Raw genomic sequence first — 1048276 nt, forward strand, 5'->3', positions numbered from 1 at the left:
AGGTAATGGAAAACAAATCTAAAATGAACAATTGTTATAAAAGATGACGCAGAATCTAAAATTTAGCCATTATTCTGTCAATTGTTTGCTTTAAAGCCATGATTCATAATAAAAGAAAGATTATGTATTCACTTAATTATTAGGGAATAAGTAGTTGGTGAATTAACGTTTTCCTAATTCTCCCAATTTAGTACAATAATTTTAATATAAAATTAATAATTATTTAAAATTGCGATGTAAAATTATAATAAAATGGTCCAGAACTTACAATTTTAATAGTTTCTCAATAATAATTAAAATAATTATTCTACTGAAAAAGGATTCAAGTTAAATTCAGTTTAACAATGATTATTTAAAAATTTCTAAAAAATGCGAAAGCTATTTATATAAAAAATAAATTTAATGATATTTAAAGAATATAAAGTGATGGAAACATAAGTTAAACTCGAAATCATATTTTTATTTTCCCGCCTATTGCTATAGCAGAGCTAAAGATGTAGAAGGTAAAGTAAGATAATCGGTCTAATTTGGATATGTGCGTTTTTCACCGGATCTTTACGTTTTGATACTTAAGGAACACAAAAACCAAAAAGCCGGATGGAAATTTTCCGGATCTTCGTGTGTACGTGTGTTCGGGGTATTGGGCTCTAAATGACCTTATATCTCCAGAACTTCTCAACCAATTTTTACCAAACTTGATCAGATTACTTTTATACATAAGGCATTGATGCTATTAAATTTTCTACTTAAAGGTCAAGAGGGTGAGGCTGTACAACAAGATCACCCTCAGTATCTAGAGATTTCGCCTAATTAAGGTTTTATTTTTCTTAGGCATATTTGTTAGCAATTAAAAAATAATATTACTAAAAAGGATTTTTGCAAACTCGCACCCCCACCCCAAAACATGCTCTAAATAAACTAGTGGGTGGCTAAGTGGTACATGTGTCATTAGTACCCTCTGTCACTACAAGGAGCGCTAGTGTAGCACTGATATGATCTGTGTTCTGTCACAGGTGAGCGGTAGAATATTCTTTTTTGTATCACGGTTTGTAGAATTAATTAAATGAATAATATTTAAAGTGTAAAAAAGTATTTAATGTGGCCGCTAGTAAAGTAGACCACCACACCCGCGCGAATGAAATACGGTATGCGCGCGCGCATTAGTTAGAATCATTGAATTAAATAAACAAAAAATATTATATTTAAATAAAATGATAAATATTTTAAAATAAGTAGTATGAATAAGTCGTGCATCAGAAAAAACAGTGTGGCGGGAAAGTCCTACAACTATGTTGTCAGCTTTTTTTTATTTTAAATGTATAAATTTATTATAAATAAAATAAATATTTATTTTGAGGACGATATCGCAAGAGGTCTGAGTAAAAACGATAAGGTAGAATATATAAAAGAAGAATGGAAGAATGTTAAAAAGGAAATTCTTAAACCAGCAGAAGCGAACTTGGTGGAACAAAGAGAACTGGTAGCAAACCTTGGATATCAGAGGATATATTGTACCTGATGGATGAACGTAGAAAGTATAAGAATGTTAGTGATGAAGAAGTTAAAAGTTATCAGCAATTAAGAAATAATGTAAACAGGAAGTTGCAAATTAGCGAAAGAAGACTGGCTTAAAAGAAAGTGTTCAGAAGAGGAAAGAGAAAGGATCATTGGTAAAATAGACGGAGCATACAGGAAAGTTAAGGAGAATTTTGTGGTACATAAATTAAATCTAATAATGTATTAAACAAAGATGGTACGCCGATTTATAATTCGAAAGAAAATGTCGATAGGTGGGTGGAATACATTGAAGAGTTATACAAAGGAACTAAATTAGAAACTGGTGTTATAGAGAAAGAAGAGGAAGTCGAAGAGGTAAAAGAGAGGTAAAATACTGATATTTGAATTTAAGAGAGCATTAAAAGATTTGAATAGCAGAAAGGCTCTTGGGATACCTGCAGAATGACTGCGCAGTGCAGGTGAGGAAGCGATAGATAGATTGTACAAACTGGTGTGCAATATTTACGAAAAAGGGGAAGTTCTGCCAGGCTTCAAAAAGAGTGTTATAGTCAAGATACCAAAGAAAGGAGGAGCAGATAAATGTGAAGAATACAGAACAATTAGCTTAACTAGTCATGCATCAAAAATTTTAACTATAGAGAGAGAACTTCAACTAGACTTTATGAGTGCCCCAGATGGGACGATATCAAGGCACGAGCAGGCCTAGGACGGATCACGGAGAAGGACACAGTAGCCTACATCATGCTACAAGGTGCCGAGCAATGGAGGACAGTTATGGGAATGGTTGCTGTGATCCTGCGGAAGAAGGAGGCAGAGTACAACGTGTGGGGTGCAAGCTGACTGTTATGTAGGCTTGTAGTGAGGGGATCTACTAAAATGATGAAGCATGGGACCAAGCGAGGCGACGGCTAGGGAGGTAGCCCCAAAACCTAGGGTGTTCTGGTCCACCCACATGCAAGAGTGGGGGGTCGAAGCTACCCTACGGTATGGAAGACCCTCAAGGTGTGAGAGGATGGGAAACATTTTTGAAAGTAAATGTTTGGAGCGTAGCTTACATGGAAGTGAAACTTGGACGATCGGAGTATCTGAGAAGAAAAGATTAGAAGATTTTGGAATGTGGTGCTATAGGAAAATATTAAAAATTAGATAGGTGGATAAAATAACAAATGAACAGGTGTTGCAACAAATTAATGAAGAAAGAAGCATTTGGAAGAATATAGTTAAAAGAAGAGATAGACTTGTAGGTCACATATTAGCTCCTGGAATAGTCGCTTTGATATTGGAGGGACAGGTAGATGGAAAAAATTGTGCAGGCAGGCAACGATTGGAATATCTAAAAAAAGTTGCTAGGGATGTAGTAGGGAGTATACCGAAATGAAACGACTAGTACTAGATAGGGAATCTTGGAGAGCTGCATCAAACTAGTTTAATGACTGAAGACAAAAAACAATTGAATTTTATTAGGATATTAGTTTTAAATCCCATCTAAAACTTCAGACATACTTTTTTGCTGTCATAAATTTGTTTTATAAAGTTTAAATCTCAAATTCGAACTTTTTATAACAAAGTTAAAACAAACCACCTTTAATTTGTATAAACAGTTTTGTTGATATAGAAAGTTTTCGTCTTGTATTTGCAATATATGCTGACATCAAACAGATATAAATGATAAAAAAAATACCGTAATGAAGCTGTATATTCAATTTAAAATTAAGTAAATTCGATGAAACAAATTTTCTACTTTTATTAAATAAATTTATTATTACTAAAAGAAAATCTATACGTAAAAAAACATGTTTAGCTACCGACAATAGAAACTAAGTTATACAAAAGAAATTAGTTATAAACTTTTTCAATATTCTTACTTTGTTTATTTAATTACGAGGAGGACAAGAAAACAAATATTACAATTCTTATAAGTAAACTTTTAAAGATGAAACCTTATACAACATCAAACTCTAACAATACAAAAGTATAAAGGTTATATTGTTAGCACCTCGTAAAAAAAGAAAGAAATCAAAGAAGTGTTATTATCAAATAATAACCTCTAGCAGTTATTATTCTGTATATATTTCATTGCAAACAACTTAATATTTCGTATATAAACTCGCATTATAGTCTATTTATAACCGTGTTGTAGTTATTTCATTTGAAAAATCTGGAACGTGTTTATTTTTATATTATATATTTATCTTTATTATTTATACAATACTACACAAGGAGGGAGATTACGTATCTGGAAAAATACAAATCAACACACGTATGTAATACATCTTCTAAAATTTGTATTACTTTTGTTTGAGTTTTTTGAACTAAGGGAGGTCTTGAAACGTCAATATTTGAAAAAGCTCCGATACTCTCAACTTTTGCCGACCGCTAAACGTTTCCTTTGTAGCTTTGCTTCTGCAGCAACAATAGAGTTTAAAATATTAATAAAATTAAGGTCAATCTTTCTGTTTGTACTTAACTTCTGAACAGTTTATCCATTTTCATTGAAACTCACGGATCAAACTGTTATTAGTTACTCTTGATTTAAACATTGTTCAAATAACATTTAAAATCTTTTCCTGAGGGACCATCTTATTTACTTATGCAATAATTTACATTTTTTTCAGTTGAAGATTATTTTATTTAAATAATTTAAAAATATAATACATTTGAAACTAACATTATTAAGAAATTCTCTATAAAATTCAATTTTCAGTAAATTTTCCATTTTTATGTTTATTGGATTTCTGTTTAAATCAGAGGTTACTACATTATTTACCACCATAATTTTATCAACTTATCTGATAAATAAGAAAAAAGATTATTCTGAAATAGAGAAAGTTGTAAACCATGGCTAGGAGTAAGGAAATTATTCTTTAGTCTGATAATGCCTGCAATGGAATAATGAGCACTAAATAATAGCGTTAATAATAAAGATACTAAAGTATTAAAATTGTTTAAGTTATATTAAAATCTGATGTAGCCAATATCACATAATTAAGACAGATTTCAAAGCACCAAGAAATATTAAAAAATTTAATAACATTTTCTAAAATCTAATTTTTCAAACTATTCTTAATACCAGTATAAAATTACTTGTAAAAAATTCTCGAAATGCGACTAAAATTTTATCAACCTTCACCGTAATCATTTAATAATATTAATACAAAAGTATTAATAATTATAATAATTAATAATCTTTTAAAACAAAAAGTACTTTTTTTTAGAAGGGCTTCCTTTATATTATTATTATTGAATGGCTTAACACCAATTTTCAGCGCTTCCGTCGACCATCGCGGCAAGGCTTTAAAACGATATTATTGTATCTATATTGGATCGGAATTATGAAGACATCCTGATCCCCTAGGGGAAGACCCTGCAACCATACCCTCCGTATTTCTCAGTCGCCTCGGCCCAGGAGAATGTCATCGATGCGAATGCTACAAGCGACATTCCTATCGGTACAACTGTTACGAAAAATAACATAACACATCTATAAACATCTCTACTCTCAAGCAAGACTGAAAACTATAGTTGTCGAAGAAACTGAATCACCTATCTATCCGAAACGTAAAGTAAGTTCACATGCGACAAAAACGCCGAAAAACACTAAAACAAAAACATTATAATAAAACTAATAACAAAACAACCAAAACGGCATAACACTAACAAATAAAAAACAACACCAACAAGAAATCGTAACAAAACAAAGTACCCAGGAACAAGACCAAGCAGCACTCTGGATACTTTCCGCAATCCATACCCTAGCCAAATAGTGCAGAAATTCTGCAACCACTGACCATTCAGCTTGGTATTTTCAGTTTTGACTGATGCCAAGACTTCCTCCGACGGTATCTAGTCGACAAATTACTGCAGTGCGCTCCAGATCGTATTTGGCACACTCATACAACACATGGAAGACATCGTCCTACACCCTACAGTACGTGCACAGACCCGAATCCACCATGCCGATCCCAGCCAGTTTACCGCTTAAGGCCCCGTGACCGGTAAGAAATTGAGTTACGTGCTTGTTAGAAAAAACCCATGAGGCGCCTCGCAAGCTTCTGATGTCTGGGAAGAGATCGTGCGGATATCGCCCATCAATAGTCTCATCCCATCCAGCCTGCCTTATATCATAATCACTTTGCTAGATATCCCGAAATTTTTCGGAAGTCAACTCACCCAACTTCCTAGCAACATACCGCTCCTGTCTCTCAGGAGCTACAATATCAACTGGTTTCACTCTCGCAATCACCAAGACTGCCTCCCATGAAACCGTCCGGTAACTATCCGTTACTGTTAACAGTATTAGTCGTTGGGCCCTCAATACTATACCTCTATAACTACGGAATATCCGCCCAAAATGGCGCAGCTTACAAAATAATTGCTTCGCAGACGCCCTTGTACAGAATTCTTAGAATCCTAAAATTGAGACCCCCCCAATCCGGATTGACCACCCGTCGGATCCCAAAAAAGTACCTACAGGTCTTTTCTGCGACGTATTGAAGTGCCATTTGAATTGAAATTTGTCATCAAGATACACCCCGAAGTACTTCTGAACCTAAGTATACTTTATTCGCTGGCCTGACATCGATACTAGAACTTTCCGACTCTCCGCCAAAGGGCCTTTGAAGAGCATCATCGTGGTCTTCTCCGGGATGATGATAATTTTGTGTTAATGAGCCAACAGCTCAAACACCCTGCATACACGAGTGCCCTGAGCTCGACCTCCGTCCGCGAGCATAACAGGAGCCCATCAGCATAGGTCATAACAAGATACTCAGTAGGCAATCTCAGCCGCAGAAGAGAGTCAAATTCCAACACCCACAAGAGAGGATTCAACACACTACCTCGGGGACAACCCTTAGACAGTATTTTCCCTACCTCATGGTTGCCCTCGCGATGCAACACATCCTGATGACTGAAATAACTTTTCAACACCTGCAGTTCATTTTCAGTGCATCCTGGCCTCTGTAAATCGAAATGGAAGAGGACCACAGCATATTGTTAAACGCGCCGGAAATGTCTAGGAAGATCCCCAAGACAAATTCTGCTTCACTGGCTGATACCACACGAATGGCAAGACGCTAACTATTCGTGTGTAAAAAAAACTGTTACATTTCATTTTGATTTCATAATTTCTCATTCCATATCCCCTATTGGTGATCCACCAGGATCATAACCATTCACTTATATAATAGTTAACATAAGTATATAGTTAACTTATTATTAATATAAGTACTTTTATAACTTATTAATTTACAGGTGTCCAAAAGAACAGCTTTTTGCATTAACAGGAGTAAACCAGCTGGAGATCAAGAAAATGTAATACTTTAATGTATTTAGCCGGGGCCAAATCTCACCCATCGCACCCAGCCAGAGTAGGAATAATGCACACCTCTTTCTGGTCCCAGATCTCCTTAACTTAATCTGCTAAATCACTGTTGTAGTTTGCCACCTTTTCAAAATATTTCTTTTTCAAGTTGTTTGCCAGTGGAGTAGCGACATCTGTAAGCTACATAATCTTTTTCTGCCTGTCTGTAACTACAATGTGAAGTATGTTATGTTCTACTGATTTACGTGTGAAAACCAAATGGTCCTTAATATACATGGTACCTTGCGTTTTCAATCAAAGACAGAAGTGTATATTGAAATTACGTGACAAAATCTTCATAGAGCTATATGCTGATACATTATTTTGGGAATCTTATTGTAACAATTTGTGTAATTTCTTGAGGTCAAAACCTAACAACTGCAAATTACGTTATTCATTTGATACACTGGTTTTGCTACATAAACGACATAAGTCTGAGACGTCTATAGGATCTTTCATCATATACTTGCTGTAACTAACTGGGCTAAATACGACCCTATCCTGTGTAGACCCTATCTCTTAGTATCAGCAAACAACCCTGCAACCTCCCGCCTTCAAAAAGTGCCCTCATAGTTCAACTCCGCATCCATAACGCATGTACTTAATCTACTGTGGAACCACTTTTCATTTCCATCCATCCACCTTTTCATCAACCATGGGGGTCTGATCTAAGGGTTGGAAATCATCTTCATTTAGCTGCATTGGAGTTCAGAGACTATTATCTCCTACTACCTCCCTTTGGAGTAAGCTAAGGCTGAGGATACTCCTTTCTCTAAAAAAAAAATCCTTGAGATTCTGCAGTTGTTTTGCATGTAGCTCAAAGAAATCAATAACCTCTCTCACATTTTTCTTCCTGGGTGATTAGAACCGCTCAACTGAGCTTCTTGAATGAGATTCATGGAACATCACGTATCACACATATGATGCATCATACATCATGCATCATGATGTGATTTACTTGATTGACACTGAGATTCGTTTTTCTCCATTTTATGAAATCAAACCATACTTAATAAGCCAAACTCCAAATGTGTTTATTATCTTTGCTTTATTAACTAAACTGAGAACTAACAGCTGTAACTCCACTTTTAACTCTCATGGTATAGTGGTTCTATCCAACATCCTACTTGAAAAAAAGATATCTGAGGGTTTCTTCACACCGTAGCTATCATGAAACCAGAAGTCATCCACAATCAGCACTTCACATCCATCAGTCTGCAGCCACTGATCTGCAACTAAAATCCGTGTATATGTCCATACTGAACTGTTCAATCAGCTTAAAAAGCCACATTATGTCTCCTTAGTGCCAGAAAAAGCTTAACATCATCCATACACATAAGGATGTTGCAACTATATTGGCCATCTGAAAATCCTTATTAACATAACAGTTTTCTAGTGTAGATAAAAAGTTCAATGTCAAACAAAATCAAACGAAACTCAAGGAATCATCTTGAAATATCCATTGCCAAATGTTTACATCACTGATGTAAACTGATGAAGCTTACTGAGTACATTACTATAGAAATGTAACCTTCCCATAATCCTCCTAAAAACCTAATAATGACAGGATCGATCTTGTACAGGTCTAGCACTTCCAAAAGACAGGATTTGACACCAAGTTAAAAGCCTTCCTATCATCAATATGTCTTATATGCAGGCTGAATTTCTTCACCTTCAACATACCTGAATGAAAGATTGCTTCTTGTAACCTCAATATGAGATTTTAAAGTGCTCTTGTCGTATTAGTTTATGGTCAATGTGATTTTTTTTCACACAAGCAATTATTGTGCTCTAGTTTATAACTGTACAACATTTTTGTTAACCTCCAATAATTGTACACCTGTTCTCATCATATGTTATGGTATTTTTTTTAAATGTTGCCTTATTCAAAACTTCAAAACAAGTAGCATTCTGTTTTTATTTTCTTTCTTGTTTAGCTGCGTTGACAAAATTTTGCCATAATGTGATATAAGTTCAGTTTTAGGTCGATCGTAAGTGATACAAAAGTTTCATAATTTTGTTTCTTCTGTCATTATACAATCAGTTGGTTGACACTTTTTGCTGAAAAAGTATGTACATTTTCTATTACTGTTGGCAATATTTACCCACATTCATTATACAGCACATTCATGTGTATGCATTTGTTTATTTGTGTTAATAAAGCCTCCCTCCTGGTCCAATAATCCATCCCGAACTACACATCAATTGAGCTTTTTAAACTCTGTTGAGTAATACCTAACAAATTAATATTTTAGTTACTTGATGTTATCACTGTTGTCCAATATATTTACTTCCAGTTAATTTACACGTTCGCGAATTTATTTTTTGGATCTCTCCGTCAGCAGAAGAGAATGCTAGATGGTCATGAATTTCTCTACCCCTAAAAAATATGGCATCTCTTTTGTGGTCCTCACCAATCTATTTCCTATCATATGAAAGAGCAAGAGAATTTTGCCCACAGTAATTATTTCTAGATTAATTATCAGTTTTATTTAAGTTTCAAATATTGTGTTAAAACGTAACGCAAAAATAATTTAATACATCAAAATCTATATTTTAAAATTCATTCAATCCTTTCAATATGTTACATTTAACATCTTATTCATGTTCATTATGCTTCGTTTTTAATTGTAACCATTAATTTATACAACACAATACAATATCTAATAGCATATCTTTACATTTCAATCCCTTTATCACGTAGCTGATGGTTTTCTTTTTAGCTATAACCCAGAAAGGGTTAAGTAATCATTTTTTTCTTTATAACCTTAATCGAAAATTGCATTTAATTTCTAGTTTTTTACCAATCCTTAAGGGAATGCGATGCATTTTGGAATATATTAATTGTTAGAATACTTTAATAAGGTTTTAAACCAACGCCTTTAACGCATCAAATGCTGCTTGCAATGCACAACTTTATTGTTGACGTTATATAACTCCTTCAAGGCGTCAGATACAACCTGCACTATATTCTACTTTATTGGTGGTTTTTATTTGATATATTATTGTTTTATTGCAATAATTAAAAATATTAAATCTTTTTATGTTGTCCCTTAACTTCATCTCTAAGATAACCTCAGAAAAGAGACGCTAATTCCTTTTTAATACTGTATAGTAATAATTGTATAATATAATTCCTATTGTATAGTCGAACTCAATAAAGTAATACCTTTATCCAAGAATTAACACAAATGAAGAAACAGGTATCGTTATATTTTACACTTTTTGTATAAAAAACTCACCAAAATGCTAGTAACACTCATGTCTTCAAACGTTACTTTCAGGGTTTACCACAAAGACTTTTCTAAAATCATTCACTGAACTGTGATAACCAAAATGATATGTAAAGGATGGAGGCCAATCTCTTGCAACAGATTTACGTACAAGTTAGTTTTTTCATCTAAAGCGCTGTACACATAATAAGTTTTCTGAGCAAGTATACACCGAAATAAATAAAATTATTCAACAAAATCCATCCTTTAAATTTTGTCAGAGGATTTTTAACAAAACATTTTAAGTGTATTATAATTATTATTATTTTTAATATGATGTATTTGAAATAAATAGATTTAGTAATCATAAACAATAAAATTCCAGAAATTCGGTAATAATTTAAAGTTATAATGTTATTCAAAGAAAAATACGGTAATTAGTTGTTACAGGGTTAATTTAATTAACGGATTAATTTCATAATTGTATTTTCTGAGACGAAAAAAGTGAGAAGATATACTTAGTTACTGAAATGTTGAATTAGAAAGGTGAAAAACTGAAAAAAATGGCGCATGATGTCGAGTTATCCTTTTTACATTGTGTCACAAATACCTCTGATGAATTTTCCATTCATTATTTATATTAATCAACCTTTCATTTCATCTATTGACTCTTCTATTTCGCTCTACTTTATGGGATAATGTAACGGAATTACACATTTTCTTCTACTCGTTTACTGTTATTGAAGAAACATTTTCTACATGCAACCTTTTATCTATTTCTCCCTTAAACGTTACATTATGAGCGTGAACCCGGTTTTTCATATTGATCCGTATTAATAACATAGCTTTAAAAAAATTTGGGCGGGCTAGGATGGATTGTCTCTAATTTAAGATAACATTATGTTTATTTGGTGCTCTCTGAATGTCTTTTACACAAAGTTTGTCTTATTTGAAAAATTCAATCTTTTACATGACGTTTTTAAAAAGAATACTTGTCGCAGCCAGTTTTGTATAGAATATTTATGACTTCAAAAAGAAGGTATTTTCAGGTTCTGTAAATTTTAGTAGACTTCATTAGATATCAATAAAACAGATCGCACTTTGATACTTGTTTCACTTTTTTGTCCATCCTGAAATGTAAGTAAAATTAATTTCTTTATGATAATCTCATGTCTTAACAATTTAGTATACTCTCAACTGTTAAAGCATTTTTAATGAACTCTATTTCAGCTCCCGTATTTAATATTAACAACTGATGTCCTTTAAAAATAGGTACAAAAATTTCAAGATTAGGTTCTGGCGAGCCCCAACTTTTTTTTCTAATGAATGCTATGAATAGAATTCATCCGAATAATACATTTTATCATAAATTATTTATATCCCTGAGATATGTGGGTTTAATATTCGTATATTCAAAAAATACGTAATTAAATTAGCAATTTAGTTCTATAAAGATAATTTAATATATTTGTGATTGAAAACTTACCTGAGGTTTCATATGTAACCGTCCACACATTTATAAACGCCACTGATGGAATCTATAAACCTTGTTGAAGCAATCTCTAAGATATTGATAACAGATTATTTACTTCATTTCTAATCCTGTAATATTAAAGAATAATAGGAATTTCAAGTTACTAAAAAACTTATGACAAGAAATTTTTTATACAAAAAACATTTCAAATTTTGATTAGCTATGAGAAAATATTTCTTTTTTTTTCATATATTATAAGAGACTTTTAACTGAAACTTTAATTAAACATTCAACTTAATTTATAATATAGCTTAAATCAGAACAAAACCAATCGAAATAGTATTTTATTTGAAAAGGTAATAATATTTATTAAAAATATATTGATGATAGATTTTATATTCATATGAATTGCACATGAGAATAGGTGTTCTGAAGATATATACCTATTAAACATCCGACTTAAGATATCGAAAATGAGAGAAAAGAATGCCTGGATGGATTTCTTTTGAATTATTTGTTTTTTCTGTGTATCTGATTAATTCACTTCATATACTCAAAATCCGTACGAACAGGTGTGTGATTGAACATTTTTTAACATACGATAAATGTTAAACCTAATCGGAATTACAAATTGGTAAAATAGATCTACTATTTTAAAACTTCGAAAGCTTTGCGTGATTAAAGCTTTACAACAAAATATTAGCATAGAAGATAGTATAAAAATTTCGAAAAGTAGACTTTACAAAAATATAAAGTTTTATGTATAACTTAAACTCGACGATGAACCACTCATTATATTAAATGAATACTGCAACTTCAGTACCTCCTGGACAGTAGTTGCATATTAAAGCAATCATTCATTACAGAGGTGATATTTTGACAAAATTATTTCATGAAACCAAATAGATAAAAAATAACATTTTCAACATCTTTTTCTATACTCACCTAGAGTTTCCTCGCTCAAATTAAAAAATAATATTGTATGTTGTAAATTGAGATATTTGGTAAAAAAAAATATGGACGTGTAAATTAAAAAAAAAAAACTTGTATCAATAAAAACGATACTTTGAGCTTCAATTAAAAATGTTTAAATGATTTCTTCCGCTGTTAATGTAAATTTAATTTGCTTTCTTTGGCAGTTATATGTATTTTGATTAAATAAGTCTGCAGAATGAAAAATATTTTTTTTTTTAAATTGGAATGCCTATCTGCAAACATTGTGTAAAATAAGATTAAACGAAAAATATTTAATCGGGTACAAAATAAATCATAACTGAACATAAAATAACCAGTTATAGAATATATTTAAATAAGAATGAAAACTAATTTCTTATAAAAATTTAATTAAAATATTTTCGTTTTTTATAATTATTTTTTACGCTAATATATGAGAAATACTGAGTGGGGTGCAGAAACTTCCTTCCTTTGAAGCACATTTTTAAGAGAGAGGAAGTCGTAGAAAAATGGAGATAGCCTCGCCGGACGCAGAATTCGCAGAAGTTTTTTCTAGTGCTTCTCAATAGAAAACAAGAGGTGGAAGCAGTGTGCGTTTGCGGTCGAAGCTTATTATTGGAACAACCATTTCTACGTGGCGGTGTAGCGTGTGTTCCGTACTGACTTCTGAATTCAGCCCAGAGGATCGGTTTCTGTCCGGAAATTGATTGTCTTGAGAGCTCCATGAGAGAATACTTCATAGTAATACGGTGACAGTATGGTGTGCGTTATTGACCATTTGTTTTTAAGGAAGACAGTCAAGTAGTTACTGTTAATTCATGGCAGTATGTGGACATGATACAAAACTTTTTCGAATTAGATCTTGAAGAAATGTCTTGTTGGAGGAGAATGGTGCCACGGTCCACACAGCTCCAGCCAGCTTCGATGACAGTTTTGAGGTCAATGTTCCCTGAACGGCTCATTTCAATTCAAGGTGACATCACGTGAGCGGCGCACTCGCCCAATATAACGCCCCGTGACTTTTTTATGGTGATACATCAAGGTAGAGAATTTTAAACATCACCCCACAAACCTGCTTTAGCTGAAAAATGTTATCCAGCAGGAAATAGCCTAAATTCTGGTGGACATATTGGAACGTGTACAGGGGAACTTCAGAAATCTGCTGCATCAGTGCATAGAGAATCCACCTTTAAGATATTTATATAAAGCTTCAAATTATGTTTTTTTATTAACCAAAATTAAATTTTGTCTAACAGCAATATTTTTTTTCTTTTATTCGCTTTCAAAAAAAAGGAAGTTTTTGCGCCCCACCTTCTATGTATAAATAGAGATTAAATGTTATGTAGTATATATTTTAATTTATACAGTATATATATATATATATATATATATATATATATATATACTGTATATAAAAAAAATATATACAGTTTAAAAAATCTTTAACTGTGATATATAATATCTATATGGTATTATATATCACAGTTAAACATTTTTTTCAAATATTATTCCTATCTTCAGGTCGAAGTTTATTGGAATTTCGTTGAAAAATAGAAGCATGGTGGATAAGCGGTGTCCTTTCCCTTTCACTCTTATTTTTAAATTTTATTGTTTAAAGAAGAACCCTATGTCACTAAGGAGTGACATAATTTAATGTGTTTTGTCTTTGACAAAATTTAATTTGTTACTTTTCCTTAAAGGTGTATTTAACTTAAAAAAAAATGTTTGAATGTCACAGTATTAAAATTTTAGTTATTGATGAGGGCTTGGAGTCCTAGGGAATTTGGCAGTCAAAAAAATTCCATCTTTATTAATACCACAAACTTTTCTAATGGCCCCTAGAAACAAGACAAATTTTAAACCCTGGAAGTATAACGTGTTTTGAAAAAAAATACTTCAAATACATTAATATTTATTTGAAAAGGACCAGAAAGATACGGTGAGTAGTGGGATTGGTAAGAGCCTTACATTCAAGAAATTTTATATTATACTTTAAACTATTAAACCTTATACTTATAAGGTTTATAAGGTTTAATAAACCTATACTTATTCTCAGAATAAGACAGCTTTAAAAAAAATAAAAACGAATTAGGCTACGAATATAGAACCTGAAAAGGTGTCTGGATGCTTTGTCGCCATTAGATTTCTTGCATATCCCTCGAGGTAGAACATATTGTAAGGATGGAAGGCTAAGATGTACTGATAAAACAGAAAAGGAATAACCCATCAAGAAAATAAAGCTTCAATCGGCAGAAAATTAAACTTTTCTTAGTTCTGTTAATGTAGATTCAAACATAACTTAGTAGAATGAAAATAAATTAAAAAGAATGACAGCAAAAGTGCAATTAATAATGTCTATTATTGCTTTTAACAGGATTAGAATGGCGTTTATATTGATTTCTACTGACTGCAAACGACAGGTTGTAATTAATTCATGAATTTCAAGGAAATTCTATCTTGTATTCAGAACTTATTCTTGCACTGAAGTGCAATAACAACGTATTTAATACAATGTATTTTAAATGACTTCAACAGAAAAAGAAGGATATCGGTTCAACAAGTTCTTTTTTTACTTTTTTATGAATTTTCCGCTTTGCTATTCATCAAATGGATAGACTTCGACAATCTTTTTTTAACTAAATAGAAAAAATTCTCTGGTAGTCTCGTAATATTTTTTCCAGATAATTCTAGTGAGAAATTTTTGAAACGAAATATTATATCGCGTTCGTAGACAATTTTAACATATTTTTATTATCATTGCTTAGTGGTCGTTTCTTATAGTATAATGGTAGAATCTTATTATTTTAATAAATTATATCATATTAATAATTTAATTATACTAATACTTTTTATCATAATTTTACAAAATTCCAAGCAAAAATTTGAAAAAAATGAATTTGAAAACTTCGGTTAATTAATAATTCAAATAGTAATACTTAACAAAGTATTCTAGAGATTCTTGGTTGATCGCGAGCAGTCTTTCTGTGCATTATTTTCTTACATTTATCGCGTTGAAGGTTTTTACTTTTTCTACAAACAGATAGACATTTGTTTTTACATTTATTCATATTTCAAATAAAAATAAAATTAATCAATGATTTTTTTTTAAGGTTAAGTAGTGTTTCTTGTTGTAATCTTTTTTTGTGTGTTAGAATGTTGTTTACTCCAACCAGTTTTCCATCTACAGCCAAATTTGGGTATGTGTGTGTGTGTGTGTGTGAGGCAAATGCTCTTACCGCTACCGGCTTGCCAGACCTGACGTAGCTGCAGATGTAGTCCATTGTAAATGTAAATGAATCGAAAAAAATGTAGTCTGGAAATTAAATATATATATTTTTTGGGGGAAAGTTTGTCTTATAACTTGTAAAATTTATTTTACTATTTAATTGTCTACTTATATTTCATTAGTTAATACATATTGATGAGATATACAATATATATATAATAATTTGAAATTTCATAAACTTTGTGGTAACTATTTGGTTAAAAGATGCAGGTACCAGCACCTGCAGGTCATGACTGTGCTGTACTTATTGAATTATGTTAAGTATTAATCTCGAGATGTAATATTCTTGTTATTACATAAGAGTATATTGTTGCGGTTAATTATATTAAGTAATGTGGCCTTAATTTTGCAGTAAATAATGTCTAGGGTAATATTTATACTCAAAATAAAATCACTGTCTGCGAAATAGACTATTTTTAATGATGCATGTAGGACGGTAGTAGGCCTGAGGCTCAGATATCGGATTACGCAAATATAGACGAATTGAAAATTTGCACTAAAAAAAATATTCTGCATGCCCCGCAATATGGAAAATTATACAATTTACTACCGGTGTCAACTAAATGTAGGAGTTTTTCTTATTACATGTTAATTGTACTTTAAAAGTATTAGAACTCCCGGTAAAAAGGTGCCAACAGAATTAGCAGAAATTGCAGTAGTTCATGTAGTGCGGAAGTTAAAAGTTTTGGTACGATTTAGGGAATTAGTTTTGCCACTAGTTGACTGTTTTTAACAAAGCAAAATAGATAGAAACGTTAAATTATATTCCGGGAAAAATTAGAGAGTACTCGAGGGCGAAACGGCTTAAAAGAGCTTCAAGAACAGAACATAATAGATTATACAAAAACTGACTGTGAATCAGATGATAAGGAATAAATACTATGTAAAAGCATAGGGCACAAATATGCTTTTAAGGGTTAGAAAGGAACAGCTGAAATGGAATAACGGACAGCATAGGGAAGTAGATAAACCGTTACGTGTCTTGTGCAACTTTAAGGGAGAAGGAAACTGTTGTACATTTTTTAGGTGTTTGTTTTGTCTTGAATGAAATAAGAAAAAAAATGTTCGGACGTAATAGTTTGGATAATGAAATTGTGTCTTATTTGATAAGAAATAATTGGAATATTTTAGTGGTTTATGTTAGTAAGGCTAAACCGTATTGATGTTGACGATTTATGAAATTAATTATAGTACTAGAGCGAAAGTGTGCAACAATGTATGTGTTTGTGTGTGTGTGCGCACGCGCGTGTGCATGCATTATGTAATTATTGGAGACTATTTCATGCATTATGTTTACTGAAAATCATTCATTTTTCTGATCAATCAATCTGCCATTTTTCATTAGGAAATTTATAATTATTTAAATATTTTAGTGTATTTCTGTCTAAATTATTTTCCATCTGCATTATTCATCTTTATTTTGCACTCAAATTGTTATAATTAAAACCGTTTGATGATATCAATATACAATCTTATCTTCATAAGTCAATCTGGCAGATGACTTTTTTCATCTTAAAATGTGTTACAACTAGAAGTCTGATTAGACGATTACATTTATTTACTATCTTGTTTCATTATTTTACGAGATTAGTTTATATTTTATTATCTTGAATTATATTTCTTTTGTAATTTTTCACTTTTTATTTAATAAAGCACACTATTATTAATTTTATTAGACTAATAAATACATTTAGTGTAAGCATAATGTATTTTCGTTTAATACTTTAATAACTGTTTAAGAAATGGTTAGAATTATAAAATTTCAGTACGCCAAAGTATACGATTGTTAGTTTAGACCCAAGTCAAATGGTGGGCAAAAATCCAAGTCAAATACCGCAGTATTATAATAATATTAGTGGTGCTAAGTAACAATCATCCGCACAGAAAAAAATTTAACATCTGTATTAATCCTATATCCTGATGCCCATAGAAGAAGACACCCGCCTCGTGACGATCCGGTCGCCATACCACTCCCTCCGTTCCAGATGGGCTTTACCGGAGGTCGTCTTTTAGATCCTCTAAACATAACACATCGCAGTCATCAGTTTGCTCTCTGTCAGAATGCCACAGTTGCAAATGTCGATGGAAAGTGATCTCCATCAGTGTATTTACACACCTTACTATTGCCTTCGTATGGCCTCTTCCAACCACTACCATCTACCATTACTTACAATCCTCAACTATCAAATTAACCGACTCGCGGAAGCGCGATCCCCGGGCTCCAACTCTGACGGTTTCACACAAAAACTCTTCTCACATCTAACTTCAGTTAGATTATGCTCTCAGATCATTACTTGATTAAGTCTTTAAACACCAAAAATATTATCCTAGTACCAACAAAAAAACTGTTGAACGCAACAATGACAATTCAATTTGCATTGTCCTACTATTCAATTTAATCAAAGTCCTTTTGATTTACTTAAAAATCAAGAAACAGATTCAAAATTCAATAAACCTCTAATGAAAATATCTCTTTACTCCGGTCCGCTTTTGGGAGGGAGATTAATACCTACGCCCTCCCACACAGCAGCTCTATTTCAGAGTTCTCCGCACATCCATTTTCATCGTAACACGGCGAACTTACCTCGGCGAAATCCATACTGATTCGCGGAGAGCCCACCCTCCTCTTCCAGTATACCAATTATCCTTTGCTGAAGCATACGTTCCACCACCACCTTCGCCAGCGCATCAATCATCGCCAGCGGCCGGTTCGAGGAGGAAAGTGCCAAATCCCTCCCCGGTTTAGGAACTAGCACCAGCCGCTGACGCTTCCATCTACCAGGAAAAATTGTCTTGTTAAGACGGGCGTTGTATGTCTTTAAAAACGCCTCTGGCTCAGTCCGTGTCGCTACCTTGATAACCATATTAGGCAGGAGATCCGGGCCAGGCGCCCTGGCCGACGATATTCCTGTGATCGCGGCTTCCATTTCTGCATCGGTAAACAGCGGTGCAGTCCCAGCCGCGCCTCTTTTCTCTGGGAGTAATTCGCCCCCCGAGGGGAAGAGCCCATCAACTATATTAGCACCGAATAGGGCCTCCCCCACGGGTCCGTCTTCACCTCCTCAATTAATTCAGCCCAACATATTCTCTTTGACTGTACTATGAGTTTAGCAAGCTCTCTCTCCTTTTTCTTATACAGCTCAACGTATACGACTTTCACCGAATGCAAGTACGCCATTGTCATACGCCTTCTAGCCCGGTGGCATTCTTCTCGCTTTCTTGCTATATCGACAGTCCACCATTATGCAGGCGGACAACCCCTGCAGACGTACTTACGTGGGAGAACTTCGCGAAACGAAAGAACGAAAACCTTGGGCGTTTATTACTTTTATGTGCCCAGAGGTAAGTTGGTCTACTTTCTTGGCATGATAACGTAATTGACGTTCAGTCGCAAGGATATCAATTGGCTTAATACCAGAAATAACAAGAAATGTCTCTCGACAGAGTCCAATAGGCATCAATCACAGGTAACAACATGAGACGCTGGGCTCTCAAAAAAAATTCCTATAACATTTCTACCGCATTTGATGACCCCAGACAGGTGCAGCATACAAAATTATAGTTTCACATAGAACAAGCTCGGTTCTGAAATTAAGCCCCCAATCAAAGTGAACAAGCCTTTTTGGCAGCTAGTTGAAAGTGCTCCTTGATTCAAAAAGAGGATAACTACTTGATACTTCTGCAGCGGGACATACCTAATTCAATGGCCCGTTATTGATAAACAAGGTCAGATGGAAATTCCAATTTACATATCTTCCTTCAAACCCATTTGGGTGTATGATAACTGAATATAATGTAATACAAAACCATCTTTCATAACTAAAATACCGAATTTTCAATCAAGATTAATAAGACAAGTAACTAACAAACCTTTTCTTATAACAATTACATCATTACACCCAGTTCTACGATCAAATAAAATCATAGATCAACAATGAATTTTATCGTTTAAAATTGATTGATAAATTCTTTTTTTTTTTTTTTTTTTAACTGAATTTTTACGGGCATCGACTGCTAAGCCCTCGTCACATTCTTTAAAAGAAATTATTATCTCCATCAGGATCGTCATATGTAAGGGTGTAAAGGGCCCTTACATTTTATTTAAAAACACAAACTTCACAATAAACATTAAAACATGAAAGACAAGGACAATCACAGACACTTACGGGGTGTAAAGGGCCCCAATATTAAAATTTGAGATAGGTTCTCAAAAGACCATGAAATTAAAATTAAAATTAATCTTATCAATACCATTTTTTTCTTTCTTTCTTCTACGTAGTCTCATTTATAGTTTGTTTAAGCACCCTCGGGGCGACCAGAACCGCCGTTGAGCAGTATATCAGTCGTGCCAGGGTGCCGTGGCAGTTGAATCCTTCTTATATCAGGCCATAGGCATGCACGGCGTACACCCATAGCCTCGCGCCCTCAATCCACCCTTGAGGGTCCCCCATGCCATCATCGGACACACCCCGACTCACTGCTCTTGAATGCAGGTGAGCCAAAATGGCCTAGGCAAGAGGGCTACCTCCCGTCACTATACGTGCCACGCTTCGAGACTCCCTTATATGTATTTATAAAACTACCGCTTAGAGTATCTTTTACCACAGCTTTAAACTTCCATTTTATAGACTTTTAAGAAGTCCACTGGCGTGTAAAAATGCAACTATATTTTCTTCATTTCCATTATCCAGATCAGCACTAATATTATTTGTAAGACGGAACCTCTTTCTGAGGTCCTCATATATGGTACACTCTTCTATTAGATGCTTGATTGTCAGTGTTTTATTACAAACACCACACATTGGTCTCACTTCGCCGGTTAACAAATATAAATTTGTTAATCGCGTGTGACCGATTCTAAGTCTGGTCACCGATACTTGTTCACGGCGAGTCAACTTAATGTCGCTTTTCCATTTATAAGGAGAAGTTTTAACTGAGTTTAATTTTGTATTTAAACTCCTCCATTCAGCGTTCCACTTGTTTCTTACTATGTTTGTTAGACGGTTTTTAACATCTGCCACTCTTACAGGAAATGCATCCAAATCATCGCAGACTGTTGCTTTTCTGGCAGCTTCGTCTGCGATTTCATTACCTGTAATACCAGCATGCCCCGGAGTCCATACAAATACGCATCGCTGTTCTCGTTGTTTTAGTACGTATAAAATGGACAGGATGTTTGCAATTAGGACATCCTTAATGTTCTTGTTCCGAATTGCAACGAGTGCACTTAATGAATCGGAACATATTAGCACTCTCTCTTCGCAATAGTGTTTAGTGTAGCGAAGAGCTTGTTGAATTGCAGTGAGTTCTGCCGTGTAGACACTGGCCACATCTGGCAGTCTCCAAAAGTGGGCTTCTTCATTTACATATATCGAGCACCCAACACCATGTTCGGTTTTAGAACCGTCAGTATAAATTCTAATATGTTCTTCGTAATTACTGACGGTTGCCAAAAATTCCTGCTGGATGATCACTGCTGGTTTCTTTTTTATTTCTCCTTGAGAGAGATCCAAACTTGTATTTACCGCTGGCAAGAGCCATGGCGGTATTTCTCTAGTAGAAATTTCTAGAGTCTCTGGTATAGCAATTTCATATTTTCTTCTTAATTCGTGGTACCTAATTCCGGCTGGTCTGGAATAGGTAGCACGACGTTCGTATAATGCAGCCATGGGATGAATCGTAAACAATTTATTATTTATATGAGCAGGGAAAGCCCATATATTTGCTGCATATCTTAACAAGAGGATCTCTCTTCTATAATGTAGTGGCATTATTCCGGCTTCAGACATCAGACTAGCCGCCGGACTTGTGCGGAAAGCACCTGTTGCATATCTTATTCCGCTATTATGAACTACGTCTAACTTTCTTAAGTGCGAGTTTCTAGCGGATGAATATACGATACATCCGTAGTCTAGTTTAGATTGAACCAATGCTTTATACAATCTCAATAATGTCTCTTTTTCTGAGCCCCAATTTAAGTTCGATAAACATTTTATAATGTTTAGGGCTCTTTTGCATCTATCACTCAAGTCCTGTATATGTAATCCCCATGTAAGGGATTTATCCAATACTAGTCCTAAATACCTTACGCTGTCTTTATATTGTATTGGATTATCATCAATTGTCAACGCAGAACTTTGATGAGGAATTCTCTTCCTACAAAAGTGTACACAGCACATTTTTTCTGGTGAGAATTGGAATCCATTATTCCTTCCAACTTCATTTAGAGCATTGATCGCTCGTTGCAATTTGTACCTCACCATAGCAGTCTTGTTGCTGGCATATACGATTGCCAGATCATCAACATAGACGCTTTTGCTGATTTCTACTGGAATGGCTAATATCAATTTATTAACGGCAATGGTAAACAAGGTACCGCTCAACGGCGAACCTTGCGGTATGCCATTTTCCAATATTCTTTCACATGAATATTCATTTTTGACGCGCACTTGGAAGGTACGGTCATTCATGTAGTTGCTGAGCAGTATAGGCAGATTGCCACGAATGCCCCATTCATGTAACTGGAGCATTATACCATGACGCCAGGTCATATCGAAAGCCTTCTGAAGATCAAAGAAGACTCCGACACAATGTTTCCTTGTAATAAAGCTGTTATATATAATGTCCTCTAAGCTGATCATTTGATCAGTGGTAGAATGGTATTGTCGAAAACCTGCTTGATACGGTGATATCAGGTTTTCTTTTTCCAAAACCCAGACGAGTCGATTATTAATCATTTTTTCCAATATTTTCCCCATAGCACACGTCAAAGAAATAGGACGGTAGCTATTGGGGTCTGTTAAATTGTTATTTTTCTTTGGTACATAAAAAAAATAAATTTGGTATATAAAAAATAAATGAACATAACAAAATCTGCAAGTACAAAATTCATTTATAGTAGTTAATTTATTTCATTTTATAATGCATTTAGATACATATTACAAAAATTCTTAAATTAAAAAAACAACAATAAAAGGAGGACAAGTTGTTTTTTAGAGTAAATAGAAATTACTTTTTCACATTATCAAAACCATATGAACAAAAGTAACATGATGGAGAGATATGTATAAAAACAATTAAATAACATGTAACATGAACACAAAAGATATAATTTTTCATTGTAATGTATACACACGTGTTTCTTTGTTTATTTTTGTCATTGCAGCTGATTATTTTTCCTCGTAGTTTCATTAAGTCATATATTCTTTTACACAACAACTCTTTAAAAAGTGTTTATTTTTCTGATATATAACTTATATATCATTCGCCGCTGACTTTATTGATCGAATACAACAAATACGAAACAATTTAAAAAATTATGTCTCTACCAAGGAAACTGTAATAAATATTCCAGTGTTTGGTTTGTAAGCGATAGGCAAATCTCATCTTAATTTTTTTATCAAGTAAACACCTGGGTTTCTTTTTAATAATTAAAGAAAATGTCAAAACGCTATAAATAATCTTTTCATTCCTTAACTTTTAAACAGTTCATTGAATCATAATACAGTGGTTATTTATCGATCAAATTACTATAAACTGTAAATCAACCGAATACAAATATTTGTGCTATAGAAATAAACTTTAGTCCACATCTATGTAGCAATATATGTTAACACAATAAACAGTTAAATTAAGTGATTTACACATATACTTTAAGGATAACTTTTGAACCGGTTCAGTACTGAAATACCTTTTTCTCACTGCGTAATTTATAGTACCTACCACCAACCTATTTAAAGACCAACATTCATTATCCCCTTCTCTTTAATCAATCAATAATACGATTAACTTTATAATTACCTGCTTCAGTAAAATATAACCTAAAATTATTTAGTCTTCAAAAATATACATCAACATAATAATTTACGTAATTACCAATAACACATTTGAAAGAATGTGATATCAAAATTGTAATACTTTCCTGCCATTGGTTATTTATTCTTATATAGTGAAAAAAATAATTTTACAATAGTTTAATCATAAAATTATCATTATATATTTAAATAAACCAAAAAAGGTTAAAAAATTCAAAAATATGGGTATTGTTTTGTGTTTCCTCGCCACAAAAAAGAAAATCTTTTTTCCTTTACTATGTTAAATGTAAAAAACCAGAAAAACTTTCACTGAAAAATATACAAGAATAAAAATAAAATTTATATATATATAGGCCTTTGTATAAAAGTTTACGGCTTGAAAATCTTTAAAACCACTGCATCAATTTCACTGAAATTTATATATTGCTACCGTAATGTTCTAAAGTTTTGCATGTGAAAATTTGATGATGATTGGTTGAGTTGTTCTTGAGTTACGTTCAACGTAAATCCGAATAAAGGATCTTCTCCGTTACCTGTCACCACTGAATTAAATCATTCACTTAAATTAATGCTTTCAGGAAAACTACATCTCCTTTTAAGTATAAATCAGACATGCTAGATCGCAGCACACACAGTTTTATTGAAAATACATTTTACCAAAGCTTTTAGTAAAATATTTTTTTACTACTTTTTTCCTTCCTTGTACGAAATAAAGAAGAATTGTGATCGCGAAAAATTTCAGTTTTCAAATTTCAACCAAAATATCCATTTTGAACATCTCTGAATCGATTTTGACTAGTTTCGGCGTGACGTCTGTGCGTACGCCATAACTCAAAAACGATTAGCTGTAGAATGGTGAAATTTTCGATTTAAGACTGTTATAACATCTAGTTGTGCACCTCCCCTTTTGATTGCAATCGACTGGACCAAAATAGCCCAAAAAAGCTCAAAATTCAAAACAATTTGGATTTTGGAATTTTTCTTAACTGCAGTAATCAGCCCTCATTGAGAGCTTTTAAACTATATATGGTAAGTGGTACTTATTTTCATTAGATCCAGAGTTATAGCCAAATAAAATTTTAATAAATGAAATATTTGGATCTTACAAGAGGAAGGCATCGGTTCAAATGCGATTTCATTTCCTTTTTTTTACCATTTTTAAATTTAAATATATTGACTTATTAATAATTATTAACCTCTGATTGTAAAAAAAGTTTTACAATAAATAAAAATTCAATAATAACAATAAAAATAAATATGAAAAAAAATCTGAAATTAGTGAAATAAAATTTTATATACTTTTAAAAATGTGTATATGTAATTTAATAGATGCGTAAGGAAGTCATGTGATGTACACATCAGATTTGGTGAAATATCTGATTATTTAATATTAATTGAAAATTATAATTTAGAATCGTATTATTTTTGGATTTTCTTAGGAAAAGTCTTCTAAAAATTGTATATCTTTTTTTTTAGATCATTTTATTTAATTATTTGACAGAAAAATAAAATACATTTTTGAACTGTATTCAATTTAAAGTGATTGTTGGAATATTTTTTCACTTAGTTCTACTGAAGTACTGGTTCGCTGCACTTCATCGAATCTATTTAATTGATGATGAAAATTTACGCAAAATGATGTTAACAATTAATTATTTACAGTTAATGTATACTAACTGTAATAATATTAATTGTATAAAGTTCATGTTTTTTTTAAAAACAGACGTCTTTGAGTTTGAAAGTTAACTTATACGTGAATAGGTAACACTTGAATTGCATATACATTAAAATGTGTATATGTAATTTAATAGGCATACAAGGGAGTCATGTGGTGTCCACATCAGATGTTTTATTTAAAATATTAAGCTATTTTAATAATTTTGCGTTTCTTGTCTATATTATTTTAATTTTAAAAATGATATTTATTATGCGATACGTTTTAAAATAATTAACCTAATATTTGATTATTTAAATGGGGTTATAGTTTTCATGAATGCATCGGTTAAATTTCATGATTAATAGTGCATAATAGTAGAACGAATAAAAGCTGAAAAACTCGGTTTTTTGGCTCAAATTCCGACTTCTGTAAACCGATTTCCTTGGAAATCAATAGGACTCTATTCTGAATAAGTTTATAATAGCCCTACCAAATTTCGTCAAAACCGGATAAGATTTGCGTACGGTAGAGCGGACGCTCTACCGTACGCAAAATATCTTATACATACATACTAGATTGTAAAATATCTTATACATACATACGATAATGTATATAAACATGGCCGAGCGCAGTAGCGATTTCCAATTTTTTTAGAAATCCGCTAAAAAATTTTATTCTTGAAGTTAAGTAATTTTTTTGGGGTAGAAGATTTTTTTTTTTGTCTTCAGTCACTTGACTGGTTTGATCCAGTTCTCCAAGATTCCCCATCTACTGCTGCTTGTTTCACTTCGGTATACCCCCTACATCCTACATCCCTAACAATTTGTTTTACATATTCCAAACGTGGCCTGCCTACACAATTTTTTCCTTCTACCTGTCCTTCCAATATTAAAGCGACTATTCCAGGATGCCTTAATATGTGGCCTATAAGTCTGTCTCTTCGTTTAGCTATATTTTTCCAAATGCTTCTTTCTTTATCTATTTGCCGCAACACCTTTTCATTTGTCACTTAATCCACCCATCTGATTTTACCAATGTTCAATTCTCTTTCCACTTCTGAACACTTTTCTTTAATCCACTCTTCTTTCGCTAGTTTGCACTTCCTGTTTTTAGTATTTCTTAATCGTCGATTGTTCCTTTTACTTTCTTCATCACTTACATTCTTATATTTTCTACGTTCATCCATCAGCTGCAATATATCGTCTAAAACCCAAGGTTTTCTACCAGTTCTCTTTGTTCCGCCTAAGTTCCCCTCTGTTGATTTAAGAATTTCCTTTTTAACATTCTCCCATTCTTCTTCTACATTTTCTACCTTATCTTTTTTGCTCAGATCTCTTGCGATGTTCTCAAAAATCTTCTTTACCTCCTCTTCCTGAAGCTTCTCTAAATTCCACCGATTCATCTGACACCTTTTCTTCAGGTTTTTAAACCCCAATCTACATTTCATTATCACCAAATTATGGTCGCTATCAATGTCTGCTCCAGGGTAAGTTTTGCAGTCAACGAGTTGATTTCTAAATCTTTGCTTAACCATGATATAATCTATCTGATACCTTGCAGTGTCACCTGGCTTTTTCCAAGTGTACATTCTTCTATTATGATTTTTAAACTGGGTGTTGGCAATTACTAAATTATACTTCGTGCAAAACGCTATAAGTCGGTCCCCTCTTTCATTCCTTTTGCCCAGCCCGTATCCACCCACTATACTTCCTTCCTTGCCTTTTCCAATGCCTGCAATTCCAATCTCAACTATTATTAAATTTTCATCTCCTTTTATGTGTTTAATTGCTTCATCAATTTCTTCTATACACAGTCTACCTCGTCATCATCATGGGCTCTTGTATGCATTTTGACGTTAACAATCGTTGTCGGTTTAGGTTTCAATTTTATCCTTATTACAATGATTCTATCACTATGCATTTTGAAATACTCTACTCTCTTCTCTATCTTCTTGTTCATTACGAAACCTACTCGTGCCTGCCCATTATTTGAAGCCGAGTTAATTATTCTAAAATCACCTGACCAAAAGTCGTTTTCCGTTTCCCACCAAACCTACTACTACATCTACATTTATCCTATCCATTTCCCTCATTAAATTTTCTAACCTACCACACATAACATAAGGAATTTTCTAACATAAGGAATTTTCTAACATAAGGAATGTTAGAAGTTTTTTAAACTTCTAACATTTCACACTCCGGTTCGTAGAATGTTATTTTTTAATTTTCTGGTGACCCCTTCCTTAGTAGTCTCCACCCGGAGATCCGAACGGGGGACTAGTTTACCTTCGGAATATTTTACCAAGGAAGGCGCCTCCATCATGGCTATATGAAAATGTAGAGCTATATTTTCTTGGAAAAAAAGCAGCTGTAGTTTTCCATTGCTTTCAGCTGGGCAGTACTCAGAGGACTGAGTGATGTTGATAAGGCCGTTTAAGTCGTTCTGACTTACGCCCTTAACAACTACTGAAATAGCTGCTGCCCTCTTTCAGGAATCATTCCTTAGTCTGGCTCTCAACAGATACCTATCCGATATGGTTGCACCTTCGGTCCAGCTACTCTGTATCAATGAACACTCAAGCCCCCTCACCAACGGCATGGTCTCATGATTCATAGAGGGAGGGTAGAAGATATAAGAGATCATATAGTTTTGTTTTTTCTTTTCCTTATTAAAAATAAAAAAATAATTTATTCAACTTTTTTTTTATTTTTGATATCAAGTTTCACTTATATTTTTTTTATTAAATATAAATAAAAATGTTAAACTTTTATTAATTTGTTTATCAATCTAGCAGAAATATATTTAAGCTTTACATAAATGTGTCGACATAATTTCATAAAGATCGACTGTAAAGTTGCATATTTTTCGGAATCGGCTTTTTAATTTTTAAAATCTTGCTTCTTCATAATCTTATCAATTAACAATATTCATAAAATGGAAAAGATTAAGTCTAATCCTTGGTTCTTTAAGAAACGATAAGGATAGATGAAATGAATCCCCCTTAACACAAAGAAACAAGAAAATGTTTGATTAAAATCTACTTTCGGATGAATCAACGCTACACTAATTCTGAAAAACAGTTTTATGGTTTGACAATCAATGTTAGCTTATATTATTTATACGATTAACAACTTGTTAGCCCACAAGACTTAAACCAGTATTTAAAGTAATTTTAACGATTTTCTGAGCAGCACTATACTCAGGGCAATATAATAAAATGTTAAGAAAATTTAAAAAAAAACATTTTTTTTCGATTACCTTCGTCAATAAAAATAATGTAACTTAACGGTCTAGAAATGAATTTAAAAAATCTCTTTCGGTAGATTTCACCGGTGCTAAGTAGGGGGTAAAAAATACCTCCACTTTAAAGTTAAGAAAAAATTCAAATCTTTTCGATACGACAATGGTTGCATGTGAAAAAAGTTTCATATGTTAGCATACGACAAGATCCCACAATTTACACCAACAGTTACAATTTCACCAACATTTTGGTCATCCCTTGCCGTGAGAGTTGGTCATATCAAAATGTTTCAGACAAAAGTTTTAGGTAATGTGTAGAGGACTAACAACCACTTTAAACCGATTCGATAATGGTCCTATTAATGGAGGTATGATTTTTTTTTTCTTCGAAACCCCATTTTTTCCAAGTTGGTGTTATTAAAAAACTTTACTTAGATAAGATTTTGACCCTTATCCAAAAAATCTTAGGAACTTTAAACGTATTCGATATTTTACTTAATAAGAAAGTTTAGCGGTATTTATTTTTTTCGAAAAAGCCCCCCCCATTTCCACCCCTATGGTCCGATTTCAGCCGCTAATGAACTCGACCAAAATTTTGGGATCAGTTATTTTTAAGGAGCAATTTGAAAGTGATTGGCGCCAAATTACGGCAGTTATGGTGTCCACAAGAAAGTGAAATACTCACACACACATATATATATATATAAATAAAATTTTGAGCTGACAGTGGTTTTCGGGTATGAGGGATGTGAAACGCGAAAATATGTCGAAATTTTCCGGAAGTCTAATCACGGTACCCATTACAATAAGTAGCTTTCTTATGAAATCTACCTAAAATGTAACATTGTATGTTTACGTTTACTTGTGTTAATGTTATACAATAAAAATCCATTAGAATGCAGATAAATGTATTTCTTAGAAATAAATGCGGGTTCATGCTTGAATTTTTATTTTTTAGTGAATTTTCTTGTATTTTTTTATTACAGCATTTTACTTTTTTTTTAAGCAAATACCAGTATCTAAGTTATATTAAGTTATTATTGCGGTTTACAGTTAAAACCGGGTTTTTATTACGCAACAACTGGACTTGAAAAAAAATTCTGTATCACAATGTTAAAAAAAATTGCTTTTAGTGAATAGTATACGCATAGAAGTAATACAGCCCAAAGGTTGTTTTTTTTAATTACAAACACAATTTAAATTTAAGTAGTTTATTTCTAAAACAAATAAATCTCAGCCAAATGTATTGCAACAAGTACTAAGAAAAACAAAAGAATTTTTATTTCTTCAATCCATCATATGTCCGTGACTACAAGAGAGATCACTTAAACGTGATCTACTCATTAATTTTATTACATTTATTCCAGAAAACGTATTAAATAGTTTACCAGTGGAATCGTAAAACTTGATGTGTTCAAGCTTCCTTTTACTAGTCTGCTTAATAATAAATATCCTTCGGAAAGTTTTAAGCTAAAACTTTGACCGTTTTCATAAATGGTAGACAATGAGATAAAAGACAAATAATCTTACTCCCACTGTTGTATTCCTATCTAACGCAATCACAGTAGTAACTTCAATTTTAATCTTAGTTAATGTGTTTAGGTACTATGATTTATGTTTATAGATTAGAAATATGAACCAAAAATGTAATAAGAAATACAACATTACTAAAAAATTTCCATTTCTGTGATAAAATAAAATATGTTTTTTCTAGAAATTTTAGAAAATTCCTATATATTGTATAGAATTTTATAATTACTGTTTTATTTTAACATAAGAAAGCAAGCAGCCTATTAACAATTTACAGTACACTTGCTTCTCCCTCTTCACTTAGATAAAATAAATTGCCCAATAATGTTAAAACTAATTTAATTATATATAAACAAAATGAACAAAAATACTTTTAGTTGAGTAAAAGGGACACTGATTAAGGAAATAGTTTAGACTATATACGTTTTCTTTGGTCTATCTTTACCGTACTATTTATTAATATAAAAACTTATTATATAAAGAACGAGTAGATATGTTATTCGTTACTTTTATACGGATTGGAATACTAGATCGTGGATACAGTGTTCTTTAATGGTTGGGTTTCAATTAACCACACATCTCAGGAACGGTTGACCTGAGACTGTACAAGACTAAAGTTCATTTACATTCATACAGATCATTCTCAGTCATCCTCTGAAGTAATACCTTACGGTGGTTCCGGAGGCTAAACAGAAAAACACAGAAAGGTATGTTATTCCAGGTTTAATAATGAAAACTGCGTCAAATTTGCAGAAAGGTAAATCATGACAAAACATTTTAACTCCAAATAAAATTAATAAAAATAAATAAAAAGATAAATGGTTTTAAATCAATTTAATAAATAAAAATAATACTTGTGTAGAAAAATAATGCTCACCAGTACAAAGATAATAAATGTATAAAGTTAGTTTTTTGGCAACAAATAGGCTATCATTTATAATACGAAGTTATAAACTCGAATATACAGACAACCTAGCAAAGTACCAGTCAGATTTCTACAGAATTGGTGTTAAATAAGACTTCAAGTTTTATCTTTAATTCCATAGTTATGACATGAGTCTCTTAAGAAGTTATGTTAGTTATGTTATGAGTCTCTTAAAAATTGAAGAAAATTATATTATCTCTATTTGTAATTTCATTTTTTTTTTGTTTTTTGATCAATCAGATAAAGATAACTACGTGATAATAATGATTTTTTTAGGATGAAATCTTTTTTAGATCCTGATTGAAATTTGCAATTTATGCAACATTTAAAAAGAAATTACAGCAGCACTAACAAAGAATATTTTCTCAGAGCTTTTTCGTTCAGGTGAATTATAAAAATAGTTATTTAATTAAATAAAGCCAATTAAATTTGAAAAAAAATTAGGTTAGACAATTATTATTTAATTTTGCAACTAAATATTCCAATGAACATCTTTCGTTTGGTCTAAATAAATAATAACAATATATATATATATATATATATATATATATGTGTGTGTGTGTGTGTGTGTGTGTGTGTGTGTGTGTGTGTGTGTGTGTGTGTGTGTGTGTGTGTGTGTGTGTGTGTGTGTGTGTGTGTGTGTGTGTGTGTGTGTAAAAAAAACTTTCGTTGATATTTCATTCTTAAAGAAGTTTTAAGACATTCTAGAGAAATTACATTTTTGTGATTAAATCTCTTGCTAAAGGTAGATCATAGGAAAATTATGAAGTAATTTTAGAACAAAACTTGTAAATAATAATTTTTAAAAAGATTTTGGACGAAATAATTTTTGAAATTTTTATAGAGGGGTTCGTCTTAGTCGCACCACTTTTTTATGATTTAGTCTTACAGGAAATGTTTTTATAAAAACTTTGAGAAGAATTTAAGGCTAACTGAACTAAAACTCACAGAAAATACAGAAAGCATATTTTGAACTTCTAATTTGAGATTTTTATTTAAAAATATTACCTGCAGTAATTCCTCAATAATTCTGAAAATTCTGTAATAAAATTGCATAATTAACATAATTTATAAATAAATATATACGTATAACCTTAAGATTTATATAATATATAATTTCTTTCTTTATAAATTTTATATAAGTAATCTTTTTTTTTTCATTTTTGACAGTTGGTGTTGAATATATGCACGAATCATGTAAACGACACACCTGCAAGGAGGTCACGGCACCATAACATGGCGTGGTGGCTTCAACTAGCTTGGTATATCTTATTTGGCCTGATGCTTGTTATTGCTATTGGTGGTAACTCCATTGTTATGTGGATTGTGTTGGGTAAGTATTTTTTTTTTTACGATTATACAAACATTGCCTTATTTACTTCCTGCTGACCTTCACCTTTACATTCTGTTCAATACTACATATAATGACATCCATTTATTATAAATTAACTCATAATGTTATATGCTAAATATAATGATGAAATATTGTTGCACAGTTATACTTATTTTATATAACTGAAATATCGTCGCAATATTCTTATTCACACATTTAGATATTTTTAAATAAAACAATTAATTAACATAAATTCAATAAAAACTAACTGGGAATTAATTGATTCGTATAACCACTTGTCAGCCGGTTTTGATGTCGAGTGAACTAAAAAAACATTCCAAAAATTTTTTTTCGTTTTTCTACTCCCTAACCACCAAAATCACCTCCCAAAAAATTTTTTTGGTTTGTCTACGTTTATTATGTTAAATATACATTTTTTTTTTAAATTCCACTGAAAAATATCCAACCAATAAAAAGTTACCTAAGACTTTTTTGGGGGGGCTGGGGATGAATTATGATGAAATTTTATTGTAATATTATTATTAAAAGCTTAAAAAAAGAAAAAACTGTTTTAAAAAATTCAAAAATCGATATTTTTAAACTTTAATCTGATCCCCTATTCATAATTTTTCCCTAATTTTTTTTGGGGGTTGTTTACGTACTATTACACCTAGGAAGACATTAAAAAAATTCGGTTAAAAATATGTAGTAAATAAAAAGTAGCATTTTTTAATTTTTGGTGGAAGAGGAAGAATTTGGAGGTAAAAGTATTTAGAAAATGGTAAGATAAGCATGTACACATGTACTGAACCTAATATTAAACTGAATTATGTTTGCAAAATTTTGAAAGCATTAATAAAGAAACTATCTACCTCATCCCTTGGAGATATAAACCTAAAAATTTTCTAAAAAATTGCTCCATGAATACGAGTTGCTAACCAATTTCATAATTATCTGTTTATCCAGTGAAAATTTATTAAGCTTCAAATAGCCAATACATGTACATACGTCATTTACAAATATTATTTTCAATGGTTTTTGTTTTTTGGGATTCCTGGGTCATCAAACATCAAGAAATGCAAAGAACCCACATCCCATTTTTTGGCCGATTACCATACTTTTCGTCTTTTAGCACAGCTCTATAGCAAGAAAATATATTAGTAACTTAATTTCTACCCGCAACCGCTTTAAAATTATAAGCAAATGATCTTTAAATACTTCACTGTAATGTAAAATTTAAGGAATGTAATTGCAATCTAGTACCGTGTCCCAAAAATATTTTCAAAATAAAACAATGCTTAGTGAACAACTTATTGATACCTCCAATCATTCTCTCCTATTAATTTAGAAAAAAATAATTATTATTTTTATTTTAACAATCTTTATTTCCTAAAAATTATTTACATCAAATCACAGTCGTAATATAATTTTAATTAAAAACTTTAAAAAATTGCATAAAACTAACCGGGCTTCACTATTTTAACAAGTTTGGCTTCCTTGTGGGCATTCCACTATTGAGCAAACACACAGGCTCGTAAATGTGTGTGAAGCCTTGAAGGGAAAAAATACTGTTCGGCAGCCTTTTAGGCATCCAACAGGTCTTTGACAAGGTCTGGAACCCTGGTCTTTTGTACACATTACTTTATTACCGTATTGTATACGGCTACTTAGGATAATTTCCCAGTTGAAATGTAACTTGGAGTTGTCCACGTTCTTCGAAATGAAGTCTGGGGGTTCCTAAGAGCTCTGTCTTGGGACCCGTACTATACTCCATCTTTATTGTAGACCATCGAATAGCCTACAATTTGAGTTTGATTTTATCAACAGATGGTTGAGTACGTGGAGAATAAACTTTAACCAAGTAAAATCGAGAAATGTAACATTCACGAAAAGGAGAGGTGAACATTAACATGGCCCACAGGTCCATCTTAATGACGATGTAATTCCGCAAATTGAGTGTAATGTATCTAGATCTACACCTCAATCGTCGACTGACATTGAAAGGTGATGTAAGAAAGAAGACAACTTGAGATAAAGTTCAAGAAAATGTTCTGGTTGTTGGGCAGAGGTTCTCAATTATCTTTACGTAATAAGCTGGTGGTACAAACTCAACAATTCTAAAACCGATCTGGATCTACGGGATCCAACTTTGGGATAAATCTAATGTCGAAATCTTACAGGGATTTCAATATGAACTAGTGAGGTGTATTACTGGGGCACCTTGGTTTGAAAAAAACAGCGAAATACAGGCATATTTAGGTTTACGATACGTCTGAGGGAAATATAACGTTTCAGTTCAAAGTACGAACAGTGACTTAACAACCACGTGAATCACTTACCCTTGAATAGGAATAGGAACTTACCCTCCTAGACAATAGGAATGACGTTACAAGATTAAAACAGCTACACGTTCTGAACCTTAGCAATTCTATAATGTCTTTAGTGTAATTTCAGCTGAATGTTGTGAATCTTTTCTTTTTCTTCTCATTGTTTCATCGTTTTTTTGATTTATTTTGATTTATTTTTTTCTACTGTTAGGTGTTAATTGTTGTTCATAATTATTAAGTGTGTGTGATGCATGTCACAAAAGTTCTTTGTAATATTAGTGTGTAATTTTTTTGGAGTTTAGCTGGGAACTCCTTATCATACGATTACGAGTGTGATCCAATTTACTCAAAGTTAATACAAATGTAACCGATTGTAAATAAACTTTGAAACTATAAAAAATAAGTCCCGATGTTATTAGGTTTACCTCATAATTGGATTTAATTATCTACTTATATACTGGAGAATAAACATTTTTTATTTCGATAAAAATACATTCAACGTAGAATCGATTAAATAAATTTAAAAAAAAAGAATAGGTTAACTTTAAATAAGTAACAAAAAATCTACTATATATGTATTATTTTACATGATGAAGTACTTCATTAATTCATCACAGAAGCTTTGAATTTTATATGTGGGAAAATGAAAATTTGAAGCGTATGAAATATGGCATACCTGACCGGGATTCGAACCAATGACCCTTGGATGAAAGGCCGAAACACTACCACTCCGCTACTGATATCGTCATATTATTTTTTTGGCATCATTAACATACATCACTAAAATGTGTTGCACCCCATGTTACAATCAATGTTAAGCAAATTATTTAAAAAAAAAAAATGGTACTTATTTTTTAAAAACAATCTAAAATGTTATCAATTTACACAAAATTGATGTCATAATTTTCAAAAATGTCAAAATCAAAAATACTTTTTGTATTCTACTAAGTGTTTAACTTAGAAAAACTGTTGTATTTTTCTAAGTTAGACACACAGAAGAATTCAAAAACTCGCACTATTTTATACAATAACTCGGCTATTTATAAACCAATTTTCAAAAATAAGAATTTATTTTGTTTTCGACGAAAGGATTAACATTTTACATAATAAAACTTATTTTGGTAAAACCAACAGTTAATGATATATTATTATTTATTTTCCTGATGTGTACGTTGGAATCTGTTCAACTAAGGATCAATAAACAACCCCTTCCCATGACACAATGAGATGAGATTGATATGTTTGTCATGTAAATGAGGTGTAGTTTCGTAAAAACCCAGGCTTACCATTCCTGAGACGGATGGGTAATTGAACCCTCAACCACCAAAATATACCGTTACCCACTGTCTAGTATTCAAATACTATAAAAGCAATTAACTTCTACTAGGATTTCAACCTCAGAACTTTCGACTTTGAAAAAATTAAAAATTTAACGTGACCGTCATTTTGGAATTTGTTAACAGTTTACATCTAATTTTTTATTTATAAGAGAAGTTGGTATAAAGATTTGTAACAAATATATTAATTATACCTCAATCCATTAAGACATTAATTCAAAAAAAATTCAAAAATGGCTGAGAAAAACGAAACAAAATTGCCATTTTCTTTATAGAACATTTGTTAATCTTGATAACTTAGAATCCAAAAATGGATAATCAGGTACGCGTTTTTGTTACACTCTGTACATATGCTTTAGCTTTACCTACGCAAGTTATCATATTTTTGCAACTAGTAAGATCTTATTTTTCACGGTAAATCTTCTTTCAAACTTTTCGCAAAAGTTTATTTTTTTATTACCTTTAATTTTTTTTTATTGAATATAATTTTATGATGACCGAATCTGATGTTTATTATTGAATACACGGATTATGATGATATATTTAATTTATAAATCAGGATATGATTTTTTTTACTTTCTGTATGTAATCTCAAAAAAAAAAAAATGTTGTGCCCTATTTACCGTTAAAAAATGTTTTATTTACAATAATAAATAATATATATTTTTATATTATAATATATATTTATAATAATAAATAATAGATATTTGGAAAAATTTGTATTTGTTAAATAATAATAACAACAATAATAATAATAATTTAATCAAAGAATTAAAGTAGATTATGTATTCAGAAATAAAATTTTCGAAAGTATCAAACTAGATTAATTGCATCAATTTTATACTAAAATAAACTTGGAAAACTCTCTCACATACTCACTCTCTCTCTCTCACACACACACCATTCCCCTCGCGATGGTTTTAATTTCAACAGTTGTCCGACTTCACAGAGTGATTAGGAATGAGGTATGCACAACAGTCTTAAATTGTTATTTTAATTTCTTATTATATTATATAATAAAGAAAATGAAGGAGCTATATAAATTTTACAAGTAGTTAGAGCAAAAAGTTTAAATACTTAAAAATATAAACTAAAATATTTATTACTTCTAGTGAAAAAAATTTTTGTTTAATTTAATCTGCAGATGTCTAGAAGAAGTTCAGGTCATTATACTACTAATCGTTTTACTACTCCATTAACTCATGAGTAATTATTAAGTACAGCATAATCACACATGCATAATCTTTTAATGGAAAAAATAATAACCATGTATCACTAATGGCATACATAAAGTAAACAGTAATGTTTGTATTACAACAGAAGGTTGCATACCAACATGTTAAATCATCACTTCCTTACAGGGTCATTGCCACTGCTTACATAACATTTTAAAGTAACTGCTTTTTAATTAATGTTGAAAAGAAAAATTAATTACCATGTAAAATTAATTACAACAGAAATTAAAATCAAATTTATACTTGAGGATATTTTAATGTATTATTAAATGTTTTTTGATTTTCCATTATTTTTTAAATCATCTGTTAGCAGCACATCATCATAGTAATTAGTTGGTTAAGTAATCAAGTTAATTTTATTTTTAAATTTACTTTTATTACCACATTACCTCTAAAAATTCTTTCATTTTTAATTTAGATATTTAGTAATTAACACTTTTGAAACATTATTTGACTTGGATTTTTTGTTTAAAATGAAAAATCTTGCTTCTACGCGTATATGGAGCTTAACCACTTAACTTTATAGATTATTCTATTCTTATTTAAGGTATTTTCACTTAAAATACATCATTATTGAGCCAATTAGTATTTGTTTTGAGGGCAATAACAAAAAACTTCCGGTTGCTACAATTTTGGTACTGCAATACTTTAGTAGTATTTCAAGAAAAGTCACTATTTCTTTCCATCTGTTGAATATTAAATAAAATCGGTAAAATTTCATCTGAAACAAATCAATTATTTCAATCCTTATTAATTTCTGTAGCTATACAAAGCATAATATAGTGGGGTACGTTTTGAAAAAATAGTCTTATTATGATTCAGTTTTCATTTTTTTCTTAGGTATCTTAACCTTTTATTTAAAGTTAAATTGAAATTTTGTTTTATTGAAGCAGTAATTATATGGATGATTTTTTTAATAAAATTTGTTAAAAAATACCCTTCATTTTCTTCATCAACATTTACCAAACAGAAATGCGCTTAAAGAATAACATTAATATTTAAATCAAACAATTTACATTAATACCATCTAAGTTTTAATTCTTTTTTCTTTAATGTCTTCACATACTTGTTTTACTATTATTTCTATGTAATATTTCTATCTACTTTATCTAATAATTTATATTTTATCTAATAATAATAATTTATTTTTATCTAATATTATTTCAATCTATTTTTTCGTAAATAATTTGGAATTTTGTACATTAATCTGAGTTTACCATGGTCTCTGACCAGATAAATATTCAGGTAGGCTAACATTTTATCCATGGAAAAACAAAAAATCAGGTGCATAATCTATATATATAAAAATGAATGTTTGTCTGTGTGAATGTATGTCTCTTATGCCTTCCTAAACCGTTCATCCGATTGCGGTGAAACTTTGGTAAGTTGTGCGCACGCCCGCGAAGGTTTCTGAATTAGTTTGGACAAGCTAGGTGGCGCTGTGGTCGAGATATTTTGAAAAATTTCATTTATGGTCCGATTTGGCTCATATTCAGAATACGTATTAGTTATGCGAAAAGAGAAATTTTTGCAAAAACTATACTCGCTAGGTAGCGCCGGTGTCGGTAGATATTTACGAAACAAAGAAAGAAATATACAGACTTTCTTCTTCTATAGATATAAAAGGCAATGTTCATATGTGTGTCCGCTACAGACTAAAAAACTACTAGACCGATTTACGCTACTGGTCCGATTTAAAAGGGAAGAGGGGAAATGGGGAAAAGAAACCAGAACATGGAAATAGGGAAAAAGAGAAGGGAAAAGGGAAATAAGGGAAAAGGTAAAAAGGGAAATAGTGGAAAGGGAAGAAGAGATAAAGTGAAAGGTTAAATTTTATGAAGTTCCGTAATGTTTTTCTTTTTAATGTTTTACCAAACTTTCAGTTGAATATATTTGAGTATATATATATATATATATATATATATATATACTCAAATCTAGCAACAGCGAAGCATTGCCGGGTCTGCTAGTATAACATAAAATCAGAAATTGCATAAATGCCCACTCCTGATTTGATCTGTAATAACTAACTATAGCAGATTGTTACAACAACGGTGTTCCCTTCTCTGTGCCTAGGTTCAATATCCATCCATCTTTCACAATCTTCTATTTCTAGGTTTCTTTCTTTCATTGCCTCTCTATTTTATTCTTTCAACATCATCCTAGGATATCCTCTTTCTTGCTTAAAGTTGGTACTCATTGGAATATCTTCTTAGGAAGCCTTGAACCTCTGATTCTACTCACATAAACAAACTAATTTAATTAAGCGCTTCTACAGCACATCATTCATGTTGCCTCTATCCATATATTACCATTCATAAATACATTGAGATCTAATCTTTCTTATGCAAAAATTAATTTCTATTGTAAAATATAATGAACAGAACGTATACTTCATATATCTGATCCTTATACTTCATAAAGAAACACACTCTTGACCATCCTGTTTTTATCAATTACTTTTTTTTTTTATACTACCAAATGAAGTCCAAAACTCTAACAATTCTACTCTTAGTTATTCTCCTCATTATCATGTTATAATTGTAAGCTTCCTTATTAAATAGGACCCTCAAATCATTCACCTTATCATTAATGGTATTACTTCCATTATAATATATATTATTTTGAATGAAATAAGAGATTATTTAGGACCATCGATTTGAAATGTTATTTCTACAGAACATTTAAAGTTGTTGAAGATACATCCATTTTTTTAAACTTTATTATTGGCATTGCTTTGAAATAGTTTTGTTCTTTTCTTGTAGAAAGATTGAAAGAATGGATGTACCCCTTCCATAAAAAAATATTTTATTATTTCCTTAACGGTTGAAAACCAGTTTAAAAAATCTAGTCTTGTTTGATAATGAAGTAAAATGATGATACTTTCTTTTATTAAATAGTATACATAAAAAATTTGATGAATCATTCCATGTAAGATTACTAAGCTAAATAAAGGACTTGTTTATAAATTGCCTTTTTTCATACATTGTATCATTCCTAAAAAAAAAGAAAAATCTGAACTTAAGTGGTTAATTAAATATCTAGAAGGTAGATTTAATAAAAAGTGATCCAATACAACAAATTAGCTATAAGCATTTATTAAATGTGTTAAAAACCTGAATGTATAGAGAAAGATATTAAGGTTGAAGATTAAATTAATTTCTTGGAGTGTGGTAAATATTATCTTTTCATGCCGTAGTTTATAAATAGACTTTTAAAGAGGTTGCCTTCAATCACCTTTAAGATAATAGAGTACAAAAACTTAGTCGCATAGTACGGTAATGAAAAAAGACATATTTATATCGAAGCCATTTGTATCCTTCAATGAGATGTCCGATTTCAATCCCTAAACAATAAGAAGTTTTCTCTTTTCTGTGTAACAAAAATAAATAGTTTGTGAAGGGCATAAGGGTTAGTTTCATTGGCATAAAATTAATTTAATTTGGAATAACGTAATTTATACAGCAAGGGTCTGCCTTGCTAAACTTCCACTTCCAATTTTTATATCAATTAATGCATTTTTAAATTGATAAATGAAAAAAAATGTTACCACCAACTAAAAATTATAAATTTAAATATAATCTACCAATAATTGATGTTTAAATGAAAGCTTATTTGCCGAAGATTGAAATGTAGTAAGTCATAACTGAAAAAGATGTTCATCATATCACTGTGATGATAAAAAAATGTAAATAAATATTCGTAAATTGTACACTTAAACATTATAACATAAAGAAACACTTTGAGAGTTTTATATTTAATATAAACATTCCTTCTTCTTCAGATAAGTGTAAATATTGTTACATTTATTTCAATAAACTGAAATAAATATTTCTATCATTCCCGTTCAATGCCTTTTCACTTCAGAATTGATATAAACAATTTATAATTAAGGAAAAGTATATACAGAGCTTGTAATTTTCTTTGTTTGGAACGTCAGTCTTTAATTTTAAAGGAATTTCGTTAAGTTTAAAAACATGCGCTCACACACCCGTATGCACTCTCTCTCACTCTCTCTATCTCTCACACACACACACACACACACACACACACACAGAGAGAGAGAGAGAGAGAGAGAGAGAGCGTGAGAGAGCGAGAAAGATAGAGTGAGGGGGGAGGAGATTTACTTTAATTACTTTATAGAAATATTTGCTAATATTCCTTGCTAAATTACTGGAGCATATAAAATATGTTTTGTTATAATCATTTGCTCAACCAATGCTATTCATAATTAATTAGAAGATATATTATGTTAATAATTATTATTAAATTTAATATGAAGCTAAATAAGAGAAGATTGAACTCAGCAAGTGTGTTCAACAATTAGTTTTCTTCCTAATGAAACTTATATTTCACATACATATTTAAATGCAATATTAAGTAACACACAGTTTTTTTATGTAATAACTTTTACAGTACCAATCAATGTGTATATTTATCAAATAGCAGATTTATTAAAAAAATTAAACAGATATAGTTTTATTAACAGAAGTTCTATTTTAATTTGAAACTAAAAATATTCTTATTTCTTAATTACTTTTCCTAACCAAAAATGTTTAATGGAAAAGTTTATTTCTCATCAATTTTTTTATAAAATTATTTCTTATATATATATATGTTGACCTGAATAATATCTGAAAATTTTATTTCAATAAAAATTTATCAGCTTAACTGAGAGGTGAAAGAAATTATCTTAAATTTGAAAAATTTCAATTTTGTGAAATTAATAACTTATTATTAAGAAATAAGAGTAAAAACAAAAAATTCTTACTTCTAAATCTTGAACTGATCACCATTTAACCATACTCATTCTTTATAAAAAATATTGTTTGATTATCAGATATTTTTTCAATATGACTACTGTTATCTTTAAAAAATCATTTGGTGTTTAACTTAACCAGAGCACAAAACAAGTTTTTTTTTTGTGATTAGAAGCCTATCTTTTCCATTATCACAATTTTTGCCTAGTATTCATAAATGTTAATTGTCCTATAAATCATATATTTTAATGTTTTAAGATCAAAAATGGCTCTTTTTAAAATATGTAACAAAATAACGTTGATACTTTCATGTGGGTATTGTGTTTTATTTTTGGATTTCTCCTGTTCTGTATCCAATGGAAATTTCCTAAATACATGATATAAAAATTATTTTAATAATTGAAAGATGGAAATGTTTTTCGTGGTTAGATAAAACGAACTTTGGTTTTAGCTTTGCTATATTTAAGCCATGATTCCTCCATATTTAGGCAAAGCTTAATCTTAGGATATCCATTACTTGATGCTACATGGAAACATCTAACCCATCTTTTATCCTGTGTTGTTTCAACATTAACTATATTTCTTGGAATGATTAATCCATGAAAAAAGTAGCAGCTAATTCATGACTTTTTAATGGTACAATATGTTTAATCAAAATACGAGTTATTTATCAGATATGTGTAAGTAATATTTAATATAAAGTCAAAAAAAGAAGACAATGCAAATAGAATATATTCCCATCATAAGAAGTAAATTAATTTGATTACAATACACCATCTATCTAAGTCTTTTTATGACTGTAATGCAGGTAAAACATTCGAGATACAAGTGGCATCAGTTAGAATGGCTTTTCTTAGAATAACACTGATAACAAGACTCTATTATAAACAAAGTGTAGGTGTCGTTCCTCTCCGTGGCTGACTGTTACCTCCATTTTTTTTCAGTTTATAACACTTTTCTGAGACAGTAACTAAGTAAAGAAAACAACAATAACACTTCACTTTTTGCTTTCTTAAGAAAGCATATCATATGAATCCATGAGGATTCTTCTATTCATTAAAATGGCCTGACCATTTTCAAAATTATTTGTGCCTCATATCAGATCATCTACAGTAGTCCTAGTGGCAATCAACATACATATGACAAATGAATTTTTCATATTTACACTTTAGCGTCTATACTATAAAGTTATTCACAATAAATAAAAGATATTATTATTAACATTTTCTTACAATTTACTTTTATAAGAGTGTAGATCTAATACTGTTAGAACAGAAGGATTGTTTTGCATTATCTGCTGTGCTACTTAAGTTTAATTGACAATTTTTGTAGTTATCAATTAAAATATCTTAAAGCAGATAAAAATTCCACAGTAAGTCAATGTTAAAAATACCATTTTTCTTGCCAATCCTTTCTGAATATAATTAAAACTATTAAGTACTTTCACCAAATAATTTCTCTGTTTATCCTTCACCATGATAAAGTGGCTTTAATATGTTAAGAAAATGATATATAGAAGGAGTAAATGTTTTTAAAAACACTTTTAAAGTTTTTGTCATATTAAGGAAAATATCAACTTGAGTTCGTATTTTAAAAAAAGTTGTAAAACATATTTCAACAGAGACCTCTGTAAAAGTTTACTGTTCTAGCATAAAACACTCAACATAAATTTCATGTAAGCATCTGCAAATTCATGCCTGTCTGCAGAATGATGAAATATAGTTTCGACTTATCCTTGAAAAAATACCTTTTCAAGGTAGGAGATTCATGATTGAATCTCCTACCTGTAAATTTTAAATCTGATAACAGGGTTTTGTCTAAAATATGTTCTTCATGAAGGTATTAAATGTTAAATGAAGGTATTAAATGTAAACTTAAGGCATTTTCTTGTTCTCAGATTTGAGTTCTTGCACAGATGGTTTACAAATAAATAACCATTATAACAGAGCTTAACTTAAAGAGTTTTATACTTGAATCTAGTTTACTTTAATTGAGAACACGAATAACGTGGTATTGTGCTTGGGTTATTCTTTTTAACCATATCTCCCTCTTTGGCACTCATAAAAGAAGTGATAAGTTTTCATTCTTTTTTTAAATAATGTAGACTAGGTTAACTTACATTAAGTTATGACAGATTGACTTATATTAAATTTTTTGACAACCGTTATGAGTTTTTCTTTCTCGACATTCTCTGCGAATATACAACAAAATGATCCTCTTGCCACAACTTGCAGAGTTTCGTGGTTAACGTTTGTAATATTATGGTTCAATTATTGTCTTTGATAAAGAAATCAGATCACATCATGTGTGTGTATGTGTGTGTATATATATATATACTAGTAAATACTGGCAACCCCGTTGCGGCTTCTTCCGCGCTGTATGGTTCCTTGAGTTTTCTGTCACGGTCAATAATTTTAAATTATAGTTTTTTTAATCAAGTAACTGGAGGGAGGTGCAGCCAATCGCGTCACCCATTACAGTAACAATGGCAGTGACTGTGTTATTTGAGCCCTCGCGATGTTCATCGTCGCACCACTTAAAAAATCGAAATTAAAAAAACCGAAAATTGTTTTTAGATATTTATGTAAAGAGTATTTGCAAGCCCTATTCTAGTGAACATATTTTTTCGTATAGCCGAAAACGGAGAAAATTTGCAATCATCGTTCAAATCCTTTTTACCTTTCTTCACTCCTTTTAAGATCGAATTTCAAAAATTCTAGTTTACATGAAAATTATACACACGAAAGATCAAAATGATATCTTCATTTTTTACCGAGAAATTGATAACAGTAAATTTCTTTGTTACTCCATTTTAACCATTCAAACTCTTTTTTTTTTTTTTTTTTTGTCTTCAGTCACTTGACTGGTTTGATGCAGCTCTCCAAGATTCCCTATCTAGTGCTAGTCGTTTCATTTCAGTATACCCTCTACATCCTACATCCCCAACAATTTGTTTTACATATTCCAAACGTGGCCTGCCTACACAATTTTTCCCTTCTACCTGTCCTTCCAAAATTAAAGCGACTATTCCAGGATGCCTTAGTATGTGGCCTATAAGTCTGTCTCTTCTTTTAACTATATTTTTCCAAATGCTTCTTTCTTCATCTATTTGCCGCAATACCTCCTCATTTGTCACTTTATCCACCCATCTGATTTTTAACATTCTCCTATAGCACCACATTTCAAAAGCTTCTAACCTTTTCTTCTCAGATACTCCGATTGTCCAAGTTTCACTTCCATATAAAGCGACACTCCAAACATACACTTTCAAAAATCTTTTCCTGACATTTAAATTAATTTTTGATGTAAACAACTTATATTTCTTACTGAAGGCTCGTTTAGCTTGTGCTATTCGGCATTTTATATCGCTCCTGCTTCGTCCATCTTTAGTAATTCTACTTCCCAAATAACAAAATTCTTCTACCTCCATAATCTTTTCTCCTCCTATTTTCACATTCAGTGGTCCATCTTTGTTATTTCTACTACATTTCATTACTTTTGTTTTGTTCTTGTTTATTTTCATGCGATAGTTCTTGCGTAGGACTTCATCTATGCCGTTCATTGTTTCTTCTAAATCCTTTTTATTCTCGGCTAGAATTACTATATCATCAGCAAATCGTAGCATCTTTATCTTTTCACCTTGTACTGTTACTCCGAATCTAAATTGTTCTTTAACATCATTAACTGCTAGTTCCATGTAAAGATTAAAAAGTAACGGAGATAGAGAACATCCTTGTCGGACTCCCTTTCTTATTATGGCTTCTTTCTTATGTTCTTCAATTGCTACTGTTGCTGTTTGGTTCCTGTACATGTTAGCAATTGTTCTTCTATCTCTGTATTTGAACCCTAATTTTTTTAAAATGCTGAACATTTTATTCCAGTCTACGTTATCGAATGCCTTTTCTAGGTCTATAAACGCCAAGTATGTTGGTTTGTTTTTCTTTAATCTTCCTTCTGCTATTAATCTGAGGCCTAAAATTGCTTCCCGTGTCCCTATACTTTTCCTGAAACCAAATTGGTTTTCTCCTAACACTTCCTCCACTCTCCTCTCAATTCTTCTGTATAGAATTCTAGTTAAGATTTTTGATGCATGACTAGTTAAACTAATTGTTCTGTATTCTTCACATTTATCTGCCCCTGATTTCTTTGGTATCATTACTATAACACTTTTTTTGAAGTCTGACGGAAATTCCCCTTTTTCATAAATATTACACACCAGTTTGTATAATCTATCAATCGCCTCCTCCCCTGCACTGCGCAGTAATTCTACAGGTATTCCGTCTATTCCAGGAGCCTTTCTGCCATTTAAATCTTTTAATGCTCTCTTAAATTCAGATCTCAGTATTGTTTCTCCCATTTCATCCTCCTCAACTTCCTCTTCTTCCTCTATAAAACCATTTTCTAATTCATTTCCTCCGTATAACTCTTCAATATATTCCACCCATCTATCGACTTTACCTTTCGTATTATATATAGGTGTACCATCTTTGTTTAACACATTATTAGATTTTAATTTATGTACCCCAAAATTTTCTTTAACTTTCCTGTATGCTCCGTCTATTTTACCAATGTTCATTTCTCTTTCTACTTCTGAACACTTTTCTTTAATCCACTCTTCTTTCGCCAGTTTGCACTTCCTGTTTATAGCATTTCTTAATTGCCGATAGTTCCTTTTACTTTCTTCATCACTAGCATTCTTATATTTTCTACGTTCATCCATCAGCTGCAATATATCGTCTGAAACCCAAGGTTTTCTACCAGTTCTCTTTATTCCGCCTAAGTTCGCTTCTGCTGATTTAAGAATTTCCTTTTTAACATTCTCCCATTCTTCTTCTACATTTTCTATCTTATCTTTTTTACTCAGACCTCTAGCGATGTCCTCCTCAAAAATCTTCTTTACCTCCTCTTCCTCAAGCTTCTCTAAATTCCACCGATTCATCTGACACCTTTTCTTCAGGTTTTTAAACCCCAATCTACATTTCATTATCACCAAATTATGGTCGCTATCAATGTCTGCTCCAGGGTAAGTTTTGCAGTCAACGAGTTGATTTCTAAATCTTTGCTTAACCATGATATAATCTATCTGATACCTTGCAGTATCGCCTGGCTTTTTCCAAGTGTATATTCTTCTATTATGATTTTTAAATTGGGTGTTGGCAATTACTAAATTATACTTCGTGCAAAACTCTATAAGTCGGTCCCCTCTTTCATTCCTTTTGCCCAGCCCGTATTCACCCACTATATTTCCTTCCTTGCCTTTTCCAATGCTTGCATTCCAATCTCCAACTATTATTAAATTTTCATCTCCTTTTACGTGTTTAATTGCTTCATCAATCTCTTCGTATACACATTCTACCTCATCATCATCATGGGCGCTTGTAGGCATATAGACGTTAACAATCGTTGTCGGTTTAGGTTTTGAATTTATCCTTATTACAATGACTCTATCGCTACGCGTCTTGAAATACTCCACTCTCCTCCCTATTTTCTTGTTCATCACGAAACCTACTCCTGCCTGCCCATTATTTGACGCTGAGTTAATTACTCTAAAGTCACCCGACCAAAAGTCGCCTTCCTCTTCCCACCGAACCTCACTAATTCCTACTATATCAACGTTTACCCTATCCATTTCCCTTTTTAAATTCTCTAGCCTACCAACCTTTTTTAAGCTTCTAACATTCCACGCTCCGACTCGTAGAATGTTATTTTTTAATTTTCTGGTGACCCCTTCCTTAGTAGTCCCCACCCGGAGATCCGAACGGGGGACTATTTTACCTCCGGAATATTTTACCAAGGAAGGCGCCTCCATTATTGTATATGTGAAAATGCAGAGCCACATTTTCTTGGAAAAAAAGCAGCTGTAGTTTTCCATTGCTTTCAGCTGCGCAGTACTCAGAGGACTGAGTGATGTTGATACGGCCGTTTAAGTCGTCCTGACTCACGCCCCTAACAACTACTGAAAGAGCTGCTGCCCTCTTTCAGGAATCATTCCTTAGTCTGGCTCTCAACAGATACCTCTCCGATATGGTTGCACCTTCGGTCCAGCTACTCTGTATCCCTGAGCACTCAAGCCCCCTCACCAACGGCAAGGTCTCATGATTCATAGAGGAGGATTCAAACTCAAGAGTTTCAAAAATTCTTTCTCAATGTTACACCGTAAGAAGAACATATATACGAATTTTCATCAATTTATCTTCAGTAGTTTTTGCTGGGCGTTGATGAATCAGTCATTTAGTCAGTGAGTTATTGATACAGATAACAATATAAATAATAATAATAATAATAATAATAATAAATTAAATACATGCATACACATATGAGTCAAACTGAAAACTTCACCTATTTTTGAAATCAGTAAATGTGAATGGAATAATTACAATGGATTCTGATCCAATGGTACAAAAAATTCTACCTCAATACACTGAAAAAATACATTATTTTATGATATTTTGTTAGACATTTGTGTTCAGTTTGGAATACCGTTTACAGTTGTATAATTTTTAGAATTTTTTTTATTAATTTCTTCTAATATCGTAAAAAACGGTTAAAATAATTTCATTAAAAAAAATGTTTAAGAAAACAGTATTTTACTGTACTTAAGTTTTATGTTATGTTGTATATTTTAACTTAAAGGTTTTTCTAAGAGTTCCACATATTTCTTGGTAAAACAAGAAATTCAATTTTTGTTTTATTTATCAATCAAGACCAGAATCGGAAAAGATTTAGTAATAAAAGCCCATAAATCTTCAACAATTATTGTTTAAAAGTTATTTATTTTAATTTTAAAGTTAGGGATTTCGTCTTCTTTTAATAAAAATTATTTCCATAAACTTTAAAAAAAATGTAACTCAGAATAAATGGCCGGTTGAGTTACAATACAATAAAAAGGTTATACGTTGAAAATGTCAATTTAATACTAAGTAAATAAATATTTTTTATCTCTTGTTTTCATTTTTTGACATTTTTTTTTAATACATGAGATTATCGTTTATTTTCTAGAAATAGTACAAGTTATAATTAAATTAATGTGTATTTGAAAAAAAAAACTTTATTATTTATACATATGTATTTCATATAAATATTTATATTTGTTAACGTTTCTATGATAATATTTTAATTGCAAGTTACGAAAATTTTAATTATTTAGTGCCGTCAACACCATTAATTTCATAAATAAAATATGACATACGGTTTCTGTAAAAGGATGTGAAGTAATATGATATAATAATTAGAATAATAAATCTGAATTTGATGAATAGTCTTTTCAGCGAATATAAGTAGTGTACTAGGGGATTATTTTTTTCTCACAGTTAAAATGAACAACCTGTTGCTTGAAAGCTTTTATATGCCATAGAAATATAGTAAAGCAATAATTAAATTATTTTTAACATGTGGACTGTAAAAGTATTTTTTTTTTAAATTAGAGCTCTACTGTCGGATTAATAGATACAACGTAATAATTTTCTTTTGAAAAGGAACACATTCATCAACATTTTCCATTTAATTTTTCGACATTAATTTCGTTTAAATATTCAGTATTCACAAGTAAATTAATATTTTTATTTAAAATAAATAATTTAATCTTTTTGTGTAACTGCATATAGTCTGAAATTAATCATTTTAATTTCACTTCCTACGCCATATACACTACTATCCTTATAAAAAGAAATATAATTATTAAGAAAAATTAAATCTCTTATTCGATAAAAAATGCAAAATACGAATTTTATAGTTTTATGATTAGTTTATTAGTACTGTACAAGAAGTGAAATTTTAGTGTAGTATCAAATTGCGGTTCATTATATTTATATAAAGTGTATTTAAAATTTAATCAGTAACTAAACCAAACATGCACTAAGTGACGGTAACAATATTATTACAGAATCGGTGATCCATTGTAGATACAATAACGTGAACGATTCTTTTTTTCATTATTAGGAAAAATATTAACATAATATTCTTACGTACTCAGACTTATGCTTCTAGAAATGATAATTAGAGAATAATTATTTAAACCTGCCATAAATTCAAAAAACAAACCATTATTACTATAAAAAACCAGCTTAAATCACTCACTATTTTATTGAAATTACCTTTTCTGTTAATATTTAAATGTAAAACTACCGACAGAAAGGAAATTTTTATCAATATTTTAACTTCATTAGAATGCTTACCAATATGGCAGATAGATATATGCGTATTTTACATAAGATCGGTCCAGAAAACTAGTTCTCTTGTATTTTCTAGCTCGAAGAAGTTACTTATCTTTATTTTTATTGCTCGGCGGTTTTTTTTTTTTAATATCCAACAGGCTTTCGATAAAGTATCGTGGCCTGAGGTGCTGTGCATGCTTAAGATGAGCCTGACTCGACCATATTATATGGTATTATGAAACTACCTTGATGGCACAGTTCTCACAAATTAAATATGGTCAAGAGATATAAATCTCTTTCGATACGAAATCGGGATTTCCACAGGGTTCTGTCTTGGGCTCGGTTTTGTATTCAATCCAGTGCTGATTTTCCTAGTACAGACTATATCCAGTTTTGTATCTTTTGCTGATGATACGGCGACTACGGCAATTGACCTCAATCTAATAGTTACATTGGAAAAACTGCAAGAGTTGCAACCTACTCAGTGAATGGCTTGCTAAATGGAAGGTACGTGTTAATATTAAAAAATCGAAACATGTGAAGTTTGCAATGAGGAGGGGAGTCAGCCCACGAATCTGCCTAGATGGAGTTCACATCCCTCATTTGGACGACGTACTATACCTGCGACTTCATGTGGAGTAAGATGGAAAAATCACGTGAGAGAAAAGAGAAAGCAAATATTAAGCTTAGGCGTTTGAACTGTTTACTAGAAAGAAGGCTCAAGTTGTCGTAAAGCAAAAAAATTGTATAAGGCGTTTTCAAAGGAGTATAGGCCTACGGGATACAATAGTATTGTACGGGAAGCAATAGTATTGTCTACATCATTCAAAGTTTACAGAACAAAGTGCTGGCGAACATATCAGAAGTCCCATGGTTTGTGATAAACAAGAAGATCCCCGATTACCTAGGGATGACGTCTATTCGTGAAGAAATTCACCGGTTAAGCTTAAAGTATATACTCAAACTTAATACCCATGAAATACCCATTTGGCTATTAACTTATCGGATAACCGTGAGGATCTAAGACGACTGAAAAGGTTACATGTACTGGATCTCATGCGGTCAATATTGTACATTCTTTGTTTTATTAATAATTTAACTGTTGCGTTGACGATATTTCCTTTGTTGATTTATTTGCGCTTTGTTAAGGAGTTTGTATGTATTTTAGTTATATTTTATTCGTCGTACTTTTAATTGTATTATGTTTTGTTCAGACTTTTATTTTATTGTTTTGGAAAGTATCACTGGATTATAATCCATTGATACTGTCATGACGTGACAGATTATCTCTTTCAAGTCATTATTGCTTTTTACGATTTACGATTTAGTTTCGTTATTTGAAAAAATGATTGTAACAATTATAAAAAAATTTATTATTATCTGACATTACAATTTAATTAATAGTTAACAATTATCAATTAATAGATTAATAGATTAACAATTATCTATAATTGTTAATCTAATTATTAATTATATCCTTCAAAAAATATAAAAATTGTGCAGTAGCCACAAATGTTAATGTTCTATTTGTAAAGTATGGTAAAAAGTGTAAAAGAGAATTTTACGAGACATTACTGATAAAACAGTTGTATAATAACAGTTAAAACAGTTTTATAATAAAGCATACTATTGTATCTTAAAGTTATTATTTGTAACTTATGTGATCACGGTAAGATAAATAAAAACTAAAAAAAAAAACCAGTAAAAAATCAATAAATACACCCAAAAAAAAATCTGATCTACCTAATTGTTATTCTTAATTGACTTTCAAATAAAAGCTCTCAGAAATTCAAAAATCGTTATATTCTTTAAAATTTTACATAAATTAAAATTTATTAAAATTTTTCTTAAATTTAACGAAAAATTCAAAATTTATTGACATCTGATTTAATGTAAATTAATAAAATGTTCCTTCCAATCTCTTCCCAATGAATTACAGTTGATTAGGTAACGTCCTGTTTATTAAAAACTACGAATAATTTATAATGCACGCAAATTTATACATTATTGAAAACGTGTTGTACCATGTATCTATCAATATTCTGCAATAAATATTTCGTGAAGAATGAATAAATGTGCTTCGTCACAATTAAAAAAAGGAATTGCATTAACATTTTCCTAGAAAAATCAAGGAATGTAAGGGGAAACTATTTACAACAAAATACATAAAAACGGATATTCGAAAGGAAAAACAAGATGTTGATTAAGCTTTTCTTTTAAAGAAGGTAAAAGTTACATATTCAATGTTATGTAAAGGAACCGACGAATCCGACCCTGCTCGGATTCCTGAAATTGAAAGTAAAGAAAAAAGTGATAAAAATGGGAATTATTTAAATTTTTAAACCAAACAATAAACTACTTTTAAAATTTAAAAAATTACAGATAATTTAATTTTTTCTACAATAAAAACCGACAAAGATAAATTTTTTAAATATTTAAAAAATTTTTTTTATCAAAGTGGTCTATTTTGAAGAGCATTTTTCATGTATAACTATAAATGACAAATAATAGTAAATTATAATTCAATTTTCTAATCGCATCAACTGCTATAAATTATTCTTTATTATAATCACTTTTTTTTTGTTTTTGTACCACTCTTCTCTGTTGAAATCTAATGGAGTAGTGGCCTATAATTGTTCAAACTTCGAAAATTTTGAAATAAATCAAGATTTTTAAAATCCATAATATCGAGAAAATGGAAAGCTTTAAATTTTAAGAAAAACAGAAGAAGTTTGTCCAAAAACGTCTTTTATTAGAAAATGTTTTTTTTCTATCTGAATTTTTTTTTTGTCTTCAGTCATTTGACTGGTTTTATGCAGCTCTCCAAGATTCCCAATCTAGTGCTAGTCGTTTCATTTCAGTATACCCTCTACATCCTACATCCCCAACAATTTGTTTTACATATTCTAAACGTGGCCAACCTACACAATTTTTCCCTTCTACCTGTCCTTCCAATATTAAAGCGACTATTCCAGGATGTCTTAGTATGTGGCCTATAAGTCTGTCTCTTCTTTTAACTATATTTTTCCAAATGCTTCTTTCTTCATCTATTTGCCGCAATACCTCTTCATTTGTCACTTTATCCACCCATCTGATTTTTAACATTCTCCTATAGCACTACATTTCAAAAGCTTCTAATCTTTTCTTCTCAGATACTCCGATTGTCCAAGTTTCACTTCCATATAAAGCGACACTCCAAACATACACTTTCAAAAATCTTTTCCTGACATTTAAATTAATTTTTGATGTAAACAAATTTTATTTCTTACTGAAGGCTCGTTTAGCATGTGCTATTCGGCATTTTATATCGCTCCTGCTTCGTCCATCTTTAGTAATTCTACTTCCCAAATAAAATATTGTTATAGAAACCAAAAATTTGTTTGTAAATTGATAAACTGTAATTTAAGAACGTTTTTATTAGGAAGAACTGTTGTATCTTGAAAATATGATGTTCTTTTTTAATAATAATAAAAGTTAATCTAAACAGTGTAGATAAATTTTAATTTTTCATCTGATACCTTATTAAATTCTTTCTCCAGTTGAATAAAAATTTTGTTTTGATTATATTTCATTATATAATAAATAATATATACACAAACTCTAAAAACTGTGTTGTTAATAAAGTTATTGACAGTTTATTAAAACAATTGACAACGAATTAGCCGTCAATGTAAGGTTTCTGATAAAAATTACATACATTTTACTAGATAAATCTACAACCAAACACTGAAGTTAATTTTCATATATGTATTTAAAATTACTTCATGATAAACAAAATATTAAAGTAGTGGATTAATATATATATATATATATATAACATAACATAACATTATTGAATAACACAAATCATTTAAAAAAAGAAATTAAAATAATATCAATCAATTAAATAACTAAATTTACCAATTATTAAATTATAACTACGTTTATAAATAAACAAATGTTTATTTTTCTAAAATTCTATATATTACATATTATTTAACAGCTCATATTTTTTACATGTAAAAAAATCGACAATATTATTATGCAGCGAGTTAATAAAAATATAAAAAAATCGTAATACTTAACAGTGTAGCATATTCAAAAAATATTTTCTTAAAATATATGTTTTTTAAATCAAACCTAATTATTGACAGAACTGAAAAAACTCAACTAATTTGAGCGTTTACAATATTTTTAATTTACAGATTTTATTTTTGTAAAATAAAAAATAACTATTTATTTTTGCCGTTCGAACATGATTTATCTAAATTTATAAACAAGTTCTTTTTTATACTTTGAAAAATATACATGTTTAGATAATTTCCAAAATATTTATTTAAATTTACTGCTCTAACAATATAGTTAAAATTAACAGATGTTTTGTTTGATATACGATCATATAACCGTTTTCCTTTGAGAACTACTCCACCTGTTAACGTTTCGTTCTGTTTGAAATCTGTTGTTACCTGTTATTTTAGAAATCAAAGAGTAAGGATGAAAAAGATGAGGCTGTTACTAGAGGAAAGCATCTTAGAGAAGATGAACAAAAAACAAAGTGAATATCAATAACGTCTTTGTATAATTCAATTTGATCTGAAATCTCATGACGAGAGTAGGGTGTATACTGGCAAACAAACCGGGCTGAGAAGTACTATTGATGTAGTTATCAGAAGCCAAAAACAAATAACGGTCATAGATGCAATAACGGTCATAAGCAATCATTCAACTTAGAGTAAGCCGTTATTAAATATCGTAATAAACAGTAAATAGCATTATGAAGATGGCATTACATATCAGCCGCAAGGCACAGCTTTCGATAATATTAAGTCGAGATAAATACACTTATTTATTAACAGTGAATATAATCTGTTTTCATTAATCTGCATCCTTAAAAAAATATATTCTTTAATCATTTTTAAGTATAATTAAACTCCATCTAAATGGATTACTTTAATATCAGTAATTATATTTTTAAAATCGATCTGTTTTTTGTTGACTTCTTTAAGATTTATATACAAATCATTTTTTAACATTTTGTACTAAATTATAAATATTTATCAATGTTGTTATTTTTTGGGGTATTTGGGTATCAACTTTTTAAGGTCATTAGCTCTTGCCACATTGTTTAAAAAAAAAAAAAAAAAAAAACATCACCAGTAGGATCGTCAGATGTAAAGGTGTGTAAAGGACTTTTACATTTTAATAAAACACAAAATGAACGCAAACGTGAAATATTAAATAAAACACTCAAATATATCATGGACAGCGTGTAAAGAGCCCTGACATAAAACAAAAATGTTAAAACGTAAACATAAAATCACTTTAAAAGAAGGTACACAAACAGTATTGACAATACCATGTAACTTTGAGACTTTTGAGGTGAGTGTAAACGCCTTCACACAGAGCACATCATAACATATACTGTCAAACAGTCACTGTTTGACTGTCAGTCAAACATAACATAATACTGGCTATCACTAAAGGCTTACTACAAACGCGTTAGTAATCCGCTGCCTTCTACTTAAGCAACTATTTCTCTTTACATACTTGTAACATATTGTTATTCAATACAATACATATTGTTTCTTAATCCGTACCTCTTTCTGTGGTTTTTATGTATTGTACATCAGTAGATGCTTAACAGTAAGTTGTTTATCACATATGCTACAAATTGCTTTTTCGCCGGTTAACAAATATGAATTTATTATTGGTGAGTGACCGATTCTCATTCTGGTCAACGCCACTTATTCCCGATGAGTCAGTTTCACATCGCTCTTCCATTTAAATGGAGTAATTTTAATTGCATTAAGTACTCGTATATAGTGTTAAGTCTTCTTCATTCATTACACCACGTGGTTCTTATAGTCACTTTTTAGACGATTTTTAACGTCTGCCATGCGAATAAGGATTATAGCAATATCCTTCACCAATGGCTTCGTCTCCCCTTTCACTCCTGAGGTACCAGCATGCCCTGGAATCCATACAAATACACATCGCTGCCCCATTCGCTTTAATACAATCAGAATAGACAGGATTTTTGCGATAAGAACATCTTCAATGTTCTTGTTCCGAATAGTAGTTAGTACGCTAAAAGAGTCGGAACATATAAGCACTCACTCTTCGCAGAAATATTCTGAGTAGAGAAGACTTTCTGTATAGCAATGAACTCGACAGTGTAAACACTGGCCATATCTGGTAGTTTCCACGAATGAGCTTTATCATTTAAGCATATAAAGCATCGAACACGCTTGTTAACTACATGAACGAGGACGGTCGTTCATGTAGTTAACAAGAAATACAGTTAGATTGCTTCAAATTCATGTTATGGCATTACTCCAAAGTCTTCTGCAGATAAAAGAAGACTTGCAAACACTAGTGGTGGGATAGTGTACGTAGTATTTTCTAAACTGATAATTTGGTCAGTAGTTGAGTTGTACAGATGAAATCCTTCTTGACGCGGGGTTGTTGTTATGATTAATTTTATTTATTGATTTATATTTTTTACATTTATTAATTATGCATTAGCATTACATTTAAAACATACTTTTATTTTGATCATCTCATCATCTGGTGTTCTGCCAGGCGTCAGGTCCATTACTCAAGGCTGTATTCATTCTTTTCTGTTCCAAACTTTCTCCTTCGTTCATTGTAGTATCTCATCTTCACATCATCTATTACCTTCATCCTGTTTCTTCTTCAGTACCTTTCTTTTTCTACTGACCCTTCCAATCCAGTTGTCAAAATTCCATTTCCTCTTTCTTCTTTAAACCTATTCATTATTTGTTCATTGCTCACTTTTTCCCTTACATTTTTAATCCTTCTCCATATCCACATCTCAAAAGCCTCATTCCTACCCCTTTTTTTCCTCATTGTCCATAATTCACTTCCATACAACAAAAAAAGAAAAAATAGCATTTGGCTAGCCTCTTCCTTAACTCTAAGTGCAGATTTTTACTACATAGTAATTTTGTCTTCTCAGTGAAGATTTCCTTTACCACTGTTATCCTTCCTTTTATGATCCGTCAGTCAGTCTTCTGTCAATGTAGTTCCGAAATATCTGAAATTTTTTAAGATTTTCTATTCTTCTTTTCTTGTCCTTATCACTAAATCCTCTTTGTTGTTTACTACTATTACTTTAGATTTTTCCTACACTTATTTCCATTCCATATTCTTTCATTCCTTTCTCCAGGACTGCTAATAATCATTGAAGCGCTTGTATATCCATAACATCACTAAATCTTATGCACCTTATTTTTCATCCTCCTATACTTATTTACTTTTCTCTTGCTTATAATGTATTCTTTATCGTACATTTAATGTAAAATGTTGAACAGTGTCGGTAAAAGGAAGCATCCTTGCGTAAATCCGCCCAGTCACTCATATTCTTATTAATTTAATTGCTGCTATTATTCTATATATAATTTTTTAAATAACCTTCTATCTTTCCATTTTGATTTTTTCTCTTTAAAAGTCTCCATCATTTTCTTCCTTAGTCTTTTCCAACTCTGTGAGAGTCACTCATTCCTCTTCCTCTTTCTAAGTCTCCAATCATCCTTAACAGCTCAATGAATCTCTAGTTCCATTTCTTTTACTGAAGCCAAACTGTTCTTCCCCTATATTGTCTTCCATTATTCTTACCAACCACCGGTTTGGAATTCTTTTTTTCTTTAATGAAAAATTTAGTGATCGATAAGCACATAGGAATGTGATTTACAGTGAAACTGGTTTAATAAAAATTATACAAAGTTTACGAATATTAAATAATGTTATTTTTAATTTATTATTTTTGTAGTTAAAACCAGCCCTCTAATCTTTAAGTAACTTGGATGATAAAACATTGATATTTTATAAATAAATTTTTAACGAGTAGTAAATTATAATATTATATCTAGGAAATTAGGTGGACATTACTGCAACTAAAATTGAAATTAATATTTACAATAGATGTGAATTGTAGATTATATTTTTTTTCTAAAATATAAACCGTATTGTATCTAAGCATCTCATTTGTAATTTTATTCATCTGTTCATTTATGATGTGATATACATTAAATCGTTTAAATGGATAACAAAATTTATTCAATTGACAGTTTTGCGCCTATTTTCACTTCTTTTTTTAGTTCAATTAAAAACAGTAATTTATAATTTCTATTTTAATTTAACTTTAACCTTTCTTTCAATGGTTAAACTTACTAATAAGTTAAATTAAAAAGAAAATGATAGGTTAAAAAATGGACCTTTGAAAATTATTTTATATTAAAACATACCATTATGTTTTACAAATATACGTAGAATAAGTAACAACATTCCAAAATTTGTATGACTGATGAAAAAGTGAGGATAAAAAATATTCTGTCCTTTTTAAATTATTCAGTAGAACGGTTATAAATATTTTAAATTATTATGTTATAAAATAATGATAATATTTACAGGACTCATTCTGATAAATAAAATTTATATTATAATGACAAAACAGAATGTTTCCAAAGTAAAAAAGTGAACAAAATTTAATAATAAAAATATGGACTACAGCAATAAGACACTGCAAAATATATAAGCATACAAGGAAAAATGTATCAAAGCAAAACAAAACGATAAACAAAGATAATAAAAGAAATTTAGACAGTTTTGATATTATATGGTTAACGGAAATTAATTTACTGATAACAATAAGTTTTTCCCCATAAAATAGCGCAAAACAGATAAAAGATATATTAGCATAAGGAAAAATACATTTTTAGAAAGATTATATTTTATAGCAAAGTAAAATACATTTAGGTGTGCCTGGAATAATTATGAGACTCAAATTATTACCTTCAAAAAGAAAACAAGCATTTATAAAAAACATTCACTATTCTTATACAGTGATTTTTTTATCTTAAGTTGTTATAAAATAATATGGTCTTAAAAATAAAAAGCTATTTTTTTGCCGCAGTGTTTAATTTACAATCGGTTCCAATTTACCGGAATTATATACATTTGAATACAAAAATCATTCATTCTTTATACGTCGCGTTACAATAACGTGTGTATTTTATTTTTTAAGAATGTTATAAAAAATTCAAGAAATCTGATCACGGAAAATCAATATAGATATTTGAACATGGATCCAAGTGTGCCTATAATGAGATAAAAACACGCAAAGAAAATCAACAGATTAATCCAATAACAAACTCTAAGACAGCTCCATCATACACATAGCTACAAATTTGGAAAATATTTTAAAAGAAATGAGGCTTTTGGAGAAAAATATGTGGTTAAAAAGGCAAATAAATTAAAGGGAATAAAGATTACAGTAGACTGTCGAATTATATTGTTCGGTATCGAAAATTTATACCCGTCAATATCAGTTAAGGAAAAAAAAACTGGAAGACAAATTAAAAGAAACAAATTGTCTGGAAAAAAGAAATTGTGGACACTTTAAGAGTCATCTTATACCAAAACCAGTTTAAACAGAAGAGACCAAGTCATCTCAACTCGGTTAAGTATTGGACACAACAGGCTTACTCACACCCATGTATTTGGCTCTCCTCAGCAGATCTGTAAGGGTGCAGGTCAAACGGCCCGTGCACCATCTGCTCATTGATTGCCCAATCTTTTTTGAGCCATCCGATAACATTTAGACCTGGGTTCAGATATGAAGTCTCTACTAAACCGGAAAAAAGGTATAAAACGTCTGTTTCGGTTCCTCTCCTACAGTGGAATGAAGAATACAATTTTGTGATTTTTGTCTTTGTTTATTCTTTATTGTTTATTTTTGTTATTTATGATCGGTCATGTAGTGTTATTATAGTCGCTAATGACTGTAATTGTTGACGCGACTGTAAATAAAAGCATTAAAAAAAAAAAAAGTTTAAATTCAATAACAAAATATATACACCACAAGACGGATTGGGAATGGGAAAATCTTTATCAGGAATTATAGTGAATTTTTTTATTCGATGTATAGAAGAAAAATATATATCGAAAATAGAAAATTACGACTTTTTAGAAAATGTAAGATATGTTGATGACTCGCTGATGATATATAAATATGGTAATAAAGGATAAAAACGAAAACAATGGAGATTAAATTAAATTAACAAAATACATAAAATTTTGAAGTTTCCAATGGAAAAAGAAGAAAACAATACAATAAACTTTTTTAGATCTGTAAATAAGAAGAAAGCCAGAAGAACTAGAATTTGGCATATATAGAACATCCACATACATAGATAACATTATAAATGAAAAATCTAACCATCCATGGGAACATAGATTAGCTGCGTTTAGACAGAGTAATCAATCAGTTTACCGTTAAACAAAATGGAATAAAAAAAAGAACATAATATTATCTTTTCAATAGTAGGGAATAATGATTAAGAAAAGGGAATAATAAGGAAACTACTTTAAAAGATAAAAATGGGATTACAATAAGTCAAAAGAAGAAAAATAATGAAAACGAAAACGGACAAAATTTACGTTCACGTGAAAGGAAATATATAAACTAAAATGATTTTTTTAATAATTGAAAAACATAAATATAGCATTTACCACAAATAATACCACCAGAAATAAATTTAGAAATAATAAAGAAGAAAAATACAACTACAACAAAAATGAAATATACAAACAAATCTGATTGTAACGGGACTTATATAGAACAAAGAGGGTGAAAATTTTAAACAAATTAATAAGACCATACGAAGAAAAGAATTCAAATTACGCAACATATCTGATAGAAAAAGGACATACTCCCAATAAAATGATAAAATTTATGAAAATATTACACTGTGCAGAAAAAAGTTTAAGCATTCTAGAAAATATGGAAATATTCAAGGTAAAATGAAAAGAGCAGGTAATGAAAAAATAAATATTCAATCCTATGTAATTTTTAAAAATTTAGAATTCTTGAAATAAAGAATCAGAATATTAATTTCAAGCAATTATATAACCATTAGAGCGAAAGGGACACACAGAAGAGGCCATGACAGTATGGAGGTGAGTAGGAGGATCTTAACATCGCTATTTATGCAACCATCTCAATTCAGGAAGACTCATATCTAAAAATAGTTTTAGAATAGGAGTACTCCGAAACGCGTCAACTAAAAATATTAGTGATAATGCTAGGAAGGGCAAAAAATAACATTCAAATCAATTATGAAAATCGTAAAGGAGATATGAATATAGCGAAAATGGATTTTTTTTATATTTAACTATTCTCTTCATCCTAGTAAAGGCAGTTGTTATTTTTATATAGATTTGAATACCAGATCGTGGATACCGGTGTTCGTTAGTGGTTGGGTTTCAATTAACCACACGTCTCAGGAACGGTTAACCTGAGACTGTACAAGACTATACTTCATTATAGTCTTCCTCATACATATCATATTCATACATATCATCCATACCATATACCATATTCATACATATCCTCTGAAGTAATACCTAACGATGGTTCCGGAGGCTAAACAGAAAAAGAAAAAAGAAAGAAAACTATTCTCTTCATAACTGCTTTATTGTCAATGGTCTAGAATAAAAGATAAGACAAAACTGAATAGACAATTACTGAAAAAAAAATTATAATACGACGAAAAAACTTTAACTTTTTGCGGACTTAACGGTTTCCCCGTACATGTTTTTAGCTACGAAATACAAAACGTATAAATCGTATAAATGCGAATTGGCAGGTAGATAAAGAAAGTATTCAAGGTCTTCGTACTACATCAGAGATCAATTTCCCCATAAAACAATAGTTAATAATTCATAAAACCTTTTGTAGTGCGATCACTGTACAATCCATTTAATGTCTGCACTTCTCATTGGATAGTCCATTCCTCGATAAATTTGGTAGACAAATAGTTCGTTTTAGAACTAATGAAGTTTAGTATACTACAATAACGATCTCGTAATTTGTTATACGTTTAATCAGTAAAATACTTAAAACACTTTCTTTTTGTCTTACTAAAAGAAAAAAAATTCTATTTAAAAAATGTTTCGTCTATTGTAAAACTGGAAATATCATACGAAATGTAAGAATTGACGCTGATGATAATTACAGAGAAATTCGTTTTAAACAGCAAATTTAATGAAGTCAGCTAACAGTTGAGCGGGTTGAACAATTAACATTTTAATCATAGTAAACATCCCCTACGGGTGTTTCTAATAATTACATTAAAACTCGAAACTCGTGCACATTGTACAAACTGTTTTATCCTTTTTAATTTATCAATTAAATCAATTTATTCACACTATAAAAGAATTGTAAAAAGATCATTATGTATTTAATTAAATAAAAAAATTAAAAAATTTTTTTTTCTGATTCCACCTAAAAAATCACCTTCCAAGAAATTTGTTTTATTTTTCTGAATTTACTGTGTTAAATGGAAGAAACTAAAAAAAATTCCATTGAAAAATGTTCAACTAATAAAAGGTCACCTAAGATTTCTTTTTTGGGGTGGGGATGAATTATGATGAAATTTTATTTTAATATTATCACTAAAAATTTCAATAAACCAAAAATATTTTTTTTTTAATTAAAAAAAAATCGATTTTTAAACTTTGATCGTCTCTCCCAACCTCAGTATTTCTTCCAAAGGGTCACTGGCACTACTACTATGCATAGGTAGACATAAAAAAACACTTATTTAAATAATATACAGTAAAAAAATAAAAAAATACAAAATATAAAATTATACCTTAAAAGATATACAATAGATAAAAAGACGGCTTTTTTTCGATTTGGATGGGAGGGGCAATTTTTTTTTTTTTTTTTTTTTTTTTTTTGAAAAATGCCAAGATAAGCGTGCACACATGTACAGAGCTTCTTGTAAGATGGAGTTATGTTTGCCAAATTTTGAAAAAATTGAGCCCAAAAATCTATCTACCCCATTCCTTGAAGATACTGATTCCAAAAGTTTACCAAAAAATTGCCCCATATACTCGAGTGTCTGTACAAAATTTCATCAAAATCGATTAATCCAGTTAAAAGTTATTAAGCTACAAACCCAAAAAACACACACAAATACATGCAGTATGTACATACGAATATTGAGCCCGGAAGGAATATGTCAAATAGCAAGCAATACATTTACCAATACTACACAAAAATTAAATATTAAAAGAACACGAACCTATGATGGTGATGGTTTTCCTAATAAACACGATTACCCCTTCTAGATGTAGTTACTTTCTTTTCAAGTACACTTTGGATAAAGCTGGTCACTACAGACTTATCGTTAATATATACCAAAATAATATCTTTTATCGCTCTGAGGTAGATAATCCCCACGTCCGGAACACAACATCTATGTTCCACGTCCAGGGCGGCAACAGCTGTACTTTCGTACATTACATATAGCTGGCTAACGGGGTTCCGAGTAAATTCCTCGGTTATGCTTTGTTAAGTTTGACCTGGTTCCAACTTCAGGTCACTAAACGGACTGGATTTTTGGCTACCTGCAGGAAATGGAATAACAACCGATTTTGGAAATGGATTCATACCACTCTTAGAGCTGGCGGTGTGGCGGCCAGGGTCAATGTTATTGCAGGTGTAACGGAGACCCTTCCGTTGTCCACATGCCCCCTGCGATGGCAAGCATGTGGCAATGGTGCCCATGTATGTCGGTGCATGGGAGCTCTGAAAGCTTCGGTGAGTAGGAGCCTGGAGTCAGTGCAGAGACTGCGCATCCGCTCTCTGCCAGGACATATGCCGGTTCCACCGGAGTATCGGATCGGACCTCCAAGGTTAGTAGCCCTGGAGTGGGGGTGTACCCCGGCGGCTAGCCTTGCTACAGAAGGGATCCACTGTTCATGAATAACAATCAAACGTGGCAGAGGGTGCACGTAAACACCCTCGTTTAGAAACCTCCGATTCGCCGCAAGCGAAGAGGAAAAAAAGTAAAGAATCTGATAGGATAAAGAAAGATGCTGATAGAATCAGTAAAGAATTAAAGAAAAGTCTATTTGGCTATAGCGCACCAAAGCCAAGATTTTTAATTATTACAAGGGAGAATGGAAACTTTCAAAAAGTTAGTCCATTCCTTATCGCAAGAGAAGTTACAAATTGTGCTGGTGGTCCTGTCAAGGAAATTCGTAGAACTTTTAATGGATTGCATGTCGAAACCATCAACGACATGCAAAGCCAGAAAGTTTTGGCGTTGAAGAAGATCGGTGAATTTGCGGTTTCTGTCCAACCGCATAGCACACTGAACTCATCCAGAGGAGTTGTTTGTCGCGATCTTCTTAATTGTACAGAAGAAGAAATTGTACAAGAAATGTCGAGTCAGGGAGTAACTCAATGTCGCAGACTTACTATGAGAAGAAATGGTGAGATTCTTCCTTCGGCCTCGCATGTTTTGACATTTAATAGGCCGAATCTCCCTGAAAAGGTACGAGCTGGCATCCATCGGCTTGATGTACGAGCTTTCATCCAGCAGGCGATGAGATGTTTTAAGTGTCAACGATTCGGACACACAGCAGCAAGATGTGAAGCGCAGAAAATATGTATATGTGGAGAGAAAACACATGAGGGTTACCCATGTAAAGACCCTCCAACCTGCGTTAACTGTAAAGGGCATCACAATTGTCGTTCAAGAAACTGCCCTACATATAAATTAGAAACAGCAATTCAGGAAGTTAAAACGCTTCAGAAGGTAAGCTATCCTGAAGCAAAGAAGATTGTTAACAAGCGTACACCACGACCATCGACTTCTTATGCAGAAGCAGCGGCTGCCCCTTCCACATCTAAAATTAATGTGGAGCAGTTGCTTAACACGATGGCACCAAGTCTTGCGACGATGATTGAAAGAATCATTGATCCAAAGATTGAGTCGACTCATCAGAGAAAACAAAGTAAAGATGAGAAGGCTCATCCCCGGACTGACGCCGTTGACATGAGAGACACACCAGCGCCGTTTAAAAAACCAGCTAAATCTGCGATTGTAAAGTCACCAACTTGTGTAAGAATTAAAAATCTTGATTTATCTGACAAAGAGAAACAGATCGCTCCGTCGTGTAGTCACAAATCTAAAGAAATTGTGACAAGAAAACCTGAATCTGCGGAAATGGAGGTGCAAGTTATTATAGAAAAAGCACCAGGCGCAGATGAAATAAAACCTGTACCAATAGAGCCTCCCAAAGCGCAAAGACCAGCTTCGGTGAGAGCATCTATTTCAGCCGGACCCAGTACTGCAGTAGAGATAGAGTCCGGCTCATCCGCCGCGGAGACATCATCGCACATTAATTTAGATTCTTTAGCAAAGATACTAACAGCTCCGGCGAAAGTTTCATCAACTGACGTCAGCCGAAGAACGTCACTGGCATCCGAAATAGAGGAAGACGATGCCATGTCTGAGGCCTCAGATACGCTGTCATCAGAGGTTGAGGCCGTCAGAAGAATGGAGAAACGTAAAAAAGGATGGCCGAAAGGAAAGCCTAGAAAGTAATTTTATTGGATCAGAAGTTATAAGAAAAGTAAAATTTTGATCATTTTTTGACACATGAAATTGTGAAATTTTGAACCCTTTTTTTATTTTTTTTTGAAGTGGGATGGGGCTAATGACCAAAGTAGTCGATGCCCCTAAAAACCTCAAAAAAAAAAAAAAAAAAAAAATATCTTTTATCCAATATATAGCTTTAAGCACTCTCACTAAACATAAGACCGATCGGTTTATTAAACCATAAGGTTCAATATGTATCGATAACATGTCCGAATAAAAATAACTGTTAACTTTTATTTATTATTTGTGTATTTTTTCACAATTATGCTAGAGAATTATATGGAAATATTTATATTTTGTGTAACAACAGCTTAAGAAAGACTGAACCAATTTTTATGGAATATATATAAAGAATTCATCTTATCTGTTGAACAAGTTATTATGACGATTTGAATAAATTATAACGGTGAACAATATACTCTATATTGTTATTTAAAAAATATCAATGTTTTGAAAATGAAACATTAATTATAGCACTGAAAAATTATCTAATTTATTAGAATTAGTCATAATATAAAAATAATACTTAAAATAAATTTTAAGATCGTCTATGAGCTGTTTTATGCTATCCTCTATTTCTTTCTGTTCTGTACTAATAATTTAACATCAAGGTAATATATTCTGAGTTATCAGTTGTACAAGAAAAAATAAACATAATCTTTATACAGCAAATATGTAAATAAAAATTATGAAAAATGTATTATAATAAATAGTTTATTAGATGTCCAGTATTCAAGATTTTCGAAGTCAGCACAATTTTTTACCCTATAAATTACCCATAATTCTCTTAATTTAAATTATCCCTACATTTCCAGAGATAAACAATTACTTATGGTTTAAACACAATTTAACGTTTGGAAAAAATCTTCTGATTTTACTTTAATCATTGGATCTGCTAACAGATAAATACCGAGAAGTAATACAAGAAAACCATTCGTCGTCAAGAGAATCCTTACCGCCATCATATTTATGTTTTTGAAAAACCTCTTAAAACAAATTTTTATAGTAAGTTTTTTGTTAAACAGCAAGACATAAGCGATTGTATTTTAAAGTATTCTAGTTAGAAGATATCAAACTGATGTTTACTATTGAAGTAGTGGATAAGTTTTAATTTTATCAAGCCGCTTATCTCGTTAGTTTGCTTGCCATGATTTTGTTAGTCCAAATAATATCCTTCGTCATTCAGTGACCTATTAGTAGTTCAGAAAATAGAAATAAATACAAAAGATTGATTACACTATAATTATAGTGTAGTCAAAAAATTAAATAATTTTTATTTGTTTGTCCTTTTAATTAAAAGGACAAACAATTATTTAATTTTTTTGAAAAATAAGAGTAAAATAACGTAACAAGATACACATAACCTAACAGGTAGCGATCGCTGAAGACAATAAAAAATTAATTATCTGTGTAGATATAATGGACACTGGTTTGGAAACAAGCAATTATTGAGAGGTTAGTTGAAAAGAAAGGAGACTGTGTCAACGTTTGAAGTGACACGCATTGTATGTGTCAATGACCTAACTACAGATTCCTTAGAAAGAGATGAATAGCAATAAGAATAATAATATGTTGCGTGTTCGCGGTTCGACCAGGATATTGAAAGACTAACAAACTAAAAATTTCTTATAAATACAATTTTTTACTCTAAAGACATAAAAGTAAAATAAATAATAATAGTAATAATAATGAACATATGACATACAAAATAGTAATTCAAATAAGGACAATATCTGTTTAAAGTAGTTAAACAATAAAAACCAAAATTCAGTAAAGTTTACTAAAAACGTTACAATGACTACTACAACCTAATATTGCATTAATAAGATAACACTATTAAAGTTTATAAAGTTCATACAATTCAATTTTCGCATATATTATTCACTTTACTGTTTACAATAGAACTACCCTCTACACTTTATGAATGAATATAATACTGTCATTTTCACTATTGGTTACCAATAACTCACCGAACAACTTCCTGTATTCATCCACTGCCGACAATGGAACGTTCGTGACAAACTTCACTCTTACGCTTACTGATATCGCCGTCATCACAACCACATCAAACTCGGGCTTGCAAAACTACTTTATCATCGCTTGTTATCACTACTACGTCGAATACGGCCTCGCACTACTTACTCTCTCCGCTGGTTCATTGCGGTATTTATGTCCTCTGGCCTGCAGAACTAATACCCGCCTCATCTCTTAACTGTTGAAGCGTAATAATTTTCATCGTCCGCGCCCTTACATTTTTCCATAAATTCTCATTCCAGTCCGGTGATCCTTTTGGTTGAATGTAAATACCTAACAAAAGTTTTATTTTTGTTTAAATTGTATCTGGGATAGCAAAAATACTTTAAAAAGATTATTTGCAAAGTGTACAAGGTGAGAAGAAGTCAGCAATGTGAGAATATAAAGTAATGCAGTGAAATTACAAGAAAGGATTATTACTCAGAGCAGGAGTTATTCCTCCTTCTAGAATACGCAAATACGTAATATGATGTTTTGTTTAACATGTACTAAAATATTTAAAATCACTCCGCGTTTTTTATTACAATTAATATTTTGGACAATACAAAAGTTAAACACTTGGCTTTTTATACGTAAGTTCATGAGTTGTCCTGGATTTGAACTTAGGAATGTTCAGATGAAAGGAAGATCCTTTACCACTCTGCAAAAATGGTCGAGGAATTTGCTACTTGTATCCAAACCCTTCCTATCCGCTAATATTAACTATATTATCCTCCTTCAAGATATTCTAGTAAACAAATAATTTTTAATTACATTATTTTTGTCCGTAAAATTAATTTTAAACTACATTCTTTCCCGCTAAAGAAAAAATCAAAATTATAGTTTAACAATAGAAATTACATTTAAATATATTATAATGAACATAATCTTTATTTATGCTGAACAGGTAACATCAGCTAGAATTGCAAATGTGAAATGAATATTACTGAAATTGCTTTTGATTAACAAAGTACGTCAAAATGTTGTTCTAGTAATGCACTTCAGCTATCATAGAACTCTATTACATTTCCTGTTTACGCTAAGATAAATTATTTATTTAATCATAAGGATTTGCAGAATATCAGTCAAAGGGATTGCTGTAGGCCATTATACATAGCCACAGTAGGTCGATGAAAAGGCCAATAGAATTAATATTAGCAAAGCTGGCTTTTTGTTAAGCCTGTATATTTAAATATTAATGTGGAGCTTCTTATAAAGTATTTATTCTCTTTTAATACGGTCAAAGGTATTAATCATATACATTAATCAAACAAAATGTTAAAAGTGTAGCAGAATAACTGCTTTTTTTTAATAAATTTAATGAAATTACCGAATAGAAACAAAACAAACCAATTATCAATGAAAAGTCTAGAAAGATTTTCCTGAACGAACATTCTTATTATTATTACTGTTCTTTCAATTATTATTAATTCATTTCTATATGTTTAACTTCTATTTATGGGACATATGGTAAATTAATATTATTTATTTATTTGAACCAACTTTACAGCTTACACCGATTTAAATAATGATTTGCCTATTACAAAATTTTAAGTTTGGCGTCCCTTTTGAGGTGAACCCGACGACCATTCGTGTATTTTTTTAATCTTCTAACGATGCTTAACCCCAATCTGAAATCAAAATCAAAATTCGAGATAAAAAGAATTCACACATACATACATATTGAATACAATAACGAAGTATTCGTTGAAAAATACCAACTTATAATTAAATCTACCTATTTCAAATAAATAAAACTTAGTTTTATAAAACAATTAATGCATGTTGGTTACCTTTAAAACACATTTTCTACTCTACACACTCGAGGTATAATAAAAAAATATTGACGATATAAAATTAAAAATTTTAATTTTGACTGTCAAGAAAAAAAAAACAAAAAAAAAACAATTATTAATATTAAACCTACCCAACATAATTTAGATCTGTATTTTTTTTTAATTTTAATTTTCATTTATTTAACTTTACAGCGGTTGAAAGCAGTCAGATGTTAAGTTAAAACTTGATTTTAGAAAAATAATAAATTTATAGTACAATTTATTAATTAAAAAGGAGAAAAGGAAAAAACAAACATTAAGTAATAAATTCATTGATTTTTAAATTTAAAAAAATGAAGAAAAATAATAAAAACAGTAATAATAATAATAATAAATAATGTAAATTTGCTGAAACAACTTTTCAATAAAAAATAATTAATTATAAATAAAATTTTTATACTCTCAGTTCGTGAGAGTTAAAAAAAAGATTGTGAGCGGACCAATTATTTAATCTCAAAAACTAATGGCTTCTACAAACTGAATATAAAAAATACGTATAAATGGGATTAATAGACATTCAAAAAGCATAAGATTGCGTTGATATGATTTATTTTAATATCTACGCTAAAAGCACTTGGATAAGAAAACAAGAAAACGAGTTATATCAAAGCCGGACTATCGAAACCTATTACAAAGTAAAATTCATGGGTGAAATTTCCAAATTGTTTATAATCAAAACTGGAGCTATGAAAGAACATACACTAGACCAAAGTGCCAGTTTATAATAAATGTTAAAGCCCATTATTTTCAATACATATCTCGGCACGGTTCTGTACGACTTTTGTTGCTCTTTTTAGTTCTTCAAGGCTGTCCTTAAGTTGCTCAGCTGCATCCATAATGCGGACAAATTATTACTCACGACAATATATTTTTGTTTACATCCATACAACATTTTTCATCCATCCCCAGACGCAAAAATCTAAAGGTGTTAGATCAGGCGATTTTGATGGCCAGGATGTGGACCTCCACGACTGAGCCACTTCTCAGGAAAATAATGATTTAAGTGAGTGTAAACAGTACAAGAGAAGTGGGAAGGTGAGCCATCATAGTTGAAGTATACTTTGCGTTACAGCGTTAGAGGATTTCATCAATAACAGCGACGTGTTGGATAGATTGTTCCGTAGCTGGTACAAATACCAGGTAGTGAACCTGTTTCCCGAAGATTGCAAAAAGTCGCGCTAATTGTTTTGAGATCTGGAATCCTGCGATTCGAAAAACGTATTTCATATTCTATTGCAGCAACTGTAACATTACCATTACACACACCCAAAATGAAAATCATATCAACGTATTCCTCTGTTGTAAATAAGTACGGCATTACTTTAATGACAAACCAATCACGTTCAAACTACAATTCATCAAAAACCATCGCTTGAAAGCACAGTTCACGGTACCCGATATACTTAATGTTTCTTACAAAATGATTTAAATGCTAATACAGAATTTCGCATTGTTGATCAGTCGTTGGTATCTTATTGGGAACTTTGAAAAAACAATATTTCAAATAATTAATTGTATTTTTCTCATTAAAATAATTATCCAAGTAATTTTTATTTATTTTACATTTGTTTTCTGATTTTCATTTTTTAAGTTTTTTAACAATTTTTAACAGTAAATTTTCTGTTTACAAATTTCTCACATCACCAAAAATATTTGGTTTTAGTTTGCATTAAATAAATACTTTTCTAAGAAATGTAGGTAGTAATGTACTGTTTCTAAATAGATTTTGAATTTTTCTAACTTTTCTTTGTTTTTTCAACTTGTCTTACGTTTTTGTTCGAAAATAAATTCTCTAAAAGTTTTATTCTTAGGTTTTATGTATTTATTACTTACTTAACAAAGACAACCTTCGGATACTGGAGAAGGAGATACATGTACCGCATTTAATATTGCTTCTTCAGCGATAGTATTTCTCACAAAACTTTCACGACCAGCATCGAATCGTTGTGGGTTAAGCATACCTGTTACTTGAACTCGCCTCTCCGAAGCCTCCAAAGCCGAATATTTTACGATCCAGTACTCTTCCATCTGTATAATTTTCAAATTGCTAGACAGTAAACTTCGTTGCTGATCAGCTATTACTGCCAACCTATGAAAAAATAAAAATTTTAATATATTTTAGAATGATGTCTTAAAATGATCTTTTTAAAATGTTTGGCGTTTGTATGTAAATTGCTCTGTTTAAAATCGTATCACTTTTCCGATCCAGTTTGTACGTATGTTTTGTTTCTAATAAAATTTACACTTCTCAAATTTATGTTTAATCTTAATAGACGTTATTTACATCAACTTTCTCAGAAATAAATTCTATGCAAAGTTCTTTAGAAATTTTTATTTGTTTATTGGTAAATTAACCTACTACTACCTAACTACCAACCCATAAAGCTTCTTAAACTTGGTGTTAAGTTGCTTCCTTTTCTCTTTCATGTGGTACATCCACGATAAACGACGAACAAGGTGGAGCCCAACGTATCAAGTGCGGGATGACGACGCTGTCCAGACGGTCTTCGGGACAGTCACCCTTCCTCAGTGCAAACGTAATATGACGAGTTTATTCGGAATTACTTTTATCACCCATTTTGCTAGCCACTGGCCTATCAGGTCTAACACCGATTGTAGCTTCGTTGAGGCGAAGTGCGTGTGTCTCTCAGAAGAGTGTCAGAAGTACGTCGCAGAAGAATCGGTATTCTTCTAGGATATGCTTTGGAGTGCTCCTGACAGAGTGTCTTTAAAAACTGTTACAAAGTTAGTATAGTGGTTTAAAAATATGAGAAAGTGCCAGAGCTAATTTTTCTGAGTGCTACGAGATAAAAAACATTAAATAAGTTGCGAACTCATAAAGCTATTAATGTTTTAAGATTTAAGTGTAAGAACACTTAAATCGTGGTGTTTATATGCAAGGTGACTTTTGATATCTGATATTAAATTAAATAGGTCATTTAAAATGGCCTGTTAGTTTAAAAACAATAACATCAAAGGTGTAGATTAAGTTTTTAATATCGGTAATAGACTGTTAGATTAGATTAAGTAGTTTAAATAGCTTAAATAAGTGTTAGGTTGACATAACTTAAAAACGTCCGCAACTCCACCATATGCGCACAGCCAGTTTTTCAAAATCTAGTGTTGAAATTAAGTTGGCAATAGATTTTGTTGAACTAGAATCCAGTCTCACTGGAATCTAGCGCGACTTTTGAACAGTCAGTAAAAACTTAGAATTTTTAATTTTATTTATTATTTTTCCCCCTCTCTAAATATACAGGGAAACAGCCGTTTCCCTGTATCACTGTTCCAGGGCCCCATGCCACAAACCCCCAGGGTTCCAGGCCGGACCCCCGAACCCCCATTTTTTTTCTCACCTTCCTTCCCCCAAAATTCTACTTTTTTCGGGGACATAAAAAACTGGGTTAAACCCAAGGCAGGAGGGAAAAACGACCAGTATACGTTCACATACATAATCACTAAGATTATAAACAAAACATCGCCACCTGAGGAACTCAGCCTCAAAGTACCAGACAGGTGGGATGAGGACATCATTGACATCATTGTACGACCCACACTAAGACAAACCTTAAGAGGCAAAAATGGGCGTCTCCAGTGGAGCTATTCTCCGCTGGCAAGAGAAGGCCAACAGCAGACAAAGACACAAGCAGCGCTGATATGACGTGCGACGCAGGAAAATCTATGCAAACAGAAAAGAACCAGTCCTGCAAGGATCTCACTCCTGATACACCAAAAGTTGACCTCAAGACCATAATACATGACTTGTGTACGAAAGCCAAGTGCCTGGATGCTCTCATACAACCGCACAACATCATCAATGAAGAAGTCAGGAAGGCATCTTCAGCCCTAATGTCCACGGCTCAATACATTAAAGAGCTAATGACAACAGTAGAACCAAATATGATGACCTGGAAAGCGAATGAAGAAAATGGCAAAGAAGTAGCCACCCAAACACAGACGGGAGAGCGCATGAACTTCTCTGACATTATGAAGCGCACAATGTCAGAAGAACTACTCGAGGCAGTGGACAAAAACTGGCTCACAAATGTAATGACGCAAGTGGAACTAGTTGAGAATCTACTGAAGGACAACACGGACACATGTCGCTTCGTGGACCTGGTAGACAGAGGAGCTCTGGGCAACAAACATATACAATCCCCGAAAGACGTAATGGGCGATGTTGTGGATAACAGCGCGAAACTACTAGGCAACACAAAAAATAAAAATACCATTCATCTAACCCTGTTTTATGGCTCGGCACAAGGTGAAACAAAGACAAAACGAACAATTCTACTAGCATTTCTAAAAATAAAGGGGGAAGCACTGCTACCAGTGTTCGTACTGCCGGGTAGTAAGTTGGGTCACCAAGCAGAGAGGATGGCTCTGTATACCTTTGGGCAACAAGGTGGACGAATCAAAGTAGTTAGGTAACAGCCATACAAACTGCAAGACAGGAAAGCTCCACCAGCAGGACATGCTACTCCTGCAGTTAAAGAGAGTGGAACCGTAGTGGTCAGAGCGGCAGGAAAATCATATGCCGACTTACTACGGGTTGTCAAGACTACGGTGGCCAAGGAGGAAGTAGGCAACGTGCTCTCCCTTAGAAAGGGAAGGAAGAATTGCACATCCGGGTGACCAACTACTGACAGGACATGGTGTGTTCAGAGCGTACCTATACGGAAGATGAAGGGCAGAAAATGACCTCTGCCGTTACTGTGGAGAAACAGACACCCCTGAACATGTCATGTTCGACTGTCAACAGTGGGAAGACAAGCGTTGTCGGTGCACTCAAATAACCGGACCTTTCACAGTTGATACTTTAAATGAAACCATGCTGAACAACGAGGAGAATTTTAAAGCCATTGCAGGGCTTATTACACAAGTCCTGCAGCAGAAGGCCAGGGAGGATGAAATGTCAAGGGGTGAGGCATAGCCCTACAGACAATAACACACAGTAGAAAAAGGGCGATTCCCAAAACCCCTTGCAGGAAAGAAAAAGACCCAGATCCGCCACAGCGCTCTCTAGGGAGCGTACGTGATAGAGGCATCAGGCATTAAGACCGAGACCCGGCCTTTGGTGTGAGGCCCAGGAACGACATAGTCGGGCTTTGCCATCTCATTTCAAAGGTTACAGGCAAGCAAAAATTAAAAGATCCAAACCGGCAAGCTGACCTGTCGTACCGGACGTACTGCCGGCGGACGGGAAGGCCCGTTTGAGTTAAAAGGACAACTTCCTGAACTATGCTAAGCTTCATCCTGTAGCATCCAGCTCGGGAGGTAGGAAAAAAATGAAGACGTCCGTGTGTCTTCGTCAACGGCCAGGATTGCTTTAAGAATTTAACAAATGTTTTAAATTTTGTGTAATTTTGTATATGTTATCTGTTTTTCTAGTTACAGGTGTTATTTTAAATGTTATATGAGGTAGCTGTCGAATAAGAGATTTAAATTAGACCCAATTTTTTTTTACTGAACATTTTGATCATATCGCAAACGTGGGATCTGCTTCCTGGATCTATTCAGCCAAACCCTATTTAAAACAACTTTTTTAACGATTAATAAGAAATAAATATAATAATTGTTATTGTAATTATTAATAACTTATGTTTAATAATAATATTCATTGAAGGTGGTCCATAAATCACTTATTCCTATATTCCCGTATTTGCTACTATTCAGAGACGATTAAATCTGGGTTCAAATGTGAAGGTTAGTTCAACAGGAAGAAATGCATCAAAATACCGTTGCGGTTTCTCTGTGATAGTGGGATGAAGAACTTAATTTAATGGTTTTGCTTACGTGAGATCCCTTACGGAGTACTATGTGCGCAGTGAAAATACTCTAGTGGTCACGTTCCTGTATCGATATTTGTTATCCAATATTTGGTGTTTATTGCTAAATTACTCATGAACACTTAGTTTTATTTAAGTCGCTAATGTCTCTTGGTGAGACTATAAACAATCAATAAAAAAAATATATATTCATAATGTATTTTATTTTATTTCATAATAAAAGAATATTAATTTCAAGGCACTAAATTTTGTTTGATTTTTACATCCGTAAAATCCGAATTAATTATAATAACATTTAAAATTAAATAACATTTCCTTAAAAACTTAATTCTCCTCTCCTGTTTCTATTTTAAAATATTGTTGAACAAAGGAACAGCGCCAGGAAAATTTTTCAGTCCTTTGCCTGCATTTTTTAATGTAATGTTACTGTATTATTTGCTGACGAAAGTTTTGTACAACGAAAGTCTTCGTACCTATTGATCCTTTTAAGGAAATACGTGAATTTTTATTTTCTTAAACTAGCAACATTCTAAAAAGGCTCTTCAGGATGTACGGGACTTAACTGCAAACTAGTAGAAAGCAGATTTCATACAGAATTCAGTGAAAAAACCTTTCCATTTTTTAAAAGTAAAAAGGTTGTGCTTAAACATTCACCAAAAAACAAAAAGCCGTATCATTACCAGCATTATATATACCAAATACATTTTGAATGTGTCTTTGACACTGGTCAAAAGAACATCATCCATTTCTTCTCGGTCCCGAGCATCATCTTCCATTTTTTTAATATGTCGTTAGTTTACTCTTTTCATCTCTGCTTATTCTCTTTCTTGACCTCTTTTCCATGATCCTCCCTTGTATTTGAATTTCACTGAAGAACATAGTAAATTCTATTATAACGAAATGTAATGTCTTCTAAATGTAATGTCTTATGTTATCCCAGTTTCTGTTTTACAAATAATATTTCCACAAATTACTGCCATTTTTAATTTATTAATAACTGTAATTATTAAAAAAATTTGATAATTTTTAAATTACATTAATTTAATTATTATATAACAGTAGATATTTACATCGGATTGTGGTCCGTTGTGGATATCAAGTGACTTGATATTTGACGCAAGTAATTTTAATAAACAACAAGAGAAATGTTTCTTTCTATTCTCAAAATAAGCGTGACAGGTTTACAAAGAAAAGTAGAGTGGTCATCCGTTGACATGTTCGCTAGACCAAATATCAGCTTGCCCCGATCATTGATATATAAATTATCCTCAAACCTAACAGCCATTACGTTCTCCATATGAGGGTGGAAATAAATATAGAATTGTGTTAGTTAAGAGAAAAGAATGTTTAACTTATGCTTCAAATGAATACTTTAGGTTAGGTAGTAATTCAAAACATCTAATTTTTTTTTGATGATATCGCCACATAAGCATGAAAAATGGCAATGCCCAATTGGGTTTCGAACCTAGGACGTTCAATGAAAGGCCGAGACGCTACCACTCGCGACACGAAGGCCGGCAATTAATTTGTCATTTTCTGCCACAAAACACTGCAATGTTTACACAGCTTCTTAACAGAACAGAGGAAAGATATTAATATGTTAGGATCATAATACGCTATTAACAGTTAGCTGTTGCATTTACTTATTTTTTAATTAATTCAGTCTAATATCAATAAGAAACGATCAACCTCGATCTCATTGGTACAACGAGCACGATACTTAATGTTCAGAAATGGTGATGTTTTATTAATTTTAAACTCTCGAAAAATCTACAATTTCTTCTAAAATATTTTTGTAATTGTAAAATTTTCAAATTAATTTTGCGTAATTGAAAGAAGAGTCCGTTTAATTTTAATTATTAAATAAATACAGACAAATTAAAGAAATAACAGATAAATTATTCCAAGTCACATTTACTTAGAAGTGCTTGAAATAAACACTTCAAAATTTTCATTTCAATAGATTCATATCAACAGTCACTTAGTATTTCGATATCTAAATTAATCTCCATTTTAAAAATATTATGTGTAAGTAAACGGATGATTACTACGTAAGCTAAAGCAATATAGGAGAAGAATTCTGTCATTTTTTTGTAAATATATTAGCAATGTTTTTATATATTTCAATTAGCACGTTAAAAACTGTTCAAAAAATTCCTTTGATATGTACTTAATTTATACAATTAACTGAACGTTTATAAAATGTTCATTATCCCTACAAAATTCTGTAATAAATTAGAGTAAATATTTTTCAATTATACAAAATTATTTACATACAAAATTGTATTTTCCAAATATTAGTTGAATGTTTTTAATGTTACTAAAAAAAAAAAAAAAAACAAATTGATTTTTTAAATTAATTGAAAAGTTTTATCAAACGAAGGAAATATTTCTGTACTTAACAATATATTAATAGTAATAATACCGAAGGCAGTACTAAGTAGTAAGGTAATAAGGGGAGCGAAGGCACCCCCTGGAACTGTGTTAATGCTTATTTGTGTATCCGGCTCCGAGAGAAGGGATAAGAAATGATTCATTCAAAAAATAGTAATAATAATAATACTCTGTAAATAGTATTTAATGTAATATTCTTTAAAATAAAAACAAATTTACTATCAGAAATAATCAAAAGAAAATAATTAATTTAACTGAAATAAATTTAATATTGCAATTAAATTCAGTTTTTATTGAGCTAAATACATGAACAAAATAGAGATGTCTTTGCACGAGTATTAATATATTTTAATTATTAAAGGTTTTATTTTGTGATGTTATTACACATAAATGGTTCTACCACTTTTATAAATCTTGTGTGTTTTTTTTACGCAGTGTACGAACAACCGATCAGGTTTTAATAACACAGTTGAAAAACTTTATTATCAAGAGTATGGAGGTTAGAATAAGTTCGAAAAGATTTCTGTAGACGGTTTTACAATTTATACATTTACATTCTATAGAAATGAGCCATAACACCAGACCCAGACCTAGATTACTAAAGCTTACACCAATTATTAAAATATATTTCATATGCATTTTCTGGATCTCTGGAACAACCTGCATTCATTTGTAAATCAGTTTGTGCATCACCTTGGTAATTTAAACTTCATAGAGATTACAAAACAAAACATCATTTAATTCAATTAACCGTTTTTTTTTAATTTATTTTTTACATTCCGTTTATTATGAGATACGGTTTTAAGTTCGTTTCCAGGAAAATCGAAATAATTCATAGGATTAACTTAGAACTATTAATTTAAACTTGAAATAGTAATTCACTTCACTTGCATTAATTTTCTGAAGTTTAGATTTTTTTACTTAATCTTGCTTTCAGAAGTAACCCTTTTATTTAAGTTTATAATAACTTAAAACAACTTTTGTTTGAAAGATTCTTTAATTCTCAATCCAGAGCGACGCTAAATAATGGTATTTGGAGAGTTTATGGATTACTTTAAACTGAATCGAAAAATTTATAATTACAAAAGTGAGTTTCATAGACTTCGTAACAATTTTATTTTTAAATTTATTTTTTGCAAAAGTGACCCAGGGGATTTGCCAGTTATTACCCGGAAAACGGTTTTTCTGTCAATTCTTGCTGTATCGAATCCACAAAAAAAATTTTACAAGAAAAATAATAACATATTTTTCAATATCGTTGGTTTAAATGTATCTGAAAATTTTAAGGGAATCTTATCTTATCATGCGGACGTTCAATTCTATCAAAGTTTTATAAGACAAATTTATTCCTAAGAAATTTTAATTTTAAATTATTATTTGTTTCTAAAGAGTATCCCAAGGAGCGTTCTGCTAAACCTTATAGGCGTAATTCTTTCACTAGAATAATAAAAAAGGTTATTATAAACACGGGTTCGAAAATGCTCCGTTAGCGAGTTACGGCTGATGAAATATTTTGCCCCGATTTCTGCACTTCCGTTGATATGAAGCCCTACTGAAATTCAGGAACGAAGTTAGTGGTATCTGATGGTTTTTAACCTGAAAAAGCTTTTAAAATATGTTCCAGAACTGTATCACCATTATTTTCTACAAAATAGGGTGAAAATTGAGTTGAAAAACAGAGTTTTTTAGCTTTAGCATAAAATAACTTTGTTAAACTCACAATAAACAAATAAAACTTATCGGTTAAATTGATAGAGAATTTAATTCTGAGAAAATTAATGTAAATCAACTTCCAACAACATCCAACAGCAAATTAATTTTACTTTCATATGAAACAATAACAAAGATTACAATACACATATTTGTCTGCATGCAGTATTATGATGTTATTTCTTAGTTATCAGAAAATTAATTACCCACTAGGGGCGCTGTAATTCTGTACAATATTGATCGTTTGTCTTAAATCTCTCACAGAGCAAAGTTTACAAATAAACTTTCAGACATTTTTGTGCTTACGATTCAGAATATTGCTTCAGTTAGCTGTTTTTGTTATCGAGAAGTTAATTTTCAGTATTTGTTAAGTGTGTATTTGTGAATTATGTCATGTAAGTAGTTAATTTGCATTGATTTTAAAGGCTATTGATAATTAGTAATGATTTGTTCTGTAGTAACTGGTTTGTTTGACATATCTCCCGCCACCATCCATTCGGTCGCTCTAAAGCATAAGACCGAATGTCTGTGCCACAAACGGCTGCTAAGCCTCGAAACAGTTTAGCAACCAGTGTCCTAACTAGCTCCTAGAGTTAACATAAAAGCGTGGTACCAAACACCACTCGCTTGCGTGACCCACCGCCAACTTGTCACATATCATTAAAATAGGAAGGAGCACCCCGTCAACTACTAAAAATATATATGACAGCCATAAATTAAAATTTACTTTGTCAAGATAGCAATTCCCTGCCACGCCTAGGTCGCTGAATGTCAGGAAGTACCTGTCCACCATATTAAAGCGCATGGAGCCCTAATTAGCTGGTGGTGGTCAGCCATATATTTCAAGTTTAGCTTCCCATAGCAGCGCGGTAGGAGTCTTTCCCTTAGGTGAACTACTGATGTCGGTTGAACAAAGCAACCGCATCAAGGAAATTCCACACGGTCTGACAATTTGGCTCTCGCCACATTCGTCGCTCGTGAATGGCCAATTTTCCCCCTGACCTCTAATTACAGGGTGACCTGAGTTCTTGCCCACCCAACAGCTGGGCAGTCAAACATCATGTGTTCGTTCTACTGGACCTCCTCGCAGATGCACAGCTCATCAGCTGCCACGTGAAACCGAAACAAATATCGCTTTAAATATTGTTCTGTAGTAAAAGAAAAATACCGTATGAATTTACTAATCAGGAATATACCGACAGTCATTTCATCTATGGTTTTGTAATTGTAATGCCAACGAGCCGTTGAAGAATATCGTCGGAGAATTCCTAACCGGCAAGTACTTGCAGATACTCACCGGCACCTAAGGGAAAGCAAGATATTTAATGTAACATCTCAACGAGAAACAAATGTGAATGAGCAAAGTCGTCGTCAGCGTCAAACCTTTGTGATTCAATACACTGTTTTAGGTGTAGAAAAAGAAAATAATCGCTGGAAACTAAGTCACGGCTATAGGATGGATGATTCCAATGCAATTTTGATTTATCCTGTGGCTGGGCATTGTTTGTAAAATCAAAAAATTCCGCGGGGAAAGTATTCCACGTTGGTTGCTTTTTCAAAAAGATCACAATAGATCCGCGAACACTAATTCGACAAGCAAGACACCCATTTGGCCCAATAAATTAATACCATACGCTGTTTTATCGAACGTTCTCGTAGATGATGAATGCCGCCGCTATTACATCGGCTTTGTCTTAACATCTGAGTAAAAAATTTAGATATCATCTCCGGTAACAATGCGATCAAAACAAATCATCACCTTTATTTTTGTAACCCCCCAAAATCATATTTCCAGCATGAAGACGTTTTTCTATGTATGTGTTGATTATTTTCGGCATCCATCCACACAACTATTAAAACCTATTTTTTCAATGAAACATCATAAATCAAAGAAGCATCAGGAAACATAAAAGATAACTATGACACGGTAAAGCGCCGGTTTTCTTTAATTTTTCGCTTTTCCAACTTTTTCAAACAAATTTTTTTTTTATTGAATAAAAATGAAATCTTTTTTGGGTTTTCCAACTTTTTCAATGAAATTATTCGTTATCATTGACGGCCGGTCATTACGTTCTTCAACATGAAAATTCGTTTCCTTCTCTAAATGAACGCAATACTGTCTTACATTAACGTCACTCATAATATTATTCGGCCCCTAAAAGTTACTAATTTGCCTGTAAATTTAAGCCGCTCATTATTTTTTTGCCATCAAAAATCGGATTACTCTTCGTACTTCATAGTTGGCGGGATCATAAATTGTAGCACTCATTATAAACGGATGAATATAAAACTAACTACAAAATGATTGAACTATTTTTGCTAATAGCTGATTATCTGTGATTTCTCTTAAAGCCCAACAGGACTATGAATGGTTGTGGGGGGGGGCGACCGGAACGTCACTAGGCGGGTGTCTTCCCCTACGGGGTTGGGATGATTATCTGTGATCGAAATAATTGATCTACGCAAGCACCAAGTTTACCTCATGTAAATAGGCGGCCAATTATTACTTTAAAAACACTAGTCGTACTAAATAATAATGATGATGACGAACTATGAAAAATATTTTATTTAGATAGATAATTTTGTTTAAAAAGATTTTCGTAAGCTATCTGAAAGAAACTTAAGAAGGTATAATTAACTTTCACTATAAAATAACAGATAAATATTAAAAATTAAAAACACAAATGCCAAGAAAAAAGTGCAGATAGACGTTGTTAATCTCATTTGATTCTATGCAACTTATGAAGTATTGAACGGCTCTTTGAAAATAAAAATGTCAGTTTGTAAAATAAATTATAATATTTACAAAATTAAAATATAATTTACGTATAATAATTATAGTTTAAAGTATATTTAAAAAATTGAAGTTATAATTTTTGTAGCTGATTAATTTTATAAAATATTTTCTAAAATTGTTTTTAATTTACAATTATCTAAAGTTTGGTAAAATAGATGTTAAAATAAAGAATGAGAAAAATGAGAAAAATTTCTACTAAAATTTTAACAACGTTGCTTTTTTACAGTGCTTTAATTTTTTATTAATTGATTAATTAAGCTATCACATGGTTATGAAACTTCAAAATTATTAACTTAAAAAAAAATGCAAGAGATACTTTTAAAAATGTTCTAAGTGATAATTAAAAGTAACGTGGATGAAAATTTAGGCACTTACGTATTAACGCCACCGCAGCTACAGCTCTATTTAAAAAGTAGTCAATCGGATTTCGGTGGAAAATGAACAGTCTCTTTATTAATTTTAATAAATGGTTATTTATATTTATTTATTTTATAAATACAATTTAACCAAACTTAACCTATGCTGGCTAACCTTGACTAATTAATACCGTAATTTTTTGAGTATTTATTTAATAAATTCAGTAATTACTGCAATTATTTATTATTTAAATAATCAAAACACTCCTGTTAATTATTCAAGGTTAGCGAGCGTAGGTTAAGTTTGGTTAAATTATATTTATAAAATAAATAAATATAAATAACCATTATTAAAATTAATAAAGAGACTGTTTTGAATCTATGTTAAACTCTATATCGGCCCATTTTCCTAAAAAACTTTGTTTTTAAATATAAAGCTGTAGCTGCGGTGGCGTTAATACGTAAGTACCAAAATTTATTACACTAATCCTTAATTTTACGACGTTTCGATTTTCGTCAAATATCTCAATGTTTAGTGAAAATAAATATTAACCATACTACACATAATTAATCAATAAACCCATTACAATAATACAACAATCACAAACTGATAATAGTCATACTAATAGTCATAATGAAATTTCGTCCACATTCCTGCTAATTTTAACTTAAATAAGTTACTTATATTTAAGTGTTGTGCATTTATTACAGAACAATGCCACATCAGGACAACGTCTGTCGGGTCCGCTAGTATATATATATATATATATGCTTCAAACGGCAAATCTCCACTACTACATATATATATATATATATATATATATATATATATTATACATACACACACCTAAGGTACATTACACTCCTTTTTGGGCAGTCGTATAAAAATGAATCACCATGATGAAGTGTAAGGCTTTAACACGAAAATAATTATGTGCAGATTAAACTGAGAATTTTAATCTTTAAAATTGGACTTTAGTTGTCAGAAAAGAAATTTCGGTAAAATTTCATGCCGGAGCTAAATATATTATTCAACATAAAAATTAGAATATAAGTTTTAATAAAAAAAGTAAAATACATTTTTTTAAATTTTTTTTTTATGAAAAGACCTTTGCCAATTCTACTCGTGCTTGGAATGCAGGAATATATTTTTTTATTAAATTAAGCTTAAGCTAGTTTAATTATTTATTTTTTAATTATTAGCATTTGTAAATTATTTTATTAACGTATTTTCCTTACTAATTCACATAGTAAATATTTATGCCACTAATAGAATTATTACACAAATCTTTGTTCATTTTAATAGAATACGTACATTAATTTACTATACGATACAATGTTTAAAATGATGAAGGTCAAACAATCTATCAATATTTCAGTCCAGCCTTTTCCTCACTTCTTGATAACATTGAAAGTAAAAATTTAGCTTATTGATTCTTTTTTCTTGTTTCAACAGAATAAAACAAAATTGTGTATTCGTTAAAAAATTCACTCAAAGAGAGTTTATTGACAGTTTTAGATTTATCTTTTGCCCCCAAACGACTTCATTCTTAAATAAATAAAAGAATTCGAAAATTAAAGCAACGATCTTAATAAAAAATTATCAAATCTCAAATTCACTGGCTCAATCATGTATAAAGTTTCGGTAATGGATGCTATTTTATATAAACTCTTATTATTTTGTACATTATATATATATATATATATATATAATAAACTTTATGATCAGTATTCATTATCGTATGGTGTATATATATTTTATTTTTACTAAAAACAAATATATAATTTTTATTATTGTCTTGCGATATATTTTAATGTGTGGTAAATATATGGTATTTTTATATAATTTTCAAAGTAATATTTTCTTCCTACGTGTTTTGCCGCATCAATGTATCAGTGTCATCAGGGAATGAAAATTACCCTCATCACACTTCGTTATTTTTAGAGCTGATCAAATAACACGGAAATTTTGCGTGGTTTTTGAAAATACATAATTTAACATGTAATATTGTGATGTAATTTTTTTTTATTTTTTTTTGTCTGTGTAAGTCTAACGAAACATGATGTCGATAATCTTCATTCCCTGATGATGCTGATACATTGACGCAGCGAAACTTGTAAGGAAAGAAAATATTCATATGACTAATGTATGGTAAGACGACAATAAAAATTATAAATGTGTTTTTATTAAATTACATATATACTTTTATTAAGATAATGTAATTATCTTTCTTGTTATTGAATATTTTGTACATAATATTGAACATTTTGTTTCGTTTAATAACTAGTTACAATCTCCAAATTTTTTTTTTTTTTTTTAACTGAATTTTTACGGGCATCGACTGCTAAGGTCATTAGCCCTCGTCACATTCTTTAAAAGAAATTATTATCTCCATCAGGATCGTCATATGTAAGGGTGTAAAGGGCCCTTACATTTTATTTAAAAACACAAACTTCACAATAAACATTAAAACATGAAAGACAAGGACAATCACAAACACTTACGGGGTGTAAAGGGCCCCAATATTAAAATTTGAGATAGGTTCTCAAAAGACCATGAACCTAAAATTATAATTAATCTTATCAATACCATATCTTTCTTCTTTCTTGTATATGTATATATAAAACTACCGCTTAGAGTATCTTTTACCACAGCTTTAAACTTCCATTTTATAGACTTTTAAGAAGTCCACTGGCGTGTAAAAATGCAACTATATTTTCTTCATTTCCATTATCCAGATCAGCACTAATATTATTTGTAAAACAGAACCTCTTTCTGAGGTCCTCATATATGGTACACTCTTCTATTAGATGCTTGATTGTCAGTGTTTTATTGCAAATACCGCACATTGGTCTCACTTCGCCGGTTAACAAATATAAATTTGTTAATCGCGTGTGACCGATTCTAAGTCTGGTCACTGCTACTTGTTCACGGCGAGTCAACTTAAAGTCGCTTTTCCATTTATAAGGAGAAGTTTTAACTGAGTTTAATTTTGTATTTAAACTCCTCCATTCAGCGTTCCACTTGTTTCTTACTATGTTTGTTAGACGGTTTTTAACATCTGCCACTCTTACAGGAAATGCATCCAAATCATCGCAGACTGTTGCCTTTCTGGCAGCTTCGTCTGCGATTTCATTACCTGTAATACCAGCATGCCCTGGAGTCCATACAAATACGCATCGCTGTCCTCGTTGTTTTAGAACGTATAAAATGGACAGGATGTTTGCAATTAGGACATCCTTAATGTTCTTGTTCCGAATTGCGACGAGTGCACTTAATGAATCAGAACATATTAGCACTCTCTCTTCGCAATAGTGTTCAGTGTAGCGAAGAGCTTGCTGAATTGCAGTGAGTTCTGCCGTGTAGACACTGGCCACATCTGGCAGTCTCCAAGAGTGGGCTTCTTCATTTACATATATCGAGCATCCAACACCATGTTCGGTTTTAGAACCGTCAGTATAAATTCTAATATGTTCTTCGTAACTACTGACGGTTGCTAAAAATTCTTGCTGGATGATCACTGCTGGTTTCTTTTTTATTTCTCCTTGAGAGAGATCCAAACTTGTATATACCGCTGGCAAGAGCCATGGCGGTATTTCTCTAGTAGAAATTGCTAGTGTCTCTGGTATAGCAATTTCATATTTTCTTCTTAATTCGTGGTACCTAATTCCGGCTGGTCTGGAATAGGTAGCACGACGTTCGTATAATGCAGCCATGGGATGATTCATAAACAATTTATTATTTATATGAGCAGGGAAAGCCCATATATTTGCTGCATATCTTAACAAGAGGATCTCTCTTCTATAATGTAGTGGCATTATTCCGGCTTCAGACATCAGACTAGCCGCCGGACTTGTGCGGAAAGCACCTGTTGCGTATCTTATTCCGCTATTATGAACTATGTCTAACTTTCTTAAGTGCGACTTTCTAGCGGATGAATATACGATACATCCGTAGTCTAGTTTAGATTGAACCAATGCTTTATACAGTCTCAATAATGTCTCTTTTTCTGAGCCCCAATTTAGGTTCGATAAACATTTTATAATGTTTAGGGCTCTTTTGCATCTATCACTCAAGTACTGTATATGTAATCCCCATGTGAGGGATTTATCCAATACTAGTCCTAAATACCTTACGCTGTCTTTATATTGTATTGGATTATCATCAATTGTCAGAGCAGGACTTTGATGAGGAATTCTCTTCCTACAAAAGTGTACACAGCACGTTTTTTCTGGTGAGAATTGGAATCCTGTATTCCTTGCAACTTCATTTAGAGCATTGATCGCTCGTTGCAATTTGTACCTCACTATAGCAGTCTTGTTGCTGGCATATATGATTGCCAGATCATCAACATAGACGCTTTTGCTGATTTCTACTGGAATGGCTAATATCAATTTATTAATGGCAATGGTAAACAAGGTACCGCTCAACGGCGAACCTTGCGGTATGCCATTTTCCAAGATTCTTTCACATGAATATTCGTTGTTGACGCGTACTTGGAAGGTACGGTCATTCATGTAGTTGCTGAGCAGTATAGGCAAATTGCCACGAATGCCCCATTCATGTAACTGGAGCATTATACCATGACGCCAGGTCATATCGAAAGCCTTCTGAAGATCAAAGAAGACTCCGACACAATGTTTCCTTGTAATAAAGCTGTTATATATAATGTCCTCTAAGCTGATCATTTGATCAGTGGTAGAATGGTATTGTCGAAAACCTGCTTGATACGGTGATATCAGGTTTTCTTTTTCCAAAACCCAGACGAGTCGATTATTAATCATTTTTTCCAATATTTTCCCCATAGCACACGTCAAAGAAATAGGACGGTAGCTATTGGGGTCTGTTAAATTTTTATTTTTCTTTGGTACTGGAACAACATGAGCTTTTTTCCACTGCTGCGGGTACGTTCCATCCCGCCATATTTTATTATAAAGTTCTAATAATCTACACTTTGCAGTGGTATTCAGCTGCCTGATCATATTATAGTGGATTTCATCCGGACCAGCAGCTGTGTTACCTGATTTTTCCAACGCATTCGTGAATTCTTCCATTTTAAATGGTACATTATATGAGTAATTATACTCAGTTCCAAAATTTAGTAGACCTTCGTGTTCTTCTTTTTTGGTTCGAAAACCTTCCTCGTAGTTGGCCGTTTTGCTGGCCTTTTCGAAATGATTGGATAACAGCTCTGCAATTTCATATGGAGTATCTTTTATTTCATCTTCATCTTGAAGGCTAGTTATGGGAGCAAAATCATTACGCCCACAAATCGCCTTCACTTTCCTCCAAACATCTGATGCAGTAGTAGTTTTGTCGATGGATGACACGTATTGCTGCCAGGATCGTTTTTTCGAATCTATCATAAGACGTTTTGCATACGCCCTGTATTTCTTAAAGGCAACAAGATTTTCTATACTAGGACGCTTCTTAAAGGCATTATACGCCCTTTTCTTTCTTTTTATAGCTTCACTTATTTCTTTCTAAGTTTCCCAGATGTTTTGGGAATATATCTCGATGCCGACTCAATTATTGCATTTGTTATGGCGTCGACATCGTCTCCGATAACTCCAGTTGTTTCCGGGAGCATCGTTCTAGCTGTGAAGCTCGTCCAGTCTGCCTTTTCAAATAACCATCTTTTAGGGATGGGATATATTGTTCTTGTAACATCAGTTACAATTTGCACCGGGAAATGATCGCTTCCATGCAGATTGTCTATAACATGGAAGCTGTACCTCGGTGCTATCGATCCGCTTATAAGTGCAAGATCTATACAGGACGTCGATCCATCTCTGGCATTGAAAAAGGTTCCTGATCCGTCGTTTAAAATAATAAGTTCTGAATTCATCAGGAACCCTTCCAGTTCTCTTCCACGGGGATCTACTCGATCCGATCCCCAGAGAGAATTATGAGCGTTAAAGTCTCCCACCAGTAAAACAGGTGGGGGAAGCTCGGAAATTAGTCTTTCTATGTCATCCTTATTCCAATCGTAATTCGGTAAGTATATGCTGCACACAGTGATCTTAAGCGGTCGCTTCATTCTAACGGCGACCGCTTGTAGGTTGGTGTTTAGAACAACCGCTTCGGTGGTAGCTCTAGTCGATGTTAATATAGCTACTCCACCTCTAACTCTTACATTTGGCGGTTGATCTCGCCGAAATATATCGAATCCTTATAATTTAAAATTTTCATTTCGGCGGAAATGCGTTTCTTGCAGACATATACAAATCGGGTCTACGTCATGTACCAAGCGTTGGAGCTCATGGATGTTTGAAAAACATCCATTGATGTTCCATTGTACAATCGACTCGCTAATTTTTAATTAAATTATTGCCTGGGTTTTCCTTTCGGCCATCCCTTTTTCCTTTTCTTCTCCATCCTACGAACAGCATCGTGTTCGCGGAGAAGGTCGTCGCCTGTAAGGCTTCCGGTCTTCGTATCGGAGACCACCGAAGCCGCCGACGACGACGGGCATGGGTCGGCGCCGGTTTCAGGCGCCGATTGAGAGGCGGCAACCTGGCCGCTCCCCAACACGGGGGTCGCACCGGTCACCGCCTGTGGGAGGGGGGACACTCGCCCCCCCTGTGTGATTTTTTTGTGGCCTCTGAGGCTTAGAGGCCACTTCAGTTGCAGGAGGCTTGGAAGCCTCCATAACAGTCTCTGTCGGTATTATTGTTTTCTTGACATCAAGAATCTCGCTGAGACGGACTTGACAAACTTGAATTTTTGGTGTCCGTTTTCTTTTCTGGAGGAGCAACTTTTACTTTTATTGACTTATCTTCAGCAGGCTGTACCACTATCTTTGGCTTAACAAATTCTTTATTGCCAAAAGGTTTCATCTTGTTTTCGATGATCCTCTCAATCATGTTAGCCAAAGTAGGCGCAAGTTTATTTATAATTTGAGCCTCATCTACAGCAATCGGAGCAGGAGCGGGAACAGTAGCCGCAGCCTGAGCATAAGATGTTGTTGCTCTAGGCTTACGGGCGTTAACTATCTTCTTTGCCTCGAAGTAGCTGACTTTTTGCAGGGTTTTTACTTCCTGCACAGCTACTTCATCTTTGTAGACAGGACAATTCCTTGATCTACAAGAATGCGCTCCTTTGCAGTTAATACATGTAGGAGGCTCTTTACACGGCTCTCCCTCATGCACCTCTTCACCGCACACGCATATTTTCGGTCTTTCGCATCTAAGAGCGGTGTGGCCAAAGCGTTGGCACTTGAAGCACCTCATTGGCTGTGGGATAAATGCCCGCACATCCAAACGGTGAATCCCCGCTCTTATCTTTTCTGGCAAAGTAGGCCGGTTGAAAGTGAGGACATGAGAAGCTGAGGGTAAGACCTCACCGTTCCTTCTCATGTTCAATCGACGGCACTCTATTACTCCTTGTGCTGCCAGTTCCTCTACAATCTCTTGCTCCGAACAATTTAAAAGATCCCGACAGACCACAACACCCCTTGAGGTGTTGAGCGTGCCGTGGGGATCAACACGTACCGCTAGCTCTCCAATTTTCTTCAGCCCTAAAATCTTCTGAGACTGTATATCATTAACAGTCTCTACATGTAGTCCCGTAAAAGTTTTCCTTATTTCTTTAACAGGGCCTCCAGCACATTTGTTTATTTCTCGAGCGATGAGAAAAGGACTCACCCTCGAGAAATTTCCATCCTCCTTTGTAATGACCAAATATTTGGGTTTCGGTACATTACTACTTTTAAAAAAAGCCTTTTGTAAGCTTTTTCTAGCCTCAATCTCTATCTTTTTATTTTCCGTACTTTTCCTCCGTTTTGCCTCAGGCGAAACGGCTGGTTCTAAACGAGGGTGTTTACGTGCACCCTCTGCCACGTTGGTTTGTTCAGGAAAATTCATGAACAATTAATCCCTTCTGTAGTAAGGCTAGCCGCCGGGGAACACCCCCCTCCAGGGCTACCAACCCTGGAGGTCCGTTCCGGTACTCCGGTGGAACCGGCATATGTCCTGGCAGAGAGCGGATGCGCAGTCTCTGCACTGACTCCAGGCCCCTACACACCGAAGCTTTCAGGGCTCCCATGCTCCGAACATGGGCACCTTAACTACATGCTTGCCATCGCGGGGGGCATGTGGACGACGAAAGGTCTCCGTTACACCTGCAAATAACTTTGACCGTGGCCGCCACATCGCCAGCTCTAACGGCGGTATTAATCCATTTCCGTAATCGTTAATAATGTCGTATCTGCAGGTGGCCGTAAAGTCCAGTCCTGTAATTCGGCCTAAAGATGTAAATCGACCGAAAAAAGTATATCCGAGAAACAACACTCGGAACCCCGTTAGCCAGCTATATGTAATGTACTTGAGTACAGCTGTTGCCGCCCTGGACGTGGAACGTAGATGTTGTGTTCCGGACGTGGGGAATATCTACCTCAGGGCCTCCAAATTTTTATGTTTCATTTTTAATAAATTTTGAAATTCTTATTTTTATTTCTGTGAACTTTATTTATGCCTTTTTATTCAAAATAAAATTTTGTATAAGCTGTTTAAAACGTTTACTGTTTGTTACCCACTTATCAAAGTTGTTTTATACCAAAAAGTAAAACAGTATTTTGTTCGATCTCAATCTTTTGTATTTTATCCAAAATTTCTCAAATAACTACTAAAAATACAGTTGTAGGATCTTTTTGAAATGAAATGGAATTTTTCAGCTCAAATTTTATATGAAATCACTAAATTTACCCCTTAATTTGAATCCCAAGAATTACAGCCTTCCTTAATTTTACGACAGGCGTAGAAATTAGGGCGAAATCTTTCGCCAACCGTCACTCGCTGTGTGCGATGGTATTAACATTCGCCGATTACATTTTTCTTTTGGCAGAAGTAAAAATTGGATTGGAAAAAATAGCTGAATACCATGGATTTATTACCAGCCGAAAAATTTTGTTTTAAAATTAATAAAAGTCAAAATCATTTAAATGGGACAGAAAGAAAGATGATGAAGAATTCAGTATTAAGAATGATGAACATAACGTAGCAGAAACAGACAGTGTTCATGGGTGTGTGTGTGTGTGTGTAGGCACACACACTTTTATACATATATATATTATATACACTAAGGATAAAGTAACAAAGAAGTTAAAAGCAAACGGACAAAAGTAGGGAGAGTGTTTATGCAACAAAGAAGTCGGTTGGTATTTGTTATAGATCTAAGAATTAGAACGATCTTAATATATATATATATATATATATATATATATATATATATATATATATATTTGTATTTACGTCGAATACGTAATGCTGTACAAACATAAGTTATTCAGTTTCAATTACTGATAATTATGAACAGTGGATTAAAATTCTATTTACCAATATAGTATTATCACGTATGCAATTACGTTAATAGTTATGTGATAATATGAAGTATTAAAAAATACATGTTACACTACTAAATTATATTTTTTTATAAAACGATTTTGAGTGAAAATAATTCCTGTCGAAATTTTGTTTTTTAGTTGATTCATAATTAATTTCTTCGAGATAATTCTTCAAAATTTTAAATCGTTTTTAAATTAATTTTTTAAATAAAAGGTATTTCATTACTAGAATGTACCGGTAAAATAATGTGATTGTATAACATTAATCAATAGAATGCATTAATATACGTAGCATAATTATTATTCTACAGCTGTTTTGAAAAAAATCATGTCGTTCCAAAGTGTATTTCAATTCAAAATTCAAATAAGTACAATTTTTTTTTATGACAATTACGTGACCGGGATTGACTAGTGGGTATACTTTGTCTCGACTGACCGTGGAATCACGGATGATGACTTAAATTCTCGACCTTGTAGTAAGTCAACAACCGATTCAACTCCCCCCTTACAACTTGACTGCAAGCCTAAGGTAGTGCAGACCGTTAGAACAGAATTTAATACTACGGTCGTTATATACAAACCAAGTAGTTGTATCAGTAGTGGTGTTGCATTGGTTTTGTATTACAACTTGCAGTCGCTCATCTCGTATTAACTGCATGCTAATAACAATACATTATCTAACTATTACTCAGGAGTATGCAGATAATGTTAAATTGGTACGTACGCGTAACTTATTATCTAAATGTATAATTATAATAACAAATGAAGCGGAGAATAACTTGTTAATTAATTAACAATTATTCTTCTAATTATAGAATTAGAAGTAATTCTAGTTATTATTTCAAGCATCATTACATTATAGTATTATAAGAAAAAGAAAAAAAATTATATATTATGGATGGGTGCTTCGAGGATAAAATAATTAATTAGAATCCATTTGGTAAACTTAATAATATATATAATTTTGAGTAATCATAATACCAATAATGATTTTTTTCTTTCATCAAAATAAATAAAAATAATTTTAATTCATCATTTATATAAACATGTGTTTATCATATTACAGTGTAAACAAAGGATTTATATTAAAGTAAAAATAATAAATATTTCTACTAAAAATAAATAAAACAGGGAATACAAGTGACAACATTAACCTTTCTTGTTATATAATAAAATAATAAATAAAATAAATATTAATATTAACAGAACAAATAATGTTTTTTCCCCCTTTTTTCACTACAAATGAAAAATAATAATAATAATAATAAATACTACATACATTACATTATTTTTTTTATAAAAAGATTTTCAGTGTATTATTCCTGTCAAAATTTTAATTCTAGTTGATTCATAATTAATGTCTTAGAGTATTAATTTTTGGTTAATTATTCAAAATTTAAAATCGTTTTTAATTTTTAAAATAAAAAATTATTTTAATAGATATTAGAGAATAGATGTAATGTTATATGGAAGTAATAATATTAATAAACGCTATCACTCCGTCACGGAGATCGGCGAAAAATTAATGTGTTAAAATAATAACAACAATACAATGAAAGTAGACATATATCAGACATTATTATCTTTATTTTATTACGTTATTATTTTTACAACAATAAAAATAATAATTTATATATCTATTTACATAGTATCAACAAGCTTATGCCTTCTTACAGTTACTAGCTAATAAATTAATTTTGTACCGTGTGAAAAGTGCCGTGCTTGCCTGGATTCAAACCCGGGACTTCCAGATGAAAGGGCGGTATGCTACCACCTCGTTACGGAGATCGGGAGAGTGAATATATTACATATAATCATACACCGAAAATAGACATATACTGGACATTATTATTTTTATTACCATTTTCAACTTTTAAGATAATAATAGTAAAATTATATAAATTTTGTAAATTACATTATATTTCGTTGTTAAAACCTTATCAAACAACAATAATAATTTTCGTGATTGATCGTATTTTAGAATTAAAAAGAAATTCTTCTAATATATAAATATTTTTTTTAATAAAAAAAATGAAATAATGAGAACTAAATTTTTAAGTACAATCACGTGAAAATAAAAAAAAAATGATTAAACTGTTTTTAATAAATTTAATTTTAAAATTTTAAAGAAATTAATTTTTCATCAAAACAACATTATGAAAATTAATTATATTATATTTTTCAAAATTTAAGCGTAGTAAACTTTTATTAGAATATTTTTTGAGAAATTGAAATGTTTAACGAGCGAACAGTTCATTATTGAATCAATATAATGTGTATATCTGTGTGTGCGAACACTTTTTTTTCGGATTCGGATTAAACATCGTTAGAGGATTATAAAAACATGAATAGACACGATCGACCGTCGGGTTTACCTCAAAATGCCCGCCAAAATTAGAATTTTATAATAATCATTACGCAATAACGGTGCAACCTATGAAGTTGGTTTCAACCAATAATGTAAGGTTCACTAAAACGCGTAAAATATAGAAATATAAAATTTGTAAATCAAGCCTAAGATCCTGAAATGGCAGAAAATCTAACTTTTAATAATTGAAAAAAAAAATATATCATATAAGCTATAAACAAAAAATCAGCTGGAGCTGCAGATTTTTAAAATTAAAATTAGAAAAATGCGTAACTTTTTAACACTGAAAAGTGTTAAATATAATACTTTTTAAATAACCAACGTCATTTAAAACAATGAATTATTATAATTAACATAATATGTGAATAGTGATTTGATCGGTACCAAATAATGGTCATGTGACACTTACTATTTAATTTACTACAAAAAAGTAGTCCCTTATATGACCTTTTAGATCTTAATATGCAATAATGACATTATTCAACTTATTTTATTATAATGACATATGTTAAATATTATAATTATACGAGCATATATATATTATATATATATATATATATACGTGTGTGTGTGTACTCAGATTATTTTATGCTCATATAAAATCTATAAATAGAAATTGCATTAAATCAAACAATATTACTCAAATATGTTACGCAAACATGTTAAGATGTAATAATCTAAGTTTAGAGATAATAACTTTGTTAGAAATGAATTAATAATTGATAGAACACTAAGAATAATAAGACTGCTCGTTCGGGAAAGTCTAATTAGGTTTTTCATTGACAACTGATTAATTTTGTAGTTTAGTTGTGCCTATTATCAAAAATATTCAAAAAATGAAACCGTTGTAAAATAACTATGTTAAAAAATAAAACAAAATCTTTTCTTAATATCTGTTTCAGAGCATGAAATAAGGTTTACTAATTTGTAAGAATGTATTTTTTTTATTATGCTACTATTTTTAATTTTCGTTTGTACATTTAATGAATAATAGAATATAATGAGGCTATAAAAATTCACTTCTAAACAATGATTACCACATAAAAAATACACCTTAAAATCTTCTACGTAGACAACTTAATTTTCGCTGAAAACACCATGAACTTTTTTTATTTTGTAAAATCTTACAATTGATCACCAGAAGATGGCCATTGATCACCATGTCCACCTACATTCTTTTCTGTTCCCATTGATCTTTTAAGAACCTGAGAGCTTCCATTTTCTTTTAGATAGTTTTTAAATTTTATTTATTTACGGCCTTTCTCTTTTCCACGCTTTACTACTATTTAATCCTTTACTTACTATTTCAATAGATCTTCTCTCTCCACGTTATATCTCAATAGCTTTTCTATTCTGAATTGTTCCAATTTTTACCGCAGAAGCAAAATTCAGAGTGAAATTTTTCGTTAGTTGTAAGTCGGAAACAAAACTTTTCCGAACCGTTTTTTTTTTATGAACTTTTCAGGATTAGTTTTAAGAGTAGTTTCTATATATCCCAGCAAAAACCCATTTTTATGTTAATACAAATAGGATTTAATAGAACCAGTAATAGATTAATATAAAAAACTAAACAAAAAAAACATTTCTTGCAAGTAATAATAAAACAAAAGATAAATATATAAAAAAAAAAAAACCATGCTGACAAACATAGCTCTTTAATATAAGTTAATATAATTTTTTAATAATGTATATTTTTTCCATTTTTTTTAAAATTTATTTAAACTATATACATATTTATATAGCCTATGGATACTCCCGATAACGTAAGAATTCCAACGCGGTGTCATACATCTAAATCGGTTCAGCCGTTGTGCTGCTACGGTAGAACAAACATAGTAATACCATAAATACATTACACTCGTTTTTGGGTAGTCGTGTAATCTAACATTGATAAAGTTTATCCTAACTCACTGTTTTTAATTAAAATTAATAATAATTATAAAATAAAATTTAAAAAAAACTGAAGTAATTTCTAATTATTTGGTATTCTTTACAGAATGTTGTTTAAGAAAAATTTGCCTACATGTCAAATACTATGGTAGTTAATTTTTTATCACGTCAGTGATGTCGCCGATGGAGGCACGTATCTGTAATGTATGAATTTATTTAACTTAAGCGGGTATCTAAACACTCAATATGGTTGTACAATATATATTTGCCCAATATTATTGAAGCTCGGTCTACAGTATTTAATAATTCATACTAAAAGAACTTCATAATAATTTAAATTAGGGAAATTGAACAATAATATAATTTATTTCAAATTGTTTTGTTATACGGGTGCTGCTTGTATTCCTCTTGCTCTACCTTTTTCTAAAAGAAGTTGTTTGAAGACGTACCACATGACGATAACACAAGGGTGGTGTACAATTTACCAGTAACTGGTGTATTTGACGCGTGATTACTCATCCTATACTGTGAGTGCGACTTGGAATAAGCCATATCGAGACAACCTTCTAATCTGTACGTAATTTAACCTTGAAGTGTTAGCACACTTCTAAGTAATTCTGTTCAGTACAGTATATAAATTTGTTAAATAAATATTACACGAATAAGTTACTTATAAATGCAAATAATAATAAATCATTATCTCTAATGTAAAAATAAATACAAATACAACACAACCCCGACTACGTGTTACAACATTTCCGTTTTATAGTTACATAAGTTAATTAAATTCACTTTACTCATTACATAAATATTTAATTTAAAATCGCTTTTTTATTTTCAAAATATAAAAACGCAACCCTGTTTGAAAGGAAATAGATTATTACGTTAATATAGTTGATTAATTCATATTACTAACTCATTTGATGTAGTATTAATCCATTAACATTGAATCTGAAATTCTGTAAACGGAGAAACTCGTTTATTTTGCACGGAATTTAACAAAGTGTGCTCTACAACGAAACTGCATAAATAAATTGAAATTAAAACTACGTAAAAAACTGAATTTTCAAGGTACTTGAATATAGTGACCGGTCAGTCACTACCAAAATTGACCAAAGTGTAGGACTTCACATACTGATTATTGTTCTTTAACCTTATGACGTGTTTCTTTTTAATTAACTAAAATATATTAGAATAAATATTCTAATAAAAATTTACAAAGTCTTTTCTACAAAGAATACCCATCACGATTTTAATAAGCGAACGGGTAAAATAGCCAGCATTCTTCATAAAAGCTGTACTGGATGCCATTTTGAAACGGAAAATTTTATGAAAAATCATTAAACATACTTCGTTTTACCTAACATTGAAAAATTTCATAAAATTAAAAAATACAATTCGCAAACATGCAAATAAAAAAATAACAGACAAAATTCCAAAACGTTGACTTCAACGACTTTGCTTAATGAAATATAAGCTGTTTGTATAATAGAATATTTTCTATTAATCGTATTAGGGGGAAAATCCAAATTTAAACTTGATGATAATTTTAAATTTTTTCCTGTGTAGTATAACATATTCTAAAGAATAACATTTTCTCGTATGAAAAAATCAAATCGTTTATTTTTATTTTTTCATAATATATAAATGCTGGATGTGAATATAATTTTCTAAATATCGATTTATTGTCAAATTTATCTAAAGTGGGTCTTCTCTCATTACCCGATACCCCAGGAAGAAATAAAAAAGTTTGGGTGGTATAGTTTTTAGTGTTTTTTCTCCCTTATTTCTAGAAAATCTGAATTCAATGAATTCAACGATTTTCATGCAATATAAATGATTTTAGTGAAAATAAAACGGTAGAACTTAGAATTCAGAATTTATTACTTTATTTAGAACTTAGAATTTATTGATGTTCATTAAGATGAACAAATTGAAATTAATTTATTAGTAGTTTATCCGGTGGGCCAAAGTTCACTATTCCTGGAATGAATATTTCAGTTCTGCAACAAATGGAAATTTTGATCGGGAGATTGGTAATAATCAACTAATTTACTTACTTTAAAATTGTTAGATTTATTTTTGTACAATTATTGAGAATATGGCGTTTAGTAGTACATAAAACAAAGAGTTTTATGATTCAATATTAACGGAATAATAATGATACTGCTGCCACCCATAAAGAGCAAGTGTAAAGACCAAGTACATGTTGGGATTAAAAGTGTAGAAGTGCGCATTTTATCGAGTGTGAAACGATTTGCAGTTGTTCGTCGTACGATTTGTTGATACGTCGAAATCCGCCCATATTCTTGGAGGTAACGCAACACAGGAGAAATGTAACTGTCGAATACGTAATGTGTAAATATTCACAGAAGCTATTCACAGCTTATGTTTCACTTTCCGTCTGATTGTAACGCCATTAGGTAATCTGTAAAACAGTCATCTACGTCGTCGGGATTAAGGAAGATAAGCCAAAAAATAATTTAAAAAAAAACAGTTGGTTTCCTTGTTTGATTTATATTCAGAAGTTAATCCGAGAGCTTAAATTTTTTCCATCTATTTTGTACTAGATGAAAACGACAATCCTAATATTCAAGGCCAAACAACTTTTACAGTACTACAGATTTAAATTGCATAAACATTTCCTCGGGATCAAGAGATAAATTATGCCAATTCCACTTTGCACCGATTGACTTGAACACTTGACTTCAACTGGGGAAATTATTCAATTTAGTTTCCCCAGTTTTGGGAATAAAAGGAAGTAATTATGGATTTACAGGTGCTGCTTATAATGATTGATTTGAAAAAATGACACTTGAAATATTGAATTGTCTTCGCAAATGAAAGTGGTTGTGTCAAGTGTAAATGTCTTTGTCCGATAATAAGAAAAAAGATTAGAGCCACATACATATTTTTGAAAAATTTTGGGCTGCTTTTAAATGTATCAATAAAAAGTTTTGGCGTTTAATATGGAATTTTTAAATTTGTCATTGTCGAGAAACAAACAAGTTCTTTTTCTGGATCACGTAACATGAGGAAATCTTCCTCAGTATTGGTTACAATTTCCATTTCTTGCAGTTGCACAACGACGTTTTGAGAAACGCCTAATTAATTCTGGACCCCCTAATTATTCGCTTGATTAACTCAACCTCTCCTGTTGATAATGCTTCTGTCTTCATTATTTGTCAATTTTTCTGTAAGAGTTTTAACGGCCTACAAGAAATATCTTCATCTGATTTTATTTTCACAGAATTTGCTGTTTTATTTTCTTCCAAACGCGTATGAGTGTTCTTGAAAACTTTTTGTAAGTTTGTTTTCCAAATCAATTTTTTAATAACATTTACAAGTCTTTATGGTGCAGACCCATCGCTGAATTCTGTCCGCTAGATTTTGTGGAATCTGAATTTATAACCACCAACTACGAAGATTGATTTATCCTTCTCACTTTTCATAACTTTCATGATCGATGCACTGCATTTACTACACACTACATTCAATTTGACAACTCTTACTACCACAATTAAATGAAGAATAAATTCTGAAAAAGGAATAGATACAACAAAAAGCAGGTGTCAGGGGGAGGGGTGTTGAACCGACCTTATTGTTAGCAGCAGCAGGGACGCAATTGACAGATTTGAAAAAGGGAATCAGACAGCGGCGGACGGAATTGACCAAGCCCGATTTTTATGATGTTCTTTTAATTTTTTTCCTAAAACTAGGCAAATATTTTTTCACTAGAGAAGTTTTTTCTATAACCATTATTCAATACCTTATGCTTCTTTTTTTTTGAGTTAAATATTTTAATAGTCGATTTATGGACATATTCTGTCGTCAATATATTACGTTTCTGATAAAATTATCGAGTTGCTCCCAATTGACAGTTAATAAATATCTTTAAAATTTAACCAAATTATTACAGAATCATACTATACATGATTTTATATTGGAAGATATAATGCGCTCGATATCACTGTTCATTGCTTCGCATTATTAATTACACAATACTCTTAAAATGACAGAATTTTCAAGAATATAACTCACATGCTAGGCTTACTACGGAAAGCGACTGGTTTTTCTCGTTGCCTTCATCAGCAAATAAACCGAATATCATGATTCAAATCTGATTGCTATGTCAGCCAAAATGCAGATACAGCTAGCCTAGCTATCTGTATGAAGATACTTACAGGTAAGGAGACTCTGGTGTTTTTCTTAACTGAAATGCTTTTCAGGTATCACAATCATAAGAAAGACTACAACAGTAATGTAAAAAAAATTATGAAATCCTTTCTGTTGTGAAAAAAATAAAATATAAAATAAAAATATAATAAAATAAAAACAAAAACCGACTTCAAAAACTAACAGTACTAAAAAGTTACAAATAATTATATTCTTATTTATTAACTTAAATAAAAGTATTTACAACAAATAACTACTTTGAAATCGTTATCAGCCAACACAAATTAAACAAAAAAAAAACCTATAAAAAAAAATCTATACAATATAAATCCTACTTCAAACAATGCAAAATTGGTAATAGAGGTTTTACTACAATAAAATAAGATCCAAAAAAATCTAATACAATAATAAAATGCGACATACAAAAATAATATGATGTAAGAATACTTTATAGATGCTTTTTTATTTAACCTCTGGGACTACCGTTAGGTATTGCTTCAGAGAATGAGATGAATGATTTACAGATGCTTAGGTACATATAATATCAGTATACGTATATGTATGCCTTAGCGAATTCAAGATGAGGTATGATCGTGAGACGCTCTCTTATATATATATGCTCTTGAGATCCCATTTTACATGTGGGAACCTAATTAAGCGCCTAGCGTTCGGTTGAGAGAATAACTTTACATAACCGTATGTTTAATTTGTGTTGGCTGGCACAGACTTCAAAAATAATTATTTGTTGCAAATACTTTTACTTTAGTTTATAAATAAAAATATAATTATTTGTAACTTTTTAGTACTATTATTTTTTGAAATCGGTTTTATCTTTATTTTTTATAATTATAAAATAGACGAAAGATATTACTGAACTGACTTCTTTTCGTAGTTTGTTTAAAGAAATTGACATTTTCATTGTACTTAAATATGTACATGTATTCATGTAATAAACAAAATTAAGTTACTACATTTATATTATTATCTATTCTACTATTTTAAATAAATACAACTGTTTTACGAAAATTTATTCTTACCAGAATAATTTTTCCTTGTTCCACATTTTTTTAATTTAATTATATTAAAATTATTTTTAATTCTTTACTTAGCGTATAATCGGCAGCAGGTAGTTTTACAAAATTTTTATTTTTAATTAGTTTGTTTAAAATACAATTATATTACCGCAGATTAGTTACTGTAAATAAAATATATTTTACTTATTTCTAATAATTATAATTAAGGAAAAAAATTACTTCAAATAGTAAAAATAGTAAAAATAGGTTACAGTAAATATAATACACACTTTTTATAATAATTATAAAAAGTTATTTTAGTCTATATAAAATTAAGGTCACTAAAGCGATAAACGGTGTTTTTGACAAGAAATTCTGCTAAATTCATGTCAGCACAATATAAAATACTAGTCACTTTTCACATCAGTATTAAATTAATTTTTATCAAGTCAGTGTGCATTAATTTCTGTTCTCTCAGCATCCTTCAAATAAATTACAAAGTAGGAGATTTCGAAAACAATTTATAATTTCTACCACCACTCTCTCATTTATTTTACAATATTACACTAATAGGCATATATAAATTTAATAATTAAATTATAATAATAAAGATTATTTCCAATTATATTGGTTCAATTTAATGTAATGTTGAGCTATTGCTGGCAAAACGGTTTGTGGTACTTATAATTTAAAACCAAATGTTTAATCTATAGTAAAATTATGTTCTAAGTGTTACTTTTAAAAACATGCAATATAATAAATTACCTTACCATAACTAAATTATAATATTTACAATAACGTCTCAGGTCCTTTCCGGTATGATGTGATTGCATAGAGAGGAAAATTTAATATTATGACATCTAATGTTGTTGAAACTTAAAGAGTGTCCTGGATGAAGAAAGTTATATTTGTAGACAGATTTTAAAAGTGATATCTTTTTTGCGATGATGTTCTTGTTTAGGCAAAAGACTAAGAGTAGAAAAGATTTTATTATAGAGAGCTACTTGAATACTCATTAAACAGATTTGCATAAATAACAACAAATACTAACACGCAAATAATGGTACAATTAAATCTTATTTCTTCACTTCATTCGTAATTCTTCAAAATTAAAATAACATATAATTGTTAGCACTATTAACACAAACTAGTCTGATAACCAATACGCGCACTATATCAGAATTACATTCTGAATACTACGTACAAAAAGGACAAAATATTACTAGTGCTAAATCCATATAATTCCCTTCCCAGCACTTGAGACCTCCCTGTATCTCTTCTGAGAGCTGAGCTGTTGAGATGTATTACAATTCATTACCGTTAGATGGTTAAAATTGGGCAATTAAATGCACAGGGTGCTTATAATGTTCAGATTGAGCTTTGCTGTTGGATGTTGTGTTGCGGCATCCATATGTTGAGTCCGGTGAACTGCCACATTTTTCTTGTTGGAAGAGATTCTATTGTGGCTCTGATAGTATGACTACTGCTGTGTACAGAAGGGAACTTGATTTTGTCTTCATTTGGGAGCTGTCAGATAACCATCATGTTGATGTCCGTTTGGATATTCAGAACTTGCATCTATATGCTGCAAGTTCATATTTTTAGTATAGAGATCCTGCTGATTGTCATCTTGAGGTCTGGGATAAAATCCTACGATTCTGTAGTAATAATTCAATCCTTATTGGTGCGAAAGTAAACGCTAAGTCACTACTGTGACGTAGTGGTTTAATCGATGATGGCGGTGTGTTAATGGAGGGCTTTTTAGCTCAATATAGTCTACAGGTATATATATAATGTACCTAGTGAGTTGCCCACCTACATAGGTATGGTACGAAACAGGTATTGTACCTGTTTGGTGGAACGAAAATCGACGTTACAGTCGGGAGGTTTATTCCTGCCATTTTTTGTAACTGGAAGGTGGTTGATGATTGCTCAAGAGATCATCGATTGATTGTTTATGAACTTGGTGGCTTGAGTGACCCTAACCAGTGTAAATATCCGATTTTACTACTGCGGGGAGTAGTATGTAGGGGCTTGGGGCATAAAACATGAAAGTACGTTCTTCTGTCTGCTCTCTCGAACAGGTTTGATATAATTTCAGACACGTCTGAAATTTTTCAAAGATTACTTGACGATTTACTCCCCGATGACAGTGAAGCTGGAGAAACCGCATACCATCTTCGGGTGAGGTGTGAGGTCGCACAGTTTCGTGGGGGTGTAGTGTCCTTGGAGATTACTGAGGCCGGGATGCGTCAAGCTATTTGTAATTTAGGTAGGGGTAAGGCACCGGGCTTTGACGGAACAACGGCGGAGATTCTTGTTCGCTCGGTTGGGGTGAGTATGAGAATGGTCACACGAGTTTTCAATAAATAGTTGTTTGGACGATACTTCCCTGTGTATTGAAAAAAAGGATTGTAAAATTGTAGTTTAAAGGTACCGACAGAAATCCCTCTGTTAGTTCGTCGTTTAGGCCCTTGAGGTTACCGCCGGTTATTGGTAAGGTCTTTGAAAAGGTTCTGTACCTGCGTATAAACGACAGGCTGACCTCGCCAGACTTACTGATGGTGAATCAGTACGGGTTTCGTCCCGGAGATGACACTGAGGCCGCCATACTTCCTGTGATGAGTGTGGTAACAGCCCGTGGGGTGGAGTATGTAGTGGGAATTTTCATACTCCAAAAGAGAGAATGTACTGAGTGAATTGCTGGTTATGCAAAGATACTTCAGTCATCTGGATGTGCTGCTCCGCGAGGGCAGCCATGAGGTTGGCAAGAAACTGTCCAAGGGATGTCCCCAGGGCAGTGTGTTAGGTTCTTTGTTGTGAATGGTGGAGTTTGATTCTCCCCTACGGTTGAGATTGCCCATAGGGTGACGTATTGTGGCTTATGCTGACGACGGGCACCTGATGGTCGAAGGATGCTCGCAGAGGAAGGTTGAACTCCGAGCCATTCAAGCTTGCAGGATACTTGAGCTGTGGAGTCATCAACATAAGATGACGTTCAGCCCGGAGAAGACCACGATGATGTAACTCAAAGGCCGTTTGCCAGTGAGCCGAAAAGTACGTGTTTCGATGTCAGTATGTTCGGTTTAAAAGTATCTCGGGGTATTTTTTGATGAGAAATTGCAATTTAAGAAGCACCTTCAATTCGTCGCGGAAAAGGCCTGAAATGCCTTCTTTAGAATGCGATATGTAGTCAATCATAATTGAGGTTTTAATTTCACGTGTATTCTTTATAAGGGTGTATGCCAGCCTATTATGTTATATGCGGCGCATATTTGGGCGGATAGATTAAAATTCAAAAGCTATCGGGATATATTATTGAGGGCTCAACGTCTTATATTGTTAACGGTAACAGGTGTTACCGTACAATTTCATGGGAGGCAGTCTTGGTGATTGCAGGCATGTAACTGATATATTTGATTGCATCTGAGAAGCAACAGCTTAATGTTGCTCAGACGTCCGGTAAGTTGACTTCAGAGAAATTGCGGGAAATCGAACATGGCAGTGCTTTGTGGCAAGCCAAATGGGATGAGACAGAGAGTTGGCGTTATACGCATGATCTCTTTCCAGAAGTTATTGGTTTGCGGAGCGCCTCTTGGTTACACCCTAACAAGTATGTGACGCAATTTCTTTCTGGACATGACGCTTTTCTTCTCTTCTTACAAAACTCATTCTCTCGAATAGCAGAGCGAAATTGAAATATGTGTTGTTGCAGTTCCTGAACAAACGTCGCGATATGTGTTAATGAACATGCAAGGTCGTATTCAATTATGAATACGACGATAAATCGCATACTAATAATATATATTATCGCGATAAATATCAATTACTAACTTACTCTTAAGGTTGAGTTTTTTTTAAAACAGTCTGTATATAATTTCTTTTGACTTTTGAAACATAAAACTTATTTTAACAAGATTTTTAATAAGCATGTTTATAAATTGTTTTGACATAAAAGAGACTGCCTAATACATACAAATTTCTTACAAAAAAAGAGAAAGATTTAAATGCTCCTTAAATAAAATTATTAAAATTATTTTCTTTACTTCATTCAGAAGAATTTTTAACATTTTTTTTTTTTAAATGAATTAAATTTCATCATGATATATTTCAAGGAATAATATTCATATAAAAAGATAAGTAAGGTATTGCAGTTGGTGTATAATTTCAATTCTGTTATCTTTTACAAACAGTTGAAGTACTGAATAAAAAAAGTAACTGTAGAATGGACTCACCGGGTTGATCTAGTGGTGAACGCGTCTTCCCAAATCAGCTGACTTGGAAGAGTTCCAGCGTTCAAGTCCTAGTAAAACCAGTTATTTTTACACGGATTTGAATACTAGATCGTGGATACCGGTGTTCTTTGGTGGTTGGGTTTTCAATTAACCACACATCTCAGGAATGGTCAAACTGAGAATGTACAAGACTACACTTCATTTACACTCATACATATATATCATCCTCATTCATCCAAGAATTATCTAAACGGTAGTTACCGGAGGCTAAACAGAAAAAGAAAAAAAAACTATACAGTGGAGTAAAAATGAATTTACAATAGAGCTGAGAGTAGAACTGCGTTGATGAATTGCATTGTTTACATTTTTACATAATTTTTTAAATACTGTGCTAACTGAATTGATTCATACTATTTACTGCGTGACCATAAAAAAAATGAATAGTATTTTTACTATTATAACAGAATATGAGATTTAAATTATTTTTATGAAGCTAACGACTTCTTCTAACCTAATGGCTTATTAACGTTAATTTAGTAGAACTCTATTAATACTCATTAAGTATATTTAAAAATGATTTGATTTTATAACTGTAACCATGACTAATGAATATTTATTGTTAATTTATTAAGAAGCAGTCACCCCTATGTTAATCAAAATATAAATATAAAATATAATATTTATTTTAAATTAAAATAATATTATGTAAATATAGTAATCTATATTCGCATATAATCTGTTATATAAATGTATATTAGTATTCGTTTAAGACTTTATCTCGCCTTCCTCGGTACAGCTCTGTGATTACAACAGCAATCTACAATGTAATAAACTTAACTTCGCATCGGGAAAAATGTGAACTAACAGCTACCGCTTGAAGTCTGTGTATTTAATTATCCGCCTACATTTTTTCTTCTTTAAGTGGTTAATAATTTTGATAATAATATTTTTACTCTTCCTATGAATGTATGGTTTTCTCATTTTTTTCCCCGCTTGTTCTTGGATACGGTCTTAAACTATTGCAAAATAAATACTATACTAGTAGACAAAATTTAACGATAACTTAAAACTCTGTAAATAAAAATTGCAAAATTAAATCTTAATACCCCTACTCAATACAAATAGTAACAATAATTAAATTTTGTTATGTTTATTAGTAATAGTAAAAGAAAATAACAATGCTCAATTTAAAATATATGAACAGCTGTATAAAGTTCCAAATATTTAAATGGTTACAAGCATTTAATCTACTTGTATCCATATAAGTGCTGAGTCAACTGGGAATAAAGAAGTCTTTAGTTCACAATTTTTGCATACAATATTAACTTCGTTGCCCTGTAAACTATTCCAAAAATAACATTCTTATTTTACATTACAATGAAAATAACATCTGCAAAAAATTAAATTTTTATATTTTCAGTTGTTTTAAAGTCGTAATTATAAATATAGTGTAATTTTGTTATCTCCATTTCCTTTAAAACAAAATGGTTAAAATATTACGTAATATAACATAATTTGATAAGTCAACATTTATATCCGCGTTAAAAATTGGTGTTACACTCATTTGATTCGTAAACGAAAGTCCACATTACACAAATACATACACGCACACGCGCCCCCATATATTCATACATATTGTATATCGCTAAAATTGACATTTTTTACGTTAGTACAAAATATCTTTAATCTGCATCTCAAACATTTTTTAAGAAAGAAATAAGAAACTCACAGATAAGCATACAGAGAACTAAGCGTTTACATATGTAAATTTTTACTTTTATCGAATTTTGTTATTTTTTCTTTGTGTCAAATGTTTTAATGATAGTTTTTGTTATTATCGTCTAATTAATCAAGAATAATGTTTAAGACCGAAATAACTGAAAAATATGATTTTAAAACACTTGCACGGTTGGTACAAATCGTTACTAGATTTAGTTGTATATATAGGAATTATTGTATCAACAAATAAAGAAAATCACTTTCCAGAATTTGGATATTCGAGTCTACAGTCAAATAACTCTACCAATAAAGTTTTGTTAACCACACTAATTTGATTTTTAGCAACTACACTCTTGGCTTAAACTGCAGTCTTATTAAATCGACTATTTAAATTAAACTTCAAAACTTAAATAAGTACGATCACTAAAAGTACACGTCTTTGCTACCCCTCTTTTGAACCATCTGAACGAAAACGGGTGTATATAGTTTATATTAATTAAATAACGTCAACGAAATTAATATTTATAAGTAATTTTATCTATTAGAATAAATTTCCTAAAATCTAATCTTTAATAAATTTGATAAAATAATACAGTAGTGTAATTGTATTTCTATACTAATCATGAATATTTTATAGCTGATCATTTTTTTCTTAGTATTTATATAACTAAAATGTTATTTTAATCAATTTTGTTTAATAAATACGTGTAAACGAAAATACCAGATATTAACGTGACGTTAGGTTGATAAAAGCAAGGTCATAATCATTCCGGTCAAGACTAATTACTACTACAGGTACCCTTATGACTTTGATGAAAATTAAAGGGAGAAACTTATTCAACAGATTTAAACGTTTTCTCTCTAATAATTACTCCTTCCTTACTACTCATTCGTAAACATAGCTTATTTTGTGGTGTTTTAATTTATATGTCTCTCAAAATATCTGGAAAATGAAAACTTTACTGAAAACGTTTATTCAAAGATTTTCACATTTACGTGTATTCAATGGCTATTATTATTATTATTATTATTATTTTACTACTATTTTGTAAATTTAGGTTTCTCATCATTTAATTTAAAAAAAAATTATTGCATTGTGCTTAAATTATAATCCCTTCCCTTCTATATACAACCTATACCTGTATGTATGTGTTCAAAAATATTTTATTTTTTAGGAAAAAACCTCAATTTATTTACAACTAGCAGATCCGGCAATGCTTCGGTTTGCAAAATTTGAGTGTGTGAATTAAATAAATTTTGTATTATATCTGAAAAATTATATTACGAAAATAATAAAATGTACAGTATTAATTGTATCGTCATCCAAAACGAAAAAATATCGGTCGACACGTAATTTTTTTTTGTGTAACCTCCGAGGTATTACTTCAGAGAATGATATGTATGAATGAAAATGAAGTGTAGGCTTGTACAGTCTCAGGTCGACCATTCCTGAGGTGTGTGGTTAATTGAAATCCAACCACCAAAGAATACCGGTATCTACGATCTAGTATTCAAATCGATTGAAACTAAGTACTTGTTAGTACTTGTCGTACTTGTTAGTACGAAACTTACTGCCTTTACAAGGATTTGAACCTTAGAACTCAGGACTTCGAAATCAGCTGATTTGCGATGACGAGTTCACTACTAGACCAACCCGAATGAATATATATGGAACTAATAACACAAATTAAAAAAAACTCTGGTAAACACTCCCAGAACAAATAATAATAAATTGTGAATTTTTTAGCGAAATCGGTTTAGGTAGTTCTTGGTTTACCTCTGAGATAAGTGTTGAAAAGCATTTCAATCAGGATGATAATCAATTAGGTAAAATACAATAAAAAATTCAAGTCATATAAATCGATTGAAAATCGATATGTTATTTTTTTTCAGTATAAATTTTTATTATATATAGTTTGTAATTAATTATTTAAACAGTTTAATTATAACAAAATTTAGCTTAATTAAATAATGAAATATCGGAAAGAGATTCAGAATATTAAAGTAAGGAAAGAATGCTTATAAGCGGATATCCGTTGGAGCTTGGTTCTCGTCTTTCTTGTTTTTAAATATATAAAATTTTCTTAAAAGAAATATGTAAATATCTTAAGAATGGTAATAATATACACTTTTATGTACGTTTATTATAGGAAGTATTTTTGTATATAAATAGATTCTATTAACAATGATTATGAAATATTTTATTCTCATTCAATAAAACATACTAAAATAAATAAATAAATAAATATATATATATATATATAAACGTAAAACTGAAGTACCTAACTTTTTATTACAATAGCAACAAGTATTTAAAACTCATTCAAAAAAATATTATTTTTCCTTGGTAATAGATGTTTTCAAAAATTAATTTAAATGTCAGGAAAAGATTTTTGAAAGTATATGTTTGGAGTGTCGCTTTATATGGAAGTGAAACTTGGACAATCGGAGTATCTGAGAAGAAAAGGTTAGAAGCTTTTGAAATGTGGTGCTATAGGAGAATGTTAAAAATCAGATGGGTGGATAAAGTGACAAATGAAGAGGTATTGCGGCAAATAGATGAAGAAAGAAGCATTTGGAAAAATATAGTTAAAAGAAGAGACTGACTTATAGGCCACATACTAAGGCATCCTGGAATAGTCGCTTTAATATTGGAAGGACAGGTAGAAGGGAAAAATTGTGTAGGCAGGCCACGTTTGGAATATGTAAAACAAATTGTTAGGGATGTAGGATGTAGAGGGTATACTGAAATGAAACGACTAGCACTAGATAGGGAATCTTGGAGAGCTGCATCAAACCAGTCAAATGACTGAAGACAAAAAAAAAAAAAATAGATGTTTAGGTCATTAGCGATGTCATGACTGTTTACGTGCCGATCTTTCTCGACTTTTGACAGAATAAGCTAAAGCTACCTCGTGAGCAAAAGGCTCACTACTTTTTAGATTACCTATTATTAAACCATACCTAACTAATATTTTATTTGTAGTTTTATGTAGAATATTATACTCAGCCAGATAGCGTATAAATAATACAGATTATATTATGTAATTTCCAGTGATGAGTGGAGATAGTGATATTGTATCTTTCCTACAAGAGATAATTGCAAAATCGGGTAGGCAATTTTGTCTTAAACAAATCACTACTGTTATATGGCAATTGTCATACATATTTATACACTTAACAAAAATTTTATTACAATTACTAATTTAGAAAAGATTTTAGCATTTTGCATCAAAAACGCATACATTTAAAATACTGATTTAAAATTGAACGGTAAATTTTAGTTGGATTTAATTATAAGGCTTATTGACCGCAATAAGAGTGCAAAAATAATTCAGAAATAGGTCGATAAGACAACATCTTTGAATGGAAGTAGAAGGCTCATATAACTTAAGATGAAATAGATACTCAGTTATTGAGGGAAATGAAAATGTAAAAAAGAGAGTAAGAGAGTAAGAAAAGGGAGTGAGAGAAAGACCTGTTGTTACTCAACTAGAAGTTATTGATATAGACAGAATAAAATTATCAAAGAAATTCTTTTCTTAACCGGTGGCTGATTAAAAAGCACAGTTTGATGCTGAGGTTCTTATCAGTGAAAACCAGACTTCCTAATTTTCATACTAACATGGTCTTTAAATAGAATAAATAGTGTACTTAGATTTATTGTTTGCTCGTTCATCTGTTACTCTCTAGAGCCGAAATGCATTACGAGATTTTCCGGCTAAAGGCATAAAAAATTATCCGCGCTCCACACAATTATGCTTCATATATTATACATTTTTAAGGTGTTATCTTAAAAATGTATAATAAAATAACTGAAGGTAAAATTGTAACTTACCATCGCTTACAGTTCTAACTCCTTGGAGTCAAAGTGACTTTCGTTCATACTAAAATATCGATATGGCTTATAAATTATTACGAATTTAGACTCTTACAGTTAGTATTTCAGCAGTGAGAAAATGATAATCTATTATCAGAAATAAATTAGTAAAGAGAAAATTGATAATACAGATTCTAAAACTCCAACTTTAGTCGTTTTTAAGATATCTGACGTAAAACACAAAATTCGGTCAAAAACAAGTTTTTTTTAGGTTTGTAGTACAATAGCCTTATTTAGCTTTTTACGTAATTATTTTGTTTTACCTGTGTAAATTATTGAATATACACAGATAGAATATTGTTTTATAAATATTGTATTTCATTTAAAATTACTTTCAGTAATTAGCGTTTTTGTTTTTAAAAAGAATGTTTCTTAGGTGCAGAAAGAATAACACAATTCTCTGTCAATTTTTCGTCTGGTTTTTCTTCAATAAAAAACAGATTTAAAAAAAAATTGTATTTACTTTTTATTCGCTATATTTACATTAATTAAAAAAAAAATTAATTCTCTACAATTTTGCTACTAAATCTTTCACATTTAATAATCATTCAACTAAGTTATTGTACTACAAACCTCAGACACTTGTTTTCGTCGATACCGAATTTTGTGTTTTACGTCGAATATTTTAAAATCTAGTAGAGTTACATCTGTGGGATCTATTTTATCCTATTACCCAGCTCAAATTATATATGAAGCTACCAACTTTACTCCTTAATTTGGGTCCCAAAAATTAGTGTCGGCTTATTTTTATTAGAAGAACTGAAATCCGGGCGAAACTTTTCGATAGCTGTAACTCGAAAAAAAGCATTTGCAGACATACGTTTAGATGAAATTTTTTTCATTATTTTCGCCAGCCGACCTGAAAATTTCTCCATTTGTTCGAGGGAGATTCTTTATGTTGAAAATATTAAATTACAATCTCTGTTACTTTTTTTAAAAGTAAACATGAATATGCTGTTTTTCTATTTCGTAGTTAGACTATTTTACTTCTTAAATACAAAAGCAATTGAGAATCAGAGACAGAATTGTATAAGAGATAAAATGAGATATTCAGATTGATATTAAAATGTATTTATTTTCCGGATAATTTAACGTTATTTAATTGAATGTAGAAATAAAATGACAAGAAAAATTTTAATGATGAGATTTATGTTGTAACGATGCATCCGTGTCTTAAATGATGAATGAAATATAAAATATTACTAGAAAAAAGATATCCCTTATTTTTTCTCTTTCAAAAGTTTTCAATATAATTCTACATTCGTGCCCACATAAATTTTAAAAGTCATACTTTTATCTTTAATTAACGTAATTGTGAAACATAAAATGTAATCCAGTTCAGAAGATTATTTTTAGTACGTTATTAAAAAACAAATTATTTTCTAACGTTAATTGTATAAAAAGTTAAAATCTAAAGAGTCCTATCTTTACAGTCAATTAATAAATAAGTCTTTACACTCAAAAATAAGCAATGTTGTAATTTAAATGAATAAATTATTGAAGTAACTGGTTTTAATTAAATTAATTTTTGTTACTGGTACTAAACTAATTCTTATTTAATTGTCCTTTTTTCAAACTTGGTTTTATAAAACATTAAACCGTGAATATCCACTAAATAAAGTAATTCAACATGATTCGTTTTTTTTCTTTTTTTTGGAATTAACTACTAACGTTCCTAAATTTATACTCAAAGATCTTGCTAAAATTTCCAAGTATTTTAAACAGCCTACAATTTATCCTCGTCCCAAATATGATAAAGTTGAAATTTATTTTTACTCTAAAGCTTATATTTATTTACATTCTAAAAAAAAGTTCTAATATAGCTAATTAAATGTAATTAATATATTTTTACGTAATATATCTACTAAAATTGATGACCGGTTAATGTCATTGTTATATTTCTTGCCAAAAAAAACTGCTGTTTTATTCTCAGGAAAGTCTTGAGACGATATTTTACACACGGAAGAGAATATACTTTTAAAATCTGGAAATCGACTTGGAACACTATGCACTAATTTTAAACCGGGATAAACCAAATAATACGTGGTCTAAAAGGTAGTAATCTGTGGCGCACGAGATAGCGTTAATGTCCCATATCTCAGTGTGTATGAGTCGCAGTGGGTCAGGCCTAACGTCATTTGACAGCTGGCAGTTGAAGCTACTAAATAAGCCAAAAGTATTGGAATTCTTACAGTTAGACGTAAGGTATTACGTCTTGAAGATGAGTGAAACTTCCGCAAAACTGCGCAAATTCTGCGCAGGTTTGTGAAGAAATTTGTGCTGTTTATGGGCAGGATATATTATCAAAAGCAACAGCCAAAAGACCGTTCAATCGCTTTCGGTCTGGAAATATAGATGTCCTCGAGATGCTTCTCGTAGTGGGCGACCAATCACAAGAAACGTGAATGATTCTAGCCAAAGTCGAGGAAAACTGACATGTAAGTATTAATGACATCGCCAGTGAACAATCATCACTATACAGTGTTAAACCATTTGGAAAAAGCTGGCTAAAAAAAAAAAAAGATCGACGTTTGGGTGCAACACAATCTGACTCAGAAAAATCTAATCACGAACTGCTGCTGCCAGGCAGAACGATAGATCAGACCTGTGCTGTCAACAATTACTGCGATTGCACCTAGAAATTAAAACAGTCTGAACTAGTCAACAGTGAGGATGTCGTATACCACCCTGACAACACCAAACCGCATACACCTTTAACGACCAGCCAGAAATTGAAACAACTAGACTGGGAGGTTTTAATGCATCCGCCATATTGCCCGAATCTGGCACCGTCAGACTATCATTTGCCTCGATTTCTGCAAAACTCCCTGAATCGTGTTAAGTGAATTTCAAAAGAGGCCTGTGAAAACCACGTCACAATTTTTTTATCAGAAACACAGATGTTCTATAGCGACGGAATTATGGAGTTGCCGGAAAAATAGCAGAAGTTCATCGAAATAGATGGTGCATATGTGGTTTCATAATGTTATTTTCCAATAACAATAAATGTATACTCAATTTTGGCCTATAAAAGCTCAATACTTTTAGACAACCTATATGTAACGTTTTCTCCAAATGTTGCTGGCCAGCCTATGGAAAACCATTAGATCAGAATTTACACAGCATCTTGTGAAATGTCAAATTTTTAAGTAATAGATTAAGATACTTAATTTATCGACTTCAAAAAATAGAAAAATAAAATCTTCTCATATAATTAAGTCGACATAATATGTATATGCTAATTCTTTGCTAAATTATTGCATAGAGATTTGGGATAAGACATTTGATGCTCACTTTATAAGAACGTTTTTTACTATGAAATCAAAAATATATTCTTACATCAGCCTCGAGTAACTGTCGCCTATATTTTAGCAAAGCCTTTTAAAGAAATGGTGTTCTAACAATAAGACAAAGGTACGTAAGTAATTTAATTTGGCATTTGAATATAAACAGAAACTTTTTTTTACAAAAAAAAAAATTATCATATAATTTACAACGTTTCAATGTTCCCAGGGTTTTCATGACTTCGTGTTGGAGAAAGTTTCATTAAGGAAGTCACAAACGATTAACCTAATTTATATGTTCGAGGTTAAGTAATTCCACACTTAGGAAAATAGTGGAATGGATATAGGATAAATTCTATTTCAAAATAAATCTTATAAATTATTCTCAATAATGTTGCAGTTGTTCAGTCTATATCTATTTTGAATCCATAATTTTGGCTGACTTTATCGTTGTATGAAAGCGAAGCCTAAATTGTAGATTAATATCATGTTTAATCTATAATTGTTTTATTGTGAATGTTAACAACAAAATATTTATAATTTATATTAACTAGATAGCGCCATCACTAAGACTCAAGTTCTCTGCTGCTAGTAAACCCTAATTGAAATTTATTATAATTATGTAATCCTGTTTGTAAAGAAATTGATATGTATATTTTAATTGTTATATTTATGTATTACCATTAGTAATTGCATAATGTTGAGGGAATAAATATTGACTGATTCATTCATTCATTCAGATGGGTTTGTTAAACCACTGAAACTTTGTAGAAATTCCCGTAAATTTATTTGTATTGTAAAGTCCTTAAGATATAACGATGATACGTGAGATTAATGTTTATGAGTGTAGCAGTGTATGTAAATGATACTATTTACCTATCTATTAATTATCATACTGATTGTCATCTGATGTATAACTTTTTGAATCTTTTACTGTTATTATTTTAAATCTTCTGTGTATGCATAAATACAGAAGTATATTTTTGTAACATACGAGCAAATTTTGTTAATGAAATATCTTTAATTTGAATATTAATTATTGCATTATATTAATTATTGCATAGAGATTTGGGATAAGACATTTGATGCTCACTTTATAAGAACGTTTTTTACTATGAAATCAAAAATATATTCTTACATCAGCCTCGGGTAACTGAGGTTACCCGATAAATTATTGCATAGATAAATTATTATTTATTTTTTATTTATTTTTATTTTTATTTTTATATATTTTGTGAAATATTATTTTTATATTATTTTTATATTTTTTTATTTATTTTTATTTTTTATTTAATTATTTTTTATTTATTTATTTTTTGAATGTAATATAACGATGATACGTGAGATTAATGTTTATGAGTGTAGCAGTGTATGTAAATGATACTATTTACCTATCTATTAATTATCATACTGATTGTCATCTGATGTATAACTTTTTGAATCTTTTACTGTTATTATTTTAAATCTTCTGTGTATGCATAAATACAGAAGTATATTTTTGTAACATACGAGCAAATTTTGTTAATGAAATATCTTTAATTTGAATTACACAAATATTTACAAGATAAATATAGGTAATTATCTTGTTCGAATGCTTCAATTCCAGGTAATTCAGGTATTGTTATATTTAGTACTTACGTGATATTAGCATGTTTTACTGACTAATAAACTCTTAGACGTCGCAACTGGGTAGTGATAAATGCGACCTTCCCGGTAACATCGTAATTACGACGTCAGTTGCAAAGCTTGAAACAATCGATACGCATACTAATTAATATTTAAACACTCCTAAGATAGTTAAACAAACCCGTTTGCATGTTTTCTAAAATGCCTTCCAAATTGGCATTTTATGAAATGTTAACATTCTTTTCTGGTTCGCCTTATTTATGTATTTTATTTTTTGTCGATAATTCACCTAGTAAGATCGAAATTTGTGCACGAGTGTATGGAATTGAAATTTTGTAACGTATAAATAAATACCATGCCAGATCAGAGTTTGAATCCGAAATCTTCCAGATGAAGAGGCTAAATTAATAGCGATCAATCCGCCACGGAGATCTTTATTACATACTTTCAGAGTTCTTTAAGTATCTATGAGATGAAATATTTCGTATTTTGTGTAAGTTAATGTTATTTTTAATAAAACTGTGAATACAAGCAGAAAGTGATTCGACTAATAACAGAAAAAATAAAGTTATGTTGTATATTTGCACATACTTACAACATCCATATCTCTCATATCATCCAAAATAATGCACTATTTATCATCAATCTAAATAAAATAACGAAAAATTAATAATTATTATATAAAGTGATTCACGTAGTGTTTGTTACTGGCACTTTCTGATTTCATTCTACTTGCGAAAATAATGAAAATAGTTCATACAAACATGGATACGGAAATGCTACGTTAGCGAGTCAGGATAGCAAAAAATTTCACCTTGATTCCTGGACAAAGAGTGAAATAAAACCTTACTGGGATTCCAGGAATCCAAATTAAGAGGTAAACTTGATGATTTCTTATGGTTTTTGGCTTGAAAACTTTTAAAACTATATCTCGAGTAGTTTTTATAATATCTGATATAAAAAAAGAAAACCATTTTTTCTAAAAACACTTCACTTTACGTTTGTCATAAAAAAAAACTTTGTTTAATGGCTAATAGATGTGTAAAATTTATTATCAAAACTTGTAGAAAATCTAATTCTGAGAGAATTAATGTAGAATTGCACAATAAAAAATAAATAAAAGTTCAAGAAATTTGATTTTATTATTAACACGTACCGTAGGGATTGCACGTATAAAGCATGTTTGCTTTCCTAAAAAGTGAATGATACAAAAGGTGTTGTTATATTAATGAAAAAAATAATTTTAAAAATAAAATAAAAAACCAGCACTAATGATATTCAAACAATAAAGTTTACATATCTTCCTCGATTAACTGTCAAATTGAAAATTTGAGAAACATGATTTCATATGTTGGTAATTCAGAAATCAGCTGGCCAAAGGTGCATTTTATGGCATATTATAAATATATTGCATGTTGCGTTACTGCTGTGAATTTTTGTCAGTAGAATGTAGTTTAATGAAGTGAATAGTATGTTTTTGTTTTAACTGGTGTCATACTGCAGCAGTGTCTTTGTTATTTATGAATGAGAAGACCTTTTCAAATCGTTTTACACTTATTTATGTTATTTAATAAGAAGTATTAAATAACATAAAATAATAATATGATTATTTTTTCAGTAGAAGATTAATACTTTTAATTTGTTTATTTTTGAAATATCTATAATTTGATTCAAATAAATATATACATGACAAATTCTTTTTTAAATGCTTCAATTCCAAGCAATCCAAGTACTGTTACTTTTAGTACTTACATGAAATTATGATGTTTTACTGATTAAAACTGTTAAAGGTCGCAGCTGGGTCGTGAATAAATGCGACCTTCTCGGTAACATCACAGTTACAATGTCATCTGTAAAGCTTGAAGCAATCGATACTACTACATATTCTAATTAATTTTTTAAAACTTCCTACGAACTCTTTTTTCTTTTTGATTTTTTTTTGTTAAAAAAAAAAAATTATTTCAGTTATAAAAATATCTTTCCTGTATGTAAAATGATAATATATTATTTTTTAAGCCTAAACAAATATTTATTCTATTTTACTTGTATCGTAAAAGAAAATTATATTTTATTAACCTTTGCAAAGAAAAATACAGCTCGTAGTTTCCCTTTAAACATATGAGCAGTATTTAAGTTTGAATAGCGGTAGAAGCAAATAAAAAGCAGTATTATATTTCATAATTCTAGCAAGTTAAATTTTCAGGAAAATAGATATGGATGACTTCGTGTTATATCTACGCAACAACTTTCTTGTTAATATTTATCAATACCCAGTGCCGGCTCTTAACTAAAATTAGTGGGTGTGCTGCTCCAGAAAATTTTTATCTCTTTTTTTAAATTGTGCGAAAGGAAACAAACATGTATAAAAAAAAATTTATTCAGAAACTTAATAAAATCCTAAAAGAACAAAATCAAATATCTTTTACTTACTTTAACCTAAATTGTTACAGTTCAAGCTTGATCTATTCATTTAAAAATTAAATCCATTCTTGTTTTGAAAAAAGAAATGAATCAAATAGAATAGCTGAAAGCAGGCTAATAATCTAATTCTACACTTTATCACATCCAAGAATGTGGTACACGGTTTTTAAGCACAACACACGCGGAGTAAAAAAACGTACTTTCCACCAGCACTCCAGGGTGATCGGCACTGCGGGAGCGACAGTGTTCTCTCTCCCTGGCAGCCTCGTGTGCAGCCTCCTATGTACGCATGCGCACAACACCCAAACACCACGCCACTGGAACTGTGAAGCGCACAGTTCCACACAAAACCTTTTCTATCTATTTCATAAACTGGAGGATGGCTACTGACATTAAGCATAAGGATTATATTTTGTACAAGTATAAAGAAAGAATTAAAGAAAAAGGACTCATTATATTAAATGTTATCGATAACATCAAGTGGAAATATGAGGTGCTGCAGTTCCATAGTGCCTATACGTGAGCCGCCACTGTTAATACCCCACGTTAATAAATTTAAAATCTAGATTAAAATAACCGGTTTAAACAACTATACTAAAACTAGATAGAAATTTTATTTGAATAACATAGAAAATTTACTGAATATTAACAAAAGTTTTCTATTCTCATAAGCAAACTTCTATTTTTAGTGACTTTTTTATTCGTAAAATAACGATTTACAAAATCTAAATACTTCTAACAAATTTTAACTATATATTATATAATTCAGTCAGTTACGGGTAGAAGGAATTTACGACTTATAAGTAGGTATGTAAAAAAATTCAACGCGTAATTATTTTTTAATGTAAAAAAAAACCGAAGACAATAAAGCATAATGAAAATAAAAACTGAATAATGGTGGTGTTTGCATCTGTGGAATAGTATTCGTTACCGAGACAATAAAGATTTAACCACTGTCTAGAAAAAAAGAGAATAAAATTTAGCATTGGAATGAAAGACATTTTTTTATTCCCTCTCTTTCTACCAGTCTTAAAATAAATAAGCATAAAACAATGAACATTTTAAAACAACGGTAACAAAATAATAAATCAAAAATGATATAAAAGAAAGAGTAAATACTGTAATCAAAAAGAAAGTAAAGTATTAATTTATACCTAATAAAAATTGCATACGACTAATATTATTAACGCCAAAGGTAAATTAAAAATTTGGTTAACCTGCTGCAGAAAAAGAAAGACTATTTTAACGTTAAATTACGATGTACTTGAAGATATATGTGTAAATTTAATCCTGCACATAAACTCAACTGTTGAACGTATCGCTTGCAATACAATAGGTTCAAAGCATTGTTATTAATATTTATATATTTTTATAAGGAATCGACTGTTAAGGTCAAAAACATTAACCAGAACTGTGTATTAACTTAATATTCTGAAAAAAAACCTGCTGGCAATAATGTTGGAACTTTCCAGGCATTTACAAATAGTTTAAAATTTAAAACTTCCTCCACTGATCGAATTTAAAATTATTACTGCCTTTACCAGTTACCTTATTCATTTATTAAAAAAAAAAAAACTGTTTTCGATTATTTATTAAACACCACTTATAAAAAATTGCATAACCTCAATCCTATCATATATGAGTTTTAATTTTTAAGACGCTAATATTTAAACATATCTTAAGTATTTTAAAAAAATTAATATTTTTATAGGTGTAAGCCCAAATCTGTTCAAAAAGGTGAAAAACTCTTCTTATACGGATAACAGAAAACTCTTTTTAAAACTTTCCAGATCAGTTGGTTGGTACAATTAAAAAAAAACTAATTATCCAATTTGTAAAGAAATTAGAAATATTTTATTTTCTAAAATTTAACACTATTTTAGCTGTAGAATTAATTTATGAAAAGAAGTTAACCTTACGGTTGGTTTAGAAGAATATTTTACCTTGAACATCCCCACTCATGATTTTTTAAAAATTCTTTCCAATAGAAATTGTGAACGCTTTATATAGGCTTTAATTTTTATCAACTTTAAACTTGTTTTCACAAACTGATCTTTATCGAATAAGGTGTAAAATATTTTTTTTTCCTCAAGAATGGATGGGAATCCGCCATTAATGTTTCAAGTTAAGATATAAAAATAATATTTTGGATCTTAATCAAGGTTGATATATGTTAATCTTTTAAGTTTTTTTTTTAATCTGTTTAATCGCTGATAAAAATTCGGTTCTAATTTTCATAAAAATTGAATATGAGTGACTATATACACAATTCACAATACGAAAGAGTTTCGTAATTATACTTTTACTCTTTCAGAGAAATTAAGCAAAACCACAAAAAAACGCTAATTAACACCTGAATACCTAATGTTTATGTTACCGTGAAAGACCGATATCTGGCAAATATTAATATTCTCCGGTGAATATCAACACACATCAAATATGTCGGTTAAAGACCAATATTTTTACTTATTTGGACCTTCGTCGGTATATGTCGACAAACACAGATAAGCTCTGGTGGGGGGAAACAATATTTAGAGATTAAAACAAAAACTCACCCGATACCAATCTTTAAAATAAATAAATTCAATCTATTTTTTTATTATTAGATTAAATCTATTCACCGAAGAATATTTTAACATTCTCTAATTTCGGTCTTTCACGCTAACACATATACTACATCTGTAGTATGCTATACTATATGTATGACTTACAATCTACATCTTATGTATAATACACACATAATTCCATCCTAAGTTTTTTTTATTTTTTGTACTTAAGGGATATCAAAACATCGATAAATTCATAGAATCGGGTATCCAATATTTTCATTCACTTAATATTGTATAGTGCAACGGGTAGGAAAGTAAAATTTCATAAAATCAATTTCTCTATTACTATACCAGATTTTTTTTTTTTAGTTGAACTGTTATGATGATAAGATAAGTAGAAACCAACTATAAAAGCACACATGAATACATAACTAATTTTGAAACATAGATTGTAGTATTTTGAAAGTCAGGAGGCCTCAAAATTTTGTGATAACAATCGAGAAGGTAAAGAAATTTTATTTTATTCGATAAAGTTATTTCTAATTGGTGGAAATAAAGAATTTACTATTTATCTATTGTATAACTAATTAATGTGCGTATTAATTCAGTTAATCTAAAAATAACCTACAGCTGTAAGTTGTCTAACAGAACTGCATTTAAAGGTTAATACCTTAGCGTTGTTGTCAACTTTAATAATTCGTACAACAAAACAAGTAAAACCTTCTATTTCTGCGTATAATTCTATTCATTTGTCCAAGTAACTAAAAAAAAAAAAAAAAAAAAAAAGTAAATGATTTTTTTTATTTTTTTTTTATTTTGGTTGCGAGCTTGAAAAAATAATACAGGAGAAATTTATTTTTTTTATTTACAGAATAAACTTCATTGTAAAACAACTTTTCATAAAAAGCGAATTTCAATGAAAGGTTTCATTACTTTATTATTTTATCATTATTTTAACATCGCTTTATTACTTTATCATCGAAATGAACGAGAAGTGAAACGAGATTTTACCGTAATATGTATTTTTTTCACAATTTATGTGCAATTTACGTTTTAATTTTAACTAATTTCATAATTCACTACTTAAAATTAATTTTAAATTTTCTAATTTTATAAATGAAGGTGATGTTAGAGTACGGAAACGACATCATATTTCAAAACAGAGATATAAGGAGGTAGAAACATTTATGGATGTACATAGTTAGAAAATAACTATTTTATGGTGTATTTGAAATTTTTATCAGATATCTTAGATCCACCACACTGAAGCAATCTTTTTTTTTTAAATAAGAAGAGGACATGCGATACACGATTTCAATGTAAAATTTAACGATAAAAACGATGTCGAAAGCTGTTTCTCGATAACTCCGTTTTTAAGTTGTAAGCAATAAAAATCACAAAAACGGAAAAATCGCGTTAGTAATAAAGCCTCTAATTGACTTTTCTATTTCGTATTATATTCAGAATTACATCCAATAAAAAATTTTAAATAATTAAGGTTGAAATTAACGCTCAAAATATAATAACATTCCTCACAACAACAATAATAATAATAATTAGCAACATTATTACAAATTAAATGATTAGGATAACTTATAATATTTACTTTAATTTAATCAAAATATTTAATTTTAAGATTTAATTAAATTTTTTTATTCCTAAATTAGTTAACACAATAAATTTTGAAAAAAATTTAAAAATTTTTTAAATTTAAAAACTGTACTACAAATTTAGAGGAATAAATCAGCTGTTACTTTACAACAATGCAAGTTATTACCTATCTAACTGACTTCCTACTTGTATTCTTGTATTCTTTGTTCTCTAGTTCAAATATTATTATCATATGAATTACTATTATTATTATCTTTGTTTGTTTGATGATTTAGTTTTTTCAAATAATAATAATTCATCCTTTAAATGGTTTGATTTTAAAATGTTTCTTATTTAAATTCAAATTGTTTATTTCTCTAAAATGTTTAATTTTTTTGTTAGAAAATTTTTTTTTTTTTTTTTTTAATTTTGTTTCGTTTATAATACCTAGTTAAAATCTATAATATTTTAATGTGTTTTATTTTTAATAAACTTCAAAATTCTTAAATTTTTGCTTACTTTCTGTGAACTTTATCCATACCATTTACTCGGAATCAAATTCTCTACAAGTCCTGTTTAGAACTTTTATGTGTTTATTACCGATCTAAAAAAGCTATTTTATTCCAAATATAAAATAGTTGTTTTTTGACCCCAATCTTTTGTTTTTTACCCCAAATCTCTCGAAAAAAACTAAAAATACAATTCTGTGATCAATTTTTTTTTCAATTTTTCAAATCATATAAAATCGCTAAAAACAACTCACCTTAGGTTCAAAGAATTACACTCTCGCTTAGTTTGACTGAAGGCGCAGAAATCAGAACGAAATCTTTCGCCAGCCAACACTTGCCAGTAAAGCGTTTCTGAAATTATGTTTGCATGAATTTTCTTTTTTATTTTCACCAGTAGAATATATCCTGAAAGTCTGTTACATACTTCGTGAATCACTCTGTATATGCCTTTTTATCGAAAATTAAGATAGAAAACATTATTTCACAAAAATATTTTACAGAAATTAAAAATTATATAATGATATTAGATTTTGAGTTAATAATAGTATTTAACAATGTATTTTCTGCAGCGTTTTGTATAAAAAGCCTAAAGTTTGTCTGTCTGATATTTTGTTCTCGCATCACGCGAGAACCAACCGATCGAGTACTTTCAAATTTACAGGATAACTTTTTGTTATACCAAGGAAGGTTTTAAACGATAGACTGAGGTCCTAGCTCCCATGGCGACGAATTGTGAATTAAATATATTCGTTAAAGAAAAAAAGATTAATCATTTTATTTCTTTATTATTATATTCAACTAGCGGTTGAACTCGTCATCGTAAAATCAGCTGATTTACGAAGGCAAGAGTTCTAAGGTTCGGGAACTTGTAAAGGTAGTTGTTCTTTTGTATGGATTGGAATGCTAGACTATAAGATACCAGTTTTCTTTGGTGGTTGGCTTTCAATTAACCACATGCCTCAGGAGTGGTCGACCTGAGCTTGTTACTTATATTGCACTACATCTGCAGCTATGTTAGGTCTGGCAGGCCATGATTGCAGCTGACCACATTCACACCCAGATGCGGCAGTAGCTGGAAAACTGGTTGGAGAAAACAAACGTTATTGTTATATTTATACGACCATAGCTACAGAAATCAATTATAAATTTTTCGTCGTCAAAGGTATGTGAATTTAGTTACCGTAATTACTATTATTCTGTCTTTTGTAATTCAATTTCTTTCTCAGGTTTCTATAAAGCCTGCATTTTTTAACTGTTATTTATCAGTATTATTCCTACAACCATGAGGGTAATGAACACTATGGGGGTCAAGAGTGCGGAGCCCTCTGGCTAGACGGAAACGGAGAGCGAAGAGATCTTTACGGCTCTTTGGCCCGGGGGAGCCCTTCGGTTGGCTCCGGGGTTCTCCTGTGCCTACCTAGACCCGGGGGGTCCCTGCCTGGACGGTCGGGCGAGCGAAGTAAGCCCCGGGGCGGCTAGTTATAATATAAGTTTTTCAATTATCTAATTCACGTTAATTATGGATACTTTCTTTTAAACTCTGGTGTGTAATAAACCAATCTTGTGACCAGTTTCAAACAAATTTGGATTACAGCAAATTTCTCTGTTTTGTACATTTATAACAAGCATATAGATAGAATAATTATCCGTAGTTTTAGGTTTAAAAAAAAATTGTTGTAAATTATGAAAATTTTTCTTGTTTTCCTATTTAGATCAAAAGGAAACATATACAAGAAAACTGAATTGTTTTTTAATCATTCATAAAAAAATTTTAATTAATATTGAAAAATGAATAAGAAAAACCAAATTTGAAAATTAAGCTGATAAATGTTATTGGATGTTTTTTACAAAGTTTAAAGGAGAAGTTATTATGTTATAAAATGTTCTATCTTTTAGAATTTAAATGCTAATTAAAAAAAGAAAATAAAGACTTATGCAACTATAAAATACTTAGAATACTATTAAGCAACCGTGTATTACTTAGAACCATTCCAGACTGGGGAAATTCATCATCATATTGGATACTACTTGTATTAATGAAAAGCAATGAAGTTTATTTATGAAAAATAGAAGTTTATTTTGTAGTTTTTATATTTAAAACTTTATTTTGTTTATTTTATGGTTAAAAATTAATCATAAAAAAATGAGGTAAGAGTTTCTTCCTCATTAATAACTCTTTTCTTTTACTTTTACCAATTTTATTTTTTATTTTATATTGTTTAAAGATTACATACGTAATAAATACGCTACACCGAATTTTAATTCAATATAGATGAAAAATTATTAATTTTTTTTTTTCAGAATTACCTTGAAATTTTTTAAATCTACCTTCGCTCACGATTTTTACTATATTTTATGTATTAATTTCCTGAAAATTAGAATCTGTAAAAATTGTTTAAAATTTCGCGCAATAGTTATTCAGTACTAAGTAATGACTTTAATAAGCAAATAAAAATATCTTCTATATGATAGTTGAGTTTTTATTTTTCTTCCAACAATAAGTTTCTGAAAGAAACTTATACCGGGAAAAAAGCATTCCTTAAAAAACAAATTATTATAATAATCAGAGTAGTTGGTGCATTTTGTAATTTTTCAAATTGAGAACCTTCTGATTTCTATAAATCGTTCAAATACGTAATTTAATATTTTAGAAGCCTACAAAACAATTTCAGAGCTTCAAATATGTCAAATATCTTTTTAAGTTTTTCAAAATTCTTTTTTTGTGTATTGCTTTATTTACAATCAGTTTGCTGAATAATGAAACTATAAGTAAATCGTACAGTGAATTATGACTTGAAAGGGAAGCATCCAGTGATATCTTCCTAAACAATATAAAGGTTCAAACACAGTATAGTACAATAAATATTTTATCAAAAATATAACAATAAAATTAAATAGTTAACAAAACAGAACAAGCAATTGAATGTAAAAAAATTGTAAAACACATGAGAATAAAAAGAAGACAACAGATTAACACTGGTCATATATAAGAAACAAAGTAAAAACCATAAAATTTAAAAATTCATAACTACAAAACAAAATAATTAGTCCAAAAAGCAGATAAACGGATAGATTTAAATCTATGTTACTGTTACAGAAATTATATATAATTAGATGCAACAAATTGTTGTGCAGTAAAAGAGATTAGTGGTGCAAAAAAATTATATTGTAATAATGGCGCAGAATATAATTACTTGGGGAAAAAGAATATTGTGTCCTTCCTCACCACCCCGCAGAAAAAAAAAAACAATTCAAGAAGATAATAAAGGTTGTGTTTGTATAAAAAGACAAGACAGTATTCATATTTCGTTCTATGCATATTCTCAAGTAATACAAAAATGTACTTTCCCTCTGTTATATCATGTTTTCCTGAGAATTCAATTCCTATTCTATACTCATTCCACCTCCATATAAAAACTATAATCCTATCAAATAGAACATTAAATTATTTTGCTGTTGATCCTCAGAACATCCAGACAATTAAGAAACGTTGTTTTATCAGTGCAAATAATACAAGCAGCTGTCTACATTTTTATGAACCTTTTGTTTTTTTAATGGTATGGAGATTCGAGATAAAATCCTAACATCTTTGAAATTTTATCCTATTTCATTTCTCAAAAGAGTATATCATAAACCTAGTTTCCATTAACACAACTGAACGTTTGTATGTGATATGACATGACATGAAATACACGTATTGTAAAAATTGTCAAACTAACTTCAAGAGCAATAAATATCTATGTTAAATATACTCGTATCAAAACAGATAAGGAATTAAATAATATTATGTTATTTTTTTTATAAACATCCACACCATACAAGCAATAGCCGATTAATCAAATTCACTGCATTTATAAAAAAATTTGATCAAATTTTCAACATTTTATAAATTGAAAGGTTAACTGTACAGCTGAACGATAACGATACAAATAAGTGATCACATGGTTTGCCCTTTGTTCAATTTGTTATAAAAATATGTTTATTTAACTTTCACCATCAGTGCATGCTGATGGTGAAAGTTTGACTTTGATTAATCGCTCCAACTTTGGAGAATAACATATATAATTTGTATATTTAACGTCAATTAGACGAGGTTAGTGAGCAAAGCGAGCGTAAGTTATGTTTGGCTTAAATATAAACTTTCCGGTCTTTCATCGACGTGTTTGGTATGTGTCGACATTCACCGGAGAATATTGACAATCTCTAATTTCGGTCTTTCACAGTAACATACACGTACGTATTTTCAAACGTACAGATAAAACACCAGCAAGTATCAATTAAATCTCTTCAAAGATTTATTCACGACATCTGATTCGAACTAAAATTAAGTACATTAGCACAGTAGAGAAAACAGAACCAATACATTACAATTATAGGTACTCAGTTACAAGTGAAAAATAATATGATGACTGCATAACGAGGCTGAAAGAGAAATTCCAATTTATCATAATTTTATTACCCAAAATAAATGAAATTCCTGGATTTTTTACAGCTATTTTATTATTATAAAGATGAGGTGCAATTTATAATAGCTAAATATAAGAAACAAGGCCAGGGAAGCGCCTTCTTGCGGATGATATCTTGGTCTTATCGCACGCAAGAGCGAAAAGGTTGGGACACTCTGATGAGGCATGGAGGACCCTCAAGGTGTCAGAGGTTGGTCGCGCGAGGGTCGGATGCGCACTCGAACTCCAACTAGTGGTAGGAAGGGAAGAGTAGCCCACTTAAGGAGGGTATTACGGCAACGTCTTTCAGACGGTTACCGGTTGACCTAGTGTGGTTAAAAAAGGATTTAAAAAATATATGTATAAAAGAAACAAGAATTTTATAAACAGATAACTCATTTCCAAACCTTACACCGTAGACTGAAGATTAAACAAGCGTATTAAAAAACAATTAGACGTTTTTTAAAATGATAATATTTTAGGAAATCGGAAAAGTCTGTCAAGCTTTAAAAACTACATTGTACAATTATACAGAGTGGTCCAAAAGTCGCAGTACTGTCAATTACTTCAGAAGTTGTAAAGAAAATGAAACATTTGGATACACCAACGTAAATTAGGAATGAGGGCCCACCTTTGGGGTATAACACAACAATGGCTGCCATTTTGAATCGTCGTCCATTTATTTAAACGGGAAGGGGGTCATGAGACGTATCAAAATAGATTGAAACTTTACCAGGAATTCATTTCTTCAATCAGATTTCACATAACTGTTATGTGTAGGAGTTATTGGCATCCAAAATTGACACTGGAGGGCTACATGATGTGTTCAGTATGTCGACAATTTTGTTGTACGCGTAACTTCAGTCGCTTAATTAAATCAGCAGACACTTACAGAAACACTTCTGGTGCGATTTCCGTTCAGCACAGCGTAATTCTTTGTTGCAGATGGTGAACATCACGAATCTTCTCTGCGTAAACAAGTTGCTTCAAATTTGAAGGAACTCAATGAGCTAAAAGGCTTTTTTTTAGGAAATTTCCTAAAAAATAAAAGTCCATGGGTGTGAGGTAATCTTGGTGGCCATTCCACTGGGCCACGCTGACCAATCCATTGCCCAGGCATCTGGACATCGAGCCACTGACGAACATTTACCCCAAAGTGTGGCGAGGCATCATTTTGTTGAAAAAATAAAGGGAATTCCATCTTCATTTAAAAGGAAAGGAAAGACAGTGTCTCTCAGCACGTCTAAATACCTCTCGGAATTAAGTGTTCCATCGATGAAGACTGATTCAACCACACGAGTACTCCATATCCCACACCACACCATAATTTTAACATTTCCAACAACATTGGATGGGTCAATCCAGTGGGCATTTTCATCACACCAATATCGGTGATTCTGTCGGTTCACTTCGCCACTAACATAAAACACTGCCTTGTCACTGAATAGGATACTCTGTGAGAATGTAGGATTGTTCTGATATTGAAGTAATGCCCACGAACAGAACTCGATACGTCTGTCTGGGTCATCTTTAGAAAGTTTTTGCAGCATTTACATTTTAAATGGGTGCCATTTGTTGCTATGAAGAATACTCAGAATGGAGGAACGACTAACACCAATTTCACTTGCAAGACATTGAGTGCTGCGTTGTGGGCTCCTCGCAAAGGCAGCTAAAACTATCATCGAGGTTGTCTCATCAGTGGAAGATTTGGGACGACCATTACGTCACCTGTCTGACACATTTCCAATTTCCTTGAATTAGGATATGAGACTGTAACGGTTGTACAGCCATTCCAGCCGCGTTGTAATAAGTTGATTGTGATTAGCATACACTAAATAATTGCCGGATAAATAAACTATAGATAGTTTACACTTCCTTAATTTACTTTTTAAATTTACATTGAATTAATTAATCGCAACGTTAAATCGCAATAGTTTCATACTTTAGTTAAATACACATTTTTAAATATGTGTTAAACATTTTGTCTAGCTAGAACAGATACAAAATTAGTAATGTTGTTTAGTTCACATTTTAAAAAAAAGTGAAGTCACAAGTTATTAATTGCTTAATAATATTTAAGCACAGCTGGTTCATTTTTAAAGAATAAGAAATAAGAAAATGACAGATATGTTTACACTTATCAAGAGTATGAAGAAAACACATGAATCTTGACAATAGTGTTATGCGAAATCAATGGTCTCTCTGGGTTGCGCCTGTTGAAATCTGCTGCAACGACTCGACTCCTTCGTTCATCAGACATCAGATCACCTCAATTCGCTCTTCCTTCATCAAAGCCATCATTCGTCACCTGCAAAAGGATAATAATCAAACTTTTGAATGCCAATAACTCCTATACCGTAACAGTTACGTGAAATCTGTTTGCAGAAATGAATTCCTAGTAAAATTTCAATATTTTTTGATGTGTTAAATAAACCTCCTTCACATTTAAATAAATGGACAGCGATTCAAAATGGCGGCCATTGTTGTGTTATGTCCCAAAGGTGGGCCCTTATACCTAACTTACGTTGGTGTATCCAAATGTTTCATTTTCTTTACAACTTCTGAAATAATAGGCTGTACTGCATCTTTTGGACCACCCTACACTCATACAATAGTATGTTATGGTTTTATATTACTGTTTAAATATATATTTAGATTTATTATAATTTCTTTTTTGTTTTATTTATTCATCACGTTATTATATTTCATCAACAAAATAAACTGCCTACCCCAACTCTTAAGAAAGTTTCTGTTATCTAACTTTTGTTTAAACTTGTCACATAAGACGTTTATTTACTTGAACTTATCTGAAATTCTATTTTATAATAATTTTATTAACAGAACTGCTATTAGGAGGATGATATTATGTTATGAATCAAAATTTAATTAATGCGTTGAAAAATTTATTTTATTCTAACCATCAACTAATATAATATGTTTTATCATTATTGAAATCTATTAGACATATTTTAGTTCATGCCTCATGGTAATAAAAAATTTCTTCAAATTTTAAATCTATAAACTATTTTTATCTGCCTCTTACGATAAACGATAAAACATTTACACAAGTTAATTAAACGATAACTATAAAAATTAGAATTTTAACCGCTTTAAATAAAAAATATTTACTAAAGATTAAAACGCTCAAATCAGTACATTTTTCATTATAAATTTATTTTATGCTAATTAACTTATTTAATTTAGTTACTGTTCGCTGTATTTTATGCTATTTTTTTTTTTTTTTTTTTTTTTTTTTTTTGACAACCGATAGAGATTCAGCAGGAGTTATTACGTTTGCTTTAATAGTATAACTTCCTTTTTCTGCTTAGCCTCCTGAACCACTGTAAGGTATTCAGAGGATGAATGAAGATATATAAATGAAATGTAAACGTTTACGGTCTCAGGTCGACCATTCCTGAGATGTGAGATTAATTGAAACCCAACCACCAAAGAACATCGGTATTCGCGATTTTGTATTCAAATCCAGATAAAAGTAACTGCCTTTCTAGGGTATGAAATTAAGAACTCTCGAATTCGAAATCACCTAATTTGCGATTACGAGTTCACTACTAGACCAACCCGGTGGGTTTTAATAGTATCACTATTAAAATGACTGGAAATTCAATCAAAATTATTAATCATGGCTGATTTTCTTCTTCCTTCAGTTTTTATATAATGACTGAAATATAAAGCCATTGAGTTTTTAATTGCATATTTACAAATATTCCTATAGAATATGAAGTAATCCTTTTCATAGTAAATTAAATGCCGATATGCTTTATTTATATATATATAATTTTATTAAATTTTTACAATATTATTATATATATATATTTTTTTTAAAAATAATTTGTATACATTATCTGAAAACATTAGGTCTAAATTAAAAAAACCCAAACGATATTATTTGTGTCTCATGCATATTCTGGAATAAAAATATGGTTTTTTAAACATAGTTTAATAAAAATAATTCATTAATTTAAATTTCTTTGAACATACGCGACGCATAAACTTATAAACTAGCTAGTCAATTTATTGCACATATATTTCCTAAAATTGTTATATTTATATTAGACGATTTATATTTTTTAAAGCTTTACAAATTATCATCAATCATTAGTAATTACAATGTGAAATGATACTCGTATAATATTATAATAATAATTAATCTTCCTGAAATAATGTTCATAAATACTCTTCACTGTTGATATAATACTTAATGATCTATAATGTTTTAGTGTTATGTTTATCACCTTTCTTAAAAACAGTATTATATTTGTCACTGTACAGGAAATATAACCTGGTTAAGTCCTGTACTTCCTCTATGTGTTATACAATTTTTCTTTTTTTTATCACAATTCGATTATTTACAATCGACTCCAAGAAGGAACCATAAGTAAATAGAATTACAGTAAGCGCTTAATGAGGGGTTTCCAGTGAATCCCATCAATAAAATATTAATTTGTAAGACAACAGTTCAAATTTGATGTAAATATAAGACAACATGATATAAATATAAGGCAATATATAAATACATACGACGATATCTCGGCTCATTTGAATAAATGCACATGCACAGATTCAATTCATAAAAAGTACAAAAATCCGTAAAACCGTAACAAAAACAAAAAAAAGTAAAATAATATTACAAGTAAAAGAAAAACAAAACCGTATATAATCTGCTTATGAAAGAGATTTAGGCCCTTTGTTAGGAGAAGATGCTTATCGCTTAAGGAATGTCATCCTAGCCCCAGAGTCACGCAGACGTCCCCAGGGTCCACCACGTGAGGCGTTTGAGTCGCCGGACATCCTCAATGTTGTACAGAATACGTTAGATAGTTCATAAGATTACTTTACCCTAGATAGTTGATATGATTACTAATATGAACCGAACTGCGTGATTTCCCCGCGGATATAAGGCCAAATAGTTATGAATTTCTTCGTTCCGTCCAAACCACATCTTTTGCCGAAAATCTGAAATGATTCTCGCCAACTTGTTCTGAAAGCGCTTTATAACCTCAATGGTTATCTTGCTCGTCTACTCCCTAGCTATATACCATAGTTCCAATTTTGTTTCAGAATGACCTTTTATATTAAACCTTTGTAGGACAACGACAAATGTGAATTACGGCTTAATAACAGCAAGTCTCCTTATACCTGATGTTTAGCTGTTTTCTCTTTCATACGGTTCTTCCATGGAAAGTGACGATAAAGGTAGAACCCGAGGTACTGTACTCGGTCAGAATGCGAAATGAAAACGCCGACTAGGTTGACCCGGGGACAGTCACCCTTCCTTAACGCAAACGTGGGATGACTATAATGGATTATCTTTTCACTGGTTTATTCCACAGTTACGTCTCTCATTTTGGTTAATTATTAGCAGTTATTAAGAAAACTAAAGAGTACAGTATAATAGAGAATAAAAAATTATCAATAAGCCATTAATAATTTAAAAGTTTCCTCAGAAAAAATTACTTTCAAATTAATACTCAATAATGAATGCAGATGGACAGGAAGGTGCATGATGTTCTTGCATGTACGAGGTTGACACATTAGTCAGGCCTGCTCACACTACGTGTTGCTCTATATACGTAACTTTAGATTTATATTTACTGTTTACTTAGTAATTACAATATTCTTTTATTAAAACCAGCGCTATAATATAATATATATTTATAACTATTGTATTTATGTTTTATGAATGAACTGTAATATTATCATTAAATACAATATAATGGCGTTCATTTTTTAATGTAAATATTTAAATAAATTTATTTTCCTGAAGATAATAAACAATAGGATAGTCACAAGTTAAAAAGAGAAAAAGAGTGACGTTACGATCTTTTAATAGAACGATTAAACAATACACGCGTCAACAATAAGCGCATGGGTAAGCGACAGGTATCTCTAAAGGACTCGTACCTTATCATCCACTTTAACCGTAGATAAATTTATTTACTTATCCGATAACAAGGAACACCTGTTGTTATGAATTGTTTAAAGGTATGTGACCTTTTATATAAAGTTTGTCCTTAACCGTGAAGTAGTAGTCATCAAGGTCTAGTCAAAAAACTGTCTGTCTACCATTTGTTGTGTTATCAATCATTATTTATAATTTTGTGAACAATGTAATGAATTTGTTAAAAGTTAACGGAAAATACAACTTCAGTATAAATTAAATCTGTACATAAACAAAGACCATCTATAATAATTACAATCTGTATAAGCATAGTGTTAAAGAATCGTATTTTTCGTCTGAAATTAGTTGTGAACGTTTACTACTAATAAATGAGCCGCATAATTAAATATGTATGGGTGCGGTTGATGAATAATCATTATTTCCTTTTTTAGTAGTGCCATCATTTTTGCATGACTTGTTTTCAATCAATCCAAACCTTATTTAACTGAATCCTTTCGTGTCCCGAAGACATATTATCCTCGACATATTTAATTGAGAAACCCTATTTTAGGCAAAAGCACGTAAACAAAATATATATATATATATATATATATATATATATACTGAATAAATAAATAGCTGATTTATCGTAACAAACATATGATCCTGTCAGACCAAATTTCATTGTAGTAACAACTGGTTAGTAGGAAGCAGTGAAAAATTAATTGCAGGATTTTATCTGGGAAGAACTAGGGCAGAAGTTAAATGAAGGCGTTTAAAAAAAAAAGTAGATTTATATTTATATTTATATTTATATATATATTATATATATAATATTATTATATATTATATATAATATTATATATTATTTATATTTATATTTATATTTATAATTTATATTTTAAAGTAAACTTTAAAATATAATAATTTATATGTCATAAATTATTTAACCGATTTGACACAACTTTATTTCTCTTAATAGCCTTTACATAATTCTTACATCCTACTTTCTCAGTTATTTGTTTATATTAAAACCTTTTTCCCCTTTACAGTTTTATGCTAAACATTACACTTTAAAATTTAGTCGATTTTAATATCGATGGTTGTTATACGCCAAGAAGGCTACCAACGTTAAGTAATAATTTCCCGTTTCCCTGAATCATCTGTATATTGGCTACAACCTTATCTTCTTTTTACAAAATTCTGCTCTACAAAATTCTTTCTTCTCAATGAATCCATTGTAAAATTTATACGGTCAACTTATTTCATTAGAGTATTCTTTTCTGTAGTCAAATTTTAAAACTATTTATGTGATTTTTCTGACTCCGTATGATCCACCTTTCAGTGGCTTAATCTATACAAATAATTTTAAGAAGCTTTTTCTTAATTCTAAATCTACGTTTGGTATTATAAGATTTTTTCTGTATATAAATTTTCATGGCTTATGCCACACTGAATTTAACGTCTTTTTTTCATTATTCCTTTACAATTTTGCAACCTAAATAACAAAATTCTACAACTAATAGTTCATAATCCGTTCACTTATCTTAACTTTACCATTCCTTCTGTCCCATTTTATAACGTTTATTTACTGTTATTTGGTTTTAATGTAACTTTCTCTCGTAGCAGTGATCAATACCAGTCTTACCTCTTTTAATTCACTCCAAGTTGTAGTTAAACTATTATCATTATAAGCCGTTATTCCGTTCTCAGTTTTTAAGTTTAGTTTTTATCTCTTGTTTAATATTAAAATTAAAAAGCAAGGGAGTATAAGGTACGTCCTTATTACAGGTGTTTTTTTTGTTTATCAGCTTGTTTTTACTCATTCTATACTCTTATTTTAAGTATTTGAACGAAAGTTAAAACAGATCAAATCGCTTTTTTTTATACAAACACAAAAGAACAGCTTTAATTTTAAATAATTCTAATTAATAACGTATAATTATCAAAACGTATCTTTAATTGAATATTACAAAATTTTCTTTTTACGCGGTTGAATATCTATTATCTGTTCCGTCAGAACAATGAATAGATATGTTGAACGTCTATAACAGACTTAAAAGAAAAAACCCCAAAAGCGGTTACCTTCCCTACATTCCGTTTTTTTGGCTGGCACCCTACAACAGCAGCCGATAGATGATAATGAAATGAATTTTTATCGTTTGAGAAAACCACGCCTTGACAGGACTCGAACCCAGAACCTCCGGATGATCATAAAAATTAACGTCATAATTGTGAGTAGAATAGTCTATAGTGAGAAAAAACATATATTTTAATGAAGGATAAATAAATCCTTCAAGTACTTGTTACGTTATAAATTTGATATTTACAAGATAATTTTTAAAACAAAGCAATAAAGAATGGGAAGGAATTTGAAAGGACTCGATTAATCAAGTTCATCTCCCAAAGTTACGTAAAATAATAAATATAACATCATTTTTATTAAACTGTTTTACTTGTTTATCTCTCCTTTATTTTTAAGAAACCTATTTAATGTAGAAAAAGTGATAGCACGTGTAACAGAAACATCTTCAGTCATCCTCATTAATCAAGTCTATTTTTTTTTTTCTAAAATCTATTAGGTAATTAGTTGTACAATGTTGAAATACATTCTTAAACAAAGGAACATTGTAATTAATCGTAACACTAATTATTGTTTCAATAACCTGAAATTGCCTTTTATTGTCTTTATTCAACTGTTACAGGCTATCGACTTATTTAACGGTCATTCACATTTACAAACAAAGAATAAAAAAAAGAAAAAACCCATTAGATTAAGTCTATTATCTGGCTCATTCAGAAACGTAATTATCAGTTTTGGTTCACTCTACTGGGGCATCATCACATTCTATTCTACCTGAAAGTATATAAACCATTTCTGCATCTTTATTTCACTAATTTATTTTACTAATGTAAATAAAATAATAACTGTTACAGAACGATCTCTAGTAATATTTGTTATTATACTAGTCTACAATACCATTATTGTTTTTATTTCTCTGATTATTTAATCGGTTCTAAAAAATCAGGTAAGTTCTTAATTTTTAATAAATGTTTTCTTTTATATTAAGTTCTGAAATTATTAGATACGAAAATTATGTAATGGGAATATTTTGTTTAAATCCAGACTTCCATTTTTAGCAGTTAACCATTTCATTAGAATTGTTACAAATCATACTAGGCAGTATCTAGTATGATTTAAATAAATTTAAGTGGTTAGCTGTTACTTATTTATTAATTACAGTAAATTAGAATAATAATAATATTGATTCTTATCAGATGTATATATGACTTAATAATATTACAACAATTGCGTTATATTTTCCCTACTAAATTTTAAGCTAAATAACACGCTTAATAATAACTGTAAAAACTGTACATTAATATTATTTAATTTCAATTTTTCTATAAATCTAATCAATTTCATTAATTTAAAGTAATTTTACGTTAAAGTAACTACAAAAATACTAAAGAAAAGTGCCCGCTTTTCAAAATCACTTATGAATCTTATTCGATTTTGCGCCCTTGTGAAAAATATTTTTTTTATATTTTAAAATATGCCTTATTAACTAGGTAAAAACTGCCCTCATCAAATCTGCATGTTTTCGGACTAACGTTTTTACATTCACTAGCCATTCTTTAAATCAGCTATTTTAATATAAAAATATTTATTAGAAAATTAAGAAAAATTGGTTCATTTTATTGAATTCAGTAAAAAAAAATGTGTAGATAGTAATAGTTAAAAAATAATTAATATCTAGTAAATGAATTGATTTTATAAAAGAGAGGTGATTAAATATTTCTCAGAATGCAGTTAATGAATTTTTTCTTCTAAATAAATATTCGGAAAAAAATTTACATTTTTTTTACAGTTAAAATACATTTTTTTTAGAGTTAAAATTAATTAAAAATGATTTTTTTTTAATGTATGATTTCATTACTATGATAACAACAACAATAATAATAAACAATAAAATTATTGACGAATACTTATCCAGTAAACTAATAATTTGTGTAAATATTCCTGAATAAAAAACCGCTAATAGTTAATATTTTCAAAAGTCCCGGATTTCACCTACGCAGACTAATTAGGAAACGGGGAAAAGTTTTTTATATTGATTGTGAATACGTACTTCTAAGTAATACAGTTATTATTTTTGGATAATATCTTACTATAAATTTATATATAATAATTACGTTCAACTATAATAAATCTTTACGTGGTCACGAAACACGGCAGTGTACAGAAATTTAATTTGCTTAAAAATATTTTTCAAAATAAAAATAAAAAATGAGATAACTTTTAAGTTTTTGTTCACAACAGGAATACTTCCTTCCAATCGCAGCTTTACAGTACATTAAAAGAGGAAAAGTTAAGACTGTTTCTTAAAAAGACCTTAAAAATTTAATATTTTTATAATTTAAATTCAATAAAAAGTAACAGTAAATTTTATTTGTACAATAAAAATTAAAACAAGAAAAAACGAATAAAATATCACCTACGAAGGAGCATTTCAAATAAATGAATATATTAAATAATTTTGGAGGCCAAAAAGTGTTCTGCAACCTCCCTTTCTGATCGAAGTACACAATCAAATCAATACCTTCTTTATCTGTAATTGTTTCATTCTTAATATTACGTTTTTTTGTAACTATTTCCAAGATTTTGGGCAAATACTCTTGAATGATTTATTTTATTTAATCACCACTCCACCGATCTATATAGCGGAATGGTAGCGTCTCGGCCCAGAAGAATCTCTGGGTTCAAATCTCGGTTAGGCATGGTGTTTTTCAAATGCTACAAAATTCCACTTCCATACCCCACGCACAAGTTTCAAGCTTATGTGGCGATATAATAAGCAAGAAAAAATTAATATGCTGTATCCTTCTTTACTCGGATATTCTGCTGTAATATTTTTTGCTGTAAATCTACGAAAAGTATTAGTTTTATTCATGAAGATGTATTGTAAAACGGTTCTTATGAAAAGGGGCCGATTACTTAGAATTTTCAATATGAGAATATATTGGATAGATACAGAAACCGAATACGTGTAGCGGCGCTGAACAAAAGTTCAACGCCGCTTTCATAAAATTTTTGTAACGCAAAAAAGCTTTAGTAACACTCTAACTCTCCTCCTCATGTAAAAATACTATACATTAGAATTGATTCTAAGTAAATAGAGTAAAACATGTGCACATACTTAAAGTTTAAGGCAAACTAAAAACGATTAATATATATCTTATTAAAAATATAAAGTCTAGTTCAGCGTATTCCAATGTAGTCCGATAATGTCCAACTATTTGTACTTATCAAAACGTTTGACAATTTCACAATTACAGTTATTGTCTGTAAAGTTTCTACCAGTGTAGAATGTTAACCGTTGAATACCTTGTTGATAGATATCGACATCAATATTGTTTTCGAGAAGTTGATAAAATATTTCGATCGTATAATATTACTTACCGAGATATACCCAAAATAATAATTTATTTTAAATAAATACCCTTAAAAAAAGATTGATTATATTATTGTTTTTTGCCGCAGTGTTTAATTTACAATCGGTTTTGATTAACCAGAACCATAAGTAAATTTGAATTCAAAAAAATATCATATAGAGAGGGTTTCATTGAAATATATATTTATCAGATAAAATAAACATAAACATGCATATGTATAAACATACATTTATAAAATAAACATAAATAAATACGTACAAAGATGAGTCCAAATAACATGAATCAAGTTCAGAACATAAAAAGCAAAGAAACCCACAAAAAATAGTCTTATCAATCAAAGAAACAGTGAAACAAATTTAAGAACAAAAAAAGTAAGTGGCAAAACGAAATGAAGAATTTTGACGATGCACAACACTCTAAGGTAGCTGAATCACCACAAATCTCGGAGAACTACATCTAATGTATGCAGTCGCTTTAGACGCCTAACGTCCTCGCTGTTATCCAGGAGGTTAACCGCTACTCGGATCATATGTTTGTTCCGAATCTCCGTATCTTGTACCGAATCGCCGTATCTCCTCTCGAACGGTTGATAACCCCAGATAATCGTGAATTTCAGTGTTTTACGTAAACCAACGGCGCTTCTGTTATATTTCTTAAAATTTTTTTCAGAAATCGCTGTACGACTTACACGTTAATCTCACTTGTCATGCCCGATAGTTGGATTCAACAAGTTCAGATCGGTTTCAGGACCACCGAGTACAACAATTGCTCGTTAGATAATGATAGTTGCGACCCCCGCTTAATAACCAGTATATAAAAAAAAATAATGATAATAATATTAATAATAACTATTCTCATTAATCATTACTTACGTATTAAATATAATATTTCAAAGTGTTTTTTCAGCAATATCTTTATTTTCTATAATACTTGAAAAAGAATAATGTAACTTTAGGTAAATTTAGTATATCATAAGTGATGACGCTTGTTTTTAAACAATTCCAAAAATAAATCGTATTAAAAATACGAAAACATAGTGACAATCCGAAACTATTTCAGAGTAATTACATTAACGCGATAAATTTATTCCTGTTTACCTTTTATATTGTAAAAATTAAAATTTTTCTCTTCTCTTATTACTTCCTGTTTTATTCTCAATAATTTTTTTGTTTCTGGCATTTATATAAAAATAACGGGTTTAGAAGCTTATAGTGAGGATTTTTTTTAAGTACATCGTGAGAATTATGCTTGAATTCTTGAGGTACGTGATAAAAATTTTTACTACATGTACAAGAATTTATATTTTTAAGTAAAAATATTGATATATTAACGTTTTTTTAAAGAGTTAAGTGCGATAAATTAAAGTTCAAAAAACAACATAATAGTTAATTTAAAATAAATTTATTACAAAATTTAATTATTATGTAAATTGTTTAATTTGTTAAATTTAAAATATAAAAATATTTGTTTTTAAATATTTTTTATTATACATAACATGTCATTAATTATAAATTTATTATTAAAAATTTACTAATAATTGTTTTTAAATTATTAAAAAAATTTTATATTTGATAATTAAATAGATTAACTTAATTATGCTTGCTTATTACATTTTTTTAAACGACTATCAATATAAATTAATGTTTGACGATATAAAATTTATATGAAATATAAATAAAATGAAAATTTGAAATATAAATTTATACTGTATTAAAACCGTTATACTCACTCATTAGTAGGAGTAGAAGTTATCAATCCCGTTTGAATAACAAAATAGATTTAATTTTCAATTACTCGAAATTCTTTTAATGAAATATGTTTGGTGTCTGAATTCGTGTTCACCCAAATTCTGAAAGCCTAAGTATAAATATTTTATAATTACTCGTAGAAGGTAGTTTTCAACTCGTAGAAAGCTGTAATAATTTACAGCTTTTATTTAATAAAAAAAATTTTTACGTAATTAGTAAAATCAATTAATTAATCCAAAATAATTTGATACTTAATTGCATATGCTATATAAATGCCGGTTTTAGGGTAAATTAATGATGATTGAAATCTGATGATAGATATTTGATGGTAATCCCATCAAAGTACAAAACATTTACAATTATAAACAGTATTCCTAATTAAAATGAGATAATTAATGTTACAGTATTAATTTAATGAATCATTAAAATAACAGAACGAATTATTTTATACAATAATAAACAAACAGGAAAAAATACAATAATAAACAGGAACGCTAGCACAAATTAACAAAAGATTCGCTAATAATCGATATCCGATCTCCGCGACGATATGGTACTGGAAAGTATATTGTAGGTAGATGAACATTCATCAATAGGCATTTTTCATAAACTACAAAATTCCAATTCCACATTCCCAGGAGCAAGCTTCAAAACTTTTGTAGTGAATTAATTCATCAAGAAAAATAAAACATTCAAAAATCATTTATTCCAAACAAAAATAAATTGGGAAATCGTAATTTCTACGGTTAAACAATTGCAATTAGTAATTAACGTATATTGAGGTTAAAAAATTAGCACAAAATAAAAATAAATGTTAAATCTGTCAACTGACAGGTAACTCCCAAACTGAACTCTCTTCTCAAAAACATACTGAACTAAGAAAATTTATTTATGAACTACTTAAAATATAGATCTATGCGTGGAATTCGAAATATTAGGAGGAAAATCACATTCCTTCATATTACGTTCATATTAAAACAAAAAATATAATTTACTTTCATTAATTACCACGAGTTAATTAATTAAAGAGTTCATCACACGAGTTGAAAATATTAAAACACAAGCTTAATACGGCTACAATACAACTATATCACTTAGACTGAGCAGATAGGAAACGTTAGAGCAGCAACATCGCCTTATCCGCCCTACAGAACTTATTGAATACATTAATTCAAGTTTATTAACAATAAATTGCTTTGCAACGCATAAAGCAACTAACATCTCGAGTTAGAAGATAGATAGTTGCGCTGTACATTTATACGATAAAAGACCATTCTGGAAACATCTAGGCAAAGAACAATATAACATTCTAATATACACATAACCAGGAAACTCTTTACCATCCAATCGACCTGCATAACACGTTTACAGGTACTAATGTGAAATTAAATTTGCAAAGGGAACTTTTAAATTATTAGAACTTTTTTCTCTGTTACTGTAAACATTTTTACTTTCCTGCCATCGTAGCTCTAGAGCTGCAAGAAGGAAAGTACGGCAATCAGTAAAAAAAAAATGGGGTGGGGGTTTTTCTTGATGTTTCATGAACCAGTGACCCCAAAAAACAAAATTGGGGAATATTCGTATGCACGTGGCTGGTGTGTTTGAAGATTAATAAGTTCTGACTGGATAAAACTATCTTAATGAAATTTTGTACGAGGCTTTTGTACGTATGGAGCAATTTGTTGGTAAAGTTTTGGGGTCAATTTACTCAAAATGTTTCAAACATACTTTATAGTATTGTCAGTATATGCGTACTGATTTTTTATTCTTATTAATCTCAGTGCCATTTTTTATTTATTGCATATTTTTGGAAGTGACCTCCAAAAAAGATTTTGGGGACAATTTTGTGGGAGAAGAATCAATCAAAATTTAAAAATTCGATTTTTTTTCGAATCGGATAAAACTATTTTAGTTTATTGAAATTTTTAATATTATAACTTACAATAATATTACAATACAAATTCATCATATAAACCCCCACCCCAAAAAATATTTTTGGTAACTTTTTTCGGTTATAGATTTTTCGGTGGAATTTTTTTTAGTTTTTTCCATTTAATATAATAAACGTAGAAAAATCGAAAAAATTTCTTTGAAGATGATTTTGGAGATGGAAGAGTAGAAAAAGAATTAAAAAATATCGATTTTTTTAAATTTTTACACTTTTTTTTTTATTAATATATGATAATTTTACAATAAAACTTTTCATAAATTACCTCAACCAAAAAAACGAAATCCTCGGTAACTTTTTCATGTATCATTATTTTCCCACTATATAAGAATAAATAACTAATGCCAATAAGTATTACAACTTTGTTGCCCGCTTTTTAAACTTATTATTAAAAATTTAACTAAACTAAAGTCGCGCGAGTGAAATAGATTTATATCGATTTTCTTTGTTAGTATAAAACATAAATTAATCATTTTTACTGCTCAATTAGCTCGCGCACTGCGGAGATTTTCTAGAAGTTAATTAAAATAATACAAGAATAAAAATTAAAAATATCTTATGTTTCAACAGAAAAATAGGAATTTACCGTTTTCTTGTACGGTCGTAGAAAAATATTTAAAAAAAGAAAGAGGAACTTTTAATTTCTTCAATATTGTAACTTGGGGATAAAAAATAGTAGATAATAAAGGTTATGTCACATAATAGTTTGCGTTATTCTTATTGCTCATAATAATCTTTTTGTAATGTTTAGTGAAATCATATCATTAACAGAGAATTAATTGTTTACAAGACTTCGTAAAAACTACTGATAAAATCTGTATTAATGCATGCTTTGTTGTATAGCGACTTTTTCCTGGATAAGATTTATTCATTAAATTTTATGATAATAATTTCTCAATCAAGGCTAGGAGAAATAATTTACAATAATTTCCGTATAACATAAATGTGTAATTTTCGATTATTGTTATTTAAGATACAGGACAAAAATAAACGAAAACATACTTTGAAAGTAACGACGCTACTGAATTTATCATTGTTAACTAATAGTGTTCTATTGAAATAATAACTAGAATTTCGGTAGTAATTAATAAAAACTAATTATCTTTTATAATTGTTTTATATCTATTTAAAAAATGCAACTTTACATTAATAAATCAAGAAGATAAATAAACTAACGTATAAATTAATTTTAAAATGAGGAAAAAGGATGTATAACTTGCATATTATTTAATCTTTTTGTATACCTAAGTGATCTATTTGTTTTTTTTTTTTACTTATAAAATTATGTTATATATTATTTTATTTCTATTATGTTATTTATCATTATAAAAATGTATCTCGTTTGGATTTAGTCTTATTAATAATAATATAATTACTTATGAGTATAAAATACTTATAATTTTTGTAATACTAGTAATTAGCACACTACTATGGTCTAGTGGTGATTAACTCATCGTCGCAAATCAGTTGTTTAACAGCTAATTTTCGAAGTCAAAAATTCTGAGGTTCAAATTCTAGTAAAAACTTGTTCTTTTTATACCGATTTACTAAATAGTAGATATTAGACAGTGGATACTAGTGCTTGATGGTTTTTTTAACCTCCCGAATCACCGTTAGGTATTGCTTCAGAGAATGAGATGAATGATATGTAGCGTGAAAATGCCATGCCTGACCGGGTTTCGAACCCGAGACCTCCGGTTGAAAGGCCAGGACGCTAACACTCGCGCCATGGAGGCCGGTTTGGTGGTTAGGTTTTAATTAACCACACTTCCCAGAAAAGGTCGACCTGTGTCTATACAAGACTACATCTCATTTACATGTCATACATGTAAATGAGATGATTTTTTTACCTCATTGTACATTAGGGGAGGGGGAGTGATTATTGTTCACTAATTGATCAGATTGCAACGTAAGCATTAGGGATAACAAAAAAAAAAAAATACTAGTAATTAAAAATAACAAAATTGAATCGAATCTAAAAAGAAATAATGAAAAAATATTGCATTAAAAATAAAATTATAATTTCTCCACTATGCGCAAAATACAATCTTAGAAACGAAAAAAATTGCCTTTTTTTATTTTCGAAATAGGTTTAATTTTTTTTTCAAAATGTTATTTTATTATTTTTGTTTTGTAACTTCGTCGAAGAGGAAATATGGGCAGGCCTACATAGATAGACTGCTCCTATGAGAAAAGAAAGTTCTCTTGTAACACATGAAAAAGAGGCTTTTCTTTAAATGGATTAAAAATTCGAGGGGAAGAATTCGAAATCAAATGTCTGATTTTATACATGAGCAGAGACTCCGTAAAATGGTTGAATACATGAAATGCTGTCAAAAGGAATGTAATCTGAAAGGAAACGTCAATATGATTTGATCCGTAAGCGCCTTTCAAATTAGACAAGAATAAATATCACGTACTTTTCATCGATCCATAAATCTATTTGTCACAAAACGTCGGAAGAATGTTTACATATATTGACTGTTGTAAGAGATTATCTACGTAATAAAATGCAAATAAAAAAACCGATTACTAATGACATTTTCGTTTACAGCGAATGTGTTATCTACCGACTAATATAAAGCACATACTCAATGCAGAAGCTTTTAGAAAAGTAATAAAACGTTCGCCAACTTATCTTGTTCCACATAAAAAACCATTATATACACAACGATGTAATAATATAAGTTCTTCTAATATAAAATAAATACTTCATCGAGATTTGCCAGATTTAGGAAATGTCTTGATGTTCAATCGATGTAAATGTAAATCATATAGAGCTAAATAAATCTACATAATATAATATTAGATTTAGAGCCAAATTAATTATTAAAAAAATCGCATGATTTGAGATCTTATATAGAAATGCAACAAATGAGATCCCTTCTACGATAAAAATAGAAATATAAACAAAATAAACATGAAAAACTCATTATAAACCGCACCACATGTACTCTGTTGACCGATAATAATAAAGGAGAATAAATAATAATATTATTATATAATATATTAATAATAATAATACGTATTATTATTATTACCATGTTTTTTTATTTCATTATTATTAATTGACGAGAAAACCATTGAAAATCTTTTCTCTTAATGTGAAATTTATTATGAAAAACTATTGTTTTTATTAGTCATACATGATTAAGTCGTCTTTTTTATTGATTATACGTGACAAAGTCGGCCAATTAATAACTGCCTAAATCTAAATTTTTTGTTCAATAATCTTTTATTAGCGATGCAGTAACGGCCCATTACTGGAAAACAACTACCCAGTTGTTTTCAACAACTACCCAAAATCCAAAAAGATTTGATTTTGATTTTTGGACACTTTTGGTCCAGTAGATTGGAATAAAAATAGGAGGTGCACAACTACATGTTACAACAGTCCTAAATTCAAAATTTCAACATCCTACGACTAATTGTTTTTGAGTTATGAGAGACACATATACATACGTACAGCCGTTACGCCGAAACTAGTCAAAATGGATTCAGGGATGGTCAAAATGGATATTTCCGTTGAATCCTGAAAACCGAAATGTTTCGCGATCAATACTTGTTGTACTTCGTACAAGGAAGTAAAAAATCAAAATGTGAAAAACATTGTATAACATATAGTCAATGAAAAGTTACAAAAAAAAAATTCAATAAAAACCAATGTCAAAAATTATATCCATTGAGAAAACCAGATGCATTTACAAATAAAACATCTCAAGTGATATAATTTTATACTGTACTGGCAATAACGATTTTCGAGAAGGCTGATAAATCTTTTGATTTTATTACTACTTTAGGATAATAAAATGTTTTATTTGATGCTATATAAATATCATGATTTCATAATTTAAAAAAAAATATAACAAAATCAACTAATCCTCTTCCGGATGATTTCAAAAATATATTGTCGTGTGTTCGCGGATCAATCAGGATATTGAGAAATTGACAATTGGAAATGCTTATATAATTACAATTTATTATTTAAAGAATATAAGTAAAACAAAACAATACAATTAAAATAATAATGATAATAATAATCGACCATAATAAACAACTCACAATAATAATTAGAATAATAAAAATAGTAATCACAACCGCAATAATAATAATAAACAATGATTACATACAAAATAAAATTTAAAGTAATCGTCAGGATTTATTCACAGGTAGATAAATAATGAAAAGCAGAATTCAGTCCCATTGACAAAAGACATGGCATGACCGCTAGTCTTAACACTTTTAACCATTAATCTTGTATTAACAATAATAATACAATAGTTAAGAGACAAGTATAAAGTTCTTTCAGAAAATGACTCTGCTGTTCACTAATAAAACTATGCTAACAGTTCATGAATGAAATTGATCGCTGGGCATTACCCACTTATAGTCTAACAGTAACTCACCGAACCATTTCTTGTTTTCATGTACTGGATTTACTTGCAATGTTACCGTAATTACGTGAAACCTTAAGTAGAAATTCGCTACTTCACTTACCTCCTTGCAGAATACACTCGCAGACTGAAATCAGAACTGAAGTCTCGTTTAGACTGTTTCGCAGAACTAAAACACACAGACGTCATCTCGCAGACTATCCTCGCGGAATTGACTTTTAACTGATCTTTCCCGGAGTATTTATACTTCTATCTTCTTTACCTGCCGGACCAGACACCAGCTGAGCGGGAGAACGATCGACCGATCTCTTTAGTTTCTATGCAATCCTAACTAGGGTCCGGTAACTCTTCTCACGGAACAATCATTTGTTTAGGTGTGTCAGTGGGCAGTATTACTAGAGACGATTGTGAAACGTACCCGTTACTTTTACTGAACGGGTTTTTCTTTTAGCCCCTTTCTAGATTCCTACCATTATTATATTTCTATTACTTTCTTCTTAGTTGGTAGGAATCCGTTGTTCAAGTCCGTTATACCGGTCTTGTTACAATATCAACTTTTTTATTGTTTGTAATGTTAATTACTTTTTGCATATATATTTAATAATAATAATTGATTGAATAATAATAATTAATTGAATAATAATAATTATCTTGTAACTTATAACTACATTTATCGATAACCTATTTTTCAACACAAAATAATTAACTATACGTATAAATAAATAAACATGAGTATATAAACATATAATTTTATTCATTATTAACAAATATAATATACTGCATCATATCAGAGGAAAACAATAATTCTATATTTATTCTAATATTTGCTGCATAATTATATCTGAAACCGTGAGCTCTTTCATAGTCAATACTTTATCAGAGGATAATAGTCTAGACAACATTATATGAAAAACTAAATTCAACAAAATATGCGTCTGAAGTAGCAAAATGTTATTTCAATATAAAATACATAAAAGAGATAATAAATAATGTCAAAGTAAACATGAGAACGAAATAATCAAATTATAAACATTAAAAGAAAAAATTCATACATCAATATATAAAACACATTACAAGTATGTAAAATATATTTTTTAAATTATAAAAGTGATAAACAAATTAAATTACGAGTATAACTAAATTTAAGTCATGCATCTAGAACAAAGCAGATAAAATATAACATTGAGACAATAGTAGTAAAAAATCTTAAATCGGCACGACAAACAAATATTTCATTTTAAGAAATATTTCCGAATTTATAAATTATGAAAACAAAAACATAATTATTTAATCGCGTTAAGATAAATAAAACGTAAATCTTAAAATATAAATAACTCGTGAAGACTGAAAAATTATTAATCAAAAGATCCGTTTAAGAAATTTGCTTTTAATAATAAAGTGCAACAAAAATAAAATAAATGAACTAAGATTTGATAATTATGATTTCCTCAGACAAATTATTCAATTAATGTAGATTTAAATTTAAAATATATTTAAAAATAACACATATAAAAATAAATGCTAATAAATATCGATACTTTTTTTAAGAGTTAAATATCTACATTTTATAGAACAATAAAAATAGTTGTAATAAATGTTTGTAGTTCTGTTGAAGGAGAAAACCTTAAAGTAATTAACTCCTATGCACTCACTCTGTTCGTGCTGGGTGACATGATACCAAGATGTTTAGAAAATTTTCAGGTTAACATAGAAACGGAGCAAAAAAGACCAAATGACTGCAATATTTTTCAACTGTTTCTTTTAGATGAAGTGCTGGAAAGTTTCAGGGTGTTTAGTTTCTTGTCTATGGCAATCAAGGAAAGCAAACAAGTTTTGACATTTTCTAAAAAAAAAAAAAATGGGCAAAATTAAAATCTATTACAAAGCACTTTTTTTAATAGGTTTAACCTCGACAGAGTTAATTCCACTTCAGAGAACTTTTTCCCCCTTGTTTTTTTTACAATGAAAATGTAAGCTGCTGAATTTAAAAGTTATCGTACATCCATTCAAGAAAATGGACGCTCGGGATGCCCAAAAACCGCTACGACAAACGAAATACACAATGCCGTATTAAATGATTAAAGATACGCAACCTTGCTGATATTTTAGACATTTTGATAGATCGTGTTCATTACAATTTAAACAATGTTTTGGGTATTAAAAAGCTTTTTACCACTAGTTTGTTAAAAATCGACCAAAAACTCATTCGACTAACTTTTTTCAAAGGTGTTTAGGCTTATTTAAACGCGATTCCGCTTAATTTCTTCGAAGTTTATAATAGTAGAAGACCATGTTTTCACCATTATACGCCAGAAACCAAACGCATGTCAAAAACTGGTTGAGAGAAGATAAAAATATGTCAAAGAAAACGAAAACGATTCCATCTGCAAGAAAAGTCACGGCTTAGGTTTTTATATGAATGCTAAGGTTTGTAGTGCCGGATAGATTACCTGAAAAATGGCAGGATATCCCCGGGTGGTATTATGCTTTACTACTGTCCAATTTAATGGCCTATTAAGAATAAAAGTCCAGATCGGCCACAAAGAAGGTGCTCTTTCACCACGATAATGCATCTGCATATACGTCTCGGCTTATTGCGGCAAAACTCCATGACCTACGCTTCGACGTCATCCCAAATGCGCTGTATTCCCCGGAGTTAGCTTCCAACGATTATTTTCTCTTTTCAAATCTAGAAAACTTGCTCGCTCGACGAACATTCACTTCAAATGATGCGGTCTAAGCTGAGACAACTGTTTATTTTGCAGAGTTTGACAAATCGCATTATTTTGAGGATTGGTAAATTGGAAAGTCGTATCGAATTGCAATTTATCAATCTGTCGTATCGAATCTAAATCGTATCAAATTGCAAGAGAAATATAAATAATAAAATCTTATGTTTTCAATGTCAGATCGAGAAATTTCCGAATGGCTTTTGTATAACAGCTATTATCCGCAGCGATGCAGAGGATGATATTAAATACTTTGCAATGTGAAAAAATCTGCTGCTTTATCGGAACTCCAACCCAGAACCTCCGGTTGAAATGGAGAGACGCTACCACTCCACCTAGAGATCAGCAATTCTCTTCTAAAATATGGAATTTAATGTCAGTAATAGCAGTGTAATCAGCACACATTTTAATTAAAGTTAGACTGAACTTATATGCACTATTTACAGAATTGAAACAAAAACAAGTTAATGTTACGTAACTGAATATAAAGTCTTAGTGGTAAATACTAGTGATTATCTCCATTAAGTGCTCATGATAAGAAAAATAATTAATTAAAAAGACCAAGTATTGCATAATATTAATATATATATAAATAAATAAATGAGCATGTCTTGAGTGAATCATAATCAATGTCCAGCAAAAAAAACTGAAGATAAATTGAGGATTTGTATTGATATTCTTCTTACGGCGTAAATGCTCACTAAGAAAAGATTTTTTGAAATTCTGGGTTTAAAGGAATAAAATGGAGTAACAATGAAATTTACTATTTTTTTTAATTTCTCGATCACAAACGATGATATCAACTTGATTTTTTTGAAATTTTCATATGGACATCTAAAAACCACTTTCTAAGTGTCTCTAAATTCAACTTTGACAGGGACGAAGAAAGGTAAAAAAATATTTAACGATTGTAAATTTTCCCCCATATCCAATAATAATTAAAGAAATATTCATTAGATTTAGGCTTGTAAATACTCTTCAGATAATATCTAAATACCATTTTCGGGTTTGTTTGAATTTCGATTTTTTAAGGGGTACGACAGTGTACGGCGCGGCGGCTAACAAACACGGACACCGACACTATTACTGTATGTGCAATGCGATTGGCTGCATCTGCCTCCGGTTCTTGACTAAAAAACGTAAAATAAAAAAATTAATAAAATTTAAAAAAATTAGAAACGAAGTACGGTCGCTTCCTTGTGGTGTTACTGGAGCAAAATACCTATAATACCTATAATTCCTTATGGAGCAAAATACATTTTTACCCGCACGAAGTACGAGTAATCAAAATTATTAGTTATAACTAATCATTTTGAGATAGAGACCGACTATTCTGAAACCCGCATTCTTCAGATCACTAAAATTTTCGGGTCCTTACTGACCAAAGTGTTACTCTGAAGAGATCACAAAATACTGATATATTTTATAAACTGAACAAGCTTTAATTTTTATTAATCATTATCATTCGTTCTCACATTCATAAGTTTAATGAACACAGGGGAGGATCAAGGGCAGAGCTCTGACCGTCTAAACATTCTCTGACCGCAACGGGAAACGCAAATAGCCTTATAGCGCAGGCGAAGCTGCGACAGGGATATATATTTCACTTAAGTTTAAAATGGCCCTAAAAAAACTAATTCCCAACATTATTACGTCTCTGTTGCTTTTTACTGAAATTTTAAAGTAATGTGGGCCATAGCAAATTTATACTATTTTTTTTTTTTTTCATTAATATTTCTGAAGGCAATGAACGTTTATATTGTTTGTAGTTGCAGCTACCTTTCAATTATTCATTACAATCATAGGTATTGTACTATTAACAGATTTACTTTTATTTAATACGATATTTTATCCTTTATTTATTTATTTATTTTATTTTATTATTATTATTATTATTTTTATTATTTATTTTATTTATTTATTTTTTTATACGATAAAAAAATAATAAATCGTATGATGCCATCAGTATGTATGAATTAAAAAATTCTATTAACAGATTCACTTTGTTTTAAATTTTACATCGTATGATGCCATTAGTATGAAAATAACGTTCTACGAGGAAAAGTAACTAAATTACATTTTTTCCTTTTGCAATAAAAATTGAACTTTTTCACTATAATCAAAATGGTTTCTTTGTGAAACAAGATATAACTATATGAAATCATAGGATATAGTTAATTTATTAAAAGACACACGATAATAACAAAATGTAATTAACATCTACTGATGCACTACAATAAACATCTGTTGTAAATTAAAAAAAGAAAAAAATATTACTGTTTCTATGTATATTACAAAAAAAGCAATATTTTACAGATATAGAATATAGTAATTTGCATAATCAGTAATACTGTTACTGATTACGGATTTAGTCCATTTGGGATTAAAATAATCCCAGAAATAAAAAAAAAACAAAAAGTAACATGTATTTACCAACTATTATTATTTATTTTTTTTTTGTATTATTTATTTAATACAAACACCTATTCTGATTTTTTGGACATCCAGAAGTATATATTCTAATTTTACCAAGATTTGGCCTAATATTCCATATTATTACAAATGAAAGTGAAAAAATTATAACATTTGGACAATTAGGAATAATTTATATAATGCCAGCAATCGGGATTTTAGAATTTTTTGTGTGAACACATCATATATTTACTGCAGGAATAGATATCGATACTGGAAAATTTTATTTATTAGGTTTAAAGCATAATTATTCTTGATTTAATTTATACCTTAATAAAAAGTATTATAATATTAATATTTTAGATGGCTAAATAAATTACACAGAACTGAAATTAAATTTAATCTTATTGTTCAAAACGCTATTTTATTATTTAAACTCTGCTTTTCAACATAACTTATCCTAGTATTTTCCTTTGTTCTCAACCCTTCTTTTGTTTCTAATTTTTAACTAAGGAATATGTTCTCCAAAATTATAGTTAACTTACATAGAAATAATGTTTCAGTCATTATGAATTTCTTTTATATTTAAGCTTTGTAAAAATCTATAAAAAATAAACTAAGTTAATGAATAAATTTCTTACTATTAGGATTCTTTTTCAAAGACAATATATTGATAGTCTAATTATAAAGAAAAGTAAATTTTATAATTTATTCGGTAAGAAAAATATTATTAGAAATTGTGTTGGAAGTATAATAGACGTATTCAGATTGTTTAATTATTTTCGAAATAGTTCTGCCAAGTATATTTTCAACATGTTATACAGCTTTTATACAACAAAGTTTACAACCGCCAAAAACTTTCATTATAGAAAATTCTTCTCATCAAGAAAAAATTAGTTATAAAAGTAACAAAAACATAAATCATTAAAAAACAATAACAATAATCAGGGGGAAAATAATTTAAAGAATCCTGCTTTAAGAATGAAGGTTTGATAACAAGTGTTAATCAGGAAAGAGAAATAATTTTAGAACTGAATCTAGAGCTTTAAATAGCGAAAAAACTCATACAAACATATGTCCAAAAACGCTTTGTTATCGAGCTAACGGCTATCGAAAAATTTTGCAGGAATTTCACTTCACCCGGTGAAATGAGGTAATACTGAAATTTTTAAATTTGATGGTTTCTTTTACGTTTTTTAACCTGAAAAATGGAATAAACAAGTCCTAGAAATGTATCTTCCCGTGATTTTTATGTTGTCCAACGTAAAACTGATAAATTCGATGAAGTAAAACAGTTTTTTTTAAGTTTAAAGTACAAATAAATTTGTTAAATGACTAATAAATGCGTAAATTTTATTATCAAAACTTGTAACGGACGTAACTCTGAAAAAATAGATGTAATTAAGTTTATGAAAAAAACCAATTTTATTATTAAAAAAAAAAAAAAAAGTAACAGAAAATTATGTTGTAAAAACTAAAAACAGCGGTTTTTAGACAATGAATTTATAATTTTTGAAAATTGATATACACTTAATTTATTTTTAAAAATTACTCAGTATGGTTTACTCTGTATTAATTTACAATAAATGTTCGATAATTGCACCATTGATATCGATGCACTTTTCAACTCGTTTCCTTACAATTTCTGTCGCCAACCTGATGATATCTTCGCGTTCCTTGATGAGGGCAGCAGCATTGAGAATGCAAGCGATCAGTTTAACATGTAAGTTCCCCTGATCAAATTACCGGCTCTCTACGTCCAGTCTATTTACCAGAAACCTTTTCATCTAAAAATTTTCATACTTCAATCGTGAAATATGTTGTTGGTGCTCCAGCAAGTTGATAGTACATATAATCTTTTTCGCCAATGACAAATTACCAAGCACTGTATGAAATTCATTGTGAAAAAATTCCAGATAATTTCTCCTTGGGACACTTTGTTCTAGTATAAAAGTGTCTGCCTATTAATTGGTTATTGATCATACCATACCAAACGTTCACCGAAAATTGTTGCTAGAAATTTCATTCGACTACAGTTTGTGGGTTTTCTTCAGACCACCGGTGTAGATTCCGTGTGTTGTTTATGCCGCTACGGTAAAAGTAGCTACGTCCGAAAATAGTTGAACAAAATTAAGTGGTAATTATTGTTAATCAATTGATAAAACTGCAGTCGTCTGGCAAGGTCACCAATCTTGAAGAGTTGAACTTTCTGAAGATGATAGGGATGATAAGGATTGAGCATATAATTTCCTCCATACTGTACTTTATGGAATGTTGAGCGCGTAGAAATTCTTCACGTGCTCATTGTAGGACTAAGCTGTACCACTGGAAGAATATTTACCTTTTCATCACCATGTAACGGTTGAGTTCAGTTGAAACATAAGCGCTGGGAAGTGAATCATTCTCACGAAGATTATTAAAAAGTTATACAAAATACTTTACGGTTTGGAATTACTCGTCCAGGATGCCTACTTCGGCATTCTTCCACCGCAGCTGGAGCACTTTCATCGCAAAGCCGTACACAATCATATTAGCGTATTGTGTATGAGTGAAGAGAGGAGGCATTTTTCAAAACAGAACATTCAAAATAAAATTTCACTTTTTTAAATTTAGATTCAATTGGAAAAATGTAGGTCCAGTTTAAAGCATAAAAAACGTAAAAACCTACTTTACTTGATTCTGAAAAATAATTAAACACAATCATATTTTTGTCAAAAACAACTAAACCGCTTAAAGTTTATTATTAACACGCAACCACAATTTTATGACAACAGTAAATAGTATTCAAATTAAAGCGTACTGTTAATGTTGCCAACCCAAATTTTCAAAGGTCTAAATTTATTGCACTAAAAACAGCTGTTTATAATTTTTACAAATTCATAACAATTTTCTATTACGTTTTGTTTTTAATAAAAAAAAAGTTGATTATTTCATAGACTTTATTACATCAGTATTCTCAAAACTACACTTTCTACAAGTTTTTATAATAAAATTTACTCATTTTTTTCATTTAACAAAGCTATTGCACTTCAACCCTAAAAAACCTGATGATTTTCATCACCGAATTTTTCTGTTTTATGTTGAATATTAATAAACCTACTCAAAATACTATTCTGGGACTTTTATTCGATTTTTCAGATCAAAAAACATAACAAGCCATCAAGTTTATCGTTTAAATAATGCCTTAAACATTTTAATATGACCTCATTTCATCGGATGAACTGAAATCCGGGTGAAATTTTTCACTAGCCGTAACTCGATAACAAAACATTTTCAAATGTTTGTATGAATTTTTCCCCTTATTTCAAGCTTTATAATCAGTTCTCAAATGATTTATCATTCCTCATTAATCACTCTGTATATCTAATACGTAGACTTATTCTTTAAAGTTACAAAGTTTAATAAGCTCTCCGATAAGTTTAAAAGTTCGTTGGTTAGATTATGCCGATCTAGTTATTGAGTTTAGGAATCCAAAGAAACCCTCTCTCACTTTCTCTCTATCTCTCTCTCTCTCTCTCACTCTCTCTCTCTCTCTCTCTCTAGTGGTGTGGAAAAGGTAATTCCAGAAAAGAAACATCCAGATTTACCTCAATAAGACACACATAATTTTAACAACAAACGAAATAGAAATATTACTTTTTCTTTGACGATCCATAAATCGAAAAAGCAGATTTTTCTTAGGGATTTAGATTTTACTACATCTTTTTGATGGTTAAATGAAATAACTAATTGAAACTGTTATTGGACTAACCTAACCACAAGGATCTAACACCTGATTCTTAGGCGAGGCAAATCAATGGGATAGTGTCAGGATGCAGTACAGAAGATAATGAAGGAGTAGAAATTACTCTGTCGGAGGGCTCAAGATAAAAATTCTTGATAACATCTTCAAGAAGAGTAACTTTAGTTAAGTAAGTTAAAGGTTTATTGTCGTGTGAAATAAATTTCTATAAAAGCTGAAAGGGATAATTTTATTTTAATTTTGTCTTAGGGAGAGACTTAAAACTACTTTTAAATTAAATCTTGGATTCAGAATTATGCATATTTAGATCATATGTTTTTTCCATTTATCACAGGATAGTTATTAATAAGTTTATATGAAGAAAAAAATCTTAATTAAGTATAAATTTATTGTCGTAATGATGCTGTGATGTTAAAAAATGCAGAACTCCGACTATTCATACAAGTTTTCAGAATTAAAAGTTTTGTTTTAGTCTGTGCTTTGATTATTGAATGCAGGAATTAGATCTGGCTTTATCTGAAAAGCACCATAACCAATATATTGTCAACACCATACAGGAAATACAGTAGACGAACATAAAAAAATTAGCGTCGTCTACCTTCTCCGGTTCTTCTTTACTAAATAAAACATTTAAAATGAGACATTAATCTAATAGGGTAATCATTTAATATTTTTAATTGACTTCCTCAAAATATATTCAAGAATATGAAGTGAAATCAGATCAATTGTCAAATGTTTTATCTCAGTAAATATCTATTCAGTCTTAACTGTTTATCTTTATTGATTTAAAATTTCTTTAATCGTCCAGAAATTTTAGGATAATCATGTAAAGATAAATATATAAAAAAAATCGTTATCGATAAATGAATTATTCAAAAGAAATTTTAAGAACAGTAAGACATAAATACAGTTCTTTGTAAAATTATTTTTTTAATTGACCTATAGATTTTAAAATCTGAAAAATCATTATTTAATAGAAAAAAAATTAAGTAAATGCGATAGATACGAAATTTAAATCACACTACATTTACATGACATAATTTATTTTCTAACCGATTTATTTTCAATTTTTTCTTACTAAGCATATGATTGATTATTAATTATAAATATTATACAGTAGGATGAACGTGTTAGGCATTGTTGTAATTCAATTCATAGTTAATGAAATTGTTTTCAGTACATGGGTTTAATGTTTTAACTCATTGTTATCAGAACAAGGGAAAATGAGGAGAACATTATATGGAAATATCTGCCTCATAACGATATTACATTGTAAAAAGAATATTCTAAATAAATTTCATTCTTTCAAAATAAAATTTAATTTTTTTAAATAATTATTTCTTATTGATGGGAGAGAAAAAGAATAATTAAAAACTTTAAGCAGATTATATATACGTACAATTTAAAAGAAAATTTTCCATACAGATGATTAAAAGCGGTATGTAAAATACAGCAACTAATGAAACTTTGATTAATCTAATTTTAGATACGTGCAGCCTGATATTATGACAAATAAAATTAAGACATAAACAGGAAAATAAACGAAAAGTAACAAGAATAAACAAGTTAATTTTTATAATTAACTGGGGCATTAAAATAATCAAAATACTGAAAAAGACGAGAAAACGTTTCAATTTTCATCAGTTTATTTTATATGTTTTTTAAACAGAAATTCAAATTTCCGAAACATATTTAAATATTGCACGTAAATTACGGTAAATATATTAAATCCAATATCTTCTACGAAAAAAGTAATCCTATTTTTATATTTTTAAATTGAAAATCATTTTAACATTTTTGAATTACAATTAAATAGTGAAATTTATTCAATGTATTTATATTTTTATTAGATCAAAACTTAAAAAATGTTATTTTTAATTAAATAACTAAGTTGAAACGGAAAATGTTTATAATACCTCCGCGCTCAAATTCCAAAATAGGGAACAATTTATGTGTATTTTGAGCCTATTCTTGTTTCCTCCACTATCAAAAACACTGTTTATTAATAAATTACTATAAGATATTAAAGGAAAATCGTTTGCTAGATCAAAATATTAAAGTAAAACCCATCGGATTGATCTAGTGATTAACTCTTCATCGCAAATCAGCTGATTTCGAAGTCGAGAGTTGTAAGGTAGATCCTAGTAAAGACAGTTAGTTACAGATTTGAATACGCTCCTTTTTCTGTTTAGCCTCCAGAACCAACGTAAGATGTTACTTCAGAGGATGAATGAGAGTGATATATATGAATATAAATGAAGTGCAGTCTTGAACAGTCGTCTTGGCTCGTCTAGCCTCGCGTGGGGTTTCACACATGCCGCACTTCACCCAGCAGCGTCGGATGATCTTTAACTTGTCCCAACTTCGGTATACATATTGTACACTACTGCCAACCATTACTGAGATGTGTGATTAATTGAAACCAAACCACCAAAGAACACAGGTATCCACGATTTAGTATTCAAATCCGCATAAAAGTAATTGCTTTTACTAGGATTTGAACCTTAAAATTGTCGACTTTGAGATCAGCTGATTTGCGATGACAAGTTCACCGCTAGACCAACCCGATAAGTTAGATTTGTTTGATTTGCGTTCAAGTCCTAATAAAGGCAGTTACTTTTATACGGATCTGAATACTAGATCGTGGATAGCGGTGTTCTTTGATGGTTGGGTTTGAATTAACCACATATCGCAGGAATGATCGACCTAAGACTGAACAAGGCTACACTTCATTTACATTCTTACATACCATCCTCATTTATTCTCTGAAGTAATACCTTACAGTGGTTTCGGAAACTAAACAGAAAAAGAGTGAGAAATGTTAAAATACGATGTAATAACAGTGGCAAAAGTACTTACCGCAACAAATACTAAACATCCATTAAAATCAATGCCACTAATCTAATTTATGATATTTTGTAAAAATCCAAAGGAGAAAATTAAAAAAAAACTATTGTGTTTAAGTCTTTCCTATTTCTTAATGTAACTCGTTTATAAAATATTTCTGTCACACTACGTAAAAAAAAAATAAAAATTTAAATTAAATATTACAGGCTATAATAGATTTTCTTCAAACGAAATTTTCTTAAATTACTAATAATGTTTCAGTTGATTTCCTTTGGGGGTGGTTTTGCAAGTTCCGTTACTGTTAATTCTTTTTTATTAAGGAAGATACATAGGATTTGATTAGGATAGAATTTGACTGAAAATACTTTTAAAATTTGCGTCTATTAATTTAAAATACCGGTGATATCTGTTTCTATATTTCATAATGTGCAAGTTTAATTTTTCTTAAAATATGCAGGGAACAGTATGAAATTTACAAATACCTAAAATAAATACATCTTAATGTGTTTGTATAAACCAGAATAATTTTATGTGAAGTTTAGTGTAAAGAACAGTACTGGTGTCATTGAGGAAGATCTGTCCAAAACGTTACGAAGAAGGCAATATCGGTTAGATTTATCATTAAAAATTAATAGTTTGGTTTAAACCCAAACGTCAAGGTTAGCAATATGGCAAATAATGATATCTGCATATTTTTAAATATATCTAAATTTGGAAACTGAATTTTTCAAAAAGGCTCGTATAATTTTGATAAAATTTAAGTACATTTGAAAGTCTGACCACAAGTTCCGATCGTCATTTCAATACTAGTACATGCATGCATATTATTATTTATATATTTATTTTTGATGCTACTAATAATTTAAATTTAAAAGAATAAGCAAGTGTTTAATATTTTTCTATAGCTTGTCAATTTCAAACGTGTATGCAAATTGGAATTTTTACGTACATTATCCAAATATTTTGGAAAACTCGAAACATAGAACAGACGGTTTTTTTTTTGTTTTAAACCACCAAGGCCGGTTAGCTACAATACCTGGGGATAGGTTTCGTTGTTTAGGCAAGATGATTCCAGAAGTTGAAAGCATTTGCGCCATGCACAAGATGTAGGTAACAAATGGCAGATACAAAGAGCCTTCTGTAACCATTTTATTAAAATTAACTTTATAATATTGTTAATTAGGAAGAGAAAATTTAAGCAATCGTAACACTACTAGAGTAAATACTGATCTCACTTCACACAATTTAGACATGTGAAGAAAAAAAAGATAGATGTGTCAATACAAATAAAACAGCAGTTTAGTGGTGGTTTTGTCTTTAAATTTGAGTATTCCAAATTCAAATTCCGATCAGACTTATGTTTTCATGATAAAAAAATTCCAACACAAAATTCAAGCTTATACTTATGGTGAAAAATGTGTTTAAAATAGATACCAAAATGGTGAACGACAGCCAATGTGTTACTTTCTTCTTTTATAACAAAATTTAGAGTTTAAGTAAAGAGCCAAGAAAAAATACTTAGTTAAACCTGAAAATAAAGTACATATCGTTGCATCAATATGTGACAGTGAAAATTCAGTGAAGTAGCGTTTAATGTTGACTGAAATAACTCTATTAGTAGAAACAAAAGAAAACTTACAAAATGTAAGCAGAAATCCAAGTTATAAACTTGTTTTATAAGCTACTGAAAATAAATTGAAGTTAACAATTTTTCGGTACTACATATTTTGGTTCTCCACTAATATATTCGGGCGAATATATTAAGGTTTAAGATAAATTTCAATAATTTGAATACACATTTTATACATTACATGTATAAAAATGTAAAAAAAAAAAATAAACTTAAAATATATAAATTAAATTAATATTATTGTATATATATTTGTCATGCTAACAGCATGACAAAGTGTAGGAAAATGATAAAAATTGATCCATACTTACTGCAGTATATATTTTTCTTCAATAAACGAAATAAACATTTTGAAATGTTGAGTAAAATTAACATATAAATGAGATTAAAGACTGGAATGAACTTTCTATCGTACATTTTCTTTGTACGCTACTATAGATGATGACGTGATCATTACTAGTGAATAAGAGGAAATAGTTGGTGACAAATAGCACAAGGTAATTAAGAAATGAAAACCGATGAATATAAATGGTGACGTTTAAAAAAGCGACAACTTCCTTTTACGACAGAGAAAAGCATTGAAGTAATACATTGCTTATTTAAATATATAAAAATGTTATATGTAAAAGAAGATTCAAGGAAAAAGTTCATCTCGATAAAACATAAAGATTATTTCCGTTAGTATTGTACATAGCATACGAATTCACAGGTCAGAATATTAAAAGAAATTAAAAATTCGATAATGAAAACAAAATATGTTTTTTTTTTTTTTTTTTTCACAAAATTAATTTAAAAATGACAGCTGTTTCGACACAATACCTTCCTCAGAAGTTATGTACAGAATACAATTACAATGTACAGAGTATTCTGTACGTAAAATCTGAGGTACTGCTTATCTAAATAGCTGTCATTTTTTAATTAATCTTGTAAAAATCAAAAAACATATTTCGTTTTCATTTTCCAATTTGTTATTACGGATTTCCATCAAGTAAAGACATCATCCATTGATAAAAGAAATTGCTTACTTGTCTATTTTTGAAGTGTTTTAATGATACAACACATCAAAACTTTCTTGATATCATCAAAATGTATATTAATACATTTTCATATACTGATTATAAATTTAACGACTTTTGAAAATATTAAGGCATTTTGATTGCGCCGTCCAAGCATAGTTGGGTACAAAAATATAATAAATAGTTTATAAATGTGAAAAATAAAAGCCTATATATTTTTATCAACTTTTATGTAATTAATCACAAAGGGTGAGTTTCAACTAAAATTTTCAAAGAAAAAAGTTTAAAAATAAAATAAAACAATCTAGAGTATTTAAGGATTCTTCATTAAGAATAATACACGTAGAAATAAACGAAAGAATGTCAGTATAATTCAGTTCGTTTATATATTAACCAGCTCTTAAATTTTTAAACTATTTACAAAGGTCAAAGTTGACTGTACTTCATATTTTCAATATGAGTAAGAGTATCAATAAAATTGAAATGGGATGGAGAGGTCTTGGCTATAGAGGTCTTGTCGTGATTGGCTAAAAATCAAACGGCTTCTCCCTCCAATCAAGTTGATTGGGATATCAGCTATGTATCTCCTGATGACTGCTTTCAATTTTTTTGGCGAGGAAAGGATTGGTGATGATGGCTGGAGGAGGGGTTTATGTCAGCTTAAAATATTGTTACCTGATAAAAATGACGAATTCCTACTTTTTTACAATTTGTATTATTAAAGAAATTAATGAATAGATAAAATAAATTTATTAATTTTTTTTTTTAACGAAATTCGATGAAAAATAAATAAAACTGTAACGTGAAAATATTGTTCGTAATGCAGTCTCGATTGAGAGTAGTGGTATAACTTCCAAAAGATTATAAGTAAATTGATTAAAACGTTGTAAATTTTGGTTGTATATGACTTATATTACTCAGTTATTAATGGGAATAAGCCAACTTAAAATTTTCGATCCGATAATCCCTTCAAAAACACCGTCTAAAGTTTCTAAAAGAGGATGGATTGGGGATAGACATAACATAAATTCCACAATGTAATTATGAGTACATAAACAACTCAACAAATTTTATTTTATTTTTCCACACTCAATATTTTTTTATAATGCACGTATTAAGAGGAGACCATATATATATATTTGTGTCAGACATATTAAACCAAAATACCAACAGTAATTTTAAGGTTTGATGAGATTAAAATTATAATAAGAAACATTTCTTATTAAGTAATTTTCTTAACGTCTTAATTAGTTTATTCCTTTACCATTATAATCGTTTTACCATTTTTTAATTAATTTTTTTCACATCACGAGGAACTACTTTTTTGAATGAAGTAACAATGAACAGCTAAGTTTTATAAATAATAATAGTTCAACACAATATAAATAACAAAGTGGTGAAGGTAATAAAAATTCTCATAATAATTTATTACGCGCGTATATATAAGAAATAAACTTTACGTATTTCTTTCTATATCATAAATACCTATACTTTTTTCAGCATATTCATACATGGTTTTCTATTATATTAATTATTAAAAGGATATATTATGAAAAATAAAATGAGAGCAGTTCCTTTATTCTGAAATTGCAAAAACTCAGTAAAGCTAATGTCTATTTTCTTAAATATCTCTTTTTAGTTTTTATCTAATTAAGTACGCTTTAAAATATAAAATTCATTTACGTACTATTATAATAGATTTTGTTATAATTATCTTTTTTGAAACCTGTTAATATACTTTTCTTAAGGTAATTTTACTTTATTTGTCGATACCAAACACTCTAATTGTATCTAAGAGCATCCTAATATAATTGGTTAACTTAATTTTTTCCTCAGACATTATGCCAAAGTGGAGAGATCAGTACTACACAGAAGTGAAACATTACACCTTACCGACCTGGAACCTTAAAGAAACTAGAGAGATCACTGCAACCATAGGCACCAAGAAAACAGAAGGATACAGGCTGAAATTCAACCAACAACTATAGAAAGAAATAGAGGATATCGAAAAAGCGACAAGAAGAAGAACAATAACAGAAACTAAATTAACAAGTATTAAAGTCTGGAAACAAAAGAGCAACCATAAATATAAGTACAACACATGAAGACAGAATTACAGAATCCCACTAATGGAGAACCCGAATCAGGTCTCAAAGATCGGAGGGCGAATATTCTGAATTTACCGGAATTGAAATGATAAATAACTCTCTATCAATTAAAAACTACGTTTATAAATTTTGGCTGGTGCTGATTAAATGTATGGTAGGGAAATAGGTACAAAATTGGAAAATTAAAGACAAGAATACAGGTCTTTGAAATGTATTATACCAAGAGCATGTTGAAAATTTGGTAGGTTGATTTAATATAAAATTTGTTCGTTGTACAAACAGAAAGGAAGAAATTCAAAGTAGAACATTGAACAGAGATGAAGCTAGGTCGGTTGAGTATACATCAACACATCAAGGTTTAGTGAAAAAACACTGTACGAAAATAAAAAAATTTGGCGATAGATAAAAGACTGGAATATAAAAAAAAAACATACGAAGTTTTGAAGATTCAGAATTACAACTTCTGAAGATCCAGAAATAATTATGATGAGATTAAAATATTAACTCGGAAATAAAAAAGAAAATAATTTATACAGAGCGTTCGGAAAGTTGTTGTGCACTGAAATTATGGGAGTGTAATGAAGAAACTTTATTATTACTTTGTATTTGTATTTAAAAGGCTTTGAAAATGACCTCCTCCAACGTCAATACAACACTGCGCACGTTTCAATTTTTTTTCAAACACTTTAACTGGCTGGTGTACTGGAATGTCTCGTACGTATGCAGTTATTGCGGTTTTTAGTTCGTCAAACGTACGTGGTCTGTTGCAATAGACTGCTTGTTTCGCTATCCCCCGTAGAAAGCAATCTGGGAGAGTGCTAACTTAGCAATGAGTTTGAAGGACTTTCGGCTATAGCATCCGAAATATCAAGCAGCAGTTGTTTAGTTTAGGTGATCTTTCACTTCGATCAGCATCTTCAACAGAGCCTGCTACCCGAAATGTTTGATAAGAGTTTGAACTGCATTGCGGGAAGCAACAGGAATTCTTGGGAAACTTTACAGAAAAGTTGTGCTTCACTAGTGCTTGTCTTTATAGTACTTGTCACCTTCACGAAAAACGTGTTCAATGAGAAAAAAACTTCCTCACCGAAAGAACCATTACGTTTCTCGCAACTATTAGTTCCGATAAACGAAACGAAACACGTTCAATCACAATTAAACAACTGACGTCTTGATTTATTACTGAGAACCCAACGAATTCACGGGCAACCAACCTAACGCCGAATGAATAGAATGCACCATATAATTCTAAAGCATATCGAAACTTTATATAAGCGACTTTCCGAACGTACTGTAATAATAAAAATAAATATAATTTAACTGATACTCAAAAAAAATATTGAAAATATTAATAAGTATTGTATAGCTTTAATAACATTAGATGTTGAAATAGAAATATTTATTTATTTTCCTTCTTTATACAGTAGATCATTCTGTTATTTGATAAAATACCTATTTAGTACGTTTAATGGTATTCAAATTTACAAGTTTTATATAATCAATCATCAAACATAAATAAATATATTTTATTACATATTATTGAAGAATATCTTCACAATACATGAACTCCGTGCAATTTAAAACAATATATAATTTAATAGTTATATTTAAAGCAATAAAGAGCAAATGAATAGAGCAAAACAATATATAGTTATATTTAAAGCAATATATGGAGTCGATAAGGATTAAAAAAACAAAATTAAATAAATATCTTTTTAAATAATCATTTTTCTTTAAAAATCGTAAGCATTATCAATTAATAAAAAAACTAGACAATATGTAAAAGCAGATTTTTGTTAGACAAATAATTTAGATAACCTAATAAAGTATGAATATACAGATTACCTTGTAATAATTATCGGCTAGAAATTTAATAGTAAACATTGTTTCACTTCCGAAGAACTTGTGTGCCAGTTTCTCATTGTTCAGTTCGGTTAATGATGAACTTCTATTTATATATTAATATTAGCAGACCCGGCAATGCTACGCTGTTGCTAGATTTGAGTATATATATATATATATATATATATATATATATATAGAGAGAGAGAGAGAGAGAGAGAGAGAGTGAGAGAGAGAGAGAGATTAAATGATTACAATTAGTTTGATTAACAAAATGAACATACGGAACTTCACAAAATTTAACCTTTCCCTTTTTCCCTTTTCCCCTCCCCACTGTCATGCTCCCCGTTTCCCATTTTCATTTTTACCATATTCCCTTTCTCTTTTCTCTTTTTTTCATTTTCCCCTTTCACCCTTGAATATTAAATTCTTTATAGAAATTTAAATTCTATTCAAAATATAAAAAAAAAGATTATAGTTAGTTATTTAATGAAATTCTGAATTACTCAATTCGAGACAAATAAAACATATAATTTTTTTATTAAACTTTATGAATAAAAATATTTATTTCTATTGCCAGAAAATAAACAGTTACTTAATTCATTTCGTTTCCGTAATTAAAAAAAAAAAATAAATACAATAAATAAAACCAATAAAACACAATTTTGGTGATCGGGGATAATTTTTGTTAAGGAAGCCGGTTCTCAGACTGCTTGTTTAATAACCGAAGAAAATTAATTGATGCAGCATACATAAATTTAATATTATTAAATATTTGACCCTGAATCTATCTCTCCAATCTTGATAAAAATAATTTGATCTGCCGTGGGATTCTGAATGAAATGAATACCCATTGCATGATGAAGGCCTTAAGGCATTTATCTGATTGGAGATGTTTATCTTACTTTTGAGTCCTACTAGTATATAGTTTTATTTGCTCACTGTCACTTTACTTACTTATATTTTAACCCTTTCTGCGGGTTGTGGCTATTCAATAATTGGGTTCGTGTAGGAACATAAAGACCTTTAAACTTACTGCGGTCTTGGTATTTTGTGGCTTAGATGAGGGCAATTTGTCCATATATATTTTCCGATTATTTACATAAAAAAGCCTGTCTGTGGTTGTTTTCTCTCCTACTAAGTATAAAATTAATTATCTACTATTTAGGGAACTTTTCTTCACAAATTATACAAAATTGGAACGAATTTATGAAAAACCATAATACGACCTCATAAATAAATTACTTTGCAGAAAGTCCCAGAATTCCTTCATGTACCAATCAATACCTATATAAATTTTTCGTAAGACAATTTCAGTCAAAATTACGGGAATTTTTTTCCCATACGAGTTGCTTCAATTTTTGTTTAATTTTCGATTTCTGAATTTTTAAAATTACGTTTCCTGTAATAATTAAACAATCAGTTAATAATAACAATGACTTGGTCAAGATGAGTCGACAAAAAAATTTAGAAGTAATTAGAGAACAAATATATTTTTCAAATAATTTTTCTTAGAAAATTTATTTGAACAACTTTTTATTTTTGTTTTTGTCCCTTGAATTTTTCTTATAATGTTTGTCTTATAAAGCAGAACACTGCATTAAAATGAAACATTAATTAGTTCCTATTTCTTTAATACAATTTTAATATTATGCTAAATTTTATTTTTTATATTATTAAAATATCTTTTCTCGTATAATTATTTGTTTTTACTTTCCTGGCATCACAACTCTAGAGCTATACTGCAAGAAGAAAAGTATGGTAATCATTCAAAAAATTTGGTACGGGTGCTTTTTCATTTCTTCAAGTTTTACGACCCAGGAACCCCGAAAAAACAGAAAAAAGGGGTAATTTTCGTAAGTACATTGCGTACGGATGTAGGTGCGTTGGCTTGTTTGAATACTAATAACTTTCGACTGGATATACCGATTTTGATGAAATTTGCAAACACTGGTGCAATTAGACAATTTCGTCGGTAAACGTTTGGGATCAATATCTCACGGGGATGAAGGTGATTTGGAGAACAATTTTCTTAAAATTTTTCCATCGTAACACCATTTTATATTAAGTCCAGAACATACATGCATGTTACCATCTTTCTTAACATCTTTTATTTTTTTTTAAATTTTGCCCCAAAATTGAAATTTTGCCGTAATTTAGCAAGCAACCCCAAAAAGAGACTTGGGAAACAAAATTGGTAGTAAGAGAGCCGATCAAAGCTTAAAAATACAGGTTTTTTTTATTTTTCAAAATATTTTTTGGTTTATTTAAATTTTTTATATTGTTAAAAGTTTAAAAATAAACTTTTAGTTATAATATTACAATAAAATTTCATCATAATGTACCACCCACCGTGAAAAAAGAAATCTTAGGTAATTTTTTATCAGTTGTGCACTTTTTCGTTTATTTTTTTACTTTTTTCTTCCATTTAACGTAGTAAACATAGAAAAATCAAGAAACTTTCTTGGAAGTTGATTTGGACATAGGAATGTAGAAAAAATGTAAAAAATACCGATTTTTTGAACTATTATAACTTTTTTTGGTTTATTTAAAGGTATAATGATAATTTTACAATAAAACTTAATAAATTACCCGTCCCAAAAAAAGAGATCTTAAGTAAATCTTTTCATATATCATTATTTTTCCAATATATAAGAATAAATAACCACTGGTAGGGAAGTATTACAACTTTGTCGTTAACTTCTTTTTTCTGAAAAAGCTACGTTATATTTAAAACAATAATGCTACATTAATTTTTTTTATTTGTTATTTAAATGCGATCTGAAACTTAATACAGTTGTAATATATTTCTGATCTTACATTAAAATGTCATAAATATACATTGGTAATTTGCCATTTATGATATCATTAAACTACAAGACGTCTGCTAAACATAATATTCAGCATTCATTGTTCTTTACTTTGCTGAGAAACGACGCTCGTTTATTATAGTTTCCTTTATTCCACTTTGAACTGTAATTGTTTCAGAATATAAGTGTGTGTATATAAAATTTATTATTAAAGAAATGAACTTCAGTCTCAAGAATAGATTTATTAGAAATATTAGTAACAATTTTAATTTGAAAAAGCAACGTAAGAATAAAGGTTAACTAAAATCGAACAGAATGCAACAGCTAGAAATTGTTTGTGTACAAAGATTTTAACAAAATATTTATACAAACATAGTTCAGAAAAAGATAAAAAAAATTCAATATCGTGAGAAACATTAATAAAAAAATGTTGTTCTATTCGTGAAAAGTGTAAAAATAATGATGAGTAACTTACGATTTTTTTTTTTTTCATTTTGTTCGAAAATTATTTTTTGTATAAAATTACAAACATAGAAATTAAGGTAACGTTACCGATCAATTTGAAGCTTAGCAACTCAACTCATAATTAACAATAAAAAATGATATTAGTTGGCTAATAAAAAACTTCTTAAGGGTGCTGTTATTTTATTTACCAATCACTAATTGCCAAGTTGTTAAAATTTCTATCATTTCATTGATAAGATTTACCTTCAAAAAGCTGAAGAAAAACTACAGAAAAGTTACTTTGTTATAAAAAAGTTTTAACCGATCTCCATTCTTCCTTAGTGTAAAGCACGAAAAATATTTTTAAATATTTCCTAGTAACAGACAAACTATTCTTTCTTGCTGTTATTTTTCTATTCTATTCATGCTATTAACTATACGCATATGCGGATTTATCTTACTTTCTTTTGGATGAAAATGATTATTCTCGTGAGATTTGTTGTAAGCCAAAAACAACAAATTTAATCTATAATTTTTCAATTACACTTCAGCAATAGCTATTTTACAAATGTTAAATAAAAAACACTGATGTGCCAAAAAAACTTTGCAATAGTAATCACGGAGTTCGTTAGAACTTTGTCAGTAAGAAGCGACGAAGTCAACGAAATACGTTTACAATTCTAAACATGACGTAACCTAACAGTGAAATGAAAATGTGGAAAAAAGCGTGAAAACATCATATTTCAGCTCAATTAGATTAGTACTAAAATACTTCGAATTTTGTTAGACAACGTTTTTCCATTTGATGAACCGCGGGACTCGAATATGTCATTTTATTCATTTTTTTTAATGTATCTTTACGAATCGCGCCGTTTGATAGCAGTAATTGGTAGACTAGGTAGTGTACAAAAACTTGATAATGTAATTGAAATATAAAATTTAAAAGAAAATATACTACAGCTTGTTTTAATAGTAAATGGTGTTATGTAAATAAAAATATTAGTTTACAAGAGATTATACTAGTTTTATTAAAAAAGGAAAAATATGATATGAAGTGAATGATATGACTATCAAAAAAAAAAAAAATTGGCCGTGAATTTCAATTTGTTTGTTCTAAGGTAATTAATTTTAATAATAAATCCATGAGATAACAATCAGTAATTCATAAAAAAAAAATAAAAGAATAATCTAACAAAACGCAGTGATATCCAAAAAAATTACAATGAAATTGTAAACCATGCGGAAGAGTCTCGCAGATAACATTTCTTCCGAAAAAAAACAAAACTTTCTGTAATATAAATAAAACATTTTTAACAAAACGATACTGGTATCAAAAAAGATAAGACACTAGATTTATATTATCAAAATCTGTTATTAATTTAAAATTTTCTTCAAAAAAAAATACATGTTAAATATATATAATAGACAATAGATACACAAAAGTAGATAATAAACAATTTTAAGCGTTCCATATAATAAGCAAAAAAAAAAAAAAATTTGTTACAAAACTCTTACCGGCCCGATTTCATTTATATTTCATATCACATAACAGAAATAATACAATTCTTATGATTTTTCGTTGTTTAATAAAAGAAATCGGGTTGGTAAGAGTTTTGTAACAAATTTTTATTTTTTTTTACTTATTACAATGGAACGCTTAAACATTGTTTATTATCTATTATTCTATATTTTGTCTATTAAATAAATATATTTAAACATGTAGTTTTTTTTTAAAGAAAATTCTAAATTAATAACAAATTTTGATAACAGAAATGTAGTGTCTTACCTTTTTTGATATCAGTATAATTTTGTTAAAAACAGTTTTATTTATATTATACAAATTTTTGTTTCTTGAGCGGAAGAAATGATGCGAGACTCTTTTGCGTACGGTTTACAATTTCATTGTATTTTTTTTTGTATTATATTATGAAAAAGGAGTTAATTTCTTTGTAATGCAAGATTAAGGACCCCATAGGTATACAAAAAAAATCTAATTCGGCAAAAAGTTTCTATTTAATGCAAGGGTGGTTTTTATGGTTTTCTTTTTTCAATGCGACTGCTCATGCGGCAGTAAACATTTCTATTGCACAAATCCGGCTACACAACGTTTTTTCCTGAAATAACCAAAAGATTAATTTTTTAATTATTTATCGATATACCAAAATAAAAAACATCTTCATATCCATTTTTTATATGAACGCTTATCTTCATTTACATTTTTAGAACAATCCTGCAATTCTTTCAGTTTCTACGTGGGACATCTGCTTGTATACAATAAATATTTAAATTAATATATAAAACTAAAATTTAACTTTTAATTTTTTTGCTAATATAGAGATAATCCTGTATGGACCACTGCATTGAAAATAAATATGTGTTTAAAATTAAAAAAATTGAAAATGTTGAGGTGGTTAATTAATTAGAATAAATATTGGAATACATAAATGGCTGAAGTATGATGCACATTAATATTAGTAAAATATTGGATAATTTGTAATAACATGCATGAATTATAATTTTGTACTAAATCAGCATAGTTTGGTTGGGGTTGCCTGACCATGCGAACAAAACTGTGTGTGCATAATTCAGAAATGGTTGCTTGGATAAATTGTTTTAACAACAGCGCACAATTTTCGTGCGTTTATTTTTTTGTTATCTACTAAAATTAATATTTTGCATTAAAGTTAAAAATCATACTTATACTTACTTAAATATATATATATTTTTTAATTAAATTGCATGTGTTAGTAACGTATTTCTTTAAAAAAACAACAGGAAAATTAGAGGATCAGGCACTATTTTTTTTTTTCATTTACTCTCAAATAAGGTATTGTTTCAAATTTATCTTACCGATTATCTACGATTTTGGAATTAAATTTAATAATACTTCTGCAATTAACGCAGTAATATTTAAAGGTTTTAATTACTCGTCAATGAAATATAAAAGTATGTTATTTCGTTGTTCTAATCCAAAAGTTTAATAGTACGTATACATATATATAGTTTAAACCGGCTAGTATATATACTAGCCGGCCGGGGCTCGCTTTGCTCGCCCATCCGTCTAGCCAGGTCTAGACCCACAGAGCCCAGGTCAACCCTGGTGAGTCCCGGGATTAATTCAGAGGGTCCCCGGGGTCTCCAGGGGGTCACGGGATGCCGAATCCAAGGCCGCAGGGCTCTCTTCGCTCGCAATTCCCGTCAAACCTGGAAGCTCCGCCGCCTGCATACTCGCATTGTTCGTTATCCTCATGGTTGTGAGAATAATACTTATAAGTAACAATTAAGGTATTCAGACTTTAAACAAAACCTGAAAATTAAACTAGATTACAAAAGACAGAATAGTAGTTAAGTACGGTAACTAAAGCACACAACAAACCTTTAATGAGAATAACTTCACAACCTATTTCAGTTGCCATGCTGTCGGAAATAAAATAATGAATTAAATGGATTAATTCTTCCTCCCTAAGGAGGCTAGGGCCGCAATCTACGGCTTAAGATCTTCGTTGGGATAACAGGAATGTATCCAGCAAACATGAAATCAATTGGTTTATTTAACAAAGTTATTTATACGATAAACATAAAAAACAGGGTTTTTACCCCAATTTATTGGTTTTCGTTATAGATTTCTCAAAAACTACTGCAGATTTGGTTCTGGGACCTATTTTATTCGATTTTCAGATCAAAAACCATACAAAATCACAAACTCTGCCGCTTAATTAACGTCATAATAATTTTAATACAACCTCATTTCACCGGTGTATTTCATATCCGAGCGAAAATTTTAACTAGCTGTAACTCGCAAACGAAGCATTTTAGGAGTTATGTTTATAACTTTAACTTTTTCCATTATTTTCACGAGTAGAATAGGTTATGAAAGTCCCGGAGAACTTCGTGATACACTCTGTATAACATTACACTTCGACGTTAGTACTAGACTTCCACATTTAATAATGATAAATTTACCACAGAAAGCCTGAAGACATGTGCGTATGAATATAGATATGGAAATATAACAAAGATAAACTGATACTTATTTACTTACATAGCAAATATGGATATACTACTTTTCTTAGAATTAATTAATAATTCTACAATTTCTCATTTATGAATAATCATAATTATCGTTATTTAATTCTCTGTCTGTATTAAAGTTTATCCCCTATATGTTTTTGTTAAATAAATAAGTTAAACGTTAAGTATTATGAAATGGTTATTTCATTGTTTATTTTACTTTAAACCAGAGTAGAATTTATTGGTCAATATGAAAGTATCTTCGTGTATTTTATAATAAAATTCATTAAATTAAAGAAATATACTCGTATATACATATAAATATATATATTTCACTTTCTTGTGGATACGATAACTGCCGTAATTTTGCGCCAGTCACTTTCAAATTGATACATAAAATATAATAACTCAAAATCTCGGTCGAGTTTGTTAATGGGGAAAATCTGGCCATGAGGATTGAAATGGGAGAGCTTTATCAAAAAACATAAATACTGCTGTAACTTTCCTATTAAGTAAAATATCGAATTCGTTTAAACTTACTACTATTCTTTGGATAAGTAAAACTTTATTAAGTAAAGTTTTTTGATATCACCAATCATTGGCCCAGAGGGTGGATAAAATGGGGTTTAGAAGACTTTTTTATCCCCTGCTTAGCACCGGTGAATTTTTTTATTTTATTTCTAAAGTATGAAATTTCTAATAGACTGCACTTAAGTCACTTTAGTAATTAGATTTTTAAAAATTAAATAATTTTTAGGGAATTAAAAAAGGAAAAAATTCTAAATTTATGCTTTTATACATTTTAAAGAATAAATTTCTAATTAAAAATTCTTTTTAGACATGTTCAATGGTAGTTGAAAATATTAAGTATAGTATTACAAATATAAAACTTATTAAAACTTTTCGTTCTGTATGATATGGTAACCTTGTACTTTTACCAAATTTTCTAAGAAAATTACGGTATTATGTTGCGATGTACCAGGAGTACGAAAAAAAACTATTCACTTAAAGTGTGATATCCTGATTTATATATACAGTCCTATGTAAAAGATTTTGTGGCTCAAAAATTTCGAAAACTACTTCATCAATTTCATTGAAATTTAGATATGCTGTTAGTAGCGTAACTGATGTTGTGCATGTGAAATTTTGACGAAGATTGATTAAATCGTTTTTGACTTAGGCTCAATTTGTCTAAAAATTTGAAAATTTTCTGGCTAGAAAATTTCCAAAATAACTATAATAATTTCATTAAAATTTAGATTAATGGATCTGAAATTGTACATATGAAAATTGCTTTAATTACTCTCAATTTATGACCGATAGCAGATAACTAAACCTCATTTTAGGTTATATTGAATGTGTAGTGGTGTGTTTTTCATACGCGCTTATGCAGTGGGTCACAGTGATGAGTTGAAACTTGCTTACGTGTAGGGTCTACTCGTTTAACCTACGTATGTAGTGTATTTACTTAAAATCAGAGCACTTCTGACTCCGAAATAATGAGGGCGGTCGGAAACGGTCGTCTGTCTTCTTGCACAGTTAAAAAATGTTATCTGTGTAATTATTATACCTAATTAATTAATTTAATTTGAGTTATTACACCTAATTCTATGTTTTAATTATTCTTATTTACCATATAATTAATCTATGAATCTTTCTAAATTAATTGCATTGCCTGCGTGTTTATTTGTACGTTTATTTATAATTTTTTTTTAACTTAAGAACAGCTGAACTGATCTTTTACAACTATATTTATTAAATTTTTATAAATATCTTAGACCAATATTTATTCACATTAATCTATTATTGGGACAGAAACAAACCGTCAACATATCACATGTTGACGTCATCAGTAGTTTCCCATGAAGTAATAATAAGTTTATTTTTGTAAGTTATAAAAACCTTATGGGATCTTTAAATACGATTTAGAAAACAAATTGAATTTTATTTTTGTATTTAATTTTAAAAACTGGATAAATTTTATCAAGTTTTTAACTATTCAAGTTTTATAATTTTACAATATTTAATTAGGGAATGCTAAGAAGTATCTTGTTTCTTTTTTGGTTATTATTATTATTTTTTTTTTTTTTGTACTAAGCGCTATTTATATGAGATGCATAAAAATTATCTGTAATTCGTCAAATATGAATTTCATTTTTTGTTCCACTCAAAACTGAAACAAGAAGGCTTTTACTTCAAAGGCTTTGATTAATATATCTTTATAATCAATATGTCCTTATTATTCAGAGTGTTAAATTGAACTTTTTTTAAAGTGTATCAAATAAGCTCTTTCTTTACATACAACTTAGAAGAAAACTTTGAAAAAAATTTAATTAAAGTTTAGAAAAATAAACTTCTCTAAAGTCAGTGATATTAACACATAAATTGATTGTCGCATGTTGTGCCCATTATAATTTTTTTTTAAGAATCAAATATTTTATGTATGTGCTTGATAAAATTACAACTATTATTTTTAATATGACAATATTTTATTGCGTTATTATTATTTTATTTATTTATTTTTTTGTTTAATTTTTTCTTTCTTATTTTAAATGAAAAATCTAAGTTTTTTACATTTTTTTTTTACATTTTTTATTTTTTTTTACAGATAAACAGACAACGAACACTTTTTTAATACCAGAGAATACTTAAGAAAATGAAAAATCTAATTATTGGAATTTATTTTATTACTGAAATTGCAACAACGTTTGGTATTATACCATTACTTCAAGAAATATACCGGGAATATAAAAAAACACGAATTCCATTTCGTGAAGATCCGTATGTAGGTAATCAACCTATATTAACAGAGTATGATTTTATCGTAATAGGTACTGGAGCCGGTGGCTCATCTGTAGCTAATAGATTAACAGAAATACCAGAATGGACGACATTAGTATTAGAAGCCGGAAAAGATAGTTCTATTTACACTGATATACCGGCATTAGTTAGTTATTTACAATTTACCGATTATAATTGGGGTTATCGAGCAGAACATACTCCTGGTTCGTGCCTCGGTATGATAGATCAAAGATGTCCATGGCCCAAAGGTAAAGGTGTAGGTGGTACAAGTCTACTAAATTACATGATATATTCACGTGGAAATCGAAAAGACTACGATTCATTCGCCGCCGATGGAAATGAAGGTTGGAGTTACGATGATGTTTTGAAATATTTTATAAAATCCGAACGAAATAATATACCAGAATATCAAAATTCATCGTATCACGGTAAAGATGGTTATTTAACAGTCGAAAGGATACCGCATAAAACCATTCTTGTCGATGCATTTCTTAAAGCGGGTGAAGAAATCGGGCTTAAAACGATCGATTATACCGCACCAGATATAAATACTGGTTTTTCAAGAATTCAATCTACAATGGAAAGAGGAAGAAGAATGTCAGCATCCAGAGCGTATTTAGAAAGCGTCAAAGAAAGAAATAACCTACACGTGGCAGAAATTGCTAGAGTAACCAAAATATTAATAGATGAAAAATCTAAAAAAGCAATCGGCGTTGAATTTACAAAAAATCGTGTAAGACGTTTAGCGCTTGCTAAAAAAGAAGTAATTTTATCGGCCGGAGCTCTGCAAAGTCCACAACTTTTGATGCTTTCAGGAATAGGACCGAGAGCTCATCTAGAAGAGAAAAATATAACGGTCATCAAAGATCTTCCGGTAGGAGAAAATTTACACGAGCACTGGACAACACCGGTAATGATGTTTTTAGTCAACGCAACCAAATCGGCTCTAACCGAAGAACGTACGCAAAACCTTTTAACCGTTAAACAATGGATAATTAACGGTACAGGCATCCTTTCTTTAGCAGGAGGAGTAGAAGGAATCGGTTACGTAAATTCAAAGTATAATTCACCGGGTGAATATCCTGACATCGAATATATATTTGCAGCCGGCGGCCTGGTTTCTGATGGAGGTAATACTGTTAGAAAGGGTATGGGTTTGACGGATGAAATTTATAATTCGGTATATCGATCTATCAACAATCGCGATGTGTGGTCCATTTGGCCGATGTTATTAAGGCCAAAAGGTTCAGGAAAAGTTCTTTTACGCGATAAAAATCCTTGGCATTGGCCTTTATTTTATTACGATTATTTCAAAGAATCAGACGATATAAACAGAATGGTAGATGCTATCAAAAAAATTATTGAATTAAGTAAAACGAAAGCTTTTCAATCGATAGGTTCAAGGTTACATTCCGTGCCTATTCCGCAATGCTCTTATTTAGGTTTTGGTACCGACCAGTATTGGGAATGTACGCTCAGATACATAACGGTTACTCTGCATCATCAAAGCGGAACTTGTAAAATGGGACCCGAATCTGATAGTACAGCTGTAGTCGACCCGCAGTTAAGAGTACATGGTATTTCAAACTTAAGAGTTGTAGATGCATCAATATTTCCGAGACTTCCTTCAGCTCATTTATACGCCCCGACCCTTATGGTCGGTGAAAAAGCCGCTGATATGATAAAATCTGTGTGGTTATCGCCAAAACCAAATGAAGTTTAATTATATATATATTTTAAGTTTAATCAATATATATATATATAAATATATATATATATACACTTATTTATTAATTGTGATATTTGTCAGAACTGGAATTATTAATGTAAATATTATTTAATCAAAGAAATTATAATAAATTATATTTTTTTTATTTAAAAATTAAACTATGCAAACTAACTAAATTATTTTATACATAAACTTTCTACAACAGAAAACATACACATAGACATCGATAAATGATGTATAATTTATTGAATAAACAAAAAATTAATGATATATATTAATGATTTTGATAAAAAAATAGAAATTTTAATCTAGTTTGATAATTAGATTCTGAAAAAGAATTCTGTTGCAAAACATTGTAAAAAACAACATTATTTTAATAAAATAATTTTATACTTTTATATTAAGTTAATATTTATAAGTCTAATTTGTATATGTAAATAAATGTTTTTTTAAGATTTATTTTTGGGTTTATTTTTATTTTCTTTACGTAGTTGTTTGGTAAAAAATCAGAAAGTTCAGAAAATTAAAAAATATGCTAGAACTTATTTTTTACGCAGACAGATGATTTAGAAAACAAAAGAAAGTGTGACAGAATCTTGAAAAAAGGAGAAAAAAAAAGATTTATGTGTATTATAACTTTTTGGTGAGATTTTATTTTTGGATGATTAATTCACCGTATAAGCTCAAGGCTTGTGCGTAGGATTATGAAAACGAAATTTTGTAGCGTATGAAAAGTAGAGTGGCATATGAAAACGTATGAGTTAGAGTGGTTACACTTTTTAAAAAATCTGGCAGCGTATTACATGACTTGCTTGGTTATTAATAATAAAAATTAAAAGAGTTAGAGTCAAAAAAAAGAAATATTATTTAAAAATGGGTGAGTAAATTTTAAGAAAAGGTTTGTCTAAATGTTTTCACGTGTAGCTTAAGCTTAACAAATTATCTTAAGTAAAGTTTTCTCTAAATATAACACCTCCTTCAACAAAGGCTAAAATAAGAAAAAGAAATTCTCAAAAATAATTTTCTACGTTTTAGCTCTATCGTCTATGATTTATAAAATTTTAGACATCTCTTGATTACACTACATATGAAGATCATACTAATACTAATATCTTGACAAATACTTAAATCAAAGAGAGATAGAGTAAAAGAAATTAAAAACATATTTCAATTTTAACAGTCGAGGTTTTGAAATTTTTTACTTTAATTATGATCTATTTATATGTGCATCACGAGGAAGAAAGTTTTTAATAAAGTTTCCTCTAAAATGCCTCTGAAGAAATTGAAATTAGTTTTTCGATTTATTTCCAAACCTCCTAAAAAATTTTGAAAAAAGATAATATGATCAATATCCTATATAGTGAAATATTTGAGCCAAATTTAAAGAAGATGGATTGGATCAACCGTAAGGTATAAGGCTAAAAATAGTACGACATAAACTCGTACATACGTATGCACAAACAGACATAAATATTTTTTTTTTTGTCTAGATGAACTAGTTAGACCTTAAAACGTAAAGATTTGCAAAAACCCAGGTATTCTGTTTTTGATATGTTCACCGTACTTTCTCCTTTAATAAAGCAATTCAAGTTATATTCACCGGGAAAGAAAATATATAATTTTACATTTCCTACGTAAAGTAATATAAATAACTTCGTACCGCCTTCACCAAAGTAAAATTTATACCAAATTTTTAGCTAATTCTTTAAGTAGTCAAGGTTAAGTGATTAAAAATTGATATCTAATTTTTTATAAAGATTTATAATAAGTAAATTAATTTACACATCTACTGTTTACTTAAGAATTACTCATTATTCCTCCAAGTACAAAATCGATTATAGATTGAACAACCAGGATAAATAGAAACGTACGATCTGGTAAAACAGTAGTATTATTTGCTATTGGTCTACTGATTCCAAGAACCCCAAAGGCAAGATAAAAGAGTTTTTCTAAAAATACAGAATTTCATTTTTAAAAAGAAAAAAACATGTTTTCATATTTGCATTATGTTTAAGATTTTAAATAAGTAAATAAAATAACCTACAATTATAATTTTTATATTGTTCCTTTTACTTTCCTGCAAGAAGAAATGAATGCTAATTAGTCAAAAAATCGGGTACAGAGTTTTTATTTTTCGATATTTACCCATGGGCACCAAAAAACAAAAAGAAGTCGGGATAATGTTCTTACGTAAGTATTTATTGGGGTGTTTGACGTTTAATAACGTTCGACTGGATAGACCGATTTTGATGAAATTTTGTACAGACACTCGGGTATATGGGAAAATTTGTTGGTAAAATTTTGGGATCAAGATCTCCAAGGAAGATAATCAGTTTTTTGGGCTAAATTTTCTCTAAATTTTACAAATATAACCTCACTTTAAATTAAGCGTGCATTTTTTTTACCGTTTTTCTTTTAAATGTTGCCACAAAATTCCTCCGTCCTTAAAAATCGAAAAAAGCTATTTTTTTATTTATTGCATATTTTTTAACAGAATTCTTTTACGTCTTTTTAGGCATAGTAGTAGTGCAAGTGGCAAAAAATACTTACGGGGCAGTATTGGAAGTAGGGGAACTGATAAAAGTTTAAAATATCGACTTTTCTATCTTTTAAAAATTTTTGAAATTTCAATTTCTCCGTCTTGTTCTGTGTGGTTGCCTAAGATATCATCCTAGGATACCCGCATCAAAAGATGCTACTCATAAAGTCGGATAGCTTTTTTTTTGTTCTTTGGCGTGATTTAAATAATAATAAAAACGTGGTAAATGGTAATTTAAAAGAAATTAAAAAAATAGTGTACATATTACTGTAAAGTTGTTATTAAACATACCAAAAAAAATTCAGTTATTACAGGAATATAGAGGTATAAAATTCCCACAATTCATGAATAGAGTAAGTAATTCACCTTTGCATATAAAAGAAAGCTAAAGAACTATGAAAATCCAGTTGTTATAAACCGTCTTTAAATCAACTGAATATTTAAAAGACTAAGATGAGTACACCGTACGATTTATTTTAGTAGTAACTAATTACCCGACTTATAAGTGTATAAAAATTAGAGGGTTCACCCTTGATAATACCTGAGTATATTCTCAATCAAAATATAATAGTTCAATATATCTATTTTTTATTTATTTTGAAGTATTTAGTGTTAAAAAAATAATAATAATTCTAAATTAGAGATAAACAGTTTTATTTGATACTGTTTGACTCCAATTTTTGAGAAAATATTCAATAAAGCTGGTAGTACAATAAATAGAAAAAATAAATAAATAAATTGAATATTTCGCTTTTAATTTGTTAGGCTGAAGTGGAAAATTGTTTTGAATAGAGAATGTGTACGGACGCTGTAAGTGACAACTTAATTGTTCAGTTATTTAAATATCTATAAAAATATATTAATTAACAAAAACAGATCATTTTACTCCAACTGGTATCGATCACAGCTGACTTAGAATTACAAATAATGTTTTCACATTACCTTTAAAAATGTTTAATTCAATAATTTAGTTCTGTGAATTTAAAAAAAAATATTGTATTATTACGTAAATCGATTTTCAAATAATTTATTCGCTATGCATCGTTAATTTGTAAAATACGATCCATACGTAATTACTAATTACCTAACACAGTTGAAAAGGTGAAAATAATAATTTATTATTATTTTCACTGATGTAAAATAATTTCCTTAAGCTATTGGAAGTTTTTATTATTTACAACTCGCGTGCGTGTGTGTGTACTATATATATATATATATATATATATATACACAGCTTATTCACAACAGCATTTACCGGCGAAGGTCCGAATAAGCAAATATTTCGCCTTCACTGACGTATTTGTTGTGTCGACATTCACCGGATACCGCTCTTTCACGGTAACACATACATTCCTCCGGCATTTTCAAAGGCTACCAGAAAAAAATTTGACTCAATTTTTTTAACACTATGAGCCCTTGTGCTATTGACAACAGAAAGTACTTTTCGTCACTTTTCAATTGCTAAGGTTTTTTAAATCTATTTCCTCAAAATTACTTACAAATTATAATAATTTGGTAACAATTATTTCAGGATAAGTTGTTGTTTACAATATCATAGTGCCAAAACTACCATCGATAGGCAATATCGCTTTGATCTGTTCAGTACTAGTCATTTAAAATACTCTCATCGAATCATCCTGATCCCTATAGGAGAAGACAGCCGGCCTTGTGACATCCTTGTCGCCACATCCTCCACCCACTACTCCTACCCATGATGAGCTTTACCGGAGGTCGTCTTTTAGATCCTCTAAACTTGGTAACACAAACAGTTTGATTTTTATCAGGATGCCATTGATGTAAATGCCTCTGGTAAAGGTCAAGTTAGCTATAAGTTAATCATGAAATAGCTACCTCCATAATAAAATGGCAACATATCCGTTTTACTTTGAAATAAAAAAAGATTTAAGTTGGAATTCCAGTCAGGCTTGATATGTTTTCACAATCTTCAAAATTTAATTATTATATAGGAGGATTAGAAGAGATATAGTTGGGCACGTACCAATAAGTAAATAAATAATTATGTTAAACCGTTAATATGCATCGAAGTACCAAGGGTAATTCTGCTAAATACGGAATTTTAGGTAATAGAACGTAAAAATAAGGTATCTTGTTGAGAATTTCCCCCTGAAGATTTTTTTTTGATCGTTCATGTTTATTTTACTTCCTTCTCTTATACTAATTGGTTTCTCTGGTATTTCTCCCATCACCACCACATTCGGTCGCTCTAAAGCATAAGGCCGAATGTCTGTACCGCAAACAGTTACTGATCCTAAAAACGGTTTAACGATCAATATCGTAATTAGCTCCTAGAGTTTATCTAACTGCGTGAGCAGAATAAGCGTGGTGCCCTATACCACTCGTTTGCGTCTCCCACCGCTCACTTGTCATACATTAATAAAATGGGTAGAAGCACACCGTCTACGTACTAAAATAAATTAAAATTTACTCCGTCAAGGACAGCAATTTGCTGAAACGTCTAGGTCGCTGAATGCCAGCAAGTACCTGTCCACCATATTATAGCGCTTTAAGGTATATTTGAACGATGGCCAGCCACTTCTCGAGGGTACCTTTCTACAAGCGGTAGGAGTCTTTTATACCTTAAACTACTGATGCCGGTTGAACAAAGCAACGGGATTAAATCCCACACGGTCCGACAGTGCGGCTCACGCCACATTGAATCGCCGCTTAAGAGTGGCCAATTTTCCGCTTGACCTCCAGGGTGGCCTGAGTTTTGGCCCTCTCTAAGAGCTGGGCAGTCGAACGTCATACGTTCGTTCGACTGGACCTCCCCGCGCACACACAACTTATCAGCTGCCAAGCGGAACCGAAACAAATATTGGTTCAAATTTGCGTGGTTAGAGAGCACCTGAGCTTCCGTTGCCCTTAAAAACGAATTAAAGGCGTACCATCCCCCCGCGTCCTGTATAAATACAAGGACCTACCCTTAGTCGTGGCGTGCCACTCTTGCTGCCAAACTTCCATCGCAAGGCTGTAAAGCCTCTTCCGCAGACGAGAGATGGGCAACTGTTCTCAATTTATGTCCAAACTATGCGCCGAAACGGACGCATAGGTCATACTTCCGAAGACAACTCTGCGCACCATGTACAAATGATGACCCGGAAGTCCGTAATCCTTCCGAGAAATCCTCCTATGCTTGTGCATCACACATAATGGATGGGTGGCGAGTCACCACCCATCCATTAATTCCGGTTCATCATATTACTACTTCCTCCTTATATTGTTATTTACTATTTGCCTCCACTTCTCCAGACAAGTGATTTACGAAAAGAAGAAAGAGCAAAACACAAGTTTGTGAAAAAAAATTTCTCAGGCATAGTGCGAGAATTATAAGAATGGAGACGTGAACAAGATAAGGACTGAAAGGGATTTAGAGATATGATAAAATTAGAATCCTTCCGCAGAAAAATAGTGAGATGAAAGTTAACATGTAAAACAACGTAAAGATAAACAACGGAGAATTCATTAAAATTTGGAAGTACCTGAACGGAGGCCAATGAACAGGTGATAAAAGAGAGTGAAAGACTGTGAACAGAAGATGAGAGAAGAATAGAAGGAAGTCCTAGAACAAGGTGTTGATTGGCGAGGAAGAAGACGGAGAGACGTTTCTGTACGGAGAGTAGCTATGCTGTTAGCGAGTGTTGCTTGGCGAAATATTTCCCATGATTTTTGCGCCTTAGATGAAATTAAGCTAAACTCCAATTCTTGCAACAGAAATTAAGGAGTAAATTTAGTAGTTTTATATGTAACGTGATCCGAAAAAATAAAAAAAGTAAGTACCAGAATATATTTTTAGTAATCTTCGAGAAATCTGGAGTAAAAGAACAAATATTGGAATCGAAAACATAATATTTTATGTCTGGCGTAAAATAACTTTGTTAAATGTATATATTTAACAAAAAACAAAACTTGTAGATAATTTGATTCTAACTAAAACAGTATGAATAAAGTCCACAGAGATTACATACAAATATATGAATTTCGAAGTTAGTAAAAAAAAATCTGATACCGACATCACATGACTTCCTTATACGCCTATTAAATTACATATACACATTTTTTTCTGCACTTCATTTAAACTTATTTCATTTAAAAGTGAGATACGATCCTTCAATCCTTTAATAAAATGGACAGTTACACAATTTCTGAAATATTAATTTTTAATATTGTATAAATAAAAGTTAATAATAATTAAACTAAACCGTTTAGTGAACTTCCTGTATACTGATTACAAATGTTAAATTCGACTTAACGGTATAAAATATTCAGATTTTATTATTGGATTATTTGGTGAACAATCAAAAATGAAAAATAAACAATCATACACGAAAAGAAAAGATAATATGAAAAAATATATCTCAAAAATCGACAAGAAGATGAATAAGAAGGAAAAGAAAATTTTAAGAACAAGGGAAGATTAAAAAAAGTAAGAGATGATAATAAACATAAAGAGGAAGAAAATGTTAAAACCAAAGAAAGAATAAAAAGATTAAGAAAAGATGATGATAAAAGTAAAGAGGAAGAAAACGTTAAGATCACCGAAAGAATAAAAACATTAAGAGAGGATGATGAACATAAAGAGAGAGAAATTTTGAAAACTAGAAAACATGTACACAAATTAAGATCAGAAGAATTACATCAAACCAAAGAGCGATTAAATGATTAGCAACAAAAAACAAATAAACGAAATGATGATCAACTCCGTCTTTGGAAAAATATTGTCCGACAGTATCAGAGAAGTAATGACCTTAAAAGATAAGAGTTTTTTTGCAATCTATTAAAGATCGGGCATGTGTGCTTCAGTGTATATGTTGTTCTTGTGAGGGTCTATTTTTCAGTCACTCTGTAGATAAATTTAATGTAGATAAAATTAAACAGAAATCCACAACAATTAAATAAAATTAAACTAGAAAGTCAATAAATAATACGATTCTAAGTTATAACTTTTAATTAATATTAAGTAAATCAGATGTTTCACCAAATCTATTACATATACACATATATAATAATGCCTATTAAATTACATTTACACATTTTTAAAAGTACATAAAATTTTATTTCACTAAGAACTTCTCAATTTTTATTTTTTTTTTATTTATTATTATTATTGAATTATTGTTTATTGTAAAAACCTTTTTACAATCATGGATTAATAATTAATTATTAAATCAATATATTTAAATTAAAAAAGGGGGGATGTAGTTTGATTCGAACCGAAGTGCCTTCCCTTGTAAGATCCAAATATTTCATTAATTAAAATTTCATTTGGCTATAACTCTGGAACCAATGAAAATAAATACCACTTACATCTTGAAAATCTCTCAATGCGGGCTTATTACTGCATTTAAATTATTAGTCAAAAATTTTGGATTTTGGACACCTTTGGTCCAGTCGATTGCAATCAAAAGGAGAGGTGCACAACTAGATGTTACAAATGCAAAATTTCAACATCCTACAGCTAATCATTTTTGAGTTATGCAAGATACATAAATATGTACGTACGTTCAGACGTCACGCCGAAACTAATCAAAATGGATTCAGGTATGGTCAAAATGGATATTTCCGTTGAAATCTGTAAACGGAAATTTTTTGCGATCAAAATACTTCCTTTTCATATCAAAATGTGGTAGATTTTAATTACGCATTAAAGTGTTCAATATTACAAAAAAAAAAATTAAAAATTTTAGAAAAATATCAAATACAATCATAAACAATAAAATCAACAAACAAATAAACTTTTGAAAAATATATTTCGATATCCCTTAAATTTACTTTAGAATTTCTGTATACATATAGTTTGCGACCGCTCAGCATGTATATACAGCGCTTAAGTGTTCCAAAATTTATACAACTAGGCATCAAAAAGTCTAATTGAAATAATTTGTGCAGACAGGGACTGTGTACGAATGCAGGATGCTGGAAACAATGATAGAAAGTGTAATTATTCATTCACCCACACAGCATTCTGCCCGATGAACAATATTTTTGGTGGCTTTCCGAATTTCAACAGAGTTGTTTTCTATTAGTTGTATCGCGCTGAGAATCTAATTAACTCTTTTTTTGATTACACTTGTTCATATATAGAACATATATCATGAGGTTCTCCCGCGGCTTTCATAACCTATCCTTCTTGTGAAAATAATGGAAAAACTTCATTTAAATAAACATATCTAAAATGAGGATATTATTCTCATTCATCTAACGATAGTTCCGTAAGCTAAACAGAAAAAGAAAGAAAAGAAAGGTAAGTGAATAAGTAATTACATTTTATATAATTATTTCTAACATCGCTGTATTCGTACACAAAATTTCCCATGTACATAAATTATTTCAATCTGACTTTTTTTAAAGTTTTGATGTCATTTGCATAAATTTTGAATCACTTAAGTATGATATAATGCAGGATGATCGAAATCTATGTCTAAGCAAATTCTTTGTAAATTTTTCGGATATAAGGATATATTTTTCTTAACTGAGATTTGAGAAATCGCTGTTTTCATTTCATTTCAACTCATTTTTTTATTATGAAAATGCAGGCTACTTGATGATAACAGAATAAAAATGAAACATAACGGAAAAATGTAGTACATTGTTAAAATTTTAATTCAATTTTTTAAATACTGCTTAAAACTTTTTTTAAAAGAAACGATTTGTGCAATAAAAGCAGTGGAGTTAGAATCCCAGAATTCTCTCCGAAGATTAAATTAATGTTTTCTATTTATGAAGGCAGCCTAATAATAATTGTAGGCATACAGTTAATGGGTATTTTATAGCGCACTACTTTTCTGACAACTTAAAGCTAAAGTGAATTTATGTAGGCACGCTTAATAATAATCTGCTATCAATTTTTTTTTATTTTTTTTTAAATTAAACAATAATCTTAAACTATATTTTCTTAAATTATAAATTGTTTTAAAAATAATAATTTTTAAGAAAGTTTTTTCAGTTCTAAAAAATAATTATCAACTGTAAGCAACATATATGTTATGCATATCAGTTACACTAGTTATCGTTAAGAAGCACTTGTAACGAATTCTCAGCTGCATAGAGTCAAAACAAAATTCGATTATTTACAAAGAGTACCTTATTACTTTTATCAGAAAAGTACTTGTTTAGTGTAAGCAAGTGGCGGTAATTGTTTTGGGATCTGGAATCCTGCGATTCTGAAAACTATTTCATATTCTACTGCAGCAGCCGCAGCATTTCAATAATTCACATTCATTCAGCGTAGTCCTCTGTTGTAAATAAATACGGCATTACTTCAGTGGTAAACCGATCACGTTCAAACTAAAATTCAAAGAAAATAACTAACTTCAGCACGGTTCACAGTACCAGATGTTCTTAGTGTGCCTTACAGAATGATTTAAACACTAATTCAAATTAGTGTTTAAATCATTAGTGTTTAAACCGTACTGCAAATTTTTGATTAGGTGTTGTTATCTTACTGCCAACTTTGAAATAATAATTTTTCAAACAATTTATTGTATTTCTGACAAAAAAAATTATTATCTAAGTAATTTTTATTTATTTATTTTTGTTTAAAATTTCTGCGTAATTCCCAATGTTTTATTTTATTTTTTAAGAGTAAATTTTGTTTTGACAAATTTTCACGTCACTAAAAAAACATTTAATTGTTGATTACATTAAAGAAGTACTTGTCTAACAAATGCATTAATGTATTGTTTCTAAATAAAATTCGAATTTTTCTAACTTTTTTTTTGGTTTATTCTACTTATCTTACACAATTTTGATCAGAATTAAATTATTTACGAGGTTTTTTTAAGTTATATGTGTTTACTACCCATTTAACAATGTTTTTGTACGTCAAACATAAAAAACAGTTTTTTTAACTTTAGATTTATTAGTTTTCAACCATGACTTCTCAAAAACTACTGCAAGTATGGTTCTGGGACCTATTTCATTCGATTTTTCAGGTAAAAAACCGATAACGTAATTCAGGAAATCACTAATTCTGTCTCTTAATTAATATCCTAAAAATTTCAGTTTTTACGACCTCATTTCACCGGGGTAGCAGCAATTCAAACGAAATCTTTTACTATCCGTAACTCGGAAACGAAGCATTTTAGGACATGTTTATTTTAACCTTAACCTTTTCCATTACTTTCACGAGTAGAATAGGTTATGAAAATTCCGGGAGAAATTTGTGATACACTCTGTATAATATTTGCATGTGGCTCCTTTTATCTAGGCGTCCTTAGGATTCAGCATGTTTATTCGATTTATAACCATTAAACTCAAAATGGGGAAGTAGGTAGCAAAATAATTTCATAATTTCAATCTTAACAACTCGTTTTTAGGAAATAGGAAAAAATATTGTCAACCGATTTCGTTGCGAGCGTGTTTTAACGTTATTCGGGATTTTTGGTGCCTTTTCAATAAGGATTAACATTATAAGAATCCGATAAGCATTTTCTGGTTAGAGTATAATGGAGCAAACACTCATACAGTAGATTCATAGCAGGGTCAACTGTCATGTTTTTTCTGACCAATTAATTTCTTGAGATTTAGGGATTCCTCTACCTCTAGATCTACCTCTTCGTGACTTTTGCTCGTAAAGATTTGCAAAGAAAGATTTCCTAAACATATTGAAAAACTTTTGTAAAGATTTTGGAAAGAAAGTTCCTTATAGCCCCCATGCATTTGGTGAATCAAAGATAAACGTTAAAGAAAAAACCGCAATCTCACCATTCAGAAAGTAACACTAAAGAAAAATTAAAAAAACGCGTTCAACCATGTTTTGACGTACACTGCTAACACTGAAGAACATTTTAATGCTAAATTAGTCGCTAATACTAAATAAAAGGATTTACTTTTAAAGAAAATACACTACTCTAAATAATTAGATTATTTTTGGTTTTGAGATTCTACCAATGATGGTGCCATTGTCAATGTGAGAAAAATCTGAGTAGTTAATTACTGGGTAATATTAGACGATTATTTAATTGTTAAATCACCTTTCTGATTAATTGCACTGGGGAGCAAAAAATATTTTTTTTTTTGTGTCAGGAAGAAATATATGGGATTCCAATAGTATTTTTTCTCCTGAATTTAAATACGATATCAGTTTTTTTCCCTATCATGCAAGGTTTCTGAGAGACAGGCATTTATAATTTCAAACATTTTAATAATTTCCGAATTTTTAATTTCACAATATTCAAACATCTGACTCGCCTAGAAAGTAAGAACGATTTTCTGCTGTATTTCACCTATGGAGCATCCCTCTTGATGGTCCAACAATAATCGGTCAGCATATTAGAATTCCATTTGCCTTGATACCTCTTTTCCACAGCTGAAATCTACGGATGAAAGTGTTCCCCGTGCTCATCGCTCACTGGGCCAAGATTTTCCGGAAAGAAGGCTAGGTGTGAGTGCAGGAAGTGTACTTTAAGGACGTATTATAACCCAAATTTTTATAAGATCGTTAACAATATCACGGTAATTTTTCCCCTTTCGATTTCCCAAAAAACTCCGAGTAACATTTTTGAATGCTTGCCAAGCTGCTTTCTCCAGTGGATTCTATAGTCCCTCAAACTTTTCATCATGCATTAGTGATCGTATTTCTGGACCCAAAAATATTCCTTATTTAATTTTTGCATTACTAATTTTAAGAAACTTCTGTTTTTAAATACATGAAACCAGGAGAATTGTCTATGGCCTTGACGAAATTCTTCTTCAATCTTAGATTGATATATAACTGAGATAGATACACATTTATAGGATTACTCAAGGGTCATATTTCACATTTTTCTCTTCAGGAATGAGTGATTCGCATTTAAGTCATTCTTTTCTAATGATGATTTTTTTCTGTCCCTACTACCTCATTCATACAAAAAAACAACAGAATTTTGTGTAACCAAGCTGCAGACCAAGCATAACTGCAATTAACTTCAAATCACCACAAATAATCCATTCATACACTGCATGTTGAAGCTTTTCCAATATGAATTTAAAGTTTTCAAACATTTCTTTCATACTAGGCAGAACGAGCCACATGTACTGATGTGTATTTATTGCCATTATGCAGAAACACGGCGTTTAAACTAACTATAGAGGAAACTGAACTTGATCAGAACTTGAATAAACTGAACTGAACTTGTTCAGAACCTAACCCAACAGAATGGCGCAAGCGCCATTATTAGGTTCGTTACAAAGTGTCTCCATAAGAGAAGAAATGATATTACAAAACACTGTCAGTTTCTTCAGAAAAATAGTTTTTAAAATCGGACGATTACGATAAGTACATATCTTTGTATTCTTTTGAAGAAGATTCCATCATCCTTTCACTCCGAAGCAAGCATTTCAGACTATTTTTTGGATAACTTTAAATCTCGTATGAGATCGTTTTCTTGAGTCAGTAAATGAGACTTAGATGAACTGCTTTGTTCAAAAATTGTTGTTCAGATTGCAAGTTAGGGAACACCACTGTATATCTTGATTTTGGCGTAATCTTTTTAATGTTTTCTAAGCAGAAATAACAGCCAGAAAATGATCTTTGGGTTTCCTCCAAATCATAGCGATAGCAAATGGCATGTGGCGTGTGCCAGTTTTCCATGCAGTGAGAAGCCTAGAACACGATAAACAACAGATATGTAGCGCCCAGGCTCTTGTTTGGTTCTCGACTTTATAACCAAAATAAAATTTATAACACTTTTTACTAATGGGAGTAAGGTTTTTCCTTTGGGACTTCATCACTTCATCACATACATAAAAAAAATTGTTAGGATGATTTAAACAAACTCTAGGCATTTTGTAACTAACAACTAATTAAAAGAAATAAAGTTATAAATATGTAATACCCAATAATTTAGACCCAAAAAGCACTCACAATGATGTATTTAATGGTTCACTACTATTTCACAACTGGCATCGTTCTGATGAATGTGTGGTACACTAAATCACGTTTGTATAGGGCATTTTCTTTTCCTTTTTCCTGATTAGCCTCCGGTAATTACCTTTCAGATAATACTTCAGAGGATGAATGAGGGTGATATGTATAAGTGTAAAAGAAGTGTACTCTTGTACAGTCTCAGTTCAACCATTTCTGAGATGTGTGGTTAATTGAAAACCCAACCACCAAAGAACACAGATATTCACGATCTAGTATTCAAATCCGTGTAAAAACAACCGACTTTACTAACACTTGAACGCTGGAACTCACGACTTCCAAATCAGGTGATTTGGGAAGACGCGTTCACCACTAGGCCATCCCGGTGGGTTGTTTGTGCAGGTCTACACGCGTCTGAACCTACACAACAATAGCAACGCTACCCTTTGAGTTAGCTCATTTGGTTTCATGAAATTTACAGTGCTCTAGGATCTTTTACTTGACAATGAACGAATAAAACGTTTAAAATATTTAAAAAAGTTAAAAGTAACAAAAAAACTGTGGGTGATGGCGAAATTCCGAATACAAATTTGAAAACAGGAAAAAAACTGCATTAAGTACACCTATTGGTACTCATGAGACAAAAATCATGTTGATCATTGTTATAGCAAAGGTGAAGAGGATAAGCGAGTGGTCAAATTCGTCATAGTTGACGATTACCGTATTAAACGAGATGGGCTGTATGCCAAATATGTTGCCTATGTAAATATTTTATTAAGAGAAATATGGTGGATTGTCTATCTACAATGACGTATCGATCGATCATGTATTTAACAAAATAAATTGAATGGGTTTTTGAAAATATCTTTGACTACTTCTTTGGCCATTTCTTCTTATCCGTTTTTAATGAGACTCAAACTTATTAATTTTTGGCCGTGATTTATACGGTTACTTATGCTAAAGATGGCGTTCCAGTTTCTATCAGAAAGGGATATTTCCCACATTTTCTAACTTTAATATAATTTCAGTAAAAATGTATAAAACAAAAGCTGATCTTTGAGGCGGAATAATAGCGTCTTTACTTTTCATCCGTGGGTCTCGGCTTCGAATCCCGGTCAGGCGTGGAATGAATCCATTCTCATATTCCCACATACAAGATTTTCTGTAAACTTCTTTGGTGAATTAATTCTTCAAAAAACCTAATCTTTATCAAGCTTTGAATATCTTATCTAGAAGAATTTTAGGTAAATTAATTTTTTTCTAGTTGCTTATAATCTTCTTAATGTAGAAAATGCTTACGAGCCTCATCACAGATTACTATCATAATTTTTAATGTCTTATGAAAAAGTAAAAAAAATATTTATTAGTAACGTTTAGGACACCATGATAGCGAGATTCTCCTGAGCGGAAAATGCTATACGTTTAATACTAAACTACATTTTAGTCAATTGAATTTTTTCGAACCCAGATGTAGCGCTACCCAATTATTAGAAAAATTTTAAAAGTTTGAAATATAAATTAAATAAATATGTTGTAAAATCATAAATATTTATTTAGTTTTTAACATGTTATCCTCTGATTCTTTATCATTACCAATTTTAAAATATTTTAAAATTAGGATTAGATTTAAATTATTATTCTGAAAATTAAATATATTAATAGTCATTTTTATTGATTAAAAAATTATTTTCAAAATTTTGTTAATCGTTTATATTAATATTTTCATTGTTATTTCTATTAAATACAATATTTATTAAATAAGAAAAACAAAATATAATTTTCAACTAAACAACAAGCATAATGCTGTTAAAATACCCGTAAAAAAATTCTACGAAGATTTCAAAAATGTACATTCAGTACAATTCTACTGAATGTTTGTGAAAAAACATAAAAAAATATATAAGTAGGAATAATCTAGGTTGCTCGGTAATTATACTATAATTTTTGAAGGTTTTTACATTCAGAAAGTACTTCTAACACCATACTGACAACGTCGGCCTACAAATGGTATTACAAATTCCATTGATAGAATGAAAGACTGAAATATGACATGATGGCATTTAACTTAATTAATGTTTATGGTCTTGCTTTACATGTAACATTAAACTTGTAGTGGGAGTTTGTCGGCAGTTTGCCATGTCCATGACCGGTCAACCTTTACTATTTCATTTGTAAATATTGTACATCATTTATTTTTTATATTTTTATTAAAAAAATAATAATAATAATATTCTACTTTTGCAATAAAATAAAAATATGTACTTCCTAATGAATCGAGACAAGGTTGGGAAAGTCAACCGATACAGCACCTTAAGCGCTGCATCGGTTGACTTTCACAACCCTTTATGTAATAATGTAAATTTATCTGTTTGTCAATGATACGGTAGTCAGTCTGTTTTTTTGTTAATTTCCTTCTCGCGGCCATTTCCTGGATTAAAAACCAATTTGAGTTCTAGGATATTTGGTTTAAAAGTCGAACATACCCAGTTTAAACATAAAATTAAGGAAATTAACAGCTTCCGGGAGATACCAGGGACGACTAAGTGATGATACTTTACTGCAAATATAACTTTGTAATTTATGTGTTGTAAATTAAAATCTTGTAGAAATCTATAAAAAAAAAAATAAGTCAGTTAAATTCGGTGTTGTAAATAATAATATATTATAATTCAGAATAACTAGAAACCTTGCCAATTAACTGAAGCTTTTTTTGTGTAGTTGTTAATGTAAAGTGTATGGCAAAAGTATAATATTAGTATAATTACCGATTTGTTTTACACCTTCAGATGTTTATAAAATATAGGTTAAAGGGTAGTGATTTAACATTACTTAGCTAAAAGTTTAACATTCTGCTGAAAAAAAAAACCTTTTAACTATAAATAAATTTATTATTCAGGAATAATATTATCTATCGGCAGATAATATTATTATACCTATAGTACGTTACAAAAAGATGGTATACAAGACTCTTCGTCTTTTATCAACTGTACTTTTATTTTTGATTTTAATCTTTCGCTTCTATTGTCAATACAATTTTTTTCCTCAATAATAAAATAGAATATAAAACTTTTATTTTACATGCATTACCTATTCGATAATAAAAATATTTCTTTTTTATCAAAAACTATTGCTACACAAGGCAAAAATTTTGAAAAAAAAACGAGTAAAAAGTAAAAGGATAAAGAGCTCACAAATAGGTAAACCAAATACACGTTTATGAAATTAAACAAAGATATTGAATTTAATAAAAATACGCCTTTAATTTTTAGATAAAATTAAAATCTTACCCAAGTTTTAGTAGGCTAAAATTAATAATAATTAGATTAAGTAAATAATAAACATAAGAGAATAATAAAATAATTAGTATTTATTATTAAACTTTTTTTTTACCTACAGATTTTTGATAATGTTCTTATATACCGAAATTTTAGGTCATTCATTTTGTAAATTACTTTTCTCATTTTTTCTCCTTTACTTAAACTGTTGACATTAAATTAAAAATAAAATAAAATTTCAAGAGAAAAACATTACCCATATTAAAATTTAGGAATGATTTTAATTTACTTTAATCATATTAAAATAGAATTTTAATTTCAGTTAATTCGTTTTGTATTTTCGTTTTTTTCTACTTCTACTACGGTGTATAGAACAGCAAAATTATTGCTATAAGTGAACAAATGAACCCCGCCATCTTTTTATATTTTCACACGTGATTTTTATATTTTTCACACGTATCAAAAAGAATGAAAACTTACTTACAAATTCTTCATATGAATATTTATTTATGAATAAACTCATGAAACTTAGCATAGTACCTTTGTGTATGTTATGAAGAATTATCCTATTATTATTTTTTAATTATCAGATGTGGTCATGGATGGTTATTGAAGAGATGCTTTTATTTTGAAGAGAATTACACTGTACGAAAATTTGATTCGTTCGTAGTTATTAGGTGATAAAAAATTATCACCTGAAACTATTCTTCCATATATTTCAATATCGTAGAAAATAATAATACTGAAATTTTTTTAATCTTTCACAACCTCAACTCAGCTAAAAATTCATTTTTTAGATTTTTTTTAACTACTAATTATTTCAACCTATCAACATGATTTCTTTTTCACAAAATTAGACTTTTTAGATTGAAAATAATTTTCATCCTTCAGGGTGTTGTGTGACACGTACATAAACGATTGCATGTATCAAAGAAAGAACGGTGGAAGGAAAGTTTTGGGTTTAAAGGTTTTCGGTACCGTTTTACTAGACGTGAAAGCGTATGGCAAATTTTTAAATATATACAGTTTTGTACACAAAATTTTATTTATAGCAGAATAAGAAACAAGACATTACATTTGAATTTATTGCAATACAATTGAAATGTTGAAAAAACGTAAACTTCGAGCAAGATCATATAAATACGAGAAAAAGATTCACATTACACAACACATTTGATAGGAAAAGGACATATTCCCAATATAATGATAAAACCCATGAAAATATTACATTACGCAGAAAAAGGAGAAGCTTTGAATTTTCTAGAAAACATGGAAATATTCGAGCTAAAATTAAAACGAAAAGAGATAAAAATGAACAAATACACACTCAATCCGATGTAATATCTAAAGATTTTAAATTGTTAAAATGAAGAATCAGAAAGATTAGTTTCAAAAAATTGTATAACCGTTAAAGCGGGAAGGACAAAGCAGAAGAAGCCATGACAGTAGTGATGGGGACGGGCAGGAGCTTAACATCGCTATACGACGATCCCGTTTCAAAAAGACTCAAGCCCAGCAGTCGCGAAAGAGAGAAGAGACCTGCACTTTCCCCAGTGTCGCCCTTTTCAAGGCCACGGGATAATTTAAGGTCTACAGTTTATAAGTATTTACTGCTGGTTTTACAAAAAGGCAGGCTAAAGGAGAATGAAAATCGACCCACTACCACGGACTGGAATCCGACCCGACCTGAATTCAGCCGAGATCAGCGAGGCAGACAGCTTGAGTGAAGAGTTTCGTAATTTTTTTTCACCAACCATCAGCCATTCTCCTTTCCTAAGTCTTAAAATTAAGTCACTGTCAGCATATGCAACTCCCTCCGACGAGGGGAGTGCATTTCATCCTCCAAACACTAGGGTCCTCAAAAGACGGATTCTTGCTAGGCCGGAAGGCGTTAGCACCGAAAGGACCAGGGTGCGGACTGAACGGGAGTCACACCGAAAGAACGAAGCGCACACGCGGCTTGTCTCCCAAGGTCATCCTGACTCCATAGGGGAAGACACCCTCCATGCGACGGTTGTCTCCATGGTCGCCATGTCAACTCCTCCGGACATAGCCTTGATGGGCTTTACCGGAGGTCATCTTCGAAAGATCAGCAAAAGGCATCTCTCAGTCTTGTTCTTGCCACAGCCAGGATGCCACCGATGCAAATGCCACATGTGACATTCCTATCGGTGTACTACTACTACCTACTAGATAACTCTAAAAACAAAACACAAATCCAAGTCTTTAACAAGACTCAATAGACAACTAGAAGGAACTGAAATTACAACTACCTACCCGAAATAGGCAAAAGTTAAGTTCAACACACAACGTTGGTGCAAAACATAACACGAAAACAAGAAACAATAACAAATTATTAAAACAAAAAACGAAAACGAAAAACAAAAACCATAAAACAAGACAAAAAAAACAATGCTAAACGTAGGATAAGGCAAATCCAAGCGGAACCCTAAACTCCTTTGGCATTCCTTTCCCTTGCCAAGTAAATGATGAAATACTCAACGATGCCCACCCGTCCCGGTTCCTCCAATTTACACGGAGATCTAATGCCGACCCGATAATATCGATCCCGCAAATAGTCTCCGTGAGCATTAGCTTGTACTTAGTGTATACATAAAGAACATGATAGACATCGTCCAACTGTCCACATTGTGGATACATACCGGAGTCCACCAGGTCGAGTCTTTCCAATCTATCTCTGAAAGCGCCATGCCCAGAAAGAAACTGCGTAACGTACTTTTCAGGGTGTACCCAAGAGTCGCCTTGCAAATCAACATCTGGAAAGAGACAGATCACCGGACTTCTTAGCAACACAACGCTGTTGCTTCTCAGACGCAATCAATGAAGAAAGTTGAACAAGAAAACTTGAGTCAGGAGCCAATGTGGATGATTATTTTGGTTCCATTGTCATTATTTTAAACGATTCGGTGAGCGAATTTGAAGAACTTTTGTTAATTTTTATGCACTCCTGCTATAGGATTTTTATACTTGATTAGATCTCAAAACTTTAATTTTTCGTGTAAGGTTTGTTACCGTAAAAAATTTATTTTGAAAGAAATCATTAATTTTAGGGAGATATAAATTAATTATCTCACATTATGTTACCATTTACCTTTTTTTTTTATTCTTAAAAGTTAATTGTACTGCTGTAAGTTAATTGTTATGCTTACTTATATTATTATTCGTTATACTTTTTATTGTACTATAATTTGTTTAAAATTTTATATTATCTTGGAAGGTATCAATGTATAGGTATACATTGATACCTTCAGCCCTTTCACGTCATTATTACTTTGTACAATTCACTTGTAGCTTCATTATTCAGAAAACTGATTGTAAATTCACGCCAGTGTTTCGGAAAAATTTAATATGAGAATTGTAGCCAGTAATGATAATTACTGGCCACAATTTCAGTTTCATAATTAGGGCTTATAATTAAACGCTAGAAAAAAGCGGGCTCCTACATAATGTTACACAGTTTATGTTTCATTACACATGATTTTATTAAATTTTTTTGTCAACTGTAAGTAAATGACTTTCATTAATTTAGGGTAATAACAACAAAAACTTTTGCAACGAAAAGCTTCAAAATCCTGGACATTTTTAGCTGATTCTTGAGTTCTGATTTTTTAAAACAGCTGTAACCCCAATGTTTTCCTTTTTTATCCCCAAAACACAAATATAATTTTAAATAAATCGTTCATGTCTAAAAGTCAAATCGTTTGAACGAATCAATCGTTCGTGCGCTGCGCACAGCCGCCCGGTGCACCACATTGGTCTGCTCTGAGCCAATAGCAGCTAAAATAAAAATATGAGCGAACACGTACAACAAACAAACCCACGCGACATTCTTTTTTTACGGGAAACAGCAGATGATAAAATATAAATTTTACTAAATAACAGATTAAATTATTATTAACATAGTAATAAACAAAATAAATTTATACCGTAATTAAAATAATATACAACTGAAATAAGATTTATATATAATTTAAATTAATGCAAGAGATAAGCAATAACAAGTTTTGTAATCTTTCTTCTCAGACAAATGGGTATGTTTTAAAGATTAATAGTACAGTATTATTATTAATAGTAATTCTATTAATAATAATCCAGGACCACCATTAAGTACTACTTCAGAGAATGAGATGAATTGAGATAGATTATTTTGTAGCGTGTGAAAATGCCATCCCTGAATGGGATTCAAATCCGGGAGCTCCGGATGAAAGGCCGAGACGCTACCACTCGCGCCACAGAGGCCGGCTAATAGTACAACATTAGCAGCGTAAATGTCACCTAATCCGCCGAGCACAGTATGAATCCACATATACGTCCTTAATGTGTAAAACTATCCCGGTTGCATCCAATTAAATTACTGTTTTTCCATTTATTGTGTTTATTATTACGCAAACAGTAATATATTGATTCAAGTATATGATAAAAAATAACTTTCTAGCACTATGGATATGCAATTGTAATTAAACAAAATTAAACATTTTCTATCTCATTCAACCTCAATCTTTCTCTTCCATAATAATATATTTCCCTTTCTACTAAACAATTATATTAATAATGGATGGATTTCAGAACAAAGTTTCATTTTTATTTACATATGACTTTTACAAAAAGAAAAGCATGCATTTATGTTTTAATTATTTTAGAAATAGTAATAACAAACAAATAGTAAGAAAAAAGGTAACAAGCAACATTTCACCGATCAATATATAAAGTAATAAATAAGTAACGCTGCTGTTTTTATCTTATTTTTTTCAAATATTTCTATCTCATTCAACCTCAATCTTTCTCTTCCATAATAATATATTTCCCTTTCTACTAAACAATTATATTAATAATGGATGGATTTCAGAACAAAGTTTCATTTTTATTTACATATGACTTTTACAAAAAAAAAAGAATGCATTTATGTTTTAATTATTTTAGAAATAGTAATAACAAACAAATAGTAAGAAAAAAAGGTAACAAGCAACATTTCACCGATCAATATATAAAGTAATAAATAAGTAACGCTGCTGTTTTTATCTTATTTTTTTCAAATATTTCTTTATGTTAACATTTTTACGAAATCATTCAAAGAGTACCTTATTTACTCGAGTAATTGACGTACATGAATTTTTAAACAATATCTTAAAAATATTCAAAAATAAAATAATGTTTAATCAAGCTAAGTCCAGCCATATGATTTGCAATGAGGAGAGGAGAATTAAAGTTTAAATGTAAGTTATTAAAACAAAAATTATTTTTCTTCCTGTCATCATGAGTATCTTTAATGTTCTCATGTGTGTCTTATTACTTACGTTTTAAGATTGTTTTTTCATTAAACAACTTTTTTTTTAAACTGCTCAAGATCGAATCGATGGAATCTTCGGACATTAAAACTTTATCAGGAATATTTTTTTCATTCTTAATATATCAGAGGAAAAAACACTGATAGGTCAAAAAATAACCAATTTTTTTTAATGTCTGCCATTAGAGGTCATCTGATTACAAAAGTAAGAAAGGTTGCTATAAGATTTTGTGTGCGTGTATATATAATTAAAATGGCTTTTAAACGTTACCAGAGAGGCTGAGAAATTACGAACATTTGAACTAAGTAGAAAAGAATACATACGCTGGGAAAAAAAACGCGGATGATTGGAACCGGTGGGATAAAGAAAGAGAAGTAATTTCGACTTAAGAGGAAAATTTAAGATTACAGAGGTTCTGAGAAAGAGGGATTGAGAAGTGTAAAATTCCAGATTAGAGTGGTGTGGCAAAGAAAAAATGAAACGCAGATGCATGATATGTGACACGGTGAAAAAGAAAAGCGAAGTAAACGTTAGGTATTTTTAAACATTGTTATTTTTTCAACCACACTAAAGCAACATTTTTAACGTGTTTTTATTACATCTTATAGTAATCGAAAGTAAGTTATCTTAGTACACCGGATTAAGATAGGACTAATGTACAAACTGGTCTCACAAATCGATGCAGAAACTTGTTTTACTTTTTCTTTTTTTATCATTTTAATTTGAATAAGGAAATAAATAAGTTTGTAATAGTAACAAATTAATTTTATAACTTGGGAAGATTTAATAATCTTCAGCTAATAAAAGCTGTATGAAAATTGCAGAAACGTTGAATAACATCAGTCAGTTTTTTTCTAATAACTTCTGTTCTAATTTTTATATATGTTAAAAAATAATGCATTATGCAACTCTGTATAATAACCATTAATGCACGAGTGCGAAGTAAAAGTTACAACACGAACCTTGGCGGGTGTCGTAAACTTCGCAAGAGTGCATTAATGGCTATTATAGAGAGTTGCATATCGTACTTTTTCAACAGCTGAGAAAGTATTGGGATTATTGATTTAAATTAATGATAGAAGATACTGTTTACGGAATGTTTTTCTTTAATTTTTCAAAAAATATATTATACAATACATTTCTGGGGCCAATAGTTTATTAGTCATAAATTCTGCCTTTCCTTTAATATCGATCGGTATTTGTTCCTTAAAATTCGACATAAAAAAAGGATAAGCAATGCAGTATATAAACCTAGGTCCTACTGGTGTACTTTCAAATTAAGTTCTGTTTAGCAACTCGGATTAAAATCAAAGTAAAAAAACGGCTGATACATTAAACAATACACGCTCCTGATCGGTAACTGCTGGTTGAAAAGAGTAGGCTTTTAATCGGTTGAACCTCTGTGTCATAATAAAAATTTGTTTCATATGACCGTCATTATGATAAAGGTTCCAATCGCATAATTCGTACATTATAATACAGTCAAAGAAAAAATTATTTTTACGAAAACTCGGGACATGGATTGATACGTGCTGAACGACACATAACCTCTTCTTAATTTAGAAGTATTACATTACATACAAATAAAAATATATTCAGTTTTACATTAAATGCAAGGAATTTTATTTTATGTAGTTTTATTTTACGAATAAATACAAAAATGTTTGCAAATACTTTCCTTTTATATCAAGAAAAAGATCTACGTTTACCCTTTTATTATTAGGAGTACAAGTACAGATCTATATTGAGAAAATTTTTCCTTACAAGCTTTCTCATATAAAAAGGATGATAATAGAAGATGAAAACGAAATAAAGAATTTAATCTGCTGGCTTACGTTGTAAATTATGTTCAGGAACAGAAACCTTTCTTATTTCATTGGCATCAAATCCTTTACGTTTACGATGCATGAAACTTTCGTAGCTAATTTTTTTTCTTAATTATCCATAATCAGTATAATGGAATAATATTTTTTACATATAGAATTAAAAAAATCATTGTTATAATTCTTTATTGTAAAAAAACAATTAATTATTTTGATATTTAACAATAAAAAAAAATCGAAGAATAAATTAAAGAAACCCAAAATATAAATTAAAAAAAGGTAATTATTTAGTTGAGGTGCCTCACCCCGAAATCACAAGAAACCATATCAAATTCATTCAAAATTAATATTTATTCATTTAATGATGTATTTTGGGTGTTGGAAAATAGAAAATTAGTAAAAATTTACATAGTGATACAAATAACACAATGAAAATCGAAAAAAAATACTTATATCATAGTGAAAAATTATATTTAGACATAAACATGAAAATAAATTAGAAATTGTTAATCTGAATCAAACTGCTATGATACTTCTGCAGAATTATCACACACACGAATCTGAGATACGGAAGAGGACATGATCCGTGTCAAAGATTACAGTAATCATTTAACGCACTCTAAGTTTACTACGGTAACAATATAATATGAAAAGGAAAGCCGATAAAAATTTAAACAATGATCAAGGTTTGTCCTCATCCGTACCTCAGATTACAGTGATCATTTATGGCCCTCGCCGGTTACTACGGTAACAATATATCGTAAATAGAAAACTTAATAAAAATAAGACTATGTAACAAGACTTGTCCTATCCGTATCTCAGATTACAGTTATTATTTAACGATTTCGTAGGTGACTACATTAACAATATACCGTATTTATTCGAATACCCCCCGCCGCCGAATAAGCCCCGCACCACGATTTTCGGGCCCGATAATCTAAAAAAAAAATCGAGAATATACCGGTATTTCAATGTACAACAGATATAATAAAAAATACGTAAATATTGAAAAAGTGAAGCATTTAATTTGTTCATATGAATTACAATATTAATATTACATTAATAATTAATTGCAGTAAGTACTAGTTTAGTTCAGAATCAGTAGGCCAGTACAACGAAAAGAAAGCATCATGTTGAAGAGGATCATTTCAATACACTTTTTAATACGGGATTTTATTTTTAACTAATCACTGTTACTCTCAATGTCTGTAGAAGAGTTACCGGTAGTCTCCACGTCACTCTTCCAAAGGTGATCGTCTTCACCACCACCAAGTTCATTACATATTCCGCATTTTTTTAAACTTTTCCTCACTAATTCCGTGGAAACACTTTCCCAAGCTTATTTTATCCAAACACAAATCTGGGAGTTTGATTCTTCCTAAAGGCGTGAGAAAGAAAGTTTCATCTGCCATCCATTCACTGTACCGTGTTTTTAATGCAGATTTGAACGGTTTATTAATGCAGACATCTACTTGTTTCAATAGAAATGTCAATCCGCCTGGAATTATTACTTGGTCTTTCATACCCTTTTTTAAAATGTCTTTCACTTTATCAGTCGTATGCTTCCGATAAATATCCATTACCATACCGGTATTTTTTTTATTAAGTAAATTTTCTGATCGCTTTTGCCATACAAGCCTGATCCAATCCAAAATTAAGGTTTCATCCATCCAACCTGATTCTTGTGCTCTGATAATAACTTCATTTACCTGAAGAGGTAGGAAGAGTTTTTCTTTAAAAAAAAAGTACGGAGGTAATTTTGATCCATCAGAAGTAATGCAAAGCATAACAATACACCTTTGTTTTTCATTACCACCTATGCGAATAGTAACAGTTTTTCACCTTTATTGTTTACGGGTTTGTCAAATGGCATTTCAAAATATACGTGTATTTAATCAGCGTTTTGCTATTTGGAAAAGGCTAATAGCCTTTATCTTTTCTATGATTTATTACGTATTTGTGAAAATGTAATATTTGTTGTTCATAAGCGTCTGGAAGGCGTTGAGAAATGGTCGTTTTTCATCTTATTGACAAATCATATCGTGAAAAAAATCGTGTTATCCATCCACGGCTTGCTTAAATTCAATTTTATTCAATTACACAGTGATTTCACGAGCATATGATTGACATATTTCTGTCGTGACAGCATAACCTCATTTCCATTTCTCCATAACAAAGCCATACAATTTTTTTCTATGTCTGTGTAATTTGGTTTTAAGCCACGAAATGCCCTTTTATTCCCAGTGCCTTTCACCAGAAGTTGTTTCTTCTTACGACAGTCTCGAATGCAGCTTTTATCTACGTCAAATTTTCTTTCTCCCGCCCGATATCCAATTTTTTAAGCCTATTCTATAACGCGAATTTTTTCATTTACTGGAAAAGATCGTGGACGCTGTCCTTTTGTACTCATTTTAATGCCGTAATTAAAATAAAGCACCTTATTAAATTTTACAAGATAAACTTAAACAGATAAAATGCACATAACCGTCCACATATACAAACACTACAATGACTATAGTGAATAGATAAGACGACGATAGGTACTGGATACTGTAAATGTAGTGTCATCGGATGCTGTATATACTGAGTGAATCAGTTTTATAAAAAAACCGTAACTTCGTTCCTATCGATAATATGAACAGGATGTTAATAATTAAGGATGTATTCTGTATAAGCGGCATCCGGTATTGATAAACGAAAGCATAATGTAACTATGTATTTATGTGATTGATTTTAGGTACTTCTAAGAAAACATTTACTTTATATAAATTATCCTGGCTAAAGGCTATGTTTCAAGTAAGCCCCGCTCCCTTATTTTTTCTCTCCAATTCCAAGCAAAATAGTGTGGGGTGGTACTCGAATAAATACAGTAATTCTACAGACCAAAAATAAGAAAAAAAATGTTCATATAAATTTAGGTCAGAAATCGGTTCATCACCAAATTTCTGCTCGTGAAACATTTAGCCCTACTTTCTGCTCCCTCTGTGAAATTAAATTGTACTAAAATTCTTAGGGTACAAATAGAGAAATAGATTTGGTGTTTTTTTTTATGGGTTTTGATCTACGAAATTGAGTAAAAGTGATGGCAAATGTCTCTCTCTCGTTTAAGTTTTATGATAACGCGGGTAAAACGCGAAAAAGTATTGTCACCAAATGCACGGTTTTAGGTTTGGACTAAAATAACATTGTTAGTTTACAATAAACAAATAAAATTTTTTAATTAACTTTGTAGAGAATTATTTAGTACATTTTAATTTCACATAGGGAACAGAAAGCATGGCTAAATGTTTCGCAAGCCGAAACTCGCTAATGAACCGTTTTCTGGCTGACCTATATTTATAATTTTTTTTTCTTACTTTTGCTATATAATCATTTCCCGAGAGACTGCCGTGCAATTCACTCTGTAAATAACTAAACTTAATTTCAAAAGGTTCAGAGTTCTGTAGTTGTAAATGGCCTTAGGCTTATAGTTACAGAGAATAAATAAATACTCTAGAAATAGCTTCGTATATATTTTATCGACGTATTTTTATAAGTAATAATAATTCAATAGAAAAAAGTAGTTAATATTTTTGCCAGGCTTGTTAATTGTTCGGTTTTTAAAATTAATTTTACTTAAAACAATTACAAAAAAAAAAAATTTTAAATTTGCAAAAATTTAGTTAAGTACATCAAAATATAACACTAAACATTATACTTTTAATACAATCCTATCAGCGATACAAAATTTGTTAATACTGAGAATTAATATTTTAATAAGAAAGAGGAAATACTTCTTCTTCCAAGAAATAACTTTTACAATAATAAAAAGTATTAAATATTAATATTCAACAACTTTGATTTCCAGAAGAAAAAAATTATTGAGGTGAGAGTCTACTACACTACCACACTGTTACCACCCTATCACCATCGTTACGGATCAACCATGTTTATTATTATTATTTTACATTATTAAATTAATCTACATTTTATAAAAAAATATTTTATTATTTAATATGTTATTTTCTTTCCTTGTTCTTTTTCTTTATAACCCTTGTTTTTCTTGAGTTTTAGTTAGGCTAACTTGAATTAAGGTTTTTTGCTGTTCACCTTTCCTTTAAATTTCTGCTGTTATTTAATCCTTTGTTTTACTGGCTTTTTCCTCTTACAACTCTTCCTTTTTTTCTTATTTGTACTTCTTTTAATCTACTTTTTATATCTACCTCAGAGACTATTGGTTTAGTAACAAAAATCTAATAATGTAATTCTATCAGCAACTCCAACAGAAGTGAATTAAAAGTTAAATAATCTTTGCTTAGTTACTAACTAGGTAACTAATGCTAAACATAACAAATTATTAATAAAAGGTCTGATGTGGACACCACATGATTTCCTTGTACACCTACTAAACTACATATTCACATTTTTTTTTTAAATAAGAAGTACATAAAATTTTATTTCATTAATAACTTCTAATATTTTTTCATTTTATTTTTATTATTAATATTATTGAATTATTATTTATCGTATTATTTTTATAATCAGAAGTTAATACTAACTCACGGAGCGAAAATGTCATCCGTTCACGTCAAGAGCTTGGTAGGTTTTTTTATCTTTGTTTAACCTCCGGGACTACCGATAGGAGCTTTGTATTTGGGTGAAATCAACCACACATTCCAGAATTGGTCGACCTGAGACTGTAATAGACGACACTTTATTCACAATCATACATATCATCCTCATTCATCCAGTGAAGTAATATCTTACGGTGGTTCCAGAGGCTAAACAGAAAAAGAAAAGATTGGGTCTGGCTTACTTTCACTTGATGACAGAATTGTCATGAATTGGGATTTTTATTTGGATATTTTCAGAACTAAGCACAGTTAACTACGTAGAAATTCAAGCAATTAAATTAACAAAAACTAAAGAAATACAAAATTAATTTTTATAAAATTTAGTTATTTATTTGTATTTTTAGGGTCTATTTATTTGTTAGTAAAGTAGTGAAAATTACTGTACATACTATTAACAGTGATTTTTTTTTCAATAATTTTGTTTAAAAAATATTACTGAAAAATAAAGTATTGTAATTTACACTATCAAAATCTTTCATTTGATTCCCTAAACATTTTGGGTTTTATAAAAATTCGTTCGGTTAACCTTTTAGCCGTTTTTTCGTTCATTAACCTTTTATCTTTGAAAACACTAAAACTATTATTATTGGCTTACCATTTGGTAAATCAGGCTTGAAATCTGTATTTTTCAGTTATATATTCTGTTCAATTGGCATATAGAAAGATGGATATCAAGTGTGGTTGCTATGTATGAAAAATAAAAAAATAATAAATAATCGGCCTAGATAAAAATAAAATCATTTTGTAACTTCATTTATATCAAGTAATAGCCAGAAATTATGGCTATTATATTAAATTGTGATAAATATTATAGTTACCTCTGAAATAGTTTCAATTGCCTACAATGGGTAACAAAATATTTACAAGGCTTATTATTCACTTTTTTACGGTGGCTTTTTTATTTTTATTTAGTTTATAATAATTCTCTTTTATATAGAATTTTATTCTACGTACTTTAATGATATCGCAAGATGAAACATCTCTAATTTTGTGTTTGTTCAAACCTAATAATTTACAAAACCGCCTCAAATACCATCATGTATGGATTTATCATGTAATTATAAAAAAGGTTTGAAACGTGAATATTTCTCCAGAAAGAATATAGATCCTAATTTCCATGTATTCTGATATTTTAAGCTTTTACGCAGTTTTTCTTAGTACTGAAAAATATTGTATGACTAAAATGTTGCAATTAAAAAAAATTTAAAAAAATCAATATTTTCTAGTAAAATGTAGTTCATTTGAATTTCTTGATTAAACAGTGAACGATTAGAATAAATTAAAAAAAAGTTTATTCATTCAAACGGTATGTTTGTTAGGTTTCTGAACCAAAATTAAATACAAACTGTTCAATAAATCCCATGGAAATGTTTTAAAATAAGCATCTCTTGATATTTACTCTAATTAAAACTAAACGGATAGCAAATTTTATTAAAATCAGTTCTAGTGTTTAAAAATTAAATGAAAAAATAAACAAATAGGAAAAAACAGATAAAATTGTAATTAAACCTTGAAACACCAATTTCACACGTGACTGAATGAATGTGTATATTAAAGTGTGGGTTTTAATGAAGTAAAATAAAAAAGCGTTTACTCACATCTGGACACAACAGCTGACATTCGTTTCCAAAAACCTGAAAATATTAAAACCTACTTCTTTTACTTCGAAGATTACACAATAACATAAAATCGTCACCAAAAAAGACTCGTTGCATTATTGCTGATGTATTTGAAGATGTCTTTAGAATTATACTAAAAAATGTATTCTTTTTTTTAGCATAATTCTATAGACTGATCTTCAAATACATCAGCAATGATGCAACGAGTCCTTTTAGCGGTCAAGTCCTACTAAAGACAGTTACTTTTATACGGATTTGAATACTAGAACGTGGATACCGGAGTTCTTTGGTAGTTGGGTTTCAATTAACCACACATCTCAGAAATGGTCGACATGAGACTCTGTACAAGACTACACTTCACTTACACTCATACATATCATCCTCATTTATCCTCTGAAGTAATACTTTAACGGTAATTCCCGGAGGCTAAACAGGAAAAGAAAGAAAGTTTATTACTTTCTTTATTACTCAGGCTTTTTTCTGTAAAATTGTATATTGTATTTTTTATTGAAATTCATTAAACAAATTAAGAAAAACTAAAAGAAACTAACTTTTTTTTGAGCACCCTAATTCAACGCACGTCAATCGCACAAAAATTTTCCAAATAAAAACCTATCAAATAATAATTAATGATTTCTTACTAACCAAATTTGAATTTTTCAGTTAAGTTTAACAGATATCGGCGACTTTTCAGATAATACCTATTTTGATCAACTATCCTAGTCGTTTTTTTTTTGTCTTCAGTCATTTGATTGGTTTGGTGCAGATCTCCAAGATTCCCTATTTAGTGCTAGTCGTTTCATTTCAGTATACCCTCTACATCCTACATCTCTAAGAATTTTTTTTACATATTCAAAACGTTGCCTGCCTGTACAATTTTTTCCATCTATCTGTTCCTCCAATATCAAAGCGACTATTCCAGGAGCCTTAATATGTGACCTACAAGTGCTTCTTACTTCATCTATTTGCCGCAATACCTCTTCATTTGTCACTTTATCCACCCATCTGATTTCTAACATTCTTCTGTAGCACCACATTTCAAAAGCTTCTAATCTTTTCTTCTCAGGTACAACGATCGTCCAAGTTTCACTTCCATATAAAGCTATGCTCCAAATATATACTTTCAAAAATCTTTTCCTGACGTTTAAATTAATTTTTGATGTAAACAAATTATATTTCTGACTGATGGCTCGTTTTGCCTGTGCTATTCGTCATTTTATATCGCTCCTGCTTCGTACATCTTTATAATTCTACTTCCCAAATGACAAAATTCTTCTACCATAATCTTTTCTCTTCCTATTTTTACATTCAGTGGTCCATCTTCGTTATTTCTACTACATTTCATTACTTTCGTTTTGTTCTTGTTTATTTCCATGCGGCAGTTCTTGCGTAGGACTTCATCTATATCGTTCATTGTTTCTTCTAAATCTTTTTAATATTTTTTTTTTTTTTAATTTTTCATACTAATAAAATTATTATCATTCATTAGACATATGTAAAGTTTATTTTAAAAGAAATTATAACTATTAACATCGGGTAACTTGCGTTCCATATTTCAATCACGTGTAACTCACATCCCCTAACCGTCGTGGTTAGAGGATGTTTAGCCGGTCATGGCTCGCTTCCCTTTCCCTTCCCGTTTAACCAGACGCCCGGCTGAGCCCCCTTGTGTTCATTAAACTCATGCTTGTGAAAATAATAATGATAAAAATTAAAGCCTGCTCAATTTTTAAAAACTATCTGTTTATTGTAATTTCTTCAGAGCAACAGTTTGGTCAGTACACAACCCACTAACTGTTTTTAGATTTGTCGTCGCGGCTTCGCTCACATAATGCATAACCAGAATTTCAACAAAAAAAACCATCAAAATGTTATCAAATATCATAAACATTGATTCAATAGCGGTCTCATATAACGCCAAAAAATGTAAAAAAAAAATCTTTTTTACCCCTTAAAATATTAAAATTAAAAAACGGAAATGGCTTTTAGATATTTATCAGAACAGAATTTTCAAGCCGAAATCTAATGAATATCTCGTTAAATATAATCAGAAATGGAGAAAATTTGCAATCATGTTTGAAATTTTTCATTTCATCCATTTTTTCTTCATCCCTTTCAAGGACGAATTTAAAAATCTAGAAATTCATTTTTAGATATTTCCATGAAGATTAGACGCCAAAAATAGTGTTGATATTATTTGTTACAGAGAAATAAAAAAGAAAAGATAGTGAAATTTAATGTTATCCCATATTAATTCTCTAAACTAGGAATAAACTTCTCTAAACTAGAGTAATTAACTCAGCGTCAAATAATGGGCAGGCAGGAGTAGGTTTCGTGATGAACAAGAAAATAGGGAGGAGAGTGGAGTATTTCAAGACGCATAGCGATAGAGTCATTGTAATAAGGATAAATTCAAAACCTAAACCGACAACGATTGTTAACGTCTATATGCCTACAAGCGCCCATGATGATGATGAGGTAGAATGTGTATACGAAGAGATTGATGAAGCAATTAAACACGTAAAAGGAGATGAAAATTTAATAATAGTTGGAGATTGGAATGCAAGCATTGGAAAAGGCAAGGAAGGAAATATAGTGGGTGAATACGGGCTGGGCAAAAGGAATGAAAGAGGGGACCGACTTATAGAGTTTTGCACGAAGTATAATTTAGTAATTGCCAACACCCAATTTAAAAATCATAATAGAAGAATATACACTTGGAAAAAGCCAGGCGATACTGCAAGGTATCAGATAGATTATATCATGGTTAAGCAAAGATTTAGAAATCAACTCGTGGACTGCAAAACTTACCCTGGAGCAGACATTGATAGCGACCATAATTTGGTGATAATGAAATGTAGATTGGGGTTTAAAAACCTGAAGAAAAGGTGTCAGATGAATCGGTGGAATTTAGAGAAGCTTGAGGAAGAGGAGGTAAAGAAGATTTTTGAGGAGGACATCGCTAGAGGTCTGAGTAAAAAAGATAAGATAGAAAATGTAGAAGAAGAATGGGAGAATGTTAAAAAGGAAATTCTTAAATCAGCAGAAGCGAACTTAGGCAGAATAAAGAGAACTGGTAGAAAACCTTGGGTTTCAGACGATATATTGCAGCTGATGGATGAACGTAGAAAATATAAGAATGCTAGTGATGAAGAAAGTAAAAGGAACTATCGGCAATTAAGAAATGCTATAAACAGGAAGTGCAAACTGGCGAAAGAAGAGTGGATTAAAGAAAAGTGTTCAGAAGTGGAAAGAGAAATGAACATTGGTAAAATAGACGGAGCATACAGGAAAGTTAAGGAAAATCTTGGGGTACATAAATTAAAATCTAATAATGTGTTAAACAAAGATGGTACACCTATATATAATACGAAAGGTAAAGTCGATAGATGGGTGGAATATATTGAAGAATTATACGGAGGAAATGAATTAGAAAATCGTTTTATAGAGGAAGAAGAGGAAGTTGAGGAGGATGAAATGGGAGAAACAATACTGAGATCTGAATTTAAGAGAGCATTAAGAGATTTAAATGGCAGAAAAGCTCCTGGAATAGACGGAATACCTGTAGAATTACTGCGCAGTGCAGGGGAGGAGGCGATTGATAGATTATACAAACTGGTGTGTAATATTTATGAAAAAGGGGAATTTCCGTCAGACTTCAAAAAAAGTGTTATAGTAATGATACCAAAGAAATCAGGGGCAGATAAATGTGAAGAATACAGAACAATTAGTTTAACTAGTCATGCATCAAAAATCTTAACTAGAATTCTATACAGAAGAATTGAGAGGAGAGTGGAGGAAGTGTTAGGAGAAGACCAATTTGGTTTCAGGAAAAGTATAGGGACAAGGGAAGCAATTTTAGGCCTCAGATTAATAGTAGAAGGAAGATTAAAGAAAAACAAACCAACATACTTGGCGTTTATAGACCTAGAAAAGGCATTCGATAACGTATACTGGAATAAAATGTTCAGCATTTTAAAAAAATTAGGGTTCAAATACAGAGATAGAAGAACAATTGCTAACATGTACAGGAACCAAACAGCAACAGTAGCAATTGAAGAACATAAGAAAGAAGCCATAATAAGAAAGGGAGTCCGACAAGGATGTTCTCTATCTCCGTTACTTTTTAATCTTTACATGGAACTAGCAGTTAATGATGTTAAACAACAATTTAGATTCGGAGTAACAGTACAAGGTGAAAAGATAAAGATGCTACGATTTGCTGATGATATAGTAATTCTAGCCGAGAATAAAAAGGATTTAGAAGAAACAATGAACGGCATAGATGAAGTCCTACGCAAGAACTATCGCATGAAAATAAACAAGAACAAAACAAAAGTAATGAAATGTAGTAGAAATAACAAAGATGGACCACTGAATGTGAAAATAGTTGGAGAAAAGATTATGGAGGTAGAAGAATTTTGTTATTTGGGAAGTAGAATTACTAAAGATGGACGAAGCAGGAGCGATATAAAATGCCGAATAGCACAAGCTAAACGAGCCTTCAGTAAGAAATATAAGTTGTTTACATCAAAAATTAATTTAAATGTCAGGAAAAGATTTTTGAAAGTGTATGTTTGGAGTGTCGCTTTATATGGAAGTGAAACTTGGACAATCGGAGTATCTGAGAAGAAAAGGTTAGAAGCTTTTGAAATGTGGTGCTATAGGAGAATGTTAAAAATCAGATGGGTGGATAAAGTGACAAATGAGGAGGTATTGCGGCAAATAGATGAAGAAAGAAGCATTTGGAAAAATATAGTTAAAAGAAGAGACAGACTTATAGGCCACATACTAAGGCATCCTGGAATAGTCGCTTTAATTTTGGAAGGACAGGTAGAAGGGAAAAATTGTGTAGGCAGGCCACGTTTGGAATATGTAAAACAAATTGTTAGGGATGTAGGATGTAGAGGGTATACTGAAATGAAACGACTAGCACTAGATAGGGAATCTTGGAGAGCTGCATCAAACCAGTCAAATGACTGAAGACAAAAAAAAAAAAAACTAGGAATTTCAAAAAAATTAGAAATTATTTTTTTAATCATTCACCATTAAATTACATATAGTAAAAATAAAGTTTATATCTTCATTTGTTACCAAGAAATTAACAAAAATATTAAAGTAATTAAAAAAATATAAAATTTAATGTTACCCCATTTTAACCCTTTAAACTAGGAATTTCTAAAAATTAAAATTTCGTTTTTAGATATTTTCATGAAGACTAAACACACCAAAAGTCAAGTTGATATCTTCAAAATAATAAACTTCATTGTTACTCTACTTTAACCATTTAAGCTCGGAATCCTTTCTTAGCATGCACTGTAAGAACGTGTATACAAATTTTTAAAAATTTATCTTTAGTTGTTTTTACTGGGAGTTGATTATCAGTCAGTCAGGAAATGTTCTTTAATATTTATATGCAAGATTATAATTATTCGAGGCCAACCCAGCGTAAAACAGTCACTTTTTTATCATAGAAAATGTTATTTAAATTACATCCAGTTTTTTTTAAACGTAACTTTAATATTCAATGTAAATTTAGTTTTACAAATAGCATTAGTAGTAAAATAAAAAAAGAACATCCGTATCACAGATTATTTTGTATTAATATCTGTCTTCAATAATAAAACTTCTTACTATAAAAAATTATCACTTAGCAAATGTCTTACTGAAAAACAAAAAGATAATTTTAAAAAAACATTACTGAAAAAGTAATAAAAAAAATTAAGTAATTAAAAAATTTTTATTTTCATTTTTTTTTTAAAGTAGTAGAAAAAATTTATTTTCTACGAAAACAGTTCAATGAAACTATATTTTTTTATAAATCATACAAAATCACTTCTAAAAATAGATGCCTAGTATTTAAAATAACTTTTTTAATTACAGTATTAACACCGTCATTATATTAAATTACGACAAACAATTAAAAAGTTCTTTCAATTTAAAACAACTTATTTTGAAATTTAATATGATCCCAATTCGATGAATCCGAAATATTTTACACCGCCTCCACTTAAGCAACTTTATACAAATAAAAATACAGTTTCCATCTTAATACAAAATTATTAATGTTAATTATTTTATTAATGAAAAAAGAGAAGGCTCCCAATTGAATCCGTATGTACATTTTAATTCCAACTTTCAATCCTTACTCTTAAAAATTAGACCAAGTTTTACTACTCTATTTATTTTGTGTAGTTAGCTCCTGTGAAGATCCCTTTCTAAGGATTGCCAGATAATGTACTAGTACGTGAAAGAGTTTTAAAATGAAGATTTCTTTTACACAGGCAATTTTTAATTTTTTGTAATTGTCATTGCTTAGTATTAAACTGTTATACCGTAATGATGAATAGCCAGATATCAGTCTGATATTCAAAATGTTTTCACGTGAAAATTCAAGAAAGTTGAAAATTTAATGTAAAAAAATAAATAATGCTTATCTCACATTCTGTAGCAAACCTTTCGCATCATTCTTCAGTATAACCTATCCCTGTTATTTGTTTCAAAACGTAGTTTTACGCCTCAATTATTTTTAACAATGTTTATTTTTTTATACAGACAGAAATTTTTGGTAGGCTTAACCGTATTTTAACTAAAAATAAAATTTAAAAATCCAACTTTTTGTCAACAGATTTATGGAAAATATGTAATATATTTATATTTTTTGTTGTACAGTAGCTTGTATCACAAAAACACCTCACAAATTAATTTTTTCCAGAAAATTAAACCGTTTACAATTATAATTATATATACTCATTTTAATCTTTATGATCACAATGTAACAACAATTATCTCTCTCACTCTCTGCTTTTTAAGTCTCTTATACTACCTCGAAAATTATTTGTGTAAATAATTTCTATTTATTTATGACGTTAGAATTATTTATTGTAATATAATAAATTTCGTAAAGTGAAAAGCACACCTCTCTAAAAGTTCTTGTATTTTAGTCCTTCAGAAAACCTCTTTCATCTCCGCAAATTAATTTAATAATTTCATCCTCCGCTTCCTTTGAATACTCGCTCTAACACCGAATTATCTAACGGAAAACAGGAATAATTCCCTAACTCGCTGAAATACCAAATTGAAAAGGTAATACTTAAATCATAAATGTTCTAAAATCTATGAAAAGAAAAATCTCTTCTTTTCCACCCAGAAGTCAGATGGTTATCGCAAGGGAAAGTGTTAACCCAGTTATTGAAATTGCGAGATGAATTAATATTTTCCGGGATAAACAAACGTCATTCTCAAAACTATACTGTTTATAATTATTTTTCATTTTAATCTTTATGAACACAGTGCAACAACAATTATCTATCTCTGTCTAGTTAGTAAGTATATTTCGAATCCTATATACAAAGTGCTGTACTTTAAGTACAAACTCAGCACAAATATGTTCTACATATTGACTTGAAATCCGTAGAAGTATTATAGGCCTACTTAAAAAATTATATTTTACAAATCTGGATCTACGTTTTCTTTAAAGAAAACGTAGATCTCCATTTAAAGAAAATATATTTTTAAAGAATGAACCGTTTTTAGTTATAAACTGTCTGTGAAGTATTTTTTTTGCCATTATTTATTTGACGGGAAAAATTTGTTTTTGTATTCGTTCTGTTTTGTTCTAATCTTTTAATATCAAAATAATTATTACATATTATATCCTAATTTATCTGCTTTATATACTCCATCCTTATCTTCCTCTATAGTATTTACCTTCTACACATACTCTACGTCCAAATTAACTACATCTAGATGTCATTTATCACCTACTAAACTAGTTCCTCTCCTTTCCAATTGGTTATAAATTTCATAATTTCTTACTTTCTCACTCAACCTGATTTTAATATTATCCTACAACACAACATTTCAAAGACCTTTATTTTCCCTTTCTACGTTTCCTGTTACCCATGTATTATTACTACAAAGCTATACCCTTAACACCAATATTTTTAAGAATTTCCTTGTAATTCTTGATTCCATTAGTACCTGGCGCGATTTTCTTAATAAGTACTACAATACTTATTAGTACATGAATTAGCCCACATACTTCATATCATACAGCTGTGTATTAGTATATTTACTAAAAGTAGAAATTATTACATTTAATACTAGCAGACTTTATTTTCAATAAAGAAATAAAAACAAAGGAAATTTGCATTTTCTTACGTCAAACAAATTAACTTACATCAAACAAATTAATTTGTTTGTCCTTTGTAATTTTATTCCCTAAATAACAAACTCCTATAACCTTCGATATAATATATGCATTTATCGTAGTTTTTCAAACATCTATTTTCAAATCGAATTTCTTTCCTAGTAATAAATCCTTGCCATTAAGAATTTCTGTTAATTTATTTTTGGTTTCTGCCTAAATAACCTTGTCATCAATTAATCCGACCTTTTTTATTCTGTCGTCTAAGATAATTACTCTGGTTTCAAATTATTTTTTCTTCATCTTAAAAGTTAGAAAGCAATCGTAACAGACGGCATCTTCATCTCGCTTCTTTCCGAATCAGAGCCTCTTTCTTCATCGTTTTCTGATTCTGGTACAAATTGCATACAAGCCTTCTTTCTTTATATTTAAGTTTTCTTCAGAATTACATTATATTTCATTCTAAAAAATCAGATACTTTCTCTACTCTATTAAATATCACGTAAGTGTGCGGTATTATTATTTTGACAAATCGGCATTAAATATTTTTGATAAATTTATTCAATCAAATTTTCATGAAGGGAAAACAGCCAAAGGACTTGAGGAAATCATAATGGTACAGATTGGTAAGAAAAAAAGTTCAAAAAAAAAAAGAAAAATGAAGAACAATAAGTATAAATAAGTATGTTAACAATAATAATTAAGATAAAATAATGGGAGAAGACAACTAAGTAATTGGAGAAAGAAGTATGGAAGAAAGTTTGTGTAATTTTTATTGACCTGCAAAAGAAATTTCAGTTAGATGAGATGTATTGAAAACGCATGAAATATATTGGAGAGAGAGAGAGAGAGAGAGCGAGAAGGCTGATAAAAGATGTGTATCTGAATCACAGCAAGAGTAAGAATATAAGAAGAGAAAAATTAAAGAGGTAGTACTCGAGTGAGGAGTGAGATAAAGGATATTGTTGCTTGTCAAGAAATTCTATTTTACCTACCCCTAGATGTAATGATTGGACCCCGGGGTTGGTCGAGTGGTGAACGCGTCTTCCCAAATCAGCTGATTTGGAAGCTGAGAGTTTCTGCATTCAAGTCCTAGTAGAGGCAGTTACTTTTATACGGATTTGAATACTAGATCGTGAATACCGATGTTCTTTGGTGGTTGGGTTTCAATTAACCACATATCTCAGGAATCGTCAAGCTGAGGCCGTACAAGACTACACTTCATTTACACTCATACATATCATCCTCTGAAGTAATACCTGAACGGTAATTCTCGGAGGCTAAACAGGATAAAGAAAGAAGATCTAATGATTGGTGAATGGTCTGATGGGGAGAGATGAGTGAGTATAAGTGGAAAACGAGTGGAATGTCTTAGACTTGGTAATGGTATAGATTTTCTAGCAGATAGTAAGGAAAAAGTGACTGAGATGCTTGAAGATATTGAAAATAATCAAGAATATGGAATGCGAATACATAAGAACAAGACCAAGTATGAAAATGGGAGGAAACGGTAAAAGGTAAATATTACAAATGAATGATGAGAAGTAGAAGTAAGATTTAAGTATCTAGAAAACACAGCAACTAATCCACGTTGTACAAAAGAGGTAAAAAGCAGATTAGCAATGGCGAAGGAAGAAGATTTTATCTGAAGAAGAAAGTTACTTTGTGGAACATTAAACAAGGAAGAGACTAGCAAGTGTTATAAATGGAGCGTAGCATTGCACGGCGCTAAAGCTTGGACACTAAGGAAAGAGGATGAAAGAATATTATTGTGTATAAAAACAAATGCTATGTTAACCAAAATTTGAACCCAGAATCTTCCGGATGAAAGGCAGAGAAGCTACCGATTTGGATGTTTAGAGATGACAATATTTTGGTCCATAGGAACAAAAAATGATTTATTCACAAATTTCCCTCTTATAAAAAGTCTGCGAAATCGATTCAAAATATTCTCGTACTGAAACAACCTAATTTAAAAAAAATAATTTATAAATAATATATAAGAAAAAAAGAATCATATAAAAAAACAGATTAGAGTAGCTGAAGCAGATAAATAAAAAATACAAGAACGTCTATTTTATTAATTATCTAGTAAACCGGGAGATGAGTATTCAAAAAAAAAAAAAATATCATTACCGTACAAAATAACTGCTTGAAAATGATCTCGAATCATAGCATATGGTATGGTGGAATTGCACTGTAACCGGTAAAGTGTGATCTTAGAAGTTAATGTAACACATAAATGTCTAGTAATAAACCAAAATTGTTAAAATAGCAAGAATGGATTTTATAGTAAACTTATTTACTAATTTTTCGTCTTCCTTTGCAACGCAGTTTTTAACTGCCTATCAATATTAACGGTTTTCTATTAAAAATAAATATTTTTAAGATTACAACGTTAATTTTGATCATTACCTGATTCTTACTTTCTTCTATCTCACGAAAACCACTAAATTACAGTCAATAAATAAAAACATTAAAAAATTATCATTTTTAAGAATTTCGATGTTTTTAAAAGCGTATTTTATGTAATGGTATCATATTTTTAATGAGATAAAAAATGTTATGAACGCGATTTTCTGAAACAGCATTATCAGATAGATCCTCATTCAAATTAGTAATAGCCTCTCACCAATCTGTTTTTTTTTCTAAAAATCTAATAATACCCTCTAATAACTCAATTTTAATAATAAATTACTTGTGCATCGCCAGAAACCAAATTTAATTGACTTAAGTCAATAAGTTCTTAAAATGTAAAATAAAATAGAACAAAAGTTCAAACATATTATTTTAATTTTCACTCAACGTCTTCAAAATAATAAAAACTGAAAAACTGGAAAGGTTAGTTTTTGATCGATTACAATGTTCCCCCTATTTTCGAGAATATAAATTATATTAGAATAAAAAAGACGAACGTACGTGTTTACAGTACCCACACACATTAGGGAATAAGATGGAAGATACCAGGCTAGTTACAATACCAAAAGATTATGAAGGAATAACTCCAGGAGATATTAACTGGCATTGCAAATACCATGAAACACAAATATACAAGTAAATATATATAATTAGGCAATCATTGACACCTTTTGTGTGTCCTCATCCTTGTGAGAATAATAATTAAATCCTGTTCAATTTATAAAAACTATCAGCGTACTAAAATAGTTACAGCTTTTCTCTCGAAAATGAATGTATAACAATTTTTACCACTAGATAATCTGAAGCAAGACACATACAGTTGTCCAAGTGAAAAACATTGACTACGTAATGTGAGATCAGACACAAGAAGCGTCTACACTTGTGACATTTCTTGTCATCGAAAAAACAACTAGAAACTGGAGAAACTTAAAGGAATGTACGCCGTACACCGCCGCACCTTTAAAGATAATTTTATCAATAACCGAAAGAGATATCGAAAAAGACATACATATTTTTTTTAGGAAATATAATTTCAAATACTGCATGTGATTTCCGAATTTGATTTGAACAATGGTTTGGCCACAGTATAAATGAATATCGGCAATAAGCATAATCCGGTTGTTACCGGAAGAAGCTGTTAAAACGGTCACCATCTTCAAACAGAGAAACATTTCGTAACTGCAATAGTCCTTGTTCTTTCCAAGTATAAAAACTATGTTCATGTAAAATTTTAGCTCAATCGGTTGAGTAGATTTTTTGTGAAAGTGTAATAGAGTCAAGACACCACTAGATTTTTATAAATACAGTGGTAGATAATTGATGACAAAAAAAACAATAATTCTACAGTCTTCAAATGTAATGAAATGTATTTCCATGACAAAAACATTTTAGAAAAATATTTTTTAAAGATGCCCTCAGTAAAGAATACTTAAAAATAATGATATCGTAGAGAGTGATTGGTGTTCCTCATTATTGAATGGAAAATTCGTATCAACGATTATAGAATTTTTTTCTCTCAATTCCTAACAGGCTCATGTTTAATTATAATAATTTTATTATTTTTTTGTTTTTTTTATGTTCTGGATGAGATTAATTTTGTAGCACGTGAAAAGTATCATATGCTTGGTAGAGTAAACTAAAACGTTACCATTATGTTATGGAGGTCAGCAATTCATTGAAAAACAGAATTTTTAACTTTTATTACATCAGATTCAATAAATAAGTAGATTTAGTTACTATTTTTGCAACTACCACCCATAATTTGAATAAACATGCAAAAAAAAATCCCGTCAGAATTATAATATAAGATAGAATTTTCGCATTCGTATGTACACTCTTTTCAAAAAAAAACTCTAACACTGTTTTTAAAAAACTCTGTACACTCTTTTAAATTAAAAAAATAATAAAATAAGAGACTTTCTAGTATAAATTTTCTTTAATTCTTTTGTAAAACTGTTTTTTGGATTAAAATGCTTTTAATCCATGTTCAGAAATAAATGAATTTACCCTAGAGGAAGGGAGTAACGAATTTTGCAATGGAACAAGTTTTTAACTAACGAACTCAATTGTTTGAAAAATTTTGTTCACATATCTAAACAAAAAGAACTGATTCAACAATATACAATTAAAACACTTTCATAGACGTCATAACTGATAGTAAAACTTTACACTACAATGCGATCCAAAATTACATTATATTTAAGTTTGTTCGTAACGATTACTTTTAAAAAGATTTAAAAATTGTTTTAATTATTTTGAAGAATATCGCTTAGTCATGATCAATATAGTTTAGTAATAAGTACTTGGAGAATTATAAAGTTATTATTTAACTTACTTCATATTTGCTGACTTAGTCAAAGTTCAGTAGAAAATATTTTCACGAAAAGAATCATAAAATAAAAAATAAAAATTGAAAGAAAATTTTAAAGACTAAAGCACAACCTAAAACTTTAAAGTGTGATAATTAATTAATAAAAATCATAACTTACTGAACGTTACTTTTGTTTCAACTGCTCTGGATATTAATTCCAATTGTAGATCATCTGAAAAAAAGATTCAAACTGTGGATGCGTCTTGGTTTGGAAGCTTATCGTATATAAATGTATTTTATTAAAAATACAGCTAAACATAGATGTTTAAATAGGAAAATAATCAAAAAAATCTTCAAGAAATTTAGAAATTACAGCAAGAAAACCTTACTTCAGAATAATAGAGAAGAAGGATTATTAGCATAGGCAAAAGTTTCATATTGCTCTCCATATTCCAACAACGTAAAAATAACTAATAAAAATTACTACCAAAATTACTAATAGAAAAATCACAAATTCTACGTTACTATGGTCACGTCTAGAACAATCGCTATGTTCAATAAAACACTATAACGTAGAATTTGGCTCATTATAGGTGTAGAAGATCAAGAAATTGTCCATAACCCAACATCGTCTGGAAACTGGACACATTATTAGTTTTTTGCTTATGATTACTTAAGCTCGAAGCTTGTGCAGTGGAAATATGAAATGGAAATTCTGTAGCATATGAAAAATGTTATGACTGTTCGAAATTCAAATCCGGGACCTCCAGATGAAAGACCAACATGCTATCACTCCCCATGAAGATAGTTTCATTACATTATTCAAAATGAGTATTAAAAATGAACTTAATAAACAGGAATTATATATTCTGAAAACTTAGTTAATCAGTAACACAGCAGAAACTTACTTAACTGTTGAGGATTCATAAGAGAACGGTATTCTATTAGAATTTTATGTTTCATAAAAAGTCATTTTTTGAGAGTTTCATAATAATATCATACCCTTCTCCTTTAATTACAATTAAAAATTAAATTAACATTACGATATAATAGCGAACATAAATAGGGTGTTTTGCGTAATAACATAATTACAATAATTTTTTACTTTAATTGTTTTCATGATGGGGTTGCCTGTTTGAATGGTTTAAGATTTATAATATTTCTACCTTCTTGTGATAAATTTTTGTTTTCCAGTCTTACATAAGACCCATGCACTAAACTGTTGTGGGCAATCAGATTCTGTGGAATCAATTGTGTGGAAGTTGGCAGATGGTTTTGATGTTTTAGACTGTTTTTAAACTAAAGTCACTTCGACTGCGATTACCTAAAACGATAATTGTTAAATATTTTTGTCAAAAGTTGTTTGTAAAGGGTTTCCCATTTAAAAACCAACCCACTACAATATTTGAATTAACTGCCCAAATCCTCTACATTTAACTGAAATGGACTCGTCCAACAAGAGAACATCGCTAATGCAGTAGACTGTTACTGATAGCCATAACAAATTGATCATAACGCTCAGTGCATTGTTAGAGAAAAGATGGTGTTTTCACAAGACGAAAGAGTTTTTATTCTTGAGTCGTACTTAAGCACGCGATCAGTGGTTGCCGTAAGTACCGTGATAAACCAGCGCCTAGCAAGACATCAGTTTTGAGGTTAGTGGCTAAATTTTGAGAGACAATTTTTGTTAATAACAAGGAACACAAAAGATTTATGACTGTGTTGAATGCAGACACTGTCACTGAAATCAAAGACCAATTTACTGCCTCGCCAAAAAAATTAGTTGGGCGCTTTTCAGGTGAAATTAATTTAACCAAAATTCATCGGGCGAAAAAAAAATTAAACTTACGACCTTATTGAATTCAATCAGTTCATCAACGTTTTGATCCAGACAAAGAAAAACGGCTACAATATTGTCATCGGTTTCGTCGATTTGTGCGTGAGAGTATTCATGTTATGGACTCGATATTTATCACAGGGGAGACGTAGATTCATCCGGACGGCTGCGTAAACAGCGATAAGAATAGAATTTGGAGGGCTGAAAATCCCAACACGTATCATGAAAAACTGTTGCACTCACAGAAGATGGGCGTATGATGTGCGATATTACGGAAAAAAATTATTGGTCCTTTTTTCTTCGAGTACACCATTACTGCAGAACGATATCGGAATATTTTATTGAAATTTATTGCACTCCTGGAAGAGGAAGATCGATATTGCCGGTTCCAACATGACGGCGCAGCATCACACTTAGCACATTCAACTTCTGATTTCGTTACCGAATTCTTTGGTAATCGGGTTATTGGTAGTGGCTTATGGCCATGAAGATCTCCAGATTTGCTGCTCCAGATCTTTTTCTTTGGGGTTATCACAAACAAAAAGCCTACAGCAAGAAACCACAAACACTAGAAAAACTGAAGGTTCGAACAAGTTGTTTTAAATATCAACTTACAAACTCTGAAAACAGCTGCAAAAAACAAGTGAAAAGTGGAAGCGTGTATTCATGAACATTAGGTACTTCCTATGAAGTGGCCTTCTTTTCATGAAGAAAGTAGGCCACTTACAGAATTTACTCTAGAATTTAAGGTACTGGAAAGTTTGCAAAAGAATATATTATTTAAAATGTCTTTTTTATTTAAATATTCCTACTGACATAGTTAGGTTGTTGCGTTTTATATGGGACATCATAATCTTTAGACATTGTTAGAAATACTCGATTTGTACTGTCTCTTAAGTATACCAGGTAGTTCATTTTTAAGTAACATTGATTTATTCTTTTATTGTGTTTTTTTTAATAGTACTAACTCTACTAATTATTATTGTTTACCAATCGAAATGTTTATCTAGTTTTAAAATTTAAATAAATTTTTTGTATACAGTTTTTGAGATTTTTCTCTTTTCTAATTTTTCTAATAACCGTTTAGGTTTAATCTTTATTTATATTACAATAAAAATCCAGTTACATTAAAATCGTATGACTGTAGTTGAAAATTCGTTATTTAACCGTAATATTCTGTTTGAAACCGGGTTGGTCTAGTGGTTACTCATCATCGTAAAATCAGTTGATTTTCGAAGTCCTAAGGTTCGAGTCCGTGTAAAGGCAGTTGCTTTTATAAAAATTTAAATACTAAGCTGAGGTTACCGATGTTCTTTGGTGGTTAAATTTTAATTAACCAAAAGTCTGAGGAGTGGTCAACCTGAGTTTGTTCCAAACTACAAATTTACCGGTACATTTACACTTACATTGCTTTACGTCTGCGGTTACGTCAGGCCTGACAAGCCGGTAGCAGTGATTGTAATTGTTAATCTGAACACACACACACACACACACACACATACACAAACACAGATCCGGCATTAGTTGGAAAACTGGTTGGAGAAAAAAATGTTCTGTATGAAATGAATTACTTTTTATTATTTCATAAAAATTGCTCAAAAAACATAAACATTTTCATAATAATTAAGGTTTTTTACTAGAAACTGTAACAGTTTGAAATTATAATAATATTTTCTTAAAAATTGTCTGAATTATTGTTGGGAAATTGAAACATGAATTTCGAAATTTAACCAAAAAGCGGCTGTTATTCTTAAAAAGATATAATGGCAGTACGACTACAAAATGTATTTTATAATGTTGAATAAAAAAAAATTAATTACTTAATTAAACTTTCTTAAAAATGGTGAACTTAAAAAAAAATGAAAGTAATTTAAGGAGATCTGGGACCTTCTTTGATTATTTTAACAAAACCCCATACTATACTTGAATATGTAGATGATCAGCTCGTTAAGTAAGTTCTTTTAGGCTGATCTGAACAAAATTCTTGAATTGGATGTTGTAACAAGAGCATGATTTTGCAACAAACTGAAATCCCTAACACATTACTAGTCTTTCTAAAACAGCAGCCAATAATACAAACTGCCCTAAATTGAAAAAAAAACTTAATTTCTTGAAAATGTCTGCAGGTTTTTAAAATATATTCAAAAATGTAAAATTGTATTCGGTAATAAATATTTTACATTTTATGCAATCATGTAAATCGTTTTTCACTAACTCAATCTCAAATGTAAGATTTTTAAGAAATAATTCTTATTTTTCAGTAACTTCTGAGAATAGCGTCTAGTTGGCAAAAATTATAATATTATATAAAGTATTATAAAATGTTTTATTAGAGATTTTGTAAAAACGTGGTCTTCCTTACCATTAAACAGTAGCTCTTTAAAATTCAATTAATACTAATTATTAATATTTTAAACAGAATTATGCTATACTAATTGATCATAAAATTCATTTATTTTCTACTCCACCTCATTTAATTAATTCTCTTATATTTTTTATTTTCGGTAAAAAAAAAAATATGTATGTAATGGAAGATTAGAAGTACTTCTAATCTTCCATTATTTTTTTACAAAAATAAAATAATTTAATAAGTAACTGTCGAACTCGTTTTATTTTGCTACAGATTTCTTTTCATGTTTCCTTTAGATCCTTTTCCTTAAAAAAAGCTAATGGATCAAAGTAGTCGTTACGGTTAACTTCCTTTTTGTATCTTTGTACGTAAAATTTAAATCAAGTTCAAATACATTTACGAAATCCTAATTCTTGAATCAGTATACTTCATCATCACAAAAAAATCATACAATCAAATAATACTCTATAAATGATAACAGTATTTGTAGAATTTAGTGAATGTTAACTTATTAGGAAAATATAATTTTTTTTTTTTTTTTTTTTAATGTATTTCATCGCTAAATAAATTCTGTATTGTTTTCTGATTGATTTTAGCTCACAGACGAATGAGGACAGTGACAAATTACTTTCTCGTTAATCTCAGTCTTGCTGATCTATTGATGTCCGTCTTCAATTGCATATTCAATTTTATTTATATGATAAACAAGTAAGTAAATTTGTAATATAAATATTGCTGTTGCTTGAATAATGTATAACTTTACAAAAACCAGTTTAGTTATTCACTTGAAAAAGTGATAAGACAGATACTCGTATAAAGAGTTTTATATTGATCACGAAAGAAAAACTTTACTTTCGACGTATGGTTTTTTACAGACCGTTGTATGGAAAATTTAATATCCTATTTGTTTTTGTTTTTTTTTTGCGAAAAGGTTGTAAAATTCAATAAAACCAAATTGTCCAATTTTTCATATTTTCCCGGTAGTGATATACGTTCCACTATCTTATTAAGAGATAATGTTAAAAAAATAATATTAAAGAATATTTAAGAAAAGAGATTGAACTACGATTTAAATATTCTTAAAACAATTTCTTACGCCCGGTATCAACAGAATAGTGATTAAACAAAACAAAAAAAAATTATACTAGCTTCCAGTGGAAAAGAATGTTTCTTGCACCTATGAAAATCTTCATGCGCCAATTTTTGCAGTAAAACATTTGACTATTTGTTTTAATGGCAATGTCCCAATATGTACGAGAATATATATTTCATACAGTAAGTGTAATTTCAGTCACTTAAATCAAAAAATGTTTTACGGATAAAGAATTTCCATTAAAACTGTTGGTAAATCTCGGCTGTCTAGTATAGTATAGTAGCCTACCAGGTTGGTCTAGTGGAGAACTCGACATCGCAAATCAGCTGATTCGAAGTCGAGAGTTCTAAGGTTCAAATCCTATCCGTACTTTTGTACGGGTTTGAATATTAAATGATACCGGTGTTCTTTGGTGGTTGGGTTTCAATTAACCACACATCTCAGGAATGGTCAATATGAGACTGTAAAAGACTACACTACATTTACATTCATACATATCATCCACCTTACGGTGTTTCCGGAGGCTAAATAGAAAAATTCTAAGATAAAAGCTGTCAAGTATAAAGAGTCTTGCCCGTAGTAGGTAAGGTTTTCGAGAAGGACCTGTACCTCCGCATCAATTGTAGGTTAACTTCTAACCACATGCTGATGGACGATCAGTATGGGTTCTGTACTGGTAAGGGCACGGAGGACGCGATACTTAGGGTTATGAATTTGGCGTCAGGCAGCGAATGCAAGTATGTACTCGGTTTCTTTTTGGACAAATCCGGGGCGTTTAATAACTTGTGGTGGCCCTCAGCCTTGTTGCAGTTGCAGAAGCGTGGTTGCACGCGAGACGAGATTTGAACTCTTTCAAGCTACTTCAGCGATAGAACTGTCGTTCTTCGTGACGGCAGTTCTGAGGTAGGAAAGACATCTAAAGGATGTCCACAGGGTAGTGTTTTAGGTCCACTCGTTTGGGTCGTTGAGTTCGACTCTCTCATGCGATTGCGGATGCCTAGCGGCTGTCGCATCGTGGCTTATGCCGACGATGGGCTGCTGCTGGTCGAGGGCAATTCGCGTGCCGTGATCGAGCTCAGAGCGACACAAGCATGTAGGGTATTGCGGTTGTGGAGTCTTCAGCATAAGATGGTTTTCAGCGCGGAGAAAACCACTATGATGTTTTTGAAGGGCCGGCTAGCCGCAACCCGCCATCCGCGGGTTGTGATGGAAGGCCTTCCAATTAGGTATTTCCCCGTTCAGAAGTATCTGGGTGTTATCCTTGATGAGAGGCTTCTCTTCAAGGAGCACCTCCAGTTTGTGGCGAAGAAGGCTATAGATGACTTCTTCGGCGTCCGTAGAGTGATCCATCCTGATTGGAGGTTGAATTACCGTACCATGCGTATTCTTTACAAAGGTGTCTGTGAAGTCACGTTTACGCTACGCCCGTCTGGGCTCATCGTTTGCAATTTCACAGTTATAGGGACATTCTGTTACGAGCCCAGCGTTTTCTGTTGTTAGCTGTTGTTACAGGGCTGTTTCGCGAGAAGCAGTTACTGTGATCGCTGGCATGAGGCCAGTAGATATTTTGGCTACAGATCGTAGCCAGCGGTATATTTCTAAGAAGGAAGGCCTTCTTACTTCAGGGGGTATGCGGGAAATTGAAGACCAAGGTTTTGACTCTTGGCAAGCTACGTGGGTTGCATCTTCTACTGGTCGATATACGCATGGTATTTTTCCAAATGTTAGGGAATTGCGTGCTATTAGTTGGGTTTCCCCCAATCGGTATACTACTCAATTTCTGTCGGGACATGGTACCTTTAGGGACATTCTAGCGAGGTTTAGGTTGGTTGATTCCGGCTTGTGTCCGGAATGTAGGGTCGATGATACAGTGTACCATGTTCTATACATCTGTCCGCGGTAGCGGACAGATGTATAGAACATACATTTGAGATGTATAGACAGATGTATATTAAGCTGAGCGTTCCAAAGTTGGTAGGGAACTTGAGAGAGTACACTCCTTTTTGGATCTGCGAGTCAACTGGAGGACTCGCAGTGAGTGGACGATAGTGGCTGGCTTCCTAAAATTTCTCGCCCAGTGCAGGGCGGCTGAAGGGATTTAGTAGAGTAGGAACCCGGGTGGCTAGGTTCCGCCTGGGCAGTTGATTGACCGAAGTAGCCGCTTCGGCAACGAGCCACGGTTAGTTTAAGAGGTGTCAATTTGATTTGATAAGCCGTCGGCGGAGTTGCGGCCGCTGCCAAGGGGCATGGAATTCCTTTTCCCGGGGGGTGCGGTCGCGCTTCGACGGAGGCATTTTTATGAGCATACGACACTGTTGGCGGGACGTGGCTGCGTGCCGCTTAGGTGGCATGCAGTGGCGTTTCGACGGCGGTTAATGGACGAAGGTGAATGTCACGCGGGACTCCGCGATGGAGCTGAGTGGAAGTAGGCGTTTATTCTCCTCTCCCCGGTAGTCCGGACCGGAGTCCGTTAAACTTTGCATTCATGATGAGTTTAATGTTAGCGGGGTTCTGTAAGGGAACTAGGTCTAAGTTTTGTTGCGATTAACACTTTTAGTGGAAAAGTTGTTTTGTGGTTAGTTATTGCCTCGAATCCGAGACATTCAATGATATTGGCTCATTAAATGGTTAGAACTAGGCGTGGGGTCTTCTATCCGCAGTTAGCTTTCTAGCTTAGTTCCTGAGGGCGACGTGGTAGCTGCAGATGTCCGTTGTCTTCTTCTGAAGGCATAAACCTGAAAACTATCTCGGGGTGAATTTACCGATGCAGATGTCCCTCGGGGCATCTCAGCGGGGCCTGAACTGAACGCTGTGGTATGTGATCACTTTGAGGGAGAGAAGATGTCCTCCGGTAAAGCCACTACTGGCTATGAACGGAGGGGATGGTGTAGCGACCGGACAGGCTACGAGGCGGGATCTTCTCCCCTCGGAAATCGAGATGTCTAGTATAAAGAGGAAAGTCGCGTCACATAAGTAGAAGGAAAGTAAGTGCAGGAATTCGTGCGTATCTGTATAACTATTTTATTGTACAAGTAAATACAAAGGTGAAGCGTAATTTTCTTCAATTCCGACAATTTTTTTAAAAATAAATTGTAACATATAACAATAGCCCATCCCCAAAAAAAAAGAAACAAACAATACGGTAAAAATTTCAATTATTTCCATTTTTCTCCCTTCTTTCATTAAAATTCATTATCTATTATAAAGAAAAAAACAGCGTTTGGCAATATTTAATTGGGTGTAAGCCTATAGTTGCCGAAAAAAAAAAAATAATGAATAACATAAAAAATACGTAAGTCTTCAGATATTTTTTTCTTTTGTGGCTCTATTTGTCGCGAGTGAATTTTTATATTGGTTATTTCAAATTCATATAATCAAGTTCAGTTTTTAAAAACTCAGTTTAACTGTTGGTTTGGCAAAACGGTACGTACTAATAGTTCATAAAAACGAGAAAGATGAGTCGTCTTGTGTTTGTGATGTATGTTTGCATGTGCAAATATTTTACAGCAATGTATGTAAATTAAAAATGAACGCATGTCTACAGTAGATAACGTTCAATGCATTGAAGATTTAATAGTAATATATACACTACCAAGTTGTTTTGAATTGTATCAAGATTTATACATAATTTTATCTTCAATATATATATATATATATCTGTACTTTTCTGAAAACACATATGGTTACAGGTTATTTCATAAATTCATACTATTTTTTTTGTAAACGAAAGCACGCCTCCAAAACAAAAAATAACAATTCTCTGTCTAATACGAAGGACTTTCTGGAGTTTAAATAAATTCAAGTATGAAAAATATAAGGAAATATTCCTTTCCAACGATTCAGCAGATTTTACATGTTTTTCACAGTCATAGCAGACCACCAATAAAGAAGCCATTTCTGAGCTCGGTAATATCAAGCTTGCTGAAGTTTTTTTTATAGAACATTCCATAAAACTGGGAACCAACTTTTTTAAAAAGTTGAAATTGCCGTATATTCACGGAAGAAATTAATTTCAAATGCTGTTACAAGTCAATACCGTAATATATAGAATTATCTTTATATTATTTATCATCTAATTATTATTGTTATTAATACTACTATAATTATTATTTATATTAATTATCTTTATATATCTCCTGGTTATTTTGGAAATTATTTACATAAACTACCGCAAAACTCTTTTTAAAACTGCTAATAGATTTAATGACAAAATGTGTATTGATAATTGTATTAACAATTTTCTAGATAGTTCCAATAGTTCTTGTGGCGAACGAACTATCACCACCTCACTTCGATTCAATTATCAGGTCAAAATATTTTGATTTGCCAGCCAACCAGAATCTCAAGGACTTCTAGCTGTAATGAAAAAATGAAAAAGTAAAATGAGTTATTAATAAATAATAACTTGAGATAAAGAATTTCTTTTATTTTTTTTAAGGCGTTAGAGGAAAATATAGAACAACATTTACTAGGAATCTGTTAAACAGAAAAAAGAGATACGTTCTTTGACATAAATGATGTAGAACATCCTCCTCTTTTACAGGTCAAAGGTTGAAGTACTACCCAGAATTGGCACTACAGAATCTTTATCTTTCATAAATGTTAAATTCAGAAACCCAACCTATGGCCTTTTTTCAGTAAATGTTTAAATTCATCAAACGTTATACTGTATTATAAATTATTTCAAATGACAAGTAAAATTGCTTCGAAAATGAATAGAAAGTTGATTCGTGTAATCAAGTGAATAATTTTAGTAAAGGTTTTAATCAGTGGTAACAAAGAAAATATTCCATTGTATTTTCTCGGCTATTATTTTGCATTTATTAGGCAGTTTTTGCATTTATTAGGCAGTTTGAGTTTCCATAATTTTTGTATTTATTAAATAATACTTGCATATAACACGATTTTTTGCACGAAATGATTTGTCAGTAAGACGAAAGACGACCATTTCTCAACGACTTCCAGACGCTTATGAACAATAAATATTACATTTTCACAAATACATAATAAATCTTAGAAAAGATAAAGGCTATTTGCCTTTTTCAAATAGGAAACGCTGATCAAACCCACGTTTATTTTGAAATCCCATTTGACAAAACCGTAAACAAAAAAGGTGAAAAAGTGTTACGATTCGCACTGGTGGTAATGAAAAACAAAGGAGTAGTGTTATGCTTTGCATTACTTCTGATGGATCGAAATTACCTCCGTACATTATTTTTAAAAGAAAAACTCTTTCCTACCGTACAGGTAGATGGAGTTATTATCAGAACCAGAAATCAGGTTGGATGGACGAAACATTAATTTTAGACTGGGTCAGGTGTGTATGGCAAAATCGATCAGGAAATTTACTTAATAAAAAAAAAACCGGTATGCTAGTAATGGATAGTTATCGGAGGCATACGACTGATTAAGTGAAAGTCATTTTAAAAAGGGTATGACAGACCAAGTAATAACTCCAGGTGGAAATTTCTTTCTCACGCCTACAGGAAGAATCAAACGCCCAGATTTTAACCAGATTTGTGTTTGGATAAAAGGTGCTTTCGGAAGGTATTTCCACGGAATGAGTAAGGAAAATTAAAAAAAATGCGTAATATCTAATGAACTTGATGGTAGTGAAGTGATCACCTTTGGCAGAGCGACGTGGAGACCACCGGTAACTCTTCTACAGACGTTGACAGTGACTGTGATTAATTAAAAATAAAATCCCATATTAAAAAGTGTATTGAAATGATGCTTTTCAACATGATACTTCCTTTTCATTTTACTAACCTACTGATTCTGAACTAAACTAGTACTTACGGTAATTAATTATTAATGTAATATTAATATTGTAATTTAAATGAACGAATTAAATGCTTTACTTTCTGAATATTTTCGTGTTTACGTATTTTTTTATCATATCTGTTGTACTTTTTAAAATACCGGTATATACTAGATTTTTTTTAGATTTTCGGAAATCGAGGTGTGAGGCTTATTCGTGGGCGGGGGATACTCGAATAAATATGGTACTACTTTTATTCTTTCAAGAGGGGGATCAATAAGGATTTAATTAGAAAAATAAAACCATGTTGACAAAAACAAATTGGAAAAGTAATAAAATTAACTAAAAATTTAGCCTTCTTAAGAAATTCAAAAGGCTTTCTTTCTAGTTTACCCTTCAGTAAAAAAAAAAAATGATTTAAACATAAAAAGAAAAATCCATGGATTGCTAAAGGATATATAAAATTTAGCTCTACATTATGAAATCTCCGTGAAATGTCTTTATCAGTGAAAAGGAATCTATATAATGATAATTTAATATTTAATTCAAACAATAAATCTAAAATCGTATTTTTAGTTATGAAAATTGAAAGCGGATTTAAAAATAAAAAAGATAATTCAACTTCGTCAAAACAAACAACAAAAGACTTCATATCCATTATCTCAGTTCCCAATTTAGGTAGCTGAAGAATTTAATAATTCCTTTACCAATATTTCCAACAAGAATAATATTGGTTATTTCAAACAACGCCTTCTTAATTTTAACCTTGAATAACTTTACTGATGAATCGGTATCTTTATTTCCGTTGATACCCAGGAAGTAAAAATTTGTACTTTAAATATAAAGTAAATATTCTGTGCGTATTGATAATATTCCTGCTAGTATTTTAAAAGAATTCATCGTCGCAATTGTTATTTCCTTCTTTTTTTTATTGTTCATTAATGAATTATCTAATGGAAAATTTTACAATAGCAGCTCAAAAGACTATTCCGTTGATGAATTTTTATGTGATTCACACATTTTCATGTAAAAACACACATTTATTTAAAGAGTGCTAAAAGGACTTTTACTCTATCCTAATATCTCAGGTAAGGTTTTTGAATTAATAATTGTATAAATATTTGAAGCTAATAACTAATATTTTAGCAATTGTGTAACTGTCCACTTTATTAAAGAAGGATCGTATATCACTTTTAAATGAAATAAGTTTAAATGAAGTGCAGCTAAGAATGTATCTGTGTAACTTAATAGGGGTACAAGGAAGTCATATGGTGTCTACATCAGATTTTTATTTATGTGATTAATTTTCTTCATAAAATAATGAACTATAACCAAAAAGTAGGCACCGGAGTGTACCGATCACTAGCGGAAAATCCTGATTCGTTAGTAACAATTTCTAGAGTTACATTTCTAATTTAACTTTCATTATATAAATTTTCAAAAAAAAATATTTTTATACAAGAAGTAATCAATTTTGGACACCTAATAATCCCATTCCGAGACGCCGCCCGCCAGGGCAACTCGCCGGGAAGACCTAGCTGCAGAGGCGTGCCTATGGCACGCCCTCCGCAGCTAGTATTCGTGTATTATGAGTATAATAATATTACATTATAATAACTTTTATAATTTTTATTTTTTTTAAATTTATATTGCAATTTAATTTATCTTATTTTGTTTTATGTTGTAATACATTGTTTCGATACATTATATGATAATGTTACTTTTTAGTAGGAACTTAACTCATCTATTTTTTTATCTTACAATTTGTTCAATATTTATAATTTATCTTATATTAACGTGATCTATATAATGTATTTTTACGTAACGATCACAATAAAGATTTATTAGTTAATTTATTGTGGTGACATCTAGATCAGTCGTACAGCTCTGCAGACCTTAACCCCTCTTTAAAACTACCCTACTCACCATTTTATAATTTTAAAGTTTCAATGTACATTTAATTTATACATTTTAAACAGATCCACATCAGTTACTATGATAAAGAATAAAATTCAGAAACATAATTCAATATATATTTAATTAATTAAATATTAAAGTTTCAGATTTCTGTTGTTTCGAATAAAAAAAATTATAATAAACTATTCCTTTAGTGAACGCTGTATACTGATTACAAATGTTAATTTCGATCTTACAGGGTAAAATATTCAGTTTTTATTATTGGATTATTTGGTGAATAATCAAAAATGAAATAGATAACATGAAGAAATATATCTCAAAAAAACGTCAAGAAGATGATTATGAAGGGGAAGAAAATTTTAAGAACAAGGGAAGAATAAACAATTTAAGAGAAGATGATAAATATAAAGAAGAAAAAATGTTAAAACTAAAGAAAGAATAAAAACATTAAAAGAAGACGATAAATGTGAAAGATGTTAACAAAAGAAAGAATAAAAAGATTAAGAGATGATAAATATAAAGAGGAAGAAAACGTTAAGACCAACGAAAGAATAAAAAGATTAGGAGAGGATGATAAATATAAAGAGAGACAAAATTTGGAAACTAGAGAACGTGTACACAAATTAAGATCAGAAGAATTATATCAAACCAAACAGCGATTAAATGATTGACAACAAAAAACAAATAAACAAAATGATTATCAACTCCGACTTACGGAAACTATTATCCGACAATCTCAGAGGAGTAATGCACTAAAGGATAAGAATTTTTTGCAATTTATTAAAGATCGGGCATGTATGGTATGCCCCAATGTCATACATTCTTCTTGTGAGGGTCTAATTTTCAGTCACTCTGTAGATAACTTTAATGTAGATAAAATTAAACAGAAATTTCAGGATAATTAAATAAAATTAAACTAGAAAATCCAAAAATAATACGATTCTAAATTACAATTTTCAATTAATATTAAATAATCAGATGTTTCACCAAATCTATTACATACACACGTATGTAATAATCCCTATTAAATTACATATACACACTTTTAAAAGTACACAAAACTTAATTTCACTAATAACGTCTGAATTTTTTTCATATTTTTTTTTTTTTATTCTTATTATTGAATAATTATTTATTGCATTTTTTTTATAATCACGGGTTAATAATTATTAATAAATCAATATATTTAAATTTTTTAAAAATTAAAAAAAAGAAAAAAAAAGAAGGAGATTATGTCCGATTCGAACGGATGTGTCTTCCCCAGTATGATCCAAATATTTCATTAATTAAAGTTTTATTTGGCTATAATTCTGGAACAAATACAGTTGTGATATATTACTGAAAATCTGTCAATGAGGGCTTATTACTGCAGTTTAGAAAAAAGTCCAAAATCCAATTTTTTTTGGATTTTGGGCTTTTTTGGACACTTTTGGTTCAGTCGATTGCAATCAAAAAGGGAGGTGCACAACTAGAGTTTACAACAGTAATAAATCCTTTTTCTTTTTCCTGTTTAGCCTCCGTTAACTACCGTTTAGATAATTCTTCAGAGGATGAATGAGGATGATATGTATGAGTGTAAATGAAGTGTAGTCTTGTACATTCTCAGTTCGACCATACCTGAGATGTGTGGTTAATTGAAAACCCAACCACCAAAGAACCCTGGTATCCACGATCTAGTATTCAAATCCGTGTAAAAATAACTGGCTTTACTAGGACTTGAACGCTGGAACTCTCGACTTCCAAATCAGCTGATTTAGGAAGACGCGTTCACCACTAGACCAACCCGGTGGGTTAACAGTACTAAATCCAAAATTTCAATATCCTACGGCTAATCATTTTTGAGTTATGCGAGATTCGTAAATACGTCATGCCGAAACTAGTCAAAATGGATATTTCCGTTGAAATCTGGAAACCGAAATTTTTCGCGATCACAATACTTACTTTTTTCGAACAAGAAAGTAATAAATGAATAACAATATTTATACGTTTGGCCCCAAACTTAAAGTTGATGATACGGCCCGTATATTTATCATGCATCCTGAAGAAAGATCAGGTATAAATTTTTCAGCACCTTTACCTTTATGACATACAATTAATAAATAATATTTTTTTACTATCGTGTTTTAAATATTTATTTTTTATTCCACAATTCTTATTCGTAAAGTTGGAAAAATGATAGAAATCGCCTGATATAAAAAGAACCTTGTATTAGGCATTTTAGGTTTTCATGTATGATAATGGCTGATAAAAGTTGATAAAGGGAGGAATGGAATGAAGCCTAGAAATTAAGTAATACTATCTTCACGTAAAGAGTGTTCAAAAATGAGCTGACATTTTAATTTTTTTAATGAAATACTTGTTATTTGATAAGTGATAATATTTTTGCTTTTTTAGTAAGGAGTGAAATGGAGTTTATGTAATATAAAAAACATGTTTATTTTTTTTTGTTTTTTTTTCATTTGCTCTGACAAATGAGCAAATCAAAAATTTGGTCTTGGGAGCATATGTTCATCCTTTTGACAAAATTCAAAACATTTTGATAGATATGATTCAAATTTCTTCTTTGAGGTTCTGAACTGTTCGTGTTTCATTGATGTATACTTTATCATTAAGATAATCTCAAAGAAAAAAAAGTTTAACCGGGTCAAGTCACATGATCTTGAATGTCAATTCATATCACCTCCGTGCGAGATAACACAACTATTAAATTTTCCTTGCAAAAACTGCATCGTTTTCTTGGCAGTGCGGCATGTTGCAGCGTCTTGTTGAAACCGCATTTTATCTCTTGTCTTCCATATTCGTATAATTAACTTTAAGCCATAAAAATTTTGAAATCATCACATGATATCGAACTTCATTGACAATAACGGCGTCTCCATTTTCATTTTCGAAGAAGTAAGATCCAATTAGTACCCCAGCCCAAAAACCTCATAAAACTTTGACCCGTTAAGAATGCATTCTTCCAAAAAGTTCTTCAGTATTTTTTGGATTTTCTGATCTCCAAAATCGACAATTTTATTTACTGACAAAGCCGGTAAGAAGAAAATGTGTCTCTTGGCTAAAGATGATTTTTTTTTCGACAGCTCGTTATCAATTCGTTTTATAGTTATTACAATTTCTAAGCGTTGTTCAAGAGTGTACTTTTCTATAATTTAACCTCAATGTTTACTGATAACAGCATATAAAAATCTCTACTACAGTTTTAAAACGAAAAAATGGCGGTAAATTTAAATTATCAGCTCATTTGGGACACTCTTTATTACCCATTATTTAGAATCTACTATTATATTCAAAAATAGAATTCTTCAAATGCTGTATAGTTAGAAATTATACAGATTTGCTAAAAAAGTCAATTTGAAATTTTCTCTTACATTAAAATAAATTAATTAATTTTTGAACAATTATTAAAAATAATATAATTTTAGTTATGAAAATAAATATTTAATTTGAATTATAAAATGCTTTTAAATTATAACAATGTTTATTTACTTATTATTATTATTATTATTATTTCCTTTTAATAAATAAATACACATTTATAAAATATTTACTTTTAATCTCAGTAAAACAATGCTTAAATTGTCATTATTCCCCAAAAGTAAACAAAATCTTTCAGGATGTGCGAGTGAAAAATCACGGCTCAATTTTCCACTTCCTTGCATATAACTCCGAGATAACAATAGAATAAATTAGTTCAGACTATTATTATTTACTCAAAACTTTTTCTAATACCGAATTGTACTTGTTTGTATTTCATTTGTATTTATCAAATCGTAAAACGTGGATGTTTTTCAACAGGATTTTGTGAAAAAATATTATCTAAACAATGGCTGTGGTGGATTCGTTTGATTTGTTTACTGAATAATTCAACGTCGTTCAAAGCCCGACAAATTTGAACATTAAAAAAAATTTACATTTTAATACTCAATTTGGGCAGTTATAAAATATATTCTTAATTTATTTATATTTATTATGATTTTAATTTTAACTAAATCCTTGTAGTTTAATAAACTTTGAAAAGATAATCTAAAATCAAATTCTTGAGGTTTTATTTTTTAATAACACTTTTTTTCTATTCACTTTAAATAAAAATTATAAAAAAATTACCTGATAATACAGGTTTTTTGTGTTTTCCTTAAAAAGATATCGGTCTTTTATTGAAACATAAATTAATAAATTAAAAGACCTGTCGGTTTGTTTCTAAGAAATTATAATATTGAGCTTCTGATCTCAATAAATCTTTAACGTTGTTTCTATTTTATGAAATAAACATTTTAAATTAATTATATTTTATCAATAAAATTGTTAACATATATTTGCGATAACTTAATAAAAGAAATATAAGTATCAAAAAGAAAGTATATTTCCTTAATTAATTCTCTTTCTATTTCCTTAAATTATTTGCTTAAAAAAAATCCTCTAAACAATCAAAATATAGACGAACGTTATTAATGGAGTGAGATCAAGTAAACTTTCGCTTATTAATTTGTTCCATTTATCAAACCTAAACCGGAAAAGACATCCTATGTAAAATTTTTTTTGTTTGTTTATCAAATATACACACAATACACATTTTTTTAAATGTAATTTTAAATCTCTATTTACTACAGATACTCATAGTGAACCCTTTCATCCATTATTTTGAATTAAAAGCAATATTAAAGTTCTACGGTAAGTCTAAATTAATCATGCATCATGTATCTACGTAACTATTTCTATTGTTATTCAGTATGTTAATATTATTGCAGAACCCATCATAAAAACGAATAAATTAAAAAAAAATAACTGGAGTTACGTTAAAGATACTGATTTTTCGTTTTATCACATAATTTTAATTAATACGCCGGGAAATTCAAAAAGGACTTCACAATTTGAAAAGTATATAAAAATTTATTGAGATAAATTACAGATTTGGTTGAGATCTAATTTCATAGCAAGCAAAACACATCAGTTTTTGACTGGCGTAGTTCATTAGTACCGAATTCGTTCACTACAGCTATCACCAGCGTTGTTGAAAATGGATACATTTATTGGTGCGGAACGTGCTCGCTGTGCGGTTTGGATTCACGATTTGCAGTCAGCAACTGCAGTTCAACGTAATTTTCGTAGAGTACGGTAGGAAGCCTCCTAGTAGGCACGCAATGCTCTTTTCACTAAACCGTTGTTGAGACAGGTTGTTCTGTTAAACATAAAAGATTGCCAATTTACTATTGGTAACAAACCTTCGTTGAGATAGGTTGTCCTGTTAAACATACAAGATCACCAGGACGCCCACAAGTCCCTGAAGCTGCTGTGGAACAACTCGGAGAAAGCTTTGCACGTATTCCGAAGAAATCAACTCGACGTGCATCACGTGAGACTAGTATTCCACAAACGACTGTCTGGAGCGTATTAAGTAAACGATTGCACATAAAGCCTTACAAACTGACCATGGTTTAACACAATACAGATGACGAAAAATGTTCGGCTGCAGTTTTGTGTGGAAATGATAGATAAATTGCAAACAACAATACATTTTAGATAATTAATTTTTAGTCAGTAATTTTATCAGTCAACGTTTCACATCAGTGGCAAGGTGAACACCCAAAACTGCCGAAGATGGGGTAGAAAAACCCTCATGAAACTTTGCAGCACATTCGTGACAGCCCTACTAAGGCTGTTTTCTGTTCCCTAAGCGAACAAAAAGTATACTTAGACAAAAGTTATACTAACAAAAAGTTTTACTTCCAGAAGACAACCGTAAATGGTATCGTTTATCTGGACATGCTTCAAAATTTTCTAATTCCTCAGTTAGTCGATGATGACTAAGATGGACGCCACTGATATCAGCAAGACGGGGCATTACCTGATTACTGCCAAGAAGTTCGAGATTTTCTTGATAGTTGATTCGGTGGATTGGTCGTGAAGATCAAAAAATTGCATGGCCACCTCGCTCCCTGGATTTGATGACTCCACTAAATGTTAGGGTTTTATTAAAGATTGGGTTTATGTATACTACCTTTACCAGCTGATCTTGTCAAGCTAAGACTTCAAATTAACGCCACGGCTGCAGAGGTAACGCCCGGCTACAATCTAATGAAATTGACTTCAGGTGGGATGAAAGTCGCGTTACAAATGGAAGCCATAATATCGCAGCAAAGAGAATGTTAGTTCAAAATTTGATGTGTTTTTATATGAAGTGAGACCTTAACCGAATCTGTAAGTTATCTCAATAAATTTTTATGTGTCTTTTAAGTTGTAAAGTTCTTTTCAAATCACGGTATAAAACCAACAAATTTTTTTGTAAATTATTTAACGCAATTTAATATACATACAAAAGATTTACAGATTTCTTTGTATTAAAAAAATATATGGTATATCTAAAAAAGAACAAAATAAATCATTTTGATGCGCATTATTAGATTTATATTTTATATAATGTATAGAATTTTTTAATCCTAGGCATTTTGTTTCCAGGCCCTAGCGATATATGCTGCTATAACAACAATAGTTACAACGGGAAAGTATATGTATCGATCAACAAAAAAAATAAAAAATTAGTCTTTTTTCAGTTTTGTGCCTTAAGGAAACTTTTAAAACATAAGCTTAACAAAAAAAAAAAAATAGACTTAAATAAACTCAATAATATGGGAAAAAAATTTTTCCAATGTTCCCAAGTTCCAAAAATCTAGATTTGTCAGACTGACGTTTGTGCGCATGTATATTGGTCTGTATTTTATGCCTTGAAACTCTGGATTCTGTTAACCGATTTTCTTCAAGCCTGGCAGACAGGTACTACCTTCCGGCGAGGGAAAAGAATTTTAATTTTTTTTCAAAAACTGGAAAGGGATGGAGTGTGGGGATTTTTTGGCTAAAATAAAATTTCAGATCTGTACTGGGGCACTTTAGAAGTTTTATTTGAAGACCACAAATTTAAAAAAAAAACCTTTATTTAATATTCACCACCGCCTCAAAAAATGACTATAAAGTGTTCTTTTTTTAGCTATATCTTCCTTCAGAAAAGAAGTTAATGGGAGTTTCTGCATCTATATTTTGTACAACAATAGGCCTTCAAACTGCTATAAAAATGTTTTTCCCATTTCTTTACCAATAATCTGTAGTAACAAAGATTATTTTTTTTTAGATTGTTTTAAATTTAAATCCATCTCGCAGGTTACCCATTGCATTTAAAATGTAAAACTTTTAATTTTTTTGTTAGACCTTACTATAACTTACGATAACTGGTGTAATTTTGCGTCCATTACTTTAAAATTGTTCCTTAAAAAAAACTCGCCCAGAAATCTCGGTCGAGTTCGTTAACGGCTTAACTCAGACCATACAGATGGAAATGGGGGGTTGTTAGTAGATATAGATGTTTCCTTCTAGCATATATAAAAAATCAAAGATTGTGTAACGTGTCTGATCCTATCGATGATGCGGAGGCGTTGAATCTGCGACAAGCCAAAATTATGTTTGATGAATACACAAACAATCTTTTCGATGGAAAAGTTTGCTAAACGTACTTTACAATTTATAAATGATGAAAATATGCAGCTTAAAAGAAAAGTTGATAGATATATAGATGACGCGATAGAGACAGCCATGAAAGCGATTTTCAATTAAAAAAAATTTTCCACCATGACGCAAAACTAAATTTGGTTCGTCATGATGAATAATGTATTTGAATCAAAAAATTATATTTTTATATATAGAGGTATGAAGGTGAAGAAGAAAAATACTTCCAAGAAAAAAGGAGGACGCGGTATAATCGGGTCAGTAATCAATAAGGGCGTAGATTTATTGCCGTTTGAAGCTCATATTCCAGGTTACAATTATTGCGGTCCGGGCACGAACTTGGGTAAGAGGTTGAAGCGCGCTGACAGGGACAAAAATAAATTAGATGAGGCGTGTAAACTGCACGGTATAGCTTATTCAAAATATTCAGATAATAAAACAAGATCTCAAGCCGACAAAGCGCTTGCCGAACGGGCTTGGCAACGTGTACTCGCACCAGATAGCAGTTTGACTGAAAGAGCGGCCGCCTACGCAGTAACTAACGCGATGAAACTTAAATCTAAATTTGGCGGGCGTTTGAGATTGAAGAAAGGCGGTAGCGTCTTCAAAGAAAAAAATAATAATCGATTCAATACCAAATCGCGCTTTATATGATCACGAGTTGATTGAGTACGCGAAACAATTGAAAATTCCACACTTCCGCGGTGTTTTTACGTTGGACGCTATACCGAAACAGATAAGTAAAAAAGAATGCTTGATAGTGAATTTAGACACTTCAAATAGTCGCGGTACGCATTGGGTTTGTTTCCGGAAAATCGACAAAAATGTAGATTATTTTGATAGCATAGGCAATGCGCATCCAACTCCAGAACTGATGAATTATTTAAGAAAATCCAACGTAACGTACAATGATGACAGACACCAGACGGATGATGATGTGATTTGCGACCGATTATGTTTAGAATTTTTATCCGAATAAATTATACGTTTTTGTTTTTTTATTTTCCCTAAATAGATATGTCGTTTCTAGTATCGATTGACGGTAACAGTTCGATAATTAAAAAATCATTTTCTCCACCGATCGACCTTTCAAAAGGTCAACACGAATTGGGTCTCAAATGGTTGATGACCGCCAACACTATTCCAAACGTTGAAGAGAATAAAAATAATAAATTGTGTTATCGAAATGGATGTAAATAATAATTATGAATTTACAAAGAAAAATGACATAACAATACCGACGGGTAGTTATGAAATAGAAGATATCGGTCAATATATACAGAGTGAAATGAACAAAATTAATCAAACCATCACATTGCGAGCAAACACCAGTAGTTACAGTGTGAAATTAAAAGCACTGTATGGATAGATTTTTCGGATACAGGTTCTAGTATCGGCAGTCTGTTGGGTTACGGAGCGAGAATTCTCAGACCGAATGTGACGCATCTTTCTGATCAAATAATAAATGTCGCTCCCGTGAATGTAGTATGCGTGAAATGTAACATTATTTCGGACAGTTTTAGAAATCAAGATCGTATTTTATACGAGTTTCTGTTGAGTGTAGATCCTGGCAATATGATTGAAGAATATCTTCCTTATATTGAATTTCTACCGGTAGACGTGAGAGCAATTTACGATTTAGTTATATCGTTGACCGATGAAAATGATCGGTTATTAAATAAATCTACGCGGCGAACGAGTAAGCATGTCGTCAGTATTGAGACAATGTAAATAAACTATTGTAATTGAATTTTTATTTTTTTTATTATAGATAGACATCCCGCTGGTATTTGAAAGTGATGATGATGATGATGATGAAATTGATGATAAACGTTTCAAATTGACGCAAGAAAACGTTGAGGTATTGAAATCTCTCGGATTCGAAATCATTGAGGGGAAACTTAAAAGCGCCAATAAATTATTGAAAAGAAAAAATTAACTTTTATAATATAGAATCCGCGATGAATTATTTTAGTGTCAATAGAGTGGCGCGTTCAGATAAATAACTCATATATAATCAGCTACACTATCATTATTCATTAGCGGATAAAATTGAAAAGGATATCAAAATCCCTATAAATCAAACGAATACTTACACCGTTCCGGGCGAAAGTTATCTGATTATTAATGGAAAACTCGTCGGAACAGACGGAAAAAAATCAACATCAGAACTAGTTAACTTAGATGTTGCCATTTTATTCAGCGAGATAGAATATAGCATTAACGAGCATGAAGTAGCATCGATAAGAAATATAGGCGTAACGACGGTTATAAAAAATGCTCTGTCAATGACAGATTCTCAACTTACATCGGCTGAAATAGCAGGTTGGGGAAAAAATAAAGTCGCTCTAGATGAAGACGGTAATTTTAGCTTATGCATACCGCTATCGATGTTGTTAGGTTTCGCCGAAGACTATAAGAAAGTCTTTTTATTATCATAAATGTTAAACAGGAATTATTGTTGAAACGTATTGATAGCGACGTAAACGCAATATTCGTTACAGTTGCGGATCATAAATCTAAACTGGAATTAACAGATATAGTGTGGGTTATTCCGTATCTCAAGGCAGCGCCCGAATACGAATTGGAATTGGCCAAGTTGAAAGATGCAAATAAAGAGATGCTTATGCCGTTTAAAAAATGGCAACTTCACGAAAAAACAGCGGTTCCTCAAACGAATTCCTTTACGTGGAATGTGTCGACAATGTCGCAAATAGATAAGCCACGCTATGTTATTGTAGGTTTTCAAACCAATAGGAAAGATAACGTCATGAAGGACATGTCAGAATTTGATTCTTGTAACGTGAAAAACATCACTGTGCATATAAATGAAAATAAGTATCCAAACGAAAATTTACGAAGTAACCAAACAATCATGTATAGGATGTTCCTGAATTTTCAAAAATCATATTATAAAAATATAGATTCGCCGTGTACATTTTCCGATTACAAAAGCAAATATCCTTTGTACATAATCGATTGCTCGTATCAAGATGAATCCATAAAAGTACGCACAACAGATTTAAAAATCGAGATGAAGAGAAAGAGAATTTTAAACCAAACACAGTCGCGTACTGTTTGTTAATATACAATACTGTTGTCGCCTATTCGCCGCTAACCGGCAATGTAATAAAACAAGGTCAAACGTAGTATGAAGATCGTATTTTTGTTTTTATATGTTTAGGTTATTTGTTTTCAAAATATAGCTATTTAGAAACTGAATAATTTCGTCGATTTTCGTAAATATGCTACCGAACAAAGTGCCGGTTTCAACAATCGATATGATTTTAAAACGTTGGGCGAAATAAAAATAATCGTGACCGGCTTTGCAATATCGCAAAAAAAGTATGAAGCGCTCGGCATGTGAACTCTCCGGGTACGGTCGATGCTGATTATCGCGTCAAAATATTTGGGCGATAAAGAATTTACGGTGTAGAGGGTGATGAAAATCGCGCAATCGAAATTATTGATGGCGTTATACGTTTGGTAACATTTCAAAATTTTTTCAGCCTCATGAAAGTCGTTATTTACTGTTTTCAATAAATGCATTAAAGTCATTTTATCTATTTAATTTATCCAAATAAAGATATTTTATCAACTAAATAAGAAATTTTTATAGAAATGCTTTAATTATTTTTTCAAAGTTGGTCAGAAATAGAAAAAAGTAATTTTCTTTTAAAGATAATTAAAAAAACTGTCAATCTGAGGTGGTTTAACTGAGATATACAGTTGAAACTGTTAATTTCAAAATGATAATATAATAATTTAGTAAAAATGGTAATAATGATTAGCTTCATCATTGCAGGAAACGTTAAATTTCAAGGTATATTCAAATACTGGGAAATTTCATCAATATAGTTTAATGAAAATCTGGTCATAGTGTATCCTGAACGAACGTAAAACCTAGAACTAACAAAACTGATGACCTGCTAATTTCATTAACCCAGACCCTGCTATAAATGTCGTCCCTCAGTCTAAACAAACTTTCTAAAACGTTTAATCATGTTTGCTTAAATTCTCTTCAACAACTGAAGATCCAGAATAGTTGTTGCACTGGATATTGTTAATCCACCAGGTTGGACTAGAGTTGAACTCATCATCGCAAATCAGCTGATTTTCGAAATCGAGAGTTCTAAGGTTTAAATCCTAGTAAAGGCAATTAATTTTATACGGATTTGAATACTAGATTGTGGATACCGGTGTTCTTCGGTGGTCGGGTTTCAATTAACCACATATCTCAGAGATCGTCGACGTTGAGACTGTACAAGACTACACTTGATTTAAATTCATACATATCATCCTCATTCATTCTCTTAAGTGATTACCTTACGGTAGTCCCAGAGGCTAACAGAAAAAAGAGAAAGTGGGTATTACTGCGGGGAATTGATCCATACCATGCAATTTTACTCAATACGCCTCTACAAAATTCCCCATACGGGGTTGAGATCAAGGAATCATGTTGACCAATCAACAAGGTCACCACTTTTCTCAATACAGTGTTCAGGAGACATATGTACAAAACCAATAATACCATACGCTTTTCATGCAATACCAATAAAAATATAATTCTTGAAATTTTACTCAGAATTTTAAAAAAAATTAATATTTCAATTATCTGTATACTTTATCATAGTTTTCTTTTCACCCAGAAAACCCCCAAAAAAAATCCTTTAAGGAAATACCATAGAAAAAAATTTAACTGGTAATAAGATATAACGCCTAATTTTTCTCATTATATTTGTTACAGTGATTGGCAATTCGGAAGATCATACTGCACCATCAATAACTTCGTTGCAAATGTTACTGTTGCAGCTAGTGTATTTACTCTGACAGGAATATCATGCGACAGGTAAATAAGTATAAATAAATTTTATATTATTTTTCATTGGTTAAAGAAATAGTATATGTTACCTTTCCTTTCTTTTTTAGATAAACAGTTAAATAAAAGCACAAAGATTAATAGTATATGTGTTTTTCTTTTTTTGTTCGTGTCAACTGTGACATTATATCTTTTTAAAGACTAAATGTCAGAATCTAAAAAAGAGGATGAGTGTATTACATTATTTAACAAATGTAAAAAATTTTCTTTATGAAATAATGACACGTTTCAGTTTTTTTTTTTTTTCATTGTTATATGAACTGTTACATGAAAAAACAAGTTTCAGTGTACAAAATATGAAAAAAATAAAACTAAATTTTAAACCAAGAGAAATTAACTTTGATGTTTTTAAAATATTTATCCGCCAAAAAATAATTATTTTTTAAATAAGATACATTACATAAATTATAATTTAACCTAAACAATTTTTTTATCTGTTTAATAGAATGTAAATATTGAAAATAAAAATAGAGAGTGTAAAAAACATTGAAATTTACATTAAAGTGCCAGGGCAAAGATCATAGCCTTGAATCAAAAAATTTAGTTCAAGATAACAACTGACTCGTTCGTAGATCTGTGAGGAATGTTGGACGTCACATAATTCGAACTACGGGATATCCAAATTTCTGATAATACGATACATTTAAGAAATGTTTAAAAATTGTCAAAAGATGTCATGAAATTATTTCTGCCCAATTATAGTTGTGTCTTGTACTTTTTACAGTTTTTTAAAAATTACTCGGTAGTACAAGTACAACATAAAACATTCTTAAGTTTAAATTAAATTTGGAAAATTGTTTATTACACCTGAAAAATCTAAACTTTAATCCCTTTCCCTGGAGTATTTAAACGTTCGTCAAGGCAAATTTCCAAACTTTTTTTTTATTTTTTCTAAAAATCTTTTTAACTATACTCGTAGATACGTAAAAGCTTGAGGAACCGCAATTCTGTAGCTTTGTTCCTTTAAACGGTATACAGATATGGTCCTTCTATGGATTCTTCATTACACATTTAATATCTGACGCAATAATTTAACATCCTTCAAAATGAATAATTTTGTTACTTTTTCAAGAAGAAATTTTTAATTAAAATAAGAATCAAAATCAATTAAAGTATAAAAATGGATAATAAACACTGTATAGAATAAATTACGAACTTAATTCACTAGCAACCAGCTTAATTTTAAATAGATATTCGTCCAAAATTAATAATGTACAGATCAATAACAGATTTCAGTCAATAAATCAAAATACATTTTAGATAGCAAATAATAGATACTGCTGTATCGCTGATGAATAATGTTTTCAGAAAGTGAGGTACGATAAACCGTTACTTTGTTTATGTATCAAAAGAAACAAATGGCAACAGCGGAATAACTATTTAATAGAATTAAACTAAAATTGTCTGACATTCAAAGTAACATTTATAATATGGAAAATAACAGATGTTCGAGGAGTATTTACATTATTAAAACAAATTTTGAAAAAATATCGGCTCCGATATTTTATATAGGGTTTAATAATAAACTGTGGAAGAACACGAGCTGTGACAAGATTTTTATATTCTGAAGGTGCAAAACCGGCAGAAATTAACTTCTGGATGTTAAAACAGAAGCAAAAAGTCTATAACCATACAGATTGCTATAAGGGGATTGAACAGTTTAAACAAGATTGAACAAGTGTCGCCATGGTATCAGTTGTCATGATATCAGGGTAATTGGAACTACATATTAATCTCGGAAATCCAGAAATGGCTGGACGAAAAATAATGACAACTGGGGTACGAGTTGCCTTAGTTCCTGACCCCATCACGGCTGTTTTAAACATACCACTGCACGCGGGCGTTTAGACTTTCTACGTGTTACTATTGCTGAAAGGACACCGCAGAACACACGGTGTTCGAATATATTTGGTTCTTCAAGCAAAGAAAATCGTACTCGAAAGAATTTGGTGTGCTTACTTTAACATGGGGACTATGCTGCACAAAACGGGACGTTCGACCAAACGACCAAGCGTGGCACGTGGTGTCCACGATGTTGATCAAAATCATCCGTACAAAGATGGCAGAGGAAGTGCTGGGGTGAATAATTTCCTCTCATTTTCCCTTGGAGCTGGGTTCATTTTAAAGCAAGTCATGCACTAAGATGAAGTAACCGATAAAAAAAAATAAAAAAATAGGTGTATTATCACCAATTTTTATTGAAGACCGATTGGTAGCTTCGCTTGAAAACCGCATTAATGATCTTTTTGGCAAGAACAAATGCATAAAAATGTATTACATTGCTGAAATTTATAGGGTAAGTATTGTCACTGCCCATTCCATAATCTGAACTGTATTCTTTGACTGAATTACCGCAAAACAAGTTGAAGATGGGTTTCAAAACAGATTCCTCAAAATCACAGACATCCGAATTCAGATTTGTTCCGAATTTATACAAAAGATTTTAGTGGAAAGTACTGTTATTTTAAATTTTATAAGTTATCCTGAAACTTAGATTCAATATATTGAGGCGGAATTTAAGTATATGTGTGTGGAATGAAACATGCCTGAAGCCTTGAAAGAAGGCCTTGAAATCGGAAGACTTCAGAGGCACAAAAACAGTTACAGATAATTACAGAGACGTTAGTTTGCTATATATCTCAAGTGAATTTCATAGTAAAATATTAATAATAGATTGAGGAACAAAGCGGATTCATTAATGCTGAAACAACAGATGGGCTTTCGGAAGGGCAGATTACGTTCGGATGCAATTTTTACTTTAAAGTAAATAATATCCAAGAGAAGAGATTACAATCTTGAGAAACCAACGTAACATTCATTGATTTCATTAAAGCATTTGATTATGTTAAGCGCTCCATCCTATGTGATGTCCTTTAACCAAGAGGATTCTCAGCACACTTATTTCAAGTCCTGAAAGGTCTGTAGAGAAGATATTGATTGTGGTTGACGTGGATGGTGTCCTAACGGAGGCATCCCAATAAATAAGGAAGGGTGTTCGACCGGGTTGTTATATATCGCCAAGGTTATTTAATATATATGTTGACAACATGTTATGTACATGAAAATTGTGGGTTGTCTCTGGTATACAGCACTCAGCCAACACTTGGATAAACCCTTTAAAGTATTCTGGTGATAGAGTTATGATACAGGAAAGTGAAGACAAATTGAAGAAAGCGGTATTTATTTGGAAAAGATTGGAAAGCAATATAATTTAAGGATATCACCGATGAAAATTAAAACTATGTCCTTTAAAAGGAAGTGTCGAATGAGTACAAAGATGGTGATTGAGCAGGTGAGCATTTTAAATATCTGAGCAGTGATGTGACACAGGAGTTCGATGATGATGGATTTGAAAACCTTAGTGAATTTCAGCAAATATGTTGGAACATAAACAGGTAACTGAAAAATAAAACGCAAAGATACACGTATTAAATGTATTTCACCACAGCCGTCCCCACTCTATTATACGGTAATAAAATGTGAATACACACCATAAGCTGGATAGCAAAATTCAAGCGGTAGAGATTAGGTTTTTGCATAGTGTATATTGTTGCATAGGGAGGGATAGGATCAGGAATGAGGCTATACGAAGAGAGCTTTCAATAAAATCTTTATACGATAGAATAAAAAATAAAATAGATATATGTGGTGTTACGACTCGAGTAGACGACGCGAGAGAGGATACCAACATAGCTTATCAACCTGTGGAGAAAAAGAGACTTGGGAGACCCAGGAAACAATGGGTAGCGAAAAGGTCTACACAACCTAATCCCTGTAATGGAGAAGAAAGAAGAGAAGAGGAATAGAAACTACCTAAAGAAAAAATTCAAGACCTACGCGTTAACCGGTAAAGTAACGCTAACAATGTTTCGGGACTAATTTTTTATGATCACTTGGAAGAAAAACGTATAAACAGTGGGTAGTAGACATACTAGATAATAAAGTGAAACTCTTAATAACTATATTAGCGTCCGTCCTCATACCGCTGAAAAATTGGTTACGGAGAATTTGGTTACCATTAAATTTTTTTTTGTTTAGTCTTCTGAAAGTGTTTTTCGTGGCACCAAATTCGGCAACGATGAATGTGGTACAAGAATGGTTCACACACCAAAGACAATTCTTTACTACAGGAATAAGAAAGCTTACAAAAAGTTGGAAAAATTGCCTAAATATAACGGGAGATTATGTTGAAAAGTAGGGGTATTTACATTATTATTGAATAAATAATAATTTTTCTACAATCATAAGTCTCTTTAATTAATGAACGATCCTTGTACTTGCATCACAACTGCCACTTCGTCAGGCATGAGCTCAAGAACAAGTTTTTGTAACTTCGAGAAGATCTCTTTCATAGAAATTATGAACATTTAATGTTGTGTAATAAAGATTAAAATATAATACCTAAATTGTAGATTGAATTAAGTTAAACAACGTAAACGCATTTCTTCTGCGTTTTCTTACACTAATGTACGCCTTAGAATCTGGCACTTAACGGTCAAGTTATACATTTTTTTAACGTTCAATTTAATTTTTTTAAATTTACTTTTCATGCTGTCACCTTTTAGACCGACATATAATTTGTTACGCCATTCATGAATAATATGGGTACAGTCGTTTTGAAATTATAGCGCCACAAAAATATTTACATACACAAGATTTTCAGAGAATTCTACTTCTCTCTGTCGACAATCTGATGTAAAACGCTATATCATAGAAAAGGATATTGATTTTCATGCCCATTTTCAAAACTTTTTTTCTACTTAAGAGGTTAAAAGGAGTAATTGATTTATGTTGATACTTATGTGTGTTTAACAATTATTATTGTAAGTAATTAAACAACTAACATTTTAACTCTACAATTACAACCTTACCCTAAAAACGGAACTCGATATTAAATGTCAATCATTTAGTACTTTTCTCAACAAAAAAATATAAAAAAAGATTATTATTTCCTTCCCTGATAAAATAACTAGCGACCTAGTCAGAAGACTGGTCTTGTCAGACAGACCATCCAGAAATAGACTGAATGATAAACTAAGGTATTTTAGGATATTAAAACCCCAAAAAAGAAACACAAGATGACAAGGGTGTATAGAGGAAGCCCTTGCCAGCTAAAAACATGATCCATTTCTAAAAACATTTTGTCATATCGCCAAAGTCGGTGTAATAATCTCACAATTTTTAAAAATTCATCCTTAGTGTAGATTGGTAAAAAACTTAAACTACAATTATACCATCTATCGCCAAAGTTTACCCCTAGGTCATCATTTTCTCTTTCTTTTCCCCATCCTCCTGACGGCTTCCACCTCTGTTTCCAGGGTGTCTGAAGCTTCAGAGATAGAATCTTCCGATCCTCCTCAGTAAATCATGGAGGATAACTTACTGGGGGCATCAGATGGCTGCTGCTAGTCGAGAGCAATTCGCGTGCCGAGATCGAGCTCAGAGCGACACAAGCATGGAGGGTGCTAAGGTTGTGGAGTCTTCAGCATAAGATGGTTTTCAGTGTGGAGAAAACCACTATGATGTTTATGAAGGGCTGGCTAGCCGCAACCCGCCATCAGCGGGTTGTGATGGACGGCCTTTCAATTAGGTACGTCACCGTTCAGTAATATCTGGGTGTTATCCTTGATGAGAGGCTTCTCCGAGCACCTCCAGTTTGTGGCAAAGAAGGCTATTGATGCTTTCTTCGGCGTTTGAAGAGTTATCCATCCCGATTGGGGGTTGAATTACCGCACCATGCGTATTCTTTATAAAGGTGTCTGTGAGGCCATAATGTTGTACGCTGCGCCCATCTGAGCTCATCTTTTGCAATTTCAGAGTTATAGGGACATTCTTTTACGAGCTCAGCGTAATCGGTACACTACTCAATTTCTTTCGGGACATGGTGTCTTTAGGGACAGTTTGGCTAGGTTTAAGTTGGTTGACTCCGGCTTGTTTCCGGAATGTAGGATCGATGATAAGGTGGACCATGTCCGCGGTACGAAGCTGAGCGTACCAGAGTTGGTAGGGAACTTCAGAGAGTAAACTCCTTCTTGGATCTGCGAGTCAACTAGAGGACTCGCAGTGAGTGTATGATTATGGCTGGCTTCCTAAAATTCCTCGCCCAACGCAGGACGGCCGAGGGAATTTAGTAGAGTAGGAACCCGGGTGGCTAGGGTCCGTCTGGGCAGTTTGATTGACTGAAGGTAGGCGCTTCGGCAACGAGCCACGGTTATCTAATAAGAGGTGTCAATTGATTTGATAAGCTGTCGGCAGAGTTGCGGCCGCTGCCAACGGTCACGGAATTCCATGCTCCGGGGGGTGCGGTTGCGCTTTGACGAGGGCATTTTGAATTAGCATACGACACTGTCGGCGGGACGTGGCTGCACGCCATTTAGCCGTGGTGTGTAGCGGCGGTTTATGGAGGTGAATGTCACGCGGGACTCCGTGATGGAGCTGAGCGGGAGTAGGCGTTCATTCTCCTCTCCCCGGTAGACCAGACCGGAGTCCGTAATTAGCTTTGCACTCAAGTTGAGTTATTAGCGGTAGCTGGGTTCATTAAGGGAACTAGGTCTAAATTTCGCTGTTGCGATCAACACTTTTTTGGTGGGAAGTTGTTGTTGTACTGCCTCGAAATACGAGTCATTCACAAAATTGGCTCATTAATTAGTAGAACTAGGCGCGGGGTTCGCGTTTCCGCGTGTAGGCTCTTAGCTTAGTTCTTGAGGGCTACGTAGTAGCATTAGGTGTCCAAGTCTTCTTCGAAAGGCGATTTTACTGGGGCGGAATTACTGATGTAGATGTCCCTCGGGGCATCTGCATCAGTGGCATCTCACCTGGACGGACTGAACACTGTGGAATGTGATCAGTACGAGGGCAAGATGACCTCCATTAAAGCCACTACTGGCAAGGAACGGAGGGGGTGGTATACCGACCGAACAAGCTACGTTGGCGGGATCTTCTCTCCTCGGGAGGTAATCGAGATAGGGACATCAGATGATACCGACATAGATGGTGCGGTGAGCATTGCATCAGAGCGTAAAGTTCATGCACTTCCCGCTAAAATGTTTGGGCCGAATAAAGAGCTCGGTCTCTCTTTTAGAGGCCTCCAAATGTTCGAGAGCTCCATTCAATTTTTTTTAGGTTGGTAAGCAAGAAAGCTGATTCTCCAGGTATTCTCTTTAGTTTGGTAGTTTATAATAGATGATGCTAAATCACATACGCGCTGCGTCCCACTACCAAATTAGAAACCTCTGTAATCGTTTTAAATCTGCTAAATCAAATTTTAAATCTCATTCCTGAACCTTGAAAGAATATAATCTTGATTTGGACTCAATTCTGGTTTTATATTTCATTTTTCAGAAACATTTACAGAAATTACGTATATAAACCCTTTTGCAATACATCCCCACTTTTCTCCTGTTATGGTCAAGTCATCTGCAGTTTCCATAAACTAAGTGAATGTTTTATGCATTCTTATACATAAAATATTACACTAATTCAATTTGTCTTTAACTTACAGTTATATTTAATTGTTCGTTGCATACTTCAGTTGGTCCGACAAAAAAAACTACTGTATCTCTCGCCTATTATCCAGTGATAAAATAAAACACTTCAAGGTTGCACATATACAAATTACTAGTAATTTTTTTTTTTTTTTAACTATAAGAAAATTTTATTTTATGTCGATATTATGACGAATTAATTTCCTGATACGTAAATTCAAAAACGATATACAATCGGTAAACATAAAAATAATCAGTAAATATAATAATAATAATAATATATTTTAACAAATAAAGAATTTCGGGTGATTGTATCATAAATGTCCGGAGGTTAATCGTTTTACTAAAGTAAATACTTTCTACTGACCACCCACATTTTACAACTACTAAAGTGAACGTAAAATTGGAATCACAAATTTCCTTAATGCCCAGTCCTGTTTACACGTATATTAAAACGAAAGAGAAAATGCATTACGCTTTGAGAAATATCAGACAGATGGTTTTTTATGTACACAAATAAATATATGTTTCACAAAACCGTGTAACACACGGATTTAAAAACGTAAATACAGTAATCTGTTTTTGTTAGTAATATGTATTTTTTATGTAAAAGTAACGAAAATTTTATCTGATCCTCTCAGATTATTGGGGAAGAATGATATACTCTAATGTTAGTGACAAATGGGTTTATATTCAATCTGAAATTTTCAGCACATCAGAAAGTATATAATATCAAAAGTAAATGAGATTTATGAAGCTATCCGTCTCAATTTATAAATATTATTTTATTTTACTACAGCAATATTATGCATTCAGTAAACTTTAACATCAAAGGATATTAAATGAATACTCTATTTTCCTTATTAATGATTTGAAAATAATTTTTCAAAAAACATTTAAACAGGAATAATTTTTATCATGACCACGGATTAAAAAACTTAAACAAAGCTTGAAAATATTTCAATGAATGAAATTTGTTTATAAATACATTATAATAATATTAATTTGTCAATCAAAATAACTTTTTATTAAACTTTTTCCCCCTGCCTCCCGGAACCAGACCCCCCAATTAAGCATGAACACGGTTCCGGGAGGTGCCTTTCCCTGTAGTCTCCAGATGAGGGATATGCCAGGCCCGGCAATGCCGTTCCCGGCCACCATCACCCAGTAACCGGGACTCGGTCCTTTGTGCTTCGCCTCTAACCGGGACACCCCCGTAGGGACGGCCCGCTGGGAGTCAGTCTTTTAGCTCAGGGGCTCAAGAGATCCCGCACAAGCGAACACCAGCTCCGTCCGGAGTTGTCCCTCACCCCCTCGCTTCCCGATATTTTAGTTGCAGTTTTTATTAAACTTTAGAACAAATAAAATTTACTTAAAAAAGAAAAAAAATTACTGATTATTTAATTCTTTTTTAATCGAGTCAATTACAACTTATTAACTTAATGGCATTTCTTTTTAATTTAGGAGTAAACCCAAAGTTTGTAAATTAAAAAGTATAATTGTTTACTGTTTTGAATTTATGTATTTTGGCTGGTTTTATCTATCTTTTATTTAAACATTTTCAGGTCTAAAAAAAACAGTCGGCTGTATATAAAAAAGCAAGAACTAGATTCTTGATCTTTATAAGTTTGTTACTTTAATGCCCATCCTACTGGTACTGAATAATGTTAATGAAAAATGTTAATTCTCTACTTTTTATATAGTTGTTGACACAAGTGTCATAAGTGACATAAGTGTCTACGGCAAAATTAAATTTTTCTGAAGTAAAAGTGACATTAAGTCAGATTTGTTTTCTCGGATAGTAACAGTATTCCCAGCCAGCAGCTGTAAAGAACAGTCAAGGAAACGAATATCATCTACATTCTAGAAACTTCGGCATTTTGAACAGTATAACAGTATATTTGGGTTATTGAAGACAACTAGAAGCCACTTCAATACTTTTGTAAATAAAGGTGGCATATTATGTTTGTTTTTCAAGAGAATGTAGTTTTCATTAAAAACTCCTTTTTCGTATCAGATCGCTCACAATCTGAATCTATAATTCATATTAAATTATTACACTTCACAGCTTAAAAAAAATTAAGTTCTACAATTTTGTATTTAAATTTTTTTTTTTTCTTTAACGAAGAAGCAACTGTACTTCTTGTACCATACATATAACTAAAATTTTAAAACAATTACAGATTTGGTATAAATATTAGATGATTCAACTTATCAACATGAATAAACTCAGATATTTTGAACGTAATATATTCTCGTTAACAAATATGTTATTAGTGTTAAAGTAGAAAATGATGACTTATGATAAACCTATTAATGGACTAATTATTATAGATTTAATTTTTATTTTAATGCCTTTTCCAACTTCTCTTTAACATCCTTGGAAGATTTATCGATATATTTTGTTAATGTAAATCTTACAAGATTTTATTATGTCCTACTTTATGGTTAATTGATTCTGTCAATTACGAGTTACACTCAATGTAAATCGATGCGTATAGTAATATTATCATTGTTGTAAGCATTTTCAACTGACTTCCGCTTTTCTACGCGAGTGTTTACAGCTATAAAGGCCGTCTCTCACACCCTGCCGCCAAACTCTTCTATCCAGCCAACTTTCCTCTTCCAAATCCATTACCTCCATCACTCCAGTCATCCACGTTTCCTTTTCTTTCCTGAAATCCATTTCAACATCCTCCTAGCCCATTTATTCTCCTCCATTCTTCAAACGTGCTCGTATCATCGCAGTCTTATTTCCTCCAAAACATCTATCACTGTACCGGTTGCCCCATGCACCGCATTCTAGAAACTCCACAACTCCTGCGCAGCACATCCATCACCACTGCCAACAACCTTCCCTCACCTTTATTTCTAATTTCCCAGGCTTCTGACCCGTACAATAAAATGCTCTCAGTAACGGTCTTGTACAACCTACGTTTATTTGCTTTCCGTATCCCTTCAGACCACCAAAAGAACTGCACCTTTGGATAGTCATCCGCCTCAAACCTATACGACCACTTAACCTATTACACTATTTCCTTCCTGTGATAAAATACAGCTGAGGTAGGAAAGGTACTTAAAAGTTCGCGCATGTCTCGATGATATTCCCATCTATAGTCAAGTCATCCCCTTTTGCATCAACCATTATGTACTTCATCTTACTAAAATCTATCTTCAAATCCTACCTAATAAATGTTTCCGTGAATTTTCTTATCACATAGCTAATGTCAAACTGATCTGTTGCTATGATGACCTGATCATCCGTAAACAACATCATATATATACTCACCATCCACCTCCACTCCCAACCTTCTACATTTTTTCCGCCATTCTTCCAATACCTTATCCAAGTAAAGCTTAAACAGAGTGAGAGAAAGGCAGCAACCTTGACGTAAACTCAAACAGAAAAAACTGTTTTAACTGATTATCCTTAGAGTAAAAAAGAGTTTTGTTTTGTTTTTGTAACAAATACACAATATAAGTTATATTGTTAATGTGTCATCCTAAAGCAAAATAAATCCAAGACTAAATAATACATAGAGACATTGACTGTATTGTAATCGATGATTTTGTACTTTTGGATTCGGGGATCTCAAAATTAATAAAAATACAAAATCTTGATAAGAAGAGCTTTTATGACGGATAGCTCAAATGTACGAGAAAGTAAAAAAAGTAATAAAAAATAAAAACAGAAATCTAGGTAACAGGTAAAACTATGTAGACACCAGATAAAAGATGTATACTATTCTGAAGAAAAAGTGGATTATTAACATAATAGTTCAGATAGTAAAAAGAGAAAAATCATAGAAAAAATCGTAATATTATTTTTGTTAAAGAATTTCGGTTCTCAAAATTTACCTCGGGCCTAAATAATGGGGTTGTGTTATTAAACGCTTCTACTGATTCAATAAATTTTAAAGCACTCAACCCTTTCAAAATGTTATTTAACTAGAGAAGATAATACAAAGAATCTTATTATAGTGTGTGATTTTTTTTTTTTAAATAATAAATATTTAATGAACTACTACAATAAACAACCACAGCAAACAACTTTTATTATGAAAACCAACTATGGTTATATATTCTCATATTAAACGTGTAACATTAAAGTTACGTGTTTACATTAAAATTATTCTACTCGCGTTACATCTTAGCAATTAATTTGAAACTTCACTCACTTCATAACGACAATAATTAATGGAGTACAGTCTTTCGTATTCCCCAATGACTGTTCTGTTAAGCTATTAAATTTCGTTTAATCACTGAAATATCTCTACATAAAATAACCGAATAAAATCTAAACAAAAAGCATTACTTAAACTTTTATTATATTAAAGTTAAAGCAGCAGATTCATTCTGTTAAAAAAGGCATAATTTTAGAACTTTTGCGTGTTTTTCACGTGCTTAAATTCAAGTAAATATAAGTTTAAATAAAATAAAGAGAATGGAAGTTTAGTTTTCTTTTAGTTCTCTTTAATTTTGTTAAAGACAGGCTACAGTGATCAAATTAAATTAATTAATAGAAAATTGACTAAGCAAACAAAAAGATCAACCCTAATTTTGTTCCCCCTTATTATTAAGCGAATGTTAAGCGTCAAGCTAATCGGTAAAGATATTTATGTTTATTACACGATAGGACCAAAATTTATCATTTTATTTTTAGAGTATTTCTAATGGAATTAGTTATTTTGAATGAAGTGTCTATAATATAATGTGTTTTTACTGACTTTTCGAATAAAACTACAGTATTACTTTCGATCGCATTGTTGGAGGGGGAAATGAATTTTCTTTACGTTTTGATGCATGAGAAGCACGAAAATACGATTTACTTAAATCGGATTTCCTATATATATAAACACATGTAAAAATTTGATGAAGATTGGTTGTATTTTTCTTGAGCTCTGCTCAATATAGCGTCGAAAAAAGAATTGAGGTTATGTTGACTGTGTAGTAGCATATGTTTCTTATGCGTTTATGCAGTGAGTCACAGTGGTGAGCGAGTTGAAACTTGTTCCTTTTTTATTTTATTTTTTATTGTAGTGTTTATTGACATGTAATTATTTTTTTACGGATCAAATTTTACTTTTTGGTAAAACTTTAGATTAGATTGAGTTGATAATTTGGATACGAATTACAATATGGAAAAATCGGTCTTCTTGCGCAGAAATGCGCAAAAATGTTTTTTTATTTAAAAATTTTATTGATGATGGCAGTAGTTTTGAAATAAATAACTAAGAGAGTCGTTCAAAAAGATATCAGGTTGACAAAGAAAATATATGATTTTTAAAAATTATTTTTTCAATCTAGTAACAGTGCAATTCGATACATTTAAACACCCACTCCAATTTTTAAATACCCTCAGTTTAATGTGATCTGTTCAACGCTGCAAAAGAGGCGGATGTCTCAGCTTTGACATAATCATCTGAAGTGAATCTTCGCTCAGTGAGCCATTTCTTTAAGTTTGAGAAGAGGAAGTAATTCGGCGAATGCGGGACATGTGGATGTACTCCGAAGCATAGGTCATGGAGTTTTGCAGCAACATCCGGGATTTGTGTGCAGGCGCATTATCATGGTGAAGGAGCACATTCTGTTTGGTCAGATGAACACATTTAGCCTAAATAGCATCCTTCAATCGGTCCAGTAGTGAAGCTTAATTCTCCCCGGTGTTTATTCTCCCTTTTTCCCGGTAGTCTATGAACATCACACCACAAGATCCCAAAAAATCCAAGCCGTGACTTTTCTGCACATAAAACCGTTTTCGCTTTATTTGGCGCAATTTCATCTGCTTCCATCCACTGTTTAGACTGCTGTTTGGTCTGTGATGTGTAATGGATTCTGTCTCATTTACTGATATAAAATGTTCGTTAAACTCAAGAGAATCGCTTTTAAATCACCCTAAATACCCTTAAGTAGTATTCAGTCGACTGCGTTTTTGGTTAACAGAACAAATGCGGCACCCATTATGCGAAAAGTTTTTTCGTACTCACAACATTCGTGTAAAATGTATTAGACACGATTTGTTAAAATGGCTCCAATGTCAGTAATCTCGCGTACCTTCATTAGGCGATTATTTAATTCAACATTGTCCATTTTTATGACAACTTTGCTAATCAAAACGATTTTTGGGCGTTCTGAGCATTCATTATCTTGAATACGACCACGGTTAAATTCTTTGGCCAACATATTTACCTTCGAAAAGAAGGGCAAGAATCCTTTAATGTGGAATCTAATTCTTTTTGAATGTTTGTCGTGGTTAAACCTTTTACAACCTAGTATTTTATAACACCTCGAACTTCAATTTTATCTATTCTCCAGAAAAGTTATGACTTTTTTTGTTTTACTCAATCGTTAGTATGAAAACTACTAACGTTTTAAATTAGTATTGGATGAAGATATTAATTTTCAGTATTTTATGTAGTTTATTACATTAAATGTTGGGTTTTGAAAATTATACAAAAAGATATAAAAAATGTTATTGCCAAAAACAAGTCATTTGGTGGTTGTACTTGCGCCATCTCTAAGTGAAGTCGAAAACTTTCCAGATATTTCTATATTTCTGGCCTCCGTGGCGCGAGTGGTAGCGTCTCGGCCTTTCATCGGAGGTCCCGGGTTCGAACCCCGGTCCTGCATAGCATTTTCATACGCTACAAATCTCATTCATCTCCTCATACTCTGAAGCAATACCTAACGGTGGTCCCGGAGGTTAAAAAAAGAAGGTATTTCTATGTTTTAGTAGTTTAATAATTCTATTAAATAAATAAGAAGTATTTTTTTGTAAATGATTGTGTTTAAGAATCCTGAATAAAAATGTAATCTTATCCGCAGAAGATTTTGATTAGAATTCTTTTTTATTATTAGAGCGCATTAAAGTCCCACAGTAACTACTATAAAAATATTCAGATATCAGAAGTGGTCCGACCGAGATCAGCTGATACTGATCGGTCAAGAACAATCGGATTAGATGGGTTCTCCCATCTTCCCAAATCAGCTGATTTGGAAGTCGAGAGTTCCAGCGTTCAAGTCCTAGTAGTCAGTTACTTTTACACGGATCTGAATACTAGATCGTGGATACCGGTGTTCTTTGGTAGTTGGGTTTCAATTAATCACACATCTCAGGAATGGTCGAACTGAGACTGTACAATACTACACTTCATTTACACTCATACATATCATCCTCATTTATCCTCTAAAGTATTATATGAAAGGTAATTACCGGAGGCTAAACAGAGAAAAGAAAGAAAAAGATGGGTTTCCCACTAATCTAATCCGATTGTATATGAAATTCAAACTATTCAAATGAAAAGATAAAGTGAAAATTAGTAATTCATTAAAAAACTCTTAGCATAGTTGGAAAAACTTATATTTTTTTAGATGTTTCAATCTCTTTCGGCAGACCAGTCATGTATGGTCAAAGTACGTGGTTTCAATTGAAAATAAATCGTGTAACGCTGTGGGTTATTTGGTCGAATCCATTTTTTCTATAATGATCCCATTTTAATACGAAACATACTGTTTTTATCCTACAATGAATTCTACAGGATGAATTCAATAAGATACGAAACGAAATACTATTAAGATTTCTATTTAAAAATAAATTGCGATACATTTTGTTCATCAAACTCTTTCGTTGAGATCTAGTATATAAATGGTTTTAAAAAACATTAGCTCAACCTAAATATGTTGATGCATGGAGTTAATATATAGACAAAAAGTCTTATATTGAAATATAAAAGAAACTTCATGTAGTAGGAAAATGTTCTAATAAAAGTTTAAGCTTGGCAGAATGTATTTTGATTTGATTTTTTTCATAGAGCTCAAGATGCAATTGTCCATAGAGTTTCATCTAGAATTAATAAAAATGTCTTATATTGAAATGAAAAAGAATTCTTTATGTAGTAGAGAAATAATCGAATGACGTTTAATATACAAATTAATGCAAACCATAAAGTCCTACTTGCACATAGATAATTTTTTTTTGTAAAACGTTTTAATTATTCAAAGAGATTTATTGGTTTATGTTTACTTTTTAAATAATAGAATAAAGTTTATACGTTGTTTTCGTTTACAAACTTCTCTTTTGTTTGATTCAAGAGAGATTACTTCCACTTGTAGAATAAAGGCACATTTTTTCCTGGAAGAAAAAAGGAAGACTTAATCATGTAATCGTGTAGATAATAAGGTGGTGTGGTTCACACATCATTATTATATTGTAATGGAAGGTAGTCTAAATTTATTAATCTGAATTTTTATTAAAATGGCATTGCCATTTCATTACGAGAATGCGATAATTTTTCAGCAGAATAATGTAATCCTACGAGTATGGAGTACGTATGAGTGTATTGCAGTTATATGGAAAGTTCAGTTAGAAATTTCGTACGAAATGTGTACTTCAAAAACGTCGTCTCGCTTCACCACCAAAAGGTTGTGCATACCCATTCTACGCAGCGTAAAAAAATTAAGAAAAGAAAGTAAAATTAATAGGATTTTTATAAGGGTGATGAAATAAGGAAAGAAATCAATTTTTGTAGTTGCTGTACATTGCGATCTTTATATGTATTATTGAATGTGAGATCAGTCTGTACTGTACATAATTTTAATTTAGACCCTCTGTCTTAAGTGTAAATTTGGTTTGGTTTTAAAACTCCAGTATGATTTTTGTGTTTTGTAACTTTATCAAATGGAAGCGACAAGATAAACATTTGTCTTAAAAACTTTGTCAATTTCGTAAGACCGTCTGTTTGATGTATGTAATCGTAAGGTATTTAGTTTAATTTCTATTTAAAATAAACAAACATTTAAATTAAAAATAAGAAAAAAATTATAAATAAAATAAAATATTTCTGTGGTTTAAATAGCATGTTGTGTATAAATATATCTGCGTTAAACACATCTGACCATTTTATTACATTAATTACTTACGTGTAGTTGCATTATTAGCTGCAAAAAGAACGCCTGGAAGTAATATTTTTTTAGTTAATTTTAAAAGCGAGTCGCTAATAATTTTTAATTAATTTAAAACTAGTTATTTTTTTATGATGACGGGTATCGACTGTTTTGGCACTTTGCCTTATGAAAATGGAAATTTTTAGGCTATGAAAAATGCCACGCCTGAAGATTCGAACCCGGGAACTCCGGCTGAAAGACTAAGATGCTACCACTCCGCCACAGAGATTGACCGTTATTATATTTTCATCTTTATTAAAGAATTTATATTGTTATTTGTTTTTTATTTAATTTTTTTTCTAACGGAATTAATTAAAAGTAGTCTAGCTTTAGCTGTCAGCAAAATACGGCAAAAATTCGTAATCAATTCTGGCATAAGGTACGAGTATTCAAACCATGCTGTGTTTATTTAATTAAAACATTGTTTTTGTAGAAGTTAGTGTGTTTGTCGAAAATTTAATATTGTTCAAGCTTGCTGACAATTGGATTCTTTACGTTCATACAAAATGAGCATGTTATGTTTAATCTCTTTTTATGAGTGTATGTTTCTGCGAGTGAGAGGATAGACAATCAAACACAGATAGTAATAACAGTAATAAATAATTAAAATATATAATTCACAACATATAATTAGGAAATATTGTACTGCTTAATTTAAAAATCGTCAGCTGGAAAGTAGGAATATTAAGGTAAGATAAAATAATAGAATCAGTAAAACTAGAATACTACTTAGTAATCTTGTAGAATAATAAGCAGAGGTGAAATATTACTAAATATAAAAATAATGACATTATTACTCTGCTAATATATCCTGCTATAATTATCTTTGTAGGAAGATATTTAATGTAGACACCACATGACTTCCTTGTACGCCTATTAAATTACATTTACACGTTTTTTTTTTTTTTAAATGAAAAGTACATAAAATGTACTTCATTAAAAACTTCTGATATTATTTTTTTTTTTTTTTTTTGTTATTGAATTATTATTCATCATAATTTTTTTTTTACAATGAAAGGTTAATAGTTATTAATAAATCAATATATTTAAATTTAAAAAAAAGGGAAATGAAGTCTGATCCAAACCAATGTGCCTTCCCCTAAGATCCAATTATTTTATTAATTAAAATTTTATTTGGCTGTAAGTCTGGAACCAATAAAAATAAATACCACTTATAATACATGCGTTGAAAGGCTCTCAATGAGGTCTTACTACTGCAGTTAACAGAAATTCCAAAGTCCAAATATTTTGGATTTTGGACACTTTCAGTTCAGTCTACTGCAATCAAAACGGGAGATGCACAACTAGATGTTACAGCAGTCCTAAATCAAAAATTTCAACATCCTTCTGCTAATCGTTTTTTAATTATACGAGATACATACGTACGTACAGACGTCACGCCGAAACTAGTCAAAATGGATTCAGCGATGGTCAAAATGGATATTTCCGTTGAATCCTGAAAACTGAAATTTTTCGCGATCACAATACTTCCTTTACTTCGTAAAAGGAAGTAAAAAGGTAAAAAATTGCTATACCATCGTACATAACATTATAATAATTTTCAGTTGAAATCCTAAGCAGTTAATGATCGTACTCCCGAACTAGTTCCCATCTATAATGCCATGAACCTTTGCAACAGGCTGCCAGCTGACCCCAGTCCTTTCCGTTCAAAACGCCTGAAAATAAATCACACGACAGCACGACTGACGCTAGCCAGGGACTCCTCCACTAGGCGAAGTCAGGATATCGAAAAAGAGAATGAAAAATATCCTCTTGCTCTTCTGTTTTACATAAGAAACAGCATACAGTCCCTCAACCACAGCTTACAATTAAGATCTATTAGCTTAGACCTTGTTTTCATAAGCCATTCAATTGACGAGAAGTAATTTACCTACATAAGATAACTATTTCCTCCCGGATTCAAATTCAGCAATTTATAATGAGTATGACACAATGAAGACCCCGCTTTCAAAATCAGATCGTTTCTATACTTATCTCTCATCCTTCCCAACAATCTCTTCCTCTCGCCTCTCCAATTTGTTACATTATCTAATGCTAAAACTACATGGACAATAAATTTAATGCTAACGTCGACTATTCTTTAAACCCGAAGACATTTCTATAAGGAAAATAAACAAATAATATGTATTATAAGAAAATCAATTTTTGTAAATTGAGATGAGGAAATTTGAAAACTTTCATCTTCCAGTTTGATTTATAACAGTTCAGAAATGAATATTTTTTCCCTTTAATAAATATAAACACAAGATATTAAAAAAAGAATGAAAGGTTTAGAAGCATATAATTATTCTAAACAGTTATGTTTTTTATTTAAAAAGAATTAATAACGAAACTGATTAAAAGAGCTCTTTTTGGCTTAGGTTTTTGGCACGTTTGTTAATTAAATTTCCATCTTCCACGCTTGTGCGTGGAAGATGGAAATTTAATTATTGTAGCGTATGAAAAATGCTATATCTAACCGGGATTCGAACCCGGGACCTCCGGATGAAAAATCGATACGCTACCACTCCACTACAGAGATCGGCTATTAGTTTAAGAATGGCTGATAACCGGACAAACATTAATACAAAAACGCGCCTAAACTGCAAGCGAGAATAATAATAGAAAGATGTTTATTAGGTTTTTAATAAGTAATATTTTTAATACTCGTATTTTACAGAAATTTTTTTCGTGCTTTTGACTCGTTCATAAATTAGTATTAGGTTAAAAATTAGTAAAAAAGAATGAGTATTATCTTATTTCTGTCAAAAATCTTTTCTTTAGATACTAATTCTAAATAATGAAATAAAGTTATATAATTTAAAATAAAAATTGATTATTTTAATTGATATTTTTATTTTTAATTGATTATTTGACTGTAGGAAACTTTACAAAGAAATATATTGGATATCGACAAATATCTTGTTTATAGTTATCTAAAAGCGAAATATTTCAGTTTAAAATATCTGTTGCTAATGGCAATGGTACTTAATTAACAACCCCAAAATCCGGTATTTTAGTTATTTTAAGTCGGGGGAATGTTTATTTTCAAAATAAAACGTTTTCCAGTAACAGACTTTCTGTAGTTTGTAATGAAACTTTACAATGAAATTGAAAATTGTTTTTATTACAGTACATTTCAAATATATTGAGAGAAAATTTCGTAATTGTATATTCATTTAGTGCATCTATTTACACGTCAGTAACTGTACTTATACAGCTGTATTTTATCACAGTAGGATACATAGCAGAGCCAAATTTTTTTCTTAAAAAAGTGAAATACTAGAAAAACACAATGCATCTGATAACAAAAACACAAATCAACTGAAATTTCTGTTAATGTCGTACTAAATTAAATGAATGTAATAAATTCACTCAAAACAGCAAATTGAATCAAGATACAGAACTTAAATTATTCTCTTCTAAATGGAAAAAGTAAAAAAAAAAGAATATCAAGTTAGAGTATCATTAAAATATCTTGAACTATGTTTATTTTTCTCTTTAATTTCATTTTTATTCTATCATCGCGTACTTCTCTCTTTGTGTTCAAATTAATAAATGCTTTACTATTGCTGTTATTACATCTGTGAGCTTAAAATATTTAAGCTCACAATGATGTTAAACGGAAAAAGATTTTTAAAAAATAATGATGAAAATAAAAATATTTCTTTCGGCACGTCGGAAGGCGGAGGTAGGTTTCACCTGTGCTAAGTAGGAGATAATAAAGATTTCTACCTTAAAGTTAAGAAAACCTTTAAATTTACTCAATACGACAACGGTTGCATGTGAAAAAAGTTTCACATGTTTAGCATACAACAAGCTTCATCTTCTTACAATTCCAGATAATTTTGGTCATCCCTTGCGGTAAGGGTTGGTCATATCAAAAATTGTTTCAGGCAAAAGTTTTGGGTAATGTTTAGAGGACTAACGACCACTTTAAACAGATTCGATACTATCCCTATTAAGGAAGGTATGACTTTTTTTCTACTCCCTGAGCCAATGGTGTGATATAAATAAATTTACTTTCATAAGTTTTAGGCCCTTTTCCAGAGAGTAGTAGGAACTTTAAAAACATTCGATATTTTACTTAATATTCGAAAAAGCCCCCCATTTCCATATCCATGGTCCGATTTTGGCTGTTAATGAACTCTACCGAAAGTTTGGAAGAAGTTTTTTTAAGGAACAATTTGAAAGTGATTAGCGCAAAATTATGGCGTTATCGTGTCCGCAAGAAAGTTAAATACATATATATATATATAACAACTAATGATTGAACTTATGTACGTAATAATTTTTAAATTTTTATATAAAACAAAGAAAATCTGGGAGGTGGGTGAGAGGTAAGATTTTATTTGTCTGTCTGTTTTATGTATATAAAACAGATAAAACAGACAAATAAATGTCACACACATATATATATATATATATATATATATATATATATATATATACATATATGTGTGTGTGTGTGTATTTATAAACTTTTAAAACCACTGACGGTGGTTTTGGGGTCTGGAGGATGCGAAATGCGGTTATGTCGTAATTTTCCGGAAGTCGAATCATGGTGCCGATTACAATAGGTAGCTTTCTTATGAAATCTATCTAAAAGATAAAAAGATCTATGTTAATTGGCAAAAAGAAGGTTGAATCCCATGCTAATTAAACTAAAATCAACAACGAATTTAATTAAATAAAAAAGACTACCCACAGATCGTTTAAGTAAGACAATGCTGGTTGTAGTTTTCTTATAAAGCATAATAACATTGAGTGCCTAGAAAACTAAACTTTTTTAAAGAATTAACTAAGTTAAAAAAATCTTAGTCTAAATTTTATGATGTAAAATTTTTAACATAAGACTAAGAGAAAACAAAATTTAAAAAAATTATTCATCTTAAGTCCAATTTAAAAAACTGACCTGCATGGTAGCTAAGTATCGTAGTACCTAAGTATGTACCACCTCGGCATTTCGTACGGAGGTCCCTGGTTCGAATCCTCCGGTCAGGCATGGCATTTTTTCTTACGCTACCAATTTCCAACGGGTTATGACCACAGCTGTTGATGCCCGCTCTTTCATAACAAAAAACGATTAAAAACATAAGTTTTCTATATTTAATGTATATTTCTTTATTATACAAGGAAAATTAAATTGTTTTGAATTTACACTTTTCAACTTTAAATTTTGTTAGAAAATTTTTTTTTTTTTTACTGATATTTCATACTGTTATTAAATTATTTTATGTAGAGTAACATTTTATAATAAAAGATAAATCATCATGGGTGCGATTTTTTTTTTTTAATTTACATTTACCATATAAAATAAAAATAATCTGGGAGGTGGGTTAGAAATAAGATTTTATTTGTACCGTCTGTTTCTTTATGCTGTTGTTGAATGATTATATTTAAAGTAATAATATTGTAATAATAAAAGACATATCTTCATATATGTTATGAGTTCTTTTATTTAAAAAAATTTAATTGAAGTCCAGTAGCGCTAGTTTTATGAGTTAAAAATATACAAAAACATAATAGAACAGAAAGTTGAACATCAAATAAATATTTTTTTTTAAATTTAAATTTATTTTAAAGCAATTTAAAATTTTTAAAATCAAGTTTTTGTTCTTAAATAGAAAACCTAGGTATATTTATTATTGTTGCATTATATTTACGTCAAGAGATCTAATAAATTTTAACTCTAAGAACATAAAGAACTTTTCAGAAGCGTCAAAGAAGCGTTCAAAGGAACTACTATTTCCACATACTTTTAGCACTATGTTAGTAAACATTTTTTTTTAATTTTTAATAAAACTAACAAAACACACTTTGTTACAAATAAACTACCTTTGATTATGCTGTGTGTAATTAATATTATTAATTTCTCAACATATCATTTGTTTTGTGTAGATGATTTTGACAATTTTCATAAAAACGCAACTTTGTACAAATAAGCCATATCTCGATTGTTAATACATACTTCCACCAAACAATTCAACAAATGATTTGGTTACGGAAACATAATAATTCTTATACGGTTACACAAAAATAAACAAAAAAATTATAACACAACATAGGAAACATGACTTAGTCAGCGATTCAAAAACTTATTGTACGAAAATGGTTAGAAAATATGGCAAGCTATATTTATTGTTCATCTAATAGTACAATTATCTCGATCAATTTTTTATACCGAAGATCATCCTAAAATTAAAAAAAAACAAAAAAACACATACATAAAGCAATAATTCAGTTGATCCAGCAGTTATTGTTTTTTTTTTTAAAATTAACAGTTCAAACAAACGTACATACTTCCTTAGTTATATTCACAATACAATGGTGTAGTATTCATGTTCTTTCACGTAGTTTGCGAGATAAATGGCGGAATATAAATATTCTAGGAATATTGTATGACCTTCAAAAATTGTAACTCGTGTAACACAATCTCCGTATTTTAACACTATCTGTTAGCCGTATGATCTTCAAAAAAGGTCCAAGGATATATGTGTGACCACATATTTCAACGTAAATTTTTTTGCTCTTTTCATTGGTGGGGTCAAAAATAAGTCATTCCATGTGAAAAACCATATTAACTTTAAAACAAGATCAAGGTCATGTTCAAGGTCATCATAAGATATCCTCACAAATCTGAGAAACTTTTGTTTGGGTAATTTTTGTATTGCACACAGTTTACGAGAAAATCGCCTGCCGCGATTAAAATTAAACACTCTGTGTTTATATTGTATATATATATAGAAACATTCTCTAAAAAGGGAGAAGGGAGAAATACAGAGAAACAAGTAAGTGTTTTTAATAATAGAAAAAAGGGTAATGAAAATTATTGTAACCAAATGTAATAAAGATTGGCCAATAACAACAATTTAATGTTTTACTCGTAAAAATTTCATTCATATGTTTGATTACTGTATTCAAAGTAATACTAACAGTATTACTTTATATAATACTATTATTACTAAAATTTCAAAACACACATAACGCAATCACAGAAACTTAAATTTTTGCACTTATTTTACTCGACTCTTGGGAAGTCAAATGCAGGCAACAGAAGAAATTCAAGAGAAGCATGCTAGGGAAGACAAGGAATAGGGTAAGGAGCAGTATGATTAGAGAGAAATTGAAATACCTTGCCTTGCCTTGCCGAGCCAACTGGAAGATGAAAACTCTGGTGATTTGGGCGTATTGAAAGGATGGATGAGGAAAGATTACCAAAAAGGATGATGCATGCAGAAAAAACGGGTAGTAAACCAAGGGATAAACCGAGAATGAAATGGATGAATACAGCTATTGAGGAAGTGCGTAAGAGAGGGGATGTTGCGAGAGTAATGGAAGAGGCATGAAGAGTTCATGGATCGAGGCAGGTGGAGAAATTTTGTAGAAGGCCTAACCCGAGGAAATTTGTATTAAAGGGAGCTGAAAATGATGAATACTATTTAAAAACTTGTAACTTACATATGAGAACTCATTACTTTCTGAGAAAATTTTGTGTTAAAATTCCATTTTCATGGAAAAATGAGAAATGACACTTTTCTTTTAATAGAAAAGTGTCAATTATTCTTAAACAGTTATTGGCTACCATTATAAAAAAAAAAAAAGCTGAAAGTATTATATTAATATAATACAGAGGTTTCTTCTACAACAATTCATTCATAATAAAAATTATTAAAACCAGTCTAAAATAAACTTATTATCCGAGTAGTACACTGAAAATAGAAAATAAATAAATAAATAATTGATAGTCGTGAACTTTTTTGTCTGATATGCTTAGAATTGCTCATTTGTTAGGATTCTGAAGGATCCTAATAAATGGGTTGTTCAATAATATGTGGAAAGCAAAGGAAGGATGGGTTGTTTTTTCCTTTTTTTTTTAAATAAAGCTTATGAAGTTTCACACGATTTGTTTTTTTTTTAAATAATAAACAAGGTTCAGAAGTTTTTATATTTATCTATTTGTTTTTTCACAAAATTTTGTGATCACTTTACGACAAGAAATTTAAAAAACCACGCAAAAAATCTATCACTTTCTTACATTGTTTTTTCTGACATTAACTCTGTTATGGTGAGATCAGTCAACAAATTTATTTTATTCTTTATAAATTTATTTATACTTCTTGAAGAGAGAATATGTTATCGTACTTGTGTTACTTTAGTTATATATTACACTACTACATATATATACAAATATAATTGGACAACACATGACTTCCTTGTATACCTATTAAATTACGTTTACAATTTTTTTTTTAAATTAAAAGTACATAAAATGTACTTCACTACAAACTTCTGGTATTTTTTCATATATATATATATATATATTTTTTTTATTGAATTATTATAAGTCATAAAATCTTTTTTACAATGAAAAGTTAATAATTATTAATAAATCAATAAACTTAAATTAAAAAAAAAAGAGTGAAGTCTGATCAGAACCGATGGGACTTCCCCTAAGATTCAAATATTTCATAAACTAAAATTTTATTTGGCTATAACTCTAGAACCAATAAAAATAAGTACCACTTATGATATAACGTTGAAAGGCTCTCAATGAAGTCTTATTACTGCAGTTAACAAAAATTCCAAAATCCAAATATTTTGGATTTTGGACAAATTCAATTCAGTCGATTGCAATCAAAAGGGCAGGTGCACAACTAGATGATACAACAGAACTAAATAAAAAATTTCAACATCCTACTGCTAATCGTTTTTTAGTTATACGAGATACATACGTACATATATACATACATACGTAAGTACAGACGTCACGCCGAAACTAGTCAAAATGAATTCTGCGATGGTCAAAATGGATATTTCCGTTGAAATCTGGAAACCGAAATTTTTCGCGATCACAATACTTCCTTTACTTCGTACAAGAAAGTAAAAATGAATGTTTGTTTGTCCCGATGTCTTTCTATACCATTCATCCGATTGCGATGAAACTTTGGTGAGTTGTGCGCACGCCCACGAATGTTTCTAAATTAGTTTTGACCCGCTAGGTGGCGTCCGTGTCGAGATATTGACGAAGCAAACAATTAAATATACTAAGACTTTCTTATTCTACATATATATATATATATAAAAGGCAATGTTCGTATGTGTCTCCGCTATAGACTAACAACTGGTCCGATTTACACGTGGGTTTTAGCAAAATGGTCCGCGTTGTCCAGAGAAAGTTAAAAAAATTGAAATCCTCAATCTGACAAGTAAAAAGAAAGTTAGGGATATTTTGAACCGACTACTTTGTTTAGAGAGAAGTGTGAATTAAATCCGGTAGGTAGTGCTGCTCTGACACTTGGATTTATTTACATTCTGACTTTTATAAAGTGAAAGGTTAAATTTTGTGAAGTTCCGTAATGTTTTGTAAGTTTCTTAATAATGTTCAATATTAATTGTGATGATTTTGCAGCCATATCTCTTTTCGTTAAAAAGTTATTTTCCACCGACTACTGTGTTTGAAGAGTAGTTTGAATTAAATCCGACAGGTAGTGCTATTGTTTTACCAATTGGATTTATTTACATTCTGAATTTTATAAAGCGAGAGGTTAAATTTTACGAAGTTCCGTAATGTTCAGTTTTTTAATATTTTATCAAACCTTTAACTGTGTTCATTTAATCTATACATATACTTTAAATCTAGTAATAGCAAAGCTCAGCAAATAAAAAATAATTTTGTAAAAAATAAATCATTATTTTATATAAAAATTATAATACTTATAAAAGTTTGTAATTAAAAAGTGTTAAAAGTAAATAAAACTAAATTTGTCATAAAAAAAGTCAATAACATTCTTTTTGACCATTTTTGGAAAATTTTACTAAAATAAAGTGAATTAGCATTTCATACACATGTACACACGTATGAACACTCCGTAGAAAACTGCTGCGAGATTCAATAACCATTTAAAAATTGTTTCGGGTGAAATTCATCACTTTCAAGAAAGTACTCCATTTTTATGAAGATAAGATTGATTGATTGGATGACAAAAAAATTAAATGCTAGCTGAAATTCTGTATTAAAACATATAATTGCAATGAAAAATTATAATTAAATCAACTAAAATTTAAAGTAATTCTTACGATTCTAACTTCAAATTCATATTAGCGTGATATAGCTTAAGAAAAAAAATTATTAAAATATTTTATAAAAATATAACCTCTGATATTAATTTCTGGTTATTGAAATATAAGGCAACTTATAAATTGTTCCATTATTGTACACTCTAAACCACGTAAAGACAATAACAGAACCATAACTTCAAAGAAAACTGTATTTAATTAGTAACAGTATTTTCTTTTTTTAAATTTTATTAATATATGCTAAAATAAAGTTCCTCTTCAAAGAATATCTTTTATAAGAGCTAATTACAATAGTAAATTAAATTTTGATTAAAAAACGAAGTAATAAACCAAAATTACGTTCTTAATTAATCCATTATATATGTTTCAGTTTAAATAATACATTTAATTAAGCATGTCCTGTCACGGCTGCTGCTTTTCATCTTGTTCTATCCTTTGCTAACCTCTTTTTTTCAGCAAATTTTTCCTTTTCCATAAACCGCATCCATCATTTAAAACCTCTTCCTTTCCTTCCATTCAACAAACTTTCTATCGCATCCACTATTCTCATACAATGTCCTAGCAAGTTTCTTTTCACATTTAGAATTTTCCTATTCTCTCCGATTCTACTTAATTTTCCTTCATTTGTTACATGGTCTTGCTATCATCTGACATTTATCACTCTCTGCCCCACCCGCATTTGAAAAACCTCAATTCGTTTTCTGCTTGCCTTTCTCATCGTCCACGTTTCAGCTCCATAGAACATCACACTTTGTTTTAGTTAGGTTTTATTAATCCAATACATTTATATGTCTTCTGTGATTTTAAAATGCTTTGGTTAGTAACAATGAAACTGTTTTCGTTCAAAAAGTTCAAAAATGCAAAATATTTGGGATATTTACAGAATATCCCAAGAATTAATTCTAACTATAGACCATCCATTTACCTGTTTTATAGAGTAGTTGCTTCTATTGAAATAGATGAAAAAGAATTGAGGTACAATTATTCAGCTGCCAGATTATAAAAATTCTAAATATGGCATTGTTGTTGATATTACTTTGAAAAGATATCATGTATATGATTGAAAATCAGAAGCCAATAAAACTGTTAAGATCCTAGGTAGATGACAGTTAAAATTCAACCTTCCAAAAGGATAATCATAATTAAAACAGATAAATAAGACAAAGTTGTATTAAATGTTTATTCGTTGTAAAACCTAATACTAACAGTACGAAAGATTTTCTTTTTAAGAAATGCATGTAACCAAACAATATTCCACCTGTACATCATTAACAGGTGTGGCAATCAAGAAAGAAAAATTATAAATCTTAATAAAATTATTACAGAAATGTTATAATTATAAGAAGGAAAATGAAACAAAACTTTCATTTATTGAAAAGTTGTAAGACATTTATAATGACGAGGAACTAGGAAAGGAACATTTTTCAATCATACAAGTTGAGTTGAGATCAGAGGTAGTTTTTTTTTTACCTTGTAATTTTATATAAAAGTATTAAATTAAATTGATACAGGACTTAGGACAAAAAAGTCCTAAGAAAATTTATTTAAAAAATAATAATAAACGATATTTTTAATGTTTTAAAGTACAAAATTAAGTTACAAAATTTAAACTCTTAAGTATGAAGCACAAATTTTACCTGAACACTAAGCACGAGTTCATTAGAAATAAAGAAAGAAATGACAATTTTTTTCATCTGTCACCTTTGATCCTTTAAACCTTTCATTAAAAAGAATTTTTAAATCTTCTAAGATTGTTTATCAACTTATTTACAAAGAATAAGAAAAATACTGATTTATCTGTAACCAGGTTTTAACAAAATACTGTTTTTTTCGTAATGAAATTTTTTTCATTTTTATCGGATTAACTGCTACAATGTGGTTAAACTTCTTATAAATAATTGTTATATATATATATATATATATATATATATATAACATTTTAGTTAATAATCTGTTTGATAGTATGATACTCGATTAACCAACATGATGACTTAAATCAAAACAAGCTATTAAAAATTTGTGGTTAAAAATGTGATTTTTTTTAATATATTTAGATCTTCTAAAAAATAAATAGTTAATAACAAAGTTACTGATTTTTCCCTTAATTTGCGTAGAACGTAATTCCATCTGTTATAAATTGAAAATAATTTTTAACCCTACAACCTTTCTTATTTCACACGTGAAGCTTTTTTTTTTGTACTGTTAACTTTAAATTAAGAGGTTTTTTAATTTGTGTAGAGGTTAACACAATTTTTACAACTTTATTTAAAGTCTTTACTGCAGAGGTATTATTAAAACACAGGAGTCGGAAATGCAGGTCTGTGAGTGTGAAACTAGGATGTACACACATTATTATCGCTGATGATCGTGTTGTTTAAGGGTAAGGAAGACATGAGTCATTGGTCAGAAAATTGGTGGATGCTTATGAGGAGTGGGGATTGGAGATAAGTGAGGAGAAGGCCCAGTATTTCGTGGTTGGTACGAACGGATAGGGTTTAAACACTGGTCGACATGTTATTAAGAATGTTTGTGACAGTAAAAATACTTAGGGGTTATTTTGTCAGCTGATGATGTTTCCACTAAAATAAATAGAGGAAGGATTTTAAACAAGAAAACTACACTCCTTTCTTTTGAATAAGGAGATTTTGAATAAAGTTAAGCGACAGATTTATGAATCTGTTGCGGAGAGTTTTGTAAACTACGAGAGTGAAGTATGGACATTAAGTGATGGAATCAAAAGGAAGCTTATATCGAAGGAAATTAATTTTTGGAGACGTTATCCGTCAACATTAGACTAAAGGATATAATAAGAAATGAAGATATACGGAAAAAATGAAGACTGAACGAACGGTGCTGGATGCCATCGAGAGAAAGCAGTTCCAGTGGTAAAGGCATCTAAGAATGGATTCTGATCGGTTACTTCTCCGAATAAATGACAGAAGAAAAAGTAGACGATCGAGAAAGCGATGATACCAGGGTGTATTTAAGGCTACGCATGGAAGAGGACCTTTGGGTAGACCGAGAAAGATAAGCGTGGATAGCGTAAGATGGCCGTTGGTGGCTGTATAACCGCGTAACAGTAAGGTAAGACACAGGTCACTGTTGTTTTACGGAAACATTACCTCTTTGATAATACATTTATATTTCAAGTTTTAATTTAATTATGTTAAAAATTTCAATGAACAGATAATCGAATTTTAATAGGCTATAAAATATTTTTTAATGGTTTTACTGATTTATGTTTCAGGTAGTCAATAATTTTATAATTTCATCTATTTAAAAAATTATTTAAACTACTATATAAAAATGACTGCATGTTATTAATAATCTTCTTTAAATTTAGTAATTTTTAATTGTCCCTACAGATTCACGCATTATATTTTATTTTTACAGGTGTGAATGCAACAAAATTAATGATTAGTTAAACACGTATATATTAAAAATATATTTACTGGAAAAAATAAATTTTTTACTTTAATAAACACAGAGGTCCCGGGTTCGAAAACCGGTCAGGCGTAGCATTTTTTCATAAGCTAGATAATTCCATTTCCATATCCCACGCTCAAGTTTCAAGCTTATATGGCGATATCACCAAGCAAAAAAAAAAGAAAAGATTTCTCTAGGTGAACTGGTGAAAGAGGTCAAAATTTACATCAGGTTTTATAATGTTAAAATTCTACAGCAAATTTAGATTTTCCTCAAATGATTAGAAGAGTAGAATTAACAATCAAAACGATTAATTAAATCAACAAATCTAAACTAATTATATTTTGATCTGTTAAAAAACATGGGTTAATAATCCCTGGTAGTTGCCGGCTTCTTTAGGATATACTGACTTCTACGAATAGATCACTCTGTCGGAGACCCACGATTGATCCCGGCAAAATTCTAGAATTTTTTACATGTCATTTCATCTACATCGTTCTCTTCATTAAAATAAATGTATATAATCTCCTACGACGTAGTATTAAAAAAAATAATTCCCATTTAATTTTTTTTAATGTAGATATGCAGAATGCTGCACGAAACGATCCAACATTTGGTTTTGTTAGAAAATATTTATTTGGATAGCAATACAGGAAAGTAAATCATAACGTGTTACCTATATACCTGGAGATTATGTTCTGCTTGTCACATGTTCAATATGACCACCATTCACGACTAGCAACTTCATCAACACAAACTTCTATTTTGTTAATAACTCGATGGCACATATCCTCGGTTATCTCGTTGCACGTCTCAAAGATCAGCACTCTCAGTTCAATCACTGTACGATGATGTTAGGGAAATCCCCAAGAAAATAATCACACGAATTCAAATCAGGACTGTTCGGGGGCCAGATCTGTCCACACGCAAAACGATTAGGAAATCAGTTTGAAATAACATTTGCGTTAAAAGTTTCATGCAGAAAGTCTAAAACAACATTAGCTGTGTGTAGTCAGGTTCCATCCTGCATGAACCACTCGTTTTCTAATTGAAACCCTTTTCCATGAAGCTGAGGAAGAACATCATTACGCAGCATGTTCAGATAACGTTCACTGTTCACAGTCTGTTTAAAAAAGAATGGCCCGTTACCCAATGACGAGATAGCGGCCCACACCATAATTCGTCAAGCGTGATGCCCTTTTCATGAAGCACGTGTGGACTTTCGGAAGCCCAAAAACGCACATTTTGTTTATTAACAACCCCGTGTAAGTGAAAATGCCTCATCTAAAAAGCAAACACTGTTCAACAATTCGTTTTGGTTCACAGCCCGCCCAGCGAATGCCAGTCTTTGATGTTTTTTGTCAACCGTTAATTTAGGCAATATTATTTTTTGTACGGATACAAATGCAAATCAGTTTTGAAAATTCGGTGCACAAACCGCCTAGAAATCCCAAGTTGTGCTGCTGCTTTTCTTGTTGATTTGCTCAGGCTCCTCAGCAACGCTGTTCTGACAGCTTCTACATTCTGTGGAGAACGAACATTGACAGGCCGTTCGCGCTTACTCTCAAATACTGAACCATCACTATTTTTTATTCACTAGTTTTTCGTAAAATCTACGTATTGTTTTAAATGAGAGCGACCACCGAGTTTGAAAATGTGCACGAAAACGTCTTTGTGTAAGCACCACACTTTTCGTTTCATTAAAAATACAGTCTTTACGCGCTGTTCAACAGTCAATCTTCCTTTGTCAGCCATCTTGGAACTATACACAAACAGCGCACTCGGAAAGAAAAGAAACTAATACTCATGAACTGCTGTCACTTCTTCCAAATAAAACATATTAATAATTATTAACCTACAATTATTGCCAAAACAAATGCTGGATCATTTCGTGCACCACTGTAGATTTTATTAATCAACCAAACAATCAAAAGTTACAATTTTTTTTATTAAAAAGAAATTAATCTTAGAGAGTTATATTATTTTTACCCCATTTCTGCAAAAACATTTTTAAATATTTCTTACGTTATTATTTTAACTCTTATTATTTGTTTAGTTAAAATATTCTCAGCAGTTAAATTTTCATTGTGTTCAATCTCAATCAAAATATAGAATCTCTTTATTCTTCACTGCTATAACGTCTGCTTAATCAGTTAACAGATACATATCTAAAGAATCTTAAAAATAATTGAAATTAATGGAAAACTGATAAGTAACATCAAACTCTTTCTAGAGCCTGTAAATTATTTTAAGAAACAAAATAAAATAATTCAAAAATAAATACAAAAAACAGCACACTTTGTATTATATCCAACTTGAAAAAACGAATAAATTACATGTTTATACCGTCTCCAGCGGGGAGTATAAGTTAAACGATTTATGTTTCAATTCAGTTACCTCCAATTAAAACTTAAAATTTTCAAACGTTCGCGGTTATTCTACTTGTCATTCTATACTTTCTATTCGATAGCTATTTAATTTTTAAAGAAAAAAAGTAAAACTTTTTTACATCGATCAGTAATAATCTGCTTCCAACGTAGACAACATTGGCTCGTTTTCAAAGGAATTGTGGGTGGGATAAAAATCATGTGCCTGGAAGAGGCTTTGAAAATATTCTTTGAATAGAATTCATCGTTTGCCTTGTCCTGTACGACCTCGTCCATTGTTGTATAGAGTACGTATAGAGGACCTCTCTCTATACATAGGTTTTCCATTGAAGCAGTTTTCAAACTCTCGATCGAGATTAGGAAAATTGCCATTTGTTAATTATATTTACACGTGATAAAGCTGACTTAAATATCTATAGCTCAGATTTCAATAAAAATAAAAATAATTTTTATTGAAAAAAAATATCTTTGAAGTTAGTTTCAAAGATAGGGTAAAGAAGAATACATTAATAATTAGGGATTTATAAAATATCTTGAAATTAAATATAAACACGTCTGCCGTCTCCTTTTTTTGATATTTATTATGTTAATAATACTAATCTAAATGAAAGCAATATCGTTAATTGTGTATTTTGTAGAAATTTTATTAAAATTGAAACATTTCAAAATAAATTAAACTTTTTTTTTCCCTTTTCCAGCCATAAATCGATGTAAAGAGACAAAAAATATTTGTTTGCAAATGTTTAACTCAATAAATTTAATTAAAATGACAAAGAATCCAAGTTTGTGATAATAAAATTGTATAAATTCTTAACTAAAGCATTCAGAAATAACATTTAAATAAAAATAATTTAAATAGTTACGAACGAGAAAATTAAATTTAGAATTACCAATATTATACTATTAAAATTGGTATTTAACATTTATTTAATTCATTTAATTTAAAAGATTAAATTAGAAATATTTCTCATTTTTATTAAATTCGTGGTTAAGATATGTCAAAGTTCTATAATTTTGTAAAATCTTAAATTCCAGTGAAGAAGATACTTTAGAAGATTAAGGGAACAAACCAATTATAACTCTCATAAAAATATTTACAAAAAATTTGTAGATCTTGAACACAAACATTATTCTGTTCAGCCCCCGGAACCGTTATAACGTATTACTACAGAGGATGAATGAGGATGATATATATGAATGTAAATGAAGTGTATAGTCTTGTACAGTCTCAGGTCGATCGTTCCTGAGATGTACGGTTAATTGAAACCCAAATACCAAAGAACACCGGTATCCACGAACATAAACATTAAATAATAAATATATTACGTTACTAAAAAGAAGTAAAATAATTGCATTTTAGTTTAAGAGACGAAAAGTATTTTTAATTATTAATTATTATATTTTATTTATCTTATTACAGAATTATGATAGTTTTTTTTCTAATTTAATGTAAGAAAATACGTTTCATTTTATTGTACCTGAAAGGAACGCTTTTAGAATTTCAAATGTGTTTTTTCATAATTATTGTAAATGAACAGTGAATTACTTTAACTAATTTGCCTTGACAAGATCGGTGGAAAAACACTAGTTTTTAATAAATACGTGTATATATACGACGGAGTTTCCAAAGAAAGCACAATTTATTATTTTCTTATAATTACTATCTTTATATATTTTTTTATTACTATTTATTTATTTTTATAGAAAATAGTTTATACTTTTTTATATTTTTATTTTTATATTATTTTTTACCCCATTTTTATTTATTTACTTTTTATGATAATTCACCATAAATGCTCGATGATTGTGCTGTAGGAATGCGAAAATGAAAGTTTTATAGCATACGGAAAATGTCATGCCTTACTGGGATTCAAACACAGAACCTCCAGATGAAAATCCCAGATGCTACCACTCCGCCATTTGTTGGGTCCGGTATTTGTTATAATTATTTACTTCTTTAATTGGCATTCTATACGAGAGGTTACGTCCACCCGTCCCAGTCACAGTGCTTTTTCATACTGAGACAGGTCAACTGCTTCCCACAATTTAAAAATGAATTACACAGTTACAACATGGAAATTTGCATGAATTCTTCTAATTAGTGGATTAAAGATGAAAATCTGCCCTAAAACAGTTTAATGTATTTAGAATGTATGTATGTATGTTCCACTTTGGCAGCTCAATGGCTGATCGATTTAGATGTATGATCCCGCGTTGGAATTCTTACGTTACCGAAATATAATAGGCTATATAATAAGTATATATATATAAATTTCAAAAATTAGAAAAAAAATAATACACTATACAAAAATACTATATACAAAATTGTCACCCGCAAGCTCTTTTATTATCCTATATAAAAGAGCAATATTTTGTTGGCATCAAGTTTTTTAATATTTATCTCTTGTTATAAAGTTTTGTTTTCACTTCCTTTGTTTTCGCAAAGTTTTGTTTTATAAAGTCTTCCTTTGAACACCGTAATAAAATCATCATGGTGCTACGAAGAAAGGAAAACTGAAAAAGAAACAAAATAAAATGAGTGCTGTGACTAAAATAACTAACTGGATCACTAGAGTAATAATGGAGGAAGGAACAAATTTAAAAGTAGTTTCTTACAAGTTTTCACATACAATATGATTTGACTTTTGTTTACAGAAAAAATTTGATTACTTAAACAGTATATAAACTTTCAACTTTCAAAAACTTCGCAGTAGTAAAGATTTGTTCAAGTATTTTTCCTGGAAAAATAAAAAGTATGTCAATTTTTTTTTATTTTGTTCAGCATCTTGGCTTAAAAAATTTAAATGCAATCAAAATTGATTTGTATATTCAATGAATTGGAAAGGTTTTTTTTTTAAAATGAATGCATCACTTGATAGGCGTAGTAGGGGAAAGCTATTTGCATCCTGTTCCACGTGTTAATAAATATGTGCTCAAAACGATTTTCAATAGCAGCTTCCGAATTGTGAATTATTATTACACAATAATTTTTTTTATTTTTTTTTTACGTATTTATCTTAACATTATTTCATGGGATTGTATTTGAATTATTAATATGGACAAAACGTGTATAGGATTTATCCTATATTGAAGTGATATAATAATTCATTTTAATGTACCGATTAAACTTTTATTTATTTTTATTGATTTATTTATTTAATTATTGTATATACTCTGGTAAAATTCTTGACGTTGACATTTTTTATTACACGTTTCCTGATTTGCCATATACCGAACGCTAATGCATTATAAAAATTTAATTAATAAACAAATATAAATTAATATTTATTTAAATAATAATAAAACAAAATATTTACGTCTATTCCACGTATTAGTAGTACTTTAGGTTATTGGTCACAGCCATTATAGTACTAAACCCTTTTTCTTTTTCTTTTTCTTAGATTTAATAGCAAGTTAGGCGTTAATACTTAACATCAGCGATTTACTTAGATAGATATATATGTATATATATATATATATATTATTATTATTATATTATTATTATTATTATTATTGCGGTCTCATTTATGAGACCGCAGCAGGCTGGCGTAGAACTACGATCACGTCAGGGGCGGCGCAGGGGTCGATTCACGGCTCCGACCTTTGGAACGCCGTCTACGATGGCTTGCTGAGGCTGGAGATGCCTGAATAATCTGCCTTGGTTGGGTACGCTGACGACGTTGCGCTACTTGTCGCAGATCGCGACATGGAGCGCGCCCAACTGAGGCTCAGTCGAGCCATACACAGAGTCGGTGCCTGGCTGGACGATCATGGATTGTCTCTAGCCCTCAGCAAAACGGAGATCGTAGTTCTCACGAAGAAGCGTATCGACACCCTTCTTTCCCTGCGGGTCGGGGTAGAGGTTGTCGCGACCAAGCCGGCCGCAAAGTACCTCAGTATGATGATTGACCGGAAACTCAGCTTTGCTGAGCAGCTTCGAACAGCCGCCGACAAAGATCTGCTCTCAGCCGGCTTATGGCGAATATCGGCGGACCGAAGGCCAGCAGACGGCGATTGCTGATGTCCACGGTGCATTCCATCCTGTTATACGGGTCGGAAGTATGGGCCCACGCATTTAGAGTTGCGAGAAACCGGAAGCGGCTCGCGCAGGTGCAATGCACCGCAGCCTTGCGAGTCGCTTCCGCGTATCGGACGGTCTCCGAGCTTGCAGTACTTGTGGTCGCCGGCGTCATACCCATTGCTCCTTTAGCAAGGGAGCGCCAGTTGATCTACAGCAGGCGACGGACAGGCGAAGACCGGGTGACCATTGCCAACGAGGAACGCACTCGCACGTTTCTCGCATGGCAAGAGACCACGAGACCAGAGGAAGATGGACCGCAAGGCTTATCCCTCTGGTCAGACCGTGGACGGAGCGACGGCATGGAGAGGTGGAGTACTAAATGACCCAATTTTTAACGGGTCACGGGTACTTCCGCGCTTACCTTCATGTCATAGGGAAAGCGCCGTCCCCGACTGCCTGTATTGCTCCGGTGTACGGGACGACGCACAGCACACCTTTTTCAAATGTGCTCGGTGGGCGGCAGATCGAGGGACACTAGAGGCGGATCTCGGAGCACTGAGTCCCCACAACATGGTTGCGATGATGCTCCGTGACCTGAGCAGCTGGGAAAGTGTAGCCTGATTCGTCGGCAACATTCTCAGGGCCAAAAAGGGTGACCTGGATAGTCCTGAAAATTAGGTAGCACCTAATCAGGCTAGTATAGGAGGACTCGACCGGAAGTAATGTGTTAAACGGTTCCGGGTCGAGTCGAGCCCTGGTAGAAAGGGGGGTGGTTTTAGTCGGTAGTCTGCTGATAGTGATTGGATAATACCATCAACGGGAGCCCAACATTCCGTGCGTAAATGCATTTCCACCTCCCGCCGCAAAAAAAAAAAAAAAAAAAAAAAAATATTATTATTATTATACAGCTGTTTCAATCTTTTACAAGATGTAGCCAAGTCTAGTTCGACAGGTAAACCTTCAACAGTTCTCGCCATGCCTGTCTGTCCTGCGCCGTCCTCTGCCAGTTGGTTCCAGCCACCCTTCTAATGCCTCTGCCCCATCGGTCTGGTGGCCTGCCTCTTGGCCTTTGTCGCTCTCCTGGACTCCACTCAAGGACTGCCTTTGTCTACCTTCCATCACGAAATATATATAAATACATTACCAAATATATTAAATTTCTTACAAATATATTAATTTTGGCAGTTGCAGTATATGACTACGTATTAAGAAACCCAGCCTTCTTACAAGAATTTTCCTGTTTGTCTCAAGATTTCTTAAATTCGAACTTCATTCCACTTAATTTTCATTGTGTAATACTTTCTGCTGTTATCATTTTTACGTTTACTACCATAAAGTGATCATCTCAAAATCACTGAAAATATATTTTTTTATAATTTAATTCTAATTATTTTATCTACATCTTTTATTGGTTTCATGTAGATTTCTTTACTTTATTATTAAACTTCCATTATGTGTACAATTTTGTTTTTTTTTTATCATGTTTGATTAGTCCTTACTTTATAATTTACAACTTAAATAATAAAATTTGTAATTTCAAGTATACAGTGTCTCAATCTCATAATATCTATTTTCTGAGTATTCTTACTTTTCTCATATTTCAATTATTTTTCCTTATTATCTATATTTAAATTGAATTTTTCTCTGTGTAATACATCCGTGCTACTCAATATTTCTACTAAATTATTTGTGTTTCAGGCCAAAGCACCTCATTAATGAATTTTAAAACCTTTATTTTCACTTACTGGATAATTATTTCACTCTTAGAAATTAATTTTATTTCCTTATCTTAAATGGTTCGATGAAATGTATGCAACATTTTTCAATATTATGGCCTCCCATTTTGAGATAAGAAGCATCAAAGATCAGAAAAAACTAGAGAGATGTTTGTTCGGAAATTAGTCAATTAGTTAAAATTAGTTACGCTTAGAAAATTAATTAATTATAAATATAATTACAACATTCATAGATCTTTAACATTCCAGAAAAGAATGTATTCTTCAGGGGACACTAATTTTACAAAAAAAGAAAATTCACAACCGTTTTAGAAAGATGTAAAGGAAAAATAATTCTCCTTAGGTTAGACAAAGATCAATGTAAGAAACAAGTTTGGTTAAATTATTGAAAAAAAGGATTACAGAAAATAACATTAAAAAAAATCCTGCATAATTAATAATAGTAACAGGTATAATCTGAATTTAAGGCGAATAAGTTCAGCTTTTACTGCAAAAGAAACCAATCACGAGCTGCATCAGATTTTAAGGATACTTGGCCTATTATAAATTTCAAAATGCCATTATTTCATTTTATTTTATTTAATCAAACGAAAAAAATTAATATTATTTTATATAATATTAATATATAATAATAATAAATAATAAATATATAGAAGAAACAATATATATATATATATATATATACAGAAGAAGAATAATAAATATTCGTTTTATACATAGTGTTTTGTTTTTTTTTCATATATTGGTATTGTTGGCATTGTTTTTATTTTTACTTTTATATTCTTTTTGCCTGTTATTTATTTCTAGTGTTATGTTAAGTAATGAACTTTACTTGGACCACCTGTAAAAGTTCTTTCCTGTACATGAGTTTTCAATCTTTGTATGCTTTTAATGAGGGGTTTCGTGGGGACCTTCTTCACGTGATTATCAGAATGAAATTTACTTATGATCCCTTCTTGTTCCCAGTTTTTAATGAGGCACCGATTGTAAATGCTAAGAGGTCAGAACAAAAAGAAAAATCTTGTTTTCACCAAAAATAATAAAAATTGTAATTAAAAATTTTGGATGATTTAACTTTTTGCATAAAGTAAATAGTAATAGAGATAAGTAAATAGAATTAAAATAGCAACCCTTGATATGCCTAGCAATGCTTATCACAATTTATCTTCTGTTTGACACACATACTTAAACCTGTCTTCTCACACTCCATTTTAGGTTACTCTTGATCTCAAAATCATTATTAATTAGAAATGTGATCTCAAACTAAATAAGTTTCCCAAACATTTGCGGAAAAAAATAATTTTCAAAAAACTGTTTTGATCTGTTTCTTATGTAAGATACACACACACACACACACACACACACACACACACACACACACACACACACACACACACACACACACACATATATATATATATATATATATATACACAATAATATTATTTTTTAATTAAATTAGTTGATAAATACACATAATCTGTTCAATAAATATAATTTTACTTTATGCATTTATCATAAAAATAATTTTAAAATGGTTTAAATAGTTAAATAGTAATACAAACGAAAATGAAATTTGTGATTTTTAATATGTATAACTTTGAGCGTTACATAACAAAAGATATTGTTCTTTACTTCTCTTTATAAATTCAGTACATTTATCAATTAATTGGGTTTATTATACAGTGATGATAAATTTTTAATTTATTCAATAATTTTATTTTTCAAATTGAAATATAAAACTCAGAGTTAACAGTTTTAAAAATACGGTACAGATACTAACACTTCTTTTAAAATAAAAATTTTCATTTAGTTAATTGGATAGTTATTAATTAAATAATTTGGATCATTTAAAAATTTTTTTAAATCTATGCTTTATAATCTTAAATTTCACTTATAAAATTATGTACTTATTTTATTTAATAGATTTTTTTTTTTAAATCCTAAACAAAAATATTCTTCTTTCGGAAATATTCATAAAATTACAAATATTTTTAGAATATAACAAAAAACGTCCTTGTTAATTTAAATCAGGAAGCCATATTAAAATCAATGTTTTATACACTCTACGGTGGTATAGAGCAGCGGTTAAGCATTGTGATTGAAAGATAAGACAAATTAATAGTTATTTTAATTTTACTATTGTAAATAGTAATTCTGGCCTTGAGAAACAAGCACGGATCGTAACAACTTGAACACTAAATGCAATCGTTCCTTAAGAATACCAACTAATTGAAATTTAACCCGTTATGAAGAATATATAAGAAATATGTGAGTTTATAATTCAAAATGTTTCGAATGAATGCTGTGTTTAACTCAATAATAAAAATTTATTTGTAATAAATCGGGAATTGGAACAAGTTATTATTAAAAGAGAAAATATAAAAGTAGGTTTGAAACGTTATTTCTGAATAACCCAAAAGTTTCGTCTGATTTAAAATGAAGTTTTATATGGGATTCTATTCTATACAGGATTCTGTGTTGATTTTACTTTATATCCTTACGTGGAATTTTTCTATGTAGGTCAGAGTTTTTCTTCCCTAATGTGATACTTTATCTTGATGAATTTATTGTCCATCTAATCTAATTAGCTACCAAATGATCAAACTGTTGAGTTAGGAAAACAGATTAATATGGTTAACTTAAATATTTAAGTTAAATTATTTTTTTATCAATTAAATTTGGCTCCCGACAATTAATTGGTAATGAATTTAGATTGGAGATTTTTAATTATAATTTTAAAAAAATAAAATTATTAAAACTATTTTGATTATTGGATAAGTCCCGGTCGTAAGTATTTATTTTATTCATTTATTATTTTTTTTTTTTTTTATTTTTGAGGACCTAGTAAAATAATATATTTGTTTGTACAGGGATATTTAAAAAAAATTATTAAATTTCAGAAGATGAATAAAATGAAAAACAAAAAGGAAATAAGTCTCGTTTTTTATAACAAAAAAATTTACAAAATTTAGTAACTAATATTAATTTTTAACTAGCATCCTCGTTGCCCCTTCGCCAGCACTATATGGTTACTTTCTTTTCACCTCGTAGTCAGGGGTTACTTAACCGGTCATGGCTAGCTTCGCTTGACTTTCCCATCCAGTCAGCTCTACCCAAATTGGACCCCGTTGTATTCATTAAAATCATAGTTGTGAGAATAATAATGATAAATAAAAATTAACGCCCGTTATTTTTAAATTATAAAAGTTTTATCTTCCATGTAAATTTTAATATTACTATTTACGTTTTTTTTTTACATTTTGTAACTTACGAAAACAATGAACCGGACAATATTACAAAAATAATAAATTGTACAATATTAATTTACTATTAATTTTCTTCCTTTCTTTTTATGACCCAACAACCTCAGTAATATAAAAAAGCCCTGTAAATAAGGGGTTTTTATACAAACATTAAATAAATTTAATGTTTGTATATCGAGAAATATCATCTATATATATTGTCATTGTCTATGTCAATATAGACTTCCTCAGACAGTTATTATGTAATTAAACTTTAAATTATTTTAATATTATGTAACTAATAACATGTAAATACTACCGGGACAAATAATAAATTGTGAAATTTTCAGCGAAATCGGTTCGGTAGTTTTTGAGTTATTAGGGCATACAAAAACAAAGTTTTATTTATATAAATTAACATAGGAAGAAAAGGTTATTGCGTTCTTCAACTGGGACTATACAAACAATTCGTTTTACAATGCGAATTATAAAATCATTTATTAAACTAATAAATGTTTATAGACTGTCCTTTTATTTAAATATAAAATAACATAAATTTAAAGTTTATTCTGTTACACTAAGAAAGAAAATTAAAATTTACTTCCTTCATGAAACAGAGTAATTAAAACTCATTGTTACCAAACCAAATTAAGTAAATAGATAATGTAAATGAAACGCTTATCATTTAAATAAAGTTTTAATTAATTATATATCTTTATCTAAATCATAAATTAACCTAAATATTCTATCCCTTTTAGCAGTTGGTTTGGTTGTGAATATATTTATTCATAAATGTAATTAATTAAAATGTAATGGAGCATTCTTCTAAATTAAAAATCGTATGAATACCGTACGAACACAAATTCTATTAAAAGTCAAGAGATTTTGATAAGACTTCTACAGTTATATATTTAATATTGATAAATATATTTTAATTAAATAATATCTAAGATGAATATTTTATAAGTAAATGTTTTTAAACCGATGAGGTAGATAAAATAAAAAAATAAAAATATTTTTAGATGTGATTTAATATTCTAAAAGGCAAATACTACTTACAAAAGGAAATACTATTTCAATGAACTAATTTTAATAATTTCTGAAATAAATTTTGATATAAAATATTCCAAACGTATAATAAAAAAATTAAAAATAGAAAAATTGGTATTCATAACACAAAATTTCAAAAGTAATAAAAGTAGTACAATTGCCATAAGGGTAGATGTAAAAAAAATACCAGAGTTGTAGCATACATAATAAGAGTAAAATATTTACCTGTAGCTTTTTATAGCAACAAATAATGAGATTCATTGCATTCATACTGCAATATAAAAACATATTCTTAAATAAAAATAGCTTATTTCTGTTTAATAGTCAAACAACGGTAAAATAAAACTTTTAGCTATAGTTTTAATTCCCGAATCATACAAGAATCCTACTTAGAAGCAACTAGCGACTTTTTTTATACAATGTCATGCAACGTCAAGATGGTTAAAATTTTTCAAAAATAGTTTGAAATCTTTTTGATCTTAATCTTGACATCAACAATCCAACTATAGTGGAAAATTTTTTTTCACGTCGAATAACAAATCATAAAACTTGCTTACAGTCTATTTTTTGAAACAGCAGTCCAAAGAAAGTTTCTAACTTTTGTAATAGACCGTATAATTAAGTAAATTATTAATATTGTTCAAAAGATAATCAAATTTTGGTATTTTGACGATTTAAGGTTCAAAATACTAAAATATCTTTAAATCTATGCTATATTTTTTTTTTGTCTTCAGTCATTTGACTGGTTTGATGCAGCTCTCCAAGATTCCCTATCTAGTGCTAGTCGTTTCATTTCAGTATACCCTCTACATCCTACATCCCCAACAATTTGTTTTACATACTCCAAACGTGGCCTGCCTACACAATTTTTCCCTTCTACCTGTCCTTCCAATATTAAAGCGACTATTCCAGGATGCCTTAGTATGTGGCCTATAAGTCTGTCTCTTCTTTTAACTATATTTTTCCAAATGCTTCTTTCTACATGTATTTGCCGCAACACCTCTTCATTTGTCACTTTATCCACCCATCTGATTTTTAACATTCTCCTATAGCACCACATTTCAAAAGCTTCTAATCTTTTCTTCTCAGATAATCCGATTGTCCAAGTTTCACTTCCATATAAAGCGACACTCCAAACATACACTTTCAAAAATCTTTTCCTGACATTTAAATTAATTTTTGATGTAAACAAATTATATTTCCTACTGAAGGCTCGTTTCGCTTATGCTATTCGGCATTTTATATCGCTCCAGCTTCGTCCATCTTTAGTAATTTTACTTCCCAAATAACAAAATTCTTCTACCTCCATAATCTTTTCTCCTCCTATTTTCACATTCAACTTTGTTATTTCTACTACATTTCATTACTTTTGTTTTGTTCTTGTTTATTTTCATGCGATAGTTCTTGCGTAGGACTTCATCTATGCCGTTCATTGTTTCTTCTAAATCCTTTTTACTCTCGGCTGGAATTACTATATCATCAGCAAATCGTAGCATCTTTATCTTTTCACCTTGTACTGTTACTCCGAATCTAAATTGTTAGAAAATTAAACGTTGACTAATCTGATCGCTCCGTTTAATATTAACGAAAAAAATGGTTTTCACAGTTGACAGACTAAATCAAAGGGATGTTTATCGGATGGTGCAACATTTTTAACCGCTCTGAATACGTTTCGGTGTACCTGTACAAATCCGCCTACCCTTGCATGTCTGTGCAGGATATCAAATATGAATACAGTACCCTCACTTTCATATTTTACGGATTCAGATTTAGTAATCCACAAGCAAAATTCACTTTCATACATTTCCTAATTATATAAAATGTCCTAATTGCGTATCGATCGCCATGACGGAGTGGTAGCGCCTTGGTCTTTCATCCGGAGGTCCCGGGTTCGAATCCCGGTCAGGCATAGTATCTTTCATAAGCTAAAAATATCCATTTTCACATTACCATGTTGAAGCATCTAAGTAAACTTCTGTGGTAAATCAATCAATAAATATATTTATTTATTTTTTAATAAATCTGTTCGACACTGCATCATTGACTAGAATAAAATTCTGCACTCACTTTTCATATTTTAATAGACACTGAAAACATAACATTGTTTTATTTAACTGCTGCTGCAACGTGGTACAAAATAATGATGACTTTCGATTCACAAATTTCGGTATGTTTGAAAGAATCTGCAGGGTTCAGATATTCTAATGAAAACATTTATTCTATCCGGTTGCTTGTATGGACTAAAATAACTGTTAAGTCATTCACACGTTTCAGTATACATGCAAACAGGTATACGGCAACGAATATAATGGGCTTTAATTTTATAGTAACAGTAAATTTTACATGGCTATTGGCAGCAACAAGGTTATATTAATTTATTTCAATTTTAAGCTTAAATAAATAACTCTTTTTACTCAACGATAAACTATATTCTTGAAACGATATTAACAATTAAAAATATTGGTTTGGTTTATATAAGTAATAAAAAAACATGTATTCATGTTAATTGTAATAAGTATTTAAGGTATTGAAAAAATCTGACAGCACTCAAAAAAACAAAAATGAATAATTATTTTAATTATCTTTTGTTACAAGACCGATTCGGAATAAGGCGTTGATTTTAATAATGCCATATTCGATTAAAAATGGAATTTTAAACAATCATCCTACACCACTAAATGCTTCTAAAAAGTTTAATTTTTGGGTTCTTCACCGTTACGTGTCATGATTTTAACAGCCATAGCAATTAACATTTGTATATCAGATATGACAACATTTCTCATTAGTGTTTCACGATATAATAACAAAACTGCAGTTGTGTTTTGAATCCAGACTCGGCGTATCGCAGGCTTACTTCTAATTTTTAGTGTTTTGTACTATTGTATTTAATAATTTCATTCGTTTAATTGAACGTGTTCAACACGATGCCGCGATATATTTTTTTCAGGATCATGACATTTTATATAATCCAAGAAGGTGTGATCATGATATCACCGCGATCACCGACCGTGTATGACTGTTGGTAGACTTGTTCAAAAAAAATACAGCAGATAAATATATACAATTAAGAAGCGATTAATTATAACGGGTTCTACACTCCCTTTCCGTTAAATTGTCTTATTTATTTATAAATACAGACAATTTATTTATAAAGCTAGAAGACAGACAAATGAAACATTTTTCGTGGAAAAGTTAGAAATAAATCACAATACTAAGGTCGACTGAGTGAATTACTTAAGCAAAGTTTGTATACATAGCGTTGCAAGCAATCATAATTTAACTGGAAGTCAAAGGTTAACAGTCAAAATATACGAAAGTTTAGTCTCCCGCAGGAAACACCAAGTTGATATATCATTCCACAATAATGAGTTTTTGGGGGTATTGTAGAGACACTAAGGAGTGTTTTATGATTACAGTGGAAAACAGGACCGGCAAAAGTTGTTCCAGTAATACGGCAAAGAATACGACCGTACAACCGTAATTTCGGATGAACGTCGCGCTTACAGAGGCATTAAAAATTTAGCGAAAAATTTTAAACATAAAACTGTAAACCATACATATAATTTCGTACACCAACAAACCCAGATGATTGAAAGCACGTAGACTTGCAAAGCATAGAAATAAGGTAGAATGAGAAACAAACAGCACTGTTGCACAGTTATTTAGAGAACTTTACGTGGTGACAGCGCAATAGTAATGTTTTCAATCGAACACTTTTCGAAATATCTGCCTACTGGCCTCCATTATAAAGCTAATCTTTACAACTAAATAAAGTACAGAAAGAATAATACGATTTTCTGTCTATTTTTCGTGTTTAGCTTCAATAAAAAAAGATTTTTAGAAGTTTTTATTCACGTTTTATTGATTAAATTTACATTAATTTACTCAGAATTAAATTCTCTATAAGTTTTGTTACAAAATCTTTCACATTTATTAGTCATGTAACAAAGCTATTGTACTACAAACCTAAAAAAAAAAACTTGTTTTTCGACACCGAATTTTGTGTTTTACTTCGAATATCTTAAAAACTACTGGAGTTACAGTTCTGCACCATTTATCCTATTTCCCAGCTCATATTATATAAGAAACGATCAACTTTACTCCTTAATTTGGATCCCAAAAATTACAGTAGGGCTTCGTTTTATTAGAAGAGCTGAAATCCGGGCGAAATCTTTCGCTAGCCGTTAACTCGAAAACAAAGCGTTTCTAGACCTATGTTTATTTTGTTTATATGAACTTTTTCATTAATTTTACCATCGAACGTATCCTGAAAGTTTCTCCGTTTCTTCGTGGGACACTCTGTTTATATATATATATATATATAATTATTTATTTATTTAAAAATTTATTTTTTAAACCATTAAGGCCTAAAGACTAAGCATTAAAAATATTTACTTAATTTAATTGTTTCACCATACTTCCGCACAAAACAATCTTTCACCTAACTGGTACACAATTAAATTCTCTTTAAAATAAATATTTCTCTTATAGATTTTTAATTATTGTAAATTAAAAAATATAAGAATACAGTGTCGGTTTTACAGAGAGATATCTAAGAAAAATCGTGTGACTCTTGTAAGGAAAGTGAAATCCTTCATACTTTAAGAATTTTGAGAAACGAAGTTCGAGAATAACAGTATGAAATAAAAAATATTGTACGTGAAAATCTAACAGATAATTACGTAGTAAATTAAAATTATTTAATCGTGGAAATGTTTTTAATAAATACAAAATGTAAAAATGACGCATGACCATAAATCAGTCACTAATTTTACCTACTTACACTGAACGATTTTTTACATCTACTACGACATAAATCTTGATATTCTTTTACTTGGAACACATATTCTAAATGTGACAGCAATTTTTGATTTCTATTGCTCTTTACAAAAGTGTCAGAGTTGAGATCATAGATGTTATTTCAGATAAAGAGACAAAGATGTAAAATTAACATTTTAATATAAAATATTTTATTAAAATTGCTTTTTTCTTTTTCTTTATTGAAAAAACTCTCAGAAAAGTGTCTGAAAAAACTGACACTTTCCGTCTCTGTGGCTGATATTTTGTCACTCCCAAAACTGTGTTTGTTACGTGAACTTTCTTCTTTATTTTGACTAATCAAAAATATCCTGAAATAATTTCGCTTTCTTCCTAACACACTATGTATATGCATGCACACGCGCTCCCTTTTTTTACATAAATTTATATTCAAATATATAAAGACTCGGTATCATATGCAATATCAAATGTAAGAAAACAATACGTATAGATGTAATATAAAAATGGTATTTAGATATTTATTAAATGTTTAATAAATCTTTTTATTTACCTTAACAGTACTTGTTTATATAGCTATCAAACACGCTATCACTAACCTATACGCGTTCGCATCCTTAGTTTAACTAGATAACCATTTAGATGGTAGCCTTACCATTTAAATATATGGATTTGCATTACGAAATACGGACCAAGGAAAAGTTAATACGTACAGATAACGGGTCTCGACTTCCTTTATCCCGTTGATAAATCAGTATTTTTAATTCCTGAAAATTTCCAGGTAGTTACAACTTGTATTTTAAATATAGAGAGTTAGTATTCATTCCATGGGTATTAATGATGTTCCTGTTAGTATTTTAAAAGAACAAGTAAATATTATTGTTATACCACTTAAAAATTTATTTTTAATGAATCTTTCAGCAATGTAGTTTTCCCTAGATTCATTAAGACTTTGTTTTTCCCCACCTTAAGAAAGTATCGGCACCTAGTTTACTAAATTATTGGCCTCTTTCGTTATTTCAGTGTTCTATCATAGAAGCACATGTTATTCCATTTAGGCATTGCTTCAGAGGATGATACGAAATGGCAATTTTTTAGCGTGTAAAGATGCATGTCTATCCTGGATTCGAACCCGGGACCTCCGGATGAAAGGCTGAGATGCATATGTTATAAATTCTTCTGAACTGTTGCTTTTAAACTAAAATACGTTGGTAAGTTAGTTCAGATTTGTAATCCATTAAGTTTAAAAAAGTTCATGAACTTAAGTTGTATGTGCAAATGTTTAAAATTAAATACAAATCCTAAATAAAAATTCAAATGGTAAAATAAGTCATTAATTAATTATAAGACTATCTGTATATTTCTTTGATAATCCAGCACCTCTATTTGGTGCGATGAATTATTCTTTCGATACACTGAGAGGCAAAATTAACACATGAACATTGGTCTTCCGGATCGGATCATAAAGGTAGATGAAATATTCAACATAATCTATCATAAATTGGTATCAATCTGACTGCTTTATATTGAACATCATACCTTCACATCTTTATTACATATTCAAGTATCTACAAAATTAATCATTTATTTTCACGCTCAATGATCACCGTAAATGAACACCTTTAAGACTGGCTTAATAAGCCAGTCTTAAAGGTGATCATTTACTATTATTACAAGTATGATTACCGATTCAGAAGGTATAAATTTATGTTTATTGACATTTAAAGGGAAACGTACTGTAGTAAGGTCTATAAATTCGTTTTGTAGTCATATATTCGTTTTGAAAACAATAATTTTAATACACAACGTGTTGTATTACAAAACCTAACTATCATCTGACCGCTTTGACATAAGCCATTTTAATCTACCCAAGAATTTATTTCTAGGCGACCCAAGTTTCAATATTCTGTCCGAAATTATTTTAATTAACGCCCAGTTCTGAACGTTGATTTTATAAAACCAAATAAATTCATACGCACTTATCAATACCAATAATATAAAAAACTAGATTAGGTTACATACCGACTAGAAACCTACCACATATACTCGTAACCAACTTAACAAGCCGACTTCAACTTTCTTCTCCAAAGGCACGACTCTGATTGCTCATCTCTCATCGAAAGGTTTGGGAAGCTGAAGTGAGTAATATGAATAATAAGTTACCATACGAAAATCACATTTTTTTAAATACTTGAAATGAACGTGAAAGGTTCATTGTTACATTTCTAGGTAAACCTGAAACAAACCTTGGTGATTCTCGAAATATTGCGGCACAAAGATTTTAAAATTAAGAAACAAGCTAAGTCGAAACCCGTTTCTCAAAAGGAAGTACACTGATTTTATACATGACTATTTAAAATTAGGTCCCATGTGTAAACTCAACATATTTGGTTAATTACAGAATTAAACATACTTATTCTACTTACATCATCCGGCATCTCTATGGTGCGATGAATTAGCTTCTCAATACACGCGAGAGGCAAGATACTCACGTGAACAGTCCATATTTTCTTATGTATTTGAAACAAATTATGAAAATCAACTTTTATTTCTTCTTAAAAAACAATACCGTATTTACAAACTTTCATCACTGTTTTAGAGAAAGATTTTCTATTGACCCCTCCATTTCCCAGTTTTTGGGAAATATTTTTAATTCCGTAGATAACAAAAATATTCCATTTTCAATTCTATGTAACCTCAGTAAAACATTCGATTTAGTTTCATATTTTTTAGTGATGGAAAAATTTAGAAGCTGCTTACATATAGTTAAAGATATACCTTACCAGTCTTAAACAAGTAGTTGAAATTTCATTTTTCTCTAAGAATGTACAATTAAAATTTCGGATTGCCCTTCAGGATGTAGAATGCGGAGTGCCACAATAAATGTTCTAGATCCTTAGCGTTTTTATTGTTTAAAACTGATCTACCTGAAAATCTTGAGTCATTCATTATAACCCTTTTGCAAACGATACAATTGTATCTATATCTGAGGATAATTATTTTAAAAGAATTGAAGATTGTACGATATCACCTCAAAAAATTATTCACTAGATGGACTGCAGCCACTTAATATTAAATACGGATAAAACTGTTGCATTGAGCTTCTCAAATAGAGGTAACATTACTGATCACGTGGGATAGAATTCCCAACAATGATACACTATTGTCTCTGACGCCCACAAAATTAAATTTCTGGGGTTTTTATTGCATGTCAAGTTCTCGTAGAATGATCAAACTGATTTCTTTATAACAAAATCAAACCGTACTGTTTTACTCGCTGTTTAAAACGCTAAGCTTTTCATCATTGTTGTTCAGACTCGTGTATCGTCTCCTTATTACTTTGGGAAAGTAAATAAATATATTAACTGTATAGTTCTTCTTACTCACTGTAAAATAAGTGAATTCATCTACATTTAGCTAGCCTTGTTAATAGCTGATATTTTACATTAATAATGTAACAATAAAACTATTTCTGTATTGTTCAGTCTAAATTAAACACTCATACAGTAAACATGCACACTATTCATTTAATCATAAATTAATTAACAATGTAATACTATTTAGGAAACATTAAGTATCATATTTAAACATAAAGTGAACAATGTCTTTATTTATTATTAGTTGAATCAGCGATTTATACACAGGATAATTGCTCCTAACAAAGATATTATACCACAGCGGAGATTATTCGAATAATTGTTAAATATTTATTGTTGTAGACTACACTACATGTATTCTAGTATAAAGTATACTGTATCTCTTCTGGCTCTCTCAAAAAATCAGAACCAGTTTTTAAAATACGAAAATGGGCTGGGCTGTCAGATATGGCTCATATTTAACGGTGTAGATCTTATATATTCAGAAAATTAAATATTCAACTTATCCTTGTGTTTTTGTTTACGAATGTGCAATCTTTTCTATAAAGAATTCACGGTTATTCTTAAAAAAATAATAACAAACCAGACATCGGAACCGATTTTGTATTACTCAATATAATACTTCGGCTTAGAAGAAAGAACCTTGTCATACTTCCGTTGCCATTTTTACTAAGTTGCCTAACCATTTGAGAAATATTCCCATTAATTTAATTAAGATACAATTACACGATTTTCTTTTACGTGAACAATATTATTCTGTTGATGAATCTTTAAATAATAACTAAAAATAAAAAAACACGATTTACCAGCATCCCGTCCAATGTGTACAAAATGTGCTAAAAATAATTTTTAATAGTAGCTTCTGAACTGTAAATTATTTTGTAGTATTTTTTTATATTTAATGTATTTAAAATTATTTCGTGTATTTGTATTTAAATATTAATATGACATATCTATTTTCTATTATATAATTAATTTTTTTTATTTATAATTAATCTTATATTGACGTGATCTACATAATGTATTTTTATGTACCCACCAGAGTAAAGATCTATTTGTTAATTTATTTACGTGTAATCTAGATCACAGTCGTCAATTCTACAGAGCTTAACCCCTCTTTAAAACAACCCTACGTTCCATTATAAAATTTTAAAGTTTAAATGTACAATCAGTCTATATATCTAACAGATCCATAACAGTCTTCAAGTATAGAACATAATTCTGGGAATGCGCTACGGCAAAATGAAAACTTTTTTCCAAAATCATTCTTCAAAGCAAATTTTCTGTTTCTTCACAATCTTAAAATAGATCTGTGCTCCGTACATCGGAATAGACATAAAGAGTTTTCTACAAATTACTTTTCTGACAGCATTCGTTTCATTACCTATAATTTACTCCATGAATTATTAACTGAAACTTTTTGTAACCGATGATTTTTAATAGAGAACGTTAAAGGAATAAACACTCGACCTAAATGTTAAAACGATTTTACCACTTCAATTAAAACACCAGAATATCTCCTCTCTCTTTTATTTAATTTTTCACCCTCGTCTAAATATCTTACTTTGGTTTTTAGAATCTAATAGTTAAATTACATCTTAGTTTAACAAGGTTGCTCAATTACCATTGATTTTTAAGTTTCATTTTTATTTTTAAATATTAAATAGCTTGAAATTATGGTGATCATCCGTCAAAATACTATGTATTACTAGAGGAGAAGCCTATTTTTGTAAATATTTTATATAATTTATGTCAAACTAAATTCTACTATTATACATTTTTAATATATGTGAAGTAATTATTTATTTACAAATTTTATGAATATTAATAAATCTTAACTGATCACTAATATTAAGGAAACTCGGGTTGGAGTATTTAGAAAAAGGTTTATTTATACTAACTACACCTATGACAAAAAATACAATGAAATAATTATTATATGTGTAATATAACGTTGTATACTTTAAATCTACCTATTTAGGAAAAATATTTCCTAATTGTTTTCCTAAAACATTTTCCAAAAATTTATTTGTAGAGGCTTATCTTATCTATTTTAGAAACTTGAAAAAAGCACTAAATGATGAGCTGTTTTAGTAATAATTATAGACATTTTAGCAACCTGTTTATTAACTTCTTTAATTTTAAAAAACCAAAATTATTTAATTTTAATATCTGACATTAATAATTTTTATTAATAGATATATCAACCCAAAAATATTGAACAATTCCATAAATAAGAAACATAACTTCTTTAAACAAAAGAGATGTAATTTATTATTAAGGGAAATATTTGAGAATAACGACCAAACATTACAGAAGAAAAAGAATAGAGTGATTTTTGTTTTACTTTATTCAATTTTTTTTATAACATATGAAATATAAATCTGTTATTTAAATTTGAGTTTTTATGGATTCTATTATTAAATCAATTAAATTGAAACAGCATTTTTATTAAAGATTTCAACGAAAAAGATAATTACCAATAAAAAAAAAACCGACCGAGCTGGTCTAGTAGTTAATTCGTTGTCGCAAATCAGTGGTTTAACAGCTGATTTTCGAAATCGGAAGTTTTGAGGTTCAAATTTTGGTAAAAGTTAGTTGCTTTTATACGGATTTGAATACTATAGAATGGACATGGGTGAACTTTGATGGTTTTTCCCCCCCCCCCTACTCTCCCCGACCGGATATCCAATTAAGTATACTCAGTCGGGGAGAGTGTCCTTTTACTCTCAAAGGAGGCGTCCCCCACCCGCCGGCTATACGTCCGGCACGGCAGGTTGGCCTCCCCGGTCTCGGATCTTTTGTTTTACATTGCCTGCCTCTAATCCCCCGCTTTAGAGCCAAGGTCCGGCTATGTCGTCCCCCAGCGCCTCAGCAGGGAACCGGGACTCGGTCTTTACGCCTTTGGCCTCTAATCGACAGCGCCGACCCCACAAAGAGCCTAGGCTCCCGCAGGGACGACCCCGCCGACCGGAACTTGGTCTTTTATTTTAACCCAAACTCAAACTCCCCTGGAGTTCACCCCCTTCTCAGGTACCCGCACACCAAGGCGTACGGGCCCTCCATGGAGTGACTGTCCGCCCTACATTACTGTTGATACTCCCATTCTTCTGTCTTCATCCTCTTTGGCCCGCAGGACCTCCCCGGCGAACCTGCGGAACCATTCCCAGTTCTCATTCTTGTACCCCAAACCAGTTTATGAGATTTTCTGGTGTAAGACCATTAATTACTATTTGACCTCTGTTAACGGCCCATCTGGCTTTCCGGTTCTGGCTATTATCTGAAGGTCTATGGGTAGGACCCCGGTCAGTACGCACAGCGCGTAATACGATACCGTACAGTAACTAGCAACTACACGCAGCAATGCCAGTCTATGGACACTTCTCAACTTCTTTTTATTACGCTGTATCATTGCCGCCCCCCATATGGGAGCCGCATACAGTACCGCCGAAGTGATAGCCGCGGAGTAACTCTCCCACAAATCAAATCAATAAGCTTGCTGAACCTTAAACTTTTGTCCAGAAGTATCCCCAAGTATTTTGTTTCTTTTACTTCATCAATTCTCTGTCCTCTGATATTTAGATTCACACTTCTTAATGGTGTTCTACCCGAGAGGACCAGGCAACAGGATTTATTAGGAGCTATTTCTAATTTGTTATCCTCCATCCATTCATCTATTGTTCTAAGCGCTTGGTTTGCCTTGTTCTCCAGTACATTAATATCTCTGTCTTCTACTAATATTGCGATATCATTCGCGTATCCTACTATCGATACCCCTTCGGGGTAGTTCAGCCTGAAGATTTTATCATAGAAAACATTCCATAAGGTTGGGCCAAGGACAGATCCCTGCGGCACCCCCCCCCCCCGGAATACCTGAAAAATCGCTTTCCTTTCTAGGGTTTTGACCTCTATGAACCTATTTTGCAGATATTGATCTATCTGATTTACTAAGTATTTACTTATTTTCAATTAAAAATTGTATTTTGAATTACCTTAATGCTGGAAGAAATTAATTTACTGGTACTTTTACATAATATATATACATATACAATTAATTACGAAAATTGTGTTTTTATTAGTTTATTTCGATTTTCAGACAAAAATTATCTTCCTACGTTAGTCTAATAAAATTTCATTTCAAGTCGTATTAAACTGAAATATAAAGGATATTGTAAACGTCTAATCAAAATTACATCTCCTAGTAATTTACTCATAATTATTTAGTAGCAATAAATAAATGGATGTAATAAGTTCTTAATAACATTACATTATTCACGTATTCGCTTCGACTCTTTCTTAGATAAATAACTCATATTTACCTTTAATATTACGCGTTAATTTCCTAAATATACATCTGCTAAATCCTAAAATATCAATGATTGCTATTTTATTGTAAATGCATATAGACATATCCATAATATAAACAAATTCAGTAAATTTCAATTAAGAAAATCACTAAACAAACTAAAAGTACATTCTAAATGTTTTTGACATGATATTTCTTTTTATCGCAGTGTTAAATTTATGAAACAGTTATACAAACAATTCGTGTTGAAAAATACAAAACTTAATACCTTCTTGCGCCTTAAGGAAATAATAACAGTTAAATTTTGTTATTTAACGGTCAATAATTTATCCAATTTTCATTTTAAAAGTTGGCAACATCGTTGCCAACTTTCGCATAGTTTGTATACAGCTAAAAATTTAATTTCTTTACTAATGATATTCAAAATTTAATATATTCTTAAAAATACATTCTTAAAAATATCTCAAATAAGAAATATTTTTCCTATTTTTTTAAATTTGTTTCTTTTTCTAAGATATATTTTTAATTATTCTTTTCTAAAAAAGAAAAAAGGCTACAAAAAGTAAAAAAAATCCTATATATATTAAATAAAGATCAACCAGTTGTTAACTCGTCGTCGTAAACCAGTTGTTTAATAGCTGATTTCCGTAGTCGATTTTCTGAGGTTCAAATCCTAGTAAAAGTTATTTTTTTTTATACGGATTTGAATACTAGACAATGGATAACGGTGTACTTTGGTGGTTGGGGTTCAATTAACTACCGTCTCAGGCATGGTCAGCCTGAGTCTGTAGAAGACTACACCTCATTTACATCTCATTGGTACGTGTGGGGGTGTAGTTAAACAGATTGCAATTAGATTTTTAAAAAATGTATATTGGTAGGTAATATCTAGAATTTAAAAACATAATTCTTTAATACAAATTTACCGCTTATAAATTTATAAGTATTAATTTATTATTTATTTTATAAATATTCAAAAAAATAATTTTTTAGAATTAACTAAGGCGATGATCTCGGTGAAGGGTGTAATCATAAGGCTGACAATAACCAGTATTTCTGTGAGTGATGTATTAATATGCATCACGATACTCCAGTTCAGTGTAAATGCAACAGGATACAACTTCACTCTTCACTTTGTTAAACAAACCCGTTGAGGTGTGCAGGTAATTTGCGGGACTGATTGGACAATTTTCGTTAGTCACCGACCATTCATACATTATTTAAATTAAATTACATTATGGGTTTTATTTACAAATGGTTAAGTTTCTAAGAATTAAATTCGGAATAATGTATTAGGTAATTTTAAGCCTAAAACAAAAAAAGAGAAATATTAAAAAAAACAAATTCACCTCTATATGTCATTTTTTAACTCTACGTTTTGGCATTTCATCTGTTAGTATCTGCGATCCACCTACGGCCAAATGCACAAAACATTTTCATAAATTTTGTTATTAAAAACTGAAAAGTGTTTTTGTTTGTTTTTTTTTTAGTGAGGAGTGGTGAAATTTCCATTGCCTAACATATACACGAATTCTCTCCTCCACTGCTAATGACACCCACGCAGAGAATCTCATCGTGGGTGCACAGATATTTTACTCTTCACTTCATTAAATTTAACCCATTCTTATGCCTAAACTTCATCTCTTGAGACTATTATCATTCTGTTCTGCGTTGTTCCTCCATCAGTACTATTTAACACTTAATTCTACGTTAGTCTTCGATAAACTTAATTTTTTGTCGTTTTCCCTTTGGATACCTCATTTTCTTAAAGTAAAAAAATTAGCTTTTTTAGTATCGGGAATTCTGTTTTATACTTTATTTTAATTTTCACTTCATTGAATCGATATCATTGTAAGGTTCAATTTGTTAAATTCAGTGCAAAATAAAGTGGTGTGGTGTATTCTTCATAAAACTATTAATAAATACATTAAACAACGATTAAAATTAAGTATTTTGTATTTTATGTGGTATAAATTAGTTATTTTTTATAAAGAAAGGGCAAATTTTTTTCAAACAGAGTAAAATAGTCCTACATTTTTGTCTAAAACCCAGAAAAATCAGGTTCAGGCCAATGATAGAAACTCTCAGTTGTTTACTCGTCTTTCATTTAACGTGATCCCTATTGAAGCCTTTTTGGAAAAAAAAGCCTTTTTAGAAAATCTAATGGTATTTAACTCATATTATACGTCTCGGAAGTACGTCAGAATATTTTATATTTAAAAAGCTTTAATAAGTAGAAATTGTTTCGACCAAATTAAGAATATTTTGTAATCTTTTACTAATTTAAAACATTATGTTTGTATCTGTGATTATTATCATTTATATTATCTTTTTACTTATCGAAGTAGAATAACTTAAAGCTGTTTTGTGTCATTTTTTTTTTCAAATGGAAAATCTAAAAGAATTTCTTATCCAGAATCAATTCAAAAACATAACAATTCACGGCTGTATAACTACGAATATATAAATATAAAATTTATATACGAACAGTATACAAATTTATTCGTGTAAAATATAATAAATACCTAAGTAGAAAAACTGGCTCTGTATAATAAAAAAAAATCGATATATATATATAGGATTTTTTTTCCTTTTATATATATATATATATATATATATATATATATATAAAAGGTAATGTTCGAATATGAATCCGCTACAGACTAAAATACTACTGGACCAATTTACGTGCGGTTTTTTGCAAAACGGTCCGCGTTGCCCGGAGAAAGTTTAAAGCTGTTTAAATCCTCGATCTGACCAGTAGAAAGAAAGTTAGGGGTATTTTGAACCAACTATGGTGTTTAGAGAATAGTTTGAATTAAATCCGATTGGAAGTGCTGTTGTTTTGACAGTTGGATTTATTTACATTCTGACTTCTAAAGTGAAAGGTTAAATTTTGTGAAGTTCCGTAATGTTCATTTTTTAATACTTTGTAAGTTTCTTAATGTTCAATATTAATTGTGATAATTTTGCTATCGAACTTTCAATTGTGTTCGTTTAATCTATATATATACTCAAATCTAGCAATAGTGAAGCATTGCCGGGGCAGTTAGTTAGAAATAAAACGATCGAAATATGCATTTAAAAATAACCTCCTGGTTTTTGATTTATCACTTTGTTAAAATTATTTTTATACAAGAAACTCATTAAATACAATCGACTTTTTAAATATGAGAAAAAATCATAGCTATTTACCTCTTAGTAAAAAATTACTAGTTCTATTAAAATAAACAGCTTAGATAACTTGTAAATAGTGAAAAAACACAAAAGCATTTGTAAAATATATTGCACAAAAAAAAAGATTTTTAATACAAAATAACTTAAATATAACCTGTAGTTTGCAGCAAGAGAGATGTTAGGAAAAAGTAAGATCAAAGAATAAAGGAATTTACAAAAATACTCGTAAGAGTTGTTATTCGTTTCCTTTGTGATGGAAAATTACTTATTCATTCCATTTTGAGGAGGAATCCACAAATTTATGAAGAACTTGTTTGACTATGTTACTAGGTCTTTTGTAAAAATAATCTTCACATGCAAAATTTATTTTCTTTCTACTATACTGAAATAGAAACTAAATATAATATACGATCATTATAAAGATATTAACTCCTTCATTCCAATGATGACTTACTGGCCTCCTTAGAAAGGTTTGTTAATGTTTCATCTGGAAGGTTCTGGATTAAATTTGGTATTTTTTCATATACTACATAGACTTCATTGTATATTCTAAAGCACAATATTAGAGTTTAAATAGTGAATTAATAATCATTTAAAAAATATTTATAAATAAATAAAAATGAAAAAATAAAATTCTTAGTAAAACTCGAAATCAAAACCTAGGTGCGCCTTTCGATTTTTAATAAACAATCATCACTAGGTTATATAAAGGGGTTATGGTGATTAGGCTAATAAGAAATGTCGATGAAATGTGTATAAAAAGAGGTAAAGAATTAAGTATGCATCAGTCGACCGTGACAAACTGAATAGACTAAAGAAAATATTAAAAATTCAAAGAGTAGATAAGAAAAACTATCTTTTTTTTATTAAACAGGTGTATTTTTTTTGCTATCTCCACCTTACCAAGGACCTGCTTTTTTTACCAAGGGACCTGCTTTGAATACAGCCCCAAGGGAAATTCAGGAAGAATTCATCACTCCCTGTATTTCTTACGCTATCTTTGTCCGGAAAATTTTAACCAATATAACGGATACCGCGTGCCACTATCGCTCTGTTTGCAGCATATCCCAATGCTATTCTATGGAGTAAGCACACCGAATTCTTTCCGGCATAATCCCTCTATCCTGTAGGAACCGATCGTACAAGAACACTCTTTGGTATTCTCCTCTCAGCAATAATCAAAATCCGCAGAGGCTCCCAGCGTTCGCGCGCACAAGTTTGCCTTAATACACCAGTGGTCGTAAGAAACTGGATCACCTCGTTCCCTAGTTCTCCCTATTTGCGGTCCAGCCATTTCTGGAGGTCAATCTGGATCAGTCAAAAAATGGGATATTATTTTTGCATTTCTCGACGTTTCATCACCCAGGGTCACAAAAAAAGGGGGATAATCTTCGTACGTATGTACGTGTGTCGGCGTGTTTGAAGCTTAATAACTTTTGACGGGATAAACCAATTTTGATGAAATTTTGTACAGAGGCTTGTGTATATGGGGCAATGTGTTGGTAAAAGTTTGAGGTCTATAACTCCAAGGACAATTAGTTGAGGATAGATAATTTCATTTGGGTAAATTTTCTCAAGGTTTTGCAAACATAATCCCATTTTATATTAAGTTCAGTTCATGCGTATATGCTTATCTTATCATTTTAAAAAGAAGTTTGCCCCAAATTCTCCCTTTACCCAAAAATCGAAAAGCAATCTTTTTATTTATTACATATTTTTAACCGAATTGTTTTATGTCTTCCTAAGCACAGTAATAGTTCAAGTGGCCAAAGATTTCCTTTGAGAAAATATTGTGATTGGGGAAGCCGATCAAAGTTTGAAAATATCGATTTTTTTTAATTTTTAAAGTTTTTTCATGTTTCTTTATTTTTCCAGTATATAAGAATAAATAACCAATGTCAGGAAATATAACAACTTTGTTGTCAGCTTTTTATTATTTGTCTCATAATGCATAATAATCTGTCCAATCCTTTAAAACATAATAATAGGCTTAAAGTACACAAAAAAGAAAAAAAATTAACGTAATAATGACTGAAATTATTCTTTTTACACTAATTTCGATACATCTTTGCCAGGAATTTAATTATTAATAACCAGCTTCATAATAATGTTAAGAAATCTTGAGTGATCTTGTTACGCCCTATTCTTATTTCCATAAAAAATAATGTAATTTCATTCCACTTGTAAAACAAGATTTTCAAAAACCAAACAAAAATAAATATATCCCGTTTCTAAAATCTGTAAATAACGTTTGCATGTTAAATCGGTTTATTTATTAATTGTATTTTAACATTATTATTTTTAACTGATTCTAGTAATTAAAATATATACATATATAAGCATATCCCCTTTACGTCTACTTAAAGGGACAATGCTGCAAAAAAATTATACTGTTAATAATAGCATATTATCAATAAATCAGTTAGTAATAATTTTTAAACTAATCTTCGTCTACAGTAGTCATAATTAATAATGATATTGATTAATTAATTATTTTTAAATTTACTACTTACCAATTTGATTTCTCAATGACAGTTAGTCACTGAGAAATCAAATGACTATCCACTACTGTTACTAATACTACACCATTACCTTCAGTTGTAACTCCCTTCATCCACAGTACAAGGAAAATGACTGACTATTCACAACAATAAAACAAATTTTCTATTAATTAAAGTATTCATTAATTTTTTTTTTTTTTTTTTTTAATTATTTAAAACTCAAAAAAATGTATAGCGTATAATATATAAGCTATCTATTATTATAAAAAAAAAATCCCTTTCGGCCCACCGGAAGGCGGAGATAGATTTCACCGGTGCTAAGTAGGGGATAAAAAATATTTCCACCTTAAAATTAAGAAAAACTTCAAATTTACTCAATATGGTTACATGTGACAAAAGTTTCACATATTTAGCATAGGACAAGCCCCATATTCTTACAATTCCAGCAAAAGTTTCGTCATCCCTTGCCGTAAGGTTTGGTCATATCAAATCTTGTTTCACACATAAGTTTTAAGTAACGTTTAGAGAACTAAAGATCACTATAAACCGATTCGATATTGTTTTTATTAAGGGAAGTATGATTTTTTTTTGTCTGGGAAAAAACCCATTTTTTCCACTCCCTGAGGCAATGATTGGTGATATCAAAAGAACTTTACTTACATAACTTTTAGGCCCTCATCCAAAGAATAGTAGCAACTTTAAACAATACGATATTTCACTTAATAAGAAACTTATATTATTTGTTTTTTTCGAAAAAGCCCCTATTTCCACCCCCATGGTCCGATTTTGATAGCCAACGAACTCGACCGAGAATTTGGGACGAGTTATTTTTAAGGAACAATTTGAAAGTGATTGGCGCAAAATTACGGCAGTTATCTTGTCCACAAGAAAATTAGATATATATATAAATGTATATGTAAACTTTTGTTCTGACGGTGGTTTTGGGGTCTGGGAGATGTGAAACGCGAAGATATGTCGAAATTTTCCGGAAGTCGAATCATAGTACATTTTTCAATAGATAGCTTTCTTATAAAATCGACCTAAAAATAGACAACCTTTGTTACAGTTTTACATAAGCAACATGAAACAAGCATCAAACCAGCCAGTTAGCTGCGTAATTTAACGTTTCACAAAATAAATACATCCATAAAATAAAACGATTCATAAACGTTACACAAAAATTCGTTTATAAATCAAATTAGTTTTATAAATCATTTACAAAACTAAAAAAAAAACAAGCACCGGCCTCTGTGGCGCGAGTGGTAGTGTCTCGACCTTTCATCCGAAGGTCCTGGGTTCGAATCCCGGTCAGGCATGGCATTTTTCATACGCTACATTTGCATATTCCATGCACAAGCTTCATTCTTATTGGCAATATCATCAAGAAAAAAATATATTTGTATGTTGCAAAAATCCAATAAAATAATCAAATAAATATTAAATTTGAATTTTTAACAATGAACGATGATGGTTTTAAATTTTTATTAATTTATGTCTATCCGAGCCCCGTCCCCTGGTCTCCCGTGGTCCAGATCGGCAAAGGCGAATTTAGAGGCCAACCCAGAGCTCACCTGGGGTCGACCCCAGGGCCACAGAGCTCCCTTCATCTAGGCCAGGATCCCCAATGTTCATTACTATCGTAGTATTGAAAATAATACTGATAAATAATTGTTAAGTTATTGAGGCTCTATAGAAAACTGTAAAAAAACTAAATTACAAAATACAGAAACTGGTAATTAAAGTACACAGACCTTTGACAAAAAACACTTTACAACTTACATCTGTTGCTATGGTGACAGAAATTAATTTAATTACAAATTATTAATTTTTTTTTATAATGAACACTTTAATTGACAACTTTAGCCCCAAGGGGGGCTAGGACCTCAGTCTATGGCTTAAAACCTTCCCTGGTATAATACAAATTATCCTGCATATTTAAAAGCAATCGGTCGGTTGGTTTTCGCGTGGAGAACATACAAACAACAGACAGACACATAAACAAACAAACATTCGGACACACACACATATAAAACAAATTTTAGAAAAAGCAATAGCAAATATCCGATAAAATAATCAAAGAAATATTTGAACTGAATATGTTAACAATGGTGGTTTTAATATTTTTATTTATTTGCTAGCCGGTCTGGACTCGCTTATATATATATACATAAGATTAATATCGCAGCTTAAAAAATTAATATACAATTTCCATTTCTTTATATTTGATTTTTTTCAGCATATTAATACAAAAATAAAATAAAAATATTACATAACATAGAAACTACATTTCGCATTTTCCGTTTTTTTTTTTTTTGTTTTTTTCTAATACTATATAAAGAAATCAGAATAAAAATACTCTGATTAATAAATGACTAAAATAAATACGAAGCATACTAATACACAAAAACCAGAAAACATCAGAAGCCAAATTAGGGTTTACTATAAAACAGAAAGATTTTCACTATAAGCGAAAAGATAAAGAACGCATATTACACCATTATATGTTACTATATATAAATTACAACTAGCTAAATTAAGAAGACATAACAGAACAACCATTTAATCTTTTATATTCTTGGCAATTGACAATTATGCACAATTAATACAAAAAAATTTCTTCTTCTTTCCTGTGTACGTTGCAATCTGTTCAACTAGTGAATAATAAGCAACCTCTGACGCCCAATGAGATGAGAATTATATGTATAACATGTAAATGAGGTATAGTCTTGTACAGAATCAGGCCGACCTTCCCTGAGACATGTGGTTAATTGAACCTCAACCACCAACATCCACCGTCTAGTATTCAAATGCATATAAAAGCAACTAACTTTTAGAAGGATTTGAAACTTAGAGCCTTCGACTACGGAAATCAGCTGTTAAACATCTGATCTGCAACGACGAGTTAACCACTAGACCAGGCCAGATGAATTACATAAAAATTTAACAAAAAATAATAATTATTATGAAATAATATTTAATTTAATATAATTTTAGCTAGTCATATTAGAAGAGATAATGAAACATGGTTCTTTAACTGAAAAAGTACATAATGATGACAGAAGGTACATCGAAGATTATAAGCAAAATCTTTGAAATAATGGTACTGTGGCATGTTTGACTACTAATTTTAACTACGCATGACCGACATATAAATATTTACTAAAAATCGGTATAATTTGACAAAATTCTTTTTAATCGATTTATAATTCTTTTTTTTTAAAGAACACCAACTGTACTCGAAAAAGAAGGAATTAAAAGTAAGATTCGTAAAACGTATACAGCTTATAGAATGACAGCGGATGTTTACAATAAGAAATTCTTAAGCTATAAAGCTAAACTATGACCCTACAAAATAGTAATTTGTCCAGAAGCCTTATATGCAAACGAATGTTTAGGAAAGTTTAATGTAAGAAGGCCTCCTCTATAAATCATGAGACCTCGCCGTTGGTGAGGGCTCAGGGATACAGAGAAGCTGGACCGAAGGTGCAACCATATCGGAGAGGTATCTGCTGAGAGCCAGACTAAGGAATGATTCCAGAAAGAGGGCAGCAGCTCTTTCAGTAGTTGTTAAGGGCGTGAGTCTAAATGACTTAAACGGCCATATCAACATCACTCAGTCCTCTGAGTACTGCGCAGCTGAAAGCAATGGAAAACTACAGCTGCTTTTTTTCCAAGAAAATGTGGCTCTCTGCATTTTCATATACCAATGATGGAGGCGCCTTCCTTGGTAAAATATTCCGGAGGTAAACTAGTCCCCCGTTCGGATCTCCGGGTGGGGACTACTAAGGAAAGGGTCACCACAAAATTAAAAAATAACATTCTACGAGTCGGAGCGTGGAATGTTAGAAGTTTAAAAAAGGTTGGCAGGCTAGAAAATTTAAAAAGGGAAATGGATAGAATAAATGTGGATGTAGTAGGAATTAGTGAGGTGAGGTGGGAAGAGGAAGGCGACTTTTGGTCAGGTGATTTTACAATAATTAACTCAGCTTCAAATAATGGGCAGGCAGGAGTAGGTTTCATAATGAACAAGAAGGAAAATTTTGGGGTACATAAATTAAAATCTAATAATGTGTTAAACAAATATGGCACACCAATATATAATACGAAAGGTAAAGTCGATAGATGGGTGGAATATATTGAAGAGTTATACGGAGGAAATGAATTAGAAAATGGTGTTACAGAGGAAGAAGAGGAAGTTGAGGAGGATGAAATAGGAGAAACAATACTGAGATCTGAATTTAAGAGAGCATTAAAAGATTTAAATGGCAGAAAGGCTCCTGGAATAGACGGAATACCTGTAGAATTACTGCGCAGTGCAAGTGAGGAAGCGATTGATAGATTATACAAACTGGTGTATAATATTTATGAAAAAGGGGAATTTCCGTCAGACTTCAAAAAAAGTGTTATAGTCATGATACCAAAGAAAGCAGGGGCAGATAAATGTGAAGAATACAGAACAATTAGTTTAACTAGTCATGCATCAAAAATCTTAACTAGAATTCTATACAGAAGAATTGAGAGGAGAGAGGAAGAAGTGTTAGGAGAAGACTAATTTGGTTTCAGGAAAAGTATAGGGACAAGGGAATCAATTTTAGGCCTCAGATTAATAGTAGAAGGAAGATTAAAGAAAAACATATTTACCAAGTAATAGAAATTTAGAAACAGATAATCGGAAAAGAATGATTTTTGACCGTATTTATAGAATGAGTGACAATAGAGTTACAAAACAAATATTTAATTTTTACGAAGATAGAAATAAAACAATTTGGGAGGCACCGGGAAGAAAACCAAAACCTAAATAAAGAATGGAAAAGATAAATACATAGAGAAAAAAAAGAGTACATAGTGTTTCGAAAAACAATTGATGATTTCAAACTAGATGAAAAGGAAAGAGCAAAGAACAGCTCCAGAAAATTTACAGAAGAGCAGAAATAAGCACCCTCGAAATTAATGAAAAAGTACTGGAAACAACGGAAAGAAGAAAAGAAATGCAACGAGATCTAAGAAGGTCTAATCGAAAGGAGAAAAAGTATAGTTTAAATGAAAACAGTCGTAAGGGAAAATCTTGAGATCATTCAAAAAACTAGTTTTCAAAATACAGTTTCAGTTTCTCAGTGCCGGTAAAGTATAGTGTAAAAAGACCGATATAACGGACCTGAGTAACAGATTCCTACCAATTAAGAAGAAAGTAGTAGAAAATATAATAATGGAAGAAGTCCAGAAAGGGACGAAAAGGAAACCTTTTAGAAAAAAGTAACAGGTCCGTTTAACAATCGTCTTTTGTAATACTGCCCACTGATACACACCTAAACATACGTTCTTCGATGAGAAAAGTTACCGGCCCCAGGTTAGAAATGCATGAGAACAAAAGGGCTAGGTCGATCGTTCTCACGCCAAACTGGGGTTTGGTCCGGCAAGTGAAGAAGATAGAAGTATAAATACTCCGCGAAAGACCAGTTGTTTTTAGTTGTGCAAAATCAGTCGAAGCGAGACCGTTATGATGTTAGTCTGCAAGATCAGAGTCTGAGAGATGTGAGTTCTGCGAGATGTGAGTTCTGCGAGATGTCAGTCTGCGAGGAGATTTTGCGAGAGAGTATTCCGCGAGGAGGTCAGTGAAGAAGCGAATTTCTAGTATGTTAGTTCGACGCGATTGAAGGACGTCGCGAGTAATTCCGGTACACGAAAACAAGAACTGATTCGGTGAGTTACTGTTAGACTATAAGTGGAAGAGATAATGTACTATATTTCATTCATAAATTGTTAGAATAGTTTTATTTGTGAACAGCAATGGTATTTGCAGTAAAAGAACTTTATACTTCTCTTATCTATTTTACTACTGTTATTAATACAAGACTGGTGGTTAAAAGTGTTAAGGCTAGCGGTCATGCTAATGTCTTTAGTCAATAGGACTGGATTATATTTAAATACCTGTAAGAAAATCCTGACGATTACTTTAAATTCTGTTTTGTATGTAATCACGATTTATTATTATTATTAACATTATTATTACTGCTATTATTATTGTTGTGGCTGTGATTACTACGATTATCATTTGTTTATTATCGACATTTATTATTATTATTATTGTTTGCTGTTGTCATTATTATTATTCTGATTATTATTGTGGTTGTGATTACTATGTTTTTAAACCAATAAATTGAAATATATAAACACCTTAAATTGTTCATCTCTCAATATCCTGATCGAGCCGCGAACACGCGGCAATAGCAACTCTTCTGCCAGCTTTTTTAAATGATAAATTTAACGAATCCAGAAAATAATTAATACAATATTGTGCATAAATGATATCTATCATAAAGTATAACATACGTAGAATAATATAATGTTTATAACTTTGATTTTATAAATATTTGGCTTAAAAATAAAATTTTTTCAGATGAACAGACAAATAAATCAAACGGACATGATTAATTTTCACATTCATTATTCTAATTCTAAAAATTCCTGAATACCTTTTTTATTAAACACGTAGGATATCAATTTTAAAAGTACATATAAATCTTTAAAATGTTTAGGTATATATAACGTTTAATATGAATTTATATCTTCTTTTCTTTTATAGGTATTTGGCAATAATAAGACCGCTCAAACCACGAATGTCGAAGTTCAACGCACACGTTACTATACTTATCATCTGGTTAGCCAGCTTATTATTGGGATTTCCATGTCTTTTATTTTCTACTACAATTACATACAAGTAAGTAAAAAAAATAAATTAAAAACAATATTAAATTAGTAATTGGATATTCAACTAGCTGAATGTCGTGCCTCATGGCACATTAATATCATTGAAATGTTACTGGCAACTTCATGTATGGTACTTACTATTCAATAATTTTACATCTAGACTAGCGTAGAATGATATCTCAATTATTTATCTTTTCCTTTTCACTCTGATTTATTGATTTTGGTCTTACCTTTTCCTGAATAATCTATTGATTTTTTGTTTTAAACTATTAAATTAAGTTGTTTCTAAACAATTGCATAGGCTTAGCATTCAAATCATTTTTGTAATTCAGACTTTATATTACATCAGATAAATCTTTCATACGTTAAACAGGATGTAAACTTAAAAAAATAAAAACAAACGACTGAAAGTTCAGTAGTAATTTTAATAAATAAAATAAATATAGATATACAAAATGTATAACGACGTTCCCCCGGGACTGTCATAACCTATCCTATTCGTTAAAATAATGGAAAAAGGTCATACGTATAAACATATATCCTAAAATGATTAGTTTGCGAGTTAAGGCTACTAAAAGACATCGCTCGGATTCCAGCAACCCGTGAAATGAGGTCGTACTGAAATTTTTAGAACGTTAATTAAGGGTAAATTTAACGATTTCTTATGGTTTTTGATCTGAAAAATCGAATAATATAGGTTTTAAAGCCATGTTCGCAGTAAGTTTTGAAAAACTGGTGTGAAAACCAATAAATTCGGTTAAAAAACGCTAATGTACAATAAAATAGTTAAACGGGAAATAAATACACAAAACCTTTAAAGAAAATTTGTAGTGAATTTACTTTTAAACGAATTTGCGTAAGATAAGTTGAATAAAACAAAAAAAGGTTAGAAAAATTAGAATTTATTTAGAAACAGTAAAATAGATCATAGTGCATACGTACCAGTTTATATTAACCGTTCAAAAATGAGCCTGCCATTTTCATCACATTTCTTGGCACGCTTCTGTACTGCTTTTGTTTCTTTTTAAACCTCCAGGGCTCTCCTTGAGTTGCTTAGCCCTACACGGAAAAATCTTAAGATGTTACAGATCAGGCGTTCTTGATGGGCAGGAATGCGGACCTCCACGACCGGTCCATTTTTCCGGAAAATGATGATTTACGTGAGTGAAAGCAGTATAAGAGAAGTCAGGAGACGCGCCATTGCGCTGGAAAAAGAAAATTGCTGCTAAAGAATTTTTAAAAACTGGAAGTTAAAAAAAAATTCTAAAATAATTTTAAATAGATAAAAATTACTTACATAATTTTTTAATAACGACAGAAATAAAATAAATTAATTGGAAAAATTATTGCAAAGTTGACAACTAATATAACAACAGCTGATCAACAATTCGCAATACTGTATTAAGTGTTTAAATCATTCTGTAAGGTACATTAAGTACATCGAGTTCTGTAAACTGTACTGTAGTTAGCGAAGGTTTTCTGTGAATTTTACTTTGAATGTGATCGGTTTTACGTTGAAGTAATGCCGTATTTATTTACAACAGAGGAATACGCTGGTATGATATTCATTTTGGGTGTGTGTAACGTTAATGCTGTAGCTACTGCAGTAGAATATGAAATACGTTTTCCGAATCGCAGGAATCGTGATCCCAAAACAATCAACGCGACTTCGGAATCTTCGAGAAGCAGGTTCCCAGTATTCGTACCAGTTACGAACAGTCTGTCCAACACGATGCTGTTATTAATGAAATTATTATCGATGCAATCAGCTATTTGGACAGTTCATATAGCCTATCCGGTTAAATGCTGAGATCTACTTGCACTTTATTCAAGAAAATTTGCAGCAGCTGTTTGAAGATGTTACTCTAGAGCTAAGACGCAAAGAATACTTTCACACGATAACACGTCTTTCCACTTTTCTTGTGCCGTTTCCACTCACTTCTTGTTTCTAGGCAAAATTTGTAAAAAAAAAAAAAAAAAAAAAAAAAAAAAAAAAAAAAAAAAAAAAAAAAAAAAAAAAAACAGAAAATGCGGACAATAAAAATCATTACCATTGAACAAACAAAGGATGGGTCGTCTACTGCAGATCAAGCCCGTGGCCCAGAGGTACAAGTGGGACGAGTGGTGTCGAGAACCAGCGAACTTCTTCAGCTAAAGTTTTAAATATTTAAACCCAACTCGGAGAGTCAGGCAAAAAGATGAAAGAAGCAAGAAGGACATCCCATGCCATTTGGCCCAGCCCCGATTCAATTAGTGTAAGGAGAAGACTTTACAAAACCTAGATTCACCATCATTCCTTCCTTCATCTTTCAAATATTAGCCTACAGTTAGTTAACACATGCGATTTCCTCCGCGAAGGCATTCTCCCAAAACCAGAACTTATCAGATGCATTCCTACAAGACCGAAAAGCACTAACACCGAAAAGCCTTCAGTGGACGAAATTAAGGGGAATCGCGTCGGGAGAAAAACAAAAACATCTTGTAAATATCACAAGAAATAACCTAAATAAACTCCTGACCCCAAAGGGGAAGACACCGTTCCTAGACCTGATGAACTTTACTTTTATAAGTTCGTTTTTTGGACCCTCTATACTTGATAACGCACCATAGACATCAGTTTGGCCTTGTCAGGATGCCACTTATGCAAATGCCTCGGTAGACATTTCCATCAGTGTATTTACACAACCTATTATCGCCTTCGTGTGGCCTCTCCAACCACGACCACCTACCTTAACTTACAACCTTCAACTATGAAATTAACCGATTCGCAGAGGCGAGATTCCCACGCCTTTCTCTAACAACGAAGGTTTCAGACAAAAAAGAACATTTCAAAACCCGATCTATAAAGGACTGGAATGCAACCCCCAACTCGTTCATCCTAAAATATAACCGCCATTAAAAACTAAATACCCGCCCCATAATTAGAAAGACCCAATAGCGAGTCGCGATGTCCAAGCTTTCCGAGTAGTAGGGATATAAAATATTCCCCAGTACCTTTGCGTTCCGTTCCGAACTTCATTTCAGTACAATATGGGTGCGATTTGTGATAAATTCGAGGACACTGAGTGAGAGCATTTGAAGTGAATGTGCGGTAACAAAGAAGCAAAGAGGGCGTCACCAGTATTCCGTTTTTGGGAATGTCGTCTGAGGTTAATTATGTGCAGCTGTTCGTTGAGTTCATTGTGAACAAATAACTCTTAAATTAACTGAATTGTTGATTTTGTGATTGTTATTTTACTTGTTTATTATAAACTAATCATTTTTAAGTTTGTATTAATTTTTATTAACTATTGTAAAGTTAACAGTAAAACCAAAATTGTATTTTGTGATTTAAAATTGACTTATTTTGTATTTTATAAATTATTTAGTAGAAAATAAATTGTATTTGTAAGAATTTTTACTTCTGCTATCTGTCAGTACCCTTGTCGAATCGCAAACATGCGACAATATAAATTTTACATTTTTTTATATATTTTAAAATACATATTTAATTAGGTGATTTTTTACACCATTAAATATATTAAAATTAAAAAAATAATAATAAAAAGTTAAAAAAAAAATAGATCTAGCAACGATGTTTCTAACTATTCGATAATAATAAATACAGACCTTAAAATTTACCCCTCCTACGCCCAATTTTTTCAGAATTGAGTGCTTCGTTTAACTGGAAGGGAACCTTCTTTCCTGATAGGCAATGATTACTCACAAGCCACTTCTGTATTTAACCGGACGCAACACTACTAATCGTTCCTCACTCACAATCTTTATTTTAGACAGAATAAGAGCTTGTGTCAGATACATGCTGTTTTAATTACATGAAAAAGTGAACAAATGAAAGACATATTTTGTATACACAGCCTGGCATCACAAGTCTCAATAAAAATTATAAAAAATTAAGACAAATTCAGTTTTCTGTTAAGGTATTTGTAGGTAACGTCAAAAATATTTATCACACCTCAAACAACGCTACCTTCTCTTAAACAGAACCGTTTATTAAACATTTACTCTATTTCCTGCGGCAAAAGTTACAAACTATTCCCAGCGTGATACGTCTCATTTAGAAAGAAAAATAAATAATTAAATTCTAGAGTAAACAGGTTGAATCTGTGAAAATTTTATTTAATTACTATCTTTAAGAGAAAACTTTACTACTCCCTAGCTCTCTCATAAAATCTGAAACAGTTCTTTCCACTTATAAACTCTCACATTTATGAAACAAAAAAACCTTAAAAATCGATATTTTCCAACTGCATCCATTAAAAACTCCTATTTTTAAATGTGGAGTGTATTATTTCTCAGCTTTTTAATAGGATAGAAATTTTTCCTACCCTTATAACTCAATGAGAAAAATAATCTACCTATTGACACAATTATATAAAAAATATTTGTTTTTTTGATTATTATGTTATGGGAATTTGAATAACCACTGTTATAGCGATTAATATACAACCAGTCAATTTAAATTTAGCTATAAGCGTAATTCGTCCAGATAATGCAATTTTTAAAGCTTATTCCGTTTAACAAAGGATTAAACATTATTCTAAACGTCCATAACAAGTCATCATCCGTAAGATTTGTTTACAGACTTAGGTAATAAGCTTTCAGTATCTATGATTCCATAATCCGATTTAAAATACAAGGTAACGTATCAAAATCAGGATATGTCTTTTGAAATGGGTTTTACGAGCTTTAGAATTCTGTAGGGTTTGAGGAACATTCGTATTTTTGTCAGTTAAGGCAGTTCAAAGGCATCCCATTCCTAATTAAATGTTACACACTTCTATAACCCTAAATTCTTCATTTAATTTACTTGTCTGGTTGACAGTGAAATGCATTTAGATAATTAAAACATTTTCTTATTTTGAATATTTTTAACCGAAAAGATAATAAAAATACAAGCTCTATTATGTTTGGTATTCATCACAAATCATATTTAACACTTTTGAAATACAACAAATAACCACAACGTACCTTTTATACAGCAACTGAAATACTAATCCAGCAAATAAAAGATTTTTACGCCAGTAAATTTAATTAGAATAATAATCTCATCATTTTACTCAGTAAATCAGCTTTTAGTATAACCTGTATGACGGTTACGGTACCTATCAGACCAGCAGATTATCATTTATTTTCGTATTTAATGAAATTTTAAATAAAACAAAAGAAAATTCAATTAACGAAGCTTTAATTGAAAAACTATTCTGATATATTATCTTCAAAAAATTGAATATAAAAAATAAACAGAAATCCTAAAGTAAAATGGTGAATGTTAGTCCAGCAGATCATCCATTGGAGATAATCTTATCGCTAGTTAAATGTGTAATTCTTACTTGATTTCTTCTTTGCAAAACGTTTATCAACATCAATTTCATCACAGTTGTGACTAATTTTAAGCACACTTTTCTGCTATTTAATATTACAAAAATAACTGTTTGAAGTGAGCTGAAATTAGATCCAGCATTGTTTTCGAGTACATCTTGTTTCCGTTAAATTCAATTACAGTTTATTTGCAGCTCAAAAAGACCAACAAGAACTACGTAAAGAATACTGTCGCGTGTTCGCGGCTCGATAAAGATATTGAGAGACTGACAATTGAAAATGTATATATAATTGCAATTTATTAGTTTAAGAACATAAATAAAATAAGACAAATCAATAAAAACAATGGCAAAATAATAAAGACAATAAAAAAACAACTCACAATAATAATCAGGATAAAAATAATAATGACAATAGCAAACACTAATAATGATAATAAATGTCAACAATAATCATAGTAATCACAACCACAACAACAACAATATTAGTAATGATAATTATAATAATAAACAGTGATTATATATAAAATAGAATTTAAAGTGACCGTCAGGATTTATTTTCAGGTAGTTAAATGGGACTGAGTTCTATTTAACTACCTGAAACTTTTGCTGTTCACAAATAAAACTACCCTAACAATTTATGAATGAAATTTAGTACATTATCTCTTTCACTTGTAATTTAACATTAACTCACCGAACCATTTCTTGTTTTCATGTACTGAAATTACTCCTGACGTTACCTTAATTGCGTCGAATCTGCACTAGAAATTCGTTCCTTTACTGACCTCCTCGCAGAATACTCTCGCTTCAAACTAGCATAATAACTCCTCCTCTATCGTCGCACTCTCTCGCAGACACATCATAACGTCTCGCTTTGACCGATTGTCAACTGGTCTTCGCCGGAGTATATTCCTATCCTCTTTACCTGCAGGACCGGACCCAACTCGAAGCGTGAGAACGATCGACCGAGCCCTTTCGTTCCCATCCATTCCTAGCCTGGGTCTGGTAACTCTTCTCACGGAGCAACATCTGTTTAGTTGTGTCAGTGGGCAGTACTACAAAGACGATTGTTAAACGGACCTGCTACCTTTACTAAACGGGTTTCTTTTAGCCCCTTTCTGGATTCATTCCATTATTATATTTTCTACTACTTTCTTCTTAATTAGTACGAATCCATTAATCAGGCCCATTATACCGGCCTTGTTGCATGCAATACAATACCTAAATTGGATTAATCTTTATTTTTATCCGAAAAAGAAAGAAGAGATTAGATCTAAATTCCCCTCAAAAATCTTCTATTGGTTACTTTTCATACAAATTAAACTCCCAAATTCGTTTCGTAAAATAATCAGTCATAGAAATAAATGGTAAAACTGGTAATAATTAAAAATTATTTTATTATTGTTTTTTGAAACATTAATTATTTAACTAATCATTTTTAATTCTTTTTCTAAAGTAAAATTAATTATGAAATTATTATAATTACTTCTGTAATTCATAGTATTATCTATAACTTAAATTATTATTTAAACATAAGATAACATTTTTTACTACTAAAAAAAAAAATAGATTTAAATATTAAAAAATTTTCCCTTGATACCTTTGCCAATTTCATAAAGTAAAACGTTGGTTTCAAAACTAAGCTTGAATAATGCAATTAGCTTTCAAAAAACAATGAAAAATATTTTTTTAAATTAAATTATTAATAAAAAAAATTGTTAAATCAAATTAAAATTATTTTTAATTAAAAAATTATTTTATTATTATTGCTTTAAACATTATTTATTTAACTAATCTTTTTTAATTGTTTTTTTAATTAAAATTAATTATTAAATTAATAAATTTATTAATACATTCATAAAATAAATTTTATATGTACTATAAAATATAATTGTAAATTTAATAAATGTATAGATTTATATGATTCTTTTTAATTATAAGAGAAATGAAGAAGAAGAAAAGTTTACAGGTGATTTTAAGGTAAAATTGAAAAGATTTGTACGTAATATTGAAAATCTGATACTTTTTTTAATTTATTCTCTTTTATTCTTCAATTTGATCTACCTAAGTTTTCCTTCTTCCATCCTGAAATGGTGTAATTTTTCTCTCTTTTTTATACAGTAAAATCATAATTATCCCCGCAGAATATTTTTTTTTACTTCGTTGACTATCTCTCTATAACTCACCGAATATTTCTCATTTAAGTTAATTTTTTACCTCAAAATATATTAAAAATTGTATATTTTGGACTAAGCTATTTTAACTTGTACATCCTGCATAATAATTTTACTTATAATATATTATATGTCCTTTAAAGGTTCTATCTTCAAAAAGTTTCATTAACAATTGAATTAACTAACCCTTGATATTACTTGACACTGATCTTTTTATTGTTTTTCCAATTTGTCCTTATAATTCTTCATGTGTTTCCAGCAGACATTCACGAGTATTTGACGTTAGGAAATCAATACTAAAATGTTTATAATATGTTCGCTTAAGAAACAGTTCAGTAAAACATCCACGTAAAGTAAATCCTGTAAGAAACGATACAGATAAGAAAGCATACACATTCCTTAAGCTTCTATTAATAAATTTATCAGATAACTAAATCAACCTGAATAACCTTCAATAAAATCATTAGAAACAAAGCATTCCAATCAACCACCAACATATGTTAAAGAGAAAATTAAACTATTTATTTTTTTTAACGGCAAGGAAATAACCCACGAAAATATATATATTTTTTTTATATCATAATAATTTACAAAAATAAAAGATTACGAACTGCCAAACTGAAAAAAAGGTATCTACAACATCATAATCTCAAAATACAAACTTAGAAGCTCGAGATAAGTTACTTATAAAAATGTAAAGGTACTTACAGTAAGTATTCATGGAAAATCTAATAAATATATTCTCCGATAAAAATAATTTTAAAAATCATAATCACTAATTTAACAAAACTGTTTTAAAAACCAATTCTTTTAGATCTACTTATACTGTTCTATTTGTTTTCCATATGAAAGTGAAGGAAAACAGTTACGAGAAAAAAGTAAATAATCAAAATTTATCTCAAAAAAAAATAAACTCAAGTCGAGACTAAAATATAAAAAATCAGTGATGAGTAAACGTGTACCTAAATTTTTAAATTAAAAATAGAACAATTGGTCGTATTTTTTAATAATTTTAGACTCCATTAATTGAAAATTTAATTTATTCTAACTTTGAGTTAAAGATCTAAAAGTTAGTATCGACGCTTATTCATAAATACAAATCCTTGTAAACTAGAACATACATTTACAACCAACATTATACGGAGTGTTCAAAAAGTAACCGTACATCTGTTAAGCATTAGTACAACACATCAACTTACCTTACAGAGTTTTGAAATGGTCCCCATGAACATTCAGAAATATCTCACGCGTTTCTTCTTGTTCTCAAAGACTCTTACAAGTTCTTGTGTAGAATGTTATTGGTGAAATCACGAATTTAAAATTTCTGGAAGCTGTGGGGTTTCCTCGATAAACAATATGTTTTTCATCCCAGACGTAAAACTCCGGTGGGCTTACCCGGAAAACATCACAACGTCTCGCTTAGACTGATTGTCAACTGGCTTTTCAAAAAAAGAACTGGACTTATGGTCCTGTTCTTTTTTAAAACTAATTTCACTGCCGACTATCATGAACAAGAACATAACAAACTTGTTCCGGGTAAATTCGCCTCATTCCAGTATGCTCATCCTTGGGCTACATAAAGAGCGCGATTGCAGTTTTGATCACAGTTGAATTAAAAGCATAAATAGGTTCTTAGGCTTATAAATGAAAAACTTTTTTGAAATTAAAAACCTCCAGTTACATCAGTAGAAGGTATATATCTATCTCTCCAATCTGTTTCATAATTCTTTGAATGCAGTAAATAAAATAATTTTTTAATACAGATAAAATTTACTTAAAAATATCAAACTCAAGTTGTAAAAGTAAAAATAAATACTTCTTTCAATTTTTCTTTAAATTTTTACTTCTATAAGTCGATGACAAATCAAAAATTATTGACAGTTTAATTTTCGTTTAATTTTTTTTTTTCATAAATCGTCGTGTATTTACAATCAGATGTATTGTATTTACGTTCGGATTAAAGAACCACAAGTAAATTTCATTATAATTAAAACCACGTAAAGAGATGTCTCCAGCGAATACCCTCAATAAAGCGTAATTAAACATATATAAAAATAAACTACATAAACAAAAAACGGCTATATAAACAAACCACTTCTATTAATTGGGATCACAAAGATTGAAGAGATCTTAACAGTCTAGTAATAAAACAAACCAAAAAAAATCCACAACATTATTAAACAATAGATAGATATAAACAAAATAGTAACATAACAATTTTACGAGAAAAATAGAAGGACGCTAGGCTCCTCACTAAGGCTTAGTAAAGACGTTTATCACATATCTGGTGCCGTACCAGTTCAAGAGTAACCTAAATATCCCAATTCCAGCACGTGTTGGCGTTTCAGTCGCCGGACATCTTCACTATTGTCTAAAAGATTAACTGCTAGACATATTGATTTGATCTCGTCACGAACATAAGACGATCTAAAATAGTAGTAAATTTCCACATTCCGAGTGAACCACAGTGCCTGTTCAGTGTGACGCCAGCTTGTTATGAAAATGTTGTATAATCGCAACGTTACTTTTGAACGTCGTGCCTCACAGCTGTATGTCATATGTTCTAACCGGTTTTAGAATCGCCTTATATAAGAAAATTTTAATGGAGAATGACAAGTGCGAGTTCTTACCTAACAACCAGCAAAGCCTCTTATACTTAGTGACGCTCCCATTTCTCTTTCACGTGGTTCTTCCACGTTAAACGATAATGAAGGTGGTGTCCAAGGTATCGAAACAAGTTACAGTGCGGGATATCGATCCTCTCCAGGTAGACTTCGGGACAGTCACCGAACTGGAAAGTCCGCAGTTAAAATCGTGTACAGGGCTGGTCTTAAACAGAGCCTTGTGGAACCCCTGATTTGATATTAAAGAATCCACAATTCTGCTCGTCGGCCTTCGTGGATGTGCAGCAGGCCTTTAAGGAGGTCTGGCTGCTTTGTCTGTTCCATAAGTTGATTTCAAAAATTTAAAAAGTGTTTTACGTGTGTCTCTTTTTTGAAGTTATTTTATTAATTTTTAAAACTTTATTTAAGATGTTATATAATTCTTATGTTATATAAGGTTAAAATATTCTTTTATTTAAAAAATATATGTATAAAAAAATCTTTAAACCCGTCTTTATTTAAAGTGGATGCCCTAAAAAGAGAAAAAGAATATCATCTAATTTTAATAAAATCAAAGTATTAGATTATTTTGTTTATAAAATTCATTTATACTAAATTTTCTCTGTACAAAAATCATCTATGTTCATAGAGGCACGGGATTAAATAAATTTCTTTACAAAATTAATATATATTAATAGAAAAAAGGTTTTCAATAATTTTCTTTAGAATTTCATTTCATTCATCACATGCTATAGCCATCCATAATGAAAGAGTATGTCCCAGTTTTGAGCTTGTTAGCTTATCGGGAAGTAGATTAAAAATCGATGGCAAAATTTTGCCAATCTCGTCGCTGACAGAACAACAAACAGAAAATTGAGTTAAATAAAACCATATAAATATGGATAATCCGATGAAAAAAATATAAAACTATTTACAAGAAAGCTGTTTGCATGAAACGGATAATCAAGAAATCTGTAACCTGTATCTTGAAAAAGTAACGGAATGCAGACAAAAGACGTAAAAAGAGTACTATCAAGTGTAAGCTAAGGCCTTTGGATTGTGGTGTTATGGATTATACTGTTTTTATCCTAAGTTTACAATTAATTTTCTTTAAGATTTTGCAAAACTTCTTTAAATATCAACTTAAATAAAGTTACGCTATTAAAATCCAACACTAAGCGATGAAACAATAATTTAATTTTAAATAGGTACAATATAACTCCTGGAGAATTTGAATAACAATGGAAACATTCATAATGTTTCTTTCTCATAAAATTAATATATAACATGTATGGCACGAACGTAAACTCTTACGAAATGTATTTACGAGTTATAAAAGCATTAAATACATTTATGAATTTTTATTTTAATAAAATAAAATTAAAATGAAATAACTTTCGTGTTCAGAGTAAATGGATTACGGTATTATAAACGTGCATAAAATAGTTAAAATAAATAACAATACTGAATATTGGTTGCTATAGATTGGGTATAAATTACTGAATTTGAGTACAAAATATAGTGTACCGGATGTTTCCATTTTACGTGAATTTGCAATATGAATGTCAATAAAGTTTCTTTGAATGGCTGTAATATTGTATTTCACGAAACCTGAAACTTCTCTTACATCAATTTCTCATTATTCTCCGTTCTCATTCGTATTTTGTCACAGAATACTCTTTACAGTAAAAAAATACACAATAATAGTATTCGACGTTGAATGCAATAATGTATGTGACGTGCGTTTTAAGTAAAATTCAAAATTATTAACACATAATCGCAAATATTTATTAAATAAGGTATTGCTATAAAATGCAATGTAACTCTTTAATTTCCTATAAAGATATCTTTTGTATCGATTTTGCATTGATAACTAATGTAACTACTAAAATATATTAAGATATTCTAAACTTTAATTTTTAAATAATAGTAGATATCAAATACAAAGGTAAAATTATGAGCGTTTTTAGATGTACTAATAAATAATCTATTACACATTTCTCAAATTTATCTCGTACATTACTGGTTTTTAAAATTTTCTAGACTGTATACATTACGCTACATTGCGGTTTAAATTTAAGTTGGCACATAGTGACGGTATTACAGGTGATGAAGTAGTGGAAACAGACAAACAATTTAAATTTTTGAAGTGTTAAACAATAAATTTTAACATTCACTTGCAATACAATACATTATTGTATTTTTATTAATTTATATGAGAGCTGTCTAATACACATTTGTCAACATCTTTTTCAGAGTATATATTTATATTCAATATTTTGAATAATATTTATTTAATATTTATTTTTTCAGTATCATACTTTCCTTCTTCTTAGCGACTTTTCAAATGATTTTTTTATGTCTAATTTGTATTCCATCTTGTAGAGACCTTAAAAATCCTTTATATTTTTTTTTTTTTTTTTTTTTTTTTTTTTTTTTTTTTTTTATAATTCATGACAACTTTCTTATTTGCTTATTATCATCATTTTCAGTGATTTAATTTTTTCTTTATAGAGGAACTTCCTCTACTGGTTCCATAATTAGTTCCTTTCAAATAATTTACAAAAGATTACATATTTATAAAGACGATATGAAGATGTTTTTTTCTTGCCATCGTTTCTTAATATTCAATAATAAAAGAAGAATGATAGTTCATACCACACTTATGACTTAAAATAATATTCTCCTCGAAAACTCAAAAAAGTGTAAATAAATATTACAGATAAGCTCAATCGACCTCGATAATAGTATTTTTTAAATTCAATTTTAAAGTAAGTTTAATTTTTATTTGATGCATTGCTTAATCAGATTTAAAGTTATTTTTTATTTAGAAAAATTGGATTCTACTATTATCTCTTTTTCAAAGATTCATGCATAGAATGACACTTTTACGGATAAAATTATACGTTCTATTCATTATCAAACAAAACAGGTGAAGTTGTTTGGGAGTAGGATGGCTACAAATGAGCCGATTGTCATCTCCCTGACGTAGTCAATTGAAAATATTTTTTTTTTATAATATATAACATGAAAGACGTAATTATTTTATTGATATCTAGAAGCCACACTATTTGTATCTAGATGTAAGTCTAACCTTATTTAATCTTTTCTTGAGGTCTGTTTTACCATAAATTATATAAATATGTTTAACGTTCTTAAATAAAGGAGGATGTTATCCATTAGACGCGTATATACTTTATTTTCTTCTTTTTAATTATGTTTAAGACTTACTCACAACCAAACACAAGAACTTCGATAATTCTATTTTTAAATTCCAGAAAAATCTACTCTGATAGCATCATAGTGAGTTTCTTCATAGTTGTGAAGAAAATTTCAAGATGTTTTTATTTTATTTTTGTTATCACTTATATTGGATTTTAATAAGATAAAGACAATTATACATAAATTTTTTAAGATATATTCAAAGAATTTTCAAGGGAAATTTTAAAAGAATTAAATTTTGATGTAGAAAAAAATAGTTATTTTCTTATATTCCCATTCTCCAGAAAATCTTTTCTGAATTCCCTTTCTTATTTTTTTTTTTTACATATTTTAAATTAAGTACATTTCTCTCCTTTACATTTCCTGAGTTTACCACACAATCGGCGTATTTTTAAAAAGCATACTCATACTTATAAAGAAAAATTAAATTAAAAAATGTTAATTTTAACCTACCTAAAAAACACATTAGAAATTAACAACACTACTCAATTTCTATTAAATGTTTATTTTTTTAAATGGATGGCACGGCAAATTAAGGATTAGTAACATGTTTTTAATTAATTTGTAACAATATATATATATATATATATATATATATATATATATATATATATATATATATATATATATATATATATATAAATAAATTTAATGAATTCAGTTATTTTTAAATATCAAGCTTAGACGGTTGAACTGGTTATTAGGAAAAAGGTCCATGTTATCGTTAAATAATAAACTTGTACAGGCGTTTTTAAAGCAAATATGGGGCTACGGGATACAACTTTGGGGTACGGCGAGCAATAGTAATATTGAAATTATTCAAAGGCTCCAGAATAAAGCGCTAAGGAACACTTCGAAGGCGCCATGGTTTGCGAAGAACTAGGAGATCCACGTTTACCTATCGATGTCATCTATTCGTGAAGAAACCCACCGGCTAAGTTCAAAGTATATACTTAAGCTTAACATGTACGAAAACCATTTGGTCGTTAACCTTTTGGATAATAGTGAAGATGTGAGATGACTAAGGAGATTGCCGTACTGGATCTAGAGGCTGCTGTGCGTTGAATATCATCCTTTCGCTACTGAAATTTTGCTGATACTATTTATGAATTATTTTAATTTAGTAATATGAATTCTTGTTATTTATGAATTGTTTTGATTTTGTTTCTTATACTTGACCCTAGTTAATTAGTTATATGTCTTCTTTTTTTTCATGTCTGACTTGCGACAATTTTTTTTTTATACTAGATTGTTCTGTTTTGTTAAACATTTAACTTTATTGTTCTCAGAATCTATAATTATATAGTTATCATTTAACTTTTTTTGTTCTTAATAGATAGTTGTCGAATTGTTTGTACTTTGTTACGCTTAATTAAATTTTTATTCGTTATACTTTTTATTACATTGTACTGTGTATAATGTCTTTGAAGTTATCACTGGATTCGTCCCTTTTCTGTCATTATTGCACTGTACGATTTACTTAAGAGTTTCACTGTTCAGGAAAAATTGTAAATAAAACAATACACAAAAAAAAATTATTTTATTTCATTTTTAATGTTTTTAAGACGTTCTTACATTTTTTCTTTTTGTTTTAGAAGAAATTATGTTAATACGAGAATAAGCTCTCTTATAAGACCACGCTTGTGCAATGAAGTTATAAAAATTATGAAAACATTGCAAACTTGTCGGAGAGATGTGTTTTAAAATATAGCTGACGAGCATATTATCTACCAAATGATTTTAACTTTTAAAGATAATTATCTTAGATAAACCATATGAATAATTAAAACTAAACAAATGTATTGTAAACAGTTACTATGTTGTGCGAATTTAACCGTAATAAACAGTTAACCTTATGCAGTTTGTAAATAAAAGTTGGCTGGAAACGCTTAACTTTAATTATTCCAAACTGACTTTATTATTTTTACAGAGGTTAATTCTTAACCTCCTTAATACGTAATATTAACTTTTGAATTATATTAAAACAATTAATTTTTCTTTTACCTTTAATAATTATAATAATATTACAAAGGTTTTTCAAAATGTTTTAAAACATGCTTTATACTTTTTTAGTCATACTTTAATCAAATTATTATCATACATTACATGAGTTTATTAGGAGGTTAATTTGGATTTCAAAAGATAACATCATGTATTGAAATTTCTAATATATTTATAAAATATCAAACAAATTTTCAATCAAACGTTTACTAAACAAAGTAACGAAATAGTGAAGTTTTTATTTCATTTACTTAAATTAACTATCACAATTTTGTAATATTTAATTGTATTATAAATATCAGTATTTTGTGATTTTTAACAATTTTGTATATGTTAAATTATTACACCTGAATCCTTAGTTTCCACCATTAATTAACCCCCGTACGGGAAGATCTTTGCAAAAGTAATGGTTGAATATTGTATTGTCATCCGACCTTAGTAACTGTGCAAAATTTCATCATTCGTCAGTGTCAGGAAGTATGTTAAATTAAGGATGCAAGATTTGAGGACAAACATGAAAAAAAATTGAAAAAACATTGTGAGTTGAAGAAAAGCAAGTAAAAATAATAATCTCCGAACGACCTTTGATCCAGTTTCTTATTAATTATAAATTAGATACTCGAATTTATTGGACTGCTGCACTTAAAATTAAAGATTATGTTTTGATTTTTCAATATATACGTTTTAAAGCATAATCACTGAACAAATTATTATGATTAATAAAATCAAACAATCTAATAATAAAAAAGAACCAATAATATTCTTTCGATGATGATAGAACGAGTGACGGCTTTACTTTCAAACATGTAATTAATTGAAGAATGATTATAATATATAATAAACATAAATAAATACATACAAATATAAGTCCAAAAAACATCTTCTGAAGTTCAGAACATAAAAAGCAAAGAAAAACAGCCTTATCAATCATGCAAAGAATAGATAATCAAATAAAAAAGAGTGAAACAACTCAAATAACCAACAAAATTTAGTGGCGGAACGAAATGAATAATTTTGACGATGTACAACCCTAGATAGCTTCACCTCAAATCTTGGAGAACTTGCTGTTGTAATATTCGCAGTCGCTTTGGGCGCCTAAATTCCTCGCTGTTATCCAGGAGGTTAACCGCAAGTCAGTTCACATATTGGTTCAATCTCATTTTGTATCTTGTACCGAATCGCCGTACTCCTCTCGAACGGTTTACAGTCCCAGATAATCGTGTATTTCAGTGTTTTTCGTAAACCAATATAACGATTCTGTTATATATTTCAATAGTTTTCTGGAATCACTGTACGAATTCGATGTTACTCTCGCTTGTCGTACCCTACAGATGGATTCCGTAGGTCCACATCGCTGTCTATCGGTACAGACAGATATTGCTTGTTATATAATGAAAGTTGCGACTTCCTACCTAGAAACCAGTACATCTCCCTGAACTAAATGTTAAGCTCCGTCCTTATCCTCCCTGATATGACTGCTCTACATCAGACTGCGATCCAGATGCAGTCGTAGATATCGCACGCTGTTAGCACGCAGAATGAAAGCCCCATAATTGAACTCCCGGGAAGTTACCCCTCCTTATTGCAAATGTAACATTCGTAGACTTAGCCGGATTAACCTTCATCTTCCATCTAGCTAGCCATTCAGTAATTAGATCCGATAGAGTTTGTAGTTTAGCAGAAACTACATAGGGTCATCCACAGTAAGGATTGCCGTGGCACCTACAAACGAAGCAACTGTGATGTCCTCTGGAGTTGGGAGGTCCGCAGTGAAGACGGAGTATAGAATCACCTCCGGAACTGAGCCGATTGTACTTCTCGTGGAAAATACGTCCGTCTAGGTAGCTGTGTACGGTAGATGTGTTTAATAGGACCAAATAATACGGTTGAGGAAGGAAAAGGTTTCAGTGGAAATCTCTCACTGCATGTAATTTTTTTTTATATTCAAATTTTTTTTAAATTCCGATAAACTGGAACCGATTGTAAATTAAACACTGCAGCAAAAAAAAATATTGAAGAATGATAATTAGTTATCTTACATAGACTAACAAACTAAGAAATTAACTAATTATTCGGGTTAGTTGATTTTTACGATCTAATAATGTAAAAACAATAAAATCATATCGTTTAAAAATAATTATCGTCACAATAAAAACTATTTATTTATACTAAATAACGCTAAAATGAAAATTCATATTCAACCGCCGGAATTTAGACAAAAATCTTTTTAAAAACGTCCAATTCTACAGGTTGGGACTATTAAAATTTAAAAAAATTAAAAACATTAATTTTTTTAGAAACAAAAATTTCAGTATTATTAGTAATCTTTATTTAAGGTTTTACTTTTTTTATTTTTTTGACAAGTGAAAAACATGAAAAATACAATTTTTATTAATACCTTTGAGATAATCCATTTCTTCAATATCTACCCATCTTTTAAATTAATTTTATGATTAATCATGGCCCGTTGTTATCGACATAAATTAATTATATAATAATTTCCACTTACTAACAATTTTTATTATTTTGTCTGAGCGCTTTCGGATATTAATCCATCATCAAAAGTATTTATGTGTTATGCATTATAATTATTTCTTTCACAAATTAATATATTAAACGAATTTTGAATTTTAAAAACAATTTTCAAATTTTCATAAAAATTGAAAATTTCACTGACATGACGGTCAATGTCGACATTATTTTTACCTTTCGACGATAAATTTTTGTACTTATAATTTTTGTTTCAAAATTTTCACGAATTCAAAATTCGTTTAATATATTAATTTGTAAAGGAAATAATTGTAATGCATAACACATAAATATTGTTGATGATGGATTAATATCCGGAAAGCGTTCGGACATAATAATAAAAATTGTTGGTAAGACGAAATTATTATATAATTAACCTACCAATCTGTAAATCTGATTATTTTTAAATCTCATAGAATTTATCTAATTAATATTTAAATTACTTTGACAAATTTCATAATTAATTGATGATTAAACAGTTCATGAATTAAAAAAATGTAAGTCAAAATTTACACGAGAACATAATATAACTCAGAATTTTGTAATCAAGATTTTATTATTAAAAAATAAGAGACCTAAAAACATTGTAAGATAAAAAATTTTAAACTCTGTTAATGTACTAACAAACATACTTTTCCAAAAGTTGTGCACTGAAATGTAAAAAGTTGTGAGAGAGTGAAAAAAAAAACAAATCGGCATAATCAAATTTTCATTGATATACAACTGCTGGGACTTAATTTTGGCAATATTTTTAAAAATTCAGATATATAGAAATTCTGTTTAATTATTTATTATTATCTAAGACAAAAGATTACATTGCTTAAAAATATTTCCCAAAAATATGTTCTATTTAAAATACAACAAAGGTCAAAATAAATAAAAAAAATTCTATTTTTGGAGAAAAAATTCAGTTGCCTGAGTAAATGTAAAGATTTAATATAACTTGAGACTGCATGAATAAGCAATTAGTAAAAAAAAAGCCCTACCAAATAAAAAGCGGTTTCCGTAGATATTAAAAACACACTCATCATGCTTCTCTTTTTTACAATATTAGTAAAGGTTACTGCCCTATCTCTTTACATATTTACTTCTAAACTTTATTACAACGTTATATTTTCCTACATCTATTTTTTTGCCAAAAATACATCTAAATTTTCAGAAGTCTACAATAACAAAAGTATTAAACAGGAAAACCTATTACTTTAATTTATTTTTCTTTAATTAAATTTTACTATAATTTATCTCATAATCTTAATTATTATCAAATTATTTTTTTAAGACAGATTATAAACAATTTACAATTTTTATAAACATTAAAAATAATTACCGACTTACTATCAAAAATTATGTGGAAATTCTATTTCCAAATTATTTTTCTGGAACTAATCATACAGTTTCTTCTTCGTACGAGATTGACTATAATTAATGATTTTATTAATGGATCGTGCTTATTTAAGTGGTAATAAAATCCCTTTAATAAGTAATGAAATATTGTTAATTTAATTTTTTTTAATCTAATATGTTGATGTCAAATTTAATATGTTTGTCAATTTCATACATTTCAAATGTTACGACACTGTTAAATTTGCAAGTTGTGGTTTTTATTTTTTTACATGCGTTTCGTTAGTATGATATGCAAAGATTGGCTTTGCTTTTACGATCAATGTCTATATGAGTTTATAACTAGTCTCTAATGCAATTACTCAGATTTAATTTATATTCTGTTGGATTAGTGTGTTTGTCAGGGTGTTTTTTAAATTTCTGTATGTTTTGTGTGCTTTTTAGTTTCAAGTCCTGTAAACATCGTTCTTAAAAATGTTGCAAGATTTTGTATAATTAATTATTGATTAATGTACATAATATCGTATGTTTTCGGTGTAGATTTTGTACTTTTGTTATTTAATGCATTTCATGTATATGAAGGTGGATCCTTTAAATCTACGCTAATTTACTTATTGTATTAAGTTCTTCAATATCTTTTTCGTCTTATAAGAATGAATACATTAGACGTGTAACATTCGAAAGAGAATTGTATATTAGTAATATTTGAGATGGGTTGTAAATAAGTAAGTCAGTTACAGTGGATTTTCTGTATATTTGAAAGTGTGTTGTTATCTATTTTCGATATGGCAGTATGTGATTTACTCTCTTCATATTCTAGTGCAATTGTAGATGACTGTGTAATACATATATGTTGTGTTATGCCTGGACGATAAGTATGATGTCGTTTCCATAAATATAAATACACTACTATAGCTTTTTTCTGCTTATACCTCGTTATAGGAACCGTATAATGTTTTTGATAAACGGATGTCAGAAACACACTTTACGCTTTTAAAAAATCGAACGTTCATATTAGATTCTTTAACTTTAAATCTCTTTTAAGGTATTATTAAATTAATCAATAAATGAATAACAATTCCAAAAATAAATAAATCTACTTACTTTTAGCATGCACATGGATGTATATGCACAGGGTTTCCCATGAAAAAACTGAATAACTTTCAGGACATGTTCTACTGGTGAAAATAATAAAAAAAGTTCATACAGAAAAAAGTCTGGAAACGCTTTCTTTTCGAATTACGGCTAGCGAAAGATTGAGCCCGGATTTCAGCTCTTCTAAAAAATAAGCCCCCTCACTGTAATTTTTGGACCCAAATTAAGAGTAAAGTTTGTAGTTGCTTATGTAATTTGAGCTGGGAAATAGGAGAAAACAGGTTCCGGAACTGTAACTCCAGTAGTTTTTAAGATATTTGATGTAAAACACAAAATTCGGTGTTGAAATTGTAAATAAAATAAAATGTAAATAAGAACTTTGAGAATAAGTTAATCGTAAAAATGAGAAAACTTTTTATTGAAGCAAAACAGACGAAAAATTGACAGAAAATCGTAATATTCTGTACTTAATAAACATTCTTTTTAAAAACAAAGACGCTAATTACTGAAAATAACTTCATAAGAAATAAATTTATAAAACAATATTTTAGCTGTGTATATATTCAATAATTTACACGAGTAAAACGAAATAATTACGTAAAAAACTATATCGAATTTTTGTCACTTTATAAATATTTAAAAAAATTTATTGTATAGGTTGGCAATACTAACAGCTAGATAACAATGAAAATTGTGTACTTCGTTTGAATCTGTCATAAATTATCATACAGGTAAAGGAATTGTAGCATCATATCTTAGTGTAAAAATGCGGTTTTAATTTTCTAAAAAGGAATATGCCAATAATTTTTGTTCATGAATTTTGTACAGGTAATTTTGAAGTTGATGATCGACTTGAACGTCAGGAGAGATAAATTATCTCCTGAGAATACACGAGGGAATCTATCTCCTAGATTACCTCCTGTACTCCCCATACTTCGCTCCTTCTTTCCTGTACCTTCCATGCAGTGGGAAGGCAGATTCCAAATAAGAAAACGTTTTCTTCGGTGTCAGCATTTACGAACGAAAGGGTCATTTCCAACGTGTTCGTTTTCTGTTGTACGCCAAGTAAATCATCGTGTTAACGATGAAAATCGTGTGATTTAGCATATTTAGCGTAACCAAGGCACTAGTACAAGGCGAATTTCATGTCGTATTGGTTTGTCAAAAAACAAAGTGCGGCACATCCACTGAAAGAAAATCTTTATCCTTTCCGCCTGCAGAAGGTTCAAAATTTGAGGCCAACAGATTACCCTCAGAGGATAAACTTTGGTCATTGGCTTCTAGACAATGCCGATACGCTAAATTCTATTTTATTGATTGATGAAACTACTTTTACGAGAAACGGAGTCTTCAATTTTAAAAACAGTCATTTATGGAGCGGAGACAATCCACATGTTATTGTGGAAGCTATTTCCAACAGAGATTTCATATTAATGTTTGGTGAGGCATTATTTATGACAAAATTCTGGGACCGTTTGTTTTCAATGAAAACCTTACGGGAGATGCATACGTTCATTTCTTGAAAAATAATTTGCCTTCTCTTTTTGAGGTTGTACCTTTACAAATTAGATTGCAAATGATTTCCCAGCACGATGATGCAACGCCACATTTTTCTTTAGTAGCTAGAAATCACTTGAAGTTAACTTCTAAAACTGGATTGGATGTGGTGAACCAATCAATTGGCCACCACGATCAACTGACTTAATGCCACTAGATACTTCATTTGGGGCCATATAAAAACGATAGTATACAACAAAAAGTTAATACAAAAGAGAGTTACTCATTAAAATACGAAATACTATTGAATTTATATGAAACGATCCTGAGATTCGGAAAGCCACTGGAAATATTTTACGTTGGGCAGTGTACATTGTGAAGGGAAGAATTTCTAACAACTACTATAACAGAGGTTTGTTATTCTGTTACCATCTATCATTTCATGTAATTTTTTGCTATATTAAGTATAGAAAGATTAATACGATTTTCTCTCTATTTTTTGCTACACGGCAACGGATTTAATTAATCCTTAAAACCTATCAATGCAAACAAAAAGTAATTTTAAATCAATTAAATGGTAATAAAATCCAAACAAAATGATTTTAAATAAAAGTAAAAATTTTGAGGATTTTTCCAAAAACAATATTCACCATGGTTTATTTTTAATTTTTTTATATAAAAAAAAATATATTTATATATGCGTGCGCGCGTATGTGTATATATGTGTAAATATAAAAAATATTAATATCAATATTTCAATTACTATCAAAATTTCTTTAAACTCAATGAATTTAAAATTAAAAACAAATTCATATCAACTCTACAAATATAAAATGTTAGTAAATTATTCAATGCAACTTTAATATACAGATCAGTCGTCATAAACACTATTCCATGTTGTTCCTTTGTACATACTGCAAATAATTCTATTGAAAGTTGAATGTGAAAGGGTAGACTTTACATCGTATACACACACACACACACACACACACACACACACCACATATATATATACATTACTATGTATTCTGTGAAAGTATAACAACCAGTAAGAAAACAGTTTTTCTTTTCCTTTGTAACTTTCCGTGTTAAGTATACGATTACAAAGAAGATAGATAATTAAATTAGTAGATAACGAAGCAGTACACTTAAAAAAAATTAAACAGACTAAAACATAAATGCTTAAAAGTAAAAGAGAAATTATTCTCTTTTATAGTGCTAATAAATTTCATTTTACTTTGTATTACTTCCTAATACAGTTTGTGTTTTTTAAGGAGATTTAATTATTTTAAAGTTTATTTCATTTAAAATACTTTAATTGTACGTAAAATATGGGAAGTATGCAAAATAAAAATGCTCGTACGAAGAAGGTCGTTTAGAAAAAATTCAAAACTAGAGAAAGCAGCGTTTTTATAAAGAAAAGATAAACAATTAGAGATTGTATGCCAAGGTTACTGGAATTTCAATTATATTTTATCAAGTTTTCCAACTATACGTAGCTGTCATAAGAGAGCTAGCTACCTATTGCCATGGGTGCCATGATTCGACTTCCGGAAAATTTCGACATATCTTTGCATTTCACATCGCCCACACCCCAAAACCACCATCAGTTCAAAAGTTTATGTGTATATATATTTTTTTCTCACTATCGTGGACAACTACAACTGTCGAAATTTTCTGCCAATCACTCTCAAATTTATATATAAAATATAACGACCCGAAATCTCGATCGAGTTCGTTAATGGCAAAATCGAACCATTGGGGTAGAAATGAGAGGGCTTTTTTGAAAAAACAAAATATCACTATAACTTTCCTGTTAAGTAAAATATAAAATTCGTTTAAACTTCCTACTATTCTTTGGATAAGAGCATAAAACTTATCTAACAAAAATTTTTTGATACCACAAACCATTGGTCCAGGGGATGGAAAAAAATGGGGTTTCAAAGACAAAAAAAAACATTCCTCCGTTAATAAACACAGTATCGAATCGGTTTAAAGTGGTCGTTAGTCCTCTAAACATTACCTAAAACATTTGTCTGAAACAATTTTTGATATGACCAGTCCTTACGACAAGGGATGACCAAAATTTTGTTGAAATTGTAAAACGTCTGGGCTTATCATATGCTAAACATGCGAAACTTTTTTTACATGCAATCATTGTCGTATTGAGTAAATTTGAAGTTTTTCTTAACTTTAAGGTGAAAATCTTTTTTATCCCCTACTTAGCACTGGTGAAATCTACCTCCGCTTTCCGGCGTGCCAAAAGGGATTTTTTTTATCAGGTTTCACTTAAAACACTAAATATTATAATGAAAAAAAAGTTGTATATCATTACAGTATAGCAACCTACTATTAATTAACTGACTTAATTTTTTTTTTTCAATCTTATAATCGTTTACTTGACATTATAATTTCGACTTTAAAATTCTGATATTATCTGGACGATAACTTACAGATATTAATCTTTATGGTATTGGTCCACTACATAAACTTCTTCTAAAAAATAAATCAAAGATATTTAAATCCATATCTAATTCACTGCAGACCTTCCAACTTCAGAGGACATCACAGTTGCTTCGTTTGCAGATGACACGACAAACCTTACTGTGGATGCCGACCCTATGTAGCTTCTGTTAAACTACAACTTGTGTAGGATCTAATTAACGAATGGCTAGCTAGATAGAAGTTAATCCGGCTAAGTCTACGCATGTTTGCGATGAGGAGGGTTGGCTGCCCGCTAGCTCAATTTAATGGCGTTTTCGTCCCGCATGCTAACTGCAATAACTAGAACTGCATCTGGATCGCCGTCTGACATGGAGGAGTTATGTCAGAGACGAAAGAACGCAGCTTAATGTTAACTTCAAGGAGATGTAACAGTTGCTAGGGAGGGGTTCGACACCATCATTATTTAACAAGCGATTGTACTCAGAGATCCTGAAACCGATTTGGACCTTCGGAATCCACCTGTGGGGTATGACAAGCGAGAGTAACATCGAAGTCGTACACCGATTCCAGAACAAACTACTGAGAAACATAACAGAACGTCGAACCCCGTGGTTTGCAAAAAAACACTGAAATACACGATTACCTGGGTTTGCCAACCATTCGAGAGGAAATACAGCAATTCGATACAAGATACAAAATAAGACTGAACAAATATGTGAACTGGCTCGCGGTTAACCTCCTACATAATAGCGAGGACGTTAGGAGCCTAAAGCGACTGCATGTATTAGTTTTGTAAGTTCTCCGTGATTTAAGGTGAATCAGTTACCCTAGGGTGTTGGACATCATCAAAATTCTTTATTTCGTTTTTGTCACTTACTTTTATTGGTTCATTGATTTGTTTTACTGTTTGTTTGATTACTTATTCTTTGTGAGATTGATGAGACTGTTTTTTTTCTTTTTACGTTCTAAAGTTCATCATGTTCTTTGGACTCATCTTTGTATGGACTTATTTATATTTATTATATATTTATAATTATTCTTGAATTATTACCTACCATTTATCATTCATAAAGAACATTTTTGTGATTGAAAATCTATTTTTTTATGTTTTAAGAACTGCAAGTAGATAAAATTAAACATGTCATGTAACTATAGATAAAAATTGATCGAATTAAGAATCTCCTTTGATTTGTATATAAAAAAATATATATATTCGAAATTTTTAAATTATAAACACTTCTGTAATTTCTGTTTGTGTGGTTTTAAAAGTATTTATTTGTAAACGTTTGAAAAAATTTGAACCTGCAATCAGTTCATATTCTATTCTTAACCTATCCCAAGCTAAAAAAGTAAAAAGTAAAAGTAAAACTAAAATAAATGTCCAAAATTTACCGAGAAAACTTAAATAATGATCATGAAACGTCAATAAAATGTTATTAAAAATTATATACCTTTAAAAATTTACATAAAGTATTATCTTTTACTCTTACCTGTATAGTTATTAATTTTTCTAACGCGATTAGCTTAAAAAACATTTTCAGTTAAAAAGGCTAAAAATGTAATATTAAAAATAAAAATAGCCGAAGGGTGTGACAAAATAACAGAAATACCATCAATCACTCTCGATCCGTTGAGCTCGAAGGCACCTGCCGGGGCTGAGTTATGCTTAATTGCGGGTCCGGCCCCGGGAAGGGAGTTGGTGGGATAGGAGGTTTAGTCGGTAGGTCGCAGGCACACATACGCAATTTAACAAACATCTAATGGAACCTGTTAGCGAGGAGCCCGACACTTCGTCCGTAATTGGGGTTCCTCCAACTAACAAAAAAATAAGTAATAAAGTAATAAAATACTACTTTATGAATCACCCTCCTCTATGAATCATGAGACCTTGCCGTTGGTGAGGGGGCTTGAGTGCTCAGGGATACAGAGTAGCTGGACCGAAGGTGCAACCATATCGGAGAGGTATCTGTTGAGAGACAGACTAAGGAATGATTCCTGAAAGAGAGCAGCAGCTCTTTCAGTAGTTGTTAGTAGTTGTTCAGTAGTTGTGCAGGGGGCGTGAGTCAGAATGACTTAAACGGCCATATCAACATCACTCAGTACTATGAGTACTGCGCAGCTGAAAGCAATGGAAAACTACAGCTGCTTTTTTTCCAAGAAAATGTAGCTCTCTGCATTTTCAAATAGCAGTGATGCCTTCCTTAGTAAAATATTCCGGAGGTAAACTAGTCCCCCGTTCGGATCTCCGGGTAGGGACTACTAAGGAAGGGGTCACCAGAAAATTAAAAAATAACATTCTTCGAGTCGGAGCGTGGAATGTTAGAATTTTAAAAAAGGCTAGAAAATTTAAAAAGGGAAATAGATTGGATAAATGTGGATGTAGTAGGAATTAGTGAGGTTCGGTGGGAAGAGGAAGGCGACTTTTGGTCAGATGATTATAGAATAATTAACTCAACTTCAAATAATGGGCAGGCAGGAGTAGGTTTCATAATGAACAAGAAGATAGGGAAGAGAGTAGAGTATTTCAAAATGCACAGCGATAGAATCATTGTAATAAGGATAAAATCAAAACCTAAACCGACAGCGATTGTTAACGTCTATATGCCTACAAGCGCCCATGATGATGATGATGTAGAGTGTGTATACGAAGAGATTGATGAAGCAATTAAACACGTAAAAGGAGATGAAAATTTAATAATAGTTGGAGATTGGAATGCAAGCATTGGAAAAGGCATGGAAGGAAATATAGTGGGTGAATACGGGCTGGGCAAAAGGAATGAAAGAGGGGACCGACTTATAGAGTTTTGCACGAAGTATAATTTAGTAATTGCCAACACCCAATTTAAAAATCATAATAGAAGAATATACACTTGGAAAAAGCCAGGCGATACTGCAAGGTATCAGATAGATTATATCATGGTAAAGCAAAGATTTAGAAATGAACTCGTTGACCGCAAAACTTACCCTGGAGTAGACATTGATAGCGACCATAATTTGGTGATAATGACATGTAGATTGGGGTTTAAAAACCTGAAGAAAAGGTGTCAGATGAATCGGTGGAATTTAGAGAAGCTTGAGGAAGAGGAAGTAAAGAAGATTTTTGAGGAGGACATCGCAAGAGGTCTGAGTAAAAAAGATAAGGTAGAAAATGTAGAAGAAGAATGGGAGAATGTTAAAAAGGAAATTCTTAAATCAGCAGAAGCAAACTTAGGCGGAATAAAGAGAACTGGTAGAAAACCTTGGGTTTCAGACGATATATTGCAGCTGATGGATGAACGTAGAAAATATAAGAATGCTAGTGATGAAGAAAGTAAAAGGAACTATCGGCAATTAAGAAATGCTATAAACAGGAAGTGCAAACTGGCGAAAGAAGAGTGGATTAAAGAAAAGTGTTCAGAAGTGGAAAGAGAAATGAACATTGGTAAAATAGACGGAGCATACAGGAAAGTTAAGGAAAATTTTGTGGTACATAAATTAAAATCTAATAATGTGTTAAACAAAGATGGTACACCAATATGTAATACGAAAGGTAAAGTCGATAGATGGGTGGAATATATTGAAGAGTTATACGGAGGAAATGAATTAGAAAATGGTGTTATAGAGAAAGAAGAGGAAGTTGAGGAGGATGAAATGGGAGAAACAATACTGAGATCTGAATTTAAGAGCGCATTAAAACATTTAAATGGCAGAAAGGCTCCTGGAATTGACGGAATACCTGTAGACTTACCTGTAGATTATACAAACTGGTGTGTAATATTTATGAAAAAGGGGAATTTCCGTCAGACTTCAAAAAAAGTGTTATAGTCATGATACCAAAGAAAGCAGGGGCAAATAAATGTGAAGAATACAGAACAATTAGTTAAACTAATCATGCATCAAAAATCTTAACTAGATTCTATACAGAAGAATTGAGAGGAGAGTGGAAGAAGTGTTAGGAGAAGACCAATTTGGTTTCAGGAAAAGTATAGGGACAAGAGAAGCAATTTTAGGCCTCAGATTAATAGTAGAAGGAAGATTTAAAAAAAACAAACCAACATATTTGGCGTTTATAGACGTAGAAAAGGCATTCGATAACGTAGACTGAAATAAAATGTTCAGCATTTTAAAAAAATTAGGGTTCAAATACAGAGATAGAAGAACAATTGCTAACATGTACAAGAACCAATCAGCAACAGTAATAATTGAAGAACATAAGAATGAAGCCGTAATAAGAAAGGGAGTCCGACAAGGATGTTCCCTATCTCCGTTACTTTTTAATCTTTACATGGAACTAGCAGTTAATGATGTTAAAGAACAATTTAGATTCGGAGTAACAGTACAAGGTGAAAAGATAAAGATGCTACGATTTGCTGATGATATAGTAATTCTAGCCGACAGTAAAAAGGATTTAGAAGAAACAATGAACGGCATAGATGAAGTCCTACGCAAGAACTATCGCATGAAAACAAACAAGAACAAAACAAAAGTAATGAAATGTAGTAGAAATAACAAAGATGGACCGCTGAATGTGAAAATAGGAGGAGAAAAGATTATAGAGGTAGAAGAATTTTGTTATTTGGGAAGTAGAATTACTAAAGATGGACGAAGCAGGAGCGATATAAAATGCCGAGCACAAGCTAAACGAGCCTTCAGTAAGAAATATAATTTGTTTACATCAAAAATTAATTTAAATGTCAGGAAAAGATTTTTGAAAGTGCATGTTTGGAGTGTCGCTTTATATGGAAGTGAAACTTGGACAATCGGAGTATCTGAGAAGAAAAGATTAGAAGCTTTTGAAATGTGGTGCTATAGGAGAATGTTAAAAATCAGATGGGTGGATAAAGTGACAAATGAAGAGATATTGCGGCAAATAGATGAAGAAAGAAGCATTTGGAAAAATATAGTTAAAAGAAGAGACAGACTTATAGGCCACATACTAAGGCATCCTGGAATAGTCGCTTTAATATTGGAAGGACAGGTAGAAGGAAAAAATTGTGCAGGGAGGCCACGTTTGGAATATGTAAAACAAATTGTTAGGGATGTAGGATGTAGAGGGTATACTGAAATGAAACGACTAGCACTAGAAAGGGAATCTTGGAGAGCTGCATCAAACCAGTCAAATGACTGAAGACAAAAAAAAACTACTTTATATGAATTATGAAATTAATTATATATTTTAATAAATCTTTTTTTCACTCAGAACCACATAGAAATCATCTGTTAAGAAACAATAATTTTACGTGTTTCATGATAACCCTCAAAATCCTTCATTCTAAGATGATTAATCTCGCACAAAGACGTAAATCTGTAACTATAGTTTTTAGAATAAAATCTCGGTCAGGCATACAGCATTTATCATACGCTACAACCATTCTCATGTGCCAAAATGACCAAAAGCAGTGGATGCCGTCATCTCAAAATAAAAAATATATATATAATTAAACATTGAAAAGTTTGAAATTTAATAAAAATAAACTGAACTAGAAAGGAAATAGAAGAGAGAAGAAACAAATTGGATAGATTCCGTTTCCTGACCAATGATATGTACAATGAAACGAACCAACAGAAAGAAGTTGGACAAACTCTGTCGCCACTACAGTGAGATCAGTGGTATTTTACAGTAGTGAAATATTATGCCTTATCTACCTGGAACCATTACAGAAAATAAAAAAATGAGAATAATCCCAAGCCCCAAAGAAACAACATAAGGATGGAGACTGAAATCAAAGGAAGAAATAGAGGATATAGAAAAAGCGATAAGAAGATGGAGAATGGGATTGTACAGAATGGATAAAGAAACACTAAATAAGCAAACATTCATTAAACTGTTGAAACAAAAGAGCAACCATTGGTTCCTACAATAAAGAGAGAAACAATTACAGAACCAAGGGATCCAACAAAAGTAAATCAAAGGTAGAAAGCTATTTAATCGAGTGATGAATATTAAAATTTAAAAACATAGCTGCCAAAAAAAGAGACACTCCTCTTTAATATAGGATATTCACTGTTAAAGGTTAATTAGTAATTAGTAGGAATGCGTGCGAGTGACCATCTGTTCAACCGTTGTGATGATACGTGGAACAAACATACATACACAATAAATACTTTTTGGACAGTCGTGTAAAAACACTAAAGTAAAACAACAACGTCACACGTATGAAATACGAGGTTTCCGAATCGTTCAAAATGAAGCGTTGAGATGTGAGTTATTCAAAAACAACTCATTTATCTGATAGATTTTTAAAATTTATTTTTAAAAAAATATATAAACACTCATATTTATATAGCCTATGACACTCCCGGTAACGCAAGGATTCCAACACAGGGTCATACATCTAAATCGGTTCAGCCATTTAGCTGCTACAGTGGAACAAACATAGATACAGCCTAAATGCATTACACTCCTTTTTGGGCAGTCGTGTAAAAAATAAAAGAAACGGATTATTAGTTAATATTTAATTTTAAGATTTTGGAACAAAGCGGACCAATGGTAGTGCACTGGGCGGCTGCACACGGCTCCCTACACGACTCTCTCCCGCTAGAAGCAGTCCGTTGTCAATTAATTTAACAGATTTAATTTAATTTCTAAACGTAGATTATTTTTATATATATTTTATATTTTTATTTTTATTTATTTAATAATTTTATTAATAAAATTAAGGGATTATTAGTTAATATTTAGCAGTAAAAAGGAACATGATTTTTTTTTTCTTAACGTTTATAAACAATAAGTAAGAAGAAGCAACACAAACAAAGAAAAACAAAAAGAAAGAACATGCTTACATGATCATACTGCCGTCAAAAATCATAAGACTTTTTTTCTTAAATGTTTATAAACAATAACAAAAGTTATATAAACAACAGTAATAATAATTATAACATAAATTAATAAATTTTACTCCTAATTCATTCATTCAATATCGTAACATAATATCTTAAAACACAACTATTTTCGATACTAATAAATCGATACTGAAAATACTAACGACTATCCATTTATAATCATATATATTGGTTTTTTTTTGTTTTTCCCTTGTAGTTGCAATTAAACATAATACATATTTATATAGCCCATGACACTCCTCGTAACGTAAGGATTCCAACGTGGGGTCGGTCATACATCTAAATTGGTTCGGTCGTTGAGCTGCTGCGGTGGAACAAACAAACATACATACACACATACATCCTAAATACATTACACTCCTTTTTGGGCAATCGTGTAAAAATACACAAGTTCAGTTTGAAACGGTGAGGAAGGAAAAGAATCACACCAAAGTGAAGTGGTCGGAATATCAGACACGCAAAAAGAATATTGGGAGAAAAGAAAAAACAGAAGAAATGATATTTACACGGTCCATGGTTAGTCAAACTCCCCCCTCCGCCCGAAAAAAAAACAACTAAACTTAGAAAGCAGAGCATATAAAAGAGAATCAATTTTTAATGTAAATTTGTAATTTTTAATGAAGGTTAAACACATAATAAACATTTTATTTAGATACTATTTACGCAAGAAGTTAGCCAAAATGAAAGAGAATGGAAAAAGGCGCATCAGACAGAGAAGTAGACGTGTAAAAGTTGAAAAATAAAATAATAGGTTGCATACAAAAAGAAAAGAAAATTACGTAAACATAAATTTGAATTTCATGTGCTTAACATGAAAATTCTAACAAAGTTTATTTGAGCTAGATAACGTAAATACTGAAATTAAATATGGCACTATGTTTAACAATAAAATATATCTCCTGAAAGACTTTTACGTAAACAAAAAACCAAATTGCAATAAATAAAAAATATACTAAAAAATTTATCTTTCTTGTATATTACATTGTGTAAGTCGCATATAAATGAAAATTTAAAGTTTTTAATTTAGTTCTTTGGCGTAAATAATTTCTTAAAAATTTATTTCATTAAAATTTATATTTCTTTAATAACTTAATTCTTTATGTTTTTTATTACTTAATCCGTGTGCAAATCTTCATTTACTTATATAAATGTGACTAATATTTTTTTAATTTAAATAAATGGTAAAATAATTTTTTATTAAATGATTGGTAAATAGAGTATAGTGAATAATTAAATTAGATTCTTCGTAATGTAACGGAGATCAAACTTAAACTGTATACTTAATCCTTTGTTATTTAACTTGTTATCTAAGTGAAACATCATATTAAATAATGATTGTAGTAATTAAGAATATGAAACTTAGTTTGACATTCAAAGATATTAAAAATTGTTACACAAAGTAGTATGAACAATTGTAGATATTTGCATTCAAGCGTCTTTTAGTTAACTAAATAATATCCGCTCCTTGTAACGGACACTATTCACCTCTTTTTTTAAAAGAGATTATTAAAATGTAAATTTATTTAAAATAATATCCATCATCAAAGCAAGTTGGGAAGAAAAGAAGAAATTAAAAATAGGATAATAGAAAAAATTATGGAAGAATTTAAAAAAGTAAAAATTAGTATACTACATTTGAAGCGATGCTATATATTTAGCAACGAATTTGAAGCATAATAAATCACTTAATAACGATGGTAAAAAAAATCATGGAGTGATTCAAGCAGTTTTCTGCCAAAATGTGATGAAGGATTGAGGGAAAAAGTTCTACGTATTTTAACTAAAAAGTAAATATATGGTTTTTTATATTTCAAATTAAATTTATTAAACCAAACAGTATATTTTTTTTTATCGACTGCCTTTAGCTATTTTGAGATAAAATCATAATCCTGTCACTGTAGAACTTCTGTACTTTTGGGACAAAAAACTGTGACAAGTGATTTTCATAGACCTCTTTTGAAGCCAACTTTATACCATTAAGACAGTTCTGCAGAGACCAAACCAGATAGTATTCTGTTGGTGGAAGTTCAGTACTATACGGTGAGTGTATCAAAACTTCTCAGTCAAGCACTTTAAATTTTCTATGGGTCACCAAAAATATGTGGGGTCTGGCGCTGTCGTTATAGAAGACGATACCTTTCCAATTTTAGTCCCTTTATCTCGATTGTTTTGCGTAATTTTTCCAATATTTACAGTAGATAATCACCCACACACACACACACACACACACACACACACACAGCATCACTTTTTTTTGCTTCAATCTTGGCTTTTCCACCTTTTGTCGAACTTCACTATACTTCGAACTCAATCCTTTCCGCACATAATTGTCGTACGTGATTCATTTTTTATCGCCCGTAATGAAATGAACCATTCCAAAATGGTTTTATTTAAACATTTTTAAATCACTGGCATCCAAGTATACAGTTTTTTTATATCCAGCCTTCTTCAAGTGGTTTAAAACTGTTTTGTAGTTTATGTTTTGTTCGTTAGTGATATCAAGTCTGCTAGTGTGTAGGTCTTACTCAGTTTTTTGCATGATTTTGTCAAATTTTTCATTAACACCGACCAGAGCGAGATGAATCATTGACATAAAAATTTTCGGACTGAAAACGTTTGAACCACCTATATGCCATATGTGCTGATCATCGCTAAAAACAACACAATTTTCTTTAACAGCATGAGTCGCAGTCTTCCCATTTTTTATAAAATTTCAAAATGTACCGAATTTCTTATTTATTTTCACTCATATTCAAGACGCAATAAGTTTTTAATAGATGAATGAACTAATATAATCATTAATATACCTTTCGAAAAATAATCTTTTTCTTCTTCCAAAAGCCCGCAAATTTTACCAGGTTTGATTAATACTACCAGAGTTAAGCGATTCTATAGCAATCAACCGAAATAATACAAAAAAACTTTTTCTCCCACCCCGTTTCATTGCGTTATTAACTGGGATTCTTTTTATTTGGAATAACTTATTATTTTCTTCAAAACTTTGAACCTAAAAAACTAAATAAAGGAACTTTTTGGATTACTTTTTAATCTAATAAGATTTGATTATGTGAAAAAAATACAAAAAAATTCTACTAATATGTCCTATTAGTGTGTAATAAGAAACCTTTTCTCAATGTCCACAACTAATTTCAGCGTTATTGAACAAGCGGTTTTCCAGTTATCAGCCATTTTTCGAATATTAGCTGTTTAATCGTGAATAGTTACTTTAAAATTTAAAAAACGTAATGGTAAATAAGAAAATGTAAACAATAAATACAAATAACTGTTACTATGACGGGAGTGAATGATATTTGAAAAAAAAAATTGTTTTTGAAATAATTTCGGAAAAGAAAATGTTTTAACATCACGTTATAACACATTATAACACACGTTATAACATCAATTACACTATAGATACTGAATATAAGAAAATATTCATGCGGGTCATTTTCTGCGAGACTTACTAAATACGTTCACTCTAGCGCTAAATATTTCATTAAATTTTTTATTTATAAATTATAACATAAAAATGGTAATTTGACACTTCTTTTTATATTTTTACTAGCTCCAACCCACGGCTTCGCACTTACAACAATGTATCCTATAAAAAAAGAAAGAAAATAAAAAAACATTCATCGAAATCGGTTCAGTAGTTTTTGCGTGATTGACTAACAAACAAACCTTCAGATTTATATAATAAATGATATATGATAATACATTTCATAATATCTTATTTATATGGTTTTATAAACTGATAAATGATTTAAAAAATTTATTGGAAATTTTTTCGCTTGTGTATCGTAAACTGTCATCCGTCGTAACGAAAAGCATGTTGGAGGATGCAGTATCATCCTAGCTATTGCAGTATGCGAACAAAAATCCTTTGCTGCTGGGTTTTTCCAGTAATCTGACGGGTAATAGATATTAAACTGGTCTGTAATCAAGGTGACTGTTAATTTCGTGACTGCGTTCCAATCCAAAGGAGTTTTCAGTGACATGAACCCGACGGACCGATGTGCTTACTTATCATCCGTGGTGCGCTCGCTTTCCGTTTAGAGTGAGCAGAATGCCTTATAATTAGGGGGGCCCCTCCCGTATGGGTTAGAAGACAGAAACGATTTTAGGGCCTGATCCTATGCCGCACTCTACTCTGTAACTAGGTTACAATCGAGTGCGGGTTGCTTGAGGTGAACTAGAATAGCACTTTCTAGACTTATTTTACTTACTGACGCTAACTAAGGAAAGCATAAGATAGCGGAAGTGGTTTTTGAATGATCTTGTAGTACCTATTCCTTTTCTCTTCTTTTAACCTTTGAATAACCGCTAGTTCTGTAAAGATCTAAGCGGACGAGAGAATAGACTTCGTCATCCTTCCTCTTCTGCTTTGTTTTTAGCAGGAAGAAGAACTAATTATGAGAAATTCTGGCACAAGCAGTTTTTGCGCAGTTGGCAATGCGGTCTAGTGCCAGTATGAATGTAATAATTATAAATTTTAAATATTTAAGACCAACAAAAGAACCTGCCTGCCAGAAGGGCAGGCTGACGAGATGTGTTTATTACGAAGAGTCTGTCATCCGAGACCAGCGGCGTCCTTATATACCCAACCACGATGTTGGAGAGGGAAGGGAGAAGATAGGAAAGCGCTTGTGCGGACGGAAAGGAATGAGGATTTGGCAAGCGAAATGGTGACTTCACAGTCACGAGATACAAAACAAAATAGTTGTGCACCAATCTTCAGCTTTTAATAACTGTAGAACTATCAGATCTAAGCAAACTGTATTTTGTAGAAAATTTTATGGGCTTTTAGAAAGCCATATTTTTCCTTTTTGGTAGATTTCCTCACGCGGTTTGAGAGATATTTGCGATAAACCGCAAAGCTGCCCGTTAAACTTTGCTTAAGGGGTTGGAAAAAGGGATGGGGTAGCTTTTTCAAAATTATATGTAAATAACAATTTTCCTCTTGTTTGGAACTGTTGGTGTGCAAAATTTCATCACGATCGGAATAAAACTAAACATCTGTATAAAAGACAAACGAACACACACACATTCTTCTTTATATATTTATACATTCTGAGCTTATCAAAACGAACGTACAAGTTTTTTTTCTAATTCCAGATGAAAATAATTACTTGAAAATTCACTTGTTAAATGACCGGTTATAAAAACTAGTTGTAATATCAAGTGTCGGATAGATTTAGAATTGTGAATATGTCAATCATTATTAATTTTCTGTATGTACTGAGTATCTGGATTGATTTCTACGATAGATAAAGAGAATTTATTCGAGGTGTAATTCAGCTGTAAAATTTAATCTATTCTGTTAATAACTGTTCAATTTTTTTTTTTTTGTTTTCCCTTGGTACAATAAGATAATGTAATCTACATACTAGTGCTTTAAATTAATTTGTGGAATATATGTGGTATGTGGATGTATCTGTATGTTGAAAGAGTATTTCTGCGTGATGATGGAAACAGGGAGCCCGTAGGAATGCTATCGGATGAATGTTACACAATGAAAATTATTAACACAAAAAATTCCATAACAAAAGTATTAACAGTCACATTTCAAATTTACTTCAGTTTTCATTTAATGTTTAAATAATTTTATATTTTACCTTTAGGCAAAATTATGAACACAATAGATATTAAAATAATAATGACGCTATATTACTGAGTTCAATATAGATTTATTAAAACCATAAACATTCCGAATTAAAATGGCCATCTAGGTTTAAATTTAAAAAAAAAAATACTTTGTAAAAAATATTTTGAATAACCTTGTTCCTCAAATAATATAACTTTTTTTTTTAAAGATGAAAAAGATGTTTTCTTATTGAAAAATTTCCAGGTTAAAAAGAATATTTTTTTTTTAATTAACCGACTTCAAAAACGCATAATAAAATAGCATTTAATTCTTTTTAATTCCTTGTACGAAGTAAAGGAAGTATTGTGAAAGCGATAAATTTCGATTTTCAGATTTCAACGGAAATATACATTTTTACCATCCCTGAATACATTTTGACTAGTTTCGGCGTGACATATGTACGTATGTATGTACGTACGAACGTACGCATGTATCTCGCACAATTCAAAAACGATTAGCCGTAGAATGTTGAACTTTTGGATTTAGAACTGTTGTAACATCTAGTCGTGCACCTCCCCTTTTGATTACTATCGAACGGACTAAGAGTATCCAAAAGAAATCCCAAAATCAAAAAAAAATGTATTTTGGACTTTTTCTTAACTGCACTAATCAGCCCTCATTGAGAAATTTTCAATGACATATCATAAGTGGAAATTATTTTCATTGGTTCCAAAGTTATAACCAAATGAAATATTTGTATCGTACAAGGGAAAGTCATCTCAGTTCGAATCCGACTTCATTTCCCTTTTTTTTAACTTTTTTTTTTTTTTTAAATATATTGATTTATTAATAATTATTAACCTCTGATAGTAAACAATTTTTTTTTAATTTAAATATATTGATTTATTAATAATAATTATTAACCTCTGATTGTAAAAACATATGTATATGTAATTTGATAGGCGTACAAGGAAGTAATGTGGTGTTCACTACAGATTTTTAAAATTATAACATTTTAAACTTGGTTGCGAACTAAAATTAAGCACCTTTATCAAGGCGAGTGTTTACAGCTATGAAGGCCGTCTCTCACATCCCAACCACCAAACTCTTCTATTCCGCCAACTTTGCCCATCACAAGAGTGCCGCTTGGCAGGCTGTTCTCGGGGTGCCTTAGCTGGAGTTGCTTTCCGACTTGTTGGAAGGTGGCTATGGTGGTGCCCTTAAAACCAGGAAAGGATTCTAGTGAGGTCGGCTGTGATCGACCCATCAGCCTCTTGCCGGTTATCAGTAAGTTGCTGGAAAGGCTAGTCGTGGAACGGCTCTGGGAAAACATCTATACGAACTGTTTTCTAAATTTTGTTTGATGAGAAGTTGCTGTTTATCAATCACATTAGGCAAGTAGCGTCGGACGCCGTCTTTGTCATGCACAAACTTAGGAGAATTGCTCGGTAAAGACTATGAGCTGTCAGGCCGTCAAATGTACATGGAGAACCAAGGTATTTTCGAAGGCATGACCTCTTACCCGGCGCCTGTTTGGGTGCATAGGTTAGATATGAATAGAGAGCACTTGTTCATAAGTTAAGAAGTGCCCAGCGCAGAGCCTTAATTTTATGCACTGATATCTTTAAAACAACCTCCTTCTAAGCTACTAATGTATTAAAACACTCTCTAAATCGCTTTAGTGGTGAAAGTTCGGGCAGTCATGTGGGGATTGCAAAGAGGCAGGGAGGCCGAGGTATTTGGATTGCGGTTTCGAGCCGGGCCAGTACCGGAGCGAAACGTTGATCTTAATGTACCGGATCCAAATTTCGAACAGTCGTCCTTGTAAAGGCAGTTAGTTTCGTTCGGTTTTGAAGAGTAGATCGTGGATACCGGTGTTTGGTGGTTGGGTTTCAATTAACCACACATCTCAGGAACAGTCGACCTGAGGCTGTACAAGACTACATTTCATTTACATTCATACATAATATCCTCATTCATCCTCTGAAGTAATAATACCTTACACTGGTTCCGGAGGCTAAACAAAAAAAGAGAGGTCTAGGTAAACCGTGTAGGTCTCTAAAATTCTAACTTCCATTTTACTTAAAAGTTATCTCAGAATGAAAATATTATCCACGATGACCTTCCTGCTGTAAAGCCAGCCTGCTCCTCTCCAATTACTATTTCCCTCTATATCCTCATTTTTATAACGCGTCCATACAACCTCCTAATAGACGACGTGACTTTTATCCCTAAAATAAACCTAATAACTTATAAACCATTCATTTTTCCCCAAATTCAAATTATAAACATTTATTTAGCCAATGTTAAAAACTAACAAAATTATAAATTTTTGTTTAAAAAAATACATATTGTTATGAAACACAACAGAAAAATAATATATTTTGAAAAATTATTTACTTAAATATCTGTTTTTTTAATTTATGTTGCAGAAAAAGTGGACAGACTGCATGCATATTGCTATGGCCCGACGGACACTCGATGGTATCTACACTAGACTATGTGTAAGGTTGAAATTTCTTCTTTTTATCGTTATATAAATTGTATCTATTAATAACAAATTAGGCTAACATATTTTATTTTAAAAATCTACACTAAAGACGTTTCAAATCGAAAAAAAGTAATAATGTTGTCACACATGCGCGCGCGCGAATATTCAGATTGAGGATGAATAACGATTGTAAATCTTTTCTGGGAGGATAAACATTGTTGGTAATTGGCGAGTTACGGACACTGGATCAGCTTCAAGAAAAAGAGCAGGATGGTAGAACAAGCATGGTCTCAGCCACTGCATCAAATATGGAAAATTAGAATATGGAGGGGCAATTACCTGAAAGGAAGGCCAATCATCTGCGAAAAAATCTACATCTGCACGTAGTGGAGGTCCTGCACTAAATTAGATTAGAGGAATGGCAAAAATGAAAGTGGTAATGGACTGAAAAAACGGAAAGCGATAAAATTAACAGCTCAAAATAAGAATACATTTCAGATACTGGTAATCATAAAAATAAAAATGTTGATGGATTACATATTAGAGATCTTTGAAATGCATTTAAAATACCTTTTTTAAAAGAAATTAATAATGATATGTTTGTCACTGACGATGCGTAACTGTCGGAATAGCTTCCTTTCACTAATTGATTTTTATATTTCTGGAATTGAAATCGTTTCTGAACACAAAAAAATAGTGATAATTTTGTGAAGCTAGATTACAGATTTTATGGAGGCCCACTCCTTGGTGGTGATTAACAGCAGAATGTATCGTGATAAACTTGCGCGGTCTATTTGTATCTCTTATTCAGGACGAAGTATCAGTAGTCTGGTGTAGAATTAGTTATTAAATATTGTTAAACACTTAGAAGTGCTGGACATTGTCACTGAATCAAATCGTTTGCCTGTTAACCTTATTTTGAAATTGTAAACCTTAAGGGCTAAGTATTATAAGCCGCTGAAACTGTCTACAATAGTAATGAAGTGGATTAGACCGTGGAAGGGCAGTTTGTTAAGAAATTGACTATAAATGATAGAATTTCTATGAATTGTAACTATTTAGATCTTTAGAATGAGAATTTATTTTAGCTACTTATGAAACTAATGAGGTTTGTATGATTGATTAATAACCCGATTTTGAGTCTAAACCTGAAAATAACCTTCGGTTTAATTCTTAGAACAAAAATTGGAGTTTGTACTTTGTTAAGGTATTGCAGACGTTAAAGGTTGACGGCCCAGAAAACGTACATAATTAGAAAAGATTACCTGTGCAAAACATCCCTGAGAACTAAAAAACTGAAATTTCAATATAAATTGACAAGATTGCAAATGCGAGAGAACCTACATAGACAGCGTGATTCAGGAGAAAAGAGAAATAATTTGGGAACTGATTCTAGAGCTTGAAATAAGCGAAAACGTTTTTATACAAACATAAGTCTAAAAACGCTTTTTTATCGAGTTACGGCAAGCGTTTTCAATTCCCCCCGGTGAATGAGGTCATACTTAAATTTTTAAGGTGTTACATAAGGGATAAACTTGATGGTTTCTTATGTTTATTGACCTGAAAATTTGAATAAATCAGGTGCCAAAACTGTACCTTCTGTAGTTTTCATGAAATCCAACTAAAACATAAAAAATTGGTGACGAAACACACGTTTTTTTCGTCTGAAGTATAATAACTTTGTTAAATGACTAAGAAAGACGTAAATTTTACTATCAAAACTTATAAAGAAATTAATTTTGGCAAAATTTAAGTAATAAAATCTATGAAACGAAAAAATTTAACTTTTATTTTTAAAAACAAAACGGAACAAAAATTATCCGAAAAATGTTATGAATTTGTAAAATTTAAAAACAGCTGTTTTTAATTACTTTAAAAAATTAAAATACTTTGGTTTTTACTGTATTAATTCACAATGAATCTTTGAAAATTCCACCACTGACATCGATACACTTTTCAACTCGTTTCCTTACATTTTCTGTAACCAACCTAATGATATCTTCGGATTCCTTGATGAGGCATTGAGAATGCGAGCGATCAGTTCACGTGTATCTACGTTTTGCTTTTATACTTCGTATTTCATCTATCCCACCAACAGTATTCTAACGGAGTAAGGTCCAGTGATCTAGGTGGCCAATTTACCGGCCCTCTACGTCCGTTCCATTAACCAGTAAATATTTCATCTCAGAACTGTCTTACTTCATTCATGAAATGTATTGGTCCTTCATCAAGTCGAAGTACATTACAATTCGTTTCACCAAATGAAAAATTTTCAAGCACTGTAAGAAATTCATTGCCTAAAAAGTCCAGATAATTTCTCTCCGTAACACCTGATATAAAAGGACCTATTAATTGATTGTCGATCATGTCGGACCAAACATTCACCTAAAATCGTTGGTGGAAATTTGATTTGACTACAGCATGTGGGTTTTGTTCAGATCATCGATGCGAATTCGGTATTTTGTTTACGCCATTACGGATAAAAGTAACGTCCGAAAATAGTACAGAATTATGTGGCAATTTTTGTCAACCCATTGACAAAAGTACAGTTGTCTGGCGTGGTCACCAAGCTGGAAGTATTGAACTTTCTGAAAATGATAAGGACGTAATCCGTGAGCATGTATTGCCCTCCATACTGTACTTTGTGGAATGTTGAATCGTGTAGCGATTCTTTCTGTGCTCGTTGTGTGGGAATAAGCTGTACCATTTGAGGAATCTTACTACGTACCGGTCGACGTTCAGATGAAATATGAGCACTGGGAAGTGTACAATTCTCGCAGAGATTATTAATAATGCTACAAAATACCTTTCAATTTGGAACTACTCGTCCAGGATCCCTACGTAGGTATTCTTCCATCGCATAAGTAGTGTACAAATATCATATCAACAGTGTGATTCTTTTTGTTTTACATAGCCTTTATTAGATAGATTTTCTCAGAATAAAATGTTCTACACATTTTGATAATAAATGGGTAAATTTTTTATTGTACTTCTAATGGCTATAGTTATTGTACTTCAAACCTAAAAGAAAAGTGTTTTTCGTCACCGAATTTTTCCGTTTTACGTTGCAAATCAAGAAAACTACAGAAGATACAGTTCTGGGACTTATTTTATTAGATTTTTTAAGCCAAAAAAAAACTATCAAGTTTACCCCTTATATAACGCCTTAAAAATGTAAGTATGACCTTATTTCACTAGGAGAACTGAATCCCGGAGAAAATTTTCTCTAGCCATAAGTAGATTAACAAAGCTTTTTCGGATATATGTTTATCTGACATTTTTTCCTTATTTCAAGCTCTAGAATCCATTCCAGAATGAATTTAATCTCCTCCTGAATTATATTTTCTAGCTCCAAATGAACAAAATTTGTATTGTGTTTTAGATCAATGGGTCTTTGTTTTGATTCACGGCAAACAATCTGGTACTTTTCACTTAATAACTCTTACCGTCGCGTTAAGTTCGTATTATACATAAAAGCAAAATATTTCAAGATAAAATAATATAAATAAAATTACACAATAAGAAAAGCTACGTATAAATGTCGCTTAATTATACACAGATATAAATATAAATTAAATCCGATTCCTTCGTAATATGAAAGAAAACATAAAGATTTAATACACAAAATAAAGATATATAAAAAACAATAAAGAAATCTAAATTATTAATTCTGTTTATTTTTTATTACGTATTTCTTTATTGTCTTGTTAAATTAACATCAGTTTGACATTCTTGACATGGTGTTGAGCTAATACATACTGGGATGTATGACAGAGGAATGATAGATATGATTGACATATGTTAACGAGAAATTTCACATTCTCATGATGAGCTATCAGATGATCATTTACTGGATTTGTTGGCTTCAATTTCAAATATTATTTATTAAATACAATTTTTTCGATTGGCTCGTTATTTCTTTGCCAATGAATTACAAACTTAATAACCAGATTCATTTTTTTTTAATATTCATATACAGGTTAACCTTTTAACAAATTTTCTTAAGTAATTTTTTTCGAAATCTTCAGTAAAGGCTAAAAATAAGAAAAATAAAATTTTCAAAAACGTTTCCTGCATTTAGGTCCGGTGTCTATAATTTAAAAAACTTTTAGACATTTTTTTGATAGTGTTGTATATGAAGTATATACTTACAAAAAAGTTTTGAAATATTTTTAAACTAAATAGAAATAGGGCTAAAGAACAAATATATATACATTTCAATTTTAAGAAGTGGTAGTGGATTTTTGAAAAAAAAATTGGATTATTTATAAAGGTATATTCAAACGAATTTATAAAGGTTTATAAAGGATTATTTATATTTTAGATTAACAAATTTGTTTTAGTAAAGATTTCCCTAAAATGCCCCTGAGGAAAAATTTAATTGTTTTTTCGCGATATCCCTCTCACACCCTTAACGAATTTTGAAAAAACTAATATGTTCAATTCTCCATACATAGAAATATTTGAGCCAAATCTGGAAAAAAATCAATTAGGTCAATCCTGAAATGTAAGGCAAAAATTAGTGCTACACACATAACGTATACGTGAATAAGTAGCACATACTTTTTTTGTTTGGATGAACTAGATAGATCCTAACACGTAATGATTTGAAAAGTATCCGACACCCAATTTTTGATATATCACCATACTTTTTCCGTTAATACAGGGCCATTCTAGCCATATTCACCAGGAAAGTGAAAGGAATAGTTTTTTTTCTTTTTTTTTGCCGCAATGTAAATTTACAATCAGTTCCAGTTTAATTTACAATCGGTTCCAATTTACCGGAACCATAAGTAAATTCAAATAAAAGAAAAATAACAAGCAGAAAGTGGTATATGTACACATATTTTAAACAGATACATAAATAAATTAAAAACAAAAGTAAATAAAACAGATTTTAAAAAACAAAATTTTATAAAACAAAAATAAATAAAGAAAAGTAAATTAGTAATTCCAACTAGTATCTACTAATTGAAAATTATAAAGTATAAAAAATAATGCCCTATTTTGTGTTTCTTAATATGTATGCGTTATTTTTATGACCTCATTTAAATAGTAACATTTCATTTAACAAAATTGCACAGATTTTATTTATTCTCTATGGATAAAAATTATGCAGTTTTATTGATCATGTTGCTATGACCATATGTTTAACATATAATATGTTGATTTGACTTTATTCAATTTTTTATCATGCGTTTAAAATTCCTTTTCTTTGAACCGATAGAATCCTAGTTGGATTGAGATAATTACAGTAATATTTACCGTTAAGAAGACTGGAAATATAAAAATCAGATATATAGTTAAATTGAATTTTGAATATTCCTTTTATATCAGTCTTAAGAGTCAAGGGGGTTTTTCTAAGTCATATCTGCTATGAGATATGACTTACAAAAATTTAAATAAATAAAAATAAGTATAGTTTGAGAAAAAGATGTAAATAAACGGTTCTGGAATTTTTATTTAAATGTATAATTATTATACTAAATTCCTTAAAGATTTAAATTCAGAAGAACAATTAACGGTAATTAGAAGTTGTACGGTCAGAGCGGCTTATTTTCAGATACCGAAGTTATAGCTAGCAGAAAAATATAATTGTGTCCCTGAATTCCGCCTTAATATTAAAACTCCCAACGGGAGCCCTTTAAAATCATATAACTCTTCGATTTTATGACAACACAACTTTCTGGACTCGAAGTATAAAAAATATTCATTTTTCATCCATCTACGGTCGAAATTGAACTCTTCTTTTAAACTTTATTTCTTGCACCCAATAACGATGCTTTTACAGATGAAAGATTAGTTAATTTTATAAATAAATTGGAAATTTTTTGTTTTATTTTTATGAACGTCATTGATAGTTTTCCTCCTTCTGATAGTCGTCAATATTGTTTTATCTTCATCTATTCTTCTTAATACTTCTATGTTACTTACTCTATATACCCATTTTACTTTCTCCGTCTACACACCCATAATATGTTAAATTTAATAGAAAAAGATCGAGGTCTAGTCTTAAAAAAATTTCAAAACTGTATATTTAATTTAAAAAAATATCTTTAAGGTATCAATAAAATCTCATTATAAGTTCTCTTAATTAGTAAATAGGTTAGCAAATTATATTCCGTGAAACTGATTATGTACGCCAAATAGTCTAATATATGTTGTTCTAATATCAATCTTAACAGCATGAAAATTCATCTGTTTTATTGTTTATATAACATGAAGATCTTTTCAAGGGAAAACATAGGGTGAATTATCTCTTCTGAAGAACATGATCATTAAAATCCCATGATATAGATAAACTATCAAAAAATTTACGTATTTAATTTTAAAAAAAACTTAAGTATATCATAAGCAAGAAGTAAACAATATTTTTTTGTGATATTTCACCATATAAGCTGGAAGCACAGGATTATGAAATGGAAACTTTGTAGCGTATGAAAAATGTTATGCCTGACTGGGATTCGAACCCAAGACCTCCGGATGAAAGGCTTAAATATAGAAATATCATGCAGTAAATATTTACAAAAATTTTCAAAAAAGTTCGTTTAATTTATTAAATTATCGTTTACTGATAGTAAATGTACACTATTATAGAATTTATTTTAAATATTGTCGCGTGTTCCCGGCTAGATCAGGATACTGAGAGATTGACAATTGAAAATGTTTATGTAATTACAGTTTATTAGTTTAAAATAAATAAAATAACATAAATAAATAATAGCAATAGCAATAAGAATAATAAATGAAAATAGAAAACAACTCACAATAATAATCAGGATAATGACAATAATAATAATAATAAACAACGATAATAAACAAATAATAATAACAACAGACAGTGATTACAACAAAACAGAATTTAAATTAATCGTCAGGATTTATTCACAAGTAGTTAAACATTGAAAAGCAGAATTCAATCCCACTGACAAAAGACATCAGCATAAACGCTAGACTTAGCACTTTTAACTACTAGTCTTGTATTAACCCATCATGTCAAAAAAGATGAAGCCGCATAAATTTATCTTGTCGGTAATAAGTAATTTTTCAACTGTACCCCCTTACATTACACTTCAGAACTGTATCTAAGAGTGGGAGTAAAAAAAAATTATAGCAAAGTAGAAACGTGGAAGGCACTTTTCTTTCATTTGTCATTGTGCTCTTCAACAATCGTGTTAACTCTATTTTCATAATTTACAATGAACGATGTTAACGATGATACAATTATTCTCATAAGGTTTTTAACCAATTTTCAAAACTGCCAGAACGTATTACATCTTAGATTGTCTTAATTTTCTCAATCCTCAAAATGGTGAAAAGATTTTTATTTTACTGCCATACTTTGAAACTTTAGGAAAAATTATAAAACAAGCTACGTATGAAAGGCGAAAAAACGGTTAATATTTGATCTTACTTTTAAGGATTCGTTTTGTTGTCAAAATAAAAACGCTGAACGGATGATTTACATACGTACACAATAGAACGTCAGACTTCCTCCACTTTTACTGCTTTATCATACCTTTCAACGGCTTTCAAAAAAAGGTTAATTAGCCTTTGTCAAACATAAAATAAGCTTTCGTTGTGTTATATCATGTATCAACACAAAATTGTTTTTGGTGACTATTTGTAGTATTAATGATGTTCAGAAATAAATACTACAAAAGCTGTTTGTGACCATTTCATCAATATCCATTACTATTCCTACTCTATTATAATATATATTATAATTTCTATTCCTAATCTATTGTAACACAATTGTTCATTATTTATTTTATTAAACATTTGTTTTGTTATTATATAACATTAATAAAAATTTAAAAAAACTATTAATCTATAAAAAATGTCTTTATACTATTCAGAAATGGAAATTATGCTTTAAAAGTAATTAAATTCATATTCATTCTTTTGAAAAAAACGAAAAGATAAATTTCAATTTAAAGAATATCTACCATACATTCAATTTACGCAAAAGAAAAGATTCCTCTTTGTTGTCAAGAAAACACTTTTATATATCCCTTTTGTTTGATATTTCATTAAACAGATGTAATATTTTTTATTAATCTATTTGTAAATAAAGAACATACACCATCAATTAAATTGAAAAATAATCTTTTATCTAATTTTAAAATTACAAGAAAACTTGTATCAATTTAGCTAAAGTTTCCCAGTATTTACAAAAAAGTTAAAATTGAATCGTTCCCTTTGTAAATAAATCTAGAAAATTACTTTTCTCTCATCCCATCTCTTAACTCCTTACTTTATTGTTTAAATAAAAATAACTATTCAAAAAAGAACGATCTAGAATTATTTTTAAAAATAGTAAAATATTATAAACATAAATTCAATTTTGTGCAACGGCTAGTCGGTGATAAAATATTATAAAATGTTTTTAACGGTTAGAAACACCCCAAATAGAACAAAATATTTTGAATATAAAATGTATACTTTTTTAAATTAATTCCTAACCCCTAATTTGGGAAATATTTTACTACGTGATTAACTCATTTAGGAAAAAAAGGAGGTATACAGTGATTCACGAAGAATGAAATAAATTTTCAGGACATGTTTTATTGGTGAAAATAATAAATAACGTTCATATAAACACAAGTTCGGAAAGCTTCGTTAATGAATTTCGGCTGGCAAAAGATTTCGCCCTGAATACTGCGTTTCAGTAAAATTAAGCCATACTTAATTCTTCAGACTCAAATTATGAAGTAAATTTAATGGTTTTATATGAAATCTGACCTGAAAATTGAAAAAAAAATCCCAAAACTTTATTTTCAAATTTTTTTGGAAAATTTTGGATAAAATTTCAAGCGAAATGATTTTTCAGTATTTGGGTCAAAAAACATACGTAAAATAGCTTTGTTAAAACTTGTAGAGAATTTAATTCTGAGTAAATGAGTATGAATAAATCTACAGATATTAAATACAATCGTAACAACTTCGAAGTTCATTAAAAACAAAACATATCGAAATGTGGTGGATTTTGATTAGATACTAAATGAATAAAAATTTTCAATATTACAAAAAATAATTAAATATTTTAGAAAAATAATAAATAGAAACTCAAATAAATAAACTATTGAAAATGTCCTCCGCCATAGTGGATACAGCACTCTTTCCGGGTTTTTGGCAGCTTTCCGTATTTCAATGGGTTCTTTTGTATTCTCTATTTTGTATTCTGTATTTTCTCAGTTAGCGCACTGAGAATTTTAATAGCTAACTCATAGTGTACTACACTTTTTCCCATATATTAATGATTGCAATTGGTCCCACAGGTAGTAGTTTAAAATGTTGTCAGCTGACCTTAGCACGGTTTTACAGGTCTTTTTTTTATAAGTTTATTCAGTATCTTTTCAATGTTATCTATAAGCAATGTTTTTTTTTAAACAAATTACTGAAAAAAATTTATATATATACAGTATCCCACGGAGAAAAAGGACATCGCCTTTCAAGATTTCGTCTGGATTTCAGCTCTTTTCATGAAAACAAGTAATTTTTGAAACTGTAATTTTTGAAACCCAAATTAAGAAGTAAAGTTGGTGATTTCTTATGTAATTTGAGCTGGGAAATAGTACAAAACAAAACCCAGCACTGTAACTCCAGTAGATTTTAAAATATCCGACGTAAAACACAGAATTCGGTGTCGGAAAAATTTTTTTTTAGGTTTGCAGTACAATAGCTTTGTTAAATGATTAATAAATGCGGAAGATTTATTAGCAAAACTTACAGAGAATTTAATTCTGAGAAAGGTAATGTAAATACAGCGAATAAAAAGTAAATAAAAACTTTTAAAAATCGGTTATTTATTAAAGCAAAACAGAGGTAAAATAGGCAGAAAATCGTATTATTCTTTCTGTACCTAATTCTTTTTAAAGCATTCTTTTTAAACATTCTTCGGTAGATCAGCATTTACGAACGAAAGCGTTATTTCCAACCCGTTCGTACGACAGAATAAATCCTTCCTCACCACCTTTCTTATATGCATATCCACAGTTACACCAACACTGACTCGAACAAAAGTATTTTGATGCCGATAGAAGAGGGTATATTTTGATTTTGAGAATCTTCATATCATCGAGAAATCTGAAAAGCTTATCTTTTATCCCATTAAATTTATTCTTCTGTCTCCATTTAGTATATTGATTATATTTTCGATAAGAAATATTAAATTACGTTTTAATAGACAGCAGCCTTATAGAACTCTTCTACATAGTTTTACCCAGTCCTGGCTTAATATTATTTCATTTTGCCACTGCTTTTTGCTGTAGTATGTAGTACATTTCTTGGATCAGCTTGTTACTCACCAATCTACAAATCGTGTTAAATGTTTCTTCCTATACCTATGAAACAAATGTTTATTCTCAGAGATAGGTGCTTAAGTGAATATTCATAAATTTATTTTTATAGAACAAATAAAACGATAATAAAGGCAAATAGAAACGAATATTTTGGAAATTGTATCTACACATCCAAATTTTCAAATTCCTATAATTTTTAGAAAAGTAAATTTGGCCGATAAGGAACGCAGATTTAACCAGATACCAAGAAATTTCGGATTTTGGAAAAAGTTTTCTTAATTGCAATAAAAAATAACTACGCAAGAATCTTTTTTTTCGTTCTCTTGATTTAGAGTGGTCTTATTTTACTACTACAATTAGTATTTGTAACATCCCGTTTACAACTTTTTTTAACCTACGGGACCACCGGTATTGCTTCGGAGGATGAGATGAATGACATTTATTTGTAGCCTGTGAAAATTCCATGCCTGTCCGGGATTCGAACCCGGTACCTCCGGATGAAAGGCTGACACGCTACCATTCCCGGCACAATTTTTAGATTATTTTCATTAAAATCCACTCATTTTGAAAGAATTCTATCATAATAACAAAATTTAATTATTAAATCTTACAAATCCTTTTTTTCTGTCGAATAAAAAAAATTCACGCGCTTTCTGAATGTACAATAAACTGAGAAAAACTAAACAGAAATATAAAGCAAATAAAATTTACTAATTAATGGCAAGTTCCTTCTCTATCTCTAGCGTACAGTACCAGTGCTTAACAAACTGGCCTCTGCTATAATTTATACAAATAAATATTTTATAAAATATCCCTTAAAAAGACAGCTCCAATGCAATAACCACATACTAGCTACATTTGGTTGTTGTAGAAGGCCAGGGACACTGGGCCCGGCTATGCCGTTTCTCTGAGCCCTGCCCCAGCAGAGCTGGTTCTCGGTTATTTTTTTTTATTTTTTATTTTTTTTTAAAGTAACTCCTTCCAGTTTTATAAGCCACTTCCTTTGCACGTATACCCTCAGCCACGAATCTCTCTATTGTCAGCCATTCTTCTTACCTCTCAACATATACTTTGTTGTAGTTTCCGGGATAATCTCTTTTATGTTATATCTGGCTTTTAGATCCTCCCATCTTGCACATTAAAAAAATTTTGGCAGGGAGTGTTCTCTTGACCGCAGTACACACAATTTGGGGGCTAGCTTCTTTTAAATTGAGTATACACCAAATCCTCCGTGACCGGAGGGGAATTGTGATTAGATAACACGTCGTGTTTCCTCCTCAGCCACGCCCCTATCTCAGGAATAAGCTTATTTGTCCAACCCCCAGTAGTAGCGGCGTTCCACTTCTCTTGTCATTCTTGAAGCAAGAGATTAGTGGCATCTTCCCTGTTCATGCCCTCATAGATCTGTTTCATTTGGGTAGCACGTAACTGAATCGGCGGTACCGTGGTACCGCCGATAAAACATCATTATTGAATTTTTACTAGATTATAAGAACATGATTAACAAAAGAATCGATCAGTAGATTAATTTAATAGAAGAATTCTTTATCGGATAAATAAAATATGCTCATTTTAATTTGAAGAAATTTGTAGGACTAAATCAAATTGTTTCTTTAGTTTTTAGTTTCTTAACCATAATAACACGTAACTTTAAACGCTTTGAAAATAACAGTAGATATGCAGGAATTTACAATAGGTTCAGTAGTTTTTGAAGAAACATAGTAACCTTAAAACAATTCTAAACAAATTTAAATTTATATACAGTTAGAATAATAATACATACTTATTTATATAGTGCTTATGATAAAGAAGAATATTTATTATAAATAAAAAAAACGATACTCGAAGTACAAGGTCAATAAAACACAAATATTAGGACACTTTTTTATACGGTCTGACCCGTTCTTAGCCAATTACACAAAATGAGACAACATGAAAATCTGTGTAATATAGTTCGATTAAAAATTTAGATTTTTAAAGGTTCAATTAATATTATACGTAGTACTTGTATTGCAGAAAAAGTGTTAGTAATTCCTATAAAATTAAGTATTTTAAATAAAAAGTGAATCGCATTACTAATCTAAAGTTACTGTCTTGATTTAACTATTTTACACTGATAATAACTTCCATTAAGTATAAGTAGATTAATCACAAAAATTTAATTCCAACAAAAAGGAATCTTAGAATATGCTAAGCAAGTTAATATTACACAAATGACTGCGAAAGGTACTTTTGAAATAAATTTAATACTGACTTTAAAAAGTGTACTCTTAAAAGCTTTTAAAATAATACTTGACTTTCCGATTTTTCAGTCGAGTTAATTTTTAAATTCTACACATTTAATCGTTTTTCAAAATAAGGATTTCCGAATATTAAATAAAGCATATCACAAATATCGTAAGAAAAAAGTAAAAGAACTAAAACATTTTTAAGATAATATCTTTAAAGCATTATTATAATAATGTTCACGAAAGTCAAAGATATAAAATCATCAGTGAATAGAAGTAAATAAACGGTGAACTTATAATTGATAAAAAAGAAATACATTAATTTATTACTTTCCAAAACATATTCCAATCTTTTCTTTAGGTTTTGAAAATTGTAAAAGTATCAGACACAAGCTAAGATAAATCAGAGTTGCTTTCACTACGGAAATGCGATTGATTATACAGAAACTCTTGAAATGAAGAAAATAAAAATGTTGCTTGCTGTTTGTGGATTTGAAATATTCTGATGTAATTCCAGTATTCACACAAAATTTCATCACTTCTAAACCTCCCTAATAAGCCTAATAGGATGCTGTGAATTTTATATAGTTCAACTAAATATTTTAAACACATCACATAATAAGAATAGATCACGAGGGTTGTCTTTAAATAAAACCTCATTTCAAATGGTGGCTCCGGCTAAACTGCTAGAAAAAAGAAAATTGTTATGGAATAATTGCCTAGACATCGTTAATTAGCTATATGCTTCTCACTCCTAAATAGAAATAACCCGATTCCCGAGGGATTACGAGCGGGATAGACGCCCACTAACTGAAAGTGGTCTTTTGTCCTCCCTTTCGCAATAGTCACGCTCCGCGCGCGTAGATGTACTTTAAAGCAACCGTGACCGGGTAGAAACTGGGTCAACTCGTACCCAGTTGCCAGTGATTTTGCCCCAACCTTCTCTGGATGTTCGGGATCAATCTGCAGGTCCATGTCCATCTACCCTTCGTGAACAGACCCCCAATTCTGCCCGTAGATCTCCCCGGGATTTTCCATCTAGTGGCTCTATAAAAATTAAAAAACCAATCCATACCTGAGATGCTCATCGGGTAAATTCGGGCCTTCGTAATACAAAATCATATTCCTATAATACGCTTTGCGGTTCTGGGGAGTGATTTATTTTCAAGCCAAGTATATTTTACGATTACGACTCTTAAGAGACAAATAAATATATCGATTAAAAATTAAAAATTCAATTACACAGCATATTCTTTATTATAAACATATTCTTATTTTAAACGCACGAGGAAAAAACAGGACAAAAATGAAAACAGGATTAGTAAAATAAATTTTACATTTACGTACGTTTTCAGTAACCACAACATTACTCCAAAGAGAAATTAGATTAAACCACAATGATAGAATTAAATTACTATGAAATACCAGCTCTCTATGTAAAATTTCAATGATAATTAATTTAAAGAAAAATAAGTTCCTATTCCATTATCTTCAGTCATTTATCTTTACCTTACATCTTCATTATTCCAAACTAATGTTCATTCTAATATACAAAATCACTTTCTTTAATGTATTCATTATCTGATGAACGGAATTATTCACTTTAATTCTTTTAAAGAAAACTATCCACAATGTTATTAACTGGTTTAACATTTTCATAGAATTTAAATATAACTCATAAAATAATAAGAATTAAAAACTGTTCATACGCTTATCCTGTGAAGGAAGTTGAAAACCTCTTACAACAGCTCAGTAAGAATATTAATAATAATAATTCAAATCGATAGAAAAACAATAAAGCAATTTACATGTATTTACAAAACTCCTTTTACAAAACTCTAAAACTTCATTTAGCTTACATTAAAGTCGTATTAATTCCCTTTCCATATTAACAAGAGCGGAGAAAACACTCAGCCTAATAACGCTTCATTTATTTGGGACCGTTATTAAAATTTCAACTTCGTAGAACAATGGAAAGAGTTACTTTTCCAAAGATAGAAATCAAAATAACTAGCTATAAATCAGTTTATGAACTAACTGAGCATCCTTCAGAACTTATTACATTATTACACAGAAGAAAAAAAATTATCAAAATAAATATGAATTATCTCCTCAATCAAAATTCAAAACAAAAAAATATTCCGCGTAAATTTGTCTCGTATTTTATTTGTTTAAATTTTCATTCCTATGAAATTTTTCACTGAAATTTTTTCAGGACATATAAATCCCCGCAAGATGAAGAAAGAAACATGCATTTTAAAAATTTCAAAAAATGTCTTTAAAATAACATAAAATATTACTTTCATTAATTTTCATCGTTTAAATTTTCTGTTAAAACGCATGCTAAGCGTGTAAATTACAAAATAAAATTACCAAAATAAGAGCGAGTTTAATATTTTTTTCTATTACTTTTTTCCTTATTTTCGTAAAGTTTGAGTAAATCGTAAGCGAAGCGAGTAGATAATATAAATTTATTTTTCATTACTGATCAAGATGCCCTGATTAATATGTTGACTTAAGAAATAGAAAGCATTGTTAAGATTTCAATTTCTTTAAATTTAGGCCCACTCTTTAACTCAGTTCCTAACTTTTACAGATAATTTACGTCCACGAATGAAAACAAAATATTATTAAATTAAATATCGAATAATTAACTATGTTTGAAAATGGAAACGTACTGTTCTGTGAACACTGATAATATATTCTTTAGTTCGTTATGAAGCAAACGGATAGAGATAGCTAGTTGATAATAACAAAACCATGTATTCCAATATTTTAACGTGATATTATAATTCACCCGGGGTGAATTGAAATATTTTATTCAAAACAGTAAATCGTAACAATGAGCAATAATTGTAATGAACAAAAATGTACATCAATTGATTCCATTAAATTATACAAGGGTGGTACAAAAAGTGAAAACCGTTTTTGTTTTATAACAAATTTGTTGTATTTATTTTAACTTTATATATTCATCATGATCTACATTTTTAAGCTATTTTTCACATAATTACCACCTAAGTTGAAGCATTTGTCAGATTGTGGCACTAATTTTTATATGCTCTTGTCTGAAGTCTGTCGTCAGTCCAGTGAGCCACTGACGAACAAATGTTTTGAAGTCGTCGTCATTCTAATAGCGGTTTCCTCCAACAAATTCCTTGAATTTTGTAAACAGATGGAAATCGATCGGAGCAAGACCTGTAATGTACGGCGGATGATCAAAAACATTCCATCTGAAACCTTTGAGAAGTTCAAATTTTTTTTGCTGCATGTGGACGTGTGTTTTCATGAAGCAAACACACTCCACGACCACGCCGGCGATTTTGAATTGCACGAGGAAGTTTTTATCAAAATTTCCAAATAACAATCAGTATTAACTGCCTCCCCACGAGGCAGAGCTCATATACTAAAAGACCGCATAGCGATCCCAAAAAATTGTGGCCATCGCTTTGCGTTTTGAAAGTGTTTCTTTGAACTTTTTTGGTCTTGAAGACGATTGAAAATGGTGCCGCTGAAGTGATCGACGTTTACTCTCTGGTATGTACTATGAAACCCACGTTTCATTATAGATCATTATGTGATCTAGCATTTTATCGCCGTCTCTATTGTATCGGTGCAGGAATGGCACAGCAGCAGATATGTGTGTTTTTTTTTTGGGGGGGGGGATTGTCTTATCAACATTCTTGGGACCAATTGGGCATAAATTTTACACATTTAGATGAGCAGTCATAATTTTATGAAACAAAGGCCATGAACAAACAAGAAAATCATCACTAAGTTCATTTAACGTGAAACTCCGGTTCTCTCTAACATGTCTGTCAATCTGCTCTTTCAGCTGTTCAGTAATTAGAGTAGAGGATTCTGAGGGCTGCTCGTCGTGAACAAATGTTCTCCCTGCCGAAAATAAACGACACCATTTCCTTACGTTTCCTTCATGCATTACTCTATCACATATAAGTCAACAATCTGACGATGAATTTCCACCGGACGAACACCACGCGCATTTAAAAACGCATGACCGATCGTACCTTACAGTCGGCGAGATTTTCAATTTTTTTTATCCATTATAAAAAAACGCACTCCGTGTCACAGTACAACTACAAAATTTCGTGCAGCGCTAGCAAAAACTTTCAGACCAGCTGGTCTTGACCTATTGTTGTGAGTGAAGCTGTGCGAATGTGACTAGCAAACGATTCTTAGTTTCTGGACGACCTTAATACATCCTTGTCTTTATTATGGCTGTGAATAAAATAAAGTATCTGAAATATAAGAGGCACCAGTTACATTTGTTTTCTGTCAGAATAACAATGTTCTGACAGAAAACAATATTCAGTCAGTCCCTCGTAATAAAAAAATGGACTTCCAGAGCAAAATACCACCTGCATATAGGTAGACCTGATACCTTCATATTCAATCATAATTATTGCTGACTTCATTAAAAGAAGGGAACAAGAAACCACTTTTCTTCTCACTTTTTCTATTAAGTTTGACCGGGTTGCTTGTTATGCTTGAAAATACTTATTTTAATAAGAATTGTATTTGCTCCATAGCCTACAAAAATTACGGTTATGACGCTTAACATTCATAATAATTTAATAATTAAGCCGTTGAGGCAGTCAATCAGCAAAATCATCACTACTATTAACAGACATATAAACCACTTCCTTTATCTCATTAGTTGAGTTTGTTTCTTTTAATCTTCATTACCAGAAAAAATCTTAATTATTTCATTTTTGTAGTAAAGTAACTGCAATCGGCTGCACCCATTTTCCTGAAGTATAGTTTCAGGAAAATATACAAATTATTCGAAAATGAAATTTGTATATAATACGCATGAAATGGTAAAAAATGATGTCAAACAAGAATTATCTCTGCTTACCATTTGTACTATCTATTACCTGGAAATGAACTCTCAATCAGAATTCGACAAAATTATAACGTACGTTTTTTGAAATTTAATTTTCTTTAATTCATGTACCCATGCGTCAATTTCTAAAATACATTGTTAACGAGTGAATCATAAAAACACTGTTCCTGAAAGATAAGTGAACAAATACGTGTTTGAAATTTCAAAAATGTCGTTGAAAAACCTTTTAAAAACGTTTACCTATTTAAATTGTTTATTTACTGTAATTTTTATCACTAAAAACCTTTTTCTGAAACGCATTATCAGTATAACATAAAAAATGTATGCCTATTGGTAGATGGTGCTTTCAAAAAATCCCAATCGAAATGCAAAGAAAACTACTAAAGATATTTGTTTCAAAATGTATTTTCCTCCATATATATATATATATATATATATATATATATATATATATAAAGTACATCCTGACCTAGTAAATATTAAAGTCTAATTTTCGTCAAGGGAGAATCAACATCAGCTCACGCTTAATTTAACAGTAGACGATGAATTTCATATGAGTAAATTGCCCTCTGGTAAATAAGCTCACTGAGAGGTTGGTAAAAAATAGGTTACCATCAAAGTACCGTTCAAACAAAAAAAAAAAAAACAAGTAACAAACCAAAGTAATGTGCATAAACTAAAATAAAATAAGCCACTAAAAGCAGTTTCTGCTTTCCTATGCAAAGCAAAGATAACAAGAAAATAGAATGCATCTGTTATTTACAGACTAGTCATTTATGTTCGCGCGCGCACGCACACATTCATCAACATAAACATTTGATATTCAGATGCTTTGTTATACTTAAAAAATTTGTTATTTTGATGCTAAATATTATTGCAACATTCACGCAAATATATTCAGGATACATTTTTTTCAGTAGGAAACAACAATATTAGGCCAGCAAAAACGATGAATTTTTCTGCAAAATGGAATACACAAAATTCTAACCAATCATACTGCTTAATTTTTTTAATCAATCGCAGGAATAAAACCATCAGATCAACACTAATCATAATTAAGAAGGCGAATTGAAATACAGAGCGGTGTTTACATCTTATCTCAACAATTCAACTTTCACACACGTATATTCTGAATTGTTTATTATATTTTAAAATTTCTTTTTAAAGATATAATATCGAATAACGATATCTAAAGTTTTTCTTAAGAAAAAGGTAACTCTTTTTATGTTAATCAGTTTTAAAAATTAAACATTTTAATTAATTTCAAGATGATATAAATGCTTGTTTTACACCAAAAATATGTAAATTTGTATGTAAAGTATATAATTTTTTTTTATGTAAACTTTAAAGTAGAATCAATCGCAAAAAATTAATGTGTTGATGGCATGGCATCTTTTCATTCGCTACCAATTTCCACTGGGCTAATGACCATAGCTGTTGATGCCTACTCTTTCATAACAAAAAAAAAAAAATAGTGTAAATAAATCATGTGAACATGTACTTCTAAATTTATCTCTAGCTCATAGGAATGACTTTAAAATACTCGTAGTATTAATAAGAAAGCCTTTTTAAATTTTACACTCTAATTGAGCGATAAAAATTAGTTATTTATCGTTTTTAGGTACAAAAAATTCAACAGCAAACGAACCTTTTAATTTATTTCATTTATGTAAACGTAATGTTTTCATAAGTGCCACCACACTTAACTCACCTCGTCAGATCATTATATACCGACCAGGAGGCCACGGTGTATGGGGACACTGAATGGTTCAAAGTTGGCCAAGGAATCAGACAAGACTGTATCTTATCGCCCTTTCTCTTCAACAATTACGCAGAGATGATTATGCGGAAGTTAAACTTGGAAGAATCTAAGATCGGAGTCAAAAATTGGAGGTCACAACATCAATAATTTCCGTTACGCAGATGACATAACGCTTCTAGCTGAATCAGAACATGGTCTGGATAAAAAGATCGAAGGAGAAAGGTGAGAAAATGGACCTACAACTCAATGCCAACAAGACCAAAATTATAACAACTATTAGTAAAAACGTCAAAGTCACGACTGATGAGGACATCGAGTGCATTCATCTTTCTTGAATCGATGATCACTCGAAACGATGGGTGCAGCTCAAAGGTCAGACGGCGAATAACACTAGGCCGGAAGGTAATGTTAAGCATGAACCGAATCTGGAAGAATAAAAATATTAGTCTTGGCACTAAGTGCCCGCTAGTCCCTGCTATCATCTTCCCTATAACAATCTATGGATATGAAATTTGGACCTTGAAGAGAAAAGATAGAAGTAGGATAGATGCTTTCGAACTAAGGTGCTTGAGAATGCTGCGAATATCGTGGACAACCAAAGTTACCAACAGGGCAGTTTTGGAGCGGTTCAAACCAGCCATGTCCCTTGAAGGCAAAGTACTTCGGCTCAAGCCCTCGTATTTCGGACATGTAATGCGGTCAAATCTATTAGAAACATCAATGATGCTTGGCATGGTCAGCGGCAAAAGGAGAACTGGCCGCCCAAGGACCCGTTGGCTTGATACCATCAAAGCTGACACAGGTGTGGCCATGAAACAAGCGGTCAATGACAGAAACTGATGGAAAAAACTTGTCTGTAGAATCGCCGAGGATCGGACACGACAGAACGGATGACAACAACAATGTTTTCATACATTCCTTTAAGGTAATAAGAAAAAAATTGCGATTTATAATGCCTGAAAACAATTATCATCACACTTTAGTTTTGTTACAATTTGAACACTTTACCTGTCGGAATGTCTGTCTGGATATATCTAATATTAGTTTAAAATTACTTCTCTTTAATTACATTTTAAATAAAAATTTACCACACGCAATATTTTCTTACATGTTCGTTTACATTTTTGTTACACGCCAGGTACAAGTGTAAAATATTGTATTTTATAAATACAAGGCTTTAATTAAAAGTAAAATGTATTTATAGCTCTCACCATAAAAATATTACATCGGTCGCTTACTTACAAATTATTCTAACAGAATTTTCAATTAAAATTCTGATATTATGAGAATAAGTTACCCGATTTTAAAAATGAAATACTGAGAAAAAAAAATTCAATATATTTTCTAGAAGGGTTCACATTCTGCAGCTATCTATTGTGAATATTCTTCAATCAGACTCAAAATATTACTGCACGATTAATGATGCAGCAAAATACAAAGTGTCCTCTGTTATTTAATTAGCCTTACTGTTTACCCAATAATGAAATCATCAGAATAAAATAAACCCCTTAAACTATTCTTAATACTAACGTTTAAAAATATCAATCAAATTGGCATCACGCTTATTGAGTTTTAAAAAGACATCAACAAATTCAAATCAATTACTAACTGGCAATCTGATTTATAAATTAGCCACTACTAAAATTCTTGAATAAATTTATCCTGAACAAATAAAGTACAATATAAGAAATATTCCTTCTCTGAAAGTTTTTAAAATGAAAATTTAAGAAAAAAAAAGAATAAATGCATAAATATCTCGTCAGTATATCTGCAAGATATGAAACTCAATAAAAAAGTTTTATATGTACATTTAAATGTTTATCTAACACTAGATTATGTATAGGAAGAATATTATACCCAATTAAATAAATCCTTAAAAATCTGCCATTGTTTTCGTTCATTTAATTAAAAACGACTCAAATGTAAGTGGGTACTGTTGTAAGATTTATGAAGCTTAAATTTGACAGCAATTTCTACTATTTCTCTTTTCAGAAAACTAATTTGACATCTACATAAATAAATATTCTTGTCAAGATAGAAAAGAGTGTTTGATAAATTTTAAGCACGAATATAAATGTTAAGAAACTCAGAAAGTGACAAATGCGTAATATACTAACTGTAAAGTGAAGAATTTTTCAATCATGTATTTTTACATATGTGCTTACGCGTACGTGTGTTAGTTGGTTTAAATAGTTTAATAAGTGCTAATTATTATTTGTATACTAATTATTTTAAATTTTCATTGTTTCAGATATACTCTAGTATTATTTTTTGTAACATACGTTCTACCAATGGCAGCCATGGTTGGATGTTATTCTGCTATGGGACGGGAGTTATGGGGCAGCCGCGCTATCGGCGTACTCACACAAAGACAGGTTGATTCTATTAAATCAAAAAGGAAGGTATTATATATTTTTCTTGTAATATTCCATACTTTTGCATTTTGTGTGTGTGTATCTGTCTGTCTGTCTCTCTCTCTCTCTTTCTCTCTCTCTGCGCGCGCGCACATGAGCGGCTGGATTGATTTGATCGCACACTTTGAGCGATATTATTTTTGAAAATATATTTCCATATGGAACAGTACTACAAACGTGGGAGTGTGCCTATCAACCACTATTGCTGATGGCATTATTTTGTCAGTGTAACATTGTCTTAAGTGTACGACTAAATAAATTTAAGCAGACGACTTTTGTTTCTGAGCACAAACCCGGTAATATGCACGCAAAAGACAAGGCGTGAGAACAAATACAGTTAGTTACTCATCTAAGCATAAATATGACTCGATAAACTTTTGTTAAATACTTTCCAGCCGACAGCAGTACGTGACACAGCGCGATTTTTCAGTCGGTCAGTCGGCAACCGGATGAGATACAGTGCAGGGATTCCATTGTTCTAAATACGTTTTTCGCAAACTACTCGTTTGCCGACTTCAGTATCAACCAATTCAGGTCATTTTGTTTCCATCGGTGTCACTCGTTGCTGGTTGTGTTTAATTCTAACGATTTTTTTCAATTTTCAGTAATCGATGTATTGAGCTGTTCTCGATATGGGAAGCTATCGATCTCCACGGCTAAACACTAGTTTTCAAGACCATTTACTTCAGTTTGTAGCACATACCAGCACTATAAAACCCTTTTTTGTGTATATGAATTTCGGTTTTTAATTTTATTTTTATTATATAACTATACATTATGCTAGGTTTATATGAAAAATTTTACGATATAATTTTTTCTACTAGTTCATGTAAACATTTTTCAAAATAGGGAAAACATGGCATTATTCAATAAATAATTTTGAAAAACGTAAAACCTAAGGTGCTGTAAATATTATTTCAGTAGAAGTACCAAGTTATTTTCTTCAATTTAATGTAAAAAAGTCATATAAAGGTTAGAAAGTAAATTTGGGATGATTATTTGAAAAAAGGTAAAAGCTGAGAGTCTGGGGGATTAACACAACTTAGTCTTGAACGAGCTGAGTCTTGAAAGAGTTTAAATTGCGGAACATTGTTTGTAGCACAAATGCATATGAGCATATGACTGGTTCTTTGGTATACATACATTTATTAGCTTACTGGCCAGCTGCAGAAGAAAATTAATTTAGCATATTTACTTGCCTAATCAGTGTTATAAATTTTCGCTTATTTATTTAGTAATAAGCTTTCTGCCACACGAGGACTCTTACTGTGACAATTAAAGTATCGCTTGATTAAAAAGGACATGTTTGCACTGTACCCGCCTTTGGAAAGGATTAAATACTGCATTTTATGATTATATAAAAACAATGCTAATCGGAGTCATCGAACTAAATTCGTTGTTGATGTGTGTAAAATATTTTAAAATGGTGTGAAATGAAAAATGTTGTAGACCAGATTCTGTGTGTTCTCATAATAAAAATTCACAGCTTGTATATGACTAAGGACAATGAAAATCGAATTAAACTTAGAAAAGACGAATCATATTTAGTCAAGAACATTAACAATTAAAAATAAATTCCTTAATGAGTAGAGACATTGAACATAATGAATTTTTTTTAACGGTAAGAACATTTAAAAGAAAAAATATTTAACGTTTATTAAATAGTTTTAAATTTTGTATTAAAGTCAAACTTAAGTCTGTGATACTTAAAAAGTACTTGAGATACAAATGCTTCAAGTTTAACACAAATGGTCCTAGTTAAAGTTTCTTTCTCTGAGAATTTTCTGAGTTATTCACTGTACAGCTAGTGGCTGTGGAGAACAGAATAAAAGTTACCACAATCAGAGCTGACCGTTACCTAAATTTCTGTGAGCTTTGGATACTGATGTGTATTTTGAGAATGATTATGCCATTTTGTATGAGCGACTTGCGTCTACGATAGATTGACCTACAAGCATAAGATTTAGCACGTAGGGTAATTTGAAAAAAGAAATTCAAATGTATTAAAAAATCCAATTAGAGAATTGTAAGAAATTTATTCGCAAAGTTTGTAAAAATCATACTACTACCACTTACCTTACGTAGTTCCACTTTCCTTTTCACCCTTACGGTTTTGGGCAAAGTTGGTACAGGTTAACAAAACCGAAGCCATGTCAAAAAATGAGAGCCATGAGAGAAGAAAAAAGAAGCTAGAAAGAAGTGATAATTACTTAATTAATTTTACTTTTTGTTCTGTAACAAATACCTTACATAAAGTTCTTAAATTAACGAAACAACGAAACCCGGAAATCTATGAGCATTCGGGTATTTAAATGACTTACGTTTTCTCAAGAAATTAATATCGGGATACTAATTTGACATGAGTTTTAAATATTGTAAAATACGATATTATTAATTTGTGAATGTACGAGTAATAAGTTAAAATAAATTGTATTAAATAAAACCACAATTAATTTCCTAAATAATTTGAAATACTGTTATAAAAATTCAAAACTGACTGTTCAATCTAGCTTAAAAGTAATTGTAGTCATAATTTCAGTAGTGATAATCCGACGAAATACTAAGCGAGATTTTACTTTTTCATTGATACCCTCAATATTAGACATAGATTTTTATCATGGTCAACTGAAAAAAATAGTTTAATAAAATTCAATGAATAACAAACAGAATGTTAAAAATTAACACCAAACATTAAACCGTGCTGTAAAGTAAGAATTACAAAAATTTATTTATCTTGGGAGTAAGTAAATGGTTTTTATTTTGATAAAGATGAACGAGAGAACCTCATAATTTCTAATATAATTATTTCTAGTCTATAAATAAACTTCACCTATAACAAATCATTTAATTTTTTTTTTTTTCATATTCGTACACAGCTTAACGAGGGCATTTTTAAAAATTAAAAATCTGTTAGATGCTTTAAGTTATTTTCTTTCATTTATTTTTCAGTATTAATGTGTAGGGGCATAAATTAGCTATTTATGATTGTTGTTGTTTTTTTAATTACAGCTGATCGCCGCATCGTTGTCGAACGCTAATATTATTATAATGATTTTCGGAGAGTACACTGTTTGGAATTATTCATCATGGAACGTTGCTCTGTACCAGAAGGCTTGTTTTCCATAAATTCGCAAGTTAAAACGAACTCCGTTACAGCTACTTAGCAAAAATATCAGAGATAATTTAACACGCGTGATACTCCTTTTAAAAACTCTTTGATATTGTCGGTTAAAAAACTAGCATACGGCCACCGCTGTTTACAAGTTAACGAGAGAGATAAAGCACCAAGAATTTTACAAAGAATTTTAAACATTGGTGAATAGAAGTCCAAACGTGCTTTATTACATTGTAATGTCTGATGAAGTCCATTTTCATCTGAACGCTTTATTAAACACAGAACTTTCGCTTCCAGACGAGCAATAAGCAAACCACTACACAGCGACAAAATTATAGTGATGTACTGTGACTTTATCTCGGATTATTTGGCCTTTCATTTTCGAAACAGACTTAGTGTTCCTGTAACTGCCATTAGGAAACGTTATTGTGTAATACTGGAAAATATTTTACTGAACCAATTTCTTGATTGCATTGCGTTGGATGAAAATCGTAAATTTTGGTTTCAACAAGATCAGCAGGTATGCTCACACGATGACTAAAAGCATGTGACCCGCGTAAGTGAAGACACCCGGTCTGACGATCCCGGTCGCCACGTAATCCCCTCCGTTCCTAACCCTTGCTTTACCGGAGGTCGTCTTTTAGACCCTCTAAAACGATACACATCACAGTCATCGATTTGTGCTCTGTCAGGATGCCACGATGTAAATGCCTCGGCAGTTATTTCCATTAGTGTACTTATATAACTGTCGCCTTCGTATGGCTTCTTCCAACCATAACCATCTACCATAACTATCAACCCTCAACTATCAAATTAACCGATCCACAGAAACGCAATCCCCGCGCCCTCCTCTAACATCGATGATTTCACACAAAAACTCTTCCCACATCTAACTTCAGTTACACTATGCACTCAGATCGTTACTTGATTGAGTCTTTTAAACACCAGCAGTACTATTCTTATAACAACAAAACAAGTTCTCATCGCAGAAATGACAATTTTATCCTAATTCAATTTTAATCAGTCCTCTTGATTTACACAAAAATCAAGGAACAGATTCACAAATTTAATTAGCTTCTAATGAAAACATACCCTATCTCTCTTTCTGCTGTGGTCCGTTTTCGGGAGCGAGGTTAATGTTCATATTAGGAATAATGTTCTCTAGACGCCTTACTTTGCTGTATGATGATATTAACTGGCTCCTCCGGTCATAAAATATTTCAATAGTGGATTTTTCACCGTTCACGAAGCCATAGGCGATCTCTCGCAAAATCTCCTACAAAGAGTTCTGCAGTGTCTTCAAGATAGATTATAGCACTTAAGAAAGTGATGAGAAACAATGAGTTAATATTGTTTTTAAAAATTAATTGATATTAATTATTACTTAATTCAATTCTGTAATTTTTTTTTATAATTCAATTCTGTTTAATTTCACAGTGTTATTTGTAAGAAGTCGGCTATTTATTTTCACGTCTGATACAGTTAGGATTAAAATTACCTATTCAAACAAATTTTCATATTTTTGAATTTATTACATGAACTTCAGTTACATTTTTTTTTCATAATTTTTATTATATTTTCTTGATTATTTTTAATAAATTATTTATTTTGAGTTACTTTTTTTAATTTCGGTAAAAAGGAAGCTCTCGATTCAACCAGTAATATTTTTTATTTATAAGTCTTATGGTCATCAAGTGGTTTTTTTAATAGGTAATTTCTCTACTGATTCCACTGTAGTTATTTTTACAGATTAAATGGAAGATCTTATGTAAGAAAAACCCAATTGTCTACAGAAAAAATTTGAAGATATTTTAATATTTTGTGTATTATCATTCTTACGAAGTAGTTTCTATTTCCTTATCATCATTTCTTAGATTTTTATAGCATAAGAATGTACAGCCAGGTGTAATTCTGATGATTATTTTTACGTGAAAATTAAAAATTATAATTGAAAAACATAGGGTTAAAAATTAATTTAACGCAAAAAATTTAACTGAACAAACACAAATAAATACCCAATTCCAAAGAGCATTTCCTCACGCTTAATAACACTCTCTTTACATCGCTTTTTACTTTCAAGATGAAATTGTCTCACCTTTGCTTTGCGAACAGTTTTTGTTCCTATAGCAATTTTTTTTGTACGAAAAATAAAGCTTTTTCGATTTTCCTTAAATTAATCCGTTTTTAAGTTGGCATCAAATTACAAACGAGTGCCAACAACTTATTAACGCTTCATTTGGCGCAAATTCAAAAATTTTAATTCACAGAAATAAAAAATTAATTTTATATTAGTAGTGCAAATTGTTTGAAATGTTTTTTTTTGTTTATTTTATGTATTTTAGTGAAAATTTTTCAATCTAAATAAACTCAGTTTGGTAGGTTTTGAATGAACATTTATGATTACGATAATCTATAAAAAAAAAGCTACTTATATGAAAAAATACTCTTGCATGAAAAGTTACGGCAAAAATTCTATGTATCATAAGAATGCAGAAAAAATTGACTGCTACTACGTATTAAAGCTCTCTGAAATACGGCAACAAGGATTATCTTTTTACCTAAAATTTTCCTACTAATTTTACTGAATTTTAGCTTGAAAATAATTTACAGAGATGATGGCACCAAAAACTTAAAATGTATATTTAAAACATAGGCAATGAATTAAAAATAAATTTCGTTTAAAATAAAGTTAAATTATGGGCAGGAGTGTAGTGGGATCAGAACGGTTTTCCGGCATTTTTTCAAAGCTGACATTTTTTTGAAGCTGGTAGAATAATTGTTTACGTTTTGCGTACGTGTTAGTTGAAAATATAATAGATACATAAAATTATACGGCAAGTCGGCAAAATTTCAAAAGTATCAACAATAGAAGAGTATTTTTGCACTGCTTTTATTTTTCGCAAAGCTTCAGTTTCGATCAGCGGCTTTCTTTGTATGTACATACTTTTTATTTAACTATTTAATATTAATACTAACTTTTAATCGCACTTCGAAATATTTTATTTTCGTGACGTGTTTAATTATTGGCATTAAAAAATTTATCAATTAATAAGAAAAAGTATTAATAAAAAAAGTAGTAATAAAAATTATTTGAAAATATTATTTTCAATTTAAATAAATAAAAACGAGTGAATGACGGAAGCAATGAACATTATAAAATTTCACACAGATGCGAGAACGCAGATTACAACATAAAACCGGCTATATGTGAAGAGGCTCTTATCTGGAAACTTTTATAAGAAATTTAGATACAAGTAAGATTTTTTTTTTAAATTAACATTACGATTATCTTGTTTAAATTGTAAATTTGCAAATATTATTGCAAAACGATAGTATTTATTATTTATACAAAAATCCTTTCTTATAGGAAGAAAAAATCAACCGAGGATCATAAAAGACCGTCTATAGAAATGAAGTAACTTGATAGTTGTTTGGTTATTCAGTTTTATTGACTAAGACATTTAGAAAAATAATTTTGTTCGTGTCGCCTTTTTAGTTAATTTTATATAATGCAAATATGAATTTGAATATTAAAATATTTTTGAAAGTAAAGCCAATTTATATAATAATAATATTCCTGTTTCTTTTTTAACCGACTACTTCATTTGTCATACTAATAAATAAAATGTTAAAATAAATACCCTTATTTTAATGCCTAAATAATATTCTAAGAAAAGAGTAAAAATAAATAAATATTCACGAAAAAAATTGTAGGGGGTTACAAATTCAGCGTTCTGGCACTTTTTTGTTAGCACTATTTTCGTGGTTATTGGGGAAATATTTATAGTCGGACCCTAGATTATGAATACAAGAAGGCACAATGCTTAATCATTTTCCGCTTGACATCATAATATGCACACAATATAATCCTAAATTTCAATAGGGAATTTGCTTAGTTAGGTACATTACATCACATCGAGTTTGAGTGGAGCGTTATCACTATCTAACACTGAAAGGGCAAGCTATATATTATATACTGTACGCGTAAGGCTCACACTTGTATGTTCACGTACGCTCACATAAATTGTATAAATAGACCTGCCTACAGTGAAAGGGTTGGAGAAGAGTAATCTCTGAAAATTTGTTTAATAATACGAATGTCATCAATTAGAGACTAATTAAAAAATTTAAATAAACAATCCACCATTTACTGTAGTCAACTTATATATATATATATATATATTTACATGGATTGAATTTAAAAGAGGCTCCATCACTTAGTTTGGTCTAAAAATACTAGTTTATTAGCAAACACTTATATAATAATTTACCAAAGATATTGAAAATGATGTCCATCCACTTCTATGCACTTGTCAACACGTTTAATCACGTGCCTAGCTACTCTTGTTAGCTGTACTCTGTCTGTTTCCTGAATGGCATTGGGAATGTTTGTCCACAATTCCTGCAGAGTGTGTGGATTGCTCCTGCAAACAATCTTTTTTAAGTAACCCCACAGAAAGGAATTTGAATTAGCCAAATCAAGAGATCTTGGTAGCCGCAATCTTTTAGAAATGATTCTTCCACCACAAAAAATCCTGTAGCAACTCCATAATAGAGCAAGCTACATGGCAAGTGGCGCTGACCTCTTGTAATCAGCAATCATGCTCATCCTCTTGCGGTAAGGCTATGAACTATTGTATAATTTCTTGGGAGACGGAAGCATCCACAGTTTTGTCAAAAAATAAGGGTTCTATTATTTGCCGCCTTGAAACCGCACACCATACATCAATGTTTTGTGGGTGTAGGAAGATTCAAATAAAATGTGCGGGTTTTCAGCACGCCACGTCCGGTAGTTCTGACTCCATATCGCGTTTCATTTGTGAAAAACACCTAATCTAAGATGCCAATGCTGCCTCTAATGAAGTTTTTGAACACTTAATGAACCCTTTTAGCATAATCAGATTAGTTATCTCTGAAAAAACTGCATTCGATAAAGATAATATTTCAGCATTGTCCTCACTGTAGTATGGACTGAACCTAGTGAACCCTTCTTTTCTCGGCTTAGTCTCCGCAAAGATTTATGAGGAGATCTTGTAACTGCCGCTTTAATGTCCTGTACGACCTGCTCGTTAAAACTGACCTGAGTCGGTACGTTTCTAATCTAACACCGAACATGTTACACCAGGTTTTTTTAACTAACTTTTTAATTCAATTAACCACACATTTCAGGAACGATCGACCTGATACTGTACAAGACTACGCTTCATTTACATTCATACATATCATCCTCTGAAGTAATACCTTATGGTGGTTCCGGAGGCTAAACAGAAAAAGAAAGAACTAACTTCTGAATCCTCCTCTATGAATCATGAGACCTTGCCGGTGGGGAGGGGGCTTGAGTGCTCAGGGATACAGAGTAGCTGGACCGAAGGTGCAACCATATTGGAGAGGTATCTGTTGAGAGCCAGACTAAGGAATGATTCCTGAAAGAGGGCAGCAGCTCTTTCAGTAGTTGTTAGGGGCGTGAGTCACAATGACTTAAACGGCCATATCAACATCACTCAGTCCTCTGAGTACTGCGCAGCTGAAAGCAATGGAAAACTACAGCTGCTTTTTTTCCAAGAAAATGTAGCTCTCTGCATTTTCAAATAGCAATGATGGAGGCGCCTTCCTTGGTAAAATATTCCGGAGGTAAACTAGTCCCCCGTTCGTATCTCCGGGTGGGGACTACTAAAGAAGGGGTCACCAGAAAATTAAAAAATAGCATTCTACGAGTCGGAGCGTGGAATGTTAGAAGTTTAAAAAAGGTTGGTAGGCTAGAAAATTTAAAAAGGGAAATGGATAGGATAAATGTGGATGTAGTAGGAATTAGTGAGGTTCGGTGGGAAGAGGAAGGCGACTTTTGGTCAGGTGATTTTAGAATAATTAACTCAGCTTCAAATAATGGGCAGGCAGGAGTAGGATTCATAATGATCAAGAAGATAGAGTATTTCAAAACGCACAGCGATAGAATCATTGTAATAAGGATAAAATCAAAACCTAAACCGACAACGATTGTTAATGTCTATATTCCTACAAGCGCCCATGATGATGATGATGATGAGGTAGAGTGTGTATACAAAGAGATTGATGAAGCAATTAAACACGTAAAAGGAGATGAAAATTTAATAATAGTTGGAGATTGGAATGCAAGCATTGGAAAAGGCAAGGAAGGAAATATAGTTGGTAAATACGGGCTGGGCAAAAGGAATGCAAGAGGGGACCGACTTATAGAGTTTTGCACGAAGTATAATTTAGTAATTGCCAACACCCAATTTAAAAATCATAATAGAAGAATATACACTTGGAAAAAGCCAGGCGATACTGCAAGGTATCAGATAGATTATATCATGGTTAAGCTAAGATTTAGAAATCAACTAATTGACTGCAAAACTTACCCTGGAGCAGACATTGATAGCGACCATAATTTGGTGTTAATGAAATGTAGATTGGGGTTTAAAAACCTGAAGAAAAGGTGGCAGAAGAATCAGTGGAATTTAGAGAAGCTTGAGGAAGAGGAGGTAAAGAAGATTTTTGAGGAGGACATCGCAAGAGGTCTGAGTAAAAAAGATAAGGTAGAAAATGTAGAAGAAGAATGGGAGAATGTTAAAAAGGAAATTCTTAAATCAGCAGAAGCAAACTTAGGCGGAATAAAGAGAACTGGTAGAAAACCTTGGGTTTCAGACGATATATTGCAGCTGATGGATGAACGTAGAAAATATAAGAATGCTAGTGATGAAGAAAGTAAAAGGAACTATCGGCAATTAAGAAATGCTATAAACAGGAAGTGCAAACTGGCGAAAGAAGAGTGGATTAAAGAAAAGTGTTCAGAAGTGGAAAGAGAAATGAACATTGGTAAAATAGATGGAGCATACAGGAAAGTTAAAGAAGATTTTGGGGTACATAAATTAAAATCTAATAATGTGTTAAACAAAGATGGTACACCAATATATAATACGAAAGGTAAAGTCGATAGATGGGTGGAATATATTGAAGAATTATACGGAAGAAATGAATTAGAAAATGGTGTTATAGAGGAAGAAGAGGAAGTTGAGGAGGATGAAATGGGAGAAACAATAATGAGATCTAGATTTAAGAGAGCATTAAAAGATTTAAATGGCAGAAAGGCTCCTGGAATTGACGGAATACCTGTAGAATTACTGCGCAGTGCAGGTGAGGAAGCGATTGATAGATTATACAAACTGGTGTGTAATATTTATGAAAAAGGGGATTTCCATCAGACTTCAAAAAAAGTGTTATAGTCATGATACCAAAGAAAGCAGGGGCAGATAAATGTGAAGAATACAGAACAATTAGTTTAACTAGTCATGAATCAAAAATCTTTACTAGAATTTTATACAGAAGAATTGAGAGGAGAGTGGAGGAAGTGTTAGGAAGACCAATTTGGTTTCAGGAAAAGTATAGGGACAAGGGAAGCAATTTTAGGCCTCAGATTAATAGTAGAAGGAAGACTAAAGAAAAACAAACCAACATACTTGGCGTTTATAGACCTAGAAAAGGCATTCGATAACGTAGACTGGAATAAAATGTTCAGCATTTTAAAAAAATTAGGGTTCAAATACAGAGATAGAAGAACAATAGCTAACATGTACAGGAACCAAACAGCAACAGTAATAATTGAAGAACATAAGAAAGAAACCGTAATAAGAAAGGGAGTCCGACAAGGATGTTCCCTATCTCCGTTACTTTTTAATCTTTACATGGAACTAGCAGTTAAAATGATGTTAAAGAACAATTTAGATTCGAAGTAACAGTACAAGGTGAAAAGATAAAGATGCTACGATTTGCTGATGATATAGTAATTCTAGCCGAGAGTCAAAAGGATTTAGAAGAATCAATGAACGGCATAGATGAAGTCCTACGCAAGAACTATCGCATGAAAATAAACAAGAACAAAACAAAAGTAATGAAATGTAGTAGAAATAACAAAGATGGACCGCTGAATGTGAAAATAGGAGGAGAAAAGATTATGGAGGTGGAAGAATTTTGTTATTTGGGAAGTAGAATTACTAAAGATGGACGAAGCAGGAGCGATATAAAATGCCGAATAGCACAAGCTAAACGAGCCTTCAGTAAGAAATATAATTTGTTTACATCAAAAATTAATTTAAATGTCAGGAAAAGATTTTTGAAAGTGTATGTTTGGAGTTTCGCTTTATATGGAAGTGAAACTTGGACAATCGGAGTATCTGAGAAGAAAAGATTAGAAGCTTTTGAAATGTGGTGCTATAGGAGAATGTTAAAAATCAGATGGGTGGATAAAGTGACAAATGAAGAGGTATTGCGGCAAATAGATGAAGAAAGAAGCATTTGGAAAAATATAGTTAAAAGAAGGGACAGACTTATAGGCCACATACTACGGCATCCTGGAATAGTCGCTTTAATATTGGAAGGACAGGTAGAAGGAAAAAATTGTGTAGGCAGGCCACGTTTGGAATATGTAAAACAAATTGTTAGGGATGTAGGATGTAGGATGTAGGATGTAGGATGTAGGATGTAGGATGTAGGGTATACTGAAATGAAACGACTAGCACTAGAAAGGGAATCTTGGAGAGCTGCATCAAACCAGTCAAATGACAAGACAAAAAAAAAACTTCTGAATAACTTTTTTTTACTGGTTCTTCCTTTTCAAATTTCTTCCTAAACATTTACCGACACATAACATGAGATTTCGTCTCTAAATACGTTTCCAATGCAAATACATGTTCTTCAACAGTTAACCACACTTTAATAAAAAACGACACACGATTACGTAATCTTGTTTAAAAGACAATGCTTGACACAGACTGGCAGTACTGAAATGGCAGGCATTAAACAGTCCCTCACTCCAGCTCCAGTCGTTCCACATTGTTAACCCATCTCACACCAATATACGCATATTAATAAAATTATGCAATTAGTATAAACTACTGAGTGACGGGGCCTTTTTTAGAACATCCTAGAAATAGAAAAATGTGGTGGAGAGGAGTGAGAGAGGGGAAGCGAGATTAAATTTAAAGTGAGAGGGGAATCTAAAGATAAAATTTTAGTTTAGTTATTAAAATTATTTTTAATTAATTCTCGTTAAAATGTGATATTATTTATTTTACAGAATAAGGAAAAAGCTCTCTCTCCAAAGCAAATACCGTACTTTTTTTCTAATTCTTTAAACATTTTATTAAATCTTATTCTGGTATCCAGCATTAAAAACAGTTGATATTTTGATGTAAAAAAAAATGTTTGTTCTTTAATAAGAATAAATACATATAGATTTTTATTAAAAAGTTAATGTTGTTAATGTTAAATTAAATAACGTCATTAAATAATCCATCATAATAAAAAAAACAACTGCTGAATTTAACCGGAAATCTGCAGTAATCGATAATTTATCCGGAATTTGCAATAATTCTAAATGTTTACCCTTTCCTAATAATCAATTCGACAATACTTTTCTTTATTCAATTATTTTATTTTGTTGTTATGAAAAATAAAATTAATAAAAGAAAGATCTACAATTTGTTTGTCAAATAAACTTACTAACGATTAATCCCTGAATTAGGTAATCTGTGTTATGATGTTATAAAATGGATTTAAAAACGTTTCAAACAAAAACAGATGGGTCGTTTGAAGCAATAATTATTTTTAAAAATAATAACTTTACTCTTCCTTAGTACACGAGAGCGGGTAAATTGCACTCATAAAAGTTAACAATTCTATCTGTATGATAAAGCTATCTCCAACGTAATAATGTAGAATACTACATATAATGTCGTTTTATTTTCAAAGGAGGAACATTTCAATTAATAAAAAATGAAATTTTTAAAGTTAATACTAGTTCAAATGAAAATTAATACCAGTTCAAAGAAAAAAAAATGATAATTCTGTTCGTCATGTAAAAATGTAGGTAATTCTGTGTAATGATGAAAATTCTGTTCATCATTAAATAAAACTTCTTTATTCAAATAATAATATAAATATTAATTTTTCATTCTAATCATTAGTTAATAAAATTTATTTAATTTATAGATCATTAATTTTATCTTCTATACATATAAAAATGAATGTTTATTTGTTTGTCCCGTATGCATTCCTGTACCATTCATCCGACTCCGATAAAACTTTGGTGAATTGTTGAGCGCACGCCCGCGAAGGTATCTGAATTAGTTTGGACCTGCTACATGGCGCTGTGGTCGAGATATTACAAAAGTTGTATTTATGGTCCGATTTGGCTCATATTCAGAATATATCTGAATATATCAGAATACATCAAAAAGAAATAATTTTGCGAAAAATGGACCCGCCAAGTGGCGCTGGGGCTGAGATATTTAGAAAAATTGAATCACATAATAACCGTCTGAGAAAGTCGATACTGACAACGACATAGACAACGATCGATATAGACAATGACATTCGATATAGACAGTATATGTCGATACTACATTAAATTTAGTAAAAGAAGTTTTAGGTATTTTATTTAAACTTTTTTTATGATTTTAATCTTTTATGAGTTTAATGAATACAGAGGGGCCCAGGGTGTAGAGCCCCCTGGTTAGACGGGAAGGGCAAGTGAAGCGAGCTTTGACTGGCTAAACATCTCTGATCGCGATGGGAAACGCAAGTAACCATATAGCGCGAACGAAGCCGCGATGGGTCTGCTAGTAATTAATATATTGTAATAGTCGTAGAATGATCTAATAGGATGATCTAATAACCACAGAAAATATACAATTTTTAATCAAATATTTGATAAATTTCTCTCCCCACGTTTTTCCATTATAACTTTTAATCGTTTTATTAAAAACAAATATTAGTTGCTGATGAGATAGTGTTCACAACAATAACCGTTCAACAGTATAATGAGGAAAAAGAATAAAACAGCGATTAATGTAATTTGAATTCATTTTATTAAACACTACTTATTTTTCATTGGGGTGACATACAAGCATAAGCATAAAAGCAGATAATAAATAGGACGAAAACAAAAATGAACAAAAATAATGTGAGACAAAAACACAAATCAAGAGTTATAGATCAAAAGCACAAATTACTAACTAAGGGTAGAAGATGGCAACGTCGCATTTAAAAAAAAGGTTACATATCTCTTGGAGTGATTTTACAGCAGACGATTGTACCTAATATATCGTAGGCGAGAAATCTTCTGTTAGCGTAATCGAACCAATTTTGTTTCAGTTTCGCCGCCAATTTTCGTTTTTCTTTTGGACCCAGTGATTTCATTCCTCTATTAATTTTTATATTTGTTTGTTTCACTTTGGAACTCTTTCAGATATTGGAGAAGTATACAAATAGATGGGTTTTTTGAGTGGAATAATGATCTGAAATGCCAATGAAAAGTTTCAACCCCAATTGTTATTCCCGGCAACGCCTAATCAGTAGGCTCAGTGGCCCACACTTGAGGAGACGAATTGGAGGTGTCAATATACTGTATGTGCCTATAATGTAATCCGAGAAATCGGTAAGCATTTTTCATTTGATGAAGCTATAATAATTAGTTTCGTAAAAGCATCAGGAACTTCTGCAGGTGGTAGGAAATATATAAAAAAATATGATTTTAACCAATCACTCGTTTTGTTATTGTGGTAGTAATAGAAATCGTACTAACCTAGATTTACAATTTTTCTGTACCAAAATTGTCCTAAATGAAATCTACACCGCGAACTTGGGATATTGGGAAAACAGATTTAACTGGAAGATGCGCACTGTACCCAAAATCTAAAATCACTGGGTTAGATTTTAATTGATTACAACATAATTTATTTATAAGTGAGTGGACATTTTCGTAACTCTCACGGGCTTTAGACGATGAAAGAAGAAATATTACTTGAAAGTATCTTCCGCTTTTATAAACCTGAACTGTATAATAATTGATGAAATAGTATTGGACAAACAAAAACGGTACCATCGATTAAAATCACCTGTTGATTGTTAGACAGAAATTTTATGTTAAATGATTTTAATCGTGTTGTACTGTAAGATAACATGAAATATTTTATTTACAGCGTTGCCAAATTTATATGATTCTTTATCTTCCTTGTTCATCCCGTTCTGAATATGCCTAAAAAAACAAATCATTTGTGCATTTACCATTTTACATTCCTGACATAATTCATTATTATGTGCGTCACCGTTCCATTGAAACAAAAAGATGTTTGTTTTACACAGAAAAAGACAAAGCATTAATATGTTTTAACCTCTCTTAGCAGACAGTAGTGTATGTACTGTACCCTCAAATTTTAACTCTACTTTTGATAAAGCTATCCCCAAATAAGTAGAACAAATAAGTGAACGTATATTACTCGGTAAAATATATTGTTTTATTGTCGTGTTTTTTTTTTGTAAATTCATTTTTTTTTTTTAATTTTTTACCGATTTAAGATTATTTTAACAAATTTTAATTTCAGAAAACTCTAAAATCTAAAACAAACCCACGGACAGAATCTGTCACCCTACTATGCTTCATTAAGGAATACCAGCAGTATCGGGTATTACCTTTCAAACTTGTAGAATGAAGCAATACAGCGGCTGAACGAAGTCTCATCTCGCGTATTTTTTAAAAATTAAAGATTATGGAGAACGGAAAAGTCAATAGATAGATGTACATCTGGTGAAATAATTAAATTAATGATGATATATATCTGCAGTCTCTCGGGGAATTTGATCTTATGCCAATCTGCCATCTATAATTACATCTTAAAACAAAAAAAACTTACTCTCTTATAAAAAGTAATGAGAAATTGGTTTACACTTTATCTCTTTCCCCTAAAGGTTCTTTTCTAAATCAAATATCTATAATTTTTCAATGTTCTTTTTTCTTACTTTCATTCAAAAATTGTATTTAATATTATTGAATAGCCCACCGGGCAGGTCTACTAATAAGCTGCACGTCGGAAATCAGTTTTTTAACAGCTGATTTTCGAAGTCGAAGGTTCTGAGGTTCAAATCCTAGTAAACGTTAGTTACTTTTGTACGGATTTGAATACTAGACAGTGAATACCGGTATAGTTTTGTGGATGGAGTTCAATTAACCACCCACCTCAGGAATGGTCGGCCTGAGCCTGTAGAAGACTACACCACATTTATAAGTCATACATAACCCTCATCTCAACCCTACATAAGCAACCGTCCCACGCCCCCCTATAGGCCATGGGAGGTTGCTTATTGTTCATTAGTTGAACAGATTGCAACGAACACATTAGGAATACTAAAAAATAGTATTAATGAGAATTAATGAAATGAAAAAAATACAAATTTGGTTAGAACTGGAGGCAGTCAATCATTTAGTCGCTAATATTTTCTCTAATATTTCAACTTTTTCTACAAAAAGTCAAATCCTTAGGTATATTGCATTACTAGATTATATCACAATTATATCTGACAGATATAATTTTGAAGTGAGCAGTATGACAGTTGGTCGAAAGTAATCTAATTTATTTTACTTATGTTGGATCTTAAATGATAAAAAAAAATTAAGAAATGTATCCTGAAGATTCAATTAAGTTTTTACAAAACCTTTTTAAAAAAACAATTCAGTTATACGTAAGGGAATTATACTGAGAATCACATTTTATCAGAATAATATATTTTCTTTATGTTTTGTTTTTCTTTACTACTCGTTTTAAATTAATTTATGCAATCATACCATAGCACTTCTACGAAAACTGAAATATAATAAGCGATAAGAAAAATTAATAAAAAATTGTATAAGAGAATTGAAATTGTTCAACTAGAATACAAAGAAATAAAACATTACGTTAAAACAATCACAGCTTTAACAAAAAAAAAATTCCATGTAATATGTGACAAAGCTCATATAAATAAATCATACGTAATTAAGCCAACAGATTGAATAACTAATTATTAATGTACTTTTTTAATCAAAGAACCTCTGAATAGATTATATGCAACACAAATTAATATTTGAGAATAATTAAAAATGAACTGCTTACTTTAATTAACAAATTAATACATTAAAAAAAAAATAATTATTTATACCTTGAAACTGGTTAGACACCATCTTTGTTTTTAGTGAACATTTAAAATAAAATATGCAAGTTCATATTCACAATAATAATAAAACAGAAAACAGGATTTTCAATTCATAAACTAGACATCCCTGCTACGATAATAATTTATAAACAACAAATATGTTAAAATATTAAACTTTAAAATTATACCATCACTTTCAGTACTGATGAATTCAGAAAGTTAAATTTATATAAATTACATTAAAATATTTCCCGGAGTATTCAGTCTTATCTCAGCGGTGTTCAAACATCATTCATGGATGTGGTAAATATTACTTTCCCGTGTGATAGTGCTGTAGCAGAGCTACAGCTCAGTTTGGTAATATGCGGTTTTCATCGGTTCTTGACGTTTTCACACCTAAGAAACCCAAAAAATCGGATGGAAATTTTCCGGATGTTAATGTTCGTATGTACGTGTGTGTTCGGTGTTGGTATCACTTATATCTCCACAACCACTGGACCGATCTTCACCAAATTCGGTCAGATTACTTCTACGTACGGGGCATTGGTGCCATTAAATTTTCAACTTAAAAAGTCAAGGGGGTGAAGCTGTAGAGCAAGGTCATCCTCAGTATCTCGAGATTTCCCCTAATTAAAATAAAAGCCGCCCATCACACGACTAAAGGCGCGTGATGGGAAAATCCTACAACTGTGTTGTCAACTTTTTTTTAATAAAAATGTAATATTTAGGTATAAATGTGTAATAAAAATTTATGTCTAGATAAAACGTCTTATCTTACATTTTAATGTATTTTAGTCACTTAATTCATTTTTTAATTTGCATTTTAGTCAAACACAAAAACAAGTTTTGTAAATTTTATAATGTGGTAGAGAACTCATCTGAAAATTGTTCTCTCATAAATATTTCATTTTAAAATGTTATAAATTATAATTTATAATTAACTGTCCAAGTAAATATTTTAAAACTGAAATATAATTTTGAATACTGTATATCCTGAAGTTCCATTTACAGATGTTCAATTTGGCTACCTTTTGTAACGTAGCAAATGTCCCATCTGTAATCAATTTCAACATATGTAGATTTCAACAATTTTTAATTTTATCAAATATATATTTTATGTTTAAGGAAGGTCAATCCGATATTCATAACTGAAGGATACCAAGAGGAGAGATACGATGGCCCATTTGCATATACACGATTGAGTTTTCTACAGACTCCAAAAACGTTTTGAAAAAAATTGTTTTTACCAAAATACCAAGCAAGAACTGCTATGGTTCTGCAACTACTACTTACTTTGGTTCTGTTTTATTATATTTTAATTTCAAGGCGTGAAATATCATTCCAGTTTTAATCCTCAGGGCTCAGTTTTGGGACCAGTCCTGCGCTCAATTTTCACTACGGACCTTCCGAATCCGGACTATGTAATCATCGCCTCATTTGCTGATGACACAGCGATCCTGGCCGATGATGAATCTTGCCTGGCCTCGGGGAATCTTCAATCGGCGTTAGACCTGATCGGCGAGTGGTAGAAAAGTAGGAAATAAAAATAAATTACAATAAATCGTGTCATGTTACGTTTGCGTTAAGGAGGGGTGACTTCAGCACGCGTCAACCTAGACGGCGTTTTCATCTAGCATTCTGAATAAATACGGAACCTCGGATTTTTCCTTGTTCGTCGCTTGTCGTGAAAGACAGTAATCAGGTTTAAGGAACTTTACTGATTATTAAGCAGGAATTCACATTTGTCGCTGTCCAACTAACTGTTAATATACAAGGTCATTGTGAAACCTATTTTGACGTATGGTAACCAGCTATGGGGAAAGACGAGCAACAACAGTGAGGTTATACAACGCCTCCAGAATAAGTTGGCGAGAATCATTACAGAGGCGCCGTGGTTTGCAAGGGACTAAGAAATTCATATCTGGAATTACCTTATGTCCGCAAGGAAATCAAGCGATTCGGTTTACTTTACAAACAATGGCTAGAAAATCATCTGAACATCTAGCGCTGAATCTCCTAGACAAGAGTGAAGATATGCGATGACTCAAACGCCTTCACGTGCTGGACCTAGGGGAGTTTCTTCGGCTCTTTGGGGGTGACTCTTCGGCTGGGACGACATTCGTTAAATGATAAGCATCTTCTCTACGCCTGATGGAGGGCCAAAACTCCTTTCATAAGCAAATTATGTTACTGTTTTGTTTTTTCCTTGTCTTTTAATATTATTTGATTTTTTACTTTTTTGGGGTTTTATGGACGACTTTGTACTTTTTATGAAGTGAAATTGTGCAAATGCATTTATACAATGAACTGTTGTCTTACGTATTTATATATTGCCTTATATTTATATCATATTGTCTTATATTTATATTATATTTGAACTATTGTACTAGGTATGAATTTTTTATTGATGGGGATTCATTATAAACCCCTCATCAAGCGATTATTGTAATTCTAATTACTTATGAATTCCTTTTTGAACCGATTGTAAATAAACGAACTGTGACACAAAAATAAATTTAATCACATGACATGGTCTCTTTAATGTTAAAAGGTTTTTATGTGTTCTTGATAAATTATGTAGGTTTAAAAGTAAACTTTGAATATCAAAAAATATATTTTTTTGTAATAAAGTACGTAAGGGGAAACACATCTGAAACTTGCAATATCATGAAGTTTTTTACTGTCCCGCAACAAATATGACAGAAAAAGGAATTGAATATTCTAATTTCTCGACTTTGAATTGAAGGGCTCAAGAAGGTTTAGAAAGGCACAAGGATGACCTAACGTTACCCAACAGCATTTTTTAAACTTAAATCCTGCTAAAGATAGACTATATTTTCACAAATAAACTTTTGCAGCATTTAAATTTTTGTTATATTATGGAAGCAAGGAGGCTAGTCTTTTGAGAAACAAAGGAATCAGAATCTCTTTTATACCACAGCTCTTGTAATATTTAAAAAAAATTAAAATCCATTTTGAAAAACCTGTTTTGATAATATGTTAATACACAGGAGATAAGGAGCTGAGATCTTTGAGGGGGGGGGGGTCAATTAGATCAGAATGTCCTATTTGTTTTTTTTTTTAATTTTACAACGTTAGAACATATTTTTCAAATAACACTACTTTCAATTTTTTAGGGTAAACGGCTGAGTCAGTGCAATCGGAAACTTTAAGATCATTAAAAATTTTAATCTTTTTTTTTTTTTTTTAAAAAAAACATGTTGTAGGTAATAACTTTTTTATTCTTATAAGTGATAATAAGGGTAATGTTCTTATAATTTCACTCTGTTCATCAAAGGAACTGACTACGTAATAAAAATTATCAATCAAAAAGAAATAATGCTTTTTCTAAGTTATGACAAAACCATACTAAATATTGGAATAAGCAGCATAGAATAAAAAATTAATGTAGTGAAAGAATCCATTAGAAAATGGCTTCAGTTAATTGAAGGAAACCCTTAACGTTCTAGATTTCTCTTGGTACGGAATTAGAATATAAGCGAAAGATTTATGTTAAACAGGTTCCAAAAATGTGCTAGCGAAGTACAATCCCGATCGCAAGCTGGTGCAATTACTCTGTTATGTATATCTGACTAATTAATATATACGTATTACGTTGCAACGTACATAACCTCTTGGTTTAATGAATAGTTCATTTAAAAATTATTTTACGAAACTACACTACTTATTTTTTTACAAATTCTTGTACTTTTCCATTAAATGTTTACCACCTTCATTTTTAAGAGAATTTTTGTTGTTTAAAAAAGTTGTAATATCTATTTTATTATTTAGCAGACAATAAATCAGTATATAACTAACTCCCATCTATTGTTCAGTTTGCAGAATAATTAAAAGCTGCTCGTAGCTTTGTATTTATAGTTATTATACACAGTGGTACATTCTTTGAATTGAATACCAGATAAGAAATTTTTAATTTTATTAACTGAAATATTTTAGACCGAACAAAATAAGTTTGAAATTCAAAGCATTAATCGTATGAATCAATTGTAAATTAACCGAAAATAATAATTGCAATAAGATATAAAAAAGTAATAACCATCTGTTAACTGATTAATGGTTGGTGAACGTGTAATAAAAAAATGTAGATGGTGTATATTTAACAGAAAAGTACCTATTTTTGATTTCTTTAATTTACATTAACAAGAAGAAGTTGTTTACCCTTATTAACAGTTCCATAAATTGTAGAAAAGTAATTAATTCACTTTAGTTATTATTAAACTAACATTATTAAACTAAACTATTAACATGATAAAAACAAACAACACACACACACACACACACGAACAAACTGACATGATGCCACTACTCCACAATAATTCGACATGCTCTGAAACTACAACGTTTACCACAGTCAAGACAGACTGCGTGCGCGTCAGTTACTGCGCTGAGATGACGTAATAGCTGAATACACACCAACAGTAATAATGTTTGCGTTGCTGTCAACACACGCAGTTATGTCATTTTATAAGTATATATAAATATATTAACCATTTCTTATAAACAATAAATATTGTTAATACTACATATGTGATAATTATCGGTTATATCTTTACCGATTGTTTAATAACTTACTTCATAATAACAGTAAAAAGTCGATGGTATCTTCCTTATTTCTAATTGTTAAATACGACTATATATAGCACGCGCGCGCGCATACACACACACACACATACAAGAAAAGTGTAATTTTCTTTTTTTTAAATAATATATAAATTTATAAATAAAAATTTATATTTATATATATATATAGTATAAAAAAAACATATTGTGAGTGATTCATAATCAACACCCAGCAAAAACTACTGAAGATAAATTAATGAAATTTTCTATACACGTTCTTCTTACGGTATAAGTAAAGCTTTTTTTATTTTAATTTCGAGTTTAAAGGGGTAAAATGAAATAACAATGAAATTTACTATTTTTTTTATAGTTTTTCGGCAACAAATAAAGAGACCAACTTGATTTTTAGTGTGCGTAATCTTCATGCGAATATCTAAAAACCAATTTCTAAATTTCTCGTAATTTCATCTTGAAGGGTGAAGAAAAATAAAAAAAATGTTGAACTATGATTTCAACAAAATTTTTACCTTTTCCGACCATACTAAATGAGATTCAGTACGATCTGGGCTTGCTAGTACTTTTCAGATAAATATTTAAAAAACATTTTCGGTTTTTTTTAATTTCAATTTTTTAAGGGGGCGACGGTGAACTAAACTAACACAGCCACCCTTACTGTACGTGCAACGCGACTGGCTGCAACTCTGCCTCCAGTTACTTGACTAAAAAATGTAAAATTAAAAAAATTAAAAAAAAAAAAAACAAAGTACGGTTACCTCCTATTTTATATTTTTTATTAATTGTACAGGCTTTAATTTTTATTTATCATTATCATTCTCACAAGCATGAGTTTAATGAACTCAATGGAGTCCAAGAGGCAGAGTCCCTTATATTATAAATTAAAGTTAGACTATTGTTAAAAGATAAAAAAATTTTTTTTCTATGAATCATGAGACCTTGCCGTTGGTGAGGGGGCTTGAGTGCTCAGGGATACAGAGTAGCTGGACCGAAGGTGCAACCATATCGGAGAGGTATCTGTTGAGAGCCAGACTAAGGAATGATTCCTGAAAGAGGGCAGCAGCTCTTTCAGTAGTTGTTAGGGGCGTGAGTCACAATGACTTAAACGGCCGTATCAACATCACTCAGTCCTCTGAGTACTACGCAGCTGAAAGCAATGGAAAACTGCAGCTGCTTTTTTTCCAAGAAAATGTGGCTCTCTGCATTTTCACATAGCAATAATGGAGGCGCCCTCCTTGGTAAAATATTTCGGAGGTAAAATAGTCCCCGGTTCGGATCTCCGGGTAGTAGAAGCTTAAAAAAGGTTGGTAGGCTAGAAAATTTAAAAAGGGAAATGGGTAGGACAAATGTGGATATAATAGGAATTAGTGGGAAGAGGAAGGCGACTTTTGGTCAGGATATTTGAGAGTAATTAACTCAGCGTCAAATAATGGGCAGGCAGGAGTAGGTTTCGTGATGAACAAGAAGATAGGGAGGAGAGTATTTCAAAACTTATAGTGATAGAATCATTGTAATAAAGATAAAATCAAAACCTAAACCGACAACGATTGTTAACGTGTATATGCCTACAAGCGCCCATGATGTTGATGAGGTAGAGTGTGTATACGAAGAGATTGATGAAGCAATTAAACACGTAAAAGGAGATGATAATTTAATAATAGTTGGAGATTGGAATGCAAGCATTGGAAAAGGCAAGGAAGGAAATATAGTGGGTGAATACAGGCTGGGCAAAAGGAATGAAAGAGGGGACTGACTTATAGAGTTTTGCACGAAGTATAATTTAGTAATTGCCAATACCCAATTTAAAAATCATAATAGAAGAATATACACTTGGAAAAAGCCAGGCGATACTGCAAGGTATCAGATAGATTATATCATGGTTAAGCAAAGATTTAGAAATTTAGAGATTTAGATTTTGACTGCAAAACTTACCCTGGAGCAGACATTGATAGGGACCATAATTTGGTGATAATGAAATGTAGATTGGGGTTTAAAAACCAGAAGAAAAGGTGGCAGAAGAATCAGTGTACAAGATTTAGAAATCAACTAATTGACTGCAAAACTTACCCTGGAGCAGACATTGATAGCGACCATAATTTGGTGTTAATGAAATGTAGATTGGGGTTTAAAAACCTGAAGAAAAGGTGGCAGAAGAATCAGTGGAATTTAGAGAAGCTTGAGGAAGAGGAGGTAAAGAAGATTTTTGAGGAGGACATCGCAAGAGGTCTGAGTAAAAAAGATAAGGTAGAAAATGTAGAAGAAGAATGGGAGAATGTTAAAAAGGAAATTCTTAAATCAGCAGAAGCAAACTTAGGTGGAATAAAGAGAACTGGTAGAAAACCTTGGGTTTCAGACGATATATTGCAGCTGATGGATGAACGTAGAAAATATAAGAATGCTAGTGATGAAGAAAGTAAAAGGAACTATCGGCAATTAAGAAATGCTATAAACAGGAAGTGCAAACTGGCAAAAGAAGAGTGGATTAAAGAAAAGTGTTCAGAAGTGGAAAGAGAAATGAACATTGGTAAAATAGATGGAGCACACAGGAAAGTTAAAGAAGATTTTGGGGTACATAAATTAAAATCTAATAATGTGTTAAACAAAGATGGTACACCAATATATAATACGAAAGGTAAAGTCGATAGATGGGTGGAATATATTGAAGAATTATACGGAAGAAATGAATTAGAAAATGGTGTTATAGAGGAAGAAGAGGAAGTTGAGGAGGATGAAATGGGAGAAACAATACTGAGATCTAGATTTAAGAGAGCATTAAAAGATTTAAATGGCAGAAAGGCTCCTGGAATTGACGGAATACCTGTAGAATTACTGCGCAGTGCAGGTGAGGAAGCGATTGATAGATTATACAAACTGGTGTGTAATATTTATGAAAAAGGGGAATTTCCATCAGACTTCAAAAAAAGTGTTATAGTCATGATACCAAAGAAAGCAGGGGCAGATAAATGTGAAGAATACAGAACAATTAGTTTAACTAGTCATGCATCAAAAATCTTTACTAGAATCCTATACAGAAGAATTGAGAGGAGAGTGGAGGAAGTGTTAGGAGAAGACCAATTTGGTTTCAGGAAAAGTATAGGGACAAGGGAAGCAATTTTAGGCCTCAGATTAATAGTAGAAGGAAGATTAAAGAAAAACAAACCAACATACTTGGCGTTTATAGACCTAGAAAAGGCATTCGATAACGTAGACTGGAATAAAATGTTCAGCATTTTAAAAAAATTAGGGTTCAAATACAGAGATAGAAGAACAATTGCTAACATGTACAGGAACCAAACAGCAACAATAACAACTGAAGAACATAAGAAAGAAGCCCTAATAAGAAAGGGAGTCCGACAAGGATGTTCCCTATCTCCATTACTTTTTAATCTTTACATGGAACTAGCAGTTAATGATGTTAAAGAACAATTTAGATTCGGAGTAACAGTACAAGGTGAAAAGATAAAGATGCTACGATTTGCTGATGATATAGTTATTCTAGCCGAGTGTAAAAAGGATTTAGAAGAAACAATGAACGGCATAGATGAAGTCCTACGCAAGAACTATCCAATGAAAATAAACAAGAACAAAACAAAAGTAATGAAATGTAGTAGAAATAACAAAGATGGACCACTGAATGTGATAATAGGAGGAGAAAAGATTATGGAGGTAGAAGAATTTTGTTATTTGGGAAGTAAAATTACTAAAGATGGACGAAACAGGAGCGATATAAAATGCCGAATAGCACAAGCTAAACGAGCCTTCAGTAAGAAATATAATTTGTTTACATCAAAAATTAATTTAAATATCAGGAAAAGATTTTTGAAAGTGTATGTTTGGAGTGTCGCTTTATATGGAAGTGAAACTTGGACAATCGGAGTATCTGAGAAGAAAAGATTAGAAGCTTTTGAAATGTGGTGCTATAGGAGAATGTTAAAAATCAGTTGGGTGTATAAAGTGACAAATGAAGAGGTATTGCGGCAAATAGATGAAGAAAGAAGCATTTGGAAAAATATAGTTAAAAGAAGAGACAGACTTATAGGCCACATACTAAGGCATCCTGGAATAGTCGCTTTAATATTGGAAGGACAGGTAGAAGGGAAAAATTGTGTAGGCAGGCCACGTTTGGAGTATGTAAAACAAATTGTTGGGGATGTAGGATGTAGAGGGTATACTGAAATGAAACTACTAGCACTAGATAGGGAATCTTGGAGAGCTGCATCAAACCAGTCAAATGACTGAAGACAAAAAAAAAAAAAAAATTTTATTCCATGAAGTAAATTTAATTTTACTTTACATAACACTGTAATATTCATAAATGCAGAGGTAATATATTACCGAGGTCGACAATATTTAATTTGTTTTGATAAACGTTGAAAAGTAGCCGTAGCCCTCGTCAATTTTCAATGAATATGTAATTACGACAATGCATAGGCTCTATTTACAATGTGTAAAATTTGAACTTGCAATTAAAATTTCATGAAAACATTGCTATTTGCACATAACACTGCTATTAATGTCTATTTTAAACGTTTTAATTGAAAAGGGTTGCTGAACAAAACAAAATTATTTCATTACTCTTTCGCTCAGTTCAGATACCAGACATTAAATAATAACTAACAAATCAAAATTTGTAGATTATGATTATCCACAATAACGTAATAACAGAAAAATATGATATAGACGCACTTATCTGCACGATTGCTATGAAAACTATTTTATATTTTTAGCATAAAATAAAAATTAAAAAATTATTCATTACGTATTAATAGGCGGGTATTTTCATATGCACACTAACTTATAATGATTTTCCTTCCGTAGAATCTGATAGTTATCCCAATGTAGGCTTAAGGAAAAGAAATAAAATATTGTTTTGACTTACACATTTAAAACTCTCTGTTTTTTGCATAATTTTTTTTCAGTCAAAAGAACTGGGAAGTTTAAATTATATTGGAAATTCTCATTAGATAATAATCTACCGCGAAGATGTATTTTCTTCAATAACTTGAGGAAATAAAAAGAGAGATATAAATTGACGTATGGGAAAAGGTTAAATTTATCGTATATGATAAAATCCAATACCAAAAAACACATCTCTCCTTTTCTCATTCAACCACCCGAAATGTGTAAAGTTAAATAAAGGATGTAAAGGTTTAAAGTTAAATAAAGTTTAATAAAGGATGGATTAGACAGTTCTCATATATTTTGTGATCCAATTGTCTTAATAAAAACTAGACTTTGGCTCTGAAAGTTACTCAAGAATCTGTATTACATTTTGGACTTACTTTTAAACCTGTCTGCAAACTTATGTCAATCCATGTATGTAATAATAAAATTATGTAATGGTAAACTTCACCAGATCAGTAGTATTTAACCATCGGGTTGGTCTAGTGGTGAATTCATCATCACAAATCAACTGATTTCGAAGTCAAGAGTTTTAAGGTTCAAATCCTAGTAAAGGCAATTACTTTTATACGGATTTGAATACTAGATCGTGGACACCGTTGTTCTTTGGTGGTTGGGTTTCGATTAACCACACATCTCAGGAATGGTCGACCTGAGACTGTACAAAGACTACACTTCATTTACATACATACTTATCATTATCCTCTGAAGTAATACCTTACTTCCGGAGGCTAAACAGAAAAAGGAAGAAAACGAATCGTTGCATTTGGAAATATCTTCCTCCATTTTCTACAGTCAGATGTGATAAGGGTCTTATTTCATGGAGTTAGTGTCGCGATTGGAAATAGCTTGAAACAGATTTTCCAACTCGTCCGCAGTTTTGCGGTCCTTTCCACATCAGTTTGATTCCATTTTTACCTACACATGATCTCAATGTCTTACAGTAACCTCTAATGTTTTTTTCACACACAATTGTATACGTGAATGTTATTACCGAATACATCAGACGGACGACATTCTGGAACGTGAGAGGTGAATTCCTCAGCCAGCAGTGTGATAAAAAAAATCGTATCCGAGATGCGAAGCCGCACTTTTCACGGTGAACGTGTTAGTGAACGGAGTCATCTCCATGATTATTAAGTTGCAGTGTTTTATAAACTTTCTTGTTAAAAACGTCAATTCTCGATAATGAAGTAAAGTTTATTTCTTTCTTTTATTCTGATCTCTTGCTTTTTTTAATTTTCTACTCAAAAACTTTAATTTTTTTTTCTTTTCAGATTGTGATCGCAATTTACCCAGTCCTTATACGTTCCAAGCATTTGCTCAATGTCTTGCACGTACGCACGTAAGAGTAATGCTAAAATAAATGTTCCCGGTATTGCATCGAACTGCTCGACTATACCGCTTAAGAAAGTAGCAGTTAAAAGGAATGAAAATACTTCGGTTGAAGAGAATGGACCACCCGGTCAATGCCTAGTAGACACATCCATTCTTTAGAACCACAAATTCACGACTGGCTCACCCGCTCAAAGTCTGTCAGTGATATTGATTTCCCCTACCACTCTCTTCTTACGGATATCGCATCCGCCTAATATACTGTCGAAAAGAGCCTCACCATCCCGCTTGATTAAATCTCTGATAATACTCAAATGCTATCTAACGGTTTTGCAGAGACACTCATCCGCATTATCATTAAAAGCGAACGTCATGCATTCTGTTATATATGATTCGCCTTCTCGTCTTCCGACCAAAGTTTATCGGTCGATTCAGGTGAAATGTGTTCAAACACCACAGCAGGCCTTGAAAGAGAGTTTCAAATTTTGCCGCCACCTTCATCGAAGAACAAAATAAGACTCTCCGTCGCCAGAACAATCTGCACCGATTTAAAATAAAACTTTCGGGAGAAATACCCTCTTTCCATCATCGGTACCTATTGTCGCAGGCGTCAGTGGTGCGGCTGTCCGATGGTGGTCGGTAACAGAATTGAACCAACAAACGCAGACGGGAACAGAACCGAAACAAAACAAATTTATTTTCACGATAGAGAGGATGATAATTAAACAGTTCGATTTTAACTGTTAACAACTACCCAAAATTAATTTTATTTTCAGTGCACAATCGATAACTTATTTTTTAAATATATTAAGCGAGTGCATTATTATTTAAAATGCTTAATTATCGACTTAATTTATTTAACGATTGATTTTAATCGATATCTTATAAGCGAGTACGTTAGTGCTTGATTATAAAATGCGTAAGTACTTTCACTCACCTGAATGAAGATGTAGGTAGTGCGTAGAAAAGAGTAGCAGTACGGATTCCTGTTGCGGTCCGAAGACTCGGAACAATGTATGAACGCTGTGACAACAGGCGGGTATTTATATAAAACCGTTACCAAAAATATCCTGAGCAATACTGATTACAGAGACGATTTTTTAAAATAAATTTAACTAAAAAAAAAAAACGGAAATGAAGAGTATATTTAGAAAAAACGTTACCGAATGATTATTACAAAATATATTTTATAATATTAATGATTTGATAGTAAATTTTAAGACAGTATAATAATAAATTTATTAAAATATAATAATTTTCTTTATGATAAAGGTCAATAATTTTTTTAATTAAATTGCTCTTAATACAGTATTTTATTATTTATAAGCATTCTTTTTTCCATTCACTACCGCTTTATTATTTTTTAAATTTTGTCTAAGATTACCATTTTTGAAAAGATTAATCAGAATGTATATGAGAAAATTTTGTATTAAAAACATCATAATTAAAAAGACGTTTACGTGAATGACTGAGATGGTAAACATCCCTCTCTCTAGTTTAAGTCTTACTAACTGCTTGCATGTTGTTTTTAATCTAAAATTTCCGCGAATACGATCTGATGAAGCAGATATTTTATGAAAATTACTAATAAAAATTATTAAAAAATGAAAATCCACCTTACCAGCAAATTAAATTTGACTAAATCTTTCAGTCGTTAGACATCGTCAGGAGAATAAAATAATAATATTACAAAATAAAGTAAAAAAATAAATAATGTTTAAGCAGTCATGACTGTATGCTAGTTATCAGTATACTGAATTGAAATGTATTTATCATGTAACAATCTTCACAACTCAAACTATATATACATCCGTATGACCAATCGTAAATTCTCTATTCGTGCAAAAGAACACATGAATAGTATTAAAAACAATAAACCACAAAATTCTAACTTTGCTAAACATATATTAGATAATAGTCATACATACAATCCAAATACATTTATAAAGTTTTTAAACATTTCTTATAATTATTATAACACATCTAATTTAGAAAAATGTCACGTTTACAGTAATCATAAAAATTTAATTAATGAGCAAAAAGTTTTTAAAGATGATAAATTGTTTAAACATGCCCTGAATGTAGATATAAAGAAATAATAATTTAAATAAATAAAATATCATTCTTACACCATGGTTCCCGTTAATTTCATTTTATTTCACCAGATTACACCTTACATTTCAATACAGTATACTTTTTTCTCTGTTTAGCCTCTGGGAATCACCGTCAGTTATTACTTCAGAGGATGAATGAAGATGACATGTATGAGTGTAAATGAAGTCTACACTTGTAGTCTCAGTTCGACCGTTCCTGAGATGTGTGATTAATTGAAACCCAACCACCAAAGAACACCGGTATCCACGATCTCGTATTCAATTCTGTATAAAAGAGTTTACTAGGATTTGAACGTTGGAACTCTCGACTTCAAAATCAGCTGATTTGCGAAGACGCGTTCACCAAGACCAACCCGGTGGGTTAATTCAGTATACTGCTAACTAGTAAACAGTCATGACTGCTTCATCATTTTAATTTTTTGACTTTATTTTATAATATTTTATCTCCTGACCAGTCTAAAGACTGAAAGATCTACTCACATTTAATTTGCTGGTAAGGTGGATTTTCATTTTTTTAATGGCATTAAATATATCAGCGATAATGTTTAAGAATTTACTACCAAAAAAATTAAATTTTTTTTGTAAATAAATATTTTTTTAATAAAATTTTCCAACTATACAGTGACGTAAAATAAATAAAGCAAATAAGATATAAAAGTAACCAACCACGTTAAGAAATCATTTCTGAATATTAATCCTAGAATATACAAACCGAGATAACGCGTAAAAAACCGTACTTTTACCTATATAAAACTGGGTTTAACTAATGACAGCTTTGCTTTCATAAGAAAGCTACCTATTGTAATGGGTACCATGATTCGACATCCGGAAAATTTCGACATACTCGTATCTTAGCGTTTCACATCCCCCAGATCCCTAAAACTACCGTCAGTTCAAATTGAAAATTTATATTCTTGTTTTTTATATATATATGTGAGTATATGGATAACTGAAGAACGGATTGAAATATTTTAATAATATTTGGTCGACATTTACATAAACGTTCTCGAATAAATAAATAAAAATAAAACGTCATGATGTTACATTTTCAAATGTCAAAATAGCAGCAACTTAATTTTTGAACTATTAATTCTCAGTTTTATTAAATTTATTAGCTAAAATATTAAACATTTTATTGATAACAAATTAACTACACCCGTTGGTCTGAATATGATTTCAATCAACCAAGTAAGAATAAAAACCGTTATTCTTTCGAAGAAATGTTTTTGAGTCTGTTTTCAATTCGTTGGGTAAGAAAAAATAATAAAATATTACCTGATCTTTATTTGTGAAATTTATTTTTGTTTATATTACTACGCAAAATATTACCTTCTCAAAATATCTTCCGTTACCTCAATACATAGTAGAAGATGATTTTACAGAGATTCCTGTTAGTCAATCTGATTCAAATTAATCTTAAACTGTTAAACGTCACATTTACGAGTATTCTTTCCCACAACTCTTTCTTTGTTTTCTGGCTTTTCATTCTGATAAACCCTATTCTTCAAGCATCCCCAGAGGAAGAAGTCCAAATGTGTAAGGTCTGGACCAGACCGGTTTACCTTTACCGATCCTGCTATCTTTAAAAACTTAAAATCAGGGCAGTCATGCGCCAAATTTGTTGTATGCGATCCGGTGTCATCATCCTGAAATCACAGGTTGAACCCGGTTTATATTGGAACATCTTCAACAAAAGTAGGAAATTCGTCTTCCAAAAACACAGTGTGAGCCTTCAATCAATGTTCTATCTAATATTCCTGTTCCTTATGAACAAAAAATATATTTATTCTGAAAAGTACTTTCAATTAGGAAATAAGGAATTTTGACCGTTTATGGTCAAAATTTTCGTATTGTTTATCTTATTAAATAATGCTCGTCGAATAGTAACTCATTTACATCTTGTTATATCCATTAGGTTAAGGAAGATCTCGGGACTTTAAATTCTGTATTATTTTTTTTCTGATGGTAAGGAAATCATTCCTTAATATCCTCCAAAACTGTGTTTTATGTAGACCGATTAACCGTATTATATTAAACGTAAAACTCAAAATTCAAGAAAGTAATACAACAGATAGAAATATCATTCACTTTTAAATAAATATACGCATAAAACTACAACAGTATATTTATCAAAATACGAACATTAATTTATTGTAATAAGACCAATTAATTACCTTATATATTATTTCCAGTTACGTAACCCAAAGTAATTCAAGTTTACCCGTTTCAACTGAGTATATGTTTAAAGTTTACAAAGTAATTGATGATACAAGACTTTAAAGATTGATTATTAAAGTTTATGTCACAGCTATAGATTTTATTTATTAGTTTTCAATTTTACACAGTGCCACAAATCAATAGACGAATTCCTGTCACTCTTTCACCAGCCAACATGATAGATATCACAAACTGTATTAAAGATAAATTATTTTAGCTCCTCCACAATTAACGGGTAACAATGACACATTAGCGACATCCTTAATGCAATCCTAGAAGAAGTGATGAAGTATTATCTATCCACCTAAGAAACCAGCTATAGAGCAAGTCATGACTGGGATCAGTCTGACAGCAAAGAAGCGTATAATTTAGATAATGGCATATTTCCTGTATTACGTAGAATCTTTTGGAAAGTTTAGTCAATAAAATCTCCATATGACTGAGGAATAGCAAGGTGTAGTGTGTATATAGTAAGATTAGTTTTTATGTTATGCGTGAAAAAGAAAAGTTTTAAATTTTACCCGGGGAACGCCAAAAATATATTTATAGGAAATATACCGTTTCTTTTAACTGCTTACAACCTACAACACGGATAGATGCCCTGAGCTCCCGATGGATAAACTCCATAGCATCGAAAACATTTATACTGTTTGATCACGGTCAATTTACTCTTAGAAAACCGCAGAATGCAAAAAATTGTGTAAAATTCATCGTCCATTTTTTGCAGTAAGCAAATGGGTATAATGGGGGAAGTTGTATATCATAATGTTAGTGTAGACATCTTGGGGTTTCCAAAACTCTACGACCTTGAGTTACGTTTGGTGTATGCTGTCAGTACATAATCGGTAAATATAAACAACCTTTTTTTGTAATTAGTAATAATTACGGTTTAATAAACAAATAAAATACGGTTAATTCGTATGTATACATCTAATTTATATATTTTTATTCATAATATCGATTTATTTTCAGGTTGTACGTATGTTCATCATAATAGTATCGATATTTGGCATATGTTGGTTACCGTATCATAGTTATTTTCTATATACCCATCACAATACGTCTTTACCGTACACCAGTTATGTTCAACACTTGTATTTATCGTTCTACTGGTTGGCGATGTCTAATGCGATGGTCAATCCGCTAATATATTACTGGATGAATGCCAGGTAATTAATTAATTTATAATTAATTAACATTAATTTTACATTTATGAAAATATTTTTTATTGAGATATAGCTATTTCTAACACACTCCAAAAAAAGGTGAATGTTTTTAGTTTGACATATATATATTTTTTTCTTTTAATGTAAGTCTTAATTGACCGATCTAGATGATTTTTTTCTCCTACAGGAAAAGTTATTTGGTGATCCTTTTATAAGCTGTTGTCACCTAAAATGCTAGGGAGAAATTTATTTTTAAATAACTTTTTGATGTAGCACATTTTCACTACACACCAAAACAGTACACTGTACATACTAGAATCAGAATGAATATTAAAAGTATATTTTAGCACGAAAATATTTATACAATTTTTGTCTCCTAGAAATCTTTGTTACCGAATTTAATATTTATAGGTTTTTAACTATATATTTTAACTACTCATAGGTTTTTATTTACAGGATTTTAACTGCTATAGGTGTCGTAAACAGATTAGCCCATTTTTATTATCTTTAACATTTTATTTATCTATTTATTATTTTTATTTATTTTATTTTATTATCTTTTAACATTTTTATTTATTATTTTTAACATAATAATATGTGGGTTATTTGGATATATTTACATACCACTTATTTTTTTACTTTGCTGTATTCGCAAATGATTACTGCTATTTAGTTGAATAGTAATTCAACAAATAAAGTCACAACACAAATATCGCTTAGGCTAACGGGTCCCGTATCGGTTTACGAAAACGTGTCATCCAGAAACTCTAGTAAGCGGTTGGTATTACTGCTTCAAACACATCAACCCGACAGAGCCACTGTCGGGTTGATGTGTGTATTTTTTTCTGTATTTGCTATGTACTCCCTCCTTCCTAACAAAGCACCTTCTATCCTGAATCCTTTTAAATCAATATGTTAAAAATTTATTTACAAATTATACCAAATAACATCCACCACACACTGAACTACATAGCCTGAAGCTGTGGTACACTTAAAATGTGATGATGGTTTCTCGCGTTTGTGTTTGTAGCAAATTTTTTTACTTAAAAATAGGATATTTTGTAAAACTATCAGTATATTACATTGAGATAAAACTAAAACATGCAAAAAATATGATTTTTTAGCAGAAATATATATAAACAAAAATGTATTAAAATTAAGAACATAATTTTTTTTTCAGTTCTTCATCATTTTAACATTTTTAAATTATAGCCAAATTAAAAATTAAACATTTTTGTTAGGTTTTTAAATTAGGTGGCTGGCTATTAATAAAAGTCGAAACAGAAACAATTTAAAAGTGTAGATTTTTCACTTTTTAGTGCATATTTTTTTTTTTTTAATAACACTGTAGTTTGATGTTATGTTAAGTTTTACTATAAGTTTTTTTTTTACCGTAGAATAGACCTATTTTCCAATTTATTGAACTTTCCAAAAAAAAATACTTTGAATACGAGAATAATATCAGTTATCATACAATTATTATAAAAAAATATCCAATACTAAGCAATAAAAGAAAATATTTTCAAACTGTCTATGAAGAAAAAGCAAATTTTTTTTTAAAGAAATAAATCGCATGTGAAAAATTTACAAAAAAACCATCTAAGAAATTTTCTCTGCAAGTAAAAAAAAAAACAATTATCGAAATCTACTTTTTGAAGAGCAAGGCTTAATGTAACATTATAACTCGTACATTAGTAAAGCACATGAGGAATTGAAACCTCATTTTTGTTAAAACCATAAAAAACCTCTTTTAAAATGTTCATGTATAGTTAGTTGCTTTAAAACCGTAAACAAACGGAAAGTTGCTGTGCACTGGAATTATGGAAGTGTAATGATGAAACTTTCTTAATTATTACATTGTACTTTCATTTCATTATTTTTATAGAAACGGATATTACAATAAATGGAATAATTTATAAAAGGTATTGAAAATGACCTCCCCAACATTGCAGTGTTGTACTGCACACGTTTTAATTTGTTTTCAAACACTTAACCATTTGATCTTGAACATCTAGTACGTATGCCGTTATTTCGGTTTTTAGTTTATCAATCGTGCGTGGTCTGTTGCGATACACTGCTTGTTTCGCTGCCCCCCCAAAGAAAGTAATCTGAGGTATTCAGATCGGGCGATCGTGAGGGCTACAAATTCTTTGAATCGATTTGCTCATCCTAGACATTTCGTAAAAACGTCATTGACCGGTTAGCTGTATGCGCTGTAGCGCCAACTTGTTGGAACCGACCGTGATTGATTTCCACTTCTGTTAACTTACTAATGAAGTTTGTTAAAGCAGCACAATAATGATCACCAATAATTGTATTCTCAAAAAAGATTGGAAATAAATGTGCGTTCTACTCACACCGACCCACAATCCAATTTTCGCTTCGTAAATTCACTGGGGTTAGTTGTCGACTACAATCGTGTATTTTTTTAAATTAATATACCCTCCCAGATGAAACCAGCTTCATCTGTAAAAAACGTAATGTCGAGGATACTTGCGGAATTTTGGTCAATAAAACGTTTAAACCATCGATAATAATTTAGTCTTTTGGCATGATCTGTAAGTTTCAATTCTTGAACACATATTACTTTATAGGGGAAACTTTCAGTTCTTTTCTTTCAGCGTTTTGTGCGGTAGCAAGTCCGACATCCTGCTGCTGTGCTAACTTACGCATTGACTTTGACGGACTTTCGGCTGCAGCATTCAAAATATAAAACAGCTTCTTTTCGTTTAGTTTAAGTGGTCTTCCACTTCGATTAGCGTCTTCAACAGAGTCTGTTGCCCAAAATTTTTCGATAAGAGTTAGAACTGCATTCCTCCACCGAAAAACAAATGTCTCGCAACTATTGATTACGATAAACGAAAATCACGAAACGAAGCACGTTCCACGAATCACAACTCACCAACTTACGTCTTGCTTTATTACTGAGCTACGCTCAGCGAACCCACAAGGCAACCAAACTAACGCTGAAAGAACAGAATGTACCACATAATTTTAAAGCACACTGCACAGCGATTTTCCGAACGTACTATATAATCTTCATGAAACTTTTGCAAGACTAAATGAATACGAAAATCATAATTATTAGTAAAATTTATGACATGGATAATTATTTTAATACCACTTCGAACTATTCAAAAAAGATTCATGAATTATATTTTTAAGCTTTATAACTACTTTAAATTGTTTTATAACTATTCTTTCCGCCTTTCAAGGATTATTATTTGACATCCCACTTGATTATTAAACAATTTTAAATTTTTAACCAATTGGAAATGCATTTACTATTTTTGAATTTGTTTGTTCTATCGATATACATCCAGTGTAGCCGAATACATGGACGTTTAAACCAAATTATTTGATAATTATTACATAAAAATCGGTGCACCTATTCCGAAGTTACAGGAATACAAATAAACAAAAAAAATCACTCAAACAACACATTGCTATCTTCTTGAAGTAATAAAATAAGATTAAACAAAATTAATTAAAGGTACGTTGATCAGGTATGATGAAATGTATTTTTAACTTTATATATATATATATATATATAATAAAAATATTTTTAAAACTATTAACCAGGTATTTCAACAGTTGTGCTTTAAGCGGTATATGATTGACACAAACCAATATTACTTGACGAAAGTACCGGATAAGAGTTTCAAAAAGATTTTTGGAAGTACAGTGTAATTCTATATATTTAGAAAAAATGTCATTACTTCCATAATGTGTAGGTTTCAATCTGTTCAACTAGTGAAGTTGCTTACTGTAAGCAACCCCCTACAACCCAGTGAAATGAAGATGATATGTATGTCATGTAAATGAGGTTTAATCTTGTTCAGATTCAGGTCGTCCATTCCTGAAATGTGTGGTTAACTGAACCCCAACTACCAGAGTACACCGGTATCCACTTTCTAGTATTCAGATCCGTACAAAAGCAAAGAAACCTTTACTAGGATTTGAACCTCAGAACCTTCAGCGAAAATGAGTTGACCACTAGCCTGGAGAGCTAAAATATAATTTAAAACTTTTTTAAAAAAAGTAAATATGTGTAAGAAGTAAATTTCATATTGTAACTGTAACCCAAGTTACTTAAAATCTGAGAAGTTTAATTAAACTTTTTAATTAATTAATAAATTGTTTAAATAACTTTGAATATATTATATTGTTTTCATATTTAATTTCTGATCATTCTCCTATCTGTCGCATTTCATTAAATTACTATTGACACCGTAAAAAAAAATTCATTTCATATCGGAATAAATTATTAATCCAAAACTTAATTCATGGCATTAAAGTATTGATTTATGCAAGTATCACAGAAGACTATCATACAACATGATGGCCCAACTCGTAATAAAAAATAAAAATTTAGAAATGTGGGAATAATAGCCGAGAATTATTATTAATTCAAAAAGCGAAATGGACATCAATTTTTAATGAAGCAGAAGATTAATATGCAAAAAAAGTAAAATAATTCATTTAAAATAATTCCACAGGTCTAACAGAAAATAAATAATGAAAACTGAACATGGCATGATATAAAATATTGATGAGAGCTATAGATGCAGAGAACTTATCTGCATAATTACAGCGGATTTCTACTGTTTTAAATTAAAAATAAAATGAAAGTATATAAATGGTAGAGAGATAAATATTTTATATATATATATACTGTATGTATATATAGTGTTTCTAAAATGATGGGCTGGCTATAGTTTTTCGGATTCTACTTGTAAAACTAAACAAAAAATATCCTTAGGAAAAATGGTAATTTCTCCTTCGTTCTCTCCCTGTCCGCCATTTTGTTATTTTCATATAATAATTTTATCTCAAGTTCGAATAAACGAATCACATTAATATTTTGTAAGCGTCTTGGTAATAAAGTTTTAATATTGGCAAAAAATCAGTACTTAAATACCTTCGCAAATTACAAAATGTTTATTTTTCAATTCGTTATATCTCCATAAATATTAGATTTATTAAAATTTATGTTGTTTACTAAAATATTAAGCCTTTTATTTTGAAAAAAGTGACATTTAATTTTTTTAAATCGGTTAACAAATAGTCGAGTTATGGGAGAAAATTTATGTTGTAATTTTGTGTCATAATTATTAGGTCTATAATTGTGAGAAAATTATTACTTAATTTGATACTAAATTACAATACTAGAATTAACAATAAATAAAAACAATTAATATTTCATCGAATTGAACGTAAAGTGGAGACAATGAAAAGAGACACGTAATTAAACATTAATTATGTGGTTTTCTACATTTTAGAAACACTGAATATATATTTATATATATACACTGCTTACCTTTAATTACTGTTTTTAAATTCAGTTGAATATTAAGCTTGCTGAGGTATTTCAGAGGTTTAATAATTACTTGTAAGAAAAATATGTATGAGATGAATTCGTAAAATTTTAGTAAAATAAGGATAAAAATAAAACAAGACAATCAAAAACATCAAACACTACATCATTTCAATGCTAATAATTAGCATACATTTGTTTTCGTTTTTCCAAAAATTTTTCACTGGTAGTTTTGACTTCACTAAAATTTTCATAAGTCCAATCCCTTTTAAGACATAACCCTGACTTAATGCACTCACAATTATATTTCAGTAATACTGATTCTTTTATAATGAATTGAACATAAATTTCATGATTTTAGATTAAAACATTCCTTAAATATAGAGTACCAAAAATGACAAACACATGTAGAACTTTGTACCAATATTTTGTTATTTTTGGAATCGGAGATAAAAAAAGTTGAGAAATAAAGAAATAAGAGGTGAGGGTTCACCACTTTTTACAAAGAGCAATATTTTTGTATATACTTGTATTACATAGTTTATCAGTCGTAAAACTATTAATATACAAAACACACATCTTCCAACACACACAACTGGTATTATTCAATAAATAAATAATAATACGTGTGGTAAAATTCAGTAATACCACAACTTAATACTGAAAACAAAAAGCTAAAAATCACTGTTATAATGGAAATACTGACCTGTTCCATAAAAGTGAAAATACTCTTACTTCTGTAATAGATTGTAGGAAAGATAACTAACAGCTCACTTCTTCAAAAGTGTCATATGATAATTCCTTTCTTTCCTATGACAACCAACCACAAAAATATTTTGTTAAAATATAAAAATATTTTGTCAGTGTGATCCCAGCCTTCCTGCGCTTTCATTCTCCATTAAGCATGTATATTGTTATCATTAAGCCTGGTGCTGACAAAAGTGGAAAATAAGCAATGTGATGGAGAAATGGTCAACGTCATATGAGTTACACAAATATGAAGCAAGTAGGAATTTTTTTATCCTAATGTCAACACAACCCTAAAAGGTGCTAGTATCAATGTAGTCTTCTAATCACAAAAATGATTTAGCTCTTGACCGATTGGCAGATAAATTAAACAAATCAGTTTATAAGTGATGGTAAATTTTGATACATTAATGCAGAAAAAAATTTCAAAGCTTACACATTTTAAAGAATTAAACTTATACAAAAACGGTTAAAACCATTCTATCAAAAATCATTTAATCAAAAGGAAATACTTAATATTTTAATTTAAAGATTATATTTTATGATTTTACAGAATGTTAGAAAAACATATTTAACAGATAAAAAAATGAGATTCTTATGCCGAAAGATTATGTGTTAAGTTGGAACTGCACCATTACATAAGAGGCTTCAAAGTGACAAAAATAGAATACTTTATAATTAAGTAGTGAACCAATATCGTTGCCGGCACCTTCAGTCACCACTCCACCACATAGAGTTTTCTATTGACGCTATTGCATTTGTTGTTCAATTTTATGAATCTAAGTACAACCATGTCTTCACCACACCATTTCGGTGGGTATACTACCCTAAACAATAACTACAAGTTTGATAGATAAGCATGGAGTCAATGAGAAGCATCATCAATAAGCAATACTCTCGCACAATAATAAATATCTTTAGACAAAAATATGTGATGGTAGGAAAAGCCAGTGAAAGCTGCACTTCCATCAACCATGAAATGGATTATAGAATATCTCTATTATAGTCAGTAAGAACAGATAAATTTTAATAAATGATTCTGATTCTATAACATTATAACTACAGGGGTCAGTTTTTATTGAATAGTCTATTGTCAACTTATTATGTATAAAAAAATTAGAAGAATCAATGAAAAATTCAAAAATAGAAAGTGACAGGCATTGGTGTCATTAATTCTTAGTTGTGGAAAAATGAAAACAGTTTTCTGAAATGACTTTTTTATCATCTGTTAGGCACAAATTTTATAGTAAAATTACAATAAGAAATTTCATATGGTAATTTCTCCACAAGTACCAATTGGTTCTCATACTGATGGAGATACTTTTATAAAAAGACCAGTTTTTAAATGAAGGATGACTCCAATGAAAAATTCCATCCTCTCCTCAATAAGTAAATAAGTAGTTTCACTTCAGGAATGTTGACACCAATTTTTTTTATGTAGGATTGTCTGTTTCACCTTCCTTACTAAAGATTTAGTATTTTAGATAGATAATTCAGTTGAAAAACAAAACAAATTGTTTTTATTAAATACAAAATTTTGCAAAAAAATTCACTTATAATTTAAAGGTTATTACTTTGAAACATCACAGAAAAGTTTTATAAATGGAAATCTTAGAATTTTATTTTTTTATTTTTAACTGGTTGTTTGTATTTTAAACAAAAATCAAATTTATTCAAAATGATAAGAGAAGCATAATAAGATTGTTTCTTTTAAACTGAAGATTATTCTGCGAAAGTTTAAAATTATTCTACTACTCTCTTCTGGTTTTGTAGAAATGCATTGTTTGTTTAGTTAAAGTATTAGGCAACACACTACTATTTTAGAAAAGTTTTTACAGTAGAAAATCATGATCTTCTTAAAAGAGCAAAAGATATGTAGAGTAAAATTTAACTAAGTCCCGTCCCAGGCAACATACGGCTTCTAAAATTTCTTTACTGCTACCCTCCCCTCTTTTGGGACCCTGACTTCAAATTTAAATTCATCACTCATATATAGTAATTACTATCCCAACTTTGAAGTTTCTGGTCAAGCCATCACAAGTTATTAACCCAAACACACACCAGCACAAATACACAATATATATAGAGGACACAAATCAAACAGAATTATACCCATTTATCGTTTCTCAATGTTTCACAGCCACCTGAATAAAAAAAAATGATATAGTAATTTTTGGTAAATTAGCATATTTCTTTTCATCTTTACAGAATAAAATATAGAAAATATGAAAATTATTGTTTTCAACCATAGAAATAACTGAATCTTTAATTATTTGAAATACCAGTCTACATGATTTTGTTTTACCAGAAAAACAATGATATGACAACTAATTTTGACCTTTTGATGTAGCCTTAAACGTAATATATTTTAGATGAGAATATACAGTACCACAAACTCAACAAATATTTAACAATGAAAAGCATGGCTTTTTATTTAGTTATAATCTTATGCAAATTTATTTCAGAACAATTTAAACATGTTCTCCAGGAGGCTGTAAAAATGATCAATTTTATTAAACTCTGGCTTTAACTCTTATTTAATTTCAAAACTGTGTTCTGAAATGGACAGTAGACTATATTCAGTTAATGCTACACACAGAGATGAGATGTTTTCTAAAGGAAAAATGATAAACAGGTTATTTGAGCTATCTTCAGAGATGCAGGTGTTTCTAATGGAAACCAATTTTGAAAATGATGGTGCATGATCAACTGACAGTCAAGCTGTGGATCACAACACTAGCCTTCTTATCTGAACATGAAAATGTCAAAAATGTCAAGTGATGAATAATAATGTTTCAAATGAAAACTTGCAGTCTTTTCAGAATTTGGAAAATTTTGTGACGGTATATAAAACTGGAATGAAAAATAATCTTATCAATATAATATAAAACCCCATTGCAATGCTTACCTAAACTTTTGAAGAATATTTTAAGAAGACTATTCTGAATTCCTACAGATGCAAAACCATTTTATTCTGGATATTATTCCTGGAACCCAAACTAACATGAAACAGAATCTTTGATAACACTATCTTGCAATGGAGGTTTGGAAATGGAATTTACTATATTAGAGTTATGTGAATTTTGGATAAAAGTTAAAAATGAATATCTTTCATTGTCAGAAAAGCATTGTTATATTTAACGTCAAAATTATGTGGTAGTTAACTAATATGTAGTTAATCAACATATGATAGTTTTTTCTACCTCATATCATTGTGAAACTGAATTTCCTGTTTTGGTGAGAGCAAAAAATAAATTTTTTTATAAAGTGAATCTTGTAATCTTGTAATTGTAGTGTATTGTACTTTTTTTATAGCTTTATCCATCTAAGATATAACTATATCATTATTCTACTGAAATATTACATATTTAATAGTTCACTTGTACACTACTGATCTGTAATTCACAAGAATAGTACATAAAAAAATCCATTTGAGAACTGCTGCTTTAAAAGATCACACTATTCACAATTAATTAGCCATGATTTTAGACATAATATTATTTTAATAAATTGTCGTACACATGATCACCAAGCTAAAGATTGTATGAGACATACCTCAACAGATATAAAGCATAGGATATTTTAAAGATTTCTTTATCACACAAGATATTCATGCTGTACATCTTTACCAACCAACTCTGTGGTAGAGTGAAGGTGAATCTCTCATATCTCTTCTGCCTTTCATCTGGAAGGTTGTGAGTTTCAATTCAACTCAAACATGGCATTTTTCATATGCTCCAAATTTCATTTTATGAATAGCAGAGTACCTGTGTTTGGACAAAGGTCTTTAGTTACAGAAAAAATATATAAAAAATATAATAGCAAAATAATAAGTAAGAATGAAGCCTAGTTAATCTTTTCTCAGTTCTCAAATCCAATTTTTATTAAATAACTAGATTTATAATCCAATATTAATTTACAACATTTAGAGATTTTTATTTTAATTTGTCACAATAATCAATAATTATTAAAGAATTATTTTAACAGTCCTTTAAGAAAGGAGATGCAGAGTTGGGTCAATTCAGTTCAAAAATTAGGTTAATTTTCTTTCTCACCTCCCTTGTTGAATGGGTAGCATCTTAGCTTTTCATCTAGAATGAAATTTTTCAATCTTTTCATTGTGGATCCAAATTCCACTGAGGCTTGGTATTTCTATAAATTAAAAATTGCAAACATGATATGCTTTCATACAGGTCTTTAATTGGTAAGTTAAACAGTAAATAAAAAAAGAAAAAGTAAATACATACCAGATGAAAAGAAGAACAATAGAAGATTTTCATAAAAGAAATTAAAGTACAACAAATGATAAATATTTAACAAAACACACAAAAATATAAAATGATAGAAAGGTAATTTTGTACAATAGTATTACTTACATAAAATTTCAGATTCATTAGCTCAATTTGTTACATGTTTGAGATCTGTTAACCATCAAATAACAATCAAATAAAATGTATCAGCTAAAAATTATTTAGGTTCTCTTTTATTCAACTGATAAATAGCAAAATTTTATATTTTTTTTAATAACATTCATCTAAAATTGCATAAGTTCTTAACATACGAGTAATACTCAGTTTTATTTTTCATATTATTCTATTTTCCATTACAGATTTAGACAATATTTTCGAACAGCTGTTTGTGAATGGAAAATATGCCAAAGAAGAGTTTCAAGAATGGAAGGAACAGAAACACCACCAATGATTAGGCATTACAGTCATTCATATTCTCGGTCTAGATCAGGTAAATAAAATGAAAGTACTTAAAATGGTAAAATTATATACATTTTTTTTTAACTTTAATACAATTAATAATATAGAAATAAAAATAATTAGACTGAAGCTGTTTGGTAAAATTTGCAAAAGGGAATAAATGTAGATCTACTTAGATAGCTGTTTTTTTGTGAATGGAATCAATTTTTATAAACAGAAGTAGCCTTTATCAGTAAATTAAATCAACCATAGTAGAAACTATTACATATGCAATGTTACAAAAAAGTAACATTTTGTATTTTTTTTTTTTTCTTTTTTACATTTACAGATTGATTGCTTCATTTAATATTTCAGAAGTCTGCAGGTAACTAAAGCATTCTTGAGCCAGAATCACTAGCAACGGTATCAATCACTGACTGCGAATTTACCTTTTTAACAGTTCTTGTAGTAAATATTATGAATTAGAAAATAGAAAACCACAAAAATGATACATATCATCATAAATTGTTCAGCAGTAAGATCCTTTTTGTAATTTGAAAGGAATTTTATGTTGCTCCAAATGAAATAAAAAAACACCGGACTCTTATACTTTCTCCATTTTTAAGTCATTAAATGTTTGAGGTCCATGCAGAAAATGGACATTTGCACGTAACACTTGCAGGTGGCTGCCCACTAATAATACAGAACCACTTAGAATTCCTTGTATTTCTCAGTGTAACCCAAGTTTCACTAAAATATATTACTAGTTTCACTAGATATATTATGACTATTTTCTGATGTTTTAAATGTGAAAATTAGAAGATCCTTGAAGTATGTAGTGTTCATACAACAGAAATTTATTGGAAAATACAGCAAGTGTATGTTGATAACATCAATTAATTAGATGAAAAAATAATGTATATTGCTTAATGAAAATCATCATGGGAAATTTTCTCATATAACAAAAAAATCTAAGCATAAAATTGACAATGAAATTAATGATGTTTGAAAATTAACAATCGATGGATTACATAACTCATTTCCTCAAATTTTAAAATCTCTCCTACACAAAACTGCCAGTAAATACCTTAGGTCATTGGTACAAAAATATTTATGTCAAATGAATTCCACAATCGCTATCCGAATAAACGTGCAAAAGCAAGTAGGAATGGTTTGATGTTCTTTCCACAATATAAACAAGACTCAATAAATTTCTTAATCAAATTGTTAATGGTGAAGAAATCTGGATCTGTCATAAAATTACTAAACACTAAAATAAATTACTTAATACTATTCAATCCCAGTTGATTTTTAAAGCATACGGCTAGACAACTGTCTAGCCGTTAGAATCCATTTTTAGATCAGGTGATTTGAAGTTCAATTCCCATCAAAGATGTGGCATTTTTTCACCTTCATTTCATCCATATCACTGTCATTAAAATAAATGTATACCATGTAATACTTAAATAAATGGAGACATCATCCATAAAACACTTATAATAAAAAATCAATAAACAAATGAACTAAGCAAACTCTGTATATATAAAAAGAGATGGTAAGCATCTACTATCTTGGGAAAAATTCTACCGTTGATTTCTTATCAAATAACAATGAATTCATAGACTTAATATAAAATAAAACAAGACAATATAAAACAAATTACTTGATCCATTATCAAGCAACTTTGTTTTGTATCACAATAACATTCAACCACACATGCCTACAACTCAAGTGCTGCTTCAAAGATTTGGCTGGGAAATAATCAAGCACCCACTATATAAGCCTAATCTAGCCCTCAATTATTTCATTTGTTTCCTAAATTAAAAGAATTTAAAAAAAAAACAGTCACTTTCAAGCTGATGGAATAGAAAAACTACTGACATAAATAACTATTTAAATTGAAATCACTACCATTTAAAGAAAAAATGAGAAAGTTATTTTATAAGTATCAAGTAAATATTTTTGAGTTATTATTTACTTTAAACCTACTACAGCAATTTTTTTTTACATTCTGTTTGGTTGCTCCTGTATTATTTTACTAGTTTGGCAAAAAAAGCATTTAATAGTTTTCATATTTAAAATTAATTTGAAGGACAAAATAATAATAATGCAAATTTTGATCTTCTTAGATCATAAAAGATACTGTTTAAAGAATTTAATAAAGAGGAATGCAGCTTATAGTAAATCATTCAATAAGACTACACTTTAAGTTACTATACTTTCTCTTGTCTGGGAATAAGTGCCTATATGCTAACTCTGTCCATCTACTTCAACTAAGATATGATAGTTAATTAGATGTGAAAATTCAGTGACTTGAATTAAAGTAAAATATATTGATAGAAATATTAAAAAAAAGTAAGTAAAATTTTGTAACAAATATATATACTCAAGTGATTATGAGAAATTGTAAATATATTTTTTGAAATATATTTTGAGAAATTGTAAAACAGATATGTAAAGTTGTCAGGTAAAAACATGTACTTATTACAAATATCACTAAAATGAAAAAATATTAACTGAATCATTTACATATTAAATAAATTTATTTATTCATATAATTAATTAATTAATTTTTTTAGTTTACTAATTTATAATTAAAAATTGAAAAAGAAGATATTAGTGAATGATATATTTTTAAGCAATTGCCTATCCAGATAAATGTTTACTTTATTCAGTCATTTCCTCCTATTTTTAGTTCATATTCTAAAACAATCTGTAAATAAAAAGTATATGCATCCTCAATACCGAAAAACAGAAAATAATTTCAAAACCATTAAAAACGAATAAAAGACTGTATACTATTACACTGCTAAGCAACACAAGAGAATATTATCATTAGAGAAGAATCCCGTGCACTGGAAGAAATTGGAGAATGAAAACCCAAGTTCACTGTGATAAATAAAGATAATAGTTGAGAATAGCTTTTGAACCATACCTAATAGAAGAAAATTGCTGAAATGATGACCAAAAATAAGGATAAAATAGGCAAGAGGGGATATAAGTAAAGAAACAGAAAGAAATGGAAGGAAATATAAAAAACGAAATGGAATCTGATTATGAATCATCAGTTGATTAGGCATCAGAAGAAGCTGATGATGAAAGAGAAAATATTTTTTAAAAAGCACTGACAGCTGTGTCAACATCATGTAGTTGTCAAAAAGAATAGCATTAAGGATTATTTAACTTCAGTGATGCACAAAACCAGCTAATTAAATGCTGCTTCAATTACAGTTTCATATCTATATTTAACCATTTATTTTCCAAGAAATAACATCCTGAATATTGTGGAACTGTAAGACTTTAAGTATTTATCATTTACAGTGCCCAGAAAACCAATTATTTGCTATAATATACAATTTATAGAAAGTTCTCAGAATGACTTCTTTTACATTCCGTAACACTATTAATTTGAATTTAAAAACAAAATAAGAATTATTTTAAAACAAACTTAAGCCAGTTGCTTTTTTAATTTTTAGTGACTTCTGCTGCTGTTTAATTATTAAGCAGTAAAAAATATGAAAATGATAATTGTCTATGAGAAAAATTAAATTTGGTTTTATTTATTCACTACTTATAACCTTTGTTTATCATTATTACTGAAAATTATTTAATTTATGAATCATTTCATAAATGATTCATAATAAATATATTATTTATACAAATAATATATTGGTATAATAGCAGAATGATCAGATAACTACAGTAAATATGGAATTTTTAATCAAAGTGTGGTAATTGTTCTTGCTATTTTTTTAATCGCTATAACATTTCATATTTTTATAAAATACTTGTATTAGTTGGTTGTGAAGTAATGTTCAGTAAAACGCCCTTTCAAAAATATAAAGTGAAAAAGATATAGGAAAGTGTTCGCTGTAAATAATTAAATTTATTACATATCAACTTATTCTGCGTGGGTGCATTTTTTAAAAAGATATACTTACTTACTCCTTGGTGTTATTACCTGTGTAGTGTGTAGAGCCTTGGCTTCCATTTTGATTTTGTAATATTCATTTTTTTACAGGGTCGGGTTGTTAAACCTACGCCCAACCCCCAGTCTGGAGGACCAGGATTTTTGCCAGGGATTTCCTTCCCTTAGCCTAGAGGTTCCAGTTTTAAGGTGCTGGAAACTCACCCTTAGCTATCCACTACAGGAGTAATATTTGCTGGTTACTAGAGAATTAATCTCAACATGAGCATTTCTTAGGATTTAATGATTGTTAAAGAACACACATACTAGACATCAGTGTGTCCACTAAGACTCAAAAACCAGCCATTAACCCTCCTTCTTTTTCACCGGCTTTGGCGGAATTTTATTAAGTATATATTATATATATATATATATATATATATATTTCAAGCATAAATAAATTATTTACAACTCAAAAAGTATAAAAATTGTTTAACTAATCAATTACAAAACCATATTTAATTAAAATGAAACCTCTTCTTTTACATTATACCTAAAATTATTTTTTAAATTCAGTGATGGCTTAATAATATAATGAATTTTAAAAAACCAAACTTATTTAATAATGTGATAAAAGGGAAATTAAGATAATAATTTCTTTCAATACATTCTCTTCTTGTTACCTAGGGTAGGGCATCTCTAGAAAAGCATATTTGAATATTTAAGATTCTAATAATAAATTTAATCTTTTCTTGAAAATGAACTACCAGTGATTTTTTTAAAAGGAAGTTGGAATTTATCATAAACTTCACAGCATATCTCTTGGAGGTGGGTGTGAAATTTTTGTCCACTAAAAAGAAATATTAAACTGATTTTGTTGTGTTGCTCAATAAATTTATATTGTTTCAGTAAACAGCTATAAAAATAACTATAACACATTTCAATACTTATGAACTGTAAAAGCAAGAATCACCAACCTGATTTACTGCTATTAAACCATTTACAACAGGGCCACCTCTAGTGTTTTTGCTGCCATAGGCAAACCCAAAAAATGCCGCCCCCAAGCTTCAAAAAGACTTTACAATGTTTCAAAATAAACAGAATTATAAAAGAACCATATTAACCAGAAAAATTATATATAATTGAATTAAGACAGTAATACTAATACATATTTACGGAAAATTGTTTTATAGAAAAACAAAATCTACATTTTAAACAAGCTAACAACAACAAATTTACAAAATAGAACTAATCCCTACTATTTTCAGAGATAATTTAAGTATACTTTTAAAACAATAAAAAAAACTAGTACAATAATAATATTATTGTACTAATAAATAATATTATTTTCTAGGTTCAAATAATCAAAATATGTTTTTATGAGTTGTGTTTATTTTTTGCCTTGTAGTTCAGGTGGTTTTGCCGCTGCTAAATTTTGCTGTCATAGGCAGTCGCCTACCTTGCCTACCACCTAGGGCTGGTCCTGTTTACACATACATGTAACATTTTGAATAATCACTCCCACTTTGTCTCACAGCTCTGCATCTGTTATTTTTTTGTGCATTGAATGTTCTAATAGAATTTTCCTTTAACAATTTATAAGGTCAAGTTTCATGATTCATTACGTCCTAGAATAATAAAATTTGAATATCTTTACACTTAATAACTGACTGTTAAGAGAAGCAAATGAATAGTGCATGAAATAGGTTGTTAATTCTGTTTAGCTATACTCACAAAATGCATGGTGTAATATGTGATATACCTTGAAATTAATTTTATTTTAGCAGTTCAGTAACTAATAAATAATACTAAAATTAAAAATTACAACAGAAGTGAAAACCTACTTGATGCATCATATGACATAATTATATTGTGACAATGGTTTTTACATTTTTTAAATGAATACAGTGATTATTTTAAATTATACCTTCTACAATTACAAACAATCTAAACTGCAGTTGGTTTGTTCATATATTTTAATTGTTAAGATGCTGTTAATTTCATATTTTATTTTAGATTTTTTATGTATTACCAATAACAACTATTTTTACAGTGCAAATAATTTTTAATTAGTTATGTTTATTCATTTTTTATAAACACAAATCAATTAATTTATTACATGTTAATATGAGTACAGCATATGTAAAATAACAAATCTGTATTGAATAATAATCTGTATTAATATCTGACTGTTAAGATAATTCAAAATGACATAAAAAAAAAAAAGGTGATGTAACAATATTTTTTTATTTCAATGAAGAGAAAATGAAAAAAATGTCATTATTAATAAAGGAAGATGTTTAAAATTTCTATTGTTATAAACTACTACTATCTTTTATTATAAACTTATCAAAAGAAAAAAAAGCCTCTTTTTAATTTGTATTCCACATCATTTATCTTTCATATAGATTTTTGTAAAAAGAGGCAGCAAGATCCTGTACACCCCATACACAAAGTTATGTCCTACTACACTTAAAATCTAGAAATAGAATATAATAAACACATCATATTTCTGTCACAGCAAAATTAGATGATTAACTTGATAAAAGTTTACTGTTAAAAAATTATAATTTAAAATCAAAAATAATTTATAAAATACCTTTAAAAATAATTATAATAAATTAAAAATATAATTTCAGTGCATTTTTCAGGAACTGATAATGATTGCTCAGAAAGAGGAAGAAATGTCCGTTCTATGAAACTAACGCCAGGAATACAAACAACAAATAATTGTACTTGTAACCCAGGACATCCTCCATACACACTGTCCTGTTGTTCTCAACAAAGGCCACCATATATTCATAACTGGAGGTTAAAAAATAATTCATACTTTTATGGACATAAAACAGATTTAGGACAGCATGTACATATCAATTCTTCACAGGTTTAGTAATTAAAATAATACATATTTTGTTTATGAAAAGTAAACTATTTTGTTTGTTAAATGGTTTACTTAAAAAAAAGTTAAGATAGAAAATAATGTATAAATTCTTTTGATCAGGATTATTTTATTTTACATTTTATGAGATATAGAAGATGAAGGTTATTATGAATCATTGACATAAACTTTTGATCTTACTTAGCCAGTAAACTCACAAAGAAGTTATTAATATCTCACGTCATTTAAGAACAAGATAAATTGGTGAACTAAACAGAGGTAGTAGAGAAATGTTTTTCGTAACTTAAACCCTAAAAATATCATATAACCTTAACTTTATTATTCCTATACCCTACACCATTGATTCTCAACCTTTTTAGCTAAACGACCCCCAAAAAGTAAAAAAAAATTATAATAAATATTTCACAATTCCCCAACCCCAACCCATTAAATCTAGTTAAAATGATTTAGGCGAGTTGATAGCGACAAGTATGAACAAGGATGTATGAAGTATACAAACATGAACAATTTACAGGTTCTAACTTGATGTGTACGTGCTCCTTGTAATTTGGTCTGCTTGCATAATACGAGGGTTATTCTTTTTTCAAGGTCCGATCGGTCACGAAATTAAAACCACAGTGAAAATAAAAAATTTTTTATTTGTAAGAAGTACTTACATAGTTACGCTATTTCTCTACATAGTCGCCACTCCGATTTAGACATTTGCCATAGCATGGTACCAACTTTCCAATACCCTCGTCATAGAACACAGCCGCCTGTATTTTCAGCCATGTTTCTACGGTGGTTTGCAGCACGATGTCTGTGCCAAAATGTTGTCCTCCTAGCCAGCATTTCATGTGAGCAAAGAGGTGAAAATCGGATGAAGCCAAGTCCGTGCTGTGTAGTGAGTGATCAATCACTACCCAATGAAAACGCTGCAGGAGCTTCTTTGTTACAGCTGCAGTATGCGGCCAAGCATTGTCATGGAGAAAGACAATGCCTGATGACAACATTCTTCTTCACTTGTTCTGAATTGCCCTTCGTAGACGTTGAAGAGTCATGCAGTATGAGGCTGCAGTGATGGTCTGCCACGTTCCATCAATTCCACCAAGAGAACTCCATTCCGGTCCTTGAATACAGTAGCCATACACTTTCTGTTGGAGAAGGTTTGCTTGAACTTCTTCGGTTTACTGGGAGAATGAGAATGCATCCATTGTTTGGATTGTTCTTCTGTTTCTTCAGTTTTGAAATGGACCCATGTCTCATTCCCTGTGACAATTTTGTTTAAATGTTAGAGAGGCATCCATTCTCATTGTTTTGTGATGGTCGGACAGCATCTTGGGAGCCCATCTCGCACACAGTTTGCGGTACTGAAGTCTCTCACTCACAATGGTGTAGAGAGCTGACCTTGAAATTTCAGGAAACGAATCACTCAATACAGAAATTGTACCAACGATTTTCTCAAATTGCCTTATCCGCTCACTCAACGAGATCATCGGCTGACACTTGCTTCCTTCCCTGACCGCCTGCATCATGAACATCTGCATGTCCTGCTTTAAAGTTCCTGCACCATTATCGCACTTTGCTGTCACTCATTGAAGTTTCACTGTACACATTCGTCAATGTATTACACCCCTTCAGCTGCATTACAGCTGCATTACACCCCTCAGCCTGAAGAAATCGAATTACTGCACGCACTTCACACTTGGTGGAAGATGCTGCTGTTGTAGACATGTTTACGTGTACTAGCTACATGTTCAGAACTAAACGAAGTGACGCGTCGTGATTAAAGGCCATACTAGAGACGCTGCGCAAGGTTCATCCGATTTTTGCGCGGGTTTTTATTTCACGACCGATCGGACCTTAAAAAAAAATAAACCTCATATTTGCTGTGAGAGCATCATGTTTGAATAAGCATGTGATACATTTTTCCATACCAGCTCTCAGCAGTATAAAAGAGTCATGCTCTCAGCAAGCAAAAGAAGCATAATGGATTGCAGAATGTCAGTTTAGTTTCGAATTCGAAGCATGTGTCTGGTGCCTTTATTTAAGCTTTTAAAAGAATAGTTTCATTGAAAATAATAATAATTGAAGTTTCAGTTTTTTAGTGTGTAGTCAAATGATGTAACTGCTTATTTTTTCAATTAGATCCTTATGCAAAATGGATAAATTTGTGAAAAAACGAAGTGAACCATCTGCATCCAGTGATTTGATTGGTAAAAATACAAGACTGTAGAATGACAGTTATTTAAATTAAGGTTTTACCTCATTGAATAGAAAGCCAGGGTGTGTTGTTTGCTTTCAAATACTCTCTGATGAAAGCATGAAGACATCAAAATTAATTTAACACTTGAAAACTAAACATTCAGAACATAAAAACAAACTCCTGAATTTTTCAAAAGAAAATGATGTAATTTGAGAAATCAACGAGCTTCTATTTGTAAATCCAGCCATACTGATAAAAGTACACTTAAAGCATCTTTTCTTATAGCATTAAGAGTAGCTGAGATGTTAAAACCCCATACAATCGCAGAAAACCTCATATTGTCTGCTGTAATTGATATGGTCAGTGTTTTAACAGATGTAGAAGAAGTAAAAAGATTGAAAAAAAATTCTGCTTTCTAATGATACAGTATCAAGGCACATCAGTGACATGGCTGCTGATGTTGATGATCAGATAGTCTAACAAATAAGTTAAAGTGAATGTTTTAGTATTCAACTGATGAATCAACACATGTGGCAAACAATTCTCAGTTCTTATGTTTTGTGAGATATGAATGCGATAGGGATAGATCAAAGAAAATATGTTTTTTTGCAAATCAGTACCTAGTCATACAATAGGACAATGTCTTTTTGATGTTTTTATGAAGCTATTAAAAACTATAACATAGATTGGACAAAATGTATTATTGGACAATATGTAGTAATGGTGCAAAAGCAGCTACAGGAAAGAACAGTGGATTTTTAAAAAAATTAAAAGATCATCTTATACCAAGGATGGAATGGATGCACTGTTTCCTTCAGACATGCTCTTGCCACAAAAATTATGCTGCAAAAACTCAAAATCAAATACTTTGTAAATCTGTAAAAATGATTAATTTTTATTAAAAGTCGACCATTAAAGAATAGACTGTTTGCTAAACTATGCAATGAAATGGGCAAAAAGAAAAAAATCTCTTCTTTTCCATACAGAAGTCACACGGTTATTGTGAGGGAAATTGTTAACTGGTTATTGAAATTGCGAGATGAATTAATTTATTTTTTCAGGATAAACAAAAGCTATTTTCAATGTTTTTACTGAATAATAAGTATATGTTGCTGTTAGCTTATTTAGCTTATGTATTTTCACATTTAAATGACTTGAATGTGAATTTACAAGAACAGGATAAAAACATTTTATTAATGACAAAGTTCATGCTTTCATTAATAAGTTTGATATTTGGATTACTTGCTTTCAAAGCAAAAACTTTGGTATGTTTGCACTCACTTACAATTATATTCAGAAAGATTTGGATGAAGAAGACACTATTATTCACCACAGTTTGGATAGATGCATTTGGCATAGTTTGGCAAAGATGCATTTGCATGAGCTAAAAATTCAGTTGGCAAAATATTTCCCGGAATACAAAAATGATTTCTCGAAGAGATGGATACTGAATCCATTTAGTGAAAATGCTGTTGCAGCTACTAAGTTACTAATTGAGATTCATGACCAGCTCATCGAAATATCTGCCGATAAAACGTTACAACTACAACTCATATCTGAAGATTTAGATACATTTTGGCTTGCCTGTCAAAGTGAATATGGAAGCGAATATAGGTTTACAAAACATTTCTTCAGCAAAATCTCCTTTATCAATGCATCTTACGTAAGTTAACAAAACAACTCAATGTTTCTCAAAGTTGATTCATCCATTTGGCCTGAGAATTTCCTCATTTTCACCTTTTCAACAAGTTGTATTTTAATATCTTCACTCATTTTGTCTATTCTTCTGCTAAAAGTATTGTTACTAAGTAGCATAACATTTATCTTTTTCCAGAACCATTTTAAGAAATACTGATATGGATGCTTTGGTTGAATTCGCTCCTATAGTATGATTTTTCCAAGATGAATATGGAAATTTTTATATCTGAAATAAATAAAAATAAAACACAAATATTTACTACTTATATTATACTATGTATTTTTTTTTTTAAATCAAAGAGAATCTTATAACAGTTTTAATGTACGCTTGTTTCAAATTAACACCAACGATCCTCCTTTTAGCTCTTTGCACTCAACAGGTTACTGCCCCTAGCATCTATAGTGAAATCACGGCTATGAACATGGCAGACAGAAGTTACCTATACTGGACATTTACCCAGTGCGAGCAGTGACTGAGAGTCACCATACAATTAACTTTAACTTTAAACAAGTCCATTTTTGAATTGCCCCCTTGAGAGGCATGGTCCCCTTGTTGGGGAACACTTTTCTAAAGGTTTACAGCCGTGGCTCTGACACAGCCCCCACTGATTTTTTTTTTATTTCATCTCTGTAAATGAAACAGTGTATTGTAATTACAAAAATCCAATTTTTGTTTTATTCACAATATTTCTCTTTTTTTAAGGCACCGATTTGTGTCTAACTTACTGAAATGCTGTGAGGCCCAAATTTATGTCTCACTTTTTTTATTGTAATTACACAGAATTTAAGATGGAGTGAAATTTTCTATAACAGTATAATCAAGAATTCCAATTTTGGGTGCAGCAGTGAACCTCTTAAGGCATCAAGAGTTGGTTAATTTTATTATAGAACTAAATGTAAAGAGTAAAAACAGCAAAGCTGAAGGCTGAAAAATAAGACACAGAAAAATTGAAGGTGTAGGAAGGATATCCAGGCTAAAAGATTGGTACAAAGCATGAATAGAGATTTTTTAATCAAATGGCAATAACAAAAAAAAACTGCAAGTAAAAGCAGCTGGCAACAATATTGCTGAACTACCATAGCATCTGAATACAGATGAAGAATTAACCTCTCCTAATAATAAAATCGTAAACTATTTTTATTTTTACAATCTTAAATAATTTATAATTTATTTGTATCTTATTTATTATCTGAAGTATAATAATTTTAAAATTTCAACAGATTGAATTTTTAAACCAGTTCAAAGCCCCAAGTAATTGTAATAATGTACTTCACCCCATGGTATTGTAACATAAAGTTAAAGCACATAGATGAAAATTTCTCAGCCTGTTTAAATACAAAATTACTTAATCTAATTTCGTTCGATCTCTTTATAAAAACTGATAACAACTCCTACCCTAAAAAAAACTTCATTGACAATAAAAGAATTTTTAGAACTCCAGTCGATGTGTTAAAAGATTTAAAGTTTAAAATATTTAAGAAACTACTAATTTTAAGGATAATTCTATACCCATTAACCTAGAGACAAGGGTTGTTCAGTCTCATTTAGAAAAGAATAATAAAATTAATTGGATTTGGATAGAGTAAACTGCATTCCTAATGATCTGATTTTTCTGTAATATGTTAGATCATCTGTGGCATAAAAAGTTAATCTATGAAACATTGCAAAATGACAACCCTTATTTTTAAAGTTAACCCTAGAATGGTACGTATACGCCTATTAGGCGTAGTTCAGTAGTTGAACAGCCGCCATTTTGTTTTGGAGGAGAATAATACCCCTGCCTTCTAGATATACTACACCTGACTCTCCATTGGAGGATTAGTGTACTTCAAACCTCAGAAGTGTTCACATCAAGGTCAGTGCATTTTTTCTAACAAATCCTACCACGCCTCTCAGGCGTGTTGGTACTATTCTTGATGTATTTTTTTTTTGCTAAATATAGCAAGCTATAATGCTTACATTATTTATTTGCACAATTTTTTTATGAAAAATAATGGTGACAAGAAGCCTTTGTCAAGATTTCACTTCCTCATGAAATTGGCCGATCAACTGTCAATTCCGTGGATGATGGAGAGACTGAAACAGTCACACATGCCTCACAACCTACGAAGCATCATAAAAGATTGTCTCGGTGTGACGGATGCACCTGTTGAAATACAAGCAGCATCAAAATCTGAAAAATGGCAGTATTGTACGTACTGTTCTTATAAGAAGAAAAGAATGAGTAAAATGACCTGCTGCAACTGCAGAAAGCCAGTGTGTGGCGAACATTGTTTCAGCATTTGCCAAGTTTGTAAAAAATAATAAATTTATGACCAATTTTTGTTTAAATCTCATTAAAGTGTTTTTTATATACCTCATCCTTTCATTTAAACATTTTTACCTGCTTGAAAAAATTCCTGGGAATCGAATTCAAATTTATTTTCTATAATGATGTTTTCTTACTTGCAGTTTTGTTTAATATTTTAATTCTAAGAGCAGTTTTTCATTCTATGATATGTAGTAAGTATGCAAATAGAAGAAGATTTAACATTTATTGACATTTACAGAATTTAAAATATTTATTATACCATTTTTTGGCACTTTTCAGGGCTGTACGTCTATAAGACGTATAGGTACCATTCACTATTGTTGTGTATAGGTACTATTCTAGGGTTAAAGAAATACATTCTACCCAGGGTAATATAATCCTAAATCCCATCAGAAAAAATGCAGTAATTAAATTGTTTAAAGCTTTTTTTCATAAATTGTAAAATTGCAATTTAAATAAACAGTGAAGTTTTATTTTTATACAATGTAACTACTGTTACTGTGTTTCATTATAAAACTCAATGAGATGGCAGAATATATAGCAGTGGAAAAATGTAATTCGTACTTCTTAGAACAACTTAATAGCTATTTTTCTTGGTCATTTCCTTTTATTATGTATTATCAACTCTTCCTTGCCTTTTGCTTTTGGTTTTCCTGGCATAATAATTTTAGAGCTATGCTGCAAGGAGTAAAGTTAGTAGTAATCAATCATGAAATGGGGAATGGGTTTTTCATTTCTCGACATTTCATGACCCAGGGACTCCAAAAAACAAAAAAAAGTGGGAGGGGTAATGTTTATATATATGTACGTGCATTGGTGTGTATGAAGCTTAATAACTTTTGACTTGATTAAGCGGTTTTGATGAAATTTTAAAGAGAGACTCATGTATATGGGGCAATTTGAAAGATTTTGGATCAATATCTTCAGGGGATGGAAGAGTTTTTTTGGAGTCAGTTTCCTCAAATTTGGCAAATATAGCTTTATATTAAGTTCAGCTCATGTGTACATGATTATCTTACTATTTAAAAAAAAAAATGTTATACCCAAATTTTCCCTTACCCAAAAATAAAAAAATATAAATAAAAATTTAATGTATATAACTTTTAACCAAATTTGTTTTAATGTCTTCCTAGGCATAACAGTAGTGCAAGTGACCCCAAAAAAAATACTTTGGAACCAATATTGTTGGTGGGGAAACCGATCAAAGTTTAAAAAAATCAATTTTTTAATTTTTCAAAACTTTTTTGGTTTTATTAAAACTTTAATAGTATTAAAAATTTAAATAATAAACTTTTAGTAATAACATTATAATAAAATGTCATAATAATTCACCCACCACCGCCAAAAAAAGAAATCTTAGATAATTTTTTATTGGTTGTACAGTTTTTACTGTTTTTTTTTATTTTAGTTTCTTTCATTTAATGTAGTAAACATAGAAAAATAAAAAAAAAAATTCTTAAAAATTGATTTTGGAGGTGGGGCAGCAGAAAAGATTAAAAAATACCATTTTTTTTTTTTTTTTTACTTTTTTAAAAATACTTTTGGTTTAATAAACATATAATTATAATTTTACAATAAAACTTCATCATAAATTCACACCACCCCAAAAAATAATTCTTAGTTAACTATTTTTATTTATCATATAAATATAACCGTATAAGAATAAATAACCAATGCCAAGAAAGAATTACAACTTTGTCATTAGATATTTGTATTTACTTTTATTGGTAACTGAATGACACCTCATACATTTTCAGCCTTCTAGAAAATTCTAATAATTTTCTTTGAATATATACCATATTCTCCTGATCATATCTAAATCCACTAATTAATGTCAAATCATGTGGTAATTTAAGCTATAAAATGGTAATGCAAGTCTGTAACTACTTGTTTTGGATTTAGATTGAACCACTGGAAATTCTTGAAAGAAAAAAAATGAAAGTTGAAAATTAATATTAATGAAAAAGCAAATGAAAATTAAAATAATAACATTTCAGTTATTTCAGTAAGTACTGATTTTTCAAAATGTTAGATTGAATTTTTTTGAATAAAATATTTTTATTTTATTTTTTTTATTGTTACAACTTTTGGACAAGGTATAAATGTATTTTAATAAGGAAGATGAAACGGATGAAATGATACAAGAAAAAATGCCACTCTACCAGGAATTAAAGCCAATTTTTAAAGACAATTTTGCTAATTTAAAGGAACTTTAAAAAAGTTTTAAATACTTATTATTCATGATACTTTAATGATTACTGGTACAGAGAATAAATCATTAAAAATATATATAGTTTTCTACATATTCCTGTGTTATAATATATTTTTTATTCTTTTGATAATTTCTTTACAAAATTATGACAGCAGCTAGTTTGTAGCTACATGTGTATCTTTACTAAAAGCCAGAGAGTGTGCAAAGGGTATCCAAAAATAACAGAAATTATCCGTTTTTTAAATTGTGTATTAGTTTTTACATTTTGAAAATTCAATCATCTTCTAAGTATTTCATTTCCTCCAACACACCTGTTAAACATTTTTTCCATTGCTGAAAACGATTTTTGAACTCTTCAGTGTTATATATACCTTTCAAGGCATCGGCTAATTTTTGATCCACCTCTTCTAATGTGCTAAATCACTTTCCCTTGAGAAATAAAAGATTTTTCATTTTTCATCCTTGGAAATAAAAGAAAATTGCAAGGTGCAAGATCAAGTGAATAAGGAAGATGAGGCAAGGAAGTCATTCCATTTCTTATCACAGTGTAGTCATGATGGAAAAACCAGAACCTTTTATCATAATTCTGGTACAGAGACACACAATTTTTTGAAACAACACAAATCACTTTGCTAATTGCAGATTCTTTGAAGGGTTTCTGAATCATTTCAAGTGCTCCCACCATGTTTTTGTCCTAAAAGGAAACAATACATTGTTTCCATTATGGGCAATGTACATAGCTGTACATTGCCCATATTTTCAACCCTCATATTTTCTCCAAAATCAGAAAATAACTCTACATTAAAAAACTACCCTGCTTCTGTAATACCTCTCAGAACAAGAGTAGTGGCTCTCAAAAGTACGTGATTTAAAGGGTACTGCCTAGACTCTTCCAGCAGGAAAAGCGCAATCAACATGCTTTTTTGTAATAGTTAAGTTATAAGATATTTTAATTAGAACTGCTTTATTATCACATAAATTAATTTGTAACATTCCACCGTTTAATTTAATCTAATGTAAATTACAACTTCAGGAATAGAGAAACTTAATTTTTTTTTTAATTATCATTGCTTTAATAACAACTTTCACTAGGAGGTTAGTGGGAGTACACTCATCAACACTGTAATAACTATTACATTTAAATCAGTTTATCAGAATAGTGCAATCACTGTAAGCTTCAAATGTTTAAATGGATTTTATTATTTACTTAATTGCTGAATTTTAATATTTATAGGTACTACATTTTTAAACGAAGATCAAGTAACAACTTGAATTAGTTGATTCAAGTTGAATCAATTACTTGATCAGTTGATCAAATAACCTTTGTATGTTTCTTTTCATGAATACTCTAAACAGAACTTCTGTAAGAAGACTCGCATAAATGCAAGAAGCATTTAGTAATTAATACAACTATAGTTTAAAGAAATTTTAATTTGTTTATTTAATAGTACTGCCTTTTTTAATAGTAATTTTCCTCAGAACTAGGTTTTTGGTATTTATTTTGCATATTCAGACTCTTTATTTCCTTAATAATCTTAGAATAAAGTTTATATTGAATATACTTTTCGAAAATTTTTACGGTCACAAAATAATTTAAGTAATAATTACTGTTCATGAATTGTGAATGAAAATTATGAATATTGATTATAACTGAACATTGTTAATTTTTTTTCAAGGGCTAAGCAAGATTTTAAGTTGTCATACAAACTTCTCAGAGATGTAATATTTTTAAAGGTAACTTTTCTCTGTATAAAAATAAAACAACATGAGTAATTCATTTTTACTAGGATTATAATTTTTCTTCAGAAATTAAAATATATGTGAAATTTTGTTTAACATCACTAATAATGTAATAAGTACAATGTATTGATTTATTAATGCTTTGTTTTATTAGAAAAAATAATAATGTAAACAATTTACTTTCTTAAACAAAGAAAAATGTTTCTGAAGTTTTTTTAGAACATTAATTAGTGGTGGGTGACTTCTTTAATAATAGTAATAATGCAGTCAATATTATTATTAATGCTACTTATTTTGATGAAATTTAACACAAATTACTTATTAAATATAAATAAATTCAACATAAATAAAAAACTATACTTAACAATGTAATAAAAAAATTTCTAACCGACTCATTATTAATGCCAACAACTACTGATAATAATTAAAAAAGAATAATGAATACTTGAAAAAGAACTTCTACCAGCAGACTTCCACAAATGCAAGAGGCATTTTGAAATTAATTCAATACTGCAATTTAAGGTAATTTTAATATGTTTATTTAATAGTATTACTTATTTTAAGAGTAATTTTTATATTCTTCTAATGCAATAACAAATAAATAAACAAATAAAGATCTTACATCAAGATTGAAACTTTTTATAGAAATTTTCATTCCTGCGTATAAAGTTTGTGTGAGCAGTCACATAGTTCACTTTCCCATTGAACTATTTCTCTTCATGAAGAACATTAAGAATTAATGACTAAGAGACTGGTGGTCAAAAATAATGGATAACTCTGAAACTTGTGTCAGATTTTCTTGAAGAGTATCAAGCACATGTAAGAAAATATCACAAGCTATGAGAATTTCAGTAATAACAAAACATTTGAAAATAGAAAAACAATTTAAGAAAAAATTGTTCAGCCTGATAGTCCCTGCTGTTTAAGTGTATAACAGAAGCATTATCAACCAGACATTGCAACATTATTGAAAAATAAATTTGTCATTGAAGGTTATGCATGTTTCAAATTGCTGCTATCAGTGAAGTGTGGGTTAGACACTTTGAACCAGCACTGAAATTGAATTCCAGTTAAATGAATAGAGAATCTCATTCTTCTTGCAACCCAAAAAATGTTGACAAGTGCAATCAATGGTCAAATGAGCAAGTGCAAATAGGAAATCTTACTTCAAGCAGCAAACAGTTCAAACATAAGTCTTCCAGATTTTGATTAGTTTCTTAAATTAATAAAGCTCAGTGATAGTGTTTGGGAAGAGATTTCTGCATATTCAAGGGTTAATTAAAAGAGATGACCACATTGAAACAGAAATCTTCCAAAATGATGTGGGGGGGGGGTGGAATCAGTAACATGTAGGAGGGACTACATAAAAAGATTGTAAAAAAAATATTGCCAAAATAAAACATAAAACTAATATACAAAAATGTAAGTAAAAAAAAAAAAATAATGTGTGCATCATTTATGAAATGATCTCATATAAAAATTACAACAAACAATTAATTGTTCAATTCTTTTTAATGACATATTTCAAGTACATTATTCAATTTTATGATTTATTTAGTTTTTTGCAATTACAAAATGTTAGATATATTATATTTTATTTAGAATAATTACAATTATTAATATTTCTTTTATATATTTTGAATACAATTTAAACTGAAACACATTATACATAATTGTGTTTCCAAGATGAAAAGTTGAGACCTTTACATTTATAAACCATTTCAATGTTACATTTTCTTTTCAAATTTAAAAACTATTCTCACTGTTTTGTAGTAGTAATAAAAAAGATCAAATAACCTCAATAAAAAGAAACCAGTAATAATAATTTTAATGAAGAGATAAAAATAAAATGATTTAGTCATAATTTTTTATAAGCATATTTTTCCTTAGATTTATGTGATATTAGTGTTATATACTTGATGCTTTATTAATTAATGGTATGTGAATGTAAATATTTAATTTAGGCCTATTGTATTATAAATTTTTATGTATTTAAATATAAAAACATTTTCAAAATAACCTTTTAGTAAATGATATGATAACAATATTAATATTAACAGTTATATTTTTATACTAAAATTTTTTTAAATATTTTAGAAAGATTTTATGAACTTTTGTTTCATAAAAACAATCTCAACTAGGAACATTAATGAAATTATAATGTATATTAATAGATTATATCAAGCAATTTATCTCACTAACATAGAAATTTAAAAGAATAATAGGAACCAATTTGAAATTAATAATTAACTTACTTTCGTAATATATTTAAATATTATGTAATCTTATGGTAAATTGATTTAAACAGAATTGGTGTTTTATATGTGTTGTTTGAAACACAAATTATTGTTTTTTGTAATGATAGATGTATAAACCTTTTTCTGAGAAACAGTCAAACTTTAATAACTGAAACTTAAGAAAATTATAAATAATAAAACATTTTAATAAACATATTATAAATAAAACATTTTTTTTAAATGTTTAACATACAAACAGTATTGGGTAAATACATATAATTCAGAAATCCTTAAGTAGAATTTTTAGATTTCTGTATGTTATTTTTATTCATTTCATTGGAATTTCAATGGTTTATACACCACTGGGAACTCCTACCAATCTTGTTAACCATCACATCACAACACAATAAATCAAACTAACATCATAAAAATTTATTCTGTCAGATAGCTTTCCAACTATGCAAATAAATGACAATTATATGATACAAGACCTGAGCTTTGCTAAGTAGAAGCTAAAATCTCCCACCTGAATGAATTTCACAATTCTGATATTACTTGAGGGAAACAAGCATTACTATGCAGCAGACAAACTTCTTGCAATAACAACCTTACTGCTCAATTTGTATTGTATTTTTTTTTATGATAAGTATCCGTATTTAAGTCAGAAAGTTGATAAGAAGAAATTACCTTCCTCCTGTCCTAAAAGATGGTTGTTACGATTTTTCTATTTATTGTTGATATTCTGACTTTGATGGTGAACTAATACAAAAATCAGTGCATTCTTTATTTCTAGTAAACAAAGATACTCATGTTCATTTCCTATCACAGAGCTATCCATATTAATGTCAACGTTCTCAATTAACACACATGTAATGCTTCCACCAAGCCTATTGATTTCTTGATTTTTATTGTGGTCATCTGTCAACAATTTTGGTACCAACCATTTTCGCATTTTCCAACAGCCTAATTTTTCCCTAACTATTTTACAAAGAATATTGCTTGATACTTCTGATAATTTTTCATGAACTTCAACACAGATTTTTTAAAGTTTCTGAATAATCGCATTGATAATAATGAATGGCCTTAAATATGTTTCTTCAACACCACTACTTTCTGCTTTGAATTCACAACATAATTTTGCCATTTTTTGTTATTATTGATAACATATTTGTCATAAGCAAATACAAACTGGGAATGAATTAAAGCAATGTTTTCTTCTTTTTTACAAATGAATCAAATACCTAAATTTACTTCACTATTTCTTTTTTTCAAAATAATTTTTTTTTCACAGAACACAAATTTTCATCACTGGCCGGTGACCTTGAGCAACAAAATTATACTATACTTTTTCAAGATGTTATTGAGCAGCATAAATAGAGCCTAATCTTAGAATAATATCTTAAAATTAGCTTAAGAATATTACCTAAATATGTTTTTTTTAATTTTGAATTATTTCATTTTTCAAATATTCAAGTTTGACTGTATATAAAAACACTTTTTTAATTCTATCTATGCTATGTAACAAATTAATGGTTTGCAAATTAAGGCAAAGTATGTTTCTCATAACAATTATGTTTAAGAGATATAAATGCATTATAATTCCATGAGGGAATGAAAAATTGGGCTAGTGGCCTTTTACTTGTATGTAATCTTTATTCTTCTAACTTACATCTGTAACAAAGACAACACAGAAAAAAATATTACCACTAAACAGATTTTCTAGACACTTGAAAAGATTCCATTAACAACAGTGCCCATAGTAACTTCAATGAAGAATCTGTACAGTTAGCTCTAAAAAGATTTTCCAGTTGAATAATTTCAATGTAATTTTAAAGCAGGAATAATTTTTTATATTCTCAAAAAATGTTATCATTCTATAAAAGACATACGTGTTTGTGTGTTTACCATTCAAGTGTGAAATCCAAATTTCATATAACAGAAATAGCTCTATTACATTTATGATCCATTAATTTTTTTAATTAAATTTAACTTCTTTAACTCTCTCAACTGGCAATAAATTTCTTTCTTTGTTATTTTTATATTATTTATTATTGATATTTTATTTTTATTAATATTTTATTTTATTTTTATTTTTTATGATAACTTGAATAAAATAATTTTATTTTAATGAAATTAACTCATTAACTAATACATATTTGCTATTTTTCTCTTACCTGTTTACTTTGTAACAGACAATAAGTATAGAGAAATCCTCATGTATTATGTTAAAATGTGAAAATATTGAATTTTATTAAAAAACCTGTTGTTGTTTAGAATAACAAAATTATTCAATTGTATAAGTTTATTGTAGATTTCTAGTACAGATATGTTATTGTTAATGTTAATGAAAATGTTTAAAAAATAGTTTTGAAACATGGAACAATAAAGCTCATGATTATATTTCAAAAAATAAATGTATTTTACTGCTACTACACTTTATTAAACGCATATATAATTCTGATTAAGGTAATAAGAATTCTCATCTATCATTGTAAAATAATGTATTCAGTTTAATAGAAATTTATATGTTTAAAATATTTATGAATGTAATTTTATGTAAATATACCTTCCTTTTCAGATCAGATTAATCCGAATTTATAATTAATAGATGCTCAAAAATTAAACAGATTTACTGCTTGTTCATAAATGACTGCAAATTAATAAATTCTAAAAATAAACAATTTTAAAAAATGATTAATACAGGTATAAATCAAATTAATTTATTTAAATTAACACAAAATAATATTTAGTAAATCTGTGAATTAAGTAGCTTCAACAGAAAATTTTATGTTATTTTAACAGTAAGGTATTTTTCAATTTGCCTTTTTGTAGTTATAGTTACAGTTTGTTAAATTTTTGTAATTCATGTTATAGACATTTTTTTCTAGTCTTCTATGCAAAATTAGTTTTGAAAATCTAGACTTACTTCAAAGACTAATTTCTTAAATAAAACTGACTGTGTAAAAAGTAATTCTAAAATTTGTGTGTACTCCTTTTTTTTTTTTTTTTTGTCTTCAGTCATTTGACTGGTTTGATGCAGCTCTCCAAGATTCCCTATCTAGTGCTAGTCGTTTCATTTCAGTATACCCTCAACATCCTACATCCCTAACAATTTGTTTTACATATTCCAAACGTGGCCTGCCTACACAATTTTTCCCTTCTACCTGTCCTTCCAAAATTAAAGCGACTATTCCAGGATGCCTTAGTATGTGGCCTATAAGTCTGTCTCTTCTTTTAACTATATTTTTCCAAATGCTTCTTTCTTCATCTATTTGCCGCAATACCTCCTCATTTGTCACTTTATCCACCCATCTGATTTTTAACATTCTCCTATAGCACCACATTTCGAAAGCTTCTAACCTTTTCTTCTCAGATACTCCAATTGTCCAAGTTTCACTTCCATATAAAGCGACACTCCAAACATACACTTTCAAAAATCTTTTCCTGACATTTAAATTAATTTTTGATGTAAACAACTTATATTTCTTACTGAAGGCTCGTTTAGCTTGTGCTATTCGGCATTTTATATCGCTCCTGCTTCGTCCATCTTTAGTAATTCTACTTCCCAAATAACAAAATTCTTCTACCTCCATAATCTTTTCTCCTCCTATTTTCACATTCAGTGGTCCATCTTTGTTATTTCTACTACATTTCATTACTTTTGTTTTGTTCTTGTTTATTTTCATGCGATAGTTCTTGCGTAGGACTTCATCTATGCCGTTCATTGTTTCTTCTAAATCCTTTTTATTCTCGGCTAGAATTACTATATCATCAGCAAATCGTAGCATCTTTATCTTTTCACCTTGTACTGTTACACCGAATCTAAATTGTTCTTTAACATCATTAACTGCTAGTTCCATGTAAAGATTAAAAAGTAACGGAGATAGAGAACATCCTTGTCGGACTCCCTTTCTTATTACGGCTTCTTTCTTATGTTCTTCAATTGCTACTGTTGCTGTTTGGTTCCTGTACATGTTAGCAATTGTTCTTCTATCTCTGTATTTGAACCCTAATTTTTTTAAAATGCTGAACATTTTATTCCAGTCTACGTTATCGAATGCCTTTTCTAGGTCTATAAACGCCAAGTATGTTGGTTTGTTTTTCTTTAATCTTCCTTCTACTATTAATCTGAGGCCTAAAATTGCTTCCCTTGTCCCTATACTTTTCCTGAAACCAAATTGGTCTTCTCCTAACACTTCCTCCACTCTCCTCTCAATTCTTCTGTATAGAATTCTAGTTAAGATTTTTGATGCATGACTAGTTAAACTAATTGTTCTGTATTCTTCACATTTATCTGCCCCTGATTTCTTTGGTATCATTACCATAACACTTTTTTTGAAGTCTGACGGAAATTCCCCTTTTTCATAAATATTACACACCAGTTTGTATAATCTATCAATCGCCTCCTCCCCTGCACTGCGCAGTAATTCAACAGGTATTCCATCTATTCCAGGAGCCTTTCTGCCATTTAAATCTTTTAATGCTCTCTTAAATTCAGATCTCAGTATTGTTTCTCCCATTTCATCCTCCTCAACTTCCTCTTCTTCCTCTATAAAACCATTTTCTAATTCATTTCCTCCGTATAACTCTTCAATATATTCCACCCATCTATCGACTTTACCTTTCGTATTATATATAGGTGTACCATCTTTGTTTAACACATTATTAGATTTTAATTTATGTACCCCAAAATTTTCCTTAACTTTCCTGTATGCTCCGTCTATTTTACCAATGTTCATTTCTCTTTCCACTTCTGAACACTTTTCTTTAATCCACTCTTCTTTCGCCAGTTTGCACTTCCTGTTTATAGCATTTCTTAATTGCCGATAGTTCCTTTTACTTTCTTCATTACTAGCATTCTTATATTTTCTACGTTCATCCATCAGCTGCAATATATCGTCTGAAACCCAAGGTTTTCTACCAGTTCTCTTTATTCCGCCTAAGTTTGCTTCTGCTGATTTAAGAATTTCCTTTTTAACATTCTCCCATTCTTCTTCTACATTTTCTATCGTACCTTTTTTACTCAGACCTCTTGCGATGTCCTCCTCAAAAATCTTCTTTACCTCCTCTTCCTCAAGCTTCTCTAAATTCCACCGATTCATCTGACACCTTTTCTTCAGGTTTTTAAACCCCAATCTACATTTCATTATCACCAAATTATGGTCGCTATCAATGTCTGCTCCAGGGTAAGTTTTGCAGTCCACGAGTTGATTTCTAAATCTTTGCTTAACCATGATATAATCTATCTGATACCTTGCAGTATCGCCTGGCTTTTTCCAAGTGTATATCCTTCTATTATGATTTTTAAATTGGGTGTTGGCAATTACTAAATTATACTTCGTGCAAAACTCTATAAGTCGGTCCCCTCTTTCATTCCTTTTGCCCAGCCCGTATTCACCCACTATATTTCCTTCCTTGCCTTTTCCCATGCTTGCATTCCAATCTCCAACTATTATTAAATTTTCATCTCCTTTTACGTGTTTAATTGCTTCATCAATCTCTTCGTATACACATTCTACCTCATCATCATCATGGGCGCTTGTAGGCATATACACGTTAACAATCGTTGTCGGTTTAGGTTTTGATTTTATCCTTATTACAATGACTCTATCGCTATGCATCTTGAAATACTCCACTCTCCTCCCTATTTTCTTGTTCATCACGAAACCTACTCCTGCCTGCCCATTATTTGACGCTGAGTTAATTACTCTAAAGTCACCCGACCAAAAGTCATCTTCCTCTTCCCACCGAACCTCACTAATTCCTACTATATCCACATTTACCCTATCCATTTCCCTTTTTAAATTCTCTAGCCTACCAACCTTTTTTAAGCTTCTAACATTCCACGCTCCGACTCGTAGAATGTTATTTTTTACTTTTCTGGTGACCCCTTCCTTAGTAGTCCCCACCCGGAGATCCGAACGGGGGACTATTTTACCTCCGGAATATTTTACCAAGTGTGTACTCCAATAAAATAAAAATAATACAATAATACTCATAAATATTATAAAAAGGAAAAGAATTTTTTTTTAAATATAGAATTGTTCTAAACTACAGTACATGACTATTTAAGGAAAAATTTATAAAAACTTTATTTGAATGAGCTAGCTTTTTCAGACACTTTCACTGAAAACATTATTGTTTGTTTTTATTCTGTATGATGACTATTTTCAGATTGCAGTATGATTACATGTTATTTGAATCAGGTTTTGAAATAATTTTTCAGATGGTAATATTATTCAATTGTATAATTGTATAATTTTATAGTACATGCTATTAAAACAGTTTTTGTTAGTTGTAAGAAAGTAATATAAAAATTGTCAAACAGAAACAAGAGTGTGCATGTGCACGCGCGCGCGCACACACACAAACTAAAAAAATCATTAACAACTGTTATTTCAAGGTCTGATCAAATACCATTGTCACATCCATTGGCAGTCTATGAAAAAGTTTGATCTAAAAAGGTAGCTCAAACTCAGGTGAGATTTTTTTTTTAACTTTTACCTTGGACAAAAAATTGTTGTCTGTTTAAAAACTATCATATTATTTAAATACAATATATGTGAAGAATAATACTCAGGTTAAAAGTCTTTTATAAAACTAAATTGAATATAATTTTTATTTAAATCTATGTATTGGCAGTTTTTAAATTACAATACTTCATGTACTAGATGGAAATTTAGAAAAGAAAAATAATACTAACTTCATATAGAAATGAATATTTATTTAGTAATGATTTTACAGAAGACATTATTGTATTAAGAGATCTTATATTAGAAAAAAATGTTACTTAACTATAAAAACTATGATAATATTATCAAAAAATCACCAGAAAAGAGTTCTTTTTAATAATAAAAGAAGTGGAAATAATGATTTGTACTTATTTCAGACTTAAGCAAGCTTATATGGAAAATGGCATTGCCAGTTTTAAATATGTATGTTTTAAATATGTGTGGTGGATTATTCACATTTCTACATATACAAAAAAAATTAGGAAGTACATAAAAAAATTCTAGAATTATTTCTTAAAAAGAAAATATTAGTGCTCTGATGGTACAATTAACAATTGTAAACATTTATTTATTTAATCAAATAATATAATTTATTTGATTAAATAATTATAAAAACAGATTCTACTTCAATATTATGAATAATTACAAACAATTTTTAATAGTCCTGACTTACATTTAAAAATTTGTAATCTAAGTTAAATTATAGTTCATAAATAAATTGTTTGTCATAATAAAACAGTTTACCTTTTATTAATACAACCAACCCTTTGTATATTTTTAATCTTATATTCATTAGCTGCCATAAAATTCACCGTTATAAGTCACCTCAATACTAAGGAAATTCATTATAAAAAGAGAAGCTGACTTATGTGTTAGACTAAAATAATAGAATTATTTTTACTTTAAATTGTTGAATTAAAATTTTCAGGACATTAGTAGGTCTGCAGGATTATAATAGAGTAGGTGTTTTATGCCAAAAAAAATTATACTCTTAAATAAAAGTATAATTTATTAATGAAAATACATTATTTTTTAACCAAACTGTTTTAGTAATTTTTATATAACCTACATAGTGTCCTTAATATAATTCCATATTAGCCATAAATTACAATTTAAAAGAGTGTCTTGTTCAGACCAATTTGACAATGCTTGAGAAGTATGAACAGTTGAATAGCAGGTGAGATGACGTGTCACGCTAAATTTATTTAATCTTTTTTGTATAATTGATTCATCTAACCTTACCTATGTATAACCAGTAATACATTCCAGTTCCAAGAAAACACTTTCTGTTGCAAATTTTAAATTTTTACTTCCTTGTACGAAGTAGAGAAAGTAAAAATAACAATAATATATATATATATATATATATATTCTTAGTTATTAATGAAATAAGATTTTATGTACTTTTCATTTTAAAAAAAATGTGTAAAATTTTAAAAAGGTCGAAAAAATATTCCGACCAATTAACAAAATTGTAAATAAATATGTTTTAATGTAATTATAAAATTTAATAACAAATAAAGATACGGGATCCCGCGAAAATCGATTCTTGGAATAATTCTGGTTAGTTTAACTTATCTACTTATTGTGTATAGGAAAAAACCAGCCTACATTTGCTCTCGTATTTTATTACTGCATAGATTATCAACAACCAAAATTATAAAATATAAATATTTGCCTAGATGATTTTTTATTCTCATTGGATTTTTTTATCATCTAGTTACTGTTTAGTGTAGCTTATCAGTTCATGTTAAATATGTTAGTGATAGTGTGCAATACTTAAGAAAGTATCATCTTATTCACAATTTAATGCTACTTCAAAATATTATTTTACAAAAATAAAAATTTCAGAATGAAAAATTCCTAGAATTTTTACAAATGAACTTACATGTTATGAAGATAAAAATTTCAGTTATTTATCACAAAAATTGGACATTAACTTATACTTCAGAACAAGTTATATAATATACTGCATTTTATGATGTTTTGCACCGTTTTACCTGAAATTTTACTTACTTATTGAAGTGACATCTCTACTCAGCTCATAAGTGTTCAGTAATTTCTTCTGCTTATTTCACAATAGATTAAATACTAAAAATTTTGGCTGAATTTATCTAAATTTTGTATAATTTTACCAAAACATTTTACCATATAGAGTATGAGAAGTCGAACTGGTTTTTAGAAAATAGTTTTAATTCTGATTTTCAAAAAACTGCAAATCCTAATTTTTAATACTCGTTCAAGAAATTAAAACCTAGGTAAGATAGGTATTACACATGTCATCCTTATTTTTTATTTTTTTTAAGAAAAGAAATTATCATTAAACAACCAGGTTGTAAAGACCTAGTTGTACGTTATATTTTATTTAGTGTTGCTTAAAAGCCAATGTCATAATAGGCATATATCACCAAGTGACTCATGGTGACCATATTGCAATTAGATTTATTACAGTTAGATATGAACTGTTATTAAATAAATGGTACTGTATTAAATTATTTCACTATCATCAATCGTGCTGGGGGGGGGGGGGATAGAAAGAATCCTTTAACTAAATATACTCAACTGCATGTTTAACACTGAAATGAAAGTAGCTTGATAACTGATGAAGAATATTTATAAAGATTTTTTTTAATTCATCAAAATTAATATTAAATGATCTAGAATGTGGTTATTTTTTCCCCCTTAATTTGAACCAAATTTCACATCATCTTCATAGGGTTACAGAAAAACTTTTTCAGATGATCATTTGTCCTTATTTTACTTTCCTTATATTTGAATCAAATATTTAATAAATTTTCAGTCTTGAATTCATCATAAAAATAACTTACAAGGCACAGATTATGTATCTAGTTTAGATATATATCATTACACCATGAATTTAATATTTTTTTGTAATTTTATAAACTATAAATAAGGTTCAACTGGTAGTCATTATGTTAATAAAATTTTTCAAGAAAAATTTCATTTCATATTCAATTAATTCATTCACAAAATTACTCAGTTGCTCATGATATAAGATGTACTTAAAATTGCCAGAAGTGTGAAAATATTTTTGAATTGAAGACAATAAACTTTTATAATCAGAGATTGTTTTGTTAGAAACAGCAATTAAACAATCATCAAAATTAACAAAAAGATTGTCTAAAAATTTATTTAATTTTGAGTTTGTTCATTAATACTCCTAAAAACAAATGCGTTAAAAAATGTTCCACTAGAAATTCTCTTCTTGCTTTTAAAGCACATATTGAAATCTTCAATAATGAAAACCTTATTGGGATAGATTTTATTTAATATAAATATCCCTAATGGCAACTAAACTAAAAATTATCAGTTACAGATCTCTTAAATGAATCACAACAATAATATCAGTAGAAATTACCTTAACTGTTATAAATAAATGCAATCCTCTCCAGTGGCAGATCATGTAATTCATGGCCCACCTCAAAGGTTTTAAAAAAATTTATAACAAATTTTTTTTAATATATATATATATATATATTTTAAATATAAAAGTTATAAAATTTATTTTATTAAATACTAATGTATTTAAAAAGTAACTTCAAAAGAATTAAAATATAAAACTCTGGATATCACTCTGAATTAATTTCATTCATTATTTGTCATGTTTGTAACAAATAAACTGCAGTAATAAAGACCACAGAACTGAATTTAATGAACACAAAACAGTTTAAAAGAATCCTAACCCTTGTGAGTGTATCTCAGTTTTCTTCTTAAATTAAACTTTTAATAACCAATTTTTTAAGTAAACAGAATAACAGCTTATTATACTATTATGCAAGAAAGGAGTGAAACATGATCAAATAAAAAAATACTGTAAAAAAATTTAGTAACTTCCATAACTCAAAAGTAATATGTATTGAGATATTCCCCTTTGGCTTAGAAAGAAGTAAAAGCCTATAAAAGCAACATAAATATTTGTAGAATTCTATTAAAAAATTGTTTGTATAGAATACAGAATTTTGGCCCTTTATCCAACATTGGCAAATCATTAACAGAGGGTAATTTACCATCAGTTGCATTTTAAATTGTGCTCCCTGAATGAGGCAACATACCAATAAACAATTACTATTAACATTAACCATAATCAACACTTCATACAATAATTCTTAGAATGAAAAGTACCAATAGATTATTAGTATCAATAAATATAGAAACATCAATACTTCTTACAGTAAAAAATTTATAATTAAAAGTTAGTTGGAAACGTTAACATTACAGATTTTCATATTATGAACAAAAATTTTATATGGGCATGATTCTGTAGTTTAAAACTTAAATTTATAACAAAAAAAAAAAAATTAAATAACATGGAAGAAAAAACAGTGTAATATATCTTAATACTATTTTACCTAATCATTTATATTTTTCGTAATAGTTTTAAATGTATAATTACTGATATATTTATTGTTATTCTTCATATTTAGATACAATATTTATTTCTTATTATTATATCCAACTATATATATTTAACCATATAAAAGAGCTACTTTTTATCTATGAAACTGAAGTAACAAATGATTTAACTGTAAAATGAAATGTCATATTCAGCTCTGATCAACACTGATGTAATGTGCTGTAAGTAACAGCACTGAAAGAAAGAAAGCTTTGAGAACAGATGTTATGGGAAGAACAATATTAGCTACAGTTCAACAGTACAGAAAGGTATAAATTTAAATCCAGGTTTTTCTTATTACTGTATTTTTTCAGAAAATTTTTTCTACATTTATTGATTGAATTATTGCAGTTGTTGAGTAAGTAGATTCAACGAAAACAATATTTAGCACTGATGTAAGTACATTGTTGTACAAGTACAAGCATTGATGTAACTTCAAATAATAGTATAAACAGTATAAAAATAACCAACATTTCATACCAAGGAAATTGAGAAGTGAAGTATATTCCCATTGCATAATACTTAATATTACAGCATGATCTTCAAAATGCCAGTTAGTTGCTTTTACAAGGGCCTAGTTTTATAGTTATTATCATTACTAATCACAGAAAGCAACTCTAATTACTGCCTTTTGTGTACCTCTGATACATTAAATTATTAAGAAGGAATGAAAAAATAGTGAATCAACAAATTAAAGTATTTCTGGTATTAATGTAGTAGGCGATCTACCACTGTAGTTAGCTAGTTAGTTCTTACATTGTCCCACCAAAATGCTATATTGAAATAAGAAAATAAATAAATAAAACTATAAATATAATCTTTTCTTTTTCCTGTTTAACCTCCAGTAATTACTGTTCAGGCATTACTTCAGAGGAGGCATGAGGATGATTTGTATGAATGCAAATGAAGTGTAATTTTGTACAGTCTCAGTTCGACCGCTCCTGAGATATGTGATTAATTGAAACCCAACCACCAAAGAACACCGGTATCCACAATCTAGTATTCAAATCCATATAAAAATTATAAATATAATCTAACCAAACTAAACCTACGCTCACTAACCTTGACTAGTGAGTGTAAGTTAAGTTTGTTTACATTATATTTATTATTTTATTTATTTTCTTATTTCAATATACCATTTCAGTGAGACTACTGTATTTTATTAGAACTAACTAACTAACTTCAGAGGTAGGTCGCCTTACCACATTAATACTGTATCTCTTACTGCCTTGAAATCCCAAATGAAGTTCTGTGGTCTTTATGTTCAAGAAACACTAGGCTCAATGAGTAAGTGAATGAATGGTATTTTACTCTTAAGTATATTATTGATTTACAGGAGCAAGCAATAACTGCAAAAATAGGATTGCCTACTAACAGATTTCTTTAAATCAGTAAAAGAAAAGAATGTAAAATTAATTCCAACCTTCTTCCATAACAATTTAACAGTGTCTGTTACAGAATTCTAAGTAATAATAATTACAAAAGCATAAATTATAAAATAGTACGACAAAATTGAATTATGTGTTTGCTTTAGGTTAGATTTATGAAAAAAATTGTGTTGTTTGCATACAACTTTTTCTGTGAAATAACATTTTCAGTCTTAAATTGTTGTTGATAATATATATATATTAGTATGAATATAATACATTCTAAGAACAGCTGTATCCATTATATTCATAAAATAATATACCTAACTAGCTTATGTAAAATAAGTTAGAAATAAAAATATTATATGCAATAAAATAAATTAAATGTTATAAAATAAAATTTATATGCAATAAAGAGGCCAACATCTAAAAACATTTAGTGATGAATGATAATTAATTTTGTAGCTTTTAAAAACTATCATGCCTGACTGGGACTTAACCCCAAACCTCCAGAGGCAGAGACTCTACCATTTCACCACAAAGATCAGCAAGAATTAAACAGAATTTAAAAATTGTTCAGTAGCTGTGTTGTATGTTTGTAGTTTTATTGTCCACAATCATATTGTAGATATTAGCTTAAATAATTAAAGAAAACTGAATTTGAATTTAGATATCTATTTTAAAGTACAGATTTAATTTTTTCTTTTGAAAAGCCTCACATTTTTACTTACTGTTATAATAATGTTAATTTTAAAATTTACCATTCTTTCTACTAAGTAGATTAAATTAAACTGAAAGTCAATGTAAATAGGAAGTATGTTGTCTGAAATAACAGTTAACTATGAGGTATGACAAATTTGTATAAAAATTATGAAATGCCTGAGGTGTATATGACATACAGAAAAGCAATAGACCTGCTGTTGAAGTTGTCTGCATTTATCACAAAGCTTATGCAGTTCACAGACAGCCTTCCACTAAAATAGTCACCAAAAGCGATCAGTGGATGTGCAGGACTGGTAAAATTGAGTCACTGACAAATGATCATGGTAGACTGGAAACTGCTCCATACTTGAACAAGGTGAATGGGTTTTGGTCAAGACTGAAAACAATGAAGGATTGTCATGCAGAAGAATTACTTATCAGGAAGATATTCACAGCCAGTGCACCATATGAAGTATTTTTCATTGTCATTTAATTTATATACGTCACTTTTCAAAATACATCAGCTTTTTAAAACTTCTCACCGACTGATCTTCAAAGCAGGACCTACCTACGAATTTGTTTAATATTTTATTTACAAGTGGAATAAAAAATTTCCATTACAACCATTTCTAGAAAAATCCAGCCACTATTTTCGCATGAAGGGATCAGAATTGGCTTTCTGTATAATCAGGTATGCTAACTGGCCCTTATATTTTGGCTAACAGATTGACTGAGAAGACTATTATGAATTTCTCATCTATACACAATGTGATATGTTGGAAAATATTCCTATTATCACATGTACAGCATATTTGGTTCACGCATGCTAGTACTTCTGCACATTTTTCTATTAATGCCTGACAGTTCCTGAACAATCATTTTCTTGAACAGTGAGTTGGGTATGGTGGACCACTTGCCTGCCCCCCTACTTGCCAGATTTAAATCCACTAGATTTAAATTTAAAGGAGAATAAAAGAACATTGTATATTCCGCATTAATGAACATTCCAGATGAATCAAGAGTTAAGATATGCTGCAATGATGAATTTTTGGATAATAGCAATTTTTTTCAATAATCATAAAATTTAGATTGCATTAGAATTTTTGTCACACATTTACATTAAGCAGTTTCAGCTACATAAGTAGTATTGACTAATATTGTGGTGTACTGGAGCAGACAAAATCTGGCATAAAAATAAATTGTAATATGAACAAATATTGACAATGAAATTTTCTGTTATAACTAGTTTAAAGTCGGATTTGAAAAAAAATACAAAACAATGTATTGTCTTGCTTGTAATTAGAAGCTTTTTGTATTTTAACTAATAAATTATAGATTATTTATCTATATAACCTATATACCTTTTCTCCAGTACTTTATGAACTATGATGGAGAGAAATTATAAAAATTAAAAAACACAACTGCCAAAAAAAAAAAAAATTATAAAATAGAACTAAAAAAAACACAATAAATCAAAATAAAAAAAAATAAAACTAGATATGGAAATAAAGTACTAAACATTGTTATGCAATATTTAATTAAATAAAATAAGGGTAACCAATCAACTTTCAGATAGTTTAAATTTGTTTAATTATATTTTTCATGTTGTAATAACAGCAGACATTTTAGGTTGTCTAATGATTAAGTTCTCACCAGGTCTTACATGGATAAGAAAATTTTGTCCTTCAATGAAAATTTTTAAATGCAGTCATGGGGGGAGATGTGAATTGTCCTATATTAAAGAGCTCTGAAAGTAATTACGCTATATTAAATAGCCCCAAGACTGCATTTAAAAATTTTTGTTGAAGGACAAAATTTTCTTATCCATGTAAGACCTGGTGAAAACTTAATCATTAGACAACCTTAAATGCCCGCTATTTCTACAACATGAAAAATATACTTAAACAAATTAAACTTTTTATATAAAAATAAAGTATCCACTTACCAACAATTGTGAATATTGAACGTAATCAATACTCACAATTGTTGGTAAGTGAATACTTTATTTTTATATTAATTGTATAATACCAACAGTGCCAGATGTTAAGAAAATTGAATCCAAATTAAAACTGTCTGAAAGTTGATTAGTCACCACCAATTATTTTATTAATTAAATACTGCATAATGATGTTTAGTCCTTCCCTTATTTCCATACCTTATTTTCTTATTTTTTAGTTCAATTTATTGTCGTATTTTTAGTTCTATTTTTTTATTTGACAGTCGTGTTGTTTAATTTTTATAATTGTTTTAGTATTTAATATTTTTTAGTGATTATTGAAAAAATTCACGATTCAAAAACTTATGGAAGTAACATATTTAACATACTGAGCCAGATGAAGAAACTGTAAATATTATTTAATTAGCAAATACCAATCACAGATTTCTCAAGACATTGAGTTCCTTGAGAGATTTTTTATCATGCGGATCACAGTAATTTCATGGGATCAAACAATTATTGGCAAAACTTTCCAATTCTCACGAGACTCAGTGCTAGATAGGCCTGGCCCTTGGCAAAGATAAAGATATGAATGCTCGGATCTACAATTCTATTTAGGGTAATCCCTTATAGTTTATGCACCATCACAACCAAGCACAATATTAGTGGCAGCATATATCATTCCACTTTGACCTGTCCTCGTAAAGCATCAAATTTGACAATAGTGGGCTCGATCCTCAATTTGATGCCAACAGCATAATCTCTAATCATACTGTCATCAAACTTTACTAAGACCGTTTGTGGGAGATATTATTATGAAATACCGGTCTCCCACAATTTATTATTATGTGGGAGCTGTTATCCCACTAATTTATTTTTATTCTTTTTTCTTACTATTCACCATACGGTGAGCTTTTTTCAATTTCCTTTATAAAGCTATTATTTCACAAAATAATTTATCAATTTACTAAATTCTGTATATAGTATTTACATTGATCATGTTTACATTATCAAACAAATTGCCCATCATAAAATCATATGATTTTTTCTTAAATGTTTATAAACAATAAATAACAACAGTAATAATAAATATATTATAAATTAATAAAATTTACTACCATAATTCAATATTCAATATCATAGCAGATCTTAAAACATGTACTACATTGTGAATACTGGTGTTCTTTGGTGATTGGGATTCAATTAACCACATATCTCAGGTATAGTCAACCTGAGACTGTACAAGACTACACTTTATTTATATTCACATATATCACATCATCATTCATCCTCTGAAGTAATACATTGTGGTGGTTTTGGAGACTAAACAGAAAAAAAATTAAAACAACTATTTTTGATATAAAATTGATACTAAAAACACTACCGATATAGGATCATATATATGATTTTTTGTGGTCTTTTAGTTACAAGTAAACATACATATACACATATTTATATAGCCTGTGACACTCAAGTAACTTAAGGATTCCAACATGGACTAACAGATAGATTTAAATCGGTTCAGCCGAATGAGCTGATCCAAATCGGATGAGCTGTTATGGTGAAATAAACATATCACACATATACTCTAAATACACTCCTTTTTAGGCATAAAAGGCATAAAAAATACATTGCTCCTTTTCGTATAAAAGTGAGCAATCATGGTGTGAAAAATAAAGATGCCCACCTTTTAACAAAATTAACATCTTTATTTATTTTTAATGAGCATTATTTTTAAAAAAATTGAAAATTTTCATTAAAATAGATCTGTTGTGGAGGTATAAATTTATATTTAAAAAAGCAAAATGGTAACAAAGACGTAAAAAGGCATTTTATAAACCTACATTTATAGTAAATTTTTTCTTACAATAATGATATAAATGCACTAATCATTTTTTTACCTATTTTATACACTCCATACATTAATAGAAGAGAAACAAATAGTGGTTGGAATTTAGAAAATAATTGACTCTGTAACTGACAATTTTTGATTAAACTTTGAAAGAACTTTGAAAGATAATTTTTTAACAATGCTACCTTATTTATTAACAACAGACATTCCTTGATTTGCATTCAACTGAAAATCTGACAATGGTTCTATCATTGACAGTATTATGAAAAGAAATTATAAAAAGGTTTAACCTAACAATCATAGGCTTTGTTATAGAAACTTGTGCTTATTTCCTTTTTTTTTAATATGTGACATTCAAGAGCAAATTTCTCTTCATATAATTTAAGTACATTCTGAGCCTTAAAATGAAACTGCAATTAGTTACAGATGTCTTTACATCTCATGTTAATTCTAGAAGATTTAATTTTATTACCATTATATTGCGTAATATGATGGTATCTCTAATACAATCATGGGCTATGATATGTCTTATACCACTGCTCTAAATGATTACTTTTACCCATAAAATGTATAACTTTCAACTTTTCCTGCACAGACATTAGTTGTGAGCAAATATATTAATTTTTATCCTTGAACCTACATTTGATAATATTTTGACTTTACTTATGCAATAATATTGTTTCTTAACAAAATAGAAAATAAAGAATTTGATGGAAATTAAGTGGAACTAAACAGAGAAATGAAATTTAATAACTTACTTTACCAGTAAGTACAATTTAAAAAATAAAACTTTATTAGCCACACTTGTTAAATGTTGGTGCATTATCACTGAAAACAAACTATTCATAATTAAACTAAAAGGTCTGAATACTATTTGTAAATATATTTGTATTTATGATTACTAACTGATTCATTTCTGTTAAGCAAATTAATAAAACTGCATTTTAAAATCTGTAAACAGCTCAAATGGTACTGTTATCTAACAATTCCAAAAGAATATACCTATTATAAAGTTTATCTCACCTACATCTCTCTCTCTCTCTATCTAATGGTAATGGCCAGTTTAATGTTAAAAGGTTTAACAATGCTACCTAACAGATGATGCTGCCTCTTGTTGAAATCCCTCATATCTGAGATGCATCCATGCATTTATCAATTTTATACTTTTTTTAACATGCGAAGCTCATAAAATCTTTTTCAAGTATTCCTACTTTATCTTTTAAAATGCTAAATTTAATTATTTATTACTCTGATATGGAATGGAATTTACATCAAATTATTCACTTAAATTTTACGTTTACTTTTATACCTGGACATTTAAAACTAAATTATAAGAATATGTTATAAATATGTACAAAATAAATAAATAAAATTATTACAGTACTCTGATTGACCATTTCAACCAAATGAAAATCACCATTCACTTTAAACTTTTACACACACATTCAGACAGTTATAAATGCACTGCACAATTTTCAATTTTTTTTATGAAAACTACATAAGATGCATCTAACTAACCAAACTCAAACAAATGTATTATAAATTGGTTTTTACAACATTGTGTATGCAGTGAGGCACTTTGTTACGCAAAAGATGGCATTGATGGGTTGAAGGAATAAAACAAGAGATCACAAATTAATGACTGAAATCTGTAAAGTTCTGAAAAAATCATTCCAAAGCATAGTGTGATGAATTTTTAATTGGAATTATTATTTATTCAATTTTAAGTATTATTTTGATCCTTAACAAAATGAGAGAATTTTTAATAGATGTAATGACAGTAATTTTCAATAATGAAAAAATTAAATCAAGGCCACCCCACTAGTCAAATAGTATTCTTCAGCAAGTCCTGGGGTTTTAAAGGTGTTTTATCTGACCTTTGTAGGAAATTAAATATGGATAAATGTAGAAGTTACTTACTAGCTCATTATTATTTTAATATAATGTATAAGTTTAAATCACATTTTAATGAAAAAATTCTATTGCGTATGTCCTTGCTTACCTGTCACTACTGCTAAGAGAAATTAGCTAGGAAGAGATCTTCTATTATGAGCCCAGTCTGGATTTGTCAACATTTCATATCCAAAGCAATCAACAAGCAAATATTCAAATATTGATTAAGTCATGCAAAGATTATGTTAAACAATAAGAAATTCAATAAAAAAAAGGGCAGGAGGGAAAAATGGGATAAATGTATAATTTTTAAAGTGACGTTATGTTGAGAAATATGTTTAACCCATTATAATAAATAATAATCATGATATTAATATCCGAGTCTTTATTTATTGAATGGTTCTTGTAGACTTTTAATTTGATATGTTTTTTTATTATTTTTGATTTTAATTATTTTTTCTTCCATTACTAATAACAAATGTAATTAATAATGCTGCTCAAATGCAGTAATTAGAAAATTTAATTAATTCATAATATTGATCTCTTAACTTCAGTTATTGGTACTAAAATTCCAATAGCTAGGGTGAGACACAAATTGATAATATATTGCTTCATAATCAATTCAAGGTGACTTAAGACATTGCTTGTCTAATGTCACACATATATGACAATTATACATATTTAGTTAATTACACATATTTTAAAGATAAAATTTTGAATTTTATAAAATATACATTTTTGTCAAGTCATAATTTTTGGGATTTAACCTATGCTTTTTATCTAAACATTATACTGTTTCATAATATACATGTTTCTTCTTACCTTAGTTTATTTAAAAACTTTTTAAAGTTGTAAAAGGTCCTCAGTGATAAAGTTCAATTCTAGAAGAAATTAAACAGTGAAAATTTCATCAGACATTTTTGTGGGATATTTTGAAATATATATTTTTTTTTAATCAACTTTTATTTACATATGACTTTATAATTATTCAGTAATGATTTTGTAATTTATTCATTTCTCACAGAAAACAGCCTAGCTTTACGTATGAATGTCAAAGAAAAAATTTAACATAGATATACGGGGTTGGGGAAAATGTTTCTATGTATTCACCTGGTAGATGCTTTAGGACTGCATAACTCTGGTAATATTAATCAAATAGGGCAACACTTGCACTTTTGAAAATAAACGTATCACTGAGTATTTTTAGAAAGATTATGATTATATTAGTTTATTTAAAAGTTATTGCATCTCGAAAATATGTGAAGTTAAAAAAAATTTGATAGAATTTGAAATTTTATTACAAAAGAGAAAAGAATGTGACTCAGCTGTTAAAAAAGGTTGTGATGTTTATGGTCATGCTGCAGGATCACTACATGTGCTACAAAACTGTTTCAAGCGAATTCAATCTGGAAATTTTGATGTCAATGATGCATCTTGATCTAATATCGGCCAATAACTGAAAAATTCAATGAAATCATGTAAAAAATAGGACAAGACTGGAACAATTGCAGTTGTGATATCAGTAACAAACTGAGCATTTATCTATTTAACCTTTCAGATCATTTAGTCTTGGAACTCGGTATGTTAGTTTTAAAACACTGTTACAAAATCATTTTATATTGCATCTAAGTCAGTTATTTTGTTTTATATTCACAAAGGAATCAGTTTTATTACACAATTGAACGACGTTTATACGATGTAAAATGTTTTATTTAGACTAGAAAGAATATGACCATTTTTTTCTCAAAAATGTGCTTGTGTGACTTGTGTATTATAATTGCTATGACGATTATGGATTTATTTATTATTTACAAAAATAACTTATCTTAGTAGCAACATATCGATGTATTGAAACACATAATAAATTATGATATACGGCACACACAAAAAAAGGAATTTATGGTCATAAATATGTCACTTTTACTTGAGGTCTATAAATATCTTTTCTGACAAATGATAAACATGTAACATAACGATTTGTAATGAATAACACTATACAGTAAAAATTGTTTTTTGTTAATCTGAATACCTCTTTCAGTGGTGGGGATTTTTATAAAACGTACTTTACTGAAACTACTTTCACTTATACTAATATATGTTACTAATCTGCGATTTATGACACAGGTTTTTCATCATATTTTGGCCAATTTTCAATCGATTTGCTTAAAATTATTATTTTTAAAATCGGCAAACTATGTTTCATAAACACAAAGCAAAAAAAAAATTCGCTAATAAAAAACGCGGTAGAAATGCGCAAAAAAAATTGCGGTCTGGTTTTAATATAAAACCAAAATTCTGATTTTGATGTCCCCAAGGTGAAAATGTTCCTTTACATTCTATATTATCTGGTATAATAACGAAACATACGGCCGACCTCAGGGACAATGTCTCGGAGATAAGTCATTCATTAAGACGTCCGACGACATTACCAATGCCTTTGGTTATCGGTCAAAGTTGGAGGGCGATAATTTAATTACTGAGGATTTTAAAATCACATGACCAGAACGTGATAACGTTACACAATCGACGTCAGATACTGGGGACATCAAAATCAAATTGCAATAGCAACAGGCCGACCAACGCGTAAACGCTGTCTACAGCGTCGTAGTACATGCTGTCGTATTCGGCCTTACTCGGGGCATTAAACAGGGGAGGATGAGTATTAGAGTGCAACATGAAATCCAGCACATCAAAGCTGTTTGTATATGTGTTTTACCTTTCTGAGTGCCAGCTTTACAATTCTGTCGGAGTCGTCTAGCTCCTCGGTAACGGTCGAGTCTAACCAAAAGGAGCTGGAGAGCAGACGCTCCGGCGGGGACATATTGTAGTTGACTATAAACTGAACCAAGTCGGATAAAGCTATCCGTTTTGGTTTTCGTTTTCTATCCGGTCGATGCCTTCCATCACCGTGTTCAGGAATAACGACATCATCCGGCTGCCCTCCTCCAGCACCACCTTCCCGCGCACTGTGGCACTCCGCCACCATTCGCGCGGTGGTGTCGACTGTATCTTCTCCATCGGATACAGGTCGAATTTTAGGAGGTGCGATCCACTGATCGTCTCCGAAGACCAAGAGTAGGACTGTCCGGCCTTCTGCATATAAATATTCGACGATACGGATCCAGTTCGTCTTTTGGAGCTGGCAGCAGCGAACAACGTGTCGATGTCTAACTGCCTCTCCGTATGCTACACCTGCAGGCGGATCTTTGGAAGCTGCACGTATGGAGGACGGGTAGGTGCTCCCACTCTGGGTTGTCGGTGGCATGCCGACAGACGAGCACGAAGGAGTTGTCCCTGGGCCTGAATTTCCTGATGCGGGACAGCTGGTCTCGAATTCCCGAAAGAATTCGTTCACAAGCAGCATCTCCTTGTACGGGTATGATTTCGGACACGAGAAATGGTCGGGGTATTCCGCGGGTAAGTCGCTCAATAACATTGTGCCAAGGGGCACAGGTCTGAGCGACTGACAGGCTATGAGGATCTGGTGAATGATCCTGCCTATCTCGTAAGGAATGCCCTTCATCCGGGCAACGTACACGTTGCGGATTACGGGAAGCTGGCTTACTAATATGCTGGGGAGCAGGGAGATGATGGTCATCAACGTCAGACAGTCTGAGTCGTTTTGAGACGCCGTCGCCGTCGCTGTCTTCTTCTGATGTTTGGTAGTTCGGGCCGGGCCACCGGTCGTCTTCCGTAGGTCTCTTCAAAGGCTGCGTCGAGTTCGTCGTCTCGCCAGAGATCCGCACACGTTTCTTGTTGCGGCGCGTCGTCGTCGCTGTCTCGTCCTCGCCCTGCGCCGTCCGTTCCGCGGTGATAGTCAGCGAGTCCGTCTGTTGTACTATACGTTTCAACATCTCCATCGGCGGCTTGAGCGGCGACAATGACGACACTTCCACCTCGCTGTTGCAGTTGTAGCCGCCCTCCCCTAGCACGTTGCATCCTAGCAACGTGAACATATAGCCATCATTTCTATACCACCTTTGCAGTCTCCAATACAGGGTTGCCTACACGGCCCCTTCCCCCCCTCTTCTCTCTCTCGACCAGTGTATATATACGGGCCGTCTGCCGCGTTACAGACCGGCGGCTTACCTTCGACGAGCATGTCAATTATGCGATCCGAAGGGCTAAGGCCGCCAGAGCCTCGCTATACCCAGTGCTGAACAGTGCCAGCCCGTACCCACTGTCAACTAAGCTGCTCATTTTTCGGCTGTACGTACTGCCGATTCTAACATATGCTTACCCGGCATGGGGGGCAGTGTTGAGCTCCTCGCTTCAAAAGAAGATCGAGGCCGTCCAAAACATAGCGTTGCGGACGATCTTTGGAGCTCCGTGGTTCGTCAGGAACGCCACTCTCCGATCTGATGCGAGATTTCAATCCGTGTCCGAGGTGGGGGTGGCGCAGGCGCGCAGACTGTTCGGGAGAGCGGCTGTGTCCGAACACAGTCATCTTCGGGACATCTGCAGAGAGGACCCAACTCCGACAGGTGTAAGGAAGCGGCCTCACGCCGTACTGGACGAACCACCGTGATGGTGCGGTGCGGTAGCCGAAGATCGACAAACCAGGCTTAGGGGCCTCCATATCGCATGAGCTATAAACGGAATAGTGCGTCAGACGCGTTTCCGGGGTCGCGAGTTAAATAATTTGAAGACTTCAAATACGGTAAGTCGCGCATACAACAAAAACGCGGTCTAAATTTAATTTTTTTTTTTTTTTTTTTTTTTTTTTTTGCGTGTTTTGTTCTGTTTCTCTTGTTTCAGAAACGGGAGAAACGTGGATGTGGAACGACTCGACGTGCCGTCTCATCCTGCCAGCCGAAAGAAAAGTTATAATTAAGAAAAATTTTTTTTTTTTTTTTTTTTTTCTTTCCGTGTGTGTGTTCTGTTTCTTCTGTTGCAGATACCAACAGCCACCACAAAACAAATGGTTTCTTCACTGCGGCCACGCGGTCCCCCCAACCCCTTCTCAGACACACGTGTGTCTGAAGGTTAATAATTACGTGGAGTGAATAATTACTGTTTACTTCTTTCCAGAAAATCGCCGCCCCAAAACCGCGATCGAGTATAGGCACCACCATTTGTAAGTTCCCTATTACCTTCCTTTCCTTTCAAGAAAGAAGAAAGAGGGAACGAGCCCAGCAGCCATCAGCCCAGCAGCCACCGGCCCAGCAGCCACCTGCCCAGCAGCCACTGACAGCACAGAAGAGCGAAGAAACCTGCACTTTCCCCCGTTCAGCCCTTCGGGGCTTCGGGAATTACAAGGTTAACGGTATGTAACTTCGGTTACTACCAATTCTTGGAAAGTGCAGGCCAAAGAAGAACGAAGAGGTCTTCGGGAGAAGAAGAGGGAGAAGATGAAGAAGAAGGAAGACCAGCCACTCGTCTCAACATCACGGACTGGAGTCCGGAACAGAGCCCAGCAGAGATGCGTCCTGAAGGGCAGCCATACCAGAAGCGGATGAAGAGCTTCTTAACAACCTCTCCTAATTCAACTTACAATCAGACCAAATAACCCAGCAATTGCGACCCCTCCGGAAAAGGGGACGCATTGCTCCCTCCTTTTTAGCTAGTGTCCCGTTGTGGCGTATTCCTGCTAGCCTATTAAAGAGTTAGCACCGAAAGGACTTCAGTGGACGGTCTGAAGGGGAATTACGTCGGGAGGACAGGCTTTATAAGCCTAGCCTTCCGCGGTCGGCCCATGCAATGGGTTTGATAACGCTGGTTCAACAACGGATTGCAATGCAATTAAATCCGTCTTAAATTCACTAAAATAATAATAGACAAAAATTGAAAAATTAGATCCGAGATTAAAAATAACCTTTTAAAAAAAAAAAAAACAAGCCCGATTAGAAAGATCCAGCAGCAAGGGACTCTGTCCAGGCTCTGCGATAAAGTAGGGAGTAATAGACTCCTGCCAACTTTGCATTCCATTCCGTTACAGACCATACATGAAGCAGTTGCATTTAGGCGTGAGGCTATCTAACAGACGACTCATTTTAACTCATCTGCAAAATATGCACTCTGTGGAAGACCTGTTGCGCGCCAGAAATAAGAACAGAAAGGCGCGACAACCGCAGATCGGCGACCAAGGAACCACGTTCCGCGACGAAGACGACTGTATCACTACTGCCGCCGAGCGGACCCATATTCTGTCGAGCTCGGAGGAGGACGAGGACCGTGAAACTCAGCTACCCGACAACGAGCTACACATATACAACTGGTATCTGTCTGGTATCTGAATTCGGGTTTAACGCCCCGAGTAAGGGCGAATACGACAGCATGTACTACGACGCTGTAGACAGCGTTTACGCGTTGGTCGGCCTGTTGTATAAACAATTTGATTTTGATGTCCCCAAGGTGAAAATGTTCCTTAACATTCTGTATTATCATGATTTTGATAATTTTTTATAATTGCTATGACGATTATGGATTTATTTATTATTTACAATAATAGCTTACTTAGTAGCAACATATCGATGTATTGAAACACATAATAAATTATGATATACGGCACACACACAAAAAAAGGAATTTATGGTCATAAATACGTCATTTTTACTTGAGGTCTATAAATATCTTTTCTGACAAATGATAAACATGTAACATAACGATTTGTAATGAATAACACTATACAGTAAAAATTGTTTTTTGTCAATCTGAATACCTCTTTCAGTGGTGGGGATTTTTATAAAACGTACTTTTCTGAATCTATTTTCACTTATACTAACATATGTTACTAATCTGTGATTTATGACACAGGTTTTTCATCATATTTTGGCCAATTTTCAACCGATTTGCTTGAAATTATTATTTTTAAAATCAGCAAACAATGTTTCATAAACACAAAGCAAAAAAAAAAATTCGCTAATAAAAAACGCGGTAGAAATGCGCAATAAAATTATGGTCAGTTTTGTACCGTTTCAATTTTTTTTTTTGTTACAGGCATAAAAAATATCTAATCGTAACGTTTTTTTTGTTGTTAGAATCTCTGGTTAATCTCTTTAATATACAGTAATTTTTTTCACAATAGGGTAGCATAAGACTATGAAGTGAGGCAATCAGATAACAACATATTTTTGCAGAGCGCTAATCAAGCACGGATCATTGTGATGGGAGAAGGTTAAAAGGTTTAAAAAATCCTTTTGTGGCACCCAAAAGAAACTCATGTTTGGGTGCCACATTCTTTAACAATGAAAAATGTATTGGGCTGAATTTCCATCTGCAAACTACTGTTAAATCAAAACGAAGTCAAACTATTTTTGAAACACCTTTTGCAAGTAATGAAAAATGGTTCACATATAACAATAATGTATGGAAAAATCATGGTCAAAACAAGGTAAAAACTTCGGAAATAGTGGAAAAGCCAGGATTGATACCAAAAAACATGATGTTCTGTTTGTGAGTTGGGATTAGAAAGGAATTTTTCACTATGAGTTTCTGTTGTCCAGTGAAATGATTAATTCTATCTCTACTGTCAGCAACTGGAAAGATTATGATAAGCAATCAAAGTAAAGTGAATTGATCAAGAGCAGAAGATCTGGTCTCATGACCAGATCATAGATTGATCAATAGGAAAGGTGTCGTCTTCCATCACAACAACGCCAGATCCTATGCTTCTTTGGTGACCCATTGAAAACTGAGAGAACTTGGCTGGGAAGTTTTGATACATCCACCATTTAGTCCTGAACCTGTATTGTCAGACTACTATTTGTTTTGTTCTTTAAAAAAATTTTTTAACAGTATAAAATTACTTCAAAAGAGGCTTGTGAAAATCATTTGTCACATTTTTTTGTTCAGAAGACACATTAGTTATACAGGGACAATATTATGATTTTATCTCAAAAATGCCAAAAGGTGGTTGATCAAAACAACACATAGTTGGTTTGATAAACTGCATCTGAAATAATAAAAAACCTTGTTTGTATTAAAACATGAAGAAACATTTTCCCAACCCTTTATAATATATTTTAATTTTTCATTAAGTTACATGTTTTGTTTACCTATTCACATTAATATTGTTATAACTAACAACCCAACATTCTTTCTGTTAAAGAGAAATATAATTCCTAATATTCAATATAAATTAAATTATTATAGTATTAAATATTTACTCTGACTTTAAAAATTAAGCTATGAATGGTAGATAGAATAATTATAAAACAGTAATAATCTTCATTTTTTAATTCATTGCTTGAAAATACAGGAAATGAACATCATTCTATGGATGTTCTAATTCTAGTAGTCATCTTTTATAAATTTTTTTATTTTTTGTTCAGAGCTATCAGTAAAGTTATTTCATTTAAGTCTGTGACTATGTAGTAGAATCTTGCTTAAATAACAATTTTATTAAGTCTACAGTACAACAAGAGTAACATTAAAAAAAAAAATCTTTTAGGATGGCAATTGCTAAGATCACTAATCTTAATATGAAATATTTTTTTTTATTCAAATAGATGTTAATCTGAATTTCTCATTAATATGCAATTTTATAACAGTATAATCAATATTACATTGTATGTAATAATGTCTACCTACCCTACCATACATATACCTCCCATTACATTCAAGTCTCTTTTGAAAAATGTGATGCAGATAGTGAAGCTTCTGGAATTTTAAATACCAATGAAATTTATACATCACACCAAGCAGGCAGGCAAGGAAACAACTACTAAACAAGATCTTGATAGAACATGATACTCATGAGATTTAAGAAAGCATACCAAAAGTATTAGAAAAAATCAGATGATATTTTACCATTGGGAAACAACTGACAGTACGGTTTCTGTAATAATGAAACTTGATAAAATCCCTCATACTGTCAAAACTAAAAGAACAAAATACTCCTCAATTACTTTTTAAAAATTAATACAACAGTATGTAAATAATTCTGTCAAGTATGTATTATCCTGCTGTCTTGGGTTGAGACATTAAACTGCTGCCCTGCAACCAGATGGTTTCATTACAACTGAAGCACCTCAGGGAGTATCAGCCTGAGAATATTGGGATCGTGAACTGCGGTAAATGGCTGGATGGGTTTCTTGAAGTCAGCATTGATGACAATAAGATGCTGACATTAAATAACAAGTAAAGAATATAACAAAGTTAAAACCAGACAATGGACATGGAAAAAGGAAAAGATTTTGAAAACAGAAATACATGAGGTACTGGTAGAGGTCAATGAAAGTGGGGGAACAGAGGGAGAGTGGTGGTTCAAGGTGGGAGGATTGGAGGTGAATTGTTGAAGAGGCCAAGATCCACTCGAGCTGTAGTCCCAGGATAAGTAAATTGATACTAGCCCTATCTCAGTTCATGTTGACTTTAACTGGAATCTACTTTTATTTTACAGTAATCTTAATTGCTTCAAAAATTAAATTACAAAATATCTTTATTTCAATTTTCAGAAATGGATTGAAATAATGCAATAAAATTTTTAATACATTGTTTTAAAATTCAATAGTATACACGTAAAAAAAAGCCATAATAACTATGTAGTCATATACTACACGAACAGTTGATCTTGATGGCTGAATGAACAGCCTAGTTTATTTGGATACATCAAAATGTTACAAAATGCAGAACGAGTAAGACTATTCATTTAGAAACCTTGTACCAGTCTTTTGAAATTTTGTGTTTATAAAAAATAAATCTTTAAGTAATTTTTTTTAAGATTTATATTAAAGCTGAAATGGGAAATTGTTGAAATTGTTTTGTGATGCTCCCTTCTGGTTACAAATTTCTCATCTTCTGAAAGATTGTGAGTAGGATCATTCACTGCCTAGAGGGACTTTGAGTATTTCTCTGAGTGAATTTATTTCTTTAAGGAACAACCTCACTTGGTTGAATTGTAGTCTGAAGATGACAGTATATTCTCACATACTGTTCCTTTATCCTTGATCCCTTCACAATTTTTAATTCTCTTGGTACAAGTCAAAAGGAGCAGGAAGTTCTACGCAGAAGATTCCCAATTGTACATCCTTTCTGTGATCTGTGGATGAAATTCTGTGACTGCCTGTGGATGAAATTTGAAATTCTATTTCCTATTTATTGGCCGAACAATAAGCATACAAGCTGACGTGTTTATCAAGCGCAGCTGAAATTCATAATCCTCTGTAATATACAAATATATAAAACTTGTATGCATTGTATAAGTTGTCAATTTAAATATTAAAATGAGTTGTAGTATGTATGTTCCCACAGTATGAACATAAGTTTGTCAAAATTACAGCATATACTTTAAGAAAGCAGTTGTCAAATTTACATGAAACTTAATTTTATTAATTATGCCAATACAGAAGTCAATGAAATAGCTGACACGATAATATTTTCCAGAAGTACAGCTTATATTAAGTCCAGTGAATATATAAAACAAGGAATAATTAAAAACTGAAAAATGTACATTAACTGATAACAAACTTATTTTATTATGCATGTATATTCACAAATGACATTTACAGCAGTCTTCATAATTGCAACAATAATGCTATTGCCTCTTTTAAAAGTATGAATTTGAAAATAAATAAAAAACTGAACATTAAAATAGTAATGAAGTAATAATACTAAAAAAACTGTTGTTAAATATTGAACAACTTCATTTAATGATAATTGACAAGATTCTTTTATAATTTTTAAACTTTAATATAAATAATATCATTAATTTGTTGGAAAAGTTTCTGCTGTAATGAAAAATTAATAACTTCAAAATGAGTAAAGGTATAAATTAATAAAGTCATTGCAGAATTGAAGGATAATGATATTTAAGAAAAAAAATTCTAATTTAAAATTAAGAAAAATAATTAATGTATATATTTAACCCAGTATAGATTACTAAATGGTTTATGAAATGAATATAGTAAAAATGTTTATTAATAGAAAAATAAAGCAAACTGTTATAAAGTTGAACTATGATTCCATTTAAAAATCTAATGATAAAATAATAATTAAGATTCCGTAGTTAATCTTTAATATAATTTTTTTATTGCAATTGCTAACTGCCACCCGACAATACATATGAAAGATATATATTTTATATATATATTTTTTTTTATTTATTACATTATGACAGATAGTTCATTTTAGTTTTAATTTATTCAACTATATATCTCGATTTCAATAACCAACTATTAACAGATTTATTATTTTACAATAATATATTTTAATCTCATAAGATTAGTGAATGCATTGTATCTTACTGAGAGATACGTTAAAATATTTAATTTTTAAAATTCAAAGGATAAATAATAATTTCATAATAAAAATATATAAATTAATTTTAATTATTTCTAATATTTCTTTTTACAAGTAATAATCTTCATTAGAAATAACATAAACATATATATATATAAATAATGTATTTATTTAAAATAATTCACACCTACAATACTTTATGCACCACAATATTTTTACATTACATTAACTTTTAAATTAATAAATAAATGTAATATTGAAAAGAAGTGTATAGATCTGCTTAAAATAAATACTGCATCTATTTAAGCAAATTACCATTAATCTTAAAATATATTTATATACAATCATTATTCTTCAAGAATGATTTAAAAAATATGAAACTAATATGCAATTTCATGAATTTTATTACTATTATTCTAGTTTTTCTTTGTTATGAAATGTACGATTAATTGAAAATAATTATTTACAAAAAATGAATTCACGAATCACTGATTGAAACTTACCTCATTTTTCCAATACAAATACATAATAACGTTTGAAAAATTCTATATAATAATAATGTAATAAATTTGTTATATTTATGGTATTATACTTTAGATAATTATTAACAATGTGTAATAAATACATTATGAACCTTTTACTTTGTAATAAAAAGTATAATAATAGCACCCACACACTCCACTTTAAGTATTAAAGTACAAACATTTATGCATAACACAGAAAAAATAATAATACGATAATAAAAAAAGGAGCCTTGGTCATATAAAAATCCAAATGATTTATTTCACATCGTCATTACAACAAAATTCCATCATTTAGTAATCTTAAAATGGCCACTGTTAACTGAGCAAAGATCTAATTTCTTTGTGCATATGGCAAAGAAAATCAACGTATGATGATGAACCGTCAGTACCACGATCTTCTGTTAAGAAATGTTTCAAAACTAGCTCCATCTTGTCTCGCTGTCTTACCAATGTTAACTGAAATAAATATAACATAAAAAATTACATTATCTGGCTTTGATATGAATACATAATAATAATTATATTCCTGGAGTAGCACACTTTTTCATAACTAATTTATACCAGCCTGAAGCATGTTAAATTTTTACTTTAATAAATGGTGGGCAGAAAGGTGTAGGAAAAGGGCTGTTATACAATTGCTTTTATTGATAATAAGACTATAAACTAGTAATGTTTTGTGTGATCTTTTATTTATTTATTTATTTATAACAAGCTATCTTTTTTTTATAAAATTTATTGACACACAACTAATACAACGGCCAATAGTGAGACATTTTGGTTGGTTTGGTATCACAGACAAGACGTCCTGATTTTGTAAAGTTTCAGGTGATTTTAGACTTACTTACAGGTAGCTAATTTTTTTTACAATCATTTAACCTAAAATAAACACCTGAAAATGTTTGATAAAACTTTAGTTGGTTCTAGATCACAGCCAGATGTCCTTTTTGATTCTGTAATGGGTTTTTGGTCAATCAATAAATAATGATTGGTGATTAATGTTTTATGATGATTGTTTTAATATAATTATATGTGTCAGGCAAAACTCTTTGGCAGTAAACAATGATAAATGAAAACAACACTTTTTAAGCTGCACAATGCAAAGTTTCTTGTTTGTTTTATTATTTATTTATTTTTTGTTAATAAATTGTTTAAAGTAATTTTATTAAATGTGTTTCTGTTATTCTTAATCCATTTAAAAAATTACAAAGTTATTTATTTCGATAGTGAAATGAAAATATTGTGGTGACACTGCCAACCTTCATACTGAATAACTATGTGAGAAGGGACTTCCATTGTGGACGCTTGGCCAATGAAAGCTATAGGGTGAAATAAGGTAAACTAAAGTAAAAGACTGACTTTTTCATGGATGAACAATTTTTATCCTGTTTCATTAATCTGTAATTATTAATATTATTTATTGGTCATACTTAGCTGAAATATACTGGTATTAAGTCTTTGAGGGAAAAATTATTAATCTGATTTCACTTCCTTAGATGCAACAGATTTCTGATTATTGACATGCAGTTAAAGTGTGTAGAGGTCTTGTCATTACCTTCCTGGAAACAGGAAAGATCTTTGTATGCCTCTCTCTCCTTCAATCTCCTGTACAGGAGTAAGTGTAATCCAAAACATGTGTTGAACATCTGTAAATTGTCCCAATATGTACAACATGAACAAAACTTTGGATGTTGGCCTATGATCCTAAACCTCCATAGCATCTTCAGTTTTTTTTATTTTTTTTTATTTTAGGTCAACTGTTAAGGATATACAAAGTTTGTTGAAATTATGTCTAAAATCACACCATACTTTACAGGATTACGACAAATATGACTCTAAACTGATCAATATATCTGCCAACTGGTTCTTTGTACTAGTTGTGGATCAATAAATTGTCTAGAAAAATTGTTCATAATAAACAAATAAAAAATAAATCACAAGCTTATTATTTCCTTATTATCAATAAAAATTACTGCACAACAGAATTTCTCAGACGACATTTATTAAATTAAAAATTTTGCACATTTTCAGCCTGTTGTAAGTCATGAAAAAGTGTGCTAACTCCAAAACTATTACTAAAATTATTTATCTTTAATTCAAGGTAGTGAATTCTGCTACCTTTAACTGAAAATCTTCTTCTTCTGCACCTTCTTGTACTGAAAATTTCATTTAAAAATGACAAACACTTGTCATCTTATGAAGTATACTTTTCTACAAAAACTAAAATTTCTAATATGTGTAAAAAGAAATTTTAACACAATAAGAAAACTTGCAATAAATTAAATCCTTATAAAAAAAAAACTGAAAAGATTTTGGAGAAAAAAAATAGAGGTTGAATTGTATATAGAGATTAGAATTATTACTTTGTAATTTTCATACATTAATTTATTAGAAAAAAATTCACATGGCTATAATCTAAATAAATAATTCATTAAATGAAAAGAATATAAATAACATTTACCAATAGTTTTTTTAAACCATTTATTACTGTAGAATGGTCTACCAGAAAGCGTAACATAATAAACAAGTCATTTTTTTGCTTCAGTCTACACTTTTTCACTAATTATGAAAACAATTGGGGCTGAACCCATTAAGGTTGCGTCACTATTGTTAGTATTTTTATAGAATTTAGAGTTTTTACTTTAAACAAAGTATTCAATTTTATATACTTACAACACTTGTTAAAAAAGATTAGATGCAACTATAAAAAAAAATTATATTTAATAAGTAAATAAATAAAATGAAATAGCTTTGGTTTATAAACCCAAATGCTAGAGGCTAAATCAACTTTAATGTCTAGCAGTGTTCATCTAAATCGGTCTGTTCAATATTTAAATGAAGGGAACATTGAAGTTCTCCTTGATATTGTTACTAATGACACCCACCAACTTAAGTTCATTTAGCAATTATAATATATGCTGTCAAGAATGCATACTGTATGATTTTATTATAATGTACAAAAGCTTGCTGCTCCAGTCGTAGCCTTAGAGCAATCAGTATTACGTCAATAAAATTTGCATTGTAATTTTACATTACAACTAGTAGATCTCTCTTTAATCCTTCAAAATGAAATTTTATTTACATGTCAATATTTATGCTAAATAAATTTACATTAATAATTTGATTGTGATTTGATATTATAAACAAGTCAAGTGTGTGAGACAGATATTCTTTTTTTTAAGTAACTTATTACCATGCATAATGATTATAACACACATTTATCAAAAAAAGTGTGAATTTAACACATTAAATGAGGCTATATGTATTATTGTATGAGATCTGGATCAATCTTCAGTATAACAATAGATGAATAAAAAGCATTACTGAAACAGTGAAATCTTGGTAATTTTAACAAATTCACATTAACTGAAAAATTATTAGTCAATAATAATTAACCAGATATACATTATGAACTTTTTCTAAATTTTTCTAACAAAGGTAAATTTTATAATTTAAAATTTATGAGCAAAATTATTTTTAAACTATCTGAATGCAACAAGTTACTGACACTTTTTTTAAAATTAAGTTTAAAAAAAAATAAGAGAGATGCTAAATATTGTAAGGAAACAGAACAAATACAAATGACTTAAAGACTGGAATAGACTTGTAACCATTCTGATTTTTTTTTACTGCAGGTAGAAACATATGTTCTTAGCAAATCAGCATGAAAGAATTATTTGAACAGACAGCACAAGGAAACAGAAAATGACAAAAAAATTCCTATAAATAACATCAAAAGTACTGAAAAGTTAATATATAGGGGGAAGGGAAGATTCCTTAAGGAAAAAACTGTTTGAATGTTTGAGTCTTCAAAGTTATAATTAATTTGTTTTATAGAGAATGAAACCATGTTAATTTACATCTCTTTGTGAACAATTAATTAAATTACTAGTATATTAGAATTTATCTCGGTGAAATTTTAATCTAACTTTTTCATTTTTTTTTTTGATAAAAATCGTCAAACAGGAAATTTCAGATACAGAAAAAAAGAAATTTTTTAGGTAATGAAATCAGATATTTTTGACTACTCTTGTAAATAAAAAAAATTACACATACACACATACTAAGATTTCTACAAAATTTGTACATTAAGATATTTCCAAACTATAACGGTTTTTTTTTTAAACTCTGAAACCACTGGCTTTAGAGGATGAAATGAATGATAATTTTTGCAGCTTGTGAAAATGGCATGCCTGACTGGGATTTGAACCCAGGACCTTCGGATGACCTCCAAAATATAATTTGCATCTACTCAGGTCTACCCTTAACAGAAGCCACATTCTACATAAAATGATATTTAATATTTTTAGGTGTGCATAAAGAACAAACTTTACAGCATGCTCTCATTTCTCCCAACAGACTAACACTTCCCTAAATACATTAGAATAATTTATATATACGATTATATGTGTAATTTTTTAAAGGTGAAAACTTGCTGCATGCTTTTTGTTCAAATAATAATAATGTACAAGTAACACATTTTTAAAAATGTATGCACTTACCCTCATGCAACGATGTCTTTCTCTTCGTATCGATTCAATTAATGATCGAATGTGAACTGAAAGTGGATTATCAAGCGCAGGCAAAGATGACTTATCAGAATCAACTTGAGCCACTGTTGGTACACCAAATACCATCTGAACCCACTCATTAGATAGACTAAGTCCCAACCACAAGAATAAATATATTCCATTTTCTAAATAAAAATTAAAAGAAAACATTAAAAAAACATAATCAGACTTACAAACAACTATGATTACTTAAACATTAGACTAAAACATAAAACATGAAGAATATTTTTCTGATAAACAAATTAGGTCAAACATGTCCTTTAGTAATCTCACCTCTTTTTGTAACAGAATCTTAAAATAGACAACTGAATTTTTTTTTCTGTAAATGAAACATTAGTAACCAGTTTTTACTTCAATCTGAAGGAGAAAGAAAGATTAAGGATTGACAAAATGATTACTACAACTGTTTCAAAAAGGACGCAACCCTAAGATTATTAGAAGTCACACATAGGTAAATTTTATTTCTTCTGACGTGTAAGCTGGCAACAATGTACTCAAGGTTAGCAGCTTAACAGTTGAAATGCCCTTCTTATGCGCTAGTGCTATATCAGTATAATTTCGTCTCTATTGTGTTAACTATGTCGTTTTCCAAGGATAAACATGTGTTTATTATTGAGGTTTACTGTACATATAAATCTTATGGACAAGTGAAAGACGAGTTTTGAATAAAATTTCCCAATTCTTCAGTTCTTGATAAGTTTGATATCATGTTTGATTCATAAATTTTGTGAGACAGGGAGTGTACATGATTAGAAAAGCATAGGTTGACCATCAACAGTAGAAATACTAGAGGATGTGAAAGAAAGTTTGACTCGCCCACCCAGAAAATTGTCAGAATGTTATCTTCGCAGGCTGGGCTTTCAAGAGTACTGAAAATCATCTGCAACTTTCAAGACTACTAAAAAATTACAATTTCATGCTTATCGCTTTGGTGTTGTTCAAGAACTGAAAGAAGTAGACCATGGAGAATGTTTACAGTATTGTTGTTAGATTCATTTTCTTGTTGATGACAACAGCATTGAAATTTTGGATCGAGTTTATTTCAGCGACGAGGCATAGTTTTCTCTTCCATGGCTACATCAACAGCCAAAACTGCCGAATATGGAGTGCTGAAAATCTCACACATTTCATGAACGACCATTAAACACATGTAGGTTGGTGTTTGTATACTATCTCTTGGTTTCGTGTAACAGGGTCTTTATTTTTTAACAATTCTGTAAATGGTGAGGTCTATCACAATCTAATCAAACAGTTTATTGCCATGTTAAATTTACATGAATGAAAATGTTGGTTCCAGCAGGATAACACGTCTCATACTGCTAATGAAACGCTGAATATGTTATGGGAATTTTTTAGCCATCGTTTGATATCAAAAAGATTATGGCCTCCAAGATCCCCAAATTTTACACCAGCAGATGTTTTCTTTTGGGGGTCTTTAAAAAGTGTAATTTTTAAAAACAATCCACAAACACTTGACGAATTGAAGGCTAACATTGAAAGTAAGATTTCAAACATTACAAAAAGTGGCAGCAAGTGTTATGAAACATGCATGAGCATGCATCAGGATCACAGGAATTCATTTTGAACATCTATTGTAAAGTTATTAAAAGGTAATTTGAATTTTGTTGTATAAGTATTTTATTAACATTAATATTTTGTAATAAATTCACATCGTCAAAGAAAGGGATTGCGTTCTTTTTTAAACACTCGTTAGATTATTAAAAAAATGTAGTTAATAAACTATTTAAAAAATAAGATTAAATTACTTAATTTAAATTTAATTAAATTAAGTTTAAGGGATTTAAATTTAATTAAATTAAGTTTAAGGGATATAATATGTTTTAGAACCAAAGTACTATATATAAATAATTTTAAGAACAATTAAGTAACAATATAATGATATATTGTAATCTAATTTCATAGATATTTATCAACTGTAAAAGATAAAAAGTTACCAAAAAGATATTTGGTTAAAAGTTACTATATTAAAAGAACATGTTAAAAGAGTATTTCTTGTAAATATCTATTAAGTAATTATTAAATTAACTTATGCAGTTCGACTTATATGTTAACAATCATGCATAATAACACTTTCATGATGGAATATCTGAAAGATCTAAAAGTAGATTGTGGGATATCTAAAGATAATTTTGTGTGAATAGAACAATAAATATTTTACCAATGTAAATGTAAATAAATGAAAATAATTCTCTTAAACATCCAATATTTAGTCCAATACTATGATAAACTACACAGGAATATTATATAAATGTAAATATCCAGAACAGAAATAAATTATATTAATATTAAAGTATAATTATAAGCATGAGTTTTAAAAGCAGTGTGAGCAGAAATACAGCAGATACATTAAAAATTATTTGTTCTTTTATTTTCTTAATATTTTTATTCAATCATACTTTTATAATTCAATATACTGTAAAAATTATTGTTTCATTCAACTCTGCTGATACGGTGAAATAATTAAGACAGAAGAATAAAAATTGATTTTGTGGTTATCAGTTTGAAAATTTACAAACTTTTAACTGTAAAAGAATGCTTTAAAATATTATATATTTACATTACATTTTACGCAACTTTACATTGAAACACAGCTATTTTACGTAAGAATAAGTGTTTTAACAAGAAGAGAATTAAACAAAAAATAAGAAGTGAAAACTGAATAACATCATACATTTTAAAATATTACTTACCAACAATATAAGCACCATCGTCCCTAAGTTTTTCAATAGAACAACGAATCGCAGCCGGGAACTCATCAGAATTCGGATCGATGTCATGAACAGGTAATACTCTAGGATAAAAGTACACAACAGATGATGGTACATCCATAATAGTAACAGCTTGCATTACAAATGATCTGTCATCGATAGTCATATCTGAACCTATAAAAAAAAATCCATACAATACTGAGTTCAATGTAGAAAATTTATTTTAAAAAATTATCGATAAGAAATATAAATTATATTTTTAATAAAATTACTATTACAGGAACAAAAGTTTAACAAAACAAAACACTTTATAACATGTTTACTGTAAAATATCTTTTTTCTGGTCTTAGTCCCTATATTTTCTTTTGCAGCTTCTAAGTACAGCTGCAGTATTTTGTCAGCTTCTAAGTACAAACAGTTTGTTAGTGTCAATATCTGCCATGATCAGACTTGTTTTCCCACACAACCAATTTCAACAGATTTAAAGATCATTCAATAAGTGCACAGACAAATAAGTTTTAATAAATTTACTTTAAATTTAATTTTAATTTATTGAAAAAGTAAATTCAACAATTACCTATTCTTCAATACAATCAATTCCCAGCTTTAATTCCCATATTCTCCCATCACTGTATTTTTTTGTCTTAAGGTATATATGCTGATTTTAACATTTGATTTTACTTCTTTATTGCTGTGATAATTGAATACAATTACATTTTAAAAGACCCCAAACAAAAAATAAGTCAGTTGAGGTCTGAATAGAGTGTATAGCAGTAGTCTATTTTCAATCACATATCTGTAGATATTTATTTGTATGAGATTTATTACATATTATTATTATAATAGATTATTATTTATACGAGACACATTTTTATGACATTTATTTGTAATTCCAAAAAAGATGATCCCTTTTCCAACCGAGTGCTAGGTCTTGAATTTTTCCTGATTAGAAATTGAATCACTTAAACTTCAGTTTTTTTTTATGGTTTCGATTATGACTCATATATAACACATACAGATAACATAAGTTACTATTCTTTTCAAAAATTCATCTTCAATTAGTGACACATTACATGCAAATGTAAAGTCTGATTTCTTTACAACTGTAGACAAGTTGACTCTGTATGCATCCAAGTAAGTAACTTATGTTCTGCAGTACTCAATGAAGGATAATTGAGTGAACCATACCAATGTATATTATACATTTTAACGATTCTTTCAATTGTAATTCATCCATCTCCTAAAATAAGTTCATCAGCGCTACAAGATTACATAGCTTTAGCCGAGATCAAAACTGATCATCCCTCACATTATTTTCAAGTTATACTTGAGCCAAGGTTACGTTTGAAGTGTTCAACAGTATTCAAAAGTACCCTTTTTAAGAATTGTCATCACTAAATGATCCATGATAGTCATGTATGTTAAAAGTAGTTATCAATCAGTTGTTTTAAAATGTTGACAGGGATGCCAACTTATGATTTTGAAAGTACTATTTTATTTTAATTAGCTGTTTTTAAACTACAGATGTTAGCCACTTTACTTGCTGAATAATTTGTAGATGTGGTAAGGATACGTAACAGAAACTCACAAATTTCTACCCTCAATAAAGTTTTCCCAAATATGTTACTTATTCACTTCTCATGTTCCACAGTTTTCAAACGTACATTCATTGATTCCCATTCCCCCAACGTGCTCTCCAATTCCAAAATCTGCTCCCTATTCCATTTTACATTAATATAGGGACAGTTGGTTACAGATGTGTGTGATTATTGTCAATTTTTTGAGATGTATAGAATTAGCAAATCCAAATTAGGAATTTTGTTAATAATTTGAATACTTGATGAAATGTCTAATCAAATATTTAAATAAATTCATAGATGATGTGGATTACTGTACTCTGATTTTATATTCATGATAAAAATTAATAGAACCCAAAAATGCTGTTTAGGGTTTCAAGATGGACTTTCCTTAACCAAAAAATGATCCGTCTACAAAGGCTAAAAATCAACAACAGGCAGTAGTTATATATTCTGGTGCTCATAAAACAAAAATTAGATCTTTAAATAAAAAACATTTTATAATGATAGTTTATTATAATTTTTAAATTACCTCCAGACAGTGCATCACTTTTCAACAGACAGCATACATAAAGTGGTAAAAGTTTCATGCATTCAGGGAGTATTAACTGTCCAGAAGAACTAGGAGAGGCACAGTTTTTACGATAACATGCCAACATTGAAGCACAACGACTTACTAAACCATCTTTCACTTGTTTTGGAGTGCTTTCTAATATTCGGAATATACCTTAAAAAAAAACATAAAATGAATGAATAAAATTATAAAAAAATAATTCAAAATTTTCAAAAATGAAATTTTAGCACAAGAATGAATAAAATTAACAAACAATTTTAACACTATAAGCTGCTAGCCATCTGTCTAACAATGTGGTTAAGTGTACACAAATTACAGATAATTCTTAATTAAGAGCATCAAGTTCATTTCTACAGCTACTAAAATGAACTTGCATATAATTTTGTAGCCAATGCATGAAGTTGTACCACTGGCTTTGGAAAGATTTTTTTGTATTACAATGACTATACAACAACTGTTTGTTTACATGCCTATGAATGCATTTTATGATATTAATGATGATATTCGTGAGTAATGAATCAATATTAAACTTTACTTAAAACTTGGGAAAATATTTCTGGGGACTCAAAAAATTGTAAATTAAGGTTAGAGTAGTCATGCTGCATTGTTAGAATTATTTGAGCAATTTTAAGAACAATTGCACTTAAAAGAGTTGATCTGAATTTGGAACAGTTCTTGATGTCATGTAATGACACTCATGTTCATATAATTGTGAAATATTATGTTTTGATCATCATTTGTCAGTACAGGAAATCATAGACGAGTGAAAATTATTAATACAATGAAATCATGACAAGGTCTCAAAACTACGAGAAATGCAATGGGTAGCTGCTGCAAAGTTTGTCACATGACAAGTGTGAATACCAGCTCATACAGTACACCTGTTTTATAGCTTTTTGGCCAAAATATAATTATTGTGCCTCCTCAGCCACCTCACCTGATTCCAGCACAAAAAAAAATCCCTGATTTACTTCACAAAAAATATCCCTGTTTGAAAAAACAGCAATTAAAGATATAAAAGAAAATTCACAGACAGACCTACATGATATTCCAAAAGAATTCTAGGGCTAGTGCTAGTAACAGCAGCAATGGAATTTGTGCAACACCTCAGGAGGAGAGTATTTTAAAGTACAAAGGCTCACTTGGTTACAGTTTGTCCAAAAAACGTTTTAAAAAATCTAGGAACATTTTGAACAGACCTTGTAAAATCCCCAAAAAAAATCATGTTTTTTATAAATACTGTTTCTTTATGATGTAAATGGTATATAGTTACTTCAGTGCTATATGGATAGGCTAAGGCATTTCTTAATGAGCAGATTCTCAGTTGATGCTATTATGTCAGGGAGAAAAGCACTTTGTTACATAATCTGAAATGGTTGATAAAAATATCCCATACGGTTGTCAGTATATGCCATTCCTACACTGGAAATTATCTGAAGAATTTTGAATAGCTGGTCACCTGCTACCAGGAGAAGCCTGACACACTCACTTGGTAGCAAATTTGTTTGACTTTGTTAAGCAAGAACTCTGCAGAGCTACTACACCCTTGGTGTCTGTGTGATTTAGTAAGAAGTAGCTGTCTGGAATATATTTTTTCAGAATTGAAAAACCCAATCTGACTGAGGTTAGTAATCAGAATACTGGATCTCTTAATCCTACATATACACATTTAGATATGATTTAATAAGATATGAGGCTGGGTCTTGCTAAACAAAATTATTTAATCAGTAAGTTGATGAAAGTAGTATTATAAAATGAAGCAATTGAAATGCTTGGTTTAAAAATGCAAAGCTGTATGTACGAGGTCTGTAAATAAAGTAATGAGCGTGGTTCAGGAAAACTTTTAATTTACAATCCAATTATATGGACTCTCACCTTCAAAATAGTTTCCTTGGGAAGCCATACAATGCTGTAAATGATTTTTCCATACTTAATAGCAGAGTTGGAATTCAGAAACTGTCTTTTGAGGTATTTTTAAGATCAGGAACAAGAAAAGGTCACCGAGACTCAGGTTAGGTGAATAAGGTGATTGAGGAACTACAGAAATGTTTTTCTTTGTTAAAAACTCATTAATTGTGAGTGCAGTGAGACAAGGTGCATTGGCATAATCCAGCATCCAGATGTCTCAGATGGCTGGTTTTATGTGGTCAACTCCTTTCCACAGTCTTTCAAGAATTTCTCAGTAAAAATATTGATTTATAGTCTGTCCTGTAGGCAAAAACTCCTTATGGAGAATGCCATTACTATCGAAGAAGAAATAAGCAAATATATGGTTTATAAATAAATAGAAATATGGTTTTGATTTGATTCATGATGCTACATCATGACAATGTACCTTGTCACATTGCAGTGTCAATTAATGAGTTTTTCGCAAAGAAAATCATTTCTGTAGTTCCTCAACCATCTTATTCACCTGATTTGAGTCCCTGCAACTTTTTCCTGTTCCCGACTTTAAAAAAAAACAACCCAAAGAACATCAGTTTGCAACAGTAGAAAACATTTAAAAAAAATGTAATCAGCTATCTGAAGGATATTCCAGTTTCTTGTGTTCCAACACTGCTATGGAGAGTGAAAAAACCAGTTGAAGTGTTGCAAACACTTTCCAAGGAAACTATTTCGAAAGTGATAGAATCCGTGTATAATTGGATTGTAAATAAAAAGTTTTTCTGAACCAGTCTCATTACTTTATTTACAGACTTCGTACAGATATAAAAATAAGACTGCTTCAAGGATTTTTTAACATATAACATCACAGTACATAAAATACAATGTCACGGAAAGAAACATGCTTTTACACAGTACATGCTTTTTTATAGTACTTACAAACACATAAAGAAGCTAATATTCTGTCAAAATCCCAAAATAATGTCAGTATGAATAAAATACGTAATTAAACTACATACATATAAAATATAATTTCCTGATATATAAGTGAAACTTCTTCCATTAAAAATAATAAAAATTAAAAATAAATAGATAATGTGATAAACACAAACCATTTTACTAAAATTGAAAGGTTACTTATAGATAAACAAACTACAATCCACAAAATAATTTAAAAATCCTATTCATTTTAATATTTATAATTCAAAACAATTTTCAAATACATCTACTAATAAAAAATTAATATTTACATTGTTTGGAGAAGAAGTTGATAATCGTGTCTAAATCACACGCCCTGTACAAGTCAGCCATCTGACTGCAAGTTTTTAGAGAAAGATTAAGTATGCGAACGCGCCGTTGACCTGAACATGATGTATACAATAATGCAACTTGGATGTAAACACCCTCTTCCTCTGTCAATTTATCATCATGTTTTACTTCTACTGCAACTGCCTGCAAAATAAATTTTCATAATTAAAAATAACAATAATTAAATCATTATACAAAAAAATTCAAAAGAGAAAACTTAATAAAGTATAATACAAATGGTAATGGCAATACATAAAGGGATTCAAATATGAATTAAACACAATTAAGATATCTGTGGTTGAGATGAAGAATGGAGTAAATCTAGGATTCACCCCTTCTATTCATCGTTGTTAAGAACAAAATATAGAAGATTAAGAAAAAAAGAATCGGATAAAAATTTAGAACGGTAGAAGACAATATTTTCTTTCTTTCCCATTTATCCTTTTAGCAACTACACGTAGCAGACACAATTATATTGGTAGTGATGAGAAATAAATGTTCAAACAGAAAAAATTGTAGGCCTGGTAAAATTTGAATCTAGAACCTTCTGGATGAAAGCTGAAGACACTACCACTCTACTGGCATTCCTGAGTCCCTTTTACACGAGGTGGATTTAATTGAAATACCAATCTTTGATCTCACACACTTTTAAGGGATGCTCCGCACAGTAAATACTAATACACACCAAATAACAACAACTACCAAGTAGAAATAATAAATTTCTATTTTTTTGTACAATTTTTATATTTACATTTGTAAATATAAAAATCTATCAATACTCCAGAGAGATATGCAACTAAGATTCCTTTACAGAAGAATACAATTCTCAATAATGTTTAGATTTATAAATTTGTACATCTGTATATAAAAAAATCAAATTGTTTACACAGTCAGAAAGGTCATTCATTAGCAGAAGAAGAAAGGACCAGACTACTGCTGAGGAACTTTAAAATTATGCTTGATTTAAACACAGTATAATAAAGAATAAAGGTAGATTCAAAGAAACGGGAAATTTTAAAAATTAAATAACGTTAATGAAAATTTTTTTTTAGAAAATGAATTTTATTTCAAGTAATTGTACAAATGTTGCCATTTTAGGATACATACATTTTAGTTTATTTTTTAAAGATGACATCTTGCAGGTGACCTCCTCTTCTACGTAAACACTCACGAAGTCTCTTCGTTAAATTGTTCATGGTTTGACGTAACATCTCAACTGGAATTTCCGCAATTGCTTCTCGGATCTTTGCCTTCAGTTCTTCCATTGTAGCAGGTCTACTATGGAACACTTTGCTTTTAAGGTGACCCTACAAAAAGTAATTGCAAGCAGAGAGATCAGGCGATCTGGGAGGCAATCTAATGTCACCATTTCGTGAAATGATACGTTGGCCAAACAATCGGTGTACAGCTGCCATTGATATTCGTGCAGTATGTGATGTTTCTCCGTCTTGTTGAAACCAGAATGTGTTAAGAATTGGTGGAAATCTCTTTTGTTGTTCCACAACAAAGGTTTCAAGCATGGCTACGTAACAAGCCGATGTCACTGTAATCGCAAGACCGTTGTCATCCTCAAAAAAACAAGGGCCTATAACACAGTAAGATGACATAGCACACCACACGGTCACTTTCTGGCTGTGCAATGGATGCTGGTGTAGCTGCGTAGGATTTTCTTGTGCCCAGTATCTGAAATTTTGCTTGTTAACAAATCCACTGAGGTGGAAATGCGCTTCGTCTGACATCCACATTTCGTGAACAAACTCTTCGTTATCATTTATCTTCTGAAGCATTACATTACAGAATTGTGCTACTGCATCGTTCGGTTTCAGTTCCTGGATGATCTGCAACTTGTATGGATGGAATTGCAAGTCCTTCACTAACATTCTTCGAACACTTGAACTATGCAATTGTAAAGATGCTGAGAGACGAAGGATTGACCGATGGGGACTTCGTGTGACAGCATCTTGTAAAGCTTGAATATTCTGTGGTGTACGGACGGTTCGCTCACGGCCTGGAGGTTTCTTTTTCATAGCCGAACCAATTTCCTCAAAATTAGATATCCATGTTTTAATTGCATGTGTTGATGGAACACGGTCGTGCCGTCCCAGATTAAAATGACGGTGAAATTCTCTACGCGCTCCCTCCACACTGTCATTATTTTTGTAAAACGCTTTGATAGCAAATGCACATTGTGCACCACTCCAAGGATCCATGACAACTAAATGGCAGGTTAGGTTAGAGAGGCTGGCACCACTTATCAAGTGGTACCAATCGCCCACGACTACCAACACAACTTTCAAAATTTCCTGTTTTTTTAATCACCCTATACTTACACTAGTTTAGTTAAGTCCTAAATAATTCAGTTGTGATTTCAAAAACCACACAACTTATTTAATAATATACTAAAGCCCTCTCTTTAAAAAAGTCTTTTTGAAATTCAGATAAATAGCATCTGCATGAGAGTTACAAGTGAGATGGTGGTAGACAGCAATGATTGAAACCAAATTTGACTTTGGAATATCGTAGAAGAAAACCATGTTAGGCATCAACTGCACAGAGCAATTCACGTATTGTTACTGGTGCTTTCTGGGCTCATTCTACTAGCAAAAATAATGAAAAAAGGTCATAAAAATATGGGTGGAAATGTCGATTAGCAAGTTATGGCTAGTGAAAGATTTTTCCCTGAATATGAGGCTAAGGGTGAAATAAAACAATGCTAAAATTCTAGGAACCCAACTTAAGGAATATTCTTGATGGTTTCTTACGGTTTTTGACCTGATTAATTGAATAAATCAGGTTCCAAAAACATATTTGTAGTTTTCATATCAGATTTAAAACAGAAAAATTTATTATCTAAAAACAAGATTTTTTTTATGTTTGTAATACAAAAACTTTGTTAAATGAGTAACAAATACGTAAAATCTATTATCAAAACTAGTAGAGAATTTAATTGACAAAATTGATGAAATAACCCAATAAAAAACAAACACAAGTTCAAGAAATTTATTTTTTTACTAACACTTACTGTATGAAAACGAAGGGATTAAACGAATAAATAAAGGTACAATAATACAAAAATATAAGGGGCAATCCATTTGACGTGATCCATGGGTGGTTGTTTGACAAATTCCAAAAAAATTGAAACTTACCCACTTGTTTCCTACATATTTCAGGACCTTAAAACTATTTTTTTTTAAACTTTTTATTTAAGCAGCTTACCTGTGGAAGCTATTGTTACGGTAAACACTTATTTTTGTGATTGTAAGGTTTTACGGAAAAAATCATAACTAAAAAACTATTGGTCCTGGAAAGATGAAAAAAAGCAGTTTATTCATATTTTCTCAAGGTAAAAGATTGGTCCAGTGGTTTATTACCTATCTCTCTTCTTTCTATGAGAAAATTACCAATGAAGTTGAACATGAAAAACAGTGAAATTTCATTTTTGGTCATTTTTTTCAAGAGGCAGGGATGGCATACACAGTTTGAATTATTTTTTTATACGCAGGTATACTTTAGTAGTTTTACCATAAATCATAATATTAATAATAATAAAAAATTATTAATAATAATTAATTAATAAAAAAGTTTCTTGGGTACTGTAATAATAAAAAAAAACTATAACCTCTAAAAAAATCATGAAAAACCTGTTAAAAGTGATACCATTTTGACTATTTAAATAAATGCTCCAAGGGGGCACACTCTTCTTGGCACTTTAATATTTTTATACTTATTATTACAGTTGACAAAGACTTGTTAAAACCATTCTACTGCGGAGTTTATGTTACAACAGGCACTTGAAGTTATTTCCCAATCAAAAAAATTCATATTGCAACATGCTCATTTATGCTTGTTGCATCATTTAGAGTTGCAATTACAGAATGGTCAGTCTGAAATTAGTCAGTGACCTGTTCACATCTTTACCGAATGTCTCAAATTTCATCCTGTGTTTGGAAGTGTTGATTAAATAAATAAGTTTTACTTAATATCATATTTGCAAATTTTAAAATCAGTTAAATGTTTACATTATTTTCAAGTAACTTCACATAAAATAATGGAAGAACAATGTTCCATAGGAGTTTATGTAAATGAAGTATCATAAAACAGTGTAAGGTACAATGCCAAAAGAACTCATTAAAATTTGTGAATTTAGTGATGAAGACCAACAACTTATTTTTTTTATGTGTTAATTCAGATGCCACACTAGTGTTTGTAAATATCATGAAAAAAGATTTTTGTCAAAATTCAGTTACTTGTATAGACATTTCTGTTGTGACTCATTAAGAACTCATAAAAAACCAGCTAAGAAAAACTTAAGACAAATAACATTGGAGCAAGCTCTTAAAGAACACATTTTTCCAGATATAAATTTAGTTCCTGAAAAGTCACTTTGTGTTAACTATTTTTTCTCAGCAGAACAAAAACTACATGAATATGAAGACCAAGAGCAATACATTGTCCCACGTCACAATATCGAACAATTGGATACTGCTTGTAGCATTTTGGGAGTATAACCTCCATCAAAATTGAAAATATTAAGGCAATCAGTATTAAAATTTAAAATAAATAAATTGCGGAAAAATAATAAACTTTCATTGTTACAAAAACAAACCAATATAAAAATAAAAATGAATTCTCAAAAAAAGATGTAGGCTACACATTGAAATCTCAGTTTGGGTAAGTTTTACAAGCATTTTTGAATCAAAACTGGTAGTAGGTTACTGGTATTGGTTAAGTTATCATTAAATTACGACCGATCATTAATAATTTAAAAAAGAGCTAATTTATAAATATTGAAAACATCAAGTGCAAAGAAGACAAGAAACCCCCTTGGAGCACTTATTTAGTGAGTCAAAATGGTATTGCTTTTAACAGGGTTTTCATGAATTTTGAAGTTATAATTTTATTAGTATAATATAGAAGAAACCTTTTTTATTTGCCATAAATATCTACAAAAAAAATTGTAATAAAAAGTTGTGAAAATTTGAGATTTTTATCACCAGCCATCAGTTATTTGAAGCCAAAATATGAATTAAAAAAAAAAATTAATTAAAAAAAATTCATAAAAATTTAGGGGTAAGTATATCACCATTAATATTATTAATGGTAAAACTAATAAAATATACCTACATATAAAAAAGTAATTCTAATTGTGTATGCCATTTTTCAAGAAGCAGGCTTCTTGAAAAAAAATTACCAAAAGTGGATTTCACAGTTTTTCATATTCAACTTTATTAGTAATTTTATCATAGAAAGAAGAGAGATAGATAGATAAATAAACCACTGGACCAATCTTTTACCTTGAGAAAATATGAATAAATTGCTTTTTGTTTCATCTTTCCAGGACTAATAGTTTTTTAGTTATCATTTTTTTCCATAAACCCTTATAATATGTGGCAGTAACAATAGCTGCCACAGGTAAACTGCTTAAATAAAAAGTTAAAAAAAAAATAGTCTTAAGGTCCTGAATCATGTAGGAAGCAAGTGGGTAAGTTTCAATTTTTTTTTTGGAATTGGTCAAGCTTGTTATTTTGGGACACTTCAAATGGATTAACCCTTTTGGATTGCTAGTGTTATTCTCTACAATTCTGCATAATATACGCATATGTTGCTGAAAAAACTATTTAGAAAGATATGTTCATAGTACTTTCCTATTTATTAACATATTTTTTATAATTCTGATAAAAATCATTAAATTTGTAAAAGTTATATCAAATTATTAAATGTTTATTTTGAAAAACTGTTACTACTTGATATCATTTTTTGGCCGAAAAAAATCAACATATCATACCAAAATTTTCATCATTATCAAAACCTTCTTAATTCTCTCTCTACCAATTGGTAACCGTGTAAGGTATTTTAGCTGTAACTATAATTGAAGAATCAAACAAATATAAAAAACAATTGTTTTTTTGTCACACAACCACACAAAGCATATAAAATAATAGTAATGTTTGCAAAATTAAGAAAAAAAATTACAATATATGACATCAGAATTAAAACAACATACTGTATTCTGAGCTATACATGTGTTATGTCCCTGCTGATTACCAGCAAGGTACATATACAAACCACAATATGGGCTGAATGAATTGTGCTGATAAGAAATTGGTTAATCTAAAGAAAGTTTAAATTAAAGTAGTATAGAAAACTTGTAGAAAAACTGAAATAGGTTAGTCGAACAGTAGTGAAAAACAACAAAAATACATGAAGCATCCATAAAAACAAGCAGTTGAAAACTTGTTAATTCTGCCACTAATATTATGATATAACACAATCAGTTTTATTTTTCTAATTCTTTCTTCCCCTCTCTTCTACTTGAACATGTTTCCTACTTTACTGTCTAAAGGAATTGCATTTTAACAACTTGAAGTCTGCTAAATCAATCTCTTCCTGCCACCTTGTGTGTTTCTTTCCATATATTACTATCAAAAGATTTATAAAATAATCTGGACATTATCTAATTCCTTCTTGTTCTACATGAAAAGTTCAAAAGCTTGTAAATATTTCTTCTTTTTGTAGTTCTTTCTGAAGAAACTTAATCTACCGCTTTCACCTCCACAAATATCACAGTTCCCAGGCATGCAAAATGTTTTACCACCTTTAAAAATTTTCTATGAGGCAGGATAATCCCCTCTTGCTCTAACTATGTTCCAGTTTTTTCCAAAAATCATCACTCTACTATTTTGCTAGGTTAAAGTACACAAACATAATGTTTGTAACATTTTCCCACCACCAAATTGAATCACTAAATTTTCTCATTTTCCCACTATAGCTTAATATTATCTATAAAAACATGTAGTCCTTTCGCTTCAAATTTTTTCTGAACTGTCTGTCCATTCCTCTCATCATAATATTGAACAGACAAAGGGACAAAAACTTCCTTTTATTTCAGTCCTCTTTTTATCCTAAATTATTTGGTGTTTCTAGATAACATCCACACTCATTTTCCTATTCCTCAATTCTTATTTTCCTTACTTCTTTTTACAGATTCTTTCTATTCATCAATTTTTGTATGCTTTCTCTTATTTTATGGGAAAATGTGTAGCTGGTAGAAACTTCTGAACAATGCTGACTATTTTTTGTTACAAGATATATTTATATTAATTTTTGTAGATATTCTACATATCTCATTTAGGGTAACTTGCCTACACCAGCAAACAACTGACTTGTTAGCTTCTGCAGTTAGATAATGATATTAAATTTATCATTAATTAGCACTATTTAATTTTTAAAAATGAATTTTATTTTATTTTCCAGTAAGAAAACTAGAACAAAAGAGTCATTAAAATTACAAAATAGATACTGTATAAACATGCGTAACTAAAAGAGAAATTTAATAAACAAACTTGGTCATAAAATAAACTTTATCATTAAATGTTCTGAGAAGATTTAAATTTACACAGTATGCCAAATGTACTTTTATATTTTTATAAATTAAATAAATAATTATTAACGTTACTCTATATAGCATTTAATATAATCAATTCATTAGCCAGTTAAATAATAGACTGAAAACTAAAAATGTAGTTTACTTACGATAACCTGTCAACTACAGTCAAGTGAACAGATCAACATGCCCCCCCTCATATCAAGATTCTTAAAATGTAATGAAAAAAAATTAGAATGAACCATTTCACAAAATAAGGATGTTAAATTTCATAAATCAGTCACATCTAACATAATACTAAAAAATTAATAACCTACCTTATCACAATCAATAGATGCCAATTCCATATCGGTACTATTAGACATAAAAAAGTGTCCATAAAAATCTGTAGGCCTGATACCAGTAGATGTTCTAACACGCATAATAGCATCAAAACCTACTGGACGACTAACATCATGTTTGATATCTTCTATCAACCTCTCACCATCAATATCAGCCTGAAATAAAGATTTGCATGAAAAAATTATTCCTTTATTAAACCAGAAATTCATTGCAAACAACAGTTTTGTGGATTGATTGTTAATAATAGTTACACTTATAATAACTACTGGTATAAGCAGCATACTTTCACATTTGCAGGGTCAAAGTATGAAAACATTTTACAATTTATTAGGGCCCTCCCTTTAATTTCCCTAAATTATATACACAGACCTTAAATTGCAATTATGTGAAACAGAGCAGAAAAAAACTACACCATTTTATAAATTAATTTAAATGGTAATATACAGCTTACAAATTTGGTGCAATTTACCTATTTTTCCTATATTTTACCTAATAATTCCAGTCAAACGCTTATTTACAAAATAAATAACAAGGTGCCTTTCTAAAATTTTTAGTCAATTTTCACACTATACAGTATGTGTTATGTAATGCAAATAATACACTATGAAAACTGTTCTGTGAACATTTTGACAGCAGAGAACCATGTGTACAGTAATGCACATTTTGCTACTTTTTTTTACATATTTTTATAACTTTTCTTTTAGTTTTTTCAGTGCAAACATCAATGGCCAGACTTTAATTTCCATATTACTGAAGAATACAAACTTCTTATTTAATATTTCTTCTTAATACTATTATTTAATATAACTTATAACCTTATTAATTTCCAATAACTCGTTATCGAAGCATCCTGTCCTGGATCTTCAGTCGGTATTAAATTCAATACTTATTACATTAAAACTTATTCTTTTAATGACATAATTTTTTTTTGAAATTATATTTTTTACTGTCAAATTTTAAGCGATATTAAACAACATAAAGTATTTCAAACTTAAATTTTATGTACATGTGTGTTTATAACATTTAAAATTTGACAATAATTTGACAAAAATATTATAATTTCAGAGAAAAAAATTACAAATAATTAATAAGTTTTAATGTTATAAATGTAGAATTTAATACCAACTAAAGATGAGGATACTGTGAAAATTGATTATTGGAAATTAATAAGGTAAGTTTAACTTATTTAATTACTGTGTTTTGGTGATTTATATTTCACATAAAATTATATATTACCTTGTTAAAACCCATACTTAAACTCAAAATTACTGGTATTGCAAAACACCAGATTAAAGATTACTTATTAAAAAAAATTAATAGATATATTTCATATAATACTTAATTGTAATATTATTTAGATACTGAAATTTGTCAAATTTTTAATTTAGCTATTCTTTTTTAATTAATTAATCTTTTACTTATGTTTGTTGATATCTCCTCAACTCCAAAACAATAGCTCTGATTTTGATGAAAAATACATGAAACAATTTTTCTCAATCTCATAAATGGCCCTAGATATAAGATTTGTTTAAAGAAAAGGAAACTGTGGATGATAAATGCAAATTTATGCACACCAAAAAATCAAACTTATCACAAAATCAGCAGATATCAAATAGAAATTGTTGGAACGAGGTTTTTCAGATATATAGAAATAGGATTCTGTAATAATCCTATGTATTAAAATAGTTTAACAAAATGTTTAAGAAATAAATAATTTAACAGAAAAACTCAATGAAAATATTAATAAAAAAATAAAATTAAATTAAGACCATTAAGTAAATCTAGATTAAATTACTCTACGTTTTTTTAGAAATACTTCAAAATTGGTTTTGAAAAAAAGAAAAAGGAAGAAATGTTAAAAAATGAAATAAATAAAAATGGCTTAAATATTATGTATTATAACAATTTCAAATAAATGGTGTATACAAATTTTAATCTATATAAAGCAGAGTTACAGTGGCTAAATGCTTATTTGAAGAAAAGAAAATTTATAGAATTATGATTTGCACTCATGAAGACCTTATAGCCATCAGAAATAATGTGCTTTTTCTTTAATAACAAAGATTTTTTTACTTTTTTGATAGATACATTGATGTACTTCAATAAAGATAAACTTCTATGTGGGTTATTCAATGGTGGAGATTTTTTAAATTTTAACATCTGACTTGTTTGGTTACTATATAGTAAAAAATTAAGACTCTATAAAAAAATAGTAAAAGATAGAATCACCTGAAAATAAGTATATTTGAATATTTCACCACCAGTTAATCTAGATATTTGTCCAATAGTTGCTAAATCAATATAAGAATTATTGAAAATAAACAGATCTACACTGCAGCCAGCCTGAACACAATCCTGACCAAGATTATTATAAACATTAGTTTGAGGACCTGAAAAAAAGAATACATAAATAAAAAATACTTTTGTAAATACAAATCTAAAACGATCCAAAAAAAATTTACTACACATTAAAAAAAACCAACCATATATATTCCCCAACCAGTTTTCCAGCAACTGCTGGGTGTGGATGAGTGTGCATAAGCAAATGGAATTACTGCTACCAGCTTGCCAGGCCTGATGTAGCTGCAATGTAAGTGTAAATGTACCAGTAAATACGTAGTCTGGAAGAAACTCAGGTCGACCATTCCTGAGACGTGTGGTTAATTGAAACCCTAACACCAAAGAACACTGGTATGCACAGTCTAACATTCAAATCTATATAAAAGCAACTGCTTACAGTAAAAGTAACTAATTGAAGCAGTGTAATATACTTTTCAACAATTTGTATCTGTAAACTCATCTTGAGTATAATGTTCAGAAATGGCATTAAATGTCATCAATGATAAAATGTTACCAGAAAATTCATAAAGTGTAAAAAGTGTAAAATTCAGAATTACAGAAAGTGTAAATGTTTGTTATTACTCTGGTAATATGAATTATTAGAAAAACAGGCATCAGTTTCAAACAATTTATAAAATTAACATGTTGTTTTATGTGTTTACACATGAGAAAAAAGAGAAAGTAACTAATGAAATTAAATCAATTAACATCAAATTCATAAAACATGACAAAGATTTTGAACAACTCAGTATTTAAAATTTACATTATTTTTTTTTACATTAAAAAAAAATTACTAAGTAGAAAACTACTAAATGAGAAGGCCGATAAACTGTTTGAACTTAATCTGTCTTCTCAAGGAATTTGCGAAGTGAATAATGTATATTAAATTACACATGTGAAAAAAAGTTGGATGGATTATTTTAAACAGTAATTGATAAATACAGCAATCATATTCTCTTTTACTGGTACCACATATCACTGATACTTTGTTCTTTTAATGTACAAGTCATGGTGGGTGACAATTACACAACTTCAATATCTTTAAATGTATACATTTCACTGCCCATCCAAAAAATCAAAATCTATAATTACTGAGACTTATTTATATCTCCTGCAATAACTGAAAACAATGCTTTTTAAAATTAAGGAAAACTCATGATACCTAAAAATAACACAAAATAATCAATATTATTTTACTTTGCTACTCACAAGATGAATTAACAATATATCACAAATTTAGTGCAGTTTTTTTGTTTACCTAAAACTGTTTTTTCTTTATCTGTGGCAAGCATCTTTCTATCATCTCTATTTTTTAACTTCCCAGGAGCTTCTGCAATAGGTAATGATGAATGAAAAATAAGTAGTTTACCAGCACATTCAGAGGCCTGAAATTATAAAGAATACATGTTAAATTTCATAACATAACAATAAATTTGTTTGAAATCATAAATTTTGATACGCAGAGATTATAGGATATGAAATAATATGAATGTAACAAAGAAACCACAGAAAAAGACATATACTGCCGATATCAGGAACGGTTCTATTTCTTCATAACATACATCCACACAAGACCGCATGCAGGACAGAAACAATTAAAAAATTCAGATAGGAAATTTTTTATCATCCCTCATATAGTCCTAATCTCATGCCCACTGACTGCGCTATCTCTTCCTACACCTCAAAAACTGGCTTGTGTCTCAAAAATTCAAGGAAAGTGATGAGTTGAAAATCTCAATGTATAAGTGGCTACAATCCCAGATGACAGAATTTTATACAGTGGGTTCGAAGAATCTTGTTTCCAAATACCACAAGTGTTTGGAACAAAATAGTGCTTATGTAGAAAAATAAAGTAAATGTGTAAGCATTTGAAACCATACTAAGTTTTTCATTTTTTCAACTATTCTCATTTTGTTAAGCCTTACTTTGAACCACGCTACATATTAATGATTTGCCGAAAAAGCCCACCAAATTATTTTGAACCAAATTAAAAGAATTTATTTTACAAAAACAGTTACTGTTGATTTTGTTTTAAAATACAAATTTAAAAAATACTCAACTCCTGAATTTCTGCATTTTCATTTAACTTTCACAAGTAACATGTGGTCAAATAATTGTCATTAACACCTACTAAGCAGTTATTTATCCTATACTTATTATCTTTAATTATTTAAATAGAATTTAACCACTTCTATTATTACATTATTATAAATAGTCTGCTTTGTGACACTGTTCTAATGAAGCATCATCATATTTTCTGTTAATCTACCCATGCAAATGACAGGGCATTCATTTTTTATCCATGCACTACCACGCTAATTCCTTGCTTGCTCATTCCAAACATAATCTATAGAATGTATTATTACTATTATTATTATTTAATCAAAATAAAATATTTATCCATTTGTGTCAAGTACTTCATACATATTTGAATGATTTATATATAATATTTTATATGATAAATCATACATCTGTGGCACTGGTAATGATGAAGTAATGTTATAAGATGAATTAAAATAAATAACTTTAATAATGATAACAATACACACAAATGTTAAACACTGTTATATATGTGCAACTACAAACCTTTAGTGCTTCAAGACCAGCTTGAATAGCAGGGGCAAGTATTGTTTCTGTTTCTCTAGTATCAGCAAACATTTGAGGAATTTGTTCCATTAAAAGATCAATTACTGTCTCAGATTCAGCAGGATCAACAAGAAATCCATCTAATAAAGGCATGAACATTTCTTGAACATCCCCTACTACAAGCATCTGAGGCTGAGCGAGACAAGCCTAAAACAGTAAATTAAAATACTATCAAAAACAAATACATTTACAATCAAACAAAAACACAATACTGAAATTAAAATACTGAAATTAAAATAAATATACTCAAATATTAATCACTGTATCACTAATTTATAAAATTTATGATTTTATAAAACTACAGCCATACCTATGTAGTTATAGTAAAGTAAAGAATCTGTTCTATCAGTTTTGAGGAACTACATACCTCATTTACAGATATAACTGCAACAATATCATAAACCAAACTTGAAAGTAAATCATTATAAAATAAAAAAATACAGGATATAAATTAATTAATAATCAGTGAGTAGACAAAAGATTTCAAACCTTTAAGTTATAAAAGTGCACTGTATTATTATATGTCACAAATCCAACTCTCATACTGGAACGAGGCATTCCATCATCTTTTGGAAGTAACTGTAAAATTTCCTTCATTTGACTGCATAACAATGACACCATGCCAGATTTAATATTATTATAAGAAACATCTATCATGAATATTAACGCAGGTGGTTTTGGGAATGTGCTATCCTGTAATAAAATTTAATCATTTTAATATGCGGCATAAGTAAATAAACATGACAAAAATACTTATTTTAAATGTAATAACACAAGAGCAGGTCACTTTAATCAAAACATATTTATAACAGAAAATTTAAGGCAACAGAAACTTTTAATTATAAAAATAGAAAAGCAACAGTAACTTTACAATTTAAAACTATATTTTTCACATATTGTTTACTATTTTTTTTATTTTATCACCTTTTAATTCAAAATGTTTTTAATATTTTATTAGCTTCTCTACTTTTTTTTACATTATTCTCTTTCAATAAATTTCATTATCAACAATGTTTTTCAATTTTTTATTATTTAACATCTGTGATGCAAGTCACAGTTCTAAACACAGAAAAATGTAGTAATCATTATCATGCAAGATTGGAATTGTAAGGAGGATGATCTAAACTTTCTCAGTAAAATCACTGCAACCTGCTCAATTCGCTATATGAGATAAAGAATCCTGTTGGATAACATCCCACTTTTTTCATTTTAGATTGCATGTCTATGATTTTTATAATTTCACTATACATATCTGCATTGATAATGAGTCTATAATAAAGACTTTTACAAGAAAAACCACTTCCAAGCCCCAGAATATTTTATGTTTTCTACCAAAGTGATATCAATATTTTTATTCATCCTTACAAAATTAATAAAACTACTGACTAGATTTGTTGCCATATTTAGCTGATAAATTTGAAAAATTGCCTTTGAATATTCAGAATAGAATTGCTTTTCACTATCAACAATTTAATTACAGCTTAAACTTCACAGTTAATAAGATAACTTATTTTAGCACTCATTAGATATTGATTGTGTTAATCATAAGAAATAATATAAGCACTAAGTAAGCCCAACAACTAAAACCTCATTTTATCAAAATATAACCTTTGAAAAATTTCAATGAATATCTAGAAAAAGTTAAGAATGAAAAAGTTAAACAATAAATGACAACAGTCATTATACTAAAGAACATTATTATATTAAATATAGCACATCGATGAAGTTTTCTAATTTAAATTATGAGGAAAGATTATCTTTTTTCACATCACAGTTTTTCACTTCTACATATCACACAAAATGATTTTGAATTTTAGATGCTAAAAACATTTTTTACTTATTTAACCCGTTCGAATCATATGACACCCAGAGGTCATGCGATTTTTTGGCACATAAGTCATGACGACCACCTCAGGTTGCAATGGTGCAGTGCTCCATATACATGTATGTACTTCAGTTTCTAACTCATAGATGGCATTGTAATGTTTTCTGAAGTGAAGTTCTAACGTGATTTTTTGTAAATCCCTCGCTCACAGTTTCTTATTGAAATAAAATAATCTCTTTGTATTTTTTTGATGACCTCAGTAGCCATCATGGCGGAGAAAAGGTTTTGTGGTGATGATAAGGAAGAATTGACAAAGTGTTTAGAAAGCATTCTAAACAATTGATAATGAATGTAGTAATTTTTCTGATGATGAATCAAAGTCTGAAGAAAGTTTCAGTAATAGTTCTAGTGAATCTAGTGATGAAATTAGTGAGGAAAGCGATGACAATAATGAGGATGACGCCCTTAATAATAATGATGGCCCTTCTAAGCGCATTCTTACTGCGATGCAGAAGTGATTGGAATTGGACAAAAACTCAAAATAACCCCATTATATATTCTTTTACCGAACATAGTGGTGTTTATGAAGGTATATTGAATAAGAGTGAGTCACATCCACCAACAGAACTTCAAATTTTTTCAGAATATATGGAACCTTTGTTTGATAAAATCAGTAATGCAACTAATGCACACACTATGACGCAACTGAAAAATCCCATTAGGAAAAAGTTGGAAGATGACGATAAATGGTTTCAAATTACTACAGATGTCATTTTGATGTCGCAGTGCGAAAATAGTGTATCCAATTGTATTGGAGTAAAAGTAGATGCATTGACACACCCATATTTTGCAAAACAATGATCAGAGAGAGATTCAAGCTAATTTCATGTTTCTTACATTTCACTACTGACAACAATGAAAATGATAAACTAAAAAAAATTAGGCCTATCATACAACATTTTTCTACAAAAGTTTCCAAATTATATCTCTCTTTTCAGAACATAGCTTTGGATGAAAATCTAATGAAATTCAGAGGTCGCCTTTCATTTGTGCAATGTAGTAGATCTAAACAATCAAGATTTGAAATAAAATTTTACAAAATTTGTGAATCTAGTTCAGGCTGTTTTTTATATTTCAAAATTTATATAGGTGATGATATGATAAATCCTACTCTTTCTTCCAGTACAGGAAAAGTAGGATTTGTCATTGCAATTAGACTTTGCAAGTAAAGCATATCTGCTCAGAACTATGTACATAGCAGTCAAAAAACTGCATTACACACTGACAACTTCAAAGCAGCCTGAATCTCTTACTACCATAAAAAAATGAAAGGAGAATAAACGTCACAATTAATTAATACCTCTCAGAGTCAAAATTATGTTTCTTCAAAATGTATAAAAAAATCTTTTTTGAAACTTGAATTTTATTGATAGAAAAATAAGCCACTACAGTCTCAATAAAAGACTTATCTTTCTATTTTATTTTTAATTGTAAAGGTATTCTCAAGAGCAAATAGATTAAATATTGAATTCACCATATTTTTAAAATTTATTATCTAAGTTAAATTAATCCAAATGATTTAAACAAATATATTATTCTATTTAAATCAAAATATCCTACATAAGAATACAGTCATATACTTACTCTACAATACTCCTTTGTGGCAACAAATTCATAAGCTCCTAGTACCAACTCTGGCCTCTCGAACCTATCAACTCTCTGACCTGTGTGATCCAAATGTTGAAAATACTCAGGTGGAACTGTAAATAAAATTACTCAATTTCACACACTAGTTTTGTTTAGATAACAAAATATTATCTACATTTCTTCCTTAAAATTTTTAGCACAAGTAGAAAAAGATGGGTGATGAAAGTTACTTAACTTTTTTCCTTACTTATTCTTAAAAACATACAATGTCATAGATGAAGATCGATCTTGTACACTTTTAATATCCTTATCCAGAACTAATTACTCCACCAAGAAAAATTACTGAATTCATTCCCCCCAAATGTTTGATTTAATATTTACTGTTTATTATAATTATATAATATTTTTTATACAATACTAGTTTGATGTAACTATATTTGTGACTTGTTTCAGTGAGATAATTGGCAATGACCTTATTGAAACCTCACTCATCTGAAGTTCAATAATGTTTCTGTAATTTCAAAATCATCAAAATAAAAATAAATAATATTCTGAATCAATAATGGCTCATTAATACTACCAAATAAATATTATATTATGTGATGGATATTTATGTGTAAATTTATATATTAGCAGTTACACCTTGTTTGTCCAACAGAATTTATCGGATCAGTGCAGTTCAATTAGTCTATTCCTAGAGCACTGGGTTTAGAAAATTGTTCCATTCCATATATGACTCCTTTTATCCTGAGAGATGCAGTTTATCTCACTTTTTAACGATTATGACCATTTTTTCTAAATTTTTATTTACATATGTCAGAGTGATTTTTTTTTGGCCAGATTGAATCAAGTTAAAATTATTCAAGTGAGCTGGGTATTCTTGTTTGTTTATGAATGTAAGATGATATGGATGTATTGAATAATCTATGAGTCATGGATTAGTAATGTGCGGATACAAGAGAGTTTATGACTGAATTAACAGCTTCTGACAGTGAAGTGATCATTGAAATATGACATCTGAACAAAAGACCAGATCACTGACCTCTCAGCATTCCAGTGTTTTGTTGTACTGTAATATCACCTACCATAACAACAGCAAGAGGTTAATGATTATGTGAAATATTACCAACAGTACAATCTCTCTAATGAAATCACAAAGAATTCAATTACTTAGTGCTATGTGTCTCTAGACATATTTTTGGCAAAAAACACTGCTTGCTTATTTGCATATCAGAATTAATGAGCCCACCAATAAAGATACATTATGTGATTCTTCTTCTTATTATTATTATTACATTAATCATTTATTAATCTTCATTTTTTTAATAATACAGAGCAAAGGTATTGCTCTGTATTTAGTGGATGGGATCACAGAAGTTGGTTTATTATGAGCTGCTAAGATCTGGGGAAACCATTACTGGGGACCATACTAACAACCACTAGTGTAGTTAAGCTGAGAACTAAAAGAGTAATGACCAGAATACACCAAAAGACAAAACAAAATGGTTTTCCAATAGACAATGTTCGACCACATGTTGCTAAACTGGTGAAGAAACACTAGAGCTGCTCTGATGGAATGTTTTACCCCACCCACCTTATTCACCAGACATTGTTCCGACTGATTTCCACTTGTTTCAATCCATGCAGAACCACCTGTCTGGCCAGCACTTCAGTTCTTTTGAAGATATAAAAAAATGACTTGATTCATGAGCAGTGTCAAAAGATGAGTCGTTCTTCTGACAAGGAGTATGACAGAAAGATGGGAAAAAGTTGTTGCTAACAATGGGCAATACTTTGAATAACATGTACTTACCTCTTTTGTTTCAAAATAAATGTTTATTTCCAGAGAAAAATACTAATATTAAGTTTAATAACTTATAACTTGGCATTACTTGATGCAAAATAACACCAACAAAAATGTATGTCATATACACAAGACTAAATACATTATTATCAGTAAGTGGCAGATAACATACTTGCAACTCATAAGCTAACAATAATGTCCATGACTGTAATGGTAATTGTACATTTTTGTAGTGGTGTATCTGAAGGAAAGAGATATTGATTTACAACGATTGTTTTAATAAAAAAAATCTTTTTGCCTGTCCAGTTATTCATCAGATACCTTTAGAAAAATATACAAAGAATTAATTCATTTAGTAATGTTTGTTCAAATGACAGGAAAATACTTTTCTAAGTTCCTATGATAAAAATGTCTGGAAGATTTCTTTTGAAATAGTTCATGACTAGTCAGGATCTAAAACTACAGTTTATAAGAGACAAATTAGTTAAAGTATTGTGAATATGTTTTTCATTGTAATTTACTGAATTTTTAACAGTTTCTGTCTGTTGCTTTTGATGATGATGAAACATGAGACCATTATAAAAAATATATTTCGTCCTAGATTAAAAATCACCAGCAATAACTTCAGCTGAGACCAAAGTGCAAAACAGCTGTGATAATGTAATGTGGATGGCAACAATCTTCTGCAGTCTTCCACTGAAAGTGTTGACACAAACAAATTTGCTTTTTATGTTACAAAATTTTCAATGTCATTCATTTTCAGACATAAAAACATTTGTTTTAATTTTATTTGATCTGTTTTTGTCATTAAAAATTAATAGTGTTATATAATCAGCTCAGACAGATGGACAAAATGGAGAAAATAATAATTTATTTACTTGACATAATTTAAATAATACATCAAAGCAAATAACTATTTACAACTGCTTTCACAGAAAAAGAATTTTTACCTAATGTTTCTCATTTTAATACATCTTATTTCACATTTCTTAGTTATTACAATGTACTAGTGTATTATGAAAATATTAATACATTTATAAAGACATTACAAAAAAATGTAAGTTACCTTCAGTAGTGGCTTTACATAAAAGACAATGAAAACGACGACCTCCATCAATAAATTGCATAAACGGAGACATGTATGCCTTACAACGTATACAACGAACTGGACCTACTTCACCCATATCAACTATGGGTGGTGGAAATTCCTGGTCTAATGGTCTAGCTAATGGGCTTATAACTAGTCCAAATGGAACAGCAGTCTATTAAAATGTAAATAAATAACCAAATTAGATTAAAAATAACATATAAATAAACAAATTTAAAACAGAAAAAACTAACTATTTTCATTAAAATTACACACAACTAATTGCACAATCCAGTGCTAAGCGTAACTATTTACCCTTACTACAAGATATCAGATGAACTTTATCAGTTACCTTTCATCATGACTATCATGACTATTCATCATGACTGTTCAAAATGGAGCAATGAAAAATAATTATATAAAATTTATCAACATTTTATCAGAAACTGATCATTTCATTTATGCATGTTTTTTTTCACATTTCTGATCTTAATCATCATATCTCTGTAATAAAATACAAAATTTAAATGGTGGATATATTAATATTACAGCAGTTTCAAAACAGTATTAAGCTCTAGTTTTATTTCTAAAAGATTTGATGAGGGGGTTAAATAAATTCTTTTTTTTTGTTTGACTTTTTCTGGGCGAAAAATGTTTTAGCGTTGTAATCGCCTGAACATGAAGTACGTATTTTAAAAAACTAAAGTTAAAAACTAAATAAAAACGCCCAGAAAACAGAACAGGAAATAAGAATACAATACCAAATAGAATAACAAAAATAAAAAAAAAATAAAAAATTATGGTAGAAAATGAAAAACAAAATCAGAATAAACTAAAGTATTAAAAACAAAAAACTGAAACTAAAATGTTAAGACACAAAAACATATTATTGTAAAAAAAATATAAAAACACCATTAAAAAGCATGTAAAATATTAGCACCCCAGAGAAACAAAAACACCTGGTCCAAAACTTCTTTATTATTGCCCAGGTTTGACGAAAATACCTGGGCAATTCAAATTTACGATGCAAAGCCTTAATCAAGGCAACACCTCTACTGTGTTACATGGAGGATCTCTTTCCTAAATGTGGTGGGACAAACTGTGAGGAAATAGCTGCCGTTGACATCCCACTTGTCACCACACAGAAGAGCTCATGGTGGCCAGTTGTAATATCAAGCACAGTAAGAGCATGCCTTGGACAGCATGCACTGAGAGGTGGTAGAATATGTTGTAAAACTTGCTGTGGTGCGTAGTTAATGCATTCAACTTTGCCATCATCCAGAAATGGTTTCCAAACTCCTGGAAGTCCGCCAAGCTTATAATCCTCAAGAAGGAAGGGAGGCAAGGCAGCAAATCAGCATCCTTTAGGCTAATCTGCTTGCTCCGTTACCTGAGTAAGCTTTTTGAGAGGGTGCTGGTTGACAAGCTCAACCAAGAGCTGGAGGCAACTGGCAGTTTTAGCGATCTCCAATTTGGCTACAGTAAGAGCAGGTGAACTGTAGATGCCATATCAATAGAGTAATGACTAACATGTGGGAGGCCAGATCGGGCTTAAGAGATATGCATTTGATTTCGGCAGAGATCCTGTTTGATGTAAAAAAGTAGCATTTAACAGTGTACCGTGGGACACGATATTCCAGGAACTGAAGAGTCATGGAATTAGTCCATACCTAAGGAGGATAATCCAGTGTTATCTCTCCCCAAAAGATCAGTGACAGGTATTTCTGCCAACAGAGAGGTACAGATCAGGATGAGTTGTGGTGTTCCACAGGGTTCATTGTTGGGGCCAACACTGTGGAATATCGTGTATGACGAAGTTCTATCAGTTGCACTTCCCATTGGGGCAGCCCTTACCAGGTTCGCTGACAACTTGGTACTTGTGTGACAGCAAAGTCAGAACAGGTGGTGATGGACACTGGGAACAAAACAATAAGTATTACTGTTTTGCCCCTGCAGGAGATTGGGCTTCAGCTTTCACTGGAGAAGACCCAAATGGCCATAGTTTCAGGTAGGCATATTTCATTTAGTGTCAGTACCATGGTAGTCTACACTAATCCTGCAATAAAATACCTTGGGGTGTGGATAGATATGAACGCTACATTTCACAGACATGTAGAACAAGTGTTGATCAAAGCCGAAAAAACAGCTGCCGCAATTGGTTGGATAATGGCCAACGTCGGGGGTTCTCGCACATTGAAGCAGAAGGTCTTATCATAGGTGCAAAGGTGGTGTTCTCAAACAAACTGTATGGAGCCCAGTCTCGTCCATTGCGCTGTAAAGGGAAAGAGCCCATGGAATTCTTAGCAAGATGCACATGGCTGTCTCCCTTCAAGTATGCGGTGGATCCAGGACCATTTCAGGGGATGCTGCCGGCACAGTGGTCATTCTTACACCCCTGGATCTCCTCGTATGCAAGAGGGAGGAGATGTACAGGGGAATGTGTAAAGCGGACACAGAGAACTGCTTATCTGCAGGTGGCAGAAGAGATGAGATCAGTCGACGAAAGGCAGATGGGCCTACAGACTGATCCTGGACCTCCTGAGATGACTGTGCTGAAAACACAGGGAACTAGGTAACGAGATGACTAGTTCCTTACCAGTCATGGATGTTTTAAGGTATACTTATGTGTACTGACACTGTGACCCCTCTGTGGATTGTGATTACTGCGGGAAGGAGGACACCGCAGAATACACAGTGTTCATGTGCAATCGGTTCCTGCAGCATAGGGAAGCATACAGGAGAAAATTCGGCACACTTATCCCAACATCATTGGGACTTTGCTTCAGACTAAATGATCGTGTCCACGATGACGATGTATCATCTGCACCAAGTTGGAGGAAGATGTCCGGGGGTGGACCACTACCTCTGAGGCAGGTTTCTGGCCCCAAGAGGTCAAATTTAAAAAAAAAACAATGCAGGATGCCGACAGGTTTGAAATGTGGGGCCAGTAATGGAGGCGCAAATGGAGACAAAACACACAGGGTGTTGGGATAATACCATATGGTGGGCCTAGCATCCCATGTTGTAGTGGGGGAGGAGGTTTTAGTGGGTAGGCCCACAAGAGAGAGTACCAAACTACTATGGGGTATGAGACCATATTGTGCTTATAAGGTTTCCCCTCCTCAGACAAAAAACTGTAAGCAAACAGCAACATATACTCATTATTCTGTAAAAAAATTGAAAACTGTGTTTGTTTATCCTTTAAAAATATTATTATATTGCAATTCCAATAACCGGGTTAACACTTCCCCACATGATAACCATCTGACTTCTGTATGGAAAAATTTTTTTTTTCTTTTCACCCATTTCATTGCATAGTTTTGCAAACAGCAAATTCTGTAATGGTCGACTTTTACTAAAATTAACATTTTTACAGCTTTATAAAGAATTTGTTTGAGATTTTCTGGCATATGTTTTATGGAAAGAGCATGTCTGAAGGTAGCAGTGCATCCATTCCACCTTGGTATAAGACAATCTTTTTATTTTTCCAGAAATCTACTGTTCTTTCCTGTTATCACTGTTGCACCATCACCAACCACACTGCAATACATTTTATCCAATGTATGTTATTTTTTTAGCAGCATCATAAAAAACTCAAAAAGACACTGCTGTCCTGTTGTGTGACCAGGTATTGATATACAAAACAACATTTGTTGTTTGAACCAAGGTGAATCGATGATTTCACCTTGATTTTGTATTGTTAGAAAACAGAATTTTTTTCAGTTTTTTCTGTTTCTTCCATTCCTATTAAAACACTGACAATATCAAATGCAGCAGGCAATGAGGTTTTCTTTAAGTGCACGGGATTTAGAATTTTAGCTACTTTTAATGCTACGAAATAAGATGCTTCAACTGTACTTGTTGATTTCTCAAAGTATGCAATTTTCTTTCAAAAAATTCCAAGTCTTGGCTTTTATGATCTGGATGATTAATTTCGAAATGACAAATTAATTTTGATTGCTTCATACTTTCAACAGAGAGGACTTGAAAGCAAATAACACCCTGTGGCTTTCCTTCCAATGATGAGGTAAAACCATAATTTAAATAACTGTCCTTGTAAAATCTTGTCTTTTTACCACTTGATTTACTGGATGTAGATAGCTCACTTTGTTTTTTCACAAATTTATCCATTTTGCATAAGAATCTAATAAAAAAAAAAATACATCTTTGCATATGAAACTAGTCTTTTATATTGCTGATAGTGGTTTTCGTTTTCAACGTTTTTCATCTTAATGTTTTCAAACAAGGCACTCTCATAGCAAGAATTATGCAAGCAGATCAAATTACAAGGAGCACGTACATATCAAGCTGAAATTTGTAAATTGCTCACATTTGTACACTAATGTATACCCGTTAATAAAATATACCCATTGCTATCAATGCAGCTAAATAATTTTAATTAAGTTTCATTGAGTTTGGGTTGGGGGTTGTGAAATATTAATTAAATGTACATTTTTTTTACTTTTTGGAGGTTGTGGAGCTAAAAAGGTTGAGAATCACTGATCTTGAGTGACTCACTCCAATAATTTTTGCCATTTTTGTTATTTATGAACAGACTTAAATAAATAAGGAGCCATGTCTTTGTCATAAAATGCTTAACATTTTTCTGTAAAATATAACATTTAAATAAACCAAGGTAACATTTAGATAACCCAAGATATTAACAATTAAAAAATTTAAATGGTGCTATTTTTAAATGGATTGAGAGATCACGATCATTATTTTTTTATACAAGTAAACCTCTAGGTACCCTAGATGTATATAAAATTTCAGCTCGATACAATCAACCATTCTTGAGAAATAATTTTTTATGTTAAAAATACAAAATGGCAGATAACTATAAACTAAGCATTTCCAGACAAATGATGATATAAAATCTTTTCTTTATTTTGATGAGGGGGACCATTCCCTGAATTCTTGAAATGGTTTATTAACACCTGTATATATACATAATAAGCAAGTATGTAGACACAGGTTAATTAAACAATTCTTACAAACAGCTATCTTTAATGGAATTATTATAAAGATCATCAACCAACAACGCAAATAGCAAAGGCAACTGTTAGCAACCGGTTTCGCGTTACCAATTTCCGAAAGTAAGTCACCCCTGTACTAAACAAAACAGCTGATTTCATGCTTTCATAACACTTGATTGCAATATAATAAATTTTTATAACAATTAATTGGTTTCATTTACAAAATACGATATTTTTTAAGTTGTTAGAAGTTCAGCTTTAAAAATTTATAGAAAAGTAAAAAGTTTGTTCTTTACTTCTGTAAGTTAAATTTGATGATCCTAAATAATGTGAATTTATTACAAACCAACAGTAGAGTTTCACTCATATGTATTTAACACCTACATCAAATCTTTTAGAAATAAAACTCTAACCTAATGCTATTTTGAAACTGCTGTAATATTGTATTTTATTATAAAAAAATGGTGATGATTAAAGTCAGAAATGTGAAAAAACACATGCATAAATAAAATGACCCATTTCTGAAAAAATGTTTATAATTTTTCATAATTATGGGATGGTTTATTCTTGAAATGGTTTTTATAAACTCCCTTTACATAAAAATATTTTACACATTCCAAGCACATTGTCATATTTGATTATGATTGAAAACGTGCTGAGACAAATAGGATGTAACTATAAACTTAAAATTTCACTACTAAGCCAAAAGTTAGAATAGATAATAGTTTACCATATTTAAAAAGGATTAAATTGTTTTTTAATTATTTTAAATTTGGAAATTACTTCTTGATAATTTATTATTTATTCCATATTTGCAATGCTGATTTTTATTAATCATAAAAGTTTAAATTTAAAAGGTATTAGATAAAAAAATAATGAATAAATATATTTAGTTATAGAAACTGAATAAACTTCCAATTCAAACATTCTTTCTGGACAACTCACATATTTGTAAAATTATATCAAGAACATATTCCTCAGTGTTAATAGTAACATTCAAATAGAATAAAATATAACTTATAAAACTAACAGCAAGTTCTGATTTTTAAAATTTGAATACGTGTATAAAAAATCATTATATTAACAATGATGTATGCGATATATATATAAATGTAGAAAATACAGTTTATAATATTGTTAAGTTACCTGTAAAATAAAAAATTATTTTTCCTTTGCCAATTTTACTTAAAATATCCTCCTATTTTCAAGATAGAAAGAACTGTTTAAACTTTATTGTTCAGCAGTTACTAACAGAAGATGGAGACACACCACTTTCATATAATTTATATATCCTAATCCTCACCATCAAAGAAAAAGTAATTGAAATCTGTTTTGTTTTTGGATTATGAATGCTTTATCATTAAGATTATTTTATAAAACAACCTTATTCATTAACATAGAATAAAATCTTTAAAATTAGTAATTAACCATTTTCCTTTTTTTGAATGGCTTATAAAATTTCATGGTTAAAAATTTTAAATGATTGTTAGCTAAATAAAAATAAAACCAATTAGAGTTTTGTTTAAAATCAATGACCTGAAATCAACAGAATTCATTAATGATCTTATATTTATAAATAAATCATCGATGGTCTTCAATAATTTAATACTTTTAATAAAATTTAACAGATCAAGTAGTAAATTACCTGCTTCATCATATCTATGGTGATAGGTACATTATACATAGATGATCGAATAAAACGTGGGCTAGCATTCCCTTGATCCTGAACAGTAAAGTTTGTAGTTACCAGAGGTGGAACTTGACCTTTCTGATTTGTATAAAAAATTCCTGATTTTGTTTTTTGATCATCCTGCATTACCTGAATCTAAAAAAAAAACAAAGACATAAAATTATAATAGTATAAATTAAAACGAGGACCAAAGAAAGTTCAATAAAAGGAATGATGCTACTTTATAAATGGAGTATTAACAACTAAGATAAAAACCCATAGATAGTAAATAGATATATAATAGCACAGATAGTAAACCATTTTGTACAATGACAACTAGGTTTCAAAGAAAGCTGAACAGGATTAAATACTAGGATTAAAAACAGTTAATAAATAATAAACCCAGAGATGCTCATTATCATAAATTAATACAGATACAACTTATAAAATTAATAACAAATACATCACTTACTGGACTTGGCATCTGATCAGGATCAAGCCTTCTTGCTTGTTGTTGAGGTTGATATGGGCTAGACTGAAGACCCATAGGAGATGGGTAACCACCAGGTTGTGGTGGATAACCTCCAGGATGTGATGGATACCCTCCTGGTTGCGGAGGATAGCCCGGTGCTTCAGGCCCACTCTGTGTACCAACATAACCACCGGGTCCAGGCGGCATACCACCCACTGGTGCAGATAGTACAGGACCACTGTTATACATATTCTAAAAAAACAAATAATATTATAAGAAAATAATTTAACAATAAATTAGCCGCATATGTTCATTTTGTACAATAAAACTAAATACACTAATTAAAAAAAAATGCATACAGATGTATTTACACTTATAATGCTACGCAATTGATGAGGTTAGAGAACATTTTGGAATAAAAAAAGCAACATAAATTGGTATATTTGAAAAATTAACCAAAATAAACACAGCAAAAAGCCAGTTTTTAATTCACTTATTAATGTACTGTGTCCCACTTCTAATTATTTCTCATTTAACATTCCATTTTACTTTTATTTACTCATTATAAATAATGTAATAATGTCATGTTTATTTACTAAACAGAATAAATTTTCAATACAAATTTCCATTTTCCTAATATTTTTTTAAATACATGTTCAAGGGTAAAATCAAAGTGGCATAGTAAATAACACAAGTTTTTTTTTTATCAAAGTGTAGATAAACTTTCAACATAAACAAAAAGTTGATTTTAATACCTTACCTGGTTTCTTTGTAATAAATTAATGAAAGAATCAAAATTCAGTGATTTTTTTTAACATGCTGACAATTTAATCAAACAGATTATAACTGACTGAAAATCACAACAACAAAATTCAGCATCAGAGAGATGAATACAGGCAATGTAAATTTTACATAATTCAGAAAATGATAAGTATATTGAAACAGATTAAAAAAGCATAAAATTTGTAAAACGCCATAGAGAAAATGAAAAAAATATATGAAATTATTAATGGAGTTCAACAAATTAATTAAACAAACAACAAAAAACAATATATGTATGTTATAAGTGTTGCAACTGTAATGGTTGGAGGCAACATGATTTAAATCACAAGTCATTTATTAAAAGACAGCCATTCTCAAGAATAAAAAACTCCCTAAGCCAGGCTTAATAGGGAAAAAAGTAAGTAAAACTATATTCTGCTGTCTTATTCACTTGGCTGAATACTCAGTTGCATACCAACACATGAACCCACTGAAATGCAAATGATAATCTATAAGTAACATATTCACCATGTTCCACCGCAAGAGCTGGTTGTATAATTAACATCTATAATCTTAAAGTAAGCAACTCTGACTGGTGCCTTTTGGACATCAACTGGGTTACAAACGTCACAGCCACAAAATAGAATGCAGATATTGCAAAGTTGCTTTATATAATTTGTTGCAAACTATTTTAATTCTTTAATCTATGAAACAATGCATTACATACAGTGCTAAAGCTTTATATAGAAATACAGGATAATATGGAAACAAATATAAAAATTAAAAACACAAATATTTAAATTAGATAACTCAAAAGACGACATGGAACCCAAATTATAAGGTTTGCATACAATTTCACAGGCAAACATGCCTATACACATAAATGAAAAATGCAGAAAATAACAAAAACCAAGCATTTAATACAATAAACAATAATTTCCATCAGATTAATATATAACTAGGTTTATGATTTTATAGCTTAAAACAACTACAGAGATTAAAATCTCATTATTAAGATAAAAGTTCAATGCAGTACGCTTTCCCATAGCAAATTTAACCTACTGTTAAATCAACAAATTTAACATATATTTTTATCAGAAAATATAAAACTAAAATTGAGTGAATGTAACTCTTCCCTGCAAACTGACTGCATAAACATAATATTGTGATTTCTACTTAACAACCACTATTAAAAGCTGTGAAAATTAATATTATTGCCTTTTTGTAATACAATGCATTTAAATAAAAGGCTTTTCCTTATATTCCACGTAAAAATATTTCCCAGGTTGGTTTCTTCAATATACACAGAGATGTTAAAATGTAATACACTAAAAAAAATTAGATCAATATTCATTCATTTTTCCACTTCTTAAAGTATTTCTTCTAAACCAAAAATCAAGAGCTACATTTACAACAACTCCACTTTTTCTAAATAATTTCAATGTTTAAACATTTTTTCTCTAATAAAAAAAATTCTCATCTATTTTAACACTGAGTTTAGAATGAAATTTTACATAGCACTTATAAATTTGAATAAGAAAACAAAAAATGTACGATTAAAGTGATACAATATAACTAATGTGAAAATTGTAATTTACGGATGAATTAATCACTAGAATATGATGTAGCTGAGTAATTTATAACAATAAGGAAATAATACTGGAACACAAATAAATGATATTAGTGTTATTAGTACAATCCATATCTAAGTTAGCCAGTACATTATATACCAACCATCAAACCAGATGTAAATTTTTCAACTTGCAGTGTAGATTCAACTCTTACACAATTAAGAAATTTATTTAATTTTTTCATCTCTTTATCTAACAGTTTCATCTTATGGATAGAAGCGAAATCAAATGATAGAATGGTCAAACAGGGAGTGGTATTTTATGCATTATTAAGCTTGTAATGAGAGGTTTTATGAGGAAAATACATATTTCCATACCTTGTTTAAATAAATAACTTCTGGTGATAATTTTAAAATTCTGAAGTTTTACTAAAAAAAAAAACAAAAAAACACAATAAGAACTTTTATATTAAAATAGGCTTGTTCAGTTTTATTAACTAATGTTTTACAAAATTTTTCAGAACTGTTGCTAAATACACACTATTTTAAGATCAATGTGTTGGTTAGAGTAATTATAGTACCTTGTCAAAAGTTGTTGAAACAACAACAAAATACTTCCTACTAGCCAATTAAAATTTCAGTTCAATTATTATGAAGTAATGGCATAAAAATTAAAGAAACTCACTCCTACTCTTTATAATCCATAGTACTCAAGGATAATGATTTATACAGCCTGAATATAGCTCATATGGCAATAAAAATCATATACATACTAAAAAACAAAATTACTAGTCAAAAATTAATTTAATTATTAAAAATTATTTTGTAAATTAATTTAACATACAGGGAAACTAGAAACAAGAAGTACTGGCATTAACAATTATAAATCATTAAAACAATTAAAAAAAAGATTAAATTTTCTGATTTTTTTTGTACACAGCATATTAATAATATACAAACATATACTGATTGTACAAGATCTGTTCAAAAAATAACTGAACATTTTTAATTACACGCCAAGAGAGACATTACGTGACGTGCGGTTGGGAGCATTGTGTTCTGCATAATGTCCTCTATAACCACCTGTTCTTGGATTGTTGATATCTCATTTAGCCTACTGGGCTGGTGTGGTTAACTCGTCATCGCAAATCAGCTGATTTTGAAGTCGAGAGTTCTAAGTTTCAAATCCTAGTAAAGGCAGTTACTTTTATATGAATTTTGAATACTAGATCGTGGATACTGATGTTCTTTAATGGTTGGGTTTCAATTAACCACACAACTCAACTAAGGAAGGGTTGACCTGAGACTGTACAAGACTATACTTCATTTACATTCATACATATCATCCTCATTCATTTATTGAAGCAAAAACTTACAATGATTCTGTAGGCTAAACAGAAAAGGGAATGATATCTCATTTAGTTTTCATGTTATTGTTATTTCAGTTCAATGTGTTTAAGTGTTAGTAGTGATTTTTGTAAGTGCAATTTTCAGGAGTAATGATACAATGTAAAAATTTTGCCTGAAACTGAAGAAAACTTTCACAGAAACATTTAAACTATTGAAACAAGTTTACGGAGATAATGTTCTGGGTCGTATGCAATGTTATGAATGTTTTTCATGATTTAAAAGTGGAAAACTGGTTTTCACAATTTAAAAGTCTACTAACTGAAAGTCAGTCAATCAAAGATGGCCCTCGACCAGGAAGGTCTTCAACTTCAACTTATGACACCCACGTTCAGAAAATTAACAATCTTGTGCTGCAAATCACTGACTGACTGTCAGAGAACTTGCAGAAGAGGTTAGCATCTCAATTGGATAATGCCATGACATTTTGACTGCAAAATTGAACGTGCACAGAGTTGCAGCAAAATTTGTTCGTTTGATGACTGAACAGCAGAAAGAACATCAAGTGGACGTTTGTCAGCATTCTTAAACATAAAGAAGCTGTTGATGATGAAACATTCACACAAAGGATCATAACAGGAGACGAAAGCTGGGTTTATGGCTATGACATTAAGACAAAACTTCAATCATCACAATGGATTGGCAAAGGATCTCCATGTCCCAAGAAAGCACATCAGTCTCGATTCAATGTCAAAGTGATGCTCTCTGTTTTTTCAATTTTAATGAAATTGTGCATTTTGAATTCTTACCTCAAGGTGAAACAGTGAACCATGTGTACTGTCAAAGCGTTTACAACAGTTACATGAAAAAATCTGTAAAAAGAGATTAGAGTTGTGGTGAGACAACTCATGGTCCTTTACCATGACAACAGGTCCACACACTCTTAGTCAGTTTGTCCACACAATTTGTCAGTTTTTTGCCAAAATCAGATGAATGTCTGATTTTGGCAAGTAAGGAGGACTCAGCCTCCTTACTTGCCAGACATGGCTAATTACAATTTTTTCTTATTTCCAAAATTAAAATCAGTGATGTTAAGGACACCATTTTGAGACTATTGAAGATGTTAAAGTAAATTCATTGCAGACCTTAAAGGCCATTTCAAATGAAGCTCTACAGGACTGCTTTATGTAATAGAAACACCGCTGGGAAAAGTGTGTGAGTAGGACAGGGGAGTACCTTGATGGGAACAAGCAATAATTTATAAAATTAATAATAAAGATTAAAAAAATAAAGTTCGGTTATTTTCTGAACAGACTCGTATACTACATACAGAGATAAAGTGAAAATAACAGAATGGTGGATAGAAAATTAGATACCAAGCAAAACAAGTAGTTCACCTCTCACATTTAATATTAACTAAGGGTATCACTAAGAGTAAAACAAAAAAGTTCAATTTTTAACAAACAAAAAAAATCAATAAATACCAAACCAAATATATTTACTAAAAACAAAAACAAATACTTACTGGTGGGGGTGGTCTTTGCATACTCATTGATGATGGCGGAGGGGGCATGTTAGGTCCCCTAACAGGTCCATTAGGGGTTTGACGCACACCATTATACTGTGATAACTGCTGTGGTTGGGGCTGATGGGGTTCACCTGAGGGTGAGCTCCACCCATTGACGGCCGGCGGAAAACTACTGCTAGTAGGTGGTGGAGGGCCATGTTTCACTGGGACACCTGCTGGTGGAAATCCCTAAAAAAAAATTATTACAAAATTATCACCATAAAAGAATTTTCAAATACAAACTTTAGAAAGTAGTTGCGCATCAATAATTTTTCCAAAAAGAAATAATTAATTTGAAATTGATTATATTACTTCCTATATCCATTAAGTGGTATTAATTTAAGCTTATAACATCAAATGCAAAATTAAGGCCCTCCATATCTATGAGAAAATTCCTCCAGCAAAAACAAAATGAGGCTTGATACCAGCCACAAAACAACCCGGTAAAAATCCATTTTTTCTCCTAATAAAATGAATCAGAATTATATAAGAATTAAATACACTAAAGCAACTGGTTTAAAACTTTATAACAATTTATTACAATATCTTGAGTTACGTATTCTTTACAGACAAGGTACAGTTTTATTCATCACATTAATTGAAACCACAAAATACACATTTGTGGAATTCCCACGACTCACATGCTGTACATGAATAGCTTATACACTATGCAAAAAATTCAATCTGGATAACAATATCTGATATAGTGTTACTTTTCAAAATCAACATTCTATTTCATCTATCCACAAATCCTGACCAGAATAAATTTTCACATACCTGCTCTTCAGAAAGTAATGTCTTACTTTCTGAAGAGCAGAATCTGAGTCCAGATGTTATTCAACTGATATGGGAAAGAATTCACAAATAAAATAAGTAATGAAGTAAGTGCTATTAACATATGAATAGATTTTATTTTCCTGTCATCATAATTCTAGAGCTATGATGCAAGAAGGAAATTATGGTAATAATCAAAAAATAGGGAATGGGTTTTTTGCACTTCTCGATGTCTCATGTCAAAAATAGAGCAAAAGCTATCTTTTTATTTACTCCATACTTTTCAACTGATTTTTTTTTAAAATTATCGATTAAAATATTGATTTTTTTAAATGTTTTTCATGTAACATGAAAAACCTCCTTGTTTATGCCTCCATAAACAAGGAGGCAGCCGCATCCTTGTTTATGTAATCACAATTATATTCTTGGATCAACAGGCCAAGATGAATAGTTAGTTAGAACCCGATGAGACACAATAGTGACTGGGAAATAAAATCAAGATGCTCAGAGAATTAAAATAAAAGTGGTCCAAAGAAACCTCAAACTATCAAGCTCCCATATAGAAAATACAAGTTTTAAATCTCTATATCACTATGGCTTAACAGCCTTCTTTAAGAAAATATTATCCCCAATTAATAAATATTCAAAATAACTTCATAACTAACCTGTGGTTGACCATTAATGTTCATTCCTGACATCTGTCCCACTAACTGATTTTGGTTGGGAGGTATTGGTTGTAACTGATGTGTTGATGGCAACGGAGGCTGTTGCTGTGGTAGTTGTTGAAGTTGAGTTTGATTACCAAGCGGCTGTTGTAAGTGAGGTTGCGGTTGAGGTGACTGAACACCAGGTCTAGGAGAAGGTGCTCCAAGTCTAGGAGGAGGTGCTCCTGTAATTTAAAAATGACATACTACAGGCCAGAAGCAACAACAAAATTTTTATGGATACTTTTATTCTATATTTACACAAAAATTTATCAATTTACTTTTTAAAAAGTTTCTTTACATCTGAAATAATTTTAAAATACTGCTTGTTAAGATGATGTAGTTGATTCAAAATGAAAACATATCAAGAACTCATAAGCAGCTTGTACTGAAATTTTACTTGTTTTTTAACTGCAATTTAATCATAATAAATACTTTAACATGTAAACTGGTTCAAAAAATGTTTTGTTACATTGATATTAAAATTGAACTGACAGTTCAGTAATGCATAAAACAATAAGAAAAAATTACTATTTGATCCAAAATAAAATATTCTTTAAAATATCTAGTCATAGATATACGAGGTCTGTAAATAAATAATGACACTAGTTTTTTATGGCAGTCAAAGTGGCAACACTGTAAAGTTATTAGTAAACATATGGTTATATGAACAGCTGATTTATATTAGGTATTAATATTTTTAGTCTATTGTTGCCATATGAGACATAAATGAACTTTTTGTCAAACGAGTTTTTGTTGTACATTACAAAAATGAATGATAATAATTATGAGCAACGTTATGCAATCAATTTTTGTGTTAAACTTCATGAGAATTCTACTGAAACTTTTGCAAAATTGAAAAGGACTTATAGAGATAATACTCTGTCATGAGCCCAAGTTTTTAGGTGATTTAAAGCATTTTCAGACGACCAGGAATCAGTTGCAGATGATCCACGCCCTGCAAGACCATCAACGTCAAAAAGTGATGACATTGTTGAGCGAATCAGAGACTTGATATGGTACAACCGACTATTAATTTTCAGAATGATTGCAGAACAATTGAATTTGGAAAATATCACAATCTATCAAATTTTGCAAACGAATTGGACATGAAAAAAATTTGTGCAAAATTGGTCCCAAAGAACCTCACTGTTGAACAAAAAAACAACAGGATGGAAGTGTACCATGATTTTATAGGGCAAATTGAAACTGACCCTGATTTTCTAAAAAATGTTATTACTGGTGATGAATCTTGGATATTTGAGTACAACCCAGAAACAAAACGCCAGGGCAAAGAGTGGCACACTTCAAACTCACCATGTCCCAAAAAAGCAAAAATAAGCAAATCAAAACCATGTTAATTCGTTTCTTCGATAGTAATGGCATTGTTCATAAGGAGTTTTTGCCTACAGGACAGACTGTAAATCTATATGTTAACCAAGAAATTCTTGAACGATTGCGGAAAAGAGTTGCCCGCATAAGACCAACCATCAAACAACTGGATGCTGCATCATGACAATGCACCTTGTCACACTGCACTCTTAATTAATGAGTTTTGGCAAAGAAAAACATTCCTGTAGTTCCTCAACAACCTTACTCACCTGATTTGAGTCCCTGCGACCTTTTCCTGTTCCCGACATTAAAAAATCATCTCAAAGGACACCATTTTGGAACAGTAGAAAAAAAAAATGTAACCGACCGTCTGAAGGATATTCCGGTTTCTGAGTTCAAATACTGCTCTGAAGAGTGGAAAACCATTTGAAGCATTGCATGGCTTCCCAAGGGAACTATTTTGAAGATGGTTGAGTCCATGTGTAATTGGATTTGTAAATAAAAAGTTTTTCTATACCAGTCTCATTACTTTATTTACAGACATCGTAAAATGAATACATAATGACTATAAAATTAGTACAATTTCAATTTTGAATATTTTTATTGCTATTATTACAATAACAATATTTATGTAACAATTTGATAGGAAAAGGGAATATTTCCAATAAAATGATAAAATACATGGAAATATTACATTTTGCAGAAAAAGGAAAATATTTCAGTATTCTAGAAAACATTGACATATTCAAGCTAAAACTAAAAGGTCAGGAGATAATTAATGAACGAATAAACATGCAATCCGATGTAATGTTTAAAAATTTTAAATTGCTAAAATAAAAAATCAGAAGGATTAGTTTCAAAAAATTGTTTAACTGTTACAGCAGGAGGGACAAAGCAGAAGAGGCCATGAAAGTAGGAATGGGGTGTGAGAGAAGCGTAACACCGCTATTTATTTGATGATCCCAATTTAGGAACTCAGTATTAAAAGTAGTTTTGAGAATGGAGGTACTCCAAAACTGCCAACTACAAATGTTAAGAGTGACAATGCTAGGAATGGCAGAAAATAACACTCAAATCAACTTGTGGGTATAGTTGTGTGATATTAACAGAAATATTATTTTGTATATTTACAAATAAAATAACTTCTGCACCAGAAGAACAAACACACAGCAAGCCTGGGATGCAGAACATTAATGTTGTTCAAGATAACATTTATTAGACATGTATTTCAACAAATAAAATAGTCTTTCTTCACAAACAAGGAATACATACAGGGTAATCTTTAAACTAGTTATACACAAGGGTCATTAAAATATAAACTGAAATTTATTTACAAAGCTTTATTGATAGTAGATAATCACAAATAAATTACCTTATTTTTCTACAGTTTCTTTCAAAAGAAACACATTTTCTCTACCAGATAGGTAGATTAGCTTCCTGATCCCATCATCAGAAAAAAAATGTTGGCTGCCCCAACAACCAATTGCAAACATGATGCTCAACTGCAGCATCATCTTTGAATTTTCCCCTCCTAAACCTACTTTGCAAAACACACATGTGAAAACAACACGGTAACTAGTCTGGTCTGTACAGTGGGTGTTCAAAAGATGTTTAATGAATCTTGGCATGTCTGAACTGCTGTATGCAGCCCTGTGTCATTGTGGAGAAGGACGTTGCAAATCGGTTGCCGATGTTGGGTGTTACAATAAGCAGCCCAGACATCATCCAACAAATGACAGTAATATGCTGCAGCACATACCATCCTTTGTTTGTGCAGGAAATTAATCAGCAGCACACCTTTTGATTCCCAAAACATAGTTGCCCGAACCTTTCCAGCTATCAAGAATTTCTTGGTCTTTCTTGGTACACATAATTTAAAGTAGGGAGTGAACATTAGTCCACTCCCTACTTTTCCACCACTCCATACATGTTATCTTGCTTTCCACGGTGTAGTGGTGGACTAATGTTTCATCACAGGTCACAATAAAATCCAAAAATGCCTTTCCTTCTTCCTCAAAGCAATTCAGAAGCTGCTGACAGATGTCTTTCCAGACATTTCTCTGTGCTTTAGTGAGAAGACATGGAACCCACCTTGCCAACAATTTGCTGTATCCAAAAGTGTCTGATAACACTGTATGTCCACTCCAAACACTTACAACCATTTCTGATGAAATTTCAACAACGGTTATGTGGCGGTTACCTTCCACAAGGCCATGAACATCCTGAATGCCGTAATTATTGACACTGATCTGTGGACAAGATTCATGCCTTTTGTTTTCCACTGCATCACAGCCACTTCAAAATTGTTTGGCCCAAACACTTCAAATTTTTTATAAGGTAGCATTTCAGAACAGTACTTGGAGTAGTCAAAATTTCAGTGCATTTAACACCTTCACTGGCAAGAAATTGGATTATTCATTGCTCAATGATAATGGTACTTCCTACTCAAACATTCTACTACTGACATGGGAATGTGACCTACAGGTGTGGCTGGCCAAGTTGCTCCTGTCCTCACATATCCAACTAACTAACTGCAGAGCCCCACCACACTCACTCCTCCCTCAGTCCGCATGGCATAATTCCAGATTATATTTGAATGATTTTCTCTCTCTTTCTCTCATATATGCACGCGTGCTTGTACACATAATTTAAGCATGGGGAATGTATATACTAAAATCTGCTAAGCAGTGAACATGTTAAGCAATATTTAACATTATCACTAATATAAAGTTGTTTTCTTGGCATCACAAAGTAATGTGAAAAAACTAAAACTCAATATTTAACTGGAATTAGCGTCCAAGCAAATACCCATTTACACATTATGAGAAGTTTACTGAACATTAAAAATTACATGACTGAAACTTATGAACCATTTATTTTTGGAATATTTTATATTTTCAATACACAGTAAACAAAGGATACAGAGGTTCCACAGTACTTAAATAATTATTACCTGGATAAGGGGCAGCTACTGAAGATGGTCCATTTTGGGCATTTTGAAAATGAGGTGGAGCACCAACATACTGACCAGGAGGTCCTCTCATCTGCTGTGAAGCTACTGATGGTGAAGGACCATAGCCAACAGGATGCAATGGAGTTTCACCTCCGCCACCACCACCATACTGTTGTGGGAGGGGTGGTTGTGGTTGAGTTAAATACTGTGGATTCATTGCCCACGATTGCTGGAAAAAAAATTATAAACAAAAAATGAAAATAAACCACAAATAAATCTTTAAATTAGAAAAAAAATTGAAATCAATTCAAGGAAAAGAAATCTGTTTTTCTCCATTAAGCATGATGGCTTCAGTTATTTGCCTAAATAACTTTTTTCTTTCTTTTCCTGTTTAGCCTCCAGTAACTACCGGAGGCTAAACGATGTCTCCGGTAGTTCAGTATTCCACTGTTCAGTATTATCTGAACTACCGTTCAGATAATACTTTAGAGGATGAATGAGGATGATATGTATGAGTGTAAATGAAGTGTAGTCTTGTAAATTCTCAGTTCGACCATTCCTGAGATGTGTAGTTAATTGAAACCCAACCACCAAAGAACACCGGTATCCACGATCTGGTATTCAAATCCGTGTAAAAATAACTGGCTTTACTAGGACTTGAACGCTGGAACTCTCTACTTCCAAATCAGCTGATTTGGGAAGACGCGTTCACCACTAGACCAACCCGATGGGCTTTGCCTAAATAACTGAAGCCACCTTTCCTGTATTATTATATATAACTGAATTGTTGTAATACATCTTTCCTACACAAATCATTTAGCAGCCATAAAACTGTCAAAAACATTTATATTAACTTGCCAACTGCTTTTATCCTAAAACATTAAGTTTAAAAATTAGACTAATTAACAGAAACAGTATTATCAATGCAACTGTATAATAGCACAGATTTAAGAGTTCATGATGACACATTATGTAACGAGTCTAATATTTTAGTAAGTTGTTACTTTCTTTATGACCTGTATTTTCCCTTTATGTAGACATTCTATACATGACCTCTTTAATCATGACCCTCTCTTTCAGGTTATCTGTAATACTCAAAAGGCTTCATGATTTTAATTTTTATTATGGGTAGATGCTTCTATTCCATAAAGGAGAATCAAATATATATAATATTATATCATTCTAATCTTTAATTAATTTATTTAGATGCTTACAGCAGAAGTTTTTCATCTTATGGAACCTATTGCAGGCCATTCTTTTTGCTACAAAAGGTAATAACAGGTAGACTGATATTTAATCTAAATTATAGAACATCATGCTGCGAATATTTACAAAATAATCTTCTAATTGATTTCTATTTATATGTGTCTCATTTATGTCTAATCATTAAAAGAGGTAAAGTAAATAATAGTTTTAATATTAAATTTTATGCAAACTACCTAAATAATCTTGTTATGCAAACTAGTAAATAAAATGATTTCATGAAATACTGAAAAAAGTCTCCTTTACCCAGAAGTACGGGATTTATTGATTTTCAGTGCTTGAATTGCATTGAATGTACTCTATAACTATAAGAATCACTGATCTGATTTGATGAATCTTCCGTGTGTATGACATATCACAAGAAATAAATTTTAAAAAATAAACCAAAAATATGTCTCTTTGCTAATGATCAATCTGTTACATTTTTTGTAAAGCTTAAATACAAAAGCACATCAGTAATTATGTTCCCATTCTATGCCATCTATTTGTAGTTTAACAACAACTTGTTTTTGTCAAATTTCTAGAAGAATTTAGTAGTGTAATTTGTAAATAAATTGTTTAATAAATTGATATCATCCAATATCTAAATCTTAAGATATTAGAATACTACATTTATTATACTAGTCACAAGTTGGAAATATGTTTTAGAGATTATATTACTCTGCTTTCCAACTAGGTGGCTTTTTTAAAAAACATACAAAAATTCCAAAGAATCACACTTTACAATTTGAAAGCATAGCCTCTATGAAACTTATTTACTACTAGTTGTTGATTTGATGCTAAGGGTGTAACTCTGTCAATTTTTATTTATTGGTGTATACCTTAAACATAATTAGCTATACATCAGTCAATATTTATTTTATAACAATTTCAATAACAAACAGTAATTTTATATTATTAGAGCTTTCAAATTAGAAAGTTTGATTCTTTGGAGTTTTTATATATCTTTAACTTAATTTAAATAGAATGTATTCATTATAGATTACACACTGATAGTAACAGCTTGATCACTTTCTAAAGATTGGTTACTGCTTGTTCAATCATACAGTGCTGACTGCACCAATATCTAACAAAACAATACATTGGAAAATTCTGTTACCACCTGCATATGCAATGTCATACTTGTAAATATCTTCATGCTTCCAGTATTCGATATATTATCAATATGACAAGAATATTTTAAATGGCATGGTACTATTTAAAACTGAGGTATTATATTTTAATTTTAGATGCATATGTTGACAGATTGGTACCAAAAAGGTTTATTGATTATATTCCTAAACTTAAGTACCATGAAAAAGTTACTATTTTTCTTCATTCATTTTAAAATGTAAAATAAAATTAGCTAACTGTTTTAAATAATAATTATCTCTTTAAATTTATGAATTAATGTATTATGTTGATTCATTTTGTTTATAAGTAGTCTCTTATTTTGACTTCTGGTAGTTATTTGAAAAATCTGACATCAAATATAAACATTTAACCATTTAAAAAATTATCAGACGGAACAATGGGACATGTAGCATTTCAAAATTATGCTTGGAGTAGTGCTTGCTAAACAGTGTTAACAAGAATAAAGAAATAAACTAAATTTAATTTTTTTTAGAAAAATTATTTGCCTAACACAATTTTTTTTTAATTTAATTTTAAGAAGACACTCCCTCTATAACTAAACAATTTATTTTTATCTTATCATCTTGGTAAAGCTAATTTCTATGTGATTTTAAAAAATAGAAATTGTGTTATAAACAATGAAATTTTTAATTTTTTAATATCACAGTTAACAGAATTTCTTTAATTGATTTAAAAATAACAAATTATGTAGTTTAGTCATTTAATACAGTATATGCAGTGATATGCACATACAACCTTACATTTTTAAATAAAAATCGATTTCACTATAATAAAAAAGCTCTTCTTTGAAATATGTAGCAATAAGTACAGCCAGATGATGTATTATATGCAATAACAATGTAAACAAAATTTCTTGCACAATAAATTTAAATGCACATCTCCAACAAAAGTGAACAACAGTTTCCATCTGTTTTCAGAGAAAAAACAGACCTCAATAAAAATAAAAAAAATAGTTATGTAACAAAAGTTCTATAAGAACCTTTACAGTATATCTAAGAATTCCTCAACTTTGCTTACATTGAATAATAACCATTGCAACTGTATAAATATCACACAGCAATACATATCCTTTTAACTAAGAATAACATACAACCAACATATACCAAAAATACATTCATTTTAACAGCTCACATGACAAATGTTCATTATTTTTTTTTTTTAATGAACATGGAAAGTGTTTAAATATGACATAGTATGTGGCAGTGTCTCGGCCTTTCACCTGGAGGTCCTGGGTTTGAATCCCGGTGGCATGGCATTTTTCAAACACGCTACAAAGCATTCATCTCATCCTCAGCGGAAAAAAAGTTGCTTAACTGCAGACCCAGAGGTTAAAAAAAGTACATGGAAAAAGTAAAATAAAAATTAAATATAATCAAAATGACCATGAACCATGAAGACGACCCTTTACAGTTTTTTTTTAGATTCTGGTTAAACAGCAAAACAAAATAAAATTCATGTCATTATTTGTTTTTATAAAGTATTTAGATATATATTATAAATTTTCTGTTCTATTAATGATATTTTAATATTAGTAAAATCAAAATGTAATAATAATAATAATATCAATATCTTAAATGATTAAACATTTTTATTTTACCAACTGTTGTAGTGTGAAGCAGAAGACACACATTTCTATAAAACACAAATTCAATCAATATGATAATTTGTTACATGATGGAAATTAAATGGATTTTTTACATATGGATTTGTCTTTAAACATCGGGAATATTTTAATCTACATCATGAAATTGTTGACCTCAATGGCAAAGCATATACGCTTATCATTAGAAAGATTCTAAATTTGAAAACCTGGTTAGGCTGAGCATTTTCAGTCATGCACTATTAGACAGATTGATTCCACACACATATTTGACTAATTTAATACAGGTGGGCAAACATGGTAGCAACGATGTGAGCTGGCGCACAGTATACTTATACAAGCATCACTCCCACCGTGCAGTTCTCTCACCATAGCGGCGCTACAGCCCCATCATTCTCAGGCTCAAATAAAAGAGCATGCATGAGAGTGAATTTTCAATTAATCGTCGACCACCACCTGGAGGGGCCCAAGAAGAAGATGGAATAAGACAGAAGAAGTTCCCTGGCCACCTCAACATGGGACCTCCCGGCGGATGCCAACATCCCCACTGGAATCAGGCCTGGCCTGCCAACTGGACACGGATGCTACTTTCCCGCTCCAGCTCGTCAGACTTCAATCATCCTGGCCAGTGGACTCAGCAGCAGTAGCCGGCCTAGCATGGGATTGCTTGGGGAGAATCGCCTCGGCCGCACTAGCGAAGGACGACCAACCCGACACTGTGGGCCACCACTGCCGCACTGTAGTGAGAACTGAACTGCTGCTGAGGGAAAGCCTGGTCTGACTTCATTGGACGAGCCGCAACTCCCTGACTGCGGGTCGGGGAGCTGCTGGCTGGAGACCCAGCAGCTCTTTACAGAGCTAACGCAAAAAACAGCCCTTTTCAGGGCCACCACAAGGTTATGAATCATGAGCCAGCCATTGAAGCCATTTTACGACAACAGCCCTTCTCGGGGCTACCATAAGGTTAGTAAATGCTATGTGCCATCGAAGACAATCGGCGACAATATATATATATATATATATATATATATATATATATATATATACACACAGTATATGGGTGAAGATAGAGCTTATGATGAATGTATGATAAATATTTTAGATGGTAGGACTCGTTTTGCTTGCCCATGACATGTTAGTTATCCTCATGGTTGTAAAAACATTAAATATTTTACAGATACTCATTAAAGAAAAAAATTAGTCATTCTACTTCAAGTAAAAGGATTAATTTTTTTCTATAATGAATATCTTTAATACTTAACCCCCCAAGGGGGCTACTGCCTCGATATATATCTTAAAAGCTTCTCTGGGATAACATGAATGTATTGTTTTTCATGTGATGCTGTTGCAAACTGACAAAGAAAACCATCACAAACTTTCCCATTTATGTTTTTTTTTATATGTACATATTTTTTTTAGTACCTACTCCCAAATACAAGCATCTCTTGCCAGGCTTACTAGTTAGAGTTAAGTAGTTTCTTCAAAGTCAAATATACTTTCACGAAATCAAATACATATGGGTTTAAATGCCAATCCTACCAAAATGCAGCTGCTATTTAGTTATACAAATGATACCTTCACTCTGATCACTGTAGTACCTAAATATACAGTGAACACCATTACTCTTAGAGCAGAATATTAAACTGGAATCTTTTGTACCTTATATGCTTTACATATTTCAATTTAAAATGAAAGATTGGGACAGGTTACGTAAATCACTAGTGTCCTTTCATTTAGAAAACCATACAATATATATATAAAACTTGTCTTTACAAGCTAAGAGAAATGGATACTCTTTAATACCATTTAGTAACAACTACTCCTCGATCAGGAAATAATACATTTTAAAGAATATGAATTAATAGAAACAAAAAAGTTTAATTAAAATTAGTCAAGTATAAGTAATCAACAAAACAAATATAGACAAAACTACTGTAATGAATGAATTCTATTTTATTCATTAAATAATAATAATAATAGTAATAATAACTATAATAATAATTTTTTTATTCGTTAAATACTAACAGTTTTATCAAAGATAAACAGTATAAAAAATAAGTTACAAGAATATTAAAAATTCAAATAACACTAACAAAATACATATTTCAGAAAATGTATTTTTTTTTTAAAAAAGAGAATTTTGTACAACAGTGTCCTCTATATATATTAATACAAATGATTACATAACAAAAGCAGCCAGTATCTAGTATTAAATAAACACATAACAATACAATAACAGAATGACAACAGTACTAAATGTAAAATATTTGATCAATTATACCAAGTAAAAACTAAGTTTGATAATGCAATATAATACTGTAACACACAACAGAAGATTTATCAGTCAAATGTTTTAACAATTAACCTTTAGTAACACAGAGCATATGAAAGCAATTGACCAACATGAAGATAAACCAATAGTACAAGCAAAAATGAACAAATAAAAAGAATGACTCAACAACAATATTTTATTAGATTTTTCAGGTCAAAAACCATAAGAAATCACTAATTCTGCCCCTTAATTAATGTCCTAAAAATTTCAGTACAACCTCATTTCACTGGGGTAGCTGAAATCCAAGCTAAATCTTTCACTATCCGTAAATCGCAAATGAAGCATTTTAAAACATATGGTAATGAAAGTTTTGGGAGAACTTCGTGATACACTGAGTATATATATATATATATTGTTTTTTAAGATAAAATAGAGTACATAATGAATGAAATATAACTTCATGTAAGTCCTTGTTAATGATAAATATTTTTATATTCTTCAATTTTTATAGTTAACATATCAAAATAATAATAAAAATTAAATAAATTAAAAGAAAATTATATATTAATAATAATTAAATGCTTTACAAAAACTGAAGCAAAATGTTTTTCTGTAATTTTGTTAATTTGTCAACAAAAACGTAAAAGAGGGACATTTTTAGCTAATTTTATATTTCACATAATTTCTCAAATAACTATTCATGACAGTGAGACAATTTAAATTTTTTATATATAAAATTACATCTAAAATCATAAATTTTGTCAAATGAATTGCATTCGTAAAAGTGAAGTATGGTGCACACAATTAAAATAAAAGCTTGTGTTGGAGAAGGTCGAGACTGCAATACTACAAAACCTGAAAACATTTACACCCACATAATAGGAAAATGTTGTAAATGTTGTACATTTATTTATGCAAGTTAATTTATAACAGTTTTCATATTTTATTAGTTATAATTCATTATTATGTAATTAGTATTAATAATCAATAAATGAAGATTGTAAAAACAAAAAATTTAACTTGGGTACATTTTTAACTACAAAAATCACAACTAGTGCTTGAATGTATATTGTATTTGTAATTATACTAAACTAGATGTACAATTATTATTGCAAAATTCTTTTTTCTACAATATTTAGACTTTAAAATTATTTTTTATATGTCTGTTTTCATTGTTGATTGTACTATCATTAACACTTACTTGAAATTTCCATTATAAGTCCAGTTCCTGTTCAAGTTCACGATCTTCTCTGTCATCATTGGAACAGTCACTTTCACTACCACTGTCTAATGTACAATAATTTATCCATCATTTCGACGATTAGTGGTTCCACCTTCTTACACTCAAATCCAGCTATTTTTACATGTTTGCAATATGGTTTCCAAACATCCTTATTCCTTTCATTCATTTTTTCCTCAGCTAATTTTTTAATATCTGACATTAAAAATGTTGTGTTATTATTAATATATTTTTTCATAGTTGAACATACCATCTCGATCAGATTTAAATCGGGATGGAAAGATACTTTATTTTTGAATCTCTATGCGATTTAATTATGTCAAAAAATTATAATATTAACATTGCTTTATTAAACTGAATATTCTTCTTTTCTAACCAATTAATCATGCCACTTTTCCTACCATTTGAATTTGGAGACTTCTCTAGATGTGAACTGTGGTATGGCGCATTACCGATAACAACCACTGACTGGGGGGCGGAAGACCAGGAATTAATTTTTCAGATGCACATTTCATGAAACTGTTGTACTGACGCTTTCGTGATAGTCGCCGCTTTTTGAACTCGTTTTCCAAATCAACATGGCATTCGGAATGAACCCTACTTCTCCTCCAGCGTGGATTACGATTAACCGAACACCTTCACTAATTGGGACTTTTACTCCTGTACACTGTCATCCGATCATGATTTTGTCATCAAATGGGACGTTAAAATATACGATTCGTCCAAATAAACAACTGAAGAATTTTCTTTTCGGAAATCGGTCATTTTTCTTAAATATTCTATCCTCTTCCACCGAATGTTTTTTCTCTATCAAAAGTTTCCTATTATCATCAGTATTGCAGCACTTAAACCGTAACTCTTTCAGCAATGATGATAGATTAGTTATAGAACCTTTAAATTGAAAACTCTTGGAAGTTCTTCACGTAATTATTTAATATAGGCAGTTCATTATATTTTGCGTGTAACTTGTTAACTGTTCGTCTTGAACAAAACTGTTTAATCCACTAACTGGTTTTGAACGTTGTTTATAATTTTTTAGTGTGCTGAATGATCACGACTACAGTTTAGGTTTCTTTCTTCACATTTTTGAATGTGTATTAAATTTTGTCATCTAATTTTCATAACTTTGTAGCTTCTTCATAAAATCGTGTACAATATTAACTATTTTACGAGCTTGACTACGAAATTTTATTTTATTCTTAATTATGGATTTAATTCTGCTATTGGGAAACAATTCACTAATAAAAACATAGAATTCATTAAGAACACATTACAGAAGGAAACAATTATAAAGTTCGTACCGGGACACGCCAAGAATTAAACTAAATCAATTTATTGAAAATGAAAAGTAAACATTAGTATTGAATATTAATCAACAATGCGAAAAAAGATTACTTGGTTATATATACGTATAAAATGACTAAGCTATTAATAAATTATTATAATTTTTAGGGTACAGGCCTACATGATGATTTTTCTATAATCATTGATGCTAATACCCATTACAAGTCATATAAATAAACCTTTATTCGTATAAAGTGGTCATTCATTTTATGACTCTCTTAATAGAGGGACTGTAATAATTACCCTATTAATACAAGTACAAATTATTAGTTTTTGTACTATATAGTAAGAAATATTTATAAGCAAGCTGAATATTAATAAAGAAATTATTGTCTAATAAATGTTAATGGTAGAAAAAATTTTATGAAAACACACTGAATTGTGGAATACACTGTTTCCGAATGAGCCTAATATTACGAGAAAAAAGTAATAATGCCAAAAAACATGTTTCTTTTTTCCATTTGCATAGTGACTGTCTGCAAGCTTTTATTTTCACTGTACGCACTGTTTCAATTTAAAGGGAAAACGTTTGTCTGGGTTAGACCGATGTTTATACTTTTCTTTTTCATTATTTTAACCAGAAGAGTACATACGTACATTTAGCTGAAATTTCCTGAAACACCTTTTATTTGTATGTGTGTATATATATATATATATATATATATATATATATATATATATATGTGAGTGTGTGTGTGTATGTAATGCTTCAGAAATTGATTCGGGATATTAATATAAGAAAATGGTTCCAGTGAATATAAAACCAGAAGTATGACTAACAGAAGCGTTCACTTTTTCTGCAAGGATAAAATGAAGCAATACTGGACTTCTTGAGATCAAAATTAAGGGCGATTTCATGGTTTTAAATAAGTCTTTTGACCAGAAAAATTGGACAAAATAAGTACCAGAATTCAATCCTGATCTTTAATGAAACCCCCACAAGAAAAAATCTAGCGCGGTCAAATCTGAGGAGCAAGTAACTGCACCTTCACAACCAATCTACCGACCTAGGAATCTAGTATAAAGAAAATTTTGGACTTCTAGGCGGTAGCAAGGTGGAAATAACAGTATCCGTATCCCTAGATAAATATAGTTATGGGTTTAGAATACATTTTGGACATTAATACATATTTGTACTTACAAATGATTTATCCAATGGATCAATTCCACAAACGTGTTGGGTAGCAACTCGGGAGTTATAGTTCAAAAACATTCTCCAATTTTTCTTTTTCTTAACAATTTTTACTTATTCCATATCAATGATGAGATACATAGGCCCTGATTATTTCCCACAACGAGTTGTTGGGTGTGGTAAGGTTTAAGCTTCATGGAAGCCAATGGGGCAAATGGGACTGGTGATGCTTATGAATACATCCAACTGTTCATTTAGGAATCGTTAATGAACAAAATGGCCTTCCAACAAGACAAGTTCCACGATATCCTTTCTTCAATTTGAGGTATAACCATCTTTCCAACAACTGCAAATGAGAATTACCATTCAGAAACTTAAAAAAAAAAATATGCTTGAATAGCGAGGTCATCCTGACCCCTATTGCGACATGTAGGGGCTGCTTCCCAATTTACACACAAAATAATCTCTGAACTTCTTAGTCCAGAAAATCACATTCTTGGAAAACTGCAAATTCATAGAAAACAACGCTTGTGTTTTGTTTTAAGGGCTTTTTCATGTCTCCATCTGATAATTTATTCATAAAAGTTGATCAAAACTACCGTATTTATTCGATTACCCCCAAATAAGCCCCGCACCTCGATTTTCCCGACCGAAAATCTATTAAAAAAAATCGAGTATATACCGGTATTTTAAAATGCAATATTTTTCGTAAATACGAAAATATTCAGAAAGTAAAGCATATAATTCGTTCATTTAAATTACAATAGTAATATTACATTAATAATTAATTACCGTAAGTACTAGTTTAGTTCAGAATCAGCAGGCCAATAAAACGAAAAGAAAGTATCACGTTGAAAAGGATAATTTCAATAAACTTTTTAATAGGGATTTTATTTTTAATTAATCACTGTCACTGTCAATGTCTGTAGAAGAGTTACCGATAGTCTCCACGTCGCTCTGCCAAAGGTGATCGTCTTCACTAGAATCAGGTTCATTAGATATTCTGCATTTTTTAAAATTTTCCTTACTAATTCCGTGGAAATACCTTCCCAAGCATCTTTTACCCAAACACAAATCCGGTTAAAATCTGGGCGTTTGATTCTTCCTGTAGGCGTGAGAAAGAAATTTTCATCAGCCATCCATTTTCTGCACAGTTGTTTTAATGCAGATTTGAACGGTTTATTAATGCAGACATCTAGTGGTTGGAATAGAGATGGTCAATCCCCCTGGAATTATTACTTGGTCTGTCATACCCTTTTTTTGAATGTCTTTCATTTTATCAGTCGTATGCCCCCGATAACTATCCATTACTAGCATACCGGTATTTTTTTTATTAAGTAAATCTCCTGATAGCTTTTGCCATATACACCTGATCCGATCTAAAATTAAGGTTTCGTACATCCAACCTGATTTCTGTGCTCTGATAATAACTCCATTTACCTGTACGGTAGGAAGAGTTTTTCTTTTAAAAACAATCTACGGAGGTAATTTTGATCCATCAGAAGTAATGCAAAGCATAACCTTTGTTTTTCATTACCACCAGTGCGAATCGTAACACTTTTTTCACCTTTTTTGTTTACGGTTTTGTCAAATGGCATTTCAAAATATACGGGGGTTTGATCAGCGTTTCCTATTTGAGAAGGCAAATAGCCATTATCTTTTCTAAGATTTATGATGTATTTGTGAAAATGTAATATTTTTTGTTCATAAGCGTCTGGAAGTCGTTGAGAAATGGTCGTCTTTCGTCTTATTGACAAATCAGTTCGTGCAAAAAATCGTGTTATCCATCCACGGCTTGCTTTAAAATCAACTTTATTTAATGATTTAGCGATTTCACGAGCATATGACTGACACATTTCTGTTGTGACAGAATAAGGTACTCGAATAAATACGGTATTTCATTAACATCATTTTTAATATGATCATGCACTATACCACGATCTGTTAAGTTTGATTACTCGTTTACAATGAGATTTAATAGGTGACTGTTCAACTGAGTAGGTTGATTGTGACATGTCTGCACCCACACTTTCTTTTGTTCATGTGGCCTGTCTAACATTGCCAGAAACAAACACGTGTTCTCTAAATCAAGCATTTTTGCTTTACAAGACAGATCAGTGCTAAAGAGTTTGCAATATGCACTCATTATTTTAAAATTTGGTTGCTCCATTTGTCATCGTTTGTACACTCGAATACATGTCACCAAAATTACTCAGCACTGTAATCGAGTCAGCTCAAATCAAACACACAAACAAGTAAGCGAGAGAGTAGGAATACCAATCACAGTAAAGAAATCTTAGGAACTGAACACAACATTCAAATCAATAGCAATATGTTAATTGGGGGGAAAGGTGTGGCAACTCTATGATACACTATACAATTGTATTTCTGCTTTCACATAAGTTTTCTATCAGCTGTAAAACTGATTAAAAATAAATTTGTACAATAACTTACTTGTACTATTCTTTTTGATATTTTAACAAATTCTTTTTATACTACCACTTTACCTACTTGCCTTTTTTATAACTGAAGTTTTAAACAAAGCATTTATTGTTGTTAAAATATATACTGTCACAATTATTTTTTATTGATATTTTAACTGGAAATATTTAGAATACCTCTAAGTAAACTGTATTTTAAATTAAACTTTGCGTAGAGAAAAGTTGTATTTGTTCTTTTTATAATGCTACAATTAATGTTAGCAGTAATGTCATCATTTAAATACTAACAGATGAAGATGTGAAACACAATGTAGAATAATTATAAAAAACCTAATAGAAACATCTACATAATTCAGAAAAAAACAAATACTCACAAAGTAATATATTCGCAGTGATACATTGGCATCAGTCAATCACCTTATGAAAAGACAAAACTAAAGTAGGAAAAATTTTCTTACTATTCATAAACAAGATATACTACAAATTAATAATTTATAATTGTTTACAACTGAACAAAAACACAATAATAAAGAGCATTACTTGACCTAAAAAAAAAAAAGAGAGAGAGAGAGAAAGCTGCAACAGATAAAACAGAATAGATCCTTTTTTTCAACCACCCCAAGCTCACATAATACAAAGCTGTTAAGAATCACCAATCACAGATTATTCAACACATCCAGGTCTTCTAAGAATAACATAAAAGAATTAAGAGTATAAAATCTTTTTTTTATCCTCCGGATCCACTGTTAGGCATTCTTCAGAGGATGAAGATGAATGATTTGTAGCGTGTGTGAAAATTCCATGCCTGACAAGGATTTGAACCCAGGACCTCCAGATGAAAGGCTGAGATGCTACCACTCACGCCACGGTGGCCAACCAAAAAAAAAAAAAAATGCTTAGCACCTATAAATGTAACATTCAGAAATTCACTCTAGCATAAATAAAAACAGAATCAAAGCTAATAGTATATAGATAACAATTCAAAAAGGTCACAAATTTAATAAAAGGTGAATATAATGTACTTTTCAAGACAAAAAACAAACTACTACCCAAAACATAATGCCTAAAAATACAAAAACTAAACTGCTATAACTACAAGTTCAGCATCACTTGAATTCCTTGGCAAACTCACATTTATTCTTTTGTAATTTCTTCAATAAATGTCTTTTTTAATTTAGGTAAAACAACAATTTAGTGTTTCACTTAAAAAGTTATATTCAGTATTTAGTAGTCTTTTTCTGGCCATTCTATATGCTTAATCTAATATGTTTTCAGTCCCACAAAAATTCTAATTTGAGGTACTTTAGCTGTTATATAGCTGTCCATAAATATTCATGCATTTAAAACCAGATTACACTGTTTTATTAAGTGTTGTGTGTTACTCTAAAAAACGTTCATTTTACAAATAACAGTCAGCATTACTTTGTCATGTAATGCTTGATATCAAACAGTAAAAGAATGATTTCTTAAAAATTATGTAAAACAATAAATTAAGGCCAAATGAGCTGTATTCCCTTTTCATTTTTATGTATAAGTAAACCTGAACACTCGCTCGCTCTCTCTCTCTCTCCCTTTCTGTCCCTCAAGCACACATGCATGCATGTGCATAAATGTATTTATTCACCCACCTGAATGTATGTGTATGTATGCATGCACATAAAATATATAAATACAAGCAAGCACACACAAACACTTGTGTGTATATATATATATATATATATATATAAATTTTTTTTTTTAAATCCCACATTTGAGATGGAAGCAGGTTTTGTTCTAAAATTTGTCTTCTATCTCACCAAAATTTCCCTTCAAAGACCCTTTTAAATCACAGAATTAATAATATTATGGGTATATACGGAGTGATTCATGTGGTGTTACTGGTGCTTTCTGAGCTCATTCCACTAGCAAAATTAAAAAAATGTTCATACAAACCTGGGTCCAGGAAATGCTTTGTTAGGAAGTTACGGCTAGCGAAAGAGTTTGCTCTGATTCCTGGGCAAGGAGTGAAACAAAACCATACTGAATTTCTAGCAATTCAAATTAGAGGGGTAAACTTTATGGTTTCTTATGATTTTTGATCTGACAAATTGAATAAAATAGTTTCTAGAATTATATTCCAGTAGTTTTCATAATATACAATGTAAAACAAAAATATTTGTAATCTAAAAAAAATTTTTTTTTTTTTAATTTTTAATACAAAAACTTGTTAATTGCTAATAAATGCATAACATTTATTATCAAAACTAGTAGGTAATTTAATTCTGAGAAAATTGATGTAAAGCAGACCAATAAAAGACACATATAATTTCTACAAATTTGATTTTATTACTAACACTCTATGAAAACAAAGGGATTATATGTACAAAGCAAGTATGCTTTTCTACAAAGTTCAATTATATAAAAAATAGAGTTGTATTAAAAATCAAAATAAAATTTAAAAAAAGAAGAAAAAATGACTAAATGTTATTCAGACAATAAACATTATTTATCTTTCTCGAATTCACTGTCAAATTGAAAATTTGAGAAATTATGATTTTGTAAGTTGGTAACAGAAATCAGCTGGACGATAATGCATTTTATGATATGAAATCAGTGCATTGCATGTTCTGCATTACTGTTCTAAATTGTTGCCAGTACAGTGTGGTTTAATCAAGTGTATGTGTGTTTTAATTGGTATCACTGCAGCAATGCCTTTGTTATTTACGAATGAGGAAAACACCAACATGATTTTTATCTTGGGAGTGTGTGATGGAAATGCAACTGCTGCTGCTGAATAGCAGACATTTTTCTAACCACAGACTACCAAATCCTGAAACAATTAGCAAAACAATCCATACACTGTGAGAAACGGGTACAATTCCCAGCATTAGTACTCACCATGACCGTTTTGCCCATAATTATGCTAATATTGATGAAACCATTCTCAAAGCAACTCAACGCAGTCCAGGTATTAGTATATGAAATCTTTCCCAGCGGTTTGTCATTTCCCAGTCTACAGTGTGATGCACACTTCGTAACAACAAGCTGTATCCTTAACATAACCAATGAGTACAAACTCTTCAATCAAGAGATTTTCTTCTTCGTTGGCAATATCACAACTAGCTGAATATGAACCATCACTTGCATAACTTCATTTTATTTACTTAAGAGACTCAGTTTATTTGAGATGGTAACAATAACCTTCACAACGAACACACTTGGCCAGAAGTCAATCCACACATGACAGTAGGTCGTAATTTCCAACATTGTTTTAGCATCAATGTGTGGTTTACGAAATAGCTAACTTGACCGTTCTTTCTCCCAGAACGTCTAAATTCAGACATTTACTTGCATTCCTTAAAGAGCAATTGCCGCTACTATTAGATGTTCCATAAGCATCAAGATACCGCATGTACTTCAGCATAATGGTGCACCTCCCCACTTCTAACATGCCATTTTGGTACATTTAAATGAGCAATTTCCACAGTAATGGATTTTTTTTTTTCCCCTGTTTAGCCTCCGGTAACTACCGCTTAGATAATTCTTCAGAGGATGAATGAGGATGATATGTATGAGTGTAAATGACCATTCCTGAGATGTGTGGTTAATTGAAACCCAACCACCAAAGAACACCGGTATCCACAATCTAGTATTCAAATCCATGTAAAAATAACTGGCTTTACTAGGATTTGAACGCTGTAACTCTCGACTTCCAAACAGCTGATTTGGGAAGATGCGTTAACCACTAGACCAACCTGGTGGGTTCCACACTAATGGATTGGCCACGACGGGCCAACACTCCTGGCCACCAAGACAACCTGATCTTAACACCATTCGGTTTTTATATGTGGGGTTGGATGAAAAGTAGTGTACAATAGAAAAGTTAGCTAATTGTTCGTATTATAGATGCTGCTGCATAAATTAACAAGTCATGTAGAATTTTAAAGAGCAATACTAGCAACCCAAAAACATGCAGCCAGTCAAATGTAGTGAAGTAGAAAAACAATTTTTTTTAAATTTGTATATTTTATTAAACATATAAATTGCATTTTTATTTTCTTATCATTGTATAGATTGTACATTAACTTCATTTTCTGTATTTGATAAAATTTAAAAGTTATCATACAGAAAGTATTAATACGAAGTGTTAAAATCAAATCTCTTGAACTTTTACTTGTTTTTTTATTGGACTATTTTACATCAATTTTCTCAGAATTAAATTCTATACGCATTTTTATAATATATTTTATGCATCTATTAGTTATTAAACAAGTTTTTGTATTACAAATGTAAAAAAAAAACATGTTTTTAGATAATAAACATTTCTGTTTTACACTGTGTATTATGAAAACTAGTAATGATAAAGTTTTGGAAACCATTTTATTCAATTTGTTAGGTCAAATCCATAAGAAACCAATAAGCTTATCCCAATTCCTAGAATTTCAATTATTTATTTCTCACTCTATGGCCAGGAATCAGAGTGAAAACTTTTGGTAGCTCTCTTAAATTCAGATCTCAGTATTGTTTCTCCCCTTTCATCCTCGTTGACTTCCTCTTATTCTCCATAACACCATTTTCTAATTCATTTCCTCTATATATAACTCTTCAATACATTCCACCCACCTATCGACTTTGCCTTTCATATTATAAATCGGTGTACCATCTTTGTTTATCATATTATTAGATTTTAATTTATGTACCCTAACATTTTCCTTAACTTTCCTGTATGCTCCGTCTATTTTATCAGTGTTCATTTGCCTTTCCACTTCTCAACACTTTTCTTTAATCCACTCTTCTTTCGCTAGTTTGCACTTCCTGTTTATAGTATTTCTTAATAGTCGATAGGTCCTTTTACTTTCTTCATCACTAGCATTCTTATATTTTCTATGTTCATCAATCAGCTGCAATATATAGTCTGAAATCCAAGGTTTTCTACCAGTTCTCTGTGTTCCACCTAAGTTCGCTTCTGCTGATTTAAGAATTTCCTTTTTAACATTCTCCCATTCTTCTTCTACATTTGCTACTTTATCTTTTTTACTCAGAACTCTTGCAATGTACTCCTCAAAAATCTTCTTTACCTCCTCTTCATCAACCTTCTCTAAATTCCACCGATTCATGACACCTTTTCTTCAGGTTTTTAAACCCCAAACTACATTTCATTATCACTAAATTATGGTCGCTATCAACATCTGCTCCAGTTTTGCAGTCGACGGGTTGATTTCTAAATCTTTGCTTAACTATGATATAATCTATCTGATACCTTACAGTATCACCTGGCTTTTTCCACGTGTATATTCTTCTATTATGATTTTAAACTGGGTGTTGGCAATTATTAAATTATAGTTCGTGCAAAACTCTGTAAGTCTGTCCCCTCTTTCATAACTTTTGCCCAGCCCATATTCACCCACTATATTTCCTTCCTTGCCTTTTCCAATGCTTGTATTCCAATCTCCAACTATTATTAAATTTTCATCTCCTTTTTATGTGTTTAATTGTACACTCTACCTCATCGTTATCATGGGCGCTTGTAGGCATAGAGACGTTAACGATTGTTGTTGGTTTAGGTTTCGATTTTATCCTTATTACAATGATTCTATCGCTATGCATTTTGAAATATTCTACTCTCTTCCCTATCTTCTTACGAATCTTACTCCTGCCTGCCCATTATTTGACGCTGAGTTAATTATTTTAAAATCACCTGAACAAAAGTCGTTTTCCACTTCCCAACGAACCTCGCTAATTCCTACACTACATTTATCCTATCAATTTCCCTCCTTAAATTTTCTAACCTACCAACCTTTTTTAGACTTCCAACATTCACGCTCCGACTCGTAGAATGTTATTTTTTAATTTTCTAGTGACCCCTTCCTTAGTAGTTCCCACCCGGAGATCCGAATGGGGGACTAGTTTACCTCTGGAATATTTTACCAAGGAAGGCACCTCCATTATGGCTAAACGAAAATGCAGAGAGCTATATTTTCTTGGAAAAAAGCAGCTGTAGTTTTCCATTGCTTTCAGCTGCGCAGTACTCAGAGGACCGAGTGATGCTGATATGGCCGTTTAAGTCGTCCTGACCTACGCCCTTAACAACTACTGAAAGAGCTGCTGCCCTCTTCCAGGAATCATTTCTTAGTCTGGCTCTCAACAGATACCTCTCCGATATGGTTGCACCTTCGGTCCAGCTACTCTGTATCACTGAGCACTCAACTCCCTCACCAACAGTAAGGTCTCATGATTCATAGAGGGAGGAAATGGTGGTAATAAAGTAAATAATCCAACATTCTCTACCTTTGTTTCTAAGAGTCTCACTCTCAACCTCTATCTCTTGTTTGTATAGCAAATAGAATTTAAATTTGACTGGGAATACATCAAAAAATAAAGAAGTGCACTTACTGGAGAACCCTTTAACAGAAATGATTACATGATTTGTAAACATACACCGTATTTTGTTCATTCAGTTAGATAATATGTATAGGTTTGAGAGATTAAGTATGGTTATATTAGTTCCTAACTTAAAAAAGGGCTTTCAGCAGACAGTAGTACGTATTCTTAGATGATTTTTTTTTTAAATCTTTTATATTATCTTGAAGTTTTGTAAATTAATTAGTGCCCCATATATGATGTGATTTCATGAAATACTTTAAATTTTGTTACAATCCTTAGGCAAATATTAACATATGCCTTAATTTATTAAGTTTCAACGGTTCATAAACCGAGGAAAACTTCATTGCTTAATGTTTAGCACTTATAGAATAATTATATATCATAAACATGACAAAACAAGACTATAAAATAATGAAATTAATTTGTAATTCAATCATAAATTCTCAGTTACAACCAGCTACTGAATTATAAACATACTTTCAACACATGATTTATATTATTAATAGGAACTTCCTACAAATTATGATTAACTTATTTCTGTATCTTTACCATTAAATAATGTTTGCAGTTGATTACACTTATTTTAAAATTCTATAAATAATAATTTTGTTATTTAACAAATATTTTATTTTCCCTCAGATTTTATGAGCAAACAAAAAATCTGAGTTGATAAGAGACTGTCACTAATCCACGCAAATGCTGCTAATTTGTGGGGCAGGCTGCCAAACTGCCCCTATAATCACGGGGTTACCTGTAAATAAGGTGTATCAAATATTCACAGACCCGGGTGACAGCACCATGCTGCAAGAATATGAAACTGGGATACTGCTAATTTAACCTTTGCCCAAAGAATAAACAACAACAATAATGAATTTTGGAGTTACAGCATCATGTAATATCTTTGTAATAATTCTATACTGATATAGAATTATTACAAAGCTGACTGTTCTGAAGGTTGGGTGAATGTCAAGTAATATACAAGTACGACACTATTACTGTATTTAATGATAAACTGTTGACAATTTCAACATCTCAATAAAATTGTTTCCTATAATAGTTACACTAGCTGTGCCAGTGGTTCTCGAGAATAACAACAATCAAACTTATATATAAAAATAAAAAAATTGACCTGGATAACATATTCCCAACAGGCTAAATAGCAAATAATCCTCTACAATACTTGAATATATTATGTTGACAAAATAAAAATATATACAATGAAATAAAAATGATATAAATTAATAATTATTTTATATATATATATATATATATATATATATATATGAGCCTGCACATCTATGCTCAATTTCATCTATCAGTAAACTAAAAACAAGCATACTTATAAGTAAATATTTTACATATTACAAACATTTTAATAAAAATTTATATAAACTACTTACTACTTTAATTAAAAAAAGAATTTTAAAATAACTAAAAAACAAATTCTACCACTTCTGGACTTCAAAACAGGCAAAATAAAATTAAGTTGTAAAAACAATAATTATATATTAATAGTTTAAATTAGCAATATAATTGGGATAACATATGTGGCTTTCATTATAATAACTCAAATTAAATAAATACTTTACATAAAAACTGTACACGTATATACTACCAATTCATGATTATTAACATCACTTATGGCTAAAAAAATAATAGATTTTAAGGTCATGAAAGAAAATAACAAAACCTAACCTGAGTAACTTAAACGTAACACGACAAATTAAGCAGGGAAAACTCATACACACTATGACGAAATGCTTAGCATAAAAATTCTGTCCTAAATACTTTATCAAAACATTTCTCAAATTTAAACTATAGAATTAAAAAACTGTCAAAGTATGCTGTCAGATCAAGAATGCCACATTATTAACCACTTACAAATATTTATGACTAAGATATGAACAATGGTAATAATCAAATGAAAATTAAATAATAAACGTACCGAAATTATAAACAAATGAAAATTTAATGTAACACACAATCAATACGAAAAATATACATCACGGAGTTGAACACTATATTCATCAGCTGCTGCCTTGCCACGTAAGGCTGTTCCGCACATGCGCAGTAAAAGACACGTCAAAATTTACCCCTCTACTTTTTAAATGACAGTGATACAAACTATAAAAAGTTATTTGACTACATGAATAAAAAAGTTAAGGGATCCAAAAATTTGTTTAATAATTATAGAAAAGGTCAAATCACCTTTAAATATTCATATTTGCTATAAAATTAGTGTAAAGCTACTAAACCTTAAATGTTACTCGTTAAAATGAATAAAACTGAAGATTAAGTACCGTTTGTGATGAGGTTCTTTTTTTAATATCGAAAATAATATTTTTAATACGTTTTTTTCGTAAACTGATATACTGTAAAATGTTTGCTTTAAAATATTAAATCACCGAATATGGGAAAATATTGGTTGAATCATACTAGTGGTATGGTAATGGTGTTATATTTCTGAACTGTTATGTACTTAGAGTCGAGTCATCCGTTGTGATTGCGTTGTGCGTTAAGAAAGATTGTGTACTATTAAGTTTTAGGTACACTTAATATTCAATATGAGTTTACAGTGGACATTGATAGCTGGTTTTCTATACTTTGAAATTATTGTTGTTCTTTTGCTGGTTCTGCCAGTTACATCTCCAAAGAGATGGCAAAAAATTTTCAGGTCTAGGTTTGTTCAGACATTTAGCAGTCAAGCTTCATGGTATTTCGCATTTATTCTTTTTATACTAATTCTATTTTTACTCGATGCAATTCGAGAAATGAGGAAATATTCAAGTCCTGAACTTTCAGATTCACATGCACACCTTGATGCTGAAATGCAGGTTAACATGAGATTGTTTCGTGCCCAAAGGAATTTTTACATTTCTGGATTCGCATTGTTTTTAAGTCTTGTTATACGTAGATTAGTTTCACTGATTACCACTCAGGCTACATTGTTGGCCCAAAGTGAAGCCGCAATGGCCCAAGCTAAATCTGCTACTACTGCTGCCAGAGATTTAATGGCCCAAAAGGGCTCTGGCGAAGCTGCCCAAAATAGTACCAATGAAGCCCATGATAAAGAAATTAATGATCTGAAAGAAAAATTGCGTAAGGTTGAAAAAGATTTGACTCATGAAAAGAAAGATAAGGAAGCTATGAAAAGTCAGTCTGAAAGTTTGAAAACAGAGTACGATAGGCTGCTAGAAGAACATAGACTTCTACAATTAAAAGTTTCAAAGGAAGGGGATAAGAAAGAAGATTGAGGTATGTATAATCTAATTTTTTTATTAGTCTAAATATTTTGTAATCATTGGTTTTATCACCTCACCTCGTACATTTTAATTTAAATATAAGGTTAGCTCTTGTGATATGTGCATATAAAATACAGGATTATTTTCATTTCTTACATTAGAAGTGTAAGCGAATATGTAATTGTTTGATTTTCCCTAATTAAATCATATAGTTATTAATACTATTTCTTTTTAAAAAGAATGATGTTGGACAAAAGAGTTCCAATTCCAAACCTGAATACAAATTTATTGGATATTTATATTATTAATTTTCCTCAAGTTTTAATACTTACAAAATTGTAAAGAGTTTTGCTTTAAAATAAAAATGAGTAAAAAATAGTCTAGCAAACTACTTCTTTCTAGCAGGAGATTATAATTTATCAGAATTTATTTTCTGCTTCATTATTCTCTGTTAAATTTACAGAGACATACTTTGTTATAATGTATGTGTAGAAAATTAGAATACAAACGTAGTTTAGAAAATTTTAGACAGGTCACATATATCTTATTTGCTGATATTTATATCATGTTTGAAATGGTAAACGTATCTGCATTTAAAATTTCTTTGAACTATTTTTTTCTCTAATCCAATTTCCACATAAATATTCCTGTGAAACAGAGATTTATACAAAAGTGTTAGAATTAGAAGTAAATTAAAAAATTGAAGACTAAATGAAATATTAATTTTTATTAGTAAATTAATACAAGTTGTTATTCTACTTGTCAGTAATTGGTTGCATTTTAAATTTGATACGTGTATCCGATACTTGTTCCGTAAAGATTTGGATTGACTGTTTTAATAGATTGCTATATATTGTGCAATGACATTTATTTTTTGGTTTAGTTTTAAATTCAATTTAAAAATGTTTCCCTTCCTTAACTTTTTCTTGCTAACGGTCAAAAAATAATTGACTTATTTAAAATTGTTAAAGCAGGTCATGGGAATATTACAGAAATGTTAAAATGATTCTATGTTTAATTTTTGTTTAAATTACATCAAATTAATCAAACAACTTTCTCGGTTTCAGCCTTTACGTTTTATAAAGTTACAAAGTTTTATCCAAAGAAATCTTGTTTTGTCAAGCATACAGATCTTACCTGAAGTGCAAATTATGTTCAGTAGGGCCTTACGATGTAAAGATTTGTTGCTAGTTGATATTTAGGAGGGTATATTTAAAATAAAATAAAAAATGCACTACCTGTAAAAGGTAGTGTATATTTATTGTTGTCAACATTGTGCAATGTTTGGTTTTCTAAAAACATATCAAAAAAGCTTTATGCTCTTAATAAGTGGAGCCCGATTGATTTGCTTTTAATAGCTTTTTTATTTGCGATTTAATTTTAATTTAAAAAAAAACCCAAAAATACAATAACTTTTAATTTCTTTGTATAGTAGATAAAATTAAAACACTAATTGTACAAATAGAACAGGTGGTGATTTAATATAAATACTAGTTCATTTATCTGATCTTTTAGTAAATGAGTAAAATAATTACAATTTTACTTAAACAATGAATAAACAGATAAGTAAGATTAAGAACAGTAATTTTATTTATTAATTCCTAATAATTATGCATTCATATCTAATCAAGAATATTTTCATTTCCATATATTTTGTAGAAATCATGCTTTTTTGTTACTTTAATCTATTTTCAAGCAAAAAAAATCTAGAATTTTTGTGTAGTTTCTTTTTAAATTTATAATATTTATATCTACAGATATGAATTATTGTAAAAGAATTTGTAAATATTATTAAAAAACTATTTATATTTAAAATCAATTTGATTAATATTAAAACATGTTTCCAAACACAAATTACAACTCATAAGCTGATGAAATGTGTTTGATTAGATGTGTAACTACTACAAAGGTGCCACCGATTTAGCTTAAATGACATTCTTATTCACAATATTTCATATTTATTTATTCATTCATATTTATCACTACAGGTAATCATTAATTAATTAATGATTACATTTACTGCATCATATTTTTTATGAGCTAAGCCTTACATATCCTCTGATCATTTAATTTTTTTGCACAGTTTTCCTTTTTTCCAATCCTGTTTTAAATTATCTTTGTTTAATGAATGTTAATTTTTATAAATACTTGGTTCCTTATTTTATTATCTTCAAGAAAGGTTTTTACACTATTTTTTATGATTGTATTATTTTGAGCACATACTAAAACATAAACATAAAAAATTGTTCTCTCAAAAAAATTGACCATTTATAAAAAATTTTATGAGGACTCAATAACATTGTCTGGTACTTGCGTATTAATGCCACTACTGCTACGGCTGCTGTTTAGGTTATGTTGACTTCGTGTACTGACAAATCGTACGTATATCAAAATAACCTAACTAAATATAACCTACGCTCGCTAACCTCTTATAGTTAACATTAAATATGCATAATATATAAGTTGTATATAACTTATAACCTTAATGTTGTAATAATGTAACCTTAATGTTATAGCACCGAAATCCAATTAATGTTAATCCACCGAAATCTGATTGACTACTTTGTTTTTAAATAAAGCTGTAGCTGCGGTGGCGTTAATACGTAAGAGGTTAGCGAGCGTAGGTAAGTACCCATTGTCTGTTTATATGTTTAGTATTTGGGTTGTTGTAGTGTTAGGTTTTTTGACAGAAATTCACAAATTGTTATTGTACTTAATATCTCCAACTGTGCTTTGCAGCCCAAATTCTGACTTTTTGTACAATCTAATATCACATTTTAATAAGATACTCATTATTACCATTTTTAATATCATGATCTACTTTATTCTTTCATTTGGTTAACATGTCATATAAATATATATTTGGAAATATGTGAAAAATTGACTAATGTTTCTTACTTTTTTAACTTCTCATAGTTGCGTAAGGTACAGTTTGAGATTACATTTTTCAATTTGGATAATAATTCACCTATTTTCTTCTAAATAATATTGCTGAAGTAAAACAGTAGTTTACCCTCACTTTCCTTTAACTATTAGGTAAATGAGTGGTTCAATTTGCGTACTGTTTATGTAGGCAAATTGAACTTCAAGGAGTATCATGTGCTGCTATCTGTAGCACACACCTGCCATTCCTGATTTACTCATATATACGAGGTGCGACAATAAAGTAATGAGACTGATGTGAAAAAAATGTTGCTTACCGTTTTAGTCATATTTAGTGTTGTCTCCTTCAAAGTAGTTCCCCTCTGATTTCACACACTTATTCCAGCATTTCTGGAACTCATCTTCTGTAATATCCTCCAAGACCCTCATCACAGCTTTTTGGACATCTAGTGTTGTTATGAAGTCTTTCTAAAATTTCTTTGTAGAAATATTGGGTAACTGTTTGTCCAGGAGGCACCCATTCTTTATGAACAATTCCCTTGGAATCGAAGAAGCACACAAGCATGCATTTCACTTTTGACTTTGACATGTAAGCTTTTTTTGGTCTGGGTGATCCCTTTGAGCACCATTGCGAACTTTGGCGTTTTGTCTCTGGATCGTATTGAAAAAACCAACCTTCATCACCAGTGATAACACGAGACTCAACAAATCTGAATTGATTTCCGTTTGCTCTAACAGATCGTCTGCCACATTTTTCTGTGTTTCTCGCTGTTGTGTGAGATTTTTAGGGACCATTTTTGCACAAATGTTTCTCATACCAAGATCTTCAGTTAATATTAGACGAACCGTTTCTCGATTGATGTTGAGTTCTGCAATCATTTTCACGGATAATCTTCGATCAGATCGTACGATTTCACGCACCCTGGTCAAGTTGACATTTGTCCGTGAGGTTGATGGTCGTCCACTGCGGCCTTCATCTTCAACATTCGTTCTGCCTTCACTAAAAATTTTATACCACCGAAAAACTGGAGCTCTTGACATAACCTCCTCTCCAAAAGCCTTCTGAAGCTTAACATAAATTGTCATCGCGTTTTCACCCAATTTAACGCAAAAAGAAATGGGATACCCTTGCGCAATATTTTGCAGTTTCATTTCTGTGATGAGAGACACAATCACGTGTTCACTTATTACAGCACAACTCACGACTGAGCAGTTGCATTAATGTGCCGCTTGGACTAGAAGTAGCTTATAGACCAAGGTCAAAGATGGTGTGCATACGCAAGCTGCTCATTACTTTTATTGTCGCACCTCGTATAATGATTTACATACAATTATATTTTTTTAATTTGATTAAATTGTGTATTTATGACACTGTGTTTGCATTTGTATGACCAGTTGAAAATTTCAGTTGTAATTTATATTTGTTTTACTTTTTTCACAGAGTATTAAGCTTTAAAAATCAAGAATTTAAAGCTACCAACACCAAATCAGATCTATGGTTTGAAAATGATTAATAAATTGTTTATACAACAATATTCATATATATTATATTAATTTCTGCTTTGTTATATTTAAAAGTTGTTAGATAATACTAACATAATTTGTGTAATATATAGAATGTATTTAAGAATTGTAAGACTGTTATGTTATCAGACAATTTAAAATATATAGTTTGCATTTTATTTATTTTTGGATTAATTGAATTGTAATTTTGAACATTATTTAATATTAATGTTCTGTTAAAAAAAAATTGTTTATTTAAATTATTCACTTTGTATTAATATTTTAGAATAAATTGTTGACTCTTTTAACCTGCTATTTGAAATTTTGTAATTTATAGTAAATTTTCATTTGAATTGGCAAATTTTAAAGTATGCCGAATGAGTTTTTTTTCTAGATGTAGAGTTTTATGGGGTATCTTTACAACACCCAATTTACTTTCATTTGAATACGTGTTTTAGTATATATTAACAGACTTAAAAATTTGCCAATAATTTTTTTTTTGTTGCTATTTTTAATAATGAATATTTCAGTATTGGGCATGAAATACAATTATCTAGTCTTGTTTAATTTGTACTGTTATCAGCTACTTTTGTGTAGAATCAAGCAGAGTGCCTTCCATTTTCTCAGACTGGATTATGTCAGCTTTCATCCTGATCATATGCGTTCATTAAATTCATGTTAACTTAGAATGCTCATGCCAATTATTTCTGATTTTAAATTCTTTACACTTGCATGTTCTGTTTGTATCAGTGTTATTATTTTCATAGTACTAGACAATTTAAGATTTGTACTAGATATCCTTTCCTAATTCTGGTAAAATGTATAAATTAGTAGGAATTGTAAAATTAATATTGTGTTCTTAAAAATTAATTAATGCTGTACTTGCAGGCATTTATTTTTTATGTTTTTATAGTATTAGTATAAAAAAAATCTCATTTAGTTGTATGAGTAAACTTAAGCATTAAATTCAAATTCTTAATTCAGTAAATCAATTGCTTTGTCATAATAGTAAACTTTTATTTTTAATGATATTAAAAAAGGGTAATTTTTAATCAAAACTGTAGGTTATAATTAATGAAAATATTTTTAAAAAAATGATTGAGCTACGTGAAACATTATTAGCATTTAAATACTTTATTTTTTATTATTCAGGTTGTACTATTATTAGCCACATTATTTTTATGATTTTTATTGTAAAAAGTAGCATTATTAGTTAAGAAATCTGTGTAATTTATCAAATTTTATTATTGTTGTTTTCTTTATCTATATATTTCACTAATACTAGGTTAAGAATTTAAATAATTTTCATGGTAATATATTAGAATTAAACATTTTAATTTCTTATTAGTTAAAATATTATTATATACTGGATTGTTATTATTTTTTAGTTTCTAGTTAATGGGATTAAGACAAAAAAATTTGCTTCAATTATACATTAATTCTGTGAAAGTTGAAAATAACATCTAATGATTTGTAAATAACATGAATTTAATATGAGTTGAAAATAACATGTAATTTTTTTATATATATAAATTAATTACATGTTATTAGTTACATTACATATTAACTTAACATTTCATGTTAATTAATATGTGTTATTTATTATGTATATATACATACATACATACACACCACACATACTTTTTATTAAAATTTTAATGTAAAAATTATTTTATCTAATACTTTCTTTTTATGTTATTTACAAATGCTTCACAATATTTGATGGAAGAATTCATAATTGCCATCTTCTGTCAACGAAAATTATTATTTAATGCACTAAAAGTTTTATATGTTTAACCTTTCAGTGTCTGACTCTAGTCTGTGCTAGCATTCTTTAAGTGAAAATTGAAGTCTACAGTATATTGTAGCAGTCTACACCTAGTGGTTTAAAATTGTTTTATATGTATACACGTCACTAACAGTATAAACAATTTATTTATGGTTTTATCAAAAAAGGTAAATTTTATTTTAATCTGCAATCAAACTGGATAATTGCCACAGACATCAATCTGTTTTCAAAATAGCACCAGATTCTGTATTTTTTTTAAGATTAACTGAAACAAGTTTTATACAAATGGAAATTTTCTCTAATTCATTAAACATTTTTAACCATATTTGGGAAACTGAGAGATCTTCCTCAAGTAACATGCAGTTGGTTTTACTTAATCTGTTATTTATAAAATTTGGTTCAGTTCATTTTTAAAATCTTATAAAGAATTTTCAATATTGACTTTCATACCAAACAAAATCTTTGTTTTTTTTTTAAGGTTAATTTTTGGGGTGTAATGTATTGTACATATTTATTCTGAATGTTACTTAAATAAACTTTAAAATAATTGTTTTTATTTTTTCATTTAAGTGTATTTAATTCAATTTAAGATATTTTTCCTATTGTGTAGAATTAAACACATGTACTACATTTTCCATTTGCTCTTACTGTAATAAATATTTATGATAAAATTATTTTTTTTTTACAGTTAAATTTTTCAGAAGCTTTTATGTTGCATTATAAATATTTTTTTATACCATCAAAAAGAATTAATTGCATCTCAACCAATGAATTACATTAAAATGATTTTGGTTGTTTAATGTCTATAATATATATACACACTTTATTTAAATTTTAATGTAAAAATTATTTTATCTATTTTTACAAAATTTTTTTTTGTATTATTTGCAAATGCTTCAGTATTTGAGGAAGAATTCATAACTGCCATCTTCTAATAAAAATAACATTGAACATTAAAGATAAAATAAAAAATAATTTAAATGATTTTTTTTTAAGTCGAAAATTATTTAATGCATTAAAAAAGTCTTGTATGTTTAACCTTCTTGTGTCCAACTGTGATGTTTGCTAGCATCCTTAGTGAAGATTGAAGCATACAACATATTGTAGCAGTCTACACCTAGCGATTTAGAATTTTTATATATATATATATATATACAGGTTGTTTCTAAAATAGGTCACCAAACTCCACAGTGGTTTTCTTATATTAAAATAAAGAAAAAAATTCCATAAACATTTGACTGGAAATGTTTTGTTTTCTTGCTAGCTACCATTTTGTTTGTTTTTTTTTCAGTAAATTTTTATCTCCAAAATGGTTTGACTAATTATATTTGAAATTTTGATTTTTTTTTTAAATAAACATCATTATCTAATAGTACTTTTTAAAATGGCAGCCATTTAAAATTTTTAAATCCAAATAACGCAAAAACTATAAATTTTATTTAAAAACCACAAGAGTCAAAAAGGGTTTTATTTTTTAATTTTAAACTAATTAGCATACTTGGTTCTTTTACTTGCTTCATAAAATAAAGTTATTGACGTTTCTGATATATCATTATTTGCATAACAGGTTGTTCAAACTGACGTACAACAAAACTTCATTTTTGTGATTTTATTATCATCTGTTGTTAAAAATAAAAAATAAGAGACATTAAAATCAAAGTTTTTATTAATCAGCTGATATTTAAAAAAAAATTATTTAGAGCTGCTGTTATTGTTTACATTTACATTGTTAAAAGCACTCAATCTGTTAGTTTTAATATTATTTAAAATTGTCAATATTCTTATGTATATATATTTTTATGTACGGATGAGCCAGTGGCAGTAGCCAGGAAGTAGCGCAGTTGTGTTTAGAAGCATTTCCTAACTAACAACCTAATCATCACACATTCATTTCAATTTTTTGAAAGCTTTCTGATGCTGGAACTCTCCACATTAAAGGAAGACCAAGGCAAACAAAACAGTTGCTCTAGAGGAAAACATTATAAATTGTGTCGAAGAAGATCCCCACATGTAAGTGCTTAACAGCTAGTAGGTATGCTACAAGTTAGATATTCAACAGTGTGGAGAATGCTGCACGAGCAGTTGTATCCATACCACATACACTCCTTCAGTATTGCATACTGCTGAAGCTACCTTTATGAAAGATTGCATAACAATTGTGTGGGCAGATGAAAATCCCCACGCCATATTTGAATGAAATCACCAGGAACGCTTCAAAGTGAACATGTAGATGGGATCTTCAGGGAAAGCTTGTTGAGGCTGTCACTTCCTGCCACAGACACTGAATGGTAATAATTATAAGCATTTCTTAGAAATTAAATTCCCTCTATTTTAAAGAGTTGCCCCTTTAAAGAAGTAACTGCTACTTCATGCACGAGTGCACCAATACACTACGCTCTGCATGTGAGGCAGCTACTCAACATTACATCTGGGCAGAATTGGATTGGAAGAGACAGTTCGCTACCATGGCCAGCTAGATCCCTGATTTGAGTCCTTTGTGTGTGGGCGCACTTGAAATCTTTAGTTTATTCAGAGCCTATTAATGATGTTGAGACTATGACAATTATGGAATCACATAACATCATAAGGAATCAACCTGGAATTTTTGAACAAATATGCCATTTAATGCAAAGGCCATGATGCATCATCAAATGTACCACATGTTGTACTTCAAATGTAGGCCATTTCCAGCACCTGTTGTGATTTTTTTCTTTCTGTTTGTGGATATTTAGGTGCCTATTGTGAGAGCTTGTTTCATGTATATTTCAAAACGTGTCTTCATTACTGATGATTATTTGATTATTATTGCATTTTCTGTTCAAATAATGAATTTATTTTTAGTAGAAAGCTTGTTTATTTTATAAAGCAAGTAAAAAAATCAAGTATGCTAGTTTGTTTAAAATTAAAAAAGAAAATGTTTTTGAGTTTTAGTGGTTTTTTAATAAAATTATTATTTTTGCATTATTTGGATTTAAAAACTTTAAATGGCCACCATTTTGAAAAATTTTGTTAGATAAGGTTGTTTATTTTTCGAACAGTAGGTCTTTCTTTATCTTAGTACCACACCAAATTACAACATTATTAGTCAAACTATTCTGGAGATAAAAATTTAATGAAAAAACAAAATGGCAGCTAGCGGGAAAACGAAGTATTTTAAGGTTTCATGTTTATAGGAACTTTTTTTCTTTATTTTAAAGTAAGAAAACCACTGCAGTTGTTTGGTGGCCTATTTTTGAAACACCTGGTATACACATACATCATTAACAATATAAACAATTATTCTTGATTTTATCAAAAAAGAAGATTTATAATGAGTATATAAACCACTTACCAACAATTGTGTACATCCAAGTGCTTTCGGAAAGTAATTTCCATGATCAATAAGTTATTATGTATATAATAATAAATAAAACTTCACATATTAATTATATCAATTTTTATAGATAACAATTGATCGTCATATATGTTTAAATTATATCAATGTAATACGTCTTATCTGTATGGTGGTCTTAATTGTTATATATATCTCATAATCAATTGAGACCACCATACGGACAAGACATACTAAATTGACATAATTTTAACATACATGACAATCGATTGTTATATATACAAAAACAAATTAAATAATTAATATGTGAAGTTTTATTTATTATTACATACATAATAACTTAGTGTGTTCCTGATGATGGAAATTACTTTCTGAAAGCATCTGGACATGTTTATATGTATCATGTCTTAAGCGCTTTTTTCACGAGTAGTTTTTGTTCATTAGTTGACTCAATTTTTATATCCAGTGCCAAATGAACTCTTGGTACTATTACTATCAGAAAATAAAATGTTAATTTTCTTATAGTTTTATACTTAATGAATGGATTTCTTTAAACATTTGTTGATGTTCTGAATTATCTAACTTCTGAGTTATAATAGCTTGTTTAATAAATATATTTCAGCATTTAATTGTTATTAAGCATCTACTCTGTGTATCTTGCACATGAGTTACAGAAGATGTCACTTAACATGATTTCTTTCATGGTTCTTATTGAAGAAGTATCTAATATCTTTTTTAAATACCAAAAGAAATGAAACAAATTAGTGTTTATGGAATTATTGTACAAAGGGAAGAATCTTGCCAATGAATTTACCTCGCCCATTAACATTTTTAAAGGTCATCTCTCTTTATGAGGCATAGATAAATTTTTAAGTACTCTGCATTTATTATTAAAAAAATCTGAAAATTGATCAAATATGCATTAGTGATGCCAAGCAAAGGAGTAAGTTAATGTAGCATAACTGGTTCACTTTGAATACAGGTAAGGAGGCAAAAGAAATGTTACCATAAGGTTAACCTGATTAAGACTTGAAAATTCATGACTCATTTGATCCATTTTTCCAATCCGTTCTATTCTATACTAATCTTTCAGTTTAAATATATTTGCTCTTCTCTTCATCTCAAGCTACCTTCTTATGTTAGTTTTTAACTATCTTTACAGATTTTTATTTTATTCTTTAATAATACTCCTACTTAGACGTTTCTTTATTATGCTTCCCTTTTTTTTATTATTATGACTAACACTGGATCTCTTGCAAAAATGTTACATCTATTAGCACATTAGAATATATATAACTTGAGTTGAGAAAACCTCTCACATTAATTATGTTTATTTAATTTTGTAAATTGTTTTATAGAAAAAGTAAATAAACAATATTGTTAAAGAAGAGATATGATTTCTGATGGTGAGATTCTCTATACTAGAATAAGCAATAAAAAACTGCTTAAAAAGTAGTTTTTAAGTAGTGTATCATAAAATTAATGTAGTAAATTTCACAGTTGCGCAAATGTAACTTTTTTCGAGGACATCGTTTTAAATCTGCTTAAAATATATTACTTTTACACTTCTAAAAACAGTTTTACTATACATCACAAAAAAGTAGTTTTATACCACATAAAAATTTATTCTTTCCATATTGTATTTTTGAATTTGCAATTTATTTGAAGAAAGCCTGTAGAAATAGTGGTTAAAAATATCTTCACTTTTTGCTGTTTTCCCTGTTAGTGAAATTTTGTTTCATGCCATAATTTCACTAAGAGGTATGAAAAATAGCTTTATCTGGCATTTTAATCATTTTAAAAAATTATTTGATCCTTATTAAAGATAATTTTTAAAAACATTACCATTTTGGGTCACTGTAAACGGGAAATTTTTATTTACATTAATCAATATGTTTTATAAACATTTAAATTTATACACAATTTCATGTAAAAATCATATGGGAGAAGGGTTATCAAAAGAATTTCAGTTAAAACTACCTGTTAGAAAAATGTTCGGTTGATATACAATCAAAATGTTTTTCAGCAAAGTATAAAATCTTTAATGTGTTTGTATTCATTGTAAAATACCATGACCCAATATACCAGTTTTTTAAATGGCTACCATTTTGAAACAAACTACTGGAAAAATCTTTGCTTAAATGACTGATAAAAAATTGTGTTCTAAACAAATGAAAAATGAAGCACTTTTATCCATTATTTTCAGCAGTTCATACAGACTTCAAATTAACTACACATTAAAACAAGTTTTAATTCAAATAAACTACTCGTTAAACAAGTTTTAATGTAGTAAAGAACTCTGAGAAAAATGTGAGTTGTTTTTTCAAAGACAAGGAAACTTTTTTCTTTCATTTGTTGTACTACAGGAATTAAGTAAATAAGAAAAAATAGCTTTTTATTTGAAATTCATTTAAAGCATATGAAAAATACCAAGATTCAGAATCTGAACCATAATTTCTAAATGTTAGGCATGATAATTGTTAGAATTGCATATATATTTCAGTAATAATTTAATACTATTAACATAATGCATGATTATATTATAAAAAAAGGGGACTGAAATATAAAACATGCCAGTAAAAGTTGAAAGTAAGACACTTGTGTTAATAGAATTAAATAAGGTGTATCATAGACAACATAAAACAATGTTCAACAATTTCTTTTTAACATAATCATTATTATTGCAATAGTAGTGATTTTAAATAAACCATAAAAAAAAATTGTAATAGTAATAATTTTTAAGAAAAATAACGTGTCATTGTTTAAAAAATTATTTAAATTCATTAAGCAACATTTTGAAGACCATGCTATAATATAATTTTTTTTTTCTATAATGAAATGTAAAACTAACCTAGAACAAGTTTATTACACCTAATCTGATAAAATAAAATTAATTAACTTAAAAAAATTAAAATTATTGTAGTTTCATCTTATGTCTAATCTTGGTTACACCATAAATTTTTAAAAATATAATCTTTAATACACATGTTAAAATGGATATTAAATTCAAGATGAACTGGTACTGGTTTTTATCTAGGACCTTGAGATTTGGTTTAAAATTGTTAACTAATACATAATTGTATCTTAGTGGTAATATATGTTCTGTTTCCCTAATGATAGCAATTAGTAATTATGAGAAGAAAAAGCAAATGTTAGTACTAGCATTAAAAATAAGCTATATAAAAACATTACTTTCAAATTTTGATTGCTTGACTCGCACCAACGCATTATAATATTTAAGTGAAAAAAATTTTGTTTTTATCATGATTTGCTCTGAGAGTTTAGAATTTTAAAAAAAATAACCAAATCAATATCAAAATTTGATGGGGGTAATGAAAAATTGAATAATGCAACATATAGTATTAAACTAAGAAAAGAAGGAATTTTCTGATGAGCATAAAAATCAAGCCTCTATTACTAATGTTATTATTGCAATGTAATAATAAGTGCCCTAAATTTTTTAATAAGTCAAGATAAATTTTTCAGTTTATCTTAAAATGCTGTAATATTTTACAAATCTGTATTAGATATATTTTTTCCCTGAAAAACATTTTGATATAAAGCTAACCTGTTAAAAGAAGTTATGTGAAAATTTATGAAAAATCTGATTTATATTAAAATATTAATTTGTTTTACCTTAAGTATGAGATTGCACTAAACAAGCTACAGCAGTAAAATATATATAAATTCCTTATATAACAACAAAGTGACATTAATAAACATGGGTTTTCATGTTTATTAATTAATTTTCATGTCAAGTAACATGAAGTGCTTTTTCAGGATTCTGATTAATATTAAAACTGAAATCAAAAAGCTGCATTGCAAGAAACTTATTGGCCATAATTTCTATGTACATGCTGCGGGTGAAATATAATAAAAAATATATTCTCAATTAAAAAAATTTTCAAATTGGAAATCTGTTCTCAGCGAGTTACTTAATGATGCAGAAAAACGTATTATTTGAGTAAGCCAACACTGAGTCACTTACATCTTTAGCCTATGCTATGTATCTCTACCCTTTGTGCACTATATAACGTAATTTTTAGTTTCATAAAAAGCCATAACATTTTAATTTTTTTGTTTGTTTAAATTGTTCATATTGTCCTAATGGCAAACTCCATGTTAACAGCATATATTATTTTTTAAACCCAAAAGTGTTATTTTTAAAGTTAAAAAGTTTGATTTCTAATAGATGGGTTTTATTACAGATAAAATTAAAGTTAATCAAAAGAGCTGAAAAATTTCACAGACATGTTTTGAAGATTAAATAAAAACTGCTTGCTCAAAAAAAATTTATTTTAATTCAAGGTGTGCATTATGGGCACAACTTGTGAATCAGTAATCATTGACTTGTGAGATTTAAGGTTTCAAAAAAAATTGTTTCATGACACTGCATCATTACACTAAAAAAAAAAATCCAACACTAAACAATAATTATAAAACTAAAATGATAAAATCTTTAACTTTGTATAAGTAATTTCTTTTATTAAAAATTCTGTTGCTTGAGTTTGAAGAAAAAACTTATAGTGACACCTCCAAAGGATTTTTGTTAATAAACAGAAAATTCATGAAATCAGTCCACTTGTATATTAAGATTTGAATTTTAAAAAAATTATCAAATTGGGAACCTTGCCATTTTTAAGTTTATTAAAGAGACTACTGAGAAGCAATTTTCAATAAACAGTTCAATTTTTGTAATATTATAATAAATAACTACCATAAATAGTTAACATATTATTTAAATTAAACCTAGTAATGGTTATATTTATTTATTTTGTATTGCTAATAAAACCTTTTACTTATGTTTTTATTTCTAATCTGCATCATTCATTCATATGCTCAGTCATTCATAATTATAGACAAACTATGTAGTCCATGTGATACAATATTAAATTATGAATTCATTACACATTGCAAGTGAGTGTGTAAAATAAGCATGTGTAAACCATACTTATTTGTTAAATGTGTTAATGTTATTTTTAAATTTAAAGAATAATTTTCTGAAAACTCAACTTCGTTAGATGTATAAGTCAGAATTCTGAATGAAATAAAATAAGTTAACTTTTGTCTCTTGTTATCCAGAAGAAAATTCAATGTGTGGTGAAGATACAACTTGTATCGTGTTTTTCATGCAAGTGGTATACATTTTTCAACACTAACATTTGTGACCTTGTTATGTATGAATAGACTACCAGATTTTATATAAAATAAATTCATTTAATTTTTACGTTTCATGTTATATATCTAGAATTACAGCCAAACAAAAAAAAAGTTTTGATTTCATTCCAAATAGTTACTAAAACCTGGAAGAATAAAGATTTATTACTTCAGATGTAAAAATTAAAACCCATATTAATTAGTTCTGTTATCCTTTTCTTTATTTAAGGAAAAATAAATTTCACCATCATAATGATAGTAATTACAATTAAACCCCCTGGGTTGGTCTAGTGGTAAATGTGTCTTCCCAAATCAGCTCAAGTTGAGAGTTCCAACGTTCAAAGTAAAGGCAGTTACTTTTATACGGATTTGAATACTAGATCGTGAATACCGGTATTCTTTGGTGGTTGGGTTTCAATTAACCACACATCTCAGGAATGGTCGAACTGAGACTGTACATGACTACACTTCATTTACATTCATACGTATCATCCTCTGAAGTAATACCTGAACGGTAATTCCCAGAGGCTAAACAGGAAAAAAAGAAAAGTAATCTCAAAACAAAAAATTGTTGGATGTTTTTTATAATATTTTTTCCATAAAATTTTTATTGTTAAAAAACAAAGAGCAGTACTTTTTTTCTAAGTTAGTACGTTTTAAGAAAACTTTTAAGCTTGTTAGTTAAGAGGTCTGATTTTATATTCCTTCAGTAAGTTTCTTCTTATCTTAGACAAATAGTACATATTTTTTGAAATCGTTTTATCCAAATGGTGCTTGAAAATCTCATTATTAAAAAAAATATATATAAAATCATATTTTCTATCTTCACTGTAATACATTTTTTTTGGATTAGTACTTCATAAAATTATTTTAGAATGCTTAAAATGTACATCTAAATATGCATCTACTAATTTTATTTATATTAATCATTCTGTTTAACTATTACTTTTCAATGTATTCACCCTCAACTTCAATATATTTGTTCATGGAAGTTTTTTTGTTCCATTCTCAAATAAGTGCATTCTCAGAAGTGTACTCCTGTTTATCAGCTCCATGCAGCTTCTATGACGCATCATTGTTGTTGAATTGTTTGTCTCCCTAAAAATTCTTGCACTGCACCTGATAAGTCACAGGTAGAAGGATCAAAGCTGTGTGGAAAATGAAGAACTATATTTGATTCATTATTGCAATTTAACGCATTAGTAAGAGAGGAAACATTGTTTTAATGAACAAAACTGATTCTTTCCTTACTCTTCATCCACATTGGATTACTGGTATCTTTTATTTATCATATATATCATAAATAATGTACAGTTGTGAAATAGTTTTATTCACAAATTACCATTAATAGTCTCATTAATTTTCAGTGCTCTGATAATAGACATTCTCAGTTTTTGAGTACGAGTTTATTTCCATATAATAATTTTGCATCTTTTTACACTTTACCATGTGATACACATACATAATACTTCATTCTAGCCGAGAAACACTTCATTTCAGAGAAATTTTGTACCACTTGTTGCAATATTGTTACTACGATTAACTGATAAGTGAAAAAAATATTAACTCGGAATATTTCCAACTTAAAACTTGCCAAAACAATCACGGTTTCACATGTGTAGTACAGCTACTAAAGGGAAACAATTCTTAAATATACAGGCTTAAACAGTTAGCAATTGTTACAAACATTCAGGATATGTTCTACTGGTAAAAATAAAGAAGAAAGTTCATATAATGAATGATAGGTTCAGAAATCCTTTGTTAGCAAGTGTTGGCTGGTGAAAGATTTCTTCCAGGTTTCTGCACCTTAGGTAAAAAGTCAGACTAATTTTTGGATTCCAAATTAGGGAATAAATTTAATGGTTTTATATGAAATCTGACCAAAAAAATTGAAAAAATAGTAATAATAATAGCAGTTCTCAAGAAATTTGGAATAAAAGACAAAAGATTGGTCAGAAAACACACTATTTTATGTTTGATATAGAATAACTTTGTTGTGGTTAATAAACAATTAAAACTTGTAGACAATTTGAGTTTGAATAAAGTACATAGAAACTAAGTACAATAGTAAGAATTTCAAAGTTTATTAAAAATGTAGATTTTAACTAGGTATTATACGAGACAAAATTTTCACTATTATAAAGCAAAGCAAGTTCATTTTAAGTAATCCAAATTGAAAAAATACATTTAATTTAAGTCCGTTAAAACCTAACTCAGATTGTCAGTCTAATGATCTAATTCACATCTCTTACAGGCTGGATAGATAAAAATTTATTTCAAGAAAGACAGAGGTAGCATGAACCTTAAATCAATCAAAAGGATATCCCCCAAAAATAAAGTTGATGGGAGAGAATAACTGTTCAAAAAATTAACATACAGCTTTTTTATCAGATTTACATTTTTCAATTGCAATAAAAACCCTTTTTATTGTTTTTAGCAATGGAAAATTGTCTATTTTTAAATTCTTAACAATTTCTGGCTATTTTCTTTTTTCCAATTAATTTTCTATACTTGCCTATGAGAAACAAGATTTAATTAATTTTTTTTTGTTACTCTCAAAATTTTTCATTCATTACTTTTATCAAAGATTACTTGATAAAAGTAATTACTTTTAGAAGAGATAAAGTGTATAATTGCATTGTGAGTGTATATCAATAAAGAATGTAACATAAAATTAGTGAATTTATTCACAACATACAATGCATTGCACTTATGAGAGTTTTTACAGTTACCAATGATTAACTAGGTTTTATCATACTTGAATTAAAACTTAAATTGTTGTTGTATGTAATTAACTAAGTAAAGGTCTCATTTTAAGTAATTTTCACTTAATAGTCTGAATTGGAGCAATATTTTGCTAGCTTTTGTGACAATGTTATGTCCAGCCAGACATAGTAAGTAGTTTCATATTCTTCAACTTGCCTTCTAAGTGTAATTTGGGAGCTAAAATTGCCTCTCTTATACAATTATTGTTTTTTAAAGTTAATTTACTTTCTTTCATCACATGTTACCTTTTATTATATCTATCTGCATCTATAATTACTTCCTCGTATTTATTTGCCATTACTTTGATGAAGATTGTAATAATTTTAATTTTTTTTGTAATCGGGAGCCCATCTCAGCAGTAACCAGTAATAATGATTTTAATGTTTCTTTGTTAGGTCATCAGATTACATGGATATTAAGGTAATTCTTGCCATTAAGCCTTAGTCTGAATTTTACAGATGTGACCAAAATTTCACAATACCAAGATCATTTCTGTTAATTGGTGTATGATTGTTGATTTAGGTATAACACTTAGTATGGCTAATGATCTTAGTGATAACTAACTTCTGTAGTAACCTATTAAGCAATATTCAGAAATTATGTATTCTATTGATAGTTAATATTACAAAAATACATTATATAGTATAACAGGATTACTTTAAAAGAAAAGAAAATTTAAATCAGATCTTTATTATATTTATATATATTTTACATAAATAATTTAAACCCCTTAATAAAAATAAATAAATAAAACAAATAGAATATAGTTTACAAATAAATATAAAGAAACGTTTTGGTGAAAAATGGTAACGGATTTTAAAACTATCACAATGAGTATAAAGCAATATATATTTAAACCAATTAGCACACTTTAAAAAATGGTGCATCTCAAACATTCAATGCATGCTCAACATATAATGAAATTTCCTTTTCAAAATACAGTGCGAAAATATTATTTATCTGTGTGTGAGTTTATTTCAGCTGACCCATGGGTGAATGGGTCATATATACAGATATATTCTCAAATATACAAAATATATTAGAAATAGATTACAGCCACATTTCATTAAGTTTCTTCTACATATAAGAGCAAAGATTTTATGTAAATGATTAAAACAGTCATTGTTTTAATCACTCAAGGGAATGGACATTAGGATTTATAATCTGAAACAGATAATACGCTGCTATGATATGTCATAAATTGTAAAGAATCTCCTTCAGTTAAAGTAAGTATGCATAAAGTCAAAGTTGATGAACTATGAGGATAGATATATTTTATAATTGTGTATTTTGTGATGCTGCTCTGATCAATGTTTTAATACTGTTTCTCTTGGTCCATATAGATAAATACCGGTAAGTGTGTTTATTGATCCAATTAGTAGCATATCTATCCTTTCCTGACAATTTATATAATGTATTGTTATGTTCCAATCAGAATAAAAAATTTATTTATAAAAGTTTTATTTAGTCATTGCATTTGCTCTGAACCAATGACCGTAATATTATTGTCGAGTCATGTAGGTGCTTCACATCTATATGTAAGAGATAGCAATTAATTGAAAGAATATTTAACCAGACACTGAGTGACATTTAGTATTCATTCATACACATCAATAAATCAAAATGAGCATTGTGAGAATTAACTCGACTGGTTAACATCTGGCTTAATGTATGATCAAATATTCATTGTATGAAAATTATTCAAGTCAAAAACTATGAATTTATTTTATTAGCATTTCTCTAATTTTAGCTATTTATTCTAAATGTTTAGAGTTTTCAGTTTTATTTTATTACATGAAGAGCTCTTTATAAAGTTTACATACAGTATAAGAATTTTAAAATTGCCTACAAAAGATCAACATACAAAATATTTATTACATCTGATAATAATCTGAATCATTTTCTATATGAAGACGGCCCAAGTCTCTAACATATATTTTTTATTTCTCTTCATCTATAAATTACCTTAATTTTCAGTACTTAACAATATTAGCTAATAGATATAACTGAATCAATACATTACAAACACAGAAAAACTGTATTTATAATATACAGTAACTAACAAAATAATTTTTAAACTACATACAAACTGAAGTAAAAAAAAAAGGCTAAAAAATTACAAACTAAATGTAAATTTTGACTTTTAGTAATCTGTACCCAATTAAGAACTATTCAACTTAAAGATCCCTTTTAATTTGCACCAATTTGAAAAAGTCAAAATAGAATTGAAAGAGTATCAATTTTTGTTTTTTCTTACACATTTTTTACTTTTGAGTAAACACAAACATAATAAAGCTCAGTCTTAATAAAAAAACAATGTAAAGAAACAACATAAGAAACGTACAAAGCATAAGTAAATTTGTTAAAAATAAAACAAATGTGACTATAAAATAATATATTTTTTTATTGTTTATGTAATCAGAATTAAATATTGCAGAGCATACCGATAAACTCTATTAATGACAACAGTAATTACAGACATTACTCTTGTAATGTGGACTATAATGCACAAGTTTTGTCACAAAAGATCTCATTTTTATTTTTAACAATATATTTTTACATCATGATTTCATTTTGAAATAAATAAATAATAACCTACTACAGCAATTTTACATTTACACATACATTTTAATTTCAATATCTTTAAACCATCTCAAATATATGACATTTTAAAAATATCACAGATGGTAACAAGAATACTACCTCTTTTTTAAAACATGAAATACATAAAATAAAATAAAAGATTTGAACCACTTTTTTCATAGTTTCAATATACATAATCATAAAACATTGAAATGAAAAATGTTATATAATCGTTACTCACCATTTGCTGTTGTACACTGAGTACCAGGGTTGACATAGGTTAACCTAGTAATCAACCATTATTAAATTTGTACTTACTTTCATTTAGAATCTGCAACATTTTTTAACTATTTTAATTTTTTTATGTATTGTATGATTGTGTGTTTTTTAATTACTGAAAAATATTAAGATAGAGATGTATTCTAGTTATGTTGAATTGTAATTTGTAAATGGTTCTCAGTGATTTGTCAGTTCTTTACTATTTACAAGGTTGCAACAGATTGTTGAAGTTTTTTAAATTGAAATAAAAAATGTTACTTCATTATTTTTATATATTGGAAATATAATAATGAGATTAAAGTAAAAAATTAATTTAGAGTAAAGTAATAAGAAAAAATCTTTATTTATGAAGTTTATACCTGTAGGTTTACTATCTTCATTTTCACATTATTCTTTTTATTTACATTTGCATTCCTTAAAGTAAATATAAATTTTACTTTCCAAAGTGTGGTAGAAACATTGACCCACTTTAAAATCATGCTGATATTTTTGCATTGTGTAGTGCAGTTCAAAGCATTTTTTGTACACCATATTACATGACTGGCATCAGTATAGACCGCTGGTCGAATGTACACTGCACATTAGGAATTGAAACTTTTTATAAGTGTGCTGATAATATCATAAGAATGCAGAGTTTGAACAAGTTGAATCAGGTAGTTCAGACCAACAGCATCTGCTTCAAACATGAAGTGACATGTTTGCATCTCAGAAAATATCTAAACATTAAAAAATGCATTAGAGCAAAGTCCAGCACAATTCATTTGTCAGCATTGCTCTGGCTATTAAGTTTCATACTTATTAGATATAATTAGTGTTAAGAATTATTGCCCAGAAATCTAAAGGCATGTCAAAATTTCTGTAAACACCTTTTGGAGATGAAAACACTAAACCCAATTTTTTCAACAATTTGATGATGTATGATGAGGCCCATGTTCATTTATCTGGCTATGTAAACAAACAAAACTTTAGCCACAGTGCAATCCTTATCAGCTTCATGAACAACTACTTCATAAGGCAAAAGTTACGGTGTGGAGTGTCTTCTCAGGATATTATTAGTCACTATTTTTTTGAGAATGAGTCATAGCAGATCATTATGATGGTATGTTGTAACAGTTCATAGCTCTGCAAATGCATAGTCAGAAATATTAATAGGCAGACATAATAGTTCAAACAGAATGTCCATGAGCTTACAAAGGACGTTTACAGAGAACCTTGTTTTGCAGTTTGGTCAAGACAACTGGCCATCCCATTCATCCTATTTCATTTTTTTCTGTGGGGATTCCTGAAATCCAAAGTGTATGCTACATGCCAGCAAATATTCAGGAACTGGAAACAACAATTGCACTGAAATTGAGGCTATGACAAGAGATAATGCATAAGGTTATAGCAATTGTGTGTGCTTGTGTCAAAGATTGCATTAACAATGGTAGTCACCTGAAGGACATAATTTACAAAAGGCACATGTGTAAGGAATGATATGAAGTCTTCTTTCAAAATGTGTAGTTCTAATTCTTTATGCTTCAACATAATGTTTAAAATGGGTCACCGTATCTGTTGCAACTGTATAATTTTTTTAATTCATAATAATAAATATTAAATATAGTATTTTTTGTTCTATGATTTTAACCTTTTTTTTTGTATTAAAATAAACAATGTATTTCAGATATGTCTAATAATTTGCTATATACAGTTTCATGCTTCAACATGTTTCTGAAGATTATCTTAAGTAATTATCATTCATAAAATATTATCCTACATCTATCAGCTTAATTATTAATTATTGAAACTTCCCAATAACATATCTTATACATAGAAAAACATGAATTTTTTATTCTGTTTTTAAATACATATTTATTCAGTTTTGCTAGATTCTAGCTGAAAAAATAAATAAATCTGTATTATGGTTATTAATGGTTAGTGAGTGATGGTTAATTTCTGTAGAATAATACAAATTCAAACTATAAAAATGCTAATTTATTTTGTACATTTGGTCATCTCTGATGTATTATATCTATAGTTTAAATGCATTATGAATCCAATTGCTGATCTTCAAATATTAATAAAAAATTCACTGTGAGCTGAACCAAACGCATCTCACTTACTTCTTCAAATGATTCTACTTTAATAAAGTTTTGAGATTTACTTTTGTTCTTTGTTTTTAAGTTTGAGTAATTTTCTTAAATAAATCTCACAAACAATGCTACATGATTTTTTAAGTTCCTTTTTTACATTAATTTAATGGTTACTTTCATTTTTAAAAAAATGTTAATTAACAATTAACCCTTTGTGTACGGCTTAATAATTCAGCCAATATTTATGCAGCTGCACTGGAGTGTACTTTTTTTTGCTGTAGGTGCAAAAATGTTTTTGGTTTTTATGATATTTTCTTGCTTAATAGTACATATAAATAAGAACTATGATATTTTGAAGTGATAGTTTTGTATTATAAAAAAGTAGTTTGTAGTATAAAAAATATAGGCAGATATATCTGCATTAAGCTCTTATGGGGCTAGGTGAGACCTCAGCATTGCAGATATATCTGCAAAATGAGATCTTAATACTGTAATTTATTTTGGTTAATACAAACAATATTTTTTTGTAATTACATATTTATTGAGTTTTTTATACATGTAATGTTATAAACTGATATAAAAACATATAGTAAAAAGATATAAAAATTTTGAAGAAAAAAGTACAAATGAAATTATCATAAAAATGTCAAAAATGATCACTGCTATAATAAAAATAAAAAATTAAAACACAATTTGTTCAAACAAATACGAAAAGGTTTGATAAAAAATGTTGATGCATGAATAAAATGGTAAAGAAAACCGTTACAAGTATTAACTAAAAAAGTTTTGTTTGTAGTGAATACATAATGCATGATGTAAAATTAAATGAACGTAAAACATTACAAATTATCAATTGAATAATATAATAAAAGAAAACTAATTTTCAATAATATGTTTTTTGTGTGGTAAATTTAAAAACACCTAGATGTAGATAAGGCTTATCAGGACACACATTGCAAAAATACACAGTCTCTTTGCGCATTTTATTTTTGTAGCAAATGTGACAGCAGGTTGACTCCTTTACTGCTTTTCCAATAAAATAAGGTTTTTCAGGTTTTCTTTTTTCTAAAATTTTCTGTGACATTGCTGAACTCTCTCTTTAACTAGATCTTTGATTAATTTTTATCTGAACTGCTTGAGACATTGGTTTATTGTCACTTTGTCTCTGTACGTGTTTGTAGAGTATGTATGAATTAATTGTAGCAACTTCTATTAACCAGAAGAACATTTTACAGTACCATTTCTTTGTGCGTCTCAAAAATTGGTAACTCAGTCTTAATAAAATGGTCACTGCGGTCTACTCCTTCCATATGCTTCATGTAATCCACCTCTGCAGTTGGTTTTTTAATAGACAGTTTATTTGAATATTTGCTGGGAAAATTTACCATGTTAAGCCTACTACTAACTTTGTGTTAAGTAGTTAGTCGTTACAAGTCTTTTGTCTTTCCATCAAACAACTGCAATGCCTATTTTATTCCTGTGTGTGTAAAAGTCGCCGCACTTCATTTTTTTGTACTTATTTTAGGCATATTCTTTCTATGTAGCATGACAATCCCTGGGATAAAATTTCTTTTTGTAACAGCTCTTCAGCAAGTTCAGGGCTATTGTAATAATGATCAACATATACATGATGGCCAGATGGAGGATTAGCCTAATTTTTAATTACTGAATTAATACTGGCAATCTGAGTTGTTTTTAATGATTCAGAACCAGGAATTATTTCTTTTCTGCCAAAATATGGAATAAAGTTGTAAATGTAACTGCCAAAATATCCAAAATAAAAATTTTAAGACCAAACTTTGTAGGTATGTTTGGGTAATATACATGAAAAGAATTTTTTCCTTTGAAGTAAATTGTACTTTCATCAACTGATATGTAAGAACTAGAATTATAGAATAACTGATATATTTGTTCTCAATCGTATTTGTAATTGATTGTATTTTTACACCTTGATCAGCGCTCTCATCACTGCTAAAATGTAGGTTCCAAAATAGCTACAGAAAATGATCTCTGGTACAGACATCGCTAAAGAATTGCATTCGGTTGATACACTTCCCTGAAAGATAATCTTTCAGCTCTGATAATGGATGCAGACAATATGGGTCAGTAAAGCTTTCAAATCAGAAATAGTTGCATTTTTCCACTTTTTCATTCTACTTTTAGGGCTTATTAAGGCAAGTTTTTGCTTGTTAACAAAACTATTTGTCTCAGAGCATATCATTGTAAGTAAATTGTCATAAAAAAAAGTTTATGAGTAACATGTTTTCATGGAAAGAAGTCTGTAAAACTGGTCCGGAATTGTTATTTATAATTGTTAATATTACTTACAGGCCCGTTATCACTATAACTCACATCAATCCAGTCATCCTGGTCACTGTTTCTGTTGTCATTTAATGGTTTAGTTCCTCTTCCATTATTATCACCTAAATCATTCCTAGATGAGGAAGTAGTCTACATGTAACTTGTTTAACGCATTTTATAGTTTTATAACATCTTTGTGGAACATCTCTGAGAATTAGCATCCAATGTAAAGTAAGGTTAAAATTCTTACAGCAAACTGTGTTTTTCAAACCAGTTTCTATTGATTACAAAATTTACATCAACACTAATTACAGTACTTAAAAAAAAGTGTGAATTTTAATATCAATCCATACAGCTTTCTTATATTTTATCAAATTTGAATGCTGTAATTTTGACTTAATTCTGTGCTGCTCCATTACACTATAGTTACAATTAAGAAAAGTTTTTTTTGGTTTAAGAAAAGACAGGATGGTTCTTTGTTTCTAGCAAATTGTTAACATTAATTTGCTTTTTTATTTTTCTCTTAAATTTGTATAATACATTAAACTTTGTATAAAAAGTGTCACTTTTTTAACTTCTAGTTTTATAATTACATTGCATCTCTGTCTGAAGAGGTACAGCATGGTATCACATGTTACAGCCTTAATGGTTATATACGGCTTCTTTGGGCTAATACTTGTAAAAATATAGTATACATGGAAAAAGAGACCTTCTTGGGAATTAGAGATTTATAAAAACTGCATTAAAAATTGGCTTTTACAGTTAAGTTGTTAAAAAGCCTGTGTAATGTTCACTGTTTTGATGTGCCTTTCAACACGTTCAATTAGCACGTTAGTAGGCCGCTGCAACTGAAGGTTGCCGGCAAGTAAGCAGAGTAGTTAGTTCATGCCATGTGCTACTTCGGGTCGTGTGCCAAATTTTCCTGTATATATACGCTGCATTTTCTTGCATCCCTTTTTTGTTGTATCTGTATTTGCTGCAGCGTATTCATTGTGTGCTAATTATTCTCTGTGTATAAATTTATTAATTATTTATTATTATTATTATTAGACGTTTTAATTATTGTTTGATTATTTGTTAATATGTCATCACCTGTAATTGACATTTTCGATCTAGAAGAGGAAGAAGACAGACAAGATAATACTGATTTTGAACAAACATCTGCAAATAACAGTCCACCATCACCAGTTGACATTATCTCCACCCAAGTCGTTAACGAGTTAAGATCTGTCCCGAAATGTCAATCATCAGGAAAAGGAAAGAAGACAATTGGGCAGTCAATAAAAAACAAAGACGCCAAGAGAAGGAAAATGACGACCCCCAACAAAATCAACCTACCATCAGGTTTTCGATTAAGACTTCCAAGCCATCCTCGACAACGACCAGCAAGGATTCAGTTTCATCTCCTGGAACGGCGGGTCTGAGTTGCTCCGGTGTCTCGACGGAGACCAACCCAGTACCTCCCACAACAACAACAGCGGAAGTGAATATCAACAGCATGGTAATGTATTCAATTATGATGATAATAGCGGAGTGGGGAATGATCTTCTAGTGGATCTGTACGATGTGGTATCGATGGCTGTGAACAAAGAGCTGGACAAACCAGCAATCCCCCCCCCCCAGAACGACAGCTTTCCATCAATGTCTTCAAGACATAATGAATATGTGGGCCAATTTGCCGCGGGATTACCGTGGTCAGACATCTTTGATAAAATTGCTAGTAGCCAGAAACGAGCCTTCTTGGTTCACGATACGGTACGATACAGTGACGGTGATCAATTGCATCAAATTCTTACGGAATTTAATGCAAAGTGCCGACTCCGTAGCATATATTCAAGACCTGATAGCCGCTTCGGAGTGTATCTCATTGCCGATCATAAATCCCCCACCGGCTATGACCACCTCCACATCTTGCATGACTGCTCCTGGTGCAGACGCAAGTGCAGCTGTCCCAAACACTCCTTCTATTCCAGAGCCAATAGCTTTAGACGATCTATTGCCACCTCCAGGCTCAGCCGGTGGCTGAGTTTTAATTGAAACATTTCAATTAAAACTATATTATACAATTTTAATTTTTATTTACATTAAATATATATATATTACAAGCTTTATTGCCTGGTATTCTCCTAGGTTCTTACTATTATGTAGACAGAAACTCTTGGTCAAAATTTCAAAAATGATTTTCTACAAGATTTTCAAATGTTGTGATTTAATTCATTTTACCTAAAATCATTCAGTATAAAAATCTCCAGTGAATGCACAAAAAAAGCAATTCTTTATGCAAGACTGGTATGTTGCCCCAATTTCAGATTTTAAAACAATCTCTTTGAAAATTATTCAAAATTAAAACCTTAATTTGTGTTGCCAAGAGAGTCACAATCAAAGATGTCAACCAAAAAACATAAGCTGGCTGTAGACTAAGTTATATACTATTTAAATGCATCCTATTTACATACAATATATTACATCCTATTTGAAATTAAAAGAAAAATTTTATGATCCTAAGCAAACATAGAAAAAAAGTTTCTGAATTTTTTTATTTTAACATTTTTGTTTTTTATTATTGTGCTTCTATTTGTGCAATGCAACTTATTGTTTTAATACTAATACAAGCAGAAAAAAGGAGCTTTTTAAAAGTTCTACAAAAGATGATTACTTCAAAAGAGAAAATAAAAATGTTAACTAAAAAAAATCCTAAGCATTATTAAATATTCAATAAGGAGGGTCTTCCTACAATCTTTTTCATTATTATCTTGGGTTGGTTTATTGCTAGGAATTGAATCCGAGATCTGCTGATTTGTCTGCAAAAATAGGACTATGAGATGCTAAGAGCATGATTTGTGACCATCTGATTCAAAACCACTCTTCAGAAATCAATTACGATTGCTATAGTAAGGATCCACAGCACAATAAAAATTTTAACCAAATGGATGTCTAATACTGACACAATGGGGACATGGTGTCTGACTAATATATTATAATAAATTAAAATTTTTAACCACCTATGATGCTAACATTTTTATTTGGATTTTATATTTATTTGCCTAATATATAACTGAGTGAAATTCTAATTAATTGCACAAATACTTTTAAAAAAATTAATAAAATTATTTTACATACTTTTATTTTATTTTCCTAATATGTAGGTTGCAATCTGTTCAACTAGTGAACAATAAGCTTCAATGAGATGAGGATGATATGTAAATGAGGTGTAGTTTTGTACAAATCAGGCCGACCATTCCTGAGACGTGTGGTTAACTGAACTCCAACCACAAAAGTACACAGATATCCACTGCCTAGTATTTAAATTTAAACTTAATTGTTATTAGGATTTGAACCTCAAAACCTTCGACTTCAAAAATTGGCTGTTAAACAATTGATTTGTGACCACAAATTAACTTGCGTGACCAGCCTGAAGGCTATAATTTTATTTTTTGGTTAGGTTTTTCTTAAAACTTATCATACAACATTGAATAATATTACATCAGTAAAATAAAAATAAAAATTCTAAATATGCTTTTGAATGAAAAATAAAAATTGCCTTAGAGTTAATTGAGAGATCCTAATCCTGTCATCAGAAAAATGCACTCACCAAAAACAACACACATTACAAAGTCCACTATACCTGACTGATAAAAGAATGGGATATCCATTCACTATTTGTTAGTCACTTAATAAGGCCATCAAGCACAAAATTTTAATTCTAAATTATAAGTAAGATTTGGAAAATTATAGAAAACAATATTTTCTTGCATATCAGTCAAATAAAGTGAGCTTGACGGAGATAACTATATAAAACAAAAAAAATAATAAGTTCATCATTGGTTTTGCAAATGTTTATCAGCTTCTATATATGGCAATATTTATAGAAAATGCTTTTATTTATTAAAATTCTTTTAGAACCAGCATATAAATTATCTTTAGTTAGTAGAGATAACTACAAATATAAAAATATAATAATTTACAAATTTATTCTACAAATTGTAAATGCAGTAAATAACACAATTGCTAATTTACATTACACATTAATATTTAAATATATGAAACATTTTGGAACACAATAAAAACTGTCTTAAATTAAAATAAATACTTTACATTGCAAGGAATTTAATTGCATAATAATGCAACTAAATCTCATCTATATACTTATGTACATTTTATCATATAAATATACAATAACATATGAATTAAAAATTAATTTCTTAAAACTTATTTGTCATACAAGTTACATTAAATAAAAAATCATCAATAATTAGAAAAAAAGATAATAATTATAGCGTAGCATATATATATATATATATAAATGGTAATGTTTAAAATATTGCAATATACAAAAATTGATAATAATATACATTAATTAACATCAAAAAAGATTCTTGCTTTTTGCTGACAAATGTACCAGGGGAGTTAGTATTTAAGCTGGATATGATTACGCACACTCTGTACTAACTAGTTCCATTTGGTTGAGGTAGTGAATTGCTTTCAGTATTTTGAGATGCCACTGGATTATTCTTTTTTCTGTAATTAAAACCAAAGAATTATTTAAGCATAAAATTAAAACATTATAATACTTCTGAATTTCACTCAATTCATAAGGTTTTTATTTATAATTTTTTTTTATTATTTTAATCCCACATGTATAATAGTATTTAATATTTAAGTTTTAATAATAATTTTCACTTAATATTGTTATGTGTCTACAGGAGAGATTAGGACCCTACCTTCATTATTAAGCAGTTAGCTGTATACATATTTATCTGGATATCCACCTAATGGTGCACTTAGTAGAAAACAAGAATCCTCAGACAGATGCAAAATGGAGCTGGCCTCACTAAGCAATGCAAATAACAAAAATCCATTAATGATAAATTTATTACACAATTAGCACAGGTTCAGTCAGAACCTAACTCTATAACTCACTCTTAAGGAGAAAGGTAATCAATAACAAAGTAAACCAGTGGATATTAAGATAGGGATGGTGTACCTGTAATGGAACTGAAAGAAGAAAAATAAATCCACCTGAAAGTGAATTTATTTCTTAATAAGATTTATTTTCTACCAAATAATGGGTGGATGAAAATGTTTTACCCAAGGGATTTCCCTTATCTGCTGTAATGTCAGAAATTTATCTGCAAGAATTTGAAAGTAGAATAGTCTATGGCATAAAGCTCGTACACAAAATTTTATTATAGGTCGATAGATGATATTTTGGTTATATATGAACCAGTTTTTAAATAACAAATATGAAATAATTTTAAATAAATTAAATTCTTATCATAAAACATTAAAATTTACATCAAAAATGGAAGATAACACAAAAATAAATTATTTAGATGTAAGAGTGTTCTCTAATTCTGTACTTTGCAGAGGCTGAACAAATATTATATTATATATAGTTATTTAACAAACAGAGGAAAAAAATGGACTATAAAAAATTTAATCTAATTAATATCTATATAAATATTATGAAAATTAGAAAATATAGTTGTTAAGCATCCAATAACAACCAGTCTATTTAAATTATAAAAGTAGGAGGTACTGACAATAATAGGTAGTTAATAATAGTTTCATATTTTTTTTTTAAATGAAATGTGATATTATCAATCTATAAAAATTTCCTCTATCATAAACTTAATTAATTTGACAGAAATACTTAGCCTTATACAGAATTTAAATAAGAATTTTTACATACTTTCCAAATTGTTCCCCATCTTCGATTGTGTCTGGTAGTTTCTTGTTATGCGTTTCTGGTAGGAAAAATGCAAAGAAAACAGAGCTAACTGATAGCAAACCAAATATAATTAATGGTAATGGGGCATAGATCTCAGCCTGTAAAAGAAACAATAAGCAGTGTGACATAACATTTTTTAAAACAATGTCAATGAAAAATATGTCAAAAATGCAAATAGTAGTAAAAGTAAATATACAAACAAGCAATAGATGATTGAGAACAATGATTACTTTAGAGAAATTATAATTAAACAAATAGAAATCTATTTAATTTTAAATACTAAAATATAAAATACAACAAAATGAATATTCTTTTGTAATTAACTCTACCTGTATATTAGCAAGAGAATGAATCTAGGGTAATCAATCGAGGCTTCATTTATTGGAAATGACCAGTACAATACTAGTAATTTAAAAAACTATAGATGTTTAAATTTACTTTTAAATTATAAATTCTGTTATATTTGTTCAGCGTTTTTTTAGTCGTATCACAGACTATTCTCACCTGATGAAGCAATGGGTACTGCAAAAGTGCTTATGAGAAGAAAAATCAAATGCAGTAAAGAGTAAATTTTACAAATTATTACTTAATTCTACACAAACACATACTCACACACAAAATTCAAAAATGCATACAGTGTATATAATGTCTTAACCCTTTTACCACTAATAAATGTGAATAATTTTATACCTAATACACTCCTGCAACATTTTTTTAACCATATTAATCCGTACTACATCATTTTTAAAGTGAACTGCTTTTGTGAATTGATGCTAAATAGTAAGATACTGCAGAGTGTGTAATATGTCTTCAAAATTAATTCATACAAAGTAAAATATGAGTTTTAATTGTTTATTGATTACAGAGTTAAAAGAGCATTTAATTAAAAAGTTTAATATCATATTTTAGTTTACTTTAAAGCTAATAAAAAACACTCATTCACTGGTAATGTGCATGGCCTATAGTTGATGTATATAAAAAATATTCTCATTTTATGACCTTTCAAAGAAAAAAACAGTGTTATTTTCAATCGCTTGGTGCAAGTAGGGGTGAAAATGAATTTTCTGTACTTTATGAGGTAATAGGAGTAAGAAAATACTATTCACTTGAATTGTGGTTTCCTTATATTATTTATTATATGATGAACAAAAAGGAGTGTAATATATTTAGGATGTATGTATGTATGTTTCTTCCACCGTAGCAGCTTAATGGCTGAACTGATTTAGATGTATGACCTACGCTGGAATCCTTACATTATCAAGAGTGTCATAGGCACTATATATGTTTAAATAAATTTTTTAAATTTGAAAACAAAATTATACTATATATAAAATTGTCACCCGCACACTCTAATTATCCTACGTTATTAATTATCCTATATTAAAGAGCAATTTTTGTCAGCAATATTTTTTTTTTGGCAGTCGTATTTTTTCATTTTTAATACTTATCTCTTGTTTATATATCAAAAAAATTACAACTCAACCACCAAAATCCTCAGTCATGATTGAAATAATTCCATTAGAATAATCGTCTTGTTTCAATTTTGTGTACTACGTGGTTGTAATATTAATAAATATAAAATATATTTATTAATAGGCCTATGCATAAAATGTTGTAGCTTGAAGATCTCCAAAATTACTAGATCAATTTCATTGAAATTTAAATATGCTGTAGCAGCATATTTAAGTTGGGAATGTGAAAATTTGAGTGAGGAAGTTAGAAGTGTGGTCGTTATTTTGCTACAAGTTGGAACGTTGAGGTTGCTTTAGCTGCTGTAACTATAGATCAAAAGTTTTTTTTTGTAAAATTTAAATTAGAATGAGTTAATACTTTTACAAAAGGAAACAAAATAAAATAATGAAAAGTCAGACTTCTCTTCTTTATTCACCAGACATGGCTTCTTGTGATTCTAGTTGTTCTTTAAGCTGAAGTGCTCTCAATCTAACACAATCAAGCTGAAGTGGTCTTAAGCAACATCATAGCTGGTAATCATTTCAAAGGATTACTATTAAAAATATTTCCAGCACTGGAAGAAGACTCTGTTAAATATGGAGAGTTACTGAAGGGCTTTTCCAAAGACTAGGATTGGAAGCCATTAAGACAGGTATTTTTCATAGATACTTTTTGAATAGACTTTTTATACAAAATCCATTACTCAATTATTACTACTCATAATATGAAAATATAACTGTAGCTGAATCCAGTGCCATCAATTTCTTAATATGTTATCATATTACTGAAAACAATGCCAAAACAACTGAAAACACCTTTTCCCTTCCAGATATTATTCTCACTATGTGACCTAGAAAATATTAGTATTCAATTCACTACATAGTTTGCCTATACATATTATTTGGCTAATGAAAGAAAATGTTGAGTCTAGTTATTAACTATTTTACAATATCCAAAAGTCTATGATGAAACCTTCAATGACACTGATACTGCTATTTTCAGTTTAATATATTGCTGGAGTTTAATTTTAAGTTATGAAATTATGTATTTAAGGTGTGATAGAAAATTTTTAAGATTACTATTGTGTTAAGTCCTTTTTGAATTTTTACACGATTGTATATTTCAAAACGTTCATGTACATTAAAATGAGGATCTTTTTCAAGTACATTTGCATTGTATTTGAAAATAAAAAAAGATTTGTTTTTGTGAGGTAATTAGCAAATTTTGACTAATGTTATTTCAGAATGCTTTGATGCTTTCATATAATTTCTTTATTTAAAACTGCACCAAACTTTGCCCAATGTTTGGGCAATGTCCAATACATTATGCATTGAACTTTTTATTGTTGCAGCAGTTAGCAAACATATTCAACTGGCATAGTGCACTGTGCTTTTCTGGAAGTGTTATGTCTGTATATTTGTAGTTTTTTTATGAGTTAGTTTTTTGTAATTTTTGTTTTGGTAAGTATGTTATGACAACAAATTTTTGTTTTGTTTATCTGTGTAATTATTCTATTTAAGTCAATGAGCATATTAGTACAGTATATCCTTTTTTATGTTCTAGATATGTTTATAGTGCTGTTTTTTCCTGGGCACACAAAGAAGTATCATTATCAGCGCCTGTACACATTATTACTATACCAAACAATTTAAGCAAGCAACACAAAGACATTAAAACTTAGTTAACAATAATATAAAAATTAAAATGTGCAATATCATAACGAAAAACATTCCTCAAGCAGTACAGCAAAGATGGAAGTGCCTAGGCCGTATGTTAAAGGCAAAATAAAACAACAATGAAATACAACATTAAAAATCTAACTTAAAATAGCAAAATTGCTATTTGGCATACGTCACAAAACACATTATAGTAATAATCAAATATGTGAATACAGATGCATGACCTTAAGAAATAGTAAGGCATTCAATAACATTATCATATTGTACCCAAAAGTATTTTGAATGTTGGTCCCTAGTTTAAATTTCCAACGTAACTGCCACATAACAGGCACAGTCCACAGAGATGTGGTGTACTGTTAGTTGGCAGTCTCAGTGAACACAAATGGGTGCATTGATCTAGGTTATTAGATATCCATGAGTAAGTTGATTATCCCTGCATGAAGAGTTCCACTGTGTGTAGTGTTCTTAACTGGATGAAGTTTGTTGTTGATTGTAGCATTTCAATATCTTTGCCACTCATCATGAATCAACCTCTTAAGAAAACAGACAAGATTGTTAGAAACAATGCAGTTAGTGAAAGAAGACTGCAAACAAGCATCTTTCACCACACTATCAGCATGCTCATTCCTGAAATTCTAATATGGCTGGGGGTCCAGCAGAAGCTCACTTGTGGTACGCTGAATCATTTCAGAAATAATAGACTGTATCTCACTGACAACAGGGTGTCTGGACTACATGTCACTAATCGCTTGTAAGGCACTCATGGAATCTGAACAGACAAGTACTTGTCGATATGTTGGACTAATAATATTTAAGTCCCTATTAATAGCTGTGACAAAAACATTGACGATGCTTGGAAGGCCAAATATGTATGTTCTATTGCAAACCACAAAAGCATAACCAACAGAATTATCATGTTTTAAGCCGTCTGTAAAAGCATCAGATTTCATGCTATTTACAATATTATAAAATTTTTCTTGCAAGATAACCGGAAACATGTACTTTTTATGATATCAACAAAGACTAAAGCAATAATTAACAAGAGAAGGCCGAAGGCTGCCAAGGAATAACATTAAGTAACAGTAAGAACTGAAGGTAATTTAAGAGCTAAGAAAAGGTGCTGAGCTCTGATGCCTAGCAGGACAGAAGATTGGTTGTTACAGATATCGATTAAGGTGTGGGTTAGAGAGCACTGCTCCGAAGGTCAGATGATTTTGTTATGCTTTAATGCAAGCTACATAGGAACAGATCATTTGGTTTTGTCTATACCAAAGAAATGGCACACCACTGTCTACTGATAGTCTTACTACAGGGCTTGAATGAAATGCACCTGTAGCAAGACAAACAAATGAATGATGGACTACATCAAGTTCTCTAAGAGTGGTGGTCTGTGTGGATGAATAAGCCACGTAAACATAGTCCAAGTGGAAATGAGCCAGAGCTCAGTAAAAGCGCAACATGCATACTTGATCAGCTCCTCAATGAGTATTAGATGAAATAATTCTTGCTGTAATACTGGAGTATTAAATGGAGAGATAGAACTCTCAGGAAGTTTAGCAGTTTTAGACATTTTACCTTCAGCTACTTTAAATGTGTTACCTCATCAGTTGCTGGTCAAACCACAATCCTAAAATAACTAAAATGAAAAGATAATATGTTTTGAATTCTTCTTTACACAGACATTTGATCATTTCAAATAAATTATTCTATCAACGAATTTATTGTCACTTGGAGGATTATAATTAATTTTTCTACAGAGTGTACATTGAATTGTAACTACAGATTCACATTTAGGAAATTGAAAAATACAGAGTTACTATCATGTAAGGAGTTACTATCACACCACTAATAGTAAGACTGTTAAGGAGTCACTATCTTGCTAGTGCCACTGTCAAGCGGAAAAATAGGGAATCAATCTACAGACATGCATGCAACTAAATCTGTCCTACATTCTCTTTGATTCTAGCCTTAAATCAACAATGTATACCTCATCCAAGAGATATTAAAACCCTAATATTCTTTTTCATATATCCAGTTTGATTTTCTACTGTGTTGTTCTACTAAAACCTAACAGCTGATGTTCAGCACCTAGATCTAATCAGTTTACTTTTGTAAAAATAAAATAAAATTTATATATAGCAGCAAAGGTATAAACAAAAGCTTAACATACCAAAATATTAATGTACGGTGCAAGAATTCCACCAACTCGAGCAAATGTTGAGCAAGCACCAAGAGCTACATTGCGAATCACAGTAGGAAATTGTTCAGCAGAATAAATATATACAGTGCCATAAGAGGCAGAAATCGCCAATTTTCCAATCATTGCAAGAGTTACTGTCAACCAGCTCATACCTAAAACAACAAAAAATATACTTTCAAAAATAAAGGAGATGAAAAACTAACTCTACATAAATTTTCAAAGATAAGTGCAAATAATTTCATGTGAAGGGAAAACGATGAAACCAGAATTCAGTCTTTTAAAAAGATGAAACATGTACCTAATGAAAAATATAGTAAATAGGAAGGATCTCAAAATCAAAATTGAAAGAAATATATACAGGCAGCCATTTTATTTTGACGACTGCTACCTGTTTGCCACAGTTCTTAATATACTAGGTAGGGTGGAAATGTTGTCAAATGGCTTTTGAAAAAAACATTTTAGTAATTGTGTCATTATTATGAAAAATTCATTCTATCAAATGTACAGTACCAACAAATTAATCCGAACAAAGGGAATTTTTGTTCTATTGTATGTGGCAGACTGCTTGCTTTTTGGTGTTTCAGGTTATGTTGTTAGTTCATATACACACAGAATTGTGGCTTTTGTGCTTTTATAATTCATTGTCAATTAGTTTTTGGTGACCTTGTGAGCTTCTGTTATATGTTTGTTATATTGTTTCTAGTTAATGCAATGAATATAACCTCACGAAAGCAGTCAAAAATTGTTGCTCTATCCCAACACTCAGAAATTATTCAAAAACAGATTGCCAATGAGTATAGTATGGAGGTTAGGTACTGTAAATGAAATCATGAAAATGTTAAGGGAAACAGGTTCTGTCTCCCCAAAGAGAAAAGAAAAATGTGGGTGGAAAAGGAAAGTCAGCCTACACAGGAACAATTACTAATAAGAAAAAGCAAAATTAATCCATGATTGTCAGCTGTTGACCTTAATAGGGACTTGAGAACCAGTGGGACTAATGTTTCTAATATGACAGTTCGTATAAGATTGTTGGCAGTGGGAAGGATTGCTTTGAAACCTAAAAAGAAGCAGTTACTATGATTTAGAAGATTACTATGCCAGCACACCTGCAACAAGCTCCCAAACACACAGCCAGAAAGATGTTTTGGGGATGTTTTACACATGAAGGGTCAAGCATACTTATGCCTGTAGATGAGAAGTTGAAATCAGACCAATACATTAATATATGCCAAAGAAAAATAGTCCCACTTATGCAGAACCTAGGACTCCCAACAGGAACTTGACCTTGTATTGCCACACATCAAAGAAAGCAGAAGAGTTCTTCAAAAACCAAAACATTTGAGTGCTCTCGTGGTCAGGGAACTCCCCTGACCTGAATTCCATTGAAAATTTATGGGCCATAATAAAAAGAAGACTTGGGAAAATGAATTGTAGCACAAAAACTGACCTTATTAGTTCAATGATACAGGTTTGGTTCCAAGATGAAGAAATCAAAAATTATTGTTCTACCTTAGTGGAATCAATACCAAGGAGGATTAATGAGATAATAAAAAATAAAGGAGGACATATAAACTATTAAATTTGAGTAAGTTTGACTATTAAACATTTTTTCTTTTAAAAATAAAATTTTCTGTTATGTAATCTCAATAAGCTAAATAACAATATAATTGTAAATAAATGTATTATACAATGTAGTCAATGAATAAATAATATAATATACAATGGTTCATAGATTATGTCATATTACAGAACAATAAACAAAGTTTAAATTTGAATATCTGTTAAATATAATATTACAATTATTGAATCTATACTTGGCTTAAAATTGTATTCATACTCATTTCAGAGTATGAGTAGTAGAATAATGATTATGTAATTTTATAATGCAATGCGTAATAGTCATACAGCTCATGTGTATCTTCTTAATATGTAAAAAAATCTCAATTTATTGAATGATTGAATAAATAATTTCCAGTGAAATATCACACCTATGCAATGTATTTCATGTTGAAAATAAATGAATAAATATTCTGATATCATATGCACCTTGAATAAATGATATTAGTCTGGTACTGTATGCACCTTGTATGCATGAAAAATAATCTAGTAATAAATCTTGGGGCATTTCGCACACTTAAATTGGGAAGTCAGCATATAATTGTAATGAATAGTACTTATTCTGTAGACTATCTACTGGTAAGAGCTATATGAACACAATACAATTAGTTAATATGAATATACAGTTTAAGCTACAAACAATTATACAAAATTTATGAACATATCAATAATCATATTTTTGAGAAAATAAATCAAATTACAATAGCAATAGTGTATAAATATCAAATTATCACATTATTAGATACAAATTAAATGAAATTATAATAACAATAAAGTATACAAATAATAAACTTAATCATTAGAGATTGGTAACAGGCATAACTTATGTACAGGTCTTCTTAATTGTCCATTAACAGTGTGTAAATCAACAATTCTAACTATGTTGTCAGAACCCGGGTAAACCTGGGTAATAATAAGTCCATGTTTCCAATACATGGGTAAGGAATTTTCACTGGCAATTAATACTTAATCTCCAACACAAAAAAATTATGGGATGGAAAACACCATTTATTGTATTGCTGTAAATAATATAAATATTCCTTCGACCATCATTTCCATATAGAATGTGTAAATTTTTGGAGTAATTGCCAACAGCCTAAGTGATTAATTTTAATTCTTTTGTAATTGGGTTCAGGCAAAGAAGTGAGTGGACATCCCATGAGAAAGTGTCCTGGAAATAAGTTCTGGGACTCTGTTAAAATAGCAAACATAGCATGGGAATTGAGACAGGCTTCAATTTGTGTTAAAACTATATATAATTTTTCAAAATTAAGGATTAAGGATCGTTTGTCCAATTACACAATGCATAAGAACTTTAACACTTTTGATTGTGCTTCCCCCATAAATTACCAAAATGGAGTGAAGAGGGAGGAATAAATGACCAGATTATACCTTGTGTAGTTGTGAATACCTGAATGTCTGAATTTAGCTTTTCTGAATTTAAAGATTGATACAGTTTATAAAATATGTTTTTGGCAGAATGGAAATTGGAACTATTATTAGAAAAGATTTGAGTGGGAATACCCCTACATGATATAAATCTTTTAAGTGCTGCAATAAATGACTGTGAAGTCAGATCAGAAACTAACTCTAAATGGATAGGTTTAGCAGTGGGACAAATGAAAAGTGCTATATAAGATTTACTTAAAGTCTTAGACTTCTGCCTGCCATGACAAATCATAATTGGACTGCCAGTCTACTGTGCAAGTAGAGAATGGTTGGGAAGGAATTGCTCTCCCTGGAAGGTGGTAGCTGACCATGCTGTTGGACCTGGCATTTTCCATTATATTAAAAGCATATCATACATTTGCAAATTATAGAAGAAATAATTCTTAAATAGTAATTCAAACTCTTAAATAAATAATTCTGAAGGAATGGTAGAATTCCTTCTCTGTTATGAGACCATCAACATAAAAATCATTTCGAATGGCCTTAGAAGCTTGTGGCAAATCATTTTCATTTCCATTAGCTATTTGAATTGGACATCTAGTGGCTCAATATGGTGCACAAAATATCCCATAAATTATGGTTCATAATGCAAAGTGTTTTATTTCTTGATCTGGAGAATCACACCAAAGAATATGTTGTAAATTGGAATCACTAGGTTTAACTAATACTTGATGACGATACATTTTAGCTAAGTCAGATGCAATGATGTATTTATGGATCCTGAATCTAAGCAATATGGAAAATAGATCTTCCTGGATTACAGCTCCAACTAATAAACTATCATTAAGGGATAGACCATTAGTGGTTTCAGTTGAACCATCAAAGACAACTTGAATTTTAATAGTTAAGATTTGAATGCTTGAATACTGTGGATGGTGGGGTAAATAACACACATACAATTTTAGTAACAAATCATTGGAATTGAGTAAAGACATGTATAACCTACTTCTAAATATTCTTGAATGAAAGAGGAGTAATCCTTTATAAGGTTGGCATCATTATTAATTAGTTTTCTTTCTAAAGATAAGAATCTATTGTTAGCATTAACACGGGAATCACCTAGTTGAATGTTAGTATCTTTGTAAGGCAATGACATGACAAATTTGCCTTGATTGTTTCAAGTGGTGTTGCGATTGAAAATGTTTTTCAACAAGTAGAGGTTTCATTAACTGAAGCATCAATATTAACTTCTTCAATTTTCCAGAAATTCTCTAGTATAGTTGGAGAGATTTTTGTTAGTGTTAAACAAGAAAAGATGCGACAGTATTGTTGCCCTTAATGTTATTAGGAAGGCGACCCCACTAATTATTATAACCCTAATTTAGTTTCATGAAAAGTAGGATATCTAGAACTTTGGATGAATTTGGATGGCAAGATAGGACTCAAATAGAATTTGGGATCTGCTAAAAATATATTATGAGGAAGATTGAGATTAGAACTGTCAAATGTGGTTGATGGAAGGCTGTCTGAAATATCAGATAAAATAGCACATTTCACTTTGAATGAAAAGGTTTTATAAGGAAAGTGTAACACTGTATTTGGATTGAGGGAATGAATTATTCATGCCTGAAATGGGGAAATTATTTTTTATGAGTTTAAGTCCTAATTTTTGAGCAAATTTATATGTGTAAAAATTTGCTTGGCTACCAGAATCTAATAAAATTCTGCATGAATGATGATTACCATATATATCATTGGTGTTACATGTGGCTGTTGATAAAAGTATATTTTTGTTTGAAGGATTATTAAATAAATAATAGGTATTATTTTTAGTCTTATTCTATCTGGTTTAGAATCATCATTTTGTCCATATGAATAAGAGTATTATGTTTTTTATTACAATCTGACATCAATTTTTTTAATAACATTCACTAATAGAATGACCTTTACATAAACAATTAAAACAACAATTATTATCCCCAAAAAGGCTTTACAATCTTCAATGGACAAATTTAAAAATTCTTTACAATATGATAAATGATGGTTTGAATTACACAAAAAACATTATTAAAATTAAATTTTGAATAATAACTAACATTATTTCCTTTAAACTGTTTATTAGAATTTAATGTAGAGCATTTGTTAAGAGATTTGGTTGGATTGTTATAATGCTATCTTTTGGTTTTGTTTTCCATTTTCAATTGCATGTCTAAAGTGAATGCAGTAATATTTTTGAGAAGTTGACGTCTTGAATTAAGAAATTTGATAAAATCTTTAAAGATGGAAATCCTTTCATTTGATAATTTTTCCTTCCATAATCTTGAGGTACTGTAATCTTATTTTTATGTTAGAAGTTGGAAGACAATAAATTCATACTGTTTACAGGAAGTTGCATTGCTTCAAGCGAATTCACAATTGAGGAAATTTCATTAATAAATTTGGATAAAGTAGCTATAGAATCTCTTTTTATAGAATCTGACCTTAAAATGCGTTCAACATTATGAAATGCAATTATATATTTGTTATCAAATCATATCTTTAATAATTCTAAAGCAATAAAGTAATTTTTGTTACTTATTGGCAGATTTTTAATAACAGCTACGCCTACATCCTTCAAGGAAGAAGGTAGATAGTGTAATTTTTTAATATTAGTTAAATCATCTATATTATGTATGGGTATTAAATTAAAAATATGTTAAAATAGTGCTGCCACTCTAACACATTACCTCTGAATACAGGTATATTAATGCATTGCAGTTGTGTTCGTTTAACTATTGTATTTGAATTAATTTCTTTATTAGATGATTTTTTATCATTATTAATATTATTTATTAACTGTTGTAATTTATATTCTGTAGTACACAAGTCTCCCTTGACTTGTTCCTGATCCAGTGATAAAACATCATTGTCAAAATCAATTTCAAGTTTTGATTGAAGGATGTCGTATTTGCTTTGTAATTCCTTAACTTAATTTGCAAGGCATGGCTATCCCCTTGTGAGGGATCAAATTTATCAGTAAATGTGCCAATTCTGGTTGTAGAGTCCTTTACTGACCCTCTTTGTTCATTTAATTTCTCCATTTCCATAATAGTAATTAAATGTAAATTAAATGTGAAATAAATTAAATTATATTACAATAATGATGAAATAATGTAAATTATATGTAAAATAAATTAAAAGATTACGATAAATAATGTTGTAGATACAATATCTGCAATCCTGGTCATAAGAAGTTTGTTGTAAATGAAGATTCTTGAAAAGTTTTAGATTATATCCACAGTTCTGGAAGACCAAATGATTCTTCAAATTTTCCAATATCTGCAGCTGGAGTACAAAAAATGAGTTTCTTCAAAGTAGCAGATTATATCCACAATGCTGAAAGATGAAAATCGCATATAATATCCGTTATCATAGGACCATCGTTTTGGCATCGATGGCATTCTTAGTCCATCGTTTTTCAAACGATGGACTGAGACTGCCAGATTGTAGTGCGAAGCCAATTTATATAATGTGGGTAGAGCCAAGTGATCCACCAGGAGCTGTGTGTGGTATGGAGCCGAGTGAACCGCCAGGAGCTGTGTGAGTGCTACGGAGCAGAGTGTACCACCAGGAACTGTGTGAATCATCAGGAGCTGTTTCTCAACACCACATTGCAAATGTAACTGTTACCAGAGAACTGTTTTCTTGTTAAGAGCTTTAGGTTCACTCTTTGAGTAAGCTCATTTAGAATACCGGTCTAAAAAATGCTCAGATACTACAGCGACATCTACTAAAAGCAATATTTAACAGATTTTATTAAATATTTATAAAAAATAAAGTTAAAGAGTATTATGAAAGGTATATGAAAAAGAGAAGAATGTCATACCATCTGGAACAACAATGTTAAGTAATAATGCTAGACCGGCTACCACCATCGTTCCACAAAGAATTATTTTCCTTCCCCATTTATTCAGTGTCAATAATAAAAATATATATGCAGGATATTCCACCAAGCCAGACATTATGAAGTTAATATACTCATTTCCAGCAAGATTACCAGTGTTCCATGATAATCCATAATATGTGGCACTATTTACAAACCTGAAAAAAAAAAAAATATATATATACATAAATTTAATTTATTAATATAAACATATATAAATCTAAAAAAAAAAAAACATTTAGTGTGTTGCAAATGTAATTATTAAGAAAATTCTTTTGATGGTTGACTTTCATTAAATAATGTCTACCAAGGTTTGGATATAGTTTGTGTCCACATGTATCACGACAATTCCACTACAATTTATTAGTTTTAAAAAAATAATTTATTTTCTAAATTTTATTAAAAATAAAATGTTTTCAAATGTAATTTAATGTTACATACAAGAAGAATTTAGTTTATACCTACCATAAAAAGAATATAGTTAACGATTTTTTCCGTAAATTTTTATATTTAAAGAGATCTAGCACTGTAGGTTGTTTAGCATCTTTAATTGTTTCTTGTTCCCCAGATTTCAATAATGTCTTCAATGAATCTAATGAAATTTGAGTTTTATTTTCTTTTGCTGCCTTCATTAGAATCGCTTCAGCTTCTGCTTGTCTACCTTTTGTTATTAGCCAACGTGCAGATTCAGGAATAAACCTTAATCAAGTAAAAACATTAATCAAAACATATTAAAATTACAAAACTGTTTCAAATATCAATGTAAATTAGAATTCTAGAGTTAAAAATAACTTCTAACTTAAAATGTTTATATAGAAATGAGCAAAAATAGTGTGATTCATAAAAATCTGATTATCTGACACACTAATCCTTCATCAGTGTTGTACACAGGTCAAACATTGATTTCCTGTGAGTCACAACACTATCACAGTATTATAATCTCTTTTTCTTTGGGCAAGGAGGATATGGCTGCACTACATAGCTAGAGGTAGCTCTTATTTTACACCTTTAGTTTTTATTTACCTTTATATTTTTGTTCAGATGATTTGCCTTTGGTTTTATTTTCCTTTATTTCATGTAAAACTGTCAATAAAAGTGAGGTTATTATACATATTCACCAGTGTAGGTTAGGTATTTTATACTGCTATTTTACTCAAATCATTTTGTCAAGAGATGGATATACAATGGATGGCTGAAATGTAATGCACAGTCACTCATAACTCACAAATGAAAAGAGATAGTAAAGTGAAACAAAAATTATAAAAGTACATTCTATTTGTTACAAAAATCTTATTTATTTTCCCATGTAATCACCATTTACAACTACACATCTCTCCCAACTATGAATCAGTTTACTCATTCTATCAATGAAAAATGTTGGTGGTCTTTCCTTAATTCAAAACCTTACTATACTGTTCAGTTCATCATGATGAAATGAATATCCTTAATATTCCTCTTTAATTACGGAATGAAGTGAAAATTGCAGGACATCACAAATCTGCTAATTATGGAAGGTATGGAATAGGTTCAATTTTCAACTTTACAAGAGTCTCAGCATTTGCACATGATATGTTTAGCCAAGTTCTTGTTGCAGAATTATCAGCTCAGTTGATTGTTGAACATGACACATAATAGATGTCAACATGGTAAGGTGGTCAACATTTTTATGTATCACACAGAATTTACAGAAGACCGAGCTTCTAGATAGTCAGTAACGAACACATGTTTGGAATCCCAGAACCCTAGCAAAAGAATTTTATGTAGAGGGTTATATTTAAATTTTTTATATTGTGGCTAACCATAGTACCAGTATTCTATGCTCTGCCTTTTTCTTCTAGGTAATAATGATGAACCCAACATTACAATATTGAAAAGGAAATCAGCTTCCTCACCTTGATAAACTTTCAATTGTTGTTACTTGTTTTCTATGAGTTTGCATGCCACCCATCTTGAACACATTTTACGAACTATTGCATAACTGATACTACTTGTTCTTTTGAGATGTCTGTCAAGATGACAATGCATTATGTGATGGGAGAGTAATTTGAATCAATTAATCTACCTCCTTTTAGTGTTTCTCATCACAGAAACTCAGTCTCTGTGATGTTCATCCTCAATATTCGTTACACCAGCTTCTGATGCACAAAATGTTTTTGCCCATCTACTCACAGTACTTCAATAAACAAACACTTTCAACACTCCAGATGACTAAAATGACAATGACAATGAATATCAATATCACAAACAGATTCTCTTAAGAGAGAAAGCCTTTAAAACCTAATCAAGCACCAAACATCATCATGTTGAACCAACAATACAGGGCGTTTCATAATGTTCTTAGGAGTTACAAAAATTCAGTACAAAAAAAGTATTTCACTTACCTAAATAAAAGTTGTACAAGGTGATGCAGGGACACAAGCAGTTTTTGTTAAAATCTATAAATGTTCAATATGTGCTCCTCTGGTGACACGGCACACATCAACACGAAAGTCTAGCTCTTGCCAAACTCGTTCTAACATGTCATTTTCGATAGAGTTGATCGGATTGATTATGCAATCCTTTAGCTCAGCGATATCGTGCGGCATTGGTAGGATAAACACTGTATCTTTCACATAACCCCAGAGAAAGAAATCACATGCCATGAGGTCTGGTGATCTTGGTGGTCACAGTATAATGTGTTGGTCTTCTTCAGATGCACATCCTATCCAGCGCCGAGGTAATGTTGTGTTAAGGTAGTGTCGAATCTCATATGAAAATGGGCAGGACAACCATCTTGCTGGAAAATGAAGTCGTTGAGTAGCTGAGGCATAAGCCATAATTGTAACATATCCACGTATATCATGCCAGTTACTGTCGTTTCCATAAAAAAGAACGGCCCATACACTGCCTCACGAGAGATCACACAAAAAACGTTTACTTTCGGAGAATCTCGAATGTGTTCCACATAAGCGTGTGGGTTTTCAGTTTCCCAAACTCGCATGCTATGACGGTTTACTTTGCCGCTAATATGAAAAGTAGCTTCATCGCTGAAAATTATCTTGTTTAGAAAACCTTCATCTAACAATATCTTTTCCTGTAACTGTAAACAAAAATCAAGCCTACGTGTTTTATCTCCATCAGAAAGATGCTGGATTAATTGAAGATGGTACGGTTTGCATAATAAACGTTTACAGAGAACTCTCCACACTGTTGTTTTCGTAATTTGTAATTCTCTGCCTGCAGCCGCAGTCGATTTGAAACTTGCACGCACACATTCGACATTGACTTCTGAGATTGATGGACGACCAGTTGATTTTCACTTGCACAAGCAACCAGTTTCACTGAATTGTTTATACCATGCACGAACTGAATTGTCACTTGGTGGCTCCTTATGAAATTTCAACCAAAACGCACGTTGCACAGAAATTACTGACTTTGACAAGTGAAATTCTAACACACAAAACGACTTCTCGCTTCCCGTGGCAGCCATTTTCTCTACTGTCGATGCCTAGCGAGCAAATGGTTTACTAACTGCCTAGTATATATGGAAAAATCTATTTGAAGTACTCTTTCGTACAGTACTTGCTTTATTCTTATAAGTGAAATAGTTTTTTGTTAATGAATTTTCAAAACTCCAAACAACATTATGAAACGCCCTGTATATTTCAGCAAAACTAGAAACACTCAATGAAAGTTAGCTCAGACTTGATAAAGTTTTTATAACTTCCAACTTAAATTAACTGTACCAACTACAGTCTACTTTTGATAAAAACCCAGCAACTTAAGTCAAATCTAATAAACCAGTTCCTTCAGATTACTGACATTAAAGAAATGAGAGCAATTTTACTGAATGCTGTCTGCATTTTTTTAATTACTATGAAATTAGCAGTTGATGCTAGTTGAATTATGATTAAAAAATTGTAGACAAACAGAATGGCTTTGACTCTGTTGAAACTATGAGAAAGGAATTTTAGTGTTACTTTTTTTGTCATCATTATTTAGTGTTATCAGTTCATGCCACTATATCATCAATTGATAATCTTCAAACAACATTTTAGCACCTATATTAGAAATGAGACACCATGTGAGAATATCAGTGATAAACAAAGTTTAGAGAAGCTTTTATTTAGATTCCACAACATTCTGGTCATTGATATACTTTGTTGTCAGATTTTCCTAGCCCAGAATATCACTTTGTTAATTTTTTTTTATCCTGAAAATTCAAATAGTCAGAATTTAAGCGCATACATTTAAATATAGAATTATTTGTTGCTATATAGGTTCTTTGCTAAATGAAGTTGAAAATTTCATCACAAATCTTTAGGTATCAGATGAGAAAAAAGTCTATCTCAATGAAATTACTGCAAAAGTTTGCTGTGTGGTATGTGTATGGTACAATAGACCACATTATTAACCACATTGTTAAACAATCTATAACCTCTGATGGAAATGAATATGGTTCAGTTTATTAAACAAGAAGATGAATAACTCCAGAACTTTCTGTGCTCAATTTCTTTAAAAATAAATCGTTTAAGAAAACTTATTCTTACTCACTGTTCTCACCTCCATTGAGGGTCTGGTTGAATGAGATCAGTTGGATGTAGCAACATGCCACAAAATTCCAGGGATGGGTGAAGTTGTTCCTTTACGAATCATATACCTATTTTCTGGTGGCTTTAAAATTTATGGAGGAAAAGCCAGTTTCATTAACACATATATTTAAGTTGGTCAATGCAAAATTGATCAGTATTGGTCTTTTCCCCTGAAGTGGGCAGAAATAACATTTGCTACCTGAAGGGAGCCTTGAACCTTCCTCTAGGTAGAGACTGCTTGTCTTGTAATGTGTTTCCTTCTTTTTTTTGTGGGCGAAAAATTTTTTGTGTTATCATTGAAAACAAAGTTGTGAAATATAAAATCTATTAAGACAACAACAAAATTTAAAACAAAAATAAAAACATAAATAAGAAATTTAAAAACAAAGTTAAAATTCAAACTAAAATGCTAAAATCGAAGACAAAATAAAAAACTTAACTAAAAAGTTAAATATAAAAATATACGACTACCATACAAAAAGAAAATGTCAAGAAACTATTAAAAAATATGTAAAACATTAATACATTGGAGAAATAAAAATATTCTATCCAAAATGTCTTTATTATTGCCCTGGATGTGACAAAAACTCCTGGGCAATTTAAATGTACGATGCAAGGCCGCATAATGTATGCAATCCACAAGGATGTGGCGCTGAGTCAAGCGGCACTGTTTTCTTATTAAAGGATAGATTATACTTTCTTATCAATTGGCCCTTTCTCACCTTGATCCTTTAGATTTCTGCCCCATTTTCAATTCTGTGGGTGTAGGTCAGACCTTATTGTTTAAGCTAAGTATACAGAGAGAGTCCTGTTGAACTGTTCTTTTGCTGCACATTTGGTGTCAACTGGACACTCTTTTGTTTGTGGCAGCTTTAAAATAAGCCTAATATCTTTGTTAAAGAGGAAATAATAATAATGTTATCGATTATTAAAATTAATACATTATCAACAAATTAAAACAATTTTTACATCAAAAAATTTTGACTCTGGCAAATAAAAATTTGTGTAATGTTGTTAGGTTCTACAGTCAAAATAGTTGTAAATGATCTGACTTGAGGTACAAATCACTTCCAAAACTGGTACAGCAATTTTTCAAGATAACATCAATCACAACATGTCATAAGTAAAGTGAGAAGGGTTTTGGTTTTCTGTTGTTCTTCAGTAAACCAAACATATTGTTGTACAAGTCCCCTGAAATGCTGGAGATGTTCAGATCTGCATGTGACATCTTAACTCCGTTCACCACAGGTACTGACTTTGGTGAACATTTTAATTCTTTGGAAACGTTATTGTGATTAATGCATAGTGTGCCGCAAAGGATTTACTTGTTCACAGCCATAAGAAATGTGGCAATAGACAGTGAAAGTAACAAACTAAATTTAGAATAACATGGGAAGAGTTCTACCTCAACAATGGATTTTTGAGGGTCCCAATAAATGAAACAAATGTTTTCTTGTTCTCATACCGAATAGAAATCAAGATATATTCAAAGTCATTGCCACTTATATTGATGAAGAAACAACTATGTATTCAGGTTCGTAAAAGAAACAGTACAATAGCATTAGAGGAAGCAGGTACGCACAATTTAAGATAAACAATAAATACCATTTTGTGGACTCTGAATCCAGAAAAAATACCCAAATGGCTAAAATTTGGAGGGTAGTGCAAAATTGAAAAATAAAAAACATCATGGAACAGCGCACCACAATCTAGAATCATATCTACTTGGGTTCATGTGGTGGCAACAATCTCCTATTAAGACACCTTCAGTTATATACTGAAGGCAATTGCAGACTTCTGATCTCAGGGAACCTAGCACTAATATTACACAACATAATAAGCAAGTATATCATATTAAACTAATATAGTATCACTAACCCAATATGTAAATAGTAAAACAGACTGGCTTCCCCTTAAAAGCAAGTATCATACCATTTTACTTACATCAGATTTAAACTGGTCCTGATCTGTAAGCTGTGATAAAATTTTCATCTAATTTTTAATTTCAACCACCTAATATTTATTTCTTCAAATATGATTAAATAATGCTTAAAGCATTTCCTTGTATTCCACATCTGTGGTTATTTGGTAGCAAATAATGATTAACCATATCAAAATGCTTTATTTAGATGTACATAAATAGCATATATTTTTCCCTATTTTCATTTGATTCCATCACTTTTAAATGAAATCAGTGATAGCAATTTATATTAATATTTTATATTTAATCACGTTTGAAACTATCTATAATATCAGGTACCTACCATCATACCCTACTTAAAATAAATACCTTTCAGGTAATGCTGGGCCACCTAAAACTTCCTAAAATCAAATACAATTACTAATTGTCCATATGATACTAACTGAAAAGAAATATTTATGAAGAACCTAAAAGATATCAAATAGATTGTCATACATATTATGTTCAAAACTTCAGGAATAGATATGCAAAGGAGTGCATCATCAACAGTATACTATTTCAAATAGAGGTTTTTATTGCCACATTTATAAAATTAAGTGAAAAATTCTATTTTACTGATATTTATTTTAAAAATTGCCATCCCTACAAACTAGCCTGTATTTTACCAACTTTTATTTTGAACTTGTACATTTTAGGCATCTAGTTGAAAAATTTTATCAAAAAACAGCTGTTAGTATTTATTATTATATATTTAATGCAACATTACACAATAATATTTTTAATGAACATATGAAAAAAACAGTAATAAACAAAAGGCCACCCTCCGTGGCACGAGTGGTAGCATCTCGGCCTTTCACCTGGAGGTCCTCGGTTCGAATCCCAGTCAGGCATGGCATTTTTCACACACGCTACAAAGCATTCATCTCATCCTCTGCGGAAAAAAATTGCTTAACTGTGGTCCCGGAGGTTAAACAAAAGTAATAAACAAAAGAAAAAGTATAATAAATATTTACCACCAGTATGTCAAAAATAGAAGTCCTGGAACTGAAATACCTATTTGTAACCATCGCCAATCACGTAAAAAGTAAGCAAATGCTGCAGTCAAAATATAACCAGTTGAAAAAAAAAACTGCACAGCCACTCCAGCAAACATTCGTTTTTGAGGACCCACCATTTCCAAACCTGTAAAATAATATTATTGCATCATAACTGAAATCAATTAAAAGTAAAAGTTTATTTGAAATTTCATTCGGTTACTTACTAGGCCCAGTTAAATCAAACATATCTACTGGATTATGAAATTTAGTAGACTATACATTTTTTAAACTTTATTTATGAGTACCTTATTTATTTAAAGTACCTCTGCTCAACACATTTAATAAACAGTGTTGTTAATACCTCAAAAATTCTGTTACATGCAAGTTTAACAACCACTGTATTCACCCCCCATTGACAACAAGGCATTTATAAGACCTTGGGCTGTTTATAGCACATGACATCTGCTCAACAGTAAAATATAAAAACTTGAAACCACTTTCAACACCCAAAACTCTTCATGAAAAATATGTAAATTCTGGTAATTTTTAGTATTTTTTAAACAATTTTTGCACACTATCAGTATAAAATATATTATATTCATCTGCTGATAGAAATTACTTTTCACTCCTACTTCTATCACCGAAAGGTCTATTAATTCAAGACCAACCAGCGTTAGTTTTATTACTATTGTTACTAACAATTTGGCTATTATATATTTCTTATTATATAATATTATTATTTCTTGTTTAATTCTCTTCTTATAACTTTAAACAAAGAAACAAAAAACTGTTTTATTAACAATAACTGAATTTCTAAATAAATATTACAAATTACTACATCTCTCTTTCAGAAGTTTTAATTCAGAAGTGTACCACCTGTTTCAATTTGAGTTTTTTGTCCATTAATGGTTTTTAAAGGAAAAATAGTCAACAAAAAGCTGTTTTGAAATGTATCAACCAAATCATTAATATCTCTAGTCATGTAAACTGGCTCAATATATATGACTGAACTCCAAAATGCACTAGCTGAAATAAACTGTGTTAGTTCTTAGATATTATCTCTTCTGTCTAACATTTGCCATTTGGCTGAATATAAGCCACAAAGAAACAGAATCGTAGTTTAAACAATAGTGTAAACCACTTCTGCAGTTTATAAGTCACAGTCTACAAGATCCTGTTTTTTTTTCCAGGGCATGAAATATCAATACAGTACTTAAACCAATACTACTTAGAAGAGTAACAAACTCGGTGGAGTCAGAAGTCAAAACTTTACATAAATATTAAACTCACTTGCAATAACCGCAGAACATTAAAATTATTAATTACATTGAAAATACCACAGAGTCTAGATAAAAACATTTGAATTTTTTCTTTGTCTTTAGAGCCTATAACTTAAGAGGACAGCTGCATAGTTTTTACAGTTTAACTGCTGCTACTTCAAGAATCATTTCATGAGACATTGCATAAGTTTCTCAAGTCTTTTAAATGTATCAATTTTTAATAAACATAATGGAGCCTTCCTTGTTCCTTAATAAGCAGAATTGTATCTAAGTAATATATTCCTCCCTCAACACCCGATCAACCAGTATTTTATACAAACAATATCAGCTCTCTATGCTGATTTATAAAGGGAAAATCAAAAAGTAAATAGAATCTTTATTTCCTTCATAACCACATACTAGTTGTTCTGCTATATCACAACTTCATACCATCTGTTCATTACTTTATTGTTAACCATTTGTGGCTGTGTTTAAGCCGTAAGAATTACAAGTGCTCCTTTATCCATCTGCATCAAGGAAGCAGAAGTAAAGTTTCTTAGTACATAAGGAGTGTACCACTAGAAACTATTCACAGAATGGAATAGCAATATGAAGAGAATTGTTTGAGAAAAAGTAAAGATCTATGAATGGGTTGATTGATTTAAAACAAGGTAGGATGTTTTCTCTGTGATGAACAACAGAAAAGTAGACCTTAAGTCTTCACTTCAAAAAAATAATGACAATTTGAAAGCAGTTAAAGTATGATTAAAATAATAAATGAATTAGAGTTAATGAAGTTGCAAGTAAGCTAGATTCCATATCAGCTGACAGACATCCACAAATAGAATTGTTTAATGATTCTCCAGCAATCTTTGAGACATATGAAAAAGGAGACTCTTTTGAAGTAAGAAATACCCATTGATGAAGATAAGCAACAAAGTTTAATCTGGAAACATCCTTCTTCATTGCCAGGAAAAAATTCAAAACTCACTAATCCGAGTGAAGTTGATAATAATGATATTCTGGTGTTTGAAAGGTAGTTTTTATTTACTTCACACATTGAGTGTAACAACGAATAGTGAAAACTACTTTGGACTATTGCAAAATTCAAGTCCAAAAGTGTGATTTTGCTTTAGGATAATGTTCAACCACAAAAGAGGTAACAAAATAATTTGTTGCCTTCAAGATTTCAGTTTTGAGCTGCTAGATCCTGCTGTACAGCCCAGACCAGGCTCAAAGTGATTTTCATCTTTTTGGGTAGTTAAGGGGATAATTTTTCTCTTGGTTAAGAGGTCATCGAAGCTGTGCAAAATTGATAATGCATCAGACTAAAAAGTTTCTAAAATGAAGGAATCCAAACGTTGTTAAAATATATACCAAATGCCCATGTAGAAGAATGATGTAATTATGAGCATTATGCAGAAGGAGCACGTGTTGAAAAATAAACTTTTCACTTGTACAAATGAAATAAAAATAATGGTTTATTAAATTTCATTACTTTTTAACGTAACCTTGTATATACAAATTACTTTTTGGTTTGACATTTTACTAAGTTTGTGCTATTAGAACTTTGCTTACATTTATAAAATTATTAGTAGGTGTTACAGTTCTAATTAAACTTGACTTAAAGATGATATTTCACAGATGCTTATACTCAAGTTGAAGTGTTGGATTGATTTCCCACAATTATCACATTTACGTAATCCTTTTAAAATATTACAGACTAATTTTACCACCATCATATGTGCATTTTCAACTATACATTCCCTTTCAGTTTGTACTGCCAAGGCTTAGAAAAAAACTACAACAATATGATGGACATGGGTTTTTCTTATTTTATGGACTAAGGGTTTTTAAAGTACATAGTGACTAATTCTGTATCATGGTCATTTACACAGACAAAAACAATCATTTCATATAAGACAATAAATAATCATTATTGCTTCTCTGAAATATGTATTCATTTTTTGATGTTAACAAAATATATTGAATTAAAACTTAAATTGAAAACATTACACCTTTTTTTTCTTTTAGATGTGATGCTAATTTACTTTAAAATAAATGTAAGAGACAAATAAATAAATGTGAAAGGCAAATATCACAAATACTGCTATTCAAAAATGGTTATTACTTTGTTTTCATTACCATTTTGGTATAGTACCATCCATATAGTTTATGTAAATTTCTGAATAATATAACTTACTAACCAATGACATAGGCGACAAGAAATACTCCTGAAGTAGAAGCACCCACCATCATTCTAAATAATACAAAAACTATATAATTAGGTGCCAAACCAGCTGCAATTCCACTCAGTACTTGGAAAATTAATGATAAGAAAAATAATGGTCTACGGCCATACCTGAAATATAAATATATTTTATCAATTTTAATGAAAAACAGAATTTCAAATATAAAACTTTAAAATTTTTATAAACAGATTGAACAGTTTTGTTTTGATTAGTGTTTTATTATTGTGGTTTCACGTGTATCTAGTTCTCATTGGTGTCATGCATTGAGCTCATTCTCCTCTCAAGTAAGTCGTGCAGCTCAATCAGTGTGGTCTAATTTGAGACTAATAAATGATATCAGTTTAAGGTTAGTGTCCGTGTTAGACGAATTACACCAATGTGAATGTCACTTGTGGCATTCACATCAGTGGCATCTTGACAACGGTCAGAATGAAATGTCTCTTGAAGCTATTGAAGATGACCTCCGGTAAAGCCCCTAAGAGCTAGGTACAGAGGAGGTGGTGTGGCGGTCTGACCCATCACATGGTGGGCGTCTCCCCCTTGGGGTCAAAATGAACAGTTTAAATTGAGTAGAACAAGTGTAACCAATCTTCAACATACCAGAACAATTTTGACTGACCCTTTGCAAAATTGCATTAATGATCTTATAAATAAGGACAGACAAATAAAAAAGTGAGAAATTACTAAAATATGTAATGTGAGCATTGGCACTGTTTGTTCAATTTTATCCATGATAAGCTGAATCATTGTGAGTTATGTTTGTTTACGCCAATGCGTAAAGTAGCTTTAATCCAAATGTTTTTGTTATTATTTTATTTTATTAGTCTTAACTGTTTTTGTTATCTCCAATTTTAATGTTGTTGTCAAAGTTCCTAGAAGTCTAATTTTCTTTGTCTGCGATGATGTCATTCCTCAACTTGTTCGTATTCAGCAACTATTTTATTTGTCTTACGTAATTTTTTTAATGGTCTGCTTGTGTATAAAAAAATAATAAATAATCTTTGTTATGTCTATCGTTCCCAACCTTGCTGTTTCTTTCTCGCACTAACACTTGCACACTACCTGTTGTCGTTAACACACACACTCTTCTGTCTACAGTCTAGTTTGCTTCCCCTTCTTTTCATCACGCTACCTTTTGTCAGTGCAGATCAGACTTCCATGGTGAGTGGATGCCTGCAACTCGTTCACGTTTTCTTCCTCGTTTAGTGTGGTAATACTCGGTCGCCATATCGTCTTGTACTCGTCAGCATTTCGTGATTTCACAGATTTCTATGATTGTTTTGCCTCGTTTCTTTGATAAGTTAATTTTAAATTCAGTAGATAATGTCTAGTGTTGAAAGTGGTTCAGTTACTACAAACCAGCCGAATTTATCGAAGCAGGATCTTTCCAAACTGGTTATTACAAATTTGTGATGCTCCGTATTATTCAATTTCTAGTAACAAAGTGTTACCTCTGCATTTTCTGATACACCACTGTAGATTATGCCAAGGATAAACACGTAAAAAGAAACACTATTTTTTATTTATTTTAAGAAAGAATGAGTAAGCATGTACATGTACATGTGCTCACAATTGTGCAAATGCTTGCATCTGTATTGAAGAACTGTGATGTTAATTTAACTCTCATTCTTTTGCTTAGTCAAGTGTCAAATAGTGACTCAAATTTTGTTACATGTGAACTGGATGCAAGGTTGTTTGTATTAGAATTATTAAGAAAAAGAATGGTGTGTACATATGTGTACTTTAATTCACGTGTTCATTTTTGTACAAAAAATAATGTGTGATTAAGGTAAATTAAAATTATTAATTGTGAAATGAATTACCATATGTATTATGATTGCTCAAATTATTATTTATCTTGTATTATACGATATACATGAAATAATGTTTTTTAAATAAGTAAATTTTAGAATGTTTTATTAGTTTCATTTGCTATATAACGTATGCTTATGTTTTTGTAAATTGTACAGTACTTTTCCATTATTTGAGATATCATTTCAATTATAATTATTTAAATGATCATCAGTAAATCACGTAAGCATTATTGCTATTAATGGCCAAAATTAGTGCACTAGTATTATTAATAATAATAATGAACCATTAATTCAGTAATTCAAAAAGAAGAAGAAAATGATTACTTATTACTTAAATATTTATCAAATGAAGTGATGCAACTATAAATTACAATATATTAATTTGTATAAATCATTATGAATAAAGTTGTACATGATGTGTCAAGAAAGATTAGTTTAGGAAAGAACTGGATATTATTACTAAACAAACAATTGATTATATTTTGTTAACATTATAGTTATATTAGTTGTTTACATTATTATTTTCACCATTATTTTATGATATTAATTGTTTTCTAATTAAAGTTCAATATTTTTGGCAAAAACGAGCTATGTTTCTATGTTTTTGTTAACTTTACCCAACAATGTTCAAGGTGGGTTCCAAGACAGTTGACTCAAAATCAAAAAGATACCCAAATTCACAACTGTACATAACTTAAAACAACGATTATTAGCAGAACATAATGCTTTTTTAGATTGCATAACATGATGCAACTTGGATTCATCATTTTGATCCAGAATCCACATCAGAGTATGAAATGGAAACATCTGAGTTTGTTCACCAAGAAAAAAATTAAAATCTATACGTCAGTCTGTATACTGATTCTTACGGTGTTTTGGAATGGTAAAGGATCAATTTTTTGTAATTATTTGAAAGAACACCATACAATCAACAGCATGTAGTACCATGAAGTAGAAAAATTACACTAGGAAATGGTGTGAAACCCGTAATAAGAAAGAAAAGTCATAGTTCTCTCTAAAAAGTGTAATTTTTCTACATGATATTGCCTGCCCCATTCCATTCAAAAACACAGGATGCTATTCATGAGAGATGTTGCCACATCCAATTTAAAGTCCCGCTCTTTAAATCATTAGATTTCTTTTGTTTGGTCATCCCAAGGAGTTTTTAAATGATATCACACGTTCAGCAATAATGAGTAGGTCAAAAATGGCTCAAACATCAAGGAGAATAACTTTTTACTTCTAGAATAAGAAATTTCACAAAAAGATGAGACAACTGCCCTCCTCCCATCACACACATGCACACACACACACACACACACACACACACACACACACACACACATATATATATATATATATATATATATATATATATATATATATATATACACATACACACACACACACACACACACATATATATATATATATATATATATATATATACACACACACACATATATATATATATATATATACACACACACACACACACATGTATGTTCCCATCTTTAGATTGCTAAATGCCAGTAATAGCAGACTATAATAGCTAACAGCAGAAATAAATATGGGACAACCTTATATAAAAATAAAGAGGATGCTAGTTGCCTCAATTAGTAAAAAGATAAGAAACTTACAATATTTTGGACAAAACTGTTCTTAGTCATAATAAATGACAACAGTCAATATAACATTTGTTGTAACTCTGGAGAATATTCACCAGAATGAAACACAAAAATTTCATTGTAAATGCTTGTCCCCATTTAATTATGATGTCTATTCCAAAACTGAATCCAATTGGTCAGCAAAAAACGAACAAATGAAAGAAATAAAGAAAATAAATATTTTTATACATTCAAGTTACCTACACATCTACATTATTTCTCCACATAGTCACCACTGACATTCAAGCTATCTTACAGAAACACCAGCTTTGCAGATTCTTGACAAAGAATTCTATTAACCAGATGTTAAGTCATTAACTCCATCCATGAACTACTCATAGGTTTCAAAGGACTAAGTAGACAGTGCCAGACCTTCATTCGAATGAAATGGTAATCAGCTGACATCAAGTGTGTGAAGAAATGGTAATCAGTTGACATCAAGTGTGGGCTATAGCGGTGATTGGTTGAAAATTTCCTAACTATGAAAGTAAATCCTTTGTGCAAACTGTAAAGTGGGGCTCCATATATTTTGCAAATAAACACAATATTTTCAAGAAAAGTACCTTACATGAGCACCATACACCAGTTTTGAAGTATCTGTATATTCATTTGAAAGTTACGATATTGTGAAAGAATGTTTATCGCTCATGATTTGTTAAACCTTTTGAACAAGTTCACCAGTCATAATTAAATGATACTCTTTTCCCTTATTTTGGATATCTGTGCAACCTGTTTCCAAATTTCTGACCCCCTCTCATAATACAGTTACTTTTAAAGATAAAATAAACATGACACAATTATCAGTGATCATGGAATACAATGATGCAAAAAAACGACACAATACATGAGCATCCTACATTGATTTTATTGCAGTCCAGGTTCCACGAATTATCTAAAAAAAATCAAACTATAATTTAAAATGATATTACACCCATCATTTTTGGTTCAACAGTGTAAGCTTGAGTTTTTTATTATTATTTTTAAATAAATAAGTGTGCAACAACATTCTGATCTGTTTCTAGGTCCCTATATTCCGAAACTTTATAATTGCAGGGACAAAATTCTTTTGAGATATTCATTCCCCTTACCATCTACGTGATAAATGAAGTAATATCAAGACCACAGCCTTTCTTTGAGATTCATGCATAACATTCTGATGTTTTGGTGTCAACTTTCCAGAGAATTATAAAACTTGTGGATATTCATTTAAAAATGAAATGTAGTGTAAACAACCTTCAAATACAGCAGTTCATTTTCAAATTCATTTTACAGCAGACTCTCATTTTTAAATGAGAGTCACTAGTTATTATGAGAGTCACCTATTTTCCCATTGTGAAGACCTAAATTCCGCTCTCAAAATATTTGGTATCAATATCTCATAGTACTGTTACTCATATAACATTACTACCATAAATACAGCCAACTATTGATATGCCTTAACAATCAGCAGTGTTATGCACTACACTTACGCTTGAAAAAAATTCATCACAATATACATCTTATGGCAGTACAAGTAACAATAACAGGTTCTGTTTCATCATTTGTCTATTTACCAGTACAAAACAAAGTGGACAACAGATGGGTGTATAACGAGATATAGATTGCTACAGACTATCAAGGATGTAGCACATGCTGCTACGACAACCAGTTTTTTTTAGTAACAAATCAGAGTTAAATTTTAGAACATCCTTGTACACTTAAATTTATTTAATTCTACATGACATTACTAAACATTTAAACTACTCATTAAGCCCACAAATACATTAAAACTTTATGAAAAGAAATGTCTGAAATAGATGATTTACTGTCATATCAAACAAAACATAAATTCAACCATAGATAAACTTGAATGAGTCTGAATCAACTAATTACATTTTACTGTTATAAAGGAAAATAGCTTTTAATTTGTAATATAATCATGTAATATATTTTAATGTAGCCAAGGAATAAAATTGTGCATTTGTAACGAAATCATTTTCTTCTACACCTGCATTTAATTATCCTATTCTCTAGAAAAATGAATATTTTGAAAACAGATTTTTCCAAAAGTAGTAAATTTATATTAGCTTTTTAGAAATAATATTTGGTCATTATTAAAAATATCACTTTTGCTTAAAATCAGTTATTTAAACAAAGCAAAAACACTTACCCTACATATGCAGATTTTCTCAGTTTTTTGTCTAAAATATTTTTATTTTATTGGTAATCTTTCCCATATTAAAATGCAGTAATATCGCTTTTAAATTATATGAATTTTTAGTAGACATTTTGGATGTATGAAAATAGAATTTCATAAAAAATTCTTATAATTAAATAAAAACAGTTTTTGTGGTATTTGAATTCCACAGTATCTTTACCTATCTGAAAGATCCCCAATTATGATGGAACCCAGAAGAACTCCAATCATAAAGATAGCATCAGCAGTTGCTTTTAACCAAGCTCTGTCACACACAAGATCCCACTGAAAAAAATATATAGATGTCTGTTCTTTGAAGATAACCTAATTTCTGAATAATTTTAAGAGAAATAAAAAGCAAAAATAAAAATCACAATAATTTTTTCATACTTTTATCAGAAATTTTAGTTCGTTCTGTTACAACTTGTCATTTAATTTTAAAAATTTATTTGGTGTTATATAACTCACTGGTTTTGATATATTCCTGTAAAAATGGAGAAACTAAATAAAGCTATTAAGAAAATAATCAATAAACATTACTTAGAAAAAAATATTTTATTCAAATTTACAATAATTTGAATTACTAAAGTCTGCTCATTCGGTAAATGAAACTCTGTGTCATAAAATTATTCATCATACTAAACATAAACATAATATATGACATTCCTCATGCAAAACTCATCAAGTATGTAAACTAGTAAGATCAGTTCCAAATTAGGTTTTTTCACGTGATCCTTCAATGTAAGTTTATAGTCTTTATCTTCTTCCATCCACATCAAACTTTTTTCCAAATTGCTGTTTTTCAATCAACAAATGAACTTTCAACCACAATCTGTTGTTAACACTTACTGAATGAATGTATAAATATATTTTTAAAAGAATTTTAAAATGAATATTTGTAAATTTTTAATGACCTTTTTGGATACTCATCAAGTGTTTATTTTGTAAAATATCAAAAAGTATCTAATCTTTCACTCAATATAATATTAAAAAGTGCTTAAATATAAAAACATACATTGTCTAAATATAGAATAAATAAGTTTGTAAAAAAATTAAAACTTAAAATTATTATTAATTAAATGACTTGCTATCCAATTAATGCAACATTTTCTTCAAAAAGCCTTTTGCAGCTGATCAACTTATTCATCAGAGGCGATGATACAGCAATTGTTAATAACATACAACTTAAAAACTCGTTTAAGTATGTATATCAAATAATATATCCAATTTGTTGTGTTCATTTGCTTAATATGTTGTTTTTGATAAATTTAATGTGTTTGTAAATTTCATAATGCTCAAATGTACTTTGTTTTTACATGTACATTAAACCATGATCTCAACACATATATTTGATAAAATGAAAGGAAATTTTTATTTCTTTCTAATCACATGTCTTGGAATACTGACAATATAAATCATTACCTCATACCATTTTTTTCATTGGAAGTTCTCTTCATTGTTAGCTGTTTGTGGTAGTGTTTAAATCAATTTATTAAGAATGAAGAATGCTCTTTTGTCCAATGTTCCAAGGAAGAAATGCAAGCAGTGGTATATCTCCTCAATTCAGAAGGAGTGAAATCACCAAAGACTGTTCACAGAATGCAAAATAATAAGATTGATTCTTTTAAAAAAAAGGTAGGCCTTCCATCTCAGAAAATAATGAAAATAATTTAAAAGTAGTTAAATTATTCACAGTAATCAATGAATTAAAGTTTACAATGTTGCAAGTAAGTTAAGTACAAGTTTATGTTTGGTATTTTCAACCATCCACAATTCTCTAAAAATATGAAAAGTCTTTGTTCGCTGGCTTCCATGTCAACTGACAGATGCCCAAAAAGAGAATCATTTAATAATTCCTCAGAAGCTTAAAAAATATTATGAAGATGGTCATTTACGATGCTGATAACTGTTGATCAGACATGGGTTTGAACCATGGACATCTCATCTCATTGCAAGAAAAACTCAAAACTCACACATTTGCAGGAAAGTTGATAACAATATTTGAGGTATGGAAGGTCTAGTTTTTATTCACTTCAAGCCTACACATGAAATGGTGAATAGTGATTACTACTTTGAGCTACTGAGATTACAATGGCTAACGTTAAGTCCAAAAGATACAGTAAACTTTTAAAAGAAGTAATTTTGTGTTATGATAATACTTGACATGATATGGCCAAAAAACAATTCTCTGCCTTCAAGTTCTAAGTTTTGAGCAGCTAGATCACTCATTGCACACTCTAAACCTAGTTCCCAAGTGATTTTCATCTTTTTTGGACATTTAAAGTAGAGCTGTGAAGAAATCATTTTTGTTTATGAAGAGGTCATAGAAGCAGTATAAAACTGGCTATCCAGCAGACTAAAAAGTTCATTCCATTAAGAAATTCAAAAGCTTGATAAAAAATGTACTAGATAGGTAAAAATAAAAGAAGATAATGTTAAAAATAGGCAATTTCATTTTTAAATTGCAAATAAATTTTTCTTTAACTTCACTTTAATTTTTTATTTACCTTCAACTCAACTAATAAACAAATATCATGTAGATAAAATGTATTATTTGAATTAGTATTTCAGAGATTCTCTAACTTTTTATAATAGAAATAATTGATTACATTCATTACATTCATTGATTACTTTCATATTCATGGATTCCATCTTTTTAGGATGGAACCCATTAACTGTTACTGAATATTCTATGAAAAAGTAGATAATTAGATCCAAAAAAAAAGCTTTTGAAGAACAGTTATAATTTGAAAGCAGGTCATTAAATTGTTATTAATAATTTTTAGTTCATATTTTGTTATGTTGTTCAATGTAAAAACTTAAATCAATGAACAAGTAGTTTTTAAGTGTGCACATACATACATACTGATCAGGTATAAACTATATAATGATGAATATACTGAACTGATATACTACCACAGAAGTATATTGGTTTACTGGAGAGTTGATCTTTCTTGACTAGAGTACATGAAATTGTACCATCTTAATTGTGTGTGTTTAATTTTAAACTCTACTGAATTAAAGTGTTCCACAATATTATCGATCAATGTAGATTTATAAAGTAGTGTATGTAATAAAGTACTTTTACTATTACATGGATCAAATAATTTCAGAAAATATTTTCAATGCTGCTTTTTCATAAGATGAGACTTACATAGAATCTTCTTCAGTAGTACTGTTATAAGAGTTTTCACTGTAGTTTCATTTACTAAATTAAATGATTACTTTTGAAATACAAAAAAAAAAAAATGTAAAAATGGCACTATATTGTAAATTTAAAATAATATATATGTAATATATTATCAAAAAGTTTCTATACGTTGCAATTAATAACAAAAATTAGCTTTGAACTCATCAAAACAGCAAGCTTAATATAAAATTACATAATTATGAAAAGCTTTTCGGATCAATTATCATTGGCTATAAAATATTATAATTAAGTAAAGCAATACTATCATTATATGTAAAAAGTGACATGTCTTTATCAATTGAGATATCATGACGATCATCAGTTTTTACATGTAATGACAACAATGCACAACCTGATCTACCTCCCTTCTTCTTCTGTTTAGCCACCGGGACCACCGTAAGATATTACTTCAGAGGATGATTTTTATCCATTCAGAGGTTGAATGTAAATGAAGTGCACTCTTGTACAGTTTTAGGTCGACTATTCCTGAGATGTGTGGTTAATTGAAACCAAACCACCATAGAACACCGGTATCCACGACCTAGTATCCAAATCTGTATAAAAATAACTGCCTTTACTAAAATTTGAACCTTAGAACCCTCAACTTTGAAATCAGCTGTTTGCCATGATGTCAAGTTCACCACTAGACCAAGCCGGTGGGTTACCTTATCTACCTGATATAGTATTTTATAACTGACAATGAATCCATAAATTCAAGAAGCAGTTCTATATAAATTGGCAAATATATTTTAAGTTTGATATTTTAGTGTGTTCAGAGGTGGTTTTTTTATACACAAATATATATATGTAAATGTAAAGATTTTCAGTAAATGTATACAAAAATTTATAATTATGATTAAGTATTAGGTAGATTTGGAAAATAGTAATGATTTGCAGAAACTGTTAATGAATAAAAAACTTTAAAAAATTCTCTTTTTTTCATTTTTCATTTGTCTATCTGAAAGAAAGCTACAGAGGAATCATAGTTGAAATTATTCTACAATAACTGACATTTTTTTTTTTTTGCAAAGTCTAAAGCACTGAAAATGTATTGAAAGACAATGGTGATTTACTGGACAAATATACACCTGGAAGAATATTTAACAATAAAAAAATTTTTTTCTGATCAGTATATACTGACACATTTTATTAATAAAATTAATTTGTATGCTATTAAATGGATTAAAAAAAGGAACTGTTCCAGCACTTCCCAAGTTAGATCAAGGAAAACTGTGATAAAAATTTCATCAGAGAACTATCATAAAATAAAAAATCTGATGTAAACACCACATAACTTCCTTTTACGCCTATTAAATTACATGTATTTTTTACTGCACTCCATTTAAACTTATTTAATTTAAAAGTGAGATATGCTCCTCCAATTCTTTAATAAAGTGGACAGTTACACGATTGCATTGTGGTGGACACCACCAATGCATCACCTTTTTTTTTGCCTGTATCAGCATTTTATATTTATATATAATTTTGTTTCATGTCGCTCAATTAGTTATGTGGTGTATGTGAGAATGTGTTGAACCAGTAACCATGGACATATCGATTCAAATCAGACTTCATATACATATATTTTTTTAAACTTTTTTTGTTTAATTTAAATATATTGATTTATTAATAATTTATTAACTTCTGTAAAATTTTTTTAATTAAAATGAAAAGTACATAAAATTTTATTTCATTAATAACTTCTGATATTTTTTCATATTTTTTTTTTTTTATTATTGAATTATTATTATTATTAAATAATTATTAATAAATCAATATATTTAAATTAAAAAAAAAAGTTAAAAAAAGGAGATGAAGTCTGATTCTAACCGATGTACCTTACCCTTATAAGATACAAATATTTCATTAATTTAAATTTTATTTGATTATAACTCTGGAAACAATGTAAATAAGTAACACTTATGATATATCGTTGAAAAACTCTCAATGAGGGCTTATTATTGCAGTCCAAAATCCAATTTTTTGGATTTTGGGCTTTTTTGGACACTTTTGGTCCAGTCGATTGCAATCAACAGGGGGAGATGCACGACTAGATGTTACAACATTCCTAAATCCAAAATTTCAACATTCTACAGCTAATCATTTTTAAGTTATATGAGATACAAATGTATGTACATATGTACAGACATCATGCCGAAACTAGTCAAAAGGGATTTGGAGATAGTCAATTTGGATACTTTGTTGAAATCTGAAAACCCAAATTTTTCACAATCACAATACTTCCTTTACTTTATACAAGGAAGTAAAAATAGAAGTCTATATTAATATTTTAAGATAAATACATGAAATAATATAAATTAAATATACGCAAGTATTAAATAAATAAAATAAGTGCAAAATAAATAATTATTTAAAAGGCATTAATGAAAATTATTCGGTCATATATTATTCATAGATACAAGTTGGTATAAAACAGAGATGTAGAGATTCAGGATTTTTTTAAATTAATATTAAATACAATAATTAATATAAATAGAGTTTTTTTAATTAATATTATTCAAAAACTCATTGCCATACTGATTCTCCAAAAGAAATTTTTTAATTTTATTTTAAATAAATTGTTATTTTAAATTGAATTATTACATACTGACTTGTAGCAAAGGATTGATGGGGCAAAGATGAATTTTGTGAAGGACGCCTGGAAAATGTTTTTCAAGAGTAAAGTAACAATGTCTATAGATAATGTTATAAACATCACTCTTTCAGTTATCACTAAACCCATGAAATCACAATTGAACTGAGGATTCAATATGGTATGCGATTACCTCTCCCAACCAAGATAAAAAGGACTTAATGCATTTAGCACCATGCAAAATAAATTCTTTGTATGACAATTTAGGAATCACATTATCATAATAACAGGGCACTCCCTTCAAATAATATTTAGAATGATGAAAATTATCAGGAAATCTCTCAGAAACCAGACAGCACTAGAATATTTATTTTGCTTCATATCAAAAATAATAGCATAATCTAATTAATAGTGTTGACCTGAAAGAGGTTTGTTTTTTCCATGATATAGTTTAGTGTTTCAAGAAAAATACAAAATAGGAAATTTTACAGCATGATCGTACAGTCAGGTTTTATCTCCCAATATGAATACAACTAAGTGCTTCAGTACTGTTCTCTAAGATGTTGTAGTCTGATGATTACAGAATATGAAATGTGACAACACTTATTTATATGTAAGAGAAATCTCATGACTGTTTTCATGACATGGAATGGGGTACAAAACTTTTTGAGCATTTACTATATTCCTGTCCTAAAAGATTACATGCTTTGTTGAAAGTACACTTCATAGCAATGCTAATATGTATAAAGAATGACCAAAGTACTTGAACTCGCATACTGACTTACATCTTATTGATAAATCCCTAGAAAAAAGGTATGGACAAACCATTCTAGTTTCAGAGTGGTTGTAACACAATTTATTTACTGATTTTTATTGGAGTTTTATTAGTTAATAAAAAAAAATTTATTAACTTTATTTTTCAAATCAATAAAAAATTTCTTTGATGGATGAAATGATATTTTAATGATAAATGTATAGTTGTGTGTGAAAATATAAAGTATAAATATGTAATTAACTGAATGAAAGAATTTTTAGTAATCATTTAAAAAAATAAAAAAAGCTTTTTCTCACTTAGTAAATCTCACTTAGTAAATATCACTAAAAAAAGCCTCTTTTCTACATTGTATCTTCATTAAATGTATAATTTTCAAAGTGATAAAATACCTAAGCTGTAATCAAAGTATATTAATAAAAAAAAAATACCACATTTACAAAAAACAAGACTCACTTCCATCAAAGTTGTACTTTCATAATTTGATGTATCATAGATCCAGGAGCCACAAGTCAAAGTATTATTTTGATTAACATCATTGATACTAGTCATGCTATAAACTTGACACTGTGAGTAACCATCACTTAGGTAATCTGGTGGATATAGTTTTGAAACTATTTCATAACTAATATGATAATTTGAGTGTTTATCTTCCCATGGTAGTTGACACCTAAAAAAAGAAGATACATTATTAAAGTACATCAAAATTGTATGCTTTTAAAATATGAAACTCCAGCATTATTTTATGAATATACTGAATGCAAAAAAATAAGCATTTATAAGTTTCCATAATTATTTTACACGCTATAAGGAAAGAGGGATGCCTAATCTCACATAGAAAAATAAATCATATCAAGAATGGTTGTATGCATTATTCCATGACTAACAAAAAGGATATTGTGTAACAGGAGATTTTAAAAAGATATTGTTTATATCTTTTCTGATTAATGTGGTAAATAATTCATTTGGTCAACATGTTAATTTGGAAAACAACTTTCAAAAGATGACTGTAGAAAATTTATTGTAATAAAAAAAAGATGCTGTTCAAGTATTAGACTATAAAAACTGTATCTATCATAACATTTCAACAGATGAAAAAATTATTATAATAAATAGTGTTTTTGAAGGTTTATTTCATTTTTTATTAAAAATCATATTTTTTTTATTCTATGCGTCTTCAATATATAATGTTGTGGACTTAAATCAAGAATTCGCAGCCAGTGGAACAGATTTGCACATGACAATTGTTCGATGCCAACTTCTTGCAGCTGAAAGGAAAGTTCATCAGCCAGCTAAAAAGCAGCTTTTAACACCAGCAATGTACAAAAAAGACTCTTGGGGGACAAAGCATATGCAAACTGGATCAAAGAAGAATCGAGAAATGTTATGTTCTCTGCTAAGTCACTTTTTTAAATTCAGGGGTAAGGATTCCATACATTAGAAATTTATCAGATGAAAACACATCACCAATTCATATCCAAAAATCAGTTAAAAATCCCCAGAAAAAAATGTTTTGGGGTTGTTCCACATTTGAAGGCTATTGTTCATTACTTCCAATAGATGGTATGTTGAAAAGCGATAGATATATCAATATTCTGAAAGAAAGGATTGTGATGCATCTTCAAAATAAATTCCCACAAGGTAACAGGGTGTTCAAAAAAGATCTGGCATCATGGCATATTGCCAAAAAAGTGGAAAAAAGTTTTTGAAGAATAAAACATTAAAAGGCTGCCATGACGAGACAGCTCTTCAAACGTAAACCCAATTGAAAATCTTTGGATAATAGTCAAAAAATGACTCTCAAAAATTGTACCACACAAATTGGCCTCATTAAAGTAATAATATTGGTATGGTTTCATGAAGAAGAAATCAAAAAAATGTGCAGTACACTTGTTGAATTGATGTTCAATCTTGTATGTGAAGTGGTACAAACAATAATAAAGGAAGACATATTAATTAGTTGATATTCACAGATTGTACAAGTATGATTTTTTTTCTAAATAATGTCATTTTTTTATTAAATAACAACTGTTTTCACATTAATTTGCACACTATTGTATTTCAAGAACAAAAATAAAAATATTCCAGTGTAGTCAAAAATTCAGATATTTTATAATATATGAAATACTCATTTAACTTCAAAAAATTTCATTTTTTATCAGATCAAACTATATAATGCTTTAACAGAACTACTTTTTAAATGTTATAACATGATATAAGTATGATTAAAACATTAAAGGTTATGCTGTAAGAAATGTCAACACCATTTCTATTCATATACAAATTAGTTCAAACCTATACTTCTATTTTTAATAACTTTTGGCAACATGTGGCTTAACGGTAGGTATGCTATACAAAGATATGGCAATAAAAATAATACAATATTGCTATTGCCATAGCATTGCTATGGCAATAGCAATAAAAATTTTATAATAACAACATAATAACAATAAAATTGAAGATAACAATTTAAGTTTGCTATTTTCAAAATAATGACTCACTTTCAGAGTAATCTAACATCATACAGAACTAATCTATCTTTCTTAAACATGTTACATTACCTAACATATATACACCTACATCAGCCAACAACTAAACTGAATAATTCAGTTCAATGAAATATCTGGCACAGCCTACCCCACCCACACTTATACACAATATAAAATTATTTCAACTAGTTTTTATAATTCAAAATAGAAAATTGCACTCTATTGTTTAAAAAATTTCTTTATGCACTCTTTACATTAATTAATAAACTTAAACCGATCAAATTTTGGAAAATTCTTTCTATTAATAACAATCCTTTTTTTCTTTTTTTAATGAACAATCCTACTTAATACCTTATCAGTTTCAAGATAAAAGATTATTCCAATTTATATTGATTTTTATATATTTAACTTAATATCAGTTTTAAACACAAAGACTATTTTAATTTAAACTAAATTAATTTTAATTCTAAACTTTCCAAATATGTGCACCTGCTCTCTCTTCATATTAGATTACATAAATAATCTAATCAAGTAAGATTAATTAGCATTTTTATAGATCTAAGTGAAGATAAATAACTGAAAATTTGAATACCAGAATCATTAAAAACTTACATATTTCATTCTGATATTTTCAGGTTTTTTTAAAAAGATATATAAACTTTTTTTTTATATAAATTTATTTTTTTATACTAGTCACTTTCTGCTACTACTGGCAATCCTTCAGCTAGTTATGCATGACACATCTCCAAAAGAGATTTGTTGTAATAATTAATAAAATCATTTGAGGATAACTTATAAAAGTTTTATCCACAATAGTTCAAACAAATATTTTGTCTTTGCAGTTAAATTTCCACATATTTTGAAAATAATAATAAAAAACAAAACTTCAATATTTTCACAAGGAGAAGATAAGACTTATTTTCCATTATTATAGAGAGCATAAATAAGGCATAAAAATAGATTTCATCAAGTTTTTTTTTATTTTAATTCAACTTTTATTTATTATACTTTTTTAATTAAGTTACTCTTAATTTTCAACCTGTGAGGAACTCTGGCTTGCAGAAACACACCAACAAGTTTGTGAAAGGCACATGATATTGCTGGCAAACATAACAAGAAGTAGATTCGCCGTTGGTACCGTCCAAATTCTCCCAGCTGAGATAAAACATCATCATAAGCCATATCTTCTTTTTTAGCAATAGGATCTTCAAGCCTAAAAAAAATTTATTAATATATAACATTTAAACACAGTTAGTAACAAAAGATTTTTTTTTATTAGCTACAACAAAGATACACCTACACCTATATTTAACAAGAAATTAATATGCTGTTGGCATCAAATCTTATATCGTTGGTCAGTTCATTAAATTCTAGGTCATATAATTATTTTCTTTATTTAAAAGGAAAAAAAAAAAATTTTAAATAATTCATACAATTCATTCCATGAATTTCTTTGAACATAATAAATATGAAAGGGCAGGAAAGATGGTGGAAGAGAGAGGGTGACAAGGAGAAAGGAATGAAGACAAAATGTAAGAGAATAAGTAAAAGTATAATTTAAGACTATTTAAATTTTTTATTCATGTAATAACAGAGTTTCTTGTTAATGATGGTTGGTTGATAAGAGAATTGCATAAAATAATAGGAATAATTAATCTATTAAAATTTTGAAAATATTTTGATGTTAATAGAAGTATGGTTTTTTATTGAATACATCTCAATAAAACAGTGTTTTTTTTTTTTTTTAATAGGTTACTTTTTATTAACTTGACAATAAACAAGAAATTTCTTTGTTGACCTCTTGCGCATTCTGATATATTAAATATTGACTCTTCTTTTTCTCATTTTCTTGCACTATTATTTTTACTACTTTCAACTATTAGCAAATCTTTTTAAATCAAACAAACTTCTTTTTACAGTTTTAAGGTTTTAAATCGTCATAAGAAATCCCCTAAAAAATTAAATAATTCTGATAATACCTTTCTTTTAAAACAACAATTCAATATATAATCAAACAAATAACTGTTCAACTGAAAATAAAATTAAAATGTTATGATAACTACATAAATCAAATCTTCACCTCAGAGAACACATTTTATCAACTAACATGCTTAATATTTGAAATGTCACTGTTCTTGATTTTTGCTCTACGCTAATAACACAGTAAATATTTGTACTATTCAGAAAATGTATAACATGCATCAATTGCTTTTACTATGTTTTTGTCCATGATGGTTACCAATGATATTTATATTTATTTAAAAAAATGTTTTTGTAATGGCAAACCAAACAAAATTTTTAAATAAAATGTTTTTAACAACTTATTTCTGAACATATTTTCAGTTATCTTACCACCTACATGGACATTTTACTTTTAAAATTAGTTTTAGTTTAATTATTGTGATAAGTACTGATGCTTAAAGAAATTTCTTCATTGGGTAAAAAAATTCATTCATACGTGTATTGCATTTTTACTTCCTAGTAGGAAGTAAAGGAAGTACTGTGATCGTGAAAAATTGGTTTTCAGATTTCAACACAAGTATCCATTTTGACTAGTTTCGACATAACGTATGTATGTATGTATCTCACATAACTCAAAAACGACTAGCTGTAGAATGTTGAAATTTTAGATTTAGGACTGTTATAACATCTAGTCATGCATCTCTCCTCATTGTAATTGACTGGACCAAAAGTGTCCAAAATCCAAAAAAATTGGATTTTGGACTACAGTAATGAGTCCTCATTGAGAATTTTTCAGTGATATATCATAAGTGGTACTTATTTTCATTAGTTCCAGAGTTATAGCCAAATAAAATTTTAATTAATGAAATATTTGGATCTTACAAGGGCAAGGTACAAATTTTTCTAACTTTTTTTAGAAAATCAGAAATTATTAGTGAAATAAAATTTTATGTTCTTTTCATTTTAATTCAAAAATTTTTACAGAGGTTAATAATTATTAATAAATCAATATATTTAAATTAAACAAAAAAAGTTAAAAAAAAAATTTATATGAAGTTGGATTCGAACCGATGTGTCCATGGTTACAGATATGAAACGTTCTCACTTGAACCAACACATAACTATTTGAGCAATGTGAAACAAAATTAATATACAAAATAATATAAAATGCTGACACGGACAAAAAAAAATGTGATGCAATGTGGTGTCCACTTTATTAAAGAATTAGAGGATCGTATCTCACTTTCAAATGAAATACATTTAAATGAAGTGAAGCAAAAATGTGTATATGTAATTTAGTAGGTGTACAAGGAAGTCATGTGGGGTCTACATCAGATTATTATATTAAAATTACAATCCATATATCCTACGTTTTATTAATTTAAGAGAAGACTGGAATCACAAATTCTGGTTATTAGTATAATAAATCAACCCGTCAATGTGGTTAAATACTTAAGAGTGAAATGATTTTTTTTTTCTAAATAATAACTACAATTGACAGAAACAAGGTATAAAAACGTTTTTTTTTTATAAACTGAGTAACAGTTTAAAAAAAAAATCAACCAAAAATCAGTCTTTCCAGTTGGAGGTTGACTGATTACTGCAGAGTGTAGATGGTATCAAATATTTCAGTACCATATTTTTAGATGGATTATTGACAGGTATCTGATCCTGGAGATTAAGGAATTTAGCAATATAGTGTGACCTACAGCTTGGTCATGCCAATGGTAGCTGGTCATGCCAGGTTATTCAACTGATGGTTTCTTTTACCAGCAACTATTATAATTACAGCTAAGGAGAAAGATGCTCTCTATTGAAATTCTTTCTTGTTTCTGCTGCTTCATGTGAAAGGGTTTTTCGTAAACTGAAGTAGATAAAAACATACCTCTGAGATGCAATTGGCCTACAATTGCCTTTATTTTACCGAAATAAGGGCAATTTATGGGGAAATAAAGGCATTGTATGGGGACTCATACTTTGAAGTATGAGTACAGGGACTCATACTCCGAAGTTTTAGATAATAAAAATTATAATGTAATTTCTATTGTAATATTGCACAAGTTGATATTATCATAGATTAAACTAATGATGTAATAAAGAATTTTGCTAGGAAAAAGGGTAATTTAGTTGAGCTTTAGTTAGAGTTAAAAGTGGAATATATGTTTAGCCATAAACAAGCAGTGGTTGTAGTTAAGTGTACCTTAGTAGACTGTCCTAAATGTCCTAAAAAACCTGGTGGACTTTCAGTCCACCAGGTTTTCGTATAAATAAATAATAAATGGATGAAAAAAAAAACAACCATATGAATAAAAAATAATACTATGTGGAAACCAGTACTGAAGGAACTGTTTATATAAAATTTTATTATCATTTATATGCATTTTATAATATTAAAAAAAAAACACAAAGCACTTAAATATTCAAAGAAATCTAACAACTTCAGCCTTGATCCAGAAATACTAATTAGTTAATATGTTAATATATTAGACATCAATAGCAGAAAAAAAAATTATATTTTCATTTTCACAAGCCATATAATTCTGTTATGGAGGAAAAATAAAAGATACCTCATTCACAACACCATTAGTATTAAAAAAAAAAAATGAATTTACAAAATAAGTTCCAGCATTAAAATTACTGTTTTTATATCCTTAAGAGCAAGCAATAATGTTTCTTAAACATTACATTTATCTTCTATTCTAAATGTGCACTTTGCAATCTGTTCAGCTAGTGAGCAATAAGTAGTTCCATAGCCTAATGAGATGAGAATGATACATGTGAACTGTAAATGAGGTGTGGTATTGTGTAGACTCAAACCAAACACTCTTGATAGGCCCCGACCACCAAGTACACCAGTACCAACTGTCCAGCAATCAAATCCATATAAAAGTAACTTAACTTTTTCTTGAATTTGAACTTCAGAATCTTCAACTTCAAAAATCAGCTTTTAAACATAAACTTAAAAAATTATTTATAAATAAGTGGACAACTATATTCAGAAACAAGATATTAAAAAGATACTAATAACTCAATTTATACATCATTTTTATTTTCAATAAACTCAAATAATTTTAATTCATTCTTTACATAACTACAAACAACTGATTAGTATAAAAATTTCATATTTTTGCACAATATATTTTTTATTTTTTATTTACCAGAAGTTATGTTTATCATATTAAAAGCACATTTTGGCTGTTTTCCCATTACTACATGTTTTCTTCCATTACAATACATTAAAACAATTTTATAGCTAAACTTGGATTCAGAAGAAGTATTGAGATAAAAAAATCTTTACATTATCACATCTATTAAGATTTTATTATTAACTTAGATGTTTGTGTATTATGAAGAGACGCAAACAAGTCTTCTTATTGGCAAATACATAAATGAGTAACATATTAACAAATACAATAGAGATACACAGTAGATTATTAGCAAATACTCACAATGAACAGGGATTATTATTTTTTAAATAAGTTAATTGTACCTGTAAATTTAGAAGTAGTACCAAGTATAAAAGTAGTTTTGTCAATTTAATCTAGCAGTTACCATAAGAGACTGAATCAAAGGTACTTTCCTGAACTCATCAAAATGATAAAAAAGACTGATAATAATTATATGACTCATTAAACGTAATTGAGTTACTCACAGATATAGTGAGTATAAATATAATTCACATTATATTTCTCTTCTAAGTATTATAACGTGTAACTCTAAATTAACATAATACTGTTTCAACAATCAATAATATTTATTTTATTTTACTTTATATATACTATGTGGAATTTTCTGATAATTTTTTATACTGAAATAGAATTTGATTTTTATTTGGAAAAAATAATTGGCAAAGTAATGAGTATAAATAACCTGCATAAGAATATTTACAGTTAGATGATTCTAATACAATAGCAAAACTTGTCTCAATATATAAGAAAACAAATAACATTAATATCACATTACACTGTTTTATTAATGTGATTTCTTGAGAAAGCAAAGTAATATAATTTTAAAATGATACACTGTTTTTGTAAATATTTCAGTGATCATTATTTAAAATGCGCTGACCATTTTACACAAACTCACAAAATAGCAATACCAGTAATTATTAAAAAAAAAAATTAAAATATTTTTAAAAATAACTTAAGAACTAAGTGGGGAATAAGAAATATAAATTTATTAAACAAATAGTATACAAAGCTGTCATTGTATCATAAAACACATGTTATCATGTGATTTTATGATATTTAACATAAAACACATGATTTATTAACAAAAGAGCAATTTTGACATTTAACATACAATTAAAAAAAAAAAAATTATCAATATTTCAATAATCTAATACATGTGAAATGAAAATAAAAACTGAATGACTAAACTTTCAAAGCTAATCTTAAAATTCCATTATATTTTGAATGTAAGACAATTTCATAATATTTAATTTATTAATCATTCTCTGTATAAACAGGCATATCTAATATTTATTCGTGTACAAATAAACACTATGCTATGGAGGTTGTTGCTTAATTTACAATGAATGTACTTCTTGTGCTAATTGTTCTTTCATCTGATAGAGTACAGAGAAAATATTTGATTACAAAAGTTATAATGGTAAACTTGTTAATTATTAGAATACTAGTAGACTAATGATAAAATAACCAATACAAGGGTTCCTGATAAAATCTGGCTCTAGCCAAATTAAAACTTGTTGAACGGAAGACACCTTATTTCTCAAGCAACTTGACTATAATGGATATCTTACAAGACTATTATTGGACAAACTTAACAATGCAATCTCATCTAATTATTAAGAATTGCTGAAACTTAAAAAAAATTGAATAAATTCATACATACCTGGTAATAAATTCATACATAACTTTAATAGATTTAAATTTTGTTTCTGATTATAAATACATGTAGGGGATATCAGTCTTACCATATCGGAGATTTTATAGACAATTCTACCTTTTTTAATAGCAATGCACCCTTTTATACCTTCTCAAAAAAATTGTAGAAATACACAGCTACAAAATGTTGCTGCAATAATTAAAGCGTATGACTTATTTTTAACCCCCAACAAAATAAATTTAGCTGGTTAAAACATCGTAGCACGTGCGCATAGTAGCGTTAGATATGAGTGAATAAAACTATGACAGTCAACTAGAATTGATTTTATTTATTCGTATGCATTTTTTAAAATTATTTATACTATTACAACTACTTTGAAATTCGAGTTCAGTCAAATAAAAATCAAAACATGCATAAAATGTAACGTAATGTGCAACCTAACCTCTCTTTTGGTAATAAATTTAAAATCATTAAAAATGACTAAAATTAAAATAGTCTATAATTAAATAATTAATAAAACATAATATTTTCTTACACATCTTTAATTGTTTGTTTATCCTTTTCAAAAACAGTCTCTTTGAGTTCCATATCGAAGGGCAGACGTATATCACAATAGTTTGGAAAGAGGTCAATCAACGAACTAAAAACAAGTATTATTCTGCAAAGGGCGGTTTATTTAATTCAAACTATCGTAACGTAAACCCAATGAGTAATAATAATTTCCCTAAACGTTACTACAGTAAAGGTCACGCGTACGAACGTTTTGATCTATTCCAAAAATAGTATTCTAACTGAGGTTATTGATTTTTAACGCAAAAATCATTCTCAAAGGCGACAGTGCTTTGAGAATATTAGTTGCATTGGTTTAATTATAGACTAATTAAGTCTAATAAAAACGAATCACGTGCTCCAGGCAGTTCGTTATTGCCTTTTCATCGACATCATCAACCTTATTAATGAGGCATTTAAACAGTCGACAACTACCAAGTTTAACATTGCTAACACGGTAACTGTGTAGCCAAGTACAAAAATTAATTAATTAAATTTTTTAACTTTTGAACCGATTTTTCGTTTAAATGCAGCCAGCGATGTTACTGTATTTTGTTATATTTTCATACCGTTTAAAATATTTACATAGTTTATATTTATATTTTCGTTCCCTCATTGATAATATTTATTATTATTATTTATTATTATTTATTATTATTATTATTATTATTATTTTTTTTTTTTTTTTTATTATTATTATATTATTATTATATTATTATATTATTATTATATTATTATATTATTATTATTATTATTATTATTATTTTTTTTTTTTTTTTTATTATTATTATATTATTATTATATTATTATATTATTATTATATTATTATATTATTATTATATTATTATATTATTATTATTATATTATATTATTATTATTATATTATATTATTATTATTATATTATATTATTATTATTATATTATATTATTATTATTATATTATATTATTATTATTATATTATATTATTATTATTATATTATATTATTATTATATATTATATTATATTATTATTATTATATTATATTATTATTATTATATTATATTATTATTATTATATTATATTATTATTATTATTATTATATTATTATTATATTATTATATTATTATTATATTATTATTATTATTATTATTATTATTATTATTATTATTATTATTATTATTATTATTATTATTATTATTATTATTATTATTATTATTATTATTATTATTATTATTATTATTATTATTATTATTATTATTATTATTATTATTATTATTATTATTATTATTATTATTATTATTATTATTATTATTATTATTATTATTATTATTATTATTATTATTATTATTATTATTATTATTATTATTATTATTATTATTATTATTATTATTATTATTATTATTATTATTATTATTATTATTATTATTATTATTATTATTATTATTATTATTATTATTATTATTATTATTATTATTATTATTATTATTATTATTATTATTATTATTATTATTATTATTATTATTATTATTATTATTATTATTATTATTATTATTATTATTATTATTATTATTATTATTATTATTATTATTATTATTATTATTATTATTATTATTATTATTATTATTATTATTATTATTATTATTATTATTATTATTATTATTATTATTATTATTATTATTATTATTATTATTATTATTATTATTATTATTATTATTATTATTATTATTATTATTATTATTATTATTATTATTATTATTATTATTATTATTATTATTATTATTATTATTATTATTATTATTATTATTATTATTATTATTATTATTATTATTATTATTATTATTATTATTATTATTATTATTATTATTATTATTTTTTTTTTTTTTTTTAACTGAAATTTTTACGGGCATCGACTGCTAAGGTCATTAGCCCTCGTCACATTCTTTAAAAGAAATTATTATCTCCATCAGGATCGTCATATGTAAGGGTGTAAAGGGCCCTTACATTTTATTTAAAAAAACACAAACTTCACAGTAAACATTAAAACATGAAAGACAAGGACAATCACAAACACTTACGGGGTGTAAAGGGCCCCAATATTAAAATTTGAGATAGGTTCTCAAAAGACCATGAACTTAAAATTATAATTAATCTTCTCAATACCATATCTTTCCTCTTTCTTCTATATGTATATATATATAACTACCACTTAGAGTATCTTTTTCCACAGCTTTAAACTTCCATTTTACAGACTTTTAAGAAGTCCACTGGCGTGTAAAAATGCAACTATATTTTCTTCATTTCCATTATCCAGATCAGCACTAATATTATTTGTAAAACAGAACCTCTTTCTGAGGTCCTCATATATGGTACACTCTTCTATTAGATGCTTGGTTGTCAGTGTTTTATTGCAAACACCGCACATTGGTCTCACTTCGCCGGTTAACAAATATAAATTTGTTAATCGCGTGTGACCGATTCTAAGTCTGGTCACCGCTACTTGTTCACGGCGAGTCAATTTAAAGTCGCTTTTCCATTTATAAGGAGAAGTTTTAACTGAGTTTAATTTTGTATTTAAACTCCTCCATTCAGCGTTCCACTTGTTTCTTACTATATTTGTTAGACGGTTTTTAATATCTGCCACTCTTACAGGAAATGCATCCAAATCATCGCAGACTGTTGCCTTTCTGGCAGCTTCGTCTGCGATTTCATTACCTGTAATACCAGCATGCCCCGGAGTCCATACAAATACGCATCGCTGTCCTCGTTGTTTTAGAACGTATAAAATGGACAGGATGTTTGCAATTAGGACATCCTTAATGTTCTTGTTCCGAATTGCGACAAGTGCACTTAATGAGTCGGAACATATTAGCACTCTCTCTTCGCAATAGTGTTCAGTGTAGCGAAGAGCTTGCTGAATTGCAGTGAGCTCTGCCGTGTAGACACTGGCCACATCTGGCAGTCTCCAAGAGTGGGCTTCTTCATTTACATATATCGAGCATCCAACACCATGTTCAGTTTTAGAACCGTCAGTATAAATTCTAATATGTTCTTCGTAACTACTGACGGTTGCTAAAAAATCTTGCTGGATGATCACTGCTGGTTTCTTTTTTATTTCTCCTTGAGAGAGATCCAAACTTGTATTTACCGCTGGCAAGAGCCATGGTGGTATTTCTCTAGTAGAAATTGCTAGTGTCTCTGGTATAGCAATTTCATATTTCCTTCTTAATTCGTGATACCTAATTCCGGCTGGTCTGGAATAGGTAGCACGACGTTCGTATAATGCAGCCATGGGATGATTCATAATCAATTTATTATTTATATGGTCAGGGAAAGCCCATATATTTGCTGCATATCTTAACAAGAGGATCTCTCTTCTATAATGTAGTGGCATTATTCCGGCTTCAGACATCAGACTAGCCGCCGGACTTGTGCGGAAAGCACCTGTTGCGTATCTTATTCCGCTATTATGAACTACGTCTAACTTTCTTAAGTGCGACTTTCTAGCGGATGAATATACGATACATCCGTAGTCTAGTTTAGATTGAACCAATGCTTTATATAGTCTCAATAATGTCTCTTTTCCTGAGCCCCAATTTAGGTTCGATAAACATTTTATAATGTTTAGGGCTCTTTTGCATCTATCACTCAAGTCCTGTATATGTAATCCCCATGTGAGGGATTTATCCAATACTAGTCCTAAATACCTTACGCTGTCTTTATATTGTATTGGATTATCATCAATTGTCAGAGCAGGACTTTGATGAGGAATTCTCTTCCTACAAAAGTGTACACAGCACGTTTTTTCTGGTGAGAATTGGAATCCTGTATTCCTTGCAACTTCATTTAGAGCATTGATCGCTCGTTGCAATTTGTACCTCACTATAGCAGTCTTGTTGCTGGCATATACGATTGCCAGATCATCAACATAGACGCTTTTGCTGATTTCTACTGGAATGGCTAATATCAATTTATTAATGGCAATGGTAAACAAGGTACCGCTCAACGGCGAACCTTGCGGTATGCCATTTTCCATGATTCTTTCACATGAATATTCGTTGTTGACGCGTACTTGGAAGGTACGGTCATTCATGTAGTTGCTGAGCAGTATAGGCAAATTGCCACGAATGCCCCATTCATGTAACTGGAGCATTATACCATGACGCCAGGTCATATCGAAAGCCTTCTGAAGATCAAAGAAGACTCCGACACAATGTTTCCTTGTAATAAAGCTGTTATATATAATGTCCTCTAAGCTGATCATTTGATCAGTGGTAGAATGGTATTGTCGAAAACCTGCTTGATACGGTGATATCAGGTTTTCTTTTTCCAAAACCCAGACGAGTCGATTATTAATCATTTTTTCAAATATTTTTCCCATAGCACACGTCAAAGAAATAGGACGGTAGCTATTGGGGTCTGTTAAATTTTTATTTTTCTTAGGTACTGGAACAACATAAGCTTTTTTCCACTGCTGCGGGTACGTTCCATCCCGCCATATTTTATTATAAAGTTCTAATAATCTACACTTTGCAGTGGTATTCAGCTGCCTGATCATATTGTAGTGGATTTCATCCGGACCAGCAGCTGTGTTACCTGATTTTTCCAACGCTTTCGTGAATTCTTCCATTTTAAATGGTACATTATATGAGTAATTATACTCAGTTCCAAAATTTAGTAGACCTTCGTGTTCTTCTTTTTTGGTTCGAAAACCTTCCTCGTAGTTGGCCGTTTTGCTGGCCTTTTCGAAATGATTGGATAAGAGCTCTGCAATTTCATATGGAGTATCTTTTATTTCATCTTCATCTTGAAGGCTAGTTATGGGAGCAAAATCATTACACCCACAAATCGCCTTCACTTTCCTCCAAACATCTGCTGCAGTAGTGGTTTTGTCGATGGATGACACGTATTGCTGCCAGGATCGTTTCTTTGAATCTATCATAAGACGTTTTGCATACGCCCTGTATTTCTTAAAGGCAACAAGGTTTTCTATACTAGGACGCTTCTTAAAGGCATTATACGCCCTTTTCTTTCTTTTTATAGCTTCACTTATTTCATCGTTCCACCATGGAACGGGTTTCTTTGTAAGTTTCCCAGATGTTTTGGGAATATATCTCGATGCCGACTCGATTATTTAACTCCGGTTGCTTCTGGGAGCATCGTTCTAGCTGTGAAGCTCGTCCAGTCTGCCTTTTCAAATAACCATCTTTTAGGGATGGGATATATTGTTCTTGTAACATCAGTTACAATTTGCACCGGGAAATGATCGCTTCCATGCAGATCGTCTATAACATGGAAGCTGTACCTCGGTGCTATCGATCCGCTTATAAGTGCAAGATCTATACAGGACGTCGATCCATCTCTGGCATTGAAAAAGGTTCCTGATCCGTCATTTAAAATAATAAGTTCAGAATTCATCAGGAACCCTTCCAGTTCTCTTCCACGGGGATCTACTCGATCCGACCCCCAGAGAGAATTATGAGCGTTAAAATCACCCACCAGTAAAACAGGTGGGGGAAGCTCGGAAATTAATCTTTCTATGTCATCCTTATTCCAATCGTAATTCGGTAAGTATATGCTGCACACAGTGATCTTAAGCGGTCGCTTCATTCTAACGGCGACCGCTTGTAGGTTGGTGTTTAGAACAACCGCTTCGGTGGTAGCTCTAGTCGATGTTAGTATAGCTACTCCACCTCTAACTCTTACATTTGGCGGTTGATCTCGCCGAAATATATCGAATCCTTTTAATTTAAAATTTTCATTTCGGCGGAAATGCGTTTCTTGCAGACATATACAAATCGGGTCTACGTCATGTACCAAGCGTTGGAGCTCATGGATGTTTGAAAAACATCCATTGATGTTCCATTGTACAATCGACTCGCTAATTTTTAATTTTTAATTAAATTATTGCCTGGGTTTTCCTTTCGGCCATCCCTTTTTCCTTTTCTTCTCCATTCTGCGAACAGCATCGTGTTCGCGGAGAAGGTCGTCGCCTGTAAGGCTTCCGGTCTCCGTATCGGAGACCACCGAAGCCGCCGACGACGACGGGCATGGATCGGCGCCGGTTTCAGGCGCCGATTGAGAGGCGACAACCTGCCCGCTCCCCAACACGGGGGTCGCACCGGTCACCGCCTGTGGAAGGGGGGACACTCGCCCCCCCTGTGTGATTTTTTGTGGCCTCTGAGGCTTAGAGGCCACTTCAGTTACAGGAGGCTTGGGAGCCTCCAAAACAGACTCTGTAGGTATCGCCTTTTTCTTTTCATCGAGGATCTCGCTGAGACGGACTTGACATTCAGGTTTGTTGTCCGTTTTCTTTTCTGGAGGAGCAACTTTCACTTTTATCGACTTATCTTCAGCAGGCTGTATCACTATCTTTGGCTTAACAAGTTCTTTATTACCAAGAGGTTTCATCTTATTTTCGATGATCCTCTCAATCATGTTAGCCAAAGTGGGAGCAAGTTTATTTATGATTTGTGCCTCATCTACAGCAATCGGAGCAGGAGCAGGAACAGTAGCCGCAGCCTGAGCATAAGATGTTGCTGCTCTAGGCTTACGGGCGTTAACTATTTTTTTTGCATCGAAGTAGCTGACCTTTTGCAGGGTTTTTACTTCCTGCACAGCTACCTCATCTTTGTAGACAGGACAATTCCTTGATCTACAAGAATGCGCTCCTTTGCAGTTTATGCATGTAGGAGGCTCTTTACATGGCTCTCCCTCATAGGAGGCTCTTTACATGGCTCTCCCTCATGCACCTCTTCACCGCACACGCATATTTGCGGTCTTTCGCATCTAAGAGCGGTGTGGCCAAAGCGTTGGCACTTGAAGCACCTCATCGGCTGTGGGACAAATGCCCGCACATCCAAACGGTGAATCCCCGCTCTTATCTTTTCTGGCAAAGTAGGCCGGTTGAAAGTGAGGACATGAGAAGCTGAGGGTAAGACCTCACCGTTCCTTCTCATGTTCAATCGACGGCACTCTATTACTCCTTGTGCTGCCAGCTCCTCTACAATCTCTTGCTCCGAACAATTCAAAAGATCCCGACAGACCACAACACCCCTTGAGGTGTTGAGCGTGCCGTGGGGATCTACACGTACCGCTAGCTCTCCAATTTTCTTCAGCCCTAAAATCTTCTGAGACTGTATATCATTAACAGTCTCTACATGGAGTCCCGTAAAAGTTTTCCTGATTTCTTTAACAGGGCCTCCAGCACATTTGTTTATTTCTCGAGCGATGAGAAAAGGACTCACCCTCGAGAAATTTCCATCCTCCTTTGTAATGACCAAATATTTGGGTTTCGGTACATTACTACTTTTAAAAAAAGCCTTTTGTAAGCTTTTTCTAGCCTCAATTTCTATCTTCTTACTCTCCGTACTCTTTCGGCGTTTCGCTTCAGGCGAAACAGCCGGCTCTAAACGAGGGTGTTTACGTGCACCCTCTGCCACGTTGGTTTGTTCAGGAAAATTCATGAACAAGTAATCCCTTCTGTAGTAAGGCTAGCCGCCGGGGTACACCCCCACTCCAGGGCTACCAACCCTGGAGGTCCGTTCCGGTACTCCGGTGGAACCGGCATATGTCCTGGCAGAGAGCGGATGCGCAGTCTCTGCACTGACTCCAGGCCCCTACACACCGAAGCTTTCAGGGCTCCCATGCTCCGAACATGGGCACCTTAACTACATGCTTGCCATCGCAGGGGGCATGTGGACGACGAAAGGTCTCCGTTACACCTGCAAATAACTTTGACCGTGGCCGCCACATCGCCAGCTCTAACGGCGGTATTAATCCATTTCCGTAATCGTTAATAATGTCATATCTGCAGGTGGCCGTAAAGTCCAGTCCTGTAATTCGGCCTATAGATGTAGGTCGACCGAAAAAAGTATATCCGAGAACAACACTCGGAACCCCGTTAGCCAGCTATATGTAATGTACTTGAGTACAGCTGTTACCGCCCTGGACGTGGAACGTAGATGTTGTGTTCCGGACGTGGGGAATATCTACCTCAGGGCATTATTATTATTATTATTATTATTATTATTATTATTATTATTATTATTATTATTATTATTATTATTATTATTATTATTATTATTATTATTATTATTATTATTATTATTATTATTATTATTATTATTATTATTATTATTATTATTATTATTATTATTATTATTATTATTATTATTATTATTATTATTATTATTATTATTATTATTATTATTATTATTATTATTATTATTATTATTATTATTATTATTATTATTATTATTATTATTATTATTATTATTATTATTATTATTATTATTATTATTATTATTATTATTATTATTATTATTATTATTATTATTATTATTATTATTATTATTATTATTATTATTATTATTATTATTATTATTATTATTATTATTATTATTATTATTATTATTATTATTATTATTATTATTATTATTATTATTATTATTATTATTATTATTATTATTATTATTATTATTATTATTATTATTATTATTATTATTATTATTATTATTATTATTATTATTATTATTATTATTATTATTATTATTATTATTATTATTATTATTATTATTATTATTATTATTATTATTATTATTATTATTATTATTATTATTATTATTATTATTATTATTATTATTATTATTTTTTTTTTTTTTTTTTTTTTTTTGAGGTTTTTAGGGGCATCGACTACTTTGGTCATTAGCCCCATCCCACTTCAAAAAAAAAACAAAAAAAAAAGGTTCAATTATTCACATTTCTATGAATCAAAAATGTTCAAAAATTTATGTTCTCCTAACTTCGAATCCAGAATATTACTTTCTAGGCTTTCCTTTCGGCCAACCTTTTTTACACCGCTTTTCCATTCTGCGAACGGCCTCAACTTCCGACGACAGAGTGTCTGAGGCTTCGGACATGGCATCGTCTTCTCTTTCTGACGCCAATGACGTTCGCCGGCTTACATCTGGTGATGAAAGCTTCAATGGTGCTGTGAGCATCGTTGCAATTGAGTCTAAACTTGCAATCGATGCACTTTCGGCGGCTGATGAACTCGATTCGATATCTAAGGCTGTGCTTGGGCCGGCTGATACAGATGCTCTCGCCACAGTTGTTCTCTGAGCTTTTGGGGCCTCTGTAGGTACGGTTTTAATATCGTCTGTGTCTGGTGCTTTTTCGATAGTTACTTGCACCTCCATTTTGGTTGACGCAGATTTTTCCTGTACTCTTGTCACAGTATCCTTAGCTATATGACTCGTCATCGGGGTGATCTTTAGATCTTTGTTGGATAAATCAAGATTTTTCTTCATTATGTCTATTGCTGGAGTTATAATCGATGATTTTGCCGGTTTTTTAAACTGCGCTGGTACGGGTCTTCTGTCGGCGACGTCAGTCCGGGATTGAGCCTTCTCATGTTTACTTTGTTGTATCTGATGAGTCGACTCGATCTTGGAATCAATGATTCTTTCTATCACTGTCGCGAGACTTGGTGCCATCGTATTAAGCAACTGCTCCACGTTGATTTTAGGTGTGGGGGGAGCAGCAGCTGCTTCTGCGTATGAAGTCGATGGTCTAGGTGTACGCAGGTTTACAATCTTCTTCGCTTCAGGGTAGCTGACTTTTTGAAGCGTTTTAACCTCCTGAATGGCTGTTTCTGATTTGTATACTGGGCAGTTCCTGGATCGACAGTTATGGTGCCCTTTACAATTAATGCAGACTGGAGGGTCTTTACATGGATCACCCTCATGAATCTTCATTCCGCATATACAAATTTCCTGCGCTTCACATCTAGCGGCAGTGTGTCCGAAACGTTGACATCTAAAACATCTCATCGGCTGCGGAATAAATGCCCGTACATCAAGCCGATGGATGCCAGCTCGTACCTTTTCAGGAAGACTTGGCCTATTGAATGTCAATACATGAGAGGCCGAAGGAAGAATCTCACCATTTCGTTTCATAGAAAGTCTGCGACAATGTGTCACTCCCTGACTAGACATTTCCTGCACTATTTCTTCTTCAGTACAGTTAAGAAGATCACGGCAAACAACAACTCCTCTAGATGAATTAAGTGTACTATGCGGTTGGACCGTAACCGCAAATTCACCGATCTTCTTCAACGCCTGGACTTTCTGACTTTGCATGTCGTTTATAGTTTCGACATGTAATCCGTTAAACGTCTTACGGATGTCCTTGACAGGACCACCAGCACAATTTGTAATCTCTCTAGCAATTAAGAATGGACTTACCTTTTGGAAGTTACCATTCTCTTTTGTAATGACCAAAAATCTTGGTTTAGGAACATTATTACCAAACAAAGCTTTTCTCAAATCTTTACTGATTTTATCAGCATCTTTTCGAATCTTATCACTCTCCTTGCTTTTTTTCCGCTTCGCTTGTGGCGAATCGGCGGTTTCTAAACGAGGGTGTTTACGTGCACCCTCTGCCACGTGAGTTTGTTCAGGAAAATTCATGAACATTGATCCCTTCTGTAGCAAGGCTAGCCGCCGGGGTACACCCCCACTCCAGGGCTACTAACCTTGGAGGTCCTATCCGGTACTCCGGTGGAACCGGCATATGTCCTGGCAGAGAGCGGATGCGCAGTCTCTGCACTGACTCCAGGCTCCTACTCACCGAAGCTTTCAGAGCTCCCATGCACCGACATACATGGGCACCATTGCTACATGCTTGCCATCGCAGGGGGCATGTGGACAACGGAAGGGTCTCCGTTACACCTGCAATAACATTGACCCTGGCCGCCACATCGCCAGCTCTAAGAATGGTATGAATCCATTTCCAAAATCATATATTACTCCATTTCCTGCAGGTAGCCAAAAATCCAGTCCGTTTAGTGACCTGAAGTTGGAACCAGGTCAAACTTAACAATGCATAACCGAGGAATTTACTCGGAACCCCGTTAGCCAGCTATATGTGATGTACAAAGGTACAGCTGTTGCCGCCCTGGACGTGGAACATAGATGTTGTGTTCCGGACGTGGGGATTATCTACCTCAGGGCATTATTATTATTATTATTATTATTATTATTATTATTATTATTATTATTATTATTATTATTATTATTATTATTATTATTATTATTATTATTATTATTATTATTATTATTATTATTATTATTATTATTATTATTATTATTATTATTATTATTATTATTATTATTATTATTATTATTATTATTATTATTATTATTATTATTATTATTATTATTATTATTATTATTATTATTATTATTATTATTATTATTATTATTATTATTATTATTATTATTATTATTATTATTATTATTATTATTATTATTATTATTATTATTATTATTATTATTATTATTATTATTATTATTATTATTATTATTATTATTATTATTATTATTATTATTATTATTATTATTATTATTATTATTATTATTATTATTATTATTATTATTATTATTATTATTATTATTATTATTATTATTATTATTATTATTATTATTATTATTATTATTATTATTATTATTATTATTATTATTATTATTATTATTATTATTATTATTATTATTATTATTATTATTATTATTATTATTATTATTATTATTATTATTATTATTATTATTATTATTATTATTATTATTATTATTATTATTATTATTATTATTATTATTATTATTATTATTATTATTATTATTATTATTATTATTATTATTATTATTATTATTTTTATTATTTATTATTATTTATTATTATTTATTATTATTTATTATTATTATTATTATTATTATTATTATTATTATTATTATTATTATTATTATTATTATTATTATTATTATTATTATTATTATTATTATTATTATTATTATTATTATTATTATTATTATTATTATTATTATTATTATTATTATTATTATTATTATTATTATTATTATTATTATTATTATTATTATTATTATTATTATTATTATTATTATTATTATTATTATTATTATTATTATTATTATTATTATTATTATTATTATTATTATTATTATTATTATTATTATTATTATTATTATTATTATTATTATTATTATTATTATTATTATTATTATTATTATTATTATTATTATTATTATTATTATTATTATTATTATTATTATTATTATTATTATTATTATTATTATTATTATTATTATTATTATTATTATTATTATTATTATTATTATTATTATTATTATTATTATTATTATTATTATTATTATTATTATTATTATTATTATTATTATTATTATTATTATTATTATTATTATTATTATTATTATTATTATTATTATTATTATTATTATTATTATTATTATTATTATTATTATTATTATTATTATTATTATTATTATTATTATTATTATTATTATTATTATTATTATTATTATTATTATTATTATTATTATTATTATTATTATTATTATTATTATTATTATTATTATTATTATTATTATTATTATTATTATTATTATTATTATTATTATTATTATTATTATTATTATTATTATTATTATTATTATTATTTTTTTTTTTTTTTTTTTTTTGAGGTTTTTAGGGGCATCGACTACTTTGGTCATTAGCCCCATCCCACTTCAAAAAAAAAATAAAAAAAAAGGTTCTTTAATTCATATTTCCATGAAGAAAATAAGTGAACAAAATTTCAATCTTCTAATTTAAAATCCACAAATTACCGCCTAGGCTTTCCTTTCGGCCAACCTTTTTTACACCGCTTTTCCATCCTGCGAACGGCCTCAACTTCCGACGACAGAGTGTCTGAGGCTTCGGACATGGCTTCGTCTTCTCTTTCTGACGCCAATGACGTTCGCCGGCTTACATCAGGTGATGAAAGCTTCAATGGTGCTGTGAGCATCGTTGCAATTGAGTCTAAACTTGCAATCGATGCACTTTCGGCGGCTGATGAACTCGATTCGATATCTAAGGCTGTGCTTGGGCCGGCTGATACAGATGCTCTCGCCACAGTTGTTCTCTGAGCTTTTGGGGCCTCTGTAGGTACGACTTGCACCTCCATTTTGGTTGACGCAGATTTTTCCTGTACTCTTGTCACAGTATCCTTAGCTATATGACTAGTCGTCGGGGTGATCTTTAGATCTTTGTTGGATAAATCAAGATTTTTCTTCATTATGTCTATTGCTGGAGTTACAATCGAGGATTTTGCCGGTTTTTTAAACTGCGCTGGTGCGGGTCTTCTGTCGGCAACGTCAGTCCGGGATTGAGCCTTCTCATGTTTACTTTGTTGTATCTGTTGAGTAGACTCGATCTTGGAATCAATGATTCTTTCTATTATTGTCGCGAGACTTGGCGCCATCGTATTAAGCAACTGCTCCACGTTGATTTTAGGTGCGGGGGGAGCAGCAGCTGCTTCTGCGTATGAAGTCGATGGTCTAGGTGTACGTAGGTTAACAATCTTCTTCGCTTCAGGGTAGCTGACTTTTTGAAGCGTTTTAACCTCCTGAATGGCTGTTTCTGATTTGTATACTGGGCAGTTCCTGGATCGACAGTTATGATGCCCTTTACAATTAATGCAGACTGGAGGGTCTTTACATGGATCACCCTCATGTATCTTCGATCCGCATATACAAATTTCCTGCGCTTCACATCTAGCGGCAGTGTGTCCGAAACGTTGACATCTAAAACATCTCATCGGCTGCGGAATAAATGCCCGTACATCAAGCCGATGGATGCCAGCTCGTACCTTTTCAGGAAGACTTGGCCTATTGAATGTCAATACATGAGAGGCCGAAGGAAGAATCTCACCATTTCGTCTCATAGAAAGTCTGCGACAATGTGTCACTCCCTGACTAGACATTTCCTGCACTATTTCTTCTTCAGTACAGTTAAGATTATTATTATTATTATTATTATTATTATTATTATTATTATTATTATTATTATTATTATTATTATTATTATTATTATTATTATTATTATTATTATTATTATTATTATTATTATTATTATTATTATTATTATTATTATTATTATTATTATTATTATTATTATTATTATTATTATTATTATTATTATTATTATTATTATTATTATTATTATTATTATTATTATTATTATTATTATTATTATTATTATTATTATTATTATTATTATTATTATTATTATTATTATTATTATTATTATTATTATTATTATTATTATTATTATTATTATTATTATTATTATTATTATTATTATTATTATTATTATTATTATTATTATTATTATTATTATTATTATTATTATTATTATTATTATTATTATTATTATTATTATTATTATTATTATTATTATTATTATTATTATTATTATTATTATTATTATTATTATTATTATTATTATTATTATTATTATTATTATTATTATTATTATTATTATTATTATTATTATTATTATTATTATTATTATTATTATTATTATTATTATTATTATTATTATTATTATTATTATTATTATTATTATTATTATTATTATTATTATTATTATTATTATTATTATTATTATTATTATTATTATTATTATTATTATTATTATTATTATTATTATTATTATTATTATTATTATTATTATTATTATTATTATTATTATTATTATTATTATTATTATTATTATTATTATTATTATTATTATTATTATTATTATTATTATTATTATTATTATTATTATTATTATTATTATTATTATTATTACCCTTACAACTTTACTTAAATTTCATCTATTTTCTTATTTATTATAATAATTTTAATACAACAATAAAAAGTTGTAAAAAACATTTTAATTCAATCATAATTTGAATAACTCAACAAAACTACTAAATTAGAAATTCAATCTTCTACTAAGGTTCTCGTCCTAAGACAAAACACAGTTATAAAAATATAAATTAAAATTTTGTTTTTGTCTGCAATAGAAAAATTAGTTAAAAATTAATTATTTCTTCTACCTGTGTAACGAAGTTTGAAAGCACTCAAAAATGAAAAAAGTTTAATTTTTAGTAAAGATTATTGTTACCTTCTAACCTTCTGATATGGGTTGAAAACTTTTCTATACTGATAACGCCTCTTTTTAGATAAAAACTAATTTAAAAAATTTCAATTCGAAAGGTTGATACAGTAAAAAATTAATAAATAAATTGAATTACATATAAATTAATTAAATACATTTTTTTAGAACGGGATGCTTTAATAGATTTTTTCGAAATATTTTTAAAATTATATTGTTTCTGTATAAGCTAAAAAAAGCCGTGTATCTTTCACTGTATATAAAACGATTTTTTCCTCTAGCCAATTATTTTCGTCTCTTGTTACGTTAATGTAGATTGTAGCACTCGATAAATATACAGCTAAAAAAAAATGAAAGCACGAATTAAAGATTTTTTACAACTCAGTTCTTTTCGAGGATAACAAATTAGAATTTCCCCCACCACTGATTTGATTTTTTTTTAAATTCACATTTTTTTCATGCACTGAGGCAAAACTAAAAAAAAATTCTCAGCGTAAATTTACACAAAATAAATAGATTGTGTTAGCAACGTAAAATATAAAATGAAATAACACAAAAATAAACTGAAAATAAAAACAAATTAGGCAAATAATCGAAGTGGGAAGTGGGAGTGTAAAGGGCTCTCACCAAAACTGAAGAAAATCAACTTTAAAGCTTTACAGATTTAAAATATTTTGATGAGTCGGTCAATCTCGACCAAATTTTCCACTAAATACCACCAGTGTGTGTTAAAAACGCATTTCCACCGCAATGATGCATAACGAAAAAGATGTTTAACTATTACGCGGTTTCCCGCCTAGAGAGCAGACTGAAACATAATCTTATTAACCTACTGTATTCATATCGCTAAACGACAAAAGTATATAAATCACTTAGGCATGCGAGACCTTGAGCACAACAAATAGAAAACTTACGGGATGGGAAGAAATTACATTTTTCCTTCTTGCTTTGTCTATGAAACCTTTGATGAGAAAAATTGCACATGAAATACGAGTAATAAAATGTTACAATTTACAAAATTGCTATAAAAAATTTAATTAAACGAAAAATAAATCTTATATATATATATATATATATATATATATATATATATATATATATATATATATGAATGTGTGTATGTTTGTCTCGTATGCGTTCCTACACCATTCATCTGATTGCGATGAAACTTTGGTGAAAAGAAAAACTTTTGCAAAAATTATACCGGCTAGTTGGCGCCGGTGTCGAGATATTTACGAAACAAAGACTTTCTTCTTCTACATATACATACATACATACATAAAAGACAATGTTCGTATGTATGTCCGCTATAGACTAAAAAACTACTGGATCGATTTACGCGCGGGAAAAAGGGAGAAGGGAAAAAATTAAAAGGGAAATTAGAAAAGGGGGAAAGGAAAAAATAAAAAAGGAAAAATGAAAAATGAGGAAAAGAGAAAAAGGGAGAAAGGAAAAGGGAAAGTTTAACGTTCGTCTTGTCACCATTACAACTTATCAAAAATTCTCTTTGTAACCCCTGCTTGAATCCATTCTTGATAGATGTCTGTAGAACGTCAGTCTTCGTTTACGTATTGCTTCCGTGATTTTATCTAACTTCCGGTAAAGTTCCTCAATAATTATATAAATATAATTGATTCTGCCGCGTATAAAATTCCTGGTCGGATTACCGTTGTATAGTACCTGATGTTGCCCATCCACTTGATACGTTTTCATTCTTGTACAAGTTTTTCGTTAGGCCATAGGACTTTAGAATCTTGTTGATCCTTAAGATATTTGCTTCCTTGTCCATTCCATTCGATTGGATAACTTCACCGAAGTACCTAAATTTGTTCACTTCATAATTTTTCCGACGTCTGTCCCCACAATTTTGGTGCGTTCTTAACCTTCATTTTTTGAGTCGATTCAAAATTAATATTTTTAAAAGACCAAAATTAAGAAAAGTAACATTTTCCGAATTTCATTATAATTTTTACCGTTGTGTATATTATATTTAATTAAGATTTGACTAATTCCATTATTGAATAAATACAAATCTTGTCCAGTAATTATGTTAAGAGTACAAAAATGTTTTTATGATTGTAGCTTACCTCTAGTAGGAGTAGAAAATGTTTGGGGAAATATAGGGGGAAAGCGTTTTGACTTGACTTTATCAAAGCCAAACTTCTAGTTTGGATTATGTTCACTCCTTGACTGTTTTATTGCTAACCTGAGTACACAATTCCGTGGTTGGGTGAAGATGTTTTTTAATGCGAATGATCCTGTTTTCAGATTGTACTTTAATTTCTGGAGGAAAAAAAATTTTTGTTGCAGCATATACAGAATGATTCACGTAATGTTACCGGCGCTTTCTGAGCTCATTTTACTTTCAAAAACAATGAAAAACGTTTATAAATATGGGTCCGGAAACGCTCCATTAGCGAGTTACGGCTAGCGAAAGATTTCACTTTGGTTCCTAAGTAAAGAGAAAAATACAGAAATTCTAGGAACCTAACTTAAGGGGTAAACTTGATGGTTTCTTATGGTTTTTGTCCTGACAAATTAAATAAAATAGGTTTCAGAACCTATTAGAGAAATCTTCTCGAAAAACACGTTTTTTTACGTTTGCAATAGAAAATCTTTGTTAAATGACTAATCCGTAAAACATTTATTATTAAAACTTGCAGAGAATTTAATTTTGAAAATTGATGAAAAGTAGTCAAATAGAAAACAAATACAAACTCAAGAAATTTGATTTTATTACTATCACTTATCACATGAAAACGAAGGGCTTAAACGTAGAAAGCATGTTTACAATCCTACAAACTGCAATGATATATGAAAAATACTATTTTATTAAAGATAGAAATAGAATTAAAAAATTAAATAACTTTTTTTTTATTGGGTTGTTTTACATAAAATTTTTTAGACCTAATTTCATTACAAGTTTTGATAATAAATTTTACCCATTTATTAGGCATTTAACAACGCATTAGGCATTTAACCCATTTATTAGGCATTTTTTTTCTTTTATTATAAACGTAAAAAACGTGTTTTTAGACAAGAAATCGTTCTGTTTTAGGTCGGATATTATGAAAACTACTGAAGATATGGTATTGAAACCTGTTCTGTCCAATTTGTCAGGTCAAAAACTATAAGAAACCATCACGTTTACCCCTTAATTTAGGCTCCTAGAATTTCAATATGGATTTATTTTATTCTTTCTCCAGGAATCAGGATGAACTCTCGCTAGCCGCAACTCGCTAACGGAGCGTTTTCTGGATCCATGTTTATATGAACTTTTCCGCTAGTATTGATTTTCGCTAGTAGAATGATTATAATTTTCGCTAGTAGAATGAGCTTAGAAAGCGTCGGTAACACCACGTGAGTCATCCTGTATTTTTGAATTGGTCAACGTAAAACTGAGGTTGTGGGCTGATGAAATCCTCTGGGCAGGATTTTTTGTTTCATGCTACGGTTCCTTTGTGAGTATGAGGACGGACCCTTCTCCTCATTGTTGAACCCTTATACGTCATTTTGTTTCTATGATGATATTTCAAATCTTGATAGGTAATTTCTGAGCATTTTGTGTTATGCTGAATCAAAACATTCTTGCGATGCTTTTTATCCTATCTGAGACCTTTTCTGTCCGATATGTTTGATAGGCGAAAGTACTTATCTGGTTACGCGTACTTTCCTAAACTCCTAAAATACGAGCAGGTTTTAGGTTTTATTTTTTAGTGATATTTTACATAATTTCAGCCTTTTCAGTCAAAAGTACTTTTACAATATCAGTTATTTATTAATTTCTTCATACAATCGATGGTTGAAGCCGTTACTGATAAAAATTCATCATAACAAAAGAAAAACCACTTTATATGGTAAATATGTTGTAAGAATTCGATCTTTAAGTAAGTTCCTTTATATGTTCAAGGCTTTCTTATGATCAAATGCTTCAATTTCTGTGATCAGATGATACAAGTTCTTTTTTTTATCATTTACGGAAAATCTGTTGATTTAAAAATTACGGTGGTCACTTAGACAGTATCGATTTTTTTTCCTACATATTAATTTGTCGGCAAAAATTCGACCCGTTTTTTCTTTTATTAATTCTTCAAATAATTATGTTTTTTATCATAAATACTGACTGGAATTTTAGGATTATACGTTTATACATGTCGGTAATAATTTAACCATTTGAAATATACATATCTTTTTCGTCTGCGCTTTCAAAACACGGGTGTCTAGAAAACCAGTCTAAAACTCGGTAAAAGAAAATGAATCCAATTGGTAAAAAGGATTCATTGTATTTACTGGCTAGAAGTTTGAAAGAGTATCAATTCTAATGAAAGTAATAAAGTAAGGCTTCATCATCTGATGACAAAGCCAAAAAAAACTGCAAGTAATACAAATTCTTATCCATCTATAACGGCTGCAAAAATAACAGCGACTGCTGCTATTTTTATCTGTAGTTTTAAAACACATTACCTGCTTATAAATTTATCTTCAGTGATTTATTATTACTTTTTACATGACTTTAGATTTACATTTCATGTGTATGAGCTAAGTCCTACGTACCTGAGTCTTTTCATGCAGTCTTTTACATGTAATCTTAGCTTCTAATTCTTCCACAATTCTGTATCGTTAGCAAGACACGAAACCTGACCTAATAAATCGGAATCTTTATCTCAGAGTGAAGATACTCAAAAAATTACACTCGTCTAAATTATATGCCAAAGTAAATTTCTCAACACTTGGTTAGAAAAAAAAATCAACAAAGACTTAACCGAACTTTGGACTTTCCAAAGTTATTATCCAAAGTTTATTGCATCCAGTGGTTGCAATAAATAGAAGCAAGTGCAGGAAAATAACTGAATTTAAGGAACTACAGGTGACCATCACAAATTAAAAACAAAAAGAAAATTAACAGCCGAACATCTGGTAAAAATGGCAGAAGGCAGAAGAACAGCCTTAGAAAAGAGAAGAAATATGAAAAAGAATTTGTTTCACGGTCCCCATTAGGCCAATTCGCACTTAATAATAGTAAAACAAACTTTAAAAATAGCAACTATAATCTAAGTAACTCTTTGTCGATTCTTCTTTAAATATATCTCATTAAAAACAACTAATAACAATTTATAAAAAAAATCAACTCGGTACTAATTTAAAAAATTAAAAATTTAACGTGAATTATTTTTCAAGAGAACTGAGAAATTCCTCCCTTTTTGAAGTTGATTGGAAAGAGCTTAATACTCATACTAATCTGTAACGCAAATCTTTTAACAATATACATAATTTTAAATAAAATGGCTGAACTGGAATTATATTATTTAAACACTGAAAAATGCATTTACTTCAGTATTCAACCAGTATAATTTGCTCCGAACGTTGATTTCTTTCATTTTTTCCAATTAGTTTAAAAATGAATGAGTTTATTTTTATTACTTAATTTTTCAGTCATTTATTTGGTAAATAATGATGATTTACTGAAAAATATATCTTAATAGTTCTTTAGCTATAAAAACAACAGCATATGTTTCTGTACATAAAAAAATAGATTAAAATACTTAAATTTTTACAAATATTATAGACGTACAGAAAAGAAAGCCATGTAACATTTTAAAACTGTACTGTGTCCTAGAATCGTATCCTTTTTAAACACTTTAAACGGTTTTAGACTCGAGCAAGAGCAAGTTTCGTTTAAAGAACTCTAAAATTAGCATGCTGTTTCAACATCAGGTTTCTCTACGCGCCGCTAATTTACAAAAGTAAGTCACTATTTTTGTTTTATAACGCATTCTTAATTAACAGCTATTAAAGTAAGAGTGGCAATCATATTTACAAAATAAGTGTTACATTTCCTCGTGATTTATTTATTTTTTTATTATCTTTTTTTAACTATTTGAAGTTGCAGGATGTGGTATACTAAACATCAAACCAATTAATAAAGTCACAGATAAAAATTAAGTATTATTCTATCAAACATCAGTAAAGTTTGAATTGCTAGTTAGTAAATATTAATAAAACTTTGCTTCTTATGAAAACACGACGGTAGGTGATACATTTTTATTAATATGTCAATTTTTAAAATTTACTTTATTCGTAATTTTTGTTTTTCTTTTTATAGACGACGAATTTTTGTTCATATTCTTCATAGTTTATATTTTTTGTGACTATCGTATTATAAATCTATAATCTAAAAGTGAATTTTAAAATAGACTTTTAGAATACATTTTTCAAATATTAGTGTCATCAAAACGTTTAATTGCCGTGCTGAGTTGAAGCAGTAGGCTATATATAATTCATTGTTTTATAACAGAAAAGAGTTCATTAAGCTGCTGTTTTACATTATTTCTTCCATTTTTCGTACGGTTGTAAATAACTAATAATAATTTATTTCTCTGAGAGTAACGATTTCACCGAACAGCCAATTATCTATGCAGTGAACAAAATGTAAGTGTTATTTTTGAGCTTGAACATCACTTGCGTTTTGGTGGGCTTAACATGGTGGGTGATATGCAACCACATATTTGACTCTGTGAAGAAGGCAGTGAGAAACAATTTCACACTCCTCGCTTTCCCTGTTACCAGAGGCGGATTTATAAATATGCCAACAAAAAACTGAACGACCGGCCGGCGCTGCCGCCGCCGTGCGGCCCATTACCGGGAACCTAGTAGAGAGATAAGAAATTCGGTGAAGTGATGCCCCGTTTGTAGTGGCCGCGAAAAAAATTCCGCCTTCGAAAATTTGCCGCCGTAGGCTATAGCCTAGTTAGCCTATTTAGAAATTCGCCACTGCCTATTACGTCTGGTATGCGAGATTTATTACTTACTCTTGGGATGGCTATATCATTTTTTGGGAATCATTTTTAACTTATATCAGATTGCAAACAGCCGTCACGGTAACGGCACTTAAGGTACAGAATTTTGAAATGTGCAAGGACTGAAATAAAAATCTGAACATTCATAAAGATTTACTGTCCGGCCAAAGATTTTGGTTTTTGACCGTAAGATAAATATTATTATGGAAAAGTTTTTCTTGAAAATAATTTTCCTATTTTAAATAAATTTCATATTATGTGTAACCGATATTGAACTTCACATTAAATTTAATATAACGTTAATACAGACTTAACCAGACTAGATTCCAGTGTTATGTTTTTTATTAAAAAGGGAAAGATTTATCTACTTTCTAGGTATAATGTCTGCATATTTTCAGTAATTATATAAAACCCAGCATATTAAAAATAAATTAAAATTATGTGTTTCATGTCTAAGTAAAACTATCAAGGCTTCACTTTATACCTTTAGTAACTACTTTCGGTACTTACTCATCCATACCGACACAATTTTGTAATATTTTCCTACTTAACAGTGATGAACCAATTTAAGCATGTTTTTATTTTTCCGATTATCATAATTCAGACAAGTCTGAAATTACTGTTGTAGATCAAAGTACTGGGTAACCGTATTTTCAATCGCTTGAAATTTTGAGTTTTCTCCAAAAACTAACAAAAATTTATAAGGTGAATTTTGTACATGCGCGCGCGCGCGCATGTGTTTGGCGTTAATTATGTTTAATCTGTCTGAACGTAGGAATGTGAAATTTAGTACGACTTGTGAATAAGGGAAGCAATATTACAACATTTCACTTCAAATAAAGTACTTTGTGAATAGTTTATCGGACATTTCAAAAAAGATTAGCAGTGGATTAAAAAAATTTATAATATTTTCCTGACTTATTCAAACCTAGCAAAAAAAAATCAATATACTTCTCCTAATCCTCAGAAATTAATATTCTAAATATTCGGGATTGAGTTTTTAATTTTTTGAGGTTTTAAAATAGAAAAAAAACAAGAAAAAAAAATACAATAAAAATTAGTGTATATGTAACAGAAATTGTACACATATTTTATTTTACACAGTTGTCATTTGACATTTTTGCCTTTTTCTATTCCCATTAAACGCAATAATATTACAACCTCTCAAACTCATGGAGAGCAGATGGGGGTTAAATAATACAGCCGAGAAAGTTTTACAAGCATTTTAATCGTTGCAGCTTTTCATATTTATGAAAGCTTGGACTTTTTACTTTCAAATTAAATATTAAGCAAAATAGCTGTAGGTCGCTTAACCGTAACTGCAGATCAATTCAAAGTTAATAATAAATTTTAGGGTTTTTTTTTAAATAAAGAAAATAAATGACAAATAGTGACAAAAAAAAGGGAACTTATGAAATGAGTATCTTACTCCGTGAACTACCTTTGTAATATTTCTGTACACATATACGACTGTTTTTGTTTATAAGATTATGTCGTAATTGTAATAGTGAAAATTAATATTAACTAATAATTTAGTTTAATTTTAAATTATTTAAATTTAACTAATAATAATAATTATTATTATTATTTTTTGTCTCGGAGATTCACATCCGGAATTCCAGTATGAGGGGCTACTGGGACATATACCTCATTCAATCCTGTGGTGCATTTAACACAGTACGTACAATCCTACACGTCTCCAGAATTACCAATTTTTGGAATTTTGACTTTAGGATCCAGGCCAATCTTTTCTATATACTTTTTTAAATTTTTGTTAATTAATCCGTTTGCTGTATCACAATGGGAATAACTTCTATTGAGTTCAGTCTGTAAATTTCTTTATATTCTATTGCCAGAGAATATATGGTTATTTTATCTGTTTCAGCCTTAATAATAATATGATCTGATGGGTGAGTGACATCAATGAGAAGAGCAGTTTTTTCTCTATGTGTAGAACCATGTCTGGCCTATTTGCAGCAACAAATTTGTCAGTATGTATGGGGAAATTATTATTATTGTTATTATTATTATTCACTCTGAGGTAAAAAAAATATTCATCACTATTTTGCAATAGTTTTCGACTAAATCAATAAATTGTAATTTGGGCTTGTTTAAATAGTAATTGTTCCATTTTTTCTTATTTGCTTTTCCGTAGATAAATAAATTTGACATTTTTTTCACAAGATATGTTCCATATCTTATTTACTAAAATTTAAAATCTATTACATTCAAAATTTTTCACGCATGAACCGTCGGTATATAAGATTATTTATACATTTATACAATAAAATAAATTAAAATTCAACCTTACTGATACAACTCGTCTGTGTTTTTCGAATACTTTCAGTCATTCGACCATCTTCAGGGAAAGTTTTCTTCAGGAAAAGTTTTTCTATAAGCATTAATATTATTAAAATATATAGATTGAAAAGTTAAAAAATATTAAAATCATAAGAACCGGTCGTCATAGTATAAAATTAATTACGAGTAGTAGTATATATACGACTTATATACTACGACGACCGGTTTTTACGATTTTAATATTTTTTTAACTTCTCAATCTGAATATTTTAATTCTAATGCTTTTAAATTGAAAGAAAACTTTTCCTGAAGATGGTCGAATGACCGAAAATACTCGAACAACACAGACGAATTGTTGGTAAGGTTGAATTTTAATTTATTTTACTATGTATAAACTATTACATTTTATTACCGTATCTATTATTTTTTTAGCTATGTTTATAATTTGTATACAATTACAGCTTTCTGTATTGATTGGAGGCAATGTATATAAATAAAACGAACTGAACTACAACATAATTAGGTACATTAATATATGGTTTTGTATAATTTGCCTTAACTTCCATATCACTATGTCGCATGTAAAAAAACTCTGAGGTAGAAGCCGGAATTGCTTTCTATAAGTAAAGAAATCGAATAAAAATGTTCGTTATTCGACTAGTCCTTTAATGAACTAATTTAATGAATTAAAGAGATCACAATATGGAGGGCTAAATATTATCTACATTACTGCGATATATGTTAGTTTATATCCTTTATTATGCTGTATATTCGGAACAGTGAAAAAGGAAACGGTAAATCTTCTCACTATCTCTGACATGAAATTTGTCATTCTTGGGAACGGCTGTGTTAATTTCAGCAACGACTTCTCTGTCCAGTTAGTTACAGATATTTCAATATAGCACCTGACAAACGCAAAACATGAGCTCATTTTCATTTTTTAATACCGATTTTAAAATACTCAAGGGAGCCACTAATTACAATTAAGATTTTTTTCAAACAATATTTCTTATCAATCTTCATTATTTACTAAACGATTTATGAATGATTTAAGTAACGAATTCGTTTTAATCTGTATGACCATGGATATTAAGATAAGACACCAAACAATAAGCATATTTCTGAAATTTTGTTTTCAAATACGTTGATTTAATACTCCGCATCATAAGTTTAAAAACTAATATAAAAAAAAAAAATGGCATCAACATTCCACACTTTTGTTTTTGCAGAATTTCACAAATCCAGTAAAAATCGCGTGACCGCTTGATACAAGTCATTTAATAGATAAAAGTTTGGCACGATAAAATTTTTAAATAAAATAAAATAGAGATTATTAAACTTACGATGATTATGATGATTTATTTAAAAATAAATTTAAGAAACATTAAATTAAAACGTGCGTTAATATAAAAAGTAAAAAACATAAATTTTACGAAAAATAATTCACAGTTAAATAAAAAACTTTAAAAAATATTACTAAAAACAATGAAAAGCTTTTGTTCAGGTCTCCCACATCGCTTTTCTCACTTTGATTGTTTTTTAATTCTTCCCAAATAATATCAAGTGGTCTCGTTCAAATAATTAGAAATTCAATATTTCTTTAATTCGTTAATAATGAATTCTTTTGAAAGAATTCCAAGCCTTAAGAACCTATTCGCATCGCTTAATAAATAGCGGTTTCATAATTTTTCTAATTACTGTCGATGTGTGATCTCACAAGCAGCCATTTTGTATAAGGTACACGCAAATTATTTTTGGATGGCTTGCTTTATCGCGTAAGTCTTAACAATTGGTGCTGCGAATTTATTTTACCAGGACTGATACAATTCACGTTTTTAAACGCTTCTCAACATTTTCTGTCAAGTGGTCAGCACTAATCTCTGTTTCAAACCACCATGATTCCTCCCATAAACTACTTTAAGCCGATCCAACTAAACTGTTCTTCATTTCATCCTTCTCTAGTATTATTAAGAAAAATCTAGGGAGAAACTTTCTTCTAATGAAATCCTTACATGATGATTGTGTATCGTGTACGGTAATATAGTTCAGAACTATCTTGCCAACATACACTTACCGTATCCGTATCCTTGCCTTTTCTTTGCTCGTTATTTTCATCAGAACTGACGTTTTTTATTTTTTATTTACAGTGGCCATTTACTGGTTATGTCATAAGCGTTTATTTCGCGATCCTAATCCGACTTAAAAAGATCTTAAAATGATTATACGCCGGTAAATTGTAATTAACACTTCATTATAGTCATCGGGTAATCTCTCCACAAGACTTATTCGGCGGCGTAAAGTTAATCTATTTCGTCGTATAGCAATATATTTCGATCTCACTTCATGCCCTTTTAACACAACCGTTTTACGTGTTACTGGAATTACAAATTTGCACTTTTAAAGATCTTCAAAGTGCCGTGTTTTGATCTACGGAATAGCTTCTCCGTTTCATTTAAAACATAAGTTTAGAATTTGTGTTGCGTCTACGACGATAGCACAGTTTCATATTTCCCTTGCTACAATTTTGTTTTTTCAGCACTATCAGCAGACGTTCGCTTTCCTTTTATCAGCACCAATGTTGGACCCGAGAAACGTATTATCACTCGATACGATTAATTAACTAATACTGGTTTTCAACTCGCAAAACCAAAGAAACCTATCTGTTATTAACGTAGTAAATATCTGTAATGGGAGAATAGAAGCGAAACGAATAGACTGAGCATAATGTTTTTAAAGCAATAATTGCATTGTTGACTTAAAAAGCAATATATGCTTTTAGGCTGTGGATAAAATACAAAGTCATCAATTTTTATTAATTTTTTCCCAAACAAGAGGTCATCTTAGGTATTAAACAAATATATTTTTTGTTATCTATACACATACGGGTGTTTATAAAACCTTTTCAAGAATTCAGGGGATGGTCGGTCTCCCACATCGAAATAAAGAAAAAGCTTTATACTAACATATGTCCTTAAACGTTTAGTTTACCGACTAACTACCATTTTATATTTTTAACATAAATATTTATCACGAATGGTTAATCGTATCGAAATGAAATTTCGTAAACTGTTAGGTACCTGGAGGTTTATATGTACAAAAATAATGAACCTGACTCACAATCCATTTCAAAATAGCAGTCATATAAACGTTTTAATTATTAATGCCTTTGCAACCGCTGGATTATTTAAATATTATGTTATACAAAAAATGTTAAGCGTTTTATGACAAAAAAAGACATTTATTCAAATCCGTTCATAAATAAAATTACGACAAAAATTCTTGAAGGAAGTCACTCTAGATTAAAATTCAGATTTTAATCTAAACCAATTTTTGGCCTGGTGACCTGGCAATCTCCTTGATTTCTTCCTGTGGGGGCATTTAAAATCAACCGTTTATAACTCGCAACAAACTTCTCTAAAAAAATTAAGGGAACGTATAGAAATAGGAAGAGATTTCACCAAAAATCTTTTACAATGTGAAAAGGAATTTCACAGTGTGCATGAAGGAATAGGGAGGGCAGTTTGAACATTTAATATGAGATGAGAAGCAATAATTATTTTTTAACAGAAATAATTTTTTAGGCGGTAATTTTAATTCCTGAGATTATAGGAATTTTTTTTTAAAGTAAAAACTAGAATTACTACACTTGAAAAAGAAATTAAATTGCAAATTGTTATTTACTTAAATAAAATTCTTCAAGCCTGAGTTTAATTGAAAAAAGTATTTAAAACATTTTAATAGTTATTTTTTCAATTTTTAATTGATGTAATGACTTTTGTGGTTGCCGCTTTTGTTTAAATAGTCAGAATTAAATTTGTTTGATACAGTTTTACTTTTCTCGCAAAGACCAAATATCTTGGGATTATCACATAATCCCAAATGTCTTATTTAAAATTCCTGCTCCCCGTCCCCTTGAAGGCCGAATACTTTAAATTTGGGCTTACTGAGTTCAGCTCTCTTATCGTAGAAGATTTCCCAAGAGAGAATCCGGATACCTCAATTAACAAAAAAAATTAAAGGGGGGCATACAACCGTAGTTTTAAGCTAAAACAAACACGTTGTTGCCCCCATTTTGGATTGAGCAGTCAGAATTTTGTTTTAATCGTATCATTTTTCTCGTCTAATCGAGCACTTAAAACTGACATATCACATGATGATCATTGATCCCGTTTGAAATTTTTGAGTTTCCCCCCACCCCCAAAAAATAAAAAATACGGTACAAGGAAGAATGCTGCAGCAAATCGCATTCAGCGAAAAAAAGTTAGAGGGGGGTAAGGTACTCTTCAACCACCCGGTATACCCTTATTTATACGAGGCGCGGCAGCCTGAATAAACGTGATATATAAATCGCGTGATAAAATTATTTATTTTCATCATAGTAATATATAATTTTTAATTATACACCATTGAACAAATTTAGCTTTTTTTCAATAAATTATTATAATTTCAGTTCAATGTTCATATCTCATATCTAAGTTCCGTGTTTATTCAACTGTAGATAGTGCAAGAGAGTTGGAATTAGTGTTTATTATTATTATTATTATTATTATTATTATTATTATTATTATTATTACATAAAAAAAAATGTGAATATCTTAAAGCTCACAATAGAAGAGTAATATTACTAAGACCAAATCTCTCCACTATGAAAGCCAAAAGTGTTCTATTTTTATTCCAATTGGTTTGGCAGTAGTAAAGTAAATAAAACAAAATTTTTACCAAAATACAAAAACTTTATATATGAATTTATTTTAAATCAGCTTATTGTAATGAACAATTAAAACAATTTAAAACGACTGATAACAAAATAATAATACATATATTAATCTGATTTTATTAGTACAAAATCGTTTATTTAATTTATTTAAGTTGTAATATACAATTAAAAACATCTGCTAATCTAGTTTTTCTAAAAAAAAAAAAAAATAGTATAAAATAAAAGACGTATTAAGTTACTAATAATAACTTAACTAATTAACTTATTAAGAAAAAGTTATTAATTTTAAATATAGCATTAATTATAAAACTAACTTATAAAACTTATATATAAAACCATATAACGAAACGATTTTGATTAAGTCACAAAAAAGTTAAAAGTAAACCTCAAATTTATAAAGCAGAATTTTTATTAATGTTAAATGAAATAATAATAGTAAAACTTATTGAATAATAACCGTTCCAAAAAATAAAAAAGTAACTTTTCCACTTCCTTAAATCTCTTATAGGTATTAATAATAGTGTACATTCTTCTGTAACACTCTTTGAAGGTAACATCTTCTACCCGATTAATAATTAACTGTATACATTCACAATTTCCTTTGTCGACTTGACTATTTTCTTTCTGCTCCAACCCCTTATTCATTGTCCATACGATGTAGGCATTCAGGCCACTTCAGCTTTGTTATACATTCCAACAAACTTCAAATACACAATTTCTTCCTAATATCTTAATTTTTAACTCTTTCTCTCTTTTCTAATCTTCTAAACTGTACTGCTTGGAAATTGTGATACGAATTAAAAAACAATAAATAAATAAATATATATTTATCTATCTTCTGCTACTTCATAATAACTATTACCTTATAATATTTTCTTTCTACACAGGGTTATATTGACATATAACTGCAGTCAATTAGTGGATCTGTGATTACACAGAAAACTACTAAATAAAAGAAGCATTTTCCAGTGTTAAGTTTTGCTCTACCAGTGTTAAGACTCAGGTTTAATTTACCTTCATTTTTGTTTGTCATATTTGTTTTTCTCGACCCAAAATTAATAAGATTTAACTCATGAAGTGAAGGAAACATTCAAAAAAAATTCTTTGTTGGGCAGTGTAATTGGTCAAACGAAAATATATTTTTATAACAGCCATGTGTAACACCAATGATATATATGGTAATCATCATTCACGTAGAATCTTATTAGATTCTGGTAACCACGCAAATTTTTTCATATAAAAATTTGTCAGAAAATTAGGACTTAAACTTATAAAAATTATCTCCCCACTTCAGACAAATAACTCATATCTCAATCCAAATACGGTGTTATACTTACATTACACTCTCGATATAAGAACTTTACATTCAAAATGAAATGTGCAGTTTTATCTGATATATCAGACAGCCTTCCATCAACTACATTTGACATTTCTAATTTTAATTTTCCTCGTAATATATTTCTAGCACATCCAAAGTTCAAAATAACATTGACATACTGATCGGAGCTCAATTCTATTTAAGTCTTATCTTGCCTGGGAAATTCATTTGAAATTCCAGATATTCTATTATTCAGGAAACTAAATTAGGATATATACTTAGTAGTCACCTTCCTAATAACATTAAAAGCAACAATACTGTCGCATCTTTTCTTGCTCGTAACATTCTTAAAAATCTCTCGACTATACTCAAGAATTTCTGGAAAATTGAAGAAATTAATACTGATGCCTGAGTTAATGAAACCTCTAAATGTGAAAAACACTTTCAATCCAACACTACTAATAATGAACACTAATAACACTAATAATAAGGCAAATATGTTGTGTCTTTTGTTAAGTGATTCTTTTGTTAGTGCTAAAAATAGTTTCTTATCTTTAGAAAGAAAGCTAATTGACAATGCTAACCTTAAAAAAGACTACTTGGCTTTCATTAAGGAATATTTAGAATTAGGTCACATGTCATTACTCAATTCCAATGATTTGTTAATTAACAAATCTAATATGTGTTATTACTTACCCCACCATCCAGTAATCAAGCCTTCTAGTCTAATTCAATTTGACGGTTCAACTAAAACCATTAATGGCCTATGCCTTAATGATATTTTATTAGTCGGACCTGTAGTCCAACAAGAGCTACTTTTCATATTGCTTAGATTCAGAATCCATAATTACATCATTACGTCTGACAAAGCTAAAGTGTTTAAAGTCAGATGATATCGTCAGGTATTAGTTAAACCTAGTAATTTCAATTTATGACATATTCTTTGGCATGATTCTCCAGATCAAGAAATGCAGTTTTTTATCCTGTTTTTAAATATTTATTCAGAATGTTTCCATCACCCACGGTTTTTTTGTTATTTTAATATTTTTAAATATTTTAAAACTTTTTTTTTAAACTAGTAAACACATAATTGTGAATGCTTTGTGTGTCATATTTACAACTTTATTTCATTTAATTAGTCATTTGTTAAAAATGCTCAGTTTGTTTAAATCATCCTAACAATCTTTATTATGTACATGGTGAAGTGATGCTCAAGTGCCAAAAGCAAAACCTTACTCCATTAGTAAAAAAGTGTTAACTTTATTTTGGGTGTAAAGTCGGAGACCAAACAAGGGACTGGGCCCCATATATCTGTTGTTTATTGTATTCTAGGCTTCTCACTGCATGGAAAATGGCACATGCCATTTTGCTATCCCTATGATTTGAAGGGAACCCAGAGATCACTCTTCTGATTGTTATTTCTGCTTAACAAACATTTAAAGGATTACGTCAAAATCAAAATATGCAGTGGTGTACCCTAACTTGCAATCTGCAATGAGATCAGTTCCACACTGCGAAGAATTGCCATACCAAAGCCTCCAGATCATTTAACATTAGGTGAAGAGAGCTCAAAGTCTGATGGAAGTAAGGAAGAAAAAGAAACAGATTCTGGTGATACGACTTTTGAACAAAGCAGTTCATCTGAACCTCATTTACTGACTCAAGAAAATCTTAACGATTTTATATGAGATTTAAAGTTATCCAAAAAACAGTCTGAAATGCTTGCTTCCCGGCTAAAAGGATGGAATCTTCTTCAAAAGAATACAAAATATGTACTTTTTGTAATCGTCCTTCTGAATTTAAACACTATTTTTCTGAAGAAAATAGTACCTCTGTATCTTCTGTATCTACCTCTGTTACATATCAAACTAGGATTAATGAAGAATTTTGTCAAGGCCATGGACTACACTCCTGGTTTCAGGTACTTAGGAACCAGAAGAAGAAATATTTGTGGATCCCCACAAATAAGATCACTAATGCATGATGAAAAGTTTGAGGAACTATTAAATCCACTGGAGAAAGCAGCTTGGCAAGCATTCAAAAATGTCAGAGATTATTGAAAAATCGAAAAGCGGAAAATTACCGTGATATTGTCAATAATCTTATAAACATTTGGGTTGTAATGTGTCCTTAAAAGTACACTTCCTGCACTCGCACCTAGATTTCTTCAGTCAGATATTTGAATAGTGTGTAATTAAGAATGCAGAAAGGATTAAAATGTTTGAAATTATAAATGCTTGTCTCTTGGAAACCTTGCGTGATTGGGGAAAAACTAATATCATTTTTGAATCACATATTTTTCTTCCTGAGACAAAAAAAATCTTTTTTATTCCCCAGTGTAATCCAGCAGAGTATTGTCTAGAGGTTGTACACCAAGTAAATTACTTGACATGTCACTTTGGTGGCATGGTCCTCAATGGCTTTCACAATCTTCTTTCCATTGGCCAAAAGATAATAATATTAATTTAATAATTATAATATTAATTCTGAATGTTTAATAGAAAAACGCAAAAATATAGTAACATAATTCATTTGTATCTACTGCTGAATTTGATTACACTTTAATTCGCACATTTAGTTTCAGTTTTAATTTTTTTTTTTTCATAATGCTAAATCAATTAAAACGTAAAAAATCATTGGTTCCCTAAGTACAAAGGAAATAAATCATACTCTTAACTTTTTCGAACAATTGCGTCTTTTGCATTCGGGTGTTCAATTAATACATCATTCTTTACATCAGATTTATTGGATTATAGATAATAAAAGGATTATTTATTCTATCATTCTTAAATGTATGATATGCCTTCGATATAATTCAAAAAGCCAATACAACAGTTTGGTAAGTCACCATCTTCCAGAGTTATTCCTTCCCGACCATTCTCTACATTTGCAGTAGACTATGGCGGTCCAATTATGATTCGTCATGCCAGGCAGATGTTTAAGATCTTAAGTAAACCTTATATAGCACTTTTCACTACTATAGCTATTCATTTAGAATTAGTTTCTGATCTGACTTCACAGTCGTTTATTGCAGCATTTAAAAGATTTTTATCAGGTAGGGATAATTCTCACTCAAGTTTTTTCTGATAACGGTTCCAATTTTCGTTGCGCCAAAAATATACTTTATAATTTGTATCAATTTTTAAATTCAGAAAAACTAAAATTAGACATTCAAACATTCACAAATACACACGGTATAACCGGGTCATTTATTCCTCTCTTAACTCCATTTTGGTGGTTTAAGGGAAATCGCAATCAAAAGCGTTAAATTTCATAAGCGAACGATCCTTAATTTCGAGAAATCATATACACAGTTTTAACACAAATTGAAGCCTGTCTCAATTCCCGTCCTATGTTCGCTATTTCAACAGATCATAGAGATCGAGAACCTCTATCTCCAGGACACTTCTCATAGAATGTCCACTCACTTCCTTGCCTGAACCCAATCGCCAAAAAATTAAAATTAATCGCTTAGGCCGTTGGCACTTACTCCAAAAATTTATACAATCTATTTGGAGACGATGGTCCAAGGACTATTTAAATTATTTACAGTAACGCAATAAGTGGACGTTTCCTACCTCGTAATCTTTGTCTTGGAAATTTAGTATTAGTTACCAATGAAAATTCTTCACTCGTGCATTGGAAACATGGAATTATCACCCAGGTTTACCGAGCTCTGACAACCTAGTAAGGGTCGTTGATTTATATACAGTAATTAATGGTCTATTAAGAAGAGCTTTGTGTAAATTATGTGATTACCAATCTGAAATGATTGATTGAAATAATATTTTTAAGTAATATTTTTTATTGATTTAATTATTTTTCATACTATTCTTGTAATCTCATTTGATTTATATTCTTATAATATGACCGTTAACATGCTCATAAATATTGCATTAATATTTATAACCTAATTTACATGTTTGTATTAATTTAATTATGATTTGACATTTATATTATACATTATATAGCCTCTGTCAGAAGATAACATGGTCTGGAAATAATCGTTAAATGCATTCATCTAAGCTATAACTAATATAACTATAAGCTAATATAAGCAGGACGATTGATACTATCAATCGTCCCGCTCTGTTGAAACAAAATATCCGGATTAATTTCCGGTTTCTCCATTATCTCAAAAGACAAAAGTTCTTCAATCAATATGGTGTTAAGATAACAGCCTCGCTTCATTGTCCATTATCATAAAACGAATAATTTTTTCGTAATCTTTTATAAAGTACGAGTATAATCATTGATTACAAGAAATATAATGCCATATCTTCTTAGAACCGTTCCAAAAAGGATATGTACGATCCGATAATAGGATAAAGACAACTTATCCTTCATATTGCAGCGGCAGGGCTGTGATTTTAAATGTATGATGATATTTTAGATTAATTAAGAATATTTTCTAGAAGTTTGTTTTCAAAGAACAAAAATAAATATATGCATCATTTCATAAAATAAAGAAATCTTGTTGTTTTTTCACAATATTTTATATTTCCGCTAGGATTATCATAATTGATTTGATTGTTATTTTCAGACAGTCCTAGCATTGTCATTAGTGCCTACAATGCTAGGAATAACAGAAAATAACACTCAAATCAAAACTTATTATAGTTTCAAAGAGTTCTTAAAATAATATATAACAACAGACAAAAATACTTATTGTTTAATGAAAATAAATAAATAAATGTAATTTAAAACGAACTGTAATCATTTAAAATAGTAATGTATGTTGCAAGTCTGAAATAACGAAAATCAACACTTAATCATAATAATTGAGTAATAAAACCCGATTACAAATAAAGATTTAAATCCGGTTTAAAAATCGGCAATAAATTAAAGAGAATTAACTAACTACTCTTCCCTAATCTGGAGTTGCAAAAACTTGTAATAATTAAATTAACGACTTTAATTTCTTCTTATTAAGACAGTTATTATTTTTAATTACGTTTTCCTTTTTTAAATTTTATTATTATTTTTTTTTTTTACTTTTTTTATTTAAAACGGGATAAACCTATAAAAAGATATGTTCGTATGAAAACAAGCCGTACTCTCAAATGTAAACGCACTGAAACCTGCACCTAGATAAAAATAAATAAATCAACGTTACAATACGACATACAGAGATATTAAAGGATTGAGTAAACGATCTCTGGAGAGCAGGAATAAGTATTAATTATTTATTCTAAATCTCCCAAAATATTTTCTTGAATAAATACTTTGAATATTGTCATTATATCAGACTACATACCATTGCAATGTAACAATTCAATACTAAACGATGAAAAATAATCTTAGTCTATAATTAGATAAAAGTATTTTCTTCCATTTAAAAAATTTTCCACTAGTTATGCGGAAAAGACTTACGATGAGACCGGTGAAAAAAATTCTTTTGCTCCATGATATTAGTTCGAATGATTAAATAGATATGCAAATTACGCTATAGTCTCTATGCCTTTTGTATCGTAGTGTTCAGAAAAAAATATTCGAAACGAAATATAATAAAATATATATATAAAATAAAAACAAACTTATCTGGTGATCAATAATGTATTACAAAAGGAAAGTACTGCATCCTTTCCTTTCCATGTATTTTAGGTCGATTTCATATCAAAGCTACTTATTGTAATGAGTACCATGATTCGACTTCCGGAAAATTTTGACATATCTTCACGTTTCACATCCCCCAGACCCCAAAACCACCGCCAGTTCAAATATTTATATATACATTTATATACGAGGGATTTTGGAATTCTGTGTAGTTGCGCTACACAGAAAAAGGTGATGAGTTCTTTAATTCGATTGTAACCGGCGATGAAACGTGGATTTCGTATTACACGCCAGAGAGAAAACGGCAGTCAAGTGAATGGTGTCATCCTCAATCACCGACCAGATCAACAAAGGTCAAGCCGCAGCCATTTGGACGCAAACTGATGGCTACAGTCTTTTAGTTTCGGTTTGGCATACTGCTGATTGATTTCATGCCACATGGAACGACTATAAATGCAGACGCCTACTGCGAAACTCTACTAAATTACGGCGCGCCATTCAAAATCGGCAAAGTCGTCCTGCTGCACGATAATGCAAGTCCACATCCATATGTTGCGGGTCCGTCAAGTGATTTACTGAGAACATTTGGATAGGAAATTTACGATCACTCACCATATAGTCCGGACTTAGCTCATTCTATTACAATCTATTTGGGAAATTGAAAGAAGTTTTGAGTGGTAAGCAATTCGCGAGTGACGATGGATCTTAAAAATGCTGTTAATCAGTGACTAAACGGATTGGCTACAGAAGAATACGACTAGGGTATACAGAAGCTGATATCGCCACGATAAATGTCTTAATTCATGTGGCGATTATATAGAGAGAAGTAATATAGGATATGTAGTTAGGAGAAATAAAAAATATTTATAAAGTTTCAGAATAACCTTTTTTACAATGAAACGGTCTTTACTTTAGAGGTAACCTCTCGTGTTTATATATATATATATATATATATATATATATATATATATATATACACTTCACTTTCTTGTGAACATGATAACTACTGTAATTTTGCGCTAATCACTTTCAAATTGATACATAAAATATAACGACCCAAAATCCCGGTCGCGTTTGTTAATGGGCAAAATCAGACCATGTGGGTGGAAATTGGAGAGCTTTTTCGAAAAAACAAAATATCGTTATAACTTTCATATTATGTAAAACATCGAATTTGTTTAAAGTTCCTACTTTTCTCTGGATTAGGGCCTAAAACGTATATGAGTAAAGTTTGTTGATATCACCAACCACTAGCTCAGGGGGTGTAAAAAATGGGATTTCGAAGACAAAAAAAAAATCATTCCTTAATAGGCACACTATCGAATCGGTTTAAAGTGGTCGTTATTCTCTTAACATAACCTAAAACTTTTTTCTGAAACAATTTTTGATATGACCAACCCTTACGGCAAGGGATAACAAAAATGTTGCCGGAATTGTAAGAAGATGGGGGGCTTGTCGTATGCTAAACATGTGAAACTTTTTTTCACATACAACCATTGTCGTATTGAGTTAACGTTTTTCATAACTTAAGGTGGAAATCTCTTTTATTCCCTACTTAGCACGGTGTAATCTAACTCCGCCTTCTGGCGTGCCGAAAGGGATTTTTTTTTTAAAGTAACGTATTTTCTTTTAAAGTAACCGTAGAAAAATTATTACCAAGAAAATTCTTTATTCAACCGAATTAAAGTAATTTTTTTTTAAAACTTTTACATAACTATTTTCGAAGTCCAAGGTTCTGTGGTTCAAATCCCAGTAAATTTTAGTTGCTTTTATACGGATTTGAATACTAACCAGTAGATACCGATGTATTTGGTGGTTGGGGTTCAGTTAACCACACGACTCAAAAATGGTCGGCCTACAAGACTACATCTCATTTACATGTCATACTTATCATCTTCATCTCATTCAGCCGTGGGAGGTTGTGCTTATTGTTCACAAATTGAACACATTTCAACTACACATTAGGACGATAAAAAAAAGTATTCCAACACTTAATACATAACAATAGATTTCCTTCGTAGCTTGTATTAATTATAGTCAATAAACCTGATAGTACTATCACAGATATTTAATGACCTACAATTATTTAATTCTGATAATATTAATTTCTTATTCTACAATAATTAAAAAAATACAAATAATTTATTAGGTAAGTGAAACCGAACATAACCTACAGCAAAAATTAACCTACCTCTTATCAGAATACACTATTTTTTAACTAGCGAAATGTTTACACAAAAGATGTCAATAGTATCTACACATTAAAAACATCGTGAAAGTTTAAGTTATAATCGCTAAAATAAACACGTATTACACGTCTTTACGGCAGCACGTCTTGCGAACGACTGACTTGTGAGTTGTTACTACGGGCCCTGTAGTAGCAGTTTTTACTAATAGTAAGAAATACTATTCGTATCTAGAGAAACGAGCTTTAAGAAAAAAAAAGAATATTGCAATAGATATAAATATATATCTATGTAAATAGAGATTATTAATAGAGAGGAATAAATTAACATTTTAATCAGAATATAAAAATAATTTTTGAAATAGTTAACCTTAGAAGATTGCATATCAAAATAGGTTACTCCTATTTACTAATGAACGTTTTTACGACTAAATATTATGTAAAAAGTTAAAAAAAAATTGTGTTTTTTTTAATAGTGATATTACTATACTTTTACTATCAAAGCAGTTAAAATATAAAATATTTCGTAGGAAAATTATTTGTGTTAAAAATCATCTACCCATTTTTTTATATTTTGGATTCAGGAGTTCATGAAACGTTGAGAAATTAAAAAAAAAGATGTAAATCGGTTCGATTTATATTTGTTATGTATTTATATTAGTTCAATTTAGGTTAATAATAATTTGGAATAGAGAAGATCAAAAAGATTCAAATTTGTCATGATGACCTTCATATTTCGAGAAGTGATCCTAGTAATGTTTGAAATACAAGTACTCATCCTAACCCCTTCCTCTATCCCACAACTTATTTGAGTCACATCTTGACAAGAGTTAATGAGAATCCTTCCGTAAAGGTTTTGAGCGCTTTTAAAAATATTAATATTTTGTGTCTTGGTTCCAAAATTCAAAAATGACTGTTTTAATTGAAATTTTCAACTTTCTCCAGATTTGATGTTTTTCAAACTTACTGGGAAACTTTAACAATGCCATTGCTGATTTAAAAAAAAAAATGTTACTAAATTGGATTTTTGATAAAAATAACATAATTATAAAAGAACGCTAGGAGGTTTATTTATGTTAAATAAGATTATAGCTGTCTCATTAAACAATCTATGACGAAACTGCGCAAATGAAAATCAGTAGCATATGACCGCAGACTACGACAACAAAGCAGTAATATTGCAATCGCAATATTATATTTGTAATAATAATAATATAACTGATAAACTCTTGTCACTATTGTGGATGTGTTCTGTGACCTAACTGTAGTGACCGAAATCGTCACAAGGTGGATATCTTCGCCTATGGTGGTTGAGAGGTTTAATAAATAACCATTTATAATTTACCTGATCTAATTTGCTCATTAAACGACCTGATTTCCAGTTATCAAACGCTTTTCAAATAATCTATCTTCAGTCAGAACGGTTTAAAAATATATATATATATATATCGTTTGGATAAGTGAATAAGATATTCTTAATATTTATAACAATTAAGACGTACATGAAACTTATGCGGAGAAGAAAAAGTAATGTAACGATAACGTAACATAGACTAAGTTGCGGACCGTTTTTTATAAGACAATGCACCAGTTAACGGTTTTCTTGAAGGGGAAAATAAATAACTTGTATTGAAGGGAAATATCTAATCACATTTATGTTTAGAAATATCATTTCATCAGTAACGTAATGAGTAGTCGTTTTTTTTTTAATTAATATACATAGGCGATTTAGGAGGAAAGGGAAATAATTTTGCAACTGATTCTAGAGCTTTAAATAAAGAAAACATTACAAAAATACGTCCGAAACGCTTTATTATATTATTATTGTGTTACGGCTAGCGAAAGATTTCGTCCGGATTACAGTTCCTCGGGTGAAATGAGTTCATACTGAAATTTTTAACCTTTAGGTTTTCTTATGTTTTTTGACCTAAAAAATCGAATAAAACAAGTCCCAGAACTGTATCTCCCGTAGCTTTCTTAATATGTAATGTAAAACAGAAAACTTCGGTGACAAAAATACTATTTTTCAGGCTTGAAAAGCCTAAAATACGCATTTACGCATTTTACTAAAGGCGTAAATTTTATTATCAAAATTTGAAGAGAAATTAAGTTTGAGAAAATCCATGTAATAGAGTCCATAAGAAAACAAAAAATCAGTTAGCTAGCCGTAACTCAATAACAACCCGTTTTCGGACATATGTTTGCATGAGCGTTTTTCTTATTTCAAGCTCTAGAAACAGTCCCCAAATTATTTCCCTTTCCTCCTTGAATCATTCTATTTATAAATTTTCTTACTCAACGCATCAGTATAACACACAACTTTTTTCTTTCTTTTTTTAATATATTTTATTATTGAAGTTAAGTAACCGAGAAGCGATTAAAATAAGTCCGCCCTCAGTTTTTTCCGTTGTTAGATGTTATTCAAACTCGCTAACAAAGATATGTATCGTACGACTAGTATAGAATATAATATTACATCTTGGCTCTCTTGCAGAAAGTCAAAATGAATTTTCATTATTCAAAAAGTAGACAAATCATTGTTTGGGTCAATGGATTGTCATTTAGTAAACTAAAAATTTTACAATCAACGTGTACTTATTTATTAATATATCACAAAAAAAAATTTTTCCTAAAAATATGAATATTCACTTATATCAAATCAAATGATAAAAATATTTATGCGAAGCGTAATACTGTGGCCTACGAGAAATGACCTTATTATGCTTCCGTTGTTGTTTTTAATAAATTATCACGCGATCTAAATATATCTTTGACAAGTTTTTTAAAAAAATATAAACTATATTTTCTTTTACAAAAACATTTATTCTTTCGATGAGTTTTTTTAAGAAATATTAATTAAATTGACCTGATATTCCTGCATCCTTCTTTTAACATTTATTAAAACATATACAATATTTTTCAACGCCTATAAAATGTTTGTTCTATTCTGCACCGATTGTATTTATCTATTTTCATATAGTAGCATCATTTGTTTTTTTTAATATAAATCCAAACATTATCTGTTAAAGGTGTATGTGCCACAACAATTCATTTTTATTATTTAATTCATTATTTCTTTTGTGATCACATGATTTTCCCTGATTCTTCATGACATGAAGTTTGTCATTCTTGGGAACGGCTGTGTTAATTTCAGCAACGACTTGTCTGTCCAGTTATAGATATTTCAATATAGCACCTGACAAACGCAAAACATGAGCTAATTTTCATTTTTTAATACCGATTTTAAAATACTCTTAAGGGAGCCACTAATTACAACTAAGATTTTTTTCAAACAATTTTCTTATCAATCTTCATTATTTACTAAACGATTTATGAATCGATTTAACACAGTCCCTTTTTTAATCGTCGAGGATTACTTCTTATAATTCCTGATGTAATATACGTAACTCTACTTAATTTACTTACAGATCCGAATGTAATATTTAATTATTTTACACCAAAACGAAATTTGTGAGACACTGATCAAGACGTGGAATAAGTGTATTTTCTAAACACATTTCTTAACAATTAACAGAATTTTTATTCGACTCTTATTTTATTTCATTAATTAATACTTCTTAATGAAAATACTTACACGTATTTATTTATTAATATTATGAAGGAGTATTTTCGTAAATTATTCACAAAAGGTAAATCCCAGCAAAGAACTTAAAAACAACTCAATTTCTAAATTAAGTGGAAAAAGAAGTTAGCAAAGCTAGAATTAGGTTCCGTCTTCAATCAAGTTGTAAGCAGCGCTGTGTTAACTTTCCATTTTAAATAGTTAGGAAAACAACAAATTTTGGTTGGTTACAATGTAATTTCAGCAGTTAAGCTTACATGGTATTGCTAGGATACCCAAATACCGAAAATTGACGAAAAAGTACTTGAAGGTTCTGAAAACGATTCGAGTAATTGGAGAAAAAAAATCTAAGCCTATTGATAGTTAACCATAATTTAGATTTTATTAAAACCTGATTATTAAGTATGAAATTTTCTGCTTCAAGATTCATCAAACATATCTTTTTATCCGTACAGAATTATTTTGAACTAACAACTTAAACAAAATATTTAGCGTTCCTTTTATTTCTATAGTAATTTATCTAGCCCGTTTAAGATGTGTGTTGAAGATTAACAGAACTTAATAACAGCATATGAAGCGTTTCTACGCTAATCGGTAAATTTTAAACACACATGTGTGGCCCATAACCTCCCTTTTCCAACGATATGAATAATTTATATCTCTGGCTGGCTTTTGCCCGGGCTGACACTGACATATTAAATTTTTATACTTTTTTACGTTTTCTTTATTTTTTTACACGTAAATGTCGTTCAAAATACATTTATTGTTACTAAAATCGATCTATCTCGACAAACTCTAAACAAAAACATACGAATAACCGCTATCACGTCTAAGTCGTGAGCTTCACTGAATGGAAATGAGCGAGAGCGCCAGTTTTAGCCAATCTGCGCTGTGCTCCCTCCCCGCCAACTCATTCACCAGTGACGCAAGCTCAAAGTTGTATCGGCGAGCTGACCATGTAAGTTATAAAATGACACCGCATTTACGTCTCTGAGACTAATGGTTAGGAAGTTAATAAGGCAAGACGATATAAACCTTATTACGATGTAGACCTACGCTACAAATTTCTGTTCTGGTACCCGTATGTTTTGGCGTGATTTTAAAGACGTTTCACGTCAATAAAAAAAAAAAAAAAACCGAATAAAAATAGTTATTCCCTTTATACTTCATTGTACGAAGTATATGAAGTATTGTAATCGCGAATAATTTCGGTTTTCAGATTTCACCGGAAATATCCATTCTAACCATCCCTGAATCCATTTTGACTAGTTTCGGCCTGACGTCTGTACCTACGTACGTATCTCGCATAACTCAAAAACAATTAGCCGTAGAACGTGAAAGTTTCGTATTTAGGTATGTTGTAACATCTGGTTGTGCATTTCCACTTTTGATTGCAATCGACTGGACCAAAAGGGTCCAAAAAAGCCAAAAATCTAAAAATTTGGATTGGTTAAAAAATTACAGAAATAAGTTCTCATTGAGAGCTTTTCAACGATATATAAGTGGGACTAATTTTCATTGGTTCCAGAGTTATAGCCAAATAAAATTTTAATAAATGAAATATTTAGATCTTACAAGGCTCATCAGTTCAAATCCGACTTCATATATATATATATATATATATATATATATATATATATATATATTTATATATATATATATATATATATTTTACTTCTTCTTTTTAATTTAAATATATTGATTTATTAATAATTATTAACCTCAGATTGTAAAAAATCTTTTACAATAAACAATATTCAATAATAACAATAAAAAAAGAAATGAAAAAAGTCTGAAGTTATTAGTGAAATAAAATTTTATGTACTCTTTATTTTATTAAAAATCTTTTAAAGAAGTTAATAATTATTAATTAACTTTTCTTTTTCCTGTTTAGCCTCCGGTAACTACCGTTTAGATAATTCTTCAGAGGATGAATGAGGATGATATGTATGAGTGTAAATGAAGTGTACATTCTGAGTGTCTTGTACATTCTCAGTTCGACCATACCTGAGATGTGTGGTTAATTTAAACCCAACCACCACCAAAGAACACCGGTATCCACGATCTAGTATTCAAATCCGTGTAAAAATAACTGGCTTTACTAGGACTTGAACGCTGTAACTGTTGACTTCCAAATCAGCTGATTTGGTTAGACGCGTTAACCACTAGACCAACCCGGTGGGTTACCTAACCTAACCTTTTTTTTTTTTGGAGGATCGTACAAATGAAATAAGTTTAATCAAATGAAGCAAAAAATGTGTATATGTAATTTAATAGACGTACAAGGAAGTCATGTAGTATCCATATCAGATTTTTTGACTTTTAAGATTTGTTTCTATCTAAAAGAATTTTCAGAAAATTAATCTTGGATAAAAAATAAACTAATTTTATAGTTTACCGTCATTTGATAACGCACACGTAAACCAGGGTTTCCCTCTGTATTGAACTCTGTATTTGAACTCTGTATTTTTCACGTTTGGTAATCTGGGTTTATTAACCTTATTTGGAATTACGTTGTTAACAGTTTGGTATTAGCATTTACCAGTTACACTAGCATTTATCGATACACTCGCATTTACCAGTTAACGCCGACGGCTATAGAGTAACTGGAATAATTTAATATCAATTTATTGTTTTCGGTTTTTTTTTTCTGTATAATATTATATTTTATTTCTGATTTAACCAGTCATTCTAACCAAATCATACCTAAAGGTCAAAATTATTTACAGTTACAAAATTTATCTCGGGGCAAGTAAACATAAAATATAAATATTACCAAATTTAGAGTGAGAGCGTACATAATACTCAAACAAGATTATTTTATAGATTTAAGCAAAGCTGAAATAAATATAACTTTTAATCTTAACAACGGTCATAAATTAATTTTATTTAAAAATTTATAAATATTTTTCTTCGTAACGAAAAATTTATATTTTTCGCTACGTATATGGTATATTTTACCAGCAAAATTTTGATAAAAATAAATTATAATCTCTGAAATGTTTATTTCTTTGTTTATCAATAAATAAATAAAAACTTGAAAAAAGATTACAGTTCCATTTGACCTTTACTTAGGCCATAATAGTAAAGATATACTTAGATTTAATAAATAAATAAATATGTAAGGAGATAAATATTATTTAATTTTAACCTAAATGTAGATTTAATATTCATCAGTATTAACGTTCGTATAGTACATGGAACTGCGGAAGTGGCCGATCAGAGTTATTTTAACAAGCATTATTTCATTGTTACGACTAACACCCTTGTTAAAGAAATCTCTTTTGCATATAACCGAGGGCACTTATTAAAAAGTAGACTTTAATTGAGTAAAACGATTATACCGGACGAGAAATCTTTTACGGTGATATCGGTCATAAATCCTAGTGTTTTATTTATTCAGTAGAGTAAAACCCTATTTATCCTGAAAAATATACGCCGATTTCTAAATTATTTTCTAATAATTTAGATAAACAAATCGAAAACTTTTGTCAAGTTTTATATTACAATTTTTATTTACTGCGACAATCATCTTTCAAGCTTTTCATGAATCGGAGATGGCGATAAGTAAGGTTGAAAAAATAAAACTTTAGCACTGAGAAAGATTTTTAAATTCCAACTTTTTGAAGTCTACGCAAAATTAAGAAATAATAATAAGTTGCTGATAATTGTAACACGAATTTAAACGGTTAAAATTCAAAAAAGGAGAATTATTTTTTTTAATATGGATAAACCTGTAAAAAAAAAAGTTGCCAAAATGAAAAAGCCGTTCGCAGTAATAACTGGATGATGATTAAAGGAAAAGATACAAACGATTAATATTTTACTAGAAAACTTGCTTTGTTACTAGTTGTTTGTTGTTTTGTATAGCAGCAAGGAAAAAATTATTTTTTTAAAATCCCAACTTCCAACGAAATAGGAAAATGTGTTCTTCTATCCTCGAAAATGTTAAAGATAGAGCTGTCGAATTCGGTACTAATGAACTACGTCAGCCAAAACTTGATGTGTTTTGCTATGAAATGAGACTATAAATTTCTCTATGTTGTGAAATTCTTTTTGAATTACTCTGTATATATACATATATGATCTAATTATGTAATGATTTTTGTGTTTAACTGCAATGTATGTACGTATAATGAATGTGTTTCTGTACTTAATTTTTATCGAAATACTTATTTCATATCTATGTTTTTTATTTATTTTTTTATACAGTTCTGCGTATAATTTAAAAGTGCATTAGTTTTATAACAACTTCAATATACATCGCTGAATGTTATACAAAAAAAAAGTAATTACTATTCGAGGAGTAGCAAATTTACCATTCCTGACATGACTTATGCATGTTAATGTATAAATTATACGTCAACCAGAATAAAATATTTACGTCTTTACATCAACATTACAGCAGATAATTATTTTTCTATTTGCCTTACATTTTTGCCTTTGAATTATTTGTACCAAAATAATAATTGTAAAAAGTAGGACGGTGATGTTTTATTCCCAAATCACTTTTCTGTTAACCTAAGTGATTTCATTAATTAAATTCATCTTAATTAACTAAAAAAAAAATTCCTGTTTTATTACCGTTAACGTAACTAGTTTTTACATTCTTATGAAATGTACAAAATCCGTTCGAAGGTACATAATTTTAATCCCGTTAAGTAATCTTTTCTAATCGTCCTTGTCTAACTTAGACAAGTTTAATTTGATTAATTTTTGGGTCAACGGTTTTCAAGTTATCACTTGATCACTTTTATAATGATCATTTCATTCGGGAATAGTTATTTTTAAAATGAAAAAAACAGATTTTATTTGTTTTTTATTAAGATGAACAACCAAAGTTATATCTATCAATACGTGATTAACTTTAATGTAAATTAAATCTATTTAAAATTATTATAACGCTTATCACATTTTTCGTATTGAACCAAAACGTTTGTTTATAAGAACTGACAGCGTGACTGACTGATAATTTAGGAAGTAGAAAAATAGAATTTTTCAGATGTTCCTACCTAGAAATGGATCTACTTTTGTCTGATTGAGCCCGCCACCTTCAAAGCGTCCGGGGGCCCCTATTAGGAGCAACTCAAAACTTAATAATGAAAAAATTACAGTTTTAACACACCATTTTAAAAGGTACTGACAAACAAAATTTTTTAAATTAAAAAAAAATCGGACTAATACGACCCTAACCAAAATGGCATAATTTCGTATTTTTCACAGCTAATTTCAAAAGTGCAACACTACATCCCAAATAGTGTTCTATTTCCAAAACAAAAGATAGTTTCTAGGTATGACTGTATCACTTCGCATTTTTAATGTGGCCTAGTTAAATGGTTGTAAACTCCATACTTTATGAACATACATACAAATAAATAAATACGTTTATATATATATTGTCGCTGAATGGCTTCGACGGCACGTGGCACTTACTATCTTATGGTGGCCCTGAAAAGGGCCGTTTTTTTGCGTTAGATCTGAGAAGAGCTGTTGGGTCCGGGAGCTGGTCTCTGGCGAAGTCGGGGAGTTGCGGCTCGTCCATTGAAGTCAGACCGGGCTTTCCCTCAGTTGGGTCCCCGCTACAGCGTAGCAGTGGTTGCCCCCAGAGCCCCGCAGTGTCGGGTCGGCGTCGGTCGTCCTTCGCCGGTGCGGCCGAGGCGGTTCTCCCCGAGCGATCCCACGCTGGGCCGGCTACTGCTGCCGAGTCCGGCGGCCAGGGCGATTGAAGCCCGGCGAGCTGGAGCTGGAGCAGGAAGGTAGCGCCCGCATCCAGCGACTGCCTCGGCGGGCCGGCCAGGCCTGTTGCTTCGGCGAGGATGTTAGCATCCGCCGGGAGTCCCACGTTGAGCCGGCCAGGGAACTTCTTCTGTCTTTTTCCATCTTCTTATTTTTCTTCTTGGTCTGCTCCAGGTAGTAGTCTACGATGAATTCACTCTCGTCCATGATCTTTTATTGGAGCCTGAGAGTGGTGCGGCTGCAGCGCCGTTATGTTAGGGGAACTGCGCGGTCATCTACGCGGTGGGAGTGATGCTTGTATCAGCGCGTCCGTATACTGTAAGCCAGTTCGCATCTGAGTTGCTATACCGTGTTCGACCGCCGATATTATGTGGCATATATGTGGTAACAATATATATATATTAAATTATTAATAAAACGACTTACGTAAAAAGAACTTTCAATCTTCCAAACATCTGACAAAGTCTGAAATAATAATCATTGCCGGAGGGGGGGGGATAAATCTATACCCCCATTACTCTCGCCGTTATTAGTCACTGGAAAAATTTCTGTGGAAATTACAATCTGATTAACGATAAAAATCGGCTGGCATTTTATATTAAAAAAAAAATTGCTTTGCCTTCACCTAACGGTAAGATATTAACCTCTGGACTCCTTTGTGAGAATTTAATGCATTATTATGTGTATTTCAATAACTTCTATCCCCAAGGAGTGAAAAAAGTATTTATCACTATTTTATATTTTTACTCTCATTTTCAATAGGAGAGCAATACATTTATAATTGTCACAGTTGTGTCTAAATATTGCAAATATTATTTATTTATTTATTTTTAATTTTAGGGGTATCGACTGCTATGGTTATTAGCTTCTTTTTACATCAAAAAAAAGAAAAATTTCATAAATAAAATAAATCATTAGCGACATAGTCTACTATGTCATGACAGATCATTCAAAAAAGACTTGTCAAGGGATATTAAGACCCCAAATAAACACAGAATGACAAGAGTGTAAAGGGCTCTTGCCACTTAAAAACTCTTAAAACTAACATTCTAAAAACACTTCAAAATAAGTTAAAAATCTAAGACACCTGACTATTTCTAAAGAAATGTTGTTAAAAACAATCAAAATCAAGCACAGTTTGTTCTATAAGCACAACTAATTTCTTCTTAAATTTTATCACCTTAGTTTACTTTTAGGCCATCCTTTTTTCTTTCTTCCATCTTCCTGAAGGCCTCGACAATGTCGAACTCCAGGGTGTCTGAGGCCTCGGGAACGGATTCTTCTGATCCTCCGCAGTAAATCACAGAAGATCTCCTGCCGCCGGCATCAGATGATACCAGCTCCGATGGTGCGGTCAGCGTGCATCTGAGACGAGACTCGATGTACTCCTCGCTAGAGCGGGGGCGACCGAAGTGTTCGCCCTCTCGTTTTAAGAACTGTGTGCTTTCGAAGGCGACCGAAGTGTTCGCCCTCTCGTTTTAAGGACTGTGTGCTTTCGAAGGCTCCATTGATGGTCTTTCCAAATTTTTTTCTTCTAACATCTTTAGTTCCGGCTTCTCAGATCCCTGTACGGAGATTTTCTTGATCTGAACTTTGATTAGCGTTGTACTTAACTCATTTTCTCCGAGCTTTCGTTTCATTTGCCTTCACGTTGTAATTGATTGAAGGCCTGATCCTTTGTAGTGAAGAAATCTTTGTTTCAGTAACATCCGCTACCTTCTGCAGCGGTTATGACTCGTTTCTTTAACTGGTTTAGTTTTGAATTTCTCGTTAATTATGCGTTCGACAATTTTTACTAATGCTAGTGCCAGTTCAAATATCACGTCTCCTGTTTTAAAGGGGGCTGCAGCAACCTAATCCATGAAAACCAGCTTTTATCTTCTCCAGACACTTCGGTCGGTTGAACGTCAGGACATGCAACATGGAGGGTACAACTTGTCCATTGCGTCGTGTGTTCACTCGTCGACATGCAACGACTCTTTGTGAATGAAGTTCAACGATTTCTTCTTCTGTACAGTATAGTTGGTCCATTGCGCACAAGAACACCCTTTAAAGTATTTAAACTACTGTGTGGAACAACTTCAAAGTCAATGAGTCCCATCTTTTTTTCTTTGAGTAGCCATGACGACTGTAGGTCGTCGACGTCTCAACAAATAATCTGTTGCAGTCTTTCTTGTATCCTTAACAGGTCCTCCAGCCGCTTCGTTGATGCCTCGAGCTATTACAAAAGAGCTAATCTTCGAAAAATTGCTTTCCTTCCTCTTAATTACAAGATATTTAGGAGTCGGTCCACCACTCTTCGGTCAAAACTTGGTTCAATCCTTCTTTTCCAAAACTCTACCCTCTTCTTTGTCACTATGAGATTCTCCAAGGCGAGGGTTTTTACATGGGACCCTCTGCCATGGAAGTTTTGGAAGTAGATATCTCCATAAAACTATGTTTCGACAGTCAGTATGTCGCAAGGTGTGGGCAGAGAGACGCTTGGGCGTGCACCGATCCGGTGCACGCCCAAGCGTCTCTCAGGATAAATGATCCATTTATCCTGCCTGGGTTCGCCCAGTGAGCCGCCTCCTTCAGATTTAACTCAGGCCGGGGAGTCATGTACTGCCTGACCCACGGATCGGATGAGCCCTGGGACATCCCAGGGCTCCGATATCCCAGGAGTAAGGGCTCCGATACCTTTACCCATGGGACACTCCTTCCCAAGGGCTGAACTCTCAGTGGACGGCGCAAAACTTCGGGACAGCAAGTCCATCCTCAGCTCGGCTCCACAACTGGGAAGAGGGATGTGCCCTCCCCGTCCGGACTCCACCCCGCGTCGGCAAAAAAAATCACGGTCATGCCCCTGCCCCCGCTGCAAACAGCGAAACCAAGAAGCACAACCCCAACCAGCTCGGTACCGCCAATCCCGTACTCCAAAGAGAGCTCCTGTTATTGTTATTATTACACAACTGTTAAAAAACAGTATCATAAAACTAGACGTAAAGTTACTTATGATCGTAAAGTTACTTAGATCGTGGATACCGGTGTTCTTTGGTGGTTGGGTTTCAATTAACCATACATCTCAGGAACGGTCGAACTGAGAATGTACAAGACTACACCTCATTCAAACTCATACATATCATCCTCATTCATCCTCTGAAGAATTATCTAAACGGTAGTTACCGGAGGCTAAACAGGAAACAGAAAGATATAAAGTTACTTAAAATGAATTTAAAATATCACTTTTATCCATTTAACATGGAATGATTTTGATGAACCGATCTTATTTTGTTACGAGACAGATCTTTCAAAAATGAAAGCAGTTTAACGAAAAAAAACTTTTATTGTTATGTAGAATTATGCTATTTTTCTGCAACTGCAACTTTATATTTGTCTGTCATATGTTTTATGATAATGCTTGTCAGTCCCAACACTCACATATCGGTTTTGGTATATCAAACGATTTAAGAGTATCTATACTAAAAACTTAGGAAGTATTAAAATTTTAAACCTGCCTACCCAAATTACACCTAGTTTTTTTTTTATAAACATTTAGGCCATCTAAGGTTTTTTCTGTAAACTGTTTTGAGTATTTTCTTTTGATAATTTTTTTAATGAAAAAATGCCTTCAATACTACAACATCTCAAAACAACACTACGCTTTCGATTACTATGTCACCAGGTATATCACGCACATTTTCATTCGATAACTGATTTTCAAGGACAACATCTGCTTACTGCACCGGAAATAAATACTTTTTAATTAAAACACAATTACAAGCCAACAGTTATTTAGACAGCTGTTCCGTTTAACAATTCCGATTCACTTTTCCATTTTGAATCTTGTACGCTAACAAAGCGGTTAATGTCGCTAAGTAAGCATTACGTTTTTTTGCCGCTATTTTATTTATGTACTGGACAGTTGTAATAATTCGCGTTAACTAAATTTAATTTGTCTTCTGAAATTCTTCTAATACATAAATAAGAGAAAAAATATTTATAACTCTTCAAAATAGGATCTTATCTAAAATGTTTGTTACCGTTATGAATACTTTATTACTATCTTATGGATATTATGGATATGGAAAAATATAATAATGAAAAAAAAATTAAATGTATAGCATTACGTCATTTTATCGATTTCAATAGAGGTCTGGATGAAAGGTTTTAGCTCGGTGGATAATTCATACGCAGCATTCTAAGAATGGACAGTTCTTTTAAGAAGCGTATACCTAATCACAAATGCCACTTCTAGAAGAAAAGCAATTTTTTTAACACCATATATTAAGCTAATAGGTACTATGTAATTATTCAATAACGTGCTGTTCTCTTGATACGTGTAAAAATTCGCTGACCTTCAACGAGTTGGGGGCGGAATTGAAGCCTGTTGTCTGGAAGCAGTCTTAAGCGTTCCTATGGATAAACTTAATACGATACTGCAGCTCCTTCGAGAGTTGACTATCCTGGCTCAATACAGTACTTTTCCTTGCCGTTGGTTCCTTCTTCCCCACTTAGGGTCTGTATGTATAGATTTAACCGTTCTATATCTATCCCCAGAATGTAGAGCCAAGTCATCCTTGGTGTGAACTGGGAGGGACCAATTTATCCGATATTGACTTATCCGATGTCATCACCGTAACAACCTAAAGACTGAGTGCCTACTAGGTTAAGCCAGGCCTGCTAAAATATATATGTCATTTAAAATGGTTTTCAAAAAAAAATAATTATTATTATTGATATGAAGTTAAGTACAATATTGTTCATCAATATTTACATTCCAAGGAAAATTGAGATCCTAGATTTCACCGAATAACACCACGGTCACGTTTCTGTCGGGGTAGCTTATTCGCATATTTTAGTATTCAGAATTTTGCAAGAAAATATCAATAAAAAACAATATGCTGTGGTTCGAATATGTTTTATTTATTCAACGAAACCAAACAAAATAGATGTAAACCGCTTATCAAATCAGATACTTATCAATATCTAGTGATAATTAAAAATAAGTAAGTTTGTGCGACTCGTGTGAAGAATAATCCGTGCTGTATTATATTAATACCTCTGACACGTTTAGCGTTTGAATAATTTATTTATAGAAAATCGACCTTTACACATATCGTCAGATGCATCACACCATGTCAAAACATTCTTTGACGTGTTGTGACGAAATATAATCTCTTCAAGTTAAAACTTATTCGATTAGGATAAAAATTTATTGATACTGTTATCAGTAACGTAATGTATAATTAACGACTACATCCTACGATAGTAGGTTCATAACGTATTTTTATTTTTATTGCAGTCAGAGAAATATAAAATTTAATTATGTTACAAGAAAAAAAAGAGTTTCTACTGAATTTCGATTATAATAGTGAATTATATGTTACGTTACATGTTTGTCAATGATTCATAATGTTTCATAATAAATAAAGATCACACACTTTTCTTTTAAACTAACAATGTTATTTTTATTACTGAAGCTTTTAAACTTTAAAAAAACTCAACGGTCTTCCTTCGCTTCGCTTCGCTTTTCTAAGACAAAGACTCTCCTGAACGAGCGTTTTATGTGGACCCTCTACCAAAAAAATAGTGGAAGCTGAAATTTCCACGAATAAAGTGACGCTAGACAATATGTAACAAGGTGCGGGCGGAGTGACGGTCGGGCGTGCCCCGGATCGCCGATCCTGCCTGGGTTCCTCCAGTCAGCCTCCTCCCGCAGATTTAACCCGAACCGGAGAATCAGGTACTGCATGACCTGCTATACCGACATTCCAGGGCTCACACGTAGCAGTAAGAGCTCCTGATATCCTTACCCGTTTGACAATCCCTGAAAAGGGCCGAAGCGACCGATTCGCGTCGAGCGACACAAGACTTCGGCAAAGCAAGCTCACTCAGCTCACCCTCAAGCCCGTCTCCATCACCGGGAAGGAGGAATTAGCACTTCCCGTCTGTACTCCGCCCAACGTCGGCGAAAACAGATCACAGTCACGCCTTCCCGAACAGCTCGGGACCACCATTTCCATACTCCAAAGAGGAGCTCCTGAACAATAATAATAATAATAATAATAATTATTATTATTATTATTATACCGATGAATATATTCAATACCCTTTTTCACTATATCTTATACTTAAAATTAATAACCTGTTTTGTAGACAATATATTCAGAAAATCACATCATCCTTAAGATCTTGTACTTGTAGAACGACCATAAATAAAATCCACTTCGTAGCTAAACCAGTACTGCTCACTCAGTCTATGGATATGTTATCCTTAACGTCATTCTGTTAATACTAAGGGATTTTGTCTTTATGTGCCATTCGTGTTTCGTTCAACTAAACACGAAAGGATTTGTAACAGAAGGAATGGGAATTTCAACTAGTCACGGAATAGAATGCAATTTGTGCATGCAGCTTAGTTTACGTGTCCTCAAGCAGCCAATTTTTCTCGACTAAAAGTAACTTCTAAGTTTTTCTAATGTATTATTAAAAACTAATCAATCTTGTAAGGTACGTAAAATATATTTTATTTCGTTTATAATAATCACTGTAAAATGATTACGATAAATAGCGATGCACTTCACACTACATGTAGAATATTGGTAAGCAAGATCAGTTAGCGATCAATACATTATTAATATTACACACGCAATCTCAGAACATTCAACACTGTTTTAGGTTATTCAGATTAAGATAAATCGTCCTGGTTTCGACTGTAATTTCACAATAAGCGCTGATCAATTATTTTAATAATACAATAAAATATTCTTTTCTTTAAAACGACCTAAAAAGTAAATTATAATTTTTTTTTCTAAATCTCGTTTTCTAGAAAAGTCGGCACTAAATTAAAAACAACATCAATAAACTCTTTAAATAGCTACTAAATCTAAAACGTAGATATTAGAAAAAAAAAACAATTGAAAGAGCATTATTTATTACTTTTTAGAACAGTTTTTAAATCTGTTTTATATGTAAAAAAAAAAAAACAATCAATTTTACTTCTTTACAAAAATATGAATAAAATTTAAAAAAGTACTCGTTTAAAAGCAAACCATATTCTCAAGAAACATAAAGACGATAAACAAGAAGCTTGATAAAGATTAAACTAAGTTTATGCAGAATGAAAGAATATGTATTTGTTTTTTATATAAGTTTTATAACTAATTTTCTTGAATTTTCAGAGAAAATACTTTGAATATTATAGATTAAATAATTAGCAATGGTGAAGACAAAAAAATTACATTTTTTATTAAAAAAAATTTTTTTTTATTGAAAAGTTATCTGTAAAATCTATCTACAAAATAAAATTTAATCAGCAAAAAACAATTATCGCAATTGCTCCACTTTACGAAGAATAAGATATTTAAAAAAGAATCCACACAGATTGAATTGAGTACCTCCTTACCCTTCTGTTAAAAAAAATTTGTGAGCGCTATTGAAATTGTTTTCATTTTCATTTCAACAATGTCACACACAACTAATTAATCGATCCATAAATTCTTGTAAGAGAAGTTTAATGAAACATTCGGTAGTTTTATTTGCGACTACTACCCATCCTTCTGAGGTAAGTGATGTACAGCAGTAAGAATTTTAAGTCATTGATTGAAAGAATTAAAAAATAATTAATTTTTATCTATCTAGTAATACAGATCATACATTATGAATTTGAATTCTCAAATCTGACGTTAGTACCTGGCATCAATGAAATGTCAAATTTGATATTTTATTCTTTTAATTTTTTTCTTTTCTAAATTTATATACTGTATGTACAACATTCTAAAAAAAAATTATTCCAGAATTTTATGACGGCTGTTAACAATGGATAAAGTAGACGTTATTTAATCGATTTTTTCGGAGTGGGTTTTTAGAAGTCATATAACACATGAAAATTCCAGCATAAAATATTTCCCTCCGAGAAGATATCCTCGCGTATATTTTTAAAAATGTCAGAATTTAAGTCTTCTAGTGTAAAGGAATTACAGGTTGTAGTACTTTTAAATAAAAATTTAATTCCGTCCCAAAAACACCAACAGAAATTTGAAAAAAATATATTTATTTTTTATTTGAAGTAAATAAAAACAAAAGTAGAGCTTATCCGGGGAGTTGTATGCGTTTGTAGGAGTTTTATCTTAATTAGTATCATTAATACTAGAATTTCTGTCATCCGTAGAAATGCAATTTTATCTTCTTAATCACTTAACCACAACTAGTCGCCTTTATTTCTACAGAGAACATTTGAAGTATAACATGTTTGAACTGATATTTTAATGGAATCATCCGGTATTTCTGACCTTGCCTCACAAATCTGTATCGAAGACGGTTTCTTAATTTTACCAGATTATGCAGTCTCGCCTGCCGTGTTAGCCATCAAATAAGTGTAGTGTTTGTAGAGTTTGGTTTTAAACGATCGGTTTGCACAGATATCTAGAGATTGAATATTAGATGTCATTCTACCAGGATAAATAACCCGATCATTCTTACCATCAACCAATTGTCGCTTTACAACATCGGTCGTATGACCCCTAAAACTATCCATTATAAATTATGAAGAGTTTTCGTAATAAAGCGCTAGATCGACGCGTTTAATCCAGTTCAGTTGTAACTCATTATTCACCTATCTGTTTTCTTGTGCTCGTATAGCAACATCAAGTGGAATAATTTTCACCTTTTGGTAGATTATTTTCTTTTAAAAGTTACATACAGGGGTAATTTTCCCCGTCCGAAAGTTGTCATCACCAACCAACGTTGTTTTTCGTAACCGAAAATTCGAATTTGAACACTCTTTCCAACTACACTTTCAAATAGTCAATGGCATTCTGAAAGTCACCGGTATCTGATTGAATTTCCACGTTGATCCAGGGAATAATTCTTCTTTTTTAGTAAATTTTATTTATGACATATTTTTGTCAGTTTTATCTTCGTATACTTCTGGCCAGCTATGCCATGCTATTGTCGATCTTCTTCGAATAGAAAATCATGACGTAAAAGAAAACTGCGTATCCAGGTAAGATTAGCTTTTTAAGTAATTCCTACCGATATTTAAATTCATCAGAGATTTTTAGGGCTTTCATCCCACATATTTCTGTAGAAATCACGTATCTAAACAGACATGCATTCCATACATGCGCAAATTTCCTTGAAGTTCTTTGGATAATTTCCTGTCGGGCTCGTTTCTGGTTTTGGGTCAAAAGTTTTAGAACCCGATTCGAACAGACTTTACGGGAACCAAGGTTCTTTGTGTTAATAGTAAGTGCACTTACGCAAGCTATACCCGCTTCCGAAGCGATTTCATCGACCGTAAGTTACCGAGAGTCTTCGATGAAGTCACAGACCGACAGAATGTTATATTCGTTACACTTTTCTTTGAACGCGTATTGAGATTTATATTCTACAGCTTCACGCTCCCCTTTAAATTTTCCGGCCCAGTCGTAGACTCGGGTACGTGACCACATCGTATCCCCAAACGGCTAATGGAATCTGTCAAATTTTCAGTGGGTTACGCGCCTTCATTCTTGAGACACTTGCTCATTCATGAGCAACCGACGATAGAACCTCTTTTTCTGATAAGATGCTACTGACCAGAATGATGCTAAATGCCAAGGCGGTTGAAGCGCGTTATCACCCGCATCACCGCTCAAAACTCCCGTCATAGCAGCCCACTCATGTTACAAGAGCCATGAAAACAAAAGTTTATTTGAGTAAACCTTGAAAAGTTTACTTTCATAATGTACTGATTTGAATAAAATGTTTACTTCTAAGTGAAAATGGCTAAACTAATTTTCGAGTTTTGTTTTTCATGATATTTACCCCATTTAGTTAGTTTAGTTATTTATGTTTATATTTATTATAAACTTATAAAATTTTTCTTATAAAATTACGTTTCTTATAAAATTCTGTAAGAAAACATTTCTGTATACTAATTATAAAAGTGTGTGTGTGCGCGTGCGCGTGTTTTAGATATACTGTCTTCCAATTTATAATTGAATCAGTGTAATTATCTAATAAAAAAAAAAGACAAGTGACAAACTACTTAAAAGATAAATGTGTATTCCATTGTTATAAGTAGTTAGGTACTTCATGTTACTCTGTTATTATAAGCTGCAATACTTAACGATAAAATACTATATATATAAAGTATGATTTATTGATTTTAATTAATATATGTTTTACTTACTTCTGAAAATATTTTTTTATTAATTACTGTGCCAAAATTCAACTTTCTAGCTATTTTTTTATGTTACAAATTCAACAATTAGCTGCAATATAACATTCCTACAATACAATATTCCTACTCCTATATAATATTTTTATTACTGGGTGGTACCAATCTTCTACAAAAACTATATCGAGAGAACACAGTAAGCGGTTTACTGCGTTTTTAAAAAATTTTAATTTCCATTCATTTCTCTCACTCACTCACTCACTCACTCACTCACTCACTCACACACTCACTCTCACTCACACACTCACTCTCACTCACACACTCACTCACACACTCACTCACACTCACTCACACTCACTCACTCGCTCTCTCTCACTAACTCACTCTCTCACTCACTCACACTCCCTCACTCACTCACTCTCTCACTCACTCACACTCACTCACACACTCACTCACGCACTCACTCACTCAAAAGGATGTCAAAGGAATAAAGGATGTCAAAAAATGCTAGACAGCTTATATTATGAAATATGCTCGTACCGGTGTGTATACATAATCGATACCAGTGTGTACAGCCATTTTAAAGAATATTACAAAAATTTCGAAATTTCTAGTATTTTATAGAAAGTTTGAAATCTTGAATTCAACTTTAATTTTTTACACCTGCAGATAAAATAGATTTTTTTAATGAAATTATAATTCAAATTATGGGGAATTCAATTTCGTGATTTTCTAATCCTTTTATTAAATATCAGCGACCAAAACAGCAGAATTGATAAATAACGAAATAACGGAAAAAGTAATATAGGAATCTCAATTCACCCACAGATTTCATTCGATAACAAACGAACGTTAGACAGTATTGTAAAACAATTCGAATATAGTAAAAACCACTCAAATTTTATTCGATGACGTCTTAGCAACACTGTTTACAATTACAGATACTTTTCAACATTACTATAAATTTAAATGACATACTGCAACAGATCACCTGCTATTTTAAGCTGAGCAAAAAACATATCAAAAGATATAACGCTATAGAATACAAATATGGAGATTTGACAAACTACATTACAGCTTCTCCTACAATCTATACATTGATATCGAAAATAAGTCGTTTAAAATTAATCGTATCTTAGAAAACTGTGAATTTATGCTTTATCTTGCTACAGCGCTTAATTAGTTCAACAGTTTCTTGGATGGCACGTTTAATTTTCAAATAATTTTTTAGAAGACATTACACTGTTGTAACTTTATTGAATAAAAGGAATAACGTTTTAATTCTTTAAAAGAGTAGAAATGGAATTTGAAGATGAAATGAAATCTAAAAATAGAGCAACACGTTTTCCCTTGCATCATTTCTTGGGTTTTTATATTTCTGCAATTTTGATTGCGGATAGCTAAAAAAACTGGCGTAGGCATAGAAAAATGAAGTTCACCGTATTTTCCCATTAATTTTATATTAAGAATCATATCTGTATCATATATATGGCTTTAAAATCCTAACACTGGACTTAGATAGAGGAAAGTTTCAAAACACTTATAAAAATTCGAGTTATAAAAGCTGTAATTAAAAATATTCATTCGATCTTAATAAATATTTTAGAAAACTAATGAATAATATTTTTTTATAATTATCATTTCTAGCAATAATGGACATTTTTTATTTATTTTTCATATAAGTTCAATACTTCCCTTACCTTTTTAACATCCGGTTCCGCCGTTAGGCATTTTTCAGAGGATGAGATGAATGATTTCTAGCGTGTGTGAAAATGCCATGCCTGACCGGGATTCGAACCCGGGACCCCCGGATGAAAGGCCGAGACGCTACCGCTCGCGCCACCGAGGCCGGCACTTCCCTTACCTTGGGTTTAATTAAAGCTCAGTTTTGTTTAATAATCGATTATGTGACTTTTAGCGAGAGATTTCTTAATAATATATTTCATAAATCAAATACGCTTATATTTATGACTATACCGTTATTGTTTTAGTAATGATTTTATTTTTGGTACATCTACATGTTATCTTAGGTAATTAAATATGTTAAACATAAACTACCATAAACTGATTTATAAATCATGTATTATGCAGTATGTATAATTCATATTCGACAATAAAAAATGTAATTATCCATTCAAAGACGATAAGCTCTGAACAAAAATCGTTTACTGTAATATTTCATGATGCAATAACAAAAAAAAAATATCTGTGACAAATTTTTATAATAATGCGGATTATGTTTAAAAGAACAAGCATACGCTACAGTCGTTACTGTATGATTGTGTGTGGCCTGTTTATAATCTTGTCAAGGCTAGCCACGAGTGAAATACATACCATATTGTATCGATCCGATCTCCTTTTCATCACGTGATGGAGTTATATTAACTGTAAACAAACTTACATCAATTTTTTTTTAATGTAATTAACTAAATTCCGAAATAACAACAATAACTAAATTATAGATTTGATTTTAAAAATATTTTTCTTTTGTAAAAGATAAACAACTGAGAATCTTCGGAAAAAGTAATTAATTGATATTACCGGAATTATTTATTATTCAAGGTAATGTAAAAAAGTTAACGATTTAATTACGCGTAGAACGTACGCCTAACACGAAAAATTTCAAAAAATTCAGTTACCGAAAAACCTCCCATCACTAATTTACGTCAACACATCGTTTGATAAATAATTATTATTACGTTATCATTAAATTATTTTAAATTATTATTGAAAACTGTAGTATTACAGATTATAATTAATTTACAGATTGCAATTATTATTTCCATTGCTACAATTTTCAATAAACATATAAATTAATCTTCACAAGGATCAAAATTATTTAGTAATTATTTTGCATACGCTAATAGACTCCAATTTCTCCTACGTAAATGAAAAACAATTAATATAAGAAAATTACTGTTTACGAAGGGATACGAGAAGTATACAATAACTGTCCCTTTGACCTTAAGTTGGAACCGGTAAAAATACAGTACTTTATAAATCGTATTTTACACATAATACATACACGCACGCGTGTGTATGTTTTTTTTAATGAATAATTCACCATATAAGCTCGAAGCTTGTGCACGGAAATACGAAATTAACATTTTGGAACGTATGAAAAATGCTAAGCCTGGCCGGGATTCGAACCCAGGGCCTCCGGTTGAAAGGCCGAGACGCTACCACTCCGCATGGATGTTTCACACACAAACACACAAAGATGTAATTATAAACAGCTCAAGAATACATTCACCAACCTCAAACAGGTAATTTCATTAAAAATTAAGAAACATTCGGTTAAAACCGAAACCACAACCTCGATTATACAATTACAGCATATAATCTTTCTAATTCATCTGGAAATATAAAATCATCCAGATTTTTATTGAAAATTTAAAAACATTTACATTTTTTTTTTCAATTTAAGAGGCAAAGAATTAAAAAACTTTGGATCAAGAAACAAAAACGATTTCTAAAGCAGGGTACAGTTTGCTCTAGAAAGCTTTTAAATTTTACTTTTCCTTTATCTTTTTTGATAACTCTCTGAATCCAGATCCATTACCACGTTTCCACTAATTGTAAAGAACAGAGCAAGAATTTTAAAAATAAACCAAAAAGCAAAATAATTAGTAATTTAAAAAAAAGAAAGTTGATGAGTTCTCTCATTAACACCAGAGATGAAACGAAGCAGAAGATATAATTTTCTGTTGCTTTTTTCAGTACAATTTTGAAATGTTTAAGTTTACAGGGTTTCAATTTAAACATTTTAAAATTAATATATTCGCATTAATTTCCAAATTATTGATCTATTAAATAACTCTCAATATAATTTTAATTATTTCCACGTTTTAAATGTTTATAGTTTAAATTATTAAACTATTTTAAATAGTTTTAAATGTTTTATATGACTCATGTGATTTACCCGAATCGTTTGCTACAATTTTTTTTCTAAAATTAGTGATGGGTTCTTCCATCTATGCCAGAAGATGATATTATTTTTATTAACTAAAAAATGTAACTATTAACTCTAATCAAAAAAGAACAATAAAAATTAATCGGTCTCACACAATATTATCATTAAACTACAACAGTATCATTAAGTAGTTTATCTCATGCACTTGCATTGCTTTTTATAACGAACTTAATAGAAAATGAAATCGATCAACAACTTGAAATGAAATTCAACGAAAGTGTTTTAGTGTACGACTGTTTAACCGAATGCAAGACGCAGGTTTACTAGACAGGCTAAACAGATACAGTCTTTGTAAAGGTTTTATACTTTATACACGCGCGCACACACACACACAAGTTGTAATTATAAACAGCTCAAGAATACATTCACCAACCTCAAACAGGTAATTTCATTTAAAATGAAGAAACATTCGGGTTAAAATCACAATCTCGACTAATACATTTGCAGTATACAATCTACTATAGTTCCACTTTTAAACGTTTAGTTTTTTTTTCAAAGAATTCATATGATACGGTTTTTTGTATTCATAACCGAACATACACGAGCCCATTGAAATCTAGGTAAGATTCCTTTTATCCACGGCGTCAATGTTGCTCTACGCCCGAAAACTTGATAACGCCGCGTTCTGGAAACCGTCAGGACATTTTGAAAATTGTCGCCAGGTTTGGTTAAGAACCCCAGTGATGTCAATCCCAGACATTCTCTCACTCGTGACCGATCCGCAATGCATTATCTACTTCGCCGGTCTTTCTACACACATATTATATTTTTCGATTATTTTTTTCTTTTCTATTCCGGACTCAATGGATTAATTAAACGAATGTAAAATCATAGCAAGCAACCAAATAAACAACCTTAATGATACCGAATGATTACAAATGAAGACAATGAAACGAAGTCGGTAATCCAGCTGTATTTTTAGGAAATTTCATAAGAAAGCTACCTATTGTAATGGGTACCATGATTTGACTTCGGGAAAATTTCGACATATCTTCGCGTTTCACAGTCCTCAGACCCCAAAACCACAGTCAGCTCAAGTTTATATATATATATATATATATATACACACACATATATTTCACTTTCTTGCGGACACTTTTTGATATGACCAACCCTTACGGCAAGGAATGACCAAAATATTACTGGAATTGTAACCAAATGGGGCTTGTCGTATGCTAAACATATGAAACTTTTTTTCACATGCAACCACTGTCGTATTGAGTAAATTTGAAGTTCTCTTAACTTTAAAGTGGAAATCTTTTTTATCCCCTACTTAGCACCGGTGAAATCTATCTCCGCCTTTCAACGTGCCAAAAAGGACTTTTTTTAATTGGCGACAGAAAACGCCTTATTTGCATAAATGGTATGGTATGTTTTGCATACAGTGTGATGTACTTACTTACTTTGCATGTACGCAGGCGTCTGGCGCTTTCTAGAACACGAATTTTCCTTTTTTTCAGACCGTAGCGATTAATTTTATTAGTGTTTTTATATAAAGGACATAAATTAAATATGGTTCTCAGTGTATTTATAAAACGCAACATTTTCATGTCGTCGGATGAATGACGACACAAACGCCGTTTGTAAAAGGAGTCTTAAGACTACATTAAATTTTTTATAAATATAATAATAATTTTTATACATTTCAGAGGTAAGTTATTCCAAATTTTTAACTTATTTTTTGAAAACTTTTTGAATACTATCAAACACCGATTAACTTTTACGGTATGTTTTGATATTACAATGTAAATAATCAAGTGTATAGACGATGGAGTAATCTACCGATTCAGACGGGCGTTTCTTTTATCTTTCTCTGTACCTCTCTCACACGCTCTCCCTTTCTCGCCCTCTCTCTCATTCAGCTTTCTTTCTTTCTCAAGTTGCATGAATCGACAGAACTCAAGCCCCTTTCAAACAACCTCCCTCCCGATGTTTCAATCTAAATTTCCCGATAGACGTCTCCTCTAATTTTTGACGGAGAACCCGAATCAGGTCTTAAAACCCGTTGGGCGAATATACTCGAAATTACTCGGCATGGCATCAACTGTATCATAAAGATCAATTTTGCTAATTATAAAATAAATTAATAAATCATTAACAAGTTAATTTCCAAACATAAAATAAAAAGTCCTTTGTTAAAGTATACTGTTAATAATTATTAGGAATTAATTCAAACAAATGCTAATACGTTATCATTATTATTATTATTATCATCGCTTTGTCTATACATAAAGTTTTTACTGTACTGTACGTGCTAGTAATGTGGATATGCAGTAATCATTACCTTATGTTTTGTAATGTATTTTTAATATACGGAAAATTTACTGTAGATTGTATGCCTAGAGGATCAAACGGGGGTTTAATTCCAAGAACGGATACTCAGACACGTTCTTGATCACCGGGTTGGTCTACTGGTAAACTCGTTATCACAAATCAGCTGATTTCGAAGGCAAGATTTCTAAGGTTCAGATCCTAAAAAAGGTCGTTACTTTTATACCGATTTGAATACTAGATCGTAGATACCGGTGTTCTTTGGTGGTTGGGTTTCAATTAACCACACATCTCAGAAATGGTCGACCTGAGACTGTACAAGACTTCACTTCATTTACATCCATACATATTATTCTCAATCATCCTTTGAAGTAATACCTTACGGTGGTTCCGGAAGCTAAATAAAAAAAAGAAAAAACCACTAGCGTTTTTAGCAATTTAGTCGATCTGTACTAATTGTGTTTGAATTTTATGCCCACATAATTCTAAATGCCGATCCATGCTAGACCGACGAACACAAACTTAGCTAACAATAATACCGATCGAACATACATAAGTCTAGTCAAATAAAGTCATAAGCAATTATTTTCTGATCTTAAATCAGAAGCCGATTACTTGACTGAATTAGAAGATTTTACGCTAGCAGTTCGAAAGGCTTTTTGAAAGTATCTAGTTTAAAAATACTGCCGTGCTCTTCTCGCGTAAACACACCATTATTAATCGCATGGAGAATTCCTCGTTATGGTAATAGTTGTATTTCTGTGAGCATAATGTAACGTTCTTAGGGATATTGTCAGACTGTAAATTTAGCGCATGACCAAACCGATCACGTTTTCCACAAAATAAAAACCTTATTATTTCTCACTTCGAAACGTTCTAATCAATTGCATAAATCTTGGTTTTATGCCTGTTTATAAAAGATTTCAGGAAACTAAAGTTGCTTGTCATATTTATTTGGTCCCGGTAAATGTGTTCCATGTAGACTAATTTTTAATAAATTAAAAGACTTTGATTTTCCATGGATTTATATTTACAAATTCATTAATTTTGTTTAAAAAAATCGCGATTCACAGCATAACAATTTGGCCTACCAAAAACAGCCTTATTACGCTTCAGTTTCTGTATTTAATAAACTATCTTTAAAACTGAATTTATTTTTACAGAAACAAAGTTATTTCATAGTCGAGTATTTAAATAATACAAATTAGACTAACCTTAATTTTTGGCATACTCGTTTAACGAGTATTAAAATATTTATCAAATTGTCATTAAAATTTGTATTGTATTGTTTACAAATTTATTTATTTATTATTTCCGCAAAGTTTTGAGGAGATTAAAAATTAATTGGTAAGATTATTACTTTTATATATCAGTATGAACTATAATCACTTTTTTATTTATAACTTTGTACTTCACAATACTTTCACATAATCCAAGTTTTTCCACAGTCTTTCTTGGTCATTCCAAGCAAATATTAAAGTAGTTTTTTTTTTATATTCATGGAAGGGTAAACTTACCACTTGTGATGTGGTCTGTCAGATGTATAATTATGTTTTGATCTGAATAAAATATTTATTTATTTATAATAAGTTTTGGGGTTACTGTAGAGTCAAAGTATCCCTTGGAAAATAGGAGTACTGTAAATATTTTAAGCAACAGATCCAAACAGGATTTATGAATACACGAGACAACAGATTTTGCACGTGGAACAAAACAGGTAATTTATTTTTTATACTAAATCAGAATATTTATTCCGAAGTTGTCTACCGTGTGAAGTTATCGGCTGAATTCGAGTTTTCATTTTCAGGTAATCAGCTTAAACACTTTACTGCAGATGGGTTTATTAAGGGGTTGATGTTTGATCTGAGTATTATATATTGATAATTGATATTTAGTTTTAGAATTCATACAAAAAAAAACTTGAAGACATTGTTACTGCACAATTAAAATAAGTTTTCTTCTCTACCAGTTGCTCAACCTGAATGAATAAAAGAAATATATGAAAGTATATTGGCCTTTCATCCGGAGGTCCCAGATTTGAATCCTGGTAAGGCATGTAATTTTTCATACCCAACAAAATTCATTTCCATATTCCCACATACAAGCTTTTCAAAGCTTCTGTAGTGAATTAATTCATCAACTCAAAAAAAATATGTCACTTATTTTGAAAGTAATAAATATGATGAACAACACATTTATGGTGAATCTATTATGATCTGAAAGGGCTTTTTCTCGATCTACAAATTTGCTTTGAAAAAATATATTAATTCTTATATACATGGGAGAGTTGTGCTACTAATCGACATTGCTTAGTTAAATACTGGTCGAAAAGAGATAATTTCACACCAGAACAGAAAAATATTAAGAATATTTCATTTGTTGACCCTCACCGAATTATTTTACCCCATTTACATATGGAACCTAGAAAAGGCATTCGATAACGTAGACTGGAATAAAATGTTCAGCATTTTAAAAAAATTAGGGTTCAAATACAGAGATAGAAGAACAATTGCTAACATGTACAGGAACTAAACAGCAACAGTAGCAATTGAAGAACATAAGAAAGAAGCCATAATAAGAAAGGGAGTCCGACAAGGATGTTCTCTATCTCCGTTACTTTTTAATCTTTACATGGAACTAGCAGTTAATGATGTTAAAGAACAATTTAGATTCGGAGTAACAGTACAAGGTGAAAAGATAAAGATGCTACGATTTGCTGATGATATAGTAATTCTAGCCGAGAATAAAAAGGATTTAGAAGAAACAATGAACGGCATAGATGAAGTCTTACGCAAGAACTATCGCATGAAAATAAACAAGAACAAAACAAAAGTAATGAAATGTAGTAGAAATAACAAAGATGGACCACTGAATGTGAAAATAGGAGGAGAAAAGATTATGGAGGTAGAAGAATTTTGTTATTTGGGAAGTAGAATTACTAAAGATGGACGAAGCAGGAGCGATATAAAATGCCGAATAGCACAAGCTAAACGAGCCTTCAGTAAGAAATATAAGTTGTTTACATCAAAAATTAATTTAAATGTCAGGAAAAGATTTTTGAAAGTGTATGTTTGGAGTGTCGCTTTATATGGAAGTGAAACTTGGACAATCGGAGTATCTGAGAAGAAAAGGTTAGAAGCTTTTGAAATGTGGTGCTATAGGAGAATGTTAAAAATCAGATGGGTGGATAAAGTGACAAATGAGGAGGTATTGCGGCAAATAGATGAAGAAAGAAGCATTTGGAAAAATATAGTTAAAAGAAGAGACAGACTTATAGGCCACATACTAAGGCATCCTGGAATAGTCGCTTTAATTTTGGAAGGACAGGTAGAAGGGAAAAATTGTGTAGGCAGGCCACGTTTGGAATATGTAAAACAAATTGTTAGGGATGTAGGATGTAGAGGGTATACTGAAATGAAACGACTAGCACTAGATAGGGAATCTTGGAGAGCTGCATCAAACCAGTCAAATGACTGAAGACAAAAAAAAAAAAAAACATATGGAACTATTAATAAAAATTTTGTGAAAGCATTAGATAAAGATGGGGAAAAGCTGTAAATATTTAACACAGATTTTTTTCCTTGATTAATTGATTTTAAATTGAATGAGGAAATATTCCTCGGGACTGATATAAAAAAATTAATACGCGACCGTATATATGTGATAGCAAATTGAATCCTAAGGAACAAACAGATTGAAAATCATTTGAAGATATTCAGGTTTTTTGAAAACAAAAAAGCTGAAAATTGTAATCTGGTAATAGAGAAACTCTTAGGGAACTGCAAAATTAGGCTGCAGAATGTCATTGAAAACTAATTTTTTACATTCTCATCTAATTCTCTTCAAATTTGGGCATTGTGAGCAACAAACAAGGAAAAAGTTTCCAACAAGATATATTGCAAATAAAACTGTATAACGCTTAAAAAGTGATATGTAACACTTATTACATAATATATACATTACATTACTTTATAACATTTTCTATTTTTATTTTGATTATTCCCATTGTGCAAAATTGCAATCTGTTCAACTAGTCAACAATAAACAACCCCCCCCCTCCCCCAAGGCCTTATGAGATGAGGATGTTACATATGGTATGTAAATGAGATGTAGTCTTGTACAGACTTAAGACTGACCATTCCTGAGACTTGTGGTTGATTGAACCCCAACTACGAAAGTAACCAATATCCACTGTCTAGTATTCAAATCCATATAAAAATAACTAACTTTTACTAGATTTGAACGTCATTAACCTTCAACTTCAAAAATCAGCTGTTAAACGAGTGATTTGTGATCAGTTTACCAGCCCGTAAGTCCAGCCTGGTAGACTGATCTTATAACATTGAGATCATAATTTAAACTTATGTAATATTGAATCACAATTTAAAATTTCCAGTTTTTTTAAGCGTCATGCCTAAAAATATGATTTTATAGAAAAGTTGACAATTTTAGAAGTCAACATAAAAAATTAAATTTCAATTCACCTAATTGTGTTTCAGTCCCAAAATATTTCCTTTTAATTTGTAGACCAGTGTTATTTATGAAGTGGTGCGAAATAAGGGAATAAATAGATTATGTTATACAATTAACGTAAGCCTAACACAAAGTTCCATAGTGGATTACAAAAAAAAAATAATTAGAAAAAATAAATCTTGACAGAAAACAGAAATTAAAATTTTATGATATAGATATGTATTAACTAGTGTTGGTTCTATTTTTTAATTTGGAAAACACTTATTCAGTATATGATCAAAAAGTAAATTAAAAGTATATTAGGTTTGAAATGTGTCTATTTAGTATATTAATAAGCAGTGTTTGCGTTTCAGTGCAAGTATTTCATAATGTTTGAAGTACCTTGTGATACTGTTATATTTTTGTTTGTTGAATTAATATTGCTTTAATGTTGGTTATTTACGATTTGGTCAGTAAGATGGTTGGAAAAAATTAAATTTACATTATTATAGAGTGATATTAATCATAATACCAGTGTAAATTTATTAAACAGTGAAATAGTTCAAATATACTGTACAATTTAGATCCCAGAAAAGATACTGAGGATGCCATACTTCATGTGATAAGGTGGTAACCTCCAGTTGGGAGGAATATGTCCTGGAAATTTTCCTGAACATTTCTGGGGCATTTAATAACTTATGGTGGCCTCTTCTATATACAAATTACTGAAGAGAGATTGTACTATGAGTTAGTTGCAGGTTACAAAGTTACTTCAGTCATTGGGATGTGCTGCTTCCCAAGGACAGCCGTGAAGTGAGGAAGACACTGTCCAAGGACTGTCTCCAGGGCAGTGTGTTGGGTCCCTTATTGTGGATGGTGGAGTTTGATTCACTTCTACAGCTGAGGTTGCCCAGTGAGTGTCGCATCATGGCTTATGCTGACAATAGGCTCCTGCTGGTCGAAGGAGGTTTGCAGTAGGGGGTTGAATTCCAAGCCACTCAAGCATGCAGGATACTCAAGCTATCGGGTTATTAACATAAGATGATGTTTGGCTCAGAGAAGACCACGATGATGCTCCTCAAAGGCTGTTTGGCTGTTAGGCAGCGAGTCCGCATATTGATGTCAGGCCAACGTATTAGATATGTTTGGGTTCAAAAGTACATCGTGATGTTTCCTGATGGGAAACTGCAGTTTAAGCTTCAATACGTTGTGGGGAAGGCCTGTAATGCCTTTTTCGGAATTCAACACGTAGTCAATCCTGATTGGGGTCTTAATTTTAAAACTATAAGTATCTTGTATAAGGGCATCTGCGAGGCAATTATGCTATATGCAGCACCTGTTTGGGAGGATAATTTAAATTTAAAAGCTACCAGGATATTTTGTACGGGCTCAATGACTTATATTGCTAATGGTATTGCTAATGGTGGTTACCATACAATTTCACAGGAGGTGATCTTGGTGATTGCAGGGGTGAAACCGATAGACTTGATTGCATCTGAGATGCAACAGCGTTATGTTGCTAAAAAGCCTGGTGAATTGACCAGAGAAAATAAAGGAGATAGAACAGCATGGTGTTGCTTTGTGGCAGGCCAGATGGGATGAAACAGAGTTTGGGTGTAATATGCATGATGTTTTCCCTAATGTTACTGATGTGGGATTCCTCTTGGATACACTCGAACAAGTACGTGATGCAGTTTCTTTCAGGGCATGTGCTTTTTGGGACAGAGTACAGAACTTTGGCCTGGTGGACTCTGATAACTGTCAATGCAGATTATTGGATGATGCTTATCATGTGATATATGAATGTGCTAGGTATGGCTTAATGCATATGGAGAACATTTGTCGGCTTGATATTATCAGGTCAACCTTTATCTCTGTGTTAATTGGAAAAGCCGAGCTGAATGGATGGTCGTAGAAAGTTTTATTGCATATTTGGCGAAAGAAAGGATCACTGAAGGGGTGTGATGTTCAACTTAAGACTTTCCTTCTTTGTGCTTATGTTTGGTTTTATTGTTATTTTGTTTTATGGTTTGCTAAACTGTTGCTGTTTTTTCTGTTTGGTTACAGATTTGTTTGTTTTTCTTTAGTTATGTTTTATGTTACTGTTATGTTACATTATTTATTGTTATTGTTATGTTTTGTTAGTGTTTTTGTGTTGAGTATTATGATTCGTTGTGTGTTGAACTCATTTTTACCTTTCAGGTAGGTAGAGTTCTGTTCCTTCATTATTAGAAAGTCATTCAGTCTTGTTTGAGACTTGGCTAGATGTGTTTTGTTTAGAATTAGTTATTAGTACACCGATGGGAATACCACAAGCAACATACCCATCAGTGGCATCCTGGCTGAGGCTGGACTGAAAGATGTCATTGCTGAATTACTGAAAATGACCTCTGGTAAAGCCCATAAGGGCTAGGTATGGAAGAGGTGATGTGAGTGTGAGAAGGTATCTTCCCCTATGAGGTCAGGATGTACAATTTAGAATATTCTAAAACATGAAACAAAATTCAATATTTGTATAATGAATTTTATAAAACAAACAAAATCTAAATCAACAAAAATTATAACAACTTCCATACAATGGTGTGACCACAGACCATCTGTCAGATAGGTAGAAATTATACAACACAACAAAACTAACACAGTCCATAAAATAATAGTCTTTAAATATATAACCAGTAATAAACTAGGTACATTCAAGTACCTTCACTAGTGTAAACAAATATACACTAATACAAGTGAAAAACATGCGTTGTAAACAGATGCTCACTTAAGAGAAAATTTTGAAAGTTACATGAAAATTTTTCCATCAGAAAAATGAATTTCATGATTTTAAATTATTAACAAAAAATATTGGAGTTAAATAAATAAATAAAATATATTAATTGTCAATATACAAGGGAGTGAAAAAGATTCCCCCAAAGAATGAAAGAGATAGAAAATAATTTAAAATAAACAAAATAGTCCAACTGCTTTAAAGAATTTGAAAAGTTTTAAAAAATGTTGGCCTCATTATCACATTAAACAATGCCAAGCCTTTGTGCTAGTTTAAACCTACAATGCAGCGCCTCAAAATCTACCATTCAAGTAGAACGTGACTTTTAGTTATGCCAGTTATCCAACTAATGTTCCAGACTACAAATTTCAGATGATATAAGGAACGTATATATTAACCTAATGTGCCCCAAACACAGATAACAAATGACAAAATTTTCTGTTTCCAGTTGACATTTTTTAGTGAAGGGGCCATTTCATTTGTACTATAAAATCCAGACCATCTTTTTTTTATGTGTTCAATTTATAATAGTTTGTAAAATGTTTTGTTCTCAACAAATATCCATTTATTTTTTTTAAATTTAATTGCTACTATTTCTGAATGTTTATATGACGTACTATTTTTACTGAATAATTGATTTATATAAAAACAGAAAATATTTTGTAATAGTAATTATTGGGGTTAGAGATAATTTTAATAATAAGAAATATTGTATCTAATAAATTTCTTTTTGAGGTTAAGATATAAAATATAAAAATCACAAATGATTTTTTTTTACAATTTTTTTCTAAGTTGACAAGTTTTTGGATTTTTTTAGAAGAATGCTAATTGTGTGAAATGTTTTTCAGTTCAATTAATGGAACTTTCTCAGAACTACTTGGCATTAGTAAGCTCATGACCAAAATATACATTTGGGCTGACACACAATATACTTGTTCAGCTGTAAGCTAATATAATATCTATTAAAAACAAAGGAAAATATGTTTTCATATTTTGGTAGGAAGTAATTATCACTATTCAATTACTTAAGTACAAGTATGAAAACTTAATACTCCTACTAATGTTAAATTAACTATATTTAAAATTTAGACATACAATATAGATTAGATTTTGGGATATACAAATTCTACACATACTTACAGCATTTTAAAATTTATTATTTTCCTGCAATTTATTAAAATGAACAAAAATCACTTTAAAAAATTGTTTAATATAATTTAAAAAATACACTAAAAGATTTCCTTAATAATAAAAGATACCTTAATAATGGCACATGTTTAAAACTATTCATATAAAATTTGTAAGTTTCATTGTAATAGGGAAGTTTCAGTGCCTTCTAATAGGGAATTTAGCTTAACACTTTAGATCATTTGGATACTTCCAAATCCCACAGAAATCTGGTGAAGGGTTGCAGTTTCCTTAATTATGTTATGCAGGTTGGTCAAGCTATTATTTCTACTCATATTTTGAAATTACTGATGTACTGGCCTGAAAACGTTTTACATTTTTATATTAATATGTCATTTACACTTAATTTCAGAAACAATCTCATTATTTTTAAGTTTTGTTTCATTATCTGTGTTAAGAAAGACTACTTCTTCTTTGTTAAGTATGCATATTTTTTTTTATTTGGCTTTTTCTGGGTGAAAGACACTTTGGCATTACCACCCGAAGACAAAGTATGTTTCAAAAACAAAGTTTTAAAAATTCACAATTGAAAATTAAATAAAAACTCCCGGAAAACAAAACATGAAATATAAATACAAAACCTAATAGAATAATAAAAATTAAAACAAATAAAAACTTAAAGTAGAAATTTAAAAACAAACTAAAATATTAAAAACAAAGACAAAACAAAAAACGTAAAATGTTAAAATAAAAAACCTACAACTATCATAAAAAATCTAAAAACACTATTAAAAAGTATGTAAAATATTAGCATTCTGGAGAAACAAGAACACCTGATCCAAAACTTCTTTATTATTGCCCAGGATTTGATGAAAATTCCTGGGCAATTTAAATTTACGATGCAAGGCCACATAACGTATGCATTCCACAAGAATGTGGTGCACAGTTAAGTGGCAGCTGCATCCCATGCAACTGCAATGTAATTTTGTGCAACGGCCAAAGTATTTTATGGACTGCTGTTAAATATGCAAACAAGGAAAACTACGACTTATGAGCATGAACTAGGGTATTTGTATTTCATGTAAATATATTCAAAACATAAGAGTGAAGTATAAAAATTTAGATAATAAAAAGCATTAAGGTCACACTGACTTTGTATATTAATCACAACAATATTTTGTAAATTGTTAGATTTATTATATATCTTCATCCCATAATTAATAGTGTATATTTTTTAATTTGTAAACATCTTATTGTAAATGTGAAAGTTTGTCTGTTTATTTACAACAGCATCACGTGAGAACCAACCAACAGACTGCTTTAAAATTTTCAGAATAAATTTGCATTATCCCTGGAAAGGTTTTAAGCTATAGTTTGAGGCCTAGCTCACTTGAAGATTAAGATATAAAAGATATTCATTAAAGAAAAAAAAATTAATCCATTTACTTCATTATATTTCTATCATTGTGGCTACAGAAATAATGAAGTAAAATGACTCATTTTTTTTCTTCAGTGAATATTTTTTCTTTAATGAATATCTGCAAAATATTTAATATTCTCACAATCATGAGGATAACGAATGCTCATGGTGTGTGCCCTGAATGTTCAGGGGGATGGAGCCAACTAGTTAGTGAGTGCTGATCAGCTAGTATTTTTAAAAAATTTATACATCTTTCTTTTTTTTTTAATCATAAACAATGAAATAATGTGAGTCAAAATTATACAATGTTATTCAATTCAAACATTTTATTTATACAATACAATTTGCTATTTTGTAAAAATAATTGAAAGCACTTTTAGCATTTAAAACTAATAAAAATAAAATTTGATAATATTATTATACTATTTCTGAGAAATTTGATAATAAAAGAAAAAGTTTCTAAAATCACCTAAGCATTAATTTTTAGAAAAACATTATTTTTTCGTTGATGGATATTATTAGAAATGCACAAAGAATGCAATGTACATTATAAATAAACATAATAATGTTTGTAAATTTATAAATGATACTAAATATGCTTATTGCTCCCATTATTCGTTAAATAGAAACTTCTAGGCAACAGCTTATAGCGTGCACCACATGTGTACTTAAAATGTTTTTCATGTGGATATATGGGACAGAAAGTTAAGAAGGCTGTTTTCAGTTTGCTTTTAAATATCTAGAGAAAACCCAATTTGTTTAAGCATTTATTTAAGGTGATTAGCAATCAAATTATTGATCATTAACAATATTGGGAAATTACTGATCAAAATCATAAATCAGTAATAATAAGCAGAATCATAGATCAGTAATAAGGCACTTCTATTCTGAATTAAAATATTTCAATTTCTGTATGGATTGTGGCAGAATGAATGCCTCTGCGAGAAGATAATTTCTTTTTCACTTTTCCCTTTCTCTCTTATTCTTCACCTTCCTTTCAAGTGATATTTTGAAGTTTGGATAGACACTACCCGCCCACCAGACTGGTCTAGTGGTTAACTCATCATCGCAAATCAGCTGATTTCAAAGTCAAGAGTTCTAAGGTTCAAATCCTAGTAAAGGCAGTTATAATTTTATACGAATTTGAATACTAGATATATCATGGATACTGGTGTTGTTTGGTGGTTGGGTTTCAATTAACCACACTTCTCAGGAGTGGTTGACCTGAGATCGTACAAAATTACACTTCATTCACATTCATACATATCATCCTCATTCATCCTTTGAAGTAATATCGTATGGTGGTTCCGAAGGCTAAACAGAAAGAGAGAGAGAGAGAGAGAGAGAGACACACACACTTGCTGAAACCATGCTGCAGATATAGTCACGACAAAATTTCTGAATACTAGGTATTTGTATGGTTTGGTGTAGGTAGCTCTGTGTATGAACCTGTCTGATGGCTGTTCAAAATTTCAACTTCTATCTGATGACTATAAAAAAAAATCAGAACTCCTATTACATTCCATATTACACATCTGATAAAGATAAGTGTACTGACATCATATGTTACATGCTAACTCCATAGATTTTTTAAGTAAGTACCACATTCCCCTTATTCTGTATTAGTTTCATTTAGAAACTCAAAATAAAGATTACATTGTTTGGAATGAAATTCAAGATTTTGAGCAGTCTGAATGATCATGTGAGGTAATGTAATAAAGAACAATTATTTTTAATGAAGTAACATCTGCCACTTGATGAAAAGAGTTGTTGGCGATGGATAACACTGCACCGAGTAAGGAGTGATTTGATTGGTCTTCAGCTAATTTTGTTCTTTGTGTTTTTTTAATATTATTAACTTAGACATTGTTTATTTTCTTTTTATAATTCAATATTTTAATTCAAGTTACTTGTATACTGTATAACTAATAGTAAATGTCAACATAAACGATGTAATTTCAGTGGCGGCTCGCATATAGGCATTGTGGATTGTAGCAACCCCTTTTTCCACTTAATATTATCGATATCATTTAATATAATGAGTCCTGTTTTCTTTAATTCTTTCTTTATACTTGTACAATTTATATAATCCTTTAGATTAATGTCAGTAGCCATCCCCCAGTTTATGAAAAAGATGCAAAAATCTTTGAATGGAACTGTGCGCTTCACAGTTCCAGCAGTGTGATGTTTGAGTGTTGTGCACATGCATACACAGGAAGATGCAAGCAAGGCTGCAAGGGAGAGAGAGCACTGTTGCTACTGCAATGCCAACTCTGGCGTGCTGGTGGAAGGTAGTTTTTTTACTCTGCGTGTGTATGGAACGTTCTTTGTTCGTTCCCTTTTCTAGTTTAGTCGGTGGAAGGAATATGAAAGTGGTTTAGTTGTGTTTTCAGTAGTGATCAGAAGATAGTGGAAAGCAAGGGCCAAATCTGTCCAAATACATGCTGGAAGGGCAAGAGAAGGTAATTAGTAAAAACGAATTATATATTTGTTTCTGTGTACATAGCAATTTAAATTAAGTACCATTGGACTATAATGTTTTTAAGTGGACATTTTATTAAGTTATTATCTAATAATATTAAAAAATATTATCTATTTTATTATTTATTCGGTTAAACTGAATATGGTTTTTAAGCACAATGTGCTTAAAAGTTTTAAAACACCGCCTGATTTCTTATGTTGTATTTGCACGCTTTGAACCATAAGATTCTATTATCTTAAAGAGTAAGATCTTACTAGATATTATGCTTTGTCTTTGTATAGCAACAGGATTAGTGTGGGCATTTTATCTCAATCAAGATAATAAGGCATATGAGGCATTATATGATAACATTCATCAAAATTGGTACATGTCAGCAAGGCTTTTTAAGTTAATAAATAATATCGTAAACCCTACGATGTAATGCTGTAAGGTGAAATAATTTCTAATATTTCTAAATTGAATTAAAATATGTCATTAAATTTCTTTAATACTAATTTTTATAAGTTTAGGTTGTTACAAGTAAAATTTCCATGTATTTTTTTTTTTTTTTCTTTGAAATACATATTAAGGGTATGGTGAAATAAGGTGCAAACCCACACTTTTATGAAAATGGAGTTTTTAACTTTACTTAAAATCTTCTTATTTTATACTATGATGCAAAATAAAAGCTACATTAATGCCACTGCTCAAAATTATCAGATAATTGTAGGTTTTTCTTCTACTCAATACATGTTTTCTTTGTTTGGAGCAACAAGATGCTAACTTACATCAAGATGGCTGCTAACAATACCAATCTGAATGCTCTTAGAAAAAATAGTTTATGTTTAAATGATATTAATCATATTTTAGCCAATGATAACACTGACTTAAATCCAAATTATATATCTGCATAATCATCTAATGAAGAAAATTGATCAGAGGTAAGTAAAATTGTTTAATTTGAATTAATATTAGGTTTCTATGTGTTATAATCCTTCTTTCATAAAACTTAAATTTTTCTGTTGGTTAGTTACTTTAATGTCAAGTAGCATTAACCTAGTTTGTTATTTTATCTCATTTATTATTATTTATTTATTTACTTACCGTTTTTTTATTTTATTTATGAATTTTGATTAAAATGAATAATAAAATTTTGAAATGATCAATATTTTATTTCACAATTTATATCTAATCGCTTAGTAATAAGTTTAATTGTTGTTCCAGACCGAAGCAAACATTTCATGACCTGTGGACATAACTCTGACTAAATCTGGTCTAAGCAGAAAAAGAAAAATTAATGCTAATTTACGGCAAAAAGTTAAAAAAAAAGGTGTAAAAATAAAGGGCAGAAGAAAAAATATCTACGAAGAAAAACTGTTCCTAGAAGAGAAGTTGGAAAGCCATGTTCTTGCCGTCTTAAATGCTGGAATAAGGTGTGTAATGAAACTTGAGCATGTTTTTAATTCATTTTGAGATTTGGGAGATTATGTAGCACAAAATACATACCTATTACACTGTATGAAAATAGAGGCTAAGAAATGTTGTTATAAACGGTTGAATGATAAAGAAATGATTTTACTTTTTCATACTTTACAAAAATTAATAGTATTGAAACAAAAATTTGTAAAGTAATGTTTTTAGTAGTACGTGGGCTACAGAACTCATGTAAAAGAATTCAGCTTGTTCAAATGCAAAATAAAGATGGAAATATTGTTGATAAACCTGTTGCTAGGGGCAAACACCAAAACTGCCCCCATGAATACACAAAAGAAATTAAACATTCAGCTAAGTTCATAGATTCCATTCCAAAATATATGAGTCATTACAATAGAAGCCAAAATCCTAATAAACAGCATCTAGACTGTGATCTTGCTATAAATCCATTATTTTTAGAAAAAAACATATTCCTTGATGTAATTTACATAAAGTTAAACCACTAGATGAGGATAGGTTTCTTAAAATGTTCTGTGAAGAATATTTACTGCATTGGGTTTAAAATATCTAAATCGGATACCTGTTCATTTTGTGATTTGCTTGAAATTAAAATTGTTGATGCGAAATTGAAAGGTTGTACAGATCAGGTCACTGAACTAGAAACAACTAAGTTCATTCACTTGAGCAAAGCAGAAGCTGCACATGAAAACTTGAAGTTTTTGACAGAGTTAGCTAAGTCTCTGCCAGAAAAGTATCATGTATCTTGTAAAAGATACATGAAAAGTGTAATAGTATCATGTAAAAGTATCACTGTAGATTTGCAGCAAGCTCTTCCAACACCAAAACTTTCAACTGGTTCAGCATTTTATAAAAGGAAGTGGACTTATAACTGTGGATACATGATTGTGGTAAAGATGTGGGACATATGTTTATTTGGTCGGAAATTACCAGATGAATCATGTGAACTAGAGGTTCATGTTAGCCAAAATATTTAACACTAAATGCAATTAAAGTAGATGAACTTTATTTAATAAGAGTCAAAATGCAAAACAAGAACTGGAATTTAATTTTAATTTATATGTTCCTTGTTCAATTAGGCATTTGTAAATCTCTTTTTCATCATTTTCTGGTAATGGGGTGTACCTAAATTCTCTGTGATCAAGACTTTGGCTGCATTTTATTGGACTGGTGAAAGCATTATGCACAAGTATATAGTCTTGATAAATTGGATATACTGAATTTTATGGTGAAATAAAAAGAGAAATTAAAAGTTACAAAAATGGAACTAAACAACTTCAAAGATTTCAATGTGCTCATATCAAACATCTTGAAGAAAAATAAAACACATAAAGCACCATTAAGGTTTTCTGATGCAGCTGTATTCAAAATCTCAGCAAGTGATCCATTTAATTTAGAGGTTTGTTTTAGTTACAACCATATCCTACCTGTGTAAAATCTTTCAGTATTAAAAAAAGGGTTGACCAGCATTACTGACAGCAATAAGTGAGTTACCTGATATGTACTCCAAGCCACTAAAAAAAAATTGACAGAAAAAATGCTGATATTTTTCTCTTTTAAACTGGATTCCTCCAGTATATCAGGATTTTGTAAGAATACTAAATGTTCGGAAAATGACAAAGACAGTCAGCTGCAAATTACTGAAGGACTCAATTCTGATAGTAATAATGAATAAACAATATAATGTATTAAAAACTTTTTATGTTAATTTCAATGAAGTTGTATGTAATATTTTTTCTTGTTTATGGTTAGTCAGTATTATCATTAAATTACTTTAAAAATGAACCATGTTTTTACTTTCAACCTATCATAATATGCCAAATACTGGGGTAAATAGATGCTAGCCCACACGGTAAATTATATGACAGTTAATTTAGGCTTTATGTAGACTAATGAATAATTTTTTCTATAAATTTTGCCCATAACATAAAAAGTGAAACCTCTAGAAATGCTATGGTATAAAGAAAATTGTATGAAATATTCTGATTAATATTAATATTCTGATAAATATTAATATTCTGATTAGTACATTTTTTACAACTTAAAATTGATTTTTCTCATAATCAGTTGAGTGTGGGTTAGCACCTTATTTCCTTAGGTCCTTCAGATATTAAAACATTTATTGGTAAATTTACTACTTATCTAATACATAGATGAAAAATATACTTTTTCTAATATTTCCCAAAATACATAAACTTCATTAAAGTTTTTTTTTACTTATATAGAGAAAATAGAGAACATAAATCGCACCATAAAATGTAAAAAAAAAATTTCATTAAAAAGTATATTGGTAGTGAATGTTAAATAGTATGTTAAGAAAAAACTCAAAAAATAATGTGTATCAATAACAAAAAGGGTGAATTTAGTCAATGTGAATAAGCTACAAGATGAACAAAAAAGTACTGTATGATTACAAGTATGGAGTATGTTTATGGAGTTAAACAAGGTGTAGATTATGGCAGCATAACTGAATTACAAGAGAATTTGTAAGTAAGGTAAGGGAAAACAAATGCAATGGTTCATAATGTACTGAAGAATAAGATATTAATGCGAGGCAGGTGAAGCAAAATTTTGAAAAATTAAAATCTATCTGGCTTTATCTTATGATGTTACCCTCTCCAAGGTGAAGGGAGAGAATAAATTAAGGAACATAACCTTATCTAAGCCTTTGTTATTAACAAAGGAGAAGGTATCAATTACCCAGAGAAATTTATAGAAAAAAAAATTAAGAATAATAGTTGGGTTTAGCCACCTATTTCTCAGTTTGTAGGAACACTTACCAGAGTTAAAAGCATTCTGTAATAAGTTACATGGAAACAGAACAATAGGAGAATAATCTACTCTTTACAACTAGCTCCATTGAGAGGACTGTTCATGTGTGGTAAAGATTTTTTTTATAAAGAAAAAATTTTCAATAATGATATATAATTGCTTTGAACTTCCTCAGGGGATTAGAATAATGGAAATAGGATAGTGGAATAATGGCCATTCCAGAGTCTCTGCAGAAATCATATTTTAATAATATTTTTACAGAGTACCTTATCTTGCAGCACAATTCCACTACATAACTTTAAGTTACGCAATCAGTTGGGTAGTTTAAGCTTCATCACCAGCATGACAAAACTCATAACTACAATTGGAGTAATGAGAAAATCAACAAATTATACAATGTAAAATAAAATTGCCTGGGGAGACTGTAACGTTTGCATCCAAAATTATTTTGAAACTTCTTTTATATTTTTTATCATAAACAACAAAAGAGCTTATTCAAGTCTGAACAAAATAATGATAACCAGTAAGTATTCACTGTCAAGCCTTTTAAAAAGTTTTACTCAAACATTTGCACAAAAAAAAAAGTAGCCAAAAATCACCCAAATAAATGTTGTAAGAATAGGTCCAAAAAAAATTGGGTCATAAAGAGGTCCACATGGAACACAAAATCTTAAAATTTGAATAAATAGTATTCCCTAACTGATATCAAAGAATTAAATGTAAAATTTGATATAGTTCATGTGTAATAAATACTTGTATTTTGCTTCTGTCAGTATATACAGATCACATCAGGATTGAATAGGTGTGTTATCTATGGATAAATAGTTACCTCCTCAGCACTGGTATGGAAAACCATAGGAAATCTATGATCAGAGTGACATCACAATAATAATATAAAAAAAAAAAAAAAATTAAAAATTAAATTTACATCTGTATAATAAATAACTGATAATAATATAATACACACAACAAAAACAAAACTAATGTAATACAGATGAAAGTGATATGGCCTCCCACCTGAGTGGAAGATTAAAAAGTATGACAAATTAACTCAATAATTCAAAAATTATTATAGATATTTCATTTATGACTGCAAGATTCTGTAAGAATAAACATCAGCAAAAACACATACCAGGCCATAAAAATACTGGTTCAAGAAATCATTTCTAAAGATTAAATGAAATGATGCAGATAAAGCTGCCCTCTGTGGCACAACTACTCTCAGAGTTATGGGTAGACTTTGTTCGCCATTTGAAAATTATTGAGCTATTTAATGATTTCAGGAAAAAGAAGTTGCACTAGTTTTGTTGAAATTGTTATAAATTTTTTAATGACATCAATTAAGATCCCAAATAGATTTATCTTACCTAAGTCTGAAACGATAAATAGCAATCATTGAAAAGCTCTCAATTAGGGTTTATTACTGCAGATAACAAGAAGTGCAAAATCTAAATGTTTTGGATTTTGGGCTTTTTGAACATTCTTGGTCAAGTTGATTGCAATCAAAAGGGGAGGTGAGCAACTAGATGTTACATCCTAAATCCAACATTCCAACATTCTATGACTAATGGTTTTTCAGTTGTGCGAGATACATTCTTATGTATATACATAAGAAATCACGTTGAAACTAGTCAAATGGATTCAGGGATGGTCAAAATGGATATTTCCATTGAAATCTGAAAACCAAAATTTTTTGCAATCACAATACTTCCTTTACTTCATACAGGGAAATAAAAAGTAACAAATAGGTTAATCGTCTAATACTTAACATTATTTAATATTTATTTTGAAGAATTTCATCAAATATTTTCTAAAAGAGAATAAAGAATTCATTGCAGAAGGAAAAAAATAAATTTAATGTTAGCCGAAGGTATGAAGCAATGGTAATCAACAGAAGATTTAAAATAAGAAATTATAGTAGAATGTGATATGAAAAAGTGTTACGAGAAAAAGTAATGATGATAAGTAATAAAGATGAAATAGACTTGAAGGAGTATCTTATGAACTGTTACAATTGGAATGTAATTATGTATAGGTGAAATATAGATATAAGCAAAAAGGTGGAAAGATTTGAAATGTGGGCAAGAAAGAGACTGGTAAAATTTAAGTGAACACACAAAATAAAAATGATATAGAAATAACAAGGTGACAAGAATATAAACTTAATCAGAACAGTCCAGAGTAATGAAGCTAACTGTCAGGCATATCGTGAGTGAGAAGGCTTGTTTAAAACAATGCTGGAAGGCTCGGTAGAAGATGCAAAGAAGAGATGACTGCAAAAGTATGAATTATGTAGATGATCTAAAAGGAAATGAGAAGCTAAAAAGTTAAGTGCAAGTAGAAAAGAATATTGACAGTATGATGTAAGGGACCAATTTTAATGATGATAATGAGGCTACAATTGGTCTCAGGCTGTCCATTTTAAATGAATGGTATTTTTTGAATATTGACACAAGTGAATTTAACTTCAATTATCAATCAGTAATAACGCCATTTATGAAACTGAAATTAGCTTTATCTATCAAAATTGGTGATGTTAATTCTAAAATGTTCTTGGTGCAAGTAATATTAAAATTACTATATTCTAGTGATTTTTTATTTTTGGAGTGGTTTTACAGCCTTTGTTATGACATTAGCAGTTTAGTGGTTTAAACAGAAATAAAATAAAAAAAGTAAATAAAACCATGCTAATTAGAATCTGTATAAAAATTAAAAATAATACTTTTTGAATTTTTGTTTTTATATTTTAACTTTTAGAAGTTTGCACCAAATTAAGAGGTAGTATTACAAGTGTTTATTCATGTTAAAAAAATTGTTATTGTTCATTGCTGTACAATAGTTTATATATAAACAAATATCAATAAGTTGATATATATATATTTATATATATATTATATATTAATGAATATGGTTTTATAATTAAGGTTTTATGTGTAATTAAATTGATTAAATCACCCTCTGAAAAATTATAAAATTGGAAAAATAACTAAGTGGAAGTGTTATATTGTTTAGCGTAATTTCCCTTACATCTAATCTGTGTGAACAGATTAGGGAAATTACCTGGTCTGAAGATGGTATTACAGAATGTGAAAACACTATGATGTGAAATAAATATAAACTTAGTTCATCATTACACATTCACACGGTGAAGAACAATAAAATGTTTAATTTTTGGTTTCTGAAAATTCTAACAGAAATTTTGTCCTTATACTACTTATTTTGCTATAAGTAAAATTTAAATAGTTATATTGCTTTAGTGAAAAAAAAACAAAAAAACTTCAAAACATTTTTCTCCAAATCCATCTAAAATAAACAAGTCAAAATAAAATTATAAGGAGAGAAAAAGTAAAACAGAAATCAAAAATAGGCAGGAAAGAAGTCTGCTAGTATCAATTATCAGTTTAAAAATTGATGTCTATGATATCAGTTAGATGAGTGTTACAGGGATGCCCCTGAAACTGATATTTTATCCTCGTGATTTTCTCAAGGAGCCTCCTTTAACATGTCCTACAGGACATGTTTAGTACTACTGAGGCTTTATTTTCAGCTCTTCATTTTCTCTTTCCAGTGCAGTGAACTTTGTTTTATTCATGAGAGTATGTCAAATTTATCTGGCAAGAAGTTATCAGTTCTTTCATTTATTTCCTTCCAATTCCTGCTGGAAGAGTTTTCATTCCTTCATTCATCATGTATTTCAATGAAATGATCACTCACAATTTCATCTGCGTTGTCATTATTATTGCTAACACACTGGTTACACATCTGGAGGAATTTCATCTGCACTTGTCACTATTATTGCTAACACACGGTTACATATCTGGAGGATAAGTCACTAGTACATTTATGTTTTTCTTCATTTTTCAGTTGGTTCATTAAGCTTTTTCAGTCTCCTCCATATCCATATTTCAAATGCCAAAACCTTTCTTTTTTCTTTTTCTTATCTCATATTACACATCTTTACTGAAGTAGCTCAAACATAATCTTCTAAAATACACTTCTTCAATTTCATCTTACCACATTGTTATATTGTGTTAAAAGGTTCTTTAGGCAATGCTATTCTTCTTTTTATTTTGTTTCCATTTTTGGAATCTTGTGTTAATACAGCAGTATCTAAACTGTTTAATTTATTCAATTCTTCCTTTTTTGTATTCTTTTACTATTGAGGGTAGAAATCTTCATTACTTTAGTTCTCCTAGCATTCATCTTCATTCCAAGTTCTGTCATAGTGTATTCTAATTTTTAACTCATCTTTTGATTATCTTATGTTTCCTCCTAAAAAGAAAACATGTCATCTGTGAACCTTATACAATTTATTCTTCTTCTTCCTACACAGATTCCTTCATCTTCTGGACCATTTTTTTATTATATCTTCAACATATGTGTTAAGCATGGTTGTGACAGGCAGCACACCCTTGCATTACTTATCCATCTAAATCAAACCACTCAGTCTGAGCATCCTTTATTTTTATAATTATTTTTTGATTCAGCTATCATTTCTTAATTAATCTTCTACCTTGTAATAAAACCTTTATTTTCTTAATATGTTCATTAAGTTATTCCATATGTAAATGTATTCCAATTTTTTACTGGTATAACAAATCATTTGGTTATATTTTGTTTTTATAGTATTATAAGTGTGGTTTTAAATATTGATATATTGTATTAATTACATTTGAATAATTAAAACATGATAAAATAATTTTAATTAATGTCTTTATTTTTATTAAATTTAGTTTTAAAATTGAACTGACAAATTATAATTACATTCAGAAAGAGTATTCAAGTACTAGGGAATTGATTAGTTTAAACAAAGATTTTAATTAATTACGTCATCCCACTTATTACATCAATTTCATTATTTGAATGTGCAGTTAAATGATTTACTTTCAAATTCTTTTTTCCTTAAGCTATTTTGGAGTATTTAGTAACATATTCTCTCTGCATCCAGAGTTACTCATTAGTGATTAATATTATAAAAATAATATTTTGAAAATAAGCCTTTTTGTGCCTAATAATTTAAAAATGTTATGCGTCTCATCTTGCTTTTGAATACAAAGTATTTATGTAGTAAATATAAAATTACCAGTCTTAATACATTAAAAACATGTATATAACGAAATTAAAAATTTTACACAAATCAATAGTTTAATTAGTTCTATAGTTATCAATAATTGAACTATAAGATAAAGATGATTAAGAATAAAAAACACTACAGGTATTTTGTATAAGTAAAATTGTTCTTGCAAGTAAATATATTTCATTCTAGTATTGAGCTTTTTCAGGACTCAATTCTTGAATAATAAAAGAAGATTGAAGATTTGACTGTATACACAAATCTTAGTGATCAATACCAGATCAAAATGTTTCGCAAGGATAATTTTATTCCTATTAAGAGCAATTAGTTATAATAATCTGTAGGATTAAATAATTTTTTTAATCATTTAAAACTAAAAATTTATGCTTTGAAAGTATTATGAAACCTAAGTTGCAAATTAAACCAATCATTTTTATACACCAACAATCTGCTCTTAACTTGATGGTGAGCTGATTAATCATTTCGGAATTTCTTTGATTTTATTCCTCAGTTTAAATAGCTTACTCTAACTCTAATTTAGATCAATAAATTTTTCTGAACATATCTTAAAAGAAAAATATGCAATCTTACCGCATTTAACAATGAATCCGTAATATATTTTCTAATCTTCTTCACATTCTAGTTTTTAATTTGTAACATGTTTAATTTAATGAAATCGAATAAAGAAACACATCAAAATATTATAACGATTAAATTATTAATCAGTTTCACGTTAAATTAAATGTGACGTTTATAGCGCATACCCAATTAACGGTTTACAACAACAATACAGCACTGACAAGTATTATTTACTTTTTCATTTGAATCCCTCGCTTTCAATAGAACATGTGCTGAAGTACTACACGGATGCCGAATAACGTGTCCGGGTTATGTTCACAAGGTACAGTAATAATTTATATTGATATTATATTTTCCTTACGTTATCTCTAAATTTTAACCTTCTATAAATTAAATAATGACTTCATTATAGCTATTCTATTTTTTCAGACTTTTACTATACCGAAAATATTTCTTTCGAAAAAGGAATATTTTTTTTTATAAAATTATGTTGCAAGCCTTTCTTCGTAAGATCGATTTTCTCGACTGCCAAACTCGTAGGTGTTTTAGCGAGTCATATTTAAACTTTGTTTTGTAAAATTTGTGATTTTTTTTTTTAGTAAACTGTTACAATTATGAACTGACTCCATTATTTTGTTTAGTGTGGTCAGAATAATCCATTAAGGTAAGGTTGATTTATTTGGTTTTTTTTAACCTTCATTAAGGCATTCGCCGCTTGATTAGTTTAAGGTTAATGGTTACTTTCTACTTTCGTTGAAATAAAATGAAATTAGTTTTTTTCTGGAAATTACTGAATATTGCTTACAGAAGATTTTTATTGATTTAAAAACAGAAACCGTAGATTTGTTTTTATAAGCGTAGATCAATAATTCTGTTACCTTTCACGCCGTTCCGTTAATTTCCGATGAAGGTGGGTGTTTCTAGTTTGTCAGTATATCTGACAGTTTTGTTGTGAAAGATAACTCGTCTGACAGGCCTATGATAAAATTATATTTAATTCACAGATTGTTTTGAGTGTGTATTAAGATTATACACTATTGGCTAAAGTAATTCTATAACTAGTTATCTGTCATTGTAAAGTGATTTATGAATGTAATATTGTGGCTGAGAGGATTTTGAAGTATATTAGCAGAACGTTTCAGGGAATTTTTTATACATATATATTTTTTTTATATTTAAAAAGTTCTGTTTCAAAGTTTATACTTTTATATTTATTGATTATTCATACAAAAGAGATTATTGCAATGTAGTTTATTTAGCATTGTAATATAAAATTTGTAAGACAAAAATGATTTGAAATGTGTGTGTTTGATAAGTTTGGAGAAAACTGGAGCTAATTATTGGAAAAGTAGAGAAGTTTCTCATTAAGGTATTGCATTTCCAAGCCTTATAACTGAAGTAATGTGGACAAAATCCGTTCTTTAGGAAATTGAGCTGCTCTTAGTTTTAGTTAATTATCTATGCAATTCAACTTGCTTAAAAATTACCTAAATTGGTACACAATGTACCAAATTACTCATTGAGGTTTAGAAACACAGGTGCACATTAATTCTGCATGGGATGTGTGAAGTATTGCTGGCACTTTTAATAGTGGAGGGGATAGTGATCTGTAACAGGATGTCGAAAGTAGCAAAAAGTATCTCACCTGCATGCCAAATGAGCTGTCTAAACTTTGTCTAGTAATACTTGTATATTCATTTGGTTTTTGTAAATACAGAATCAATAATTTTTGGTTACAAGTTTGTGAGAATATTAGTCTTTTCACAAGTTAATTCATCAGTACTTTATTTGCAGTATTTGCTACTACACCTTGTATTAAGATATTATTTGTGTTTTGGTTGAAATACATCCATATTCACTTAAAGTAAAAATAGGTATAAATTGTTGGGAGGCTAATATTTGTTATATACTACAAACACATCATATATTAAAAAAAAAATTATTAACAGGACTTTTTTTGTAATTAGTATAGATTTCTGTTTCAAATAGGCTTTTTGGAAGCAATAATGATTAGGTTTATGGAATTTTACACAACTTTAATCGCTGACTGATTATCCTTAAATCAGGATCATGTATCTTAAAAACACCAAAATCAAATAAAATATTTCTTAACCAACAAGCTTCACTACTTGTACTTAGCACCATGTATTAGGCCTTATTACTTGAACCCATTGCTGCATTCATCAGACTACTGTTTGATATTTCAATCAGTTGGTTTTCAATCGAACATATTAAACTTTCGAAGTACCTTTTTCAAGTATCGCCTTTGATGAATAACTAAAACTTTATATGAGAGATACCAAGAAATCAAAATGAGAGATACCAAGATCTCTCATTTTGAAATTTTCTATTTAACATAGATTGTAGTTTAATTATTTCTCCTTCATTAATATTAAAAATTAACAAATCATCAACATATAATAATAAAAATATTGTTTCATTATTTAACCGCTTCATGTACAATGATAATTTTTAGATTTAATAAAACCATCATTTTTTATTACAGAATGAAATTTAATACCCAACGTTTTCAGTGTTATCTTAAATCCATGAATAGAAATATTTAATTTTCAAATTTTACTACTACTAATTTCCACTCCATCTGGTAATATAATGTATTTAATTCCATTTGTATTTCTTCATGTAAAAATGCATCTTATACATATATTTAATGTGGTATGAACATTCAGTTAATCATATGAAAGAGAGTATGATTGTATGACAAACTCATTTTAGTCATCAACCATGTGCACAATACTATACGCAAAAAACACTATATTACATATACACATATATCATAATTTTAATGCCAAATTTCTTATTTCCATCTTCTTTTCCACCAAATAATAAGTATACCTGTTATGTTATAATGTCAAAAACTGGTCACTCCAATTCATTCATAGGTAATTGAGATCTCTTCTTCTAATACACCTTTAGTTTATGATAACTGATTAAGAATTCTATCTGAGTATTTATATAACTCAACCACTATTGCTTATACTATTTAACTGTGTCATTCAGACAATGTTTAGTTAATGTCTTCATTAGTTTCCTACCACTGTTGAGTCCAGTACTTAATGTATTCCCCTATTACTAACATCACTTTGTATTTACAGAGGCACATTCACACACCACAACCATGTCTGTCCTCTCCCCATACTGATGTCATTCTTGTTTCTGCAGAGTGATTTTTTAATTCTGTTACCCAATTTTAAATGTAATTTAAGAAAAGGAAATTTAGGTGGAATAAAAAAATGTATTTGTTACTTACAAAAGAGATTTAATAAAAAGCTATTACTTACATAATTGTTAAAGAATATGCTCAAAATGACCACCCCTTGCGGTTATATATGCATGGACTCTTTTCAGCTTATTAACAGAAACCTTTTTAGGAGTTGGATTGGAAATATTCATGATTAAGTCTGTAATATTGACTTAAAGTTCACCAATAGTGTGAGGATTGTTTTTGAAGGCCTTGGACTTAATATAGCCCCCACAAAAAGTAGTCAGGAGATGTGAGGTCTGGGGACCTTGGAGGCCATAAGCCCTTGCTTATTATTTGATCATCAAAGAACTCTTGCAGAAAATCAATGGTTTCTCGAGACGTGTGGCATGTAGCGCTGTCTTGCGGAAACCAGTAATACCGTTCTTGAGGTTCCAGGAGGGACACAAATTGGTGCACAATATTCCTATATACTTCACCATTTACTGTTTGTTCGAAGAATATGGGTCCGACTATACAATGACGAGATATCGCACACACACAAATTTTTTCAGGATGCAAAGATTTGCCTTATAAAGCGTTGGGATTTTCAACCGCCCAAATTCGACAGTTTTTACTGTTCACATAACCATCGAGATGCATCCAAGCTTCATGACTAAAGAACACTGTGTTTAAAAATTCGATTCCGTTATCATTTACGACAGACCTAAATCAACGGCAATATTGCAATCGCTTGTTTAAATCTGGAGGCTGAAGCTCTTGGACTAATCGTACGCGATACGGATACAATTTCAATTTTTTAGCGGTTTTCTGAACACTCGAATACGACAAACCAACTTGCGTGGATAGTTTTCGTAAACTTTTCCGTGGAGAATTGAGCAATCTTGTTTTCATATTCTCTAAAACGTCATCTGTCAAGCGAGTTGGTCGACCACTACATTTTCTGTCGCAAACACTACCTGTCTCTCGAAATCGGTATGCTAGCCTAGAAATTGACATTTTTTCTGGTGGAGGAACACCAACAAATTTAATTTGAAATGATTCTTTTACACTCGCGTACGATTTCATAGCAAAATATTGTTCAAGAATGAAAACTCGCTGTTCTATGATAAAGACATTCTGTTCGTAACACGACCGGAAACGGCACAAAACTTTACACACCTCAAGGAGAATTAACTCACACTGCCGTATCTATACCGGTTGAGTACCAACATCGTGTTCCAAAATAAAATTTCCCTTTCTTAGAAAAAAATTACCAGACATTAACAGTTGGGTAACAGGACTAAAAAATCACTCTGTATTAGTTCACCAATCTCTATGGCAGGTTTTTCATTCATTATAAAATGCACATTCCCATACGCAGTCTTCAAGCTTATTTGAAGAATTAATTATACCCACCTTATTTTTTTAAATTTTTATCTAAAATACAAAACAAGGAATATCAAAGTATTATGCTTGGAGCCAAAAGTCTTCAAAAGCCTTGACTGTTTTTGAAATAAATCTTTCATCTTAATTTTTTTTTCATTTTCTACTCATAAGGGTTTGATTCGGTGAGTTTGTTGGCTTTTTCTACTGCTGGCGTAATATTCTCCGAACATCACTTTTTTATTGAGAAAACATTATTTGCCTATGTGACTGTTAAATTTGGTCCTCCAGTTTTTATTCATTTTTTTTTTAAAGGACAGGCACTACCTCTTAAATAGATAACTCAGTGTATTCTTGTGCTATGCTTTATTTTTAAGAACCTTTAATAAAATTTTGAACTGGTGTGCCAATATCAAGAATAGATTAATATAATTATTGGTCTGAACCCCTTAAACCATGTGTACTGGTAAATTGGTTGATATTCTCCAAAGGCCAGTTTCCAACAGCTCCAGTGGTCTCAGTTATTCAACTGAAAAATCATGTCTTGCTCATTTGCACAATGACAGAGTTACGAAGCAATTCTTTCTCTTATAAAAAGTTCTCAGGATTTACTTCCAAACAAGCAAACAAGAATTAACAGCTTTTTAAAGTCATGTCAGTTTATGGTTCTTGCTATGTGTATCCTTTTTACATGATTCGATTACAAACTTCTCTTTTCAAAATTTGTCTTAAAATCTCAACATTTCTTACTTTATTGACGCATCTGATTTCCAACATTGCCCTGCAGTAACCTACACAATTCCAAAATCTATTGTTCATTTCCTTGCTGTTCCCCTACAATCTATGTTTTACTACTGCGTAACACTCCACATACAAAAGGATGTATTGTTTTTGCATTTCACTTCATGACAAATAATTTTTAAACAGTTTCTTTCTAATTCCTAGATCTGTGTTTAATTCTAACACATTTAATTTTGGTGTGAAAGCTGTTATTTCTTGTATCAGTATGTTTTTGATGTTCTTAATCCTTTTAACCTAAACCTTAATCCTTCCACTGCCGAAGATTTCCACTGCCGATCTGTAGTTTAGTCAGTTGTCCTTGTAGTTAGTTAGTTAGTTAGTTAGTTACTTACTTACTGAAAGTAGAAAATAAATTAATTAAAATTATAATTTTTATATAATAAATAAATATAATTATAAATATAAGCAAAGCGAGCATAGGTTAAGTTCAGTTTATACTTTTAGATCCATTTATTATATATATGTATAGTTAAAAATATAGTCGTGATTGTAAGGGTTTAAGAAAAAATCCTAACTAAAAAACTATTGGTCCTGGAAGGATGAAACAAAAAGCAATTTATTTATGTTTTCTCAGGGTAAAAGACTGGTCCAGTGGACCAATCTCTATTTCTCTATTTTCAATGAGAAAATTACCAATAAAGTTGAACATGAAAAACAGTGAAATTTCACTTTCGGTAATTTTTTTCAAGAGGCAGGGATGGCACACACAGTTTGAATTATTTTTTTATACGTAGGTATATGTTTGTAGTTTTACCATAAATAATATTAATGGTGGTTAAAATAATAATATTAATACTTACCCCTAAATTTTTATGAATTTTTGAAACAAATTTTTTTTAAAAGTAGGTGTGTATATCGCAACAAAAATAGCTGCGACAGGTAAACTGCTTAAATAAAAAAAATAGTTTTAAGGTCCTGAGAGACATGTAGGAAACAAGTGGGTAAGTTTCATTTTTTTTTTAATTGGTGTAGCAACCAGCTTATGTTTTTTTGGGGACACTTCAAATGGATTGACCCATGTATTTAAAAAGAAAAAAATATGTATTATTTATTTATTTACTCCTTTCAGTGGCGCCATCTAATAATTAATTATAATTACAACTGACTTAACTACAGATCGGCTGCAGGCATCTTCTTGAAAAGTACCCAATTTTTAAATGATTTGTTGACTTCAACCTTCAGAAACTGAAGTGAGCAGCTGTAACTTCAGTCTCTACATTTAATTGACTGTGAAATTGGCTGATCATGTCCTAAGAATAATTGTCCCAGTTATAATTCCCATTTTGCAATCACATCCCAACTTAACATTACCCAAAGGTAGCCACAAAAAGTACCCCAGCAACAACATACTGTCTCCATGACAAAGTCCACTTGCTTGCTTACATAAACATTGTGACCAACTTTGAATTATTTCTACTAATCATCCTTGTATTATTTGAGCATGGACATTTATAACACCACAGAAATTTTTATTTTTTCAATTGTAATGCCCAGAATTGTAGTATCTCAAAATGTGATAATGTATTATAATTGGTAGTATTACATTAATTACAGTAACTTTTAATTAATTTTATCCAACTGTATAAATTGTAATCTGTTATTCACTGCCATCTTTTTTATAGTATAATTGTGAGTCATACCAAAATAAATAACTAGAAAATTCCTAATTGCTTGAATTGTTCATTCTAGTTCAAAAGTATGTGTTCTATTTATTACTCATTTTTGTTCAGTGTTTTGATTTGCCAATTTCATAACATCTTGTTACAGGTAGCTGCATGGTTCCTGCAAATGAAATTTTGAAGATGTTTATTCATTTTTTTAGGTTTTCATTTATGTAAATCTGTAATCCATTCTGCAAATAGAAAGGATTTAATAACAAAAATGTTATTTATATATATAGAATATATGTTTATATGAATTGTAGAATAGTTTGTTGTAATGTTCCTAATTATCTAATATACTCCAGTATTTTTAATTCTGCTATCTTTCTACTCTGTATGATTAACTTCTTGCTTGTAAGTTGCTAAGAATACAATTTATTCTGATGTTTTAATAGTTTTCTAGAAAACTAAATTAAAGCTCACGTTATTACACTTTTTGTTCATCATTGTCATGTTAGCCCATTATCTTAATTTGTGTCTGTTTTTTTGTTGTTATATATCATATGGGGGTTTGCTTTTATTAGAAAAAACTGTTTCAATAAAACTACAGTTAACATGATTCAAATCATGGTTACATCTTTACTTTTAAATATTTAATCCTATATGTCAAAAATTTTGTTAAAACAAAAAAAATCATTTTTGACGTTTACTTTCTCAGGATGCATTTCAAAAAAAAAAATAATAGCACAGAAATTTAAATGTGCTTTCATTCTTTTTTTTTTTTTAGTTTAAATGCAAAGTAAATAAGATTTTTAATATCTTTCATACATTTTTTAAATTTCCATTTGGGATTCTTTTCTCAATTCTGTGAGTACAGTTTTTTATTTGCTAGAGATGTGTAAAGTGTATTCAGGGTGCAAGAATTAAAGAAAATTAGTTCAAAATAGTTTTTGGCTTTAACAATTTTTGAAATTTTACTGAGGGTTCCTTCCTTTCTGGGCAGTAGATTTGAATTGGTTTTTAGGTGGGGATGGTAATTCAGCGAAAGTTTAGGCTACACAAGATATATGGAAAGATGCCAGCTAGAAGTAGCTTTTTTAATGTTGATGTTTTAATGTGTTTTGATTCTATAAAACTTTTGAGAAAAATAATCACTTGTCTAGATTTAAATGGTGCTAAACTAGTTTGCTATTAAAGAAAGGATGGCGTATAAAAATGTACTTTAAACAACTGAAATTAGTTCCAGTCATTGTGGGAGATCCTGTATTTATAATTAAAGGTTTGAGAGGAAGTAATGAGAATAAAGGAAAGAATACTGTGACAATTAGCAGTTGGAAGTTTATCAAAAGTTTGAAGTGTTAAATATTCTGAGATACATTGTTAACCCTCTACTGTTTAAACTGTGTGATATATGTCCCATACACTGAACTTTATTTTTAAAATATTCTTAAAAATAATTTTTCTTTTTTTTCCTTTAATCAACATAACTATCCTTAAAATACATAGATTTTAACTCTGCTTTTTTTAATATGCTTTAGTAAACTTTTCTGTTTTTTTTTCAAGGACTTGCTTAATAATTTTTTTGTAAAAAATCCTTCTATCACTCACTTCATTTGATTTAGCTGTTACTTCATTCTCTGTAACTAAAAACCTGGAATTCATCATCATCATTTTCACTTCCCGTTAATCCAAGTTTCCTTGGTTGGGAATTCTACAAAATTTCTCCATCTGCCTCTATCCATGAACCATCTCTCTTCCATTACTCTCACCATATCCCCTCTCTTGGACAATTACTCCATCGCCGTATTTATCATTTGATTGTTGGTCTACCCCTTGGTCTTTTACCTATTTCCTCTGCATTCATCATCCTGTTTGGCAATCTTTCCTCATCCATCCTTTCAGTATGCTCAAACCACCTGAGCTTTAATGTTCTAATGATTTGACAACGCTTCCCAATTTCATTTCCTCTCTAATCGTACTGCTTCGTACCCTATTCCTTCATATCTTCCCTATCAAGCTTCTCTTGAATTTCATTTTTGCTGCCTCTACTCGACCCTCCATATTTTTGCCACTTGACCAGGTTTCTGCCATGTAGGTAAGAATTAGCACAAAGTATGCTTTATACATAATTATCTTAAGTTGCAAAGGTACCTCGTTGTTCCAGACAGACTTCTTACACTCCATAAGATCCTTTTGCTTTCTGTACTCTTTTACTTATTTCTTTAATCATTCTTCCATCCTCAGAAAAAGCTGTTCCCAGGTAAGTAAATTCTTTTACTCTTTCTGTATTTCTACTGTTCATAATTATGTTCATTTAATTACCTGTTTTTCTCTTCTTAACACTAAACTGCAAATCACATTTCTGAATTTTTTCATTCTACACATTTATTATTCACTCTACAACCCTTTCAGACTCCCCCATTTAACCAGGTCATCAGCAAATAAAAAGTTGCTCATTCTGTTATTTCCTTTTTAATTTTCTTTAAGATTCCATCCATAATTATTATAAACAAATATGGAAATATCATACTTCCTTGTTTCAACCCATTCTCTATCTCAAACCAATCCGACCTCCCCAGCCTTGTCCTGACACAACTCTGGCTCTCTTCACACGTAACTAAGCATTTGGTTATTTGCTTTACCCACACCCACATTTCTTTCTTCTAGCACCTGCCACACAACTTCCCGGTCCATGCTATTATATGCCTACTATGTCCAGAAATGCCAGTACTAATTTCTTATTATAATCCCACTTCTTCTTACTCACTTATCAGCACAAATATTGCATCCGTAATGGATCTACCATATTTGTATCCCATCTGTTCTTCTTCCAACCCCCTCAGTTTTGCTTCTGATGCAGTTTTCCAATACCTTTTCAAACAGCTTCGCCATGTATGGAAGAAGTGGTAATACTTTGTAATTACTACACAACATCTTGTAGCCTTTTTTAAATAAGGGATTATTCCCTTTTTTTCAGTCTGCTGGAATCTCCTTCACTTCCTATATACTTTCAACTATGTACAGTTACTGTAAACCACAAACTCCTACAGCCTTCATCATCTCTGTGCTTAGCTCATCAATTCCTAGTGCTTTGCTTCCTTTCATTTTTCTTAAAGCATCCTCTATTTCCTTCATCGTTATGTAACATCCCTCTTCTGTCCCCACTCCCTTCGCCACTGTCCTGTCTTTTTCCTCCCTTCTTTCTTCCAACTAATTTGGGTTTACAAGTTCATTAAAATATTCTTTCCATCTACAGAGTATCTCTTCCTCCTTTTCTATCATATTTCCTAGATTGTTTGTAATAAACTTTGCATCTTCTCTCACTTTACTTTTACTTTTAATAACACCAAATAGAATTCTCTTATTTGCTTGTGAGTCCCTTTCCAGTTCTGTGAACTCTTCCTAACATTGCTGTTCTCTCTGCTTACAACATTCTTGCAATCCCTTTTTACTTTCCTATATTTATCCCTGTTGTCATTCGTATGGCTTTGTCTCCATATCTTCCTTGTTATCTTCTTTTCAACTGCTGTCCTTACATCATCATTCTGCCAATTTTTTCCTTTCCTTTTCTCTTCTTACTGGTACTATCACATACCCACTGTTCTATACCCACCGTGGCCTCTTGAAGCATCCCCACTTTTCCTCCACCTCTTTTATTTCTCCTTCAGTAAGCTTTTATTTACACCCTCCTTCAAACGTTTTCCTTATTTTGTTTTCTTTCAACTTCCACGCTTTAATTTTTCTTTCCTCATAAATTCTCATTGAAAATTTTCCCAAATCTAAACTTAGCCATTACCAAACCATGGTCTCCTACAATCACTATTTCTTCTCTCACCATCTTCAGATCCCTCCTTATCTCTCTCTCCACTAAAATGTAGTCACAATTAGAGATTTTGTTCTTTTCTCTCCTCATCCATACCTCATAACCTTCTTTCTATTCATCTTATCAAACCACTAGTTATCTACTATGAAGTTATCCCATTCACAAAACTGTATCATTATTTCACATTCCCCATTTCTTCCTCCATATCTATTTGGTCCCAGTATCTCCTCTATTCCATTTCTTTCTTTTCCCACCTCCGTATTCTTGTCTTCTATTATTAGTGTCTCCTTATCCTTTATGCAGCTTTCCAGTTTCTGTAAGAACTGTCCTATATTCCTCAACATATCCTATCCTATCCTATCTCAACATATCATATCTTATCTATTTGTATGATGTCTCGGGTCTTACCTTAAATTCTTAGCCATAATCTTATGATTCGGTCATCTATTGCCTCCCCCTCTGTATGTACACCTTTATCTCCTTACTCACAATAAAGTCAACTATGAGTTGACCATGCAACTCAGGCCATGTAGGCCTTTTCCTGTCACTCCAATACAGAACATATATTTCCCTAAGATCCTTTCTACCTTTCCCTTTCATTTAGTTTCACTTAAACCCAAAACTCTCTTCTTTTTTCTTTCATACAGTCTGCTAGTTCTTTATGTGTCCAGTAAGAGACATAATACTTGCTGTCCTTATCTACTTATCATTTTTCTCTTATTTTTTGTTCTCAGTAGCTCCCTTTTCATGCTCTTGCTGCTACAGCCAAGATTGCGCGTCAACTGCAGGGAATGCCCTAGCCTTTTTCCTATCTACTTTACCAACCTCATATATGATGAGTTCACCACACAAAGACATTTTAAACCTACTGCCAGGTCCTTTTACGCACAGTCCCTAATTTAGTACCCTTGTCACTGCGCTTAAGAGAGATGTTAGCTTATTTACTGGCGGCTGACACTCGCAAAGGGTCACAGATCCTTTTTGGCTTACTGGTATTTTTTAGGTACTCTGCCCCTCCTTCTTGGCAGTGCTTCACCCCGTAAGGGAAGACACCCTCTATATGATGGTTTTGGTCGCTATGCCACCCTTTCAGTATCTAGCTCTTATGGGCTTTACCGAAAGTCATCTTCAATACCTCAGTATTGACATCTTTCAGTCTAACCTTAGCCAGAATGCCACAAGTGACATTCCCATCGGTGTACTACTAACTATCATGAATTCATAAATAAAACATCATGCAGAGTGTTAAATAAGACAAAATGGAATACACAGTACCTAATGAACTGAACTACCAACCTGAAATAGGCAAAAGTGAGTTCAGTACACAACATGAAACATAAAGTATAAAGCAAGAACTATTAAGAACACTAAGACACAATGACAGTAACAACATTAACAATAAACATGAAACATAAATTATAACACAACAACAAAACCTGAAGCAGGAAAACCCAAGCAGAACCCTAAACCCTCTCAGAAATCCTTTCCTTTGCAAGATAATTTATAAAATTTTCCATAGTTGTCCATTTGACCCAATTCCTGCAATTAGCTTAGAGATCTAACGCCAACCCGATGATATCAAGCTGACAAATAGTCTCCGTGTGCATCAGCTCATATTTTGTACATTGATATAACACATGGTAAACGCCATCTAGTTGTCCACAGTGTGGAACATTCCAGAGTTTACCAGGCTGAATTTCTGCAGTCTGTCCCAAAAAGCATCATAGCCAGAAAGAAATTGTGCCACATATTTATTAGGGTGTTCCCAAGAGATGTCCCGCAAACCAACAACATTTGGGAAGAGATCGTGCACATAACGCCCACCCTCTGCCTCATCCCATCTGGCCTGCCACAAGGTATCACCATGTTCAATCTCTTGAATTTCCTCAGAAGTCAGCTCATTGGACTTGTTTGCAACATAACATTGTTGCTTCTCTGATGCAATCAAATCTATCGGTTTCACGCCTGCAATCACCAAGATTGCCTCCCATGAAATTGTAAAGTAACCACCCATTACCACTATTGAGCCCTCATTAAAATATCCCAATAGCTTTTAAGTTTAAGTCTCTTTGCCCAATCAGGCACCACATGTAGCATAATAGCCTCACACACGTCCTTTTACAGGATACTCATAGTCTTGAAATTAAGACCCCAATCAGGATAGATCACATGTCGAATTCCAAAGAAGGCACTACAGGTCTTTCCCACAGTGTATTGAAGGTGCTTCTTAAATTGCAGTTTCTCATCAAGAAACATCCCGAGGTACTTTTGAACCTGAACAAACTTTATATGCTGGCCTATCATCGAAATACGGGCTCACCAATTCACAGCCAAGCAGCCTTTGAGGAGCATCATTGTGGTCTTCTCCGGGCTGAACATCATCTTATGTTAATGACCCTATAGCTCAAGTATCCTGCAAATCTGAGTGGCTTGGAGCTCAACCTCCTTCCGCAAGGATTCTTCAACCAGCAAGAGCCCATTGTCAGCATAAGCCACGATGCGACACCTGTTGGGCAACCTAAGCCACAGAAGAGAATCAAACTCCACCACCCACAACAAAGGACCCAACACACTGCCCTGGGCACTGAAGTAACTTTGGATAACCTGTTATTCACTCTCAGTTCATTTTCTCTTCTGGAGTTGAAAAATAGTGGAGGACCACCACAGATTGCTAAATGCTCTGGAAATATCAAGGAAAACTCTCAGACATATTCCATTTAGCTGGTTCTAACCCCATGAAGTATGGCAACTTCAGCACCCTTTCCAGGATGAAACCCATACTGATTCTGTATCTGTAAGCCCTGCAAGGTCAGCCTTTCATTTATAAACAGGTACAGAACTTTTTCAAAGACTTTGCCAATAACCAGAAGGAATGTCAGAGGTCTATATGACGAACTAACAGCAGGATAAACTAAATTGTTGTTTAAAGGTAGCGACAAGAATGTCGCCACCTTTAAACAACAATTTCACAATTCCCTTTAAACACACAGGGAATATACTCCAAACAACAATTTATTAAATACATTTGTGACATCTCTCACACTCACCCCAACGAAGGGAACAAGAAGCTCTGTTGTTATTTCATCAAAACCTGGGACGTTACTCCTACCTAAACTACAGATAGCTTGATGCACCTTGACCTCAGTAATCTCCAAGGATACTGCAACCCCACGAAACTGAGCGACCTTCCGCCGCACCCACAGATGGTATGCGGAATCCCTCTTTGCAGTTCAGACTTTATGGAAATAACAAGGTCTCTGATCACTATATTCAGCAACAAGGACTGCTCGCCATTCTGGATCACCCTCATGCTGAGACGCTTTCCACAAGTGGCAGACAGCCCCTTTTAATGCCAACAATTCCCTATTCCACCATGATGTGAGCCTTTCAATTAATCTCAACCAGAACTACAGGGAATTAAACACTTGGCAGCATCAATGAAAGTTGCTGACAAACCCTCTGCCAGGTCCTCTAAATTCAAGACTCCGATCCAAAACACGAAGCCTAGCCAAAAGAAAGTCAATAAATTTTTTCCTCTCTGCATTCCTGTGCAGGAAACAACCTTGCTGAACTGGAACATACATCAGTAGCACTCACTCAAGCCACCAGCACTTTCATAAACAATCAATCAATGATCACTTAAGCAATCAACTATTGGCAGGAATAAATTTACCAATGATAACGTCGATGTTCGTTCCACCAAATAGCCAACACCCATCTACCATATCTGCGTAGGTTGGCAACTCATGAGGTACATCAAAAACCTGTAGCCCACGTTGGGCTAAAATGCCCTCTATTAATTCACTGCCATCATCAATGAAACCACTATGCCACAACAGTGACTTAACATTCACATCCACTCCAATAAGAACTGGACTAGTGACAGAGAATCGTAGGATTTTATCCCAGACCTCAAGATGACGATTAGGATTTCTATACTTAAAGTATGAACTTGCAACATTCAGGTACAAGTTCTGAACATCTACACGGACAACATGATGATTTTTTGAGAGCTACCAAATAAAGACATGAAGAAGTTCCCTTCTGCACACAAAAGCGGACATACTATCAGAGCCACTGTAGAACTGCTTCCAGTAAGAAAAACCTGGCAGATCACTGGACATAGGATATGGATACAGCAGCAAAACAACATCTAACCCTCTACGCGACACAATCTTAGGTAGTTCAAGCCAGACAATCTTGGCAGTACCCCATCACACCTCGGTTCTGCTGCTGTCTTTCAAAGATTGCTTATTTGCAGCTACCCATCATAGTGATGGCCTTTCTCCCATCTGCAACTTGGGGAACATGTCCTTTTGCCCACAGCTAGGCCTCAATCCTTAGGGCAAGGGGAAAAACTTGGAATTATCATTTGTAAGGAAAAAACTTGAAATTATCATTTGTAAATTATTTACCTTTGGTATAAAATGGCAGCCAGTTATTCTTGTCATCCATAGGCCTGCTTGCATTAAACTATTGCCTTAAGAGGAATAGCAGTTCTTTATATCTGAGTAATATAATTGCTCTATATCTAATTTTAAATCATCATCTATATTGTAGAAATCAAACAAACATAGTGGTATGGAAAAATAACCTGTAAACATGACTGTAGTAAAGGCTTTGTTTTCATTTAAAAATGCATAATTTAAATGGTTCAGGTAGTTGATTCTCTCAGAAAATAGTGATACATATAGGGTATTCTTTTATAATCATATGTAAATAAATATACATATGCTACTCATAACGAAAAATTTGTTGCATAAGTCTATAAATGTACTATATTGTTAGTATATACAAACATAGGAGTTTAATTAGGAGAAAAAATGAATTTTAAATTATGTATGCTGAATAATATGTGTGTAAACGTTTCTGTAGAAGTCAATCTGGTTTTTATAAAAGTGTGACTGATTTCATGAGGTAGTATTACTGAAGCAGGTTAAGGTATTAATGGGTTGTTTTTTTCTTTTTAATGAGTTTTATAACCTATGAAAAATACTAAACTTGTCTGGGATTTGAACCCACAACCTTCACAATTAAAAGCAGAGGTGCTACCACTTTGCCACAGAGATTGGCTGTGTGTAAAACATAATGGATCTAAGTATGTTGATTTAATTTATGTTGTGTGAATTACTGTGTTTTAATATTGTTTTCTCATAAGGGGTAAATTCATACAGTTTTATCAATGTACGTTAAGACTTAGTACTTTTTTATTCATTGCATGTTTTTTGAAAATTAAAATGTTAGAATTATTTTAATAATTATTACAGATGGATCCTTGGGTAATCACACCACAAGAAAGAGCAAGATTTGAGGGGCAGTTTAATACTTTGAAACCAGTCAATGGTATTGTTACTGGAGTACAGGCCAAAGATTTCTTTCTTCAGTCACAACTGCCACCTCAAGTACTGGGTATAATATGGTAAGCAGTTTAATATTTGTTACTGATTTTCATTCTGACCAAAGAATTAGGTATAAGTTACTAAATAATTTACATTAAAATCATTTTATATTGATCCTAGTGGTCCTGATTTTTGGTTTATCCAGTTTAAACCTTGGTGACTTAAATTTTTTTCCCGCAGTAAGAAATTATTGACAGTACTAGTTCATTTATTTTTACAAATTACATATTTATGAAATTACTGTGTATTTAGTTGTTGATTTAAAAAATTCATTGCAATTATTATCAAGTTACAGTTTACTATAATTGTTTCAAGATTTCAAATATTTATATTGCATTTATAAACGTAATTCTAATATACAAAATTATGCTCTACGACAGGCTTATTTTAATTACTAAAAATTAGTTATTGATTACATATTTGGCTTACTTTTTTAATTAACATAAATGTTATTAGTCAACCAAATCCTGTAGAATTTAGTCTTATTATTACATTATTTTCCTCCCATTAGTTTTGTTTTACATTGTACAGAATCCTTTACCCTGTTGATTTTTTTTTAATTGTTATGTGTTGAATTTTTACCCTATATATTGCACTCAATCAGGACTAACAATTAAATATTGCTATTAAAAAAAAAAATAATACTATTGAGAGAAATTGTTGACTGTAATAAAATAAAATACAGTGTAAAAGAAAATGCATTTTAAAGTTTTTAATTTCTGTCATTATGGACCATGTCATTTATGTGGTGGCAACATCCTGATATTGTAAATAATAGACTCAAAATTCCCGAGATAGATCTGAAATAATGAAGAAATAAAAGAAAATGTTTGTCCTTAGGTTTGTCACACCTATTTCACTTATTATTGTGTGTGTTAAAAATAGTAGTTTTAAAATGGAAAAATATGAGTGAATTCATTTTACATAATTTTGTGTGTGTGTGTTTATTTATATGCAGATAATGTATTTATATCACAAATATTCCATATTATAATTCTTAAGGTAAAAACAACCATTTTACAATACTTTTTAAAACATTTTTACAATTACTTAAAATAAAACAATAATTAATAAAATAATAAAACAATAAGTAAAGATAGTTAAGACAGTATTAAAACAATAAGGTAAAAAATTTTTGCCTTCAATGCAGGGCTTTATCAAATGCAACTAAAAAAAACCTAATCAATCAATTGTTCAACAATATTAGACGAGTCTATATACAGTGACACATTGGTAAATACACCTAAACTATCCCACCATTCAACCATACTGGAAACAAACAACAAACCACAACAAATCCCAAAACCACACCCCCAAAAATTCCTCCCCCATACAGCAATCATACATAACACAAATTAAATTAGATGAAATATTATATTACACAAGCACACAATCCACTTAATCTGTTAATTTTTAAATTTAATAATAATCATTTCTAGCACCAATATTCTGTTATTATTTATACCATAATCCAAAATATTTCTTGCTCATAAAAACTATGTTTATTTTCTTTTTGGTGTTTGGATAATGATATAACTTCATGTTTCCGATATTTATGCACCTCCAAATGCTTTTTTAAATATCGCATAGTCGCTATACATATCCTTGGCAGTAATTACATTGAATGCTATATACTATATTAGACTGTTTAAGCTTCTCAATTGCAATTTCAGTTTAGAGAAAAAGTGATTAAAATCATTGAAGTTTTTAAACTTCACTTTGAATTCTTGTTTTAAAACATTTTTAATTTTTTTGGATAAATTCTGGATATATGGAATGGTTATGTAATGTTAATAATAGTTTTTATAACAAATAGTAATTCCCATAATGTTTCTGCTGTTGTTACCTTCAGAATTGATAATTTTATAAAAGCTATCACAGTAAATATTGTTAACAATTTTTGCAGGGTAATTATTTTTTAACAAAAGATATTTTGTTTCCTTAATACCTTCTTTCTGTTGACTGGATCAGTGAACAGAAAGAAGTTTTGTTGCTCTTGTTGCTAAATTCTTTATTACAACCCTTTTATATGATATAACTGAGCTGACGGATAGTTTAAATATCTAGCAGAAGAAGTTTTGTTAGCGAACCAACTAGTGTATATTTTTCCATTCTGATGGGATATGGTCATATCAAGAAACACCAAACATTAATCACATTCCACTTCTCTTGTGAATTTAAAGTCCTTACATAATTGTTAAATTCTTTAATTTCTTCCTCAATTTGGTTCTCCGGCAAACAATAAAATACTATCTACATGTGTTTTATAGAAAGCCACTTTACCCCTTACTTTAGCTTTTATTTGAAATTTACAAAATTTGCCAAACATGCGAAATAGGCATTCCCATGCCTAACCCATGACAGTGTTCATAAAATTTATCATTAAATTTGAAAAACGTGCTATTTATATATGTTTTATTTAAGTAATAAATATTTTTATTTTAAGTAATAATATCATAATATTGTAAAATGGTTGTTTTTATCTAATATTTTATCTGCGTATTTATGTTTATTTCCATTATTTGCGTAGTGACTTATTTGGGATCTGAATATTTTGTTTTCCTGTTTTATATATATATAAATAAGTACATAATATATACATGAATATTGTAAGAACATCCGATAATGCTATTCCTAATAAAAAGACTATTAATGTCTTATTGGCTATATTTTTCATATCTTTGTACCTTCCACTTTACTTTTGGTCTTGTTTGATCTGGGTAAACATGTTTTTACTGCACTTTTTTCTTTTCTTAGTTTATTTTAATTGTTACTCCTGGTTTTTTTTTAAACTTAAAAGTTAATGTATTTTATTTTGAAGTAAATGTTTATGATTGACTAATTATTAATTGATAAAGTCATATCTAAGAAATTCTCTAAACATTTCCATATTTATTGCAGTATTATTCTGCCTTTTGATTTTCTTGATTTAATTATTTTAATATGATTTTGGTATTTTATTTTTGAAAAATTATATATTTTTATGTGATACATATTGATTTTATGTTTCTAATGCAGGGGTCTAGCAGATACAGATGCAGATGGAAAGATGAATATTAATGAATTTAGTATTGCCTGTAAATTAATTAACTTGAAACTCAGAGGATTTGATATACCTAAGACCTTGCCTGCGAATATGTTCTCACTTGTACAATCAGCTGGTATGTTTCTTAATATTAAATAATAAATATTGATTATTAATTAGTGTTTTTATTATTTTTTTAAGTGTTATTCTTCAATGAAGAATAATGCCTTATGTACAGGAAATGCATAATAAAAATATATATTTTTTTTAAAGCCACTTTTTTAAACAAGGTTTTTATTTATATTAAATTTTTCATAACCTTTAGCTCATGGATCAGAAAAAAGTATGAAGTTTCCCTAAATTGGATCTTACCAATTTAGCAAGGTTCAAAAATACCCTTTTAAGTTCCCTTCTCCAAAAAAATGTTTTCTTGCAATGTTAAAACTACAACTATCAAAAATAGTTTGCTTTCAAAAATATAACTTTTCATATCTAAGTACTTTATGGCCAATATTTAATTATACTTATATTGTTTTAAACTTTACTTCTCTCACCTTATAGGTGTTTTAGAAATTTATTTGGCTGTTAGGTATTTTTAGAGAAACTTTTAGCCTTAACAAAGTTATGCTTGGTGATGAGTTAGAAACAAGTCTAATTGACATATTCTGATCAGGAGAAGGGAGCATACTGTGTACAAGGTTTCAGCTGATTTTCTTAAATTTTTTTTTAGTTGGGTTATTATTGGTTTTTTCCTGTCGGAGATATGTCTATGTCTGGCTAGTACACATACCTCAAGAGTTCACCCATTGATTAAAACTTGAATTTCTACTGATATGACATGTGCAACATATCAGATTAAAATGTTTTTTTAGTTTTAATATTGTTTGGTACAAAGAATGGGTTAAATGATTATTGAAACAAAATTTTAAAGAAAAATGTTCAAAAAATAATATAAATAAAAAGACCAAACTTAGAATGCCTTAAAAAAGAAGTATTTGTTTGTTAATAAAAAAACGTGACAAATTAAAGTTTAGTAACAGAATTTAACTATTTTATTAAAAATTAATTTTGTTATCATTTATTGCTTTTATTTGTTATCTTTGCGAAATACTTTTTACAGAAACTTGAACTTCGCTAGAATATCTTTTTGTAAAAAGTAATTAAAGATATAAAACATTAATGCTATGGAAATACAAGATTACTGTATCAATCATTGAAATAAAATTAACTATTCCACTCCCTGCTGTTACAGTCTATTTGTAGATAATGAGTCTATTGTTTATTGTATTGTATGAGTGTAGATTTTCCTGAGCTGTTACTTGTGGTTTCTTCAAAGGTAAAGATGAAAATAGAAATGTGTTACAGATGACCTGACCTGGGATATCCTGAAGCAGGAAAACAGGTAAAGAAGAGCGAGAAAATATATTTATATATATAATTTTAATTTATTTTGAATCTATAAGCAATACATAACCATTTAAGTCCAAAAATCACAGAGTATATTTCAAACTTTTTGACTATTTCTTATCAATTCTTGTTATTTAACTGAATGTATTTATGTCTTTTGAAATATATTTTAGGTATTTTTTATACATTTCTGGGCAATTATTTATTACAGCTAGTTCACCTGGTGGAAACCTGTTAGCAGGAGTTGCTCCAGCTAGACCTCCAGTACCACCTGCACCCAGTCCGCTACCCATGGCTACTGCTCCATTAGTTCCTGGAATACCATTGGCTACTTCTGTTCAGTCACAACCTATAGCACCTACTAAAATAATATCTCCTCCATCTGGTGTTGGCACTCCAAATCTAATATCACCTCCTGGATCAGCCATTCCACCTACGTCAGTGCCCTCTGTACCACTCGTTGCTGGCATACAACCTGTTCCTACAGTTCCACCTACTGTCCCACAGTCTTCTGTTATTGGTATGAGTCAGACGTTGATGAATATTGCACCTGCAGTTCCTATGGGCATCATTCCACCAACTCAAGTAGCACCTCTAGCTAGTGTTGGTACTCCACCGTCCAGTACAGTTTCTCTTACAGGAGTTACCCAGACAATTCCACCTGCTGCAACTATACCACCATCAGTTCCACAGCCTCCAGTTTCTGGTGAGTACATCTAATTTTTGCTTTCATGATTTCTTTGTGGGAAAATTATGAACTGATTTCAAGTCTTTGATTCTATCTGAGATGTGTTACTGGTAAAAAGCTTAATGCTTCATACTTCATTCTCTTAAAACTATATCCGTGTTTTGTGCTAATATTGTTTGATAAGCCATGATAATCAGTTAATGAAGTGTATCAGTAAGTGTGTTGATGCAGTGCATCAATTCAGGAAGTATACTTAAACTTACATTCATTCTATTGAACTATTTGGATCTGGTCTTTTCCTCATACATTACAGAAGTTTTACATCATATTCATACATTCATCCAGCTGATATAGTGAACTTATTACCTACAAAGTGAAAAATGCTTAACACTTATTTTTAATAAACATTTAGGAAAATTTATTTTAAAGTAAAGTTGCTTCTAACTACAGAAATCTGGAATAATATATAACATCTTGGGTTACTGAGAAATAGAAAAGTATAACTATCTTTATGTGATACAAAGTGTTATTAAAAATGTTTAATTTTGGGGTCTGTGAAGTTTTAAATTTAATTATCAATTGTAAAATGTAGGTCTGTTTTTATTGAATAATTAGGTAATTTTATAATTTCTTTTACATCACTACTCTGTTTTTCAGTAAATAGAATATATTTCATATCATGTATCAATGATATATATTTTCATATATTATTCTACGTTACAGTATAGTAAATAAATGCTGTAGTCTGTATTTTAACAATACATGGAAAAAATATATTAACACATTTAAATGCATTTTTAATTATATTATATTGTATTTAATTATATTGTTTAGTGATTACTGGGAAAATTGGGTAATTTCATTTTTGAGATAAATCCTGTTTTTCATAGAAGTGATTGATTGTGGTGTGAAGGTATCCAAGATACCAATTTGTGGTCTCTTGATTACCTGGACTTTCAAAAGTTTCTAGGAGTTTCAGTAGTTGTAGTGATGTGATGAAATTGTATGATATGATGATGCATTTTTTAATTGAGATAATAGATTGTATAAACATTGCATTAATTGGTGAACACACGCAATGTGAATGGCTCATGACAATCACATTAATAATAAGTAATATCAAAATTTTTTGAGGTTATGCAAGGAGGAATTTAGGTTTTTGGTAGTTGTGGGTCTATAGTTACTTTTTAAGTATTGATAAATTAGTCACTCTTCAATCAGTCCTCCTTAATATATTGTTAATATTTTAAGCTCTTTTTTATCCATTAGTGACTGAATTTTTAGATTTTTTTTAGCTGTCATGACTGAATATTTTTACGCTTTACAACTATTCTCTTAATGCTATGTATATTACTAGAATAATGGAATAGAAATGTAAATGGAATGTAACTTTCCTTTTCTAATTGATGAAACCTGTGACATTTTTAATCCTAAAATTTATGTTTTTTTTTTACACAGTTTTAATAATTTAATTGGGTGTGGTACTTTTCGAAACAATTGTCTGAATGTAACGCACACGGCACATTTTACACTGATACACTGTTTCTGAGCGTTTATTGTAGGCTGCACAAACTCTACATTTTCTAGATGGCCTCTATTGTGTTATAGCTGGGATTTTTTCAATGAAAAGACCTCCACTGTTTGGTCTGTAAGTGTAATGGTTGTCACCTGATGTCTATGGTCTTCCAACCTCCTGATTGTGTTCAGGGAGTGTTACAGTTTTTAAAAGTTGTTTCACTACATTTAGATGAAAATCAGTGAAATTTCGTTTTTAACACTAGCTAGATTGTGAATGACACTGGTATTGTATAAACAAAGATCGAATAAATAAAAAAAACAAATTTTTGTGCCCCTTTGCATAGTGCCACATTATAGGTTAAGCACATGTGGTCTTGCCTGTCTACATCACAAGTGTTTGTAATTAGTTACAATATTTGGTTTTAACACTACCTTGGGGTTTGGTTTTCACTTTTTCCTGTGTGGAACCACTTCCACAAAATCTGGAAATTCATGGAGGGAAAAAAGTATTACTACATCTTTTCTGCCTTTCTATAGACACATAACAAATTATTGCAAGTTGAAAATGTGATTTCACCTTTTGTCAATTCGGTCTTAATCATTTCCTTGCATAAATCTTTTCTATTTTTCTACAGTATTAAATCTTTTCTTTTACAGTATTAACAGCAAATGTACCACATCTTAGAAGATTAACAGAAAGGTACAGAGAAAGAATACCAATATGCTCTGTACAGAACTCTACCTTCATTGAATAAATCATTACATAATTGTAAAATTACTAATTCGTTAACACTAAAATCTCTTAACAGTATGTTCTGTATTTTCTTTAGTTTCATATATTTTAAAATTATAACAATATCCATTTTCTGCACCATACACTTATAAATCTTTATACCAAAATGGATCTGTTTGGAAGGATTGAACTGAATATAAGAAAACGTATCATTAAAAGCCATTAGGCTTACATTAATACATATATTTCTATTAGAAGTATACACTTTTTTTAAATTTATCTACTAAATAATTAGTAATAGGCCATATTTTATTGCATTTATCTGTCATATTATTAGAAGAGAAATTAAGATTTTTAGAAATAAGCTTGAATTTGTCTCAGATCATTGTTTCAGAAAAAATTGTGCAGTCACTTATTTTGTGGGTTGTCCAATAATTATTTAATTTTGATTTTTTATACTGTGACATAAGAATAATAAAAGAAAAATAAGCTTTTAGTTCATCAGGAGTTGTTTCGTCCATTTATTGTTATTGTTTAGCATTTGATTCCAAAACAAGTTGGTGACAGAAAATTTCATCTAAAAACTGATTGACTACATCTAATTCTTTATTTATATTAGTAACACGACGCATTATTATAGGATTAATTCCATTATTACCAGTGGAATTTCACGAACATCATTTTTTTCAAGTTTCCACTCCCAACTGAATTCATTTTGGTTAGAAAAATCTTCATTTATTTCACCACAGCCCCATAGCCATAGTAGTGCCACTACTATCTACACTGTCAGAACATTCGCTAATTACAACACTGTCATCGGATTCATTCAAAAAAATTATCTATAAACACATCAAAATCATTGTTTAATGGGCAAATGTCAGCAGAATGGTAAGCTGCCATAGTAAACACTTTACACATAACCTCAGAATTGTAAAGGATTAGGTTATAAAAGGATTGTACATGAGGAAAAGATTTCTCTGCATAAACAAAAGAATACAGTAAATCAGTTTGTACAAAAAATTTATTAATAAAGTTAAGAAATGCATCTTTAAATATCAAGATGGTCAATGCCCGTCTTTTGGCATATCAACTTGCTAGGATCTAGAACAGGTACTGTCCGTCCATCATCACCATTGGGTTAACAGACTAGGAAAAAAATATTCCGCAGGGTGTAGATTACATAGTTGTCTAGTTGATTACATAATATCAACTAAGTCAAGTATTTTTAATATTTTACTATTAGTTGATAATATTCATATATATCAATATTATCCTTTTTATCCTTTGTAAAAAATATCAGAAAGGGTGCGTACTTCATTCAGTTCCTACATCATGTAAAACTAGTAATTATCATTAATTAGTGTGTGATAAATGTATGTATCTAGTAAATATGCTGTAATAATAAATTATTATTATTATTATTATTAATTGTATATTTTTTATTGTGTTAGCATTTAAATGTGATTTTATGAGTTATGTACTTTCTTAATTTAGCTAATCCTTTATGATTTATTAACTAGTTTTAAAATTGAAAATTATATTTTTGACACATTGGTTTAACTGACTTCATTTAATTAAGTAAAATAAATAAACAAAATTGTAATCTTGAGTGTATGTGTGTAAAATTAATATTCTGTTTTATCAATTGTCTGTATTACTGATCATTGTGATAAGATGGTGAATCCACCAGTTGAGGGGTGTCTTTCGTCTCTTGGACACCATATTCAATACTGATTTTTAATAAATATTATTACTAATGTGATAAAAAAAATAAATATAAATGTGATGTCTGTGATAAAATGTGTATTTGTATATCAAATCTCTCACTCAAATAATGTTTTTCTGAAGCAAAAATGAAAATTCAAAGTTATCTAAAGCAGCAGAACATTTTATTTTTAACAAGCACAAGTTAAAAAATATAGTTAATATTCTCAAGTATTTTTTGAACTTAAGAAGTTCTTAGATTGTAGATCATATTGATATTATTACAAATTGTAAATACAATATTTCTTGTATTTCACAAGAAATATTATATTTAAAAAGTCAAATTAAAACATAAAATGATGAATTATAAAATATTCAGTTTATTGATTTTAGTCAAACTTAACAATTTATTTCATTTAGAACAATATTAAGAAAAAATTATTTAAGCTCATTCAAATCACATTATATTTGGGTATACTTATTTTATGTCCTGATGCCTTTAGTGAAAAACATAAATTTCAGTACACCCAGTATATTATCAAAATAATTTTATAATAATAAATTATTATTATTAGAATGGTAACCCGCCATAGTAAACTTTGCATATAACCTCAGAATTGTAAAGGATTAGGTTATAAAAGGCACAAAGGAAAACATTTCTCTGCATAGACAAAAGAATACAGTAAATCATTTCATACTATGAAATCTGTTGATAAAGTTAGGAAATACAACATTAAATATCAAGATGGTCAATGCATAGATGCAAGATGGTCTTCTGGCATATCAATTTGCTAAAATTTAGGACAGGCACTGTCCATCCACATAAAAAATTATGATCAAAATAATAATAATTTGGCTTTATATAAAACATGATAGTGTTAATAATAATAATTAAACATCAATACTAGTTTTGTTTTCTGAAATTCAGGAATAAAGATTGTTTAAGCACCAAAAAATGTTTCTGAATTAGTGAGTTATATTTTATTATTCTGCTAGTGTTCACATATTGATATGCTTGTATCAACTGTTGCTATTTTGGTGTTTAAAAAGGTGTTGTTTTTTTTTTGTTTTGTAGTGTGTACCTTTCCACTTTCTTTTGTTATCAACTAATCTATTTTTTATAGTCTGCCAGTTCCATCAGACCTTTCCAGCTACTGCAAGGAACACATTTAGCTTTTTTACTTCTACTTCTTTCTATTACATTCTGAAGAAAGACAACTTTTAAAAAAGTTGGTATTTTTTACCTTATGCGTTTTATAAGCTATTTCCAGCTGAAAAAGAGGTAAGAAAATTGGTAGTGAAATGAATTCCTCTAGATCTCTAATCGGTAAGAGTACTAAGCATGAAATAAATGAGGGTTTACCCAAAAGGGGCTGACAAACAACTTTAAAGAGAGTGGTACGAACACTGGGAAAAGAGTATCACTCAAGCAAAAAGATTCTGGTACATGAGAAATGAGGTTGGTTCAGAGAGGCTGTTTGTCTTAGTAATACCATTAAGTGATGGATACACCTGTGGTTTCTTCAAAGAAAAATGGAAATATGTTGATGATCTGATCTGAAGAAACTTGAACAGGGAAATAGTTCAGATTGTGAAAGAAGTATATTTATATGCACACTTGCAGTTAATTAACAATTTACCACTAAAATGCATAAATAACAACTAGCAACTAAATTTAATATTAAATTATAAGTTTTAATTATATGTCTTTATTCATATTCATCAATGAAATGTCATTCCATAAGTTGAGAAATTTTTGATTTTTTTACTTGAATATACTAAAAGAAGGTATTTATTATTTTTGTTTTAATTTCAGTTGCACCAGCTGCTCAACCAAGTCTTGAAAGAGTTGGATCAATTGAATCTCCGTAAGTACCACATTTAAAAAAAAATTAATAAATAATAGCAGTTTTTTAATGCAAAATAATTCCCTGCTGATGACATAGTATTTAGTGGTAAGATTATCTTTGTAGTATTTTTTAAGGTTATACAATCGAGAAGTGTACCTTAAGTAAGATTAAAAGCTGGTATGATGGCATATAACTATTTCAATGCAGAATTGAGAGTACTCAAGTTTTGATAGGTAAATATAGTTTACTAAGTAAATTTATTTTGTACTGTTTGTAGTAGTTTCTGTAAGTGTAAGATTTGATCTATTTATTCATATGATGTTGTCAAAAGTAATTATGAGATATCAGCTCATTCATAGGAAGTTAACTCAGAATCAGTTGATAGGGAACTAAATCAGATTCTCAGTTTGAATCCTGATATGAGGTGATAGTATTTCCATTTGGTTACAAATATTACATTCCTCTGCTCAAGCCTAATATCAATCATATGGAATGATTATGCTGTTTATTATTTCAATTTACCAATCAATTTTAATGCTATTATTTAAAATAGGTTTCATTCTATTTCATTATTACAAAATATTTTATTTTCAAAACTTAGTAACTCCTAATTATGTTGAACTTGTAGATTATATAAATTTTAAGACTAGAGATTATTTGGTTTTATAAGTTCTACTATACTCTTAACAGAGATCAACATTTCATCCCATTGCAGTAATTCTATAAATTCTATTGTACCTGCATTGTATGGATGAATTTGGGAATAATACTTACCATTAGTGTAAGAAGGATGTATAAGAAGGAAAATATTTATTTGTCAAAAATATGACCGCATTTATTTTTATCAAAAAATTAAGGTCAGCTTAGCCCATAGGCCATATACTGATTATAATATTTTGTGTGTGTTGCCATTTGTTCTGTCTTTATCCTCAAACAGTTCTGACTGTTTGAAATGTTCTGACATCATGAAATTTGATGTCAGCCTGTGCTAAAGGACTTATGTTTACTAGATCTTTCAAAAATGTACTGTTGGGAAGAAATACATTGAGAATGAGCTGTTTATTAAAGGGATTTAATGAAGATTTTACTTGCACATGCCTTCTTTATTTTGTTAATCATATGTGAGTTCTTCTCTCACCCTTTAGCCTTCTTCATTCCATCTTGTTTAACAAAATACATCTTTATTTTTTCTTTGGTTACCTTTCACACCATTGTACTTGTTAAGCTTTCACCTTCCCAATGCTCCTTATGGTTTGTTTCATATACTCCTCCTTTTATATTTCCCAACCGCCAAGATCTGATCATTGTTATTATTACTTCATTGAATAGCTTACAAATTTCATTACCTTTTTATTTTGATTTTCGCTATTGAATGGAAAGATCAGTCAAAGATCTTAGATTGAAACCTGTTTTCAAGTATGTAATATAAACTTCTTTTCCATTGAGGAATCATTAAGGTTTTGTTAGCATAAGGTGTATCGTGCTCAGAAAAACTTCTATGATTCTATAATTAAATCTGAGTTTTAAGTAGTACTACTACTAAATGTGCCTAGATCATTCTGTAAAATTGTTTTTTCTTAAGCTTTTCTAGAAATTTAATGATCTGCGCTGTACTTTATAAAAAAATGTAAATGTGTAGTATTTAATAAAAAATTATCATTTTATTTAAATATTTCTTAAAATGTGCATGCTTTATCAGATGTGAAAATAAATTTACTGTACTTTTATCAGACTGTTGACTTTAATGACTGTTTAGATTAGCATCTGCTTCACCGTTAGTTGAATGGGCTGTACCGCATTCCTCTAAATTGAAATATACTCAACTGTTTAATACAACTGATCGCACAAGATCAGGTTACCTCACTGGTGTTCAAGCAAGGAATATTTTAATGGCTTCTCAGCTTCCACAACCAGTTCTTGCACAAATATGGTTTGTATTTTCTTAAATTTATTTTAGTTTGCTTTTGCTACAAAGATTATAATTATAACAGATGTTTAGTAAGTTCTGATTTTAAAAGATCAGTAGGAAAATACTAATTACGTAAGCGGAACTTTAAGATTTACATTTGATAACGGTGAATGTCTATAACATGTCACAAATGAAGATCTCAATTTGTTTCTTAATATAGTTTTTATGTACACTTGAATGAGTTTAAGTGTCATGATGTTGTTTTCTCCACACTCCACTTTTCATTAATTCAACATTATTTTGAAATGAAATTGTAATATATATTATTCATGCATGTTTTAAAGACAATTTTGGAGATGATGAATTTAAAAATTAAACAGTTAGAAGATTACAATCATTTTCAGAATGATTACAATCTTGAAGATCATTCATGTAGTGATTGTCCTCGAATGTAACATTTATAGTGAACGATCATAGTGGTGCTAGAACACCAATGAAGGTGGAAGAGGTATGTGGTTGTACAGCCAGTATTCCCAGCGTATTCGTTCATAAACCCATTTGAACTGTAAACATAAGTGTTGGTTTGACACATAAAATACTGAAAACCATTTGAAATTATACCTACAACATTTTTCATAGAGACAAGAGTTGAAACCTTGTCTTTCATTGATTACTGAAGATGTCATAATTTCTATGTCTGGTTCCTGTAATTGATACATGGAAGTTTAGGCATTTTATATTCAGTATTTTTTTATATTTTTTTTTAGCAATGAAGCTTAGATGCATTTATCAGGCTATGTTAATTAACAAAACTACCATATTTCCCCATTAGAGAATCTACAACCACCATTTGAAACTGAATTACATCCCCAAAAACTTGGGATTTAGTTCACAATATCCAGAAAATTTGTAATCGAAGTAGTTTTCTTTAAACAGACAGGCACCTTGAAATGTTATTAAAACATTATTTAGCAGTTTATTGTATGTTTGGAGGTGAATGATCACAGGTGTTACTTTCAGCAGGATGGCACACAACAGCTGCGAGCACCATCAAACTTTTAAGAAAAAGTTTTTTTTTATTTATCATCAAAGAATTATTTACCACAGACTATATCCCCTCGTAGTTCAGATTTGATTCCTGTTGATTTTTTTCTGAGAATTTTATTAAAGATATGTTCCTCAGATTCCAACTTTCTTGATTTATGTCATTTAATAATAGAAATTATAGTGACCATTGATAAAAATATGTTTAATAAAGTGCTCTGTATAGAAATTATAGTGACCATTGATAAAAATATGTTTAATAAAGTGCTCTGTAATATGTTATGTCATTTTAACTTACTTAAATAAATCAATGGTGGTTGAGCATTTATTCTAAGTTGATAACAAAATCCATTCATTTTGCATTTTTTATTTTTTTTTTTTGTAATTTTTTTTCTTGGCTGAGTTCCCGTATTTACTGAACATCCACTACTTAATTGTATGACTATATAATTTTGTAATTAAATTACATTCTATTTTAAAAACATGATTGATGTTTTTGACTGAATTTTAGTGGATGGAAAGGATGCCATTGGTTGATAGGAAGATCCTGTCAAGGATGCCTTCATATACACATATAAATAGAACACTTTAATTTTCTATGAATTGCGCAATGTCACAAAAGAGTATCAGTGTAAAAGGTAGGCCTGTAGATTCATTAACTCATTCCTTCTCACACATTTCCACTGAAGTTCACTTTGTGCTGCTATAGAATGTGAGATGGCAACTCTTTTTTTTCTGTTTTCTCATTCTTTAATCTCTTTTTTAAAGTATGTAAAGTATGACAGTTTGTTGCTGTAAGATTGTGATTTTTTATGTAACATCCTGCATTGTAATTGATATTATTGACCAAAAGATGTATTAAAAACATTTTTACTGATTGTTTGGTGTATTGTCTTATCTTGGTCAAAATAAAGACTGTAAGTAAGTAAATATTAAAGAAAAACTGCTGTATTCATAAAATATAAAAAGAATTTTAACCTGTACAATTTATAAAGTTAAGTTTTTGCAGGATCATTAATTCTGTTATAAACTAAAGCATATGAGTCAGCTGATTGAAATGGATGTAATCTAACTCAAAATAATGAAAAAAATGATAATGAGTAAAAAAAATTTCATTTAACTGAGAAATACTCCTAAAGACTTAATTTCATTTATTTATAAAAAAAAATTAAATATGAAATATTTGTTTCTGATAAGTAAGCACTTTTTCTGTTACGTCCAAATTAAATTAGTTTGTGTGCTATTATTGAGCACTATACTAACTTTTTATATCCTTGTACAAAGTAAAGGAAGTATTGTGATTGTGAAAATTTTCAGTTTCCAGATTTCAACAGAAATATCCATTTTGACTAGTTTTGGCGGGACATCTGTATGTACATATGTATGTATTTCACATAACTCAAAAACGATTAGCCGTAGCAGTTGAAATTTTGGATTTAGAACTGTTGTAACATCTAGTTGTGCACCTTCCCTTTTGATTGCAATTAACTGAACCAAAAGTGTTCAAAAAAGCCCAAAATCCCCAAAAATTTGGATTTTGGACTTTTTCTTAACTGCATAATAAGCCCTCATTGAGAGCTTTTTAACAATATATCGTATAAGTGGTACATATTTTCACTGATTCCAAGTTATAGCCAAATAAAATTGTAATTAATGAAATATTTGGATCTTAGGGGAAGGCACATCGTCGAACCAGACTTCATCTCCTTTTTTTTAAATTTTTTTTTTAATTTAAATATATTGATTTATTAAACTTATTGTAAAAGATCTTTACAATGAATAATAATTCAATAACAAAAAAATGAAAAATAGAAGTTTTTAATGAAATAAAATTTTATGTACTTTTCATTTTAAAAAAAATGTGTAAATGTTAATTTAATAGGCGTACAAGGAAGATGTGTTGTCCACATCAGTTTTTTTAATTTTGTGAGAGCTTGAGTTTGACTGTTTAAACTTATTTCAAAAGTGTTTAACACATTTTTTTTTTTAATTATCTCCAGCAAGAGGTCAGTTTACCTTGTCAACCATTGATAATGTGGGGAAACAGGACTGGCAGAAGTTATAATTGCTAAAAACATAGTGATGGCAAAATTACTTTGTAAAACCATCAGTTTATGTTTGATGAATTTAAAGTCTTCATTAGCCACATGACTTGAAGAGAAATTAATAAATTGTAAATAATTCCATCCCACTATTTTCTTGAGCAATGAGAAATTGTTTTTTTGGGTGTATAGCAGAGGAATGATTAGGAAATTGCCCTCACCTTCTAGTTCCAGCACATGCATAATCACAGTGTTAGATGGTTGTTGTTTGTATCACATGTGCTGATTTTATGTACCAGCAGTAAGTAGCACAACATGTGTCTGCTTGCTAAATAATAATTCTTAATAGCAAATTTTTCTTACGTTGTTTATAATATTACTTCTTGACTTTATATCAATTCATTTAATTTATATTTTTCTTTTTTTGTCCTGATGTAAAATCTTCTTTTTTTATTTGAAAACAATCTTCTTTATGTTTATTTGTTTCTTGATAGTGTAATCTGTTGAGATAGTGATAGTGGAGAAAGTAGATTTTTATATTTACAGTAATCCCTTGGTGTAAATGTATTCTTTTTTTTTTACATGTGGTTTTGGTTATTTGTATTAGCACAAAAAGACTAAAAAAGAAATTTGAACATATTTAAGTGATTTGAAGTTAGAAAATTATTTCTTAAGTAAATCAAAAATTTCTGTCACAATTCTTAGATGAAGTCATTATATTTGTTTTTAAAGCATACTGTCTGTGTTAGATTTTCTGAGGCTTGTTTAATGTATTAGACAAGTGCAAAATTTTCCTGTTAATATATCAAAAAAAAATTACAACAGCATGTTTGACATTTGCATAATGATTTGGTTGTACAAATAAAATCATTCATTATAGAAGCTTATTAAAAACAAATATGGAACAATGCTGTTACATCAGTAGAATAATTGGACCGATCATTAATTTAATAATGACAGAAACAGTTACCCTAGCGTTCTAGATTAAAAAAAAGGAATTTTATTTAATCCAGTCCTTTGATATTATGCAACTTATGTAATTAGAGATAAAATCAAGAGAAATATTTTCATCCAGCAGAAGTTATTTTTTAGCAGCAGGAAATAAATCACATCTTTGTTTTACTGTTAATTTGGAATGACAAAAATGGAATTTAATGATAGTTTTAGCAATAATTTTATTTTTAAATGAGGAATTGTTTTGAATGTGAATAATAATATGAAATAATAAATATACTCATAGTTGTTTATAGAAGTCAGAAATCAGTTTAATTTTATGTAAGCAAAACTTATCGGTTATAGATATTTTTGATTTTCATATTTAATGAAACAATGAGATTGATAGTATCCTCTATGAATCTTTGTATGATAGAACACAAATAATTAGTTACATTGCCATTTCTAATTTAATTTTTCATTCTTTGATTCTATAATTGCTGGTTATTGTGATATAGAACTTTAAATTATTATGGCAATTACTCCTTATAGCTGTAATGTAGAATTTATAAATTTGATTTTTTTTTTTTGTAGGGGTTTGTCAGATATGGATGCTGATGGTAAATTATCATGTGAAGAATTTGTTCTTGCAATGCATTTATGTGACTTAGCAAGAATTGGTGAAAAAATACCAGTTCCTCTTCCACCAGATTTGATACCACCCACATTACGACGACAACGCCAAAACAGTATTAACAGTGAGCAAGGAGATCCACTGGCTGGAATTTCTACTGGTTAGTAGAGTTAATTTTTTTCCTAATGTAATGATTGTTGTGATCCTTTATCTGTCATTGATCACACACTGACTGGTTTGATAAAACTATTTTTTTGTGCCAATATTTTAATTTCAGTATATTTGTTAAATCATTCATTTGATGTATTCTAAACGTGGTTTTTTCCCATATAATTTTAACCTTAAATAAGAATTATTTTCAAACATTTGTATATTTAGAAATACCGAACAACTAAAACAGGAAAACTTATAAATTGGTTTACTTATAAATTATTTTTTCCTTGACAAAGAGGTTACTTTACATTAATTGTTGTTGCTTTACATTATCTCTCACTATTGAGAATATGCTAAATGTAAAATAACTAAGGTATAAGAGGCACTAATCAGGTTGCTTTGTCTATGAGTAATGATGTTCACCGTACAGCTAGTCTTTGTAGTGAACAGGGTGAAAATGTTACTTGTAGAATTGAACTACTGCATTTAATGAGGTTGACATGCCAGTATGTAGCAGTATGCTTGGTTCAGTAAAGAAGGTAACAATTATCCACTTCATTCTTCATTTTCCTTGATAAGTATGGCTTGAGATGGTTGTTAGAAAAAGCCAGTTTGGAAGTGCCAATTTTGAAAGTGATTATAACTTGTTTGTCAGGCCACTTACAACCTGTTTGGTTATGGAGCTTAACATGCATACCAAATATTTATCTTAAACCTTTTTGTTAATTATGTCATTATCAACAAATTAAGAAATGTAATACTTATAATGCAGTTAATTAAAAATTAGCATATCAAAATTTAATAAATTAAAAAAAACTGTCGATAGAACAATGAAAAAAGTATTAAATTTACTAGACTAGCTACTCCAGTAGATATTGATTAGAACACCTAGAATTATTCTGAACATCCATTATTTATTTAAATATTTTGAAAAATTATATATTTAAAAATATAAACAGTAGTTTATGAACTATCAAATTAATTGTAATGGTTTTCTTAAGCTGATAACACTGTTTGAAAAATTAGTGTTATAAGTTGTATATATACCATTGTTATCCTAACTAAGAATAGAAAAGTTTTTATCAGTGATTATTATGTAACAAAATTTGTTACAAATTCAGTAAATTCAAGTGTGTTAATTTTTAAAAATTAGTTTTTTGATGTATAATATGTCAAAAAATATTTTAATATATGTATTATGAACTAATCAGTTATTCTAATTTGATGGTTCACTATTTGTTATTTAATGTTTTAGTATTTCAACAGAGCAACGTTTAAAAATATTATTTAAGAATGTATTTTTAATTTGTAAATTTATGTTTTATATTTTATAAATTTATTTTCTGAATAAGATTCCTTTTTCTGTCTCCCTACCTGCTTTTAATATCTTCCTTAAATCACCATGGATATTGAAATCTTCACGATTTTAACTTCTGAGAAATGCTAACAACATGCTGTAAACTTTCACTAAGTGTTGCATGAGAACTAGTATATTAATATATTTTTGGTATTTTATAATTTTGTCCTCTCTTTAAATTCTTCAGTTTCTGGTTGCTACTTTCTGAGATGTTCCAGATATTATGGAACTACAAAGTTGTAAAAGATCAAATTAGCAATGTTATCTGAGAACCAATTTTATTCTAATGTAAAATAAAATTAGTCTGTGTTAGACTAATTTTATTATTAATGTCAGATTACATATAACACGTACACCTGTATATAAAAATATATATTATTATTAACAATAAAGATTATAATAAAAAATTATACCACCATATTCAGTTCATAAAGAGTAAGAACACTTACTATTTGTCTGTAGTGTAGTTATCTCAAGAGAATATTCTTCAGTCAAAGCATAAACACATACAGTATCTGAAAGGTGAGGACTCCTTTATAACCCCTAAAAGAGTAATTACCCTAACCAAGGTACTACACCTCAGTTGTAGTTCTGTGTTTCAGTACTATTTTTTTACACATGACTTTGTTTTTATATTCGGTTATTGTGCGATTATTACTGATTGTTGTGAGATTTGATAGTGTGATCAGCCTGTATGTGTGTTTATTCTAATAGTTTATCGATGTGGCTGATAATTCAGGAACATCTTTTAATAATCACAGAAAAAGGCAAATTGATGAAAAAAAAAATAGTTTTAAATGTATTCAATCAACTGCTGGAGAAAAATCCTATGTTGGTTAAAAAGGAAATAATGAAACTTACTTGCGAATTAACTGGTGTGTCTGTTAGTAGTATTAATAGATAACAGACTGAAATAAATAGGAAAGGAAAGGTAGAAACTCCTGTTAAAAATAGAAAACGTGGAAAACCTGTGCTAGGAAAATGGGATGAATTTGGCATAAATGTAATAAGATTGACAGTACATAATTTCTTTTTTTTAAATGAAATATCAACCTTAAAAAAATTGTTGGCTGTGATAATCTGTGACAAGTGTTTACCAAAGATTGGATGCAGTAGTAGTAACAAATTACCACTGTTGATGGATCTTAAATTTATTAAAAGAAATTAAAAAAAGTGTAATTGTTGATCGAGAAGAGATCATAATTTGGCAGTGTAATTATTTTAAAAAAATAGCAAGCTAGAGAAAAACATGTAGAAATATATTTTATTTGGATAAGATGTGAGTAAATAAAGGCCACACGACTTCAAGGTTTTGGTGTGATACGACAGTTATATGGGTAAAAACAGCATTTCTGTCGGGATTAAGCAGGGGCCTACAACCTAAAAAAAGTAAAGGAAAGCGATTAATTGTAATACATATTGGCAATGAAAATGAATTTTTAAAGAGGGGATTACTCATTTTTGAATCCAAAAAATCTGGAGACTACCATGATGACATGAACAGAGATATTTGTAGGAGGTGGTTTGAAAAAGTATTGTTGTAAAAGTTATTATCTGAAAATAGTATTGTTGTAATGGACAATGCTCCGTACCATAGTATAAAACTGAAAACTATTCCAAACAGTTCATGGAGGAAACAAGAAATTGCTGTATGGCTGCAATCATAAAATATCCACATTGGAGAAAACAGTTTAAAAGCAGAACTCCTTGAACATTTAAAATACAATAGTGATAAACTTAATAAATTTTTAATCGATGATTTGCCTGAAATGAAAGATCATACAGTATTAAAGCTTCCCCCTTATCACTGTATACTGATTTTGGTATAAAATTAATCTGATGGAGTTAGTGTGGAGCCAAATAAAAGGCTATGTTGCCCAAAATAATAATACATTAAAATGAAAGACGTTAAAATCCTACTTGAAAAAGGCATGAATTAGTTATCAACTGATAATTGGACAGTGCGTGAAGCATGTTACAGAAGAAGAAAAGAAAGTGTGTGGGACTCAGATAATTTTCTCAATGTTGTGGTTGGTGAACTAATAATTAATGTTAGACATGATTTGTTGTCAATGCCAACTTCTTGGAGTGATGAAGAATCGGATGTAATGGAGGGAATCCAGTGTTTATCGGACACTGACAGAGAATAAGGTAAGCAATTTTCTTAATGTTTTGACGTGGTAAGATTTTTTTCAAGTTATATATTTTACCTGTTAAATTATTCGTAATAATATGATAGTTATTGTTTGGGATATTATTGTTTTTGTAGATTTTATTATATTAAAAATTTTGTGAGGATTTAAAAAGTTATAAGTTTAATATAAAATTGTATAAAGTATAAATAAATAAAATAAATAATTATAATTAAATAAATTATAATAGTAATTAGAATTATGTTAATTGTAATTAAATTAATTGTAAAGTAAGTATAAAATTTTGTGAAGGATTACAAAAAATTGTAACATTAGTATGAAATATGTTTTAGGCATACTGTTCCACAGCGCTCTGTCGTCTGCAGTGTGTTTATGCGATAACTCCTTAGAATGAACAGAGAGTATTTATACAACTTGGACTTGCTTATCATTAATCAATCAGGTTGATGATGAGTTGTTTAGCTATTTTTATTTTTACTACTGTGTTCTATTTATAAATCTGTACAAAATAATTATTAGTTTTTATTGAATCTGTGAAGTTGGTCCATTATTATATTAATTAGATTATTTTCAATCATTAAGATTTGTGATTCTTAAATAATTTTTATCAGCATATTGTAAATATTATTTTACATTAAGTGGTGTATTAAATTATATAGTGTTCATGACAGTAAAATATATATGTTAATTTTTAATAAGTTTGTTTTTTATTTTTTCTGAATCTTGAATTTAAAAAATCATTCTGTTTTTTTAATCATGACATAATGATGTGTTTCCAATTTTCTAAAAAAACCATAATGTATTTTCACTTAGTTATAAAAAATCTTATAATAATTTTATCTGCATCAGAAAATTAAAATCTTTGTTTTATTTTAGTTACATTTGAAGATAAGCGTAAGGAAAATTTTGAAAAAGGACAGGCAGAGCTTGAAAGAAGGCGTAAAGCATTATTGGAAATTCAAAGAAAAGAACAAGAAGAGAGAGAACGTAAAGAACGTGAAGAACAAGAGAAAAAAGAGAAATTAAGGTAATCTTAAAGGCTAAAACATATTTCAGAAAAATTTATAAATTCATAATGTATTAATAATTTTCCCTCATATATGATTCCAATGTTTCATTATATTTAATTTTGGATTGTTTTAAACATGTGGTGGCTAAAAGTTATTAAGTTCACATTATTATTTTATTTGTAACTGTATAATTATAGTTACTATTATAATTATTCGTGCTTGTAACAAAACAACTGATTATACACATCTTGTGTTCTAATTATACCTGTTTTATTGTCTTTAAATATTGTTTTTATTATTTGTTTGTAACTTCATTATGTTGCTTCATTACTTATTGTTAAAACAGATTGTTGTTTCAAGCTGTTTGGATTTTATTTTAAGTTTTACAGCATTCTCAGAGATTAAACACATAAATGTATTTTTCTAAACCTTTTTAATTTTACATTTTGTCACCCATTCACATATCTAGTCTTATTCATAATCTAATTTTATTTTTCCTCATTAGATATAATCATTATCCATCTGCTAATAATGTGTAGGATTTGATGCACTATTAAATGCCAAATATTAAATATTTTGTTTAAAGCAAATTTATGTAATTTATTAAATTATTATTATTCCAATGTGAAATACCGATAATAATAGGTCATTCTACCCATATCTGATAGTAATGACCTTTCTTTAGTAATTTTTTTTAGTAGTTTATATTTTTAGTCAATTTGTTAAATTATTTTTTAGTTAAAGAACTTACTTCTTTTTTGATGTTTTTATCTTTTATTGGTATTTTGATATCTTTACTTCCTTTTATCAGCGGTGGGTCTGAATTAAGTAATATGATTCATTGGAGTATGAATTACTATTTTTTAAATTATTAAACTTGTTTGCTTATGAAGTTAAAATGTTGATGGTTTCATTTTGTAATTCATTACTCTAGCCTGGTAGCTATAGTTTTGTCTTGTTGGCAAAACTTAATTGCATTTATTTTTTGTTAAAACTTTTGAGTGGTTTGTTGAACAGAACTACCACCTAGCATGCAGCAAGTATTTTGGTAAATTTAGTTTAGGTAGTCTATCCTACCAGTTATCCAAAAATTAAAAATGATAAATTAAAGTAGTTTTAATGGTTTATGCAAAACATAAATGATAGACTTTTTCTGCATGATTAACTTAACAGAAATATGAGTTTATACAAAAAGAATTGTTCATGTGTCTTTCAAGTTTTTTCTTTTAAAATTTAAAATAAATTTCTTTTAAAATATTTTTTCTAGTAAAGAGATACTTCAGTTTATAATTTGATTTTATTGAAATAAGATTCTGATGAATCAATTGAACAATAAGGAATTGAAATCAGTTAAAAACATTCATGCTTTCATGCATGTAATCTAACAATACACCATGACTCATTCGTGTATTTTGATTTTTGTTTTATTTTTTTAATTTAAATTTATTATTATTAAATTTACTAAGTGAGACCCAAATAATATAAAATAGATATCGGTGAAAAAAAATCCATAATTTAATATGCTTAACCTAAAACAGTTACCATGAACTAACTGATCATAATTTTTCTTTGGCATTGAAAAGTTACATTAAGTCTGTAAAGCAATTCAATTCAATATTTCTTTCTATATTCCTGTCTCTTCCAAAAAAACCATCACTTCACTATTTTCATGACTTTTAAGTCCATATTTTTCCATAGTACTAGATCATGCATCCAACTGGGTATGTTCATTGTCTGCTGTTTCACCCCATAACTTCATATCATCACAAATATCATATTTTTGTCTTTTTCTGCCACTATTTCTCTCACCTAGCTGTTCATTCCCTCTATAACTATGTTAAACAATGTTGGAGATAAGATACTTCCCTGTTTCAGTCCATTTCTTATCTCAAACTATTGTGTATCTTCACACAGTGTTCTTATTCTGCATCTATAAACCCCTCTACATTTCCTTAATAATACCAATACATTCTTTCTGTACATATTCTCAGTTCTTGCCGTAATCCTTGCCTATTTACCAAATCATATCCTTCTTTATGACGATAAACAGCTTGTTCACCTTTTTTAAACTCCCAACTTTTTCCCATTATCTGCTAAACTGCAGAAATAAGATTTATGGTACATTTTCCAGATCTAAAACCATACTGTTCACACTGCTCCGTCGCCATTGTTGTACCTATTTTACTGAGAAGTGTTCTCTCAAAGACCATTGTTGTGTGGCTCATTGTTGTTTTCCTTGATGTCGTCATCATCATCTGTTTGTGAATTCTTTCCATTTTTTCTTTTTCTCCCTCAATTACTTTCATACACTTTTTCTTTTCAGAAAAATGTACCTGCTGATCATCCTCAGTACTGTTTTACAAAATTTCCTCCAGGATTTGTTCTTTCTTTTACAGCTTGAAGTATTAAATCATTTCACTATTTTGTTTCCTTTTATTTTTTCTTCCCAGATTTTTTACCACACATTTATTCTGCAGACCCCACCATTGTCTCCTTAAAATGCCTCTGCTCTTCTTCCTCACCTATTTCCTTCTTCGATATTTCCTGCACAATAAGTTTCTTGTATTCCCTCAATTTGTTCTGTCCTTTGTTCTGTCCTTTAACTTCCATTCTCTTATTCTGTTTTGTCTTTTCTGTTCTTTTGCTTTTTCTATACAGTTGATTTGCCACTGGGCAACTAACAATCGGTGGTACCCATCCATATTTTCACTAGGAATTACTTTAATGTTTGTTAGATTTTCCCCCATTCTCTACCTACTAGAAAATAATGTACTACATTTTTAATCTTCCCTTCCCACCTGTATCTAGTTAACCATGTGACTCACTTTTCTTAAACCAGCAGTTTGCATATCTTGATTCTATTTCTTTGACATATATCCAGCAATCTCTCCCTTTCCGTACCTTCTTCTATACCTAAAGCATCCAAGAACCTCTTCATGTCCTAACCTGTTAGTACATGCATGAGTATTATAATCACCTGTTACCAGATTAACATCTTAAAGATGCTCTTCTAACCTTCAAAATTTAATTTTTCATCAATGTGCATCCTACCTTTGGTGCATATAACTATAATATTTTCAAGTTCTTTTTAAATTTGAAGGTTACCATTATAGCCCAATCTGACTTGTACTTAACATCCTCTATACAGCCTAACATGCTCTTGTCAATCATAATTGCAACCCCATTTTTCCTGCTTTCTCATTACCACTCCAAAATAGTTTTCTTCCTTCTTTGATATCCTTTTCCCTTTGGCCTTTCCACTTTGACTCACTCATTCCTACAAATATCAACCTTCTCTCTTACATAATTTCTGTTTGCTCTTCAATCTTCACTGGGACACAACCTCCACCACCATCACCTTCATGTCAAGGTCATGTACTTAAGTAGAAAAGTAGAAAAATTTGTTACCTACATTGCATGGACAGATAAAACAAAAATATTTTTCAAAGTATTGGTATGATTTTACTGACATAGCCGGAAAAATCATGCTGTGCATTGCTTGGTTTTTTTTTTTTATTTGATAGTTTGCATTTGGTCCAAGGAAAATCCAGATGTGTTAAGGAAGTTGATGAAATAAATTGTATCTTCTCAGTAATTTCAGTGAGTATTGTTGAAGGCTGTATTAGCTTTAGATTTAAATTAAGTTATAAAAGGAAGAAGTAAGTTATTAGGTATATTATTTATGTGATTTACATTACTGTTATCTAAATTTGTTGTGGCAGATTGGAGCAAGAACGTAGAAGGCAGCAAGAATTTGAAAAACAACTTCAGAAACAACGAGAATTAGAGCAGCAAAGAGAAGAAGAGCGAAGACGAGCTCAAGAACAACGTGAAGCTGCAAGACGGTCTGTAGCATTTTTTGTTCAGTTATATAGAATGCAGTCTTGAAAACAGTATATAAGAAAAACTGGCTGAAACAGCTAAGATCTAACTTCAGCTTTAACAGCTGTATAACTTATTAGTTTATTTTTTATTTACTCTTCTAATTACTCATGTTATGAGAATGTAGTCAAAAGCCAGTCTTTCTCTGAAATTATCAGTAATGGATAACCACTGAAAGAACTTCTATTAAAATATGACTAGAATTGTACAAAATACCTCTGGAAATTTTAATGGCTTAATTTCCTTATCACTTATCTAGCTTTGCATTCACTGACAAAATAAGCCAAGCTCCATGTCTTATGTTATGGTCATTCTTATAAAACTTGTCTTTAATAGAAGTTACTTTAAGGTACTCTTACCATAGATAGTTTATTTTTAATCTAAACCTACAAGGGTATCATTGCTACGTGAGATCTCCAGCAACTAGTCCTTGATTTTCTAAATTCAGTATGTATGATGGTCTCATAAGATCTCAGTAATATGAGGTCAAAATAAAATGAGATTATTTTGATCTTATGGCAAGAACAACTAAGAAACCTGTTTGTCTTTCATTATATGTTTGTTTTATTCAAACTGAACTATAACATTCTAAATTATTTTATTTTTTTATGCCAAGATCCCGGACATTACTAAGTCATTACAAGACATTAAGACATTTTAGACTAAGTCTAAGACATTACTAAGTCATTTCTCATGGTTTTTATTGCACTGGAACAGGAAACATTTTCTAATTGATATTATAATTTTGCTTCACCTCTTCTCTTTGTCACCATCTCATAATCTTTTTATTCAATGTGGCTGTTATTAAGGATTGTAAAATATTTACTTTTTTTCCAAGTTAAATTAGATTTGGTTGTATTCTGAAAATTATTGTGGGATACTTCCTAATTAGATGAATCAGATAATGTAAGGAGTTGTTACATTTAAAATTCTATTTCTTTATTTATTATTGAAGTAGACTCATTATAATTAGTTGTAAAAGTTTATGAACTTTATGACCCTAGGGGTTGAGTATGCTCAACCCCTAGGATCACATACAATGAAACAAAACTGTAATTGAATGTTTTTAAAGTAAATTTATATGTATTAGAGTAATTCAGTAATTAAATAGACATGACTGTAGACAAATTATTATTTATTCAGTGACAAAGAAATGCTACTGTTCAACATAATCTTTAGCTAAATTTAGGCATTCATCCCAAATTTCTGTAAAATTTGTTATTCCAGCAGTAAAGAGTTGTTCACCTACGCCATTCCATGTACTGCATTCTTGACTTACTCATTTTGTCAGTCAAAAACTTCATCAGTCTTCCAATACAATGAAAATCAATGAAACTGTTCTGCCCAATTTAAACCGTTCGATCCACTTATAAAAATTTGCATGGTTAATACACTTTTTAGCATACTTTTCTAACATCTACAAGTGAATTTCAGCTGGTTTTACATGCAGAAAACATAAATTTTATCACAGCATGCTGTTCTTCCATGTTTCAAGTAGAGCTGTCATTTTGTAAAAAACAAAAGGGATTATAATGGACATTCTTTTTCAAACGGCTGCTATTTTCTTCTATTCAGAGATGCCGACTTGAACAAAGAGTTTCTTCTGTCAAATAATTTTACATACATATTTATAAGACAATTTTTTTTTATTGAGCAAAAACTGCATATTTTTATCTATTTTTCGACACAATCACCAAGTTCTTCTAAACACTTTTCATACCTTGTGACAAGCTTTTCAATTCCACTGTCATAAAAATTTCATCCAATTTTCTTCAACCATTTAAGGACCACTTCCTTCAGTTCATCCTCATTAGCAAAACGCTTCCTTTCCAGGTCTCGCTTAAGAGGACCAAACAGGTGGTAGTCACAGGGTGCTAGGTCAGGGCTGTAAGATAGATGAGACCCTTCCCACTTGAATTTTTGCAGTAACTTCTTTGTCACATGAGCTGAATGAGAAGTAGCGTTGTGAAGAAAAATGACCCCATTGCTCAATCTTTCGGGTCTTTGATCTTTAATGGCTTTATGCAATTTTTTTAAAGTCTCACAGTTCGGTATTGGCTTTTGTACCTCGGGGCATAAATTCATTATAAACAACTCCCTCAGAATCAAAAAAAAACTGTCTGCATAACCTTTCAAACATGTGAGGATGTTTTCACTTTTTTTCGCTGTGGCAAATTTTTGTGTCTCCATTCATGTGATGCTCGTTTAGTCTCAGGAGTGTATCCACCCAGCTCTCATCCTCTGTGATGATTTGTTTCAAAAATTGTGGACCAGTCCTGGAATAACGTTGAAGAAAAGAATGAGCAGATACAAAATGCTGATGTTTGTGGTTGTCTATCAACAGATGTGGAATCCATCTTGCGGTAACCAAACTGATCTTGAATAATCGCAGACACACTACCGTAACTGATGTTAAGTTCACTTGCAATCCCTTAACTCAAGATCACTTCATTCACGCGTTCCGCATCACCCATTTTGTTTGCAGTTGAAGGACACCCAGCACGCAGTTCGTCACTCACATTTGTTTTTCTGTTTCTGAACATTTGACACCATTTTGTGATCATGGGGCATGACATTGCATTCTCACACCGTATACCTCAACAATTTGGTGATGAATTTTACAACAGTTGTAATTTTTTCTCACAAAGATCGTATTATTGAATACACTTCTACACTGGATGAAACCTCTAGAGAACACGCCATATTGACAACACTACACATGTACTGAATGTTATACAGAATTGCTGTTGGGGGAATGTGAAAACAACAGACAATCAGTGATCTCACTTCAATACATTAATATATCCCTTTTTTTCTTGTTTTCAAGAACATGGCAAGGGTGTAACTTATTTTTTGATCCACCTCTTGTAATAATGGGTCAAAATTTTTATCAGATAGTTCAGCAGATATGATAAGATCAATTTCATCAGGTCATATTTTAATTACTAACCATGCCAGTATGTGACTACAAGGTAAGCCTCGTTTTGCCACTCAAAACTTAGTGCATAGCAGTTGACCAAACCAAATATTTCTTTTTTGTTAATAAGGTCTAGGAGTTTTTTCATTTTCAAATTGAAAGCTCTGGTATAATATCATGTTTATCAGTAGATTTTTGACCAGTGGATAGTTCTTATTTTATTTCTGGCCATTCAGGATTGCACATAAAAGTTATAAATAAATCTGGACGCCCATGTTTACGTATTTATCTGATAACATCTTGAGATTTCTCATACATATACCTTGGTGAACCAGTGAAAGATGAGGGAAGTATGAGATTTTGACCCTTATTATTAGCATTAACATTGGTGATTTGTTCAGTATTTCAAAGATGAATGTAGTCATTAGCATGTAATTTGTTTTTGGTTGTTACGAATAAAGGCTAATCTTTCACTGATCATTTTGGCCATCATGTTAACACAATATTGATTAAATAAGTTTCTATAATAACATAAATAATTGTCAATATTATCTCAAACCATAAGTCATTAAGCATAGAGTTAGTTGTATGCAAGAAACTGTTTTATTTTGTTCATTATTATTTAGCGGAATAGTCAGATAATAACCATCTTCATCCTTCAAAATCATTAGGGAATATTGTAAAGGATCATAAGTGCAATGAAGCTCACACACACATTGCATTTAACCATCACGACAATGTAAGGTTATTGCTGAACAAATACCGCCAAAATAGATAGATAATTAAATAAATATATTTGAATAATCAATTATTTATCGCTGAACAAATACTGCCAAAATCATTCTCTATAAATATGATGGTGGATGGTTTGTTTGTCATGTGTGTTCACATTTTTATTTTAGCTGCTATTGGCGCAGAGGGGACCAATGGTGGTGCGCTGGGCAGCTGCACGTGGCCCCCTCCACACTAAAAGGCTTTACTTTACGCTCTCTCCCACTAAAAGCAGTCTGTTGTCAATTAATTTACAGATTATTTAATTTAATTTCTAAGCATAGCTTATTTTTATTTATATTTTATATTTGTATTTTTATTTATTTAATTGTATTAATAAAGCAAAGGGATATTTAACTAATATTTAACAGTAAAAAAAAGATTCGTTTTTTAGCATGAGCAAATCATTTCATATGGCTCCTCCATGACTCTCTCCTGCTAAAAGCAGTCCATTGTTAATTAATTTACAGATTATTTAATTTAATTTCTAAGCCTAAATTATTTTAATTTATGTTCGTATTTTTAATTATTTATTAATTTTATTTGTTTAATTTTATAAATTTTAATAATCACATATTTATCACTTAACAAACAACGCCAAAATAGATAAATAAATAAATAAATTTGAATAATCAAATATTCATCTCCTATCACAGAACTAATATATCATATTACCTGAAAAATCAAATACAGCTGCATTACCCTAACTTAAATGAATTAAAATTGTTTGATATTCAATAATTAACAATTATCAGCAGCTTATGCTCTCATGATTAAGTGGACTGAATTTTGCACATGTCCGCCACCTTAGCAGAGAACCAACATACAACGTAAAAAGTTGTTGTCCCCTAGTGGAGAGTCAACATAACTACGTACAGAGGCAGTAAAGCATTATCTTTTTAACGTGTTTTTTTATTGTTGTTTTTAATGTTTTTTCAAGATGAAATATATCTACAAACCTCAGTTATGCCAAGAAACATGGATAAAACTTTGTTTGCGATTGATTAGGTAGTTTTTTGTTTATCCTGAACAAAGAAAACCCTTCCTCTTTATATAATAGTATAAATATACTGGATGTTATGGATTTTCATAATAGCTGTATTAGTGTCTCTAGATCATATGAAGCTGCATAATTGGCAGGCATCTTGTAGTTGGGGGTCAGGCATATTGTTAGGTTATGTTGCTCTTCATTCTTACTAAGACATAGGATGAAAGGCATCATACAAAAATAATTTATTTAAAACGATTTTTTTTGTAGCTCTTTTTGGATTGATTTTAAGTATCGAATACTTTTGAATAATTATAATAATTACTAATATCTTGAGTGATTGTTTTCCCAAATTGGTGATTATTCTAGTTTTCCATTTTTGGTATTTCATTTTTAATTTTGCTTTTACATATATTTCTGATTTCATCATGATTTTCCCATTTTATAAACAGATTAAAAAAATAAAATAAATTACAAATTTAGAAATATAGTTTTATAAGGTCATTTCACGAAACTCATAAAAGGCCTGTTGACCTTTGCAGTTGAGTAATAGCAACTCACCCTTCAACTAGAAGGTGTTGGTTTTAAATCCTGGTAATCCTGGTCAGCCTTGGCATTTTTTCACATGCTATAAAAAAATCATTATCATCATCAGTAATTATAAATAGCTCAAAATGCCAATTGTTACCTTAAATAGTTATTGAGAACTGTATTGTAACTGTTATACTTGTTTTCTTTTTAGTTATATTTACTTTTTTCAGAACAACATTTAAACTGTAATTAAATGAAAATTTAGTTTAAAAAAAAACAGTAAATTAAACATTTTCTAGCCATTGAACATGTTAAACTTGTGTAGTAGAGTAATAACATTTAATTTACAGTTTATTAACCTAAAATATATTTATTACAAAACATGTTTTTATGAAATAATTTATAATTTTTTGCTTTAATCTGATTTATATAATTACAGAGAAATGGAAAGACAACGGCAACTTGAAATGGAAAAGCAGAGAAGCCTTGAATTACAGGCACAAAGACAACGAGAACAAGAAACTGTACTGAAACTTAAAGCACACAACCAAAATCTTAGTATTGAACTTTCTCAGTTGGTAAGTTGTGTTTTTTTCCTTTTATTTAATATTCCTTTTATTTAAATGATATTTCTCAGTTGGTAAGTTGTGTTTTTTTTATTTATTTTTATTTAATATTGATGTTAATAAAATACTGTAGATGTATTTTAATATATCCATTAAAACCTGTACTTATATTAAAGCGTTAAACTAAGGAAATGCATGCTAAGTGATCAGCTAATATTAGACTCCAGTTTAATGTTTCTTTTGTTTTATAGTTTCTACACAAAATTTTTATTCTTCACAATTCTACTACTTAAAATTACTTCTTTTAGATATAGTATGTGTTTCACCTGAACTCAATCAAGTCATAAAAATGTTCTTTATTAGGGATTAGTTAATAAAATTGAAATGTTGACTTGATATAAAAATTTTTTAATTGTTTTAAAAGTTTTTTTACAATTTTTTTTTCAATCACATAGAAACTATTTCTACAGTTTTTTATATTTTTTTCTGCTTGTTACTCTATTCTTTAAAAGCATACAAGTAGTATCAAATAAAATCTTTATTGGTGAATATAGTTATCAGAAGAGATAATAGGCATTGTAGCATTTCAAAATTCACTTCTAGTAAGAGCAGGACTTCTTTTCTTAATCAAAATTGTATTATGATGCCAATTTGTTATATATGTTATATTCTATAATATAAAAAAACTGACAACAGTTGTTTCTGATGCACGGCTTACACACACACATACAGACAACTTATTTAAATATAGTATTTTTTTGTTTATTTAACTCAATGATTCTAACTAAAGCACGCACGCATACTGTATTTAATTCTTGTGGGTGTGGCGATACTATTGGCAACGGTTAGCACTAACTAACCTAATGCAATTTCACAACTTACATAAAACAGATTTTGCTTATAAGGTCAGCAGACTGATAATAGCTGTGAGGCTTAATGTTCAAGTATCGAGTCAACTGGGCAATCAAGTTTTAGGCCCAGCCAGACTAAGTTACCTTTTTACATTTTAAACATTGTTGATTTATTTAATTGTTCCACTCACCTATGACATCACAACTTAGTAGACGACTACAACAGCATGTTTTGGGGTGGGGGTGCGATTTTGCAAATATTGTTATTTTTTAATTGTTAACAAATATGCACAAGAAAAAAATGTTTGCCTTAATTAGGTGAAATCTCAAGATACTGAGTATATGACCTTGCTCTACAGTCTCACCTCCTTAACCTTTCAAGTTGAAAATTTAATAGCATCAATGCCCCATGTATAGAAGTAATCTGACCAAGTTTGGTTAAAATTGGTCCACTAGTTCTGGAGATATAAGGTGACTTAGAGGCCAACATCAAACACGCACATAAAAACATTAACATCTGAAAAATTTCCATCTGGTTTTTTGAGTTCTTTAGGTGTCAAAAACCATTTAGCCCAAATTGGATTGATTACAATATTTTCCCGTGTAGAGCTGTAGTGCTATTTAGACGGGAAAGTAAAAGTATAGAGAAACAATTACACCTTTTATAATTTAAATCAAAGTTTGTTTAAAATTTATTTTAAATCTTGATCTGGGGCTTTAACATGCCTCGATGTAAAAAGTGTTTTTCTGTCTTTTCCTATTTATTTTGAATTCTATAAAAAAATATTAAAAATTAAAGCTCATACAATTAATTTTTTTTTTAAATTTTCACAAGGGCTCCATCACCCCTTTTCAGGTTAAAAGTGTTTTGTGTCATTTTCTTTTCTATCCAAAACTTCATTTGAATAAAAGTTAAGGATCATATATCTTTTTAACACTTATTTTTTATATGCTATTTTAAATTTTAAATTGGGGTTCCTGTATTAAGTGAAAGATTTTCTTGGATTTTTTCTTTCTTACATTATGTCAAATCTTAGACATTGCCAATTTTCATGATTTTTAACATCGTGAATTTTTCAAATATTTTGTTTGAATCAATTTTTTTCAAAGAATGAAATTTTCCATTCCTTATAATCAGAGGTATCATATTGTCTAAACCTGGTTCTCAGTTACATGAGTGTAACAGCTATTAAAAAAGAATTCCTGAAATGATATACCACATGCACAAAAAACTTTTGTAAAGCTAATATTACATAAAATCATTAATTGATTACTATTATTAGGGTTTTTTGTAAGTTAATTCTTTGTGCCTATCAGAGTGCTTTGTAAGACTGTCTTGTGTTGTAGATTTTGTTAAATTGTTTCATGGTTGTCAGTAATTGTGATATGACTTAAGATTTGGCACCTCTTACTCTGTATCATTTGCTTGTGACTGTATTTAAAAAATTATCTCTGTAAAAGTATGTAATATTTTATCAATTATAAATTTATCAGTTATATAATTTATTTAATTTAGTTATTAATTTTTAGTTATTTAATTTATTTAGTGTTCAATTTATTTAGTTATTTTCATGTGGAGATAATTTGTTCTCTGGAAGCAGAGATCTCTATAAAAGTGTTTAATGGGGATAGCTATTAATTTTCACAAAACCCATTTTTTTATTTATTTCCTGGGCATAACTGTGAACTATCCTGATATGACTTGATTAGAGACAATCCCCCAGAAGATTTATTGTCTTCCTTTTCCCACTTCCTACTCCTTTCATTGTCTTTGATTTCTTGATCAAGTTTCTGAATTAGGGTTAGCCTCCCTGGTCCATCTCTGGCATCTGGTAGTTGATAGGGAAGATACTACTTTACTGGTTCTACTGAGGTAGCAGTCTTTGTGACAGTAAAATTGGTCCAAGAATTCTGTTTCTTAGCTGGTTGTAAAAAAAATCAAAATAGTATCTGAGGTGCCTGCTAACTAAAGCCAGACTTCCTGTATGTAATTAGTAAAAAAATAATAAATCATTTTTTCACATAAATTTTGTGATTGATTGCATATTACCAAAGTTATATTCTTCTGTAAAAGTATAGAACTATTTATGTGACTCCCATGGTTAGGATTTTTCCTAATCCGACTTAACCTTCATGTAACAGTAGTAGCATTAATGAGAACACCAAATTACCATTGGAGTCTAGAAAATTGAGCATATATTTGTATATGTTTTCTTTTTTTTAACAAAAACAGAAAAATCCATTTCAGACTGTACTACACTGGGCTAATGTGCTGCACATGACTGTAAAAAGAGTTGAGTTTCTTCTGGTTTGTGCCAGTAGGATATGTTGTCATATGCAGACAAAAGGTTTGAGAAAGCCTAGATTTTGGGGAAGGTGAATGTTGTATGATCTAAGTACCACCAGAAAATCTTATGTAAAAAGTAATTGTTTAGTTAGAGGTGGTTGTTTACTCAGTTTTTAGCCTCCACATTTATGTTTGTCTCAAAAACTTACAATTACAGTATATTTTGTTAATTGTAGTTCTATTTTAATAACTAAATAGCCGTTATTATGTTTGTATTGGTTTGTTTGCAGTAATAGCTGGGAAAACTTTTCATGATGACAATGTTGAGTTTTACTTTCTTACCCGTTATATTTTTGTTAGTAGTGTTTTGTTTTGAGACTGTTGAGGTGTAATTTTTTTAAAAAATTTTCTGCATTGTATCGTATTTTTAATGTTAATTATGTACTTCATAAATAATAGGTAAAGAAATTGTCGGTGCATATTTCATTTCTGTTGGATTTTTCTTTCAGAATGAGAAGATCAAAGAATTATCACAGAAAATTGGTGAAACCCGTACTGGTGTTACAAGTGTAAAGGCAACTATTGATGGAATGCGTAGTACAAGAGATGCTCAGTTAAGTGAAATGTCTAATTTAAAAGCTCGTCTGAAAGATCATAATGCAAGATTGTTAGCAATTAGCCAAGAAAAGGCAAGGTTAGAAGCAAAAAATAAAATGAATTTAGCAAATGATCCAGCAGGTCAAGAGCAAGCAAAAATTGCCTTTAATAATAAGCAAATTACTCTAAAACAGATGCGAGACAAAATACAGGATATGGAGAAGCAGGTAAGGAATTCTATCATTTGAGTCTATACAACTAGGTGACCTCAAGATAATTGAGTCCTTAATGGAGAATTCTTTCCTTCAAATAACAACTTTCATTATGTCATACTTTAATTTTTTTTTTTGTTATTACTTTTTTTTTAGGTAACACTTTTGGATTATTTTTTCATCTTACTTTTGGATTTTCACATAAACCCAAACAGGAATTTATCATTTCATTTATAAAAATGAGATAAAGTTTTACAATGATAATCACATTATAGAAATATATCTTTACTGCAATAGGAGTAAAGTAATATGAGCAGTATATTACGGAATATAAGTAGTTCAACATTTGTGTTTATCACACAGTTATATTTAAAAAACAATTACAATTTTTATTTGCCTATAAAACAGATAAAAATTATTTCTAATCTTATGATTTATTAAATTACAGAAAGAAAAAAAAGTTATTTGTATTTTGTTTAATCATTGTTCAACTGAAAATTTGAATAAAAAATAATAAATTAATAAAGTAAATTACTTTCAGAATTTCATTGCTTATTAAATTTATAAGTCCTTTCATCTTTTGAAAAAGACTGGTACAAATTTAAAACTATGATAAATATGTTTTATTTTTTAAAAAAATCATTTTTTATTAATTTAAAATATATATGTATTTTTGTATAGATAACTAGCAAAGAATTTTTACTATAGTTTTCACAGACCAAATCTCACATAGTCTGCCAGAAACCACTTTCACCTTTGTTGTCTTAACTTCACAACTAAAGCAGGTCTAATCTATCTTCTTCTGTCTTTGTTGGCTTCTTTCCTTTTTGTGATTTTTTTCTTTTAATAACATCCATTCATACCTGCTTTATGTTTCTGTTGATTTCAATAAGCTTCTTTTCTTGTTAATGTTAAGTGATCATGCAGTACGCTCTGATACTATTTTCTAAATTTGTGGAGAATATGAACTAAATAGGTCTTTTATAATATTGTAGGGATGGAAGGGTATCAGAAGTTTTTTGACCATTCTGAATTTTCTTTGCTATTTTATTTGTTATTTACATGAGGATCTCCACTAATTTTACTTTGAATTTGTGAAAGTTGAAGTTAAAGCTGTCGGACTGGAAAATTAAGGTTTGCAGAAACTGAGAGTTCCTTGGTCATTTTACCTATATTTCTTCATTGATTAAATATAAAAAGTAGTTATCTTACAGAAGGTTTTTTGAGAAGTATGCTCAGGTACAGCATTTATGTTAAAGAGGCCAGAGAGCAGTATCATGGAAAGCATTTCTTGTTACTAAACTTGCTATTGTACACCTACTCCACACTTCTTTAAAAATTGAAGAAAATAAAGAATTTTGTACATTCATGTTATTTGTATATTTAGGTAACAAATCTGTATTAATTCCATTTTTTAAAAGCATACTACATTTTGTAAAAATACTTATACTGTTTCATGTTTGTGAATCTTTAATGACCATAATGTTGAATTTAACATAGATTTAAGTAGTTTAAAGTTATTTTTCTTTAGTTATTATAAAAAGCAGGATTATGTTAAGATCAGTGATAACAAGGTTTTGAACAAAACATTTATATTCACCACAAAAAAATAAGCTTCTGAAGTTCATATTAATGAATAAATTAATCACAAAAAATTAAGTCTGGAAAATGCTGTAAATATTTTCCCATGAGCTCAAAAGCTTGAATTTATTTTGTCCAAACGTTAATAAATTTGCAATAAAAGCAACAAGGCATTTATCAACAATTCATCTTCTGAAAATGGTAATTAGCAGCATATTCTTCAGTGGAAATTCTTTATTTAAGGACTTCTTTAAATGAACATCCAGCATCAAGTAACACTGATGGCTCAATGTCCATAGTATGCTGCAGCAGCAAGTGATTATTTTTCAGAATTGTTGTTAAGGTTCATCTCTGTTATGTGATCTCTGAGAGCTTTTTGCATACTGTTAGCTGCAATACATCTAAGCAGAATGTGCTCTAGTGATTCATCCTCACACATCTTCTGTTCTAGTAATTCTAGAATATCCTGTTCTAGTGAGTCCTCAGGTCGAATAATCCTTTTAAGTGAGATTGGAGGAGATACTCCCTTGGCACATTCCAGTATAGTGTAGAATTCTATGGTGGCATTGTAGGAGCAGATTCTCATTGAATTTCATTTAGATGTCGACCTGTGTCCCCTATTCTCCACCTTTCTACCTTGTCACTGTGCTGGCAGCTGTTCTCCTTCATCTAGTAAGGGAGTGAGTGAGAACTTTGTCTGGCTACATGTTTGTTGCAGCTTTTGCAATTTTATCAGCCTGCTTGTTACCTAATAAAATCACAGTGTGCAGGTACTCATTTGAAGACTACTCTTGATTCTATTTTTTTTTAAATTGTGTCAAGATGGACTTAATCTCTGTTATTTGGAAAGAATAATAGGATCCCAGGGTCCTGTTGCTGATTTAGAGTCTGAAAGCATGCATATAATCACAGAATTCAACATCAAGCTTTCTGTTAGGGCTACACTGATGGCCAGAAGTTCAGCATTCATGCTAGAAGTTGAGTTTCCAGGGATGTACAAGAGGTTATCTCTAAAATAAAGATCATATATATCATTGTAAAAAAATTTATTGTGAAAACTTTATATTTTTTATTTCTCTTAAACTATATACCTTATACTACTTCTCTATATAATCGCCACATGAATTAAGAAATTTATCGTAGCGTTACACCAACTTCAATATACCCTCGTCGTATTCTTCTGCCATCAGTCAGTTTAGCCACTGATTAACAGCATTTTTAAGTTCATCATAACCTGCAAATTGCTTACCACTCAAAAATTCTTTCAATTTCTCAAACAAATGGTAATCAGAAGGAGCTAAGTCTGGACTGTATGGTGGGCGATTGTAAATGTCCCATGCAAATGTTCTCAGTAAATCACGTGTCAGACCTCCAACATATGGATGTGCATTATCATGCAGCAGGACAACACTGTAGGTCAACCATCCCACGGCGCCGATTTTGAATGGTGTGCTGTAACTTATGTAGAGTTTTGCAGTAGGCTTATGCATTTATAGTTGTTCCATGTGGCATGAAATCAATCAGCAGTATGCCAAAAGACTGTGGCCATCAGTTTGCATCCAAATGGCTGTGGCTTGACCTTTGTTGGTCTGGTTGATGATTGGCGATTACACCATTCACTTGACTGCCATTTTCTGTCAGGCATGTAATACGAGATCCATGTTTAATCGCTGGTAACAATTGAATTAAGTAACTCATCTCCTTTTTCTCTGTAGCACATCAAAAATTACAAATCCATTTGCACATCCCATTCAGATTTTTTTATGACGTTCCATTAAGATGTGTGGCACCCAATGTGCACAAACCTTTCTAAAGCCTAAATGTGATGAGCAATGTGATCAATAACAGTTCTTGAAATATAAGAAAAAAGAAGGAACAGGTCGGAAATCATTGAACAACAATCTTTTCTGATTTCATCATCGACACATTTCAACAAGTCCTCAGTGATTATAGAGGGCCTCCCCAAACATTCTTCATTATGCACATTAATTCTGTTATTTCTCAACCTTTCACTCCATCTTTCGATTTTCTTTCTTTCATTCATTAAATTATCACCATATACAGCACCAACTGCCTATGTAGTTCAGCCGGCTTAATGTTTTGATGGTTAAAAAACATATGATTCCACATATTTCACAGTCGGCAGCAACATTGATTTTCCTATTCATTTTATAACTAATAACTCACATGTAATCAAAGATACTACAATGCGACAACTTACAGACAACAGTATGGTGTGTATATTGTTAGCATGGTCATGAATGACACAAGTTCACCAATCTTAATGTCTTTACGTTAGAGCTGTCCCTCATAATATCCCTCATCTTCAAGATACAATATTGCTCACCTTTTTTCTCCGTGTAATATCAAGCACTGAATTTAGCTTGGAGTGAATGCATTTAATAAACTTTTTGGCAGTGAGAAACTTTGTCTGCAATGAATGTCTTTGATTCACTTAGACACATTTACTGTGTGTGTACCTTATTAGGTCTTAAGTGATTGAATAATAGTAGGTGCAAACATAATGGAAGCAAGTAAGATTTATTAAAATACAGAAAAATTGCTTTTTATGATGTTACCAGTTATGATTCTCTGCTTTTAATGTAATTATATCTTATTTTTAAAAGGGTAATTTATCTAATAATGTTACTTTTCTTCATTAGTGTGATAATTTTATGAGTTTTAACTATTTATCATTAGAACTAATAATTAAGTGTTGTCATTTTATTTTTTTTCAGATTGAAGTTAAATTAGAGGATATTGAAAACAATAACACCCAGCTTGGTGATTTGAAAAAACAGTTAGGAACATTAATATCAGAATGTGAAGAAATATATGTTGTATATGATCAGAAAAGGAGTAAGGTATGAATTATTATTTATTTCACTATTGATTTATATTTTTATTATTATAACCTAAGAACAACAAAAGTCATGCAACAAGAATTGATGACGAAAAGTCTTCTTTTAGTATATTGCTGAATTTGTGTATTTTAAAACTTATTTAGTGTATATTCAGGAATGTCATTTTGGAAATTATCTTTATATTTATTTTTAAAAGCTGCAAAATAATACACTTTGCTTGTTGTATGAAAGAGAGATAAGCGTAGGTGTATAAATGAAAAAAAATTTGTGTATGTGTTTGAATTTTATGAATTAGTTGTCCAGTTGCTGTGCAGTTTTGTTTTCTCTTGTTCTGTTTAGCACATATAACTGTTTTCTATTCTGTATATATATGATAGCGTCATAATCAGTTGTATTGAAGCAATGAACATCAAAGTAGACAATCTTTTACTTGAAGGCTATCATTTGATATGCTTACTATGAGTTAGAAAAAATTGTGAGTGGTGGTAAAACTAGTGTCAGCTAGTTTACACAGGCTGTCACTTTTTTTAGGGAAGTAAAGCAAAAAATTCTGACCTGGTAGAAATATTCTATATTTTTTATTTGTTGTGATCACAGACTTATAGGATAATTTAATAAAATTTTAAATTTGATAAAATTATCTTTCTAAAATAATATCTTCCTTTACAAATTTGATGTATAAATTATGAATACATTCATTGTTATTTTTAGCATTAATAAAATTATGATTGATAAAATGTTACAAGTTAATGTATAGTAAATAAACTCTTGAGTACGTTGTAGGTAAACTTGGTTATCTAGTCACATGTTCAGCATTTATTTCTGATTTAAAGAGAATCTTTTAAAATGTTTAGTGACATGTAATTCAGGCTATATACGAGGTGTGTTCAAAACAAAGAGAATTTTTGTTTTTTTGAAAGAATTTTATTTATTCGTCTACATTAATGTTATTCCCTTCAAAATAGTCCCCATTAGATATTATACACTTATGCCAGTGCTTTTCCAATCACCGAAACGCTTCTGGATCTCGATCTTTGGAATAGTATTTAGTTCTTTCAGCTGTTCTCTTTTAATCTCATTTATATTTGTAAAATGATGGCCTTTAAGGTTTTCTTCATTTTAGAAAAAAGTCACACAGGGTCGTGTCTAGCGATTATAGGGGCTGGGGTATCATTACAGTGTTGTTTTTGACTAAAAATTGACGAACAAACAATGAAGTATGAGTAGGCCCTTTATGTTGGTGCAAAAGCCATGAATTGTTTGTTTGCCACAAATCCGGGTGTTTTTTGAATTGCTTCAAGCAAACTGCATTGAACTTGTAGGTTACTCCTTATTGATTGTTTGACCTTGTGGCAAGAATTCATGGTGCACTATGTCATTAAAATCGAAGAACACAGTGAGCATAACTTCACATTTGAGCGTACTTGTCGAGTTTCTTTCGGTCTTTGTGATCCAGAATGTCTCCACTGGGGCGATTGAGCCTTAGTTTCGACATCATATCCATAAACTCAAGTTTCATCACCTGTTACGACACGTTTCAGTAGTTCTTCATCATTGTTGACTTTATTTAGCGACTCCTGAGAAACTTCCATTCGCCCCTGTTTTTGTTTGAAATTTAATAATTTTGCTGTCACATGTTTCATACCCAAAACATCTGAAAACATTTCATAGCATGAGCCAATTGATATCCCAACATCATCAGCAACTTCTCTGATTGACTTCTGGATTCGATGATCATTCATAATCATTCCTTTCACTTTTTCCACATTTTCATCGGTTGTTGATGTGCTGGGGCGTCTGGGGTGCTCATCATCTTCAAGACCTTCTTGGAGATGCTTGTACCACTCGTAAACCCTTGCTTTACTCATAGCAGACTCACCAAACATTTAACATTTTAAAAATATACAATATACAATATTTAACATTTTTAAAATATTGCTACATTTTATTCAATTCTTATAGTAAAATTTAATATAAATTCTTTGATCCATTATTTAAACAAATAAAAAATCGCCAGTCGTACCAAAACACGTGTTATCCTTTTGACATCTGACAACAGACTAAACATTCAGTATGGCTAAAAATGAACAGATACTTTTCAGATATGTTTACCAATACAACAATGAAAAAATTTGAAGAATCGGACTAATATAACCCGCAAAATTTCAAAATTCTCATTACTTTTTGAACTCACCTCATAAGAAATAATTTGGTTTAAATTTTGTGTAGTTGATTTGGAAAAGTTTTTATATAGTATTTTATTTTTATTAGAAGAAGTAATAAGTTATTTATCTGATTCTTTTATTTTACCTTAAATAGTAAAGGATTTCCTTTATTGTTTACATTCTGTGTATTTATTCTGCTTTTTAACAGAAAACCAGCTTTACACATTATTGTTAATTCACTTTAATTATATATTGGTACATAACACTATACAGAGGGATTGAAATGAAATATGAAGATATTTATTATGAAATACGGGATTCAAATATGGAAATTATTACATAGTTTACAGGCTATTTCTTAAAGTTTGTTTCTAGTTCTATATGTACACCATGAGTCACACACAGATATCAACACTAGTCCAATTTATTCCAAACACAAAAGCATATCCTGCTCAACACTAGCAATATTGTTTTTGATGCATTGTTTTAAGACAACATTGACAACAGGAAGGAAGAGACAAAAATTTTACCTTTTACAGAACCACACAAAAAGCAGTCACAAGACGATAAGTCTGGACTCGTATCAATATCATGCTTTCATTAGTTGGACGGCCAATCTATTGTCGTATAAGGTAATCATTCAGATGATTTTGAATCTATGTTTCACTGATTCGAAGGTCCATCTTGTACAAGAATGAAGTTCTCAGTGTCTTCCTGAAGTTAAGGCATTTGTCATTTACCTAAAATGTTGAATTAAATTACTTCAACAACTATAAAAGGTCTGTACACTTTTTTGCAGAAATAACAAATTGAGTATGTGTTACACAGTTTCTTGAGAATTTTTTGTTCCACATTCTTACATTTTGTGTCTATTGGCCTTTCCGCTAATGTGAAATGTACAATCTTCATAAAAAAGAAACTATCTTTTTCATAAACACATTTTTGCATGTCCATTCAGAAATTTTTACATAAGATTGTATCATTATCACTTGAACTTTATATTAACTGTAATTTGTAGTGTTGTTTCAACCATTTCTGAAAAATGTATGTACAATAAGTTGGGGAAAATGTTAAACTTGGTGATCTAGTTGATTTACCTGGGCTGTGTCTGTATGCGGCACGAATACAATTACTTGTTCTGACTGGGAGGTCTTATAAAATTTTATTTACACAAGCACTTTGTTTTCTAATTGTAGATGGATTGTCTTGTTAGTGGGCCATTTACTGTATCTTGTATCAAAACATCGTTGCAGGACGGTTGTAGAGTTGTGGCTAATTCAATCGTACAGCTTTCTCCTCAGCAGTAGTGGCCTTCTTGGCAGACTGTTTATCTGACATTATAATCAGAATTTACAACAACTAATTTTTTGTAACTTTTACATATAAAGTTTAATTGTTTTATAAATCATAAGAAGTGTCTATTTCATTTGTAATAGACTTGCATTTCAAATTTTGAGGTATAATGTTAAATATAAAGTCAAATTAAAATCACCCACAAGATGCTAAACTGCATCCCTTAAAACCTGATAATTTTTCAAAACCGGGATTGTCTGATTATGTAGCTTCCTGGAAATTAAAATTTTATGGTAAAATAAAATGCCAATGGTCAAAGCCTCATTCAATGAATGGTTGATCACTGAAGTTGAGTTCACTCTGTCAAACTCAACTTCTGCTGCAGCCAGTTTTGTCAGTTAATGCTCCTTGAAATACTCATGATACTACTCACTAAAATAAATAATGTAAAAAAAAAATATTAACAAGTATAACAAAAAAAAAAATCATGTAATTTTAAATATTAAAATTTTATCATGTATTTCAAATTTTATTATTTATCAAACCTTAATCTGTCAAAGGATATATCAAATAAGGAAATTTTATCGTGCAATTTAATTTGAAGCCTTTGATCAAAATAAAAGAGTACACTATTAGAGAAGAAAAACAAATTTTAATGTATCACATTGATAGACATCATCTTTAAACAATCTTCCTTATTGTATAACTACCCAAATATCACAGCAAGCTTTACTCAAATAAAATTTCCCGTGCCTTAGTTTTTATTGCAGTAGGATAAAATATTAGGCAAGCACAATCATCTCATGAAGAGTAGATCTTTCTCCATTAAGCCAGTGTTATGTCTAGAGAATAAAATTATTATCTTAACTCCAAATAATGTACACATGAACTGGTTTTAAGAAGAAAAAATCAAAACATGACTATGTAATAGAGTGTTAATGTGTGAGATTTTTCTTTACTTTCTAAAAAAAAAGATGTTTTGATTACAGTAGTTCATTCCTGTTGCATAGTTAAGAGATAAGATTTACTTGCTAAAGAGGAAATACATGGAAACAGAAAGTGAACAAATTATTTAGCACAGATTAATAATTATAATCAGTTAACAGACAGTTGGAGAGCCAGATTTAACTAACACTGGCGGTACAGTGTTGATTATTGACAGTAATGAATGAACCAGTTAGTCAGATGATGAAGACAAAAAGCAATTGATGTTCCTTCTTTCTAAGAAGTACTTGATGAAATAAATGGCAGTCAAGTGGTTTGAAACATAGAAAATGTAAACATCTTAAATATGTTATTAGTTAATCATTCAAAAAGTTATATTTTACAAAAAACTATAAGTAGAAACAAGCTCAAGTAATAGTCATTTTACAAATATACTCTTTTTATAATGTTAATCGAGTTTAAAACCTAGTCAACATTTTTTTTTTTTTACAAATTAAAATCTACCTGAATTTAAACATAACTGTTTTTATAAAATGTGTTATGTCAACTTGAATGTTTAAAATTATTATTGTTATTGAAATGTCCATGTGGTACTGCATTTAGCACTTATTTATTAGTGAACTGTGTCCTTGTTATATATTTATTTTATTTATAAGATTAATATATTGTCCATTACTGTGCTCAGCCGTGAAGTAATTTTTTAAAGCATTAAAGCCCATATATATATATATATATATATATATATATAAAAACTAAATCTGTCATAAAATTAGAAAAGCCATTTATATAGTGGGGGAGGTCATTCCTTAATATAAAATGATGCCCATAAGGCAGGTTTCACCATGGTATCCCCTTATCATGGCATATAATGGGGTACCACTTTTTATCCAAATTTATATCTACTAACTATGAATACTTATTTACTATTAGTAATAAGATGTACGTCAATCCTGTCATCACAGCAAAAATGTTTAACCAGATTCCTTGAATTTCTTTATTTTATTTCTATCTGCTTTTTGTTAGTTTCTCTTCCTGATAGTTTTTTCCATTTCAGTTCCAGCTCTTCCTTCTGTTTATCTTTATTCACTTTTTATTTTTTATAAAAAGATTATTTGCTGTATAGTGTTTTACATTCATTCTTAGTTTTTTCCAAAATGTGTTTTATTAATCTTAAAAGCTATGTACATATTAGATTAACCGATTTTATATTGTTTTTGTACTTTTTTTGCAGTAGTTTTTCATTACACATCAGTTAAACCAACTCTTAGATTTACAGATTCAAAATTATTGATTAGATTTTGTAAATATTTATTTCAGATTATAGAAATGAAAGGTGGTCGTGTCAATAACATATCTGGTTGGGGGGATTCTGCATGGGACGCAGCTCCTACTGCTTGGCCTGAAGATAATACTGTTGCTGAACCTGGTACTGAAAATTTTTTAATCCTTTTTTAAGTTGTTTATATTTTGATTGCAGGAGCTTTTGCGACTTATTTTGTATAACTTATATCTTTGCATTTTTTATTGTTAAAATAATTTTTTTGTTGCTGTTGAGTAAGCCATAACCATCCATATTATCCTGGAAAGTTTAGGCCAATGCAGTGCTACTACCAGCTAATAAGTCTAATGTATCATTAGGGAGCATTTTCTGTCTAAGCATCTAGGGCAACAAAAAGTAATAATTGTTATTTCACTGATCAGAGTAGAAGTAGCAAAATAATAATATACTACCATGACAAAAAAACAATTAATACAATTTTTCAAAATACTTAATACAAAATATAAATAAATAAATTTCTACAGAATAGTAATATATCATATAAAGTGATCTAATTAATTAATAAAAGGAGGAAATAATTAGTTATTCATCAAAACAGGTACAATTTCTCATGATATAATTGTATACTGGCTAAGACAAGGGCATTACCCTCTGCCTCAATGTTAAGAGGAACAATTAGTTATTAAACAGAAGAAATGATTAAATACAAAAATATATTCATTCTAATAATAGGTTAGAAAGAAGAAAACCAATAAATATGGGAAAGAAAACATAAACAAAACAATAAAAAAATCTTAGCAGGAAAGAGGGAAATTAAGTAAGTCATAAAAATGAATCTGCTTAATAATATTTCTTATGCTAATGTGGTACAATAAATATATTCTCAACATCTTCAACTGAAATTTTAATTAACCATTTTTTTCAGTTTATATTTTACAGTAGGTAGCAAAAATTAAAAAAAAAAATTGAAAAATATTGCAAACTTCAGGTACAAAGTAAAAAATCTTTGAAGGATCTTTTGGCAGTTTCAGTATGTTTTAAACAAACTAATTGTTCTTAGTTACAGTGGTATTGTGACAAAATTTTTCATTAATTTGGTAAAATAAGTCAAGAACCTTTAAAATTGAATGATGCTTGTTAGGAACAAGGTTTGTAATGTAACAAATAAAGGAAAGAATGGATTCATCCTACTTTTGTTGAAATTCCTTGAATACGGGAGTTTATAGCACTCCCTAAACTGTAAAACTATCTCAACCTTGAATGCACAAATGAAAAATTCAGTTTGAATATATGCTTAAGTCTAGCAGATTTTAAGAAGTAAAACAGCTTTGATTTAATTTTTTATATTTTTTCTTTAATGCTAAATTTTCATCCGACAACAGTTCTAAATATTAATTAGATGTTTCTGATTTATAACAGGTAAAGAACATTGATGTTGAAGTTTACAGTCGGCTGAATGAAAACAAATCCTTATCAAAGAGACAAAAGAGTTAATTATAATAAAATTCAAATAACTTCTTTAATTTCCATTATGATCTAGATTGTATCATCAATTAATGGTTCATGCATTACCAAAATAAAATTATGCCCCAATTCTGAAGTGAACACAGGTATAAAGTGGTGATATATATTATATTAATTCTAAAATTGTACATGCATTTATTGTACAGTACTTATCAGCTTATACAATACTTAATTAAGACTGATAGGCAGCTTCAGAGGTGAAAGCCACCAGTGTACACTATTTAAATAATGACAATACCTCTTATAAAAAATTAATAGCAGTTTCACATTTTTTACTTTCTTATGTAGATATTTATTTGTTTTAATGACAAATAGTTATTAATATATTTTCAGTAATGATATGTATTTTGGTGCTAACTTCTGTATTCCTTCCTTATAGTATTAGGTGCTAGTGAGTTGAATCAGGTTCTTAGTTATCTTCTTCAAAACATTACCGTTGACAAATTATTGTACCACAGGAATCTTCCTGCATTAAAGAGACAAGTGATAATCATTCAGTGTTGGGTTTGGGTTATTTGGCAGGTAATCTCATCCAAATCCTTAACAAAATACTATATCTTATTTGCAGAATGACATTTGCATTATCAAAACAAGACATCCTGCTTAACATTACATGTAGTTCCATTTGTAGTTGTAGCTCAAGAAAAGATTCCACAAGTGGTTCATATTTCTTCCAGAATAAGTATACGTAATTTAAGGTTATATGGTCAACAGTTTTCCTCTTTTTGGAGAAATCATATGCCACCATTGCAAGCCATTTGATAATGATTTCATCAAGCTGATAAAATTTAATGAAAAAATGCACAATATAAAAACAATGATTTTTTTAAATTTTTTTATATAAAACATTTTTTCACGAGAAGATCAGACTATCCAACCACCTTTCACATATTTTTCTCTTCTTCAATTTTGTCATCATAAAACACCATTTCTTTACTTCTTGCCTGTTATTTCACATACTTTGTGTATGTGAATATAATTTCATCAGATGTAAAATTTCTTCCTTTCTGATCAACTCTCAATTTTTGGGTCGTTGAGTCAAATAAATTATTAATATGCAGTACAGAAAGTGTATAAAAAATTAGTTATAAGATTGTCACCGATCACCGGATGTGAGAACACTATATTCATGTGTGTAGTAAATACTACATAGTACAATTTACTTTTTCCCCAGTAGGGACTGTGCACAGATATTACTTTTTAGATATCGCTCTTTCCAAAATAGTAAAATTAATTTTTACAGAGTAAATGTAAATTTCCTTTTTTTCAGGTTATAAGAAGTACAGAGCGCTGTATGAATTTGTTGCACGAAATGGTGATGAGCTATCGTTTCAGCCAGGAGATATTATTATGGTAGGTGTTTCATTTAAGTCGTTTACTATTAGATCACAAAAAAATATTTCATGTCTTATTTCTTGTCAGTTTTTTGTATTATTTTATCAATAAAATAGAAATAATATAGAAATAATGACAAGTAGTGCAGGAATTTGTATGTATTATAATTCTACTGCAATGAGATCAAATATATTTTCAACTAATTCAAGCATGTTATGTGACAATGGCACTATGTATAACTTGTGTTAGTGTTGTCTCTTTCTTGGTAGTGAATTGGATACTTCGTGGATCTTTGGTTATGTAAAACTCATTTTTTTAGTTCCTTGTACAAAGTAAAGGAAGTATTGTAATTGTTAAATATTTTGGTTTTCAGATTTCAATGGAAATATCCATCTTGACCATCCCTGAATCCATTTGACTAGTTTCAAAGTGACATCTGTACATACATACATACATACATACGTATGTATCTTGCATAACTAAAAAACCATTAACCATAGAATATTGAAATTTGGGATTTAGGACTGTTGTTACATCTAGTTATCCACCTCCCCTTTTGATTGAAATCGACTTGACCAGGAATGTCCAAAAAAGCCCAAAATCCAAAACATTTAGATTCTGGACTTTTTCTTGCCTCCAGCAAGAAACCCTAATTGAGAGCTTTTCAATGATATATCATAATTGGTACTTACTTATTTTCATTGGTTCCAGAGTTATAGCCAAATAAAATTTTAATTAATGAAATATTTAGATCTTACAAGGCTCATCAGTTCAAATCCAACTTCATATATATATATTTTTTAACTTTTTTTTAAATTTAAATATATTGATTTATTAATAATTATTAACCTCTAAATGTAAAAGAAAATTTACAATAAATAAAAATTCAATAATAACAAAAAAATCAGAAGTTATTAGTGAAATAAAATGTTATGTACTTTTCATTTTAAAAAGATGTGTATATGTAATATAATAGGCATACAAGGAAGTCATGTGATGTCCACATAAAAGTTTTTTAGAATTGAATTATACACAAATTTTTGCTTCTAGATATAAATTGAAAAATTTCATTTTCCTATATGTCAGACATTATATTTTGTAAATTATTTATAAAGTTTATATTGTTAAAATCACCATAGATCTGTAAAATAACTCATCTCAAAAAAGTGAAAAGACTATCACATCAGTACAGTTCATTCTACAAGAAATATTATAAAATCTATAAATTATATTAATAATAAATTATTAGGCTAACTAGTTCTGCTTAACTGGACTAACCCTTAATGTTCTGTAGATTTTATATTTGCGTGAGAGTGCATGCTTTGGTATGACAGTGCTTTTGAAATCAGCCATTTTTTTATTGTTTTGTAGTTTTATCAATTGATTTGAGAAATTCATTTTATTCAGCGGTTGATAATATGTCTAATAACATGATAATACAGTCGTTCTATAAATGCTAGGTTCGTTAAAAATCTATTTATAATTTTTATTTCATTATTTTTTTATGTAATAAAATATTCATGTTTTGCTTCTGTTATAAGCACCTATTCATATTTGAATTATTTTTTATGGTAATGATTATTATAAATATAGGTAAAATGTTATAACATTCAGGACAATCTGGCCAGAGGCGCAATTGTAATCATCATGTTTAAGAATTATTAGACTTCATCTGAAGTTCCTTTAGCAGATAGATTTTCTGTAGTCGTATTATGCTGTTGGTTACTTAGGGTGATTCCATCAATGAGTGGATGTTATATGGATGAATGTAACACTGGTTAAAAGTGAGAATTATGAATACAGTTTGTTTTATGTTTGTGATTCATGCAGTTAATGAAATATCAGTCTTGACTTTTTCTTTATGTTAAAATATAATTTTTTGTTATTTTATCTATCTTGTGTGTTAGAAATTATAGAATTTAAGGTTTTTTTTCCAGGAACTTACATAAATAAATTAGATCTATATATATTTCTTTAACTTTTAAAACAACATAAAATTAATAAATTTTAAATGTTGGACAGGTTCCTCTTAATCAAAATGCTGAGCCAGGTTGGCTGGCAGGTGAATTACGAGCTGCAACTGGTTGGTTTCCCGAGTCATATGTTGAGCCAGTTGATAGTCCAACACCTGGTACTATTTCTGATATGGAAGCGATGCAGAAAAGACAATTAGAGTATGTAGTTTATTGTTTATTTTACTTATGTTACAGTTAGTATTTCAGTATTTCATTGCTTAGATTTATCATGTCTGTATCTTTTCTATTTTTCAGATAATTGTATAAAGGTTTTGCATTTAATTTTTGATGAGAATAAACTTTTTTTGTTGTGAATAACTTTTATCTAATTTAATAATCAGCAATTGTTTGTATTTTGTGATTTGTTTCTTTTTTTCATTCTATATAATTATCATTAAACCATGCAGCAAACTCAGTCAGGGAATGGTTTCACCATTATTAGAGTATTGTATTGACTAGATTTTGGTGCAGCAAAGAGATTGGAAATTGAATCTTGGAGTGTTGAATTGAGTAGGTGAGAAGTAAAATTACAGAAAAAGAAAAAAAATTGTAGATTGTTATTTTAAGTACCACACTAAATTGATACATATTACAAAATTGTTTATTGAAAAAAAGAAGTCTGTTTTGTCAAAATTTAGTTTAAAAAAATTTTAAAACTTGTTTATGCAATTATAAATTTCTTTTGATAATGAATTAAATATTCTTTCCTGATCCTTTTTTTTCATGTAATTCATCTATCATTATATTTTCACTTTGGTGATTTATTGATTACTCACTATGAGATTTGTAGCAATATGATTTCTTTTATGAGTTGTGCATTTGTTGGCTTTTGGCGATCTTCATTCCTTTTCATCTTTCTAATGCAGGTAGGGTGTAATGTAAAAAATTCTAATTAATCGAGGGGTTTGATAGCACAAGTCTTAATCTCAATTGCGCATGTCATTACTAAATTGTTCACGTATAACTCTTACCTCTCTAGTGATAGTTAAGCACTGTTACGTTAGCTTTGGATCTTATGCTTTGCATCTTGTGTTAGCTTTTGGATACATCTATTGGAAAGCAAAAAAGTTTTTATTTTTTTTTAGTCCAATCTAGGTTTCTTATTAGATAAATGAAGTATAATATTAAATTTTTAAATAAAAAAAGTGTAACATTTTTGTGGAAGTTTATGTGGAATCACATTCATTTTTGAAATTTTTTGGAATCACATTCAATTCATTTTTTGTGGAAGTTTAAGTACAATTTTTTTTTTGACCAAGAATAACATCATAATAATTAAGGGAAAAACTGACACATGAATACCTGCTCTTATTGACTTCTGATTAAATATACACTTATAATTAAATATTTTAATATTAGAATCCATATGACACTGTTGTATCTGTTTCTCAAGTTTGTGAAAAAAATCCGTTGCAAAGCCACATAAACCAAAATTTTTTAACTGGATCTGCAAATAAACTCTACAAAATAAAAAAAATTAAAAAACATGCACACACATTCACTAATATATTATTGTGGGAAAACTGCTGTTTATAAAATGTAATATCAAATAAATTGTAGTTTGTTTTTTTTTTTTATAAATATTTACCCAAAATAAGGGCTAGTTTTTAAATGCTCTAAAATAAGGACAAGTGAGTAATGGTTAAAAACAATGAATCAAAATGCAGATCACTTAGTATATGATAAGATATTTGTACAATATTTTCAACTGGTTTATTAAGTAGCTGTTAGCCTTTTTGTTTTTTTTTAGCATTTATTTCTTTCCTGTGATGTTGAATTGTGATTGCTGTGATATTGTTGCTAGTTATTAGCTCAGCCTTCAAAGATTAGCATTAAATTTATAAATATAAATGGTCTTAATGCTGCCAGAATTCACTGTAAATTTTTGAACCTTTAGTATTGAGTACTACTAAGGCAGTATATAGCTAATTGTCAAAAGCTGTACAAATGTTCTTGGTGAACATGAACAGAGTTCAATTAAAGAATTTTTTACTGAAAAACTTGGCTGCAAAAACTGTGACCATGAGGGTTCTGGAAAAATGAATGTGCACAAATTCTAATGGCTTCTGTACATGCCTTCTTTTTTACTACTAGAATGTGAGACATATTTTTTCCCCATGTCATCATGACTAGTGAGGAAACACCAGTAAATTTAGTTAGCATAAAATTCATGAATATTTTTTTTCTGGAAAGTGTCCTTTGTAGACTTTGCGGAGGTGAGAATACAGTCGATGGAAATATACTATGAAACGCTTTCAAAAAGATTAATGCCATTAAGGATCAGTAACTTTAGGATATTGAAAGTAAGGAATTCTTCTCATTCATGACAGTGTGCTCTCACTCATTGCTACCTGCACTGTTCAAAACTGTTAAAACTCAACATTATCAAACTGGCTCACACTTAATAGCATTATATCTTCATTCATTTAATTAGTGAATTAGTTTTAAAGTAGTTAAAAAAGAGTGAGAAGTTTAAAATGACATTACTGCTTGCTAAAATCCCAGAAACTCAGTTTTTGCAAAATAGTTTTTTGTCTTTGTAGAAAAATGTAGCATGTACATACAGATTTTGACCTGTAATAATATTTTTGTCCTTGATTATTTACTAAATGATTTCTACTTTTCACATATGCCCTGTATTGTGTTTCAAAATGAATATCAGGGTGCAAAGTTATGTAATACTTGTTAAGTTTTACATACATTGATAATTTGTGTGTGGAATGAAAGAGCAGATCAAACAGTTTTTTCTATAAGCGATCAGTGTGAGCACCATTTGCCTCATGGCACACATCCAACCGATAGGAGAGTTCATCCCATACTTTAATCAGCAAGTCTGGAGCAATTGATGCTACAGCTGGTTCAATCATGTTTCAAGTTGGGTAGGTCAGCTGGAAACAGTGGCAGATACAGTTGATCCTTTATAAACCCCCAAATAAAAAAAAAAATCACAGTCAGATGAGGTGAGCGTGGAGGCCACGGTAAACAGGTGTTGTCATCTGGTCCCCAGCAACCAATCCAGCGGTCAGAGAGAATTTCATTTAACCAGTCATGTACAGTGTTATGCCAGCAAGGAGGCACACCATCTTGTTGCCAAGTAAACTGCTGTGGTTCATGTTGCAGTTGAGGAAAGAGCCGTAGTTGTAGCATATCAAGATATTTTCATTCCAGACACACTTAATTCTGTGAAAAAGAACAGACCATAAACTTGCCATCAGGATACGACACAAAAAAAATTCACTTTTGGGGAGTCTCGTTTGCACTGCAGTATTTTGTGAGAATTTTCTGATCCCCAGATACATGTATTATGAGTGTTTACTGTTCCATTAACATGGAACAGTGTTGATTCATTACTGAATATGACACAATAAAGAAAGTATTCATCATCACAGTGCATCATTTTATTTGTGAAGTTAGTGTTCAGACTCGTGTATCATTTTATCCTTATTATTTTATAATTAAAGAAACTAACTGCTTTATTTTTATTCATGTTAAGTATTTAAGTTGTTACAATTCAGTTGGCCTAATTCACCAGCTGACATTTAGTTAATATTACTACTCATTATTATATTGTTTATTCCAAATTTACATTTCATTATGTTAACATGTATATACAGTAAATTCACATATAAATATTCAACAATGTAATAAACAAGTTAAGCATATTATATAGTCAGTACACTGACATTATATTTTGTATCATTCATTTAACATTAAAGGATCCTTTAAAAATACAAATGAATATTGTCTATATTTATTTAGTGTTTGAACCAGCACAATTTATTATTCATCAGTCGTAGAGAGAGCATGCAAACCATAATTTGTAGGCTTTAGAGCTTATTGCAGCTATAATGATATGGACACAGTTGTAAATGTTTCCTTAAAACCCTCCACATAGAGTCACTGGAATTGCTAATTCATGACTAGCTTTCCTAATGGATTTCCTAGGATATGCACAAAAGACTGTTGTTACACATTTAATATTGTCTTTGGACACATTAGGTTGTCCTGTACTCTTCGCTTTACAAATACAGCCAGTGGTTTCAAATTGTTTACACCATCTATGAATGTTATTGTCACTCAGTGGATGCATGTTAAACAGTAATTACAGATTCACACTTTACATACTGTAAGACACAGAACACTTTATGTTGGAGGATTGACAACTTTGCTACTCATTGCTAATCATTGTAGATGAAACTTAAGAAATATTACACAGCTTTAAAACCCCAATATTCATTTTGAAACTCATAATATGTGAATGTACTGTATAATATGTTGCAATTTTGGGCTGCCTAAGACAGAAATATGTTAATCCAAAAATTCTCTTCACTATTTCTTCTCTATCCTAAAGGTTAAAAATTCACTGTTTTTTCCTTAAGTAATGTTAATGAGGAAAAAATATATTTTGAAGGGGAAATAGACTTGTTACTTTTATAAAAGAAACAATTGTATTGTAATTTAAAAGTTAAAATTTAGGCATTATTTCTTTTATGATATTTAAGAATTTAAGTTAGGACATTTGGAAATAATTTTAACCTGCCATTTTTAACCATAAAATTATTTTGTTTTAAAATTATAGTTTTCTAAATGAATTTTCACTTAAGTTTTACAAAAGTAACTGTTTTTTTTTTTTTATGATTGTCACATATTTTAGATTGAAAGATATGTTTTTATTTCATTTTTTTATTTTTAGAGGTATTGTGGAAGTTCCTGAAAATATATCAGATAATGGTTCAGCTGTTGTTGATGTAGTATCTGAGGTTGGACCAGCTGTTGGAGAAATGCCTGATTTAATGTTAGGATTAGGTACTGCTGTTGACTATACTGTAGTTGCTCTCTTTAATTTCCAATCATCATTACCTCAACAGCTGACTTTTAATAAAGGAGATTATATACAAGTTTCTGAAAATCAGGTATATATGATTGTTTTATTTAAAAACAAAAATAAAACAAGCAAATTATTACTTATTTTACTTTTTTCATAATGTATGAAATATATGGGTTTTTTATATGCACAGATTCTATCAGTCAATGCTGTTACAATTTAGGTATTGTTATATAGAGCACTCTGATCTGCAAGAATTTGTATTGCATCTTATTAATTTCTAGTTTACCACTTGTAAGAATTAAAAGACCTTAATACATACTTACCTTATCCTCATTATTTTTAAATATTGGATCAGCAGCATAGCAGTCATCTTCAGTCCAAAATTTCCTCCAGATTCAATAGGCTATTTGACAGAGTGAAAAATAATGTCATAATTATTGATTATGACATTATTATAGATTATGGGTTTTAAAAGTGATTTGCATTAATCTGCAAAAAGTAATGGATGTAAAAAGTAAAAGTAATGGATTATTTATAAAAAAAAACCCAAAAAACAATTTTTTTTAGCTTGTGCCATGTAATCGAAAACAGTCTGGATTGGTTGAATCTATGATAACACAACATGTCAGTAAATATGTCGTTCATTATTGCCGTTCCTTTGCATTTCTTGGTGTCTTGTGATTTTGGAACTATTAATTATTATAATCTTGAGTGATATTTTACGATTTCCATATTACATTTTTGAATTCTATCAGATCATGGAGAGCAACTTCATGAAAGCAGACAGTGGAAACCTGCCTAACGGTGATGCCATTATAGTTGAAGTTTTTTTAAAAATAACCCTAATTTTTATGCTGCTGAGTTTAGAAATTTGAAAATAGCAATGTAAATACCGTACCAACTAGGTTACTTAGTAACCTACCACAAGCCTGTTAAGGTGAAATAATATGTACCTATAGCATGAATTTGGGTTGTTATGATGATATAAAATATCGTAGGTTACATTAAGTTAGTTATGCGGCAATTTTGTGTTTATAATATAGTTAGGTAAGACAGCATTGAATTCTAACCTTAAACAGATTGGTAAAATACACCATCCATAATCTAAATACTATGTCTTTACAGTGAAGTACTCATTAATAATAATAATAATATGTTTACTTACATCAAAATGGTCTTCACAGAAGAAAAATTACCCTCTGTATTATCAGGATTTCTGTGATCAAGTCGTAACCACTTTTTGCGCATTTTGGCACTTTTTGGAACACATACAAATAATTTTTCTGCATTTATTCATTTGTCTTTATTTATTCAATTGTCTTTATTCATTTATTTGTGCACGCTGGCACTGCACACCATTTGTAACTCATTTTCTCGGGTAAATCACTGTAAAAAATAACACAAACAGCAGAATGCTAACTCAGTTTGTGACTGATATTTATTTACTGACTTGTGACATCACTGAAGCCAGTGTGATACCATATTGCTCAAGATAGTGGTTTGGCAGTATTTAAATAATCCATTTTTATTTGACATTTTTTGAAGAAATACATAAAAAAATTAAAAGTAATTACTTTTTGTGGGTTCAATAAACACCACTAAATAATCTGATATGGTTTCCAGAAACTAGTCAAATATCCTATTCAATGCATTCCTAATCACCAAGCAAGTATCTCGCTTCTTGATAGCTTCTTAGGTCTACCCCTTTTTTTTAAAATCCTTTCTTCCTTTTCACTATATATTTATCTTCCTATCTCTCTCTCTTTCATACACACACACACACACGCACACGCACACGCACACGCACACGCACACGCACACGCACACGCACATGCACATGCACATGCACATGCACACATCCCCCACCATTTAAGATGTGATTATTTCATTTTATCCATCCTTTCATTTTTATTTTTGCATTATATTTTGTTGAGCAATATTTGCAAGGAGCATGTTATACACCATCACTGCATGTGTCATCCTTTCTTTCTTCTTATGAACATCCCTAGCACTGATGTGGAAAAATTAATAGTACAGGGTGAGCAACATAAAACCAAACCCATAATGAAACTGCTATCCAAAACTATTTTTGAAAGATTCTCACACAATTAGCACGACTAGTGAATGTATATGGTACTACTGATTGTTGCTGCTGTTTGTTAGGTGATTACGTGTCAGTGCAGTAAACATTTTGTTGCAGTATTGTGAATGCAGTTGTGTTTGTGTAAAATGCCTTATTCAGTCCAGGAGAGGATAACTATAGTTGAGGCCTATTTTGGTTCTGGATCTTTTGAAGAATCACATCAAGTATTTGTAGAAAAATTTCAGAATGCCTGTATCCCAGCGAAGAGTAGCATACACGATTTAGTTAAAAAATGGCATACCACATGTTCTGTTTCAAATGCAAAACAAAATAGGCAACCTTCCATTAGGACTCCACAGGCCATTGCCAATATTGAAAGGAGAATTACTGCCAGTCCAAAAAAAAATCACTATGCAAGTTATCCCAACAATTTGGTGATGAATACACATCTTGTCATAAAATTCATCAATTAAAATTGAAACCATACCTCGTTACAACTGTGCAACAACTAAAGGAGACAGACAACGAGCTATCAGCAGAGAACAGTAGCCTCCACATTCCCCAGAGTCTACTTTGATATTTTCTTTTGGGGTTACTTAAAGGAGAGAGTTTATGCATCTAATCCCCACAATATTGATGAATTGAAGGTGAACATTCAACGAGAAATCAATGCAATTGACAACGTTTTGCGTCATACGATCAGTCGAGCACAAAAGTGCATCAATGCCCAGGGTAGTCATTTCGAACATCTTTTGTAACAATAAAGTAAATAAACGCAACATTTAAATTACATTTTATGTTTTTTCTTATTTAATTTATCCGTATCATTCATAAAATTTCATTTCAACATAACCTACCAATTCTGCAGTGGTTACATTATGGGTTTGGTTTTTTGTTGCTCACCCTCCTGTTGTTCAGTCTGCCCTTAAGATTTTTAGGCACCTTTTCTCATTTAAACATCTGTCATATCACTTTGGCCATAAGGATTTATCCCAGTACGTGACATCCTTTTGCATCCACCATCTTGCTGAAGCCTTTCTTCCATATATCTAAACACGTCAACTTTGTTAATGTTATTGCCTCCTTTTTGTCCCCTCATTGATTTTTCAAGGGGGTTATATTTTCTGTCAATTCTTCCAATCTGATGTCTGTATAAAGTATACAGTCTGGTACTTCTCACCCAATCCAACAGTACTTCTTATTCAAGTTACATAGACTTTGAACAAGTCAGTGTTGGCTCCATCATTCCCTTCAAAGATTCCCATAGTGTTGCTATGGCACATTTTATGTATGAATGAATCATACTCGGCGTAGAACAAGGTGTTCTTTTTTTTGTATAAAATGTTTCAAATTATACCGTTTCATTAAACATATTTTTTATATAATCATGATTAATGTAATTCATGAATATTGTATTTTAACATTTAAAATGCAATCAAATAAAGCTATTACTTTTGTAATAATTATTAAATTTTTACAATAATGAAATCATCAGATAGGAGATGGAATTCTTAAATGTATATTTTTTAAATTGAATCAGTTACTGAGCTCGAATACAGGAACTGCAGTTCCGGGTATTATATATCACTAGCTGTACAATAAGGTACTATAATACAGAACTACTATGACTAGAAATAGTACTATGACTAGAATAGCCAAAGCTGTCTAACTAGATAGTATTTAATTTTTTCTAAAGGAGAATCTGAAGTAAACTGTCTCAGGAATAGGCTATTTTGACATATATTGGTAAAAATAGTCCCATCCTTTTCTAAGTGATTTCCTCTGTAACTGATAGTTTTTATCAGATTTTCTTATCAAATAAAATAGTGTTAAGATATATATATTTAATTTGTAGATAATTCTTTATTTTATCTGTATGAATAAATAAATCATGAAACAGAGAATTTCAGTATTGAAAATTTTACACATTATTAATAGAATAAAAACACACTTGTAAAAAAGCCTCTGATAAAAAAATTCTTGATCTTTTTTCTATTCATGTTGGTTAATTAAATCAGTTTAGTTAAGTAAAGTCAATCACTGTAGTTTATTGTTTAATTATTAATTAACATTTATAATCAATAAAATCACAGTAGATACCACACTTTAATTATTTATTTTATAATGAGGATATATTACTAATTTATATTCTGAAATTACTTTCTGTTATATTTTAGGACAGTTGGTGGTATGGTACTTTGAATGATGTTGAAGGATGGTTTCCTAAATCATATGTAAAATTATCAACTGAGCCAGTTACTACTATCCAACCAGTTACTCAGCCTGTATCAACTGGTGATATACCCCCAAAGGAACAAGGTACAATTAAAGATTTTAAAACTTCATTTTATTAAAAATTCATTAAATCAAATGTTTAATGTCTGTTCATTAAATCATAATTTTTTTAAATAATTTCTATCACCCATTATACATCTCTCCATCCTTTGAAACTAGTCTTCAAAGAAACCCTTTTGTCAGAGGTCTGGGCATACTAATTGTCCCAAGTCCTTAGGCATTCATCATTACTTGTAAAATGCCTCCCTTTCAGTCTGTTCTTCACCTGGGAGATCAGCATGAGATCACATGGAGTGAAGTCAGGACTGTAGGGAGAGTGCTGTAACAATTTTATTCAGTGCTGGCCAAATACTCGGAATATTGCACTGAAGCAATATCGGTTGAAAAAATCATGAGTCCATCCTTGAGTTTGAGCACAGCTTCTTGATAATCAATAAAATCACAGTGGATACTACACTTTATCTATTTATTTTATAATGAGGATATATTACTAATTCATATTCTGCAATTACTTTCTGTTACATTTTAGGATAGTTGGTGGTATGGCTTTTGACAGCTTAGGCAGGCATTCCTCTGTATACCACTTTTCTAACTGTCTTCTGAGTTTCTAATGCAACTTGCTCTAAAACTCCTCTCACACTAAAAAATATGGCCACCATTCTTTTCTTCACTGATCTGGATTTTCGAACAGCCATTGGTGATCTTCTGATTTTCAAACACCCACACTTTCTTCTGAGCCTTGGTTGGAGCATCATAATAATACAACAGGTTTCATCACCTGTCACAATATTGTTCATGTAGAGAGATTTTCCATTTTCAAACTTTTTCACCATTTAATGGAACCATGAAAGACAATGTGCCATATGATCGTCTCTCAAGCTGTGAGCATCTACAAAGCTTTCTAACTTGAATGTGATCTCACAGAATAGCACGAATTTCTAATGCATTAATGCTCAAGGACATCTCTATTTGGTGGTAGATCACACCCCTGTTTGTCTCAAGCATTTTTTTGTACTGCAGCAATGTTTTTCTCGGTCACAGATGAAAATGGTCAACCTTGGAGCACCCTCAAGGCCAAAATTTTCTCTTTCAAACTAAATACTGTTGTATAATGAGAACAATCCTCTTCAAGCTCAGGAGTTATTTCCTCCAAACATGATCAACACTTAAGCCATGTGCAAAATTGCCTGGTATTCAGTTTTCGACCATGACAACATCACTATGTATTTTCACTAACACAGCTAAAAAAATGACACTGAGATAGTGACAAGAGCAACTATAGTGCAGGTTGGGACTTATAACTGCCTGTATGATTCATTCCATTATATTGCAAAACCTTCCTAGTACTTTTGTCTCCAGTACAACAAAGCCCAGGAATTTCATCATTCTATTTTTTGGCATTGCATTAGTTACATATTTTAATCTTGTTATCTATTTGAATATCTTTTGAATTCAGATAGTCAATTTCAAGGTGATAAACAAAAGCTGATTTGACCTATTTATTTCTCAAAGGATTAACCAAGCATATACATTGCTCTTCAAACTTTTGAGAATGCTCTGGCATAAATTCTGGTAGGCTTAGAAGATCTCCTTTCTACAGAGTGTCCCATATAAATGCAACCCAACCTTATATTGGTAGGTATTGAAATAATAAAAAGGCATGTGTAAATGTAAATGTAATTTTTATTATTACCATCCATTACCTTACATTTAGAGTAAATGTTGGAAGTGGCCGCCATCTTCTTGAATACAAGCTTCAATTCTTTTTACAGCGTTTCTTGCAACTTTTTTCAAAGTTTGTGGTTGGATATTTAATACAGCTTGTTCAATATTGACTTTCAAGTGTTCGTTGTTTGTTGCTGTAAGCTTTTTTTTTTTGAGGTAATGCCATAGAAAAAAATCCGCCGCAGTCAAATCTGGAGATCTTGGTGGCCACAAGCCTCGACCGATAACACGATTACCAAAGAATTCCTCAACGGAATCAGAAGTTGAACCTGCGTAGTGCGATGTCGCACCGTCATGTTGTAGCCAGCAGTGTCTGTCTTCCTCTTCCAAGAGTGCAATGAACTGAAATAAAATATCCTGATATCGATCTGCATTAATGGTGTACTCGAAAAAAATAGGACCGATTACTTTCTTCCGCGATATCGCACACCACACGCACAACTTCTGCGGGTGTAATTGTTTTTCGTGATAAACGTGGGGATTTTCAGCACTCCAAATTCTACTGTTTTGGCCGTTTATGTAGCCATCCAAATGAAACCATGCTTCATTTGTGAAAAATAACGAATCCATAACATTAATTCCCTCACGCAGAAATCGATGGAACCATTGACAATATTGTAGCCGTTTTTCTTTGTCGGGCTCAAGAAGTTGATGAACCGTTTGAATATGATGAGGTCGTAATTGTAATTGTTTGGTCGCCCGATGAACAGTTGAGTTAGACAAATTAATTTTAGCAGACAAACGTCTGATCGATTTATTTGGAGAGGCGAGTAATCGGTCTTTGATTTCAGTGACTGTATCTGTATTCAACACTGACGCAGATCTTTGTGTTCCTTGTTATTAACAGAACCAGTCTCTCTAAATTTTGCAACTAACCTTAATACTGATGTTTTGTTAGGAGCTGGTTTATCTGGGTACTTATGGTGAAACAAATCTTGCACTGCAACCACTGATTTCGTACTGAAGTATGACTCAACAATGAAAACACATTCATCCAGCGAAAACACCATCTTGTCTCTAGCAATACACTGAAAGTTGTGATTGCATTGTTGTTACTATCGGTAGTGTTCTACTGCGTCGCCGCGATGTTCAGATATTGGACGAGTCCATTTCAGTAACGAGTAGGGGAGTAAGCTTGACTTTTGAAATTTCATGGATGAGTGATTGATGGGTTGCGTTTTATATCGGACACCCTGTATCTGTGACCTCACCAATCTAAGCATTAGGAAAATTTAATAATACAAATTGAAAGTCGAATCTATGCCAATTATATGATGTAGGGTTTATTCTGATGGAACTTCTTAATTCAGGTTATAAAAATCTACACAGTGCTACTTTTCTTATGAGAGTAAAGTACAGGTTACAGTACCACGTCTGACAGGTGAAGCACAAGTAGGCTATAGTTCAGGTTGGGTCTGAACACACACTAACTTGTAACTTTGAGAGGATGAGTTCTCATTGGTTGATGTCATATTAGACCATGACATTAAATTTTGTAAAACACATAAGAATTTTCTGAAGTCGATATCAGTATTCTTATTCCTCAAACCATCAAAATTTTTATAAATATGTAAATAGTTGTCATTTCTTTTAATTTTATTGTCAAACTCATCTGGTTTTACATATGTTATGACAGTAATACAAAATGAATTTCAATAGACAATGTTATTAAATTTATTAGATCACATAATAGCTGGCTGAAGAAGTCAACATTGACGTAGACAATGATCAGTGTAGAAAATGACAATCAGTATAAACAGTGACATTAAATTTAGTAAAAGAATTTTAGGTTATTTATTTATTCTTTATTTATTTACTTAATTTTTTTATAATAGTGAGATTGGTGAGGTTAGAATTGAGTCATTCCTCAAGAATGACTCTAGAGTCATTCCTCTAGAATTGAGTCACATTCCGGGAGTCATAAGAAAGGTACAGTTAAAATTTCAAAATTATCAGTTCTGTAGTTTTTTGAGTTACCGGGAACAAGCGTGAGATTTAGCCATAAAATAACACCCATTGACTATTTCAGAAATTATTGATGACATTGTTATTTCTGAATGCTCAGCATATAAAATCTTTTGGAAACAATGCAGTAGGAATTCCATCATAGCAGTGTCTCCTTTTTTTCAGAAGTAGAGTTCTTTGCCCCTAGTACAGATATTTTTAATTGTGAACATGCAATTGTCAAGGTTCACCAAACATTTTATTTTCAGCCATGTTCGCTGTAATTTCTAGTTATTCCCCAAGCCTTAAAGGCTTGTGATATAAAAAACAATACAGCTGATTTTCATTCCAAAGTTAGACTTCCAGAAATATTTTAAAGAATGGAAATGACACTGGTCTAAGTTCATCTAATCACAAAGTTCATATTTTGCAAGGAGAAATGAACTAACACTAAATAGAAAGATATTTTTGTTTTAATGCCCTGATATAAGATACTTTTGAACAGATTTCTACTTAATCCATTTAAAATTGTACTAAATTTCTTGAAAATAATGTAGTTAAGCTTTATTGATTGTGATTTATCTGGTATTTTATTAAAAAAAACGTTAATCATGGTAATTCTGAGTTAGTTTATTCATCAATCATTTATCATTTTTGCTTCTTCATTTTTCCCATGATTTACTTTGCTTGGAAGTCGAATGAAAATTTTGTCTTGTAATTTGATAAATACATATTAGTGCAGTTTACTAATGCAATTAGTAATTTACATGTGTAGAAATTAACCTCTGTTTAATGTAATTATCCATCCAATAGAAATTCAGTCCTATAAAGGGATATAGCATGGGGGTAGACTCACCTCATTTTCATAGCTGGTGGTTTGCAATTTCAGATACCTCCCATCTGAAGTTTTCAACCCACCAAATTTACACCGGTCTAAACTAGATTTAAATCAGTAACACTGATTAATAATTGAGTGCCTTACCACTAAATCAAACCAACTCTTATTTGTTCATGGATGTTGAGAGAATACAAGTTAGAATCATAGAAGTTCAGACTTAGAAAATACAAGTATCGTAGAATACTGCTTCTGACTTTATCAGAATTAAGTTCAGTTATTCTTTTTCAGTTTAAATGTTGTAGAAATCTTGCATATTAGTCAGCTTGACTCAAGTTATTATACTAATGCTTGTAATTTTTTTGTGTTGAGTTAGTAAAAATATTTGCTGTTAATTCATATGATCTTTCATTTAGATTATTTTGTGTGATGAATAATGACTTGTTTGTTTACATCATTAATTGAAACGGTTTATTCAAAATGATGTTAAATACTTTGTATGATATTGTTTAAAGAGAATTTTAAACTTGTAAGAGGGAAATTTTTATAATCTGTACTTTACTGGCAGAATCAGGTTATAAAGTGATTGTAACTTGTAAATTTGGTAATTTGTGCTTCTGATGTTGCTAATTTGGATAAACTAGTCGCCTACAAGTACAGTTATAAATTTTAAACAGCTTGTGGATTGTTTTTGCTGGTGGCTTCTATAAGCCAGTAAAATGTTATATTTTCAGTCAGATTAAGTTATAATCATATTCAGCTATTTTTAATTTTTTTTATGTGAATGCATCATAATTAGAACTATTTTCATTGCAGAATACTATGTAGCTTTGTATCCATACCAATCAGAAGAGGCTGGTGATTTATGTTTCAACCAAGGAGAAGTTATGCTTGTTATTAAAAAAGAAGGTGATTGGTGGACAGGCCTCATTGGTGATAGGACTGGAATTTTCCCATCAAATTACGTACAGAAAGCTGATTCACAGGTTTATAGAATTTAAAATTTGTTTCGTTATTGTTTTATGATGTATTGCATTTTTAACTAATATTTTGTTGTTAACAAATATTATTGCATTCAGATAGATAATAAAATGTATAAGACAAAATTTAATTTATCATTGTGTGCCAATAATATTTATTATAGTGTTCCAGTTAATTATTAATTAATTGTATCTCAACAATTATCTATTTTGTATTATTAAATTTTGGAATAGTGGTCTATTTTGTGTGATCCTTAATCAGCTGATAAATTAGGGTAGTAGATATAAGTATTACCTAATATAAGTAAATACTGGAAGCTGGCATGTTTTCAGAATTATGTAATGTTTTGATTTTTCCCCACAATTAGGATTACTCCTACAGATCTTAGATGTAATTGACTTATTAGCTAGAATGAAAAAGTAATACATTTATATTGCATGTTTGATTAAGTATGACAATATTGCTTTTTTATATGGAGCATTAAGTGTCTGATAGGATGGGAAGAAACTGACAACTACTGCATAACTTTTGACCTACTTATAGACTTTCAGCTGGGAAAAAATAAATGCGTTTCAATGCTGCCTAAGCAGCCAAAGTTATAGCAGTGGTTTTATTAGACTCGGCTTGTAATTACCAATATATTATTATTACATTTTGTTTTGGTAGTTTCTAAAGAACCATGAAAAGTTTTTTTTTTGCTTGATGAATTCACCACAGAAGCTTTGAAGCTTTTAATTGGGAATATGGAAATTGAATTTTGTGGCATATGAAGAATGCCATGCCTGACCAGGATTCAAACCCAGGATCCATGGATGAAAGGCCGAGATGCTACCACTCCACCACAGAAATCAGCATATTCTCTCTAGTTGTAGTCCTTGATGGTAATACAGTTTATTATGTAATAAACTATTACAGATGTAAATAGACTATTACAGTCTATTATGTAATACAATTTATTTACTATTAAAAAGTTAGGTATTGCAGAATAAAAGGTAAGCCAGATGTGGTACAGGCTTTTTAAGAATATTATATTCTTATAATTCTCAGGCACTCATTAAATAAAATGAGTGCCTGAGTATATTCCATCTTTCAATAAAATATGTTACAATAACTCTATATTAAGTTATATCAAATTGTAGGTCTTTTCTGCCGTAGAAATCAACTGATTGTCTTGTGTTAAATCATAGCTTGAACAGGTTATTTTGAACTATAATGAACTCTAAGAATTGTAAATTGTTATTTCAGTTTAAAAATAAGCTAGTGAAAATATTTTCACTAGCCTACTTTTAACATAATATTTTACTGTTATACAATAAAATAGAATCCTCCTCATATCTGTAGTTTATGATTGTCTGAAAATTAAAGTAAAAGTTCATGGCATAAATGAGCCCCAATCTGAACACAGTAATTTTATTTTTTGCTAATTTACAACATTTTGTATGAAGTTCATGAATATTTAAAGAAAAAATATTATATACATCATAGTTCTAAATATGAGTACTAATGTTTAAAGGAATCTTTTTTTTAAATAAGTAAGCAAATTTTTAAAATTCTAAGTCTATTTTACTAGAAAATAATAATGAACGGTAGTGTTTGGTAGTGATTATGAATGGTAGTAGATTTGATTGTTCACAATCAGCTGATTTTGAAGTCAAGAGTTCCAATGTTCAAATCCTAGTAAAGACAGTTACTTTTATATGGATTTGAATAGTCGATCGTGGATACCGGTGTTCTTTGGTGGTTGGGTTTCAGTTAACCACACATCTCAGAAATGGTCAATGTGAGACTACAAGACTGTACTTCACTTACACTCATATATATCATCCTCATTCATTCTCTGAAGTAATACCTGACAGTGATTCCTAGAGGCTAAACAGGGAAAAAAATTTGATTGTCTGTGCAGTTGTGTTTATATTAAAAGTAAGTGGATGGATGACACAATTTAATTTCCAAGGTTGTACAGAACTAAGCTGACACCCTTAAACACTGTATTTGCTAAAGTTCTGATGATTTCATGTGTTTAGTAAATTTATATTTATTTAGAAGAATAACATTTTTTTTTTTAAAGTTATGAGACGTAACAGAGTTCTAAAACATGAAGTAATTATTTTATTCAATTGTTGTCTAATGCTAAAACAAATTGTTAGGGATGTAGGATGTAGAGGGTATACTGAAATGAAACCACTAGCACTAGATAGGGAATCTTGGAGAGCTGCATCAAACCAGTCAAATGACTGAAGACAAAAATAAAAGTCTAATGCTCATTTTTAACTGACTTAAAAAAAAGGAGGAGGGTCTCAATTTGACTGTATATATTTTTAAAAGTATCTTGTACAATATGTCCAACATTAGTAAACTGATTTTGATAATTTTTGTTTTAATCAAAAGAGTATTCTTTTGCAGTGGTCTTGTAACTAAATTTTGACCAAATCTGATGAAAATCTTAGTAAAGTAACAAAAAAACCATCAGCAAAATCCCCTACTGCTGATACATGTTGCTGTTTACATAATATCTCCAGCTAAGCTGTCATCAGTTCACCAAGTCGTAAGTTGATTAAAAGTTCAATGACCTTGGATTTCATTGCATTTTCGCATGTTAGCCTTGAGTTCACAAAATGAGAACTGCTCCCAAAGATTAACTTCTGCCGAAAACCATGGTGGTTGTATAAACACCACTGTCCTTTTTTACCAATAGAAGCTGAAGAATATCTCCAAAAAGCAAGACATTTATTCCGCCAAATAATTTGTCATTATTTTTATATTCTTGGAGACAGGTGAATAATATATAAACTTTCATATGACACCATGGAAATTTCATCTGTAGAAGCCAGTTTATATAGCGCCACTTACACTTTCCCTGTCCCAACTTTTTCCTGTTATTTCTTTTCTACATCATCACTTTTCCTTTTCAGTTGGAAGTGTGAATATTGAATGTAATGTTTTGCCAAATATTTGACGAGTAGCTACTCCAGCTAAAGAACCAACCTCATTGAACATAGGCTTAAGTAATATATCAACAGTGGATGCATAGCTACCAATTTATATGATCTACAAGTAATTTCAAAATAAAAGACTTCCCACTTCCAGCACCTCCAGTAATGAATAATAATAATTGATAGTCTTTTTGTACAAGTCATTTTATATAGCCACAGAAACCTTTTGGAAAAGATCTTTCTGTTGTTCGTTTAGGCCTTGAATGTTCCCCAGGAAGATTTCATCTGATATTTGAACTGTTTCACATAATTTTATAAATATTTATTTGTTATAAATAATTTTTACTTTAGTTAATAATTAAAAATGTAATTATTTATAACTTTTTAGTACTATTATTTTTTGAAGTCAGTTTTTATTTATTTTTTAAAAAATTATTTTATGTAAGTAATATTTGATGATTATTAAAAACAAAGTATGTCTGTACTGTATTAGTGATTAATTTTTTTTTATAATCTTGCAGAATAGGTTTCAATATTTTTTAACATATTGAAAAGCAATTTTATTGAATAGTGGCAAATTTTCTTTGTTAATGAACATGCTTAACTTGCCACGAAATAACTGTAATTTGTTATTTGTGTTTGTATTGTCTTACTTTGTGCTAATTAACATAAACATTATTGCAGATCTACGTGTAAAGTAAAAATTTATAGATTTCTCTTGTACCTACAGGTACCTATCAGTGTCTGCAATAGTTCTTGCATGTATTAGCATGTATGTACGAATATTTCATAAATATTAATACTTATTACCCTTAATAAGTTTAATAACTATTATATAATGAAGTAGTAAACTGTAGATGTAGATTAATAACTAACTATATTATAAAATCTATGATTTTGGTTTACAAAATAATTTTTCTAAATATTGATTTTTAGGTGACGGAAGGAGCACCGCCTGTTGAAGAACCTGTTGTAGAACAGACTGAAGTACCTCAGATAACAGCTCAACCAGAAGAACAGGTATTATATTTTGGGCATTAAAATACATTTAAACTTTCAACTATCTTAAAGTTCAGGGTGTTCAAAATAATAAATAAATTCATTCTTGCAGCTGGAGCAATCATTACTATTTAAAAAATTTATAGTAAATGTTATACAAATGAATAATGTGTATGATTGTATACTAATAATGTACTCTGTAATATTAAAATGAATAAGAGCTTCATTTATGGCAGATTTTTCACAATTAATTTTTTTTCTTATTATGATAAACCTATGTTAAATTTGGTAATTTTGTTTCTGATTTTTAGTTAATATAAAAAACTTCACATAATAGTACATAACATGAAAATGTTAATAGCTTTAGAATTGAGTAAAAAAATTGTTATAAAATCTTTCAAATACCTATACCTTGTATTTTTCTGTTGGTAAGTTCAAAAATTGATTATGTGCAGGGCTAGTAATTTTATTTTTTGTTCAAATTAGCCACTTGGACCACGAGGTTCAGTTAATTCATTTTGAAAAGTTTTTTGCTCGTCCATATTTCATCATAATCTTCATGTATTTCTCTTTCCTTTATTCTGTGCAAGTTGGTGTGGTCCAATATTTTGTTTTCTTTTGAAAACCTGATACTGTTTGTAATTTGTTCCTAAGAGGTGATTGTCATTTGATGTTGGCATCAGTTATTACAAGTTTGTTTGAATTTTTCCTTATTTGTTGAAACCAGTTATTGCTGGGTTTTTTGTTACAGGGGTGCCTGAAAATTTTGTTTGTGAGTCAGATGTCCTTAGAATGCAGTTCTTCGTTTTCTGATAGTGTCTAATTCTTTTCAATGTGTATATACAAGTCTTTGTTATGTTGTCTTCGCTACTGTCCATTTTCTTTGATTGATCTCAATACTTTCATCAGTATTTTTCTTTCTTCCACGTCCAATTTACTTAGATCACCACGTCTGCTAATGGTTAAATCTTCTGTTGCGTAAAGGGCTTCAGGTCGAATTACTGTCATGTAATGTGTTAATTTTGTATTGAAATAAATAGATTTTTTGTTGTGCAGGTGTTTGGTGATTTGATAGGCTAGTCTCATTTTGTTGATTATTAGATTTACTGTTTCTTTTTCTAGAAAATTTTCAGTTACTTCAATTAAGTATTTGAATTTATCAACTTTTCTTATTTTGTTTCAACTTTTTTAGAGGTTTAAATTGGTCATATATTTAATCATTTCAAAAAGATTTACAGTCCTGCTTTTTTGACTTGTTTGAGAATGTTATTTGCTGGGTGGTCGTTTCAACTGAGTCAGAGATGATGGCTACAACATCTGCGAATACTAAGCAGTCAATAGTCTAATTTTGTGTTTTGTCGCCAAATCTTGTTATCATTAAGGATATGTTCTTGTAGTTTCTTCCTCACTCTGATCACTTTTTCAATAATGCAGTTGAAGAGAAGCAGAGACAGTCCATCACCTTGTCATACATCTGTCTTGATCTCATAGTGATATGAGATTTCTCATTGAAATTTTACTCTAGATTGAGTGTCAGTTAGGGTTAGTGGAACTTATTTTCTAGTTTTGTTCTCAAGGCAAAGTTCTTCAAGGATATTGAAAAGTGATTTTCTATCTGTGGAATCATTTCGCTTTCTTGAAATCAACAAACGTGGTGGCATATTTTTTAGCTCTTAATTTTACATTTGTAATTATTGACTTTAAGTTGAAAATTTGTTCTATGCAAGATTGTTCTTTCCCGAATCCACTTTGGTATTCACCTGTTTGTCTGTTAAGCTGTTTCTCAGTTATGATCAGTAGTCCTTCTGACAGAATTTACTGGTAGGAATGAAATTCCTCTACAGTGTACACATCTGCCTCGTTCCTTTTATGTAGTGGATGAATGAGGGCAGTTGCCAATCTGATTGGATTTGTTTGGTTTTCCAGATATTTTCATGATTTCAGTTAGTTAACTTTTTTTTTTTTATTATTATTATTTTATGATTCCTTATTTTAATAAATTTTTGAATTAATTATTTATTGTAATTATCCAGTTTTAACATTTTGTGGAGAATGACCAAATATTAAATGAGTTTGATATAAAATTATTACACTTTGTTTTTATAGCGTCCTATAGTAAATAATGTATTATGTGTTACTCTTGATTAAATGAACTTATAAATGATACACTATGCAATAAGCATAGTGTAATAATCTGATAAAGCTAATAAATAAAATATTTATTCTACATATATTCAAATGATGTACAAGGGATTACTGATAAATAATTTACAGTTGTGTATGACAGGAGAACATAACAGAGCATGCTACCATCTTTTAACTACATTCCTCCACTGCAAACAAGCTAAGTCTCTTCGAATTCCAGACACTCATTTTTTGTCAGCAGCCATTTTCCTGGAATGGAATGTACCTGCTGACACATTTAATAAAAGTGCCGGGACTTAATTTGCAGCAGTAAAAAAATTAACCCTAGGGACATTCATTGTTGTTTAAAAAGTGTTTGAACCAATGAAACTTATGATTGAACTATAGGTAGGAAATTAATTTTTTTGAATTGGGAGTTGGTATAGTAAAATGCTTATCTTGACGTTACTTTGGAATGCCAAACATATGAGTACCTGATGCTGGGACATTCATAAACTCTGTTCAATATTTATCATATTTTAAAGTTAATTATACTTTTCATATGCTTTGTAAAAATCAATAAATGTACAGTTAACATTATTAAACTCCAAAATTTTATTTTATCGTTTTGAATGAAGGTTTGACCTGTTGACATATTTTTCCAAAAGCCCTCCTGGAATTCTCTAATAGTAGTTTGCCCTCTGAAAAAAGCTTTCTTAATATGAGAAATAGTGTTAAAGAAACATAAATTTAAAAATTAAACATTTACTTAGAAAGCTGAAGAAAATAATTCAAACTTAAATGGTTATTTGAGTAACTTAAACTCACTAAAATTGTTTGTTTTTGGAAACCCAAAAGGAACAGATGTTTGTTGTATGAGTTGCTCACTCTGTTAATGTTTTTTTCTTGGAGGAGCACTTAATAAGAATTCACAATGAAAATAATAAGCATATTACTGGCTCACCCATAAGTTACGACAGGTTTGAAACAGTTTTTTTTTTATTTATGATTATAATAAAGAACACATCATGGAGATTATTTAACATTATGTTTGGAAAAATACATCTTTTAAATGTCTTCCATTTTCAACTTCAAACGGACAAGCTTTTTCTAAGGTTGTTTCATGACAACTGTTACTGTCTGTGGCTGTAGTGCCCTAATTTCTCCACATTCATTTTCTGCAGTTGTAGAATTGTCTGGGGTTTGTTACACACACCCTTTCTTTTAGGTGTCCCCATAAAAGAAGGGTCAGTCAGATCTGGAGACTGTGATAGCCAATCCATTGCAGATCTTCTGCAAATTATTTGTTCATCAAAAATGTTTCATAAAATTTGCATTTTGACTGCAGTTGTATGACAGGTGGCTCCATCGTGCTGAAACCACGTTCCACATTTGTTTTCCATTGCTGATCTTATGAAATTTTGAAGCATTTCCTGTTATAATTCTCACTATTGTCCCGATTGCTATCACTATTGGTCTGTGATGACCATCACAATATCAGCTTTGTCATTTTCGAAGGAGAATAATCTGGTGATGCCGTGCAATGTTATTCCACACCAAACTGTACATTTGAAAGGGTGCTCTATAATTTACGAAATCAATGAGATGAAAATGAGCCTAATCAGACATAGTCAGATGGTAAATAAATTCATTTTCTTCCCTTCCCAATTTTTTGAAATCTGACTACATAATTCACCTGTCAGTAATAATCTGCAGGTTTTATTTCTTGTACCAGTTGAATCTTGTATGAGAAAAAGTGTAAACCATGTAAAATGCCCTGCAGTAAAATATGAGAAGTGGAAAGTTAAGTAGTTCATCTCCAGGTTGACATATCTGAATACTAGATCATGGATATCAGTGTTCTTTGGTGGTTAGGTTTCAATTAACCACACATCTCAGGAATGGTCGAACTGAGACTAGACTGCACTTACACTCATATATAACATCCTCATTCATCCTCTGAAGTAATACCCGACGGTGATTCCTGGAGGCTAAACAGAAAAAAAAAAAGGTTGACATGTCTGGTTCTTCTTTGACACTTTCTCAAAAAGTAAAACTGAATGATTTTGGTGCGTAGTATGGTTATGAATTTTTCCAAGGTGAATTTTCAGACTAATAATCACAACTTCTACAACAAAAAAAAAATTTATTAATCAAAAAAGGTTATTACTTCTCCAAACCTCTTTGTGAGTTATGGGCAACCCTTTATAATTACATAAGTGCCTAGGTTGTAAACTGTGATGTTATTATAAAGTAGTTTTCAGGCATACAAAACATAGGTTCTTTTCTTTAACAGCAAGAATTGGACATTTAGTGTCTTCAGATATTTTTGAAGTGTATAAAGCTTAGGTATATTAATGGATTCACAAATGTGATCCTTCAGAAGAATTTTTCAGAACAGAAAGCTATGTAACTGGAAGTAAAATAGTGTATACAACAGAAGACAGTACACATAGAAAACATAGGACATTAGAAACAATAACTGATAAAGAAGTAGAATTCAAGAGAAATTCTGTAATTATTGACCAAGAGGAGGTAGTATGCTTGTGGTGAACACAGGTATTGCATCAGGGTAAACAGTTCACTAGAGACAAAGAGCATATGCGTAGTAAGTACGACATGGAAAAGGGACAGGATTGAGAGATGCACAAGTGGAATTGAAAGTGGGATAAGAATATGTGGTCACACATCATTGTATCCACTGTCCATGTAAAATATGTTACAGAATGTTCAAAAAGGTTTGTAAAAAGAATTTTATAAGTGTTGAAGGAATAATTTTTTTTTTCAGAGAGAAAAAAATTTTTAGTTAATGAAAGCATTACTATTTTGGAACATTGCATCTTAATATGTTTTGTAGAATAACTAGTTGGCCCGTCTAGCCAAAACCTAGACCCTTGGGACTCAGGTCAGCCCAGGTGAATCCTAGAGCCATCTTAGGGACCAAGGGGTCTACAGCCGCAGAGCTCGCTTCGCTTGCTACTATAGATTTGCTTGGAGGACTGGTGGCCTGGACACCTGCAGAGCTTGCTTTGGTCCCCATTCCCATCTACCCAAAGGGCTCCACCTCCTGGACCCCCACTTTGTATGTTATCCTCACAGCTGTTAGAATAATAATGATAAATAATAATTATACTATTCAGGCTTTATAGAAATCCGAAAAAGAAATTAAATTACAAAAGATAGAATAATAGTAACTATGGTAACTAAAGTACACATACCATTGACGACAAAGAATTATAACATATTTCTTTGCCATGTTGCCAAAAATATAATAATGAAGTAAAAGGATTAATCTATCTTTTCCTTAATGAATATCTTTAATTCACTACTTCACCCTCCTTGGGGACAAAGAAGTAATGAATATTTTTTAATATCTTAACCTTCAAGAGGGCTAGGGCCCCGGTTGATAGCTTAAAACCTTCCCGGGGATAACAGGAATGTATCCTTTAAATATAAAGGCAATCGGTCAGTTGGTTCTCGCATGATGCGATAACAAACAAACAGACAAACTTTATATATGTACATTTCTGAATAACCATGATTTGTTTGTACTTGATGCATGCAAAAGTTAGCATTCAACCTTTTAACAGATACTCATTTGAATTTTGAAAATTGGACAATTGTTTGCAGAGATATAGGGCACTCCACTGCACGTCCCAAATCAGTGCCCCAGGGGCACCCTATTTGTTACCAGTTGATAACAAAGGGTTTAGTTTCCCATGAGGTGTTTGCATACCTCTAGTATGCGATTCTGTGGGAAGCGTCCCCACAGGAAGCCCATTATTGTTAAATATAAATTTTTTTAATTTATTAATATTATTTTATTTAACGTAATTTAATTCTATTTTTATAATATTATTCATGCGATTGATTTGACTCATTCAGTTCAAAGCAGCTCACACAGTGATACAAACACACAGTTCATTAATTCAATTCATTAAAGTTAGTGCTTCAACTGACAAATCTCCACTACTACATATACATCTAAATATACTATTATACTACATACTATCACTATACTATTATGCTATCTACATATACTATTATAAAAAGAGAAAGAGGGTTTTTGTTTTTTGAGATGAATATATCGAAAAACCTTCTCATTTAATGCCAAAAAATTTGGTTTTGATTGTTCGAGTAGTTTTTTTGTTTATCACAAATAAACAAAAAGTCTCTTAGTCTTTATATAATAGTATAGATATGTTTTAGTAAAATTGCTAATCAAATGATTAATAAGTTATGAATTTTTTCAATGTATTTTTTCTTTTTTCAGCCACCAGCCTTAAAAACTGTTATTCCAGATTTCACTTCATTAACTTCTACTCAGGTTAGTGTATTTTTTGTTGTATTTAATATATTTATATGCTTTTCTGTAGTATTTTCAGTTTCATACTTAAGAAAAAATCATTTCTCTTTTTTGTCATTTATCACTGTTTGTCTTTAATTTATTAAATTATATTTACTGCTTTTTTAAAAATTTTACGAGATCTATGTACATAATAATAAAAGAAAAACTAAATAATGCCTATTTGTCTGTATATAGAAACACATATATTTCCATATATCTCTTATACAGTTACTTGTAAAGTAGGTATCTTTTAACTGTTTTAACCAAAAACCAAATGTAGATAGATTATAATATAGATAATAAAAAAACTAGTCGAATACTATCTTGTTTGTTTTATAATTTTTTGTTTTGTTAGACTTATTTCAAGTGTAATGGTTTTTGATAATAGACTTGTTACTGTCTATTATAAAACTATCTGACCCAGCAATGCTTCACTACTGTTAGATTTGAGTTATTGCTAGATTTGAGAATATATATATATATATATTTTGCTAGATTTGAGTATATTTAGTTATTAAACAAATGCAAATGAAAGTTTGAAAAATATTAAAAAACTGAACATTGTGGATCATAAAATTTAACCTTTCCTTTTTTCCCTATTCCAATTCTCACCCCTTCCTTTCATTCCCTTTTTCAAAAAAATATTTCTTTTCATGTAATTAATGTATATTCTGAATATGAGCCAAACAGGATCATAAATACAGTTATTTGAAATATTTTGATCCTGGGCCCATATTTTACAAAAATATTTTTTTACATGTAACTAATACACATTCTGAATATGAAATATGAACCATATCCGACCATAAATACAATTTTACAAAATATCTCAACCCTAGCACCAAGTAGGTTCATTTCTTGCAAAAAAAAATATATTTCTTTCATGTAACTAATATATGTTCTGATTATGAGCCAAATCTGACCGTAAATATAATTTTTTGAAATATTTTGATTCTGGTGCCACCTAGCAGGTCCATTTTTTGCAAAAGTATATTTTTTGTAACCGATACATATTCTGAATATGAACCATATTCAACTATAAGTACAATTTTTCAAAATATATCTCAACCCTAGCACCACCTAGCAGGTCCATTTTTTGCAAAAAATATTTCTTTTCGCGTAACTAATATATGTTCTGAATAGGAGCTACATCTGACCATAAATACAACTTTTTGAAATATCTTGACCCTCGCACCACTTAGCAGGCTCTAACTAATTCAGAAACCTTCATGGGTATGCGCACAACTCACGAAAGTGTCATCGCAATCGGATGAATGGTGTAGGAACACATATGGGGAAAAAACAAACATTCATTTTTATATATATTTAAATAAGATTGATCAATTCTGTTTTGATGGACTCATTTCAAGTTTAACATTATGTTGGTAATTCAGATTTTATTGCTTTCCATTTGTTGCTTTTCTTTTTAGTTTTAATTGCCTTGACTAGTAAAGAACTTGACTTATTTGATAGTGATACTGGTTTGGCTGAAGTTGGTTTGTGGATTATTTAATGATTCAAAACTGGGAATATTTTCATGGACTTTTTGACTCGTGTTTTATTAAATTAATTAAAAACTTTCAGTATTTTCTCATTTTAAATAGACAGTTATTAAAATAGGAATGGATTATGTAAACATATAGTGAAAAAACTTGAGATTTTCTTTAATTTTCCTTTGTTAATTCTTTAAGATATAATTTTTCTTGTAAATTATACTAAGATGTTATTTTGATTTATTAAATTTTTGTAGCTTATGTCAAAAATATTTGTAAACTCGGAAAAAATGTAAAAGAAAACTCACCTTAAATACAGTAGATGTTTGCTATAACAACTTGATTGATTCTTTGAGAGTGGTCGTAATTGATCGTTTTGCACATAACAGCTATTTAGTTGGACAATTGACTGAAGAAAAATACTGTTTAAATTAAATTTAGTAAGTTTTTTTTAGATGAAAATAAATTACATTATTTAGAATTCATCAGTCTCTTATTCTGTATTGTGTGAAAACATGGTTGCATGGTCTTAACGACTGAAAGTTATTAAATTAAGAGGGATGGTCTTTATAGTCCGAAGTCATAAATTAGGGGTCTATTGTAGTTATCAAGTAGAAATTATTAATTATTTTGTGTGCTTTTTTTGTATCAGATGTCCTCTATGATTTGCTGTCTGTGGCTTTTATAGAGAAATTATTTTTCTTTTAAAAAAAGTTTGGAAAATGTGTATACTTAAATGTACCAGATACTTAAAAAAAGCATTTGTTAATTTTTTAAAAATTATTTTGTTTCAAAAATTGCTTCTTGGAAAACATTTTAGATAATCAGACATTGCTTCCAATTTATAACCTAGTTTGTGAAATCATTGTTAAAATATTGATCTAAAATAGCAACATGTTTGTTACTAAAGATGACATTTGTTGTAAATCATTATATCTTTTCTCGTAGAAAATTATATGAAATGAAATAAAATTATTGTTAGTACCTGCAGTTATTTTTGTATATAACAAGGTGATTTGCATGCTGCAGTAAAAAAAAATCTTAAGATTTACAAAAAAAGACTGATTTCAATTTTCCTACCATTTCCTTTGGAAAGCCTTCTTGTTCAGAAATATGTGCTTTCAGTTCTTCTCCCATAGTTTGGAATACTTACTCTGAGTAAGTTCTAGTAAGTGTATCAAACACTTCTACAACACACATTGGATCTGCTGCGTAGCACACCAACATGGACCTTTTTGTTTTTGCTTTGTCCTGAGGAATAGGAAGAAGTTACGGAGGTATGGTGACTGTGAAGCATTAGTTGTGTTTTTGTAGCTGAAAATTTCATGTTTCATGAACTGTAGTGAGCACTATCGTAATGAGGCACCTAATTGCCCTTGAGCTGCAGTTTAGGTCATTTGTTGAAGTGTCTTGGATACCTCAGAATGTTACAGTTGAAAATGTCATCAGCAGTCAGATCTTTATGAAAAAATTTACCTTTTACAACCCCCGAGAAACCAGAGGAAAACAGTGAGCATGGCATTAATTGTATCTATTATTATTTACAGTTTTATTAATGGCGTGAAAAGAGTAAAATTAGACCTTAAAAGTAATAAGGCATCAAAATCAAAACCTACTATAGCCTAACCATTATCTCTTCTCATTGAGTTGTAGATGTCTTGACAAATAGAAATTTCTAAAAAATAAAAAACGTAGGTTAATGAATCTAACTGATCAGAATATTTATCTGCTTCTGTTTTTTTTTGGTAATGTTATAGTTTAAATTCTCAGAAAAAATTATTTCATTTCACAGAATTAAAAAAGAAAGTAACAAATCAACTTAAGTGCTAGTTTTTTTTTTGTTTTTGTTTTTTTTAATTTAAAGATAGGAGAATTATTTTTAACATCAAAAATTATTTGAACTTCTGTGTGTCACAAATATTTACATTACATTCATAAAAAAGTAACAAAATTAAAAAAAAAATTACTTATTTTTATGTATCTAAAAAAATTGTGTATGTGTGTATGCATGTGCATGAAGGTATAAATAGTTTATGATAATTATCAAACTTATAAATGTTAAAGGTAAAAATATTCTGACAGCAATAATATTTTCAAGAGGAAGTCAGGCATACAAACCAGCCTTAAGAAATATTGTTTAATTTTTTCCGTTCAAGTGAATTTATTTATATTAATTTTGAAGAAAATTTGTTAAGTACTGTTTACTATTTTATTTTATTTTATGATATTTTTCAACCACTATTTTTTTTCAATTTTTTAATCTTCTTTTACTGTAAAAGAATTATTACACTAATGTAAAAACAATTTAGACGTACATTTTTTTTTGCATATTCCCTTATTTTTTGATAACTGTAATAAATGTATTGCTTAAAATTATGTAAATATGAATTAGTTTTCTAGTAATTTAATTAATAATTGAACCTTTTTAGAACAAAAAATATTTTTCTTTTATTGTTTTATATATATTTATTTTTATAAGTATTAAATAATATATTCTGAAATATTTGTAACTTAATAACTATTCTGTTAGAAAGTGCAATGTAACACTTTATTTACTCTTTTCAGGTTCATATTCTTTACATTTCTATTCTGTATTTCAAAATCTAATACAGTGACTGACTACTCTAACAGAGGGTAGATGATCAGGTTACTGATTTTAGCAGCATTGAAAAATATTTTTATGGTTATTCTGTAAATGATTACAGCTTTTAAATGTTGAGAGTATGACTAATATGAAAATTTACTTGCCTTATCGATGCTTTACTTTTTTTTTTTAGAGTTGTCTGGTAATTTAAATAATCCTTGTCCTTCATTATTTTAAAATTTTACCTTTAATTCTGTCCTAATCTTTGTCCATAAATCATTCGTAACCATGTTCAGTGCTTACTGAATAAGTACTTTTATTACTTTATAACACCTGAATTGATTATTGTTAATTTTTTATTTAGCTTTAAATCTCATAATGCTTCCTTTTTTTGCTTTATTATTATTTAATAAGCATTTTACTTATTGTATAAATTTTATTTGTTTCATGTAATTATAGGTTATTTAAAAAAATGTAAATTGCTGTTAATTGTTACATAAAAATGATCTCTGATAGTTTGATGATCTACCCTCTTGATTAGTGATGATCTATCTTTTATTATTTGGCATTCAATATTTCTTGCTTGTTTTTGCTTGTATTTTTTATATTTTAATGTGATATCTTAATTTTCAAATTTAAAACATTAAATATGTGTTGTTTTTTAAGGTTTAACTACAATTTGTCTTGCTAACCAATGAGTTTAACAATTTTTTTTTAGCATAAAAATAAATTTGCATGGAATTACTGTTATTTTCTTCTTTTAATAATTAAATTGCATAAATTAAAAAAAAAAAAACTAAAAATCCTCTAGGAGTTGATTTATTATTAGGTTGTGAAAAATAATTGTATTTCTATTACATATGGCTTTTACTTGTTGAGTTACATTTAATTATGATAGCTTTACTATTTTAAAAATACAATTATGAATCATGAATTAATCAAATTTATTATTTCTTTTTTTTTTTAATTTTTATTTCAGTCAACTAAAGAAGTTAAAATCACTACTTTACCGAGGGTATGTGTGATTTTAATGTCAAGAAGTTTATATAAATATGTTTAGAATAATTATTGTTTAGATAAATATTCTATAATATTTTATTCTTATTTTTTCTATTTCATATTTTACTGCTCCAGCTTATTTTTATTACAAATATTCTTGTAGGTCTTATTTATTAATAATTTTTCTGTAGCTAAAAGCACCATGATTTTTTGTGATTTTTTTTGTTTGTGCATTTTCACTTTGGGTGCTGGAAATCAAGATACATATTTTTCTTTAGGAAATTATTAATTATTTTGTGTGCTTTTTTGTGTCAGATCTCCTCTATGATTTGCTATCTGTGGCTTTTATAGAGAAATTATTTTTCTTTTAAAAAGTTTGGAAAATGTCTACTTAAATATATAAGATACTTTAAAAACAGCATTTATAAATTTTTTAAAAATTATTTTGTTTCAAAAATTGCTTATTGGAAAACATTTTAGATAATCAGACATTGCTTCCAATTTATAACATTTAAATGACTTAAATGCAGTAAAATGGGAAATAATGATTTTTAAAAAATCTTTCCAGAATTTTTTTTTTAAGTTAAACAAACCATTTATTTGGTATAGTTACCAAAATTTTACCTTTTTATAAAAATTAAAGTATATCAGTTATTACTCTTGAATAACCTTCTGTTTTTATTGAAACTCATAGCTTAATGTGATTATAACTCTGATTTAGATGTATGTTTTATTGTTAAAATTTCAACAATTGTATATTTACCATATATATTACACTGTTGTAGGCCAGAAACAGTTTTTTGATATTTCAGTATCAGTTATCATTAGTCCGTTGACAGCAGGATTACAATTACTCTCACAGCTGTAAACAGTGTAAAGAGTTTATCTTGTTTCAATTATTATTTTCATATATAGCTATAGTTAACGGTGCAAGCTAAGCAATTATTATCAGAATGCATTAAGTGAACTGGTCGTTGAGTCTGAATAGTTTTAGTAAGTTTATGGAAATCTATTTGAAAGTATGTCTAAAAAATTTTAAAAAATCATTTCTAATATTTTATATGCTAAATCTGAAAATTTTTAATTTACTTGGTTTGATTGTTTATTGTTAGACAGTTCATCTGTATCTCCTGTCTTGCAAAATTCCAAACATGCTGAACAAGTTTACTGATTTTTAATTTGACTAAGTTCTATTAGAAAGAGACTGATTAGCCAGTTAATAATTTTAATAACCATTTAGCATGTAAGTCATCTTTCTTGATATTAAAAAAAGTTATCAGCTTGAACCATGATTGGACAGAATTTTACAATTTTTCAGTCTCAGTACCTTAATTCAATTCATTATACTGCTATTGTAATTAGTATTGTTAGATTGAAGTTAGTTGAACTTTCACACCTTCTGATCAGAAAATTCAGTGTAGTTACAGAATAATTAATCCTTGTTCAAATTATATTTGTGTATATTGTGATTGAATTAAACATATGCCTTATAGATTGCTGCGTAATACTAAATTATAACTTATTCATAACGTAAGTGATTTTAGATATTATTTCTTGATGTAATTAGGTAGTCAGTAATTAGTCAAAGTTATTATATCAAAGGTTATTATAATCATGATTAGATGAAATTATATTTTATGAATGTAAATGTTTGTAATAACAAATTTTAGATTATAATTTCCTATATCCACTGTACTATTTTCAAAAAGTTAATTTGAGAATCGATGAGCAGGATCTTTAGAAAAAAATTCCTATTCCTATCTTCAATGAAGGTGATGGATTTAGGGTACTTGCTTTTTAGTTACGTGAAAAGAAAAAAAATGGGAAGGATTTATTTGTATAAAACAAACTCTCTTACATATAAAATTATTCTCTTATTGATAATTACTTAACTATCTCCAACCTGTGGTAGCCATGAATGTCTTCATATTATTTAGATAAAAAGTGAATTTTTTCCTCTGTAATCTTTATGACAAGTGAGTAAATATATTTTTTTCAAAATTATCATGAAATTTCTAATTAATTGTTAATAAGTGTAAATAAGCACAAAAATGGTTGCCTGCCTGTTTCATGAATATTCTACTAATTTATATTTTCTTTAGATGCAGTTTTCATGTTAATGAAACTGAGAAATTCATTTCTTTGTAGAATTACAGTTGATTCTTATTTCAACACAGAAATTCATTTTTGTTTTGTTCTGGATCTGAATTTACCCATTTTACTATGATTCTTTTGTATTTATTTGAGGAAGATGATAAATAGACAATATTCCTGATCAAACTACATTAAAAAAAAGTGCCCTTTGAGATACTATCAGGGAATTTCACAATTGAAATCTGTAGAAAACTGATTGTATTGCTCTGAACATGCTTTAAATGAAGTTTTAATTTTGTATAACATCTAAATTTCAACACCAAAAATACAATTTAAAAGATAGGAAAATAAATGATCCTTAAAAAAAAATTGTTTAATACAGTGATTACAAAGACACTCACATTTCACTACTATTGCTGACATCCACTATGTAGCTGTCAGTAGCTAGGTGTTTTTCTTCAAAATTTATTGAAATTTTACATTTATTTGTCAAAATAAAAAAAGATTTGTTATGAATTTAATATTTCACCTACCTTTCACTGTTGTTACTGTTTTAATTTTTCAATACAGTGGTTTTATGACCTCTTTTGTATTCTCTTTTGTTAAAATATTGGTGTTTATATTATATTATTTTTGAGATCTTACATATTATTAGTTTCAATATTTTTTGGGCATTTGGCATATAACTATTTTTATACAAATAAATCCCTGGGTTTTTTTCATAATGAAGGTAAAAACAGCAAAGTTCCATCAGTAGGATTTGATGATCTTTCTGTTTTCTTGAAGTTATAGAATAGTAATAATATTTCCTGATCAAACTACAGCCAAGAAAAAGTGCCCTTTAAGATACTTTCAGGGAATTTTACCATTGAAATCCATAGAAGACTGATTTTATTGCTCTGAACATGCTTTCAAAATAAAGTTACAACATTGACTCTGAAGATGTACCTCAATAATGTGTGTTGATATATATGGAATGAAAGTCCTAAGAGATCAGATCCAAGATATAAGGAATCAAATGAGTTCATATAAATTTCTTTCTTGCTAAAGTCTGAAATTTTCATATCAATGGTGCTTAAAGTTACATGTTAGAAGTTAAAATTATTTGTGATCAAAATTGAGACTATTAATGTTATTAAAGCTGATTGAGAATTGCCAAAAGTAATGAGGTTTATATATGGCTCTGTTAGGTAGATTGACTGCCCATCACATCTGTTGGGTGTGATTGCTGATTTTACTCATATGCCCAGCCCTCCTTTTGTAAAAATAATTTTAGCCATGTAAGTCAGGAAACGATATACGAGGTGCGACAATAAAGTAATGAGATTGATGTGAAAAAAAATGTTGCTTACCGTTTAGTCATGTTTAGTGTTATCTCCTTCAAAGTAGTTCCCCTCTGATTGCACACACTTATTCCAGCGCTTCTGCCATTGATTGTAACATTTCTGGAATTCATCTTCTGTAATATCCTCCAAGACCCTCGTCACAGCTTTTTGTACATCTTGTGTTGTTTGAAAATGGTGTCCCTTGACCGCCATTTTGACTCTTGGAAATAGAAAAAAGTCTCACGGAGCGATATCTGATGAATAAGGTGGCTGTGGTAGTACTGAAATCTGTTTTGAGGTTAAAAATTGCTGTACTGACAGAGCAGTATGGGATGGTGCATTATCGTGATGCAGAATCCAATTATCAGCAATGTTGACACGGACACAAAGAACTCGTTTACAGTCTTTCTAAAATTTCTTTGTAGAAGTGTTGGTTAACTGTTTGTCCAGGAGGCACCCACTCTTTATGAACAATTCCCTTGAAATCGAAGAAGCACACAAGCATGCATTTCACTTTTGACTTTTGATTTTTATAGCTTTTTATGGTCTGGGTGATCCCTTTGAGCACCATTGCGAACTTTGGCGTTTTGTCTCTGGATCATATTGAAGAAACCAACCTTCATCACCAGTGATAACATGGCTCAACAAATCTGGATTGATTTCCGTTTGCTCTAACAGATCGGCTGCCACATTTTTCCGTGTTTCTCACTGTTGTTGTGAGATTTTTGGGACCATTTTTGCACAAATCTTTCTCATACCAAGATCTTCAGTTAATATTAAACGAACTGTTTCTCAATCGAGAAACCATTTATACCATTTACACCATTTATTATCCGTGAAAATTATCTGCAATCATTTTCACGGATAATCTTCGATCAGATCGTATGATTTCACGCACCCTGGTCAAGTTGACATCTGTCCGTGAGGTTGATAGTCGTCCACTGCGGTCTTCATCTTCAACATTCGTTGTGCCTTCACTAAAAATTCTATGCCACCGAAAAACTTGAGCTCTTGACATAACCTCCTCTCCAAAAGCCTTCTGAAGCTTACCATAAGTTGTCGTCGTGTTTTCACCCAATTTAACACAAAAAGAAATGGCATACCGTTGCAAAATATTTTGCGGTTTCATTTCTGTGACGAGAGACACAAACACGTGTTCACTTATTACAGCACAACTGAGCAGTTGCATCAATGTGCCGCTTGGACTAGAAGTAGCTTATAGACTAAGGTCAAAGATGGTGTGCCTACGCAAGCTGCAGGGTTGCCACATCTTGCAAAGAAAAATCAGTCTCATACTTTATTGTCGCACCTCGTATAACATGAGCAAAAAGTTATTATAGGAGTATATATTTTTCATTAGTGTGAATATCTGTAGTGTATATTTTTAAATGGTAATTTTGAAATTAATCAAATTAATTTGGTGTATATAAAATAAAGATGAATAAAATTAACATAAAATTACACTGTAAAGTTATACTTTAAAATAAGAAAATTTATTTGATTATATTAAATTTATCAAGTTAATAAAAGCATTAATTTTAATAACTCTAGATAATTGTATTAATTTTTATTTTCTTATCCAAACAGTATATCGAAGTACTATATATGTCATCATTATTTTTATATGAATAATACATATCTGTTAACCGATCTAAAATATAAATCAATACCCACAAAAATAGAACTTAATGATACAAGTCATGATTAAAGATATGAATGCTCAATTAATAATATTTCACAGAGTTTAAATGTTAACTGTTCCTTGAAATCACAAAATCCTTTACGTATCCTAAAGCAAAATCCTTTCACATTTTGCTTTACGTATTTCTTGTCTTCAAAAGCTAGGCAATAATTCTGAGACTTACATAAGTTGTACCTTCTTTTTCTACACTGCCAGAATCATCATGTTTTTGCAAAATCAGTTGTATAATATACTTACAGGAAAGTAATGTTTTTAAGTTTAATGAAATTTTCTTGACAAGATTCCATTGTTAATAGATATACTGATTCACTTACTCAAAATTTACTTAATTTGATAACTCCACTAACTTACAGCAAAAAGTTGTCTAAAATATAATTTTATAGGCTACACATATGTAAAAAAATTTTTTATTTACTTCAAGTGTAAATTGAGTAAATTTTTTCTTTTTGTTAAAAATATAATTTTAAATATTATGTGTTCCATGCCTTACATTTTTTTACTTTGTTGTTAATTCTAGTTAAGTTTACTATCCAGTATAATCTTTAAAAACTTCTACATGCAAATTCCTTTACCAGTTGACCATTTGTTGTAGTTCTGTCCTCTATGAGTTGGGAACGCCGCAATGTTCCCGTAGCCCTGCAGGCCATAGTGCGTGACTATTTGTCACATGGCTCTGTTAGAGATGCACACCTAGTTGTGGAAAAATCCGTCAACAGGGGAAGCCTGCAGGGCTCCGTTCTCGGCCCCTTGCTGTGGAACCTGGTATTCAACGGATTTTTGGGACTGACATTCCCGGATGGGGTCACGGCCCAGGCTTTCACTGATGACTGTTTCCTGTTAGTTTGTGGTAATTCACAACTGCAACTAGAAGACCGTGAGCAGACGGCTTTGTCACCCGCAGAGGGCAGGATGGTCATTCAAAATTTAAGGATTTCTGTGCCCAAGACCAAGTTTATGCTTCTCAAGGGTGCAGACAAATTATCATACAGTCGTAACCCCTGTATTAAGTATAAAGGCTGTGTAATCACTCAAGTTCTAGTTCTAAGTACCTAGATGTTTTGTTTGATGAGAAGTTGCTGTTTAGCAACCACATTAGGCAAGTAGTGGCGGATGCCATTTCTGTGATACACAAGCTTAGGAGGATTGCTCGAAAGGATTATGGACTGTTGGGCCATCATTTGTACATGGTGTACCGAGTTGTCTTCAAAAGTATGACCTCTTATGCGGCATCGTTTGGGCGCATAGGTTGGATAGAAATCAAGCACAAAATTTAAGGAGTGCCCAGCACAGAGCCTTAATCGTATGCACTGGTGTTTTTAAAATAATCTCCTACGAGGCACTATCAAATGCTCTCCCAATCAATTTAGTGGTGAAAGTTTGGGTGGCCATGTGGAAATTGCAAAGAGGTAGGGAGGCCGAGGTATTTGGGATGCGGTTTCAAGCCGGGCCTTTACTGGAGCGGAACGGTGATCGCAATGCACTGGTTCTAAATTTTGAACAGTTGCCCATCTCCTGCCTTCAGAGGAGGCTTTACAGTCTCACAATGGAAGCATGGCTGCAAGAATGGCACGCCACAACTAAGGGAAGGTCCTTGTATAGATTTATACAGGATCTGGGGGCATGGTATGTCTCTCCTTCGTTTCTAAGGGCAACAGGAGCCCGAATAATCACCAACCATGTAAATTTAAACCAATATTTGTTTCGGTTCCACCTGGCAGCTGATGAGCTATGCGTCTGCAGGGAGGTCCAGTCAAATCAGCATGTGATGTTTGACTGCCCTGCTCTTGGGGGGGGGGCCAGAGACTGGGCCACCCTGGAACTTAGAGGTTAAGGGCAAAATTGGCCGCTCATAAATGGCGAGTCAGTGTGGTGAGAGCTGCATTGTCAGACCTTGTGGGAGTTTCTCGATGAGGTTGCATTGTTCAACCGACATCGGTAGATTAGTTAAGGATAAAATATAATGACTCCTACCGTGCTGCTGTGGGAAGCTAATCCAGAGATAATGGCTGGCCACCAACCAGATAAAGTTCCAAGCGCTTTAAATGGTGGACAGTTACTAGCTGGCATTCAGCGACCGAGGCGTGACAGGAAATTACTGTCTTTTTAATATAATAACAAGGGGTGCACCTCCCCGGTTAGTTTTATTGTATGACAAGTGAACGGTTGGGAGATGTAAGCAGGTGGTGTATGGCACCTTGCTTAGTCCGCTCACGTTGTTAGGTAAGCTTACTAGGAGCTATTAGATTATTGGTCGCTAAACTGTTTTTGAGGCACAGAAGCCATTTTTGGCACGGACATTTGGTCATATGCTCTAGGGCGACCTAATGTGGTTGTGGCAAGAGAAGTGCCAGCTAACCAAATACCAGTTGACCATCCACTGATGCTGGATAAAATTTGTTCTTTTTTTTTTACCATTGAGTTCATTTAATATTTTGATTAAAAAATTGAAAGCTTATTTTAGCAATTATCATTTAATTTCTTTTCCAGTTCCAGTGACTAAATCAGAATCCAAAATTGTTGCTTCATTCACAAAGCCTATATCTCTACTAAATACACACATCAGTGACCCTTATGTTAATGATTACATTAATGGATGGTTTACAAAAAATATAATCTTAACATTTTAAACCTTGAGTTTTTATAATAAATTTTCTAAATTATAATATAAAGATAATAATTAATGCAATAAAAATTAATGTGACTACAAAAATTGTTGCTTTTGTTTTATTATTTTTAATGTTTTCAATACTTTTTTTATGGATAGTTAAACAGATAAAAATCATTAAACAATTTGCATGCAATGCTTATTACTTGTGAATGATTTAAAATATTTTTTTATGTGTATTATGTAGATCTTAAATGTTTAGATATTTTACTATTTGTTATTTTTTGAAACAAATTTTTTTCTTGTTAAAATTTTTTTTCTTTTAATGCGATGCTTAGCATGAGTTTTGTGATGTTTTTCTTTTTATGTAGATTTGCTGTCACCTTACTCTTCATTGCACATTAAACTTTTTTTTATTCTTTGCTTGCCATATTTTTTTTACTATTTTTTAATACATGTCTTAATATGGTTTAATTGCACTACTTAAGTGTATAATGAATTTTGTGTACCAATCATTATTTCTGAATTCAGATAATAAAATAGTGATTATTTAATAATTATACACAAGGTCTGTTTAAAAAATAATCAATTTTTTCCTAAAGATTAGTTTTATTGCATATTTTTACATCATACCATCATTAATACCCTTAAAAGTATTCTTTTTCCTATTGTATTCACTTTACCATATGTTCTTTCCATTTCAAAAAGCAGCTCTATAGTGCACTTTCCAAAATCCGGGAATGTTCTGATTTTTTATAACTTTTCAGATTGTTCTGCAAATTTTCTTTTACAAATTCTAATTGTCTCAAATTTCTATTCCTTTAACAGCAATTAGAATTTTGGAAAAAAGTACGAGGCATGTTCATAAAGGGCTGTTTGGTCATTAAAAAAATTAACTCATGAGAAAAGGTTGTTACTAACAGTTTTAGTTTACTACATATCTACTTTTCCACATAATCGCCATTCAGTTCTAAGCAATTTTTGTAACGTTGCACCAGTTTCTTTAACCGCTCTGCATAGAAGTTTGCCGAATGAAATTGAACCAGTTGACAATGGCAGTCTTATCCTTATCCTTTTCTAACCATTGTCCACCAAGCCACTTATTCAAATCCAAGAACAGGAAGTAGTTGCTAGGTGCAAGGTCAGGACTATATGGAGGGTGATCAAAAAGTTGAAACAAAAATCTTGCATCTTCTTGGTTATGGCAGCAGTGAGAGGAGACACGCGTTGTTATGAAGGAGGATTACGGTGGGTGACAGTTTTCCGCATCGTCGATTTTTGATTGCATGTCTCAGTTTGGTGAGCGTTTAGCAAGTACACATCAGCTGTAATTGTTGATCCATGTTCCATGAAATCAACCAAAATGACACCCTTTTCGTCCCAAAAAACAGTAGCCAACATTTTTCAACTCGAGTATAAAAATTACTTAAACTTTTTCAGATTTGGGGAACTTGAACAAGCCATTGCATTGACTGTTGTTTTGATTCTGCATTGGTGTAGGATATCCACATCTCATCACCCGTAACAATGTGGGAAAACAAATCATCTCCATCTTGTTAATAGCAGTCCAAAAAAAAAATCTCATCACTGCACATTCTTTACTTTTTGTGTTGGTCAGTGAGCAGTTTTGGTACCCATCTTGCACACAATTTGTGATATCTGAGCTTTCTGTGACAATCGTGTAGGTAGAGGTGCATTCAACATGTGGAAATTCATCACCCAAAGCACTATTCATCAATCGCCAATCACATCACAGCTGTTGGTTCACTTGTTCAACAATTTCATCAGTCAGAATACTGAGCCTGCCACTCCACTCTTCATCATGCACATTTGTGTGGCCATTTTTAAAGTTTCTACGCCATTATCTAACCTTTTCTTCACTCATTACTGTCGGTCCATACACTCGGTTCAACTCCCTATGAATTTCAGCAGCTGAAAATCCTATTGCACACAAAAATCGAATCACAGCACGTACTTCACAATTGGCGGGAGAAATGATTGTCACGGACATTCCAATCTGCATTTACCGGCAGAAAACGACAACTGAATCAAAACAACTACAGTGGCTTCGTAAATAGCCAATAGATGACCCTGTATGCATGAAACTGTGTTCAGAGCCGCTAATATTTAAATATAAGTCGATAGCCCTTACTTTATGAATATGCCTCGTAAGTCAACTAGGGCTATTTTGGGAAGAATGACGGTGAATATTTTGTACAAATATTGCGAATTAGCAGCTACATGTAGCTTGGCATGTTGAGATAGTTAAGGAACCATGAGTTGTCACACCAATTCAGGTGTCTTCTTCCTCATATTTTCACAGACATCTGATGACTGCTAGTTGTAGTGACTAACTAGTGACAATTAACAGACAGTTGACTGTCTGCCGTTCAGGTAGAAAGTCATACTGAATGCCTCAGGTGTTAAAATGTATGTCAATATTACCTTAATGTTTGAATGATTTTTGCAAGTCTTTTTCAGTCTCTGTAATGATTTTTCAACCCATTGTGATGACTGACTTGGTTTGAATCATACCCATATACCCATGTCTCAATCACCAATTATTATCATAAACTAGAGATTTCAAGATCATTTGATTCAAAAATTCCTGACAGTTTACTACATAATTGTCTTTCTGCTCTTGTGTCAAGAATTTCAAAACAAATTTGTGACATGATGCATTAATAATTTTTCAGTTAGGATTTTGTGACTTGAACTCATCAAAATCCCAGTTTTTTTTGCTATCATGAACTAGTAAACATTGTTTTGACCTCGCCATATCACTTTGTTCACTTGGGCAATGTGGGACATGTTCATTGGTATTTATGACATTACTGAGTGAATATTAACTTCAGTAGATTCTCTACCACTTTAAAATGTCCAAACTATTCATAACATTGTGTGCAGCATAAAGTCCTCTTATAAGCCTCTTTAACCATTTTGTTTTTTTCTTGTCAAGCCTAACACAAAATTTCACTACAAAGTAAGTCATTTGCCAAAGGCACCAAACACCTACTTCTATTCTAATGAATGCTATGCAAAAACTAATCATAGATATATCCAGCTGGAATTGTTAGTGTCTATACTGCACAGTGGTGCCAACCATAGTCTGAGAACAACTATAAGCTCCAAAGAAGAAAAGTTACAGTTATTTTTTAACAGACCATGTATTTATGTAAAAACAGTTTTAAAGTGTAATTTAAAAACGTTTATTGTTAAACGTTTTCAGAAAGAAGCAAAACCTCAGTTTATCATGTATCGAAGTTTAATTTTTTCAAGTCTTGCTGTTCACCAAATGACCAACTTCTGTGATTCTTTTTTTTATTTTATAGACGCAGTTTCTCTCATGGTCCTGTTTTTCCTATGTTGGGAAAATTTTTTCTAAATAAAAACTTTAACTGGCTCTGTTGATGATTTGGAGATTGATTCAGAGATTTTTTTTCTGAAAATTCAAGAAAATTAAACAATACTTAATGGTATAAAATAATAAAAATCTCCACTTGAACTCTTAACTAATGCTTGGTTGGTTACACTCATGCTTATCTCTTTACATTTCTGATTATTTTTGTCAAATTTTTTTTCTTGCCTTTTGCGTTTCGTTTATTTTTCTTATGGATAACATTTTTGATAACTCATGTTTATTTTAAGCAAAAAATAAAACTTATAAGTTGTCGCCGAATGGCTTTGACGGCACGTGGCACTTACTAACCTTATGGTGGCCTTGAAAAGGGCCGTTTTTGTTGTTGATTGGCTTCGACAGCTCATTGTAAGTGCTAACCTTATGGTAGCCCTGAGAAGGGCTGTTGTCGTCAAATGGCTTTGACAATTCATATTTCATAACCTTGTGGTGGCCCTGAAAAATGATGAATTGCCTTCACTCTCGTGGTGCACGCTCTTTTATTAGAGCCTGAGAGTGGTGGGGCTGTAGTGTCGCTATGGTGGGAGAACTGTGTGTTCATCTGTGCAGCGGTAGTGACGCTTGTATTAGCACGTCCGTATACTGTGAACCAGTTCGCATCTTGTGTTCAGCCTCCGATATTAAATTAGGCATAAATGTGGTAACAAAGTATAACTTAATTAAATATTAAAAAAAGTTTAAAAATGATAAACAGTGAATGGTAAACCTACTTAAAAAATGCATAAAAATTTAAAAACAATAATTTCTCATTTCTATAAATTTTGATATCTTAGTCTCCACCAAATATGGTGGACTATTTGGGTTAGTACAGTTTTTTTCTTAATAGTTTGTTTTTTCCTGACTTATAAAAATCATGAATTAAAATTGTTAATTGAAAAAATACTTGTAATTAATATAATTTTTTAGGTTGTTTTTTTATTTTATTGTATTGAAAATTTGTGAGTAATTTTAAATTAAAAATTTGTTATTGCTTCTTTTATAATATGTAGTTTTCATCAGATAACTAACATTAATGAGAAACATTTTTCAGTATTTTTAAAAACATTAGTTTTTTCCGTATCACTTGAGTTCTTAATAAAACTACATTTCTGTAGTTTTCATGTTCAGTGTTATTTGTAATCTTAAAATTTTCTTTATTTTTACCATGTTAGCTTTATGGCTTCCTTACAATTTTTAACTGCTTTTGTTGTAAAAGTAACTTCTTAGGTACTAGCCAAACAATTAAGGAGTGGGATACTCCCCTCTTTATCATTGTTTATTCAATAATTCTTCTCACTTTAATTTTAAAAATGTAATTCATATGTTATTTATTAAATTACTCTACCAGTTTTCTAATCTTCCGTTGCAGGTATTTCATTGCTATATGTGTTACATCACAAATAAATTTAATTTTTCTGTTGTATTCTCAAATATGTGTTATATACTTGACATAAGTATACAAAATAAGCAATCCACTTGTAAGTGAATCTCATCTTTTTAAAGTTTGTTGGTATGAATCTATGACTTTACAGGAGAAAATGTATGATTGTAGAAATTATTGTTGTACAGGTAGATTCACTAAGGTTAAGCTAATTGTATAGAAAATTTATATAGTTAGACAATGTAAGAGGCTGATTCAGCCATACTAGACAGATGATGAGAAATACAAAAAATCCAAATTAGGAACTTTATTATCAATATGAAATTAGCTATGAATCATGATTAGGCCTTGTTAGTGAGAAAAATCATTCTATTGGAAATGATCTACTGATTCATATTGTAGAGCGAACAATGGCCAACAAGATTGTAAATCATTTAATTTGATTTCTATCCTTTCTTCTCATATCTGAGTGCAAAAACTACTTGCCGAGTACCTGTAGTCTTTCAGGAACCTAACTTATCTTCATTAATTGTTCCTTTTATTTTGATTTATTTATGCACATTTATTTTATTTATTAGTACATATGCATTAGTAGTTAACTAATTATTCAGCCGTGTTTACAATGATCTTTTTCTACTTTCTTTGTAGTTGCTGTAATGATTGTTTTTTAGATTGTTGTTCTGTCTTATAAATTTTAAATTGTTCAGATCATTTCTTCCTCAGAACTTAACAAGTTTAGAAGTTTATTTTAGAATATTATTTATTCCTGTTGGTTTATCCATGCTCAGATCTTTCAACTTTTTTTGTAACTTCATCTCTGTTGATTTGCATTCATTTTAACCTTGTCAGTTTTTCTCATCAAAATTATATTGAAGATAATTTTGTGATTTTCTAATTTTCTGTCTTAACTGTGATGATGATAATAATAGTAATAATAATAATAATAATGCATTTTAGATTCCTTTTTCCCAAATTTTATCTTTCTAGACATTAAAATTATTTCTAAAGTAGTTATTTTTCTCTACCTCATTAGATTTTTCCATCACCAGTTTTTTGCTTTGCACTCTAAATTTTTGTTCTTAAGAGCCATTAACGTATTTTGCATTTTACACATTCTACCATCATCCATAAATTCTAATACACATTGCACCCAACATTTTCTATTAAACTTTTCATCTAATGTACTACTTTTTTTTTTATAATTGATCCATTAATTTCTTCCAAAATCTATAAGCATTATGTAAATTATTTTATGACATCTGTTTCTCAGCCACATCCCTATGTACAATTTTTTCTTTTCTGAATTTTAAAAGAAATAGTGCTATTATTGATTTATACTTCATATAAAATTTTGAAAGTCAGGTTTCTCTGATGCTTCCTTGAAAGCCCATACTTTCAAACTCCTCTGTTTCCTACCCTTAATCTAAACCATTCTAGTCTACTAGTTAAAATTTGTATTTTCTTTTGGATACTTGATTAGATCATCTGTTTATTCTTTTATATTTTTTATTTCATAAATTGCAGATATTGGCATATGAATCTATCTCTTCTATAGCATTAAACTTTGACACTGAATCTATCCTAACTAATTTTTTATGTTGTTGCTTTTAATAACATATTCTCTCTCTGTCTTCTTATTCATTATTATTTTTGTCTGGATTTCTGTAATTTGGTTTCTAGTATCAGTTAATCTGAAACTGTCTTATCTTATTCTGCTCATCATTCGTTATTGGTGACAGTGCAATTCTAACTCTTAATTCCTGCTTCATCCATCCCTAACCTATCCATTTTTTATTTTAAATTATCTAGCCTACCAAGTTTATATTATATTAAATAAAAATAATTTAGATTATTTACTTGAAATTAGTTTATTAGTATGCAGAAATTACTATTTTATTAAAACCCAAAAAAGTGTGTATGATTTTATGCCCAAAAATTCTTTCTGTTTATTAAAAGCTTTGAATGACTACTTTTAAAAATATTTTTTTTTTTCAGTTTTTGTTTTATTATCTGAATTTTGACTCTATTCAGTTAATATTTTACTTTTTTTGTATTGTGTAATTCTTTAATTAAGAAGAAACTTAAATCTAAAAAAAAAAAGCGTATATATAAATTTTATATTATGCATTTTCTAAAATTTTTCAACTTTTCTAAACTCAATTTTTTTTTTAATTGCAGTTGTATTATTTTTTGTTTTGTTAATTAACTTTTTTCTTTAAATTTTTATTTAAATAATTTTAACAGTGATTTCCACATAAGACTTTGCTTCTGTCTAGCCTTGTTTTGGTTTTAAATCTTTGTTTATTTTTTGTGTATTATATATGTAATTTATCTTTTAAATGTGTTGTGTTTGTTTTCATTTCTTTGTCTTATCGTATAGTTTGATGCAACTAGCAGTGGGGGTGAAGATAGTGATTCTAAGGTAAGGATTTTTTTTTATTGCTAAAACTTATTCTGTTAACATTATAACAAACTTTCATGGATGTATGAATTGATTGTTTTATCTTACAGTTATAACTAACAAGGCTTTTTTAGTTTATTTTAATGTTTTTCAAGTTTTTATAATTGTAACAAAACTTCAACTCATTTTATTTTCCTTCCATCTAATCTAATGAGAAAACATTTCTTTAAATATTCATTATTATATTTTTGTAGTGCAATCTCTTATTAACGAATTTACTTGTTAATATATGTTGCATGTTTCTGTGTTACATGTTGTTGCAAATGCCAATTTGTATGACTGCTTGTTTTTCCTTCTTGTTTTTTGTGTTCATGTAAATAATCTTAATGTGTATGTATGCTACTTTTTTATAAATGTTGCTTTATTTTTTTGTTATTGCTTAGGCTTGCATTTTTTAAACATATTTTTAACAAAATCATTAATATTTTTTAAGCTATTATAAGTATTAATTGTTATTAATAATAAAAAAGAAAGCAATAATCTAAATTCTTCATATATATTGATCTTCTAATCTTGATTTTATGTTGAGTGTTACTTTAATATAATAAGCAATCAATAATTAGAATAATTAAATATTTTTATTTAAGTGTGATGAGAAATCTGATTTTAAGAGAGATCTGGGAATACCTCTGTGTAAGTTTTAACTGATTTCATACACAATCAGAAAGTCTGTCATGAGGCGCATGAACAACTTTTATTATGTAAACCACATCACTTTTCAATATTTTAGGCTTAATTCTGTTTTAGGCACATCACTGAAGCATTGGCTGTATATTTGAATTCCTATTTAAAGGCCTTGGTCATATTTTACCACCTGATTGTTGGATCTTGAATTTCTTGTCAGGAATGGTATCTCTCACCCCATCTTGTACTGATAGATCCAGATCTTATTGCAGTTTCTAAAACTCTCACTAGTATTCTCTAAAATTCATCTCCTTGAAACAGTTTAATTAGCTTCCTATATGAGTTGGTAATTTCACTTTGCTTTAAAAGATTATATACAGTCAGTGCAAAATTTAGATAAATTTTTTCATTGATTTATTCAATTGTGAAATGGTTATCGCTTTGAATAAATAAGAGATTCCAGAGCTGGTATTGTTGTAACGTAAACTGTATCTGCTATTACACCTCGGTAACAAATCTTTTTATGCTTCTTCTAAGTTGATAAGCCCTATTTTAAAATATGTTAGTGTTTAAAATGAGTTATTCAATTGTATCCTAGCAGTCAAGTATAATTATTTCAATAAAATTAATTTTTATTACCTATTCTATTTATTATTTAATATAATATGTATTAATATTTTCATATTTTTAATATAAAAACTTTTTAGATAGCAATCATAAAAAATAAATATTGGTTTTCCATTGAAAAATAAACAATATTATCGGAAACAGTTACAATTCATAATAATATATCAATATGCCTATACTAACAAATAGAAATAGCAACTTAATATAGTATCATTAATAGACCTCCTAAATTATGAGTACAGGCTGAAATTAACATACAGTCATTCATAACTCCCAAATGAAAAGAGATGGTCAGATAAAACAAGTTGAGCATACACACCAAGTTCATCGCACCACCCCCTCTATTCCTAGCCCTGATGAGCTTTATCAGAGGTCATCTTCTAGACCCTCAATACTTGATTGCATATTTCAGTTATCAGTACAGCCTCTATCAGGTTGGCAGTGATGCAAATGCCTCAAAAGACATTTCCATTGATGTTAAAACCAATCAACTAACAAAAGTTATTTTTCAACTTTGTTAAATCGAATCAAAAAACTGATAACCAATAAAAATTTACAAGTTGAGCTATAAAAAAACATTAATCTCATACCATTGTTTTAAAATTTAGACCCCAGTCAAGGTGGACCACCCTATAAATGCTGAAGAAGGTATCACATGCCTTAGCGACATTCTGAAAGTTCTTGAATCTGAGATTCTCATCTAGGAGTACACCTAAATACTGTTACAACAATACATAATAAATAGGATGGTCCGTTCATTGAAACACAGGCTCACTGCGAAGCAGCCAAAAGGCCCTTCGGCAGCATCATGGTGGTCTTGTCCAGGCTAACAACCATTTTGTGTTGATTGCTCCACATGCTAGTACTCCAAGCTACTAGCTTGTAATCTGTAGTACTCTACAAGCTTGAGTTGTACCTCGTTCCGTGAGTCTCCTTTAACCAGCAGAATCCAGTTATCAACGCAAGTGATGACACAACATCTGCTGGGCAACTTCAACCACACGAGAGAGTCAAACTCCACAAACCAAAACAGAGGACCCAACACACTGCCTGAGGAACATTCCTTGGACAGCATCATGCTCACGTCAGTGCCACCATCATCAAGCAGTACATATCGGCTACAAAAGTAACTTTGTAGCACCCCAATCTCATCAAGCATACACACCTGCTGTTGTAATTTATACAAGGCAGAGAGCCACCACAAGTTGTTGAATACCTAGGATATATTCAAAAATATACCCAGGACATACACAGAGTCAGAGACAATCACTTTTAAAATTGCATTCTCTGTGTCTTTCCCTGGTTGAAAACCATACTAGTCCTCCATCAAGAGATATCACAAGGCCAACCTTCTACAAATACAGCACCTTCTCAAACACGCTACCAAGTACTGGCAGAAGCGTCGAGTTCTGTATGACGAACTCACAGTAGAATCCTTGTCACCAGAAAAAAGAAGCTTAATCAGACCTCTTTTCCAATAAAACAGAAAATAACCAGCAAAAAGCATTCTATTCAGAACCTTCTTTATTGCATCTACACTTACACCCAACTAGCGAAGAAGGAGTTCCACAGTGATTCTGTTATACCCAGGAGCCATATGCCTTGCAAACAACCTGTCACACCTTAGCTTCAGTAATCGCCAAAGATGCCATACCCGAATGAAGTGAAGCGACTTCATGCCTTACATGCAGATAATACTGACACTCACCCTCCACATCATCATCTGGCAGTAAATCGTTCAACAGAGTGTGCAATATTTCCTTGCTGAGTCAAAAAAGCAGACGGAGGTCATCTTTCTTTCATTTGTGTCCCAAAATCCTATAAAAGACACCTCAGGGATCCTTATTACCTTGATCCTGCATGAATTAATGCCAAGAATCCCTTATTACTGTTCAAATTGTATGAAAATACCAGGTTCTCAAATCCCTATACTTGGAAGTGAGTTCTGCATGTCACCCTCATGTTCAGAAGCTTGCCTGAGATGATTCACACACCGCTTCAGATCAGAAAATTTCTTGTCCACCATGGAGCAATTCTCTCCGGACCAGAACTGCATGCAATAGAGTGTTCTGTAGCATCCATATAAGCAAGAGTAAGCCTCTTCACAAATTCCTCCAAATCCATAACTTCCAAACTCTGGCCCAAGACACAAAGTCTGGTCAATTATATTGACAAATTTTTACCAGTCCGCCCTTCTGTACAGAAAACTCCCCTGCTGAATGGGAAAATTACACCAGTACACCTCACAGAGGACATTCACAATCAGATAGTGATCACTGGAACAGTCATCAACTACTGTCTATCACAAACAGTCCCAGGAATATTTCTTCCAACCATCACATCTATATTTGTGCTAGCAAACAATCTTCTACCATCCACCATACCTGCAATGGTTGCCAACTTATCCAAAACATTATAAACCTTGAGATTGTGTTCTGTAATGAAACTCTCCACCAACTCCCCTTTCTCATCATCAAAGTACTGTGCCACCATAAAGACTTTGCATTAATGTCTGTACCAATCAGAATAGGACACACACCAATAAACCAGACAGTCCTGCCCCATTTCTCTAAATGACACTCAACTGGGTCCCTATATTGAAAATACGAACTAGTAACATAAAGTTGCAAGTCCCTGATTACCAGCTTCACAACAACATTATGAAAATCAGAGAGCTGTCGAACAAAGACACAATCTAGACATCTCCTGCACAGAATAACAGACATACTAGTAGGACCACACAGAAACTTTTGCCAGCTACAAAAACCTGACAGATCACCCGCCACAACTTAAGGATGCTGCAAAAGAACCACATCCAGATTCCTTCGATCTATAACCTCACCTAATTCAATCTTTTCTTTTTTTTTTTTACTCTCAATCTGAGCAATGTAAGCATCCTTAGCATTCAACTACCATTCAATGAAATTAAATACATCTCAATAGCTCTCACATAAGACGACCCACAATCCCTATTGTCCACAGAGTGCTTATGCTCTTTGCACAAAATCTTACAATTGACACAAATCAATCTCCCATTCTTGCGACAATCCTCTTGCTTGTGCCCTTCATCTCACAACGAGTACACAGCAAAAGAAGCTGGCAGAACTTCACCCTGTGCCTATAACAACTCTGGACATCTGTATATTTCATCACCCTACAAGATGAGAAGTCCACAAACAACTTGCCTTCAGAAACATAGAAGGCCAGGTTCCACCTCCAACAGCATGGTAATGCTCTGCCTCCTGTTTACCTGTCATAAATGGGAACCAACATTTACCCTGAAAAGTCGCCTTGTCCAAATCAGTATTTTGCTCCCTGACCAGAGTCATGAACTCATCAGAGAGATGATGATCCACGTCATAGACAAAAACCTTTTGTCGCCATTTACGTTTAGAATCAACCCTTACCGTTACTTTTTAAGCCTTTAAAGAAGAGAACCTTCACAGTCTCTTTGTCATCAGCGATGACAACCAATTCCTTCTGGGTTTCCCATATATTTCTTATTTTCAGGCTGGACCTCCTGTTACGAAGAACAATCGGAAAATTGTCTCTTATTTCTTTATCCATTTTTGCCAAATCTTCAGGCTTATTCAAAAAGATATCCTTCGGCTGCTTTCTCAACAGTTTGGCCTTATGCTTATCCTTCAAAACTTCTGTGTAGCACATCCATTGAGGCTCCACAGGCCTAGAAACTGTAGTAGGTCTTCCACAATCTTTTACTTCAATGGCTTAGAAGCCAGCACGTCAAAACCTCTTCCAGGGCAGAAAATGTTGCCTTAAATTCCTTTATCTTGGGAATGATCTTATTCCTAACCAAAGCCAAAGCGCTTAGACTATAAATTGATCATACTGATCCTCAAAGAACCTAACCAGGGGAACAGAGCTACCTACCTTCCCTCCCATTAGTCCTAAAAAGCTCATCAAGCAGTTTATCTCATGAAACCCAGATGGAAACACCTGCCACTACCTGATCTTCTCACCTGAGAAGGTAGAAGATAATATTGAGTTAAAAGAAGAATTTAATAAAGCACAGCAACTGAAAATGGCTATAATGTCAAAAATAATAATAATAATAATAAAAATAATAATAATAAATGTCATTATAAATATAAAAAATAATATGATTAATTGCAGAACATTAAATAGAAAAAGGTATTTACGTACCTTTACATTATAATACAAGAACACATAAAATTTACAAAAAAAAAAAAAATAAAAGAATTTGATTGATTTTAAAGTTACTGTAAAAATAAAATAATAAATATAATCCAGAGAGTAAGTTTGAAAAAATTTTATATAACAATGGCAAATACAAGTTTAAACAAACTTCTTTCAGCAGTTATAAATGTATAAATTCAATAACAAAATAGACTGATCACATTAAGGAAAGTAAAGAAGTACAATGTTGAAGTATAGATAACATAACAGATATTAAAAATCATATGTAAATAATTTAAATCCCTTATATAGAAAAAAATTCAAAAAAAAAAATTAATCAAAGTAAAATTTGGACATGACAGTTGACTTACGAGAAATGATTCAAATCCATATAATTTATGTTTAAAATATATTCAAATTATGATACCAAACATAATTCCATTGCCTAACCAACAGGTTGCAAAAATAACAGAATGGTGTTAATGATTGTATTAATAAACATAATCTCTAAAATGTTAATATTTTTTAAAATATGCTTTTAGTTACATTTTATTAAATATTCTGAAAAAGCAGAAATCTCTATAAATGTTCTTAAAGGAAATACGAAGCAATAAAATGATAGAAATTAATTTTAATAAAATATGATCACTTGCAACTCCATGTCAGTTAAAAATCAAGTGCAAATATTAAATTGGTGGTTAATCCTTTGAAATCAGAAATCTTATCACTAAATGATGTTCTTGTGCTATTCTATCTAATGATAAAGTTTTTGTTTATAAAGATGTTTATTTAACAGATATTTTGTTAATTATAACAGCGTTTGATATTTGTAAACAATTTTACCTTCTACTTTGATATCATATTTTTACTAATACTGTTTGTTTGTTTACTTATTATGTTAATTAATTCTTGTATTTATTTTTCTCTCTTTTTAATTATTGTTATTTTACTTTTAAATTCATTATAAATATAAGATTTGTGCTTGTCATTAATTTTTCATTTCAGTTCACTGATCATGTTTCTGTTTTTTTTCCTACTATTTTTTTTATATTACATTTAACTAATGTGCATTTTATATATAAAAAATGGAAATTGCTTTATGAAACCAAAATAATTATTAATTTTAGATTGTTCATTTCTGCAATTCTAATTCATTCTCTTCTATTCATGTGATTCATTCTATTCTAATTGAGAGAATTGACACATTTGACACGTAATTAAACATTTTTAACTATTTTGAAGTATCCTTAGACTTCTGCAATGCTTTCCTGTAGTATTGTGTTAATTTAGTATTTAACTTTTGGCAATTTTTGTCCAAAATATTCTAGACCTCTTCTGTTCCTTAGAAAACCTTTTATTCTGTATATAAAATTATGTGTTTTGATTTAACTATAAAATAGATAACTGAAGCCAGACAGATATTTTAATGAATGTTAATTTTATCGTGATAAATGCTGAATCTCATCTTCTAAAAACCTGTGTATTTGTATAGGATTTTTATTTTCCCTGTAGCTAAAAAGTAACTATATTTCTTATTTCCCCTTGCAGTCTGAGTAACAATATAAATTACTAACATATCTAAACCAGATGTTCAAATTTGCATGCTGTTATATGAGGGAAAATTGAATTTTCTACCATTCGTGTTTATATTATTCTCAATATGCAGATCCACAATTGTAAACCAGGAGCATATATTATCAACACTACCAATCCATCTCCACTTGTAATTGTATGATTATTACTGTTGCTTTTCCTCCAACATCTTCTGCAAAAGTTCATAAAGCTCAGCAGTGACCTGTTTGCATTCTGCTGGTGGATATATACAGATAAAATCATCAAGTGTCTCAATTTTATACCTCATCATTGCTATTCTAGCAGAATAATTTCCACTTAGTATTAAGGTGTATTCCTTATGAAGCACATCTAGTTAGATAACTTTTCTTGCTTTTTATTTGTTAAGGTTACTATGGTTAAGTATATCTGTTTTCCTCCTTTATCTTAAATCAGTTCACTTTCTTTTTCATGAAAATATCTTATGTTCCAGATTATAATCCAAAATTTCTCAAGTATTTTCGGTTATATCAAATTCCAATTTAAACTATTTCTTGAGTAATTTTTACCAAAATAATAATCCAGTGAGTGGCTGGCCCAGTTGTGGGTAACACTAGTGGTAGGACTGCTACCTTTGATCCTCTGGACATGCCCTAGGTTTCTGAATGAAACCCAACTCCTGGGCTCTTCCAATCTATATATTGGGAATGTCTTCTTCTTCCTCCTCCACCTTTAGTTTTGTTGGTCATTTTCTTCCCTGTGTTTATTTAATGGCAGTGCATACTTAACCATGTCATTACATTATCACGGGTTTTATTTGACTTTTCTTGAGATTTATCTCATTGTAATCACCCCCATCACATCCTCCAATGTCAAACCTCTGTTTGGGACTGTTTATTTGACAAAGCCTTATTCACTGCTAATCTGATTATATTCACTATCTGCCACTTGTATAACCTGTTCAGCTATTAGGCTCACTGTGGACAGAAAACATATTTGTTACTTTTTTGTTCAAGGCCTCCCCACGAGGACAGATTTGTCCAGTGTTTCTACACTATCAGTAAGAGTTAGTTGTACTGCAATTTTTTTATGCTACTTCAGATTTCAAGAGGTAGAAAACAATAAATTTCTAATTTTTTTTGCTAGATGGCCACTTTTTGGATTGAGGGGGTAGCCCTTATACTTATGAAGGGCTACCTCCCCCCCTGAATTCAAAGGATTTGACTACAAATGTTTTATTCTACTTTCCATTCAGCAGTACAAAAAATGATGTAATTTATTCATTAGGATTCTCTTTTAATAAAATAAAAGGTTTTTTAGAAGGTTAAACCCACATAATAAAGCACAAGTCTTATAGTCTTATTTTGCGTACAATCCAAAAAAATTCTAGATAATTCTTAAGAGTTTCTCCAGTTCTTGCTCTAAGACTTCTATTACATGATCAAAAGAGTTAGAGCTTTACCCCAACAGTGATCATAGTCCAAGTTTTTAAATGTTTCATTGTGGTTCTGGTAGTAAAAAAAAGAAAGCATTATATTTATACCTATTTACTTACTGATTACATTTTGTTTATCAACAGGAGTTGCCAAACAAAATGCCCTGGTATGTATGATCTGAACTGCTCTGGCATCAGTTCCAAAAATACATTGAACTCCTTAGAGATCCTAAAAAGCAACATTGAGGCAGCATTTAACTATCATATGCACTTCAATTCTACCAGCATAATAATACCATCTTAATATTCTTCATATACAGAAAAAGCACCATATTTTAACACAAAACTTTATATATGTAATCACTTATTAATGCACAACATTAATACACTGAATAAATTTACGAATTCAAACCCAACACACTTTGATCACATTTTAAATATGCATCTGCCTAACTTAAAAAGTAACATCAGTTGACAACAAGGTTAGAAAAGCAGCACCAGTCACTAATAGTTACAAGAGTAGAAGTGAGGTTTATGAACTCATTAATGAATTAATTTCATTTATCATTTAAATAATTGATATTCTAAATAATGTTAATAGTTGATAGTGTAGTGACTTTTAGCCTAACCTTCCTATTGTCCAAAATTATAACATCAGTGTAATTACTATCGTAAACATTTTGTTTTTTTTTATAGTAGAAGGGTAATTTAAATATTTAATTTTATTCAGGAATTTTTTTCAGATTTTTATAATTTATGGTAGTGAAATGGAGAACTAAAAAGTAGAATGTTCAAAAACTTCATCGCTGCAAGCAAACTCAGTCGGTGTTATGAGGTCACTTGTTAAACTACTCATTCAGCATCGATTGAGTTATAAACTATTAAAAGATTTTCACCTAAGTTGTTTGAAATTGTTGATAATTATTTTCAGTATTTGTATTTAATCTAAAGTTATAATTATATTTATATGTATGTAACCTATAGCTCTTCTGCAGTATAGAACACCCTAATTAGAGTAGAGCGAATTATATATTATTCAAGAGCTGATCTGTGTAGAAAAGTTTTGATTCAATTCTGTTTTTTAAATATATATTTTCCATTAAGAAAAAAATAACGTTACTCAAAGAATGATAGATTGATCTTTAAAGTCACAATATTTGAATTTTGCATTTTAAATACTGAACATTTTAACTAGTTGTTAAATAATAAATTAAAATAATAACTGTTGTAAATAAATTATGTTACATAACTGTTGTTAGAAAATATTACTGATTAAAAGACTGAAAAAAATGGTCATGTATTTTTAATATTTATATGTAATTTTTCTGGTTGTTCCACATGATAGGATATAAAAAATATTCTAATGTGCTCTATTTGTTACTTTGTAATACATAATTTAAGTACTATTTAATTTGTTTTTTCTTATTAAACAGAGCAGCAAAAGTGGAAAGAAACCTGAGATAGCCACTGTGATTGCCCCTTATCAAGCAACCAGTGGTGAACAGTTGAGCCTTCAACGTGGACAGCTCATTATGATACGTAAAAAGACATCAACTGGTTGGTGGGAGGGTGAACTGCAGGTTATTATTTTTTTTAATGTTAACCATAATGTTTATTTTGCTGTGCAACTTTCCTTCGTTATTTCTGACATGAAGGATTTGTTATCAGCGTGTCAACAAACTCATTGAACTATCATTGTTAACTGTTTTAATGGAACTGTCTGTAACACTTCATGTTTTGAATTTTTATAACAAAGGCCAGTAGATTTAATAAGAAGGATTGGAGGAAGTTGGTGATGTATAATTTAATATGTTGCATGGTAGTTATTATTGTAGTAACTCAGCGTCTGTCTAATAACAAATTTCTTTTCAGTGTGGTATAGATCAAACTAACTGAAAATAGAAGATGTAGTAGTAATATTAGTAGTAGTAAAAGAGTTACAGGAATTTAAGAAAAAATAAACTCCTTGCACAAATCCATGAAAAATTATTTTACGTAATATATTTAAATGAATTTCTTTACATTAATCTTATTAGAATTACAGATTAATTCAGGTTAAAAGTTTGATTATAATAGTGATAATAATTACAATCATTAACCAAATTAGAATTATATTAATGCTTAAATGCATTATTTTTGCGACCTAAATTAAATTACTGAGAAATGTTTCTCTAAATATTAAAATTCAATTATTTAAAAAATTCTAAGCAATTATGGTTGAATTTCACAATTATTAATTACATAAGATTGCTTGGTCATTAATAATTATAAATTCTTTTTTTTTTCAAATATTTAAATAATTATTTAAATTATTTATTTACCTGTAGCAGTCTTATGACTTCAGAAGGCTGTATAAAGGTGTATCACGAAGTTCTTGCAGAACTTTCATAACCTATTCTACTCGTGAGAATAATAGAAAAAGCGTATATAAACATATTTCTAAAATGCTTTGTTTGCGAGTTACAGCTAGAAAGAAAGATTTAGTTCAGATTTCAGCTATCCTGGTGAAATGAGATTGTACTGAAATTTTTAGGATGTTAATTAAGGGGCAGAATTAGTGATTTCTAATGGCTTTTGACCTGAAAAATTGAGTAAAGTAGGTCACAGAACCATATCTGCAGTTTTTGAGAAATCTAGGGTAAAAACTAATAAATTGGGATAAAAAAACAATGTTTGTAAGTTTGACGTATAATAATTTTGTTAGATGGGTAATAAACACACAAAATTTCTGAACAAAACTTGTAGAGAATTTAATTCTGAACATAATTGTGTAAGAAGTTAAATAAAACAAAAAAATGTTAGAAAAATTCAAATTTTATTTAGAAACAGTACATTACATATTTTTTAGAAAAGTAATTATTTAATGTAAACAAAAACCAGATTAATTTTTGGTGAGTTGAAAAATTTTTTAAACAAAATCTATTGCCAAAAATTGTTAAAATATTTTTAAAAAACTGGAAAGTACACAATTGAAAAATAAAAATGACTTAGATAATATTTTTATTAATGACAGAAATACAATAAATTCTTATTTCAAAGTTGGCAATAGAATATTAACAACTGAACAACAATGTTCAATACTATATTATGTTTAAATTGTCCTGAAAGGTTCATTAAGTATATCAGGTACTGTGAACTAAGCTGTCACTATTGAAGATTTTGTGTAAATTTTAGTTTGAACATGATTGGTTTGCCATTGAAGTATTCCCGTACTTATTTACAACATAGGAATACACTGATATGGTATTCATTTTGGAAGTGTGTATTGGTAATACTATAGCTGTTGCAATAGAATATGAAATTTTTCTGAATCACAAGATTCCAGATTCCAAAACAATCAGTGTGAATTTTTGCAATCTTCACTACCTAGTATTCATGTCAGCTACAAATGATCTGTCCATCATGACACTGGTATGGATGAAATTATTATAGGTGCACTTCAGCACAGTCCAGGTGTCAGTACACAGTTTGGAGTTTCACATTCAGTGGTTTAGAGGACAGTTAAAACAAGTTTTATCCTTATTATAAACAGCCAGTTCTACATCTATCCCCAGGAGACTGTTTGTTTCGCTTGGAATTCTGCAACTGATGGAATTCAAATTGACAACACCCTACAAGTATGTTTTGTGTACCACAATTCACTCAAGATAACATCAACAACTTTGGACAGAAGTAAATCTTCATGAAACAGTGAAAGGCAATTTTCAATACCAATTTAGCATCAATGTATGGCACAGCCTTATATTACCTGGCTCATATTACCTGGTCACTTAAATGCTGAGGTCTACTTGCACTTTCTGCAAGAAGAATTGCTGCAGCAGCAGCTTAAAGATGCTCTTCTAGCACTGAAACACAGAGTATACTTCCAGAAGTTCCAGAACGATGGCACGCCTCCCTACATCTCTTGTGCCATTTCCACCCACTTAAATCATAATTTCCCTAAGAAATGGATCGGTTGTAGAGATCCACATTCCTGGCCAACAAGATTGCCTAATATAACACCTTTAAGATGTTTGCATCTGGGAGTAGATGAAAAATACTATATACAAAACAAAACTAAATTTTCATGAGGAATTAATTGTTCACTTTCTGAAAGCAATGAGCAACTTAGGGACAGCCCAGAAGACTTAAAAAGAGCAACAAAAACTCAGTTTTGAACATTTATTATAAACTTGTACTACTTACAATGCAATTTGGTCTAGTGTACTGTTTCTAAATAAGATTCAAATTTTTCTATCTTTTCTTTGTTTTGTTCAACTTATCTTACACAATTTTGTTCAGAATTAAATTCACTCTACAAGTTTTGTTTAAAAGTTTCATGTGTCTTACCCCCATTTAACAATGTTATTTACTTGAACAACAGGATTTTTTACCCCAATTTATTGGTTTTCACCACAGATTTCTCAAAACTACTGCAGATATGGTTCTGTGACCTATTTTATTCAATTTTTCAGGTCAAAACCGTAAGAAGTCACTAATTCTGCCCATTAATTAATGTCCTAAAAATTTCAGTACAAGTACAGTCTTATTTCACCAGGGTAGCTGAAATCCAAGCAAAATCTTTCAATAGTTGTAACTTGCAAATAAAGCATTTTAGGACATATGTTTATGTGAAGTTTTTTTTATTATTTTCACTAGTAGAATAGTTATGAAAGTCCCAGAAGAGCTTCTTATAATACAACCTGAATACAGCTTTAATAAATTTATTATGAAGATGAATGTATTGATTCCAATGATCAGTTATCACATAAACACATTTTGGTAACAATCAAGGTGACATTTGATTGTTCAGCTACGTTTCTTTTTCCCAATTTGCTGGCCCCCACCACCATAAACTTGTGTTTTTTTGCATTTGCATACTAGTTTGGAGATCCAGCAAAATTATATCCATTGCTCACCTTAAAATGTTGAATCCTTCATAATCAATATCAGTTATCTCTTATGAACACCGAATCAAAATAATTAATGATCCTTCCTTTGTAATCTTTGATTGATTTTGAAAAATCAGACCTGCAGTTGTCTACACTTATCAATTACCTACAGCTGTGAATATATTTTTTACTCTCATTATGAAAATAAACTTTAGTTTTACAATTCAGTCTCTGTTGAACTTAGTGTAAAATAAAACTTAAAGAAGCCTCTCCCAAATTTCTGCTCACCACAATTGGGCTGATCCCATTCATTTCATGCTAAGAAGAACAATACAGTGTTCCAAATATGGAAGAAAGATTTTTGATATCATTGCATATAGATTCCAAAACAAACTAATAATTCAAAGAGAGCAAGTAACGAATATTGATGAACTTGTTAATTAATTAGTATTTCATTGACTAGCACTTATTATCAAATAATAAACATTGAAAGAGTCTAAAATTGATTAGGAAATCTTGTAGTAAAAACCTGTGTTATTAAGAAAGACCTAAAACTTGAAAAAATTGACTGATATTACTATTTAAAAAAACAAAAAAAACAGCATGTTACAATATTATTTATCTCATTGTTTGAACAAGTACTTAAATTCTCTGCATTTTAAATTAGCTCAAAATTTTTATAAGGTTAAGTTACAACCTAATTTATTAATATTGCAACTAATTATTATATTGCTGTTACTTCATTCTTTCGTTTTTAATTGTTCCAATGATAATTTTTTAAGAGGAAACCATATTATGAGGGTCATTCATAATCAAAAACACAAATTTCTCTAGAGCTAAAACAGTTAATTTAATCAATATGACAGTTTTTTCACTTTTTAACATAATCTCCAGTAACATTAATATATTTGTCCCGTCTCTGAATCAGCTTATTTTTGCCTGGTACAAAGAAATCTTTATCTTGATATCAGAGCCATTTAGCACATTTTCTTTGATGTCATCATTGTCATTAAACTTCTTACCATGTGGGGCCTCCTTGAGTGGATCAAACAATTAGTAATCTGATGGAGCCAAGTTAGGACTCTGTGGAGGGTGAAGTAGTACTTCCTGAGGTAATTTTTCAATTGTTTCTCACGTTAGAGCTGTGTGAGGTTAGGCGTTATCATGAAGCAGAATCATGCCTTTGTGCTGAGATCCAGGGCATTTTTTTCAATACTCCAGGCTTCACCTTCTTGATAAGCATGTAAAACTATTTATTGTTCACAGATCTAGAAAATCAACTAAAACCAAGCCTTTTACATCCCAAAAGATGGTCATCATGATTTATCCTGCCGATAGTCAGGTTCAGAATTTTTCTTGACAGGTGAACACATGTGCTTCCACTCCATGGTTTGTTTTTTTGATCCTGGTTCATAATGTTGAATCATGTCTCATCACAAGTTAGAATACTATACAAAAAAGAATCATCTTCCTACTGATACCATTGTTTCAGCTCTGTGCATATGAAAAGTCTTGTCTCCTTATGATGATTTGTCAACCCTCTTGGAACCCATCTTGTGCTTCTTTTATGGTTCTTGAGCTTGTTGGTGATAATATTATGAACTGAAACAACACTTATTTACAATTTTTTCACTATAATCTCAACTGTAATGTGTCAGTCTTCTTGGATGAGAGAGTCTATGCAAATTTCAAGTACCGGAGTTGAAATTTCAATTGGACATCCAGTTGACATCAGTCACTGAAGTTCAACTTTTTTTAAAAATTCTTCTACCCAGTTGTAAAGGTTTTTGCAGTTCATACATATTTGTCCATATTGTTTGGTCATAATAGGATAAATGTTAACCAAGTTTTCACCTTTGGAAAGCTAAATACGGATCACTATATACTGTTCAACTAATTTTTGAACTTCAATAGGACTTCCCATCATAAAATAAGATTGTGAGATTAAAAACAGTTTTACTCAAACAGCTGATCAAAAGTTACCAGCTTACTGTTCTAAAAGAATCATAACCCTCTTACCAACTGTTGCCTCCATAGCTATTTGTGTGCTTAATTATTGAATGATTCTCTTAAATGTTTACTAAAGATTAAGAGTAATTTTTTAACCGTGTTTCATGATATATATCATCCAGAATTAAACACTATAGAATAATTCTGGGCAGAACTGAGAAAGTGAATTGCTCCTCTATAATATGGAATTCCGTACTAAATTCTTGCAAATTACTCGACTGTTGTTTAATTTTATTTATTTATTGTTTAAACAGATTTTTAAGCATAAATAATTTTAATTTATAGTAGTAAGAATAATAAATTTAAGCCCAAAAAAATTTGATGAATATGAATTTAAAGATTAAAATACTGTATTTGGTTATACACAAACAAATGCATAAGGACAGTGAATTAAATATGCCCTATGCATTAATTAAGTAAACATGAAAATATTCAATTGTCTGTGTGTTGGATTTAGCAAATATTGTACTATAATATATTGTACTTTAATATGTTTACACTTTGTTCTTCAGTGTTCTTGACATGAAGCAAACCACCCAGTTAATAAAGAAAGTGAAAAATATATCTACTTCAATTTAAAGTATTGATATAATTTATTAATTAGTATCTCTTAAAAATTGTAATATTTTTTTTTTAATTTATTTAAAATTAGTATTATTTAAATAATTATATGGTACTTGTAATATATCTGTTTACGCCATTCTGGCATAAAGTTTTCCGTTATTTTCTACGAATTCCAAGCTAGGGTGGGTCCCGTTGTTTTGTTACAAGGAATGTTTAAATCCCACTTGGTTTCGTATTACTGGGTCTGTAAAGTCCACCTGTTTCTATTATTGTTCTTGTGTTCGACCCTCCCACCGTCATCCTTAGCGACCACGCCCATTATTCTATCGAGTTATTTCTGACTACCCTTTTCATACACCCGTTATTTTTTCGTCCCCTTACTAATACATACACACACTCTCCTGTCCACTACCTGGAGCTGGTTACCCCCGCCTTTTTTCGCCATCTTTTCGGCAGAGTAAATCCAACATCTCACCACTGCAGTCGCCTAGGGCAATACTCTCCTGCAAACTTTGTGGTAACATTCCTCACTCAAGCAGAATCTCAAACTCATCACTACACATCTGAGATTCTACGCCTCATGCTACCACCAAACCACATCACACCTCCGTTTTCCTGATTCACCGTGCGGACTACGCCCAGGATTACATAGGTATTCTTCTGTACTTGCTGTTACGAGTTCATCTCTGGATAATATTTGTGTGCTACAGGCAAGTTCAGTTTTTCATTACTTATTACGTTAAACCACTATGGTTTAACGTAATAATATCATTCAAATTTGAATGATACTATGGTATCATTCAAATTTGTGGAACATTCCGTTCATCATACCTATGCCGTTCAAGTTTCAATTTCACTTTAGTACAGTCACGACAGGTCACTTACAGAAGGCTGCCATTGTTCAGCTGCAACCTATTTCATGTGCTCAATTAAGTTCAGTGTGATTATATTGTAATTAACTCTTTTGTACTGTAATATTATTGTATCTTTTTCTATGTCAAACTAGAATTACATTTTTACATTATTTAACGTTAAGTTTGTGGTTCATAAATCAGGAAAGGCCAATGCCAATTAAGATTTACGGTAATTTGTTTTTCTAAGTTAATGACATTTGTTCATTCCTAATCTTTCAATATTACAACATTTGTCAGCAATGCAATAGTTTTCAGACATACTATGTTTATTGATGTCATATTTTTCTAAAGTTATAATTAAAACTAAGGTGTTTCATGTTCTCCTTCAGGCTTTGTCAAAAAAGTATATTGTCAAAATCTGTATTTAGAAGCGTGTACTCATGTATTTTTTCATTTAACTATCATTGTTCAGACGCTGATTTCAGCTGATGTATTAAGTAGTTTTTAAGGTTATAATAATTAACTTATATTAATTTGTTTTCGTTAAAGTCCAATTTCTTTTGGCAAATACTAGCTGTGTGTTTTTTTGTTTTTTAACTTTACCCAACAATATCTATATATTTTTATTTGTCATTTTGTAGGCCAAAGGTAAAAAACGTCAAATTGGATGGTTCCCAGCTTCATATGTTAAAACACTTGGCGGAGGTGGTGCTCCTTCATCAGGTAGAGGTTCTACTAGTCAGACTCCTAGCAAAACTCCTGAACCTACACCACCACCAGTGGCGGCAGCAGCAGCAGCAGCAGCAGATGGTTCTTCTGGTGGTAGGTTTGTTATTTTATGATTAAAAAGTGTTAAAACTATTTAATGCTTCTATTATTTTAGAGCTTTATTATTTTATGCCAATTATGTTCTGTTATTTGGAATAGCTGTAATGATTTCTATCTTGAGTACTTTTTACCTTTGTTAGCTTCATTATTTTATTGTATGCTGACACATTTCAGAATAACTCCAAAACTTATTGTTACAATAAGTTTTACAATGGAGTTATTTTGAAACACATCAACATATAATAAAAGAATGAAGCTGAGATAGATAAACAGTAATCAACATAGAAATCATAGTATTCTTAGCAGAAAATATAACATAATAATCATTATTATCTTAATAACAACAATTTTAGGTGTAATGGTATTAGAGAGTCTTGGGTAAAATAGTAATTGTACGTTTTTATTGCTTCATATTTCTGCAACAACTGGAACAACTTGAATAGCATAGGAATTTAAAAGGGTGTAGAGTGTAGGTAAACTGCCAGTTGTCAAATCTAATCAACCACTTTCTATTGATTATTATTGAAAACATTGCTAGACAGTGAAATAGTGTTACAGACAGGTATAATTTCTGTGCTATGGAAAGCAACTGCATTCTTTACTGATAGATGGTTGAGATTCCCACCAATTTTATTTGAAATTCTTGCCTTTACAATCCTTTCTCTGGAACATTATCAGTTAAACTCATAAAACTGTATCAGTGCAAGTGCTGTTTAAACACCTAGAGCTATGAAAAAACTTTTTTTATTGCAAGCAAAATCAGCGTATATTTTTTCTCCATATCAAAACTGGCCATTTGAAGTTTTTAAAGTTCCTGAACAAACAGTAAAGTGATTCTTAAATGAACTTAAACATTACTTTTTTATGTAATTACTTAGTAAAGCTATGAAATTGGAAAATTGAACGCTAGGAAATGAGGGGAAGAGCAGGGTTCCATTATGGCATTATAATTCCATTATTCCTGTCAGTGTTTTCAACTAAATTGAAACTTACAGCAGTTAGAATAAATATTTTAAGTTATATTCATGTTTAGATGCATGCTATCTTTACCTAAGCAATTGTTACAAACTTATTGATATATACAAAAATAGTACATAACTATGTTGCAGTTAAATAAACCATTATTTTTATCAATGTAATTTTTACTAATATTATGCCTTTACATTACTCTATTAATGAAATTTCTTGAATTTTAATATATTACTTTTGTTGTTCTAATCAGATTTCTGAAATCATTAATAATTATAACATGATTAGTTTAACACCTTGTTGAATTTGTATGATTTTGTAAATAATTAGGATTTTGTTTTCAGTTGGTATATTTTTTTTAGAAAAAAAAAATCATAATTTTATTGAAAATTATGATTATTTTACAATTATCATGATTAACCTTGTATTCATCTTAATTTGAAAGGATCAGTGGATAAGAATTGATTTTCAGCTTTTTTTATTGTAGTTTGTAAGGTGATGCACGTAAACCCTAATAAAGTATCGTTATGTATGAGATTTAATCAATTTTATTATTTGTAAATAATGTACTCATTTGTTTTTTTACTTGTTTTACAAGTTTAGTTTTTATTTACCCTAGTTTTTATTTAATTTTTTTTTGTGATTGATAAATGCATTGCCATTTTTTATATTTATTAAACACTTGAAAACCATGTTTACTAGATTACGTTCATTACTCTCACCAACAATTTGAAAAGGATTTCTCAATTTTGAAAACATTTTGGTAGTAATATCTTTTTGCCATTATTTTTCTTTATGGTCTATTTTTATGTGATCATTAAATTATGTTTAATCTAGCAGGAAAAGTAATTTGAATTTAAAGTTATTTTTGAGAAATTGTTAACTTTGTTGCGCTCTAGTTTCAGGTTCAAAATATTTGGATCCATTCACCTGAACCCAACTTTCCACCTTATTAAACACAGTTATCTATTTAATTGTTTGTTAAGATTTGTGTTTTTTTCTTGTGTTGTTTTTGGGTAATGATTTAACAAATTTTCAGAAAGTGTTATTTTAGAAAAAACTATATACTATTACAAATACAATTATTTTAGAACCTTTATCCCATTTTTAAACAAATAAATTATTTTTGTTATTGAAATAGTAGATTTACTGTATTTATTTTTTATTTAAAGAACACAATATGAATTAATATTTGTGTAACTGCAAATTAAACAAGTCCTTTCTGTACAATTATGCGATTATTTTAATATTGTTTTTAGTTTAAATGCTTAGTTTTTCATTCTAAATTAATAAATTTTTCTTATCTTTTTGACCTTTTTTTTTATGTTTTTTTTAACTTTTTTTTTTACACACATCTTCTCATTAGTATATATTTTTTTAATACTTTATGGCTATAGATAATTTTAAAAATTGGTTTCAGATCGTATTTGAAGAAATCTTTGATAAAGAATGTTATAACACAAAATTTTATGAGAAGATTATACAGGTTCTCTCGTGGTCTGCAAAAATTCATGAAATTTTAAAAAAGAAATTTTTATCTGGGAATATATTGTTCTTCTGCCTAATTTTATTTATAAATTAAATTAAAGTAATGAAATTATTATTTAATCTTACATGAAATAAGTTTTTAATTTATTTTGTAGAATAGACTGTTTTCTGTAAATTATTAATATTGCAACATACTTTTTATTATACGTAAATTAAATAAATTTATATTTACTTTTTAGTGCTGTTTAAATTACAGTTAAAAATATTAATCAGCATACTTTACTTGTCTTATTTTTATATATTTTTTTTGGTGAGAGAAGGTTTTTTAATTGCAATAAATATACGAATTAAAAATATATTAATAAAATTAGAAACACTAAGAATTAGAAACATTAAGTGTATGTTGCTATACTTAATTTTAAGCCAAGTTAATGTGTTCCCCACTGCAGTCATTACTGTGCTAAAGCCTTATAATTAAAATTTTAATTCATTATTGATGGCACTAATAGTGTGTAGAAAAATTCTTCAAAACATTAAACTTGCTTATAAAATGTTCTCTTTTCATAAATATAAAACTTCTTCCTTTGTTGTTATATCTATAAAGAATTTAAAAATTGGCTTCAAATTGTTCCAAATTTATATAATAATTTTGATATATACAGTATAATTGTCATATTTGTAGATATGCTTATGCTCTTAAAAATTCTATTTAAAATTAGCTGTAATCATACCAATTTAGAATTACTGCAAATTTCAATTATTCAAGTTAGAATAAATTTGCAATACCCTTTTTCTTGGAAAAGTGCAAGAAGAACCTCCAATCTCTGTGATGGAGTGATAGCATCTCGGCCTTTCATCTAGAGGTCAAATCCTGGTCAGGCATGGTATTTTCATACACTACAAAATTCCATTTCCATATTCCATGCACAAGCTTCAAGCTTTGTAGTGATATCAAGCAAAAAAAAAAAAAACTCCTAACAGAGAATAGAATATAGATTTTTCAGATTTATTTTCATGGATACAATAAAATGTTCATCTGATTTTCTATTTTTTTTTTTCCTAAACCAAATATTTTTCCCCAATGTATATTTTCTAAAACCTAATTATCTAAAATATTTTTTAGTGATATCTTTAATTAAGTTTTAAGACAATTAGCTAATTTAATCTAGAATGACCTTTTTCAAGTACGCTATGAATAATTTAAAACCTTACTCAATTATTTCAAATTTTATGGATCATATTTTAAATTTTTATTTTTATTTAATTTAATTGAGTGATTGGCAGTATGGATTTGGAGTTTCACTATTATTCCTTCAAAAATCTTACTATTTTTAAAATAATTTGGTTTCATTATTATTATTGTTATTATTCACTTAGAGGTGAAGGAAAATTTTAAGAATGGAACTATTGAAGGAAAGAAAATCAAACTTTTTTCTATGTGATTATTTTAGTTTAAATGCTTAGTTTTTTCGTTATTTTAAATTAATCAATTTTTCTTATTTTAAAGAAAAAATTGATTTTGTATATGATTATTAAAATTTATTGCTGACTGTGCTATTATGTTAGAAACCCAAATTGAGTTAAAGAATGAATTTATTGCTAAGAAATAAATATAATTATTAATACAAAAATAATGAAACAAAAAAGAAATTAGCATAATGAAGAATTAAGGCTGGGAAAACACAATATATTTGAAGTGGGAGAATTTTGTTTTTTAGGTAACAAACTTACATATGATATAGAAAGAAATGTAAACATCAAAAGCAGACTTGCACAGTTAAAGATAGATTTCATACAGAAAAGAAGTCTCCTATTATCTAATATAAATCTAAGAATTTTGAGTAAATTCATATGATTTTGTTGTGAATCTCTTAAACCTACAGATTTGATAGTTTTTCAATGGTTTTCTTATGTTCGAAATCCTGTATAGGCCAAATTTAGTAATTGAAATTTGACACACTTTCCATTATCCAATCAAGGTGAAATTTTGCACACAGTTTTGGTTCTGTTGACAATAAAATATAGAATATTTAATATCATTCTAAATCCAGTCTGGCAGACATTATTTAATATCATTCCAAATCCAATATGGCGGACATTGTGAAAACATATTGATTTGTTACTGTAAGTTATCTAATCTTGTTATGAGGGCAAACCGTTTTGTTATCGTAAGTAAGAATTTTGTTACTATAACAAAATCATTTGTCATCTCATTTGTTATTTTAATAAAATCATTTTTCTTCATGTAAGGATAGTAAAGATTCATGTGGGAACAAAAAATGAAACCAAAGAATACAAAATAAAAATAAACTGCAACATAATGTAAAAGACAGTTGGAGAAAGCGTGTCAAAGATACCATGAAAAGCGAGTGAATGAAAGTGAAAAGGTGAGGCGGGTGAAAGTTGAAGAACATCACAAACGCTTTAATGAAGAAAGACTTTAAGAAAATGAAGCACGCTTGCATTCTATGTGTTACATTTCACAAATAGGAGCTGAAGAAACACCATAAGCTCATGATATTCGATTGGAACAGGATCGTCAATGTCTGTAAGCTATTAATGCTGACATGGCAACATTTGAAAAGGCAATTAATAAATTCTGTAATCGTACCTGTGAAATTTGCACAAAATAATGCTATCCAAATCAGATTTACACAGTCCTATTCAATTAACTACAGATCTCAGGAATGGTCGGCCTGAGACTGTACAAGAGTACACTTCGTTTACATTCATATATATCATCCTCTTAAATAATTCCTTACAGTGGTTTAGGAAGCTAAACAGAAAAAGAAAGTCCAATTCAATGAGTTTGCACAGTCATGTCTACCACTTGAATTGTCATCTAAGCAGTTATTGCAATTATGTTCACGCTGCAAAACTCACATTACCAGTAAAAAAAATCACTGCACCTCCAAAAGCATACTGGAATAATTTGCATCTGGTAATACTCCTGAAGTGATTCAATTCTTGACACAGTCGGAGCAGCACCTATTATCAAGAATTATACCATTTGTAAAGATTATTAAATTCAGCGGCGTTTTTGGCCAGTATGGCTTCTGTACTCAAGCGGTCCTCTTCACCATGGATATCTTCAAAGTCAGCGAAACACTCCCACGAAGAGTAGATGATATTGGAGTGGTTGTCATCACAGAACACCTTGATAATCTGAACATAACTTGAGAATTTTCAAAAAATTGGGAAAGACTATTCAAAGTGTTTGATGATTGGTTTAAAATAAATAATCCACTGTACAAAGATGTTGCAAACATCGCCGATCTGCATTCAGTTGCCATTTCTACACAACAGCTGGTAGAAATAATTCACGAGCCTGAAAATGTTTACATTGCAATCGATGAAAGTTCAAGAATTGTTTGTGCTGCATGGCATCAAGGTGATAGTAATGTATTTGATTCAGACTATGCAGGTGTTCAATGCTGTTAACAAACATTATAAGAGCTGCTATACATCCACCAAGCATATGGTCATCTCACATACTGAACACAAACTTGATTGACGGTGGTAGAATATATCAAAGCATTCAAATATTGCGTGAAAAATTTTAGTAGATGATATCCAATAGATGCAAATGGTTTTCTCAAAGTTAGACATTATGAAGCCGTTAGAAATGATTTCATCATATTTGATAGTGTTCTACCATATGATGAAGACACCTCTCTATATGGAAGCCTAAAGAATTCAATCAATTAAGGCAATTCACAAGCAATGACACTGCATGAAGCATTCATTACATTATTCAGCAATCATAGAGCCGGTCTATTAGTAGCCGAGTCAAAGTTGCTTGGAGTCATTTATTATGATAATAAGTGTTACTTCACAGATTTGCACTCATGTAGTGGCGAAAGACAAACCAGCAGCTAGTGGAAGAGCATGTGTAATTGAATGTGATACAATCGAAGAACTTGAACATATTTGTAGAAGAGCTGCAGGATCAAAGAATGTGGAATACACAATCATGCAAGAATACAGATGTACATCTGCATATGCGAGAGATAACATGTATAATTTATCACAGCAGAAGATTCATCATCACATCAGATTAATCCAATGCAAGGAAACATGGAAGCATAATTGATACCTATATACATATCAGTCATGGCTGAGATAGATTGCAATGTTGAGGACGAGTATGGGTATCTGATAATGCTTATGAAATACGGTGTAAAACAACTGATAATACAGAGGGGTCTAAAAAAATGTACTCATTGTTTGTAATTAAGTAATATCTAAAACAAAAAGACTTAACACTCACTAATCTAATGGTTAGTGTAGTGTAAGGTATTAAATTTGTTGTCGTAGACGGAGCTGGCAATTTATGCCGCACATGCACAGGTGGTTGGTGATGGGATGTGCCAGTAATATTAGCCAGTGCTGCAGAAGACTGTCAAGTATCAGCAATGGCTGAGGTTTGCTTATTGTTTGTTAAACGCAAGGCTGTACTGAGAATATGAGAACATTCACGAGGTACAACAGCAGTGGCAGAGAGAGGTTGGAACACCACCACAACATATTGGTGTTATCAGTTTGGAAAACACATCAAACAATTGCTCATATTCACAATAAATTCAAAGCTGACAGAACTGTTAAAGATGTGCACAAGGAAAGATGTAGTCGACCACAAGCAGCTACAAGTTCAACATCCAGTGCTGCGGTGTTGCAGCATTTCACCAGATCACCACAAAAATCAATGAATCAGGGAGCATGGGGTGAGAGTGGGGTAAGCTGGTCAAGTGTAAGACGCATTCTGAAGAGTGGAAAGTGTATATTCCAAGACTGCTACACGCAGTGAATGAAGACAACCCAGATCGAAGGATGGAGTACTGTGAATGGTTTCAGCTAATGGTTGGGGAGGATGAGGAATTTGCAGGGAGGTTTGTGTGGACTGACAAGGCACAATTCAAACTTAACGGTATTGTGAACTGCCACAAATGTGTCTACTGGGCTCCTGAAAATCCTCACGCTCATGTGTACAGGGCAGTCAATCTACTGGGGGTTGCTGTGTGGTGTGGTCTATCAGTGCATGGTTTGATTGGTCCCTTCTTCTTCAAGGGTACGGTAACTGGTAACAAAAATTTGGTACGGTAACAAAAATTTTGCCTGCCATCCGTAACCTGTGTAATGATGAACTTTTTTACGTGCAACAAGAGGGAGCCCCACCACACTACCATCAAAATGTCAGGTTGTACCTCAATAAAACTATACCCGGACAGTGGGTGGGTCGGAGAGGTGCTGTTGAGTATCCCCCTCGGTCGGATACCTGATACCTCTAGACTTCTACCTCTAGAGGACCATCAAAAATGAGCTACATGAAAAATCATAGTCATGTGCAGTCATTACACCAGATGTACTAACAGCTATAGTTCAATGTGCAGTTTGGCACCATGGGTATCGCATAGAAGCTGCTGGTGGTCATTTCAAACACATACCATAACCCTCTCTCAGTGCCAAAAATTGTCATGAGATATGGAATAGCAAATAGTGAGTACATTTTTTTAACCCCTCTGTATTATTAATGAAGCACACAAATTGAAAGCTGAAGAGTTTGCATGGTTTTATCTATTTCCACATGGCATCAATGGATTGAAGCAAATGAGACCAGTAAAAATCACGCGATTGGATTATTTTCAATTAGAATTCTGAATAGTGATACACAATTTCAGAGAAACGATTATCTGTTCTATTCCCTGTCGATGCTTGAGCATTATCGGATCAAAGCAAACCATCTCTGCTAGTGGAAAGAAAGTTGAACGACAAGATGATCAAGTAGAAGATCTAGTTCTCTACTTGAAAAATCTGTATGGATCTGGAGCATATTGACATTCTGCACTGTATAAATTAATTGGTGTAATTTGAACTTTAGGACTGCTACCAACATACTTCATGACATTCAGTTGCAATGATTTGCACTGGTTCAATATGCATAAAGCACTTTTGATTGCTGATGAGGACCGGTGAAGATTCAACTGATCTTAGCATATATGCCACATAAAAATTATCCTGTCATAGTCAGTAGACATTTGATTAGATTGAATGCTGTTATGAGATTCTTGATAAATAACTATGAAGTATTTGTTGGCCACATGAAGGATTACTGGTGGCAAATCGAGTTTCAAAATCATGGAAGTCCACATCTGCATATGCTGGTGTGAATTGAAGATCAGCCTACATTCGATACACCTGAAGAAATCAGCCGAATTTATAAAGTGTGCGCCACAAAAATGCCAGAAGAAGGCTCAGAACTATATGAGCTGTTGAAGGAATGTCAGATTCATCACCACATAAACACATGCAAAACAAAAACAATGAGGACCCCTCAATAGTATGCCAATTTAAATTTCCAGGACAAGTTTACACGGAAACTCGCATAGTTACCGAAACATCTGATGACTTTATACTCATTGGTGGTCGAATATGCATGCTGAAGCATATATACAAAGATCGATGGATTAACAATTAAAATCCTATGCTTCACAAGCTATAAAAAGGAAATATGGATATTCTGCCATGTGGATCAAATAAATCAATTTCATACTACATTGGGAAATACATATCAAAATCAGAACCTACTGGGCTTAACACTGGTATTAAACAAGCAATACAACAAATTCATCATGAAGAAATCAATTTGTCATTAAAGCTCTTAAGACCTGTATGCAATAATCAATGAACATCAAGTTTCAGCACATGAGAGTGTGTTCTGGATTATGTCATCTTCAGCTTTGTCACTCCTCAAGAAAATGTGTCTTTCTCAATAGTTGCTTACTGTATCAGCGATATCAAATACTGAGGTTCAATGAACAAGGTCAGGCATACGGATATTATGACAATCTTTTTGATTGATATAATAAACATCCAATAAATGGTCAAATTAATGAGTGATATATGGCATACACAAAATTGAACTAGAGTATACACAATTCCCTGGTGGCAATCAAGTATATAGAATTGCTGAACAAAGAAAGCTGCCAATAATTTTATCATGGGCATCAACAGTACACAAGATGCAAGTATGTATAGTAGATTATGCAGTTATGTACTTGGGATCAAAGCTCTTCAAGTCAGGCCCAGCATATGTTGCCTTAAGTTGGTTTGCTCACTTGATGGTTTAAGGTATGAAGAATATGACAACACAAAGCTTACTGGAAAAAATCGTGCAGTAATGCAGTGCTAGTAGAGTTGGATAGAATGGGAAAAAATAATAAACTACTGTGAATGGATTGATGGCATTTGAATGAACAATTGCGGAAAGGAGACAAAAAGTAAAAAATAAATAAATTTAAAGAAAAATGTTAAAACAATGGTTTTCTTTTAAAACAAAATTGCTCTAAAAAGTAGAAAATAATTTTTTAGTGATTATACGATAATCAAAATAATTTTCAATATTTCTAAAAAGAAAACCATTGTGCGCTCATAAAATACTGCTGAAGAATTCGAATAGGTGTTCTGTGGGAATCCGTAAAGGTAAAAATATGAACATAAATTAAAATGATATGGTATATAATGGTAATATTTTATGAGAGCACAATGGTTTTTTTTTTTAAATGTCGAAAATTATTTTGATTATCTTATAATCATTGAATAATTATTTTCTACTTTTTAGAGCAATTTTGTTTTTAAAAAAAAACCTTTGTTTTAAAATTTTTTTTATTTTATTTATATTCTATAATGACCTTGGATTTTTTAAAGATCCTTTTTTTTCTACCATTAGAAACTAGGACTTATATTTTTAAAATTAATTATCCTAATTATACATGTTTTTATGTATATATTTTTTTATAAAAGTTAATATGAATGAAAAATATAATGTTACTAATGATAATTGTGCACTGCATAAATTAACATTAAAGTTCAGTAACAGATATTTGCAAAAATGTTCAGAATATTGTTAAAAAATTAACTTAGCAAATGACATTATAAGAAAACCTGATATTTTTTAAGTCTTAAAACTCCATAGTGGAACTTAATTTATGTTGAAAAATTCTTAGAATATAAAATAAATTAAAAGTGAAATGATGGGAAGTGACAAGTTTTTGAACCAGAGAGGTTATTTTTGCTAAAAACAAAATGTTTATTACCATAACAAGGACACTTAAAGTAACAGAAGTTAATTTAAGCATTACTTTTCATGTCCAATCTTTCAATATCTTATTTTGAGTATATAAGTTGGTCAGTAAAGCAAGCACTTATAGATCGTGTGTTGTATATCAAGTATACAACACACGATACTATATGTTTTATGTATACTATATGTTTTATTTGTAATGTATATGTATTATATTGTTACATATATAATAGGTTTTAATAATACATATTAGTGATGTTGGTCGTTTTACATGACTGTTCTAATATTTTGTTTTTGTTTAGTTAGTATGCTCCACGTTATCATTAAAAATTATGCTAGTAATGCTAGAAATAATAAGTAGAAATTTACGTTTTATTTATTTTTTTTAAATTATTGACCTTCCTCTTTTAGAGCAAGTTGTTGCATTGTATCCATACGAAGCACTGAATGAAGATGAACTCAGTTTTGAAAAAGATGATATTATTACTGTGATTGGTCGCGATGAACCGGCTTGGTGGCGTGGTGAATTAAAAGATGCAACTGGATTGTTTCCCTCCAATTACGTCTCACCTCTTTGTAAGTAGAATAAATTTTCTTTTGATGTTTTGATTTATGTATACATTGTTAAATAATTCTGTGCACTAGACGGTAGTTTAACTCTGTTATTTTTTTAGTTATTTGTTATATAAATTACCATAAATTATATTTATCTCTGTTAAAGATAAATATTGAAACTATTTAAATTTTTTTTTCAATGTAATATTTGTACAAATTTGTTTATTTTGACCAATGAAAATAGTTTTTTTTTTTTATTAATAGTTTATTGAAATTGTTTTAAAATTATTTCATGAAGTATTGGTTAAAGCTACTTGTTTAAAAATTCATTAAGATATATTGCCTTAACACTGAGTCCCAGTCATTTATTTAAAGGACCTTTTTCAAATACCACCTGTTATTAGGCTTCGTTAATAATAGTAATACACAGTACATTAACAAGATGTAAATTGAATTTTTATAAGTGAGAAATGAAAAATATACACTTTACAAATAGAAATATAGTTCAGTTATATTATCATGATAAAGAAATATTTTAGAATTACGTGTATAAAGAAGCTTCATCCAGATCAATTTCAGAGTTTGCTCACCCTTTATTTACATAATTTGTCTAAAACTGCATTTGCATTGTCTAAAACTGCATTTTTTCACAAAATTTTGGGCTCAAAAGGAAGTTTCTCTGAGAGATGATTTTGTTTCTGTAATTAGAAATGATTTATATGGTGATCAGTTCATCATCAATGCCATATGCAGTGGGTGGAGGAACATACAACAGAGGTAGTGCTAGTTACTAGTAAAAAAGTAAAAGAGACTATATCTCTCAAGCGGTAGTAATATAGTTATACTGCTACTGTACTGTATTCCAAGATACTCTTGGAATACAGTTTGACACCAGACTTCATTTGGAAACTACATACTGTCGGCCAGTTCGGCAATGTGAGTAACATAGCAATGGCTTATATAATGCCAAAAGTTAAATTACCAAAACACTGAACGTACTAGACTCCATTGTTTCATCTATATTTTCTCTAATCTGGGCAGAGGGATTGAAGATATGAAGATATAGAAAGCACTTGGTGGCCTTATGTGTGAGCTGTGTTGCAGATGGCCTACACATATTTCACAGTTGAGGGTGTGCAATATGTGTTATAGTGGGATTATCATCTTACTAATTTTTTTCAGCAATTCTTTATTTGAAAACATCGGTGTAGAATGAGGGATGCCAGAGAAATGTACATGACTGTGAAAAGGGTCATTAAAAGAATGATTACATTTACATAAAGCTGAACTTTGGTCGAGAGGTTTACTAGAGGTATATTGAAGGAATTGGAGAGAACAGTAGAGATGAAATACAAATGCTGGCCAATGTAATGATTCAGTTGAAGGAAAGAATTTCCAGTCCAGGAGAGCATAAATGAGTAAGAGAGTTTGAATCTCAAAATGTGAGGTTTGAAAACTGATAAATGTGAGAAAGCAAAAATGAGTGAGAATATCTCACACAGACCCAGACTATGCAGTCTTATACTAAATTTATATGATATATGTTTATGAATGGGAGATGACAGAATACCACCTGATGAAATGAGATATAGCTAACGATATAGATAAAGTTTTAATTTTAGATAAAGCGGGAAAAAAAAGACGAAGAGCTAAAGCCATCCTTTCATGAAGAAATGCGTTGCAGCATTATCGTTGAGTGAAGAGTAGGTATAGAATATAAATCTTAAATAAATAAAAGTATAACCTGTCAACCAACAGCAGATTATTATTATCACATTGATTATATAAATAACTGACTCTATAAAAGCCCTAGTGAACAGGTGCAAAAAAAGGAATGCATGGGTAAACACTGGGTTAGGTGATAACTGTCAAATTATGTTATAAAAAAAGGACAACATATCCCAAACATTGACAGTCCCATATATTGTACATAGTTGATGAGAGTTCATACATATTAAATGCTCTGTATTAAAAAGTGGTATGGTATTGTAATAAATATATACACCATTTCTCTACCTAATTTCATATAAACTTGATCTCATCTAATTAAATTCTGTGAATGTTACTTTACTACTGGTCTTTATTTCACTTCCTATTAAATTACTTATAATTTCAGCCTTTATTTAGTTTACCTGAATATAATATTTCATTATTACATCATTTCTGTTGGTTGATATGAAAGAAACCAGTGTCTTTTATAAAAGTTATATAACTTATACAACAATAATATAAGAAGTCATATTATACATGTATATACAACTGATAATTATTAATAATTTTTTTTAAGAAGCTTTTTAATGTTTTTACTATCAGTTTTACTTTTTGGCTTCATGAATTTATTGTTCTCAACAAGTTTATCATAAAAAAGTTTCCTGTGCAACTTCATCGTACTGTTGTTATTATTTGTGTACACCTTGGTTAAAAGAGATTCTTTAGAACCTGTATTGCTAATAAAATCTATGAAAATAATTGTCATTAACTTACTACTTTTTATCATTTTTTGCTCTAATATTTATACTGTTCTGTTTTGCTGTTTTATTTTAGTTAATTTGAATTACTAAAATCTCTGAGATTTTCTTTGTCTTGAACATACTTCATACACGTTGCTTTTTTATGCTTATTGTTTTTTGAATTTTCTGGAATGTTTATTTTATTTAAATTTTATCTGTACTTTGTCATTGAACTCTGATATTGTTATATTTTTGTTAACATTTTCAATGATGTCACTTTAATAAAATTCATGGTTTAGATGTATAGATCATTCTACTTTATTTTTTCAAGCTATCTCATTTAAAAGCAACAAATAAATAAATGTTACTACTAATGTGTTTGAAACTTTTAGTATAAATAGTTATGTAATGTGATGAGAATAAGTTACAATGTATTTCAACACTAACGAAGTTGAAATGGCTCAATTATTTTTATTATTATATGATTTGGTGAACCAGATTAATGGCTGGATGAGATTTTTATTTTTATCATTGTAATTTGTGCATGCCAGATGTTAATGCAGATGACTGCAATTTCAAATTTATAATATACCCATGTTAATTTTGTATTGCAGTTATTTACTGCAATTTTTTTTTTCAGTTGTACACGTGTATTTATTAAGTGTCATCTTAAACCAAGTATTCAAAATATAACTATAAATATTTTACTATAAATAAATAAATGAAACAAATTTCACTAAAAAGAAGTCTAAATAATTTTTATAATAAAATTTGTTTCTAGCCAACTACATTATAGCTGGCTACACTGCAAGTAGCATATAATTATTTATAAATATTAATTTTTATTTCTGCTTAAAACATAAGTAAAATATTAAAGATGCTGAGAACTGTTTACCACCTTCATCACTGATACAAAGTGATTATTTTGATGCTGTTAGACCTATGGTAGATAATGGAACTATTGTTTTTGACACCATCATTTGAATATGCATTTCTAAATCTTTTTTTAAAAGAAAAAAAATTTAACACAAATGTATTATAATGAACAAATAAAGTGTATTGAACATGATGATTCTAGAATGAAAACTAGATCGTGGCTACCGGTGTTCTTTGGTGGTTGGGTTTCGATTAATCACACATATCAGTAATGGCCGATCTTAGACTACAAGACTACACTTCATTTACATTCATACACTTCATCCTCTGAAGTAATACCTTACAGTAGTTCCAGAGGCTAATCAGAAAAAGAAAGAAAGTGGTAAATTTAATTTATTTAAATTTAAAAATATATTCAGATTTTGGTACCAAAAACAGTATTTCCATTATCTATTTATTACAAGATTTTAATAGCAGCAAATTAATTAATTTTATATTACTGACTGAAAAGGGAAACATCTCTCAACATTTAAAATTTTAATTCACTATTTTTAAATCTAAATTTTCACATAAATGTTCTGATGAGATAGAAATGTCTGCTTAAGTGCTAAACCTAGAGGAAAAAATAATAAAGTAAATGGAAAATTATTATTTAAAAAAAAAAATTATATGAAGATTACTATTAAAAATAAAGAAAATTTTATAAACATATAGTATACGTACACAACGTTTATAAATATAGGTCTGGAAATAGTTTGTTTTCTATTAGTGACTGGCAAAAGATTCACCCTCATGTCTGCTACAAGAGTAAAATATACACCGAAATTGTTGAAATACAAATTATGGGTTGAAATGGGTGGTTTAATATGTTTACATATAAATTTTAGATCAAGTAGAGAGTGTTTTATAAATGATATAAATGACAGGAATCTTTGAACGATTTATATAAATTGTAAGTTTATAGTATATTAATGTTTTTTTTTCATCGTATTTATTTATAATAGTAAGTTTGGTTCAGTAATTTTTTGCAGTATCAAAAAGATGTTTGGTTTGATTTAAAATTAAAACCTTTTTCTGCTGCATTTTGGTCTCTTTTGTTTTAAATTAACATAAAATTCTTGTAATCGTATTTTTTTTAGTTACCTTAATTTACTTCAATTTTGTTTGAATTAATTCTCACAAATTGTATTATTATATTTTGTTTATTGATAATTTAACAAAATACATTTAAGTCAAAGCTAAAAGGTGTATTTTTCAATAATTTTCTCGAAAACTGTTAAAGGTTGTTTTGGGATCTCTGTCAATATTTTTCTTATTAATTGTGTCAAAAATTTTATTGTTGGAGCAATAGTTGAATCATAGCAAAAAACCTTTTTCCACAGTTTCTAAAAAAAATTCCAGATATCTGTTTATATTAACGTATTTCTTTATTTTCATTAGTAGAAATTATCCTAATGGTGTTTCTTTATTTGTGAGACACTATACATTGTATGTACATATTTATATTTATTCAGATAATTCAAAATTGAACGGAGACACCTCAGGAGTTAATTTAAGACATTTATCATAAATTAATAACATATCAAACAGTTCTCCAAATATTTACAAATTTGTGTTGTTCCCATTACATATACAGTAATACTTTCCAATACTAGACATAGCTCAGGAAGAACAATCTGTTCATTACTTAGAGGCATCCGCTATTCAGAAAAATGTGAATACAGTATTATGATTCGTTATTATAGGAAACAAAACACTTTAAATAAAACAGCAATATTGTGTATTTATTTCATGTAATTTAAAATTTAAAAAAAATAGTTGGTAATTAAAACAACTAAATTCAGGTTTTTTTTAAAATGTTTTTCTGAAAATAAAATTACTGTACTATACTAAAATGGAATGAAAACAAAGTAAGTACAAAAATATCAATCAAAGAAACTTACAGTATACAAGAATATTAATCAAAACATGTGTGGAAATAATATAAAAATCAAAATAAAAACCAAATGTGGATATATACAATTTATTTATATGAGATAGTTTAAAATAGCTGTCTATTTTAGATTGAACCAAGTCCTGGTACATATGTTTTTCAATAAATAACACATGTCTGATATTAAAATAACACTTCCTGGTAATCCTTTTTGTAAGAAATAATTGCTTTAATTTTCTAACCTCTTCTCTTGCCTTCTTAGTCGTGATGGTAAATCCGGGTTCATTGTCATTTATTTTGCAAGTAATCAAGTCTGAGGCAGCAACAAGATCATAGATGTCATTTAAGTGTGTCATCAGTATTCAGATACTCTGTAGTTCTCAAATGGTTCAATAAGTTCTTTTAATTCGCTCTGTTCCACAAAATGTTCATTTGGTTTAGTAAGATTTTCGATATCAGAATTTTAGTTAGTTTGTGGAGGTTTAATATCGGCTATTATAAAATAGTATCTCACTGTCTTGGTAGTTATCTGCTTTATAGCCACAAGAATCCATAAAACTGCATCCAATACACTAATGCTTTTATAAAGCTCATCAGCATCCATAACTTTCATTTTGACAATAAATACCATAACACCTTTTTTCTGTACTGAATCTTAAATTTCCAAATGATCCCCTGATCAAGAGGTTGATATATTGCAGTAGTATTTGAGGAAGAAATATCAATTTTATATTTTCTAACCTAACATTAGAGTGAGATTTTGCATTGTTAAGAATAGTGTATGACTTTCCTATTTGCCTTCGCATTCTACAATCAAAACTTAAAAATCAGTCCTTCATTATGTCCCTAGCTATCCAAGATTTTTTATTTCAGTACCATTCAATTTCTAATGAATTTATGTTTACGCCCTTAAAACGTCGTGGCTTTCTGATTATTAATGTTTTTTTTCAAATTCACAGCTAATATGTCAGTGAGTCTTTCTTTTGATATCTTCCCCCAGTTATGTTTTCCTCTTCAAAGACGTTTCACTGGGCAAAGCCTGGAAAAAAGATCAACCTCATCAGTTAAAAGTGTTTCTTTCATTATAACTCATGATATTTCATTTAACTTTTCCTTCCACTCAGACATTCCTTCAAATTCTCATCTACAACACCAGCTTCACCACAAAAATGTTTATATGAAAATGTTATGTCTAATTTGGAATTTATCTAACCAACCCCTGATGGTTTAAACTCATCGTAACAAAATTCTTTAGCAATTTCTAGGGCCTTTTCATGTATCAAAGTTCCAGAGACCGGAATGTTATTACCACAAGCCCTGCAAAAACACTTCTAAGTCAAATTGTCAACCACTAGACTTGGCATTTTAGGAAATGCAAATTTGCTTAAGTGATTGTCATTTTCAGTCCATGACGTTAGGATATCAAGTTTTCTTTTTAAAATATCACTTATTTGAGTTTTCCCAACATCAAGACTTTTCCATATCTCCACACACCGAGTTTTTTCTTCATCATAGAAATTTATAACTGCAACTTTTTCTTTTAATGTTGGCGTTTATGATTTTGAGATATTTTAAGTTGCAGTAATAATGGTTAAAAAGAATATTATAAAACACAAAATTGAACATACAGTAAAAGAATCTATAGAAAATGTACTACAAGAAAAAATACAGTACTATACCATAACAAAGATATTACATTTGTTCAATGTTCAGTATACATTTGCACAGTAACTGATAAAACACACTGGTTGATGAATTGATTGAAATCATAACATCTTGGCGGGAAGTGTTGCAATTCACAACAGATAAACAAATTATTCATACTGAGTTTAAAATAAGGCAAGGAAAATTACAATTTTTATTTCTATGTTTGTTTTTCGGAACTGATTGAACAGTTTTTATAGGTAAATTCAGTGTCCACATCCTTATTGAAAGTATTTTATCCATTAATACCACTATAAATCCGTCTGGGAATCTAAAAGTGTCCAGTATTAAGAGGAGTGTGTTATTGGAAAGTTTCCGTTAGGAAAGTTTCACTGTAATAGCATATTAAACTATTTTTTTTAAATGTAAATTTAAATAATTCAAAACTGCCCAAAACATTATTCACATAGAATATACAAAAATTAATTGTAGATAAGCTGTTATATCCAGTTCTTCAAATAAAAAAGTTTTTTCTCAAATAATTTAAATTGTTTTAGAAGTTTTTTTTTTATTTTAGCATTATGAAGAAGATTCTTTTGTTCTGTTAATAATGTTATTCTGCTACATTTTTATCTGTTTTGTTTTGAATTAAAGTTAAAATTCTGAAACTTGTATTAAATTTTCTACTGACCTTATTTTGGGATGTGTTTTATTCAATTTTCTAGGCCAAAAGCATACAAAATCACTAAATTTGCTCCCTTAACTTGCATCCCAAGAATTTCAGTATAACTTAAATTTAACCTTAGTATAGAAATCAGGGTGAATTATTTTGCTAGCCATTACACAATAATAAATTATTTCCAAACAAACATTTATAGGAATTTTTTTCTTATAATAATAAGAAATCAGTTCCTGAGGTATTGAAATTTTTAATCATCCCTGTAATACAGATTGTCACACAAAAATTGAGAAACTTTCAGGACATGTTCTACTGGTGAAAATAAAGAAAAAAGTTCATATAAACATAGATCTAGAAACGTTTTATTTTTGAGTTACAGCTAGCTAAAGATTTCCCTCAGATTTCAACTCTTCTAATAAAAAGAAGACCTACTGTAATTTTTGGGACCCAAATTAAGGAGTAAAGTTGGTGGTTTCTTATCTAATTTGAACTGGGAAATAGGATAAAACAGGCCCCAAGACACCATACATACCATAAGTACCATAACATCTTTTTTCTATACTGAATTTTAAAGTTCTGAATGATTCCCTGATCAAGCTGTTCAGTAGTTTTTAATATATCCGATGTAAAACACAAAATTTGGTGTCGAAAATTAAGTTTTTTTTTTTTAGGTTTGTAATACAATAGCTTTGTTAAATGACTAATAAATGCAGAAGATTTAGTAACAAAACTCGTAGAGAATTTAATTTCAAGAAATTTAATATTGTCAAAACAGACAATGAAAAGTAAAGAAAAATTTTTAAAAATCGGATTTTTTTTTTGAAGCAACACAGACATTTATAAATTCTTCCTTCTCTATCCTCTGAGTCTAGTCTTCAAAATTCTGATATGTTTCATCAGAGATCTGGGCACACTCATTGTCCCAAGCCCTTAGAAAGTCACCATCACTTTTAAACTCCCTTTTAGTCTGTTCTTCACCTGGGGGAAAATCATGGTCATATACAACAAGTTCATGGCTGTAAGGAGAGTGCTCCAATAGTTTTATTCTAGTGCTGGCCAAATACTCAGAGCAAACTTTGAAATGTTATGGTGGTGAAGAAACCATTTGTCCATACTTGAGTTTGGGCATAGCTTCTTGAGAGCTTTGTCAACTTTAATCAGGTATTCTTAGTATACCATTTTCTGTAACTATCTTCTGAATTTCCAACACAACTATAAAACTTCCCTCATGCTAAAAAAATACAACCACCATTCTCTTTTTCACTTATCTGGATTTTCAAACAGCTATGGGGGGTTATCTCCTCATCTTTGAACACTACACTTTGTTCTGATCCTCGGTCAGGACATCATAATAGTGTAGCAAAGTTTCATCACCTATCACAATACCGTTCACATAGGAAGATTTCCCATTTTCAAACTTTTTTGTACTTCAAAAAGATAGTAAACAAAATATGTTATTTGATTTTCACAAATGTTATTTAATAAATCACGGCAGCTGTTTCAATACTCAGTACTTACCTCAGATTTATGAACAATATACTAAAGCTTAAAATACATAAAGAGCAATGGTAGGGAATGTACACATGTATCGGCAATAAAAATTTGAAAAAGAGAGTAATTATGGGTAATCCACTTAGTCCGTTAAATGCTAAACTTTTATAAATGATTTAGAAAACAGAATTTGTGCTCATCCTTTATTTAAATATTTTAAATTTTGGTATACATATGTTATGATATTTTTGGTTGTTTTACGGGTATCTTGAGACAGTTGGGAGTATTCTTGAATTTTATATAAGTTTCACAAAATATAGCTTTTACTTTGGAGGTGACACCAGTGCTGTTATTCATATACATCACTGCATCTATTTGCAAATAAATTAGTAGCTTTTAATAGTTATATTCATAGATTGTTAAATGTTCTGATGTTGGATGACAATTTTGATTATTCACTGCTATTTTTTCTTAAGAAGAAAAAAATAGCAGTGAATAATGGTTCAAAATGAGTTATTGATAAACTACTTCAGAATAAATTGTACAAAATTGCAATTAGCTAATTTTTCCCTTCATCAAGTAATTCATTCCAACAAAAGAAATTTCACACACACTTATATAGGTAAACCCACAGAAAAATTAGTAAATTTTTTCAGAAACAGAGATGTTGATATTATTTTCAAATTTGATAATTCTTTAGGTAAATTTATTAAGAATAACAAAAGTAAAACTGTTAAACTTAAGAAATCAGTTGTTTAAAAACTGGAATGTAGTTCTTAGACAGACTGGTAGATGTTTTGGAAAACATATAATGGGGACCCCAAATCTAGTTTTTCTAATAACAAGACAGTTTCTAATTATGCCTATCATTTAATTGCTGAAAATCATGTTTTTAATGGTAATATCGAAGTACTTTTTGTTGAGAACAAAGATTTGAAAGTGAACCTTTTAGAGTCATTGGAAATTAATGAACTTAAAAATTAACTTTTAAATGATCAGTTAGACTTGGATAGTTCACCATTGTTGAACATATGAATGTGAGGGGCTTAGTATCTTGTTGTAAGTACCCCAACCCCTTTTCATGAATTTACCTTTAGTTTTTATTACTGATACATGTGTACACTCCCTGTTCTTGCTCTTTGTATATTTTCAGCTAATAACAGCTCCATCTGACGATAATTTTTCTGCATTTCATGGCAAATTCAGCCATTTTATTCTTTATATCACCTAAATACTATCAGTGTCATACAATGAGGACAATCCTATACAAGCACAGGAATTATTCCCTCTAAACAGTGATCAATAACCCATGTGCAAAATTGCTTGGTATTCAGTTTTTGACCACGATAATATCACTACCTCTTTTCACTAACACAGCTAAAAAGTAAATGAAACTGAGTGACTAGAGCGGCTGCAGTGCAGGTTGGGGCTTTTCTAAACTTGTCTAACTTGTAACTACTTGATGTGAATAATGGTTATAGTTAAGTCATTAAAATAGGTTTTAATAACAATAATTTATATTGTTATATAGATATAATTTATAATTTTATATGTAATAATTTACATAAAGATTATATATTTATTACTGGTGATGAATCTGTGGATTCAAAAAGCTCATATGAATTATTAAGTTTTGTATTGTGCTTGCCAATTCAGTGTGATCTTAGATTCTTTTTATAAATTAATTAGCGGTTTTAAGCATATATAAATATCAGTTACTCAAATTACAAACAGTAATTATTCTTTTGGGATTCTCTTCCAGAAATAGGTTTTATTAATTATTTCTTATCAGATGAAGTATTGTGTCAATAACACTCTATTTTAATTATATAAATAGTATATAAAAGGATTTGTAAGGTAGTACATACAATATTGTAGAAAACAAAAAGTAATTTTCTGATTTCAAGATCTTTGATAATTATTTGATAGGCAAGTTTCACTTAAAATGGATATCAAATTAATTTATGAGTTTATATATTAATAAAATTGAATTTATATGTCTGTTGACTTTCTGTAGGATTTGTTAAATATTATTTTAAAAAAACCCTTTTATATAGTTATAAAAATTTCTATCATTGATAATATTTAAGTTTTTTATCTACATTTAAATTAATAATCATTTAAATAATAATTTAATTTAAAAAATGCATTTCATTTTTTATGGTTGTAACAATTTAATTTTATCAGATGAACCAAGGTAAATCTTAATTATTGAAATAAGCAGATTTAACAGTTAAAATTTTATTAATTTTTACATCTATGAAAAATATGTTATTCATCTTAACGAGAATAGCAGTTATATTTAGTCAACATTTCGAGTAATTGATCGATTCAATGTATTAAATATCAGTAAATAAGTACATTCCAGATCAGATCATTTGATTTCATTTAATGATAAACCTGTATATATACTAAAAAAAATTAATAATTAATAGTTTTATTGTAATTGCTGATAATCACTTTTGAAGAAGTTGCCTAATTATCTAGTCATAAATGTTTACAGTTTAGTATAACTTTATAATCTATTAGTTGAAAATTATAAAATTTTTTATAATTTTGTTATTTAAGTTTATAATTGTTATACTGTTTTAATTTGTTTTTAGGATTGTTAATTTGTGATTAATAATTTTTTTTTTACTTAATAAATAGTAAAATGCTATAATGGCATTTCATAAAGGACACAACCTAAATTTTGGTAAAATATATTTGAAATAACTAATCCTCTGAATTATAATTCTCAAATTTCAAAAATATTTAGATCACACATACTTTAAATTTCATTTCACAAGTGATTTTTATTTTCATGGGTATAGGTTCTTAACTGTCTCAACATTTTTGTAACATTTTGTTCATTGTTACATTTGAAATTCATTTCCATTGTTAGTTTTTTATTCAATTTTATAAGAATAGTTTTGAAAAACTACTTTTTTTAGTTATCCCTGTAAGAAAAAATCTAGGTATCTAAAATTTGAAATTCTTATTGGCAACAAGTCTTTTGAGGTTAAACAATGATTAAAATATTTCAATCGTTTATTTCCATTATTTCACCAGAGGTACGTAGTACCAACTTGCTGACACCAAGCATTCTTGTATACTTTCCTCTACCAGTGCAATCAATTCTTGATAAAATACTTAACTATCTGCAGTTTTATAAAAAAAAATGAAAGACCTCGCATGCTAAACACCACTTTATGTGTGAGATGATTGTTCATGAATCATTTCTTCTCACTGCTCTCTTTTCAGCCACTCTTACTATTCACATAGCTTAGCTGAATTCAAGCGTCGGTCACTAAACATGTTTCAGCACTTCAATCCCATTTTTATCAACAAAATATCAAAACCAGTGACGTTATAAACTTTTTTCATGGTCTGGTTATTTTAATTTCTGAAAAACACAAATTCAATAAGCATGTCATTTTATTTGTATATATTTGACCTAAGGAAAATCCTTAAATTAGTATCTATTTTATCCTGGGAAATAACATAGCTACCCCAGCACCGGGAAATGGATACTGAAATGATATATTAGTATATGAAGAGATTATTTAAACTGCTAATGCAGCTAACCTTGCATGCAATGTTAGCATCTGATATATAAAGTTACGTAGAATTTACCTGTGCCCACATTATACACCATCATTCTAAGGGTTGCATCCTTTTTGGAAATTTATTTGCTAATAAGCAAATAACCACTGTGCTATTAATTTTCAGTGATATTAAAAAAATAAAAATATAATATCAGTTTTAGTGATTTATTTGAAATTGTACTAGCAGAATACTGATAATGCAATCTTAGTTTCTTAATTATTGCTCATTCATTTCCTTTATAATAGCGTCAGTAATTCTGTTAGCATCTTTATAGAAATGTGGGTTTTATAATTAGTCTTTTATTCTTCAACTACATCTTTTACCTCATCTCATGACCTTGCAGAAAAATTATAAAGCTTATGACAAGCAAAATGTTTAAACTGGACAAAACAAGTAAATTGTTCTTAATTTAAAAAAATCACAGTTTATGATTAACATGTATTTTGATGATAATTTTAAATTATTGATAATGTTGATACTGAAATTTTCAGTACTTGTGGAAGATTTTAAACCTTTGCCTCCCATATTTACTTATAGTGAATTTCCTAACTGATTTTTATACTTTTAACATGGTATGTATAAATATGTACACACTTGTATAAAATACAATATATATATACTTATATAAAATATTAGGCAAGTTAATATTAACAACATTGTTGCTATATCATTGGTGGCAATGCAACCCGTTTTTACTTCTTTCACAAATTGTTTTAGATTTCTTTCTTCACTATAACAAATTTTTTATTGGGTAATTTCTGAAGTCTGTATTTGCTTATGAGTTTTTCCTTCCTTTTATGCTAGTTGCTGAGTAATAAGAAATTGTAGCATCTTCATGAATCCAGTTTCCTTCTATTTTTTAAGTAACAGAAATTGCAAATCAAAACTTACCACTGTAATATTTTTGTCTTTGTTTTATCTTGATAAGAATAAATAAATTAGATAAATTCTGTTAAATACACTGAAAGCGAGATATTTTCAGTACCTACTTTGTAATTTTCATCAAAATATATGTACAGCACTATATCTGAAATAATGAAAAAGAAGCAGAATCCATGGTTCTAAAAGTATGATAGTTTTTAATTAAATAATGATCTTTTACAATCTGAATACTGTCATAAAAATTGCCATTATTAAAATGGTATCCCTTTGCTGTAAGTAGTTGCCATTTTTCAATACATTTATATATGGATTATATATGGATTATATATGCAAGTCCAGTCTTTTGCATTTAATATTTCTTTTTCTCATTTTTTTTTTCATTATAATATACAAAAATTCCCAAAGAGTAATTTGTTACCATTATAATCTCTGGATGTCTTAGTATGTATATATATATATATATATATGACTGATTAAGAAAAAAGCTAATGGATTAACTTAGATTTTTTTATTATTATTACATCTCCAAAACTGATATTTCACAACAGCATGTTATGGGAGCCAAAAGATAAAACTCGATTTCTGAAGTAAAGTTCTCTTTACTATTAAAACTTATTCGACTAATACAAAACCAAAATGTATGCATTTGGAATGTATATTGTTAATCTGTAACTTCATAAATTTGAAACTTTTAAATTGATTTTATACAGTTCTCAGCAAATAGATTGGAATTTCACAAACTAATTTTACATTTTTAAATTTTATTATCCCACCATCTTGATCCAAGATGTTGAACTTAAAAAAATAGATTATTTTGTAAATCAGAACAATCATTCTAAGTTATCAATTTAGCTCTTACATGATGAGCAAGCTTTTTCTTTCATTTACCTCCACTCTACTAAAGTGGTTTTCATTAATTAGTTTATTTATTTCCTGTGTCCAGTAAAATTATATTTAATTAGTGTATTTTTTCTGTAGCTAAAATAATGGCAAATAAACTGGTTGTGATTTGGCTGAGTTCACTTTGTTATTTTTTTAATTTGATGTATTTAGGATGAAGCCACTGATTGAAAAAATTATTTATTTATAATTTTAATATCAATAATTACCATTTTAAAAATGAAATGCTTGCATTAATAAATAATGTGTGTACTTAAAAATTAATAAATGTGAATTTTTTAATTTTTAGTCTCTGAACTCTCTTTAAAAAATTAAAAATAAAATTTAGATTGAATGTGTTTAAAAATTAAAACCCTGTAATAGTGTTATTGTCATGTAATGTATTAACTCATTTAAAGAATTGTCAGTTGTATATTAATTATGTTAAAAATTTATATCAGCTACTAGATAATAGATATTTAATGCTGTTAAAAATTATCAGAATTGTTTAATTATTTTTTTTATATATTATAATAATTATTTTTTTTTATTTTGATATGAATATTAAAATAAAAGTGTTTGTTAAACACTAATGTTTGGTAAACCCTTCATGTGGCCATTTATAAAATCTCCAAGTCCAGGTGCTTTACCTGTTTTGTATGTTGCTCTTGATCTTAAACTAGATAATCTATCTGGGAAATTTTTTAAATACAAGAAGAAATTTTTTTCTTAAGATGACGGCATCTACAGCTTTGGTCATAATAGTTGCTCTGATTGATAAAACTTCTTATGGTTTTAGTTAACTAGTGAAAAATGGACGGGATTAAAGCAATGATCTAGTTGTCAATATAGATTTTTTTTAATAAGACCATTGAATGCTAGTCATTAGATGTTTTAATTTATTGTTATTTTATCATTACCTAAAAGCAGTGTAGTAATTTCCAGATAAGAAAATGATTATATTTAACATAATAATATGTTATTATTTAAGTATTGAAACTGCTTTCATTTAGAGTTATTAAAAATATGGTTTTTCGGATGATATATTTATAAGTTAACCAGTAACAGTGTTTTAAATGCATAGGAAAGGAAAACTAGAGTTAGCTAGTATAGGTTGTATCATCTTGGATGTTGTTGGAATAAGCATTTCTACTTGTGGTAATCAATGTTATTAAATGTTAAAATTTTACTGTTATATTTTATATAATATAATTAAAATTAATAAATTATGTAGTAATTTATTAATGTAATTTTTTTATAGGAGCACATCTATCTACTGCGGTACTGTTTACAGGCTGACGGCCCCACCATCATGCTGACATTGCCATTTATTTACAACGTATACTTCTTACCTATAGAACTTTACATATAGTGGCTTTCTTTATATAATTGATTTATATATATATATATATATATTTAAAGTTAGTTAAAATCAATAGAAAGAGTATGCAATGTTTCTTTTAGTGATAAAACTATGTTTGCCTATGTGGCTTCCTTATTGGTAATCCTTTATTACAATAGATAAAAATTCCTTTGATAATTTCATAAATTTTTATATTTGTTTGGGATTTTGTGCTTGTTTAAAAATAAGATCAAGTTTTTTGTGTGCATTTTTTCTTTTTTTTAAGTTCAACAGCATGAAATCTTCTTTATGTGGTCTCATAAATAGCTTTTAAGTATTGATAAATAATTCTAAGTCATTAAAGTTTTATCTTTTTTTTTTGAAAAACATGTAATAATCTATTTTTATTTTATTAATGATTTAGAATTATTTTTTATTCTGGCATGTTGGTATTGTGGTAGGGCTCGCAGCACAACATTATTGCCTGGTTTGTTTTTTTTTCAAAACAATTTTTTGTGTGTTATGTTAAAATTGGAATGTATATTTTGTTAACTAACTACATTTTAGTTTAATGCACAGCATGCCATGGCACACTTTGCAGCCTACCACAATCTACATACTTCATTTAGTCTTTATATTTCTGGATAAAAACTATAAAATTATATTTGTATAAGCTGTTAGTCCTACTCAAATGTATATTTTGCTTATTGTAGTTTAATATTATTATTGTTATTATTTTTATATGTAACATTTTCAATTGTGAATTTGATCAAGACAGTAATGTATATTTTAAACATGAAAGTAATATATTTATTTATTCATAGCAAATTTTATAATAGTCATAAACTTTTTTTTAATATTTGTATTTATTTATTGTAAAGTAAACAAATGGAAGTATTTGTTTTAGATGCATTTATATTATATATGTATTTCTATTACTTATATAGTTGAATTTATTATATTGTTAGTTATTTAGGCCTAATATGAAATCTCATTTAGTATTACTGGAAAAAAACAAATAAATAAGATTGAGAATATAAAAAGGTGAATAAATTTTACAAGCTTGCAAATTAGTAAAAGTAACTGATCAGTCACTGAGAAAAAAATTATTTGGTTACAACGGGTCAGGTAGTAAATCTGCTGCAGCTTGAACTGGTTCACTTAGTTACTAATTGATTGTTTTGTCAATAATAGATGTGCAAAATATAGCTTTAAAAGTTTCATGTCAGCACTAACAAAGATCATATTAAATCAATTACTTTTTTTATTTTGTACAATAGAGTTAATTATTTAACTGTTATTTATTTTTGTATAATTAACTGAAATTTGATATGAATTTAATTATCCGTATACCTTACATATACAGGGTTATATCAAATATAAACCGGAATTTTTGTTTTGTAGTTTATTGAAGGATAATAAAAATACTACCCACAATATTATTTTTCTACAATTTAAGGTCAACCAATTGCACACTAACGCTTCAACAGCAGCGTTGTCTTCAAATTTATGTCCTCCAAGTACTTCTTTTAGTGGCTCATACAAATGATAATTGCAGTTCAGTAATTCTGGATTGTATAGAGGGTGCTCTAGTGTAGTCTAGAATAAGGATGCAATTTTTTCTTGAGTTTAAGCTGCGGTATGGGGCCGAGCGTTGTCGAGAAGCCAAATAATGTCTCAGATTTGAAATTGACATCTTTTTTGACAGTATGTAAGTTTTTTGCTTCATCTAAAAATTGGCAGTAGTACGCAGAATTCTCTGCACAACGTTTATGAAGAAAATCAACATGTAAAACTCCTTTGACATCAAAAAATAATGTGGCCAGACCCTTTCCAGTTGACAGTCAAGTTTTGGCTTTAATTGGTGCAGTTTCTCCCTTTTTACGCCATTCCATACTTGCCTTTTATGATTCTGGGGTATAGTGGTGCACCCAAGTTTCATCGCAGGTCATGATTCGATGCAAAAAAGATTCTTCTTTAGCTTGGTAACGACTCAACAACCGCTGGCACACTAGCCAATAGAGCTTCTGACCTTTGGTGAGAAGATGAGGGACCGATTGTCCTGCCACTTTTTTAAATCCAAGATCGCCAGTAGTATTGCCTGAGCACTGCCATAGCTTATTTTGATCTCAGAAGCAATTTCTGCAAATTGTTAATTGATGGTTGTCAACCATCAATATTTTCACGAGAATGTTTTCAGCAGTAGCACTAGTCATTGGCCAACATTGGTGATCTTCATTTTCAACTAGTTCTCATCCTTCTGAAAACTGCTTATGCCAATCATATACTTGAGTCTTTTTAAGTGTGTTGTCCCCAAACTTTGCCTAAACTCTTTTCAAAATTTTGGATGGTTTCACACCCTCTTCCGTGAGAGATTTATTAATAATACATTGTGCAATGTGCAATGATACCTCCTGCTCTGACATTGTGATACTATCTAGAAAAAAGTAGTGAGCTGGCTTTCTAAGAGTGGGATCCCCTCTACACATCCCTATGTACAACACTGAGAAGCCACACCCCTCTCCATTAGCTGTGTATCGACAACAAAAATTCTGATTTATATTTGATTCACTCTCGTGTATACTTTTTTCTTCAAATAATAATTTTATTCAAAGATCTTCAAATAATCTATGCCATTATTTATTTTGTTAGTCATTTTATTTACGTAAATATAAGTTATAGTTCATTTGGTAATTTTTTAAAATTTATTTTAAATTACGTGTATATTGTTAATGTACTGCATATTACAAATATTTAACATAGTATAAATATATATTAATATGTACTATAAATAATATAATAAAAAAAGATTACTGTATTGCCAATCAAAATAAATAATGATAAAATAATATCGTGAAGATCATTAAATAGCTCATTATCAGAAAAAATGTAATTTTAAACTGATTTTTAGATTTTTCTCTTGTCTTTTTTCATAATTATTCTGAAAATTATTGAAATAATCATACTTATTTAAAAAATATTATTTTATATGATTTTCTTTAACCTAAAATTCAGAGCAGTTTTTTTACTGTCAATAAAAGTTCTGTCAATTCATATTTTATGAAATAACAACTTTATTATATAAATTCAGTAATACCTCATTAATCAAAATTAAAGAGGAGTGATACCGGTCGAGGGATAGATAAAAACCTCACCTACTTTTATGGTTTTATGTACTTAATATTAAACTCTTATACATTTATTGTTAAATTCAGTTAATTCCAGTTTTTACATAGTTTAAATTGGAACATGATGGCACATGCAAATGAATATGGAACCGATTTTAAATGGAAAATCTTTTAACCAAAACTGCTTGGAACATGATATGAGCTAAACTAAATGATTCTTCTAAAGCCAAATGAAAATAAAGCTTTCATTAATGGTAACCACTTCTGCCAGTACTGTCTCATAAGCTCAGAGCAAGTACAATCAGCACATGTAATACCATTAACTAATTTACTATGCTGTGATGTAAAAAACGATTTTAAGTTTACGTATGAAACTTTTTTCATAAATTTTTCCCTTCCATCTGCACTCTGGATTTAGAAAAAAATAGATTAATTAATGTAGATAGATCTGGATTAATCCAGTTTTTGGATTAATGAATTAGATTAAACATACAATATACATTAAATAAAGTGTCATTATACCATTTATTTTAAATATATTTAAGTTGGAATGCATATTTTGTTATTTAAAAATATATTGTTGATTGAATATGTTTTAAACAAAATATTCTATTATAGAATAGAGTAAGATTTCTCATAAAAAGGAGTTTAACAATTTCTTAGGTTGTATATTTTGTATTAAAATGTTAATCACATGTGAGATTATCTATCCATATACACAAAATCAAGTTGTTAATGTTTATTTTAACCGTTAACCATCAGTTTTAATATTTTCTTTAATATTGCAATAATTCTTAACTCTATAACAATATAGGATTATATCCTATAACCCTATGCTGCTATATCTCTATATTAGCAAACCTTTTAAATACAAAAATATGTAATCAAAACCATTTAAAAATTTGTATGTATGTAATATATTCAGTTCCTTGTATTGATGCATCATCCATATAAAATATAATTAAACTTATTAACTCATTTTAGAAACATTACTTATATAAAAAATAAATAATAAAGGATCTAATATTAATTTTTCTACTGAATTTTACGTAGATGTGTGCTTATTACTACTAGTGTACACAGTTTCACTAAGTTGCAACCTATTGTAATAAACATTAACTAATTAATTTGTTGGGTATTTCTGTATTGCAAGTTCTTAAAATTAAGGAAAAAAATGTTATGTTATACCCAAATTCTTTGCTGATGTTTAGGAGATTTCTTGAGTTCAATTTGTATTTATTGTAAACAACATTAATGTTTGATTTTTTTAAATATTATAACTCTTGTAAAAATAGTTTATCAATTACTAAATGTTGATGAGGGATATGATGTTGATGATATCTTTTTGGTCTTACTTATAAAGTTTAACAAAAGAAGTTCCTCAACCAAGACAGTCGTTTATCAGTTTTACTGACATACTGTCGTCTAATTTATTAATTTTTTTTCTTATACAATAGCCATTAAAACTTGAGCTCAGGTCCAGGTGACTAGTTACTTAATAATTACCTAAGAAATAAAATGTAAAAAGTAATACAATGTAAAACTAAAATCAGCCAACAAAGATTAGACAAAAAATTATTATTATATTTAGAAATCTAAAAAGTTCATTAATTTTTTTGAGTTACTGAGATATATTGTCAACCGTATGAGCAAGTACAAAAAAAAATACAGAAACACATTGTTGAGGGGAAATTAGCATCACTTTAATTTAATTCGTAGCAAACAGCACAGTTGGGCATTTGATTATTGTACTGTAGTAATGCAGTAATTTGTCAATTAAAAAAATATATATGCTTGAGGGTATAGGTTCATAATTACTTCAACTTACTTATGAAAGTAAAAGGCATTCATTTAACAAAATTATTGCAAATAAAATTGCACTGTTTTACCTTGTGAGTACTTTTTGAATAGAGAGATAAATTTCAGTGTCTACATCTTTTGTAGATTCATCTTTGAATCCCTAAAGAAGTTTTGTTTAACTGTGCAAATTATTAACTGTGATTAACAAACAAAAGCAAATTTACTTGAAAAGTAATTTTCAACTTGGTTAATTTAATTGGCTATGTTTAATTTATCTCGTTAACTTAACTTATGGTTAAAATTAATTAAATTTAAAAATTCCATAGAAAAATTGTTAATATTAAAATATTTACTGGCTTGTTTTTTTAATTACTTCATTTAGAAAAGTGGAAAGGATCTTCTAATTAAGTAATTCTTATCCATTAGGAACAAGCATTTTTTGAATTTGTGATTTTATTTAACACCATTTTCAGTTACCTCACAGGCAACATCTTTGCCCATTCATTAAAGAATGTAAACATCGATAAGGCTTATTAGTTAGTCATGTTCAGTAAGAACGATATAGATAATAAACACAACAATCAAATTAAGCAAACCACAGATAAATAGAAGACCCTAATTTATCTATATCCGTTGCCTAGGTCCATTACATGGAGCTTTTCCATTGTCCAGTAAATTCAAAGCAAGATGATAAGTATGCGAATTCAGTCGGTATATGTATTTTAAATCCAAACGCCCAATCTTTTCACGGACAAGCAGGATGCCTGTGAATCTCACTCTTCCTTATAAACCAAAGTTGCTACGCTATTATCCTTAGTACCTTACTCTGAAACCACAGAATCACATCATCTTTACTGTCAGTAGTAGTGCCTCATAATTGAATCCTGTATGTCCAAAGTGGTTTTAAGACCACTAATGACTAGGCAGTTAAGACCAAGCTCTTATATACCTTGTTGGCAGAGCTGAGAACGTCTGCCTAAAAGCCAGAACATCTTGATCTTAATGTTAAGTCGCTTTTGTTTCTCTCTTACATGTTATGCCAACCGACAACCTAGATGTAATCCAAGGTATCGAATGTTGTTAGAGTGTGGAATATCAACATTGTCAAGGTGAACTTGTGGGCCCCTTTCCCTGTGGACCCCTTTCTTATTGTAAACGTGACACGGTTGGACTTAGCTTAGTTAACCTTTATTTTCCACCTGTTCAGCCTCATGCTGATTGCAGTCCAATGCCAATTGAAGTTTGTCTGCTAGAGTTGGATCACTGCCAACTACCAGTATTGTCCTCTCGTCCGCAAAAGAGGCAATGATAGCATAGTCCAGGTTGGGAAGGTGTGATGTGAACATCAGGTACAGGACCGGCCCCAAAACAACCTTGCTGAACACCTGAATTAGTGTTAAAAATTTTAGATAACTCCAGATTACATTTAATTTGCAAGAACCAATCGTCCAAGTAGCTTTGTCAGGCCAAATAGTAAGGTTGTGCAGTAGCCAGAATTTCAACTTTATGCAGGAGACCAGGTAGGCAGACCTTGTCAGAGGTCTATTGCACATCCAAGAACACCGCTGAATAATATCCTTCCCTGTTCAAACACTTTGTGATAACACTAGTAATCCTGTGAGTTTGTTCACAGCAGAATGACCACTAAGGTAACCACTGATAATTGGGAATCACACTGTCGTTGTTTAAAACAGCCCATAATCTTCAATGGAATAGTCTCTCGAATATCTTGGATAAAGTGGGCAACAAATAAATGCACCTATAAAAGGATACATCATAAACAGGCTTGCCAGAAAGACTAATGTGATTCAAAAACCTTTCACTTAGTAGAAAGTGTAGAAATATGTCATCTGTAAGATTGCAAAAAAAGATGTCTTATGTACAGAATGGCTTTGGCTGTCAACATAAATATCATCCTATGGAGCTATAGAGTCAAACCCAGAAGCCTTTCTCAAATTCTCTATCCTCCTAAATTCTTTTGCTACCTCAGCCAAAGAGATAAGCTTTATAGTAAAACCTAAAGGCCATGGGGAATCCAATAAATCTGTGATTTCCTTGTCATCAGCTCCTTTTGTGTTCATGTGGCCGTAAGACCATGCTTAGGTGTTTCGCACTTAAGCACTGGGCTTCAGCCTCTTGGTTGTCACTTCAAGCCCAATCACTTGGTATTCTTATAGGAGAAGATGAGAGAAGGGATTATTTAAATTTCTTCACAGCCTTTCACAAGGAATAATCATCCCCTTTTATGAGGAATAGGTTCTCCACTTACTTGTTATATGACTCATTCCTGATTGTCAACAGCAGTCTCTTAAGCTTGCATTTAGCCCTGTTCATGACTGTTCTATCTTCTAGCCTTCTGCATTGCCATCTCCTCCTAATCCTTCTCTTAGTCACTATTAGGTATACCCTATTGTCTCCCTATCACCTCCCTAGGGAAGTCAATGCATTTCTGTTCCTCAGAACCTCAGACGTAAAGCACCATGTAGCTTTCTACATGACAGGAAAGATGGCTTGTTGCAGCATTAATGTCATCGCACCTACAAACATAATTTAACTTCTGTCCAGCTTTGATAGGACATCCAGTCTGGCTTTATAGTGAATGATCGGCAAGGTCTCCGATTGTGACAATCATCATGATGAGAGTTAAAAGAACCACGGAGTGGTCAGAAGTGGAATCATAATATTCCTCACATCAGTATAAAAAGAGGAGATCCCCAAGCTGACATAAAAGTCCAATAGATGTGGATTCTTTGTAGGATGTGAAGGCCAATATGTTGGTTACAGCCCAGTGATAATGTTCAGCTACCAACTCTGGATAGTCCCTTTAAAGCCCTTCTGTGAGTATTTTTGAGGCAGGATCCCCAGAGAATGTGTTTAGCATTTTACCTCCTGTAATTAATCTGGAACTGAGTATTCTAAAGTACTCAGAAAACATCATACCAGAAACAGTAAAGCGAACGGGACAGTTGTATGGGCCCAAGCCCCATCCAGTACCTAAACAGAGATTGATTGGATATAAGCAGTACTAAACAGAGGGAGTTGAAAATGTCTTAATCCATTCTTTATCTGGATTACGATATCCCTATGCAACAACGCATTTGGGTGATTAGTTGTATGTAGTCGAGTAGCCCCTATCAGGTAATTCCAGTCAGTGAAATGAGTTTCTGAGATAAGGATAACATCCAAATCTTCTGAGAAAATAGTGTATCTAGTTCATCTCTCCAGTTCAGATTACCATTAATATTCCAAATTGCGATTCTCAGGTATTTCCTCATAAACATATCTTAGAGATCACTATTGTTAGAAGCCTATTGATCTGGCTTCTGATCTGTTGTACCAAGAATTCGATAATCATTATTTCTTCAAATTTATCTAGCGATTGAGATGCCATTGTTAAATTTGTTGTTATTAAGATAATAATTACTATTTTATTTTCTGCTATGATCACTATAGTTTCTATTTTGAGTGCTGCTTACTCTGCTTCATTCTTTTATTACTTGTTGACACATTTCGAAATTACCCCATTATGAAGCTTATTATTACAATAAGTTTTAATCTAATGCAACAATTGACTACATATTTCATTGCAAACACTTCTTTATTGTTGTTCTGTGGTTCCAAGTTTACAAAGAAATTAGATAGAGGTTCCTTCAGAACCCGATAGCGAGCAGTCACAATTGCTCTGAACTTTATGACCATGGAGTTCAGTATACTCTTTTATAACATCTAATGGTAATCAGTAGTGCAGTTTTTTAATACCACTCGAAATACTGTTATTGCGTCTCGTGTAGGTATGCCCTATGAGGTTATGCTCTCATATCACCTGAATGACCTTTTTGTAACAATCAATATTTTTCAGAGGATTCTTAATACAAACATTGAAGTCGTCTTTGGGCACTACTGAATCTAATAAATTAAAGAGATCTATGATGCCTTACATCACTATTAGGGGTGGTTTAAAGTCTGCATACTGTTTGGCAGATTCACTGACCTCCTACATCAGGAGGTGCTTGTACCTGTTTGAAAGCAGTAAGTCATCCCTAGAACCACCTGGAGGTACTTTCAGTGTTCATAAGATTGGTATTGTCTGCCAAAAAGGAATATCCCCATGAATATCTGTAATGCTGGATTCACTCTCACTTTTGTCATCAATGTTATCGAAACCTATGCTACATTGATTTCTTGGGTCCCTGTTAGGACGTTTCAGAGGATCTCACTTTCTATTTCCCTTCAGGTTAATATTTATGTCTGATGTTTCGATGTTGCTAGATGGAACAGCCTGAAGCTTGCCCATAGCAACATGTCAGCAGTGATTATGTTACACACTCGAAAGATGATACTGGCTGAAAAATATACCTTGAGCACTAAAATTTGAAATAACACTGAATAAATAAGGTCTACAGTATAATACATAATTTACAATAACACCACAAAATAAAATTTCATTATCACTCGCTAAGTACAACCATCTCACATACAAACAGCTGACTGTTTTTGTAATTGTATATGAAGTACTTCAAATAAAATTAAAACTACAAAATCAGAAGCTTCAAAATTAATAATTAATTTTTATTGAGTTTAATGGGATAATTTTTTTTTTTAAATGTGATATTACTAATACAATAGGAACTCATAATTCATTACTTCTGTACTGAGGGGCTGATGAATTTAGGAATAGACAAATTGTAGAAAATTCATCTAGGAAAGAATAACAAACACTAATTTTTTAATTTTATTGTAAGTTTAATTAAAAATATGTATATTTTTACACCTATTCACTTTATTTAGTAGAATTGATTATTTTACTATTTTTAATTTTAATAAGTTATCTCTTTTTTATCTCAATTTTTCATGTGATCAATAATTATTAATTATACACTTGTTAAAAGCAATTAGTTTCAAAATTTCTATTTTGTTTTGCTGTTTGTACAGTTTTCCTAAGTATAATTGTATTGGGAAACGGTAACAAAAATTATTCCAAGACAAAAATGACACTACTAATTTTCATATATTTGTGACACTAACATTCTTTTCAAAGTGACACGTTATAGAATTTGATGTATAGTCAACTTTCTTCTTCTGTATATTTAAATGTATATATCAGTTATTATTATTTTGTAGTAATTTAGTTATAATGCATTACTTTTTATTAGTTTCTTTAAATTATGGATAGCATACTAAGGATCTGGTAGTAATAAGTAAAAAAATGTAAGAGTTAAAATAAAAACAGATTTTTAATTAAAGAATAATTTGTAATAAATAATTGGAAGAATAAGAAAAAATTTTTTTTAAAAAGAGAGAATTATGTTATTTTTCAAGTGTATATTTATTGAAAAGTTTAAGTAATTGGAATTTATTTTAGTTTTTAATAAAACTATTTTGTACATTTATTTTTAATTTTTTTTTTAATATTTAAAAGTTCTTGTGTTTGTAAAAGAATAGCGTCTAAATTTTTATTCTTTAGTCTTAAATTTTTATTCTGCAAATTTCCTGTGCTAAAATTCATTATTTCAATCTATTCACTATAGCCTGTAGCTATTCACTATTTTTGTAGTGAATTTAAAATTAATACGGAAACTACATGTTTGCATTTTGTTCTATTTATAAAACTAACTGGTTTATTATTTATTCAATTGAATTGTGTTTTTTTTTAGAAAAAAAACTTTTTTAATTCAAAAATCAATGAATAAAGCCAAAATAAATTAAGATCCTTTTATATATTGCAAGAACTAAAATTTGATAAATTATATTGTAAAATTATAAATTTTCCTAATGTCAATTTTTTTTTTTTAGCTGGCTAGGGTAAATGAACGTTGAGTGTTATTATGGTTAGAGATTGTTTGGTCAGAGCTAAATTTGAATTTATTTTGTGTAAATTTCATTTATATGTTTTTGTGTGCTTGTGTTCATGTAAACATTTAATTTGTCAGTTAAATTATTATGTAGGTGGATTATTTTTTTGTATTGGTATATTTTATATTGTGTTTAATTTATTGCCATAATTCACTGTGTGTGATGTTTTTGAATTAATATTTATTTTCTCTGTGCATGTATAGTTCGAAATTATGTTATCTTCAGTACAGTTAAACTGTGTTTTGTGTTCGATTAGTGCTTTGTTTATAGAGTAATAACATTCACCGAACAGAATGAAGGTGTCACCTGTATAGATGAAATTTCCAAATATTTCAGTCAACTTAACTTCCAGTATGTGACAGTATAGAAGACAACAGGCTCAGTAAAGAAGACAACAGGAAATTACTTTCCTTCCTACATTCCATAGTTAGCTTGGACTCCAGGCTAACTACGGAATGTAAGAAGGAAAGTAATTTCCTGTTGTCTTCTTTAGAATGGCTATGTCAATTTCTGGAGTGGCTTATATTGTAAGTCAAGTGCCTACAACCTGTTTGGTTGTGTCACATAGTATATATAGCAAACTCTTATTATTAAGAATATAAAAAAATTTCTGTAGTTTATAATACAAATAAAATGGAGTAAATTTTCAATTTTAACACTTCAACATTCTGTAATGAAACAGTTTACCATGTTTTCCCAAATACTATGATGTGCTATCTTATTGATAAATAAATTCTTAGTTGATTTTTTTTCTATAATTATAGGTAGCATTTGTTAGTGTTCAAACATTTTTATTTACTACTTATTACAATAACAGTTTGCTTACAAAAAACACAGATGACCTTATATTTCTGAAAATACAAAAAAATAATTTATGTTAGATACATTTCATACACATTTTTTTATTTCATATGGATTGTCTAGATCCGAAATCCTAACACTGAACATTTACTTTACCGCTCTGGTGGAAAGTAGTTTCATCACTGGAAATATCTTCTTGATACAAATCTTCATATTTCTGTCAGTCATTTCAACATATTTTTAGTCATATTTTTTTATCACCATTACTTAGAGTTTACATCTTTGTAATCTGTATGGTTTCAGCTGCCGACATTCTTCCCAATTAAGGTTACAAAACTACACTACAGCCTTAGGAATAATATACAGCAGTTCTAAGTAGGCATGTTAGATTTTCTTTAATCTACTACGAACACATGCATATTGGACTATTTGAGTTGTTTTATCCATACTAGAGGTTTACTGTAACATACCATCCGATGTACTACACAAAAATAGTAAGAAAATGATTTTACCATGCAGTAATAGTCTTGAGAGCTAGTTCTTTGAGATTTAGCCTTAAAGAGTGATGTTGTTTATAATTCATGACACCATAAACAACATGAACTGTGCTAAGTAGCTGTTAACACACCCATATATATATATACACACATATACACACACGCACACACATATAAAAGAAGAAATAAAAAGTTGTATGTTATGTCGAATAAAAACATTTTTACTTCAAAATAACTGTAGTACAACTTAGGTTCACAATAGCAAATAAATAAGAATTTATTCTAAAAAGTAGAAAAGATTGTTTTATCCAAAATTACCTTTGTTTTCTAAATAGGTTTAAATTTCAATTTTCTAAGAATTAGAAATTATATGAGCATCAATTAATCTCTTTTGACCCTGATCATTTTTTTTGAAATCAGAAATTTTAATCAGATATATGTTACAGTTTTGTGTTGTTTTAATTAGTTTTAAGTTCTTTTCCTTGATAAACCTTAATTTGTAAAAGTGTTTCAAACTAGGTCATGTAATCTTAAAATATTAAATTTGATGCAGATTTAATCATTTTCTAACAGTATGAAATTTATTTTGTATGTTTTCTGTGCATTATTTTATATACAAGAGTAATTTACTTGTACTAATGTGTGCATATATGGTAGTTGTGATAAAGTAGACATATTAGACATTTAATCAGTACTGAGGAATGGTCATAAAATGAGTCCTTAGTATCACTCAGTCATATTGTTGCAAATTGAACTGCAAGAATATTCTTCTTAAGTGAATTTATAATTAAATATCAGTTTTTTGTTTGAACGAGCCATATATATATATATATATATTTTTTTTTAATTGACTAATGAAGTCCTGTTTGACTAAACTTCTGGTATTTCATTTGTTGATGTGTGTGATACAATTTAAATTTTCCCAATTTTTGACATTTTCAGTAATTTTAATTTTGTATTAGATGTAATAATGTATTGGTAATATTTTTTTCATAAAATTTGCTTTTTTAAATGGAATGACAACTGTTATTTTTCTTTGATATAGTAGTGAAGTTCATATTGACAAGGCACTCTTCTCTCCATTCCTGATGTTCATACTTACCACTTATCATTTCCAGTTTGTCTCTTATCACCTTTCTTTCTTTTTCTGTTTAGCCTCCAGAACCACCATAAGGTATTACTTCAGAGGATGAATGAGGATGATAAGCATGAATGTAAATGAAATGTAGTCTTGTGCAGTCTCATGTTGGCCATTCCTGAGAAGTGCAGTTAATTGAAACCCAACCACCAAAGAACACCAGTATCCACGATTTAGTATTCAAATCCATATAAAAGTAACTGTCTTTACTAGGATTTGAACCTTAGAACACTCAACTTTGAAATCAGCTGATTTGCGATGACAAGTTAACTACTAGCCTGGTGGGCTGTCTCTTATCACCTGTGTAAAAGATGTTTCCCTTTTCCGTATTTGACCTTATCTTAATTCTAATATTTATCTGTATGACTAAACCTTCTACTACAGCGCAGCATTATGCTTTTGCAGTCTAATATTAAATGAGTAATATTGCATTAATTTTTTATGTACACTTCTTTCACCCTAAACTCCATATTTACAAAAAAAATTTAAATTTAAAAATATCAATATAGATGTAGTGAAATTATTTCCTTGGCATTCATCAGGCATCACTGCCTGATACCCCTGGAAACAATGCTTACAATATTGGTAATACATTATAATTTTTGGCGTTGACTAAACTTTTCCATACTGGATATGATAATCAATACTGGATATGATAATAAAACAGTTAAAGCATCAGAACACAAAATTTAGATGACAAGGAAGTGATGAATTAAAAAGCGACATGTAGGAGCTAATGCTAACACATAATAAATAGAGAGTAAATATTCATTTTCTCTGAGTGACCCATAAATCATTTATTTTTTAGTAGATTGATGGGTTTGTTACACATAGGAGTCATAAATTTGTTATCATTATAACTGGAATTATTGAGATATTATGACTAAATATATATTAAATAAACCAACTATATAATGAAGTTAAATTTCAAATCACATTGGAGGATCTTACTGGTTGTAATAAATGCTTAGTACTTCTCACTGATTTAAATAATAAATTCTACTTTATTATTACAAAAATATTTTTTTTCGTTGTACAAAAATGAAGTTTAATTTCATTCATAAATTTATATAACTCAAAAGTAATAACTTATATCTTTGAGGTTTGCTTCCAAAGTTATAATTACAACATTTTTTTTTTTACTTAAGTTCAGTCATTGTTTCAGTTAATTTTATAAGTAGATAATACTAAAATGTCATCTCTATTTTATTTTTTGCACTCTTGTTAAAATTCTGATCGTGATGTTTATGTGTGTAGTTATGTTTTAATTACCTAAGACTCTAATACTGCCATTACTTTGGGCTAATGTGTAATTTATCAAATTTATATTTATATATTATTTTTTTTTAGTTCTAGTTAAGAAGAATATTTCTAAGAACACTATGTTATATTGCACTATTGCCATAGTAAAACAATGGAAAAAATATGTCTATATATTTATTTTTCATCTTGATTTTCTATTAATACAGCAGCAACAATGTTAACAAAAGTTACATTACAAAAGAGTAATTGTTGTTCAACATAATGAGTTTGAGGTTATATGGCCATCAGAAGTGCATCATCAGTTATTGCTAAGGCATTATCTAAAAACATTTTGTAAAATTTTATATTTTTATTGCATTTAGTTTGAAACTTTTTTCTATGAATTATTTTTGTTTGGATCATTTTTACATTGTATTACTAGTATTCACAAAATTTCAATAAATTGTTTCTTTTCAAGAACATTAATTATTAAGCGGTATAAATTAAAAGGAAAATTGTAAAATTTAGTTATTTGTTATCTGTGTGAAACAATGTGCAAATTCATCTGGACGAGTAGTATCCATTTTACTATAAGAAATTAATAAATAAAAATTTCTTAAAACTTCTTATTTTACTTCCAAATAAATTATCCAAATCTTCTATACAATCATTCTAAATATTTAGACACTTATAATAATGCAACAAGTATTTGTATAAACTCATTAGACTTGTCTGTCGCTAACCCATTAAGAAACATAGTGATCACTTCCATCGGTTCTCTTATTACTCATAAAGCATTCTCCTTCCACTGAGTTCTTCATTTTTGCGAAAAGTTGGCAATCACTAGGAGTCAAGTCTGGGGTATAAGGTGGATAAACAAAATCATTTCTTTTTAAATATCCAAAGGATATTAAGAATTCAAGAAATCCAGTATATTTTATTAATATTCCACAGTTTGTATAAACTATTATTAAATTTCCATTCACCATAAATTCAACCAGTTGAGTTCTTTTCATTTCCAGAAAACTTCCCTTGAGACCTAAGTGTGTCATGATCACTAAAAACTTCCTTTATCTGTATGAATCTAATGAAATCACAGTTTTTGCATTAACAAAATGAAAAAGCTTCTCAAGTGATAAATTCTTATCAAATATGATAAACAAATTTCTGAACTTACTGTACTTAAATTGGCCTACATCATTTTCCTGTAGATTCATGAATGGGTACTACTTATATACAATCTTCATAATAATTAATTAAACTTTCAGAGTAGTAAACCTTTTACTTGACACTCATTCTGTAATTTTTCAAATGAAAAAAAATACTGAAAATAAATGGCAGAACAGCAGTTGGTTTGTAGTCTGAGGTGAAATTTCAAAAAATCTTCCCTTTGACCAACTGCAGAAATTTATCATCCATGTATATTTTGTATATAAATTTTTTAGTTTATTTTAATTATGCCTCATTTTAGTTTCTTTTATACCTTTAAGATATTTAATGGTCTATATTTATTTGGATTACATTTTCCAAAAATATATACCGATTTAAAAATCTGATCCCATTTAATGTAATTTTTTTACTGCTGCTGAAAATACTGTTTAAAATTTAAGTATTCATTTAGTTTTCTTAATTTTTGAATTCTTCAAGGAATATCAGTAGATGCTCCATCATAGAAATTATTTATGGTTTCACATAGGAGGAATAGGTGTAAGTAAAATATTTTTTTTTAAATTAGTTTTTATTATCTGCTGGAAATAAAACATGAAAAAAGGTAATAATTATGTAATTTTTATTGAAATCTTTCATTTTCAGACTTTTGTGGAATTTCAGTTTATTGAGACTACTCTAAATTATGTTAATCTGAGTATTCCTATTTACCATTAAGTTTTTTAGTATGATATTTTAATTGCATTAGGTATATATATTTGTTAATAGTACTTGTCAATCACAGAATCACCACATTCATTGTCCTATTGAAACCTTTATTAAATGTTTTTAACATACATGATTAATCTTAAGATTTATGAATTTGTATCTTTGTAATTTAATGTATAATTTTCTCATAATTTTGCTGATGTTTAGTGATAATATAATACTGTTGTTATATGATATCTGTTATTAGTGATCGTTAGAAATGTGTATTTGTTTATAATATTTATTATGAATTGTGTGTGTGTTTGTTATTATTTCCTGCTGTTTATTACTTGAATTTGTATAAATTAAATATACTGTGAATGTCAAGCTGGAGTTTGATCTGTTTAATGTAATAAAATAAATAAAATATTATTGTTACATAAATTATTGTTTTATTTTTTATGGACTGTAAAAAATGTTACAGCTGTGTTATTAGAAATTTATAATGCAATTTAGAATCATTTTGCCAATAATTCCCATTAAGGTTGTTTTTATTGATCAATTCCAGTTGTATTAAAATATTATGATTTTATAATTATAGAACTAATTTTAAAAAAACCGGATCTTTGAAGGATTGTATCTTTTGAACAACTTTATGAAAAAAATTTCATTTTATTCAAATTTATTTTTTTCTGTGTTATTGTTAGATTTGAAATTTATTGGAAGAAAAACTTAGCAATTAAGACAATAATGAAAAAAAGTATCATTTTTCATCTATTTTTAGTGGTAGTGTAAATTTCAGTGTTCCATATGTATGAATAAAAAATTAATGTTAGGATGTAAAAAAAATTTTGTGATAGTCATTCTCTGCATTTTTTAACAATTGTGGCTACTTTGAAAAACAATCGATAATCTTCATAGTAAAAGTAGGAATTTTTATTTACTTGAACTGTTTTTATAATATTATAACTACATAGTTTTATGGTTTTGCTTTACATATTTTTTTTAATTTCAATAATAAGAAAATGTTGTGAAAGAAGTAATTATTATAAAAACTGCCAGAAATTGTTCCCATATATATTAGAAAAGATTACAGTTGCTCAATTGTTGTACAGTGAAGTAGAAAGCTTATATTGTTGTATGCTTCATGAAGTGGGGGGGGGGAATATGAACAAATTACTTACGTGTAATTTTTCTTGTAAATCCTATGAATTATCTGTAAAAGAATATTGTAACATTTGTAAAAAAAAATATGTTTTAATGTAATAAAAAATATAAATTTTCATTCAGTGGTTCATAAGATAAAATCTAAGTAATCTAAAAAAAAACAAGTTTATTATTTTGTGAAGTGTACAATAGAATTTTATTTATCATTTAAAAATGAGATGCGTAAACAATGTGGTAACATTATAATATTGTGATTTAGCCCAAGAGACTTCAGACATAATTCATTTAAGTTTTTTTTAATTCTTCACATTGATGTTTAAAAAATGATTATAATTAGGGAAATCATTTGTTAAAAAGATAATTGAAACTATATATTATTTAATATTTGGATATATGGAACATTTTTTGTTGCTATTGACATTATTTAAAAACTTACAAAATTTTGTACTTTAGTGATATTAATTTAGTTGTTAAAAAAGTTCTTTTTTCTTTTTTTCTTTGCTAATATTATTTTTATTTTTTTTGAATTGAATTTTTTTATTTACAGTCTACTTACATTAAAAAGGTTTTTAATTAAGTCTATTTTATTCTTAATATCTTTATTTAGGAGGTAATGTAATCTTTTTTTATCTATAAAATTTTATTAGGACTTTGTTACTGTTTATTGAAATATAATGGCTGATTTTGTTTTTTTTTTGTTAGGTGTTTTCATGAAATTCAAAGGAATACTAAAAAGTATTGAAATTAATGAAAATCTGAAATAGTGTTTTTAGTAGGAGTTTTAAATTTTCTGAAGTATTAGAAAGTCCAGTTATATCCAATAAGTAGTTCAACTTATATTGATCTCTTTGTTCAGCTGCGGTCTAAGAATATAATCCAATATTAGGTTTTCACTGAGATTGAGTGAAGTATTAACTTATCTTTTACTTTTGTTGTGATACTAAAGTTAAATAATGTAAAAGATATTTTAGTTTCTTAAATATTTTCTATGATAAAAATATAAATTACTTACATTAAAATTTTATATATATATATATAAAATTCATGTTTTGGACTGATCTAGTCTAAGCAAAAAGAATTAAATTTTGATGTGTGTTCACATTGAAAGTATCCTAACTGAAGATGTAAGTCAGATCAGAGTTTAGTGCAATTTGAAGCAAGAATGACATTCATTTGTGCCCTAAGTTAGTCACCTCTTCACTGTTTGTCTGATTTGTTTACGCTGATGTGTTTTTTGGCTTGTTAATCCATTTTTTTGTCGTTTCATTTTGTCATAAGTTGAGCAGGATATATGCAATAGGTTTATTCATAAACTTGTTGAAATATGCAAGAAATAAAGGTATAGAGAGTATATATGGAGAACTTACAAAATCATTCATAAGTTTAAAAAATTCATAAGAATTTTTTCAAAATGATGAGAATTATATAAATGATCTGGAAAAGTCATAAGTAGCAAAAATGATAAGATAAACTGCAATTGGACACATGGCTGTTAAACAGAGATAAATATTGAAAATTAAAATACATTCATACATCTAAATCAGTTCAGCCATTGAACTGCTACGGTGGATACATACGAGGTCTGTTCAGAAAATAACTGAACTTTATTTTATTAATCTTTCCTCCCCTACACACACACACTTTTCCCAGCGATGTTTCCACTTCATTTGAAATGGCCTTTAACGTCCGTGACGAATTTGCTTTAATGTCATCAATAGTCTCAAAACAGTGTCCTTTCATCACAGAATTTAATTTTGGAAATAAGAAAAAATTGAAGAGCCAGGTCTGTGAGTAGGGAGGTTAATAGAGGATAGTCATCTGATATTTGGCACAAAACTGTTTAATTGACAAAGCTGAGCGTGCAGACACTTTGTCGTAGGAATCATGAGTTGTCTCACCACAAATCCGGTCTCTTTTTGTGGATTTTTTCAAGTAACCATTGTAAAGCACCTTGATAGTACGCACGGTTCACTGTTTTACTTTGAGGCAAGAATTCATAATGCACAATTCCATTAAAATTGAAAAAACAGGGAGCATCACTTTGACATTGGATCAAGGTACTTTCTTGGAGCAAGGAGATCTTTTGCCGATCCATTATGACAATTGAACTTTTGTCTCGTTGTCAGCCGTAAACCTAGCTATCATCTCCTGTTATGATCCTTTGCTTGAACTTTTCATTATCATCTGCTTGTTCAAGAAGTTGCTGATAAATGTCAACTCAATGTTCTTTCTGCTATTTGGTCGTCAAACGAGGAACAAACTTTGCTGCAATTCAATGCATGTTCAATTTTTCAGTCAAAATGTCATGTCATGATCCGATCGAAATGCTAATCTCTTCTGCAAGTTCTCTGACAGTCAATCGGCGATTTGCACGCACCAGATTGTTGATTTTCTGAACACAGGTATCATCAGCGGAAGTCGAAGACCTTCCTGGTCGAGGGTCATCTTCAATTGACTACGACCACTTTTAAATTATGAGAACCATTTCTAACATTGCTTACAACCTAGAGCATCATCTCTGTAAGCTTGTTTCAGAAGTTGAAACATTTCTGTGAAATTTTTCTCCAATTTCACACAAAATTCTACGTTGTATTGTTGCTCCTGAAAATCACATATTCCAAAAGTCACTACTAAAACTTAAACACATTGCACTCAAATAACAATAAATCGAAAACTAAATGAGATATCAGCAATCCAAGAAGATGTGGTTACAGAGGAGATTTGCAGATCACAGTGCTGTCAACCATGTCACTAAATATCTCCATTGACACGTAATTAAAAATGTTCAGTTATATTCCAAACAGACTTTGTACATCACCCTAAATAGATTACACTCCTTTTTGGGTAGTCGTGTAAAAAATAAAATGGCTAAATTTTTGCCATCATTGCTAGTGGTGAATAAAAAAAAAGAAGCCAAAGTTTTGGTTCCCCATGAATAGCTCAAATGTTTTGAAAAAAGTTAATATTATCAAGGGTTATAAGTTCAATCCCCAAAATTAAGGTTGCTTTTCGCAGTAAGAGCTATTGAACCTGAACACACTCAGAGAAAAAGCACAAGAATTGCAGAAGTGCCAAGATGTGCGTTTCTTATCATGAGGAAATTGTTGTTCTCCATGAATACACCTTCAGGACAGTCGATAATGAGTACTTTTGTCAAATTCTGCCGGTTTTGAGAAGTGTAGTTTACAGTAAAAATCCAGTATTGTCAGAAAGAAGCTGGGAATAGCCACTCCCACATCAATGCAGCCATACATTATGAGCAATTTCTTTCTAACCACATTCTGCATGTATGGCAAACTATCCTGCTCAACAAGATAGTTTGGTCCATAACCTTTCCTGTTTAAAGAACAAATGCCACTTAAATGGAAAAAAATTTTGGATATCAAAGAGGTAAAACAAAGGGACCTTTTTTTATTGCTGAAGAAAATTTTGAAAAATATTTCAAGGCATGGAAACAAAAGAACTAATTGTGTATGATTTCAGAAAACAGCTTTATTTATTATATATGAGACATGTTTTTAAAGTAAGTTCCGTTTTGAAATTCCGCCGCTGCTACACTGCGGTTGGCATTCCACTCATGCGCACCTTGTATGATGCAGATGTGTATAACAGATGCAGATGTGTACCTGCATCTGTTGGCAAGCCACAGACGCCATTACAGAAATATTCGACTGCATTTACATTTTTGTGAGTATTTAAAATGCCTCCGCTGATCGAGAATCCCGCTGACTGTGAAATACATGGTGTGATTTGTTTTGTTAGTGCTAAAGGTGTGAAAACAGCTGAAATTCATTGTCAAATCAGTGAAGTTATGTAGAAAACGTTATGAGCTATGGAATGGTACGAAGATGGGTTAGAACTTTTAAAGATGGCCACCAGAATGTTCATGATGAGAAACAGAATGGACGACCTTCTGCCATTACTGAAGATTTGGTGCAAAAAAGTGAAATAGAACAAATGCTTTACAATTTCTTCGCTATATGAAGAGTTTCCTCAAGTTTCAAGAAGTGTTGTCTATGAAATTTTGACCATGTTGCTGTGATTATTAAGTTTGTCTATGAAATTTTGACCATGTTGCTGTGATTATTAAGTAAGGCAGCAGACTTCTATGACAACGGTGATCAAAAGCTGGTTGCATGATACAGTTGCCTTAATATTGGTGGTAATTATGTAGAAAAGTAGATTAAAGTACAGGCTTTCATGTAAAAGTAAAATTGTTAAGAATAATGTACTTTTTTTTTTTTTTTATTTCAAAACATTACTTACTTTAAAAACACGCCTCGCATATTCTGATTTATATTTATTAATATCAGCTTTTTTTTTTTTAATTCAGGTACTTTTTTACCGTACTTGACAAAGATACACTGATGATAGACTTAGTTAGGACTTTGAATTTAAACAGTTTGAATATGAATTCTATTAGTATTTAGTCAAATCCTTTGATATACTTGATCTCATTTCTTTAATAGTAATAAGTTTGGAATTTCACAAAAACAAACCCCTACTTAATTATATATTTCAATCATTTTTATAATTGAAAATGGTAGTAAAAGTAAATTTTTATCACAGTTGGAATTTAAACAGATATTTGCATCTACTTGGAAAAAGCATGATGTTTGTAAGTATATGTATCTTGGATTGTGATAGCCAAATCTATTTATTTAAAATTATGAATTGGTTAGTTAAAATATTGATATACTTAACAATGCACAAAGTAAGATAGAAATATTGCTAATAGAGATTATTAACGACACTTTTTGTTACTCTGTATTTATATTAACATCTAGACATTGAATTCTAGATGGCAGAAGTGAAAGTACTACTATGTTAGCACCAAATACTGAAAAGAATGTAAACATACACTGAACTAAAACTAGTAATTGATATAACAAAAAGATTTTTAAGGCTTAAATCTGTATAATCATGGAAAAAAAATTTCACAAGGAGTTGAATGAGACAGATTTTATAAAAATTAATTAATGGTTCATACATGGGATTAAACCTGAATTTCATTCTAAAATGATATATATATATATAGAATAGAACATTTACATTCTCTGAAAAATATTTGGTAAACCATAAAAATCTTAGAGTACAGATTAATCATTTCATCTTATATATGCATTAGTTTAATTATTACAATTTTGAAAGTGGTTATCAATTCATTGTTACAAGAATTTAATATTCTCTAGGGGAAGGTAGTAGATACTCTTTTGTAAATAAAGATTGATAAAGCAGTGACAGATTTGGTTTTAGAAAGTTACCATTTTAGCCTACATTAAGACTTTTGAAAAAGTTCATCTATCTGAAAGGAACAGGTCATTCAGTTTTTAACTGTGGTAGGTTTTGGGAAGTAAGTTCGTAAATGAAAGGTTTTGAATCTTTATATATATGTTGTGATAAATAATTTTCATCCTTCAGCGAATTGTTAACTATGACTTAAGGTATTTTATAAAAACAGTTGGCATTGTTGCTAAATTTTCTTAGCAAATGATGCTTTACTCCACTCTACTATTTTCTATGAAATCCTGACTTGAAAGTTTAATAGTATCACTGTACCATTATAGAATTAATCTTGTGAAATTTTAACTTTTTTTTTTTTATTAACTCAGCACACAGGCACATACGAACAAAAAGAATTTACCCCATCTTTATTTTCATTTGTTAACATTTCATGTTTCACCAAAAAGAAAAAAGTGGAAAGATGATTTTTGCCAAATTTCCCCTTATGTTAAAATAACATGAAATTAATGTAAATATAGTTCATAATGACAAATATTTATTAAAATTTACAAATATTTACAAGAAATAATTATAATGCAAAATATGTTTGTCTTTGGCATTAATAAGTTTTTTTTTACATGCTTTGACCTGGATTTAGTCAATTTATCACATATTGCCATCATTTCATCTTTAAACTAGACCTTGATTAGATTATTACATGTTCTTAAATAGATATTCTTGTTTTCTCATATTTCCATTTAAATTTTCCCACAAATTCTCAATTGGGTTGAGGTCTGGGGAATTCTTTGGTCACTGAAGAAATTGAATATCATTCCTTTTATACATTCCATAACATTTTTTTATTTATGGCTGGCCAGAAACTCTTGTTGGTAAACACTGCACCCTATCAACCCCAACTTTTTTTTGTGTTCATCCAATACATCCAATACTCATCAAAATTTTTCATACCATTAATTGGCATTACAAGTCCTAGACCTTGTACTGAAAAGCAGCCCCATAGCATTCTCTTTGTGGGATATTTTATGCACTGGTAAACATTCAATTGATTAAGGCTTTCGGTGAAGATTTTTTCATATAACCATATCGCTTCTCCTGCTCAATAAAATGTGCTTAATCTGAAAAAAAACTCTTTTACTTAATCATTTTCAGTCCAATTTTTATAATTTTAGCCCAGTAAAGACTTTTTTCCATCATAATTTCTGTTAGTAACTGCATTTTTTATGGGCATATTTCTTTACAGACATCCCATCCCCGTAGGGGAAGACACCCACCTTGTGATACTTTCAGTCGCCACACCCCCCCCCCTCATTCCTAGCCCTGATGTGCTTTTACAGACATCCCAATCCCATAGGGGAAACACCACCTAGTGACCCTTCCAGTCGCCCCCCCCCCCCTTTTCCCTAGGTACTTTACAGACAGCCTCTAACAGTCTGTGGCAAACAGTTCAATCATGAATACTTGCTCCAGACTGAGCTAGTTCATTTTGGAGACTGAAATTAGTGAGCCTAGGGTTTCTTTAAATTTTCTTATTAAAATAGAATCATCTTTGGTTCTGGTTTTCTTTTTTCTTCCATCATTCCTAATCTGTTCAGGGGAAATGCTACAGGTTTCTTTATGACACTTAATATTATTAACCACCTATAAATTAATATTATGTACCTTGGAAATACCTCTTTATGTGATTAAAGAATGTTCAGCAATATTTACTCTAAATTCTTTTCGTAGGAGTGATATCCATTTTGAAAAATAAATGAAAATGCCAATACTAGGAACCAAAATTGATCTCAAATTTATAATTATTGATTATTGCAGTTCACCAATCATATATTAGTTATCTCAAAACATATTTCAGAATACTAATAAAAGAGCTGGGAGTATTGGAGCAGAAAACACAGATAATCAGAAGTGTGCCAACTGAAAGAAATTAAATTATTGTAAAAATATGCTTGCTCTTATTAATTTGCGTACTACTGTAAATATACTATAACTGCCAGGAAAGTAAGAGTGACTGAATGTATGGTATGCTCATTTATTTATATTTTAACTGATTTCAAAAAATCAGTAAGTTTTCAATTAAACCTAGTTGTAATTTTTTTTATATACATTCAGTGCTTTCTCATGATTAAATGCAATAATTTTTATTTTTATTTTTTTAGAGGAAATTCCTCTGTTGGTTCTATACTAAAGTTTCTTTCAGATAACATTATTAAAAATTATTATCAATTAAAAATTTCATGGTCAGAGAAATAGCTTGAGGATTTTTTTATTTATTTGTCATCATCATTACTTGAATTGCTATAGCTGAAGACGTTCAAAGTGTTTTCACGTGACACTTAATAATAGAATTATTATAAGTTATAATTATAAGAAAATTAAATATTATAATTTTCTTTATAATATGAGGGTAAGTCAATTATTATCCGCAATGTAGTTATAAATTTTATTGCAATACAAATAGGAAACTTAGATGTACATCATTTTTCAACACACTTGCATTTCAACACACTTGGTCCATCATTGCACAAGCTTCCTGATCCCCTTATAAATTAAGGTTTTCGGTTGAGCTGCGAGCCAGGAATATACTGCTTCTTTCACTGTTTTGTCCGAGGTATATCGACGGCCCCTTAATGCCTCTTTGAGTGGACCAAACAAGTGGTAGTCAGAAAGGGCAACATCAGGACTATACAGAGGATGAGCCAATAATTCCAAGTTGAGTTTCTGGAGCATTTCAGCAGTATGTGGATGGGTATTGTCTTGCAACAACACAACACCTTTCGACAGTAATCCTCGGTGTTTGCTTCACCACCAAAATCTACAGTAAGCATCTCACTGTGACGCACACCGTTTGTTATCGTGCCCCTTTCCTCATTATGTTCCAGTACTGGGCCTTGTGAGTCCCAAAAAAACCGTAAGCATCAGTTTTCCTGCGGATGGTTGGGTCTTGAACTTTTTTTACGGGGCGAATTTGGATGTTTTCATTCCATACTCTGCTGTTTACTCTCCGGCTTGTGATGGATCCATGTTTCATCACCAGTGATGTTTCTGTCTAAGAAGATGTCCTGTTTGTTACCATAGCAATCCAAATGTTTTTGGCAGATGTTCAAGCGTGTTTGTTTATGCAACTGTATGAGTTGTTTTGGGGCCCATCTTGCACAGACTTTATGAAACCCAAGTCTGTTGAGGATGAATTCATAGGCAGAACCGTGACTAATTTGCAGATGATGTGCCACTTCATCAATAGTTACTCATCTGTCTTAGAAAACCATGTCACGTGCACGCTTTGTGGCTGTAACTGGCCATCCGGCTCCTACATTGTGCGTAACACTTCGCGACCATTTTTTAATTTTTCAATACATTCGTAGACACTCCGTTGCAGCAACACACTGTTCCTGTACTGTACCGAAAGTCTTCGATGAATTTCGGCCCCTGATACACCTTCCGACCACAAAAACAGATCACTGAACATTGATCTTCTTTGGTGCAAACAGAAAGCGAAGCAGCCATGGTTAATAGCAGGGCAGCAATCATGGAACTAACCTAGCAGCATCAAACCTGCACAGACATAACAACAATTAAACCATGCATGCGTCACCTACGCAACACAACAGAACTACCAACATAAACAAAAATATTACTAAATTGTGGATAATAATTGACTTACTCTCGTGTAAAGAAAATTTATTGTAAGACTAAAAAAATAATAAATACATGTTTACAGTTTCCACACGGACCTTACCTTATGCTCATGCTTGGTAGCAGTTAGCAGCATTTCTCTTTGTTCCATTTCTTATGTTTAATAGACATGAGTTCTCTTTTTTATTTTTGGCAAACAGTTTTTTTTCACGTGGATAACAGTTGTACATTTTCAAGTTATAAAATTAAAAAGTTGAAATAAATTTTAAAAACAATTAATCCAACAACAATATTATTTTTCAAACAGTACTATTCACTTACTCTGTTATTGATTTTTTTGAATTCATTAAAAATTAAAGGTAGTAGGTTGTTTGTACTTGTTTAGTTTATAATTTAATTCAGATTTTAAATAATAATTAAACATTTTTTTGCATTATTTTTTAGATTCAGTTTTATTTTTTATTTAATTAACAAAATTACTACTATATCTTATGTTGGAAACAATTTGTCACTATATCCATCAGAAACAATTTTGAAGCATCACAACTTTTTTTCTCTTCATAAAATACATTATTTAAACTGATATTGAAACAAAGAATATTTATTTATGTACTAATGACCAACTTTTATTATGTAAGGCAATGAAAAAATTGCAAATTAAGCCTGCAATTTATTCTATTTATTAGCCTTTGCTAATTATATCTCTCTCTTACTAAATTTTTCTTTAAAAAGTTTTATTCCTTTTCATTTATGATTTTTTATCTGCAAATAATTTTTTTAATGTAAAAATTTATATATGTTGTATTTTATGTTCAGCTGAAAGCCCAGTTTCCAACATCAGTTTAAGTCGTGAAGAAAAGAAACGTCAACAAGCAATAAAAGAGCTTATCAGCACAGAGCAAGCATACATTGATGACATGTCTGTAGTTCATGATGTAAGTAAACAATTTATTCAGATTTTTTTTTTGTTAAAAATAAAATCAGATTTTTATTCTACAAATTTGCAATATGACATAAGCTATTAAATTGGGTTTACAGGATTCTTTATCCTTTGCTATTTTTATGTTTGCCTTTATTTACATTTCATATTTTGTTTCCTTCGTTTATCAAATATTTCCCTCTAGTCTACATCATTTTGATTTTTCTATTGATGATATTTCATTATCAGAAAAATTATATTTTCAAAAGTCACTTTCAAGAAATATAACTACTATTGAATGTTGTATCGTAATATCTGGTTTTTATATCAGGCCAAATTAGTTATTTTGTTTTGGTCTTCTAAAGCTTTAATCTATTTATATAATTATAATATTTAAAAATTCTTGTTTTATTTATTTAAGAGATTATTTTTTTATGAAGTTTAAAAGTGCAAAATCTAAATTTTGAAGCAGTGATTAATATTTTCTGAAGTGTAAATACAGCATACATAATCTGAACCCAGTTTAGTTACCGTTTGATCTGGCAACACTTTATCTCCATCTATTGCCCCTTTCCACTTGTTAGATGTATCCACTTTAAAATCACCCTTCTCCTGACTCTATTTCTCTTTCTATCTCGCCTCCTCACATGTTCATTTTAGTATTTTTCCAACAACCTCTAATTATTAACCTTTTCGCACCGTTTTTTTAAGCATCTGAATTATCATAGTTGCATTCCATCACTCTATCCTCACACTCCTATGCTTAAAATCATCTCTTATACATGTGACCTTCCTTGCTTGGTTTCTGTTCATTTTTCTCAGTTTTAGTTCTCAGCTTGAAGTGTACTCCAATGCCTCCTGTCATCTTCCTTTTCTAAGTTTAAGATATGTAAGTGCAAGCAGATACGTAACAGCAACATTCTCTCACTTACCTTTGGGAGGCCTGCTGTCATCCTTGTTTAAGTAATCTATTTAAGAATTGATCTATTGAATATCTCTGGAATAATGTTCATTTTATCATTACTTCATGTATTATTGTTCACAAAATATTACTTCAGCAGATTTTCCATCTGTAGCGAGACCATTGTTGGTAGCAAGGGATATAATTTATTATATTGTAATCATAATGTTATGAATAGTATTATATTAACAGTTATCAATATTCATTTATTTATTTTTATGCTTTTTATTAAAATTTTAACTGTTAAAGTGTTTTAAGTTATAAAAATCTTTTAAAAATACAACATTTTTGAGATCGTTTTGTCATTGATTTATTGTAGAGAGTTCATGTTTATTTATTGGATGTTTAGGTATTCGAGAAGCCTTTAATAGATAGCAAAATAATTTCGCCTGAACAAGTAACTAAGATATTTGTTAATTGGAGAGAAATTATTGTTTGCAACTTCATGTTTCTCAGGTATATATATTTATAATTCATTTTGCTATTGGTAGTTGTAATTTATTAAAATATTTTTAATGATAGTATTAGTAAAGTTTATTACATGTGTATTACTGCAATACAGATTATGATGAGGATGATTTTATTATATTTTTGTAGATAGAAGCTGTTTATAGATTAAATAGCTACTTACTTACTTCAATAGACAAAAGCTGCTAAAATACAAAATACATTAAAAGAAAATAATTATTGAAGTAAAGAAAACATAAGAAAAAACAAAATACTTGCAAACATTAACCAGTAGTCAAATACTGATATAAGATAACCAATTAAAAAAAATTGTTTCTTTGTCTCATTTAAAACAATAAACAAGATCAGAGAGCAAACTAATAAAAACCAATAAATATAGCAACACAGGTGTAAATAAGTTAAACTGCAGTGATTCTATTAGATATGTAAAACAGGCTAAATGCATATTTACCCATAGATACAAGGAACCCCCATAGCTTCTACATACAACTGCAGAATCAGTTTTTAAAACCACCTCATAGAAACAAGATACACAAATGAAGACGTTAACCACAACAACAAAAATTTGACATATAATCCATAAAAACCAAGATTTTATTAGCTTTAAGCACTTTGATATTTACAAAAATAGTAACACTTCTTTTAATGCATTACAGTGTATTTTAACCATACTTGTATATTAAAATATAAACAGAATATTGTCTCTTTCATTTGGCATAATTTCTTTTCTTGACTCATTTCATTCATTCTTTCACTGATAACAAACATCAGGAATTCATGCTGGTTAATATTTTTGTATTATTTAATAAAAAAATATTATATAACGTGTTTGTATAATGATATCCATGATATTAGCCAAACACAAAGTTTTATCAAATTTTTTTTTGCAACTGAAAACAAATCTTACAAAGATAAAATTAAAAATGGTACTCCCAGAAACAAATTTTTAAATGAAAAAGAATTGTCTCTTCCTTCTATTTAAAAAACATGATATTTATTAAATAAACGAGCATGAGCATGAGTTGTCCAGAAAATGATGTAATGTACAGAAATATTAAATGTTCATAAATCCATCAGAGGCAAAAAAACAAAATTAAGTATTTAGACAAATTGTCTAACTTTCCATAGAAAAGCAAAAGAACTCAAAGGATAAATGAAAATGTTTGCCTTCTTCAAAACATAAATAATAATATACTAAAAGAAGAATGAAAGGAAATGTAAATGTATGAAGTACGTTTTTATTTTGTTGTTGGTTTATTATTTTTTACTATTAATTTAATATATTATTTTTAATGCATTTGTAACATTTTTAATTTTTTTTAGAACACAGATTAATTTCATTAAATCTTTGTATAATTGGTACATGTTTTGTAAATTAATGTAACTGGTATAGGTATTTAAATTTATTTGAATAATTTTACAGGTCATTGCGGGTTCGACGAGACATGAGTGAAAGTGGTGTAATTAGAATGATTGGTGACATCTTATGTGAAAATGTAAGTTTTTATTTGTAATGATTTATTCCTGTGATATAAAAGAGAGAAATACACCTCTTTCTCACCTAAAAGATAAACATCTATACCTAGGAAATATACACCTTGAATTTAAATTTTTCTACAGGATGGTTGGCATTGCTGCTTTCCCCTCAACCACCATTAGAAAAAATTCAAAATAATTATGGCCCAAATTTTTTTGTCATAGTATTTTTACATTACACTATCATGTAGTAGTAGTAGTAGTAGTAGTAGTAGTAGTTGGCATTCTGTCATATAGTTGGTAGTGCCAGCTCTTTATGACATCTACCTCTTGCCATTCTAACCTAGTGTTTTAGTATAGATATATTTATTTACAGTCTTCTACATTCCCTTCCTATTTTTATTTCTATACTGCCTCCACATCTTTTATCAGATGTACAGTATCAACTAATCCATTTTCTTTGCTTATATTACATACTGTCCTCATCATTGTTTGTTCGTCTGGGTTATCTTTTTTACTTCTCAAATGCTCCCTACTTCTTTTTATCTTTCTTTCTTCATTCAAATATGTCTTAATTCATTTTTGGATCCATTGACATAATTCTATGTTCTGTGTTGAAGTATTTTTTTATAGTTCATTGTATTTTATTTATTTTATTGTGTAAAATCCTGCTAATGTGAAAATATGTACAAGAACCAGAACATAAATGAAAAACTATCAAAATATGGATGTCTCACACTAACACAGTGATTATAGTTAATAGATTATTTTTCATATATATCATAAAAATATTATTTAAACGATTTTTTACATATTTAATGCAAAATAAATTAATTACTTTCACTCTTATCTTGCTTCATCCTTGAGCATTGGCTCATTGAGTCACAATTTCCTATCCTTCAAATTTCAGGTTGTAAAATTCAGCTGCAGAGAGATCAAGTCAAATGGTGGTAGGAAAACTTTATAATAATAATGTCTCTTCACTCTCTGTTTTGTAATGATGATCAATGTCCATGACTTGTTCATTCCTGATCCAAGTCTTTTACGTCAGGGAAAGCTCTTATTATCCTTCAAAAATGAAAATATAGCAAGGAAAAAAGATAACAGCAGCTGAAGTCACTTTAAGATTTAGATTATTATGGTGGAATTAATATCTTTATCATAACCTAACAGTTATTAGACTAACCATTTCTGTATCAACATGAACAGTCCATGTAAGATCTGAAGCCCTAAGATGGAAAGTACATCACAAAACTCCAATTATCAAACCAATTTTAATTTTAAATGATTCACTTTCAAGATATACATAATTATGCTTCTGGAGGATCTTTTTGAACTTTTTGAAACTGTTTGTTCAGCATTTAACATTTCTGCAACAGGTATAGTGCCAGCTGTGACCACTGATAGCTATAAAAAGATCGAAAAGTATTATTCCATGTTGTTTTAAAAATGAATTGTTTTAAAAATATTCTTTTTTTACTGTGTAGAATTTTCTTGATGCATGTGTTGTATATAAATTAGTATTTATCAGAAACTATTTTTTCTTCTGGAAATTTGATATAAAAAGGTATCATATTAATATGCAGATAAAATCAACATGTCTGTAATGAAGCGTGATTGTTTGAACGATTGAATATTATATGCATCTTGACAGGCTTGGTTTGCTGAATTACACTCAGCTCAGTGAAAAAGACATGGGAATCCTCACGTTTCCTAGTAAACTTTGCATGATATGCTGATTATTCTTGAGAATGACTAAGTTATTTTTAGAAACTGATATCAGGTTGGTGGTTACAATCATTATGATCGTAGCACCTACAAACAGCATTTACCTTTGTTATGATTGATTTCATATTTGTATTATCATTTTTACATGTTAGTAAGTGAAATTATTTAATGTTCCTTTTTTTTTTTTTATTAGTTGCCAAGAATGACAGTGTATGTCCGATTCTGCAGTTGTCAGCTGTCTGCAGCAGCATTGCTTCAAAAGTTAACTGAAGATTCATTTGACTTCAGACAGCTTACAAAAAAATGCCAAGCTGATCCTCGCACTAAAGGGTTACCTCTAAGTTCATTTCTAGTTAAACCAATGCAGCGCATAACAAAATATCCTTTACTAATTAAAAAGGTAATTTTTGTATATTTTGTTTTATGAATATTGGTATTTTTTGTCTTCTTTTATTCCTGTCATTCCTTCCATTTTTGAGCTTGATTATTTTAACTCTTTTAGTGCCAGCATCTGAGCAGACGTCTGTAAATTATGTGAAAATTTCCAGCGTCTATTTGAACAGGCGTTTCAAAAAATGATTTTTTTAAATTAAAAATACAAACTAAATCTTTAGAAATATCATATGTTGTAGAAATTTCTTTGTTAAAGATAAATTTAATTTTAAAAGCATATGTATGCAGTTTAGTTAAAAAAAACATAATTAAATCCCACTTTGGCAGCTCTGTAAGTTGTCTTGGCCTTGCTTATTTGTTTAAAGTCATATTGTCATTTGTGTTCTGTTTGTTTTAACTGTGCAGTTTTTTTTTATTTTTTACACCAAATAACTATTAGTACTTTTAATTTTAACATTTATATGTACATGTCTTTGTGTTATAATGAGAAGGCAATTTAGATCACATTCACAATGTACTTATACATATACACAACTGAAAAGTTATGCATAGGTAAAAAACATTTTTTTTCTAGTGGACTGGTTATGACTGAAAATGGAAAAAACTAAATTCTCCATAAGTAGAATATTTTTCTTTGAAAATATTTGCACGTCCAACAGAATATGGGAATTCTTTGGTCTATTCTGAATAAATTAATATAAAGTTTAGAACCCTATCTTAAAATTTACTCAAGATATGAATATTTTTGTCTAAACATGTATGTCATATAAAAACACCCCTGGCAATTTTTGCAAGGTAATCACAAAAACGTTTGGTACTAAGAGGGTTATTACTGTTCTTAATGAGAATATTATGTGTTTTTACAAATTATTGTGCTAGAACTAAGTAGAGTTCAGCACCTACTGCACACTTGCATTTTTTTTGTTACCTCATAGAACTCATAGATGTTAAGTGCTATTGTGTGTGTTAGACTTACAGGTGCTTATTGCATTTTTAATTTGTCTATAATGGTGGAATGCAATGAACAACATTAATACATCAAGTTCTGCCAAAAGCTTGATGATACCCAAACTAAAACATTTTGGAAAAGTAAGCATTTGGTCTTTCTTCGCCGGTTAACAAATATGAATTTGTTATTCGTGTGTTACCGGTTCTAAATCTGGTCACAGCCACTTGTTCTCGTGAGTCAACTTCATGTCGCTTTTCCATTTATACGGAGAAGTTTTGACCAAGTTTAATTTTGTATTTAAACTTCTCCAATCAGTATTCCACTTGTTTCTTATTATGTTAGTTATATAGTTTTTAACATCTGCCACCCATACAGGAATTACATCCAAGTTATCGCAGACTGTCGCCTTTCTGGCAGCTTCGTCTGCGCTTTCATTACCTGCAATACCAGCATGCCCTGGAGTCCATACAAATACGCATCGCTGTCCTTGTTGATTTAGAGCATACAAAATGGACAGGATGTTTGCAATTAGGACATCCTTAATGTTCTTATTCTGAATTGCAACAAGTGCACTAGGTAATTCAGAACATATTAGCACTCTCTCTTCGCAATAGTGTTCTGTGTACCGAAGAGCTTGCTGTATGGCAGTAAGTTCTGCCGTATAAACACTGCCCATATCTGACAGTTTCCAAAAGTGGGCTTCTCCATTTACTTATATGGAGCATCCAACACCATGTTCGGTTTTAGAACTGTCAGTATAAATTCTAATATGTTCTTCGTAACTACTGATGGTTGATAAAAATTCCTGTTGGATGATCACTGCTGGCGTCTTTTTTATTTCTTCCTGAGAGAGATCCAACCTTGTATTTACCGCTGCCAAAATCCATGGCGGTATTTCTCTTGTAGAAATTGCTAATGTTTCTGGAATAGCAATATTGTATTTTCTTGTTAATTCGTGGTTCCTAATTCAAGCTGGTCTGGAAGAGGTAGCACGATGTTCATATAATGCAGCCAAAGGATGGTTGTTAAAAAGTTTATTATTTATATGAGCAGGGAAAGCCATATGTTTGCTGCATATCTTAGCAGTGGGATCTCTCTTCTATAATGTAGTGGCATTATTCTGGCTTCGAACACTAGTCGCCAGACTTGTGCGAAAAGCGTCTGTCGCCTATCTTATTCCGCTATTATGAATTATGTCTTAACTTTCTTAAATGCGACTTCCTAGTTATAGGATGAATATACAATGCATCCGTAGTCTAGTTTTGATTGAACCATTGCCTTATATAGTCTCAATAATATTTCTTTATCTGAGCCCCAATTGATGTTTGATAAACATTTGATAATGTTTAGGGCTTTTTTTGCATCTATCACTCAAGTCATGTATATGTAATCCTCACGTAAGGGATTTATCCAATACCAGTCTTAAAAATCTCACATTATCTTTATATTGTATTGGATTGTCAAAATAGGACTTTGGTGAGGAATTCTCTTCCTACAGAAGTGTACACAGCATGTTTTTTCTGGTGCCAAATCATCAACATAGACGCTTTTGCTGATTTCTACTGGAATAGCTAATATCAATTTATTTATGACGATCATAAACAAGGTACTGTTCAATGGTGAAACTTGTGGTATGCCATTTTCTAAGGTTATTTAAGATGAATATTCATTGTTGACACGTACTTGAAAGTACGGTCATTCATATAGTTGCTGAGCAAAACTGGCAGATTGCCACAAATGCCCCATTCATGTATCTGGAGCATTATTCCATATCGCCAGGTCATATCGAAAGCCTTCTGAAGATCAAAGAAGACTCCGACACAGTGTTTCCTTGTAATAAAGCTGTTGTGTATAATGTTCTCTAAGTTGATCATTTTATCAGTGGTAGAATGGTATTGTAGAAAACCTGCTTAATGTGCAGATATCAGGTTTTCTTTTTTTAAAAGCCAAACGAGTAGATTATTTATCATTTTTTCAAGTATTTTTCCCATAGCGCACATCAAAGAAATAGGATGGAAGCTATTGGGATCTGTCAAATTTTTATCTTTCTTTGGTACTGGAACAATATGTGCTTTTTCCACTGCTGCGGGTACATTACATCCCGCCATATCTGATTATATAATTCTAGCAATCTGCATTTTGCACTGGTATTAAGCTGCCTGATCATATTATAATGGATTTCATCCAGACCAGCAGCTGTGTTGCCTGCTTTCTCCAACGCTTTCACGAATTCTTCCATTTTAAAGGGTACATTGTATGAGTAAATTTCGGTTCTGAAATTTAGTAGACCTGCAAGTTCTGCTTTTTTTCGTCCAAAAATCTTCATCATAGTTAGCCGTTTTGTTTGCCTTCTCGAAGTGATTGGCTAATAACTATGCAATTTCGTTTGGAGTGTCCTTAATTTCATCTTTATCTTGAAGGCTAGTTATGGGAGCAAAGTTTTTACGCCCACAAATCGCCTTCACTTTCGTCCAAACATCTGATGCAGTAGTAGTTCTGTCAATGGATGACATATTGCTGCCAAGATTGTTTCTTTGAATCTATCATAAGTCGTTTTGCATACACCCTGTATTTTTTTGAAGCCAATTAGATTATCTATATTGGGACGTTTCTTAAAGGTGTTATACGCTCTTTTCTTTCTTTTTATAGCTTCACTTATTTCATCGTTCCAATACGGAACAGGTCGCTTCGTAAGTTTCCCAGATGTTTTGGGAATATATCTCGATGCCAATTCAAGTATCACATTAGTTAAAGTGTCGACATTGGCTCCGATAACTCCAGTTGTTTCGGGGAGTATCTTCCTAGCTGTGACGCTCGTCCAATCTGTCTTATCAAACAACCATCTCTTAGAGATGGGATATGTTTTTCTTGTAACATCAGTTACAATTTGCACTGGGAAATGATCGCTTGCATGCAGAGCCTCTAAAACATGGAAGGTGTACCTCGGTGCTATCGATCCACTTATGAGTGTTAGATCTATACAGGACATTGATCTATCACTGCCATTGAAAAAAGTTCCGATCCATCTTTTAAAAGAATAAGATCAGAATTCATCAGGAACCTTTCCAATTCTCTTCCACAGGGATCTACTCAATCCAATCCCCAAAGAGAATTATGAACATTAAAATCACCCACCAGTAATACAGGTGGGGGAAGCTGAGAAATTAATCATGCTATGTCATCCCCCTTCCAATTTAAATTCAGCAAGTATATGCTGCAGACAGTGACCTGAAGCAGACGCTTCATTCTAATGGCGTTCACTTGTAGGTTTGTATTTAGATCAGCTGCTTCGGCGGTAGCTTATAATAGTTATAAAGTTTTATATTAATATTCTAACTTTCTGGGTTAATATCTTCTTTTCCCAGGATAAATTGTTTTGGATGACACAGATTTCATTCACATTAAACAGTGAATATCAAATTTATTAAATATGGTAGCAATCGGACAAGAAGGATAGTCCTGTGATTTGTATACTGACAGTCTTCAGTCAGATTATGCCATGAATAAACTGACTGTCAACAAAAAGATAATAAAACTATATACATGATAATAAAACCAAAATATTTTTGATCCAGCTAAAAGCACAAGCATAAAATTTTGGCCTCTAGACTTAACATTCTTTCTTTTATATTAACCAGCACATATTTGAAAAAAGTATTTCTCTGTAGTCTGAACTGTGGTGCAAAAGAATAAGAATGAACTATGAATTTTTCATCAAGAGAGTAGTTCACCACAGCAGTCATCACTTGCATATAATGCAGCAGAGAAATTCTTGCCACCTGTAGCCCTGTAACCCTGTAACCATTATAATTATGTCATATTTAATTTATGCAAAGTTTTAATTTTTTTTAATAGAATTCCCATCATAATTTTGTACCTTACCTAATCTCGTCCTTAAAGGAATCTAGTCCTTAAATCTTGAAATTTAAATTTCTCCTTAATCTACTTGGCTACAGTGCAATTTGTCTGAATATTGATTATCCCATTGATCTTTCAAATCTATACCTCACGAGCTGGTCTTCAGGTATTTTTTGCCATCCCTTATGCACCAAGTGGCAGCGTAGTGTGTTGCAGTAGTGCTGCTGTCGGCTAAACAAGGACGTTTCCTTTGAAACAACGTGTCCCCGTTTTCGTAGTTGGTGAGGCCAGAAATTTTTCAGATCCTCTGGCAGGTTCGAGAAGCGGTTTCCGCTCCGACCTAGCCGGTGGTAGGAGTGTTACATACTTCGACTCCTCGATTGGGCTGCCGAACAGACGGTCCATCGGGGTATAAGAGGTTTGACGCTCACCCAGGACTAGTGATAGGTGATAGTTTCAAACAAACTGTGATTGTAGTGTCTGGCAACACAGTTGGTGTAGTGTTAGAATCAGCGATGGAGCAACCCGGGGGAGGTTGCATGGATGCCTTGGTCGGTCTGGCCAAGGACCTGGTCTCCGGTGACCCCTTCTTGCCGAGGAGGTCACTCGGCAGGTCGCCGCCGAGGCCCCGGTCCTCCGATAAGGAGGTCACGGAAGCCCCTCGGGCAGTGGAGCGTCCGAGCGCAGCGGCATTGCAGGAAATCCTGCCCGAAACCGCGGTTCCGAGCTGTCCGGTGAAGGCGAAAGCCGGGCCCGTCCAGCGAGGACCAGGCAAAGAGGGGGGCGCCAGGTCAGAAGTGCGGCGCCCTACGAAGTCCGGGAAGGAGGAAAGCGGAGACGCCAAATCCGTTCCCGGACCCAAGGCTCCGGAGGTTAAGCCTGTCGAAAGGCGGGAGGCCTCGGGGGCTGGAAGTGTGAAACGAATTGAGGAGATGAGGGCTGAGTGGGCCAAAATCTCCTCAAAGAAGGAATCTAGAGTCGCGGTGGAATTACGCCAATTAGTCGACTCTTATTTGAGTGAATGCACGTTGTTGGTAACCGGACTGGCATTAAAGTGCGAGGGCCTCCAGGGTGCAAACCTTGCATTGGATTCGGTCGTCAGTCGACTATCCGGCAAGGTGGACCGGGTTGTGGAAGGAGTTCGAAGCTTCAAGCCTGTAACGGGTGAGGCTTTGGGCGAGCTCCACAAGTCAATAAAGAGAGTGGAGGAGAAGGTAAAAAAGCCTATCTCCTTCGCCTCTGTAACTGCCGCGCCTGCGCCTAAGCGGGTAGGTCCGCCGCCGCCAGCACAGGCGCCGGCCAAAATTAAGCGGGCCACTGTAAAGGTGGTCCCAATTAAGCCTGGTCAGGGGGCTTCGTCGGCTATGACGGAGCTAACCCTTAAAAAGATCCTGGACCCGAGGAAGGAAAAGTTCCAGATTTCCCGAGTCACGAAAACCAGGGATCATGGTGTAGTCCTGGAGGTAATAAATAAGCGGCAGGCGAAACAACTGCTGGAGGCCGAAGTTCTTGTTAAGAACGGGCTGAAGGCTCAGCTACTAGCCGAGCGGAAGCCGCAGATATTGGTGTATGATATGCCAAGGCAACGCGGGTGGAGGAGCCTGAAATCCTCGCTGGAGCAGCCACCAACTTTCTCCAGTGAACTGGGGGAAAGTTACATAGACGTCACCTTGGTGACGGGTGACTTGCTTCGAAGGATAGGTAGTTGGACTGTCTGGCCCGAGGCCAGTGTGAGCGATCATAGGCTTATAACCTATGAAATTGCTTACGGAGGCGGTCCAAGGGCACCAAATCCAGGTCGCTGCAACCTAAGGGGCCTGGATCGACACAGGCTGAGGCGGGTATGCGATGCTGCATTGCAGGGATTGCAGTGGAGCATGGAGTCTAGGGAGGAGGTGGAATTGATGGCGGAGCTAATCGGCCGGGCCATCAAGACTTGTTGCGACGAGGTCCTACGGCGGCCTAGGCCAATGGACGGACCCGTCACAAGCAGCCAGTCCGCTGATCTGAGCGTGCCTGGAGCCGTCATGACCCCATTTTCCGGGGGGTCGTCTGTGGAAGGCAGACGGAGGCCCGGCAAGAAATGGTGGTCCTCTGACCTTAGCGTGCTGCGCGCAAGAGTGAGGTCCGCGCGGATAAGGTACCAGCGTTGCTCCCCAGCGGGGACCATCGTTAACCACGTGCACGCTGAGCGTCTTCGGATCTACCGGCGTGCCCGTTATACATATGTTCACGCCATCAAGGAAGCCAAACTCAAGTTTTGGAATTGGGACTCCATGCGGGAATTGCAGCGCGATCCGTGGCAGCTCGCGAAGACCTGTTACCAACCGAAGCCATTGCACGTGTTGTCCAGTGTTCGGTGCGGGTTAGGTGGTCGTGACCACACTTTAACATCTGTGGCGACTTACCGGGCGTTCCTGGATACTCTGTTTCCAGATGCTCCGGAGGGGGAAGCGGAAATCGGCGTTAGGGCGGGTGAAACACCATTCCCTGGCGTTCGGACCGTGGAACCCGAAGATATAGACCGAGTGGTTTCTCGAATGGCACTAAAGAAGGCACCGGGGATTGACCAACTTGACCCGGATATTTTCCATCATTTATTGCCTGTCATAAGAGAGCCACTGGGCAGACTGTTCACGGGGTGCCTAAGCTGGGGCTGCTTTCCGGCTTGCTGGAAGGTGGCTTTGGTAAGGGTACTCCTGAAACCTGGAAAGGATCCTGGTAAGGTCGGCAGTTATCGACCCATCAGCCTCTTGCCGGTTCTCAGCAAGTTGCTTGAAAGGCTGGTTGTGGAACGGCTCGAAGAAGGCATCGATATGAGCTGTATTCTAAATCGAGGCCAATATGACTTCATGAAAGGGGTTGGCACCGAAGATTGCATCTTAAATGCTCTTACCGAGGTGGAAAGCGCCTACTGCAAATATGTTTTGGCTATTTTTATTGATATAGAGGCAGCATTTCCTTCCTTGTGTTGGAGTTCTGTCCTCTATGCTTTGGAACGCCGCGATGTTCCCGAAGCCATACAGGCCGTGGTACGAGACTATTTGTCTAACCGTACGGCCCTGTTTAAAGATGCGCACCTAGTTGTGGAAAAATCCGTCACCAGGGGAAGCCCGCAGGGTTCCGTTCTCGGTCCCCTGCTGTGGAACCTGGTGTTCGACGGATTTCTGGGGTTGACATTCCCAGAAGGAGTCACGGCCCAGGCTTTCGCCGATGACTGTCTCCTTTTAGTTCGTGGAAATTCACGACCACAGCTGGAAAGTAGAGCGCAGGCGGCCTTGTCAACCGCCGAAGGCTGGATGTACATGCAAAATTTAAAGACAAATTATCATGCAGTCGAAACCCCCACATTAAGTATAAAGGCTGTGTAATCAGCCGAGTAAGGGTTCATAAGTACCTAGGTGTTTTGTTTGATGATAAGTTGCTTTTTAGCAACCACATCAAACAAGTTGCGGCGGACGCTGTCTCTGTGATGCACAAACTTAGAAGGATTGCTCGGAAAGACTACGGGCTGTACGGTCGCCAAATGTACTTGGTGTACCGAGGTGTCTTCGAGAGTATGATCGCATACGCGGCGCCAGTTTGGGCGCATAGGTTGGATAGAAATAGAGCACTGCTTCTAAATTTAAGGAGTGCCCAGCGCAGAGCCTTAATTGTATGCACTGGTGTTTTTAAAACAACCTCCTATGAGGCTACTACCGTATTGGGAAAGGCTCTCCCAATCGATTTAGTGGTGAAAGTTCGAGCAGCCATGTGGAAGTTGCGAAGAGGTCGGGAAACCGAGGTATTTGGGATGCGGTTTCGGACCGAGCTAGAACCGGAACGGAACGACTATCACAATGCACCGGGTCTAAATTTCGAACAGTTGTCCATTTCCCGCCTGCGGAAGAGGCTTTGGGGCCTCGCGATGGAGGCATGGCAGCATGAATGGCACACCACGACTAAGGGAAAATCTCTGTATAGATTTATACAGGATCTGGGGGGGATGATATGCCTCAAGTTCATTTTTAAGGGCGGCGGGTGCCCAAGTGCTCACCAACCACGTGAATTTGATGCAATATCTGTTCAGGTTTCGCCTAGCGGCTGATGAGTTGTGCGTCTGTGGGTAGGTCCAGTCGAACGAACATCTAATATTCAACTGCCATGCTCTTGGGGGGGCCAGAGACCGGGCCACCCTGGAACTTAGAGGTCAGGGGAAAAACTGGCTGCTCATAAACGGCGAGTAAATGTGGCGTGAGCCGCATTGTTGGACCGTGTGGGAGTTCCTCGAAGAGGTTGCGATGTTCAACCGTCATCGGTAGTTTGTTAATTTAATTGGGATTTATTGATTCCTGTGGCGTGTCGGTGGAAAACCTTCCTAGAATTAATGGCTGCCATCAGCCAATAAAGCTCCAAGCGCTTTAAATGGTGGACAGACACTAGCTGGCAAGCAGCGACCGAGGCGTGGCGGCTTAAATTGCCGTCTTTTACTTTGTAACTTTCATAGTTTTAAATTGTAACAAGGGGTGCGCCTCCCCGATTTAGTTTTAATGTGACAAGTGAGCGCTAGGGACACATAGGCGGGTGCTGTATGGCGCTCAGCTTAACCGCTCACGCAAGATAGGAGCTCATTAGGAGCGTTTAGGTAACGAGGTCGCAAATCTGTTTCGAGGCACAGTAGCCGTTTTTTGGCACGGTACAGTTGGTCTGTGCTCTAGGGCGACCGAATGGGGTGGTGGCGGGAGAAATGCCAGCTAACCAAACAATCCCTTATGCATTGGCATCTAGCGAAATATAATCCTGTTCATAAAAGTTGATTAAGATTCATAAAAGGAGTTGGTTAAGGTTCTGAAAACTCTATGATATAAGTTTTTTGAAAGAATTCAATGCTTTGCTGACAGTTGATTATATAGTTTTCTAGAACACCCTTATAAATTAACTGCTTGCGCTATTAATTATTTGATCCATAAGGAAACCAAGATATGGTCTCTATATTCCAAAGGATGCCTGAAGAGTGAATGATGAGAAGTTACATGATTTGCAAGAGGTCATGAAAGATATGAAGTTTGATAAAAAAAGTAACAAGAATTTTTAATCTTCTCCAAAAGTATTTATTCAATGTGTATTCTGTGCCCTTCAAAGTAGTCCCCTATGATATTATATACTAATGCCAACATAGGTTCCAGTTTGAAAAAACTGGTCAAATGCCTCTTTGGGTATCACCTTGAGCTCACCTTGCAATTTCACCTTTATTTCATATACTGTTGGAAAACATTGCCCTTTGAATGTCATTTTAAGTTTGGGAAATAAGAAAAAGTCACTGGAAGTCATATCTGGAGAATAGGGTGTGGCATCACAATGGTGTTATGTTTGGCCAAGAACTATTGGACAAGTAACGATGTAGCATTGTTGGATAAGAAGCGCCAAAGTATTGTCATGGTGCAAAATCCACAAGTTGTCTCTCCAAAGTTTGGATCATTTTCTCCAGATTGCCTCACACAAATTGCATAAAACTTCTAGATAAAACTCTAAGCGTAAAACTTCCTTGTTGATTGTACAACCATGCAGTAGGAATTTGTGAGAACAATTATATTGTAGTCAAAGAAAATGATAAGAAGGACCTTCACATTTAACCAGACTTGATATACTTTTTGTGGTCTTAGCTCTTCAAAAAACCTCCATTGGGATGATAAAGAGTATATCATAAAAGAATACAAATCAGGTTGTATTATGAGAAAAAGTTTATATTATTTATAAGTCGCATGAATCCTGAAGCTATAGTTTATAGACAACTCTAAAAACATTAATTCTGTTAGTTGTGCTTTTGTGGTAAAACACATTTTTGGCCTTCCTAGCATCATCAGTATTTTCGTTGCAGAGCTGTATGCTATGAGTAAGGCCTTAAATATAATTAGCCCTACATTTCGACACATACTTGTCTGTTCAGATTTCATATGCCTTGCAGGTGATTAGTGACATGTCCTCCAGACACCCTGTTGTCTGTGAGATTCAGTGTGTTATTTCTCAAATGACTCAACGTAATTCAACTGTAAGCTTCTGCTGGATTCCTTGTCGAAGTTCGCTGATTCTTTTAAATAAATTAAGCGTTTATGTTGTAGTGTTTATATATAGATTTTAATTGGTCATACATATATATATATAACATTATTAAACTTGTAAATCTATATGTAACTTCATGTAATTATTGCATGTTGAGTCCTTGGAGACTGATCAAAGACTGGTCTGACGACAGAGCATGACCTACTTATATAGTATTGTGGAGCTGTCAATCTGTCAGGAGCAGTGTGAACTGTATAGAGCCACTGAATTGTTAGGAGTTGAGTGCATCCTAACGGAGTTGTGTATTTGTCAAGAATGTGTGAATCCAAGCGTAGCCAAGTACAGCCAAACGGAGCTATCCGAAAGATTTTAAAATGTTAAAAGTCCTACTTTTAATCATTTTCATTAATAATGAATTTTAAACAACATGGATGAAACCTGTCTCTACACCCCAGCCATATTGGAATTTCAGTCCATGAACGCACTTACAGTGTGACAAAAGAGGCTTTTTTCCCAGCCTCCAATCATGTTGTTTCTGATGATCTTGTATGTTTTCTGGTGATCAGTGATGAGTGGCAGAGTGAATGGAATGCTGCCATCAACAATAAATTTATCCTGTTAAGAATACTGTATCACTGTGTATCTCCTCATGCAAGAATAACCGTCAAGAGGAGGTTATTATTTGCCATTTGTGAATAGGGCACACTAGACTCACTCATGGATATCTCACAACTCAGAATTGAGTTGTGTTTTTGTTTACTGTGACTGCCAACAAACTGTACAACACATCCTTGTGGATTGTGTCTGTTATGCAGTATTGCATTGAAAGTTTAAAGTAGGGGCTTACTTCCAAAATATCTTAAGGAACAAGGACACAATGTTTTAAATATTTTAGAATTTCTTAATGCCATCCATTTATATTCAAAAATTTGATTTTTACTGCAGTATGTTTCAGCTGTTTATGCCATTTGGCGTATGGCAGATGGTAATTTTATTGTTTTAATATAGAATGCCAATGTAATATTTCATTGTGGTTTTATTTTGCTTTTAGCATACGTCATTGGTGTATTCCATTATGCTGTGTTTTTATATTACTGGGTTTTAGTTTTTAATTGTTAATTTTTAATATTTATTTATTTATTCATTATATAAATATCGTGTTCGGATAGATGACAACACTTTGTTGTCTGCCCAGGAAAAAAGTTATGACACATTAATTAAGTCTAATCATCAGTGTCATCAGTAAGTATTTGTTCAGCAATAGTTAAGCAGTGCTGTTTTTGTTGAAAATTTTGCAGTTTCAGATTAAATTTGGCTTCTATTTGTTCCTCCATGTTCAAAATAGTAATAAAAATCACTTTGCATGAGGCATACGAAATTCTTATTCCTAGGCAACCTCTCTAATGGTTCTGTGATTACCAAGCACAATCCCTTTAACTTTTTTGACATTTTCATCAATGATTGATTTGCTAGGATGCCCAGACTTCACGTCAACGTTGATGTTTTCAAAATGTTTTTGAAAGTATTTGTACCACTCACAAACTCGTGGTTGTGATATAACATTGCTGCCAAAGGCTTCAAAGGCTTTCTTTAACAAAGTCTTTGGTGCATTTAATTTCATTTTTAATACAAAGTTTTAGACATTCTCAAGTTCGACATTTTGCCACACAAAAAATCGCCAAACAGTAAAGTATCTTGTTTTTCACTCCTGAAATACAAACTAAGAGTTGTAGTTGGTTGAAAATTAGTCACGGAAACCAGTATAGAAATAAAATCAACTCAGTTGACAAGATCCAGTGCGCACAATTTAAAAATTCTTGTTACTTTTTGATCAGAACTTGTACAGTATCTTTGAGGAAGAATTTTTGTCAATTAAGTAATTCACCACTCAGTTGATAGTAGACATAAAAATATTTATTAAAACTGATGTGAATTTAATGTGATTATTATATTCAATTCAGCCATTTATTATTTTTTTATTTGTTCACAGATTCTTGAACACACACCCCCAGGTCATCCTGACCGTCAGAATTTAGAAGAAGCACTGTCCAAAGCCGAAGAATTTTTAGTTCAGGTAATTATCTTCATTTTCCTTTGATTACGTATTGTTAAGACTAATTAATTGTGATTAATTCTTATCTCTAATGAATTGCCAATATTGGAGTTAAATAATTGAGATAATAAATATGAATATAGTAAATTTATCTTATTTCTTTTGTAGTGCAGGAAACATTACTTATAATCATCCAGGTAGTATTTCTTGCCATGTATTTGTAAATGACAATAACAATATTTATTTTTTGTTTGTAAAATTATTTATCATTTTTTTGGCAATACATTACTGACCTAAAATTAGTAATGTATATGTTTATATTTATAGTTCCTTAAGCTGAATTATGTAACTGGTATTAGATGACATAAAAGTTATAGAAAAATAACATTCTTTTTAATAAAAAGTTCTGCTAATCAGAAATTATTTATTTAGGTTCCTTTTTAAAAAACTTAAATTGTTTTTAAGAGTTTAGATCCTTTCCGGTAATTATTAAAATACCAAATAACATTGATATATATATATATATATATTTATATATTTCCATTTTTATTTATTTATTTTTAAACCTAAAACCTAGTTATGGAGTTTTCACACCAGTGAGATAAAATAACTTTTCAGAATAAATATGATGATTTATGAATGTAAACAACAGGACTATAAAAATACAGAATAAAAAAGTCAATATTTACATTCTCTGAATAACATTTTCATGTCAACAAATATCCAATAAGTTTATTTTGCTGCATCAGAACCCCTATGTCTCTAAGCCACAGCATAAATGATAAACTGAATCACAAAGTTTGTTAACATTATAAAAAGTAGCCAATCTATTTAAAAAAAAGGAACTTTTATGCAAACTGTATCAGTGTGATCATTTTATATAAGATGTAACATTAAGAATTTTATTATTCTCTTGTTCAATCTCTGCATGGTGTTACAAAGTAGCATCACCTGAGTTGCATTTAGTTTATTTAAACAAATAAATTTTTTTACAGAATTCATGATATCTTCTTCAGTGGAACGTCCCTAGCAGAAACTATATTGAGAGTTATTAAAAAGAGCCTGGAAGTGTTTTATTATCCTGATATAGATTAGCTTTTCTATCATTTTTAAAAAGATATCTAGCCATAGAAATATTTTATTTTCAGTGAAAATATCACCATTTAAACAATTAATTAGAATGATTAATTGTCTTAAAAGTGGTTCCTTGTATTTCTTGAGTAACCAAGATTAGACACTATTCCAACTACTTGAATTCTAGCTTTTGGTCAGTATCATTTTTGGACATAGGATATAAGAACTTTAAAAACCCTATACGTATGACTGGCATGGAAAAATTTGAATGAAAAATTATTACCAGATTCCTTGAAAACAGATAGCCACTCACAAAAAAGATCTTAATTTTTTTTTTATCATTAAATGTGATATGGATTACTTCAGAAATAGTTTTTATGTCTTAGCTTATTGTTATTTGAATAGGGCAGACATTTACCATAATTAGAGATTTCATTTGCAAATTTCCAAATATCTGTGGAAATATCAGATGAAAGATCTATTTTTTTTTTTATTAATAATTATATGATCACTAAAACTGATTCATTATAAACTTTTAACTAACTGTAATGTCTAAATAGTTTTAATCTAGATTATTTTTCAATACGATTAGATAGGAAAGGAACAAGAGACTTGGAAATAATTTTAGACATGAAAGAAGCAAATTATATTATACATTTCTCATACTTGTAACGTTTGATTTATTAATTATTTACATTTCTTTCCTGTTATGAAGGATCTCGCCTAAAGACCGTTAATACATTGTAGTAGATTTTGAGCAAGGTTGAACTGTATATTCATAGGTGATGAATTGAAACGCCTTGTTGCTTGTTGAATTGTTATTTGATTTTTTGTCGTCTTGACATTTTGATAACATATAATTAAACTTAATAAAACATATATGTTATTCAGTTTAATTATATGTCAAGTTATGCGTCATGGCTTAATAACATGCAACTATAAAAGTAAAATAAGCGTTCATCCGAACACATCCATCTGGACTTAATGTGCAACACAACTGCTCCTTGCAGTATTCGAGCTCCAAATGAAAAAAGTAGCTACCTCATAATGACCACTCCCTGCAGCATTATGATGTAGGACGTGGCATGATCAGATTGCCTAACCAAACTTGCCGTGGGGCCTGTAGCCCTTGCTAGGTAGCAGCACCTGACGGCACAAGTGGAACAGAGCATTTCCTTAACCAATATATCCAATACAGCTCCAATAAGTATACCCAATTTAGAATTAAACATAGTGTTCTGGTCAACATTTTTACAATGTTTTTGCCACAATCAGTAAAATAAAGTTACTCGTATCCAGTAGACTCTGGTCTCCTGAGTATTATGAACAATATATTATTTTCTGAGATAGACCTGTAGAAAAATTAAGTATCTCAATTACTAAATGGGAAGACACATCATTCTTAAACCTCTTCCACGACTGTCTGCTTGCACTAATTACTTTTGTGTCCTTCATTTTTAGGAGTATACAATACCAGAAATGGTGCTTTGAACTCATTTTTATTACAAATACAATGTGCAGTGGATGAATTGATAAAATTGAGAGGAAGAAACCATAATACACCAATTTCATTACCACAAGTAACTCTTTGTTTTGAGAAAACAGTTCTTTTTCCAGCCTTATAATATTTCTTGAAGGACCAAAAAAACCTTATTTTTTTAATCTTTTTTATTTTCTATTGTGACTAGTTCAATATTTTATTTCTATTTATATTGTTTTCTTCCTTAGCTCAACAGTAGAAGTAAGTATACAGTATAAGTACGTAAATGTACAAGTAGTATACAGTGTAAATAGAATTAAGTAATAAGTATAAAGAACTAAACAGTGAGTACAACCCTTGTAAGAAACAAACCAATCAAATAAATGCTATTGTATCAAATCAAAAGGAAAAAATCAAAGGTGTCAAATAAAAGATCAAAGGGGGAAAGATCAACCAATCAAATAAATGCTATGGTATCAAACCAAAGGGGTCTTATGTTCAGAGTGATACCTGAAACTAGACATATTTATATTTCTTTACCATTCAAGTCTTTATTCATGAACTCAATCTCTGCCCTCTGTGATAATGCAGTCTCGCCATTTTTTTCTTTCAGATGTGTATTATCTCCTTCTAGAGCTTCAAGGTTTATTTATTTATTTCCTTCTCAGACAGCTTCTTACTTCCAGTAATAATCATCTAAATTATTAGAATAATATAATCCAGACTGAACCAAGAACTGTTGCAAATGGTAATTTATGCACCTTATGGATAATACATCATCTGCCCCAATAACTCTGAATTGATATTGAAATAGGAGCGAATAGAGAATCGTTGTTTGAAGTATATATAAATTCAAAATGCAATTGAGAATCATTGGACACAGACAATGCTGAGGAGAAAACAGTTGGCTTTATAGTTGAAAGTTGATATGAATGTTGCCTTTAAACCTTAATCTTATTTTTAAAGGCAATCTAATTTGATACTTGCTTTGCAACTGTGTACAGTACAATGAAAAATCATTTCAGCAGAATCAGCATGTAGTCCTCTCTCTCTCTCTCTTTTTTTTTTTTGTATGTGTGTGTTATTTATAACACACTTGTATGTTATTTATATGTATGTATTTATTTTTATGAAAAAGAATTTATTTTCTATATTGATTTTATATTCTTCAAAGTAGTCTCTTAAGATGCAGCACACTTACCCTGGTGTTTCTCTCAGTACTCAAAACATCTGTGGAAACTATTATTTAGTATAGCCTAAAGTTTACTTTAAAGTTTATTTCACCTATCATTGCAAGTAGTAGTCTTTTTAATGTTACCTTATTACTCAGTAGAAACAATTTTAAGGGTGCTGTGTCCCATGTCTGAAGAATATGGAGGTTGCAGCATCAATCAGTTGGTGTTATTTTTGGCCAAATAATCACATATTTATATTTTTGGTTAAAAGTTGTTTGGTTGGATTTAAAACGCCACTCTTTGGTAGAATGATGCCTTAAAGTAGTTTTAACCATTTAAATTTGCATTTGTATCTATCAGTCAACATAGCTGTTAATATATTACTATTTACATTAGTTGCATATGAATAAATTCAACTGAATTATAGTTTGTCAATGTGAAATTTAAAGTCATGATGTAGTCAGTATAATGAAAGTTTATGTTCAGTAACTAATTAATTCACTTAAAGCTAGTTGTCTTATTGAAGCTAATGTTTCATATAAGGAAAGAGATGAAATGAAATAAATGTTGATGTGCTCATGTACTGATGATATGGAGTACACAGACTTAATACAGATACTAACATTAACAAACTGACACAAAATCATAACAGAAATCAAAGAACTTGTAAAATATTAAAATTATGTATTCAACAAAAAAAATCTTAATTTACATCTCCTCATAATAAATGACTACTGCTGTAATATTAAAATACATTGATGGTTTGATATATTAAACTACTTATATGGTGTTTTATTTATTCTGTTTTGCCTCCTGTCAGGTGAATGAAGGTATTGCAGAAAAAGAAAATTCTGAGAGATTAGAATGGTTGCAAACTCATATACAATGTGATGGTCTTGATGAGCCTCTTATATTCAATTCATTGACCAACGCTGTTGTTCCAAGGAAGTTCATACACTATGGCGTCCTTACAAAAGTAAGTTAATATTTTCTTCTTTCCTTTATATAAATATTCATGATTTACTAATTAAATCTATTTTTTGTTTTATTAATTTGGTTAATAAGAAATGGAAAGTTTCTTTTTAGGGATTTTGTGGTTGAATTTTTAGATTTTAATTACTTTCCTTATTAAAAATGTACTTTACTTTGTTTAGCATACAATACTTGAGTAATAAGCTTATACTCTTGGATATGTTACCTTCAATTTTAAGGTAACCTTTTAAAATATTTCTCTATTCAAATATTTTTTCAATTTTTAAGTTTAAAAAAATTTATTAACAATTATGTACAATTACAGTCACAGAGAATTTACATTTTATATAAATAATATATTTTAAACTATTATAATAATTATTGTCTTTTTACCTTTATGGGTGACGAATAGGTACAGTTTGCTTTTTCTCCATATGTCGATTCTCCTGTAACTCTTAACAGGTGAATCAGTTTGAATGCTTTGTTTACTAAATATAATTTGTTAGAAGTCAGTCAACCATTTGTGAGATATGTGGTTAATTAAAACCAATCCGCCCAAGAACACTGGTATCCACGATCTAGTATTCAAATCCATATAAACGTTTACTACTTTCTTTCTCTTTCCTGTTTAGCCTTCGGTAATTACCGTTTAGATAATTCTTCAGAGGATGAATGAGGATGACATGTATGAGTGTAAATGAAGTGTAGTCTTGTACATTCTCAGTTCGACCATTCTTGAGATGTGTGGTTAATTGAAACCCAACCACCAAAGAATACTGGTATCCACGATCTAGTATTCAAATCTGTGTAAAAATAACTGGCTTTACTAGGACTTGAACGCTGGAACTCTCGACTTCCAAATCAGCTGATTTGGGAAGACGCGTTCACCAATAGACCAACCCGGTGGTCAGGATTTACCTAGCAAATATATATATATTAACTCATCAGGTTTACCATAGCATAGGACAAAGCTAACCCACAGGTCTGAAAGATTTTACACACTATTTTCATTTAATATTCTTTGAAAAAAAAAAGGATTATTTATGTCTAAGTTATTAAAAAATATATAACAATCAGAAAAAAAAATATTAGTTAAAATAGAAAGTAAATTGATTAAAAGTATGCATTAATTTTAAAGAATATACAAAAATATGTCATTATGAATTTTTTCTGTTATCTTTCTGTATCATTTACATTATTATATAAGTTAAATAATGAAAGAAGTTTTCATTGTTATTAAAAATATTCCTTTGTCCACTTTAACTGGATACCATTAATTTTGTAAGCTTTTTGTATTTTCATAATTTTGGTCACTTGTTTCAAAAGTAAGCTAATGAATATCTCTCCTGTAGGTAACTAATTCAAAACCATAATAAAGCAACGTTATCCACAGCCTTGTCTATAATCAATATTAGATTACACTTCTGAATTGGATGATAGAAGAGAGATTTATTACTTTAATTAGCAATAACTATGCAAGACAGTTTAAAGGTTTAAAAAATGTGTACTCAAAATGATAATAGCATAATAAAAACTGACAGTACAGTGCTGTAATCTGTGTAAAAATAATTAAAAATGGATGAAAATTAACAGAAAGGAAATCCAGGATTGTTTTTAAATTAGACAACAAAACAATGAGTGAAAATTTGCTCTATTAGCTAAATATAAGTTAAACTGAAATAAATACCATTAATATTGCTTTCAATATGAATAATACTGTTTCAAGCTGTAAAGAGTAATCCATAAACAAAATTCACTAAAAAAAATCTAATTTGTTCTGATGATAGTAGTAAATGTATGTAGCAAAGATATGGTAGTATCTGTTTATAAAAACACAAGGAAAAAATCAGCAATGATAGCTGTTACTTCCTCCACAGTGCTAATAATTGTTGTTGTTGTTGTTGTCATCCGTTCAGTCGTGTCCGACCCTCAATGTTCTAATGACAAGTTTTCTACATTCATTTCTGTAATCGACTGCTTCTTTCAGCTGTTTCATGGCCATGTCTGTGTCACCTTTGATGTTATCAAGCCAATAGGTCCTTTGGCAGCTAGGTCTCCTTTTGATGCTGACTGCACCTAGCATCATTGATTTTTCTAATAAATTCGACCACATGACATGTCTGAAGTACAAGAGCTTGAGCCGAAGTATTTTGCCTTCAAGGGACATGGTTGGTTTGACCTGCTCTAAAACTGCTTTGTTGGTAATTTTGGCTGTCCATGGAATTTGCATCATTCTTCTCCAGCACCATAGTTCAAAAGCATCAGTTCTTCTATCTTCTCTCTTCAGGGCCAGCTTTCACATCTTTAGATTTTTATGGGAAAGATGATGACGTGGACTAGCCGACACTTAGTGCCAAGACTAGTATCTTTATTTTTCCAGATTCAGTCCATGTAACATTGCCTTTTGGCCCTATGTTATTCGCCATCTGATTTTTGGGCTGCACCCACCATTTTGATTGATCATGGATCCAAGAAAGAATGAAATCATTAATGCACTCGATGTCTTCATTATTAACTTTGATGTTTTTGCCAGTAGTTGTCATGATATTGGTCTTTTTGACATTGAGGTGTAAGGCCATTTTTTCACTTTCTTCCTTCAATCTTTTTATCAATGTCTAGATCATGCTGTGATTCAACTAGAAGCATTGTGTCATCTGCGTAACAGAGATTATTGATGTTGTGACCTCCAATTTTGACTCCAATCTTAGATTCTTCCAAGTTTAACTTTCGCATAATTATCTCTCCATAAATGATGAAGAGAAAGTGTGATCAGATGCAGCCCTGTCTGACTCCTTGGCCAACTTTGAACCAATCAGTGTCTCCATATACTCTTCAAATTGTGACCTATATAATGATATGATGAGGTGAGTTAAGTATGATGGCACTCCCAGTTCATGTAAGGTGACCCACAGCTTCTTGTGATCAACTACTTTGGAATAGTCGACAAAGCAAAGATAGATAGCCTTTTGATATTTGTGGATCTTCTTCAGAATCCAAAGCAAATTCACAATGTGGTCACGAGTGCCACGACCATGTCGAAAACCACCATGGACATCCAGTAGCTGAGCATCAATATGTTGATTTGAGACGGTTCTGGATGACCTTCAATAAGACCTTATTTGCATGGGAGATCAAGGGTACAGTCCCATAGTTTGAGAAGATACAAGCGTCACCTTTCTTTAGTAATGGCATGAAAACAGACCTTTTCCAATCAGTTGGACATGTTCCAGTTTCCCAGATTTTTTGACATAATGCTTTGATTGCTGCTGGTGGAGTAGATCTGAGCAGTTCTAGTGGAATAGTATCTATGCCAGGAGCCTTGTTATTTGGGAGCTGTTTCAGAGCCCAAATCACTTCTTCTTCTTCTAATATTGATGATTCCAATTCATATGGGGAATTTATAGCTGGTGACTTAGACGTATTAGTGTTTGCATATAATTCCTTTACATACTGTTACCAGTGGTCGTCTTTGATATTGGCTTGCTCAGTCAAGCCTTTCCCATTCTTATTCTTGATGATCACTTTGCAAGCAGTGAAAAAGTTTTTGACTTGTCTTACTTGAGCAAAGAAACCTCTGGTGTGACTTCTAATAAACTCCTCTTCCAGCCGCTTGCAACATTGCTCCCAGTACACTTCCTTGTCTTGTCTAACAGCGCATTAAAAATCAGCATTTAGTCCCCTGAATTTACCTTTATTGCCGACAGCTTTTGCTGCTCTTCATTTCTCAGCAATATTAATGGTGTCAGGTTTCAACCATTTGAATCTTTTTTCTCACTTATTGTATGGTGTATGTTGTACCGCGGCTTCTGTGAGATTAGACTGGAATTTTTACCGTAACTCCTCAGATAGCTTATCAGTATTAAGCAGCTTGGACTTGTTCTTCACCTCTATGGCATGCGTTGGCGGGACTTTGGTGACATCAAACCTCTTTAGAGGAGCATTATCAAACATCTTTGAAGGAGCTATTACATAACCTGACTTTCAATTTGGCCATCAATAGCTCATTATCAGAGCCACAATCTGCTCCAGGGAACGTTTTTACTGGAGCTCCGCCATCGCTGACCTCATAAGATGAAATCGATCTGATTACGGTATATGCCATTGGGGATGTCCAGGTGTATAAACGTTGTTTTGGCTGCTCATAGAGAGTGTTAGTGATGGTCAATTTGTGTTCTTGGGAGGTTTGGACTAGTCTTTCGTCAACTTCATTTCACTCGCTTAAGCCAAACCTGTCACAGATGCCCTGTTCCTGTTGGGTTCTAACTTTGGCATTAAAATCCCCAATAATCATGTCCTTTTTAGGCACCTGTTCCAGTGTTTCATGTACTTTCACATAAAAACCGTCAATTTCATTTCCATCAGCAGCTGTGGATGGTGCATACACTTGTGCAGTAGTTTTGTTCATTGGCTTCCTCTGGATTCGAATGGTCATAATCTGGTCGTTAACCACTGTTTAACTTTTCATAGTATGAGCTGTAAGCTTATCCACAACAAAGGCGAACCATTTTTTTTTTTATGCTGTCATGATCAGAATAGAAGAAGTCTTCAGAGGTAAAATGGTCATTGTCTGCCCATTGTAGTTCACTACACCAAGTAGATTGACATTAAGTCAGCTCAGTTTCTTATTTCAAATGTTTAATTTTCCTTGTGACATTCCACATACATTCCATGTTGCAATCCTTTTGATTTTCTTTTCGCTCAGGGCTCCACATTCTCCATGGGCTACATCAGCAGCTGGGTGCCCAGGAGGGTTTCTCCTACCTACATAATAAATGCCCAAATGGGTACTGGTGGAAAACTGCTGCTCTTCCCCAGTTGCATGTTCAGTACTTCATAGCCTGGAGGTCCTACCACTCCATACCATATTTGAAATTGTTGTAGTACCTTAGTACCTTCAATAGAATTTTCTTGGCAAGAATAACAGGGTGGGTTGCCAGGTCCTTCCCTGTGCCCTTATAATTGGCCTGTGAGCTGTGTGACCTCCAGAGTTCACTCCCTCACCATGTTGATGAATACAGTAAGTAAGACTTTGAGGCGGGTGTTAATAATAGTTACCATTTAATTAATGAAGTAGGTGTATATTTAAAAATACAGATTGATAAGTACTAACCCACCATCAAGAATTCTTAGGTTTGAGTCCTTGTAAAGGCAGTTTCTTTTATATGGATTCGAATGCTAGACTGTATCCACAGTCTAGCATTCGAATAATATGTTTGAAATAAATGTTCTTATTTTGTGTTTTTCTTTTGTTTTGTTTTTTTAGACTAAGAGTGGAAAGCAGCTAGTTGGATTCCTACTTAATGATTTCCTTTTACTTGCTCAACCACATCGGCCATTGGTTGATAACCAATTTTCATTTGAAAGAAATTCAAATGCCGTATTTAAAATGTATAAACAGGTAATTTATTTATATTCACTGACAGAATATTATGTTAAAGTAACATATTAGTTAAACATTAATTGTCTATTGAAAAATTAGAGGCTTCATAAATTCTGAAATATGCATATAAGCAATGTGCATTAAAAAAAGGCCACCAAAAAGCTCTTAGCTGTAACTTCTTCAGCCAGTGTATAACAATATGAATAATATGGCATATTTGCTACAAATATTAACAGGAGTATTGTATACTGGACAATGTATAAACCTCTTTTAAGAGTTATTGAAAATATTATTGTAGTCTTTCAATAAAATTTTGAGATATGGGATCCTTGGTGCCTGACCTTTTCTAACCAAAATTAATTTGTATCACTAACCCATATTCAGAAGTCATCGTATTAAATTTCTTAAAAATCAGTATATCCAGTCTTAAGATATGGAAAATGAAAATGATGAAAAAACACAAAAAAATTAAGCTTATTATCCCCCCTGAAAAAATTGTCCAGATATATAATCAAAGAGACATACAATGTAATGAAATCATCTAATTAGTTCAATTTTATTTTGAATCCAGAAATAGCAAAAAAAGAAAAAAGTATTTTTGTCCTGCATCTCCCTGCTTCAATGACCAATTATGACCAGAATTAAATAGCATCAAAGCTTATATCTAGAAATTTTTATGGCAAAGTTTATCCAAATTGGTCCATCGAGTATGGAGATATCAAGCAAATATATAAGCCGACATACATATATATGTATGTATATACACACACATCTTTTTGTAATTTTTCAATAAATAAAATTCTGTTTTTTGTTTAAACAGGGTCATGAAATGTCAAGATGTCCAAAAACCCTGACTTTCAAAATTTGACGTGATTAGCTTACTTTCTCTAACATAGTATACGGTATAGCTATATTTAACAGAAAAGTAATAATTGTATATTTATTCACTTGTGTCATATTATACATACAATCATTAGTAATCATTATATGCCAGTGGTTACCAAACATTTTTTGATTCTTGGTGGAATCCAGATTTCCCAAAAACAATTTCAAATTCTAACAAGTACACTGTGTGAAATAGCCAATAATTTTTTTTCAAGAATTAGGTAAAAATAATTAATACATTTTAAATCACAAAAAAGACATTATTCAACTAATTATAATAATTAGTGGGATGGATGAGCCTATTGATCGCTGCACATTTTTTTAAATAATGAAATTAAACTGTACACAGCCATTCTCATTTCCTGCTCCACATTGATTTTTGTGTGATACTTCTGTTTTATCATTGCAACTGCAGAAAACAGTTTCACTGAAACAAGAAATCACAAATGAGATTAAATTACTTTGAGCTTTACCAGGAAAGTGTGCATATTCCACCTTTTACTGACATTCAAAATTCAGTTAATTCAATACTGTGAAATTTTGTTTTCAATGCATTGTCAAAAGACAGCTCAACCAGATTCTCTTCTTTGACATAGTAAATTAAGATGAAGCACTGCTATTAAATTGATCTTAAATCCTTGTAATATTTCATGGCTTAGTATCACACAAAAATCAATGTGAAGAAGGAAATGAGTATTTGTGTCCAATTTAATGCCATGATTTGAAAAGATGTGCAGTGATCAATAGACTCATCCATCCCACTAATTATTATAATTAGTTGAATCAGTTCACTTACGTTTTGTGTGATCTAAAATGTGTTTTATTTAATTTTACCTAACCCTTGCAAAAAATATTGGCTATTTCATAAAGTGTACTTGTTAGAATCTGATATAGGGCGTCTCGGGAAATCTGGATTCAGCAAGAGCATTGAGAATCAAAAACATTTGGTTGCCGCTGATATATACACTAATGATTGTATATATAATATTGACACTTGTAAATAAAACTACACTCTTTTGTATGGCTCTCTCTCTCTCTCTCTCTCTCTCTTTTTTCTGTTTATCCTCCAGAACCTTTATAAGATATTACTTCAGAGGATTAATGAGTATGATATGTATGAATGTAAATGAATTGTAGTCTTGTACAGCCTCAGGTTGATCATTCCTGAGATGTGTGGTTAATTGAAACCCAACCATCAAAGAACACAAGTATACACGATCTAGTATTCAAATCAATATAAAAGTAACAAATTGCCTTTACTAGGATTTAAACCTTAGGAATTCTGAACTTCAAAATCATTTGCAATGATGAGTTAACCACTATACCAGCCCGGTGGGCTCTCTTTCATATGGCTGTTATATGTGTCAATCTTTTGAGATATGAGGCTAATCAATATTGCTTTCTCATAGAATAATATCGTTATTTACTGAACAGCCAGCTCCTGTGGTGAATAGAGTAAAGGTAGGGCAGATTCTCTCTTGCTTTTCTGAGGACTTGGCTTGTTGATATCCGACTATATATTCTGGTCAGTGAAGGAAGCAATGAGAAGCTCTGTCATTTTCCCTATAAGTATAGCAATGGATGATGCTTGTTATTCTTGAAGATGGGAATTTCATTTATGGGATTGACTTGCAACTCATTTTGAGTATCCTATAATGGTTATGGTTATTGCACTTAATGTACATAAGTTTTGGTGCCGTACAGCAATATACCAGGTGATTCAAACATGACTTCACAACTTTAAAAGCATATAACAATTTATTTAAATAACTTGTAGATTTGGCGAGGTCTCATTTCATAGCAAAACACATCAAGTTTTGACTTGCGTAGTTTATTAGTGCTGAATTCGGTCACCAATGTTGTTAAAAATGGATACATTTACTGGTGCAGAAGATGCTCACTGTGCATTTTGGTTTCATGATTTGCAGTGAGAAACTGCAGTTCAATGTAATTTTTGTAGAAATTACGTTAGGGTGCCTCCTTGTAGACATACAATTTACTCTTGGCACCAAACCTTTGTTGAGACAGATTGTTCTGTTAAACATACAAAATCACCAGGATGCCCATGCATCCTGAAAGCAAACCTGCTTTTGATATCTTTCTTTTGTTGTCCACCCTGTTTGATTTTGCTATCTGAATAATAAAATTCTTTAATTTCTGGTTTAAAATGTTTATCCACCTTAAAATGTAATATATCATTTTCTTATTTTTTTTACATTTCTTAAAATTAAATTTCTCTCATAAGAAATGAAAGAAAATGAAATGGATAAAATATACATTGGAGTTCAATAAAATAGAATCCACTGTTTATTGTTCATTCTGTGTGAATACTGTTAAGTTCAGAATAAAAATAATATATTATGAGTATCAAGAGAGTATGTCGAGTTATATACTGGCTGAATGGTGTCTGAGGGTAGGTTGTATTTCATATAATTTCTGTGTATTACAATTAATTTTAATAAAATTCTCCTTAAGTAAAATCATTTGTAAATGATTTTATTTCTGTTTTATATTAATTAATTTATACATCAATATAACAGTTTTGTTGAATATGACCTTTGTGATTATATTTTGTTAATAATTTTTTTTTAGCCTTTATTATTAAGTGATACAATCATAATAAATACACCAGACAGTCCAGATTCAACAGAATTGAAGTTAGAACATGCAAAAGTAGTCCACAGCCTTACTGTAAGTTCACATAATGAACGTAATTTATGGATAAAAAAGATAAATGATGCGAAAAAAGAGCTTTTACATAATGAAAAATGTCATTTACAACGACAGCAGTCGAGTAAGTTTCTTATTTATTTATTTTTTTATTTCTCAAACTCAAATATTTTGTAATAAATGAATTATTCTTAAATATGTTTTGTATTTCAAATAAATGTTTAATAATTTTTTTATTGATTAGCTAGAGTAACCTTTATTCTATACCTTTCAGAATTTAAAAATAATTATTAAATCTTTGGAATTGATTAACAAATCAATCCCAAACAATACCTTGTTAGTAATATAAATCACTAACAAGTCACATTATTCTAAATTGTGTAATTTTGTGTACATAATTAACTGAAATCTGACCTCCCTAGTCCTTTTATTAATTTGAATTCCAGCTTTGCTGTAAAATTTCCAAGTTCTGAATTATTTACAAAATAATATTCTTTAGCCTCTGCAAAGCACAGAATTAGAGGAACACTCTTACATTTACTTTTTTTACTTTATCATACCGTTTTCAGCCCTAAGCCCAGCTTCAGTGATATTTTTTTATAAATTTTTAAACAGTTTATATTTACACATTACTCTATTAGCTTTTTATATTTTGTAAAAATTGTTGGTTAAAATAAAATTTTTTTAATTTTCTTAAAAACATTTAAAATAATTTAGAACAAATATTTGTTCAAGAATGAAAAAGTGTACAATAACTATTAATTTATTACATCTTATCTTTGTATACCAACTTAAATAATTTTAAATAGAATCTCTCCATCAAATTCTGTTTGCAGATTTATAAGGCTGAATTCACATTTATATCTAATTTTTCAAAAATTTTGAATTTTTCATTACTATTTTCATCTTCAATATTTACTTTTTCAACTATTTCCATATTATCTTCTAAATTAGTTTTATTATGGTTATTATTTATCAAATGGTCATCAACATTTGAGAAATTCATCTTTCTATTTTTAAATGATCTAAAATGTTCATTAAATCTATTTTTAAATGATATATTTGTTTTTTCCAATATATATCTTTTTGCAATTGTCACATTTAATTTTATAAATACCAGAAGAATCATTTTTATTTTTTCATTATTATAAAATTTTAAATGTTTTATTATATGATTATCAGGTTTGTAAGCAGGTTTATATTTTTTATCATTATATGCATCAAGTAAGTTTCCTATAATTTTATTTGAATAATAGTATTTTACATAAACATTTTCTCTATTTTTATTGTCATTTATGGGTAATAATGTAGTAATATTTGTATTATTGAAAAATTCTGAATTATACTTTTTATGTTACACTGAAAGACAAAAAAAAAAATTTGTTATGTTTCTCTAAGTGTGATACCATTTCTTGAATTTATTTTTTGCGTACATTACAGATCTGTAAATACAATTTTTCTATCACCCTTAGTTTTAAATAAATTACACTTCAAAAAAATAAGGGAAAATTAGTTAAAATCTGTAAAATTTTTAATTTTGCATGGCCATACCTGTGTTAGAATGATTTCACTGATGCGTTTCTTTTATAAATAGCCTCAGGCACATCCCGAATTAATGTGCAGCAGTAATTGGCTAGCATGTTAGTATCCCATTTCCCTTTATAGCGGCTTTCCATCACCAAAATGTCTTGGTGGAATTGTTCACCATGTTTGTCACTTACGTCTCTGAGGTTGTCTGGGAAAAAATGCAGTTGTGAGTAGAGGAAATGTATTTTCAAAGACATATTACATCCCATAGCTCTGTATGAAGTAAGAAGTTGATTAAAAATATCGTGGCAATTGTAGGATTTTTGTTTGTCGAGAAAGGTTTTGCAAACATCATTAAATGAAGCAAAGCTGCACTTTCTACATTATTTTGAGTTAAATACATCATCTTTGACCAACTCTCTTATTTGAGGACCAACAAATATTCTTTCTTTAATTTTTCCTTCACTTACATCGGAAATTTCTGCCTGATGTACAAAAATCCGGGACTATCCTTTTTCATTGCTTTTACAAAATTTTTCATTAGTTCTAGCTTGATATGGAGAGGGGGTAAAAATATTTTTTTGGGTTCAGCTAAGGGCTCATGAATAATATTTTTCCCATTTGGAATTGTCTTGTTTCTTCCACTCTTTGGTAACATAATGTTTATCCCTAGCTCGGCTGTCCCATTCACAAAGAAAACACATGTACTTGTATAGCCTAAGTGCATGCCTAACAAAATAGCTGTAACTTTCAAATCACCATATATGTTCCAGTTATGTTTTTTATAGTTTATTTTTTTAAGAATGTCTTTTGTCACATCATATGTCTCTTTCAAATTAATACCATAAGCGATTGGTATCAAAGGATATTTGTTACCGTTTTGTAGTAGAACCACTTTTTTACTCTACTTGGACGTATCTATGAAAAGGCGCCAGTCCTTAGGTTTATGAACCTGTCCTAAGTGCAACATAAGCTCATCAATATTTGTGCAATAAACCAAATTATTTTCATCAATAAAGTACTGAGAAAGTTTTTTTTGTTGGCTTCGAAAGCCTGAAATTTTTGTATTTTTTTAAGTAAATTGACCTTGCAGTCTTAATCCTAACAATTCAGCTTGATATTTTGATAAAGTTAAATCCGTAACAAAGTCATTTAATTCACCTTGTGATATAAGATGGGGCTTATTGGAAGATCTTATTCAAAATCAAAATCATTGCTGTCTTCTTCAGTACTGCCTGATTCTTCATTGCTGCTTTCAAAAGTACATTCACAGGTGGCTCTGGAACTGGAATAATTTCACTGTGAGGTACAGGCCTGATTGCAGATTGCAATGGAGGATATTTTACAGTATGTTTAAATTGTTTAGAAATTCCTGACATACTTATTAATAAAAAGTAACAATCGGTTACATGATCCTTTGGTTGACACCAAACCATAGGTACACCATATGGCAAAGCCTTCCGTTCACTTTTCAGCCATCCTCTTATACAGAACATTTAGTGCACATTATATGAGGAGCTCACGTCTTATCCTGATCACCAGTTTTACTCTGAAAATACTAATGATATGCTTTTTTAATTAAAGGTGTAATGTTTTTTCTATTTGATTTTACGGTAAACTCACCATATACATAACAAAAAGCATCCACATCATTTACACAATTTTGAGGCATTATGACACTGCACTGTTGACAAACTTAAGACACCAACAATATTGAACAGAATTAATTCATTCCTAAATCTAGTGCTTAATACAAATAACACAGCTATGTTTTCAGCTACATGTTTTGACCTGCACAGACATGATTAATCTTGTCTATGAAGGCTCACTCTTCAGTGTTAGATATGACGTTATAATATGTGACTATGACATGATTTAATTCTTTTTCTAGTATTGTTTATTTATAGCTTACAAATTATGTTAACAAAATTAAACAATAAAAAATGAGCTAACAAAGTATAATATAGGAGCTTAAAATGCTAACTGTATGTTGAAAAATGAAAAAAAATCCTTTAATTAACATTTAAGCATTTTTCAAAAATGGTGGATTATAGAAAGATTCTGAGTTCATATTCGTTTTCAGCATCAGAAAACAAATTAAAATCATGTATCACATGTTAGGAAACAAAAATTATGTTTTTCAGTGTTAGTCACCGATTCAAATTGAAAAGCTTATTATAACCCTCTGATTGTTCATTTATAAAAACAAAATCCTTTTATTGGCAGATATATTATAGATGCATAGTTTATGTAAGAACTGACTGAAATTATATTTTATTATTATTATAATGCTAAATATGAAAGCTACATTCTGCCAAACTCTATGGCAGGATGATAGCAACTCTGTCTTTCATCAGAAAGTCCTGGGTTCAAATCTCAATCAGGCTTAGTGCTTGTCATGTGTTACAAATTTCATCTCTCATAAATAACTGTGTTTGTTTTTTTGCAATCAGTAAAAAAAATAACAGCACTAAAATTATGACAACTTGTTACACATTAACTCCTAACAAGCTTATTTACAGGACTATTTTTTTTAAATTCAAATAATTTTAGCCGTAACATGAGTTATAAATTAAATTCATTCAAAGTTTTAAGCATAAACTTCATTTAAATCTATAATAATTAATACTAGTTATAGAAACAAATTATTACATCCTTTAAATTTTATTACTGACAATAAATTTGTGATTATAAATTAGAACAGGCTCAGTTTGGAGCAGTCGGTCGTGTTTTGGTTGCAGTATTAGAAGGTTCCCACTTGAAGGCATCACCCGCTGCTGGTAAGATGTTTGAAACAACTACCAGCACTAACAGCAACAGCATGATATTATCACAGTCTGTTTAATCAGTAATTAGTACCATAAAGTAATAAATCTGGCGCTTTCTTGTTACTTGATTTAATGACGTACTGTACACATCTATTAATTATATACACGTATTTATTTTATTAATTTTCATTGATTGCATCGTCATCATCATCATCATTATTGTTGTCTTTATATGTTAGTGTGATGATTATCTTTTTAGTTTATTCACTAAATAATAATCTACTTATTTATTGTTTTAAGCCCTGATTTCTGCATGTTTATGCATGGATAATTTTATGGAGTAATAATCTTATCAAGATAATTGGTTTATCTTTTGGCATTATCAAGAGTTTTTTTTTTTTTTTTTTTTTTAATTTATATAATGTATTATATGTGGGTGTTGTTTTTTTTATAATCGTTTAATCCTTTTATATCTTTCATACTTTTTTTGTATTGTATACTGTTCAGTTAAGATACTCTTCTCTTCTGTCAATTTAAAAGTATCTGCATTGATTCTATACCAGCATATTTACTACAGTATTTCATGTTTTTTTCATTCAGGCTCTTTGACAGGTTTTTTCTTGTAAAAGTCATGAGTATTAAGCAGTCAACTAGCTCTAAATGTAATGGTGATTTATAATATACTGTTTTGATTATTTCCCTTAACATGATTATTCAAATAGCTCTGTAAGAAAATTCATCTTTAAGTCTTATCCCATCTAATTATTTATTTTAAGTGCTATTCTTCCTATAGCATATTTATGTTTTGTAAGGTTTGTAAACAAAAATCTAAAAATTTATGAGCCCCATCCTCCTGCAATTCTAGGAATAATGACATAAAATTTCATTTAAATACAATTTGAATAAAATAGGGGACATATAACTATAAAAAAAAAACACTTGGTTGGTAAAGGTGGCATTCTCTTTCTTGAATCATACACTTTTGTTTGTTTTGTACCTAACAAGGTATTATTTTCTCTGTAGTATTTGGTGTTTGGTGTGTATTTTGTGTTACCTACTGTATTTTATGCATGAGGTCAAGCTAATTTTATGTATGCATTTTTCTTTTTATGATGTTCTACTGATTAATTTGTTAAGGTATTCTCACTTCAAGGCTTTCAAGGCTTCAAGGCTTTCACTTCACATATTCATTATTATTTTATTAACTGATTGCATGTGGTTATTAACGTTTCATTATTTCACTCATGTTCATTATAGTTCGGCGGCGGAATCCTCGGGGACTTCTTCGGTTGATTATTATTGAAGGGACTTTTTTCTATTCTTCAGGTACGGAAGGTTGTTATTAATATTTAATGATGGATTTTTTTTAATTGGTTTTATTTATTTATTTTACATAAAGCAAATATTAAAATTTCTTATCACTTAATTAATATTCTATTTTTTTTTTTATCGTTTATTTAATTTTTTAATTAATTAATATAAATGTTGAGGATCATCAGAATGTGTAAGTTTTACATGTATATTAATTATATAATAAATATATTGCATATGTCAAAAATATTCTTAAGAAAATATAACACATAGATTATATTATTACTTTAAGGTGTTCTGTCAGGAAATTCCCAGATTATAATGATTTCTAAGACATTTGAGAGGTAAAGGAAATGCTGTGATGGCCACTGCTTCAAAAGTCAATATGCTGACTAAATACAGTGTTGTACACAGAAATTACGTTTCACATTTTTTCATGACCATTTAAAGAGAACTGACCCTTCTGTCATCCTATTATGACTGTAAAAATTTAACAGCATGTGTGCATAACTTTTTTGGAAAGAAATAGAAGTTTCTTCATTAGGCTTTTTCATATCTAACTTTTTGATCCAAGTGAATTTTTAGTGGCACTCTTCTTTCATGAACATATTGATGAGAATTATTCAAAACATTCACTCCACAATTTAATTCTAAAATCCTAGAAAAAAAATTACATCAATTTTCATTCTTGAAATCTTATGATGGTTACACTATATTATTGGAGCCAAGTGTTCTACAGTATCTTTCATAACTTTAAGGACAAGTTAAAAATAACCGAAAAATCAGTATTTCATGACAAAATCTTTATTTTATACAAGTAAAAATTAAAAATAAAAATAACAGAGATAATGCTACATTATTTTTTAAATGTTTACTATTTTGTATGACCTCCATATGTTTTTAGGCATGCTGCTACTCTATCAGGCATTGATTCAAGCAATTCCAGACATTTTTCTTTCGTCACCTGTTGCCACAGACTTGCGATTTGAAATCGTAACTCAGCCTTATTTTTAGGTTTTCTTTTAGCAAGTTACAGTGCCATCTAATTCCATAAATTCTCAATTGGATTTAGGTCAGGACTACGAGCAGGCCGTACAAAAGTTCCATATCATTTGCATCAAACCATGCCTTGGTAACTCGTGATTTATGACAAGGTGCGTTGTCTTGCTGGAAGATGAAATTCTCACCCAACAGGTTATGGACACTAGGAAGCATAAAGTCTTCCATTGTTTTTATGTACTGTATGCTGTTCATTGTCCCATCCATTATTCTAAAGTGTCCAGCACCCTCTGAAGTTATGCAACCCCACACCAAGACTGCATCTCCATCTTGCACAGCAGGAATGATGCAGGCTGGTAGAAACTTTTCAGTTTTTGTTCGCCTGACCCTAATTTTTCTGTTTGAATACAACTGGAATCTGCTTTCATCAGAAAAGACAACCCTTCGCCAAGCTTCTTTCAACCAATTCTTTGTTTGCTTGCAAAACTGACAACGTTTTGACTTGTGGACAGCGCTTAAAAGAGGCTTTGCTAATGCGAAATGTGATTCTATTCCAGATTCTTTTAAATGTCTAGAAAGAGTGGCAGTACTAACCTGAATTCCTGATTTTGTGCTACTTCTGTCGCTATATCAGGCAAACTAGTAGACCGATTAAGTTTTGATACCTTTATAATTGCTCTGTCTTGTCTCAATGATGTTGTTCGTGGTCGACCAGATCGTGGAAGATCAACGACAGTTTCTTAATCATGATATTTTTTAACAACTTGCTGTACACATGTTTTTGATATTTTTAATTGTTCAGCAATGTCTCTGTATGTTGTATTTGCTTTCCAAAGACCGATTACTTGCCATTTTACTTCTACACTAACACTTTTCTTACCCATTATTAATAAGAAAACTTTTCACCAACCTAACCTCAAAGAAACAAATGCTAATTCATCACTATTTTGGTGGGAAACAGCTGATAATAGTGCCAACTTGACAATTTTAATTACTGTTGGTATGCCTGACACTCTAAGTTGGTGTACCTGACAATTTAAAGTGATTTGTACATTTTTGAACATTACTCTCTTAAAAACAAAAATTGTATGAGAATTTTAAAATCACTTAAGCCCTTTTAACTCAAAAAATAAATTTTCTAGAATTTTTCTTATTACTCTATTGAAAAGTAATTCTTATCACACTCACTAGCCTAGGTTACATATTTTACGAGAAATAGTAATTTCTTTATAAAAAAAAACGGGTTTATTTTAGCTCATTTAAAATATTTAAATGACTCCATAAAATCTGAAGCATCTAATTTAGAAGCTTGCAGTTTTCACCAAAAGATGTATTTTTTAATGCTGTTTCTCACAAACATATAAGATCTGTATGTAGTTATAAGTTTAAAGACAAACCGACAAACAGTTTTTCCAAGTGTCCTTAAACTTATGAAAGATACTGTAAATAAAAAGTTATCCTAGATGGTGTGTACCTGTTTAGAAGCAGTGTCAGGTTGCTATCCACTAGAAACTTTAAATAACTTTTACTGCTCTATAAACTGTCATCTCCCATTGTCTGGCATCATTGCTGCAATAAAAATTGGTTTAGGAATATAGTCCAGTTATAAATTGCAAGATTAAAATAAGCCATTGCAGGTCAGTACAACAAACAATTTTTTTTTACATTATAATTAAATTGATTGCTACACACAGTTTTCAACACACGCCCTATGACAACACATTAATAAATAAACACACAAAAATGATAATATTTATTGAAAATAAATACTGATTACATCCAAAAAAGTTGTCTTTTTTCTTTTAAGTACAGTATCATGTGGCACTTTAGGAAACCAGTCAAGGGTTTTGAGTTAAATAAATTTATAAAAATTTTTATTGTTCAAATATGTGTTTTTGGTAAAATAATACAGCATTAGTACACGCTTTACTTCAAAGTTTGTCTACTTGTACATGTGGATCTGTGCTAATTTGGCTTATGTGACTTATACCTACCTAAACATTGAAACTAGATTTTTATAAAAATGATAGCTTAGCATCTTTTGTGCTGTTCATCTTTAATAACACTTTATTCACATATTTGCATTTATGAAGTGGACAATATGTACTGCATTTTCCTTGAAATAATGGTTTGCTTGAAGAAGGCAAACCTTACATTTTAGATGGATGTTATTATTGACTTCTTGTAAAATCAGTTACTGAAATATTTGCCATCTCATGGCTCCCTTTTTATAATCCACACAGTTCTGTTCACTTTGAAGCAAGAAGTATTAGTAAATATATTCTGACTTCTTAGAAATTTTGTATCATAGTCTCTAGGTTATCTCTAGCGTTCACACAAAGAATTGGACATTTGGTACAAGTGGTATTCCCAGTTTTTGAGGTAATCGAAAGATCATGTTTAATCTTATAATGATGATTTAAAGAGTGGGATAAATCAAAGAGTTTTCAGCCTGCTTCATTACAGTATACATCAACAGTTGATAAAAAATGAGCCCTTTTCTACAAAATTTCCTTAACTCATATCTACCTATAGATTGCATAATTTCCTTTAACCACTGCTACCATCAGTAATTTCTTTCGCCTCATGTTAGTACTTTTCACTGTCCACACTGAATTTAGCCTTGTCATCTTTGTTTACCCTTTTTCCATTTACCAGTGGCTTACTACAAGAAATGGGAAAAAGAGTAATTGGTGATGGTGATTGCTTCACCACAGCCTTTAATAGATATGATCAAGTTTCTGTAAAATTGTATTACCCTTCTTCTTTTGTGCTCTTTATTGCAATTTTTAGTAAATGTAATGGCCTTCAGCTTGCTTTTTTTATAAACCTGGAAAACTTGTCTATGATGTGATGTGGTAATATGATGTGCAATTTTTACTTTTTAGTTTCTTCCTTTACTCGCTAACTTTATTTGCTTAACTTGCTTAGTAACCCCATGAAAGCTTTTAGTTTTGTAATAAAATTATTAAATAGATTTAAAAGTTCTGAATAATTTTTTTTTCATTATGTTACATTTTTTTGTTGCTTGTTTTCCACTGAAATTGCTCGATATTGCTTACACGTATATTTATTTATTTACTGATTATAGATTGATTTATTATATATGGATGTTTAATTAATATTTATGTACAAGGGTAAATTAAATATAAACCGGAATTTTTGTTATCGTTGACACACGGCTAATGGAGATATCTCAGTGTTGTGCATAGGGATGCGTGGAGGGATCCCACTCTTAGAAAGCTATCTCACTACTTTTTTCCCTAGTCAGCATTACAATGTCGAGCAGGAGGTGCCATCGCACATTGCACGATGTATTATCTCTAAATTTCTCACAGCAGAGGGTGTGGTGGATGTGAACCATCCAAAATTTTGAAAAGACTTTAGACACAGTTAGAGAACAACACACTTAAAAAGGCTCAAATGTATGTGATTGGCGTAAGCAGTTTTCAGAAGGATGAGAACTAGTTGAAAATGAAGGTCACCAACATTGCCCAAGGACAAGTGCTACTGCTGAAAATGTTCTCATGGCTCATCACCTTATTGAGGTCAGCTGACAATTAACAATTGCAGAAATTGCTTCTGAAATCGGAATAAGCTATGCCAGTACTCAAGCAATCATTACTGATCTTGAATTTACAAAAGTGGCAGCATGATGGTTCTCATGTCAGAAGCTCTATTGGCTAGAGGTGTGCCAGTGGTTGTTGAGTCATTTTTTTAAGCTGAAGAAGAATTCTTTTTGCATCAAATCATGACCTGCAGTGAAACTTGGGTTAACTATTATTACACCCAGAGTCAAAACGGTTAAATATGGAGTGGCAAGAAAAGGGAAAAACTACACCCATTAAAGCCCAAACTCTGCTGTCAACTGGAAAGGTGTTCTGGCCACAGTATTTTTTTGATTTCAACATTGTACAGTGAATTCTGCCTACTGCCACCAACAACATTTAGATACAGCAAAATTCACATATCATCAAAAAAGACATCAATTTCCAATCTGAGACATCATTCTGCTTTACAACCCATACATCATTCTGCTCGGCCCCATACCACAGCTGAAAGTCAAGAAAAAATTGCATCCTTATTCTGGACTACATTGAAGAAGCACCCTCCATACAGTCCAGACTTATTGCCCTGCGATTATCATTTGTTTGGGCCTCTAAAAGAAGCACTTGGAGGACAGAATTTGTAGACAATGCTGCTGTTGAAGCATTTGTGCACAATTGGTTGACATCATGCCCACCCTCACTTTACAATAGTGGAATCAAAAAGCTATCTATCCACTGGGAAAAATGCATTTCCAAAAGAAGAAATTTTGTAGAAAAATAATATTGTTAGAAATAATAATAATATGTATTTTTATTATCCTTCCAATAAATTATAAAACAAAAATTCTGGTTTATATTTAATTTAACCTTGTATTTTATGCGGTAGTATAGAGTATATATAATAATTACTTTTAATAAATGGAAATACTCATACCTGATAATTTTTTATTTTACTGTTAATATTGAATATTATTTTAATAAATAATGAAAGAAAATTTTCCATATTTTATAAATTCTGAACTATTTTTAACAAAATGAAACCAAGTCAGTAAAAATGGTACTGTAGAATTATTGGAATATTTCAGAAGCTTTCAAGTAATCCAACACAGCCTTATAAAGAACAGTCCAGCAAGAAAAAAAAATATGTTAACATTTATGTTAGTGGGTTTATTTTTAAAGGTAGAACTTGCATTAGTCATCAGAAGAAAAGGAATCCTGTTGCCTAGAAGAGTTGAATACTGAACTATTTAAAAAGTAGAGAAATTTTAATTAAATTGTGACTTGTTCATGTAACTTGTTACATAATATTAAATTACAGAATTCATGAGAATATCTCATTTTAATACCTTTAAGAGAGAGCAAACATATGTGTGAAAACTGAGAGTATTATAAGCTTACTGAACTCAATGTGTAACTATGTTAAAATATGAATTGCTGTTATTCTGTAACTTTTCTCTGTAGATTACTCTAGTTGAGGATGATATTTTATGAAAGGAAGAAGAGCTACTGTAATATACTTGCATTTAGATAGCTCCCTGAAGTACTAGTAGAATTTCCTTTTTTTCTTGTTGAAAATTTTACATTTTTTCAAGGGAAACTTTGTGGAATAAAGATTAAAAGAAGTAGTTACCCAGAATATAATAATGTTGTAATTAATGATTTAATTGGATTCATTAGAGTAACTCCACAGTTTTACTCTGAGATGAGTTTTTTTTTTAAATGCACTTGGTGGAAATTAACTGTTCTTTCTCTAATTATTAGAAGGTATTAAGGAAAAAATCTTTATTTTGTTACAACATGCCTAGTAGTACGCTTGATAAAATAAAGTAAATGCTTTTAGAGACTACTCACAACAAAGATTGGATTCTAGAACCCCATTTTTCTGCAGGTTTCATGTTTTACATACAATCTGCTTTGTTCATCATTAGTATGTTCTATTGAATGTCACACTGTATGCAACCAGTGATATAAAAACATTAAATATTCTTGAAATATGATTCTTTCCAAGACCAAAAAAACACGTTTTTAGTATGTTATTTGGCTGTAAGCTAAAGTCAAAGAACAAAAGCTGCTAAATTTAGTCGCATTAAATTTACAGAAAAAAAATAATGTTATAAGAAAAACTCATCATTTTTTGAAAGATATTTATGGAAAATGATTTTAATATTACAAAGCGGTCCAAAAAAATGTACTCACTGTTTGCTAGTCCATATCTCATGACAAATTTGACTTGACAAGACAATTTTTGGCACTGAGAGAGTATTGGTAGGTGTTCAAAATGACCACCAGCAGCTTCTATACAATGCCCATGGTGCCAAGCTAACACCAAACTACATCTGTTAGTGTATCTGGCGTAATGGCAGCACATGAATCTATGATCTTTTCATGTAGCTCATCAATTGTTGCTGGTTTTTGTCGATACACATCATTTTTGATAGTCCCCCAGAGGGGTCAAATCAGATCAATGTGGATACTCAATAGCAACTCTTTGACCCACCCACTCCGGGTAGAGTTTTATTGAGGTACAACCTGACATCTCGATGGCAGTGAAGCAGGGCTCTGTCTTGTTGCATGTAAAACATCACCATATAGGTTTTGGATGGCAGGCAAAATCCTTGTCTGAAGCATATCAAGATACGCCTCACCAGTTACAGTACCCTCAAAGAAGAAGGGATCAATCAAACCACGCACTGATAGACCACACTGCAAACCCTCTCCCCACCAGTAGATTCACTGCCCTGTCAATATGAGTGTGAGGATTTTCAGGAGCCCTGTAAACACAATTGTGGCAGTTCACTGTACTGTTAAGTTTGAATTGCGTCTCATCAGTCTACACAAACTACCCTGCAAATTCCTCTTCCTCGCCAACCACGTGCTGAATACTATTCACAGTAGTCCATCCTTCAATCTGGGTCGTCCTCATTCATCACATGTAGCAGTTGTGGAATGTACACTTTCCACTTTGCACTCTTCAGAATGCATGCATACTTGAAAGAATACTTGATTGGCTCACCCCACTTGCACGCTCAGATTCTTTTAAATATTATATAATTAAAGATCACTTTCATATAATAAAAAAAATTATATGAAAAAGGAAAAATAAAAGTTAAAAAAAAACACTAGAAAGTGGAATGCTTGCCACTAAGCTGCTGTTATACAAATTTCTTGAACCACTTTAGAGTTTACTCGAAAATTTTTCCAAGTTGGGAGCTGCTATTTTGTATTTAAGATGGAGACCTCCTCCTACCACCTTCCATCAATAAACTCCATTGTAAACTGAAAAGTGCCTTCTTAGTACTAATTAGTTTAAATGTATTTAACTTTTCTCTTTTTTTTAATTAAAAATAACCCCTGCATATCATTTAACTATCATATCATTGAAAAACTGTTTACATCCAAAATTATCTCATATGTATACAGTAAAACCAACCCAAAACAGAATCTGACGGGACCGATTAAGAATTTACACTTTGAAGAGGTTTCTGTCTTGTGGCATTTTTAAAAATCGAGCTAATTTATCGTGAGGTCCAGTGCTGTGAATTATACAAATGTAAAATGAAGTTAGACAAGGATAAACATTTGGAATAATCCAGAAATTATACAGCATATAGAGAACATTAACCACTAATATTCAAAAAAAATTTCAGTTACACTAAAAGAGGATTTTTTTATTTTTACAAGTTAATAATTTTTCATTTAAAAGTAATGTTTAATTAGAAGACATATAACATGATCTAACATTCATTCTAAAATAAAATCATTTTCTAAAATAGTCAGGTATAGTTTTCTGTTTCAATAGTTTACTCTTAGAACTTTCGTTTTCATTAATATTTCTAGCAGTTAGCATATTTTGTCATAAATCATCACTGTTTATACAAATTGCAAATTCTTTTCCAGCTGTGTAATCATACTCAATGCTCTCCGAAACTGTTAATTTTGTTTTCTGTGACCTCTCCATGCCCTTCTTCTTCTGCACTTTTGTTAATCTTACTAGTTTCAGTCAAAATAATTTCACCTGCAGTCTGAAATCCTTCTTCGTTACAAAATCACTATCACTACTCATGTAGTCTTCAGCATGGCCTGATGTTTGACCACTTTCTTGCAACAGAAATCAACTTCACACAGTGTTGTATTGCGCAAGGACATGTATCGGGAACATTATCTTTATCAGTTTCGTGCAGAAATCAGCTTCTTTAAACGCATTTTTAACAGTTATTTGTAATTTGTTTGTATGGTGAAGAGAGCCACCTTAGTGCATCCAGAACAGTAATTTTATGCGTCAGTTCTTGAAGAGATGAACATGAATCCATATTGGCGGCCAGCGACTGTAAATATGTTTCTTATAATGAATTTTTATGCTTTTAATAACGCCCTGATCCATTGGTTGAGTTACACTAGTTGTGTTTGGAGGAAAGAACACAAGTTTTACGTTAGAATAATCTCCATGAGGGTGACATGACGCATTGTCTAAAAACAGTAGAATATTTCTATTTTCATTTAAATTGTAGAGTCAGTTTTCCATTATGTTAGTCATCATCCAAGACTTTTTATTTGCGAACTATTCCAGTAGTAACTCAGCGACATTTTTTATACAGCAAGAGGCTTCCACAATTTACCTGTCACCAATCTTAACCTTCCATTCGCAAAACTGCACACCAAAATAGTCAGTCTTTCCTTGGATTTTTTGCCTTCAATACACTTTTCATTTTTTAAATACAGTATTTTGTTCAGTTAAGCTCAAAAAAATAACCGGTTTCATCGCAATTACCGATATTGTTTGGTTCGTAACCTGCAGTTATTTATTTTATTTTTCCAGTCAATAACTATTTCTTGTTTCTACATCTTTAACCTCGCCTGAAATTTGATTTGAAGAAATAGAATGTCCCACACAAAATTTTTCTAGCCATCCAATAGAAGCACTAAATGTAGTAACTCCTAACTTAGCTGCAATTTCTTTCGCCTGTTGTGCAGGATAGGCGCTGAAATAGGACGATTTTTTGATCTTGCATGTGTAAACCATTTAAATAAAATTGAATTTATTTCTTCATTTTTGCGTTTAATCTGACCTTGATTTTATCTTTAATTTTTAAAATGTCGTAAATTTGTGTTTTTCTACAATTAAGCTTTTCACTAAGTTCTTTAACGTTCATTTTAGAAATTAAGTTAATAACCTCTATTTTGTCCTTTAAACATAAAATATTTTTTCTCAGTATAATTATTAGCATTTTAAAAGAAGAAAATCGCACATAACTAAAACTAAAATAACTTACAGTTTCTAAAGTCTTAGATTAAACTAAAAATAAAGGCACATATGTACTGTGTTTAAACTCTCAACAGACAACAAACAGGATGCGAAACAAACAATTTATTTTTACAGCAAAATGAAAACTATACTGCTGCTTACCACAGTGTTCAAGGCACTAAATAAAATTATTCTCCAAACTGTACATGAATTGTTTACATAAGCTGCCGCCCGATATAAAATTTTATTAATGACCATCGGCTTATATGCTGGAAGTTTGGAGCCAAGAATGTGACAGCATATAATTAGATAAACAACAGTTACAATAGTACTGTATTATAGTAATAATCATATGCTGGATTTATAATTTGCAAATTGTGGGAATGTACAGTCTTTTTTTTAATTTCCTTTTCGTCTTATGGGACAAGATTAATACGCAAATTTAAAAGTAAAATCTATGTTCCATTTCCGTATTGCGAATTGTTCCGTCTTGAAGAGATTAATTTCTATAAAAATATATCAGGACTTGGGAAACTGTACATTTTGCGGAGGTTCTGTTTTGTAGAAGTTTTACACTATATAATAAAAAAAAGTAAGACAGTATTTTTAACATAAAAATGAGAATAGTTAGTATTGCTTACATCTAAATTTTGTTTTATTTTATTTAGTACAAAGTATAGTGTTATAATATTAAACTTCTAAACTGTAAAAAATAATAGAAAAATCTCAATGTGCTAGAGGCAAGTCAATTTTCAGTGTGTTTCATGTTTAATAATGATTTTATTTTTCAATAATTTTAATAATCACATTCATTTTCACAAAATTATGGTAAGATCAGTAAATTATTCTTTCAATAAAATATTTTTTAAATAAAAAATGCTGTATGGTCAACAAGGCATTAATAGAGACAACTATTGTAGGTAAAAAATGAGTAGCCTTTTTTTCTATTATACAGGTCAACTGATTGGTTAACTTTTATTGAAAGCATACCATTGATTTTATGGTTTTGCAGTGTAAACTTAAACTGTTAGGTATGGTGCTAGTAGTATGTAGTTACACAATGCTACTCAATTATTTCATACAAGTTTTTGCCGTTTCTGTGTTTTTGCAGGTTTTAGTTTTATTATCAAATTGTTAAAAATGTTAGTTAAAACCATTTCTGTAATGAAAGATCTCTGTAAAACTAAAAAAAAAATCTTTGGAATTGCCCAGAATTACATAAACTATTTTTATAATTTTGTATTAGAATAAGGTCTGAAACTATTCTAATTAATTTTGCCATAAGTAATGATTATGAAATGTAGGTTCTCAAGATGATTCTGTGGTGTGAGTGGTAGCGTCTCGGCCTTTCATCTGGAGGTCCCAGGTCCAAATCCCAATCAGGCATAGTATTTTTACGTGCTATAAATCATTCATCTCATCCTCTGAAGCAATACCTAACAGTTAACCCGGAAGTTAAACAAACAAACAAAAAAAATAAAGGTTCTCAAGATGAAATATATAAGCAGAAAGTTAAATCAATTGAAAACTGCACTTTGAGAAATCAAATCAGATGTAAGAAAATAAAAAAAAAGATTTAAGAACAGCATTCCTAAAAACCAAGCAGATTTGCTACTCCAATGAGTCTCAATTAAAAAGCAGCTGCTTACAAGTTACTAGAAGGTCCCCTTTGGTATTTCAGATGACAATCCCTCAGTTTCTGTCTAAGTAAGACAGAGAATTTTAGTGAAAAAGTATGAGTAGTATAGAAAAAAATTGACTTCAATGAATAAAATATAAACTAGAGAATCTGATTTTAACATCACAAGGAAAGTGAAGTTCTGGATCAGCCAAGGAAGAAAAGTGTAGAACAGCGATGCTTTTATCATCTCAGTTTATAAATTTTTTTAAGTGTGAGAATGTTATTCAGTCAAATTTTTAAAAAATGCATTAAAAAATATGCTAAATATTGTAGTTCTAGCAGATTATTCTTGCCAGTCTATTTTATATAACTACTAGAGCATTAAAATCACTTTAAGTTAAAATTCTGATTAAGAGGTTATAATTATTATTATAAATCTTAGTTTTCTGCATTGAGTATTGTTTTTTGTTGAAAGAAATATATGTATGTTTAAAAGATTTTTATCAAAATTGAGTTTATTGTAATTATAAGGTTATGATGATAAGTGGTTGCACAGAATTTCAGATTCATATTAAGTTTAGTTTTATTGTACTAAAATTTAATAAATTTTATTTGAAAGTTGTATAAAAATTTTTATAGTTTTTACCATGGAGTATTTTGGCTATGTTAATTTAGTAAATAAAATCAGCATCTGAGTAACATTATTTTCATTTATAAACAGTAAACATAAATAATTATTGAATATTGGGTCTTTTTTAGGTAAGCGTGGTGTGTTTTGTGAAGTAAGCATGGGTTCTCAAGAACATAGAACACCACTTGCAACTGCAAATCCTTCTGAACCAAAATGGAATGCATCGATGCAATTTCTAGTCAAAGATCTTGGAGAGGATGTGTTATGTATTAATGTACTCGATAAAGGACATTATTCTCCTGATGGTTAGTTCTCTCAATTTAATTATTTTTATTTTATTGATCTATTTGTTTAATAAAAGTTTTAATAGACGAAAACTTATGTTTAATTTCAGCAAGTTTTGCTAGCTTGTATTAACATGGATATCTGGGTTTTTCGCTTATGAAAAGACAAAAAATATATATTTAAATTGTAAGAACCCTATCACTTTTTAGTGGTTTGTTGGAGAATTCCTTGTAATCAATTACTATATTAAATTAATTACACATAAATTTATTTATGGGTTTTTTCCTTTTTCTGTGGAGTAAATAATAATTATATCTGTTGTGACAGTAGGAAATTTAAAAACATTTGATTGAAAAAATTAATTATTTTATGAGAAACTTCAGTAAAAGCTCTGCTATAATATTGTATAAATTTAAATGTAGATTTTGTAGGGTTTTTTAATAAATTTTACTTTTTAACTTTACTTTCCTAGTTGACTTAATACAATATAGAAAACAATATTTATCTTCCAACAAGAAATATTTTGGTATTTCTTGATGTTTGAGGTCCCCTGAGCCCAAAAATACTAAATATTTTGTAAATGTGCATGGCATTGGTATATTTTTGTTTTATATCTCATAATCAGTTTAATATACAATAGTAGTTTTTTATTTATTAATTAACTTAAAGTTAAAACAAAATAAATATCAAGAAAAATTACACATCAATCAATAATATAACAATAATTTCAAGCTAGAATAATAAATTGATATACAGCATTATAACAAGAAACACAAAATTGGTATAAATCACTTAATGAAATCTACACATACAGAGATAATGATATAAAATTGGTTACTAATATATTTTGAAACCATAGTTAATACAATATTTGCAATGAACAGGGCTTGTTATATATATATATATATATATATATATATATATATATAACTCAAGACTCAAACCACCTAACTTCAGAAATAAGACAACTCTTACCTTATATTTTTATTATTCATATAATCTTTTACAAAAGCACTTTCCTGGGATCTCGCATCACCAGTCGTATATAATATATTTATATAAAATTACAAATCAAACATAAAAAAATTAAAAGATTATAATTACAATTACATATATAAAAACATGTGAAGTCAATTAAATAAAATAAAAACAAAACATATACAAGGGATATCTCTAAAGTAGAGTGCTGGGAAATTTCTCTCCTTAATGTTGGAAAACCTCTGTCATTCATGGTTACACTAATAATGTACACACTACATTGTTGTCTGTAAGTTGTCGCGTTGTAGTATTTTTGATTATGTGTGAGTTATTGCGTTATAAAATGAATAGAAAAATTGATGTTACCACTGACTGTGAAATACATGGAGTCAAATTTTTAAACCATCAAAACATTAAGCCGGCTGAAATTCATAGGCACTTGGTTGCTGTGTACATTGATAATTAATGAATGAATGAATGAAAGAAACGTCTAAAAATGGTGTGAAAGGTTTAGAGATAACAGAATTAATATGCAAGATGAAGAAAGTTCATGGAGGCCCTCGATAATCACCAAGGATTGGTTGAAACATGTTAATAATGAAATCAGAAAAGATTTGTCATTTTATATTTTTGTTTTTATTTTATTTTATTTAATCGACTTCATATGTTTTTATGTATATAATTGTAATTTTAATCTTTTAATTTTTCTTAAGTAAATTACTATCATATATACAAAATATGAAGTCAGTTAAATAAAATAAGTATGTATGTACAAATATAAAGTCAATTAAGAATTAAAAATTAAAATTAAATTTAAAAATAAAATAATTAGAAAATTTATACCATTTAACCTGGTTAGCCAGTGTTACATTACTGAGTGAATTTGAAATTATTTATATACCTTCTGATTATATCTATTTCTATCTAAAAACATGCTGCCATTGAAAAAAAATATTTTTATGTTTGACATGTCATTTTATATAATTTATATACAACTGATGATGTGGGATCCCGCAAAAGTGCTATTGCAATAAAGAAAATAGAAAAAACAAAAATAAGGTAAGTGTCATTTCATTTACTTTGTAATTCTGTATTTGGGTTGTTCAAATTTTTAATTATTAAAAAAAAAATACAATACTCGTATATATACATCTAACTAGCTCTTTTATTATACATTTATTATCTAGCTCTTTGTTGATGGAAACTCAAGATTTGTCTGTTGTAATATATAAGATAATCAGATCTTAACTATAAGAATTTAGGTTATTTTAGAGATACAATTAGAAATAGGAAATGAATGGGTAGTGTATATATATATTTATATATATATATATATATATATATTTATATATATATATATATAAAAGGTGTATAACAAAGTTTTTCCAGAACTTTCATAACTTATTCTACTCATGAAAATAATGGAAAAAGTTCATTTAAACATATGTCCTAAAATGCAAGTTATGGCTAGTAAAAGATTTCGCTGGGATTTCAGCTACCCTGGTGAAATAAAGTCGTACTAAAATTTTTAGGATGTTATATAAAATTTCACCTCAATGTGATTAACCATTCCCGAGAAATAAATTTTTATGTAAAAAATATAAAATGGCAGATAGCCTGTAAACTAAGCACCTCTAGATATATGTTGATTGAACTTATTTCAATGTGGGGGACCATTCTTGAAATGGTTTTCATAAACACCCTATATATATATATATATATATATATATATATATATATATATATACATAGAAGTTATGAATAGAATCCCAGAAATGTTTATTGGATTAACTTCATTTTATATTGGATGAACCTCCCCTAAGACCGAGTTTCATTATGCAAGTTTCTCATTCATTTAAACTCATTAAATCATTAACTGCGAGCCACCATCTTCTATCTTATAAAATATCTGCATTTTCTACAGTTCTCCATACCTGCATGATATGACAGGGTCACACCAGCTGTGTACAAAACTCTAATCATGGAAACACTTAATAATTAAGTTGTTCATCATTACTTATTTACTGATTCTATTAAATTTTCCTAAAAAACGGTTGGGATGAGGAATGCAAAAATATAATGGGGTGATAAGTTTTCTCAAAAGAGAATAAATTTTTTGTGCGTATCTGTGTATATTTCTTATTTTATGATAAGATAATATTAAAAGTTTTATTTTTAAAGCTTAAAAGCTTTGCTCTAGATTTATAAATGCATGTAACTTATCTTTATTTTACTGATTTTTAAAAAGTTTTTGTTGTTTTTTATAAAAAAAATAAATTTAACCAAGCCTAAATTCAAATAATTTTTATTTTGTAATGTATGACACCTTTAGACATAATTTATTTTAAAAGCCTTATAAATAATAAAACAATTAAGAGAAAAAAATTATAATCACATGCTCAATATCACAATAATTTATGTACGTATATTTATAACCAGCATTTACAAGAGTGTGCTTACAAGGAAGAATAAAAGATCTCATAATTACTGTATTTTACTGTCTTAAGTGTTAGATTAGGAAACTAGATTAACCATTGAACTATTCCTAAAAACTATAAATGTAAGCAGTTTATAAAATATTATCTAAGAAACTTGAAAGCACAGAATATTGGTACATCAAATTAATTTTTTTTCTGTATATTTTTAATTAATTAACCCTACTTGTAAAGAAACCTTTAACAATTTATATCCACGAAATTGTGACTATACATTTCACACAGTAACATCAGACCTCCACATCACTAGAGTAAGAAGAGATCATTTAACTGAAGATGAATGAAATTTATTGTTAGGCTCAAAAGTGGTAATAAAGTTTTGTGATTTAATTTCTATCCATTGGTTTCTTCTATATATTTTTCTATACTTATTTTTCTAATTAAAATTGTCTGATTTATAACAGAGTATGTTTAAATATAAGTTTATTCTGATAATCAATTGATAAATGCTGGCTTAACGATGAACAGTGATCTAACTAGACTGTGTTACTTCTTAATGACTGACATTGAATGGTCAGCTTCTAAGAAATTTGTACAACGTAAATGCTATTTACATATTTTAAACATTATATTTATGTTTCCTGTTTATATATTTATTTTTGTGTTTCCTGTTAATATTTTGCTCCATAATGCTCATTTGTTTTGATTATTAACTTGTATTTCTTTAATATATTTCAGAATTTTTAGGTCGAACTGAGGTGCGAGTGGCTGATATTTTAGAAGCAACTCAACTGACACCAGGACCTATTACAAAATGGTTACGTTTACATGAAGTTGATTCTGGTGAAATAGCACTGAAGTTTGATTTAGTGCTGTTTGGTAAATAGCAGTTCTTTCATCATGCCCGTCGCAGGACAAGGGTAACTTTTAATAAAGATTTTATTTAATCATCTCACATGGTTGAAATATTAATTATAAAATATAATGTTGCTGGATGTGATCTGTAAGTCTGAATATAATGTCAAATTGCAACACATAGTAATTTCATTTTATAAAATAAAGTAAATGTATCCTCTGCTAGTAAAACTTTAATGATATTTTCTCTGTGGGACATGCTTCAGAGCTCCTGAGTATCAGAATTCTATATTTACTTTGATGATTATTTTATGAAATTGTTCATTAAAATTAAATTTTTACATTTACTTACTGTTTAATTATTTTTTCATTTTTTCTACATTTGCACTTTGACAGAGATCTCTGCTCATCAGGATTTATAGAAATGTAAATATAGGATATATAGAAATAAAAAGATATAAATAAAGAATAAAAATAAATGTATAAAAATATATAAATAAAGAATATAGGATATATAGAAATGTAAAATTTAATTTTATAAGCAATTGAGATTGTAAATTATCCCTCCACATTTAAATTTTGTTTAATTATGTTTTTAATCTAATTTCATTTTCATTCAGATGAAGTAAACATCTTTGCAAAATTAGTATATAAAGGAAAAGTAAAGCAGTAACTAGGTGGAAAAATTATTTTTTTAAATAATATTATTATTTTGCTGCTAAGATACAATTTGCTAGGCTGTTCAACTTTTATGAGCTTCTTTAAATGCTTGTTATCTTTATCTCTTCATGATTTATTGTACTAGTGACTCAATATATTACTCATCAAAGTTTTACTGTAATTTCTAGATTGAATGCTGGGATTCATTAGAATTCCTCATTAAATTCTTAGAATTTCTTGGAGTCATTTGAAGGAAAAAATTCAGATAACATGTTGCTGAGAATATTGTATTTTTAGGTTATGGCTTGTGGAAAAGTTACCATATATCTGTCCCAAAAAGTTATTTTGAAAATCTATGTCTATCTTCACACAGAGGAACTATAAAAGTAAAGCTATTAAACTTGCCTTTTTAGCTTTTTTTTTTTAATTTACCTTTTAGTAGTAAGTAGTTTAGATGTCATAAGTATACAGATAATGAATATAAATAATTAATTTTATAATGGTCAGAATTTGAATGTTGTGCATTTCATTCACTGATGAAAAAAGATAATTTGTAGACTATGCAGATCTAGCAACATGATATTCACCCAAAGCTGAGTCCAAAATGATATTTTCTATGGATCTACTGTCAAAATGATCCATATAATTGATTATTAACTAAAATCATAATGTATGAATTTAAGAAAAAAGTTTGATACTGACTCTACCATATTTTTGTAGTTTAATTTTTATAGAATAAGCAAAATAAATTCTCTGTTTGCTTTTTTTCAGGTAAGACACTTAAAAAGTAAAAAGTTAGGCAAACATGACAACCAGGTATCTTCATTTGTATGGTGAATGCTTGTATTTCAGTTGTTTTAATAATTATTTTGTATTGTAATTTAAAAGTTAATTATTATTTAGCATATAATGTAGTTCTATAATGGTTCAATGAGAAAACACTGCTACAAATGATGGGATAAAATTTATTTTTATTTTAAAAAAGTTGCTAAATCATTTAAATTTGTTTTATATGTATAATATAGTGTATATAAATTTCTTGGTGCTTCAAAATTTATTGTAATGTTTACTGAATTATATTAAAATACTTATGCTTTTAAATTGTTGTTATATAGTTAGTTACGAATAATTTATTAAGGCAAAAAAAAAAATCTTTTTTGCAAGAAACATGCTCCACAATTTGTTTTTATTCTATCATTATAAAAAAATAAATTGTGTTGAAATGGTTTTTCTTCAGCTACAATTTTTTTCTTATGAAATCGAAAAGAAATAGATGTGTAAAATTTTACAAATTTAATAATTGTATATAAAATAAAATAGCCCGAAGATAGAAGCCTAAATATTATGAAGAAATTAATATATTGGAAGAGATTGTTTTATATTTTATATATGTATAAATACATATTTACAAGGATGTATCACAAATTCTCCCAGAATTTTCATAACCTATTCTATTTATAAAAATAATGAAAAAAGTACAAACAAACATAAGTCCTAAAATACTTCATTTGCAAGTTACGGCTAGTGAAAGATTTCAGCTACCCCCTTCGTAAAATGAGGTTGTACTGAGAGTTGGAGAGTTAGTTGTATGATGTTAATTAAGAGGCAGAATTTGTGATTTCTTATGGTTTTTGATCTGAAAAATTGAATAAAATAGTTCTCAAAACCATATCAGCAGTAGTTTTTGAGAAATCTTGGGTGAAAAGCAATAAATTGGGGGTAAAAAATCCTGTTTTTTTTTATGTTTGATGAACAGTAACTTTATTAAATGGATAATAAACATATAAAAATTTTAAAAAAACTTTTAGAGAATTTAATTCTAAACAAAATGGTGTAAGATAAGTTTAAAAAACAAACAAAAGTTAGAAAAATTCCAGTTTTATTTAGAAACAGTACACTAGATCAAAGTGCATTGTACCTACCAGTTTATAAATGTTAAAAAATGAACCCACCATTTTTTACATATTTCTTGGCACGCTTCTGTATTGCTTTTGTTGCTCTTTTTACTTCTTCAGGGCTGTCCTTCTCTTGCTCAGCCCCATCCATAAAGGGGACAATTAATTCCTAACGAGACTATTTTTGTATTGTGTACAATATTTTTCATCCATCCCCAGATGCAAAACTCTAAAGGTGTTAAATCAGGCGATGTTATTGCTAGGAATGTGGACCTCCATGACTGATCCATTTCTCAGGGAAATGATTTAAGCGAGTGGAAATGGCACAAGAGAAGTGGGGAAGAGCACCTTCGTGCTGGAAGTATACTTTGTGTCTTAGCACTAGAGGAACATCTTCAAGAAGCTGCGGCAATTCTTCTTGGAGAAAGTGCAAGTAGATCTCAGCATTTAAGTGGCCAAGTAATATGAAATGGCCCAAACAGCTGATTGTGAAGTAGACCATACCATACATTGATCCTAAGTCGGTATTGAAAATTGCCTTCCACTATTTCATGAGGATTTACTTCTGCCCATGTTTACTCATTGCATAAATTGTTCATGCCATCTCGAGTGAAATTTCCCTTGTTAGTAAACAAAACATACTTGTATAGAGTTTCAATATTATTACACCAGTTGCAGAACTCCGAGCAAAGAGGACTGTCTCCTGGGGGTAGATGTTGAACTGGCTATTTATGATAAGAATAAAACTTATTTTAAGTGTCCTCCAAACCATCAAATGCAAAAATCCAATCCACTTAGAAAGACATTGTGTAAGGACACCTGAGCTGTATCGATAATAATTTCATCAATAACAGCATCATGTTGGACAGATCATTCATAGCTGGTACAAATACTAGATAGTAAACCTGTTTCCCAAAGATTGCAAAAAGTCTGCACTAATTGTTTTGGGATCTGGAATCCTGTGATTCAGAATACTCATTTCATATTCTACTGCAGTTGTAGAATTACCATTACACACACCCAAAATGAATACCATATTAGTGTATTCCACTATGGTAAATAAGTACAATATTACTTCAATGGGAAACCGATCACAGTACCCAATATACAAAATGTACCTTACAGAATGATTTAAACACTAATACAGTATTGTGCATTGTTGATCAGCAGTTGTTATTTTATTGTCAACTTTGAAATAATTTTTCCAATGATTTATTTTTTTTCTGTCTATAATAAAAAAATTATCTAAGTAATTTTTATTTTACAGTTGTGTAATTTCCAGTTTTTTACATTTTTACAGCAATTTTTTTAACAGTAAATTTTGTTTTTACAAATTTTTCACATGAAAAAAGAATTGGGTTTTTGTTTACATTAAATAAGTACTTTTCTGAAAAATGTATTAATACTGCTTCTAAATAAAATTTGAATTTTTCTAACTTTTCTTTGTGCTCTTCACAAATCTTACCCATTTTGTTAAGAACAAAGTGCATATGAACAAAGTGCAAATCTACAAATTTTGTTAAGAAGTTTTATGTGTTTATTACACATTTAACAAAGTTACTGTATGTTAAACTTAAAAACAGGGTTTTTACGCTAACTTATTAGTTTTCACCCCCAGATTTCTCAAAAAGTACTGCATATACGGTTCTAGGACCTATTTTATTTGATTTTTCAGGTCAAAAACCATAAGAAATCCTAAATTTTGCCCCTTAATTAACATCCTAAATATTTCACATGACATTTCACCAGGGAAGCCGAAATCCAAACAATATCTTTCACTAGCCATATCTCACAAATCATTTTAGGACATACGTTTATATGAACTTTTTCCATTATTTTCACAAGTAGAATAGATTATGAAAGTAATGGGAGAACTTCACTCTATACTCTGTATATTTACACAAATTATGTGTTCATTCTGAATATTATACTTTTTAGTATAGTTCTTTTTTCAATTACTATGTTGTATATTTTGTGTATATAACAGCTAAAAAACTAATTGTGTTTCAGCCTGTAGTTGCTAGTGAAAAATAAATAATATTCTATGTCATTACATAAAATATTTTAAGTATTGAATATATGAAAAAAAGTATAACAATTTATCATTAATATTCATGTTATGAATACTCAGTTGCAGCAAATAGTATAATGCCTTCTCCATTAAAATATCTTGTTCTTTAATTTTAGAGTACAATTAATTTAATGTAATTTATTTTACAGTGTCATATTTAATCTTCTGCATTTATTTAGAGTTCTTGTGTTAGCCTGGAAATTGAAAATATTGGTGCTGTGACAATTCAGTCTGACTTGACTTTGAGCTGCAATATTTAAAATACCCAATTTCTATTAAAATTTTTCCTTTCCAAATAATTTATATATCATAAATGGTCCTGTATTTCTTGCTATTCTTCAAGGAAAGAGAATACGCACATATGCTATTTGAATTCATATGCACTTTGTTAATCTAAAAAAAAATTTGATAATTTAGAAATCCTTTTTTTATATAATTGTATATAATAGTTATATTTTTATATACTGTGATTCTCTTTGAAAGTAGTTGTCAATAGTTTTGCAATGGAAAGAGAAAATATATATACATATATATATATATATATTACTGTAAAATTACCCACTGCAAGTTGTCACAATATTTTGGACAAATTGCTAATATCTTTTTATATGTAATATATACCAATAAAGATCAAGAAATTTCTGAGAATTTTTAAATTCATGTAAATATTTATATTTACAATAAAGCAATCAAATCTTTTGTAGAAGTTAGAAAAATAAAAAAACTTTCGCTCAGAGATTATCACTGTAGTTTCCATTAATTTCAGCTATACTTACAAAAAGTTTAGCACACGCAACCTTTTGAGCTCTTGGATCAGCTACCATTAAATAAGTGTCCTCAATTCTCAATGACTTTGAAACAGCTGCTCATACTTTCAGGATCTGTTTCTTTTTCTGGAAGTTCTTTTTGAGTTTATAGTAAAAATCCGTATTTTATAACTCTTTTTTTTTGTTTTAAAATATTGACTTAAATTTTTTTTTAGAGAAAAAAATACAATTTGGTGTAAATAACAGGAAAATGTAAACCACCTTTTCCGTGTATATCATATGAACATCAACTGTAATCTGATATCATTATGAAATTTAATTCATTAGAAAAATCTATCTTTTGTATAGGTTATTCTTTTTTTCTTAAACTGTACCAATATGCAGATTCTAATGTACATAAAAAGTACAATGCATTTAAATTATTTTTTATATTTAACATTCTGTAGCAAGTAAGTAATTAAATGTTCCTAAAAAGTTATTTGAACTATATTATTTGTACTTTATAATTTTTATATTATATAATAATATTAAGTTTAATTATAATATTTTTTTACTTAAAAACATTTTTATTTTATTCAATTATTTTGTATTATGTTTTAATTCTATTAGTTATTAAAAATATTTAGTATAGTATTTGTTAATTTCCATTAATAAAATAAAAAAAAAATCACTGATACTTGCTACAATATCTCAATGGAGATCGCTTCAATTCCTGAACAAATTCTAACCGTCAAATCATTAAATGTTATGAGGTCATGAGAGAAGACCAAACTTTTCAAAAATCCCCATAAAAATAAATTGCATATTGATTGATCTGAAGATCTTATAGGCCAAATCTTATTGTTATTCCAGAACATAATTTCAATAAAAATCTTGTAAAGCAACAATCCATATTTTCAGACCGCACTATAACTCTGCCCTGTTGAAATCGTGTGGTGTTGTTGATAATTATTCAGTTCATTATTGAGAAACATTCAAATGAAACCGAATAATGTTCTGAAGTCACAGCACTGCACAACTATTGCCATTTAAAAAAAAAAAAGTGAAGTGCTGATATAATCCATTCTGATAACATGGCACACTACGCTGAGCTGTCACTTATTGCTGTATAATGTTTGCTGATAAACCCCAAGGATTCTCACAGCCTGGTAGTAAATCCTGTTTGTTAACATTATCATTTAGATCAGCGGTTCTCATCCTTTCAGGCTCTGTGCCCCCCTTTGAACACTGATGTGAGGTCACGCTTCCCCATCACCACCAACTTATGTAGTCAATCGGAATATGAAACTGAAAGTGGTTATTAAATTAATTTCAGATAATTTTATACACAACATTTAATATTACTACACATAACTTTATTTTCAACATATTACTATTACCATACGATTTGATTAATTTTTGAAATCAAAGAATCATAAACTAAATAGAAATTGATATGAGGTGTACGATCTACATGAGGTAGTTATGCATGTAATATCAGTCACTTTCACAGCATTAATGAGAGGACTGGCACTGTTTGTCCTTGACAAGTTTTTGAATATTTGGTTGTAACTGACAAAGCACACCTCAGGTCACTTTCAACATCCAGCCTTGCTCAGTATTGTATGCTAATATAGAAAATCCAGATTCACAGATATGTGGATGAAAACTGTACTAAAAACTTTGCAGCTTCCAAAGCAACTTGTGGGTAAACAGTAAAAGCTTAACCAAAAATCTTCAACATCCTTGTTTGTTAATTCCGCGTTTGCTTGAGAATTACATTTTAGGTCAATTGCCTGTACCTGAATATGATCAGGAAGTATATCCACATCGATTTTAAAAGGATCTCTTGTCAACTTAAACTCCCAGTTCTCTGAACTAACATCTGGAAAATAGTCTTCAATTTCATTTTTCAGTGCTACCAAATGTCCTGATATAAAGTTCTTCAATTCATTTATTAGGTATAATGGAAAATTTTTTGTATCATCGAGGAGGTCGTTTAATCTTGGACAGGATGAAAAGTTTAGTTCTGAACTCTGAAGGCAGCATTGCCAAAGAGCTATCTTTTCTGTGAAACCCTTAACTGCATCATAAGTCTTCAGAATGTTTTTCTGACCTTGTAGCTTCAGGTTCAGAAAGTTGAGTTTCTCGAAAGTCTGATAAATATGGTAAGTAAGAGATAAATTTATCATCTGTAAACTTGCTTTACAGATCTTGTCTTGAAGTCATCAAAAAAATTTCAACCTCCACTTTTAACTTAAATAATTACCAAGCATATTACCTTTGGACAACCGACAAACTTCTGTGTGAAAAAGAAGAGTTTCTTGGTCAATTCTTGACACAACGCCTCAAAGTGTCTAGTGTTCAAAACACTGGATTTGACATGGTTTACTATGTTTAAAGCAATTCTTACAAGGCAATTTGAAAGAAGCTTCAACAGCTTTATCATTTTCCATTAGAAAACTTCCAATGGAATCAGATTTTATGTGTTTAAGACCGTTTTTCTTGGCAATAAAAAAGTCACTAGGCTTGTTTTTCAGATCAGAATGATTTGTAATCAATGTCATTCCAAACGTCCAGGCCATTACATCATTATTCAGAACATGGCAAATAACACAATGAGGAAAATGACAGTTTTTTTCAATGAAGTACAGTCTTAGTGAAGTACAGTCTTCACTATAGTTTTTTTTTTAGTAGTAATTTAGCCATTTTCATTCCTACTACAACACACAAATTGTCACTCTCACTTTTTAATGCGTTTAAAACAAACAACACAGGCATCAAGAATCACAACAAAAGTGGCGGCTCACAGAGGAATTACACGATTGATGACACTGGTATGCATGATGCCGGAGTAGGGATAACAAAGTAAAAGCAGAGTAGCAAGTAACCATTCTCATGCTCTTACAGTGTTGCCAGACGGACAGTTATCGTGTTATTACAATGATCGTGTGCTAGAGTACAACGTACAAAAAACTACGATAATTTTGAAAATAGACATGCTACCACAAAACTGAATAAATTACAATTTTACTTTATTTTTATTTTTTAAATACATTCACGCTTCCCTTGAAATTCTTCTATGTTCCCCGGGATGAGAACCACAGATTTAGATAAAGATGGTCTTCATAAGGCTTCCAAAGATTTTTTTCAGGAAATGTTTACTTTTTCACATTTTACTAAAAGCTGTTGAGCATTTTTATTCCTGAACCACTCATATTTTGTCCAGATGTAAGTTTAAATCTGGGGTCAGTATTCTGACCAAAGAGCAGCGAGACAAATCTAGCACACTATTCTTGAATATTTTTAATTAGGTCTAGGTATATTTTATCAAAACTGAATTGGTTCAGTTTTGCTTCAAAATATTCTATACCTATTCTCCATTGTAACTAAGTGGCATTGACTAGGAAACAAAATGATGTCATAATATTCCTGCCAACCCAAACTACGGTTTTACAGTTAAAAATTCAAAATGGCTACCCTGTATAAATTTGGAAATTTTTCACTTTGATTTGACTGATATTCTGAAATTCTCTCATATCTTGGAAATCAAGCTAGTAAATGCTTCAGAACTTGTTCATGTAATGAGTATACCTGCAGCTTGTTACATTTCTCGATTGCCAGACCAGAATATATATATTCTTATGTGGTAATGAATTCTTATAATTCTGTTCAATAGTTTCTTATGTGCCAAAAGATGTTATAAGTTTTGAAGAAATTCAGCTGTAATGTTTATACTACCTGCTTAAACAAGGGTAAATACATTTAACTCTTTTACTTGATATTTTTATATTTATTCTTCATTAATAGTTTGTAAAAGCTGATTTTAAACTCAGTTTTTAAAAACTCATTTTTATAAAAAGCTATATATAGATAATTGTGTTTGATTTTTTACTATTTTTATAAGTTTTATTCTTATTTTTTTTGTGATATATTCATTAATTTTGCCTTAATCTGATTGATTAACTATCATGGCCTAGAGATAAGGTAGATGAAAATAATATTGATAGTGAACAATATCTGTATAGTTAGGTTTTTTAATAACTTAGGTGAAAATTTTTTGATAATAATTAAAAAATAAAGAAAATGAGATTTATTTTTTGTTCATATTTTACATTCAAAACCCTGAAAGGTTATTACACATATTTCTTATAATGAAGTAGTTATCATTAGAGGCATTAAAATGTTTAAAAAATAAATAAATTTATACAGCATAAAATGCTAATGTGTAATAATAGTACATGCATTATAAGAAAAGCAGTAAATAGAATAAACTAGAATTTTTATTTTTGATTTTATTGAAGTAATTTTAATATTAAATTACCTACAAAAAAATACAATATTTCACTTAACTACAGTTCAGTTTACCTTTTAATAGTCACATTATTTGACAAAATAATGTGACTATTGAAGACTACTACATTGAAGACTACTGAAGATGACATTTTGTAGTGTTATTTATTCATAATAGTGTATAAGCATACAGTATTTAAGTACAGATTATATTCTTAAATTTTAAATTCTATTTATTCCATTTTATGTAATCACTGAACATGTTGGTATTTACTATTACAACTTATTATTTAAATCTTTTTATATATTTGTAGGTACATTTAGAGACATAATTATTGTAAAATAACAGTAGTATAGTAACAACTGAATGTAGCTTTTCTTTATTTATATAATCATATTATTTATTGATTTATTTGAACTAAAAATTTTTCTTGCTAGTAGGTTGTTTACAATAAGCAGAGGTGCTCGTACAGTATGATACAGTTACAGAAACTGTCTTGGAGAGTAAGCAATATTTATGAACCATAATACAGATTTTGTTCATACAAGTAAAAAGTTTTGAAATAGACATGTTTTTCTTACAGAAAATCTGTGTTTATTTTCTATTATAAATTATTAATTAGCTAACTTTTGAATAATTTTTTTTATGAATGTACATGTGTTTGTAACTACTATTAGATAATAAAATATAGATTATTAATGATAAAATAATAATAATAATAATAATTATTATTATTATTATTGTTCAAACATTTCTACTTTCTAAACATACTATTAACTCCAGTATAAGACGACTTAGGTATTTTAGAACAAGATGCTGATATTCTTTAAATGAATGTTGGTCATTCAAATTGTTAAGACATCAAAAACAAAGATATGTGCATCAATTGGAATTTTTAAGTTCATAGATTTTTGTTTTTCTTTCCAGCCTACTGTAACTATGAAAAGATTATAATTATAAAATATGGTTAAAAATAATAAAAAATTACACTTAATTTTTTATAGCTATTATAACTAATTAATTTAAATAGCTATTATAACTAATTAAATTTTTTATAACTATTAATTTAAATGCATAATTTTAATATTTAATTCGTTTAAATTATTTTTAACAAGATGCTACTATAATCAAAGTTATTCCTATATCACTTTTACCAGAAAGTAACTATACTTGTGTACTACCTTAAAAAACAAGTTATTGTAATTAAAAGATTGTAGTGAAGTAGGTCTTGCAGGATAAAATCTGTTGCTTGAAAGTATTAGAAAATGTTAGGCATAATATAATCAGTATTGTAGAATTAAATTAAATGCATCATGACAAAAAATATAAGTTAATATAACTCAAACCTAGTACAAAAATATAGCTTAAACAAGTTGTCCTACTTTTTTATTTTCTGTTTTTAATGTTCATTTTATTTTATGTTTTATTTAATTTTATATTTATTAGCAGCTGATAATTTTTATGGTTTTTAGCTGATTGGATATTTAGAATAATAAATATAATGGTGATGAAGTTAAAACAAAAATTAATTTTAGTAGATTAGAAGTGACAAATTCACTTTACTGTTCAATCCATTTTTGTTTTATTAGAGAGTTATGTTTTGAATTGCTTTATGTTTTAGTGCCTCTCTTATATTCATATGACATAAATATTGAATTTGATAATATGTTGTATAATTAATCATGCTAAGAAATTCATTATTTAAAAGACTCAATAATTATAATATAAAGACCAAATCTTACTTCAATTTTTTCTAAGAATTGATTAATTCTTGTATATTTGTTGAATTAATAATATGGTTCTAAATCACAGAATATTTGAATTAAATGAAAAATATAGTGTGTTATGAATAAAAATAATTAATATATTCTAAAATCAGTTGTTTTTTTCCATTTAGAAAATAATCTGAAAATTTTTTTTTTAGTTGTCATTTCTGTTAATTTTTTCAGTACCAATTTTAGTTTTCTTATTGTATAATTTCAGTCTTTTAATTTATATAAAACTAGCAGACCCAGCAATGCTTCGCTATTGCTAGATTTGAGTATATATAATTAATGATTAAATGAACACAATTGAAAGTTTGATAAAACATTACAGAATTTCACAAAATTTAACCTTTCCCCTTACTCTTTCCTTTTTCCATTTTCATTTTTACCATATTTCCTTTCCCTTTCCCCTTCCTCTTTCCTTTTTTCTCCTTTCCATTTCCTTTTCCCTGTTTTCCCCTTTTTTTCTTTTTTCTATTTTACCCTTCTTCCCTTTTTACCTTCTTTGATTTTTCTCTTTCTCCCTTTTTCCCCGCGCATAAAGCGGTCCAGTACTATTTTAGTCTATAGCAGATGCACATATTGGAAACATTGAAATGGAATCATAAAATATTTAGTATAGAGTGTGTTGCTTTTACATCCAACGCTGTTTTTCAAATAAAGTTTTTACCTGTCACAGGTGTGACATCTTAGGTATATAAATAGTAGGCTTATAAAAACACAAGCGTATTCAAATGTAATGTTGTGTCAAAATTTCAAAGTAATTTATGAAGAACTTTCAGAGATTTAAAATTTTGAACAAACAAAGGTTTACAATTTTATTTACATTACTGTGTTTATAGTACTCATTATTCACTTACCATAAATTATTCAGGTCTGCATATAGTAATAGAGATATTTTATCTGAAGATTTAGCTTAAAGTATAATGAGAAACAAAAATTAATTAAATTCAGCTAAATTTTCTTACATATCATTAATAAGATTATCTTTTCTTTTTATATTACTATTATGTTTAATTATTCATATTTTAAAGTAAATAAATAGCAATTGAACTTTATAATTGAATTAAATTTCATAATATACTTTTATTTACAGTGTCCATCAAAATAGCAAGTTGTTTAAAAGTTATATAGTATTAAGGCTTACAAAAACGTGATTAAAAAAATAAGTTTTGTAACTTATTAGATTGAAATTGCAATACCAATACTGGAAAACATGGCAAAATTGAGGGGTAGGATACTTTTACAGACTTTCTGAAATCCCTGCAGGTTTTCTTCAAATAAATCACAACTCACAAAAATTATGCAAATCCAGTAAAAAATCAGTTTTTTCAAACATGTGGTTTGTAAGGCAATAATCGTTTAAAACACTAACTTTTTTTATGATTATTTCTATATAGTGATATGCAAATTATTGTGAACAATATTATTTTTAATAACAAATATTTATTAAAATATAAAAAATTAAGATCTAAGTAAATTTTATAAGATAGAGAAATAATTTTTTATTTCTTGTTCTTATTTTACCATTGTCAAACCAAATTTTAATTAGGAGTGAGATTTGGGTAATTTCCAGGCCACTCAAGAAAGTAACTATAAAGTTCATGAATTCCACCGCTTATATTTAAATAAAACACTGTTTTGTTTTAAATAAATAAAACATTGCATCCAGTTGGGTCACAGCTTTTTCTGACCAAAATTTCTAAAACTTTCCTCTACAGCATTTATTTACCAGAATTCATTATTTATCATAAATTAGAACAATAGAGCCTGACTCATAGATGAAGAAACTGCCTGAAAATATTCTGAATATTTTTCATAATCTTTATGCATTGATCACTGTGTTATTAATCTAAAACTTTGACTGGATTTTCTCATGTCATGATAATGATTAATGTGAAATATAGAAGCCTTGCATCTAAAGAAGCACACTATTCTGCAATTCTTCAGATTAAAATTGTTTCAGATTAAAATAGTTATTTTTGGCACTGGTTATCTTTTTTAAATCGAAGTTACCAGATTCAACAAGTAATAAGTCCGTTGACTTATTACTTGTTGAATATTTCTATTAACAGCTCTTAAGCTAATCTTATATACATTTACCTCGGCAATGTTATAGAACAATGTTCATTGACTTGCTCCTTTTCCTTAAAAAAACAGTATCCATATTTATTTGTTAATGCTTGCAATTACAGACTGACACGTTATCACAGTTGCCACACTTTTTTTGGATGCGAGCTAATTTTGTTCTGAGACAGACAAAGCTGGCCCAGAACCTTCTGGAGAAAGACCATTCCTCCACGAAGGCCAAATATAATGAAAACAAGATGTAAAAACTGATATTTGTTGCTATAACTGATTAAAATCTAATGATAAATTAATAAATCTTAAAAATTTAAAAACTTATCACAATAAAGTATGTAGTAGACTGGTCTAGCATTTCTGCCTTTTATTTGGAAGGTTCTGGGATCGAATCCTGGCCAGGCTTGACATTTTCATACATTAAAAACTCATCTACTATAAAATAACTGTAATTATGTATAAGCCTGTTGTTTCACTAAACATTATTTAGCAACTCAAAATATTAAACACAACAGCTAGAAGTATTAACAGAATAAAAGTATGTTTAATAGAAGGGCTGCTAACAAGGAAATAAAATTAAATAATTGTTCACACTAATTTAGATAATTCTGTAATTAGTTTTATTTACTGAAAGCAACATTCATATCAAAATTTTATGAAACACTTTTTTTTAAATTTCTTATTTTATTTTTGGGTCATTGTCTAAGTGGTAATATTAAATTATTAGTTTCTTAAATGCTATACTAATATTGTGTTATCACGTTTTAAACATAAAACTTCATTAATACATTCATTTGTAAAGCAATACCATGTTAGTCCACACCCTTAGCTTAAATTTCACATTTTAATTTTTAAATAAAAGTATAAAGTAAAAATCATTTTATTTATAAAAGTTATAATTACAACAATAGGAGTTTAAGTTATAATACAACAAACTATATAAGCATGGCAATTGCATTAAAACAAATTGAATATCAGGAATAATGTAAACAAAAGCTTTATTTTTTTTATTATGTAATTATCTAAAGTTTAATTTTATTTACTTAGTATGTAGATAATAACACTGTATTATCTTTTAGATACAACAGATTAATTTTGTAATTGTGTTTTACGCAGGTAATTAAGTGGTACTGATATTAAAAATATTACATGTTTGTGTCTTAAAGAAATATTTTTATATTGAAAAAAATAGCATTGCTTCATTTAGTTTAACATGAAGATATATATGTGTAGTAAATATATTTAGAATTATAATTATTTTATGATTTGACTGAATGAGATTTTCATGGCATGATACTCAGTTTATGCAATCGACTAGCTATATACTGTTTTGTACAAATGTGATTCAAATTATTATTTTTTAAAAACTGATATTCTACTATTATGTTCAGTTATTAATAAATACAGTACTTTGTAAATTATAAGTTGTTAAATTATCTACTTGTTTTCTTAAGACAAATTTCAAATTATGATTGCATATTTCATTATATCTGAAATTACTACAGTTTTATAAATTAATTATGTGAAGTCGTTTCATTATGACTATTTAACCTTTTCCCATCACAATGATCCGTAGTTGAATAGCGCTCCGCGAAAATATGTTGGTATCAGATTGCCTCCCTTCATAGTCTTATGCTACACTCTTGTGAAAAATATTTCAAAAAATTACAGTATATTAAAGAGATTTAACAGATTCTGAAAAAAAACCCGTTACAATTGGATATTTTTTATGCCTGTAACAAAAAAAAATTGTAACAGTACAAAAATTACGATAATTTAATTGCAGAATTTTTTTTGCGCACTTCTACCACGTTTTTTGTTAACTAAATTTTTTTTTTTTGCTTTGTGTATATGATTTGCTGATTTTAAAAATAATACTTTCAAGCAAATCGGTTGAAAATTGGGCAAAAAATGATGAAAACCCCGTGTCATAAGTCACAGATAGTAACATATGTTAGTATAAGTGAAATTAGATTCAGAAAACTACGTTTTATAAAAATTCCCACCACTCAAAAGGCTATTCAGATTGACAAAAACCCATTTTTACTGTATACTGTTATTTATTACGAATCGATATGTGTTGCATGTTTACCAATATCATTTATCTGAAAAGATATTTATAGACCTCAAGTAAAAGTGACGTATTTATGACCACAAATTCCTTCTTTTTTTTGTGTGTGCCGTATATCATAATTTATTATGTGTTTTAATACATCGATATGTTGCTAGTAAGATAAGCTATATTTGTAAATAATAAATAAATCGGTAATCCTCACAGCAATTATAATATACAAGTCACACATACACACAAGCACATTTCTGAAAAAAAATGGTCATATTCTTTCTAGTCTAAATAAAACATTTTACATCGTATAAACGTCGTTCAAATTGTGTAATAAATCTGATTCCTTTGTGAATATAAAAAAAAAGTAACTGACTTAGATGCCATATAAAATGATTTTGTAACAGCGTTTTAAAACTGGCGCCGTATGTAACCAGTTCCAAGGCTACATGATCTGAAAAGATTAAACATTAAGTGTGATTTTTCTAGTAATTATAATGCACATTGTTGTACTCGTACCTTAGTTAAACACATTTACTGTCTCTTTCTTCTTACAATAGATACTCACATTAGTTAATGTGAGCTGTGTTAATTTTATACTTTAAAAACCAAAAATGAGAGTAGCATCCATGCAGGTGTATAAACAACGATAAGATATAATACAATAAGATCAAAATAACTGTATTATACTAGATCAAAATCACATTACAAAAAATCAGAATCACATATAAATAATCTTTGGTATATAATAAGTAATACTTACAGCAATCACATATATTTACAAGTACATAAGAACACAAAAAATACATCTCAATAAAATACTACCAAATAAAAAAATACTTGACAAAAGCCAGGAAAAAGGCATGTAACAGAGTAAGACAAAAATAATTTATATATATATAATTAAATGCAACTGCTATAAAATAAAAGTCAAAACTATCATTTTAACTTCCATAAATCCATAATTATGTACATTATTTTATATAATTATACCTTTGAACAGGAAACTGATTTGCATAACCTAATTTTATAGATGCGACAGTATTAACTGGATCAGTAATAAAAGTCCTGTAACAAAAATTAAAAAAATCAATATTAACAATTATTTAGGAAAACCAATTTCTGTAGATAATTTTATTAATTTTTTTAAATTAGTATTTAACTCCACACACTACTTGATTTTATACATATATATACAGAAAAACAATACCTTCTCCAATATTACTCATAAAAAAAAATAAAAACTTTAAAAATATCATCTTTAAGCATGTACACACATTTATTTACAGAGGACATATAGTGAAATGGGGTAAATACAATACAGCATAAGTGCTATTTATTTATTGTATCCTAATATAATTTATTTTTAATGTACAATTATCTTGTAGTGAAATAATCCATGAAAATTGAAAAATAATGGTCACAGTCGATTCTTTACACCTGACTTTAATCAGTGCATTTGAAAGAAATTTTGCATTACCCATTTTTTTAAATTAAATATTTGTGTGACTATTTGTTAGCTCGGATCCAACAACTTTGAAACTAGTTAGTATATATAATATGTATACTTTTCCAAATAATATCTTATAAAAGTAATAAAAATGAAGTTATCATCAATAAAACTAATATTTTTTTTATCATTTATAATTTCTCTACTAAATGTAAGACGCAACTGCTACACCAACTTTACCAATTAACCCTTATAACTTACAGTGATAACTATCTTTATTTATTAATTATGATATTATGCATTATAAATTTTACTCACATATTACTATCAACAATTGTATCAGGAAAGGGAATAGATAAAGTATTTGTAGTCAGTTCTATTGGTCTTAGTGCGCCAAAAAAATCAATTATTGGAACAGTGCGAGGATCTCGACCAAATAAGTCTTTACGAACACCAACAGTAGAAATACAAACTCTCTTAGGACATACAGCCAACTATTCAAACAAAAATAAAAAACAACAAAATTACATTATTATTAGTAATAAATTTTACTAGTAGTATTTTTACAATGCTCCTGTAAACAAATATCAGTAGTAACCGATTTGAAACTTAGACAATGGACATAATTATTATATTTTCTCTAAATCACAGATAATATTATATTAAATTCTACACAGCAATGTAAAAATTACAACAAAGACTTCTGAGATAAAAGTCAGATACATTTTTTTAAATAGTAAAAGACTTAATATCATAGAGAATATCTCTGATAACAAAATTTTGTTAAACTTTTTAAAAAATATATTAAATAAATCTTCACTGGTTTTTTAAATACAGGAAATCTTTTTCAGAAACTGAAGGTGGCTATGAAATGTTTAGGAGAATATTTTAAGTATATGATTAAAAAATATGCTTGACCCGTTTTGTGTTCAATAAATCTAATGTAATCTTGTAAAATTTACTAACAGAGTAAATTTAACAAAATATTATTTATAAAATGATAAAACAACCAAGACCAAAGAAGTGTCATTTTTTACAAACCAAAACAACTTCATAAGTGTTAAGAAACACATAAAAACTTGTTGTTTCATAAAGAAACTACACAAAAACTTGTTTCTGAATCACTTCATATTTAGAAACTAAATCTTTTATTTATATTAGTTCTTTAAAAAACAAACATTGATTTATAAATATTTTTATACCGTATCAAAATGATAAATTATCGATTTTAATTATTATTCAGACATAAACTCTTAGTACTGTATATTTGCTTATTTTTCGATTTTCCTCCAAATTTTAAATGGTTGTTGGGACATATTTTTTAAAATAAATAAGCCAAATTTCAAAAAGGTCTTTTAATAATTTTCTTTTTTATGAAATCCTGCTGACTGGAAATTTTAGTTGTAAAGATATTCAGCACAGTTTGATCAATTCACTACTGAATCAGCAAAACAAATAAAAATTTTCAGATAGATTTACGATGAACAAATTTTTTTTTCTTTGTTAGGTCAAGATGGCAACAAGTAGGCACAGCAAGGAAAAAGACACAACAATGCAAAATTCTTCATGGTAACTGAAGAATCAGTACAAAGAATACTTACATGGAAACTATAGTGGTGATTAAAAAAAAAAAATAGGTAAACAATAGAACCGTCGTTTGGTTTCTATTTTGTATAAACTAGTCTAGCCTGTCATCTTTCATCAAATAAGTTCAACATCTAAGAAAATGGAAAGGGATCAAAGTTAAGAATGTCAACAATCCCAGAAAAGCAGAAAATAAGTAGAAATGTTTACATTCTAAGTATGATCTGGAATTCTTGGGAATAGATGGTGTTAAGCGTTTCTAGTAGATTTACCTCTCTGCTCACTGTTCAAGAGGGAGTGGGGGGCAATCTATGAGGCAGTAGCGTTCCAGATTCTGACTCTGACAGTACAGTGCTGTTATTAAACGTAAAATTAAACAATATGTAATACGCTAAATGTTTGTTATACTGTACCAATATTATATAAATTCAATAAATACAATTTATACATGATTGCGTGAATATCTATTTCACATTGATTTATTTTCAAACAAGATGGCTTACAATTGAAGCCATCATCCAGTAGTAGACTCATAGCAAATTAAGATCCTTCTGGAATATTCCAAATTCATAAAAAAAAGCAGGCCTTCTTCAAGCATTTCCTCATTAACAGGAGTTAAGGATTTGAGAAAGACCTCAAGATTTGTAAACTAATAACTTTAAAGTATCTAAACTAAATACATATGGACATTTAAAATACCCAGTTATACCCACAGTCAAATTAATGAAACAAACAATAGGATGTTTTAATAAAGTAACATACTGATTTACAAGAATACTACTTAAAAAAAAAATGAAATTGCTTTATGATTAATTCTTACACAACCCCCCAGAGTACTTAAACAAAAAAATTAGATATATTTGGTGATGTGAATAAAACCTAACAGTTGCTAGCTCTTACCTTTTTCTAAGAAAGTGCTAAATTTTGAGTGAATAAAAAGCTTAGATGTAACTAGACTTAGTAATTTCTAGGTTTTTCTGGGCTTCTAGCTGTAACTTAAAAATTTGTGTAAATCAAGAGAAACTTACTTTTATTCTTAGCATTGTTTCTAAGGGAAGTCAGGTCATGGGCAAGCTACCTTTCAAGCTAGTCATTGGTTTTATTCGACCCATGGTGGAGTTTATGCATGTGTGAAAACAAAAGAAGTACGCTGTTTGCCAGGAAACAAAGAATTGTTAAGATTCCAGTTTGATAGTGTGGATTACTTAGCCTTCGAATTCTTAAATGAGACAGACACATACAGGAGCTCTTTCTAAAGAAAGAAATTAGAAATATTTCTAAGTTTTGTTGCCGACCTAGCATTTCAGTCAGGAATTGCCAAAGATGTTGCTGTACACAGATCTACAGCTTATAAAACTAAGTTATTTACTGGATCAAATAATCGACAAATCTCCTAAATGGATCCACTTTCCAGCAACAGCAGAAGTAAATGAAGCAAAAGTTCTCTGGCAAAGACATTTTCGTTTACCGAATGTAATAGGTGCTCTGGACTGCACCCACATGAAAATAACAAAACCCAGTTACATGGGGATGAGTATATAAATCGAAAGGGATATGTTAGTATTAACATCCAGGGTACTTGTTAAACGCTTGAAAGATTTACGAGTGTGGGTGAAGAATGGCCAGGGGGTCTTCATGATGCACGAATATGGCTCAGAAGTCCTGTTAGGGAGATTATGTCACGTTTTGGTGGTGGAGCATATCTACTTGGTGACTCCGGCTACGGAATATCTCCGTGGTTAATAACAACATTCAAACCACCTGCTAACACAGCAGGGAAAAATTTCAACTTGCACCATTCCAGGGAAAGAGTCATCTTTGAAAGGTGTTTCAAACAGCTGAAAAAAAATTCCCAATTTTGGGAAACTGTGTCTGCATACTTTGGAAAGAGTGGTCACGGTAATTGTATGTTGCATAGTCTTATATAACACTGCAAAATTCCTTAATGATGTTTTTGATGATGACAATATTGTCTTTCATGAGCAGGAAATTGAAGAAGAGCAATGTGAAAATGCAGCCACAACTCTTAAGGGGCAGCAGAAACACCAAGAAATTATGTTTTTGAATGAATGAAAAAAGAACAGAAATATACATTTTTTTTAAAATTGTTTTATTTAACTGTATTTAGATTTTATTGAATTGTATTATTATTGTAATAAATATTTTCATGTAAGAATTAAAAAATAAATATAAAATTAAAGAAATACAAAAATAAATAAACTCATGCGCACATCCAAACATGCACGTTGCATACAGACATCCATATAAATATCCAAACATGTATACACACAGTGAGTGACATATGCCTACATTTTGCAATTTTTATGTTGGTTTTTAAATTTTATTTTTGATTTATTGATAGTAAGAAGAATTAGATTTAGAGGAAATACATTTGTTTTATTACAAATTTCGGTAAACAACATAACTTTCTGATTCACTTTGATTACATACATCTGACGTTTTCTTAATACTTTCAAGTTTAATTTTCTCTCTTTCAAGTTTCATCTTGTTAATTTGCATTTGCTGCAGTAAAATAATTCACTGAATCTGCAGTGTCAAAAGATCAATCGTCTCATCACTTTCATAAGCCGAAACCTTTTTAGCACTTTTTCTTAGTTGCCACCTGGTTTGCATCATTATCAAGTTTTTCTGAATTGCTGATAAGATCATCATGACTGTATTTATGGCAGAAGCAAGTGGCTTAATCCCATTCCAACAGACAGTAGACTGCCTGGCACTTTAGAAAATACCGGATTATCTTGGTTGATAATTTCATAAAATTCTTTTTCTTACTTCTGTTTTCTTTTTGATAGTACTCTTCATATTGCTCAGTAATTTATTTAGTCGTACAGTTGTCAGTTCCTTACCAACAGCTGATAAAAACTCTTCACTTATAGTTTTCAAAGTTTCTTTTTTTGGTTTTAACTAACATCGGAGTCTTGGATTTTTCAATTATTACTGGATGCTCACTTAAAAGTTTAAAGTTTAAGTTTAGTGACCGATTTAAATACTGCCATCGTTTTCATCACTAGATGATATTTCTTCTACTAATATTAAATAACAAATAAAATAGCCAAAGCAAGCATTGTGCAATCCAGATGAGTATGAGGCGATATGAATAAGCCAGTCATCAAATCACCATGTACAGATAACAGAAAGAGGAGTGGGGACAGACAAGTTGCGACAAGAAAGCCAAAAACCTACCTGTAGCTAAGCTTAGCAAATGCTAACCCAAGAAATTTCTTAAGTTTTCCTGAATACATCTAAACTAACTTAGTTCTTTCTACTTAGAACTAGCATTTTTTTATTCAACTAAATTTGAGAAAAAGCTAAAACTATCTGTCAGATGTTAGCTCGTAGTTGCTAGGTTTTATTCACTTCACCAATTGTTGAAACTTAAGTTACACGTAAAGAATAATGAATAAATAATCAACTTACAAATTCTTCCATTGTTTTTGCACTATCTGGTTGTACTCTTTCCAAGAAAGCTAATGCATAATAAGTGTATCGATCTATTATGTAAACACCAATAGCAGGATCAACGTGGTGCTAAAGCATAAAAAATTAAAATGAATATAGATAAAATATATTTTTACTTTTCATCATAACATTTTCTAAAAAATAAAAAAAATGTTTATGAAAAAGTACATTAATGACTATCTATTATCTATTAAAATATCAATGGAAAAATTACAATACCATGCAAGTTAATCCAAACACAAATATTATGTAATAAAAAGTAACTTTATTTAAAAAAAAAAAATCCCAGTACAATTTGTGAATATCTAGTAATTAATATGTTCTTAATTCTTAATCACTTAAGACAATGATTTAGCATAGATTCAACAAGTGTGCAACGAACTTTTTTAATTTTTTTATCATGAAACTATACTGATATCATTGCTTTAATGAGATTAATTTTTGTGGTACAATTCATTTTTGAGGGTCTTTTTGACTGTTGTCCAAAGATTTTCAATTAGGTTTAAGTCTGGGGAGTTGTCTGGCCACAGAGAATGTTTCATTCTTTGAAAACTTTTTCACTTTTTTGGCAGTATGACATGGCACTAAATCTTGTTAGAATACTCTGTTGCCTTGTGGGAATTTTTTTTGAAGTTATGTCATAACCCTTTCCTTCAGAATCTTGATATATCCATCACTTTTCAATATACAATCTACTAGAAGTAATGAAACAAGGGCCTTCAAATGTAAAACCACAAAAAAAAATTTTCTGGAGATGTTTAACTGATTGTTGGATATGAGCCAGTGATTTATATTCATCTGATGTTTTTCTAACATATGGAACTCTTTTCCCGTGAACATAAAAATATGACATCAGAAAATATAACATTTTTCTAGTCTGCTTTAGTCTCCCAAAAGAGCCTTTTTTCCACATTGCCAATGTTAAAAGCTACTTTTTAGCTGGGAGACAAGTTTTCTGTCCAGCTGCAAGAAGTCTGTGTCTAATAGCTGTCATGTGTAAATCCATCCCACTGGCTGCTAGCTCTTGATTTAAGTCCACAGTTGATAATTTTTGATCAAGTTTACTTTTTCTCACTAATCCTGTGTTGGAATCGTTTTTCTTTTACAGCCACATTTACCTTTCCTTTGAGATGAAAAGGAGCCAGTTTATTTAAATTGTTTTAAAATCACATTCACTGTTCCTAATCCAACAACATACTCAGAAACTATTTGTTGTGTCATACTGGTGTGCTTCAGAAAGAAAAACAATTTTTGAATGCTTTCCTAGAGTTATGTCCATTATTAATATATACTCAAGACACACAGAATAAGAAATATGAAAATGTGATTTTCTAATAAAAAATGAAATAAACTTTCACAAAACACTGTTTATGACTGTAACACTGTAACATGAATGTAAATTAAAAAAAATTTACCTTACATAACAGACAACTTAAAAAATGGATGTGGCAAGCAGTGTAGTCACAACATAGAAATAAACAAAACATTCCCTGTGTTCGGATTAATTTACAACTACTGTATTAATGGAGAAAATAATCTGAGTAAATATGAGGACATGTCAAGAAAGAATTACCTACACTTTTCATTGTACAATTTATTTACAAAAAGGTAGGAGTCACCTCTGTTGACAGTACACTTGGTCCAGCATCCACAAGCTTGCAAATTTCTTTCAAGAAGAAGGTTTTTTGTTTGGTCAGGAAGCCACTTTTGCACTGCTTCCCGCATATCTTATCTCTGTGGAAAATAGATGACCCTCACAAAACATCCTGTAGTGGCCCAAATAGATGAAAGTTAGAGGGAGCAAGATCTTGGCTGTAGGGAGGATGTTCCAGTACCTCAAAATTCAACTTGATGGTTTAAACGATGTGATGAGCCATGTGGATGAGGATTGTCATGCAACAACACTTTTTTTAGCATTTGTTGCAAATTGCTGGCTTCAGCTTATTTTCCAACATTTCATTTAATTCGCACTTTTCTCATAGTCCCCTTGTCTGTTAAGTCTTCCAGTATAGACCATTTATGTCCCAAAAAATAGTTAGCAAAACCTTTCCCACCAATGGCTTGGTCCTGAATTGTCCACATTTTCCCTAATAAAAGCATGTTTTCCCTAATTTAATGCATGACATTGAGAATGGTTCCAATTTAATAGAAAATATAAAAAATTAGCCATTTCCTTACATCCTGATGATTATGAAACATTACAGGAAGTAGTAAAATCCTGGAAAGATGAGAAGGATTGAACCATAATAGTAGAAGCTATGTTTAGTATCCATAAATCACCACTTTAGGCAATTTTGGGTGAATTCTCAGTACATAGTGCTGGCATTTGTTAGTCGCTAGTGAACACAGCAATTGATGCTACATAGAGGAAGAATACCATATATCACATTAACATGGTTTAGAAAATATATATATATGTTAATTGCTATTTTTAGTAATTAAGAGACTAGGAATATTTGTAAGACTATTCCTACCATTGATACTACTCATATTTGAAATAGGTTGAAAAATAATAAATATCATAGTTATTTAGTTACACACATTAAGAAACCAAATACAAATATTAAAACATACTACATACAGTACCAAGATTCTAAAATACAAAAAAAAAATTATATGCGTTAATTAAATCAGTTTCTGCTCATCATGTACTTAATAATTTATAATTTAGTTTTTTATTACATTGCATTAATAATGTTATTATAAAAATAATTAAGTAAGTAATAAACTGACCGACAAAGAATCTTCACCTACAAGGCTGCTAGCAACAGCCAAAATATTTGGTGAGTAGAATTTTTCATACATTGAAGCAGCCTGACATGTATCAATCATGAAGAAAATTTCATGATATCTGTAACATAATATTTTATATTAATAAAAAATAATAAGTATATGAAATAACAATATAACTGTAGCAAAATCAGATACATGAAATTAGGGCACAATATAATTATTTTTCAGCCAAATATTAATTGGCTATCTTGATAATAACAAACTCTGTAAGTATTTTTTTTAGCACACCAGTCAAACATTTTTTTAATGTTTGCTGTAATGTAAAAAACTATTCCTTCCTCACAGACTATTTACATGTAAATATAATTGTTACCTTGTAAAATGTTTAATATCGAACAGACATTTAGAAATGTATTACCACTCAAATATTCATACTAATAATTAGAATTATAATCTATAATATTCCCTAAAAGCTTACACATTATTAAATAACATTGCACAAAATTATTAAGTTGAAAGTTACACAACTCACTAAAATTATAAATTCAACAGGAAGCTCATAATAAAGAGCTATAAATTGGAAAACACAATAGATTGTGCTAAAAAACCACTTAAAAAATTTTTTTAATTTAAAATCTGAAACAAGACGATCATTTAAATTTTTAAATCAATAATTTGTAAACACTGAGGAAAAAGTACACATATGGAAATAAGTAAATTATAATTAATAAGAAGTATTTATTGAGAATAAATAGTACTTATGACACATAAAACAAGTCTTTTTAGAATAAGAGCCAAAAATACAAAAAACTTTTATCATTAAAAGTAATCTAAATACAGGTGTTCAAAAAGTGACACAGCCTTATGGGAAAATGGGAAGTTACAATAGTTGTTGAAAATGGCCTCCATTATGCGATTCACATAATTCCATACGATGCTGCATGCTTTTAAACATATGTTGTAACATTTGTTGAAGAATTGCAGCACACATTGTTCAATTTCACTCTGCAATTCAGGAATGGTGTGAGAATGAGTTTTGTAAGCAGCACCCTTAAGGTATTCCCACAAGAAAAGGTCAGAAGGGGATCAGGAGACCGAGGGGGCCACAACTCCTTTAAAATCATCTGTCCATGAAAGTACTGATCCAAGAGAGTCATAGTATTGTTGGCTGTATGAGCAATAGCATTTTCTGCTGAAACCATATCTACTCTAGCCAGTCTGCAGGTATAGTGTTTACAAACTGTAGTACCATCTGTATGTAGTGCTCACTGTTCATTGTGCCATGAAAGAATGTCATGAAGATTCGCCTACATGACATTGCACAACAAACACCCACTTTTTGTCCATGCAGCTGATGTGGATTTTCCATACATCAAATGCGTGAATTCTGTGCATACACGTATTTATCAATCAAGGTGGAACTATACCTTGTCAGACCGAAACTAGTGATCAAGTTTTTCCACATCTTGTATTACATATGACATGAACATCAATGACAGAAAGCTACACGTTTTCCAGTGTCTGCAAGAACAACACGAACTCTATAAAGATGCATCTTTAAACACTTGCATGATACTGTGTGGGCACTACCAACAGAGAAACCAGACTGACTGGCTAGATAGGCATCGCACAGACTTCTTGGGCGTAACAGAATATGCACCTTGCACGTCAATCAACTTTTCTTGTGTCAGCATGTTTGGTCAACCATTTTTGGCTGCATCTGCAACATTCCCAGTCTCTTGGAACTTGTCACACGCCGCTTGATGGAGGACTTTTCTGTGAATTCACATTATACTTTTCTGTGGAAGCATTCTGGGTCTGGGAATAACTGGCACATCAACATTAAATTAAAATGTTTATATGTATTGGGAGACAATGAATATTCTCTGCTGCATTGTGTAACCCATTTTTCCTCAATTTTCGTCAATTAAACCAGCAACAAAAGAAGCAAACATTCTTCCATAAGGTTGCATCACTTTTTGAACACTCTGTAGAAAGCATAAATTTTGCTTAAAGACATCTATACCATTGAAATCTCAACTTAAAATGCCAACAATGAACTAATTCATGCCTGTTATCAGTTGGTTAGTTAAAGGATACCTTGGTGAACCTTAGAACAATCAAAAAGGTATACCCTGCCATTAAAAAAATTTAAGGGGATGAATAATCATTTAATGTTCTTACAATATACATACATCCAAAAATATTTTTAAAATACATAAATCTATCTAAAAGTCCAAAAAATAATATACATTATTGTTTAACAATGAAGTTTCAGCTTCACTACTCATAAATTAACGATACAAACTATTTAATTCCTCTTTATTAAGTAGATTCTTTTAAATTTCCATTAATTAACTATAACCATAATTAAATAATTTTGTAACCAGCTTCCAGGCAAGAACTATATGCCAAAAAGAAATTCTATCCCTTACATACAAAAAAGAACACTAAATTCTAACAAACTAAAAATGATAAACAAAATTCTAAATAAACGTAACTGAAATAGACACAAAGCGTTTAAACTATCTAAGAATCAAAATAAAAAATTATACTTTAATTTTAGTAGTAGAAAAAGAGGTACACAAAAAATGAGTATTCTTGAACATAGATTTGACATAAGACCTCCTGCATCATGTTAATTAATTTTCAATAAACTGGAAGACACTCAAAAATCATTAAAAAAAAAAAAATTGTAAACAGTTTTTGAGTGTTTTCTTTTAAAATTTTTTAAAAAGTGTTTAGCATAGATCTTTCTTTGTAAAAAGAAAAGGGAATGATGAGTATTCACATATATATATATATATTTAAATTATAGTAATAGCTTTTATTAACTTTTTGAGTGAAAGCCTGAGTATTTAGGCCTACTGCAAGTATGTTTTCAGATTTTTACCAACTATCACTGATTTTTACACCTTATGATTTTCTGTAGTCATGAGTATGAATTAGAAATCTTACAATTCATTGATAATATCTTAAAATTTCTACTTTAATTTAAATAAATATAGGTAGTTTGCACTAAACTATACAATTTTAATGAGTAATTAACTGCAATATATATACTGGTTACAGTGTATGTATGCACAGTACATGTGTGAGGCCATAACTAAATGGTTATAGGCAACCTGATATGTGACACTAGTCTTTTCAAAACTGGCATAATCATTTCCATGTATAATTTGCATCATATACTAAGTTAGCTTACTCAAGAAAATAAGGAGTGAAGTGATTTTCTATCGAATACTTTGATAGGAAATTCGTTAATAATTTATTAACAGATAAGTTAATAAATCTATTTCTGCAAGAAACTTTTGCAATAATGTGTTGTTACCTAGATTGTCTCCATTCAGGAAGGAAACTTGCTTCAGTTTGGAATAACTTAAATGCTTAAAAAGACCTCAGATTTTTTTTCTAAACCAGTAGTCAAATTGTCTACCAAATAATAGGGTGTGAAATTGTCTACCAATTGATTTAATCATATTAACTGTGAATTCCTTCAAGAAAAGAAGAAAATTTATATAATTCTTACAGAGAAATCTAATTTCTTTTAATTAGTTAATTATTTAATACCTGAATTATGTTATTTTAATCCTTAAATTTCTTTTTTTATGATTCTACATTGTTGTAATTGGTGTTTTTTTCTAGTTTGTATTGAATAATATAAGTTTTATTTTATACCTGTCCACAGAACTACAGAGGCTTAGCATCAAAATAAAATATTTACCCCTCTCTCTCTCTCTCTCCATTCCCTTTTTCACACGGCATTGGAGAGATTATAATAACTGCATATCTAAACCAAATTGTATACTAACTAAAATGTATACCTTCTCTTCTGCCACATTTGCTCCAAAGCATCTGCAAGTTCCTGACTAGTAACTTCCTCAGAATCTTGAAATTTAAGAAAACCATCACCTCCATGACCAGTCAAATACACAAGGACATTACTCCCTTCATCAGTTAGTAGCTGTTTAGAACGAGGTGTATCTGGCGGTAACCTGCCAGTTAATAATCTAACAAAATTTTCAACCGTTACCTGGTAGAGAAAAAAAAACATTTTTCACTCAAAAATAAATACATTAGATTTTTAAATTTTAGACTTGTGTAATAAATAAATTATAAATTACATACAACCAAGCAAATTTTGGGTCAAAAATTTGAAGAAAAATAATTGCTTAATATTTTGGGAGTAATTACATGAATTTTTAAAAATTATTTTACAATAATGTATACTAGTATTTCAAGCATTGACAAAAATATTGCTTAACTGAATCTGTATGAGTAAAGACAGCAGCTGTATAATGAGTAATGAAAAATACTGCTTTATTCGTGATCATCAAAATCAATTTAGAGAATAGAAATTTTATATTTTACATTGAAAGGAAACCAAATAAATTATCATATTTGATTTGTTGTACTTCTAAAAACAAATGAAAGTGATACAGAAATGAAAACACAAAAATATTTTTTTTCTAATTTACTTTTGAATGTTATTCAAAACAGATTTAGAAAAAAATCTGAGGTCTTTTTAAGTATTTAAGTTATTCCAAGCTGAAGCAAGTTTCCTTCCTGAATGGAGACAATCTAGGTAACAACACATTATTACAAAAGTTTCTTGCATTAACAGATAAGTTAATAAATCTATTAACGAATTTCCTATCGAAGTAGTCAATAGAAAATCACTTCACTCCTTATTTTCTTGAGTAAGCTAGCTTAGTATACGATTGCAAATTATACATGGAAATGATTATGCCAGTTTTGAAAAGACTAGTGTCACATAACAGGTTGCGTATAACCATTTAGTTATGGCCTCACACATGTACTGGGCATAAATACACTGTAACCAGTATATAGCCTATTAGCAATAAAGCAAAAAGAATTTTAAAAATGATTTCATTTTCTATTTTGTGTTTAATTTAATAATACAGTAAGTTGTGCAAAGAAAAAATGTCTTGAATTACATAAATAAATATAATTACATTATAATATTTTAAAGATCTATCTTTTTAATATACACACATTTATTTAAATACACTATAAGTTTCTGATATTTAAAGAATAAACCTGAATTTTTTAAAGTTAAAATTATCCTCCACCTCAAACCCAATGAATTCACATTAAAACAATGGAATGAAATAATAGCTAATAATAGGTTAGTCAATTTTTTAAACACTCAAAATATAGCAAACTCTTCTCATTGTTCTTTCATTTAAAAACATTAGGACCAAATTAAAAAACCAAAATCTAGATTACTGCCATTCATATGTATAGACATACATAAATATTAAACCATATAGCAATTCTAAGATGTTACATCCTGTAACATCTTAGAATCAGTAACATCATCTTTATCAGTTGTTATCGGCTAGAAATAAGATGTTGGCCAAACAGATGTGTTACTTATTACTTACTGCTCCTTCAAGAATGAAAATTTCCCAGATGTAAACAGTAATTATAAAAAAAAAATAATTTAGTTATGAAGTTTTATTTTGATGAACTAAAATTTCTATTTTCATACCAAAGTACTATGGAAAATTTTACTTACCTCATATCCTCTATAATCAACTTCTACATCATCACCATACACATTAATATGCTGATTGGCATTATTGAATACCGTTGCTGGTCTTGGGTTACGAGGATTGCAAGCCATATCATCTGCTACCATTAGAATTATTTGACTGAAATATTATTTATAAAGAATGAGCAATGCAAAACTGATACAGAAATTAGATTACAATGAAAAACATTCTAGATGGGAACTTTAGTTTTTAGCAATCAACATCAGTAAATACAAAGGAATTTATAAAAGAAAATATAATTGCAAAAAAATGAATAAAAAAATGCTTAAACTTATAAAACTTCTAAAGAATACTTAGAATTAACAAAAGATTATTTTATAATTTATTTTAAATAAACACTCAGACCACATCAAAAGTGAAAGTCCAACCTACAACATATCAGTAAAAAATGTTGACTTGACTGCCCACCAGCCCTGTTTTACTCATATTACATAAGAAAGTAAAAAGCTATTTCAAGCATACACAAAATGAATGGTAAACTGTAATAGAATTATTCTTATGATATATAAAATTTTTACAAAATAAATGTTTATTTTTTTTAATAGAAACCTTCACAAAAATATTTATTAAATTTTCTAACAGATATCATATTATTTATATTAGTTTATTTATATAGTTTATTATAGTTCATTTATATTAGTTCCCTATCATAATTCAATAATTTTTTTTTTTATACGAATACCATGAATTCTTTTTTGCAATGTTTCATAACTAATGATTCTAAATTTAATTTAATGATAATATTTATTTCATACTATTAATTAAAGGTCTTCGTTATTTATGTTTATTTTTATTAATTCCTGAGTCAATTGACAAATATTTAAACATATTGAAATGTGTATCAAATTTATGATGTTTATTTTTCATTAACAGTTATTAACATTTCAACCTTGGATTAGCTGAGCTGGTTGTATTATTAATTAGATCCAATAACATAATGGTACCAGGAGACAGTACTGCACGGCAGTGCATTAAAATATAACTAGCCTACAAAAGGCTTGAACAATCCCTAACCTCAACATTTTCCTAGCACATAATATGACACTACTTCACAATGTATCTCTTACTGTGGTTCTTGTATAGAAATCATACATCCATTCATGTTGCTTATGAGATATTATAAAAATAAGCTTACCTCTGTTACACTGTCATCATAATCAATAACTTAAGAACTGATGAACAAGTTTTGAATAACTGTTTTGTAATTTAAGAAATTCATTAAATTAATAAATCTTGTTTATGCATTATAAAATCCATCTCTTGCTATTTAAAAAAAACAATATGTTTCTTAACTCAAATCTCTAAATTATTTGGTATTTACTGTACATTTTTTTTTTTTTATTACATATGACAGCAGCAGTATTTATCAAGATTACATCTCAAAAAGACTTAATGAATTCGTAGCAATTTCTACATCAGTTGTGTTCTATATCATAAATTATTATAAATTAATTCAGAAACAATTAAAGATTGTGAATTTATTTATAAAAATAAACCTGAATGATTTCAAACGATCTTAAATGGTTTTCCTTTTTGGAAAACCATCATATCTTCATCCATCCTTTTAATTTAATGTTCATAATGTTAATTCTGTGGCAGAGAGTACATGAAAATAACTGCTCTGAAAAAAAGGGGATAGAGCACTTAAAAGTAATCCTAAAATATTTTGTTATTTATGATAGGCCAATTACAGTTTATTTTTAAAAAAATGTAAATGTAACAAGAATTGACATTTTAATTCATTTTACAGTAAACAGAAATAAATGCTTTCAAAATTATCATTTAAAAAGTTACCTATCAGGAATACCAAGTCTCTTAACACTACGATAAATTGAAAGGACATTTGCGACATGACGATAATTGAACCAAAACCGTGATGTATCAACAAGCACTGCCCAGTTATTAGTGTGACGACACTGAAACAATTTATATTGAACAATACATTAAACCTCAAATAACAAACTTAATAAGCATTAATAAATTAAAAACAATATATTTAAAACAGATAGCTTTTATAACAATCACCATTATACAATTTGATTTTACTGGCTAACAGTAGCATTTCTGTGTAATCTTTATATTTTCAGCTAAAAACATTAGTTTCTTTCTCTGGTATTTTGAAACAATCTATTAAATGTATTTTCTCACAACATTAATTTGTTGTTTTACGATACCCATTCCAGTTTTTCTTATGTTAGCGACCTCACATGTACCTGAGCAACCTAAGGTACAAGAAGCACCAGTTAAAACTGCTTTCTCTAAGAGTAATAATGTTCACCATACCCATCCCTCATGGTAAACAAACTACAAACTATTACATGTAAAACTGAATGTCATATGCATTCCAGTGAGACTGGCTTGCAAATATGTAGTTGTATATTTGGATCAGTGAAAAAAACAATAGGAAAGTATTTCACTCCTCACTTTTCCCAGCAACACTGGTACACAAACCTTGTTATCCTTGGAGTAACTTGTGACTCAGGTTGTGTCAGGTTGCTCTCATCCAGTGTTATGGTTATGGCATGTAAGTAAATTGTTACAAAGTAACTGTTATACAATAACTTTATAAAGTAAATGGTAACATTACATATAATGTAAATTAAAAGATTAATTAATGTACAACAGAATAAAAAGTAAAGAATTAATAATTATTATTTTAGGAACATTAGTTATTAATAACTGCATTATACAATTGCAGCTGATGGATGAACATAGAAAACATAAGAATGCTAGTGATGAAGAAAGTAAAAGGAACTACCGACAATTAAAAAATACTATAAACAGGAAGTGAAAACTAGCAAAAGAAGAGTGGATTAAAGAAAAGTGGAAAGAGAAATGAACATTGGTAAAATAAACTAAGCATACAGGAAAGTTAAGGAAATTTTTGGGGTACATAAATTAAAATCTATAATTTGTTAAATAAAGATGATACACCGATATATAATACGAAAGGCAAAGTCAATAGGTGGGTGGAATATATTAAAGAGTTATACGGAGGAAATGAATTAGAAAATGGTGTTATAGAGGATGAAAGGGGAGAAACAATACCGAGATCTGAATTTTAGAGAACATTAAATGATTTGAATGGCAGAAAGGCTCCTGGAATAGACAGAATACCTGTAGAATTACTGTGAAGTGCAGGTGAGGAAACGATTGATAGATTATACAAACTGGTGTGTAATATTTGTGAAAAAGGGGAAGTTCCGTCACACTTCAAAAAGAGTGTTATAGTCATGATAACAAAGAAAGCAGGAGCAGATAAATGTGAAGAATACAGAACAATTAGCTTAACTACCCATGCATCAAAAATCTTAACTAGAATTCTGTACAGAAGAATTGAGAGGAGAGTGGAAGAAGTGTTAGGAAAAGACCAATTTGGTTTCAGGAAAAATTAAGGAACAAGGGAAGCAATATTAGCGCTCAGATTAATAGTAGAAGGACGATTAAAGAAAAACAAACCAACATACATGGCATTTATAGGCCTAGAAAAGGTATTCGATAACATAGACTGGAATAAAATGTTCAGCATTTTAAAAAAATTAGGGTTGAAATACAGACATAGAAGAACAACTGCTAATATTTACAGGAACCAAACAGCAACAGTAATAATTGAAGAACATAAGAAAGCAGCTACAATAAGAAAGGGATTCTGACAAGGATTTTCCATAACCCCGTTACTTTTTAATCTTTACATAGAATAAGCAGTTAATGATGTTAAAGAACAATTTAGATCCGGAGTAACAGTGCAGGGTGAAAAGATAAAGATGCTATGATTTGCTGATGATATAGTAATTCTAGCTGAGAGTAAAAAAGATTTAGAAGGAACAATGAACAGCAAGGATGAAGTCATACGCAAGAACTACCGCATGAAAATAAACAAAAACAAAACCAAAGTAATGAAATGTTGTAGAAATAACGAAGATGGACCACTAAATGTAAAAATAAGAAGAGAAAAGATTATGAAGGTAGAAGAATTCTGTTATTTGGGAAGTAGAATTACTAAAGATGGACAAAGCTGAAGCGATATAAAATGCCGAATAACACAAGCGAAACGAGCCTTCAGTCAGAAATATAATTTGTTTACATCAAAAATTAATTTAAACGTCAGGAAAAGATTTTTGGAAGTATATGTTTGGAGCGTAGCTTTATATGGAAGTGAAACTTGGATGATCGGAGTATCTGAGAAGAAAAGATTAGAAGCTTTTGAAATGTGGTGCTATAGGAGAATGTTAAAAATCAGATGGGTGGATAAAGTGACAAATGAAGAGGTATTGCGGCAAATAGATGAAGAAAGAAGCATTTGGAAAAAAATAGTTAAAAGAATAGACAGGCTTATAGGCCACATATTAAGGCATCCTGGAATAGTCGCTTTAATATTGGAAGGACAGGTAGAAGGAAAAAATTGTACAGGCAAGCAATGTATGGAGTATGTAAAACAAATTATTGGGGATATAGGATGTAGGGGGTATACCGAAATAAAAAGACTAGCACTAGATAGGGAATCTTGGAGAGGTGCATCAAACCAGTCAAATGACTGAAGACAAATAAAAAACAAAAGGCACATTGAAACACTAGAATTTGTGGGTAAATTCATACTATAATATCTCAAACTAAATATAGACTGATTTATTAGATGGAAACCTATTTTAAATGAGTGAAATAATTTAAAAAATACCCCAACCTCCGTTATAAGTTTTATATAAAATAGTTAATATGTACATTTCTATTAAAAGTTCAGTAGACAAATGTACGTATAACAGTCTGTTAAAAATTAAAAAAATAAAATAATAACTAATATGGTTATGGCAAATTTTTAATAACAAACCACAAAAAATTTATTTAAAAAACATTTTCAGAAAATATTTCACAAAGATACAATGAACTAGATCTAAACAAAAGTAACTTATAACATTGAATCAACAGCTACAAAACACATCTTTAATGCAAATGATACATGAAAAAGAATCACATCTTAACACACTAAATGAAAAAAAATTCCAATCTGAAACAATTTTTGACTACATCTCTTTCTCATTCATGAAAATTACTAGCAATAACATCAGTTGTCATCATAGTGAAAAACAGAAGCATCAGTCATTAAAATCATTAAGACATGAGTTTTTAAATTGTATTAGTAGGTTATAAATTTGATTTGGTTTGTCATTAAAAAGTAATAGTTTTGTGTAATTTTCACTCTCAAGTCTAGAATAAAAATATTACTAATAAAGTAGTTAATCTTATAAGGCTCAGTAACTGAAGAAATAATTACAAGTATAATCAATGTACAGGGATAATTATAGTTGTAACAAAATCTTCTAAAGTGATAAATAACACCCTTATAAGAGCAGTTCATTAGACTAATCATCCCCGTTCTCTAGACTGGGTCCATGTTTGCATCATACCTTCTAGTTCAGACAATACAAGAATTGGTACTTTTGCAGTTTGTTCCACCTCAAACAAAACTTTAATTGTTATAATGCAAAAAATGTGCAAACACTGAAAAATGCTTAATGCGCATTCAATTGAAACAGAAAGAACCGATTAACCAATTTTATTTGAAAAATCCAAACATTAAACAAAACTTTAATTAATTAACCTTAACTTAACTTTAATTCAGTCCATGTCTTGTAGCCACTTAATACGGCTTTCTTTAGAAGTCACTTGGTACAAATCACATTACTAAAAATATGTAAATTTTTTTTGTAAAACTTTTCATCAAAAATAACATTTTCAGACATTGTAGATATTCATGGACAAAAATAAAAATGACCAAAAGAAAATAAGAAATGACTATACATTGTGAAGTAATTAGACATATATTTCAGTAATGATGTATACAATAAAAAAACCATTGGGGTGGAACAAACTGCATAAAAGCCCAAGAATTGAGTCAGTGGTTGCCAGACACCATGCAATGCGACTTCTAGAAGTCATTACAACAACCTAAACCTACTAGAGGTCAGTGGGTAGTGACTGATAGTGAAATCTTCTAATTTTATCCCTATACAGAAATTGCCAAAATATTAAACTAATGGCTGACGTGCCTGTCAGAATATATCTGACAATCTACTGCTCCTAAAATCTAAATTTATTTCCCTTCAGTAATTCTATTTAACTGTCAACTTAGCTGTAAAGGAGACAACACAATTTAGCTTCTAGAATAAAATCACAAATAGAAATTTTCAATCAAATGCAGTAATAAGTGTGGTATTACTGCTGTAATTATTTCTGTCCCAATATCACTATTAAATAGATATTCAAATAACAACCAAATCCTATAGATAATTAACATACATAACAGCTAGGTACAATCATCATAACAATGAGTATAAAACTAATACAGTGCTAAATTACTGGTATGAAATTATTTATAAAACAATACAAAGTACGTATCTCGCACATTTCAATTATAGCTATCTTAATACATATAGGTCTTAATATTTTGGGTCGAGTACATAAAAAAATAATTAAACAGACTTACATCCACAAAAAATAAAACTCCTAGCAATATTGCAATAAATACAGATGACTTCATTGTGGCTAAAAGTGTCAAAGAGAACATTAAAAATTATTTCAGCACCGAAAAATTAATAGTCCTTATCATTCTTTTAAACAAAAATCCAAAAATACGAAGTTGCCGCTTAATTATTCGTTAATTTCAATCAGCAACATAACCTGGAAATTTTTGAATAGAATTGAAGTACGTATTGAACTATTTGAATTGATTGAACTATTTAAAAAGATAAAATAAATTTCATTAAGAAAATAGGAGCTGAAATCTGAAAACCGAAATTTTTCGCGATCACAATATTTCCTTTACATCGTACAATGAAGTAAAAAAGCTGTACATCAACTGATACCCCAACCAAAAAGTTGTAGGACAACTTTTTTCTCACCTTGTATGGTGGGTGGGTAACTTTGGAAGGATATATTTGCCATAATCAGACAGCACGGTAATTTAAACTTGCTTTTGGCAATTAATATCGGTGAGATTGATGGTCTCATTAGTTGAAAACAATCTGGTGTCTGTGTGTTTATATACTGGATCCAATGATGGATTTCAACCATTAGAATAGTTTGCTCTTGTTAATGAATAAACCGTGACATGTGTATTTCACCCTGGAAATATCGTTTACGATTTGTGTCTTCTTCTATGTACAATTCGTTCGGGTAATACCGAGAGATGGGAATCTTTAAAAGAATAGAATTCTAACCTCGTGGCAATCATCATGCCTATATATAGTTGCTGAACAATATACAGCGGAGATTTTCTATGAAGCTTTGCCACCGCAGTCATCTCACAATGATATGTGCTGTGTCTGTGAAAGATTCGCTGGACAAATACTTCCATAGAATTCACATCTTATGTAAAAAAACAAAAGCAAAATGTAGATCACAATTATGAACTGAGCAATGGACACTACTTTAAGGATAATTCTGAGCAATTAACTTATTTGATAAACTTCAGTTTTGTTCATATATTTAATACACCAGAGTAGATATTCTCAGAATCAGGAGAACACAGGATCTAAATGTCGGAAAGCAGGTTTGGACAGCTGATGACCTAAGTAAGGTCAAGGCCGTGCAAGGTCTGTCCTGTGTTATCACCACTCTATTCAATTAGCTACCAGTTTTGTGAGTTATGGAGAGTTCCACTTTTGTTCCATTGGACAGTTCTATTTTATGAGTTGAGTTCCACCTGCCAAAATTTATAAATTTTGGATTCACTTCCAGCTACATAAAATTATACTAACCAAACCACATGGTATTGGAAGAGTTTCTTCATGATGGAAAATAATCCTTTAAATGCATGGTATGGGTATTTTTGAACATCATTTTAGCTTCAATTACTATTGATGTTCATTGAAGGGTTTTAAAAAGCCGTGTTGATCTTTGAATGAATGTATTCAATCTTTGAGCAATAAGTATACTGAACTCAAAATCTATCAACAGTTTATATGTGAAGAGTACTTTTACATTTTGTATGTTTTAATGTGTCAATCAATGAAAATATTCGAGAAATTAGCAGTTTATATAGAGAACCTATTCCTGAGTAACTGGAATATCCCAATTAGAATAATAATGAATTATTGAACAAACTTAGCATGAAAGTACTTAACATGGTGAAGTTGGGGTCACAAGAAGCTGACTGGTATCTCTTGAAGTAACCCACATTAAAGGCTGATAGAGAGGTAACAGTTATTCTTAATATATGGCCTATGATAGGAGTAAGTCGAACAAAAAGCCTCACCAGATGGATGAAAAAAAATTTTAATTAGAAATCCACAAACTAATTTATGGACAATATTGACAAATATTAACTGACAACGAGAGGTGCAAGAAAGAATGGAGAAAGCAGATTTGCCACATTTCATGGGATATTGTATTAAGGTTAACAAGTCCAAGATAATTAGTGTGATAAAACTAGAGATTTTCATTCATACCAGGAGGTATGGGAAATATTGTTCCATTATATTGGTACGTATCACTTAAGAATGAATTTCCACATATTCTGTTTATTAAAGACAACTGTGGTTGACATTCACTATCACACAACTGTAATAGCAGCTGTGTCTTGACACATAAAATGACAGACATATAAAATTATTAGGCATTTTTTTTGGAAGTTAGGATTTTTTTGTGTACACTAGTATTTTCTTGCGCCAGTATTATCTTTTATTTCTGCATTCATTTCAACAAAGTTTAAATTATCATGCTAGTTTTTATATTTAATGAATTTTAAACAAATTAAACATAATATGAGACTAATTGTTGAAAAGGAAAACTGGAATGAAATTCTTGAAAAAATACAAACATCTTGAGGCAACACTTTTCAGTGATGAGTTGTCAGTTGTATCTCCTTTTTTAGGTGTTAGTAGAATTCAGATAATTTCTATTACAACCTGATAATTTAGTAAATTAGAATTTTGAATTTTTATATTCATGATGTATCTTGTTTTTAATAATTGCAAAAGTTATTAAAAATTTACAACAGTTTACTTTTTAAACTGCGGAAGTTAGAAAAACTCTACTTTTGTCGGAACTAGTTTCAATAAAGACTTTATATTAAAGAGTGTTGCAGTGCTGGTGTTAAAATTGAGTTTTAAACAATTTTTGTATTTATGATGAGTTTGAATAGTATGAGATTTACATGGTATTTATTGATTTAAGTTTTTGTAATTCAGACTACTAATATACCAAATTTGCATCTGCTGGAAATGTATGTAAGAATTTCATACTGATGTTTGGGCCTGTATGGCTTGTTTCAGCGAGATGGTCTGAGAAAGTGGATTCTTTAGTGGATTGTAGTGCTTTTATGAGTTCTTATTATTATAGAAAGAAAAAAATCAAATTTCTGGGTTTGTTTATGCAAATTTTTTCTGATAATCTTTATTTTGTATTATTCATGGCTCAGTATGCAATGTTATAGCCTTCATTTTCTGTCAATCTAAGTGTTATGAATTCATTGTTTCTATTTGTCTTTTTTTCTGTTTTTTGCAGTGAAGTTTGTGTAGAAATTATTCTTAATATCCACTTACTTAGCTAAATATTTTGTTTTATGCAATTCATTATTATAGTATTTCTTTTTTAAAAGTAGAATAATGAGAAGACTACATAAACGTTGTTCCATACGCAGAAAATTTGTAATGTATAGAGTGTTTGGAAGTTCATGTCTGTGAGTGAGACAATTGTGGGAGGTTTTCTTTGTTTATGTTATGTGATTATAAGGCCCAAGAAGCTTATGCCTTGGCTTTTTCATGTTTGTTAATATCAATCTATACTTTTGTGAATTTTGTTAGTAAATGTGTGAAATTACTTACATTGGCTGGTGTTACATGCAACGAATAATTGTTTCATCTAAATATTTGTTACAAAAGACTTTTTTTTGGGTGTCTGTCAGTATGTGAGGGGTTTTATTTTATCAGCATATTGCTAGAATGTTTTACCCAGTATATCTTAGATCAGTGACCACATAGCTAAATTCTCAGATTGTGTGTTTAAAGTTCTTTGTTGCAAAAAGAGTAGTTTTATTTTGTGAATTTGCTGAGGGTGCTTATTGTTTCAGTTATTAGTACTTTAAATAGATTGCTTTGTTTGAATTGGTTGTGTAGGATTTGATTATTTCAGAAATGGAAACATTTTTGTAGAGGTTTTTTTTTTAATAGATGAGGCAAGTGCAGTTGTGTGGGAACATGAATATTTTTGCTTAATATGTCAGGTACATATTAAGTACAGGTACGTATTAGGTACAGGTATGTTAGGTACATTTGATAAGAAAGCTACCTATTGTAATTGGTACCATGATCTGACTTCCGGAAAATTTTGATATATCTTCACATTTCACATCCCCCAGACCCCAAAACTACTGTCAGCTCAAAAGTCTATATATACATTTATGTACAGGTGATTCAAAGAAACGGGAAATTTTGAAAGTTGTGTTGGTAGCCGTGGGCGATTGGTACCACTTGATAAGTGGCGCCAGCCTCTCTAACCTAACCTGCCATTTAGTTGTCATGGATCCTTGGAGTGGTGCGCAACGTGCATTTGCTATTAAAGCGTTTAAAAAAATCAATGACAGTGTGGAGGGAGCGCATAGAGAATTTCGCCGTCATTTTAATCTGGGACGGCACGACCGTGTTCCATCAGCACATGCAATTAAAACATGGATATCTAATTTTGAGGAAACTGGTTCGGCAATGAAAAAGACACCTCCAGGCCTTGAGCGAACCGTCCGTACACCACAGAATGTTCAAGCTTTACAAGATGCTGTCACACGAAGTCCACATCGGTCAATCCGTCTTCTCTCAGCATCTTTACAATTGCATAGTTCAAGTGTTAGTGAAGAATGTTAGTGAAGGACTTGCAATTCCATCCGTACAAGTTGCAGATCGTCCAGGAACTGAAACCGAACGATGCAGTTGTGCAAGCACAATTCTGTAATGTAATGCTTCAGAAGATAAATGATAACGAAGAGTTTGTTCACGAACTGTGGATGTCAGACGAAGCGCATTTCCACCTCAGTGGATTTGTTAACAAGCAAAATTTCGGATACTGGGCACAAGAAAATCCTACGCAGCTACACCAGCGTCCGTTGCACAGCCAGTAAGCGACCGTGTGGTGTGCTATGCCATCTTACGGTTTATAGGCCCTTATTTTTTGAGGATGACAACGGTCTTGCGATTACAATGACGTCGCCTCGTTACGTAGCCGTGCTTGAAACCTTTGTTGTGGAACAACAAAAGAGATTTCCACCGATTCTTAACACAACCTGGTTTCAACAAGACGGAGCAACGTCACATACTGCACGAATATCGATTTTGCAGCTGTACGCCGATTGTTTGGACAACGTGTCATTTCACGAAATGGTGACATTAGATGGCCTCCCAGATCGCCTGATCTCTCAGCTTGCGATTACTTTTTGTGGGGTCACCTTAAAAGCAAAGTGTTCCACAGTATACCTGCTACAACGGAAGAACTGAAGACAAAGATCCGAGAAGCAATTGCGGAAATTCCAGTTGAGATGTTACGTCAAACCATGAACAATTTAACGAAGAGACTTCGTGAGTGTTTACGTAGAACAGGAGGTCACCTGCAAGAAGTCATCTTTAAAAAATAAACTAAAATGTATGTATCCTAAAATGGCAACATTTGTACAATTACATGAAATAAAATTCATTTTCTAAAAAAAATTTTCATTAACGTTATTTAATTTTTAAAATTTCCCGTTTCTTCGAATCACCTGTATATATACATATATATATTTCACTTTCTTGTGGACACAATAACTGCCATAATTTCCCGCCAATCACTTTCAAATTGTTCCCTAAAAATAACTCAACCCAAAATCTCGGACGAGTTTGTTAACGGCAAAAAGTTGGACCATGGGGTTAGTAATGGGCTGGATTTTTTGAAAAAAAACAAAATATTGCTATAATGTTTTTTTTAAGCAAAACATTGAATTCACTTAAAGTTCCTATTATTCTTTGAATAAGGGCATAAAACTTATGTAAGTAAATTTTTTTGATATCTCCAACCATTGGCCCAGGGGTGGAAAAAATGGGGTTTTGAAGACCAACAAAAAAATCATACTTCCCTTAATAAGCACAGTATTGAATCTGTTTAAAGTGGTCATTAGTCCTCTAAACATTACCTAAAACTTTTGTTTGAAACAATTTTTGATATGACCAGCCCTTACAGCAAGGGATGACCAAAATGTTGCTGGAATTGTAAGATGGGGCTTGTTGTATGTCAAACAAGTGAAACTTTTTTCACATCCAACCATTGTTGTACTGAATAAATTTGAAGTTTTTCTAAGTTTAAGGTGGACATTTTTTTATCACCTTCTTAGTACCAGTGAAATCTACCTCTGTCTTCCAGCATGCCAAAAGGGATTTTCTTTTTATTAAACTGTTTTTATCAAAGTGTATCTATTGCCTGAGGATGATTTTTTCTAGGTTTTGAGTAAGTCTGTATGCTGAAGCATTTGTGATGTATATTGTAAGACTTAACAAAAAGGTATATCCTTTTTGTTAATTTTGTGGAATGATTGAAGGTTGGAAGTAGAGGTTTTATTTGTTTTAAATGTAATTATGGTTTTGTAGTGATTAAATATTTATATTGTTGATAAGTTGTTTTATTGTGTTTTCATCACACAGAACATCAACATTCTTGTTCATGGATAAACAATATTTCATCTGTCTTCATGAAGTACTTCATTTTAATGATGACATTGCTATTTGCTTTGTCTGATTCAGAAAAGTGATGTATTATAGATTTATTTTCCCCCTTTTAGAGTGATACCATCAATATTTCATGGGTGTAGTTTTTGTGGTTTAAAGTGTTCAAAATGTTTATAATATAGAATATATTACATCACAGTCCCCTGGTATTCATATGTTATTGTTTATATATTAGTAAGAGTTAATTGATTAAATTTGTACAGATTGCTAACCAGATGCCATTGCTGGTCATAAAGAGTGGAAAGAACTCTGTTATTATTCATTATCCAGAACCTATTAGAGAAGGATGAATTGATGTATGGCTGCTATTTTAAATAGAAAAAAAAATTGTCATCTATACAAATATATGAATATGAAAAATAAAAGCAACTGTTCAAGAGAATATGTTTCGTTGAACGCTTAAGTTGATATTGAAGCTGTAATTGGACTCCTTTAGCTAACAAGCATATGGAATCCTTAGAAACATATCTGAAGGATTTGTGGGAATCAGTTTGTTCCAATATTTGTAAAATTTATCAGATGATAGAGGTCTTTTACAAGCAAGTATTCATTACAATAATATAAAAAAATAAACTGTAAAATATGGACTGATCATTTTTGCCCTTGTTTATTCTCAAATGTTTATACTTTTCTGGTATTACTTTAACATGGATGGTTAACAGGGTTGCATCGTTTTGAAAAAAAGAATAGAAATGGAAAAGAAAAGATAATTTTAAAGGAAATATCATTTCAACTTTGTAAAGGATATATAAGTTTGCACTTACCAATTAGAGGAGGTGATAATTGAGAATTGGAATTTTTAATAAACAAATCAACTGTAATAATAGTGATATATCAAAGAAATTTTCTGACCACCTACTAAGATATGTTATTGTGACACAGAAAAAAAGATCCTAATATTCAGACATTTAAGAAAAGATTATCTTTAGAGAGTAGAGAATTCTTTCTTGTGTCTCATGCAGTAGAATCTCTGCTGAATTATGCAACTACAAAAAACAAAATTCTAATTAAAAAAAAAACTAATAAATTAAAAACATTCATTAAGTATAATTTTCATATTGTTTTCAATATGTTAAAAACTGCTACTACAATATATGTATTTATTGACAGTGTCCCAATAAATGATTACATCTAAAAAAAAATTTGAATTCATGGAGGAATGATTCCAAAAGTATTAGCAGATGGTATAATGATGAGCTGTAACATTCTAAATCAGCTGCAGATGTTTTTTTTAAGCCTTCGAGACCACTGTTAGGTATTGCTTCAGAGGATGAAATGAAATGACAATTTTGTAGCAATTTCACGTGCTACAAAATTGTTATTTCACATCATCCTCTGAAGCAATACCTAACGGTGGTCATGGAGGCTTAAAAGAAAAATATCTTTGCTAGGAATTGAACCCAAGAACAGCAAGGATCTAGATTTAATGTATATAGTAACAAGTAAAAAGTCATAACATTAAAATAAAATTTGTTCAGACATATTTTGTTACTGCTTTATCACCAGAAAGAACTTCTGGAACCATATTTCTATGAATTTATAAAGAGAGTAAATTTTTAATTTATTTAAAAAAAGCCTTAAATCATACTTTACTTATCAACTATTCCCATTATAATATATTTTTTTAAATTTTTGTAAAGGAAGTAATTCACATAGCAAATAATAATTTTATCTGTTATTATAATTAACTGAATATAGATATAGTTAATCCTATTTAATATGGATCTACAGATACTTGTAATATTTTCTTCTGGTGTGGGTTATGTGTGAAAATGAAAAGAGAAAGAACTTTTATTGAACTAATTCTGAGAGTTTTTTTAGACAAGAGATAATGTAGAACTAGTTAATATTTCTAAACAAGGACTTTATTGTCCATTATTATTCTTCAAAATCCTTGATAACCAACTATTTCTTCCAAAGCACCTCTGTACTGCAATAATGGACAACTAAGATCTACTCAATATTGTTTGTTTAGTCAGTTTAAAATTTCACCTACTCCAAGTTTTATTAACAAATAAATTCAGGTGTAATATAATAAAGTAAACAGGCAGATGTTAGGTAGTTTTTTTTTGTTATAAAAATTAACAATAAAATAAAGTCTATATGCAACAAGTGTAACAAATTCATTTTGAGAGTCAACAAAAACACTGCAAAACTTCTCACAACCTTTGTCATGTAGAAACATATCTATAAGAGCACAATTTTGATTTTTTGTTTTACCTTTCTTTTGGTCCAAAATAAAAGTAATGGCAGTGATCATTAGTAGTAGTAAGGATTTTAAAAATGAAGTCAGCCTCTTTTTATGGTTTTTGCATCACTATCATCATGAAATTATATCAGTGAAACCTCCCTACTATTTGATATATTTCTTTATATTTACAAGCTGTGATGTATGATTACCTCACTGGCATTACTTTAAGTAAATTTTACAACTTAGGTAATTCAGAAGGTTCCCACTATTTCTTGATAGAGGAAGTTGATTTTAAAAAGCTGCTCATATCTCAATATCCATGTAGAGGAGGTCAAAATAATAAAATTTGTTATGCTAAAAAAATGGTTTGTGGCAGACAGTAGTTCATATGAGAGCAGTGTCTCAAGATAGTTTCAGTGCATATAATATATTGAAAGGATGAAAAAAGCAAAACCTTATGTGGGATAGCAATGTTACAAGAAATGTTTTCCTAATAACTGGTAAGTGGCCAATAGCCTTATCAGTAAGTTAAGCAAATGTTTTATAACACATTTTTCTCCTTGTAGAAAAAGAAATGTCTAAATAGTTTATTCATTACATGAATTTCATTAAATTTTATTATTTTCCTATAAAAATGAAACTACACATATTGGCAAAATTGGTAAACTTCATTTGTGTTTTTTATGAAAGTGCAATTAATTTATTTTGTTTTACTTTTATATTTATTATTAAAATAGGGTATCTGATATTGTATGTTGTGTTTTTCATAAAATAAAACTCAATTTAATTACATAACGCTATGTAATTATCTACTGGGTTATCACAAAGCTATTTTTGACGAAATAATGAACATTTAGATTCAGTAGTAGCAGCATGCCGGGCATATTAAATTATGTAATCACATACTAAAATAATTGTATTGCGTGAATAAACAAAATCATTTCTATTCACGCCTGAATTTCTGTGTAGTATTTACGATATGAATTGTTTTGACAACTCAATCGAATAACAATATACTCTATTTTAAAACAGAACTTCAATTTCAACTTTATATAAGAGTTATTAAAATTAAAATTGGTCCTTAAAATATAGTCATTAATGCCCAAAATCATATGTTTACGTTTACAATGTAATACGACCTTCATTTTCATTCATTCCATCAACTGTCAATGAATTGTGTCGTCATTGAGCCAGCTGCTTGTTTGTCGTGTACGGTAGTTAGAGAAGTTGTTTAATTTGTTATATAGTTTGGGACTGATTATAGTGTGAAAGTGCAGATTAGTCCGTTAATAAATATTTTTAATATGATTAATAAATAATAAACTAGCTATATAATGTTGAAAGAACAGTAGAATTTTTTTCTGAATATGTCAAAAAGTATCTCACGTTGACTAACAGGTACGTCAAAATTTATTGGACCCACCCAGTTTTTAAGTTTTAGTTTTTTAGTAGTTCGGTGATAGTAATCTATTTCTGTTTATTATTGATTACCGTTTGCTTAGCTAGATAAACAATGGTTTTTCTTCATTGATACTCTGAACGTATAAATAGAAATATATTATTAGCATAACCTATCCTAACTGTCTTCTATTGAATTTGATTCCACCAAATTAAGTTTGGTTTTAAATAAAACGTACTCTCTCGTGTAGTTGGCTTAGCATTGATTCAATAAGTATTTTTTATTATCTGTGTTGTTTAAAACGGGTGAAAAAAATCAATTTTTGAATTTACATAGTACAGCACAAGGTGCTGAACTCTACAAATTTTACCCGTAGGAAACTAGCTACTAAATTCATACTGTTAATTTACATTTAACCGTTCATTTATAGATTTCATTTTTATATTGTTAATGATAATGTTACATAAACACTCATTTATTAAGTAAATTTCAATTATTTTAATATGAGTCATCTAACTACCAATTTCCGTGTTTAATTTTCAGTTAGTTTGAGTATGTTAACTTGTTAAATTATTTTTGTTTGTAGTAAAAACCCTCATAAGATTGTAACATGAAAATCTGGGAGAGGATGTTTAAAAAAGTAGAATCAGTCAGGTGTAAGGTTGTGATATTGTTTTGTTAGGTTAGCCTTATTCTGACTTATATTAATAGGATAGTTATGTTAATATTACTGAAAATGTTAATAGGATCATATTTACTTCCATAAGTTTTATGAGTTTAATTTTGTAAGTTCCATTTAAATTAAAACTACTAAATATCTTTTAAAAACCTTACAGTAGATTGAGTTTCTTAGTATTAATATTTCTTCACAGAATTATCTGAATAAATCTCTAGAAACGTAACATAACACAAATAACATAATTTTGCAATTTATTATTTCTTTGGGTCATATGATTTATTTTATCTTACTTATTATCACCTCAGATATACTTTACTTGTTTAATGAGGGAGATGAGTTAGGTAATTGTAGTGGTAAATGTCAATGTGTTGTGAGGAATTGAATCTGAAAGTTCTGTGAGGAACAGGAATCTAGCCTTTTTCTTAAATATAGGAAAGTATTAAATTTTTAAATAAATAACAACTAACATCTTACATTCATTGATATGAATGTAAGATGTTAGTTGTTACATGTTAGTAACAGCTAACACCAGACCAAACATATATTATATTATAATATATATAATTAATTACTTATATGTAATATAATATATTTAAATATATAAATATTTATATTAATATAATAATAATAACATATTATACAGATCACATCAGAAAATAAAAATTGATGTGTTATTAAGTCCATATTAACTACTTTAAGTATAAAATACATGAAATAATATTAAAGTAAATACATAAAGGTAGTAGATATATAAAATAAATCACAATTCAGATGTTAATGAGAATTATTTGCACATTTTGTTTTTGTATACAGTGATTGGAGATCAGAGAATTCAGAGCTCCTTTTTAATTTTTAATTAAATAATTTTAAAAATTCCTTGATGAGTAATAGAGTTCTTGTAAAGAGAACTTTTAAATTTTTTCTTAAATTAATAAGAGTTTTAAATGGTTTTGTAATTTATTAAATATGGTAATGGAAGCATAATAAGACCAAAATATTGTGTTAAGTTATACAATAACAGCTCTGCCATCTGGTTTGTATTGCCCATTTTTTTAGCAAAAATTGCACATTCATAAATAAATATGGATATGTTAACATTTTTAATTACTGATATTATTAGATAATAATTAGATTAGATATTATTAGATTGGATTTATTTATCCAGTCGCCATTAACATTAACATTTTCTGCTTAGATGCTAAAGTGAACCTTTTTTATTGCTCCAGTACTTTATAAATTTGCTTACAGAAATAATCACTGTTTTGTATAATTTACAAAAATTCAAAATTTATAAAATTGAATTAGTTACAATGTGTGCAATAACAACCACCATACATCGTATACTAATGTGATTTTTTTTACATTCCTAATTATTGAATTCACAGTGTATATTCTTGTAACTCATCCTCTCCATTGTAGCCATAAGCAACAATAAAAAATAGAAAGTAGCACAGTGTGAAGTAAATGCCTTTGATTTACTTTCAAGTGGGTTGTAATATAATTAAAATATTTTGTACTCATTTAATTTAGGCGTCTTTTCTTATAATTTGGTTTTATATGCTTCTAAAATGAGATAATCTTTTGTCCTAGTATTATATTTATGAGTATCTGAAGGATTACATTTGAACAAATCATTTGGTTGCTTGGACTATTGGTGTAGAGCATTGATTCTCAAACTTTTTTGCCCACTGCCCACATTGAGAATCAAAAATTTTTAAACTTACCATCTATTAAAAATAATAATTGCAATTGCTATTTTTAAGATGTGCATCTTAAAAACAGCAATTGCAATTATTGTTTCTAAATGTGGCATATCCTATTTCTGAGTTGATACTTACATTTTACTTTGAAATTATAAGGAAATCATAATTTTTGTATTTTTTTTAATCAGCCATTGCCTTCCTAATCCGCCTGAACGCCCTCAATTTTCTGTGGGCCTTCTACTGCCCCCCCCTGAAAGCCTCTAGTGCCCACAAAGGGGGCGTTATGCCCACTTTGAGAATAAATGGTGGGAGGATGGCATGCTGCCTTTAAATATTTATAGATATACATATTTAAGTATGTATACTGAATCAAATGAGAATTTGCTAACCCTGGTGGTAATGAAAAGCACTTTCATAATGTCAGAAATATAAGGCACCTCTCAACTGATGAATTCTGCCCAGTTATTACATTTTCTGGCCGGAAAATAGTTTGTTCCAATGAATGTTTGTCAGTTGAGAAGAATTGTAGGGGGGGGGGGACTATCATAATGAAATCACTCTCAAATTGCATCATAAAATTCATGGCATAAAAAAAAAGAGTGTATGACACCAATTTTTTTAATTGGCATTAGACACCCTAATCATTAGCTGTGAAATGGTGTTATTTATCCTATAACCATTTATTTGCTTAATTGCTCTTGAAACAGTTGTGCAGAATGCTTTTATGTGGTAATGGCTGATTCCAAACACACTTGCCGTGTGTTTGGAAAAAATTCAAAACAAACAAAACAAAATAAGTATAATAATAAACATTGTGTTTGGAAAAAGCAAACATGTAGGATGTCATTCCTTGTAGGAAGGAGTGGGAGGTGTAGGTAGTATATGCTGTGCTGTATTGCAGGATTCCTAGACAAATTCAAAACTCTGTGTTCGAGAAGGCAGAACAATTTTCAGTTCTTATTGTGGTAAATGAAGTTCCACTGGCCAGTGTCCTTAGTTTAATTCTAGTTTTGTTGCTATCAATAGTATTGTAGATAACATTAAAACTCTGTCATGTCATTTGTTCATAGTACATGAATGATTTTGCAATTTGTCGTCACGCTTATTAATGACTGCCAAGGATTTACTTAAAAATTCAGTTACTTCATAGATAATTAGGAGAAGAATACTGGATTTAAATTTTCAGTTTTTTTAACAACATATGTATGCCTTTGCTATCTATGATTGATTAATATATCAACATTTTAAAAATAATTATCAGGTAATTTTGATATCGCACCATGAAAGATTTTTAACATGTTTATTTTTAGTTTGTGTGATATGAGTAAATATGGGAATCTAAAATTAGTGCTTGTTTATGTATGTTATATGTTAGTAACAGCTAATAACACCTGAACAAACATATGCATGCTTAAAAACTTTTACAGAACCTGGTTGGAATTTAATTGAATTATGGTTCAGTTTTTTTATTCCTCTTACAGACAAACAACATTTAAGATTGGATCATGCGTGTCTGTAATGGCTTTCTTTGACTTGTTTCTTCCAGTAGTTAGTATTTTAGCAACTAGTGGTGAGCCTCCTTCTCTGTGTCAATGATGGGATCATTTAGTGGTGATGTAGAAGTGTTAAATAAAAACAAAACCTCAATATCCTCTTATGGTATTATTTTCAGAAATTTGTTGAGTGCTGTTTTGTAAAACATTCTATATTAATAGTCCTAATGAATGTTAGCTTAGAATATATATTTATGATACTAAATCTCAAAAACTACATTCACTGTGTATAATGTGCTTACTCTCTAAGGGAACTTCCATCACTTCATTTTCACTTTCAGTGAAAGGTATAAGAAATGGACTTCATGCTTAGCAGTGAGGAAAACTCGAGGAAGGTTGCTGAATACATAAAGACAGTGTTAACACACAAGAATGTAGATGAAAAAAGGTTGGGCTATTAGTATGTTAGGTTGGGTGGACAGCCTCAGCGGTGAGAGCCAGCATGCTTAGGTGTGCCGGTTCTGATGATCCGCTGAGGACTCCATGGGGTATGTTAGGATAAGAGAGTATTACAAAAGATCCTGGGGCCACATCACGACTTGTTGGTATGATGTGATTCCGTAAAGGACAAAATAGTGAATAAAAAATCTCAAAAGAGCCACCGGTAGGCCTGACCTGCCATGCCGGTATGTAGCCGGTAGGTGGGGAGGGCCTATTAGAATAACGGACACTACCCTGGGTGCCGTAATACTACCAAGTCGGTCCGGCCCAGGGGAGTAGAGATAAAAAAAAAGTATAAGAAAACAGACAGCAAGAGGATTGTTACAACCAACAGTGATACCTGTGAACCTGTGTGTAGTGATTTATACTGGTGGGTATAAACAGGGTCATTCCATAAACTGTTAAGTTGGTCACATGTTACTCACAGTGCAGCATATTTGCATTCATCAGTGCTACTATACTCCATGATCCTTAATCAAGTCACAGATGGGTTCTACTGTATTCTGTTGTGCTGTGATTCAATAAAAGCTTCTGACATATTCACTGCACTTCCAATAATTGTGGATATTACATATGTCTCAGCAGTTGTAATAGATATGTCAGTTATTTCTTGATTCCTGGCTATGTAGAAATACTAACCAATGAATGAGCTCGTGGAGCTATTAAAAGGAAGCTTCCTCTCTCAATATTTGAAAAAAAATATTATTTATTCTTAGCATACATGATTTTTCAAATAATAGATGAATTCGATTAGATAGACTCAGAATTTAAGTGGTGACAATAAACTATACCAGATTGAAACTGATGTTACTACATTGTCTCAGAGTTGGCATTTTTTCATTTTCTACTGATGTCATTGCTACCTGGTTCTTATGCAGATTGAATACTGTTTAAACAAGACTAAATTTAATCTTCTTTAATTTGTTCCCAGTTTTCCTTAAATCTTTAAACATTTATTTACAATCTACATTAATCAATGTCTTTTGAAGATTACAAATGTCATGTAGGTAAATGTTTTCTTAAGACCTAAGATTAGAGAGTAGTCGAGACTCAGAATGCCCTCTCTTTTTTGCATGCCCTTTCTGAAACCTTAATCTACTACAGCTTCCACCACACATGTCCTTTTTTACCTGTTAACTAATGTAATGAGAGTATAATTTTTGTGCAAAATATTGACTTTAGTCCAGTAGTTTTGGACTATAATTATTTAATTTTGTTTCCATTGGTTTAGAAAAAATACATTTAGGAAAGAACTGTTGATACCTTTGTAGTTTCACAGTTTCCACATATCAATCTAAGTGGTTTATTTAGCCTTATGTTTTTCTAATACAATAATTGTTATAGTTTATCATCTGCCCTTATTGCTTTATTTTTGTTGAAGAGCTCTGTCATACACTGAACTCAATATAGAGCCTTCTGATTTCATCATTAATATTTTTTCATCCAAAACCCCTTCTGATAATCCTCTACAAACAATACCTTTTACAATGTTATCTTGCCACATATTAGCTCCTGCTTCCCTCCATAACTACAGTTTTCTAGCTGCACCTCTGATACTATTATTCTTCTACTTTTATAATTAATACTGTCAGTATTGTTATACAGTTTACTGTTTATATGTTTAAAATCCCTTTCTTAAGTGGTTTTATTAGACATTCCACTTAATAAGTTTCAAACAACAGCTTTTGTTTTGCCTTTGTGAAAGTTGTATCTGTAGTCTTATACCTGTATCAATTTATTTGATGTAGATTTCATAAAAATTGGTGTTACTGATTTTAAGTTAAAGATGGAAATGAAACTACCTAAATTTATTTTTTTATGGAGTAGGAGGTGGAAATAAAATTATTTATATAGATATAGTTATTGTATTTCATTGTATATATAATCTTAATTACTTTTTCTAATTTATAAAATATGCTTTAGAAATAATATCTGCTTATTATGTGTAAATGTATAAATTATCTTATTTCTGTAGAAACATATACTCACATCGTATTTTCATATAAAGTCACTTTTACATTGGACTTATGATGTCACTTTGAAAAATGGACCATTACTTTAAAAAATTATGTTTTGAAGGGACATGTGATTTTGATTGAATCTTATGTAAATATGATTTTCCCATTAAAAGCTATAACTTAATGTTAACCATTGATTATAATTTCTAGTGTAATTTTGTGTACACGTATGTGTCTAAACGTGCATGCCTGCACAAATGTAAAATTCAAAGTTATTGATTTAAAATTTGTTTTTAGATTGTTGACTACATTAAGTAAATTATAATGGCAAAAGACAGTGATAAATTGTATAAATAACCTGACTGAATATTGACAGATGAATTAATAAATATTAAACAGCTATTTAACATAAAATGAATGCATTCTTTTGTTGTTTTGTCCTAACCAGAATCAGTATGCCACGTCCAGTGCCAGATGGTGCTGGCAATATTGGGAACTTCATGAGTAAACCAGCTAGAGGATGGCTTCACTCAGATCATCTTATTACAAAAGCAGGTGTTACATATGCTGTCAGGGTAAGAATATTTCTTTATCTTCTTTTATATCTACAGAAAATCAATTTTTCCCCAAATTTCGACTTATAACATTGTATTTTTCTATATAAATACTAGTTAAATTTTTGTAAAAAAGCAAGTTGATTTTTTTGTAAGTCACTGAAGTAAGTTGATTTTCTGGCAGTTATGGTAATCCAAGGTTGATACTTTACTTTAAAAAAAAGGTAGCTCCCTTTTTAAGTACAATTTTTGAAAAGGAGATAAAAGATAAATAAAAAAAAATTGTTTAATTTTATTGTTTGAAGAATATTTATGGTTGGAAACAATTCATCAGATTTCTTTGATGCTATTGGAAAGTACTAATATAATATTTGCTGGCTAGATTTTGACCTCTGTGGTTGATGGGCTCACAGATAAGGAAGTTATGATTATCATACAAAATAAATAAATTCTCAATACATTCTCATTGTTATCTCAATCTTTTATAATGCTCAACAACTGCCTTTTGTTTTATATGTTGTAATCAACAATCCTGTTTTCATAAAGGAAGCACTTATCACACACTTCCTGTGCGCCTTTAGGCTACCATCACTCACTCAAATAAATAATTTACTTTATAATAACACCTTATAGTGTAGTACTGTATTAAAATATCTGTTGTTTTTTTTTTCATAATTTTTGTTTTAAATTTTACTTCAGAATTCTAGTATTATCTGTACTCTGGTACCATAAGAGATATCCTGATCTAAAAAAAAAAAACTATTACAGTATTACTGCTTTGAAAGTGTTTTTTGTTTTGACTGGTTTGGTGTAGCTCTCCAAGATCTAGTGCTAGTTTTCATTTCGGTATACCCCCTACGTCCTACATCCCTAACAGTTTGTTTTACATACTCTAAACATTGCCTACCTGAACAATTTTTTCCTTCTACCTGTCCTTCCAATATTAAAGCGACTATTCCAGGATGCCTTAATATGTGGCCTATAAGTCTGTCTCTTCTTTTAACTATATTTATCCAAATGCTTCTTTCTTCATCTATTTGTTGCAACACCTCTTCATTTGTCACTTTATCCACCCATCTGATTTTTAACATTCTCCTATAGCACCACATTTCAAAATCTTTTCAGTTCAAAATCTTTTCTTCTCAGGTACTCCGATCGTCCAAGTTTCACTTACATATAAAGCTATGCTTCAAACATATACTTTCAAAAATCTTTTTCAGAGGTTTAAATTAATTTTTGATGTAAACAAATTATATTTCTGACTGAAGGCTCGTTTCACTTGTGCTATTCGCCATTTTATATCGCTCCAGCTTTGTTCATTTTTAGTAATTCTACTTCCCAAATAACAGAATTCTTCTACCTCCATAATCTTTTCTCTTCAGATTTTTACATTCAGTGATCCATCTTTGTTATTTTTACAACATTTCATTACTTTCATTTTGTTCTTGTTTATTTTCATGCGGTAGTTCCTGCGTAGGACTTCATCCATGCTGTTCATTGTTCCTTCTAAATCTTCTTTACTCTCAGCTAGAATTACTATAACATCAGCAAATCATAGCATCTTTATCTTTTCACTTTACACTGTTACTTCGGATCTAAATTGTTCTTTAACATCATTAACTGCTAGTTCTATATAAAGATTAAAAAGTAACAGGGATAGGGAATATCCTTATCAGACTTCCTTTCTTATTATAGCTTCTTTCTTATGTTCTTCAATTATTACTGTTGCTGTTTGGTTCCTGTAAATATTAGCAGTTGTTGTTCTTCTATGTCTGTATTTCAACCCTAATTTTTTTAAAATGCTGAACATTTTATTCCAGTCTATGTTATCGAATACCTTTTCTAGGCCTATAAATGCCATGTATGTTGGTTTGTTTTTCTTTAATCGTCCTTCTACTATTAATCTGAGCGCTAATATTGCTTCCCTTGTTCCTAAACTTTTCCTGAAATCAAATTGGTCTTCTCCTAACACTTCTTCCACTCTCCTCTCAATTCTTCTGTACATAATTCTAGTTAAGATTTTTGATGCATGGCTAGTTCAGCGAATTGTTCTGTATTGTTCACATTTATCTGCTCCTGCTCTCTTTGGTATCATGACTAAAAACTCTTTTTGAAGTCTGACGGAGCTTCCCCTTTTTCACAAATATATTACACACCAGTTTGTATAATCTATCAATCGTTTACTCACCTGCACTGCACAGTAATTCTACAGGTATATTCAGTCTATTCCAGGAGCCTTCTACCATTCAGATCTTTTAATGCTCTCTAAAATTCAGATCTCAGTAATGTTTCTCCCCTTTCATCCTCTTCGACTTCCTCTTCTTCCTCTATAGCACCATTTTCTAATTAATTTCCTCCGTATAACTCTTCAATAACCCACCTATCGACTTGTGAATTCAGTGATCACCAGGAACCAAAAATATATCTTCACTCACCAGGATTCCACTCCCTACTGAACAAAGTGATCTATTGCAGTGATCTTTTCAGGAAATTTCAAGAACAATGTTGGGTAAAGTTAACAAAAAATAAAAGAAAACACAGCTCGTATTTGCCAAAAGAAATTGGACTTTAATTAGAAAGAAAATAACTGAACTTATGTTAAATCATAACCTTAAAAATTAAAAGAAATTATGAAATAAACATCTTAATTCTATATAAGAAATATCAGCTGAATCAACATATGAACAATGATATTAAATAAGAAAAATACATGAATAAACATTTTTCAGATACACAATTTAACTAAGCTTGAAAACAAGAGAACATAAATCACCTTATTTTCAATTAGATACTTAAAACATAACATCAATAGAAAAGTGTAACTGGAAAACAGTTGCACTACTGACATATACTGTAATATGAAAATTAGCAATGAACAGATGTCATTAACTTAGAAAAATAAATTACAATAATTTCGGTATAAAAAAGAGTTAATTACAATATAATCACATTAAAATAAGTAATAATATATAAATAGAGTTCATTTTGGTAAATAAGCATTCTTGAAAATATAAAATTACAAAGTTCTAAAACATAACTGCACATCAGGAGTAATTTGCTTTAGGTTAATTTACGAGAAGTATTATGAATTCAGTTCATGAATAGAAAAAGGATTAATTTCTGCGATTAACAAGTTACAAGATTAAATTATAGAGTTAATTACCATAACAACAAATTGTAATAATAAAGCACGTAAAATAGGTAAGCCACCTATCATGATTGCACTTAAGTGAATAAATGGTTTTTTAAACTAAACTTGAAATTGAAATTGAAACTTGAAAGGCATAAGGTATGATGAACTAAATGTTCCACAAATTTTAATGATAAAATAACTGTTTAATGTAATAAATAATGAAAATTGAACTTGCCTGTAGCACACAAATATTAGCAAGAGACGAACTCGTGAATGAAGGTAAATAAATACATACAGTAATCCTGGGCGTAGTCTGCAGTGGTGTATCAGGAATACAGGAGTGAGACGTGGTTTAGAAGTTGAACAGGACGTGGCATCTCAAATATGTAGCAACGAGTTTGGAGAGATTCTGCATCGATGAAAATGTAATCAGCAGCTCGAGAAGATTCAGCATCGATAGAATTGGCAGTTTGTAGTAATTGAAGCACTTTCAACATAGACGTATTATACATAATTTGAAGAATAACTTAACAAAGAAACGAGGCTAAACTAAACATAGAGATCGGTGAAATAACGAACCACTGACGGGTAGAACTAGACAGAGGAATACCACAGCGTATGAGAGTATGAAGACAACGAAAGTATTAACATTATATGTGAGAGAGAGAGAGAGAGAGAACATCGAAGCCTGGTCCTCCACTGGAGGACCAGGATCCACACAACGTGAAAGTCAGGACTAGAATGACCAAAGCTTGCGTGGTGAGAGGTAGAGGAAGCGAACAAAGCAATGGACAGAAGAGTGTGTGTGTGTGTGTGTGTGTGTTGACAACAAGAGTAGTGTCTTAGTGTTAGTATGAGAACGATTAGAGAAAACGTGTGGAATTCGGGAACAAAGATATAACAAAAATAATTTACAAGCAAGCAGACCACTAAAGAATTACGTAAAATTGATAAAAATAAATTTCTGAATACGCAAGTTGAAGAAATGATATCAGGGCAGACAAAGAGAAATAGACTTCTAGGAACTATGACAATATTGAAATTGGTTGAGAATAAAAAAACACTTAAGAAAAAATATATATATTAAGACTAAACAGTTTTAGTTAACTTTGTTATAGACAGATGAGTAAAGAGTAATAACTGTTGATGAAGCCAGACATTGAAGTTTATAAAACAGTTTAGAGATTATGTAGGATGCACTAATTACATTGAGGTTAGAGATTATACATAAAAAGAAAGGAATAGAGAGCAGTTTCAGTAGATCAGCGACTCCAAAAGAAAAAAGCCAAATCATATCTTGCATTCAGTTTTTACTCATTTCTTGTAGTTGACTGGATAAAATAATTTCATTAAAACAAAAATTTGCATTGTTTTTATAATTTTAAATTTTGTTGTAAATGTTTTTTTTTTTTTTACTCTAGTGATATTTATGGTAATCTTTGTAATTTTGTACGTTCAGTTTACAAAAATTTATTTGTACCATGTCTTTCTGTAAAAAACATTTATTACACATATTATTATGTTATCTTTTTTTTGTTGCAGTACATTGGTTGTTTGGAAGTTAATACATCAATGAAAAGTCTAGATTTTGATGCAAGATTTCTAGTTGCTAAGTGAGTAGAAGGTGTATAATTAATTTTATCTAATTATTAATTTTTCCAGTTTTAAAAGGCGTGAACTTTGTTATTAGCCACTATTAAATACCAAAAGAATGCAATGAAAATTCACTCAATTCTGTTAAACGTTGTTAATTTATTTGAGCTACTTTATTAATTACTTGTAACATATTGCTTTATATTACACTTATACTTTCTAGGAAGCTAATTCCTGAATCATCTGCTGTTAGTGAACCAATGGTTGTTGGATGATTTTCAGATGATCCTTGGCTCAGTAATTAATCCTTTGATCAGTTTATAATAAATATTAAAAAAAGGGTAATCCTACAAATTGTAAAGTTTGAATGGCAGTCCAGTTGTAAATGGCAAAATTATTTACCAAATAGATGCTGAAAATATTAATAAATTTAAGCAAACACATCTAGCTTTTAAAAATCTTTTCAATGATGTTAGTGATGAGTTATTTTAACACGTAACTACTGGAGATTAGTTCTGGATATTTAAACACTGAGATGAAGCAGTAATCAAAGCTATGTAACATTCAACATCTTCTTCATAAGAAGTTTAAAAAAGAACCTTCTCTAAGAAAACTTACAACCAATGTTTTCTGGAACTTAAAAGGTCTCTTTCTTATTAAATTTAATAATTTAGGGCTGTATAATGATCATGAAACCTTCTCTTATGTTAACTTTATTAAATTTCATCATCATTGAATAACTGTTCAGATCTACATTGAAAACTCAAACTTTAAAATAGATTATTCAAAACAAAAATCTAGGTCTATTTTGCACAATAATGCTTGACTTTACCCATTGAAATGAAGATTTCAATAGATTTAATAATTTCGCTGGGAAATCTTTGTTTGGCATCCCTACCATCCTGATCTTGCACCAAGTCATTAAGACTTTGAGACTTAATGACTCCTTGGGGCATCCCCATGGGTCTAGCCTCTGTAGTTTTCTTCCCATTATTGTACACTATACACATACACTACACCAAGAATATTACACAAATTACAACATTCACCCTTACACAGCTATGCAACAACATTCTACTCTATTTATTCTTTCACTTACACTCAGTGGTGCTGTGACACCTTGTGAGGTGTGGTTGTGGCCCAGGGTGAGGGCTGTCATGCTGATGGGGTGATGGCTCTGCTTGGTGAGTCTTGAGTGGTGTCCTCTGGTTGCCTGGGTGGGCCCAGTTGTGTTTGGCTCTGGTTTTGGTGTGCATGCGCTCTGCTGGAGTGGTCTGTTGTGTCGCTGGTGTTCTTGGGGCTAAGGTTGTTGGTTAATGGGAGAAACCTGTGATGGTGATTCGTCTGAAAAAGCCACCAGGGGGTTCTTGTGAAGGGCCTCGATCAGCTTTGTCTGGTGGGGATGTTGGTGGTGTGGAAGGAGGGTGAATTGTGAAGTGCCCTGTTCATGTATTGAGATTGTTGAATTTGTTGTTGTGTGAGGTGTTCCGGAGGATGGGTCCCTTCACAGGGTCTAGCCGTTCCTGATCAACAGGGTAGTGGTGGGATCATGTGACTCACCGAGAAGCTTTGGGGGGGGGGGAGATGAATCGATGCTACTTGGAACTTGTGGTGAGCAGGGTTGATTTCTCTTGTGTGTTGTTGGTGTGGGCGGTGTGAACGTGATTGTGGTGTTTCACAGAACTTCAGATGCCGGTCGGAGGGTGATCTTTTGTGAAGACCTGGAGATGGAGGTAGCTGCTGCGGTGGCTGATGAGCTTCTTACCTGGGAGTTTGTGAATGTCGATTGTGTGGTGGGGCGGCGAAGTGGAGCAGAGAAGCCAGCACATTGTCTTATGTTGACTTTCAGTCTTCCAGTGCTACCAGAAGGAATGGAATTCGGTTGTATGTCAGTTTGAGTGTGATCTTATGTTCCTGGCCTGCAGGCCGCATCCATGCTGCATTGTGGCTTCTTGCTTAAGGACTGGGGGGATATGTGCTGAATGTGCGTGGAGGGCCGCGGTGATGCTGGCTATCGGGAGGGTAGGAGGTTTGCAGGCTGTGGTGAAAGATGTGTGGCTCGCTTCTGAGATTGCCTGACTTTGGGCGCCAGCAGATGTGAGTGGCTAACCGTGTGGATCCTACAATGAGCTTTGTGTTAAGGTGGAGAAAACCTTTTTACAGGCGCCAAGGCAGTGTCGGGCTCGCTAACAGGTCCTGAAAGAAGTTATTAAGTGCATATGTGTACCTGCGCACTGACCACCCCTCTTAAGTGGGATTACTTCAGGAGGGGTAAACGCCCACACACACAATCAGACACCACTAATAATAAAGTAGCACCAAAATACACACACCCCAAGAACAATGTATCACAACAACACATAAGACAACTACAAGTAAAATGCCCACAAAAAGCACAACAAAATATGCACACCACTCCAACACACCCCACGTTCACACAACAGCCATCAACACACACGCATCACAATACAGCTCATCAAGAAGAACACAACATAGAAACTCACCAGCTACAATAAACACCCACAGCAGACACAGCTGATCACCACAAACACACACACACATTCACTGCACAACTTATAGACAAGCACACCCAACAAAAAGGACACAAAACAGCACTTACCAATACGATTCTGATGCTCTTCAAAGCGATGAGCATGCTATCAGGCACCAAAACAGAATACCCACAGATTCATTGCACCAAGGCGATCTCCACATGTTTGGGAGACCCCCAGACACTCAGCTATAGGTTTGTCCAGCCTGGCACCCTCCGGTGTCTCTTTGTTGCACGGGACTCCTCAGCTGTATGTAGCTTTCCCATAACTTTTATAGCAAAGTCCTCAATAGCTTTCCAGTATTCCTCACCCTTCATAGGATCTGCTGAGTTTCATCCAGTCTAGACATCAGCGGCGCAGTTTGTCTAGCATTTCCTTCCGTTCTTTCTGAAAGTGCAGGCAGAAAACAGATGTGCTCTGGAGTCTTTGCCACCTTGCGCTCAGGACACATGTTTGAAGAGTCCAATCCAAATCTATAAAGGTAAGATCTGAAGCTGCCATTGCCTGCCAGGAATTGAGTAAGGCTATATCCCAGTGAGCCATGCGACCTTCCACATCATCTCCTCAAATCTCCTATTTGGTGAGTCCATTAGCCCTTAATGCCGCGGTCCCATCTCTCCTGCTACTTTGCCAATTACTCATCACATGTAAGCTCAGTTACATGATTCCTCTCATCAGAGGATAAATCATTCTGCTCTCTTAACCTCTTTCTTTGTGTCAACACCAAATCGATGGGCATACGTCCTGCCAGCACTGCCACTGCCACTAAGGAGACTGTTAAGCAGAGGTCAATCGAAGACAGCATCTTCTGTGAAAGAACTCCAAATTCCCTCTATACTTGCCAGACTCAGCCACTCCTGCCCATAGCTCCATACAATAGAGCGGAGTATGTCACTCCAAGTAGCAACCTCCTATTGCCCAGAAATATCCGTCAATTTTTGGGCAATGATAGTGAAGTGTTAGACACCTTTACCCTCGTTTGGAGTTTGTAAAATTTTATTTTTGTGAAATTTATGTATTTTTATTTTGTTTTATTATATTATGCTTATTTTTAATACTTTATGAAAGCTTTTATTCCGGGCGATGAGAACATGAAGGTGTTTTTCGCCCTCAAAAAAGACTAAAAAGCAACCTCCTATGTTGATGAAGTGGGCCGCTCCTGTTTGGAAGGAGGCAGGCAACCAACCGCAGTACCCTTTCCGCCTTCTCACTTGCCTTGATGGCATGAACTCCAAACTTAAGTCTGGAGTCAATCCATATCCCAAGATACTTAATTGTTGGCCTCGTGACTTATCTTCCTACCTTCCAAGTCAGTATGGGCCTTCTTTTTGCTGAGGTAATAACCACTTTTTTCTGGTGCAAGCTCCAGCCCGACACTGGCCATCCAGGCACTGATTGCTGAGAAGGAGTCACAAATTTTACCGACAGCCTCCTGCCAAATATTAGCGTCAATCACCATAGCAAGATTGTTTGCATATCCAAATAAGGCTACTACATGAAGCAGTGTAACCCAAAACACCCCATCACAAGTGACATTCCAGAGAGTTGGTCCAAGGACCGACCCCAGTGGCACTCCTCTATCTAGACATCGTTCAACTAGCCCACATTGCACCTGACATATCTGCTTATGCCCACTGAGATACGACCGTACCATTCTTATCAAATACTCCAGGACATCAAAAGCTGCCAAGGAACGCATTATTCTAGTGTGACAAATGCAATTAAATGCATTTCTCACATCAAGCGTTACCAGGACACCCATCCTGTCTCCACCGCCTCTCATAAACTTCTTTGTCTTCTCGCACACACCTGCTACAGTATCCAAGGCAGACCTACCCCCACAAAAGCCAAATTGCCTTGCAGAGAGTTCGCCCACCTCCTCCACAGCTCTCTATATGTATCATTTGTTCCAATATCTTGGCAAGCAAGTCAATCATGGCCAGCAGCCAGTATGAGAAGGAAAGTGCCAGATTCCTTCTCAACTTGCACCAGCACCAGCCGCTTTTTCTTCCACCTGTCTGGAAAACACCTTCAGTGAGGCAGGTATTTTACGTTTCCAGGTAGACATCCTAATCAGCCTGAGCCAACACCTTTACCACAAGATTCAGGAGCCAGTCCAGTCCTGGCGCCTTATCCACTGGAAGTTTTGGTATCGCTGCCATGATTTTCTCATTGGTGAAGGGAGGCTGAGGATCTGTCTCTTCCCTGTCATCCACCGCTAACTCTTCTCCAGTGGGGAATAGCCCCTCTGTGGTACGCCGCAGTTCATCTAAGTCTCAGGTTACAGGTACCCTAGGTCTTAATGTCCTTCGAACTAAGATTCTATATGGCCTCCCCCATGGATCATCTTGGACCTCTGAAGTGAGTTACTTCCAGGCCCTTCATTTAGACTCACAAATGAGTCCAGCAAGCTCCTTTTTGCACGTCCTATAGTGTGTTGCATATATAGGTCTCAGAGAGTGCAGGTACGTTAGAATCATCCGCCTCCTGGCTTTATGGCATTCCATACACCTTCTGGCAATGTCTGGAGTCCACCAATAAGTTGGGGGATTTCTCGGTCTGCTATATTTCTGTGGTAAACCCATGCAGGCCTCTTCCAAAGAACCTGCAAGGTAATGAGCCTTTTCCTCCGCTGTGTCTGCATCATATATACTATGAAAGTAGAGGACCTCAGCTTAAGTAATCTGGTCAAAATCCTTAACACTCCAGCCCATGAGTGCTGGCGAAGCACCTCTGTTCTGGCCGTTATCAGAGATTGTCATCAGAACCGGTTGGTGATCACTGCCCATGTAGTCCTCAGAGACCCGTCAGTCCATAATCTTTACAGCCACCTCCAGTGTGGCAAATATTAAGTCCACAATGGATTCCGATGTGCCTCTCATGTAGGTACAATCGTCTTCTTCATTAAGGCAGACCATATCAAGTGCTGCGACTACATCCATAACTACTTTACCACGTACGCTTGTTCTTGATGAACCCCAGGCTATATTACCCAAGCTTTAAAATCACTGGTTAAAAGCGTCGGCCGATGTGTAAGGAGGTCCCTAGAGATGTTTATCAGGATTTGCTTGTAGCACTCTATCTGAACGTTGGGTGAGAGGTAGCATGAGTAGTAATACACTCCACCTACTCTCGCCCTTACAAAACCATTGCCTCTATGAGCATCGTGCATCAGCAGAGACGCGCATGACCAGATTGCAGCTCTACCAAAATCTGAAACAATCCAGTCTGGGCCCAGACGAGGAACATACAGCTCAGAGATGAATGCTATGTCCGCACCCACCGTTGATACGTGAACAGTCAGCATATCCCATGCCAATCTAGAATGGTTCATATTGAATTGTACAATTATCATTATCAATTCGAGGACTGCCTGGTCCTCCCCCAGCTCAGTCTGCTGCTCTCCGTAACAAGGGCTTTGTTTCTTTCTTTTTCATCCCTTTAGAGCATGATGCTCCACTAGTGCGATGCCCCTCTTTTACATGTCAAACATATAACATAGGCTTCAATGTGCAGTAAGCCACTTGGTGTCCTTCTCTCCCACAGTTGAAACAAGCTTCTGTTAATGTTTTCACCTTTGCAAAACCTCGCTACGTGTCCTTTCTTGAGGCAGCGTAAGCACCACTGTGGTGGGTCTACAAGGTCCACCCTGCAGGGTACCAAACCAAACCGCATCCTGCCCTTCTGTGCAACAGCAGTGGCGCATGGCGCCAGAAGCTGACAATAGCCACCCCTGTTTCGCCATAGCCCGGCCTGATCAATACTCTCAGATCACCTGGTAATTCTTGTCTGGAGGCCAGTACCAGCCCCCCTACAATCTCATCTGGCAGTATATCCTTCTCCGTCTCTAATATGAAGAGAAGTAGTCTTGGTTTTTGAATGAATACTACCCTCCTTTATGACCAAGGATATTCCCTGCCTAAAGGCTCCCGAGGCATCCTTTTCTTCTTTCATCCTGATTTTCATTTGGTCCCCAGCCTTGCTGATGGACAAAATTTCAGTTGTCTCAGGTACGTTATCTCAGACTAACTTGTTAAATGATTCAGTTGCTTTTTTTTAATTGAATCTGTGAGTGTGATTTTAAATTGAAACTTTTATTTATTTAATTTTAAGAAATTAAATAAAAATTTAATGTATTTTGTGAAATTGCCTTTCTTTTTTGTTCTTTTATTTTAGGGAGTGTATCAATCGAGTCTGTGAAGCAGCTGGTCTAAAAACTGTTGATAAAAAGAGAAAGGTCTGTATATTAAATGTATTTTAATTTTCATTGTAGATTCTTTGTTTATGAGGTCTGTTCAGAAAATAACTGAACATTTTTAATTATGTACCAATGGAGATATTTAGTGACATGCGGTTGGCAGCATTGTGTTCCGTTTAACCTCCTCTGTAACCATATGTTCTTGGATTGTTGGTATCACATTTAGTTTTTGTGTTATTGTTATTTGAATGGAATGTTTTCAAGTGTTAGTTATGATTTTTGTAATGTGCGATTTTCAGGAGCAATGATACAGCGTAAAATTTTGCATGAAACTTCAACTGATGACACCCATGTTCAGAAATTCAACGATCTGTTGTATGCAAATTGCAGATTGACTGTCAAAGAACTTGCAGAAGAGGTTAACATCTTAATTGGATCATGCCATGACATTTTGACTGAAAAATTGAACTTTTATTGAGTTGCAGCAAAGTTTTTTGATGATGACTTGCAGCATCAAGTGGACATTTTTCGGCAACTTCTTGAACAAGCCAATGATGATGAAACATTCATGCAAAGAATCATAATGGTAGATAAAAGCTGTGGGGGAGGGGTACGAAAGCGAGATAAAAGTTCAATTTTCACACTGGGTTGGCAAAGAATCTCCATGCTCCAGGAAAGCATGTAAGTTTCGATCCAATGTGATCGAAACTGACATGTTTTTACGATGTACATTTTGAATTCTTGCCTCAAAGTGAACCGTGCATACTATCAAGGCGTTTTACAACAATTACATGAAAAACTTCACAGAAAGAGATCAGAGTTGTGGTGAGACAATTCATGTTTCTTTCACCACAACAATGCACCTGTCTACTCAGCTTTGTTAATTCGTCAGTTTTGTGCCAAAAATCAGGTGACTGTCCTCCCTCAGCCTCCCTATTCGCCATACCTGGCTCCTTGTGATTTTTTCTTATTTCTAAAATTAAAATCTGTGATGAAAGGACGCTGTTTTGAGACTATTGATGACATTAAAGCAAATTTGTCACGGACCTTAAAGGTTGTTTTAAGTGAAGCTATCCAGGACTGCTTTGTGAAGTGGAAACACCGCTGGGAAAAATGTGTGAATAGGAAAGGGGAGTACTTTGAAGGGGACAAGGGTCAATAATATATAAAATTAATAATAAATTAAAAAAAATTAAGTTCAGTATTTTCCGGACAGACCTGGTATTAAATTTAGGCTTGTTTATATTAATGATTAATTTATATTTGTAATGTTAAGATTTTTTTTTTGAATGAATAATTGCTATGATTTAAGAATAATTTCTCTTCCAATATTTCAGACTACCTTTTCCAGTATGATTAATCTCAAACAAACCCAATCTTGAATGGTTTTGATAATGAATTTGTATTTTTATTACCATTTAATTACCCGCAGGAAGTTTAAAACTTGTATTTTAAATATAATGAATAAACATGCAGTGGATATAGATAAAATTTCTTCTAGTATTTTAAAAATTACATATTAGTGGATTTATGTCTGATAAATACACTGATTTTTATTAAATTACAGTTCATTGTTTTAAAAGCTTCCTTAAACAAGTGCAGAATTCCAATTTATTTTTTTTACATATTATTTCCTTTGTTCTATTTTTTATCTTTAAAATTATTGATAAAAAAAAAGTAAATTATTCCACTTTCTAAAAAATTGTTAGATTGCACAAGAACAAATTCTAAACTGTACTTCAGCTTATGAAATAGAAGATACTAGGCAGGTCCTTTTAACTAAGGTTGTAGACTCATTTCTCTCAGATCTACAAAAATTGGAATGTATCAGGGTACAACATCCTAGAAATTTAAGGTTACAGAAGTAAGATGAAATGCGAGTGGTCTAGGGCATGTTCAGTAAACCAATTCCAATAGATCACAAAGGTTTCCAAACACTAGGTGCTGTTAATTGCATGGTGTTGGTATTTTCTAGTGGGTAGTGACTGTAGCAGTCAGTACCATTTAGAACTCTTGAGAAAGACTGGGTGAAAGCTATCATTATTTGTGCATCATTTGTAAATAATAAATAAGTTAAATTAAGTATAAGGTATAAGGTTGCTATAATGAATAAGTAAATTCTTGTATTTTAATAGGTATACTTTATAAATTATATTTCAACTTTTATAATCTTTTAGATGACTCTTATCTTAATCTAGAGTTATATATTTTATTTTTGATAACTATCTTCCTGTACTTTGACATGTAATTCTAAACAGAAGTGCTGTCAGTGTAGGTTTTTCTTGGAAGTGGTATGTATGTTGGTATGGAAGTTTTTATTTTGCTTTTTCTTGTCTTACTTGGTTGTCTTTTAAACACAATGTCATGTAACATATGCATAAAAATCTTTTTATTTCATAATAACAATAGCCTTGGATAAATTATGTTGTAAAAATTCAAGAATGTAGATAATATATTCATTTTTTATGATACGTGTGTCCTTGTGATAAATTTTATCTGTTGATGATTTAAAACAGTTTTTATTACGTAATGATAAATGACTCATTCAAAAGTTTTAATTTAATATTATTAATTTTTTTTTACGATTTTATTTTTATTCTGTTTTGAAGTAATTAATTAGTTGAAGGGTGTTTTTGATTTGTTTAGTGTATTGTTCTGTTTTTATTTATCTACGATGGTTATTTTTTTTCAAGGTCCGATCAGTCACGAAATTAAAACCACAGTGAAAATAAAAAAAAAATTTTATTTGTAACAAGTACTTTCATAGTTTCGCTATTTCTCTACATAGTCGCCCCCTCCGATTTAGACATTTGTCATAGCATGGTACCAACTTTCCAATAACGGAGCTGCTTGTGTTTTCAGCCATGTTTCTATGCTGGTCTGCAGCTCGATGTCTGTGCCAAAATGCTGACCTTGAAATTTCAGGAAACGAATCGCCCAATACAGAAATTGTGAACCGACGATTTTCTTGAATTGCCTCTCCATTTGCTCAACAAGATCATCAGTTGACACTCGCTTCCTTTCCCGACCGCCTGCATCATGAACATCTATATGTCCTACTTTAAAGTTCCTGCACCATTGTCGCACTTTGCTGTCACTCATTGAAGTCTCATCGTACTCATTACTTATTCATCTATGAATTTCAACTGCATTACACCCCTCAGCCTGAAGAAATCGAATTACCGCACGCACTTCACACTTGGCGGGAGATGCTATTGTTGTAGACATATTTACGTGCTGGCTGCGTATTCAGAACTAAACGAAATGACGCGGCGTGATTGAAGGCCATATCAGAGACGCTGCGCAATACATATGCGCAAACCCGCGGAATTTTTTCACGGGTTTTTATTTCGCGATCGATTGAACCTTGAAAAAAAATAACCCTTGTATATATATTTTTTTATCAGATTTGTGAAACAGCAAATTGTTATTGATTTTGTTAAAGATCAACCTAAGGTGTTGCAGACTTGTTAAAAGATAGAAATTGATTTTTTATTGATTTCTAAATATGTGCCATATTTCTGTTTAATGTTTCAGAACATGTGTCATGTTCTGTTTCTCTCAAAACAGAACAGTACTGTTGGCTGTGCATTTATTGTTAATGACCGAACCTATGTGTTTGGTCTACCTGGTATTACAAGTGTCTTTACTGCTGAACTATACGCTATAAATAAGGCTTTGAATATCATTAACCCTAAATACCATCGTATCCTTATTTGTAGTGACTTGTATAGTGCTCTCCAAGCCTTAGAAGATTTTTATTCCAGGCATCCTATTGTCACTGAAATCTACAATGCAATCGCCGAGTTGAACCATCGCAATACATGAGTGAGTTTCTGCTGGATCCTTAGCCATGTGGGGATTATGTATAATGAACGTGCAATTCTACTGCTAAAGACGCATGTAGTCAATCACCCTTCATTTTCCATGTTACTACATCCGATTTTATTAACTGTGTGAAATTCACTCTTCACACAAAGTGGCAGGGTGACTGCACAGCTATAGTAGATAACAAATTTTGGCACATTAAAGGTTTTGTGTTGCCGTAGGACTACTCATACAGGAAAATTTGTCATGAGGAAGTGGTCCTCTGTTGATTGCGGATAAGGCATACGAGAGCTATTCATGGGTATCTGATGTCAGCATTAAATGGCACCAGTATGCATGCAATGCAACTGCCACTTGACTGTGTGCCACATTCTTGTGGAATGCAAATGTTATGTGGCCCTGTGTCATAAATTTAAATTGCCCAGGAATTTTCGTCAAATCCTGGGCAATAATAAAGACGTTTTAGACCAGGTGTTTTTATTTCTCCGGGGTGCTAATATTCTACATATTTAGGTAGATCTCATAAGAAAGCTACCTATTGTTATGGGTATCATGATTTGACCTCTAGAAAATTTTTACATATCTCCACGTTTCACATCCCACAGACCCCAAAACTACCATCAGCTCAAAAGTTTATTTATACATATATATTATTTTTTTTCACTTTCTTGTGGAGACAATAACTACTATGATTTTGCACCAATCACTTTCAAATTGTTCCTTAAAAATAACTCGTTCCAAAATCTCGGTCGAGTTCGTTAACAGTCAAAATTGGACCATGGGGTTGTTTTACGATAAAATAAAATATCGCTATAACTTTCTTATGAAATAAAATATTAAATTTGTTTAAAGTTCCTACTATTCTTTGAATAAGGGCCCAAAACTTATATAAGTAAATTTTTTTTTATATCACCAACCATTGGCTCAAGGGGTGGAAAAAATGGGGTTTTGAGGAAAAAAGATCACACGTTCCTTAATAGGCACATATCAAATCAATTTAAAGTGGTTGTTAGTCCTCTAAACATTATCTAAAATGTTTGTCTGAAACAATTTTTGATATATCAACTCTTATGGTAATGCATGACCAAAACAAAAAACCAAAAAACAAAATATTCCTATAACTTTTTTAAAATATCAGATTAGTTAAAATAATATTAGTTAATATGATATTAGTAAAATATCAGATTCGTTCCTACTAGGGAGAAGTTCCTACTATTCTTTAGATAAGGGCCTAAAACCTATCTAAGTAAAGTTTTTTGATATCACCAACCATTGGCCCAGGGGTTGAAAAAATGAGGATTTGAAGAAAAAAAGGGGACAAAAGTCCCTTAATAGGCACAGTATCGAATTTGTTTAAAGTGGTTGTTAGTCCCCTAAACATTACCTAAAACTTTTATCTGTAATAATTTTTTATATAACCAACCCTTACGGCAAGGGATGACCAAAATATTGCTGGAATTGTAATAAGATGGGGCTTGTAAACTAAACATGTGAAACGTTTTTTCATATGCAACCATTGTCATATTGAGTAAATTTTAAGTTTTTCTTAACTTTAAGGTGAAAATCTCTTACTTAGCACCGGTGAAATCTAGCATCTCCGCCTTCCGGCGTGCTGAAAGGGATTTTTTAGTACTGCTTTTAGTTTTTTTTGTTTTGATATTTAGATTAAGTTTTTTGTTTTGTCTTTATCTTTAATATTTTAGTTTGCTTTTAAATTTCTACTTTAATTTTTCATTTTGTTTTAATTTTTTTATTCTATTGTTATTGTATTTATATTTCACGTTTTGTTTTCTGGGCGTTTTTATTTCATTTTTAATTGTGAATTTTTGAAATTTGGTTTTTTACAACACATACATTGTGTTCAGGTGATGATAATGCTGAACCATTTTTTGCAGAGAAAAAATCAAATAAAAACAAAACAAAACAAAACATTAACCGATAAACACTTTTGTTTACATAAATTTATGCTCAATAAATTGACAGTGAACTGAACTTACTAAATAAGTGTACATGAAATTCATATGTTGCTATTCTTTTTATTAAGCAAATTATTTTTAGAAGTACTTTGAATATTTGTTCCTTTTTTTAAATATTTTATTTAAACAATTTCATGTATGCTAATTGTTGCATAAAATTAGCTGATTATTACGAATTACTAAGTAATTATTTTTTTATTTAATGGCACACATCATTTTAAAGTACAATAATACAAAAGAAAGGAACTGATGATGCAGACAATCATGGAATCTATCTCCAATCATGGAATCTATTAATAATTTTGAATCTTCCTTAATTTACTCCAAGTGATTTCATTGCTTATAGTATTAAACAACTAAGTAATGGTTGATTTTTTATTGTGGTTTATTAATTTTATTTTACTTAAGACATTTACTAAGTATATAATCAGTTATAATAACATTAACTCTGGTTTTATTTTAAATAATTTTGGCATTTTAGCATTATCTTTGTTGATTGTCATTTGTATTTTACGTTGATATGATTATATTTTTTTGAGAATTTTTTAATTAAATTTGACAGAAGCAGGAAGAATTAACAGAACAAATGGTAGAATTTCCTTTTACGAACTGTAAAATTGTAAATTGCATGTCTATATTGCTGTAGTTAGCTTGATTTTATCATTTAATTCTGACGCTCCATGCACTTACTACAGAGTCCTTGTGTAAAACTTTGTGATTTAAATTTCTCTGCTCTTGTTGCTGGAAAACTTACAACAGAATTTAATGCTGGGAACTTTGATACATTAGCTTGAACCTTTGAAGCATATGTTGGATTATTGATTTTGGCTACTTATTTTCTTATCTATGTGGGATTTAAACTTGTTAGGCCCAGTGTAATTTTTGTAAAAGTTAGTTGTCATTTTCCTCCAAAATTATTGACGATTATAAATGATTAATTTCAAATTAATGGAAGTGATTCTTTCAAAGGATTTTTTGGTGCTAATCATCAGAACTTTCTTCTAGAAAGACGTTTTTAATATCACTGTACTTTTAAAAAGAAATTCATTCAATAATGGCACTTTTTCAAAGACTACAGTCATTAATAATAATAATGATATCAGAAACTCCATTGAAAAAGATGCTGATAATTATCTCCAAGAACCCTTTTGAAGAACAAATTCTTATTTTAAATTGTTAAATTAATGTTAAAGAATATTTATCACTATTTAAAAAACGTACAAAAAGTAAAAAACTGGCATAAAATTACCTGAAAAGTGACACTTAAAAAAAGGATTCCAATTATTTGCTAATGTGACACAGATAAGTCAGTAAGTAGAAAACAGGATAATCCTTGTATAAGTTACAGAGTCAAATTTTAAGAAAAATTTTCATTTTTTTTAAAAGTATTTCATTTTAAAATTGTTTGCTATTAAAAAAGAATATTGGCCTCTTTTAAATGTAATTCATCTATTTCTTGTAAGAGATTTAAAGAAATATCCTTAGAAAAAATATGCTATTTTATTTATTGAGAAATTATAATGTATGTGAAAGATTATTTTCTTATATGTTAACTGCTTATGTAAAAATCTCAAAGAAAAAAAACCATGAAATTCCTCTTTTCCGTTCAGGGCAATCTTGTTTTAAAGCAGTGTTGCCACTGCTCAATAGGAGGGATTAGATTTGTCAGTGGGTGTGGAAGAGGAAGTTTTGAAAAGATCACGGTATCTTTGTTCAGTAGAGAGTGGCATCGTGGTGAGTGAGGACATGTTTTTATTTCTCAGTGGATTATTGATTTTTCAAAATGGATGAAAAAATGGGTCAGTGAGTTTGTCAAATTTTGTTTACAAAGTGGGAAATCAACTTTGGAGACTTTTGAAAACAACTCTCAGGGATAAATATCTGAACCAGTCAAATGTTTTTATCTGGTTCAAAAGATTCAAAGGTGGTTGCAAATCAGTTGATGAAGATTCCTGGTCTGACTAGCCTTCCACTTTAAAAACAAACAAAAACACTAAAGTTCACTGTTTAGTTCACTCTTGACTGTAGACTTGCAATTAGGAATATGGCTGATTAACTAAATTTAAGTTTCTATGTGATTCAGTGAATTTTAACTAAAGATTTGAACGTGCATTGAGTGTCTGAGAAATTCATTCCCTTGTTATCAGACCAGCAGAAAAAACAGACTTGAAAGGTCCAAGAACTGATTAATTTGGCCAGGACTGACCATGACTTTTTAAATAGTATAATTACAGGTGACAAATCATGAGTTTTTGGATATAACCCAGAGACAAAGGCACAATCATTGCAGTTGAAGAGTTCCAAATCGCTGACTGAAAAAAGCATGACAAAGTCAGTTGAATGTGAAGACAGTGTTGGTGGGTTTCTTCAAGTCTATGGGTATCGTGCATCACAAATTTGTAGGGAACAGATGGATGGATGATGTACTAGAAATACTATAAAAGTGTCTTTCAGTGTTTGCATGAAAATGTGCGGAAGAAAAGGCATCAGCTCTGATGAGACAAGAATTTGTTCCTTTTCCATGACAACATGTGGGGCTCATTGTGCATTCTCAATAGCAGAATTTTTGGCCAAATTCCAAATTCTTGTGCTTCTGCAACCCCCCCCCCCCCCATTTCCCTGATTTAGCCCCTATTCTAAATTGAGACTTCTATCTGTTTTCTAAATTGAAATTTTTGCTGAAATGGAACTGATTTGACTCAATTGGAGACATCCAGGCAAATACAGAGAGGTTTCTTAACACGCTTAAGAAAGAAAATTTCCAGGAATGCTTCCAAATGTGGAAACACTGTTGGAGTCTGTGTTCAGTCAGAAGGGGATTATTTAGATGTTAATAGCCTGTATGCACTGCCATTTTGAAATTGCAAGCTTAATCTTAAAACTTTCCAAAGACATCTTGTAGTATTCTTTTTTGTAAAATTGATTCTTATTGTAAAGAAATTATATCTTGTTGCATTTTAAGTCCTGAATTTTTGAGCTGATTTTTCTTTAAATAAGTAACTGTCTTTGGATGTGTAGCAGTGCTGATCATATAGTAGCATTTTGTTGCCTGTTTGCTGCCCTGTATTTATCTTTTTAACTCATATTGTTTGTTTCTTTTTGTTTATACAGTTTATAATAATTTGTTTGTTGTTGTAAACCTTTATACAAAAGAAACAATCTTATACTACATTTATTTATTACTGCTTATTATATAATTTGTTTTGGTTTGTTGTTTTAAAGGTTTGTGTTTTTGAATTGATATCATGGCCGACTATCATATCATGGACAAGAACATAGCTAATCACTAATGATTCCTTTCTTATAGGTTGATAAAAGAGTTGCTCGAGCAATAGGACAACAGCCTCTAATGGATCATGCAGGTGCCAATGTTAAATTAAGTATATCCAGTACAAGTCTTTCATTACGAGCACTTGATTCTGGTCAGCTAATTGCAACCCATGATATGCCACGTATATCTTTTGCTTCTGGAGGAGATACTGTAAGTATGTTTTTTATGTACTATCTTTTAGTTAATGAGAATGTTGTATTATTTCGAGCAATTTTAGTATGTTTGTATAAAATAATAACAAATGAAACCTTTTATAGAAACACTGCTATATTTAAAACTTCAAGTAAACCAAAATATAAAAAAAATCAGGTAGCCTAATATAGTTAGGAACATGTGACATTTTTTATAATTTCGGTAACCATTTGATGTTGACAGTTCCTGAATTGTGTACTTCTTTATTTATTTTTAGACCAAGTTTTTTTGAAAAGGTTAATATGAGAGGAAAGAACGTTGAAAATTTGGTTTTTGGTCATCATCATGAGTGAGGGAGGCCCACCATCCTGTCTCCATTCCTCTTTCCTTTGCACCTAAGTTCTTTGATTACCTTTAAGCTCATGTTATTTTTTTAAATTGTTCATAATCTTTACGTGTTTCCATTCTCTCTTCTTTGCTAATTCCTCTTGGATTGTTAATAAAAATTTAGAAAGCAAGTTAACAATTAATTGCCATAAAAATAATTTAATACTGGCTTTATAGTGTTATATTATTTTTGCACAACTTTTATTGGGTGAATGAATGGGAATTATGTATGTTAATTTATTTAATTTTTTCATCATTTCACAAAATTATTTTCAATTTTTCTTTAAAACACTGAATATTAATAACTATCCATCTCTGTATGTTGCCATACGAAATATGTATCTCTTATACTTAGAACATTTACTCAGGACATTTAGAAATCAATATGTTAACTTTATACAGAGTGTCCATTGAAGAAATAACAAAACTTCCAGGATTTCCTGGAAGGTGGATTCCAAATATGAAGACTTTGTCTTCGGTGTACCATCATTTACGAATGAATGCATTTACTTCTAATGTGTTCGTTTCCTGTTGAGTGCCAAGTAACTCATCGTGTTAATGATGAATATTGTATGAGTTAGCATATTCAGCATAGTCCAGGCACTAGTACAAGGTGAATTTCATGTCACATTGGTTTGTCAGAAAACAAATTGTGGTGCATCTACAGAAAGAAAAATCCGTTCTGCCTGTAGAAAGTTCAAAATTTGTGGCCAACAGACTACCCCGAGCAGTTAAACTTCTGTTTTTGGTTACTAGACAGTTTTGATAAGGTATATTTAATTTTATTTACTGATGAAGCCTCTTTTACGAGAAACAGTATTCAGTTCTAAAAAATAGTCATTTGTGACGTGAGGATAATCCACATGATACTTTGGAAACTAATTTCCAACATAGATTTCATATTAATGTTTGGTGTGGCATTATTTATGTCAAAATTCTGAGACCATCTGTTTTCAATAAAAACCTTGCATATGTTAGATACATACGCTCATTTTTTGAAAAATAATTTGCCACCTCTTTTGGAGGATGTACCTTTTTCCAGCATGATGTTGCAATGCTACATTTTTGTTTAATAGCTAGAAGTCACTTGAATGTTAATTTCTTAAACTAAATTGTAATTGGTGGAACAATCAATTGGCCACCATGATCACCTGTGTTAACACCACTAAATTACTTCATTTGAGGCCATATGAAATCGAAAGTATACCAACAAAAAGTTAATATTAAAGAAAAGTTTAAAATACAAAATGATCCTGAGGTGATACGGAAAGCCACCAGAAATATTTTACGTCGGGTAGAGTGCTGTGTATATTGTGAAGGAGGAAATTTCGAAAAATTACTGTAAGCAAAGTTTTTTATTCTGTTATCATCTATCATTTCATGTATTTTATTTTTTTGTTTTACTATATTAAGAATAATACGATTTTCCATCTACTTTTCATCTGTTTTGGTTCAATAAAAAATTTATTTTTAACATTTTTATTTATTTTTTTGGCTGTATTTACATTAATTTTCTCAGAAATAAGTTCTGTACAGGTTTTGTTACTAAATCTTCCACATTTATTGGTCATTAAACAAAATTATTGTGCTACAAACCTAAAAAAACTTGTGTTTCAACACCGAATTTCAGGGTTTACATTAGATATCTTAAAATCTACAGGAGGTACAGCTTTGGGACCTGTTTTATCCTATTTCTCAGCTCAAATTACATAAGAAACCACCAACTTTACTCCTTAATTTTGAACTCAAAAATTGCAGAAGGGCTTCTTTTTATAGAAGAGCTAAAATCCGGGTAAAATCTTTTGCTAGCTGTAACTCGAAAACAAAGCATTTCCAGACCTTATATGACACTTTTTCATTATTTTCCCAATAGAAAGTCCTGAAAGTTTATCCATTTCTTTGTGGGACACCTGTATATTATATTATTTATTTTACATTAATATATGTACATAAAAAATGGAATAAAAAATGATTTTTCTATTACTTATGTTTGACTAGTTTTATGTATTTCTGTTTTGCATGAAGCAAAAATAGGATCCTTAATCAGTGGACCCTATTCTCCAGATAGGGTATCTCCTGATAGGATATTAAGGATGTAGCTTAAAGCTACATCCTTAATATCTATTTTACAAATATAAATTCCAATTTTTATTTTTGTTGGTATTACTCTATTTTTTTTTTTTTTATATAACCATTTCTTTAACTTTGGGTGACTAAATATGTTATTCATCAATCTATCCTTCTTTTCACAAGATTCTGCCACAAACTTCTCTTTTCTCATAAAACCTTAATTTATTTTATTTTCTTTCAACTCAATTTTTAACATTCTTCTTTGCCACTGCATTTTAAAATTAAAATGTAATATATGTCTACCTAACTGTATATATAACCTAACTCTATATGTCTACCTTAACTGTTGTTAACATTTCATTGCCATAAAATAACTCCACACAAATATTTAAAAGAATTATTATTTATTGTAATTCTTAAATTTATGTCTGGTATCTAAAGATTTGTTTTCTAGTTTGTGCCTGTGAATTTGATATCTTTGTTACTTCAACCATCCTTTGATTGGCATTTTTGCTTTATTGTATCTCTTATCACTTATATAAGTTATATTACAAATTTATAAAGAAGAAAGCTGGCAACAATTTACTGAATTTTCATTGCATTTGAAAAAAGAGTAAATTAATAAATAATAAGAAATTACAAATAGCTTTTAGGTAGATTTATAGAATCCGTTCATTTTGGGTTGCTTATTTGATTACTGCTCTCTTTATTAGTGTTCTACTTTGATAATGGTTAATTTATATAAAAGTAATTCAACATTATAATTCAAACATTCCCTACTGTATGCAGTATATACACACACATCACACACACCACACATGAGTAGTTTTGTCTAAAGTAAAGACAGTTTCATTGTAAAAAAAATTATTCTGAAACTACATATGTTTACTACTTCTCTATATAATTGCCACATGAATTAAGACATTTATTGTAGCAATTCACCAGCTTCAATATACCCTCATCATATTTCTGCTGCCAGTCCATTTAGCCACTGATTAACAGAATTTTTAAGTTCATTGTCACCCACGAATTGCTTACCACTTAAAAATTCTTTCAGTTTCCCAAACAAACGGTAATCAGAAGGAGCTAAGTCCGGACTATACGGTGGGTGGATGGTAAATTTCCCATCAAAATGTTCTAGTATCATGTGTTGGACCCGCAACATATGGGTGTGGATTATCGTGCAGCAGGACAACGCTGTCGGTCAGCTGCCCACGTTTTCGATTTTGAATGGTGCACTGTAATTTACATAGAGTTTCGCAGCAGGCTTCTGCAGTTATAGTTCCACGTGGCATGAAATCAATCAGCAATAAGCCAAATTGATCCCAAAAGACTGTGGCCATCTGTTTGTATCCAAATGGTTGTGACTTGATCTTTGTTGGTCTGGTTGGTGATTGAGGATGATGTCATTCACTTGAGTGCCGTTTTCTCTCTGGTGTGTAATATGAAATCCATGTTTCATCGCCGCTAACAATTGAATGTGTAGCGCATCAAATATTCTGAAGCAGATCCCATTCTGATTTTTTTGTGATGTTCCGTTAAGATGTGTGGCACCCAACGTGCAAAAACCTTTCTGAAGCCTAAGTGGTCATGAATAATGCTGATAACAGCTCCTGTAAAATCAGGAAAAAGAAGGGCCGGGTCGGAAATTGTTGGGCGGTGATCTTTTCTGATTTCATCATTGACTCATTTCAACAAGTCCTCTGTGATTATCGGGGGCCACCCTGAACATTCTTCATTGTGTACATTAATTTTGTTATTTTTAAACCTTTCATACCATTTTTGGACATTTCTTTCAAACATTACATTATCACTGTACATTACAACCAACCGTTTATGAATTTCAGCCGGCTTGAGGTTTTGATGGTTTAAAAAAGTATGACTATTTGAAGTTTTTTTTACTTTCCCTCTATTATATATTATAACACCTTTAGAAATCAAAAAATTAACATGAAAATTGTTCAAAAATCAAAAACTTATAGTCATATTGTATACCCCTATTTTACAAGCTTATAAGTTATGATTTTTAATCATTTTTGCTTATATAAAAACTGACTTATTTTATTATTAGCAGTGAGATTACTGCAGTTATAACTTGCCAGACAGAATGGATAAAATGGTTCAAATCCTATTAAATTCAGATATTTGAAATAAAGGAGCAATTGAACTAAACTATTTAAAGTCTGTTTATAGATAAGTAGTTTTTTTAAAACCACTTACAAATTTGCATTAATTCTGACTTCCATATGATGATTTTCTTTATTATATTGATGTCATGAAAACCTATAGTATTATTCATTTAGAAACCTATAGTTATTATAAAACCTATATATATTTATAAAACCTATAGTTATTATTCATTTCTATGTTATAATGTAACTGTATAACAATATCTTACTTATTTTTACAGGACACATTAGATTTTGTTGCATATGTTGCAAAGGATCTTAGAGAGTGGAGAGCTTGTTATGTATTAGAATGTGGTGGTGGTCTTGCTCAGGATGTTATAACCACTATTGGACAAGCTTTTGAATTACGATTTAAACAGTTCCTTACTCTACCTCCTGCTACTACGTATGTATAGATTTTTATTGATTTGGCTTAGCAGCAGCTTTACTTTGTATTTTTTCAGGCTGAAATTTATGTTTATAATTAGAAGAATATGTGTAATAAGAAACACACACAAACACTAAGATGTTTTTACGTTTTCTTCTAACTCTTTCAATAGTGGAACTGATTGTGTCTATTTTGAGGTGGTTAGGAGACTGTTAATATGTGGTTATATGTGTATTTTAAAGGTTGTGACCTTTGTACTTTAGTGTGAATATGTTTTATGTTTGTCCAATATATTATATAGTACTGTATACAGCAGATTAATTTATTTATTTCTGGGTGGTTGTATTTATTACTGTCTATTTTTTTAATTTACCAAAATATAATCTTTTGTATTACGTCTGTTAGGAAACAGCTTAGTAATCTTTTTTTACTGAAAATATTGCTATTTTTCTTTGACTGTTTCATACTGGATGATGCAGTTAACTAACTTTGTCTGTAATACGAGGGTTATTTTTTTTTTCAAGGTCCAATCGGTCACAAAATTAAAACCAGTGAAAATAAAAAATTTTTTATTTGTAACAAGTACTTACATAGTCATTAGTTATTAGTTAGCTATTTCTCTACATAGTCACCACTCCGATTTAGATATTTGTCGTAGCGTGGTACCAACTTTGCAATACCCTCATCATATAACGGAGCCGCCTGTGTTTTCAGCCATGTTTCTACGCTGGTCTGCAGCTTGATGTCTGTGCCAAAATGTTGTCCTCCTAGCCAACATTTCATGTGAGCAAAGAGGTGAAAATCGGATGGAGCCAAGTCCGGGCTGTATGGTGAGTGATCAAACACTTACCAACGAAAACGCTGCAGAGCTTCTTTATTACAGCTGGAGTATGTGGCCGAGCATTGTCATGGAGAAAGACAATGCCTGATGACAACATTACTCTCCGCTTATTCTGAATTGCCCTTCGTAGACGTTGAAGAGTCACACAGTATGAGGCTGCAGTGATGGTTGTGCCACGTTCCATGAATTCCACCAAGAGAACTCCATTCCGGTCCCAGAACACAGTAGCCATATACTTTTTGTTAGAGAAGGTTGCTTGAACTTCTTTGGGTTTAATGAACAGCATCCACTGTTTGGATTGTTCTTTTGTTTCTTCAGTTTCGAAATGGACCCATGTCTCGTCCGCTGTGACAATTTTGTTCAAAAAATCTCCTTCATTGTGGTGTGCTGGAGAAACATTAGGGAGGCTTCCGTTCTCATTGTTTTGTGATGATCGGACAGCATCTTGGAAATCCATCTCGCACACAGTTTGTGGTACTGATGTCTCTCACTCACAATGGTGGAGAGCTGACCTTGAAATTGCAGTTAACGAATCACTCAATACAAAAATTGTGAACCGACGATTTTCTCAAAATCGTCGGTTCACAGAGAAAATGTCAACTGAGATCATCGGTTGACACTCGCTTCCTTCCCTGACCGCCTGCATCATGAAGATCTGTACGTCCTGCTTTAAAGTTCCTGCACCATTGTCACACTTTGCTGTCACTCATTGAAGTTTCACTTCACTGTACACATTACTTATTCGTCTATGAATTTCAGCTGCATTACACCCCTCAGCCTGAAGAAATCAAATTACTGCACGCACTTCACAGTTTGTGAGAGATGCTATTGTTGTAGACATGTTTACGTGCTAGCTGCGTGTTCAGAACTAAACGAAGTGACACGGCGTGATTGAAGGCCATACTAGAGACACTGCGGAACACATATGCGCAAAGGTTCATCCGATTTTTGTGTGGGTTTTTATTTCACGACCGATCGGACCTTAAAAAAAATAACCCTCATAGAATTATTTAAAGGTACCCTCAATTGTGTAATAGCTCTCAATCGTACGTCAATTGAGAGCTATTGATGTCATTGATCTATCTTAATCTTAGCTATAATTTTTCCTGTTTTCTCCTTTAGATCAAAAACATTTTTAAAACAAAAAAAAATTTCTGACACTATAAAACAATAAATTTTTTCAGTGGCATTGAACATATTATGAAAGACTTAATCAAGTTTTTCAGATGTGATTTTTATTTACCTTATCAGGATTGTTATTATATTACTCTGATTGTTGATTGCTGTTTAGAAGAAGTAGGTGGTTAGAATTATTATATTTATATGACGGCGGCTATTTTTTAATTAAGGTCCAATAGGGTGTTGAAACATGCATGCATCCCAGCATGCCTTACAGACACCATTTGCTATGGTAGCATCACTGTTTATGGTTTATATTGTTAATTTGAAATGTTAAAAATAATTGAGCAACCACCGATTGTGAAATACAGTCTGTAATTCAATTTTTGACCACAAGGAACGTGTCAGCTTTATTGTGTCAGCAGACTTCATAGCCAGATATGTGAGGTTTATGAACCTAAATTCAATCAGTGACAGCAAAGTGTGTAAATGGGTAAGACTGTTCAAGGATAGGCAGGTCAATGTCCATGATGAACTGGAATCAGGCCGATTCTTTGTAATCACAAATGATTTGGTATACAAAGTTGATGCCAAAATTCATGAAGGCTGGCAGTTCACAATTTTTACTTTGTCACTGATATTTTCACAAGTTTCAAGGTTGGTGCTATACAAAATTGACAACAATAAACTCAGCTGCATACTGCAAGACAAAGCTTCAGTGTGCCATACAGAATAAGTGATATGACCTACTGTCATCTGGAGTTTTATTACTGCATGACAATGCATAATCTCATTCTGCTGCTGAAACTCTAGAGTTAATCAGATCTTTTGGATGGGAGCAATTGAACTACCCTATGCAGCTCAAACCTTGCACCGAGCGATTACCATGTGTTGCGCTACCTGAAGGAGTTTTTTGGCTGTCAGTGATTTGACACAGTTGAAGAAGTGAAAAAAACAGTTGTCTTCACAGGCAGACTGATTTCTGTTATGTGGGCACAAACAATTTAGTAAAATGCTGTGTTAAATGTTTAAACAAACAAGGTAACTACACAGAAAGTTGCATAAAGTGTAAAGAGTAAAATAAAAAAAAGTTTTTTATATTGTGTTTACTAGTTTTGTTTGTATTAAAAAACAGACCTTACTTAAAAAGTAGTTTTCGTATATACAGATTTGTGCAGCAGCACAGATTAGCTGTGCTTTTTCTGCAGATTATTTGTGTTTAAATATCCAGGTGGTTGTTGCTGTTTTTTTGTGTTTAATTAAGCAGCTTTCTCCTGTATACTTAATTGATGTTATTTATCTCTTGTTTAAATTTCATGATAGGTTACTGGTGGATAACAAATTTCTTTCTTATAGATTAATGCAGTTACATACAAAAAAATGTTATAAGAAAAAGATATGAACTGAGCTTCCTGATAAGCAATTTGTCTAATGTTGAATATTTTTGGTGTTTTTTTTAGTGGCATGCTTTCTTGGGTGGTTTTTTTTATTAAGCAACATATTTTTAAACATCATTTTTTGCTTTTATTCTTGTTTGTTACTTTACATTTGCTTATGATACAGGTTTATTCATCATTTTGCTTACTCAGTAAAAATTCTGTATGTGCCTTTTTGAAATCGATTCTACATTATGAATCTACTTCTTTTTGAATCTACAAATTATTTGAGTTGGCAGGCCTTATAATATGCATTAGCTTCATGATTAATCCTCAAAGTTTACATTTGTTATGATTTTTAAAAGTTTCCTTTTTTCAGTTGTTTTTACTGATTCCTTAAAAAAGTAATTAAATGCCAATTTTATGTTCATTAAATTATTTATTTTACTTATGGGAATGAGATTTGGTTTTTAATAAATTTTTTTTAATTTGAAAATCATATGGATATTTGTTTTATTTTGTTTTATAGATGTTCAGTGCAGAATGAGGATAGAGAATATTATAATGATCTGCCGGGTAAAGTTCCCCCTGATGTTGGGCCTCCTCCTGTACCTCCATTACCAAACGCTTCAGCCATTGCAAGTGTTCAAAAACATGAACCTGTACAAGTCAGAGGTAGTACTACCTTTAATATTACCGATTTTGGTTTTTGTAAAAAGGAGATTAATGTTTATAACTTAAGGGTACAAGTAACTCTATTCAGAAGTATAAGATTCTGTATATTAGAATAGTCATCATGAAAGAAACAGCTTTTATATGAAGAGTTGACCTTTTGAGCCACTCAAAGAAAAAAAACCTATATATTTAAATCTGTTTTATATATTTAAACCTTGTTCTTAGCTGCATTATTTTTTAAAGTTTGTTTTTTTAAAGAATACTGTAGGAATTAAGGTATGGAAACCCCCTTTTCTTTTGCTCATTGTGAGTTACTGGAATTTCAATCTTATTAACAGATTATATAAAACTAGTGTTGTATACATTTAAAAAAAGTTTTATCACTTGTTAACATATGTTTTTTTTATTTTTCTGATGCTTGATTTAAATATGCCAGCCATTTAAAACAAATTGTTATATCTGCGCTTGAAGTTAAGGATAGGGCTTTTTTCTGTTTAATAGTTTTTTAACAACTATATTGGTATGTGCATAATTTCAATAATTAAATACCGATTTCCTCGGTAGAGTGGTAGCATCTTGGTCTTTCAACCAGTGGGTTCTGAGTTTGAATTCTAGTTAGGCATGACATTTTTCATATGCTACAAAGTTCCAATTCCATATTCCCATAAGCTTATGGGATTAATTAATATACCAAGCAAAAAAAAAAAGTAATAAGAAAAATGGTTATGAAGGAAAATGTTTCCATTAAAACTATTGGCAGTCCTCTTTATCTTATACACTTGCCTCACACTATTGTATCTGGCTGTACAAATAAATGCAATGCCTGCATTATTTCAGTTTTTATGTGAAGAAATAACTTTACTTATTTCTTAGAATTGGCAGAGGATTTTGCCACTTTAATGAAAATTATTTCCATTACAAACATTTTTCCATCTCATAGGCAACTGAAATTATGTACATACTGTAATATTTTTGTTACAACCACATTGTTCAGTGCACAAAATTTCTTAAATTTAATGAAAACTGAAATAGCAATTTATAAGAAAAATGGCTTTATATTTATTTAATGTCTGTTAGATAGTTTTTTAAAAATATATTCAAGGAACAGAAAACTCTTAAATATACTTTAAAAAAAAAATCTACAAGGTTATGTAACTGTATGTAATATTACGCTCCTACAAAAGCATGCGTAAAAAAGGAACATAATTTACTGTTCATACACTTTTCTTTGAGTAAATTAATACTCTCAACAATAATGTAGAATATATTTATTGTAGAATAAGGTTTAACTTTGTATAAAACTTAATTATGGAGACTTCAAAAAATAGTAAAAGCGACTGGAATTTTGGTGAATTTATGACACAAAATCCAAACAAAAAAATTAAGAACACATTGTGTAGTCAAATTCATTCTGAAATTTGAAAAGAAGAAAGACAATTATACAGCGATCTGTCAGAAACTTTTGAATCGTCCAAATGATGATAAAAGCTGTTTACTGATGATAATAATCGGTAATGAGACATAGGTGTTTGGGTATGATACACAAACAATTTCTCAGACATTGTAGTGATTCCATAGAAGAAAATCTGGAGAACACCCTGAAAGTTATTTTGGAAAGTTGGTTTCCAGAGCTGCTTTTTGAAGTGTAAAGGGCATTGTGAGAAGTATGTACAACAGAAAGGACAGTATTATGAAAAATATTAATTGTATAGTGCTGTAAAATACACAGTAGAATTTTCTTTAGGTAAAATTGAATTGACTTTATATTTCTATCAAGTGATTTGTTAGAAATAAGTTTTTCAAAAATAGGCTGTTTCTTTTATGACTATAATTATAATTGATTCATTTGATAATAAAAATATTAACAGACCATCTAAACAAATCTGGCTTAACTTGCAATTTAGTTATATTTAAAAATCTTAATGCAGGAGTGCTTTTCAAGGTACTTTTATGCACTGTTATATGCTATTGAAAAATTGTCACTAAAAATGGATAAAATACTGTGCAATTGAATATGAATAGTAATTTTGTAAAAACTACCTTCTATCTTGTTAATGTAATGTGTTATCTAGGATATTTCCTGCACTCATACTAATGGTGCCAACATCTTAAGTTCATCATTCTCAAACTCAAGCAGTTCCTCTCTTATTCCTCTTCCATCAGTTTCCATATGACTTCCTATTATATAATTAACTGGTAAGTTTTTCATATTATATTTTTGGGACAAAAATTATTTCTTTATGTAACTTAATTCTTCATTTGAAGTAGCTTATCTTGTTTAGCACAGATGTCTGTAATTCAGACGACTGATCACATTTATTTATTTTTTTTTTTTTTAATATGATCTTTATCTGATTTAATCTTTCTTTCGTATGATTTAATCTTACTTTTTTATCTATTTCTTATGAATTTGTGCTTGGAAGTAGTTATTTCAATATAATTAATTTTATTTCAGAACGTATTCCATCAACAAATTTAATTGATCTTAACTGTGATGTGATGCCTCCTAGACCACATGATTATGTTAATGATATTGTTGTTAATAGTAGATTGCCTCGAGATGTGTTCGATTTACGTAAGTATTTATATCTTGCTTTATGTACTGTTTTATTCTACAATACAGGTTGTTATGATACAAGTCACCCAATCCATGTTTAAAACAACTAATTTATTGACAAAAGACCAGTTTCATTAAATTATACAATGAACGGAAAAAAAATCAAATTTAAGAAACTCTTCTCTTGCATTTTGTAGGAGATATGAGAAATGTTCATCCGGAGCCTAAGTGCATGAGTTAGCAAACAACTTTGTTATCTTGATGCAACTTTGTATAGAAATTCTGCTCTGATGTTAAGAGATGTTGGACAAAAATACTTTAGTCATATTTTTTCAACTTATCAATGTTTGTGGGTTGTTATTGAAATCATTCTTTTATGATTTCACAAGTAAAGCTCTGAGGGTTTAGGTTTGGGGCATAAACAATGACTAAGAATTTCATGGTCATTGAAAATTGATACTTCTTAGTTGTATTGGGTGTGTGGCAAGAAGCCCCCTATTAATACAGCCAGAATTCTTTTTTTTTCAGTTTTTAACAAGGGTTCAAAGTTTATTATTTTGTTATCAGTGGTTAATGTCTGAAAAAAGGTCCTTATTTTCTTTATCAAAAAGTTGTATACCACAGATTTTCAGAAAATTCAAAGGGCTTTTTTGTGATAAGTAAGGGAATGAATTTTCATAACTCTACACTATTGTTTTGTCTGCTAATACATATAGGCAAATGAAACCAGGCTTCATCTAAATAAAAAAAAGTTATCCAGTACACCATTTTGAATAAAGTCTTTGAACTACACAATTCTGAAATTTACTGTTACAGTCAGATTCTTAAAGTTTGTACACCCTTTGAATGTAATATGGTTGTACATTAAGTTATTTTGCTGACATGTGATAATTACTTTGAGAAAGACCATTCCGTGGAGCAAGTTTCCTGAATATGTCTGAGAAGAACAGAAGAAGTGACTGTTGAGGTTTATGCAAATTGTTACATAAAATCGAGGCCATCAGAAATTACCACTTCATTTATGGTCAGACACAGCAGAAGCAAAATCCAATTAATAAATATGAAATATTAGGTTTTTTGTTGTGGAATAATTAGGTCTTATAATTGCGCTTTGCATTCTGAATTGTTAGATAATATTGCACAGTAAATACATTTTGCACTTGTGATATAAGATTTTTGTTCTGATTACATGAAAGTAAACATTCTAATGAAGAGATATTCACATATAAAAATATATGTGAGAGATGGAGTGTGTATCATCTGATGGCGCAAACTATCAGGGTTCAGAAAATACTACGATATGTATCAAAAGATTATCATGGAAAAACTGCTTAATAAATTATACATATAAATACTCATATAATAGAATATGAATTGGATTCGGGTATTTGATTTAAGCATTCATAAATAAAGATGAACAAGAAATTTAAGAGATGCATATATATTTTTCTTAGAGAAAAAAAATACTTAGCATACGTTTTAATAAACGTATCACTATTTAACTGATATCACAACCACCAAAAAACCAGTTTCATTGTTAAAATGTCAGTGAACTTCCTTGTCACAAAAACAGAATGATATAAAAAAAATGGTGACTAATACAAGCCACTGAAAAACATTTACAGTGTGAAGGTATCCCTCAAAAAACAATTGTTTGCCCTGAATCCAAAAAAATTGATATATAAAGAAACTAGAAAAAAAAAGTAGTAGCAGCTTACTAATTGCTACTCTCAAACTTCTCTAAAACACAATTCTTTCATTCAAAAGGAGAAAAAAATGTAATAAATTAAGACGTGCAAAAACATGAAAAATATTACAAAAATTCACTTGCCAGTGGGGCTGTTTCAAAATATAACAAACAGTTGGCTTAGCCTTTTACTACCTGTTTTCAGTTACATTATTTTGTAATTGAAACAGTTCCAGTGAGTGAATTTTATAATATTTTTCAAGTCTTTTGCACGACTTAATTTATTAAATATTTTCCTCTTTGTTTGAAGTAAAGAATTGGTTTAGAGAAGTTTGAGAGTAGCAAATAGTATTCATTATCATTCTGTTTTTGTGATAAGGAAATCACTAATACTTTTACAATGAGATTGATTTTGTGGTGGTTTTTTCTATGTAATTTTTTCTATGTAACCTTGTTTCTTATTCATGTAAGACAGATTTTTTGTTGTTGTAATCCTACCTATTTCCATCTCTGTTCATTACAATTTTCTACCAACAGATTAGAAATTTGTCTAATTGTCCACTATATTTTTACTTATAATTTACCCCCATATAGGTCATTGTACTTGTCAGTATTTTCTCTTTTTTAATTTTTGTTTAAAGTATTGTTTATTTTGTGTTTTTTTTTAACTAATTTTAAGTCTACCTTAAGTAATTTTCTGGTATAAATGTGAGTGTGTCTACAGCAACCTTTTTTCTTTAATTTGCTCCTGTATCCTTATGTACATTAATTATGTTATGTGCATTAATTGCTGCACAGTTATGGGTGCCAGAATGATAAAAACAGATAAGAAATTGATATAATTTGTTATTAATCTATCGTGTATCATTTAAAAAAGTTAATGTTACAAAACATGTTATAAATTTATTAGATTTGAAATTTCAGTTTTATGCATTTTATGAGATATTTTTAGCAGATTTTAATTTTATTTAAGTTTGTTCACTAGTTATTATCTATATATCATGTAATTCCTAGTAATTAGGTAACACATATAATGATGGATAGACTTCACTACATTTTTCAGAGTTCAATATTTTTTTTTATTAAAATTTATTTTTAAGATTTATGTTTACTTTATTGTTCATATTACTTCATTTACAGTAAATACAGAATAGTGCAAATCAATGTTAGTTAAATAAATACCAGTTTTTTTTTGCTATTAGCAGCTGTGCGATAATTATTTAATCTCCAAGGTTTTTCTTTTTTTCAATTTACAGAACCATTAGAAAGTACTTCAAATCCTGAGGAAACAGAAAGGGATAAATTGCGAGGAGAAACGTGGTTTCATGGTAATATCAGTCGACATCAAGCTGAAGCATTATTAAAACAGGTATGTAGTATAACCAAAGGATAATAATATCTTTATTAATTTATTTAAATTAAAATTTTTGTAGTCATATCTCCTCTGTAAGTAAATTTTAGCCAATCATATAAATAATATCTTTTCAGCCACTCCACAAAGTACAGATGTAAAGAACATTCTTACCTTTACTTTTTTTTTTGCTTTATTTACAATTATTTATACTATGCAATTATGTATAAGTCCATCTTCAGTAATGTTTTCTCTAAAATTTTTCTTTTTTCATTTACACATTAAAATAAAATATAGTACATTAAATCTATAGAACAAATATTTGTTCAGTCAATTTTTAAAAAAAATTAAAATGTTATTAATATTTAAAATTTTCTTATAACATGTTATCTATTTGTTAATACTGTACTGCACTGATTATTTGATTTATTAAAATTTTTGTCAACGTAGTACCAACTTAAATAATATGTATAAGGATGTCCCCATCAAATTCTGTCTGCAGATTCATGAGGCTGAATTTACATTTATATTTATATAAAATTTTTCTAAAATTTAAATTTTTATTACTATTTATGTGTTCAATATTTACATTTTTAATTACTTCTAAATTATTTTCCAAACTAGTTGCATTATGTTTGTTAATTAATAAATGGTATGCTACATTTCAGAAACCTACTTTGTTATTTTTAAATGATCTGAAATATTCATTAAATCTATCTTTATGAACCTGTTTGTTTTGCCAACATATATTTTTTCACAATTATTGCATTTTATTTTAGAAATACCAGAAGAATCATATTTATTTATTTTTTTTTTTAATTTAATATTTTAAATGTTTTACTATATGATTATCAGGTTTACAAGCAGGTTTATATTTATTATCATTATATGCGTTAATTAAGTATTCTATAATTTTATTTGTGCAGGAGTAATTTATATAAATATCTACATTGTTTTCATTTTCATTTATGGGTTTTAATCAAAAATTAATTTAGGATATAAATACAATATAAAAAATAGGTAAGAGTTTATTGATAAATTAAGTATCATTTTTGTTACCCCATTATTCCTATTGATTGTACAATTTCATTAATAAATACAGAAGACCAAAAATTTGTAAATAATATTACAATAATTAGAAACATCTGTAAACAAGATTATTTTGAACTTAATGGTGGTACTTATACTTATACACAAGAAAACTCTTTATCTATGGGTTTTCCCTTATCTGAAGAAATGTTAGAAATTTATCTACAAGAATTTGAAAGTAAAAAGTCTGTAGTATATATCATGTGCATAAAATGTTATTATGGGTTAGATACATAGATGATCTTTTGGTTATATATGAACCAAGTATAAATAAATAACAAACATAAAATAATTTTAAATAAATTAAATTGTTATCTTGAAACATTAAGTTTTACATGTGAAATAGGAATAGGACATAACAGGAAAATAAAATATTATTTAATAATTGCATGTAAAACAAAAAAACATAAAGGTAAGAATGTTATTTAATTCTGTACTTTGTTGAGTGGCTGAAAAAATATTATATTATATGATAAGCTAATAATATTTTATATACTACAATTTTACTTCCTTGTATGAAGTAAAGGAAGTATTGTGATTGTGAAAAATTTCAGTTTTTCAGATTTCGACAGAAATATTAATTTTGACCATCCCTGAATCCATTTTGACTAGTTTCGGTGTGACCTGTATGTATGTATCTTGCATAACTTAAAAACGATTAACCATAGGATGTTGAAATTTTGGATTTAGGACTGTTGTAACATCTAGTTTTGCACCTCCCCTTTTGATTGCAATCGACTGAACCAAAAGTGTCCAAAAAAACCCCAAAATTCAAAATTCACCTACTTAGTTTCATTAGTTCCAGAGTTAAAGCCAAATAAAATCTTAATTAATGAAATATTTTGATCTTACAAAGGGAACTACTTTTTTCTTTCTTTAACTTTCTTTCTTTATTTAAATATATTAATTTGTTAATAATTATTATTCTCTGATTGTAAAAAACGTTTTACGATAAATAATCAATAACAATAAAAAAAAAAAGAATGAAAAAATATCAGAAGTTATTAATGAAGTAAAATTTTATTTACTTTTCATTTAAAAAAAATATGTATATGCAATTAAATAGGCGTACAAGTAAGTCATGTGGTGTCCACATCAGATTTTTTTGTGTTTATTTTGCATGCTAGCTAGTTAACTCAAACACACAAAACATCTGAAATGTGCAGTAAGCACAGAATTATATGTCATAATGTTTCCAGGTTTGTGTTAAAAACAATAATAATAATGTTAAAAACATGAAATATTTACTAATTATAAAATTTAATATCATTTTGGAAGTTGAAAAAGTAATTTTTTTGAGAAATCTAAATCAAATCCAAATCAGCGTACTGATTTTCATACTGAATCAAAAAATACAGTTTTTAATAATTTACTTTAGTTCATTGTAGCTTAGTTCAAATATTTCAGCATTATGTGAACATATCAAGCATCCCAAGATGCTAGGGAAAGTGTGAAATAAATAAGTTTCCTTTTAGATAGTGAAAACTATCTATCCCAGCAAATTTTTGTACTTCTTTTTATAAGAAAATTGTGTTAATAGCAAAGGAAGACAATGATTAAAATATATGCGAAACAGATAATTGAGCTTGTAGGATGTAAGAGGTACTTTCAGACTAAAGAATTTCAAAGAAAAAAATTTATGTTTAGATAGAAAATTGCTAAATTAAAAATTGACTATATTGTTTTATGCATTGTACAATCTTTATGTACACGTTTAGTTATACGTAAACTAAACCTTCTTAGAAACTTGGTTCTGGTTGTTGCAGGATGGAGATTTTCTTGTTCGAGAATCACAAAAATAAATGAATTTACATTTATATTTATATAAAATTTTTCTAAAATTTAAATTTTTATTACTATTTATGTGTTCAATATTTACATTTTTAATTACTTCTAAATTATTTTCCAAACTAGTTGCATTATGTTTGTTAATTAATAAATGGTATGCTACATTTCAGAAACCTACTTTGTTATTTTTAAATGATCTGAAATATTCATTAAATCTATCTTTATGAACCTGTTTGTTTTGCCAACATATATTTTTTCACAATTATTGCATTTTATTTTAGAAATACCAGAAGAATCATATTTATTTATTTTTTTTTTTAATTTAATATTTTAAATGTTTTACTATATGATTATCAGGTTTACAAGCAGGTTTATATTTATTATCATTATATGCGTTAATTAAGTATTCTATAATTTTATTTGTGCAGGAGTAATTTATATAAATATCTACATTGTTTTCATTTTCATTTATGGGTTTTAATCAAAAATTAATTTAGGATATAAATACAATATAAAAAATAGGTAAGAGTTTATTGATAAATTAAGTATCATTTTTGTTACCCCATTATTCCTATTGATTGTACAATTTCATTAATAAATACAGAAGACCAAAAATTTGTAAATAATATTACAATAATTAGAAACATCTGTAAACAAGATTATTTTGAACTTAATGGTGGTACTTATACTTATACACAAGAAAACTCTTTATCTATGGGTTTTCCCTTATCTGAAGAAATGTTAGAAATTTATCTACAAGAATTTGAAAGTAAAAAGTCTGTAGTATATATCATGTGCATAAAATGTTATTATGGGTTAGATACATAGATGATCTTTTGGTTATATATGAACCAAGTATAAATAAATAACAAACATAAAATAATTTTAAATAAATTAAATTGTTATCTTGAAACATTAAGTTTTACATGTGAAATAGGAATAGGACATAACAGGAAAATAAAATATTATTTAATAATTGCATGTAAAACAAAAAAACATAAAGGTAAGAATGTTATTTAATTCTGTACTTTGTTGAGTGGCTGAAAAAATATTATATTATATGATAAGCTAATAATATTTTATATACTACAATTTTACTTCCTTGTATGAAGTAAAGGAAGTATTGTGATTGTGAAAAATTTCAGTTTTTCAGATTTCGACAGAAATATTAATTTTGACCATCCCTGAATCCATTTTGACTAGTTTCGGTGTGACCTGTATGTATGTATCTTGCATAACTTAAAAACGATTAACCATAGGATGTTGAAATTTTGGATTTAGGACTGTTGTAACATCTAGTTTTGCACCTCCCCTTTTGATTGCAATCGACTGAACCAAAAGTGTCCAAAAAAACCCCAAAATTCAAAATTCACCTACTTAGTTTCATTAGTTCCAGAGTTAAAGCCAAATAAAATCTTAATTAATGAAATATTTTGATCTTACAAAGGGAACTACTTTTTTCTTTCTTTAACTTTCTTTCTTTATTTAAATATATTAATTTGTTAATAATTATTATTCTCTGATTGTAAAAAACGTTTTACGATAAATAATCAATAACAATAAAAAAAAAAAGAATGAAAAAATATCAGAAGTTATTAATGAAGTAAAATTTTATTTACTTTTCATTTAAAAAAAATATGTATATGCAATTAAATAGGCGTACAAGTAAGTCATGTGGTGTCCACATCAGATTTTTTTGTGTTTATTTTGCATGCTAGCTAGTTAACTCAAACACACAAAACATCTGAAATGTGCAGTAAGCACAGAATTATATGTCATAATGTTTCCAGGTTTGTGTTAAAAACAATAATAATAATGTTAAAAACATGAAATATTTACTAATTATAAAATTTAATATCATTTTGGAAGTTGAAAAAGTAATTTTTTTGAGAAATCTAAATCAAATCCAAATCAGCGTACTGATTTTCATACTGAATCAAAAAATACAGTTTTTAATAATTTACTTTAGTTCATTGTAGCTTAGTTCAAATATTTCAGCATTATGTGAACATATCAAGCATCCCAAGATGCTAGGGAAAGTGTGAAATAAATAAGTTTCCTTTTAGATAGTGAAAACTATCTATCCCAGCAAATTTTTGTACTTCTTTTTATAAGAAAATTGTGTTAATAGCAAAGGAAGACAATGATTAAAATATATGCGAAACAGATAATTGAGCTTGTAGGATGTAAGAGGTACTTTCAGACTAAAGAATTTCAAAGAAAAAAATTTATGTTTAGATAGAAAATTGCTAAATTAAAAATTGACTATATTGTTTTATGCATTGTACAATCTTTATGTACACGTTTAGTTATACGTAAACTAAACCTTCTTAGAAACTTGGTTCTGGTTGTTGCAGGATGGAGATTTTCTTGTTCGAGAATCACAAGGTTCAGCTGGTCAGTATGTACTGACAGGATTACAAGGAGGCCTTAAAAAACATTTGTTACTTATTGATCCTGAAGGGGTGGTATGTATCTAATTTGTTTCAATGACTGGTAATTTACTATGTTAGTAATTCTACATGATAATATTCATAATTATTAACATATTACTATTAATGAAGACGGCACTGCTTGCAGAACAACAAAGGCCCCTGAATAAGAGAAGGGTCCCTTGTTTAGGGGGGAGATTCGCAACAGTTTATTTTGTAATGTACTACTTGCTAAATTTGAATGTCCCTTCTTCCCTTCTCTTTCTGTTCTGATATGACCCCCTTTCTTTGCTTTTAAATCCTTTTTAAAAACTCGAGTTTTAAACAGTTTAATCCAGTTACATAGTTATTGATAATGTTTCTTCTCTTTTAAGTACATTTTATGTCTTGTAAAGTTGAACTAATTATATTCTTATGTGTAATTATAATAAAAAAAGGCATTATAATATAAATAATTTATTTGTATAAAAATTTGTGTGCAGCTGATTTTATTACTTTGATATACTGTTATATTAAAAAAAAATATTTTCTTATTTAGTAAAACAAATATTAAAAAACCGAATGTTAAGAAAGTTGACCAATATATTTGTTGCATTTGATGAAGCAATACATTGATGTCAGGAAGTATCTTCTTTTATGAATTTAATCATGATTAAAACTTATAGCCATGATATAAATGTTTCATATATATATATATATATATGTATTCAAGGAGGGATCAAGTTTGGATTATTTGTTCAATTAATTAGAGAAAAGCAGTACATACCAATTTAAAAATTTTGAAAAATGTATTTATTTATAGATATTTATTTTGTTAATTTTATTTTATTTTATATAATGATTTTTATTTTAATTTAGAACAAAATATCTCACAAAGCGACGTGTGCTGCCATCTTGTATTTTCATTCTCCTACTACTGACATTCCTAAACTTGTTGACCCATTCCCTCATCTGTCAATCGCTATTGTCATGGAATCAGAGTATGCATACTGTGTCAACATGTCTAAAACAAATGCAGTGATGAGTTTTTAACAGCAGAAAAGTAAACATTTGTGACACTCATAGTCATCTGGAAACTGTTAGAAGATGATATAATGAATATTGAAGATGAACCTTGCAGTGATTGACCAGTTTCTGTGACTATGAGAAGCACCAAAAGGAGGTGGATGAATTAATTCAAAATGACTGTCACATTACTCATTAACACATTGCCACCCAGATAGGCAAATCAAGACATTATTGCACAACCGCAAAATCTGTTTGTGGTGGGTGCCATGCAAACCCGCAGAAATGAGCAAACAACAAAGGAATATTGTGAATAGCTTCTGAAACATTATTGTGACAAGGTAGATGACTTTATTTTCAATATTGTGACTGGAGACAAAACTGGGATGCATCATTGTGACTGGAAGAAAAATATAGTATTGATTGTATGCAACATAGTTCGTCAAATTCAAGAAATTTCAAAACACAACCCTCTGCAAAAAAAAATTCTCTTGACAGTATTCTGGGATTTTAAACAAATATACTAATTGCCTACCTGGAAGCCAGGTCAACTGTAAATTCTGTGCTATACATTAAGATGTTAAATACAGCTTAGGAGATGTGCATATCATGTTCGACAATCCATGGAACTAATAATTCTTGAGACCTTGCCATTGGTGAGGGGGCTTGAGTGCTCAGTGATACAGAGTAGCTGGACCGAAGATGCAACCATATCGGAGCGGTATCTGTTGAGATCCAGACTAAGGAATGATTCCTGAAAGAGGGCAGCAGCTCTTTCAGTAGTTGTTAAGGGCGTAGGTCAGGACGACTTAAATGGCCATATTAACATCACTCAATCCTATGAGTACTGCGCAGCTGAAAGGAATGGAAAGCTACAGCTGTTTTTTTTCCAACAAAATGTAGCTCTTTACATTTTCATATAGCAATGATGGAAGCGCCTTCCTTGGTAAAATATTCCAGAGGTCACTAGTCCCCCGTTCAGATCTCCGGGTGGGGACTACTAAGGAAGAAGTCACCAGAAAATTAAAAAATAACATTCTACGAGTCTGAGTGTGGAATGTTAGAAGTCTAAAAAAGGTTGGTAGGTTAGAAAATTTAAAGAGGGAAATGGATAGGATAAATGTAGATGCAGTAGGAATTAGCGAGGTCCGGTGGGAAGAGGAAAACGACTTTTGGTCAGGTATTTTTGAATAATTAACTCAGCTTCGAATAATGGGCAGGCAGGAGTAGGTTTTGTAATGATCAAGAAGATACGGAAGAGAGTAGAGTATTTCAGAATGGATAGCGATAGAATCATTGTAATAAGGATAAAATCAAAACTTAAACTGACAGCAATTGTTAACTTATATGAAGAAATTGATGAAGGAAAAACATATAAAAGGAGATGAAAATTTAATAATAGTTGGAGATTGGAATGGAAGCACTGGAAAAAGCAAGGAAGGAAATGTAGTGGGTGAACACGGGCTGGGCAAATGGAATGAAAGAGGGGACCGACCTATAGAGTTTTGCACGAAGTATAATTTAGTAATTGCCAACACCCAGTTTAAAAATCATAATAGAAGAATATACACATGGAAAAAGCCAGGCGATACTGCAAGGTATCAGATAAATTATATCATGGTTAAGCAAAGATTTAGAAATCAACTAGTTGACTGCAAAACGTACCCTGGAGCAGACAATGATAGGGACCATAATTTAGTGATAATGAAATGTAGATTGGGGTTTAAAAACCTGAAGAAAAGTTGTCAGATAAATTGGTGGAATTTAGAGAAACTTGAGGAAGAGGAGGTAAAGAAGATTTTTGAGGAGGACATTGCAAGTGGTCTGAGTAAAAAAGATAAGGTAGAAAATGTAGAAGAAGAATGGGAGAATGTTAAAAAGGAAATTCTTAAATCAGCAGAAGCGGACTTAGGCGGAACAAAGAGAAATGGTAGAAAACTTTGGATTTCAGACGATACATTGCAGCTGATGGATGAATGTAGAAAACATAAGAATGCTAGTGATGAAGAAAGTAAAAGGAACTACCGTCAATTAAGAAATACTATAAACAGGAAGTGCAAACTAGCAAAAGAAGAGTGGATTAAAGAAAAGTGTTCGAAAGTGGAAAGAGAAATGATCATTGGTAAATAAGATGGATCATACAGGAAAGTTAAGGAAAATTTTGGGGTATATAAATTAAAATCTAAAAATGTGTTAAAACAAAGATGGTACATCGATATATAATACGAAAGGCAAAGTCGATAGGTGGGTGGAATATATCGAATACAGAGGAAATGAATTAGAAGATGGTGCTATAGAGGAAGAAGAGGAAGTTGAAGAGGATGAAAGGGGAGAAACATCACAGAGATCTGAATTTTAGAGAGCATTAAAAGGTCTGAATGGCAGGAAGGCTCTTGGAATGGATGGAATACCTGTAGAATTACTGTGCAGTGCAGGTGAGGAAACGATTGATAGATATACAAACTGGTGTGTAATATTTGTGAAAAAAGGGAAGTTCCGTCACACTTCAAAAAGAGTGTTATAGGCATGATAACAAAGAAAGCAGGAGGAGATAAATGTGAAGAATACAGAACAATTAGCTTAACTAGCCATGCATCAAAAATCTTAACTAGAATTCTATACAGAAGAACTGAGAGGAGAGTGGAAGAAGTGTTAGGAGAAGACCAATTTGGTTTTAGAAAAGGTATAGAGACAAGGGAAGCAATTTTAAGCCTCAGATTAATAGTAGGAGGAAGAAAAACAAACCAACATTCTTGACATTTATAGACCTAGAATAGGCATTTGATAACGTAGACTGGAATAAAATGTTCAGCATTTAAAAAAAATTAGGGTTCAAATATAGAGATAGAACAACTGCTAACATTTACAGGAATGAAACAGTAACAGTAATAATTGAAGAACATAAGAAAGAAACCGTAATAAGAAAGGGAGTATGACAAGGATGTTCCCTATCCCCGTTACTGTTTAATCTTTACATAGAACTAGCAGTTAATGATGTTAAAGAACAATTTAGATTCAGAGTAACAGTAAAAGGTGAAAAGATAAAGATTATATGATTTGCTGATGATATAGTAATTCTAGCTGAGAGTAAAAAGGATTTAGAAGGAACAATGAACGGCATGGATGAAGTCCTATGCAAGAACTACCGCATGAAAATAAACAATAACAAAAGGAAAGTAATGAAATATTTTAGAAATAACGAAGATGGACCTCTGAATGTGAAAATAGTAGGAGAAAAGATTTGGAGGTAGAAGAATGTTGTTATTTGGGAAGCAGAATTACTAAAGATGGATAAAGCAGGAGCGATGTAAAATGCTGAATAGCACAGGTGAAATGAGCTTTTGGTCAGAAATATAATTTGCTTACATTAAAAATTAATTTAAATGTCAGGAAAATATTTTTGAAAATATATGTTTGGTGCGTCGCTTTGTATGGAAGTGAAACTTGAACAATCGTAGTATCTGAGAAGAAAAGATTAGAAGCTTCTGAAATGTGGTGCTATAGGAGAATGTTAAAAATCAGATGGGTGGATAAAGTGACAAATGAAGAGGTGTTGTGGCAACTCGATGAAGAAAGAAGTATTTGGAAAAATATAATTAAAAGAAGACAGACTTATAGGCCACATATTAAGGCATCGTGGAATAGTTGCTTTAATATTGGAGGGACAGGTAGAAGGATAAATGTTTGGAATATGTAAAACAAATTGTTGTAGAATGTAGGGGGTGTACTGAAATGAAATGACAAGCACTAGATAGGAAATCTTGGAGAGCTGCTTCAAACCAGTCAAATGACTGAAGACAAAAAAATGTATAAAATGTATAAATGTGTATAATATGGGTGTGTCAAAAACCAGAATTTTTTTAAAAATGGCACGAAAAAGATAATCTTACCATTACAATTAAAAAATATAATATATATAAAAATTTAAAACATCAAAATACCTATATCAGTTTTTGAAAATTATGTCAGGTAGATGTCATCCTTTATGTGTGCAATCTGCCGATGAGGTTCCTCATTGCTCGCTGCTACATCTCAGGTCAATGCCACAAATTTCATCTTGAATTGCATGTTTCAATTCACCTGGACTCTCTTTGGCAGACTCTCATAGACCATTCTGACAAGAAAAAAATTGCTAACTGATAAATCTGGTGATCTTTGGGGCCAGGGAATGTCATCAAATCTTGAGATGACACTGATACCAATTAATTTTTGCACAGCTGTCATTGATTAACTTGCAGTGTGCAATGTCGAACCATCCTGTTGAAACCAGGTTTCATGCTGGTATAGGAAATTTTTCAATGCTGGTATAACAAAATATTGCAGCATGTGAACAAACCATTCCGAAGTGAGTCGTGATCTGCTCATTTAAAAAAATTATCGTTCGATGACTCCATGTGCTGAAACTGCACACCATACCATTTGCTTGCTGCTGTGTTCATGAACTTTATTGTAGTTACTGTCTGTTCACTAATGATAGTTCTGCTTGTTCAGATAATCTGAAATGGAATTGTGCCTCATCTGACATTCACAGCTGTCCATAGATTTGTTGCCCTTGTCAATGTTTGCCATAAATTTTTGGACAGAAATCAAAGCAGAACTGGTGATCGTTCTCCTTCAGTTCTGGAACAATCTGTATGTTGTAAGGATGAAGTCAAACTGAAGAGCTTCTTGTTTACAAATTGAACGCTGTTGGCTGAAATGGGTGCAGCCTCAATATTGTGTGGAATATGAGCATTTCTTGGTCATCCTGTCTGTTTCTTTTCCAGAGGCGATTCTTTCTTCAAAGTTTTTAATCCATGGTTTTATTGTGTATTTTGATGGAACATGCCCTAAATTGTAATGCTGTCAGAACTCCTATGTCCCTTCTAAACTGTTGTTGGTTTTATAATACATTTTAATGGTGTAAACATGCTGTTAACTGTTCCACTGCTCCATGATGACTGAATGACATTGGTTGCCTCTGCATAAAGCAGTGCTGCCAACTGTATATAGCTACTACGCATTTAAAAAGTTCTCGTTTCTTTGTGTCACCTTGTTTATGAAAATATAAACCATCAAAACACAGTAATTAGATAAATTAAACTTACCATATTAATTTCCAATAACTAGTTTTTGGGGTATCCTGTATCTTCAGTTGGTATTAAATTTTATATCTATTACATTAAAACATATTCTTTTATTTGAAATTATATTTTGAATAATATTATGAATGTACATATAAATTTTGCTGCAAAAATTTACATGTTTCACTCATAATGTTATTCAAAATATAAAACGTAATTTTAAATAAATTGACAAACAATTAAAAGAATATGTTGAATTGAATTATTTTAATATTAAAATAATTCATTAACATATATATATATATATATATATATATATATTGTCCTGCGTTTGTGGCTTGATCAGGATATTGAGAGACTAACAAATACAAATGTTTATATGTAAATATAATTTATTAGTTTAAGAACAGAAAATAATCAGGCAAATCAATAAATTATATACAAAACAGAGTTTCAAGTAAGAACAGGATTTATTTAAAGTATAATTGATTAAAACTTTATAATGACTGCTAATATTAACACTTGGTCATTATAATACTAGTTTAACAACTAGTATTAGTAGTTAACAACTAGTACTAGTTGTTAAACTAGTATTATAATGACCACCAGATAAGATTAGACCAGTTTAAGGTTCACACAATTTCATTCACTGCAAATATCTTTCCTATTTACAGTAGAACTACCCTAACATTTCATCATTTCCACTTACTGTCTACCATTAACTCACTGAACAACTTCCTGCATTTACCCACTGTCCATACTGGAATACTTGTGACATCATGTTACTCGTTCTACTATACACTGACTAATAATGCAGTCTTACAATTGTGTCGAACACAACCTGCAACACTATGCTTATTCTCGTTTCTTACTGACTTTCCCCCTGGTCCAAGCAGTCTTACATACCCTGACCTGCAAACCACCAAACTCCTTAACTATTGAAGCACCTTAACTCATTGCAGCACCGGTAGAGCCTATCAAACGCTCTGGAGAAATCACTGTGGGATTGCCTTCAACTGCTTGGTGCAAGCCCTTAGGATGGCCGGAGTGTCGTCGAAAAAGCAGCATTTCATCTTCAACTTGAGTTTTGGGAACAAAAAATATCTGCTGTAGCCCAGGTAAGGTGAGATAAGAGGGTGATTTAATTTGCAGCGTAATAATGTGTTAAAACTGTTGTCATGTGTGCCAAGGCATTGTTGTGCAAGAGTCAAACTGCCCGGATCCTGGTACTCAGGCTGGATTTGATGAATCAGGCATTTCATTACTTCCAAATAAAATTTATAATTCATGGTTTGACGAGTTGCGTGCACCCTTTCACAATATTTTCGTCATGAACAGCTGTTGATGGCCTCCCGCTTCATTTGTCGTCATCCAACGACTCTCTACTGTCTTTAAACCGCTTCCACCACGTGCATGTTGTTGTAGTACGAGATGTGGCTTCGTCACCAAATACTTGCTGTATCAATGATTAAGTTTTAGTGAAAGATTTTTGAAGTCAAACACAAAATTTTATTGTGATTCTCTGTTCCATTTTGTGAGCTCACATGAACACACAATGTACATGACCAAATATAACTTGAGACTGGAGTGTTGAAATTTTGTACACACACTCGTCAAACATCCTACTACATAGTTCCTTGGTTGTCCAAGAGATGGCGCTACTTGTATAGACTATAGAAATTTAGTTCAGAAACTTTTCAGACATGCTGTGTATGTGTATACAACTCTGAAAGATATTGTATCCCATGATGCGCAAGGTTTGAAAAATAGAAATTATTATATTTTTTTACATTATGAAAGTAAGCTTAAGATTAATGAAAAATAAATTGGATGGTGAAAAGAAATTGAAGAAGTATGTGCATCAAAATAATATAGAGCTAGGAGATGTTTCAGCTTAACATTCACCTCAGCCAGCATGATTCTTTTTTAAAATTACTGTGCTGTCCTAAAAGTCCAATTTTTTCCTAAATGTCTTCAGCTTCCACATGGAAATCAACTGCAAACAGAATAATTCAAAGGTAGGTTTTCATCCAAAATTATATCAGGTGCCTCTTCTACCGAACATAATTATTAATGGATGTCTCGATCGTATCAAAACATCATCTTACATCCTTTGTAGAATTTTGTATTAAACCTCTTATAACAAACCACACACATATTTTCTACAGTTTTGCAGAACTCAGTTGCATGAAATTTTTCTAAATGGATGTGTGACTTTATTTGAAAGTAATGTAAACATTTTCACTTATTGTGTATAACATCTTATTGTTATTTCTAATTATTACCAATAATTCAACATAAGTATAATTTATATTTATTTTTTAAGTGCAATATCACATCCAGATTTTCCAGAGATTCATTTTACACAACTGGTTTTTCAATAACTATGTATTTTTACAAATTTTATGTATCAAACTCAAACAGTTAAAAAGTAATAAAATAAACTATTAATGTAATCAAAACAAATTGTAATTTCACAAAACACAAATTCAACAAAGTATATTCTCATTTTGTGGATTGATATGGATTTAATGTTGTTTGGTAGTTAAAATCTATTTCTAAATAGTAAATATGTGTAATGTCAGAACTGCAAAATATGGTACAGGGAAGATACTGAAACATTAAATTAAAATCTTACTGCTGTAGTGTCTCAATATCTCAAGTTCTCAGATTATATTGTCAGTTTTGAGCGGACTGACTGACCGATAAGGTTAATGGACTATCTGTGAAACCAATTACCACTAAGTTTCTGTAGGTTTATCACCTTATAAATTTAAATCTCCATGTTAATAACTAAAATTTCTTTTTTTTGCAGGTAAGGACAAAAGATAGAATGTTTGAGAGTGTCAGTCATTTAATTAATTATCATTGTCAAAATCAGTTGCCAATTATTTCAGCAGAAAGTGCTCTGGTGTTGAGGAATCCAGTGCCTCGAACAGCTCTCTGATAAAATAATTTTTTTGTAGAAATACTGTTATCTGATTTGGTTCGTTATTTGCCAAACTCACTAGGGCCAAATTTTATCAACTGATACTAATAAAGTTAACATCAACTGGTAATTTAAATCAGATTATCCAATTATATTGGTCACATTACTCACTTTTTTCACTTGATATAGAAATTGGTTATAGTATATGGTGTTATAATATTTATTTACATTGTATAATTTTGAATTGTACTGAAGAGATAGTTTATTTATACCATCTTACTAGGTTTTTCTCTTATAGAATATTTTTGTGTCTATTCAGCATTTGATAAATAGGAAGTACATAATTTAATTTTATATACTCATGTGTACTATTTTTCATGTAGATCTGTGATCATTGCATAAAATTAAGCAGTATACTTTTTTAAATTATAAATATTTCAACTTTTTTATGTTTGTACCATTTACATATAGTTTTTCCTTGCTGTAATTGTGGTTAGTGGTTTTAGAGTTTGTATGTATGTATTTTAATTTTAGATTCAGAAATATATAAACAGCTTTGACATCATTATATTTTACGTACTTGTAAATCTTTTCTTTTTGTCTAAACATGTATTTAAAATAGTAATACTATTAATACTTTCAGTCTAGCCATGATTCATTTACACTTCTTGTGGTCCAAAATTTATTTGTACTAAATTAAAAAAAAAAATTAATGTATAAATTGGTCAAATTATTGGTAATCTAAAAATGATTAATAAATTAGTAAATTTTTTTGTTTATATTTACCCCATTGCCTGTCTTGAGTTCTTATATAAACTCTTATGAATTTTATTTATCTCTGAAAACTATTTTTAGAATTTATGTAAACTATTTCAATTGAAACTTTTTTATAATTGTATAAATTATATAGCAGTGAACAAAAGGCAAAATTTTCCTGGTCAGAATTTTTTTGATATTTTGAATCGTGAAAAATATTTTATATTCTATATGTAATACTGAATGTCATCTTTTTCTATTTTCCTTGATATATTTTGACTTTTGTACATTATCTTAATAGTTAAGAAATTTTTTCACTACATGTAAAACATTTTTAATTTTGTAATTTTTATTGTGCTTTATATGATCACATTATATTTAAACTGTTTGCTGCTTACTTACATTGTTATTTTATTGCTAAATAAAGATTAAACGAAAATGTGTTGCTTCATTAATAAAGTAACAAACTAAGTTAGGAAGTTTAGATTACCATAGTTCTGTTAAATCGGTAAAGATTATTTTTTTAAAATGTTGCTGGTTATTCATTTGAACTATCAAAATTGCTGTAAACATTTGCCAATGGTTTGTAGCAGGAATTACCACTTGCTGAAAGTGTTAATAGAATTACTAAATTAAACATTTCTCATTACATTTAGTTTTTTGAATGGTACTTGAAAATATTTTGTTACAGAATCAATCATGTTTAAAAAGATTATATTTTTCATATATATATTTTTTATTTGAAATAAATAATTGTTTATTTTAATTTATGAGACATGGAGTGTGTATGTTCATATTTAATGTCGACTGGATTGATACACTGATACGCAAAGCGTTATTTAGCTAAATACCTGTTTTCAAAATTCATCTGTCAACACATTACATCAACTGAGCAATAACAATTATGCAGCAAGTTCGTTTCAGGTTGCTACAACAGTAACTACAAAAATACTGTGGGATATGAAATAGATTTCTTTGCCCTTTTAATGATTGTGTTTGTTCTAAATGTTTAGAGAATTATTTAAAAAAGTAGATTATAAGATTTTATACAGGATATTAAATTTATTTAAAAAAGTAGATTATAAGATTTTTCTAAAATATTTAGTGTTTACAAAAGCCATTAAATAAATTAAAAATAACAGTTCTAAAAAAAAGGATTATTAAACAATTTGAAAGTAATGTGACTGGAGATCAAATGTTTTACAAAGTGAGCTGCAATATTTCTTATTACACAAAGGTAGGGGATCACTTTAACCAACCTAAACTGAAAAATATTTTATAAACATTGTTTCTCTAAACATTTTTCAGTTTAGGTTGGTTAAAGTGATCCCCTACCTTTGTGTAATAAGAAATATTGCAGCTCACTTTGTAAAACATTTGATCTCCAGTCACATTACTTTCAAATTGTTTAATAATCCTTTTTTTTAGAACTGTTATTTTTAATTTATTTAATGGCTTTTGTAAACACTAAATATTTTAGAAAAATCTTATAATCTACTTTTTTAAATAAATTTAATATCCTGTATAAAATCTTATAATATACTTTTTTAAATAAATTTAATTAATATCCTGTATTTCTTTTTATAAAAAAAAAAAAATCTGTAACAGATGAAAAGTATATACCCCCCCCCCCTGTATTTTTAATTATGTTTTTAAACATTATGTTGAAGTAGAGATAGATATTGTGGAAAACATTGAATGTAGAGAAAAAACACAAAAATTATAATAAAAAATCAATTTTTATAAATGTACATTTAATATAAGTTTACATTCAATTTATACATGTAGCAATCAATAAACATCTATGGTCTTAAAAGAACTAATGTGTAGGTAACAAAATACCTATTTAACAATGACTTTTTTATTTTATGAAGTTTTCTTATATTTATTTAGGAAACCATGTAATTTTTTAAGTTTGAAAAAGGAAAGTAAAAGTAGTGGATAAGTGTAACATTTTTAAATTACTTGTGTGCAGGAAGCTGTTTCATTATGGGTAAATTTATGCCCATTCAAATAACTGTTTTTCTATTACATCAGAAATATAGGAATATTAAATGACAGTCATATCATTAAAAATTATTCACACACATTGTCTGGAGTAGTAATTTTACCTATGAATGGATTTTTATAACAAGTGATTGAAAATGAAGGAATGGTTTATCCAATTAATTATGAAACTGCTTCATACCAGTGAATGAATAAAGAAGGGTGAAGTCCTAATAATAGGTATGGATAAAAAATTGATTAATAGAGGTTAAAAAAAGGTCTGTTAAGTATAAAAAATTAATCTTTGAAAGTTTATAATCTCAAAAAAATTCAAAGCTAAAAAAATACAAACATATAAGTAATCTGATGGCAATGAATTAATACTGTGGAGCGATTTAGACTGAAATTCTACTGCTGCATGATCTATTTATTATGTCGCTCACAAGTTTTACATATTGATTATGTCCTTTATATTAATACTAGCTGACCCGGCAATGGTTCGCCATTACTAGATTTGAGTAAATGTGTAGATTAAATGAACCCAGATGAAAGTTTGTTAAAACATTAAAAAACTGAACATTACGGAACTTCACAAAATTTAACCTTTCTCTTTTACCTATTTTCCCATAAATATTTTTTTTCACCTACCTAATATATATATATTCTGAATATGAACCAAATCAGACCATAAATGCGATTTTTCAAAATATCTCGACCCCAGCTCCACCTAGCAGGTCCAAACTAATTCAGAAACCTGCATGGGCGTGTACCCAACTCACCAGTTTCATTGCAATCTGATAAATGGTAGAGAAACATATACACAAGAAACCAACAAACATTCATTTTTGTATATATATAAGATTTAATTTTTTTATGTCATATTGCGATTTATTTATTTAAGTAAAAAAGTTATTTTTACTTCTGTACAGTAATTATTGAAGGGCTTTTATTTTTTCAAGTAAAATCAAAAAATGATAAAAATAACACAACATAAACCACAATAAGAATAACCTTGCTTACACCTACTAAGGTGTATTTATGAAAAGGTAATTTATGACTTATATGTGTGGTGGTGTTTGTATGAACTATGCTGTTTTGTTGAAATAATAATGAACTTTTTTGAACAAAGCTCATCTTTAATTTTGTGTTCATGAATATATATTTTAATGTATTGTGTTGCTTCAATAAGTTTTTCGCCAAAGTTAATTAAAATTTCTTTTTGTTTGTAGTACAGTTTATGTAAAATAAAGTTTCAAGGAGAATGTCATTGATAAAAGTATAAAGAAAATTTCTTCATCTTATATAACAATTTTTTTTAGACATTTTAAATTGAAATTTGTATGATAAGACAATCTTCTGGTTAATTAAAAAAAAAATGTTTTGTACGAGGACCACCAGATGCAGTTTATCACAAATATTTCCACTTATTGAATACATAGATTAATATAATTATAATTATAGTAGTTATATATATCATCACAATAAACGCTTTATAATTATATAAATTAATTGGTTATGATATTTATATTGTTGTTTTAAGTAATATGTAATAACGTTATCTAATAAATGTATATATGTATATTTTATATTTGCACTCTTAATTAATTGTATATAAATTTAATAATTATTTTCTTTTCGCTCATGATGATCAGTGATGTCATCTGATATAAGGTATAAAGAGTGGTGTAAGTTATACATTAAAATAAAATAATATTACAAAGTAAACGGACACTATTTTTAAAAATGCCAATTAAGATTTAGTACTCTCCACTACTGGTAAAAAGATCTCAGACAGTCCACCTGTCCAGTAGGTCTGTCTTTGCCACTATCTGATGGATATCCTTAGCTAGGGCCACCTCAACCTCACTTCTAGCTGTATCGACTACAACATACCCTACCTCCACTAACATTCAGAGCAGAGTCCCACAAACGAGGTCAGTAGCATTGGTTTTTCTGACAACTAACTACTTGGCCCTTTTGCAGCTAGCCAGAACGCACTAGGTGCCCCATCCAAGGCACCTGTTCATCTGTTGCTGATGGCCCATGCCAGCCGCCTGATCAAAGAGCCAGACCTGGGGAGTCCCCTGGAGACCACCAATATCCTCCACCAGCTCTGATAATTTGAAAACATCCTTCAGCAACCCCCAGAGGAGTAAATGAATCAATTCATCGTCAGCCACACCACTCTCGAACGCCCATCGGATATCAGGTGTGGATTGGCCTTATCCCTTGTCTGAGGCGCAGCATTGTTCTAAACATCGCAGAACCCGTTTATATTCTTCACGATGCCACTCAACTCTTTGGAGCACATCTTTATTTCCACCTTTGTATTAGCATTCTGATGGACTAGAGACTTCAAACTTTTAATACAAGCATGCAATTAGATTATTTCACACCTAAATTCCTTCAGATGACTAGAGTAAAAATTATTTTCCCTCTTCGTCTGCACCTACTTTTTTCTCACCAACCAACATCTGGACCAACCCACCTTGCTCCTGGTCAAACGCCACCACCACTGTGCTCTCTGCAGATAACATCCAGCCCCTGTCATCAGCTCGCAACTTAACTTCCGTGTCAGGGGGAGACACTCAGCCTCAACTTCACTGAAGGCTCCTCCAGCAGCTGCCCCTCAACCTGCACACATACCAGAGTTCTCCTGTGACATCCTTAGCAACGGTGGTAGCTCCCTCTCAAAGCCATCGGTGTCCTCCATGTTGCCGTCCCTGGAAAAAATCATCCTGAGGAACACCAACAGACCTACCCCTTCCATTGGGTGCCCCTCCTGGCAGAAGTGAAAAACCCCTCCCCTGTAGGTAAGGACATACCCCTCTATCCACTAGAATCAGTCATTATCAAAAACAAACCAAAAGAACTACAAGGCACTTGGCTACAAAAAATAAACAACACCTAAGGGTTTATATCTAAATCCGTATATCTGAGGGTTTATCTGATCATATCCCAACCAGGAAGAATTTTACTTGAATTGAAGCTTTCATACAGCAGACAACCATTTTTGTCTTTCATAAACTTAGAATGAACTAAATACTGACAGTTTTCATCACCAGTAAAAAATAATAAACATTTTTCTTACCAATTATTTGATGTCAGCATTATACTCATGGTCTGATATTTTATTATCACTTACGCCAACAAAGTTGGCCTAAGTAAAATATTGTTACCAAACAAATGACATTCATAAATAAAGATTATACTTGACACTTCATAATAAAGATTAAAAGAACGTAATATTGTCAATCCTAATGTTTGTAGCAAGTTACTAGCAACTAATACAACCAGTGAAAAAAAATCACATATTGCAGTTTATAGGACAGATAACAAGGAATGGCAATAGCATAAGTATTGTCAATTAACTTAAAATACATAGAAGCTCTCAAGTGCAACAATCTGAAATAATTCAGTGGATGTATTTTCACCCATGCAATATTATAGAGTTAATTAGAAGACAATGGTATTAACTAGCCATAAAACATTACCTTTGTCAATATTTTATATAATTACTATTAATTTTATTTAAGTAACTATAAATAGATTTGTTATTATATACAAAAGTCAGAAAATAAGTTTCTCAACGCCAGTACTTTTTAAAGAAATTAATCCATATTAAAACATAAACTTTTGATAAGGTATATAGTTGGATTAATTTTCAACACAATCACCCTAAGAATTAATGCACTTATCTAGGCAAAAACAATTTACATAGAAATGGAACTTACAGCCATTAATTTGCTCTTCACAGTTGAAAACACAATCACCTTGCTGGAACAGATAATGCAAATGGGCTGTAGGCCATTTGAGGAATTTATCAATCTTAGCTTTCCAAAAAATCATTTTCACAAGCTCTATGTGGTTGAGAATTATGCAGTAGCAATAATGCATAATACATCTGATATATGGCAATCTTTTTTAGTACATTACTAATTAGTAAAAAATTGCTTAAAGTTTATGATTAATTGAAATTAATCAGCCAGGGCCATTTCTTTTGCTAGCAAAACTGATTAACATATCACAATTTTTCCTGTTTACAGACAGAGTAATTGCCATTGTTGACTATCTGCAACAAAATAAGGGTGTACTGGGATTGGTTTATATAAAAAACTACTACCCTAGGTATCATCTAAGAACAGATTCAATATATGTAAAACACCAGAAGCCTTGTTTTCTGACTTACCCCTTGGTACTTAAAAACATATTCAAATAATTTCTTGTATGTGATGCTGTGTTTATTATATGTTGCACTATAAGAAACTAACTATAGATTGGAAATTGGTAGACTAATTTGAGTTTATAAAAGCCTATTCCTTATAATCCTGTTATTCACCTGACTTGAGCACTCTGCAAAATGAAATTAATTCTACTATTTTTACTGTGTTAATTTAATAAGCA

General features: G+C 30.4%; 9 protein-coding genes and 1 pseudogene across 19 annotated transcripts; 4 read left to right on the plus strand and 6 right to left on the minus strand.

The window, feature by feature from the left end:
• The first annotated feature begins 32208 nt into the window (after positions 1–32208).
• On the plus strand, positions 32209–424228 carry LOC142321237 (tachykinin-like peptides receptor 86C). The gene is made up of 9 exons (XM_075359233.1): positions 32209–32305; positions 224787–224898; positions 245203–245304; positions 312427–312561; positions 351618–351689; positions 373089–373239; positions 406486–406682; positions 417353–417483; positions 423990–424228. The coding sequence occupies exons 1-9, from the start codon at positions 32209–32211 to the stop codon at positions 424226–424228; spliced, it is 1236 nt and encodes a 411-aa protein (XP_075215348.1).
• LOC142320766 (uncharacterized) lies at positions 66940–128890 on the minus strand. Its single transcript, XM_075358755.1, has 4 exons — positions 128770–128890; positions 123328–123520; positions 71257–71512; positions 66940–69219 (listed from the first exon to the last, which is right to left on the minus strand). The coding sequence occupies exons 1-3, from the start codon at positions 128888–128890 to the stop codon at positions 71257–71259; spliced, it is 570 nt and encodes a 189-aa protein (XP_075214870.1). The 3' UTR covers positions 66940–69219.
• Positions 424229–466543: 42315 nt separating the features above from the next.
• Positions 466544–537718, minus strand: Sec24CD (COPII coat complex component secretory 24CD). 3 transcript variants are annotated; one of them, XM_075360875.1, is made up of 19 exons: positions 537578–537664; positions 529644–529686; positions 516844–517072; positions 512520–512743; positions 511039–511269; positions 505835–506086; positions 505339–505518; positions 498697–498892; positions 495824–495939; positions 492844–493047; positions 492295–492501; positions 490967–491093; positions 489598–489758; positions 487344–487523; positions 479585–479786; positions 476409–476603; positions 474282–474473; positions 471502–471695; positions 466544–467458 (listed from the first exon to the last, which is right to left on the minus strand). In XM_075360875.1, the coding sequence occupies exons 3-19, from the start codon at positions 517058–517060 to the stop codon at positions 467318–467320; spliced, it is 3219 nt and encodes a 1072-aa protein (XP_075216990.1). In that variant the 5' UTR covers positions 517061–517072; positions 529644–529686; positions 537578–537664; the 3' UTR covers positions 466544–467317. The 3 variants fall into 3 exon arrangements, with proteins under 3 accessions (XP_075216990.1, XP_075216989.1, XP_075216988.1); XM_075360874.1 differs by lacking the exon at positions 529644–529686 and having other exon boundaries at positions 537578–537718; XM_075360873.1 differs by lacking the exons at positions 529644–529686; positions 537578–537664 and adding an exon at positions 526838–526924.
• A 360-nt stretch (positions 537719–538078) lies between these two features.
• LOC142322143 (B-cell receptor-associated protein 31) lies at positions 538079–545613 on the plus strand. The gene is made up of 2 exons (XM_075360876.1): positions 538079–538887; positions 543199–545613. The coding sequence occupies exon 1, from the start codon at positions 538197–538199 to the stop codon at positions 538884–538886; it is 690 nt and encodes a 229-aa protein (XP_075216991.1). The 5' UTR covers positions 538079–538196; the 3' UTR covers position 538887; positions 543199–545613.
• An 11364-nt stretch (positions 545614–556977) lies between these two features.
• Orct (Organic cation transporter) lies at positions 556978–700473 on the minus strand. Of its 6 annotated transcripts, none has more exons than XM_075360878.1 (11): positions 614615–614743; positions 608309–608482; positions 605237–605450; positions 598407–598510; positions 592524–592678; positions 589034–589202; positions 581994–582227; positions 581472–581686; positions 574571–574752; positions 569231–569367; positions 556978–568056 (listed from the first exon to the last, which is right to left on the minus strand). In XM_075360878.1, exons 1-11 carry the CDS (start codon positions 614665–614667, stop codon positions 567984–567986), a joined length of 1710 nt encoding a protein of 569 aa, XP_075216993.1. In that variant the 5' UTR covers positions 614668–614743; the 3' UTR covers positions 556978–567983. The 6 variants fall into 6 exon arrangements, with proteins under 6 accessions (XP_075216993.1, XP_075216995.1, XP_075216998.1 ...); XM_075360880.1 differs by lacking the exons at positions 556978–568056; positions 614615–614743 and adding exons at positions 568260–568369; positions 700329–700473; XM_075360883.1 differs by lacking the exons at positions 556978–568056; positions 614615–614743 and adding exons at positions 568260–568369; positions 695417–695434.
• Positions 700474–700841: 368 nt separating this feature from the next.
• On the plus strand, positions 700842–939610 carry Dap160 (dynamin associated protein 160). 3 transcript variants are annotated; one of them, XM_075360884.1, is made up of 37 exons: positions 700842–700980; positions 716397–716548; positions 719547–719689; positions 721172–721666; positions 727420–727471; positions 729210–729383; positions 733976–734175; positions 738555–738705; positions 742411–742533; positions 748217–748355; positions 751991–752305; positions 756610–756735; positions 762456–762564; positions 765212–765294; positions 767299–767450; positions 771985–772204; positions 776380–776521; positions 781818–781987; positions 785852–785935; positions 792312–792365; positions 797443–797478; positions 812347–812388; positions 822256–822402; positions 829763–829943; positions 840898–841062; positions 883979–884097; positions 885392–885498; positions 886934–887006; positions 888908–889114; positions 901944–902027; positions 906556–906711; positions 911971–912105; positions 915565–915766; positions 919869–919949; positions 933418–933594; positions 937726–937907; positions 939274–939610. In XM_075360884.1, exons 2-36 carry the CDS (start codon positions 716397–716399, stop codon positions 937872–937874), a joined length of 5145 nt encoding a protein of 1714 aa, XP_075216999.1. In that variant the 5' UTR covers positions 700842–700980; the 3' UTR covers positions 937875–937907; positions 939274–939610. The 3 variants fall into 3 exon arrangements, with proteins under 3 accessions (XP_075216999.1, XP_075217000.1, XP_075217001.1); XM_075360885.1 differs by lacking the exon at positions 797443–797478 and having other exon boundaries at positions 939274–939609; XM_075360886.1 differs by lacking the exons at positions 797443–797478; positions 812347–812388 and having other exon boundaries at positions 939274–939609.
• Positions 740782–741859, minus strand: LOC142320767 (uncharacterized; annotated as a pseudogene).
• A 5232-nt stretch (positions 939611–944842) lies between the features above and the next one.
• Positions 944843–945406, minus strand: LOC142321238 (general transcription factor II-I repeat domain-containing protein 2-like). Its single transcript, XM_075359235.1, has one exon. The coding sequence runs from the start codon at positions 945404–945406 to the stop codon at positions 944843–944845; it is 564 nt and encodes a 187-aa protein (XP_075215350.1).
• Positions 945407–954078: 8672 nt separating this feature from the next.
• On the minus strand, positions 954079–974951 carry LOC142322146 (putative GPI-anchor transamidase). Its single transcript, XM_075360887.1, has 8 exons — positions 974726–974951; positions 970039–970160; positions 968208–968343; positions 966490–966698; positions 962666–962783; positions 959891–960001; positions 955187–955362; positions 954079–954486 (listed from the first exon to the last, which is right to left on the minus strand). The coding sequence occupies exons 1-8, from the start codon at positions 974804–974806 to the stop codon at positions 954393–954395; spliced, it is 1047 nt and encodes a 348-aa protein (XP_075217002.1). The 5' UTR covers positions 974807–974951; the 3' UTR covers positions 954079–954392.
• Positions 974952–984350: 9399 nt separating this feature from the next.
• On the plus strand, positions 984351–1045597 carry Shc (SHC-adaptor protein). Of its 2 annotated transcripts, XM_075360888.1 has the most exons (11): positions 984352–984573; positions 991357–991483; positions 996138–996208; positions 1002917–1002977; positions 1012050–1012223; positions 1017073–1017236; positions 1021084–1021229; positions 1023685–1023804; positions 1026730–1026842; positions 1032059–1032169; positions 1041017–1045597. In XM_075360888.1, exons 2-11 carry the CDS (start codon positions 991364–991366, stop codon positions 1041146–1041148), a joined length of 1212 nt encoding a protein of 403 aa, XP_075217003.1. In that variant the 5' UTR covers positions 984352–984573; positions 991357–991363; the 3' UTR covers positions 1041149–1045597. The 2 variants fall into 2 exon arrangements, with proteins under 2 accessions (XP_075217005.1, XP_075217003.1); XM_075360890.1 differs by lacking the exons at positions 1032059–1032169; positions 1041017–1045597 and adding an exon at positions 1029680–1029754 and having other exon boundaries at positions 984351–984573.
• Positions 1045598–1048276: the final 2679 nt, after the last annotated feature.

Source organism: Lycorma delicatula, chromosome 3 (genome assembly GCF_047948215.1).
Source record: "Lycorma delicatula isolate Av1 chromosome 3, ASM4794821v1, whole genome shotgun sequence".
NCBI classification, from domain to species: domain Eukaryota; kingdom Metazoa; phylum Arthropoda; class Insecta; order Hemiptera; family Fulgoridae; genus Lycorma; species Lycorma delicatula.

Excerpts from the sequence above, each read along its gene's own strand:
- LOC142321237 (XM_075359233.1), top strand. The coding sequence starts at position 32,209 with ATGGCGTGGTGGCTTCAACTAGCTTGGTATATCTTATTTGGCCTGATG. Across the intron at positions 224,899-245,202 it reads TTTATTTATATGATAAACAA|TGATTGGCAATTCGGAAGAT; the intron begins GTAAGTAAATTT and ends TATTTGTTACAG. Across the intron at positions 245,305-312,426 it reads ACAGGAATATCATGCGACAG|GTATTTGGCAATAATAAGAC; the intron begins GTAAATAAGTAT and ends TTTCTTTTATAG.
- LOC142320766 (XM_075358755.1), bottom strand. The coding sequence starts at position 128,890 with ATGCCCACTGGATTGACCCATCCAATGTTGTTGGAAATGTTAAAATTA. Across the intron at positions 123,521-128,769 it reads GGAACACTTAATTCCGAGAG|GCATATACAGAGTGATTCAC; the intron begins GTATTTAGACGT and ends TTCGATAAAAAG. Across the intron at positions 71,513-123,327 it reads TGTAATTCTTTGAACCTAAG|GTTGGCAGTAATAGCTGATC; the intron begins GTGAGTTGTTTT and ends ATTTTTTCATAG.
- Sec24CD (XM_075360873.1), bottom strand. The coding sequence starts at position 526,909 with ATGTTTTTGAACTATAACTCCCGAGTTGCTACCCAACACGTTTGTGGA. Across the intron at positions 489,759-490,966 it reads TAAAGAAAAAACAGTTTTAG|GTCCTCAAACTAATGTTTAT; the intron begins GTAAACAAAAAA and ends TCTTTTTTTCAG. Across the intron at positions 474,474-476,408 it reads AAGTGATGCACTGTCTGGAG|GTTCAGATATGACTATCGAT; the intron begins GTAATTTAAAAA and ends TTTTTTTTATAG.
- LOC142322143 (XM_075360876.1), top strand. The coding sequence starts at position 538,197 with ATGAGTTTACAGTGGACATTGATAGCTGGTTTTCTATACTTTGAAATT.
- Orct (XM_075360877.1), bottom strand. The coding sequence starts at position 614,667 with ATGGAACTCAAAGAGACTGTTTTTGAAAAGGATAAACAAACAATTAAA. Across the intron at positions 605,451-608,308 it reads CAAGCCAGAGTTCCTCACAG|GTGTCAACTACCATGGGAAG; the intron begins GTTGAAAATTAA and ends TTCTTTTTTTAG. Across the intron at positions 574,753-581,471 it reads TAACATTGTTGTTCCAGATG|GTATGAGCTGGTTGACAGTA; the intron begins GTATGACATTCT and ends TTGTTGTTTTAG.
- Dap160 (XM_075360884.1), top strand. The coding sequence starts at position 716,397 with ATGGATCCTTGGGTAATCACACCACAAGAAAGAGCAAGATTTGAGGGG. Across the intron at positions 884,098-885,391 it reads ACATGTCTGTAGTTCATGAT|GTATTCGAGAAGCCTTTAAT; the intron begins GTAAGTAAACAA and ends TTGGATGTTTAG. Across the intron at positions 915,767-919,868 it reads TTTACAACGACAGCAGTCGA|AACAGGCTCAGTTTGGAGCA; the intron begins GTAAGTTTCTTA and ends ATTATAAATTAG.
- LOC142321238 (XM_075359235.1), bottom strand. The coding sequence starts at position 945,406 with ATGATAAATTTATCTCTTACTTACCATATTTATCAGACTTTCGAGAAA.
- LOC142322146 (XM_075360887.1), bottom strand. The coding sequence starts at position 974,806 with ATGTTCTCTTTGACACTTTTAGCCACAATGAAGTCATCTGTATTTATT. Across the intron at positions 970,161-974,725 it reads GAGTTTTATTTTTTGTGGAT|TGTCGTCACACTAATAACTG; the intron begins GTAAGTCTGTTT and ends AAATTGTTTCAG. Across the intron at positions 954,487-955,186 it reads ACAATTGTTGATAGTAATAT|GACTTTTATTACTGATCCAG; the intron begins GTGAGTAAAATT and ends TTTTTGTTACAG.
- Shc (XM_075360888.1), top strand. The coding sequence starts at position 991,364 with ATGCCACGTCCAGTGCCAGATGGTGCTGGCAATATTGGGAACTTCATG. Across the intron at positions 991,484-996,137 it reads GTGTTACATATGCTGTCAGG|TACATTGGTTGTTTGGAAGT; the intron begins GTAAGAATATTT and ends TTTTTGTTGCAG. Across the intron at positions 1,002,978-1,012,049 it reads CTGTTGATAAAAAGAGAAAG|GTTGATAAAAGAGTTGCTCG; the intron begins GTCTGTATATTA and ends CCTTTCTTATAG.